We start from the raw sequence: 1,098,111 nt of genomic DNA, 5'->3' as shown, positions 1-1,098,111 counted from the left end.
ATGCATCATCATTATTATTATTATTATTAGTACTAACATCTGTAAACTCAACGTTTAGCTTTGTTGATAACCTTTTAATACTGATTTATTGAAAACCTTATTACTTTTAAACCTTCTCTGGAGTTTTATCCGTTCCTAACACGTAAAGCATTTCCATATTCCACAATACTTATTCTCGATGAAGACCTCATTGGTTTTATGATCACGTCACAATTTTTTATGCTCTGTAAGATAGTTTGATATACGCGAATAAACATTGTTATTGAATAGCTTGTAAGAGAATTATTTTCATCAGAAGTTGATCCAAAAAAAGTTTTTGATCTCCTCTTAATCATTCAATATAGTTACTAATGTGTAATCCACGATTATATACATATTAGATACTATCGGTGTGATATTAAGCTATAGGCCATGGAACTTCCAGTTCCAGTGCCGAATGCGACTCTGGAAGGAGTGAATCTTGGCTGCTTTGGCTCACTAAGTCCCATCAAAATTCATCATACTATCACTGCGACTTATTGAGTAAATATCAACCCGATAATCAATACGACAATTTATCATTGCTAACGAGGTAAGTAGTATTCAAGAATTCAGTTTTTAAGTTGCGCAAACCGAAAGAGAAGGCGTCACATCTGTGGCTACAATCTATTAGCGGTAGAATTGCGTGGTATTTGTTTATATGTATGTGTATGTATGTATGTATATATATATATATATATATATATATATATATATGTAATATATCCAAGCAGTGCATGTGAATTTTGGATTAATTTTGGGTAAGTGACGGTACAATTTCGAACGACGATCTTAAAATATTAACCGTGTGAGCCAATTCGATGACGTCAACTCTATCTATGTCGACGGCATTTATCTGATTTAACGAAATTTTTATGAACAAATGATAAAAGATCGAGCCTCTCTGTTGATGGTTAGTTACAGAAAGCCGAATTTTTTCTCGGTGAAATGTCAGTTTGTTGCTCATGAAGTGAACAGAGAGCTGAATAGTCGTGAGCATCGCAAAGACTGATAAGCCAATGAATTTCGTCCTTTCTATTTTCATTTATCGCATAACTGAACTCTACTAATATTGAAAGTTACGCAATCCCACTTACGCAAAGAAAACTCGGTCCTTCTGTCCAGATCCGACAAGTTATTTCATAATTTGTATTTGAAACGAGCAGCAAAGTGTATGATGAAGCACGTGATTGGATATTTAGCACTTACGTTGACTGAATAATATAAAGACGGATACTCTGCGTCAATTTCTGTGATCAGTTTGCGGCGGGCAAGTGGGCCCGGATGGGCCTGGGGACGTAGGAGGGTTCTGCTCTATCGATTCTACCTAACGGGCTCGCACCGACATTCATAGTGGCCAAAGTAATGTCGGTATGGAAGCTTGAGATTGAGTCGGTACAAAGTGAGTACGTAAGACTACTTGACGACTGCGACTTAGAAATGTCGATCGGATCGATCATTCCCGTGGGAAGAAGCGTAACCGCGTCCACCGCCAATCACCGCAACAACCACCAAGCACCACCGACCGCCGTCAACCACCTCCTCTCACCACCGACCACCTTCGTCCTCCTCGTCAACCTCGGTCCGGACCGCCACCTCCTCCCCAACCCTCATCGTCCTCGACCGCCGCGACCAACACCGATCACTTCCGACCACAACCAAACACCTCCTGCCACCCCCTGCCACCTCCTACCAGCGCCAACCACCTCCTACCATTTCCGAACACCTCTAACCACCTCCGACCGCCTCAGACCGCCTTCGTCCTCCTCGACCCCCTACTCCGCCATATATTCCATAATATTAATATTCATAATTACTCCAACAACTTTTCGTTTGCTCTTTCAATCTTGAATTTTCGTAGACGTTGAATCGAAACGCTGGTTTAGCTAGTCGCAAGTGAAGTATCTACATTGGGTAGAGAAGAAGTTCTTTTTCGAAATATGTTCGTGTGGAGAAACATTCAGAGTAAATGTAATACAGCACGGATGCGCTAATTTTGAACGAGATGAAATGGATGCTTCGTATATGAGACAGTATTTAACGCTGCGTAGTGATTTAAAGACCTAGAAAGGTGATAGGGAGAGAAAGAACGACGCTTCTTAACACTTCGAGTGTATTTTAACACACATTTGAAAGATACGAGCGAAATTTTTCATCATTCAACTGTCGCAGAACGGCAGCGTTATTAGCCGACCCGTTCACTGAAGAATATATTTTCAGTCAACGGCTGACCATCGAAGGGTCTGGCCGCTTGAGTCTGGAATCGGCAGGAGAGATAAGGTGTGTATTTCTTGTATGAAATGTGAAAGCTAAAATCATTATACATCATATCATATCATCATACATCATACATCATACATCGTACATCATACATCATCATACATAGTATCAAAGTTCGAAACCATAGTTTGGATGTCGGATGTTCAGAAAGTGACGTCACCAATTCAAAATCAGCTAGCCGAATTCCTCAGTCTGGAAACAACCGCGCAGTAGAGCGGACGTATGAGAGTCGCGCTCCGCAAATTTCGAGTACCGGGTTCTCAACCTCCCAGATATCCCGCGCTTCGGGCCCGCTACGTATTTCGAGTACCGGGTTCTCAACCTCCCGGATCCCGCGCTTCGGGTCCGCTACGCGGTGAAGCTCGACTTCCAGGATAAGCGCTCCGTTGTTCCTGGTTCATGTTTACAATAAATTATTTCAATTCGTTTTTCGCGCAACCCCGAATTCGGTAGCTGTCAGTCCGCTAATAAAATTTCTCGACTTCCAGAATAAGCGCTCCGTGGTTCCTGGTTCATGTTTACAATAAATTATTTCAATTCGTTTTTCGCGCAACCCCAAATTCGGTAGCTGTCAGTCCGCTAATACAATTTCCCGACTTCCAGGACAAGCGCTCCGTGGTTCCTGGTTCATGTTTACGATAAATTATTTCAATTCGTTTTTCACGCAACCCCAAATTCGGTAGCTGTCAGTCCGCTAATACAATTTCCCGACTTCCAGGACAAGCGCTCCGTGGTTCCTGGTTCATGTTTACAATAAATTATTTCAATTCGTTTTTCGCGCAACCCCAAATTCGGTAGCTGTCAGTCCGCTAATACAATTTCCCGACTTCCAGGACAAGCGCTCCGTGGTTCCTGGTTCATGTTTACAATAAATTATTTCAATTCGTTTTTCGCGCAACCCCAAATTCGGTAGCTGTCAGTCCGCTAATACAATTTCCCGACTTCCAGGACAAGCGCTCCGTGGTTCCTGGTTCATGTTTACAATAAATTATTTCAATTCGTTTTTCGCGCAACCCCAAATTCGGTAGCTGTCAGTCCGCTAATACAATTTCCCGACTTCCAGGACAAGCGCTCCGTGGTTCCTGGTTCATGTTTACAATAAATTATTTCAATTCGTTTTTCGCGCAACCCCAAATTCGGTAGCTGTCAGTCCGCTAATACAATTTCCCGACTTCCAGGACAAGCGCTCCGTGGTTCCTGGTTCGTGTTTACAATAAATTATTTCAATTCGTTTTTCACGCAACCCCAAATTCGGTAGCTGTCAGTCCGCTAATAAAATTTCTCGACTTCCGGGATAAGCGCTCCGTGGTTCCTGGTTCATGTTTACAATGAATTATTTCAATTCGTTTTTCGCGCAACCCCAAATTCGGTAGCTGTCAGTCCGCTAATACAATTTCCCGACTTCCAGGACAAGCGCTCCGTGGTTCCTGGTTCATGTTTACAATAAATTATTTCAATTCGTTTTTCACGCAACCCCAAATTCGGTAGCTGTCAGTCCGCTAATACAATTTCCCGACTTCCAGGACAAGCGCTCCGTGGTTCCTGGTTCATGTTTACAATAAATTATTTCAATTCGTTTTTCGCGCAACCCCAAATTCGGTAGCTGTCAGTCCGCTAATAAAATTTCTCAACTTCCGGGATAAGCGCTCCGTGGTTCCTGGTTCGTGTTTACAATAAATTATTTCAATTCGTTTTTCGCGCAAGCCCATATTCAGTAGCTGTCAGTCCGCTAATAAAATTTCCATAACTTTACAATCTTCTCATAATCTTTTTGGTAAAATATGTCGATAAAAAAATTATATCAAACCTCACACATTATTTTTGATTTGTTCTCACGCTGAAAATATTTATTAGTATTCGAGGTATAACTCGAGGTGGTTGGCGGTTTTCGTTGGAGGTAGTTAGGGGTGGTTGCGGGTAATCTCGGTGATTCAGGAGGAGGGGGACGAGGATTTGTGCTCGGTGAGTGAAACACTTTTATAATATTTCATGGCAATTGTAATTATATTTCATCTGAAATATTTCAAACTTGTCATGTTTACATTAAATTATTTCAATTCATTTTTCGCGCAAGCACAAATTCAGTAGCTATGAATAAGCTTATACAATTTATTATATTATCAATTAATTATTTAATCAATGACTCAATTATATTAATCCTTACACAATATTTTCGATGTGTTCTTATACTGAAAATATTTATTACTATTCAAGGTATAACCTGAAGTGGTTGAAGGTGGTCGGAGGTGGACGAGGAGGACCAGGATTTGTACTGGGTGAGTAAAACACTTTTATAATATTTGATGGCAATTGTAATTATATTTCATCTGAAATATTACAAACTTGTCACATTTACAATAAATTATTTCAATTCATTTTTCGCGCAAGCACATATTCAGTAGCTATGAGTAATCTTATACAATTTATTACATTATTAATTAATTGATTAATTACATTAATCCTTACACAATATTTTTGATGTGTTCCTATACTAAAAATATTCATTACTATTCCAGGTATTACCCGAGGTGGTCGGAGGTGGACGAGGAGGAGGACGAGCTGGACGAGGAGGAGGACCAGGTGGACGAGGAGGAGGACGGGGTGGACGAGGAGGAGGCGGGGTGGGTCGGGGTGGGTCGTGGGAGAGGACCTCTCCTCTCCTCAGAGGAGGGGCGGGGGAGGGGGAGGGGCAGGGAAGGGGGAGAGGTGGCCGGGAGGGGGAAGGGACGGGAAGGGAAGGGGAGGGTGGCGGGGGAGGGAGGGAGGGAGGGCAGGAGGGCGGGAGGGCGGGAGGGAGGGAGGGAGGGAGGGCGGGCGGGCGGGCGTGTTCTGCTCTAGTAACTCTAATGGGCTCGCATCGACATCCGTCCTCCACTCCCTCCCTCCCTCGCTCCCTCCCGCCCTCCCTCCTACCCGCCCGACCTCCCTCCCTCCCTCCCACCCTCCCTCCCTCCCCCACCCGCCACCCTCCCCTCTCCACCCCTTCCCTTCCCCCTCCCCGCCCACCTCTCCCCCTTCCCTGCCCCTCCCCCTCCCCTCCTCTGAGGAGAGGAGAGGTCCTCTCCCACGACCCACCCCGCCTCCTCCTCGTCCACCCCGTCCTCCTCCTCGTCCACCTGGTCCTCCTCCTCGTCCAGCTCGTCCTCCTCCTCGTCCACCTCCGACCACCTCGGGTAATACCTGGAATAGTAATGAATATTTTTAGTATAGGAACAAATCAAAAATATTGTGTAAGGATTAATGTAATTAATCAATTAATTAATAATGTAATAAATTGTATAAGATTACTCATAGCTACTGAATATGTGCTTGCACGAAAAATGAATTGAAATAATTTATTGTAAACGTGACAAGTTTGTAATATTTCAGATGAAATATAATTACAATTGCCATTAAATATTATAAGAATATTAATTAATTAATTAATAATATAATAAATTGTATAAGATTATTCATAGCTATTGAATATGTGCTTGCGCGAAAAATGAATTGAAATAATTTATTGTAAATGTGACAAGTTTGTAATATTTCAGATGAAATATAATTACAATTGCCATCAAATATTATAAAAGTGTTTTACTCACCCAGTACAAATCCTGGTCCTCCTCGTCCACCTCCGACCACCTTCAACCACTTCAGGTTATACCTTGAATAGTAATAAATATTTTCAGTATAAGAACACATCGAAAATATTGTGTAAGGATTAATATAATTGAGTCATTGATTAAATAATTAATTAATAATATAATACATTGTATAAGCTTATTCATAGCTACTGAATTTGTGCTGGCGCGAAAAATGAATTGAAATAATTTAATGTAAACATGACAAGTTTGAAATATTTCAGATAAAATATAATTACAATTGCCATGAAATATTATAAAAGTGTTTCACTCACCGAGCACAAATCCTCGTCCCCTCCTCCTGAATCACCGAGATTACCCGCAACCACCCCTAACCTTACTGACAGCTACTGAATATGGGCTTGCGCGAAAAACGAATTGAAATAATTTATTGTAAACACGAACCAGGAACCACGGAGCGCTTATCCTGGAAGTCGAGAAATTTTATTAGCGGACTGACAGCTACCGAATTTGGGGTTGCGTGAAAAACGAATTGAAATAATTTATTGTAAACACGAACCAGGAACCACGGAGCGCTTATCCTGGAAGTCGAGAAATTTTATTAGCGGACTGACAGCTACGGAACATGGGCTTGCGCGAAAAACGAATTGAAATAATTTATTGTAAACACGAACCAGGAACCACGGAGCGCTTATCCCGGAAGTTGAGAAATTTTATTAGCGGACTGACAGCTACCGAATTTGGGGTTGCGCGAAAAACGAATTGAAATAATTTATTGTAAACATGAACCAGGAACCACGGAGCGCTTGTCCTGGAAGTCGGGAAATTGTATTAGCGGACTGACAGCTACCGAATTTGGGGTTGCGTGAAAAACGAATTGAAATAATTTATCGTAAACATGAACCAGGAACCACGGAGCGCTTGTCCTGGAAGTCGGGAAATTGTATTAGCGGACTGACAGCTACCGAATTTGGGGTTGCGCAAAAAACGAATTGAAATAATTTATTGTAAACATGAACCAGGAACCACGGAGCGCTTATTCTGGAAGTCGAGAAATTTTATTAGCGGACTGACAGCTACCGAATTCGGGGTTGCGCGAAAAACGAATTGAAATAATTTATTGTAAACATGAACCAGGAACAACGGAGCGCTTATCCTGGAAGTCGAGCTTCACCGCGTAGCGGACCCGAAGCGCGGGATCCGGGAGGTTGAGAACCCGGTACTCGAAATACGTAGCGGGCCCGAAGCGCGAGATATCTGGGAGGTTGAGAACCCGGTACTCGAAATTTGCGGAGCGCGACTCTCATACGTCCGCTCTACTGCGCGGTTGTTTCCAGACTGAGGAATTCGGCTAGTTGATTTTGAATTGGTGACGTCACTTTCTGAACATCCGACATCCAAACTATGGTTTCGAACTTTGATACTATGTATGATGATGTATGATGTACGATGTATGATGTATGATGTATGATGATATGATATGATGTATAATGATTTTAGCTTTCACATTTCATACAAGAAATACACACCTTATCTCTCCTGCCGATTCCAGACTCAAGCGGCCAGACCCTTCGATGGTCAGCCGTTGACTGAAAATATATTCTTCAGTGAACGGGTCGGCTAATAACGCTGCCGTTCTGCGACAGTTGAATGATGAAAAATTTCGCTCGTATCTTTCAAATGTGTGTTAAAATACACTCGAAGTGTTAAGAAGCGTCGTTCTTTCTCTCCCTATCACCTTTCTAGGTCTTTAAATCACTACGCAGCGTTAAATACTGTCTCATATACGAAGCATCCATTTCATCTCGTTCAAAATTAGCGCATCCGTGATGTATTACAGTTACTCTGAATTTTTTTCCATCCGAATAGTTTTCGAAAAACAATTCTGCTCCTCTACCCAACGCAGATACTTCACTTGCGACCAGCTAAAACAACTTTTCGATTCTATGCCTATGAAAATTCAAGATCGAGAGAGCAAATGAAAAGTTGTTGGAATAATTATGAATACTGTTATGGAATACATCGAGCGCGCGTCGAATAGAATCCCGTTTCGAAATAAATAATTCTTCTATTTTTATATCATAGCCAATTATTATAAACAATCTAGTTTGTCTCCTGGAACATTATAAAATTTTATAGTATGCATCACGTATCAATCGTAAATGGGTGATATTTATCAATATCGTACATGGACCGCACATACATACCTATATCCTTTTATTTATTATAAACTTTTTGGTCTCTGCATCATTATTACATCTGATCTATTATTATTTATGATCTATTTATACATTCTTCTCTCGGGTACCTATACTTTAATTAAATCACTGTTTTGCTACGAATATTGGAAGAAATTTGTTCTCAGTATCAATTTCTTGCATCACCGACAAGCCGGTAAGTACACACAGGTTAAGTACTGGCTTGGGCTTACCCATAGACTTATAAAAGTCTTTGGACTTACCATTGCGAAAACTGTGTTACTCGGAAGGCGAATGCAGCCAGCATCAAGACGAAATCGGTAACTCTCTGATGTTCTGCAATAAGTTTTCAACCCTACCGTTGGAATATCTCAGGGGGCACAAGTGCACAACGATTTGTGGTTGTCACACCAAAGCCCGTTAGGGCAACTGTCTTTATATTCTTCAGTCAACTGCACTCATCACACGTGTGCTAACAATAAGTACTACAACAGAGTCTGATGTTCAAGTTTGAACACTACGCGAATACGCCTTATTTTATTCAAGTTGTATACTACGCATTCATCGGTATTTCGTTAGCTTATAGAAGTTCCGTAAGACGGCGCCAGTCGATACTTTCGCTGGTTGAAAATCGTCTTGCGGCGTACAGGGCGGGAATCTCTTGCATCTCCGATTGTGGGCTGCATAAATTTTATCGATGTTGAACCCAGTCGAATAATTCAGAATGAGCTAATTGTAAGTAAGATTATAGATAAAAATTTTCCGAATTAGGACAATTTATTATATCAGGTAAGGTAGAATGAAGGACATAAATTAAACATTCTGTAGCAAAATGTTCTATTTACAAAATACATACGTTGCCACATATTGACAATAATCGACATTAGTGTCGAAATTTAGTCCATCATCGACACTGTCGTGTTTTTTACTTTCACCGACAAGTTACATTTTCTGAAAAATATCCAAGTTCAACCCGACGAAGTTATATTTCGCATTTGTCTAATTGCAGCGACAACCCTTGCGTTGCAACCAGAACTACCGCTCTGATAATCTTCGGGGCTGAGTCTTAGCAAGATAGACATCTGTTGTAACTGTTCAGTCAACGAAAGGCCCAATTCTTCCAAAATATTTCCTAGGTAATCTAAATCAAAGAAGGAGAAGAGTAAATAACGTTTTCTCTTTCATTTTGCATCTGCACTTTGATAATTATTATATTCACCTATATCTGTGGCTAATTGTTTACATGCACCGGCGTTAAGCTCGCAGATTCCCAGCGTTTGATCCTGGAACATGCTGCAGGTTCCTTTGGCCACTATACCCAAAAGAATGTCTGTGAATCCCGACTCACTCGATCCTTGAGCGTATTGGGGATCGGCAGCTCTGAGGGCTTGCGTCAAACTTGGATTGTCTCTCAGCAAAAAAGGCTCCAAGTGTTGAGGTAAGGTCATAAGATATTGTCCAACCTGTGTTATGTATTCTTGGGGTGCAAAACTGTAGTCTGGTAAATCTGAACTTAAATTTGCCATTCTGTTTGCTTCCGATGACCATGCGGGTGCTTTTTGAACCAACAATAACTGCGTAAAAATTGGCGCGAAAATTACTTCGTAAGTCGTGTTGTGTAAATCCGAGCAAAGCTTGTGAATCAATTGCGTTATCGTATCCAAAATAGTTTTTTCCTCTGCAAAAAATTTATGAAAAGATTCAACTTTTCACTCAAATTGTTGAACAGAAATAGGTAGAAAATTTAATATACCCAAAGAAAATCAATACCATATGCCTATCAAAGCCTACCTTTTTGAAACGATGTTATTAGATTATCGAATTCTTTTCGACCAGCAGCATCTAGTAACAATTCTTTGTACCGAGTAAAAACACTCGTATTCGTGTTCTGCAACTTGTTATTTGCATCTAAAATATCTGCCACCAACACTTTCTCAAACTGTTCAATTTGCCCTAAAAGCTCACCTGTAAAACAAGCATGCAAAACGCATATTTAGATGACTGCTTTGTAAATTATATGAATATTTTAAAACAATTACCAATGCTTTGCAACAATGTCAAACACATTTGGAACAAATTCCAATCTTCTTGCTTGATCTTTCTTCTTTCCAATTGCCGAATGCCAATCTTATAAGTGTCCAAATACTGACTGAAGTACGCCTATAAAAAGATCAATCCATCGATTTACTGTAGTAAAATTTTACTCATGTTCAATCTCAGTGGATAATTACTGATGCTCACATCAAGTGCATTTAATAGTCCGGGATAGCCACAGCCAGCGGTGAAAATCTTACACCTTCCATTGGCGCTGTGTGCATTGTCGATTGCCCGTGACATACTAAGTGATAGTGAATTGATCGTGTCGCTCAGATCATCGTGAATACAGTCTAACGCTTGAAGTTCATGAGATAATTTTGCTGTTTCGTAAACGCTGTATTTGCCGATGTATGAAACATAAGGCGCAAAGATTGCTTCAGCCAATAAAAACAAAGAGTTTTGATTCAAAACTTTTCCTTGAGACGAGGTCTCGATAGCACCGTTCAAATTAACAGCGAACTCTCTAGCATTTTCTTTGAGAAGAATCAAAGTGGCCAGATGAATATCACTTGATTCTTGCTTCAAAGCCCCTTCTATACATTCTATGAAATTTGGTGACAGACTACGTAATAAGTCGGCATAGACATCGACAAGGGTGTCAATTGACGAATTTGGAAAAACCTGATTGCACCACTTCACCTGGAAACAAAATTTTTGAAAATATTTGGCAAGATTCAACTGGACATTTCCGTGAGTATTTGCAGATGGGACTATTCAGCTTTTTATACCTGAGTTAGCCAAGTGGATAATAATTTGTCGTAATAAATTCTTAACCAACAGACAACAGTTTCTTCTTGCTCCAACTGTTCCTCAATTGTTTTTCTCCATTCTTGGCCCAAAGATACTTTCAGACAGTTGTGATAATATTTTAAAAGCTGAGGTAATCTATCCATTTTATTAAAAATGTTGACATACATCTTTGATTGCTCTGTAAACGGGTTAGGGTTCAAGATGTTTTCAGCTATTGTCAAGAAGTACAGAACTTGTCACAAAAAACTCATACCTAAACTTGACGCCGTAAACGCTTGAACTAATCTGGGGCTAGCCATAGCTTCGAGTCGATTTTTCAATCCCTCAAGCTGTAACTTTTTATCCTCATAGTCCAGTACGTTAGCTAGCATTGTTAGTGACTTTTGCATACTGAACAGTTTGTTGGCAATCTTTTCGACATCTCCCAATTCAAACACCTATGAACGAAACGAGGAAAATCAAACCCCGAGCGCCGAGGAATTACTCTTTCAGCATCATAAGCAGAATATACCTCCTCCACGTCAGTTGCTAATACCGTCCAATTGTCGGCCTCGTGTAAGCCTTGCTTTGCTGTTTGTAAATCTGTTTTAATTCTATCTATCCTTTCCAACGTCACCATGGACAATCCGGTGTCGTTTTCTACCTGTAGAGAAATTGAGCTGGCGTTGAAGTAGGAATGAACTCGAGGGTGAGTACCGATGGAAACGTGGGACATACTTTGGCAATCTCCTGTTTGACAGCGACCATTTTTTCCCTAAGCAGTAACGCTTCTTGCTGCAACACTTGCGTGTCTCGCAAGACGCGTGGCAATCCCGACAATACAGACTGACTAGTTTCCTCCAAGGCTCCATTGACCTGCTGGACGTACAACTGCAGCTTCATGACGAGCGACGAAACGAAAGCCTGATCATAGAACGAAGATTTAAATTGACACCAGCCAACAAGGATGACAAGAGGTTGATTTCAATTTCATCATATGAAAACACAGAACATCGGAGTCAGTTTAAACAAGAATAATGAAATGCTCACATCTTTGTATTCCTGAGCCTCGGCGGACTTGAATGTCTTATTGATCCAGTCTTTAACGTCGAAGTTGTCATCGGAAAAGGCGGAAACGTCCTGGAAACAGTATGTTTTGAGGTTATAAACGTAGCTCTTGTAACCTACGTCGCCGTGTTCGTATTCATGCAAGTGCGGTAAATCGCGTTGGTGGCGGAGCAGCGAAGGGTCCAGCTTCGGCCGAATGACGGAAAATTAATGCAACATCGGAAGGAGCAGGTGTACCATTGTGGCGAGATGAAGGGGAGACGAGGCGGCGGCTTTCCGTCAACGATGGCAAACGACGGTTTCAATCTGGTCAAAACTGAGTCAGTCGGGGCGAATGTTGGTACGTGTTTGATTGCGGACGATGACAAAACGATGACAACGTTATCGCTTCCGGCAGCAGCAGCAGCAGCAGCAGGTCTTTCGTGGGCGCCACGCCTCCGGGTCGCCGCCGGAGATGCGCATCGTGTTTTGCGCAACAGTTGGAAGTTGGAATTTTGCCCCGAATTTCCCCCCTACCTCTCTCCGCCCCCCGACCCGTAGACCACCAAAAAAGAAAAACGGCCAGTAGTTGGTTCACGTTTGTTATATATTTTTGCTACATACTATCATATAATTGATCCCGTTGACAAGTATATATTTTTAATACGCGTTACATAAAATAATATATTGTATATTAGAAGCAGGAGGTAGAGTATGATATTTTTCTATGCAACGGTGAATATATTACTGAAAACCGAATACATTCTCTTCACAACCGCACGTTCCAACAATTGGCCAACGACGAGTTAAACTGTTAATTAGTAGCAGTTAATTTGAGGTTAGTTAGCAGCGATTGTTTAATCAGATTCGAGAGGAATCTTCTAGTTCAATCCTCCGGCATACGCGTACATGCACAAGGGCGTACCGTGACTACGTGCACGTACGTAGCCAACCACGTAGCAGCGTGTTTTAAAATTGAGGAAAATATCATGTCTACGTCAACGACTACGATGACGACGACGAAGCAGCAGCAGCAGCAGCAGCAAGAGCAGCAGCAGGAGGCAAATAATATGGCGTCTGCGCCACGGATAAGACGACGCCGATGCAAATTTATAGGAACTTGGTTGTCCCACAAGCAATTCGCTACCTGGCTAACGCCAGTTCGCGGTGATGATCACAAAGCGTACTGCGCGCTCTGCGACAAGGTGTTTTCCGTTGCCCACGGAGGCCTGCACGACGTGCGAGCCCATTGGAAGGGCAAACGTCACATCGGCCTTCAAGCAACAATCGGGAACACCGACGACGTCCCTAGCCAATCCGATCAGGTCCCTTCCCAAGGAGCAGGACATCATCACCACCACCACCACCACCATCACCATCAGCAGCTGCTGCTGCAACCATCTCAATCCCAGCCACAGCTACTTCCCGGTACTTCCTATCAGGTCCACCAACTGCTCCTCGAAAGGAACTCTCTCGGAGATCTCGAGTTCAGCGAGCAGGTAAATGCTCCTTTTCTGTTTTTTTTTTTTGTTTGTTTTTGTTTTTGTTTTTCTTTCTTCCATTTATTGTCTCTTTTTTCTCGCCCTCTCACTTTTTCTCTTCTCTTTTTTCCGTCGTTTGCTTTCTCTCTCTCTCTCTCTCTCTCTCTATCTCTCTCTCTCTCTCGCTCTCTGTTGTTTCGTTTTCTTTCCTTCTGTTTTTTCTCTCCTCTCTTTTTATTATCTCCGATGTATATACCTCCTTTTATTACGAGTATATTGATTTTTACAAATTCTTCGACGAACGCCAGTACGAACGACGAACCAACGTCGACGCGAACGCGGGGGGGTCGAGGCTGTTGGCCGCTGCCTGCTTGCGTCCCTGCGACGACGACGGGAGGGTTTCGAAGCGAACGGACGGCGGTGGTGGAGTCGCTGTTTCCCTCTCCTAGTTCACCGCTTCTTCCTCCTCCACCCCCACCTCCTTCTCCTTTTCCGCCGCGCTCCCCTCATCTCGTCCACCGTCTCCACCTACTCCGCCGCCGCCGCCGCCGCCGCCGCCACCGCCACCGCCGCCGCCGACGTCTCCCTTTCCCCGCCAACCACGGCGTCGCTCGCATTCGCTCTCTCTCTTTCTCTAAATTCATCCCGTCTCTCTTCATCCACCGTTCTTAACGTCAAACCACTTAGGGCCGCGGACCTCGGCAGTCAGTCGATCTTTCGTACCATTCCGGCATTTTCCACCTGATCGAGTGCAAGCGCAACGCCATTTTGGCAAAATATTAGTGCGCGAAATCTGTAACGTTGTTAGTTTTGTGGTTGACACTAGGTTATTACCGACACACCGATCGTTTCCGAGTGTTCCGACGGTACTGTCGTCGTACTTGTACATCGGCGAGAAGCAGGACTGTTCGTACCGGTGTTTCTTTTGACATCGTCGGAAGAGTGTGAGACCACAAGTGCCTCGAGAAGCAGCAAGCAAGCGTGTGTGTGAGAGAAGCAACGGCCTGCCTGCCTGCCTGCCTGCCTGCTTGCCTGTCGAAGTGGCGTGCTGCACGAGCACCGCTGGCTTGAGTGAGTAATTCGCTGCTTCATCGGCTCGGCCAAACGTGCGCGTTTATTATGCGGGCGTGAGTTTACTAATCCCATCGCCGATGCTTTACGCAAACCGGTTGACACCTCGTTACCGTCGTTACTACGTTCGCGTTACTCTCTATGCAGCCATGCTTTTCTCGTTTCCCTCTCTCTCTCTCTCTCTCTCTCTCTCTCTCTCTCTCTCTCTCTCTCTCTCTTTCTCTCACTCACTCGCTCGCTCGCTCACTCACTCTCGCTCGCTCCCTCGCTCGTTCTGACACTCTCTTTTCAACGTATAACCGACGACGCTCTTATTCTTTACTCTCGCATCGAAGAATCGCGTGTCGGAGCCGCGTTGCCCGCTCGAACAAAACTGTACTTTGGCAATTCTAAATGATGCCCGTTAGGTCCAGGACGTTAGAACGTGTTAGACAAGGCATTCGTATCGAAAGGCAGTTTCATCGAAGTTCTGGTTAAAGATTTTTAAACAGGGCTGCACGAGGGTAAAGTAAAAAACAACGCAGCCCAGCTTGGATTTTCCTTTTCTCATTTAACTTTTTTTTTCTTCTTTGCTTTTTGCTTCTTCTCTCTTTTACAACCGTTAGGAAAAGTATGACGAAATGTGTTACACACCATAAATATATATATATATATATATATATGTATGTATAGCAAATGTATATATATATGTACATATACCCATAGGTACGTTTTTACGTGTAAATATATGCGTGTGAAACTTTGTATAAGTGTGAAGTAGATCGAATTTCAAAATACCAACGACACCGTCACAGCTTTCTCTCTCGAACAAAAACTTAAAATTCCTAAGGAGTTGAGTCGGCATTCAGTCAGTCACAGGCAGCACCGTTATTAATGTTAATGGAAGTATAAAACCTTGGGTATTTTAGAACGCTAGCTCGGGTTTATATCTTGTTATTTCATTTTATTGCAATTGTCGGTTAAGGGACAAAAAAATATCTATACCTACACTTGCGCGCACCAGCGATACGCCTGTATCTGTTTACACATCTATTCGATACGTACGTAAATACATGTATCTATACGTATTAAAAAACCACGGGACGAGGAAGGGGACGGGGAGGGAGGGAAAGGGAGCGAAAAAGAGAGACGGGAAGATAGACAGAGACGGACGTGGAGAGGCAAGTGACAAGCGGGCCACTGCTTGCTCACCCCTCCTGTCGCGTGCTGACGTCATCCACTACTGTTTTAAACAAATCATATAAATTGATTTTGTAATTAAACGACAACCGTTCTTTCTTTGACTATGCGGAGAGCCCGCACGGCGATATTCTATCGGGCAACAGCAATGTATTGCAAAGAAGGCTCCTCCTAGCATCAGCCTGAAATATATACATTAACCCGTAGTATGCGTGTTCGTGCATATTGTATCACGCATTTGCCGTTACCATTGTACACCCGTGTTTTATACGTTTACGGATCTGATTTTATTCCAATTAAAACAACGCCGGTCGCAATAGGAACGGTCGTTCCAGGTAAAACGCTTCGTCTCATCTATGCGATTTCATTTTATTTCTCTCGTTCAATTCGACGTGACGATGGTTTTACGTTATAAAACTTGCGCTTAATCGTTTACAACGAATTTTCTCCTCTCCGAGAAATACTTTAGAAACGAAGGTGTTTTTTCCGAGTTGCACACCACCGCTTGAATTTTCATCACGGACAGTCTGATATATCCGTACTCGAAGTGTAACGAGTACACAATATTTTTATTGCATAAAAATAATACCAAAAAAAAGCTGTCCCACTTCCCCGCGTTAACCATAGACTACATGTGCGTGCGCGTGTGTGTATGTGTGTGTTTCACATTTCAAAACAGAAGAGATAATTTTCTTTTCCTCGGCTTGTAACAAATTGACAATCCGATTTCTTATACTTGGCGTTGAAATCGTGCCCGATCTTTGGTTCTGTTTTTCTGATTTGCGCTCCATCGTGACTTTTATACTTATACCGGTGAAATTTATTGACCCACCAGGTGTAACATTTATTTGTAACCTCGTTCTCGTCTTGTACCTTTCAACTGGTATTTGCACTGAAAGCACGTATCTGTGTACGTAAACAATAATATATAAACACGTCCATGTATAACAATTTCAGTTATACTCATCTTCGAAATAGAAATACAATTCTACGTCTCCCGTAGTCCACGTAAATGCAGAGCAAGCTCGTAAATAGAAGCTTACGCGTACGTAAAATATGAAATTATGTGTATACGTGTAGGAAAAAAAAAAAAAGAACGTAACGGAAAAAAAAACTGGTAGAAACGACGCCGCGCACGACTTGCGTGTGAGTTAGTTTTCCACTCCGTCGATTATTTTTCTTCGTTTTTGCTTCCTCTTCCAGCGCTATCAGTTCAGAGATAAGTTCGGTCCGAGCTATAATTTCATTCAAATTTTCGTACTTACGCGTCACACTCGCGTCGTCTCGCCCGCGCCGACAAGCCGCGCGCATTGGGATCGGAAGAGTCGGAAGGCCGAACGAACGAACGGATACGAAGGAAGCGCGGAGAAAATAAAACACCCGAATGATAATATAGATAATGTAAGTGCATATCGTTACAACGAATTACGAATACGGCGTGTAAGGTGTCGATAAGAGGGTTTATTTCAGTTCGATTTAATACATATTGATAAACGACACAGGAGAGCTTCGTTGCCTCGTATCGTCTATATTATTTTGTATACAATTATACACATACAATATAATACGCAAGTTGAATTTCAGTTTTCTACGAGATGTGTTTCGTTATAAAACACACACACACACACACACACACACACATATACACATATTATCTTGGGAAGTATACGACGGACGCCTCCTCGCCACGATGCCGTTATCTCGTTTAGAAAATGGAAAAAAAGAAACGTGTACAATTTTTTCTTTTTCGTTTCATATATTTTTTTTTCTATTCATCTTCTTTTTATCCTTCTTACTCTCAAACTTATAAGTCGGTCTTAACTTTGATAAAATGTCAAAACGAGAAATATATTATACGAAATATTCTCCTATACAGGGGATTCGAGCCGGGGCCGAGCAATCCTTGGGGAATCACAGGGGGCGAAAAACGGGGGTGGGTGGGGGATGGTGGACGAGTCCGCCAACGGCGGGTCCGGGGGCGCTCAGAGAAACGGGGGTCGGGGGTTGGTTCCCTTGACGAAGTATCTTGTAGAGGGGATGATTGTCAAAACAGGGATCGCCCCCCTCTGCCCCACGGTACTGAAAAATGTTCGTATTTATGGTGCCATTTCCGCGCTACACCTCCCCCCGCCCCCCGCCGGCCACCTCAATCCGCCGTTGTTCCCCACCAACGCTCAGCTTCGCTCCGGTCTTACGTCCACCTCCCCTCTCGAAGCTACTCGCGGGCCGCCTTCGCCCTCCCCTCCGCCCCACGTTATACCTCCCCCACCTTTCGTAGCCCCATTCCGAGGTCTTCCCCCACCCGGGTAGCGTCACTTTAATGTTACATTAATAAAAAGCAACAATCAATATCTTCGCTGTAAAAAATGTAAATCTATAACAGAATTCCCGAGGAAAGCGAGGCAGCAGCACAAGCACAAACACGAGTGTAAGCCTGAGCGTCGACTGGCGAGGTCTGCAGTACCGTGACAAGAAATTCTCGTACCCTTGTACGATACCTTCTCGGGTGAATAAAATACGACAGCATGTGTATGTGTATAATATAATTATATATGTGTGTACGTTTGCGTATGCATGTACGTAGTCACGATAGAGATTTATTTTCTCGCAGAGGTCCGGACGTCGACTCGTCCCTAGTTTCTTCCTTCGGTCGCACTGCCGCAACACGCGCCAACTTGCCGCGGCGGAACGCAACGTGCGAGAGATGCGGCCTGTACGCACTATCGTCGAACCGTTCGTTCCACTATCCGTGCGTGAAGTGGGGAAACGTTGCGTTGCGTCGCGTCGAGTTGCGTCGAGTTGCGTCGAGTCGCGCCTATTCTAACTTCTCTATCCTAAGCATGTAGAGAAGCAGCCCGCCGCGGCCGCGTGGTTCGGTTTGTTGTGCGTAGTGCGAGCGGGTGCCTGAATGAAGGTGCGCGTGGTGGCTGCGGAAGGAGCGCGGGTCACGGGGGGAAAGACCGACCGTCGACGGTTGAGGAAGGAAGGGTGGTATACCGACTCTTCCGTACGTGCGTGCGTATCGTACGTACGTTGTACCTATACGTGCCTCTGCGTGTTTACCGCGTGCTTTCGTTCGTCGTTCGCTCGCTCGCCTACGCCGACACGTGCACCCACCACCACCCCCGTCATAGGTAGGTGCAACATACCTGCGTACAAGTATGTACACCGAATGTCGACGTCGTATCCGTCATTTTTATTTACTTCGTATTACCACTTGTCATTCATCCGTATTTTCGTTTTCGTTTTTACAAATCACCACGTCATTGTATCATACTCTTATGATAATCCTGCCTGTTTTCTTTATCGCGCGTCCGTTTTCTGCCATCCGCGGCGTCTGTTATCCTCCTAATTGTAAGTGAGAGAAAGAAAGAAAGAAAGGAAGACAAAAAAAAAATAAATAAAAAATACTTCCAATCAGTCGCTACGCCAATGCGAGCGTCCCTGATGTGTATGTGCGCGCGCAGCTAATATACCGAATCCCGTGCGCATTCATTTTTCTCTGAATACTCATTTTATTACGGGTACATAGCTCCGTGCGTGAGTATTGTGTTGTGTTTTACACACGGAAGAGGTATAACGCGTACGACGTAACTGTGTTATAATATAAACCGACAGGTATACCGCACTCGATATTACATCTTGTTCTCTCTATCTCGATAATTCTTTTACTTCATTTTTTCTTTTTTTTCCACCTTACTTCCTCCCCTCACTCACACACACGTGTGTATACGTATACCTATGAGTTGTTCATCTTCTTTCCGCTGCCGCGCTTTGTTTTCAGTCATACGTAATATGTGTATCTGCATACGTATATACTACACATTATACGTATGTATTTAGATTTCGAACGACGCGGTACTCTATAGGTCTGATTCCGTCCGCATGCTGTGTGCGTACGTGGTTTTTAATACGATTTTTCCGGTTTTAATCTTGTTCAATTTGTCCGCCAGTTTCAGCGTCGTTGTATACATACACACATATATGTATATACATACGTGTACTGAACGCACGAAATAAAAAGAGGCTCCTTCGCCGATCAATCACAAGTAAGAACGATATTCGTTTGCAACCTGTTAATGGGGCGTCCTGGTCGATTTCTTCGAAGCTTCGTATATTACGATTCTCTAATCGTAATTCCCGAAGTCCGTGCATCTCGAACGCAAAAAACACTCCTACAAATTTTCATTTAACGCAGAAACGAAAAAATGGCATGAATTCTACGAATTTACTATTGCGATTTCGTTGAATCCGTGCCATTTCTTTGTCTCTCCGTCAAATGAAAATTCGTTGGCTTTTTTTTTTTTTTTTGCTGTTCTTGATTGCGTATAGAACGGGGCTGTTAAGTCCTTTGTCGCTTTCAAGATGCCCGGACTTCGATATTTGGAGATATATATACGTCGATGTCGAAGTCGACCGGCGCACCCTCTTAATATAATGCGAATAGATCCGGAGACATATAATATTTTCTCCCTTCCACTCGTCGTTGACTATACGTTGTCAGATAATTAGAAGAAACAAAAGACGAATAAATAAAATACAAAATGAGAAAAAGAAAAGGTGGATGCAAAAAATAGAAATAAATGAAAACCGATAAATCGTCGCAGATAACATTGACGGGATACAATAATTATACGTATACATGAAATGAAAGAAAAATAATATTCTTACCGCTGTCGCTGCACCATACTGCACTATTTCATCGTACATATGCCATCTACGACGTGTTGTATAATATGTGCAGCACGCATAAAATTCGGTTCAAGTTGTTTATCTCGTAGAAGAAATTCCGTACGATCAAACCTTGCGGATCTTTGCTCTGCAACAACACTTTTATCGACAACTAATGTTTTTCAGATGAAAGAATTTTGTTTTTTTTTTCCTTTTTTTTCTTTACCGTTCACCGCACATCCGCGAGTAAAATCGCGTGCCCGTATACGGAACCTCGTATATTGCTCGGATCATATAAACTTTTCAAATATATCTATTTTTATATGATATACGTACATTTTACGTAAATATATAAACATCTATGCGAAATGAGATGTGAATTCCTATCACACGTGTAAAAATATCAACGTATAATACTCACGCGTAAGTCATGTATATTATAGTAAGCGGAATCTAACCGTTGGGTCCGTTCGTCATCAATTAGGTCGTAGAAGACTAATTTACGACGGTAAACTCCCACCAAAAGTTAATTTTCTAGAATCTAGATTATACGTCTCTCGATTCTGTATATATCTTACTTTCTCTCTCTCTCCATCTCTCTCTCTCTCTCTCTCTCTCTCTCTCTTTCTCTGTGTCTATCTCTCTCTCTCTCCCACCCGATTTCTCATTGCGTTTCAAAGCCTGTACCCTTTCAATGTACCCAGTTCGTTCGAAATGGAAAGAAAAAAGACGAGGAATGAAAAACAAAAAAGTAAAATAAAAAATAAATAACAATAGGATGAAAGAAAAAAATTGAGAAACAAAAAATTTAAAATGAAATACAATGGAAATTATTTCTAGTCAGTCGAATGATACCGTTAGGATCTAAACTAAGCAGCTCTACAAACAACTGACATTCGATTTTTACAGTATTTCTTGGAGCACTGCCTCCCACCCTCCCTCCCTTCGGGGTTCCCTCTTTCAAACGCAACACTCTTCCCCCCTCCTCCTCCTCCTCCTCCTCCTCCTCCTCCTTCTTCCGCCCCCTCTTCCTAGCATCGCTTCCACCCCCCCCGCCCCCTTCCTCAACGCCGCTCAATTGTTCCGCTGGCTGCCTCCGCGCTTGTTCTCCCCGTCGTCGTTGCACGCGTTCGTTGTACGCGATGCGATGGGTTTATACGTATGGTATGGTGCCCGGTCCCCGTGCGCCTTTCCTACATCTCATCCGCGTGTATGTATATACGTACCGTATTTTTACTTCGATATGTCAGAAAATTTTAGTCATGTATTTTACATACGTAAATGTGTGCGAGGAAAGATGCGAAGAAGAAGTGGATGAGCGAAACGAGTAAAATTTGAAGGATATCGATTCGGTATTCAGTCGCAAAAATTTGTTTTTTATACATCTTTTCGTAATGACGATCGTCGATACCTATAGATAGGGGGAGGGGGGTGATTTGTTACCGCGGGTAACTCGAACTCTTTATATACACCTACGTATGTTTGTATACATGTTACGCGGCAGATATGCGTATAAGGTGTGTGCCTGCGTGCGTATCGTCGTGTATAATAATTGTTGTGAAAAAGGAGATTTTTCGCACGATCTTGTTATTATCAAGACTGTTCATACCGCAAATTGTATCATATTTAAATTATTATACACGCGTATGTATGCGGTACATAGAAGCGCGCACACAGGCGTAAATACCGCATGTAAATATGCCCGCGTATACGTATATATTATTATTGTAAAACCTTTCGAGCTAACCGACACAAAAGACGGCGCGCGGAGTTTCGTGCGGCGATCGGAGAAGATTTTACAAAAACCAGGCCCGCTCGCCTCCCCCTTTTCCCTCGGCGATCCCCCTGCCCCCCCGCCGTCCTCCCGCCGTTCCCTCGTTCCCCCTTCATCCTTCCTTCGACGTTCCCCGTCGCCCTCCGTTCGTTCGTTCGTTCGTTCGTTCGTTCGTTCGTTCGTTCGTTCCTGGACGACCTCGGCGATGATACGACAAAAAATCAGATGCACGGCCATTGGCTGTTCTCAATTCGAATTATTGGCTTCCCCCCCGTCGTCACCCCCCCCTCGTATATAGCCTCCTCCTCCTCCCTCTTCCACCCGCCTCGCCCACCGTCGACGTCGCCGTAGCCGACGTTCGTCAGACCTAACCCCACCCTATACCACCGGCGCTCTTTCACCCCCCAAGGCCCCCGCCCGTTCTCTCCGGGCGCAGCAACGAAAGGGCCGAAAAAACTTGGAAAAAAAATCCAATTTCGTTGCTATGGCGACGGGCGTACGTTGACTTTGATAAAGATCCCCCCTCCCTGACGCCCTCGCCGCCCTCTGAGCCCCCCGTCACCCAGTCGCCGGGCTCCTCCGGGTGTTGGGGAAATTTTTTCGTTTTTTTTTTTTTTTTTTTTTTTATCTTTTTTTTTCGTAGCCCCTCCTTCCCGCGTCATTATTATTATTATTAATATTACGAATTTTTACTATTATTATTATTATTATTTTTTTACACTTTTTCCCTGCCTTCACTTTTTATATTTCCATTTGCCGGGATGTTTTTTCTTTTCTTTTTTTTTTTTTCGCTCCACTTTTTTTTCGGAAAGAACTTTTTTAATAAAAAAGTTATGTCCGTATCCCAACGGCTTCGCATTAAAAGTTTTACAGCGGGCGATATTTCATAACTTTTATATTTCGAAAATGTAAAATGTTTTCTACTTCTCCGATGCGGACTTTCGATATATATATATATATATATATATATATATATATATATATATATCCACGCGTAAATACATTTATATATATTTATATATATATATATATAAACACACAGACGGAAACGTATTCGGCGTGTGTACTTGCTGCATGTACGTTAAGTACCTACGGTTGGGACATGGCGTGCACTTGTACGCGTATATATACGTTCGGCTCGCGCTTGCCCCTGTGCGGCACAGTGTACTTCTCGAAGTCTCACGTGCTCAGCTTTGTAACGAATATTTCAAATGTTTTCACGTCAAACATATTTCTCTGGAAGTACAGTCCCGTCTGGTATTATATTAGTAGATGCATACGTATATACATACATACGTACGTATATACGCGCATGCGGGACGGCGGTTCTTTTTCTCTCTGTTTATGTATGTACTTACATGCGTGTATGTTGTATATACGTATTCCGTCGACTTATCGCTCTCCGTGAGACAAAGACACTTTTGAATTTTCACGACTGCAGACTGCTGCAGTTATCCACATGCATATGCCTATGTGTATGTACACATATGCTGCACATTTTGCAGAATATATATATATATACACATATATATACATTATATATATATGGGGATTGCGTGTGCGTAATGAAATAAAATTGATGAAAGTAGAAAGAGAATGAAATAGGGGGGGGGGATTGAAAGTAATAATAATGATAATAATAAGAGCAAAGATGATAAAATAAATAAGAGAAATATTGCGGTTGGAAAAACCGCAGGCGCAAAGTCCGCATGCGCTCGCTCGATATTTCTGCAAAGAAAATTTAATTCTTTCCCTCGATACCTTTTCTTCTTTTTCGACTCTGCAGTTTCTTCTCCGTACCCTCCTCCTTATTTTTCTCCCTCTTCTCCTCGTCCTCCTTCTTCTTCATCTTCTTCTTCTTCCTCTTCGTCATCTCCTCCCCGGGTTTAAATTAACGTTGGACTATACGATGCTCGAGTGTAAGTTGCACGACCACCGTTACGCGTATAATACATATATGCGGATACACATGAACGAGGGGGGCGGAAGAATATATTTTCCTGGGGAAAGGGTAGATTATAAAAAAATATTTTTCTAACGATCGGCCGTCAAGCATCACCAGCAGCACCAGCAGCAGCCCGGCAACGCGGCGAAGGAACGCGCGAGGAGTATCTTTCTTAACAATATAATTAATGGACTTTATATCTTGTATCAACCGGCGAAGGCACGATTAGTACACGTCTATGTGTGCATTTATTTACTCGTGTATAATATTATGTACAGCGTGTATAAGCTTGCGTACGTTCGTATACAAACGTTTAATACTTGTAAACATTTCCAGAGAATCCAAGAGAGGTAGAAAAAACGCTGAAAGAGAGACGAAAATAATTCCGAAGAGAATTTTCCCGGTATTCGTAAACAGTAACGACAATTATAACAACGACTGACCGGCTCTCAATTATTATTATTTTTTTGTTTTGTCTCTGTTATTCTATTTTATCCTCTTGCGTGAAATTTCCCCGTCATACCGGTGTGTGAAATTTTATCACTCTGTACTCCCTGATCTGTACAAGAGTCATTTATTAATAAAAAATCACCGTGTCGAACCACTTGCAACGAAAGTCGAGAGGTAATGATGGGAAAAGCTTCGCCTGCTTATCAATATACATCATAGAGACACGAGGATTTTTCATTATTCAATGCATCTTGCACTGGAATAAAAATAAAAGTAAAAACAAATTGAATGAAACAAAAAAGTACAGTAATGTGATACGTAACAACAAACGCACGTGTTTGTCATACGTGGAACTAACGCGTTCACTTATGTACGTACATCGTAAAGAACAACGAATGAAAATAGGAACAAAAAAATCTAATTACATACCTACGGTTACCAACTCTTATATTCGTCAATTGTTGCGTTGATAGAATTCATGAATCTATGATTTCCATCGGCACGGTGACGCCCGAAGCATAAATGTTTAACAAATTGTGCCACCATTTAATTATAAAAAAAAAGAGCTCGTCAATGCACAATGTGTATATAGTGGAAAATTTGGAATACACGTTAGAGCAGCGATTTTTTTTTATTATACGCACATCATTACGATGTTAACTGTCACAGACTTACCGAGAACCGTATACACGCAATTGTATTGTATGTATAACTTCTACGTGTAGTACTGAAAGGGTCGCGATATGTATACTAGACTGCCTCAAAAAAAAAATACTATTTTTTTTTCGATCTCCATCGAATAAAAAAATAGTTTTTTTTTTTTTGAGGCAGTCTAATATATACATATACATATATATATATATGTATGTATATACATTGCATATACTTGACACCATGAACGTTTCATTTAAATTGTTTATAGGTATGCTAAACGAAGGTGAGGTCTAGTAGAGTGTTTTTTTGTTCCTCATTGTTGTTTGCTCCAAAGCTTCCGTAGACGTAATGGTAAAATGGCGGGAAAGAGCAACAAGAAAATTACCAGCGAAATAACAGGCTCTTATTTTTTATCCTCTAAATAATTCGATACGAAAATCCAAACATGGTATATTTTTGTATTGTTTATATATTCGTGCCTATGATACAACAATGCGATGCAACATGTACATAGTATATGTATAATTCATCTATTTGCCACTTGACTTTTTTCCCCGGAATGACAGGATGGTCGCAGGTCTTTTTTTAGTTTCTGGATCACGAGGAAGGCTAATGAAAATTAAATCTAACTTGTATCCACGTAGCGAGAAAACCTCGGTCTTTCCCCGACTTTTGTTTTATTTATCTTCCGATAATTGTTCCGCCAGTTGTATTCGACTAATTCGATTCTACGACTTCAACTATTAGGTGTAGGTACCTGTGTACATACATACGTATACAAAACGAGATGATATTGCAAATCTGCACGAATGACGCGGATGCGTCGTATTTCCGCGTGTTTCTTCTTCTCCGGCTCGCATTTTCACGCGCGGATGTCATGTACGGTAATACGTGCACAAATGTTTACGCGGTGGGTGATCGTATTGTAATTTTGCGATATTGCTCGTCCGCCATTTTTACGGAGATCGCGCATAGATCAAGTATGTACCACGTGACAAGCATAATCATTCGCGACTCCTTTATTAGAGTTTTTCCACACGGTTGAAATTTTTTTTCATGGATTAGTAAGGTTGGTGCATATCTTCGAATACGCCTTGTGCGGCAGATACGCGAGTCAGAATTTTTCATCCTCCCTAAATCCATATTGCAACGAATCACCGTACAGTGTGCAGAAATTCTACAATATGTACGATATCATATATCCCGGAAGAAAGTAAAACGCCCAAGCGGCATGAGACTTGGAAATTTTCTCTTTCCAAATTTCACATTCGCTTCGGGATAGAGAAGAGCAGCGCGCGTCTGCAGGTGTTCGAAAATTTTCTACATAGGCCTGGAATTACGGAGTCACGTATATTATACACCTATCGGAATAACAACATGTACAATATCATAAGCATAGGATACAAGACTGCGGTGCGCAGCGTGAGAATAAGGCAATATTTTTATCATTTCGAACATTTGGCCGTATTATATAAGATATACGCCGCACGGCTTCGAGTACATACTAATACGCATACTATACACAACCCGTATCATATAATATGTATAGATTATACGAGGTATACAATATATATATTACATAATACGCGTAAGACGTTTTTCCACCCTTCGCGGCATCGATTTTCATCGAGAATGATGAATGCACGCGCATTGGATACCAGCTATTTTGTGCGTGCGTATGTACGTATGCATGTGTATTAGGGTGGACCGTGCACACGCGTATACGTATTATGAAAAAAAAAAATGAAAAAAAAGTGAAAAAGAAGAAAAAAAAAAATATCGAACCTCTCTCGCTTGATGCCACTTTAATGTCTTCAACGAACCCGGAACGAACCCGCCGCCCCATTTCGACATCCCCTCCAGCCTTCGGCCCCCACTCCTCGCAGTTAGCCCTCGCCGAGGTGGTTATATTCGGTGGTTTTTGAGAAGAGCTAGGAGGGGTGAAAAGGAACGCGACCCGCAGGTTGGTTGGTTTTTGTTTTTCCGCAAGTCGGTGAAAATCGGGCATGCGGGATACTATAAACGGGGTCTATTATTTCGACAGCCGGTGGTGCAATCTACCGGAATTCCTGTGAAGTTCGTCAGTACTCTCCGTAATCTACTACGACTACTACCAACTACTATCGCGCGCTATACTTGGCTGCTGGCCGGCGCTCGACGATCGCGAGTACATACCAAACTATCGTCAGTCGCATACTTGGATTTTGTGCCATATTGCTTGACGCGTGTTTTGCCATTTTCGACCGATCCCTATACCCATGTACGAAAGTAAGTAGATATTAGACCTACTCGAATTGACCAGCTTACTACCTTTTTCACCGTCACGCGTACGCGGCGCGTGAGGCGTAGCTTTAACGGATTCATTGAACGTTCCGCGCGTTCTCTGTTTACCTCGTCAAGAGGAGCATTCACGCACCGTATTATCACTGTCACGATGCCATAACCTAAAAAGCGTGCGATGCTGGGGCATAACGGGACGGTGTCCCATTTTGCCCCGTCATACAATCGCGTTATCTTCGATGACGTTGCTCCCCGGCTCGTTATCTTCACTGCTCGACCGTTCTGAATTGTTGTTAATTATATTTCACTGCCTCGATTTTGTTTTCTCGTTAATTTTTTTGAATAAAGGTAAAATAAAACATTTCTTCTAGAATGGTGAGAAATTATAAAAAGAAGGTGGAGCGACATCGGTGGTCCAAAGTCTCGATGCAGGCGGCGATTCAAGCGGTTCTTAACGGTTCGATGGGGTACAAAAGGGCTGCCACCCAATTTCACGTACCTCGAACAACCCTGGAACGCCACGCTAAGAAGACGCGAGATAGCCCAGAATCCGCGCTAAAGAAAACTACTCCCCCGGGATCCGGCAATCGTGTTTTCAACGAACAGCAGGAGGCCGAGCTTGTTCAACGTTTGAATAAAATGGCGGGTCAACTTTCCGGTCTCGAACTTAACGAGCTTCGCGATGTTGCTTTCCGATTGGCCCGGCGCAATAACCTCGCTCATCCGTTTGGCGAGGATGGAAAAGCGGGAATAGAATGGGTCAGAGGATTCATGGCTCGACTGCATCCTCATTTAGCCCTACGAAGACCCGACGAAGCTACATCGATGCCTCGCGCAATCGGCCTCAACAAGGTTTCTTTCAAAATAATCATTTTACATCCGTCTTTTCGACAACGCGTATTAAATTCCCACGCAATTTCCAGGATAAGGTTTTCCTTTTTCGCTTTTTCTTCGTCCTTTTTTTCTTTTTTTTTTCATTCTTCTCTACCTTCGCTCCAATGCCGCGAAACGGGTCCATCCGCCGTTGCACGTGCCTCGTTTCTTCGAGGACGTTTGAAAATAATCTCCAAAAATCCCGTGCGGACAGGTTCTCCGGTCTTATGACGTCATTCGAGAGAGGTGCGGATTTATACCGCCTGCGTTGCTCATCTTTCGTATCGTGCTTCTCCGAGTCGCTGAAGTCGCAGGAACGAAAGTTCGTTACGTGCCCCGCGCATTGATTTTTACCAAGAAAACTGTGATGCGGCAAGAATTTGAGAATGGACTTTCCCGGTAACTGCTTCTGGCTAAATTTTCGTGACATGGAGGGGGACCACCGTCACGATTCCTTCCAATTTTTCGTTTCGTTTCACATTTTTACATGGTCATGCGCACAAGCGAATACGCCAATGAATTTGTAATATACGCGTTATTCAAACTGGAAATTTTACGATTTTTCTGAAACGCAGATTCTTGTCTCTCCTCCGACGGTGAAATCAATTAGTGATATTACAAATATACCCACCGCGTCATCTATTTCCCGCAATACAATGTGTACTCACCCACTGTGCGCATTAACAATTTATGTTGTTGAATACTCGCCGTTTCCTGGTACACTTGTTTGATCGTCGTGAATATCGGTACCTTAGAGGTGTATGTATATATACAAACTGTACAAATACCCAAACCGCCATGTTTGTGCTCGATATGTTTCGGTGTTGCGGATATCCACATTTCGATACTAGACAATCATTTAAACTCGTTGTTTCGCCAAAAATCTTCGTTGAAAAAACATACCTACGATTCGCGATTACATCCCCGTCATACTATACACGTCCCTTCATATTTCCCGATAAATAATATTGTCAGCCATTGTCAGTCATTCTTCGAACCCTGGAAACTCACAATCGAACATCGAGGTCACAGGTACCTAATCCCCGTTTCTTGTCGATGTATACCTATAAATATTATACATAACCCGGTGGGGGGGGGGGGGGGGGGGAATTTACACGTTATAACATGTACACATTACACACACACACACACACACACGTTTAGGTATGGCAGGCGACCGCCTTGCCATTTTATGGCAGCCAAAATCAACGTAAGACGATGGACGGAGAAAGGAGGGGAGGAAAAAGATTGCGGGCGAAAAGGGGGTGGAAAAGAAAGGGGCCGGAGGCGGGGGCGGGCGGGCGGGGGGTGGGCGTCGGGGATTGCACCGAAGGAGGGGTGCGAGGGTGAATTGGGAGCGGGATGGGTAGGCTTTTGAGTTGGTGAACTTTGTGCCAAGTTTGAAACGGGCAGTCGCGGCCGCCATGACGGTTCAAATTTTCCCCCACCAACTCTCTGCCCCACCTTGGGTATACATATATTATGCAAATTTTGTGAAACGATTCGAAAATCAATAACCGTGATAAACGTGCACCACCGACGCGAAGGATATAATAATAATAATGATAATAAATAATAATAATAAGCTCGCTGCATGCGCGCGCATTTTTTTTTTTTTTTTTTTCCAATTTCATTCCAAGTTCGTAATACGCGGAGAAAAGAAAATGGAATAGATTTTATTCAAAGCTCAAGGAAGACGGGGCACGTCACGGGTTTTGGTTAAAAAATACTTGGGTCAGTGATATTTTCTACTATAAATGTGGCAGATTTTACTCTGCATACGGTGGTATTCACTGTTTATAGAGTAAATTCTGCATTTTACGAAGTATTATCAAAAAATCTGTCGCGTTCCTCTATTCCTGGTGTTTTCGGTAAACTTTGCCATTTTCTTCTCTGCGTGGTTAATAATACAAGACGAGTAATAGAGAGAATAAAAAGGATCCACATAAAAATACAGTATCGTCGAATTCGTCGGTATCGAAAAATATAGAGGATTTGATATGGTTTATTATAGCTGTTGATCACACAAATGTTGTGGAGTATTCGCTGCGCCGAGTTACAATCGTTTCGAATACGCGCATTATGCGGTCGTTGTATTATTATAGGGTCCGTGCACTGCACTGGGTGCACTGAAGGGATGCTCAATACGCCTCTCACTCCTAGAGCATTGCCGAGCCAAGAAGAGAATACTAGGTACATACGCTATGTGCGCGCGCGTGTGTGTATAGTTATGTGCAGTAATGTGTGCGGCCGGGAAAAAGAAAGATAGAGACAGAGAGAGAGAGAGAGAGAGAGAGCGAGAGAAGAAAGGAGAGAACGACCGGCACGGCGAGGAAGGAAGAGAAAGAGAGAAGGTAAAAGAGAGATACCTCGATTCTCGACGGAGAGGTGCACTGCACTCTCTCTCTTTCTCTCTCTCTCTCTCTCTCACCTTTTCTCTTTCCATCTCTCTCTTGATATACCTATACGCGTGTTATAGAGACGCGCGGGTCGCCTCCGTGGCACGTCGTCGTTGTGTCGTCGCCGTCGCCGTCGTCTCGTGGTTCCCAAGCTCTCGAGTCCGCGGAGAGGAGATCCAGAGAAAGAAACCGATGAAGGAACGACGAGGGGAGGGAAAAAGGGAGGGGGGAGTGGGACTAGAGAGAGAGAGAGCTTTTTTCGTTTTACAAACGGGTTCAATTTTTTCTCAAAAAGCGGGTGAATACTGTGCAGTGGAACCGGTTGTCTACGGTCCCCTGCATGCAGCGGGGTACGACGAGCCGGCGAGTCAAGGCGTCGGAGGGGAATGCAAGCCGCAGCTGCACTACCGTATGCACTTTGATCAGGGCCTTGCATTTTCTCATTTTTTTCACCCGAGGATGTTGTTGTAGGTACGTCTTGGAGCTAAATCGTATAATAATTATGCAGCGATATGGGGTGAGAAGACAATCTTGTCGCAAGATATTACTTTCTATCTTTCTCTCTTTGTTATTTTACACTCGAAGCGTCGACCCGTCACGTGCAAGCAGAAATCTGCACAAACGTAGTAATTTTATAGACAACGCGGGGTTGTAACAAGTTGTGAAATGATCGTTAACGGTGAAATTAAATTAGTTTAGAATGCCGAGGCAAGATTGAACCCGGTATAGACGCGATGTTGTGCGTGTGTTTTATACGTGCGTACATATACGTACATAGATATAAATCTACTCGTGCCGTTTGAGAATTGTCTGCATGTGAACCTTTATCCTACTGCAACGAGCAAGCTCTGTCGGATGGTTGCTGCTCGGTGAATACTTATTGAAGAGAAGAGAAGAGAAGAGAAGAGAAGAGAAGAGAAGAGGAGAGGAGAGGAGAGGAGCGGCGAGGAGAGGCGAGGAGAGGAAGAGAGGCTTTTTAGAAGGGGCGAGAGAAAGCACGAGGAATGAATCGAGCAGTATAATATATAATAATAACGCCCTACCGCCGCTGCAGCAGTATCCATACTACTCCAAGCAATGCAGCTGTGTAATACGTATAATAATGCATATATATGGGGGGGGGGGGGGGGGTAATTCTGACGATTCGAAATTTCGCAACGGCGTTAGAGTATTCGCGGATATAAATTATAATAAAGAAACGGGACACCGATTTTACACGGTGTTTTCTTTTATTATTATTATTATCATTATTATTTCTTTTTTTTTCAATTTTTATTTCCATTAATGCCCCTTGGCCTTCTCTCGACGCTTCGTTTTAGCTTCGTTCATCAAATTCTCTCAGCAATGCGAGTCATCATATTGTCACCATATAATACAAAACCGCGCGCGTCCCGCTCACGTTGACGTCATGTTTATCATGTATTTAGAGGGTCTTTATAAACAGATGTTTCTTATGTTACATTAAGTCCAATATGGCCGCGTTAATCTTTCACCGTCTTACCGTGTGTGTGCGTGTGTGTGGGTGGGTGGGTGGTTGGATGGATGGATGGATGGATGGATGGATGTATTACTGTACTAGCAACGTACACAAAATACATAAATATATGTTACGTATAAAGTATATAATGTAATTTCTTTCTCTTCATCTCTTTCTCTTTCTATTTATTTCTTATACTCGTAACAATGGAATCTTTTCAATGCGCGCGCATCCACAGAGAGAATGAAAGAAATAAAGAGAGGCATATACCATGTATATATATCTATGTATATAAACACACACACACACACACTCACACTCACTCACTCATATATGTATATATCGTGTATGTACCTATGCGACATATAGCCAGACATCCGTCTGCGAATAACCGAGATTGCAGCAGACCTGAAATCGTTGCTGAAAATTCGAAATTTCTATGAAAAGCCGTAAAGGAAGAATGACGTCACAAGCAACCCAACCTCCGCCTATACACTTGTACATTATATACCAACACTTGTATACACGGTGACTTGACTTTTGGAGTAATTTTCCGTCACGTGATTTTATTCCAAGTTACTTACACCGCTGTACGTTTGCGTGTGGGTGTGTGTATTTACGTGTCTGTATAACCAGAGTGCTGCGCTTTGAACCGTGACGCTAGACGGCAAGCTTATAACACGTTAAGGGACTGACTTACGATGTTGAAAATTTGTCAAAAAAAATATCATGTTCTCAATTTAAAATGAGAATAAATTGATAATGAATTTTCGACTGTAGATCGAATTACGCGCAACAGTCAGAACGTTATTTTATCGTGTACTTGATTGACGTTAAATATTCGTTGATTAGGATATTCTCCTGAATATTTCGATCTCGAGGTGTTTTATATTGTTATAATTTATTTATTTCTTGCTCTCTCTCCTGATACACATACAGGCATACCTTCAATAATTTCTCATTTGCGAACAATTTCAAAGTATAATCTGGTACAAAATAGTAAAATGATGCAAACAGGGACAACCGATCGTAAAAGAAAACCCTGTGAGCAATAATTACTTTGGCAAATATGCTGCGATATATAAATTTCTTCCGCCCACGATCCGCATCGCGATTAAAAACGTCGGCCTCGAGAGCTCTGGTACACAGCGTCAGCGTTCGCCCGACGGAGGGATAGAAAGAGAGCGAAAAATGGAAAGAGAAAGAGACGGAGCAAGAGAGAGGGGAGAGATATAGAGAGAGAAAAGCTTCGGAAGTTGGGGGTACTGAAAATTCTTATTACGTTACTGTCAGGGGGGCATCGCCGCCGTTGGAGAGGGAACGTTGGCCTTAAGAAGGGGCTGAGCATGGTGGTGTTGGGCTGCAGTGTGGGGATTCGGAACGGCGGCGGCGGCGGCGGCGGCGGCAAAAGCCAAAAGGAGGGAGGGATGGAGGGGGTAGTTGTGTAGCATTTGTAGCATTGAAGCACATTGTAGGTCGTTGCGTTTTATAACATAACTCCTTAATTTTCCCTAGTGTCAATGCACCTTCGAGAGATACGGAGAGAAGCCTCTCTTGCATTATTATCATTATTATCATTACTATCGTTACTATTGTCAACATCGTCCTTATTAACAAATTTCAAAATCCATTCGCCAGGAGTGACGAGAAGTAAGTTTTTCACAACACACGCAAAAATCGTGATAATTTCAATGATAACGTAACGTCACGACACTACGATATCTTTTAATAATCATTTGACATGTTGCGCGTAAATTTAAAATAAAAGAGTGTTCCGCTCATATGCAAACAATAAATCGAATCTGTGCACTGTGCTTGTGTCGTATGTACGTATTTTTGTTTTTACATTATTTTTTTTTTTTTTCGAATATTACAACCGTTCATGGATCAGGATGTTAAACGAACAGTGCGCGAAACGTCGTCGTTTAGTGCCGTGCACTCTCTTAACTGGTGGTGCTGCTCATGCTGATGCTGATGCTGATGCACAAGCGACACACGCGTGTAATAAATAGTATGGCGTTGTCCTGGTTCTATGCGAATGTGACTTAGCTGTTAGAAACTTGAGCGATAAAGCCCTAACTTTGTTCGAATGTGTTGTGGCTGTGTACATTTTCGCCTTTAGATTTAATCGGATACTTTGACCAAGGTTATAAATTTGTTTTCGAGCGTTTTATATCTTAGATTTTTTTCTATTTCCATCTCTCTTTCTCTTATACCCGTTGATTATATAAATAAAAAACATGATTATTATTATGTTTATCACAGTTTTTCACATTTTCTCCAAATTTCTATATCAACCGTGTCAAGTGAACTAACAATCAGCTATCCTTGCCGAGTGTGTGTGTGTGGTTTTTTTTTTTTTTATTTTGTTTTTTTCTTCTAGGTATTATTCCAGTTGGCGTATGACGGTCGCGTAAACGATTTTGTATCTTTTCGTCACATGGTTACATATTCTTGAATGATAAAATTTTATATCAATATTGAAACACCACTCTACGTTACAAAACATTATACGCGCGCACGCACTCACACACACGTATGCACGCGCGCGCGCCGATTTCACTCGTCAATTTATAGTGTCAAACAAATAGGGCAACTGTGTGTGCGCGCCATGCGCCGGATTAAAAACAGTTGTATAAAGAAACAAAACGAAAATAGGAAATGACAAAATAAAGCGTAATAACGGGAAAGGAAAACGTAAAAGAAAAAGGAAAATTGTAGTGGTGAAAAACGGAAAAATTCGTGCAGTATCGGGTTCGGTCCGGTGCATCAGAATGCCTATATAATAATGGCATTCTATCACCTACTGTCAATAGCAACGCAAAGCAGCACGCTGCTGCTACAGCGCCACGATATATACCTATATATACGCACATATATACACTTCAATACAAAGGCTTAATCGGCGGCGGGGTCCTTTGCATCCCGCGATTCGATCAAAGCGTTGATGAAGAGGTTGAGACGAAAATCAAATTATTTGTTTATTTTTTTTGTCGGTGTGTCGTTACGATACGTGTGTACATCTACGTGGGTATGTCTATTTTCGCCTACCTAGGTAAAGAGGGACCCTGAATTACGAGTATTATCTATCATATGTGCGTACCTTTAATATCTATATTATGTTGAGACAAAGACAGATATTATTAGAAGGAAAATAATCGGTAGTTATAATATACGCAGATAATTAGGAAGTATTTATACGTAATCTCTGCGTTGTTGTTTGATTTCTTTCTTTTTTTTTTTTGTTTCTTATTCATTCATTTATCACGATTAGACGGAATTCCGTGCAGTGTGTGCAGGTCTACCGAATCTTCGAGATATAAAAGTTCGAAATTTTGTTTCATCAATTACGCATATTATGACGTTTGCGTAGGCTTATCTGTACGATATGTTTAAAACTTTGGAATAATTTTTGTCGAGATTTTTAGGTCGGTCAACGTGTAATGATAATTCAGTTTTCGGTAACTGTGTACATAATACAGTATATACGCAATGTTTCTATACAATATCGGTCAAATTATTATCATCATCATTATTGTTATCGATATATTCTGAGAAATAAATGTACATTTACGTATATTACGTGGAAATGATTGTTCCACAGGATATGAAATAACTATTTTTTCTCACATTGATAAGTGTCTGGAAAAATTTGTGCCGGTCAACTTATCATCAGTGATTTATTGAACAATTTTCCGTGGATAGATGTCTTTGTCTCTAATTTTTTTTTTTCTCATCTTTTACATATTTTGATTTGTATCGTGTACAATCAATGCTGTACGGCACGTTATAATAATAATTCAGTTGATAATAAATCGAAACGATTTCGCGATTTTCAACAATTTTATACCGCATTTTATTAGGTACGTTTTAAGTGTACGATACACACCGTAATTTATTTATCCTTATTTAATTATATTAAAGACATATTTATACAACAAATAATGTCGGAGAGAGTGAGAGAGAAATATTGTGCCAATATTATTTCAAGCGTATACGTTGTTGTTATTTGTAATTACGTATCAGGCGAGGTTGTTGTACACATGTGTTATAATGTAAGAAGAACGTAACACAACGTGTAAAAATAAATAAAAATAAATTCATAACCACATCTCGATACACGCCGCGTCAAAGCGGAGCGGTTGTGAGATTTATCAGAATTCTATACGATTATTTCAAACTTTGAATACGCTTCCCATGTCAGCGATATTATAATTACTATACTGTTCGGCATTGCAGTTGTTATTACAGGCGTATACAGAGATTACATACTCGTTTATGTACCGTACGTACACACATATACAGGCTTGTCGGAGGGAAGCGTGAATTACGGTTTATGTGACTATTCGCGTTAGGCGATGTGTAAAAATTGAAGAAAAAAAATATATTATACACATATATATATTCTTCAAATCCTCATCATGCTATAAAAATAGAACTTTATGTAATTTATCACTCATCAATTTTTACTCTCCTGCTCTCTCGCACGCATTTGAATAATAAACTTATTTCAAATGAATTGTATTCCACACGAATTATCTGCACATAGTACGTATGTATGAATCGTAATCTCGTGTGTATAGACAAATATAGCAAAAATAATATAGATGCTGTATAAGCCTTGAATCACGCGAAAAATTTCTCAACTTACGTATGTCGAAGCGACGTAGTAGTTTTTTTTTCCTTACTCTTTTTTTTTCTCGTTTCAACAAATAAGTTATGTTTTCATATCAATTTGAATTTAATTAGCTCAAGAAAAAAAAAAGAAAAAAGAAAAAAGAGAGGAAAAAAACAATTTTCTCTTCCTTTGCTTACGTAATCGCGAAACACGTATATTTGTTTATTCAAAATTTTACGTACCCACTCATTCAACGCGATTATGTATGTGTACCTCTATATACGCAATAAAAATAAGATACTGAAATATGTTTCAACGTTCGTTTCTCAGGCTGTACTAAAATTAGCTTCGCAAACTTTGTAGTTCAAAATTTCTAACAACCAGCAGTTTTTAATACTCATTTCTAGATTCTTGGTATCGATTTTAAGCTCATGATCCCTGGCCTTCAATTGTGTTAATATATGTAGAGGGAAGAGAGAGAGAGAGAGATCGAGCATGTAAGAATGAAGAAAGATACGTCAACAAGAAATAAAAAATCACGTGTCATTATGACGTATAGCTGTATATAATATCTTTGAAAATAAAAATGAGGTAAAGAAAAATTAGACGTAAACGTAATTCTATTAAGTCATGGTACGAAAGAAAACGAAATAAAATTTAAAAAAACAAATATATATATATATATATATATATATATATATTGCCAAGAACTTTCGGGCAGTGAAATATTCCTCTGACAGAGAGTTTCATACCGGTATAGAATTTGAAGAGGTTGTGTCATATTTATTTTGAACGTTGAATAACTGCTTTCATTTTTCTGTCGGGTGTTTTTAATGGTTTAATTTTATTCTCATATTTTTTTTTTGTTTTTCCTTCTCTTTCAATTCAAGAAAAGTGACATCGTCGCTCATTGATATATGTTATATTATACTGTGGCGTGTCGTTCGTTTATCGTATCAAAACTAGTCTTTCACATTCAGGTTACTTACTGTATTATAATAATGTATTTTAACGTTGCATCACACAGGGATACCATGTTTGTTGCCACGAATGCTAGCGGATACCATCATCAATGACAGTGACTCCACTGATTAATAGTAGCAACGAATAATAGTAAAAAAAAATTCTTGCATCATCATTAATTTCTACTTAATACTAATAAAAATGTATAATTTCAATAAAAATGTCTGCTTCCAACATCGGATAGCATAAAAATTAAAATAGTTGTAATGTTTCACATTATCCCAGCCTGCTAGAAGTAAATTAAAAAAAAACCTGTTTTGATTCTATTTTATAGGAAAATAAATTGGTGGTTCGACAAAAGCTTGACGGTAAAGACGACGGTAGTGCAAAATCTAACAGCAGCAACTACGGAGGAGATTCACTGTGGCTAAAAGGAGATTTGGAGGAGCTATTCGAGGCAGAGGATATTCAAGAAATCGACGAGTTCGAAGACTCAGACAGGTTCGAATTCGAACATCAAATAAGCGACTGGTCGTACCTTGACGAGGAAGGCGACGAGGGCACTGGTAGGTTTCACCTCACGCAGATCATATAAAAATAGAAAGGAATCGTCATTAACGCAGACAGATAGAGGAAGAGGGGGAAAAAAAGCCATTGAAAACTTAAACCAGAACAGTATTCTTAACAATGACATGTTCTTTTTTTGCACAGTGACTGGGGCAGAGGAAGGCGACGAGACGGTGAACTACGGAGGGAAGGGAGGAGAAGTGGTGCCCAGCTTGCGCATGCTGCAACAACGAGGCGGTTCAGCGTCAGCGTCAGCATCAGCATCCAACGGCAACATGTTCCCTCAACAATATTGTCTACGATGGAAATATCATCACAGCAACCTACAGACCATGTTCTCGCAGCTCCTAGAACGGCAGGCTTACTGTGACGTGACGCTTGCGTGCGAGGGACAAACCCTGCGTGCACACAAGGTAAGAATACGTCGAGTTTATAGGTGGTCTATGGAAGGAATCGACAATTTATAGAGCTTTTCTCCTTTTTGCGTTGGTCTAACTGCAGGTTCTTATCCATCAGCCATTTTAAACAGGCTTTCTTATATATTCTGCAGATGAAAACTGTCGTCAGTCCTCGCGCTAAACAGTCCTGCTCTTATGTTGTTATATTAACTAACGACTCTTAAGCTTCAAATCTGCATCACAATTGTAGCGCATTATAATACGCAGAGCATAAGTTTTCTTTCTGGCTTGTCTTAAGATTTTTGTATTCGAGCTTCTATTTTTCATTAGCCATACTTTTTCCACAGTCCAGGTTTAAATATAAAACTTTAGTGACTCGAAGCATTTTGACTAGCTCATGGGGTCCATTTTGTGAATATGCACGAATTTAGCTAAAGTGCTAATTTTTCAAGTCATGGACGGTCTAATACTGTGAAAAATGGTGATCAAATAGATGATTGGTAAATTGATATAAAACATACGGAAGACGCTATGGTAAAGAGTTATAAGAGAAAAATTGTAATTGAATTTCGTATCCTCGCATCTCTCACTTGATCGTTAATACAAAGGCCCCTTTATTATTCATTCTCGATAAAGGTAGAAAAAAAAAAATGTCATATCGCACACTGTCTGTGCATTGAACTAAATGGCCATGTACAGTGGGCACTTTATCAAAGTAAAGTACATTTGGCTTGGTTTATTTTTTCTTTGGGAGGGGTCTAAATTGTAAAATCAATACTTCCTCCTAAATTTAGAAACAGCCCAAGAGTTTTTGCTTTCCTCGCTACTACAGTATGACGTATTTAAATGATAATGGGGGGCGTCGTGGAGGGGAGTACACTCTCGGTAGAAAATTTTGTTTCAATTCGTAATAAACAAAGGATGTGTCAGTTACCTTGGTATAGGGGAGAATATTCGATGGGGGGGAGGGGGGCAGCTGTTTCCTCATCTAGTAGCACCTGCATCCAGGTGTACAACCATCCAGGTTATTATTGTAATGAAAAAGTAGAAATTATTGTTTTTCATTTTTTTTCATTTTCTTTCAAACAGGATTAGAAATTTACTGTCATTGCGTTAGACTTTCTAATTTCAAGCTTGGTCCGAAAACCGATTTCCAAGGAACGTCTTTGAAATTTCGCTGAATCTAGGTCTTATAAATCTTCACATTAATACCAATTTACTCGAGAAACTTTATTTATTATTTTCCATTAGTGAAAATTAAATTGCACGCTATATAAATGCGTGTAAAGAATCCAAATGAATTTATCAATTTCTAAATGTATGAGTATACGGTGATCAATGTAAATGAGAATTAAATATGCTCCGTTTTAGGAAAATTAGTGATATTTGTTGTTTTCTCGACGTATAGAAAATTGGTATTTTAATTCCATGACGTTGTGGAAGATGTAGAGTCAAAGGCGGAGTGAGAGATGAATATGAAATTTTATTATACCTGTAACACGAGTAAAAAGGAACATCCAGCGTTTTACTGAATTAAAATTTAATTCTACGAAATGGGCTATAAAAAAAGTTTAATCAATATTTTTGTATGAGTAAGTACTTTTCCCTGCTGGTGTTGCTGGTGCTGCTGCTACTCCTACCTCTCTGTCTGTCTTTATGTATTTGAATTTGTGCTCGTGCTTCACTCCTTTACTGAGTCATTCCTAACGTTTACCATTTGTCTCCCCTCTCCTCCATATCCCTTCACCATTCCAGTTCCTGTTCCCTACTCCTCTTGTGCCTACACTGCTAGCTGAAATTCGAAAATTTTAATGCCTTTTTTTACTGCTCTGGCCTTCGCAGCTGACTGGTTTCTTAGAATTTTGAGCTACGAGGCACTCTCTAGTTTCTTTAATACAGTATTTTCATCCTTGGTCATTGTGAAATACTTTGAACGTATCTTTCATGAGCATTAGATATAAGATTGTTGATTACTTCACTATCCAATACAAATAACATTATAAATATGGCCTGATACAAGCAGCTTACTGTATATTTTATGTATAAAACGATAATCGAAACCAATCAATTTATGTACATGAATTAGAAAAAAAAAAACTATTTGAAATAGACATTTTTTTCGACATCAGCAGATGGTATTTTATACTCTAGAATTGTTCAAACTTTGTCAGCTTTCAGTTTTGTTCTATTATACGTTATTCAACGGTGACCGCAATGATCATGCAGAAGCGATTTCCATTATGTAAGCGGTACTTGCCAAACAATTTTATTCAGTTCACTCTGCATTTCAGTACAGTTTTTTTTTTTTTTTTTTTAACTTTTTTCTTCATAATTACATTCAATTTTTTATTTAACTTTACGTTCATTATAAGGAATAAAAATAATCGTAACAAAAGTAAGTAGCACATATTAATGCAAGGTTTTAAAGTCGTGGAATAAAAGTCGGTAGAATAAAAAAAATTTATACAACGCAGAAGTAATGACTTGGATATAAAATGAAAAATATAATTTATTTTTTATCTCAATATATTTTCCCATAAAAGCTTTCCAGGATATAAACCAGTATATAGCTGCTCTGAAAAGTAACGTGCCTTGGCTTTATGACCTTATTTGTGGAGACATAAAAATTGAGAAAATCAATACCAACTTCAGATATTAAATATTCAGGCTATTGACTGCCTGGAGAACTTGGGTGGGGCTGCACTAGATATATTCACTTTTTCCAAGCCCCTCCAAGATATCATTTTGCAAGAGTTTGAATTACTATTTTAAAATAATAATAACTTCAATTTAAACTGTCACCTCGCGTGTCGAATAAAACTGACATATTGACAAATTTTTCTATACCTAGAGTAATGTATTTAACTAATCACGTGATACAATAAGAATTCGTGTGTTCTTTATTTAAAAAATTCTTGTGTCTTCTTCCATGTCTCATACGGAATCTGTTTAAGACTATTCAATCTAGTATTAATAATAACAATATCACAAACTATGGAATTTTAAATGTAATTCCTTGATTTTCGTTCGTCAGGCTTTATGAACAAGACTCATTTATATTCAACACATGAATAATAATTACTTTCCAATCATCATTTTTTATCCTGATATTTTCCTCGCATATCATTTATTCTCGGCGATCAGTAATACTATCTGAAATGTGGAATCCAAATTCTTTACTCGTAGGAATTATTTTTAATATTTTACGTTCTCAACTCTATAATTAAACAGCTTTGCTAATAAAATTTTGTAGTGGGTTTCGATGAGTCGTTCTCTTTTAGCCAGTATGTCTGCAACAGTCCATTAAAATATTGAAAACCTAGTTTAAGTTCCTATATATCTATGTCGAATTTGAAAAGATAATTTTTCAGTTTGTTATCTACTTTGAATAATACTTATTAGAATTCATGAATTTCTGTATTTCCTTTTTTTTTTTCGCAATAAACAGGTGGTGTTATCAGCTTGTAGCACATACTTTGACACTATACTATCAGAATATGCAGAAAGGGATCCTATTGTCATCATGCGCGACGTTAAGTTTGCCGATATTAAAGTTCTCGTTGACTTCATGTACAAAGGAGAGATAAACATCGACCATGTAAGTATTATTTCACATTACTCAGTCAGAATCTGATGATTCGCCGAACCAGCGAATGTTAAAAATTCGGATGCTTCATCTTCACCGGCAATACATTGAACAGCGCTTGTAAAAAATTGGCATACCTCGTTCGGTACTCCTTCGGAAACATAGAATCGAGACTAGTGTGTATATCTTGTTAACATGATTGTTAAGTTTATGGAGAGTATGTGATAAACTATATAAGATATTTCAGAAAATAGCGTCAGTAAGAAAAACCGTCAAAGTTTGCATCAATGTTCACATGTTTATTCTGTTATTAAAAAAAATGGAAGAAAAAAAAATGAAAGTACGCATTTCTAAAGTACATTATTCTTCTTACTCTGGTGACCCACATAGCATTTTTCCGATTCAGTCAGCAATAGAAAGCTGTTTGTAGAAAGTGCATATTATTATTTAGCATTCAGAGGCTAGAGCGTATTTCAGAGAAAATTGATAAGTAGGAAATCATCAATAATAAAAATACCGCGTACTCGATTAGCCACAAATAGAGGACATGAATGAGAAATATTTGTTTTTTCCAGTTTTGAGATATTAAAACGCGTTTTTGTACATTTGATGCAATTTCGAAGATTATTAATCATTCTCGTCCACATTGTAGACAAGGTTATCATCTCTACTAAAGACTGCAGAAGATTTGCACATCAAGGGTCTGGCCGAGGTCAGCTGGCGCAGTGATTCGGTACAAAATGATATGAGCAACAGTGGTCACAGCCCAGGAGCAGCTACTCCAGGAGTAGAAACAGTTCTCAGGGAAGGTGACGCAGAGGAGTCTTCACCACCTAAACAACGACGCCGAGGACGTCCACCTCTCGACGATCCCCCATCTGCACACGATGTTTTTACACCAAAGGTCACCTGCGTTACTGGCAATGTTGGCTCGGATGATACCTTCAATGTAACACAGGTTTCAGCAGCTCGTCTATAACCATAATTATTGACAAATTTCAAGTATTTAACACCATGTGCTTTTTTCAATTTTGATATGCATGATTGTGTTTCGTATACAGGAAGAAATGATGAGCGAAGGAGACCACGAGAGTTGGGATGGTGATATGGTGCTGTCTGAAAATAACGAAACCCCATTACCAGTGGTGCGTTTCCTGAATTTTAGTTCTGATCCTAGCTCACGATTGTTTAGGACGCAGAAGCATCAAGCTTCTCATCATCGTAACTGAAATTGTTTCAAGACTGCTTTTTTGTACACGGTCTTCAATGACTACTACAATTAGTTACTTTCCTTAAATTATTTACCATGAAAATATATTTCACTGACATTTCTGACAGTTTAAAGCCTCGTTTAGTTTGACTTAAAATATGTCTACATATTATTTTTTTTGTAAATTATTCAATCAAGGTTATTTTCTTTACAGTTATCTTACATGTCTAAAGATGATTCCGCCGCTCCGGACGATAAGAAACGTGAGTAGAATTTGTTGCCTCTGTTTTCAATTTTATCAACATTCTATCCTGGTCTAGTTGAATCAAAATGAGATACTATACATTTATTTTCTTACAGCATCCGTGACATCTAATTCCAATGCTCCTAACCCAGCAATTCCAGAGCAATTCCGAGATGTGGTAAAGATGAATGACTATTTGACAACCGGACGTCGCCAAGAATTTTGGGAGGAACCATTCACACGACGTGTCATGGATGCTATTAAAAGCAAGGAATTGGAAATGAAAACGGCAGCTGAAATTCTCGGTGTCTCTTATGGAACTCTATACGGTAGATACCGTGACAGCTACGGTTGCCTTAAACACCCATACAGGTTTGTAGATTATTTATGCTCTCTTGGTATTTTTCCTTATTAACGAACAAAGATTAAACGTAAGTTACATCAGTCTAATTGAAATAAGTTTGATTCATCAGTCTATCCCTGCTCTCTGAACTCTGATTTCTGTCTATTTGTAACGTTATCCCTTAAATTATGTATTGATTGTAAATAGAGTTGAAACAAATTACGTAGCTTTATCAATGTTCATTAATTCAAATTCTTGTACACGATAAAGATAAAAATAAATTCGGTAGTACAGGGTTCGTACGCACAGGGAAAACTCAGGGAGTTTCTTACAGCAGGGAGAAGTCAGGGAAAAGTCAGGGAATTTCGAAGATGAGACTGGACTCGTAAGTTTCTTGAAGAAATAAACTCGTTCTTATACGTACATTATTTAATATCAAAACTCATTTCGTTTTTTTCTTACTGAAAATCGCTGGCTGTTGTTTGTAAATTAGTAGTCGGACAGTAAATTAATTACTAGGTAATATTGAAGGTATTAGTATTAATATGCAAAAAAATTATTATTAATCAGCGGCATGTTTCTTGGAAGTTTACTGAAAAAAATCCTATTTTCAGGCTGGATCAGTTGGAAAAGTCAGGGAATTTGAAGTTCCAAAAAGCGTACGAACCCTGTAGTAGTGAAAGGTGCGTGATATGTAAATACAACTGCATTCATTCAACATAAACGTATACAGATTTTATCTTGATATTTCAGCTCAACCGCTATGCTATATCGTGTTTAGAGCACTTTTTATTTCTCATTTTATTTGTTTTCTATTTTTCTTTTTATGCTTCAAAGCCTCGTCTTAATTTGTTCAAGTATAGTCTTTTGAAATTTACAGAGTGAGAGATTTCTGGGCAGAACCGGGCCCTGCCGAAGTGTTGGCCAAATTACGAAGGAAGGAAATAACCTTATTTCGTGCTGCTGAATACCTCAATGTAACTGTACAAACACTTGCCACATACTTATCTACATTGCAAGGACCAGACAGGCTGTCTCTTTCAGGAGAACTAGCTGGCCCCATATCAGCGATTGACGGTGGCAGTGAAACAGAAAATGATGCCGTGAATGATATTCTTCAGAAAATAAATGCCAACGTCGCTTCGGTCGTTCCAAACATTTCTACAGCAACTCCTATAAAACGGGAAGGGGGTGGATTCGTGGACGTTCCAACACCAATTACTAAAGCAGCAACTTCGGTTCTTGAAAATAATCCTGATATAACTATAGTTAAAACGGAAAGTATGCCTCGCAAGCGGGAATACTCGAAAGTTCCAAATTCAGAGAATAACAATGCTAAATTAATGAGTGGTGGCGGTGTAAGCGAACTGTCGCAACAAAAGCTCTCCGATTCGCTATCTTTGAACAGTGACAACATCAAACCCTAACTATTCAGGCCTTATTTGGCCCCGATGAATCCCATCACGCCCAATGCCAGCTACGCATACGAGCTTTGTCCGCTAAGATTTTATTCTAATGTTTTTAGCAGGTTTTTAACCAATTTTCATTTAAATTAGCCACAGACGTACTGACTTCATTTACTTACCTATTATTTTTTTCATACGGCATTTAATGTTTTTATTTTAATTTTCTTTTTCCGTCTTTTTGCACTTCATTGATTGAAGGGATTCTCTTGTGTTACATTGTATGAAACGCAATGGCTTATGGTTAGTTACATCCAGTGACAGATATTTTATCGCTGCGGAGATAACTTATTTGCTTAGTCTGATTTGCGCTATTTTTATTTTTGTTTGTTTTTTAGTTATAATCAATCATGATACTTTGGCTGAGAAACTTTTTTTCACTGTGTCTTTGACACAAGTAATATTGAAACAAATTTAATTTTTGTTGACCCTTAGCTGTAATTTGTATGCCTAATGTTTTGTTTACGCAGATCGATCTTGATCAAGAAAATTTATGTCAATCATCATTTCAAACTCGATGAGCATTGAGAAAATTATGCGTCGCAACAATAATTCAATGGCATGTCAATATCTGAAGTTTTTTTCATGCCACACGTAATAAAAAAAAATAATACAGAAATAATGTCAACCGAATGTTGATATGAATGAGAGCTTTAAACAATAGAAAACTTAAATATGTTTCACATAATTCCTTCTTCAAGAAAGATTGATTCATTTAAAAAATGGAATGGTATGTCGCTTGGGGAATATTGACCAAGTTACGAAAACACAGATAGGTTTAATTTCGATTGTATAAATCGCACTTTTACGAAGGCAATCTCGCAGTTTGACAAATTGAACTTAAACTTACGTGTAATGATGACCATGTTCATGTGTAACATGTAAAAAAACTTTGACTAATTGCGCGTATGATCGTTGAAGTTTTTATTTCGCTTATAACCAGCTAAAATACCGCACTCAGACGTTTAGTAATATCGTCAAGACTAAACGCGAGCTTTTTTTTATAGAAATTTTAAGTGATTTTTATTTACTGATTATCATTGGTATCAAAGATAAAAATTTCTTTGACACGATACGAAGCATAAGTAACGTCCATTGTAAATATCGGTGCAATAGTGAAACCTAAAATTAATATTATTTTGTCACAAAGTGTTTAAATGCTATTTTAAAAAGAAAAGATATACCTGCTTTTAATCATGCAATTATTATTGTTTTTAAAAAAAGTTATTGCATTATATTTGGCAAGGTATATCTTGATCATCGTTGTTAATGACTTGTTGGGGTTGCCAACTCGCATTTCAAATTAGGCTTAATATTTTCATTTGTGTGTGTGTGTGTGTGTGTTCATTTGAATTTGGTATCTACCAACGTGGATGCTCAATATACGAAGCACACGTTGACCGTACTCACGAGATAATGACTGGATATGAGTATTCCTGCTTGCTAAAGGTGAATAATAATAAAACATAACAATATAATAGAGGTATTTCCATAGCACATTGATATTTTTAACGATAGAAAGCAAAACAAATTTTTCGTACATTCTGAACATCAATAATCGGGATGTACGTAAAGTAGTTGGCTAGATAAGCAAAGAATCCGGTAGTTGAAAACCAGCTGCATTCATTTTACATCCAATTTGAATATGATTTTTATTCAAGATTTTTTCAAATCATACTACAGCGATTTAAGTACTCGGTGTTAGTTTAGTGCGAAAGCCAGATATGCGTATAACTCATATTTCTTCTTCTTTCGATTGCAAATACTTCTAAGAATTAGAAGTACCTGTAATTGAATATGTTCTGAAGTTGAATGAAACATCTGCCTAAAAAATAGACAAAGAACAGAATGTTATCTTCATCGGGAAATTGGTGATGTGAAAGTAAAGTTCATAAATTCTTGTATTTTAACGTTGCGTGCTTTTCCGTTGTTGTTGTTGTTGTTGTTAACATGTTTATACGTGTTTTCAATTGCTATACGAATACTATACACCGGTCACGTTAAGTTATAAGTTTCTAATTAACTACTATTTTCATCATATTCAATTCAATCTTCAATCGATTGCCTAAATACAAAAGTAGATCTGCTCATCATCACGACTAATTTAAATTTCAACAAACTCATTACGTCTCATTGAACTTAATGTATTAAGTACATGGTAATATAAAAATACTATTATTATTATTAATAATATTTTCTTTTTTCTTTTTTTTGAATAAAATAAGACTAAGACATACCAAATGAAAGAAAAATGTAACGACAAGTTTTGTTAGGATAGTTCTATCGCATATCAAGAGAGCGAAAATACATGCTGAAGCTCTCTGTATTGCCTACACACGCCCCGAAGATTAGTTATATCGGGGCGCACAAAGACCACTTTTACTCTAGCAAGAGTATACGACTAGAAGTATTAATATTAAATATTAATGAACAGTACAGCGGTTCGCAAGTAAATGGCTACGTTTTTAAAATTACATAAACATACGCTTGCATGTGATCTATTTAAGATATAATACATACTATAAAACTATTTTACAACAAACAAACGAGAAGATTCCTTATTTATTACTTCTTCTTCATAATTGATTTTCACTTAGTATTATTCCGAACAAACAACTCCAACTTTCAAACTTCACCGTCGCATTTTTAATGTTATTAAATCTCACATATATTTTCACAATGAATGTATGCAAGGAATTATCAACCTAACGCATCTACTATTCTGTTTAATTTGCAAATTCTGACACAAATTCAACAAATTAAGTAAACTGAGATTAGTCAGTTTGTATGTAAGTAAAAAAGGGCAATTAAAATTTAACAGGTTACAAAGTAACCGTGCTTTTTTTTTTAATTGAAACACATGAGAACGGATCTAAGGTAGATTCGTTGTAATATAATAATATTAATAATTGGAAGCAACCATCGAGTCTTCATTTTATTTATTTAAACTTAATGACTTGAGTAATAATGTATCGTATTTCCAAAAAGAAAAGGAAAAAGGGGAAAAAGCTGTATTAAAATAATAATGCAAATAATTGTTTACGATTAAGTGTTTCATTAATGTTACTTTATAGCCAAGGTATAAGGTAGTAGTTTTCAGTACAAAGAGGAGCACTTTAGTTCTTATTTATCCAAAATGGTGTAAAAGAAAGAAAAGGAGAAAAAAAAAAAAGAAAAAAAAAATAAATTATTCGACGATGATAGTTATAAATTTTTTTAAATGTGGCCACTCGCTTGAAAATCTCTGTATTGATTGTCACGTAAACAGAAAAAAAACGTGCTGTGTATTTTGTGATGCATGCGCGTGACCACATTGACATAGTACTACGAGAAGACAGGACAAGACTAGCCTATTGGCAAATGTAGATTGCCATTTACTAAGGGCTATCACACCATGAGACTAATATCGATATCATTAATTACATGTGTCGTTTGATATAAAGGAAAAGAAAAAAAAATGAGTAATGAGTATATAATTACGTATAATCAATCGTTTTATACACAAATCTAATTATAAACTACTACGTACACTATGTACATTCCTAGTATACACACACTCTTCACTCTCTCTCTCTCTCTCTCTCTCTCTCTCTCTCTCTCTCTCTCTCTCTCTCTCTCTCTCTCTCTTTCTCTCTCCCTCTCCCTCTCTCATGTACACAATTACGTATACATTACATTTAGTAAATACATAAATACAAACATACATACATTATACACACATGAAAACACATATGGACCTATATTATATATTTATAATAATTATAATTACTCTACAACGGACCACCGCAGCATCAAAAAACCATATACCGCGATCATTAAATTAATAAATTCATTGATAACGTGCATCTTTTTCACCTAGAGACTAGAACATTTGTTTGATCTAATCATCTAGAACTCGTTAGAAAGAAAGTGTGTCTCGTGTATACAACCAAATATATTTATCCAGGAAAAACCACCATAAAATGGAAGTATTTTAAGATTTTTACTGTTTATGAAAATATTTCACCATTCTATAACATTAATTTTCGTGTAATTAATCATGTTTTATCATTGGCATCGCTCGAGTTGGCTGATGATTTATGCGTAACGTATACCTGAAAATTTTCTTCCACTCGTAACATACATCTTTGTACCGAATTCAATCGCAGACTAACATATTCTTAGTTTTTTTAATTTATTTAGTTAAACGAGTATTATTATTGTCACACTCGATCATGTTCATCGAGGAACTTTGTTGCGTTGTAGTCGATAAAGTACCTAGATGTTGCTCATGCTTGTGAGAAACGGTTTTATACACGAGATCCAAAATGAGACATCGATATTGTTCAAGGGAGAATACACCGTACACCAAATGCATATAAGAATTCATGATATAAATTCAGTATAGCATGAAAAATACCGGATGTATTTTCGCGCAAATCAGAGTAGTAATCAATCCCAGCGAAAAAAATACAAGAATAAAAAAAGATAAACACCGAGCCTTCATACAGTTTCATACATATACTGACCTTACTTCATTTTAGTCTGATATTTCAAGATTCAAGAGCATGATATTAATAAATGGTAAAAATGTGTTAAAAAGTAGAAGGAAGAAGAAAAAATAGCTTGAATCGTACTCTTCAATTAAGAAATATCAATTATTAGCCAAAGTTAGGTTTTGCGTTTACTCTTAATTCTATCACACACGATATATTATATGTTTGACGTATAGTTATTTTAATAATTATTAGTAATTATAATTATTATTATTATTTTTGAAGTATATATTATTATAATCGTGGTAATTTTTAGATTAGAGAACAATATATTAGCGTATAGAAATTAAAGTATACATAAAAGTAAAATAAAATAAAATAAAATATATATATTGATAAAATATTGTTGAGATCGCGCCCAGAATAATGGAAGGAAGTGCATAAAATGCTGCGAATAAGTGAATGGAATTATAGGAGAGTTAAAACGTTAAAGGAAAAAAATATGGTGTAAAAGCAGCTTAGATGGCGATATGTAGCTAATCAGGCTGCTCGCAGAGAGCATTCCTTGGTTGAACAAAAAAACAGAAATATGAAAAACAATAAACACAAATATGAAAAAAAATCAGTAACTGTAAATGTTTGTAAACAAATTATGAAACATTATTTGTTCAGTGCCTACATATTTACACAGTAATAATAAACATGAAGATTAGTGATATCGTCTCGTTAATTTTTATTTTCATCGATTCAAGAAAATTTAATTAACACCATCGGTTTCCTTATATACGATCCTCGCAACTATTGCCCAGCTACGCCCCTGACGCGCCTACATCCTCCCCCCCCCCCCTGCCCCCCTCCGGGCCCGCTTCTCGGGGATTTGATACATCCGTCGGCAGGCCCGATTGACGAATCACGATCGAAAATTCAAAGGGTAGTTGCGTGCGCCTCGTGGGAATTTGCACGCCCTGTCTTCGCGTCCAATGACGAAACAGTATTCACAAAATTCAAACTACGGATCTGCCTCTTCCATGAGATTCTCATTTTATGTCTGTGAAACTTACCAGGGATGCACAAGAAAACGACAGTCGTCGACGTCTTCCAAGTGACCAGCGCCGCGTTTTTGGTGGCGGGGGGAAGGCGGGGAAGTCCTCAAATCTCAAGTGAGGCAACGCGCCCGCTCGAATCAGTTTCAACCGAGTTATCGCGCTGAGTGGTTGTGTCGCGGTTTGCGTCACCTCTCGGTGATTTTTCATTCTTTGTTTTTCGTTATAATCATTTTTTTTTCTCTTTATTTTAACCAATATATATATATATCTATCGTGTTTTACTCTACATTTCTAAGCACACGCATCGAGCACTTTTCGACCAAGTTGTTTTACATAATACCAGCATCATGAAGGTTCTGGTGCCTCAGCAACTACCCATGCCGAATGTGTCGAATTCCTTTTTTCCATTCAACCCCAGCCTGGAAGAGGAATTGAAGCGACTTTTCGCCGATTTCACTATCAGCCCCGATGTCTTCACGCAGCGTAATGGTAAGTAGAGACGCTTTCCGTTTCTTCGCTGACCGCTATTCAACAAGTATTACCTCGTCTAAATTTAATCCCGTGACAGCACTCGCGGTTCATTATCCTTTCCACATCGTATAGGTATGAGCTACGTGTGTATAAGTTTCGCATCTCACGATCAGTGAAATTTGAATTATGTGATAGCCTGGCAAGCGAGACGATTTTGAATTACCTGTTGAAATTTCACCCGTCGAAGAAAATCGTGATGTAATTTATCATCTGGTTCAGAGAGAAGCGCATTTCGCGATACAGTGGATTTTCTTTGGTGAAAACGTAATGAGATTTGCTGGTTATTCAGCAATTAATATGATGTTTTACCCTAGTGTTTTTTCCCCCGCAAATAGGTATGGAAATACGGGACTTAGGGGTTGCCGTGATCGATTTCAACGTTGACATATATATCTCCAAATATCGAAGTTCATGTATCTCAAAAGAGACAAAGGACTTGACAGCCCTATTCTATACCAATTTTGAACAAAAACATTCTAATACAACGAAATTGAAACCGGCAGCCAAACCTTTGACAACTTTTTTGAATTAGAAAGATGCAGTTTTATCATCATAATTCTATAGAAGTATTTGGGTTTCAACATGTTTCACAAAATTTTCATTTTTGGACTTCACAACCTTATTCGAACGAACAGTCGAACGTTTGGCTGAGAATTATGGCTGCTAGCTACAGCCTGGTTCCTATATGTTTCATTTGACGCATAAATAAAGAAATGTCATGGATTCTACAAAATCGCTATCGTAAATTCGTAGAATTCATGCCATTTCTTTATTTCTGCGTCAAATGAAAATTTATAAGAGTTTTTGTGTTCAGAATTGCGTATAGAATGGGTTTTTTAAACCCTTTTTGCGTTTGAGATACGTAGACTTCCATATTTGGAGATACGCCACGACGACGTCGAAATTGATCAGAGGACACCCCCATAAATCACCGTTGCAGAAAGTGCTGCAGTAACGCCTGACTTTTTAACACATTAATTAGCCAGAATCCAAGAGCTACGTGCGCATCATCACCATATGAAAATATGTAGCCTGTTGATCGGTACACCGCCCGAGAATTACGACTTACTTTGTTGCTCGTACAAAGGATAGTTCACCGCGCCGCGGCCTTCCCAAAATTCTTACCAGAGATGCCGCATTGTAATCGCAGGCATTAACTTATCGATCAATTGTAACGTTTTACAACTGTACCAAAGCAGTTGACGTATCGTTATGTTATTACGATTCCAGTATTCTTTATTTATTTATTTTTTTCTCACCATTCCACTGTTCATCGTTCGTATCATTAATATTTCATATTCGATTAGCTGAATCTAAATGAGTAGACGAGATGGAAACTGCGAGTGAGGAGGGTTTGTTTTATTCATTATATGTCGATGTATTTCTACGTAATCTTTACAGTGTTATCGCAGATAAGTACCTATTAAATCTTTTGACCCTTCGCTAACGAAGGATTCTGTCGAAATTGTTTGTTTGTACACCGACCGTCGGGTCTTCGAGGAGTGTTATTTACACAATAGATGACGTTAAAGATGCGACGAGGCATCGCGCTCCTATTAATTTGTCTGATCTAAACAAACCGCTGTTCTGTCGCGTCGCAGCAGAGAGCAAAAACAAAATTTTTTTTTACATTATCGATCCGGGTCTCACGTTACACGTAAATAGCACGTTGTTTTTATTAAACACGAGCCAAGCGTCTCCCTTGATCCCCCGACGAATTTTATATGTATTGGTTTTGCTTTTCCAACTGCGAAAAGATGTGATGGAGGAATTCAAGCACAACGGGCATGATTCTGAATACTGCCCGGAACTGGAGTCTGGTGCCGTGCCCACCCCAAATCCGCGCAGAAGGAAGAACAAGAAACCGCTGCCGACAGAATGCGTATTTTGCAAGAACAACGGGGAGGAAGCACATTACTATCGCGGTCATCTGCTGAAGGATGCCGACGGCCGAGTAAACTGCCCCATTTTAAGGTGAGAAATTGTCTAAAGTATTTTCAGGATATTTCATTACATGTTTTTCCGGCTCCATTCATGCGCTCAAAACAATCGCCGTCTTCGTCACAACGGATCGCCACTTTCTTCGAATTCCACGTCAACAGAACCACTCGTGCTCTTTGTTTGTACCTCGGTGTGCAGCGGGTCGCGCATTTTGTTGGAAGTCGCCGATATATGTACCTATACTATAATGGTCCTTACTTCTATTTACGCGACTTTCGGCAACCTTTCAGTAACGCGGCTCGACTGAAGTATGTTTACATACCGACGTACGCTCGTCTTGCTTATCGACGCGTTTATTATTCTGAGTTATTCGATCGCCTATCTCATAAGCTTCTTATTAACACGTCTCTAATGTTACCGAGGAAGCTTTGATGCAAAATTACGGTAATTATTCTCCCGCTAGAAATACAATTCACTCAACTTGCGTGCCTGATTAGTTTGCACGATCTCCCGAGTCGTTTTATCTTGCCGCAACTAACGATGAGTTTTTTCAGTGATGTTCACCCTTAACTTGACTCGTGACAAATAATTGTATCATCTCCTTGAAATGAATCTTTCTAACAATAAACTCCTTACACGATTCTAATTCTAATGTTTTGAACCGGCAGGGCTTACACGTGTCCGATATGCGGTGCGTGCGGGGACATTGCTCACACAATCAAGTATTGTCCATTGAACAAAAACCCGGAGGCAGTGGCGACAGTGAACGCGTTGAAAGTGTTGCGAAATTCGACTGGAAAACGCCGTTCGAAGTAGCTTCGAGATCCCCCAATCATCCGCATCACCGTCATCCTGAAGAACGAGTCGCGCTGCGCTGCCGTGTGAATACCTTCTTTCTGTTGGACCAGCGACTGCAGTATCCGCCTTATTTTTTTTTACCTCGAGCATGAACCAAAGATATTTTTCGAAGTCTATAGACTACCCTGAGACGCTGAGATAATCATTCGCAATCTTACAATCTCGTGAAACGCTCTTGCTTTGGCTTCAGCAAAAACGTTTCATGCCATGGTTTAGGATTTCGAACGAATTGCGAAAATCTCTGGACTCTGGGTGCGCCTTATTTCCCTTTCCGCCTATGAATAAAGTTCGAAATATACCTACGGTTGATTCCTGTAGTTATATTTTGTAACCTTGATTCATTCTGACTTCTTATTTATCTTCAGTAGTCATGGGTTGAGATAAATTTCGCTGGCATATCGTTTTCATTGTCACACTATTTTTAATCTTATTATTTTCACACGACAACGTCCGCGAAGCTGTAAATACGAACATACGAGTCCGATAGTCAAATCTGGGCTACGGCAAATACGTGAACAAAAAAAAAACTGCTTCGAAAATCATTCGAAACCAATCAGGTATCATCATCTTTTAAACGTTAAGATCAGTAGTTTTCGTTACGTTACTTTTCTATGCAAAATAGAAAGAACAAAATATCGAAGGTTTATTATGATGAATAGCTAAAGAACGCAACTATCTTTATGACATATAAGTAAGATTTTCTACATTTAAAAACATTTTTTTCCAACAACTGATCATGGTTTACAACATGACAAGAAAAGAGCGACAATCACGACGTTGTTTGATAATTTTTCAATACATACTACTTTCATTCTAATCATGATTTTACAATCTCCCCGTACTTACGCCATATGATTATAGGGCGGTAGGTTTTACGTAAATCGCGCGTACAGATCAGAACACATGCCTGTGCTTGCAGTCATAGTAAATCGAGAATCTTTCATATGTACACAACACCGCGCGCGATATTGCTGCTAAGTATCCATCAAAACATCATCCAAAAATACATAACCAGTTTTTTTTTTTCAAAAACTTGAACAGTATTCTACTCTCAAATTGGAAAAAACTCTGAAATAACCCAAGTTGAAGATAGAAAATAAAATAATCCCGACCTCTGTTTCAATCGTCTATTGCGCAAGCGGAGTAACGACGCGATTTGGTATTGTTCTTTTATTTATTATGTTATAATATTTATTATATATATATATATATTTATATATATATATTACTACCATTGAAATCGGGTTTAAAAATTCTCATTCCCAAATCGCCATTTCCTCGTTCCCACCACTAATCTTCCGCTGCCGTTCGAAAATATGGCCAATTTTCGAATCCCTTGCCCCATTTGCCCCCCCCCCCCCCCCCCTCCCCCCCCTGCCGCGACCCCTGATTTTATCAAGTGACGATTTTCTTTTGTGATTGAGTGAATTTTTTACTCTGATTTCATCCCTTAAATAATGTCAACTTGCGTCTTAGTCCGTGACGATTGATGCAGTCTGTAATGGGAAGGGTAAACGTGTTTTTTCTTTTCGTGTTTAAGCGGAATCGATAAATCAAAAGTATTGTATTGGTATGGGTGATATTTTTTCTGCGACTGCGACAACTATTCAAACTTAGAATCCGTTCGCAGTTTCTTTTTTTTTTTCTGTTGAGGACAATCTGAGACATTTCGTCTTGTGTTTTCTATTGTTTTCTTTTCTTTTTTTTTGTCTCGCTTTACGCTCCTTTGAAATTCTGACAGTTCGATGATGGCTTGAGTTTGGACTGTTTACATTTTTTCAAATAGATTGGCTGGCCTCTATTTCAAATGTATAAGCGGTCTTTATTCCGAGGTAACAAGTCGAAAGTTGATGTTTCACGGAATTCTTATTTCAAAGGAGACATTTCTTATCGTACGATACGTTATATTGAAACTATAAGGCGTTACATTTTTCCTCCCCAAAGACGCACATGGGGAGAATTTTTTTTAGTATATGTACCATATTGTTAAAAACATACTTTCCACTATTGTTTTTCGTAATCTTTATATGATATACGTATTCTGTTACATACCACGGAGCGATCCAATTTTGATCATACAAAAGCATAAAGATATTATTTTGTAGCGTTTTAGTATAAATAACGAGTAATGCGTGGTGCCGGTGATTCATTTGTGTAAAGAGGGTTGATTCTAATTGAAATAAATTTCGTTTATTTTTCCGAAAGATTTTGAAATACATGAGCAAAGTGATTTAAATATATGTAATTTTTTCTGTCGTATGAATCAGAGTAATCGGGATTAGATTATCCGATGACCGAAAATCATTTGGAAATTTCTGTAAAATTTGCGACCAACAAAATTGAATTTCATCGAAATTTCTATATGATTTTTCGCTATATCCGGACAGCGGATCTTCCCCTCTCGATAAAGATACTAGTCTCAAACATCTAGGATTGTGCTGCTGCATTGTACCGCAACCTGGTTCTAGCGACATTTTTTTCGTGGTCAATTTTTACAGGCTTGCTTTGCACCCTTTTGATGGTCGGAAGAGAGATTCTCGCAATCAGAATCAATGCTCTTGATAACAGTAATGTTATACCAAAGTCTGTACTTTTATGTACAGAAATAAATTGACAGATCTATGTATCGATTAGCGTCGACGTTTATCGTTTTAAAATGCACTTTTTGTGGTGGTCAATGTTGGATGCCCTAATTAGATATTAAGTGATGATTGTTGATGTTAATGAATACCAATGATATGTTTAATTACTCTTTGAAATGTTCCTACATAGTTTATAATTTTTGAGATAATGTGTTAGGTATTTAGGATCTCGTCTGACTACTTTTAGATGCTCAAACATAACAAACAAATGAGCAAGACGTTGGTCATAAGTAGCTGGGGGTACGACTAGACAGATATAACCGCAAGTATCGTTTTTCTTCCTGTCGATGATACAGTTACAAAAAATATTTTAATTTCATTTTTACACCCTAACTCACAGTCCGTTTATAATTTGCACATTTTACAAAATTGTACAAAAATTAATTTTCCATTCACAGCTGCTGACCGGATATTTATACAATAAAAAATAGCGGCTTCTGCACATAAAATTTTACGGTAATTCTCTTCGGCATTTTTTGAGGTGAGGTAAAATATTTCTCAACCTAGTTAAAATACAGACTGCTTAATTCTTTCAATTTTGGCCCGTTATAAAAGTTGGATAATTTTTTTTTCTGTTTCCGTTCTCTTTCTCTCTTTATTTTTGATTCATCCGTTCTCATAATTGCAATGCCGAATTTAATTTTTTTCTTTCTGCTTTGTACTCTGTCCCCCTGATTTACATACATTATTATATTGTTATAGTATTAATATTATTATTGTTTAGCCGTATGTCTTTTTGTGTGTGAAACTATATCACGACGATTGATATTTAATTAAAAGCATTTTGTCAAAATAACAATGAAAAAGAATAATAATTGTACATCATTTTCCCGTAACGATTGGTTGGATTCGCATCGTTGCCCTACTTAGCTGCGGCATAGGCGTCACACTGTCAGTCTTTTAACCCCTATCATAATACAATGTTGTTCAGTTTTTCCTCATCACGTACAATTCAGTGCCAATCATTAGATGTAAATGCTGTTTAAAAATACCACCGGTTCTACGAATTTTTATCACTCATTCTACTGATTAGAAACTGTCATTGCTATGCAGGCAAATTGCAAAGGAAGAGAACCTTAGATTTCGAATAGCCAAAATTATCGAATACGCAATATAATTATTTCAGCGAATACCTTACATTCTATAGTAATAACGAATCATTAGGAACGTGCGTCAAGATGTTTGTAGACGATGAGAGAATTGCATTTAGTTATTGTTTGAATGTTCACGCCTTTGTCCGCGATCCTGTATATCTGGCGATAAATCAATGCTGAATTATTGAAATAGCATATGCTGGCACGAAGCTAATACAACTGATAGGTAAAAACGTTGACCGTGCAACAGTCGAGCATGGAAACAGAACGTTGAAAGTTGGTCAATTCGGTATTCACTGATTTCGTGATCGTCGCTGACCTCAGATCAGCTGCCGTTTTTGCCTAGATTGTACGGGATATTTGGATAAAATAATATCTGGGTATGTTGCCTGATTTTACTACACTTGAAAATAATTATCATATTTATCGAAATGGTGATCATTCTTTGATTGAATGGAAGACTATAACTTATTATCATTCGAGGGTGGACAAAGTGTGTACAGAAGCTACACTACAATGAATACAGATCGGCTATGAATTCATTATCCATATGCTCGAAGAGTTACGTAACGATGATATGGAGATGCTTTTTATTTTACGCCAAACATACGTCAATAAAATTTATAAATGGCATAATATTTTTTCACTCCCTAAATATCACTACTATATCCTTTCGCGATGATATGCTGCACGCAATAGTCGCACAACTATGAATAAGTTGCATGGTTAGAGGAGTCCAGATGCTTCGATCTATCCCTTTCCGAATGATTATATTTTCTTGTATCGGTGACTATATAGGACTTACCCCGATCGCATTGACGTCAATCCGTTAACTCGATAATCGACAAAGAAATGCTTGCTAACAGATCGTTGCATTGTGAAATCGTAAACCCTACTTCACACTTGGTCATTATAAATAGCTAGAGTGTTTGTGAGTACCGGTCAGCTATGAGGTTATTGTTGCCACTACTGTAGAGTAGAATGTAGGTCAAATGCATTCACCTGCTTCACGCATCTCTCAGTTTTCCATTATTCGATTCACGGATTCGGTTTTTTGTTCGACCTCCAGAGCACGGTACCAAAAAACACCAAGGTACACCGTCCGGCTGCAATATTGTTTTTTGCTTCATTCGGCGTTTTGAATCTCGCTCCATCAAAATGTCATCTCTCCCGGCCTAACTCCATTCCTGGTGTGTCCCACTTAGACCCTTAGATTTCCGAGCGGACGACGCGCAGCTCCGCTGGATGGGCACAATTACGTGCTTCATATTAATGTCCGGATCGTGCGGAGCTGTCACAGTGTTAAGCGGTGCCATGCAGGCTCTCACATCGCGGTTAAACAGCGTCGACAACGTCCGGAAACATTGTCCTACCAGGCATAAAGGTTCGCGTCACATTTTAGAGACTGCAAACTCGCTTCTGGTCTCGGCGCATCATGGGAAACAGCGTGCAGTTTGCGCTGGTGGTGGCTGTTGGTGCTATTGCATTAACAGCGTCGAGTGCAACATGGGGACATTTTCTGCGACCTGGAAAGAACATCGTATGGCCTGGAGATCTCTCCATAGCTACCCCAGCTTCACCCGGCAGAGTCCCCCTCTTCTTGCTTCACATTTTGAAGCACAAACTGAATCCTCATAAGGTCCAGAAAGTCACAACAACTCCGATGTCACATTCCCAGTGCTTTTGCGTGCCTTATTATCTCTGCGATATGAACAATAACATCATCACTTCTGGAATTGGTGTGATCGACGTCAGGTAGCGTTACAACATTCGTTTACTTATTTTCTATTCTGCACATTTCTGAGAAGGTCACTCGGTGTCTCCGTCGAGAATGAGTCCTTTATTAATCTATACCCGTTGACGATACCGGTATAATGTCGTATTACAGATTTCGACCCTGCACTGGGGACTTGGAAGTGTGTTGCTACATGCCTAATCTCAATATGTCAACTCCTATGCCAATTCCAACCGCTACTCCTACTTTGATGCCAATGACAAGCATGCCGCCAACGATGGTGCCAACCATGCCACCAACCACGATGCCGACGATGATGCCTACTATGCCGCCAACGATGATGCCAACTATGCCACCAACCATGATGCCCACTATGCCACCAGCTACGATGCCAACTATGCCACCAACCATGATGCCAACTATGCCACCAGCTACGATGCCCACTATGCCGCCAACAACGATGCCTACTATGCCACCAACAACGATGCCTACTACGCTACCGACCATGGCTCCTGCAATGATGTCTACAGCGCCACCGACAATGCCGCCTACCCATCCGCCGACCATGATGCCGACCATGCCTCCTACCACGAGCGCTACCATGGCTCCCACTACGATGCCAACAGCGGTTCCAACAACGCCGCCTACCATGCCACCGACCATGACACCTGCAACAATGCCAACCATGGCACCATCAATGATGTCGACAATGACGCCTACATCGGCACCGATAACAGTATTCCCGACACCATCGCTCTCTTTGAATTGCTTATGCGTCGAGACGTATCAGTGCGATGCATCCGGTGTAATAATAATATCTGGTGCCGGTGTGATCGACCCTCGACGGCAGAATCAAAGACTCTGCCCAATCGCCACGCAGGTTTGCTGTCGAATTCCAACTTCTGTTGTTTTCCCAACATCGATGCCTGCGATGACGTCGATGTCGCCGGCAGTTCCCTCTAGCCAACTCTGCGTCTGCGTCAAAACGTGGCAATGCGACTTAATGGGGTACGTAATCGTCTCCGGAGCCGGAAACATCGACCCTCGATTTCCTATCGGTCGGTTCGGTCAGTTGGGCAGCGCTTGCTCAGCTACGGATGAAACATGCTGCAAAATACCAGCAAACGGTCAGGACTCGGCCGTTGGCTTTCCGTCAAACGGAATGCAGCCATACCCTTCCGGGGGCCTGGGGCCCATCCGGAACCCTGGCACGGATCGCGCCTGCATTTGCGTGAAGACTCTCCGGTGCGCGGACGGGTTCGTAGTCAGCCAGGACGGCGCGGGCATAATCGACCCCAGGTTCGGGATCTGCCCCATGCCCGACGACGTCTGCTGCCAGCTCCAGGGCATCGTCGGGGTCAAGGGTGTCGGCTTACCGTCGAACGGCAGACACACCCTTGTCGTCACTGCAGGTGGAACAGGTTCGAAATTTGATTCCTGCGGGATGAGGAGCAACGATTACAACGCGGGTAAGTTGTCAAGCGGATCGCGAAAGAATCCGTCGAACAAAAATCAAGTTCCGACTGGTTCTATCCAATATTGCAAGCCGGTATTTTGTCATCATTCAAGGATTCTCTGAGCAGGTGCCCAAAGGGCAGACGGACCCGGAGCGACGTTATTCGGCGAGTTTCCCTGGATGGTCGCACTCCTGGTTCGACAGACCAAGAACCCTCTGCTTTTCCAGTGCGGTGGATCCCTACTATCAACGAGGGCGGTTTTAACCGCCGCACATTGCGTCGCTGGGTAAGGGAGCACATCGTAGTAACAAAACCACAGGAAATTCGGAATCCGGAACATTATATACTCATCCGGCAGTTGGTAACTCTGTTTACTAAAAATCCCCAGACAAGAAGTGGGCCGGCTCGTGGTACGCGTCGGCGAGTGGGACACCAGGTCCAACAATGAACCGCTACCCTACCAAGAAGCTGGAGTCCAGACTATCCTGAAACACCCGCAATTCTACAGCGGTGGTCTTTACCACGATGTAGCCGTCCTGATACTAACTTCCGAAGTCAGCTACCAGACGAACGTTCGACCGATCTGTCTTCCCCAACAAGGAATGGCCATCACTCCGGGAGTCAGATGCTATGCAACCGGTTGGGGACGAAATTCCTTCGGTAAGAATGACCCGCACTAGACGAGGTGGATCTCATGCCGGAAGTATTTTAAAGACCCGCGGACTGGAAGATCGTTCGCTCGTTCCTAATTCATGCTATAATTTATCCAGGAGTCGAGGGACAGTATCAAGCTGTTCTGCGACAGGTCGACTTGCCGATCGTCGAACGATCCGATTGTCAAAACCGTCTACGATCGACAAGACTCGGCCAGTATTTCCAGTTGCATGGTAGCTTCATGTGCGCAGGCGGGGAACCGAGTAAGGACACCTGCACAGGCGACGGAGGAGGTCCCTTGGTGTGCCCAACTTCCACGGGAAGGTACTTCCAGGTGGGTACGGGCTACGTTTCGAACTAGCTGCGACGGCATCTTCCGTTCGTTTTTAACTAATCACATCTAATATTACGATTATTAAAATTTCCAACCTATATAATTACAGGTCGGCGTCGTTTCCTGGGGCATCGGTTGTGGGTCATCAACGACACCCGCTGTTTACGCCAGCGTTCCTCAGCACCGCCAATGGATCGATCAGCAGTTAGCTAATTATGGAGTACTGTGAGCAACGAATTATATATTACTACTACGCAGTTGGTGTCGTCGATTCGTAAAGTCCTATTTTCTCAAGCCTGCTGATGCACGCATTTTCACGTCTAGTCCTACGTAGGTTTATTTACTTATAAACGTGCGGTTTAGCTGCATTTATTATTCTGTTTTTACAACCGTCGTATTCTTAAGTTATAACGCGTAACTTAGCACCAACTTGCTTGACTTGGAAGGTTGTTATTTCGTTGGATTGAAATAATAATCGAGGTACATGATTCGTCCGTAGGAGATGAATGGTCACAAATCTATTTGTGAATTACCTAGAAACTAAAGTTCAATTCGTCGATATTATGCATTATTTATTATTACATACATCAATAGACGTGTGAAACTACCTGAGAATAAAGTTTGTCAGAAAATTATAATTCATTAGAGAAAGTGAATTTTTTGTAAACCGTGCATTCGACTTATCCAGGGCTAATCTATAAACGAGTAATTAAATTATTCGAAATAGCGAGGAATAATATTTTCAAGATTTCGAGACAGCCTCTCGCGGCGCAATCTCGTGTTGGTAAATTATAAATGCTGTTATTTGTTTGCCTTAATGAGCCATGAATCTGAAATATTCTTATTATCACACAGTTTCAATACGTGAATCATGAAGTGCACGCGTTAATTGCAGGCGGTAATCCGATGAATTTAGATATAGGTACAGTTACGAATTTTTATATAACTAGTACGTTTAACTCGTATACTTCCTGCGGCATTCAACCTCTGACTAATTACTACGGCTGAATCGAATCCCTGTTAGCCAAAGGCTGCAGGCAGGTAGAAGGTACGACCTAATTGTACAACGTTAACATTGGCACATAGAATGAGTCGTGATGCACAACAGCGTGACTAATACATCCATTATTGCCAATTATCGCACGGGAAAGAACGAACGGGCAAAGTTTGCTTAGCTTCGGACAATATTCCTGTTATACGCAGCGTGCCGACTAATCGAGGTACACATATAATAATTTCACTTATTCAGAGATTATTTTTCAATGCTGCATTCATATCGGCCAATGTGTGTGTGTGTATATATATACACTTCAATGTCGCACACAGCGTTCGTTCACCAGGTGACATGCGTATTCAAGGATAACGAGAATTTATCCAAATAGAATTTTCGGAATAATTTAATTACTTTGTTGTATTATCGACAAGGCCGCGGTCACCCTGGTCTGCGGATTTCGTATCTTACGTAAATGACAAAAAAAAAGTTTAATAAACGCACGATTAACGTATCAGTTGCACAAGACTTCGTTCTCTTTCAGCAGCGATGGTTATGGCCGAGACGATTGTCGATCGGATTGCTTTTCGGCTTCATGCAATCAGTACGTGCAATTATCTCACGCAATTACATCGCAGTTCATCGTTCAACCTCGATATTAATCGTGAAAAATAGTGATTTGAGCACCCGAGACAACCGCAGACAGAGTATTACACAGGGTATGAAATTATTTTTATCGAGGCGCACCTGAATGTTAAACCACACCTATGTATATACCTGTGCAGTGAATTCGTTCTCGTGCAAGATAAACTTTTTTTTTACGTTGCACCGGGAATTTAATGTTTAGATTATCATCGAATTGCCGGGTATAATAATATGTCTGAAGAAAATGAGACGAAGAGAACGACTCAGTCTGTCTGATGCGGTGATTAAATTGTTATATCACACGAATTACAACTAAGTCGTATAATGAGATGCATACTTCATGGTTCGAAAATATCCGGGGACTGTAGCGGCTATTAATCAATCAATCGATTACTAAATGAATCGAAGCAAATCGGGCTACACGTTCTAACTTCAAGAGATGATCGACGCTAACGACCTTGTTATTTGTACACGTCTATAATTACACTGCGATTAAATATCGAAGGAACTTTCCGAGGGAAAAAATATTATGCAGAAAGTTTACAAGCGTGGAAATAACGTCCTCGCATACGTAATAAAGAAATTTACGTAAGAGTGTAATAACCTCTGTCGATTCCCGTTATTAAAAATTGATCATCCGTCGCTGGCCTTTTTTCCTTAAGTTGCGTTTCACGCGAGCGTCGCGCATGATTCAAACGAGTACCTATAACGCATATCAAATTTTCAACTCATTAAATATTTAGAGTAAAAAGAAAGCGTTAAAAAAGAAAATTCCTGAAACACATCAACTGAGAAGTAATCTAAAAATAAAGTCTTTCACATTGATCAATAATTAATCGCACGAGACAAATTTTTTCCTTATTGGTCTCGGCTCGATTTGAATTAAGCATTGCTGTCGAGATTGAATAATTATTTAAACACCGTCAAACGAACAGCGCACAATCAGGAAAGATTTAGCGGTCATTGAATCGCAGTAACCAAATCTCCTGATCGGAAATAAAAGGAAGGATATAAATAAACGACTAAATGTAAGGAAAAGAAGAAAAAATAGTAGTTGCAGCAACGCTGCGAGAAGACTGATTCGTGAAAGTCGCAACGCACGAGGAATTCACCATGATAAATCCTGCGCAACGGACGGATGACGTCGCGACGGTGGTTTTACCGTGGTGGGAGAAAAGTCCGAGGTTCGAGGGGTATGGCGATACACAAACAACTCTGTGAGTGGTCTGCAGAATAGAGGGAGGAAAGACCGGTCTACCGAGGTTTACGGTTCGGCGACGTCGGTTCGAAATAAGTCACCAAACATCGGCCGATCGCTCAAGTTGTGCTTCGGACGATACTTCATAGTAGTGAATTCGCAGTTTTGCCGATATACACAAATAACGATTATTGCGGTGAGTAATAAATTTATATAACAAGGTGTGCGTGTTGCATAAAAAATTTCCCGATTGCCTCGATAAATTTCAACGACGATTATTTTTTTTTTTTTTTCATTCGACAAAAAAAGAATCGAATATAAATTGGTGAAAGAGACGTAGAGAAAAAAATTAAAAATTACTACAACAATTGGAGTATTGATATGTACTGAAAATTTGCGAAAAGCAGGAAAAAAAGGAATATGTACTGAATATAATATAATCGGTTTCGGTAAAATTTCGCCACACCAAGGTTATAATTGTTTTCACTTGCAAAATGCAAGTTGTCGGTATCTCTATAACTTACTGACGATATTACAGAGCGAATAATCTAAGCAAGAAGCACGAGTTTTACCGTTTATGAATTACAGAAGCTGGTTCAATAGATTTTTATTTACATCGCAGTGGAAGAAAATTAATAAGTAAATGACAACTAGGTGATAATACTTTGAGTAGACGGTGAAAAAACGTATATAAAAAGAATTTACTAGTGAATGAGGAGGCGCTTTCGACTTTCGAAAAACAAAAATAATTCAAGTCATTTTTCTTTATCGCGATAATACCTGGAAATGAGAATGATTTATTTAATACTCGTGTAGCAAAATAAAATCTAATTGTTTCACGAACGAAACCTTAACGAATATCTCTGGAAGGACTATATAAATCTATCCTTGACGTCGTTCGCGGCGCGCTGAATATGTATGCATATTTAAACGCAGCTATTAGCCTAGGTATATAGTGTGTGATTCTAGTGATAATTTTTACGAAATATATAAATACCTGTAGAAGATTTTCAATATATAGAGAAACACAACGATAGGGACAGAGCGGTCGTCTGTCTACGCACTATTTTTATATACATAGACCGACCTTGCTACCTGCATACGCGAGTCAAGGACAAATATACATGACGTCCATTTGGTACGAAAACCGGTGTTGAAATAGGAAAAGGGGGAGCGAGAGGGAGAGAGGGAGAGACCAAGAATACAATTATAACATATTCAACAGGTTTGATCGCGAACGCAGTGTCTGTTCGTCAACGAGGTACCAAGGATCACCAAAGTCAAGGATGCAGTACTTGGGATGGCTTGTCACGGTTCTGGGACTGCTGGATTTGGGCGTCGCGACGCCCAACGGATGGCGGGAAAAGCGTCAGAACGGTGTAAACTCGGCGGTCGAGAATTGCCGGAGGATTTTCAACGCCGCGTGCGACTCGTTGAACATTCCGTCTACGTCGACGCCGCCTCCCCTGAACACGGCGTTGCCTAAAGTCCAGGTATCGGACTGTCAATGCGTGTTGTACAACCTCTGCTCGAGCGAGAGCGTCTCCAATTCGGACGGATCGTTCGTGATCGACAAAAGGTCAGTACCGGATTCCCGATGGTAGAAAGTTCGTTTTAACGGCAACTTCCGTTTCCCCAGGCTCGGCGAGACCTGCTCAGGCACCCTGGACGTCTGCTGCCCGAAGTCGTCTATCCTGAATCGCCCGATTGACAGAGCGACGCAGGCGCCGACGATGATGACGACGCCGACGCCGCGTCCGACGGCGACGCAGAAGCCGTTACCGACGCCGGGGCCACTGCAGCCCAACGTCCCGGTAAGGTCGGGCTGCGGATACCGCAATCCCCAGGGAGTCACCGTCAGGATAACCGGTAGCGACAACGAGGCCCAGTTTGCCGAGTTCCCCTGGATGGTAGCCGTCCTCACCAAACCGCCTCCAGGCACCGAACAGAGCGGCTACATCTGCGGCGGCTCGTTGATCCACCCCCGGGCTGTCCTGACCGCCGCCCACACAATCGAGGGGTGAGTAATAAGCTCGCAAAACCGTCCCTGCAGGGCGTTGGCGGTGGTTGGGTATCAACTCGAGTTGATGATTGTTTTGCCCGCAGGAAGAGCGCCGAGGAACTGGTGGTCAGAGCCGGAGATTGGGACTCGCTGAGCCGAACCGAGCCAATTCCGCACCAGCAGCTGGAGGTGGAGGCTGTCATTCTCCACGAGAACTTCAACACCGATAATCTTCACAACGACTTTGCGGTTCTGATCCTCAAGACGCCGTTCGTCATCACGCCGAGTGTAAACACGGTCTGCCTGCCTCGGGAGAACGACGTCTTTGAAGCTGTCAGGTGCACGGCCACTGGATGGGGCAAAAACACCTTCGGTCAGCGACTTGTCTTTACTCGCCCTTCGATCCTCGAAGCAGCGCGATAATGGAATAATTTGTTTTTCTTTTTCCGGGACCCAACGCAGAAGCAGTGGGCCGATTCCAGGCTGTTCTTAAGAAAATCGAGCTTCCCGTGGTACCGCACACACCTTGTCAAACTAACTTGCGACGCACCAGACTTGGAAACGCTTTCATTCTCGATCAGAGTTTCATATGTGCCGGCGGAGAGGCTGGACAGGACACTTGCACGGTTAGAACCCTGAATTCAAAGAGTAGAATGTTTTTCCGTCTCCACTAACACACCAGGTTTTTTAAATTATCCAACTAACGATTGATTTGATTGCCACAGGGTGACGGTGGCAGTCCGTTGGTCTGCCCTTCGAAGAATGCTCAGGACCGATACGTTCAGGCTGGTATCGTGGCCTGGGGAATCGGTTGCGGTGCCGATCGAACACCTGGCGTCTACGCTAGCGTAAGTAAGGCTCGTCGATGGATCGACGGCAAAATGGCTCAGTACAACCTTGACACGTCTTCGTACCTGGCGTGATGATCGTCAAACAGAAGACATTTCTGCAGACTGCTATAAACCGTGCTGGCGATGGAGGGAAACTTTTTTCTGAATGTATTTGCTTTTTTATTTTCACATCTTTCGTGAATAGCGACAAGTGTAAACTCGTTTACTCTACACATGACCAAGATACAGTGTGTTCTGTGTGCGAATGAAATAACAACTATTTACATAATCATTGTGTGCGCATGTTTTAATGATGACCCCTAAACTTATTATCTCAGCTAAGAATCTATACTATAAATGCTGGCGTGTGTGCGTGTTGAGCTCACAATTCCGAGAACAGATAGGTAGCTTGGAACATTCGTGTGTATGAATAGCCACAACGCAGCAGCATAATGATATTGCAGTTCAAAGTACAGAAACACATTACAGTAGAACCTCGATTATCAGAACTAATTGGGAGCGAGTCTAGTTTGGATAGTCAAAAATTCGGATAGCCGAAATTCATTTTTCATCTTCAGGTATAATAATACATATATAACATAAATTTAAATCGACAAACAGTCCGTATTAGACATCAAAACAACCTTTCGAACCCCTTTCAAACATCGAACGATCATTTTATTACTTTGGTCTTATACCGTCGTCTATTGTCAATTGACGAACGGCTGCTTCAAATTTTTCAGCGAGCAACAATGTATATTTCGCATCAAAAATGTATTTTTTTACCCAGCGTTCGGATAAATCAACACATCGTTCGGATAATCGAGGGTCTACTGTAATTGGTAGATAATGATGACTTCGCTTCACGGTCTAGCGCGCAACGCTCTGTATACGATCCCCAATTCTGCTTTGTTCGATCATCTATGTGGGGGGGGGTATCGCTGTTGATGACGAGTTGTAAATCCCATCGGCATACATTTTGTTGCGTTCGTTTGTGGGCGGCACGATCGGTCGGCTGTAGATGAAAGTCGTATGTATGACGAAATCCTGCACGGAGAGCACATATTTGCATCGCGAAAAGAAATCGAAATGAATCAACGACGAGGATCATGGGTTTCTACCTTGTAGACGGAATGTAAGGAACAGTACTTCTGAAAACTCCAAATGTGAATCCCCTACTCCAGAGAACGCCTGCCGTTCTCCCGCTGTGTTAATAATCTATTTGAGATAGCGATTTCACAAACGACCGTGGCGCTGGCTACGCGACCGCTTTCCAGTGTCCGAAAGAACAGTTAAACCAGTTCATTCCGTCCCTTGAGGTAAACGGTAACCCACTGTGGACAATCGGTGACATGGGGAGTGCAGTGCTCAGCTTCGTTGTCCTGGCGTTGACTGGGTCCTTTTCTTCGGCGGATGTTTTGCGACCGTCATGGCCTACCAACAAGACACTGATAAAGACACGAGCAGTAGCCTCCTCCGCATCCGCGTCATGCGTTTGCGTGCCATATTATCTCTGCAATTCGGAAAATATCGTCATCACTAATGGGGAGGGTGAAATTGACATCCGGCATGCACGGTAAGCGATTCACCGTACAGATACTGCACTCATAGCACACCGGAATGTTGCCAATGTTGACTTCGTAATTGCCGTTTACCTTTTGCGACAATTATACATTACTTACTTTAACAGTTTAGGTACGTCATTTCGAGCAATATACCTTTGATCTGACGTGCAGTTAGATGAGACAGTCCATCGCTAACAGGGCGTGTTGCGTATGTTCGTTTCATCATGGTTGTTAACCTAGGGCAATTACCAATCGCTTCTCATCCTAAAGAAGTAGGTCTGAGAAGGTGATTACGATGTGTGAAGACTACTTGGAAGTCTGCTGCATGCTTCCTAAGCAGCCGAACGAGACCAGCACGTGTGGACTTCGTCAGTCTCACAGTCTTGAACCGTTCGTACCTCGACTGGACCAGGAAGAAGTTCAATCCGGAGAATTCCCATGGATGGTAACCATATTTCGGGCGAGAAAAGTCGAGCGGAACAACAAGACCAAGGAGGTCAAGGTGTACCAGTGCCAAGGAACGCTCATTCATGACAGCGCAGTACTGACCGCGGCCCAATGCGTCTACGACACAGAGTAAGAGATTTGTAATTCCGGGTTCTATCTTGCAGACCTGAAGCAAAAAACGAGACAAGAGTAATTACAGGGTAATTTGTTTTCCGCAGAAACGCGTCCGAGCCTCTTTGGATCCGAGTCGGACAAACGGACACCATGCTGACTCCGGAGGAGGATCCGTACCAGGAGCGTGAGGTGCGCAATACCGTTCTCCACAAGAACTACAACCCGCACAAACTTTTCAAAAACATTGCCCTGTTGTTTTTGAAGACCCCAGTGACCATCAACCGGCGGGTCAACATCGCCTGCTTGGCGGATCGCACCGACAACATTGACGAGAAGAATTGCTTGGTGATCGGATGGGATAAATTTTGTAAGAGTTTAGAAGACGAGGTGTTTACCTAGTGCATGGAATAGAAACCAGTTGCACAAACCTTGAAACTTTGCACCGTTTTTATAGTGGCTCCAGAGGACGTCCACTTCCAACGTAGTCAGACCAACATGCTGAGGAAACGAGTCGAACCCTACGTCGAATCATCGACTTGCATCACAGCTTTGCGTAAAACTCCGCTTGGCAAAAGGTTCAGACTTGACAATAGTTCGGTTTGCGCCGGTGGTCGATCTGCGAGAAAGAATTTCTGTTCGGTAAGGCAATTTTTGCGATTCCACTCCCTGTCTCATTGGCTTTGAGCGCGATTTGTTCTATTTGCAACCTTGTCGCGATTCCAGCGTGAAATTGGCGCACCGTTGGCTTGTCCTTTAAAGAGCGATCCTAATCGGTTCGTTCAGTTGGGTATCGGCTCGTGGTGCATCAGCTCCGGCAACTTCCAGACGCCCAACATTTTTGCAAGTATTTATGAACTGCGGAGGTGGATCGACGGCGAAATGAAGAAAGCAAATCTTGGCACTTGGGGATACAAAGCGCCTGAACTTTGAAGAATCTCTGATCTCCTCAACGGAATCGCATCATTAGATTTTATATTACTTGCTAAATTAATTTTCAACCATTTAAGTCAAGACTCTCCTGTCATACGATCATTAATCTAAATATAAATCACGTTCGATTTTAGTACGCCCAGAGCGTAAAAACGCGTTTAGAAAAAAAAACATTATTTTTCTTACCTCTTAGAGTCGCTTCCACGAGGGCCTGAATACAGACAACCGGACATTCGGTTTTGTAAAGTAGGAATAATTCGAATAATCGTTTTTATGACTGTTAACTTGAGCTTTTGTTTTGATTGACTAGGCTCATGACTCTTCTATACACGATCTCGTACGAAAAGTAGTGAGTTCAAGTGTTGTTTAAATTGTTTTTTTCAATTGCTAATCGGTCAAAGGGGTTGACCTCGCAAGTATATATTTCAGACACAAAAAGACCGTGAGGCAATATCGGTGTAAGGTCACCTGAAACGCCATTCCACTGTCTCCAGCACGGCCATATACAGTAATTCCAGAAAATTGTTAAATATCATTAATTTATACAAGATTAAGTCACGGCGTTCATCCGCTCGATGATGTACAAAACAGCGGCAAATAGTCAATATTATAAGTCAAATAGTAGGCAAACTTGATTTCTCTTTTACCCAGTGTTCATTAGCCTTTTCCTTTTCATATCTCTCACTCTCTCTCTCTCGCTCACGCATTATTATTTCTTATTTTTCGAGATAAACAAATTTAGAATGAGCTGTCCTTAACACCGAATCGTCAAGGACGTAAAAGAACTACAAAGCGTTGGCCAAAAACGCGAATCATAGATGTATGAGTGTATATTTTCCAACTTCATCGTAGGCAACAAGTATACGATACCTAATACGCGCATTGTATCACGTCGATTGGTGCAGGTGTGCAAGGTATTTCGAGAATCCGACCCTGGATTTTTCTTCGAATCGTTGAAAGACTTATCCCGTACGATTAACGACTTCTCGCGATGTATAAAAACGCTATTCGAAGCTTATACGTTACGTTTAAATTGACAAGGTGAGACCGCTAACTATACCTTGTAGCGGGCATAATAATTCATTCCAAAGTATAATATAAACTTCGTTCAAGTTTCTCGAAGTGCTGGAAGACGGACGCGGACGCGGTGCCGATATCGTTATCGAATCAATTACTCACTAGACGTTGAACGTTTTCACTCGTCACACGAAACTCACAAAATATCGAGAAAGAGAGACAGTCACGCTGGGAAACCGATGTACGGTAGAATGGGAGATTAGGCAGAATACCTATGTAAAAACCATGTTTACGTTGCACGTCCGTTAGTTCCGAAAATTCGTTAACAGCGCCAGTGCTCGGTTCTGATTTAATAACACGGGTATGATTGGGACCGAAGAGGAGAAGCCTGGATTTTAACCAGCGATTCACCACATTTGTGAGTACATTATTATACGTAGATACCTACATGTGTATATTATGTAGATTTCGTAGTACAGTGTGAAAATCGTGCGGGTCAATAAACTCCGAAGCCAGAGAAGGTAATGGTGAATCCCGGCCGACTGGCTATTCCGTCTTTTGTACAATAATAGGGCGCATGTGGTATTCAACGACAAAATGTTGATGGCGTAACTTTTACACGCGATGCGAAGAGTGAGACGCGGAACGATTTACGAAACAATGGGAAACCGTGAACGACCTTAAGAAGGATGTCGCGGTCTATTGTCACGGTGAAAGGTGGTCGGGGAGTCACCGAGCAGCGTGAAAATAAAGCTTATTTTTATTAGAAATTTAGTGATTCAAGGGAAAGAAGACCGACGGACGTAGGAACTTGTTGTTTACAAATAATCGTGCAAATATTTTCACCACGGTTACTTTTCCACGAAGCGCGGTTATCTCCGCACACTTACGCGTTCAAGAAGATCGCGAGAGAAATAAAAATTTACAACGCAAGGCTACGGATCAAATCGTAAGTGCGTTACTTCTTTTCCTTCGACTTTCTCGCCTGTACCCGGGGGATATCGCGTGCGTCATCGAGTGCGTAAATAAACGTGAAAAGAAATTCTTGGAATCGGTGAATGAGAAGGTCGAGCTTTCCTTCGCGTTGGATAATCGTAAAGCGAAAAACATCGAAATTATACGTAACGTCAGGTAACGATAATAGAAACAGATGCCGAGAGCAAAGTTATCGGGTGCCGCTGAAAAATTTATGCACCGTTATCTCTGCGTAGTCGATAACCCTAGCGATTTTCTCAAACTGCAACCAGTGTAGATACACCTTTAGCAGACGTCATTCTCGAGCCTTGAGAAGGCGTGTGCTGCAAAAGACGTCACGAATGGGAATCCTGATCGGGTCAGTCGAAGAGTGAATCCCCGGACGGGTTTGTAATTATAAAGATATCATGTCGAGTTGAGCGTTGCTTGTTTTTTCAACGTCTAAAAATCCAGCTGTAGAAATTTATCCACTTACCCACAGAATTGACGCAAATTTTATATGAGAGTTTTGTAATTTGCTCAAGATGCTCGAGACAGCGTCGAATAAATTTTGTGATCGAAAGAAAAAAATTTCGAATCACCGAAATGAGGTTTATGAATTTAAGATTGAATTTAACGGTTAATTGATGTTAATAGTTGAACGACCGGATCTATCGTGTAACGTCAATTCGCTACATCATTGGTTAAAATACAATTCCAATTCCATGTAAAAATCAGTTTTTAACGGGCTGAATTTATTTACATACTTATCTGACTCTGAGATGAGATATTCGATTATCACTTGTCACGTGTCACTGAATTTCCCGTAACTTCTAGTGACAGTGAACCGTGGTGGCATAGTAACCCATACTATTTCTGTTGGCAACGCTATAGCGTGACCCTTACAGACATTCCGGGTGCCGTAAAAATTCATGTTCGCATTAATTTTCTGACTGAATTTTTGTTGAGTTCGTATTTCAAAATAAAGTTAAAAAAAAAAAACAAACAACATCATCCAATTTCATGTGCGTACAATAAACTTGAGAAATGATTATAAATATGTCACCAATTTCAAAATAAATCGTCAATTCGTCGTTTATCCATTTACGGGGAAATTGTTCCTGGGTATCAGAAAGAAACGCACGCACTCGGGGTGAAGAGGAAAGTTCAACACTTGATAATGTGTCGTATGAAAGGCAAGCCGGTAAGTTCCTAAGAGGCGGCGGGGCGGGCGAGGGGGTGGAGGGAGGGGGCAAAGGGGAAGGGTGGGGAGAATTGACATAAATGCCAGGGAGAAGGGATGACCGTGGATATACGCCGCGCGGCGCGTTATTGCCTTCGTCGTTTCATCGACGGTCCCATTCTATTTCTGACCGTCTACACTTCAGAATCAGTTTTTGGTTTCGCAATAAGATAAGAAAGCAAGGGGACAAAAGGAGATACTCTACTATTCTGCATTGGCCGTGGTAAGTTACAGTAATTATAATATGGAAAAAATAATTGCAGTCTTCCTCTTTGCTTCGTGCCACTGCAAATAAGTTGTACGTCATTTTACCTACTGTGAACATTTTTTTTTTTTTTACGAAAGCTGAAATTAAGAAATCGTAATTCTCATTTAAATTGTGCGTGTGTGTGGTTTTTTTTCTCCAATGAATAGAATTAGGTTCGATTAACGAGAATTTTTTACATCCATTCGTATATGCGTAACGTTAACGTCGTGGTATTTCAATATATTAGTAATCGAAGCCTAGTTCACGGATGGCAAACTGGGTTAAAGATCACGACTTCGAAATTTTTATCTCCCTGGCTACGGATGGACGAAAATGTTTTCCAACGGTTACAGTGACGGTTGAACTCACTTCTCGAAAATGCAAACGTTGAATAAAAATCACGAGTCTTAACACTGCAAGGATCGGACTTCCCGCTCTTTGGAATAGACCGACCTTGTCTATTCTTAGGTGATGAAATCGTAAACAATACATAGTACACACGGTGCATTATAAAACCGCCAAGGCGCGTGGTGATTCATTGGTGAATTTCCCGTCTGTCAATACTGTATGGCTAGTAATTGGTATTCGCATCGCGTGACGGGGATTATCGAAAATGAGAGACGTCGCGATTTCTGAAACTGATTTTCAACTTTGCACACGAGCGAAGTCGAAGGATCCGCGAAATTAACGCTGTCAAGAACCGCCGGTCTGTAGTCGTAGAAATTTGGAGCGGGATTCTACAAAGTTGCGCAAGCTCGGAAGTCTCGTTTCCGGTGGCACATATTATTATACAATCGTGATTTTGTCGAGGGCGAAGGATGCGCGAAAAGAAAAAAAAAATAGTAAAACGCGCAACTACGGAAAGTCGCAAACTGTCGATGAACGAGAATTTCCCATAATTAATATTGAAGACCCCGTATATAACTTGCTGGAATACGTGATGAGTAATTCACCGTGAAAGAATAAGAGGAATCGCGTGTCAAGGCAGTTTATGCGGAAAACGGAACAGGCGATTATACGAAGTTTCAAACCAGTCGCGATTTCGTTATTACGATACTAGAAATATCTGAAAATTTTGGCCCTCGTTACATCAAAGTTGAAAATACCGGCGTTCATGGCTCCTGATCACCGTTTTATCAGAACCGTAATATGGTGAATGACTCGGCACTTCGGCAAGCGCGTAATTTAAAAATGATCATCCGGTTCTTGTAGCCGTGCGAGAACTCGTTTTCGGAATTTGCTCGTAAAAGCTCTTTCTGTATTTTATGCATAAAGTACCACTATTCAAGCTTATACCTACGTATAGGATTTGTTTTCGGAAGATAGTCAAGGATTTTTTTTTCCTGGCAACAAGTTATGATAAAAGTCTCGCTTGCAATTAAACCTAATTTATATTATTCTTATGCACGATACATTTTTTACTTAATGTCGGGCGCAATTAACTGTCCACCTAAACCTAGGCTCGAAGCTCGGCACTCCGCGGATGCGTGCGAAGATATTTATTGTCAGTGTATACCTGTTTTAAGACGAACACCAAGGCCAGAATTACGGGTATGCTAATCAGCTTCGTTTATTCCTGAATATCTCGGAAGCTGCGATACACGTATCGTATACATAGGTATATATACTGTACGAGATGGTCTAACTCCAGGGACAAGGCAGGTTAAAATTAATCGACAACATATTTTTTATTTATGTATATACAGTACATAATATATTGTAAATTGGTTTTTCATTTTTTGCGCGGATATTCACGGTCGGCGAATTGCAGCGTTACAGGCTTCTTGAGACGCCATTGATCACGGCTTCAGACAAGACAATGAGAACAGTCGTCAAGTCCCGGCACGGTTTAAAATCAACTCAACTTGATCGGTGGTTGAAGGTTTGCAAAAAGCCGCTGATTCGAATACCTGGAATCGATAGAAAAAAAATATTGCTTTTTATTAATTCCGTTTCAGAGAATGTCATTTTCCTGCAACAAGGGTAAAATTTTCAAATTACAATAACGAATCGTATCGACATAGCTAGAGGAAAAGGAACAATAAGAGAGACAGGAGGTCATTTGTCTCAAAAAATAGTTTACGTATAGCCTGTCGTAATATTGTACTACTAATAATTTAATTAAGCATACAAGACGTTTATGTTGATTTTTCATAAGGAAAATGGAAAAAAAAAGATGATTGGATCATCAGTTTGACTATCTATAGAGCTTGGCGAGAATCAATAATTCCGCCCAAGGCATGAAACAAAACGTAATAACCACTACCGAGAATTCGGGATGCGGATTAAAAAAATACAGCGATTCTAATCTCGTTACCAATTGAAATTTAAATTATGCAACAAATGTATTTGCCTAATGTAAAATTAATAGTACCCATAATTCCCTAATTTTAAACGAGAGAATGACTTTGAATTAGAAATGTTTTTAGTTGACTTGAGAAGTGTAAGGAAATAATCAAGATAATTTTCCAATGAAATATTGTGCATCAGGACAAGAAAATAGGATCATTTAACGTAGCTAAAATTTTAATATCTTTTTAAATACGTCGTGAAGTCACTCTCATGATCACAACAGTCCGAGGATGAAATAACAATGCTCTTCTTTATTACGGTTTGTAATTCCAACGCAGAATCAACGGGTGATTACAGTATCTAAAAATATTCCACTCTGCAAGTAACAACAGTGGCGGTGTTTTTATATTAACACTACAGCATAACAATGACAAAATGTCTGAATTTTCACTATGTTTCTGAGCTGATTCAAAATTCTTCTTCAGCAGCAGATGCATTGTGTGTTTTGGAGGCACGGAAATGTGTTTTACAACGGTATTAAGTATGGTTATTATATACATAAATACTTCGCTTTATCGGCGACTCGTTTTTAAATCGAAACGTTGCATAATTGCGAAGTTTAAAATGTTATCGACCCTCGTCTCGCAAACAACAACTTACTGCTGAATACAATAAGTGAGCAAGTTGTTTAAGTTGAATTATGTTAAAATGGGGCGACAGAGAGTTCCGTGTGAGTGGGGAAACGTTTATTTCGTGACATGAATCCGATTTAAAATAAAAAATAAGATAGAAATCCGCTTTCATCGTCGAATACGACTCTTTGAAAGTCTCAGGTGGCGTTGGTCTAAATGTTTTTAATATCAATCTCAGCGCTAATCGCATTCAGTGATCGACCTAACGATTAATTCTCTTTCCACCCTATTTATCAGATCTCTAAATCGGCATCAGGATGAAGTGGACGACGAGATTGACGATGCTTTCGGCGCTTTTCGGCGCATTCTTTGTCGCGGCGCAGCAGCAAGGGTGCAACAACGCGAATGGTGGTTTGGGCTGCCTGATCGACAACGTGGCCAAGTCACCGGGAACACCCTCGACAACCAGTGGAAGCCCGACGGCGATTAATGAAGAAAAATGCGAATGTGTGCCGTACTATCAGTGCCAAAACAACACGATAGTCACCGAAGGAATTGGCATAATTGATATCAGGTCCGGTGTTAGTAACCCTGCCACAAATAAATCGAGTGGGTAAGTGTCCTCCGGTGATTCGAGAGTCCAGAAGAGGATTCAGCGTCTCGACATATCGGCCAGATACATGTATGCATGCAGTAAAGAGCTGTGTCTTTCCAAATTGCAGCAAAAAAATTATTTATTGCACGACTAGGTCGTTGAATCAAAAACTCCGTTAGCTCGGTCGGACAAAACGTCGAAAAATAATTGACATGTATTTTTTCTTTTTTCAATTCAATGGTTATTAACAAAGATGTAACGGTTAGAAATTGACGCGTGAAGTCAAAATGTGCACAGTTATAGTTGTACGACAATGTGAACATTACGACGTTATGACGTCGCGCAAATTCAACTGGCTATATCTTTGTAGATAAACATTGAACTGAAGAAAGAAAAAATAAGTAGCAATTATGTTTCGTAATTCTATCTGACAGACCCAATGGAATTTTTCCGAATTTGTCGTTCAACGACCTGATTATAAGCATGTTGGTTAGTTTGTTTGTCTATGGGTTGTAAGTAACGTATTTTTCGCCTAAAATAACCATGAATATTTAACGTTTTTTTTAAATTGAGGATAATATCATGACGATGAAGTGAAAAAAAGTTACAAACGCGATTTTGTATACTATCGGTAATGCATGGATGCATGTCATCGAATTCCTCGCATGAGACATTTGGTGAGTATCGACATTGGAGGACACTTACATTCTTGACTTGCTTCTAGTACGCTGAATGTCATTGTATTACACGTAACCTTGTGAGCATGATGTCTGCATCGTTGAGCGTCTGTACGCGATTTGAAAAACTATCCAACTACATATCTGGAAGCGCACCGCACTATCTACCCGCACCAGAAAGTGATCGATCCTTCAATGTCCGACTGCTACGATACATTCCGTTTAACTGACATTTCGCCAGGGTTTCAGCTTGAATAAGTATCAATTCTTAACTCGTACAAGATTGTATTCGCAATTCTTTGGACCCATAAAATGCTGTTTTTACGGATGACCAATCCTCTGCACGCGGTATTGAATTATTCTATCACTGCGCGTTTTAAGTGGCTGATTAAGTCCTTTCTCAGGATTTTTTAGTATACACGTTCTGCTCGTATTGCACGCAAATACATTTCTCACGGTGCTTTAATCGTTATACTAATCGAGGCGCGTTTCACAGTCCAGCCGCTAATTTTAGATTTGTATTTTCATCATTAGTATGTAATTAGTCGAATAATCATCAATACCGAGGAATAACTATTCGTATTCACCCCTACGATACGGCGGCTAACGCCACATACCCTGCAGACGCATGCAACAAAAAACACTGACATTATGGAAAATGGCGTGAAATTTCATTCTTTTCTTTTCGGTTTGCTAAAACGTCTTGTCCACGTTTATCTCCCAGATTGAGGGGGGCTTGCGACAACTATTTGGACGTATGCTGCAACCCACCAGACCTTCTCAAAGCAAACGAAACAATCAAACCGACGCCGACAGTGCGGAGAGGATGCGGTGAACGCCACCCGGACGGTGTTGGTTTCAGGATAACCGGACATACCGATAACGAGGCTCAGTTTGGCGAGTTTCCGTGGATGGTTGCCATTCTCAGGGAGGAAATTATCAGCGGCAATACCACGCCGCTCAACGTTTATCAGTGCGGTGGCGCCCTGATCCACCCTCGGGTCGTCCTCACCGCTGCTCACTGCGTTAATGGGTTAGTATCAGAATCATGAAAATATTGGAAATGGATAGAAACTGATCACGCTATGGTGCAAAGTCTGTGGCAACAACTGTCCGGCTGAACGACCAGCGAGACTTTACTTGCGTTATCGCAATATGCGAGTAAACCGCATACCCAACCGGACATGGAGTAGGTAAACACCAAATGACTTGATTTCGTTCGTGGTATAGACCAATCACGCCATCACTTTTGTCTATCACTGTTTCGAGCTGAGACGGACCGGTGAAAAATCAGTCTCATGATTACAAAATTATTTCCTCGCCGTAATCGCTGATTATTGACTATGTTATTTTTTCACCCTGATTACATAGGAGGAAATGTGCCCTTTTGGCCCTTTTCTATTATAGTTTTTGTTACTTTTAAAACGGGCGCAGGAAACAGGCCTCAACATTGAAAATACGAGCCGGGGAATGGGACACCCAGACGAAGAACGAAATATTCCCACACCAGGACCGACAAGTCTCGATAGTCGTCGTCCACGAGAAGTTCCACTCGGGTGCCCTCTACAACGACGTTGCTCTTCTGATACTCTCGGAACCCGTCGATATTGCCGAGAATGTTGACCTAGTCTGCCTACCCCAAACGAACGAGATCTTCGATGGATCACGGTGCTACGCCAGCGGATGGGGCAAGGACATTTTCGGTAAGAGTCACCAAGACCTACTACGATCACGTCACTTCGGACATCCTCGATTGGCGATATGACCTTCTCGGGAGACTCGAAGAGTCTGAAAAATGACTTTGAAATACTTTCAGTACTGTCGTAGTTGTAATTTCATTCCAAGCGGCTTGAAAAGAATTCACATGATTTCGGGAAGGTTGAGAGATTGAATGCGAGACTTCTGGAATTCACTGGATCCTTTTTAATTACAGAATTTGAATGCTAAAAAACCAAAGTTTACAGTTTGGATTGGACTTTTTGAATAACAGGTACCAGGAAAAGACACAGTAGCAAGTATACTGACTGTCTCGTGTTTGAATAACTTATCCGATCGTTGATTAAACGGTTATAATGACGTTTCCGTAGGTAAGGAAGGCCACTATCAGGTGATCCTGAAGAAAATAGATCTTCCCGTCGTTCCCCACGGCTTGTGCCAAACTACCCTGCGTACCACGCGCCTCGGAAAGTACTTCCAGCTGGACCCGTCGTTTATATGCGCAGGCGGAGAAGCCGGCAAGGACACCTGCAAGGTAATATATCTAAAATTGAATCGGTCCAAGAGTAAAAAATTGGGGAAACGGACGATTGACCAAAATAATTCCAGGGTGACGGTGGAAGTCCTCTCGTATGTCCGTCGAAGAGTGACCCGACGCGATACGTCCAGGCTGGTATTGTCGCCTGGGGAATCGGTTGTGGGGAGCAACAGATTCCCGGTGTTTACGCGAACGTCGCTAGACTGCGTTCCTGGATCGATGAGCAGATGGTTTACAACAACTTGGACATCACTACGTACCAGGCCTAATCAACGTTCGGAATATCTATAATCACATTGTACCCATGCGTTCTGAAAACTTTGCTAATATGCATCATCGAATATCAAAATCTCTTACTTTAACGAAGACGATTAGTTGACGATGCAGTTTTGCACTAGATTTTCACCCCTGCATAATTGATTCGATACCTGTTGTAATATTGGTAATTTTACTATTTTAATGCCGAATTTTTTTTCAGCTACAGTTGAAATTTTTCTACCGCCTTATTTTACCTCTCGTACTGGAGTGGGTTTTTTTTTCTTGGTATTTTTTTCAAATTATTTTCTTTCGCTCGCAACGAGACGGCGATTGTGGGTGTTATTCGGTTGGAATTGCGGAAATAACGATGTGTACCTCATATTACATAATTTTAAAAACGATGTACAACGACGAATTCGATGGAAAATTGATAAATCTTGCTGACCAAAAAGTCGAGCCGACTTATCGTGGATCTTGTGATATGCAATAAAACATAACAACCATTTTTCAAAAGCGAATCGTGTACAATTAATGTATGTTTCGATTTATCTACTGGATCCTGTACACGATGGAAAGGTTGTGCAAAACAACATTGTATCAATTGTTATTTTTATTTTCGCAGATTTCGATGAGCACTGCACCGCATTTCTTCGCCAGAAACACGGAAATGCAATTTTTGTTCATCGAACACACGCACACCGTTTCTGCAGTGCAATATTCATGGTTCTTTCATTCTCACTTATTACGAACCAACCGTACAAGTTAATAAATAATTTTCGGTCCCGGAGCCTCGGAGGTCGTACGTATATATTTGTTTGCATATGCACGGTACAAATGAGATATTGCAAATTACAGTAAACGCTAATTTTACGATTCATTGGGGTAATTATTGATAATACAAATTTACTTGGCATTCAAAATGTGTAGATTCATGGCAACGTCGGTGGGTGAAAATGGGTCAAAGGTTCGGTAATCAGCTTTAAAAAATGGCATTTACAGTTATGAATACGGACATTCGTACGGCAACGTGCGACGGTAGATGATTGGTTTCGAAAAACGGCCTAATGATGATAATAAGTAATAATTGTCCGTAAATAAAGCTCTTGCGTTGTTCTAAAGGCATAGAAAATTCAACATTCTGCGATTTATTTGCGAAGAAGCAATATGATATGAATATTCTTCGATCTGAAAAAAGCTTGCCAGGTTCCCGAAACACACTGGCTATAATATTTACGAACAAGCGACTGCAATTTGCAGAGGTGATTTGTATTATCGCGCATAATTACTGCAAGCAAAACATGTTATCGATATTTTTTTTTTCTAGAGTATAAGCATGCGAAAAGACCAGTGGAAATGTCATTGCAGAGTGGAATTGTTCAGGGTAATAAATAAGGTTATAGGAGACAATTTTCGCGTGCTCAATCAACTGCGGAAGTCGGAAAATCGAAAGACCAATTTGGAGACCGTTTCATCAATCGAGAACATCGCGAGTTTAATCGCGTAGGTATTGAAGCAAACGGCGAACTTTGTAATTCGATTTTGAAACTTGATTCCAGCGACAAGGAAATTAAAATAAAGGAGCTTATAACGTAAGAATGTAAAATCGTTGTAATTTTAGTAGGAGGAAAACAAACAGGTAAAGAATGCATGATTGCAGCCTGAATTGAGGTTCCGCAAGATGCACGTAATTGGATAAAGAAGATCTTCCATTGAATTCATGCCGTCATGAACACTTCGTATATTCAATTGTTTCGCGGCGATCTTGAATTAACAATCGACAGAGAGTTCGTATTAATTTTTGATATTATTACAAGTCATGCAGCTACGCTTTATCGATCGGCGTTGGAAGTAAATGAAAAGTTAACATAATTTAATCCACAAATTAACCCTCGCTACGCCCGGTTTTCATATCACGTAATACACGTTACGTAAAATGGAAATAACAGGCCACGGTTTGTTCAAACAACGTTTAACAATAAACACAGCAAATCAGCCCCGGCGAAAGTGTCTCTCCCTCTCTTCCATCAAACAGTCTTTAAAGAATAAAACGAAACCAAAGTTCCTTTCGACAGCATGCATCCTTACAACGCTTCAACTTGACGTTTTTACCGTTCAATTTAAGAGTGACCACACCGTTTCACTTTTCGTCCGCTAATCACGTCACGTGAACCCAAACGCGAAGAACAATAATTGTCGCGTGGTGGAGCAGCTTGCAGTTTGAAAACACGTTCTCGGTCTCGGGTAAGTGGTCAATTATAGCCGGGAGAGAAACCGGAATTCGGAAAGACCAACGACAATGACAAGTCAGTGCGACATTCTAAATTCAAAATTGAACATAACTGCACTGACCAACTACGAGGTTGAAGTTAGTAACGTTATCGTAACGTAACATTGGGGAAAAAATAACCATCTTTTTAATTTTACAGTGATTTTCAAAGAAGAAAGATTTCGATATACGAGTGTGTTTTGTTTTATCACGGTCTACTGAATTTCAGACAATTCCAAACTGCCGAAACAACGCTTTTTTCCTCAGCATGAACCCTCGCGATAACGCCACAACGTAACTAACTTCAGTACGACGAACAACAGAAAATTCTTCACCCGCCGCGTTTGTTTTATACCAACCACGTGACCGCGAGATTAACGCAGTCAGCGCGGGATATTCTGAATTCAAAATTCTCAATTCTCCCATCGAACGATCTTCGCTACCGTGTTACGCCGCGTACTCGATTCCTTTCCGTGCCTCGTGATTGCAGCCGTCAGACCAGAGACTACTAATGCAACGACGTTTCGCGACGCAGGTCCGAGTTGCGGTGGAGGAATGAGACTCGATCGAGCGCCGCGGCGGCAATCCGAGGCAGGCGGTAGGCGGCGGCCATCTTGGCTGCGCAGAGCGGTAGCGTATCGGTCGTCACGGAGTCGGCCGGCCCGTAGTGGTGGGGAAAGTGTATCCGTGACGTCAGATAATTAGAGTAAATACAAAGTAGTCTTGATGGGACAGCGGCGTGCGCCGCACCGTGAGTCGCTGGTCCGCGCGCGTCAATCCTCCACCTATATCGCGTCTCTCAGCGCTCGGTTTTCGCCAACACGGAAAGAGAGGGAGAGAAAGAGAGAGATAGAAAGAAAGAAAGAGAGGACTTGGGTGATACGGCCGAGTAGTGCCGAGCGTAACCCAACGTAACGTAGCGCGTCGATTCGTGTTTTTAAACGTCGCCGGTGTTGTGTTTCTGTCTTTCCCCCGTGTCACATCGTGTCTGTGTCTCTCCTCTGTGCGTGCGTGTCTGTGCATGTGTGTGTATACATCGCCCCGACGCATCTCGCGCGGCGAAGCGTTCGTCTTCTCTCAGCCTCTCGCGATATTATTTATATTATAATATAATAATAATACAATACAAATATCATTCGGTATACTACCCTGTGTCCTGTGAAATTTTCTCTTCCCGTTCTGTGTAGTTTTGTGATATAAAAGTTCTCCGTGTGCTCGTCGTTTCGTCGCGCTCTTAGCGATGACAGGGGAGGGGGGTGATTGAGGGACGTCCGGGACACGCACGAGAGGGTTAAAAAAAACAACAACAACAACAACAACAACAACGATAACGACTAAACAAGAAACATGTGTGGATAAATCGACGTGTGCACCGTTTGGTAGATAGATTAAAACTAGTTAGACAAATGGATAGATAGATAGGTAGTTGTGAATAAATAAATAAACAAATAAATAATTCAAAAAATAAATTGATTCGTTTGTTCGCACTTGTAAATGTATCCGTGGCGAAGTGTTTTTTCGGAATAAAAGAATACGCGAAGCTGTTAACAATAATAATAACAATAGCAATAATAATGAAAACAAAACACAAACGATAGAATCGAATATAACCACGGTTTATTTGTAAATGAAATATAAGTAATAATAATAATTGTAACGATAATAATAATCGTATTATCAGTAACATTAATTCAATTGTAAATACGTAGAGAAAAAAGATATAGATGAATGTGAAGTTAGTGCAGTGTGACACGCGAAAGGCTAAAAATGGATAAAATCGAGGTGAGTGATTGATTATTTATCATGTTGAAGTTAGCAACGTTGTCGTAACGATTCAAGCTGAGAAAAAACCGTTATTTCGCTGTTTTGGAATTGTTTGAAATTCGGTAAACCGCAATAAAAGGAAATATACTCATATCCTGCATATCCGGTAACTTACAAAATCATTGTAAAAATAAGAAAATAGTGATTTCTTGTCTCAACGTTTCGTTCCGATAACGTTAATTGCTTCAACCTCGTAATCATTTGTCTTTGTAACTGCATGTTATACTTTACCGTTTAATACGAAGAAGAAAAACAAACAATTCACAAATTCGATTAGTTATTGGTCGCTTGTTCACCGACAACTACGGATAGAGAGGTAGTGAAAGTCGAGCACTGATTAATAAATTACCAAATGGCTGCAAGCAGTCGACCGATAATAGTATAATTGCTTTGACAATTTCTCACGGATGAACGGAGCAGCGTCGGCTGTATTACTGCGCGGTTATTCTTTAACGTCGAAGTAAAGGAAGTACGTATAATTTACCTAAAATGTATTACCGTAGGAATTCACACGTAAATGCAAATTTGCATTATGTTGTATGCCTCGTTGTGCCTTTTTTATACACATGCATCCATGTGGGCACCTATGCATGCATGTATAATAAGAGAATCGTCGAGCAAGACATCTGGCGTTCATATACCATTGTGTGTATGTCCTACCTCCTCAACGAACCAACGAACGAACGACGATATTATTATACAAACTGGTTACCTCTCCGCTGATATCTCTCCCCCTCCTCCTCCTCCTCTCTCTCCCTCTCTCTCTCTCTCTTCCCCGGCCGTTCCGTTCCCTCTTCTTCTCACTCTCTCTCACTCTCTCTCTCTCTTTTTCTCTCGCTCGCTCCTCTCTCGGATCGTCGGGTATTTATAGCAGTGCCTTAACCCGATTTAAACATTGCCTTCATTCGTTTAGTTTTAAACTAGCCGCGCGCGGTTTCAAACCCATCCTTCTTCGAATTATCCACTCGCTGACACTTATTGTCTCATTTTTGTACCGACTTGGCAATAATTTCATTCCAGGGATATCGTACGTTGTTATTAATATTATTATTATTATTGCTGCTGTCATTATTCGTGATTGTTATTATTGTTATTTTCATTTATTCCTACCAAATGAAAATATTACCGAGAATTCACGTACGCGTTGTACATCGAGAAAAGCATGTATAAAAACTTTCCTCGTTTATAATTATAATTTACTGCAGCGACGTGAAAAATATCCGTTATGTTTTTCATATTATTACAGGTATATATAATATAATCGATCGCTGTTTCCAACGGTTCGTCTAAAGTAAACAGGCCATTACAATTTCCTTTTCCTTTTACCTTAATTCTTTTCTCTCCCTCTCTTTCCGACCCTTTCTTCTTGTATATTCGTACCGTAGAAATCGGTCATAATTATACGCGTTTGCATACACACGGTGCTTACACGAGACATTAACACGTTGAATTATACGTATGACTCGCACGCATGCGTGTGTGTATGTACGCAAACTATATATGTACATATACAAATGCTAATAATAATGAAGCAGTAAACGAAAGTACCCAGCATTGGCGAGGATTAGTGAGGATAATGTAGTTACTCACTACTCATTATTTTTACGTTACCTAAAGGCGAACGAGGAGCGTACCCTTGTACCATTGTCGAATATAATTCGGCCGACCCGATGGCGGAGTTCTTTGGTATTTGAAGAACGATTATAAATATACCGGAATTGAATAATGTGACTAAAGCGAGCCTCGAGTAGAAGAAGAGAAGGAATGCTGCTGTATTATGTTGTATACATTTTCCAAGAAATATATACATATGTATGTGTGTATACGCACACACATGGTTATCTATACACACTTTCATCCTCGGCCACAAGAACAAATTTTCCGTTTTGTATATAACTCGATGTATATCTTGTCTACGCATATCTCCGCGTCGAACTAAAATTTTGATAGATAAAATTAGTCGGGAGAGTTTAATAATATGTGTACAACTACGTATGTATATAAGGCGTGTAAATACGTGCACGGTACAGTAGACTCGGGAAGTTAATGCCTGACCGCGATTCGGATGAAAGTTATGAAACAGAATTTCTTAAAAGCGAAATTGCTGCTGCTGCTGCTGCTGCTGCTTGGAATTATCACGCTCACAGCATTTTCCCCTTTCCCTTCTATGAATAAATCCGCCTTATAATTTATTCCGTGCATTGCGTACGTTATGTATGGACGTGTGTATGTATAACTAAACAATATAGGTTTGCACAACGATGATCGAAATGGAACACAGAAACACGCGAGGATGTAAAAATTAGTGAAGAAATGTACGAGTGGACGATTTTTAAACTCCGATATTTGACAATAAAAAAAAAATTGTTAGTTTCCTCTGTTCTTATCCGTACCCCGTTCAACATAGGTATCGTGTACATACACGACGAAACAATAATTCCCGTTATTCGTTCGTTGTCGAGACTCGCAATCCGTTATTAAAAAGAAACCTGCTATTGGTTAAATATTGATTTGTTCTTGTCGTTACGCGTGCGGTGCATTCGCGTATTAATCAATTACTATGCATAGAGAACACGCGGATATTAATAACAGATACCGCAACCTGTTCCCATCCAAAATCCCCCTCGCATGTGTTATTTAATCGTTATCAAAATACGACACACCGACCTCCGCGAGTACCTGTGTAGTAAGGTGTATATATATACACGTGTGTGCGTGTGTGCGTGTGTGCGTGTAACAATATGCATTACTTTCAATATATTTCACGAGCGCAACGGCAGCGCGCATATAAACATCAGTATTCATGAAACGAAACCACCGTCGATGATGATAAATCCAATCAATCCGATCGTTAAGGTATAATTAATGCATACAGGCATACGTAAAGTAAAATTTGCCTATGTTGTATAGATGGTACTTAGAGATATTTATTTATCGCTTCGAGCAGCTTTGCTGAATGACTGACTGACTGACTGACTTACTTACTCACTTAATGATTTACCGATTTACTCACTGATACGCCGGCATTTAAATTATATACACCGGCGGCGTCTAGGATAAGTGCCGACGTTTGACGACGAGGGCTACGAGAAGAAAGGGGAAGGGAGGGAGGAAGAAGGGAGAGAGGGAGAGAGGGAGAGATGGTTCGGACATTCTGCGGTGGTGGTGGTGGTGGCTGGAATGGCTTTAGAAACTCTCATTGTCAGCTGAGCGTTTGGCTGCTGCCAACCGGTGGTTCGCTCTTTAAGTTCTATGAATCGAAAAAAGGAAAGAAGATGAAAATAGGTAAATGAAGAATAAAAAAAGAATCGTCGTCGACGTTGTCGCGGGGATAATAGCGTGGAGCGACGCAGAGGAATGAGATAGGATTTTGGGGGGGGGGGTTCATTTTGCGGAGCCGCTTAAATGAGGGCGCATTTATTATACGCTATATTTGTCGGATTATTGTAATCTATTTGGATAATTGATCGTAACATGAAAGAAGATTGAATAAAAGAAAGAAAAAAAAAACAAGTATTATTAAAGTGAAAAATGAAATAAATATTATCCAGCTGTCTTTGACGAGAAGAAAAAATATAAAAATTCGACCCTCGAATCTTTATTTTCATACGAATAATTCTTATTCGACATTGTTCTGTGTTGTGCTGCAATTTATGCGTATAAATAGTTTGAATACCGAAACGACGTTTAATTGCGCAAACGGCTTGGCGAGGGAATGAAATAAGGGTGGGAGTAAACTTCTCTCTCGAAATTAGCCGATTAATTTAATCCACAGTAAGGGTAGCGGGGTTACCTTATATATACATGTATGTATATACCCCGTAAATGAGACTGGAGGCGGGGGATGAAAATTACCGGTTGGTAATATAAGAGAAGGAGAGAGAGAGAGAGAGAGAGCCAGAGAAGAAGAGAATGAGAAAATCGCGCTAAAACTCCTGCAGTCAATAAACAACCCACTCGATGATTATGCATGTTCAGATATAATGCAATGCACGCAACAGCTGTACACTTATATATATATATATATATGTGTGTATATATTCACGTTCAGTCATTTACTTATCTCTCCTCGTTGCTATTATTCTACTATGGAGTAAAAACATGCATACATGTATTCTCTTTCGAAATGCGCGAGTGTGTATAAAAAGATTTGCTTACTGTTATACTTGTACATTGTGTATATATGTCTGTTACATACCCATATATATATATATATATAATATCGAAGTCCTTGAATACCTTTTGACCTTAAACAACTTTTGAAAGAGTAGATTTATCATAAAATGATAACAGACTTTTTTTTAAGAGCGTTCAATTCCCTAAAAAGATATATTCTGGTTATATCAGTACACTAATGCTTTGACGAGTTATAAAATTGCAAAGTAAAAAAAGAAAACACGCACACACACACACACACACACCCGATTCCTCACGTCATTTAAATGGGAAATAAAAATTGCGACGAGGCACCTCTAAATCTTGGTACTAAAAGCTGAAACCTGAACAGCATTTTTTTTCCCGTCGTTTCAAACAATATTTTCGACTTGAATTTTGAAAAAAAAAATGTCCGACATTTTGGATACAGTCAAACATACAACATATATATGTATATATTTATTATGTTCATCTTATGCACATAATGTATAAAGTATGTTTATTTAAGCGCGTCTATCTACTTATCATTCATGCAAGGTCGTAAAACGCGCGCGTGCGCTCTGCCGGACAAATACCGAACTAACACAATGCAAAACGAACTTACATGCGCATGCATATACATATATATATATACACATATCAATCCATTTTATGTACCAATTACGCCGTCAATCCCAGCAGTGTAAACCCTTTTCAAAAAGTTTCATCCTCTCTCGTTCTCCTCTTGTGTTGCACGAATGTGTATGCAAATGGTGTATATGTGTAATAACATCTGTATACATATGCATATATTATATTTATTTTTGCAACGTCATAGAACGTTACAATATATGTATATATGTACTACAATAAGTTTTCCTAGCAGTATGTATATATATATGTGTATATATACACATATTAGGTAGCTTATTATTATACACACTGTATAGGTACAGCCTTCATAAATTTAGATTAACCTGCAAGAGAGGGGGGGGGGGGGGGGGGGGGATCAAATGTCGCTTGAAAAACTCGCTTCTTCATTTTAATTATTTATATTTTTATTTAACTCCATTCTCCTTGCAGCTTTATCCTAATACCATTTCCTTATTTATTTCTTCAAGCTTCTCATACAACAAAATTCTTCTTGCGCGTGTCTCTGTTTCCTTTTTCCTTACAACGTGTCTTATTTTCGAATTACTTCAACCCGAATGAAATGAATAATCGCGATAATATTTTCACGTTGTTGTTGTTGTTGTTGTTGTTGTTGTTGTTACTGGTGTTGTTATTCTGAATTTTTTCTTTATTAAAATAATATCTGTAACTTGAAATTTCTGGACAAACTCTTGTCAACATAAACGTAAAATAAATGCTAATGTCGTTAGAAGAAGAAGATAAAAAAATCGTAGCGTTATATTATCTTGAATTTAAAGAAAGCTACAAAGAAAAAGAAAAACACGTAGGAAAAAAGAAAAAAAAAACGTATCGACGACGGTTCAGAACTCGGCTCGCATGTTTCAGCCACCTAAACAGCGTGCAACGCGTTCTGTGCTGCTGCTGCTTCTCTTAATACACACACACACACACACACACACACATGCATATACGTGTTACATATCCGTACATGTATTTACATCGGCATGTAGAAACGCGCACTCACACACACACGCCTCAGGCATACCTATAATATACGTGTGTATGTATATTTGTATATAAAATGGGATAGAACAACTTGAAACGCGAGGACGGAGATACAGTGATGCGCGTTCTCTCCCTCCTCGTGTGAGGGATAAAGATAAGAGAAAGAAATCCAATATCCTCTCTTCGGAGAGACAGAGAGAGAGAGAGAGAGTGAGGGAGGGAGATTTAACTCTCGTCAAAGGTGGAAAAGGAGAGGAGGAAAGCGTTTTTCTTTTTTTTTTTTCTTCTTCTTCCCCTTTATCTTCTTCTTCGACTCTGCAGGAGAGGAGCAAAATGAAGGAGAGAGAAAGAAAGAGAGAGAGAGAGAGAGAGAGAGAGAGAGAGAGGAAAAGATGGAATCTGAACGTATGCTAAATTCATGTTCCCCCGGCAAGTTCGCCGCTGCCGCTGCTGACGAATATACCTCTCGTGCCTGTGCGGATGCGTGTGTTTGTAAACTTAAACACGCGTGTGCGTAATCCATAAAAACACGCGCGTCGAGATTTATCTTGTAATCGTCTGTGATATTATTATATTATTTTTTTTTTTTTTATTTCCGTCTAATATTTCTCTTTCTTCATTTCTCCTATTAGACTCGATATAACGGGTCACCTGATTGGTATTGATTATCGTATTACACCCACTGATACGTATTATATCTATCGCTTTATACACACGTGTGAATTTTAGTCGCATATCGTGTCACACACGCATCGGCGGCGGCGGCTCGTCGTTAATTTTCAATTTTCTTTCCTTTCTTCCTCCACTTATGTCCGGCTCTTCGTCGTTCTTCTTCATACAAAGCGCGTATCCTTATCTCCTTCTTCTTATTTTTCGTTCTTCTTTACCATTTTTAGAGTTTAGTAGCGCCGCCGCTCCAACCGAGGAAACTACGCGCGGATGAGGTATACAAAAGCAATTTCTGACTTTGCCTTAGTTGCCAAGCGGAGGGGGTAGAGTGAAAGAGAGAAAAGGAAGGAAGAATAAATAGACGCCGAGTTTATTGGAACCGTCGTGGTACGGGGCTGATGGAGAAATGTAGTAGTATATACCTGTTGGGGTGGATCCGACGGCGGTGCGGGAAGAGGAGAAAAAAGTTCATTCAATCGTTATTATGCGTACACCTACGTCTCTCTGTGTGCGCCTTTGTGTGTATATACGTGTATACACGTTTATTGAATGCCGTAGAGAAATGATGAAATTTTCTCGTCTTCTTTTGCCTTTTATTTTTTCTTTTTCTTTTTTTCTTTTTTTTTTTTATCTTCCTCCAGAGATTTCACACATCCTCCCTGATTTTCCTGTTATTATTTAATGTATAAATTAATCAAATACATACGATGCGTATAATATCGTGTTGCGAGGAAAAATTTGATAGTTTGTATGCAATGTTATATCCTTGGAAGGAAAAAAAAAAAAATTAAACGAAATGCACGTCGTTGATACGCGTTTCTGTCGTAATCTTGAAATGTATATATATATACATGTATGTCGAACTGCACAAATTGCAAATAATAATTTATATCATTGCAATAAACAATTATTCTCCATTTAGCTTTTTAACACCGTCCGTTTAGAACGCCGATGATAAAATTCGTTTTCGCGGTATGTCATAATAATAATAATAATTGAAATAATAATGTGGGAGAAATACTGTACAGACAGTTATGAAAGTCGTGTTTTATAAAATGGTATGGATAAAATACGTGTATACATAGGGTAATTATAATAATGATAGATACTGCAATCTGGCGGTGCTGAGCAGCCGATGTTTACAAGAGATTTTACTGACCTATTTACAATATATTTTATCAGGGTTTTTTTTCTGCCATTCTAAATTTATCGTCATTAATATGCTTAGATTTTTTTTCTTCTCTCTTGATCCTCACTCTTATTTTACGATTTGCCATTACGCGTATATTGATCATGGAGACTAATTTTTTTTTTTGTTCCTTTTACCATTTTAGATAATCTCGGAGCAATTTTAAAACCTCGCGTGCACATTTTTTCCTTGTGTTATTATCGCGCAATGATTAGATTCTCCGCAAATATCAAAGAAGATAAGATCGTTTTACTTTTGTCCTTCGTCTTTCTTCCCATCGATAAATATTCCTCTTACATTTTTATTCAAATTCGAATCACTCGGTGTCTCTTTTTATTTCATTCCTTCTTTCTTTCGGTTATTCTTGTTTTTTTTCTTTTCTGCGTCTTTCGCGGCAGAATTTATTCCGAGAATCAGAGTCTGCAATTTACCGTCTCTTCTTGGCAGAGCTTGGATACAAATGTATAATTATAATATCGCGTCAGCAACGCCGCCCATCTTCCTCTAATGTAATACATGTAACAAGAATGATGATGATGATGATAACAATAATAATAATAATACTAATAATAAACTGATTCTGATCATTCAAACAAATTTCACTGAAAATTTGCTCAATATTCGTCTCATGATTTGTAGAATTGAAAATCAATTCTCGTAACTTTCTCATACTTATATAGGTACGCATATCAGATTTCTTCATCATTCAACTTCTTTTTTTTTTTTCTTCTCTTGATAAATGTTTCACCGTTGTCTTATCGGTACATCTTTCATTGTAATATTATCACACAAATTACGTCTATTATTTTCTCATCACACTAGTTTTGAAGAATTATATATATATATATATATATATATATATATATATACAATTTGCACACGGCATATATAAAGTATGTAAATACATACGTGTATAACAAGTAGCATTAAAATCTTGGGCCAGTATCGATCGATCCTTGCTAAAGATTTACTGTTTCTTTGTTCGTCGATCGCACAAATCATCGATGATGCGGATGTGTTGTATATACAAACTATATTCTTATAGTATTATACGTACATTATACAAGTGTGCGGATTGACATGATTGTATGTGCGTATATTGTTAATTGTCATATTATACTTGTGCCCCGCTGCAGCTGCATAGAATTATTATTGCGAACTGACGACTGTAGCAGAGCAGGTATAAAAGTAATTCGCGCATCTGCAGCTGCGGCATAATTGTTGTTATTGTTTCGTTAATATTCTTCTTCATATAAACCTACATACGTATGGACAAACCCTGCGCCCGTTGCGTATTCATACGTGTACGTACTTACGCATCAGGTAAACAAATATACGAGTAAATGTACGCTTGTAAAATCGCTTAATATCTTATATATATATATATTCATGTATGTATCGCGAAAGATCGGCGCAGGTTGGAAATATACACGGATGGGTGTATAAGCGGGCGCAAGTGTGTGTATAAAATTGATACGGGTGAATAAATGGACGAGGGCGCTTGTAAGAAAAGAGTGCGCAATGAATCGCTCGTTTCGCCAATTTATACATACGTCAATTTATACGTCATTACACCTTGGCAATACGTGTATTATATATAATACATAAATTTTTACTATAGCGTGTTATACGCAGCATGAAAAAGCAGGAGATACGTACCTATGCTATGTTGAATATACGTTGGTAAGGCATCTCTCTCTCTCTCTCTCTTCTTCACTTGATCCATCTCGGTTATAGGTACAGACACGGATATATAATATATAACACCGTAGAACGGGGCTGCTCCTCCTAATTGGAATCGTGATTTAATTACTATTTTCATTTCTCAAACTTGTGTGTTGACTTCCTCTCTCCTTATAATTGCACCGGCAACCAAGCCGAAGCTGAATTCTCCCCCTCCGTATTCATTCATTCCCACGATCGATGGCGAGAGAGAAAAAAAATAAGAGATAAAAAAAAAATAACAATTCTCTGTTGATTGTTTTACGTCGTTGCTGTTGTTGTTTTTCTCTACCACCATTGGTTTCCCTCTTTTACCTATTTTTTTTTTTTTACTCATCATGCAGTGCGGCGCATGTAATTATTATTTTTTTCTTCCTCTTTTTTTGTGTCACCATTACACACTTGCAGAAAAAAAATGTATCATTTTATCTTCATCTATCATTATGCTCTCTCTCTCTCTTTCGACTATTCATATATACTTACGTATATGTATATGGGCATATGTTGGTATACATGTTATACCGTATTTATCACCGACTGTTATTAGTCGAAAGAGAGAGAGAGAATAATTCTTATATTTGCGATTCTGCTGAAAAAAGCGCGATGTGATTTATATACGCGTCACGATCGATCTTGAATTCGTTTTCATCCTTTATGTTCCGCATACGTATTATTAAACACGCGCGCACGCATATACATGTGTGTGTGTGTGTCTATATTTATATAATACGTAGGATAGGTATTGTACGTGAATACATTCACGTATGATACACATATATTGCAGAAATTTCATATGCGCGTCGCGAGGACTTGTAAAATATACACACATTGTACATACAATATATACGTATACGTATGAAGGGAGGTCAAGTTATTGTTGTTACGTGCGTATTCGTATAATATAATAATAGGTATACACACGTAATATAATATTATTAACAATATTAATAATAATAATGATAATAATGTTGATAATAGTAATAGTAATAATAATACAATGACGACAACGATGATTTTATGCCGCTGACGAATCAACCGTGTAAATCTATGCACACGTCGTATGCATAAGAGTCAGCGTGTACCTGCGTATTATTATTGTTATTATTATTGTTGTTGTTGTTATTTTTATTGTTATTATTTTTATCAACGTTATTAACGTTATTATTACAGGCACATCTCTTCGTTTCTACCCGAGTCAAATGAATCTCCCCACCTAACGACAGATCATGCTAAATGTATGCGTACGCATATTATTGTAATACGTCTTTGCACACACTCGACTGTCTTGTGTGCGACGTCTACACGCATAGATGCGTAGAGACGTGTGCAAGGATCATGCGCGCGGCGACTTCCCCTCGATACCCTCCCTCCCGCCCTCTCTCTCTCTCGATCCACCCCCACTCTTACCGTCAATCCCGAACCTCTCTGAGATCGCTAGCGTAACTCTGCGAGAGAGATATAAAATGCGCGCGAAGCTAACGAAACGCCGTGTGGTTGGCTGGTGCTCGTGCAGCGCACGTGTGCAACGACGAGGATGAGAGAGAGAGAGAGAACGGTGACTAGCGCAATATGAATGCATCTATCGTGTGCACATGTACGTGTATGTAGGTATAATGCCTCTACGATGCGCGCACACGCTGACACTCGTTCGTAATTTATCTATCTTCTTTGTCTGACTCACGTGACGATGCTGCGCGTAGCCGTGTGCTCGTTTAAACCTAACCTAATCTATAACTTGAAGTTGCCGTATGTCGCGTACGTTACGTACGTAATGTAAAAATTGCATGCGTTGTACGTGCATGGGTAAAAGGTGTTGAGGATAAAGATGAAACGGAGGAATCACACAGAGACTGATTGTCGGAGAAACGAAGGTGAAGTATCGTGTGTGTGTGTGTTTGTTTGCGTGGTATTGGAAAGTGTGAAGTGAGAAGGAAATTTGACAAACTCGCGTGTTATTATTACACTTGTATGTACGTGTTGTACGCGTACGGTATGTTTTAGTGTTTGTGTTATATAGTCGTACAGAGGACAACGGATTATAGGATTACTCGTGCAACAGGGCCGCACAATAAGGCAGATAAGGAGGGCAAAGTTGTTGGTTCGCCGTGAACTATATCGATTATAAAGATAATGACGATGATAACAATGACAACAACAGCGACAATGTCAATGAGTAATGAATCTTGAACTTCTCAACAAATATTTGTTTGTATTTTATATCTACATATGCATACGTGTTCGTTTTCCTCATTCTTCCATACACTACGTATTTATATAACTCTCCTATTCTTCCTACACACGCTCAATCGACGCAGCGGCGTACGGTACGATAATTTCTAAACTTCTCTCGACATTTTTAGACCTCCTATGCAATACGTTACATTTATATATAATACCGGTGTACTTGCGTGACTGTTCGGACGTTATCAATTTTTTCTTTCTTTTTTTTCTCATCTTCTTTTCCCTTCGAATGTTTCATACATATTGATAACGTAAAATTTAACTTATCCGCCGACGTTTATAATCATTTTTGTACCTGTCGTATACAGCATTCGCGTGTATACGTGCCTGTCTGTTTACTCTGGCATATGCATAACACACCGAGTCGGCGTGTTGTTCGTTTTTTCTACTGCTCGTTCAACTTGTCTTATATACGGCTGCCGCTGTTGCTGGTCTGCTGTTCTGCTGGCAGGCTTGCTTGCTTGCTTGCTGGCTGAATGGGGGAAATTAGATAAATGACGATTATGCTTTTGAACGATCTATATTATTGTCATTATATCTACACCCTATGCATATAGGTACAGTGCAGCCAACATCAGGGTTAAATAAAGAATAACCGAATACTTATTATTCTACAATTACTAATTTATCTTTGTCGTACCCACACATGCACAACCCGACATGTAATATTATCCCTATACAAGATACAATTCCTCTTTTTCTTACATACTGTTTGTTTGTTTGTTTTCTTTTCATTTATTTTTATATTTTATTTTCTTCCTCCATCGTGTACTCGCTTTACGTTGATACGTATCTCGTTGTTGTTGTTATTATTACTGTCATCATTGTCATTATTATAATTATTATTTCGTGAAGTATATTATGTGTTACATATGGAAATAGAATCGTGTACTCGTATTGTACAGATTAAACGATTAGGTGTGTGTAAATTATAAAATACGTCTATGTGGGTTAGATTCGACACAGTGAAAAGAGCGTGGTTCCACGACATTGCGCATGAACACAAAACACAACGAAGTAGGTAGAAAACGTTCGAGTCGGCGGCGGCGGAGGAGGAGGAGGGAGAACTAAAAGCAGTCGCGGAGAGACTCAGGTGGGGAGGGGGGGGAAGGTAAAATGAAGATTGACGCCATAAATACTAATGTCGGCGGTATGTGTTCGGGGGAATATTATCTACATACATATATTTATACGCGGACGGGTGCGCGTGTCTTTGTTTTTTAATTTTTTCAAATTTTCTTTTTCTCCTTATTTTCCCTCCATCGTCGCACTTCTTTGCGCTGACTGTACACCCACTCTTCAAGACATTGGAAATAGTTATGACAGTGGTTCTCATTTGATTATGTTTATCGTCGACCATGCAGTTGTTTCAGCGGTTCGCATCTAACAATCGGTATACTTACATTTATTTAATTATACAATTCCGGCTCAAGTTTTCCTCTATTGTTTTTTTAATTTTTTACCGTTATCGACGCTGCTACTTGACTTTGAATTCTACAATTACAATCTTTATACGTACGATACTATGACCCATCTGTCGGTATAAATGATAATGATTTAATGTATTGGAAAAATTGTGACGATGAGGAATGTGATATTAGTTGCGTTACAGTAACCTTGAAAACAGTGAGAATAATAAGACAAAAAAACCAAATGCAAAGAATGGGAGAAAAAAACAATTTGTTGAATTTCAAATCGTGCCCGAGGCCTGAATATGGCGCGAATATTAGCAAAAGAAGAAGAAATGGCAAAATCGTTGCAAAGCATGGATGGATCGAGTCGAGCGGGGTCGGAAGAGGTGAAGGGGCGCGAAGGGGGGGGGGGGGGGATATGATGTACAGTCGGGTTAGAAAACGAGGTCAAAGAATGATATTATTATACGAATATCTATAGATTATTGTACGTCTTGCGCCGAATAGATATATTTAAATAATTACTTTCAAACTCGTACAAAATACAATGAACAAATTTCGAATGTGAAATTTACTGCCAATAATTGATACGATTGTTCAGTTAATTAATTGAACATTTTTCTAAACGTGGTTTGAATATTTTTACTTTCCTTTGGTTTTTCTTAATTTTTTTTCTTTTTTTCATATATTTCTCAACGTTCACCTGACGCGTAAATACATGATACTGCAACATGTATATCTATATTACGTGTACATCGTACATAAGATATGAAAAAAAAAAGTGGAAATGAAAATTTCTCCAGCAATAAATGGCGAGAATCACACCATCAGTGGTCTAAAAACTCGAGTTTTTCTCACACGTTCGTTATACGTGCATACGTATAATTATAATTGATTATTTATAAATAGCGCAGTGTCATAAAAGTTGTTGCACGTGTGCGTATTGCATGCGATATATGTACGATAACGACGGACTCTTAATTACTTTACAGCGTACGTACGTAGAAAATATAATTTCCGGCATTGAAATTGGCATTGCAATTAAAATACACGCAATTACTCTTTCTCGACGCTTTTGCAGTTGATAAATATCTCGAATTTAATTTCCGTTAGGATATATTTTGTATTATACGTGTAAAAATTGCTGTTGTTGTTGTGGTTATCATCATCATCGTCATCGTCATTGTTATTTTTATTTTCATTGCGATCGTTTGTTTTAAGAAAAGGAAAAAACAAAGAACAAACTAACACGGGCATGGATTATAAAGATTTGAGTATTGTTTCACCATTTTCGTTTATTCAAACACCAATTATTCTCTCTTTCTATCTCATTATATCTTCCATCGAGGAGTTTTCTATGCAGATAAGCCTTGTTTTAAGTAAGCATTCGTGCATGTAAGAGCCACTTAAAAATCAATGCACACACACACACACACACACACGCACGTACACACATGCTTACTTAAAATCCCGCGCGCCGTGTAAGCAAACGGCCGAGAACTCGAATGCACGGGGCTTCAAGATAGCCGAGGAGTCGAGAGGAAGGGAGAGGAGAGGAGAGGAGAGGAGCCATGCCAGCAGCAGCAGCAACGCCACCACCTTAGAACCGGTATTCAATTGTCACTCCCTCATTTCATTTTCATCTACACACATGCCTGTTACATCCTTACATCCGAGTACATTATATATTATACATATACACGTGTAACAACAACAGCAACAACAACAACAAAAATAATAATGGACGTATTATGTACACATGGTGACAGTCGATCAATCTGCTGCACGTTTCTCAGGAATTTCTTCCCATTATTTGCGATTATCTTTATTACCATTACCGTCATTATTATTAATAGTTGAGTTATTATTATATTACGTATGGCGGTCGCGTTCGATTGCAAATTTTTACGCAGATATTTATTTGCGATATTTCGAGGAGTCTCGCTGATTCAATTTTTACCCCCACTCCCTCCTCATTTTACATACATGTACGTTGTCCCGGCGTTATTTTTTTAAATTTATTTTTGTTTCGCGTCACTCTTAGTTTTCCTTTTCTCACTTCAATTTCGTTCTTATTTCTCATCGCCCGGTATTGTGTTGTTTTTGCGGTTTACGGCGGTGCGCAATTTGCCACAGTATATATAATATTACAATATACTATATATTATATTGACGTACTATATATGTATACACACACACGTGTATGTGTATGTGTATTATTTTCAATCGCCGGTGTACTTTGTCTTGTACAGTGAGGTATATAGTTGGTTGGCGTGGTTCTGACACGATACGATAAACTTTCCTTTTGAGTCACGCTTTGTTTCATCGCAATCGGCTGCCTCTCGACGCAAAGCCAATCAATTTTATTATATCGATGCAGTGAACTGGAATTACACGTTTCGGCGTGATATATACAGCACACCTATAATCTTATACAATATGTATATGCGCAGCGCGGTATAACATCGTCGAGTACGCAATGCTTACGCAGGATGAAATACAACATTGAGAAAGGAGGAAAAAAATTGTGTCGATGGATTTTTAATCGATTATATTAACACGATTTTTATATCGTTGTTTTTATTATTACTATTGTTATACTCATGTAGGTGTATATTCTTCTAATCGTTCAATACGCGGGAATATTACCCGCCTGGACAATTTGTCGAAATTTTTCTTCAATCCTTCGATTTACTTCTTGTTACATTGTTGTTCGAGGTATTTTTATTAATCAAATAAATACGTATCGCGACACGCTGCGGTTGTTTGTTCGTTTAATTATATTTTATCGGTAAATCAAATATATCTATTAACAAATATTTTATTTTATTTCCTTATTTAATTATTTATTCATTCATCCATTTATTATTAGTGATTTTGTCTACGCTTGTTCTTACGTTCGTTTTGTCGTCGTTTACTTGAACGTTAAATTCGAAATTATTTTCTCAATCATTTGCCGACCGTTCTTCTCCGCGCACTCCAATATTATGTATAGTATATAGTTGAAAAAAAAAAAAAAAAAAAAAAAAAAAAAAAACCAAGAAACCTGGCAACGAGATGATAGCCAACAAAAAGTTTTATTTTCAGATCTCTCTTCTAATTCCGTCGATGCGATCTAACGTTGCCTGCTGTTTGATCAATTATTGTTTTCATTTCTTTTATTATACTTTGACAGATCGTAATTACACGTTTTAAATTTGCGATTAGTCATCGTAATCTGCGTCGGTTGATTGTAAAGAAAAGTTAAAAAGGAAAGAAGAAGAAATAAAATCAACCGTTTCATTTTATTATTGTTATTGTTATTATTATTATTATACCTATATCATACATCCATCTCGATATCTAAATGTTAATAATTTCCTCTAACAAATGTCAAATTGTTTTCAGCTCCTCGGCGGTGCGTGCTTTAGCCACGGACCTTACACATTCTACAAAGCAGTGAGGATCGGCGACGGTCGTGTGCTTCGTTTGGGAAATTTCTTCCTAACCAAACTTTGGAACGATGCTGACTTGGTTAGCATCGGCGAGCTGCAGCTATTGTGGCTCGATAGTCGGGGTCCTAATCAGCCTCTCGCTTCGCTCAGACTATATTTTCTACCGGAAAATACTCCAGACGGACGCAGAGATACTCACGGAGAGGTGAGTTCGTTGTCCTTCCTTGTTTTATTTTATTTTATTTTTTTTTTTCATTACCAATCTCTTCTCGAAACCTCATTTCCCAAAGAATATCCAATTAATTTTAATACATATGTAAAATTATCGTGCAACAAGAAAAAGGAGAACAATCAAACAAACAAATTTATGATTTTTCTTCTCAATAAACGTATTAACGCCTACAAGATTGCTTCTCCATAACGATAGATATAAAATAAAATAAATATTATTGCGAAAAAAGTACCTGAGCTTATAGAAAATCTGCACTCGGTTCAACGGACTTTTGAGAGGATTTCAGGGAAGGGGGGATACATATTCCAGCGTGGAGGATATGCATGTAGGTAATATATATACACGTATGTACGTACGTGAAGGGTGGCGAGGTGCAGTACATGCATTTATATACCCGTGTGTAATTTATATAGATAGATGGTCAGAGCGACAAAGGGTACGTCGAGGAGTCTTGGTCGATGATCGAAGTTTTTAATCCAATTCCGTGCGGATTGATCGAATGACGCCGAGTTTGATTATCCCGCGTCTTAAGTGGATGTGTGTGTTTGTTTGGTGTTGGATTTTTATTTTTGCGCTAAATGTACTTACGCATACTACAAGGAAAGGGTGAAAGTTCAAGGAACACTTTTTATTTTTAATAACGTTCATTACAGCGATTGATGAATTTCATTACACGAATCGTGGATATAATATACTTATCTACATATTGTATAATATTTGTTCATTCGGAATTTGGTGAGGAAATTCATTTTTTTTTTTTTTTTTTAAGTTTCCTTCAACAAAAATATGGGGAGGGGGGAGGGAATTATCGGAATTTTCAAAGTTATTTACACAGCATGGTAAAGAAAAATATTTAACGAACAATAAAATGTTGAGAAGATTAAATTCGTCGGAGGTACGTAAAGTTGGAAGGTTCGCATTCTCTCCCCGTCCCTCTCAATTTTTCTTTTTTTTTTTTTTATTCTTATCCGCAATATTGTAAAATGTTTTCGTCTGCAATGTTTGAAACGATTACTTGGAAAAATCTTTGCAGTTTTTTTTTTATTCTCTTCTTCGGGTGAAAGTATTACACTTTTTCAACAGGTATATTAGATTTGTTTCTCTATTTTCACGGTTTTCGCTCGGTGGAACGAATTTCGGGGTGACTGTTATACGTATAATAATATAATGTATAGGAGGGTTGGGGAGGGAGGCAGTTTGCAGATTTTCGACGAGAGGGAGGCTGGTTGTCTGGTTGGCTACAGAGGAGCCTTTCGATGTGGGTTGTGTTGTTTGGACCGAGTTTTACTCAAAAGCGCGAGGGAGAGAGAGAGAGAGAGAGAGGACGAGAGCTAGACGAAGTAAAGGAAATGAGAGTAAGGCGAGGGGGGAGAAAGGAGAAAGAGGGATATATACAGCACAGTGTATCACACGCGATACGTACAGGGTGTTTAAAAATTATTCGACGTTTCTTCGTTTCTTCGTTTCTTCTTTTCACGGACAAATATTCTTAACCTGCAGATTTTTCAACGTCAATTAATCGATAGGTATCGGTAATATTTGCAGCTTGAAATTACGCGACAGAATCACACATTATTCCACACGGTGGAAAATAATCAAAGTTAATCTTCTGCGTGATTATATTATACGGTATATATTGATATATGATGTGTATAAATACATTTATAGCTAACACGGGAAAATCATTTTTGTTATATACCTATATACACTTTTACAAACAATTAATATCGTATATTTCGATTCTAGTATAATAGCAAAATTTCAATCAATCAATCAATCAATTGTCTTTTTTTCGCACAATCTTTTAATGGTATTATTATTATTATCGTTACACGCGTAAACAATGCACAATCGATTTATTAAACTATACGTACACACATTATTATCTGTCAGTTGACAAAAAAATTAATGCAATTTCGTTATATCCGTTTTGCGAGACTGTGCAAAAACACAGAGTATGAAAAAAAAAAATTCATCAATCAGTAGCTATAAAAGATAAACCAATCGTACGGCGGATCGCCGCGCCGAAAAGAAAAAAGAAAGAAAAGATAAAAACCTTGGAAAATGGGATCCGTGATTTATATATGTGCGTGTGTGTGTGTGTGCGCGTATACGTAGAGAATTTATCGTGTGAATTGAATTTGTCCGCGATAACGTGACTATCGTAGAATAGAGATAATACGTCTCGGAGTCACCCGTTAGACGGGTTTTGGTAGGCTGCAGGCAGCAGCAGAAGCTTCGGGTTTACGCTTATAGCGATCGCGAGCGAGCAACGAAGGCTCACTTTTTACCTTACCTGTGTGCGAAGGCAAAGAGAATATTGCTAACCCTCACATGATAACATTAGGGTTCGAGCTTTGCCGGGATCCGCGAGGCAACAGGGGTGAAACACCAGAGGGGAAAAATGGAAGGAAAGGAGAAAAGTTAGGGACGCGGACCCGTTATTCCAATTCTATTTAGACGTTGTTTAATGTTCTCTCTCTCTCGTTGTCCGTTGCGTGACTTGCGTATCGGTCTTGTTATTCTCACACGCGCATGCGCGTTGGCGGTGTAACAACAATGCACAACGCGTAACGAATCGACTGCCCGATATTTGTTGATATCTTTTTTTTTTTTTTTTATATATTTTTTTCTTTATTTTCCTCGAATAACATTTTTTTTTACTTCTTCCTTGTTCGTTCAAGGGGTATTCGCGAAACGAAACAGAGGATCAAAGTTGCGAGATTGCAAAATATTTATCGTCGCGAAACCGGGAACAATATTTTGAAGAAAAATGTCTTGAGATTATACACGAAAAGTTGGTACGATTTTCACATTCGGTTGAATTCGTGTCGATGAATTTTTTAACGCAACGAACGAAGAAAAATTTTCAGTACATGCAGGCGGGTGATACTTTTGTTATTTTTTTTTTTTGTTTATGCACAAGATTATTCGCTTAAACCGATTGAATTTATTTCACTTGTGCAGAGAGCTCTCGAGTCATATATATGCTAAATAAGTGAAGAATCTTGTTTTTTTTCCTACTGGATTCGCCTTTTGTTTTTCATACTTTCAACTCCGGCAGATATATTTTATTACATACATGCGTATATATATATGTATAATATTAATATCGCGTGTTTTTTTTAATATTTCGTATTCTCGAATTAAATCGTATTCGTGATTGATGACGAATTTCTCTCGTAGCGACTTTCCCCTCCGCATGCAACGGCCTATATTGTCATTACGTGTCACATTTAACTATATCTCATACATTATTTCCTTGATTCTTCGAATCGTGAAATAAAAGGAAGTAAGGGGCGAGGAAAAAAAGAAAAAAGAAATGGAATTAACATAGCCTTGGGAGGGGGGGGGGGGGGGGGGGGGAGGAATACACGCGTGTATGTGTGTACATATCGAAGTAAATGAATTCGATTTAAGAAGAACGGTTGGAATTGTTTTACCGTCAACGAATATTACCAATCGCTGCAGCGCTTTCGACCTCTCGGAAATGCCTCGGAATTTTATTCGTCGTCGGTTGGTAGCCATAATAATAACAACAATACTCACTTATCCCTGCATCGCGCGCAATAAGACGTGTACTTTTTCCTGCCATTTTTTTTATTTCCCGATTTTATCTTACTTTCTTTCTTTCATATCTCATACTTCGAAATTTCTCGCTCTTCTAGTCTCACCCGGTATTTTTTTACTTTTTTCTTTCATTTATTTTCATTTCTATTCACAGTTGTAACGCTTTGTCGCGATTTTCACGCCCATGCTATCGCACACATTCGTTAATATAACATGCATTCCCACTACGCTATCGTATTGTATTATATTCCGCCTGCTCGAGATGTTTAATAACGCGAACGTGATAACCCGCTGTGTCACGGTTCTAATTTATATTACGATATTATGTTATGTACATACGTACGTAGATGTAAGATGTGCGTTTTAATGCCTAAATCATGTTACTTCAGAAGCCTCGAACTCAAGTTCCGTCTACGCTATTGTTATGCGCTATAATTAATTCTAATTCTTTTTTCAACACACGTTTCAAACAACCATGTATACGCAATCATCCCTTTAAACTTTGCTTGGTTTCGATCGTTCGTTCAATTGCCCAACGTTAAAAAATTTTATACGAAACGAATGTAACGTTGATGTTGCTTAGAGAAACTTGTGCTTTAGCGGCGCCTGCTGCTGCAAGGTCTCGCGGAATAAATTGTTGCCGTTTCGTAATTATTATACCATGTATATGTATACGTCTCTGTACTACAAACGCGTATATAAATCCATAAACAAGCGTAACCTTGTTTTTCGCAAGCCCGATAAAATTGGATTAGGTATTGTACAAATACTTGAGCAGACTTTAAAGAAAAAAAATATATACACGTGTAATGTATATAAAATCGAGGGTAAATTTTTTAATATCTTCCCTCTCTCTCTCTCACTCTCTCTTTCTTTCTTTTTTTTTTTTTTTCTTTCTTTCTTTCTTGCTTTTTATCGATATACGAACGCACGACTTGTTGTTGAACGTGATTACCATACCTGTATTATTAATAATAATAACAACATCGGTACAACATATTTTTGCACGTTATTTTCACACTCGCATAATTGTACGACGGTTATTGTTTACCTGGAAAAGAAATCATACCGGTGCGTAATATAATGGTAGAAATTTATTTGCTGAACAGTTGAACGTGGGTTACATTTTTAATGTATAATAACGCTACGTGTAACTACATAAAAAAAAAAAAAGAAAGAAAAACTACCAACAATTCCAATTTAGTCGCACAAAATTCTCCGGCATTCGCAGGGCTTAAAATTTGCCGCATTTTAATCCTTCTATTTCACCATATATATATACATATATAGATATTGGGTGTTACATAGCATATATATGTATGTATTATTGTACACATATGTATATATATACGCAGTCGGAGGCATTTCCGTTTTATTTTCGGCGTTCAATCCTCCGCGCTTAAATAACTCTCGTACATATACTACACGTATATCGTGTTATACACGCACACACGCACATGTTGCGTATAATATAGCGTGTGTAACTCGATGCAGGGCCGGGGTAGTTGCAGCAGAAATTTATTTATTCACGGTAATGCGTGTAATAATGTATAATTCATTTTACGGCCTCCTTTCCCGCGATGTGCCAATTCTTTTGATCGAAATTGTAACGTCGATTATTATGTTAAAACATCAATAATTAATAAAGAAAAGTCGATATCGCGTACAATAATAATTAAAATAACAACAACAACAAGAACAACAACATCGATCACGTATAAAATTATTAAATCGAATGGATTATATTACTTACGCGATGTCTTTGACTTATATGCGCTTCAATTTACATAAATTTACATACACATCGTGGTACGTATGCGTGTGTGCACATGTTACATTATATTATATAAAAGCACGCACCGTGTGTGTCTCGTTTCTGTTGCCGCTCATTCTTCGGCATGTATGCGTGTTCGTTTTCCTCCTCCTCCTCCTCCTCCTCCTCCTCCTCCTCCTCCTCCTCCTCCTCCTCCTCCTCCTCCTCCTCCTCCTCCTCCTCCTCCTCCTCCTCCTCCTCCTCCTCCTCCTCCTCCTCCTCCTCCTCCTCCTCCTCCTCCTCTTCCTCATCCTTCTTCTTCTTTTCCTCATCTTCTACTAGTCGCGGTGTGAAAGCTTATTTTATATACTTGCCGGTTGAATGTGTTTATGGGTTAGTATCCAGTCTCTATACCCGGTGATCGGTTTGTACAAATTATATACATATATTGTGTGGACTTGCAAATTGGCGCAAAAAATAACTCGGTACAATAATACGGGTGAAAACGGTGATGACTAGCGATAAATTGTTATCATCGATAAAAAAGAAAATATATATTTTTTCCCCCTTTTTTTTCACGTAGTATAATTAATCAATTATGAGGTTATATATTTTTAGTTTTGTCACCCGTTCCTTAATTATTCTGTAAATTCAATATACACATAATTTTTTCACCCACCGTTAGTACGTACGCGTGAAGAACAGGCATTTACATAAACTTTCTTGATTATATGTGAAAGTTGAGAATAACAAACACGAATCTAACAGATCGATAAAAACCATAGGTGTATAATTATCGTATTGCACGATTATTTATAATATCGGGACACCGGGTATATAACGAAGTATCTATATATGTAACATATGCATGTAAAAATGTGTGCAAGTTTAACGCATATCTTTCTCTTTCTCTTTCTCTTTCTCTATCTCTATCTCTATCTCTCGGGCTTTTTCTTGCGTCGATACAGTACACGCGTGTACGTACATACGTATAACGCATCATCTACCAGCCATATAACACATACGTGTACGTATGCATTTATTTATTGCCGCCGGTGCCGCGAGTATGTATACTACGAGAGAACTGGCAAGTTGAGAGAAAAACTGTGGAGAGGTGGTCCGTTGAAAGGAAGGCCAGTCTCGCTGGTTCTGCCTTGTGTGCTGCTGCAGCAGCAGCGACGAACGGAGTGTATTAACATCGTCGGACTGTCCATTTTTGTTATTATTGGTCATTGTACGTAATCCGATACAAACCGGTCACACGAGAATTGCTCACTAGAAAATACAATATTAACTTCGCAGCGCAGCGTTTATAATACCTGATATCACTCTTGGGAGTACGGAGTATTCGATTTTACACACGCACACACACACATATATGTACACGTTTCACGTCGGATTGAATTTGATGTTTCTTGAAGATAGAGATGGTCAAAAGTCGAGGTTTCGGAACGTTATGTGGAAATACTAAATGCGATATTCTGTTGATCCGATATACGTGTTGTGGATTATTTTTTTTTCGAAAATTGAAAAAATTTCAAACGGGAATTCGAGGATCCATCCGGTGTCGAATAAAAGTTGACGTACCATTAAAGTAGACGTACAACAAAAAAGAAAAAGAAAAATAATTTCGGCACAATTGTTCGAATTTTTACGAATCGTGATTAATTATTTATTTTCTGTTCGCGAATCGATTATCGAATACAAACAAGCTTTGCAATATCATTCCCATATCGTATTTTTCGGTTATGTTAGGTGCGAAATGTGCAGAAAATAGAAAATATAAATTTTAATCTCTCGATTCTCTGGCGAGCCGTAGCCGTGTACAGGTACAAGTTCGTTTTACAAGCTTGTATTACGTAGATTTGGCCCATGCCGTAGAAAGAGGAGGTTATTCCTCGGCAGAAACTCCACGCCCGATGCTTAATAAATCATAGAAACATTTTCGGCCTCCTCGAGTTTCGGTTTTGTTATACTGCCATTATACGCAATTACGCTCCGCAGCTGTAAAAGCCTCGTATATACTCCACCGTAGAGGCATACGTACATGTTTAATGTACGTATATGTGCACGTGTATGCGTGTAAACACACAGTTTTTCGTTATAATAGAAAATTTCTCGACCGAAGTATTATAACTCGGTCCTGGAACCTTTTTATCTCTATCCTTCACCCCCCCCCCCCCCCTTCATCTCCCACGTTCTTCTCCAAATCCCAAGTCGTGACTATGCAAGGGTCGTCAACCCTCGCCGTCTTCTTCTTCTTCTTCTTCTTCTTCTGCTTCTTCTTCTTCTTCTTCTTCTTCTTCTTCTTCTTCTTCTTCTTCTTCTTCTTCTTCTTCGTTTATCACCGACGATGCGGCGGAGGCAAAATTCTCATTTTATTTCGTCCAAGTTTTGTGCAATGTATTTTAAGGGAGCTGAGAAGGAAGAAGAGAAAGAAGAAGAACCTGTAAATGCATTTGTATCGTCCGATCGTAACTAAACCTCTTTGGGGGCTTTTTAAACCTATCGTATGTAGGGATTGTTCATCTTATACCTGTAACAAGTACCCAACTACCTTCCAGACCTATGCAATGATACTGTGTCGGTAGTTTTCTGTCAAACTCACCTCGATCTCGATTCTTTCACGTCGATGTCTCGGATTAGATTTATGATTTTCTTACATGAAATTACGTGACGAAAAATGCGATAGCATTTTTTACAGAATTATCTCAGGTATGATTAGAAAACTTGAAAAACAAAAACTCAGTTTGTCAAATCTGTAAAAAATCAGAAATATCTCTAATCAATGTAAAAATAACGAGCTTGTATGTTTTAGAAAGTGGAGTTTTTTTAACCACAAGTTTTTAAATCATACTTCAAATACGTTGGGTCGAGAAATTCTGAAACATATTGCGATTGCGTTGTTCGTTATGCACTTTCGTGCACAATAATCATAAAGCCAATCTAATTGTAAGACATCGTCGTAGAATCTTGATACACAGGTAGTAGAAATATCTAAGCTTCGGTTGTCTGTCTAGCGGCGGGTGGCGAGTTTCACAGAAAACTCCAGGTATTTATAAATATATACATACAATATCACTGCAGGTACAAGATTATGGTAGCTATTTATGTATATACGTATAAATAATAGAGATTATGCCTTTTATATACCTGTGTATAATATCAGCTGCTGCAGGCATACCTGTGCAACCTATATATATATATATATATATTATATTTTACAGATACGTGTATATGCACGATATATATATATGTATAATGTACGTATATACTTGCAATGGATATAAGGTGAAAAAACCTAAATTTAGCAGCCGCATTCCACGCGACCGACAATCTAATGTATATACATATATATATGTATATATATGTGTGTGTGTGTATAAACATTACGATTTAACTTGATATCTTTGACGATAATATTAGTTGTGTATAATAATTACATAAATCTCGGATCTTTATGTCCAGCAAATATTTGGTATACACATTATACATACTTGCGTATATTAGTGACGTTAACAAAAATTATTCGTCAGCGCATTAAATTTTTCAACTTATCGGGTAGAAAATAATTGACGCCAAACTCTTATTTTTTTATTTTTTTTTTTTCCTATTATATTCGATTCTCCTAGGACGAAGAGCCTAAGTGTATTCGGCAACTTTGAAACTCTTGGAGCGTTATTGCAAGAAAGCGATGATCGTGTAATATAATTTGACGGGCGGGATGTAAAGACACGTTATTGGCGTAAGTGCAGCAGAATATAATACGTGTGTAATACTGTAATGGGCCGGTATACAAGAACGTGTATCGTTATATGCAGGTGGATGTAATAGTCAAGATACTCAATATGGCGACGATTGCGATACATTATGTATATAGAATTACCCGGCCTAGCAACCGTGGATCTGTTTTACGTGTACGCGTCGTATAATTATAATGTCGCGGGAATGATCTAGTGTAATGTTCTCTAACATATAACAGGCTAGCAACATCATTTATACAACATACACACGTTTGACATACGGTACGCCGCATCATCTTCTTCCTCCTCCACTTCCTGATCGTCGTCATTCTACGAGTTTTTTTTTATTCCTTTTCTTTCTTTCTTTCTACATTTGTTTAATTATTTATTTGTTTATTTATTTATTTATTTATTTATTTATTTATTTATTTATTTATTTTACTCCATAATTCGTAGAATTGTTGAGAATATCGATCAGAAGGAAGTTGTTCGTTATTAATTTTACACTCGTGGAATGAATTGCCACGATTTATTTTCATCTTCTTCTTCTTCTTCAACATTTTTTTTCTCTTCGTTTATTATTTTTATCTTCTATTTCCTCGAGCATTTCATTCTTGAGAAATGATGAAAAAGAGAGAGAAAAACGATTTTGAAAGCAGACGATTCAATTTCACTTTCGCGGGAAACTTGCCAATTTTTTTTTCACGATATTGTTACTGTTATATAATATATACGTATGTATAGGTCGTGCGTGAATTTGGTACCTACGTTTGCGATTGGATTCGGTTGAATTATTGGAAAACTTTGATTCGTTTTCGACCTTCCCTTTTCTTGAATACTTGAGACAACGCCCATGTATATACATAGGTATGTAATACATACGTGTGCTCGCTATCGCATGGATATAAAGTGGCGTAGTTTCAAACATTTACAACAATAATCACAATAATAATAACAATAATAACAATATTGGTAATAACATACCAATACGCTTGGAGTCACGGGGAAACGTGAGGAGACTAAATCATTTATTATTGCATTTCAGCGAATGGAGGAAATAATTAATTCGGCTCGTACGTGTATAAGGTTTATCTCGCAAAAGTTGAAAAAAAAAAGAAAAAAAGAAAAACGTACAAGAGAACTCTCTTTAGAGAAAGAAAGAGAAATGGAGAGAGAGAGAGAGAGAGAAAAAACCATACTATATAAATATGAACTGTATTATAAAAGAGGGAATGAAAACAAAAAAAAGCAAGATTTCGTTTTGTACGTACCTTTTTTTTTTTTTTTTCATCTTCTCTTCTCTCGTTTCGCGCGCTAATTGTTATCGTTCGTTTACCCTCTTTACTTAATTTATGTACGTACATGCATATATTATACGTATAATGTATAAGGCTGCTTCGATCGTATATTTTTCTATGGTTAATTATTTCATGCAAAGTAAGAAACTATCGTACATCATCGACTATGCATCATGCGTATTTACAATGTACGTTAAGTTAAGTTTGTACACGTAGCCGAGCGTTACCCCGAAACATTTCCTTATTTCCCAGTTCCGTTAGCCGAGGAGCTTTGTCTAAATTTGCTAGATAAGGATATCCCATGTATATACAAAACTTTTACCATGCATTTAACTGCTTGTTATGTTGTACGTATACAAGTCGTTTCTTTTAATTACGTCTCTGCTTGTGGCCAATAAATTTATGGTTTTACCCCATACATTCGTACTTACCTAGTTGTTATATATATATATATGTATATATGTATATATATAAAAGTTACAATAACGATTTCCGGGAAAATCGGATAATCCGTCTTTCAGCTACTCTCGAGTATAACCTTTGAACCGACTTCACCTTTTCCTCCAGATCCGTGCATGGGGGCCCCCATTTCAATTTCTTCCCTCTTTTTCAACCGGCCTGAACGATTAAACAATACGCCATCATCGATCCTCGTTCTTTTTTCATTCCTTTATTTTTTTTTTCCCCCCATTTCTCTCTCTCCTCAATATACACTCATCACTCTTTCTTTTCTACCTTTTACGAAATCGGTTTTCTTTTATCTTTCTCCGTAAAATTCGTATGTTTGTATTATAATGCGATTCATTATTGTTGTTATTATTATTATTTTCTTTTGTTTGTTCTTGTCGTTGTTGTTTTCGTTGTTGTTGTTGTTGTTGTTGCTGTAAACGTTCAAAACTTTCTTGCATTTACTACGAACAACGATGCGGTCGCTTTATAAAAAAAAAAAACGATTCCGAATATATGTTACGTAACAATGTGTTATCTCGAGTGTACAGGTATAGTTTATTCGATACAATAAAAAAAATCGATTAAAAATCGACGTTTCCTTTTACACGTAACATTGAATATTTGTTGTTATCACGCGGTTGTGCGTATCATAGGATAATTAATTTTAGCTATTGTATACAATTAGCGTCGAATCGTTTCTAAACTTACCTCGCTTTCAATTCTGCGTTAGATTTACAATCCCCACATCATTCCACGCTCACAGTTTGCTTTTAGGCAAGTGGCGATAGGAAGAAGGGGGTAAAGGGAGGGTGGAGCTGAGAGCTTTGCAAAAGCTTAACGAGCTTTCGTCGCTTCCCTCCCTCCCTGCCATTTTCCCGTTTCTATTCGGCTACGCGGGTAAAATACCGTTGAATTCCCTCCGCCGGTTGCCTTACATGCATTACATGTATACACATGTATACGTATATTGTTTGTCTACAATACGCGAGTAAATCTATGCATACGTATAATGATATGTACGCGGGACCGAGTCGTAATTCAAAGTGTAAAACTTGTAGACGTAATTGCACTAGGATCGTCAACGATTTTACGAAATTAATGATTGAATTAATTAATTTATTATTATTTTTTTTTTGTTAATGATAAATAAACTTACACATTCGTCACAACTCGTTGCGCGTAATATACGCGAACGACGGAGATAAATCAATAAAATGATACAAAATTAACACCTGTCGTATCCTTTTTGAATGTTTAATAATTTTCTCTTCCCGACGCGCCTTAAATCTCTCTTTGCTCTCTCGTTTGCGAATGTTTGTGCATATTATTTTCTGGATTACAAAAAAAAAAGAAGAAAACGGCCCGCATTAAATTAATCATAATATAGTTTTAAAAGTATTTTAATCTCGATATTATACGCATTAAGCATACATATAATATGTAGAATATATATTTGTTGAGGTATAATTACTGTTGCGTTAAAACGGAAACGATGAATTACTATCATTATTCAACATCTTCTACGTAAGTTCACAAACTTGTTGTTATTATTAAAATACATTTTATTCGATAGTCATCGTGAGTTGGCTGATTTTTTAACGATGACGATTCGTGCGCGATGAAAGGAATTGAAAAACGATAAGCAAAGAAAACGAACAATGTAACAATGAAAAAAAAGTTAAAAGAACCAAAATCGCGAATATATATATATATATGTGTGTGTGTGTGTGTGTGCCTAAATATATATATATATGTATCGCATGATCTCTGCAATTCAGCTTTCTATATTCATTCGACTGGCAAATCAATTCTTCGCTATATGTATATTTATAGATAATTTCGCTACGTATTTCAACGTCCTGTAAAACAATTGACGGTACATTCAATATCAAAAATGAGAATAATTGGTTAAAGGCGATCGCGCGAGCGTCGTATTATCTTTACCGCATCGAGAAACTATATTTCAGATGGAATATGTAGTGGCCGAAAATAGATGAACGCAACCGCGAGATGTGCCAAAAATTTTTCGCGCACAATTATTCATTACATTATATCTCTACATTTCTTTTTTTATAATTTTTTTTTTTTTTTTTTTTTTTTCTTGCTAATGTGCGTGTCGTACGTATGATTTGTTCCCTACCGTCTAACGAATCGTACAAATATGTGAATATGTTACGTTAGGGTGTGACAGAAAAAAAAAAATTATATTTTTCAAACGCGCTTCAAAATTTCGGTAGAGCATTTTAGATGGAATATCTCATCCAAATATAAGTATTTAATATTGACATTTAGAGGTGGCTATTTTATTTGTTCCATTTTCCATTTAAATAACCTGTAAAAAAATGAAAATCGGAAATTTTTTTTTATCATTCTTACTCGTAACCGGCTCGATTTATAAACTATCTAAATCCAGATTCTTATAGGAAATTTCAATCTCTATAAAAACAAATACTGACGATAGAATTTTCCTAACTCTAACCGGTCAAGAGATATTCAGTAGATGACTCAATGTTTATACATAGACGAATATCTCTTAATCGTTTAGAGTTAGGAAAATTTTATCTCGCCACTATTTTTTTTCTTATAGAGCTTGAAATTTCCTACAACAAGCTGTATTTAGACAGTTTATAAGTCACGTACAAGTTACGAAAAAAGAAGAAGAAATCCTAAAATTTTCCGTTTCCTTTCTACGGGTTTATCGAATTGGTGAATGGAAAAAAATAAAACAGGCACCCCTGAATATCAATATTAAAAGCTCGTATTTGACTGAGATATTTTATTTGAGATGCTCTATGTACCGAAATTTTGATGCGTTTATAAAAAAAAAAATGAACTTTTTTTTCGTCCTTTAATACGACACGACGACACAGATCGAAAGGGTGGCTTTACACGATACCTAATTGAAGAGCTTTAATATACGTCGGAAGTAGTTTCACGGTGAAAAGCAGTCGAAAAAGAGGAGATGAAAGAAACGTTGAAAAAGAAATGGAACAAAAGATGAGGGGGGGTGAGCAGGAATAATAAAAAAAAAAATATAATAATAATAATAATAACCGACGACGAAGAACGTAAAAACGAGCAAAAGTAAAAAAAAAAAAAAAAGCAAAAAAAAGGCCAATGAGAAAAGAAAAATGAAAATAGAGGCAACTCTCCCGGCCTCGGCGGAGGTAAAAAAAATAAAAGAGAAGGAAAACTGTGCTCGTGATATATGACTATTTGTATTATGTATGTATGTATGTATGTATGTACATAGCTCTGTACAATTTACGGTATATGCATGGATGTATATATATATATATATTCATGTGTAAGTCGATATAAAGCGTACGTAGCTTTGGAAGAAGGTGGCGTTTTTTCTCGCGAAAGAAACTGCAACTCGCTTATATGCGTAGACGTAAAAATAGATAATTAGACAAGCTGATTTTACAATATTGTACAATTGCATATATGTATAGGTATACGTATGTACGTACGTATGAATGAGTATGGAGAAAAACGACGGGTCGTTAATTAAATATTTCCGTAACTTTTGTCTTTCGGGCGCTGCAAGCGGCAGCAATAATCGTACACCTTGTTCACACTAAAATTATTCCGTTTCTCTTTGTTCCCTTTCTCCTTTTCATCGGAGGCCCGGAATGGTGAAATTTTGGTAACACCTTGAAACTTGAAAAGAATCCCTCCAATCATGGTCGTGGAAATTTTTGTCCATAAAGGGGAAAATAAACTTTTAACGTACCTCCTAAATTTTATACCACGCGTATATACGTACACCTGTGTGTATACATACATATACATGGGCTATTCCGCGTCAACCGGATCAGTCATCTCTCAGATATTTTTTTAATTTGGCATGTGGATTGTGTGTGAGGAGTTAGATTTTTGTGCCAAAGCGCGAATCTCATAATGCAAAATTCGATTTTTTATTAACAATAACAAATTAGACTCCCATTTTTTTCAAAAATTCATAACTTTGGCAAAAAATTAGATACAATATATATTTTTTTTTCAAATTACGCGGAAAGCTCCATAGAATTTAAAAAAAAATACGAAATGGTAAAAAAAAGTTGTTATCAATTGTTTATTTAACAATTAATTTTTCAAAGATTTTTAAAACAGTGACTGACACGATCAAAAAATTTTTTTTAAATTCTGACATGTTCCTTGAACTGTACTACAACCTGTGAATTAATTCCAGAGGGGTGTTTTTCTTCGTTTTTGAGTAAAAAATCATTAAAGGTGTCGATGCGCGTGAAATTGCGGCGCGCCGAGTCTCTACGTAATGGCGGGCGGCCGGTTGCCGTCCACCGCTACCCCGCGGTGGCGTCGCAGCGTTATTTTAGAGTCATTTTCACGATGTAGGACATGATTGAAAAATCTGAAAAAAATACTGTACCTTCACAAGGCCTGCTCAAAGCGATAAGTGTAGTTTCAAGAATGTGTTTTTATTTTAAAATAAGTAGCAAGTTATGTAATTATTATCATTTATGTGCACTCTCATGGTGTGTATTTCGAATCTCTGTAATAAAAAAACGGTGAAAAACACATTCCTGAAACTACACTTATCGCTTTGAGCAGGCCTTGTGAAGGTACAGTATTTTTTTCAGATTTTTCAATCATGTCCTACATCGTGAAAATGACTCTAAAATAACGCTGCGACGCCACCGCGGGGTAGCGGTGGACGGCAACCGGCCGCCCGCCATTACGTAGAGACTCGGCGCGCCGCAATTTCACGCGCATCGACACCTTTAATGATTTTTTACTCAAAAACGAAGAAAAACACCCCTCTGGAATTAATTCACAGGTTGTAGTACAGTTCAAGGAACATGTCAGAATTTAAAAAAAATTTTTTGATCGTGTCAGTCACTGTTTTAAAAATCTTTGAAAAATTAATTGTTAAATAAACAATTGATAACAACTTTTTTTTACCATTTCGTATTTTTTTTTAAATTCTATGGAGCTTTCCGCGTAATTTGAAAAAAAAATATATATTGTATCTAATTTTTTGCCAAAGTTATGAATTTTTGAAAAAAATGGGAGTCTAATTTGTTATTGTTAATAAAAAATCGAATTTTGCATTATGAGATTCGCGCTTTGGCACAAAAATCTAACTCCTCACACACAATCCACATGCCAAATTAAAAAAATATCTGAGAGATGACTGATCCGGTTGACGCGGAATAGCCCACATATATATATATATATATATAGGTATATAATTTTAACATTTAACGCATGTGTTACGATTTGTCAAAGTTTCGAAGCAAGCAACAACAATTGTACAAAAGTACGCATTTGCGTGCGTACATATGTAAGTCAAGGCACGACCGTTATACACACCTTACAGGTAGGTCGTATACCTCCGTGCCCGTGTGTGCGTGTGTGTACGAGGCTGGTCGGGTAGGCATTTTACTTTGAGTTTTTCCCTCCCCCTCCTCTCTACTCTACCCTTAAAGCCGTTGCTGTTGCTGTTGCTGCTGTTCGCTAACCTTATTCCGGGAAAATGTTTGACGACGAGGCGATTGTTCTCCTCTAGTTAATTAAATTCCCCCGCCGCGTGTTTTGCTTTTCGCTCTTCTGTTTCGCGAATGTTGGTTTTTTTTTTTTTTTTCCCCTCCCTTCTTCCCCCCCCCCCCCCCCCCCCCCCGTCACTCCGCCCGACGTCCTGCGCCCCAATCGTTATTATATGTTGCTGTAATTTTCCTTTTTCTGTCCTGATATTGCTTTTTCTACCGTGTTACCTTGGTATTACTTCATTTTTCTTGTTTTTCGTTTTTCCTTTTTATTTTTATTTTATTTTTTTTTTTCCCCTTTTATTTTCCAGAGACACGCATGTAATGATAATCTTTTTATTATTATACGTGTATACGCATTCGAAGTAATATCGTTTGAATTTCAACGAGACGGGAAAATTATCGTTTCATCCATACGGTATCGTACGTTTTGAACAAATGAATTTTGGGAGGGAATAATGTAAATGATCAATTGGCTTACTTCAATGTCGACGAAATTTGAAAATTATCGTTTATACATTTATATTCTCACCTACATGTAACGCATAAAAGACAAAAAAACCAGGAAAGAACGATCGCTCCGTAAAATTTTTCGTCTTCGGATGAAGGTGTTAAATTAAGTTATTGAATTTAAAAAAAACTTAAATTTGTATTCAATTTGGGTATTTGAACATTTCCAGATCTCTGCATCGTTATTGCTATCGTATGATCGTCGCTATTATTATTGTTATTATTATTATTATTATTATTACCGACACGTGAATAATTGTCATACCTTTGCGGAGCGGCGAAAGGTCGACGCCAACGGATTTTGGCCTTGATGCTCGTATACCAGCGTACAGCGTATAATATAATACGAAAAGTCTGCGGGACGGATTAATAACTGTCAATAAATCGTCGGAAATTCGTTGAGAATTTTGTCGACGTTAAACGGTCAGTATATTTTCCGCTTAGTACATAGGTGGGTGGGTGGGTGGATAGATATATGGATGGATATATGTCCGCTGCTTGGGATATACAGTGTAGGATGTGTGTAATACAGTGGATGCCAGTTTTTGTTCTTTCTCGAAGCGAGACAAAAGAACAGGGAATAATAAAATAAAATTGGATAAAAATGAGAAAACCGATTTTTCGCGACATCGTGATTGATTGTACAAAAAACGCCGGTTGCTATTCATCCTTCGCGTTTTCCTTCTCTAACTCGTTTTACTATGTTACGTATAGGTATAATATCTATTCTAATACGTTGTAATCTTTAAACATCGTCTGTGGGCGAGATTATAAACGGAGTACCGTGTTTAAATTCGTTCGAGAACGAAAAGAGACAAAAAAAGAAAAAAAAAAAAAAAGAAAAATAAAATGCCAAAATGTAGAATAAACTGTGCGATATAAAGGAAGGGAAATCCACCGTGAAGTAATCAAAGGATATAAAATTGTAAGATGTAATGATTCAAGTGTTGTATGAATATTCTTAATTCCTTTTTTTTTTTCTCCGATACATTTATTGTAAATCAAATCGTCGAAAGTTTGGCAAATCATTGCATAAAGACTATTATACGTATAAAAGGACACGGCAGAGTTCCTCCTTACCGACCGGTACATGTAAACTCAATAATTCATTAATCCATATTTTTGTTCTCTCGCGCCGATAATTTCATTTCCGATGGGTATTTTCGCCTTACCTATGTATGTGAGTATAATGCCTAAGTCTTCTTAAGCTGATTTTTCGGATTGCGGGCGCACAGCTATAATAATATAATAAGGGTACATTCGAGTCTCTCTTTTCTCTCTCTCTCTCTCTCTCTCTCTCTCTCTCTTTCTCTCTCTCTCGCTCTCGTTGCGTTAGAGGCACGGATTAAAGCGCTGATTGTGAGCGTCGAGCTCTCCTGAACCTTCGTCCTTACGGAGCATTAAAACGACGGGTTAAGCGTTTAACCGCCCAGTCCAATACCTCCTTCTCTCTTTCTCCTTCACCATTTCAATTCCATTTCTTCCCACATAAAGCACGAGCATTCTTCACTTTTTTCCTCTTTATTTTCGTTTACCTTCTTATCACCCTCCCTACCTCGGTACAGTTTGTCCGTTACATGTATGAAACGATGAAAATAGAAAGAAAAAATTGATACTTTTCTATTAAATGAATCACAAGAACAACGGCAACAATAAAATATCGTGTACTAAGAGTATTTCATCGGTTGAATTCATCTGCACGGTGAGCGAATCGCGTTTTTTCCGTTCTACTTTTCCGAGACTTGGATGAAACACGTTAGAAATAACTTCAATTCATCGAAATCGTGGACCTTTCACACATCTACGCGAAGAATAATTTATCGAGTTTTCGAGTATCGAAATATTTACTTCTTATTATGAGGCGTATTTTTACACGTCTTCGACACTTTGCCACAATCATTCCACCAATACGCGTGGGTACAAATGCGTGTGTGTGTGTGTGTGTGTGTGTGTGTGTTCCCTAGGTACGTCGTTAATCACTTGTCAATATAAATTGGAATGTTACGAATAAAATAAAATAAATTAAAAGTTTCGAATGCCCGTGATTATACATTATACCTATATACATATGCATTCATGCAGCATTCATTATATATCTATACATATATACATACATATCTCGGTCACATAATTTTCTTGCCTATATGCCCCCACACCGCATGCGAGATTATTATTATACCTTTGGCTTGCCACTAAAAGTTATTTATACTTACATTAGATTCTCTGCAGCAACGACTCGGTAAATGTGTGTGTATAGTATACATTGTACCTACATAGGTATACGTCCTATGCACGTCGGGACGGCGGTAGCAATAGCTATACATAGGTATACGTGCATGTGTTCACTCGCCTCTTTCTGTGTGCATTGTTGTGTATACCGGGTTTTGTACACGCGTGGATATGCATACATATTATACCTATGTATGGGTACATATTTAATACACGGCGAGCTATACGTATTAGACGCGGTACAGTCAACCGCAAAATTTATTCTACGATATAATGATATTATTATCGTTTGCTTATCACAGGCCGTTTTTCGCTTACGTATAATAAATATTTATTATTATTGGCGGTATTAAAGAAAAATAAAAAGAAGTAGAGAACGAAGAATAAAGTATACCTGACCTAAAATGGTATCGCATTTCAACCGATATAAAGTATCTACGTTTCTTTTATTATATTTTATTTTATTTTGTTGATCGTCTATAAGTATACGTATCATGTGTACATATAATATATATATATATATATATATATATATATATATATATATATATATATATATATATGCGTATACATGTATGTGTGTGTGTGTAAATATATATATATATATATATATATATATATAGGTACGTACACATTTGAACCTAGAAACCTAATTAAATGTGTTTCTATAATTGACGACGTCAAGTACCCTACGTATATGTATACACACATATATATATATATATATATATATATATATACACATAACTATGTTATACGGAAAGGAAAACAAAATAGAAAGAAACTTCCCTGGCATATTTCCAAAGCTTCTGTTGAACTTCGTTCTATTACACCTATCGAGACAGCTGTATACATGTAAATATATACGTATATAGATCCATTTATAATATCAGTACAGGCGTATAATAGGTATGCAGATGCATGCGTATACATACATACGTACAACAATTCGTCGAATCTATCAATAAATAATTTTTTCTCACAAACTGTAGAATGTGTGCGGCCGCACGTATGCAATCTGTCGGTACATAGAATAAAAGAAAAAGTACAGATAATGTAATATCCGTAGATCGGTTTGTATGTATGTGTAATACACGTCACGTCGAACGAAACGTTGATTATTATTCAACGTATTACCGCAACACTTATTATTATACTCATAGTGCGCGAACGATAAAATTATAACCTCCGCTTATAGTATAACGTATTTACTACATTCGAGCATCCGTGCAGCAGCAGCAGCAGCAGCGGTGTTAAAAACAGAATCCGAATCTGTGCATACATACATACATAGTATACGTTTCCCCTGTTGCTTTTTTCCTATTATTATTGTGGTGTCGTTGTCGTTGAATTGTTTGCATTTTTATTGTTATTGTTGTATCCGCGATAGACGAATAACGGCTTATATACAGGGTGAATTTATAACGACCGAACGATTCGTTGTTTGTTTGAAATTTTTTAACGCGCATGCGCTGAAATTCGAGAGACGTTGTTCGTCAGGGCGACCAATCGTCGTAAAATTTATATTGATAACAAAATTTGAACACACCTGTCCGTGTCGAAGGCAAATGTCGGTGACAAATGTAAAAATTTTTGAGGTTACGTTCGCGACGGTTGGTCGACCTGGCAAAAAACTGCTCGCGGATTTTACCGAATGCGCATTAAGTTTTAACAGACGACCGACGGTCACCGTTCAGTAGTTGAGAATTCACTCTGCATATATATATATATATATATATATATATATATGTATGTATATATAGATTAAATACCACGTATACATAACTGCCCGCCAACTATATAAAATGTCCTTCCTTGCGTCGTCGTTTATTTCCTTTTTTTTTTTCTCAACACGTATCAACAATAATTGTAACACGCGTGGATGGAACGCGTGACGTCACACGTTACATATAATGCTATTCCAAATACACCGCGTATTTGTGTCTCACTATAGTAAGAAGATTCCGAAGTCCCGCATTCAACGTTCGGTCGTCTGGTTTCTAGGGTAAATTATATTTTCTGGGTTCGAAATTTCTTCTTTCTTTCTTATCGTCGTACATAGAAATATCTTTGTACGAATATACGTATTTATACATGTAACAAGCGCGTGTGCGCGTTTCTCCCTGTTCGATGTTTATTCCTTCGTGCCTGCCAAACGCGTGAAGGTGTGTGTGTGTGTGTTTAAATACACGCGTGTGTTACACGTATACGTAGAGTTGTAGGTATGCGCAGAGTAGGCGGCATGTTCGCTTAAACTTATGTATGCTATAAAGCGAGACGAGGCATTGAGATACGGTGCAGCGGTTCGCAACTCCTCGTATTTCTCTTTGTTACATCAATTTATACGATTTAATATAGGATTCTCTTTCGTTCTTTCCAAAATTTTTGTTTTTTTTTTCATTTGCAATTAAAAACCGATTTCCTGAAAATAAAATTTTTCACAGTATAAAACTATGTCGCAAGATGTGCCTTGGATCGTCCTTTCGTATTATTTTGTTTCCCGAACCACCTGTAATTCGTACAAAAAGTAATTGATCACGGAAAATGACAAACGCACGTCGAAAAGACGCGAAGACAGAAAATAAAAGGGAGTAAGAAAATTTACCGACTTTACGATTAATCGATTCGTGATACGGATCTTCGATTATATTACAATTCTGAAATTGAGTTACACACGTACAACGTACATGTACATACACCATATTTACCTCAAACTCGCGTGCATGAAAGTAATTTTTATTACTCACGTAGCGCGAATTCTGCTCTGCGGTGAATTGAGGAAGCGGAAAAAAAAAGAGAGAGAGAGAGTAGAAGAAATAAAAAAGAAAATGATAGATTCAACGGAAGAAAAACTCCAGGTGTTCGTGTGTATACGTACACACACATGGATTCCCCGCACATTGCTGTATAAGCAGTATAGCGGGTTTAGACCTGATTTATATTGCTGTATCAATTTATGTATGTACGCCGTACGTATATAACTTTGCTACATGGATGCATATATGCGTATAATATATATATATATATATATCGCTTTGTGATATCGCCTATCTCACCGTGTTGCACGTATGTGACGTACGTGTATAAAATACTTGTACGATGAATGAACGGTAATTATATTACGGATTATCATTATTATTGTTATTATTATTATTCTATTATCATACTCGACGGGATTATTAATTTTTTTATTTATTTGCTTTTTATTTCATTATTTCGATCATCACGAGAATAATTATCGTTGTAAATTTGCAACTTATTGTTAACCTTTTTCAACTTGCAATATCACGTATGTTTTAATTTTACGTTTCAACAGTTTATTAAAATGTTGCAAGTATTTTTAATCTCATTGCGATGTTCGTTGTATTATAAAATATATTGTGGAGGGAGGGAGGGATTTTTTTTTTTTTTTCATATCTATACGTACCGTAATAAAATATATTTGTGATTTTTTACTTCTCGTCGGGTCGGGAAATCAATATTTTCGCGTTTCTTCCCCCCCCCCCTCCCTCTCTACGTTCAGGCACACAGTCTCGTTTATGGCCTCGCGTTATATACCAGACATGTATTTGCATGAATATTCAATATACGGGCATATTCAAGAATATAAAATGTTAAAACTGTATATTATCTCTATGTATGAGTATCTTGAGTATTTGAGTTTCATTGCGTAACTTTTAAGCGATAAAAACACACACAACTGAAGGGGGGGGGGGGGGGGGACCACTTCTTTCCATCGTCGTGAAATTTTTATTCCATTATTTGGATAAAATAAATTTGTTTTTATTCTAACTCTTCGTTAACCCCCACCCCCCGTTCTACCGTCGTACACAAGTATCCGTATAATTTGTAATGACAAATTGACTTTAATATACGCGTACGATACGTACGTAGGTGCGTGTAACACATTCGACACCACGTACGTTACATACGTCACTTTCTAATTTCAGAGATAAACTCGGCTTGCTGTATTATTATTTATTACACAGCTTGTATACGTATATAACGTATGTGTGCACAATTTACAACTACATACATACACTTGACACACCTGCTGTATACGTGGCATTAATTTCTCTCGCTAATATAATACACATACAATTACGATAATCTATCACGGTCGCGTGCTTTTTTTTTTTTTTTCGTCTTTCTCTACGTTTCCTCTCTTTCCGTAAAGATTCGGAACGTTTAATTTAATATTAATAATAACAATAAGGATAACAGCGATAATAATCGTAATAACGCCGAGACCGCCCGCTCGCGATTATAATCACTCAAACTGACTGTCACATAGCGTTGCATCCTTGTACCTACGTATCACACATATATATATATATATACTGTATTATACATTAAATGACATGCATCAGTTGAAAATTTATTTTTTATACTGTTATTATTATGTACATACGTATACCGATCGAGGATATTGAATTTTGATTGTGACGATAATATAAATAGTAATAATAACAACAACAACTACAACAATAACAATGATAGTAACGTGTTGGAGGAGTATAAATATATTTCGATAATTGGGACAAGAAAATTTATCACCGTCGTACATAGTACAATATATGTATAATGTATAATGTAAAATGTATAAGGTGCGGCGGTTATCGAAGCGATCGCCTCTTGGATTGCCCAAATGTATATTTTTGACTTTGGGTATACATACGTGTATACAAAATGTACATAACGGTGGTCACCGCACGATGCATGTGTTGTATATACACGTACGAGCTGTACGCACGGTTAGAAATAGAATTTTTTTTTTATTTTGTATATTTAGATCAGTCGTTGTGATAATACGTGAATGTTGTAATGGATAGTTGGATAGGTTACATACCTGTAGTATATGCGTGCCATATCAAGTATTTTTGAGGTACGGTATACGCGTACATCATCCACGCGTACAGGTGTACATGTGTAGCTATTGTTGTAGGTTTGAAAATAAAAAAAATCGATCATTTCTTTCCTTATTTCTTTCAATATTGTGCTTGTATTGTCACTGCTGCTGCTGCTGCTGCTGCTGGGTCTTTTTTTCAATTTTTTTCTCTCATCGTATACGTAAGGCATCAATTTTTTGTTGTAAATATGCCGGAGGGGAAGGAAAAGATGGATGAAAAAGAAGAAAAAACATAAATATAAAGAAAAATCGAATGTCAACCAATAACCATTTCCAGAAATTTCACCCCGCTAAGTTTATGTCCGTTCTTTTTTTTTTTACATCGTTTTTCAGCTACTTTTTTTTTTTTTTTTTTTCTAATGTATTTCCTTGGATTATTTTTTCTTATTTTTCTTCTTGTTACTCGTATAATAATAAAAATAATCGTTCGAATTCTTCGACTGCTACAGGTTATTCAAAACGGTTCGAGATTAGAACGGAAATTGCTTCTCTTTCCTCCTTCTTCTTCTTTTTCTTCGTCGTTTTCTTTCCGTCTTTATTCTTTCTTAATTTCTCATTACTATCGCATAAATCGGAGCAATCATTTGTTACACTTGATGCGAAACGATGAGAAAAATTTGAAACCCCACCGCAATTTAAAGACGTATAAATCTGTACGCATGGGTATAAATATCTTTGTTATAATACACACACATATCGTAAATTTTCATTATCATGACGTAATATTGCGATATTCGTTGTGCGGTTGTAGACAAAGGCACGACGGTATTTAATATCAAACTGAATTCATAAATATACATGTTAGATATTTATATATATTAAATAGACGTGTATTACATCGATTGTCAATTGATTGAAATTCAACTCTGTATATATTATAATGATAACAATAGCAATCACAATACTCATATTTTAAACACACGATCGGAAGGCAGCGATCAAACAACCGAACTGAAAATATTCGGCAAATATCTATCGATATGTACGTGTTCGTAACAATAACATGTAGATTTCCTAGATTATTATACTCGTAGTGAAATACACGTCACGATGATTCATGGATTTTTAGAGTAGATATAAATATGCATGTGTATGTTTCATTGTATACCTTGTACACAAGATTATTGGATATTACTGTATGACTCAGTAGAGAGAAATTCACTTGCATACAATCATGCGGGCAATCGTGATCCTTGAAGAAATAATATAATATTTCTATCGCTTGTGTACATTTGGGTCGGTTGGTTACAATCGGTGTGTGTATACGTATACACAGAGTGATTACCTAACTGTAAAATTTTCTAACGCGAATGCGCTTAAATTCGTAGAATTTACGACGGTTGGCAGAATTGACAAAGCAACTGCTTTTACTGCAGAATTTTTGCGTATGCGCGTTAGAAAATTTGACCGTTGGGTTATCGCTCTGTGTACATGTAACATGTATTGTAATATAATTGGAAAAAATGCTCGGATCAATGAAGAAGGACAAGAATAATCCAGTCTCGCAATGTATTCGAGTAAGAGTTCACTCCGATCGAGCGAAAGTTATATTTAGAGTGATTTTATTCAATTGAAGCGTTTGGTGTAGAAAAGTTCCCCCCCTTAAAGAGTGGAATATTCGATCCCGTCATGCGATTTGCGCAGTTTTCGCTCTGAGGAAATTTAGAGAGATGTAAAAGAATTCTTTTACTTATTTATTTATTTTTGATCAGTTCCTTTGCATGTAAGAGTAAAATGTGTGAAATATGTAGAAAGAGGGAGAAACTGCGTTCACGATAAATGTGCGACGTGTGAAAAGAACAGAAAAATGAGTGATGGTATAAAATTGTTTATTATAAATACTTACCACAGCTTGACAAATTATCGGAATCATGCTTGACTCTCGGCAAATATTTATACATTTATCTATATATAATGTACAAGATGGGTGTTGAATTCGTAAATTACGTGTGTACATTGTAGAAAGAGTAGATGACGAAGAATGTAAGTAAACGGCATCATTTTTAATTTGAAAATATCGAACAGGGAAAGTTTTGGATGACTAGCTGCTTCTCAGTTCTTTGAACATCGAGCTTACGATATTCTCGTTTACGTATAGTTATTTAGCTGAATGTATATCCACCTCGTATATATTCGAGAGTTTAAAATTAGTTTACGTTATACGTATATGTGTGTATGTATATATATGTATGTATATGTATATATATTAGACGAGTAAATTCTATGCTCGGCGAGACGCGGCGCGGAAAACATTGTTGAATCGATTTTATATACAGATGTAGGTACGTATCTACGTTCAAAATCGTCGATCGACGAAGATGAGAACGAGGGAACGAAAATACAAATATAAAGAAAAAAAAAAAAAATAAAACGATTAGGAATCGGTTAGAAAACGAAAAGAAAAAACAAACTTGAAATACCACGAATTATACAATTCGGTAATTCGTCTGATGATGAGCAATGTTTTAGCTTATAATTCCGGCTGTTCCCACGGCTGGTGAATAACAGATAGATGCAGTGAGGCGAGGGGGGGAGGATCTAGAAACCATTACCTACAAAGCACTGCTCACGTGATCGCGAATTATACATGTATCATAATACACGTATGGACGTATCTACGTGTATAATAGAATTCCTAGAGAATTACGTGACACTGTTCTTGGATATCCATGATGTACGACTTTACTTACCTGTTTAGCATCGAATACACACGATGTACGTGTGTATTCACATGCTCGCACGGTCGCATTAAGTGCCAACACAATGTACGAGTCGTGATATTATCGATGGAAAATTTTGTTGGAAAACAATTTATGCAAATAAACTAACGACAGCATTCGTTTATTTCGCATATCGTTGTTAACTTCGAGTATTTATACATACTGTACGTCTGAGGCAAATTTGGTTTATATGACAGATCAGAATAATTATTATGCGCACCTGAATTAATCAACGCATTAAGATGTTGAAATTTGCATTTCGCGTTTAAAGAAGTGCGAAAATCATTCCGGAACTCAAAATCTTTACGCATTCGCTAATGTTTGATAACATTAGGTGTATATACATAACAATATAACAATTACCGATAAAATACCGCAGCTTGGTATAATCGTAATAACAATAATAATGATAATAATAATAATCTAATATCGATAATGAGAAAAAGTTTATCCCAGTGTCGAGATGAAGAACGAGATTTTTCAGTGTTATCGGCACCTACGTAAATTTTGTATTCACAATGGCCGAGATCCGCGATGGATTTATCGATCTGTTATGATCGGTCTGTTTACCGTCTAATAATCGATCGATCGATCATGTATATACTTTATAGGTAGTTAACCATCTCAAATCTGTTATAGTCTTGCGTTTGCATACGTTTTCTTTTCTCTTCAAATTAGCGTTAATCACGAGTGCGATATAAACATAACATTCTACATAGTTACATGTTACGTATGTAGGGATAAATTATATAATGAACACAACTTGCAACAATACAAAGATTCGGGCACCCAACAATAATTTTTTCACCTTTGCTTGATAAAACTCTACACGCATGTGTGTTGAACAGATAAAGCTAAAAACAGTTCGATTATATTTTTTTCTTCGATTCGATTGAACGAAAATTCGCAAAAATACAACAGATTTAAAATCAATACTGCAATGTAACATCACCCACGTGCCAAAATATCATATAATTGTCTATTTATTGCCGCGTGGGGTACAAACATTCACAATTGTCGTTTTTTTTTCTTTTGTGCTTCTTCCTTTCGTTAATCGTCTTTTTGTTGTTGTCCCCCCCCTAAAATGCAAATAACTAAATGGATGTGCAGAGCAATTTTATCCTCTACCGTATCATATTATATTGTATAAAATATGCAGGCGGAATACGTAATTTTTAGTCACACAAACTCGGTGTAAATCCATTTAACTGAGATTCGCTACGGTATATAACGTTAATAATGATAACGGTCATGATAATGATAATGATAATGATAATGTTAATGTTAATATATTCTCCGCCCCGCACTGCAACGTTTGCCTAATATAATGTTTGGACAGGCGAAGATGTACTAATCTGACGTAACGCGACCTAACCTATCGTTTTGCATGTATGAAATACATTATACAAACGTTTCCGTAGCTCCGATTCCTGTTTCCACGTCATGTACGTTGCGCTGCATTTCACGTTTATCCCATCGTGGTATACGTGTAATGTAAGCAAAAGCTGTTATACCCGGAGTACCCACATACATGTATCCAGTAAATTATATGCATTCAGGTATATACGCCTGATTCGTCTGCCAATTAGCACACACGTATATGCATGTGGTACGTAGATACGGGATGTTTCCAAGTAAATACCCGCAGTATGCTGGATTGCCCGCCGCTAAGGGGTACAAACGTGGGTAAAACAGAGCACCTACCTACCAACGCTTTACTCGAAAACACCCTGTGGATACCGATTCGCTTTGACGCATTGCTACCGTCCTCCAAATGTTCGCTGATTCATCGCGCCAAAACACCGTGCAATTATGCAGAAACACACACTGTGCGTCTCATATATTTTACATTCGATGCAAACGCCGCGGTATGCCGGGTTGCCTATCGCCGCGGGGAACAAATGTCGGTAAAACAGACCACCTACCCAGCAGCGTTTACTTGAAAACGAACACCCTGTAGATAACGAATCGCTTTGACGCATAGTTACCGTCCTCCACTTGCAGATATTAGCGCGTGTAACGTGTATACAAATATTTGCTGATTCATCGCGTCAAAATACCGTACAGTTATCCAGAAACACTGCACGCGGTGTGTATGCAATATTTTACATTTGAGAAAGTAACGAATTCTTTTTCATCGGTATGCAACCACTAATGAGGTACGCTAATGATTGTTCTGTCTTGGTAAAATGTCTCGGTAAAAAAAAAACCGACAAATGCAAAAATCACTATTTCTATGGTAAAAGAAAAAAAAAAGTAAATAAGTAAACAATCCCACGTAAAAAAAAAAATATTAAAAACGATTCAAAAACGCTAGAGAGTCTCCGTCATTTTGAAAGTTGTGATTGTATTAATTTTTATACCTAAAATAAAAAAACATCTATATTCAATTACGACTCGTGGTTTTGATTACGCGTATCGAGATATTTTTCCACTTTTGTTCCATCATCATTGGTAGTTTTTTTTTTTTTTTCTATTCCTTCTTCACCTCTCGTTTTCCCAACATTTTTAAGCAGAGATGGATAACCTCTTACGACGGAAATGAGAACCTCTGACTGAATTTATAACTTGTGCAGCACAAGTTCCCCGCACACATGCGAGTGTGTAAACTACGAGAAAAAGACGAAGCGCCGTGTTGCTCGTCAGTATTAAAGAGGCCGCGTTAATACCAACCTTTATACGCGTATGTAACTTATTTACAATAATCGTGGGACGGTTTCAAGCTTTGGATTTAATTAAAACACCGCTTATAGATTTTTGTGTCTTTCAATATAATATTTTTAATATATATATATATATATGTATATAGCGACTTGTACCACGTGTTGAAAATTTTCAAATCAATTTATATCCACTAGCTATGCGTGTACATTGAAGTTATATCAACAATATCAACATAGGTAACGAAGCTTCTAATATCTGTGTGTAAAATATAATATACAGCTATACAATTAACGTAATACATGCGCAATCAATCAAATTAATTTCAATTACTCTTCAACATTGTAACTTGTAAGCTCGGTATTCGTAATACATCACGTTATACGTTGATTAAAACAAACCTTGCTAATTGATCATCTTTTTATAAACTATGCGTTTAATATTATAGGTATAAATTGATAGGTCATATATTTTTTTTTTCTCTTTTTATTTACAAACTGAATTAATTTATCGTGTCGACGGATCGATTTATTTCGCAATTCAATATACGTATGAGGATATACACATGCATCATGAATATTTGCAGATATTGTACGTAACGTGTATTGTTGTTGTTATCTTTAAAATGTAAGGGCGTCTTGATTAGAATTTTTTACCGAGTACCTTAATCCGTAAGTAAGGAAGTGTGCACGCGTGTATATGCGTGATAAGTATTCTAATATACGCAAATTGAGGTATTGAAACGTAAAATGGAAAAAAAGAAAAAAAAATTACACCGCGGATCTAGATAGTCGTATACCTTACTCGTGGAGAAATTTGAAGCGAAAGAATCTTTGCCGCCAGGCACGAGTATGCAACGTCTAATTAAGATTAATTTTTATCAATTTACCAATATAGACCGCTATCAGGCACATTATGTTTGACGACGCACGTCTCGCTCGCTCGCTCGGTATATTACATACGACGACGAAATAAATATACACATGTAACGGAATAATAAACTATTACCATAAATGAGAATGAAACACATGATCCGTAGAATAATTTTTGAAATTTTTCGTTCACGACGCGGCGTTGTCAATCACATTTGCGCATAAAATAACGCCAAAAAGGGAAACTGAAAACGAAAGAAAAGTCAAAGGTGTACGAAAATTCAGACTTGTGAGGTGTTCTCTTTTCTTCTTCGATCCTCTCTCTCTCTCTCTCTCTATATATATTTTATGCAAATGACCGTACAAATAAACACGATTGATTCTCAACTATCAACAATCACGTTACAATATAACAAGTCGAACAACAAAAACAAAAATTGAATAATTTGTGCGTACCTACTCTTATCTCTTTCGTTCCTTCTATATTTTTATTACCTTACTCTTTTCATTCGCAGACTTTCGTGTAATACACAATAATCCTGATTCCCGCGTCTGTGTAATACGCATATGTATGTATATACGTACATTGCTGTACGAATACAATTATAATGTGCGTATGTGTGTGTGTGATACACGTTGTCGGGGGTATACAATGGTGGAGGTATAGGAAACGGTAATAAAAAAAAAAAAAAAAAAAAAAAAATGGGGGGAGGGGGGAACGATAAAGGAAATAAAAGAGAGGGAAAACGAGGAAAAAGTAAAAATCCCGATATGTACACGTATAGTCACATATCGTATACCTGGCCGGCAGCCTCGGTATATCTACCTGTCCCTCCACGTCTATCCCCGCACATAACAAGTGCAACAGAGACGAGAGTCGAGTGCGGAGTGAGAGGTGGGAGGGTTGAGTATCCGGTCGTTGCCCACGTCTACTTACTTGTTTTGTCTCTCCTCTCCTCTCCTCTCCTCTCCTCTCCTCTCCTCTCCTCTCCTGCCGTTCGCGACGACGGTTGGCTCTTCAACGACTAACTCCGAGTCTCTCTCTCTCCCTCTCTCTCTTTCTCTCTCTCTGCGTGTATGTATGTATGCGACTGTACGTGTATCTATTTTTCTATCATCTTCTCTATTACACATAAGTCAAGGGTAAATACCTACGACGTTTGAGGAGGCTTCGATGCTGGACGAAAATACGATTTCATTTGTTATACGGCATATTTGTTACGCAATGTTATTAATTATTATGTTCCTGTGATATACGGTGATCTGTTTAAAAATAATAAGCATCTCATCTTAATACATGTATCTATAAATACGCATGTATAAAATACTGGAATTGTATGTAAGAGTTTAAATACCGATGCAACCGTTTGAAATCGCGTTCGAAATTGGTTGAGAATCCAGTTGATTCGTTTGATTTAATTCTACTTCTTTAAATTTATTATCATGCGATCGGGGTCGTTGAATGTTCAATTATACGACATTGCATCGATGTTGATTGATTATGATCGTTGCGGAGGGATTAAAAGAGATATAATGAAAATTATTCGTCGGTATAAACTTGATTAGGTTGGAAAACGTAGACGATGACTAAAAATAAAAATAATACTTCGAAATGAAAATTAAAAAAAATCGGATTCGTGAAACGTTGAAATATTTTTGAGGGCGGGATTTGGAGAAAATACAATGCTTCGCTAAATCACCCGCAATCCAGGTTCACTTTATTCAACCCCCGTGCAGAGAAGGCGATTCTGCACCTGGTGATCCGTTAATCACACCATTATAGCTGCCAGAAGCAAAACATCCCTTATGATCGTGCTGCACTTGTAAAAGAACTTGTGAAATTTGACAAATGAATAGAGAAATGAAAATCAAGCATGTGGAAAGTATGTTCTTTTTTTTTTTTTTTTAAATATTATTCCAAAGAAATTTCATTTGTTTCAACAAATAATTTATCCGAACACTACTTTCAGCTTATCGAATGCATTAAAAAATTAGACGTGGAATTATACGTATAAGAAGCTTTGTGAAAAATGAAAGCGAGAATTGAAAAAATTATCTTTAAAACTAGTCAACGTATGTGTATATTTATCTTGTACGTATTCGATTATTTCGTTATTAATGTGTAAGTTTGTACTATTCGTCTAAAAAAAAATTTGTTATCCATTTACCAAAAAATCGTAGAAAGGTGGTTCGAAAAAGTGAAAAACAAAAGAGAAAAAAAAAATCTTAATCGCGTGTCCTCGTTCGGAAATACGATCTCAGCAGCAGATACCAAGATGGCCGCTCTCGGGTTTAGAAGATAACGAAACAGATATTGAATTCACTGGGTTGTAGGAGAGTGAGAGAGAGAGAGAGAGAGAGAGGAAGAGAAAAGCAATAGCTACCCGATGCGAGATTTGAACGGATAATATATTCCCACGTATTTTAGTGAATCTTATCGTTGATAAACATTATTATATCCCATCCGTATTGTGTTCTAATGGAGTTTACAATTTAGGTGAATTATATTTACCCTTCGCGTATTATCTTCATATCAATCATATCGGTCCAACATTTATATCTCGTTCCATACGCTTCGTGATCTGTGATTTTTCCCATTTACATAATTACAATTGTAACATCAATTACCAATACATAAATCGCAGACGTTTAAAAGAGATCCAACCACGACACCGAAAGGCTGTAAACGAATCGAACAGTTTTCTGAATATATACGTTGTTTATGCATATGTATATATGTACATTTACTTGCAATTCCCGGCGAAATTCCACGCCTCGTGCAACGTTGACTTTAGCAATTTACTATTCTCCTCCCTCCCTCCCTCTCTCTCTGTCTCTCTCACGCTATCCGTCCTTCTCTCTCACGCGCCATAAAATTCTCCCGCACTTCTGAAACTCTCGTGCATATAACGCGGTTTATCTCTACAAACGGCAGTTTAATCAACTATTGCCTTTGTCCAAATTAAACATCAATATGTACCGTATATATATACATATATATACCTATATATATATATACATATATATATGTGTATATTTTCTCCCAAATATATTCTCTCCATTCCGTTTCAATTAAAGATATAAAATATGGATACATAGATTATATTATACATATATGATACATCCACACACACTCACACACGTCTACATAATTTTCGTAACGCCGAAATGAAATGTCTAGAGAGAAAAAAAAAAAAAGAAAAAAATTGCAAGGAACAAATCTGGATTATAAACTCGTGGGAAAAATTTCATCGCATTCGAAAATATGAAAAGATGCGTGAATATGAATAGAAAGAGGAGAGATGAAATGGAAGAGAAAAACAAAAAGTTTAGGCAAAAAATTTCCCCCCGTAGAATCAATTTTAAATAAACCCGACTATATTTTACGGATTTATAAATACGTCTTCTTCGTTTCGCCTTTCCGTCCTTTTCTCTTCCATATTCCCCACCTCCTTCTCTCTCTCTCTCTCTCTCTACGGTTCCCGGAGGGTTTCTCCTCGCTCGCCGTTCTTAACAGCCTTCGAAGGACAATATTTTGCCGGTTTACCGGTTGCTATAGCAACGACTCGACTCCCAAGTTCTCAACTCTATGTCATCTCTTTTTTTCTTCCTCCTCTCTTTTGCTTTTTTCATTGTTTTTTTCTTTTTTCTTTTCCTTTTTTTTTTTATTTTTTTTTTTTTCCCCCACTCCACGCTCTTCTTTGGTCTTACCTCCTCGTTTTTCCCCCCGTTTTACTCTTTTCTCCTCCTCTTCCTCGCTCTTTTATACACGTATAATATATTATCTCTTTTTCGATTATGCATTCATTTGTTTTTGTAGTCAACGTTTTTTTCTCTTTTCCCCGTTTCTTTTTTTTTTATCTCCCCTCGCCGCAATCACATTCTTCACTACTAATTTTCTACAGTTTTATTTATGAATAAGAATCACATCATTTAACTTATTTATTATACAAATTGTCATCCGATGTATAAATAAGAATCGTGTGGTATAATTTATTTATAATATAGAGATCGATCAAATCCTTTGTAAACTAATTAAAATACATAAAACGGTTATATCGTTTCCTGAATTTACATTCCAGTTTTAATTTTGTTTTAATAAACGGAACTCAAGCGCTCTTCGAACTCGAACGTTTTCTTTTTTTAACTTTAGGTTACTATATTTTTTCCGGGGGAAAAAACAAAATAGAACAAAGGAAGTTATATTCTAATCATCGAGATAGTAAGATTTTAACATTATATATATATATATATATATATATATATATGTATACGTATGTATAATACATGTAATATAATATTTCGAATAACGCAAAGATGAAAAGTCAAATTTTAATTAAAAATGCTGTATAATATAATATACGTAATATGTTGAAACTAAAGGGGGTGATAAAAATAGGAGAAATTTGAAAAAAAAAAGAAAGAAAAGTCAAGCGAGATAATCGAATAAAATAAATAAACGAAGGATAAATTCCTCCCGGTGTAAACGCGAGTCTCGTATTTCTGGAGATAACCGATTGTCATTAACCTTCCTCCTTCTCCTCCTCCTCCTCCATTCCCTCAACACCGCTGGCTATGTACGTTATCTCGGACAAACACACCTCATCCTGCATCCGTGTGCTTTTTCTATGTATATATATATACTTGTTACGTACGTATAACGTATGTGCACGCACAACTCTACATCTACATTTGCACACACAGACACACGCACGTACGCATACGAAGGACTGTAAGATAGAAGAAGAGAGAGTGAGAGAGCGAGGGTGGGGGGGGGGGGGGGGGGGGAGTAGATATTAATTGCCATTGCCACGTTCGTTTGATGTTTCGCGTACACGCGTGTGCATATCGCAGCCTAAGGTATATGTAATAAATACGCGTGCAGTAACCACGATAATCGATACGCTGATTATAAGTGGACGTAAGCGTGTGCGTGTGTGTTACAAAGAACGATCAAGCATTCGATAATATCTTGTGTGCATAAAGTTACATCTAGGAAACATTGTACACACACGTACACGTACAGTTAACCGATGTACAAAGGTTATCTTATAAAAATCTATGCTCTTGTACGTTATACTGTAAAAACAATTTTGTAATCCTCTACGGCGATATCACGTATATAGATTTTTTTTCAACCTACGATCCAATAGTCGTTAAAATCGCCGCTTCGTTTTATTCCATCTCCTTCTCTTTCTGTTCCTTTTCTAATATTGTATTTTTTTTTTCTTTTTCTCTTACTTTCCTCCAACTTTTGTTTCAGCGACGCGTATCTCGTCAATTATTATACATTTAGTTACAGTATATATATGTATGTATATAGATGTATATGTAATATATTATAATATTTAATATGTTACATGGAATGAAAGTTTCCGCGACGTGTATAAGCATGCGCATTAATGAGTTTTATTTGTTTTACGTTAAGTTAATTTAACGTCTGTAAGCTAATTTCTTTTCCGTATATATGTATATATGTATAATACGACAAACTCGAAACGGACGGTTATTTCCCGACGACGAGGAGTTCGGCGGGTCGAAGTAGGAAGGGAGGGAGGGAAATATGTGGAAGGGGCACGTTAATGCAAATAGTCAGGACGAGAAGGAACGGTTTATCTCGATCGGTATTACAGAGATCGACTTTCGGATAAGCGGGCTTCGCCTTAACCCCTTTTACGTAGGCATGCCTCAGCGCGCACAGAAATGCAAGAGACGTTTGTTTGTTTATCGTCTAATTCTGATACCTAATTACTCTTACCTGTTAACGTACAAAATAATGCTAATGCGGCGTATGATCATTTGCACTTTACCGCGTGTCAGATACAACGTTGAAAAATTTATATAAATTATAATGTATGTGTGTATAAATATGGAGAAACGAACGAATGAGGTGAAATTTTTTATAAAACAAAGAGAGAACGGAAAATAATTAATGAAACGAATGTAAAATCGAGCTACGGTTTTCTTTTAACATTCCGCGAACAATATCGCTGCTAATTTATTGTTCGAATATGCAAAATTTTTGCCGTATCGACGGTTTTTTCATACCTGTAATTGAATAGTTGCTCGATCAACTTTGACACTAGCTCAACTTTCATTTATTCTTGGAATTTCGTTGAGTCGTGCGTCGTACTTGAATAATATATTATATATTAACAATACGTATCAGCGAAAATAACGATCCCGTGATATTTTACCGTAACGCGATGATGTCGTAAATTTTTTATAAAACCGTATTTTGTACCGCCGCTTACTCGGTATGTAACAATATACACGTTTCACATACCTATGGATATAACAAGTATCGTCTGTATTCACAATGTATATCAACTGCGGCTGACGACGTTGAAGTTTGACGCGAGTGGAAAATTTACGTTTGTCATTTTGACAAACATTAATCGATTTCTTTCTTCCGTCGTAGTATGCAATTGTTTCGAAACATGGAAATTTGATTACCGAACAATTTACATTTGCCAATATCTCTTTGCGGATTAATTTTATTGCAAAGTAGCCTCATTCGCGCTGATTTTTATTTCACATCTAATTGACGTTATTTGATCAAATTATTCGTACAACTAGGTATACCGTTTTATTTTACAAAAAACGAATCGTACGAATATCGTCAATTTTTACCAAGTACCAATACCAAGGTTCGCGCTCTGTTCTTATCGAACGATTCTAATCTCTTTATCATTTTATACACATTATGCCTACCGACAAATTACGCCCTCGATTTATACGCGCGTACACGAAAGTGTACGATGTACATTATAAACATAATATAATCTGTGTACAAGCATTGAATAATTAAACAATATCGTTTAGGTATACTGTAAAATCAGCTGATGCGTACATTACAAATGGGTATATAAATTGTATAATCGGACTTCTTGTGCAATTGTTTTTCAAGCATTTTTAATTTCTTTTCTTCCTCTTTTCTTTTTCATTTCCCGTTGACCTTTTTTTTTTTCATATTGTTTCGACAAGGTGGATATAATATAACGTACGATGTACGAGTATATAATGGGAGCGATTAATAATTTTATAACGATCTTGTTTATGACGCGCTGCAAAGTGTTACGCGTGTAATGGGCTATTCCAACAAATCATTCACGCAAATCCGGCCTTCAAATTTTTGATTTTTTTTTTGTTCTCTAATGAGTTTTTCACATTGTTTAGCTGTCGCCAAAGAGATTTCGCGATTATGAACGGTTTCTGATTTTGGTTAATAGGGGTTTTCGTAACAGTGTATAACGTCGGTGAAAAGTGGTGAAAGTTGATAAAGGCCTCAAATTTTATTCAAACCGAAACTGTGAGTTGGAGGTAAACGAGCGGAAAATTTTTGGACACGACTTTCATCGGAAATTTTCTAAATTTTCAGGTCAGTGGATATAATTTTTAAAAAACGATGGGAAACACGACGGAATTTACATTTTAAGTTTCGTTTTTTGTTTTTGAAAAATGTTCATCATTTTCGACAAATTGACAAAAGTTCCGTTCAAAAACCGTGTTTATCGATTTTTTTTTTTTTAATTTTATTTATAAGGCATTTTTTGTACAGTTTAATCAGATTGGAAAATTTCGAAGCAAAATCTAACAATTACGAAAACCCCCATCACACCTGAGAAATCTTTTTGTTTACACCTGAACAATGTGAGGAAAGAACTCGTCGAAAGAAAGAAAAAAAAAAAAAAAAAACTAAACACAAAAAATTTTGTGGAATGGCCCATATATATAAATATATACTTATATTACACGTAGAACGAATTATCCTTGTTTGACGCATAAATGGAAGAAAAAAAAAAAAAAGAAAAAGAAACACAGGCGACGTGAAAAAAAAAATATTCGAAACCGAGAGAAATAATATTATTTCTACCGCACGTGTATACATATATTTTATCGGAATATAGAAAAAAGGAGAAATCTAAAATGGGAAAACCTTGCGCGCGAATGATCATTTATTATTATAGCAATTAACGCAAGGTTAAAACGACGGTGAGAAAAATATTGAAACAAAAAGTATATCATTATACTGTATATTCCATGTACTCGATACGTGCACATATATATACGATGTCTATACATATCTTGTACAGCGGCTGCAAAGGAAGGGAGGGGGGGGGGGGGAGAACCACAGTTTCGCGATTCCCTCGGCATGCTTTAAAAACTCTCGTAACGCGTACGGTGACCAAGATTTATGGATAATAATTTGTATCAAACATATATATATATATATATATATTTTTACATATCCGCAAGCCGGTATAATAATTTATTTAAACGGTGTGTAAAAATCGATTCACCCTTCCCTTTTTCATGCGAATTCGTCGCGAATATTCCTGCCGTGCGTGTGGCGTTTGATTAATTAAACATTTGCGAAGTAATAATATGAATATGTATACACGTATGTATAATAACGTGTAGCGTGTAAATTATATATATATATATATATTACTGATTATGTGTATAAAATATACCGTTTCAATGAATTTCTGATCAATTTACGTTTCATGTAGAAATATTGCGAGAAAAAATAAATAAATATGTAAACAAATAACATTGAAAACACCGGCAGGAAATGAAAAATAATTATAGACTAGATCAAATCCATATTTTACGTATGCGTAAGTTTAAATATGAAATGAATTGCGGCACGTACGCGCGTGTGTGGCGTGTGATTTATACGTACGATGATGAGAAGCGGTGACGTCATGCTTCGTACATCGGATACTACAACAACGGCGGTACATCACATTATGCGTTATAATTCGTAATTCCATTTCCCATGTACAGTTTAAAATTAATTCAATGACACGAGTCCGTAGCGGTTGAAGTGCTTTACAAAAAATATATATATATATATGCGCGCGTAGATACATTTACGCATCTAAAGCGCATTCGCGTATGAACGTACAAATGTACGCCACAGCAACCCGACCCAAGGCACGTCGTATTCTACATATATATATATATGTGTATGCACGTGTCATGTATAGGCGTGTATACGAGAACCTAACCAACGGACGACGTTAAATTGGAGAATCAAATTTCGACGGTGCCGCACGGCGCGCGTATTGATTTCTCTCCAAAAATATACGCGTATATACGTATAATATACGTTGAGTATATTCAAATTTAATTATCGCCGTTTAAGGTGTTATAAACGAAATTGCGAAAAGTGTTGAAGTATTTTTTTTCCTTCTTATTATTTTCTTTTTATTCGTTCCTGTTCGCTTCTTTTCTTATTTTCACGTTATTCTCCTCGTTTTGCCCTCTATTCACGGATAAACGTATAACGCGTAGCTGTCTGTGTACATTATTATTGCAATATTTTTCTCAGTAACGTGCGATGATTATTTTACTCAAGTATAGTATAACTGTACGTGAGATTAATCGTACCGAAACGAAAATTGAAGAAGGAAAAAGATATTAGAACGGCAAAATGTCGGAATTATGTTGATCGGGTGACGGTAGTTCGATTTTTGCTATACGCGAAAACGCGCAGAAATAGATGTATGTTAAAAATCGTTTGAATAGGTAGAATCGTAACAACGATAGGTACTTAACTATGTTTGTTATATTCAGCTAAACCAGACACTTGTAACCTTGAGCACGCGGTTGTAACAACGGCGCTTTTATCGTTATTAAAATCCTACGATCGCTCCGGTGTACGGTGGATTTTTATAAAGATACGCTTTCGTCAAATAAAGAGAAAATCGAAAACATATTCAACGTATTTGTAACAAACCAAGCGTGACGGCCGATGCGTTGTATACGGTGGATAAGGTGTGTTTTTGGAATTACAACGCTATGGTTGAGAATTTTTTCTTTGTCTCGCTAGAAAGAGGACCGATGGATGAAAAATTTAATAAAATAATGAAACGACGACAAATCTACACTTTATGAAATACCTTAGGTACACCGTGGGTGTTTATAAACTATAGTTGAACCGGCGATGATAACGATAATGATGATAATAATAATAATAATGATGATGATGATGATAATAATGATATTAATAATAATAACAATGCCAGTCGACGTAATTAATAATAATGAAAACAACAAACAATGATAATCGTAATAAGAACAACAATAAATTGCATTAAATTAAATTATGCAAAATACTTTCCTCTGCCTGAATATGAAATCGACTGACAAAGTCTCCGTCACACGAGGCGTGTCGCAGTTTTATTTTATTCACGCTTCGCACACTGCGTATCCCACGCGATGAATGATATATTTTTATACCTTTTTTTTTTTTTTTGTACACATATTTATACGTTGAAGAAATTTCCTCGCAATCGTTGAGCGATAGCGAATTTAAAACCGTTACCAAATGTAACCGAAACGATCGCGACGATGCGTTGAAACGCAAACGAGAGAGTGACCTTTTTTATTATTTTTTATTTTTTTTTTTTTTATTTGAACAGGATAATTTGACAAATGGAATGCAAAAAAACAAAACAACAAAAAAAAAAGGAAAATGATGATAAAAAATAATGAAAACAAAACAAACGAAAGGAAAGAGAGAGAGAGAAAAAAAAAGGTTCAGAATTAATGTACGCGCATACGTCATGTACGTAGGTACGGCGGTTATACGAGGGATTTTTTGATGCTTCCGTGAAACGGATAAAACGAGTATCAAGTATTTATAATACGCGATTCTAAAAAAAAAAAATTCCACCTCAACGATTAACCGCTGGTAAATTCAAATAGCCGTCGCGTCACGATAAAATAGGATAGCTTGACGTGACGAGGAAAAAAATAATAAGGATGATAATAATAATAAGATTCGAAAAAAAAAAATTACGTCTATAGGATGCAAAATTGCCAAACGGTCGTGTTTTTGTCCATTAAATATATGCGCGTGTGTAAGCGTATTACGCGTGTCTGCGTATTTTTGTGTATCCTAAATATATTTCCATCGACGTTTTCCACGCCTGGTGAGAAATTTCATTTCATACTTTTGTTCAGTTTTGAACTTCAACCAAGTGTTTGTAAAGAAAGAGAAAAACGTAATCGAAATAATTTAAAAAAAAAAGAAAGAAAAAAAAACGGCTCAACGAACATTGTCGCAGATGCCGGTGCAATTATTTATTATAATATATATATATGTGCAGGTACGAGCGGATTCGTTTAATACGCGATGAATTCTCATCGTGTAACGTGAACTTCGTTCGCCTCGCTAACCAGCAGAGGGCCGGGAAGGGAAGGAGGGGGGGGAGGGAGGATCGGACGGACGAGGGAACGGGGAAAAGAGGGGACGATGAGGGGAAACGGCGAGTCGGGCGGGGAAGGGGGAGGACATAAACTGATTACGTGTCTGAAATGTGTGTTTTTGTATACTGCGAAGAAATACAAGAGAGAAAGAGAGAGAGAGAGAGAGAGAGGGACGAGGAACATATCGATTATATTTTTTATTTTATTTTTTGTTTTCATTTTTATGATACAGTTTATTCTCGGCAATACATTGCGGATTTCAACGTTATACAATTCGCTTTGTCAGAATATTGACGATCGCTCGGATGCATTTCACCACGCGTGGCAAAACAAGAAATATAACGACGGAAGAAACGATTCTGAATTTCTTATTATTTTATTTATTTTTTTCTCTCTCTCTCTCTCCGTCTCCCCCTCCCCTCCCCGCCCCAATCCATCTCTCTCACTCGCTAGACTTCGGGTTTTTTCGGGATATGATAAACAGTTGTCTAGCTGGTATCCGTTGATTTTCTTCTTTTGTTTAATTAAATTTACCTAAAAAGTTTTAAACTTTGAACCTCGACGGAATAACGTCAGGAATAGAATGAAAAAATTTTTTTCTACTTATACCCGCCCCGCACGTACGGATGGAAAGACGAATCGTGTCGAGACTTTTTTATTTTTATTTCACGTTTCATATCCGACAAATCAACGGATCGTCGACTCTGTGTATTTATTTATTTATTTATTTGTTTATCGTTTTTTTTGCAAATCTATTTATTCATTCTTTTCGTTTCAATTTTCATTGCTCCTGTATACCAGACCGCGACTCGGTGTAATTATTTCAATGGATTATCGTCACCGACCGCGATTATTCATTTCTATGCATAGTAAATTTGTGCGGCGCGTTCTCTTGAAAAATCCAACTTCCTTTAGCCGCCATATTCCCTGCACGGAATTCAACTGTTGTCGCTGCGTGCGCATGCCTCCCCCCATTATATTGCTGTACGCATTGCACGTAGGTGTTTAAATTTACAGGCGTGTATGTACACCTATATACGTTGCACGCGTGCAATAAGTTTACCGTCGTATCGTGTTTTTTTTTTTTTTTTTTTTTTTTTAATAAATGATACAACGGTTACAATAAAAACGAAAATACAACAGAGTCACCAATAATCGAAACGAAACGAATGAATGAAAATATTGTCCAACGTTTTAACACACGTGCGCGCATTTAAAAAATATGGATTTTCTTATCTAATCAATAGCGGGGATATTATTCGTACAATCAGACATACGTGTATAACGGGTATGTATATTATATACAAGTATCATATCTATATTGTGTACGTTTGACGTAACGCTTATAATTTAAAGAGTACACACTATTTGGCATCGTCATCGCGATCATACTAAATATTCACAATACTAAACTTGTACTAATATCGTATATGCGTACAATCACGATCGAAATCTTTCGTAACGTTTCTTCTGCGTACGTATTATTATTATTGTTATTGATGTTATTGTTATTGTTGTTGTTGTTGTTGTTGATGTTATTATTATTCGAGCCTATGTATGCATGTACGTATAACGTGCAGGTATGGCACAAGTACGCGTATACGTTCTGCAATGTCTCTAGAATAAATTTCATGCAACGTTTACGGGTATGATAATAACGAGTTTTTATCGTACCCGTGTTTTTGATACCCTTCTGCACGCCTTTAGGGATATACAAATGTATGTCACAATTTATTGTATTATATCGTATTATATTATATTACATTATATTTTACCGGATACGTATGTTGCGCGCAGCGTATCTGCGTTTTAAAGTGATTCACTTCTGCGCGTACAAATAATATACGTTATACCTGTACCAAGGTCGGTGGACGTGAATAACGATTAACGATGACAGAAATAACGGAATAAAATTCAATGCCAATAATAATAACGATAATAATAATAATAATAATAATAATAATAATAATAATAATAATAATAATAATAATAATAACCGATTACCGCTATTTAACAAAATAGCGCGACTGCGGTAAGAACGGAAACGCAAAAGACATTTCTTTTTTTTTTTTCTTCGTTTTTTTACACTTTGTCGACACTCATTTCCTGATTTTTCCCACCATGTATCGAATATGTGTATATTTATACATATATCTTATTTGTACACATGTACTCGGATTTGAGAAAGTGTGATTAGTAATAACCGTATTTATCCACGTACGTACACGGCGGCAATCACATTTTTCCTATAACTAAGTTCCATGGGCGGGTTATGGCGGTGTTATTGTTATTATTGTTGTTGTTGTTGTTATTATCATTCTACAGGTATGTAACAGTAATTATTGTTAGTTATGGACGAACGTGCAGGCGGCAGAACCGAATGTATCTATTTTTTATATATATATATACATGTGTGTGTACGCATACGTATGTATAACACGAAAGCGATTGCCTTCTCACTCTCACCCCCCTCCCACCATTTACTGTATCACTACATCTACCTCTGCATACCACGTTACACGCATAGAAATGGGTGAGTTTTTGTGCAAATAGGTGTGTGCGCGTGTGTGCGCCTGCCCCTTCCCCCTCCCCCCCCCTCCCTCGCGTCTCGTCGCCTCTCCGTCATCCCCTCTCGTCGCCGATCTCCTCTCCATTCCTCTTCGCCCCTCTTCTCCCCTGCCCCGACCCGACCTCTCCTCACCGTAATACGAGAATAACCTCTCTCGCTGCCCCCCCCCCCCCCCCCCCCCCACCCCGCCGCACCAACATCACATTATTTATCACAGTAATTCTCAATAAACTACTCGCTTCCCTTGTACGTTCTAGGTATGTACGTACGTACGTACGTACGTAACATCGTCTCCCTCCGTCCACCCTACAATGCACCTTTGCCTTCGATACTATTGTGTATATATACATATATATATATATATATAAATGCATATATGTACGATATGCGCGCGCGCGTGTGTGTGTGTGTATGTATAACTGTATGTACGTACGTAGGTACGTAAATACCGCGCGTAATGCAAAATACGCATGTATTTACGAGTGCGCGTGGTGGGGGAATTTATCATTTTCATTTAATATTTATACATATTTACGTTGTACTTGCAAATGTATAATAATATTATTTAGTTATTCGATTGCTTAATCTCAGTGATTAATTCTCGGTTGAATTATACACACGGCTTAATCAATACTAGCTTGGAATTGTATGTTTAGAACTGATTTCTTTTTTTTTTTCTTGTAGTTTCATATTCATTTCTATAGTTCAGTCATTCGTTTACAATTTATACTCTTATATTGTCCCGTGTTGTAACGATGCTGGATAATTTTTTGTCTTTTTTTTTTTTATTTTTGCGGTTTAATCCTCTGATTTGTCGGTTATCGTGTAACGGATATTCAGAATATTTGAAAAATCTGCGGCGATGTTGTTATTATTATATAGTGCAATACACACGCGTTTTATTTATATTACACAGCGATACGGTGAACGTATCATCAGCGCTGATCAGAGAGAAAGAGAGAGAGAGACAGAGAGAGACAGATGAAAATTTCGACAACGTCGACGCTTCGTCACGTTTCATTCAATAACAATATTGGTATACGCCTGTAATACCGATAATAATTTCTCGCGTGTTAAATATGCATACGGATATATAATATGTATATATATATTTGTATACATACATACATATATATCCACGGCGCGCTTTTATCTGTAATAATTTCGATTATACGTCTGTGATATTTTCTTCGATACATACACTGCAGATAATGAACACGAACTTGGAACGAACAGATTCTACGGCTTCGAAATATTTATAATTCGGTGTAATTCGTAATAATCCAAGTCCGCGAATATTGTGAAATTAATGCCGGAAGAAAAGTACAAATGATCTGTTACATTGCGAGTGAATTGTATAACGTGCCGCCATGCGGAGCAAGATGATTCATATGTATTCAAATGTAATGTAATACCGAGTTACTGACCCAATTACGTCCAATGCTCGAGATAAAAGATTGACGTTATTACGTGTAGGTAGAGGCATGTGCGACAAACGCACACGCACGCGCGATTCGTCGTGACAATTTATTTATTCGTTCCCTAACGGATTCTAGTTGTCGCTTAATAACACTTGTTATTGTCCGGAATTCCTTATACATAGTATCATCGTATTATATAAATTTAACCATTATTTCTTGTTAAAAATGATGTCGTAAGTATGGTAAAAAAAAATAATCGATTTTCGATTGAATTCGATTATTTTTCATCACAATCGGTTTTCGCTTTTTCGCTCCCATAAACGACGCAGTAAAATATCAATTTACGCGATTGAAGCGTCAATAATTATCATCGTTTCACTTGCTGAGTACACGTTTCGTACAATAAGTGAAAGACGAATGAATGTTATCGTCTGCGATTGAAAAATATCTTTAATGAAATTCTAAATTGTCAAAAAACTTTACCGCTATTAAGACTGCGTACTGAAATTTGCGAGATTTTGGTTTCGAATGCCGTGTTATAAAAAAAAAAAATTGGTACGAAATAATCGATTCTTTTTTACCGATTCAATCGAGTCGTGTTCGATTATTTTTTTCGACTCGATTAATCGATACATCGATTATTCTTAGCGTATTGTTAATGCCGGCAGGTAAAGGGTTAGGAAAAAATCGTTTGAGAAACACTGCAGCGAGCAGGTTCGATCCTCCCTCTCTCTTCCCCACCTCTCACCCTCTCTCTCTCTCTCTCTCTCTCTGTTTCTCTCTCTCCCTCTCACCGAGTTCCGTACCTACTCGGGTCCGCATAGCCACCGAATGCAGTCCGTGTTACAAGAGGCGCCCGACTTATACTTTCCAACGATCGATACATTATGCTCGTTTAATTAATTAAATCGGCCGTCGGGCGTGATAAATTTTTGTATATACTTACAATATATGCAAATACATTATAAAGATACGTATAGTACACACACTTACACCCGTAATTATATATAAATATGCGATATTTAATCGACTACATCTAATTATCTGTACGAAAATTATTCTACACGTAGCGTAGGTTAATCCTTTTAGAAAAGGACACAATATATCTAACCTTTTTTTTCTCTTATTTATTTTTTGATTTTTTTTTTTTTTTTGTTTTTTTTTCATCATTCATTCATATCTTTATCTATTTTCTCCTTACCACTCTGCGGCGTGATGCGATTATTCTATTGTTTTATCGGCGACAAACGCGCGCGTTATGTGTGAATAATGAAAGGCGTTATAAATAAGTATACGTTCCCCATTACGCGCAGGTGAAATCGAAACGTTATTTTCTAGCTTGAAATAAGGCTCGCGATATATCGCTACCGATACAATATATATAATACATACATATTATGTACTACACGTATAACCGATTTTGTTGTTTTCTTTTTACATTTTCTCCTCTCTCGCTTTATCTTTTTATTATTTGTTCTCTCGTCCCCCCCTTCAGCTTCGTTTTCTTTTATATCCCTGCAGTATCGAATTTCGCCTTATCAATCTTTTGACGAGATTTTATGTCTTTTGGGATTTTTTTTTCACCTTTTATATTTTCAACATGCGCGTTTTCTTCTTTTGACTTTTCGTCAATGCAAACTTCGCGCAGCCGTGTCGGTGTAATTCGTATATGTGCGCAAGTAAAGGGATTCGTAGATAACGTTTGCCGTGCGCAGTCGTGGCGTGGATTTTCAGATTTCTCGCAGCTTTCCTGTTACATTACGCAGGTTGGTGGTGGTGCGTACCGCTGCACTACCCTGTATATACATATCATTTCGTACAAGTAAAGTTGCATATCGCACGCGAATCCCCTGACAAAGTAACATTTTATTATGCAATTTTGAAAAAGAGAATACTCAAAAGTTTTAAAATACACGCCACGTCGTCGTGTATTTTTCGCATAACAATGACAATGATTATCATTATTAATACGTAATTTAATTCGCAAAGCTTGTTACTCTAGCCCGTTAAATATTTTACAACGTATACGCGTATGACAATATAAATATTTAACGTTATATGTAAAGATCGTGCATAAATTTATATCGAAATCGTATCAAAATCGTATGAGTAATTACGCTTTCGAATTTTATTTTATAACTTTATTATTACTATCATTACCCCTGCGGTATATTGCGTGAATGTTTATTTCGCGTTCAAAGATATATCTGCAGACAAAAACAAACGAGGCGAAGAAAATTGCAAGTGTAAAAAGAATAAACAGAGAGAGAGAGAGAGGAGTGAAAAAGATGAGAATAACCGAGGCTCTTCGTGACGTGATGAACGTTCGTCGTGATTACAGTTCGCGCAAGCGGGATAAGACGACAACGATGTCACGCGATAAAGTAAAGGGGACGGAGGGGAGGATTTATACCGTATACACACACACACACACACGTTCTCAGTCGCGTTCACCTGCCCGAAGTGTGTATTTTGTTTATATTTTATTTTATTTATTTTTAATTTTTAATTTTTTTTTCTTTTCGTCGAATTATAGCTTATTCGACTTTATTTCGACCCGGTACATATCATATCGCGAACGTTATATTATACCTGTTTTTATTTGTGTAATTGAGTGTTTTTACGTTCGTCTTTAACGATCCTATTTCTTGTTTATATACAAATACCGCAATATCCTCATAAGCTGAAAGTATCCTTATGTATATTGTTTATGTATCATTTATTACGAAGAATTATGTGGCCATAATTATAATCGCGGTCTGAATATATCTTTCTATATATATTTTTGAGAATCGAAGGAAAGATGGCGGTCTCATTTCTGTAATAATAATAACAACAACAACAACGATAATAATAATAATAATAATAATAGTGACGCGATGGCAAATCGATGGTTAATATCGTCCAGCCGTACAAATACATGTCTTCGTACCGTACGTTGTGAAGTATCGTACCGTCATCGTTTAGAATTTACGCGTAGCGTATTCGTTGATTTTAATTTCAAAGCTTGTCACAAGTATACATGTACGCGGGTCTGGATAGATACGAGGCGTAACGCAACGTGGATAATTATTGTCAATTGTACGCCAACGTCGCGTAGCACAGACAGCCAGGCGGCCGCGTTTCACCTTCTGTTATACCTGTACGATACAACTCCGAAGGCAAAGAAAGAAAGAAAGAAAGAAAGAAAGGAAATCAAAGAAATGGGGGAAAAAGCACGCACGAAATAAAAAGACCGAGAATCCGACAAGTACGACGTGGAAAATTGATGGTTCGACGAGTAGAACGGCATTATCGGGATAGCGAATATTAAATTTGATATGTATGTACGCACGTAGGTTACATGCATATTGAAACTTCCAAGGTATTCGTGTGTGATCGTGTTACGTATTATGCCGTGGAATATTTTTGAAGAAAAATTAATACGCGGACGAGTGTAACCCACGTTAACGAATCAGCTTGACGATAATTCCGATTGTTACTTGAAAAATCAAAAAGAGAGATAGAGAGAGAGAAAGATAAACGAGAGCTGAACTTTGGGTGGGGAATGTGGAAGTTTTTGTCGGCGACTGTACGGTGATATAGAAATGATTAAAGTTTTAATAACTGACACAGGGCCGCGGGAAAATAATTACGTTCTATGCGTCCTTGATTATGAAATCGGAATTCACCTTAATTACATTTAGCTGCCGCTGCTGCAGATGCGCGTACGTCGCATTATACTCATCATCGTACGCGGCACGCACCCACACATGATCGAATATCTTCAGGGTATCGCTTTAGATTATGTTATTAACGCTTTATTCACACGAATTGTCTTAAATCCTTCTGCAGCGGTCGTTTTGCGGTTCAAATACCGATATTCGCATGTACGTACGTAACGTGTATCCACATACTTATTACATAAACTATAGTGTACATGAACTACATGTATGTGCAACGGTATGTAGCATTCGTGCGGATTCCAAGGACGACGTGTCGTCCAACTCGGACTGAAAACGTTTGTACCAACGGTAGATAAAGCAGGTACTCGCGTTGTATGTAATTTTTTTCATTTCACGCCTTTTTGTTCTTCTTTCTGTTTCTCTCTCTCTCTCTTCAATTTTTTTTTTTTTCCCTTTTTTCTTTGCTTTACTTTCGATCTCGCTTAAATTACGCATATACCCAGTCGCGCGCACAAATGATGCAAACTCGTGTCCTGGAAACGAATGACGGATGTAGTAATTAATACGTTCCTCGAAAAACAGGAACAACGAATTTTTCATCGTCATTTCAACGAATACTTGCCAAGGTGTGTACATGTATAGTAATGTACGGAAGCGTATAGGAAAATATTGTGTGAAAATCTTGAAACATTTCAATATCATCGATTTTCTTATTCTTCGAGAACCGTGCCCGTATATGTGTATGTACGTACGCACGTACATATGAATGTATATATGTAGGCACACACACACGTACACGTACACACAAAGGGATGGATATATATGTATATATATATATATGGAGGAATAATATAGATCGAAGAATCGCGTATATTTCCCGACTTTCGAGTAATACCCGAGAGAGAGAGAGAGAGAGGAAAAGAGTAAGAGAAATAGAGAGTCAGTCGGAGGAAGGGAGGAGAGGTGGAGTAAAGATTTATGTCGGCGATGCGAGGAGCAAAAGGGAGTTTGGGTTTTGATTTGGATTCGGGTATCGACCCGAGGATCGAATTATAGTCGTCGTCTTGTATACACATATATTCCCGTTTTCTGCTGCAGTAAAAGCTTCATTTTATTGGAATGCCTCGCGACGTACGTATAATGGATATGTATGCACAATAAATATACACGTACTTCCAAGATCTGTCTTGCATAAAATCCGTTTCTTTTTTTTTTTTTTTTTTTTCACGTATAACCGAAAAGTAATTATTAAATACAATAATTGGAACACTATAGACAATGACGCTAGTTTTCTACCGATGTACAAATATGTGTTACGCACAGTTGTATTTTACATATATTTTAACTACTCGTCCGCATGTGTCGTGCGGTTTAACCTGACCGTAAAAATAACTTCTCGACCTCTGCTGAGATAGGATAAATATATGTATACTGTACAACATGTCCTACGAGTTTGAATTTAGGGATATATGTACAGACACCGACGATTTTCCGCCGTGGCACCACCTAAAAAGTTTGTTCGGTTCGAAAGAAAGATTTTTATAAAAATATAAGCGTTCCACTTGATTTTCACTGTTTTTTCACATTTTTACCGAATTTTTGAAGAAACACGTTGCGTCACTTCAATTATTATTTCATTCCTGACATTTATATTCGACCCAAAGATCACGATCCGTAACACAACGACGTATCAACCGGAAATCTTATTCAACTAAATCAAAAGTTCATATTAAATTGTAACTATTTTACGAGATTAAATTAATAATGAAAAAGTCCTCAGATGCACTTTTCAAACATCAACTGGATATTTAACATTACAAGCGTGGGTTTTCTTAGTGACGTGAATTCGTGTTACGACTGATGTAAGCAATGAAGAAAAAAAAAAAATTGTTAATCACGATTCTGCATAAATTTTAAAATAATTTATAAAAAGTGAAAAATCAACTGAACGTGATCTTCCATATAACGTGGAACGCTCGTTATTTTGCAAGAACCTTTCTTTTAACTCAAACAAACTTTTTAGGGGTTGCCATGGTAGAAAGTCGCAAATTATATCTTCCCGAAACACCTTGATATATATATATATATCTCTATATTCGCAAATGCAAAAGTTGTTTCATAAACAAACGCTTGTTAACCACATTAAATTTCGATAAATCGTCTCCGAGGAGTCTAGATAAGATTTTCTACACCCGTTGCGCAAATGGCTGAGAATGAGCTGCATCGGAGCAATATTATTGCAGACTTCCGGTCCTAACAGTCGCCTAAACCGAGCAATCCCGCCCTTGAATGGCGGCTGTGGAGGAACCGGGGTCAAGGGTCACAAAGGGCGGGAGATGAAAGTTGTTTATTCCTCACTTATCCCCGTATCGTGTAAAAGATTTCGTATTATCGAAACGCTGCTTACCTATCATCGTTCTTCCAACGATTTTATGTAATAATGGAATTTAATAAACCGCGATCTGTGAAAAGCCTGGACCGCATTTTCATGTTCAAGCTCCGAATTGTCCAGCGTTGGATTTATGTTTAAAGAAACGAAGGGGGGGAAAAGGAAACGGCAGAGAAAAAATTAAATTACCAACGACGATGTCGAATTGGAATTAGACGCACGATCAGCATCCATCCACCTTTCGACGAATCTGGTCTTATAATATTTAGGAATTTTAACAGGAGCAACTGCACTGCGTGTTCGTATAATTGAATAAGTTTAAACCGAATTAAGGTCAACCTGCAGAGATATCATCCCACTTCTCTGCCTCCCTCCCTTTCTCCGTTTTTTCACCCCTCGTTTCTCCGACGGTCTGTGCAGGCTTAGTCCAATTTCGAACTTAAAATTTAGGAGTTTACATATATATAATTGGTATCTTTCGTAGAACGCGGAATGTCGCAGAGATTTATTACAATTTTATCGCTATTCTTTGGTTGTAGTTTGTTTGTTGATTCGTTTCAATTTATTCCTTATTTTCACCGTGTTCAAACAACTTCATCGTTCTCGGTCGGTTTACCTGGTCTGGTAATGAATTCTCTTTCATATTCGCGCATCTCGCATCCAACAATTAAACAAATCATACATGTGTATGTGTAATACTTAATCGTCGGCGTTCTACGTGTCTAATTACTATCATTATTACTATCCGCGGTACAAGGTGAAGTAAGAAAAAAAAAAATTGAAATTAATGAAAAATGAAGCAGATGAAGCACAGATGACGTGGCGTATTAGGATGAGGGAAAAAGTCGTCGTCAGGGTTGCTCACGATCCTTCCTCTATTGTGTATTACAAAGCTTCCGGAGGTCTGTTTTACCCACGTGTACTTGAATAATACACAGTACACTTACAATTAGTTACAATTGCCGCATCTCTTGCACCTCGGCTTGAGCGTCACTGCGTCAAGTTTAATGCTTTGTGCTGCAGGAATAGCTGCTGCTGCTGCTGCTTGCTGGTGCTTCTCTGCCTCTGTGTACGGCTATGTATTTATCAGTGTATGTACGCTTATGTGTCGAGGGTCGGCCCTCTCTCTCTCTCTCTCTCTCTCCCTCTCTCCCTCTCACCCTCTCACCCTCTCTAAACGCGTGTGCGTAGCGCGGGGAATTATCTATGAGCAAAGTTTTGAGCCGGTGTTGATGCGTGTGCGAGCAGCCCTCTGCACGTTAATAATCACCATCTTATACCTTACGGCTTACACCGTGACCATTACTCCGGGTATAGTCCGTGCCTGCCTCTTGTTATTGTTACCTCACCCTCGAAGCTGCTAATTCGACCATTTTCGATCCATTTACACGTACGTGTAATTATTATTGTTATTTAGTATATATATATATATATATATATATATATATATATATATATATATATATATATATATATATATATATATATTATATGTATAATAACGTCGCTCAGTAAATAACAATTGTATATAGGTATGAAAAAGTTGTGCAGTTTCACGGATGTTATTGAATTATACGCAAATTCTCTTGTCTCGTAGATTCATGCATTTTTCATCAATAAAAATATATCCCGTCAGGCATTTATATACATATATTGTATTGGCCGTTGAAAAAAATGTTTATCCGCAAATTTGAAAAAATCTTAAGGATGTTATTCGCCCTTCTATTCATCTATTATACATGTATTTATATAATGCCGGTCAGCCCGAATGTATATAAATAAGTATGTGATTAATTTTCCAATCTGTTTCTCATCGCGCTGTAGTTGTAATTGCCATTATTATTATTATTATTATTATTATTATTGTTGCTATTTTATTCTCGTTGATGTCATGATTGTTATTATCATCATAGACCGAGTGTGTATATAACACATGGGTTCGAAACTCGTCATCGGTATATATATCCATACAGTAAACGTATGTCATGCAACGTAGATATTTGTGTGTGTGTCCGTGTATTTCGTTGCCGCTGTTGAGCAGGATTTTCACGCACTGCAAATTTCACCCGACTATTTACATTTAAACACCCGTGTTCGCATGCTTGCAGCTGCCGATATATCTTTATGTATTACATATACGTTGGGTTTTATTATACTTGTACGCCTGTAAGTACATAACCGCGTATCGCTTAATTTCAGTACGTACATACATATTATCGGATTTTTGCGGATTGCTACGAAGCTGCGACACACATGTACAGGTACGTGTGTGATAAATGGTCGGAAAGAGATTCTTAAAAAAATAAAAATTAAAAAAATAAAAAAACGTAAAATTGATCGATTGACGCGGTTATTTCTCCGCACCGTCGTTATACCGTAACTAATTCGTTATCAATTTTGGAATAACAAATTATCCAAGGTGTAAAGGTGAGCGTGCATGTGTGTGTACGATGTGTGTCATAAATGCGATTAATTCAATCGTAATAAATATATATATGTACATATACAGTGTATTCCTTGTTCACGAAGATCGTGAATTTTCGGTGATGCGAAGAAGAATTCCCTCGCGTAGATCTAGGTTCACGTTTGAATGGGGAAAAGTAGTTTTAAAGTCCTCTTCCACCCTTGCATATATATATCACATACACGTGGTATGTATAACGCCGCGTTTCTTTTTCTTATTGGAAATGGAAAGTCAATAGAAAACCATTGGCGTAAGCGTCGCTTAATTCGCCTCTTCCTTTTCCACGGAAAATACATTAATTTTCACCTTTCGATGTGGAATAGATTTAACGGGAATGAAATTGAATTGGAATGTATTATTCGATCTCTTGTACGACGATTTGGCGTTATTACGCCATTGCGAACAGCCAGCTGATGATATACGAGGAACGAACGAACGAACGAGAAACTTGGTATAACTAAATTATACAACCTAACGCGTGTCTATCTACAATATCATGAAATCGCGTAGAGGAGAATTGTAGAATCAAGCGAACCACAAACTAACGCGATTTCTAGATAAGAAATTATTATTTTTTTTTTTTTTTTCACTCTACAACCCTTACACATACCCTTAGACGACAATCTATTTCGATATGTCAGGTTAATCTGGGATACAAGTAATTCAGAATTAAACAAACCGCCTGCGAGTTACAAAACACACACCATATGCGATATAACTAGAATATTATGTACATTGTGTAGAGATATATAAGTATACGTATGTATATTTTACAGACCGTGTAATATATTTCATATATATATATATATATATATGTATAGTACGGGCGTGCAGCAGGCATCTGATCAATAAACGCGATTTTAGGTACATGTATATAACGTATCCGATTTAGTTTTTTCGAGCGCGGCGTCCAGACCGCTTTTTCTCGGCTGCTTGTTCTCCTATTTTACTTATCAAATTCGTTTCTTCTTTCTCTTTCTCTTCTCATTTCCTCAGATTTTCCTCGCCTTTCACCACATCGTCCACCTTCCTATACTTTCTCTCCTTCTTCTTTGCCTTCGTATAAATATTATGCATACGCACACTCGACCCTCGATTTCTTCATCGAATCTCCTCTCTATGTTTCCATCTATTTTTATCCTTTACATACACATAATTAATTATACCTCCGATCGCATGCGGAGACCACGCTATGCACACGCACATTCATAAAGGTACGCGTGTCGTGAAATATGTATATATTTATGTGTGCGTGTGTGTGTATATATACATACCCTATATTCATGTGTATACATATGTCATATATATATATATATATGAATACACGTGCGAATTAATAGTTCAAGTGTATAAAAGTTGTTGTTATATATATTAAGGTATAATGAAAATATATCAACGGTGTATTCTTCCACCCTTGAATCACCGCGCTTACTATAAATATATATTACCCACGCATATACATGTATACGCGTGATATAGGTACATATGTAATACGGCCATGTAAGAGGCAGATAGAGCGGTAGGTATAAGGTTAGGTATAAGGTATTCGCCAGCGTGCGTGTATATCAATTTTAACTTTCCGCTTTATGGAAACTTTTTCCTCCTCCTCCTCCTCCTCTCCTCCTCCTCCTCCTCCTCCTCCTCCTCCTCCGTCATCCCCGCCCCTTCACCCTCGCCGCTCTCCACTCTTCTTCTTCTCCACCTCCACCTCCACCTCCACCCCTTTCAGATCCCCCTTGCCGCCCTGTTTCCCCTCGGGATCCGATCGATGTTACGCCAACTAATAACTCCGGATGCGTGATGCGGGTATTCAACCGTGTGATAAGGAAGCGGAACGAAAATGATAACGAATTATTAACCCGTACGAATGTTCAATTGCACTGTAGAGTATAATTATAAAACAATTCGACATTTCCCAATTATTGCCATGAATATTTTTCCTCTTTGTTTTTTTCCTTTACATTGCATTTTCTACAATACCTTTATACTAATAATAATAATAATAATAATAATAGCAATAATGGTAATAACAATAGAAAATACGCGGAAAATAAGTTTTTCAATCTGTAGTTGAATAATTCACAAGACGTCGGCGAGTTACAAATTCTTATTTTTTTTTTTTTTTTTGCATCGCCCCGTGAAATATTTCCGTTGTTTCACATCCTTGGTTATGTATTTTCATTTCTATTAAGTGAAATGAGTTCTTGGAATAACATTACCGATATTGCACGCCTTGGATGGCGATATTGAATTTTCGTAGAACGTTCTCGCCGAGTTGCTACTAATAATGAAAACGATAATAATATTATACGTATAAAATATAGAATGACGTTAATTCACGGTGCACGTTAATCCAGCGTGTATTTACGTGTATAAATACGCACACAAAGTTTGTCGACTATAATATACGTATACATATAATATCAAAATTTAATTATAATTCCTTGTACGTTATTACTATTATTATTATTGTTATTATTATTATTATTAATATGTAGGTATAATGTAACGGGAGGAAGAATTTGCGTTGGCTGACCGCGAGGTAAAATTGGTACGTTGAAATTAGTTTTTTTTTTTTTTTATTTCTACGGTATACGTATATGTCGCGTCACGCAGGTAATTTGCTGCAGTGATAACACAACTAAGCCTGCACGATTTACGCAACGAGTATGAAATTTTCCGAGCGATTTTCTTTCTTTCTTTGATATATTCGTTCTTATTTCCTTTATGCTTTCTACTGTAATAATTTTCTCTTCTACTTTTCACTTCGATCGGTAACTTTCGTTTTATACACGGTCAGTGAATTTTTCGCCAAGTAGGAAAATTTTAACACAGGGCTAACTGACAATCGGAGAGAGAAATGAAAGATAGTAATAACGATAAAAATTGTCGATTATTACACTCGGCATTCATTTTATTCCATACTGACGTATCGTTTGATAATTGTAATAAATTTTTTTTTTCCCATCGCTGATACACATATCTGATAAAAAATTTTGCGGAACGTTGAGCTGCGGACAGGCGGCGTATTTTTATTCGCGAAAGGTTAAGTTACGTTCAGTCGCAGTTGCGTGTATACATAAAATACTACAGTTGAGTGCGCGCACCGTCTCTTTGTGCAGGTATGTATAATAGTCGCGTATAGTTCGAGCCACTTCGAGTTTCAGGTTTAAACAAACAAACAGACGAGAGAAACCAAAAGGAACAACGGGGGAGAAAAAGCGAATTAAAAATGCAAAACCGGTATGCAATAAGAACGAAGACCAGAATTCCTTCGGAGCCGTGTAGATGCATTATACGTATACATGTATATACATGTGTGTATGTAGATGCACGTATATCAACGCGTGCCGATTGACACGTCAGTCAGCTGACTCGGCAAAGTAGACATATCGTGAGCATGTATGGTATAATATGTACGAGTTTACATCGAGGACAATTATTCGTAGGTACGCGGAGCGGCGGAATTTTGTAAAGAAACGACGATTTATAACAAAGAGTTTACGTATAACAATCTTTTTAATATTCAAATTAAAGGTTGAATTGAAATTTAACGTTAGAATGAAAACGTACGTTTTCTCATTAAAGATCCTCGGGAGTTATTCGTGGAAGTGTGGGTTTTTCTCTCTTTTTTTTATTTTTTTTTGGTTTTTTTTTCTTTAAATCTTCGTTCAATATGTACATATATATATATAGGTATACATGTATACGTATACGTGTATATATGTATATATTTATATATTATACCCACGTGAAATCCGCTCGGGTATATAATCCGTAATTAAGAGAAGAATTCGACGGGCCTGTAATATCTCGGGTGAAATGAAAACGAGAGAAGAGAAGAAGGGAAATAAAAGGAATTAAGGAAAATGGGTGGGGGGAATAAACCCTCCCCTTCGTTTATAGGTATAGGTAGACGTACGTGTACGTAAAACGTACGCATCGTCGTAGAAATAATTGAACATTTTTATTTTCGTTCCAACAGTTACCCTCTGTATATCATTATATTATACAAGTATACGTTGCGTATACGTGTGCGTATATTTTTGTGCGCCTCATAATCAGTAAAATACTACAAGCGCATACAAGAGGGTAATAATAATCAAGAGGACTCGGGCGAGTCTCGCGCCTGCCTCGAAGTAGGTATTATATACATATACATATATGTATATATGTATAATAAATATTTGCTCCTTTCTTTCTTTCTTTCCTTTCATCTCCTAATATTCCATTTTTTTTTTTTGGTTTTTTTTTACAATTATTCTTATTCCTCGCATACATAGTCACACACGCGCGCACACACACACACACACGAGTCTTCGGCCAGAGATATGTATGCCTCGGCGATAGTTGCCGAATGAAAAATAAAAGAAATTGAAAAAACAAGGGAAAAAAATTTAAAAAAAAAAAAGACGGCGTCGAAAGAGAGAGAATAAGAGAGAGAGACAGAGAGAGAGAGAGAGAGAGAGACGCGTTTGTCGTTTTGCGTCAATATTGCACTACACGAGACTTACGATATGTATATATATATATGTATTAACTTTGCGGAATGCGCTGCTTGTAACTTCTACATATGCTACTGATATCCATGTGCAATTTACTTGAAATTTATCCGGTTGTGCCGCCAGTCTTATGGGGTTCAGGATTTCTCACGTCGGGAATGACGATGCGGGGCGTAATATCGTTTTTACCATTGAATGTTTATATTTTGTCTTTCTATTTGTCCGTGAAACTGTGACACCTTTACACTTCTTTCCCTATATTTATATAAACTGATAATTAGTCCGTGGTGTGTGTGTGTGTTTTGCGTTAATTTTGCATCTTGTACAAGGTAGAGGAAACAAAATATACGAGATAATAGAATGGTAAACTAACAGGTACTCACGATACACTACCCGAAGCTATTGTACTTATTGTTAGCGATAATACGGTGATTATCGGTACCTATATTGCCGCTGCACGAACGCAGATAATTAATGGAAGAATTACGATGCGGCCTTTGAGATCATTTCTGTTCTTAAAACTTTATGCGACGAGAGCTTCTTGTTGTCAATTTTTCGTCGAATTAATTATTGTCGTTATTATTATCATTATTGTTGTTGTTGTTGTTGTTGTTACTATTATTATTTTTATTATTATGCACAGTTTGGATTCGGGAGAAAGAGAGAAAAGGAATTTCGATGCTCTCTTTGTCGTCAATATATGTATAATACAATTATTTAACGATGCAATAATGGCGCGACTGCATCGCAGCAGCTATTCGGGATACTTTCGTTTATACGCCAATATTATTATGCTTCACCTTTGTTATCGATCACTGTAATCCAACGAACATACATAAATGCCCGGCAAACCTACACCAGCGACTGTACGAGTTCAATTTCGCCAACACTCTCTCTCTCTCTCTCTCTCTATATATATACACACACACACATATATATATAATATATATATATATATATATATATATATATATATATCCATAGATCATAGACGTATATACAACGCGCCCATACACACGTACACGGCTATAGGTATATATCGTATGTACGATCGTGATTGTGAAATTTCATTGATTTACTAAATATACCGCATCGCCAGTGCAACAGCAAGCACAACAGCACGCTGTAGAAAATCTGACGATAACAAAGTTGGTAAAGATTAATTGTAAGGAAAAATGAAAATATTTTTCATCACTCTTATTTTTAAACTCTACCGAATGCTTCTGACCAAGTACAATCAAGCTAGTTTTCAGCAAAAAGTCAAGGCAATACCAAAACTGCGAAATAACGATCTTATCTTAAAAACGCATCGCTTGTATACGTTATTAACGTTACGAAATTCGGCCTCGTGATACCTGAAATTAATACGAAAATCATACGGATTGTAATCTTATATTTTAAATTAATTCTTGTATCTTTTCGTTGTTTTTTTTTTTTCCTTCTCTTTTCAATTATTATTATGATTATTATTTTCTCGTTCGTTCTTTTCCATTCGAATTCACGATCTGTACAAAAGTCGGAAATTCGCACAAACCTTTTTCCCATTTTTTCGTTCCATACGCACACGAAGTTTCTCTTTATAGGATGCAACTCTCGCATATATATGTGTGTGTGTGTGTGTGTGTGTGTGTGCGCGTAGGTGTATATTTGCCCGAAGACGCGAGCTCTCCCCTCCATTTCATTCTACGCTGCCGCAGATACTCCCGGGTTTAATCTAACAATGATTTATATCTAACAGCCGGGGATCTCAACTTCGTTAGTGCGGAAACGGAATAATCGATCCTTTCTTTCGTTGTTTGATTTCCCGCTTCTTCTCGCCTCCGTCGAGGTTACAGGTCGTATGGTTTTTCTTTTTGCAAACCACAAAAAAAAAATTTAAATTTCACTATTTAAATTTCGTCATCCGAAGACACGGATAAAATTTTTTGTCGATGCTGTAATAGTCGACTTTGAATGCTGAGAGCCACTGCCGTGTGAGACGTTGGTAAGCTTGTGTGGGAAATGCATATACATTCGTAGGTATGTAACTAACTACACTTTACGTGCAAGGAAGAGAAGGAAACGAAGCGTATCGCGTATACATGCATCCTTGTACATACGGTGCATGCCCACCTTTACGAAGGCGACTCAAGAACCGAGCAAACCTTCGTACATATGCACAGATAATTAAACAGATTTATAATGCGTGCGTACGAATTTGTGCATTTATACCGATAATTATATACACGAGTTGTACAGTCGATGTTGTTCCTCTCCTCGTTGTCGGTTTCTTTTTTTTTTTACTATCTTTTTTATATCCTTTTTTTGCCGTATAATTACATCCACAGTTTTGTCGACCCATTTATCTCGCGCATTATTAGTAACGTGATTATTTGTTATTTTGTTTGTTTTTTTTTTTTTTTTTTTAACGCTTTACAACTTTTCATTCTATATCTGTATGTGAATATGTAGTCCAGTATACTTTATATTATTTGTATACATAATTGATCAGCTCTTTTTTAAATTATTTCCAATCGCGTTTCACGTACAACGTCAAGAGCCAAGTTATAATATTATATATCGACGTTTTTAAATATATTTTTATACGTTTATACATTGTATACACGTCTAGTCCATGTACTTTATATACGTGTATATGTAAAACGTACATGCGTTGCGCCACAGTTGAGTGATTAATGCAACGAAGTTATAACGCAGCGTTCGCATATATTATAATGATAATCGGAACCTGTGCAGTATATGTACGTGCAGCAGTAAGGTATTTCAAAATGTTCGCGTGACGTTTTCAGCGTTATTACGTATTAGGTATACCTATTCATTTGCAATCGTTTTTATTTCCCCTTTTTTATTTGTAATATTATTATTAAATACAGGTTATACGATAATAATTCTATCACGATGTGTGTATATAAATTTATCAAAACATCTTACCAATTTAAAGAGGATGAATAAAATTTCGATGAAACTTACCGCGTGGTTGTAAAGCTTATGTAATATCATCGGCGTTCGGTGCATAATTGAAGCTTAGTCGATAATAATCGCGGCAAGGGGTAGGGGAGGAGGGGGACAGGCGTTTATGAATATTGATATTGATGGTTTTGCCGATTACCCATCTCGTGTATTTACACATCGAATATCTTTTCCTCGACGACGGCGTCTACGAAAATTAAATTTCTTTCTTTCTCTCTCTCTCTCTCTCTCTCTCTATCTCGAAGCGTTCTCTATTATTTTCCACAGGTCGGTTGTTTTTTTTTTTAATTTTATTTATTTATTTTTTATTTTTTATTTTTTCTTCTCTTCTTCCGTACTATTAAAAAAACATAGCGTTATACGTTACATGTACGATAAAAATTAGACGCAAGACAGAAATTTCACATTACTGTACATACTTATATCACGTTGTAAAAAATTGTCAACGTTTCGTTTGTACGTATCGTATGCCGTATATTATTATTGTTGTTGTTGTTGTTGTTGTATACAAAGTATATATACATATGTAGGTGTATTTGTCCATACAGCTATACCGTAGGGATGATTGCCGCCTTGCAGCATCGGTGGTAACAGATTGAAAATGTATTCCGGTGTTGCCATGGCGACCCTTTCACACCCCCGCGTTCATTCCCTCGACGCCCCGACCAAACACACATCGATAACCTATCAATTCACAAACACTATTAACCAGTGGCCAAATGTGTCATTTAATCTATGCATACGTATGTACCCATGTGCGTATAAACACGGTTGCACCGCGTCGCCGTCGGGTTAGTAGATATTATACACATTCCATTGCCGACGGTATATAAACGCTATGCGGTATTGTTATCATCGTTGCATACGTACGCGTATAATACGTATGTTATATCCACGTACACACGCATGTGTAACGGTATGTGTCCGTACATAGATGCCTAGTTCGAAATTGCGAACGAACCGCTTTTGCCTTTATTGCGCTATGCGATGTACATTGTATGCATGCGTAATACACGCACACGCACACTCGCGCGCACAGAGGGAGAGAGAGAGAGAGAGCGAGAGAAGGGTGGGGGCAAAGACGTGTAACATATAGGTGCGTACATATTATACCCGACTACCTATAAATGCACGGCGAATATCTCTCTGGGATTTACACACGCGGCACCTGCAGCTGCTGCATTGTGGGCGATATTTTGTCCGACTGGATTAGATTGTATGTAACAGTACCATTAGTAATAATAATTGTAACAGAAACAGCAACAATAACAATAATAATAATAATAATATAAATTCTGAGGAAGCAACGCGTACTGGGAATAAATTGTGCAAGATTTTGAAAATATACTACATGTAGGGTATGTTGTCGAACTCGTAAAAGAAAAGGAAGTGGAAATTGATATGTTCGATTACTCATTGTCACCTGATCAGGACTATATACGTGCATGCGTACATATTAATTGTAAGTTGAGTGAGGGTGTTAATAATAATTTCTTCGATTTTTGCTCGCCGTAACATTTGGTATGCAGTATAAATCATTGTCACGTATGTTCCCGTATACTAGTTGCGTATCAAAGGCGTTCTATATTTATATGTAATTAATATGCCTATGTGTACGACTTAGAGAATACATTTGGCGACCCACAAACAATGTGTGTACGTATGTGTTCCGTACTTTCTTATACACGAGCATAATATATGCTCGGTGCTGTAAAAATATTCTACATATATCTGGTATACGTAGGTAATTTATAATGGAAATCGGCTTTTTGTATAATATTATCCTCTCCGGATGCACAGTGCAGACACGTAATTGAAGAGGTGACAATTTCCTTGCACGCGAATTCCTGCTCCCCTTTAATTAATTATCGATTAATATCGATAATAGTTACATGGATGTTTATGTAATTTAGCCATTTTTAACAGTCACATGCTCGGCTATTTTTTATATATTAAATACATGCGTTTATATAATACACACACACACACACACACATTATTTCATACATATATATATAATCGAATATATAGTCGAATTAATGTGTGTATGTATTATATAAAAGCTACGGTCAGGTAGAACGCCCGGGGGAAAGAAAGAGGGGTTGAAAGGGGTTCGGTATACGCGTACATACAGCAGAGAGAAACACAGGGTTGAAAAGAGAGGAAAATAGAAGTGGAAATGGTATGGGGGAATGTGGGAGGACGAGAACGCGTGTGCATGAAAAGTTAAAAGGAAAACGGCAGAACGCCGCGTATCCGAGATGGGATGGACGGGGTTGGCGGCTCGGGAAGCCGCCGGTATCTCCACGTCGTTGAAAAGAAACCAGAAGATCGGATAACTGACGCCGAGTAACAAAGCGGTGGAAATAAAAATCAGAATATGTACACGCGTTCGAAGGCGAGAAGGTATTAATTATTTGTCAGAATCCTCGAAATTTTGCAGGACAAGAAACAATAAAAAGAAAAGAGAAAAAAAACACCTCGCAAAACTATATTAATAAGCATTCGTTTTTATTACGAAAATTACGTTATTAGGGTGAATTGAGGAAGAATTATAAAAATTAATACTTTTGTTTGTAAGTAACACTAACGATGAATTTTTTTTTCCTCATTTGTCTTTTTCTTCTCAATTTCGTTGGTCTTTTATTCGCCGAAAGAGGTTCTGTAAGGTTTATAACACTTGCTCCAAGGACGATATCTTTCTTATGCTATATCGATTTAGTCCGGGAGGTCGACGAAAGTTGCGGGAAAGCGGGAGGAGTAAGAAGAACTGAGGAGAGACGGAGAATGAGGATATGGGGGTTGATTCAGGGCACGGAGGGGAATCCCCTAAGAAGAGGGTGAAAAATTGTCGAAAAGTTTTCCCTCCCTGAGAGCTATAAATTAATCATATATAACGAGGCTCTGCGGTACCGGAGCTGTAAGGAAGGGATGATCGCTTACTTACCTTAAACTCCAGTTTTATTTATTTATTGTTTCTTTCATCCTCCCTTTTGTAATCAAAGTTCAATGCTTTAGTTATCTCAACTCGTTCTCAGAATTTTAAGTATAGACATTGAAACACGCTGTTCCCACCGAGGTTCCAACGTTCAAATAACAGATTTGATTTTCCCTAACCCATTAACAAATAACAAATTCAATTTTCTATCGTTCTCCGGACTTCTCAGCTCGTGAGGTTCGATCTTATCAGTCGTGATTCGTTCGTTACTTTAGCGCAAGTATTCCTCCACCTATTGCCGAATGTGGACAAGTTTACGCGTTCACACGATACTAGCTAGGGTAAAAAGAACTTGCCGATATCATCATCACGTAGGGCTGTAGAGGTCGTTGGAAGCTCGGTCGGCAAAGAAGGTATCGACCGAAGCCTTTTTCCTTGGCTGCAGGTACCTGTAACACCGTTATTCGGGCTGAATTTCGGAAGATTAATTTAATTTTGCTGCTGGAAAATAAACAAATTGGAACGAAGAAAATCTATATCTGGTACACTTTTCGTCTTCTTTATCCGTCTGCTTCATTTCGATGAATCTAAATATTGTATATTATAATAGAAATTTTTTATATACAATTAAACTAAGGAATGTAAATTTGATTTGTGTTTTTTCAGGACGAGGTGCTGACAATATCGGAGAAGGTCGTGGTCCGGGTGAACGATTTGGTCACGTGGTTGTCCCCGTCCTTGGAATGGTCCTGGGGACGGGAAGTCGTCTCGCCTCCGGGTTCGACGACGTCGTCGTCGCGGGAGACGAGTCCTCGGAAGGAGGACAACGCGCCGTTACCCCAAGTCCTGACGGACCCGGGCATAGACTTCTCGGACGTCGAGAAGCAGCAGAAGGAGTACGAGAGCAGCCTTTACGGTAACCACGGGAAGAACCCCGACGACGAGCAACCCGCCCAGACCCGCGTCGTCGTCCTTTCCTACCCCAGATACTGCAGGTATCGGGCCCTTCTTCGTCGACTCGAGGGTGCCGAGCCTTCCTGGCTCTGCTCTCCCGTCGCCGCAGCTCTCGGAGGGTTCACCGCTCTCCCCGGTACCAGAGTTCTCTTCTGCAGGGACACCTTCGACTACCCCGACCTCGAGACCCACGAGCTACTCTGCAATCACTTGGGTAAGCGCATCGATCGGGAGATTAAGTCGTCGATTTGACAGTCGTGAAGAAAATTTTTAATCGCTGTCGCTCTGCAATTACTGGAATAATATTCTTTTATATAACGAGGAATTCGTAGAGCTTGCTGAGGTCATTGCGAGTCACTTGTATAACTATAATCTACGGTATAAATTTTTTTTGATATACTGTGATTCTGTGCGATACGAAATCACATTTGCGATGTAGAAGTCGATGAGTTGGTTAAAATCGATTTTAACGAATCGAAAGGATTCATTGATTGATTTTCAAGCCCACGGTCTCTCTAAAGTCAATTTCCATTGTACCCGATTTATTTATCCCACGTTACTTTGTTTTATTTTATTTTTCATTTTCCTACGTTTCTCTATCGCCATAAGGGTTCAATTGTCCCACGGTGTAACAAACTCGACGCGACCCAAAACATGGTGACAAAAAATAAAGCAAGCAAAAGAAACAAGAGTACACAGAAAAAAAAAAATACCGACCGACGTTCACCTTTGAAATCTCAAACAGAGTCAAGTTTTACATTGAAGACTGAAAATCTTTGTTTTCGACGGCTGTCGAAAACAGCGCAATCTGTCTGTCTTCATTCAATTCAGGACCCTTTTGTCAATTATATCGGCTATTCGTAATTTGCACTTCTTTGTATAATATATATTATAGTTTTATTATAGAAATCTTCGATGTAACACAATGGAAAGTAAAGCTGTTGCGTATGTGTATGTACATGCATATCAGAGTATAGAGTGCTTGAAAAGATTCGAGAAAATTGTTAGAGAAATTTCCTAAGTATTAGAATGTTGATGAGAGAATTCCTGACTCGTATTAGCAAATTCGCTGTAAATTGAAACTCTCGCAAAGTCGTTATAGAATTCTCATCCCGCGTCGATGATCGACAATATCTTATCCTCTCCTATAAATGCTTGATCGTTATTTCTGGTTCTAATATTGAAAAAGAGCGGCAGAAGCTACAGTTTTATGTTGTGACTAAATATTCGAGTAAAACGACGCCGTGAAAAATGAGTAATATGTAAATGTAGACCGTCGTTCGGCCCGACAAAGTCTTTTACGGAACGTAAACAAAGCGGCGTGGCGTTTTGACGCCTCGTGTTCTGAAGTCGCAAAGGCGGCCCTACGCCTCTATCTCTCCCCCTCCCCCCCTCTTATAGGGCCTTATTTCGGGTGATTTTGATGCCGATCGCCAGGAGTCGAGGAGTAGGAACGGCTAAACCGCGACTCGCGCCCCTTACTCGTCAGTCCACGGCTTGAATTTGGCCGTGATCAAGCCAGGGCGCGCGTTTAGTTGTTTACGCGTGGTCGTCGCTGCATTACACATTGTCGGAGGATAGTAGGAACATGCGTGCCAACTTGACCACGGACAGTTCGAGAAGACGTCGAAAATCGAGGACCAGGAAGGCAGGAACAGTTATCAGTGGATCGCCGATCGTCGATCGTCGATCAAACTAGCAACGCGATGCCGATTTTAATGAGGATATCTTTGCTGGACTATCGCATTACCTATTTCAAAATAATACCCCACTCGTGTAGGTAGAATCGCGTCAAAACGCGTATTATAATGGATTTTACATTCATGTTAATTTGCATACATTGTCGTAACATAACATTCCAATTCGCAACGTCCCGACGTATGTATGTAATTTCATGTACGTACGATGAAAATGCTGCCGGAATTTTTTGCACCGAACATTCTAAACACGCGCATCGCGTGTTGCGATATATGTAGAGAAATGCGGAAATGCGGTTTATAAGCCGAAACAAACGACATTAGGTAACGGCGTAGGTGTGTACTTTTATTTGATATTGTTATACATTTTTTTTGTACCGTTATTTTTCCTCTCGAATTTTAGCGCCCAAGCTGAAAGGGAGGCCTCGAAGAAAACGAAAAAAACGCAGCACGTCACCGGGAGAGTCGAGCAACGAGAGCGAGGCTTCGGTCGCCTCAACCTCGAAGACAGTTTCCGCTAGTATAGTCCCTGGACTGCGACCACCTTCATCCGGGGTGCGAAGAAGCGAACGGAAGGCCAGCGGTGAGGAGAAGAGGTTCATATCTGACGTTCAAACCTTCATGAACTCCCGGGGAACGCCGGTCGGGAAGATGCCGCTGTTAGGATACAAACAAAGTAAGTATCTGCGTAATAATATCCAGGTCCGAATAATCGAACGAATCAAACCCATGATTTAATATTTTTATTAAAGAAAGGAATATTTAATGTAAAATTGATACACATTTGTACACCTATAGACAGGCCTGCGAAACGTGTAATATTTATCGGTATATACATATGTACAGAGAGGCACGCGGCGACGGCCGACGCGACGGTCGACGCCTTTGCGCCCGATTAAATCCGCGTGACCCGCTGAGGTCGTATAAACTTTATTGCTGCTGTCCTGAGTGTGACAAATGCTAATGAATATTAACTCCTTTTCCGTTATTTTCGCACTCCCAACGTTGTAATATTGAAATACCGTTTGAATGTTTATTATTTGAAAGCTTATTGTTTTTATACTTGTCCTTGTTCTTCGTTTTCACTCTTCGTCTCTCTGCTCTTATAGTTAATTATCGTTCTGATCTGTAACTAGTAGAATAATTAATGCCAATCCAATTGATTGTATATTATTGTGAATTTGAAATTACTCGTTAAAGAATGTTGCTGTTTTATAAAATTTAATTTAAAACAAGGGAATGTGTATCTATTACCTGTACACGTCAAGTTGTCGGATTATATGAGTAATACTTTATATCGTTATCATCTCCCGTGCAATAAATTATTCATTGCCGAGCAAAGTTTTGCGGTATATTTATCGAGCAGGCATTTTTTTTTCCTTCCAAGACTAATAACTTGACCACAGAACGTAGGCGTAATCAGAAACAAGGTTTATGTTGATTACACATGCATATAAGCACCTACCCTACCGTACTTCCTGAAACAGATTGTAATAACTTGGAGGATGGAGGAGAAACTTTCAGAAAATAAAATCGTTTCTACTAGTTTGGTGTGGTTGACAAAAAAGAATCAGGAATTTGAATTGAATTTAATCTAATGAGATTTTCTTTCTCTTTTTCAACAGTCGATTTGTTCTTATTTTACACAAAAGTTCGAAATCTGGGCGGATACGAGTCTGTCAGTGCTGGAAGATTGTGGAAGTCGATTTACGACGAAATTGGTGGAAACACAGGATCGACCAGCGCTGCCACCATAACCAGGAGACATTACGAGAGGTAACATAAATTATATGGAACTTTGATGAAAAGAGAATGGTGTTCTTTTGTAAAATGAACATTCAGTATTTGTTAATGTGTAATCGGTGGTTACTGATTCCAATTTTTGTATGTCATGCTTATTGCAAATGCCAACAGGCTGTTATTACCTTTCGAACGGCATCAGCGAGGAGAAGAGATAAAAATCAGACCAGCGCATGGCAGGAGGTCGAAAACTAGTAGCATGTCCGAAGAAGCTGAAGTTAAACAAGAATCAGAATTACCAAGTCCTTCACAAACGACACAAACTTACACGACCACCACGAGTACTCCAACTTCGCCGACAGACACTGCACCTTTGCAGTCAATACTTTCAACGGTAAGTTATAAATTATTTGTTGAATGGACCCATTTAACTTTCAACTTGCATGCAATGCATTAAAAAAAATGTTATTATTCTTACAGCCAATTCTTCCTGGGGAAAAACCGAAGGCAGAAGTTGGAAAAATCTCCTCGCTACGTAGCGTAAGGGTGAAACCTGAACGGCTTAAATCGCTAAATACAATAATAGCAAACACAGTAACACCTAGCAGCCAATCTAGCCAACTACCGAGTCCACCGCCGTCTTCCAACACGCCTGTAACAACGCCCACAACACCGCCTCCGACAACACCGAATGACGGTCAAAGCGTTTTGGAAAGACAGTTAAACAGCCCGTTAATATTTCACCAAGTACCTTCTTCGCCAACACCCCCAAGCCTACCAGTCACCAATGTCAATAGTGCAAATACGAATGCTACGGCGGTCGTGACGCTGACTCCACCACCGGAGAAGGATATAAAAGAACTGAAGCTTGACCCCAAGCAAACGTCCCTGTTGGCACAGGGAAAGGAAAATATACCGGTGTTCGGTGAAAAGACAATAGTCAGCCCAAGATCACCGGAAGTAATTGATCTTGAGACTGAGACAGACTCGAGTAGAGATAAGATTATCATTCCTAGCTTGAAGAAGCGAAAACTCGAGATATTGAGGGAAGGTGGACTCGAAGTAACCGCCGTTGACTTAGAGTCAAGGCCCAGTGTTATTCAAGCGACGATTACACCTGTCGTTGTCCACAATCCTACGATAAAGCCTATAGAAGAAAAGACTGTTAACGCCATTGCTAATCCGATAGTAAATAATTCTAGCACTAAGCTAATCTCAGTTACGGTAACTCCAGACATTAGCCACATGCTACCATCGCCTCAAGATAATCAAAGTTCTCAGCCTTGTGTTCATACCCCACATCAACAGCAGCACCAATACCAACAGCTGCAATCACAGTTGCTTCACCAGCAGCAACAGATACATCCACAACTGCAGCAGCAGCAGCAGCAGCAGCCGCCTAAACAACCTACGAACAACAATACTTCTATGAGCAATAACAATGTTGTCAACAGCAGGGTGATAAATCTTGGGAGTTCCAACAACTCAACGCTGCTACAATTGTACGCTAACGCAAACGTCACTCCCTCGAATAACAATGGGCATATATTCGCGGGTCAACAGCCGCCGAACGGAAGAATACCACCACCGAAAGTGACGCAATCTCGATCAATATTTTCTCACAGTGAGAAAATGGTGTACGGAAATCCCAAGGAAATTTTGATGCCTAATAAGTATCAGCCTGTGCCCGTTATGCTTCCGCAAAATAATGTGGTGAATAATTCGTCGGATGTCTTGGATCTGACTCGACGAGCTCAGGAAAAGCCGGCGTTTTCCAGACCTAGTTTAGAGATTGTTAGAGTTCCGATTGTCCCGAGACCCAATCCGCTCAATTTAGATATAAAGAATACGGAAAAAGCGCAATTGGAAACACCAAAAAAAACTATCAATTATCCGAACATGCTTGACTCGAGAACCATGGTGTCCAACAACCTAGAAATCACGCTAGTTAATCCCAGTCAACAGAAATCTCAGCCTGCGGTGACACAGCAGCAACAACAGCATCAGCACATATCACAGCAGATTCAACATGTAAAGAATAGCATTTCTCCTCAACATAGGAGACAGCAACATGTTAATGGTAAATATCCTCTCAGAAATGAGGCGGTGTCTCCGTACACACCGAGGAAGCCAAATCACATGGTGATACCCAAAATACCTAATATCCCAAACGTACCGAGCCTCAATCATCTAAATAACATTGCTAACTCGCCATACGCTAGAAATACATTGCAACAGCTCGTTGCGGATCGAAGAAACTCCGAAGCACCGAAAGAGCATTGTAGGATAAACGAAAGTGAAAGATGCATGATAAGCCAACAACAGCCGCAGCCACAAACACAGCAACAGCAACATCAGCAGCAGCAACAGCAGCAAGAACAGTGCGAAAGACAAGGAGAAGCGCAGCAAAGACATTCCGCTTCCAATTTCCATCCCTTACCACCTATGCCACCTAATTCCGCTTTTCTCTCACAGTTACCTAATCACGGAAAGTTCTTACCCATGCTAGACCCAATGTATTATTCTGCACTTTATAACGGTGTGTTTCCATTACCGATACATCCGTCAGCAACGTTTTTTCCTCCTGAATTGAGCGCCTATTATAAGGAATTCCTTGATCAACCCGCAAGACTGGCGATGGCAGGACAGCCCACTGTCCCGACATCAAAATAATCCCAGGGATCTCCAAAAGATAGATGCTCTCCTGTTTTGTTGAGAAGAGAGTGAAACTGTACTGTTCTTAAAGAATCCGAGATTTTTTCTCACCTGTGTTTCTTCATTCTTGTTTTGACTTTTTTTTCTAATCCGTATCAATGAATGAAATAACTGCATTGCTCTGCACATCCAAGAGACAGAGCTACAGTTATTGTTCTTTAAAGTGTTTTTTTTTTTATTTTTTATCCAACTCGCGTATGTATTTAATAAGTCAATTTGTTACCCGCGTCATTACTGTAATTAATATTTTTGAACAGAAGAACATTCATTATCGTTTGTAATATGCTTGGTGAAATGATAGTGCAGGGAGGCTTGTTACTGGCGTTGTATTACAAAAGTTTTTCAACACCGACGATAATCAATTCTATGACAAAGATTGCAGTGATCATGTTTCATACAAAAGGTGTGTGAAACGTAAATGACCGCTCTGCGTTACCATGGAATTGATCAATGTGTCAATTGTAGCCAATACCATTTTATTCCTGCAAGGACAGCAGGTGAGAAAAAAATGTAAACTTTTTGAAGATACATGGCTTAGATTAAGCGGTACTGGCTTTGTCCGCCTCTGATCGATCGTGTATAATTCATTCGCCAAGTTTCTTCAATACTTCTGCAATATTTGCATTACAAATGATAGCGAAACACATTTTGATTTCTCTTGCTTTTTGCTAAACAAGATCTGGTTACGAAATTGGATTAAAAAGAAAAAGTAGTTTTTCGTCGAGGTGTATTTTTAGAGTAGTCTGTGATTGGCGGAAATCTAACAAGTTGAATTTATTGTTTTTTTTTTTTGTTAGTTTTTTTTTTTTTTGGTATGTCAGAGTTTAAATAGTGTTTTTCAGTTTAAAAACCCTGTGATAAAAAGGTTGAATGAAGTATTATCAGTAGTTATTCGGCCTTTTTTTCTTGAATGTGTCAGAAAAAAGAGAAATGGCAACTACCGCGAACTATGAAATTTCCACTATTTTATGTTCTTTTCTTTTTTAATTTTTTAACAATTTTCAAACGCGTAATGTGATATGATACAATTGATAACGGTGGCCATAGCCTCCTTTAACAATGCGGAACTCGTGAGGTGCAAGTTTCTCGTTCTTTAATTATTATAATTATTATTATCACTATGATTATTATCATTACAATTGTGTTTAAGTTAGTTGATTTTCAATGTACCGACTAGAGTAGATGTAGAATAGAACTCTAGAATATTGTATGTGTACAAGGTGTAATAGCAGTTAAAACTCTACAAGGAGCATATGTATACTTCAGAATGCTGTAGTTTGTATTGATGAACGTAGACAGTATACATATTATAAATACAATAGCATAATGTATATAATGTATATATGGTATAAATGACGTGTTTTTAAGTTAGTTAAATTCAGCATTATCATTGAATATTATTATTATTAATCAGTTAATTCGTAGTTAATATTATTATTATTATATGAATAAGATTAGTGTATGCATACAATATAAATATGTGTATGTGTGTTTATATATACATATATATATATATATTATATATATATATGTATGTATATATACACACGTATAAATATATTACATACTTGTTGAACAATATATATATATATATATATACGTATAAACATATATATTATCACAATATATTCATCGTATAATTATAATAATTAGTATACATAACGAATATATAAGTATGTCTAATTATTTGAACGTAAGGCGTTTCTTTACGAGTACGGTCCGATTATTAATCGTAACGCAAATTATCACGAACAGATGTTGATAAATGTTTATTTTGAAATCTGTGTCTTTGAAATACTATTGTGAATATTTTTGTGACGATTCTAATGAATTGAAATCGTACCCGGCGGCTCGATTCTTGATATATGGCGATCGGGAACACGATTTCTTGAGAATATATTGGATTTTTTAATGAGATGTTAGAAATGTATAGATGGATTGGTGAAATGGAACGCGGAGTGTACTCGTATTTTGTGCCCTTTACTGCCACGATTTAATAGTAATATCCTGAAGAGTTACAGTATAAATATATCATATACAGCCACGCTTTCGGAATTTGTGAATTTATCGTCGTAAAGAAAAAGGAATGCATATTAACAATATATACACACATATGCATGTAAATTGTAAGGGCTTGTGAGGGAGAAATGTGCCATACAAAAACTAAAATCTTTAAAAAAATAAAAAAATAAGAAATGCTTGTATAGCTGGATATGAAAATCATACAGCTCTACGATATTATAAGGTAGTAAAAAATACTTTGAATAATAGAGTATTTCTTATTGTTTTCGTTCTTCGTGAGCCTGGTAACAACAACTATTACATATTTGCAACGGCAAAAGAGAGTTCGTACAGATTCGTCAAAGACTTTTATCACCTTGTTTGCTACCTGTTTTTTTTCACAGATATGAAAAATTTTAATCAGAAACCTAAGTACACTAGTAATGAGACTTGCCTGCGGAAAATGGCTCGTAAATTCTGATATAAAAATTGCCTACGGCAGTATGAGAAATCAACGGAAATTTTCTCACTAGCGAGTCTGTGAGGATAAATTTACGTTGACTTTTCATACTGTTGTAGGCAATTTTTATATCAGATTTCAAGAGCCATTTTCCGCAGGGTTGAATACGAGGGAGAAAAAGAGAATTCCGTGTTTGTATTCCTGTTTGGAAGTTATTTTTCTCTTCTTCTTTTTTGTAAAAATGTTTGCGATTTTAGAATTACATAAAGAGTAACCATTATTCCCACGTTCTTTTTGTTTTAACTTTCTGCCCCCCCCCTACCCCCCCGCCCCCCTCCCAATTTACCGTTATAATTCTCGTACGATAAAATATTTTTTATTATATATAATATGGGCATTTCAGTTCCTAAGTTGGAAATAAAATATCTACCATAATATCGAGTTTTTATTGGGATGCAATTTGATGCAATGTAGAGATGTATGTACAGTAATGCTTATTAATTCCTTCCCTTTCCGCCCAACTTGTTCTCGGTCCGAAACAAAATACGAGTTTGATTATATCGCCACCTCTGTCAACTCTGTTGGAACCGTAAAAACGTGCGATTTCCACTATAAGTATGCATGCAAGCTCTTCAGTCAATATTTTTTGTCATTTGATCAGTTTCGATTACTAAATTTTTACTTGGCTGTAGTAAATATGCTCTGTATTATCCACTGTATTGTGACATTAAGCGCGGTAGAGTATCGGTCGGTAAGGGATCTGTATTTACCGTTAAGGATGTCTCGGAAATTAGTTTCAAAAAGCTATCCTGTATCAAAAGGCGCTGCTACCAAATGAGGGGGACACGTAAAACGGTTTGCGGACTCTCTCGGGCTTCTTCCTTCTGTCGAGAGCCAGAATTCTACCCTACCGAACGTAGAACGTATATATGAATGTACACCCGCGGTATGTGCCATGTGTACCAACAAATGTGGTATTATTTACTGATTTTGCGATGGTAGCAGCAGCCGCAGCAGCACCCGCTCGTCATTCAAGAATTTACGATTAAAGTAGGTATAAATGCCTTTGATATTGCACTTTCGATGAGTTAAGTAATCCGCGAATTCTCATCATATTTTCCGTGAACCCCTTCTAACGGTTTTTGTGGTTAAAAAAAAAAAAACGTTAACGGTGACGCGTAACATGCACGAATAAGGTTAAAAGAATCGGTGAGCAGGAATTAGTTCGGAATAACGAAAGAAACGTGTAAGATAATAAAAGTCTGCTGTAACACTGAGGGGGGGGGGGGGGAGGGTTACACGTGTGCACACACGCAAGTTGTGTGTACACACACACACGCGCGCGTGTAGGTACACATAATATGCATGCATACACGATTTTACCGGCGTTCAAATATAAAGAAATTATCGTCCTTGACATATTTCCTTCCTGTCCGCTCGCCGCCGCTTTCAATAATATTTGTGAAGCATAAATATTCATCTTTATTGCCCCTCGCTTCGAACGACTCTGCATAAGAGAGCCCCCCTCATTTTCTCCATCCGTGCAACGGCAGTCGTCGTCAGTTTCCATCCCTACATCACGAACAAATTGGAACAAAGTTTCGTAAGTAGCGTGCAACCCGACGACGCTTGGCAACGTCGCGGTGCCGCGGCGTCACGAGGTTCGCGGGGTGTAGGTAGAACGGCCGCGGGAGGGGGAGGTGGGGCAGAAGGGTACGAGGGGGCGGCGTCGCGGCGCGGGAGGGTTGACGCTGTGTTTACCTCTCCACCCCCATGGCAACGGGCAAACATACATACACCCCCGCGACAATGTTGCGCCTCACCGCATACCGTATTATACCTTTGCGCCACGGTCACGCGCCGTGTTGTACCATTATACGTACCTACCTTCGTACCTAACGTAACGTCCCTCCAACTTTTTACCTATGCATCTACACACGCGCATGCATACGAACATACGTACGCCTCCCACGCCCGCCACCCCGAAGGTGAATTCACGTCGGTCCAGATATCCCTGAGGTAGCAGCAGCACCACCGGAGTTAAAAAGGACGAGGAAGAAAATTTATTAAAGCGATTCCATAATTCATTTGCAACATTATTTCAAACTTGATGGCGAGGGTTTGTCGGTTACCACAAAAAAAAAAAAAAAACAAAAAAAAGAAGAAAAGTTAAAAAAAGAAAACGCCTACGACGCCGCTCCAAATCCCGCTGTCTTAATTTTCGGTGGTACCCTACTGTACATGTAACGTACGACGCGTTGCATCGAGTCGGATAGTTGCTGGATGGCGAAGGGCGAGGGGGGGAAGGGGATGCGGTAGGTGGCTGCTACTCGGTGCAGAATATCGCGCGGCGTTGACGGCTGAATGCGAACGCGATGACGGCGTCGGCGTCGCGGAGAGCGAGACCCGACAACCCGGAGCGGCTACGGAGGAGTTTTACCCACCAGACAATAGTTTGCCGTATCGACCTAGCGCCCTCCCTCCCTCCCTGCCAGCCTCTCCTCGACGCCCTCGGCGCCCTTCATCCCCTCGGTGCTTACTTGCTTTGCTCACCTCCTTCTACTACCGCTTCTCCTCTCGTTCCCGTTCCCCGCCTCGCTCTCTCACACTCTCTCCTTCTCTCTCTCTGTACACCCACCGCAACGACGCTGGCCACCCTTCTGGACGCCGACACGCCGCCGTTGCCTCTTTACGGGTTCAACACTACCGGTGTAACTCAAGGTTCTCCCAGTTTCATCTAGCGATAGATTCGAACAACCACTTGTTATCCTGTACACGTGATGTCTATTTTCAATTTCATAAAACTGTTTGAAGTTTAAAGCACAGCGATTCATGCGGGATTTAATATGCAACCTTCGAGGAATATTTTTGAATTTTACATCTTGTTATACTCAATAAATGGTCATTCTTCAGTCAGTCGACGAAAATATCTTTCGTAATTTGTTTTGAAATTTTTGACTTTAGGTATTAAATATAAAGGTATTACATAACGACGAACGTAAACCGAACGAGGTCAATTTATTCCTCGGATACCGTGCGATTTTCATTTATTTATTCATTTCAACATGATGCAGAAATCCCGACCTTAAAAATATTATTCACATAATCACGAATTCGTTTACCGACCCCGTTAATTGTTAAGAAATGCTCGTCATTCTTTAAACAAGCACCGTCTAAAAACATCGCGATGGCACATTACTGCATATTTATCGAGATATCTATCGCGCCGCCCAAATGATAAACAAGTGAACATTCGTTGTCTTGTACCGATAAGAGCAAGCATAAACGAAATTGACATTTTTTGTTTGATTAGCTGAAATATATTATATTTTTATTGCGCCTTTGCAAAGTCAATACGTAATGCGATAAACCCGCGCATATCCTCTTCTTCGTCTTCCTCTGCTTCTCAGAAAATAATCCTTATTTTAAAGTTAATCGACTAAACATCCGTATTGTGGAAATACTCCACATTGAGATCATGTCTTTGTTCGTGGCGCGTTTGCTTGGCGTTTGTAGATTACGCTACGCTGCGTTGGCCAGTTCTCGAAGGTCGAGATTTGTTTCGAAGTTTGTATGAATGAAGCTTATCCTAATATCTCCGAGCGCCAAGCGGTAAGTCAGTCCGCCAGTTTACTCGGGCATGCTCGCTGCCAAAACTAAAGTTCGAGACCACGTGACAGGCTTGTTACCTGGAGTTCATCCCGCGGATGTCTAACGTGAGTTATTCGCATAACGTAAATCCGGATTCGCCATTTCGAAAGAGACATTCCCGCAATGAACAATGTACATGTTACTCAAGTTTGATACAGGCATATACTTATCGTACAACGATTGCCGATAGAATTTCTCAGAGGTATAAAATTAACTCAAGTTACCAAGATTCCGATGCGCAAAAAATTGTATTTCGGATCACTCGCGTATAAATTATCCTTGATACTTGAATAACAATGTAAGGTACGTGTACGTGTATCATGTACGTAAGACCCGTTTTCATTATCGTGGCGAAGTACGCGGTACAACGTAAGGATGAAGACACTGCCCGACGTTAATGTGACGTTTCGCAAATACAATATTACTTGTCCACGACGACGACCGACGATAACCGACGATAACACATACGGTTGACGACTTGACACACCTACATATGTATATCAGTGTGCATATAATCCACATTTTGCAAACAAGACCGTAACGCGCGGCAGTGCCGAGCGCAAAACTTTGATTGCGCAAATATTTACTGCGATAATAACAGTGCATCGTGTACAGGGTACGAGGGTGAAAATTTGCGTCTCGGTAAACGTAGAACAGCTTGCGGCTGCAGCTGGGAATAAGGAAAAACGATTCACTTGTGCGTAACGCAGCCTTCCAAGTCGATTCGGCGGATTTCATTCCCTTGTAATATACACGCGAGGCTAACGCGCTTCATCGCGTTGACCAGGAATGCGCGTCGCAGAATTTAATATAGCGAAACTTTCTGCCAAGAGGATATTTCTGCAACGTATTATGTAGGTAAATAAGTACCACGCGAAGCCTCTGAAGCATCGGCCGGCTGACCCCGCCGCATTGGGTTATCAAACCGCGCCGATATGCGTTTCTGCAATCTGCGTGTGTACGTATCGCATATGGATACGTGCAACGAAGAAGATAACCATCGCCCATCAGCCCGTCAAACGAACGGTCACTGCGTGGCGACTGTCGAGCCTGCAAGGTCAAACAATTAAAATAGCTCGTATTCGCATACATAGGAACGACCTTCGTTCTCAACGCTCCGTGACCGTCGACGTTCTCGTGCAATGCGGCTTGCACCGCTTTGTGCATCGGCCGCGTCATCTTCCGAACGTTGCTTAAGTAGTTACATTAGGAAGCTCCGGAAGCTGCGCACCTTGAATATATAAATTTGGATCTAAAAAACGCACAGTGTTGCTTCGTTTTACACGAGAAATCAGAAATTGAACGAATAACATTTCCGAAAGTTGGCTTAGCTAAATTTACGAAGCATAACCGAAGCTTGAAAACGATTTGTAAAGAAAAAAAAGTACGTTTCTCCCTGTGGTCCATCATGATTCCCCGACTATTCCCGGTTTTCCCGGTCTCTCCCCACCCTGATTCATAGACATTCAGCCGTTGAAATTCATCCCGCGACCGGATTGTTTTAGCCCTCACAATCTCGTCGTTGCATTATATGCCTGCCACCTACTTTGCAACGGCAATTCGACGAGCGACGATGGCTGAGCGGTTGGCGAAACCTGGTCGCGTCTTTGATCGGATATTCTTTTCATTATTATTATTATTTAACTTTGAACAATGCAGCCAACGACCTGTAACGGAGTCTGATTCACTCTCTGTTTCAGCTAGTTCGAGAAAGTTTCCACTGAATGGAAAGTTCGCATCCAGGGTTTGTGTATTATACGCAAATTGAGCATGAATCGGCTTTTCGAACAAGTTTCGTTACCACGAGCAACGCACGGCGTCCTACGTCTGGTACAATGACCCAGGTCGCGATTCGGCCTATCGTGCACGTACGTGCGAATCAACTTGCCGCTTCGCGTGTGACGTTCGCCAATCACGGACTGCGTGTGGATAATTTTTTAAACGTAGTTACGTATCACGCGCCTCCGTGCAATATTACGGATAAAAAAATATTCCCGGTACGTAGAACGCTTTCAAACATATACAAGAGCCGCACTCGACCCTTTCCCTCGCAAGTTCGCAGCATTGTTACGACTCCCCGGGTGGGCCTGGAACAGTTTATCCTTTTTTTATCCGATCGTCTTCAGTTTCACGGTGGTAAGAATTTCGCTCCCGGCGGGGTGAATCGAACGCGCGCGATTGAAAGAGGGTTTCTACGGTAGTTCGCTCCGGTGTTCTCTTTGTGAAAAATCACTCGCGAGCGATCCTAAGTAGTATCGCTGCGGCATGGCGAAACGCAAGAACCGCTCTCGCCTTTCACAATCAGCTCCTGTCGCATGTTGGCGGCCTCAGGATTGCCCGTTGAACAAAACTGCCGAGTGTAAACGAACCTTAAGGAATTGCGCGAGGTGGAGGTGGTGAGCCAACGCAACGCAATGCGAGGCATAAGCACGGCGTAAGGCGGCGGTCCCTCTGCCAGGTGTCTGATGCTTCGGATGTTTTAATGCTACGTGTACACGGTACGTCAGTCGAGTTATGCCTCCATAACTGTACGCGTTATACGCTTCTACGTCCTCTGCGCCCAGCCTACCATCTTGGAGGCTAAGAGGCGTACAGGCTAAAAAAATCGAAATTATCAACGACAAGCAGAGTTACGGAGATCCGACCGGTCCTCGTTACATTATTACAACTTGACAGAAGCTGACGGACGTCCCGATAATACGAGAATTTTTTATCCGGATGCGAATGACGGTCGATGCTCGGTGAGCCGATGTCCGTCTCTCTAGGAGTCGAGATGGAAGAAGTCCCGAGTCCGGCCGCTGCACCGTAGCCTAATAAAATGATGTCCCAGGCAGCCACCGACGGTCCTGAGCCCTCATAGAGGGACCCCGGGGAGTGGGAAGGACTCGGAGTCGAAGTTTATTGATTTTTAGGGTGACACTGTCAACCGGCGTTGAGTCTCCCGCGATGGGAGACTTTCAAGCGGGAAAAATAGAGGAGGAAAGAACGAGCGGTGGGTAAAGAGAAGTAAAATAAAAAAAAAAAAAAAAAAGAAAGAAAGAAAAAAAGAGGGAGAAGGAATATGACGCGGCGCCGGTGACGCGAAACTAGTGACGCCGCGGCGCACGTTGCAACGCAGTACGTAGAAAGTTACCTGCATACCAACCCCGAAGCGACGTTAGACTCGGATAGATATAATTCTACGAATCTGACAATCCTGCAGTTACACGACGCGATTATACTTGTGTGGACGAATAAGTTATAAAGCGTCGGGATCGAAGTAAATAGGGAAACAGAAATCGCCGTGTCCGTCCGTGTACGTCCGTCGATGACTGTAAAAGAAAGACGGCGACGTAACTCGTCGACAACTGCAGCGTTGTGAAATACGTGTTGAACGAAAATCGCAGGTACTCTCGGTTACACGTAAATTGTGTCGTTCGTACGCCTCTCGTTCGCCGGTGAAATAACACGCATCCCGAGACACATGAAGCGGTCTGCATGGGATCAGGATTATAGTTACCACCGTCAGGGGGTGCTTTCGGAGTGACGTTGACGCGCGGTGCATATAAGAGAGACGTAACGCGACTACCCCTCTCTTACGAAGCGTCAAACCCGCGGCGTAACCATAGAAGATAGAAAAAGGCGTCGGTGGCGGTGCGTTAACGGAAGGGCAGGGACGTGAAGGGAGGCGAGGCTAGGGGCGGGGAGGGGAGGGGGCGCCATGTGGTGCCTTCGAACGTCGCCGCGGAGCGTCGAGAGTCGCCACTGCCTCCGCTAAAAATGGCAGCACTCGGTGGCTTCTCGCTTGATAATTTTTGCCGAAGACCTAAAAAGAAATCTCCTCTTACCAGTTGACAGTTGGGCGCAAGGGACGAACGGCGCACGTGGCCCTCGCGCGTACAAACGAGATAAATTAATTTACAGTGCGTGAGGTGCTGTGCCTGCTTATATTTACGTACCTACGCGAGTACGCGCGTACGTAGATTTTGTTATACGTATGTAGTAGGTACGATATCACTCGTCTCTGGTAATCGCGCGACGTGCGTACGGTTGTATTTCTATATCTGTATGCAACGTATATAGTTTGCATACTCAGCCTCGAAGTTGTACTGTTCATACATACGTACATACATGTATATTATTATTCGTAAAGTACCTTGGTGAAAATTTTTTACTCTCTTACAATTAGTAGGTGCGTTTTAAACTTATACGTTATACATCAGGCTTCGGTGGCGGAAACAAGTGCATCGGTATACGTATACATAATATATGTAATAACTAGTTGACAGTGAAACTAATAAAAACGAAAATATTAATAAAGAAAAAAATTAATAAACAACAGTGATGTATATATATGTATATGATATATGTACGCGAGTGTAAATTTATTCACCGACCACACATTGTATGATATAGGTGTATTCAAACATGTATTGCGAGATTAAAAATACGCGTTTATGAAAAAAAAAATTCTTTTCAACCCTTTAAACAATTGTTTCGTACGAAACACTTTGAAGATTGTTTTATTAATTTAATTATTTTCATCCGCGCAAAATACACATCGTATATCTGCACTTGAAGTAGGAAGTTGACGCAACCTCGAATCAGCGTTCGCTTGTTACTTCTCAGTCTTCTTTACATTGTTTTTTCTCCTACATTCTCTTAACTCGCGTACGGCCCGAAGTGCGTGTTCGAAGGGTCGTCATTTTCAGCTTGACGAAAGTTCTCTCTCGCCGCGAAGTGTTCATTGTTTTGATTTGTTGGTTGTGTGCAACGGTGTAACATGTATATTCCTAAGCGCGGGCTAGCTAGTCAAGCGATGAACTTTATAATTCATGAATAACAACAACGGCTGCAACAACTCAACAACAACAATAATAATAACAACAATCCGCGACGCGTTTACGTAATATCCTGTGTATACACCTATTTCTGCCACTGTTTTTCAGTGAGAATTTTCATTGTTTTTACATTCATCTTTAACCCCCTTCTCGATAATGTCAAGATACTGAATTACACCTATCCGTCACGTCAAAACTCTGATCGGCCGAGGAACTCGAGCGTCGGTTGAATTAACAACTCGATAACACGAAAATCTCGGAGTAAGAATCCGCAGTCGCATTCGTGTCTCGAGAGTCGAAAGTTTCCTACGCTGTACGGAAGGTATTTTGATTACGGTGGTGTTTACTTACTCGCTCTAGCCTCTCCTCCGACGGCTATCGTCGTCTCCCTCCCTCTCGGCCTCCCCTCCCCCCCCCCCCCTGCCGCCAACCAAACGTTCCGATTGTGAGAGGGAGTTCGCCTCTTGTTGTGTGGTGTGTCGAGTGTTTGTGTGGCATGTCGCGAAAAAATATTTGGTACTACTCGTATGTCGCGAGGCGTGTGACGGTTAGTTTCGGGTTAAAATAATGAATGAAAAGGGTGATAAATATATTCGCTGATAGAGAGCGATGCGCGGCACGGTGACGGCGGATTATCCACGCGACCTACGTTCACGTTTCTTTAACCTATCGCCGAGGAAGTGGTGCGTGATTGTGAGAACTGTTGTTTGGCCGCTGTCGATAGTAAGTCGATATTGAGGAGGAGGAAAATAACGAGAAACAGACGGAGGAGAGAAACGAGACGAGAGGCTTGACGAGTCGGAGCGAAAGAGAGTTAGAGACGCGGAGAGAGAGCGTGAGAGAGGAGAAGAGCGAGAGAGGGAATTCCGAATGGAAGTGAGACGACGGTGCGGAGGAAAAAAAAATGCCGGCAACGGGATGCGGTAATTTTTCGTCTATTAAAACGAGCGTAAAACGGAGCTTCGATGGAAATACTAACCCCGTTACGAGGCGGTTAAATATAATGTACGAAAGCAGAGTTTAACAGTGCCCAACGGATATTTAACCTCGCCTGTTTACCAACGCGTATCTACGCGCGTTTGAGGTTAGGTCGCCGCCGGTACATAACCTCTCTCACCATCGTCGTCATCCTCATCTATTCGTCTCTTCGTCGAAAATATAACGGTTATATTTCGCCAATCAGGAGACTACGTTACGGAATGAACGCATTGATGACCAAATAATGAAGGCGAATGGAACGAATAATGGTGATTTTCTCATTTTCTTACTTACTCCATAAGATTTAGATTGTACAAGTATAACTTCGCTGCCCCGTTTCCTTACGTTTTAATTCTTCGTTGCTGGATGAACATCGCACTCTGCCACTTACCTTAATCTATCGTCGATTCTTACCAAGCTTTGAAAATAGTTCAGACCCTCAGTCGCTGCGAAACAACAGCTTGATGTTGATCGGGGATTGTTAGTAAATACGAGACGGCTTGAGATTATCCGAGACTTCTGTGTATCGTTCCTGCACTTGTCGGAAAATATCAGTGGGAACAGGTGGGCGATCGAGTAACTGAGAATTTAAGTTAACCTAACTATCATTGAGTTGACTAGTATTTAGAAGATTAGATTAGAAAGTACAATGTAAGAACAAACATAAAATTATTGCCATTTTGTTCTGTAATACCGAGCAAGTTTATAACTCGATGTAATTTGTTCTCACTTAATTTTATACAAACTCGCAAACGGTTCGCACATTTTTACTAGAACTTTACTTACAGTTGAATGAGAAAGTCAAAATTTGAGTATTAATTGTAAGGAGCAGCACGCCTTGTTCACCTATATCTTGGTAATACGCTAACTATGCAAATTGAGGTTCAACAAGTTCTGTTGTGATAAGACAATTAAAGAAAAACAAGTTGAGACATAAATTTCTTGCGTTTTTTCAAGTATGTAACAATTGACTAATTTACATCGTTTCTTTTGCAGGCTGTAGCCGTCTGAATACGCCACTGGCTGCGACCACCACGCTGGAGGACCCAGGGACACCTGCCTCCTGGAAGGGCCCGCCGCCCGGATCGGAGGCTTCGCCGTTCACGCCGAACTCTGTCGGTCAAGGACCAGGACCAGGTTCGGGACCTTACAATAATTCGGGAGGCCCACCGAGCAACACGGGTGGGTTTCAGGGCCCCAGCCCGTTCCCCGGTGGGGCGGGCAGTCCGGCAGGGGCCCCACCTTATCAGGGGCCTCCCCCAGGCTCCGGAACGCCTCAGTACACCGCGTCGCCCGCACCAAGCGGCTCGTCGACTCCCGGTCCAGTGCCGCCCCCTAATTCTGCGGGATTTCCACCCCCGCCGAACAATTCCGGACCTCCTTACAATGGCCCGGGCCCAAGTCCGTTTGGATCCCCGTCCGGAGGACCTCCGCAGTTTGTGGGACGACCGGGTTCGTCCGGACCACCCTTTGTGCCCCCCGGTGCAGGTAATCCTCACTTTCCGTCACCAGGACAACCTTTCGGTGGTCCGCAGTATGGAATGCCACCTGGGAGCCCGTTCGGACCTGGCGGACATTCCATGGGCGGTCCCATAGGCCCCGGACATCCTGCGATGATGGGAACCGGTGGACCCGTCGACAGGATGGATCAAGGGTGAGTTTTTACTTTTCAACAAACACCCACGTCATTGCTTTCAAACTTGGACCAGATACTAAAGCGAGGAAAAATATTGGCCTCAGACATATTTTTATCGCATCGTACAGTGGAACGAATGATGTTTTATTGTCAGTTTGAGCTATGGTGAATCGTACGCCAAGTATAGTCACAAATTAAATCAGCATCGGTTGTATCTAAGACAACAAGCCCTTCCTATCGGACGCAGCAGCCGATAACAAACCTGAATATCAGAAATGTTTTTGGCGTTGAGCTTAATGAACGAGGAGATCCGAAGCTATGATTCATTTTCCGTCTTTCCTTCTGACTTCTTGTCAAAACGTCTAACTAATGTTACGCTGAACTTTCTTCGTAGCAGTTGATCGTAGCAGTCGATCACTGGCCCAGAAGTATCGACGTGTTCTGAAAAGAAGCTGCATTTACATGCATTTGAATGTTTACCGTGCAACAGATATCAACATTCCGACTCAGATAGTTGCTTGAATAACTTGTTATGATTATTATTCGCGCTGTGAATTTGCAGTTCGTAAATAATGGCGGTTTAAAATATAGATAAGGAGAGAAAAAAAATCAAATCGAATCAACGGTTGACGACACACGATTGTGTCAATGTTAAAAACCTATCACTCGGAAGTAAAAAATTATTCACCACGCGCGTTAGATTTACGACAGACCGTAAAGTTGATCAGAGACACTAATGACACCGTCGGCATTTCTCATCTCCATAGAAAAAAAAGGGAAAAAAATTTGGTGTAAGAGAAAAACAAATCAATTATCTGTCTCGGGTGATAGCGGGAGATTCATTTAAAGTGTGGACTAGCTCGAAGCAGCAAAATCTCGTCTCTTATTCTCGCAACGAACATCTCTCCGTTACGTTTCCGTCGTCATAGCAGCGTACTTTTGCCGGAACGTTATCCGTGCGTAAATAATCATTCTGTGTAATACATGTACATATTCACCAAGGGTAAACATGTGTTTATAAATATTTAGCACTAACTTACGGTGTACTTAATACGGTTTTCGTTGATTTATATGGCCACTCTAGAGGACAGTAAGTACGTATTGACTTAACGTGCGGCTGGTCTTTCTCTCTATTTCTGTTTATCTCGAAAGAGAGATTTGTATGGGGTCTAAAGTGCCGGGAGAGGTTTCAGCTCTTTCTGCCGTATAGTTTGTATAATTATGTATGGAAAACAATGTATCGACGATAAACCAACGATATTGTATACAAATATATACATTGAACCATGTTTAGTCGGAACACAAATCCACAAATATATACATATATATTTATATATATGTATTTATATATATATATGTAATATACCCTTATTCAAAAGCCAACTCGCACTCTTGAGAAGTCCCTGATTCGCGATATCGGGTATCATCTTGGTGCATTTCTTCTCTTTCCAGTCCTCTGCTGTTCTATTCTCTTCTCGCGATTGCGTTGATGAGAGAGGTCGACTTTTTCTCATACCTTTGATGAGCTCGATGTACACGTACGTCCATCCATCCATCAATCCATCCGCACCTGAACACGCGTACCTTATTCGACGAGGCTTTCACCTCTTCCACGTCGAATGGCCCACACACACGCACACTGACAAACGGACACGCTCACGCATACCGATACGCATACAAAAGTACACACCGGATGTTATTTATTATACGTGAACCTTGCCCGGTCCGCATTCTTGTTGATAACCCCGAAAGAGTCTCTCCTTCTCGCGCGGTCAACCGGAGAATTCGTCTCAATTATTATTGCTCGTCTCGCGTATACCTGCACCGCCAACGCAATGCCTTGACGCTTCACGACCAAAGGACCATTATCGCTATTTTTCCAAACCACGTTTAAGGGATGTGCCGTCGCTTGCTATTTGCCGCCGAGGAATTCCTGCCATCGTGCAGTGCAATAAAAATTGAAAAATTTATAACTTTGCTTTATAGTTTTCCGCGAGATACGTTTCTTAGAAATAACGTTTCTTAGAAATAACGTTTCGTTTCCTGCAGATAGCCGAAAAAGAAAACAAGAGACATCGATGTTCCTTACTTATGATTAGATTAGGTTCATCTGGTTTTTTTTTTCTTTCTTTTTTCATTCCTTTACTTTTCTAACCACGAAGCAACGGGTTTTTTTTTTTTTTTTTATTTATATAATCTTATATGGTGCAGGAATACTCCGAAAGCGGCAAACGCTTATATACCATTTACGGTAATATCGATAGGAAGTACAGCGTGTACTGTTGTCACAGATCTACGTGTATAATGTTAACAAGGCAATAATTTGAAAAAATAAATAAATAAATTTAAAGAAAATAATTATAAAAACTATTTAGAAAGAAAGGAATCTTTCAACAAATACTTTTGCCACTGCTTGTACTTCAGCGGCATTACGACGCGGGGGTGGTGGGGGAGGATATTTTCGTACACTACTGTACGCGACCCACCCCCACCCCCTTACTCGGCTTGTGCCCCTCTGCGTACCTCTCTTTTCTCCCTCTCTCTCTCCCTCCTCCAACCACTCCCGACCACCACTACTACAACCACGTTACGCGGAGGGAGGGCAATGGCTCTCATGTTCCTGTAATATTTACATGAAAATATAAGGATGATTTTTGAGGTCCATTCGACGAGACTGAAGCTAGCAGCCAAACGTTCTAATGTTCGTTTGAATTAATTAGTGAAGTCGGAAAATCAAAATTTTGTCAAATACTTCGAAATTCCGATACTCTCACAGAATTATAAGGGTAAAACTGAAGTGCATTTATCTATTTTAAAAAAGCTTAACACGTTTGGCTGAAAAACTCTGGCTGCTACCTTCAGCTTCATCTCTATTCGATTTCATTCCTTCGTATTTTGTTTATTAATCTTCATCATTTTTGGCTCGTTAGGTAATCACGAAATATGTAATCATGGTGTCAATTTTTTTTTAAGTGAAACACCCCTTGTTATTTGGTAAAAATAACGTAATTGTTTGAGCAATTTTATCAGCGCAGACGATATAAGATAGCAACGTTTAAGAATTTACTTACGTTTGTATCGTAACGATTCAGGCTGAGGAAAAACCGTTACTTCCCGATTTCGGATTCCGTTTGAAATTCAGTAAATCGTAATAAAGCAAAATATACTTACTCACGTTTAGAAATCTTCGTTCCTTCAAAGTCATTGTGAAAATAATAAAGAAGTGATTTTTTCCCTCTCAATATTTCGTTACGATAACGGTGCTACTAACTTTTGTCTCGTGATTGTTTGCAATTATTTTTGACGACAAAATTTCGTTGAAATATTTTCTAACGAGTATTTCGTACCTAGGTACATATATTGTACCAATTGGGAACCCCTGCGGACTCGTCCTTTTCCCTCCCCCCCCCCTCCCCTCTTCTCTCTTCTCTCCGCGTCGTTTCTCCTCTCCGAACCGTGGAGGAGGATTCCTGTCCGTCTGTCCATTCGTCCGCCACCTCCGTTCAAATCCGACACATCCTTGCGGGTCGGTTTCACTCGCGTGCGCGGAATTGGCGAAAATGCGTTGAAAGAGGATAGAAAAAAAACGAAACATGGGGGTGGGGATGAGATTTTTTTTCTCACATTTTTGTTATTATATTACTTGGGTGTGGTGTGTGCGGCGAATGTACGATACATTACAATTCACCACCTCAAAACAGAGCTCCTCCTGTCGTCGTCAACAATTTTTAACCCCCCGCCCCCCCCCTCAACCCAGTGTTTGGAAATAAAAAAAATTTTTTTTTCTTTTTACGTTCTCATTGGTTCGAGGAAATGAATTATATTATATGTATATATTGTATATTACATATTCCTGCAAAAGGGAGGAAACTAAATTTGTATAATTACAACGTGTCCATGCTGCTTTACCATCGGTCGCTAATGCGTTCATATGTTGGGTAATTGCTGCTTTTAGTCCGCACGATGTATTTTTTAAAATATTTTTTATACGCATGGGCTTACCTAAATATGTGCGTACGTATGTTTCAAACCGTATTGCGTATATATGTATTTATTCTCTCTGCACGTATCGTATCGGTGAAATATCGTTTTTAAAGCTATATTCAAAACTTATTTTGTTTCTTCGTACGATCTACAGTATTACACGTGTACGTATGATATTTCACACAAGTATTATACGGTATGTGGTAATTGCAACGTATATTACGTTTACTCTGCATATCGGGCGAAGAAGAATTCATTCGCTTCCTAATCTTAACTTATATTACGATACACCGAAACTCTCGTGCTCGTGATGACGAAGAGAGGATATTTTACTCTTCTCGTCAAGTATGTATATTATTTTGAAGTGGGGAAGGGGGGGTTTGTTCATATTATATTATATGTTATATAATATACGACCAGTTGATCCGCCGCCGTTTCTTCACGTTGTACTTTACTTATCGATTCACGTGCACCGCACGTTTTTAGGTCGGATAACAACGTGCGGGGCGATGATGTATGAATCAATGGAAACGCAAGCGAACGTAAGACGAGAAATTTTGTCTTAACCCTTTTTGGCAATTTGGGGGAAAATTTTATTTAGCGATTTATACAGCATGGTATTTTATTCACTAGTGTATCTATCATTCGTATACTTGATAATATGCATTTGCGTAATTTATTAGTATTATTATTTTATCTAATACCGGTATTTCGGAAAATCGTGAGACGAAAAGAAGGAGAGAAAAAAAAATTTCGTTTCGTTAATTTTACCGAGCTTGCCGAACAGTTTTGAAAGTTGTTTATTATTACATTACGTTACCCTGTTACTTTCTCTATCGTTAGTCCAGTAATTTTATACATATGCCAAACTTTCGGTACAAGAACTAATCTTATCATCCCGAAAGTACACTCAGACTAATTGTACATCGATCTCTTCCTCCGGATCAAAGATTGAGGGATTGTTGTTTCTCGTGTTGTTGTCACTAACTCGTATTTGTTTTTTTTTCTTACCCTGTTTTCTTTACCTCGATGCAATCATCGTGTTCGACAAAAGTTGCGCGTTATTATTACTACTATTATTATTATTATCATCGTTGTTGTTTCAAAAATAGTATCCAACTATCCTACCGATCAGTATTGGTACATAGTATATGTAGAATAAATACACGGGCGATATAAGGATATTTATACAAAAGTATGGCACATATTATATACCCTACCTCACATCACCTAACCCAACGTAAATACCTTACCTATGTATTGTAACACATACTATGTACATAGACACTCTGTTGGCCTAATCGTTCTCTCCTTGGTTGTATTCGATGTTTTATATATATATATATATATATATATATATATATATATATATATATATATATATATATTACGTATATAATGTATGTATGTATGTATGTATGTACATAGGTAGAGTGACGTGTGTATGGATATAGGTATCCTATGTATAACAACGCGTGTACGGGGGTGGTTGGCAGGGGGATTGAAGGGGCGGGAGAGGGAGAAGATAGTATTGATTTTTACCGATATTTAGCCGTGGAATTATCCTCCCTTCTATATGCCTTTACTCTCCCTTTCTCTCTCTCTCTCTCTCTCTCTCTCTCTCCATCTCTCCGCTTCTCGACTTATCATTTCAATCTCGTTGTCGCCGATGATCTCTCGGTTAATTATCATTCTGTGTACGCGAATACTTTCTCTTTTAAGTAGAATATCATCCTCGCTACGGCGTCGCGTGGTACATCCTTCTTTTCGTCTCTGTTTCTCTCGTTTCTCGTCACTTTTTCCCTGTCTTTCCTTCTCTCGTCTGGCACCCTTTGGATAGGCATATTATCACGGGCCCGTCCTAATCCGCCCCCGCTCCCCGCTCCCACCTTTATTTCCTCCCTCTTCATCCCTTCTTTTCATTCACCACAATTACCAACCCTCGTCGTCTAGGTACCCCATTCTCTGCATCATCGTTGCAAATCGTACGAATTTCGTTCGGGTGTATGGGGTGTGCGAAGTAAAAGGAAGAAGAAGCGGAGGGGGTGGTGGAATAAGGGAAATTTGAATACCTAAGATAGTCGCGGGGAAGAAGTTTGTATGCTAAGGAGGTGGCTATACGTTTTCCGAAATCCTAACGCTTTCTTTCCTATTTTCTATTTCTACGTGTGTGTATCCGCTGTAATATACATGTAGATTTGCATACGTAAGAAAGAATATTTTGTAAATTTTCTACCCTTCTTTTACATTGTTCGATCTTGTTTTAAAAAAACAAAAATTTTTACTCGTTATGCCATACGTTTCATGTTATTCGTTCAGTTTCGCTTGAAATGAAGGTTTTCACAGTTTCCGAAGAATATTATTTCTCTAGATTTTTTATTCGTCGTACCACTTCATACATTCTATGTTACATATTACTTAATACCGAACCTGCTTTCGTTTTTTTCTTACGGAAAATCGCACGCTGTTGTTCGTACATTATTAGTCAGACATCAATTTAGTTACTAGGTAATATTGATCGTATTAGTATTGATGCGTAAACAAAAAAAAAAAATTGTCATCAATCAGTGACGTATTTCTTGAAGGGTTAGTGGAAAAATCTTGTACGTATACTTAGAATACATGGAAAAGTCGGGGAATTTCAGATTCCAAAAAGCGTAGGAATCTTGAATAACTTTCGAGAGTTACAGCTTTTCGTAAAATTCTTGCTAACACGGGTATAAATAATAATAAAAAATTGAATGTAGGCACTTACGAAAACTCTTGCTACTCGATTTCCCTGCTGCCAGATACACAATGTAGTAAAATTTATGCTATGCTATGCTAGATCGCGATTTTGTGGTTTCCTTTTATCTCTTCTACATCGGTGTATGGTTACGATAATGATTAAATAACGATGATGCCGATGCCCGAAAAGCAATTGTCTTTGGATAAAATTATTTACCCCGAAATGTGGCTGGCGTCACACTACGCATGATTGATTGTCAGGATTTTTCGTATGAAGAGGTGATCTTCTTGCATATATATGCATATGTATATGTGTATGTGTACGGTTAATTCGTAGGTATAGTTTTCACCCAGTCGCCGCTTGGCGTCGCTAGAAATTCAACCGCCACGTTTGAGAAAAGTTTTATACAAAAGATGACGATGATGATGATGATGATGATATGTAAGGTATAAATGATATATTCATCTGCACCTCTGTGCAACGTGTAAAAATAAGCGTGGGGCGTACCTATATCGAAAAGAAGTATAATGCAGTAGATCCATACATAGGTATTGTGTAAATGGCTTACAACCGATAAAGTAGAAAACTGCGAAAACAATTTGCGAAAGACGGTCGAGGACTTTCTTACAGAATTTTAAATAACATTACATACAAGAAAATTATTTACATCATATTATATCCATGTGGTTCAATTTTATTATTTTCTTTAATTGGTATTATGCTTTTTTTCCGTTTCTTGTTTCCAGTCTTACACCGTAAACTCTGCGAATTTTGCAATTCGTTATTGATCAGTATTACAACTGAAAATTTACATAACCGACGTTTAATTACTACTCTTAATATTATATCCGAAGAAATTTTATTCCACTCTCATGTTTCGCTACGCAATTTTTCTTATTTCTGTCCGATACAATTATTATACGATAAGCAAGAAATTTTGCGGTAAACACGTCGCGCGAAGCGTTATCGTTTCACTGACGACGACGACGACGACGATGAAGGCATGTATGTGATACACGTGAAAGAATAAAAGAAAAAAATTCAATTCAAATTTACGGAAGTAAAACCGAAGTAAAACCGAAGTTTGATGCCGGTATGTTTGTAGTAGTAATAAGGGAAGAAACGAGCGGTAACTTCGTTACTGTACGTTACATTATTGGCTGTAAGGGAGGCTGAAACAGGGCGAAAAGGGGCGGCGAGGGAGGGGAGGGGGGAGGGGAGGGGGGGGAGACAGATGTCCCATTGTACGACACTTCTTTCGGGGGGTGACTCATTTTCATTTGTAGAGTTTCACCCTTCGTGACCCAGGTACTCGATTCCTCGCTGCTCTTGTCGCACCACCACCAATCACCACCCCTTCTACTTGTTTCGTTCGTATTTGCAATATCGACGTGAACCACTTTACACGGCAATGAGTTACACGCGTGCAGTGTACACGGTCAGATGGAAAAGAGCAGATTTTACTAAAAATTGCGTCGAAAAGGTTTCCTTTTTTGCTAAAATATACTTCGTAAAATGCTGAATTTACTGTAGATTGTATAATCAGTGAAAACCACTATTGTGCAGTGTAAAATCTCTTAAATTTAGAGTAGAAAATATAGTTGACACGGGTTATATGTATATATATTTATTTTTTTTTTCTACCAAAAACCTTCTTTTCCTGCAGTTTTGAGAGTAAAATCTCAACATTTTTCCTCTCTCTGTGTAGTAAGATTTTTTTTGTATAAAGGGAATAATTCTAGTGCATGTGAAAAAGAACTGGATTTAAATCGAAATTTAAAATTTGATTCTTAACGTAAGAGCAGTCGGGACGTGCGGTATAAAAATTTTGAGAAAAGAAATACGAAAACAAAAAAATTAAAATGTTTCCCAACCACTTGAATGTTCTTTCAATTCTTCTCTTTTATTTTCGACTCGCCGCCCAGGTTTTAGCTGGAACAAGTACATGATATGATTTAACGATAACCTGGCACGATGTAGGTACACGTACGTGGAACAATTTCTTACATGCAGGTATACAAAGTTGGTGTAAAATTGCAGATTTCGATATGTCACGCCGTATCGTGCACCTGTATACACATATACGTATACGATACACCTGTGCGTACATCGAAAGAGAAACGAGAGAAAAATGACGAAGGTTTGAATGTTTGCAGAAATTTGCGGCCTTTTGTGCAGGTGTACGTATAAAATATCATGTATAATTATATCTTACAAACGGGGGAGACTATTTTTCCGGTGGTTGTTGAATATTTTATAGTCGTCAGATGCGCACCGTGACTTTTAGGCGAGATTTGAGAGCGCGAGTAGATAATTGAATTGATATCATTTGCGCAGTACTTTAAACATCGAGTGTGTTAATTTTTGCAATTTCTTCCGCGCGTGGATTCAAATCACGAAATTCTTGTACAACATCAGCAGGCAATTCGTTGATATTTTTGTATGAGAAGAAATGTTCTTATCACATTCATGTTTGTAGAAATAGAGGTACGTTGAAAAGAGAAATAGAGAGAAAGAAAGAACTTGAGGAATTCGGTATGTATATCGTGCTTCTCGTTTTCTCAACCTTTTAATACCGTGGCAGCATGCCGGCATGCTGGACTATTATCCTTCCAAGGATTCCCTGGCATGCTTTCGACGCTTATATATATATGTATGTATGTATATACACATGTGTAACAACAATAACAACACTTCAAGAAAAATAACAATAACCGCGGTGGCTTCGAGGAGCATATACATACATATACATATACATGCATACGTTTAGCAGGCGAAAAATCTCTACGAAATTAAAATACTTGCGAGGACCGAGTAATGGGCCGCATTCTTTACTCGATAATGTTTTCCTTGTGCGTATAATTAACCTACGTATGGGATGCGCTTTTATGTATAATCTGAAAGCTTGCTAATTGCTACAGCGCACTGTTTTCTACCTACATTATTATGCCTGCCCATACGTATAATGTACCGAACAAACAAAGCTGTTTCTCTAATTGTAAGTAAGATAATCACAGAGCACAGATCGTGAAAGGATAGACGAAAGAAAATTATTTCCTTGTGGTTTTTTTTGAAAAATTCTGTTTAGTATCTTTTCTTTTATTTTGTTTTATTTTTTTTCACGGAATGTCAGTTGCCTTGCAGTTTTATTTGTAAAGATGTATTGCTTCGATGTTCTCATAATTATGAGACCACTTTGATTTGATTCCACTTATGATTACGAATATGAAAAATATCGAATTCGGTTTAGACTATACAGCATAGCGTGCAATAACTACGAAGCGAGAGCTGCGAGCACGTTTATTTATACTATGTATTGTTGTGAATTAACCGCGTTTTTAATTAACCACCGCATATAAGTATGATGATATATGTAGCAAAGTTTAGCATTCGCCAATGTTTCAAACCACTTCATTCATACTCGGGAGAGAAACTCACTGATAATATTCAAATTCAAAAACAACACTTTGAAAAGCTCTGCCGAATGCCGTTAACAATAAATTGAAAGAGTTCCATTTTCATTGGCACATTGAACTGCGAGAGGAAAACATGAGAGTTTGAAGTTGGTAACGTTACTGCAACGATTCGCTTCACAGATAAATATTTAACTCGCAATTGTACGAATTTCCAAAAAATGCAGTGTACATCGTAATAAGGGAAAATGTTATTCATATTTTGAAAACTACTGTGAAATCACGGAATAATAATTCCACCACCTGCCCTCAACATTTCGTTACCATAACGTTACCAACTTCAACTTCGTGAGAAAGCTATACTTGTATGTAAAAGAAGATACGATTGATAATTCGATTAGTTTTCACGCAGCTCATCTCGGTCTTCCGTTGTTGGTCCCTTGGGTAGTAGGATGGTTTAATTGTTTAATATTATGTAAGACAATAGGAAGTGGCGGCATTGCTGCTGGGCAAAGTTTATATGACCGAGGGGGGAGGGGAGAGGAGGAGGATGAGGAGGTTTGTGCCGGTGAAGGGGGGGCAGGAAGGTAACGGAATGGGTTGCGCGGAGGAGTCGGCAGAAGCAGAAGCAGAAGCATCGAGCAATTACTAGGCAATTAGTCGTGTGCAAGCAACAAGTGAGCATCGCCAGTCGCCGCAATCCTACCTCATCGTCCCGCTCTTTCTCCCCCCCCCCCCTCTCTATCTATCTATCTTTCTCTTCGTCTTATCCTCTCTCCTATATGTTCACCCCTATCCGTGTGTTTCTCTACCTGTTCGCGAAACAATCCTGTAGGTAGGATGTTGATTTTATTTGTATGTTTTGAATTTTCTTTTTTTTACGTGATGGTCGAAGACCACAAACTCCAGTCCCTCTTTTTCTTGTTCTTCATTTTTTTTTCCTTATCTTCTGGTCACATTTCATATCCTTTCTTAGCTGTTTTTTTTTTTTTTTTTAACCAGTCGTCTTGTCTTCGATATATCACCTCTTGTGTAATTCTCGTATTTTATTGTACCTGGGTACAGGAATTTAACGAGTAAAATTCACTTCTTATTTTACTTGTACGTAATATACCGATGATAATTTCGCTCGCGTATGATGTAATACATCGTACAATGGACTGCGCGCATTCTTTTGCCTTGTGCAAAATCACCTGTGCAAATTTCATCTGCAGCCCGTACGCGTCGAAATGAAATTTGTGGTATTTTTATATTTATCTCGTTCTTTCTTTCTCCACCTCTCTCTTCAATTAATAAGGTCTCGTACAATTTTATTTGGATGAATGATTTTTTTCCCATTTTGCTCCACTCGTGTTTAAGCCTTGACAATCCGCGGCTCGATTCTCGCGGTGCGCAATACTCGACAACAATGGTGCGTGTAACATGTTTTCATAAATAAAGAGAATGATTACACGTCCAATACAAAAGCGACTATTGCGTAATGTTTCCTGATTGTAGACACATAAATTTACGCAACGATGATCAACCGTGGCCTGTGAATAACAAGCAATGACAATATATGTACATATTACAAATAGATGCGTAGGTATATCAGACTATTTCAAATTACGGCAGTGTTTGAAAAAGAATTTTTTTTCTCACTGTTTCGACAAGGTCTAAACCTTTTTGCCGACCAAAATTTTCAAAATTCTTCCAAAGTGTATTAAATATTAAATAATGGTACAAAATAAGTTCTGATTTTATTAACATCTGCAGGATTTCTTTATTCCAATGTAAAAGAATAGCTTATATATTAACATTTTTGATGATAGTTTAACTATGCACACGATTTGTACATACCTACATTATTTACATCAGTCAGTAGGAGTATACGTTTACGTTTATTTTGGAAAATACCGCGAAGTAAACTAGAATTAGACTTTTTCTTTTGCCCGTTATTCGATCGAGGCACCACCTCCACCACCATCATCACCACCACCGCGATCTCTCAAGCCTTGAGCTTTAAAAATACAATGTTTCGGAAGTATTTCATCCATTTTTCGTTTTTACAACGCAAACTAAATATTCAGACCTTGTCTCGAAGACGAGGGAAAATAAAACGAAAAAAAAAATATCTTTCCAATTTGAAAGATTGTAAGGTATGTATAGCAATAATGAAAAGGACGAGAAGCATATACCTAGATCTGTATAATACAACCTAACCTGAAACCCACTCTTGCCGGATGGTGTACTCGACTCGCAGTGCTCCACTTCACTTCACTTCACTTCACTTCACTCCACTCCACTCTTGCACTTCGCCCCGTACCTCTTCCTCTTTCTCTTATTCCGGGGTTTCCGAGTCTTCCTCCGCAGTTTCATCCCTCGACGACGACGGCGGCGGCGGCGGCGGTGGCTTGGAAGGCTGGACGCGGAGGGTGGGGGGCGTTTTTCAAATAATTACATCGACGACTCGTAGTAGCGGTGGCGGCGAGTTGCCATGGCGACCGCAGGACCGCCGCCGCCGACCGCCGCCAACCACCGCAACCCTCGAATCCGGATCGACGGACGAATTTCTGAGGGAGAGAGAGAGAGAGAGAGAGAGCGTGAGGTCCAGAAACGCGGTTAGTCGAAGGGTGGCGCGTCGATCGGTGTATCTAGTCGTAGGTGGTACTCGCCTCGATCCTTCGTCGTTTTCAAAGACGGCGCAGTCGGCAACCTTCTCGCCACGAGATACGCGGAACCCTTTTCACCGTTCTCCGGAAGGGTTGGTTGGTTGGTTGGTTGGTTGGTTCAGCGGTTGCGAATATTATGCATTGTACCTGTACTAACTGTTGTAATTGGCTCGATGTGTTGTTTACAGAAGACGGGTTATTTTTTATACACTCAAATTGTTGAGATTTTTCTGTTTTTCTACATTCTTTTTCTCGTTTTCACTTACACCTATCTCAACGTTTTTTTTTTTTTCTTCAAATTTTGAAGATATACTTTTTTTTTTTATTACAATACGTGGTTTAAGTTTGTTCACACGTGTATCGGATGTAACCGTATAGAAAAGTGAAATTGTTAACGAAATTAATTTAGTATCTGTAAAGTATTTTACTATTGACGTACGGTCCGGTTAAATTTGTCTCGAAACTGAGGTTCGATAAGTTATTATAACGATTAACCTCGAAAGTGAGATTTTTCTAATTCTTATTTCATCGCAACACTTTTCTGGCCTGACTGTATTGTATTCTTAACCGTTGGTTTAATCTAACGATAAAACATATGAAGATTGAGGTAGAGATTTTTGAAGATTACACAGGTATGCGTATACGTATGTATACAGAACTAACTGCACAGCGTTCGGAAAAATATATTCCGCAGGTCGATAATTTTTTTTTTTTTTTTTAATTGAAATAAATTCATACGAAATACTCTGTTGAAAATATATAATATACCGTGCAGATCTCAATAGGTACACACTTATTATATGTAACAGTATCTAATTACAGAGTATATATCAGCGTTGAAAATTGTAGGTATTATTACCGTAATATATATGAAAGAAAATACGTAACTCTTGGATGATGCAGATAATTATACCTTATACCCATCATGTACGTAATACGCGTTTGTATCACGTTCGTATGTGTCGTGGTGATTATACAGCCGAATATAATGATTATGATAACAATAATAGTAATTATGTAGTGGAGATATTTGCAAAATAGAGTATATATGCTCGAAGAAAGTAAAAGGAACAAATAGAGTAAACAAAGTTGATGAGTAAATAAAAACTAGTCGCTTCGCTCACGCTGTAAATTATTGCAATAGGTACAGTTTGAGTTAAATTATAATTTCCAATTATTTGATAACCGCACGCGGTACGCGAAAATCAAATTTTCGATCTAGTGGATGAATCAATATGTATGATCAGATGCGGTTGAATCAATACATCTAAGTTATAGTCAGCAGCCTGTTGCAACGGCGGCGAGATCTTAGGGTGTGCAAGTGCGGAGGTTACAAGGCGCGAAGTTTTATTGATATATCTAACAACAAAATAGACTCGGTGTTGCATAAAGGGAGGAATTTTTACGAGGATGGAGTTAGTAACGTTACCGCGTGACGATGCATGTTTAAGATTAATCGCTACTTAGCATTTTTAAACCATTGGAAAGAAAATATAGCTCAACTGTGAAAAGACAACTTCTTGAAAGTCATTTTTAACTGTCTAATAACGATGATTTTTTAACTTGAGGATCATAACTTCAGACTGATAGATTTTTCGCTTAAAGTTTACAGGGAGCCGAAGTTTCGCGCTCAACATCGACGACGCATCGAATAACTGCAATTTACAGAAAATTAATTGTAAGATATAACGAACTACATACGTAAATGGGATTCAACGATGTATGATCGTGGCATAACGGTATCTGTATAAAATTAAAATATTCATTTGCCGTGGGTTTTCAACTAAAATTGAAAATTATCACGGGACTTGATGTACACTTGTGCACATCGTACCAGTCGAGCAAGATATTCTACATAGATTACAAGCAAGTAATACAAAAGCAACAATGAAGATGTTTCATTTAGTCTTTAAAACGGCGGTCCGACGATGAGGATCCTTTTGAAATACGGAATAAGGATGCGCTTGTATATATATACCTATGTATATTATATGTATGTATGCTTCCTAGGCGTTTCCATGGCGACGCCGTTCGTCCTGCAGTGACGTCACTCGCCTCTGTCCGTAGTCTCGTCCTTATTTTTTTGCTCAGCAAAACTCCCGCGGACACGGGATTCGCGATTTACGGATGACGCGGTTCGGTCGGTCGGTCGCACGGTCGCGGTTTTTCACCATCCCACGCCGGAGTAAAAAAATCGGAGGGTACGATAATAATTCACATGGCTCGTAGTATAAGGTACATGAAGGCGATCTATTTCTGCTTACAATGCTAAATTCTCTCGTACCTTTTCCCCACCTTGAGAAAAAAAGACGCTCAACTTTGCAGCAGTTATTAGCAGGGAAAGAAAATCGGGGGAATGGAAGAGGGGAAATGAAGATGGAGATAAATATGTATATACCGGAAGGAAAGACATCCCGGAATTTTATGAGAATCTTACTCTTGGTACTTACATTTGTATGGATAACTTTTTTGCACATCGATGCAGACATTTTTCATGCTTCTAATTGTAAGTCCATATTATGTATTTGGTTATCTCTTTTAAAGCTTTTCAATATTTTAGCATTTTTCGTTTTTCGATTAGCGTTCACGATCGATGAATTGAAGAGATTGAGGTCAGAGTTGGCTATGTTGACGTGACGATAATTTGAAGGAAAAAAATATCGCCATATTTTAATACTCGTATAAAAGTAGTGGACAAGTCGGAAACTCTTTTTCCTTATTTCCGTACCTACGGAAGAACTCGGAGAAAAGATTGCCACCGACCTAGACAGCTGTCGGCGATTAAGAGTTTAGACAGCTCGTGACAGAACTAACCCCGCACTTTTCTCAATTCCGTAAGGTAGATAGATGAACCAGTTATTGACCCATTTTGGTTTCATGGGTTTGATCCTTGATTCTAAAGTTACCAAATAATTAATTCGTAGCGTCTATTCGTCCAGCAATTGCTTTTAGTCATCGAGAAATTTACTATTTGTACCGTAAGGTTATAATTTTTGGAAATAAAAGGGTCAGTAATTCGGTCTAATTGTAAACGTATCAATGACCGGCACGCTTACCTTACGCTCCTTGGATAATCCATTCGAAGGTCTATCAGAGACAGATATCGTCGCGTGTTCGCGAAGCGCGAATTCTGGGCGTGGGTCATCGGCGGGTCAATCGGGGTGGAAAACCAATCCGAGGTGGAGTGGAGCCGTGGCCCTAAGGAGAAGCGGAGCGGGTCTCAGCTGCGCGTGAACTCTCAACCCGTCGACCACCTGTGGATGCCGACGTGGAGAAGGGACGTGTTCTTCCTTCTTCCCGCTCGCTTGTGGTTATCAGCTGCACGTCATCGGCGTTACGGATTCGGGATATTTCGAAGGGACAAGACCACCCAGTCTCTCTTCCCTCTTACTATCTGACCGAGTGGGATCGCGTTTTTATTTCTGCTCGAAACTGAAACTCGGGGATGCAAGTAGATGTACTGACTCGGTGTCAGCTTTCTGGTTGTACTCTTTGCATGGAATCTAAGATTATAGCAACGACAAATTGTATTAACGTATGTGCTTTGATCTAACAGCAAGCGAACACGGATTTGTAAACAATGGAATGCATCGATGCATCAGGTACCCACGGTGTCCACAATTGGTGTGTCTAGTGTACTTTAATACTCTTCATTGAGTGTCTAAATCAGTTGAAGATCGGTCAATTCATTGGTGGAAGTGTTCGTAAGAATCTAAAATCTCTTTTCGAGTCTGTTCTGGTTCACATTTTGAGAAACTATCACTTCAAAGAAGTTACTGACGGCAATCGTGTATTACAGAATCGTCAAACTTTCTTCCGACGAGTCTTGTGCACGGTGTATTATATTCGGCCTGGATTTTGTCAGTGAAGTTAACCGATGACAAAATTCGCTTCACTCGACACTATCCGTATGGCATGTAGGATTTGCAACATTAACCGGGGAGCGATTTGCGCGTGCAGGCATGACGGGTACGACGATGACAAGGTTCCGCCTAACCACTTTCGTCAGCGATGTACAGGCGGCCGGAATCTCTTCGGATTTTAGTCTGCTGCGTACGTGCTTCCCTTCCTCTCTTCCCTCATCCCCCTATTTTGTTCTTTTATACCTTCTTCACTCACGACACTTGTAAAGAGTGCAGTTTAGACGGGTTTTTACTTTTAACTACATCTTTGCAGGACTGGTCGCGGGACACATTTTCCAGCAGTGAACTTGTGCAACAGTTTTATACCTTACCTTACCTATACTCTGTGAGTACGTTATACGGGATGATTGATCGCCTCAAGAGACGTTTAATGCTCAACTCACCCGAGTCATCACTCGATTCCGCGGTAGCTGCTGCTGCCTCAAACGAACGATCAAGTTCCAGAGCAAAGTGTCTCTCTTCCCTGACGGTTTATATTGCTATACCTCAAGAAAGATTTTATACCGTATGCCCGGGTTGGGGACGCTTTTATTACAACGATAAAATCTAATCGACAATAAGTGTTTTCTGTATAACGTGTATAATATGATACGATGCTGTGCAGCTGATGGTAGAGTAGAGATCCTGACCGTATCGTCTCTCGTTAGGTCAGGTCAGGTCAGGTTAGGTCACGTCACGTCACGTCTCTTTCAATCACGAGGTGGAAAATTATCCGAACTCTGGATACGAGGCACACGACGAGGCCCACACACGTTGTGCACCCCACGTTGCAAAATGGTCATCGGACTAAGGATAACGGTCGGCTTGGGTACCTTGTACAACAACGCGTGAGATGCAAATTGATTCGGACCTCCGAGAGCATCGGGGATTATTCGATCATCGAATTTATCGCGGGATGCCCCTGAGGGTGCAATAAATCGATTCGCGCGGTAGTTAGGTGCGTACCCACAATGAGAAGAGTAAGTCAGCACTTTGTGCCGGGTCTGTTCGGAACGGTCTTGTTAAACCTCTCTTCTCCTCGGCGGTATTCATGGCAGTGCGATTCGTTGGTTCGCCGATCGTGCGCAGAAACGACGACGACGTCGCGACGCCGCCACGAGACGCGACGCGACACGACTGGTTTCATTCATCCCGCAAGGTGGTAACAGCTTAGCGACCCATTAATCATGGATTATATTATTCATTCCGCGCTTGGCTTTTTAACAGGCTGTCAGCTGGCCCCGCAGCAACGCGCCGGCCAAGTTTCAACTTGCATAAGTTATGCGCGCGCGCGCTCCTTTGCTTCAAGCATGCATGTGAATGCCTCCTATTCACGCAACTTGAACTCGCATACAATCCTAGTCGATGTCCTTGCTGTCTGCCACCGCGTGTCCGTCCATGTAATACCTTACGGGTATTTAGGCTTGGTGCCTGGTTATGCTGTAATCGAGCCCCGCCACCAATCGTCGCGCTTCGTTTTACAATTATACACGGATTCGATGGTACGTCGAGGAGGATGACGATGACGGATGCTGGCAGCGGTTCACTCCCGGAAATTTACCCTCTGCGGTACGAAGCCTCGATTAACTTTATCGAAGTAACGGTTTTCATCTCGAACGATGATATACGTATACGATATTTCACGTTTGATAATTTTTGGCAAGTGATCGATAGATCGAGGATCACGTGTGGTTGTTTTTTTTCTTTCTTTTTTTTTTTTCAAATTTCTTTGCAGTCATTCATCTCGCATTCGATCACCCAGAACCTCCGTAGTTTTTCGACGTCACTCTTCAAACTCGAGGGGAGGAAATCTTACGGTCCGCGTTTATGCAGACGTTAATCATTGTCACGAGCAGAGTTTTGCCGCTCGTGATCGGTTCCATTCGTTTTATGGTGTATGCGTAGTCGAGAGGTTGTTTCAAAGAGAACGCACCGCCTTATCGTGAGCCGAGTTTCAGGGCTCGGCTTTACCGACATCTGACGAATCGGCTAGGTGACGACTTGACGGATCGTCCGGACCGGCCTGATCCGCGACCGGGGTTCCGGTTTTTCTGTACAACAACCGCGTGCCGCGTCAGGCGAGACGCTCGGTTCGAATAATTAATTACACCGGGAGATCGGGCCGCAGCCGGACACCTCGGATATGTGCCTAGTTATATTCGCCGCTTCTTGAGAGAGACTAGGCGGATAGACTGGTGGACGGCTAGGTATATATGCATATATGTACGCGCGTATGTACAAGTACACGAGCGTAACGTCCCAAACAAGTCTCTCCCTCTTCCCTCCCCCGTCTCTCTCTCGCCTCTCGGGGATCAGGGTCAACGGACCACACCAAGCATTCCCGATCGCCGCTGCTCTGCAACTCCGACGGACAACGGCTGCCGGGAAGAGTCGAGAGAACCGGCGAAGAGGAGGAAGAGGAGAGAGCCTCGTCCGAAACAAAAAGGAAAGAAATAAAACAAAAAAGAAAAAAGAAACTCGACGGGGTCAAAGTTCGTTGCTTTGAAATTATCGAAAATTCGGTAAAACCCACGATTAGGCACTCGACGATATTTTATTTTGTAACATATATCAGATTTGTGTATCAATTAATTCTCTCAGACTTGCGATATCTGTGATACGAGTGATATTTTTTCAACGTTTTCAAACTCGCACTCGTTTTCCTTTTTTGCGGTTTAATGGTAAGAAATCAAATTCATTTTACCATTATGCATTCGTTTATTTATATATTTACTGTTACAAAAAATCCTCTTTTCGGACGTCCCGTTGGCATTCTTGTAGACTTGTTGAGCCACTCTTTTTCAAGCAATTGTTGCAGCCCGCTCTTCATTGCTTCATCGGATGATAGCAGTTTATGGATGATACTTATACCCCGTGTAAGTTTGGCGAATAGCCAGCTAATGCTGCCTGCATGTAACGTGTGTCAGTGTTCTAGTTTATGCTCATGTACTTTGTGTACATTATAACGTAATATCGTCTCATAAAACTGCCCGCGGATTCCTCAGGTGGCTTCGTATTTTATTTGTTTTTTTTTTATCTGGAAAAATCAATCTCTCGTTAATCACGTCGGCGAAATGAACTTGCATCAATCGTCGAAGTCGTACCTTATGCGACGAATTGCGCATAATTGCGAATGTCGCGCGTGCTGCTCGCATAATATATGGTCATCGCGTTCAAACCTTCATCCACTTCGGTTTAAACCTTACACACACACACACACACAAAGGCTTCGCCCACGCGCTCGCCAGAGTTAACTTAATTACACTCAGTTAACCGCCAATTAACACAAACCGGCACTGATGCTTGAACCGTGTTCTCTATACCCGGTGTTGCTTGTTGCTGCTGGTTGGTGCTCCAACCACCCAACCTGCATTCGTCCATGCTTGACCATCAAACTGGTCCAACTGCGTCCGTTTAATAGCGCGCGTTATCCGCTTATCATCTCCTTGTTATCGTATTTAGGGATCGTTGCGCAGGTACTTCGATGACGTCGTTGATTCATACGCCAAATACCGGCTTCGTAAGGCTCGATTGTAATTTGACAAATTTAGGTTAGAGGTATTTAGTATAATATTTTCATTTAATCTACAAGTAGATTCGTTCAATTTTCATTCGCATCGGTTTATTTTATTTGGAAAATTTTCAGAGGACTTCCATGACGTCGTTAAATAAAACTGACCGATTTTGACTCCCCTCAGTTTGCCAATTTGCGATCTCTTCATGACTAGGAGTTTGTTTTTGTTTTTTTTTTTCAATTATTCGCTCTTCCAAACTCGTCAGTTCCTTTTTCGCACATGCGCGGAGATCGTCGGAGCCTCAAGAAAGAAGATCCGCCAGTCATCTCGCGCAATTCTCAAAGCCGTGTGACGTCAGGTCTCACCGAGGAGACCGGGACAATTATAATAACAAATTTGAAGCTTCGTAACGGGCGTTACAGGTTGCGATGGATCGACACGTGTAATGCAGGTGTACGTGTTTCCATCACGGAAGTTTAATATTATACGCGCCTGAATGGACAACGTACCAAAGTCTTGTACCCTGGGTATAAAAAACACTTGTGGGTAACGTTTCGTACAACGTTCGTTAATTCGCGGTAAAATTTATTCTCTTATACACTCTCGGAGAAGAGAATACGATCGATAAGTTTGGCTGATTCGAACGATATAAATTGCTTCAATTGAAAAACTTTAGCTCGAATTGATCGCAACCTTGTCCCTTTGGTGATGTGCTCGAAACATTTTTGTCGCAGAAAATCGTTCCGTAGACGTTCGGAATATCTTGTAGAAACTGCGTTGTACCCGCATCCTGAAACGACGATGACGATGATGATGATGATTCGCGTGTTAATTTTTTCTTCACCATAGTTGGAGTAAATTGCAGTATGTATAGTATACATACATAATGGGCGGTACAGGTGGCGAAGTAAACTTCGTTACACGATCATTATCGGTTGCTCCTCCGCATTCGTCTCGCTTCGCAACTCAGGTGCGGGTAAAATGAATGTGAATCTGCGCGAAATACCGCCAAAGCGGTTTTAACTTTTACCCCGTACTGTACTCGTTTAATACTTACAGGTTGATCCCCACTCTTGACGAATGCATGCGAAGAGAAGACTACGATGCAGCATTTACCATACTTACATCCGTATTCTCATTCCGTGTATTCTATTTTTGACGTATTTTCCGTTTGTACGAATTTTGAATCGCTGCGTTTGGGTGAAAATACCGAGTACGTTGCATATATTTTAACACGCCTGTAGATTTTCAACACGATTTTTGGGGCACCCGGATTTCGAGCTACCTACTTTGGGCAAACTTTGAGCAACGTCATGGTGATTACACACGTTGTGTTCGAATCGTTGTGCTTAATGAACTTGTTTAATATACATATACGTGCGTTACATATGTAATTATACACTCGCGTATGGCATACTTGTACCTTTTCGGGTTTACAGTGTCAAAGAGTTTTGCTTATCGTTGCTTGGAGCAGGAAATTCTAGAGGAGCAGGTTGCGTAATTTATAAAATCGCGATCATTTCTAGCTTTGGAAATATTACCTATCCGTGTTTTCTGTATGAATCGTTGAATTTTATTTTTTCATCTGTTCGACTGAAGTTTCGAAAAAATGTACCTGCACGGTCGACGTTTTCGACAATTTTTTTTTTTCGTACGCATACACACGCGAATAATACAATATGGTTATCGTGATTTCAAGAGAAACGGTAAATAACATTCACACAAAGTAAAATGAAGTATCTAATGAAATTAAACTTTGAATTTCTTGTTACTCGGTTGATTCTCGCGTATGTGGTACTTTGGGAAGGAGGTGCTGAGAGGATATCGCCGGCTGTGCGGAGTTGAAGAAGTTCTTTGAAAGGGTCGTTTCGTGCGGTCGAAAAGAATCACCCTTACTTCGTTCTTGTATCTATACTGTATTAGAGACATTCGGAGGGAAGTTAGAAGAGAAGCAGAAGTTCATTCTCTTCTTGAGTTGTAAAAAAATTGCTGGGCAAATTGAGGAAAGCAATTATGTCGTTTATGTCTATGGTGACGTAGAAATGATTTTTCTTGACTCGCTTGTGCAGCCTTGCAGCAGCTTTTTAACAAGTTCATGACGTCAGACGACGAGAGTCGCCATGGAAACGTACTTTCTCGTTACTGATCAGCGTTACCAATTCGTCGCCCCAACCCCTGATACCTCGTGCCGTCTTTATTTTATAACCTTCAGGAAGGAATTTCATTAATTTATAATGCGTAGGTGCCACCCTACAGTCCGCCATATAGTATTAAGTAACAGTAGAAAGAAAAAATGGCTCTAATTTGAAAAAAAAGATAACAAAAAACAAAAAGAATAGAACTGTTATGAAAATTTGTCACATTAAATATGATCTTAAGGTCACTTTGTTCTTCCACCAACTTCAAGTCACCACACCAGTCACAATATTCCAGTACAGTACAAACATGACCGTATCAAAAAAGATCGGTGAAACGGATTAGATTTTACTGGTTAAAAGTTACGCAAAACTGATTTTTCGTTTTCCACCCATTAGCGCAATTTTTCGGTAACGGTGAGAAATTGAAACAGTCGTCGAGGACCGTGTAGTGTAGACTCCCAAGTGGAAGCTTCTGCTCTGTCGGTTCGTATCATTCGTAGATCTGGAAGATGGATGTGTGTAACAAGCTCGCCAAAGCGAGAACTAACCCTACGGATCGGCACAGAGTTGCAGAGAGTCACGGCTTCGGGTCCATGGGCGGCATCTCTTCCCGCACCTGACTCTCCTCAAACCTTCTCGATCGCCTGCGCGACTTATCTCTTGCATGACTTTCCGTGTACGACACGCTCGACGTGTGTTGCTTCGGTCCTTATCGCCGATTTGCTTCACTGGTCTTGCGCCTACGTCGACCATTATTTATAGCCGAATACCTGGATGATAAACGGCATAGCTAAATTGTGCATTGAAGTTATTTGAATACTCGTGGTTAACTTTGTCAAACGAAAGGGTTTCCAAGGTCGGATGACAAGTTTACAAAGGTTGTCAGTCTTTAGTCATTGTGGATATTGACGACCCTTTGATGTCGGATGTGGAAAGAATCGTTCGATGTCGCACCGTGTTACTTGGTGTTCGATCGAACAATCGGTTAAAGTTAAATCTAGCCTTTGCAAGTCCCGGATTTTTTGACTTTTAGTCCAACGACTTTGATAAAGTCACTCGAAGTTATTCGATGTTGCGTGGTACCGTTTAGAGATATTGGCAGTTGCACCTCGACTTCGGCATCAAGTTCCAAGGTGAAGAGCTATTCCGTTGAGTGTTTTTAACGCGGCAATTTAAAAAAAATGTATGCATTCACCCCTCGATATAAAAAATTTTAATTTCCCTTTCGGTTAGGTTACAGGGTCTTTGTCCGTGATGCCAGCGTCTCGTTTTTGACCAAAGAGGAGATAAAGAAATGAATGAATCTGGTTTTCTTCCACTCGGTTCACCTCGTACCTATTACCTTATACCAGTTTATTCCCACGATTCAACAACATGTAATACATATACCCCGTATACATAAACGATGCTTCGTGTTTTCTCTCGGTATTCTTATTCCCTATAATTGGTACAAAAATAGCGTACCATCTTTTTTCATCATCGCCGCCTAGGTGGAGAGTATTAAAAAATCCGGTGCGTTCTTCTCTTTCTTTCTTTCTTTCTTTCTTCTTTCTTATTCTTCATGATGTAGATGCGTTCTTGGAACTCGGGGTCCAGCCTCGGCCTCCGAGATACTTTCAGAGAAAGATAGAGAGAAAGAGAGAGAGAGAGACAAAAATAAGGGGAAACTGAGATGAACTGAGAATCCGAGAGGCAGAGAGAGAGAGAGAGAGAGAAACGGAGTTTAGAGGGCGAACTGGAGTAAACAGGACAACAGTTTGCCAGTTCAAGCATCGCGGTGTTGCCTGCCTGCGAATATACTGTCCGAATATGTAAAAGTAAACTCAGTTCTTGCCGGTATAAATTTTGTCCTCCCTTACCGCCCCCGAACTGACGCCCCCAAAATTTTTCACCCTCATCTCTTGGGGTGTAAGTACAGGTCTCTGTATTACCCGCGATACCTATATTCCGTCATTATGTTTCTAACGTATGTGTATCTCACTTCAATTTCCATTCTTCTCGTCTTACGCGAATCGTATCCAAGTTTTTACTTGATACTGCAATCTGACGAATGAAGTTTGAAAAGTATCTTTGGTAAATGGATAAGAACAAAAAGAGAAGTTGACATTTGCCAAATATTCCAATGTGCGATTTACCGAAATTTTGTCACGCGTATTTTAACAATCTCTATCAATATGTATATTCACAATAATTTACACATTTATCAAATAATGTAATATATATATAATTCTATTGCGGAACGTACGTAATTACACTTTGAATTTTCTCGTGTCGCGCAATCTCTCTCTCCCCTTCTCTCTTTCTCTCTATCCTCGCAGCGAGATTCGTTGTCAGTTGTTTTTCGACGGTTTAATAGCTCGTTGGACAATTATTACGCCGCGCCCTCCGGTTCGTCGTTCCCTCTCTCCTCTCGCCTTTTGCCTCCGGCCAGCGTGTTTCTCCTCTCTTCCTCTGCCTCCGAACCCAACCCAACCCAACCAAACCATAACCTAACTCCACCCTGCGCTCCTGGCTTCGCGTATACCTGTCACACTATGTACTTATCGACGTATACGTGTCGTACCTATGTACGTACCGAGCCTTTTTGTACATCTATGTGTATTATACGGTGTGTCTCTTCACGTATACAGACGCTCACGATGTCTAGTGTATATTATACGGTGTATGTACACGTTCGATACGTTATACACACACGTGCGCTTATTATATAATTCATATGTAGTATATTTACCTAGGTATATCCATAAGGTATAGTATGCACGATGTGCCAGTAACACATAGGCTACGTATGCTCACCTTCGGTATCGCATGTATACGTATATATGTATATATACGGTGGCGAGGCAAGTGTACGACGTCAACCTGTGTGGGACATTTCGTCATCGGTATGGTACAAGCTTTATGTATATTTGTACGTATGTACCGCGCAGTTTTTTTTTGTTTTTTTATTGTATCCTTTCGTACGTAAAATTTCGCGGGAGGAAATTTCCAGCTGCCAGGAGAGACGTGCAGTTTCGACGTACCGACCATGTAGGAAATTTGCTTTGAATTGTTCATACACTTTGTCGTACCGTGTGTAATATTTTAAGTATCACGAGGGGCGAACACGTGCGAGAAAAATTCGGAACGAAGAAAACGAATATCTTTGTCTGAAATAAGGGAAAAAAAGAATTGCGATCGGGCGATGAAGACGAATCAAAGAGGGAGGATCGGAAAAACTGCGATTGTTTGTGTTTAGCACTTTAGATGCGTCTGGATCTTACCGCGGCGTATAGTTTGGATGAAATACAGTTGAATTTTTTCATCAAGGTATATAATTATGCATAAATGATGTACATACCGTATAATAAGTATCGGTAAAAACATTCTAAAGTGTATAATATACTACGTGTGCAATGTATACTCACGTATGAAAACAGGACTCTGAAGGTCTTGTCCTTTTCTTTGTATTTAACAGTACATTTATTTAATTTATCTTGTTTTTTTTTTCTTTTTTTTTATTTATTTTTTTCTGTCGTCTCTTTTATCTTTCAGTCAACCGTTAATCGATTTTATCGATGTACGAATATGCGAAGGTGTCCATAGTAGGTATGTCAGGAATTTACTATATCTACACGCGTAAACTTGACACACGCCCGTTTCAACGTCAGCGATTTTTATAGAGATAAGGTTTTTGTTTTTTGTTATTTTTGAACACCCCGTGTGTTTACCGCCCCGCCTTCCCTCACTCCCTCCCCACCCTTCATTTCTCCTCCCTGTAATATATTTATGTAGAATCGTAGATACTCGCACATATATATGTATATACTTGTACATACATGCATAGATATATAGCCGGTTATGCCGAGAGGAGTCGCGTCGGCGTCGAGGGCGTCGTCGTCGTCGTCGTCGTCGTCGTCGTCGTCGTCGTCGTCGGCGTGGTACGCACACAACGCCCCCACGACTACACTTGTCCGCGGGTACGCGTTCACCCCAGGGTCTCTCAACCTGCTCGTGAAAACTACGTTCAACCACGTTCAACCATCTATGACGAACCCACTCGGTACCTCTGTTTCACATTGTAGATTTTGACTGGATTCGAAGAAGGTTCGCTCCGTTCTCGTTATTAGAACGGTCGCGGGGCTGTAGGGGAATTATCCGGTTAGAATTTTTTACGTGAACCAAGTTTTTTGAAATTCAGAATCTATAGGTAGTTTGGAACGTTTTTTGTACCTAATTTTAAGGCTTGAAATTGATAACTTACAACTAACTTTAGGTTTGATTAGTTTTATCAGAGAACTATTCTCTTGGTATCTATGTTGAAAGAAATTCGAAACTGCGAATTTTCCGCGAAATCTAGTTCTGTGTGCAATTAACAATCTATGTGACAGGTTATATCATCGAGCATATCTTGCACGTTTAATCTTTACTTCGAAGTTACGATAAAAACGATTCGAACATTGTTTCGACCGGATTGTTTGTTTGATACAACGTGGTTTAAACAATTTCGTTTTCGTCAGGCCGTGAGCCGCACTGGTTAAATAAAAATTGTATATATTCGTGACATAAATATATACCGATTGTGAATGTAGAGCATATACCTTAAACATAGTAATTGCGAAACGGTGGAATGTAACGGAAGCGAGATGGAAAAAATGAAAATTGAAGAATGATTGTGACTATTCTTGAGGGGACAAAAGAGCGGCGTTCGCCACCCTCGTATACCGTTTAGTATCACTCATATTGTCAGCGTAGCGAGAGACAGCACTCGAGGCACGTGCCAGAGAGACCGTATAGTAACCCATATATACCACGTGCGATCAGTTATGGTCCCCCGGTGCGTAAAATTCGCGAAGCGAATCGCTTTACCTTGGCGCGTGTTATCTCGGTCATTTTTATTCCACCAGACGAGTGAAAATTGGAAAGACGAAGGAGGGTTTCATCGTTCAATGCAGATTCTCTCGTCATCTCTTCTTCTACCACCTCTCCTCCTTCTTCATTCACATTTGACGAAATGGTTTCGAACGGTTTCCGCGAGATCTCACTGCACTAGGTATCAACTATCTTTTTCGTTCCAAATCATTGTCTTTCTTCAAGTCGCCCTTCTCGTCGACTCTCGCGCAAATCAATTACAAACCCATAATCGTTTGAAGACTCCTTGGGATAAGCCGTGAGTAAAGCTCGGTTTTGCGGGTGTGTGTTCACATACCTACTATCTACGGGGTTTGTTGGATAGGAGCTTTCAACGCTGGTTGGGTTCCTAGTCGGGACAAATGACCAGGCATGAAGCACCGAACCAATCGACTGCCAAGACATCATCGATGCTACTTCGTACGGGTTTTAACGTCGACTATATAATACCGTGTTTTGACACCTGTCAAATTCAGTTAGCTTTCGATGTACTTAAGTATGCGACGCAGCTGGACTATCGGTTGGTTGGTTACTTTGTTCGGCTCGGCCGTTCTTAGAAGACATGAATTTTATACCTTTGGTCATCTGACGTGTAGGATTAGGGAACGCCTGATAAAATCATGGGGGACGAAGAAGGAAGGAACAGAGGATGTGGAGCGTAGATATTACTTGTTTTACATAAGAGGTTGACTTTATTGATGTTGGTACAAGAATACGAAGTGACGTTGAAGATTAGTTTGAATGAAGAAATGTCAATTTTACAAAATCATCTTTTATTCCAACAATATATAAACATTATTGTAAAACGAAACCTATTTCACTATACAACCGCCGATCAATATGATAGTAACCATAAAAAAATCATAGTCTACTCGGTGTAAAGGTGTCTTCAACTCCTAATCGTAAGTTTTCTTTTCTTCTTCTCACGGTGGGGAAAAAAAGTCATCATTTCTGCGCCACTGTTTTCGCATTGTCATGAACGTTCTAGGGGAGACAAAGTGACATCTGAGACAACCGTACAGGGGGCACACACGAATTTATGATCCGTGGTATAATTCGATCGCTAAACTTGTTCCGACTCCTAGAGGATCCTGAACCTCGTCGGCTAATTCAATGGAATATTTTGACACCGCCCGGCCTCGGTGGTTCGAAGGTTCGGCGGCAGTAGCAGCACCACCACCACCACCATCATCATGAAGGGTCCTCGGTAGCGTTCGCAAAATTGGAGCACCGGCGCACCCTCATCCTCCGTTTCTCCCCCGCTTCTTGCTCTTCTCCCAGCGTCTACAGACACCGTTTCTGCTCATGATGATGCAGGTGAATGGATGGAAGCCCCCTTGGTTCAAGCACAAGTACAGTTTTCGGTCTCCTCGTCATCGCGTTGTTGTTCTGACGTCACCTACGGTAGTTATAGTTACCTTCTGAAGAAGAACTTACCGTGTGGCCGCAATCGCCTCTTCCTCGCCATCCTTACCGTCACTCAAGGAGCCGATCTGGACTCTGGAGGTGGATGAAACCACGGTGGTGCAGATCTCGGTTCTAGTCGCGCGGTGATCGCGGTGCACATCCTGCATGGTCTCTTCTCGTCTTTTCTCTTCTCCGACGCGTTCGCCGAGTCGTGTAATACTCGGACAATTTCATTCCATCGCGAATTCGCCGCCGCTTGATTCAGCCCAGGCGAGTTGCCCATGGCAACCCTCCGTCGACACTGACAAAGTCGTGTCCCTCTTGCTCTCTTTCTCTCTTAGCCACCGTTGCCGGCGGTCGTGCCCGGGGGAGGCACCTACTGCCAGGAGCTCTCTCCCTCTTCGTTGGGGGAAAAATTCAATCCACCAGTTAAAGGGGATGACCCTGTCTCCACGTTTGCACACACCGCAACTTTCTTCGCGTCGTTGATGGTGATCCAGAAGAGCTCCGATGACCGTGATGATGATGCAACCTCGCTTACCATCCTTCGTTTCACGGATCCGTTTCACCCCTCTTTTCTTTCAACCGGGTATAGAAGAAGGCGCGGAAGTTGTCACAGGATTTGACAGGTGTTCATATTTTCTGAAACTTGAACTTGTCAACATCCGTTGAGGTTCGTGTCAACGAATTATCGCATTCTTAGGCAGCGCTATGTGGACCAAAATAGAATAGATATTGGGAGATGTGTGATGGACTGCTTGTGAACTATATTTTTATTTATTTAACACTTCTGCAACAACAGTGGCACATATAATGCCATGTACTCGTAAATTTTTTCCACCATTTACAATCAATTTTTTTTATCGCTGGGTATACAACAACGACATATAAATAATGAAAGTCTTTTTAACGGAGAACGGGGAAAAAAACAATTGAACATATATATGCTCGACCGTTACTCTTCGTCTTTGGGAAAAATGGATGATACTAAATACTTGAAATTGTCCATAAAACACTGAACTTTTTTCTTCAAAGTTCTTTAAAATTCTTTTGCGTGGCAGCCAACTTAAAGAAACCGAGTCTTCGGTTGGAACGATACGCGTCTCGGGTGACGCGTCCGATCCACTCCCCAAGGCTATTTTTCTCTAACGATCCTTGTCGATTATAGTACCGAGTGCAGCAGGTGGTGCAGTTTCCTCAATCAGCGTCGTGTTGACGGAATTTGCATCGCGTCAATTTTTTTCTCTTTCTTTTTTTATTCCCTATTCGTCATCAATCCAAATTGTATTCTGACCTACATTTCGCTCGAGTCGTGGATCCGGCTCACTAGCTCACGTGTGCACGGGACTTTCCTTCGCGTCACCCTCATTACGTGCAAGGATTTTTTTTCAAATCTTGTCCTTTTAATTGCCTGATATTCTTTTATTTGGTTATTATTGTTTATTTATTTATTTTTTTGTCGTCGATTGTCTATCGTGTCAGGCATGCCCAAGTCCATTTACCTTCTAGACAAAGCTAGAGAATATCGGAAAGGTGGGAGAAGTAGGGAGAGAAAGAGGGAAAGATGAAGGGGAATAAAAAAACTGAGTAAAGCAGAGAAATGTCCGAGAGAAATAGGATGGGCCAAAGGGTGACGCAGATAGACCAAAAGTGGGATGAAAATAAAGAAGACTGAGAAAAGAGAAGAGAAGAGAAGAGAAGAGAAGAGAGCAGAGGAGGGAGGGAGAGAGAGGTACGCCACGAGTAGTACCCACCACCAACCCACCTATACCGATGCGGGAAACAAGCGGGAGAGCGAGAGAGAAGCATAGAGAGAAAGAAAAGAAAAGAAAAGAAGGGAGGAAAAAAAAGGTGCAAGAGGGGGAGGAGGGGGATCGCGCCGGCGGAGGAGGAGGAGGGTGGATGGTAGTATTCGAAATGTAGGCCTGCCACCCTACACTCCGACTCGGGCGAGTTCACCCTCCCGTCAACCCTGCCTTTCCCCCCAATCCCTCATCCCCCTGCCACTCGACCCTCTCGCCTCCTCCCCTCGTTTCGTTTCCTTCATAGGCGTAACAACAGCGCAAGGAGTTTTAAAGAGATGTCCGATGACGGTTCTCTCTGTAGATTATACAACATTTTTTTTTCTACAAATACTATCCCGTTCGCTTCTTAAAAAGTTTACCCCCCCCCCCTCCTAACGCCTCCTTTTTTTTTTTTTTATTTTTTAAACTTTTCCGAAAGTTTCGAGGATCTGTAAAGATATCGTTGGAAGATCAATTTTTTACAAAAACGTGACGAAGAAAATGTTTACAAATTGTTACTGAACGTATCATTAAGCTTAATTTATTAATATTCTAATCAGAAAGCATCTCGGTAAAGTAATGAGAAAAAAAATTAAAACAATGAATTGAAACTGTAAATAACTTATTATTAACAACTTTAGAGAAGTCGTGTGTTTCTAATATTATATAATCGAGAAATTGATATTATTACGTTGGATTCAAATGAAGAATAGCTTGACGTATTCATAAATAAATTTTCGATACAATTCATCTGGGACACATTTCTTATTGAGCAAACTTTCACGACCGTATTGTAGAATAACGTAGTTTTTCGGATGCAGGAATTTGATACATTTTACAGTTCGAAGATTTGTTTTATCACGTTTCAATGTTATTACAGACCTTAGACCCGACCGTTTTTAATATTTCAAATTTTCCATATTTCGTCTTCGACAAATTCTTTGTGAACACTAATCCGATGCTCACTTCTATGCATCATGAGAATTTTTCCTACACCAAGTTTGAAGTGAAATTAAAATTTCTCCACATAATCGAAAAGAAATAATGAACTAGCAGAAAAAAAAAGAGGGGACGGTATTGCGGGCAGTATGTAATGCATGGTTGGCTATATATCCTAGACCGGGGCTAATATAAGGGACGGTACTGCGTCATGGTATCTATAAGTAAGCACAAACTGGAAATTGTAGCGGCTCTTGAGTGTTTCGAATGTAACGAGAAACACCGCCACATATTATACGTATATCCCATACCACCAACCCCATATAGAGTACCACGTGTAAAACATTTTATGCGAATTCTCGTCCTGTGTCATATGAATATGTGGCGCACATACACGCGTATATTTCCACGGTTTGTACGAGTTATAAGTCGTTCGGTTAATTACGTCATACACAACTTCCCGCACTTGCGGTCGTATTTGTCGTCGCCTCTCCGAACGTTGCTTAGCGGAAGAAAGGTGGGGAAAAAATATGATCGGTGAGAAACGATCGACTGCAGGAAAGTCAAATACCCTAGATACGAAACTATGTATTTAAATACAAATTTTCTGTGTATACGTTACACCGAAAATATTGTTCTATCGTTATCCGGTTCGTGTAATTAATTCGCCACCGATTGCGGGTCGAGGACCGGTTATCTTTAGAAAAATAATTTTGAAAAATGAAAACATATTTTCTAGTCTGCCTCACCTGTACGACTATCTGTCTCGAATGTTTTTTCTTTAAATTATACAATTTTCTCATAACTATTTCGCAATCGATCGTTTCTTGCATAGGTACCCGTATGTAAGAGAGTGATCGGCGCAGTTTCGAATCGCGTTTTGGATGTCGAGAAGCTTACCGAAATCTTTCAGATACACAGGTAATTCCAATTGTTTGAAATACTTAACGGTTGAACGATTTCAACTCTTCACAAGATTTCCTGCGCTTTTGCAAAGTTTGTTTTTGCCAAATTTTAATTCTTATTTCGAACTACTTGTTTCTAAGATTTCTCGAAATGATCCCGCAATCGCGATTCTCATCTGTTGTCAACATTGAATACGATTTTCACTGAATACATGTAATATGCGGAACAAGCATGAATAAAAACGGAATGATTATAAACCTGAGGATATAATGCAAAATTTGAAAAATTTCCCGAAACGATTTTTTGTCTGAAAATTGTGACAACGCGAATTTGACGTAATTCGTAAGAACGACAATTTTTGCGAACGGTAAGATATAGGTACCTAAAAATAACGCACCGCGCGGGGTTTGCAATCTTAACACCAACTTCACGAACGCGCGGTTTTAATGTTAAACACATACAAATCGTGATCCATCGCTTTAAGTTGAACCCAAGTTCGTCGGCGGCTACGCCGCTGCTACTCGGGATTCCAGTCCTCCCTTCCCCTCCTTTATCCCCTCCCTACCCCCGTTCCTCTGTACTGCGACTGGAACCTGTTCCACCTCCCCCTCATCCCCCGTCGTCCCCTCCGCCCCTTTACCCAGTCCGAGTTTGTTCGTGTTTCTCTTCGGCGCGCGCGAGACTGTGCGAGAAAGACAGGACGAGCTGCAGAGAGTTGAAAAGAACGGGACGGAGAGCGTCGGCGAGAAGGAGGGAAAGAGAGAGAGCGGAACGTGTGCACGCGCTGCCATTGTTTGCCGGTGTGTGTCTCCTCTCCGCTATCTTTCCTTCTTCTTCTTCTTCTTCTTCTTCTTCTCGCGCGCGCCTCTCTTCCCTCGATTCTCACACAGTAAAGGAATAAAAAAAAAAGAGATGTAAGAAGCAGCAGCGGCAGTGAAAGAAGAACGAGAAGAAGAAGAAGAAGTAGAAGAAGCAAGAAAGAGAGGAAAAAAAATACGACACAAATAAAAAAAAAGTAGCTAGGGGACAGAAATCTAAGAAAAAGTAAAATAAGAAAGAAAGAGCGCGTTCTTTTTTGTTTCCTTTCTTTAATTCTTTTCCTTATTTTTTCCCCACTTTTTTTAAAAATATATACATACACACGTACACACCTCTTCGATCTCGTTCCTTATTTTCTCCATCTAGTTCTTTTCGTACCTATCAGCTAAGGTTGTCCAATATTATCATGGATAATAATGAATTGTATTCCATTCCATTCTCTGTCTCGTCTCCACGTACGTTAATACGTGCGTGCCATATACACACCTATATGTAGGTCCACGAATACCTGTAAGCCCTGAATTTTGCCTACGGAGCAAACTCAGCGGCTACGCGATCTCTTTCGGGCAAATGCAAGGCGTGCTGCATCTATCCCGATATTCCTCAAATGCTCCGATCCTTCCCTCACAGTCCTCTGTTAATACTTTCGTTTCGAAGCATTCGTACGCCGTTACACGTATCGTTCCCCAAGGGCCTTGTCGAAATCCTGCGCCTCCAATTTCTCGGGATACCAACGTTCAAGTGGTTACCGACCTTCGGTCTTTCGTTCGTCCTTTGATACTGAGTGACTAGGTTTTTTTATTTATTTTTTTCTGTTTACTCGACATTTTCACAACAGTGCAGAGACTGTTGGATTGGCAATCCTGGACACCGGACTTGTAATAGTTAGACGTAAGTGTAAGGAGAAATATGGGGGCTGGGTGACCCCACGACTAAGTAGATATCACGTAAGTCAAAGTCAACGTTCCCCAGTTATGCAATGTCAGAGAGTGACCAAGAAAGTGGATGAAAAATATCCTCGAATTCCTCAATTACGAGTGCATCCTTTGCCCAGTCTTAACGAACCATTAATTATATATAATACGTGTCAAAAGTTTGGTTAACCTAGACGGTCATCTTTATGCCCTTTATGCGTTTAATCAATGAGGTTGAAAATTGTTTACACAATCTTCGCGAAACTTGATATAAATTTTTTTTAATGAAAAATCGTTATTTCGCCATCTTATACTTTACAAACTATGAGTATGTTTTATTTGTCATTGTTTACCAAATTTCAGACATCCCTCAAGATGGGAATTATTAACAATTTTTCATTATCATCAACGTTACATATACATATACAGCATTGATTTTTAGTCCGATCGTCTCGTCACAATTTTCGTTCAAAATTCTTCATCATTTTCATAACTTTGAATATGCCTAATGAGAAACGTACTGTGACCGTGAAAACTGAACAACCGAAAGTGGGTTGGGGTAAGATTGCGAAGTTTTGCGTTTTGAGACTTGCGGGTATCTTTCAAGTTAATCAAGAAATATTTCACCGCCGCTGTCGCTTCTCGACCTCGAATTACACAAGTTGAAAACTACGCGTGGCCCCACCGGTCTCCTTTACACGCGTAATTATCAGGAGGACAAAGGTCAAGAAAGTTGACGTCTTATGGTCGTTCAGATTATTCATATTTATTTATTTTTTTTATTTATCATAAATATACAATAAATAGCCGTGCTCATTATGTACCACTATGTGTACATTGTTAGTTTGCGAGAAAAACCTTTCTTCTTTTCTTTACTTGGTTTCTTTTAAATTTTATTTTTTTTATTTTCTTTTTTATTCGTCAACGCTCTAAGAAAGCCACTTATACAAATTATTATTAGCATCGCGGAGTTTCGTTCGAAGAAACGGAAAATGAAAAACAAAATGTATGTGAATATACTTTATCTTGTTTCGTTTGAGCAACTTTTAATTTTCCTTTATACTTTTTCCTCTCTTCCTTTCTCCGCTCTCGCTCCCGTTTCCTCTGCTCCTACTTTTTTCATCCTTTTTTTCCAAGTATTACGTGAGCTCGAAAATATGTCAAAGCAAATTTTTTCCCTCTATGATCTGTAGATCTGTAGTCTGAGATATAAGGAATAGAGAAGAAAAAAGACATTAGTTAAAGGAAAAGAAGAAACTAGGGAACAGAGCAAAACTTGTAGTAATCATAATTATTAAATAGTGAAAAATGAAGAAGGATGAAGGATGATGAAAAATATATATTCGTAAGGCTTGAAATGTTCATTGCAGTATCGTATACGAAACGTCATTTGCGCATAGATACTCAAGTTTGACCTCAGAGTTTGAAGTTTTTAAACTTTTTTTCCCCATAAACTTCGATCTTGTGCGGGTTTAAATGTCTATCGAAAATTCGTCCTCGATAAAAGATCTTCAGATTAAACAAACGTTGTTCAGGTTAGAATTAAGCTTCGACTATACATACGAGACATTACAAAAATAATGATATTGAAACGAGCTTGAGATACTTTTATCAATGACGTTCGTGCTGCTCATTACGCCACACATAAAAATCAAAAATATCGTCGTACTCACCGAACATGTTTTGTTATTAATTAAAATGACTTACATCACGGCAATTTTTTCTTTTTCCATTGCAATCTCAAACGACCTTTCAAGTATATCATTTAAGAGAAAAAAAATTATTTCTTTCACGGAGGAGGATCGATTCTACAGAAATATTATCCTGCAGAAAGGAATTCAAGATTCGCATCAGAAATAATTCTGAATAATTTTCAACACAATACCCGTACGACACAACACAAACAATTTAAATGAAATTATGTTAAATTAAATTAAATGAAATTAAACTAAATTAAATTACATCAAATTAAATCGAAATGCACGAAACTGACGATTGAACGTATGATTATGAGACGATTCGATAATTGCTCCGAATTCGCGTTGTGTCAAAACACAATCTGCAGAAAAATATTTCTGTAGAACTGATTTCGCTATCTGTACTTGATATTCCTCCTACGTCCGACGTGCGCGATACATGCACGTATACACATCGATATAATTACCGATCGAGGATAATATTTAAATTTCGCGCTTTCGCGCTAGAGATTTCTCGATTCTGCGTATACACCTAGATACATATGCAATATGCATACATATGTATTGTATCGTATCAGCTACACGGATGTAAGGCTTCGACGCACACACACACACGCCTCGTACCCAGTGACATCGGTGTATGTATGGTGTTGGATATTCATGGTGGTTGCAGGAGGATGATGGGGGGGTAGATGGTGGGTTATACTCAGCGAACGACCCCCGCGGGGTGTTCGAGGGACGGGGAGGAGGGTGACGGTGGCGGGGGAGAGATATTGATCAAAACCCACCCTGGCACCAATCCCCGTGCTACGGCCCCGCTGGAGAGGTGGCAGTGGCCCTCCGGGGCGATCGACACTCGCCGATGTCAAGGGTGGACCGCCGCCCAAGGGGCTCGAACACCGCTACTGCGGGGTTGGGAATCACTGCCGCTGTTCTTATCGGTAACCCACCCCCGCGCTTTCCCCTCCTCCCCTCGTGTGTGTGCCTATGTATTATATTATATCCGTGTACCTATGTATTCACCCACCCACCCACCTACTCGTACCTACCTACAGAAATTCATTTATGTAGGTGGGCAACATGTATATATGTATACGTATATATACATGTATTTATATGTACATATTATACCCACGCGCATGTTCGTACATACAAACAGCGTTTAATGTATGCATATATGTATGTATACATATATATATATATATATATACACACACACACACGCATCTGTGATACGAGTAAATACAGTGTGTATTATACTATGCAGGTGAAATGGTCCGCATGTTGGTGGTTGGTGGGTAGTATTCGTAGATATGGTGTTCAGTCTTGAAAGTTAAAATTGTTTTAGTCGTATGAAGAACTTTTGTGGGTGACATAAGCACAAGTATTAAATTATTATTGTGCACACTTGACAAATACGTTTTACCAATCTTTTTTGTAGAGAACAATTTATTATGATAAAATCCGAAAGGTTCCGTCGTTGAGATTCACCGCGAAAGCGGAACTGTGCATTATTTTTTGATTGAAAAAAAAAATCATCGTTACAAGCTAATTCATTCTAAATGGATCGAACTCGGCGCAGAAAAAAAGTTGCAATCTTGTCGTATTTTTTTTTCTTCTTTGTTTTCAAGTTCCCGAAATGCCAATTATTCGAAAATGTCGGCTATACGTCGATTATAAGATAAAAAGTTCTTCATACTGGGATCGAATGATCTTTTCGTTGAGTCTAAGAATCACAGTCAATGAATTGTATACTTCGTTAGGTAGAATTAGTTCGTTACTTTGATACAAGGATGCTTGTTTTACGAGGAGTCGTTATTTTGCAAATTTACACGCGGTGGCGAGAGACTGGGAAAACCGGGAATAGTCAGTGAATTATAATGGACCATAGAAAAAAAAGTTTTTTTTTTTCTTTTATAAATCGTATTCATACTTCGACTATGTTTCGTAAAATTGGTCCGAGCTAATTTTCGGAAATGATGTTGTTCAATTTCTAATTATTTGTACGAAACGAAGCAATACTATGTGTCTTTAGATTCATATTCATGTATTCAAGGTGGACAAATTCTGGAGCTTTCAGTCAGAAAAGCCGACCAACATTACCCAAGTTTCGTGGTAAAACGTCAGGGAATTTGGAAATTTTTTTAACGGGGGAAAGTGAGGTCATTTTATTTGAACAAAATTTTCGTCACCCTTTTACGTGAATATCGGAAATTCGTTGTACCGTAATAAAGTGGAACATGTAATATCTACTCGTACTTTGTGAAGTTAACCCCTTCAAAGTCATGATATATATATATATATATATATCTATCAAAGTTTCCGAAATATATATTTCCTTATTTTTTTTTTCTATACGGGAATCATGTCCCACCTAAAATCGTAGTATAATTCAAGGAAAAGGTAATTGATTGGTGAAGATAATTGACGAACTATGAAAAAATGGAATAAATAGAGAGGATGAATAAAAAACGAGGTTATCGGCTGCTCACATCACACAAAGAGAGAGAGAGAGAGACGCAATTCGCGGATCGAACGCCGATGAATAACTTGTGAATTTTATATCCATATATCATGTAGATCCGCTTGAATGACGGATTCGTAGATCTTCAAATCCGTGGCTACACGGATAGCTGCTGCAGGTACCTAGGTACCTACCGATTAAATTAATCGAATCTCTGTGTTTGTACGTGCTTAATTATCGGTGTACGTATAACGCTGCGCGTACCTGCCACACGTACACGTATATACCGACGGTACATGTATATGTATATACATAAGCGCAGTTTCGTTCGATTCCGCTAAAAGCCATCGCCGAACGCCAACTGTTGAACGAATCGTATTTATAGATCATATGTGTGGTGTGTATTTTAACTGCGGTTGTATGGGATATGTGTAGTGCGATATGTACGTGTAGGAAGATATGAATTCTGCTGCGATCTCTGTAAAAGCTGAAACAATTTTGCCAGGGATGATATGGCAAAGTTACAACGAAAATTTGACACGTTATTTATATTTAACATTCAATGTGCGGAAGTAAGAAAATTTGTTTCTTTTCACCTGAAACAATAATCTCGCGACGTATTTCAAGTATGAAACAATAATGAAAACATTATCGTAGCATTCCGGTCAGATCGAAATATTAATTATATTTCGAATCAGCAAGATGGGTGTAACGAGGTCCTGGATGCAGGGTCGGGGTGGGGAAAAAAAAAAAAGAGCAAAGACAAAAAACCGAAAAAGAAGAAAATTGAAGGTGTAACAGTAGACGAATTTACCCTCGTTTAAACGCTCGTAAAAAGAAGAAAGCATGAAATAAAGAGGGAGGGGTGGTGGCTGGGGTGAATGAAAAAAGAAAAAATGAAAAAAAAAAGAAAGAACTGTTAATTGGCGTTGAAATTAAAGTTGCCTGTGAAATAAATTAGGCAAGTTAATTGAACCGACGGGCTACAGCAGAGAAGAGAAATGAGATTAAGAGAAGATGGTTGGTTATTTGCAAATTCACTGCACACCGTGTTTACGTAGTTATCTATATATGCATGGACATGTATGCATCGACACGATCGTTTTCCTCCAACACCGTGACCAATATACATACCTACATACGCGCAATTCTTACAAAGTTGCGAAAAACCTTCCAAGTTTGCAAGTGTTTCCAGAGACACGTTGCTCTCCTGCTGCTGCTGCTGGTGCTGAAAAACTCACGTGTGTTTTTTATGCGCGTGATGCATGGGGGGGGGGGGGGGGCGAGTACATTATATGTATATATATATGTATGTACACACACAGAGGCATTTCACTTACAATTAGTGATAAGATACCTGCTGCTGCGTTTATGCCATAGTTAGCGTCTCCGTTAAACGTTTCCTCGTTCCTCCGCTTATCTGTTTCATACATCGTATTATTGTAACAGTATAACTGCATCCCGCACGACGCTGAAGTTATTGACGTTAATGTAACGAAAAATGACTAGATTTCAAGTTTACAGTGATTTTGAAGTAGCTGAGTTTTAAAAATATGAATACGTTTCGCTTTACTATGATATACGGAATTTTATACTAATTTTAAGTAAGTTACCGCAGTTGTGAAATAACGCTTTTTTCCCGAAACGTACCAATTTCAGTTCAATCATTCCGCAGCGATCGTCTTTTATTTCCCTTTCTTTTCTCTTCACTCCTCATCCGTCGTTATTCGGGAATTATTTTGAATTTTCTTTTCAGCTTTTGCCTCTTTGTCTCTTCCAATTTTTTTACTTCCGCGTATCAGAGTGTCGGCGATTATTGTCATGCGTACGTCGGGGACACGTGATCGTCTGTATTACAAGCGTGCCAGCAACGCCACGTGATTGGAAATCGCGTGTAGAACGGATCGACGTCGTCGTCGTTAATTCGCGTTCGTTATAATTAGTCGCACATAATTTTGCACGTGAGACAGCAGATGACTACCTTGTAGGTTACGGTTTCAAAATTCCTTTATCACATTTATACCGGACGAAACTATTACGAAACTGTTATCGGCAGTCACGAGTTCTTAATCGGTTTAACGATCGGCTAGTATCGCTGGAGAATAGTAACCTAACACAGATAATAATGATGATCGATATTCTTTTTTTTTTATTTTTTTAAATTTTTTTTGTTTTTCTCTTGCGACTAATGAAACGCAGCCCAATTTGATATTTAACTATACTTTTGCACGCAAACTCTCTCTCTCTTTCTCTTTTTCTCCGCATACCGTGCACCTGCAGGCGTTTTAGAAATTGAAGAAAATGCGATTATAATACGGATTAGTATTCGGCCGAGTGCTGAAGCCCCCGAGACGTAGACGAGGATTCTGAAAATTAAAGGAAAAGCATCTCCCCGAGTCATTTGTTAATTGTAATTGAGAGAAAATTTTTATTTTAAACAATATACCAAACGTATGCACAGTAAATCGAAACACGCGGGGAATATCTAAGAAGCAACATACAATTCTGACCATGTTGTAATTATTATATTTTTACACATTTTTTTTTTTTTTTTTCAACTAATCCTAAAAATGTTCAACTTTTTTCTATTAAATAATATATACTTCGAATTTACGCTTAGATTTTGTGAAAATTATCGTTACATCAATTCGCGCGGCGTTCTCACAAACACAAATCGTTTCAATAGTTACTTTTTAACATCGAGCCGATCGGATTATTCCAGAATTCATTAAACCCGAGGACAAATCACTGACCCCTCCTCCCCAATGTGGCTTTCTTGCGTATACTTGTGTATGTATAAATTGATTACGGGAAACGATCAGAGCGTGCAGCATCAGAGGCCGGACTTCAGGTACCTACAGATCGGTGTCTGTATCATACCCACGAAGGTGTGACCGATATCAGGATGTATATATATATACATATATACAAAAACGCCTGCACCACGCTGATCGACCTGCACGCGTCACGGAGTTAAGTTGGCGCCAGATCGTGTTATCATCATTAGAGACTATCTAATTATACCTATCGCATCTCTGCGCGTCCACGTAAAATACGTAGGTGTGTGTGTGTATAATGTTTACACGCATGAACTACACGACCAATCGTTCTTAATTCGGTGGTGTTAATTTCCCTTAAATTTCTCAACGAGATAACGAAGAGAGCGGTTGCCATCGGCCAGTTTGAAGGTAGCTTGTAGAAAAGATTCTCCGTCACCCAGTATTTTTATTCGTTTATTTATTTATTTATTTGTTTATTAGAAATAAAATCATACAAATGACGTACAATAAATTTATATGCAACAGTTAGGAACTAGACGTAACATACATTTCATCCGGATCTCTGTGTGTAGGTTTGGTTATTACAAAAGCGAAATCAGAAGGAGTAACAATTGGATAAAATAAAGAAAAGGAAATAATAATCACAGTATATAAACTTTGAGGTATAATTTTTTAGCGCATTCGCAACTGACTGTTTATACACAATCAATCATATTATTATTATTGTTATTGTTAATATTTCGTCACCTATAATAATTACGAATTACTTATCACACGAGTAGCGTGCACGATGTTACAGTCGGAGCGTAAAAATCTCTGCTAATCAATTGATGGGGGAACGGTTAAACGGTTTAATGGGATCGTTGCATCGGAATTATGGTTTCCACACGTTATCATATCCCCCTGTGTCAGGAAACATACTGATAGGCGTGCAACAGCTGTGTCCCGTATAGTAATAATGATGACAATCTTGATCGATCAAAAAACGTATACATCGTTTATAATTAGAGAATAGTGAAATTTGTTTTGAATTTTTTTTCTTCTCTCGATCTTTCGTATAATCGTCAAGATGGAAATTTCTTTTTATAAGCATAAATTTATTGATGATTAATGATAATGATTGATCCATAAATTGATATTGTATCGCGTCGTTCATGGGAATAAAAAACAAAAACTGATTGCGAGGTAAAACAATTAATTTCATCTAAAATCGTTTACTTTTGGTAATTCTTAACTTGAACATACCTCAAGTGTACGCAATAATTATATCCACGTATTTTCAAAGAATGCATGGTGCGGCTAGCTTCGTATAATATGCTTGTTACTCGCGCAGACCGGAAGTGGACCGTACAGAACTTTTCTTATACCTGCTTCCAACCCTCAAAGGTATTCGCGTGTACCGCTACTTAGGTTTGCATTGTACCAAAACTCTGGGTTTTCCCCATCTGATTACCTTACTCGTTGTTGAATATCTCGAAACCTTAAATTTCACAGGATTTTAAAGGCACGGCTTACGCCAGCTAATAACTACGGGTTTCCAATACCGCTACAAGCTACTTGGCTATTTTCCCCAAATACGTAGAGTACGCAGGCACACCTCTGCCAAAGCATATTCTAGCCAACCTCTTCACCTCGGGTACTCGACTTCCTTTCTTCCATTTATATCGCACACCGCAATATACGGTGAAAACTTATTTCGGTAGTAAATTTTACCATCCACTTTTCTTTATTCTTCGTTTCTCGATGATTCAAACTTCTTACAAAATCGTATACGCAATTGAGTTGAAAACATCGTAACTCAAAATCTGATATTGTCGAAGAAGTCTTGTACAATTAGCCTGCGCAATGTTGAAAGTTGGAAAATTTACTTTTTCCGGAAACGATTATCTACCCTGTGTACACTCGTCGCGATATAATCGATGCATACTTGCTAAATTAGTCGACTAATCCCCCGACTTCTTTCCCTTTTGTTAATTTTAAGCCGATGCAACGGTAAAGTCTTTAACGAACGCGTTTTATGTCACTTATCTTTACTGTTATAATAAAAAGTCTAAGCATCGCTGATGTCCAAATACCGTAGTTTTTTTTTTTGCGTACACACAATTAATAAATAATATCATGAAATGTACAAGTCCTTTAATTTAATCAGCGTTCATATAGCGGGACTAAATTTCCCGGCGTTTTTCGCGAGTGGAAAAAAAAAAAAAATCAACATATTCTTGGACATTTTGTTTCAGCGTTCAATCTTGTAGAATTTCGCCAACCGCGCCATTTTCACATCAGTGATGCGCGGGCTTCGATAATACAGGCATAAAAAATAAAATGCCGTGTAATTATAGTCGATAATAAGGTAGAGATTTTACTCGGGTAGGGGTAAAGGGTCAGAATATCGAATTTATAAAAAAGTGAAATCATAACATGTGTAATTTAAAAATGTTGAACGTCGAAGTACGGACAAGTGAAAGATTAGAAAGGTCAGAACATGGAAATGCCAAAGTGTAAAATCGTCAAAATTCCTCTCGACAATACACAGATTATCGATTTCGCCGTTCCATGTTTCGATCTCTCTACACTTTGTCGTTCCGTATGTCTTCAATTTTCCGTATACTTGAAATGTCCACACTTTTAAATACTACGAATAAACTTCTATCCGCGTCTGTGAAAATCCGACACTCCGCTCCTTCTTCCACCAATGATCAATCCTAGTTTTTCACCCCCCCCACCCCTACTCGATCGGCAAAGACCGACCGCTGTTGCACCGGCCTAATCTCGATCGCCCGCGAGTATGACGGATATTTTATTGAAAATCCCGGACGGATCGGGGCATCATTTACACGGGACTTGTCTTCGACTGCGTCGGAGGCCCGGGAATAAGACGATGAGTAAATTCTGGGCCCGGGAGGTCAACGTACAGGCGTCTGGCGTGACCAAAATCATACAGGTATATACCTACGGAGGAGCCCGCTCGACTGTGACTGCAGTTCTTCCTTCTCGTCCGTCCGTCCGCCAGGACTCTTTATATTCGGCCTGTATAATTATTATATACTCCCCGACCGGCCGACCTGCACTGCTCAGCTCGGCTCGGTTCAGCTCAGCTCAGCTCAGCTCAGCTCAGCTCAGCTCGGCTCGGCTCAGTTCTCTCTTCTTGATTCTCGCTCTCTTTCTATATCGCGCGCGGGCGTTGCCAGCCTCCTCTCATATAATAATTCCGCGTGGGAATTTCTCCGGAACGTGGAGGTTTTTTTTTATATTTTTCTTTTTCTTTTCGTCTCCTCTCTCTCTCTCTCTCTCTCTTGTACTAGGTGTTTTTTTTTTATTTACTCGACGGATTATTTTCATCTCGATTTTCTCAGTCGCGATTCTGATTTTTCATCTAAGAACGGTCGGCGCGTACGCGCGATACTCGTAACGAGAGAAATTTCTATTCACGATTCATCGTACTTTTTACTAAATTATTAAACACGGTGTAACAATAAGAAGAGTATGAGAAACCGTACAATGTCCATACCGATTAGTCCATTTGTCGAACCTAATCTCTTTTCGTGAAAAGTCGATGACTAAAATCACGGGTAGTCGGGAAACCGGGTCAATTGGCAATGGTGAATCACGTACAGAGTTCATCCTCTTGCACAAATAGGTGACGAGGCGGTAAGGGAGGCCAAGTTTGGCGCTAAAGCGCATCGCGTCGCGACCGTCTTTGGGGCAAAGTCCACCGTGAGCTGGGTTAAGTTGAAGTTGGGCAAGGTTAGGTCAGATTGGGTTATAGGGTACACACGCATACCAGGTCGTCCTCCTCCTCCACCACCTTCTCCTTCTACTACTCGGCGGTGGGTATTACTCGGTCTTCGGACAATGCCGTTGGTTTCTTTGGATCAGGTTTGGGTCCGAATGCAGGAGGAATATACCTGTGTGGGGTGTCGCGCAGGGTAGATTAATGGTCCCGGGGAATTCTTGGTAGTCTAGAGTCGACGGGTATGTCTCGGAACGGCGGCGGCGGCAAATCCACAGCCCCCGAAGACGTAAGGTCGTATACCCTGGCGTGCGTGTACACCCGTTAAAGTTGCTGTCGATTTTTCCCCTTTCTTGGTTGGAAATTATTGGCTGATGCTTAAATCGCCCTCGAAACGCGTCGGTCGCCCGATGACGAGTCGCCACGTGGCTCGAGAATATTTCCACTTTATATCGACGTGAGAATTTCTTATCGCGGTTACCGTACACCTATTACTTGACAATTTTCATCAATGAAAATTTTGTGACGTGTCTTGTTGGTATTCCATATCTCGTATGGTTCAATATTCTAACCGTTGCGATGGTTATTCGATATTTGTAGAACGACAAATCGATGCTCAGGGATTGTTTGAGACAAAGGCAAACGAATAAACAGATTTACGTTTCCGTTGGCGAAACTCGCTAGAAACGACAACTATTATCGCACTCGATGTGTACTCGTGTCCGAAGGTGGGCACAGTTTTAACAAATTGACATTTTTCTGGGTTATTGTTGTTCGTTATTATGCCCCGTGACCTTTGACGCTTCGAGGACTGTCGCCAAGGGTCCCAAGTTGGACTCTGGCCATTCTGGATCGTTGCTGCTCTTCGGTACGGTAGCGTAGCGCTGTTCCTTTACTCCCGGGCTTCTCTTCTCTCTCTCTCTCTCTCTCTCTCTCTCTCTCTCTCTCTCTCTCTCTCTCCTCCTCCTCCTTTTCCTTCTCCTTCTACTCTTTTCTACCTGCGGCTTCGACGAGTACCGCGTTGGTTACCTGGAGGTTAACCCGGGTTTCCCTCGACGCTCCGATGTCCAGTCTCTCTTAAGGCGCTGTCGAGACTCTGGAGTTTGGACACGAGTAGATGGTTTCCCGAAATTGAACGCCTCGTTTAACTCGTCTCTCTACCTTTCTCCGTTTGGACTTGGATCCGTGTGTTTGTTCGCTCGTTTATTCTTACGGCTATTTCACCACTTCTAAACGGTAGTCTTTGCGGTTCCATATCCAACGGCCATAATGACAATGACGATGAATCAAGGTATAATAAACGGGAATGATATTCAGGTGGCTAAACTTTGTTTACTTTATATCACTTCGAGATCGTACGATCTGGGGATCTATTTAGGGGCATTATTCTTACTTCCTGTGTTGCTGCTGCTGTTGTTTAATGTACGAATGATTTTCACGCTCACTCGCCGTGTGTTAATTAGAGAAGAAATATCTTTCTCTACACAATAAATGTTACCACGGTCTCTGTTACGCATTATATTACACGTACGTTACGCGCAAGGTTAACGACATTATCCGATCGTAATTGGAGAGGCTGGATAGTCGAAAGAGATGATACTGGACGGTAGCGGTGATGCTGTGAATCATAATATGCATTTTTGTACCTATATCTAGTTGAAAGAATTTTCTCGAGAGGGTCACGCGATACGGACCTGTATCTGCGTGCGTATCTGTTCGGAAATTGTACGGAATAACTGCAGCGTTTAGAAAATGTCAACGCAGGCACAAGTGGTCTTATGGGTCGGGAAAAATTGACGCACTGTGTATATTTTCTCTCTGGATGTATTTCTTTTCTTCATTTTACAATTTCTTTAAAGGTTTCAGTCTTGTCGCGTGAACAACAAAAGATCCGTGTTATAGGTACGAGAACTAGCCGTAGGTAAAGAAGAAATCTTTTCGAAGATCGAAGATCAATCCAACGTGAAAGATCGAATCCGCATATTCGTACACGATGTAACATCGGACACGTGGATAACGAAAGGGATACAACTCCGACTCCCTTGTAGAGCAAGGGTTGTTAATTTGTCCTTTTCTCCTTCTCACACCTGTATCGATGATCCACATTGCGGCAAGGTTGTCGCTCGTTAATCAAATCACGTTCATCGATCACCGTGCTTGTCTATTTCTATAGTTTGTACAACATAGCTGTATATGTATACACGATGTCCGTCAATAGAGATACCTACGTATTTTATACCAATACTGTTTGATCACTCGGTCTCCGTCACTTTCTACATCTTCATCTGTAACAGAAGAAACGGATGATGAAGCAAAATATAGTTAGAAAGAGAGAGAGAGAGATGGGGAGGGGGTGGAGAGGGAGAGTGGAAGAAAGAAAGATAGAAAAATTAGAATCTATAATATTTGTAACACCGATTGATCATGCACGCCCTCCCCGTAAGATTTACTCCAGGGTTTGGGTGACGCCAAACTCCTAGATTAGAAATATCGCAGATAATTCTATCGTTTTTATATGCAATCTATAATCCAGTAGATATTTATTCTACATAATATCAGGACTAAAGAATGAATACAAGACAATTATTTAAAATAATAAATCTTATTTTCTTCTTCTGTTATACTTTCTATCCGATTCCCAAGTCTATGGTAGTTTATTTGTTGTTGTTTTTATTTGAAAAAAAAAAAAAAAAATTCTCTCGTCATACTTACCCTCTCGTTATTATTTTGTTTTAACCCCCCTATTTCCACCGTAAGAGGGATGGCGAAAACAGGGGGATATGTGGGAGGTACGGGGGTGGTTTGCGGGGCAATATAATGTCTGTGGAAGTGTAGCGTAGACGCTTTTGGAGCAGAACGACGACGAAACGCGTCCTTTGCTCACGTGGGTTTCCCCCATCCGAGAATATTCGCAGCCGAGAGAGGCGAGCGCAGAGGCAGATAGATAGAGAAGCAGTCGTCGTGTGCTGGGATCGAGAGTAAGAGAGAGCGAGGGAGAGAGAGAGAGACAGAGAACGAACGAGGGGGAGGGAGAACGAGCTAACCGGAGAGCTCCCAGTCGCTCCTCCGTGCTCCCCCTCCCCTCCCCGCCCCTACCCGCCGCTCGGTTCCCGCTCTCCCGTGCTTTTTTACTTTGGTGTGTTCCCCCCACCTCCGCTGCTTCCTCCCCCCCCCCCTCCGCCCCTCCCTGCTCACCACCCTCGCGCATAGCTACTACTCTCCTCTCGCTCTCTCCCCTCGGCTGTGAGTTGCTCCCGTCTCTTCTAGCCTGCTCTCTCTCCTCCCACCCATCGCCTCTCTCTCTTATTCTCTCTCTCTCTCTCTCGCTCGCTCGCTCGCTCAACGACGACGACTCGACGGTGGCGCCTCCAGTACCGCCGCTGCCGCAGTTATGCTAACGCGACCAAAGAGGCAGGGTGGTTTTCTGTAGCGAGTTTGCCGCGGCGGACGTTGTTACGTTCTACTTGATTAGCGGGGATGGTTTTAGACGCGGTGTTTACCATATACTTGTACAATTGCGAAGGAATTTTTATTACTACGAGGGCAGCGGGCATTTCACGAATTTAAACCATTTACGCACGTTTGCTCTGATATTATTTCGTTGTTTGGTTGTAATCGGGTGAACGTGAGAACGTTTGTAAGAATAAAATGAGAAAACAATTAACCGTGAAAACACGCCCGTGAGGCGGGAAGAATAAAGTAAAGAAAATTGTGAGTGAGTTATAGAAAGGATTGTGGGCCAGGGTTATTTTGCAATTACAGTCGTTGCAACGTTTCGATACTTGTTTTGAAAGTTGGGGCGTTTCGTCCCGATCCAGTTGTAAAAGCAAAGTGAGAATATACGTGCGGATTTATCGATTCAGTGGTTGTTAATGATAAAATGAAGAATACCGATATCGGTGTATAAAATTCGAGATGATCGGGGGTCGCGGGATAAAATTAAACGCCGGTTAATAATCGCCCGCGCAAGTGTAATTCCAAGTAGTTTGTTTCTCGTGTCTGCGATCGTGATCGATGACAGAAAAACTCGACGATCGTACGAGATTTTCGGAGTAAAGGGAAGAGAAAGAGAAGCGCGGTTTCAACCGATGAAGGAAAAAAAGACGGAGAACCGAAGGGGAATGGTGACACTATTAAAATCTGACGAATTCTGAATGATAGAATTTGCGGATACAGCGACAGATCGCTTTACGTTGATAATCGTCTCCGTCGTCGTCAACCACGTCACGACGCAACGATGTTCTTCGGTCCCGGTCGACTCGGCGTCGCGCGATCGTTCTGGGACGATAAATACACGCCGATAGTAACACCCTGCTGCACCACCGACAGCGGCCGATACGTCGCGACGACGACGACGTGACAGCCACGTGCTACGAGCACCGGCTTCGTTCCTTGCAATAAACCGCGTGCATAGAACGAGACGACACACGCGACGCGGTAGATCTGTCGGAGGGTGGTATTAAGGAACGAGGGTGAGAGAGAGAGAGAGAGAGAGCCGAGGAACGAAAAGGAAGTCGAACCAACCGTCGATCGTAGTCGTCATTGTCGCTGGCGAATAACGATGAGAATTTTCAACCTGTGGAAATTGAAATGTTTGTTTTCTTTCTATACCGTACGACCGTACGTCGTGTGCGTGATGTGAGTAATCCGATGTATTCGGTCGGTGATTAAGGGTGGATTGGTGAAATTCCTCGTCGTGTGAAACGGTAAAACGTGCAGGTGGTTCGTTTCTTAATCTCTGTGAGAGCCTCTGTTTATCGGTTCGACATTCGTGAAACGGAGGAATTTATCGAAAGTTATATCGCGTCGCGTTGCTGTTGTAATAATAACAACAATATTGGAAATCGCGGTGACTTTTTTCGATTTTTTTTTGTTTTTTTTTAAATTTCTCTTATTCACTCTTTTTTCGCTTTGCGATTACCAAGTGTATGTAGGAATGCGAGGATTTTTCGAACAAAATATGAAACTACGACGTGGATAACTAAACGACGATAACGGTGTGTTTTTGTGATAAAGTGACGATAGGGAGAAAGAGTGAAAGAGAGAGAGAGAGCGAGAGAGAGAGAGAGTGAGAGAGAGAGAGGTGGGGAGACAAAGCAACAAAAAACTAGACAAAAAATAAATAAATAAATTAAAAAAAAAAAAAAAAAAAACTACAAAAAGTTTTGTTCAGTGATTCGGTGAAGTGAATCTTGCAAGGCGTATCGAGCTCGTTGTTTTCGAAAGAGGGAGAGCAAGAGTGCGAGAGAGAAAGAGAGAGAGAGAGCGAGAGAGAGAGAGAGAGATAGCGAAAAAGAGTGAGGGGTATTAAAAAAAGTGAGTGTCTTCGCGATGGCGATGTGAATAAAACAAATTTTTTTTTTTTTTAATGAGTGAAATATGTGAATGACGAAGAGATAAATAGATAAAGAAAAACATAAGAGAAAGCATACTTTTATCATCTTCTTTTTTGCTCGGTGATAGAAATTCGAGGATAATAAGAAATAAACATTGTCCGAGTAAGTGGATGACAATTCCGACGAGAGAGACTTGATTTCGCGTATACCTGTAATTGGAGTGCGGAATCGAAGGAAACGACGTGTTTTTTTTTTTATTTTTTTTCTTCATTTCGTCGCCGTTTTTGTCGTCGTTGTTTTTGTTTTTCCTTCCTCTATTCGTCGCAAGATCGTAGGCGACGTAAAATCTACGCGGGAATTCGTATCGCGCGGTAAATAAAGAAGGGTCGTCGAGCGGTGTGGCCCCAGGGGCGTAGCGGTTACACGTAGGCATCTCTCCGCCCTGAGGGATAACGCGAAGGGTAAAATTGCCTCGAAATCAGAGAGGAAGACGACGACGACGACGGCTCGAAGCGAAGACAGGAAGCGTCCTGGAGGGGGGAGTGATGCCGGTGCGGGTGGCGCAGCGCCCCGCTAGTGGTATCCTCCACTCCGGCGTCTCGTCCGCCCCTGCAGGAGGCGGCGGTCCGAACTCCGTCCTCGGCAGCGGCGTGTCTGGCACCTCGGGCCGGTGCCTAGGGGGCCCCCCCTCGGCGATACTCTCGCCGCCCCTCGGCTCGGTCGTGAATTCGGGCGCCGCGAACCCCCTCCAGGCCATGGCGTCGGCCGCGGCCTCACTGACCCAGCTCAACAACATGGCGAACGGGCCCCTGCCGCCCCTCGGGAGCGGGCCCGGCGGCCCCTCCCTCCCGCCGCCCCAGCCGACGACGACGCCGAGCCACGGGGGTGGGGGGCCCCCCACGCCTCACGGGGTTTCCGGGCCTCACTTGAACGGCGCGTCGCCCAGCCCCCACCCCATGCCGCCCCACGGCATGATGGGGGGCTCGCCTCACCCCCACCCCCACATGGGGGGTGGTGGGCCCTCGCCCCACCCCCACCACCCCGGCGCACCGCACATGGTCGGATCGCCGCATCACCCCGGCGGACCCCCTCATATGCAGATGGGGCCCGGGGGCCCCGTTGGTATGCAGGGCCCGCAGGGTGGACCCGGCATGTGCGGACCTGGCGGACCCGGACCCATGGGACCTCATCCGCATCCCCAGGGACCCGGCGTTCCCGGACAACCGCCTCATATGCACAGCGATCCGTTCTACTGCTCACCCTTCGGATCACCGTATTACAGGTAAATTTTATTAGATTTTATATCTCTGGTTTTCAACACCTCTTTTTGAGAACCGCGCGGGGTGGAAAACTTTCACGCATCTTGGATCTCGTCTATTTAGGTACGTCGGTTGTAATTTGGTAGAAGGGTAGGCGGTGTTTGATACCTCGTCTTATTGTGAAACCTTCCCGCGAGTCAAATTTGGGTGGAGTTTTTTTTCTTTCTAACTCTGTATCGATGATTAGGCAAGTATCCATGTTTTTTTATTTTAAGGTTGCGGCGTTGTTTTGGATTAGGATTTTGTATCGGTTATTTCAGTCTTTTCTTACCCAGGTTTCTCATCTTGTGGAGTTGTTGTTGTTTAGGGTGCAGTCGTCGTATCCCAGGTTAGCGCATTTTTATACAATTATCCAGATGTATGTAGTCAGGGAATTAAAAACGAGTCGGTCGAACGTACTGGAAGGTGAAATTTGTAGAATTAGGGATACTTCGGTGTGTCGGCAAGTAGTCGTGAAATGTTGGTTTTAACCTAACGGTGAAAATATTATAGAATTTGTAGAATTTGGTTTAGGAAATCGGAAAATTTTTCCTAGAAATATCAATATTACTGGGCGAAGAAATCAGGGAGAGAAAGTACAGCTGAAAAGCTTCGAAATATTTGAAAGTATTCTCAGAAATGATTCTCACGAAAATATCAGGATATTTCGTTATCGCCGACGGGGGAAATTGTTCAGTGTTTGCGTTACGAAAGAGAAAACCATATCTTACTTTTACCCATATTAATTAAAAATTCTTTGAAGATTTCGATTTATAATATCGGATAAATTGACCTCTGCAGGATTGAGCAATCTTTCTTTCAAAAGATATTATTTGTAGTTACGAATGCGGCAGGAAAGTCGGTGAACGATTTGTTGAGTTATCCATGGTTGTTGGTGACGGTGTTTGAGTATAAATCTTATAATCCATACGTTGTTTTTATCATTCTTCGCACATCGTCGAATATAGTTTGATAAATTCGTTAAACGTAGAAGAATGTAAGTAAAAAAATAAAAAATAATCGTTGTAGCCATATTATTAGAGATGTTCCGGAAGTCTGCGACGACAATGTTCTTCTGTCTGTCTGTCTGTTTGTCTGTCTGTCTGCGAAAGCGGCAGCAACGGCCAAGTCGGATTTTTGACAGCGCGCGAATAAACGAATTGGTAAAAATTGACGAAGAAGAAGGGGGGGGGAATAGATGTCACACGAGTACACTACACAGATACGCAAAAGAGTAGACAAAACCGCAAAAGAATTCTTTGTGCACCGATAGAGAATAGCTTCGGTCTCCCTCCCTCCCTCTCTCCCACAAGCAGTCGTAGCATGTGATTCTTGTTCGGATATATTCTTGTGGGCACAATAACAGTATAGGCCAGGATGCCGTTATCGGTCGTGGCAACGCCAGCAAACCAACCAACCAACCAACCAGCCAAGCCAAGCCAAGTCCGTGTGGCTCGTCGAAACCCGCGCGCCATGCGTTGGTGGCCTTGGGGCAAGATCCGAGGTAAAATGTGCGCGCGTTGCCCCGGCGAAACGAAAAAAAGACTTGAAAAAGAAAGAAGACCGAAAAAGTAACAACAAAAAAGAAAAAAAAAAGTAAAAAAAAAAAAAATGAAAAACGAACGAGTTGAGCGATCGAAATCGGTGAAAGAGATTGCGATATATATATATATAATATATATATATACATACAACGACAATTTTTTCATGTCTCCTCATGATTTCCAATTTGGTAATTTACAAAGTTGTTGAAAAATCTCCCTCCCCCTCTTCCTCGTTTTACTTTACAATCGCAAAAATCTATTTTTTTCCGCCCCCGTTCCTTTCGTCTGCTTCTTCCTTTTCATTCTTATTACTCGTCTTTTCTTTTTCTTTTCTCTTTTTTTTCTCTCCAGACTTTTTGCAGACGTTGTCACACGGTACGTCTGACCTTAGTTGTCCTGTTTTTATGCACGTAGTATGTACGGAAGAAGTATTATAGATAGAGCAAAACTTATCGAATAAAAATAATGAACGAGTTTTATGGAAGAGGTGAGAAAAGAATGTCAAAAACTGATACGATCCAGAAAAAAATAAAACAAATAAATAATGCTACAGAAACAAGAGTCCGAAGATAACGCAGGTACAAAGATAGAGAGAGAAAGAGGGGGTATACATATTGCAAATGGCGGTCATCATAACTTTTGTAATCGTAATATGTACAGATAACTGTTGTTAGTCCGTTACGTTTCAACGGCTGAAGGTACATATATATATGAATTTTCAAAATTCTCTTCTAAAATGAACTAAGAAAAAAAAAACTCGCGTCGGATGTAACACACATGTATACATGTGCATATCTATTACAAGTCTGAAGTTGGTAACGTTAACGTAAGGAAACATCATGAAATAAATCGTTGTAAAATTTTAGAAAGATTTTTTCGTAAGCCGTTGCCTTTCCAAAATGTGAACACGTTTTCTTTGCCATGATTATAACTAGACGAATTTCAGATAATCCTGTAAGGATGCGAAGTAACGATTTCTCCCAAACATGCATTGTTGAGAAGTAACGTTACCAACTTCAACATCGTTGTCTATTTAACAAAGTTTTCAATCGCGGGTGATCTCATTGTGAGTGACCCAAAAATCACGTAGACATTTATTTATATCTGCGTATGCACGCATGTGTGCCCGTTATGTATACACATGCATACACGTGAAGTATGTATCTGCGAGGACGTCGAGTCCTTCTGCAAGCAAGCCGACCTGCCCGCAGTTGTGTAGACAGACGTCCGCCCATCGCTTGGTAGAATATCTCTCGAGAGCTTGGGGAACCGGATTGCGGTGCTTCGCGATGTCGGAATGAAACGAAAAGAGGTAGAAGAAAAAAAAAATAAATAAATAAACGAGCATAAGCAAAACCGACGAAACAAGAATGTGGGAAAACTGTAGGAAACTGGCGCGAAAGCACGGAGATAAGATTGGAAGAGGAAAAAAAGATACTTGAACAAGGAAAAGACGGAGAAAAGCGAAGAATAGTAATGAAAAAAAAAAAACAAAAATGAGTGTCGATAATTTGTAAAGATCGGAGTACAACTACGAGGCTTCGGGTGCGGTTGACGATATTCGTGAAATTCGTGGTTCCTTCTCTCTTTTTTTTTTTTCGTTAGTTGGCTAGACAGTTTCTTGGTTCGTTTGCGTTCAGGTGCTCGGTGCAGGTGGGAGAGAGGAGGCCGCAATAACGCGACGTTGTCCGTGAACGCAGGTGTCTACAGGTGGCGATATATGTATATATATATACGTGTGTATATATACACGGAGAGAGGGAGAGAGAGAGAGGAGTGCTCACATAGTTGCCGACGCCTAGAGACCGTCGTACCGTCGTTCATCTAACCCGGGCTCCACCGGTATTATTTATCAAGCTTGCTCATACCCGCGGTGTTACAAATTATTGTTACATTTTCTTAATGCGCAATGACGGTGAGTCGAATCCAGAAACAAGATGATGACGAAAAGTGAGAAACGCGCGCGTGGCTGACTCTGAACCTGAAGAGAGGAAATTATAAAAAAGAATCACGTATTTTTTTTTTCTTCTTCTTTCTCTTTAGAATGAACTTTGAACTTTATTGAGAGAGAATTTATTCGAATCCCATTCTCTGTGGTTGTCAATTTGTCGTCTCTTTTGGAATACAGAGAAAAATGTTGTGCCAATGACTACCGAGGTTGATTTTAGTAACGTTATCGTAACGAAAGATTGAAGAAATTTTTTTTTTTTTCCATCATCACTGTTTTCCATATTTAGAATGACTGAAGGAGGAAATTTTTTAAAATATGAGCATGCATGTTGCCGTACTATACGGTTTGCCTATATTTCAGAAAGTTGAAAAATTTGCGAAATAACGTTTCGTCTCATTACGCGTCGTTTACGATAAAAAAAAAAAAAAAAATGAAGAAAAACGTTGCTAACTTCAACGCGATCAACGACCATGAACACAGACAATAGTTGACACTGCGATATTTTCTTGTAATTACAGCGTTGTCCTAACGTTACTGTAAATCTAAAGGAAGAAGGAAAAAAAAACAAATTAAATACCTTTCATCGAGAAATAGGTATATTTTTTTCTTTCGATTTCATTCGATCGGAATGCGCGTTCTGCTTCTCGGTTTTGGCCAAGCGGCTAAAACCGACCCAACGATTAAGCTTCTCGACGTATAATCTTGGATGTTTCCTTTACTACCGGAAGTCGCGGAGGTGGGTCCGTGAACCGTAAGGTAGCCTCAAAAATTGAAGCGAAAGATAGGAAGCTCGTTGAGCGAGGAGTTGGGCCGGAACCCAAAACCTGTATCTCTCACGTTCCTCCGTACTCTATATACATATATATATATATATGTAAAATATGACGTTATCACCGAAGTGGAAATCTGTCAACAAGATTATCTCCGAAAATATTACATAGGTGTACGTACACCCGGCTTGACATGTGTTGTAAAAAGTATACAATATAATTATACATAATATACACCGAGCAGAAGGACGGGTTTCGTATTTTGTTCACACGGTTCTAATCACCCAGTTCTGATTACGCGGTAAAAACCGTCGAATGTTGCAGATATTCGTTGTACTTTGCCTCTCGGGAATTCAGGCTAATTCAATTTCAAAATTCTAACAAACTCGAGGAGCGACGATTCGGAAGTTGGCGCCCGTTGTTCGCTTGTACGGTAACGAGGAACGGGGAAAAGGGGAAAGGTCTTATCTTATCGCTGCCTCTCTGCGTGGATAAGAAGGCCTTGATCGCCCATTTCCACTCCCCCAGCCTCGCTTCTCTCTCTCTCTCTCCCTCTCTGTTTCTCTCTTGTTCCGTGACTCGCTCATTCCCACTTCAGTGCACTTACTTACACCTTCAGCACCTCAACCAGCGGACGATGAAGCATCGCCGATGCCACGACGACGTAACTCGTAGCTCTGCATCCGCTCTTCAAGAGCTAAAAGTTTATATATCATATATATCTCTGATATACACACACACGCACACACACGCACGCACGCACTTTGCCCGTGATCGCTATCTGCTTATCGTTGCCAACATAACGTCGACCCGCTACGATAAGTTGACTCACGTTGGCATTAATTTTTCCGCCTTGTTTCGTGACTGAAACGCTTTCACGTTGTACGGACGAAACATTCTTGGACTGTGTTGCAGGTTCGTGTGGTTGGTTTGCACTAATCATGTTTGTTAATTGTAAAATTGCAGTCGGTTGGGTGAATCATGTGATACCTGAAATAAATAAATACGTTGAGGAAGTTTTCGATCCTTCGATTACTTGGGAAACGGATGTAAAGTTTATAAAGATGGGTATCAAAGGCAATTTTCTATCGCCTATGAAACTGTCTTTGATCGATATGGATTCAGATGATTGAATTAATTCAAAGTGTCGGGAAGTCTAGATCAATGATTAATTAAATTGATTAATGAAATTACACAACCTTACAAAATTCAACGCTATAACCTTAATTTGACAAAAAATATCACATTCTCCTAATATCCATGGTGTTTCGGGTGGTAAGAATAGAAACAGATTTGCGTTACATTTGCGATCATTGAGAAAATTTATCAGGTACCAACCACAGCGATCACCCTAATATCGTTGAGCTTTGCGAAAACTAACTTTTTTTTGCATACAATACATATCAAGAAGCTACGTACTTTGCCGCCTGAAAGTTGCTGCTGCAATTACGATCCGCCGTACACCATGAGCACGTGCATGCATAACCGCGGTTGTCAAGATCGTGTGTCAGACTGCTAGCTGCCGGTGGTGCTCCTGCACCAGCAGCAGTCGACCGAGTATATAATGTGCATGTATATCCAGGAGATTAAATTTCAAGCAAAATGCAACGGACAGGTTCAAGGCGAAACGATGACGCCGACGCCCCGCCAACGAGATACCAGCCCTCCGGCATCGCGGTGTATGCCCATAAAAACGAAAACGAAGACCGCCCCCGTTCGTTCACCGCTCAAAAATGCGAAGGCGTGGGTGCTCCCAGCATACGGCTTGGTGCAATTTTTCGACCACTCTTGACGCCGCTCTGTCTTTTTTTTTTTCTTTCCCCCCGCCCCTCCGACTACCATCCAAAGTATGCAACGGCTGCAACCTGCGACCGGCAATTTTATTTTTGGCGAGGTGAAATTTTCACGGATTTACGCGACTCGATCATGGCTTGGGTTCTTCGTCTTATCTTCGTTTATACCGGGGGATTCGCTTTGTGTTCTTCAATTTTTGAGCAGATTTTTTTTTTACCGTAGATTAAGGTTTTTTAGATTCTTCTTATCGGGATGCCGGCCAAGGCTATCGTAACTGATAAATTACGGATCGCCTTGTTGGAAAGATCGTTTGAAAAGATAGGGATTTATTTGGCAGGCCTCGCGATGTGATCAAGTATACTTTATACCCACTTGAGTGATAGGAAAACATTGGTAGGTAGAAATATCGATACGTTTCGGTGTGATGTGGTGCAAACATATTTAATGTCGAAGGAATCCAACGTATCTCGAGAAATGATTTCATCGAAGAATTTGGGACACGGGATTATGTCGGACGTTCAACGGACGGTGGATGTGTTGACGCGTTGTTCACTCCATAGTCTCGAGAAATCGTATAAATTGGTTTAAATGGCCACCTCCGGTCTATTAATTGTTGAAAATTAATAGAGACAGTCTCCTCCCTCGCTCATCGCGCTCTTGTCTGTCTTAAACGGCTCATCGCGACATGCAGGCAGCCACCTTGTGACATACGACGAGAACCGAGCGTACCATTTTGACGCTGACTCGACTTTGTATTCTATCAATTTTTTTTTCATGATAATTCATCACGTTTATCACATTTATCACGACTTATCATTACTTCGTTACGTGCAAAACTTCGTACAGAATTAGATGGATTATTAATTTGTATACCGTTGATATTCGTACACTCGCTCTAGGTATACCTTTTCATCGCTTTTCCGCATTGCATTTGGAAACGTGGAAAAACCACCCCAAGGTCGATGCAGGTGCGCGTTCTTACGAACAGGTAGAAATTTGCCAGCATTGTCCCTACCTAACCCTAGAGTCTTACTTCGAATAGATTTTCTTCTTCGAACTCGAGATATTGTTCTTCTTTTCTTGCCTGGACTTAATCCCTTGTCCAACGACGTATACCGGGTGCAAATTCAAATACACGTTGTCCGTACGAGTATATTGGGAAGCTCGATGTTACCAGTTCATTGAATTTCGACATTTGCTAGCGATAAATTCAATGGAGAACACGAGGGTTGTACGATTGCGAGAAATCGAGCGAATTGTTTGATAGTCAGGATTTCGTAGCGGTAACCGGGTTAGATCTGTTACGATTTTTCACGAAACTAATCAATCCTTTATCTCCCATCTACTGGTAGACGAACATAGAGGTGTAACGATAGTTTCGCGAGGATCCGCATCACGTGAATATACACAATGACGAAGTAAAAGTAAATGTCAACGATCGTTAATCGTCACCTTTACATACCAACGATGAATAGCAAATCGTTAACGAATTGTATCTACTTTTATACCACGTATCTGTATCTGTTTATCCATCTATCTATCTAGCTATTTTATAACTATATGAAAGACGTTTAAGCGTATGATAGTGGCTGTTGAGGTTGGTCAGTAAGACCGTAAATCAAGACGGAGTATCACACGACCGTGACCGTTTGGCATGTCTTATTACAAACACAAACACCAAGGTGTCTACACACCCTGGGGAGTATAATCGACACGGCGAGATGTCGAATGTAAAATTAATTGATCCCCGTCATTAATTAGACAGCACCTGTGATTAGTTACTGTGTAGTAGGTATTACACGGCGGTGTTGTAACCGAGTTATTAGCCGATTGAAATCTCCGCTTCTCAGTTATCATCGTCATTGGTACTGCGAGGAGGAAGCAGGCAGCCGGCAATGCCGTTTTGACAGAAGCGTTCAAGCCTCGGCGGCAGCCGATCACTTTGACGCGAGGTGATACACATTACGCGTTGTACGTACGTTTGTCCTGATAACATGTAATTACCGAGCTTTCCGTCGTATGTCCACACATTCGTATATGCACACGCGCACGCCCGGACATTTACTAATCGGCGAATACAAGTTTTCTACTCGGGATTCCTTCTTTCGTATCGTTATACACGTCGAGAATGCAATGATTCTCTGCTTCTGCTGCATGGTGCGGTTGGTCGATCGGTCGTTCGGTAATAAATTTCACCGAAACACTCTTCTCCTGTCGCCAACGCGCGTTTCTACTGTACGAAATCAATTTGTGCCCACGCGCGTGTCTATTAAATAGATATTTATCTACGAATCGTCGGATACACACGAAACAGCTAAATTACTCGAATTCAAGATCCCGTAAATTGTTCTTTTTCTCTCTCTCTTGCTTTTACGCCTTATACAGTCAATTATTTCCCGATAAAACTTCACCTATGATTCAGTCGTAAAACGATGTCGCATGTCGCCTTCGATCGATTTGTATAATGTATATTACGTCGTACGTTGTGTATTGTAAATAAATTTAATTAACGAAAGAAGGAAAAGAAAAAAAAAAAAAAAAAAAGAAAAAGAAAAAGATAAAATAGAACGGAATGATTTGAGTAAACAAAACAATTTACCACCACCACCACCACCACCACGCTGCTTCTTCGGATAGTCTCGACTTCAATCGCGACAGGCTGTCTCCCAGAGTCGAGAAATCCTCACCGGCTACGCGCGTGTCGCGAATCTTAACTCAGCTCGGCAGATACAAAGGTGTAATAAATTCATCGGGTGTCTCACGATCCGTGATCATTGATGATCGACGATTGTCTTACCCTGTTGGTGTATTAGGTTGAAATAAAAAGAGATATTGCATGCTGTGTTAATTTTTTAATAGAAATAATTTATCTTTTACTTTTTCATTAATAAGATAACAGTCGTTGTTCTTTCGTTACGTCACTGATGATCTTGATGGTAACATTGTTATTCTTTAACGCTGATGATCGGTCAATTAACATGATGCAGAGAAAATATCAATTACTGACGCTTCTTGTGGCAATTCAAACAATTAACACGGAGAAAAGAAAAAGAGCTGATTTTACTTAAAACTGCTGGAAAAGAGGGACACGTCAGGTTTTCTTCGTAAAAAATACTAGCGTCAGTTATATTTTATGGTATATACAAATGTCGCAGATTTTACTCTGCACACAGTGGTTTTCACTGTTTATAGAGTAAATCTTGCATTTTACAAAGTATATTTTACCAAAATGAAAAACCTGACGTATCGCTATTTCCCTGCAGTTTTGATGAAAATCTGCTCTTTTTATTCGCTTCGCGAAGATCACTTCTTTGTCTCGATAATAAGGGATGAAGTCGGCAACGATGCGTGTTCAGGCAAAATTACTAATTCTAAATTCAGACCTTTACGAGTTGAATATAAAGAAAAGCCAACACCTTGAAAGTCATTCTAAAATTGTCCATCAGCGATTCTTTCACTCGATGTATCGTTGTCGTTACCCTAACGTTACCAACTTCAGCCTCGTGCGAATTAACGGGTCGAACCTTGTTTCTGGATACTCAAAAAAGTCGCTGCACCCACCTGTTCTCATTGTCTTCGTCGTTTTATCACGTTCGAGTTTTCGATCCACCACGTTCAAGGGCCGAGAAACCACGGTCAGCGGGTCCAACGAACTCACTGAAAGTCACGATGATGTGCACTATGTGCCGCCTCTCTCTCTCTATCTCTATCTCTCGAGTAGTTGTTGTTGTGGTTTATTTTTCTCAAATTGTTTGAAGAAAATCCAGCTGTCAGATGGAAAAATGAAATTCTACACCCGACGACGCTCGTAGTTTTCGGGCCAACCACCGCAACGCACTCTGATCTCTATTGCTCGCGTGTTGTTATACCTTACCTACATCATCGGGTCTATTTGCCAACCTATAACGAATCCGACCAAGTGAAGAAGCGAGTGAGTGCCGCAGCCTCCGCGTTCGTTCGTGTTTCGACCCACGGGATGGCCAGTCTCTTCTCCTTCTCCTTCTTCTCCTTCTTCATCTTCTTATTCTCATACATACCTCGACTTCTTGCTCGTCTTATTATCCTCTCGATCTCCGCTGCATGGACACCGTCTCGTGTCTTCTCAAGGCCGCCTCCTTCGTCCTCCTCTCTCCTCCCCCTCTTCTATGCGGTACAGGTACAGCTTTCCCTCCCTCCCTCCCTCGGGCCCTTCCTCCTCTTCCCTTGTCATCCATCGTGCCGTGCGCGTAAATCGGTGTTGTGCCCCTGTGGGAACTCCGACGCGACGCGAATGCAGCCGCCTTCGGAAGTGGTGGTCCAGAAGTGTTGCCTTCTGTTATTATATCAGGGATGAACTCCGAAGCGTTGCAGAGATTCGATGCCAGTTTTGATTTTTTTTTTTTTTTTTTACCCGTCATCTTCATCGTCACCATCGTCATCGCCGTTTCATTTCTTTTTTTTTTTTTATTTTATTCCACTCGTACATCATCGGAAATCAACTTCACGCACAACGTAGAGCTGCAATCGTGTCTGAAATAATTGCCCAGAATCTGGTTTCCGATTATTTATCTCTTCTGTATAAGGTATAATCACTTGTGCAACGGTTCAAAGACCCCAAATATATCCGCGGGTTATGTATCGATGATATTTTACATTTCTTTCTTTCTTTCTTTTTTTTTTTTCCTTTTTCCTCTTCTTTATTTCGACCGATCTGTAGCCACCTAAGCCCAGTCGGCCAGTTTCTTTTTATACAACCTTCTCTACTGTACCGCTATACATTATACTTGTGTATATGCGTATGTTATAACACACGGAGTGCAGTGCGCACGATCGAGAAAGGATTGATGATGGTTTCTAGGAATTGAAACAGCCTCTCATTGTATCGGGCATAGAGATTAATTATTTGTCACCGCTTTTGTACATGTGTGTGTATAAATATATATATGTATTTATACATATCATTACATGTCACAGCGATCGTATCTTCTCTTTCTTTGAATTTCATTTCTTTCTCGTCTTCTGATCCGGAAAAATCAGGGTGTGAAACAAACTTCTTGAAGATGAGAGAATTCAAAAATATCCTTCGACAATTAATTCATCCATTTATCAACCGAACGATTCGGCTATCAATACCTATACACCGTATGTATTATATTTACACTGAGATTATTTATTTCTTTTTTTTATTACATACGTAATTATACACCGCATTCCTTATAGTATGTCATACGCACACGGCATTCATCCGTGGGTAGTTATTGGTCAACTGTTATGGTCGCGATCCGTTACGTACCAGCGGGGGACGCGTCATTCGCGTATGCCATAAGATGCTATACGGGGGGTTGTAGGGGGGGGGTTGACCGAAACCATCCATCATCAAACCGTGACGGTTTTATATACGCGAGAAGCTTCCTGAAAGAGATAGGTGTTGTTGTTTGTTTTTTGTCGTCTTCTTTTTTCTTATCATGCTTACTCTTTTTCTCTTTTCCTTCTTATTGTTAGTTCGTTTTCCTTCTTCTCGACTTCTTCCTCTTCTATGGTACCACTATATATATATATATATATTTGTTTTTTTTATCGTTATTACGGGAGAGCCAACGACCTTTTACTTTCGGATGCTTTCGACAAATCCACCTCCCCACCCTTGGTCGTGGTTTCTCTTCTTCTTTTTTTCTCTTTTTGTCTTCAGCATGAAAACGATGGAGATGACGTTCCAATGATTTTTGTTCGTTGTAACTTGTGCTTTACAGAGACAGGGTGTCGAAGTTGTTATTTGGCATTGTATTTTTACCCGAACGTTCCTTCGCGGTATATTATTTTCTCGCCCAATTAACAATAGCGACAATAATATCGCGTTTATCATTCCTCTTACATTCGTTCTTCTCTTTTCCCCTTTCCTTTACTATTCCCTGTTCGACGATTCATCGTTGATTCATTATCATTTTCCTGACTATGAATGCAGTTTGTAATAAAATTGGCTGGCGAAAAAAAGCAACAACAAAAAATCCGAGAACTTCTTTTTTTTCGCACATGGTGGCTGAATTTTTTTTTATCCCCATAGCTTTTCTTCGAAGGAATTACGACGATTTCACAACCTTGCTGCAGCAGGTTTTTTATTCACGGTCGGGGATATAGATTCTTTTTACGTGCCACGCGACAAAGAAGAAGAAGAAGAAGAAGAATAAGAAGCAGATATATTCCCACGACGAAAACGCGTCTACTACGGTTTCCTCGGCATCTCGGTTCCTCCTCCCCATCTTTGATTACGTTCCCACGTGATTCTCCTGACCGCAGACAAGATGAAATCGGCGTTCCGCTGCACTTTGCTCGAGACCTTTGAAAGTCTCGCTTCGGAGACACGCGTGTTGTTTTTGGCTACAGGAATCAGAGCCCCTAATAAAGTCGCTTGAATCTCTCCATATTTCTTCCGCAATCTCCTCGACTTCGATATCATATCAACAATGAAGAATATTTAATTTTATTCGTTCCAACTCGAAAGGTTCGCAAATCGTTTTTTAGACGCCGCTGTTGCGTGCCGTTGCTGAAAGAAGGCTGGTGTGCAGAAAATCAGAGTAAACTGGACGCGGTTGATGACACCAAATACAGAAAACTAGGTCGGCGTCGTGACTGCAGTTACTTTTTTTACTCGCGTCTTGCGTATCTCCTCCTCTCAATTACCCACGCGAGAATATCGCTTTACATTATCAGTGCGAAGCAGTGCGTGCCTACGGGTCACTTACAAACATCGGAAAAGGATCGACGGTGCAAAAACTGTGTAAAAAGGAGATTCGCGTTCTATTGGAAGTATCCACACCTGTCCGAGCGTGGTTTTATGTGTTTTCGCTGTGCCGTTTCCCACGATTAAGCGTCAAAGAAACTGGAAAAGTCAGCAGTGTGAACAAAGAGAAAGAAAAAAATAAAACCGCCGCCCTGTACCTTCTTAGGTTCACAGTCTGTGTATAAAAAATTTAATTCCTTATTTATGTGCCTTTAATAGTATGTTGGTACGTATTACATCGTGGATAAAACACAACTGCCATTCTATACACGGAAGTCTGTCGTAAGACTTGGCTTTTATTTTCATTCCGAATCTGTAATCCAGTATCGATTCATCGACTTATTTCATTGCAAATCATGGAGAAAAAAACAACCGTTCGACGGAGATTCTTGTGTTCTACCGTTGTTGCTGTTCGTTCTGGGTAGAGGGAAAAAAAAGATTCAGTCTGTCGATAATCGTCAATTGAAGATCATACTTTCATTTAATTTCTACTTCCATTGTCTAGTAAAATCCCTCAAAATTTTTTCCCAGACGAGTAATTACGACGACGCGTTTCGATGGAATAAGAAAATTTTGAAGAACTCGCGACATGATGGTAAAAAATATCGTATCGCGACAACTCAAATCGATTTAAAACAACTAGCTGCAAATACTCTGCTCTTTCCACCACTGCAAGCTTGCGTAGAAAATGGGTTAAGGGTGCTTAACTCGAGCAAGAGTTGAAGCAGGGTCGCAGGACCACCATCCATGCAACCACGCTTTCAACATTGTGTCGTTATACGAGTTTCGCGTTCTCCTCGTCGAGGTCCACGTGCCCTCTGGACCAGTTCGATATATGAATGAGGGAGCGAGGAGTCGCTGCACCGAGATATCTCTCTCATTCGACCACCGGCAACTTCACTCCGCACCACGCGTGCCCGTCGCTTTGGCCGGGTTCAAACCCGCGGAGAGAAGACAGGGGGAGAGGGGGGGGGGGGGGGGGGATAAAACGGTTGGGAGGGTATACATACCTACGCTGCTGCGGACCGAGGAAACGTTTTATGATTAATCGCCGTCCGTCGGTGACGATAACTGATTTCCTTTTTATTTTATTTTATTTTTTTTTATTTCTTCTTCTTCTTCTTCTTTCTTTCTTCAATGGGGTATAACGTCGCGCGAGTAAAACGTTTGCATTGTTACAGACATACGATATGCAACGAAAAGACTCGTCGAGCTTTCCTTTGAGGAAAATTTCTAATTTGGTACATGTGTGCAGTCGTTACGCAGTCTTTGACTGTTTTTTTTTTATCGTTTAACGCAATCGAAGAGTCACGGGTGTAATGTGGGAAAGTAAGTTTCCTTTTTTTGCCTTTATTTTGTAAAGTATAGGTAACTATACGCGGTCAGCAATGCAGCTTTCCATTCTTTTCTGATTGTAGCGAAACACTGAGTTGAAAAAAAAAGTAATATTTAAAAAAAAAGCGTTTCCCCCGAACGGAGACGAATCTCCTACAAAATTTCCATCGTGTAAAGGTACTTGAAATGGATGTAGAAAATCGTTCTTAATTTTTTTAATTTTCGTTGCCTCTTCGTCATTTGGCACGTGTTATTTTTATTTAAATATTTTTCTTTTTTTAACATTTTTTTTTTATTTCACTCCCCTCTCATTTCTCTCTTACTTCTTTCTTTCTCGTTTTTTTCTTAGTCTTCATCTTCTCAGCTCAGCACGTCACGAAATAATTCTCACACGTCGTATTTCTTGGCGGGCAGCGATTCCCTTTCTCTCTCTCTATTTCAATCCGGGGCCGTTTGGCCAGTACAGAATTCCTTCGAAATTTAGTCGTGTCTTTGATTTATTTTTAAACCACTTTTTTTTTATAAGTATATATATAAATATGCGTCTATAACGTTTCTTCGAATACATTCTGACCGTCTATTTGTACCTAGCCAGCCGCCTAACCCCTCGATAATTGTCGCGCATCGGATGGAACTTTATGGAATTTCGCATTTATCCCGCATTTTTCTCGACGAATCCCTGGGTACGCTAAGCAAAGGATCGTTACAATACCGTCGTCCGCCATTGCAGTCACGGGGATTCGGAAGTTGGTCAATACCTACCAGGAAACACATACCACGTATAATCGTGCGGCACGTATAACGTAACGAACGCTCAAGTTTCCCCCATCGACGCGAGTGTAAGGTACATATATGCGTGCATATGTATAACGAATTGTATAGGTATGCGGGGAAAGGGGGGAGGGGGGGGGGGGGAGGAGGATCCGTATAGGAGGTTTACCTATATTTAGACTGATAAAAATACCTTCTCGCCCTCCCGCGTGTCGGACTCCCGTCTCGCTGATCCGAATTTAAACTTGTACCAACTATTATACTACCGAACGACGACGAACAAACCGATACGAAGATACGAACCAGCGGATGATCTAACCCATGCGTTTTACGTACGTCGAGGAAGATTCATTATTTTTCGTTAATTAATTTCACGATCCCGTTGCTGTCTCTGTTTCAACACTTTCTTATACTTGTTACACCCGATGTAAGTGAATAACTTGGAATTGGTCGTTCAGGTTACTCGTATCGACGAAGAATAATGAGGATTCATTTCAATGCAGAGAGGAAAACGTTTTATCCATCTTGTAAGAGTTGGGGGGAAGGTTATCGCAGAAAATTGAGAAACAGAAAAGAGTAAATATCGTGTTATTATGCTTGCGTATAATATATTTTTCAGTCACACGAGTCAATCGATTACGTTTATTCCCCGTTAAATTAAGAGTAAAAGAAAGGAATTGATAAAAAAAAAAAAAAAGAAATAATCTCTAATAAATGAGGCCGAAACGGTGGCATCAACTTTTAGCCTGCACCTGTGAATTGTAAGGAACTGTACAAGCGTCGTCCAATATTACACGATGTATCTTACTTGGCCATTGTCACATGTCGGTACATGCATTATGCATCGTATATAATGTACGGTATGGGATATAGGTAGGTATTATATACGTAACGTCCATTATGCGTGCAACGAGTAGACACATAGCCTACGTATATGTACATGGATACATGTACCTATGTACGCCTAGCGAAGAAGATAATGAAAAGAGTTTAAAAATAATAAAAAACAGAAAAAAAAGAAAATAAAAAAAAATAAAAGGAAATGAAATAAAGTAAAGAAAAAGAAATATCGCAGGGTACGCGTCGTGTACATAGTCCATGTATACATACTACAGCATATACAGTCGCAGGTATCTCGCGTAGAGGTGTATTCTTATATTTTCTACTCTTCGACTACGCGTATACACGGGCGAGTACGTATTGATGCACGCATCGCGAATTTGACGCTGCATGTGTCATCGAGAGGTTTATAAATATAGCGTACGTTTATACATATCTATTTACACGTATCGCGTGAGTGTAGGTATGGTGTACTTGTAGAGAGGATCGTAAGTTTTATCCTACGCAGATACGTAGGTATAAAAAGCGCGGGAACCGCTCGCTGCGATGATGGAACTGAAAATCACGTTGTACGAAACGCATATCGAACCACCCGGTATAGTTAAAAAATACAAAAGCATGCCACATCCACACGTGTACGTACTTGTATGTTCGTTGTGTATTTATCCTAATTACCGTACACACACAGAGGACTTGTTTTACTCGCGATGTAGTAGCCCAACCAGCAAAGCAGAGTGATGGTATAAGGTCGCGAATACACGCGAGGTGTATGGTTATGAAAATTTCACAACACGGTTTGTTTCCTCGGTTAATTATACTTATCAACAATACCTATACGCCAAGTATAATGTCGCGATCCAAATTCTGCTGTCCTAGCTGAGCCCAAAAATTCAATCAATTCCGGTTTGCAACGGGTAGAGAAATTCCGCAAAACCATCCCGAAGCTCATTGTCAGGCCGCTACTGCTAGATATTAAAATTTCCATCCGCAGACGTTACGGTTACGTGTCTATGCATCGATGTGTGTACATACGCAGAGGCTACTATACGTCAATTGTCAGCCAGGTGATTGGGTAAGATCGGTAAAAAAGAACGACCCGGCGTCACGCGCGCGGGTCGACTCGGTTGCGTAATACCAGCGACCAGACGCGTACATATGGGTACGTATGTGCACAGGCATGCATATATATACATATATACCCAGTGCCTCGTGTGTCTAACGACGAACGAAGCGAACGAAGCGAACGAAGCGAACGAAGCGAGCGAAGCGAACGGGGAGATCAACTCCTGCGAGAGATCGGAGAGGAGAAGAGAGTTTACTTTTTTGTTTTTTGCATTCGTTTTTACCTTGTTTATTCATAGATTGTTTGTTGTTTTTCTTTTTTTAATTATTTATTCACGGCGTTGTCTCGTTTTTTCTCTCTCTTCCTCGGAGATCCGTTTTTCTTGCTTCTATTCTCTTTCAGCCTTCGCGCATACGCGCATACGTGTATACGTGTTTCGGGTATTTGTACAGGTATCGGAGAAGCGTCGTCGTCAGTCAGCCACCTCGGCTGTCTACCTACACAAAAGTCATTCTCGACTTCTGCAGGTGTCGGAATCGTTGAACGAGTGTACAGTTCGTTAATTTGAAAGGAAACCTAGATTTTTGGAACAGTTATATTCCGACAGTATACTACGTCTTCGAAATATAGATGTCTTAAATTATACGAGAAAAGAGGAGACGGATGCGGCGCTTGATGTGTGCCCAGAATTGAAAGCAACACCGTTCATTTCGGCGAGAATGTACGAATCGTGATTATTCTTTTCCCAAAAGCCAGAGGTAAAAACTGGCTGGTTTAGTTTTTTCCTCTCTGTCATCGTCGTCTTCCTCTTCTTTTTAACCTTCCGAGTAATTTGCCAACCCCAATTGACCGCGTGAGTCCGCGTTTGAGATCTCGAATAAAGAAGAGGTGGTGGTGAAGTTTAACGAGTAGTTAACAACACCGGATCCTCTTTGTTAATACTGTGTGGCACTTTCGAGAGAGATACACCGATACACCACCCTGTACCAACGAACCTCGAACGTCAGTTGGATCCACCTCTGTATACCTCCTTATACCTTTCCGCTACCTGCTGCCTTTCGATCAATTGCGTAAATTATCGACTCACGTTTATACCTCGCACACAACGGACTGACAGCCCGTGGCTCATCGCACGGATGATGATGATGTACCGTTTGCTAGATTCTCCGCTAGGATGGGGGAGAAGAAGCCTCGTCATTAACAGCGCTAACAGTACCATTGCACCGCAGCAGCGTTGGGTACAGACACGTTTGCGCTCTCGGCTTCGTGCCGTGCACCAATATCCATTCGTCCTGCCGCTCAGGATCTCCAGTCCTCCAGGCCACAATGCCTTACCCAATTTCCCACAGGTTTCTGGAGTCTGGTTTGTCGGCTACGAGTGCGTGTATCCGCCTCTTTCTATCCTCTTCTTCTTCTCTCTCTGCATTCGCGTCGCCTGGTACACAGATCCAGGGTGCTCGTTTCATTCCGAGACAAATTTCATCAACCGTACTGGTGCGATGAAGTCAAGTTCATGTTGGAGAAACGACCGTTTTCACGGTCTGGTTCATCACCGGCTTCTTTTCCGAAGGGTTTTACTACACTGTGACGGTTGAAACCTTGGCAGTTTTTGGCTTGCTTGAAACCTTCTCACACTTAGGATCACTTCGCTTGAAATTATCAGTCACAGGTCGGTTAATACTTACCCTCAAGTTTTACGTACATCTATTTTACGATCTTGGATTTTTAACGATACGTGTCCAGGTCGCTTATTACGGTTCGCTATATCGTAAACGAATCCAATGAATTCAAATTCTCGCTGTAAGTAACGCGTTGAGGCTGACTTAACGCGGGTGCAGAACTACCTCGGGAGTATTTTTAGCGCTAGTTGCCGCTCACCGATTATTCTGCGCTAAATCATAACTCTTGCTGGATGTACGTCTGGAAGAAGAGGTGAGCTGGTACATCAGCCTGAACAGTTTGGGTTACCGTTATACGCGATATTTCGTTTCGTTTCCGTTTCTTCGTCACCCTTTTTCTTCTTCGAGTCGAAACTGTCCTCGCTTCTCTTAATTTTTACTCTAAAATCGACACTCCAGATGATTTCCTCATATCATTCTTCTTCTCCTTCGTCTTCTTCTTCTTCTTCTTCTTCGGGTTGGAAAGAACATTACGATTTCACGGTCTTTTTTACCTCAAACGGTTGAGAGATCCATCCTGTTATCGGGAGTAGATGTTGTCGAGTGATTAAAAACTCTCGAGACACTTGACGGTGGCAGGGGTATCATAACGTCAACGTCGATAACTCTTTCACCCGCAATCCGATACCTACTTATAAGTACTTTATTAATTGCGACCAATACTTGACTAAGTAACTAACCAACTGCTTCGTTCTGCTCGGCGCAACGACGTTATATTATAAGCGTATAATTGTTGTTCACGTAATTACTTCAGCTGCCGGCTGCCTTGTCGGATATGAATTTCGGAAGTCGCATTACGTCTAATTACCGACGCGGCAATGAGCCGATTATAACTCGATCGCAACGAGCCGAGTATCGAATCTCCTACGTACGGAACAAAGTTTAAAAGTACAATACAGTCGAGTTGGAAATATTCTTCGAAGAAGATTATCTTACGAGCAATTGAGGGGTGCTTGACGAATTGAACTCGGCGATTCGTCAAGTTTATCAAATATTTTCGTCGCGAGTGAATTTTACATCGTACAATTTTGATGCATCGATGCGTCGAGTGGAAGAGTACTTGAGCTTCGACGATGAGAGTAACGAAAACGTTGAGCTACACCGAGTTTCTTCTTCTTCATCTTCTTCTTCCACTGCAACAGCAGCAGCAGCAGCAGCAGCAGCGCGTGTACGATACTACGATCATTATGGCGGGAAAGGCTGCCTGCTTGGTACAAGCTGTGCATGCGCGAGTATTAACAAACTGTAGCCAACGGCTGAGCCCTGGGTATATTATACAACAAGTGTTGCCACCGCCACAAAGCCCAACTTCCTACATTCAGGTTACCGGCAATATAACCAGCAGCAGCAGCCCCTCCGACTCTCGGTGCGAGGAGGTGAAAACCAGTTTCAGTGATGCAAGGAACGCGGGTCCGGCATGAGGTATCCATCCCTTCCCCCGTCCCGCCCTCCCTCCATTCTCTCTCTATTCACCCATCTCACTCGTATGTCTGACAATGAGTCTATATAAGTCGTATACCCACTCTAGCTACCTTTATGAGAGAGAATATGAGAGAAAACGAGACAGAGATTCGACCGTGAAACTATAAACTTAATCAAAAATCACTCGTAACGACACGCATTTCAAATGATTCTCCTCGAATTACAAGGTTTTTTTTTTCTACAATACCTTGTAACGTAAGTGTAACAGTTATCGAAACGCTTAGACCCAATTATTGACCCTTTTATTTTACAAAATTATAAAATTACGGCAGAAATTGTGATTTTCTCGATTACTAAAACGAATTGCTAGAGGGTTAGACACTAGAAATTTATTTTTCGGTAATTTTAGCACCAAGGATCAAACGGATATGCAACCAAAAAAGGTCAATAATTGGTAAACTTAGCTTAATTAAAATTCAGCTTAACGTTCGTGCGTACGGAAGAATGAATAAGGTGTACCCTACTGTGCAAAGTATAATAATCATTAATCGACGATGATGATAATGATGATGAAGATGATGATGATGATGATGATGATGATGATGATGGTGATGATAGTAATAACAATCATAGATGATATAGTAGAAATATTTTAGAGGTCAAATGTCCGCCTTCGTAATTTATTAAGCGATGCACCGTGCGTTTTAATAAACGTACGATACGCGATACGTGGTGACCTGTGTGCTTGGAGTGGTTTAACATTATTCAAGCACCTTGTACGCCTATCGACTTATACCTGCCTGCCTCTGCCTGTCTATCTACCTACCTACCTACCTACCAACCTATACCTGTGCCTATACCTACATCGACGTAACAATAAATAGCAACGTGCCCCGTTATTATCTATATGGACGCGTGTAATTATGTGCCTCCTATGTGTACATATCTGTACGTGGCCGATATCGTATACAGCACAACCTTTTGCCTGTGTATCCATCCATACACGGACACGTGGTTGTAGCTGGTGGTGAAATATGTATTACATCCAATGCCTAGACAAGACTACCAATTTTTGTCTTTCTTGTCATCCCTGCGTGCGTTTACTTTTTTTTTTTTTTTTGTAAATTACTTCGAAAGCAGGAATGATTTGAACATTTTGAAGCGTTATGTCGGACGTGAACCAAATACTCGTGAACTTTAATGTTTTCACTGACTGAAGTGGATGTACTCGTGGATCGTGAGTATAATGATACGAGTATGTAGCACGGCGCTGAAAATGAAATGAAGTTTCCGAGTTTTTCTTGCAGTTTAATGGTTTTGCGGAACAAGCGTAAGCACGGCACGCAATATTGCGCCTACAATCAGTCAGTTGATAGCCTCGTCGAAACGAACGTTCGGAAATTGAAGCTCATCCTGCAACGTTAAACAACGAGTATAATCACAGAATTTTCTAATTTACTTCGATTCGTGTCTGTTGTTCCTTCTTTTTGTTATTTATTTATTTTTTCTTCCACCGACCCGATACCTACGAATTCAAAGAAATCTCGACACATGGCGCTAATGGGCTGCAACGAATTCCATTTAGTTTCTCGCCTCGGATTAATTTATTTGTTTTCAATTCTCATCCGGATCCCTGATAGGAAGACACGCGTTCTACGGAGTTTGGTTCACCTAGTGTAGAATCGAGCGGCCACAGAGCTGGCGGACTCTCTCTTCCTCTTATTCTCTCTTTCTTTCTCTCTCTCTCTCTAGGTCTAGATATTCTAAACTTGGACTCTGCCACGCTGCTGCTACCATCGTGCAAGCGATGTTTATACATCGGGCAGCGATTTAGGGTTCCGAAGGGTATACCTACTAGAAGTTTATGGCGGTAGAGTCGACGGCTAATTCCGTCCTTTGGTCAAAAACAACCGGCGTTTCTTCGTTGCTCTGCACTACGACAAAATCGTTTCTCTCCCTCTCTCCCTCCTTTTGTCTCTCTCTATCTAAATATCTATCTTCCTTCTAAAAGGTCAGTCGTATAGATTTATCGTTATAAATTTTGCGTACAACACAGAACTGCAGTCGTGTTTATTGTACCGACTAAAGAATTCATTGCGAAATTGATTCGGGGTGGGTGTAATTTGTAACGTAAAATACTAGGTCGTCTATTTTATTTCTTTGTTCCGTGTTTTTGTTGTTTTTTTTTTCCCCCTCCACCGGCTGACGTACTCGCCGGTTTTTCAACCGAAATGAATTCTGGAAATGAAATAAAATGAAGAAACAAACGGAGAATACAACGGTTATTTTGACCTCATTCGCTTATTTTTCTTCCGTTGCGCAGATATTCAGTCTGCACATAACCTGCATGTATACAGACATACGGTATAATGTATAATTTACTTTTGTATAGAACGTGTACGGCGTGATACGTACGTACGTGAATATGTGGATGGGTAATGAGCCGGGGAACTTTGGCTATGTAAGTGAAATTATATCACCGAACACCGTCGCTCGTCTCTCGTCGCCGACGGTGGCGTTGACGGCTCTGTTCTTCCGCAAAATGTGGTCGGAGGGAGTAAGACGAGGGTGAGCTACATGGCCTAGCTTGCGAACCGAAGCTTCTGTCTTGCCAATAATATATGAGCAGCGTGCGAGGTCGACGTCTTCGCGAGATGTATCCCTTGTCATATCTACAATACGGGTGGAAAATAATTAGGCACCGCGCGTTTCTGTCTGTAAAAAATGTATAACGCAGGTTGCGAAGTTGGACCAATTTCAATTTCCGTTTTCTTATTCGTTCGGTTGTTATTTATTTATTTTCCCTTGTTCGATAGATTTGGCAATTAGATAGATTAGGCAAACGTTATATTTTTCCTATAAGCTTTACTTGCGGAGGAACGATGATGAAAATTTACATCCGGTTAAAGACTGGGTTTCATACGTTGTACAATGTTCGCGAAAATTGTTGCCGCGCAAGGATATTGCAATTGAAACAATATCTTATAAGGAAGAGAAAAAAGAAAAAAGTTGAGATATTTCTTGCAAGAACAATTTGATTTGCAATACAATTTCTACAGCTTGAATTGGGGATGATATTAATTTCTGCCGCTACTCTCGATCGAAATAAGAAAAAAATCCTACAATTTTTGATGCAAAATAATTTGTACGAAATTTGATAACGAATCGTCTGTGATTCTTATCTAAAATTTAAGTGTTAGAAACTCGATAAAACTATGTTACCAACGAACATTACAACGACTGTTCAATTATAATTCAATCGATGGAATATTTTACCTAATGACGTATAAATGGCGCGTCTGTGGGTGAGAATATATTTCGTTGCCTTTGAAATATGTTGTAAGAAACTTGCGTAGAAGCTGGTGTGTTAGCCACCTAACTTATGTCAGGCGGGATTAAAATTCTGTTCTCGAGCTTGAGGATAATTTACATTTCGCTTAGACAAGGTCGGCGGCGAAGGCTCTCCTCCTTAAGACGGCATAATGACTCAATCTTGATCTCCGGATCCGCGGTCCGATTGATTCCTTTATAAGGGATGTGATGCTGTTGCTGTCTGGTCGCGTGGCTCAATTACCACGCTCTCTTACACTGATCAATCTATCGGATAGATTTATTTTCTCTATGCCGATGTAGTATAACGCATTATGTTAATTTCCAATGCCTGATTCTCTTCGTCGTTCTATCACTCGGGTTCGAATATTTTTACTCAAAAATCAGCAGTGTGTTTCAACTGAGCTGTGACGTTGTTGTTGTTTTCTTTTTCTTTTTCTTTTTCTTTCAACAAATGTAGGTACAGTATCAATTTTTGACCAGCATTAGTCGAACTATTTTATATCAACGCTGCATATTCTTTCTTGTTTTTCTTTTTTTCCTTTTTTTTTTCTTTCTACTTTTATTACCATAACGACGTTAATTTCTCTTATTAAATTTCATTACCTTACGTAACTATATTCTCTTCTCTTCACTCCTGGCACTGTGCGGTATTTTCTTGCTTACCGCGGCACAATGAGAATTAGAATAAAAACACGAAGAGTATTTATATGGTATTCCGTATCTTTACGACGTTCACACTCGCGCGTCGTGAGTATAATAATCTCGAGATTGAACGATTTCTTTTCTTTTTTTTTTTTTTTTTTACGACTCGATAGTTGAGAATCGTCGTAGTTTCCCAGCTATGTATAAAAACGATATTTCGTCAATACGGAGAACTTAATTCTAAAGCAAAGGTAGAGAAGGAATAAAAAAATAAAAAATAAAAAATAACAAACGTAACGAAAGGATAAGGGTAAGGAAAAGGAAAAGAAGACAGTTTCAATCTAATACCTGCAGGATACCGATGCCGTTTAACATTTGAGCGAATACCACGGGGTGGAATCGATTTAATAGAACACCCTGCACTTACACACATACATGGTATGTTTAATGTTTTGGTACGTATTTATACCCACATGTATGTGCGTGTGCGTGTGTGGAGTACATGGTATATTATATAGAGCACATACAAGCCGGGCGATAAGCCTCCCCATCCCCCTGGCGACGAACTCGCTGGTCGTGCCAGGGTGATTTAGACGCGATTTCTATCTCGCTCTGATTGATTTCCAAACCCACATGCATCTCTGACCGTCCATCCCCCTTTCCCCCAGGCTCCTTTAGCCATCGCCGAGCTGTCTAACACGCGACAAACACCTCGCTCCGTTGGTTCGTTGCTATCGGGTTGAAATCAGCGATACGCGTTCACTTCTTCTTTCAGTTGCGTCCAATTGAGGATGCGTCGGATTTAATCGCCAGTCGAAAACGTGAGGAACAGGGTACATGATAAGATTCGGCAACCGAATCCCAATTCCGATGAGCTTTATTGTCGACAATTTTTCACCTTGGTGGTATATTATACGTATCTACGTAACAAGAAAATTAAAAACCGCGATATAGTTGAGTAATTAATAATATAATATGAAATCTGTGTAGTTTTGGCTAATTTCAATAAAAAAAAATCGTAAAATTGTTCCGTTCGTGTATGAAATTTAGACGATTCAGCTGATATCGATTTTTGATTAGACAAATACAACTTGAAAAAAAAAAGCATATCGGCTTATGGAATGCAACCTGTTATAATGATCGTAAACTCGATAGAAACTTCGGTTTAGGCTAATTGTGGGTAATTCATTAACGAAGCAAAACTCGCTTGTATGATTTATTGAAATTCGTTTTACGGTACGGTCTTTCTTTTCCAAAGTTAATGTAAAAAATTTCACGCATGCAACGGAAGTTTATCGTCCGCAACGCGTTTCCAAAAGTTTCTAGCCGCGAAACCGCGCTGAATACCGAGATTTAGAAGGCTCGGTGACGCTGCTGACCAAACCTACATTCTACACATCAACCGCAAAACCAAAACTTTGCTCCAGCGACGCGTCCGTTTCTCGCTGTATCGCATTTTGTCATTCCGAATTCCTGCACGCAAAACTGCAGCCAGGATATATTGATTCGATATCAGTGACGGAAGAGTACGGGAACTTTTTTGAATTTGAAGGATTACGCAAAGTTCACGTTGTTACGTGACTGTGATGCATATTGTATATTTGCACTCGTCGTGAAATTTTCAAATATAAATTATGCGCCCGATTTTCAATAGCCGATCGAAACTTTTACATACAATGACTTATTGCGCGTAGTTGGTAAGAAGTCTCGACCGGAGAGTATATATTTCTTATCAAAAAAATTATCTTTCCGTATCAGTATTTCGATGTAACGTGCATCGTTCCAAGTGAATTATCGTTACAAAATGACCCACTCGCTGCATCACTGAAAGATATTGCAATGAAGTTTGTACATCTTTTTTTTTTTTTTGTTTGATTTTTTCTAAGGGCTTTCAGTCGAATTCCAATCCCACTGCAAAATTCACCGCTTTGTACGTGCAAAAAAAAACAGCTATATTAAAATATGGAACGTCGATCGGGCTAGATAACATTTTTTATTCCGTTGAAGAAATTGTCTTGTTATAAAAATTAGTGATGAGGCTTGTACTAATTATTGACTAAAGTGATTGAAGTGACTTTAACGCAACGAAACGTTTAGACAAAAATCGCTGTTTATCAATTGTAGAATCGCCTTGCAAGGAGTTGACATTTCGATACACCGATATAATATATTGCTTTTTCATTACGATTCATCAAAAATGATCAATTTCCCGATAAACGCGCATCCTTCGAAATGAACCATAGACGAATCCGAACCTCGCGTTATACCGATTAGGTAAAAATCTTCGACCGATACTAACGCAAAAATGAAAATCAGGTTCCCTTGTAGAGTAGATTTTGCAAGGAGCACCCCGTAGGTGCAGGGCAAGCGTTCCATGTATACATACGGGGATGTAGTATGTACTACACAGCAGTTATACCACATAGCCACGGAGAGAGAGCGAGAGAGCCGAGACTCGAAGGGAGGACTAGCATGACTCGCAGGCATTGATCGCACTTTCACCCCATGAGCAACCCCTAATAACACCCTCCGCAGGGCGGCGTTAAGGGGGGTTGAGGGGGCGGCGAAGGGTGAAGAGGGAGGAGAGGCTGCTGCGCCCTTCCCCATGAACCCAATCTGAGGCGACCCACCGGTCGCAGTGGTTCTCAACGCGTCAGCTGGCCGTCAGCTGATTTCTTACCAGCGTGTCGCAGCCCAGCTACGGCATTATGTACAGACGGGGGTCCTCGTTAAACGGCAAACCCGCGGCTCGCCTCATTACCGCGGGCTCAATGTCCGACAGGCTGGCCGCACGCCTGGAAAACCTGGAAAACCTGGAAAACCCGGAATTGTCGGGGAATTTTTAATTTTTTTTATGGAAAAAAATTTTATATCTTGGGAATTAGAAATCATTTTTTTTTTTATATAACGAGAGGTGTAACGTTTTTGTCGTTGAGAAAAGAGATCGGCTCAAACTGATTTTATTTTACATCGTATCTTTCTTCGATTCGAATTGTATTTGAAACTAATTAATATGGAGTTGATATGCTGAACGATTCAGGTTCTAGGTACTGGAAAATTTGGAAATGACGTGAAAGTTTTTTCTCGAAAATTTTTTAGTCACCTTGTGTACGGTTCTAACGAATTTCAATCGATGCCCGGCGTTTCCACATTCTTATAGCGAGGAATTTTTAATGTTACGGTACGTTTTGCACTTGCATTGTCTGCGAATTTTCAGATCGCGCCTGGAATTGCGGTTTGGGATTTATAAATTTTATGAAATTTGTACGATTGATAAACATTTCTCATTTGTCGAATTTTCGATACCGGGATCGTCCTGCCGCGTTTTCATTTTACTTTTCAACCTTCACACATCGTCGAGACTGTATTGGTAGGAAAGACGAACGACAGAAATCCTGGTCCAGGCTTCGTTTTAGATTCCGATTATATAACAGAACGATTTGTCACTGCTCGTGGTCGAAATACCGACGTACATGTATGTAATATGATAATCCCAATGAGCCTGGAATAATTTATCGATAATTTCCTAATCGTCGCGTCGTCAGATCCGTCCGATACTGAGAAAATAAATTTCTCCAAATTATCGGTTCTGGTATACGTAAAAATTCAAGTTCCTCTTGCCAGAGATTCTCTTCTCGTTCTCACGTGAAATCTTATTTCAAAGCGTCTCACGCACGTATACTCGCCGATCAGACAAAACGAGGTGTTGTCGTCGTCGCGCGAGGTTAGCTAATTTATTCAAATATTTAAAAATATTCAAGGTCAAACGACGAGAAGTTCGAGCTCTATTAGTCGGCAGGTATAATATTGCAATATTACTGGTAGGCTGGCAGGCAGGTAGATTATATTAGTCCCGTAGACTGAGCGAAAAATCAGCAAGGACATCATCGCGGCGGTTCGATATATATGTATACACATATACACGTATGAGCCATATTTATAGACTCGCCTTATTTTTCGTCAACTTAATTTCTTTTTTTCTTCTTATCTGTATTATCGTCATCCGTGTCCATGTGTAATATTTCCAAGACCGCATAGTATCGTTTTACGCGGAGGAAATTCGCTAAACTATTAAACACGTAACGCGAAATCATCGTGTTCAGGGTACACAATTCGTTTCGTACGACGAAGAAAGTGTTCCAAGTTTCAATTTTTCCTCTTCTTATCCTCACGATGATACGTAGATTCGGTACGTTACCTCGCGGACATGTCTCTTAATTCCGGAAACACAGACAGCCAAGAAACGCTGCTGACGCAACGTGGCGAAAGACGATCCGGCGCCTCATCTTCTCTCTCGCTAGAAGAGACGAAGTTGTGTAATGTAAGAGACGGGATGGATGGATGGATGGTAGAGGCAGAGGCAGAGGCAGGGACTCCTCGTCGCACCTATTAGCGATATCCACCTGCCATTAATCACATCACCGCCCACCTTAATGATCCCCGAGTACTCGCAGCGTTAGTTGTAACAACTATACCCACCTACCTTGGTAGGGGTACGTATTTCTCGTATCTCACGTGACGCCGGACGCATTAATGCGAAACAACATTCTCATTCTCTCATCCCTAATTAGTAACAAACATCACCCCCCCCCCCCCCTCCCAACCCCCTTGCCGATGTTGCGGCAGACGTATTAATTGATCATCACTTTACGTTATACTTTTTTGTATTTTTGTTCTTTTCTAATCGATATGTCAATTCGGATTATCGCAAGTGCGGTGGTCGTTGTGTTTCAAGTCAAAACCCACATCTCTCTGATGTTTCGGCGGATTACTGTTTTCACGTCACTTCAATTTTTTTTTTTTTTTTTTACTTCTATACATATAATCGCTAACTATTATCCACGATTTATCTTTGTTTCGAGTAATATCACACGACATGCGGAATCCTGCCTTTAATCGCGAACACGTCAGGAAATTATTAAACGTACGTTGTTCTTTTGGCTTTTTTCGCATTCTTCTCTAACTCAATTTACCTTTGACAAACGAAAACGGAGGTGTTTCTTTTTCATTTCTCTTTAACGCTGACTAATCAGGTCGATGAGAATTTAACGATGTTACCGTATAAAACTTGTGGCCGTACGAATCGTCAATATTCGCGGAAAAGTTTGCATACCTTTATGCATACGTATGCGCACATTGCACATGATGACCCAAGTACTTGTATGAAGACCACAATAACTACAAGCGGTAGAATATTGAAGAAAAAAAAAAAGAAAAAAGTATTACACCGTAATACTCTGCTATGCTGCATTCTTTGACGTAAAATCCATACGATACGCATCTTATATACACATCCTTGGGACTACTTATTAATACATACACGTACGTGTAACGCATGTCCTTGCGAATTCTTTAATAACGCAGGATAAATCGTGCCAAAGTGCATATTTCACAGCTGTCCAAAAAGTTTCTCCGCGCGTTCAAGTTCCGCATATTCTCCGTAGGTGGTGTACAAACTCCAGGTATGTCCCTAGGTGGAATATGACGGGCGTGTAGGTGTAGGTGTAGGTGCAGCCTCTGATCGTGAAACACGTTTCGTCCTTGCTCCTGGCAGAGGACTCCGGAGTAGAGCAGCTCCGCGGATGCATTTGGGACCTCCATTTCTCTTCCCTTCTCTTCTCTTCTCTTCTCTTCTGCATTCTTGGCCGCCCCTCTTTTGTCGTGATAAGAAATTGGAAATGTATATGGATTTCATTTGCATGCCATACCGCGCAGCCTGCACCGAGCATTCGCGTAACGTACGTCCTTCGTAATTTTACCTACTGATTGCCGATCCTTTTTGCTTCGTGCGCACTGGCGAACAAGAACGAGATGTAACCGCAATCGCGTACCGCGATATCCTCAACGTGGAAACTACTAATCCGGAAATACTAATCCGAGTCCGAGCTTATATGTGGAAAATCGATGGTGAACCATCTACGCTTTTCAATTACGATATTATTCTATGACGAAGAAAAGGGAATCGTCGTCCTTTTGGAATTTACAGGCTTGGTTTGATGAAAATTTACCACACATTACGAACGATGCTGATTTAAATAATTTGTTTGGCAAGAAATTCAGGGAAAGAGAAAGTGCAATGGACAAGCATTGAAAAATTGTAAACGACAGTTTTTGCTGTGGGAAGTTTTCTACTCGGAGAAATGATTTACTTGACAAAATTTCGAAGATCCTTAGAATCGGTGGGATTTACGAACGCAAGTTCATCTTTTCAGGGGCAGGAATTGAAAACTTGTATTTTTCTAAAAAAAAAAAATCATTTTTAGTAAAATTGAGTTCCGGCGAAAAAACTACAAAGAATGAAATGCAAAATAACAGGAACTCGATGTTTTTCAGTATCCACTCTCAAAATTCATTTGCCGATCCCTTCGCTTTCTCTCGCTCGATGTTTCATTATATCTGTAGAAAAGTCATTTACCTTGTTTATACACCGTACGATAGTACGTGTATACAGTATATATGTATATATATATTCTAATGATCAACAATTTTTACACCCGTGGCGATCACTTACTTATTCACACACTTGGAAGAAGAAACAAAGATATGTCGGGGGGTTATAAAAAAAAAAAAATGAACGAAAATTCACACACTCGACACTGCACCCTAACATGACCGTTCGGTCTGATCTCACAGATCGTTGCCTGTCCTCAGGAGGCACACCCCGTACTTTGGCCAGCCTGACTACCGCCTCTACGAGCTCAACAAGAGGTTACAGCAGCGGACAGAGGTGAGTTGAGAAAAAAAATCATTCCATTTAGCAATAACTCTGGTTTGCACGTAGCGAACGAAAAAACAACATTTATATATATATATATATATATATATATATATATATATGCAATATTGCTATGTATGAAACAGGGGCGGGGGATTTGGATTATGACTAGAATCTCACGTGTTTAGCCGTGAACTAATAATGATTCGTGAGTAAAATTGTTTGGATATAAAAAGAAGGTGGAAAAAAAATTAACGAAGGTAGGGAAGGAAAAGCAACGGTTCGTGTCGTTTCATGGCATTCTAGATCAAGGATAACAATTTTTATTACCGAAAATTCTTTTTTTTCTTCCTACCTTCTTCGTCGCCGCTGCGGAGAAGAATTTGTTGTAAATTTTAACGGTATGAAAAAAAAAGCGAACAAAAGAGAGAAAGAACTAGGTAGACAAATATATATATATACGTATGTATATCATATGTACACACATGTTTAAAAAAAAAAAAAAAAAAAATGTCGAGAGAAGAAATAGAACCTAATTCATAGAAGTTCCACAGCTTCTCGCTCGGATGACCGTAAATACTGCATAGATATATAAATAGAGTGCAGGCGTATCTTCTTCGTCGGTGTTTTATTTTTCTTCTTTTTTTTTTTTTATCTTTTTATTTTGGTTTTACAATTTTTTTTGCATTTTTTTTTTTCTTATTTTTTCTCGTACCATCTCCTTTCCTTCTTTTTCTCGCGCTTCTTTTTCCTGGAAAATAAAATCATCCGGGCCATGGACAGTCGGTCTAATCCTATCTCGAGGCACGTGCGAGCGTCAGCAACATCAGCTCTTTATATATAGAGGTTGAATACTCTGTTTATACGTTTTAGCAGACGATCTATACAGCCATCTTTGATGCAATACACGGTTATAGCCTGCAGCCGTTTCGGGATGTGGATCGCAGCGATTTCGATCGATCGGTAAATAAAATTAGGTCGAAAATAACGGACGCATAAAAATCGGATCGAGAAAAGAGTATAAAATTTTGTTTCCTATCTTCTCTCTTTTTTCTTTTCTCTCCCGTTTCCTCACTCAATAATTACACGATCGAAATCACTGTTTCAGTACCGTTTGACATTCAGAATTTATCAATATTCCCGCAACGAAGGCAAATATCCAAATCATATGTATATATATGTATTTAAGTTTCGTCGATAATTAACGTGATCCGTTCATCACGCGTGTTAATAATAACTACACGCTGCACGCATTGCACGTACGTACAATGTAATTTTTGCGGTGAGAAGGTAGAGAGAAAGAGAAAGAAAATAATCCGCGAATCTACACGGTGATAATTTTTTTCTTTCCTCGTTTCGGCGACGTTTCGTCAATTGTAATACACATGTATGGAAATATTTTTCCCTATGTCGTGTTATTCCTTACGTAATCGTCTGATTTCATATCGTCACGTGTACCGTGTACGTACGTACGTTGCGTCGAAGGCATGCGTTGTATCGTCAACGGTATTGCATTACGGGTGGAGGGAGGAGGTATACTTGAATTTCGATCAGGGTCATCATCGCCGTTCGGGGTGTGGAGTGAATTGCGATTAGCCGTTTGTCTATGCGTATATATCTAATAATACATAGGTATGCCCCGACGATGCATGCGTACACGCGTAACTCTTATTGAAGAGGGAAAAAGAAAAGAGAAAGAGAGATGCTGACGATGAGAAAAATTTAATTTTCTTTGCCTTTAATTTATTTTCTTTGTAGTTTATTATATATTGAGAAATTGAAGAAGAAAGTATAAAGCGTTAGAAATATTTTTTTTTAAATTGTACAAGAAAATTCACCAGCACAATTAACAACTGTTTGGTATTTGTAATTAATAATTTGGGTTTTTTTTTCTTCGTTTTATTCCATGGTTACAAAATCTCGAAAGTGTGAAAAATACAGCTCACGTGTTAATCGAATAGTTACTTCATTTCTCATCTCTATCCCTATTTTTGTACGAGTTCTTTTTTTCGTTTTTGTCACGTTCTCTTTGTCATCGTCGTTAGATCACAGATTCGGCCTGATAATTTGTTGAATCTACGTAATAATCGCTCGTTGATTCGATGTTTGGATTTTTTTTTTTTCAACTCTGCCGTTACACGCGTATAAGATTTTATACGTATTGGTTTTAGAAAAAAATGAGTCGATTTTTATCCTAAAAGATAATTGTGACCCTGAATTATATGAATTGTAACGTAAATATGTCAGCTGATTGCGTGTCTCAATTTTTTCGACGTGTTTTTGACGTTATTATCCGACTAGAAGGTTATCGGAAAAACAATCACGCGGAGAGATCGATGATTAAGTATATTATAGGTATCGTACCTTTCGATAAATTACGCCGCGACGGATGATGTAATTCTTTATATATTTTTTACCTTTATTCCTATGTACCCTGACTTTTCACTAAAGATATAAAAATTCTAAATTAGAGTCATTTTTATTATCGACATCGTGTCGCGTTACACTTTTATATTATAAATTAAAAAAAAAAAAAAATAATAATTTTAATCGTGTATCGTCCGATTCTTGCAGCGAATTTCCAAATCTTACACGCGTCCTTAGAAACTTAAACACGCATATTTCAGTATATTACACGTATAATTGCCGGCTGGCTCGTGCGTATATTTCGACGTAAACGTGGGACTAATTTGCTTCTTGGCTCATTAATCTTGGAACGCTTGAACCACCACCACCACCACCACCTCCCATGCTCTCTGCAATGGCGTGCAGGACACTTTGACGGTGTCCAGGCAAATTATCCTTAACCATCCCATCCCATCGTTCCACGTATCCTTGCTCAAGGGTTATCATCGTCTCGACACTGCGGGTCTCGATAAAAATCGTACTATGCATTTAAAGTCTTTGCACATTTCCTTCTTTCGTCATACCAATTTATTATCCCCTATTTTTATTTTCCTTTGTTAAAGTTGAAAATAAAATCCAAAAAAAAAAAAAGAAACCATTCAACCGACAAAATTTACTAGGTATTTGTTTCTATCACTTGTTCACTTGCACGGATGAAACGATAACAATAAATCGCGTTTTCGATTTTTTGGCAAAATTACAAGGTAACAGTTTACCCAGCAGCGCGCTGTAACCTTGTTATTATTATAAACGACGAGAGTTTTAGATTCTGACTTTTCATACAATCGTACTGTGTACTCGTGAAATACACCTACGTAAATTATATGTATACGCGTACACATGTATGTACATATAATACGTGTGTAACGGTACATTGAAAAAAAAAAAGAAAGAAAAAAAAACTGTTGGACACTACCGTACGTACAGCTAAGAAATTATGAATATGGATGATAAAGTGCTATGAACGAAAACGTGTTTGAATATTGAAATATGTAATATGACGGCTTAACGATTATTGTCAATACTTTGTACAGCTGCAGCAACCGTTTCGAGTTTTCATTATTCATACATTATTTCTGTATATTATACAAAAAATATATTGCAGATTCCGAATTTGGTATTCTTTCTTTTTTTTCCCCTCTAGAATTTCGATCTATACTTTATACGTGTATTTGATAATTTTTTTTTTTTTTTTATATAATTTAAAAAATTTATCATCAGTCAAAAATATATTACGTTCATCTGATGAAATAGAAATGATTAGAAAAATTTACTAAATCTAAAGTGGCTTATTTTAATATATTTTATTTTGATGGTTGACCGTTTCTACAAATTTTCACAGCTACGATGAATATGAATAAATCGTCTACGATCCCTCCTTCTTCTCGTGAAACGATTTTCTTTTCTTTTTCACGTACTTTTTGCGAAAATTTTGTTTTCTCGCTATCCAATGTATATCGACGAACTAAGAGATCCTCCAGGCGACTTCCACCTGTAAGTGTACAGAACCGGCTTCCGGATCCCGTCATGTCAACGCGAATCCCTCTCTTCGCCATCGACGAGCTTCTTCTTCCTTCGCCTTCTCTTCTCCTCTTCCTTTCGGCTCTCCGCATCTTAGCACAGAAACATACGTGTATATGGGCCAATCCATACCGTTTTGACCTGGGTCTGACCCTTGACCTCTCGGATGGGGTTGACAATTTTTTACATGATTATTCTCACTTTGAAAGGCACTCGGTTTTTTTTTTGTTTTTTTTTTTCTTTTCAACTCGATTTGAATTTTCTACAATTTTTTACAACTATTTTTATTGATCGACACGATTTAAAAATCTGAAAAAAATACTGAAAAATCGTGTGTCCTTTCAAAGTGAGATTAATCATATAAAAAATCACGGACTCCGTCCGAGAGGTCAAGGGTCAAACCCAGGTCGAAATGATAAGGACTGCCCCACGTATACGTGTTTGTAATGATATACTGTATGGATTCTAGAATCTCGTTACACGTTACAATAACGATTTTGGATCGGTGTTGAAAAATTTTACGGACAATAACAACGATAAAAAAAAATTGTCGCGGTATTTGGAAATATATCTCGAAGTATCAAGCGAGAAATGATTTAGAAGGGATAACCGGAGGGAGAATGAGACGACGAAGAAACGAATGAAAAGAACGCGAGATGTGGAAAATGGTGGAGAAGAGAAGAACTAGAAGAATTAATGCGAACCGCGAAACTTGCGAATGAGAACGCGCGACCGAGCAGAACTTAGTCTCGATGGATGCTTTCTCCAAACTTTCACGGCGATTTCGAATTGTTCCCTTTCTCGGGCGTCTCCAGCTCGGCTATGCCGCATACACATGCGTATGTACGTACATCGCACACCGCCAAGGTACACGTACATAGAATTTGAAATCTAGTTCATAACGAAGAGCGCCGACAGGAACAGCTGCTTGTCCCAATTTCTTTCGTTATACCTTGCGGAAGAATTTTCTTTCGGACCTTTTCTTTTACCCCCCCCCCCCCCCCCCCCCCCCCCATATATATATGTAAATATCGGTTAGTCCTTTTTTATTTTGTTCGCCCAGAAGAGAAAAGAAAAAATACTCAACGACGGTTCGATAAATTCAGCGTTCGCACAGTATTATCACGATATTATATGACAAATTTGCAACGATTGCGAGGAGAATGCAGGGAAAAAACAAAAAAAAAAAAAAAAAAAAGAAAAGAAAAATCGTCGATTGTTAAGGCGAGGCTTCTTTAAATATCTTTTTTAACTCTTGTCGACCGAGTTATTATATCGTCGCGGAGTTGAAGAAGAGGTAAAATGACAAGGGATGGAAAAAATGAAAAATAAAATGAATTTCATTTCGCTCCGGCATCGTGAATCTGCTCTCTCTCGCTGTATCGATCCCTAGCTGGGGCGTACTTGAAAAATCAGCCTGGAAATATAATTCCACGTTTGCGCAGACGAACAGCAAAGGTATAGAAACGGTACTGCGTGTCTATATATATATATATAAATATATATATATGTATATATATATATATGTATATATATATATGTATAACATATAGTACGTGTGTAGGTATACGAATTCCGCGTTTATACAGATACGTATACACGTATTATATATGACGGTGGTTGTTCTTTTTTTTTTCTTTCTTTTTTTTTTTTTATCTTTTATTATTTCCTTCTCTATTTGTTCATTCGGTCGCTCGTTCGTTACTCGATTCCCTGCTAATTTTCATTTTTACCATTCTCGTTTTATTTTCACATTTATTTACCTACTCATCTCGTTTCCGTCGATACCCATAATGCATTTCAATGCAAATCTTGCTATCCGATAACGCGTAACTGTTATTCGTTCAACCGGTCTTGAAATATATCCACTGCGATGCTTAATTAGACGATGATTTTAACCTCGCTTAGTATCATTCTGCGGTGATTGATAATAATTTTGGTACAAATTACTCGTCTACCCGTTTATTTTGAAAAAGTTGTTCTGTGGTAGTAATTAATCGTGCGATTGAAATTGACTGATATTCTCGACACAGTGATGATTTGTACATATCGTTGACAATCGATTAATTGTATTTCGCTAATTCAACCTGAGTTGAGTATTTGAGTATTTTTTGTTGTTAGTGTTTGCAGGTGTTTTAGCGATGAATTTTATCGATCAAAAATTGTCCGGTGATACTTATACGGTAATCGATTTATTTTCAACATTTCTTTCATACCTCTCTGTGCAAACGAGATTCTACGAGGGAGGGATAATAATTGTTCCAAATTTCCAGATTGTAAAAAATTATGTCTCTTTCAATAGATTTATGATCTCGACAATGATCTCGCGTATCGATACCTTTCAATGTTTCCCCCTCCTACATACGAATCGAAAATCTTACATTATACCGAAAAGAATTGTTTACACGGATATCGAATTAAATATTTTACAATTTATTCTTCGCTGTTAACGATCAATTTTCTCAATCTTTTATTTTTTTATTTCGTTCGTTTTCAACGATACTCGTTACCAAATATTACACAGTTTACGTTTCGCTGTTCGGGGAGAGGCGAGAACTCCGCATTTTACCGCAATTTCCCATCAGCTGTCTGTCAAACAATTCGCAATTCCAAAGGGAAATTAAGGAACGATTGTACAATATACGTATAATATTTTTACAATTTCTTAACCACGATCAAGACCGAGTTTGTTGTAGTTTTCGGTGAAAATCAAAGGCTGCGCAACGTGACACGCATACATGCCCGCAGCAAGATTTAACCGCGTATGCACGTATAGGGCGTAAATTATGACGTTTGGTTGTAAAATTCCAACCCGTCGCGTTTCGATTGTCCATTATTATTGACATTGCTCACGTGCGAGACACGTTGTTGCATTGTTCCAAAGCCCGTAGGCGCTTGGAACCTGCAGTTGAAACTTGTACGCACGGAATACGAAGAGATCCGCAGGCATAATAAATAATAGAAGGAGAGATAAAGGGAGACGATGTTTGGCACTGATATTCTGTAAAAGTTTTTAGAAAGTTGAGAACCCTCGCGGGATACCGGGTAATAAAATGAGGACCCCTGCCCTCCCCCGGGGGTGGGGGCCCCCTCGATAACCCATATTGTACCCCCCCCCCCCCCCTCCCCCCCCCCCCCCCTCCCCCGATCCTCCTCGCAGCCGCCCCTGGGCTGTATATACTCGGGTGAACCGGGAGAGTTCTGTCCGTGTTCTTGGGGCAAGAGGCGGATTTTCGTATTTCAATATCGGCCGAACGGGCGATGATAAATTTTGAAAAAATGGTGGGTCGACGGCCATGAATTTTCCCGTTATTTACATATATTTTTCTAAATCTAATTATAAAGGCGAGAATTAGGAGTGATTTTTAAAAGGGAAAACCAGAGGCGGACCGCGCCGACAATAGTTATCCGGCTTGGTATGTACATGATCATATACCACCCCTAGTCTCCCCCTAACAACAGTGGGGTGGTACAGTCTTGGGGAAAAATTTTCCAACCACCCGCTACAGACAGCGACAAAAATTTTTTACTCAATTCGATTTTATTTAATTAATAATATCGCATTAATATACCCGACTTTGCGTGATTATTTATAACACTGTACTCGGTACGCGAGCAGAAACGTTTCTTCGGTACAAACCTTACCAGGCAAAAGATTTATTACCGCCGAAGGCTCGGTCAAGTTTTCAACAGTTTCAGTATTTTACGCTATCCGTTAACGCTTGTAACGGTCAAGTCTTTTCTACGCTGCTTATCGGCGAGCGAAATTTTTTTCTTTTTTGCTCCTTCTCTTTTCTCTCTTAATGTGACTATTATCTATATATGCGTATATACATATATATATATATACACGTATATACGAGTGTAATCGCGTAATCGCGTTTGCAACGTCGTCGGATTCCTTATCATCGATATTCAACGTTCTTTATATACCGTTCCTTTATATCTCGACGAAATTTTTTGCCAGTCGCGAAATATTGAAGCTAGAGGATAATGTCTGCACACAACTTAAACTCATATATATATATATATATATAATTAATTGTGCCTTATTCCAATGCATCGTATTTGTTTATATTTACCGATCGTTTCGCGTAAATTATGGGCTGATGGATTTTGCGGGACTTGGCGATTTATCGGGATTAAAATACCGCCATTTTATCAGCGTTATCAATGACGTAATCCGTGCATATCTCCAACCGAGTTACAGATTATAACCATATCACTTGTACGTTATGTCTACATATATATATATATATGTATGTATGTACAAACACACACAGGGCTCTTGCCGTTTATAATGCGTATCGCGTATATATTCACTTCTAAAATTGTTTATCGTTATACGTATACTGCATTAACACACACGTTCATCCTATTACGGCTAATTGCCCGAAGGCTGCCGAAATTTTCGACTTATCGCACAGCTAATTCTTATAGTAGTAAGAATATTCTCCGAGTTGTTGTTTGTAGTCATTGTATGAAAATCTTTCACCGCTGTTGCAAAAGCAGTTTTTCGTTTATAATATCGGTATTCCGTCACAAAAATACCGAAGATCAATGCTTGTCGGGAACAATTCAAACGGTGCATAATCTATTACCCGATTTCTAAGTATGTAGCGACAAATAAAATGACAATTGATTTTCTGAGCTTCAATTTTCCCAAGTTCCATTTCTCACGAGAACGTTGCGCTATTAAGCGACATCCGGTACTACGATTCAGAATTAGTATTCTTGCATTGAGTCGATGAAAATGAGGGTGAAGAAAATAGAAATAAAAAAAAATTATTATTTTTTTTTTTTTTTTTGAACGTTGCACTTCAACTCCGCTTTATTCGGTTAAAAAATTCTTTGCAAAAGTTGTGACAATGTTAATATATAATTAGGTATTATAACGTGATACAGAAATATGTATAACTTCCGGCTGTGAATTTTTTCTTTCCTCCCCCGGCGATTCCGAGCCAAGGGAGACGACTAGCTTATAATATACGTTATATACGTACGCGTATATAAAGCGAGAGAAAATGAAGGAGTCTTACATCTCCTGTAGAAAGATCCGGTTCGGTTAATAATTCATAACGTACGGAGTGCGTGTAACATCGAGAACGGCGGTGAATATAATATTAATATACAATATACCTGTGCGAACGTAATTTTTGGAGTGGCGTAAGAAGGCGGGGAGGATATTTAGGACAGTGCGGTGGCGGCTTAAGCATCTACGCACGTATACGATCTATAGGTATAATATTGTAGCGAGTGATCGTAGTTGTAAGGCATGTCAAGTGCAAAAAAGGAGGGGGAGTAGGAGGAGAATTTTATCGTGATCACTCAATATGTGAAAGTAGAGTAAAATCTGATGTCAGCTCTGCTAGGGCAAAGCATCGAGAGGCGCTACCATGCCGCAAGAAACTAGTCGTCGTAGTCGTTGTGCTAGGCGGCGGCGATTGTTACCAGAGTTTCGCAATATACCCAGGCGGCTAGCTACTTCGCGGAAAGTTATTTCTCGCGAGCAAGCGACCCAGCCGTGTGCCGTGCTGCTGCCTTCGTACCTACCTACCTACCTACAACTTCACATCGCCTAACTACGTACCTTCGTATCCATACCCCTAATACGCTTCGCGACGTGTACATTTTCAAAGTCTGGTAGGTACTCGGTGTTGGTTGTGATCGAATATGCAATCGATTACTTGTACTGTTACCGCGCGACGTGCGGTGGGAATTTTTATTTTTTTTTTTTTTAAGTACCGCGAAGGGAAGAAACGTTGACAGGTACGCGTTACTCGATATAAATCTTTTTTTTTTTTTTTTTTTATTCTATAAGTTATTTTTGCCCAACACACGCGTATGTATGTAAGACGTGAAATTATGCTATATCCAGTTCCCGAGACGACGATAACCAGCCTGACGTTTTGATCGATGTTATTTTTATTCCAACGCTTTACATACTTTTTATTATACTCATCCATTATAGTTTCTTCGAAAACGTATACACATTTATTTACGGCATTAATATGTATGTTACTCACTTTGGTTAATTATTAACCACGTTACAGACGGTCGTTTGTTTTTGATTTGTTTTTCTTTTTCTTCTCGTTGGTGTTTTTTTTTTCTTTTATAATATATATAAGCTTCCGTTAACATATAAAGCGGCAATTCTCGACCTTTGCACCTTTGCCCTTTGATTCCTACCAGCGGCAGTAGCCGCGATCTTTCGCCGATAAATTATTGTATAACCAATACTATGTGTAAGAAATAGGTAACCGTGTTCAATAGGTAATTGAAGTTTGGCGATGTATATTCGTCTCTTCGTTGAAGAGAAATTTACAAGAACTTGCAAAAAATTACCCGCTTGCTCAACGAGAAATCGTTTGATTTTTATTCTTCTCGAAGCAGAGAGAAGAGAGCAATAATCGTAAGAAACGGCGAAAACCACCCTTAAAGGTTCGAATGTCGCCGAGTTTCGTTGTATTCCAATCATAATTTCGATCGAGACTGCACATTCGTGTAGGTCACTCATGCGTTATTCAGGACCGAGTTGGAAGTGATCTACGCGGCTCACTTTACCCTCCCAACTTTTGCCGTTTTACTTTGCTGAAACTCTCCCTTCTCCTTCTATGTATCGTACATGTGTGTCGATAGAATTTTATTACCAGACACTTGTGTGATTTAGGTGAAAACACCCGAAAGAATCTATAAGACAATCCTTACATCTCTTTTATAACGTTGCGTTTTTTCTTCTTTCATTTTTCAGGAAAGCGACAACCTTTGGTGGGACGCGTTTGCGACTGAGTTTTTTGAAGACGACGCGACGCTCACGCTGACGTTTTGTTTAGAAGATGGACCTAAGAGATATAGTAAGTTGTAAAATGAACAACCTTCGTTTGAGGAGATGAGACATTTCTCGTAAATTACTAGTATATGTGCATGAAATTGAAAAATCATCACTAGCGAATCGCTCGATAGCAGCCCGGAGTAGTTTTTCTTGACGAAAATTCTAGACGTCGCATTTTGACGAATTCAATTCACAATATTCTTGATATTTTAACTAACGTTTTTCTAATTTTTTTTACAGCGATAGGAAGGACGTTAATACCGAGGTACTTCCGTTCGATATTTGAGGGCGGTGTTACGGAGCTTTATTATAATATGAAACACCCGAAGGAATCGTTTCACAACACTAGTATAACACTGGACTGTGATCACTGTGTCATGGTCACCCATCACGGGAAACCTATGTTCACTAAGGTGTGTAATTTACTTGTGTATTGTATATTTAATCGTATGTAATATCATTGGTATATGTACTTATTGTCTTAGCTGTACGTTTATTATTCGCCCTTGTTACTGTTTAGCAAAGACAATTGAAATGTTTGAATTGAAAAAAAAAGAACAAGAAAAAAATTAACATCGATGTTCTAAAATGTTACGTTTCCCAGTTGATAATTATCGGGCAATGGATAAATTCGGAGGGTGCTGAACTTCGTTGTCTTGATTGAATAGAATAAACACTGATTTTCTCTTTCTGTCGTAGGATGAAATGCAATTTGAAATGTACGTATTCCAGGTCTGTACAGAGGGTAGGCTAATATTGGAATTCACATTCGACGACCTGATGAGGATAAAGTCGTGGCACATGTCGGTGAGAACACATCGAGAGCTAGTTCCCCGATCCGTGGTCAGTATGCACACCGCGCAACAGGATCCCACGATGCTTGAACAGTTGAGCAAAAATATCACGAGACAAGGCATCACGAATTCTACCCTCAATTATTTAAGGGTAAGTATCTGAGCATCGTTCCGATCGCCCGTCTTACGGGAATGGATAAATCAGAGAACGACCTGTAAACGTCACCTTTTCGAAATTCCAATAAAACTCTTATCTACTTATGGTTTTATCGTTGATTCTTCATTTGATCGTTCTTTTTTTTTTTTTTTTCTCTCTCTTTTTCACAGTTATGCGTCATACTTGAACCGATGCAGGAACTGATGTCAAGGCACAAAGCTTACGCGTTATCGCCTCGCGACTGTCTGAAGACAACTTTATTCCAGAAGTGGCAGAGGATGGTTGCCCCGCCGGGTAAGAGAGGTAGACGGACAGATGCTTTACATGAGAACAGCTGGCCGCTGGGCCATATACTACTACAATTTTGCAAACTGTGAACCATCATTTGTTTACATTTAGTCTAATATACGAGTACATTGCGTATATGTTTCTTTTCGCGTGCATAAATTGTTATACCTGTAACTCGAAAATACTCGGTCTCAAGAGCCATTCTCTTCCTGTTTCACTTTTTCATTTTTCATTACTCCTACTCTAATATCTATTAGCGACATTCTCTGTTGTTTATCAAACGTTATTGTCAATATTGCCGGTCTGAGAAACGTTTACCAACTGTGTACATCTTGAAAGCGGATATTTTTTTTTATTTTGTCGAGACTAGTGCGAACGATGAGACTTTTTTCCATACCGAATACTACAGTTTTGCAACATCGGTTTATCGGCGAAAAGTCTTGGTACTTGTACCTGAAAATTCATTCAATTGTATCAATCATTTGAATAAAAGAAAACTTGTGTTGAATTGGTCAATTTGAGAAAAAAAAAAAAAAAAATTCGTTTAGCATAGAGAATGAGATCTTGGAACCTTGGATACGATACGGCATGACCGCGATATTAGAAATGCGCACTTGTGTATATAAATATACATATATTATCGGTAAAATTGTGTGGCGTATAAAACGTGAAGTATCTATTTGTCGCTGCATGTGTGCCTGTAACTAACAAGCATATATCAGAGACCTTTGATTGAAATAAAGGTCCACAGCTAGGTAGTGATATTGTATTAGTAACTGCTTATTTTTGCCGTAGCTGATACAAGTGAGTGATGTACTAAACAGATATTATTTACAGAGTCACAGAGGCCGGCGAATAAGAGAAGAAAGCGAAAGGCCAGCGCGTCTGGCCCAGGAAATAACGCGCCACCAGCACCTAGTAAAAAAAGGTCCCCAGGCCCTAATTTTTCACTGGCGTCTCAGGTACGGAAAACAATAATTCACGGGTAACCGTTATTGTTTGAAATTCACTTTCACAATGGACGATATTCCATCCACTGACTAACCACAAACTTTTTTTCACTCAATTCGCAGGACGTAATGGTCGTGGGTGAACCCTCTTTGATGGGTGGTGAATTCGGCGACGAAGACGAACGGTTAATCACACGATTGGAAAACACGCAATACGACGCGGCTAATAGCTTAGATCCCCACAGTCACGATACGTCCGGAGGTCCTCCACCGCATCCTCACCAATTTCACTCCGAGCCAAATGCCGGAAATTCTTGGCCTCCAGATCGCGGTCCAGGCCCGCCACAAGGTGGTCCAGGAAATCAGGTAACTAGAATGTCATGAAGTTTGATATTGCGGCGGTTCCGAATGCCAGGAAATTTTCAAACTCCTGATAAACTAGACAAAAGTTATTCGTCTAGTTTACGTACCGTGATTGAAAACTTGATTAACGACGAATGGGCCTCAAAGTCTAAATCGAAAGTCACGAAGAGAGAAGAAACCGTTTGAAAAATCTACAGCAATGTTATTTGCACCAATGATTATGAGCTCGAATGAAACGATCTGATATATGAATAATTTGAGAAAGGTTCATCGTTAGAACGTTCAAAGTGATTGAAAAATCCGCTATTTTTTATCCATTTCTAATGTTCTTCGGCACTGAAATGGCATATCAGTTAAACGGAGAAAACTGTTGATTTTCTTCCAGGGAGTTCAAGGGTCCCAGGGTGGCGGCGGAGCTGGAGTTCAGGGTTCGCAGGATGCCAACCAGCAACAGCAAGACAAAAAAAGCCCCGCTGTGAGTCAGTGAGGCCAGGAGTCCCCGCGCCCCCCCACCAGGGGGCGACGGGGGCGCAGGCCCAAGAACATGGCTCCCTAGCGGGGCGAGAACCTTCACATCTCTCCTTCCTACCTAGGTCCATCTCATCATCGTCTGTCACACGTCGGTGTTCTCCCTCCGATACCTCCGCATCCTTCTCAAAACCTTTCGGCGATCCCTGAGAGCAACCATCATCCTCCACCGCCTCCACCGCCTCCTCCTCCTCCTCCTCCCCCTCCTCCCCCACCCCCTCCACCTCTTCCTCCCCCATCTCTGCATTCTCCTGCCGTGGAAATGGAAGCTTCGAGACTGGCTCAGGTGCAGCAACACCCGTTGCTCTCCGAGTCTGGGCCAGGTACGACGTTGTCGCCATCTGCTCAGCCTACTGGTGGGGGTTTGACGCAGTCGATTCAGCAAGGTCAAGGTCAAGGACAAGGTCAGGCCCCTCTGCAGAGTTTGGTGCAACAGCTGCTCTACCTACAACTCGAGTATTTATTGGCACAGCGAAGTCACGTTTGAAGGATGAAGATATGTACAAAAAGGAAAACAACAGCGAGGACAACGCAAACGCCGTTGTATTCACTTCTCTTCTTCTACATCCAACTGTCGAGGGCTAGACAACGGATTCAGTGATCATAGTTTTTTTTTTCATTCGTCTCCTGAGTATTTTTTTTTTTTTTTAACGAGGAACAAGCATGAGTGTCATCGTAACTTGAGTATTCTTTCCAGGAGTCGAGATAGGATAACAGAAATGAAAACATACATTTTCAATTATTCGACTAAAGAAAGTAAAGTTTTATAAACTCAGTGATGATTTTAATTAATCTATGATGAATTAATCATCCGTATTTCATCCATGAGAAATCCTTCGACAAATCATGCCACCACTGATACCTATTATTTGCTGCGCTCAGTGGTGAATTGAAGATTCTAAACATGCTGGCAGAAAAAAAAAAACAGTAATGCGTGTCACGAAATGTCTATTCAAACCCGAGGAAGCTTGAACAAAACATACGACATGCATATGTGTTCGTGAATAAGGTATTCTTTCGAGGAGTTATTGATACACGTAAATATATTTAAAATATTGGGAACAATATATCAAGTTACGAGAGATAACATGCTTGCCTACGACGATATTCCTGCCTGCCTGCTTGGCCTGGTCTGGTCGATAAATTACGAATGAAGCAACCTGGCCTCTGATGGAGATTATTGTAAATGGTGCTTACTCTACTGCTGCTTGGAGATTAACAAATTCAAAGACAGAGGTAGTGAGGGTAAGCTTTATTAGCGTGTGATAAACCCGAAAAGTGACTAAAGTGACAAAAGAAAATTAAAAATAATAAGAAATAAAATGAAGTAAAAAGATAAAAATAAAACTAAAATTAAAAATAATATGCACGTCGCAGAGACGATTCCCGCTCTGGCGCGAGCTGTGAATGAATCTCTTATCCGTCAACAGTATTGATATAATTATAGATTAAATAAATAAATATAATATCGTAAGAGATTTAGCATGTAAGTACGTATTGTGAATTGCGAGAGTATGAGCGACCGAAAAAGCGAGAAAGAGAGAGAGAGAGTGCGCGCGTGAGACAGAGCACTGGAAAGAGGGAGAGAGAGAGAAAATGAGAAAGAAAGAAAGAGACCCATTCTAACGATTTACGGAGCTTTTCTCCGTTTCTTCTTTCCCATTTTCCGGCAGAAGGTAAACTTGCCCAAGTGGACGCTACTCATTATAGGCCTTTCTGTCCGAGAAAAAAAGAAAGGTAGAGGAAAACTACACTCTATCAACGAAAAAAAGTTGAAGAAAACTAACTGACGAATTTTATTCCCCTTCTCTGTTTATTTAAATTTTATTTAACCAATTACAAACGCATGAGGGTATTTTTACATTGTTTTTTTTTCCATATAACAACCCTTCTCTTTGAGGGTAATACGTGATTGCAAATGCTATCTACATATTATTAAGTAAGAAGAAGAAGAAAGAAAGAAAAAAGACACAAACACGAGCAAAAGTGCATTAAAATGCGACAGTGTAGAAAACAGATCGACAGAATGGCAGAAGGCATTATTACTTTATACAATTTTTCATCACACACGTTGCCATTCATACGTGACACGATTCGTTCGTTCCTCATACTCATTGCTGTGAAATTCGTGAAAAGTAACCAAATAAATCTAAACAGTAACAACTCGTAAACTATATTTTTTCGTGGTGGCCCAAACATACGTTCATCATCAATCGTCCAACACAAACAACACGCATTATGAATATTAATTAACTCATTAATACGAAGTTCCTTACGAGCGAATTATGTTATACGCATATGTATATATATACACACACACACATACATAAATTGTTGTCTCATACATACACGTACGTAAATGCATATATGTATATAACATACACATACATACATATATATATATTTATATATATGCATACACATTCAAACATATATGTATATACACATATTCATACATGCATACATACGTGCATATGTATATACGTGTGTATGTTGTGTGCGTTTGCAACACTTGTATGTGCTGTACATGTTCCTCGTTGTATTTGTTCCTATTTTTTTTTTTTTTTACTACACTATTCATGAACGCGTTGTGTTCTCAGTTTCTATGCTCCTTTGGGTTAGCTCTCTTTTAATTGCCCAGTTAGTAATATAATACATACATTATACACACATACGCTCTTTTGAAGAAAATCTGATTTGTTCAACATGGAATAATCAAAGATTGCTTGCAATCACGAGTCGCTTGTTCGGCGATGGGATTTTTAACTTTAGTAATTTTTGGTCTGAGTTGGAGAAAAAAATAATTGAACACTAGTTTTCTTTTCAAAGACACACAAAAATGTGTCATACTAGCATCTTTATTTTAAAGTTAAATTCTTTCGTTTGGTGAACATGGATCTTGATATTTCATGTCGAACAAATTTTATTTCTATATATTTGAACGTAATTATATTCCGTGCATAAACAACGTTTTATCTTGAATGTGTTGATATCGATGATCCTGGGTCACCACTTAATAATAAGAAATACGCGAAACGAAATGTTCTAAATAAAAATAGATCATAGATTCTCAGGAAAATCTGATGCATCACAGAAAATTACTTTTTTTTTAAAGAATATATTATTCTTGTAATTAATTTATTGTAGAACAAGATTCTAAATCGCTGTGACTTGAATATTATTCTCAATCTCAATCACTCACCAATTTGAAGTATATTAATCTGTTCTATCGGTGTTTTAATGAGTGCTGAAATTTTATCATCATTTTTATTTCTATTTTTCAATTTACTAGAAAGATGAAAAAATTCTTGTATTGTTTCGCTCTTTTTGGAATAAGTTGAAGTATTGGTTCCACGAAAATAATCCAAGAAAGAAAAGGTGATACTAATTTGAGCAGGTTCGTAGAATGTTGATGTCAACTAAATTGTTACGGACAATTTTACGTACAAAATCATCACTTTTTCATTGAAAGCATCACCTCTGTATACTCGTAGAGCACGCGGAAACAGGTATAAACACATACACAGCGTTTAATCATCACAGTACATATTTAATATCTCTCCCTCGTGGTATAGTAACGTTATCATTTTGTGTCCTTTTGATTTATGTATATAAGAAATAAATAAAGAACGAAAATCGTATACATACTATACATAAAAGCGAATTTAGGTATAACATATGCATTGAAAAGTGAGGGAAATCACATTTATATGTATACATATTAGGCTGGTCGTTATTTATGGTGGTGACAAATTTTATTCCGGGCCGCTTCCCAGATAAACTTCAAATAATTCAAAAACAATTTCTTAATTTTTCCAGTTTTTTATCTCAACGTTAACCGTTCCGCTAACATGGTAGAAATACCCCGTTGAAAATACACGCGTTGAAGACAAATTCTCAGTGTATATTTCATTTTAAGAACAATAATGTTCACAAAAATCTGTAACTGCGAGGTTTTAGTGGGCATTAGTGCTATCCGATAAAGAATTCACATCATCATACCGTGCAATCTCGAGGAATTGCAAGCCCTCGAAATCTTAACTGCTTTTTCATTTAGTAGGTGTGCAATTCTTTGAATTATCTAGTATGATGATGTGAATTTTTTATTAGGTATTACCACCAGTCCCTACTAGTACATCGCAGTTACAGATTTTTTTGAACACCATTATTTTAAATGCGCAAATCCACCCTGTTGGCGAGAAGGGTTAGAATTAAGATAAATATCTGAAAAAATTAGGGAATTGCTTTTGAATTATTTAAAGTTTATTTGGGGGTGTGGCCTCGAAAGTATTCACCAATATTCTAAATACGGACCACCGTGACATATGTATATACATATATACATATATATATATGTATATATAAATCGAAACATACACATAAAAATCAATTCATGAATTATTTGGATAAGCCACGTGTGAAGCCAGTACAGTCCCACAGAGTGCGTGAAAGTAAATATGTATATACATATATACATATATATATATATATGCGTATATGTATATGTATATACATATGTGTGCTTGTGTAATAAGAAGTAAAAGAGAAATACGACACAAAAACAATTGTATGTGTATAAGGGAAGGAACAAATGAGAAGAAGATATGAGCGAGTGCGAGAGATAGAGAGCGAGAGAATATGAGTAAAAATCAATGAGAGTTGTGGGTTCTAGGATAAATGATTTATTGACAAATGTTGTATATTATTACGAATTATAATGACACTATTACAATTAATTAATTATTATATACTATAATAATGTGAATTGAATTTTAAAAGAAAAAAAAAAAAACATTAATAATAAGTAATAGGAAATTTTTAATTGTTAGCAAAAGCACACAGAGCCGACATTACAAGAAAAATTAGTTTAAATGCAATAGCTACTGCTGATCCACTTGGAGGATAGGTCGGAAAGATATGAGCACTGGAAATGTTTAAGCTGCTAAGTACGTTGCGAAACGCGCATTCCCGAAGTTGGCTGTTTTATGCATCTGTGGAAAAATAAAGTATATTTGACTTTGAAAATTCATACCGAATTACGTTACTTGGTTTTTTTTTCTGTAACGTGTCAAGTTTCAAATGAGAAACATTAAATGTCAATTTCTCCGTCGTGTGTGAACAATGACTCAAAAAAATTAAAACAGAAATATATTCGTTAAAAGAAAAAAAAAAAAATTGAATTCACAATATATACCGTATTGTTCCGAGTATAAGACGATCCCCAATTCTGAGACAATATTTCAGGGTGTTTTTCTTAGTTACCCGCACACAACACGGGCCCGCGTATAAGGAGAGGACGATTTTGGCGAGTGCTGTCAACGACAAAAAACCTCGTCGTATATTCGGAACAGTACGGTAATTAAAGAAGAAAAAAATAAATAAATTGTTCTACCCCCGCTGCGTATTAATTATCGTGAGGCGAATCATGGGAGTATTGTTCACGGAAAAATTATCACAGCTTACGTTTAAGGGTATGTAATATACATATTTGTTCCGGTCTTCAGAATTATAGGTATATATAAAAGTATAACTGTTGTTTATTTGAGTGGGACTGTTGTAACAAAAGTTGTAATTAATTAAAGAGAGATGCACGTGTATATGTATATTGTATTTCTTTCTTTCTTACAACCGTTCCAATCTCAGAAACATTATACGAAGAATTGGGTTTGTTTCGGCAGATGTAATAATTCACAGTTTGTTATTTTCCGTGTACAATGTGAATTAATTAAGCACGTAAATACGGTTTTCACTTTCTCTTCAAGAATGAAATTCAATACTTGTTTCATTTCATTTCTGTCGTACAGGTTTTAACTCGATTCATTTACCATCGAATAATAAAAATTTTTCAGACGCAGTCAGTCCATGATAGCCATTGCAGTTAAACTTCCTTAGCTGCATAAACAGCAAAGTGCTTATGTGTCTGTATAAATGCGTTTCGTTCAAACGAGCGACGCCGTGGTGTGTGTCGATCGCATTTGGGGGAAAAAGATAACAAATTTCAATGACTGTGATTTCCCCTGAAATAATCCTGCAACCATATTGACGTGCCGAATGGTTATTCTTTCTCAAGTCAAACTCAAACAACAAATAGACCAGTAAATATTGGATCCCAATCCCAACTGACACCGCTGCGATCTAGCCCAAGAAACGGAATCATACAAACTAGTTTTTAAATATGTAAATTAATGACAATTATGATTAGTAGAAATATTGAAAGTATAAATTGTGGTGGTGACAATTTATCACGTGGAAAGCTATGGTCGTGTGTATAAAACTGCAGCGAGGGCCGCTTCATTTATAATGCAATTCATTTTACGCACGTATTTTACGAGGTAGGGGTCCCACGATTATTTTTATTTATTTATTTTTTTCTTTTCTTTTGCATATGTTAAATCGAGTCTAGTTACACAATCGTGTTATTATTATCACGCAAAAGCACACAAAAGATTTTTTAAGATATCGTACGATGCTGAAAAAATTCCAGTTTCTATTTACCTTTTTATAAAAAAAAAAACAAAAAATTAATTCTACAAGTATCAACTGTAAGATACATAAACACATTATCACGTTGATTAATCTATCTATAAAAGAGTGAAAATGCTCGTTAAATTTGGTATTTGCGTCGTTTTGATCAAATTACGTCAGAAGAGTTTTATCAGACAGGAAAAAGAAATTTCCCACGCTAGATCATTCCGTGCAGTTAGCAGCCTACGATGAGTACAGTCAACATAATTAAAGATGAATAATATATAATAATCATGATTGATCTTGATCAAATTTATTGCACTTTACGTGCTGTAAAATTTACGCCGCGGTTCGTATCGTCCGCGGCTTTGTCATTTGATTTAAACAATTTAAAAAAAATCTAATTGTATCATTTTTATTGTAAATAATGTAAGACAACTCCGATGAAATTTGATGAATAATGATGAAAACAGAAGTATGATGGTCAGTGATTACTTCCAGGTTAATGGTATAAAGAGAAATTCCTTTACGTATATTGTAAACTGGTTAAAAATTAATGATGAAGAAGATAAAAAAAAGAATAAATAAATAAAAACTCGGTTATATATAGCATTTTGTAACATTTTAAATGTTTAAATAAAATGCGGTGTATATGTAATAATTGAAAGTAATTCCTTTTTATACCGCCCCTACTCCATTAACATTCTTAATACAAATGCAGAACATCGTTGTAACACGGCGCGTAACATTTCATTTAATTAATTTATGCAGAATTCAACAATCGCAATAAAAAAAACATTGTTTCATATTAGGCCTTATTATAATGATTCCGGACATGTGAAACCTGCATGAACAAATAGAGGACGGTTTTGAATCGTGTGGAAATTTTTTGGTAAAGAGCAGTCATTTTTTGTAAATAATGTGTTTTGCTAGTAAGATATCGTAGATGATCTCATTGAAATTGATTTGTTACTTCTCCTCTTTCGTCGCAGAGTTATAAGTTTCTCTCAATTGGCTTTCGGAGGTTCAGGCAATTTTTTTTGCATTCACAACCGCATCCGGGCATCTCTGGTAGCCTGTTGACAGGAAAAAAGATGGATAACTGCTCATTCTGCGCTCGCGTGTCGTTAGTGATTATTTAATTTGTGCTTTATATCAGCCTGGCTGTAATTTAAATTATAATATAAATACTGTATGTACTATATTGTTATCAATATGCTCCATAGAGAACGGATATAGAAACATTTGGCTTGATTTACATATTATCATCATCATCATCATCATCATCATCATCATTATTATTATTATTATTACGGAATAGAAGGAACGGTATTTGCATGCAGTCGCTAAAAATACTGAGCCAGCGCTGACATACGTGAGGGATTGTGCACCCTTATATAGTGTATAAAATAAATGAATAGTGAATTAGGAATGGTATGCGAGCTAACAAAAAAAAGTAAAAATTTACATTATTATTAACCTCTAAGTGGATATGAGCCAGCTCGGTATATTATATTAATGTACATTCAAAGTTGGCCCATTACCATGACCAATAAAATAAAAATTTTCATCTATTATAATTATATTACACATTTTTACGCACTCCAAATGAAGAAAAAAAAAACAAAAAAACAACAAAACAAAACAATAAAAAAAAAAGTACATAAAAATTTTTATCCTCGTCATTTGTATTATAGCAACATGTGTTAAAAAAAATCCGCATTATATGTATGTAATCAAAATTGTAACTGAGAAAAACGTTAATAAAAAAAAAAATGAAATAAATAATTAATAAAAAAAAAAAAAAAAAAAAACGGACATGTATTAGAACAACACGCCGTTCGCCTACGGTATTATGTACCTACTCTGCTAATGTTTGCAATTTGTTCATTTACAATTATGTACAGTAGTAGCAATTTTTTATGGTAAATATGTTCTGTACTATCAGCTGCTTTTGTCGTGGTAAATACGGGATGGTTCCAGAATCCCATTTTGTAACGGGGGATGTAAAGCTCGTCAATAATAGTCGAAGGAACTTGCGGGAAGCTATGGTATAGAAATTATCTACCGTACCGACTCGATTGCCATTGTAATCCGAATATAAGCGAGTACGGCACTGTTGTTACCCCCGTGCCTTGTTTTAAAATGATACCCGTGGATTATTGTCCCCAGAAATTTTCAGCAATCTGCAGATTATTGGTAAAGTGAAACGCGAGCGTGGGCTCTGGCATTTTTGGATATCAATCACGATCCCACCGATCTATAGATCAGCGCACGGTGCTGTTTATCTCTTTGTTTTCCGTTTTTCGGCCTCAAGATTCTCTATGCTTGAAATTCGAATCCCACCTGCCACTTGGGCCTTGGGCCCAAAGAAAATTTACCCAGGGGTGCACATGCGGAATTTGATTTAGCTAATGTTTTTTTATTGCCAACATAATCGACTAGGGAAAAAATTAGCTGTCACAGAATCAACTTCCACATGTGTACTCATCTTGAGATTCTTCAGCCAATGACATATATACATAGTGCGGCGCGAAAACTAGTTCCAGTCGAGTCCGCTATATTTAGGGAATTTACTAAGTCGCGAAGAATCCCCCAAGTCTGACATTGAATCAAAATTCTATTGATTTTTACGATTAGTGGCTGATTATTTAAAGTTGAGATTGTGTTTGTCTGATATGTGTACCACTGATATTAGCAAACAAACGACGAACAATTGTCATGACAATTTATAAAACTTTAATCAGATGAAGGACTAATTGTGTAAAACTGGTTTCTCTGCCTTGACGCAACACGAGGTAATATTACGTCATACGAATCGTGCTCGAAACGAACAAAATTAAATAAACGAGAATGGTAAATTCAGCTTCCCCGCCTTTGGTCGGCACACGTGCATATATATGACGCACGGCGGAAAACGTACAACGCAATCATTTATGTACTATATGCGATATGTGATGTTCAAAAGTTTGTAAACACTAAATGAAAATATAGTGAAAATATTTACGCCGTTCAACAAATTCAATTTGCTTTTCTTGGTAGTATGCTTGCCGCCGACAATGAGATGTGCTTTTGACTGATTTTTGTAGAACATTCCGGATCACTCTTGCTTCTACGTAAGTGGTGGGAGACGTATAAATACCCGGATTGGAGCCTTCCGTCGAAACAGTATAGCGATTGGATATTGAGGAGTACGGACGTCATATCGTCTAACGGAATAGCGTGAAGTGCGTATCGCGATTGCGCGGAGAGACAGAGAATCTAGCCCCACGGGAGTTGCATCACTACACGTGAAGTCGAGGGTTTCGTCTTCGATTACAATTTCTCCAAAGTCCGTCGAAATAATTGGTGAAAAATGTTGACCGCAGCGAGATTGTTGAGCCGAGGGTGCAGCGGAGTCGTTGGAGATATTTCGAGGAAGCAAAACTTCAGTACAATCTTAAAAAATGTGAGTATTTCACGGTACCGCAAATCATCCCGAGAATCATTCCCGACCCTCCTTATAACCGCGTTTTTCTAGTCCTGGCTAAACGGTCAATTCCATCTTCCGTAAGGTCTTAAATTTCGATTTATTCACCGCTTCACTGTACATTCGGAATCTGTTACAATTTTTTATACCACAAACTCGATTCTTCCTTTTGCGCATTTAGTCATGTCGCGTTACTTCGAGCCGGTCGCCGCGGTCATGCCGGTTATGTGCGTTTTTTAAAAGCCGGCATTTTCCAGAAAATTCACTTATTCATGCACTGTTTCTTTTTTAGGCTGCCGCTCCGACCGTATCTCTCTCGCAGAGACAAACCGATCTTCACCAGTACAGATACAAGTGAGTATAATCTCATTCCTCTTAGCCTAGCTGAAAATCAGAAAATTTTATATTCATTGGCTTGTCGGAAACTTTTCCAATACTGTTGGTTTTTTAAGTTATGTAATATTATCATGCTAAAATTTATCAGTTTACAAAATAATGTATGAGTCTTGCTCAACCGCAGGACTTGTTTGCTAGTGAAGAACCATGAACATGTATCGAACGGAATGTTGGTTCAATCATTTAGGTTGCACTGGTGGAAAAAATGATAGTTCCACACTTGGTCGACTCTCATTTTTGTAGCCCAAATAACTGTATCTAGCTGCTTGTTAGATATTTGCAATAGCCAAATATATGAACAGAACTTGATTTCCTAATCTCATGCAATATGTAACATTATGTTCACATGCGAAGCAATACAGAATCTAGAAAGCTTTTACAATGAACAATGATTAAAATGACTTCTGTTGCTTTGATTACAAATAAAAAAAACTTCATCATTTCAAAACAATGAACCTAAATTAATGGTTCCTTATAATCGTTACATAGATCGGAAGGTGTAAAAGGTGCGGTAATCGGTATAGATCTTGGCACAACGTTTTCTTGTGTAGCAGTAATGGAGGGTAAACAAGCAAAAGTAATCGAGAATGCTGAAGGTTCCCGCACAACTCCATCCTATGTTGCATTCACCAAAGGTTTGTGAATAACCATAAGTAATACCTCATTTTCTATTTAAATCAGTAACAATTTTGAGTTCCTTAACCGCCAATTAACACATATTTAATTAAAACTTGAAATAAATCTACAGAAGGAGAACGCCTCGTTGGTATGCCAGCCAAGCGCCAGGCCGTTACAAATTCTGCAAATACTTTCTATGCAACAAAACGTTTGATTGGTCGCAAATTCGATGATGCAGAGGTGAAAAAAGAAATGTGAGTATTAAAGCGGCTGTGAAATCAATTTCGTTTTTAACACGGTTTGCACTCTCATAGTAAATGACGAGATGTTTCATTTATCAGGAAATCAGTATCATACAAGATTGTCCGTGCCTCGAACGGAGATGCCTGGGTTCAGGGAGGTGATGGAAAAATGTATTCGCCAAGTCAGATAGGAGCATTTGTTTTAATGAAGATGAGGGAGACAGCAGAAGCTTACCTGAGCACGCCAGTTAAGAACGCTGTAGTCACGGTTCCGGCCTACTTCAATGATTCTCAGAGGCAAGCAACCAAGGATGCTGGGCAAATTGCTGGCCTCAACGTTCTCAGAGTTATCAACGAACCAACAGCTGCTGCTTTAGCTTATGGCATGGATAAGACTGACGATAAGATGTGAGTTAATTATATTCGAACTAGTTTTCAAATTGTATATGCAGTAAATCTTCAATGATGTTTTTATTTTTCGTCTCTTAAAGTACAACGTACACATGTGGAGAGAATATTTCTGAGGGATTCTTGCGCTGGTCAGCGTTTAACTGCACTATTTGTTTGTATAGATTAATTCACCCTTTCTTTTTCTTATTATCAGCATCGCTGTGTACGATTTGGGTGGTGGTACCTTCGACGTTTCCATTCTGGAGATTCAAAAGGGAGTTTTCGAAGTCAAGTCTACCAATGGAGACACTTTCCTAGGTGGTGAAGATTTCGATAATGCCTTGGTCAACTACTTGGTGTCAGAGTTCAAGAAAGACGTAAGTGTACACCTAGCATTTGATATCCATTTAGTTACTTTGCACTGCTCAATAATTATTCATCAGTATGAGTTACAACAGTCTGTTCATGGCAGAGATTTGAACCTTACTACATGGGATCCAAGGGTCAATCATTTTCCTGATAAGTCAAAAGCTGCTACAATTCCGATTGACTTATCAGTTACTGTACCATATTGTTTTCTTTCATTAAATTATCGGACCTGAGAAACATCATTGAATATCCACAGATTCACTGGAATAATAAAAAATCTGTATTCGGTAGCTAATCATTTATTTCCTCATTTTTGTAGCAAGGAATAGATGTAACTAAGGACGCAATGGCTATGCAACGGCTTAAGGAAGCAGCTGAAAAGGCGAAAATTGAATTGTCCAGTTCAAGCCAAACTGATGTGAATCTGCCGTATCTTACCATGGACTCCAGTGGACCAAAACATTTGAATTTGAAACTTTCGCGAAGCAAGTTTGAAAATCTAGTCGGTGACCTGATCAAACGTACACTCCAGCCTTGCCAGAAGGCCTTATCTGATGCTGAAGTGACAAAGTCTGACATCGGAGAGGTTCTACTTGTGGGAGGCATGACCAGGATGCCAAAAGTTCAACAGACTGTACAAGATATTTTCGGCCGCCAACCCTCGAAGGCTGTGAACCCTGATGAAGCTGTCGCTGTTGGTGCTGCTGTGCAGGGTGGTGTACTTGCTGGCGATGTCACCGACGTTCTTCTCCTAGATGTGACTCCACTCTCTCTGGGTGATTATTTTGAGAATATATTTTTACGCCAATGGTGCTACTCAGTTTCATTTTCTTTTCAAATGATGCTTATAACTAATCTTCTCTCAGATTTAAACATGACGACAAGATTTTACTGACATTCATCTATGGTTACTACTCACTTTTGGACTATTCGCGTCCACTCGATCTCTCATTCAGCCACTCAATTTTCATTTAGGTATTGAAACTCTCGGAGGAGTCTTCACCAGACTGATCAGTCGCAATACTACGATACCGACTAAGAAGAGTCAGGTATTCTCTACAGCAGCAGATGGTCAAACACAAGTAGAAATCAAAGTTCATCAGGGTGAGAGAGAAATGGCTAATGACAACAAACTACTCGGTCAGTTCACACTTGTCGGAATTCCGCCAGCGCCCAGAGGGGTTCCTCAGATCGAAGTTACATTCGACATTGATGCCAACGGTATCGTTCACGTTTCTGCAAGGGACAAGGGTACTGGCAAAGAACAACAGAGTAAGTTTTTATCTTTTGTATAATTTTTCGTTGGTTATTACATCGAACTTGTGTGAAAAGATATGATTTTATAGTCGTCATCCAGTCCAGTGGTGGCTTGAGCAAGGATGAGATCGAAAACATGGTTAAGAAAGCCGAACAATACGCTAAGGAAGACAGGATAAAGAAAGATCGAGTTGAGGCTGTCAACCAAGCAGAGGGTATCGTGCATGACACAGAGGCAAAGATGGAGGAGTTCAAGTCTCAATTGCCGGCTGAAGAGGTTCGCATATTTATTTAATCTTTCAAGATTCTCTCCCCGTTTTAGCCTATTTAAGTATTGTCACTCACTGCCACTTAAAGATAGTAATTTTTCAGCCAGTGGTATATGATGTTATAATATTTTTCGTCTCTCAAAGCTGATATGTGGACAATTTTTACTGAGATAAAGATTGGTCTTTCCAAGGTTAATTAGTGTGGTAGCAAATCATTACTAATACTTTTGATGTTATTTTCCGATTATTGCAGTGTGATAAATTGAAGGAGCTGGTGAACAAAGTCAGAGAAACATTAGCGAATAAAGACAACACGGATCCTGAAGAAATCAAGAAACAAACGAACGAACTTCAACAAGCTAGCTTAAAGCTCTTTGAAATGGCTTACAAAAAGGTAAGCATTTGTAAACCTGGGTGAAAATGGGTAGAATATTTTTTTGTCAAATTGTTCGGAAATTCATGTAATGATAAAATTGCTATATCGAGATTCTGGTTAAACATTAGTTGTGTATTACACATTTCTATTTAGATGGCCGCCGAGCGCGAATCTAGCAGCGGTAGCAACGAGCAGAGTAGCCAGGAAGGCGAGGAGGAGAAAAAGAAGGAAGAGAAGAATTAAAGATTATAATACAAGTATACAAAGGAACCTGAAACAGCCTCTGGGCTGCACTTCTCGGCTACAGCAGTTTATCAGATGCATGAAACTCAGGAAACAAAATTGACGTAGTTTCAAAGAAGCGCTACGTTGTCTCAGACGTCATTATTTGTATTTCTAGATTATTTAGGTAGGTAGTTGTTGATTATTATTATTATTATTATCATTACTACTAATTTTCTTTTCTGACGTTCCATGATCGATAAGTGTAGTCACAGGTAGAGGTAGCGAGTCGTGGATTATAATTATAAGACAAAACGAAAAAACAAGCTACAGCAGCTACAAGTTTTTTTTTAAAGTTGCATTTGCCAAGTAAGTAATATGCAAACAGAAGACCTTTGCTATGAAGGAATACAAATCTTTCAGGTGAAACACCGTTTAATAATAATTATCGATAATAATTAAAGCGACCATCTTTTAATCCTTACTGTTTCCGTGTAACACGGTCGTGAAAACTTCTCGATAAATAAAACCGATTTCAATTAGAAATAATATCAATTTAACAAAACCTTTCTCGTAAACATCGGAAAATATCTGAATGTTGGCGTTACGTTGAAATTAAATAGTTTATATACCATAGCATCGGTCGTCTGTTGGACGATATTTGTTATCACTCCATTGTATTTTATATACCCATGTAGAGAATTTTAGGGATATTTCATACATATGATTGTAATAAAAATCAAGACACAAAAAACCCATCAAGTATACACACGATTGTCGCTTGAAAATCGAAAATTATGTAAATTGTGTACATAATAATATATTAATGCCGCATGTTCCGAGGGGTTGAATGTTTGATGCATACAATGGCTGGCGCCGCTGTAGCCTGCGCGTTACTCCTTGGACCGTCTGTCTTACGTCGTTTTTCGTTACCCGCGGATACAATATCTTTACGGATGGACTTCGGACTCGAGAATGCGGTGGTATTGCGGGTAGCAGAGTACTTGTTAAATGATATTTCATACATTCACGAGAAAGAGAGAGAGAGAGAAAGAGAGAGAGAAATGCGGGATCGGAGCGATATGATAAGGATAAATTTGAGATCGCGAGAAAAGAGGGGAGAAAATTAGTCATAGTTTTTAAACTAATAAAAGATTGAAATAAGCAGCAGCATAAACGAAAAACATCAAAATAATACGTTGACTATTATAAGAATTATATTAATTATCATATAATTATATATTATAGAAGCTAAACTATATGTATGATCCAATCCAGAATTTATTCTTTTTTTTATTACCACCCTCTCCCCCATTCCAAAGATCCCCGATCGTATCACAACCCATAATATACATGTTATGTTGAGCTCATAAATAAAATGATCAAACTTTAATTAAAGTTTGGATTAACTTCTGTGCGTTTAATCGAATGATCACCTCTTTCGGTAATGTTAACGATTTTTATATTATCTTCAATTCTGTGTGATATGTTAATCTCGCATTGTAGCGTAACGCCATTGTTGCCTGTTTTGTCATTCATACTTCTTTAGTGAATCACGATTTATCTCTAGACAAATTGACTCACAATCAGTAAATATCGCGATATCGAATTACCTACTCTAGTTTCTCTTTCGCAAATACTGCCACGTCTAATATTTAAGGAAGGCAAATATCTGTATTTGGCAATTCTAATTATCGTTAATTCTATACACAAATATAATTTGACGAGGCTTATGATTAACAAGATAGAGATAGAAAGTGCAGCTGTGCATGCTTTTCTTGTTTTCTATGTGATATTCAAAGTTTGCGATAGCCTGTGAATTGAAAATTGCACTCAAAGGTCTTATAATATGTATACTAATTACAATATTTGTACAGATAATTCGTACAGGCGAGCCTTTTGAAATTGGTATTTATTGATTTATTATAGTCATTTGACGGTAAGCCTATATTTTCCGAGAATAGGCAGGAAGCATATTCGGGATAAGGATATAAACATGTGTCCATTGCAGACCTTTGACAGATAAAGAAATGTGTGTTCATATTTAGAATTATAAACTAAACTAATTGCAGGAATCAGAGTTTTATGTGTCATTTGAAAAAAAAGAGGATTTTCTTTTTCATCCAAATTCTCACACCGAATGCCTTGTTTCGGAATATCAAATATTATCTAACCGTATCGAACAAAGTATTTACTTTTATTTTTGTTTTAATACTAAAATCATGATAACACACAACTAATGTATATAAATAACATGTAAAAAGGGCCAAATTAATCCTCGAATTCCTTGATAATAGTCAACAATAACAATTTTATCATGCACAAATATCGTGCGATCAATTAAAATTTTTCTCTATACAAACGGTGACCAGTTTAATTGAAGAAGGAAGTTTTCCGAACGGTGACACGTTTCCTCTATAAAAAATGGCAATAAATCATAACACAACGATTGGGCAATGATCATGATCGATTACAGTAAAATAAATCGAAGCCGAAATCTATTCCTCGACGGATTATTCTTCTGAACAGCGCGCCGCGTAGTAAATTCCTTTGGTGGTTGGCCAATATTTAAATTCCATTATATTCATTCAGGGGTCTAAACGTAAAGTGCCGTATTGATTATTAATCGTGTAAGAGTTACATTATTTTTATAGCACGTGAACAATTGACTTGTTCTGTTTGCGATCGGTGATTTTTTAATGTCCGTGTGCAATCGGTTTAAATTTGAATCAAGGCGTGAATGATCGCCGTGTAGTATCGATTCTTCCTTGAGAGGAAACATGTAATCACCTGGAATAATAATATTGTGTAGGAACAGTGAGCGTGCTGCAGCCCGAGAAGCAGCAACGTGCGAGATAGCGGAAGGAAGAGAGATTATATTTACAAGAGTAGTGCGTACGTAGGAATAAGGTAATTGATCTTTTTTCTTTTTCTTTTGTTGTTGTTTAGGCCTATTTGCAAGGAAACGGTTTCATTAAGCACTAATATTGTAGCTTAATCGTAACAGGTAGCACTTGGAATTTATATGAAGTGCCGTTTGTTCGTTGGTTTTAATATTATGTTTTTTCTGATTTTTCCGTTTCGTTCCATATCTTACACACATAATTATTCTCATTCAGCCGTTCCTCCCTGTCGCAAGTAAATTTTCAACCTTCATTAAACACATATGCCTTTTGCTGTGAACGGAATTATACAGGCGGTTATACTGGAGAATACATTCAATGAACAGCGGAAAATTTTTGAACGAAAACCGCGCATCTTGTGGTTATCTATTGGAGAATTACACATTAAATATATCGATTCGGAAACGAAGCAAATTTAAATATAATTAGTACAATTATAATGTTATAGTTTTCAAAGAAGCATATAGCTGCATCGTACAGTAATGATTTATTATGTATTAAATAGGTGTATACACTAACGAGAAATTGTGCCGCGGGCCTCTAGTGTAACGCAGTATTTGCGATTTGTATTTTTCATTTCTTTATATATCATATAAGCTCGATTGCCCAGTTAAATAATCAACAATTGGAAAAGTATAATGTACGGCGAAACCGCGGATAGATATATGTATAGTTGCAATAGGGAGGTGTCATAAATTGTATTAATGTATGTATATTGTATATGCATAGGGATGTAATGTGTTATGGTGGTTACGGAAAGCAATCTCTACACTTTCGAGATTACATCGCACCGTACAATACATATAATAATTAATAATGGGTATTTGAAAAGTATTACAATTAACAATAAACTGTAACGCATGAGTCAGCCGCTATCAATTATAATATTAGACGTGAATACTATCATACCGCATATACGTTTAGTATGTATAATTAGATATTTGGTTTTACGTACATACAGTGTAAATGTATACCTATATATACACACATCATACCGAATCTCTTCTCTGCACTATAGCTTTTTTTCCTCCTCTTATTTCTTCAACTCGTACAAAATATATAATATTTAACAATTAGTTAGAATATCTTTTCGTAATCACCACAAAATCATTATACAATATTGATAGATCATACACCAATTGTTTCGTCAGCTTCCCTCAATTTCGAATTAATTATCGTTAGTAGTTTATCTGTATGCGTAATTGGGTGGTCCTTATTTAGGGCTCGGATGAATTTTTTGTCATTCGCCCATCCTAAAGCGTCTCCAAATAATTGAAAAACAATAATATGCATTTTGTCTAGATTTCATGGCGTGATAATGTGAATCTTTTATCAGACAGCTGGACCAATGAGCAGTAAAATTTTGCAGTTGCAGAATATTTTTAACGTTATTACGCTTACAATAAAATATATACTGAGAACGTGGCCGAAACACGTGTGTGAAAAGTGGAGTAATTGTTTTTTAATTATTTGAAGTTGATTCGGAGGGCAGCTCGGAAAAATTTCGCCGACGCTTTGAATATGGACTACCCTAATGTGTATAATACACGCCTCATCCGTATGCGACGTAGTCGATCAGAGTTCACGAATATTGTACGGTAGATATTGACACGCTGGCAAAAAAGGTGAATTTTTTTTTATGATCGTCGTTTATTTCTTTATGTAATTTGATGTACGTTCCGTTTGTTCTTTGCGTTATTGGCGGAAGAATTTTAAGACGGTTTCACCCCCGGGTAAATTTTCGTGGCAAGACCTCGGCCACAAGAAGCCGTGTTATATATAGATCCTGTAGTTTACCTTTATCGGCGAGATCGGTTCAACACGCACATATCCCATAAGCCATAGAAATCCCCATCGGGGTGACCGTCTTTAAAAGTCTGATTCCGTCAACGTATACGTATATGTTATATATGTACGACTAAAATTTAAATTTTTTTTTCCTCTCTTTAATAATATATATTTCACTAGAGTTTTTGTAATGTTTTAAGTCAGGTAGTATCACAGCTGGCCCCCGATCGTTTAAAATAAAAACGGGGGCCTTTGGGGAGCCCGTTTCGCCCCTCCCTTTGCCGCCCCGAAAATCGCTACGCCGCGCCGCTGGCCCCTTGAACAGCACAGTCAGTCCCCGAATTATTATACATAACAATATAATAAATATATTTCGATAGCTAAAAATGTAGAAAAAATTATACAATGCCTATCTAACTATCTATCTATCTTCTATTACATGTCTAACGCGACTAATTTATATCAGTGTCTCTTTTTGGATCAACATATACATATGTATGTTGTATATGTATACGTCGATCTAGGGCGGCGGGGCTCCCTCTGCGCGGTAAATACATTTCATATTATTAATCAGTTAATATAGTAATGTTGAGATTTGTTTTTTCTTTTTTCTTTTTTTTCTTTTCATCAGATATTCAATCTTATTCAAATATATATATATATATATATATATGAATATATATATATATATATATATATTCATTTTTATATTAGGTATATTTATTACACGAAAGATGCATGTCGTAAGATTCGTGCGAAACTCGACCAATTGCGTTGAGCACTTGCCAATTTGTATATATATATGTATATTACTCTTTTTGATAACGCTTGCAAAACTGAGGTTTCTTTTCATTCTAAGCATTTTCGTGCGAATATTGCAAAATGCCGTTTGAAAGGAAATTAACATGTTGATAAATTTGACATTTGAAACGATTACATGATATTAATATTTGTCTGTAGGCAATCAGTTTTTTTTTCTGTAGTGAAATTTAACACCATCACGTTACAGCGACTTTGCAAAATCTTTCCGAAAACGTCCGACAGTAAGAAGAGAAAAAAGTTTTCCACACATTTTTTCACGTTGATTTTGTCTTGAGAGTTAAGTCATCGCTTAAAATCCCCTCGTTGAAGCTTCGCATCTTTGAATTTAACCAATCATTTCAACGCTTCAATTCCTAGTACTATATTTATATGATATGAAGAGTTTGAAGAGTAACGAAGACCTTTCAAATTTCCCGTAAATATTACATTTATACAATATCTATACATGTGTTATATACGTACAGTTAAACATACTTATTAACTCGAGTTATTCGCACGAAATCAGAATTAACTGCATCCCTACAAGTTAGCCGATATCTTACGAAGATGTTATACAATATTTTACGTATGTACTTATGGTACGTGTTCGTAATTTCTTTTTTATTTCTCCTTCTTACGTTTTAGTTTTAATTTCGTTTTCTGACTTCTTAAACTTAAATTATACCAAGTACTACGTAATTCAAGGGCGAGGGTGGAATGTTTTATTCTCCGAATGCTACCGCTGTCAAATGTGCCAAGCGCAAGCCGCGGGTTACGTATTTTATAACAAGTGTTTCTCGTCTATATATTATATTTTACTCACGGTTATGTTGTAGATATATATACATATATATATATATATATATATATATATATATATATATATATATCTTATGCCTTCCCTCGTAATTTTTTTCTTCCCAAATTTTCCGTACATCCGTTTAATTAATTAGTTCGATATACACGTAATCCTAACTGTAAGTAAAATCGCGTGCGTCGAATAACGAGCTTTATAGGTATGTATATAATATAATAACGTAACATAATAACCGTAAAATAATGTGAAATTATACGACAAACAATTAGTTTCTACCGGCGCTGAATTCCGTTCCGCCGTCACCTTCGTTGCTGTCCTCGACCGAGGGCGCGCATACGGTTTCCTTTTCGTCTTCCCTATCGAGGTCGGTGACGCATCGTGATTCCTTGTCTTCGGTCCGAGGAACGCGACGGTTGCCATTGACGAGCAAGACGGGTTCGTCGTTCGCTGTGCCGGGGTCTACGTCCTCCTCGGAGGCGTATTTGTTCGATGTCGGTGGTGCGGAAGAATCGACGGGCGAGCCGAGAACCGGGGTCGGTATCGCGACGCGATCCTGATCCTCCTCCTCCTCCTCCTCCTCCGCATCCTCCTCCTCCGCTTCCTCCTCCTTCTCGTCGCAGATCGCGTCCATTACCACCCTGTGCTTCAGCTGCCTGACAGCGTTCTCCAGGTTCTCTCTGAGGAAGAGGTTTCCCTCGCTTTCCGGTTCCTCCCATCCCTCGGGCGTGAAGATCGCCCTGGCCGTTTGGTAGAGCTTTCGGAAGCCCAGCTTTGTGTAAAGGCTCCGGCTCGCCTCGTTCTCCGGCCTTATGAATACGAAGGAGTTGTAGCCCCGGTCGGCCACCGCCTTGATCAGGTACCTCGCGAGCTTCGTGCCGTAACCCTTCCGCCGGAACTCGGGCCGCGTTTGCATCGAGAACATCGCTCCGTAGTAGGACTGGACCATCCAAGCGGCGAGTCGATCACCCGCGAACACTCCCGCCGCTGGGAGGGTCTTTATAAGTCGTAAAAAAAGCTCGTGGCACTCCATGTCGTTCGCCGTGTAAAGCTCGTGGATTCCTTCGGCGTGTTCCGGCCTCAGCGGCTGGACCCTGACGTCCGTCTGGCTCTCCTCAGCTTCCTCCTCGATCTCCACGGTCTTCTCGGGCTCCTCGCACGCCCAGATATCACCCAGGACTCGGTTCACCGTTCCCGTACCCTCGTAAAGCCGCACCAACTCGTCGACTATGTCGCAATGCGTGAAGTTTATGTACAAGGGACGCGACCAGTCCAACAACACGTCTTCCGTTCGCAGGAGCTTCAGCAACTCCAGTCTGTCGCCGGGACAGAAGACTCCCACGCTTTCGTAGAGAGTACCGTGGGGCTGGGGGAAAGAAGATTCGATCGATCAGACAATCTTGCACAAATTATATCCGTCAAGTAATTTTTACAACCATTTACAGTCGCGTGCGGACGTTGCGGAGAAACATTGAATTGTAACTGTCTTACGAAATTACAGTGGCATTGTTCTTATCGGCACAGGGTTCATTGAATCGTGTCGATTGCAGGAGATTGGATCGTGCAGAGTATAATGCTCGTTGTTTACGTTATTGTGAAGAATTTTATCGCGCAATCTCTATATACCGCAGAATTTTAACGAGCAAGTTGATTCCAGCAGAGCTTGAATCGCAAGTTCTACGGGGTTGATTATTATATCCTACATCGACTGAAAGCTCCGGATCCGCACGCTCTTACATAAATGTAGTCTTACATGCACGGAATATCCAAAATCGCGTTTAGAAAATTGAGAAAAAGCAATTTACTTACAATTAGAATCTCACCGATTATAGTTACGGCATATATTGTGCGAATAATCAATGCGTGCGAACTTCGCAGCGAAATAGTATGTATGCATATATACTCCAAGCTTTATATGTGTTCGCGGTTGGTAATTATCGGAATTGACTAACAGAGAGGCGGAATAAAATTGCGGGGTAAAAGTTTGAGGCGCGGAATTATCGGCCGGCAGGGTTCGTTTTGCGGATATGCCGGCACCCTGGACTCTTTCCACTTTGCAGGTGGAATGCGGGGGCGTTCAGTTTGGCGAGATGTTGGCCCCGAGCCAGGCCGGGATGTGGGCCACCACAGCCCTCCACCCCCATGTCAAATCCTCCGCCCGTCCATCTTCTCCTGGGACTTCAAACCGTAATACGCGTGTTCGAATTTCGAATGGCCACCTTTGATTTGTATACGTCGACGTTTTCTCTTGCCTGTAAGTTACCGTTTGCGTTTGACGTGTACAAAAGTCAATTCGCCACTGATCCTTGCCTCCTCCTTCAGGATCGTGAAAATCGATGGATTTCACGCTATCGGTTTTCTGTTTTATTTGTTTTTTTTTTTTTTATTTTTTCTCATTGACATATCCTAGCGAAGCATTTGTTTGAATCCTTCTTTTCAATTGGTTGAGCTTTCGCAGAGCTTTCGTATTCTGCGGGAAAGGATCGCTGTAATTCCGACGCGAAAAAGGGACTGCAAATTATCACGCGAGCGAATACATGTATTTATATAAAAGGGTGATAGTGCAGAAGTGCCGTTCATTACATGCTTCGCGTTAACGTTACCGAAATCACTGCCTTCTACGAGGATTTGGAAGGGACGCTATGACGGTGCGATAAAAGTCGGTCAATTGTGAAGTGCTGAAAGTGAAAATGGGAGCGAACGCTTGTCACGGTAGGTTCGTAACATTCAAGAACATCGGAGACGACGGTGATCATATTTTGCAACGTAAAATTGCCGGGGGAGAAAGCGGTGGTAACGATCAAAGGTGACAACCCCGGGGAGCTTTGAGTTTAAGTAAAGCTGCGACCCGGTCAGCGCTGAAAGCGTCTAATGCCGAAGGCAGTTTCTGAAATTTACCATTTGCTCAGCCTCCAGCCGTTTTGGGGGTCCCCCGACAGTTTTCTGATATCGTATTCCGGAGAATAGTTCACCGTAAGGTTATACTTACGGACAATGTCATTCCTGGGAAGTGGAGGCAGATTGGGGACTGCTTTGGCCAACCGTCTGCCACGTAAAAATGAAATTCCCAGACTCGTTCCTCCAGGTACGTTAAAAGAGTTTGATGAAACTGAAATATATTCAAGTGATCAAAGTTAGCACTTGGCATTTTAACCTGCGGAGGTATGTTCAAGAAAAAGGGTTCAATAAACGCGGAGTTAGGAATGCGTCAGTGGTAGTAAAAAATTACTAACGATAAGCTAGAATTAGTTTCCATTCGGTCTGCCAACTTTAAATGCTCTGTGTTAAAGGCTAATCATTTTAGTTCACGTTCTTTGTCTAGTTCGTGTCTCCCGGAAGCCTTGAAAGCTCTCCGAAAATTGTAAGGCTGAGCAGTAATCCATTTTTAAAACAACTATACCGTCTGAATAACGCTGACTCGGTACATTGCAGTGTTTATTTGTCATTAGTGTAAGTCCATACCGAATCCCTAGTTAAATTCCAGCAATTTATGCATAGGTATAAAGCTCTTTGAAGTTTTCGCGAAATTTTCAAGCGCTTTTACCCGAGAGTGAATTTGTCTGCTGTATTTTTCTTAGATTAAATAATTAGTTCGTCAAAGGCAGTCAGTGCTGCATAATCAGTGAATATTTTCCACAGCGATAAGTTTATCATGGCTTATTCTCTGCTGTTAATTATGCCTAATTTTACGAACAACTCTGGGTAATTTGACATATCGGATTCGCCGATGTTTATTCCGTGGCATTGAAAATTACGTGAAACGAATGTTACCCAAGTCAGTCGTACAAGCCACACCCAAGGCATACAAGCAGAGACCGATCAAGCACTGAAATAATCACATGATTGCCGGCGGTAAAAAGCGAGAGGAAAGAAAAGCTCGGAGAACGATAAATTTATTCGGCCAAATAAGAGGAGAAAAAAAGCATAAAGGATCAACAATTGGAGTATACTTTACGTATACATCCACGTGTTTCGCAATTACTTTACACAGCGAGATTTAAGCTGTGAGCCGAGTGAAAACGTCGAGGGGTTGATGTCTGCGGGTTTTTTTTATCAGGCGATAATTTACTGCGGAGGTTCTTGGACAAAGTTCAAGGTTTTGTCTAAAGAGTGAACGTGCGATCTGCTACGACTCTGAAGCTTGCAGCCCGGGAATACTCGCGTTATAAATTTCATTGTCAGACTAGAAATCAGATTTCTTAGATGTGTGTATAATATTTTTTTTTACTACAGATAAAATTGTTGATGTTTTTTCACGAGCTCGGGTTGTGAGAAGGAAAAAGAACGTCCTAGGCCCCTGCCTTAAGTTCGAAAGTTCGTCTTGCTTCGAACTAATTTGCATTTAATTTGAAACCCCCGGCGGACGTGGAGGCAGCTAAGGCGGTGTCGGTCCCGTTTGCGAAAGAGAAAAACACTCTCAATAAAATTGGTCTTCAAATCGCCCGGGCTGCAGCCCGTGCCGAAAAGGTCGTTACCATATATACGCGTGTTTTTACAGACACGTGAATCAGCATACGAATATATTGCCATGTATTACAGAAATAGCGATTTCACAGCCCAGCTTGCAGCTTCTCAAAAATTCACCCTCTCAACCCTTGACGCAACATTTTTTAAATCGGGAACAATTCGCAGGGAAATTTATATACGATGAAAAATATGCGCTCGGTGCTGAGGTTCGAACTTCGAGCTTAAGGAATCTTTATGCCCGTGAGTTTAAGGATAATCCTGAGAAGGTTCCTCCGAGTGACGTGCACGAAACGTTGGAAAACAGACTGGCGCCTGAACGCGTAGTTTGACGTGGTAACGCAAAATCGATTTTTTCCCTTCGTGTAATTGCATAATATGTACGTATACCCAATGCTGAGCAGTTTATCGTCGTGCACCGCATGCAGCTGCGGCTGCAATGAATTGCCGTAGGTATTCGTTATGAAGAGAAGCTGGAACGAGAGGGAGGGATGAGAGAGACCGAGGGTCAGGGTCACCTTGAATGCAGGTAAACATTTTTTATCACATCATCGCGTTAATCAATGAAGCTTGCATGTTCGATATCACTAAAAGCACAAACTCTACATGACGGTTTCCAAGAGCTATTTTCGGCCCTCGGCTTTTCACGGAACCCGTTTAGACTTTGGGCTTGGGTTCGGGTACACGCCTCTGATGTTTCGGTACGTTGATATACTTTGAACTCGTTACCGGTCAATAGCTTTTCCCCAAACCACGATAAGTACACCGATACACTCGATATTGGCTGTTAAATACTTCCATAAATTGGTTATGTCGTCTAAACGGTTGCTAAAAGTCGACGGTATAAAAATGACGGAAGTTCGCATGGTTGCGTACAATATTATTTATGCAGCGCGGTATTCCAAACAAATGTAATAAATATGGTATAAACTGTACTTTACGTTTTCTATTCTTTTTTTCGTGTACACCTATAATGCTTGTTATTCTTCCAGCTGTTGCTCGTATTTTTTCCGTGTTCGTTCATTACTGTATACGTACAGTTCGTGCACTTCAAAGCTCGCTGAGCAGCCAGCCGCAGCTCTGCCGATTCCTATAGTAAAAGAATTGTTAGATTTGAAAAACCCGTTGAATAAATACGTCGTAACGGAATTCTTGAACATGTACCGCGTTATACGCGCCGGCACACGAACGAATCACGAATATCGCTATGCGACGTAAATACGTTGCAGCTAAACATTTGAACTTTTGTACGACGTAAAATCGAATAAGAATGATAAAAAGAATAAGAATGATAAAGAAAGAAACTTCGGGAACGCTGTTATTAAAGTTATTCCTCGAGTTGTTGTTAAAGCTCGTTGTTTTGCGCGGGCTGTTGAATCACGCGATCAAAGCACAATTGGCACGAGCTCGGGGGAAGGGGGGGCTTGTCGACGTTGTGTCGTAACCGCAAGAATTTTCAGTATCGTGTAAACGATCGATCATTGTTATTCCCATATCGGCACCCAACAAGGTCTAAGGTTATCCCAAAAGTTGAAAGATGAAAAGCGTCATCGTCGTCCTCCCCTTCGCAGCTCGTTTCGAAAAGCCGCGACGGGTTTCGAGGGATTCTTTCTTCGTTCGTCCCGGATCCCTCAGGACCTCGGATGTCCTGGGGAAGTGGAGGCGACCTTGAAAAGTGCGGCAATGTCGGGGGTAAAGACAGCAGTACGGCATTGCGGTGACCCACATATACCAGCTGGACTATTTCAGCCTCGACTGCCACACGCAACTTTGATCTTATTGCGGCTACATGCCGCATATTTGAATCGCGATTTAATACGATACGCACACCCCGAGCTGATAATCGGCCCGAGTCCGCCTCGTGTCAACGATCTAATAATTCCGCACTCCAGCCGTGTCGAATGTCCCCGGATCACGACCAGGAGCCTCCCTCCTCCACCTTTCAACATTTTCCACGAGGCAAATTTTCGATTCAATTATGCCCCGTGTACGTGGCTCGTACCCGATTCTTCGGATCAATCTTCCGCGCAGCGATGAGCGGCTCGCATGACTCTTGAGCCAAGTCCGTCGCATCTTCACCGCCACCGAGACGGGCTTCTTGAATTATGATGTTTTACGAAAGTAGGGGTATTTGCCCGGCAGCTATCGAGCGAAGCGTTCGACTACGAGTATAATGTCTATTATCGGGGCGGAATAGTGTACCCTGGATAATATTACAATGGTATATAGCGCGATGCGAAGCCATAGGAAAGCTGATGGCGAGCGACACCGAACCGTCCGCAAATCACAATGTTGCGCGAGAAACCGTCGGCGATGACAACACGAGCGAAATTGCATCCCTCCTCGGGTGATGATTATTAGCTAAGGCTTGGGAAATCGGGACGAGAGACGGAGAAAAAGCTTCATTTTCTCAGTATCAAGACAGCGGGATCTAATAGAGGGAGATAAAAAACGTGGAAAATCCAATTCCGTCGCTTCGGGCAAAACATATTTATTTGTTTATTTATTTTTTTATTTATTTATTTATTTATATACTTATTTCAAAGCCAAATGGACGGTTTGCCAGCTCCGGGCAAATCGAACTTTTCTGATTCGTCTGAATATCAGTATCGGTGAAAAGCGCGGTCAAGCTTCAATCTGTTTTCTGCCGTTTGGGAATTGCGCATCGAATTTATTCAGTGATTCATCCTCCAGTGGTGACCGCTTGTATTAGAATCTGCGGCTAAGCGATGAAACTCTGGAAAGCTTCTGCATGAGTGATCTATGCGAGATCGTGGCGGCTGACCTGCAGTGATCATACGTATCGAAAACCGAAGCAAAAATCAGCGGAATCGATTCAGTGGAGCATAAAACGGAAAGAAGACGACACGGTGCAGGTGAGCAATTATTTAGGCAGCATTTCTTTTCACATTTTCTCCCGAAATTTCACGGCTATGAGGATTTTGTTCAGGAATTTGGGAATTTATTATTTTTCCGAGAAACAGTTCGTCAACCAGAAAATACGCGATCGGCAATTAACCATTGCTCGATTCACCTCTAAGGCGAAAAGCCGTGCCAGATCGATCAAGTCACAGTGACTATATAACCGTCCAGTGTTCGCCCGCAATAAATAGATTAAGAGATTACAGAGTTATTCGTGAAATAGTATAGAATTATCGCATGGTTAATTATAGAATTATATGGTTAATATGTCGCATAAAAATATGAGTAACTACAGTACGCCGCGAGGTCTAAAATGCTTCACGAGTTGAAAACCGCGTTGACCAGCTTGTGCACGTATACTGATTAGAATTGTAACACGTGTCTCGCAGCATTGCGTGATGGTTTCGTGTGCGAATGTAGCTGGCAATGAGTTTCCTGTAAATTGGAACTTGGCGTTCATCTCAAAACGCAATTTTTCAACAACGTTAGGTACTTAATTTTTCTACAATACGAGGAGCGCTTCTTCAACCATGCTGTTTCTCTCAGTGGATATAACGAAGCTTCGATTTTCGTAAACGCTAGAAATTTTGCAAGGGAAGGAAATTCGCAACCTTAAAAATTCTTGCTCAAACTTCTGTCTCCGGCGAAGATGGTATCCAAGCAGTTATTAATCATAATATGAAGCTGAGTAGTTAATAAAGTATAAATCGGCGCATACCTTCAGAGATTCGGGAAGATATCCGGTGAGGAAGTCCAGAAGTTGAGGCAGTTCTTCGGGATGAAGTAATCGGAAGTTTCGACCGCGTTCCTGAACCGCCTCCTCAGGACGCTCCATACTTCCACTATACTGAAATGGAATGAAATCTGTTTATCTTGAAAATAATATCTACTTTCGCGTGTCTGCGCCGTGTGATGGGATTTAAATAATTGGGGGAGAAGACCGCGTCAAGATACGACTGTATCACACCCTCCTCGTCGACGCTTCGATCTTGTATGCCTACAATTAGTCGCCTACTCATGAATCCCAAACCAGGGGGAGTTCACTCTTTACCCCCACTCTAAGCAATTTTGGCAGGCTGCAGGAGTAGGGCGCGACAAGTTACGAAAACAAAATTCTACTAGAAGTGAATATTTTAGAGTGGTAGAACTGCTAATAATAATAATGTGCACATGTGCAGCCGGAAAATAATATTCCGCCATTCTTGTATCCTATGTTAGAAGACCGTGGTCTGCGATTACATAATCACATTACTCGGTAGAGGGCGCTCTTAACATCCTAAGTAATGCTGACATGTTACTATACTCTAGCAAGAAATAACTATAGAAATATAGTAACTGCGAATTTTTCAATATTGTGTTGGTACAGTATAGTCCTGCAGCCTGCCAAAATTCGGTCCCATCTAAAAGCATTGAGTGAACTTCCCCTGTCCCAAACTCCCCTGATACAAACGTGCAAATTACGTCTTTTGTCGCCGTGGCGTTGTCGGTTTAAGTCGATATCTGTAATAGCTGGCTGCGGGTATCGGAACTTGCCCATCGTGGACGCCTCGTTTTATCGCAGCCAAAAAGAGAAGATGAAAAAGAGAAAGGAAAACAAAAAAACGAACAATTACCCCCGTCGTAAAAAATTATTACCTCTCGTTAATTGAGAAAACGAACTTTTCACCTGAAATGGGTATCGTTAAACTCAACACCGTATCGCTATGTCTATATCCAACAGCTCATTTTGTCAGCACTTTCATATCTGCACGTCACTAGTATCATTTTTTCTCAATTATTCTTACGAAATATTTCATAGGTTGTAAACTCGGTCCTCCATCTTTTCGAGTATTCGAACTGATTTAATCTCGCCTACGTAGATAGATAAATAGATGAAAAGTTTTAATTGATCCTAGAGCAGTAGCTTCCTGAGGACCATAAGATACAAAGGTTACAACAAATTTTCAATCGTATGTGTACGCGCATCTACAAGCTATTGACATAAATACTATACTCATTCGAGGTGTTGCGTGATGCAGGACGCTTGAACCGTTCAAGGGGACCGGTACCAGTTAACTTTGACGTTTTCGATTTGATTTTATTAGTATTTAGATAAAAACGATCAATCACGCGAATGAAGATACTTTCCTTGGCTTCGTGACGCAATTTTCAAGTCTACGACTGGTCTGATTTTGTCTTCTCACAAGGTATAAGTATCAGTCGTACCGGAAGAATAAGAGCGAAACAATCCAACTGGCAATCTGTATACATTCCAAAAAGCTGTAACACGTATCGTCAATCGCCGATGATCAATAAACTAGCAAGATTTTTATAGAGCTTTAATTCGGCGCGATTTTACTAATGAAAACTCGGTCGTTCCGGCGAAGTGAAAAGAGTGTATTCCTGTCGTGGTGTAGAAAGCAAAAGCCCCTTGATCGATCCCTCAGGTACGAGTATGTAGAGAAATGTTGCAGGGGTGCGAAACACGCGATTCGCAGAGGCATTCGTACCGTCGCGAGATGATTCCACCTATTTTTCAATGGCTAATCTACGCAGCAGCAAAATCGGCGTGGAAACTTATCACGTGAAATTTTTACCGGCAACAGAGAGGGTTGCCTGTCCAGTATCCGTTCTAAACGTTTATCGATTCGAGGCGAGGTGCAGCAGCAGCGGCAGTCTGGCCAGCTCTAACCTTTGCGAAAAACGTATTCGCACACCATGAGGAGCGAAGAGGAGACGAGAGGACGAGAGCGTCACGTGCACCCTCCTCACACGATGGGGATGTTCGTTTCGGCGTGAGCGCAGACCAGCGAACATGCACATGCTAGTGGTAATTGTTAAAAAATTTTCCCGTAGATTATGGAGAAGCGTATTGGTTCTTCAGCCCTCTCTAAGCTCGTTTCGGCCGGGCTTTAATCAGCTTTGAAGAGAATCTATAACACCGGTGTTATTAATTAGACCGAATAATCGATCGGAGACCAAAACCCCGAAGATTACGAGGTGCTTTATACTTTGGGAAGAAGAAAAGAATATAAAATATTCGTGTAACAAGCTGATAAGTAATCGGTTCGAGCAGCGTGATCCTCGCGTCCTCGTTCTAGCTCACATTTAATGTAGGTACTTGTTTTGAAACGTGATACTGTGGCTTGCGCAACATGCGGAATTGAAATTTATACTAATAATAATAATTTTATACTAATCTAGTTATATTTTCACGTGAGTTAGATTTTCTTCGCCGAATCTCTAATCAGAGCTTCTATTCTCTTTATAATTGGGTTTTATTTTCATCGAGCTATGCGAGTCGTCAAGCAATGGTTATATTTGTACTTCCAGTATCGTGTTAAATTCTTGAGTAAATTTTCGATCATCCATAATAGATAATTTATTGCAGGTGATTTCGTCCTCGTCGTTTTGAAATTCGCAAAGGTGAGTGCTCAGATGTCTTCCCACACATGTCCTAGAGCAATCTCTTTTTCAGTTATTACTATTATTCTACTTTACGATATGCTGAATCAATTTGAACATAAAATTGTGAAACAGATATTAAATTCGTTCGAACATCCGGCTAGTCTCACGGGATTTCAAACTCGTCCGCGAAACAAACTCGGTGAATTAGCAAGTTTGATAAGAATGGCGACGGTGTCCGTGAAGATTTTTAATCCAAAAAAAAGTAAGCGCGGTTTTTTTTCCGTTGTCGAACATGCGACATCGGCACCGCGGTCGAACAGCTGGCGCTATATAACATAGCCAGCTAGTTACATAGCTGTCAAAAGCTCTGAGCTTTCTCCGGCCGGCTTGAATGGCATGAATATCCCTTCGATCATTGGAAAAATAGAAGTACAAAAACCCGAAGGATGGGGATCAATAAAAAACTGCACCCGATTAAAACATCCTAATAACAGCGTCGCTCGTGTGTATAAGTAAACTGGATGATTTAAACAGAGACAGATCGCTGAACAGATAAACTGCCGACAATAATTATATACGCGTAGGGAGGGAAATTGTAGTTATAAGGGCTTTACAGCCGTATCGATTTACCTGTGATTAATAGCTGCGATGCGTAAGCGATATAAATTTTGCGTTAGTGTGTAATATACGCGTACGGTATACCGCAGGCAACAGGGAAATTGTCCTGGAATGGGATTTCCCGTTGCTGAGAAAATATCGGCCGTGGCCACCGCGACGAACACGGCTCTCTTACTCGACGTCTCGTGCTTTTCCCTTCCTCGGTTTCCCCGCAGAAAAACTAATTTACCCCCAAGCCGAAAACGGCCGAACACCGGGCGAGGAGTGAGACGGATACTGCAAGCTCGACGACGGCTTTTGCGACTAAAACCACGTCCCGACAGTCGCGTTCAGGGATTGTTACAACGGAGCCATGCGCCCGCGCCGCCCCCAGGACCCGCACTGTCGCCCCTGACCTCCTCTGCCTACCCCCGAAGTCCTCCAGGCGTACGATGTCAGTGCGCAGAATCGCGCCCCACACTGCAGTTCTAATCGCAACGCCTGCGCCTGCATCCTCCTTATTACTCGAGACTCGAGAGAGCTCTCCTTACAGACATGGAAATACCTCCTTTCCACCACCTAATATCCTTGGCCGTTTCAACTTTTGGACACCGTTCCTCTCCGGCTGATCGTAACGAATTCATCAATCGTGATATAACGCTATTGCTTCGTATAGAACGCCGCTTGAAAAATTAAAAAGTGCGCTCCAGTCGGTACGCCGTTTGCATTGCATGCAAAAAGAAAGAGTTACATACAGATATTATATTTTAGAGCTCATCTTGGAGATTGGATTTGATCGAAAATTGTGTTTCAACGTGTCTCGGTACTCGGACCACCTTCCAGTTCTTTGACAGCGGTGTAGCTACTTTCCCTTGGATCCTTGGCTTCTTGTCATAGTCTCGATTACTTTGTACAATTTGACAGGATCTTATCACGAAAATTTTCACAAATATAACTACGCACGATGATTTCGGGCTTAACGGCGTAAATCCGATTGGTACAAGCGTCGACGTTGAGCTTGAGATTGTGAAATGGGAACGTTTGTTTCCACGCTAAAACGGTATTCTTCCGAAAATTATATGTCTTCTGATAATTCTTCTTCATGATCGATATAAATATATTACAAGCATGAGCAAAGGACACGGGGTTACAAGAACTGAATTCCCTTAATCCCGTTAAACCGATAAATTACTTTTCAAACAATACGTGAAGCAAATCGATCGGACACAAAGCACCAAGTTTCGGTGTTGGACAAATATTTGCAATATCAAATAATCAGATGACGTAGTAACGATTCTGTTCAGTAGATATTTCAATTGTCTGGCACTTGATAGAGCTGTCAAGAGCAGCTTTTACCTCTACATAATCATTTAACGAGGATGCGAATCCCCCGATTTTGTATCAAAGAGACAAAGGGGCATACAGGATAAATCGCCGAGGGTTGCTGCGCGACGATGTGTGTAAGAAGCCTGCCGAGATGTCCAGATATACGAGGCAAATTACAGATATTATACATACACGTTGAATGGATTTCGCGTAAACAACTGCGCGGTACTGGTTTGAATCGCAATGTGAATACCTGTGCATACACGCATATCACGCACCCCTTCGGACTCGTGGAGTGGCACAGGCGTCGGCGTGGGTCGGCGTAAAGCTCGCAGCTTCTTTCCCGGCCTCGGGCATCGATTCGCCTCCGGTCCCCTGACAACCGCGGGAGAGACAGAGAGGAGAGTGGAGAGAGAGGAGAGAGGAGAGAGGGGAGGAAATCCACGGGAGGAACTGAGAGGGGGTGAAATTTGGCCGCCGGGTTCGGCCGATGTTCGTCGTGTGCACGTACAGCGTGGACGGAGGGATGTGTCAGGCGTTTGCAGGTGGACGTCGGGACGCCCTCCGTCGTTCCGGTCTCACTTCGCGACCTTCTCTGTACCCCTTTCCGTGTATCCTCGTCCTTCTCCGCCTCCACCCCTCCCCCCGCCCTTCGCACGTCGAAAACAGGGGTGCCAGTCAGCCACGAGTTTAGCCTCGCCTATCCGCAGGGTTGTTCATCGCGTACCGCCAAGCTCATTTTCAACCTCATACACCCACCACATCGATACCTGGAACACCTGAGCATCGTGAGGGCTCGTTTTCTGCCCCACTTTATACATTCTCCGAGGAACATGATTTTCATAAAAGAAACGTAAGTCCAGTTTGTCGTATACGTTATCTCCATTGGTGTAGAATTATTGAATTTAGAAAATATGCGTTGTAATTTAATCGCGTGAACGACGTTTTTTTTTTCTTCCTATTCATTTCTATATAGAAAAAGCATATGCTCTTGCGATTCGATGTAGATTTCCGGACACTTTACGGTGTGAAATATATTGCGCGCAATTATCACCTCATGTCATCTAGCTACATTTTCATTTTTTTATTTCAATGTTCTACACTGATTTTTCAAACCTACAATCCACAGGACGGAAATTTGAAAGCAAAATCAATTTATGTTGACCCTGAAGTCTTCGGAACAATAGATCCTGCGGTTTTAATAACTGATGCTAATGATTTGCGTGCACAGATAATTGACGCATCCTGGGGAGGGAAATGAGAGGAAATTTGGAGAGCGGTTAGCCTATCTTTTAATGTAAACCAGCTTCGTCTTCGATGTAACGACTGGGACCAACGGATTGGTTGGTTCGATTATTTCGAAGGACTTCCTAGAATGTGGAGGTGGTTGCGTACAGGTAACTGAACTACCTTGTGAGATGCCTATTGCCGCACTTGCCTTTTTTATTTGACCATTTCAACGGCACTTATTGAATAATTGTCCTGTTGATTAGTATAATACTGTACAAATAAAGATTAGAATGAATTACATCCCACGGAAAAAGACTTACGTAAAATAATTGCAGAAACCAGTCTATGGCGTAGCAGTGTTTCGACTTTTGCTACTCAGATACATCGAAACAGTTCATCTGATGCGAAGTCCACATTGGGCGCAACAAATATGGTTTCGTGCAACAGTGCGCGTAATTGGGTGATACGGAGCGCATGCGTTTGGTGATGTATGAGTGTTGATTGCGAGCAAGCTCGTAAAAAAGAGCCAATTTCAATGAATGGTCTCCATGATGAACAAAATTGAAATGTATAAGTGAGATATTAAAGTGTTGAGGGCTTGAAACTATGATTGTCTCTTAAGTTGGCATGAAAACAATTTCACATGGTTAGAATGTTGTTCGAAAGTGAAATAAGTTGTAATTAAGGAATGCGAAAGTACAGCTTAACAGACTTTCATGATCCTATTACAGAGTTTCAAGATCAATTGTACTGCATTGTGTGTAACTAAAGTGATATGACTCATAAATGATTTGAAGAATTTGCTCGTTCCCTGCATTCAATAGACCAGCGAAATTACAAAATTAATTTGGTTTCTCATGACGAATCACATACAATTGTGATATTGCATTCAAAACGTTTGTAGGTCCGACACAATACCAGTAATTGCTAGAATGGCCTGTTATATTTCCGCGAATCATAATCTTACTAAGTTGCAGTGGTTCTTTTTTGATTTTTGATGGTCTAACTGAGGACTTGAGGATCTTGCAGAATGATTCTAACGGTAGAACGAAAGAATCAAAAGTTGCAGTCCAGAAACATGAGATTTCGTTGGTGGGTTTTCTGCTGTTGACTCCACGCGTATTTCATAGTGTTTTGTGCATTCCGCAGAATCCAATTAGTCGAACAAGAGTCATACAAGTCAAATCTGAGACAATAAAATTTTTGGCCCCGAAAATGAAGAGGAAAGTAAGACTAACCCCTTTGTATTTTTGGCGAAAATTTTCGCGATTTTGAAAAGTGTTGGAATCAATTCTTTCAGGCACTATTCCGACGTAATTTTGCGAGAGAAATCGATTGGGCGCAGTCCGAATACGCTGCGATCAATGCATCGAAAGTTACGGCCAAAAAACGAAAACCTGAATTTTCGACATTTTTCAGCAGGTGCTTTTTCCTTCGTCATTTCTCTGCTGTTGATCCCACGCTCTTTTCGCTGCGTTTTCTGAGTTCCTTAGGGTCCAACTGGTCGGGCAAGAGTCATACGAATCAATTCTGAGACGAAAAATTTTTTGGTCAAAAAAAAAGGAAGGTTAACCCCTTTGTATTTTTGGCGAAAATTTTCGCGATTTTGAAAAGTGCTGGAATCAATTCTTTCAGGCACTATTTCGACGTAATTTTGCGAGAGAAATCGATTGGGCGCAGTCCCAATACGCTGCGATCAACGCATCGAAAGTTACGGCCAAAAAACGAAAACCTGTATTTTCGACATTTTTCAGCAGGTGCTTTTTCCTTCGTCATTTCTCTGCCGTTGATCCCACACTCTTTTCGCTGCGTTTTCCGAGTTCCGTGGGGTCGAATTGGTCGGGCAAGAGTCATACGAATCAATTCTGAGACGAAAAATTTTTTGGTCAAAAAAAAAGGAAGGTTAACCCCTTTGTATTTTTGGCGAAAATTTTCGCGATTTTGACAAGTGCTGGAATCAATTCTTTCAGGCACTATTTCGACGTAATTTTGCGAGAGAAATCGATTGGGCGCAGTCCCAATACGCTGCGATCAACGCATCGAAAGTTACGGCCAAAAAACGAAAACCTGAATTTTCGACATTTTTCGGCAGACGCTTTTTCCTTCGTCATTTCTCTGCTGTTGATCCCACGCTCTTTTCGCTGCGTTTTCTGAGTTCCTTGGGGTCCAATTGGTCGAGCAAGAGTCATACGAATCAATTCTGAGACGAAAAATTTTTTGGTCAAAAAAAAAGGAAGGTTAACCCCTTTGTATTTTTGGCGAAAATTTTCGCGATTCCGAAAAGTGCTGGAATCAATTCTTTCAGGCACTATTCCGACGTAATTTTGCGAGAGAAATCGATTGGGCGCAGTCCGAATACGCTGCGATCAATGCATCGAAAGTTACGGCCAAAAAACGAAAACCTGAATTTTCGACATTTTTCAGCAGGTGCTTTTTCCTTCGTCATTTCTCTGCTGTTGATCCCACGCTCTTTTCGCTGCGTTTTCTGAGTTCCTTGGGGTCCAATTGGTCGAGCAAGAGTCATACGAATCAATTCTGAGACGAAAAATTTTTTGGTCAAAAAAAAAGGAAGGTTAACCCCTTTGTATTTTTGGCGAAAATTTTCGCGATTTTGAAAAGTGCTGGAATCAATTCTTTCAGGCACTATTTCGACGTAATTTTGCGAGAGAAATCGATTGGGCGCAGTCCCAATACGCTGCGATCAACGCATCGAAAGTTACGGCCAAAAAACGAAAACCTGTATTTTCGACATTTTTCAGCAGGTGCTTTTTCCTTCGTCATTTCTCTGCCGTTGATCCCACACTCTTTTCGCTGCGTTTTCCGAGTTCCGTGGGGTCGAATTGGTCGGGCAAGAGTCATACGAATCAATTCTGAGACGAAAAATTTTTTGGTCAAAAAAAAAGGAAGGTTAACCCCTTTGTATTTTTGGCGAAAATTTTCGCGATTTTGACAAGTGCTGGAATCAATTCTTTCAGGCACTATTTCGACGTAATTTTGCGAGAGAAATCGATTGGGCGCAGTCCCAATACGCTGCGATCAACGCATCGAAAGTTACGGCCAAAAAACGAAAACCTGAATTTTCGACATTTTTCGGCAGACGCTTTTTCCTTCGTCATTTCTCTGCTGTTGATCCCACGCTCTTTTCGCTGCGTTTTCTGAGTTCCTTGGGGTCCAATTGGTCGAGCAAGAGTCATACGAATCAATTCTGAGACGAAAAATTTTTTGGTCAAAAAAAAAGGAAGGTTAACCCCTTTGTATTTTTGGCGAAAATTTTCGCGATTCCGAAAAGTGCTGGAATCAATTCTTTCAGGCACTATTCCGACGTAATTTTGCGAGAGAAATCGATTGGGCGCAGTCCCAATACGCTGCGATCAACGCATCGAAAGTTACGGCCAAAAAACGAAAACCTGTATTTTCGACATTTTTCAGCAGGTGCTTTTTCCTTCGTCATTTCTCTGCTGTTGATCCCACGCTCTTTTCGCTGCGTTTTCTGAGTTCCTTGGGGTCCAATTGGTCGAGCAAGAGTCATACGAATCAATTCTGAGACGAAAAATTTTTTGGTCAAAAAAAAAGGAAGGTTAACCCCTTTGTATTTTTGGCGAAAATTTTCGCGATTTTGAAAAGTGCTGGAATCAATTCTTTCAGGCACTATTTCGACGTAATTTTGCGAGAGAAATCGATTGGGCGCAGTCCCAATACGCTGCGATCAACGCATCGAAAGTTACGGCCAAAAAACGAAAACCTGTATTTTCGACATTTTTCAGCAGGTGCTTTTTCCTTCGTCATTTCTCTGCCGTTGATCCCACACTCTTTTCGCTGCGTTTTCCGAGTTCCGTGGGGTCGAATTGGTCGGGCAAGAGTCATACGAATCAATTCTGAGACGAAAAATTTTTTGGTCAAAAAAAAAGGAAGGTTAACCCCTTTGTATTTTTGGCGAAAATTTTCGCGATTTTGAAAAGTGCTGGAATCAATTCTTTCAGGCACTATTTCGACGTAATTTTGCGAGAGAAATCGATTGGGCGCAGTCCCAATACGCTGCGATCAACGCATCGAAAGTTACGGCCAAAAAACGAAAACCTGAATTTTCGACATTTTTCGGCAGACGCTTTTTCCTTCGTCATTTCTCTGCTGTTGATCCCACGCTCTTTTCGCTGCGTTCTCTGAGTTCCTTGGGGTCCAATTGGTCGAGCAAGAGTCATACGAATCAATTCTGAGACGAAAAATTTTTTGGTCAAAAAAAAAGGAAGGTTAACCCCTTTGTATTTTTGGCGAAAATTTTCGCGATTCTGAAAAGTGCTGGAATCAATTCTTTCAGGCACTATTTCGACGTAATTTTGCGAGAGAAATCGATTGGGCGCAGTCCCAATACGCTGCGATCAACGCATCGAAAGTTACGGCCAAAAAACGAAAACCTGTATTTTCGACATTTTTCAGCAGGTGCTTTTTCCTTCGTCATTTCTCTGCTGTTGATCCCACGCTCTTTTCGCTGCGTTTTCTGAGTTCCTTGGGGTCCAATTGGTCGAGCAAGAGTCATACGAATCAATTCTGAGACGAAAAATTTTTTGGTCAAAAAAAAAGGAAGGTTAACCCCTTTGTATTTTTGGCGAAAATTTTCGCGATTCTGAAAAGTGCTGGAATCAATTCTTTCAAGCACTATTTCGACGTAATTTTGCGAGAGAAATCGATCGGGCGCAGTCCCAATACGCTGCGATCAACGCATCGAAAGTTACGGCCAAAAAACGAAAACCTGTATTTTCGACATTTTTCAGCAGGTGCTTTTTCCTTCGTCATTTCTCTGCTGTTGATCCCACGCTCTTTTCGCTGCGTTTTCTGAGTTCCTTGGGGTCCAATTGATCGGGAAAGAGTCATACGAATCAATTCTGAGACGAAAAATTTTTTGGTCAAAAAAAAAGGAAGGTTAACCCCTTTGTATTTTTGGCGAAAATTTTCGCGATTTTGATAAGTGCTGGAATCAATTCTTTCAAGCACTATTTCGACGTAATTTTGCGAGAGAAATCGATTGGGCGCAGTCCCAATACGCTGCGATCAACGCATCGAAAGTTACGGCCAAAAAACGAAAACCTGTATTTTCGACATTTTTCAGCAGGTGCTTTTTCCTTCGTCATTTCTCTGCTGTTGATCCCACGCTCTTTTCGCTGCGTTTTCTGAGTTCCTTGGGGTCCAATTGATCGGGAAAGAGTCATACGAATCAATTCTGAGACGAAAAATTTTTTGGTCAAAAAAAAAGGAAGGTTAACCCCTTTGTATTTTTGGCGAAAATTTTCGCGATTTTGAAAAGTGCTGGAATCAATTCTTTCAGGCACTATTTCGACGTAATTTTGCGAGAGAAATCGATTGGGCGCAGTCCCAATACGCTGCGATCAACGCATCGAAAGTTACGGCCAAAAAACGAAAACCTGAATTTTCGACATTTTTCGGCAGACGCTTTTTCCTTCGTCATTTCTCTGCTGTTGATCCCACGCTCTTTTCGCTGCGTTCTCTGAGTTCCTTGGGGTCCAATTGGTCGAGCAAGAGTCATACGAATCAATTCTGAGACGAAAAATTTTTTGGTCAAAAAAAAAGGAAGGTTAACCCCTTTGTATTTTTGGCGAAAATTTTCGCGATTCCGAAAAGTGCTGGAATCAATTCTTTCAGGCACTATTCCGACGTAATTTTGCGAGAGAAATCGATTGGGCGCAGTCCCAATACGCTGCGATCAACGCATCGAAAGTTACGGCCAAAAAACGAAAACCTGTATTTTCGACATTTTTCAGCAGGTGCTTTTTCCTTCGTCATTTCTCTGCTGTTGATCCCACGCTCTTTTCGCTGCGTTTTCTGAGTTCCTTGGGGTCCAATTGGTCGAGCAAGAGTCATACGAATCAATTCTGAGACGAAAAATTTTTTGGTCAAAAAAAAAGGAAGGTTAACCCCTTTGTATTTTTGGCGAAAATTTTCGCGATTCTGAAAAGTGCTGGAATCAATTCTTTCAGGCACTATTTCGACGTAATTTTGCGAGAGAAATCGATTGGGCGCAGTCCCAATACGCTGCGATCAACGCATCGAAAGTTACGGCCAAAAAACGAAAACCTGTATTTTCGACATTTTTCAGCAGGTGCTTTTTCCTTCGTCATTTCTCTGCTGTTGATCCCACGCTCTTTTCGCTGCGTTTTCTGAGTTCCTTGGGGTCCAATTGATCGGGAAAGAGTCATACGAATCAATTCTGAGACGAAAAATTTTTTGGTCAAAAAAAAAGGAAGGTTAACCCCTTTGTATTTTTGGCGAAAATTTTCGCGATTCTGAAAAGTGCTGGAATCAATTCTTTCAGGCACTATTCCGACGTAATTTTGCGAGAGAAATCGATTGGGCGCAGTCCCAATACGCTGCGATCAACGCATCGAAAGTTACGGCCAAAAAACGAAAACCTGTATTTTCGACATTTTTCAGCAGGTGCTTTTTCCTTCGTCATTTCTCTGCTGTTGATCCCACGCTCTTTTCGCTGCGTTTTCTGAGTTCCTTGGGGTCCAATTGGTCGAGCAAGAGTCATACGAATCAATTCTGAGACGAAAAATTTTTTGGTCAAAAAAAAAGGAAGGTTAACCCCTTTGTATTTTTGGCGAAAATTTTCGCGATTCTGAAAAGTGCTGGAATCAATTCTTTCAGGCACTATTTCGACGTAATTTTGCGAGAGAAATCGATTGGGCGCAGTCCCAATACGCTGCGATCAACGCATCGAAAGTTACGGCCAAAAAACGAAAACCTGTATTTTCGACATTTTTCAGCAGGTGCTTTTTCCTTCGTCATTTCTCTGCTGTTGATCCCACGCTCTTTTCGCTGCGTTTTCTGAGTTCCTTGGGGTCCAATTGATCGGGAAAGAGTCATACGAATCAATTCTGAGACGAAAAATTTTTTGGTCAAAAAAAAAGGAAGGTTAACCCCTTTGTATTTTTGGCGAAAATTTTCGCGATTTTGATAAGTGCTGGAATCAATTCTTTCAAGCACTATTTCGACGTAATTTTGCGAGAGAAATCGATTGGGCGCAGTCCCAATACGCTGCGATCAACGCATCGAAAGTTACGGCCAAAAAACGAAAACCTGTATTTTCGACATTTTTCAGCAGGTGCTTTTTCCTTCGTCATTTCTCTGCTGTTGATCCCACGCTCTTTTCGCTGCGTTTTCTGAGTTCCTTGGGGTCCAATTGGTCGAGCAAGAGTCATACGAATCAATTCTGAGACGAAAAATTTTTTGGTCAAAAAAAAAGGAAGGTTAACCCCTTTGTATTTTTGGCGAAAATTTTCGCGATTTTGAAAAGTGCTGGAATCAATTCTTTCAGGCACTATTTCGACGTAATTTTGCGAGAGAAATCGATTGGGCGCAGTCCCAATACGCTGCGATCAACGCATCGAAAGTTACGGCCAAAAAACGAAAACCTGTATTTTCGACATTTTTCAGCAGGTGCTTTTTCCTTCGTCATTTCTCTGCTGTTGATCCCACGCTCTTTTCGCTGCGTTTTCTGAGTTCCTTGGGGTCCAATTGGTCGAGCAAGAGTCATACGAATCAATTCTGAGACGAAAAATTTTTTGGTCAAAAAAAAAGGAAGGTTAACCCCTTTGTATTTTTGGCGAAAATTTTCGCGATTCTGAAAAGTGCTGGAATCAATTCTTTCAAGCACTATTTCGACGTAATTTTGCGAGAGAAATCGATCGGGCGCAGTCCCAATACGCTGCGATCAACGCATCGAAAGTTACGGCCAAAAAACGAAAACCTGTATTTTCGACATTTTCCAGCAGGTGCTTTTTCCTTCGTCATTTCTCTGCTGTTGATCCCACGCTCTTTTCGCTGCGTTTTCTGAGTTCCTTGGGGTCCAATTGATCGGGAAAGAGTCATACGAATCAATTCTGAGACGAAAAATTTTTTGGTCAAAAAAAAAGGAAGGTTAACCCCTTTGTATTTTTGGCGAAAATTTTCGCGATTTTGAAAAGTGCTGGAATCCATTCTTCTAGGCACTATTCCGACGTAATTTTGCGAGAGAAATCGATTGGGTGCAGTCACAATACGCTGCGATCAACGCATCGAAAGTTACGGCCAAAAAACGAAAACCTGTATTTTCGACATTTTTCAGCAGGTGCTTTTTCCTTCGTCATTTCTCTGCTGTTGATCCCACGCTCTTTTCGCTGCGTTTTCTGAGTTCCTTGGGGTCCAATTGGTCGAGCAAGAGTCATACGAATCAATTCTGAGACGAAAAATTTTTTGGTCAAAAAAAAAGGAAGGTTAACCCCTTTGTATTTTTGGCGAAAATTTTCGCGATTCTGAAAAGTGCTGGAATCAATTCTTTCAAGCACTATTTCGACGTAATTTTGCGAGAGAAATCGATTGGGCGCAGTCCCAATACGCTGCGATCAACGCATCGAAAGTTACGGCCAAAAAACGAAAACCTGTATTTTCGACATTTTTCAGCAGGTGCTTTTTCCTTCGTCATTTCTCTGCTGTTGATCCCACGCTCTTTTCGCTGCGTTTTCTGAGTTCCTTGGGGTCCAATTGATCGGGAAAGAGTCATACGAATCAATTCTGAGACGAAAAATTTTTTGGTCAAAAAAAAAGGAAGGTTAACCCCTTTGTATTTTTGGCGAAAATTTTCGCGATTTTGAAAAGTGCTGGAATCCATTCTTCCAGGCACTATTCCGACGTAATTTTGCGAGAGAAATCGATTGGGTGCAGTCACAATACGCTGCGATCAACGCATCGAAAGTTACGGCCAAAAAACGAAAACCTGTATTTTCGACATTTTTCAGCAGGTGCTTTTTCCTTCGTCATTTCTCTGCTGTTGATCCCACGCTCTTTTCGCTGCGTTTTCTGAGTTCCTTGGGGTCCAATTGGTCGAGCAAGAGTCATACGAATCAATTCTGAGACGAAAAATTTTTTGGTCAAAAAAAAAGGAAGGTTAACCCCTTTGTATTTTTGGCGAAAATTTTCGCGATTCTGAAAAGTGCTGGAATCAATTCTTTCAGGCACTATTTCGACGTAATTTTGCGAGAGAAATCGATTGGGCGCAGTCCCAATACGCTGCGATCAACGCATCGAAAGTTACGGCCAAAAAACGAAAACCTGTATTTTCGACATTTTTCAGCAGGTGCTTTTTCCTTCGTCATTTCTCTGCTGTTGATCCCACGCTCTTTTCGCTGCGTTTTCTGAGTTCCTTGGGGTCCAATTGATCGGGAAAGAGTCATACGAATCAATTCTGAGACGAAAAATTTTTTGGTCAAAAAAAAAGGAAGGTTTGTATTTTTGGCGAAAATTTTCGCGATTTTGAAAAGTGCTGGAATCCATTCTTCCAGGCACTATTCCGACGTAATTTTGCGAGAGAAATCGATTGGGTGCAGTCACAATACGCTGCGATCAACGCATCGAAAGTTACGGCCAAAAAACGAAAACCTGAATTTTCGACATTTTTCACCAAGTGCTTTTTCCTTCGTCATTTCTCTGCTGTTGATCCCACGCTCTTTTCGCTGCGTTTTCTGAGTTTCTTGGGGTCCAATTGGTCGAGCAAGAGTCATACGAATCAATTCTGAGACGAAAAATTTTTTGGTCAAAAAAAAAGGAAGGTTAACCCCTTTGTATTTTTGGCGAAAATTTTCGCGATTTTGAAAAGTGCTGGAATCAATTCTTTCAGGCACTATTTCGACGTAATTTTGCGAGAGAAATCGATTGGGCGCAGTCCCAATACGCTGCGATCAACGCATCGAAAGTTACGGCCAAAAAAAGAAAACCTCAACTTTCGACATTATTCAGCAGGTGCTTTTTCCTTCGTCATTTCTCTGCTGTTGATCCCACGCTCTTTTCGCTGCGTTTTCTGAGTTTCTTGGGGTCCAATTGGTCGAGCAAGAGTCATACGAATCAATTCTGAGACGAAAAATTTTTTGGTCAAAAAAAAAGGAAGGTTAACCCCTTTGTATTTTTGGCGAAAATTTTCGCGATTTTGAAAAGTGCTGGAATCAATTCTTTCAGGCACTATTTCGACGTAATTTTGCGAGAGAAATCGATTGGGCGCAGTCCCAATACGCTGCGATCAACGCATCGAAAGTTACGGCCAAAAAAAGAAAACCTCAACTTTCGACATTATTCAGCAGGTGCTTTTTCCTTCGTCATTTCTCTGCTGTTGATCCCACGCTCTTTTCGCTGCGTTTTCTGAGTTTCTTGGGGTCCAATAGGTCGAGCAAGAGTCATACGAATCAATTCTGAGACGAAAAATTTTTTGGTCAAAAAAAAAGGAAGGTTAACCCCTTTGTATTTTTGGCGAAAATTTTCGCGATTTTGAAGAGTGCTGGAATCAATTCTTTCGGGCACTATTCCGACGTAATTTTGCGAGAGAAATCGATTGGGCGCAGTCCCAATACGCTGCGATCAACGCATCGAAAGTTACAGCCAAAAAACCCTTCCTGAATAAAAAATCTACCTATGCGAACAACGGATAAAAACTTGCGGCCGAAATTATGGAATAGGTGCAGGGATGTCACAAAGGTGAGGAAGAAAAACCACAGATACTTAGCTACGAAATCTCAGTTTATTCAATGCTTCTTAATTTTATAACAGGTGTTCAGGTTGCAGTGTGTATTATAGTAATTTGACTAGTTGTCAAATAGTACAAAAGTGAAAGCAAAAAGAAATGCACAATTATCAATACACATTACTCAAGAAATCTTATTATTGTAGGAGGAAAAAGAAGTGCAATATATGCGCGAGCAGAATACATATGATAACTATTGTATTAAAATGTAATTGACGTAGTTTGTAAGTATATTTGAAGTTGCGGCTTGCGTCCCTGAAGCCCAATGTCCCTCTCTATGTACGATTATTATTCATATTATTATGAATTTGTGATATTGTATTATGTATAATATTGTATTGTTAATATTTCATCCAACCTGACATAAAATAAATAAGTAATTGAATGTCTCCACATTTTCTTTAAATTTTCTTAGCGGTTGGCCTAACGCTATTCTTGGTGTCTTTTTGGCGTTTCTAGCGGGGTCTAATTAGTCCACAAAGGGTCATACAAATCGATTGTGAGACGAACAAGTTTTTGTTATTAAAGAAAAAAAGCTAAGACCAATGGATTTTTCCGGTCAAAATTTGCTGATTTTGAATGATGGTGGAAACTGGAATCCATTCTTTGATGCACTACATCGACGTAATTTTTTGTCGACACGAAAGCTGGGAAATCAATTACTGTAAAAACAGTATAATCGATTCCGGAGAGTTCGTTTTTATAGAAAATTAAACCCAACTTATTCCAGCTTTCAGGATGCACATAAAGTTGTCGTGTACTGACACTCGTTCCATTCCATCAGATTGGGTTCTGTAGAATCGAATCTCTGTCATCATTCTGTAATGTCCAAGGGTTCTTCATTAATAGTTAGAACATACTTATCATAATTTTAGAGACAAACTCTGTCTTTCTGTAATTGACATCAAGTGAGCTTGCAGGTAATCTTCGTGTAAAATATTATGCCGAATCAAATAGCAATAGCTGTGCAGTAATTTCAATTAATGCCTACAAATGTTTAGTTATTCCTACGTTATTCCAAAGAATATCGTTATTCGTTACTACTTCACCGTTCATTTTCTACACCTATTGCGACATGGTCATTGTTTAAATAAAATGAAGGCGAACGAGTATTCCGGGCAACTTGCCAATGTTCCTAATAGTCTTATCACGTGTTCGCAAAGTCGCTGTTTGTCAAGTAGACTCCTGCAGTGTACATCGTTACTTATTTTTTCAGATACCATTGTGGATAGACTGAGCATGATCCGAAGAAAGGGTAGAGGTGAAAGACAATTCGACAACGTGGATTACACACAACTCACCGAAACCGACAACGGTTTCGTAGACGCACAGGTATGATGTATTTATTTACCTACATAACCTCCAACCGGTAAATTGAGCATTTTTCATCACCCATTTCATTCACAGAACATTACACAACTGAGAGAAAGAACGTTCTGTATTGCAACGTGCAGTCGTTGAAAACTGACGATAATCAACGAACATGGTTTTCAATTTTTTCAGTTCTTGCATCCGCCGGTGAAGATACCATGGAAGGCTATTGCCCTGGCAGCAGTTCTGTTCGTCGGAGGAACTGTCATGCTCATTGTAGGCAGCCTGATTGTCAGCGGGCATATCGATTCTAAGGTAACCAGAAACGTGCAACATTTATATACTCGTTATTATTCTACAAACCTTGTTTTTCATTCCACAGTATGCGGATCGAATGTGGCCAGTGATTATTCTGGGTATCCTAATGTTTATTCCTGGAGCTTACCATGTCAGAGTGGCAATTCTTGCATACCGAAAAGTGCCGGGCTATTCCTTTGATGATATCCCCGAATTCGAGTAGAATACTTTTGTACCTAATATAATATACCAAACGTGCTTTCTAATCATTCTACTTGAATAGTGCGTACAAAATAATTTTCAAATGAATATTGAGTAGCGTGTTGAACAGAGTTGAGTAGATATTCAAACATTTTTATTCAATACTTAATTCTCGTGTACATTTGGAAATGTATGACGAAACGACTGATCTAACGTGCCCAACTTTTGCTGCAACCAAGGTATTACCTGGAGCATCAGTTGAATCCCATTTGTTTCTTGTAAATTACTCCACTGGTAATTCAAGAAAGTCGAAATAGTTTATTGGAAAATGATCGTAACTTAACTGCATTGAGGCATCGGGACCGAATTTGGTGCATTTATAGAATACGCGTCGATATCTTTATTGAAAATATAATTTTATTCTCATTAAAATAATTAATTGTCCATAGATAATGTAACATGTTGGCGGTGTATTTATATAATAACTAATAAACTGTGAAATCTTACAATATGAGTACTTGGTATTTTATTAATTATGTACTTTTACCCATGAGTTTGATCAATATTAGTGTACTCGTTATAAAACATATTTCTTTGACTTTGTGATCAACAGTCAAATTGAGTGGGCTTATTTGCTTCTCTGCGTAGAAATATGTATTGGAAAGAGAAGCAAATAATCCTAGTGTCAGAAGAATATGCCCGTACTTGCAAGTCTATAATTATTGAAAACTAGATTAAAATAAACTATAACAGTGATTCATACATTTCATAAAAAATTGCGGATTAAATTTAATGAATACAGTATCACAGAAAGACATATAAACAAAAATAAAAATGATTGTATAGCATCTGAAGTACTTTTAAGAATTTCAACCCGTCAATTATAAAACACATGTAGAGTAAATCTAAATAAATGATTATGTTCCAAGAAAGCAGCGGTTTCTTCAATTATTTTCTAGTGAATTATTGTTGGAAAAAACTGTATCCAAACAATTTAATATACATTCAATGCTTGAACACAATGGTTCAGTTTCATACTGAACTCAAGGTTCGATTGACTCCTAGAAACAAATCCAAATGCAGAACAGGTCACTGTAGTGCACTCATACATTTCAAGTAGTTGACAACTGTACGACTTTGTAATTTCATGAGTCTTTCTCTCTCCTTACACCCTGTTTTTAACGGGGGATAGAATTCTTCTTGTAAAACAGTTTTCATGAGCTTTTTACTCATTTTCAGTTCATCGCTGTTACAAATCTGATCTTCATTGTCAGGCAGCTGCTGTTTAAATGGGGCGAGCTGACAAAAAGATCCAGGATTTAAATTCTTGTGATGTAATTGTTCGGAGCAGTAACAATTCCCACAATTCGATTGAATGAAAGCTAATTCATTGCTTTAGCCACCAACTCACCTCAAAAACTAAATGTATTGAAAATTGATGAGGACGAATTTGATCAACGGCATGTCCTACCTCCACAGATAGTGTCTCTAAGAAGTTTAAAACTGCCAAATATATTTCTTCTCTCATCCAATTTGTCTTTATTAATATGCGGAGGGGAACTGTCAACTAGTAATCGAATAATCACATGTTATATTTCAAAAAATTACATTCTCATATGCATGAAATTTTTCGCGACAGTCCAAAGAGACATTGATATTCCAAATATTATTTACCCCCACTATCGGATACACTCCAAGCCATGTGCCATAACGATAAAGCTGTTTACATCGTTTCAAATCCTTCTTAAATAAGTTTATAACTAGAGATTGGAACACTGAATTGCTCAGCGAGAAGTTATTTTCGATAATTATTTTTGCTATTTCTGGCACTAAGTCATTACACTTTCCATTTAGAATACCGGTCACAAGATTATCTGTATATGCAGTAAGATCTGGAAAAACGGATAATCCATCAATTTCTAACATATAGCGCAACTACTATTGGTCTCTTCAAGTTTGATCTGTTATAAGAAACTCACCTATGGGATGATAAATACGACTTTGATCTCCAAGCAGGTAAGTGAAAATATAAAATGCCTGCTCAGGCAACTCCTGACACAAAACATCTAACAACAGATTTATTATCATGACTCTAACACGTTCGTCATTTGGATTGCTAGTAACGAGCCACTTGCTTGGATTTGTACAAAACATGTTGCTTTCTGCAACATAGTATTAGATAGCACTAGGTATACAGGCCCACCAGTACGGCTAACAAGTAGTCATCAAATTTTTGTGAAAAAGATGGTAATGATCGGTGAGATAAAATGTCATCGATAAGTTGTATTTTGTCAATATAAGATGGGATTTTAAAATTTGGCGGAAACGGTATTCACCTAAAGCATGCACCTCGTGTGAAAATCTACATAGAGGTATATTTTCTTATTCTACTCATTAAAGATTCTGAGTTGTTAGAATAAGACGTGTGCTGCTAACTCACGTTTCAATATGGTGAAAGCCTTCAACGGACGTCCGTTAGCTATACAGATTTCAGCAGATATCAGTGCATATTCGGCAATATTTTCCATTAAGCCAGTGGCTTGCAAGGGCTTGAATAAACTGTACGCAATTACCCATGCACCAGCATCGCACAACTCGATCATCGTGTACATTCCCAAGTAGAATAACGTTTGACTCAGGGATTTATTGACCCCCATCCGGACTGAAAAGTCCAAAAATGAAAATGTTAGGTGAATGAAAAGACAGCATTTTTTTTTACTGAATATAAAGTTTTATTAACTGTATAAATATATCATACATTATGTGTCAAACTTCTTCTATGTATTGAAGCCTTCGCAAGTTTTATCAATAGCTGTATATAATTACATCTAGATTGAGTAAAAAAAAAATCAATAAATGATATTAGATGAACCAGAATCTTTGTTACATAAATATGGTGATGTTTGCCGCTTCTATTCTTAAGTACATACATCGATAAAATTAAAAATATGGAAATTTATGACCAGTATTTGTCCATGCGACTATAATTCAAAATTACAAAGAAAAAAAACAACAGATATGTTTTTAAAGAAGACGATGTACATAGAATTTTATCTACTTAATTTGACGTAACAGAGACGATTTTCTTGGATGATTATTTTAACTTTTTTAAATGCGTTATCTAAATGCATGGGATTTGTCCTTCTAAAAACTGATCGTCTGAGACAAAATCAAGATTTATTGACTAAAAATCTCTGCTGAGCAGTGTTCTGTGGTAATTAATACATTGCAGCATGTATATCCGAATAATACAAAATGTTGATGGCCTTTAATTAATAATAATCCTGAAATAACAGACTCATTTTAAAAATGACAAATCGTTCACAATAAAACTCTGCTGAAATTTGAGAACATTCAATTATTTCTGCTTGCAGAAAAGTCAAAGTTTTGAAACCAAAACGCTGTCACCAACTTTAATTTCTTGAAAGTTCACGGTTGAATATTAAAAAATTGAAAAACGTTCAACTGATTGTGTACAGCAAGAAAAAAGATTTAAGTCACGACATATTGAAGCTGGAAACAAAATTTTCGTCAATCCATAGTTACAATTAACGAATATCTTTAATACATTTGTTAGTATCACAGAACTCACCAGGGTTTTAGATTTCTTTTTATTAGTTCTTAATTATGCGGTAATAAGTATTTCAGTTGATTGCTTGAGGAATAATATTACTTTGTCAGTGAAGTCCAAGTATATGTATAAAGTGAGTTATATAGTACGAGAAAGAATGTCCAATCTGCTTGTTAAAAGTGTTTATTACCTGACAACTTTATCATATTCTTCATATGATACGCTGACATAATCACGTTTTTGTGTAACATCCTGTAACAGCTTGTAGTGAAGAGTGTTTTTTCCACCACATCTGAATATTTGTTGAGGATTTTTAGAACCCCTTCGTAATCTTGGTGCTTCAACGATTCTTTTACAATGGTCATATCAAGGTGAAACTGCCAGTGACGGTTTCTGTACACTGACTGTGGCTCTTTCAAATTTTCTAAAATTAATTGTGATGCAGTTATTGTCAAAAAAAAAAAGAAAAATTGAACAACACTATTATATTTCGATCTCCAATGATCCATAAAAATCTATTTCCGCAAATTTTACATATTTTTGACACATATTCCAAGAACTTTTAATCTAATCCGAAAACAGTTACACAAATAATTTGAAGTTCGATTAGAATAGAAATATAATTAATATCTACCTATAAGGTGGACCTTGTAGGAATCACTGGTTAAATCAGCAGCTTCAGCTTCAGCTTCAGATGTTCTGCTACTTGAGGTGGCTGAGAACTTTGTAACTAGAGGATTGCTTCGTATTCCAGTATTCCTTTTCTGGTTAAAAACGTTTGGATCAGCTGCCATACTTCTTGGGCTATCATCTCGACTTATGAACAAGGACGGTGTGTTAGCAGGTCCTTGTAAGCTAGATCGCTGGCTCGTTCGAGATAATAGTAATCCACTGTCGCTATATTGTGTACTATCCGGTGAGTGTATGCCAGGTATCTCAATTAGTTCTTTATTAATGTCTCTACCGACGTTAGTTTCCAACATAAGATTTGAGCTGTCATTTTGAGTAGAAAGTGGAGTATAGGAATATTGAATGTTTTTGTGAATGATATCATTTTTCATGAGTATGGAATTGAGCCGGTTTCTAAGATTGATATTTATCATTGATACTTGATTCAGACTAAGTTTGTTTATAAAGTTTCTGTACACATCTTCAATATGTGATTTATCCTTATTGATATCGACCAATTCATGTATCACTCTGGCGATTCTTCTCCTCGAAGGGGGTATTTTGATCAGGAAATCGCGAAATGTATCCCAGTAGGTGCCTGGCTGGGTCATCTCACCGATAAATTCTATAAGATATTCTATTAGACCGATGTCATTTTCATCAAGCAGTAATGCCATATTACTAAAAATATTCCGCAAAGACATTCCAGTTGAGATCAAAGCATGTACTGTACAGTTTACGAGGTGCTCGTTAAGTTGTCTTTTACAGTATAATTTATGGAACAATTCAATGATATTACGAGCATCCATTTGAGTAACAACTTGATGGTATACATTTTTGATCAGATGTGTGAAACCATTGATGTTGGAATAAGCTATTACTTCGACGATATAGTCCAGATCTTTCTGATCAAGCTTCTGTAGACTTGGTGTCAGCTACAAGCATGATAATAAAAGAGAAACAATCTTCAGTATTTATGATTATAAATAATGCACCATATTTCAAGAAAATGTAATAGAAAGTTACTTACATTATGTATAAAATGGCAATGCTTTCTCTTACAGTAACCGAACCTTAGAATGTGAAAGCAATGCCTCCAGAAGATTCTTGATGTAAAAGTAGAGACTGCGTTTTGTGTTTCTTGTCTAATGCCAAGTCTACCTCTCATACTTGACGAACTATTAAGATTTGATATAGGGGGATTTATTGCTGAGGAAAATTCGGTTTCAGAATATTGTGTGTTCACCTGAGGCACTGGAATCGTATTCGATAAATTATTATTAAAATTCAAGCAATTATTGCTATTTTTAGTGTCAGACGGTATTATAATGTTCGAAGTAGTATAGCCATTCCTTTCAGTTTCATAACCGAATTCGTAGGCTGCATTGCACTCTTCTAGATTTTTGTTATAATAGGTAGCAAAGTCTTTTATATCTTCGTATGATCTTTCTGATGAATTTTGGGTTTTACAAGGTGACGTCTTGGCACCATTCATGAAATTTATGCTCTGATCACTAGAAGCAGAATACAGTAGGAGTTAGCGATTTAGTGATGTCTGCATAAAATATATGTATGTATATTACTGCATTCTACAATACCAATAATACTTTCACAAAATACATGAATGGAATACGAACAATCCTAATTGCAATACAAATTGCCCAATAGAACATACTTGCATAAAAAGAATTTTTCGCACTTACACATTTGTTATCACTATAGATTCTGCGAATAAAGAAATGCAATCGTCATATTCATAGTCCAAATCTCCTTTTGCGCTTTCATTTGTCGACTGACCTTTATCAAGTCCTATGTCACTTTTTCCCAGGTTTTGGCCAATTATTTCTTTTGTCAGAGTAGACCTATCAGACTCCTGAATATTCAGTACCGAATTTTGAGAAGACAATGGGCTTGCTGATACTGAATTAAAGTTAAATTTTTTTAAATTTCCATTCTTGTTAAAGTCACTATTGCAATTAAAACCCTCAGTATCTTTTGGGGATGTCGAAGGCCACTTTGGTAAAATATTGTCTTCACAAAAACTATATTTAGATGATTCAGAATTATTATCAATATTAGTTTTGCCAAAAGAGGTAGGAAGAATATTCATATTTGGCAGTAAATTTTCAGTTTTTAGCTCCAGCTGTTGAGTTTCGTCGTTTGTAGGAACAACAAATTTTTTTATTGGACTGCCGTTCTTAGATGACTGTTTATTTTGCGCAACAGTGCTTGAACCGGTAGAAACAATAGAAGTATTTGATTTAGCTGAGTTTGATTTTGGGTAATTCATCGTACTTTCAAGATCTCCCGGACCACTGACGCTCCATCTGTGTCTCTTCAGTTGTATTCTTTTCCCACTCAATGGTGCAGGATCCTGAGCTTTATTACTATTATCACTTATCCATTTCCGTTTCCGCTGTTTCATTTTCATCGGAAGAGATTGAGTTTGATTTTCTAGCTCTGATTTCGTAGCCTCGCTTAAATCATTACGATTGTCTGGTACTTCATTAATGTTCGGAAGTTTTTTGCGTTTTTCATCTTTATGCGACGTATAATACTGATGTGTTTCAACGCACCAGGTGCGTTCAGACTCAGCCGTAGTATTCGAGATGTTTGTAAAATTTCTCAAGTTAGCGATAGTTAGTTCAGCAATAAGTGGAGATGGCTTGCTTGTTGACTCAGTATCGATTATTTCAGACGATTCCGTATCCATTTTATTATCAACATAATAAACTCTCGAAGCAACGACACCCCCGAAAGCATTCCCAAGTTCGGTTTTACCTTTAGATATACCAACATCATCTTTTAGCGATAGGTCAGTGTTGCCCGCGTTTGTTTCAGTTTCCACTATATTTGGCACTGACAGAGCATTGTGATTCGGTCTGCTATTGTCGTTAAAGACATCAGGATCTGGTAATGTAATTTCGCTCTGGTTATTCTTGGTAGAATCATTGATGGAATAAAATGTAGCTAACTCAGGACAATAATAAGTCAATAACTTAGAGGGATCAAAAGGTTGTGCACCCGTGATAGGAATTTGGTCTGTATCTCTCTTCCCCCAACTATGTTCTGACTTTATATTATTTTTGTCATCCTGTTCTGCTGAATGACTGTTAAATGCCATTAGCCAATCTTGATTTTTGCCAACATCGTCCACGTCATTCTGATGCATTCTGTCGTTAGTGTCAGATTTAAATAATTCTAGTGACACATCTTTGCTACAAGGAAATGTTATTGTATCTTTGGGGAGAATCTCGTCACTGACAATTTTGGGCCGTTTTTTTCCAATAGGTGTTGATTGATGTATAGGCCGTTCTGCTACTGTTGGTACAGAGAAAATATCGGTGCTGCAGTTTTTCAGTGTTTCTGCAAAACAGCTTCTGTTATCATCTTCTATGTTGATTAGGTCTAATGTTGTTGTTAACCCAATATTGTCATAATTATTGTCTGCACCTGCTGATTTGGGATCTTCTATCAAGTCGAATGGTACGTTACATTTTTCACCCAAAATTATCTCCTTAGTCTCTTGACTTTTTTTTACTCCTTGGATTTCTAACAATTTGAGAGAACTATGAGTTTCACTTTTGTTAACTGGTGCCAATTTTTCTTGCTTGAAAAGTTTGACCACCTGCCCAGAATTTGTGTCTGTAAAATATATTGGTATCGATACTTTTAATGACAGACCATTTGAGGAATTCAATTTCTCAGACTTTACAGGCGTTCGATTTGGATTACATATTGAGTCGGTACATCTTACTTGAATACTTTCTGCGACCTGTAGAATTGAATGGCAAGGCATTAGCTTTTCATTGTTGCATTCATCACTATTATTTGTTAAATTGAAGTCAGAGGTATCTAATTTAACTGAGTTATCGTTGCATGGTAAAAATTCTGATTCATTCGTCGCAGAAGTTATGGAAGCATTGACACGCAAGTCCAACGGGAATTCCAAATCCCCTTTTTTAAAAAGTGCTTCGGTTAGATTATTTTCTTGATCAGTCACAATAGGTTCCGTTAGGTTTTTTTCAATATTATGTATCTTAGTGGGGCTGCATGGTTCTAAAGGTAATCCAGTCGCATCAGAAAATTTTTGTCCTTTTAGGGGATATTCAATCAATGAAGACAGACCATCTGCATCACTTACTGTGCTACTACTGTTTGTACCACGTACAGGCTCGATTGGTCCAGGGTTCATCAATAGAAATGGGGTGTGCAGTTGTTGTTCATGAAGATTCGGACATTTATGCCTATGGGCTATCAAATCGGTATTTGAAGATGTAAGTGATTGATCATTTTCACTACAAGACTCAGAAAAAACTTCAGAAGTATTACATTTGATCCACTGTTTGGTACTCAGAGTAGCGGTGACGTCTCGCGATGTGTTTTTTTTTAATAATATGTCCCTTTGTTTTTGTGGCAATTCCTTGTCGTAAGCGATGTCACGGAGTAAAACTCTTGGTTGGTACAAATTTGAATGTAATAGATCCTCATTTTTTACTACATCGGAAATTGAATTTAGTCGTTCTTTACATTTAGTGAATATACATTCATCCTTATCTAAATCTTTCGTATTAAGTTCGGCTGAATATTTTTTTTTATTTGACTCACAAACAGAACCCTTGTTCTTAATTACAGGGTGATATTCCATCCCTTCGACTGTCGAATTCATCAAGTTCTTGTGTACTCTGATCCATTTCCGGGTTCGTGTACTTTTCGATTTACTTGGGTTTATTGCTATACCAATATTTGTACTGTGCTTCGACGGTGTAAACACGATTTCACTCAAAGCCTTGTCATTTGTTTCAGGAGTCTGAGAATTCGTCTGTGCCTTGGCTGCTCGACATTCATGTGTCATTTGAATATTTGGCTTTGGCATTTTTGTAGACACCGAATCCTTAACAACATGCGTATCGACCATCTCCTCTTTGTTTGAGGACATCTGCATTTTTTGATATTCGACTACAGGCTTTGATAAACATTCAAACATCACTATTTTTGACTTTGATGTCTCTGATATTGAATCAGTTATAGTTCCAGTTGCTGGATACATATTTTCAACTTTGCCTGTCTCTTCTTGGTTCGATGACATCCGCATTTTACGTTTGACTACAGGCTTTGCTAAATATTCAGCCATTACTATTTCTGACATAGATGTCTCTGATGTTGAATCAGTTATAGTTCCGGTTGCTGGATACGTGTTTTCAACTTTGCCCATCTCTTCTTGGTTTGACGACATCAGCATTTTTTCAGAACTGACTACAGGCTTTGGTAAACATTCGGTCATCACTGTTTCAGACTTCGATGTCTCTGATGTTGAATCAGTTATAATTCTAGTTGGTGGATAATTATTTTCAACTTTGCATGTGAGAATACTAGGCCTTTTTAATTGATTTGTCTTTATAAGATCTTTTTGTACTCTATTTTTTGGTTGACGTGTACATTTGACTTTCTCCGTCGGGACATGGGGTGTTGAATCTGATTCTGTGCAACTGGTGGATGATAAATCTACAGAGCGAACTGAAGAATTTTTATTCACCATCAATGTGCCAGAGCTCTTTAGTTTGTCAATCACCTTTATAGATCTACGTTTCACTGTCTTTCGCTTTGAAACGTTTATTTTAGCTTCAGGTTCCGGAGTAATACTTATATTCACTATTTCAGATTGCACAAGATTGCCTTGCAATTTATCGGTTTCTTCATACATAAATTCAATTTGTGACTTCATAGATGTCGATATTGAGTCTACTTTGTTTGTACTGTCTGATAATGAGTCGTCACAATGATCATAAAGTTTTTCTCTACATTCACGTGTACAAGTAGTTTTGCATACTGCAGTCTTTGACATGGAATTATTTCCCACTTGAGATGCTATAAATGTATCATCATTTGCTGTATCAAGATTATCACTTGGCTGCAGTTTTTGTGATTTCCTCCATGATGTTAGGTCCTTCCAGTTGCGATTACATTTGGAGTTTAACTTCCCCATTTCTGGTGTTGAATCCATTACTTTTAAACTAGTAAAGTTGAAATCTTTTGAGTCAGCTGAAGCATTAGAACTTGTCCCTACTGACTTTGATTTTCGTGATTTTTTCGCCAGCTTTTCTCCACACATATATGTACATTTAGTTTTCTCTTTTGCTACCTCAGGTACTGAATGAGTTTTCGCTGAAGTGACAGTTGGCGTACCTTTAATGTTGATCTCCGAATCATCATTGTTCACATTTCTAAGTTTCGATGCTTTCAATTTTTTAAGAAGGCTGCGTGTGATATAGCTGCATTCGGGTGGAGGCTTAATAAACTTTAATATCGAATCGGTAGTGATATTTGTAGCTTCATTTGGTGATTCACTATCTATCACCGATGGCTGTGATGCAATTAATCTTTTTGGCAGACTATTTCTTGTTCTAGATTTTGGAGTCGGTATATCCAATTGTGCATTTCCACTTGAAAGATCATCACGTTTCTTTATAGATACGGATGAAATTGAAGTTTGCTGCTGTGATGTACCTGCATCAGAACTCCGAACATGTTTTTCATCCTCCTGATTATCTAATTTCAACACTGTTGCTGAGGTCCATACATCGTCATGTGTCTTTGCAGTTACCAATGAAACTGAAGTCTGCTGCTGTGATGTGCCTGCATAAAATTTCTGAACCTGTTTTTCATCCTCCTTACTCTTCAACTTAAATATTGTTGGTGGTGTCCATGCCGGAAGTGCAATAATTTTTTCACACCCAGCTGCAGAGTTATTATTTACCTCCTTCATATCTGATTCAGTTTCTTGTTTAAGTTGGTGAAGTTGTTGCTTTTGTTTCTTGACTGGTGCCATGTTCTCTAATGTTGAGTCAATTCAGAGCTAACTTAATCAAGATCTACGTTCCATAAAGCTTCAATATTGCATATCTCTGTTGTCCTTGATATTCTAAATGTTTCCTTATAATAATAAAATTATAATCCTTATAATATGGCCTTTCAACCTTCAAGATTCGGGTGATCGTCAGCACCATTCAGCATTTCTTCAGGCTCTATCATTCATTTTTGTATAATCTTCTTTTGTTGCAGTTAAGTCCAACAATTACTTTTTTTCCAGCTTTTTGATGTGGTTTGGTCCACGTTATTGTTAACGACCTCTATAGCCCCAGTGTTGTTCCTGAAGGAAAGATAACTCCTACGAAACCTTGCTTGTATCAATACCTTGGTTCGGCTAAATTAAAATGGCATAAAAATTATTAACTATCAAGCATTTGAGAACTAAGGCAAATGGAAAGAAAATGTATACATTTAACTTGTTGATAGAAGGATTATAACTAAATAATTCAACAGGAAGCAGGATAATCCATATCATAAATATGTTTAGGTGCATATTTTCTCAAAATGTTTTAAATTGTCAAACACATTTGTGTTGTAATTATACAAGTATCTACAGTACAGTGGAAAAATATAAGAAGTCGATTCTGTCAAAGTTTCTCCATGATAATAGACTAGAATTAATTACATAACTATCGTATTCAATTTTTTTGTAGCTGAATGAACTTGGTAAAAAAAATATAAAATATCACTAATAACTAGGCAGTTATAGGGCACTCTAAAAATTGAAATCATTTTCTTAAATAATAGGGGTGAACAACCGTGTAGAAACACACAAGGTTAGATCCATGAGAATATTTTCAACGCATTTGAGCCTGCTGTGTTGCATATTCTAAGGACTAAATTTAATATGTATTTCGACGAAATTGAGTGTATCGAAATTTTTGTAACGTGAAATCAATTTACGTACCAGTTGAATGACTTAGTTGACCAATCTGCTAAGATTTATTTCACATCAAATGTTGGTGTATATCTCTTACGCAGTTTATTTGCCATGAGAAAAATTTCTTCTGGGAAATTTGGCCGACTATACATTCCAGAGAAAAAAAGATATAATCTTCTTAGCGTTTTATCCGACTTTACAATTATAGTACATATAAGTATAAAAAAAGACTGTCAGCAAAGCCAAGCCACAACAGTCGACAGAGTTAGAGCAATTAATTTTTTACACCGTACAAACCCGACAAAACAGTTGAATAATCACAATGAAAGTTGAAAATTTACTAGTATCCAAGTGACAGCTGCGGGCTTGAAAGAAAGACGACGATGGAAGTAAGGATGGTTAAAAAATTGTGTTGTGCCAGCGTCGAGTTTACGATTCCACTGTCTTACATATAAGTATTTATTGGTTTGATAATGCGAACAGTCTGAAAATTACGTGGTGATAATAATCACCATTTTTCATCTGAAATCTTATGGCGAAAAATAATTAAAGGTAACTCACGGGGAATGAAAGAATTCCTCACGGCTCGTTCGTCAAGCGTCCTTCTCCACCACGTGTGTACCAAATTTAGGGTCAATATTTATAGCCTAACTATGTTGCTTTTAGTGATGTGTTGGATTACCAATCGACTTCATACGCAGTGCGATGAGGCCTGGAAGAGTAGTTATACGCGAATTCGAAAAATCTTCCTCAAGTGTTCAGATTACCTAAAATTATGGTCGAAATACTTTAGCATCTCAGTCCAAGACTGTACGCCGCGAAAATATTCAAGTGTTTCTGGGTCGTTCGGTGTTCCGAGTTATCGAAAATAATTGTCGAAATCATGGTAGCCAACGTAAGATTCCACTATTCAGTCTAGGGAATTTCACCTGACACGCGGAAGTCTATAAGTTCTATGAATTCTAGTGGAAATCTAGGGACCCCTACAATCAAAACCCCAAAAGCAGCCATGATTAACCGCCAATTTTAACCACACGTCAAATCTTTGTGCGCTGCCCGTTTATTCAATGACAGTTCCGCCGAAATATAATTTTTCTCACTGATTTCTGTATAAATATAGAATTCAATTAGCAATTTTTAACCGAAGGTAATTCTTTCAGTAATTTTGTCGAAAATATAAAAGTTATTTCAAGATTCTAACCGTTGACCAGAATGCGGCTGTGTTTGCAATTGCGTACAATTGTTCAATCAATTCACCGATTCAGTAGACGTTTTTAGTACTTGTGATTTTGTTCTAATTGCACTTTATACCGCTTTAACTTGAATATAGTTGCATTAGTGATTCAAAACTTTTAACGATTAGGTACTTTTTCCTATTTCATGTTTTAGTTTCGGCAATGACGCAGGAATCTTCAGTCAACGGATTTGATTGAAATTTTATTCGCCAAAGTCTATGCAAAAAAAAGTATCCTCTAATCAATTTCATATGCAGCGACAATCACTGATAGAATCTATAAATAATATACAAAAACTATTTAGTGAATAGGTAAAATGACAAAAATTAAAGCGATAACTATATAAGTACTGTACATGCTTCCAAGAATAGTTTTATTCGTTTCAACCGATACGATTAGAGAAGTCATTTCAACATAGGACGTGTGGCAAGTTCCGGTTAACGTAAGTTTCCCAAATATACAGTATTTACAAAAATAAATTGAAACAAACTCTGCAGTTTCTTCGATATGTTTAGTCATATCAGATTATTCACGCTACCGCACATATTTACACTATCAATTATCAATTATCTTTACAGTGGTTCTGAACCAGTGAATCGATTCTCAACTTATATCTAAAACGCGAATCGGCATGACGATTAATTCTGGTTTTGCCGTCAAAATAAGTTACGATAATTCTTTTCCTCGTATCCGTATCCAGAGAATTTTAATTGAAACAGGCACTGGTCCATTGCTCCATACAGGTAACAGTTGTCGAAAGATATGCTATACACCGGACTTGAGCAGCGATGCTGATACATCTAAAGAAACATATCACATTTCACTAAAAATATCCCAACACTATTGTACAACGTCGAGAGATATGTATCATCATTTGTTGTACAATTACCTGTATGTATTTGAATTTTCTTTGATCCCAGAGCACAGCTTCTCCGTTAAACTGTGTCCCAGAAACCATGGTGTAGCGGTAATCCGTTGATAGGCAATAAACTGTAGCATCAGTTGGATCTGCCCAGGCTCCTACACAGGTTCCTGACCTGTGAGAATAAGGAATAAGATTGAAATTTCGAGTTGTGAATTGGCGAATACAAAGTCTATCACAAAAGATTATTACTCAGTAAAATAAAAAGTACCTGATATCCCATTTTCTGATACACGTGTCATAACCACAGGTGAGCAATGTCTGAGGATCATTCCAAATAATGTCCAAAATACCAGCTCCTTTTCTCCACCGTTGTCTAAATACGTTAACTTCCCCCCCGCTAAAAGAAACAAAGATAACGATAGCAAGAAAGAAAGTCAAAAGTCAGACAAGTGACAATGTTTGTGATATTTTGAAACTTCGTCAAATAATCACCATTCTACGTCAAATATGTGTAGAGGTGCTACGTTGTTATTACCGGCTGAACCAGCACAGAATGTATGACCCGTTGGGTCTGCTGCTATCGACCAAATTCTATCCAATAAATTAATAGCTGCCAACGGTGAACTGTTGTCGTTGATCCTAGTTGGCCAAATCTGAACAAGTAGAGTGATGAGAGATATAATATTTCAGTTGCAGCTTGCTGTCTGTCTTCTTAATCAAATACTTTGGTACATGGTGAATACTTGAAATTGCAGAAATGAATAAACCTTAACAGTTCGGTCTCGTGAACCAGTGATAATCACATCCGAGGTCAAGTCTACCGCGTCTACGTCAGAGGCATGAGTATTTTGCGCGTTGAATATTTCTTTGTTCGTAATTCCATCCCAGCAACGTATGCTGCCATCTCTGTAGAATACCATTTTTTATTACAAACTAACAGTTTGTTGCACACTGGTGAATGCAGGTTGACATTATGAGAAAAATGTTTGTACCTGAATCCGGCGAGCACTATCCAGTCCCTCACAACAAATCGACAGACGTCTGAATTGTGCGTATCAATCTTGAATATCGGATCAACCGGATTAAACCGTGCGTAACGTCTGAAACCGAAAATCTGAGTACCGGCACCCCACCACAGAGTGTTTGCAGTGAGTTGAAGCCATGGCATCAACTTAGCCTTTTGAGTGAGATAAGTACGCTTGGCGTATCTTCCATCTTTCCAATTTTGCGATACGTGCCATTTGTTTCGCAGAGGAAGTAAGGTGTAGCATCTGAAAAATTTACAAAATTCTGTAGAGCGATATTACGAGGATGAAAACGTGTCTCAAACATGAAAGAATTAGCGTGAGTGGATATCGATTTGATTTTGTTTAGCAGTGTAATGATCGAGTGACATAACATAACCTAACTTACCTTTCGCGGAATCTTTTCGAGGACTGGTTGGTCACTAGTGCCCGTTTACTCTTTTTAATCCAACACACATCGCTTCTGAGAATATCGTGGAACCGTGTGCACACTTCACTGAGGCGCACCAAGTCGAAGGCATGGCAAAAATCAAATATTATGATCAAAACGTCAGACGGCAATTCGTCCAGATGCAAGACATCTGTCATTTTATTACCCACCTCGTGATTTCCTCCTTTTCACCGTTTCCGTTGGCAGTTAGTCGGTGGGGGGATCCCCGGATCTCAATAGATTGTCCAAAAGTAACTGTCGGGTCTTTGTTTCCGTGTATTTATCTCTCTTATTGAATTAAATGTGTTACTTGAATGTGATTGGGATTCAAAATAGCGAAATTACCCTTCGGTTCAATTACACTTCAGGGGTTTCGTATTTAATTACAAAATTAATTGTTTAATGTATTTTCTCACTCCATAATAATCATTTTCTTTTTCGATGAAAGATGAAAAAATGAAAAAAATTAAAATTACAACAACAAAATTATCAAACTTTGCCTGAGATTTTGAAAAATCTAAAGATACAAACTGCGGTGGTAATGGTATTACAATTCATAGAACTATATTAAGGCAAAAAATATTAACTGTTATTAGCAACTCAATTGAGTAAAGTTAAAAAAAAAAAAAATTAATTGTGTGTGTAACTTAGCTATCTATCTTGTAAATTATAATAAATACAGTCTATTGCAGGGCTATCTACATTAAACCGACTCACCGTCAGACCTCACTACCTTCGATATAATTTGCTTTGGGTATTTCGTTGTAGTGTGTAAGAAAACTTCTTGGGACTTTGAATTTGAAAATTTAATTTCAGATTTGAAATCAACTATTTGAAATAGCTTCAAATGTCTAAATGTGTGTCACAAAGCACATGTACTTTAGAACATCGAACAGCTTTCAGAAAGAAATTGACAATATTTTTATCGGCAATTTTTTACAGTTACTTTTATTTGCCGCCCTCACTGATCCTCTCCTTAAACTGTGATACACACAACATTCTGACTGGGTAATTTTTTTTTTACCCAGAATGCAATATTTTTGGTAGTTGTTAATGGATCCATGGAATCAACATAAAATAATTTGAAAAATAAAAATGGTCTAGCTTTCGAAAGAAAAATGATGTTGTTCTGAAAATGAAGTTACGAAACACTTTGTATTGAATAGTTCGTTCAATTTTCCAAAATTTGTACATTTGGTTTCTTGTCGCATGACGATTAGTTTCCGAAATATAACGGTCAAAAATGGACAACTTTTGACTCGATACGCTTCGAAAATGTTGAGCGTGGAAAATTGAAAAAATAAAAAAATTTCTGACACGGTATAGCAAAATACCGAAAGAAACTAATTGAAGGTTGTACGGTCTGAGAGTTGGTGGGATTAGCTCGGACAACCCTGTTATATAATTCATCGATCAAAACCATTAATTTCATTTACATTATGTTTATCGTTTTATTGACAAATTGTTATTTCTTTTTCATCTAGATTCGAGTCTTCGGCATCGTTTGGACATTTGTATTCAATGCCTTCTCGGTTACCTGTAGAAAAAAATAATTCATTGAAGCATAACGAATGTCCGTACAAAACAAACGACTAAATAAATATTCACCTTTTTTGGGCATTGCATCTTTCAGGTACAGCAAGTGTAGCATTAAATATGCAGACGCCGAAACTAACGCTCCTAATGAGTATAATTGAAGGGTTCGAGATCCGCCAATTCGTTTGTACAAAATCCCACCGACTAGACTTCCCACTGCGAATCCTGTGAAGTGGCGACGTAAATTGCGAGTCAAAGACTGAACAAGTTTTCAAAGATTCGTCCTTCGCAGAGTAAGTAAAATGAACTATCCCACCTAAGCCGTCGTCCATTCCAGCAACTATGCCTTGAACTGTTGCAGAGGTTCCCGGGGGCGATACGACGCTTGCATAAGCGACTATAGTCGTGTAGCAGAGAGCGTAAGTCGGGCCCTGCATGAAAAACTCGATTGGAAGTATCCACCAAGGAGTCGGTGCCAAGGAGATGAGACCCAGTCGAAGCGAGTAGCAGCAGAAACAGAATACAAAACTGTACCCGAACCCGATTTTCTTCAATATTGCACCTGCAGCGTATAACGGTGTTGTGTTACAAGGAAAACACGACAAGATAAAAGTGAAGTTGAGAACTTATAACCAAACGGTGCAAAATCTCACCAGACAGGGAAAAGAAGATAACTTCTCCTCCCAAAGTTTCAGCAGCTACAATCAAACCCTCGATCAGTTTTATCTGTCCCATGTCACCCGTTGTCTCTGCTAGATCCTCGACATACCTGTTTAACGTCACTGTAGACATTAGTATCACTTAGTATTTAGGAATGTACATTTTACAAAGAGTGACGAAAATTTCAGCATTTAAGATGTAATATAAATTACACAATAAGATACAATAATGATACGGATAGATCTGGTCTTCAAAATGCGATGGCTAGAATTAAAAGTTAAATATTCAAGACTTTCGTACTGACCAGAATAAAAAGTAAATGACAAAACTGTCGAGAATTCCAGCCAGAGTTGCAAAGCACAAAAATATCGCAATTGGCTTGTGACGCAATAGCTTCCATACGTCATTTAAGATGTTCTCCGATTTGGACATGATTGGTAGCTGCAATAAAAGACAATGCGAATCATTTTACACGATTACAAACGTTTTGTTTGGTTAGCGTTGTTACAACGTTGATACTATGTATCAACTCTGATAAAGTTGATTGTGACAAGTCAAGAGATGACTGTTATGCAATACATCTCGACACACTTTGTACCCTCGTACATTGGCAATAATTGTTGTACATATAAATCTCGTGATTTTCCTAATTGTAAGAGCATTGCCTCAATTGCGTTAGCATTATACATTGATTGGAAACTGATTATCCATGGAAAAAGAAGGTGGTCCAAATTTTTCGAGACTTCCTTTCGAATCAAGTGATTAAAAGTCTATTTCTGTAACAAGGAGCTGAAATTCGGTCGTTTAGTTGGATAATTTAGTTATTCGCCACAAAACTCACCTCCAACTTGACACAGCAAGCAAGGTCCAAGCAGGTGAAAATAAAAATGAGGATAAAGGCGGGTGTGTAAACTTTGGTCTGACCCTGAGACCACGCATCCACGGCAAATCCAGCGAGAAACGCTGCGACACCAAATCCAATCGTTCCCCATACCCTTTGCCTTCCATATCCCATCTGTCCGTCATCCCCTATAAAAAAAAGAAAAGAAACGCGTGCATAAGGAAACGTGAGATCCGTATTTCAACGTTAGGTATAATAATTATTCCCGCGTTTTGTCAAATCTAAATACTGGAAGAAAGAAACATTGTAGGTACACTGGTGTTTGTCACATGATATGTGCACTTGCTGCAGCTCTACGACTTGAATGTTTTACTAACGTTACGAATATCACGCTTAGTTTGATTAAGATATCATTGCAATCATCGAACAAACATGTGCAATAGCTGCGAGTTCGTGCGTAATATAAAATCATAAAAGAAGAAGAAAAAAAAACTTGCCGAGAACGTCAAAGCAGATTGCATCGCTGACGCAGTTGGAGATGTTGAAGCCGATATTCCCGAGGGACATGAGAAGCACGAATCCCCAAAACGTTGCCGAGGTGTAAAGACAGCTTGACAACTCGAGATTCTCCTCCAGTCGTTCGCAAGTTACGTTACAAATGTCGCGATCGAAATTTTCGATCGTAGTGCAATCAATTTTCGTTTCGTTCTGACGTTCGGAACTAATATAATCAACATTGACCCGTCTACTTGCCAAACAGGTTGAACTTCGGGATAAATTCCCTCTGTGATCGCCGGCGAAGTAGATGGGCTGAGTGAAACTGAAACTGTCTGAACAAGTCCAGTTGCAGTTGATAATTCGTCCGGAAAAACAGGTCTCTGGTATTTCGATTTCCTGAAATATACCAAAACTTGGTCCGATGAGTATGCAGGTACTTAAAAGTCGGGATTATAGGACGAGATTTAATCGTAAGTGCAATGGTATTCGCTTGTCGTAAACCTGGAAATTGCATGCGTCCATTGTCGAACAGGAAACTCCCCGGAAAGCATGATCTTCGGGTAAAATGGGCCCCGGTAGGCTAGGGAGGAAATGTAGAAACATGAAAGCCAAGCTGGTCGCTGCAAGCAGAGCGATGAAGAGTACCTTCCGGCAAGAGCGGAAGTAGTCAACGAGCAGACCAAACATCGGCTTTGCTATCATAAACAAAATCGGCAGAATAGCAGTTATGCTGCCCATCACTACCGGCGATACACCTAACTGTTTTCCGTAAACCGGTAGAAACGGTAAGATCGGTCCCATCGCTGAAACAGAACACCAGAGGATTTTAAAAATGGCTATCGATCACGATCACATACTTATCCGATTTTACGTACCGGCCATGAAGAAGAAGAAGTGCGCCTTCACCGGCAGCTGACTGTAATTCAACTTAAACCTGGCCATTTTCCTGTAATATATTCCCATAATGACATTAAATTGATAATGACATTAAATGTCACTATGCCGAAATGATAATCTTTAATTTCATCTCAACCTACGCCTGATGCTTTATACTTTCATTTATTTGTCTTCATCTATTTTCAATAGAACATTGAATCTAAGTTTCGATTTATTCCTTACAATTAGTAATTTTTATTGATTTTTTATAAAAGTGAGTGACGAAATAAGTATATAAGTAATGACGATAGTTTAATTTCACGTCTCTTGTATAAAATTTGTGGTGTCCATTTCACGCGGTTTCGATTGACTTTTTAGCATTTTATCGAGTGAAAGTGACGGTGTGTGTATTCTGGAGATTATCAAGTAAAAAATGATGTAGAATTATATTTCCTCTTTTTTCTCAGGGTAGCTATTCAACCTCGGACTACCCTAATGCCTGACCGTTCTCCAATCACTTACAATACAGAAGAAAAAAGTTAGGCACAATTGGTATCAACTTGCCTCAAGTGATGCTCGTTGCGTCTAACGATGTTAAGAAGAACGAGAGTATGCATGACTTACACAAGTAACAAGAACGAGATTTCCTTACCTTTCAGTACTCAAATGAGACCCGAATCACAAGGTTTGTTAAAAATTTTGTCTACGGATGGTACTTATGTGACTTCAGGTAGCAGCGAGAAAGTTTACTTCACCCTATTGAGTACAGTTCGACTGAAAAAACTTACATGCAGCGTCTCGAAGATGTAGATTATTGGCGCGAATTTGAAGTCAAGTGCACACAGCATATTAAAATCTGGCCTTCAGTGGCTCGGTTGTCTGTCTTCAATTTTTAAAATTATCGCAAAACGTGTTCACTGCCTCACTGCACGCGATGTAATTTTCCGAGTAGGGAAATCGCATTGTTACTGATAACTTGAAAAATTTCACATCATAATATCCACTGTGCGTGTGTTCTTTCGTCTTAATACACATGCGCGCAATCGAATTATCGTGATAAGATAATACGTACGGGGCAATGGCCATCGACCTTCAGATCATTGTTAAATGTTAAATAATATTTATACTAGGTGCAAATGGACATCTTAATGAAACTGAAGCTAGCAGCCATAATTTGCAGGCAAATGTTTTAATACTCATTCGAATAAAATAATGAAGTTCATAAATACAAATTTTGTGAAGTACCTTGAATCCCCGTTACTTTTATAGACTTATGAGGATAAAACTCAAGTGAATTTTTCTAATTCCAAAAAGTTTAACATGTTCGCCGGCTAACTTTACCTGCTAACTTCAGCTTCGTCGCATCCTATCCATATGCAAAGTTACTGTTAGAAAGACTCGCCACTGAGTAAATTGCGTATAAAAATTGTAATATGCAAATCCTCGATCTCGATGGAAAACAAGATCAAATAGAGAACCACGGTTATAACCACAGCAAAAATATTCAGCCAAAAATTTTCCAATACTTTCACCCAAGCAGTGAAAACTTTGCTGAACAATGACGGCTACGAGTAAAAGTCAAACTCACCGTCAATTTTCTGATTCCCGATTCCCCGTAGCTGTAGAGCAGTCGAGATCCTGCAGGGAGTGACTGGCTTGACGGTGACACTGGGTGGAGTTCAATTCTGGCGCCACGAAACGCATTCTAATAAGGCACAATTGTGATCCAATACACTGCAGGGCACGCGCGGAGCAATTTCGAGCTTTCAAGCGCTTTTAATTCCCGTTTAATATTGGGAGAAGGTTTATCTCATCGCTATGTCACCACCATCACGTGCGTCCGTAAAATAATCGTGTTCCCAGCGGTTTGCACCAATGTTTACACAAGACCCTGAGTTACAAGTGTTCGCTCTACGCCTAACCAGAGGCTACGACGGTCACACTGCGACAAATGTCAGCCACATGCGGCAGATCCGTTCGAACACCGAAAACACGTACCGAGGATTACCGAAGAGCTCCGAACTCTCACGAAGTTCCAATTGCGTGTGTGAGATTCTCGAGATGCCGAGAGATTTTTAATCAGAATTATTATTCCGAGTGGGAGTAGCGTCGGAATAGATTCTTCGCAGCTTTGACGACTGCAACGCACTGGGTTAGGTAGCGTGCTCTTCAAGAGCTATAAAGTTTTTATCACCGAGTTTTCCCCGATCTTTGAAAATTGACTGGAGATGTACAATTGTAATCCACGTTTAACTCCAACCGGATATCGTGACAAATGCTCTTTTATCTAGACATTTGTGGAAATGAACCGTGTATTTATGAGCGCAGATTAATCGGAGCTACTGTGATATGCTGTAAATGATACGGCTCGCTCAACTACTTACTACTACTGCTATTACTGCTACTACTACTACTAACTACTACTACCGGATATCGTATATACCTAAGTGTGTGTCGAATCGGTGATGTATTCAACTCAGGTATGAACTACATACGCGAGATGTACGATTGGACAACACGGTTTTGAACTTTGAAAGCACTGTCGTCGAGCTTACAATTAGAGAGATCCTTATAACGAGTGATGACAGTGCGGCAATTGCACGTATTACACGCTTACAACTTGTACCGTTATTCTGTACTATGTCATTTATTTATAGATAGATATATAACCATGTACGTAGTATGTATTACCTAAACACCATCATAATTGTAGGATGTTAAATAATACGACTCTATTGCACAAAGAACTGTGTAATTTATTTCTGTACTTTGTTTGTACGATTTTGAATTGAACCGGATTATTTACTCCCGAAAATACTGTTTACGACTTCAGCTGTATTTATCAAGCAGGATCTTACAGTGTTGAATAGTTTTCACAGAAAATAATGAATATATCTGTTACGAGATATACAACTTAATTATCACCGCACTAGCTTATGGAATATACATACATATAATATGTTCGGTACACAATGCCGTTGGGAACTTAAAACTTATTTGCCGAACGTGTGAATCGGATAAAAATTGAAAAAAACAAAAACAAATCGTAAAGTTTCGGAATACCAATGAGAGTTACAAGGATAAATACGTTTCAATTATTGTTATCGTTATCGAGAATGGAATAGTTCATTGCGGGGTGTAGCATTAAATTAATCGAATGATGTGCGGGCAAGGGCAAAATTCCTTCATCCATGCCCCTCGACGGAATAATTATAACGGTTATCTATGTACGAAACTAATTAACGCGTGCTTGAATCAGAAAGAAACTGCATTGGCGTCAACATCGTTGCAAAAAATTCACGCAGTCGAGCCTTAATTAAGCACAACATTAGCAATCAATAAAAGAACAAAACGCCGTATGGAATACATGGAATCTAGCGTGCGTAATCGTCTCCTTCCAACGAATCGCTTCTCAACTAAACTATGCCTCCACATTCTCCCATCGCAAGCTGAACAATAATCTCTATCCGAAGTAACAAAACATAAGCAATTCTACTTCATCGACATATGACTAATAATATGCCTTTATAATTTTTCTACCGGAATGCGGAGATAAGAAAGTAAATATAAAAAGTAATCGATTTGACAAGTCCAAGTGAATGACGATCAGAGCGTACGAAACTAAAAAGATCAGGTAGAGTTATGCAGAGAGTGAGAGGTATTTTATTAAAAATCTCTGCCAATGGGCGACGAATTTGACGTCCAGGCCGCATTGCGTTCAAGTTCAGCCAGAATTCTTTCGCCCAATCGAGTCTGAGAACTGTACACACATAAGCTTGTATCTGCCTGGGGGTCTAGTCTGTTGGCTCATCGGTTGGTTAGTCGTTCGGTCAGCCTCTGCGAGTGGAGATTGCGGTAGGACGTATCGCGGTTTGTTTTGCAATTTAATGAGCGATTATTCGGTCAATTTTCATCAGTCAAACGGTCTTTCTATGGCAACGCATCGCTCGTTTTACCCGGAAGGAATTAGCGATCACCCTCGTGATTAGGGCCGGCTTAATTATCCGACTGAATGGCGCCAAAGAAATTTTCTCGAATAAAATGTTAACGCGTTAATTGGTTGCATACGTAGGTACGTATAATAGGGACATGCAAATTTTCACAACCGCGTTGAACTCGCACGTGACACTATATATCATTGCATGCGCGGTGATTATAACCGTTGACTAATCAGTTTTACGTGCCTATACTGGCCGCCTTTCGCAGTGCACGTTCAAAGACTTATACCCACAACAATAAAATCACGGAGCTAACTCGGACCGGCGGTAAAAGTGGTTTTTCTGTGATATAAGTTTACTCGGTGTTATTGTTCGCCCTGATAATAACAGTTCACGCTTATCTATAATTCCTAAGTTGTCGGGGGTCAATCTGCGAAGACGACGAGAGGAGGATATAAAATTATATTGAATTGCACCAATCTTATTTCATGATGAAAGGGCTGAGCTCGCTGCTACTGCAGGCTTTCTTCGCTCTTCTGGCTCTGCTTTTGAACCACGGTTCCGTCAACGCCGACGACAAATGTAAGCTGGAATTCGAAAGAATAAAGAATATATCACGACTAGAGGTGTAAATTAAATGAATGGGAGTAAATATCCTATTTTTTAATATTACCGAAGTGTGTCTGCAGCCAGGCGGTAATTCGGACGGCGTAAACACAGGGGCGTTTCAATACAAGTACATAGAAACGCGGCCGACCTTTGGATATCACTGATTCAACGTCGCAAATGAATAACAATAAGTGACCGACAGAATGTAGTGGTCGTATTTATAGCTCAGGGTTTTTCCTGCCGTCGTTACAGATTCATTGAAAAACTGCGTTCTCAGATTTGCAGAATACCTGACCAACCTGGTCCCGAGGACAAAGTATACCGGAAAAGATCGTAAATAATATTACGTCAATTTAAAAAACGCACGATTGAAAGCCCGAATTACAACTGTCACTAGTACCGCGCATGTTTGCATAGGTACATGTAGCAGCCTGGCTATAAATACGCCAGTAAACTTCTGACTTTTGCTAGAATCTTGTATGGCAAATGGCAAGGTTGACTGGTGTGATCATAATTACAAGTATGTACAGTTATGCGTATAATAAACGTAAAGGTACAGTTGAACGTACATGTCTGTGTAATGCGTCGACATAATCGGCATGTGCAAATAATCTGTACGCATATATGTATTTATGCAAGATACATATGTGCCATGAAAGGATGCGCTCGACACGCATAGTAAACACAGTTAACCGGCTGTCCTTAGACTGCCGAATTTACAGCGGATTCTTGCGAAACTGGCAGTGCCGGTTTGCACGTTTAATAATTTTTCGGAATCGTTCTTGCTGGGCAGTGTAAGGTCTTCTCTTATCTGGGCATGTTGTTTTTTTTTTCTTTTTTTATTTTTCATGCCATCAACAGGAAATTAATCCTTTCCTCGACATCCGTATGCAGCAGCGTTCTTTTCCTAAATCTGAACGTGCGAACGATGAATTAATAAATAAATTAGTAAGTGAAAGAAGATGCGTGAATACGGCGAGCGTGTTTATCTCGGTGTTTCTTATCGATAATTATGTAGAGCTTCCAGCTATAACGTTGCATTGCACTGACATCATTTGCATATATTTTGTTACATCCGGTAGTATGCCTATATGGAAGAAACGAAACATGGAAGAGAAAGATTGAACATTTTTTCAGCTTGTAATTAACAATACACCGAATATCCTTGCACGCCGGAAGTTTTATCGCTACTTTTAATTCAGTCCGACGCGGTTCAACGACAATTTCACGTTCGCAAATATCGCGGTTTCCGTTTCTTGTATATATGTAATTTAAAAACTCTTCGCAGTGTTTTTTATTTCACCACTGACCCCAATTTTGAATGGATTGCGGTTGCGCGATATTGAGAAGTCTGATTTCACGTTGTTAAATATCTTTCATATTACTCCCATGCAGAGATGCAGGCAAATTATAATAATCGAATCTTTCATTCGCTGTGCAGAACTAATTACACAGGTCTGCTAACAAAAAATTACACGTTTATTTAATACTATTTCTTATAAATATTCACTCGCTGAAACCGGGAAAAATACTCAAAACATCGCATCACGTCAAGTTTTTTCCTGAACTCGTGTTTGTAGTTTCATTTAGAGTGAAACTCCCGTTTAACTTGAAATCTGGTATCGTGTATTTGATTATAAAAACCCTGTGAAAAAGATTTGTTACTTCAATTTAATATGTATTGAAGTCAGACTCAAGAATAAATACAAACAGAAGATGAAAAGCGAAACCGTGTTCGGAGAAGTAACAAAGAGAAGAAGAAAAGGTTTCATAGAAAAAAAGCATGAATGAGGAATTTTGAGTAAATTTCACGACGAAATCGTTTGTTTAATTTTATAAGAAATATTGGTTAGTCCTCTATAATGAAATGGTGGTTTTTTCATCATTGTTATGCTTTTTTTTTTTTATGCAAATACATTGTATTTTGCAAAAATACTGTACGTAATGGAGGGAAATGGAAGTCATTTTTGAATTCCGTACACTTGAACATGATATTTACCAAAAACATCCCATGCAGCTGAGATAAAATATTTTCTTCAGACCTGTGTTACCTTCAAATAATCCCATATGTTTTTTTTTTTTTTCATTATTTTCTACATAATTTTCAGTAAGATTATGCATGGTGTCAGGGAAGCACACCGACAATAGGATAAAGAAAAACTGTCCGATGTTAGATGAGCCTCAGAGTGGAGTAAAATGTGTCATAACAAACGATAGGCAAGTGAATATTGATTCATACCTTTAAATATGGAATAAATTAGCGACTGTTCCGGTTCCTCAAATTAGTATAAAATACTAATAATTATCGAATACTGTAGATTCGATTGTCTTAGAAAAGTTGGCGAAGAGCTCAGTGATCTAACGGTCTTGGGACCCGAAGATTTAGCCGCAGCTGCATCGTCGAGAGAATTTAATATTCTAGTCACAAACGAGTTAAAGTTCTTCCCCGAAGGTAAGGAATCGTTCGTCGCAACACATATTCATTTTTATATAATACCTTATTGAAGCGTGAACATGCAAATTGTTATTTATCTATTAAAAGTTATTATAACTTTGTAGAAAAGTACCAGTATCAAATTATCGCACTGTTCCGTACCACTTCGGGCATTCAAGATCTGAGAGATGTTAGGGGAAAGAAATTTTGCCATCCTGGTTATGAATCCGCCATTGACTGGACACCAGTACTAGCTACCGTTAGTTATACAAGGGCATTATATTTCTTTGCAAAAATTCGTAGATCGAGGATGAATCTTCCCAGGTGATAACGAATGTAGAATTAATTTTTTTTTCATTTTTCATTTCCGTAGTACTTTGAGAATACTATTATTGAAAAAGAATGCGATCCGAACAAGACGTTAATCGAGAATCGCGTCGCAGCAGCATCAAAGTTTTTCGGAGCTGCCTGCATGCCTGGTCCCTGGACAACGGATACGAACCTGGACAGTAAATTAAGTTAGTGAAATCCATATTTGTAAGGTCAAGTTTTACAGGTGCAATTAACACTGAAATTAAACTTGTGCGCAATATATTTGATACTTATGTTTTATGCGAATACAGAATCGCGGTACAGAAACCTTTGTGCTATTTGCGACAATCCTGCGGGATGTTATTCGGATGATAAATATCATGGGCGAATAGGAGCGGTCATGTGCCTGGCCGATGGCATTGGTGACATTGCTTGGGTTCGAATAGCCGATGCACAGGAATATTTTCGAGTAATATTTACAGTTTTCCATTCCTCAGAGTATTCACAGTTAACTTTTAATTTCCGCTTGTGAGAATTGGTGTAATTTTTTAGACACAAGGTATAAACAAAGGCGACTACAGGTACTTATGCTATGATGGAACAACACGGTCAATGCAAACCGAGGAACCATGTCCGTGGATAGCAAAACCTTGGCCAGTTGTCGTGACAAACAGGTAACGACACGTATTCTGAGACTATTTCCAAACTTCTTGATTCAAATTCACCAATATTCTTTGTTACTGGTTTTAGTAATCAAAATGAGAAGGTCTTCAACCTCATGATGACCCTAGATACCCAGAACGTACCATGGCATGGAGCTTTGGTAAGACTTTTAGAAAACTATCACTTGGCACAGATAAATCGCGACGATTCTGGAACGCCAGGCGATTATTTGAGGAGAGGTAAACGAGTTGTATTGATTATTTGTTGATCCCTGTGTAGGTTCGTAGCTATTATGGAGATCTAATTTTATTTACTTTGTAAAAGTGCCTGGATTTCTGAGCGCCAATACCCATACTCCTTGTAAGCCATCTCGAACAATCCAATGGTGTGTCTCGTCAAACGTTGAACAGAGAAAGTGTATGTGGCTTCGTCAAGCTCTTTCAGTTTATGGCGATGAACCAAACTTATCTTGCATCGCACGTACAAGTAGGATGGCGTGCATGGAAGCTGTAACACAGCAAGAAGCCGAATTGTTCGTTATAAGACCGGACGAAGAACTAGTAGCTAAACAGTGAGGAGAACTTGATTCGCACATAATATAATAGTAATCGACATGATCATTCTTAATTTCACCTTTTTTTCTCCAGGAAAGGGTTGAAGCGTGTAGTTCATGTATTTACAAACAAGATAGAAGATATGAACAAAGTAGCGGCAGTGGTCAGAAGAGATTCAAAAATTAACAATCTGGAGCAGCTCCGAGGATTGAAGGCCTGTTTCACTGGGTACCAAACCATTGGTGAATATCACGAATATTTTCAATAGAGGCAGACTGTTTAACCTGAAACGAAGTGATCGTGATGAAAAATTAGAAAAAACATAAAGTGTCTTACATTTTAACAGGATGGAACGCATTCGTATCAATAATGAGAAATATGTCTGGAAGCAACTGGGATCCGTTAGACATAAAAGCCGTGTCAAATTTTTTCAAAGAAAGTTGTGTTCCGGGATTGAAAGAAAACTCCTTCAAAATTCATACATTTCCTTCGAATTTATATTCTCTATGCAAAGAAGGTAATTCAGACAGTCTATTACGATAAATCATGAAAACCATCATCAACATAAATCAGAATATCGTCTGAATTGAACTTATTCAACCAGTTACTTATTTGCTAGCAAACTCACCTCAAAATTTTGCACGCTTGAACAGGCGCGGAATACAAAGATGAAACAAGCGCTTTCAGGTGCCTCGTTAATGGAGGTGGGGATGTTGCATTTATTAGTGCAGATACTGTGAAGAAGAACACTGGTAAGATTTCGTGGATATCAGTCAAACGGAATTAGAAATATCGAAATTATATATTGACTTTGACGTAAACTATTCTTCCCAAACGTTTAGGAAATCAAAATCAACAGACTTGGGCTCATGGTTTGAAAGGTAGCGATTTCAAACCAATTTGCTTCAAAGAATCAGACCCAGATTCGTGTTTTCTCACTTGGACTACGCTTGGTTCAGTGAGTAGATGCTTATAATAAACATACAGAGCATTCCTTTCATAGCCACATGCCTTATAACGATTAATTTCAGGTAATGGTTAATCAAAACATATCGTCGATAAGATTTGAAGAAATATACTCCACGTTACTTGAGATGGATCAATTATTTGGAAAAACATACAATGGACAGACTCCGGCTTTCTTGTTGTACGGAAGTTACGATGGAAATCACAGCATCATTTTTCCTGTGAGTAACTCAAATATCCATTTGGATTATATAACACCCTCGCACATACAATCCAGGGGCCTGTCGAGTCCTTCAATTTTTTCTGAGAACACTTGATTCTTTTCCCATCCATAATAAAGCCAGCCAAGTTCGCAGTAGGCCCATAGAAAATGTTGACTTCTGAAGGAAACGGCTGGCTTGCCATCAGAATTCAGAGCGATAGCGCCAATGTTCGATTGGCACATGCTGTCTTGGAATTCGTCAAGTTCCATATTCAATGCTTCGTCAATTATTTCACCGGCATTTAATCTCTTGATAAACATTCGTGCCGGTGCGTAAGCATATATTGTCTGGTCGTGACCTGATATCGATACGCAGCCTGTTTGATCCGCAAATATTCCACAGCCAGGCACTGTCGCAGCTGGACTCATGTAGCCATTCAGTTTCCCTTGATTACCTGCTGTTGAAGTACCGGCAGCCAATCTTCCTTTTCTATCGTATGCCACTGCTCCTACTCCTCCTACCTTGTTGAATAAAGAATACTGCAACTTACAATTAACTGAGATCAAGTTATGTAGGAATACTTTAGCATTTAAGGCATTGATGAGATCCTAAGTCTATCAATAAAAGTATTTACATACCTCCAATAGAGTTGGTTCAAAAATGTTGACTAAATTTGGTTGGGTTTCGCATTTTTCTTCGATCATTTGACCGTAGTAGGGACTACACTGTGGAAAGCGTTTCAACACGACGGTCTCATACTTAGGATTCTTATCTCCTGCAAGATTTGCTTCGATGTTTGTGGTTGAGTCAATTTGTGGTTCTTCTTCCTCTTCATTCTCCCAGTTAAGAGACGGAGACGGTGTTGGAGTGGGAATAAGCGAGCCTGGCGACAGAATTGACATCCGTGATTCCACAGCAAAGCTTTGCGCTCCTTTTTCTGCCAGTAAAATGTGATCCGTGTTGTGCATAACTAATCGTGCCAAGCTTATGGGATGTTCTATATCTCGAACAGCACCCACACATCCAAATTGAAAACCACTGTCCGTTATGCCTGCATCCATAACAACATCACCAGTGTAATCTAAAGAACCACCGAAGGCGCAATTGAAGTACTTCTGACTTTCCATGTGGCAAATAGCTTCCTCCACTGCATCAAGCACATGTGAACCTCTTATCAAATTCGTGTACGCCTTGATCGCTGCTGTTTTCACATCCTCCAGCATGGCGATTCGGTTCTTTTTTGGAATTCTACCAGCTCCACCATGAACAATGATGACAGGGTCTTTTCTTGGTGGTATTACCAATCCATCGACAGCACCTTGCTCTGTTTTTACTTTGGCTTTGATTTTGTTAACCCATGTACAAAAGTCACACATAGTTAATTTGCCTTTTTTTAATCGAATTCAGATAACAATTTTCAGGTTTAATTTTGAATAATTTTTTTTTGTTTTATACTCTCAAATGAATGTCATTGAATTTAGATTGAATAAAAGGATCTCGAAAAGTCTGTAGCTTGCATCTCATTTCAGCCATGTCATTTAAGATGTTTAAAGCTGATTTCAAATGTCTTTTTACGTGTAACAATTCGTATATCATTTTACCATCCACATAGTTACGTTTTTCTTTTTTTCTGTTTTATACAGGAACAAACACAACACCTGCAAAGTGACATCAGTCATGTCCATCTTGATAGAAGTTATGTACAAATAATAGAAGACTTGATAACGAATCCACCACAAAGTAGCGCCAGAAAATTGCATTTCGACCTTTTGCAACTGTGTCTAATGTGTATTGTACTTAGCATTATAAACCGTGTAATGAATCAATAATTTATATGAAATTTCAAACGGCAATGACAGCTTAAGAATTGAATAAAATATTCCATGCGCTGTAATTGTATTAATAAAAGTCTGTTTACGAAAATATCGGTTATTTTTGTTTTTTTTTATCATAAACGTGATTTTATTTTACAGCTATTCTTAACTAATATCTACAGTTTTTGTATTAAGAACTGTGCTTAATGGACGGAGTGATATTCGGAGCTCTTAGTAGAACTCGCAGGTATAACAGTGATTAGTATTTTTGTTTTACATTAGTGTTTTACACAGGCCCGACATGGGGAATTCAACAATTCATAAAAAAACATTAATCAGATTTTAAACAGATATATGCGAACTGCAAAGATTGATATTGGACCCATATCATTGGAACACGGTTTATCGGACATAGCGTGCATAAATCGATGTTATGACCACTTTTTATAGTACATAACTTTTACTTAAGAATATGTTCGGTACATAATTGTCGCAATTCCTACGATTCCCGAGACATGATATTTCATTATCATTGCACTAATTACAATAAATTAAATAATAAAAATCAAAGATTCATTCTAAAGTTTAGCCGATATCCAGTCTTACAATTCGTTAGGTATAAAGATTGTCATATACGTATGTATATATTCTAAACTATATTTGAGTAATTATCCATCACATTCGTTGCAGACGGCAACGACGCGTGATTCGAACATGATTTTCTGCACTCAACTCCTAGCGATTTTACGTACCTGATATTCGCGAATAATTTGAAATCGATCTATCGACTAAATCGATTCAATAAATAAAAGATTAGAAGAGGCGGTTTTTGTTGAAAACATACCTATCATACATTACCTGGAGTTAAAATTTGACTAGCAACTACAAAATATCTACATATCTTGAAAACGTTTCGAGCTCCTGGTCGGATTCATTTCTTTGACTGTAGCAGAAATCCTTCTTCAACTTATGAATCTCAATCCGACCATTATCCGTTCCAAGAGCCTAAAATTCAGGATATTCGAAATTAATTTAGCCATATTATTAAAGTCAATTAAATATAATTTCCATATATATATATAACAACTTCCGAAACTATTGACAGAGTATAAATTACAACTTACCAAATATTGGTTGATCAAATCGTGATCAGTTTTGCATGGGGATAATTGCATACTTGTTACGTATCCCCATTTCTTTGTTGAAATGGTATACATAGGATATATATCACTGTTGCTCAGGTTCCATATGTGGATTCTAAAATTGAGGAAATGGATGATTTGCAATATGAAAAAAAGGTTCTGGTCTCTGAATAAGTGTAGATACATAATCAACTCACTTGGAGGCACTGTCTAAAACGAAAATTGTAAACGGCTTGGATTTTGACCACTGTACAGATTTAACTGGGTTTTTACATTCATCGTCAATTAATTGCAAAAGAGCTCGCTCAATCTTCAGCGAATGAAGTCGTATAGTGCCATCGTCACAGCCCACCTAATGGAATTGAAAATTGATATTTATGTAACATAATTGAAAAATGACATTACGTTTTCAATTATTTGCAAATATCCTTAAGATATACCAACGAGTGTTAAAGTAAGTATGAGTTTTAATAAAATTATGAGGTTTAAATAATCTAGGTGCACGAACGAAAATCATGTGAATTTTTACCAGAAAGTACGATCGTTTGAAAGGACATCCTTCAATACATCGAGTACCACCACAGAATTCTGTAATTCAGCACATGTAAAAAATGAGTATGTTGAAACTGCTCTAAATTGATAATATTAGATTATTGCGTAACTGACCAATTTCATTCCCTCGGTAAATGTTGGGTGCAACTTTGTTGCCAATACACGTTGCATGCAAGATGCTATTGGTATTAGTAGCCAGAAATAGATTGTTAGTATCAACGCTATCAACATGCATATCAAAATAGCCGGTATAAATCTTTTCCCTGAAATATATCGAGATACGAAATTAGGTATTCAGCGATAAAGAATCCAGTTTTGTTTATTTATTTAGGGTCTAGCTATTGAAGGAAATTTTAGTAATAAATGGGGAACCAGACTTTCACTTACAGTTTATCCCTTCTAGTGTTTATCGCAATCTGTTGGGTTTTCTGAAGTCTAATGTCGCCCCAGTGAGCCAATCCTAAATCATCCGTGCGAATTCCCATGGTGTATAATACACTCCAAACAATTAACTCTCCTTCTTCGTCTAAAGTGCAAATCTGAAAGTTACATCACACGTACTGTTACCAAAGTGAACAGTTTTTTCAACGTGAGGATAGTTAAACTTACCTGAATCGGTGCAAGTCTGTTGTTGCTTGCATTTGATGTGTCTTTTTCAATGTAAGATACAACACGAATCGCGACAATTTCGGAACTGTGATAATTATCACTGACACTGTCGGCTGAAACAAGCAGTCAAAATTATGGGGAAATGCGCATTACACCGAATATGCAAAATGTGCGGATTAAAATGAATTACGAGAATTCTCTGCTTTACCTGTAGTGTAAGTTGGTGATCGCAACACCCAGTCCACCTCATTTACCTTATCGGTTACTTTTTGATGCCACATCGCATCTTCTCTAAGATCCCACAGATTTATTGACCTGTTGAACAATCAAACATTGAAATAAAAAGTCATTTGCGCATTTTTAGGTCTGAACTTTCCACATCTGGTACAATTAATCGGTACTTTAATAAAACTGAATTTACATACCCGTCTTCTAGGCCTGCAAATACGACGTTGTAATTCGTCGAGTGAAAACAGCAAGCTGTTATAGAACAAGATGAGTAAAAGAGTTTCACTGGCCTCGATGGTTCTGAGGTACTCCAAACACATCCGATGCAACAGTCGGTTAGATAATCTTCCTTGTTCGAAGTTTCAATTCCCTGTTATAATTTTGTCAACTTAAGAACCTGACATTATTTTGATTGACAGGATAAAAAAAAATTCAATGGCTTGTATAAAATATGTTTGTTTTTACCTCACTGTTCAGAACGTGTATTGACAGTAACATCTTATTCAAAGTCTCTGAGTAATGTAGGAGCGATACTGTTCTATCAACTAGAAAAGATACCGAATCAACGGCAAGCTTAATGAAGCCTTCGCTGAAGGGTAACTCGTGCGAATTAGACCGAAGTACGTTTCCTCCAACTTTTTTTTCTTCTAACAATGAGAGCACGACTTTTCCTGCTTTACTCAAAAACTCATTCAGCTGTAGAATATCGTAAGTCGGTACAATTGGTGTGTTCGTTTCATCACAGTCTGTATCTTCGCCAACACCGATTTGTTCCTGAAAAAGATACATTTCACCATTACTGTATTGAGTAGTTTCATTAGCAGAGTTGAAGGATTAATAAAACTGAACAAAACTTTACCAATTTAAACAATTTCACGTCTTCACTGTTGTTCAAATTTCTTCTACACGTTATAGGATGTTGGGTCCATTTATTTATAAATTCGATACTCTCGGTTTGCGTTTCTGTTTCGGGATTATCTTCGTTGGTTTGTACAGAGATCTGCAGAAGTGTTTAAATGCACCATAGTATTGGTTTTTACTAAGCTAAATTTTACAGAGAATACGTTTCAATCATTGGTGAAAATTTCGTAGACTTAATTATTCAATTTTCATACCTGTTGAGTATTTAATCGTCCATAATTCATTATAAAATCTTCATAAGCTATAGGCGTGTATTCAATGAGAGACCATTCGACATTGTCCAATTTGATCATGTTCAACAATTCTTCTCCTCTTTTCGATTTTGACAGCAATTTCTAGATTTAAACAAAATTAGATTTGTTAATCAATTTGTAGATTTTTTAAGATTATATCGTAATAATATATATTCTCACCTTTTGCACTTTCTCGTCTTTTGGTTTTTGAAAATCGATGAAAGATATTTGTGATACGGGTGGAGATTTAGCAAAATCTCCAGATCTCCCATCCTCAAAACCTTCGTCCGTCGACGATGGGGGTAATGACTTATTTTCGGGTGTCTTCTCTTGCCTGACCGAACGAATATTCGTATTATTTAGTGGAAGTAATAATAAATAATGAAGCTTTTTCACTATATTATACATAAGACCATTTCTTAACCAAGAATCGATAATATTTAAACCGGTTGTGCTAAAAATGATAATTAAAAATTCCAGTGTGTATATTATACGATTTTTTATACTCTCTCTACTAAAATAAAGTAACCGTTCACAGTTTTTCGTGAGTAGCTTTATTACTTTTGATAATTTATTTTAACTATAGCGAACCTATACGATTTATTTATGGGCTGTCTCAATTCTGGCAATGGTGGTGCCTTCGACTGATTCATTGACATAGATTCTATGCGTGCAGCTCGTTTTCTAGCCTCTGTGAGTTCATAGTGACCAGAATCTAGCATATGCTCCTCTTCGCTCCGTCGTCCATCTGCACTGTTTATCGTTTTTATCTGTAAGTAAGGAAATCTTTAGTAATTTTATGTCTGCACAGAAAAAAATTTATATCAATGGAAGTAATTCACTATCTATTGAAATTACCTGCTCTTCTCTTTGCATTTCAATTGGTTCAGGTTCAGGACTCTCTGAAATTTCCTGTTCCTCGCTAACGTTTGACACTTCGCTATCAGTACACTCTTGAAAGTCCGATTCGTAATCCTATGAATAGAAAAATGTTACAACAAACTAGACCAAGTTACGAATAACCAGTTGAAGAATTTTAAATTACTTCAAAATCATCTTCGTATTCATAATCATCAGTATTGTCGTTTGTCGCGGTACGATTTTGCTCTCCGTGGGATTTTACCAAGTTATTGTCTTTCTTTGACAGACTATCATTTGCTGCTTTATCAGTCTTCATAGCCTGGTGTAACATCTTTATTTCGCTAGGACTAAGAGTTCTGGATTTTTTGCGTTCTCTTGACGTTCGTCTAGGCTTGTTCTCAGCTGATTTATAAGGACTCTCCGATTTTCCTTCTCTCTGCTTATCGCGAGTAGACACCGAACTGGTTTTCGATGCAATAACTTGACTAGACGTTCTAGTTGTAGCAGCGTTAGAGCTTCTAATCGTTTTTGGCAAATATATCGAACTTGATCCTCTTTTCTCCGAGTAACTTTTGCTCGCCTTCTCTTTTGATTTATTCCGTTCCGCTGGCGGAACATTCTTCAGCCTTTTCTCTACTTCTATTTTCTGCCTAACTAATTTTGCTCCCGAGGTTGTGGTCCTGCTCGTCAACTGGGCTCCAGTTCTCGGAGAGCTGGCAGCAGTATTGGATATGGATGTTGATCCAGGACCATTTTGCCTGATTGATTTGGTTTGAGAACCAACAGGCTTATCCATGGAACTAATCCTGCTAGATACCAGCTTGTTAATAGAGTTCTGTGGGGTTTTTTGTATCTTCGAATCTCTGAGTTTCGTAAGTTTTGAGTCTTTCGAGTTGGGCGACGCCAAGACATCGGAAGATGCATCGCCTGCTTGTCTGTTTTTTGTTTTTAATACGGTACTCGACCCTGCAGTTTTCTTTATTGCGCCCTAGTTAATGAAAAAAAAAAAACAAATAATACAAACCACAATACTTTAACCGCTGGCTAAGCATCGTTATTGTTATTATTATTACTATTATTGTTATAATCACAGTGTTACAGATATAGGTATATAGAGCAATGAGAATCCGTTTAATATATTACATCAGTTTGTTTGTATTATACGTGCAAATCCAACTGTGAGAATTGCTTAGAAAAATTATTGAGAGTTGTTCAAATACTTTAACATTCTTATCCCCATAATTGTCTCAATATAGGTATATTTTCACCATGAATGTTCGTTGGAATAAAATATTCACATTGGAAGAGAGGTTATTCGGTGAAATATTGTCACAGCAATTCAAAGTGTGGTATATATTTTTCAAACAATTAGCAACGTGCTTGTTATAGATCGAAAATATATATTTATGTCTACTCACCTTGCTTGACATTATGTGGTAAGTGGTTAATTGATTTGTTTTGACAGTCGTGAGGTCGCCATGATGTAAATTGTAAACTGCCGTGCATCTACGGTCTCATATCACTGCAATACATATTCTGCTCCCTCGGTAGCTTAGGGACTTCTTTTACCGATCTATAGGGGTAAAAAGGTCAGAACTACCCCACTGAGCTTACACGCCTTTTTTTGCAACCCTTTTCCGTTGACACACTACAGATGTAGACATCTGCAAAAAACGATCAATCGACGAAATTGAAACATATTATACATAAAAGTTAACAAGATTTTCAATTCAATGGAATTGATTCGACCTTATTGTGAGAGGTGGAGAAAAAAAAACTGATTTTACTTCCAAACGAGTTCCTCTTGATTCAAAATCTTTGGGAGTTTAAAATCGATTAATTCCTCTTCCTTCTGAATTCGAATTTTGGAATATGTAGTTACGTAAATTAATTACACGATTTCAATACTTCTACAAGAAACTTTATCACTTTGAGTAACGTTGATTATATATCAGAGTGTGGTTCTCTTTGATATTTTAGATGATAAACCGAGGCCCACTGATGCGTAATTCTTATAACATAAATTTCGAAATTTCTGTAACTTTTTATCGTCCCATTAGCCCCGGTGCTTATTTATGTACATACGACACTTCGCATTGAAGCATTGGAAAATTTTCTTGATCCTGATATTCTCCCCGGCAAGTATGTATGTATATAAATGCGGGAAGTCCGTTTCTCTGAATGTTTCATTCCGTCGAAAGAAGCCCCTAGAATTTGGCAGGACTCTTTGATGGAGGAAAATGACTATTTTTATGGTGTTTACGAGCACTTTACGGTGAACGGTGTGGTGAACGAGGAAAGGGGAATATCGTGCGATGCAGGGAAGGGAAGAGAAGGAAAGGGAGATAACGACCACCGATTACGGACGATGACTCTTCCTCCCTGATCCACCGCTTCTTTCTCGCTCTTTTTTCCCCCGTTTTCTCGCCCGATTTTTCTTCCCATCCAAGCTGCACCTTCTTCGCCTCGACCCGGAAGCCGACCTGCGTCTTTGGGAAAAATACCCACCGAGTTCGAGATACTGTAGAATGGACAGACACGGATCGTCCGGGTGAAATATGCCCCCGTTTACGCTGGACGTCCGAGTTTATATCCATCATATTCGTTCCTCGGTCTGAGGCTCCTGGGTCAGGATATGCTCCCCATGTCCGGGAGCCATCGACTGAATAAACAGAAAATATTTCACTCCGCGTCGAGTCGCGTTTCTGGTGAAATATGGCGTAACAATTCCTTACGTTGCATATCTGCGATGTTCAAATAACCTCAACATATTCGACAAGTTTGACAAGCTCAAATTTTACTTTACAAACCTGCGATTCCCACCGACCTGTACGAGCCTTGAACCTTTTTTTTGTTGCTGTTGATGTTGTTTTTTTTTTTCTCATATAGAAAATAGGAAATGACCGGTAATAGCACAGAACTAAAATATGGACGGAGCATCGAATGGGAAAAAAGTACTTCTTCGGACTCGGAAAGACGTCGTCTTCCGGAAAAAAATTTGCGAATTGAGGAACCTGCGTTTAATGATGGGACTAAATTTTTTTCTAACCGCTTTTGCGGAATATCGACTGAATGTAGCTAAACAAAAGTCAAATAGCCTACACGAGCCTTTAGATGCCCCTAATGTCTCTACAATTACCTGAAACGATCTGCTCTGATTACTCTCTATTCACCGTCATATTGCTCTGCAGGGACGCTAATTTTACGTTAAAGATCTCACGACCATTACTCGACTAAAAGGATGTAAATCGGTTTCACGTGTAAAGTTTCTTTTCGCTGTTACCGCGGGGAAAATGGGACGGCAAAGTCTTGACTCAAATTTTATTCGCGTGCTTATGGATCCACTCGCGAAGGGTGGACGGCAAGGATACGAACCGCCATAATAGAATAAATGTTTCCCTTGCTGAACGATGCTAGGTATGTATGTACGTTTGTACGTGCGGCCTTGTGATATAGCCGAATGTACACGTATACAGGGGTTAAACTTTATTGCCCCCAAAAACGCGGAATACGGCCATAGTTTTTCGAGACAAAGAAATATAGTCCCTACATAGATTTTATTCGACATAAAATATATCGTTTCCGACAAAGACGATCTCGCGTATACTGTAACCGTACGAAAATATCTATTTTCACTTACGTCTAGCTGCACACTTTTTTTTTATTTCATCTTTGTATCGATTATTCCCAGCAATGTAATCGAAATATCGACGAAACGTCGCGATCAGGGAGTTTCTTTCAGGATTGAAATGAATAATTCATATGGTGTATACACGTATAGGTATGTGTGAATGCCTTTCCGCGTGAGTTGGATATAGACTCGAGTGATTAAACGCCGTGGAATAGCCAGTCAATAAGAACAGGGTTCGGTAAATTGAGGCGAATGATTGAAAGCTGCGGTTGATATTTGCGATAGAAATTACCGCGGTTAATTACAGATAATTAAAATCGAACTGCGGGGCGTTAAATTGGTTCAGAAAGTGAGACGATAAGCTCTTTTTAAATGGAGTTTAAAATTTTTACCGAAGAAGAGGTCCTTTGTTATCGTGATTTATGAATTTATGCTTCAACGGCTGTTACTTCTCCGGTACAATTAAGGTAATTAAGAACCACCCGACAAAATCCAACCTCAATCGATTAATGCCGCTATAAAGGCACACACGTATAAACTAATCGCTGCTACTGCTTATCGCGAAAATCGACGCGAACCGTGTTTCCCTGCAGAAGACACGAGTCCTTCGAAAAAGCGGCTGCTGTGTGTCCGAATATCATATCGGGCGACTCGATCGTCGATAATCAGACTTCGGAATCCCGAGGGAGAGCATCTGTTTCTCGCTGCTCGAAGCAGATAGCCGAATCCTGCCAGTCGTTTCACCTCTTCGGCAATATCGCACCCCGAGGAATTCGGCTCGTATTTTTCTGCTCGTAAATTATAAAAGCAAGAGCGAGATAAATGGACGGGGTGTGAAGAAAATTTATATAACGTAATGCAATGGCGTAATTATTAACGATGAATTAGAATTCGCGATTTGCAAGGTTTTACAAAATTCACTCGCGTGTAAAGAAAATCAGAAATTATACGTAGCGAGAAACTCGGTAAACATTCGGGCCACGTTTTCCGAAAATGATTCAACCCCAACGCTTTACGAAAGTCGGAATGAATTTAGTACCTACGTTGTATCTACGCATACGTATATACATATTATACATACATTGTATAAACTGAAGCTTGACGAGCTGCAATTAATTAAGCACGTTAGTCAACTTATATAACCGAAGTGTAACACTGCGTTATCATCACTTTTGACGTGGGGATGAAGGCAAAAGTCTCCATTAACACAGCGCGGGTAAATAAATTTCATCCCCCGTATCAAATTATCCATGAAGTAATTGTTACGACGGATTTCAGCGGCAGGATTTCGGTGGAAAACTGACGCTCGGGATCCCGTTTCAAACTATTCAAATCACGGAACGAGACGACAAAGTATTTTCACGAGTTTATCCTGATTGGCGCAGGAAAAGTAATCGGATCTAAGTCTTCGTACGAGACTGAATCTTTACCCGCGAATTAGATTTTAACTTTTCCAAAACTGTCCAACAGAATTTCACAAGTTTGAGGAGTGGAGTACAGTGAACGGCTGTATTCGAATTAAAAGTTATATCCAAGGGATTCTATCGTCCATGACGTACGTCTTTTGCAGATTTGCTCGCGGTTCGAGTTCCGTGAAATTTTATTCACCCTTGAAACTCTGTATCGCGACTCGGGAAAAATTCACAGACACAACCCGAGGCAGAGATAGAGGAAAAAATAAACGAGATAACCGGTAAGGGAGTAAGTTGCGTGAGTAAAGTTTACTCAGCTATAGGAAAATGCGTACAACCCTCTAAAATTCGACTTGGAAGAAAAGAAAATAACGTTTTTCTACATTTTTCTGCACGGCTCGCAATTATTACATACATATACGGTGATGAAATTGTTCTTTACCGAAGAAAATTTCTCTTGTTTTTTTTTTTTTTTTCAGTCAATCATACACAGCTGTTCAAGTTCGAATATGCGTGTATAATAAAAATAAATAAAGCCCTACCGGAGTAGAAATTCCGTTGGTCACTCCGTGACAAATCGCATAAATCACTGTACGAGAGAAGATGGAGCGTCTGCGGTACAAGTGTAAGGGTTGGGGATGATAGAGTGGGTATATAGGCAGAGAGCGGTCTATCTGGGCCGAACGTTTCAGAAACAATTAGAGGGGGTGTAAAAACAAGAGAGCAGAAAAACAGCAGGAGGGGTGAGAGAAGACGGGAATATCTGCAGACTCGAAGGGGTGGAGATTAGAGAGGCCGGATGCTGGTGGAAAATGGACGGAAGGCATTCTTTACCCGGTGACGACGCCTCTGGCCTCGGCGTTTGTTCGCTCGTCCGCGAAAATATGGGCGACAAGCAGACGCCGACTGGTTTGCCCAAAAGATTGTATCGCGGGAAAAGTTGTTGCCGGGAAAAGAATAACAGCAAGAAAGGAAATATATATATATAAATAAAAAGAAATAAATAAGAAATCTTGTCGCTCATCAGCGTAATCATTCGGTCGTGTTACAATTTTCTTCCAACACTCGAATTTTTCAATCAGAAAGTTTCCTGCGTTTTTTTTCCTGCAAGCTTGACGATTCGTCGAAACGTACATCGTACGCGATAAATATTGTTTGGGGATTTAATACCGAATATTATACGTTTGCACTTTCATATCCAGGGTTATCATGGGTAATGGCGTCGTTTTCTTCGAAGCTGTACACCGTCCCTCTAGTATTTCATCCTGAAAAATAAATAAGTTGAACCAATATTTCTTCACCGGCGTCGATATCTCGGTTATGGAGCTTTTTTTTTTTTTCTTCCTCGTCTATTTTTCTTTTTTCATTATCGCTCTTCGAGTCTCTATTTTTCGATTGGTAAAAAACGAGTTTCAGTCTTGTTACGCGAGCACTGAGACCAATTTACGGATTTCTCACTGTGCGCGAGAAGAAAAGTACTTCATTTATTACTTTTCAGAAAACAGATAAATTCGCGCTGGTATACATATACATACGTACCTTGTACGGTACGTTGGATTTTTTTTTTATTCTGATAAATTTTCCCACGTGATTAGCTTTATTCTGAATATCTGCAACAATGAACGACAAGAAAAAAAACCGGGAACGAAATGAAAGCGGAACATTTATTCTAAAAATCTCGTATATATTATTGTTTGAAATTACGCTGATATAACAGTGCTTCTTTTTCGCATAGTGTGGATATACATATGTATATTAATTAATTGATTATTTCATTAAACGTTCATTAACGTCAAAACACGTCGCTGCACGCGTGCAGTCTTATCTTATTATTTATGTTTCTTTATATTCTTTATACAGAACAACAGTTTTACAGGATACATAAACACGATATCGGATGTATGTGTATAATAAATTTCTTCGATTCGGATATTTGACGATCTGTATGATGGCATTACCCGCATTGTAATCTATCGTTAGCGTTTTCAATCGGTAATCGTTGATCACTAACCTTGTTGAGAAATGCGTTGAGGCGTATGCATGTTTTCGTTTCAATGAAATCTTTTGCAAGACACAGAATCTATGGAAAATGAAACTGCACTAAAACAATCATCAGATGTTATTGCAATAACATGCGATGGTTTGTTGTGCGTTTCTTTTTTTTTTTTTTTTTTTAATAAAAATTGAGAGACGGAAAATAATCTCGATCGTCTCGTAAAATTGTATTTATATCGATTGTACGTCAATTCGCCTCGATATTGCTTGAGTCTTTGGGATGAATCTTGTATACAAGGTAATTGCTTCGTATTATATTATGCGTGTACGAGAAAGTTTTACATTATTACACGTTGAATTATGTAGATTATAATTATATAGGATTAATTGCTATCTAAAAATTATCCGCCGATCTATGCTTGTGCGTTTAATTAAAATTTAATTGTTCTTCTTATTTTTTTTTTTTCATGTAATCGCCGGCAAAGTTTTTTGCATTACCTATATCGGTTAGAAAATTTCAGGTTTCTCTTGCAGCACACGCGCAACACCGTACACGTAACAATATTTCGAATATAAAGACAATATGAACCTACGTACGAATTTGTAACAAAAGTTTCAAATTTATATCTACAACCGTTATTTTATCATTATGTTGTATAATTATTTTTTATTCTCTCACATTTATTCATTTATCTCGTTCTTTCGCTCGCTACAATTTACTCGCGATTACGTTGATTTTTATTTATTTCTTTACCTAGACAAGTAATACGAAAAAAGTAAAATAGATGTATTTATATGCACATGATATATAACAACGAAGAATGAATATCCGAGGATTATGAATTTATTTCCGCATCTGCAGACACCGTAATACACCGTCTCATTTTCTCCACGTACACATTTCACAGCTCAATTTAATATGGTTTTAATTCTCTGCAGCGATAATCAACTCCCGATAACGATTTTAATTATACATTATATTTTATACACTTATATCTAATCATTTTCAACCGAGCCGTAAAGTTATACGCAATTTTAATACAATTCCGAATCATTATCCGATTTCACAAGTGCCTTGGTGAAATTGATTCATTAATTCATCAGTAATGTAATAATTTACGACCGACGAACAAAAGTAAGTGCGATAAGTGATTATGCGGAAATGTGCTGAGAAGAGGGATAATTCGTAAGTAACGTAATTTCTGAAAGTACGTGGCAGTTCTTGATCATTTTAATTCTGGCAAAAAGTCTAAAACTGTTCAAGACACTTTGAATATTAAATTAAAATACGTTTAATGAACACATTTTTTTTCCCTCCCTCTCTCTCTCTCTCTCTTGTGTCTTGAGGAACGATACAAGTATTTCAATAATAAAAACACATTATCTTAGTAATTTTCCTACGCCATGCGAGATCAGAGGTATATATTACACGTATAATTATATAATGAAAAACGAAAATAAAATTTATAACGCGACTATGAGATTACAAATAATCACGCAGTCCATTTGGTCCATTATCTAATTATCAATTTGTTTTCATTCTCCCTTGTTTTCCCGCCTCGAAGCACAATTCGACCCAGCGTTAACTTTTTCTCACACACCGTGAGATTCTGAACCAATATTTATAGGTACGATAATTCAAATTGTAAATAATAATCGTAATTGAAAACTTTCGAAATTGAATTTCCAGTATATGTATGTACGAGTGAACGTATACAACTAGAGTTTTTACATATACATACTTTGATTGATTTTTTACATAATACGTACTTTTATATGTTCCGTTATATATTATTATTTACATAATGTATACGTCATATCGAATATATTCAATAATTTATTATCGCTTCGAAATTGGCAACCGTTACTATTTTATATAACATTGTTTATCGTAGTATTACATATAATATATTTATATAAAACGCGATTTATATACGTAGCTAGTGCTAATTTTCACGCATCATTTTTTTTTGTTCGGCAAATATGACACAAATGTATAATCATATTCAGGCTTTCACAAAAGCAAATAACTAAATAAACAAACGTTTCTTCGAAAGTTGCTGAGAATATAGCAAAAAAAAAAGAAAGTAAATGGGTATAAAATTTGGCATGATATTATCGAATGAATGAAGTCAGTGAGCTGTTAATTCCTGAATTTCATGTCTATATTACAGTTATATTTTCCCTACTAAATTTGAAGAATTCTTCTTCTTCAAACTTCCGGCAAAACTGAATTTTGATTACTAATCGCGTCAGCAAGTCGGGTAAGCTTTCGATCCGGCAGCGGCGAAGACGAAGGTGAGGATGAGGATGAGGATGAGGATGAGGATGAGGATGAGGATGAGGATGAGGATGAGGATGAGGATGAGGATGAGGATGAGGATGAGGATGAGAATGAGGATGAGGATGGCGAGTGCAGTAATTATCGATAAGTCGCGCCGCCACGCAGTACTAACTGCAGTGATCAGGGGAGGATGGCTCGTCCTCCGTCTGCGTGGCGACACTCCGCACTCACGTCGGGCTTTCTCTTCCACCAGCGACGCCGACGCCGACGCAAGACGGTCCCGTTTCCCAAGGAAGAGGCGGCGGCGTCGTCGCCAAAGAGAGGGAGGAACATCGCCCCATTGAACACCTCTCCATCGAGCATCGTTCCATGCCTGAAAGCAGATATTTACCTCGGCAACCGAACTCGAGAAATCTAAAGGACCCAGCAAACTGGATTTTCATCATGTTATACCTACGCTGATTGTGGGAGAAATTTTTAGTTAAGGTTACCGCTCGGTCCTTGACTATTTTCATTTTTTACAACAATCGAAAAATATGGTTCTAGGTGGAAAATTTAATGCTTGTGCAACGACAAATTGATGTTAAAGTTTTGTTTAACTAAAGAAGTAAAGTAAACCGAACAAACTGATTTTGCGTTGCAATTACCAAAAGAGGATCGACGATAGCGCAAAATGGTTAGGCGTATCTCGTTTTTCGTAATTCCAACGATGTTCAAACAGTTTTTTTAACGATGCCTGTTTTACTAAATTTTTCTAGTTACTGTAACAAATGAAATTCTTCTCAGTTTACATATTCTCATAGACACAAGTCCCAAGAATCAGTAATTTCCGCGATAAAGGTGTCCACATTTTTTTACATCTATGAATTTCGTGATTTTCATTAATTACAAAGCTTCAAGGGGACTTGAAATCGAATAAATCACTCCAAAATCTGCACGATTGATTGTCGGAGGTAGAAAGGAAGCTGTGATTGATTCCATACAAAGTGAATTGTTTTAGTTAATTTTGACCGACTTGAAGATGTTTTCAAAATCGATGCACTAGGAGATATAACGACGCTTCGTTTCTGATTTCACTATACCTGTGCAAAATGTGGAAGACATGTGATCATCAAGTTCAATAATTATTTAGCCTTTCTTAATTTCTAACCGCGATATTGGATCCGCTTTTATCAAAAACCTTTGTACCTTCCAAAGTACCTGTTAACGAATCAATTTTTTTTTGAGTTCGCAAGTTAATGTCGATAAAATGAACGACCGTATGAAAATAAATCCAACGATCGAGAGATGCACTGTATATTAGCATTGTAAATGAAAATAAAACGAGAGTATCATACACAACGCCACTCGGTTATCGCGTCGAACAATGCTATAGAAATACGAACGACTCGGTAAACTGGTTTTTAATATCGGTTTTTGCATCGACATCGCGGTGCGGCAGCATTAATTAATTGCTATTTTACTGTACGGTGAACTTAATGGACCGCGGTGCATGTGACTGGAATTGCCAGTATAATATACATACAGCGAATGCATGGAACACTTATATATATATATATATATATATATATGTATAAATGTATACTTCAATACCGCAGGTCATAAATTCTTACTACGAATGGCCAATGATCACACACGTATACAACGTATACAGGTACATATAATTATATATTTAATAATCAGCTGTTGCTGAAAAAAAGTAAATTTTATATTAAATACCGAATCCGTGAAATAATCGACGTCGATTTTAACATTCAAGACTCGCAAGCGTGATTGCGTGGTCGTTTTAATTACGAATGAGAAGAAGGGGAAGTCAAGAAGGGTTGAGAAAAATTATCGTCATTCCAGGAAACTTTACTTTACAAATGAGACGGCAGTTCACCGTCCAGCCTTCAGAAGGATTTAAAGTCAGTGTACAATTATCGGGTTCATCTAATTAACGTAATTACATCGTGTAATAGAATGAATCTATATACACGGCTACAGCTGATCAAGATTCAACTATAATCTCAACAACTATTTATAGAAGTCGGTAGGTGTTTATGTATACGTATATAAGTATAATATAAAGTACTGGAATAAAACTTCTCCCCTTCGTATTATTTTTATTTACTGTTATTACTGTTTATTTATTTATTTTTGTTATCTTGATGGCACCGTTGATAAAAGTAGAATACAGAAAGAAAAGTTTCATCACGCTTCCTGCAACCCTCACTTCAACTTTTAAGGCACGAGTATATACAACGAAACCAACTTTTCGCCTCGGTCGATCGTACGTACGTGAAAAAAAGAAAACGGAAAAAAGGAAAACCATAAAAAAAAAAAACTCGAGCGATTTATTTTTTGTTTAGAGAAATTTATTCCTCTTACCAGACAGATCTAAGCCACCGATACTACAGATGTCCAGTCCCCCTGTACTTGTTGCACAACAGTGTTGCTTGGGACCGAGGGGCTTTGGTCTGCATAAGATCTGTAGAAATGCAAAGCAATGAAAAACAAATTAGGTAAATTAAAAAAAATGACACAGCAAGGAGGTAAAATTTTTCCGAACTATAAGAAAACGATTTTCGAAAGCTCTGATCTCAGTCAGAATAAAAAGTCACTATTATCCTAACTCCAAATTCGGCCGAAAAAAGTATTAAAAGTTGTAACGAATCTTAGATATATAATCGTCTTCTTTAAGTCAGGGGAAAGACAAGAGCGGGCAATGGTGAGAAAATATTACCTTAGTGTATAGAAGCTCCTTGGAGATGCGTCGGAAGTGATTGTTCAACAGCCAGTAGAGAAAGGGGTTCCAGAAGCTGTTGGAAAGGGCGAGCCATGTGGCTAGGAAATCTAGGAAGGGGGGCGGTTTGCTTCCTGTACAAGCCGCTACCACTTCCTGAATTGTCCACGGAGTAACCATCACAATGAAACCCAAACTCATCGCGGCCATTGTCCGGGAAGCCGAGGTGGACAATCGTCTTTCGTGAGCTACCAGCTGCGAGCAGAGAAATCAGAAATCATTCGAAAAGGAATTACTCGCATGGATCTCATACCGCTTCCATTCGATCGTCGTACGGTAATTAAGCAGACCAACGTGCAGATTCGACATTAAGTGAGGGTGAAAAAAAAAAACCCCTCGATCCCGGAGTCGAGTTGTCGTTATTTCTTTCGTCAAATCGAACCCGGTCACAATACGTCGATTGTTGTACCGGAAGCAATTCCGGGGGCAAGGAAACTTGGGAGCTTTAGCGTTTTCATCACGACGCAGAGTTGAAAAGTCACCCTAAGACGACAGTTTAATATCGGGCACGTAGACCGTAGGTACATGAAAAGTTGATTTTTCTCCTCCCGTTATCGCTGATGACCCCCCTCACCCTCGATCTTTTCAAAGCTCAGGAAACTCAGTTTTCGTAAACTCTAAATGGGATTTTCACGTTCCGAGAATAAACAGAAACTGATATCCAACTGCAGGTGGTAATTACGTCGGAGCAAACGAGACTCGTAGCTTTCACGGTGAGAATAAGCGAATGAGAAATAAAGAGAGGGAAACAAATGGGGGAAGAGTGCCGGGTAATCTCGTCGGCACGGCGTCAAAAAGCTCGGGAAGTAGGATTACGCAACTGTTCTCCTCTCGAAGGCGAGAACTAGCTCTCGTGCAACGCTATAAGGATTAATGGCCTGGACCAAGTTCTTCTCCCCGACTCGCCGAAATCTCTCCGTCATCTACCTCTCTTTTCGAAGAGATTTTCCCACCCTGTCGTATAGTAGTCGTTACCAGATTAAAAGCGGCTTTTCCACCGAGGAGAAAGTACCTCGTATAAGGTATAGAAAAACGTGTATATATATATGTGTGTGTGTGTGTGTGTGTGTACCTATATAACCGTCAAAGGTGGCACTGCTCGGACGATAAGGCGAAAATACGGCTGTGTTAAATTCTCGTTTTTTTGCTTCTTTCTTTCGTTTTTGTTTTTTTTTTGTCATCCACCCCGCGGGGTGTTGTAACCAAAGATGCGACCGGTGATCTGCACGTGTCGAATGTTACAGGTATAATTCAACCCCAAAATAGAACCCCGTATACCTGTATTTGTATGAGGCCGAGAGCTCGGAGGGAGGATTTGCGGCTTGAGACGAGGATGAGGGTCGTGATATTGGTTGGCGAAAGCTCCCGTTGATAAGGAAAACTCGTGGGAATAAGAGGTGGGCGTAAAGGCGATTACAAGATAATGCCAATGGGAATATACATTATACCCATTTGGTGAAAATTTTCTATCCCCCACCCCTTTCCCTCTACCTCTTTTATCCACCAAGCAGCAGTGTTTTATCACATTTAAACCGCGATGCGCAACAACATCGGGGGTAAGTAAGTGTGGGAGACCACCCCGTTTGGTTTGGGGTTAATGTAGTACGAGTGTAACCCCCCCCCACTTTTCAAAATTCTCCGGGGGAAGGCGTCAGGAGACTTTTGCTTGACTTTAGCTTTATATTTAGGTATAGGTATGTATGTTCCGGTTTGTGAGAGAGCTTGTTTCTTCGTGCGAGGGTTGTCGCACCCTCGGCTTAATTCCAGGATGGTTTAATCAAGGGTCTGTTCTTACGCCCTTTACCGAATTTACCCACCGTTAACGGGGTATTGCAGGAATTTAAACAGCGCCTCCGCTGTTCTGAACTCGGGATTCACGGTCGTTGGTGTTCAAGAATTCGATAAGGGGTCTTGGGTCTTGAGGGTACGTACATACACGATCACCGGTCGTATAATTTGAGGGTGAAACCGTGATTCCTTTGCCCATTTTTTTTTCTACTCATTCATAACCGAGCTGTACAACGAAATAACAGACTTTTAACTTATCGGATTTACCCGGATATATACTATTCGCATAATTTAACACCGAATACGGGTCAGCTGATGCTGCGGTTGTCTTCGCCGCCATCTTTCTCGGATTTACACTTTGTAAGGGCGGACTTGAATTGGGGGTTGCGAAAAAATGAACAAGCTCGGTTCCGCGCACGCAGGAAAACGTTTATATCACGAATTCAAATATGAAAATGGGCGATTAGCATAGGGGCTTGTGGCGGAAGGGCAGCATCGAAGACAAACTGCTCTACCAACATTAGCATGTGCGGGATTTATCGTCTGAACTTCCCCAATACGAGCGAAACTCCCGCCGCGTTATACGCGTATAGTCAATCCGCAATCCTGCATATCGTGAAGCGAATTTTATATTTTGTATTTCGACGTCGTTACGCTACCCATGCTCGCCTTTATATTCGCGGAAAAGTTTATGCAGAGTTCTCCTACCATTCGCCGGAAGCTTATATGTATTATATGTCGCGGATATGCTGACCTCGACGAAAGTAATGAAAAACAGCGAAGTCGTAGGATAAAAAATAAACGAAAACTCATCAGAAATAGAATTTTAATGAATTTTGGAGACTATTTTTGTCATGTTTTAAACTGACCACGATTATTTGTCACTTTTCAATCTCCCGCCGCGGTGTTCGGAAAACCCAGCGTTTCGCTCATGACGTACGTCAGAAATAAATTGCGCGCGAAATTTAAACGACATAAAAACTGCGGCAGTAATATTAAATTACATTCTTATACCGCGTTGTTCCGTTTCACTTGATTAATTCTCGGTATAGCTGGAGTCTTATGAAAACTAAATGTCGACGAGAAATACAGGTTTGAAACCTTCGGTACGCGATGAACGTTTGAATTATAAACCAGTAACGACAGAATAGGTATAAAGACGCTGTAACCCGGAGTCGAAGAGTTAAGTACAGCGGTAAAAATTAAAATTAAAACAACCATTCGAATTCACGTTGAGCATTTTATCGCTCAGGGATTCGACGTGCCGGGCTCACGCCTATCTTCGCTCGTAAAATATATTTAAACACGGACGTTTATGTCATATATACGTGATATCTATATATATATATGTGTGTGTGTGTATAGGTATGTATTTATTCATCCCGCGCACTTTCCGCAACCTGCTTGTGTTGGCCACCCTGCATAACATTCCCAAGATTCCCAGTGAGACGAGCGAGAGCGAGAGGGCGGGAAATTTGAAACGACCTGTTAGGCCTTTCATTAAATTTTCCGTTTCTCACGGAATGATGTTTGTTATTATCTTCTTCTCCGTTACCCTCGGCTTGTTCTTTTCTTGTTGTTGCTGTTGCTGCTGCTTTCATCATCCGATTCGTTGTCACCCACACGATTCCCGGAATCAGGACCAACCTTATATCCCTAGAATGACGGGTCTCGACTCCTCCCGGCAAAGTCTCAACGACGTCGTTAAATTTCCTTATTAAACTACGTGGAGAGAAAGAGAGAGGGAGAGAGAGAGAGAAAGAGGATAATTACACTCGCGATAGAGGTAGAAAGGTTATCCAAGACGAAATAATTCATTTTCCAAGAACACATCCATCCTTCGGCTACACATATTACTCGCATTTTTTGCGCACTTATTCCCTTCCTCCGACACACATCTCGCTCAACCATGCCTAGAAGAAATGAATTATCCTCGCGATTGGACTCGGCTGGGCAATACAATAAACGAATTACAAATGTAAGTACGGCCATTGCAGGACCGTCGTTGTGTCTTGGCCAGGGAGCCAAAAACTGGGTATCTGCGTATTATCTCGACGGCCCGAATCCGGGTTAATGCGTGCTCTTTGACGCGTCAAAAAAACCGAGATGAAAATTCCGTGCGAACGACTCTTGGCAGAATTATCGGTACCGAGGAGGTGGAAGGTTGAGGATGAGGATTGGGACGAGGCCGATGGGGAGAAATGGGTTAAGGAGTAAAAAGACTCGATGGCCTATGCAGCGTAACCTTTTACTGTCCCCCGAGGCATTTTCCAACGCCCGAGACTTCCGGTGCAGTGGCATGAAGCTTGCAGCGAAGGTATATAAAGTGTCGATTCTGCACTACCCGGTTAGAAATACGATAAAATTTTATCACGGGTATACAAGTCAACACTTTCTTTTTTTTTACCAACAGCAGAAATTGTTGCATTTCCATCTTACGCGTTTCCCACTTTTTCGCTCGTTATTTGTACGATTCCTTTATCAAATTGAGAGATTAGATCGCGGTTAATGCTGCTGAAAAATACGGCGGAGAGCACAGCAGTGATTGAAACGTTGAGACCGTTCGTTTTATTCTCGTTTCTTTAAATAATGCTTCGGCCGTCATCGAGATGAATAAAATATAGCAAGTATTATCATATCGTTGATCCGGCAGATTCGAACCAAACGAAAAACACGCCATGTATCCTCGTCTTTCGAAACACCAGCAATTTTCGTCGGCTATTTTATCGCCCCGAATCGGTATACAAAGTCGTTGAAAACAGATAAGAAACACACGTATGTGTCACAGTTTTATCGATTTCATTGTATCGGAATTAGTTGATGTCAGAGAGAAGCGAGGGAAACCGTTGCCAATATTCATTCGTCTTTTTCCAAATTTCTTGGCGACGATATTCGCCGCGGCTTTAGGAAAGGGGATGTAATTTGTCACGATGCGAAACAAACGGGACGAAACAAGGCGGAAGAAAACAAGAAGAAGAAGAAGAAGAAGAAGAAGAAGGAGAGGAGAAGACAAGCAGAGAGAGGGAGAGGGAAAGAGTGAAAAAAAAAGAAAAATTCCAAGGAGGAAAAAATGCGGAGAAACGAGGACTACCTACATCTGTAAAATTAGAGGTGATCACGCTCACGTTCAAGGGACGTCCTCGGGTTTTTTTCCCTCATTTATTCTCGACGCTCCGAGCCTTACCACCTGCAGGTTGGGTGTTAGAAGAGAGAGATAGAACCACAGTTGCTACGTGGAATATGTGTCAATACTGTTGCCACGTCGATCACCGTCCACACCCCCACCCCCCTCCCTCTTTGCCCTCTCGATTTTTCCCGCCCCCGATTCCTTATCTCTGAACAGCCCCACGAATCCCTCCCGGTATCCAATAACTTGAAGAATAATACGTAACCGTTTGCAGGTATACGTTGTGCGTATGGGCGGGTATACATTTGAACCTCGAGTTTCGAGGGTGGGACACCATTGTCCGGTTTTTCTATCGCGCGATTATTATTTACCTTTTACCCACACTCTTGCGTGTAACAATTCGAGCGAAACATCCAACCCCGTGACAATGTGCGAAATATATCCGATGCGATATTTTCACTCGAGGTAAATAATAGCCAAAGGAATTTCTCGATACGCATTTTTTCTTTTTTTTTTCATATGGGTATAAAATGTACTTGTGTTCTATTCGTTGTACGTGACGATACATTTTTTGAAATGCGAGCATTATTTGAATCTATGGCTTACATTACTTTAAACTTTTTTTTTTTTAAATTGGTACACTTTTATCACCCACGAAATAAAATTACAACTGTACGTAAAAAATTTTCGTATTGATAAATAAATGTTTATAGATCGATCTCGTTCTGTAAGGCGATAGATTTTTATAAGATATAATATCCGAACTCCCACTAGCGTGAAAATTTAGCTAAAGGATTCGAATAATTATCAGAGAGAAAAAGGTTGATACATAAAAATTATTTACATTCCTATCCTGCGTTAAGGATCGATGTGTTAAGTTATTAGCAACATGACTGGGAGAAAAAAAATTTCTCATCATTTGTACACATAAAAATGTTGGTTTTCCTCACGTCAACTCTATAAATTAGCGTAAATGTAACAACATCGCTATAGATTTTCAAACGATTACCTCACTTTCGCCAATTTTCAATACACAAGATAATTAATAATTGATCCTTAATCGACGACATCGAATTAACCCAACGACTACGATAAGAACCAGAGACCTCCGATGACGAGAACACCTTTGTCAAACTCTTTGAACGACAATCGCGAAGAGATCGCTACAGCACAAGGCGAACCGATCCGCGTCATTAGGTATCGATTAATCACCCCCGTCTCTGTTGGAAATTCGGCTCTCTTCAAGCTTTTACACATCATACCGAACGTGTATAGCCACGGTACGCAATATAATGAATTGATCAGCGATTCATTAGTCAGCTAGCTTCAGTCCTGCGGCCCCGTTATTACCGCCAATCGAACGATCATCCCCGCATTGTTGAACGATTTGAAATTTCCCTTTGAATCGGGAAACGGCGGACGTACCTGTGCAGCTTCCGTTCAAATCCTCCCGGCTCCAGCCTTGAAATATCACCCCCGTCCCTCGGCCTCCCTTTCTCTCCCCGTTCTGTGGGTTAATTACCACCCAACCCAGTCGCTATTCGCCCTCCTTTCCTCCCTCTCTCTCTCTCTCTCACTCTCTCTCTCTCTCTCTCTCTTGCTCTCTCTGTCAGGCATCTGAGCTTGTGCGAGGAGCCATACTCGAGCGGTTCTTCGGATGGGACATTCGTGCACATCAATTGACCCAGATTCGGGAATCATACTTGGAAATATATTTTCTTTATTTCATTATTTCACCGCGGTTTCGACCCTATAATTACCGGCGGATAGAGGAAATCAACGGTATGTGAGCGATTAGCTTGTAATCGTAGCCTCGTTATTTTTTTGACGATGAAAAGATTTCACTCGAGTACGTTAACTTTATAAAATATTCTACGATTGGCGCGAGCGAGGAAATACTTTATTTAAATAAATTAAAAATTTTTCTCCACCCTGTGTGAAATGTTCGAATATAAAAGCAGACCGCCGTTCGGGAGACGACCTTTCATTCGAATCGTATTTTCCGTAATCAGATGTACGCTCATGAGGCGACGGTTTAGTTGCCCTTTCAAGGGAGCGACGCCGACGCCTTCGGAAATCGAATTATGATGGATCGTTTACTTTTCTTTTTTTCTTCTTCTTCTCCTTCTTTTACTTCATGCTGATAAAATTCCTTTGAAAATCCTTTTCAGCTCGACTAGAGGACCAAAGGCTAATTATCGAGCTCCTAATCCCGTAGCTCTCGTCTTTGGATTCACGCGTTCGCGTACACAGAGGTGATTCGGTCGCGAAAAATTGAAATTAAAATTAACATTGACATTGAAATTAGAGTGATGAGCCCGCGGCGTTATTTCGCGAGTCTTTTTTACTACCTTGTAATGTAATATAGTGGGTTCCTTTCCGATCCTCTGTAATTACGATCATATAGGATTAAACGTACAACGTACGCTCTACACATATCATACCTACGCGCGTTAATATTCGCGCTATAAATATTAAACTAATCGGGAAAATATGGTAATTATTTAATTTAGAATATGCAAATCTGGATTAAACGCAGTTACTCCAGGAAAGCTGCAGGCACGCCTCGCTTGTATGTGTAGTTATGTATATTCTATAACTACGTATAACGAAAGCCCTGGTCTGCGGTCGACGATTCTCTACGATTTGGTAGGTACCTGCGAAATGTATTCGGGACTTGGAGCTATTTAGCCGAATTTCAACCACTTCGCGAAATCCGATCGCGGATCAAGACCACTCTCTATAATTATCCGAGACAATTGGCGCAGCGATCAACCGTATTTGTAAAGAAATTATCCGGTGCCTGTGAGTAGTTAGCTTTCGAAGTGTATTAAGTGATAAGTGAGGACTGGAAAAGTCGGATTTACGGTTTTCGAAAAACAATTAACGGTGGTTAATCTGAAAAAGAGATGTATTTTTTTTCCATGTGAGCAAACCATTTTCACGGATGGCTGTACACGGTTATAAATTAAAAAAAAACAAGGTAACCATGCGTGAACAAGCAAAATCCGTCAACTTTACGACACAAAAATAACGGATCGAATTATTGATTTGGGGCATGCGACGAAGAAGCGTTACTCAATTGACGCGGGAGAGAGTAATAAATTATCGAATCTGTTTTATCGGTCGAGGTGAAATTATTAACACACGTGTAGTCATAAAGCGAAGGGAGTGGAGGAAGAGAATTGAACAGGAGTGTGCCAAAACATTTTTTCCACTCCCGTGCCGTTTCTTTGTTTAAATTTTTTGCACCGGATATCGGACAACACAGATACGCGTGTACGCGATTTCCGGTTACGTTCAGAGAATATAAAACCCTAGCGAACGGTGAGAATGAATAAAGAGGGGGGGAAAAAGAATTGTTTTGATGAAAATTCACAGAAAACTAACGCGAAATCGATACTCGACAACTTTGGCAACGGAATTCCGGGATTTCATCGTCGAGTCAGAATTCGAAAATCAACCAGCTGCAGCAGCGGACCAATTTATTTTTCACCGCTGATCAAACGAGACAACGACAACGACTGCACGGCAGCCAATTCCCGAGGGAAGAAAGTGGGAGAGGATTCGATGCTCGTTACGTGAAAAGAGGAAGTCGAAAGAGTCCGTGAAAATAAGGCGCGATCGAATGAGAAAGGAAGGATAAAGCGAAGCGGGGATCGAGAAGAGAAGGACCAAGATGGCGGTCGGAGGTCCGGTTTTAGGTATTGCTTCTTTGTTTCCTTTTCTCTTTTGTTTTCATTTCCCTTTGTCAAGCCTCGCGAACCGATCGTCTCTCCGCGCATCGCCAAATTTCACAATCGATTCTTCTCCCTCTCCTCGCAAGATCAGCGGAAGCGAATTCGAAGGCAGGCAGGGTATAAGCTCTTATGTATTTGCCTTCTCCGCCGTTTGTTCAACCGCGAATTGATCCGAGATATACGAGAGTGGAAACAACGTCTGATTGTTTTCAAGAACGGAAGATCGAGCGGAAATTATGCAGCGAACGCGAGACGAGCTTTCGTGATTAAAATTTCGCAAATATTTCTCGCGATTTTAGGATGAAAACTTTCACCTTATTACCAATATATCATTCCCGCTCCGTGACGCGGCTACGCATACCTACCGATCTCTCAAAACTTTTTAACGCCTGCACCCTCCAACGGTTTTTAATTAAACGAGGGAAGCTGCCGGCGCTCTTCACTTTTTCTTAGATTACACGATATCCTCCTCTACTCCCGAGAATTCGGTGAACACACTTTGCGTTACACCTGTAATTCGGATTTCCAACATCAGAGTACGCGTGACCTTTTTCCCGAAGCTTTTCCACCCCTTTTTTCGCACGGATTTTACGCTTCGCGAGTCGGACGATTAATTCGATAAATTAGAACTAGGTCGCTGTGAAATGCCGCGAAAGATGTAACTTCAAACAGGATACAATTGGCGAAATACGTCACGTCCCGATGCCGATGCAATAACGTTTGTTTCAATGGAACAACGGACGCCAATTTCGGTTATAAGGAACGCGGAATCGCGGGTTGGTTCCAGATTGAAATTCAATTCACAGCCTCGGCTCCCGATCGTCTCCCTCTCTCTCTCTTTTGAGTACAGGAGACATCGCGATATCTAATGAAACTTTCGCTCTCAAGTTTCGCATTCCGCAGCCCAAAGTTCAACTTCAGAGTCAAACGTTAAAGATCTTCCAACCACGGCTACACGTTGCATAATCCTTCGTCATTCAGGGACCTTCAAAGAGAGAGCGAGAATCATTCTCTTCGTTCACTTCGTTCTCGTCAAAGGACGTAAGGATTTAGATACTCGTGGCTACGTTAAATTCGCCAGATCGCAGTCGGAGAACCGCGTATCCTGACTGCGGGGCGTTATAACAGCGGTGTAAAACCGGATGACGATGGCTTATACGGGGATTCCCCGCAAACTTCGGATCCCCGAGTGTCCCACTAAATTAACCAGACATAATTCATCCCTCTTTTCGACCCCCTATTGCCGCGTAAAAAATCCCAACCGCATCCCTCGAGTTTCAGCTGACTTAAAAAGGGAGGACGATGACGTCACGCGCGCACAAGAGTCGAGAAAGTTTACCTCGAGCCGTGAAACGGGAGTAGGGAGAAAATTTCCGCGGTATTTTACTGTGGAAAAATTTCCCCCGGAAGCATGCGGCAGCGGTTTTGGAGCAAATTTTTTACGGCGTTGCGGTTTCGTTGTGGAGATGAAATTTTTCACACATTCGACCCTGAAAAATCGCCGGTGCAGTTTTTTCGGTTACTCATCTTGCCCGGGATATCGGTCAAGGTATCCGGTTTCCGGGTGCGGGTTCATTGTTCGCGGGGTATAAGAAAAAAGTGAATAAAGTATGAGGCAAGAAAAACAAAGAATGAGAGAAAAAGAAACAAGACGAAGGTAAAAAAGAAATCCGCTATAAGGCGGGAAAAATCGAAAGCTGGCGAGGAGAAGAAGCGAAAAAGCCTGAAAGCTCCATCTTTAGCAATTTCCTGCCCACCCAGCAGCGGCTCCTTCGTCTTCTTCGTTCAACTTTACTTCTATTTTTCATCCTTCTTCTGCTCCTCCTTCGTCGGCATCGTTCCCCTGCGAATATACGAGCCTGTAACACGCTAAGACCTAACGAGCCGTAGGTACGCCTCGGCCTATATACACGACAACGAGAGAGTTTGAATCGCGCCTAGACAAAAGGAATCGAAAATCCTAAAGCTCGCGTGAATTGTGTGTCTCGGGATTAACCGAGGCGGGATGATTTAAGGACGATTTCGAATCATCTATAGTCATACGCTGCTCGAATGCCTTAGTTCTATGCATTACAGCGGTACATTGTACAGGCATATCATAGGTATGTATATTATACCTATATAACATGTAGAAATTCCAAGAATTCTTTTTTTTTTTTTCTTTTTGTGTGATTCATGGAGCGCACGATCGAACTGTATTATACTACAGATATGTACAGCGAACATGGCGTGAACTTAAACTGATTCCCCTAAAAATAGCTAAATTTCGGGTTTATAGATATAAGTCGGAAGTAATTTGGGGAATGCGATAATGGTTTTACAACTTTAATATACGGCTCGGAAGGATCGCGGGTTGTATCATGTATAAAATTGCGTCTGGGGCATGTAAAGTGGTATGGATGCTTCGAGTTGAGAAGCAAAAAAAAAATTGAAGTAAAAAACAGAGAAATAGAACCGAGCAGAAAATTCGCGAATGCTCGATGTAAAGTGTATAAAAATATAAGGAAAAGATATAACTTTTTCGTCAAGGTTTCGCAGGTTGTTTTACTCTTTTCAACTCTTTTTTTTTATGCAACAGCAATTAAACGACGAGTCGCGAAGAAATTGACTATACGTATTTTTGATGGAGAAAGTTTTTTTGCCCACGATATTAAATTACCGCAGATATAGAGAAGAAGTTGTGCTTATAATATGAAACAGGGATTTTTCAGACAAAATAAGTAGAGTAGCAGCGTCACTTTCTTACTATTGTACTGCAAACATTTTTTTTTTTCCACAATAATAACTCGCCGAGGCTTTCGTGGCGAAAGGAAAAAAGGACTAAGTAAGGATGAGAAGAAGAAGGTGGTGTCGAATTTTCATCGGCTCTGAGTAATATACATTATACAACGGTTGAAAATATATATATATATATGTTTGTATAACAATTGCGTACGAACCTTTTATTCTCTTTCCCTTTTACGTTTTTTCTATTTCTTTTTTCGACTTTATTATTTTTTTCAAATGGATGCGTATTATATATTATTTACTCTTCTCTCTTTCATTTTTTTCTTTTTTTTCGTTGCTCCCGCTCGCGCTGTTTCTTACTCTTTCTTTTCACCCTACGGACCGTAAATAGATGCATGTATATATATAATGTTCTTAAAGCGAAAGCGGGAGAGAAAGGGGGAAAAAATTGAAAGAGATGGGGATATTCTCGCGTCAAGTTGGTCGATAGAGCAAATTATTATTTATATTCTATGGAAAAGACTTGTGAAATCAGCGAACGAGGATGCGGGAAAGGAAAGATGGACATGCCTTGTACCTTTCCAATCGCTTTACCCCCGTGATCGAAAACTCGAGAGGCTTCTCGTCCCGCGTTCGTATCCTTATCCGTAACCTCACCGCTACTCGAATATAGATCCTTAACCCCAGAAGCTCGCAGCCGTTGTTCTCGGTTTGTAAAAAATTGTTGAAAATCGAGAGACGCGATGTTTCGAAGAGTCGCGGGAAGTGAAAGGAAAATAACAGACGCGAGGAATAAAAAAAGAAGTAGAAGGCTTGATCGATTTCACCCGATCGTTACAAATATCGAAAACGGTTGGTAACCTGCCTATTTAATTATAGGATCCTGTGAAGCGCAAAATATATTTGATGCCGGAGTTCAAATTTCACAGAGCGTGAATTCCATGCCCTCCTATAATGCATGCGTGGTATTACAATAATACGGGTAGGTGGTATACGGATTCGTCGCTTGTAATTTCCAGTTTCAGCGGCATCGGTATTATAACAGCGATTACAGAGGCACGCGATTTACACGCCCGTGATAGTCCTGGCATCGTAGAATTTTGATCGTTTGCTAATCGAGGTTGAAATTTGTTTGTACGCGGGCGTTTAGGGAGCTTCCATAAATTAAGCATCGTACTCGAAGGGGGGAATGGGTCAAGGAAATCGTCACGCTTTGTCACACGGGGGAGGAGTTTGATATCATTCGTCACGCAACGATATCTTTCAGTTCAACGATACATATTATCTCTCGTCAATAATTGAATTTAAATCGGTACTAAGCGGAACGAATTTTTTCAATTTTTTGTTTACGACGAAACGACGATCAATCATCATTTATTCGAATGAGATTCTACCTTTTACTTCTCTCTCTCTCTCTATTCCCACTCTCTTTTTGTGTAAAATGATTTTGTTCAGAAAACTTGTCGTTAGATTCTCGGACGTTTCTTTGTCAGTAAACGTTCTCCGTTTCTCATAATATAAACAAATGATCAAAGAAGCGAAGAACGATTTTCGCGCATCATCATTTCACACACATGCTATACGTACGTGAGTGCAGATATTAAATTTCATGCATCGATCCAGCTCTTTCATCGTGCGCAAGTAGTAAAGAGAGGTTGAGGAGGAAAATAGCGTCAGGGTACGTAGTGCCGTATTCATCGTGGGTAAATACACAACCTTTTTGCGCGCATGCAGCCGCCTTCGAAGGGATATTTCATAAAGAAAGTTGAGCGGTGCGCTAAAGAGCCGCATGGGAATTTCTCTACGTTCAACGGGAGTCGAGGACCTCCCAAAGGACCCGCCTCGAGCCCTCGGGACGCGGTTTTCCCGTCTCTCCCTGTCCGCCTCGAACTTTACTACTAAAAGGCTCCCGACACGGAGCCGCGTTTTTCCCCATTACCCATTACCCATTTCTCTTTTCCTACTCGGGCGGTTTTCTTATTCCGCGTTTCGTTACCAATCTTTCGGTTATCCTTTTGCGGATTATCGCCGTCAGGTATTACCGTCAATTTCACTCCTAAAACTCACCCTTTCGATGTGACCGCCGCTGACGACTTCCGGTGCGTTTACGCATACGACCCTCTTCAGTCGCAGCTTGTTGACGTGAAACGCCGAACCGTAACAGTACATCAGTACCATCGTCGTCGGAAAGTAGAAACAACAGCAGGCCAATATCCTGTAATATCGAAAGTTCAGTCGCAGTGCTTGCAGGCTTACATCCTTGGATTTACTCCATTTTTCTACAAATTCTTATTCTTGTGATACAAGCTTTCTCGTTTTTTGCTCTTACAACTTGTCGGAATTTATTTTTTTATCCGATACATACGACAATGACTTACGTTAGCTCGTCAAGTACGTACCGTCAAGATTGGCGGTTAACGAACGCACCGAGTTGATTGAAAAAAACAAAAATATTTAAAGCACGCGAGCTGACGGACTATCTTTTATCGCGATGAGAAGCCTTCTATCTTCCCCGGCGAAAGTATCGTCACATATTTCTCCCCTCTCGGGATAAAATTCGACATTTGAAATTTTTTGTACGTTTCTAGATTTTAAAAGCTTTCATTCCAGCCCTATGTCAATACGACCGATGCACGGAAAGCCGAAATATACCAGTTCTAATATTTCCAACATCTCGGAAATCGTCAGTTCGTTCAAAAATTCTCGTTCTTCGCCAGTTCTCAAGAGTAGATCCCCCCAAAAAGCACTTCTAGTTCAAAAACCTTTCACCGAGTACAATGAAAATGTGGTCTTTACCCACAAAAATACCTTCTCTAATCAAAATTGTATTCATGTAATTACTTTAGGTCAGAAACTTTTCAGACGAAGGATGAGAATATTTATACATACCGTGTCTTTGCGAAATTTTTTTTTTTCTTCAAGCCGATTATATACCTACGGCATGTCGTTCGGATAAATTTTCCATCGATCCTCAAATAAGTTCGACATAATTAATACTTTCTTAAGAATCTTTTTTCCACGCTATATCCGTAGGTACGTAACAATCTTCCTTAAACATCGAGCACGAAAAAAAAAGTGAAATTCACTCGACAAGTTTAGTATAAAAACGGGCAGGCCAAGTTTTAACAGTTTTTGTTTTTACGATAGCTTGCTCCGCGAATATTAGTATTTAATAAACGTTATTTTATCGGTCAGTAAAATCCAAAGAAGCAACTTCTTCATATTTTCTACATCGATCGTTGCGGAGTGAACGTGGAAAAAAAAAGACGACATTGACAAAAATGAATACTTTTTGTAATCCTGCGATGCAACGCGATGACCGAGTGCGCTTTTTAACTCTAATAATAATATCACGAGATTCGATAAAATTTGAAATTTTCATCCGCCGTACCGGATCCGTCATGGTGGATTTTTGAAATTTGATTTCGTATTCGCAATCAGCGAGCCGAAAAACCAGAGAATTGACTCGGCACAACAACGCGTGATTCAAGGGGATAACAGGATGGATTTGAAACTTGCCTGAGGGATGCCCTGGCGAAAAATGGATCGCAGGCGAGAAGACCGGAGCCGTTGAAGTAGTAGCCTCCTCTGGGAAGAACGAGGGCACCGAAGACCGCAACGCTGGCTATCCAGGTCGTCGACATCACTGCAACGCAACCCTGCCGCATGTAATACTGCGTCAACACACACAAAAGAAACTTTACAGATGATACTATTATAAAGTTAAAGGGATTTGTAGATTTATGGCCGCATTGGAGTTCAAAAAAATATTGCTATTTTTCTTCTTCTTCGACTTCCGCATCCTCTTCTCTCGCTTTTCTCTATCACTTTTCACAAGCATACAGAGACGTCAAACGGCTAAACGGGGAATTAGAGGGCAAGAGGAAAAACAAGAGGGTGGACGAATCGGGAGGTGTACATAGAAAACGGTACAAGTGCCATTATAGCCGGGGTGATAATACACCGAGTGTCGTTCTATCCGGTTCACGGATGACTGTCATAAGTTCCAACAGGTTTTATCGCGGCCGTTTTACGAGCGCATTTCGGCCGCCGAGCCGCGGGCTACGCGAGTAGAGGAAAACGGCAAAAAGAGGGAAAACCGAGGGTCGAAGGGCGTCTGAGCAGCTTTCGGAATGCGAAACGCGGAGCGTATTATCTGCGGCATGCGAATTCTTGTTACAAAGGGAAGAAGGACGGGAAGATTTACCTGCAAATAAATGTTAAAGGCGGAATGAGTGTTTCGTTGTTATTGTCAAACTTTAGTTGAGCTAAATAAGATTAGTTAACTATAAACAAATTTCTGTCGATCATTATTTGGATGTGTGAAAAGTTTGATAGTAACTGCCTCTCGATACGCGTGTCATTCGTTAGCGTTGAGTTTAATAAAAATTGCTCGTTTTAGTTTGAATTTGCAAATTTTCTTCAGTTAGTTATAAATTTTTCAAATTTCCAAATTTAACGACGTGTGTAAACAGATGCTGATTAAACTGCTTGAAAAAATTTATCATTTATCCGCAAGGGATTGTTTCGAAATTCATTCGGGTGTATCGGTGAAATAATTTTGCATCCTTTGGAACGCCGAAGATTGTCTGTGTAATTTTTTATCCACAATAAATCCGATTAAAGTGTAAAGAGAAAAACATATTTCCGTAACTTCTAAACTTCTCCTAACTAAACAATATCTTAACTTCGTTAATTCATCGTAATCTATACCGAGTATAGATACAACACGAGTCTTAATTAACCACGATTAATTAATTTTCAAAGATCAATACCAGAATTATAATTCAATCACTTCAGATTTATTTTTTCCAATCCTTTCTTTCTTTCTTTTTTCATTTACTTCTCTTACAGATCAACTAAATCTTTTCGCAAAGCACACAATTCTCTAACTGTCAACCGAGTACAGTGTAATAAATAAATTAATAAGTTACCCGAGAGTATGTTAAACCGGTAAAAATCACACACATTATACAGTATCACACGTGTGAAGCGTAAGGCGATATAAGTTTCCGATTACTGGTTTACAGGCCAAAAAGTAAAAAAAAAAAAAAAAATGTACCACCATCACAGAAATATGACGTTATACCCGCGACATGAAATAATACTCGATAAAAGGGCGGGCAACGAGATAAGCTTTTACCGGTTGTAATATCCTCCGAATTGCACAGCCACGGATCGAAACGATTTTCACAAACTATGTATTTTTACACAGACGTACACAGGCACGTATGCATGACACATAACCAGGTGCATGCATAAAATTTATCGCACATCGATATCGCAGGCACAGATGCACAGATACTGACCGAAGTATCCCTCGTTACATATAGAATATAATTCGCAAGTTATGTGCCTAGTTATGCAGCCGCAATATCAATCCATCTATGTGTACCGACTTCAGTTCGTAGAGTAAGAAAAAAGCGGGCAGGTTATTTATATATTACAACTATAACGTAAGTTACGTTCACTTCGTTAAGCCAAAATCTCGCAAGTTTCCCAAGCATGGCAGGAGTGAAAAGTTTAAGCAAAAACTTAAGAGGCGTACAGAGCTACTGAAATTGGAGGTTGGAACTTGCGAAGTTAGCCAAGTCAAAGACCAAGTAGTTCTACGTGTACCACATCCTTGGCTAGAGACGGTTTCGAGAAGTCCGCGAATTAAATATTGCAAAAAGTCTTACATATTGTCCTTGAACGTGAAGGGGGTAGAAATTAATTAGAGCTGAATGTGAGACGATTCTAAGGATGAATCTTTTGCCCCTAAAAAGTGAGATGGCTAGGAAGAAAGGGGGCGATGAATTAATCCGAAGGTGTTTTCGTTGCGCTTATAGATACAAAAACGGCTCTTTTGCAATTTAAATCGTCGCATCGTCGTATATAGACCTGACAAAAATCTGATCCAACCGATTTCTTCGACTCAAATAATTATTAGGCTCAAGTCTCCCTGAAATGGTCCGTTCGCGGAGCAAGGAAGCACCGTGAATTATTGACGCTGGGGTTCGAAAGCTATCCGAAAGGATCAAATACCGCCTAATTGGCTCGATTAATTACCGCGAAAGCAGCCTTCCTTGGCCGCTGGAAGTTGGACCTTCAAGATTCCGGTTCATTAAGGGTCGGGTATTTCCCTTTTCGAATGTTTCCGAGTTGGCTAGCTATACGGGGTGTGGTAAAAGTTAGATTTAATCTAAGCGCCCCGTCCGTTCTTCCCTCCCTTTCTCTCTTCCACCACGAATCGAAATATATTATACAGATTTCGCTTTGATGTCCCGTCGCGTTTTCCCAGAATAGCAGCCATAGTAATGCCTGCAGCGTGAAAATTACCGCGAGAGGCGTTTTGCAGAGTTGGCGTAATTAGCGGAGCGCAAATTAGTCATCAGTTGTCGCTGATTATTCGAACGGTGTTACGGGGATTGAATCGGCAGCGGTGGGATTTGGCTGAAAGAAATTTTACGTAGATACGTACGGAGAAAATATAACAACGGTAGAACCGAAAGTGTAAAGATATATTCAAACTTTGCCTGTAAACCTCGTGTTTCGCAATTTGGCTACTTCTCAACCCTTTCCTCGCTATCTCGTCCCTCTTTCTTCTTGTTGTTTGAAAACTCGTATTCGACGAGATACATCTCGAGAGGATTTTCATCTCGGAGACGAGGGACAAAGCATGCTTGAAAGACACAGAAACCGAAATCAGCGTTTTAAGCCTAAGAAAGTACCCTTTCGTACGAGAATTAAACGGGAGCGACGTCTGCGGATGAGTTTGAAGGAACACGAAGCGATGGGAAAGGGAAAGAGAAAGAGAGGCGGGAAAACCTCGGGAAGAAAGATGTACCGAGCGTAATATAGTCCGGGTTGCGGTTCAGCTTTTTATTCGAATAATCTCGGTTGACACGTCATTAAACCCGCCCCATTGTCGCAAAATCCCCCGACTCAGGTTTGAATTCGACTTGGCGACGATGCGGGATTTTGCAAATTCCCTTTCGCGAAAACTTTTCGCTTTAATATGTAACATAAGAGGTGCAATATTTAATATTGACATTAGCCGAATAATTCACAGACTCCGACACGTTTCAATGAATTAAGAGTAAAAAAAAAAAACGTAAAAAAAAAAACAAACTTGATCCAAAAAAAACCAGGGTTAATTTGCATTTTTCTGATTTATATATTTCGTATTGATCTGCGCACTGTCCATTTGCTTACATTTTCCCCTCTCCCTAAGGCCGTCTACACAATAGTTTTGCATTTCCACGTGCAGCAGAGCCTGCAGAGATGGCTGAAACTCGCTTGATAGGTTTCCAATAAATTCACCAAAGTTATTCCCCAAGATAAGATAAAGTGAAACTTTACGCCGAGCCAAAACTTTCCACTTCCGTCCGGGTTCCGTATAAGTTGTTCGTAGAAGGTATGTACATATACATATACGTATGTGTATATTGAAAACAGTGATATTCCCGAGTCTTGTTGTTATAGTTCTACATATGCATAAATATTATATATATATATATATATACGTTTGCATACGTATAACCGAATATAGCTACAGCGGACAATTTTTCTTTGCACGATGTCATTACCGCGATATCTCAAATGCGACGAGATAAGGGAAGCAGTAGTAAAAAAAAAAAACAAAAAGAAAAATATACGAAATAACAAGATTAAATGTCAACATAAGAATGAAAAAATTATTCAAATTAGAGATTCGAATATCATCAATCATTGGTAATGATGTTTATCGTTTTTCACAAATTCACACAAGTTATAAAATAGTGTATTAACGAACGAATGAATATCAATTTATTACAACAGTTTAGCGAGAGAAACGCTTGACCTGAAAATATTTCTGAGATTCTTTTACCGTAACGATGAAATAAAAGTACTGAGGTGGTAATAAAAGAGACGATGGGAAGGGTGTTACGATCGCAAATTCTTTTTCTACCTATACACGTACATGTATGTACATGTGTGTAAAGAGAAAGAAAGAGAGAGAGAGAGAGAGATATCGGGGGAAAAAATGGAAGCAATAAAGAAAAAAAAAAAAAAAAAACGAACACCGACTCATTGTCGTCGGCAGCATTTTTCATGCCAGACATTTATCGAGGCACTTGTTGGCACGGTTTTACGCTCCGCGTCGTATATAACATACACGTACCCGCATATCTATCTGTGATAACGAATCGGTTATAAAACATGGCGCCATGGGCTAAAATCGCGACGTGATTTCAAGAAAGCAAGGTTATTCCGCAGTTTCTCTGTTTCCGCCAAAAACAATATTATTTCTACGCTTATAGGTGTACGTAACGTGTTCCGGTACATCTACTTTAATACGAAAATCATCATCACCGCCGTTATATTACCTTAATTTTTCTATTTCTCTATCCTTGTATTTTTTTTTTTTTTCTCCCTCCTACTGCACGATGTGTATTATAAGTCTGTAAGGAATCGGTGCAGAACGACGCCACAGCTCGTGGTAAAAATGCATGCCACGATAAATGTACGTATAATAATAGTAATAATAATAATAATAATAATAATACAGATATACGAATATAATTTGCTCATATTTACATACGTGCGCAACCGAGTATGATAAATTAGTTACCCAGCAATAAATCCGGCCGTATAACTGTATTTTATGCCCGAATGCAATTAATCATCGAATCTCGCAGAGTCGGGTTTGTACGGAGATATTTGTATTTTCCCGTTTAACCGAAACCGAACAGTCTACGTTTTCGACATATGAGGAAAGACGACGACGAAAAAAAAAATACAAACAAAAAAAAAAAAAACTAATAAATAAATAGATAAAAGTAAATAAATTAACGATAAACGAGAATAGAATTACGCAGTTGCAAAAATGATCGAAAATCATTGGCCGAACGAAAATTAAACGCGACGAGGGTGTGAAAATTTGAATTGCGGTTTATGTTATCGGCGTGGCTGGAATTTTAATGCTGAAGTAATTGTTCGATATATATGTGTATATTATACGTACAGACAGACACGAACAAGGGATAATTGATTTATATTTAGGTTGCCAAAATTGGCAGTGGTTAAAATCCAATACCACGGTGAAAGAAAAGAAATAAAAAAATTCAACAATTCGTGTGTGAAATAGACCGAAAAGTAAACACCACAAGTGGAAGTAGGGAAAAATCGATGAAAAGAGAAAATTGTCGCATTACTACTGGTAAATTATTGCGAGATGAAGAGAAGAGAATACAAAAAAAAAAAACACCGGATAGTTTCCTGTGTAACAAGAGTTGTATCGAGTAAATTGAATTGTGCAAGGACGGAAACGAGATTTTCCGACGAGGAAAATTCGACCATTTTTCTCTTCCTCTGCTTCTACGGAAGGTACCTATACATATAATAATAATAACAAAGCGTCCAGACACCCGCTGATTCTAATTTTCCCCCATTCTTTTCCGTTCTTCTTTTTCTCTTTAAGTTTCACCGGGACCGATTTCGTCGTCAATTCGTTTTCCCCTCTTTTTACCGATATATATTCGTCTCCTTTTTGTCTTCAGTTGCGTAGGTAAGAAAATCGACGATTTGAACGGGAAAATGTTGGAAAATCGTTGCGGCACCCTGACCGATTTTCTCGAATAAAATCCATCCGCCCAAAACCTCCTACTCGGGTTCTTAGAGTTCATCGACTCGAATCCAGGCTGCAACCGGCGATATATATCACGTCGTCTGCAGTTTTTCTACACCAAATCTTCGTCCCGTATCTATTCACGGTTTTTCCCCGGCTTGCGGATAGACGTGAAAATATATTTATAGCCCAGCGGTTGGACACCGGGGATAGTTTACGGTTTAACCCCGAATATACATATAATACGCATACATATACATACCGCTGCACATACTCAAATACATGTATTATATGAATATATATATATATATATATATTTCACCGCGTCACACGCAGGCAATGTCCCAAATATAATTTCTCTATTCAGGTTAACGCAAGTGCAAAACAAGCTTCGCAGGAAGCTCTTGAATCTGGACGGATTTCCCAACAGCGGGAGCTCTTCGTCAACCGTTTCGACGCTGACGATATTATTATAAGTATGCTCGGACAAAATTTGTCGCCTGCCTGGATCTGGTTGTTGGACAGGATGAGTTACACCGCTGGAGGCTAATTCCGTTTTCTTTTATTCCTATTTTTTATTTCGTAATAAACAAAGTTTGCGACGTCGAAAGTGTGATGAAAAATTGATTTGGTTATAATTATTCGTGTATAGGCACGTGTCGAAACGTGGAAACGATTTTTACCCCCCCAATGAGTAACGATTAATTTTTCAAAAGAGAATTAAATTAAAAAAGAAAAGGAATGCAAAAAATTTATGCCTATCAACTCGTTCGTCAAATTATTATTCACGCGATCTTCGATCGGTGATATTATTCGTTTCGACGAAGTGAAATCAGAGGAGTTGAATGTCCCGTTTGGGAAAACGGAGGGTATAATAAACAGCTGGACAAATAAGCTAAACGACTGTGACGTAATGGAGGGTGATATTTGCTGATTGCCCGAGTCCCCCTCGTACATACATACATACATACACACGTAGATTTATACACGCAAGGCAAACAGTGACGATTTGGTATGTATTTATTTTTATCGGAGATTTCGGCACGGAGGTAAACGCGATATGTTTGAACAGATAATATACGAACTTGTAAGTACTCGTGACATTCGGTTGAGGAGATGAAGACGGCGTCGTCTCTGATTTCTCGCTAAATATAGCGTAATACATTCAAGTTTTATGGGGTAGGAATGGGGGTTTATTACTTTTTTCCTTCCTCTTCTCGTCGCCCCTGTAATTTTATCGCAGAGCCAATTCGTCGGCGCGAATCGGTCCTGCGGTAATAAATCGTCTAATTGACGAGGGCCGAATGTTACGACTAGGAGACATGTGTATCGTAGGGTGGTTCAGGAAATAATAGTTTGCGATTTTCCAAAATTTTTCAAAAGAATGATTCTGTAAAGACACGAGCTGGTTCGCTGTCTTTTCACATATTTTTTAATTAGTGAAGAAACGCGTTGCGTGCACTTCAATTATTACCTCTTTCCTGACATTTATATTCGACCCAAGGATCACGATCCATAACACAACGATGTATCAACCGGGAATCTTATTCTCCGAAGTTAAAAGTTCATATTGAATTCTAGCTATGTTGTGAGATTGATATCACGATTGATGTAAGCAACAAAAAACTCATAAAAGTGAAAAATCAACCGAACACGATCTTCCACGTAACTTAGAACGCTCATCTTTTGCCAGAACTGTTCTTTTAACCCAAGTAAACTTAGTAGAGGGTGCCATGATGGAAAATGACAAATTGTTTTTCTGAAATACCGTAATGTAAAGGAGACGCAATCTCCGTTCTTACCTTCTTTGACGAGTGCCTGTGGTAGTGATGAGGATGCAGCATGCACATGTAACGGTCGATCGCCATGCACACCAGGATTACCGCGCTCTGCTGTGTCAAGGCTCCTCTCAAAAGTGCCTGGAAAAATCGATTCATTTACAGCTGGGAGGAGATAGTGCACGTTGCGTCTCTCTCTCTCTCACTCTCTCTTTTTTCATTCTACCTGCGCCGTGCAGCAAGCCGTACTAAGGGCAGTTTTTCATCCCCCTGGCACAGCTGCGACACCGATAATATTCGGTTAGACAGATATAGGTGTAGACCGTGGATGTATGATACGTAAAACACAAGGAACGGTTCTCGGTGCTGTTCGGAAAAAATAATAAGGCCGAGATGGCACGTGAAGAAGTAATTTCGTGGCCGCCTGATACGTTTAGCTTTCGGGATATTCATACGATCCGTTAAGTTATTGCATTTGTTGCAAGAATTTTGAGAGACATGATAATATACATATACAGTCATTTTCATTTCTCATTGTACGGTTAGTGTAACAAAATTCTAGTAAAACGGATACCGTTACGTCGATAAGTCGATAAAACATATTATTATTGTTAATATTATATGACATTTGGGTACAAGTAACTTTTTACCGTCATTGAAGTTGTCGATAATTTTTTTCACATCAACAAGGGCTTGACATCAAGCTACCGTTGCAGACGCCTCGAATTATCGAAATGGTTTCAAGAAAGTATAACAATGAGAAAAAAAAAAAAAATATTACGAAAATTTCTCACGTTTTGATGGAGATGAAAAGACGCCTCGCGTTTTCGTTCGTCGAAGGTTTACCGTGGACTAAATCTGAGATCCCTAATTATCCAGAGGTCTGAGGAAGTGCTTTAGGGGAGAGAATTATAGGAGCCGAGATTCGTTGATTACAGGAGGTGGCATAAAACCGACTTACAGGTATAACCCTGATTGGACGAGGGTTTGAAAACGTGGTAAGCCGAGATAGACACGCGAGTTCTCCAATTCGAGTCAAAGCATTTTTCTCGCCCCGAATGACTCGCTGGCTGGTTCTCACCCAGCTTCCAGTGGCTTCTATTTCGATAACGGTTGCGAACTTCCGCCTTGAAGTAATCGAGCAAACTTGCAGTTAGACACTGAACGACAAGTGTCAAGTGTCGAGTAAAAACGAAACTGTTCCTCAAAATTAAGATGAAATCTCGTGCGACGATTTTCGGTATACGATTAACTAACTTTTATTTAATACAGAGAGAGAAAGGGTAAGTTTTCTCGGTCGGTAAGGGTAGGAATACAACGTAACCTTAAGTTCGAAAGCTCGTAACGCACGGTAAGTCGTGTCCTCGGCGAATTGGGAAAGCCTTTTATTTTATACACAGGCGTGCGACGGAGTCTCTATATCCCGGAAGCGATATCACGTGCGGGGTTTAGTGCTAATTTTTCAGGCTTCCAAGATACAGGTATATAAGGCGTTCCAAGCAGGCGTCTGAGGAGAATTGAAGTTAATTTGTCCCAGGTTCGGGGGCCTCGGTAACCCGAGTCAGCCGCACACCGACCTCCTTCCAACTCGTAGGCTCGTATTTAATTAGTTCCGCACCGTTCGAACCTGCTCCCGGTTCCCTCTTTGCCCTTTCCCGCAGCACCCTTCGCCCTTCGCCCTTTGCTCGATCAACCCGAGCGACCCAACTTCGACGAACCGTATGCCACTTCGCTCGCCTTTCGTCCACGTATAAACGAAGCTGTGCGCAAGGAATCTGCAGAATCGGAGACCGATGCGAACAAGCTTTCGGTGTTTCCTTCCTCCGATCCTTTCTTCCGTCATCACACCTTCCCACGTTTATTCGTTTTTTCGATCCGTTTCATCGATTTCTCAATTTTTCCTCACACTCGACGGTCCAATTTTTGATCTATTTTTTCATCGACGTCATTCGTGCGTGTTATACACACGCAAGTTGGTTTTTTCGACATTTTCACAATCTGATCGATTTCTCTTCGTATCCAAACGCGTTACTTTATAATCTAACGCAGTTTTTACATCGAGAAAAATTTCTTTTTTTTTACCAGTTACGGGTACAACTAAGATCAGATTCAGTTTCTTTTTCATTACCGCTATTCCATCCGTCTCACGCCCGGCGTCACGCGAAGTCGCGGCCTCCTTTGTAAACGGACAGGTCTGCACACGTGATCCTCTATTTCTATGGGAGAAGATGAGCGAGCGGCTGGCTGCTGGCGGTAAGGCTAAAGGATACTATGGATATATATATATATATACATATACATGTGTGGGTGTGTATATATATACGATTCGCCTCGCAATCTCTGCGAATATAATATATCAGCCTGAGGCGTCTGGACCGTTTCTGATATCTCGCCCTTTCTTCCCCGAGTCGGACCCTTCAGCCGAGGGGCAAGGCGTCGACGCCTAAATATATCTCTTTACACGTGTCGGGCAATGTACCTCGTGAAAGAAAATTGTCGAAAATTGACTCTTGAACCCGTTCGACGAGTTTCCAGTTCATCTTTATTATTCATACGGGTTTAACGAAACTGTGAAGTGTTCAAACTTCTTCCTCGAGTGATTTCGAGTGAAACGATAAGCCATAGAGTACAGAATTTGAGTTTTAATTCAATTGAGAATATATTTACGTATCTACGATCACAAGATTCGAACGATCGGAGAAAAAAAAAAAAAAAACTATCAGTCGAGAAGATCGGATTTTGAAACGAGATTGTACGCCGATTAGCATAGAGTTTCATTGGCTCGTTTGTGCTTTCCCGTTTCTTGTTGTTAAATTTTTGGCTTCGTGATCGGTTGTAAAGGGGCGGAGGCAATCACCGGCAGCGTACCGCAAATAGTTGAATTCCTCGCCGAGTATAATCCCGAGTAGAGACGTGGAAGTGCGAGGCACGCGTTTAGCGGATAATTATTTCCCCTGCCCTTCACCCCGCGGCAGGTATTATATCGCCCTTCCTCCGTGCCGTGGTTTCGTCCTGTGTAAATTGTACGTTAAAGTAGGCGAATTCCGTGTAGCAAGGGCTTATCGCCGAATTCTCACTTCTCATTCCGCGCGTGTCTGCATATGTGCGTTGTTACACAAAGGTAACGGAATACTCTGGGAATTTTTACCGCGGTGCTTATACCGACAACGGAACACACTGCGGATACAATTGTCACCACCGCGGGAAAGCTTTGCACACGTGTAGTTTGATTTTCGATGTACCTGAATGTTTGTGCACTCTGCAGTGTAAGCGGTGCTACGGCTGAATGGCATGTATCGACAAGAATCGCAAATTAACGGTCTGTTCGTGGAGTTGAAACACCGACAGTCGATTTCGACCAGTGTTCGAATTGCGTTTTCCGTCTATTCATTCGACGTTCAATTTATTGTAGTCTATTGGGAAATTTTTAAATGAGATATAATTTACAAATTGAATTTCGATGAAAAGAAATTCTATAGGTTATGTAGAATAAATGGGATTTTCAAGCTATCGAAAAATCTACGAAGACGTACGATATGCGTATAATATAAATTTATAGGGATTTGTCAAGAATTAAGAAGATCTAATTGATCCTTTTTCTGGAATTATGTGTGGAGTGGTGTTATTAACGATATCTCTTGTTGTGGTTTCCAAGTATTTTATTTTCCTTCTTCTTCGCATCAAAATATATATTTCTACCCTGCAGAAGCTTGAGGATTTACGAGAATTGTGAAAAGATTTAGATCTATGTATCCCTTACCTGGGAGAAATAAGAAGAAGTATGTATCTACGTGTATGATCTATTTGTCAAAAAAAAAAATACTAAAAGAAGAAGGAATTAATGTCACATTTAAAATCATCAATGACACAAAAAATATGTTTACCTGTTTAAAAACCGTCAATCCTACTCTCGAAAAAATTAACACCGTCTATCACATTAATAAGTGCAATGACTACAAATAGTATAAGTAGGAAAATGATCGGAACACCTAGAAAACAGGATTTCAGGTCATCGCTATAAAATATAAAACAACGAATTTTACAGTTGCACGCTTGCATCGCATAGTTTAAATTTAGGACGCAGGTTTCATTTTAAAAACTCTGACGTACTAACAGCTGAACAAACCTGGTATAAGCGCAACATCAAAGAAATGATTGAAATTAGTAAAAACAATAATACGATGGTAAATAAGAGCTCCGATATCCAGAATCTAAGTCACTTACATAATGAGATTGTTCGCAACTCGTAAGACAGATTAAGATAAGAAAATGAAACAATGTCGAACAATTTTGTTTTTCCATTTTGTCATCAGTAGCCTGAAAACGATTGGCTGCTGCCCACTCGAAACGTACGTTGCAAGAATCAAAATTTGTATTAATAAACAATTTCTACAATGACCGACCTCGAGGATAATTTTTTCCCACCATACATCGTCCACGGTCACTAACTTCAAAATTGGCATGTACCGTATTACATAAACATATACACACACCATACTTAAAGAAAGTCAAACCCTTATCAGAAACTCGTGAAGATTTGTTGTTCGTGTACAAGACAGCTCGTTGGGCGCGATTATATATTATGTATTTAAAAAAGAGGAAAATCAGCGCGATACGAATGAACTAAAAAAAAAAAGAAAATGACAAAAAGTGAACAAGCTGCGCGTAAATTGTAAACAAGGGGTGAAAAAAAGTTTGAAACTAAAAGCGCTACGCGGGATGATGAATTTGTCGTTGGATACATTATAGAGCGGGTGCATAATCGTACATTATATTTTATACGAGGAGTGCGCGTGTATGTGTATACATATACATGATAGCTGTACGTATATTTAACGTAGCGAAAAAGAAGGAGAGGAGGAGAGGATCACGCGAAAGACATTTAAGATCGTTGCCATGGTGACCGTTGGCTCACAGCCAAGAAAAAGCTCCTGATAATCTGAAGGACTTGGAACCGCGAGTCCCGCACCCTTCTTTCCCTTCTTTCCCTTCTTTCCCTTCCTTTCTTCCTTCTTTTCCTTTCCTCCTCTTTCCTCGCCCTTCATTCCTCTACTCGATACTGCCTGAGACCTTCACCTAATATTTCAAACTCAACGCGCGACACGAAAAGCGTTATACGCATACACGTACATACGTACAAAAGTTCTTCATCAACCCCGTCTCTCCGGTCGATTGGGCCTTAATTATTAGTGCGTTTACTTAAGGACGCAGCATCGCTCTATCGGTCAGTTAAAAATCATGACGGATTAGTGAAATATGGGCAAGAAGCGATAGAATTTCGAGAAGACCGATACAAGTAAATGAGTTTGCAAAAGTCAAAATTTGAAATATTATCTCAGAAATTACATACCCATAAGTCAAGGTCAAGGTTACCTACGTAGAAGATTCTTTATGGAATGATTTTGCCCTACTTTGCATGTCGCGTAAAAATACCGTTCGATATTGCATCCGAAGAAGAGAAAAAAAATAAAAAATTCATTTTTGCCAAGATGCAAAAATTGACACGTACAAAAGGGCTTACTCGGCGTTCGAATCTTCTTTGACCTCGCCGTTAAATTTGGTAAACAAAATTAGGCAACTGCAGTTGCAGTGCATCAATCAAGGAGATTCAACAATTAATGTCTGACGTTTGCTATTCTGGGCAAACTTTCCCATAGATTTCCAGTCAGACTTACTCGGATAGCGAATACGCGATACGTTGGCTGTTGCGGGCATTGACTTTGAGAAGCGAGGCGATTCCATTTGTATACAAACCAGTGTACGTACACCCTCGGGGAGTTTGGAACCGGAGTTAACTGGCTTCGCGGGATGCAAACTTCACCGGAAATAATACGGATATTCCAGACGCACGCGTTTGCGTACAACCCGTGTGCTCAACTGTATCGTTGAAGTTGCGCTTTCACGAAATCCGGATTGAGTGGAAAACACTTCCGGCGATTTGCACGGCGCGAATAAAAATCGCTCCCAAGTTTGGACGTAAGAGAGATTTTAAATTCGAACCGACACGTTGCTCTAGTTAACGATCAGACATCTCTGTCTTCCGATTATCCAATATCCTGTCCGAATCCCTGAATGGACCGTGAACTCACCCGCGTCGATTGCCAAATGATTCCACAATCAAGCATTAATCCTACAACATCGGACTCATGCTCAATAATGTCTTGTCACGTGACATCGGATCCAATATCGGGTTGAATCCGACAGGCCGATGAGTCGTTCTAATTCCAAACCGATAACTAGAATTGTGGATTTGTGTCATAGGTACAGTACTAAAACATGTGACTCTGCATTATAACCAATTCGCCTTTAACGAATCACCCATAACCAGCAGATCTTTTCGATCAAATAAGTTTGCTGAAACAATACTTCCAATTTTCATGTCACGTGAAAAATTGACATTAATTCCGTAACGTTTCCTTGGAAAGAAAATTTCACTTTCTGTCAACGGTTACTGGAAATTTATAGCAGAATGCAAAATACATCAAAATACCGTTTCAACAACAAGGAACTGTGGCAAACCGTTCACCGTAGAATTAACGAATGAGTTTCATCTCTCGTTTTATTCCAATCTTTGACCCATTGACCAGCTGACATGACCCAAACCCAATTTCGGCGCACGCGGTATAATTTGGAATGGTACCAACAAAATCGGATGGGTATAACGCGGGGATAGAAGTCGCGAAGGTATGATTTGTCGTCGTGGATACGCCCCCGAAATTTACGAGCCTTGCATCGAAGGAATAAGTGCGGGACGCTGAGGGGGTTGAAAGTGCATTCGGGTGAATCGAGTTCACCCTGCACTCCTAAATTCCGAAACTACAAGTATATATGTATACATATATACGCATGTGTATGCGCATATAAGTGGATATACGCGGATGTAAGGGGCTGTAGTAGAATTAGTTGAACTACTAGCTTCGAGGGTTTCCGTTTCTCTGCCGCGCAGCGCGCTGCAGATTTGATCCGTTAATTTCCTGCACCCTTTCCTCTACGTGGCAAGAGCATGTACATAAATTTTCAGCAAACTCTACAAAATCCGTCTTGCGCGAAGAAGTTCGGGGGTTCTGATTTTCCCCGTATTTCCACTGCGATTCAAGGCCAGTGATTAGTTTTTCACTATCGAAGGAACAGTTGTAAAGAGAGTGGAAATTGTTTGAAGGGTATATCGATTAAAAAATCATGAAATTCTGCGCGTGTAGAGAATGGGTGCGTTGTTTTTTATTTTTATTTTTTTTTTTTATTTTCACACAGTACCTCCTCATCTCGAGATCTTTGGGCTAAAAGCTTTGAGTAGTGAGGAAGGTGGGAATCGAAAAACGAAGAAATAGTGCGCGGTAGACACAAATCACACACGTACCCGAACCCGTGAGAAGGTTGGCGGGGGTCTAGAGGTGAAGATTATCTCCGGGAACCCGATAATGTCACATAACTCGAGCGCGAACGGAAGTGGTGCGGATCTAACAGCAATTTCCTGTGCTCCAGTATCTGAAAACGTTCGCCGGTGGGAAAGATTGAGGCGTGTACCAAAATGGCCGCAACTAGCGGCAGTGCCAGCGTTAAATTCCCCAGAGAAACGGATTTTACGCAAACGCGGAAGCTGGAAAAAAAACATACCGCAAACTATTTTTCGTAACAGAAAACGCATCGAAATAATCGAGTCTTTTTTCGACCACCGAATCGATCGCACGAAACGTTTTCTTTTTCACTCGTGTGAGACAAAGTTTTTATAACGTTGAAGAAGAGAAAATAATACGATGCAGCGACGCGAAAAGAAAAAGAGAAACAAGAGAAAATTAATAAAGATAAAAACAATTTTCAAACGGCTCAACAAACAAGACTAGTAGAGCTTTTATTCCTCATACTAGAAATGTTACGCTTGACCACGTGATTCGGAGCTGTCCTCTATATTTATCATATTATAATAATCATCGATCAGATTCCATCGAAGACTGTTTACCCCCCCTCCACCACTTTTGGAAACGTCGTAAAGTTTGAAAGTCGAATTATTCACCAACGTAATTCGTTATCCGAAAAAATTGGAACAACCCAAACGTTTCCTTTCATTCTTCCGTACAGAAATGACATAAGTCGTATGGAGCTTTTTTGCAGAATTATTTCTTCCGCGAAACGCTGTTGTAGTTACAATTTGCAGGATTGCATACGGTATTCAAGGAACGAGGATCGAGTCGCGATCTACTAGATTTGAGGGACATCCGTAGTAGAGTTTCAAGGAAATAGCACATTACGGAAGGGAGGAAAGAAGACTTCGAAGAAGGATTGCGCCTATCACACACATTTTGATCATTCGCTATTGCGCGTTATATTTCAAAGTGAAAAATCTTTGAGAGAGAGAGGATAAAAGAACAAACAAAAAAAAAAAAAACTTCACTGCGTCTGTAATACATACATATGTAGAGGTACCAACGTTATGGTATGAAAAAAAACAGCCATCAATTCTTGTCGAAAAAATGTCATCCGGCGCCTCTATTCTAGACGAAAATTTGTTCTAGCGAAACTTTAACACAGTTTTTATACACATACCTGTATTTGACAAGTGACTTCACCGTAGGGCCAGCATCCGTAAACGGCGGGCAAAAATCCAAAGGGTGTAACAAGGAGACCGATGGCAAGGTCGTTGCTTGCCAAACTCGTGAGCAGGTATCTCGGCTGTAACGAAAAAAAGGGTAAATCATTTTTATCGTTAAGAAATCGATAAGGGACAAAATCGTTCATAGATTATACAAAGTAATTAGTTACGCGTTATTGTTAGGAGGATTTTCGTTAGTTTGTCCAAATAGGGCACAGAATGGCTATTTATCCGGCTATTATTAAGGGACGTCTAATCCCGAGGGTCGAGCAAGTATCGATCACCTGAATACGGATACGTATTATACCTAGTCTAGATTCCTAGGAACGGTTTAGCTTATCGCGAGTGTATAACCTTCTGGATTGAGATATTACAGTAGCAAAGGTCGGACGTGCATCGCGGCTTAATTGCATCAGCGCTTCTCTGCCTGAGCTTTCCGAATGCTGCATGAATGTGTACTGGGAATTCCATGTGAACCCAAGCAGCGTCTGACCCTCACAATTTACTGATTTTCTTCATTGATTTTTCTGCAATTCTCCATACTCTGAAACAGTAGCCTGAATTTTTTCAGATTTTTTATCCAAGTACTCGATTATTTATAAGTATTTGAGAGAATCGCATAAATTTTTTAAGCAAAATCAGAAATATCGAGAGTCAGACGTTGGTCGGGTTCGCACGAAATTCCCCATATGCATATCAATGCGGATGTATTATTCATCGGAAAACTACCTTGCACCTCTCTTCGATTCCGTGTTGTATTCCGTTCTCTTTGTTAAAATTCAATTATTATCATTATACGTCAGCATAAGGACTCGTTTCTGCCGATCAATCGGACCGGCAATCCATCGGGTTTTAGGCGGCGAGCCATCGAAACCAATGGATGTATGCAATGTGGAGGATATCCGTATATGATGTATCCGCGAAGATAAAAGCACAGAAAATTGCGACGGCGTATTTACTGCCTGATATCTCCGAGACCTGGGATACTGTATCATATTTTCTACGGTAGGATACAAATGGCGAATAAAAATCGATTGGCTTCTCTATCATGCGTAGAATCTTTCATGTTTATATCTATCGACAAAACTGTGCCTCTTCGCGGTAAAGTAAAAACAGTGCATGGTTCAGGTCGCTTTTGACGCGTGAGTTTTGTTATAAAATTTAGGTGAAAACATCAAAAGATTCTACCAAGGGTAGTCAAATTAACGTCAGCTGCACCGATTGCATAATACGCTTCGAAATTTGATAACCTGTGTATAAAATTCTCGAGATTTCACCGAACCTTTTTAAAAATCAAAGTACAATCGTACAATAAGATAAAAACACGTGATAACGACGGTAACATTTTCTTGTCCGAAAAACTCGGCAAATAAAAGTGGAAAAATTCGAGAGGTCAACAAAGGAATGGTTTACAGAATTTGTCGAATAGCGATAGTTTCGTGTCTTACGTATGTGAAGAAGGATTCTTGACTTTGAGGAAAAAGTCTGAAGAGTACTTGGAAGAAGGTAAGAAAAAAGGAGAAAAAAAAAAAAAAATTCTTCGCCGAGTCTTTGACGCATGTGGAATTCGGCGAATTTCCCGTCTGTGTTTCTTCAACCCTCGATACGAATAGAGAAGAAGGTAAAAAGGCAAATTCCATCTCTGGAGATCCTCCGCTGGCTGCATCGGCGCTAAATCAATCGTAGGTTTAGTGTGGACTCTATTAATTGGTTTCAGTTTGCGTAATTAAGAAGTAAGAGCCCGCGGCCACAGGCATCCTTGATCAAACAATTAAGGACAAGTTGCCGAGCCAAGGTTGAGCCAAGGCAGGCGGCAGCGAACAGTCGCGCAAACCTCGAGAGTCTTGACTGGTGGCTCTCTCAATTCTCTCGACTCTCCATTCCGCGGTACCCACCACGGTATGAATTCGTTAGCATCAAATTACACGTTTTAACTACCTCGTCCCCCCCCCCCTCTCCTCCTCCTCCTCCTCCTCCTCTTTACCCCAGCTCTTATTGTGCAACGTATCTCTTCTACGCCTCCTCCAACTCCTTGTACTTTGCCTCAAGAGATGGATTCATGCATATGCAAAGGGCCACCACCAACAGCCTTATACTAAATACACTTAAATACATCCCGAAGCCGGGATTCACGGGTCGAACAACTTTCTCCGTGAATTCTCGAAAACCCCTCTTCATCCGAGCGTTATTTCGCTTAGGATTTATACTTTCCGTAGGTTGATCGCCCAGCATCGAATCAATCCCTTCGCCTCCTGCGGTCCGTACAAACTGTCCGCCGTTTCGCCAGCTTTCGTAATCTGCATTCGTGTTATCAGCGCCCGGTATGAAACGGTTGAAAGTGCGAAGAGTCGCCGTAAGATACACAGCCTCGTTCTGCAAAGGGGGTGAGATAACGAAGCGATATATCGACTGGGTCGATAAAGAGAGACGGAAAAAGCGGCGAGTAGGTATCCCCCTACATTCAGTCTCGCCGACTCTCTCGCTCTTTTGTAGGTAGGCACAAATCACGGGGTTACTGTCTTACGGGCGCTCGTTATGGGCGGTACTATCAGTTCGTTTCGGTGACTTAGGAGACGGTTATAACCGTGATTCTCTCTCCGTACAGCCGACTCGCGATTCGCCGAACACTCAGACTCCAAACTGATTCATAGCGACCCTGTCGATTGGTGGCTGCAGCGGGAGGCTGAACGATGCCTTTTAATGTCGAGAGACTCGATATTGGCCTTCCATTGACTTTGCGAAGAGTGACTGTCGCGGGTCGAACAGTCGTTCCACGTTACGGGTGGTGGTACGTCTTACTGGATACAAGTTGCGTGATTGCATCGTCGAGAGTGTAAAGCTCTTATCTTTATCATACCGTTTCGAAGACCATATTACTGACTAGCGATGTATGATTTAGCGCGCTTTGTCGGTCGAAACAGTTAACTCGGCTAATTAGCTAAAAATTGGCTGGCTGAAGCAAACAGTCGGCCGAAATAGTTAGCCGGTTAACCCGCTAAACCTGAAAATGTAGGAAATCGACATGCAAATGAATTTTTCACCTTTCGGATTCGAACTTGCAGCTGGAACAAGTTTTATTATATTCACTCGACAGAATTATTGTCATCCAATTGTCCAAGGTGCCTGAATAGTTGATCAATCTATAATAATCAGCTAAGCTAACAATAGGAATAAAAATTAACGTCCGTCAAATCGTGGTACTTGTTTGGGTTAACTTTTCAAAGTAGCTTACTGAGATCCGCACACTACTATATCCCAATAGTAGTTGGTATACTATTCAATTATATTAAAATTAAATTCGTTCAAAGACTTCACTGATTGTAATTGACAAACGTCTATTTCCGTGGTATTTCGACTACAAGTTCGAGTCTAAATAACAAAAAATTAATTTGCTTCTCGATTTTCTGCATTTTTAGGTTCGGCCGGTTAAAATTACCTCATTATCAATTTTCGGCCATCTTAGCCGGTTAACCGTTCAACTATTCCGACCGAATTCCAAATTACTTTAGCCAGCTAACTTTGATCCGACTAGTCAAGTTAACCGTCTAACCTTAACCAGACGGATAAACAAAAATCAGAAAAACATGAAAAACAAAAATCAACAAGGCTCACCTGAGCGTGAATGTACTTGCTGTACCTCCGGCTGTTGATGACACATATGACGAGTAGATTCGCGCAAAGGATGCCGAGGCTGAGAGCGAGGATGAGAGCGGCCCGTACAAGCTCTCCGGGACCTGGTCCAGACCACGATGTGATGGGACCGCTACGCCAGCAGCTGCTGTTGCTCAGGGCAGGGGGCATGAGGATAGTCTGCTTGTGCTCGAGCATGGTTAGGCGGAGCTCCTCGGGCCGGCAGATTGTCAGATTATTATCGCTAAGAGGAGCGTCGGCCGTGAGTTGGCCTCCGCAGCAACGAGGCCTCGAGGAAATCCTTAAGACTTTGCATCGCTGCCGATAAGTAGTTCAGCTCCGGCAGCTCAGGCAGCTCCAGAGTTCCGTTGATCCGGCCTCGCTTCCCATCCTGGAAAACAAAAAATCGAGTCTCCTCGTAAGCGCGTCCTTTCTGACGTACGTTATAATCGGGGGGCTTGAAAATGTCCCGCATTGTTCAAAACGGCTTCCGCATAGCGGCGCCGCAGAAACAATACGGAGAGTGTAATGACCAGTCATCGATGAGAGTTTCCCCGGAATTTTGGGCCCTTTACCAGACCCCCTGAATTTCAGAATTTCGGTTACACCGAGTTTTGACGCGTCCTGTTGTGCACAGCACGCGGCCTTGCCGTGAGGGTTTTATGATTAATGGCGGGGGTTGTGTTTAGTTGCTCTTTTGCCGGGGGCAGCTTTTGTTCGAACTTCTACGAGAGTTAGAGTGTAACATAATGCTGCAGCGTCAACGACGCGGGGTTGAATTTATCGTAATAAATATTCGCGCCTGCGAAATAGAGCTTTTTACCCCTCGGTCTGCGATAACTTTGTACATCGCGATGGGTACATCGTGCGTTATAACCCCGATGAATAATTAATTAGGGCTTTTTTTCTTTATTTTTTTTTTCTCAATACTTAAACCCCGGTGTGTATAACCGTATACCTGAAACATCGTCGGTATGTCCTGGGAAATTGTTTGAATTTGCATAAAAGCTCCCGGCGAAACGGCACGCGGGAAAGAAACTTGGCACCGTTTTTTGTTTCGACTTCTTTTTCATCCTGTTTTCGGAATTTACTTACTAACCGAGACGCCTTCGCCTTGTCTGCGAGAAGGAGAGAAAAAAGAAGAAAGAGAAAAATTTTTCTACCAAAAATCACGACGCGGACTTTTTTCACATATACTACGACGCGTTATCATTAAGCGGTAATTTTTCAAATTTCCTCCCTTGGCAATTAGGCGGAGAGAAAGCGAGAGAGAGAGAAAGGAAACAAGCTTCCGCAGCCATTTGCATGGGGGCTGCGAAGTCGTTTTTTCATACGATTTATCTCCTACACCGCGGAGCGTTCAATTCATCTTCACGTTTGGTGCAATTAATTTCATCCCGCCCGGACCGACGACGACGCGATTCTCAACCGACGATGAATATAACGGCGACTAGAATAAAGTACCCGCTGATGCGGGCAGATATACGCCGCTTCTTTTCCACGCTATCCCGAAGCCGATAAGATCTCTTTCCGAAATATATACTCGCCCGTGATTCTCGCCTTGAACTCTGATTGCGAAAAGACCGTTGTAAGAGCTGCTTTTCGGCTTTAAATTAAGAATATACCTCGTAAAATGTAAAATGTTTTCACGAATCGTCAAGTAATTTTTATCGATAAAGAATTCGAACAATACCTACGTTTAATTCGTTCATCCCGCTAGCGGGGAAAAAGCTAATTTTTACAATTAGCACGCTCGCAAACACAATTCACATTCACCCTCAATTTCCCCGTCCGGAATTTATCCGGTAAATTTGTTAAATGAAAGCTAATTGAGGTTGTTGTAAAAATACGAGGCAAATACGATAGGAACGTATAAAATTTATAGCAAAAACAGCTAATTATACATCAAAGTTCGTTTTACCCCGACGTGAACGCATTATTGTGGTAATTACTTACGTTGTCGAAGTAAAAAAGCTCAAATACATTTAACGGCAAAATTTTTCTACCGCTCCGGGAAAGATGGGCATTGATGAAAAAAATAAAATAAAAATGATTTTCAGTCGATTCGAGCCACGGCGTCTAGTTTTACGGACTCGAAATAACGACCTGATTAATTGGAAAATCCAAAGCTCAATGGGAGGGCTCAACTACCTCCAGAGGCGATTGTGAGTACATAAGAGTATATGTAAGATTGAGATAATGAGAGGAAGTTAACGAGCCACGCGGGTTCGGCGAGAGCTGAGTTTCTCATCGCGGCGTTTCAGCGTAATTAAAACATGGCCGCCAGCGGCAGCGATTCCGCATACATTTATTTTATCATTTTCACCAAGCCGCGATTATTCAAGGCCTGCCTATTACTTTTCTTGATCCAACCGCTTCTTACCCGTCTTCGTTCAACCACCCACCCCCCGCCCCCCAAGAATTTTCACACAGTCCATCACCGCCCTCCCTTCCAGCCTCTGAATACAAATCGCACTTCACTCTCAGCGGCTGTTTCGCCGATGGAACTAGCGAAAAATTAAGCTGATGAACGATGATCTCAACTCGCTGCGAAATTAGCCCTGCGAGTATATAATATCGCGGTAATTATACTTTATAAAGAATTGTAAGTCGTTATTTTATTGAAATAAATCGTATTATTATTGTACGTATACAGATATCTGGTATGAGATTCATTTTCATACGAAAGCGTTGCATTGTTGTCAGAGTTAATTCCGGTGACAATGAAAAGACTAATCTGCGATAAGGAAGAGAGGGGGAGGGGATGCATAGAAGCAAGGGCGGTTTTCGAAGAGCAGAGAGTTGAATCTGACGGAGGCGATGGCGCAGATTGAATGAATAATGAAAGCGTACAATGACGAGTTAATTACTCGAGCCATTAGCAACCGTTAGCCGTAACTTTGTATGAGGAGCCCTTGCGCCATGCTCCGTAGGTCGTACATAATTTTTTGACAGTTTATTCCTGCCCCCGGCCGAGTTTCGCCGGCGATTGCGGTTATAAAATGGAGAAAGGACGAAAGAAAGCGCCAAAAGAGAGAGAGTGAAAAAGAACAAAAAACAAAAAAACACACAAGAGAAAAAACGAAAAAGAGCAGCCTTTGATAACTTTTTAATCCCCGCGACGCTTTTTGTGCGAGAAGAGTGAGATAGAGATAGTGATAGACGGAGAAGAAAGAGAGAGAATTTCATTTTACGCCAAGCCGCGTCGGGCTAACTGACGGGAATTAGCCTTTTTTCGTTTCGCGATGAAGGGAAAAAATGACGGAGTGTAAGAAAAAAGAAACAAAAATTGTTATTCCAGGGAGTATATTCCCAATCCAGCGTCCAGGAATGAAAAAATTATACGCAATCGCGAGTCTGTGTACAACTGAGCGCAAAAATCGGATTCCCCCAGGCTAATCAGATTTTTTCAAGTGTATATGTATCCGCTTCGCACATGTTTTAATTAAAAGAGATTGGCATACTTGACAAACGGGGAAGATTATGGGTTCGAAAAGGTGGTGTTTTTTTTTTTTTTTTAATTTTATTTTAATAAAAATTATCCCGAGGCTCGTTTCATTCTTAGTTTATTGATCACAATACTCGGCTAATTTTCGAAACTTCTCAAGTGTATACAGTGTATAAAGGTCTCGAGTCCTTTGTACAAAAGTTCGCGAAAATTTCATGTACCCCGAAACAAGAAAAATTTGCATAAATATCCCACCGGCTGATGCAAATTTTATGCAAACGCTTAACGGGCTTGAATTGGCGAGAGAAAATTGGAGATTACGTATGCGAAATTCCTTCAAATTTCTTGCAAGTTTTTCACAGAGAACACGAAGAAATATGACTTAAATTTGCTGTTAATATTGTGATTTTATGATCAAATGATATTTCAAAGGAAAATTGCGTTTCGCAGAAAGAAAGTGAGAAAAAATAGCCCCCGACGTAAATGTCCTGTTTGCGTTACATAAAATTTACGAACTACACGTGAATCCGCGTTATAAGGCGGAGTACTTTTTCCTTCGGCACGCTTCTTCAGAGCAGGTAGGCTTAGTACATAAAAGGTAATATCGTTCCGGGAGCGGCGTAAAACACCTCATCATGGTAAAATGTAAATTACAACAGACGCACCTTACGTGGCGTGAAATTCGAGGTCGACATATATCGCCCTCCGGTACGTTAATCTCAATTCGTCGAGGGGTGTCGGAAGTATCCTACACGGCAGTCCCAAAACGTCGAGGTGAAAAGCCCGGGATCTTAGCCCAGAATCCCGCAGGACCGACGGACAACGGAGAGAAATTGAAGAGGGGATATCGAAAAAGCAAGTAGAAAAAAAAAAAAAAAAAAATAGCACGTACAGCCGTTTTTTAATTCTCCTCTCCGATTGGCCGTCGCGAGTCCGGTTGCACTTTTAAGCCGAATCCGCAGGTCTGCAAGTTTTTAATTAGTTGAAAAATGGACGGACACCAAGGCCGAAATACTTGATCGGATTTCTTATCGCCGTGTTTGTCCGGCTATACGAGCGCAAATTGTCAAATTGTTTCTCGGGTTTGTTGAGTAAAAGCTCAGACGATTCGTTCCGCCGGTTGATAGCTGCTCTGACTCTCCGAAATTGAAACGTAAATCGCGTGACTGTCCGAGAGTTATGACTACGAAGTATTCGATACCAAATTCGAGGGAATATTAACTCGTTCTCTGAATCGGGAAGACTGGCCGGATAAAAGCGTCCTTTCGCCGGGATAAGAAGAGAGTCGAATCGGTTTTGTACATCTAGCGGTAATCCCGCTCAGTTGGCTGGGCTGACTGAGCGGCGTGAATGCCGCGGAAGCCACCCAGGATGAAGAAGTTAGAGCCGGCGGTGAAATTCCGAGGATTAAGCGCAAACGGGTTTATTATGTCAAAAACTTGGGGGCGGCTCAGCACCGACTACCCCACATGTAGGTATGCGCCATTCTCTTGGACACCGAGCGTTATACCCGTTGCATTTAGATGATGAAATTAGAATTTTTTCCAACGACTAGCAAAGCCGCGCAGCGGAGTGCAGGGAACGAACGAATTACGTGTGACAAAATACGTGCACGCAAGCTCAGCGGTCGAGGAATCTGGCAACGAAACGAAATTACTGTTTAGAGTAAAATTTTGTTTCGATTGAAACTTTTCCTCTAACATTACACGTGGGTACAGAAAAGCTTGACAATTTCTAGATGCCGTCTGCCGTTGAGTATTAGTCAAAAAATATTTCGACGATTGCGAGAAATTATACAGAGGTGCGAAAATTTATAGTCGTTGATATATTTCGTTGCCTATTGTCTTAAGCCACGGCCTGTTTACAATTCATCGAGATCCCTGAGAAAATCCTTGTTGACAAAATTTTCGAGTGTCAAGTGGGGTCGAATTCATGCTTTTACATCACGGTGCTTGGAGGTGACCTGTGATAATCCGCTGTTAAATTGCGGCGCTCCGCGAGTTTCGAACAAGTCCGAGAAAGTTGGAGGCTTCTGGTTTAATCCGAGTGTCCGTAAATCATTTCGCGAGCTTTCAGATTTCGAATCAAATACCGTGTAAGTAACGGGATATCCGGTAACCAAGAGGATTGTTTTTTTTTTTCCCCCACATGAAGTAAGAAAGCAACCGTTGCGAATAAGCAAAAGCTCGTGCGATATTTAGAAGGAAGTGAAGTGTTTCCCCGGATGAATAAAATACCGTTGATGCGGGAAAAGTGCGCCGTAAGGCGTGAAGATCATTGGCTTTATCTACGCGTCTTCTATTCGTTATTCGAATTCGACACCCGGAGCTTGCGGAGGTTCGTTCAAACGGCCGGCCTCGACCTTACAAGGTATGTGTGCGTGTGTGTGGTGTGCGGATAGGTACGAGGTGGTTTTAGTATCCCGCCATCGGATCCGACCGCGACTACCGCCCAAAGGAAGCATAAAAGCTCCACGGGCCGGGAAACGCATCGCTGCTTTAAAGATAGAACCATTTGGCAAACCGGTATTCCTCCAGACCTCGTTCGTTCTCGACCAGCGCGGATATGTGTTAAGGAAGGAACTAAGACCCGCGTAAAGGAAACCGTCAACTTCAACTTCCCGGTAAATCCTCTCCTTCATTCATTTCACCCTGAGCAAAGTCGCCCGTTTCTCCCGGGATTGACGCCGCCATTTTCGAATCTTACTTCTCCTCTCGAGTCTTCTTTTCGCCAGACGAATCGCGCTTACGTTGTGTAATTATTTTATAGTGAAAGACGTGTCCGTATACGTGCAATAGTGAAATATAAAAAGTATAATGCTTGCAGAAGTTTTCGTTGAAACTACATTTTCAATGCGCATAGCAGCGTGTAGGTACGTTGAACGGTTAGTTTCACGGAAAACTTCGTGTACATATAATCGTACATTCGATACGTGCATTGCGTGTGTTATTACAACGTCCAAAAAACTTTGCTCGGTTGCGCAATAATTCGTGCAGCAGAAAACGAGCAGAGTCATGCAGCAAAATGCGGCTCACATTTCAGGGCGCGAAACACCCGCGGCTAGGGCGAAGAATTAGTTACCACTCGAAATCTTAGACGGGGAGGTTAAAGCCGCAAGCCGCAAGATCTGTAGCCGAGGGCAGGACCCTGCGAAGTCATAAAGGGAACTTGGAACTTGATCGCGAGCATAGAGCAGCGACACGATAAGACAGAGAGGAAGAGAGAGAGAGAGAGAGAGAAAGAGAGAAAGGCGAAGAGACTACGTGGAGAAAGAATAGCTTTTTAAGAAGCGAAGAGACGGAGGAGAATGGAAAAAAACTATAACAGAGTAACGAAAAAAAGAGGAACCGAGATAGCGGAGCACGTTGAGCAGAAATTACACGTCCTCTCGGGCTCTTGTAGTGTTTTTCGCCTAGTTACATATATAAACGGGGTTTTTTATTTCGTCTGGATGGGGAAATAGGTGAGTAAAAAAATAAAGGGGACGGAATAAAAAACAAACCCGAGAGCCTCTTCTTGCACGTTTTGAAAATTTCACGAGTCCAAAATGCGTCTGTTCGTCTCGTCTGGTCCGCAGGCGTCGCCGAGTGGTACATTAGACGGTTTTTATTCAAAGCCGGGTCCGTGCAAGGGTAGGTAGCCGACTACTAATTTATACTCGCGAATATACCATAGATATGGATACATATATAAATATATATATATACGTAGAACAAAAAGACGTCATTATTCGACGACGCGACGGGCTCTTGACTCCAGATCCGAGTCTATTGCGAAAGGGCGAGAATAAGGCGGGAAAACGAAGAAAGCTCGAATGGTTGGTACGGGTTGCATCGTAGATCCCCCATAGAATGAAATTGGCCGAAAGTGAAAAAGACTCGCAAGGTACCTCGGCCGTCCAATATATCCCCTCGATACGTACACGTGGATTCCGATGCCGCATGTTATTCGAGCTTATTCGTCTACAGGACTGGTGGTATGTCTACCCAGGTACTCTCCCATATTGCCGGACGTCGTCGGATGGTCGACGTATCGAAAACTACGTGCCGCTTGGAACTGAGGAAGGAGGAGTTTAGATGAAGTCGAAAAGAGAGCCAAATAAACGAAATTTATAAATCTGGATCACGAATGTGATGCTGAAATCCATGGATTGGGATTTACTCCACGAAACGTGTCAACGTGTTCGTGCCTCTGTGCATTCCCGATGCAGATGTCACGTCACATTATATTCAAAGCTTTTCGCTTTACTCAGGCTGCACGTCGGAAGCGTAAAATGGGGGGCGAAAAGAAACACTGTCGGTAATAAGTATTTTCAACCGACTTTCAACTCGAGCATAGGTAATTTATACGATATTGTATATACATATATACATCGTACATATACATACCTATATAAGTATGTAGAATATAAGAAGGAGGCAGCGGTAATAGCCACGGCCAAACTTGCAATTCTCCCCAACTTTTTTTTACGAGCTTTGATGGTTGTGCAGTAGAGGAGGCGAGTCTTGGGATAGACTCGGGGGCATCAAGAAGTCTATTATGTAGGTACCTAAGTAGCTATGTGTGTGTGTACCAAGATCCGGATAGACTCGTCTATACGCGAATACATGGCTACGGAACAGCACCGGCAACAATTTACTTCTTCATCTCGTGTATATTCCGTGAACTTTTGCCAATTTAATTTACCTGCGCGGTTCAGGCCGGTACGAACAGCTAAGCATTTTACTCCCCTGCCTTCAACTAATTACAAGAAACAATCGAACGGGGCGAGGTGGGGTGGAAAAAGAGAACAACTCGCAAATAAGTTTAAGAGAAAAACGAGATTATGTATAAAAGAACAGGAACAGAGATAAATACACACAGACAGTTCGGGAAAATAAATTCTGACAATTAATAAAATCTTACATTGAATCCTGCCTACGGGCTATAATTTATCATGAATTATGCCGTATAAGAATGGAGATAAAAAATTGGTATCGAGACGCGAAAGGATTCGAAAAGTAACGAAAATATGTCGGACTAATTGTTTCGATTTAGAAATTCCTTATTTTCCGGCTAAACGACGAGAAAGACAATGAGAATAGAAAAAGAGGATAATAGGTATGAGAAAAGCGCAAAGACGGCAGGTTTTCTCTCAGCTGTGAAAAGCTCCGCAATGTCAACGAAAAGGTTCGCAGGAGAGAAGAAGGGAATAAGAAGGAGAAGAAGAAGAAGAGAGGCCAGACACGCACGATTCTCTTTCCGCAGCTCCTCGTTATTCCCGTTCGTTTTCTCAAAGTATTCCGCCCTTTCCGAGAGAACCGTAACATTACGCGATCCCTTCTGCGTCCCGAGACCCGATGATATAACACCGCGGACTGCCGAATCACCTGCACGAGTGGCTGAAAAAAATTCCCGCGGCATGTATCAGTCGGCGAGAGGATTTGTTACGAGAACAAAGAGAAAGAAGAAAGTGAAGTGTGACGTGTAGGAAAAAGTTGGGTAAATTTTCCCGGGGAATAGAATGAAATTTAGAAACAACGGACTGCGTATAAAATCAGAAAATGTCGACTAAACTTGCAGCTTGTATATATACGAGTCTTGCCAAAAGTTTTGCGAGAATTTGCAGAGAGACGGTTTTCTCAGCACCCGTAGTAGACAATCGTGTGTCTGGGTAGCAGAAATTAGTCAGCTGCAGGGGCTACAAAATGCAGACGGTGAAAACTTGGAACTTGGAACTTGGATTACCTAACTTTTGGAAAGATGTTGGAAGAAGGACTTCATCAAGGTACACAATATGCGGTTTTCAAGCAGCTACATCTTACGGCTGAAATAACAGTACGAAACGCGAACTTGTACCCTTTTCTCGCTTCTTCGTGCGATTTCGGCGATGAAGGAGTAACTGAGAGTTGATAAAACATTATTACGATAAATCAGCGAGGTGATGAAGAAAAATGTCAAAATTTTGCTTCAGCTGGCGCAGTTACGTACCTACGTCACGTTGCCGGGACATTATCGGGATCAGATGCAAGTTTTTTTTCTTCGCATGTTAGCCCTTTTGTCGAGCCATTTCGTAGGCGTTCCCAGGACCGGAGTAGGTATGAGGTATACCTACCAGCCCTTAATCGAAAACAGATAGTTGCGACGGTTATCGCAAGGCTCTGAATAAATTGTTCATCGATTTACGAGCGAGGGACCCGCGAGAGACTGCACGGCACGATCGGGAAACTAACGTGCGGCATCATCGCGATTCGCGGTTATACATTATACGTGTCTATATATCTGTAGGGTATAAGAGCGAGAGAGTTTCCTTGCAAAAGGGAATCGATGAAATTCAAATAGGGAAATGGGCAAATGGGGAAATTCTCCCTTCCGCTCCTCCGCGATTCCGCGAAGACCGCACGGATCAACAAATATTCACGCTCACCATATTGAAAGTCCACACACACACACACACGCACAATACGTATAGCTGTCCCTGTGGAAGAGGTGGAATAAAGCGATTTCTTATAGAAACGAAGAAAAATTGAAAAACAGGGAAAAGAAGTGAATTTCAGAACGACGGTTACTCAAGTTTCCACACCGTATTTTCGACAATATCGTTTCAAAACGTTCCACATGTTGAAAACGTTGAATGGAGATCTGAAGGATTTTCACAACCAATTGTTTCATAAGTCTGAAGGTGTTACGTGCAGACAATTATTCGACCTGCTGATTGTGAGGAGTGTAGAGTTTAAAATAGACTGAGACACTGCGGGTGCAGCTGCAGAGCTGAAGGGATAAAGCACGAATGCAATAAGAAAATAGGAAGCGACAGTACGACGCGACGAATGCAATTCACCTTCGACGTGACTCGCCTTTGAGCTTTTGCCATGACGGCACGTAGGTATAATGTAAACCGGGAAACCAGCTATCTGCAGGATTTTATTTTCCACACGTCACGTGTGATATTTTCAACAACTCGAGCTTTTGCTGGTGGAGTGGAGAAAATGGCGGTATATTAGATTGCGCAAATAGTGCGCAATAGGGGTGAGCGAGGGAGACGCCAATGCGCAAGTGTTGCGCACAACTATTTTTCCTAACTGAGTGCGCAAAATAATACATTCTCACACTAGTGCGGGAATTGCATCGAGATAACTTTTCTTGTATCGTAACTGAATATTTTTATTTCATTTCTGCACTAGCGCGGAAATGTGAAATTTTACGCGCTTACAATGAGTTGGGAAAACAAATCCCCGCACGGTATAATGAGCGTTGTTTTTCATCAAAATGCGGGAAAGGTAAGGACGCGTGCTCTGCGGCATCTTGAAACGTTTCCACCGCTATGTGAGAATCCTGTCTGCCACAGTGATAACTCTGCAGACCGGGTGCGGCGTGTTGAACCGATGCGATTACATCTGCACGTACCCTCGGTGGGACCCGGAGATAAACTCGCCCGACTATTATAGACGCGTGTACGCCCATCTGCATTGTTACACGCTTTGCCAAGCCGTCCCAACCCGCCGGATTAAACCAAACCCGAAATTCCTGTATCAAGAACGTGAAATTCTTGGGCTCCTGGGTTTGAAACGTTCTTGTAAGCTCGCTGACATCTAACAAGACAACTGACGCGTGATTTGGTGGGAGGAAGTCTGAGATCAGGCTGAGAGTCGGGCTGATTTCTCTTCTTAGTCAAATTTTGGGGGATGATTGGAGCAGATTGAAGTTTTTGTCATTATAACGTCACGAAATGTTGAAAGAAAAGTTGATGGAGGTGAAAAGGTAGAAATATCAGAGAGTAGTATTTGGGTCGCAATATCAAATTTCGAAGACGCGAAGTTTTACGATATTTAACAGAATTTTAATACGTAGAAAGTCCGAGCGTAGAAACGTCAAAATGACTTAGAATACGCCATGCGGAAATATTGTATCAGCAAAATTCTGACACTTTTAAAAATTTCCAATTTTCCATATTTTTACTTTCTACATTTCAAAATTCAACAGGACGGATAATCACTTATTTTGAAACTTCAAAATAATTCCTAAGGTGGGTAGTGAATTAGTGAAATGTAAATTTCTAAATGGTGGATTACGGTTTATGCAATTTCAGACAAGCTCAGAGTTTGCGAACAACGAGTTTTCTTGCAAAAATGCATCGTTACGTTAGCGATGCGAATTTTAACCTCAATGATTGGAGCAAATTGTGTTTCGTGTTCCCTGGAAAAGAGCATTGAAATTTTTGGGAATTTTCACGCGATGGTGCTCAAACTATAAGCCTCCAATTAACGATCGTCGTTCTTTAAGTTTGATTTACCGCCGACCTCGCGTACCAAATTCGCGAGTAGGAACAAAAGCTTGGCTTTGTGCGCGAGTCAAGAGGAATATCGACAAGCAATGCAGCTGTGTCAAGGTGAATATTGTTGCGGCGGTTTTGCTCGGTCAGCACAACCTTGAACTACAATTTAAATTGCTTGAGAGTGTTGGGCTAGCACCAATTGTAAGATTGACTATGCAAAAATCAGACAGTACAGGGCATGATGTTTGCTTTATTGTTTATCCATAACTACGAAAAAATGTACGAATTTAGAGATAATCAAGGTACTGTAATAGTCATTCCTACGATAATAGGAGATGATAGTACATATTTTTATATGAAAAATTATAATCCTGACGAACAAGAGTTAGTATTGTACGTTTAAAAACATTAGCATTTACTGTTGGACAATTGAGAGTGTGAAAAGGTGATAGGGATAAATGATAAGTTGTCCAAAAATAACTTTGAAAGTAAAGAAGCTGTGTTTTCTTGCAGTACGCATGCCAAATTTTAGTCCCTGAGTCCCTGATTCGTAGAAGAAATTGTAACCGAATATTACAGTAATTTGCAAACCTGCACCACCTGTATAAACATGGGTATGAAAAGTCTCTGCGTGTATGGACGATTGTAAAAGTTTATACTATACATAGTAGCCTGGCTCCCTATTTTCCCCAAAGGGCCTCAGTCTATGCGCTTTAAATGAGGGCATCTTATATCGTTCAAGGGCTGATCAGCCTCGAGCGAGTTTTTCCGAATCAGCGTGTTGCGATACTGGGTCGGTAGAAGCTTAAAAACCGTTTCGAAAAGCACGAACCAAACAGAGTGTGATAATTTAAAAAACGATAATTGCCTGTCAGTTGTAACATCGCTCAATTTTCCTCCAGCCCTTGTGACTATAGATCAAAAATCTGACATCGACGACGATTGTTTAAAGTACAGAGGATTTTCATAGCGCTTCCCTTTATTTTGACTCGTATAAAATTGTTTTTCAACGCGGAGAAAAAATTCAGCTACTACAACGGGATACGAGAGTGAAATCAAAGAGACGTAAATTTCAGAGGGTTGATTTGAGCGGCCTGATTTTCGATCCGCGAAGGGGAGAGAATTCGAGTCGGTCCTTCGAGAGCTTTGCTGGGCGGGGATTGGAGCAGAGGAAGTGACATAGAGCCGGCGTAAGCCAGGCCGACAATTGTCTCAGTCATTAATTTGTTTCGTACGCTCGTAAAAATCATCCCATCCCGTTTTCTACTTTCCCGTCTGCCACGAGTATTACGTCCTTCTCTCTATCTCTCTCTTTCTTCTTCTCTTTCCCGCTCAACATTTGTCATCTCTCTTTTTCTTCTTCTTCTTCTCCTCACGCAATCCGACTCTACCAAAAAGTACAGAGAAAATAGATAATGAAATCCTGACCCATATCCCCGTATGACACATCCTTCCGAAATGCAAAGAAGAGAGATAAAGGAAAAAATTAAAAAATTAAAATAAGTTTGACGACGCCTTTTTTTCTCATTTTTATTATTACTTCCACCGCGTGGCAAAACTTTTTCAAAGAGCGGATCAACGGACCACCAAAAACTTTGCACCTCGTTCGTAATTTAACGGTATAAAACGACATCAAAGCAACGTCGAAGGAACTCGGGTCGATCTTTGATCATTTTCAGTAACCGTCCGATCGAGTAGAGTGAAAATACAGAGCCTATTTTCGTTACCGGCCCCAGCCGCCAGGCCCGGGTCATTTTCTCTTTGAGGGATAAACGTCGGCCACGTCGCCTTCGCAGGTGAATGCAAGAATAACACACCTCTCGTAATTCGGTATCCTAAATAACGTTTCCAACGGATTTGCGTACAAGGGTTGTGTATAAATTTCGTCATTATGCGTAGGATCGTACAATAACACGATGAAATATTTGATGTATACGACATGTCGAATTACGGAGGAAAAATCACGGAGAATCGGATGAAAACAAAGTGAAAGAAACTACTAGCCAACATTGCTTGGCGGTGAATTGAAGAGTGCAGTTTCCTAGACGAGCGTCAGAAGTGAAGTGGAGGAATCCTGTCCCGGTCAGACAGCCGCAGTAGTTTGTTCGCCGTTTGGTCCGACGCGGAGTAGTAACGTTCCGAGATAATCAGACACCGAGCACGCGATGAAATTTTTCAATAAAAACGGTATTCGCTTGAATTTAATTCCATTTTTCCTTTTCCTTTTCCTTCACGGTGAAGGAGAAATTACAATATTGAACATACATTTATACCTATAAACGTGTTGCGGGATTATCCTCCGGGGAGAATTACCAGCCGAATAATATCTGATTATCGAATAACATTTTCGAGATTTCTGTGCGCGTGGGGAAAAACGAACGAGTCGTAAAACAAACGGGGCGTTAAGTTAAGACCGTGAGATGAATCTCATCATAATTTAATATCTACATACGCTCCGCATACTCTCCTCGGTTGTAATATAGTGTTCGTAAATCAAATTTTCCTACATGTACATTTTACATACATATTACAAGAGGGCGAAAAACCCTTTTAATGTACTCTACACAAGGATTTAAAATTGTAAAAAAAAAAAAAGAAAAAAAGAGATATAGAAAAAGAGAGAAAAATAAAACCTCGTATAATCTGCGCCGTTAGCGTGAAATTCAAAGCCCGTTATAGGTGTACGTTTATACACGGGAGATCGCATCTCTTATACGCATGGACGGAATTATGAATGAATAGTGATGAAAGGTGGAAACGTACGGTGTAATCTGGAAATTCAAATTTCTTCGAGATGTCTTTGCGTCAAATTTCTTCCGAGGTATATATATACATATATTATACGTGCCAGCCATTATATGTACATATAGAGTAGGAGAGAGGAAAAGCTTTTCCGCACGTTCATCCATCACGCGAAAAGTGACAGAGAGCCAAGGATGATAAGAAGAAGAAGAAGATCTAATAACTCAGAGACGGGGTTAATAAAATACGATGATTTAATCGCGGATAGATAATCCATGGAGAATGAAAATAGTTCTCGCGTATTTTCCCTAGTTCTTAACTCCTTGTCTGGTTATTATACAAAGCTATTATATCTGCAGTAGGGAGAAACTTTTCTACTTGAATTGGTAAAATTTTATAAGGAGGATTCCTCCGAGGATTTATCAATCTCGTGTTATTCCGTTACGCTTCTACGGACCGGTGCGCAAATCGTACGTATTATACGTACATACGTACATCCATTTGTCGACTTGATTTATATTGATTGATGCCGGGAATACCTCAAATCAAAATGTAAACAGAAACCGAAACGAAAGCAACGTGAGTGGTCGCCTACGTACAGCTGTCTGTGTGAAAGTCACCCTTAAGTGCAAACAAATATTTCATTCTCGATAATACACGAGTGAAAATGGGATAAGAAATCTTCAGTATTTATGTAACGCTGCAGCGATAAAATGGAGACAAGAGAATGAGAATGAGAAAATGAAGAAAAAGAAGTGTAAGAATAGGAATATAAAGAATAAGAAGAAGGTGACGCGACCCCATTTGGAAGCGATTTTTTCTCCCAGACTAAGTTTTTTTCCCCTTTTTACCCATTCTTCTTTCTTTTTAATCTTCCCTCCGACTTCGCGTTGCGTTGCACAATACGAGGTTGTATAAAAACACGGTTGATGTAAGTAATGTCAACGTGATAAAAAAGCACTGAAAGTTAATCAGTGTGTTGGAACATCGACACGCAGACTTTGAAGTGTCGAGTTTGAAAAATATCAGTATTTTTTCCTTTAAAACAGTTTTCTGAAATTTCTCAGTATCAGAAACGTATCAATTCGTAAATTTCAACCTTACGTTTCAATCCGATCAATTAAGTCGGCGAGTATATAAAATTGATATAATACCTGGTGATTGATTATTGAGAATCCGTAAATGATTTCGACGCAAATTAAAGCACGAGACGAAATCCAAGTTGTGAGAATAGGTATAATCCACGTATCGTATTGGTGACTAATTAGAGTGACGTGTGAAAACTTAAGTTTGTCCTTATATATACGCATAATTTTTCAACGTGAAATACGCTGAGGCGCAAGTATGTAACCCACACACACACACACACACACACACACAGAGAAGGGTAGTCGTTTAGCGAGATGAAAAGAACATCCGTAACACCTCCACCAACCAATTGTTATCAACGTACGATTAACATCCGTCAAATTCCCCTATCAAAGCATTAAAATTCCGTTTGCGGTATTTTTCCGTCCCTCGACTCGCCCTTTAATTTCATCGAACCCGAAACGGGGATAAAAATTTGGAGTTCAATATCGACGGGTAATTCTACACCATTGATAATTGAGCTCGGAGTCGAGATTGTTTGTAACAAGAATCAAAGTAGGTATTGAGGGGTGAATTAACAGGTACAATCCAGTAAATAAACACTCGACAAATAACACGTGTAGGTACTAACCTGTGTTCAAACACCAAAACTGGGTTAGGGACGTGGCCGACGAGAGATCCGTTGAAACCTCCTAACACGCGAGGATCGTCTGGTTGCTGGTCCTTCGAGCCGAAGAATAAAAAAGAAAACAAAACCAAAAACAAACAAGAAGCACTTTGCGCGTGTGGTAAACTTGATCGAACTCAGCAGTTTCAAGAAACAAGCTCGATGTTTTCTTTTCCTCTCTTTTTTGTTTAACAAAATTTCGATCTTCACTATAACTTCCCCAAGTCACAAACGCCGAGTACTTAATTGCGTACACATAGATTTACAGAAATTGATAAATCGGAGGAAGAGAGTAAAGGAAAAAAAGATCTCGCGCACTCGATCACCGAACTCGCGAACAAAGAGTTACAGGATCCGCGGAGCGCCGATCGGCCGCCCGAAATTCATCCGGCGCTTTGCGTCGCGTCGCGTTGCGAGGCGTCGCTGCCGAATGAGGAGCGAGCGTCGCGACGGTGCGAAGGCTGAAAGCGCACTGACTCAACTGCTAGCGGCGTTTCGAAGCGCGGTCAGGCACGAATATTCCCGTATACCGCTGATCGACTCCTCGCTGCCCGCGGCTCTCGCCCTGGAAGGGTGTCGTTTTGGGCCTTAGGACACGTCGGAAAACCGGTGGTCGATTAATAGGGGTGTTAGATCCCGATTGTTCCGTCGAATCGACTCGATATCGTCCGCGGCCAGAATCCTCCGAATACGGATGAGCCCCCGATTCCCGAATGGCTTTTGGAATCCCATTAAGTGTTTACGGGGTCGGAGGTTCGATTCGCCCGAGTTTATAATTACAGGAAACGCTGCACGGTCTCGGTCCGCCTGCACATCTCGATGTAAACTCGTCAAATTTTTCTCCAAGACCATCCGAGATGAGGACTCCTCGGTTTTCTTCGCTCTCCCTTTTCTTTCACCTTCTTTCTGCTGCTGCTGCTGCCGCTTCTCGTTCATTCTGCACCTTCGAGACCTTCGCGACGATTCTGTCGATATTCCAAGTGATTGGAAGGGACACAATGGGACCTGAATTCTGGCTTATATGTATGGCGGTGTATATACAGGATACATGATACATACCTTCTAGGTATATTTTGTTATATTTATTTATTCGAAGTCGTGTGTCACGCGGCCTCGATATCGGGAGTCTTGAGGAGAAAAAAACGTATCGTTCAATCTTCTTATATACATACGTATACACGCGTATACGTTACTGAAAAGAAAATTTCATTCTCCCATGAAGCACGTGTACGTTATGAGTTGGATTTGAAAAATGGGACAAATATAAGCTCGGTCGCGTTGTCCTTATTTCATATTTAAAAAAGTCACATTTTTCAGACCCGCGAAACAAATTTCTGACGTCACACGATGCGAAAAAAAAACTTCAGATTTATGAAACTGTATTTTATCTCCTATCATTTGTCAGGAATTTACGATACTTGTTTAAAAACGATGTAATGGGGACTGTTTTTCACAAAATCTACTCGTAATTTCGATTCGATCATTGATACCGTCTCGATGACCAGAATCTCTGTCTCATCGAAGACAAAAACTATTAAAAAATAAAAATAGAAATCCGATAAAATTTCAAAATGTCTGTCACACATAAATGTATTTCAACATCATTCTGTAACTAAACTTGAATGATCTTAAAAAAGTTCCATCAAACTTTTCAACCCATCGATCAAAGTTAGTCGTTCTACTCTTACCGAATTCATGTCAACCAATCAATTTCGAACAAACCAGTTCAATCGCAGTTTCAATGTGATTAACACATTGTCCCGTAGTCTCAATTTTTCTATTTTAATCAACAAAAAAAAAAAAACAAAAAAAATATAATAACAAAAACACGTAATAAAAGAATTATCGGGCGATCCCGTTATAGCTGGGAAGTTGGGCAAGACTCGGAACTTAGACAGACGCGGTTCCACCGGAAATTGAATCCATCATCCTAGCAAAACTGTATACATACATCTCCGCAGAGCAAGGGATTATTTTGTCGATAGTTGGTGAGCTGTTAAGCCGGGAAAATTGCACGTGTGGCCAAGCGTGAGGAAAATAGAAACACGTCTAAACCGAATCTCGCCGCTTGATGGGGGGGAGTTTTTGGATACGAGGAATTATTCCCGTTGCGACGCTGATCTCAAAAAAAAAAAAAAAAGACCCAGACTGCATAAAAATTGACAAAAAATTACGGGACTAATTAATGTATTTTCCTGAATTATTCAAGGTCAGACACGCGACTGAGACGAGCGAAAATTTCACCCCGTCAAAGCGGGGAAAATTGGTCGAAAGTGCTCGTCGGTCGGAGGTTTTGCCGAAGGGGATGACCCCTGGCGACCTTGACCGGGTGCCGGAGACAGGGGCGAGTGTATATCAGCTCTCGTAATTTGGTACTTGGCTTGGAATTAATTATATCCGTTCGAAACTCTCCGGCTACCCGCATTAACTAATTTAATTAACATTATCACCGTTTCGGTCTCGCTTCCGCTACCGCAGCGCGTGTAAACCAGGCTTCTGGGATTATAAAACTTGCTGCAGCTTTCGAAACAACTTCGGGGGGAGGGATTGGGATGCGAATCCGGAGAACTGCGTTTCGAGGTGTACAGCGAAACGCACGATTTTCGAAAAAAGGAAACGGGAAAAGCATAATTTCACTGAATCTCCGGCATATTATTACATCGGGGATTATCACGATTCATCTGATTCCTCGAGTTTATGGCGGTGGCGCATTATTCGACCACGGAATTTCACCCGGACGTATGATCGAACGATTAGCCGCCGACAGCCGAAGATCAGAATCTTCTGATAAAGTCCAACGACTCGATCAACGCCATCCATCGCTGCCGAACGAGCCGAGTACTCGTATTCCTCTGTCGCTCGCCGCTCCGGAATTAGGAAAGTTGTTTGGCGAAAAACTCACACTTTTTGCCAATTTCATTACGAGATAGTCGCGCATAGAGTATTTATTTCGTAAGATAGAAAACATTGAAATTGTATTTTAAAAAACGTTCGAATTACTAAGCTTCAATTTAGATTACTTCGAAATTGGTAAGGATATAGTCGATTCATTATCAATGTTAGCCATTCACCGCTCTTGATCGTTCGGTGGATCCAGGGAGCAGAATTTGACATTGCGACTTAAATTCGAGTGAAAGAAATTAATTCTTTTTAAATTCGACAACACGCGCTGAACGTCAAATCTGATTCTGCAGCCGGAGTGCGGTGAAAATTTCGAGTAACCTTTTTTGGCGGTGAATTGAGCGTTGTTCGGTACGTACGTGATCCTGAATTCAGGTCTGAAGTGGCGGAGCAGATCTCTCGAAGGCCTCACGAGCCAGACGGCTCTTCTCACTCCGCCCTGAATTTAACGTCAGGATTTTCATTTCACCCCGAAGAGATTCTATGAATGGGTATATATCAGACGGTCTCATTTTATTACGTATAATAATATAATAATACAACGCCTCTCGCGTATCGACGTGAAAAGAACGAGCATTGGTACCAGATCTCCTTTGTTTACCTGTCTGGAGGTGAAAAAGATTTTCGAGGATGCTTTTAGGAAGTTGAAGAAATACCTAGGTACCTGCGTATATAAGATTCAACCTGGAGGTAATAATTGCCTTTTCGAGAAAAGAAGAGTACAAAAAGAAAACAAAAAAAAAAAAAAAAAAACACGAGTTCTTCGCCGCGAAAAAAACTCTAGTTATAATCTCACTCGTCGAATGAATAACCGAGCTGGATACTGAGAAACGCGCTTTTCAGACCGCTGCTGGCTGATGATGCACGGATCGCGGATAATCTCCTTTCCGATAAGGCAGAGCCTGCTGACAAGCTTACAGGTACAATACCCGGGGCTCTGTCTTCTTGACACCTTCGGGCGTTTCGCAAATCGATGTGCACGTGGCTCTCGGGGCTCAAGGATCGCGGATCAAGGCTCTCCTGCGGAGCTCGAATCCTGCGGGAACAAATTGACTCTGTGCAGGGATCGAAAGGCGTAGCCGGAATAAGTATATCGCCATTTTAAAGACGTTGGTTTTCCTCTCTTTCCTCCCGTCAAACTTCTGCGACGAAAATTGAATATTTTCATGAAAAATCTCGGGATAAAATATATTCACGGTATGTACTTCCAGATCGGGACAATTTTATTCCCTGTGACGCGTAGTCGAGCCTGAATCACAAGGCAGCCGATAATTCACCTGTTGGAAGAATTTCCCGGGTGATTTTTCACAACCCTTGTTGCGTTGCTGCTGCATGTACGTAACATCGCGACAAATGTCAAGCTTCGTGAATTCTTTTCCCACGATCTGAGGAATCCCGAGTGCGCAAAGTCGAGCTTTTCGTTTTTTTTTTTTTGTTTGCAGGTTATACGCGTGGAGTAAAAAATAAACCGCAAACTCAACCGTAATTTCGGGCTGCGAGCTGTTGAATCGTACAATTTCTCAAAACAAAAGCAGGTATTAGTCTTGCTCTTTCATCCCGGAAAATTTCGAAAATTGCGGACTGCCAGCCGGGATTAAAGAAGTGCCTGCAGCCCAAATTGTGGCAAATTACAAGGTATACTTAGACCGTGAAGACGGAGGGTAGCCGAAATGTCACTCTGCATAAGCCGGTCTGCCTGCTGTTGGCCAAAGAATATTGTGTACAGAGACACGGGCATTTTGCCTCCGGAAGGAATTCCGCAACCCGGAAGAAACTTGGAAGCCGAATAATAGCACCGGATTCTCGTTTAGCAGAAAGAAAGGAAGAGTGATAAAGTGAGAGATAGAGAGAGAGAGAGATAGAGAGAGTCTTGAAGAACATCAAGCTTTTTACTGCTCCGCTACGTCAAAGTATTACAATTAACTAAAGAATGTTAAACTCCCTTCACCTACAGAGCAATTAGCCAGATACCTAACTTCCTTGCAAATTAGCTCAATGTTAAAATTCCCTTTACAATTATTGTTATTATACCTTCCCAGGCGTGAGTGAGATAGAAAAAAAAACGCCGGTCTTCCTTTGCTCAGATTAATGTGATAATTAACGTAGTCTGGGTAATTTACACTCATATTTTCGACTACTTTGTGCCGTATGAAAATGAAAAAAGTGTTTTAGCCATTGTCGAAACATTTTGAAAGCTTCTTTATATAATTCATGCTTATTAATTCTATCGTATACTTTACACTCAATTACACACTTTCGAAAAACTTTATGCAAGGGGAAAAAATGTTGACGGTGAAATATTTTTTTATATAAAGAAAAATTGTAAATTTCATAACCCGATCGGAGGCGTTTCTACGCTAGAAAATATCGCTGCTGGATACTTCCGCTACGAATATCGACTATTGCCAATAAAACCGCGGCCATCTCATGGTAATGGCAAGGTACACGTGCAATAATACACGTTGGTGTATCATCCATATGGATATACATTTATACGCGGAGTTGATCGTTCGATGGGAAGAGTCATGCCTGAGAAATATCACAAGTCGTATAAGGGGATATCCTTCTTAAGAGAGTTTTCGAACACCGAGTTTCGACGCATTCCAACTTATACGTATGTATATATCACGTATGTATACGTATCGAGTATGGTCGAGAATAGTGCCAACGATAAGTCACTCCCTGGTTTATAGAGATACGATACATTATCCGGGCTCCAGATACAAGCTAGGGATGCCTACGCTCCAGACTCTGGAAATTATTTCTCCTCTTGAATCCCAAAGAGAGAGAGAGAGAGAGAGAGAGAGAGAGAAAGAGCTGGCTGCCGCCTTCGGCCCGTTCCTTTGCTCTGGCAAAGTGGCTCACCGCAGCACCCGTTAACCACCCTTTCACTCTCTGTCTGTTCCCTCCCTCCCCCTCTCCCTTTCTCTCTCTCTTCCGACTTACGGAATAGATTCCTGCACCAAGTGCCGTAGAATTGATAGTTACAACGAATAGAGTGAAACTACCATGATGTAAAAAATTTCCCTACCAAACTTTAAACGGAAGAATGACTGTAGTTATGTTTTGCTTCGATAAAAAGTTGGAGAATTTACTGCAGGTGGAGGAAAAAATACTCGCAAAACTCGACACTTTCTCTTCACCGCAACCCCCACGCTCCAACATTGTTACTGCGGGAAGTAACGCTGTTTTCATTTCACGTTTGTGCACACGTTGAAGATTGTATCGTTCCCTTACCCAACAATGGACATGCAAGAAAAGAACAGGAAAAATGCACGCGATGTAAGCAATGAAATGAACATTATAAAACAGCGAATGAGCGTGCGATTTATTTGTCGGGACCATAACCGTTCTCAAGAAAGCGAGAAAGGGAGAGAGAGAAAATCGCAGGAAGATTTCCATTTGCAGGCAAGCATGATTTCTTGGTTCCACGCTTCTACCCTGTAGTTGAGGCTCTTTATTTCTCTCTCTCTCTCTCTCTCTCTTTGTCTCTCCGTCTCTTTCTTACACTCACCGTCTAAACTTGGCGCGATATTCTCATCCTACCATACATTTCTCTCGCTCCTCTTCAACAGCCCATTCCATGTCTCGGTGTGTCCTCGATGCTCTTCTTGGATAAGTATATGTGTAACGCGTGCTTCCATTGTGCCAATGTAGAGAAACATAAACTTTTAAACACTCGACTGTTCGCTCCGCGGTTTCAAGAGAACAAGATCCTCCATTATATCCGTGAAATTATGTATAAATATCCGTCCATTCCATTGAATTTGGTGAAAGGAATGACTGAATTCCAAAAAACACTGCTCTGTAAATTTGGATCGGTGAAAATTCACTGATTTCCAGTTATAAGTATACCACTGTGAAAAGCCAGCGCGTATACATACACCGACGATTCAGTGACTAATTGTCACTGATGTATCACTGATTTCCAACGCACGTACACTAATTTTCTCTTGTAACTGATTCACATTTATACGTTCGGTATAATTTGTGCAAATAGAACTGCGGAGCTGCTCATTAGGCCTATAAGACAATTACGGTGGGTTGGAGAGATTTCGATAGGTTAGCAATACGACGGATTAACCGCGGTCAATAAGTTCGATATGAATGAACGAGGCTCGGGGCTTCAATTTACTTCGGCCCTCCGTTCCTCGCTCGAGAGTGTTCCTTATACATAAGACACGTAACCTATTTACTCCCGTTTGTCGCAGGCATAGTCGACCCAGCCAAACCCCGGGTTAGGGTTCGACAACACCCGCGAGTTCTACGGCTTCGACGAAGCCATTGCGGAAACGCTGGGCGCGAGACAGTCGCTGCCCATCGTCGGATGGAACGGAACCCGCGTTACGTTTCTTCATCGTCGTTCGTTTTACAACTAATGCCGGATTTCCGCTCGCGGACAAGTTCGCTTCGGACCGAAACCGCCGGACGGGATGCTGCTCTTCCAAGGCACTGGATAATCCCATCAATTATACGCTAAAAGACACTCGTTTCATAGTATAACGGTCACCCCGAGAGTCGAGCATTGATATTCCGCCGCGCCCTCGATTCAATGTCGTGTGAATGATCTCGTTTCAAACTCACCCGCCGGGCGAAAAGGGTCGGGCTTATTACGAACGAGATAAATAAAGTCACTTCCGGCAACAAGTTCTTCCCCCTCTCTTCCCATTCTATTCCTCCTTCCCTGCACGTTCGGGGAAAGTTTACGGGAAAAGAGGGAGTGACTGGATTGATAAATTTCTGATTCGCGGTGCACTTTACTGGTGACTTATTATACGTACACGCTGGTACTGAATTCTCTTTTTTTGTACCTCTTCTTCTACCGCGAGTAAACCGGACGAAACGATTGAACCGGTTGCAACGTTTCTCGGGTGTAAAATTGTCAGATTTTTCATTTAGTTCGTTACTTTTTCTATTTGGGGAGGAGGAATTCTCCGATAACCATTATATACGTAATTCAAGCGAAGGTTACACGGAAGACCGGTTTATTACTTCACCATTACAAGCAGTTCCGAACCTACAACATATATATACCTTATCTTTTGACGTTTATAAATTTTTCAGTGATCATCGTAATTATCGGGTCGTTAAAGTCTTCCGCATCGCAAGATACAAACGAGCTCGATTTAATAACTTCCAATAATTGTTCGATCATTGACAATTTCGACGTACCGCGCAATCTGACGACCGAATTGGACCTTCAGGAGAACGAGGAAAGCGAGGATTCGATTCCGGACGAAACTCTGTCCGACGATACGAGGGACAACACAAACGTGTCCCACTTGAAGACTTTGGATCTGCCGAAAGACTGGGAACGGATACCTAAACTCAAATTCCCGAAGACGCTTCAGGATGACCGTTACAAAATGGTGTCCCTTCACCTCGACCAAGGGTTATTTGTTTTCGATTTCTTGAGAGGCTTTCTCTCGATGGTTCAGCCGAACGATGTGCCGATCGGTAATCCAAACGCATCTTAAACGCCTCCAAATTTTGTACAGTCATAATTGCAGATACCTCAATTCCAGGTCTACTCAGAGATGTTTTCAGCGACGGACTAACCGTGTCCAAGCTCGTTTCTCAGGTGAGTCCAGCCCCCTTGGCTATTCCTAAGTGCAATACAAACTCGGTCTGCATTTCGTCTTCCAGTCGGCCAACGTTGAGGTTGGATTCCTGGCACTGGTTGGCATCTGCTGTCTTCTAGCCACCGTGATTCCAGCCACTGAGATATGGCTGACCTGCAGACCGTCTCACCTGGACTCCGAGCCCTCGCAGCATCCAGGAATCCTGTCCTTTCTACTCGGTGTCTGTGTTTCCGTCCTTGGGTAGCTAGCTTATCGATAAATAACACCTATCCAACGTAGCTTCGGGACTGATCCATCGAGTTTAATTTTGAGTCGTTGTTCAAAGTCAAAGAAAAGTGTACCGTGTAGTCCCTTGCCCCATAATTTATAGTCGATTTCCCGCTTCACGGAGAATGTGGCTGGTGTCACTTTGTCTCCGTGTAACGGAAATTAAAACGACACTCGGTGTTGCGCCCCAACAGACGAAGAGAGCGAAGCCTGGAAACGGCTGAAGCGATTCCGCATCTGAATACAAGCGAAAAGTCCTCGTCGTCGTCCCCGACGTGCAGCTCGGTTTGCGTTAAGTTACCGAAGTTAGACAACCGCCAAAGCTTCCGAAAACTTTCAACTCTCTGGCAAACCCCTCTTGCACGGTACCAAATGTACGTACATATATTACCCTCCGAATTGCTCTTGGTGCAGATCTGGGATGCTCACGATGATGGCTTGCAACGAGACCGCCGGCGCTGCCGTTGAGAAGATACCCGCCACCATGCAAACCGCTCTCGAAGACCTCGGCCATTATCACACCGGCACAACCACCCAGCTTAGGTTGACTCTAACCAGGAGTCTCGACGTCGCGAGTGAGGCAGTCCTCGCCGACTTGGACAGTGAGTTTAGAAATTTTTCAATTCTATTTTAGCTCCCTCTGTCTGGCCATAAAATGTAAATTCTTTGAGATGCTGAATCTCGGGGTAAGTTGGTTGTTTTCTTCAAGCAAAAAAAATTTCAAAACACCTTTGGTTATTCTTTCCAAGGTGTGCAGATCGTTTTCCTGATCAGGGGTGCGCGGATTTCATACCTTGAGACGCGAAACAGATAGTCATGAAGGGGTTCGGTAGATTGTTGGATTGTACCAATTTGAACAAGTGAACAGGGAGAAGAGGACAGCTTGGAAGCTTGTGGAATGAGAGTCGACAGGAGGAAATGGGATTCGATACGAGTGATAGGGCTGAAAACGTTTCGTCGATCATTTTGGTCATTTGTATTTCGTACGGCGCACGGCGTAAGAGAGGGAATGGGAACCGCGATTACGAGTTTAACTTCGCTCGGCACGCATTTCGGAGGGATGGAAAAAAAATACGAACGACTAACAAAAATTCAGCTTTTTAAGAACCCTGGGTTTTAACTTCCCCCTCATCCGTGTGTGTCCCTGCCTCGATACAATTTTCGAAAAGGACCCTGCTGACTCTGGACCTGTTTACCATTCTATTATGTCATCGCCGAGCCCCGCGCGTGCGACGAATACGAGAGGTAAGCTCAAGGCTTTCGGGAGTTCAAGGACATCCCTCGTATATTCGATACAAAGGCTGGACCCACCGGATTCTATTTATGAGTGGAATAAAATTTTTTATGTTTAATCGAGACGGGTGGTCTCTCCTCGGCTGCACCGTCATTCTTCACCTTGGAGAATTGTATAAAAAAAAATTTGATGATCGTCACCCTGCGATTAGTGCCGGACGATCACACAGCTTGCAAAAGTTTAATTGGATCGGATGTGAAACGTGCTCCTAACTTTCATGCTGGTAGTTTTCTGAACGAGCTGTTGCTTTTTCGTTGGTTCGCAGACGTCGAAGAACTTCTTGGGAAGCCGGTCCAAGAAGAACTCTCGGCACAGACGGGCCTCGACGTTGCCTTGGACGCTCTTCTGGACGTAGGAAACGGTGAGTGCGAGAATTTTTTTTCTTCTCCTACCTCGTATACAAAGTTGGGGAAGTGAGTTCGAGTACCGGGGATTTCGAACGGAGGCACTTTAACGACACCCACCGATCCCCAAGTGCTGGAGCAGTGTTTGAAAAAAGGAAACAAAGTGTCGGACAACTAAGAAGGAAGCTGCATAAAAATTGAGGAACTGTTATACGAAGCGGGTAAAACTTCACCCGGATGCTGTGTAAAAAGTTTCGAGGTGAGACTTTGGATTTCCGTTGTAAAAAACACGACGACTATCCCTTCGGGTCCTTCGGGTTTATGATTTTCTGTGAAACACGACGAGATCAAAGAGTTTACAAGACGCGTTATGGGGTGACCGTGGAAGCCATTAGCTGCTTCGGTAATTGAGGCATCACCGAGTGGTTCCAAAGCTCAAAGAGGTGTCTACCATCGATATCGGTAGGCCAGGAGCAACCGCAGAGTGGAAAGGAGAGGCGAGGAGAGGGGAGAAGAGAGGACTCCAAGCAATGTCTACACTAATTTAGTTAGTTTTCAGTTAAGAACTTCAACGTCCTCTCCCCTTTACTAAGTGTTACCATGTTACGGGCTCACTTGGCGACCAAGTTTGCCTTTGCGCGACGCGAGCAGACCGAGGCTTCACTTGAGCCTGGAACCTGGACGAATCTGCGATAAGCCAATCCTCAAGGCGAAGTTTGAGATGAAGCGAAAAATCCATCAACGTGAAACTTCGCGAAACTTCGTATCTTCGTCCTGAGTGGTTCTTTTTCTTTCTTCTCTTTTTCTTTTATTCGATTAGATGCCCACCGGGTTTTTAGTTTGACTTTCAATTACAAAACAAATTTCGTTCCAAAATGATATTTTAACGAAATGAAAACAACGCTTCGAAATAGTTTTGTCGTAGGTACGATTTCCAGAAAAGGTCGAACTCTTCCAATACACTAAAATTGGAAAACAAATATCCAGTCACAAGTTTTCAAGCCCTCAGGTACGCTTATCTTTCCGTGTTCTCAAAATGAAACTGCCTTCCATTGTGCGATGCACGTTTTCAAGACAGACGGCTCGAGTTTTCTCTCCTATCTGCGACCGTCACGTGTGCAATTTCCCGTCACTGTCTGATTTTACATCTGCCTCTGTACAGCCACGACGGAACTTTCGTCCCGTGCCGAGACCCTCTTCAAAACCACGGAGAAGGCGCGAACGTCTGGAGAAGAAGTGGGTCGAGAAGCTGGGGAACTTCGTCGACAACTGGAAACGGCCGCGAGGGGATGTCCGCCTCCCGACCGAGCCCTCTGCGCCACCCTCGACCCCTCAGGACTACACCTGGCTATCAGACTGGACCGAGTGAGGAGACCAGGCTAAGGCTGAATCCGACCCTTTTGCACCCCCTAATTAAGACGGAAAGACGTTTCGGCGTCGCGGTTCTTCTTCCTCGACACCGCGAAAATCCGGCCGATTTAGAAACGCCGTCACGAGCCCTGAAATTTTCGAGTCTTTTGTTCTTCGCGGTCGGATCTATACCCACACCGAGGCGATAAATCTTCTTGCAAAGGAGAGCGTCCAATTGTCGCCGCTAGCGAGGCGTGCTGCACCTTCGCGGGTTTAAATTCTGCGGACCTAGTAAATTTCACCCGACACCCTACACTGCGCGTTGCCTCAATTGGACGGAAAAATTGCACCCTGAAAATAGAAGGAGAAATTTTGCAGCCATTTTCAAACCCTCCGCGTTACATGAATTTGCTATTTTCTTATTCCAATTTTAGCAGCCGGTGGTGTAATCCGCGAGTACGATAATAATTGTAATAGAAGGGGTTTGCAAAATGCGTATTGGACTTGTAAAAAGCATGTCCATAAAACCGTTCGACAATTGGATGAGTTCGTCTGGTAATTAATTACTTAATTGCCAGCTTATAGACGAAATACCTCTTTGGGCAAGTAAAGTTTAACATATTGTGACGTCTGGAAGTTATTATCTCTAAACTACGGCGAAAATTCATCGCGAATGAGGTGCAATTTTTTCTTCTTCGACGTTATACTCGAAATTCTTTTCCCGCGGTGAGAACGCAAATGAGACGGTGACCCGGTTAATGTCATGGGAGCGGGATTTCGGGCGGGTTGAAAAATCGATGACAATTCAGAGCCGCCGAATGAAATGGTGAGAAATTTAAGCTGAGCCGAACCGGCTAGCTCGAGCTGAGTAAGCGTGTGTGATCGGAGCTGAGAGAGGGAACGGTGGGGCTGGTTTTGCTGTGCAATCTTTATCCAAGATTTTTATAATATCTTTTACGGCCACCGCTGCGACCTGCGCAATCACATGCGATGGAACGAGTGAATAAGGGAGGAAAACCGAGAATCGGACAGCGGGCGAGTACGAGCAGTGGGAATCGGGCCAAAAAGTATAACTTCCAATTATAAGACCGCGCCTGCAGGTCGTTGTGCGAAATTCGTTTCATCAGTTGAATTTGCAGCAGATCATAAGATTTGAAAATGGGCTCAAGACGCTGCTTGGTCAGGATTGAAACGGTCTTCAACCAATGCCTGAATTTTCGGTCACGCTGGTAGCAACGTGCGCAAAAAATCTAGCGGTCCCATTCCACTTGCTTCACAATTCATACTCCTCGAGGATTCACCTACAATTCCACGTAATTAGGCGGCTCCCTACCGGGCCCAACTTAACGATTACTCTAAACGTTATTAATTGCTCTGGAGCATGTTATGTTTGCCAGTTTGAGGTGCGTGAGCAAAACCCTAGGCAAATATTTTGACAAAAGACCTGTACGACGACGGAGTCTCATAGCTGTGTAAAGTTAAACTCGGGTTGAAAGTTTCAGGAGTGTAGAATAAGACAAACAAAACTGTACTCACGCATCACAGACCAGCACATCTAACCCGGTGGTCTCACCGCTTTGTCTCTCTTTCCGCAATGCCCGTCATGGTCGAGTAACAATTTTTCTTTCTAAACGCTGACGAGTTTTCAGCAGGTTGACCTGAGTAAATATCACCGCTCAGCATGTGAGAATAAAAAAAAAAAAAACATGGTTCAAACTGTACTGGGAATACGTTCTGTCTCGCTGCTTTTCCCGGAACAATTTTCTCTTTGATCAAAGAACAGGATGGTAAAAAACCTACCCTCTTATTTCACCGAATAGCTAGCCAAAGACCCTTCACGGTCCAAAAATAACTAGTGCGGTTATTTATTGTATCAAGATCCGCAAAGTTTCGATCCCGTAAAACTGAAAAGTCACAAGTAGAAGACACACGCAACTTGTGTCTTGAAATGGTTTTTGGGGGTTAAAAACAGGATAAAACGCGCGTAAAAGGACGCCGTATACGTATATGAGACGCTGCTATCCCAGACCATGAAATTCTATCCCTTCCTATTCATTCCGTTCCATTCCATTCCATTCCATTCCACGCTGCTTTTAGCTTAGTAGACATAATTGTTAGGCTCCTGATTCCGGCCTGGGTAAATATTTGCGGTTCTAAAGGCTGATTGTGACGATCAATAATCTGATATTCTGATTTCTAGTTCCCGGGAGGATTGCGTATAGCTAATCGCGTAAAGTGGCGGAAAGGAGGCGTCTCAAGATCTTGTACATATACCCAAGCATCGCTAGATTACAACCCTGATGAACAAATATCCGTCTGCAAGCGCATAAATTAGACGTATATTCACGGTTTGAGATGGTATAAGACATTCGCGAATCCCCTTTGCGACCGAGCCAAGAAAATTTTGTGAGGCAAGCCGCGCAACGTTACCACAATCGAACGAGTGAAACGAGACGCGAGCAAGCGGACTCCGAGTGTAGGAAATAAAGTTAGGTGAAATTGAACATCTGTTAGCCAATATCCGTCTGCAGGTATTCGCCGTTCGTCGATGGATGCGCACCGCAAAAGACGAATTTCCCTCTTCCCCGACTCTCCACCGCCCCTATAACTGCCTTCCGCCCTTCAGGAAAGTGGTTAGCGGGGAAACCGCACGTGAAATTCGAGTCGCGGTGACATATCGCGTCCCTGCAGTGCGTGACCGAGTTTCATCCGCAGTTACGAAACGGGCTCTGATAAAGCTCGTTTGACTTTTCAGCTTCTGAAGGACGAGCGGCTCCTCCGACTCCGGGGAACCGGAAGAGAAAATTTGACGGAATCCGGGCGTCAGGCTCGAGGCGAATACCTCTACGTGCCTCATCACGTGGCTCGAACAACCTTGGACGCTCGTAACGGTGAGTAGGCGGCGTTTCCAAGTCCGGAAGTCCTCTGCTCGCTCTGTGTACTTTTCATTGTTTCTTTTTTTTTTTTTTTTTTTTATTCCACAAGTCTCTCAGTAGCTGGAGGGAAGAGCCGATCGTATGGTTGAGCGATAAATCAGCGACATATTTTCGTAGTGTTTGGCGAAGGTGCGAGTTCCGCGGTGGCATGGTTAGGTAGCCGGGTAACATCTGGTGCGACACAGATGCGATGAGAAATTATCCCTCGCCGTTTCGTACTATCACACGTGTTTCAAACGCCGCTTGACACGCGCGTGCGGCTGATATGCTACCGCCAGCCAACTCCGATCGGCTAAGAAATTATCCCTATCGCTACCAGGCCCACCACCAAATCCCACCTGCGACTCGGAGTTACCCTGTTTCTCATCCATCGAATCGTTTCCCCGCCAAATAACATCTCGCGACGAAAATGACGACGGAGCGAAACGGAATCAAATTTGTCGATACGATGACGATACGATATTCATGTAGCACCGAAGCTTTGGGATTGTTTCAAGCCTATAAATGAGCAGAAATTCTGAATGTAAACACTTTGGACGTATAAGCTAAAGTTTTAGCGTTGCTGATTTCGAATCGAATATTAAAATTGCAGGTTCACGGTTAGATCCGGAGAAGCCATGAAACCCGATGGAAATCAATTTTCGCTCGAGTTTCATTAGTCTTCGAAAATTGCGTCCGGCGATTTTTCGGGTCGTAACGCGCACTCGGGTTGATTAGCCAAACCAACGGCAAAGAACACGTAATCAAGATATATGCGTTGCTTGAAAAGTGAACTTAATGGCTCAATCAGTAGCCTCCCACCTACGTCCCTTCCACGAATTACGATGTATATAAAAGGTACGCGAGCGTTGTACATACATGCATGATATAAGATCGTGATTATACCGAAAGTGGGTCAGGAGTCTGCGTACAGTGATACATTAAATTTTTCGCTTTATACCCCTCCGAGAATTTTGACGGTGTACGAGAACGCGGGGATGACGAAGCATTTTCATTGCTTTCAGGTTCAATGAGTCGATATTAATTTTCTGACAATTGCATGGCCCCGGTTCGCTCGCCCTCCCGTTCACAAATACTTTCAAACTCTATCCATCCATCCGACGGCTCATCCGTTCATCCACGCACTACCCGCCCCTAAGTTTCTCCTATACTCAGAGCCGATAATCTTTGTGATTTTTTGCTAGTCTAGCCGACTCCGTAGTCGGCGAGCTTGACTTTTCAATACCACACGCACGCTGGCCAACCGTGTCAAACTGCACACTAGATATACCTTCGAGAATCTAAATGGCTTTAGAGTTGGCACGGTCAAGCGATTTTTGGCCAGCGATCTGCAAGATTAGCAAGATTCTACACCGCGACTAACCGAGTGTGGAATACCGATCTTATGATAAAAAAGAAAGCTGGAATTGAAATTCTACCCCCTAGGGAAAAAATCCCTCAACTTGAATGTAAATTCGTACCCCCGACTCATAGACGATGCTAAATTTCCAGAAGAAAAACGTTGAGGGTACGAATTTACACCCAAGCTGAGGGTTTTTTTTTCCGTGAGAACCTCCACACCTATAAGGCTAATTTCACACCAATGGAGCATTCGACGATGAGCTCGTGTTTAACCGGGGTCCTCTACGGCCTTCGCTAATTTAGTTCAAAAGCTTCGGCTTACCGGAGTTGGGCTTTTAATTATCGAACATGTGAACCGAACAATGCGTTCTGCGACGTTTCCCCCGAGGGTGAGTCGAGCCGTGATGAAGGGGAGGATCGGAGTGGACGGGGTCGAGCTACGGACGAGGGTGATTGATGCTACGAAAATCCCGTGTTGACAACGTGTCCTGTCTGCTCTAACATCTTTTGTTATACAAGTAGCTGTTTCGCCAGGATCCTCATCTTCCGCTACTCCCCGAAAGTTTTCACCTGTTCATCTACCTTTCCCCCTCTGGTGTTTTACAATATATTTCTGCTTAAGCTCTAGCGATTTCGTTGTAACTATTATTCCAGGGAGCGCCGCTTGTTTACAGTTTCAAACCGGTGAACCTGACCCACGCATTTTTGCACTCGACTTGATCAGGTTCCTTTTCGTCTGACTCGCTACTTTGTATCCACTGATCGTAAACAGAAATCTTTACATCTTGTACATATTTCTATCCATCAGTATAACTCTTCCATTGTATCGAGAAAAAACAACTCAAAAAATAACCTCGGGGTAAAGAGAAATAGTCGTTTTTCACATTTGTTTTCTTCTGCTTCTCCCTCAAACTGACCAACGACGTCTACGCTCGTGCAAAGGTAAACCGAGCAAATTGAGAGAGGTCAGCCGGGCGGACCTTATACGTTGATGGATATTTCACGATATAAAAGATGTATACGGTCTAAGTCAGAAAAGAAAGGAAAAACAATACACGATAAATAAAATGCCCCCCTACGTAATTCGTTCCTACGAAGAGAAAATAAGAATAATAACTTATCGGCATTGCAGAGATTCGACGCGAAATAAGCAACGCCCGAAACAGAGTGACCGAGGAAGCTCGCGGTTTGGACACCAGCAGCACCGAGCTTTCGAAACACTTGGAAACGGCGAGAAGAGTGATCAACGAAGTGGTTCCTCACCTGGCCACCTTCGAGCAAACCCGTTGGCTGATCGGCATCGGTAAGTTTTCAGGGTGAATTCAGTAAGGTCAACGCAAACTCGGTGCAATCCAGCTCAATTTCGAATTATAAGACGGGCAATTTATCACCATTTATTCGCGGTATTATTATTCCGAACCGTAAATCAATCTTCATACCAAGACCATTTCTATCAAAGTGTAAAAGACAGAGGATCAAGGCGGGGGGAAAAGTTTTTCAATTTTCGAATCTAGGTTTATACACGCGGGGCACTGAATCAAATTTCGGTGTTGAATCCGCTCCCCCAACTCGAGGTGGCTCGGATTTAATTATTTTCCGTCTCCCTAAGTTCGCGCCTCGTGTCAACTAGTTACGTATATACGCTTACACCATTTATAATAGACAGCACGCCTCGGAGACGCTATCAGAGTTCGACTTTCCCACCGAATTTAAGTTTGAAGAATAATTCAACCCGAGTGACTCTCCGTTTAATTTTTGCTTCGACGAAAAAAGGTTGCTCAGGGTCAGGATGAATAGGGAAACAATTTTTGGCGACACTTACCCAAATCTCAAAATGTTCAGGTACCGTTCTGGCTGTCTTCATCGTTTGGATGCTGCTTCTCTCCGCTCTGTGTTGTCGATGTGGAGCCACGGAGGACAAGGTGCGACCTACGTTACTGAGGTAGGTGTGAGAAGTTAGCGGAAGTCCAGTCCATCCAGCCTTTGTCATTGAGAGAACCAGTGTTTGGTAATTGTCTGGAATTTGCAAACTACGTCGTGTTACAAAGTTGTTATTATAGGTATGACGGGAAAGCAGTTGTTGAACTAGCGAAGATGCATCCGTCCTTTCATCTGGTCCAACTCGAATCACACCAGTCTCTTTAAACTCTGGTCAACTCGCCACAGTCACGTATCCCGGTCGTAGTTTCGAGGCATCGTTTTACGAGAGCTGCAAATCTCTCGGAAGATTACACACATCTCGGTACTTTCACTGTACCCAGAGTAATAACGCCGCACTTGAGGGTCTCGTTGCCTTCCTTCCCTACCTTCTCTCCCTCTCTCGCTCTGTTTCGAATATTATTTTACTCTCTTGCTGCTCGCTTCTGAGCTAAATTCAACAAGTGTACATATACGTATAACCAATTGTACCGAGATCTCCAGCTCAACTCAACGAGCCATCGACGTTGCTCAAAATTTCTTTAACTTTTTTTAAAATGCAAAACAGAACGTTTTTCGGCTTGGAACGTACCTTATTATCCCTATTCACTTTTCTGTCTTTACTCCTGAACTGTACAATAATCGCGAAAGTTTTTATCCGAAGATCTGAATTCGATTGCAGTGCTGTTATCCTGAGCTGCATCGTCTCCGTCGGTTTGTGGGCGGTCATCCTGGCGGACCTCACACTTACAACTCATACGGAGATGCTGCTCTGCCGGCCACTCCACGATCCGGAGTACCGGACGGTCGAAGCGCTCCTAGAAACTCGGGGTTTCTTAGAAAAACCCTTAGGCGTCCCTCTCAAAGAATTACTAAGGTAAAAGGGGTCCACTTCTGACCACCATTAACGCCCACTTTGAACCCCGTTAAAATCTAAGAACCAGACATCCTTGGCTCGCTAATTAGGCACCAAGGCTCGACTGTGCGAAGCAGCCGACGCCCAACTGATTCTTACCCATTGAAAGATGTCCCAGTTCTCCTCTTTCTCTGTCTTTCAATAGCAGATGCGAACAAAACCAGGCCGCCTATCCCGTCTATCATCTCGGCGGTTCGACGACCTTGGAACACCTCACTGCTCATTGGACTTGGCCTGGACTAGCCAAAGCAATGCACAAGCTCAAGGTCGATCTGAAAGGACTCAGAATACTAACGCCAAACCTGCAGGTCAGACTGCAGAATCTCCTGTATGCCTCGGGGTCGAATCTGACGGAACATAGAACAAGAGTGAGTTTGGAATATTTACCTCTTCGTGATCCCGAAATTCAAATCCACTTGCTCACTCCCAGATCCAAGGACCAGTCCTGAACAAGGATCTCAGCGCGTTGTCCGAGCAGCTGGACAACGTGGCGCGGCAAATCCGAGACCATAGTACAGCTCGAAACCTGGACGCTATAGCAGCAACGGCTCGGAGCCTGCTGGACCGCAAAGTGAGACCCTTGATGAAAATGCACGAGGATCTGGTGTACCAGCTGACCAGTCTGGAGTTGCAGCTCCAGCCGCTTCAGCGGCAAGTCAATCAGTCGATATCGCACCTTAAAACGATCCAGTTCTACATCGATAACCAGGGTGAAAAAATCGCGCAGATGGTCAGTTCAAACGTACCGTATTTGACTCGAGAGGTGAACTTTTCTCACTATTTCTCTCTGCTCAATCGTGCCTAGCGCAGAAGACCAAGGCGTACGTCGACAGGATCGGCAGTTACCTAGACCAGTGGAGAGTTCACGTCCTGGCGGAGATGGGAACAGGAGTTGCTCGATGTCGTCCACTCTGGGACGTCATCGACGGAGTGCGCCTTCTCCTGTGTCATCACGTGCTGGGTCCTCTGGTGAGACGTCCTTGAAAAAAAGTAACATGGAATGAATTAATTTCTGCAGTACCCGATCTTTCGTCAAAGTGTATTCTAGATGTTGACTTGAATATCAATTTTCACTCATCTTTTTGCAGAATGGATTTTGGTTTGCCACTGTACTTTGCGCCCTGGTGCTAATGGCGAGCACTCCTCTTGCCCATCTACTCGCATCTGTGCACAAACCGGAAGACATGAAGAAGGAGACGGTACTGCTTCCCTCCAGGATGTGAGTATGACTCGTTGGTACTTTTGTAAGGCAGTTCTAGTGTGGTCGTCTTTAAATGAACACTGTTTTTTCCACGCTCTGCAGGGAGAGTCCAGACACCATAACTATGGATCGGGAAACTTGGCGCACTCCGGAGTGAGTGTACACATATAGTTCATATCGAAGCTAGTCTTCGATTATGTTTAATATGTTCGCGGAGGTTAAGCGGCCGAATATATTCTTCACGACGTAATGCCTCGACTACGTCCGATCTTTGCCTTACGTCAAACGTCCTGACGCTAATTGATAGCCTTACCCCTCATCCCCCACCCCCCTGTGTGTGTATAACGTTCGATTTATAGCCCGTCAGAAGGAGATGATTGATACCCAGTGGGAAACGTTATTCAATCTGAGACTATTACTGCCACCCCCACTTTTTCAATTTTTTTCTCCCCCTTTTTTTTCTTTCCCTCTCTTTCTTTACACAATACCCTGCGCTTGTCGTTGACTAACCGTTTCTGCGGTTTAAAAAGAAAACTTTCAAAACTAATTATACGAACGACAAGCCTTAACATGAAATATTCTTTTCAGGACACCACCCTCTGACGGCTGGTGATCATGGTGGAGCATATATTATACGGGAAAATTTCTCCTCGATAACCAGTCTTGCGTAGCAGACATCTAGAATAAATATAGTTATATACACTGAATACATATGGTTTTATGACGAAACTAACACCTTTAATAAAATTTGATGCCAATCCTTTTGCGCCCCTCGAATTTTTATCACCCCGAATTCGTTTGTTCAACCCTACTTTTATAAGCAGTTCGACACTAATGCTCGTAGATTGAATCACCCATGATAAACTCAGAAATAGACGTTAATTCACAATGTGCAAAATCAAATAATTGCAAGGGCTCACTTTCTCATTCCCTTTCTCATCCCCGTCACCATTCCGTATTCCTGATGATGGGAGTCTGTTCATCGTAGGTACTAGTTAAAGTTTTACCGAATTAACACATGGGGGATCAAATATGCCGCGAAGCGGTTGCCGATCGCTCATCTGGGATTGGAACATGCATGAACTAATTCATCCAGGTGCCAATCAACAACTTTGAGGTGAGCGTTACGAGCATATTCCCAAAACGATGCTTTGAAGTCCGGATTAATTTTGTATTCCGGATAAGACGAATGCATCGAACGATCAGGTCATAAAGCATTCCAGCGGGGATCTACAGAGTTTGTTACAGATTGGCTAATAGATTAGGATTGCAGGCGAATCCTTGACGCAGTTCGTTCTGCAGAGAAGGAATCACGTGAACGAGTCAGCTAGTTCGTTGGGAAATCAGATCAGGAAATTCACGGCAACGTAATGAAATTGTTAGAGACGAAGTGAAAGATAGATGGTAATTTTTTCCATTGCCATCAATTTATCTATTCAAAAATTGTCATTCCGGTACAGTATACGTAAATTTTTTTTGGTTAAACGGGAAATTCTGAGCCGAAACTGAAAGTGCAATCTGCGCGGATTCGACGCGTATCAATGCATTAATCAACCCATTGTCTCGTCTTGTCATCGTTTCATTGTTTCATCGCGTTCGGTGTCGGCTAGGCGAAAATTTATCGTCGTTATACGCACCGAAGAATTTAACGGAACGAAGTGAAACCTGAACGAATGAACATCAGGTCACTGACATGCACATCGATAATGTGCTTACACACGTACACACGCGTAAGTTGCAATTTGTCGCTCACACGCCCGTGCACATAAATGATATACCCCCAGGTCTGCGTCGACGACACTCTGTCGTCCGGACAACAATTATAGTCTCTAACGATAATTGGGCACTCTGTTATACGTTGACAGTTAAATTTTCAGTATACACTATGACATGCATTGCTGCACTACAAAGCCTTGTAATTTTTCTTGTAGTTGCGAAAGTAGTGACGAAAAAATTCAATCACCTTCTAGGAATGAAGCGCATTACTCCAGTGAAAGCCGTCGTTGAGTAATAACTCCTTTCGAATTTCAGTGGGTATACTTGTATGTACGATAGGATCAATTTATTACAGACATTATAAAAGAGGACAAAATAAACGACGACAAATATTAACCAACTAAAAAAATCGGCTATTTTTTACGGGACGCGCGTTCGTGTCGCCGTTGCGATCGGCGAGTGACGTACGAATCTGAGGTGTTTGTCGCTATTGAGCGGTCGGAAATACCGAAAGGATAATACTGCCGTTCGTCGCCAAGAACGAAAGACATTTTGCTAGAATCACTGATCTTCGATAAAGAATTTTTCGCCCTGCTCCCTACCAACAGAATCTCAGAAGTGACCGATTCGGAGCAAGTGCAATCCTCAACTTCACTTTTCGTAATGATTTCCGGAATTATTTTACTCCTGGATAGGTCGATGGATCCATCACAGTCCCTTTCGCTGATCCTCTCTTTTTCCGCGTCTGACATTCCTCCATTTTCGGGATGCTCCTGGAAGGAAGTGGCTTCGAGTCCTCTCCTTTCGGCACGATGTTCCCGGAATTCGTTCGTTTCTTTCTCGCGGCAAATAAGCCCAGGATTCTCCCCTTCGTGGCCCACTGATTTGTCAAGATGGAAATTGTGTCGAGAAGCGTTTTCTACGAGGCCTCGACGGTGGTCCCTTGTTCTCTCGTGAGCATGGCGATGATGCCTGCGAATACCTTTCTCGTCACCCACCGCCTTGTCGTGATAAATTGTCTGCGCAGAATGTCTTACGATATCCGTCGCAGCATCGTGAACTTCGTGCTCGCGAGTCCTGTCGGTACTGCTGAGATCCTGCCTGTGAGGAGCGTCACCTCCTAAATTCTGCGTGATTTTCTCCGCGCAACTTTCCTTCGGAAATTTCTTTTCTTCATACTCATTATGCCCGACCTCGTCCACCGCATTTTCTTTCCCACGGAGCTTGTGATTTTCCTCGCTGTTATTCCCGTCATGATTCGTCAAAGGAATCTCGCGATCCTGTTGTATCGACATCTCTACGCTCGATAACAAGCTATGCTTCGATTCCGACTCGGTGCAAATTCCGGTGCTTTTCGTAATCCGGACGGCTATATCCTCCAACGAACGTGCGCAGGATTTATCGTGAAAGCTCGGCCTTCGGAGTCCGTGACTGCTTGCAAAAACCACTTGATCCCTTACTCGCTGCTGAACAGAGTGTCCCGCTCTAATACCATCCGGCGTTCCAGTCGTCCCGCAGTTTAGGGAACAACAGAAATTGCAGTCCTCGGCGCATCCTTTATCCTGACTTCCACAGCAGCACTGCCGCGGCGGTGTTTTTAATCCTGCCAAGGAGTAACGGGATCTTGATAAAGGCATCGGAGGCTCGGACTGACAGGACTTCCCACTGCCGGTTGATGTTTGGGAAAACGCCTCGGTGCAGGAGGATGCCGGTGAGCTTTTTCGGGACGACGTAAAGCGGAGAGGAGGTTGACACCAGTGCACGATGCATCGGCTGGCTGATTGGCGGGATCGCGACTTGTCGATTTTTGAAAAAAAGGCGAGCGCAAGCTCGGCCGGAGATCTGTGACGTTTTCGGCCTGGCGAGTTAGCTGGCTGGAGACAAAACGCGCGTTTTAATTCGTGCCAGGTGACGTTACCGATACTTTGCGGTGTACTGCAAACAGATTAAATTCTATAAAGAAATTTATATCGCGAACGGATGGGGACTGATGAGTTTACCTATGAGTACTGACGTTTCGCATCAAGTGTTTGTCGTCTGTTGCGTGCCGGACTGGATTTCGGAAACCGCGGAGGAACTTAGACTTGTCGCGATCGGATGTACCACAACGACGCTGCGACGTCTTGCAATTGGCTGAAACGTCGATGCGTACTGGTGGATTAGTTTTTAGCATAATTAGACCTACCGTCGATTGGTTAATTTGCTGTACTCGTTTTAATTCTGATTTCAATGCGAAACTCGAAACTTGTCTCGCGTTTAGAAAGGATATTTCCGAAATTAGAACTGAACTCGGCGCGTTGGAATTCGGTTGTTGCGAAATAGTTTCCTACCGTCACGTGACGAGATCTTGTCGGCAGGGTTGAAAACGAGCGGTATCTTCAACTTCGCCGATTGATTCGGAGCCTGAGCTGAAAATTGGAGAAAATATTTGTCATTTATAGTAGAACCTAGTGAAAGCGACCTTTCATCTTACGTGCTCCGAAATCACATCAATTCTTCGTCAAAAAAAGAATTATCGTGAATTATTCGGACGAATGACTAAAGCTGAGAAAGGCATACGGTATATTGATGAAAAATTATACGACGATCAAACGTTGCTTGTTAGCGAAAAAGTGTCGGACGTATTACGATTGATTGGAATAATAAATTTCTACGAAAATCCGAACGGAGCTAAGTTCTGCCAATTTCTGTGACTTTCACTGTGATCAAATACGAGTCGCAAAAAGCTCCCGCGTCTCCGGTCACTATCGTATATTTCGAAGCACACATGACGAAAACGGTGTAATTCAGATCCTCGTAACTCGCAATAATAATTCGTTGAATAAATAAAAAGACCCATGATATTTTTCATGTCGCATTTTTTGTTTTTCGTATTTATCGTATACATCGATCTGTTTTCCATAAATGCATCACCGACCAGAGTACCTCAGACATACTTTCTTGACACACAAACATCGGTGGTAGAAGGCGAGGCCAAAGGCCCAGGTAACGGCAACGACTATCAGCAGGGCGAAGGAAATGAGGGTGAGAGGACCGGGTACGAGAATGGAGTGGCCAATGTCGCCGAGGTACGAGATTAACTCGCCGCCACCCCCTGCGCAGCACTCCCGTTCGGACACGCAAGGGCACGAGGGAATTTCCGCGTCGCCGCCACCTACTGGAGGCACCACACCGTCACACACCTTTAGTCATAACAAGGGGGTACATACAGCCATCAGTATTTACGTTAAATCGACATTCACATAGTTAATCGTCATAATCACTATCGTCATCGTAATCGTATCAACGATTTCTGACAGTCATTTTTCTACGCGCACGCGTGAGTGAAACCGATATCGCGGTAAATTTGAACCAATCTACCCTCCGACTCCCGGTTTCTCGTCGGAGCCCACATCGCCCCAATTTAATAATTCTTCTTAGCCTTTGGACGAATCGCGAGAAGCCGGATGGGTCCGAACACCGAGCCCCGATCGCCCAGGAGCCATCCTCTTTGCGACGAGACGAGCGTGCAACGCGTTTGTGCCGATCGGGGTGCGGTTGACACCGGGGGTGGCAGCCGATTTCCGTGCGGCGATCACGTGGGAAAGGGAATTGCCTGTTCCACCAACAGGTGAAACCGCACTGCGCGAAACCTTGCGAGGGAAGACCTTCCAACCGGAAGTACCGCGAGTACCGCGAGCACCAGGCGCTCCGACCGCAGCAGCGTTGCCAGGATAAGTTGCGGCACGCAGCTCAGGAGCAGCCTCAATTTTCGTCACCGAATGATCCACCTGACGGTGATCGATCGAAAGAGATTTATCGACGCCGGTGGCAACCTGCGATACGTTCGGGGCCCGGCCCTCGTTGTTCCCCGGTTCTTCCGGCCGTTCGCAGCTCCCTGTCAAGGGTTCGCCGGCGCAGTTCCTTGAGCAGCGCCAGCGGCAATCATCGACGCAACCCTTCCCGTCGTGAGCGCAGCGACACCTTGAACGCCGATCGGCATCGCCGGCGCAGTATCGCTCTCCGTCATCTCCGCGTGCCCGCGTGACCTCGACCACCTCGCCGTTATCATCGCAGGTTGAAGACGACTGACCTGGCGCTCTGCACGGTGAGTAACAACTTGATCCCCGGGACGAGGAGCGAGCGGAGGATCGAGAGGGCGAGGGTGGTGCCGGTTTTTGACAAGGAGAGCTTCGCTTTGGGCGACAGGGCGAGCTAGGGGGACAAGGTGAGGCCGGCCTGCAGGGCTTGATCCGAGGCGTCGATGGGCGGCATCTGGTCGACGAGCAGGGGTCGCAGGGCGGCGGGAGGCAGGGTCGGCACTCGATGCAGCAGCAAGGTGTTCCTGGGGGCTGGCGAGGAACGGGGCAGCAGATCCTGGCGTTGGGACACTTCACCTTGGTCCTGGAGAACCGGCGTTCGCTCGGTGGACAAGCACACTCGGGTGCGGAAGGACAGTCGCACGAGCAGTCCTCGTCGGCTCTCGCGTCAATCTGTACGGGTGGCGGGCAGTTGCAGTTTCTCGGCATCGGCTGGCACATGCAGCCACCCGGAGCGCATATGCAGCAGCTCCGTTTCTTCAGGATCGGTCGGGGCTGCGGCGAGCAAGGCTGACAAGAGGGATTAGCCTGACCGCAACAGCTCGGAGGCGGACAAGCGTCAGAGCTGGACTCCGAGGGGCAGCAGCTCGATTTCCCTGGAGAAGAGCAGCACCCGCCGCCACCGAGTCGCGAACCCTCGCAGCAGGTCCGGGCGCAAGGATCTGACGGGGCTTGGCAAGGATCACGTTTCTGGCAAGATACCGAGGTCGACGAACAGCAGGGGGTCGCAGGCGGGCAGGGAATGCAAGGGCGGCAGGGGGTGCTGGGCCGGCTGAAGGGGGCGAAAGTTAGAGAGTTTACGGAGCTCGATGAATCCGGAGAATTTCGGGTTTACCTGGGGCGGCAGTTGCAGCATTTGCAGGACTCCCGTCGCCCGTGATCGCTCCACTGACGACGGAGCTCCGTGAAGTTTGACACCCATTCGCAATTCGGCTTCGGCGGCACGTTTCGATTCCACGAGTCCTCGACTTCACATTGACACGGCCCTGGACAGGCTCCGGTCTCTGCTGTGCCTCTGGGCCTGAATCCTCCGCAATCCTGACGGTCCAGGCAGCCCACGTTCTTCTGGCAAAGGCACGTCCGAATTCGGGGCTCCGATGCGGCGCATCCGGTTCTCGAACTCGCGCAACTTGTTCCTGCCCCAAAATTTCCCGTTGAACATAGTTTGCAACAGATATTTCAACTTCTACGGAATAGATTGACATCTAAACCGATTTTCTCATTAGAATATATCTTTAACCGTATAATCTATAAATTGTGTGGTCATTAGACTTCAGCGGTATGAAATATATGGAAACTTAAAATTATGCATACACAGTCATTAAATAGAGATGAACATAAAAACGTACAAATTCGCCCTTGCTGCTTTCTTAATAATTAACCCATTTTGATCATAATCATTTACCTCGTAGAAGTCTGATACCCGATTTAAATTAGTAAGTAATTAAATGTTAGGGAAAATTCTTATATCGCAATATTTGGATAATTTGCTATTGGCATTGACAGTCTCGAAATTGGCCAAGGGTTTGATGGAAATAGAAATTAAGTAAAATAAATAATACTCGTGAAAGTTTGGTACTTCTTGTAACGTTAAACTGACCACAACATCCAGTCCCTGGTGATCGTTGTCCTGCAGGGCTTCCACCGCTGCAGGACATTCTATACGCGCTTCGACTTCGGCGAGACCTGACGCCTCTTCTATCGGTGTCTTTAACGACTGATAAGTTTCGTAACAGATTCATACATTCACGGTTGATTTATCTCTGTAATGGATAACCTCAGACCATGCGAATCCATTGAAAAATACATTTTCTCATCACTTTTTTTCTTCACCTCTTTCGCTATTAAAAGTTTTCTCGCTATTCACTCAGACATTTTACCAAGCACATGTTAGACTCAATTATATTTATATTATATCATTGAAAAAATGTTACAAACTCCACTCATCGCGTCCCCGAAGCCGACGACGCTCCCCGACTTCGGTTCGTGCGATTCTTCTGGTATTCTTTTATTTTCGACTTTATTAAACTAACTTCAGGATGTGTTTTACTGCATCGAAAGAAAAATTAACTCTCACAGGCATTCAAAGTTTTAAAGGAATTACCGTGACGGGGAATTGAATAGTTTCAATTACTTTGAAAATAAAAAAAAAAATCATACTGACTGTTGTTTAATCAGCATTAAATTAAAAAGAAAAAGAAGTCGCAAATTACTACAAACAAGATTTCGCAAAACTATACAGTTTGGCGATGAATAAGCAATGTGAAAAGTAATCTTCCAAATTGTAACTGTACTCAACCTTTCAGTTATTACTTACGCAGCCTTAATACTATGTATCTACATGTTATATGTACAGTGTACGCGTACACGACAGAGGTTGTGTAAACGAAAGAAATGACAATTTTCTCATAATATAAACATTTTTCTTATTCAAACGTATGGTTTCTTACATTTACACAGTACAAAAAATTATACTCGAAACCGCTGTCTCGCGGTTTCATAACTGCTATGACTGAGGGCGGCCGGCGGCGGGGAGGGTGAGGGAACATCGAGGGTGTATATAGGGAGGTTGAGGACTTTAAGGGCTGTACATTAGCGACCATTCCATTCCGCCCCCAGCACACGGCTCTTCTCTTTCATTCTCTCATTCATTCGCCAGTTATTTTAATTTCTTTTTTTTTTTTTGCCAATTTCTTTCTTCCAATATTTCCCGTTCTTTTCATACGGAATCTCTTTTGCACTCTAAATATTTCTATCGCTCTGTTCGGTTTAAAAATTTTAAAATTCCCTTTTTTTTGTTTCTCTTGCGTTTGTTTTTTTGTCGTTTTTCGCTTTAGTCATTTATACTCAGCAACATTTAAATATCATATTTCTTCTTATAATAATAATAGCAATAATAATAATAATAATAATAATAATAAAGTAATTATTATTAATAACCAATAATTAATTATAGTAATGTTTAATTATAATCATGATAATAATGATGATGATGATGATGATGATGGTGAGAATATTATAACAATAATAATGTATATACTACCTGACTACGAATCTAGTGTTGATGCAATCAAGTGTGTTCGATATTATTATATACCTACATATAATATATATACACATATATACGTAACGAATTATATAAGTATTGTTTGTTCGTTATTAAAATTATTATTATTAATATTGTTGTTATTATTATTATCATTATTTTTATTATTATAATTTTCTTTTTCAATTAAATGTGCGTGTATACCACCGTGTATACCGCGCGCAACGCAGGATGCGTAGATGTATATACACACATGTATATAGATGCACATGTATGCATGGGTGTATACGCGAAAGCGTACGTTATTATTGTTATTTATATATGTATATACATGTATATATAATATAGAGAAGAACGGTTTTTTTTGTATTCAATAGTAATAATACACAGAGTACGTTTCTAGAACTTTATACAGCGCCCATCGTAGGAAATAGGTATTTCAGAGATGTTCTTCTTTCATCGTTTTAATTTACGTTAGGTTATTTATTTTTATTTATTGTTACGATTTTGTTTGTTTTTACTTTTTTTCAGTTTTGTATGTTTGTATGCATAAATTGCTTTAATAATTAATGCATATATTATTAACACTAAGATATTCTTTTTTAATTCTCTTTAATTAATTAACGTTAATCGTATTTAAATATTAATTACTCAAGTCGTTGTATGCTAGACGAATATTGAGATCAAAGAAATTGCAAATTCCAGAATTTTTCTTATGCGCTTTGCCATTACCGTTGTTGTTTTATTATTTTTTTTTACCCGTTCCACTTCCGTCTTACTATCTTCCTTCGTCATCTGCTCTTCATACTTCCACGTAAATTCTATCACGCTAATTCACGCCAAAGATGATGTGCAAAAAGAACATGTTTTAATTAGCCAAATGTAAAATCAACCGGATCACTTCAAGCTAAATGCAAATTGAAATCTCATAAAACTAACAGAAATAAAAACCATCCATCCATACGTCTGTTCTTATTTGAATATAATTGTTTATGCCACGAAATAATATCCAGCTAAGGCAGAGTCAACTCGCGAAAAAAAAAAAACTACAACAAATTAAAGTTTATAAGAGCACGAATAATCGTCAAATTGCGGATTATTCGGTTCAATGTTTATTTAGAAACTCGACCTGCTGTTTGCCACAATGCTGTTTGAGAATGAGGAAGATAACTCGCATATGTCAAATCAGTTGAGCATTCAAACATACCAATCCCACAAACATCGAACAACATTGGCACTTTGAAAATGACTGCAATACACGACTAGACATTACTGTCGTTTCTTCAACTAAATATTTTTTACCATCGTCGGATCATTTGATGGAATATAATATGGCTGTAATTGATAAAATAAAGTCATTTTTATTTCCAGAACAGACGATTTTCATATGTTGATTTGACAAAAATAATTGATTCTTACCACTTTTACACAGTGTTCCCTTCCATACGACGACGAAAAAATAAGCTTTTAATCCACAAAATGGTTCAAGACGGTCGGTTTAATCTAATTAGTAAAATCGGTACAATCGATTTGTTATTTATGTAAAACAGTTCAATTCATTGACTGCAAGCGACAAATCGATAATACAAAGGTATGTTTGGCCAATAATTACAACGTCTAATTGCACACATTTTTTCCCCTCTTCTTTCATTCTCTTCCTTACCGATATATGTTTTTACATTCACTAAATTTAATCTATATGTATAAGAGTGTTTGTATACGTGTAAACTGTTTTTTCAAATTTTTTTTTTTCTTTTTCTTAGGAATTTGTTACATAGTAAATTTATCTACATTTATATAGTATAGACAAGTGTGTATTGGATACAGGCACGATAATTAATTACAAACAATTATGATCCGAAGTTCCTCTGGTATCACAAATTCGCAAATTTTTTCTTCTCTTTTTATTTTATTTTTTATATTTTTTAAATTCGGTCACGGATACGCGCAGTCGAGCAGTCACGATCCACGTTTAAACGAAGAACAATATTACAAAAGAAAACGAACAATCGAAGTAAATAAATCTCACGGACTTCATATCCGAACACAAAGTATGTACTGTTTTATCATTATTATCATCATTATCATTAATATAGGATAGTGATTTGTATTCAAACTGAAATTATACAACGAACAACCAACCAGAAAATTGGCTCAGCCAATTCAAAAAATGAAACGTTTCGAGCTACTCATCAAATATCACAACAAACTTCCGCGACGTTATTAACCAAAAACCTGAGATAAAACGTCGCCCTCACTTCCTTTTTCCCTCCCAACCTTCGGACCAAGGTATCGCACACACCCTCCCGTTCTTTCCCCATCGATTTGTTTGTTCTTAGCTATTTTACTTATCACCAACGACTCAGAAGCCGCCAAGAATCGAAATAAAAGTAAAAGAGGACCTCGCACCCGCTTTCGAATCATTAGCGAGATTTAGTCGTAAATCAAGCAATCCCTCAGATCATGGCGGCTCGACTTTTACCGCTACGTCTCCTCCTTCATCTTAATTTCATTCTTCGGTTTAATCTTCACGACAACTTCCTCTTTCACATTCTCAAGTACAGTTAGAGAGTCTTTAACCGCGTGGTAAATAATATTTTTTATTTGCAGCTTGTCCTCGTGGTTCGTATGCGTGTCGGATAAAGCACGGAACTCCTGGGTCAAGTGAAAACAGTGGGAGACATTTTCAGGCGAGACAAAATCCTCGGCGACCTTAATGCAATTGTGAAGATTTCGAACCTGGTGAGGTGCACCAGCGGGCACAAAGACGGCATCACCGAGGCACTGCACTATGGCGTACCTGAAAGATCGTGATAAAATAATGTTTGAACCAATGGCAAATTACGAACAGCGTACGAACTTGCTTTCTCAATAATAATAACTCCACTCGTGCCTACCCTTCAACCCCGTATTCACGGTACAGTCGTTCTCGCAAAGGACCGTCGAGATAACAACTTTGATCGTGAATCGGATCGTGGTGCGGTTCGAGACGCACACCTCGTTCAACTGCGACCGCGTTTAAAAGGTCACGAATTTTGTCCGCATCTCTAGCCGCGTAGATGTGCCAAAGAGCTCCGGGTGCCTCGCCGCGATCTCTAACCCTTCGACGGGTCAATATATCACAGCCGGCCTCGTCGATTGCCCTGAGAGCCTCTGCAAGATGGTTAAAATACAATTATTTTGATGGGTTGCTCGTAAGAATAATCAACGTTAAGCAATTTCGAATTTATCTCACGTCAGTGTTAAAAAGCTCGTTATAAATTTATTCTCGAACACGGTTGTATTCTCGATTGAGATTTTTTTACATCATACGCTGCGTTATTTTCTTGCCGCTCGACAAAGGTGAATGAATTCCCACAAAAGTGAACGTACCTTTAATGTGTTCGTCGCTATCACCGTCCTTGGGAATACCAACATAGACCATGACATTGACGGCATCAGATATGTCGAGGTGAAGGTTAGTGGTTCCCTTGTTAGGATACAACGCGGATCCATAAGCGTTGTACATTTTAGGTCCCAAGTCTGGCCTGACAAAACAGTCAGGTAATCGACTCGCTAAATTCAATCTCCCGTTTCGATGCGTGTACTCTGAGAGTGGCAATACTTTCATTAAATCGGTGAACCTGGATGGTAGTAATTCGGCAAAATCTTCCCCCGGAGGCCAGTCCTTCAGTTTCAAAAGCATCGCGTTTCCACTATCGTCTTTTAACCTCTTAGAGAAGTGTTCGAAACCTTCCCAAAACTTGCGCATCGGTTGATTAGGCACCAAGTTACCAGTCATACAATTCACGAGGTCATTTTTCACATCCCCAAAGTCACGCGCAAACGAGTCAGGGTGCCAAAGATTCATATCCAGCGACTTCGAGACCTCAGAAACGATAACTGGCTGTCCCCGTTTCCACTGATCTTGGAATAACTGATAATTGTTAGGGTTATTTGGCTCGTTTAGTCTCAACAGCTTGCCGTCGCACAGCCAAGAATGAGGTACATCGGGGTAAAGGCTCTTGCTTTCGGTAAGAGTCATTATTCTAATTGGCAAAGGTTCTCTTCCCCTCTGTGTCCATTTATACCTACGAACAAAGTGCTTAAGTTCACGGGAAGCTTTTTCGTCGACGAGTCCGCTGTCTCTTTCCTTTTTAGCGCTGTGCTCTATAACGCTAGATATGACCTCGTCCAGGGTGTCCATCTTCGACTTTTTTCCGGTCTTGGCGACGACATTGTTTAGCGTTGTGCTGTTTGTCACGTTGGAATTCCCGGAGTTGTTGGTCGGCGAATTCGACCGGGAACCGCTGCCGTTTGGTTTATGCGACGGCCTGATAAGTAGTTCTCTCAACGTCGAGTAGTTTCCGTCCCTATCCTCATCCGAGTCCGAACTGGACCCGGAGTCGTTTTTTTCCTGATTATGGAGAGCAACATTCGCCAGCCAACTGAGTGACGAGTTTTTATCCTCACCGTTTGTCTTTTTGTCCGTAGCTCCGTTAGACTCGTTTTCTTTCCTATCTACCTTCGACTCCTGTTTTATGCTACCGTTTAAAACGCCCATCGATTCACCTTTTATCAGATTTCTTAGTGTCTCATTAACCGGCGACGATGTCGCCAAACTGCACGAGCAATGCTGAGGTATTCCCCACTCGCAACGGCTCTCGTGAAGCCGCGATCCAAGACGCGACAAACTATCACCGGCTATTATCTGCGTTAGCATCAATCTTTCTGGTTCGTGCACCTGCCTGTTTGTACATAGAAGCCACGAGAAGTCGTCCCTGTCCTTTCCGCTCTCACCCCAGATTTTTATCGTTCCATTCTTGCGTCCCTGTAAACAACAGTAATTATACGTTAGTGTGTCAGAGCTTAAGTTTATAGTTTCCTTTCGTCGCGTGACTGCTTCCTCTCACTATTTTTGTGCAATACATTATAAAAAATGGTTGATGTTTCATTTTTATTTACATCACTTTAGCTTCGCGTTAATAATTAATCTATTCGACCGGTGTATTTGAAATAATTAACACGTTTTGCAAAGCAGCTTGGGTGACGCAGTGACTAACCTTGTAGCAGTCGATGCATACGACGAAGCCGCACTTGGCGCATGCCCAGTGAAAGTTGAATAGGGTAGTTTCACAGACGTCGCACATCTCCCGTACACCTTGGACGACACGTTTCCAAGCTACTGTTCCGTCTGTAATCCCCGAACTCGCTGTAGAGGGCATAATGCCAATGTTCAGGGTGCAAGAAGAGCAAGCGTTAGCATATCATGCGAGCGAAAATAATAATGGTAGCCAACTTTGGAAAATAGTTGATTCACTTGGATATTTAATAACAAAAAATAGAAGGAAAAAAAAATGAAAATGTTACAATGTCAAGTAACAGTCGGAGATGGCGTAAAAAATGATTACATGATGGTGCGGAATAAATGAGGCCTACACCAATTGACGATAAAATATTAGTAACAAAAGTAGCATAAAGAAATTGGCCTTTCAAGAGTCATTTCAGAACTTGAAATTATATTTCCCAAACACTTAAAGACCAAGCTTAGTATTATATAGATTAATGTTAGATAGAAGTAACCCATCGTGCTGTACAGGGGACATCTGAATACTGTTGCAGTCATGATTAACGAACCCAATAAGGATATACATAGGACCAATTTAATTAAGAAACCAATGAAATAAACTATTATCATCCGTTTGCCACATAAATAGTCCATGCAATTAGCTTCGTATTGAATAGGTATACATTTACAAAACAAATGGGTGCAGTTTCAGAAGTATCAATTCATCAACAAATCAATTTCACTTTAAAGTCACGTGTAAAATTTATACCAAACTGCTGGATTAAAACAAATAATTCAGCTTTTCACGATTATTTTGCGGAAAATTTTAATACCTTCATGAAGTGAAATTACTTTATTATCATCGGTTATAAAATTACGTTCACACGACAATATTGTCACAACTGTGACTTGCAACAGAAATAGGGAGACAAGAAAATAAGTGGCTTTTGATAAATTTCACTTGCTTCTTGTGAGTACCATAGAGAATATTATGGAATACTTTTTATACAATACCTTCAGCCACGTGTTCCTGAAGAGCATCCTTTTCCTGATGAAGTAGATCGCAAAACTGATCTCCGACCTGACGTAGTAATCGATGAGCCATCTCTAAATCCAGATCTTCTCTGTCCCCTCGGTCCGACCTTTCCGATTTATCCTTGTCATTTTTATCCAGTTTCTCATCTTTCAAACCTGCCGCTTCCTGACTGTCCTTAACAGGTAACCAGAGTCGCAGGTCTTCCTGCAACAACACAACGCTATGCTGCCTCATTTCGCCCACGCGACGACAATAGTAATCAAGAATAATCTGCGCACAAACATTGCCGAGACGCAAGATCTTCTACTCACCTCGGAGGCATCCTTGTGCGGATCGCTGAACCCCGCTATAGCCAGCTGCCCGTTTTTCGTGTACCTCAGTCGGCGAAATGCATAAAACCTACAGAATATATTCTGCGTTACGTTTTTTGAACGTTGATGGGGCGTCCATCTGCATTCACGACACTTAGCCAACTTCGGAGCAACCTCAAAGCATGCTCCATCCTGCAGCCAACTTTCCCCAGTTTTTTTCAATTGCGCTATCGGCGGCTTTCGAAATGGATCACTTCGACCACCACCTCCTGGTCCACTCCCTCCTCCACTTGCACTTTCTTCTCTTCGTTCTTTCTTAGGCCTTGGTTGCGGATCTTCGCCACCTAATTCGCTGCCTTTGGTTGACGTCTTTGGTCTTCTACCACGTTTCCTTGGCTCCTTATTAACATTGTTACCTGTAAGACACGAAGAAAAGTTTTAATAATAGTTTTCCCATTCCTCGAACAGGAAACACTTTCCAGACATATTTTGAAAAAACGAATAATAACAGCAATCAGTGTTAAAAAGCTCATGATTCGATATCACGGTTATTCAATAATAATTTTACATCATTTTGCAGTCTGTGTTGTTTCTTTGATTTGCATAATTACATTTCAAAAGATATAAGGCAAACAGTTGTAGCCAAAATTTGCTGAATCGGCAAAATGGTATAACTAAAGGGTATTGCATTAAAAATGGTTAAAAAAAAAATTTCATTCAAACAGTATATCTATAAAAATGCAATTGCACTGTGATCAATCACCCTTTCTCACAATCAATCATTTCATCGGTTTGGTGATTCAATAAATTTTTGGCTATACCGTTAACCAAAGTACGAAGGAAATATAAATTGATTAAAGACTAACCATTTCCAGATGAATTGGAGTTACCGGTGGCTTGTCTAGCCCTAGAAGTTGGCTGGCTAGAACTTAACTGTTCGCTAGCGTCACTGGCAGAGCCAGCTTCGCTTTCGTTGCTGGACTCACTTCCCGCACCGGCACCTCCACTCTTATCTTCTTTCCTCCTCCTGTGCTCTTCCGTGACTGCCTGCTGCCTCCGTGCGGCTCCCTTCTTTCGTTTTACCTACCACAGGGTACATATTATTAAGTAGTCAGGAAGTTCATGCCCGTGGTCCTATCTACTGACTAAAGCGCACGCATTAAAATCATTAACATGCAGTAATTAAAATAAAATCATTTCTTATTTGCATACAAATTTTCAATCGATCCAAAAACTAAGCTCCTAAATACACGATGAAAAATTACTGACACATGCTTGTCGAACAATTATCAGCCTGTCAAAGCTAATCTACATTTCCTATCAAAATGCGTTCAATTTTCAATCCATCGAACAAAGACTGCTCTTAATTAACGACTGCAAAATTTTTTTAGATTTGGATTGGCGTAGATTCCAATTAGATAACGATGATCTACCCAGGTTAATATCATTTCCATACTAAGAATAACATGAGGTCGAAACAGCTGCAAGTGTGTCTGCATGTATCGAAAGCTAAAACCTAATCACCAGATAATTTATGCACGAGTCACGTTCAAATAACTGGTGCATAGGAAAACTAGAGAGAAATAAAAACGCGACGAAGTACCGGGAGTCTAAACTTGCGGTGACCGCGACGATAAATAAAGTGAGGTTATGTCCACGGTTCGCAATGGTCATTGAGAGGGGAGACAAAGAGCTTCCTTTGTACTTTACCATTTCAATATTCTGCATATGTGGCTCAACGGTGTGGTACGACAGAGCTGCCGACGCACTTCGGATGCCGCTAAACGGTGGTATAATTGAAAATACAGATCGAACGCGGGGTGTAAAAATCAAGCCGACAAACGTTAACCAAACGGTGCGTCGTCTCTGCCCGGTTTGACGCCATTTCGGTTTACTCAACGGCACGTACGAACCCTCCGAACAAGCTGGCTCGCGAGAGTGAGACAGACTAGAGCGCTGCGCGGAAACGTGTCACGCTGTCGACCACGCACGAACAGCTCTCGACCAATCGGAAATACCTGACCCGGTGTTAGGCGCGCTATTCGAATATCACAACGCGGGTATGTTTACTATCGTTGCCTACAACGTGTAGTAATTACGCGTTGACGCCACAGACAATTTGCATAACACATCATTATGCATTGTCAACAGACCAAATTACCAATCGAGAGTTGTAAATCGCCATTCATTACTCGTGTATTTTCTGGTAAGGAATATCGCTACGTGAAAAAGTACTTTATATTGGAGTTTTCAAGGGGAAATACACCAAATTATTATCTACCCAGCTAGTTTGGATGCGAGCGTTAGTTTTCCACTGAACTAATACGATAATATCGAAACCATGTTCGTACACGTTTTAATATACATCTACAGAAATAAAAAATAAAAATAAGAGATACCTTCGGTAACTAAATCAAAAAATATGAAAATCTTACCTAGAATGTGCGAAAAATAGAGAAACTAATAATTTGCAACCAACTAAAAACTAGGCTTTGTTTCGTGTAGATACAAGATACAAAAACATACCACCATCATAATCGCTACTCTCGAGTCGTGTAAATAGATACCTTGGGTGGTTTCCTTTTAGGGGGAGACTTCCTCTCCGGATCGCTGCTGGACGAATCTTCCCGTATACTTTTAACGTCCACAGCAGCAGCATGTCCATTGAGTGATTCCTTGCTGTTTGCTTTTCTCCCACCAGTTTTTCCAGTTACTTTACTTTTATTTATACTATTAACAGCCATGCTGCCTATATTATGTATCGAATTAACAGCGCTCGGCAAACTTGTCGTCGTAGCGCCAGATCCTGCACCTCCTCCGCTTCCAGTTCCTCCTGCTCCTGCTCCAGTACCACTACCTCCACTTCCACCACCAACTCCTGCTGCTGTTCCTGCTCCTGCTCCTCCTCCTCCTCCTCCTCCATCTCGCTCCTTGGCCAAAGGTTGCGAAGGTGCCTGAGCAATAGTCAAGGGAAGCGTAACGCAAGACCCGCTACCAACGAGTCCAGTTGTATCCTCAGTCCCATCCTCGCCCGAATGCCTCTGGAGCCAAGCCTTCTTCAGCTTGTGGACGGGATTCCTAGTGCTACTAGGCGGCCTCGGGGCGGGACTGTTCGACTTTTCGCTGTCCGCAGCGCTGGGCGTGGCCTTTGCCGGTGTCCCAGGTGCGCTGGGTGCGGGACTAGGAGCAGCCGAGGGTGCAGGACTCTGTGTCGGTGCAGGACTCGGTGCGGCACTTACGCCCGGGTTGTTGAGAGAGCTTACGCTACCCGTGCTCGCGGGTCTGACGGATCCGTCGCCGCTTGCCGTCCTGGGTAGAGGGCTGACGGAAACGACTCCGCGTTCCTGAACATTGGGTATTTGGCCGGATGGTTGCGGTAGTAGCGCGGTATTAACGACAGTGGTGATTGAAGTAGCGGCCGAAGCAATGAGGGGACTGGGTTCGCTGACCCTTGACAATACCGGGGGTCCAACGCACTGTAGGGACATAGGTTGAGAGATGATACTGTCCTGCGTCCTTCTTTTCTTATACGCCAGCTCGAGAGAGACCGGTTGTCCGCCGCACACCTCGATAGGCGTGGGTGCTTTCCTCTTTGGCGATCCGGATCTTTCGACACCGAGATCGAGGGGTTGAGTCTGTATCGCTGGCGCCAATGCCTGCGGGTGTATTTGCTGATTGGGATGAGGACTGGTCCGATGTCCCGGGTGAACGGAGTTAGGCCTGGTCATAGGCGCGGAGGCGGCAGTCGTCGGCGATCCGTGATGGAGGGGCGGCGGAGATAGTTTACAGGCGGGTATAGAGCTGACGTAACCCCGGCTGTCATAAACTGACCTGCTGCTATGAGCCGGGGGTGGTAACGGTGCCGGTGGAGCCCCGTGGTGATGAGGCACTTGCTGGTAAGCGAGCGGTGAGCTGTTGGTCTTCGATGTGAGCGGCATCGGGCTTGGAGCCGTGTTTTCCGATGCCCTGCAGACCGGCGTACCGGTCATGATGCCGGAGTTCGGTTTCCCGTATATATGCTGAGGTGCCGGACTGCTGACCTTCGGCTTGGACCCAGGCGACGCCGCGTAATGCGACGTTGGCGACGAGGATGGCTGGTGAGGATACGGATAGGTTGACTTCGGAGTCCCGTACGGTATCCCAGGCTCAAGCCTGCTCGCGTACCTGGGTTCGGGAGGCGAGGGGTGAGAGGTCTGATGAGGGTGAGGGGCGTGAGGCGACTGCCTGTTGTGAGGATGGGTGGGATGACCGTGAGGACTGGGTAGCTGATTAGCGTTCACCCTGGGATGACCTTGGGGAGGAATGCTCTTGGCTGCTTGAAGACTGTCGAGGTGGTGAAGATGGTGGGGACTCTGCGTCGAGGTTCTCTGGTAATCGTACGGTGTCGGGGGTTTGTGTTGCGGTGCAACGGCGCTGTGATAATGACCGGGCATCATCTTGGGACTCGGGGAATGGGATGGCGGAGCCTTGGGCAGTTCCCTACCCTCGTTTTTTACGATAACTGAGCTCTTTGGATCGGGCAGAAGGGGCGGGGGATTTGGTAGCATTTCTCTAACGTGAGGATCTCTCTCGAGTGCCGCCTGCTGCATACTCTTAACACCGCCGGACATCTGCTGCTGCTTGTGCTGCTGATGATCGGCCGCCTTTACTTTTATCTCGTGCATGTAAGACGGCTGCGGTTGATACGTCGTGTAACTGAATAAACCGACGTTTGGTTCAACCTTGGGAAGAGCGGGATGGGGCGGTCCCACACCTGGCGGTGGTTTATCGTGGTGACTGGACACCGACAGCGACGATTTCGCCTGCCTGGAATGAGCGGGGGGCGGTGGATATTCCACTTTTACAGGTACACTGGACGGCCGAGACGATACCTGAGGCAAGCGTTCGAAGGAGAAAAAAAAAAGAAACTGGTTAATCGAGTCACTAACTCTCACAATTACACCAAAAATCAACAAATTCTATAGTGCAAATATCAAACGTGTGTCTCCGTTGGAAGAAATTTCTATATACTTTCCATAAAAAAAAAAAAAAAAAATTAGTAAAAAAAAAGATTACAAATAACAAGAACAACTTTTTTTTCTTTTCCAACATTCTGAACGATATTTTAATAATACTTTTTAATTTTTAAAACACCTGTTGAACCGAGGGCGACGCAGAAACGGCAGTGACGTAGGCATAAGCCCTCTGATGAGCGGAAACCTGGTCCCTAGCCTCAGCCTGTCTCTGATGACGTTCAGCAGCAGCGATATGTTCGCGTTCCCTCTGATCGCGTGCTTCGCGTTCGTCCCTTTCCCTCAACTGCTGTTGTTGCTGTTGATGGTGTTGCTGCTGCTGATGCTGATGGTGTTGGTGTTGGTGTTGGTGTTGGTGTTGCTGCTGCTGTTGATGCTGATGCTGATGCTGATGCTGGTGTTGCTGTTGCTGCTGTTGCCGCTGCTGCTGCTGCTGCTGCTGCTGTTGAGCAACGGTAACGGGATGATGGGGAGCTCCTGGAGCTCCGGGATGATGATGACCCCCATGGGTCGGTAGGGCGGGATGAACACCGTGCGACCTGCTGCCAGGAGGTGGAAGGGTTACCAAATCCCACGCAGCGTTCGACAGCTGAATATTTTTCTGCGAACCATAAGCCTACTTCAATCAATACTGCCCTTCTTTACATTCATCATTAATGGGTTGCCAAGTTTATATATATATATATATATATATATATATATATATATATATATATATATATGGATACGATAATAATCTATGTATTTGTAAATCATGTACGGAATCGTTGAAAGCGGTTTGCATTATTTTACAAGAAAATTGTTCGAAACAGCGTAAGAGATAGATCAATAAACTCGATGTCTCTACCGCTCTACGCAGTTTATCTTCCATAAAGACAAATTATATATACCAAAAGTGTCTGGCAAGAAACATCTTCCATATTTCCGACATTATTTTACGACTAAAATGCCGACGACGATGAATTAATACGATACCGTATTGATTCGGCGTAAGTCAAATATCCGACTAAAAAAAGAACCAACGAATAAAACCGAACGCCAAAATGCCCTGAAGTACTATAACTGGGTGAAAGAAAGAGGTCGGATGTCAATGGTATGCGATTATATTATATCTACGTAGTAATAACACGTTACTCACGGTGAGTCATTTTCACCGGTATTCGAAGGCGAGCGAGTTGCTCGAGTTGATTGTAAAACGCACACAGGTAGGTTAAAATATTCATGCGCAATATAAGCACGCGAACAATGTTCGACAAAGGTATAATAGTTGCCCGAGTCTGCGATACGAAAAAGCAAACGAGTGAGTGAGTGAGTAAGGGATATATATATATACACACACGGCTTGACAGATGCTCCGTCTGACAACTTTCATATACAGGCACATTTATGTGGTTGCCCAATGCTCGTTCCTCTCTGACCGAGCCATATTGCGTCTACGTATTTAACGTTTCCGCGGATTTCTTTCGATAACGGTCACGTACAGTATGGGACCCGAGTACGGAGGTAACTCATGTATTACACATAATACGAGGTTCTTCCGACCGTTTGAATTGATATAGCGCCATATCATATTCTCAATATCGTACTCTACATAGAATCGATCAGTCTAAACGTACACTGACATACATATTGCAGAACCTATGCAGGCGGAGTACGTGTGCCTAGATGCATAATGCATCAACGAGTTCCCGTCACCTCGTCGTAACGTAGAATTTTTACGGTTTTACAGACGCGTTACGCGTGGGTATAATAATATGGGTATACGAAGTGAACTCTGGATCTATGGATCATTTATGTGCAAATCGCACGAGAAACAAATTGAATTTACCCTCGCAAATAACCAATAAATCAAGCAGTTTACGGATTTTTAGTGCTTAAAATTCTCAAAACTGTTTTTTTGTTGTTTTTTTTTTTCGCAAATCGCGTCAGTTAATACAATTTCCCGTACACAATTAACACACGATAATGCTTGAACTCTGATATTTAGTGCAAGCGGTTTAGGCAGGCTTGAAAAAAAAGGAGACTATAACCTCGACATCGAATATCAAGTACGTTATATTGCAATAGATAAAAAGATGAAAAAAAAAATCTAAGCGTAATGTACACAATCAGTCTCAAACTCGTACCGTACAATGGATGGGAAAAAAAATTATCCACTCAATGATCGATGACACATTGTCGGCCGTTAATAGGTACACAACATGTATATGTAGTAATGATATTAATAATAAAAAGATTACAAAAAAACAAAAAAAAAAAAGTAAACAAAAAGAACGAGGTCGTGAAAGAAAAAACTGTATATCCACCTAAGGATCGAATCACACACGAAGAAAAAGAGGTGAAAAAAAAAATATATATATATAATAAAAATAAAACGGAATTGGTTACTCAATGTCAACGTTCTTATTACTGGTATAAAACGTGTTTGCGTGTGTATTGCGCGAGCCGAGTTGACGAGTTGTTGCTCCTTAGACGCGTTAAATTGCCATTAGCGTTGAGCGTCTAATTATAACAGGAAAGATTACTATGCTAATTGAGCGGTGAAACGTGAATGACAATCTGTACATGTAATATATGCTTACAAGATAGGTGGGTAAGGTAATATAAATACGGTATGCGGTATGCGGGTATGGTATATAGGTATGTAGGTATAAATGTAATAGGTATAAACGTGCGTATCGTTACATCATGCGTTACACACGTACAGCCGAGTGTGTTAGAGTTGCGCGCGGTGAGGTCGAGCATTTTCTACATATGATTACACAAGCGTATTTAAATAGCCAACACACAGAACTAAATTGCACGGTTATCGTCGGCGTACATGCCATTTTACGCACCGTATATCACCGTACATTAATAATCATTTGCATGCGCGTCTACGTTCGCATCACGACTCGCTCGATTATCGACGTCGTTATGCGAGGCAAAAAATAAATAAATGAATAAGCACGCTACTTTACGATTTTAAAAACCACGAAAAAACAAGCTGTTGCTCGATTCGATTAAACTGTATATTTATAATTACGATACGTTATCGGGCAACGATGCAATTAAATTGTACATAAATTCTTGCGAAATAGAAGGCGGTGGGGGGGTACGAAGATCGAAGTCGAAAATGAGACGATCATGGACAACCATCGCAAAAGCGAGAGAGGAAGGAAAAGTGGGAAGACGAATAGAGGAAGAGGGATAAGAAATCGAACCAAAATTAGCAGCAAAACGTTCTGATGTTCCTTCGAATAAGATACCGAAGTCCGAAAATCAAAATTTTGTGAAATACCTCGAACTTAATACCCCCGATACTTTCACGAAATTACGAGGATAAGACTGAACTCCATTTTTTTATTTCCAAAAAAGTTCAACACGTTTGGCTGCTAACTGACGGAAACGAAATAACAAAGGGGTTGGTAACCTTAGATCGATGCCGTTCAACCCCCAGAAAACCGCGCCCTGTAATAATAACACAGCGCAGAAACGACGCGGTCAGGTTTCTCTCTCTCCCCCTCTCTCTCTTATCCCCGTCACCGCCCCCTTTTCTGCCGCACACCCATTCTGCGAATTTATTTTCACCCCACTATTCGACGAAAAAAACAAATAAGATAAAAGAAGATAGAAGATATTAAGACAGGGTGCGAATACTTTCTCTAATTTTCTTATCGCTCGGTTTTCAAATCCTTCCGTCAAAAATTACATCACGCGTAACAAATCTCCGAATACTTTATTAAAAATGTGTTATACGATGGAAACTTTTTTTCCAATCACAACAGTCTAATTTTTTTCAGACAAGATTTTTATAACAGGACGCTGCTTCTCTAGTATTTGTTATCATCTTATTTAGAAACTCAAATCGTGAATTTCTCTTTAAAATCTTTTCTCCCCTCGACGACACATTATTCCATCAATATACCATACTAACAATAATCTGTCTTTCGAACAGACTGTACATCGTCATGGTCGTCGTCGAAAGGCAGATCCTCAACCACGATTACATCGTTTCTGTGCAGTAAGAGTAAGGAAGGGGGGTGAAACAGGAAGTCACGATCGTGTCTAGCAACAGTATTAACGTATGTAAAAGATACAGCTACCGCTATACATAGCTAGTTTTACATATGTACGTGTATAACCGAGAACTCCAAAGCGTGACGAAATTCTCGGGCAGCTGAATCACGAGGAATTTAGTTGAACCTGCAATGTAGGGGCGATGAGGAGGCGGAGGAGGAGGAGGGTGACTCACTCTGCGAAAGGGCCGTAGCAACCAACAAACCAACCAACCAACCAACCAACCATCCGATGAATCTACCTGCCCGCACGCTATAATGAACCGCACACGTATAATAATGCAGTAAAAAGAAAAAATGTGGCCACAAAAGCACGAAACAAGGATTCTCTACTTAACGATAGCATAAATTTTATCGGGTCGTTATCCCTGTGTACATACTATCCGTATATAAATGTGTGTGTATAATGTATACAGTGATTTATATATACGTACATATATAAACCAGCAAGGAAAGTACCTTGAATCACCTGTCGTCTGATATTACGCGTCTCACTTATAAACCCGGGTGCACAAGTATATCGGGTAATTGTATGATCGTAAAAGTCGTATTAATTTTTCTATTTTTTTTTTTTTTTTTAACGATTTTTAGTTTTTAGTGTAATGCGACGCGTAGTAAGTCCGAATAGAATGGAGAACGAAAAAATTAGAACTTATCGTTAGTGATAGATAGATAAACGGATTATCGCTGAATTCATCGATATATAAATTTATTATGCATGGTACGATAAATAAATCTTAGAAAGAATAAAATTTAACACATCCAGGACATTGATCAATCGGTACGAGTATGCAATTTTAGAATATCTAGACATAGATGAAAGATTGATCGTTCTTGCGCCGCAGGCATTCATAATTATCGACGAAAAAAATCGAGAGAATGACAAAACGTGTTTTCCTCGCCAGAAATAATACAAAAATCATTAGTTACGACGTGTTTTCGAGTCGATTTGAATTTTTCCATTATTGTTTTCAATTATTTATTTTTTTTTTTTTTTGTTTTTCACACATTTGCAATGTATAAAGTGAAATTCAACTTGTGATCTGCAGTGTCATAGAACCAAATGAAAAATCCCGCTATTCCCGCCGCTGCGTAATACATGCAAGTATATACGCAGCAATATAATTGAGTCTATTTACGGTAAGTTTCCTTTGTTCTCATTTCCGTAATTTTTGCAAAAGAAAACTTTCACGATGTCGCGTGTAATCTTCATCACCGTTATGTTTTATACACAAACGTGCACATACAGATTACAGTAATGCAAAACGACGCGGTATAAATCCTGGATCGTAAGTAAGCGTAATTAAATTTATATACAAAAATTAACACCTCAAAGTTGACGAATCAACGAGAAACACGTATTGATACAGTTTTTCGAAAAAAATAGTTTAAACTGCATTATATCGGATACTGCATAATGTGGAGAACAAAAAAATGTTTAAAAAGATGTACATACATATGTGTACATCGGAATTGCACGTAATTCGTATGCGGGTAGAAATCTTCCCCGTTTAGAAGATGTATGTTAAAAAAAAAAAAAAAAAGGAAATACTCGTGGACTCGAACTCCTACCAAGATGGACAAGAATAAAACGAAACTGACAAATGCAATAAAAGAAACAAGAACAAGAATAATAAGAAGACAGTTGTAGTCTGATGCCAAGAAAGCATCCATAGTGCCCCGTTAAAACGGACAGAGCTCGACATGCGTTTCGGGTGAGAAGAGAAAAAAAACCAAGGATTATATTAAAAAAACATAACGAAGAGAGAAAGATGAGAGACTAGAGATGTGAACGTGGTGGTGGAACAGAAGAACCGACTACAAGTAAGAATGAATCATGAATTTAAGAGAGAGTGAGACACGGTCTGCGGTGTATAATTTTCTTCTTTCTCTTACCTTCTTGTTAAACACGAAATATGCGTCCTCATTTAAATTTCAATTCTCCCGTATTTTTCTCACCACACGCCCAAGCTATTTGAAAACTTTACGCATGTCGTTTCTAATTTCTATCGTTTATGTCGCAAGTATTACATGCACGATCCCACTTGATGCAACGACACTCGATTTTCCTGTTACTTTCTATGTGGAGCAATGCGGTATTTTTGTCTTTACGATATGTCACCGTCGTCGAATCTCTTCTTCCTCCATCTCTCCTCTCTCTCTCTCTCTTTTTCACGTTAATTCATTCGCGTTTGTCGTTATTTACTACACTCCAGTCAGTGAGCGCAGTAACGAAGACGACGCTTGTTACATTCGTTAAATCGGTGAAAGTGTTTGTTCCTCTTTCTTTCCATCTGTCTTTTCTTTATTTATTTTCTTCACGCCATCGAGTGGACGAGCACAGTGGGTAGTACATGGGAATACGAAGCGATATGATCGGTGCAACGATCGACTGTCGGTAATACCAATGATCAATAATAATGAGTCGCAACAAATTCGTAACATCTGAATCGTTTCGTTGATATAACTACCGTTATACGATCAAGTTGGATACATGACGATGATAATGATGATGATGATGGTGATGACGAAGCGAGAAATTAAAATTAATCGCTACCACTTTCAGGCTGATCTTCCATCATTATCTTTCTCTTTCTCTTTCTCTTTTTCTCACTCTCGTTCTCTCGCCATCTCTTTACTTATTTTTCTGGAAACTTTTTCTCAAGCTCGCATGCACTGTACGTATAGAGCATAAGACAGAGCCTCGATATTTTTCTTCTGTTTCCATAATTTGTAATACCAAAGTGTAGAAGCAACGCGAGATTAGAAAGCTGCAGTATTTCACATATCGCACGTCTTTTACAGCTTTTTATATAAAAAATTTATATATACGAGTATACGTAATCGCTTGAGTTATACCGTATACTGCACCGTTAAATAAACGTTTTATACGAGATACGTTACCGTTCAATCATAGTTTACAAACTGTGAGAAATTTCTTTTCGTTACACCGCAGTAATTACTACGATCTACAGGAATGAATTATTAATTACAAAGTAAATACGATGACGTTTAAACGTTTCTGTTGCAATTACAAGAAAATAGGCTAAAAGTATCAACAATTCACTGTGGTTACAAGCGTCGATACGTGAGACATTTATTTCTGGTAAATAATTGTATACAACCGTCCATCTTCAATTTAGTTTAGTCTCTTGACTTCCGATTACATTTCTATGCAGTCAAACATGACGAGCATAAAAAAAAAAACGGTGAACAACGGCCAACGAATGACATATATTCTTTAATTAATTCCAGAAACCCGATATATAATAATTCGTGACGATTTGAATGTTTGACCAAGCAGGCTTGATCGATCTATCGATCTCGAAACTTACGTAAGTATAACAAAGGCCCTGACCCGCGATTCTATACCGTTGACCAAAGGACGCTCAAACTCACATAGAGGACAGTTGTTATCGGGTAATCTGATTCATCCCTTCACCTCCCCGTTACTCCCCACCCCCAAATGGCGGTTCGTAATTAAACCCATCCCTTCTCTTCTCTTCCCTTCCCTTCTCCACAGCAGCACCCACCCTCAAATATTGTGAGGTTCGATCGAACCGTCGGTCCGGTTTGCCACTCTCGATTCGTCCCCTCATCCCTTTCACAACTTCGACAAATTTATTATCATCCCTTGCTCGTTTAGCCAGACATAGTGGCGTTTGATATTCGTCCATGATTTATATACATACGGATTCGATGTCAAGTGTAACGCTATTACAGCTCGCAATACAGTAAAATGAATGTTGGGAAAATTTCTCGGATTCAATCGAACAGCGTTATTATACCTACGACTACGGCACAGCGTTTAAATGACTCAGGGGGAAAAGCTTTGACCTCTAATAATTGAACGACGATAACAAAACCTACAGAGAAGATCGGGCTTTCGGATGAGGAAATCACAGAGGTACATCGCCGAGTAAATTAACTGTGTAAAAAGTTTCGCGGTACGGCGTCAGATTTAACGAGTATATAAATATACGTGTGCGGAAGTGGCATGGATTTACAAAAATCATACGGACAAATCTGATAAGGTAATAAAAAAAAAAAAAAAAAAGGGGGGGGGGGGAAACTTTACAGAATTGACGTTAGTCTTGGTTTAAAACGAATTTATATATTCACTACCTAATATCTATGCTGATTTGAATTTATCCATTTAATGTTCGATTCACCGAGTTGAGTAAAAAAATTCATTCGCATTAGCGAGTTTAATCAATTTAGCTATTTGATAGTTTATTATGAGAATTCATCGTAGACTGTATTGGCTTCGATTTTCGATTCCGTCTTATCTTTTCAACAAAATTCGACAGGTTATTTCACGAATCCGTTCAAGTTTACGTTGAAACATAAAAATAATAATCATAAAATGAAACGCAACATAAATTGAGAAAAAGAAAAAGCAACAACTGGTCTCAGTCAATTTCAAACCTGATCCTACGTTTGTCACAGTGTAATAAATTCATTCCACAATCTTTAAAACACATCTGTCGTTCTAAATATTTTTTAACTTCGTAGCCCGCGGTCAAGACGTTCGGATCGTTATAATTAATGCCAACGTTCTTCCATAAAGTTGTACAAACATATCATTACCAGAGCGTATCGTCGTAATCGTCATTATAACGACGATCGTCATTCCGATCGTACAATAAACAGGAAAGATAAAAATTAGAAAAAAAAGCAAATCTTTTCCAAGCATTTTTGTACGCAACGTCGGATCACCGACGATGATCATCGTCCATAACCAAACGGATTATTCAACTATCCGGCAGTATCGACGCAAGGTAATAAATTTCAATTTTCATAATATTGTGTTATCGTCGCGTCATGCACTTGATCAAACACACAAGAAACTGGGCCGCGAGATATTTGAACAACTGTATTTATTATCTAGTACAATATATAACACCGAGTCACGTACAATAGATATGTGTAAACAGTCATAGTCACGTATAAAGTATACATTCAAGCGTAACGAAACGCTCGATTGATTAAACTTCTGTCAGCAGGAATTGGATTTCAATTTACCCAAGGTTACCAATAAACCAACTCCGCAAAGAATTAATCATCCAATGACAGCAATTACTTCCTAAAAACAGACCGAAATATTTCGATACACGAATATTGCAAAAATATATGCACGTTACCCGACGGAAAATAGAAGGATCGTCGAATGAATTTGAAGAAAGATTTTTCAAAATATATAAAATAAATAAATTAATAAATAATAATTGCAGAATAACGAAGGAGAAAGTAGTAGACGAGTAAACAAAGAAAAAAAAAAAAGAAAGAAAAAAAAAGAAAAAGTTTCCACCTTGTTATAAATTCGATTAAAACTTTTTAATTAGATCTCAACCGACTCTGATGTACCTACACCACGAACCGTGCACGGACGAAATCCCTCGAGGACATCTAGCTACACATTATATTATATACAAGTTCCTGACGGCAACAGCGGCGGAGAGCCGATGCCTTGTCACGCCCGTGATAAAAACAGATGGGAACGTATAAAGAGTGTAAGAGAGAGAGAGAGACAGAGAAAAATTATAACGGGTTTTAATTTAATATCACACGCTGTGCATTAATGAGATAACTATTTATTTAATACGCAACAACTAACTCATATCGGTATAATCCATAAATTACTAATCAACTTGGATCGCCTCGAGTTTTTAATGAATAAAAATTATACGCCTATCCGTATACAATAAAATTAATATCCATTCGTAGATATTAAACATAATTTGAACGAGATATTGAATTTTTTTTCGACGAACAAGAATCGTTGACGATGTTCCTCCTTACATTCTTCGCTTGCAATCACAAATGAACAGGGGTCGACGCGAGGAGAGAATCAACGACGATTTATACGAACGCAACGCAACACTTGAGAGGTATCCTTGAAGTAAGGTGACTTGTTCTTTTTTTTTTTAACCAGCGAGATTAAAGAACAAAATCAATACGAGTTTCGAGAAAAAAAACGAAAAAAATGACGATTTTTTTTTGTGTTGGTTCGTTCCAAATATGTAACAATATATTTATTTTTCTGCTGATTGAAGTGGGGAAAACGAGTTGAATTTTGGAAGGCAAATAAGCAAAAAGAAGGTAGTAAAAATTTCTCGCGGTTTGGCCCGGTTTTATCAGCCGGACTTCTCGTGTGAAATTCGATGCCGAAAGTGAGTGAGTGAGGAAAAGTGAAGAGAGACACGCGTTTTACACCTGTTCAACTCTCTAATGCATACATATATACATAGAAGGAGAGAGAGAGAGAGAGAGAGAAAGCCCTGACACACCGGTTTAACGAGTCGTTCGAAATGTCATCCGGCTGTCATACAATGTAATTATTTCCAACAACACGACATGCGAGTGAAAAGTGATGTGCAAAGAAAAGAAAAAAAAAATTATCAAGACGAAAAGACAAGCACACGTATAAAATCGGTCGCTGACTTTTTCCTGAGAAAAATTTTGAAATCTCTTCGTTTCGTTAATTAATTGATGGTCAAAATTGTGTTCAATTAGAAAAGAGATAAGAGAGGTATGAAAAAAAAAAATGACAAATACGAAATATCGGCTCACCTTTTGTTGCGCCAGCCTCAGGGATTCCTCAAAATGTTTATGAACAGCCTGCTCGGCGGCCTGTTTCTGCAGTTTCTCTAACCTCTCTCGTTCCATTCTGCTTTCCCTCTCTCGTTCCCTCTCACGTTTCTCGATCTCCCGAACTTCAGCTTCCCGTCGTTCTCTGTAATCACAGATAAAAAAATTTGTTCGTCAGTTATAATATTGCTTTAATTCGAAAAATTACAATTAGAATTACATTTATCTTTGTTAATTTATTTCGTCAAAGAGATTCCTTCGTTCTTATATCGCGAAAAATTGCGCTGGGTCAACTTGGACTGCACTCAAACGAAAACAAATAAAAAGACACGTTCTTTATTTCAAAAATAATCTACCAATTGGTCGAGTTGCTTCATAAATCAATTGATTATTCTCGTATCGTCGAACTGTACAAGAAAATTGGGATTTCGATACGATGTCAATTTCTTGATTCGGGCTGTTTTATATAAATAATCTGAACCGTAACTTTCTGCGATCTTGTCAAACATGGTGTTGAAATACGAAAAAAACAGACAGCGTGCCAAGTATATAACGCATTGGATAATCTGCGAAAAATTGAGTCAGATAACGAATTGTCGTGCAATCAAATCGTCGACAAACGTTTCAAAAGATGAACAATTGTTTTTGCGACCGCTCACAGCAGCCTAGATTTACCGCAAAATTAAGTTATTTTCGTCGGATTCGTTGCCGACTTTTTTACATTATTTTTATACACGTACAAATGTTGTTGTTTTCTCTCATTTCGCGTCGCATATAATTCAACGAATTTCCGACAAAACAAACACCGCATGCAATCTTGCAAGAAATAATCGATTCAAAAGAATTTTCGACCATACGAAGAATCGTCGAAATAAAATATACGTACGTATAAATAATAAATTAACATCGCATGAAGATGTGGAATTACAAAACGATCCGACAAGTCTCGGTTTATAATTAATTGTTACTCGATTAAATCCTCCGTGTTTACATCAAAAAGTTGGTATATAATCTGAGCTCTTGGGAACATACAGAGATGTAACAATTCGTTGGTATCGAAAAAGCTACCAATATGAGAGGAAAAAATATGACGATTGAAAATAAACGAAAAAAATTAAACGCTCAATAAACATACGAAGTGATGTTAACCAAACGGGTAATACGATAATTCTTCTTTTCTTTTTCTTTTCTCTCAGACTCTCCATACATGTGCCTATTAATAAGGACAACGTATGTCTATAGTTAAAGCCAAACGAAACAGGGGCCATAGTATATATAAAATATATATATACACACATGTATGAGTTTTTGCCATATAAACGCATCAATGCGCAGATCGAATGTAGGGGAAATATCTTGGAGTATGTATAATAAATTAAATCTATAAACGGTAGAGTGACAGTGACAGTGTCAATGAGCTCGCGTTTCCTCTTATAACCGCACGATTCACGTTTAATTCGTTACTCTAAATACCGACGCTGCTGCGCATTATTTTCAAATTAATCATACAACCAACACAACATTGGCAAGAATGAATTTTTATTATACATCCGTTGTGTACAGTTGAACGATCCTCGTTGTTTCGATTGATAATTTAAATTCCCGATAAAATATTACCCTTGTAAGCACGTTGAATATGCGCAAATAAGTAAAGAAACAAGTAAATAAATACACTAATAGCTGCCTAATTAATTCTCAGAAATTGTCGAAAAGAAGAAGAAAATAGCTGCGATGACTGTCAGGAATCCGTGACCCAGATAACTTTTGATCTTTTCATGTTTTTTTTTTCCTTCTTCTTCGCGCATGTACCTTGCACCGCTGTTATAAGAGAGAGAGAGAGAGATTAACGAAAAATGAGGAGATAACGTCGTCTCCTTATCTCCGATACGCGCACACACACGCACAGACATTAACGATATCAAGTGTGCATTTCATAGTCATGAATTTATAATGTATACACGATTAGGTAAAATCAGCGATTATGACACGCGGCTTGTCGCAAGCCGCGATAGAGAAAAAGACAGAGAAAAAGAAGCGAAGGTTATTTCGTACATCCTAAATCCCAAAATCTCTCTATCCGACGACAGTCAAAATTTGACAAAAAGAAGGAAACTAAGATTTAAAAACAAATTGTAGGGTAGATAGGCGATATGCGATCAATGAATGCATACGGATATTCACCGATTAATTAATAAACTAACTTCCTTGCTCGTTCGTTTTTTATAACGCAATAGAATATCCAGCTTTACGCAATTCAACGATCTATAATCTCGTATATCTCTTCACCGTGCATGCCCATATGACGTATATTATTTTATCCGCATCAGGAGTCGAGTAAGACAATCCAGCGATAATCGAATCAGTTTTATTCGTTTCACGACATCCTGACCAACCTACGCGTATATAAAACAAGTAACACATCTACTACATTTGGATTTTATCGCAACATTATATATATATATGTATAAACAGGATTGCAAGTTATCCTAACATAAAATTAAACTTTAAAAAAAGCTTTTTAATAAAAAAAAAAAAATTCCTACTACCTGGCTATAAATATATGCGGCACTTACGGACACGAAAATTCCGCGAAGCTTCGTCTACGTTGAAAGAAATTATTTGCACGGATTCGATACATATGCATACGTGTTACAAGGAGGAAAAAAAAAAAAAAGAAAGAAAGAAAAAAAACATGACCGAGAAGTGAGATTGCAAATATCACCGTCAAACATTGACGACTGTTGCGTGTTTGTTAATTCTTATATATTACGTGCTGTACGTGTGTTTGGTATAACAGCGCCAGCGTGTTTACATATACATACGTATGTATAAATATGTAATAATAAAAGAAACTTTTTCACACCGACTATTTTTCAACCGGCATTTAGATCCTGCGAAGATTTTAAATATACATTATAATATGTACATACACAACGGTTCGACCTAAATTCTTCTCCTCCCACACACGAGTCGCTTTTTGCGTGTAAATATAACGTTACGTTCGCCTACGAAAATACCTGCAAAATATTTTTACAACTTTTCCGTTTAATTTGATTATCATTGTCATTATTGTTGTGGTTACCGCTGCTCGTTATTTGCGGGATTTCGAAAATGCGAACTAATTACAGTCGGTGGTTTAAAATAAAAATAGAATAAAAGAAACTTTGGCGATTTAAACTTGGAACAATATAATAGAAAACAAAAATCAAAACAACATCAGAATTCTCTAAACAGTTGGAATAATCTACTCGAAAACGAGGAAATAGTTTGTAAATAATATCCCAATTGTTAGGACAAGTTCAAAGGTATCGTCGTAACTACTCAAGCCGAGCAATAGTGTCAGAGATTGAGGGAGTGAACGGTAAAGAAGAAAAGCTACGTCCAAGAAAGCAAGAAAACCCTGGAAAAAGTTATACTTTTTCCCTCTCTCTGATCGTGAGACGTAGTCGATAAATCGTGGGACGTCTGTTATAAAAGAAGCGAACGGTCCAACGGTTCGGTTCGATTCTCTCATCCCAGCATCCCTCGTCCGATCCTCGGGTCGTATCATTGATTGATGGCGTGGATTATGGCGGTCGCTTTGCAAACGGTGAATGGGAGCTGGCGAAGGGGGGAATAAGGGGCGAAGAAGGGGGGGGGGGGGGGGGGTGTAAGCCTTTGGGGAGGCTCGCTCTCTCTCAGTCTCTCTCTCTCTCCAGGAGCGCACATCCCGATAAAGGTCGAGGGGCGAAGAGAGAAGGCGTAAGTAATCACCCGTAAGTCAGGAACGACCCTTCGCCTAACCCAACCTAATCTGTCGTCTCTGGTTTTCGCTTTCGCCATTTCGGCCAAAGAAGACTGTGTTTCTTCTCCTTGGTCTTCTTCTCTTTTTTTCATATTTCTCCTTTCTTTACAAAACATTTTTTTTTTTTCTCATTCACTTTCTCTTTTTTCATTCCACGTCTTTTTGTTGTCGTTTCTTTTTCGCAGTTTTCTCTCAAAATACCCGGAATTATAGAAGGCCGAAGGGGCGGTGTAATTGCGACTAGGGCGCAAGAATTCGTATTAAATTTGAAACAAAAGAAAGGGAATAAGAAAAAAGGACAGACAGAAAGAAAGAAAGAACTAACGCAGTTTGTCCTATGACTTCTTTTTTCGTATATTAATCATGTATTTGCACATGTATTTACTAATTCTGTGTGATATAAAAAAAAAAATAAAGAAAGAAAGAAAGAAAGCCGTTTATTATTCATTCGAGTAAATATTTTTATAATTCACCGGATTAAATTACATAAGCGGCTATATAACTGTATAATTCATTACATTATCATGTGTAATCGCCCAAGTTCAACAATCAGAAGAAAAAGTAAAAAAAACACCGCCATATATAAATTTTATAAATTTCAAAAAATCACTTTTCATTCAAAAGAATATAAAACGACAGTTACGTAGAATTTTCATTCTCATTTTGAGTATGTTTTTTTTTTCTCTCCCTCACAATACTTTGTTGAATTAAATTAAATCAACGTGTCAAGTACCGAACAAATTTATGAAAAAAAAAATTATCTTCACCGCCAATAGTTTCAACAATTCCGTAACGAGGGCTGATCGCAGCATGTTGCATTAAATATATTATTATAACTATACAATCATATAATATCTACAAAGATACATAAAGTATGTATAAATAAGCTAACCAACGAACACCCGCTTGTCCCGGCAAGCTTCTACTTCCGGCCGTAAAAGCCTGCAGCGGCGGTATGTGTATTAAACACGTGTTGAACATGTGATGCGATGCATATGTACCATGGCTCATACATACATACATATACATATATATATATACATATATAATGTAACGCGTGTAAGTTAGAAACCCGTATATAACGATATAACAGCAAATAATTACGATGATTATCCGGCTTGATCGTAGCGTATCCGGGTGATTATGTCGGGTATATGTATTATAGCAGAGAGGCGGTTTAATTTGTTTACACGATGCAGTTAGTACCTACCTATGCTTACATGCATATAGGACACAGCTGAAGGATGATTGAACGTGCATGCCGTACTATACGAGAAACATTAAGGCTTGCCCTGTCTATTCAGCTAACAACAAGTATCCGTAACAATAATTTGTTTTCCCCCCCTTTGACGATGCGTATCGAGCATAGAAACAACATAAGAGCATTAAGAACAGATAAGAGAGTTCTATTGATAACGATCGTTGAAAAATCAAAATAGAGAACGAAAAAAGACAATGCCAGACAAATCGAAATAATATCCAATAAAATGTAAATTATCATATTATCTTCACAGTTCAAGAAAGTGTATAATAAACGCATCGGATACAAACGAAGCGTGTGTGCGTGTCTGAGGCGGATAAATGATATTAACGCAATGTGAAGAGAGGAGAAAAAAAAAACGCACATACATTGATAACGGTAAAAAATCCAAATGAATTTTTTTACGTTTTATATTAACAAACACCATCGCAATAGATAGAAGAATCAGCAATGAACTCTCGGAGTTGCTGATTCTGCATAGAGTTGAACATTAATGATTTTACCAAGCAATTCTAATGTAAACAGACCTGCGTAAATAATTAACGATGACTTCCTACAACGATATAAAGACATAAATAAAATTTCAGAGGCTCGTAACCGAAAGAGAACGAATATCTTTCTTTATCAAACACTTTTTCTCTTTCTGGTTCATCAACGATTGTGAATAACTCGCTCTAGCAATAAAATGCAGACAAGTTGAAGAATATTTACCGAATTAACGTCAATTAATCAAAGTAATTCCAACGAATCCGATACGACTGTACGTATTATCAATTATCCTTCTTTTACCACATAATTTCCTCTCTCTCTCTTTACCGCAATTTCCGGATTCGGAGTAAGTGAAAAGTGAAGAACCAAAAAAAAAACAAACATTCAAGTACACACGTCGATCTGCATTTAGGTACACACCGCAGTGCGTAAGACGAAGGTGCACAGAATTTTTCTCGAAGTATATTTTTCATCAAGATACGGGAAGCAGAAAGAGGGAAAGGGAAAGAGAAAGTATTCGTATTACGCAGGTTCCTTGACCTTCCTCTTGCAAGCAGCATCGATATGACAGAGAGAAGGATATCACACGCACAGAGAGAAAGACACACATCAGTCACTGAAAAACTACGTGAACTCTGTAACTTAAGTGTATTTATGCAACAAACACCAGTCAATTTCATCTATCCGTGTGTTATACGCTGTAATTATTTTCTTTTGAGTAATCGAGTGGAATTTCTTGATAGTGTTTAACGAGGGAAACTGTGCAATTACAGCGAGAGAAAGAGAGAGAGAGAAAGAATGGAAATGGAGGGGGAAAAACCCAAAACATTTTATGACAAGTATTTATGAGGACGGTTCTAGTAGTTCCGAATACGTACGTTTAACAAATCGTAAAAATTCTGCACATATTATTACGTAGCAGTATATTATAATACCCAACAAAACGTACAAATAATATAATATCGATCATAAATTATATTATAAAAAGAGGGACGAAGAAGAAAAGAAGATATGTAAAATGATAACGAAGTATTTGCCACGTACGTAGCTTGTGGAAGGAGAAGAAGAAGAATGAGAACAGAGAACGATCGTATAAGCAAGCGGCATATTATATCACACATCACACATGCGGGCGAATTTAGCAGGCGTGTGTGACAAATGCCTACAAGTAAGTTATACCTATCATACATAGCGGTGTGCCAGTTGGCGTACAGTGAACCTATATGACTAACCAACTATAACTAACCAACCGACAAACTCAAAAGCAAAGCATGCGTGTCAAGCGACGTAGAAGGTTTAAAAAAATAAAAATAAATAAAAATAAAAGAGGGAGAGAGAAAGATAGAGAGAGAGTTACGCAAGCAATTCGCGTATGGATTGGATTGGATGTCACGAATATATGTATATCGAGAGCAGTGACGAGGAGTAGCGAGTGTTACGGGAATGTGAAAGAAAAGAGAAGAGAAGGAGGAAGGAAGAGGCGTGGACGAAACGAGGAGTCAGTAAATCGTCGCCGAGTTTATCATTAATCTCTTATAATACCGTTTTTCAAACGACGACTGAACGCTTTTACAGAGAAACGGAATTTAGCTTACTTTTTCCTTCATTCTCTCTCTCACTCTCTCTCGCTCTTCGAATTCTTCGATCGAATTTTTTTCATCGTCAACATAACGACTACCGCAGTTTCAATATCATCAGACTTGTATAACAACGAACAGTGTTCTCTTCTTCAGAAGAATAACCTTGACCGATCGACAAGTTTAATAGATACCAAACGTTAGCTGTCGTCGTCGTGGAAAAATCATGTTACTAATTATTTTGTTATTTGGACACGGTCAACCGTTTGCGTATACGAGTGCAATTACATATATATGTACAAGTATTTAAGACCGCAGCCCAACAACACTTATTTCGAACTTTGATCCAAACGATTTTCTCAGTACTGACCGACCGGCGCCGAACTTCGTAATGGTGTTATAATCGCTGCCCACACACCCGGTATACTCCCGATGACAATAATAACAATAACAATAATAATAACAACAAATACAAACAGCGTAAAAAAAGGAGGGGAAGAAAGAAAAAAAAGGAGACCGAAAAAGAGAAACACGTGTTCAGCATTACAATCATTCCACTTCCTCCATTTCTTATTTATACATTATTTGTTACACATTATCGGCAACGGTAATTGCCCTGCGCAACAAGTGCATCGTATATGTATATAAGAATATGCGTATGTCATAAATATATATATATGTGCACATATGTGGCAAGATGTTATTAACACACTGCAAATATAAATGCATATGAGTAATGTATGTGCGTACGTAGGTGTATATGTATACGGTAGAGACGCAAGACGATTGATTGAAACGTATACCCGATAAATGAATAAGTTAACCCCTCGCTAAGTAGCGGCAGCAGCAATAAACTGACGTGGGTTAAAAATATACGCACCAACATCATCGTCGGTCTGACGAAAGAGAAAAAGAAAACACATGACACACACATACACACACGCAACATTCAATGAGTCGAGGGAAGATCGTGCGTGACAGAACTAGCGAAACAAACGAAGAACAAAAAAAAAAAAAAAAAAAAACAACCCACCACTGCGAGATAAATTTTCTACTTGTCTTCTCTCCGTCTCTCTCTCTCACTCGCTAACGAGCAAATAAGAGAAACAGAGACAGAGATAGAGGGATTCGAGTCCAGTCGTGCAAAGCGCGTACACAAACAATCGCCCATTTGCCTATAGATGATAAAAGGTATTTGTTAACGGAGAGCGCGATAACGTCAGTCGTCGGTTATGTCGTTAACTAGAGGGATACGAGTAGCGTTGTTACATACCGTCGTCATGGCGGAAGACTTGAAAACAAAAACAACAAAACAGAAAGAGAGAAAAAAAAAAAAAAAAACAATTAACACAAAAGTGAGATAGAGAACGTTAGAAAATTCGCGGAAGACGTATAAAAAACTAATCCGCCGATCGCCGACGAGCGACGAAAACTCTCGACAACGAGCGGAATGTCTTGTATTCGCGAGTGAAAAAATAGAAACAAGAAAAAAAAAAAAAAAAAAAATCAGTAAAACCAAAATCAAATAAAACCAAAGAAGGAGGAACTGCGAAATCTGGGATTTTACGCCGCGTTTGCGCAAATTTCAGCACAAATCGCTTAAATTCCCCCCCTCCCCGTGATCCAACCGCCATCGCGCAGGGTTCAGCGAACCAAGAACGCGATCGCCATCTGAATTGTCAGCTAGCTGCTAGGTGTTCGTATGTGAAAATACATGCGTTACAACACCGTCGAGGTGTATAGATATACGGCGTACACGATAAGATCGGCACACCTGCGCCCACGCAACACGCACACATCGGCACGTCGTCGCCGTAGTCATTATAAATAATAATCATCATCGTCGTCGTCATCGTCAGATGTTGAGAGATAAATTATTCGAGCGATTAACGACTGACACGTTGTACGTATAGCCGTGTGCGCGTGTGTTTGTGTAACAGGTAAATACATTAAACACGTGTGCGCATTGTGTACGAACGTATCGCGTATACACGATCTTTACGTCATCGCAGCTGATTTTACACGATTGACCTAGATTCCGGGCGCGCGGCGCCGCGACGGTGGCGTTAAAATATTATGGCGGATAAAACCGACGACGACGATAAGAGAAGCGTCATCGGGAAAAATTCTTTCGCTTCTGTTGCACTCCGTTGGCCTTCCGTTACTTTTTCAGATTAACAACGAGAGAATGAGGAACAATCGTATCCCGTTGCAATGACAATCCGCAACTTCGAGAGACGGATTTTTCCTCGGCGCGGATAACGTCTTTTCGCGAATAGAGGATATTTGCGGTTCTGATTCAACGACGACGTGCGTCGCACAACCGTCATCCTCGGCAAGTGTGATACCATGGCATACGTTACAACTATAAAAGTCACCCGGGTATATGTATATGTTCGATACGACGAACGTTGAACATGTGTGGGAAACATCACATTATTTTAAGGCGAGAGGAGAGAAAACAAAACGAAACCCGAACGTTGCTGCGTGCAAAGACACTGACTTCGTGTATTGTGTGCCTAAGTAAATTATTGTACACACCATTGTGCAAATATAATAATACGCCGATAATTTGTAATTTGCAAGTCGAATCGCGCGCAATGAATATATACAACTGCAATTACCCGCAACGTAATAAATATATAATATAGGTGTGGTCGTTAAGAATGAGGAGGACAAACAAGAAAAACTGGTTCGCAAGATCGTGGAAAAGGCATGAGTAAGGACAAAAATAATAATAAAAATAATAATTATGATAATAATGCCCGATTACAGCAGTCTCAATCGCTGCTGATAGCGTAACCTTTTTTTCTTAGGAGGGGGGGGGGGGGGGGGGGGGGGGGCGATTTACGTATAAAACAGCTTAACGATACAACATAAGCCTGTTCATCGTCATCGGGAATACCACCCGGTATTTCGTAAACATGATTTGTAAGTATGTAAACATGATACTTCGTCCGAGGAAATTTTTTTCGTTGACATATGCTGTGTAAAGAAAGAAATAGAATGAATTCGATTGTTTCAACTGATGTAGTTTAATGTCACGAGTATCGCCGACTCGGTTGTCCAGTCTCTCCACATGGCTAGTAATAATAATTAATAATAACAGTAATAATCTCGAGGGTTAATTGTGCGAGTACAAATATTATCGGCAGCGACGATCTAGTGCCTAATACAAGAGTATAATTTGTACTACGTAGACTTACTGTATGCAACATTGCCCAAGTATCGTACCCAAGGTACGTTAGAGACTAATTGAAAAACCATGGGCAAAATTCCCATAATTATTAAATGGAAACAGTTACCGTTCAGGTACTTACTAGGTACTCTCGAAGTTCTTTCTTCCATCTGGTAATTCGTATTACTGAACAATACGGCAACGTACACGCACGTATGAAGAGACACGGAGAGTAATAACAGAAACGCTTGATGATAATGATAATGATAATAACGATGACAACAACGATAATACGTTAACCAGGTCTTCTGTATCATCACATACACACACAGTCAGTCACACGTCCAAGAGTAACGACCTTGGATGACCTTGTATCGGGTACAACGAGGAATCACCGTCAAACGTAGTAGAGAATTTTACACCACGCGTATATGTACTGTATATACATATATACATATTTATGTGCGTATACGTAATAAAAATTCCGTTCCTTTCCCTCTTTCGCTGTTTTCTCCCTACCCCTGATTAGATTATACGCGAGGCGGCAGGGAGTAGAATAATAATAACAATAACAATAATAATAATAATAAAAAGAAGAAGAAGAATAAGGAAATGGTGAAGGAACAGGAGGGGGGCAACACTTGTGCCGAGGCTATTTGCTCTGCCAACCCAACCCTCCATTTCATTCCATTCCATTCCACTCCACTCCACTCCACTCGCCCTCTGTTTCTCTCTATTTTCCGTTCTCCCTTTTTCACAATCAGTCACTACATAGCAGAATGGAACATTGTGCACGAGGAGTAAGGAGCGAGGTTTTCAGGCAAGCATCGCAGGCAGGTATGAGGAAGGCAGGCACGCAGAAGTCGAACAAAGGGAGCGAGGGTCCCGGGGGGCTTTCTCATCCTCCTCCTCTTCGTCTCCCGGTCTGGTGATCGCCTCTCGTGAGTTGGTTCGTCCGCTCCTTCTCTCTCCGAGCCCTTTGTCGACGATACGCGCAGCGGGGAATAAGGAGAATGATGATGATGACGAGGATGAGTTGGAAGAGAAGAAGGACGAGGAGGACGAGGAGGACGAGGAGGAGGAGGAGGAGGAACGACGTCTGCTACGAGGAATCTCATCTTTACACAATGTAGCGACCGAAACGAGAGAAGGATGGAAAGAGAGTGAGAGTGAGAGTGAGAGAGAGAGAAAGAGAGAGAGAGAATACGACGCCACCGACTAACGAAAACCCAAACTACCGTCTTTTCACACACCTTTATAATACCTGTAATACTATTAACGTACCTGCCTGGCAGAGAAAAGGAGACCCCCGATGGGTCTATAAAACTATCAACCGACAAAATATGGAACTGGAAAAAGAAAAACTATAGAAACCATTCTTCCTCCCCTTATCTCGTCAGCCGCTACAGGTATTTACTGTGAACATACATATATACGTGTGCTTCGGAATTCTTTCCCAGTTCCTCGCACGATTACCAAACTTCCGCATTCTCTCTCTTCCTCGACACTGTCCTTATCTCCTCGTTTCCCTTCTTCACCTGCCGCCGCTCGTTTTCCAATTACGATAATCGTCCCAAGCTTTGCGCGAACACCACCATTGTTCGTCGACGACACACGCGATGACCTTGAGCTTACTCCTCCGCCCGCCGTGCCCTTACCGCGTATCGAAAAAAACCGTTTGTAACTCCAGAAATTTAAAATTGAAAAAACAAACCCCGCGTCTTTGAGAAAGAGAAGTAAACAAACAACCCGACTCGGCTTTCACCGTCGACGTTAGTTGAGAAATTCTTACGATCCGTAGGAAAAGATTAACATCCAGCCGTACGACTGAAAATAGGAACATCGTCGAGCTTTCTCGATTTCTACAATATCGCACGTTAATTTCGCCAATCCTCTCGTCGATATAATATCGAAAAGAATAAACTTACAGGGCGAGGGTGTTGTTGCCGGGGCTGGTTGAGTCCGGCACAAAATTTGACTGTTGTACGGAGACGAGATGGTGCGCAGCGTAGGCAGCAGCGGCGGCGGCGTTAGTTTGTCCACCTCCACCGCCTCCGCCTCCACCGACGGCACCGGCTGGCATCAAGTTGTAGGGTTGATAAAGCAGCTGTGGTTGCTGATGAGATGACTGGGTGCTGGCACCTAGCAGCTGGGTGGTTTGTCCCTGCGGATGACTTCCCTGGGTGGCAGTTTGCGGACTAGCTGGCAGCACCGCCATCGCCGCGCCTCCTAGCACTGGTGGCATACTTCCGGGGCGCCGGACTCGCAGCAGCACGCAACGACCATTATTAATACACACGCCACGGTTTTCGCCAACCGTTGTTGCATTTCTTCCCTTTTCTCAGTCTCGATCTATTATCTCTGCCTCCCTATCTCTCTCACACCCGGTCCGAGCCGGAGGATTTATGACGACGGATAAACGACACCCGACGAATGGGGGGAGGGGGTCAAAGACGCTTTCGAGTACTTGCGAGAACAATGAAGAACCGCGCCGGTCGATCAGTGACCGTTTAACTAACAACGAAACGAATCGAAATCCAAACTGTTTTCAAGAGTACCGCCTATCTTCTTCGGTTATCCCTTTCACTTCACTTCACTAAATATCCCCCGATACACGGTGTATGTTTCCTTGTTCCTTCTTCCTTCTTCCAGATAATTATCAATATTTTCACATGTATTTATTTCTTCACTCGCCGTTGTGCGTTTTCATTAACATATATCGTCGTCGCCTCGAGGTGCACTTAAACGACACATTCACCACCACCACTACCACGCACCTCTCACTTACGTTCCTTTGTTCCCGTTTCACTTACAATTAGCGTCCAATTCTAAAAGCAGGTTTACTATCACTATCTCGTCTAACGATTACCGAGATTTTCTAACGAGTCGGCGGATTGTCGAACAACGACGACGACGACGAGATAATCGGGTGAGAATAGTTTTCCATGATTATGTGCTGAGAGAGGAGACGGTGAAAAGAAAATCAAATAAAGAAATAAAGGAAAACTGAACAAGGTCTGCAAAACGGCGTCAAGACGGCGCAAAACTCGCACAACCGAACGAACAAAGAGACCTTGAGTCGCCTGGGCCGACAACACTTTGAGCATCCAGCAGCACTGAAATCCTCGATGTGTTTGCCGCGCGCGTGTGTCTGTGTATATTAAATGTATGTTTAATACGTGATTGCGTTTTAAATATCACGTAGATGGAAACGCGGGGTTAGCCGTTTGCAACGAATATAAATCGCTTCTTTTTTTAATCCCCACAGAATGTGTCATCACCCACAATTACACATAAGAATTAAATCACAAATCCACACGAGTATAATATATACACGGTAAAAATGCACGGTACAGCAATTTATCTTTATATATTCATATGTTTCTACACACACACATATACATGTATATATATATATATATATTTTTTTCGTTTTCTTTCTCAAGGATATATAAGATGCGACGCAACGGGAAGTACCCGCGTATATTACAATATAACACGTCGATAACGGTAATCCAGGTTTTGTAGAGTAAAAATCCTTTGGCACGTCTATATACGTACGTACGTGTACATGTACGAATCGGTATACACTGTCATATATTTAGATATATATGTATGTAATATATACACACACACACATATATATATATATACACACTCACACACGATATAAACGAAGCACGCGTAACGCGATATAATAAATGGGTCAATTATAAAAATCGTTCGCTCTTGTTTAACGGCGTCTCTCGGCTATCGCTCTGAGACACACCAATCCGCGTCAAAGGCCGCTACACTACTGCGGGAACCGGGGCTCTCGGCCCTCCCCGCCTCCCCCCTCTTGCCCTTCCTTGTCTCCTCCCCCCCCCCGCTCCCACCTCGCCGCTCAGCCGCCTCCAACGAAGCTCGGGAATCTCCGTCGCTCCCCTCGTATAGCGTCGATCGCCGCGTCGGCGGAACCGGGAGAGTAGATTTCCCCTCCGCGGGTCCGCCCCTCCGCCCCTCTCGAACGACCCTCCCCGCCATTCGGCGAAGCTCCGTGACCGAAGCCGACCGACACAACCGTCCGACCAACTCAAGCAGCACAACGCGGCAAAAAATAATACATACCCCCGCCGCCGCCCGACCCGTTTGAGCGAGTTCGAGCAGTGAGGAGAGGAAACAGTTGAGAAGAGAGTAAAAGAGAAGCGAGGAGAAGGGAACGCGGAGAGGAGGAGGTGAGTGGTCCGAGACGCAACGCGCCTGAAGGGCGAGGGGATGGATGCACATCGCCTGCCTATGCAGAGGCACGTCTCACGCGCACGCGTGTGTGAACGCATACCAGTTTTGTGCGTGTCGCGCGCGCACACAACGTTTGTTCCCTGTTTTTTTTTTTTTCTCATTGCTGCAGAGCTGCTGTCTGTCCGTTTCTCTCGCTTCGTCGACTGTGCCTGCTAGTAAGTAAGTAAGTAAGCGAGTGTGCGTCGGGTGAGTTTAGACGGGGCGAGAAACACTGCACGCAGGCACCGGATGTTCGTGCGGGATACATATATTTATATATATATATACACACACGTATGTTCGTACGTACATTGTGTGGGCATGTGCGTGCGGGCAAGCGTTCGGTGTTTACCTACACTTACAACCGGGAATGGAATGCCGTAAGGGGGGAGGGGTGGGGTGGGTTCTGGCCCGGTTCCCTTTCGTTTCTCGGTTATTTTACGGGGGTGCAAAACTGGCGTTGCGTAAACGCGACGTTCTTCGAATCTTTGCCGAGCTACGATTAAATCGATTAGTTTCATGTTATAACTTAATTTTGGGGGCTTTGAATGACGAGGATTCTTTTTCTCATGGTCGATAAAACTTTTACAGTCTCTTCTTCTCTTATTTCGCTTGGCCACATGCAAGAAGGGTTGTACGGCGTAAGCTTTGATCGAAAATTAAAGGACAACTTTAGACTGCGGAGATATGTATAACGTTATGCGAGAAAAATTAAACATGTTTGAACATAGGCTTGTTAGTTTCTGGCATGAATGACGACGATATTTTATACGCCTGACCTTGAGAACGCTGGGTCGCACTCTCTTCCCGATGAGAAATGAAAAGAAAAGAAAAAAACAAAAAAAACAAACAAAGAAGGAAAAACGATCGTTACAATATTTTTCCACGAATTTCACCTCTCCGACATACGTTATAATTATATCTACACACATCCACATCCGACGTATTAATAATAACGTTGGATTTATATAAATCGTTGTCGCAGATTACGCGATCGCTTCTTGTATACCCGAGGGGGATATACAAAGACGATGACTGCTACACTCCTAATAGCATTTGGCAACGGACGAGTTCTCTGTAACGCGAAAGAAGCGTGAGCGAGAGAGAGAGTGAGAGAGAGAACTGCGAACGCGTTGCAAACTCGTCCACGAGCTAGAAGCGTGAACCGTTACATTTGAAACACTGCGAGCTATTAATGTAGCAAGTTCATTAAAATTCGATAAATTCTATGCGCAGTGCGTTCCCTTGCAACCAGAAATAAAATGATGAAAAATACGTTATACATGTACGTGTTGCAGGGAGTTGAAAATACTACACCCCACACACACATGCGCACAGACGTGCCGAATGTACGTACAATAAAATTTCGCAAAATCTGGAAGGAAAGAGTTTCCGCGCGTCGGCCTTGAACACGGCTGGTAATCTAGAATATTAACCCATCCCACCGGAAAGAAACTACGGCGCGTGGTTTGGCCTTTGTGTAGGGGTTGAAACCGACCGCACACAAGAGCGAGCGCCCTAAACCCCGCAGGTTATATTATAGGTATATAACCTATCCTATGTACAAACTTGTTTGCGCAACCCCCGTATTGATTATATCTGGCAACATGGCCCCTCCGTTTTATACGGCTAGGCTGTGTATACACACATACATACGTACATACGTATGGACACACACGCGTATAGCCATGTACTACACGTACACGCGCACAAAACATCTTACACACAAGTGTATCTTCTCCGGGACGAGGAGGATCGCATCCTCAAAGGAACGTGTCCACGACGAATCGCGGGCAACCCTCCGAACGCCCTCGCAGGCGTCGAGGTCGGTCGAGAAACTTGCCGACGAAAGGGGTATAGGGCAAGGGGCATGGTGTAAGAGTCGAAGCGCATGCCCGGGAGAATTTTTACTCCAGCCCCCTCCTCTTTGGCCCTGCCGCTGCAGTCGGTATTGTTTTGCCGCGCTCACCTTCCGGGTGCCCGATACCACCCCCCGCCGGAAGACCGTTTCGTCTGCGTCTGCAGGAAAAGGGGGTGGAGGAGGAGGAGGTGGAGGTGGAAACTCAGCGGTTCAATCTTTCGTTCCTTTGTCCTCGCCTTTATACGGCACGTACACAGGTACACGAGGGCGGCGTAAGCGTGCCCTAAAGAGGGTCGTTGCGCCCTTCGCGTTGGTGTAGGTTCGAATAAGGTTGAAACCGGGTGAAATCAGGGGGTTGACGGAGCGAGTGTGCGTGGGCGGTTCGGAGAGCTGGCACACGGTCCGTTGTTGCGCGGATTAAACGACCTCTGGCTCTACGGCGCGGATGAGACGTCGGGGTCACGTCAGGGTCACGATAAACTTACTACAATTAACCGAACTCGAGTCGCCGTCGTTTTCGTCGTCGTTACGTTGCATATAACCGTAACACGAAACTACGCGCGTGTAACGCGCGTTTCGCAGTGGAACGACTTTCGTCGACGATGAGGCGAAGTAACGAGCTCCAAACCTCAAGGTCGAGATATAAAATCGACCGTACCTGCTGAGTAATAGAATATACCTATACGGTATAAGAGGGGAAATTGAAAGTCTTATTAGGCAAGGAAAAGTTAGACCCTCGATAAAAATTCGTATGATATCTGTACCTACCTACGCCGAGAATCCGTTGTCACACCCGTCGGAAATAAGCTCAAATCTGAATTGCGACGAGAGATATTCGTAACACGTTGTGCAGCATGTATTAAAAGCACAACGCGTATGATACACGGGAATAAAAAATAAATAAAATATAGACGTTGGTCGCATAGTGTTATACTGTACACAACGGTACAGGATAGTCGTGCGACAAACGGGAGGGAGCGGTAGAATGAGATAGAGAAGGAGGGAGAGAAAGAGGAAGGGCGACGTCTGCAGGGCAGGAAACACGTACGAGGCAACAAATAGTAATAATAAAACGGATTCCCTCGGTCCGCTCGGGCGAGACTCACGGAGTACCCCAAGTATAAACCCTTGTCCCTCCTTCCCCCTCCTTTCATTCTTGGATACGCGTCACGTGTGCGTTCCACGCATACAGGTATGCGCGCACTCACACGAGGCGTCGGAGAGACGAGGACGGAAGAATAGAAGAGAAGAGAGCGAAAGAGTCTCGTCTCACGCACGCACACACGCGCGCAAACACGTAAAGCTGCAAACCCTTGTACGCGCACACCGTCGAGCCACAGTTATAATAACCGCTTCAGCCGCGAGTTGTAACACTCGCAGCATGAGGTCACGTGGCAATGGCGGCCATCTTGCGAATAACGATCCATCTGCCCCGCCGCCGCCGGTTTACGCTCGCTCTCGGCTGTTACAGCTAGATGTGTGTGTGTGTGTGTGTGCAGTGATGCAGATCCGCATGTTAAACTTGGGCTGCACCTACCCATGGCTATGGTTCATCCTCCATTCCACACATTGTACGTCTATATATACACACACATATATATATATATATATATATATATATATATATATATATACGTGGATATGTGTGCACATTTGTCCGTGCCATCGTGTGTACAGCGCCGCATATATACGTATATACTTACAGTGCGCAAACTGCACGGCCGCCGACCTCCGCGAGGGTGGAGCGAGAGAAAGAGAAATAGAGGAATAAACGAAAGAAAGAAAGAGAGCGAATACGTAGAAATACAAAACAAAAAAAAAGAAACAATTAAAATAAAAACCGCCGACGACGCACGTTCCCGTAGCTGACAAATAATTATTGCGGAATATCTTGCAAACCGATGAACGAGCTATACGCGTGCGTTATACGTGAATAGGTATGAATAACGTCATCGTGCAATGCTGATAATGTAATACGGGCCGGATATACACGTTACACATTTGTATTACACTACATATAGGTATATGTATATAGATAAATGTGAATTCGAGGAATCGTAAATTTACGTTATTTTATACTGTGGATGCAAGCGGTGCGTAATGCGTATTATCAATACGTGTATACATACCTGTATACCATGCACTTCTTACAACGCGTGACCGCAGACGACGAACGATTAACGCCTTATCGCAGCTGCGTTGTCTGCTCTTGAATTATGCCCTCGTATTCAACCATGTATACACACATGTACGATATACTGTATAAACCTACCATGTACACATTATAGATTATTACTTTACACAACAGACGTACCAGAGTTTCTTGTGCACGCAAGAACGCTGGTGCGAACGCCCCCCCCCCCCCCCCCCTCCTCCTTCTCAAACCTCCTCGTCGTCCCGATGCTTATTCAAGTTTCACCGTTTTTCTAAACGTTGAATCGTAAACAAACATCTTGCGCGGGTGGAGGATGCCCACCTATGTACACACAAGTGATTGTTCTGTCACCGTTTAGCAGTGACACACCACGCACACTGTGGTACGCGTATCTTGCGGTGTGTAACAATCCATCCGACTATGAACGCGTTATAGGTATATAGGTATGTAACCATTCGGGAACAAAGGCACAAGGCGGTTGTGCAACGGCTATTCCGTGTAAAAATTGCTGCCGTTTCTTTCCCCGAGGCGAGGCAAGGTTTCTTATCGGCTCAAGGTCGGGGTTAAAATAGGCCTATATATCCTATCGTACTATTGTTTCAGCCGGGATAAATGAGAATGATACACGTAAACAAACGAACAGCAAAAGCGTAAGAGCGAAAAAAAAATATTGAAATAAATAAATAAGTAAATAAAAGAAAAAAAGAAATCAACGTTCGTTTAACTAGACGGTGAAAACCGGTTTACAACAGGTTGAACAATGCGCGGTATAATTCTACACACACGGTCCAATGGCTATCCCGATACTTGATATAATGGATCGGCCCAAATATATATGTATATACGTACGCATGTACGTACAGCAAAACAAATCGTGCCTGAGTAGATTATACAGGCAAGCGGGTCGGGTATTACAAAGATGGCGAGAGGTAAAGTTTATCGGTTTAGCGAGCGGAGCTGTAGAAATAATTTTACGAACATGATCCGATATTTGTTTTTCTACAAACTGCACACATCCGCGCTCCGTACAATATAATATCCACAACTATCTACGTATATTCTAGGTATGCAATTTTGCAAATGCGAAAGTTCAGCTGCAGATTTAATACCTACAGTGTAGCGCCACGTGTGCGCATCGGTATGACGAACACGCGTTTAAATAGCGACCTAAGAATAGTACTTGTTACATAGGTTTACATACGTGTGTATATACATATAGGTATAACGTATATGCTGAAGCACTTGTGTAGATATGCATGCGTCTGTATGTGTGTGTGTGTGTGTGTTGTGTACGACTCGGGTTGTAGGTAGACGCGATATAATAATACTGCATATTTCCACGGGTTATTCATACAGACTTATAGCAAGAGGAGGAGGAGGAGGCCTTTGAAGTGGCGTAACTATTCACCTCTTCCTTTTACACAGTATCGCATCGTATCGTATGTATAACGTTTATACCTACGTACCTGTATGCGATAGATAAGTATGACCGACGACACGGAGTAGTTGCCCTAGTTTTGCGATGAAATCGCGGTTACCTTCAAACTCCCTGAGAGTGTGCATTGTGCAGTTGAGTAATAGGCAAAACGATAAGCTCCGCGTTCGTCGCTTCGAACTTTGGCAAGCGATAAAATAAGAAAGAAAACGTAACAACGCTGAAAGGAAGGAAAAGAAGAAGGCCGAGGAGGAGGAGAAATTAGTTAATTAACGGCTTTCTGGCTCGACTCCGAAAGCCTCGTCAATCGGCTCTTACAACCCGCCCGCTGGGAGGAGAGTGCCTCGACCTCTGCCAAGGTTACATAGCGATTACTCGGCCTAAAGGTGAAATGTACGCGAGTCGTTTCAATAAATGATTCATCGGTCGAATTTTCTTTTTTTCTTCGATTTACACAAATCCCGAATCACACATACACGTATACACTCGATTATCCGTTCTCTTTTTTTCTTTCTTACTTTTAATTACACAAATGTCACAAATGTCTTGTAACAACCGTCGACCTAATTCGAAACGCGCAAGTTGGTACCGTGATAGCTATTATACGGGTGAAAGAGAATGTTCGCTGTATATATAGGACAGGCATAATACAGATATACCTGCGTGTACGGTATACATTGAGGAGTAATTCGTGTTCAGGAAATGCGCCGGCATCATCCTCTCCGTAAACCGAGACCCCGGGCCATTAGCCGGAGGCAATTATTCAATAGCAATTCAATCCGATCATCCTCGACCAGGCCAAGTGCACCAAGCGTCGAGGGAGCAGCTTCTGCCTATAATACCCCGTCACATACACACACACACACACACATTCGCAGAGAGACCAGGCCGTAAATACGACATCGTGTGCAAGCGGTGCAACCGTATACATATATATACATATATATACATATATATAGGTATACAGGTATATAAATAAAAAGCAATTCTCGCACACGAATGGATGAGGCATGCATGACCTTTACTTCGGTGAGGCGAAAGAGAACGTGGGAGGTGGTCGGTGCCTGCGCAAAGTGGGAGGAGGAGGAGGAGGAGGAGGGCGCTGCGGTCTCGTATGCAGCACGCATTCACGCAATGCACATGGCGTCGGCTCTCCCTCCCTCCCTCCCTGCCGCCCTCTCTCATCGCCGCAGTGCAGCAACTCTCGCTGCCGGTTTGTCGCGTTCGTTCGCGAGCTGTTTCAACCGACCGAGGAGGGGGATGAATGCAGGTCGGACCCTGGTTCACCGCCGTGCACCATCGTCATCGTCAACTCGCCGTGGGAGTCACCGAGGAAGGGGTGAGACTTCGAGACGGAGACGCGGGAGGTCAAAGGCCTTCGGCTGGCTTCGTTCCGTCGCGCACTTACTTACACACACGCGCTGTGCACAAGCCTCTCCGTCATCATCCCGCATGCGACGAGAAAGAGAAAGAGAGAAGAGAGAAAGAGAGAGGAGAAAGACCGCCAGGCAAGCCTCGGGCTCCGAGGTACGAGGAGCGCAGTCGAGCCATCGTCATTAATGTATTCCTCCATTATGCATACGCACACCCCGTGCAGGCACACGTTACGCTGCAACTCTACGCGTATCCTCGCGTTTTAACTGCAGCGCGTGCTCGTCTTTCCATCACTTTTTTCATTCTTCCTCGTTCTCTTTTTCTATATACATATAGATATACATATATATATTATATATTATATATATTATATATATATACACGTATATGTATGGATATACGTGTATACCGCAGGGAGGATGAAAACATAATGAAAACAGACAGCAGAAGCGCCCACGGGTGTGTAACAGTGATTCGGAGAAATTACTATGGCCAAAGTATCCTGTCCTCGTGGTAGATACGTATATATACATAAACAATATGCACACAAGAAACGCACGAGCGTGTCTCTATCTGTATGCGATACCCATCTACGTGTACCGCATAAAGTTGTAAAATTGTCGTCTAAACAGCGGAGAAAACAATTGCGAAGGATTTAAACGGGATCGTAATAGGCTTGCGAACAACGTACACGGCAGACGAATTCAAGTTTAGCCATCCACATCGCGGAGCTGATTTCTCATGCCTGATTATAACAGCGTGTATATATTATTGTACAAAACCTTCCTGCGCGATTCTAAATTTTCAAAGTCTGTTTTATGAAAAATTATCTATTTAATATGTTTTCGTCATTTTTCCTTCGATCAAATTCCACGTATGCATTAATCGTTTCTGCCACTTTCCACCGGATCCGGTTTCTCAACATTAGAAATTATCGATCAATCATTTAGATCCTGAAACGAATTCTTCGTAACAGCAACGGCGGCGATACTACCCAAATATTATACACAAGCACAAAATCTCTGCGTAAAATTGAATCGCACGTGTGACGATAATAATATACAAATCTCTATCTCTACGTTTCACACGTTATTGCCGCGTTGTACGCAATTACAATTTCGTGTCGGTTGGAAAAGAAAAGGAGAAAAAGAAATTCAACCGCCTCGCGAGTGAAAAAAAGATTAGCCGATTGTAAGTTATCGCTGGGGACGCTAGTGACCTCTATAATGTTCCTTATCTTATCAGTAAATATTTTTTCAAACGCGAGAATGTATAAGGTACAATATGCAGTAGTTAGGTATACATACATGTATATATATATACATATACACAGAACACAATGCACGCGAGTGTAAGGAGAGGAAAAATAAAAATTTCCGACGCAAACGAGTTTTTGTTTAAATATGACACATGTGTGTACATAAATAATATTTAATCTATAATCGATGTATAAAACGATCCTGCTCTGCACATATTGCTGGTTTGATAAAAGCTCGATATATATATATATATACAACTGCTGAATACGCGTGTATGATGGGTGTAAAGTAAGTAAGTAAGTAAGTGAGAAAGTAGATAATGTTATTTCAAAGTCTACCGCATGTTATATAGATATGTTGTATACGTTTACATTAATATTTTAAATAGAAATGATAATTTCAACAAAATTGATAACAACAATCAAGAGTGGACTTTTATAGGTTACTTTTACCATCGGTTATTTACATATACGCGGTGACAAAGAGTTGTTTAGGTAAGTACGAGATACATATTACATGCGATGCTTATCTATCGTGTGCGATTGTTGCTATGTACTATCATTCCCCCGGGCTCGAGTTATCATTTATCAGGAAGAGTCTAAAGAACGCGGCTGCTATACGTAGGCACGGAATAGCGTGTTTCCTCGAAACAATCTCAAGTGCGTTACACACATCTACGCAGGTATGTGTGTACATACATACATACATGTTTAATGCAATGGTGCGCCGCTGGTGCAGCAACGACTGATAATGACAGCTGCAATGCCATACGTTTGGCTTTCCCCTCTATCTTATAACCTTTTTCTCTCTCTCTCTCTCTGTCGCGTTATCTCGATCTCATCGTACGCATGCATGCATGCCCGTATGGGGGACTACACTCTTAACTTAAATTCCAGCCTGCTGCAACTTGTTCGATGTTGTTTTTTCTCCATTCTTTATTTCTTTTCCCTCTTTCTTTTAATGAACATGGTATGAAAGGGACTCGGTCGTACGCGTGGAAGTTGAACGTTTGTTTCTATAAATTAAATTCAACAACAATAATAGTAACAACGGCAACCAACAATCCGATAACGAAATCGAGCACGTTACAGCGTCTTTCCGGTAATTTCACCTCAACGGTGTTTTTCCGCAAGGCTATTTTTACTCGATGAAATCAAATGCAACGCGTGTTACATTATACGTAGAAAATCATAGATTGAGAAATTATTTGCTCATCTAAAATCAGATCTCGACTCAAGTGGGTACGTCCTCCTCTCGAGATGTGAGAATAAACGAAAGCTACGTGTACGTGTATTTCCCACTCTTTCTATATCCGCATCTACCTGTTTTCAATATTAGCTATGTATTAAGAGATGTCCCCTAGTTTTGCGATCAGGGTCACGAACACTGGCAAAGGTATATTGGACTGAAACGTCGTCGCGTTTGAAGCCGAGTTAAAACCACCGGAGGAAAGATATTCCCCACAATGATAACAGCGGTAAGTGTAGGTGCGTAGGTATATAGGCATATACCTTAGGTATGTATAACGTACATACGTATAGGTAAACGAACGGCGTGACGCGACACCGGAGATCATGCCCAAGGGATCGCGTGTAAAACGTATCGTGAGCAACGAGTTTGAGGAAGGCTTCGCTTCCTCGATGGCGAAAGCGCGAGCGAGTCGAAGGAGCTGGAGGCGTCGCGACGCCCGTCCAACAACGGCGCACAATGGTTACCGGGATCCCGGATGTGCCGGTGGTTCAGGGCGAGGAAGTTTCGGGGGAGAATCGTTTAAAGGGGATGTACCAGAGCGAGGAGGCACCGATCAATAGTCCGCGTCTCGCCTGCGTCCCTAACCTATGCGAAACCTTAAAAGGAACCTCTTTTCGCAAAAAGGGCCATTCCACGTACCGAGAGTCAATTGAGCATTGAGCTATTTTCATAACTCGTTTCTCTTTCTCTTCGGAAAAGAAATGCGTAAGATTGAGTAAATACGTGCATAGGGTTTACACTTGCCGTGCACCCAGAGCCTAAAATTAGCTGGAACCATTAGTACCAGTGGCCTTAATAACCGAGAGAGCTTACACGGGTGTATGCGTGTATATGCAAGTGAATGGCTGAAGGGTAAATGGAAACCGGTAAATATCGTGATGAAAAAATATCTTTACGTGTGTAACCTGCACACCGATAAACGACCGAGGAGCGAAACGACGGTTAGATCATTATCGGCGCCAGTCGCGTCTCTTCGTGCCGAGTTCAGTTCGCTTTAGGTTCAACTCTCAAAGTTAGCGTTCCGACTAATTTCACATTTCACCAGAGCCGCGGGGCGTTCTTGCGAGCCAGTGACTCAACTGCATCGCCACCAACAGCAGCGGCAGTTATAATATCTAGGTAACGATACGGAGTCGTTTATAATTTCATCCGCGTCAGTTTCTATACACGGAGGGAAAGGAGTTCTCGAACCAGCAAAACCGATTGTTCTTGGAGTCCGTTCGGTCGATGAAAAATATTTTTGTGACAACAAATTTCAACCATTCGATTCTCGACTAAACAAAACACGATTTAAAACAATTTCATATTTTTAAAACAAAACGCTTCGGTTGCTTTCAATCGAATTTGAACTCGCTTCGATCACACATTTTTTTGACACAAAATTCACGTTGTCGCAAGGAACTCGCGCCGTGTTATCTCGAATGAATTGATAGTCGGCACGACCGTTCAAAGGTTTGATTCAATTCTACGTCAAGTTGTCACAAATATTTCTTAATTGAATTAAGTGTGAATATCGCTTGACTCGAATAATCCTATTCCTACCTGCACGAGTCGTCATCGTCATAACCATAACCACAACCATAACCATAACCATAATCATCGTCATCATAATCGTAGTCGTCGTCGTAGGATGTAAAAACCGGATCAGGTTATATACGATGTTCCGAGTCGTCAATGACTTGTGGGCAAACCTGCAGGGCGGCGCTTATAGTAAGTTCGTCAAGAGTCTCGACGGAGCCTCGAGATGGTCTCGACGAGAGAGCAACCGGTACCTGCCTACCATAATATACATACCTACACACTACATGCCCGCGAGTGAACTCTGCTTGTTTATTTCACTTTGTACCTGCAGTACTGCTCTCTTGTTGCTTCGATTTTATAACAGGCTTTGCCCGCGGGACGGTTAACCGGCCCTGTTATCTATTTCTCGTACAAGTTTGCGCAGTGCTTCACCAGCCGCGGGCTGCGGGCATAAGAGAGATCGGTGGAAAAAAAAAAGTACGGACCGAGGAGAAAAGAACGGTGGAAACCTGTTCCCTCGTTGCATGCCAGGATAAAACCACTCGCCTGTACATCGACTCGTATCCGTAGTAATGTATGCAAAATATTCATTGCGTTCCAATCGAGGTGAATTCGAGAGCGAAGCGAAGGTTACGTAGGATTACTACGCGATAATCGTTCGCGAAGTCAATTATTGATTACGAAACTGTACATTCGGGAGCGGGTAATCAGTCCCTGATAATTAATAAGCCTTGCGCAAGCGGTAGTTGAGGCAATTTAGTCGGTGAAATATATCGGACTGATCAATCGCAGCAACGTCGGACGTTTTTGGCAACATCCTATCAATAATTGTCTCAACTTTGAAACGTTCCCGGTTTATTTGAGTGCGGAATTCTACCAGACGAGTTTCGGAAGCTTCGAATTTGTCGAACGAAAAGGGAGGACCCCGAAAAGCGAGGATTGAACCCATTATCCGGTAGGACGAAGAGGTCATTGATTTAATGTTCTAGGCAGTTGGAAAAACGTTTTACTCTAACGACTAGGTGGATCGATCGTTTCGAAAAGGAGAAGGAGAACCTGAACGCGAAGTAATTGCGAGTCATTAGGCAAGTGTGTATAAACACGCCATACACGTGGAGACTTCGGACTAAGGAGTGTCCGAAAATTATTCAACGAGCGCAGTGTGAATATTCATTCCTTGCGGTTGAGTCGAGGGAGTTGAGCCTTGAAATACACCGGATGGTGGATATGTATATATTTGACGCTAGAGAAGAGACAAATGGGAATTAACGTCAAGTGTGATTAATTGACGAGGGCAAGTCGCGCTCGTCGCCAGTCAATTTTACCGTATGACAATTTCCCAGTAATATGAATCGTTATGTTGTTATATGTATATCTACAAGAACAATTTTCCCAGGAATACCGCACTCTCGTAATATTCAAGATCAATCGTTCCACCTCTGAACTTTTTACATCCAAACGTTATGCGCGGTGAGCTTCCGTTACGTGTTTCACACCTCGAGTCTTGCGTTACGATGGGTTACAGCAATCGGAAATCGGCTCGACTTTTAAAGTATTGTAATACGCAGGCACGCAGGCTACACGGAAACGAAGGACCAATCGATTCCCCTCGGTAAAATATGCGAGGGCGTTGCCACGCTATGTAAATCCGGGCGTGTGACCTTCAACCGTAAAGGTTAAACGGATCATTTGGTACCTCACAGGTAGGTAAAAATCCCCAGTTTCCCACCGTCTAATCCTCAACGTTCATCTCCCTCTCGCATTCTTTCGTACCAATAATGGCGCAAGCAGATACAGATCGACCGAGGTGTGAATTTTGACCGAGATCGAACGAATGCAGCCGGGCGGGACTTGGCAATATGGCGCCGGGGAAATTGATCGGCTGATTTTTTCAGGTTAACTGTTCGACAAGAAAATCTTCCGGACAAGCCACCAAATCTTGTATTTCCGGAAACTGAGGTAAAAATGACTTTCGGGGATTTGTCTTGTATATTTTCCACCATTGCACGACGTCACGAAAGCTCTCGTGTGAATCAGACACGTGAAGGCGACCGCCCTCCTGACCCTGGGTATAAGATTTATCTGCCCGGGTAGACATTTATACAATGACATGGTGTCCGGTAAAAAATTCGTAATAAATTCAAGGACATTTCTAAGTAAAGTTGGGCGAAAATAATTGTGGCGCAATTTGACAATGCTTTTAAAGAAATTGGCTTTTCAAAATATAAGTATGTTTTGTTTGTTATATTTTACTAAATTTTAGACATTCTTAGAGGGTGCGAAATAATGATTCTCCTAAACACAAATCGTTATATTAACGTTACTAACCTCATTCCTACGATATACGGATGTACCTATATCTGTACAGTACCACGTAGGTCATGTACCTACGATCTGCTTGCGGAGGGGCTGAAGAAGTATTTCAGCGGTACGTTATGAAAGAAGGTCAAAGGAATGAAGAATGAATTCCGAATCGCCGTCTAACAACTACGAGATCAGATGATCCGGATGCTCTAGACGTTGTATCAAAGCAAACCAATGACGCATCGTGCAGTAATCTTTAGTTAGGAACGATCTTCGATTGGATAAACCGATCAGACTAACCGATCGTGCCGTCAAACCAAACCGCGCGCCATCATCGATTTGCATTGCCGTAGACTGCAGGATGATACGATTATGCGTTTAATTCCGTTCTGTGAACTGCTGCAGTTGCGCAAATATATATCCTCCTATTCCTACATACATACATGATATGTACACAGCGTAATGTCATTTCACCCGAGTCCGCAACCACAATATCCGCAAAGGAGAAATCCTCCAACCGCACATTCGTTGCTTTTGCCTTCAGCTGTTTCCGAGCATCGCCAAGTATTGCGATTTAACGAGAGAATTTTACCGTATCGGTAGGTTGTTGAAACGTTGCTGTGCAAACCGTGGACAACATGTCACGCGTTTTTAATTTCAAATACTCAATGTCAGTAAATACGTGAACTCCTTGAAAGACTTTAGCCCATATTCCACAAAATTACACACTGAGAGAAAGAGAGAGAGAGAGAGAGAGAGAGAGAGAGAGAGAGAAAACATTCGTACGACTAAAACTCGACCGAGTTTCCATATTCTCCGGATGTACAATATAACTATAATAATAATAATCAGGTGTACGTATATATGTATACACGGCTAAAACCAGTTATTACGATTAAAGCGATGCCCTCAACAAGAAAGATCTTGACTAGTCGCACGAATGTTGACTCGTTGAGTAAATATGTGTACGTCTTCCTATAATACGTGTATGATTATTTAATCATCGGTTATTAGATATAATAAAAACGTTGTACACGTGTTATAATTAGATAAGAAAAGTGGAGTGACTTACCGCGTTCGCGGTTTACTTTCGCATACAAGTTAGGTGTATAATATTCTACTTCGTACAATATCACATCATATCGTATCGTATAAGGTATAATGCGGTTGCGTGCCGTCATTTCTTTATTTCCCCGTACCTACAAACCGTTGCAAAAAGTATATTTACACTACCCACTGCGCGATGGCGAGGAAGATCGGAAAGACGTCTGGTTTTCTAGGTTATGTTGCGACGTATGACGGTCACGAACGGAGACAATACGCCGCAGTGATACCAACGCAAATTGCGGAGAAAGGGGGAAACAGAAAGAGACCAGCACGTGTACCGGGACCCGCGTGACCCGCAGGTGCCACTGACCACGGATCGGTTATTCGGTTAACAACGACGACAAGAACAACAACAACAAAGATTAAAGATAAATAAAAGTATAATTATCCCAGCTGTTCAAAGATGGCGCCCGTTCCTCGTCGTCGTTGTTCAGGAAAAATGGAACGACGGGCGCCATGCGGCACGCACGCACCTGCGAGCAATTAATTTCGTTACCGAGGAACAACGTCGCTGAAGGTGGTGAAGGTCGTGTGGACCTCGGAAGCAACAAAGGAGCACGCGGCTTATCGCGGTCAACGAATGTGCTCGTATTTCCCCTCGGCTGATTCGCATTTGTTATTATAAACCGTCCCGAAATAACGGACTGTGAAGTTTTCCGCCATTCTAGGTTAGGTTAGGTTTAGAGACGCATCGATTCGCCTCTTTGAGAGGCACGCCTGCTTGTCAAGTTTCAATTCGTGATTATTGCTGTATTGGATATGGTCGCGGTTAATTGAACTTGCGCACATATGCATATATTTGACGATAACTAGTTGTAATTATATTATAGTTCTAATTTCTCAACGGATTTTCGTCCTGTATTGAGAAATAACCTGGGATTGATATTGAATCGAAGAAGGTGCTGCCAATGGTTTGAAAATATGTGAAGAAAAATGATCTTCGTGACTGTGGCAGCGATCATAGCAACGACAATTTATCGAACAGGCAACCATCGTTCCAGGCTTGGATTGCGGTAAACGGTTAACACAGAACATTGCGGACAGGCTAGGTAAAGAAACGGTGCAGCCAGTTTGCGTGACGACCGATCATCGAATCGAAGAGTCACAGTTGGGAATCACGCCTTTCATACGCCTGTTTCGGACAATCGGTATACGTGCAAGAAATTCGATAAGTCGGATGAATAAAAATTATACGTAAGAATCAAACGAAGTAATAAAGATGTAAACTGTTTCAGAAAATAATAACGACACAGCGATTGATTCTCCGAGCGGACTTGGATTCCTGCGATGAGAATGTGATCAGCATCGTTCGTGAATCGAAGAAGACGATTGGTCTAAATATAACCAAAGAGCATTGACATTCAATCGGTGAAATATGCACAACGGCCTTTGATCGTAAAAGAAATATAACTACTCGTATAAACGCGCACCTCGCGTGGTTCTAATGATTGTGAGCTGCCTGAGCCGCTAAATCACTAGCATAAGATAATGCCCGTACATGTGTATAAAAATACATGTACGCGGATCCGGATACAGTATCAAGATCGTTTTTCCTATTAAAACGCTTAAGGTCAGCAGCCGCAGGTAATTCTATGCAAATTGGCGTGGTCCGGTGTAGAAAATACGTATCGTCGCTGCATCGTGTACAATGCAGTTTGCGGGTGCAACGAGAGCGCTGCCTTGGCCGAGTTTGAAAGAATTCGAAGTACTTGACAGACACCCGGTATATGGCTTGGCTTGCTGGCTCGACAGCCCCGCGATTATCCTCACGGAGTACGTAAGTAGGTGACGGGCATCGTTGATAGGCAAACATTATACGCTATACGTTATTATACATCAAGTAGGTGTGCGAGTGTGCGTGTATGTGTGTGTGTGTGTGTGTATTTAACTCGTATTTGAATGATACGGGGGAGCACGAAGGAATGAAAAATAAAGCGCGTTCCGCGCGCGTTCGACGCACGGTGGGGAATACGAATGGAAACTTTGTACCCGCAGTGAACGCGAAGGTGATATTTACAACCGTTGCGTAACCGGCGACGCTGCGATGAAGAAAGAGACACAGAGAGCCAGAGAGAGAAAGAGGGAGAGACAACGGCGATTCAGGTCTCGACGCAACGGCGGAGAACCGCGAAAACGACGACGACCTGAGATATCCGCTCTACGGATCAGATGTACAAAAAGACAAGAAAAAAAAACCTAGGAGACAGACGTAAACGAAAGAGACAGAGACAGAGACAGAGAGAGAGATGAGAAAGAGAAAAAAAAGAGGAAAAAAAAGAAAAAAAAGAAAGAGAACTATATTATGTCCATCGGAATCTAGGACCGCAAGTGTAGTTGTTTTTTCCCCTCACTTCGTATTCTGTTCCGTTTCTTTTTTTTTTTTGCTTATTTGCTTTCGGTGTTTTTTTTTCCATCGTCGCACGATGACGGTCAGAATACCAATTTAGAGTGGCAAGAAATCATCCTTCGATAAATTGAGTATTTATTTATATATAGGTATGTATGTACATAAATATACCGTTCGCAGAGGATAGACAAACTACATACCGTATACAGGCATGCACACGTACATAATCATGTATAATACATTTGCGGCTTCGCATCAGAGAGTTGAATAATGTTCAACCTGTATACACCGCATGTATACACAACGTACGTATTTACGTATTCCACATAAACGTAATATGTTACGTGTATACTAACTATTAGCAACGATAGACCTGAGGAGGAAAATAATGGGAACCGAAAGGGGGACGAAGGGGGTGCAAAGCACGCGAGTTGCCTTGAAACGGAACGTCAACCGTTGACCGCTGCTTCGTGTCCAGTGTTGACCGATCGACGATCGGCAAAGGAACGAGAGAGAGAGAAAGAGAGAGAATGAGAAAAGCCGGATGAACGGAGGAGCGAATCGGGATTGGTCTTTGTCAACGCAACTGGACGGTGTAAAACCAGGCCGAAAGACGACAACAACCAGGAAAGCTTTTGACGCGAATCAATTACAATCGGTTCGGTCAGAGTTTACGGTTTACGGTTTCCGAAACGCCAAGACGCCTTACCACCGTTTTACCATTCCGTTCGAACAATGTTTTTATCAGTCATTCCTGCTCCTCGTTTTGTTCTTTCGTTCCGTAGGTATCTACATGTATATATATATACCTTATTGTTAGTTGCGAAACAGCTATTCTCTCATACCTGTGTTTACATATACGTATATTTGGGCCAAATATTCGTCTAAGAATACCTCGAGATATTCCTATATATGCGTTTATCACTTTCGAACTTGAGATCGCCGAGACTCTTTAAAGAGGTCGAAACAAAAGCGACGGATCAGATAAAAGAGAAAGGAAAAGAAGAATCTTCGTAACAGACGGTACAACGTTAGCCAATATATCCATATCAGAAGAATATAGAAAAGAAGACAGAGATATGTGTAGCGTGAAAATTACCACGAGAACCGAGGATATCCCATTAACAAGAACACGTAACAAATATTATTATATTCTTGTATGCTTTGAGACGAGAGAAGAACGAAGATTGGGGCAAGGTTATACGGAGGTCACGCGATACGTCCAACGAATGAATCTCTGTAACGCTTGCGTTACATGTCGAATGAATCGACATGTGGTATTTTGTAAAGTGTGTAAGTAATACATGCATGTGCGGCGACGGGTATCGCGAGACAACTTGTCCGGAAGAGAAATCACGAGATATTGCGCAATCAGTGATAATTTGAGCGACGGTTAAGCGGCTTCTTTGTCTGTACAGTCATACGAAGAACGCGGACCGACGTGGTTCAGGCATTTACATGCTATTACGTTTACCAAACTAGTACTCGCGACGTTGTAACGAGGTCGCCTTCGACACTCCAGCCAACAGGTTTGAATCTACGCACAGACGCACATACACTATACACACATGCATACACGTGCATACACATGCACGTATGTGTGTATAGACGAATTCGCGGTCATCGTTTTCAATTCCATTGTATAGAAAAATGTTTAGCATTCACACACACACACACACACACACAGAGAGAGTGAACGTATGCTGATGCAGAGGCACGTGAATATAATTCCGCGTCGATGCTTGATGTATAATATGTACGTACGTACGTATATACATATACTGTATGGTATACGAAAACGAGTCACGCCGCCGAGTCTGTACCTAGTTAACGCGTTACACGTCTCCATCGGCAACTATATATAATAATAACTCATCGTCTACCGACTCGAGAAGACTTTCTCGAGACCGGATCAAGGTCAAACGTAGCGTCGAAGCCTGTCTTCGAGCGGTGTAAAATACGTATGTATAATTATACAGTACATCGGGATACAGACCGCGATGCTAAGAATTCAACGCGTTAACGCTCAGGTGATGTGAGGTGGTCTAAGATTGCTATTTTCAGTGTCGGGAATCGGGCATGTGTAACTTTTAAAGCGCGGATGTAATCTACGACGAGTTTCCGCGTTTACGAAATCACGCTTACATCACTAACCGTAATATCCATATAATAATATACCGTGCACTTATACAGCGTGGAAAACCGTGGCTGAGGAAGACCTCGCTGGGGTCTCGGAGATATTCCCGTGTAAATGGAGGAAACGCGCGCGAATACTCGAGGCGTGCGGTAAATCGTACGGCGGAATAACGAGAATACGAAGAAAAAGAAAACGGAAAAGAAGATGAAAAAGACGAAGCGGTTTGTCGGTCGCTCGGCTAGGATCGGCGACCACTGACGAGCGAGCGCGGAGAAAGAGAAGACGGCCAAATAAGGCGTGCCGGTTCAAGAACGGAGAACGATGAGGAGGAAGACTCGGTGACAAGCGGTGAAAACGGAAAAAGAGACAAAACAGGGAATACAAAGGGAAAAAGATAACGAAAAGATGAGGAAAAACGAGAAAAAAAAAAAACGGAAGGCTGAAGATAAAATAGAAAAGATTACTGCGGTCGCGCCGACGTTTTGTGTATAAATACATATTACGCATGTACGTGTATAAGTGCACAATTCACTCTGGGCGATACCCTCTTTCATCGAGTCGTGCTATCCTTTGATCGGTAGTGTGCGTGAGTCTATAGGTACAATAAAAGTGTAAGCGGAAGGGGTGCGGAGGAGGAGGTAGAGGAAAAGCATTCGTCGACTGCAGTTTCAGGAGTTAGAGAAGCCCGCGAACCTAACCCAACCCTGTACGATCAGTGAGAACATCAGGGTCTGGCGCTGCGTTCCCTCTACAAGAAATCACCACTCTCTAGGAAAAATAAGAAGTAAAAGAAGAAGAAGAAGAAGAATAAGAAGAAGGAACACTGTTGAAACACGCGCATACTTGCGCGCTGATCGCACAAAGAGACGCGTATACACCTCACGGCTGAACTGCCTTATACCTCCTCCTATATATATTCCTGCTGCACAGCTTGCATAGTGAGAAAAAGAGATAGACTTCTGGGAGTAAAGAACGAAGGGCAGAGGGAGGAGGAGGAGGAGGAGGAGGAGGAGGAGGAGGAGGAGGAAGGAGAGTCGTGGCAGGCGGCCAAGCCACCGGTCGAGAAGAGACCCGCGGAGTTAAATGGAAGGGGGTTGGGAACGACGACTACGGGAACAGGTAGAACCGGTCTGGCAGGTACGGCTTTTATTTACCTGACCATGTAGCGCCTGCCTACGTTTTAGGTTATGTATTATTTAGTTCCCTGCCCCTCCCCCCCCCTTCCCCACCTTTCTTTTTTCTCCCTACCTACACGTATACATGTTACATGTGTATGTAAGGCACATCCACGTGTATAACGAATACTGGTGTATTCGTAGGGGGGCAAAAAGCGATATACGCCGACTACGCCGCTGTCGGGTTGGGGGGGGGGGCTAAGAGACGATCGAGCAGCGACCTCTGGCTGATCTTCACTCTCGTCCGTAGGCTCGTTTTCGGGAACGGTAGCCTCCGCGATCCTCACTCTCGGCGAGATTCGTTTTATTTAATTTTTTTTTTTTTGTTATTTTCTTTTTATCTCCATCTTCTCGTCGTTAGACCGAGTCGGTTGCTGGTTTATGCCCGATTATGGACATTGTACTTATTATACCCGGATAGGTAGGCGCGTAACCGCGATGTGCGGACAAAAGACACTGCGAGGAAAGGAAGAAAGGATTATGAATATGTAGGTATGGAGACCTTATTATACAGCGCCGGGCATGTTCTCTTTGTGAACCGTGACTTCTCTCTTGCATTACCGAGAGAAGTGCGGTACGCTGTGTCAGGATGCCGAGGTTCGCTTGTACCGCTGCGAGCTCACGGTTCGTGTGAACATTGTCAATTAAGCGACACCGAGGTCCCTCTCTCTCACACTCCCAACTCCATACACGTATAACATCTTAAAACTTGTGCAAACGGGTGTCGGCGTGTTAATTTTTGACGATGTGCGTGAAATAAATTTATTCCCTCGTGGTTTAAAGAGCTGAGCGTATGTGCTCGTAATTCGCATGTCCGATCTTTCTGCGCGTACGTATTAGTACGGACAATGTTTCACGGAACAACTTTTAACGAGCTTTTCCAAAGCTATCGCTATGCTAACTTTTCTTTTCCACTTGACGATCGCGATTTCGTTTCGGATTCAAGACGAGTTTCGAGTCGACGTGGTATTCTAATCGTAATCGTCTCGCGATAGCTTCGAAATTTAGCTTAACCGTTGGGTCAAGTTTGGTTGTGGAATGAAAGCGATGTATTCAACAGGTTGAGTACATTTTCGGGAAGTGTAAATAAGTATCGTCGGGGTTTATTATACGCACTGCCCATTGAAATAGTTTAAATATTCCTGTCCCGGTTGTCCAGTTTGTTTTCACGTAACATTCAACACCGTTACGGTTAGTAATACCCCGATCGGCGTCGAGATATAGAAGTCGGAGAGATAATTAGCCAGAGGCTCAATAATAATTAACGAGGGACAGGCTAATACGAGTTCGATTTGTCTGTTCCTAAACGTTGATTTGGACGTTTGGTATACAGCCACGACGCCTACGGTGGATATTAGCCCCGTTTGGAAAAGTACCTCTGTAACGTTACAGATAAAAAAACCGGAAAAAATATCATCTACAGTAATTGTTGGATATAAAGATTGCAGAGAGACCGACTTGATTTACTTACAATGTATGAATGATACGAATTAACGACGGATTCTTCCAGACTTTCGATTAGATAAGAAGAAATATACGGTTAAGAATGCGATAGTGAAAGTTTATTACTAAAGTAATCGGTCGGAAACCACTTATGCTTACATACGTGACGAGTCAACTTAACAGTAACGTTCCGTCATTTTCAGAGACAGCATAATTATTTCCAATGCCGGTATTCCTGCTGCATTGCTTCGGCGTATAGATGTAATAACAGCTCTTAGAGCACGGATGACCGAGTAGCGGACTGCAGACATTGCCGCGGCCTTGAGTAAGTATAATGATACGATAATTGACCCGCGGCGAAAGAATCAAAGTGGTCGAATTACACGGTGATAAGTTTGCAGTTACATACACGTATGTCGTAACGTGTAATACGCGGTCTGTAGGTGATACATATTGTAAGGATGAAAGAAACCACGGGCGAAGCTGAAGGCGAAGAAATTTTCAAAGATATAAGGTACAAGTGTACCAGTTATTGACCCTCTCCTAATCATTGATCTTTATTTGTTGTATCGGTTTGATCCTTAGTTCTGAAATAACCAAGAAATAAATTTGTAGTGTCTAACCCTCCAAAAATTGCTTTTAGTCTGATCGATAAATTCACAATTTATGTCGTAAATTTATAATTTTTTAAGATAAAAGTGTCAATGATCTGGTCTGAACGCGTCGATAACTGGTACACTTGCCTTACATACTATAAGGTTTCTCTAAACTCCCCCGAATCATTTGATTACAAAAAGTGACGGGAAGTTCGCTCAACGAAACTTACGCAACTGAGTTCACGCAATATTAAATGTTAGATGCAACAACAAGAAGGACAGTGAAAAGATTACGCATGAGGCGTCGGAGAAACGGGGGCGCGGCGTAATAAGAGAAGAACTCGGAATCGGTGTCCGTCGGCGAAAGGCTGGAGACGTTGTGGACACCGGTACAATTCGTGGAAGACGACCCGAACCTGGACACTGACAAGAGTGAGAGAAAATCCGGTTTGGCCGTTGGAAGGAATAGGTAGAATAATCGTCGGGGTCTCGTCGGCCATGACTGGTCCCCGCTCCGTTCGCCGTTTGGTATTCGAAAACGTATTCGACGACGCGTCCTCGGCGAGGCACCCTTGCGGGCATTCCGCGCGTCGGTCGAAACGCATTCCCGATGCAACCCGCGTAGGCTGGGCCCGCCGGGAGCGAGTTGCGTGATGCCCGGAACCCTGCGTGCCTGAATGCATGCGTGCAGGCGCGTTTCGTCTCGTCTCGTCTCGCGGTTATCGGCCGCCAGGCGATTTGTTCCCGTTCCCGTCTGCGACTCCCAACAACTCTTTTTCCCCACGGTAATTTCACTCGACGATAATATGTATTCTCGAATTAAGATGTTCCCCTACTGTGCAGCCTTGTTTCCAAGGATCCACGTGAATTACCGCCCTCGTGTATTCCGCGTTCTAATTCGAACGGCGGGTATTGTCGTGTCGAGTTCCCCGCAGTTAATTATTTTCGAAATGGGTATACATACGGGTATATTACACGTGGGTAGGTATATATAAGATACGTGTACAAGGGATAAGGGATTTTAACCGTACACCTCGCTCGGTGAATTAATGCCCACGTAACCCGAATTGAAATTCAACCTGCGCGACGGCAACGCCGCCACGCTAATCGCAAGCTACCGAGGGATTCGCAATCCGGAATACATCGTTCGAAATTTGAAACGAAAGGGCGCGAAACTACGCGACGCGTTTACGATGCAGATGGAATAACATCGCGTTATTTCTCAAGGGTCTCTCTAGGCTGTAATGACCCTTTCGCGTGACAAACGACGAGTAGCCGATAGAAAAAAAAAAATTTGATACGGAGGAAAGGAAACGAGGTAGCTATAAATTAAAAAAATATTCGGAAACCCTGTAATCACTGGTAAGAATATCCTCCTCCTTTTTCTCTTTCCCTCGTTCCTCGTCGGTTTGTAAACTCTTGTACACCTTAAGTGTGCTCGAAACACGCAACAGCGTTCAAATTCGTATACCCGCAGGGATTGTAGGGACAAGGGGGTGTTAGTTCGATGCCTGCGTGGCAAGTTCGACGCACGTAACCCATAAAGTCCGCCGATGACAAAATTGCACGTGTACGCCGTCTGCTTTTTTTTTCTACCTATTCACATTTAGTCTCTTCGTTTTATTTAGTTTTTTGTTTGTATTTTATAGGTGGAATTAAGAATCTAGTATCCGGTCGGAGCGTAACGGAGCATATAGCTAGACTAACAGGATTACGTGAGACGAAATAGGAAGGCGAAACAAGCTCTATAGGTTGGTTTCAGGAATGGCGGAATGACTCGTCCTTTTTTTTTCTTTTTTTTTTTTGGCGACGAATTAAATTCTTTCGCCACGTTGCGAACGGCTTGAATATGAATACACACACACACACACACACACTTTGTTGAAAATCAATCGCACACGAATTCTACTGAAGAAATTGTCATCAGAGAGAGCATTGAAACGTTGTACATAATTTACAGAATCGCAGAGAAGAAAAAACGAGTCGGAAATGCTGCAGGGTTCCTACTTGTCCGATATCACACTCTTCTTCTTCGCAAATATTGTATATAGTAGTTCTACAGATGTATAATAAACCGAATAATGCATATAAAAGATATCGTTGTTGACGCAAAACTCTTTCATTTCATCACCCTGCCATGCTTAATATTTCCATACATGATGCTAGCATGTACGCACATACGACCAACAGCCATTACAGGCACTTCTGGCGATCAAAGTATATTCCCTAGAAGAACGGCGCACGTAACATGCATAATATTATCTCATTTCTGCGATCGAAACGTTGGCAGACAAACCACGTTATTTATACAGAAATTTTTCGGTGCTATGACTCATATCCGTTCGAAAAACTGGTTACATTATCCGTATTGGTACAATACGTATGGATATGTGGTATATTCGCTAATGTAAGTTAACCACAAATCTAAATAGAGACCGAGTTCCCAACCTCAGTTTCTTTTCATCTATGAAACAAGATAGATTTGATCATTGTCATTGTATTATCAACAATTTTTTGGCTACTCTCATCAATTATTACATATACACACCGAAACCTCGGACTAGTTACGTTATAGATTTGCGTACTTTAAGATATGTCAAACCGTGACAAACTGAAATCACGCCCAATTTTTATCCACTTTATTGCACGTTACGGACTCTTTCCTAACAATGAGTGCAGTTTTGCGTATAATCATACGACGCGATGTCGGTGGGTGGAATTCACAACCTGCGTAATCAAGGTCGAGTTTAAAAGAGAAGTTTGACTGGAGGGAGGACGTACGTGTTTGTCGAAGCAAAGGTCAACGCGGCTGGAAATAAAGAGAAGAGCCGCTGCTGACGACGACGATGACGATGACGGTGACGGTGACGCGATAACGAACACAGCTAACGGATAACTCTGGTATCATTTGACTGTTCAAAGGTTGTTAGACGCGACGTAGAAAAGATCAAAGTTCCGACTTGCCAAGAAACTCGTCGAGGAAAGAAATGAAAAGAGACGGAATGGAAAATGGCGAAGAATCTGTGTAACGGGAATTGGAACGCCGCCATAAACTACCGCACATACAGGGAATACATACGCGTTTAACATAAACTGCCGCAAGTTCTCGATGTTGCGGAATGCAACTAAACTCCGTACGCATTTGCTTGTTATGCCAACTGTCACGAGCAAACAATTCCAAAGTCATTTACGACGGCTACAAATGGTTTACTTTTTGTTTCATCGTTGAGGGTGTAAGTGAAATGATCGAGTGGGTGGAATCCGTATGCTTGGAGAATATTTTAGAGTTTGGCGTGGGAAGCAGGTAGGTTATACCAACTTACGTGCCGGCTGATTGACTATAAACTGGTTTCAAAGTTGTTTCGCTTCGTTATACCGCGGTTACTCGTACATACAGATAATATTCGCACGATCTTTAAAGATTCAAATATCCACCTTGTACATGGCTGTATATATAAGCCGTGCCACGTGGAACTTGGCGATGTATATACACGTTATTTTTTTCTCCCTCTCTCTCTCTATATTTCTTTTCCGCGATGAAATTTGGCAGGGATTCAGTGAAGCTTCGTCGTAATACAGTTTTATATCGCCGATTGAAAAATAAATCCGTCAACGAACTAACGTAGAATTTTGTATCCTTTCGTATTCCTCTCTCGTATACGCGTATAGATGTTACATACCCTCGGTGATTTTCACCGAGGCAAGAAAATAAGAAAAAAAGAAAATAACCAAAAAAACAAACAAATCGCCAATTTTTGCAGCGATATCAATTACCTCGAATCAAAGCAAAGCTGTTCTGGTGAAATACGGACGTGCTGAGTCACTTTTCCGTAAATTATAATCGAGAAATATTGACAACAAAAAAAAATAAAAAAAATCCTAACCTATAGCTTACGAGTATGTTCATTCTGGAATATTTGATACCAATCGTAACCCATTTACGCGTTTATTTCGATTCGGCATCGAGCCAGATCCGTAAATGGTGGCAAAATTGCGTCGGTAAAATATCTCTCTCTCTTAAAAAAAGAAGAGTTCAAAGTCCGGAAATGTCTGAAAATCGAAAAGGAGGCCGCGCCGCGATTCGACTAAGATACAAAAATATTCCTAGTGGGTGCAACGTCGTCGCGGTGCAGGGAACGTGAATGTGCATGAATATACATGTATAAAGAAAGAGAACCAACAAAGATAAAGAGTAAGAGGAAAAGGATATCACAGCTTCTATGACCGAGAAGAGTGGAGAGCTGGTTCGCCCACGCGGCCGCACGTGCATTTTAGAAGTAGTAAAAAAGCTTCTACCGGGATAATATAAAAGAAGACGGGACGCGGTGTTCCCGGTGTGTGCCAGGGTTACAGGGACTGATGGGTGTATGGATGTATGGATGGATGGAGGGGGCAATCATCGTAGATCGGTCGTGCAAGCGCAAAGGTCTTCAACCCGGGACAGCTGGAGGCAGGGAATAGCGGGGCTGAATGAGTCACGGCGCGGCCACTTGCGACGTTAATAATCAACGACGGTCGAAATGGGGGGTAAAAAGGGGGGGCCTCGTAGTTGACGAGTCCAAGCAGGTGGCGCGGAATTAGAAGTCTAGTGCAGGCGCGTTTCGGAGGCTAAACTGCGCGGTTTTGCGGATCTAGAAGGAGACCGAGAACCGCATTCCCCACCCCCCCTCGTTGATATTTATAACAGATACCCAAACTCTCTCTCTCTCTCTCAGAGTCGAGCGCTTCGTCGTGCCCCCGCGTCGTAAATTAGGTTAAAAATATCCAACGTATTAGTATTACTCGGAGCGTATACACTCTTCTCTTGTATAAATGGGTATAGATCTTTGTACGGACAGATATATGCAAAATCGTTTTTTTCCCGCGCAAAATGTTCACCGAATCACGACTACACGCTATGATCGGCTGTCAAAACCGACGTCGAACTTTCAACTTTCCTCACCGTTGTCGATTCTGCACGCGTAGGGAGAAACGAAAGGGGGGCAGGGGAATTTGTTGCGAAGTTTACGACCATCGGGGGTTGCTGTCTCTATCTGTATAGGTACCCAACACCCACATATATCTTGTACATATGTATATGTGACTGCAGCCGCCGGGTTTACGGCACGTTTCGCTTTAACTTCACCTCGTAAAAATTCCTGTCCTCGCAATCATCCTTGCTTACTCTCCGTGGATGCGATACCTCCGACTACTTCGAGTTCTACCGTGCATGTATCACCCACCCCGTGTCACATGCAGCTGCCTTCAGGCGGGTCGCGGTAGGGCAACCTTTGAAAATTAACGAGATTTTGTATACCTGTATGCCGGACGGGTGTAGAAACGGTGATAACGCAAATTCTGATAGGCGTAATAATTTACAACGCATAATTGAAGAATCTACAAGTACGTATTCATGTCCGTCGATTGTATAATTTACATAAAATTTCTGCATTTATCTCTGCACTCTAAAAGATTGGTTAGAATTCCGTTAATTGAATTGAACTCGGTCGGCGATCTGCGAGACATACATGCGTATAAGGCACGGACACCTAAACGCTGAGTGGTATTAACACGAGGATAACGTTCGCTAATTGCTGCCGAGAACTCGCACGATAGGCAATTTAGTAGGTAAAACAAGAAACGGGGATCAGCGAGGAACCTTCGGTTAAATGATTGTTCGTTTAAGCGGTATAAATTATACATACAGTCGTTCGTAGATACGTTATATCGAGGTGGTTTACAAACGTGCATTCAGCACAAGGTCAACCACTGATTTCTGTTAAGTTATAAGCCTTACACGCACCGTTGCCAACGTGTGGCTTCTATCGTGACGACGTATTCACAAGTGTGTTAAATTAGTAAACTCTCGGCCGTTGTCAGTGATTAATCGACGAAGTAACAGGCTAATTGTATCACGCGATAATTAGCAATTTGTATATACCCACGAAGCTCACGATGCCGGTTTGTTATTCAGAGGAATTTTTCAGAGGTGAGCGATAATTGTCCTCGCCTGCGAGTCTACGAGCGTCGATCTGTATCAGCATTACTAAGCAAGCCGAAACAGAGCTGACCGAGTGACGTCATCGTCTGCAGTGAAAATACACGAGGCATAAAATTCTTTTCTTTTTTGTTTTTTCTTACAAGAAGTTGGCTGATCGGTTTTATAATTGAACGAAACGAGTCGATCAGGAGGGCGGAATCAATTGGCGAATAAAGCGAGTGATAAAAAGAGCCGCAGCTAAGTTGCGAAACAGATTTTATTCACACCTGTGCCTCGGTGTTTTAGTATTATACACGTATACGCGAAACAAACCGCATTCAGTGACCCAAATTATTTGAAACGTGGAGACAACGGACCGCGGTTACCGAGCCTTGAACGAGGAAAAATGCCGTCAGAAGCGGGTGGAAAAAATCTTTTATCCAGTCTGCATACCGCAAACTAAAGAGATAGAAAGAGAGAAAAAATATTCAAAGACAATAGAAGAAAAAATCAAGCGTAAGAAGGGAAACTCGCGAGCCAGGAATTAAACATCGTGAATTATTAACTCGTCGCGCGCAAACTTTGCGCAACTTTGGTAAGATTGTTGGCTAACGGAAATCGGTCGCGATCCGCGACGACGAGTTTTAACACGCTCCTCGATCGTAACCTTGTCCCAGAAAGAAACGGGTTGCATTTAAAAGTTGTAAGGTATAAGGTAGATATAAGGTACGTGCTCTAGGATTTGCCGCGCGAGTATTTATAATTGGGCAAAAGAACGAGCGTAAAAATCTGTATAATTAACTCCGTGATGCGAATTATATATAACGTATAACGTGAGCGTACCTCGTTACATAAATTTCGATTAGGTTTCCTGGGTGACGTATATCGATAGGGAATGATCAGTGTGCCTATTTTTATTGCGGACCAACGATCAATGAGCGGGAAGCGTGGAGAAAACGAAGTGGAAAAAAATTACGCGAGTGAAAGGAATCGACCATCTCGACACTTTCTGGAGAATTCGTATACGCGTAGATATTCGTACATATATATATACACATATACGTATATTTGAATCGAAACCGCGCCGAGCACGCGGTCAGGTTCCGGTAGAGAATTTTATGGCCCTCCGCCTGCGGCTGTGAGGGAGAGAGAGAGAGAGAGAGAGAGAGTGTGTTTGTCCCTTTCATCAAAGTCGGGGTTGACGTGCTGTAGCATAATCGGCGAATCTTATTCGTCCGGAGATTTTTTGCGCTACTCGGAGAAAGGAGATCGCGAATATTGTCCTTGGAATTGGAAACGTACATAGCAACGATATTTGGTCGCGAGTTTGTACGTAATAATAGCTGCAAGTATGTGTAATAAAAAAATGAATATACATATATTGGTGTGGCGAACGGGGTTTTCGCGATTTGGAACGTGGAGTTGAATATTTATAATGTTCCGATTTTACTTCTAGTTCACGCGCTCAAGTGGCAATTTTGAACTTGCGTATAATATACACGCGTGTAACACGAATGGCGGGGTGTGTAGAATAATGCAATATCCGAGAGGTAAGGCCTTTCAAGTATCTCTGTCAAGGTGATTATTATACAACCGGCGTATCTGTCATAATTCTGCCTCGTTGCAGTTATATCATATCTACCGAATTAAAAATAAAAGCGTGACATAAATGATAAAACTCATTCATTTCGAACATCTTAAACCGAGCTGAAGAAATTTATTCATCCTCGGCGCGAAGAGAGACGCCGGACTGCAAGCAGCTGCTGGGAGGTAAAAACGCGATCAGCGATGTGTATGCTTTTTTTCGTACGGACTGCACGCGTTTGCAGTTGCAGGGGTTTCGTTTAACACCGTAGCAGCGAAATCCAACACCAATTGTTCCGGGTGTAAGAGAGCCGCGCGGTATTCGCAGTTTCGGATGTCAAGCTGCGCAGAAATGCGAATACAAGAGTAAAGAAAAACCGCATGTTTCAAACGATATTCAACGACTTTGCGTCGAACACGCTTCAAAGTATAATTAATTCCCAAATTGTCCAGGAAAGCGATTTTTTGCGGTGTTACAAGGCGGAATGAGACGAGGCTTTAAAAATAAGGGGTAATTAACGTCGAGTCGCGATTCAAAGGCCAATGAAGACGTCAGTCGTACCGGTTTGCGGTTGCTCGTTACGTAAGATCATCACCCGGCGTCGAACGAATCGATTGATATTTCGATCACGCAATCTCGGCGGCCGGTCGTTCCTCGGTCGGCGAAGAAACGTCTCCGCTTCTCCAATTTCCGTATAAAATATCCCCCGTCGAGGTTTGATTATTTTTAGAATCCAATCGAGCGGTGACGAGGACTGCTCACGCAAAATTCCGGCACGACCGATTCCTGCTCGTCGCTGAAAGTTTTTTTCATAGGTCACGTTGCTGTCGGCGGATAGATAAGCCGACTGGCTAGACGGAGAGAGAGAGAGAGAGAGAAAGATTGGACTCAAGGTCGGGCTAGAAAATCGCAAAGGCGAGGCCTATTCGCACGGTCATTCACAATCGGTGCCACGATTACGTCACAATCATTCAGCCCGCGGCGTTTAACATGACCCAAGAGAGAAAGATACGAGTGTAACGACCCGGATTCGTAAACGGAGCAACGTGTAATGTGTGTGTAATGAAACACGCCGGAACGATTATTGGCGACACTCCGAGGCGTGAAATCTTTAATTTCCGGTAAAAGCCTCGTGAAAATTCCGCAGACCCGACGGAACTTCCCGAATTGACTGAAATTTCATCCATAAATATTCACGAATAATTTTATTCCGATAGCGGTGAAGTTGCTTCTTTTCTTTTTCCCCCCCGTTACAATTTTACACACCGACGTGGGAAGTTTATCAAGTCGACCTTTCACCCACGTGATTCACGTTATTGCTTTCCGATCGTTGCGATCAGCGGTGAAAAAAGGCGGTAGCAATTTGTTGCGACCTTGAGATGTGCCAGGAGAAAAGTAGAGGAAATGATTTCGGAGAGTAACGGATTCGAGGTCGTATATATGAATAATAGACACACTTTCGGAGGGAATTTCTTCCTCTTGTTACAAGTATAATCTTAAGTTTCACTTTTACTTTTTTACTTTGTTGTCGTTTCATTAATAACGACAGCGAGACGCAAAAATTTCGAACAATTTCCGACCTCTGCGCGGAGTTTGTATTATTTTTAAATTATGCAAACGCGTGATGAGCCACGTTTATTAAACCCGAGTCTCCGGGCCATTTCGAAGTTGAGCAATTTGTTATTGTCGCTTTTAAAGCTGTACATATACACACAAACGCATACACACGCATATATGTATATCCGCGCGTAAATACGTATAAATAAACTCTCGGGATTTGTAAAGATGTACATACACGTATAACGTAATACGTGTTTTATTATCACGAATAAAATTGTGTAGAAAAAACCAGGGGACGATAGGGGCGAGCTTGGGACTTATAATTACTCACAGATAATGCAATAGCAACTGATAAGAACGAGTGTAATCAAACGTTATCTCGCATCGTCTGTTTTCATTTATCTCCCATTGCTCTCCTCCCACCGCATAGCGTCGAGAGTCGAATATTTATTTTCCACAATATTCCATACAATCGCATTTTACGAATAATACACTTATAAGAAGTGCCAGAAGCGACGTCGTCGCGTAACACTTTAGTTCGTTTCGTTGTGTCTTGCCCTTTTTGGGAGAATATTTAACCTTGGCACGGATCGTAACCAAGAGAAGAAGCCGTTTAACTCCGCAGACATACCGAGGATAAGAATGATTCTGTAAATTATCTGAAATTCATCTAAAAATAAAAATACAGTAAAGTTATAATCAAAATCCCTCGAATCACGTCAGGACGTATGTAATCGAATTGAGCTTTCAAATTTAACAAGGATCCATCCTGTCGCGCCAAAAGCGTTCGATGACACACGCGATGTTTGCGGATAGAAATGAAAAATAATAAAGGGATGAAAAGGGGTGAACACCCAGCCCTTTTTCCTTCCTCCTCGGCTCCGGTTACTCATAGTAATATTAGTAGGTACATTGCTGCACGAGTAAAAGCCCCGGAAGGCACGGCACGTCCGCTCGCCTCCTTATTTATCCGAGCTATGTGTATAAAACATATATATATATATATACACACACACACACGGATAGATATGACGTGTATAATATAGAGCACAGTACAGTAGGTGTCGCTTTTAGCACTCCTTCCGTTTGTTATCCGTCTCGAGATTGCGATTCGTTGTTTTCTCTTTTCGTTTTTTATCATTCTTCTTTTTTTTTCTTTTTTTTTCTTTTTTACACGTAGCTGCGATAGATAAGACCGTGATCGATAAGGACACGATACGTTAGCAATCGCGATTTCCCCATTCCAATTCCCTGAGACTTGCCCCGAGATTATACGAGCAGACAAAATGTTTCTTTTTCTCCTCTCGTTTTATCACCCCGCGCTCCTCGGGTTGTTTATCAATTTTTTTTTTCCCTACTCGTAGACAGGCTATATCATCGTATGATGTATGGCGTCATATACAAATACACGTTGCAAATGTATATATGCGCGGTGTTGATTTATTGCTACACACACGACTACCGTTATACATACAGATATGTAAAACTTGATTATCAACGCGGGTCATTCAGCTCATTGCGGGTGAATTATTAGCTCGTTGTGTAAATCATTTTTGCGGAATTCTCTTATCTCGCAGGTTTGTAACGTAAGTATTTTATCAATTATTATTCATCGGCTCGCCTCGTGTTCTTCTTATCCATCACCTCCTCCTCCTCCTCGTCATTCTTCTCCTCGGTCGACCGACTGCTATTCAATGTCAGTCATTGTATTTTGATAACGGATATTTACACACCGATAACAACACCGTTATCTTGTCGAGAATTTGAAATTTGTTGTTATTGCCGATGCCGCATTAGTGTACATTTTGATTTGACGATTTTTACGAAATCTGTTTTTTCTTTTCAACCGACGACTTTGAGAGTAAATTTATACCTTGTATATACGTGATATACGCTTGTCACGAGTGAATAATTTATCAACAAGAAATTTATACTGCTGCAGTTTTTTATTTTCATATTCCATTTACTTCGTTACTCGCACGATGCGCGAACCTCAGTCCGATTTAAACCGAGAACGGTACAATTGCCACTGGTAATAAGAATTCTCGAATGGAAACAAGAAGTAAAACGGAGAGTGGTAGATAGATAAGTGAAACGCGCGCTTGCTAACGCGTCACTCGTAACAGGGGCATTGAAATTTGGCCCGTTCATTTGCACCTCCGTTTTCCTAGTCCGCTAATTATAAGACGGTTGGTTGACGCATTTCCTCCACGACCGTGTACCAACATTGCGCGTTGTAGTGAGACAAGCCTGAAATTCCCGGTACGAGGTATAATAAAGCTAATTGCTACGGGTCGATGAAACCCGTTTTCTACCCCTCCGTCAAACCAGTTTCACCCCTGCATAGCGGCGCCGTTTTCCCCTTTCTTCGTTCGGTTGTATTATTACACAAGGGCTCGCGATTTAGGGTAAGCGAAAAGATGGGAGAAAATGACGGAAAAGGGAGGCGGCCGGGTAACACTTGGAAAAAAATGATCTTATATTAAATTTTTTTCTCCGAAAATGCGTAACGCACACGAGCGGCACCTGCGGGTTTCAAACAGCTTCGTCGTTTCGTTAACCTCGCCTTTTTGCTCACCCTCACCCAGAAAATCCACCCCTAGATCATTGGAGCATGCCTTATCCTCTCTCCTCTTTAAAAAAGTTCTTCCTTCATTTTTCCTCTCATTTAATCCACCTTCTGCATGTCTTCTTTTGCACACTCACTCTCTCTTTCTCTTATAAGAAGCCGATAATAATCGAGCGGAAACCGCATCGCTGATCGACCGGGCACATCTGCCGTCCGGAAACAACGTCCGCTGCGCTGTGCTGAGCTGTGCTGTGCAGAGTGCTGAGATCACGCGAGATTTTTCGAACAATGAAAATACTTCCCCCTTCCAAGAAGCACATGCAGTAGTCTCGCGGCGATGAATGCGAAGAGGAGGGACTTGAGAGGGCGCGTAACTTATACACGAGGAGCATTGTCCGGCATCTGTTTAACGGTCCACCCCACACTCTCCGTGTCTCAGCTCCTCCCAAGAGCTTAAATACCTTTTTCTTTTTTTTTACGTTAAAACCGACGCCGGCTCACCGTCTGTGATCCATAGAAATTGAACGCATATTACGGACTGCTGTATGACTTATGCTTTTCTCTAACGATCACGATCGACAATTTATCTCTGTTCCCCGATCGGCGATCGCGTTTCAACATCGTTTTGTCCTTATCGACGGAGTAGAGAACGCTTTGGTCTTACAAAGATACTTTAGTGCGACAATTATATTTCGCTACTTAACCAATTGGTCGAATTTTCCAACGGTATCTAAGACGATCGATAAATGGTTAGGTTCACTCTCTACAGAGTATCGAGGATAGTAAAGTTTGTCACTTGGATTGAAAAGAGCTTGGTCAGCAGATCCGATACCGAATTTGAATTCGGCAAAGAAATCTACCTCTGACAATTGGCCCCTAATTAACATCGGTCCGAGCAGTGGATGAAAATTGATCGCGTCATCCTTGTATCGTCGAGTAAAAATCGTAGGTACTCACCTGAGCATTCTCTCGTGTCGATCCCTCTCCAGCATTTCCTCAGGGCTCTGCTGGGCGGGTCCCATGAGCGAATGGGACGGCGGAGGGTACCTGGGGGGTCGCCAAAGCATCTCGTTAGAAACGGCGGGATGATGATGGGTGGGCTGGTTCGCGGGGTTCTGGTATCCGACGGCTGTGGTGTTCGCGGAACCAGGGTTAGGCGGGGGTCCCTGCTGGGGATGAGCCATGAGTAGGGAGGTGTGCTGAACGCTCTGTACGTGCCAGACGCGTGCGGGGGTGGCGGCGGCGGCCGGTGTCTCCTCGGCACTGAGGGCCGAGCTCCTGCTGCCGCTTCTCTCGTCGCCGGAACCGGCGCTCCTCAGCGAGCTGACGCCGCTGTCGGATCCGCTGTCCCCGTAAGCGGCGCCCCTGATGCCTGCCGTCGCGACGCCACCGAGAACACCCCCGACGCCGACGGCCCCTGCCTCCACCTCCATGAGGCCTGCCTCATCGCCGACGGTCGCTACGACCCGCGGGTTACTCCCCTGGTGTTGGTGGTGCTGCTGCTGCTGGTGCAACTCGGTCACCGATCCCCCGACCACCAGGTGACGGGGATTACCGCTCGCCGCCTGGACGTTATGGGGCACCACCCCGTGGTGCTGGTGCTGGACCACCGGACTGCTGCCGCTCGAGTAGTGCCGCAGGTTGCTCGTCGCGTATTGCTGCTGCTGCTGATGGTGGTGGTGGTGGAGGAGTTGGTGGTGGTGCCCCGGTGCACCGGATCCCGGTGTCGACGCCGCCGTCGGCGGGGGTTTGTTCAGTCTGACCGATAGTATGACGGGACTCTCGTTGTGCCGTTCGCGCTCCTGCTCCGCGGTCAGCAGCCCGTGCCGTCCCCCAGCACCGCTGCTCACAGGACTCAGCCTCTCCAGCACGGAGCCGTCCTGACTGCTCGACTCCACCAACTCGACGACCGATTCGACGCTGGCCGCCCGCACCGCGTTCAGGCTTCCAACACTGTCTGTACTCTCTTCGGCGCCGGGCACCGCCTCGGTCGGACTCGACGCGTCCTCTTCGACGGAGTCTGCCTCCTCTTCCTCCTCCTCCTCCTCCTCTGCCTCTTCGCCCTCTTCCCGCTTCACCCTCGATCTCTCCTCCTGCTCCTCGGGCTTGCACGCGACTAAGAGGCTCGCGGGATCATCCCCGTTATTCGGTTTCTTCTCTTTCCGCTGCTCCCGGCAGCCTCCTCGGTGAACCTTGTCGGGAGGCGGTGGTTCCGGTTCCCTGTCGCGTTCTCTCGACTCGCACTCCTCGTCTTCGGCCCCCGGGTCGTTAACGCCGGCGGTTTCTTCTCCCGCGGGTTTCACCTCCTCTTGCGATAGCGTCTCCTCGGCCTCCTCTTCGCGGCCTTTTCTCGACTCGGCTCTGACTCTCCGCGAAGTCGTGAGACTTGTCTTGAGCCTCTTTATCAAGGGATCGCAATCCTCCTTCTCGGCCTCTCCTTCGGAGGCTGTATCCGCCGCCGCTCTGGGCTTCTCCGCAATTTCGGTCAACGTCTCCTTCGCCGCGTTCCTGCCCGACTGCGGCCTCAGTCTTCTCCTCGCCGATCTCTGAGCCGGAAAACTATCCGGCGACGGCGAACTCTTCACAGCCGTCACTCTACGCCGAAGTTTCGACGCTGTCTTACCACCGGTATCCTCTACGACGATCCGACTCGCCCGGTTACCCGGCCCCTTGTTCTCTCTGTCCTCCTGCTGCTGTTCCTGATCCTGTTCTCCGACCCCCGCGACACCCACCCGATCTCTGTCTCGACTGGCTCCTCTACCCTCGTTGACCTGCCTTCTTCGGTTAGCCCGGACGCTGCTCTGTTTTTCTGTAACAAAAATGGATAAAGTGTTTTTCGGGTCTCTCTGTAAGACGCCTGCGGTAGAATATAGATCTCTCGTTTCGATCGAGTGTCCAACGGCGACCCTGCAGGTGCACCGGGTACTTCGTCCAGTCACCCTCCGGAGCAGGAGTAACAATTCACAACAGAATCCTGCTGGGGGATGAGCTTTACGCCAGGAAGGGGGATTTACTGTTATTGCCAGGAGGACCGACGAAGGGCCGATGCAGGAGTAGGAAACTGCAGGCGAACGCGATCTGCCGCACCCTTGATAATATACCCGTACTTTGTCCCCCTGCGAACGTCCTGTGCTGCATGGCAGACAGCGTTACCGGGCTTTTGAAGCGATGCGGTTGGTTCGCGAGGAATTCCATCTCTACACGGTGACCCGGCAATTACTCGCGAGGACGTTGTCGCTCTCTTTGTAATCCTTTTACGCTCGCGTATTTCCACTACTCTCATTTCACCCGGACGTTTTCCACATTTATACCACGTTTTTTTCGTTCTTTCTTTTTTTTTTCCAGTCGGACTGCCGAGCTTGGCTCAAAGCACGGATGGAATGGGATGGGATGGCTACCGGTGTTACGTGACGTCCTGGCGAAGGGGCGCCGTGGCAGCTACACGCGCTTCAACGTCCACCACCACCTTCACGATCGCAGTGGATAGGTATCCATACGACGCGTCACGCTGGAATATCCCGGCTAAATGCGTGCCATGAATTATGCATCGGCACGCCGAGAGCGAACGGGCGATCCGGGCTATTTCCCGCCGATGGTGGTGCAGGTTTCGCCAACGCGTGCTTACATATACACGCCGGAACGCGCTCGCCCCTTTCTCTCCCTATCTTTACGTATATTCATGACCGTTAAATAAGGAAGAACAGAAATAACGGTAAAAATGCGTTCTCAGATAAGTTATAGATTATTATCAAAGGAGCGTTAAGGTCGGTTCACATTATCAGACTTTACAGCTCCGCGAGTTCGGAACCGGGATAATGACTTTAAATTACTGAGTGGAGGTCAAAACTTGGAAGGTTCAATGTTTCGAAAGGTCGATACATGAAAATTTCGAGAATGCCAAAATAAAATGACGAAAGATTAATTGTTAGAAATCTTTAATCATTTTATTTTGTACGTGTGAAATTTCGAAATATCGACTCTTTCAAGTTTTGTTTAGTTACATCAAATGTGACTGATTCGAAGTTTGTAGTAGCAACAGATTCGAGGTTCGCTTCTCGTCGAGTCTACTCGCGTCGAATATATCATTGACGAACGAATGGGCGACAGTTCGTACAAGAGACCCTGTCCGTAATCCAGTCGACGAATATTCGTGTACCTAATCCTCGTCGACGATGCGCGCAATATTTCAATTGTACAGTTGACAACAAGTAGGCGTGGGTATCTTTGCCACATACATTCTCAGCACCCCTAACCCTCGATATACAAGTAACCCTTTCGGCGTTAACGGTGGCGGTCCGTGACACGTTGCGCAATGTTGTTTCGTAGAGGGTGGTATACTGCGGAGGCGATGGAAAATCGGGGTACGGAATATCCCGCGTCATAAAGAAGGGCGAATCCTGACCGGGGTTGGGAATGTAATGGCGAGTAGGGGGAGAAAGAGGGACTTGGTACAAAGGGTTTAAATGCCAACTACTGTACGGGTACCGACTCCCTGGGGAAGGGAACGTGGCGTGGGGGGTGGAAGGTCAGCTGTTAATGCCGTTGCAACGTACATAAACGCATAAGCGCACGTTTGACGAGAAACTGTCGTTATTTCAAAACAAAAAACAATGAAAAAGAAAAACAAGAAGAAAACGGAATCACGTTTAGGCGGCTTTACTATACCGAGTGCGGATCGGGTTACAGATCTGACGCATATTGTGACGCAGTTTAGGAGTAAATAACGCTCAAGTCCGGACCGAATCGAAGTTCGAATTTATACGTGACATCTTTTCTGATGATTTTCAAACAGCGAGGTGATATGTCTGTACAGTGTTTAACGAACAAAGTTGGGATAGGCGGTACGCCAGGAGCTGGAAAGTGAGATAGGGAGTTTTTATCTTGCTTCGTTATTTTACACTGAAACTTCCCTGTAGCAGCTCTCCCGGAATATCTTGGCGAAACTTTTTTGGCAAAAGAAAAAAAATATTCCGCACGAGCAATCTCAACCGCGTGGGCGAGAGCTGCGAGGAGAATAAAGGATTACGTGATCCTCCGTTGATAAGACGAGATGGTAACCGGCTTCGAAGACGGCCGCTATTCAGCAAAGTTTCAGCTGCGTAAAACGCCGAGAGCCCGATTGAACGGTATGGAATTAGAAACGATTCCCGGCACGCCAGGAAGGAAGTGATCCGAGCCAATTGAGACCACGTTGAGATCCATTCAATCGTCGTCCGGAGTGTTACGTTTCTGTTCGAAAAGCGATGTGATCATAGTCGCGCAACACGGGTCGAAAATAAAACCAGAGAGACGAAAACTCAGGTGCGTTTCCAATAACCCAGAGTTACTGGAACAGGTGGAACCCGTTCGGTTGTCACGATTGTGTTTATCCGGTATGCGTTAGCAGCAGAGTCAATATAACTTACACTCTGCAGACGCGTGCTGGTAATCGGAATCGCGCTCCCAATCCATTCATTACGGTGTGCAACCGGCACCGTGGTGGACTAGCTCGCAGGAACGAAGCTTAAGGTATTTAAACCAAGCACCGAGAGAGCTTGCTTCAAGTCCTAAAATCCACGCGTCGAATTTAAGAACGATGACGATCCGAGGAACGACGAGATTCGGACTCGGTAGGTACTCGAAAGTAGGAACGTGAACATCAACTGGTGTCCCGCGACATCTTAAACGGGGTCAAGAGACGCGGTGCAACCCTGCTGCAGAATGCGAGCTTGGATTATAGATGATCCACTATGCGGACATCCGTTGATTGCACCCTTCGAGGGGCTCAACAAAATGACGGGAAATCAATACGCACAAAGTCGCGCACGTGCAGCGAGTCGCAACAAACGCATCCCGTCGCATACGTGATATTCTAACCCAGTTAAAGAGGATTTCACCACCATGCGGTGTATAAACGCATTTTCAGATCGGATGCCATCCAACTTTTGCACCGGGTGTTATAATTAGGCATGATTGGTAATGGGATTCGATCATCGTTTCGTTTTTAGCCGTTCGAATCACCCGCTCATCGGCTCTTTCGAGCAGAGCTAAGTACACGAGACCCAAGACTTGAAGAGAGAACGAGAGAGAGAGAGAGAGAAAGATTTCGTGGAACAATTTTCTATCTCGGCCAAGTGCTCTGTCCGTTCGGCGAAAACTGGTAAACTATGCTGTCGCGTAACTTTCCAACAGCCGTCTCCTCTTATTTTCCGAATGAACGGGGCGCGGATATGTCGAAATTCTCAGCGGGGTAGAAACGCGGAGCTGAGTTAGTTTGTGCATTTGTGGCCTAGTTTTTCTCGGATTACGCCCTTCGCCTCCTCCCCGGGGAGTAACCCCGAGGTTGTGGACTCCCGCTTCGCGTTCCTGCACACGGAATGCTATTTTTATTTTCCCTCTATTTTTAGGACCTAGGATACGAAGGCGGAGGAGGAGGAAGATGGCCGGTTTCGCCAGCGCGAGCCTTTGAACATTTTTCTACGTAGAAGTTTGTTGATAAACTTATTTCCGACACCGTTACTCTCGACGCGCTCGGATGCCAGATAGTCGGACGTAGAAAGGGAAAGAGGCATGTATATGGAAGAGAGCGGAGAAGGAAGTCGTAGGACCTCCGGGGGGGGGGGGAGTTCTGGCGTATGGCCAGCGTTCGTTACTAGACTCTCGGGCCCCATGCCAAGACGTCGGCGAGGCGTCTGCTGGTGCAAAGGTGCAGCCGCGCTTTGACGTCGATAGTCAAGAGAGAGAGAGAGAAGGAAGAAGCGCGGATCTCACTACCGCACGACGACATTTAAAGCCAAAAGCCTCAAGTCCTTGGAATTCAAATGGAATTCTCATGTCCGAGCGACATGCTCGCTTGTGTCGATGAATTTTTCTTCAAATAACACCTTTTTTAGACCCAACTACACATCATTGAATTAATCACTCGACTCTCGAGTCTCGACCAGACTTGAATTCTGAGATAGTGAACAGCCCTTCACGGCCGGATGCTACGTGCCTCTCTACCTATAACCGATTCCTACACAACGGCTTGCACAGATGGCAAGATGGTCTCTGGAGTGGTAATTACACTACGTGCAGGTTCCTGCGAGACGCGGCGGAACAAAGTGTATACAGTGCTCGGTTACATCGCGTGGAAGCTACGCAGGTGCAGCGTGCGTGCTCGCACGCGTAAATCATTCAACGTTCGCTGTAAGAACGCACCAATCTTTATTCGAATTACGAATACATTGTATCGAAGAGGTTCGTCACGTCTGCAACGAACACCGCCGACGTATATCGATATTGTAAAACGATCTTTAACGGTATACCCGGTTGTTCCTAGTTTTGCGATGAATTATGAGACGGAACGGTATTCTTGGTGCGGTTGGTACACCTACAAACGAAATGTCTCACCAACCACGTTCTCCATTCGGCACGTCGAGTGTTCGTTCGGAAGAACGCAACACCGCTGGCAAGGTCAGACTCGCACGCACCTTTCGTTCGCTCACTCACTCGCTAACTCATTTGCTCAGTCGCTCGCTCACTCACTCGAGCGAAGTGAAGTGAAGAAAGTGAAGTGACCGTTTTCCGCTCGTGCATATGTCGGCTGTGCCCCACCAGATGATGACCTTGACGATATTTCGGAACAGTGTAACGATACGCGTATCCGCTTAAAAATTGCAGTACGAGTATACCTCAACTGCGGTTGGACGTCGATGTCGTAGTAAAATGACTGCAGGCGTGGAAATGTGGAGCTGGAGTAGAGAGAGAGAAAGAGAGAGAGAGAGAGAGGTCGGGTTACAGGGGCATGCGTCGCGGAGGTTTACGACCGGATTGCCCCGGTTTTGTTTTCTTCTTTCATTTTCTACATTTCCTTTTTCTTCGGTTCTTTATTCTCTTCCCTCTTTCCTCTTCCATCCTCTTTTTTTCCCCGGTAACCGGAGCACCACTCACACATTCACGTACCTGGCTGCAGCGACGAGCAGCCATTAAGCCAAGAGCTGATCGAGCGAGAACCGTATCAACCTGACCCAAGGAAGGAACGCAAGGAGTGCCCCTGAGCGTTGAGACTCACGCTTGGGAATTTGGCACATGGCTAACAGACGCCCCCGCCTCTGCTCGACAAGGCATGGCATGGCACTGCGAGTTTAACGAGTCCTCAAGGCCACGTTCGTTTTTTATACGCTTCCGCGAAGAAGAGGAACAAGTGGAAGAAGAATCGCATCGGCGCGAGTTCTCCGATGTCGAGACTTCCTTCGCACATTAACGACAGATTCTTCAGGCTTGTACGCAGGAGTGACTTGGTTGAGCCAGCATGTTTTCCGGACGCTTACTTTTGATACGTACACACCTAAGCGAAGCAACGCGCGGATTGGATTCGAGCATGAAATTGGCAGAGATGAAACCGGTAACGGATGAGCGAAATCATGGCCGATACCGCAAGCTCGTGACTCACCAACAGTTTCCGATAATTGCGTAGAGCGACGGGAGTATACAATGCAAAGATCAATGCTTCGTACAAGCGCTGACTGTCTACATGCGTAACGGGTCTCATCAATAAGGCACCAGACCATACAGGATCAAATATTGATCGGAATGAGTATGGCTCGAGATCGACTAATCTTGGGATCAAATCTTTTCACCGGTAGATAACTGTCTGTGTGTATGTATACAGTATACGTATAATGACTTGCACTCTGCGATTCGGGATAACATTTCCGAGGGACAAAGAAGACTCGAGAAAAATCTGCAGGCAAGAGAAACCCGGAGAGAGATAGAGAGGAAGAATGAAGGCTGAAGGGATTCGGAGCGGACGGCGATAATTCACGAGATAACCGTCACCGACGGGTTGTGACCGAGGATAACGATGGTCGCGGTGCAGGGCACTTTTAAATCGAGTCGGAAATAATCGGATGGCGGGGCTTTCACCTGCTTATCTTGTCGGCCGATCTTACGCAGTAGCATCAAGGGGGAAAAATATTTGAAAACGGTTTCTGCACTCCGTGAACCAGAGTTCAACGGTACCTTATACCCATATATCTAGTTCCGTGAAAAGAGAGGGGAAAGATACACGCGGCTAGGAATGCAGCCAGTTTTCCCTCTCAATTTCATGGTTTCGGGGCAGTGCCGAATCGATGGATACAACGACGATGACCCAGCTTCGGGTGCCTGGTACTCCTACTTTCTTCTTCCAAGAAGAATAAGAAGAAGAAGTGGAAGAGGAAGTAGAGACCCTTCGGCTCAACCCACATCGATCGATCCTCTCTCCTAATGCACCACGTACACTTATATACACCCACGGCGTGTTTGACCTCTGCATGTATACGACTTACGCCCTGGAACCGGTGAGTGAGTCACGACTCGCGATGTGCGGGCGGATCGGGAGGTTCGAGTAGTACAAGAAGACGCAAAGTATCTCAAGCTTTTATTCACCCGGTCTCTCTCAACCGATCTTCCAACTTATCCGCCGTTCGTCTGGAAGCACGAAGCAATCTCGTTGGCTCTCAGGCATTGGTGGTAAACGGTCGAGGATGCAACACTGTTGCAGCAGTCACGACTAGCGAGCAGGTCGTTCTTTCTCTCCATCTCCGCGAGTCGCGCAAAGTCGACCGATGCAGCAGCATTTGCACTCGGCGTTCTATTTCCAAGTGGAACTCGTCCGGGAGTGGTGGAAGGTAGATCGCATCGTTATCGGGTTACGCGGAGGCTGCCGGCGGGTAGTTAGGTAGGTAGGTAGGTAGGTAGGTATATGGAAATAGTGGGTCAGCAGCGTAGGCCTGGGCTCGGTCTTCTTGGTCACGGTGACTTTACTCCAGAGCTAGGAGGAAGATCGCTTGCAACGCGATAGTGAGAATAGACGGGCTGCGGTAACGGAGAGAGGGAATGGAAGGAGGATGGGAGAGAGGGAGAGAGAGAGGGCTGCTGGCGTGCGGTCGCCGGGTTTATGGTCTCGAACGATCGTCGCTCGGATATGCAACTACTAAACTCGTAGGTACGAGGAGATGGCGAGGAGTGGAGTGGAGTGGAGTGGAGAGGAGAGGAGAGGAGAGGAGAGACGAGGAGAGGTGAGGCGGGGGAGCCTGGGAGCGGGTCGAATGCCCTCGGTGTTCTTTTTTTCCCGGTCTGCCTGCACCTTCGGCGTTGCAGCGGGACCGAGGGAAGGCGGAGGGCTTTGGGACCGGGCGAACCGGTTCCGCGGACACCGATCGAACCGGTTTCTTTAAACTCCGTTTTCTGCCGCCTCCTACAGCCTCGCGGACTCCCGTATCCCGTCCCATCGCTCCCGCGGGCGGCAATAGGCAGTTAGTTGGCGAATTTTTATATTCATTATACCTACGCTGTACGATAGAATTGCGTGGAGTAATTTGCGCCTATGAATCGGAGAATTAACACCCGAGACCTCCTTGCATCCACGTCTGTCAGACCAACCGGACCGCGAGACTTTCCGCTTGATTACCCAGCGTCAGTGAGGCGACGGTGACGTCATAACACGGTGCCTCTTCCGGTCCCCTCGTCGGCCATTGTCAAGACGAAACGGATGCCGCACAGTCAGCGGTTAGACAACACTTCCCCCCCCCCCCCCCCCCCCTTTCTCTGCAGCACTCTCGTCTCTGTACGCGGAATTTCTTTGGCTCAACTCTTGCACGTAATTCGGAACACAGAGAAAGAGAGAAAAAGCCAATTCACGCGGTACTAAACGGAGCGCCTCACGACGTAAGAATCGATTGAAATTCCGTACTCCAGAGTTAATTTCGCGTTTGCGTCGTACGGTTTTGAGGATCCGTCAAAGAAACTAGGACAATCCAAGAATCTGAGTAAACGAATGTGTATAAATTAAAAGGGAGAATAAAAAAGAAGTTATTGCGATTTCGACATCGATTTACGCAAAGTTTTACAGTATAACTGTTTGCTTTGGTGACTCGCGACGATTGACAAATGTGGACACGCGGTTGTTGCTCGTACGTCCGCGCATGCAGAAGCGTGTTTGCCTATTTGGCAAATAATTCATCGGACTTTAATCCCGCCCGACCTCGGTTAACCTCTAATTGCCAAACACATAAACTCTCTCTTTCTCTCTCTCAACACGGCACCTCTTAAACGCCGAAGGAAGAATTCCGGTCACAGAGAACGCGGGTATGCTGTTACTGCTACTCATGATGATGATGATGACGATGATGATGATGATGATGGTGATGATGATGATGATGATGATGATGGTGATGATGATGATGATGATGATGATGATGATGACGACGATGACAATGATGATGATGATAACTACGACGACGGCGACGAGAGCGAAGGGAAGGGGGGCACGAAGTTGAGTAAAACGAAGCTAATAAAACGACGATCAAAACTTCTGGCCCGAGGCCAGTCTTCCCCAGGTCTTCGAGATATAAATTATTTATCATTCACTTACACGCACCCAACAGCGCAGCTCGCGAGCGCAAACACGAAGAGTTGAAACCAGGTGCTAAGTCGTGTGCAGCTGTGCGTCGTCGGCCACGGCGTTTCGATATTCCTATCCGCAAACCGCATGTCGAGTGGAGGAGAGACGAGATCTCCAATCCGATCAGATTTCGTTGTATCCGATAGGCTACGAGACGCGGGGTATCCCTCTGTCGATTTTACACACACGAAGAGCGCAGCTTTATCCCGGAAGGATATCAAAGAACCCCCCGATGCCGCCTTGTCGATTCGTTCCGAGTTATTTATCCCTCTAATTCCGCCGCGGGTATTCGTCTCGCCTTCGTTTTCCACAAATCCCACATATAACGAGAGAAATACCGTGACGACTCCTTGCGCGGCTCTCGGAAAAGTTCCCTCTCCGAGAAAAACGCGATGCGTGCACGTGTGTGTGAGAGCGGCGATGTTTACGACGAAAATATATAGAGCGACGGGATGAAATGCAGTGACTCGTTTGAATCTTCCGTTTCCTCTATTTTTTTCTTCCATTTCCCCTCATCCCCCGCCCTCCCTGCCGCTCTTTGGCACTCGACTGTCAGCGGTAACGAGTCGAAGAAACACGTTCGAGGCGTAGAACAGAGTGCCGGGGCAGAGTGAGTATTGCGGGCATTTTTCATTCTTGAAAGTCTGGAATTCCGCCAGCTAAAATAACCGGTTGTCAAGAGGTCTGGTTAGCCACTCGAAACTATATACAGTAGCGTAATCCCGTAAGCATCAGCCTGGACTTTACTAGGCAGACCGACGACTGGTGGCTTTGCCCCGCTACCGCTGGTGAAACTCCCTGATTAACGTCGACGTTGCCTTGCGTATACACACCTATATGATAAACACTCTGCAGAACCCGCGCTACCCGCCAAGATTAGTATTGCAAACTATTTCGTTATCGTCAAATCCGGTGAATTTCAAAACAGAAATTACCACGAGGGTAGGCTAATCGCTGGATGCGTAATTAAGAGGAAACAGCATGAAAAGAAGAAAAGATTGTCGACTTGCGGTAAATGAAATTTTTTACCTATAATATATACATATATATATATATATACGTATCGTATCGCACCGCGGATGCTTTCGTTTGATGGATACGGTGTAGTAAGACAAGCACGGTGTACACCTTACGTTACGTATATACTATTTCTAAACCGTTGTTAAAAATAGATCCCGAAGCTATATATGTCACGCTCAACATTCATCGGCATATCGCGCATAGATTATATTGTTTGCGTAGGTGGTCTGTTTTTATATACTGCATATAATCGAGCTATGTAGAGACAGAATTAAACCGGACAGCGACATTCCCCGATAAAAGCACGAGCGGCGATAGCGATCCGTCCTAAAGCAGCTGCTTAAATAATTTCACAGTGTGCAGTATTGTACATGTTGCTACGCGCGTTGCGATGCGCATCGTTACGCGGTGAACATGAATTGTTTCGCGAAAGACGAAACTGTCGTGGGAGAATCGGAGGAGCGAGAAAAGAACCAGAGAGATACGGAATGATTACGATATTCGTTTCACACTTCGGTACTGTTAATACGTGTATGTATATATTTTATGTACATAAGTAGCCCGTTTCGTTGTACCGTGTAGATTTTATTGCATACAGATTGCACAGGAATGTCGCTAATTAAATGAGAATAATCGGAATGGCTGGCTGCCCGCCAGTGAGTTAATTATAATTAATGTCAAAGTCCGGTATTGAGATAGATAAATATAAATAAAACACACAAGATAAACAGGTTATTTATGCATAACACGGCATTCATAGTGCAAAACAAACTTTCTGGATATTACGATGTATTCGTTCGTTTCTCTCTCATCATAAACATATATGTATGTACAGCCTGTTTCAAGTTGGAATAAAAACCGGTTGGGAAACGATCGTCTATTAATGGAAACGAGAATATATCAAGAATGCAGATTACGTAAAGTTTTCATATACGAATATGGGATATATGTATGTACACGTATGTACGAACCGTTGATGAATGATAACTATCCGTTGGAAAGGGTCGCGAGAGAAGATCGAAATCCGAGGTGGAGTAAAAGAAGATAGGTAAAGAATTAGCGTGGTGCGGAGTAGTTGGCGCGGAGTTCAAGATAGAGGTTATCGCGTTTCACCGCGAGATACGCGACCAAATGGCTGACCGAGCTCGAAAGGCTTATCGGCGTTTCCTGGACCTTTGAAACCGTAAAGTTTATTATAACCCCGGTCTCTCGTATATAAACGCTGCGCACACACGTTTCCGTTTCTCTTTTTCATTTTCATTTTATTACAACGCGCGGCTCTTTCAAGGCGAAGTTTCGTAATACAACGCGTATAAGGTGCGAGTAAAGAATAAGGCGAAGGCAAAACAGAAGAAGAAGAAGAAGAACAAGAAGAAGAAGAAGAATTCAACCAGTTTCCGTAAATTCCAGATAGATTTGTTTAGTCTTCTCGTCCGTGTAATATATGTATACCCACACTGTGTACATAACGTATACGTTATATGTAATAAATATGCAAACGGAAGTCTCTCCGCGCCGCACCGCCACGTGTTTCGAAATTCTCGCGTGAGATCGCCGCAGGTTAACGTGGTAGGAGAATTAAAACAAAGTAAAAATAAAAAACGTTCAAGAAAAAAAAAAAATAGCAGAGTGAAAGAAAATAAAAAAGAGACAAACACGCGCACAGATACATACTCGACGCGTCGAAGAGAATTGCCGTTACGACTCACCGCGGGAATGTCTAATTATAATTAACCTGGCGCCCGTGAACTCGCGGATATTTTAATTAGGTAATCACACAGGTATATAAAAAATACATACATATATGTATACATATACATAGGTACATATGTGCTCACGCAAGACGTTCGTTTCGGGTGTAGGTAATTTGGTATTACGAGTCCGCCGGACGTCGGGCTTACCTGGAACAGAATTGAAACGGTGCAAAGATGAGAATTCGAGAATGTCAAAAGAATTGCAAAACGGAAAAAATTATTATACACACATACGGTATACAACGGAGAATATAAATTGTTGGAAGCGATTAGGAAACATTGCGGGCGGAGTGATTAATCCTTTCAACCGCAGTGCAGGCTCGCTTGAGTGATCGATCGATCAATTGTAATCGTGACCAAGTTTTGCGCGAATTGAGAAAGAAAGAAAGAGAGAAAGAAAAGAAAATCACAAACAGATAAAGACACCTCTGATTCATGGAGCAACAACGATCACGCTGCACCGCAATTAATTAGTTTTTATAGGTACGATCGTAATCGTATTGTAATAGTCGACGTTTACGCGATGACAATTGATGCAAACAATACATAAGCCGTGGCAATGAAACGTCGGTCGCAGGTCCGTTATCATGCGCGATACGGTATGAAAAACCGCGTGCAAATTGAGCGCGATAAGATATAAACGGTATAATTGATAAATACTGTGTAGGTAGGTATGTGCGAGACAAACCGTAACCTCCCACCGAAAGACGAGATAAGTCTCCCTCGTTTATCGCATGAACGAGAGTAGAATGGGTCTATTACTCAAGGCTACGTTACATGCACTGGACCGGTATGCAAAATATATTGCAGAAATAGTCACGGCGCGTTTTGCGGTTTCACACCCTCAAGATTCGCCGCATTGAAACGGTACAATCATCGAGAAAACTGTGTAAAAACTATCTCTGCGGCAGTCTGACTGATAGAGATAAAAAAATTGAAGAAAAAAAAAAATAACCTGAAGAGAAACCGACGCTGGCAATAATGGTACGTTTGTCTGTTTTCCCTTGGAGTCCTTTTAGCATTTTTTTTCATTTTCGTCTGTTATAGAAAGCGGCAGAATGTGAACCTGGAAAAACACGTTCGCCAAACGAAAGACCCTTTGATTTCAAAATTGGCGGATTTCTGCACACTCTTCATCCTCAGACCCTGTATCTTTTGTTCCTTTTGTATATTATTCTCATCGTTCCATCAAGGTACCGTTACAATTTTTCTCCTTTGCTCGTAATTTACATGATCCTCTCTCTCTCTCTCTCTGTCTCTCTTTCATAAAACTCTTTCTATGCCTCCCTGCACTAGAATCCAAGAATTGTTTATTCGGCTATTTATTTGATTAAGCGACACCGGTGCCTTCCAATTTTCGACTCCGAGAAATTTTCCGTTTCGTCAACATCATCTCGATTCTATCCAACACCGAATCATCACAAATCATTTTCCCGTATGCTCGAATAGCCGAAACGATGACGAAACGTACAACGCTAGGACCTTGTAAAAGAAAGTCCGAGTCTCAGACTGACAAAAGCGTTACATCCAAGGGTACTGTACAGTTGCATTTCCCACCGCGATTCAGCAATATCACCAAGAATTATCATCAGGAAAACGTACTAGGCTGGCATTTCAAGCGGTCGTCGTAGTTCCAGAAGCCGTGCACCGAGTTGTTGCGCACGGTTAGACTCTGTAATTCCCACGCGTCGCGGTAGCCTCTACGGCGAGTTGTACGCGGTGTACGTTATATACGACGAGAGAAAAAAAAAGGGTCAGGGGCGAAGGGGGGAGGAGGAGGGCGGTGGAAACATAAACGTTGAACGAAAGGAGAAGAACGCGGAGAGCCGCAGCCGGTTATCGACGGATCGACCCGACTCACGGCATTCCGCTCGTTGTTCAGCCGGTCACGACTCAGGCGTAACCTGCGTTCCACGCACCCTGGGAACTTGGACTGCCGCCTCCGGGACGCCGATCGACCGAAATCCATTAACCGATGATCGAGTTTGGATCGAAACAGCCACGTCTGGTTCGATCCTCGCGTTGCTTTATCTGCGATCTGGAGCATGGCTGGTTTCTTCGAGCCGTGCGTCACCAAATCCTAACCTGACTTAACCCAACGAGATCTTCTTCATCTGGTCCCTCTTATTCTTCTCATCTTTCGTTGCCTTATTCGATCAACGGTAAATGACGACGACGACGACGAGGACGAGAAGGGCGAGAAGAAGAGAGAAAACTCTTTGAACAAACGCTGTATGAAATCGCTGAGTCAAGAACCGTTACCAACTTCCCGTCCGTCTGTCTCTCGGACCCTCGAGGTTGCCGCCTTCGCGGTAATAAATCACCGGGCTTCTGCTCCCGCCCCCGCTTCGTCGCCAATATCATCGTCGCGACGTCGGCTCGAGCTCTGCGATCCGGGACGACGAGAGAGCCAGCCGTGAATAAAATGAAATCAATTAAAAAGTTTCGTAATTCAGTGCAGGAAATGAGGAAGAAGCTCTTTCCGTAGCAGTTCGACGGGTTCCGAAGTCGCAAGGAACTGCGTCAAGCCCCCGTTACTTTTCCCTCATTCACGCGCGAACACAACGGTGGATGAGGATCTCCCCGGAGGGGACAAGGAGGGCACGTGTAAGCCGACCGACTCGTATCCTCCTCCACCACCCTTGAAACAAAGTTTTGGCACTTGTGTCGAACTCGTTAATGGCCATGTGGCCGTCGGCGTTGGTCCCCCGTTACCCACAAGCCCGCCTCCGACATAAGCCAACGGCGAGCACCCCTATCTTCCTTACTGCGAGTTGGCACGGTTATACAGTGCAGTTTAACTTGATTGCCCGAGTTAACTTTTGACGTTAGTTGGTTTAGTCGGGACTAATTTTCACTCCGACATTACACCCTGCATCGTCGTCCTGAGAGTCTCCCCCTCGCGGGGGTCTCTAGTCACAGTCGCACGAATCGCGTCGCGAAGAAACAAATCCTCGTTCCATCTTCGTAAGGACAACCTCACTACGACGAAGACGATGGCAAAGATCAGAAACGATCGATAAATCCTTTATATCCTCTCTTTCCTCGGTTCTCATGCTGGACACGCACGTTTCCAGTTCGCTGTTACCACTTCGAACGACAGTACGGAATGTGAATAACTGGCACCGGTTTGCGGGTCATTGCAACAGTGCCCATCAACCCATCCATCCATCCATGCGCCCAAGACTGAGGTAGAGGTATCAAAGAGCTTGAACTTTGACCGACATCGGAAGACTGCGGTGGTCGTGTGACTGCGCAATTGATATTCGAAAGATTTCTGAGAGGGTGGAAGGAACGTTCGTTTGCGATGATCAACCGAGCTCGAGTTTGAAGCTATTGCAGCATCCGGGCCCCCATAGATCAGGATGAGTAAGGTGTTTACGACCTACGTCTCTGACAAATGCGTGTTCTATTAGCTCGCGAGGAACGAGCCGCCCCCTCCAGCGTACCAGGGACTCCGGGGGCCGTAAACCGGTGCCTGGTTCGGGGAATTATTCATCGCGTAGAAACCTACCACCACACCTATCAACCTATCCCACTTTACCAGCCGCTGCCTTACACCTTATAGCCGGCGTAGCACGACCGACGGATTAGCCCAGGAAATCATTAATCATATATGAAGCGAGCAGCTCGATCGTTCGCCCCAGACGGAGGCTTAGCGGGTGAGTGTTGTCCGGGCGATAAACCTGGCTTCGCTATTCGTTGATTTTATTATCGAGCCACGGATACAATATTAACCCATCGCGAAGCGGGAATAGCTCAATTTTACGAGGCTACGTCTAATTCCAGATTATATAGTTCTTTGTCACGTTTCGTTACTTCGTAGTTTTACCTCTGACCGAAAGAGGATCTCATGAATATACCGCGTACCGCGATATGTCGAGCAGGCCTTTGAAAGAATCGCTTTATCGCTTTACTCGACATGAATTTAAAGAAAATAAAACATCAGAAACGATCGGCTGTCCGGTAGTCTTTTTCATTGCGAATCGTGTGAATAAGCAATTGGCCGCTTTTCGAGGATCCGGACGGGGTCTGAATAATCAGGTTTGAGAATGTCCTCGCGTGTTCTCCGATGCGTCAAGATAAATAATCTCCGCGAGGAAAAACCGGTTCTAGAGATGATCTTATCACGCCTCGGCAGAAAGATAACTGCAGTCTACGGCGAGTCGAATGTCTCGAGCAAATTGGATAAGCACGTAAGTAACCGTCGTCGGTCGTCTTGCGACCGGCCGTTTGGAGACCGCTTCTGCACTTTCTCCTTGCGTAACGCGACTCTTTCTTCTTCCAGCTATCCCCGATATTTATCGCCATCTACCTATCCGCAGTTGTGAATTATTTTCTGAAAAGTTTAAAAAAACGCGAGACTCAGCCAGCATTTCATTAGCCGATCCTCCGGGGATCTTCGATTCTTCAGGGGTAAGATGCACGTGTCCGTGAGCCTTCCGATCCCAGAGCCATGCGACGCGATATTCATGTCCCAGGTCGAGCAGCCGGAATGCATTATTCAGGAACGAATTTCCCGGACAACCTGCAGGCTCAAATCCCGTTCTCTCCACCCCCGCATCCCTGAATGAGCGACCCCATTGTACGCTGTCAGATTCCGAGAAGCATCCGAGAGCATGCGTGGAACAGTGAAATTTTTCGCATCGATCTAATCACTTTTGCAACTAATTGTAAGAATACCGGGTCATTAATGTCCGAGTGCAGCTAAACGCGATCGTCACCGACGTCGAGGACCGAGAAGAAGAAGAACACGTAGACAAAAATGCCATCCGAGTCAGGGAACCGAGCGCCGTGCAGGAAATGGCTGCAGCAATTAGCCATGGAGAATTAATTCCATTACAGTGGAGAAGGAGGTGGGATAGTCGTGTCTGGGCTACAGAGTCTCGTCCAATTGTAAATTACAAAGCCCCCCCCCCCGCAATGGTACACTTACAGTTAAATGCGCGCAGCTGTCTGAGCCCGTTGCACCACCGTTCTCCTTCTCCTCCTCGCAATCGCGGCTTGGAGACACGTATATACGTGTATAAAGCACACACCGCCCCCGGAGTGCACGAAAGAGCTGAATTCCCCGAGTTTCCGGATCGAGGAAATCTTTAACGCGAGCCAATTAAACCCTGGAGGCAAATTTCGCGCTCGAGTTCCTCGGCGTGACGCGAACTGCAAGAACTGTATGAAGAACGAGCTAACTTCGCGCAGCTCGTATTACGTTACAGCCAAGGTAACGCTTTCCGTTTCCGATCGTAAAAATAAACTGTCGTCTTTATCCGACGGCCGAGTTCTCGGCGACGATAAAAAAAAAGAAAAAAAAAAACAGCGACCCTCCGACGAGCTGAGAATTATCGCGTGCTACCCACGTGCGAGAGACCGGCATGTGCGAGCATAAATGCGGAGCAGGAGGTCCGTGACCAAATATAGCGATATAATGTTACAGGTACACCACACGGACAAGCATTGATACTGTTTATCCGGTGTTATCGGTTGCCCGAGTTATCGCAGCGTTCAGATAACGCCGTCTTATCGCCTTTGTCCGGTCACCAGCGGTGGGCCAAGTGGACGACAAGCCGAGTGATGGAAAAGTAACAACAACTTGTACGGCGGCAGTTAAATCTAATCGCGCATTGCGTATATGTGTATAAAGTAAATCAGATTTGATCGAGTGTTCTCCCTAATATGAATGAAAGGAGAAAAAAAAAATATGCTCCTTACGGGTAGAAAATTGTGCCACACTGATTGTTCGCATTGATCGCTGATCAATCTTGTATATCGACTCGGACTTGCCTTCGGTCGTGTTTGGATAAATCGGTGTCCCGAGCGATATTTTATTCCATGGAATTCGGGACTTTCCAGATTACATGTTACATAAATTAACGATTTGGTTCTTTGTTTTGTCCTTTAATACGATATCTAATTAAGAATGATGAAATTTCAACTACCAAATTCCATTCCGAGATTTTATTATCGTTTTATAAGAAAGTTCGATCAACTTTTGGGTGAAATATATGATGCACGATTGATGAAGTATGTATTATCTACCTGAAAAGAGAGAACTCCAATTTGCATTACTCGTATAATATCTACGTTTATATCAGTATAATTGATTTCACAATAAACCTACGTGACACAGTTTTTCCATAACGGAATAACCGTGCCGCTGGGTGATTAAGAAAATTACTGTATAGCGGCTGTTGCATTATCATTACTTCAGTTCCACAAATTAGAAATATTGATACCACACATTCGGGTCGTAGCGACAGTAAAATTTCTATATTTTTCCAACAATTATCCGATAGGTTCATACGCACGTAAATTCTAGTGTTTGAAAAAAGTACCCCAAGAACCAAGCGAAGTAAGAAATTGAAAATGATCCTGATCGCAGAACTATGATCACGTAATCGTAAAAAATATCGTATTCTCCAAGCAGAGCTTGCATCCTCCATAAAAGACTGGAAGAAGAAGTATTTCAACGTTTATCAACGTGCCTGTCGCTATTTTACTGTTTTTTTTCCGTATGATTGGTTCTTGCATTCAGGAATCGATTGAACGATCGATATTTAGGTAAGACACGCGGCATATTGCTTATAAAAGTAGGCATTAGACAGAGTTGCCTTTATATCGTCGAATCGCGCGATTGTCTCGCCAAGGAGTGAAATCGATCTGTATAAGGAGTTGGCTGGATTCGTTTTTGTTGCGATGCAGGTCTCTCTCTCTCTCTCTCTCTCTCTCTTTCTCGGTACGCAAGGATGGATGTAAATGTATTCTCGAGAAAGATCGCGTTGTCGTGTGGAACGGGCCGCAAGAGTTGCCTTTGCCTGGCCGCGGCTGCCTCCTCTCAGAGCCAGTATTACCGGTCCGAGAAACCAGTACGAAGTCCGAAGACCGCATAAGGATTCAGGGCACCCTCGGCCATAAATCGAGGATAACGAGTGGTTCGTGTACGCGCCGCGAATGAATTCCGCCATTAAAATATACAGTCCGAAGACGGCCGACTAACTCCCCCGCCGCCATCTTGCCGCTATTCCAGTCTCGCTGACAGAAACGTCCTGTAAGCGGCGGCGGCGTTTCACCCCTGCGATGCAGTAATAATAGGACCTCCGCCTTTTTACCCGCTCGCCAAGGATCGCTTTGAGAGGCCACCACCCCCCTCTCATCTCATTCCAGTCTCGTTCCATGACCCAGAATCCCGACGCCGAGGAGCTGCATGGACGAAAGAAGGAATTTGAAGCGCCAGTCTGCCTTCTTGCTTTTCCATCTCTCCCTCTCCTTCTCTTTCTCTTTATCTTTGTCTCTCTCTCGCTTCCCACCTGCTGCTGCTGCTGCTGCTGGGTTCGGAGTTCCGACTCTGACCCCTGAGGGATCCCTCGATGCGTGTCGCCCGTTCGTTTGTCGACGTTTGCGGAACCGTGCAACGAAAGGCCGACCTTACAATTAGCCTAGGTCAGTCGCAAGGTGCGCGTATATACATACAATACCTGCGTAACGTACGAATTAAATTGCGATGAAATTTCGCGTCAATTTTGCTCTTAAAATAGTCCCTCAATTACCGATCGATTCGTGACTGAAATCCAATTCGGAGCAACTTTTTACCGTGAGGAGAAATTTTCAATCGTATATACCGGAACACTTTATACTCTTGGAGTAAATTAACAGTATTACCGTATATAGTTCAAAGCGATCGATTGTTTTTGGCTGATGACCTCAGACCGCACGCAATGGACGTGGTGTGTTAATACAACGAATTGCAGAACCGTGCTAATCGCGAATAGAAGACGATACACCTAATTCTTTATCGATAGCGAGGACGACGCTGCAGAGGTGACGCAAAGTCGCGTGTAGCTTGAATGACGGATGCCATTTCCGGTCGGTCAACGATCGTAATCGAACCGACAATTACGTGCATCGGCTACAGCCACCGTTATACATACGTTCCGCCGCGCCTATCGATGTACACGCGAGAGGACAGACGAGAAATTTCAATCGACTACCTCCACATTATATGCCTGCAGAGGCACAAACGCGTTTCCATACACGGTATGTAAAGTACCGTGCGGTAGATGGATAGATACCTGTGTGTAATATATACCTGTCACCGTGAATAGTAATGACCTTTCAACGAAAGTATAGTTTTCGTCCGTCGCGTTCGCGAACGTTGAAAACTTTCCAACGTGAGTTTGAAGTCATCGTGACGATGAAAAAAAAAAAACAGACATAAAAATAAAAAATAAAAAAAAAATTTCAAGCATCGCGCGAAACGAAGATGGAAAAAAAAAAGAAAAACGCAAAGTAAATAATTCGTAGAAAAAACTTTCTTCACTTCAGATTTATTTATTCAAACACACGCCGGTAGGTATACGAGACCGAGCGGTTTTTTTTTTTTCTTTTCTTCTTCTTCCTTCTCACTCGTCTTTTTCTAAAGGAACTAAAAAAATATCCCACCTGCCGACCGCGCCACCTATATACGGCGATCGATATCAATGACGGGTTTTCAACTTGAGACGGTAAATTATTCCTACCGTTCGAACAACAATTACACACACACACACACACACATATATGTAAAATAATATATATATCTATCTCCGTACGTGCAGAATGGTAAAAATTCTATGAAAAGCGTGAGACGTTTTACGGGCAAACATACGTAACGTGCCAACCGACTCGTACACGTTCACTCGCATCCCGTGCACACTTACAATTAATCCATACATGCATACCCGCATCGAGTAATTCTTTCTTAGGGTTTTACCACGGTGGGTTTACCGAGCTGGCCGAGTTTTATTCACACACGCTACTTCCAGAGAGTCGGGCAAGCCTCGAGGCGTGGATGTCCACTTGGCAACGGAAAGGAAACCCAGACATCCGTTATGTCATTCCGGGCTCTCCCGGCGCCGCCTCGACGCCTCGACGCCGATTCTCCTCTCGTTCTCAAGCCCCGGGTTCACCGGATGAGTCTCTCCAGCTTTTCCCGGGGCTTCCGAGTGATATTATGCCCCCGCAAAAGTGAAGAAAGAAGGAGAAGAAGGAAGAAAAAAAAGTAAAAGATAAAAAGAAAAAAAAAAAATCAACGACGATATCGTCTTACAAACTTGCGCCAGGAGACATCGTGGAAAGAATTCAGGGTCGTCGGGAGATCCAAGAGTTCGCAGTGCTTTTTTCTTTTTTCGTCGCTATCGTATAATAGGGTTATACGGGAAAAAGAAAAGGACGAAGGAAGTTGCAGGGAAGGGAAAAGAAAAGAAAAGAAACGAAACTGGGGAATTGAGGCACCGAATTATTCTTCAATCTTAACCTAGGCCTCATATTATATATACGGTATAATCAAGGGAAATATTCAGAGAACGTAAGTAATTATGGAGCCGGTGCGATATCAGGGTAATTATGATCAGTGGTCACAGTGGATCCAGAGGTCAACCGGTATGGAAATTTAAGTGCTTTTGGCGGCGAGAGAGGGAGCGGAATGAAAAACGAACGGTCCAAGTTTCAGTGTAATTACTGCGAAACAAAACCTAGATAAAAGTACTGAAAACACATTAATCGATCATCCAGGAAAAAAATCTGGTCGTATGTTGATTTTTTGTGTTTTTTTTTTTATTACAAAATTTTTTTATTTTTATTTTTTCCAATCCGACCGATGATACGCGGAGTTTAAATATAGATTAAACGGTTTTCAAGAGATTTATATCGTACGACGCGAGTGTCAAAAGAGCCTTTCGCAATAAATTTCCGGCGAGAGCGATCGAATCCTCCCCGGCTGTCTCTCGTCGTTTAAGAAGGCATCGTCGTCAACGATTCGAAGCGGCAGCGAAACAACGAGCGAATGAGCCAATTGCGCAAGGGAACAACGAGCGATGATAAACGAGGACGTTGCACATTTGACGCTGTATGTGAACGACGTAGTCCGCGCGGATATGCCGGTCAGACAACGCGATTCGCGTTCGCTGCTTGGAAACGGTTTATCTCGGTCAGGATGTGCCACCCAGAAGCGATAAGAGGAGCCCCTTGGGTAACGATAAGGAGCTTGTAAGCATTCCGAGAAACGTTTGTATGTACACACACGAGCGAACTATGTAGGTATTTCATTTTAAATCGTCGTTTCGAATTCTCAACGCAGCTGGCGCTCCGAGAGAGAGAGAGAGAGAGAGAGGAAAAAGTGGAAAAAAGAAAAGGAACAACAAACGTGCGGTTCGATTTGAATAACTTATCACACCTATAAATACGCGAAAACTTTTTTATACTTATTTATTTTATTTATTTATTTTTTTCCTTTTACCCTCTTACACAGGCGCATTCACGCACGCACGCACGCGCAAACACAATCGCGTGTAAAACGCCTCTCCGTGCCGTGTGTATTCGAAACAGCGAGAGAACTGGCAGTAAACGTTTCCAGAGAACCGATAATAAACTAAGTGGTAATGGCTTCCTTACCAACACTCACAAGCGTCGTAGTTTTCTACGATCATGGAAAGAAACATGTTTACGATGATAAAATCATTACAAAAACTGCGCCGGTGATGCGTGTAAAGAAGGCGGACAGTATAAGCGTTGTACGAATTAATCGATTTGTCGCATTTGAGTGCAAATCGAGGGGATTGAATCGAGATGCAAAGAGGGTCGTCAGAGAGGCGGGAGATGAGGGGGGGGATTACACCGCCAAATTCCACAACTCACCTGTTTTACATCCATTTATACAGTCGCACCTCGATTGGTCACACCAGACGTTGCACAGGTATCCATTGTTAAAGTGTGAAGGTGTACCATCATACTGCAATTATTTCGTCCCACACTGCGCACGAATAATATATTTCACCCTCGTAATTGTCGTGTGCAATATATTTCACCGCAAGTCTCGTGCTCCTACCGCATTGCTGGTCGTTGAGAAAAGTGCAAAATAAAATTAAAAACGAAAAAAAAAAAAAACCATCCAGTATCCACAATAGCAAAAGCACACGCGGCGCGATATTGTTTACTACGATCCGTCCGCGTGAGGTTGCGATAAAAAAACAAATGAGTAAAATAAGGATCTAAAAAAAAGAGATACGAAAACGAACAAGTAAAGTAAGGAAGGCCGAATTCCCGCTAGGGGGGAGGAGAGGGGGGTGTGATGGGTGGGGAAAGGGAAAAAATTAGAAAATAAAATTGCCGAGTTTTAGCACACGTTTCTTCCCCACCCTTTCCCTGCGTCCGCGTGAACCCCGCTATTTTCTCAGTCGTTCTCTCTCGGCACTCGATTCCGCCAAAAGTCACTGGCCTAGTCCTACCACAAACCCGTAAGGGTAGCTTCAAGGGGTGAGTATAATGCGCGCGGCGTTGCCTCCCGGGACTCGCACAAAGGACTGGCTCGGCAGTACGATTCGACGACTCGACGATGGCGCCGCGACGCGGCGAGACGATAAAACTCACGGCTGGTACACAACGACGGGCATGGACGCGTTTTCGCCCGTGTGTGCGAGAACCACCGTACACCGACGGGGAGGAGGTTGGATGTACGGTGGAGGTGCCACATGAGAGGAGGAAGGTGGGAAGGAGGGAAAGGGGGAAAGAGGGAAAGAGGGACTCGTCGCGGCGCGCGCCTCTGTCCGTGTATCATACCGTCTACCCGTGCACACGAAACTTGCTCCACCAGCAACAAGTTATAGGGGGAATTCAAACTTTTTCACACCTCATCCCCGCACCCCCGATCACTTTGGCGCAGGTTCTTCGTTCTCGGAACACGTTTGTTACGTCGACGTTCGTTAGAATTTCCTGGCGAATAATTTGGGGGGGGGGGACGATAATCGCCATCTCAAGGACGACTGATCATCGTCGATATTTCGATCAGCGCAGCGTGGATTTCCCGCTTATTATCCATCTGTGGAAATAATTCGAAACGCGTACACGCCTGAATAACAACGATCGTCTAGTAAGCACTCGCGGAGAAGCACTCCGGGGCAGATCGAACCATCGAGAAGCGTCGAAATCGTTAAGGGAAATGACGTTGAGGACCGCGGGCTTGAACAGCTTGCATTTACCTAACGATTAACTGGTTGAAAAAATATTTATCGATGCAAAAGTGTAAATAAGTATTGGAAACAACACCGAGGTACGTTGCGGTATCTCATCGACGCGCAACGTTGAAATAACGATGAGTTATTAAGCAAAGGTTGGTCATCGCGCAGGCAACGTTCCGTGAATTGCTGCTACGGAACAAAATACGCGTTCGCAAGTGTCGTGCAAGAAATCGTAACGAATTCCCATGGTGGCGGTAAAACCTATGAGCATTGGATTTATTTTACCTCGATTTTCGGAGCAAGGTCAACACGGCAATTTGGAAAAAAAGCAATCAACACTGGGCTGTGTCAACTCCTAGAATGGAATAACGTAGGTTGTCTAAAGTTCGTTACAGGGAGAGCAAAATTTCCCCGAGAAGAAGTGATCGTCTTGCGAGAAGGTACGCTAATCCACGTGCAAGAAGATGGAGATGCGGTAAGTACGTATCGTGTGACCTTTGATGACCCGTTTGCCGACGAGTATTTAATCATCGTTAATACAGCACGCAACGTAACATTACGTGATACGGTACACAAGGCATTTTTTTGCGCGTCGATCAACGGTCGATAATTACAAGTCGCTTAAGCGAGCAATGCGTAAATGCATTTTTCACGGAGATACTTATATCACACGTTGGCATTGGCCAGATATAGGCATATTACAAGACAGAACGACGATAGGACGCGATGCACGCGGAAAATACATCGCGTCGAGCGATTAAAAATCAATCAAGTATAGGCGTACGAGGCATGGGCAATTAACGAGTTATTTTTACGTTCCGGTCGACGACGTTTGAGTGTTTTTAATCTCGGCGTGTTTCCCCCTCCCCCGCCCCCATTTCGTCCCACCGGTTCTAGCCGGCTCTAAAAGCGGACCACGACAGAACAGGCTCGCCGCAGCGTAAAACACGCCCGCTGTACAACCAGGCCCGTAAAGTAAAGTATGCGGACGCCCACGCAAGCGTCAGCAAGTTTGCCATCCAGCCAACCGCGATGCGGATAGGTGACGCACACATGCGACGAGTTTGATTACCCACGTGCACACGAATAAAGCGTCTGTGACCCGCAAGCTCGAAGGGAAAGACCCTGCCTACCTACGGTGTACCGCTTAACTCCACCGACAAAAATATTTTCACCGCGTTACTCCGGACCTTATCATCGGTCGTTATCACCCCGCCGCTAACCGCAATTAACGGAATATTTATAATTGAGTAACGCCCGAGGGCAGCCTGTAACTCCGACACACCGACATCGCCCACGTGCCGCGGCTCGCCAAGCGATACACGTCGATCGCCGTTTGAGGGAGAATTACGAGAAATGAAATCGAGTAACGCCAGGAACGGGCCTTTGGGCGAATCGTGACTAGGCGTAAGCGTGTAAGCCGATTTGCCCATCGGCTTCGACTGTCAACGTTGATAATTGCGTCGCCCGAGGTGATCGAAGTCGTGGTGTGAATGTCGCTCACCTTGTTTGAAAACAAAGACTCATTGCGATACCTTTCGACGGTGGCACGGACACGAAAGTGTCGACCTATGACCCTTCGGAATGTGGGTCATCGTTACGCCTGGGGCGGGATCCGGAAACGTGCTGGGACACGCCAAGAGACGAGGGGTAAGGTAGCGATAAGTGATAAAGGGGTTACCGCACGACGCTGTCGTTGTGTTAATACGTGCATCGTGCTCCGTGCAGTTCCAAGGTTCGTGCGTGGATCGGTGTACGCCGATATCCTTGCAGGACGTCGAAGCGATAAGCCGAGGGGTCCGTGTACTAACATTATCATCCGGAGAGTGGTGAAACCTAGGAGAAGAAGCGGTCGTGCGGCGCAACTTCCCGCCGAATTTGTTGTATATAACGCGGTGGATGAAGCATCGCGTGACCTTGCTCGTCCTTGGACGTTGAGCACGCTCGTCGGTATCTCCAGTCAGTCCTTCGCCTTCGGTGCCACGTGGAAGAACGGCTCTCGGTTTTGTTTGAAATGATGAATAATGAGCTGCACTCGTGCGCCGCCGCCGTTGAGTAGGCATGAATACTCGGCTAAACTCGAGGACCGCTCGTCCAGTTTTCCCGGTCTCAAGTCGTGTCTTCTGGGAGCTGCATGCGCCAAGTCCGTTGGTATCTCGGAACAGAATCATTCGTTGTCCGTCGGTCGGTCTCTGCGATATTTCACTCTGGTTATATCCGCCACACTTCTTAGCGCGGCTCGCTTGTAACGCCGAGAGAGAATGACTGGTTTCGTGCTCGCACACGTGTTGACCGCTTACACGCATACCTTACCACCTACCAACGTAACGCCAGCCAGACGTTCCACGTCACTTTCCTCTTCCTCTCATCCAGCTCGCGCTTAGAAACGCGTTACGCAAAGGTATTTCCTCGCTGCTCTAGGAACGCATTAATTACATACGTGAGAGAGCGCGAAACCGGGTAGGAATGAAAAATCCACCACTGGTACAAGGCACGGTATAGTTGCGGTACAATGTCGACCAGCGGCGTGGGAAGTTCTCGACGAGATGGGTGAGGCGAAAGACCGCTATCGTTACGTGCGCATCGTCAGGATGCAGGTGTGTGTCGGTTTGTGCAGGTTCGTATACCTGCGGAGAACTCGGTTTACCTGACTGGAAACCCAGGAACCAGAACTCGAGAGAATGTGCCTTCGACATCCGCCGACGCGACAAAAAGAGACGTGCGAGACAAGGAGGAATTGCCTGCACGATGGTGACTTCAGAGATTCTCCACTTTTCTGAGCAGGCACTTGATCCGAGTGTGGCTGCCTTTGGTTCCAACTTTTTTAGGTGACACACTTTGGTGAAATATCTTGTAAAAGTCCATCCATGTATTTCAAAGTTATCCATAGTCGGGAAAGAACGTCTGACGTGAATGTTTTATTAGCACATCTATCTTGGGTTGTTTCTTTTTTTCCATCGCGTTCGTTTGAATATAATCGGATCAAACCGATTTATATACGTATCTCGAGAATTCTTGATGTCCATAAACCGAGTCGCTGTTCTCTTTTGAAACCGCGGTAGAAAATCAAGTTCAAACTCAGCCCGCCGTCTAATTGAAAGTAATATAGATTGGACTTGGTGAAATTTGGAGAAAGGGAAACGAGTTCCATGTTTACCTTCTGGCTCTGCATTGCCGGGTTAAGCAAACGTTTCCAACGTGGAAAAGTTGGTTGTCGGCCCTTCTCGGCCCGGTGAACGTTGATTTGGTAACTCTGCCTCGTTATAATGTTGGATTTACATAATCCATGCGACGCGTAGTCAGATGTGCCCTTGCAGCTCCGTTATTATCGAGGCCAGTCTTCCCGTCTCCTTATCGCTTTTTTGGGACCGAATTGCGAAACAACAAAACCGCTTTACCTCGTTGCGTCCTTTGCCTCGGATCTCCGATCTCGAATCTCGCCCCGCCCTAATTCAAGGACCGACAATAGCAGGGTGAGGAGGCAGAAATTTCCAAAAGTTACCGTTCGAACCTTCTTATTTCGAAAGTGCATGGTGAGTAATTATGCGGTGACATGGACGCCGACGATGGAACGAATCGCGCAAACGCGAGGCGAGCGAGCTTCTCTTCGACCTTGAACTCGGGGATATTCCATTGAAATGGACCGAGTTTTCCACGTGCGCGAGTGATTCCTTATTTCCAGGAAAATCCAACCACCTTCAAGAACGAGACAAGAGAGTTCTTTCTTCGACTCGCAAAGTTATAACAAACGACGCGAACACCGTCCCTCTCGAATCCGAACTTCGATCGAGTCCAAAGTATACTACCAAGAAACGAGGAGGATCTTAATCGAGTTATTGGACTCGAACAAGGTTCTTTTCGGTTCTCTTTGACAAACCGAAGCGATTTCGAAGGAAAATAGCCGTCCCGTACATTTTCATCGTACGTACATATTTGCGCAAGCGTGCATACAGATAATAGAACTGGTACACCAGGCTGGGTAATTTAACGGCAGCACGATATACGGAGGAGTTTGGAAGAGGTCCTTTATTGCGACGACTGAAAGGCCGGCAGAGCTCAGTTCCCGAAGGAGATACGAGATGTGTTTCTGTGTATACAGGGCCACCCAAGGTCGACTCTGTATAGTGGAAAATAGAAGTGCTCCGTGAAGGGAAACGGAGGAAAATAGATGTAGAAGAAAGCTGGAAGAGGGAAAAAACGAGAATTAAAACTAAAGAAGAATCTCATCCTCGTCAACACGTGCGAACCATCCGCCTTGGGTCCCACGTGCTACGTGTACAAGTAGGTAGCAAACAAAATACGACTCTGTATAGTCAGGGTCTCTTGTTTCATACTGATTTCACTCGAGGCTTGACGTTCCGAAGAGGATCTCCCGAGGGAACAGCGGGAGGGAGGAGGAAGGTCGAGAGGAGGGATGGATGGATGGAGGGAAGGAGGGGTTCCACCAGTTATGCCGGTAACTTTGTGCCCCGCGGCTCTCCCGCGGAGTTTCAACGGAGTTATTTATACGAAGGGATAACAAACAAGTCTTGAACGAGACTCATCTAGCAGCGTGTACCTTGGTTCGTTCGTTTTTGGTGTTTACGCTGCGCGTTCCAGGGTGTCTCATGGAATCGTTCAAATGAATAACGGTACGCCGCCGCTTTCCTACGGCAACAGTGCTATTCGTACTGTGTATGCGGATGTGTTTAAACCAAGATAAACCGGCATAATAAACTCCGCAAACTCGGGAACGAATCCCGCCTTGATATCGCGTATGGAACCTGGGCCGAAATGTAATTCTTCCTCGACGTATCGAAGATTCACGGCTGTGGGAGTTATCCGTGAAAAGTGATTTCACGATCACGATTCGATCCTGTGCATGCCGCGGTATGTACAAGTGCGTGTGTGTTTTGCTCGCAAAGCTTCTCCTCCTCGTCTTTTCATCGGATGGAAATAAAACAGGGAGGCTGGTTACGCCGTAAATATATTATACACACTTGTATACTTGGAATAAAACATCACGTGCCAGATCTGATTGCAGACCAACGCTGTGCGCCGATCGCGGTATACGATAATAGAATTATAATAGACTCTGGTTGCACGCCGTCGGTCGGTCGGTCGGCCATAGCGGTTTTTTCACCGGGTGTAATTTCGCGAAGTAGCCGAGTTCCAAGTGCGGCAAGATTCTTCGACGGCGACCCCGTCGGACGCCGTTCTATATCTCTCTTTCTTTTTCTCTAATTTCCTCCTCGTTCTCCTTGAATTAAATACCACCAGCTTTGCCATAGTGTTACACAATGGGACGTGACTCGCCGAGTCACCGTTCCGCACCCCTCCCGCCCCTCCGAGTGTGAGATAACGATCGATTCAACCTCTTTACGTCCGTATCTTTTACCACGATTTTTAATGACCAGCTCAATTCGTTGTCGTCGCTTTCGCCGAACTCGAGAAGGAAGACATTACTCGTCTCCGACTGCACAGTTTTTATTAATATCAATTTTCCACGAATAATAACAGTTTCCTTGGAGGAGTGAAAAGTGAAAATTAACGGAAGGTCGGCGAGGCTGCAGAGCGGTGAGTTTCAAGGACGCACCCACCCGAGGTTTTCGGGCCCTGCGTAGATCGCATCTCTCCCGAGTGTATCTTTTTCTCCTTTTCACCTCTTCGCCCCTTCCTTCCCACCTTCAGTCATCTCAGGTTAAACGATCCGGAGCTGGGCGAGACCAAGACAAATGGGGTCCGCCAGACGTAGACTCGGCTCTTTGGGACTCCCGGAGTATAAGAGCGAAGCGTATTCATTGTAGTTCGGGTCAACCCCTCGGCTATTAATATCCCTGTCTTCCCTGCTCGCCCTTGCCTGCAGCATCACGAGTCGACGTCCAGGTCAAACCCCGACACCGGAGGGTGGCTGAAAAACCGGTTTTCAAAGGCGCGTTCGAATTACTTATTCAGCGCCACGACCGGCATCCCGACGCGAGTTTAATCGATAGATGGCATGTCCGATTGTGCACACAATCAATTACACATCCGTTCCATACCCCGAGCCATTCACGAATCACAGAGGAGAAACGTGGCAGGGTACCTGAAAGTTTTCCCTTTTCGCAGGCAATATCACCATCGGGACATTTTTTCGTTCTGGGACCGATTTTAAGGCTGAAAAACACGCCCTGGCCTTTGGCTCGAGATGTTTTAGCCGTGAATTGTACGAGGGCAGGTCCGGACGAGATAATACTCGGAAAGAAGAATAACCCAGCGGGGGCCTCGGGCATCAGGGTCCAGCGTCTCCCGCAGGGCGAAAAGGGCCGGGATGAGTCGAAGCCGAGATGCGTGGATTCCTGGAAGCAGGCCGAAGCGTTGGTAATTCGAAGCATCGGCATGCAGAAGGGGTCGTGTTACTCGGTGTTTATCGACTTGCAGGATTTCAGGATTAACGGGATGAAGTTCACTCGAGCTCGATAGCTCGTTAGGTCCGTCGATAGAAGATCCGTTGCTTTCTTCGATTGCGGGAGGCCGAACACCCTTGCGGGTGAAGCTTTTCGTGCACGGATAATCGTCGCACGTCAAGTGCGTGCAGTTCGTATTTTGAACGATAATAATCATCGCGTGCCAGTCGATGCGGGAGAACCGCGACGCGTGTGTGAGTACGTCTGTGTTACACCCGCATTCCGCGTTCCCTGTAACGGATTTTCGTACCTACGTAACGACGAGGTCATTTCGGTAGGTCACCGACTATATCCTGCGCGGTGCATTCGAGTGTGCACGTGTAATAAGTCTCTGCTCGATGCTGTAAGCTGCTGCTGCTGCTGCTGAATGTCGTGATTTAGCATCGAGCACGGTACCGCAGGCTCTCGCTCTCTCTTCCTTCGGTGCTCGAGGTTACGGATAGCCGATTGTTTATCCACGCCACGTAGCTTACTCAACCGTTACAACGAATCGCGTAGCGAAGTATGGCCAAAGGCCGAGAGAAGGATAAACGCATACGAATTTGACCCAGAATCTACATAACGCAACGTTCGGCGATAGTTTTATTTCCACAAATGATTATCGCGACCTCGATTAGTTGGAATCGTATTTCGAGTCCCGGCTCGACACTCGGTCCAAACTTCAGTGGCGTTAACGTTAGACACGGACCTTAGCGGAATCACGATATCCAGTCTCGATAACGAACACGAACGAGCCACAAGAGTCATCTACCGATAGCGAGCCAGCTATTCAGCTATCCAGTCTTATCGTCGGCAAATAGCTCGTCCCTGTGCCTGATGAGTGCCGCTGATTTCCGCCTCTGCGGGCGAAATGCGAACGAGTCAGCGGTCGACCGAAGGACGGTGGAAGTCAGGTTACGCGGTCACTTTTCTATATCTCAGACTCAGCTGTATTTATCACGTTATTTTTTCGGTCTCTCTTTTCTTTTTTATCGTAATCCGAGTTCAAGAGTTCACCAAATCGGTCGGATCGACAGTGAAAGCGTCACGTCGGTGAAACTAGGTACGTTAGAGATCCTTTTTGTTATCGTACGACGGTGTGTAGGAGGTCAATTTCTTATTTGTCATCTCGGGTTCGATACCGTCGAGCAATTTCTGTGCCCGTCAATCTTTTCCTCCGAGTCAGACCGGAGAAAAATTGGCAATAAGAAAAGAGGCGAAAACGAGATACAGCTGTCGAAACGACGATGAGCAGAATGCTCGGTTTGCAATACGGCACGGGGTAAGATCACTACGCGTGTTTGCTCTCCAAATTCCGTAGATACTGGATAAACATTGAGAAGCACCTGCGAGTCAGACGTCAGAATAATATAATACGGTCGCAGTGGCGCGGGCGGGAGAAGTTTGTTTTGCAACGAGTTAGTTGGCGCACGGTTGAATACAGGACTCGTAGAGTGGTCGTAACGTGAACGAGAGGTGTGAGTAAGTCGTCATGTGGGTGGTTGCATAGTTATACCGGCAAACACATGCGCGAATAGATATCATAGGATACATAGAGAGACGTGTAGGTGAAACGTGAAGCGAAACTGCCGGTGGACAAAGGCAAAGAAAGCCGGGCAAAGTTCTCTCTCGGGTTCTTCGCGATAGCCCGATATCGCTGACAGACATAATAAACACGCTCCGTACTTATTTATAGAAGTTAAAAGTTAAAGCAGCGGTCCGAGATGGCTGGCGGTCTGTGTAATGTGGTCGCAGTAAACTTTACACCATTTGTGTATAAACGATATTACAACTCGTGAATGTTTAAACGTCGGGCATGGTCGTCTCTGCTGTCGGACACACGCGTGTGCGCAACAAACTCTTCCACATTTATACCTATTCTCGTTACAGTCTCGCCCAGGCATAAATTACCCGCACTGCATCCGCGCTATTGATTTCACTTTACCGCACGAGAGCGCAAGTTCGCCTGACACGATAGCGTGCTTTTCAATTAAAAATTGCGATACCAAACCGCCCTCGTGACGTTACCAAGATTTTACTGCAGATTGAAGAGTAGCGCAACACGTCCGTACGTATCAGACCGTAGTCAGCGGTAGTTGGATTGTCACAATCCACACCTGTGGACCACGCCCGTGAGAATTGTACGCGGTGGTATTATTGCAACGTGTTCGACTGCTAAACTCACCACCATTTGGATGTGCGTGACCGTTTGTCGGGTGTACGAGGGTGTACGAACCTGTACAACTGGCGATGGATATTTACCTGAAACAAAAGCCATTCGTTCGTGGTTAGAACACGTCTGTATGCGTGTACGTATATGTATGGTATATACAAAGAGACCAAGGGTGCGTGTGGTCGTGGGCAAACAAGCGTTGGGCTGAACGGACTAGCAAACAGGCTGCACAATGCGGCAGCTCTAGCATTAGGCATTCGAACATTTTCGCGAACAATGGGACCCGGCCACCAGCCCTGTATCCAACAATCCCCCCTGCAGATAACACGCATGTATGTATGTACACGGAGTGCAGCACGCGCCGACGGACCAACCTTCGATATTCTTGGTGACGATGCTCGCGTTTTGCCGACTAGTCTGTAATTGCACAGGACGAGCGCTTTGGCCGTAAAGCCGGACGTTGAAAACAATTCGTGTCGTTCGAGCGATTCGCTGCAGAGGGAGAAAAATGAGGCGAAAAGGAAGAGGTGAGGATAGGAAAGGAAAGGAAAGGAAAGGATAGGAATGGAAAGTAAAGGAGAATGAAAAGCGAGAGTGAGACGGCTGGAACAGTTTTTAATAACCCGTCGGTCGACGACCACTTTTTTCTCCCACCACGCTAGCGAATTTCAATTTGCACAAGTCAATATAACGGCGGGTAATAAAGAACTCGCTGCAGGGCTGTTACCAAAGGTGGTAAAATTTCCGCATTCGTGTAAAAATAAGACGCTGCGACGAAAGTATATCGCGTTCGAAAGTCATTGAGCTTATGTAGTATGATCCACTTGGGCTAAAAAAATTGGCTATCATTGTCGTCGGCAATACTTTTCCCCGGATTAAAATCTATGAAAAATATAATATCATGACCGATGCGACTTCTAGTGTAAAATTCACACGGTTTATAGAACTTTACATCAGTAAATCGACGCGTGAGTTGCGGATTGTTCACGAGTTTTATCGCGCATTTATGTTACCAAGTTTGTTTGGTCCATCCTTCGTAGTGAAATCAATGAGGGGACCTTTACACGTCGAATTATGTGAGTATAAGGTAGAACTCTGTCTACGCGAGTCGATTAACGAGTACGTGTCCCGGGCTCCTAACAAGTACGGACATGTATGGACATCCATAAAAGACTACTTATCGTTACGCAAGCCGGCGGCGTTGGCGTTGGGGTTAAGCGAATGTATAAAGGTGGGGTGATATGTGCGGCAGGGTCGTAATTTCGGTAGGGGTGTACATAGTTGGTTAGGTACCGACGGTTCGGGGAACGGTGCGATATTCCCGGGTGTGCACACGCATGCCACGTAGACGCCATTACTCGGTGACAGCGTGTGTGTCGTTCAATTACGCAGGCATCGGTGCAGGTCGAGGGTACCGTACGGACATTTGCATAACTTCGACCCTGCAGGTTGGGTGCCGGCAGTGGTCATTAATAAAGTCGATTCGAGCCGAGCTGCCGACCCGGCCACGTGTAAGTCGGTATAATTACCTTTCTGCAATTCCGGCGCATTCAAGCACACCTCGCCGCAAGCTCGCGGGGTTATTTTTCACCTCGCGATGACGGAACGGCGGTGAATAACGAGTCGAGTTATCGGTTACGGTTTGCGAATCGATGCGATCACCGACGACGCCGGAACACTTCCTACTCGATTGAATTTCACGGATCAGCGAAACGCGGTGCGGTCCCGCACCGCGTTAGATTGAATCCTGCGGGTATCGGGAGATATCCTAAACCTTCGTTCACGCAACTCTGCGGCTAGCTGTCGCAGTCGTTGCGGGTGCATAGAGAGTTCATGGTCGACTGTGGGAAGAAACGTGCAGTCCAAGCTGCGATCTGTCAGCATTTTCGAAAGTCGGCTGTCGGCGCCTTGTTTGACCTTGTCGTGTTTTCAATGGAGAAGGGGAGAAACGCGAGGAGCGAAGATACGCGCGTGGAATATAATGAACCCGCACGTAACGCCGAACGGGATCGGCGGAATTTTAAACAGTGTATAATACGAGGAGGGACGAAAGATAACATAATAGCCTGAGAGAAGGCAGGTGTATAAACACCTGATACATGACGACACCCGTAAACTCCTCTCAGATATAACCGGCATAAATTAGTCAGATCTGAATTTACCTCCGGAAAATCCGTGAGACTCGAGTCAGGAACACCAAATTGCTGCCGTCCTGTTTTTCCAGTTTAACCTTGCGCGAAATCAGATTGAGAATAAAATGAACTCGGAACTGATAATAAGGCTTTCAAGATGGCGGAAAGTTTAGGAGGCGCCGTATTACAATACGAAATTTTGTCCTGATTCAGGAATCGATATGACCTCGATATTAATATGGCGACCCGTTAGTCGTACTGAACGATATCCGTTGCAGGGGAGACAAAAAATCATCGCTCGGTAACGGTGGGCGGGAGACTAGGTCGATTGAAACAAATATTCGACTTCCATTTGGCAGCCGACCCTTCCTGGAGTTCCACATCCGAAACTCTGACCCTCCGATCTTCTGCCGGTTATATTTATGCCAATATTTATGTACCGGGAGGGGAAGAAAAATAAAAGTAGGAACGGTTAGCGCCGGAGAAAAAGCACCCTTGTGTGAATCGGGAGAGCGACCCTTTTCTATCCTGTTGTTTGCGCGGCGTGCCGAATCCGGGTTTCTTCTTTATGGCTCTCGACGTCGGAGGTAATATTTTGAATTTTATTGCCAGTATGGGATTCGCGTTTCGAAAACGATCGTCCCGAGTTTGCACACGTACGTGGAAACTCCGTTCGAATGTTTTTCGCAGCGAGGTTTTTCAAACTGTACAGCCGTTAAGAAAATTACAGTCGGACGATTCGATTCGTCGATATTTTACTATCCTTGAACAACCTTGGCTCGAGTCAAAGCCTTGATAACACATCCGTGCTCAATTAACTTCTTTGATTGTTTGCAAGGTGCGGGGGAAATTGAAACGGGACTCCTGCTCGACGACGACGACGACGACGTTGACTGTTGGGCTTGCGTAACGTGGGGGGTTAAGGGGGTAGAAGGGCTGGGGGGAGAAGGAATCCTTGAGTAAACTTCTTAAAGGCGCACAATGAACGCTTTGCCTGCTTTTGAAAGAGGACCGTGAATTCAAAACAAATGCAAATCGCCATTAGCAAAGTGGTAATGCGAGTGGAAGTGAAGTGGAAGTGAAACCGTCGGCCCGAGGCTATTTTAGCAAGGTTCCCTCTCATTTGGTATAACGTAATTAACGATAAGATCCTACGAGTTTCGGAACGTCGCGATTGTCGGCGCTCATTGTTCCTTGAATAAACAGCTGCCTCTGATCGTCACTCGAAAACGTATCCGTCGATAAAAACGCCTCGTTGTCAGATAAATCTGCCAAGAGTTAAAGTAATGCCGATTAAAGAATTTCACGCGGTCGCGTTTCACCGGCAGTAGTAGCTGATTAATTCCACCGATAAGCTTGCAGCTTGCGAAACGAGTTAATTGCGAATAAAAGCTCGATTTTACACGCCGTTGCGTTCGAACGCAAGGTCAAGGCGTCGCTGCACGCGTGGAGTAAACGCAACGCGGTAACGGGCTCGTTTTCTTTTCATCGGTGAAACGAAAAGAAGAGTGAAAAGAACGAGCTTATTCGCTAGTCTTCACTATGGGGCCGAAAGAACGCCCAGCGGCGTCTCCGAGGAGACTGCAAAAGCAAGGCCGGGGTCGTGCAAATGTTTGCGGAACGTGTCCAGTGCTTCAGACCTCTCGACGGGATCAGGGTTCCTTTTTCCAAGTTTTCCACCCACTCTCATTGCGTGTTTACAAAGGACGCTGAATTTTCATTGGTAACACCTGCAGCCACTTGTCCGCATTCTTTGGCAACTGTGTACCACGATGATGACGATGATGACGATGATAACCACGTCGAGTCGAAGAGCGGCATTTTCGCTCACCGTATATCTGCGAAAATAAATGAACGCCCGTTCGTTACAGCGTTTCCTCTTTTCCAACAGGGCGATGAAGCGAGACGCGCAGGTATCGAGCTCTGCAGTCAGGTATTCGATCGGAACGAAACCGGCCAGTGCAGAGATTCGCTCGAGTCGATAAAGGCCTTTCTGGTTCCCCGCGTTTTACGTCGAGTCGTTTCGCATGCTTTCGCAAGGGCTGCTGCTGTGTTTATCGGCCGCTGCGGAGCACGGATCGCCGGGTATATTTGGGTGTACATGTATACGTAAACACGTACACGGGTATATGTGTACGGAGAAAAACACGCAACTGATTAAATTCCCTTGGCGGTAAAAAAAATTCTATCGCTATGGCCGCGGCAATTTCCAGGGACATTTGCTACCTCGGTTTCGCTTACTATTTTAACGAAGGCTTACCCGTAGAGTTCGAAATAATTACCATAAAAGGGCAAGCAAAAATCATACATAACACATCGCGTGTTCCGCACTCGATTCACCCTCGCGTTTCCATTACATTCGAATCGTACGCGTGAGGAGGAGGCTTGTAAGTTTGAGTCTGAGCTTTAAGTCGTTTGAATGAGAGCCCAGAGTCGTTAGTTTCAAGTCTCGTGTTTCGAATTGCTCGTCATTAGATATTCAATCTCCGCGGGCTTTCAGCTCGGGATAAACCGAATCTGAATATGAATAAGAAGAGGTGAGAGGGGGTCGGGAGGCGGTCGCTATGCTCGTAGAATGGGAGTAGGTCGCACCACGCGAGATAGAGTCGCGTGTGCGCGTTTCACACAGGGGTAACAAATTTTTTACCCCTTCTCAAAAGCACCGGGATACCTACGTGGGTGGTGGTTTTTACCTCGTGGGCGACGGGCGAATGGCTGAGCGGGCAAAAACACTCTCTCTCTCTCCCTCTCTCTTTTTGTCCTTCTCCAAGTATAGGTACAAGCCCGCTGATTAATGCGTCAACTTCATCTCGGCTTGAGTTCACGGATAGGAAGAGTTCGTGTACTCACTTCGACGTACCTACACTGTTGCTGGTGCTTTGATATTTCTTTTTTCCTTTCTTTTCAAAGATTACATAGAATATTGTGTTCGAATGTCGTATTTATTCGAGTACCCAAGGTTATTCAGATATACGAAATGAAATTTCATTCTTCTCATTCTCAGTTGGTAAACACTTTCCCATCGGTAAGACCGTGATTCCGAATTTTTACTGTGATTTTATTACATGTTTACGAAAAATCGTTACTTCATTACTTCGCACCTTCAGGATTGTCTGAAGTTCGGTAAATCATAACGAACCAAGCATATTCATATTTTGAAAAACCAACTCCTTAAAGGTCGTTCTAAAATTGCACAATAATGATTTTTTTCAACGTTATTTCAGTTCGCATGCTTCTTGAGTTCCATCTCGAGTCTGACGCACCAACGTCGTCCTCATCTCGATTTTGTATCCATTTACCATGTAACACACAACGCGGAGTGAGAAACTTCACCGGATGTCCCCGGCGCACGGTTAATTCTCCCGGTATAATCGTGAAACTTTTTCTTCGATACCGGAAACCGTAATTCGAATTTAACGGTCGCGGTAGGCGTGAGTCGTTCCTCCCTGTTGGGCGCGTGCGTATTTCACCGCTGGCGCAGACATTGCATGCGAAGGCCTGCATCACCTCACCTCACCTTGGTACACAATAACAAAAGCCAAGATGTCGTGTGGGTAACCCGATCTCCGTCCAGCGATATTATCGAACCGGTTGCGTTTTGCGGTCACGCCATCGGCCTGAAAGCGGAGCGAGTCGAACCGCACCGCGTGGCTTCGAAACCAATCGTAGAGTAGACATTGAAGAAGAAGAGTAAACTGAGAATTCAATTTAATGGATCGGTGCGGGCGTGATTAAGATACTGATATAATCCAGCAATCCCTTTCGCCCAAGGTTGTAACGAAGTATAATTCCCATAGGGAGTCCTTGGAAACCGGGGATGTTGCGGGAAAGCGGAATATGATCAAACTGGACGAGTCACGGTTCAAGAAGGAAGTTCGGTTTACCATGATTTCCGAAAGCCAACCGGGTACCGGAATCCAAGTGCGCGACAATAACGCCTGGAGTAACGATGGTTGTTGCGAAGTCTGACCGAAACGTCCAACATCCCAATGCGAAAGTGAAAAACCCTACGACTGCAGAGCGACGTCTTGATAAGAATTTAAAGCCCCGCAAGCGAAGCGAAGCGGTCGCTTTAACCCGGCCAAAGCATCGCGCTTCGAGCCGTTCCCCTTTAAATGATAACCCGGAGGTGGAGGCGGTCGATATCGGCGTCTAGAACTACCCTTCCTTCTTTTCCACCCCGTGTTTTCCCCTCTTCTCCCGCTTCTCGTCCCGTCCCGCCCTTGTCAACCTCCGGAAACACAGGCAGGGTAACCCATACCTTGCACGCGCCATGGTGGTACGTGAGGTACATAGGTGTACGTAAATGCTCGGAGGCACACAGAGACACACAGAGGATGCACGGCGGTATCGGGCGCAGGTGGAAATCCCGCACGAGGACCGAAATCGCCACCAATACTCGAGCGTTCCCGGTATGTGGAGCAAAGAGTCCATTCAGCAACGGCTGTTTATTTAATGCGTTTCATTACTAGAGGCCGCCGCCGCCACCGCCACATGTCCGTATACGTCTGCACGCATTCATACCCGCGGGTATGAATATGCACGGACAGATGTGTGTGTAAAGACACGCCAGTGTCCCCCGTATTCCCGGTCCGAACAGGGGAGAACGTGTCGCGACCATCTGCCGCATAATAAGGTACAAATGGTCCATCCGATGGTCTCTTATGCCGAGAAACGAGGTTAACGATTTAATTATACGAATGTATCAGGTGCGCGCGCGCAATTTTCTCTCTCTATCTGTGTTTATCTTATTTTTTTTTTCTTTTTTTTTTTTCATCAACTTTCACCAATGACAACTGACATAAGCGTGGGCATATCAACAGCGCTTGGAATAATCGATAAGTTGAATTTGAGGGAACCAGTTGGATTCGATTTTACACGCGAATTAAGGTTAAGCATAGACTCGGTCGCGTTTTGTCAAATTGCACAGCTCTACAAAAAAAAAAAAAAAAAAACAAGATTTCTTTTTCAGCCGCATGGGATGTTTTTGGTAAATGTTATGTTATCGAGTGTGCGGAATCCAAAAATGACGTCCATTTCTCTCCATCACGTACTTTTATTACAACGAACTAAACAATAATTCTCATAAAATTAAACAAACGAATTCTTTATAAAGTATATTTGACATTACGTGTTCATTCTTTTCGACTATATGAAACCCGTTCTTCTTCTCTTTGATCCCTGTTTGTATTTATTCTCGAATCTCACTCTAACACATATTAAATGGAAGCAAGAAGTCACTTTTGCATCGGATTTTTAGAATCAAGAACGGGATACCAGATTTCGAATTAAACGGGAGTTTCACTCTAAACGAAACTACAAACACGAGTTCAAGAAAAAACCTAACGCAATGGAACTTTTTGAGTGTTTTACCCGGTTTCGGTGGGTAAAAATCTACAAAAAATAGTATAAAAAACCTGTGCAGTTTATTGGCTCCAGACCTGTGTTCTTTTCCGATTATAATATCACCGAAATCGTTAGTTTCCATGACGAAACACTGTATCATCATACCAATTGTCCAAATCTGAAAACCAGTTGCATTATGACAAAATTATCGGAATCAGATTACGCAACTTCGAAAAATCACCGTTACTCGTTGAGCGGTTCTGTTCTTCAGTTAACAAATTTCCGCCAGGCATCGTTCGCGGTGAAAATCACGAGGATAGAATTTACGGTAGTCCCCCTTCTCCCCCGTGTTTTTGCGTTCACCACCGTCCCGCCCCCATTATCATACCCATTATACGCGGCGAAGTTAATTCGACGATTTTCGTTTCCATCCTCGCGATACAGCCGTTCCTTTACCCCCCCCCCCCCCCCCCCCCCCCCCTTCGCCCCTCCCTTAGCCCACATCCAAACCTGATGCACAGCTCGGTTTTCACCGAGTAGTAATAAACGAACGAACGAGCGGTGAGAGAAACAGGTTCCACCGGCTGCAATCTACGTCGCCGTTCTGCCGGCTAACAAATTATAGACCACGGGGACCACTCCGGACCATGCTCGCCGCCGGGTTTTTCAGGGTTCGTTACCTACCAGAGAACCTTGTTTCATCACCAAACGTCGATCCGTTTCGTGCCTCATCTCCCATCGTTGCTGGCGGATGGAGACATCGACGAGTGTCGCCCTGTTTACAATCCGACGATTGTGAGACGACACCGGGTGAAATGCGGACAATCGACGTCGGACGGAAATCGAGGCGTCGCGTCGATCCGCGACGTTCGTGGCGACGAAAGAGGCGGGGTCGACGGTTTACTCGAGGACAGCCTCCGTCTCAGTGGCAACGACCCAGTTCGACCTCGGCTTCTCTTTTCATCACTTTCACGCTGTCGGAGTCTCGGGTAAGTCATCTACAGCCGTTGCAGGCCGGATGCGAAGTCTTCGGGAACGGGGGAGGACGGAAAGAGAGGATGCGGAGGGGCGGATAATCGAACCCTCGGGACGAGGGTATGACTGTGAGAGTCCGGTGATTCGCGGTTGCGTGTCGGTTGGTTGGGGTGGTGAGCGTGGGCGGCAAAATAAATAATATACGCGATGTGCTAATCGTGTATAAACGATTTACACACTAATGGACAGCGACGGTGCTGCGATCCAACGCTCGAGTCTTTGCCCGCCGTCTGGCCTCCGGCCAGTTATTAAACTGTGGACCATCAAACGACGCGAGCGTGGAACGACATTTCCAAGCTTTTATTACTGTTCGAGCCAACGTCAACGTTCCTCCCGGAGAAGCATCGTTGACGGACGTTTCGAAAAGTCTGGGACCATCGTTCGTGCAAACGATGCGTTAGTCACGATGACTGATCACACTGCGTTGCCATATCAAGTTTATTGAAACACATCGTCATTCGCTGTCGCATTTGACTCCAAGGCACTTGTAAACGAAAATCGGAACACGGTTGTCAAGGCGTCCTCGGCCTTAATTCGTGCAGGCTTCCCCGACCAAAAATATCGTGTTTTCGACAATCTTCACGGTCACGATGACGTTATCAGCGCTTATCCCGAACTCCAGTCACGGCCGACGCGAATGTTTACCATATTTTTTCTTTCAGGGCACGAATCAATCAAAGTTTCAAACCGTTCCGACCCTGCGGCCAACTTTTCGTTTCCATTTCAAACTCGACTCAACATTTATAAAAACTAATAAAAACGTGACGAAACGAAGTGGTAATCCCTATTCAGCGATCGAAACCATCTCCTCGTCATCCGGAGAAGGAACGTCGTGTGATTTCCACGAGGTGTTTCAACGGCGAAACATTCCGGCCGGCGGTGGCGATGAAATTTAATACGCGAGCTCGTATTGTACTTACGTACGAAGGTACGTTGCGGAAACCTTGGATGGTCCTTATTACGCGGATACCGTGCGAGTCGGGGTTAGGCTACGTTAACGACGTTACAGCTGGCTGGTGCCGTAGGTAAACGGACACGTATAACTTTGATAGTTATAACGTTATATAGCCGCGGGGCTATTCCTGAACCGACACTAGAGCTATCGCGCTATTCTTGCCACGGCCTGCAATAAATACGCCGGTGTATTATAGCTGCGTTCAATTCTTCCACCGTGTGGTTCCGCGCTCCCCACGCCCAAATTCCCGAGTTAAGGAATCGTAAAATATATCAGCCGTTTAACGACCATCAAATGCGAGACGGTGTCTGTTTTTAGAAAAGTGCCGACAGCCCGTGAGAAGTGGATATTTAATTTTAACCGAGCGTACAACACGTAACAGGCAATCATCGTTTGGCCGTACGGTTCTTTCCAAGCTTTTGCAAATCTATATTCGCTGTAATAATTTATCGTGGAAATCCCGCGGGACAATGTATAGGTGTGCACGTACGCGCGTACCTGCCTACTTTTGCGATTTGAACAAACAGAAGACCGACGGATTTACAGATATTAGTGGGAGTGTGAAAATTCGGGGAACGAACTTATTCAACCAGCGCTATTTTGGCTCGGCTGGCTTCTCGGTCCCGTTGTTATTTCTACACAACATACTTTTATTCTTGCAATAATTCAACCTCGAATTGTTTCCCCTCCCCTCAGCCAATTTATACTCGGCGTTGCCAACCGTCGGCAAAAGCTCGAGCTCGCGGTCCGGGTGGTGATCCCAGCGACGTCGTCGCCATCGGCGGGCTTTACATTTTTCACCTTTTTCTCCCCCGTCCCTGTCAGCGATTTTTTTTTTTCATTCATTTTTTCCGTTTTTTTTTCCACTTTTCTTCCCGTACTTTAATCCGGGGCTTTTTCTCCCTTGCCTGCTCGTCTGCCGCTTGCTGGTGCTGCTGCTGCTGCAAAGCGAGTAGAGAGCTTTTCGTTGATACTCGTTTTCCCCAGTTGATTTCGCTGCCTGTATACCGGACGGCGGCTGTTTTAATTAATAACGCGAGCGCTAGTTCGGACCTCGAACCCGCCTCTCTGTACCTCACGTTAACAAAACATACCCCCACGAAATCCAAAGCTCTGGTATATTTGTTTGACCGAATACTCCGCCGAACCTTTTCGTATCCCGGATGAATTCCAAATTCCGTTGATACGTTCATCGAATGTTTGTCTATGTCTAACAGTTTTGTGTACCCTAAATAGAGAACGAAAGAAAATATAATTTATACGAAAATAAACAATTAAAGCAATATCCACGTGTATGTACATGCATACATACATTCGAAAAAGTATCAAACTTTCATCGACGTTATACTGGAACCTGTTAAAGTTATTTTCAACAACAGCTCGATGAATTCCGACAGTTTCTATCCGCGTTACGCGTACTCTATAATCTATTGTGAAACTTGCGATATTTCAATGTGATTCAGAGAGCAGCGATAACCCGAAGCAACCCGTCATATCGGCCGCGGTGAGTATCAGCCCCCCATAAACAACAGTCGTCGGCGTTGGACAACCTTTGGCTCGCAATTCTCCGCAATATAGACACTAGGAAAAAACATGATAACACTTGTCGTAATTCACAGGGAATATAATATCGTCGAAGGTTCGATAGTGAATTTCATCATCATCGTCCGAAAGATTTTCAGCGGAAGAAAAGTAACGTCTTTACGTAAATACGTAATAGTTTATACCCATGTAAAATAGTCTTCGACTAATCGTAAGGTTGGTGATTTCTTCGAACGAACTGAAAAGTCGAGGCTCGTCCTTGGCGAAGATCAAGGAGGCATCGATCACGAGTTGGACAGTTTCCTCGCTGGGTCCAGAGGCCAGTCGAAAGTGAGAACACGGATGTACAAGTCGAGCTTTCGGACGACTTTGAGACTGAATCAGGAGCGGGCAAAGCGCCAACTGGCAAACTGGTTCGACGATCTCGTCGCCGTCGTCGATGTATATACGTATATATAAGTAACGACCGAGATGCCAAGTTGTTCATCTCCCTCGGTAAGATATTCTCCCGCGTTTGCGGACGAAGCGAGGTCCACTATTCCGGTACATCCGGGTTACGCGCGAGTTCGACGAGGTTTTAAAAACTAATTAAGAGATTTTATTCGGGTTCTTTCAACCCGGGAAGAAATCAGCTCGCGTGCCGCGAAGATGAATCGACGGTGTTCAAAGCTGTTGGACCGCTGCTACCGTAGAAATTTTCTCGATGGAATCACATCCTGGCAAATATCCAACGGTTGTCAATTTATTCCCCCGGGTGTTTCTTCGTTGCTCCGCGGTGCAATAGCTGGCGAGATATTGAGATCACCGTTGACGTGAATTGTTCGGATAAACGCGGTGAAAATTTCGCGGATGCAATACAGACGCGACTGACGAGTTCCAAGCGTGACGCGAACTCTTCGACGCTCACTTCCCGGCGCCTGTTTGTCTCTCTTTTTTGAACACGCCGTCTTCTCATCTCCTCTTCTCCGCATGACTGAAAGATCGCACTAAAAACACTCGACCGTCTTAAACTCGTTCGCTAGTGCAAACCGAAAGTTATTCAATCCGAGAAAGCATGTCCGTGTCTGCGTTAGTTCAGTCGTTGCTACTGCGGAAACGAACGACACGTGCGAAGTCGTCTAGCATCCGGCGTCGCGTCGCCTCGACCTAATCGTACGAGAATCGGGCGTAGCGCTATATCGAGTGCAGTGAAAAAAAATGAACCATGCCAGACCCGCGATTTAGTATTACGCCATCGCTTCTCCGGTTTCGTGTAAAATAGATTTCGACAACACGTTGAAAGTCAAGACTTCAAGATTCCGTCCGCGGTTTACTTATCGGCAATTAATCACCGAGTTTTAATTTTTTCACAATTAGAGATTTGACGTGCAGCAAAAAACTTGATTCCGACTCTTGCACGGTAAAAGCACAGCTAATTTACCGATCAGTTTTACAATTTTTGAATAAAAGTGTTACGTTTCGCAAAAACTGCGTCACTCATCGCACTCTCGACGAAATTAAGTGCAACAGGTAAAAAATTTCTTGAGACATCAACATCGAAGTTAATCCGGAAAAAATTAGCTGGTATTCGGCGTTCGGAGTAAAATTTCACTTTTTTTTTTCCCCTAGGCATCGGATAAATTTAATAAATCCTTGACTTTCAGCTCAAGTCGCCGATTAACGGTCTCGCGATAATTAATGCACCTATAATCCATCGAAATTCCCGAGGCAGTCGAAAGTTTGAGATTCGTCGAAAATACGAAAACGGTCGATTCGAGTTATTCAAAAAGAGAGGAACGGTTGCACAAGAAAGATACACAGCGTCGGGTTCACATAACCAACGTATACACGTATCACGGTACACATACAGAGAACTTGTTTCCCCGCGAAGCATTTATGACTCACAATCAGCCGCGCTTTTTAATACGAGTCAAAAATATGCATCGTGTTGTTTCGGAAGATCATGCATAAGTCATGAGTCTCGTGTATATTCGGCGTTCAGTTTTATGTACATATATCCATATATGGAGCCTGAGGAAACTGAACACCGTCTGTCCAGTTACACGGGACGTTCCGACACATAATTACCGCATGTCATCGCGCCTTAAATTCCTTAAACAATAAAAATACTTGCCGAATATCGACTGGGCGGAATTACTCCCCGTTCCTGATCCTGACTTCGACCTTCAGAGATAAGCCCGAAAATTACGCAACTCTCGCTGTGCACGCAGGCACGTGTCCCGGATATATGTATTTACTCGATGTTGACAATAACAAGCGCGTTAGGGGGTGGCGAAAGGGTGGCCTCACTTCCGCCCACCGCCTCCAAATATTCCGAGGTCTGCTGCCTCAATTACGAGAGTGTCTAGTTTCCGGATGGATGAAAATCGACCTAGTCGTCCTTAACGTTTGTCTCTCTGCATCGTGGAATCTTGGATATACTAAGAGAGAAATCGAACAATTTTTCGACTCTTCATTACGCTGGATGATAAGTTAAAATCAAATTTATTCAAAACCATGTAATTCGTATTCTGTAAGGTAAAAGTAGAGGATTTTTCATTATCTACGTCTCCAGAGGTACAGTGCAAAGTTTTTATTCTTTATTGCTGCTGTTGTTGTTGGCGAGAACGATCCCTAGAAACGTTTTATCGCGAGTATTTCTTTGATTGTAATAGAGTGTGAGGAAAGTTTATTCTGTTTTTTTTTTGTTTTTTTTTTTTTATACGGGGTAAACTTTTTTGGGTAAAGTTTGCCGAGCAAGAAAGTTTGGCGTCGAGGACGAGACGAGTGTCGGTAACTCGAGCACCGGCGTCTAGTGAGGCAGTGAAATGAATCGTGCCGGCAAAGTTGGTCTTCTTTCCGAGGTGAAGGGTACACACACACATACACACACACACAGACACACACACACATATAAGAACCTCAGCGAAGTTGGGTTTGACGAATTTAACTTCAGGCCGCGGTGTATAATTTTGACAACGTAACTCGTAGCGCCCAGTTTCATCTCCGGTTACGTATCTCCCTCTAGAATAATATGCGGCAGGTATTTCCACTGCGGAGGAAATTTCCGAGGTAATTTCTATGCCGTGGCATATAATACGGAATCTCATTGTCGGCCACCGAGAGACGGACTCGTGCCTGATTATTCCCGGCATGACTGAGAGGAGAGGAGAGGAGAGGAGGGCGCCTAACGCGACGAGGCCAAACGGTATAAAGCGGCTGCCTAGCTGTCGAGGAGTCTCGTTACGCAACTCGACGGGTGAACGACTGTGCAAGAATTAACCCAAGTTTATTGCTGATGTAAGTCCGATGGCAAGGAGGTTCTTTAGAATTTACCAGACACGCGGAATACGCGGAAGCGTAGAAATATACTTAAGTACCTAGGAGTATCTGCGCTTTAGATCCGTAAAATGAGTTTCTTGCGCGCACAGAGAATTCAAGAGAAGCAACGAAAACCTTTTGACGGTACGTAAATAACTAATATATTGCATATCCGTGAATGCGATTGCGTCAGCGGTCGAGAAAAAATCGGAATATTCGTCTCCTTTCGATTTCTCTCACGATGCTTGGCGAGGGTATAAAGAACTGAAAAAGAAAAAAAACGGAATGGAATAAAATTTGGATTCAGAACGCATCTCCGAGTTTCCTCGAGAATTCGAGAAGCGTCTGCGTGCATCGATCTCACCTGCTCTTCGAAGCGAAGAAATAAAATGTGTCGAGGTTATAAATTTATATGACGGACGTATCGTTGGGTTGTTCGCCGTTCTCGCTACACGCGCGTCATTCCGCGAAATTATCACGACCAAAACCACTTCGCTCTGCGGTTCACTCTCTAATTCCGTATATAATGATGATCACCGTGCGGTTTAATTGCCAATTGAGGAAACCGGGTGCCGGATCCGAGCGAACGGAGGACTGCAACAGCCCCGGGTTAACGAACCAAGTTGCCGCGGAGCACCGAGATGTCGATTTGCATAGAGAGTAGATAGTATCTGCCGGACATACGCGTCGAATCGAGTTTTCGACACTTTTGTCCTGCACGTATAAGTTACGTGCCTGTGATAACTTGCCAGACGACGATATTCTTCTTCCCATCAATTCCCGTCATGCGAGAAATTGGCTCTGATCGTTATTCGGCCGTTTTTACGATCGCCGTTGAAAAAGCGCGATAAGTGTCTCGGAATGAGCTTTTAATAAGAAAAAAAGCCTAGGTTGCCACAGACAGCAACGGTGACCTGTCATCGCGATAATTTCAGTGTTTGCACACAAAAGAGAGAAGAAAAAAAAAGCGCAACTATTTTTTTCTCACCCCTGTCGAAATGATGACTCGCAGGTTCGTTTTCTTGCCGAGCATAAAGAGATTCCCACCTGCTTGCAAGCGGAGCGGGTCTCGTCGGCACCTGTTCTCCCTTTTCCCACCGCCGCCGCCGCTCGAAAAGAGGTCTCGGGATCATCGGGAGGAAGAATCGACTGCGACAAGGACAGCAGCTGTGGCTTTCAATACACCTTCGGTGACTGGCCGCAAGCTCTTTGAAAACCCGGGGTGTCCACACCCCTCGTCAGATCGCTCGTTTCTCGGGCTTTAAACTCGGGGTGGTTGCCCTCCGGAGTCTCCGGGGCTTTTTTTTATCCCTTTTTTATAATCCGCGTGCGTTCGACGTCACGGGATTTAGGCGGCGTTTTACCGTCAGGTGGACGACGCGTGTTGATCATCTCGCTTTTTTGCTATACCTCCTCGTGTATCGAGTTACGGGGACTGGTATACGTCCAGTTCAATTGGACGCTAAGTCCGGATCTTAGATCCTTGAAATCGAAGATCGAGAGCAACGATCGCGTCAAGGGGATAGACGGTGATACGATCTGATATAAGAGAAAAGCGATTTACCGAGGAATCGTCACGTTCGTAGAGTAGAAGAAACGAAGAACTCATCTCGACATCACTTTTCAGTTGTTTGACGCAGGTTTCAAGCCAAAATGTTTACAATATATGTATAAAATCGAAACCGTGGGAACATTTATTCGAAGTTCCTACCGTTATCTAAAATTCCCGATGAGATCGAAAAAGGATTCCAAAAAATACGATCCAGGTATCATTCTCGTTCGTTCGACTGTTAATTGGAAACAAGAAGTAATTCTAAAACCTCGAGTCGCACGACCCACAGTTTCTTTTCACGTTTTCACAGAATAGGCGGCGTCGGAAGCGACAGGTGGTGAGACGAGAAAAATGCGCCAGAAGTGGAAGGGCACAGGGTGGGAGCAAATATGGAAGGGACGAGAGATCCGATCGAATTTCTTCTACAATGGGGAACGAGAGGGGAATATTTGTGTAGGACTGGTAGGTGGGCAGACATGCGCGTATAATGTTTACAGCATTGTCGGGAAGAGGGATAATTCTGTTAACGGTACTCTAGGTATCTCGTAACAAGCATTCGTGCCGGAGTTGCGTGATGAGCCGAGCTTACCGATCCGACGTTTGATTACGCAAGCATTCGGAAAATGGATTGTACGCTGTAGGTGTATAACATGAACGGGTTACTTAATCGCGGTCCATCCGTAAGTCTGCAACTGTTATACAGTCTATCGAGCCAATGTTCTGCGAAATTCATGTGCCACCTTGTATTATACCTGCAGTTACAGGTATCCGGTGATGGTTTTGATTGGAAACGGAGAGATAAATAAATCGAAAGCACGGTGAGTTGAATCTATTCTTTGACTTTCATTTCAAATCCACGAGGAAGGACCGTCTTGATTTTTCTAACTTCGCCGAGAGACTGAGAGAACTGTTCAGATCCACTGGCACCTTGCAGGGTTCAAGGGCTTCAGGTTTAGACGTCTGGGTTGCAAAAGCAGCGTGAAATTTGAGAATAAGCATCGACTCGTTTTTGAACCCACGATCTTTAGGAAACACAGTTCTGGGTACCAGTGATACAATAATCCAATAGTTTTCCACACCATAGGAAACAGTCCACGCTCGATCGACGTTCGAAAATAAGTAATGTCGGTAATCCGAACGTTTCGACTGATCGTGAGACGAGGGACGCCGAACACTGTCACTTTCATTCCGGCATTTACACACACACACACAGACACACACACGCTCATACACAGCTCAGATGCGAAATAACCTTTCATTCTACGTGTCCTGGGATTGAAAGGCACCGCTGATCCTACTCCCGTTTTCCGTCCTTTTTCCTTTCCTTCTTTTTTTTTTTTCCTTTTTGGTTACTTCTTTCAACTGCAGACCCCGGGACGCTTTTGTCGTGATAATCCGGCGCAAGAAATTCCGGGAACGGTCCAAGGATGAGGATGGAACGTGAGGTGTAAAGAGGCGAAAAAGTCTGATTGTGAGCCACGCGCCGCGGCAGCGCGTCGAATTAAAGCGGCCAATGCCAGTGAGAATTGTCCGGTATGGTTGCCGACAATAGGAGGAAGAGGGAATTTGGAAGTCAAGGTTGCGGCCACGCATCAGCGCCGATCGCCGAATCCGGGTGAATACGTGCAGAGGTAAAGTTGCAAAGATCGTCGGTCGGCTGGTGTAACGGACTTTAAATATTCGGGAGTACATCAGCCGATGATCAGGAGAGTTGGTGTGACGGAGTCTACGCCTCTCGGTAACCCAGAGGGGCTACCAGGGTCACCATGGCGACGCCCTCGACGGCATTGAAAAGACGCGTGCCGGAAATTTCCGCCCTGGCAACAACCTCGGCCTCGGCGAGCATCTTCCGGACGACGGAAAAAGGAATCTAAAAAGTTACGGACCAGAAACCGTCAACGATTCCGGGAAACACTCGTTCCCGACGATGACGAAGAAACTCGCTCGTCTTGTTTATCACCGTCCGTAGGATTTCTTCGGCTGTACGATTTGATACGTGTTCCAGCTTTACTGTATTTTTTTTATACGACGTTCCAGACGATGGTTTACGATTTTACGCCATCCGGCACGTTCACTTATCAGTTCGAACCAAGGAGTCACGCTGTGTCTCAATGATCGTCCGAATGGTTATCCATCTCCCTTTTTTGAACATCCACACCCAGATATTGATACGCCAATAACTTTGCGCTGATGCGAAAAAAGATCCACCTTCTTTTACCATTGTGCTTCGTTATATCGAGATTGTATTTTATCGGAATGACCTGAGAGTGAAAGAGCCAAGCTTCACAAAACAGCCCTCGTGCGAAAAGAGATCTTGAAGAAGGGATTTCCCATGTCAATTTTAGGTTAATTTATGAGTACCCGTACAGACGTAAAGGTAACCGCGATTCCTCAAATATTATTAATCGAGGTATCAACGGTTTGAACGATCATTTTATAAGAGGTAGAAGATCTGTAAGAGACGGTACCGCTTTCAATTAAGCGGTTTAATCCGAGTCACGTGCCACCAAAGTTTCTAATTGTCCGCACAAAAAGGGCGTGAAAGAAAAGTTTAAATTAGACCGAGTTGCTCGTTTATCGGCACGCTCAAATTTACATTTATCAGCTCGGTCCTGGACGAACTCGGAAAGCAGAATGTTGAAGGACTTGAAAAATGATGAAAATTTATTTAAACCTACACCCACACCTCTCAAAATCCAGCAGACTGAAATTAACCAGCAAAATGGATGTGAGTAATTAACAGCGTTTAATCCAACAAGTTCATTCCGCCATTATACATGCTGAACGCCGAGAGTTGCCTTAGGTGAGCTACACCTTTGGTCGAAGAGAGGAGGTACGGCTCTCGGCCTCCTCTGTATAACAGTGGGAAAGAAACATGGCTCAGTGGCGACTCATCGATGACCTTGCTACCCACAGACAAGTGTGATTTTTTATCAATCGTTACTTTTTTTACGAGTTATTTAACGATTGAAAATAAGGTATTACGAGATATTCAACGTGGAAGATGAAAGCCCCGAGGCTAAATGGACTCAGTGACTGCCTCGAAGCGCTGGAGCAACGATTATCATTATCACGAGAACTTTGCGACCGCCAATCATCCTCGATTGTAACGAGCAAGACACACAAGGTACCGGAGACTGCGATAGGAAGCTTGCAGACTTTACCCACATCGTATCGATGGCGGCTATTTTGTCCGTAAGCACAAGATTCGATGAGGAGTTATAAGATTGTTGAGCGGCGGTGAGAATATGGTTGCGAAACTTGTGAGTAAATTTTCTCTACTCGAGAGTACCGAGCAGAGGCACATAACCTACACGGGCACTCAACGTTTACCGTTCGTTTGTACGAAACGAGGTAATAAATTCCGTGGGTGGTTCAGGTGTGCACAGGGTTCGCTTTAGTCTAGCTTGCCTGTTAGCTAGGAAACTTTGTGTCCGACGATCGTAACAGGCGATCGTAAAGTTTCGGATAAGCGCATGTTGGTCGTTACAATCGGTAGTTGGGTGTTCGGTTCAGCAACATCGAAGCTAGGAGCCAGCACTTCCACTCTCCGTCCGTTGCACAGTCGACTACCGTATACGTGTGTATACCGCAGAGTCGTAATCGATTATCTAATCGAACCGTGCGTTCGTTCCGTTAATAATTTGCGACGGTCAGTTGCGTCGAGGGCATCTCGTGAGAGGTGGAGAAACTCGCGGAGGAAATTGCTAAGGTGGTAGGAGGACGTGCCGTTTGCTTGCTTCACCGGTGTACACAAGTACCTTCTCGCCGCATCAGTGAATGTTGAAATTGACTCTAGGATGCCCCGCGAATCCATTATCCAAACGTTACGTCTAGTCTCTCCGATCCCCCTCGCGACTTCCGTCAACAATCAAGAGGGCTCGATAACGCTCGACTAGTTTACGAAGGGCTCCTCTCGCCTTCCGTTCCGAAGTTAGTTCAGGACGATATTGGCCGATGGTCCGGGGGACGGTGGTCAACGAGAATAACCAATTAAACAACTTCGGGGAAAGCCTCCCCTGAGATCTCGACGTAAGGCAATGGCACACGTGGAGTGTTGCCCTTGCAATTAGATCCTTTCGGGCATTCGAGAGCTCCGAATACCCGTGTCGCGTCAAACGCAGTTCGCTGAGCGTGGCTGACAAGCCCATTTCAGAAGTTCGTATCGGAGTTTCCTCTCGGTTGCGCTAACGGCGGCGGGAAAAACAAAGGACCGCGAGAGAAGAGCGGTGATTAGAGCTCGATGATGACTTCCAGCCGGCTAATTCCCATCCGGATTATCTATCGAACTGCGAATTCTACTCGGTTCCAAAACTATTCCCAACAGTAACCGGAGATAAATGATGTATATGTATATCTGTACGAGCGACGACCCCGAGGAAATTCTATACATTGACTGACTGAACCCTCCAGGGAATGTTCCCGTTTATCATTTTGCGATCCGTAAATTTGCTCGAAGGTCTTTCTCCTTTCTCGAAATTCGATGTATACGCAGGCATGTCGCGTGTGAGGCGGATCATCAACTCGAGCATAAACCATCCACCTGGTCGCGGTATTCACGTCAAAAAATCTGTCGAGAAGGTGACGTTGATTTATTAACAAGAGGACGGGAGTAACTCCTGAGGCGATTTCTTTATCCCCGCGAAATGAAATTAAAGGGTGCGTTATATTTTCGCGTCGAATACAAAGCTCTCCCTCCCTCCCTTTCTCGATACTATATCTCGGTGCTTATACTTTTGCGCGCTTTGCAATCAGCCTATGGAGTTGGTAGCTTCGAGGAATCTTGAGATCGCGTGTCGTTTGAGTTTACCGGAAGCAGCCACACGGAAAGGCAAAGAGACTAAAAGTGCTCCGCGTCTTGAGCCGGATCCAACGCTGCGACGAGGTTAGTCGATATCCTAAGATTGGTAAATCAACTTGTGCACCTGTCTCCCGATGTGTGTTAAAAGCTGGGTTTTTATACCATCAGCATCGCTTTGCTGCAGCTATTATGCAATCCAGAACTATGGCTACGGATGCTTTCGTGCGATGAAACGCAAACGATCAAGCAAGTGGGAAAGAGAAAAACGTTTGGTCGTTGGACACGTTCGTTTCACTAGGCTAGAATAATATTCCCTTGGCTATAGGCGAGTAGGATCGATTTAACTCGTGTAAATACAGGATTTCTGGAAGTGGGTATGGTATGTATACACATATATACATCCCAGTTCACGAAATATCCAAGATATACACGACGATATGAACGCCAGAGAAGTAGGGCACTGGTGTTTGCTCTCAAGTCAAGGTGGTACAAAACTGTCGGCTTCGTCCGCCGAGTTATGGCTTTTCAAATATTTTCAAACCGAGTGGTCCTGAGATGAGAACAGAGCAAGTGTGACGTGACTGTACGATTAATATCGCAGATATCCCGAGTGGTTTTTAATGAACTCCCAGACGTCTCAAGCCTCGACCCTTGAGGTGTTTTTTTTTTACCTCAATTCCGCGATGCCTTGAAATAGATCGTCAGCGGCCATTTTTTCATTTCCAATAAAACAACCGGTCCGTAATAGCGGGGCATGGGACAATTTTTATCCGGAGAGAGCAGTGCAGTCACCTCGCCTCGCCGTTCCCGCTGTTCCTTCTATTTTCGCATTCACGCGATGTGTTTCAGGGTATTTTCAAGTCTTCGAGAATGTCCGTCGCTGCTGCATGTCCAAGACGATGAACGAAGGAATTATAGAGGGAGAGAAACGGAGGTGTGAAGATTAAGCGACTTTCACGGAGGACAAAGACTCGCTGTTTCCTTCCATTTTCCCTACTTTTTCTTCTATTTTCTTCTACCCAGCGGATCTTTCAACTGACTCAGCGTCGATCGCGTTCTTATACCTACACTTCCACACCCACACACCTACACAAACGTTGCTTAAGCCTTTTTCCAACATTTTTTTTCTTCACTCCACTTTCAGCGTTTTCCTCCCGTTTTCTTCTCCTTATTCTCCATTCATCTCTATCTCTTCTCTCCACGCTTCGCAGCCACTCCGGCGCCCCGATAACCGGCGATTTCACCCGGGTAGCTGAATCGCTGAGTTATACCGTGTCCTCCTCTTCGCCCCCTGTATCCCCTCGGCTATAACCCTCGATTCGTCGCTCGCAGGAAATTGTATGATTTCCTGGAAACACGCGAGCCTCGTAGCACAATTTTCGCCTTTAGAGTCCAACTTTTTTTCGATCAGAAATTACGCCTCCTTCCAACCTCGGATGCTGAAAGTATTAAGTGGCTGCAGAAAAGAAGTCGACACGTTAATTTCCCTCCATTACCCCCCTTTCTCCGGAAGAAAACAATCCCTACCCCATTGCTGCACCACATTGACCCCGTCTTAACTTAGCACCAGCGAAACATGGATGTAGGTACCTATGCTACGCGCGTGATACAAATAGGTACGGTAAAAGTGAAACGAAGGTTAATACACCGAGTCACAAACGAAAAACCATGATCGAGCAAGAGCAGAGAGTTATGATCTTTTGTTTCGCGAACCGGTTGGCGGTTCCTCGAATCGTTTGTTACCTCGGGTTCCTTAAGCGGCGACTCCTTTTGCTTTCTCTGGAGGACTTATTTCGCCGTCTTACTCTCGACGTGAGTATTTTTTTCTTTCTTTCAATTTTTTCGTCTTATTTCTCATTTTACACCACTTTACCCCGGGGCCCGAGGCCACAACGGCGCGCCGGTTCCGCTGCTTTCGTTCGGATAATTCCTTTTCGTTTGCTCCGGCGTTCGTCGTCGTTTTTCGGTCGTTCAATTCCACGCTGCTGGCCTGCTGCACCAATGTGAGCACACCGCAACCTCCTGAATGAATAACGTGTGTTACATATGCGATCGTGTATCTCGAACACGCGTAGACACGCAACGGAATGGACGCACGGTATAGGCACGAGGGGGAGAACCTAAATTAGGTGTCGTCCGGAATGACTTTAGCCTGGGTTCAAAAGAGGTATTAAAATTACGGCAATTGATCGCCGTCGTGCCGTTCGCGTTTCAACCGCGGCGCGCATACTGCAGAGGAAGGAGATCGTTTTGGCCTGATTCACGACTGAGCTGCGTATTGGAAATCTCTCCAATTCCCAATCTGTGATTATCGATGAAACCGCGCGATAAGACTTTACTCAAACTATAACGATCCATGGGTTTGTAAGACCGTTTTCAGCCCTCTCAGTTGCCTCGTACCGAACGAAATGCAGGCATGTAGGTAAGAGTTGTAGAGCTGCTTGCAGAACACATCGTCGAAACGACTTTACCAAGAAGTCCTTCGGAATCGCAATGATGATATGACGTACACGTTTGGCGAAACTTACCTTTTTCGAGATGCTGTGGAATCGCAGGCGGGCTTTCCGACCCGGTCGGTGGTTGAAGGTGAGCAGTAGCACCTGGACGTCCCCGGGGTCTACGGCCAACTCGTGGCTAAAACACCCAAGAATAGATGGAATCGTTAGTCACGGGGTACAATATCGTCGGCTGAAGGATTGCGAAAAGAAAACAAAAAAAAAAAAATAAAAAATTAGAGTGACTGAGGTAAGTGGTCAGAGATTGGAACCTCGAAGCGTCCGTCTTTCGTGATTATTTAAGTGACGGAAGAAGCTTCCGACATCGTAGATACGACGACACGTGGTATACGAGGATTACCATGGGAACGGCGAGGTATAAATCTGCGTATCGATCGCTCCGATTGTCGGGGTTTTGCCCTGCTGTGTATACATCCGGCTTTGAAACTCACGACCGGCGACCGGGAGTTGCAGGCTAAAGTGCGCTAGTTGCTCCCGCAACAGCCGGATGATGGTTTTGGTCGTTGGTTTTGGGTTGTGTTTTTGTCCCCGAGGTTTGAAAAGCTTCCAACGCAACGTGAACGGCCAGCGGTGAAAAAGGTGGAGAGAAGAAAGAATAGAAAACGAAGAAAAAAAAAAAAAACCAACAAAAAAAAACACCGTACACGAGGATAAAAAAAGAGAACGGTGCACTGCGATGCAGGGGAGCAAGACTGGGCGACAAAAAGAAACGCTATTTCATCCAGCGTAGAGTGTACGATATACGGGAAGGCACTTTGAGAGAGCCTCCACGAGAGATATATGTACCTACATTTACTCCACTTCGTAACTTCTTCTTCTTCTTCTTTTTCTTCTTCTTATTTTTTTCTTCTCTGTACGGAAATAATCGGTAGCTGATTCGCGAAGGCAACATCCACGTCTACTATACCGTACACGTCGCTCAAGTGGTCCATATTTCCTCCTCCCTTTCACTTTCCTAGACCTCTTCACCGGCCCAATGCCTTGTCGTCGGTGATCGTAAAGCGGACAAACGAAGAAACGAACAAACGAAGAAAAGAAGAAACCAGCGAACGAACTAGTGGGTGAGTCCTTTGTTTTTTCGTTTCTTTTCAGACCCGGGGCATTTATTACCGTGGTTGATCGCGACCAGCGGCTACCGCGACCCCGTTCCAAGTTGTTCCTACAGGTTCCATTCCACCCCGGAGGTGGACGGCTAGACTCTGCAGAAGAACGGCGTCCGTTCACCGGTTCTTTCCCGCAAGTCCAAAGTTCCGAAGACCCGGTCGTTCCGCACGAGGGAAAATGGGGGGAAAGATGACCGGATCGTTCGGCCGTTAGCGGGCAATCATGGACCATGGAACGACAGATAGTTCACGTAGTAGGCAAAAAATTTTCATCCTGAATTACAAGAATGAGATATCGCGAGTTGGGCCAACTGTTTTTGTCGCCGCAGTCCAAGTAGGCGCAGGAGACGTGACCCGTCGAAACATCGTTATGCCTCGGAATAAAAGTCAAAATGATTGATTATCAACGCGTCGTTCAACCTTCACGGTTTTCAAACCAGTAGAAACTGCGACAGCGTTGTTGTCTCGACTTCGGTATTTTGCCTTAGAGAATATTCAAGAGACTGCGAAAACGAGGAAGGGGAAGATTTATCTCTGGTTCATCTCTGACTCGTCATCCCCCTGGCGACGTGGATGACAAATTGTTCACGGTAGTGTTCGGGGTGAACTCAGAAATGGCACGCAGGGTCGCGTCGAAGCGAAACTTTTCATCGGAATATCGTGAAATCACCTTCCCGTACCTAATAAATTATATATATATAATACGTAGGTATACGATATAAATATATGCAGACGTTTCACTTGTAATGCGATTCAAGTATGCGCATAGATAGCGCCGGGGTCGGAGAATCGATAATCGGTCGGACGTGACGGTGAGAATATGCAACGTGGTTTCGGGCTGCTGCTGCTGCTGCTGCAGGGTTTTAGGAGAACGCCTGAAGGGGGCGAAACGAGTCAAGATAAAGGAGATTAATGGATATTAACAAATTACGAAGGAGAGACAGGAATTTCAAATCCGCCCGCCAAGCAGGTCTGTAATTCGTGACTGGTATATTTTCGGAGGATATTTTTTCCCCTCCTCTCTACGTTGAATGCTGATAAATGAATTCTGATACGAAATAGCATCGCCGTCTACCTGTATCAACGGATTATCAGGAATTTTCCGAAACCCACCAACGTCATGGTTTGGTTTCCGAGACGTGAACGATTTCAAATACGTCAAATATAACACTCGCGCGAAGTGGTTAAAATTTTTGCAACTGTCAGAGTCACCTACCTACACAACAATCGCAAAGCTCACCTAGGTTTTTCATGCCCCAATGAATATATTCATAGAATGTAGATTGACGGGTACATGTGAACTTACGTAAGCAAGTGTATAAGATGATAGGTACCGTGTTATAAGTTACGTCCATAAACATGCATGCATGTATGTATGGGTGTAAGTACGTACGTACGTACGTGTATACCAAGGTGAGAAACGGCTCGGATTCTATAATAAAATATGCATTGATGCCAGCAGCGGAATAGGTACCTACTCTCTATACCCGAGAGGACTAAAGAGACACACGACAGCTGCTGCCGCTGTCGTCATTGGCGAGATATACCCGGCATGGGCCGACACGACGATTCCAACACCGCTGGCTGGCTGCTACGCGGCGATTATACACGACGAAATAACACGGAGGAGCCGGAGGTTAGCAGCTCGTTGACATTATGCGGGCTTCGATCCCATTATGCGGAGAAGGACCGGGAGATACGATGCAAATGTCAGAGGGACGAGGATGACCGGCGTGCGATCAATTTCCATATCTGTCATCCGGACGATATATTTATATGCGTACACGCACACGTGTATATACATGTATCACTGATGTCAGGGTACCCTGCCGTGCACGTGAGTGAGGCAAGAGTGCGGTTGCTAATTCTCGCACGTGATTGTTATAGATTGTATTATAATCTGCATCGATGTGCCGGGACGGTAATTTGAATCGCGCGATATGATGAAGACTTCGCGCTGATTGTCAGCACGAAAATACAATATACTCGCTTGAATTACGGGTAATTTGATCATGATCATCATCATCATCATCATCATCATCGTCGTCGTCGTCGTCATACGGAGATCACCGAGAATACACCCAACTCGTGTCACGCTGTGTGACAGTTGTGATAAGGATGATTATAGCCAAATTAGAGAAGAGGGCTATATACGTATACATGTATGAAGTAGGTCACGCGAAAAGTGTTTGCGACGATAAATCAAGGAGCGGAGAAATAAAATTCCTCTCGTACTTATTGCGAGATTTTCGTCAATATTACGTTTCTCTTACTTCGTTGCCTACACCTTTATCTATTATTATTACCAGCGCGGCGAGGAGAATCGTGTTCGCCTGATTTGCATGCTAACGAGCAGTTTCTCAGTTGATCGTTCGTATATTTCTACCGGAGAGGGATAAAATAAGTACTCGCTGACTTAATTTCGCATGGAACGGTTTTGCCGTATATCTGATAATCCTCTTTCTCATTCGCTGAGCAGCGGCGAAGAAAAAAAACTGAGGGAAAAGAGAACAAGATAAAAAAAAAAGAAGATAAAAAAAAAATCAACAATTCGCGAGGGATTTTATCTTGACGCGCAGATCTTGATGCATGGCAGAGATTTCGTTCAAGGCCACTGAGTTTCGCATATCCCGGCGTATTTCGTTTCCTCTTTATTTCCAGTTCACCCACCACTTCGCAATTTAATCTGTGAATAACATTTAACGAGTGCTACTACAAATACTCAATTGCTGATCATAGCCGTGTGCAGATTAAGTTAAACGCCCCTTCTTCTATTCTACGCAAATAAGAAATCAAAGAGAGTTTTCAACGATCTTGAAATCGCAGACGGATAGACAATCGTACGACAAATATTTTCCCTGTCGTATCTTTCCAGACGTTAAGAGCCGGTATGCCGCTGCAGATTCGAACGCGTGAAGCTCGTCCGTTCCAAACTGCTGTCGGAAATGAAACCTGACCGAAACTAGTTATACCGGTACGTTGTGCATACCTACCCGACAGACACCGCAATTCCCATTGGCGTAGCTGTTTAAGTAGCACGACCAATGCTCGCTGACCGAGTAGCGCCGATCCCCTGATTTTGCAATTTGGATGAACGTAAATTTAGTTCGGTGAAATTTGAGAAGAAATTAATTATCGTATGTATTTTCTTGATTTACAGCTGCATGCGATTGGATGAAATCTGAACTGAGAGTCGAACAGAGAGAGAGAGAGAGCACGCAGCGATTTCCAGTAGATAAAGAGCTGTGTTTGCATAGGAAACACCGAAGCGGGTAATTTGTGCGTATATTTAAAAACACCGGGACGTTAATGTGGCGGAAGTGGGTATTCCATTTATTTATAGAATGCGTAATAGCGACGGCGGAAATTCGTCCGGATAAGTGGTTAATTAACAGTCAAGCCCCGAAAGTATAACCGTCGCGTATAACGTAATATGCCTATATGCCGCCTTGTTTAACACAGCGGTCACGGTCGTTCAATGACGCACTTGTCCTCGACATTTTTCGTTCTTTTTTTTTTTTTTTTTAAGTCGGCAAAAAACGAAGGCCGACTCTTTGTTCGCCCGAACGAGATTAAAAGAACAATGAAAATTCTCACCGATAACGCGAATTCTCGGGTCCTGCGATATCGCGTCTAGACTCGCGTAAATAGGGAGACCCACGTACCCGATACAGAAGTGAGGTAAATGAAGGAAAAGAAAAAGAAAAAAGGTTATAATAATAATAATAATAATAATAATAAAAGCTGCGCTTTTTATCTTTACACAGGTGAGATTTACAGGCCTACGATTACACTGCGCAAATTATACACCTCGTACAAACTTATCAAGCGCACACTATACATATAAACTCTCTGCGGCTCGACTACCTTCTGTTGACGATAACGAGAACTTTGCATGGAAATCGATCCGTGCAGAGAAACACGTTGCTATTTTACCAAGGCGAGGAATAAAAAATTATACATACGGCATCAATTTGATGTTGCGACAATACATGTAGTGCCTACTATGATAACAATAATTAAGTGCGAGTATAAAACGTCACTTGATGTCGTTGCCATTGATCACCCGCTACAGATGCCAAGGTGATGATTATACGCTTCGGATCTTATCTAAAACGATGAACCGTTTGCCCGCTTCTTTCATTCATAATTCCGCATAAAGAGGAACTCCGCTATATTATACGTATATAATGTACGTGATACCGGTACGGAGCGTTATCGCTTCGGCAGCGGCCTGCTTTTCAACGAGCCTTTGAGGAAGTTATCACGATCTTATCTCTAACGACGTTCTAGTTTCGCTTTGATGCGAAATCGCTGTAGAAATTATAAAAGTAGAAAGGAGGAAAGAGAAGGAAGGAAAAGAAAAAGAAACGAAAGCAAAACCTGGAACGAATTCTGCAGATTTCTGACCACTTTCAGACCGCACGTCCTTCCAGTTCGGTTCAGTTCATCAGACGAAGAGTGAATAAATTTATGAAGTGACACACTCACGCGGTGAGTTACCGATGTCGACGTTGGTAGTAGAAAAGCAGCTGTGATGTCCTCAAACCAATGCCGATGATGCACGCACAGCTTTGAAGAACTTCACAACTCTCCGGGTATTATCCATAGCGATGATCGTCAGTCACTAAACCGTATGCACACTTATCGATGTGACGCGTCGTCGGCATCGTTTTGCTACACGATCGTTCGTTTCATCGTACTTCTCACTCCTAATGAAACTGTACTGTCTTAAAAACATGCCCGAAGAAAGCTGCTCGCTTACGACGATGCTGTACGTATGAGAAGACAGGAAAATCGACGAATACCGAATGGAAAAGTTTCAAAGGTGTTTGTTGCGTGCGTGTGTGGATACGCGAATCACCTGAGTACCGGGTGAAAGTGAAACGAGTATTCGAAAATTGTTATAATTACATCGCGTTAATTGAGCCGCTGTGTCCGCTTGGCGAAACGTCGTTGTTCCATCATCGGTGCCAATTAGTACGATGATAAAAGAAAAATAAATATACTCGGTTTAATTGTCGTTGCGCAACGCGTCAACAATGCTTTCATCGAGTCGGCGCAACTCGAGTTGCTGCAGTTTAACAGGCTTCGATATCCTCCGCCACCTCCGACACTCGAACAACACAGCGCATCACCAAGATTCCCGGTATCTCTTTCTCTCTTTCTCTCTTTCTCTCCCTCCCTCCCTCCCTCTCCGAATCTTGGCTTTCGTTCGACGGTGCTGTAAAATCAACGCGAATTACCGACAAAAACCGACGCGGCTAACGTTTGCGCCAATGATCGATCGATCGATCAGCCGCGATCGGAGGAAAACTCCCGTCGAGAATGTCGCAAACACCGGCTGCGAAATTCCGCACGGTCGGCGAACCAACGTTGGCTGGCTGGCGGACTCTGGGAGGCTAAGAGCGCGATATGCTCCGGACGCAGTGCTGCCGCCTACTGGAACCTCGCCGGGATCGTGGACCCCCTGCACCCCCGGGACCCGGGCGTCCGCCCCCGCCCCCGAACGGCGGGCTGCCGGATGCCCGGAAAGACAGAAAAGACGCTTTCCATTCTACGACAATATTTCCGGTCGGCGTGCGAGGAGCTCGCCTTTTTACTTTTTTTTTTTTTTCAATGCCGTTCCAGTTTCCCCGTCTCGTCTCTCGACTACTCGGCCCGTTATTTCCCTCGCCTGTAATTTCATCCAACGGGACCGTGGGGGTAAAAATTCCACTTTGCGCACCGTTCACGGTGGAGCGCGAGAAGAGAAACGTCGCGTCAACCTTGCGAAGGATGAAAGGAAGGAGGGAGGAATCGATTCCCGTAATAGAGATGAATGGTGATCGAGTCTCTGCAACGCCGTTCCTCTTCCGGAAGTCAAACGTTACCCGTAGGGGCATCAGACTTGTTTAGAGGTGGTGCGGGTGTCTTTGTTCATTTGATGCCAAGATTTATCACGACGTGATAAACGGTTGGTACAGGGTAACGAAGCCGTTATACGAAAACCGTCAAGAGTGATGCGATGATAATAGTCGAGTAGGAATCAAGAGTTGAAAATTCCTGTACGCCTAAAATGAGATTGAAAAAGTTATATCGAAAATAGACACACATAATATGTACGTGTATATTTGTATGTTTGTAAATAAAGAAAGCACGGCGTTGATAGGAAGTTGAGTCGGTGCATCGGGTTTATTTATAATAGATCCTGGGTGTTGCATAAATCGGAAAGAGAGTTGAACGATTTACGGTAATTCTCGACACAAGGGTAGCGCGTCGACTGGAACAACTTTGTCGTGAACTAAAACTTCGGGAAGAACTCTCTGCCAAACAGGTGGAAGGAGGCCGGGTCGGTATTCGTGGGGGATGGGAAGGGATGAGAAGCCGAGTTGAGAACAGCGGCTGCGGCCGCCCCTGACCGCCCCCGCAAAAGGGGATTCTCTATACGTATGTAGGTTCGGTAAAGCGGCGCCGGCGCGTCGATTCCAACCACGCGCCGACGATGTCACAGGGTCACGACCCCGGCGAACAATCGAACAAAACCCCGCGCGGCACGGCCTTCGTATAACTCAAGCTCGTGCCGATTGGTATTGAAAAGATTTGCTTGGGATGAATGGAAAACACAAGGCCGTCAAGGGTGCGCGAGATTCTGTTTTTATACTTGCTTGCCAATTGAGAAAAGGAAAGGGAATCCTTAGTTGGATCGTCTATCGGTATACCTACAATTTATAGTTTCCCGAACAGCGATGATACCAACGACGCTTCGACTCGAGTGGAGGATACGAATGGTTCTTAGATCCTGAAACCGTTATCCAGCAGTGCCTCAAAGTGAGATGAAACGACTTTAAGGTTGGCGTTATGATCGTGACTTACTGATTAGTTTGTCGTATCGTCTTTCTCACAATTTTCGACCAACTTAGTGCCGCTTGAAAACGGGCGAATAATTTTGGCCACGTTAGCTTCCAATGCAGCTAACCTCAAAGATATAATTTTTGCCATCCGCCATACGCGTGCAAGACTTACCGGAAGATAAATCGACTTGAATGATCTCAAGTAACAGGTATGGTAGACGCCTTGAAAATGTTTTCAGCATATCGAATCCGCGCTTACGGAGAGCAATTACGCCGTTACCTCGAAGTCGTAGTCGAACACAAGAACAACAACAACAATACACGGTCGTCGATGTACGTGCATAGAAATTATCAGATGCGGTATATCGTCTACGAGACGACGTCGCGTCGCGTCGTGTCGTGTCGTGTCGTCGAGTGGCGGGGATGAGAGGCTATTAACCGTTGCGGACGTAAACACGGGATTCGGTAAGGGAAGTGAAGGAAAGGAAAGGGAAGGGATGAATTGGCAAGCGGTTTATATACCGCACGCGCACACGAAGAGCAGCCCCGTCGGCGACGCCGACGCCCCCGACGCCCTCGACGCCGTCTCACTCGGCCCGAATCAATACAGCTCCCGTCGTCCACCGGCACCGAGAGGTAAAGCCCTCCGCCGATTGGACGAGGGGACTGTTTATCACGGGTGTCGGTGGGTTCGGGCCGGTGCTCCCGGACGACGCCTGCCCGCCTCTTCGCCGTCGGCCGGCTCCGGGGCCTTTGAACTTGAAACGACCTGCCGAGCTTTCCATTATATGTATAAACGCGGGGAATTATTAACCCTCCTCCGCCACCCCCCCCCCCCCCCCCACCTCTGTCAGTCCTCATCCTCATCCCCATCCTCATTCTCATCCTCATTCTCGTTCACCGTCCCCTTCCCGCCCCTGACGAACAAATATAACTGTGTACGCCTAGGGGAGATTAGGGTGCCTCGGAACGTTGGGTAAATTGGACTACCTTGAAAAGTTCACGCTCGATCCGTTCTTCTCTTTTCCAACCCCCGCCCCGGTTCTGTGCCTCGGATCCCTCTCTGCACAATGTTGTAAACCGAGGCTTAATACGTCTGGCAAATATTACAGAACGTTAAAATTAAAAGGATAATTACGGCCTTGGAGATTTCCCAGGTATAGGTACCCTGATAAATGTGCGAGAAATTTTTTATCTTCTTGAGAGATGAGAAGACGTAAGGCAAACGTTACAACGTGGGGAAAAATTCAGTGTCGAACCCACCCCGGTTGTGGTTGGGTATACGATACGGGAAATTGGACCGTTGCTGGTTTTGGAGTCTCGCAGCAATTCGGTGTACAGTTTCTCCTGTAGTTTTGACTAGCGAAAACGCACAAGAGGCGTTTTGTCGAGAATCTCGAGGGATGAATTTGCAAAGCACTGAACAGCGGTAGGAAGTCGTAAACCGAATCACGATGGCGATGGCGAATTTTCATAAGTGATTAAACGAGATCCGGCACGCTTAAGGGAGAAAATTCAAGAAACGAACGACGTTTGCGTGTTTATACACGCCGGGTATTTATCCTGCGGGGTGATAGGCATGCTGAAACTGGTGCGGTGTTGTTTGTTCGTGGGATGTAATTCGGCATGAAGACGCTTTGATGTATTTACGACGTGTTTCGGAGCGAGTCAAACAAACAACGGAGTCAAGAACATACTTTGATCCACCCTCCCTCTCTCTCTCTCTCTCTGTCTCTCTACGACACCGAGCCGATACGATACTTACGCTCTGACATCACCCGAAACAAGGGTGAGCGATTCGGGTGCCGCGAGGCGGTAACAAGGCGAAGATAATCGTTCGATGTCAAGTTGTCATCCGGTAAATGGGATCGAAAGAACCGGGGATATGAGGTGGCGAGGAGAAAGTATGAACGTAAGAACCAAGGTGCGCGAAATGAAACAAACGGTATCCCACCTCGACTGGACCGATAATCCCGCCCCAATGAAACCCAATGGACTGGCTGACTCACCCTCGAAGAACGGCGGGATCGACTTCGTTTTTTCGCAAATCAGGCCACCCACTGTTCGCAGTATTCCCTTTCAGATAATCCGAGGAATAGGAGCTAAACGGAAGCGAATCAGGAATTCGAGTTCGTGCGATAATGCGATCGAGGCTTGAGCGCGAGGGATGGTCTCGTGACTTTTGCAAATAAAGCAAGTTACGCGGAGCTCGAAGCTTGCACACATCTCCCTCGACGATCTTGGTTTCGACTTCGGTTCCGATACCGAACACGCGATGCCGACGGATCGGGCAGCATTCAGAGATTGCGGCCAGTGGGAAACGAGTCGGGGTTTCTCCTCGTCGTTCCTCGTCTCGACACCGAGAAAGCGCGAATACTGGATCTCGCTAAGAGAGGTAGAGAGGGTTGCAGCGAAGGGTGGCTGGCGGAGTCAGAGGTAAGTTTGAGGTTCCATGTCGAGAGACTGGCGTTCGAGAAAAGCACCTCTCGCCCAGGTTCGCGACGTCGGGAAACTTCGCCGGCCAATTACAGTCGGCTCGACTGTCGGACACTTGACACGCCGACTCGGTGTATAAACGCATGCACGATATTTCGGTGCGGCGTATACAGCTGTATTCAAAGGCACTCGACCCTGCTCGAATTTCGTCGCATTGGCGTCGCTCTCAAATTCCGTGAATGGAATCCGACGACGAGGCGGAGGGAAGGATCACTTTTGACCCTAGGGATATTTGCGTGGACTCGAGACGACGTCGCACCGAGACTGCAGGGATTTAATTGACTCAATCGAAGAGTCACCCTCCTCCGCTCGAGGCGGATAGCGAAAGCGATACGTTAAGAGTGACATTGCTTGTGTAAACACCGAAGCTACCAACCAGTCTTCAAAGAATGCAAAAAATGCTAAGAGAATTTTATTATACCTACAGTTTTTCTGTAGTCGGCAGAGAATTTTTACACATATGTTTGTGAAGGGACGTGAATTGAGAAAGGTATTTTTCGCGCTGCTGGTGTTGAAAATTTTTATTTCAACAGAAACGACTTCTAAATTCATCTTCATAGTGTTCGGAATGGATTTCTGGGAGGAGTCCGACTTTGTATCAAGACAAGACAATTCTACTCTGGGTAACACTCTTCGTATTTCAGCAGTATAAATATACAATACGCAGTAAATTTCGAAACACACCCCTTAGTGAAGAGTTGCAGTAGAGCGTGGATATGTTGCCGGTATATTTCGCATTACAAAGATACCATCTTCATTCCTTCTCGTTTCAAAGCGACGAATTCATCTTCCTTTCTCTCTTTTCGCTTCTTCGCTTTTATTTCGCTTTATCCCGCCCAACGGTTTTTTTTTTCATTCTTCCTTTTATTCGGGGACGCGATATAATTTATCAAAGAGGCGTCTCCTTGTAGCAGCATCACGAATAGTGGCAGACATATTGCCAAGACGAGAGGAATCTGACAATGGAATTGCAATCTCGAATTCTAATCGGCCAATTCAACTGACACGCGTCAACTTAGAAAGGTGTATTAGTGAATTATCGGTAGACCCGAATAAAGGAAAAGAATATTTTTGCCATGAATCTCGATCTCGGAACAATAAACCTACCCTCTTTTCCGTCAATTTTAATATAGTCTACGAAAGTTATCCGCATACCACGATAAGTCGATTCGAGTGTTTGAAAACTGAGGAACGTTCAACAGGAGAAACATCATCGCGATGGTGAAACATTTGCAAAACGGTATTACACATAAAACAATTTTCATATCAAATCGTAACCGCAGCTTGCCTCGTTCTCGCGTTAAAATCCCCCTCCTCGTTACACAAACGAGTATAAAAATAAAGAAAAGAACGCGCGAGATCGAGCGATTCTTAAGTCGGAAGATTTAAGTCAAAGCAACTGGCAAAATTAACAACCACGTAGGTATACGTATATCTATACGTACGTATATCAAAGATGCAGAGAATAAGGTATAAAGCTCTCTCTGAAATATGCAAATGCGTGTAATAATATAAGTTATCGGTACACGGTTGACCTCTTTAAATATTAATATACGCTGGCTGGGGGAAAATGAGCGTCGCGTTATTATTTCCGGAGAGGGGATATAAAGCGGGGTCGGGTAAAGTGGAGCGAGAGGAGAGGGAGGAAAGGAGCTTGGTCCTAAAGAGGACGAGGACGAGGACGGAAGTGGAAGTCGGCGAACTGGCATCGCGAATCTCTTCAACGTAGCAACAGACGCTATTCGTGGTCTGATCCCCGCCCCCACCCCAAAAAGTTGAGAGACGCCCGACCCTCGGCGAGCCTCGGCAGCCCCTCGGAAAATCGAGCTAAACCCTCTCGAAGTTCGCCCCCCGCTTTTCTCCCCCACAGGCGCCGGCTCCACCTCCACCTCCACCTCCACCTCCGCCGCTTCCACTTCCACTTCCACTTCCACTTCCACTTCCACTTCGACCCCCGGGAGCCGACCTACTCTATTGATTACCCCGTTTAAAGGGAAACGTTCCCTACGCGCGGATGTCGATAGTCGTGAAAATCCGATCCTCGATCCAAGGGGTGTGTTCGATTGATAGTCGCGTTACGCACGAGTTGTTTAAAATCTTTGCATTTTATTCAATGGCGGAGAAAGATTTTGAGGATCGCGTTGTCTCTACTCACCATTGCAAGAGCGTGCGTCAGAGCCGTCGACGATCTTGATCTCCGTGGCGTCATACCGACGACTTCGCCTCTCATGATGCTTTCAACGACTGGAATGAGAAATTTTTGTTTTTCTATTAAAGTAGAGGAAGAACGCGAGAAAACGATAAGAAAAAACAGAAAATAGAAAAACAAACAAACACGGTAAAAATTCGTGTGGAACGTTGACGACCGAAACTTTTCGACTAAATAATAACGGCTATCGTCCAATCCTGCGACGACGTATGATTCTTTTTCAAGTTATTTGTTTTTTTCCTTAGACGAAGAGTTTCACGTCCTTGCGTGGAACAAACAACAACAGATCGATAAAACTCGTCTACTAAGAGTTAACAACTTCGTTGAGGGAGGGAAAGAAGTCTCCTCACTGAGAAGAATAAAGACTACTTTCTATTTTGTTTTTGTCCTTTAGCAAAATACATAATAAACGGTAAGGATCAACTCACCTCCGTCACCGATCAAACGCATCTGCACCAGACTTGGATCCTCGTTGTGATCTTCGAGGACGGTATCGTCCGTGACTGTGAGATCCTGAAATAAATTTAAGAATACATATATATATACACACACACACGCATATATATGTCGCCGATTAAATGAAATGAATTATCAGTTTTGGGTGTTTCGCCGTTGTAACATTTGTTTCGAGATCAATTGGCGCTGTGGACATTATACGTATACCGATTCTCGTGAGCGGTGTTCATAGTTTCAGACACGAAGAGACGCCCGAGCAAATGGTGGGAGCATTAATTAGTAACACGCAAGCCCAAATAAAGCCGTGCCAACTGTAAGCGCACATTGTGTGTACGATCGCAATTGAGGCTCTATACAAAGTCAACTGAATGTTTGTTCGGTCAATTGAGTGATCGGTAAAGTGGATAGAGCGTAAAAGTATGATGCACTATATGCATACAGTGTATATAGACGTAATACATCCGACAATAACTTTCACCGCAGTTTCATGCGGGCCGTTAATAATTAGTTCATTACCGTTGCGTGAACGTGTCGTTCGCAGAGTTTGAATTACAAAGCTGTCGCTCCATTCGTCAATGGAAATGGAATAGAACAGAAATGGAAGTAAAACGTAGATATACATATATATGTATGTATATCTACGATGCTAGTTTTTCGAAACGTCCGTGGGTTTATAACTATGGTTATATGCAGGGTATATAATACGATATTAGTGGGTGGATAGGAAATTTTCACGCTGTTATTATCGGCACTAATGATTATATACATATATATATACATGTATGTATTATACAGGTCCGCGAAGAATTATCAAGCGGGCGCAAATTTACTGTAACGCTGACGATTTGTCACGAGCAGGATGCAATTATTTTATGCTTAGAGGTGATTTGCTTTATTTTCAACCTTGTAATGATTCTTCAACTATTACCTATTACACCTACTTCTTATTCTCTCAGACTTCCGTGTAACAGGCTGAACGCTGCTGGTATATAAATTTCACGCGTATCGCGTAACTGTATAAGTGACTAATGAACGAGTAAGGAAAAAATATAAAATAAAAGTCTGACAAGATACGGAGAGTGAAGAACAGCGGAAAGGAGGCGCGGAAAATTATGACCTCAAGAGATTCAGGGCGAGGGGAAGAAAAAGTGTTCCCGCAAAGGTTTGCACCCTGACTGGTATTATATAGGATCAAGACGAGCGTCGATGAATCACCCATCCTCGTAGCGGCGGTGAGGGAAGAAGAAACTCGGTTGAGCGGCGGGTAGAGAGAGAGAACTTTGGAGGTGGCCAGGCGGCGGCATGAAAACTGGAACCGGGGGGTGGAAAAGGAAAAAGAAGAGAAACTGCGCAACTTTGAAAGAAACTTGGTGTATAACGATGAAAGAAGTGGGCTAAGAAGCGTGGGAGAAGAAAGACCGGAAGAAAGAAGAAGAAGAAGAAGAAGAAGAAGAAGAAGAAGAAGGGAAAAAGAGTTCGCAGCCTTGGCCAAATAAATCCAAAGTTTAAAATAACCGAGTTGGGTGTTGGCAAGCAATCCCCCGCAAGTTTTGGAGTTGTTGCGCGATATCTGGCCTCCTCATCCCCTCGATCCCGGTCTGGCCCGGGTCATCCTGCGGGACCTTGTACATACATATATATATACATACATATATATACAAGATATATATATACACGCCCACAAGGAACAAAAAGGGGCAGAGCAGCCAAGGGCGTGAGGAGATTTCTCGGGGTTGAAGTATCGGCGAACTTTCCACCCCTGTCACGAGTTTGATTATTTTCCTTTCTCCTAATTCGACGATATTATACGCACCTTTGTGGCCTCGTTGTAGCCGACGATGACGGCTGTGTACCACTGCGTCGTACCCTCGGCCCGGTAAACCTCGACCCGGAATCCAACCAGGACGCTCGGTGTCGTCAGGAGGATTCTCTGCCCGTCCTGCATCTCTGCCCATCTTCTCACCGCGCTGGCCCAAGGTGGTGAACTTTTGCCGAGTTCCCAGTCGGGCTGTGAATTGGTGAAAAGGAAAAAAAGCAATCGTTAAATCATTGGACAGCACTGTGTGACCCTGTTTTTTCTTGTCGCGATGTCGAAAGGCAGTGAAACCGAACTTTCCAGTCGACATCGACGACAACTCTCTAAGGGGTTCTTAAAATCATAAATTTCCAGATTTTATCTATTTTCGTATAATTATATGTCACGCTAATGCAGGATTTTTATTTATTTCAAACGAGTTCTGGAGTTATACGCATCTTTGATTTGGCAAACGGTAAACTGGTCGCAGCGTTGGAAAAAAAAAATACCTGTATAAATCGCGTTGAGTTTGAATTGCTCCTAATTAATTACCGTGGTTTATAGAATTTTTAAAGGTTACAGCAAACGTCGAAAATCGTAATCGATCATTACTCGGTGAGTCCATAGAGAACGACGTGCAAAAATCGAATCCGCTGTTGAAAGATGACGGAGAAGGTAACTGGGTTAAAATTTGCATTGCAAAGCTTTTTCCCACGCAAAATTATCCAGTCTTACGGGTTATAAATTTTTCTTCAATAATGCTCGTGCACCATCGTATTCTTTTTCACCTCATGGAAGAATGCTTGAAACACGTTTTCCGTTTCTATGAGATGGCATTTCGTGGATACATAAGATGGATAAGGATATTTCATAACAAAGCGTCATCGTCGAGAGATTTCTAATTCCCCAGCGCAGCTCAGCGCAGCGTAACGTGCTGATCGCGGTTTTTACCTCCATGGCATGAAAATTATCATCACCAGACCATGCGGCGGGGGTCTGCATCGTCGGAGTATACAATCGTCGAGGCACGCAGAAAGGCGGACGTTTTAGACGAGCGGTAGTAAAATTCTTGGCCGCAAGCCCACCTGACCGAGTAATTAACGTATATCCAACCATAGGTGACCAGTTCGCGTGTGTGGGTACGACGTTTAACGGAACACCCACCGATAACCAGAGTCGAACCATAGACCATGACACTGCTGATTCATTAATATATCCCAGGAAGGCGAGGAGGTGGACGCGTAACACGCAACGTGTGTGTTGCCACACGTGAATAACTACGATTTATGTATATATGTATACATCCCGGTGAATGTAGAAATTGATTGGCTTCGTCTCGAGGCGTATTGCAGCGAGATAAGAGGTGCGGGTAAAGATCGACTGACGTGTTTTTTATCCGTCAGGAATCCGCTTGGCAAAAGCTCGTGATTGCGGTTAAAAAGGGAACCGCAGCAAGAACCATGAGAAAGAGAAAGTAATTGGGATAATATCGTTAATCGTGGCTGCAGCGTGCCAGAGCAGTGCGGGAAGAAACGACGGCGTTGATTGTTACCTATTACCGACAGTTGTTGTTACCAGGCTATTGCCACGGTACGCAAATTCAAACTGTTCGAATAAAGTAACACGCGCAGTAGCCGCTTCGGATGTACCTGGTTGAAAAATGTATACTCGCGTACTTATCGAACGTTAGCTGAACACAAATTATGCTTATGCGTAAGGAAAATGTAATTCGTCGCAAGTGTTCCTTGGCCTGTGAATGACTTTGAAAAGAATAACCAGCGGCGAATAACGAGGGTGTATAATAATAACTGAACGCTTGGGGTAGGTTGAGACAGGCGCTAACGAAGGAGAACTTATTCCCGTCTGGTACCAACTCCGATCCCCCGTTGGTAGAAGGAAATTTCGTAAATCCCGTATTACCGGAGTTTCAAAGTTTTCCAGAGTTTGACGCTAACTAGTTTTCGCGGTTTACGACAAACCGCGCGGCGACGCTACGACGAGTAGTAACTCGGTGATTCGGTAGTTTTTAATCCGCAGCGAGTCGGACGACCGGAGATAATTGGAATTGAATATTCTTGTGCAATTAAAAGTTGATACCACTCGAGAATTATAAAATAGAAGAAGAAACTATGTTCACCTGCATTTCCGACAGAAAAATCGATACCCATAAATATCGGGCGAGGATGAAAATACGACTGTACGTAGCGAAATAACCTGTTTTGCAATTATTTTTGTTTTCTTCTTATTACTTTCAACGCTTCAGACTGTTTATACCTCATGTATGTATATTTTACTTTATTAATATTGGGCTATAGGTAATTACTGTTGCCTTCCCCGGGTTCGGTAGTTTGGTATTTTGTTCCTAAATGAATAAATAAATAAATAAATAACCGGTTTTTCATCTATGCCTAAACACCTACCGAACACGAAAGCAAAACTATGTGCTTGATTTCACCGATGGAAGTGGCAGCAGCTATTTCGTGAAGCATTCGATGCAGAGTGATAAAATTGTCACCGACTTTATATTCCGGTTGATCTGATCGGTCGGTCAGCCTTTTTATTTCCACCCATCGGCATACGCATTTGCTGACTCTACACTGCAGAATCAATCGAACGACTTTCAGCTGTGCTGCGGTTGCTGGCGTATATTTGTATGTGAAAAAGCGCAGTAGATTTTACCACCAGATTTTTCATATTTCACTTTTACGATCAGGTTATGGGTAAATGTCACGAATGGTCTAGATTCTAGAAAGTCAAACTCAGCCGTCGTGCGAAGGATCTATTGAAACGTTGCGCAGCCATCGCTGAGGCGGTTTGTATAACCCGTTTCTCGCTTTAAAGCGTGTATAATAATTCTAAACAGCTGACGAGAAAACTTCGAAAAATGTCTTATTCCGCCGAATTTCGCGTTTCCTCTCACCCTGTTTCATCTCCGCTACCACCATCACCACCATCATCATCATCATCATCATCTTCGTCTTCGCCTAATTCTTTTTTCTCTGCTGCTCTTATTCACGTTACGAAACGCTCGAACAATCTGTTCCAATCAGAGACCGTCGTCGTCGTCGTCGCGTTCGTATTGCTCGTAGGCGTCTCGAACGTCGAAGAATAGTTCAGAAGGTTAATTGAGGCATTGTGAGAGCTCACCACGTGCCTCTCTCCCTCTCGATAGAGATTGTCATGGAAAATGTCTACCGTATGAGAGGGACGAAAATAGCAGAGCCGAATCGCGGTCAACCCATGAAAGCCAGCCTTAGGGAGCCACGTGGATTACGTGGGAGGAAAAACTACCTCACATAATTACATGGGGTTATTTTTCCGGTAAATTGCTCTATCCGCTCGGAGGTTACGATGATTGACCTGCCTGGTGCTTGAACAGTACCGGAGGTAAAAAGGGAACTGCAAAAAACCTGCGACAAGTATAATCACGAGAATATTCTGTAAGTCTCGAGCAAGTTTAAAGTCTGCCTTTAGAGAATCACCAGATGTGGCATAAATACAGGATGGAAATTAAAGTTTCAAAGAGATTCTTCTGTCGTATCTTCAACTTCCCTTTCCGCTTCGTTCAATTCTTGTATATATCCACTCTCGTTTACACTTTTCCTCTCTCCACTCAACCTGCCGTCTTTCACGATTCGATTTCCTTCCTCATAAAAGGTACGAAGGTTCTTGCACACCTACAGAGCGATATAAACAAATCCAGCACCAAGTGAGACACATTCGAGTAGCCTAAAGTACTTGATAATTCAATCGCGTTCTAACGTGAACGAAAAAAGATCTCGGGAAGAAAATTTGTACGAAAAATTCCTCGGGTCCTTTAAGGCATTATTTATTCATCGCCACCTCGAAATACGCGATGAGAGATCCTCCGTGGCGTCGTAAAGAAAATTGAATTTCCGGCGGAGCGGTACGATCTAGCGCAAGTCGACAAGAAAAACGTATTGCGAACACGGCGAAAGAAGAACCGTGCAATTGTACCACGAGGTCAAACTCGCCGACCCTGAACTCGGTTTTTTCCTTTCAACCCCGCATCGGGGGAGCTGGACGGCCGTTAATAGTTTCGTTCTTGTTTCATTGGCAAGAATTCCCCTGGGTTAAAAATTATTTGGCACGGTTCCTGCGGAGCGACGCCGAGCAAGAGTAGGAAATAGAATCTGTAAAGCGCGAACCGTCGGTGGTCGATCGTGAAATCCGAAGACCGCGGTCCTTAAAGGTGACGAAGAGACGAAGAAGATGCAACGACCGATTCGGAGGCTGCCGAGGGGAACGATTCGAGCTACGGCGGCACCTTGTGGAGTAGAAAGTGCACGTCGAGCCAATTGAGGATACGAGCTGCCGCGTCATTTCCGCAATTAAATTCAATGAAATTATTCAGCTCTCGTACACCAACCGCGGCCTATTCACAGTCACAAGCCGATTATTGCTGCACCTCGAATTACAAATCACAGGGCAGTGGGTAATTGTTTTAATGACACCGTAACCGTGACGCGACGACGATCGGACTCACGATCGGTATTAAGCAGGAGGCACTGCTCGATGTATAAACTCCGTTTGGCGATATTTCTTCTCCAAACCAAATACCAAACGTTGCCGTAACACCGCAACGGTGTAGTCATATTTTCGCGATACGACGTCTTCGATTCGTTCCAAATAAAACTTCTCGACACCCTTTGCACACAGCGTAGAAACGTTCAGCCTTTCCAAGGTTGAAAGAAGTCTTCCTATTGAACGGGTTGTTTCCCGGCATTCGTTCCGTATGTTTCCTCGCATGGATTTCCAACAAAAAGTGGTGTAATAATTCACCGTCTCGGAGGTACGGCTGCTGATACTTTTCGTCGAAATTGCAGGGGCTTCAACGTCCCTTTCGACAAATCGTTTGCGATCCTGCAGGGTCTGGGAATTCGGCGTTAGGCAGGGTATCGTACGTACGTATACAAGTATAACCGAACGAGGAGCCAAGCCCTGAACGTGGGGTGCAGAAATCGAGTATAATGGGGATGTGGAAGGGGGGCCCGGCTTTTGCGGTGCGAACTTTTAACGGCAAAAGTTGGTCCGGTTTAATTACTTGGGAACAATCCAGGGCGGACGGCGTTTTCCACCTCCCGGGGCGTTCCCGTGTCTATAGTCAGTCCTTCCGGCTCCTCTTCGCCGTTCCCTCGTCATCCCTGGACCGAAGCTTCTCATCTCCTTCTCCCGTTCGTCCTTCCACTCCGGTTACCGCTCTTCCGTTCACGACGCGGGCTTTGACTTTTACGATTTCCTCATTCCCGATAGCGGAAAATTAAGCCCAGGCTTCGTCGTTTAGAGATACACAAGGCAGACAACAGTGGAGAAAGAGAAAGAGAGGGAGAATCCCTCGCCAACTCGGTCGCGCCATTTCACCAGCAGTTCTATTTTTCCTTCGTTCCGGTCTTTTTAGAAAACCGAGTTATTCATTGTCGTTGAAATTGAAGCCGTAATACCCACGCCCCGAACCGGGTTCTCTTACCGCTAGCAATCTAGTCTCGTTTACACCGACTCCGTTGACTGCCCTCGGGGCATAGCTGCTGAGTCCTTATATTCCACAATCGTCGTTCATGCAGATTTTTCCTTTCACGCGGTAAATCACTGTAATGAAATGAAGAATGTAGTCCCGACTGATTTCCATACTTTTCGCATTTCAAATATCTCACGGTCGCGAATAAACAGTCTCGATTTCTTTGTCCATAGAATTCCGTCGCTTCGAAACGTGTCCGATTTTGAGTACATAATTCCTTACATAATTTCCAGACCGTACATTCGTTGTCCCAATGGTAAATAAAAAAAAATTATTGTTCGATTCTTCTTCTTCTTGTTGCTTACGTCAAGCAAACAATTTGGTAACAACAACCCAACTCGGTAAATTTTCGCGACTAAGTCATAAAGTGAAACAGTAACAATAACGTGCAAATGACGTTACGTCTGCAGGTCGGTGGATCCCTAGGAGAATCACGAAAGGTTCTTTTGTCCAGTGAGCGAACCGCATCCCGGGATCGATAAGCATGAACAATGGACTCACACCGGTCGTAAAGCAAAAGTTTATGGTCACTGTAGCAGCAGCAGCTTAAAGGGTATTTTATGCGGGCGTTTTGTGCATACGCGAATGTTGATAACGGAGGCGTCTGCATTTCGCAAGCTAGTAGGTTGTGATAATTGGCCAGGTTGGACGAAAAGAAGTCGTACACACAACACGTTCGTCTTATTATCGTTGGTGTTGGATGCAGGGTGTAAAATCGCTTTATCGTTACAACATTTACATCGGTTACAGAACGCGCGTCCTTAACCGTCATCCACGTGATTCCCTAACTTAAATGTAACCTACTTACCGTGAATGGCTTGAGCTTTGAGTAATCAACGAAGTCCAGGCGACGGTCCTGCATGAATTCAACCGGCATCGTGTCATCGGGTAAGTCAGCTCGTGCCACCAACGGATAAAAGGTCTGCGAAACAGAGAAGAAAAATTCGAGACGATTATTATCGTTGAATCCGACGCTTACCGAGGCCGTGGTTAATTATGAGGAACATGTGAGATAAATAAGCAGCAACGCCTACGCGTCATTGTATAACTTGTCAACTTATCGCACCTTCAATCTACGATACTACAGGCATTGCTTTACAGTTGTAAACAAACGTCGAATTTTCGGTTTCATGACTCATCCCGAATGAACGTGAGATCTTATCACCACATGATTAATGATCTTGACGCTTTTATTTCCATTCACATTCCATATTTTCGCCTATAATAAGACTTATCTCGTAATCGAAAATTTGCTCGCAAGACTGATTATAATTCAATCTTGACATTGGTATGGTTATAAATAATTCAATAGGTACTTTTTTAATACACAACATTCCGCTTTTTTATTTTCTTCAATATCTTATCCTAATACTTCTGAGAATCCGTTTAACCGCACCGACCCCGTCTGCGCATAACATTAATTTTTAAAAAAGTCACTAGTTCTTTTTCTCTTCTTTTTCATATCGTAATACTAAACCGGCTACAAAAGCCGCCGCTATTCGAACCCAGTTTTGTCCCCATCGTGTGCAGCTTTGATTCAGTTGCCGCACGTGTGTCACGTGTGACGACGATATGTGATATATTTTTGTGTGGTCGCTATACCCCCTTCCACCGATTGACATTACGATGGTTGAGAACGCCAAGCGACCATTTTATTATAGCACCTGTTAGGAACACCCAGGCGAATGTTATCGCAAGGCTGTGGACATTTCGTCGGTGCTTCGATACGTTTCGAGATATTATTTATTACGGTATGCCTAGAGAGAGAGAGAGTGAGAGTTTCCTCCCAAATACCGTCGCGAGAGCTTCTACCGACTTCCGGATATTGAATTCAGTAAACGGAGATCGCAGACTGGAAAGAATTTCATTCGTAAAATGCAATTTCAGATTTTTTCTTTTTTCCACCTACTATCACCGTCCCGGGAGAGGTTTGAACTCTCGCTACCCAGAATACCAGTCGGCCGTTTTACCGCCTGCGCCACGACCGACTTACAAATACTTACTCCGTGTTACAAACCTGTTTTGTAACGTAGTCGTACAAAAGCGAGAAAGAGAATTTTTCTTCATTATTTCGTTTTTGTTTACAACAAAATGTGTTACTTCGTGATTATTTTATTCTTAACGAAATACAAGTTTCTCCAAACTTCACAATGTACGGAAATGCGTTATATTTAACTAACAAAACGCCGCTAAACTCGATCTAAATACTCGTGAAGCAATGGTTAATCTTTTTTTTCCCTTGAATTCTCCTTCCATAACAGCATATCAATGAAAATTGATAGCGCAATAAGAATTAAAATATCCTCATTGAATAACATGGAGCGATAACTCGAACGCGATACGCGGTTCAAAAAAAATTCATAAGCCAATTTGCGGTCTACATTTTTCCTTTTCTTTACGGTTTTATTTTTTTATTTTTTATTTACATTGAAATTACTATTACTGAAATCTATAGCATTGCACGAAACGATGTGGAAATAAGGTCATACCGCGTGTCAGAATCCAGTCGTCGACATTCTGTACATTATAATGGACAGGTATCATCGTCAGGTGGTGCGGTTTTGGATGATTGCGGCTCAACCGCAAAACCGACGGTAGGTGAACCGAAAAATGACCTTGAAAAACTGCAACGATGTACGTGCAAGTACAATTGTATACGAATAATAATAATAATAATGATAATGATAATTGCAGGCGTCCCAGTTTTAACGCAATCAAAAATCGACAAGTATCCATACCATGTACTATGAGCATTGAGTATACCATATTTGTGTAATTGAACGCGGTTGCCTGCAGTTGCCGATGTGAACAGTTCTACATCCTGCACGTATTTCAAACAGCACGTATCATCCCTCACATCCATTCCATTCCCCGCAGTGTCCTTAGAGTTGAATGATCTCTAATTGAGCGGGACGGTCTACTAGCGGTAATTAGAAGCCGGCTAATGACGTTAATTACAATTAGAACTTGTAGAGCTCCGAAGCGAAGCGTCCGTAGCTCTGCACGTTGAATAGTACGTATCAAGGCGAGTTTGTAAACTGCACTATAGTTTACACCGAACTACATAATGTAGTACAGTACTACCGTATATACCTGTATATCAATTAATCCCAACAAAAGTTGACAAACAAACCGCAAATTAGGCGACTCTCTGTCAGCTGTACTGTGAAACAGATTCCATTATATACCACCGAATAACGCATACGTTGCACGCTTCATTTGCAACAATGACAAGTTGCGGAATATCTAGAGTTATATCAAGTTTCGGGTCTATGGTATCTGGCGTTAGACTAAGAGATCCACAAGTATCGCTGCAGTAGATCCAGAATACTCCTCTTGACTCATATTAATGTGGTTTAACTTACAAGTGCAGGCCAAGCCACGCTGCAGGCACTGACTGGTGCGGTGGTGCTTCTCAGTGGTTTCCCGTTCACCCTGTGAGGAGGATGATGATGGTTGTTGTTCGGATGGTTGATGACAAGTCCGGGGTGACGAGGGTCGGGTCGGTCTGCCCAGCAAAGGGCCTTCTCGACGAGAAAAAAGGAGAAGACAGCATCCCGGTAAGGAGAGAGCCACTCTCTTCGTTGCCACTCGACGTCGTCGTATTCTACGAGAACCTGGAAGCAGAAAAGGAAAAGTTTCGTTGTTATCTGTTGTTCGTATGTTCTAGACGCTGCGGTGATTAGTGTCGATTAGACAATGCGGTACGAAGAGAGTTTGTGCAAGGAAACAACACAGTGAGCACATTCTGTGGAATTGTAATCGTGTACTGTGTCACGGGTACAACGCGTCCGTCACACATTATTCCAGTGATCCGTACGCGTGACAAAATCCCGTCACGCCTGCACGTTTCGGTCCACTGATGCATGTATACAGCCACGCAAGCACGATCATCCGGGAATAACATCAAAATGATAAACAAAAACGATGGAGCGAAAAATGGAGCGACGATAAGAAGAAATTAAGCAGGAACTCGACCCTGGCTTCCATTGATAGAATGACGGATGAGTTGAAACTTGTTCGCGTTGACGAACACAAATGTATAAAAAATATTACTGGGAGAAAACAGAAAACGTTTGCACAGGTGTGAGATGGTCTGGATATCGGATCGTAATTGCTTTTTCATTGAACGTCTTTCGACGCAGCAAGGTGAACGAGTATTTGGACCACACGGCAAGAAATGGTGATTCATGAATTTCAAGGGTCAAAACGGGGGATTAGATTAGACCAGATTCTTGGTAACAGGTGGACTTCGGTTTGCCCACAACGATGGTGCCTGTTCAGGTGACGAACACCGTTCAATTCGATATCCAACGACCCCAATATCGTCGGCAATAACGCAGCGCCAGATCTGATTTTGAATCGGAACTGGTCCCTGACCACCAGAGCTAGCTAGCCGGCGTGCGAAGACCCCTGATCCCGAGGGAAATTTGAGATGCTTCTGACGAGGAGGCTCCGCATTCCATAAAAATCCTTCTATAGAACCGGTGATTTGATATTTCCGTCCATTCGCTGGAACCAGTTCCAACGTTTCCATAACTTTTAAGGTCCTGGGGTCATGCATGAGCGTCCGGAAAGATACTAACAATAAGAATCCGAATCGACCCGGCCATTAAACGGGTTTGAAGTGCGGCATGGACGTGTGACGGCGGATTCCGCAACCAAACGAAAGTGCTTCCGCGGTTCAGGACCCCGTGGATAGATGGCGGCTGCTATCGGAGTCGGGTACCAGAATGGCCGACGACGATCTCGGCGGCGGCGCCGCCTCCTCGACGGCGGGGGCCGCCCTCACGGTTACCGTGGCAACGGATGGCGGCCATCTTCGTAGCGGACGACAATTCCGCGACCTGCCTCAAACCTCTCCTCACAATCAGCAGCAGCGGGACGCGGGAGAGTGATCGGAGTCCTCCTCCTCCTCCTCCTCCTACTCTTTGGATAGCGTTCCCCACCATTTCTCCAGCTTCTCCTGCTTCTCCTCGTTATTCCAAGCAGCGCCATCAGCTACAGCAGCGCTCCAACCGGGAGGAAACTTTTCACCTTCCTTGTCTGGCGACCGGCTCATCCACAGTCTCTCTTACCGTCAACCGAGGGGTGTCACGACCCGTTTTCAGCTATACTCGGAGCTTAAAGAGGATGTTGAACTCCGAGGTGCAGGTTCGCTCTCTTCATCGTCAACGTCGCTGCATGCGCCGAAAATTCCTAAGGTTTATCTTTTCTTACTCTTCTTCTTCTTCTTCTTCTTCTTCGCGCGGGAACAGGTGCGACGCGTTACTGATGGGATAAGCAATTTCGAATGTAACTATACCACATGCCGTGACTTGCTCCAGTGATTGATGCTTCGGTATTTTTTTTTCTCAAAATCAAATTAATTATTAAATTACTCGAGTACTGCAGAGAATCGCTGCGATTTGAAAGCCTCAAACATACCCTTGAGGCTCGGGTAAAGATAAATTTGCGACTCTTTTACGCGCACGAATGAACGCAACAAATGAAACTGTAGTTAGTCTTGACTTTAAATGAAAGTACACCAGAATTGCGGATGAAGATGTCCGTATTTTATGGTTCACGAATTGGTCCAGACGAATTCAAATCACTTCCAGAAATCACTGCCAATCTATTTCATTTTCATTTCACTGATCCGCAACCAAACGCATTATACCTCTGTTTACTATTGATAATAGAAGGGATTTAAAAACCTTTTTTCATTTAAATATAAACTCGTCTCAATGTTTCGTGGTTATCTAAAGAAGGCTATCGAGGTTGAAGCCTGTTAGTTGAAAGCTGATACTATACGTTCTTGTGTCTAAAATACACATACATTTGTCGACACACGATGACGCAGTGCAGAGATACTTACGAGTGAAAATCGCGCGGGAAATCCGTGCAAGCGAATAAAGCACGTCACCGACGGTTATAGTTTGCAGTGTAGGTGTACTATACGAAACTCGTGACGGTGGCCTTGACCAATCGGAAATAGTCGACAGATGGTACGCGTGTACGGAACTATGACTATAAAAATTCAGCACTATAAACAGTTGAACGTCTTTTTATGCACGTATACGTAATATACGTATACTTGTGGTGGCGTATATTATACACGCGTCTTGGGGCAAAGAAGCAAATCGAAATAAGCGGGTCCAGCTTGTATTTGTTGAAGCGAATCTCGATGGTTGAACTTAAACCTCAAAAGCCGAGCACCAGAAGTTTGAAATGGCATATATGTATGAGCAACTGAGAAATGCCTCAAGCTGTCTAACAATCGCCAAGAATTGGTACTGAAACGAGGCTTCTTATACTCGTGTGTTCTATAACAGTAAATGACAACAACAGAATCGTGTTTCGATACAAAATGCCACACGGTTAGAATAATTTGCCATCAATCGATTGCATTGTTGGCATATTGCCAGCTTGGCGGCAAGACGTGAAGAGCATTCGTTGATTTTGCACGATTGATGAATAATTGACAAAAAGTGTATTATTGAGGGAATATTGGGAAAATTTTGATTGTTAACCTCAGGGTCCAAGAATCAGCGATAGAAGATGACGCAACTTGTTGTGCGGGTACCTCGCCGTCCTGTTCAAGTTAGTAACGTTATCGTAACGATTCATGCTGAGAAAAGAGAAAATCGTTGTTTCGCGATTTTCGAACTGTCTGTAAAATTCAGCAAGCCGTAATAAAACAAAACATACTCATATTTGTAAATATTAGTTCCTTAAAAATCACAGTAAAATAAAGAAAATAGCAATCTTTTTGCCCAATGTTTCGTTACGATAACGTTACTAACTTCAACCTCTTACTTTGCCAATATCACGTATAACTCTCTCCACAAACCGCGAATGAATAAATGACGTATATAGATACCATCTGTTGTTTTGTCTCAAAACATGCACGCGGCTGCAAATATACGATGTGAAACGTATGCTTTCTTCCATCATTTTTTCTTCAACACATACATGTATTAATAAAAAGAAAACCGCAGAAGCTGCAGGAACGTGGGTACTCGTCTCGGAGACGAACAACCCTCCGGGTATTCCGGTGTAAACGATAAGAAGCGGAATAAAAAATATAAATGTAGTAAACGTCGCAGGTGCAGGTAAGACTAAAAAGCTTTTCTAGCTAGCCCAACGTTATCGAACCCGTGGAATATAATCCGGGATAGAACAACGGCTAGCCTAGAATGGATGCTATACGTGCCATGCAGCATGGCGTCTATCTCGGTGAAGGTATACGTTTTGTTTTCCGTTAATATTATTGCAGCACGGCGTGAATTTAGCGGACGCCTCGAGCTCTTTTCTTCTCCCGTTCTCGTTTCCTCGTTTTCTCTCCAAGCACCAGCAGCAGCAGCAGCCCCATTTTCTCCTCTGCAAATGACGCCAGCCTTAGTTCAGAAGCTGTAGAGTAGGTAGGTAGGTTGGTACGAAGCCTCGGGGATGGGCGAGGACGCACTTGGCAACAAAATCAGTTTTTTCGTATTTATTTTTACCACTTTTTTACCTTCCTCCCCCCCCCCCCCCCCCCGCGCTTAGAAAAGCTCCGAGCTTTTCAGCTAGCAACAGCATCGCCGAGCTCCGCGTACGCGGAATCTGTGAATCTAGAACTCGGGTATATTTTTCACCTCCTACAGCTGCTGCTGGTGCCGCTGGTGAAATAGGCCGAGTACCGTGCAGCGTGTTTCGAGTGCTTGCAAGCAGCTCAGCTGAGTTCAAAACCCTTTCTGAAACGCTCCGCGTTGAATGAGCTTGCATGCATTATACCTACGTCCTTCCGTGCGGCGAGCGCGCTTCTCTTATATATTTAATGCATACGTTGCTGCACAAGTCGCGTTGGACTCGATCAAACGGAGGAAAGGAGAGGAAAAAAGAAAAATTGTTAATAAAAATTAAATTGGAGAAAATACTGACAATTTCCGTCAGTACAAAAAAATGTTCGCGATAAATCGTGAGACGGTGTCAGTCAAGGAAGTGTCAGGAAAGGCTGATGCGATTTTTTTTTTTTTTCTTTTTCATTTGCGCGCAGGTTTAATGTGATCGATCACTTTCTGTCGCTTTTATACACCCAACCTCGTTTTTACATTATATGTGACCGATCGCTTGTTCAACATCTGTCAAACGGAGATTCTTTCACGAAAAACTTGTTGCATCAATTTTGTTCGGTATATGTATACCTAATACCGATTTCCAATTAATGAATTTCATTTTTATTTTTAAATAGGTAGGTAACGTGTGTGTAACCCGTGCAACAATATTGATGGACGATGTAATAGGCGTATGAAACAACGATACCCGATGCAAAGGATCGTAACGAAAAATTGAGTTCCACATGGATCGCAATGAGCGAGTAATGACTGAACTCGAATCACTGTCGCGTAACGAGCTTTTTCCTGCATCTATATAATATCGCGGAATTTACGCGCGTCACGACGCGGGAATATAGGATACAGTTAATAACAGCAGAACTAAGCTCGTGCGGTAAACGCAGATTTACGACAGGCAACAACACGTAGCTGAGTAGGTACATACATAATGTAAGATAATGTAAGATAGCGAAAGAAGATACCGTCGAAGACTCGATTGCAGCAGGTAATGGTGTACGGTATGACGCGCGTCGCGGAATTAACAGGCAAGGAGTTGCAATCTTCTGCAATCTCCCAAGGACGAAAGATTTTTCTATTATACAGTTGCACAGTGTCGTCTGCCCCAAGGACAGCCGTAACATGAATTATTGTAACGATTATACGACTGCCAGGTACAGTGATAATAAAAATTATAGTACGTACCAAATACACGAGATTCAACCGATTCAGGGACGCATAATAGGTGTGCAATATGTGTTATACATATTGTAACGTGTTAAGACGTTACGGAAAAATGCAGGTAAGCGAGCTTATTCAGAGAATCAATTAAAATCTACATATTTGTACAGGAATGTGTTTGGAATGACGGTGATTTGCCAAAGAATTGTCCTGCAAGGAGAGTATCAGGCCTCGGGATCACGGATTCTGCTGAAACTTCCAAGCGTGTTTCTTTGTCGTTATTTCGTTATTTGAGAAATGAACAACCCGAACAAAAAAAAAGAGAAAAATAAAAACGAAGCATCCGTGAGGGCGAAATCGCTTGATCCAACGATCCCGCGGGCACGCACCCGATTTCCGTTACCACCTTGGCGATCCCTTCGCACCATGTGCAGGAGGTCATGCGTCGCGTGTGATTGCCGAGGTGCAGCGTGGCGTTGTTGGTCTCTCCGTGACGTCTGAGCGAGGACGCGTTTCCCCCCTCCTTCGATAGAGTGAGACAGCGATAGAGAGAGAGAGAGAGAGAGAGAGAGAGGGAGAGAGAGAGAGAGTCACCGGAAGTTGGAGGCCACTTGCTGACCTTGTCACACGTCGCCGCGTCGCGTATATAAGCGTCGACGGCTGCACGCTGGTTGGACTACATACGACAGGCGTTTAAGGTTCGTTCGGGAGGTGGGAGCCACGCGGACTTCTCCTCGCAAATGACGAACTACGTACGCGTACAACGTTAGGACTTTGCCCAACACGCAGTTTACGCACCTGTACCTGGGCAGGTGGACGAGCCGGCGTTTCGAACGCATAAAACTAACAGGTGCCGAGGCGAGGCTCTCTTTCACAATGTCCGAGACTCATACGCCGAACGATATTTTCTACGCTTTGGCATTTTGATCGCAAGCAATTCCGTTACACCGTGATTTTTGCATTTTAATTTTTTGTCAAAAAAGAAAACAATCCAAAAATACTTGACGAGTTTGGAAAACACGATCACGTGTCCGAGAAAATTTGTTGGGGGATGGGATTTGGACTTGTAGTCGATGATTGGGACGCTTTGAACCTCCGGTAGCGTATCTACGCAACATGCTTGTGTAAATAAGAAAGTTGAGTGAAAAATACGCCGACTATGTACAACGTCGAGATGGTTATAATAATTCCCTGACGTAGATGGACGTATGTATGCATATTATATACATAGTACGTATTAATTTAGGCTCGTTTTGTAACTTGACCCAAAGACCGACCCCCGAAGTGGAGAAACTGAACTAAGCGAGAGAATAACGGACCTTTATGCAGCGGCGCTGTGTTCGCTGCAACAGTAAAGAAATGGAACGAGAAGTAAAAGGACAAAGAACAAAATGAAAGAAACTGAGATATTCACGAGGCTCAAGTCAATAATAACGTTAACGTAACGAATAATTACTATTCTTCAAGTTTATAGCGACTTTCAAGTAGCTGAGTTTTCAAAATATGAACAAGTTCTGCCTCGTTACGATTTACTGAATTTTATACTGCATTACTGCAATTGGAAAATAACGGTTTTTCCCGAAACGTTAATCATCGCAATAACCTTACCGACTTCAACCTAATAGATATTCACTCTTTAAGCAAGTAGGTGTAGTTTTTATCGGCTGTGATTATACGTATTTTTCCATAACGCAAAGCGATTTCAACTCCGTGAAACGCTGGATTGTAACGACTTTCGAATGTGCGTATAAACCAGAAGCTAACGGTTAAATATCGAAAGAGCAATATGGCTGCTACCGTCAAATCGAAACACAATACCAATTTTCTGTCACAATGCAGCGAAGTACAGCCGAAAAACTGGGTCGCCTAATCTAATCTGCGTCAATTTAGACACTTGAAAGCGAGGTCTGCCGGCTCTTTGGCTTTGGCTCCGCTTTCGACGGGATACGTTTATGTGTTACACGTATTCGTACACGGATCGGCTTTATATCTGACGGCAAAAAATCGAGTGAGCTCGAAACTGGATCGGCACATCCGAAAAGGTGGGAAGCATGACGAAAGGTCCAAAAACAGTTATACTTAACAGCACGAAATTCGTTCGTTCTATACAATATCTACACTTATTTCATATCGATGATGATTTTGAAAAGAAAAAAACTTTCAAGAAGCAATCTATCAGCTGTATAGGTTCTTCATCTTTGATAGCAGTCAGAATTGGCCGTACCTACGCTGTTAAAAATTTCTGTATAGAACTTCCTACGGTGTGTATTGGAAGTTTTATTCGGATACGAAACAGTAAACCATTCGCCATACGTTCCTGTTTATTCAATTTACCGATACAATATATTTCCTACACGATTCGGTAAGAAGAAATTACTTTTTTGGCGTTCTTCTTATAAATTTTAGTAAAATCAAACATTTGTATCGTAAATTCAAGGCAAACACACAATAGTTTACGTAGCTACACTGGATTTGTAATTGTGCAACCCGATTTCGTGATTTGACACCTCTTTTCTACGGGGAATGTGTAGTAAATTCGCAATCATTTTTAACAACGTACGTATAAATTCAACCTCGAAAATGACGATTTATAATCTCTGTATCGGTGTCGCGAAATTATCTAAAAAACAATTTACGTTTAAACACATACACATCTGTAAGCGAGAAAATCGAATATAGCTTAAGTCGATTCGCCTATAAGGCTGTATATATACGTATACGAATAATAACTATACATAAACCGTGAAATGAAACTCGGCACTGTAATTTCAACCATATTATACACAGCGGCGCTTTCGTAACACAATTACCGAAGTAAATAACGAAAATTTCATATTACTACACGGGCCATTCACGCACTCGGTAGTAATACACACACACACACATAGATGCATAGATGCAGAGAGACATATTACTCGTAACGGTCAATCGTAGTAAAAAGAAACGAAAGTGCTCGACTCCGTATTTCGCTGCACAGCTGTAATAACACTGTGCGGGAATCGGGACCACTCCGGGTATGCCGAGTTGATACACACAGCGAACTCGTCGACTTTCTCATAGAAATTATCATCGTCGTGCGCGCGTGTGTGTGCATAGAGAACGGTACAGGAGGCGCGTTCCGTTTCACAAGTTTAAAAAAGAAAAAAAGGAAAGAAGAGGAAAAAAACGAGACCGGCTGGTAGCCAGCGATATTTCGGAATCTTTAAAAATAGCGGCGCCTCCGGATTTTCATTACATTTCGCAGTTTCTCTTTCTCACTCTCTCTCTCTCTCTCTCTTTGTTTTTCTCATTCCTCGGTCGGCTCATCCACGCGTCTTCGCTCGAGAAAATATTCTTACGCTCTCAAGTGTGATTATTCACAGAGCTGTGCGATATTCGGGTATAAGAATCTCGTCGATCGATGATCTTGAAACTAAACGGCAGACGATCGATACAAGGTTCGATATTGTCGCAAACTAATTCATCGAGTATCGGAATATCCGTTAATTCGCGGTAGAATATTGTTGTCAGTGTGACGAGAAAAATGGCGCGAAAGTTTGCACGAGTGTGTCATTCGCGGCGGACGATGAATCACCGAAAGCATGCGGCTTGGCAGCAGCGGAGCGGCGGCAACACCGGGGACAAAACTTTCTCGATGACCGAGCCCGGTGCTCGAGATCGGATATGGACCCCTTTAACAGTCCGGAACGTTAATACGGCCATTCAAGCCGATGGAACAACGCGAGTTCCGACTCTCGGAGATATTCTTCGTCCTCGAGGCTCGCGGCTGCGAGCTATCGATGGCCACTAAAAGCTGAAAAGAATCGATGCATCGATTAATCGAGTCAAAGTGTTCGTGGAAGTGGAAAAAAAAAAAAGAAAAAAAAACCGATTGTGAGGAAAAAAAACAATCGATTGTTTCTTGTAATTTTTACCGCGTGCGTTATTTCGTTTCGCAAGTTAATTTTTTCTGCGCCGGATTATATTTCAAACATTTTAAAAATATATCGTCATTGAATAAGATGAAACGACGATTCCGGCGCGACGTATGTAAAGAATATATAATTATATAAAATTAAATCTTTCATACTGCGCTTCGTTTCTTTTTCTTTTTATTTTTACGATGATTGCTACGTTTACTAACAAGCTTCGCGCTGATGCGTAAATGAGTATTATGACAGGCTGTACGAACTCTATTATAATTTCTGAACCGCGAGTGTAATACTTCGAAGATATCCAGGGCAGGTATTTAATCGATCGGAAGCACGACCCGCATGACGAATGTCACGATGAAATATTCATAAGAGATGGCAACGACGGAAGGATGGATTATGGATTATGACGACGAGTGTACTTGCTTTATTACACATGCACGTATACGGTTGAGGTTCGAGTTTTTATTTTTATAAGCGCGGTAAACGCGCGATTAACTTCTCTCAAATCATCGTTCATGCTGATCGTGAGCTTTAAGCTTACAATCGGTGTTAGAGGATCAGCTGTTACTCTAGAATGTACATCCGATACATAGGATAAAAATAGCCTCGGAATGTTATAGAGGTTGTTCAGAGAGAATTGAAGAATAAATGGAAAAACAAAAAAAAAAAAAGAAAACAACTGTGAGAATTATTGCAGTCTGAAGAAGAACAAAAAAAAAAGATTAGACTGAAGTTAGTAACGTTAACATAAGGATACATTGGGAGATAAAATTGTTATTATTATTAGACAATCTTGAGACGACTTTCAAGGTTTTGGTTTTTCAGAATTAGTGTATATATTGTTTATAATGGTTTACTGAAATTTCGGAAAGTTACAAAAATGCCAATTAGCGATTTCTTCTGAACGTGCATCGTTTCGGTAACGTTACTGACTTCATCCTTATAAAAAAAAAAAAAAAAAACAGATTAGCATCGAATGAAAATGCGAAATGACAAATCCTGTGAGAAATAAATTAATCTGGGCGCTATCGCGCTATGAAAAATGTATACCCCATCTTCTGTGTACAAACGACAAAGCTTTGTTTTTTAAATTGAATTCTACACGTTTAAGAAGTGAGACAAACGTATGCGATGATAAATCGATTAAAAATGAATTTTAAGTAAATGAAAAAAGGAAAGGAAAGAAAAGAAAAACAGCGTGAATTCAGTTTTCGTCAAAATTAATGCCTGTAACAACCCTTGTGGCACATTTCGACCGTAGAAAACCTTGACACGGAAGCAACCGAAACGCAAGTACATAATTTGAAAAGAGCGAGTCTGTACAACGTATATATATCCATACACCTTTGATGTTCTTCCCTCGTATTGTTGCAATAATTGTACATTTTGCACAGTTGAGTATGTGTTGCGTGAGGAGCGAGCCCTTTGATCCCGTAAACGAGGCAAGAAGGCGTCAACCTGGGCTGGGCTGATTTATGAATCAAGGGAAATATATCTGCCCGTGCCGCCTTCTCGCTTGCGCGTGTATGCACGCGTGCACGTACGCGTGTGTGCACGTGATATACCCGATGCCGAAACAAGGAACGGAGAAACGTAACGTGCGTCATGCACGAGGCCGCACACACACGTACACGGAGGCCCTGCAGGGTAATTAGACAATAACTTTCCGGCCGGAGTGCCGCTCGCGTGCTGCGTCTATTTCGCGTGCTTATCCGCGTCTTTGCTTTCCGCTCCCGCCGCTAAAGGGTCGATACGTGTGCCTGCCCACATGCCGTATATTACACCCATGTACATGCCGTAAACACCGAGAACGATTTTCGTGTAGGTATATGAAATTGGCCGAGCAGAAAATCCCGCTTATTATTATATCATCGGACCGGATGAGGAGACGCGTTCGGGTGAAGCTGCACGGCGAGGGCTCGGCGGGAGGATTCAATTCCGCAACTTTCATCTTTGAAATTAAAATCGAGACCCGCGCACCTGCCGGGATAAAACCAAATATCGTATATCGTGTCGTGTGAAAATTCATTGAGAAGAGAGTCCAAGTTTTTGTGTAATGTATAACGCATGCTGTGTAATATACGTATGGTTTAACGTAGAAATTGTCAAATTACAGAGTGTCGAAACAATGACGTGGGTGGCGTGCGTGAATTAATTTTGCGAAACTGAAAATAACGAGTCGCATAATAAATATACACCTACTCGTAGTTTTTGTTTTTTTTTTTTATGCGCGGTTTTGGTCAAGAAATTGTGTCCCATGTAGAAAAATAATTTCGGCAAAGTCTTCGCGGAACGTCGCAAAATCCAAGCGTTAAGTTGTTCAAAATAGTCAACGTCAGCAGGACATGTGTAAAAAATCGGCCAATTTTGACATCAAGTATCGAAGGAGGAGATTCGTTTTTAACCAGGTTTTAAGTAAATAAAAACCACTAAAAGACCGCTTTTTCGTGCTAGCAAGCTCCGCAATTTCACGTTTCATGACTTCTACTGTCACGATATATAGATCTAGAATTATCGGAAATAGCAGGCGTGAGACGGGAGAGTCGAATTTATTTTTTATAATAATGAACTTTGTATATTGCTATAAATTTCATTCTTCTTCGTTGAAAAATATCGATTTCGACATTCGGGCATTATTTCTTATCCAAAATCACGTACAAATGAAAACGTCAGCGGCTTTGTACGACATGTTTATCGTAGGTGCTGGAATTTCACTCGCGAATCCCCTTAAGAACGAGAAAAACGTTTTTCCTCGGGGTGAGAAATGTGCTTAAAAATATCTGCATGCAGCGGAGAGGCATGCGCAGAGCAGCGCAGACACGCATAAACACAAACAAACAAGCGGATCGAGTTGCTAGCCGGGGAACCGAACGGGTGTAGGGCGTTGCCCGATAAAATAGAGGCGAGATTGGCTTTAATCAAGCTCTAGCCTCGCTCGCCGCCGCCGTCGATGTTGAACCCCCTTGAAAACCGTGAGGGGTTCGCCTATCGGCGTACGTATCAGAGCGTAATGTCCCCCGATGCGGTAGAGATCCGCGTATAACACGTACGGTAGAGAGTATACTGTAAACGTAGATCCGTCCCTTCTTACACACTTCTGCAAGTTTATCGATATTCTATGCCAGCCGTATTTATACAAGGAATTGGGGTTAGAAGTTGAGATAATGGAGAAAATAGCAAAAGGGTTGCAACGTCGAATTTTTCAAAGACGGAAAATTATATATATATATATTATAAAATTTACGAAAGGTTGAAGTACGGAGAGAAAAAGTTACGCAGAATTGTCGGAATACGATAAATGTGATGAAAAATAAATCCAATAACAAAATTATTATCATTCGTAAAGATATTTATGTATTACGTAATAATACTTCGAACGTGTAAATGTGCGGTTACTTTATATGAGTCTGAAATTTAATGCAACGTCATAAAATCTTTCTATTTTTACTAATATTCTCAATCGTCGTCAGATTTTGGTTAATATATTCTCAATCTCGTTATCGAGCATGGATCAATTTGATGAAGTATATAATATACACAAGTATTTTTTTGTTATCAACGATAGAAAGTTTTTACAAAAAACTAACTTCAATGAAGTAAGAATTTAATCCAAGGAAATTTCAAGCGTTGCAAATTCCTTGAAATAAAATAAAAATATAAAGTTAAAAACCACGCCTTGGTCAATTTATTAAGAAACTTTTCTCATTTAAATTTGAATTTCGAGTTGTAAAGAGAAATGTTATTACTAAAAATATCAGACGAAACTGATACGAGTATAGATATTGTATTGGAAGTAGACGGGGAATCCCTCGCGTCCTTTGCCAAGGATAATACATGCGATGCCTGGAACGCTGCAAGGACGCGGACGAGGACGAAGCGCTTTTAGACGTCGGCGATGGAAAAGCATATCCCCTTTAACTACGCCATCCACCCCTTCGGAGTAACTCGACGTACGCTTCCCAAATTCACGTGTATTATACAATAAGTAATTACGATACGCACTGAGCTCGGAGAAAACCTTTTGCTTGCTTTGTCAACGAAAATTGATTTTCTTCATAAATAATATATAAATAAACGAGTTAAATCCTCTGAAATTGCAAAAAATTATTCCGATACATACTAAATTTCGAAATATTTTTCCAACTGACAAAATTCACTTGTTTAGAAATCCTTTTTTTCTAAAAACAAAGAAAAAAATTAAAAAAAAAAAAAAAACAAGGTATCTACCGATCCAATAAAGTCAGCAATACTAGATCGTGATACTGTCAAGATATACAATTAATTCTAAAGTTTTTCATAATCAATCAAAATTTGGTCAGAAATCAAGAGAAGAGCTAGGCTTACAATTATGTAACGTTTTCACTACATTCGAAGCCCCGAAATACCTTCTTGTGTAGTAATGAATTTTTCCGACTAATTAATATCTGAAGGAATCAAAAAATGGAATCGAATTGACGGGGTTCCGTTGACAGTGAAATTGATTTATTAATAAATAGCGACGAAACGTGCAACATTTTTGAATTTCACTACACAAATCAGCAACGACAAAGAAAGACAAACTTTGTTCAAATTCAACCAGGGAACGAACTCGACGTCGACCACGTGTTTGGTGACCTTGTTGACGTGGGTATATAATAACACTGATCGTGAGTAAGAATCATTAGAATAGAATTGAATAATAAAAAGTGTGTGTGCCGACATTTACGACTGTGTAATCAACTTTATAGCAGTTGATGAAAACTTTTATTACTTATACGTTTACTTTTCAAACTTGAAGCCGAAAAAAACGAGAGAAAAACCGAAGAAACGTAAAGGCTTTTTATTTAAATAACGAGCGAAAAGAAAAAACAATAGTCAAAGCAGATAAAACATCACGTTACGAGCGAATTTTTTTCTTATTCCTAATGAAAATATCAATAATTTTTCCAATTCCATCCAGGGTATTCCAGATACTGAAAAACCGTTCAAAACCAACACGATGTATTATTACGAAAATCTCTATTTTGTCCCGTTTACAATAATAGTTGTCGATTGGTTCACCCGAATTTCGGGTAAAAGGCAGCACGAAATTCCGTAAAACATGGAAAAGGGATTTGACAAATTGGAAGTATGAAAGCATGTTAAATGATAGAAAATGATAACGGGGCTAATTTATAAGAGAGAGAGGTAAAGATGACGTATACCCTCCCCGCAGTGGGTTATACGCATCATTACTACACCCAGGTATTGAGTACCTATGTACAATGTATATCTATATATATATATATATATATGTATATGTATATGTATACGTATAATACACGGGAGACGGAGAATTATTCGACGGGGGTTTTTCGCGGTCCTTTGGGGGATAGGAGGGAGGAGGAGGTTTTGGTCGTTCGGAGTTCTAGGGGGCGTCTCAGCGACTCGAGCACCGGGTTTATGCCTGAGTTATGATCGGTTCGGCTCACCAGGCGGGCCGGGAATCTCGGGACCGCCTTAATTTAACGTATTTCGCGAATACGGACCGAGGTTGCGATTTTTAACGAACCCCAGTATATCAAGGGCCGAGCGGGCGGCTGCAGGTTCCAACCGAAACCCCATTAAATGCCAAATCCACCGACGTGAAAGCGACTTATACATACAGGTACGTATATAACAGTGATACTACTCGTTGTAATACCCGTGGAAAAATTGCGCGTGACGCGGGAATTTAACGAGGCCAAATTTCAATTTATATGTATTATTTGCAAACGTTGTTACACGGCTTGTGTGTTCTCTGTGTGATCAAATCCGTGCGATCGTTATCTCGATAAATTAAAAAAAAAAAATCTTGTTGGGGGAAAAACAAAGAAAAAAATCCAATCAACGGCACGTAATTTTCGATCTGGGGTATTTGCTTGAATTTTCTTCGAATTGAAAAAAGAAGAGATGCGATCTGGTTATATTTGGTTTCTCCGCCGATGCGGAAACTCGCGTAATTTTCAGCGCAACCTTATCACTGACGTTACGTTTCACCTAGAATCCGTCGACGAGCGTTGGAGGACGAGGAAGAAGAGAAGAAGAGGGTGGTGGTGGTGGTGGTTCAAGAGAGGTAAAGAGCCAGAGAAAAGAGAGCAGAAATCATCCCCTCGCAGCTTCGCAGCGCGTAACGCACAAGGCTGACGTAGCGCCTCGTCGACCTCGTTTCTCCGTCGGACGTTACGTCGACGAACGCTGCGTTCAACGGCGACCCAATTCCGAAGGAGAGTCGAGGCATCGGTGCTCGTCGTGGTGCCCTTTTGGCGCTGCGACGTCGAGAGTCGCGATGAAGAGTGGAGGGGTGAAGGGGGGGGGGGGGGGGGGGGGGAGGGAGAGAAGCGAGATTAATATTATTATTATGGTAACAATGAATGTTACAGGAAATTACGAAATCAAGAGATTCGTGTCGTATTTTTGTCATATTTCGTAATCCGATGATATTGTGTTTAAATATGCGTGTAATACGAAAGAAAGAGGAAAAAGTTTCAAGAAAAAAATTGCGAGAATAACGTTTTTCTTCTGCTTTTTCTTTTTACACGAAATGCAAACAAACGGCGTGATAAATAATCGACTCCGCAACTAAAATTTCCCGTGTCCACATCTGGGAAGATCGAATATATTTCGTGAAAAGGAACAAAAAAAAAAAAAAGTAAATAAATAAAACAGAAGAAATTTCAACCATGATTCGATGAGCTTTGCATTATTGTGGAGAAAAAAAAAAGTTCCAGACTATAACGATGATTGCGTCGTAGTACGTTAGTTTTTTTTCATCGTGTTTTTTCTACCGGATTCGTAAGCGAGAAGCGAGATAACCCTTGATTAGAAATCTTAAACCTCCAAGAGATCGCAATATGTGCTACTTTCTTCGTCCAATCTCCTTCCACTTTGATCCGCTGACTCAATAGTTTCAACTAGAACGCAGGAGGAAATTGTAAATACATGGCTGTGCGTATGTGGAAGAAGTAAGAGAGAAAAAAAAAACTGGGACCGGTAGATACAGAAATTTAGTAATAAACAATAAAATCGATTTTCCTCGATTCGTAAAGCTGATTACACCGAAAATTTAGGTAACTAATTGAATTTGGGTAAAAAAAAAAGAAACATGCCGTCCGCGTTTCCACAGTGAAGAATAAAATTTCTTTAAAATATCATACAGGTAAATGTATTCACTTGTTCACCTTGATTTGTGTTGTTCGATTTTTCGCTTGCTTGAAAAAATCTAAAAAATTTGCTTAAAATCCATGGAACGATTGTAGGATTCAATTTTTCTTTTTTAACAACAAGTAAATATTGGCCAACGATAAGGAGTGATCAAATAATTTGATGCGTACCGAATGAATACGCTAAACAATCTCTTGATTGGAATAAAATTGATCGGAACTTGAATAATTTTTGTACACGAATCATTGAAAATACCGTAATTATCGAAACACTCCACCTCGGTAAAGTTTTCCACATACGTCAATATTCAAATAAGTCTTATTTCTGTATCCGACGCGTAACCTGCGTTCATGCAGGTACGTATGCGAGATACGACATGATCGACACGTGATAAAAAAAAAGTGCGGGTGTTGTCCCCGTTCTCGCGAGTATGGATTGGTAGGTGCAGGGTAGGACAGGCCGTTGTAAGTCTGCCTCGTTGTTGCCTGGCAACGAACGAACGGCGACACCAAGGGCTGCGGGGGTGGCGACCGAGGGGAGGAAGAGGTGAAAGAGGCGGGGGAGGAATGGGAGGAAGGGGTGGACCATTCAAATGCCTCTCGGGAAGGATGCGAGGGCGCGGAGAACAGTGAGACTGAATACCAGAGGCACCAACACCACCACCACCGCCGCCACCTCGGCTTTATCTCACCCTCGCGAATTCGGACAGACTTACATTATGGATAATAATAACTATATCGAGAGCGGGAAATTAATATCTGGTAGGTTTCACCGTCCGCGGTTCGATTACCGAGCTCAAAACTACGCGATTGCGTGAAAAGGGAGAAAAGCGCGTACGGAGAGGGAAATTACAAATGTTGAAAATCCTTGAGGGAGTTTGTATTTTTTTTTTTTTTTTCCTACTTTGTTGGGAGCAAATGTATCCTTTCGAAAATTGTCGTTGGACTTTGTCGACAAGCAGTTTCTTCGGCGACGACAGACTCCTTTGCTTTGTATAAACAATCTATTAACAAAGCTATGTTGTTAATTTTTTTTCCTTCGCTTTGTTTCAATTTCGCAATTTCTGACTGCAATTTCTTCTCTCTTTGTTCTTTCTTTCTTTTTTTTTTGCTTTCTCCAAAAAAACACCGTTATATTATAGATACGGACTCTGCATAATTGTAAATAAAATCCCGAGGGGAGTCCGAGGCTGAACCGTTGTAAAAACACGTAGGGGAAAAAAAATTTTTAATTTCCGGAATAAAGTGGGCGGCGATCACTTAAAATAACAAAGCTTTGTATGTGGACGGTTACACGCGGAGGGAATGGTAATTTTTTTTTTTTTTTGGTACAGGGTAAACAAAAAATAAATATTTCGAAGGCCTGGTCGACCTTCCCTTAACCCTTTTTTCAGTCACGCGATTCCGTTACCTTTAAATGCGAAGAAAATTCAGGATATTGCATGGAATATGAAAAAAATTTCAAAACGAAAGAAAAGAATGCCACTATAGTGCAATTTCATGATAAAAAGAAGAAAAGATTTTGTGCAAAGTGGAAAATATCTGCGAATAGCTCTATAGTGTTTTTCTCTTCTTCTTTATTTTGGAGATTTTAGCGAGGCTGAAGAGGTGAGATGGGTTAGCAAGTTAGTGAAATTAAAAAATGTCACGTACAACCGTTTACTGATTTGGCGTTGAATGCCCGCTATGCATATGATATATATACGCTATACCTACATGTCAAAGGAAAATCCCTGCCAGCTTCGCTGTTTACAATATGCATACACGTGTCGTACTTGAAATACCCAGAGGAGACATACAAGCCTCGGTTAATCTGACGCTGAACGAGGGCGCACCTCGTATTACGTACAACATCGTACTGTGTGTGTATACCATCTATTGGAAAGATAAAGATAAAAATAAAAAAAAAAGGAAAGAAAAGAAATCAAACAAACCCGTTCGAATATCTCCGCGCGAGGGAAAATTTCGCTCGCACCCTTATAACTACCGGAAAATGTCCTCATGACGTCAGAGCTTGGTTATCGGCGCCATTTTGTGACCGGATAACCTAAGTTTTTAATTTTAATGGAGGTAAATCGTAGTACTTGCGGTTTCAAATTACTCATGTCATAGAAATTAATTAAGCATAATCAATAATATACCTACTCTACCATCCACATGCGAAAAAACAGGGTCAACGGTCAGCTGTCAGCCTGGTTGCATTAGTTTGATTTTTTCCCACCAGACGACGCATCGCAAAGCTACAATCCCGATATTTATGCCGAAAGGTTGAGAGGGAAAACGAAAACTAGAGGAAAACCATATGGAAATGTTGTTTCTTTTTTGTGGGATCGAAGGTTGTGACGATTAGTTTTTTGAAAATATCGTAATTTCGCAGTTTTATGATAATCTGAAATTGAATAAACCGCAAGGAAAGCAAAATTTTATTTATACATAAATGTCGGAAAGTTGATTTCCGCAAATTCATTCCAACATTGGAATATACTGATATTCGCTTCAGAGTTTCGTCACATCAAAGTTGTACCAAAGGATTGTCACAAATTTTCGGGAAAACAAAATCCATGACATTTCCAGGTTCTCCAGGATCTGAAACCTAGTTTTCCCTGAGATTTTCCCAATTCTAGTAAATTACTAAAAGCTGAATCGTTCAGCTTAAACTTGTTACCTCAAAAAATCATTTCTCATTCCCAAGATACAAAAACTGACATGTTCAGTTTTTTCCATGACGAAATTCAAAGTCCCCTGAAATTTTCAGGTTTTCTAAATCTGGTTCCTTTTCAGATAATATATCAGACTTTCTTACGAAACTAGCTTGCTTGCAACGGTATAAAAATACGTAGACCGGTGAACCACTCCGTTGTATCCGCATCCTTCGATCCTTATACTCTACTTGGGTGTTCTTTTGTCCGTCCGAGATGCTTCGGTCTACTCAAATGACCCAAAGCCCTTGACTCGTGGAGTACGGTGCTCGTGCCTGCGGCCAAGGATTATGACTACGAGAGTCTCTGGAACTCGACATTTTTCGTCTGTTGTTCAACAATGTTTGCTTCTTGGTCTGCTCAATTCTCCGGCCTCTCTCTCTCTCTGCATCCTCGACCGCGACAGCATAAATTCTGACTTAAAAATCAGCTTTCGCAATATAAACGATTTCATTTCCCACAATTTCCAGTCATTCTGAACGGATAAACGACTTTGAACCATCCAACGTGAACTCGCATAAATTTAAACTCCCTACATCGTACTTCGCATGCCTTCGAGCGATTCTATACGCGATGATGACTCGAGTAACTTGTCGACTAATGACGTTGCCGAAATGATTGGCAAGAAAAAAGAGAGAAAAAAAAAAAAAATCCGAGACAAAACCAACAGTTCGGACTTTCAGTCACAGCACCGAGTCCGTAAGTCAGTCGCTTCACGTTTATAATACGACTTGAAGTGATTTGAAAGGAATTCTCGGTAAGAGATAAACTTGACTTATTTTCACGTACGCTTCGCGGTAGGTGAACGGAATATATTTCTTCATTCCCTCGTCTTTGTAATTACAGTAAGTTTTGCTTCTTTCCTTTTCTCTCTCTGTCTCATCTCTCGAGTAGACATTCAATGATTTTTAATCACAATCTATGCCATGGCAATTCTACACAATAACTGACCTATTCGCCGAGCGTCAGGTTTCAAAGTTCAAGGGCGAGGCCGTACACCTTGTACAAAATCATCATTAATTTTACTCTAACTTAAATTTTGTGAGAATTTGTTTTCTCTCTTTTCTCACTAGCTGTTGTTTACGGCGATTTTAAGGATATTTAGTGCTACGTAAGTAGAAGAGAAAAAAATTGAACAGGAGTTGCGAAGAAAGTAGAAAAAGATATCATAAGTCTTTTCGATTTATCCAGTCTCTTAATCCTTGTTCAAAATTAACGTTGTTAATTTTATTAAAAGAATAAAAATTCACTTTTATATTTACTACATACGTTATTCATTTTCATAAAAATGATTAAAAAATCTATAAACAGACGTATCTTGCATAAAAATAAATTTCGACGTGCAGTTAATACCCTTGACCGGAAACTGCAAATCATTAAAACTCACTTCCAATGGTCAAAGCTAGAATCGAAACACCTGATCAATCCGGTTGAGGAGACGATTTCCACCTCATTCTTTAACGTCGTCGCTACGAGTATTCGCAAATGTTTCGTAAGGTACGACGAAAAGTTTTATCTGACATTGACGTTGTTGTTGTTGTTGTCGTTGTTGTAGCTGTCGAAGTTTCGTTGCCTACAAGACGCAAGTTGTACGAGGGGCGGAGTGGCACTAGACAAGGCTGTACCTACACGAACTTCATCTCGCGAAGGAAGTTATGGAAGTGGGAAGGTGTCGTTACACCCACACCTTATTGTTAGCCTCCTCCGCGCATCGCACACCTGAGGAACAACTTTGGTTTTACAGCGTATTCGCATCTCCGCACAACGATGACTAGGACTGTGCAAAATGGAACGAAGCGTTTCGATCGTTCTAGGGTGTTGTGGTTCGTGTCTCTCTCTTTCTCTCTCTCTCTCTCTCTCTCTACATATATATATATAGATATATATCTCTTACAACCGTCAGAGACAGAGAAACTTCTTCTTTGTTCACCTTCAACGCGCGAAACCGGGATATATAATCGACGGTTTCACCCAGCTGGTATTATACGCACCAGCTGGGAAATATTGTGCCAGAACTAGTGCCACGGTTTTTGCTCCGCCGTATCCGTGGGCAGAAGAAATAGGCAGAAACGACGCTCGTCGTCGTCATCATAATCATCATCATCATCATCATCATCATCATCATCATCATCACCGTCATCATCGTCGTCGTTGTGGAAATGAGAGAGGGTTTTTTTCATATCTGTTTTATTTACCTATAGTGCGAAAAGTTTTTCACCCGGCAACACATGCTGTCGGTAAAATAGCTCGAGGACAAAGGTGCGGAAGGAAAGAGAAACGGAGAAAGCAAATTTTGAAAGACAAATTCGACGTGAAAGTTTCTTTTTCATTCTCTGTTTCGATCAACTGCTTCACATCGAATCAATACGTATACAAAGGGTCTAAACTCGATGTTTATCGGAAGTTATTTGTTTATTCACGATAATCTGTATTATATCATCGTTTGTTTGTCCCGAGCAAAGATGTTAAACAATCTTGAATAGATAAATATTGTCTGCTTACATTTTACACCCATAATCATTACAGGTATGGAATATCGTATAATTCTAACAACGCGAATCGACTCTTAATTTATATTCGCTTGAATCGACTGCAGTGTAAATAAATTATCGACACGTGTGTGAGGTAGTAAACACGTGTCGTGTTCTGTCCGCTCCTTCGTTACACACATATCCCATATTATATTCATTATTCCAAATTTTTTTATGCATCCGTTGTTGAGAAATAATCGTTCACTTATACACGAACAAATAAATCAACCAACACCTGCACACTAGAATTAAGTAAACATAATGAGATTCAAACGATTATTTCCCTACACGAGATCTCAGATACTACGGAGATTCTCGACTAACCACAGACATCTCCGGAATAATATTTTCAAGATCGCTTCTCAAGATGGCGAAAATTGTTCGCGTCGTCATATTTTCGTTTTACGTACATATGGAATGAAAGTTAAGAAAAAAAAAAAAAAAAAGTATCTCGTAACGAATCTAAGAAATGATAAGAATTAAAGATGTTCTCCACCGAAAACGAACGTTCGGTTACAAACGGAAAGCTTAGTTTCGAGCGACGGGGAGGGAGACGCGAAAATGAAACAGAGACGAAGGTCTTTCTGGGTTTCTGCAGAACAGCTTTACGGCGATCCAGGCGTAAATACGATAAGTCATTTGCAAAGGAAGATAGGCACGTTACATGCAATAGTATAGGTATACGTATTTACGACGTACATACGTAAGCGTACACGCATACTCCACATGTTGCGTAACGCATATTATACGTCCGCCTAGCCAGGTATTCTATTTATATTCATCTCCTCACGCACGGCTCTCCCACGTTTCAAGAGATAGATATAATACGAAATGAAAACCACAACACGTGTCTTTGCCGCAAACTCTCAGAGTCTAGACGACGACGACGACGAATCTGCTCGATGGCTGTACGTTGCTTTGTCTTTTCGCCTCGCTCGTTCAAGAGGTCATGTAATTCTTCTACCCTTACCGATCGAGCAAACTCACCCCTTTTCTTCCTACGTTACATAAATAAGCGAACGAGAAGGGTTCAAATTTAGACGGTGCATCGATCTTTGGTGGCTGCGTACGGAGCAGTTACCGATGTTCTGAAAATTGTTTAAAAAAATACGTGGATTTTTGACACGCGTTACTGTTCCAACATTTCAAGTGTCGTGAGAGCATCTTTTACTTACGAAATTATTGTGATTCTTAGTTCTCGTCTAGCGACGTCAATATTGAATGAAAACAATCTCACAGCGGCTTATTTTACTCCTCATTCTTTACGAAATTGCACAAAGTATCTTAACCATGCACTTCTTTGCCCCTGAAATACGGGAAATCCGAGAACAGTAACACGTGTCAAAAAACCACACAACTTTTTCGTGATTTTCCTTCTTGAATTCCGCTACAAAAGAGCGATGCACCGTCTAAATTTTAACCCTTTCCGTTAGTCTGTTTATTCGATATAGGAAGAAAAGGGTGAGTTTACTCGGTCGGTAAAGGTAGGAGTAGTAACCGCGAATTTTAACGGAAAATCCCTACTAAACATCCACGAATTCCATTCTATGTGTACAGTCTTCGTTAAATTCTGATAATTTTTAGCGCCTTGGATTTTTTTCTTTAAAAATTTTGTAACTCTTTTCGCCATCTCTTAAAATTTAACCCGCCCTCCAAAGTCGAACGTTCGTGATTCCAGTTTTCAAAAAATCCAATATGAAACAGTCGAGCAGATTTATACGTGTTACTTATAGTATATGTGACATTACTCGGGTACAGCTGGGTATGTTTGTTTACGGTTGTATAACACACACATGCAGGCGTATAAAACTTTTATGGCATCCACCGTGTACCAAAGTCGGTGTATAATAAAAAGCAGCCTTATCGCGGCGCTAGCCCAGCTCCTCTTGCAAGGTTAACAAAATCCTCCCTCTCTCCCTCTTTCTCGCCATCTATAATCGAGACGTCGAGAAGACGACAGTCGGAAGTCGCATAGACACATACTCGCTTCTTCTAGTATTTATATTTGAAAATCAAATATTTGATCATTCCACGTACCGCGTATCTAACATTATACAATACGTCTATGTACGTAAGATTTTTACGCTACGTCCCCTGGAGGTGTAAGTATAGTTAATTCAACTTTACGGGAAAAAACTGCAGGGAAGAAACAGCGTGAGGCTGAAGTTAGTAACGTTATTTTAATAATTTACTATTCGGAGAAATCATTTTAATTTCATAATTGCAGGGATTTCTGAAATGCGGTATAACACGATAAGGCAAAACTTGTCGATATTTTCAAAGTCACCATGAAAAGCCCCATGAAACTCCTCTTCTACAAATGTTTCTTTTTCTTCTTCTTCTTACTTTTCGAAAAACTTGTCCCAGCCAGCAAAAGGAAGATTGAAAAAAACTTTGTAATCCTGATGCTTTTTTTTCACGTTCCTTCTTCGTGTAGTTTTTTTTTCTCTCTCTCTCTCTCGCTCTCTCTCTCTCGTTGCCGGTTGTACAAATTTTGTCTTTAGTGCAAAGTTCCACGAATCGACGAGTTTCAGGGTAATCACCGAGCTTGGGAAAGATAAGGGAGACACTTGGCGGCTGCCATTTTCGATTTCGAATCAGATTCTTGTTCCAAAAGCGGGGCTAAAACACTGCGGGAGTCCGTACGGGATGCAGTGCATCAGAGACTTTCGACTAAACTCCTCTTCTTCCTTGCCGACGCGCGACGCCCTCTTATTTTATTTTAACGATATTTTCTCTTCCTTTTTCTTTCTCCTTTGTACTTCACCGTGCCGAGATAACCTCGCTGCAACATTTCCAACGGTCATTCACTCGCGACCCTATAACCTGAACCTCCTTGCCCATGCCCAAATACTTCGCTAACGTCGAGAAAAAAAAACCGAGAGAGCGAGAGATACTCGCGTATTTAAAATACACGTGTCTGAAAATGCATCGGAAACTTTTCAGACCGCCGTTACAATTTTTTAATCCTTGTTGCGAGGTCCAAATTTCGATCCGGTTGCAATTTTGATACGTCGTCTTTCAATTTGGTCTTTTAACTAAACCTCAGTCTTTGAGTATTCGGCAGTTTTTGTCGGCGGAAAAAATATGACTCAAATGTTTTGCGCGTGAAAAGAAGTCTGGTTTATGACTTTAAAATAATTTTCGTCCAATTATTCAACGTACGGTATTACCGATCCTTAAAAAGAAACTTGAAATTCAAGCTGCTGCGCCATTAACACAAGCCTGAAGTCAGCCAGTCAGTCAGTCAGTCGGCCGGCGAATAGAATTAATAGGATTTCCCGCAGAATAAAGTCCCGCCGGGGGAATTGAAAATGACCAAGAGGCGCCAGGCACCGTCTATAGAACGAGTGGCGAAGGGGTTGAAAAGGGTGTAGGAAATGGCTCGGAGAGATATCGCGCCCCCGGAATTCAATTATTATAGGAGAGGAGTCGTCGGAGAAGAAAAGTCTATGAGAGGGAACGGGCACGAGTTTCGATTAAATTTTCAAATGTCTTTTTGCCATCCCTGATCGTACTGCACAGAAATTGATACGGTACACATATTTTCGGACGGCAAAATTGCACGACGATGCAGAACGGAAATATAATTTCGTCAAACTTTTATTTACAAACGAACTTATAACGATGTGGGTATTTTGTAATAAACAAATTTTCCACATCGCAAACGCAATATGCTATTTAACTGTAATATATTATACGACACAGCGATGGCGACTAAGCTTAAAATAATCGATGCATCAAAATTTCGTAAATTTCAGTACGTAGTCTTATTAGTGAAAAAGTTTTTTGATAATTTACAGTTTCATTCAAAATATTATTCAATTTCAGGTGAAAACATTCATTTATCTTTGACTTGTTACATGAAATAGGTACTTGGTAAGTAAGACGATGATAACAATTGATACTCTAATCACATAAATTGATATTGTATTGCGTCGTGGATGGGAGTAAGAAACAAAACCCGATTCTGAGGAAAAATAATCGATTATACTCTATCAATCTGTAAATAATAGACGATTTAATCGAAAATCGATCATTTTTCGTCATTGTTAATACGAAATGTATTTCTATAATTATGCAGGAACGGGTCTTCTCCTCCACCTGCTACGTTACATATACATACGTATACACGTATAGCAACAGCAGAGAAAATATCATCTCTGGGTGGGAGAGTGTCGAAATCTTTTAATAGCTTTTAGGCCATTGCGGCTGACTGCCGCTGCTGTTGGCGATGCTGATGCACCGGTTTAGGATTACACTTGAAGTTAGACGCAGACTGACCGTAAATACGCGATACGCGATGCGTGAGTTGCGAGGCTTGGCTAAGTTTTTCAACACACGCATCCGAAAAAATATAATCCTATACATGCATGTACGTATGATACAAGAATTTCCGAAGAAAAAGCATTTAAAATTAGAAATTCATGTCTCAAATTAATCTTCTAAAATACATATTCTTCGCACATGAAGAGGCGAATTATTGCGAATTATTAGAATTTGGATAAAAATGATACAAGTTAAAACAGAATAAAGAAAAAATGAGGATTAACCGCGTAACATTTACCATATCGACGCGATTGCTCGAGAAAAATTAAGAATAATAAGAGAACGAAGGAAGAATAAAAAAAATAAAAAAAATAGAAATACGAAAACTCGAAATAACTAGGACATGATCAAGACAAGTTGTTCCACATTCCCGCAGTACCAAGCGGCTACAAGTATAATAAATGTACAAGGTTAAGCCCAGCAATAAAACCTTGTTACATGGATGGATATATCTATAATATGTTTATATGCTGTATGGATACTACATGCGGTATATGACAAAAGTCACGGGAATTTTTATTTTTTAATTATATTTACGACTGCAGCCTGATTGAAAAATTACTGTAGCATTGCATTAACAAAATCCTCGAGCGCTAATTTTAGATTTAATATTTAATAAATTTAAACATTAATAAACGTCAAACTGATTTAAAAATTTTCTTAATGCAACGCGATTTATTTAACAACTGACTTCGTCTCTTTCTCCATATTGCGTAGATTTAAAAAAATTAACATCATAATTTTTCCTCTTTCAGTTTTTTCTTTCAGGCAATGAGCGAAGCGAGGTTTAAGACAAGACAATTAACATAGCTCTGATTAAACAAGATGAGAGAAAGAAAATTGGAAAAATCTGAAAAGGAAAACGGTATTATATCACATATAATTACATTTGCCGTATGCCTGTGTACTTATATCTCGGATGAAATGGCTGAAATTGATGAAACGGAAGCCTGAAAGACAATCGGTGATCGATGGCGCGGAAATTCGGTGAGGGTGGAGAATGCAGGCAGATCTACGCAAGAGAGAGAGAGAAAGAGAGAAGGGAGACGATCCCAGGGATTTCAGAGGATGGAAAGAAGAACGCGTGCGCGAGAAAGAGAAAGAGAAAGAGAGAGTCGGAAGTTCGGTATGTAGGGCAAAGGGCCGAGAAAATCAATAGTTTCCCCGCCGTTCTCAAACTTAATTTATCGCAAGGTCTCTAAACACCTGACTCACTATGCTCGGTATTATATATACACAGAACATTGCGGCGCACTTAAACGTTTATATCCAAGGTCCGAAACTCTTACATGTATATATATATAATACATACGCACACACACGCACATAAGTATATGTATACAATTCGTGACACCAGCAGCAACGCTGCGTTCTGAATTGCTGATTTTTTCGAATACAGATATAATAAGATAAATTATATAATTTCCATGTTATACATGAAACATTCGCCCTTATTTCGTTTTGTTGCGAATTTTCCTTCGCAAAACTTTCGGAAGCTTTGAGGCTGCTTGTTCGGTGAAACGAAAAATTTCACCGTATGTAAATCCATAGGATATTCGATATTGTCAGGGAAAGTAAACCGATGCGAGATCGTAATCAAACATTCAAATTCATGGGTTCTATAAATTGTGTACTATAATTGTGTATTGGATAAATCGAATATTCATTTTCGGCGTAGTTGAGTTATATTGAAAAAAAAAATTGCAATCAGCAGTGAAAATACTAGTCTTTTTTTTTAAATATAATTATACAACTATATACAAGCTTTCACAGACCGAACCTCGGAAAATATATTTCAATAGTTTCGATATGATTTGGAACAGACGAACCGTATGTAAATTAGAGTTAAGGTTTACGTACAGATGAAAAATTGACCTATGGAATACAATGTAACATTTGATACACCTATCCTATGTAAATGAATCAGAACTGAATGAAGCTTGTTCCGGAAATAATTAATTCAAATTATCGGCCGGTACAAAAACGTTCGAGGAAATTGAAAATTTACCCACAACGATGCGACTTATTCTTTCTACTTTTTCCTCTTCGGTGCAAATGGTTGTTCGAACCGTATAAAAGATTTACAATTCGCCAGATTTCATTACCTAGTTTTCGAATATCTTTTTTCGTGTCTTTTTGTCTTTCACGTTTCCATTTGTTATATTTTCTTTTTTCTTGCCCTCTTTTTCCCTAAAAATTCCAAGCTTCGACTGACTGACTAGCTTGATTAAGTACCGCGGAAATGAGCCGAGTCAAAAGGTGCGGTTGAATTGATTGTGGAAACGATAAATACCGCTTCGCTGCACACGTCGTGCATTCATCTGCAATTGTACAGGTATATATGTATACACGTTCACAATAAGTTCAATGCATCCAAGTGACTTTGTACTAACGGTTTTATAAGTATGGCGCACTTTCGACCTGCGATTATAAGGACGTTGCTTTCGGAGTTCTGGTTATTATACATTTCGTCCGTACTTTCGACATTTTTTAAATCAATTCGATTCGAATTTTTTTCTTTCTTTCTTTCTTTCAAATTAGAAAGAATATTCCGTTCACTCCGCCTCAAAGTTTATAAATTTTGATGTAGCGCAAATAATTTTTCAGGATTATTTCAAATTTTTAAATCGTGTCGTTCACTGTGTTATCACGTATCAAAAAATTGCAGATAATTGCTGATAAAATTCGACATGGAACGCCTCGTACGTAATAGATCAAGAATCGTATTCATTGATTTGGTAAAAATTGTTAATTTTGGCGAACGAACGATGCGGCCAAGTTGCATTTGCCTCATTTACGTTTCCACCCAGCGCAAGTAAGGTGTAAAATATCGAAGTTGTAGCGCGACGTGAAAGTAGTTGTACGTTTTATATTAAAAAGAAGTCGACCTCGAACGAGTTAATGTAACATGTGTATAAAAGGCGAGCGGTTCTAATATACCCACACATACGCACACACACACACACGCGCGTATATCTTCTCATTACCGTATACGTAACCTCCGCATAATATTAGTGCCAAAAATAATGCGTAAATTATGCTGTACGCGTATTATTTTCACAATCGCGTGTCACGATGAATCCCGTTTTTTTTTTTTTTTTTGTTTTTTTTTGTACCAACTTACTTCGTGGAATTGTTATTTCGACGATTCAACTTTCGGTGTGCAATATAATATTGCAGAATAGCGATAATCGAGTTAAAGTAACACACATATATATATATGTGTGTGAAATTGAAAATTCCGTAAAATTATCAGTATCGGGGGAAAAAAAGGCGAGGATGAAATTATCGCGAAAATAAAGGATGACGCATCACCCAGGATTTCTCTCCTGCACGTTATGTGTACGTAGTTTGGCATAATGTTATTTATGAAAATACCAGAGTGTCAATATTTTCGCAACATTTATAATACGTAACGTGTCTGCTGAATCACTGACAGAATTCTTCACGTGCGGTTAAAACCAAGAGGCTGGGAAACTTGATGCGCTGATGCAAGTCTGCCGGATTTATAAATAGCTCTACAATGAAATGAGGAAAGTCGGTTGAATTTGCTATTTTTATACAATTCTTCATTCTTGCGATTTTCAGAAATTGACCAATTACCGCGTGGGTAATCCCAGACTTTTCGGAGAAGTTCAAACTCGTCGTCCCGATTGGGTTAATCCTCAATAAAGCAAGTCAGTTTAAGGTTCGAAAAGCCGAATGGTTTAAGAAAAAAATAGAAAACGCCGAGGGAAGAAATTTTTTAGACTTTAGGGAATAATTGATATTCAAAGATAGTTATCGGAGCCTGCACTTCGTTGTAAAAATTACAAATACGCTAAACGAATATACTCGATTCAAGAAAAACGAAACGAAATGTGATTACAAAAATCGTCTTCGATCTCCAACTAAGGTCGATACTCTGACGATGAACAAAAACACTCTGACAAATTTTCACTTGACGTGAAAGAAAAAAAAAAGAAATGGCACGGATTTTACAAAATCGCAATAGTAAATTCGTAGATTTCGTGCCATTTCTTTATTTCTGCTTGAAACGAAAATCCGTTGGAGTTTTTTTGTTTCGAGTTGCGTACAGAATTCGACTTCGATATTTGAAGATACATATACAGAGCGCCCACTCAAGTTAGCCGAATTAACTTTCCTTTAATTACACGTATTTCGACATCCCAATCATACATTCCATACATCTTCAACCCTTCACTTTGACCGAATTTTAACTGAAAATTCAACCAATGATTCCTTTCAAACAATTGAATTTCATACTTTCCGAATTTTAATTTTGCAGACATATCGACAAATCTTTAAATTATATCCCCAAAGTATCGAAACTGAAGGGTTGTCAATCACAGGTTAACGACGAAGCACCATCCGGGTGAAAAATTGACCCGCGGCGTGTCAAAACCGTGGCGAGAAGTGAGCGTGTCGAATAAGGGTTAACAGAGAATTACGATATCACCCTTTCTCCGCAGCTGGTGCGGCAGCGGTGTAATTACACTCGCATTGCAGCAGGTACAGGGATCGAAAAGTTGGGGGATCCCGGAATGGTGGACCACGGATGCTGCAGGCGCACGCCAAGGGTCAGTAACCCCAATCTGCGACTGACCACCGAGAGGAGAGAAGAACCCCGATACGCGAGGCGTGCGTTCGAACGAAGGGAAGGAAGGGAAGGAAGGAAAGGAGGGTCCCCCCCTTCCTCTTTCCCTTTCCCTTCAGCCCTCGGAGAACCATTCGCATATGCGAGCAAGGTGTACACGTTGTGCCTGCGATACATTTTTTCATTCTTTATCTTCTTCTTCTATTCTCCTCACAAGTATAAAACTCAACATCTTACTTGCTGTCAGTCTGTCTCTGTCCATCCGTTATACGTCCGCTCATAACTCCAAAACTGCAGAACCGATCTTTACGATTGTTTTTTCTGCCGATAGGTACAACGTTCGGCTAGATTTTAGAGTTTGTTTCGTTAGATTCGGATCGATGGTTTTGGATGTATAACGATATTCGTGAAAGAGAAATTGGAAGGGGATGACATACTTGCGCGAACGCTGACTGTACTTTTACGTGTAGTAAAGAAAAGTTGCGTTGAGGAATTTTCTCCGCAAGAAACATTCGAAAATATTAACGAACGGAGTCCCGACGGGCTGCTAGTATTATCGTATGTATTTTAAATACCTACATCGACACCTTGCGTATGAGAGTGAATAGTATGCGCACGTATGTGTAACGCACGTTGCATTATATAACCTACAAACGCACACGACGGAACACTTACATTATCATGAATACCTAGACGTATATATTTTGTGCGCACATTCCGCGGCACACGCGGCTTTAGGTTTTACAGTCGAATGGTTCACCCCTCTTACTTTATGCATGTAACTCATACGTACGATGGGATTTATATATCCCATTAATATCCCCGTAATATTGAGTAATAATTATTAATAACGTAACATTCGATCGTACAAACGATAAATTGATGAATTTCCATGAAATGTATACATGTACGTATACGCTGAAATTATTCATTAAAAACTAAATCATCACCGGTGAATTGGTATGTATTTTGCTAGAAATTTTCAACACATCTGGAACGACGTGAAAGTCTGATTCTCGACGTTCGGTTGTTGCGAAAAGGCCAGCTGTGATAAATAAACTTTAACTCGGTAAAAGACAAATGGGAATTCACATATCGTAGCATGAAATTTCGAAATAAATTATTGAATTCAATGTCGAAAGTACATTCTACTTGTAGCAACAATAACTCAGGATGAAATACTGCACAAGCATATACCTATGTACATATACTATACATATACCGAATCAATCTGCAGCAGAAAAAGCTTAATACAAAACTGGCGTTTTTTCTTTCTTTCTTTATTATTATTATGATTAAATCAGAGTCGAAATTGCATGTCAGAGAATAAATTGAATAAAAAGCAAAGGGAATAAAAGAAGAAAGAGAGAAAGAAAAAAAAAAAAAAAAACTCGGCGTGGCGTCTGACGAAATGATGACGTGCGCAGAAATTGCATGCATGTATGTACGTACGTTGTACCTAGAATAATATGTATATGTATACAGTTTTAAAGTCGATGTAAATCAGTGCGCATCAGGCATGAAAAATCACCCACATCGAAATAACTCGCAGAGCTACGTTTTAACGTAACTATAACGCGGACAATAATTTTTTAAAGACGCGTGCCATTAGCTCTTTGCCAGTATATCAACGATACCAATAACAATAATAACAACAACAAAAAACCTCAAAAATAACTCGTAGTTCTATGACTTGGTTCGGAGTCTACGTAGATCCATCTGCGGGTTGATAATGGAGTTGTTGTTAGGCGGATGCGTACCTAGACTGACCTGAATGCCGAGATGCGTTACGTTATATGTATTTGGGATGTTGCGTGGCTTTTGGCACATGCATGTAATTTATATTATAGCGAAAAGATAGACATACGACGGGCTTTGTACCGTATCAAATAATATCGTGTACAGTGTACTGTCTGTACGCGTATAGACACGATTGCGTCTGAAGGCGCGGACGAAACGTACGTATTAGTGGCTCTACGTCCTCCACGCGAACTGGATGAACGAAGAAAGAAATAAATTGCAATTCTGTAAATTATTGATGTATTGTTATACGTAATTGTGGTGTTTTTCGCGATCAGCACCGTGATCATTGGAAGCATCGAAATCGAGAAACAAAACCGAAAAACGTGGGTAATTTGAAAAGCAGTTTATTTGACGCATAAGGGGCGCATTAAAGTTTGAAATATTACAAACGATTGAAAGTGGGGTATTGGTGCTTTGTGAACCAAATTTTATGGTTTTGGAATTCGGATAAAAGAGAAACGAAGATGCGAAAGTGGTAGAAAAAAAAAATCATATCGCTCGTCATTTTTCGAGAGCCGCCGGAAAGGTTGACTTAGTTCCTTGGGTATAACCACTTTAGGGCTTGTTTTTCTTGCGCTCGGTTTGCAGTTTGCGTCAATATTGTATTCATTGTGTCACAAGAAAGAAAACTCGGTCTTTTTGGGCCAAGCGTAAGTTTGCAATACGATTCGTAGGCGAGTCGAAAAGACCGCTGCCTCCTTGTTGCGCACGATTCTTTACACAACAAAAGTATCTTGCACGTTTTTTCATTAAATTGAGGTTAGTTTCGCGCAACGTCAGATATTTTCGCGACTGCGCTTGCGCGCGGTACAGAAAATACCACTTTTCACATTTCCAGGACGTAAAAGTAGTATTTTCTGCACTCCGCGCATGCGCATTCGCAAACTCGCTCGACCGTCGCAAAAACGGGTACTTTGTGTGCGAAAAACACGTGTGAAAAAACGCGTAAGACATCGTCACGTTACGCAACCATGCAGGTATATAAGTCGTAACGATCAACGACAACGGGGACACGAGAGGCAGAAGCGCCGCAATCAATATCAATACAGCGGTAACAAAGTAGAAAAAAAAAGTGCGAGGAAAAAAAAACAACGAGCGAGAGCGAAGGAAAGGAGAGTGAAGTGGAAACAAACAAAAATAAAGGAAGAGGGAAAAAAAATCGGGGAGAAAAATGTTTGCCTCGACGTCTTCCATTAGGTCGCATTACATATAGGTCTGTACGTAAGACCTGCGGTTGACGCCTGAATTTGTCGAAGCAGTTCTTTCATTTTTCGCAATCCAATTGCGACGACCTTGAAATTCCTTTTACTTTTTCTTTTTGTTTGTTTTATACTCGAATCTTTCTTCTCCTCCGTCTCAATTCGACTCGTGAGTACGCAATTTAGAAATTGAATATAAATGTCGAAAATATCGAAATAGTAACGTACGAAGCGACGTCTGAAAGGAGTTTCAAACAAATAAACAAACAAGCCCGGTTATCAATCACTGGATACAAGAATCGAGATGAAGACTTGTTTTCGTTTTTCATCTCATTCTGGAGATAAAAAATTTAACAGCCATTCGGGAATAATATCAAAAACCAATAAACATCGTGCATGTATTCCTGCATCGCGATGAATTCTAAAAAATACAAGACATCTTCTGTAACACATTTTGTCCACACCTTGGATTGTCCCTTATCGTGTAACGTTACAACGAGTAGTTTTATTTAACAGGTTGTAAAACTGTTGCTGACCACTGTATGTGTCGCGATGATAAATAAAACGTATAAACTTCTAAATAGGTTAAGTCTAACCGACTCTAAGAAAGAAATAATCATAATAAATACAGACTAGTTATCACGAAATTGATTCGAACTGCACAAGGACGTCTTATCGCGTTGTGGATGACACTGGTGACGATGAATATCATCGCTACGATAGTGCGTGAAGAATATATGCAATAGTTGTACGTACATACGTGTACAGTTATTACTTATTACCGGGCATTGGTCTGAAACGATAAAAGTCACACGAGTACACAACTACGTGGATAATGGGAACATTTAATTGTCGAGTCATTCGATTCGTCCGAGTTTACTTTACAAACGTAACCTCGTATATCGTATACACACGTGTACAGAGGAGAAAGGTAAGTGTTGATTTTTAGGGCATTTCTATAGATTTATTACAGCCATCTGTAGCAGCTCGAGATAATAGGCGAACTACCGGAGCAGGTAATCAGTTGAGATAAGTTATCTGCCGTATTTTATGTAATGTGATACACATGTGTGTGTGTGTATATATATATATGTATATATATATACATAAAAAAGGATTCTAAAAAAATATTGATAATACAAACATTTAGAATTCGGATTATTCTCCAAAAAATCGTAACAGCGAATTTGTATAAGATTAGAATTTACGCGGGACTGAAAAAATAGTTGTGCAAGTGGGCAGGGAGCCAGTGAATTCTCGGTTAAAATTAACCAGCCATTAATTAAACAGGTGAGCTATAGTCCTACCGCCTTTTAATTGGATGTATACGATTTACGTTCATTTCTACATGTCAAGTTGTACGTACGCACATATATATATATACCTACATATATACGTCTGTCGCCTTTAATTCACTAGCGCGCCACGCTGTGCTTTAATTCCGTTATTAATGAGTCTTAAATCACTTGGAACGTACTTCCGCCGGAATTTTGCAAGAAACAGTTGCAAGAAAAGAAAAATCAGGTAAAACGGAAGTAACACGAATCCAAATTGTCTCCGATATCCAAATGCAGTGTTTCTCTATTACGTATTTGCACTTCATTTTCACGATGTAGAATTCATTCGCCATATGCATCCGATGATAGTAGTAGAACAGAGAAAGAAAGAATGTTCTCTGGTAAACCGTACGGGAGTCGTTCATACGTAAAATAAGTTTAAAAAAATAAAAATAATACCGACCGATCGTCCTCGGTATCCTATATCTACTTGAACGATGTCATTACATATGACTGGTGAAATTGTGATAATATTTCATACGTGTACACCTGCACAACATATATTTGAGATTGTAAAAGTCGGAAAAGTATTCGGAAAGGAATTTTCATGGCCAATAATAAAGTGTACTGATGGAGTAGCGGGTCTCTGGACGAGTCATTCAACATTTTATCGCTTTATTAAAGACTCATGTGGGTCAGTTTCTTTTTTACAACCACGGCTCTTGCGCATAATTTCTTATTTATTTTTTCTCTCCTGGTATCTTACGATCTCAGACACGTGGCTATGGATCCGCGTTTCATCGCCTCTGGCAATTAATTATTTGCTTGAAAAATCACGGTTTTAAAGGGGCGACGTTGAACTTCCGAATTTGAAAACTTCCGAAAGCGGCTGATTCCGAATTATTTGATGGCGAAACTTGAGGTGAAGAAATCAAATCTTCACTTAGCAGCAAAGTTGCGAATGGTCGGAAACCAGTCGGCTCAAAATTACGAACTAACTGCAAGATTCTGGCAATTAGGGTTACGATAGAGCAAAATTCCGAGAAATAAGGTTTCGATGGAGTAAAGTTTCGAAAATGAAAATATATTCAGACAGCGTAGTTTAATCTACAAATGGGTGTAAGAAATCAAAAAAACCGAGAATCAGAATCAGCAGGATTCCGGAGGTAAGAATATGGAAAATCCAAAACAAAGACGGATCAAAGTGGTGAAATTTCGCCAAGCCAGAAATTCACGGAACTGAAAATCGTCCATCTTTTAGAATTTCAATGTTTCAGATTGTTAAATTTTTTCATTTTCGCACTTTCGGAACTTTGAACGTCGAAAAAAAATTCGCAATCTGACGCTTTTGAAACTTTACAAACTCGGATTTTCAACCCCGCTCCATTTTCAACCGTTTGACAAACGATCATTGGCGCATATTCGGCGGCAACAGTCACTTGCAAGAATGGATCCGAGTAACTACAAGACCGGAGCAAGGCGAGCAACGACTTGCAAGTATGTAAGTATAATAACTGCAGACCGGAGAAGAAGATAGAAGAACAGGTTATCCGAGTGGGGAAAGGAAGGTTGCCGTCGGCATCGACGTCGTCGTCGAGCGTCGTTCAACGAGCTGCTGGGTTGCTCGGGTATAGATATTATAACATACCCAACACACGTTTCGAGCCACGTGTAGAAATACGTCTAGTTTCGTAAAGAATCGGGTCTGTAACCCAAATATAATTCGAAGATCTCGTATGTTTGGAAAATTTATCGGAATTCCTTGTGAAAAAATATTCTGTTGTAGGTAGGTATAAATTATTTCGAAGACAATTCAAATTTTCGAAAAAAAACTCCACTCAATATTTGTACTTGTAAAATTATGACGGAGGAAATCATTTAGAAACAGATTCGTCGACGATTCTTGGTAGAAAATATTGAAAAATAGAAAAATGAAAATAAAAATCGCTCGACATGGTAAAAATTTAAGAAGAAACATTTCTACGAATTCTATCGTCGCGTGGTTGTTCGTCGTATCTAATCGACACGGATCACAAGAGAGACGCGCCACGTTTGTTCGGTATATTTTTAGTTGGAATATTTATTTGGTAACCTCGATTGACCGGCTGGCTGCCGCGACTATCATCGTGATTGCGTAACACGAGGACGCCTCGAGTGTAGTAAAGCTCGTGTAGTAAACAAGGAGACGCGTGCCGAGAGAGGCGCGATAAATTAAATACGTATCGCATACCTGTAGGTATGTCACGAGGCTCAACGTTACACGCATGGTAATTTACGCGTGACGTGGGCGTTTGTGCGTTTCGGTCCACGCGTAGGTGATGAGGAGAAAGAAGAAAAAAAAAACAAATAAATAAAATAGAAAAAAACAAAAAAAAAAAAAAAAAACTCTTCGAGAAACCCCGAGACTGTACAGTTACGTTGAAGAAATGGAAGTAGAAGGAAAACACGTCGGGTCGGCAAAAAAAAAAAAAAATATACATATACATGTGTATACATATGTGCGCAAAATATTTATATGAAATAATAATTTATACCCGGGATAAATTGTATTCAAAAATAATAAATAAGACAAATCATATTACATGCGTGTTATATTCGTGAGAGAGTTAACAGCGTTAATTAATCACGGGCGAAACACGCGAGTTTAACTCGGTACGATCGATGAAAAAAAATAATATAATAATAATTATTATTATTATTATCCGAAAATAGTTTGTGCATTGAGTCACTATTGTACAGCTATGAAATTCGCTGCGGAATCGATTGGGTCGAGAATCAATAACGCCGTCGTTGATAATTGATAGTTAATCAATAATTCAGAGAGTTAGTAAAAAACCGAGAACAAATGAAACGTCAATTTTAGATTGATTAACTGTTTTGACTTTGATAACCGGTAGATTTTTTTTGCTTTTTTTTTTTTTTTGAAAATCGTTCTAAAAATGAGAAAAATATCGTTGAATAATCGTAACGAATGGCGTTCAATTTTCTAGATCCATGTCTTAAACCGTGAAAATTTCACTTGACATTCAGTTTGCAATGAGACGGCGAGACTCGTCTGCCGAAGAATTGGCTACGATCGCGTGTCAACCGGGTAGCCTTCTTAATATAAAACAATTTTACGCAACTGCAGCCAATAAATGCGGAACAGCCCCGAGAATAAAGAATAGGAATGCGTGTTGCCTCAATTTACAGTGCAGCTAAATTAATGCGCTTTTACATACGGATAGCACGTAGTTTTTTTTTTTTTTTTTTTTTTTTTATTTTTATTTATTTTTCGTTTTAATTATTGAATCGTTTTTTAATCAAGAATTCGTGTCGCAATTGCGAATGTAATTTCCAATTGCTTTGTTTAGTTTCGCGTTTGTAGACGCGATTCGTGCAGAATTGAATCGATTAAAAGTGACGATTTTTCGAATGAGTTCATCAATTTTATTAAGGAGAAATGCAACGAAGCCTTTTATAAATGCCTCATACGTAATTCAGTGGAAACCGGAATCTAGATGAGGATAAAATCTTCGCATTTAACACAAATACGCTGCACCTGTAGTCTTATAACTATTGGAATGACACATTATTCCTATGACTCTGGGTTACAAGAACGTTATTTCGGCGCGTATCGTGTCAATTTGACATTCACCTTGCGATTACGTTGTATATATGTGTATGCCTGAGTGTATATATATACCTAAAGTCGTTGCACATGTATATATTAGGTTGTACCGCAGTCAATGACAAGTGTTTCTTGTTTTCTTTTCTTTCTTTCTGATTTTTTTTTTATTCTTCTTGTTATCTTTATCTCTCTTTCTCTCTATCTCTCTCTCCCTCTCTCTCTCTCTCTCTCTCTCTCTCTCTTTCGTTTTCTTTGTGCGTGCGTCCGTTTTTCCTTCGACGCTAGCTACGTGTATGTATGTACATATATGCATAATATTCCACAATACACACATTTGCATAAATAAATAACATTACAATATTAAACCAGCAACAAAAACACACTTGACATGCCATCGTAATGCCATATTACACGCATATATATCGCACTATGGTGCTGTTGCAGGTTCTTTACTACGTTACCATGTATACGAACGAAATGGAAAAAGAAGAGAAGAGAAAAAACTTACTCAAAACAAATACAGTCATCGCATGGTACAGGACTGCACATGGCCTTTACATGCATATTGATTAAACCTACGCGTTCGCGCCTGCGTCTGTTATGTGTAAACAAAAAAAAAAAAAAAAACAACACAACAAATAACGCATTATATACCTGTTAGAGTAGCAACGCGAAAGTATCAGAGTCCCAAAATTATTAAAAAAAATGACACACAACACTTAAATATGATAAAGCTTCTTCCAAGTCGAGTATACGTATATACCTATGTACCGAAGTTAATTACTATTTTTCACGACAATTGCTGTTGAGTGAACAGATTTGTCACTCCAGACAACGTGCAGCAGCACAGCACACCGCATTTTCTATACGTGTATCGGAATGTCAACATTACAGGTTTTTAGACTACCTACCGTACGCACAGTTGAAATATGATATTATCGCTCCCGCGCAATCTCAGAGACTCGTGAAAAGTTAACAAAATTATCGAGCGGTCTGTAAACGTCGTCTCTAATATTTTCAAGCTTCGAGTATTATTCACATACGTACGATATACATACATGTATGTATGTATGATCGAGTATATAGGTTGTATGTTCAAGATTACACGAGAAGAACAAAGGAACGTGAAAGATACCAGCTAGCGGTGTGATATATACGCGTGCACAACTTTAGTATCGTTTGTCAGATTTTCCTGTACATTCGACTCTGTTCCTCACTTCCCAAATTTCGAGATAAGATTCCCCGTGAAAATACGAGACGGTAATTCTTTTGCGCGAACTTTGTACGACGCACGGTTTTCGAGCTACGAAGAATTTCCGCCACCGACCAATCAGCGAGCTTCTGCAGTACCGGCAGATAGGCGGCAGCACTTGCCAACGCTCTTCCGATTGGTCGAGCCGAGAAACTCTCTAACTCGGCGGATATCGGTCCCTCAGAGTTCTCGCAAAGGGATTTTCGTCTCAATTTTTAACGAGGAATCACCTGATCCTAAAGAAACCTGTGAAATACGAAATGGGGTCAGACGTGTGACTCGTTGAATTCGCAGAGCCGAGTCGTATAACGAAGAGAAATTCACTGGTCTACCCCTGCAGCGGAATCTTATCCCGTAAAATCTCGACAAACAATACCCATGACGTATGTATATGTATAAAGAAAGGCGAATAAGGGTGTACCGTTAACTTCGGCATAGCCGTACAATAAGAAGCATGGTGGCGGTTTAAAAGCGGCAGCAGCAACAGCAGCAATATCGCGGTTGCATTTAACTCTCTATTTTCCTTTTCAGAGGTCGTATCGCCGTTCCCTCGTCGTTTTCTTCTCCTCCTTCTCTCCTCCGTATCCTCCTCCCCCTTCTTCGTCTCGGCTCTTCTTTTTACACACATATATGTATCGCTTCTTTTCTCCTGCAGGCAGCTCCCCTTTTGTCGTTGCACCGGCGCGTCGGCACGTCCTGGCGCCTTCTTCTTTACTTCGGGATTCCATTTGGGGCCCGTAGAGTTCAACGACTCCTCTCCTCGTCGATTCTGCGAGCGAGCAAGAAGGCCCTGCTTGCACCTCACAATCAGCCCGCGGCAACGGCGGGCGGCGATATTCGCCAAGTGCAACCGCAGAAGTAACGGAGCGCATCGTTCCGAAGTGGAGTAGGGGGGTAGAAGAGGAAAAGGGGCATCGTTACGTCGGAATACAAGGCCCGCCGTTTGTACGGGCCCCTTTCTTCGGTCTCGGTACACGACCACCTACCCGCTGTGGATAGGTACCTACTCGGCTTTAAAGAAACCGCGGCACGCGCTTCTGCATACCTGCCTGTTTGTAAATACCCGTTTTGTGAGTCTGGAGTTTAGCGATCGAAGGAAGATTGTCCGAAGCCTGACGGACGAGGAGGAGGAGGAGGAGGAGGTATTGCTGAAATATACGAGCAACGGAACTTCGGACTTTTAACCGTTTTACCCGCGGGTACGTCATTATATTCGAAATGAGAGAGAAAAAAATCCCGAAAAATCGAGAGAGAAAAATGAAAAAATTGTATAATAATATTGCAAACGGACCAATTCACTGCGTCATAGCATTTCTGAATACGTACGGATAATAAACCTTTGGTATATACCTGTATTAACGTAGCAAAAAAATGGTCTACCAATTGTTTGCAGGATATTAATTTCACGCAATAAACTTTCCCCGAGGAGTTTCTCCATGTCCAAAAAACTCCAATTCTTTGTATTCGTTTTATTTTTTATTTTTATTTTTTTATTTAGTAAACCTACCAACGCTCTGAGTGCTATACGATTGATTGTGCAATGCAACGTGCATTATGCATAAAAAAAAAGAACACAAAAAAAATTAAACGGTGTTTCGATCGTCGACAACGTCACGCGCAAGGGTCGTCTGCAAATTAATGAGGACTGTTAAATCCATCTATTCGGGATAATGAGCAGAGGTTTCGACTCATTCGTACCGGAACTTCTTGGGCAAAGGTCAACACACCAAGTCAGTCAGTCGGTCAGTCGGTAAGGCAAATGGACAGGCAGTAAGTACGTTGTGGAGAGCTTACCGAACCCACGAGAGTTAAGGGTTAACACCACTGCGAGAGCAAAAGAAGACCGCTTTTTTTGAACATTTTTTATTATTTTTTTGGTTGGAAGAAAAGGTAATAAGATAATATTATTTAAAGAAATCATTAGGCACATATTTAAGTATAATACAAAAAATTATTATCGACAAATATTGAAAAATGGCCACACTGGAGCCACTCTCGCACGCAGTGTAGTTGGTGCAACTTTGAAAGTGGAAAAAAAATCACTTAATCTACGTATTAATAGGTACCGAAATGCGCAGGAGATTTCAAAAATATTGATTTTATGTATAATTGACGAGTATTTGAATGAAAATGTTGAATTTTCAACCACAGAGAGGGCACTTATTTGTTAATAAATAATCTCTAAATTAGGTTGTCGCAAAAATCCCGAGGAATTTCTGTAGCTGTTAATACGTAGATCAAGTGATTTTTTAGTTTCGTTTTTACAAATTCAAATATTATTATATTATTACCTTTTCTTCCAACCAATAATAATTGTGCCTTTTTTTTAAGGTTTTACAGTTTTACATTGGTGTTATCTCTTAAATAGGTGTATTAATAATACCCACGATAAGATACTCAATTTTATAATATTCCCGTGCGTCATTTTCTCTCTCCGTTCCTCCATTCACCCCAATTCTGAAAAATCATGTAACATAACGCCGATCTCGGTGTTATAATCGTTGCAATAATTGTCGGTGTGTGGATACAATGAAAGAGAGAAAAGATATAATATATGTCTAATTCGTTATTTTTGTTTCTTTACTTGTTGTTGTTGTTTAATACGTACACCAGGTTGGGTCCAACCAAGAAAAACCATAATTTCGCGATTATAGAATTGTTTGAAGTTCAGTAAACTGTATCAAGCCAAATCGTACTTGTAATTTGAAATCTTAAAAACATTCGATTCTTTCACGATGTTTCGTTACGAACTTCGATCTCGTGTTTATGTAACACAATTTGACGAAGCTCGTAACGTGCATGTGCGTGTGTTTCGTGTCAGTCGCGTGAATATGCAGCCAACGCTCGTAACACATTCGTAATCACACGTATGTGAATCCCACGAGATAAGTTGCACAATGTATGATATGCAACAGAAGCGTTACACGCGCGTGTATAAAAGCCGAGGAGACAACGCGGAAGTGTCGCGACGGCTGTTGCGCGTGGTGCGTTGGTCAGTGAAGTAGGTACGTATAGTCGTGGCTGGTGGTGGTGGTGTGGAATAGCGCCAAACGCCGAGCAACAACGATCGTCGTCAACTGCGGTAACGAGGCGCCGAATCAAATTAAATCAAATTAAACCAAACCGGACCGAACTGAACCAGCGGACTCTAGAACCGCGAATCGCAATCACGGACACCACGGACCAGGTTCCAGTTATCCTCCAAATTCCTACCCTCAAATGGGGAAGAAGAAAGAAATTCGCAAAGTATGCCACACGTTACGTATAATATACGAATCTGCTGGGGTGTTTAAAAAAAAAAAAACTCAAAATTTCCATTTAGGTATAATAATAAGCCGGTTAAAATTTGAGGTCTTAATATCAACATTAAGAAGCTGCGCATCGCAATTTCCTATTTTCCTATTTATATAAGAATAACAACGTCGGGGAAAAACGTTTTTTCTCTTCCTGATTTTTGTAACCAGCTAACGATGCGACGTACAGAAAACTCACGGATATACTTTTTTAGAGAGTTGAAAGCTCATCAAAAGTAGGTTTCTTAATCAATTTACGATAAATCTACTCTTTCAAACGTTATTTAAGGTCCTTATTGTTTTTCAAACAACCTAATACGTATGTACCAATAACGCGAGTTAATGAAAATGTAACCGTGTGCAAATTGCTCGCAGAAAGGGAATTGAAAATTTTTTCTGACATGGATTCACCGTCAGTCGCAAAGATTATTTCTACATCACTACACGTACAACGGTGCAAAATTTCAAGTTCATAGCAGCGGCGGCGCGTAATTTGTCCTTGGTTCGAGTCGATGATCCGCTGCTGATGCTGTTGTTGAACGGTTCCTGCATAGCAGGAGTAAGGTACTGAGAATCATATGTAGGATGACAAGAATAAAAAAAAAAAAAAAACACTGACGAGGAGACGGAGAATAAACAGCGAAAAAGAGAAAAAAGAATACGTTTCAGCAGTACTGAGTATCCATGGTTTGTTTTACCCGTGAATATTGTTTTTTGGGTTGTTACGAACGATTGAAAGTTGTATGTATACGCAAATGTAAAACATGCAGATACATTGTTCGAGTAAAATTTCATGGCGCGGGTTTAAAAATTTAGCAAATATTTGACAGAAAAGAACAGACACTTTTTTATGAACACGAGAATAAAAAATTTCCCCTGCACCAGACGAAAATTAAAGTAAAGATTCCAGTCGACACTTTTTTATGAACGTATTGAAATTTGTGTAATCCTGTTTTACGAATCTATAGATCAATGGTGCTTTGATAAAAAGTGGAATCTACGTATAATGTATTAAGAATATTGAATATTCTATGTACGAAGTGTGATGTAAGGTGAAGTTTGAAAAAATGTGTTAATTTCTAATGGGAGAACTTCAAACCTGGCATGTATCGTGTACCACAAAATTATAATAAATCATCAACGCATTCGCACAAATTATTATAATTTCCAAGAAGCTTCTTTCGGGTATGAGGTGTTATTGCACGAATGCCATGCCTCTCTCGCATTACGCATTTCAAGAGCCGAAAGCGCGATTAAGGCGAGAATCGAGTTTAGCAGAGGTATGCGGCAGGTATGTAGGTGCACATATTTTACCCGTTACACAGCCCACAAAAGATGCGTCCTTCCTTCCTGTCCCGGTTGACGCGTAACCCAGTTTTTCTTTCTCGAATGAAACGCGCGCGTGACTGCGACGTAACACAATAACATAAGTAACGGGACGAAGGGAACGTGAAGAGCCCTTTTCGTATATTTTTTTTTTTTTTTTTTCCGTTTTTCGAACACGTGCCGAAAAATCTACGCGTAATTATCGTGAGTAAGAAAAGCATCGATCGGTCGATATTATCGGTTTGGAAAGAAGAGGGCGGTTTTTTGAAACTCATGAACAGATACGTATTTTGATTTAAAGCTACCTTTCACCTCGCGAAATCGTCGAGAGAACGAAACAACTGTGACGAATATCTGCATCAGGGTTTATGGTTTGGAAGCAGCAATTTTTTTCGGTCTTTCTTCTCAATTCTCGCGAAAGGATGCAATCTTTTAGAGTAAATATTAAAATACCAGTTATGCGTAATAGCATTTATTGAATTCTTTATACGATATGTTTGCAGAACAGAAAGTTGATGTCTTAAAAATGGGACCGAGTGGTCATGGTTCGCAAAAGAAACGATGAAAAGAAAATAACTACTTCCATATGTTATTTAAAATTATATAATTTGAGAGATGATGTAGTTTGGCTGAGATTTTTTTTTTTTATTTCTTTGCCATATACACGTTTTTTTGACGATAGCAAGAAAGAAACAAAATAATTTACTTCCAAATGAAAAAAAAAAAGGACAAAAAATGTACAACAAATTAAAACCTCGCAAGTTACATAACTTAAAAGTGGAGAGCCTGTTAGACTAGATAAGCTAGATAGACTCAGCGTCTGATTCACGATCGTAGAAAATAAAAGTCATGTATAATCACAGATATGATCTGATAAAAATTAAAAAAAAAAATAAAATTTACAAAAACAAAAAAAAAAACGTTGTAAACATTACTATTAAAAACCAAAGAATTAAATTACAAATTATCGAACTTTTAAAGGCAGTACCCTCAGAGTATATATGTACAATGAGAATATTTTATAATTTACAGTTATTTGTTCACCTCCTCGCTTGTCTCTTTATACTTTTTCGTTCGTATTTTAACTGAAAACGAGTGATCACATCGACGAAGAATATCGAACTTTGGTTCGGTTACGCCAAGCTCAGCCACGCGAAAATCTGACATGCGCAAAGACTTTGTTTGGAATAGAAGCACTAGTTTCGACCAAGTTTCATTGATTAGACCCGTCCCGTGGGCGCTGTTTCTGGCAAATGTAATCCTCTCTCTCTCTCTCTCTCTCTCTCTCTCTCTTTCTGTCTTTCTTTTTCTCGTCGTCAGGCTGATCGTCATGACTCGAATAAATCGTACCTGCAGCCTTCGCGCACTTTTTTCAGCAGCAAAATAATCCTGTTCATTAATAATAGCATCCGGCAATATGCGAGATTGAACAGTGACTCCTACTCCTCTCAACGATACCATCTCACGTATCTATCGTGTAATATATATATACACACACACACACACACATAATTTCGACAGGATTTTACGCAACAATTTTGTACCACATAGTAGAAATCTAACGCGCACTTAGCAAGTGTTGACATAAAGCACGATTAAACGTCACAATATTATCGTATAACAATAATCCATAAGGAAAATAAAGAGAGAGAAAAAAAAAATAATTGTAGCGCTAAAACATATAAGTTTAGGCGTCGAAAAATGAGGACAAGAGAAGAAGAATCGGCTTATAACTCACGTTCCGAGATACCTCATCGGAGTTTTCGGTGGGAGAAGCGTGTTGTGTAATAGAAACGCGATTCACGCACGAGAAGAGACGAAGAAGGAAAAAAAAATGTAAAAATTAGAAATTCCGAGGTTGAGCGACTATGCAGGTCGTTTGGCACGGAATGCCCCATATATACGCACTTGCCAGTATCTGTATATAATTATTATATACGTGGGTATCGAGTGTTGTCGTCTAGTAATAACTGTACAGCAGATAATGAGTCGTTCCTCCACCGATAAGTAGGAGATGCGTATAAAAACAAATTTGCTATTCCGAGCAAGAAGTATAATATGCAATAAGAAGGAGATAACGGAGGACGGGAGAAGAAGAGTTGAGCCGGTGTACCTGCCTCCATCGGATCCTTTGGAATGTCGCAAGTTCGTAACCGTTATAGACTACTGACCGTTAACCACGTAGGTACGTACCTACCTACATCCATGCACGAACGAATGCACGCCTCCTACGAGCCGTGCCGATGGGCTGTCCTTCGCGTAAATAAACCGAAACACAACGGTCTTTGGTGTGGGCGTCCTTATTACACTTATTTTATAACTGCGCAAGTGTAACAGCAATTAACAATGCAGATAAGGTTTGTCGGACAAGGTTCTGTCGGTTGAAAACGTTCGAAACGACGCGGGCCGATCGTCTGTAGTGCAACTTATAACTACGTTCGTACTTCAGCTTCTCGATTCCGCAACGAGCATGAAATTCAGACAAAACCAGGGTGGCGATGGTTTTTATTAAAACAAAATTCCCCGACTTTTTCCCGTCGAAACATTCCGAATATCCCGACGTTTTTTTCATAAAACTTACAACCTGGTTGCCAAAAGCTCAAAAGAGAAGTTGCGCACCTTGAATATGTAAATTTTGATGTAAAAGACACGTAGTATCGATTCGTTTCACAAGAATAATTAGATATTGAAGAAATACCATTTCCGAAAGTTAGTTTTACTGAATTTACGATGCATAGCTGAAGTTGCTGCTGAAGAACTATTGATTAAAAAATGACTATTCCCGGTTTTTCCCCTCTATCGCCACCCTCGAATCACTTCCAGCGACACTATTTGCAAAATCTCACTAGGTATGCGATCGATATTTTCCTTGGACAATATCATTCATAATCCCTTCGAACTAATCGCCTGCATATTCTCTGGCAGTTATTTGTCTGCAGAAAAGGGAAAAATTCTTTTTCGGTACAGGACTCTCGAAAGGCGGTGAAGAATTAAAAATTCCTAGATCTATGAAAATCGCGAAGTTGAAGTTGGTCACGTTATAGTAACGAAACGCTGCGAAAAAATCAGTACATTCTTATTTTTACAATGATTTTAAAGTAACTAGGGTTGCAAAATATAAGTATGCTTGGTTTCATTACGGTTTAGTGAATTTCAAACAGTTCAAAAATTGCAAAGTAACGGTTTTTCCTAAGCATGAATCGTTACGATAACGTTACCAACTTCAAGACGATTAAAAATCAGCATCGTTGCAAACTTCAGCTTGATCTAACCTGCCGTTCGCTGTTCGTCGAAAAGGGGGTGTGGCAGGCATAACCGCGTCACTTGTAACATTAGGCGATGTGAATAGAAAAGGAGAAAAATTTCCGGCGGAGTGTTTCGAGACAAGGAACGGAACACAATCGTCGCGATCCTGGCGAGGATACACCCAGAAGAATAGAATTTCGCAGTTTCTCTATGCGTATAACATACGTGCAGAGACAGCTTAGTCGATGGAATAGAAGATCGCGTTCTCCGTTCTCATCGTCTTCGTCTTCTTTTGACTCGTCTAAAAATACGGCAACGGTCGCACGGGGTGTGCAGCATATACGCTACACGTATAAATAGAGCCCGCGTCCTCCAAAGAGAAACACACAGGCCATACTACGAGATACAGCCACGTAGGACGTGCAAAGGTGTTGTAGAAGAAGAAGAAGAAGAAGAAGAACAAGAAGCGTGGGTACGGCGGCCGCGTGTGAGAAACGCTACGGAATAATCCATCGAGCCGAAAGCAAAGACGGCAAGAACTACCTAATCGTTAGGAAATAATACACGGAAAGGTCGTTCGAAGCGTCGTTTTGAGGTGGTGGTCATTACGATTATCGCGACAAAGAATCACGTTGAAGTTAGTAACGTTACCGTAACGATTCACGCTGAGATAAAATCGTTATTTCGCAATATTCGAACTGTTTGAAATTCGATACACCGTAATAAGACGAAACACTAATTTTTTTTCCCTAAATGTTTGGATACGACAACGTTTGCTAAAACTCCAAGCTCGTGCCAAAGAGAAATTCGCCGTTGCTCAGAGCGAAAAAGAAGACATACATACATCAGGTGTCGACCAGTGATCAGTATTAACTTTAATTATTATCAATCGTCCGATGGACGCAGCGTTATCTTCCGCACCTGTATCGATTAGGGATTATTATCGTTATCGATAGAGCAGAATCCTCTCTCACCTGAAGATCGTCGTTGGCGTTATCCCTGTGACTGGCCGCACGTATAACACCGGCACGCCAACCCCACTCACTGATCTTATTCACCTTTAACTTGGCAAAACCACTCACGGATAGAAATCTTTTACCGACGATCTCCTCGCGGTACTTGTAAGCCATTATACACGCGTACCGTGGATCTATCCCTTACGAATTACCCACACATCCGTCTAATCGCACTGTCACGATTTTATTATTTTACCGTTGTTCTTTTATTGTCGTGTATATTGTAATATACTGTACAACGATCGAAACACGGCACAACACACACACGCGCACTCGCACATACAGATCCGGGGATCCTCGCACTAAATCCCTGCAGGTATTCTTCTTGGTCTTCCTCTTCTTCTTAGTTTTATTATTACTATTGTTGTTGTTGTTATTATTATTCTTGCTCCTCAGCGCGGTTACGGAGAAAACAAAAAACAATCGATGACGGAGGTGGAAAAAAAAAAATGATGAAGAAAGAAAAAAAAACCCAACTTTGAAACACTGAGAATGAAACTCGTACTTCACACTGCACGGCACGATAACTGGACAGCGATAGATCTTCTCTGTCCTCTCTTGTCTCCTAGATTCCCTCGTGAGTTGTTCGTAGCCCGCTGAAAATACGTCAGTCGACAAACGACAGGATGAAGAAGAAGAAGAACAACAACAACTGCGGCACTAGCATCGGCAACAACTGGTTCTTGTGCGGAAAATTGACAGTTCCGTCGTCTTCCTCAGGGTGTTTTTACCGCTGTTTCGCCGTTCCTCCAGTCTGTTCGTGATTGTTGTGATAACCGAGAGTGCAATAAAGGGCGCAAATACACCACCGCATCTCGTCACCTCGTTTCCGTTTTCACCCTCCTCTGTTTTCCAATTTTCTTCGTTCACTCGTCGCCGCTGTTCGTTTGTTTATTTTTTCGCGGGAAACCTCGTATATCGTATTATTCGTCGGAGAACGCGCTGTTGTGCTGCTTCGCGGCCGACTCAATCATAGTCTGAGGCACACATGACCGCGCAGTGATATCGCGTAGCGCTTACTGCCGGATAGAAGGCCGAAGGAGGTAGGAACCGCTGCCTCTGCTGCTGCCGTTGACGGCCGGCGCTCGCGAGACTCGGGAACTCGCCGTCGGTCCGTCCGTCCGTCCGTCCGTCGCTCGCGAAGCGAAACGAAGCGAACCGGAGCGGCGCGGCGCGGCGGGGAAACTCCGCACTACGGAACACATCGCGAGGTGGCGCGGTGAAGGGGGAGGGGGGGGGGTGGGTGTTCCAGTCGCGCCGATCCTCCTCCTCTTCTTCTTCTTCTTCTTCTTCTTCTTCTTGTTCTTCTTCGGTCGCCATTAACCTTTACCCTGTCACATCATATGTTGTCTTTGGTGATCGCGTGATTTCTTTTTATATTTATGTTTTTTTAAACTAGATGGCGCGCGGCTTTCTCCCAAATGAATAATTGAGTGAACAAAGTATTGGATCTTCGGTTAGAAGCCTGAGAGAACGTTCGTGAATTTTTTTAAAATTTTTGGAACACTTAGAATAGCGAAAATAAGGGTGAGAAGCGAAAGATTGCATGTGATAGACGATTGGTGTACTGAAAACCATGTAAGGCACGGTAAGGGTTTTAGATCGACCCAAGTTTCGGATTCGGTTTCTATTTCGGCCAGTTTAGACCAAAAATGACGGTTTTGGCCAGAGATTGAAAATTTAATAAAATTTTAAAGCAATTAGATAGGTAAGTTTCGGTTTCGGTTATGCTTTCGGCCGAAACTAGAAGGGGAATCGAATATTCGATTATACGGTTTTAGGTTTCACGATCAGTTGAAAATCGTGTTTCGGTCGGACACTAGTTACCATCCACAATATTCTTTTTAAAAATATCCCCGCAAAAGAACAACCATGAAACCTCATTGAAAAAATTCCCCCTGCAGAATTTTATATTCTCACCCAGATTTTCATCGAATCGTCAAAATTACACATTTAATCGTCAATTTTGGATATTTTAATTTAATTTCACTTCATTAATCTATTTTTTTTTTTTTTTCTAGCCAGGGGTGATTTTGTCATACGGGGATTTTATCCACAAGAATTTTTTGCCAAGATTTTACCTGGGAGATTTTGAGCGGCAACCTCTTCTTTTTCTTCTTCTTCTTCTTTTTCTTCTTCTTCTTCTTCTTCTTCTTCTTCTTCTTCATCATCATCATCATCGTTTCGCGAGCCTCAATTAATCACGCCTATGATGCACGGATGATTTATCGACGGGTGGCTAGTTATTCATTCGTAAGTACGGAGGCGAGACTCTGATCGTCTCGAAATGTCTACCTCTTGCCCCACGATCGGCCGGCTGCCAACGCTCTTCGCCTTTCATACTGTACATAAAATATCTTATACCTACGCAAGTCGTACGTAGATGCATACGTGTTGTTGCGAACCTTGCGACCTTCCTCTGCTCGCATCTTCGGACGAGGTGATGCGGATCATGCCGCCTATTTGTTGTGTCTATCATCTAGCTGGCTCTATAAACACCCTGTCCAAGGCCGTTTCAAATCCCCTCCCGATCCCGTTTCCTGCTCATTCCTCTCTACACTTACTTACTCTTTTTTTCGTAATATGTATTCAAATTTGAGGCCGTGTTGTTTTCGTACTTACAGCTACTTTCGTGTCTGTTTAAATGACTGTACGTATGGCTAGTTTGATGAATTACCTCTTTCATTTTGCGTTGTTGTTATGGCTTGCGAGAGATTTGATGTCCTCGTCTCGTTGTTTGCTCATCTTGAAAATGCCACGAAATCTAATATATATATGTATACATATGCGAAGACACGCGTAAACTTGAAACGGCTTTGACCGTTTTCGTTTCAGCGAAAAAACAAAACTAGTTGTTCTATGCCATGGTATACCTATGCTTGTAAGAATGTTCGTTCGAAATGAAAATTGTATGTTGAATAAATTTAGGAACACCGAACAAGAAGAGGCCACTAGGGATTTTTAACGAGTAGTTCCTGAAAGCTGTCTCCAGTTTGGAGGATAATAGAAAAAAATGAATGCTGTTCAGTGCCTTGTAACCTGTACTACAGAATTGCACATAAACAAGAGTATTATTTATACCAGATATTACGATAAAACAAAAGATTGTTTAACCTCGTAAAGTATCTTCTTAATTTACATACTTTTCGTATTTACGCTTCGCAGTCAAACATTTAATTCATGCATTTTGCAGGCTATTTTTGAAACGGCTTTGACAGGTTCGCTGTGGCTGACGTCATAGGCTTACATTACCGACAGAGCATGGCAGAGAGTACTTGGTTGGCACGTGGGAAGATGGCGCTCAAGATCGGCATTAAAGCTGGGCTTTCTAATCGGTTTTGGCTCATGTGATGCAACGCGAGGCCCGATGCCCGTTCATTTGCTCTACAATTTTCAAAAATCTATTCCGAAGATCTGGGTGCTCGAAAATTATTTCTCCTAGCCAAGAACACTTTCCCGAGAATAATCTTTGGACAAGAAACGTGCGCTGCTGTATTTCTTCTCTCCTTTTCACCCGTTTTTTTTTATAACGCAACTTTCCGAACTCCCGGTAAATAGATCGAAATCTCTTAAATCAATTTTGGAGTAACCATTAATTTATTTTTCCCAGGTATAATAGGAACATGGTGTATATTTATAACACTTGCTCGGAACTGCAAGGTGCTCGTTACAATTTCAGAAGATATTTGGCGCGTGAATGTCTGCACCGCGTAATCTATTTCTGAACGAGCGAGGGGCTGATTCAAACAGCTGGCCGAACGCGGCTGCTCCTTGAAATGGAACACAGGGACGCGTCATTTCTCACACTCTCTACATACCGCACGTGGAAATGTGACGACATTGTCCAGATTTCTTTTTTTTTTACATTTATGCATTGTAGTTGGTTTATGTAAATGGGTAACTCTGACTTAAATCTGCAGAAATCTGACATATCTACGTGCATTTTTCAACATTTACCTCGATGATACGAAGTTTCGCGACGCCTGCTGTCTGTTGAACGGGAATTAAATAATTCGAAACGATTCGTACGGTGCAACAGACCGAAACCCATAAACTTGAAAGCAACAGCAGTAGTAATTATCCGTTCTCGTTGCCGAAAAACGTGAAACCGAGTGCTTAGAATAACGTTCAGTCCATTGTTGCACGAAGGCCCTCGAACCGCGTATTTCGATATTCCGATTTCTCCCTGTAATTATGACCTGCAGCGTGACGAATATTAGAAACAATTTAGTGCTCTACAGTTGAAAGTATTGATCGACGGATAGGTAGTTCTGAAAACCGCTATAATTCACGAAAATCAGATACCGTTGGTCAAGAATCGATAAGGCGTATTATCAAACACAGGCCACCTCGCGTATGGCGTACGTATGTACATACATAACAGTAAACATTGACGGTATAGCATATAAACGTAGCATCGAATCGACGGTTGAAAAGGAAACGCCTCGGTTCTTGCGCAACGCTTTACCGAGGTACGATCATGAATAATAATAGTAAGAAAAATAGGCATTCCTCAAAGTCGTAGAAAGCGTTAAAGATCGAGCGGCCACACCGAGAGTTTCCCCGTGCGCGCAACGGTGCAGTACGTGTAGTATATTTAAAAATCGTCGCATCGCGTCGCTCTGAGGTTGGCGGCGAATGAAAACAGGAGTGATGGCGCAGCCGCGGGGCGCGGCGTCGCGAAACAACCGGCTGTGGAAAGAGACGCTGATAAGCGCACCGGAGCGCCGTCTAATATCGCATCATTCGTCGGTGGTTGGAGAAATGAAAACTTGAACTCGGAGCTCGCGATGCAAGAGCACCGGGCGTAAGGTTTGAATCTTGGCGCGCTTCCCCCACTCCTCGCAACTCGCCGACGAACCACGTGACCAAAACAGAGAGTGACGTCAGGCGCAGCAGCAGCGATCGGCCAGCTGCTGCCAGTCCAACATGGCTGACCTGTGAGCGGCGGTGCTAGTAAGGCTCTCTGCTTTGTCCGTCGATTTAGTTCGTTGTGCAATCGTTGTTTTTGAGTTCGGAACCGCTACTATGATATCTTCGATCGTCTCGCGGCTCGTCATGTAAGTACTGGTTAACTGCCTAGTCATTATTCGGTGTAAATAACGGCACGGAAATCGTCTCTGGTTCTGATCGGCTTCGTCGCCATCAAAAATATCACAATGGGTGGTGAAAATACACAACAACATCACCAACACCTAGAGAGCCTGTCGAACGAGATTCTGACGACTCGTCGATCTTCTATCGACGCGGCGTTCAGTCGCCGTTCTTATTACGACCCAAAAATAAACCCGAATTCGAGGCCCCCGGTCGCCGCGCCGTCGGGAAAAACGTCTCGTTGCAGTCAAAATTCAAACCGTCAACCCGTCGGCCGCGCTCTTTGAGTTTCGATTCGAGTGCGGACGTCAAAAACCGTATCCGAAATCCGCGACCCGGTTTCCGTTTTTCGTTACAACTCCTGCGTTTGAATTCTATCCTTCGTTATACTCGACTCGATTAACGGTATTATTCGCTACGTGGTCGCCAATAACGATTTAACGTCGTAGAAATTCGCCGATTCGATACCCCATGTTTACCCGACCACTTGACACCTTGGCGTTATTTTTTTCCAACTTCGAAATCCGAGGTTCCTTTTACGCCCGTAAAATAATCCGAGTTCCATTTATGGCTCTTGAGAATTTCGTGTCTTCATCTTGTACGTGTAACGCAACGTATAGAGAGACGCATAGCCTTTTCACTTATTACTTCTCCGTGTATTCATCGAGTATATCGTACTTTTTATTTCGCTCCTTTCAGCCAGGTGAGATGAAAAAAAATTCTGCACTCACCTTACGTAACATCTACCGATCATTGTCGATTACTCGTTTCTGGCTTTATTTTATTCTCACAGCCGTCGTAGTTTCGACGGGTATTTTTTCAACTTATAATCCTCACGATGTTACCAATTCGTGTGTTTGTACATACAGTTACGAATGTCTGTTGAAATAACCGTAATTTATGCCGACGGAATCAATAATATCCGGCAGGAATTACTTTATATATGTATATGTATACATTATTCTTTGTATGTGTCGAAGTGATATTTGCATTGCCCCGTTTCATCAATGTGGAATATATAACGTTGTTGGTCGATATATATCACGGTAAATTGATTTCGACACGGTGCTTGGAGACGGGGTGCAAATCGAAGAAAATGCGAGACGTGAAAAGAGATCGAAATTGGAGATGAAACGATATTTTGCAACCGTCGAAAACGAGCCACAATGCGAGCAATATAGAATCTTGAACATTGAGCAAGACTTGTTTGTGCGCAGAAAATGACAAAGAAAGTCAAGACTAATGAATACCTACCTACACACATTGTAGCCTGTACCTACATACACGTAAACGCAACGAGCACGACGTGATTGCGTGACCATTTCCGTTGGGTTTGGCAAGTTTCACAGCATCAGCATCAACAGCAGCAGCTGTAAAGGAGGACAGTGCAGGAGAGAAACCGGTGCATTACGTGTACATGCAACTAGAAACGCATCGTCGAGGGGACAGCCAAAGGAGAAGAGAAGGCAGAAGGGACGAAGAAAAAGGAACACAAAGAAACGCGAATCCTGGGGTTTAAACCGTTTAAATAACCGTCTATGAACCCAGAGGCGAACGATCAGCTGTTGGGAGCGAGATGCGTCACACAATGAGGCTAAAAACGCTTTTTCTTTCTCTCTTTGTCCGTTCAAGGCGTGCATCGCGTGCAACTATCGCTGCTTATCTCGTTGTCATGCCTCGAATCGCTTTTTGCATTATTATTATCTCGCGATTCCCAAGCTCGTGGACTCACTTTTGGAAATGGTCCTTTACCCAGATTTGGTTGTTGTTAGTCGTGTAGCAGGCGAAGTTGTTTCCTTCCTCGACGAATCGCCAAGGTCGTATGACGTTTCTTTTTCTTCTTTGGTCAGCCGGTTTTCGCAATGTTTTTTCAAATATATATACACCTTTCGCGGTGTTATTAAATCACTCCACTTGACTCGATTAAAATGAATTCGATCTTGTAGAGAGGAAAAATTTTAGTCCAGTAACTCGATCCTGCATCGGCGATCAATTTTTATTTCACATACGTGTAAATTTGTTCTACACATAATAATATCAAGAATTTGGTGTTCAAATACACAAATATTGATTTAAAAATCGTATTTACAGTACAATCCACTGTCGCGAAAAATTCAACCCTATTAATTAATAATCGAAACAAATTCGACCGGTTTCTTAACCCAGGCTATTACCAGAGTCTGCGATTGCGAAACCCTTGACCAAATCTATATAGAATTCTATTGGCATTAATTATATCGATGGTTTCGTCGCCTGCCGCAATCGTCTACTTATACGCACGTTACAGAGACGTATAATCTCTGGTGGACAAAGAGAGCTGGCCGTTACGATCAGCATCCGAACGAGGCCTGTCCTTGGCTGAGATCTTATTGCCAGAAGCAGATCGCGAGATTGTTGCATGTAAGCAGCAAGAGTGAGCAGGGATCGCACCGGGTTTGGAGAAGTTGGCTAAGCAGACGTACAAACGTGGCTTGTACGATATTCGCGTCATGATCCAAGGCTACCTTCGCGTCGCAGTTTCTCATACTCTTTATTTATTATTATTATTATTATTATTATTATTTTGCAATTTGCGTCATCTTTCATTTCTCTGTATATTTTTTTTTCTTGCTCTTCTATCTAGCTACCTTTGAAGCCCCGAGCGAGTTGCTCGCGCAATCGTAACGCCGATTACCACGCGAGAAACAGAACCGCCGATCTCTCCGTCTCCTTTTAACGCCATGCCCAGCCGCGTTACGACACGCCAGGCCCGGGAAAAGAAGAGAGAAAGAAAAAGAGAGAGAGTATACCGTCTAACTCATTTCGGACCGACCACAGCTGCCGTAATTTCATAATCTGCACCGCGATATCCTGCACAAAATATCCTAGGATCCGGGAACGGAACTAGTCGTGATGTCATTTTCTCCCGGACGGATCGGAATTTACGAACTCGCGAAATTTGTACCGTGGCACAGATTGTTCGGGCTGACGCGGCAGACAATGAAAGTGCGAAAGTGAAATTTAAATCGCGAAAGATTGGCCGTCATTTTTGGAGGAATAGTCTCCGAGACTTGGCCTTTTTCGGAAAGGACTCGAGGCGATAAATGATCCGAGGAATTTTACATCTTAGCGCTAAATTACTTGGTCACGTGCATGTTTCGCAAATTTATGTTCTATATTTTTTCGAGAATAAAATAACCAAAAAATTCGATTACGATATTAATTTTTGCGAAGTATTTTTTTTTTTATTTAAATGTGTAACACGTTAAGAAAGAAACGATGACAATTCCCGAACAATTTTAATGAAAAAGATACAGTTGCAGAGAATTAGATATTATTGAATTTTGAATTTGAGTAGCCTTATTGTGAGCTGCGTGGGGAAAAGTCAGGGTATCTGTTTCAAATCCTTTTAAATTTTTTCTTTATATTTCGTCCAACGATCAAGAAAGGAACCATTTCCAATCGCGGTAAAGATACATGTAAAATTTATAACAGACCCGTACGAAGTAAGTCGGTGTATTTTCCATCATTGGACAACCGGAGGAGAGGTTTGCGTGCAAAAAGTGGATTTTCGCGTGTGTGTTTCTCTCGCGAAACTGCGGGCAAGCAGGGTATAGTGTACATTTCGTCCAGGACCTCCTCCTCGTTCGCGTTCGGCGGTTGTTGGATCGATGCCGGGGGTGGCGACTGAAAAGCAGCCGCCCGTCGACCCGATGCCACCTCATCTTCTCGTTTTCCCTGGACCCAGCTCCACCTGACGTGACGTCCTCTTTCTCTCGCGGTCGATCGATGCTTCCTTCGCCCCGAAATTTCTATCCTCCCAAGTTTGGAAGAAGAAAGAAATCTACGCGTGTAGATTTCGACATTTTTCAACACTTTTTTATATTTCAAATGCAGAATTGATGTGCAAGTTATTTTTCTTATCTTTCTCAACCAGATTCAAGTTACTCGTATACGCAATTACGCGAATATTTACGAGACTGAAGTTAGTAACGATAATGTATCGAGACGTTGAAACAAAAATCAATATTTCGCACCTTTAGAATAACTGAAGAAGTTGACGCTACAAAATCTGAGTTTGTTGACGCTGTATTAACAGTTTACTAAATTTCAAGTAATCCTAAACTCCCTAAACAACGACTTTTTCCAAAGATTCATTATTACAATAATCTTACAAACTTCAGCTTGATGAATACTTCTTTTACACGCATTTCTTGGATTCTTTGGGATTATTATTTACAATTGTTTGTTGTATATTTTTATGTGAACATTGTTGTTTCGGTATGGCGCGGGTTTCGGAACGGATACATTGATTCAGGTGAAATTTATTGAACCGATTTGATAATTAAGAAAATAAAAAATAAAAATCAAACAACGCGAGCTAGTTTAAACGGAAACAATTGCGAAAAATAAACGACACAAAATTGGACAGCTATATGCAATCCTACCTATATCGACTTCGAGTGTTCATTCATCCCTCTCGCAGGGGCTTCAAGGATCGGGAAAGATTGCAAACCAGTAAATTAAGAACAATCCTTGACATTATTTTTGAGTCTGCAGCCAACTTCCATCTCCAGTTTCAATATACTTCCATCGTTTCTTTTCTTTCTGTTGAATAAAAATTGGGTCAGTCGCTGAAAGAGGAAAAAAGAAATTCATTTTACATCATGCACGCCCTTTTTCATTATATATGTCTAAAAAAAGGAAAGAAAAATAAGTCGGCAAGCAAAGAAAGCTTTGTTTTTTCCGTTCACTTTGAAGAAGATGAAAAAGATGAGAGTAGAAAAATGAGAAATGAGCTGTCGCGGAATCGGAATCCGTTCGATTTTAATTTGACATGTTGCGATTTTGCCGGTCGAGGTTTGCGTCTATTCTTGTCCTCTTTGCCTTGCGCGTATTACTGGCATTAGATATGTATCGGCGATACGCAAAGCCAAGAAGAAATGACCCGATCAGCATAAGAGTCACCGACTCTGGGAGCCACTCGAGTAGAGTTCGTCAGTCGTACGCCTTGTTTGTTGCATGTAACGCTGAGGCCGTGGAACCTTCAGAGTCCTCATCTCTCCCTCTTTCCCTTCATTTTTCTCTTTACATTTTCTCGCGGGCATAACGAGATTCTCTTAACGAAGGCGAAAGTCGGGCTCTCGTGCTTTGATCAATATATGCCTTTCTTTCTCACGTTCTATCTTTCTCTCACGGTAGTTCACTGAGCGCGCTTTATTCATCTCATCGCAAAATATGGCAAAACATGAGAGATAAAGAATGTTGGTTTTTTTTATTTCGTGCAAACGAAGCAACAAATACGGCAAGATATTACTGGTTGCAATTTATATTTGAATAATATTGTTTAATCAAAGAGGTTGAAAAGAAATAAAAATATAATACATAATTGCAGAATATCGACGAGAAGATTTGAAAACCTCTTGTTCATAAAATTGTACAAAATTGTGATTAAAATTTGTAGGTACACATTATGTCGCACGGATACACGTAGGAAAACTTGTTAGGTCCTAAAACAATTTAAATTTAGTAACCAGTAATAAATTTTGGCAAACATTTGACTAGATTTAGTTTTCTGGTGGCTTGATTACTTATCATTACCGTCGATAATATCAATTATCTAAAACGAACTCTATTGAGATCTCGTGGAGTCGGTTTTGTCCTCTCGTGGCTAATTCTATTTGCACGAAGTCTAGAAAGATCTTGATTAAATTTTCATTCAGTTGTTGTCCAAATGCCTGAAATAGTTTTTTTCTTTCTTACCATGTTTCATGTTCAAATTACAAATACTCGTAATTTTTTCACAGTCTAAATTTGCAACTTTCTCCAAAATTCACAGCTGTTAGACTTCTTTATACGTGTATAAAACTTATGTAACCGTCAATTAGCTGTTAAGAATTCCGTATAATTCGCAAGATCACGAACGACTGCGTCCGATGAGTGACCAGAATCTAAAATGTTTTGTGATTTACAAATAAAAAGCCACGTCGTTGTTTGCTCTAGTAGATTTATCCCAGAGACGGAGGGATTTTCTACCTGCAAACAACTGGGTCGAAAGCAATGCGCCTTCGCTAAAACTGGACCAAGGTCCGGCAACTACTGTTTGATTGTGTGCGTATTCACTTCGTCAAATGACGAAGAAGGACGCGCCGCAGGACTGAAATGACAAAAAAGTTTTGCCACCAACTGTACTTATACCTCGTACACTACAGGGGATAAATAAATCTCGTGCCCGGATAAATTTTGAAAGTATGTATCCGGCTAGACGTGGGCGTCTAGCGTGTTACGTAGTTACGACTCTGATAACTCGGTCGGTCGACACACGGCATCGAGTCCCAGGCACGCGCCTTGGTTTTCAAGCTTGCGACTCGCTGATGTAACACGGTGTCCGGTGGCCGGGTGGCCGCCTCACCCAGGTAATTATCGAGGTGACCTTAGTCATTACTGCGAAGTCGACGTCAGGCCCAATCAGATTATACGAGCTTTACTTGGGCTTACGCCAGTCTGCAACGCTATGCGTCGACCATGCGACGCTCTTCTTAAACCGCGATACGGAAACGTTCAACGGTATTTTCTGCCTGCGATTGGCGAGGAGTGATTATACTGAGAGAAAAGGCGGAACGCTCTGTGGACCAGCATGTTTAATCTATAAATGCGCTCAAACATATCGGGATTTGTTCAATATCTGTAGTTTTTAACGATGATTCGCTAGTTGAACCGATTTCAAAGGAATGCTGTTCTCTTTAACGACCATGGAATTGTCCCCCACATTAGTAACCTGTAATCTCTCAAGTTATTCACTTGACCGAAATGAGTGTCAATTCAGTTCACGAAGACCAAACACGAAGTTACACCACAATTCGCAAGTCTCGAGAGTAAGTTTCACTTCCATAAGACTGGTAATTGCCAAAACTGCAAGACTTGTTACTCGAATCGACTGTAAGGTCCAACAACTGGGTACTGAGCCGTTGACCAGGATAACCAGATGGTTTCTTCATCCCGTTTTGGGCTTGAGGAAATCGGTAAATAACGTGCCGGAAAAAAGTGCATCAAAATGAGGAGTGTGAAAATGTTTGAAGAATCGACGTGTACAAGGCCAGACACACGTGCGCGTGAACGACCCTGGATGACCCGGGATGACCCGCGTATGGAGCGAGGGTAGAGATAGTGCCGCGCTTCCATGTCAAACTCCGAGATGCGTTGTAGGAAGAAGAGAAGCGAAGAGAAGAGAAGAGAAGAGAAGAGAAGAGAAGAGAAGAGAAGAGAAGAGAAGAGAAGAGAAGAGAAGAGAAGAGAAGAGAAGAGAAGAGCGGCGGAGCCAAGCGTTGCTCTGCTCTCCGTTCGCTCCGGGCTTCGCGGCGTCTCCTTTTCTCGTTTAAATATAAATTGGCCCTCTCGAAGTGGCCGGCTCTAGTCTTGGCGTCGCGACGCTAGCGAAACAGACGGACGTCGGCTCGTCGCTCCCAGCAGGTTGCCGGCCGGGTTATCTCCGTTCGCGAAATCCAACAAAACCAGTCACTCTGCCCTGCAGGCGGGAGATTCCGCTTCCCGGTTCACCAATGAACGATTGTTTCGTGACCTTCCGTTGCTACACCTGCCGGTTGATCTTGCAAGCTGAAAATCCCGGCTCAAAATATCATCGGTCAAGTTTTGACGAGTGACCAATCGCGCTGGGGTGGCTGAATCACGCGTCGGGGATGAGAGACTGATATAGTGCGGGAAAAACCGCTGAGCATCAGAGATTATAATACTTTTGTGCGGCAAGAAGAAGAAGACGAAGAAGAGGAACGCTCGCAGGCGGAGCCTCTGAATATCCACACCCTGCACTCCGTATCGCAGCAGAAAATAAATGATTTAGCTCAAAATTACGGTCGTTCAACCGACTCGGTGTTTCGCGTCCTGCGACTAACCCGCAGCTATATTTAACCCCGCTCACTTCGCTGCTAGTGCCGCTGTTGCTGCTGCTGCTTGCGGAGTTGCTGCTGAGACAAAGGAGACCAACTGCCAACCAGGGATGAAAGGAGATACAGAGAGAGAGAGAGAGAAAGAGCCTCGCACTTTTAACAACGTGGAAAAAGCTTGGTGATCGAGGGGAAACCGCTAGTAGATTATACATTTGCAACAGAGCCGCAGTTGCGTTGAATTATTGACTTTTGCAAGCACGCTTCGATTTTCCTTGTCCGAAAGTCCGAGTAGGAGGAAAGAAAACATGTCGTCAAGAGTGAGGCAGGAGATTCGCATCACGGTGTACTTCAACGACCGCGTAGTCGTAATTTACATCTGATTGCAGCTGCCCGCGGTAAAATAGATATTCTATTGTCAGCCGAAGTTGGTGTGAGGACAAAGAAAGATAAATTACTTGTTAACCGTTGACGAAGCCGTTCTTCTCTCAGCGGGTTGAACAAAGCAAAGCCCGGAACTCCTCAGCTCTGACGGAGGAATGGAACCCGGTTCAATCCTCCCAATTTCACCTTCTCACAATCAAAGATCCTCCCCCTGCTCGATGCTGCACTTCTGGCGGTATCGGCTCGTTAAATTACGACAGTCAATTCTAAGATGTAGTGCGGACGTCTCGTTAAAAATGGGATACGATTTCTCATTAATTGTAGATCCTCGACCGACGCCGGTTCCGTAGGCAAGTAGAAATTTGCAGCCAAGGTTTGGCGGGGATTGGCGACATTGGCCACGTTGGTGATTATAATTGGAATTCTGAAAAGTTGTGCAGAGGAGCTTCTTCTTCCTCTTCTTCTTCTTCTTCATCGTCACGCCCGGATTACAAACTTTCTGCGAAAGATTCAGAGTGCTGCATAACCACTCCGGACACAAAGGGACATGCCATGGACGAGGAAGAAAAGTGCCATTGATCGTATAGGAAGACAAAAAGGAGGCAGGATCGAGCTGCAGTCGAAGTCTTGTAGACGATTCTGAGTCACTTGGCTATCCATGCACGAACATCAGCGCGATTCTCGCGGCATGGTTCTTTGTGAGCTCTGGAACGTCAACGTGCGCAGGGTCATCGCACCGTCTGGAAGCAACAGTTCATGCTTTTTAATCCATCGGTATCGTTCCTGTCACATTGCAGTTAACGATCGATCGACCCACTGTCGTGATTCAGATCGCAAAACGGTTACGATCCGACTAATTTCAGATCGATTCGGGGGTAATTGACATCCGGAATTCGAATTCCCGCTGCAACACGTGGCCTGGATCCACTCGAAGCTGCTTTGTACACGCCTCCGCGCCGCGTCTCTCCCCCCGTCCTCATCATCCGAGTATAAGAGCTCTTTGGCGAAGCAGCGCCAACTGGAGTCACCAGTTTGTTGCTTGATCTCGACCACGAAAGGTCTTCTGGAAAAGAGTCTCTTTGATCGTTGAAAATACCCACTTGGGATCCCTTCTCCAGCTTTGGTCTCAGTTGCTGAAGGCACCAACGTCGAACGTCTTTCACACCCTGTGAACTGGCCTGAGCACGAGGTGCAGTTACACCGTCACACGTCTTCCGCACGCCTGTCGGTATCGTCAAGGAGAAACAAAGAGGAGGAGAAAAGGCCAAAAGGAGTGCTTTTACCGACCACCGCGACGAACTATTTTCGGAAAACATTGAACTGAAGAGAAGCAGCCTTCAAGATGACTTGCTTTACTCCGCCAGGACACAGGAACGATCCTGTCATCGTACCGACCGTCGCATACTACACGAGGAACTTTCACACGCCAATTTTTCGCACCGTTACCATCGTCAGCACAGCCTCCGTCGTTTCTCTGCCTTCGCCGATAAAGATTCAGACGAAATAACAAGGGTGTTTATGTGTGATTTTGATTTTTTTTTTTTACATCTCACCGCATTATTCATATTTGTCTCATGTGGATATCTGGACTTTGGTGTCTGCGGGACGCAGTTGGCTCCTACGGCTTCTGCAGTCGAAACTTTACTGTCGACGTGACGGAACGCGTGCGAGAGTCCATTCAATACTCGCTCTTCGATATATAGGTCAGCCATGTGCTAGTGGCGCCTAAATATAAAATCTGATGAAATTTCTGCTTTTAAAATTCAACCGCGTTATACAACTGTCGAAGAGACCGTGTAACCTGTATGTATACCGATTTCTTGTGCGTGCTCACACGAATTCTCAGACGAGTTTTCGACGTTTATTAACATCATAACATTCTAACGCGATTTCAAAGAGGAACGTATCGACAGATTTAAAGATTGAAAATTGCAACCTACAACTTGGCCTCTAGTGAAACGGTTACGACACTACCGATACAAACACGATCACTGTTGCTAAGTTTCGAAGCCAAATGTCACTACGAGTAATTGAATTTTTACAAACGTTCAAAACTTTGACAGCAATTATTTTTCACCGACACTCGTTCCGATTTATGCGGTTGTCGAAGTTTTTCAAAACTTAGCGCAACATAGTGAAACATAACATTGTGCCAACATACTACACATACACACACATATTGAGAATTGAGCAAGATTTTAAGCCGTAGTGATTAAACGACTCTGTTTTTACAACGAAGGTTATGCGATGCTGCGTCTATTTTGTAGATTTATATAGTTGTAAAGAGGGGCGCTGATGTGTAATTGCGACATGTGTCGTATACGTGCATAAAAATATACGAAACGTCCACGTGTGCACGTGTGTAATCATCGTAGCTCTCCTCTTCAGCCGTTGCGCTAGGCGTAGTTAAAACGCCGAGATGTATTTACCATGCCAATAAATCGTTCTCCAACGACCTTTTGCTGTTTACGTGTGTACCCAATGTTCACTCTTTACACCTTTCTTCCCCAGATACGTTTACTTTCGTTAGAATTACGTCCTATACTCTTCTGGAGACTATCGAGTGGCTCCTATCCAGATTGGATCTGAAATTGACCCACCGGTCAGTCTTTATCGACTTTCAAGATCATTCGATCTTCACACGTGTTCGTTTCGCAACGAAAGTTACTGCTTCCAACTTTCTCACTTTCCTATTTCCAAGTTTTTCACCCTTTGCAGCACTGACGAATGCTGCACCATGAATCAGGGAGATACTGTCCAACGGCTACTCATAAAACAGTCAAATTCCTCGAGTTGAGTTCCAAAGTACACAGACTACTCAGAAGTCGATTAGTCATCGTCACAAATCGCACAGTCCAGTGTCAGTAGGGCGGTATTTATTTGTCCACGTGCCAAGGGAGTTATAAAACTCTTCTGACCCAGTCATGGCACCGATCAGCCCGCGTGGGAGAAGTTGGAATCCGAATAGGATTTTTTTCTCAGGAAAAAGAAGTTACAGAACGATCTGATCATAGTCTCTGCCCCATCGGCGGACAAAGCGGTTCTGGATTTTCGTTGACTCGATGGTTGCGACCTTGGCGCAGATTCTGCAAAACTCCGTGTCGTAAGCTCGTAAGTTTAGGCGTGAGGTTCGAATGCAGAATTCAAACAAACCGTGCGTGGGAGTCGCGCGCGTGTTTATCGTCGTTTTGGACCGACTCCAGCGAGTTTGCACCATCAACCCCGATACCCTGAAGAGGTTTACTCCTTTGGTCATTAAAACCACCACCGTTTCTTCCCCCACCTCCATATTCTACGACGATTTAAAAGGTCGGTGCAGGTTCGTCGGGCACAGTAGACCCGCGTTAAGTGGAGAGTAAACTAGAATAAACTGACGAGCGAGTGACTCGGGACCGATTTAGCCAACATCCTCAGTCAGTACTCGAAAGCAATTTCTCCGTTTGACCAGTGCAAAGAGTCGCGAGATCTGTCGGTTCAATTTCGGGATCAGTTCACCCAACTGAAGAATAGATTTTAACAACCGCTTATTCGAGAACAGAAATAACGTCGCCATGATTTTACTCTACGACGTTGAGGAGGAGGTCTTTTACGTGATTTGTCCGAAGGACAGCGACAAGTACGTGATAGTTTTCAAGATCTAGATCGGTTGAACGATGAGTGCGGTGCTCGGTTCCTACTCTAACAGCATAAATACCTGGGAGAAAATTAGGAGATTGTTAATGATCAATTTGTCGGATGTGCGAGAGTAATTACGAAATGAGGGAACGCAGAATCAGGACCGGCGACTGCACCACGATTGGTTGTTGCATTCTTGGTTGTGAGACTCTGTTTCTGGATCCCCACGGTTTCCCGATTGGCGCTGATCATTGAATATTGAAGATGATTAACGAGCTGGAATTGATCTCCATTTCGCATCATCGGCAGTTGATCATCACAGACGTTGACCTGCACGACGGTTCAGAGATGACATCTTCTTCAAGGCGCAATAAAAACACCGCGTCTTCCATTGTCCCGGAGATTCATACGAACCGGGTTTCACGCTGTTTCCCACCCGGAAGGTAACTAATTAATTAACCCTCCACCTTGTGTACCTACTCAGCGAGGTGTAAAGCCCGCGGGTTTCGCGATGGTCGCGAGGCCATTTCCGCCCCTCGTCAACCCCGTGGTTTCCTCTACCGAAATAGAAGGAAACCGGAGAAGTGTCAACCCTGAAAAAGGGCTCCCGACCCCAGGGAAACGGTTTCCTCCACCCTACCAACGCGTTTCTAATCTCAACTGGACCAGTCTTCTTTTCTAGTCCAACCGCAAGCTAGAAACTCGATCCTGACCAAACCTTGGTTCACTCTGCCGATGCGCAGTGCCATGCAATGCGTGACATTGAAAACAATCATCATCGCGTTACCTGCACCGGACATAATTATCCCTGCCAATTGTCGACGGACCGACGAATGGACGGATGGACGGCTGGCTCTGTTCTCTCCAGTCCCATTCTGCCAGTCGTTTCGTTGTTCGCAGTCCGGGCGATTCCGACTACTCTTCGTGCTTTCGCTCGGTCGAGCTGAGATAAGCGAAAATCCGAAAATAGAGTTTCTTCGCACACAAGATCACGAGGAGCGTTGCTTTGCGCTGCTGCTGCGCTAACGTTGCAGAGCAGAGTTTAGGCGCTGGTTTAACCAGCTGCAGTCTCTCGCCTGGAGTCGGTCTCGTTGCGTTGCCTGCCGCGCGTTTCTATAATCGGAGATATTTATCCCGTCGCGTTTGAGATGAAGATCTCCTCCGCATCGTCGGTTCTGGATTAGTCCAAAAGGCTCTCGCCGATCTTTGGACTCAGGCATGCGTCTCAATTGGGAGGGAAAACATGGGGTCGGTACGATTTTGCTAACCGAGGTGAAACTGCTGTCTAATAAAATTATGTTAACGAAAGAAAGACGCTGTACCGGGCATCGGGTTTTTTGAATTAAAGCACAGATCTCGCTCCGAAGCTGACGGTGTGAAATAATCTGACGGCATGGAAGACGACGACAAACTGGCTCTTGCCAGCGGACAGATCGACGCCGATATAAGGATGATGGCGAACCGATTGAACGTTTTGAAAATGTTGAACGGAAATAGACTCGCTCGGGTTCGGGACTCGATCGAGAAATTACCCATAAAGCTGACCCTCGGCAACATCGGGATCTTCACGGTCTCACTCGCCGCCATGATGCCTCGACCCTTCACTTACATTATCGTGTATCCGATTTTCAGATTGGTATTCGGCACCCTTTACCCGGCCTACGCGTCCTACAAAGCTGTTCGCACGAAGAACGTCAAAGAATACGTGAGTCGCATCAACCCCGCATCTCGGCCAAACGAGACCGGGATAAATCTAATATCCTCTAATTTCAGGTGAAATGGATGATGTACTGGATAGTATTCGCGCTGTTCACGTGCGCCGAAACCTTCACCGACGTCTTCCTTAGCTTCTGGTGAGTTGGGTAGTGACATGTGATTGAAAAACGCCGAGTGCATTGACGATTCGATTAACCTTTTCCCGAATTGATGGTAGAGCCTCGTTTTGTCAAAATTATCACGAAACAAAGAAAGTTCTTTGAAATAGTCATTGAAAACCCATGACCATGAATCGTTTTTCACATCTTGGTACACTCGAAAATTATCTAAATGTCACGTCGAGCTTGAAATACTTCAAATTATTAGTGAAACAGCTTGCACGAATCCGCGATAAACTTTTCCATGTTACTGTGTGAATTCCCGAGGAATGACGATCTTCGAACTTTCTCTCCCTCTTTGAACCCCGCAGCTGTTCGTTCGGCAAACTTGGGGAAAATTCCAACGGTCTAATTACAGCATGTGGAATAGATATCGGCTTACGCGTCGCGCACTTTGCGGGATGCCGTCTCCCGTTTCCGGCCCTACTTGGTTCCAGATTTCTCTCTCTCTCTCTCTCTCTCTCTCTCTCTCTCTCTCTCTCTCTCTCTATTCTCTCCGCGTTGCTCAGCATACATCGGCTACACGCATTTTTATCCTACAAGAAAATTTCTATCGATTTCGTGCGTCGCCACGAATAATATGATCGACTCTTCATTTCCGGTGCCTGCAGGTTTCCCTTCTACTACGAGATAAAAATCGTCCTTGTCCTCTGGCTACTCAGCCCGGCGACCAAGGGATCCAGCATCCTCTATCGTCGGTTTGTTCATCCCGCTCTCAGCCGGCGAGAGGCAGAAATTGACGAGGCTTTGGCCCGAGCCACCGAGCAGGGTTACACCGCAGTTTTGCACCTCGGATCAAGGGGTGTAAACTACGCTACCACCGTTCTGATGCAGACCGCCATCAAGGTAAGTGACGAGAACCCTGATCGTCCGAGTGGGTTGAAAAATGATAAAGAAGTTAATGGACGACGGATCGAATATGTCTTCCGATACAAAAAAAAAAAAAAACAAACTTCGGAAAATCCATCGAAGTATCGACAAGCCGCGAGGTCTTCGTCAACGCGTCAGAGAACTTGCCGTTTTTTGCTTTTTTACCTGCAGGTTACATAGCGTTTGTACAGCGACACTGTGTACGTTTCTCGGATTCTGAATGTCTGCCAAGTTTTGGACATCTGGGAATTACCGTTGCTCCGATACGCACTGTGTCGAATCGTTTTAGTTGATTTTTCTTTCCTTTTTTTTTCAATTTAAAAAAATCTTGCACAACGAGGCTTATACTCATTTATTTTTGTATCGTTCTGTGAACGGGTGGAAAGTAATTAACATGTGGATTATGGTTGTCATGTTAAAAAAAAATGTCGAACTATTCAAAGCAATATTTATCGTTTAGTTTGTGACATATCGTTGCAGATATACACACTCAGTGGGCGTTTCTTTCGTATGTTTTTCAACGTAAGGATTCTTATTTTTTTCCACCGTTGTTTGTCGGAACTTGAAACGTAGTACGAAAATAGACTGCTTATTTACAATCTTCAGACTTTTTTTTACTGTTTGGTACATATATAAGAGGATTGTGAGTGACTTTTAATTTATTTTTTTTTTCTTCGCGGTACGTTTTAACGGTGGGATCAAAAATAGGTCTGCAAACGCGTGAAGCTCGTGCTGAGAAAGTTTAAGCTTTATAGAAATAGTAAATTTGAAAATTCAAAAAAGATAAAATATTCGTGAATGCATAGGTTTTGGAATCTTCTTTATTTCGCTACCGTAGTTACCGAATGGAATTAAACTGGCAGAAAAACTGGCAGAAAAACGAGCCAATAATAGGTATTAGATTCTGCAGGAACGATTATTTTGATTTTATTTCTTTATGATTATTCAACTTGATTTCTAAATGTACATACACATAAATGTATACTGACGAAATAACGTTCATTTAACAACGTCGATGAGCAATTGCATATAACTGCTTGTTAAAACTAACTTATTATTTACGTTTTACTTATTATATAATTTAGTTCTTTCCGCTCGTTCCCTCTTACTGCACACTCTGAGTTTCTTTCTATTTCTTTGTTTTTCTCACGATTCCCAATTAATCCTAACAAACAGGCGTTGCATTCTAACGAACAGAACTTTCCCAACGTGGTACCCAGCACACCGAGTCTCCTCCCAGCAGCCAGCCAATCAGACTCGGCGATTTCTAGCTTAGCCAACCCGAGAAGAACTTCGAGGGAGAATGCGAACGAAGACAGTCCGGACGGCTCGTCCCTCTTGCTTCGAAGACGCGTTAGAAGCGAATCGACACCCGCTTCTTTTTACGACTCGACACCTCCGGGCTTCGAGCCTGACATCCGCGAGGTGACGACCGACGACGACGACGACGACGACAACGACGACGACGATGCGCCGATGGAACTTCGACGGGAGTTGAAAATATCCCCCGGCAACGAGAAGCCCAAGAGGGGAAAGAGCGAGAGGATGCAGACCAGGGCGAAGACGAGGACTCGCAGGGAAAGGAGCCAGAAGCCTCATCTTCACTCGATCGAACCCGAATTCAGCGACGAGATTGATCTCGACTGACGTGAATGAGACTGCGGATCGCTAATTCGCGACGTGTTAACGAGACTCAAAGACTGTAGGAGCGGTTTGGTTGTATTTTGTTTTTTTTTTCCTCGTCTCTCTAATTTTTTTTTTTCCTACACATTTTTGCTTATTCTTGTTTATAATCGTGAAATTAAATTTGCTCGTCTCGCGAATTGAGACTAGTGATTGTCAAGACGGTATCGAGAACGTCGTTAAATTGCTCTTTGATTGTTACAATTTATTACACGTGTCAATCAGTATATTTGCAAACGTCACGACATCCGCAATTTAAAGTGACGGAGATTTAATATCGGTTGTACACGCATTCGCAACATGCCAGATTTTTCGTAGTGCTAAAATTTAAGAATCGTTTGTCTCTCAAAGGTACGCAAAAAAATTGATCGTCAATTTCTTGCGGCTCGATGACGATTTTAGAATTCTTTTCGTTTCTGTTTATTTATTTTTTTTTTTTTTTTTTTTGTTCGTTTTCTTTCTTTATCTCGACGTTGCGAAATCTATATAGAACGAATTATCGCGGTACAACTTTTCAACCTGCGGATGAGTACCCATGTATAGTTTAGCGAAATTAAAAAGTAAACCACGAGAATCTCGCAGTCTGGTCTGAAAGTTGGATTACTAGAGAAATATAAAATATATCGTTTGCAGAATTTGTTCGTCTTTACTTTATGCGATGAAGAAAATTGATGCTGCGTTTTGCAAGTTTTAAGTTGCTGCTACTATGGATATTACAAATATTTGTACACACGTCACTGATGAGCGTTGCGGTTTTATGATTATATACATTTTATTCGTTGCCTCTAAAAACGATCCAGTCGACGTTTCTCACAATCGACTATAAACGTCGATCAGTTGATGACAACGTCACGGTGCGCATTGCTTTTTATTTATTTTATTTAATTTTTTTTTGTTATTTTTTGGCCTGACAAATTTGCTGCGAAAAACCAGTCAAATTGCACCTCTTGTATTTGGGATTGAGGAGAAGAATTTTACCGTTGATAAAGGAAAACTTGTAACAATCAATCTCGTTTTGCGAATGGATCTTTGACTCTAAAGGTGCAAAAATGATTAGTGTTAATTTTTACGATAGAAAAACTACGCGACCGGTCGTTTGTCACAACGTAATCCCTCATGCTGCCATATGTAGAATTTCTGTTTGGATGTGTTTCACATTTTTCGTAGGGTTATTCTGTAGTTTAACGAGCCCTCTGTGTACCAATCCGAGGATTCATTGCACAGCCTTATTTTTTATCGTGTCTGGCACACTACAATACATATGCAGAGAGGTTTGTCAATTGTTGTTTATTCATCGTATTGTTACACGAGTACATGAATATTTAAGACTGTGTGATACAAATTGAGTATACTTATATCTATGTTCTAAGTTTATAAGTGATAATACCGGTTACCGAATATACATTAAATATATACATGGTGCCTTTGAATCATTGAAAGATAGATGAAAACTAGATGAAGAATAAGATGTTTTATTTATTTCCATAATATAAATCGTGTAGGAGGTATATATCATACACGTAAATTTCACAGCTTAAAAGCCTTGTAGAATATTGTAGCTAATAAGTTAATTTCATATACATATATATACACATTATACACATATACTACTCCAAAGATCCTCGAAATTACAAGTTTTTTAAATAAAATTTTTTATCTTATACACCTATGTTGCTGCAAATGTCTATAATTTTTTCATCAGTTTCTTCGTTGTGTTCCCTTCATTTACGTTTATTTTTACAAATTAATTTTTACACGCGTACGCCGAGTTGTTGATTTCACCCCCTTCACCTTATATATCACTGCTTTTCCCGCTCCCTTACTATTACCGTTGTCTTATTATTATTATAGTCATTACTATTATTATTATTATTATTTTTATTACTATTATTAGTATTTTCTAACCTTGCGTACATTTGTCGCTGAAATATTACACGTAACAGTTCGCATTAAAAAACAAAAACAAATAATCAATGTCTAATCAAACGCCTTGAAGCTTCTCTCAGATCTAGTTTACGGCTGTTATGCGAACGCAAGTAAAAGTACTAAGTTTATGCAAACCACTAAGTTTCTGTGCTTGCCATCGGTATGTGATATTATTATATATCTGCATATAAAACAGTGCTTCTTAGGATCGAAATATACATACAGCAGAATCCTCGTGGAATGGAATCGATATGTGTGAGGTATTTTCGTTTCGATTCAATCAGCCATCAATGCTTCAAATTTATAATCAAAAAACTCCAAATTTTCAGAATGATATTCTTACGACGAATTTGATAATGCCACAGTGTAAATAAATATCTAAAGAAGAACGCGAAGGTAAAATTTGGCGTTTAAGGCTGGTCGAGTCGAGTTTAAATGCTCCGTATTATACAGGATCCTGAATTGGTGTCGGCTAGTAGGAAATAAACAAAAACAATTAACAAATATTTCAACTTGGTAAGATGAGATCACTTCAAATAAAATGCTGAAAAAGCTGCAAATCCGTGGCTCACCTGTGGCAGGAGATCGAAATTTCACCGTTGTATCATTGTGATAATTTACAGGGTGGCGGAGGCCTGGTACAACAGCTGAAGAAGAGCTACAGCCTGAGCGATTTGACGGGTGAAAAGGAGGACGAGAACCGAAACACGCCTGACATGCGGGACGAGATAGATATGCAAGGTTCGTCGTCAAGTTCGATGGGGAGTTGAAATGTAGAAAGATCAGGCGCCGAAGTAGAACTGTCTCTGTGTAGAATTTTCAAAGAAATGAAAACCTTTTTCGTAAAACGTAAAAAGGTCAAAGTATCACAGGAAGCCAAAACGTGGAACCGTCGTAGTCTCGATAATTCTATATTTTGGTTCTCAACACTTTACCGTTCTAGATTCAAAAATTCCACCTGTGATAGAGATGTTCACGTTTTTGGAAATTCACCGTTTGTGTACCCTTCGCGTTTCTGGTATTTCTACATTTTCACACCTCCGCTGTTCAAGCTTACAAGCCGGCTATCCCTTTTCATCATTAAAATGAAAACCATTTAAAGCTCATAACACATGTGAATAAAGTCGAATAACTAACGGTGTTGAATGATCTACAGTAGAACCTCGCCGCAGAGAGAACGTCGGGAGAAGGGGGTACAGCCCTCGCCGTACCCAGTCAGGCAGCAATCGAGTCGATATGTACTTCTCCGAGGTCGACGTCGACGTCAGACAACCCAGGCCTCGGGAACCAGTAGCTAGTTTATCGTACGTCAAACGCCGTCACTCACCTAAAATTTGAAAGAATTTTCGTCCGTCGACTGGGCCATTTTTATCGTCACGCTGTTTAACAATTATGCAATTTGACGGAATTCGACGTTTTGGTTCGGATTTTTCGATCTGACTCGTTGGAAATTTTTAACCAGCCAGACGTGATAAAGTTGGCAGAGAAAATTCCGTGAACAAAGACTTAAGGATCTAATAGACAAATGAGGCGTGTCGTCTGATTTGAAAACTTGAGGAAAAAGAAAAAAAAACTTCTCCGGCGATGTTTCTTGACGTTAGAATCGGATCAAAAGTAACGGAGTTTAATCTCTTGGACTTTTGAATAATGAAACCTGCTTATAAAAATGTTCGTATCTTATCTGGTGTGTTATTCGAATTTGCTCAAACTTATATGACGCTGAAGATTTTTGAAACCGTTTCTTTTCTCTTCCTTCTGGATCCGGCGACACGGCTCATTCGGCCTTATAAACGATCCTCCACGTTTGTGCAGGAGCGCTAATCAGAATTCCCTGATTTCGTCTCTCTTCATTCCCCCCTCCACGCTTTCTTCCCTTGAAATGTTACAGCAATATTAGGTCGTCCGACGATATATCCAGCGGATACAGCAGCGGGGAAGCTCTGCACTCCAATCGTGCCGGTTCCCAGGTCGAACCGTTGGTCAGGACGTCGAGCGTCGGCGCAAGGACTCGCCCAAAGCCAAGGTCAACCACGAAGAAGACTCCCGAGGTCAGTATAGTAAGAAAATCGGAAAAGCCGGAGGCGCACTTTCGCTAATTAGAATTTTTACAATCGTCATAGTCGATTTTTCGTTACCTCGAAACAATCCGCAGTATAATAAATTGACGAGTTGCGATTGAAATTAAAAAAGATGAGCAAAACTGAAATGAATGTATCGTTAATAGTTGGTGAAAAAAAAAAACAATGAGTTCGCTCCTCATTTTCTCTTGATTCTCAAAAGCTCACGTTGATCGCGGTATGAATATTGAAGTTCATACACCGGTGCAAAAATTGTCATTAACGAAGATATTCCAGAAGTTTAATGAGAAAATTTTGTCGTGCAATTTAAAGGAGAGCGACGAAGAGGCGAGCGACTCGTTCCCAGCACTGTTTTATCCGGGAATCCCTTTTCCCATTCCACCCTCCCAAGCCCTCGAGCTTTTTCTGGCGCTATCGCACGCCAGTGAAATAAATGGCGTCGATTACGGTTCTCTTATCGGTACCAAGAGCCGCGTCCGCGTCTTGGAATCGGCCGAAATCGTCGGCTGCAATAACCGTGAGGACGAATCCTCGTCGAAGGAGTCGAGTCCCGAGTTCCTGGACTCGATTTCCGGCGATCCGTTTCCGGACGCGACTATCAGAGTCGAGCCGGAGAAGATCGGCATCGATGTTCAGAAAATAACCACCGAGATTTGTCAGAGTAAATTCGATGAGCTTCGGGCACTGCTAAACGGCGCTACGAGGGCCGTCCAAGGCCTCGACGAACCCTCAAAAAACTCCCTCTCACCGCCCTCGGGATCTCCCCGTGTTTCCAGAAGCAGTTCGGACTCTTGCGACAGGGCCGGAAGATACAACAAAAAAAGAGCGCCCCTCGTACCGGCTGCCAAGAGCGAAGAGAACCTCGAGCAGGTCCAAACCGAGTCGGCCCTGAAGGCACGGCTGGTGATAAAGACCGGGACCGTCCGGACCTTGGCTTGCGTCGATACCCCGAAGGAGGTCTTCGTCTCCCACGGGAAGAAGTCGAAGGCCGCGAAGACGAAGGAGGGACTGTCTAGGCTGCTCACCATCCCGAAGACCATATTCCACACCGCGTTTCATCACAAGGACGACGATCCTGGTTGTCCGAGTAGCTCCAGGGGTGGCAGCAGATCGGGATCAAGGTCCCGGTCGGTCAGCAGAGGGTCGAGGGGCTCGGAGGGCGGCGACGAAGCGACCTCGACATCGGTCTCGAGGCCCGTCGACGTTCAGACCGCGCTGCTCAATGTCGCCCTGGACTCGAAGGCTCAGACTTACATCGATCTTAGATCCGGAAGCGTCGACAGCTATCCTTCCGATGAATCGAAGAGCGAGGATCAGGATAGGACAGCGTACGAACGCGGGGAGTATGAGGAAAAGATGCGAGCAGAGCGAAAGGATCCTGCCGAAGAGGACGAGGGGACGAACTTTGATACGGAGCAGGATAAGACGCGAATCACCCTCGGAGAGCCGTCTCATTTGCCGATTCGCGGTGCTAGGAATTACCTCGATAGCATTGATTAAGAAGCGATTTTTTTTTACCCCGGGGTTGTAGGATTGAAAATTCTACGAAATCGTATTCTTTTTTTATTTTATAATCAAGTGTTTTCAGAGCGACAGTAATTAGGATTAAATTATAGCAATTGATTCAAACCAAATTCCAAAATACTAATCAGCGCACAAGTTGAATTTTTTATCTCTTACAGAATCGATCGCAGTTTTTCAACTCTTTTTTTCTTTCGAAACTACAATATCGGTAAAAATCGGAATGGAAGTATAGAAAAAAATTGCCAACATTGTTTATATTTTTCCACAATGATCGTCCGGCCTCGAGCTCGAAGTCATATTCTTTTCTTGAAACTCTATCCTGCTTCAATCTATCCTAACATACCGCGTATATGCTCGCCTCTGTGGATCGCCAAACCTAGCTGGAAAGGGAGTTGAAGACCGAAGGATGTGGTTACATTAAACACGTACGCATAATGGACATTAATGTAATGGATATTTCGATATCAACTAACGATCCTTGCCGTATTGCGATTCGTCTAATAATTGTTTGTAATACGTGTTTCGCAGTGGAATACCTCGTACCCACCCCTAATTTTATACACGTAACAGTGAGATTAGTAATGATAATAATATACCATTACCTAACCGCGTATTTAGAGTTGAATTCACCCACCAGTTTTTACTCTCCAAATTTCACTTTGAAATTAGTTATTTATTATTATTATTATTAATATTATTATTATTATTTTTTGTCGCTGATTTTGTGCACCGAATTTACGTAAATTAACTTTCTTTGTAAATGATAATATAACAGTACCCCGATGTACAGATTGAGATTTGATGTGATTAATACAAAGTGCCAGCGTTACAGATTTTAACGAGTGATGCCTTTAGGTTTGTTGGATTTAATCGAAAGATTTTCATGTCACTTGAATATCCCTATTTGTTGCAGGAAAAGTGAAAAGTGGGAAGTTTGAAGGATCGTGTGTATTGTGAAAAGAGAGAAAAATCACGTGTACAAATATTTATCGCTTGAGCGCAGAAATTTTTGATAAAATGTTACGTCTATTGCCTGCCATATTCGTACACGCGAGTCAGGTTTGTTTGTGTTGAATAACATAACACACGCTAAATGAATTGATCGCCATTATCTGCAAGTAGCATATTAAACAATATCGAAACCTGCGTTGTTCCTCTATTATTTTTCCATTTTTTTTTTCACTATTCTTGTATAGGATTAGGTTTTATACAGCTTTGAAGATATTTCCGGCGTTTTGATTCTACTCGTTGTTTTTTCTACTTTCAGATAACAAGCTTCGCAACATTACCTCGCACCAAAAAGCCCGGGAAAAAAAAGGTCCAATGAAACTTGCCAGCTGCTGACCGCATCAACGAGTTAGACTGAATATTGAAAATTTCGTCGCGACGATTTTTGGCGCAAATAACCTCCTTCGCTTAACTGCTAAGCTGGTAAAAAAACATCAGTCTGATGGTCAGCAGCGACCCCCATGCATTATAAATGACGAAAAAATTATCTTATACTTTGCGAATTGTGCGATCATCGTTTGGTACCATTATACACCTTGCCAGCTGCGTAACGCCGCCACTATCGCTTCGATTTGCTGTGAAATCTAAGGCGAATCGTTACTACTAATTTTCGGAAATTTCTTCTTAATCGTTAAAAAATTTTACGAAAATTCGTGCAAACTTCCTGGCCACGCAAAATCACGCACATTACGCCGTTTGTACTCATTGAAATGTTTGTTTTTCTCTACGTCATTTACTTCCTTGCTTTTTTCATGCATTTTATTAGCTTTCTCCTCTATGGAACAATTATCTCGGAAAAAACTCGGAATTACGTCACATGCATAAAACATGACCTATGAGGATATACCTATATGATTTATTACGCACTGTAGCATTTTTTTGAGAGTGAAGAATTGAACTTATTTTATTTCGGAATATCTTAGAAATTTTGATTTTTTCTGGTGGATTTTAGTCATGCATATTTCACGTTCTGCTAATCAACGCGTGTGATATTGTAATGTGTTAGGTACGTCAGTACGATATTCATATTCCATACATGACAAATACCTTATTTACCTATACATATGTATATCAATTGGTTGAATAATTCTATGATTGCAGAGGTAACGATTGATTCCTATTGTGATAAATAAATATAGTGCATACCTGTGCGCAGGTATATAGATATTTTAAACGGTCGTTAATTCAAAGAATCTGGAAAATGTGGAACATCCTACTACGTATTGAACTCTAGTCAAAAAGGTCTTTAAACGAGATAATCTAGTGATCAGTTTGATATAGTTAAACTATACACATAAATTGTGCCACGTAATTTAGGTAGTATTCATTGAATTACTGCTATAACAGTAATTATCATTATATGCAGAAACTGAGCTGTTTTCCACGTATTCTTTGGTTGCTAATACGTGTGTATACCGATTGCATTATCTTCTCGTTATAACATGCTCAGGTGCAAAAAGAGGCTAATCTGCACTCTATCTCATAAATATGTTCTCGATTCTTGCCAACAAATTTTTATAATAAAAAAGTTTTTTAAATTATGCATATCCATCAGACGCGATTATGTTTAGGTTGACGATTATTTACCTTGTTTGATGTTCCACCAATAATTTGGGTAAAAAGGGTTGAAAATCAGTCTTAGATGTATAATATGAAATGTTTGATATTCTGCGATATAATGTTTTGAGGCTGATTTATAATATCGCGGAAACTTGCCGTTTCTTATCGAATGTGGGTACGGATTTTTTTACTGATCTGTGAATAATAATCATTGTATAGCGTGATATACTTTTACTATTCGACTGTATTATGACAATTTTCGCGTTAGCAAATGACTAGACTTGTTTCGAATTATACTTACGTATAAGTCCCTATATGTATACTCCCTCTCTCCCTCGTATTAACGATGATTAATTTATTTGGCGCCTTGATTGAAGAGCTGGGCGATATCAATGTCGATACACGTATACATATTATATCTATGCATAGCTATAACTTTGCGCGGAATTGACAGAGCGTGCAGCATCATTATTGCGAATTATATTCTAGATGATTTATTTAATAATGTTGAATCAATTTTTCATATAGTTTATATTATACTAGTACATATTCGTTTTATCTTATTGTAATTACTAATTGAATAGGTGTAGCATAAATTTCGCCATGTAGCAGGGGCTTGGCTAACATTAACGGCATACGAGGCCAATCAGCAAGCTTTACGCTCGAAACGAGTCAACGTAATCCAATTAAAAACTCGCTACAACGACTATAAATTCTTTGCGACGAGTTGCACTCGTACGAGTTGACCATTTTGACATTTCCTTGGCTGTAATTCACAAGTATTTATGTATGACATAAACTTTTCGTATTCACTTGATACATGATGTAAATAATGTTCTTCAACATTGTAAATGAAAGGCGATAGGCTCAATCTGAAGAGCAGTGTACCGCGTAAAAAGAGCTTACGGTACAAGATATAAGAGAATAATGTTTACTTACAATGTTACTCTAAAATCGTGTTCTTTTTTTATTCGAATCGTATGTTGTGAAATCTCTTATATCTACGTAGTAACAATTATAATTGTGTGACTAAGTATTACCATTACACATAATATCGTGGTGCTGTGCAAGAATTACAATTCGTTTTATACACATGCCGATGAAAATTAGTTAATTTAACAAACGGCATCGCTGCTGAACGAATTGTTTGACCGTATCGTGCGAAATTATATTATATTTATCTGCATCGCATGATTGACGTCTGTGTTGATTAATTGTGGAATCCAGTAAAGGAGAACCAATTGATCGATTGAAAAATTCTTATAATGTGAGATTGAAATTGAAAGAAATTTAAGTCAATTTTGATGGGTTCTATTCCGAGATCTTGTAAATTACTATTGCTCAACTTGTTTAAGCTTGCAGAGTGCTCGATCGAAAATCATAATTCTCCTTCAACGTATTTACGGCTGACAGAAATTATCGATCATTGATTAATAAAAACAATGCTACTCTTTACTTATAACGACAAATTTTCATCCATCTTTCCCATTACCAACCCTTTCCGCTGTACAAAATCATATCGTTTTTGCGCCTGATCACTGTTCGGACGGCAACCAGATATGCACGAAAGGCGTCGAGGCTCGTGGACTTGAAGCCAACTTCACGTACCTGAGCGTCGCGTCGTCGTATCCGCTGCGTAGCAACGAACAATCGATGGTTAAATTATTTACAAATGGCGGCGGAACAGTGGCTGAAAGCTGTGCAAGAGGCTAAAAAAACGGCGATAATTCAGGATGGTAAGCGCGAAAAATTCCTCCCGATCTTATCGTCGAGTCGTAAAGCGTTGACATGTTCTAGTAGAATAACATACCCCGAATGACATCGACGGTTTTGATATTTAACGGACACGTGTCACTTGCTAACCGTCAAATGTCAACGGGCTTTATGTCACGGTCACGTCGGCTTGTTATCGATCGAATTATAACTGTGTCGATGGAATTTAGGGAAGAGAAAGGTCCACTTCATGATGGGAGATGGGAAGGAAATGGTAGAGGAGTATCACTTGGATACTAATGTTCTGACGCGCAGAGCCTGGAGAGAAAAGGGCAAGCTTGGACAGGATGTCGGGTGGGCCGTAGAGGTTGGCGATCCAGATCCCAAACCTCTCGACAATCTGGAGGTATCTGGCATCAGGGAAAGCTCCAACACGGTACGTCGAATTCTTCTCTGTTCAATCTTCACTTTTGCTTGTTTTTCCCTAGTTGTGTAAAAATATTCAATACACATTGAAGCAGGGCTCGCAATCCTGCAATTAACATCGCCGGAGTTTCTATTCATCTGATAACGGTGTAGATAGTCAGAAGTTTAATTATATTGCACATATTCAAGGACTGTTTGAACTTACCACTTCCTACATATAATTCTGTATAAATCGGGCCTAGTTATTGGATGAAAATTTGGTGAAAAGATACAGAGAGTAAAATTGAAGGTAAATTGTACGATTGATTTATCATTTGGCTGATTTCAGCCAATCATCTCGAGGAGAATCACAAAGGTATCCCTGGAGTGGAGGATCAGGAATTTACCCTATCCAAAAGACGTGTATTCTGTTACAGCGGAGAATGATAAAACTATAACCGTCAGAACGAGTAATAAAAAGTATTTCAAAAAAATAAGTGTTCCCGACTTGGAACGAGTCGGTCTGAAGCCAGAGCAGGAAAGAATTTCTTTCACGCATCAGTTCAATACTTTGATCATCACGGTAGGGACAATAGAGTCGCAACGCCTTGAGCAATTCTTGAATATTCTGTTATTTACGTACATTGATTCTTCTTTTTTTAATCACAGTACAAAAAACCGCCTCTTCTCATCGACCTGGAGAAAACAATTTTGCAAGAAATCCTGCAATTGAAAACGAGAAAGGAAAGTGACGTGCAATGTCCAACAAGCTGATCAAATACAGCCGAGGAAAAGCAAAGAAGAAAACAAGAAAATAAATAACCGAATAATATGACATAAAAAATAAAAATGATCAATGCATTCCATGATTATAAACTTCGTCGGTTGACAAAATGTTAGCAAAATTTCGACGTAACTGCGTTTTTCGTAAATCTGAAACTAATTAATTGGTAAGCAAAGCTTACTTGCACGAAAATTTGTTCAATCAGTATACATATACGTAAATATTTTAAGTATTTTTCATCCCTAGGCCTGAGATCGCCTAAACGATTTAGTCTGCTTCTCGGATTAATATATTAGAGTAACTGTTTCGCGCCGCGTTTCGAACGTCAGTTAGTATTTCGTGGAACGGACAGCGCGTCGCAACAATTTAATCGATATATCGAACGTGGCTCGCGTCACAGTTCAGGCAGCTGTCGCGCGTGTGTGTGGTTGTGGCTTTTGCTGTAATTTTGTTGGCAGTGTTGTGTCTATCAGATTGGTGGTGGTGGTGTGATGAGTTTATCCTGTGAAGAAACATTGAGCCGTGATACACATACAGCCATGTCGAGATCAGTACCGGAAAGGTGAGTAAATACTGTTCATATAAATCCCAAATTAATTAGCACTGTGCCAAATGCCAATGGCCACGATGCGTCGGTGTTTACCCGAAAGAAAATGGAGGTCAATTGTGGTATTGAGGTTATGTTTTTGTGCCGATTATTCGACCTCCCTCACAGCGGCTAGGCATCAATGAAAAGACAAACGAATACCGTTCATCCTTCGCACTCGACTTCGCATTTCCGTTGGCGTACGCTAATCAGATCGTACGTGCTCTTTAACACAGTCTCAAATATATTGGCAAATATCAATCGGGAGCGTGGAGGGAAAGCTTGAGAGGCTAATGTTGGCTGCTCGTCGAGCGTCAGTCGGCCGATTTACCGGCACGCCGCTTAAATGTCGAGGAAATCGACGCGAGATGGCGACACTAGGTATAAACGTTGTCATCTCGGCCACGTGGTGCCAAGACGCAAATGATCGGTGGGGGGGATGCCGATTTAAAAAACGTTGATATCTATGCGTTCGCTACCCAGATACACATCTCGTAGAATATTTACAATTTTTCTAGGTGCAAAAGAAAAAATTTAGGGACAATTCTTTTGACGAAATGTTCGTATTGGGATTTATTTTTGGAATAGAAAAGTACGAGACATGTAGGCTTGTTTTATTATCCTCTGCTTCAATGTGTACACTCGGTATGTCAGAGTACGCACGTGCATCACCTTCTGACGTGTTGACCCGACTAATCAATGAAAACGTGTTTTTATATATTTGTCTTTGATTAATTTTCAGGTGGTTGGAGTACAAGGCGTACGGTGATGTAATCAAGGGAACGAAAATAGTCGCATTCAAAGTCCCGCTGAAGGAGGTGAGTTTATCGTCAATCGAATTTTTCAAAAACTTTAATAATACACGTGTTGCGATAGAAATGAGGGGCAAAAAAGTTTGTTCCACCGGTCATCGATAACCGCAACGAAAGCAGAGCTGTTTCAGTTGAAATGCATTTGGTGAATCGAGTGAATAGCCCTTTCTTCGTGTTCGAACAGATCGTTACACGCATGAATATAATGAACAACGAATGAATAATCGACAAATGACTATTACCTATGGATAATACACGTGGATATGAATGAGGCCGATAGACGCATCGGATATATAAGAACGACGGCAAAGAAGGCGTCCGTCGAAGCGTCGACCGTTGAGCACTGAAAATATTGAATTATAGCGCATAACCGAAAATACTGCCGGGCCGGGGCGTCGGTCCTTTTCATCTGCGACCCCCGCCGGGCCGGCCTCGGCGCCGGATTCAACGAATCGTAAACCACGAAAAGTGCGTTAATGTTGTCACGATTCTTCCGCGTGATTTACGCGTTTCCGATGCCCCATAGTCCGCCCCTTCTCCTCTCTCCTCTTTCCTCTTTCCTCGCCCCTTCGCCCTCCACCCTTCGCCGCGAGGCAACAGGTACCTTGCCTACCTATCCAACTACTACCTTACTACCTTACTACCTTACCACCTTACCACATCCCTACGCGGACCGCGGGGATGCCGCTGACCCCTGTCGTTTTACCGCGCCGCTCATCAGATTCTACCTTATTATTCCTGTACGCCGTTTCGAAGTATTTTCATTGGGATAGATTTCAGGGCGAACGACGTGCGCATAAAGTTACAGTGATGATCAAATGAGAATCAATATCGCGTGGCGATAACGCCGTTTATTAGTTCTGTTTCAACGAGTCTTGCGGCGGGATCGAAATAGCTACAGAATTTTAAAAAAGCCTCGACTAGTAAGGAAGTTTTTCCTGACAATAGTCGCGAGCAAATATCCGCGTATACCATTACACGTGCCAGCGAAAACACGAGTCTGAAAAAATTAAACGACGGCGTCAACCGCCAGGGGCCCCCCTTTCTTCCTTTTATCTGTCTTCGATTTTTTTCTCCTCTCATCCCCCTTTCGGTATTTCATTTTTACGTTCCGTCGATGCGTGTAATTTCACGCGCGAAGATATTCGACGGTCCGTCGACACCGGCGTCAACTCGGTGATTTACATCGACGTAAATCAATTTTCTTTTGCCTGCGTCCAGTAAAAGAAGCCCGGAGATAAAAGGTGGAGGCAGTTTTATTCAGTTTGAGAAACGCGCCGTTGTGCAGTGCAGTTGCAAAGCTTCATCTCCGCACGGATGCGACGCAGCGGTCGGCGAAAGAATAATTCTTTTGTTACGAGAGAGGAGATTTCGCCCGTCGAGGAGAGCCGCGGCCACGAGATACGACCGATTTAATCGTTGCCTGTCCAAAAACATCTTGGTGTTAGTTCACCAGGCGTATGTGCACGAGCCCGCGTACGGCCACCGACCAACTTTTTCGGCGGACCCTATTAACGAGGGGAAGGCTCCCCGTGGTGGCTCGAGAAACCCGGCACAACGCGCACATTTCTTCCATCTGTTCGGTCCAAGGAATAAGGAGCGACGCAGCCTCTCGGATTCGTCGCACCTTGTTTTATGTGTAAAACTTGCGACCCCGGCGCCAAAATCAATTAGCGCCAAGTAGAAACGCGGCCTTATTTTCCCGCTTTGGACACTTTTTTTTTTACTTATTTACTTACCGGGACTCGGAAGTTCCGGCGTATACCATTTCTTTTTTTTTTTCTTCAACTGCATTCGTAACGTGGCATTCGATATTAGTAGACGATTTACTTGGGTGCGACCTGTAGCTCTGTCGATTTATGTAAGAGGAAATGGAGGAGGAAGATGAGGAAATCTGGGAAAATCGTCTTCACCCAGTACGCGAGAAAGCACCGCGGTTAGCCAGGTATACACAAAAGTTGTACATGCACGCGGGCAGGCTTACACACAATTAGTAGGCATGGAGGCGAATTTTAATGAGATGCCCGGACAGCCATTGAAGCCAAGGTGAGGTATAAAAATGGTTTATGCCCTGCGAAACTCAGCACTGAGCTCTCATCAATTAGGGCGAGAGAGTGCAGCGGGACTTGTGAGGCAAACGTACCTTATACCTTGTTTCTCTTCCCACCAACCGATTCATTAACATATTCGTTTTACTCGCCAAGCAGTCACCAAAATCACTCGTGGCGCTCGTTTTCCTTTCCGAAACCCTCAACTTCGGTATTTTCGCTAGAAATTAGTAAATCTGTCCGCGTTCTCGATCGAACTACCAATTTTATTACGATACTCGAAACGTTGATTCGGGTATAATTATCATCGTTGCACTTGACTAACAGTCAATTTGAAAGGGGTGGACACTTTTTGAAACCACGTGTCCACCTCGATGCGTTAAGAGAGTCGATAATTCGTTTGAAGATATGCTAAAATTTATTCAAAATCATACGAGGCCTGCGCACTTGGAGTCGTCGTGTACATGAAGTAATTAGAAATCACTTAAAGTCACTCGAAGTTGTAATAATTCTGTTGAATACGTCACTTGAAAAGATTTCAAGTTATATCTCAAGACTTTCGAATTTGTAGGGTCCTCCAAATTCTTCGGCTCAGTATTCCAGTCAAGGTTCAACTTGACGGTTTCGACCAATCGGAAAAAAGCTTCAGCTTATAATTGGATTCGAACTGAGACTTGAACGGTCTATTTGCTGTTTGCTAACAAAAGGAACGTAATAGCAATTTTTTGCTTTCACACCGATTCAAAGTTGTTACCAAATACCGATAATCGGTTAAAAATTAAAACGAGTCTCGAAACGATTCAGCCTCCATTTGCGGCATCGAATCGATTATTTCAATCCGAAACAACGAAGTGTTTGCTCCATCGTCGAAATGGTTACATCTCGACCCGAACCATGGTTCCATACCTCGTTTGTCAGAGTTGGCATATGATGCTTGTCCCCTTAATTTCGAGGTTCCTTTTGACTGGAGGCGAAGAGTCGAGGATCGAGTTAGTCGCGGCTAGTAAGCGAGCGGTGTTGAGTAAGCCGTCACTAGGGATAGGCTGAGGTATACGGTATACGCATAGGGGGGAACAGCACGAGGTGTCCATGAGAAATTCCAATATTTCAATAACCGTCTCGGTGAGCGCAGCGTGAGCGCGATAGATCACCGACTCGACTCGACTCGCAGAGTCTCCTCTCCTCTCGTCTCTTTTCTTATTTACCAGAAAAAAATCGGTAGAGGATGAGGAGAGAACGGTCCCTGTGATTCGCCGCTTTCGAAAAGAGACTCTGCGCATACATCACGCTTGTTTATAACGCGGGGGGGGGTTCCCCGGTCAACAATACACCAATTTGGCCTCTCGATTGATATCAGATCCTGCAGGAGGCGGGAATCACCGGGAGGACGAAGCCGAGACACTCGCGGGCACTTTCCTCACCCTCTCTCCGAGTCATCGCTGGTATGATCCTGAAGCGATCGTTATCATCCCCTGCTCCGATCGCGCTGCAGCCCTGCAAGTCTTCTTGGAGGCGCGCGTTTCGAGCTCTCTTTGATTTAGTGACGCTTCGCGGTGTGTTTTTCGGAATTTCATCCCGTTTCTCACCGGCTTCTTCTCCTTCGGACGATCCGAATTAATCGAGCTTTTCGGATGATGGGGGTGGGGACACATCGTTGTCGCATGAGCTCTTAGTCCGAAAACCAAACCCCCCTCAGGGTTTCGGTTGCGCTCGAACCGTGCGGCGGACGGTATCCGAAAAACGGCGCTTCGAGCGAGCGAATTCCCATAAATTCCTCGAGCGTAGGCAGGTATATCATTTTGAACGTACATTCTCAGCCTTGGTCCTCAAATTTATAGATATTTCGCGTGAGCGCGGGGCCCACGTTGTCCACCAAATCTGGCGTATGTCCCTTCGGTCTGTCTCTTCTCTCTTCCCTTTTCCCATGCGACGCATGGACCGAGAAAAAGGAGCACATTAGCATAGACACAATACGCCGCGTTTCATTACAACGGCGTTTTACACATTTTCACAACTTGTCTCCTTCTCTTTCTCTCTGCGTCGGTGTGCCTGCAGCGTAAGTTCGTTTCTACGTTCTCGTTGATGCTATGTTGCAACTTGCACAAGCAGCCGCGCGGAGAACCGAAGCCATAATTCTTACAGGCGGACGAGTATAACGTTGATTGATTACAATTACTGGTCTTGAAAAACGTCGGTATTCGAATAAATATCACGATGAAAATCCCAGGGGGATGTATAGCGAGGATACGAGTCAAGAGAAACATTTATTTGTCCTGCAAAGACGACAGCGAGCACTTTCATTCATCGAGTCTACACTTCTCCAATCTTATCGATCTTCAATCAACCTGCGCCCAATTGATAGAGAAAAATCATCATTTCGGTCGTCACCTGCAAGGATTCCGCTCTCAGATTCCGATGTAACGAGTAATTCTTTCCCCCCGAGTTGGTCGAGCAGGCAGCATCGAGGAGGAGGTTGCACTGCGCGGAGGAGCAGCACGCGGTAAGATAGAACGAATATAATCCGACGATTTGTCAGGCATAACGAGGATTATGATAATAATCAATTGGTTCTTAGGATCGTGGCTCCACACGACATTTATCTTGCTCGGCTCTGGGTTTATTAGGTACCTTATACCTACCTTCCTTCCTACCCAAGAGGTTGCGGGGGGTGAGGAGGTGGGATGCAGGGCTCTTCCTCTCGCCGCGCAGGGCCACGTGGTCCTCCGCGAAGGGGGAGGACACCGGTCCCCTTACCGTCCCCCCATTAAACTCTTTTCATACCGCGATGAGGTGCGGGGATACCGCCGCGTTATCTTTTACCGCGGGGGATAGACGTTATTACCGAAGTACTGTTAATCGTGAGAGTAAGTCATTATTTAGGACTTTAGGACTTAAGTAACTACGACGCGAGTCTCTCTCATTGTCGCAATAATTCTATTCCGCCGGGACGAAGGAGTTGCGGGCATATATGAATGAGCACTGGTATTACGACTCCCGTATTATATTCTCTTTGAGATATTAATGCCCGCTTTGCAAGATATTCCACCGCCGCTGCCTCCCAGCTCGATCCCTACTCCGACTCGTCTCCAAATATACTTATATTATAAGTTGTCTCCGCAACGTGTATCTACAAGAAAAATGTCACACGCAGTTTGGCGACCAGTAGACAATAATTTTTAGACGACAGCTCGGCTTAGAAAGTTTTAAAAATCATTCACCGCTGACGTACACCACACGAGTTAATTAGGCGATCAATTTATATCTACCCTAGTTTTTTCGCCAGAATCTACTCTTGCTCTCAAAAGATGTTTTTACCTTTACAAATTATGCGATTCTCAAGCGCGCAAATAGCGCAATAATCAACCGGTTATTTGCTTTTTTTCGAACATGTAGAAGCGCTGCTATTCTGACATTTCCACGGGGAAAAAGGTACGTCGATCGATTTACGATCCTCTCGATCCGTAGTCGCTGAAGATTGCCACAACGGATCCGATCCTCGTTCAGGACTGCTCACGCCGGCGATGAGAGCTAAACGATTAACCGACCCACCACCACGATCATTAAAGATCAATAAACGTCACTGAAAACTCGGTTGGGGTTGGACCGAGGTTTCGAGATCACCGAGGATTTGTTATGGCGCAGGTATAATCAGAGTTTGGGGGTTGCGATGAGAGCACCGGATGCTGTACATCAGCGAATGTGTATGTTGTAACTTTCGGAATCTAGATCTACGCTGGGGATGTCGAGGGTTGATTCTTCTCGGGAATATCGTGCGGATGCGATTCTCTACTTATTGTTAGCTGGGAGATAGAAACTTTGTCTATTTTCCTGGGTTTCAACGACAAAAAAGCCCGACTTCGTTATAAACCCGTTTTTCGACCTCTCAATATTCAATTTATCAATCATGAAATTTCGAAGATATAATTAGTGGAAATTATACAGACGTATTATTTCTAAATTTCGAAGAGTATCCTTGTACAGCTTTTCGGTGTTAACTGGTTTCGAGACTTTCGAATTTGCAAGAAATTATCTCACCGATATTTATTATACTTCTTACAAGGATAATGGAGTCAGATTCGCGAAACATAGTTAAATGAACGTGTCTGAATTTGCATACATTAAACCTGTGGCCAAAAAATAAATAGTTAATTAAACCGAAAACCCAGTGAGCCACGCCGGAGGTATTTGCAGAATTCTTTCAGATACGAAAATTGTTATGGTCGTTGCGTAGATAACGTTGCGATATCGAGCACGATCGTATGTTTAGTGCGGGCCATAAAACGGAACTTTTCTTGCAAACTGTTCAATTCCATTCTCTTATCTTTATTCTGTACCCCGCGGGCAGCATTATTATTGCCTGGGACAATAATCCTTAAATATATTCCATTCCTATTCGAACGATGAGAAGAACAGGTTTTTTAATGGGTATGAGAAACTTCACCTTTCTCACACTGGTACATGTATTGTATATATGAATGTATGTACACGTATTCATATATTCGGCTGTGTGGTGAATTTATGATGAGCTCAATCGCGTTGCTAAAACATCATACGAATTATTTTTCACCCGTTAGATGAAAACTTTTCTATAACGGCGATATAAATCGTGGATTTAGCAACGATACCGTCATATCACTCATAAGCGAGCCAACAATAAGCCGTAAGTCTGAATAATATTACACATATGTTTTTATTAATTAATAAAATTTAATGTACGTTATTAATCAGACGCGGGTCTATTAATCCGCGCTTCTTCTCCTCCCGCGGTGAGAAAAAGTTTTATACTACAGAACTCACACGTCGTTTCCGTTTCAAATTATTTTCCTCGACGCCCTTTCGCAATAATTTGCGAAAGAAAACCCGCGTGGGCCGCCGATTATTCGTGAAACATAGATCTAATGCACGAAAAATTCTCCAGATGGCCACACAAATCTGTACACGATACCTATTATATTTTACGCTTCCTCGACCGCCTGTCCGCTACTACAGGCTCGTCTCCTCCTCCACAGTTTGTGATTTAGGAGTCGAGATCATCATCGTCGAATTCATATTCATCGCACACTTGTCAGGCCTCACTAATAGCCGGCTAATAGTCACCTCTAGACCTCCTGCTTACACACCGCTAAACGATGCTGCTATGCTCATTGCACAAGGCATGCTAGTCGATTCTGTTCACCGTTTTAGACTTTCGATTCCTGCCTCATTCCACGCTTCTCGTCCTTCGAGCACGGTACACCATACGTAGGATTCGAACTGAAGATAATCCTAAAACTTGCTGGGATAAATTTATCCTTCATATTTCCGAAAGTGAATTGTACTGAAATTGGAATACATGTGATCAACGATTTATACCGTAACGTAAAATGTCTTTGGAGAACAGACCCGAGTACCGAGTGTTGAATCAAGTTTAAAATCGCGTCAATTCAAACACGAGAAATTTTCAACACGTACACAAATCACTTTTAACAGCACGCTGCCTTCTTCTTCGAGGGATTGAAGGTTCCTGCTTCCGGGCAAATACAATTAGTGGAGCACATGTCTTTTCTGCCTAGCCGAGGCATCAAAACGCGAGAAGGTCTCCGGACACCCATGAAGTCCTGGTCTGCAGGGGCGATGGGCCCGGTGTAGGTACGTGGGGCCCGACGAGGCGAAGAGACGGAGCACGAGGCCCACGGGGCCAGTCTAAACTTTTCGTTTAATTACACGAATCGGTCGATAAATCAAACTGGCGCGGATGTTTGAGGTCACATCGAACGACCCCGACGCTTGCTTCGATAATTATACCTTTAAGGTTCGAAGTCTTTCGAGACGACGGCTGCGAACGCTTGCGACGTACACAAAGCTCGATTCGGACCTACTCTGACAATGAGTACCTTCTTACTTTCTGTGACATCTGCTGTCCCTTCGGGTTCGCGAGCTTCGCGGCTCACTAAGTGTAACGGTGCGTTATGTCCGTCTGTCCGTTCCTACAGCTACGTAAATCAACCGGCTGTTCCTCGGCTATTGCGGATGAGGCAAACAGTTCTCGCGAAGGCAGTTCGACCGCCTGTCTTTAATTACCCGTGTGTAATCGGGCAATTAATTTCACTATTTTTAAACCGCGGTTTACGCCCTTAAGTTATATCGTCGTCCAGTCGTATCTTCGAATCTACCGCGTGCAGTTCGCGAGGTTCTTCAGCTGAGGTCGAGCTGTAAAGTAGACGCGAAAAATTTGGAATCCCGGAACTTGGCAACGGCTATCATGGTCGCAAAATCGCGCTTTGGTAAGAACGTAGGAAAAAATAGTAGAAAATACTGTGAAAGGGGAGAGGAGAGATGGACGGAAAAACGTGAAACGAAGGGAAAACGAAAAAACGCAACGTCGCTGAGGCGAGGCGGGAACGAGGAAGGTCGGTGTAACCGAGAACTTTGCTTGATAGAGATCTGAACGCGCGGCCCGGGAGACGGGGGTTGAAATACAGATATCACCCACGTCGAGAGGTGATCCATCCTTCCTCAGGGCCGACTGTCCGTCGAGTGGCGTCCTCGCATTAATATTCCTTTCGTGCAGAAATAATCCTGAAGCGCCGCCTCCCGAACTCAGGATGCGGACCCCACGGTACAATCCATGCGTACATTTTCCACCCGCAGAGTTGCTATACACCGATATCCATACTTAGGCTATGAGAAGAAATGGCTTGACTTGACATTCAAGTGTCGAGTCGAAAATTTGGCCGTGATTTTTGTCTCATGACCAATTGCGTTCCTTCCGCAATCGATGAGAGGTACGATAGTCAAGCGACGCAAGATATCCTGACTTCGCTGACCAATTTTGGAAAACTATCGAGAGCTTTTCCCAGTCGACGATCCGGTATACGGACGCCCGAAGGAAAGTACTCCCCACGGAGGGACATCGGCGTGTTGGACAGAGGCAGGCTTGGGAAGATTCCCGGGTCCAGAGGAGGTGGAGGTGCGAGTGAGAGATAGAGAGAGAGAAAAAGAGATAGAGAGAAAGAGAGATAGAGAGAGAAAGAGGATGAGAAAGAGAAAAGGAAGGAAAGGGAGGGTGGAGCGCGGCGTGCATTCCAGGGTTATCATAACGGAATTAATCAGACAGGTTGCCGGGAGGAGCGTTCGGGCTTGTACCTTGTTCACCGAACTGCTAGCGATGCCTGCGGAGAAGAGAAGAAACGAGAAGAGACGAGGCTTTCCTCGAGAGGAAGAGGCGACGCCGGTCCAGAATCTATGCGCAACTGGACGCGGTCTGCTCCGTATTTCTTCCGGTCGTTAAGGCGAAGACAGGCACCGTGTGTTAGCCTTGACAATTATTACTGTCTGTTCTTATGGGATTGGAGAAAAAGTCGCTGTCCGGATTTTTCTTGAAACTGTTCAACTTTGTCGATCATTGCAACCGCAGACCATGATGACCAAGCTGAAATTGATTTCAGAAAGTCCAAGGACCCGTTCGTATCCACAATTTGTTTCGTTTGTAATCCAAAGAGGTGAAGTTTTCTCAGAAGCCGACCAACAACGCGGCTGCGGAGTCTCTATTTTCCCCATCTGTCAACTGGGCATTGTTCCCTTAATACCGGATCTTGTGACTATGAAGAGCAAAGCGCGTCGTTCCCGGATTCCCCCCTTTTTCATCGCTGACGGTGTCGCTGCAGCCTGGCTGCCTCTTCGACGTCCATGGGGCCCCAGGGACCGTCACCGGCCCCATAGTTTACGCTCTTCGGTTGTTTACGGTTAACTAATATACCTATACCTTCAGAAATTAATGCAGTGCCCAGCTGCAGGGCGCATTGTGGAGCTCGCTACCTTCGAGGCGCTAATCCGTCCGACAAACACTCGATTTCACCACTTATATTCACCTTCGACGAGATTATTCCTCTGCAGCTCGGATCAGAGGAGAGGAGAGGAATGGAGCGGAGGGAACGTCGCACCGTCGCGGTCGGTGGTTCACAGACGAAATTTATATCTATACTATACGCGTCTTATTACGAAATACGTGGGATCGACGACAAAACATGCATTACCAAACTCGCGTCGTTGTCTATTCGGCTCCTGTCATCTCTCCTTTGGAATTGAAGAGACTCACCCTCCGCTTGACGAAAAAATCGCCTTTCAAAGTCGCCCGATATGATTGCCAATTTTTAAAACTTCTTTGGTCAAACTAAAGGATACTGTCACGATTCGGAGTATCTTTCCGAAAAATGTTGATGAAAGTGCCGCTGTAACTCAATGATGGTTATTTCAGTCCTGAAAGTGAATTGAAACTTGTGGAACAACCTCAACATTAAAATTCATCAAGATTCATGGGAATAAATATATATTTCATTTGTCATAAAATAGTTAGGACAGAAATCTGGAACATTGGATCTTAGGAGTATGGTAGGTATACGTAGTTGTAATAAGGGACTCGAAATTTGATGCAATTGAGCCGTAATGAACATGCGCCTTTTGTATTCAATACGTAGGTCATACGTGACATTTTCTCGTTTTGTATATTGTGGAAGTCTTTTACGAGAAGAGGATACACACGAATTGAAAATGACAGAGTGAAAGAGAGAGAGAGAGAGAGAGAGAGACAGCTGAAAGTCGTACGCCACGCACGTCACTTGCAATCAAGAGATGATTTAAGCATCGTTTAATATCAGTTTAGCATCGGGGGGGCGTAAATGTCGCGGCCCATTCACAAATTTCATTATCTGAGGCTTTATTGCTTGTGTTCTCCGACGGTTTATTTATTTATTTTTTTATCCACCATTTTTTTTTTTTTTTTTATCTTCATTTTTCACTTCTTACACCCATCGTCCGGCGGTCGTCCCGCTAGTCTACTTCCCTTTATAGCCCATCTCTTGATATGCGGCTTGACTGTATCGTAATTCACATCAATAAGAGGATGATAAACATCCGCCGAATTCTTTACTACTACGACGGTTTGTTCCTCCTGCGATATACTGTTCGTGAAAGGTGTATTCATTTTTTTTTTTTGTTTTCTCCTTCATTCTTCAACCAAGATTTTTATCAGCTAATACAACGTTAAAAAAAAATCTGAGTATACATATATATGTAGAATTCGAGGACACGGACAGTTCTCTATTACGAAAACGTTGACGAGACTTAAACGGCGCGATGTCGTCGTCGTCGTGGGACTCCGCCTATTCGTCGCGCATCTAGCAGGCTTGCCGCAAGAGCCAACGGGGGAGGGAGAGGGGGGGGGGGGGGGCAAAAAAACACAAAAGATAGAGGTTTGGCGCTTATAGTTACACGGTGCGCTTTCATCCTTTGCCTTATTTCGGTATTTAAGTAGGCTGCGGGCCTCTTCTTCTCCCTCTTTGTCATCTTCCTCTCCGCGTGCACTAACGGCACGTCATGGTTAACGCATGCATCGGGGAGATAAGTTGCGGCAAAGGAGCGAGCTTGTCTCGCATAGCAAGCCGCCGTCCCGGCGTCGTTGTCCCGCTCTCGCGTTTTCAGAGTTATTGTTTTTCCATGAATCGGGGGCGGGTCAACGCTGTTTTTCTCTCTTTCACACGCCGATTAGCAATGGTAAGTGTTTGCTTAGCGCCCCTCAGCTGGGGAGGTGTTTTCCTCTTCTCGTCGGCCACTTCTTCCTTCCCCCTTCCCCCTTCTCCGTCAGCATCCCCCGATGCTGTTCTACCTATAGCCGTCCATCCACCCAAGGATCCCGCAACGCTTCGTTCGTTCGTTTGTTCGTTCGTTCTTCTCTCACGGGTCGAACTTTCGAAATCGTTATTTATGCCCAACTTGGCGCACAACTTCGATGACTTTGTGAAATATCACCCCGATTCCTAACTCTTAAACTGGGATGAGATCTTATCCCGCTCCTGCCACTTCCACCCCTGTACTGTCCTCCTTTTCTCCTGGGTTCGTTCGACTCTGGATGCCTGGCGCCTGACTCCGCCTGCACCTTAGCCATTCCTACTCCATCAAGTATCCCGATTCTCGGTGGCTGGATGATCCCGCGCGACTGATTGTGCCAATTTTACCAATCCCCGTCCTCCTTCGAACGGAACGAAACTCTATACTGCTCAGCTGTATTCCCTCTCACACTGAGGTCCTTCCTTTTCCTCTTCTTCGATACTCCATGCAAGACGCCATAAAGTAAACTTATGAGACAGATCATTGTCCGGCGTGCATGGAATGCTCAGGCATCTATTGAAAAAGAATCTAGTAAAAGTCAGTTGATATTTTTTCAAACGTAATATAGGGGTTTGTATACCGTTTTTCTTCACCTCTCCCAGTTACGGGGGTGGATTTTTTCGTATATTTACCGCCGACGAATGGATTTACATTCCGGACACCGCGTGACGTCCACCTGGCGTCGGTAGTTTCGACGAGCTCTGCTGCAGCCCATGCGCCTGTATGAAAAGTAAAAGTATACAGGCTCCTTCTTTTTCGTCTTTGACTTTTGTCTTTAATTAGAACCAATTATGGTAGCAGTTTTCACGACGAGTGCTTCCGAGTGGCCCTGAACTCCCGATGGTAGAATAGAGGAATTTCTTCCCTTCCTCCTTATCCCCCTCCTTCCGATTTTTGATAGTTTTCCATATTTGTTTACATTATTTTAATTTAATTCGTAGACTCTTCTTATTTTTGACTTACGGTCATCAAAGGTCAGATTTATCCAAAACATTAGACGTACAATTAAGCTGACTTTCTCCCATTACGTCCTGACTCACTCTGCCTGGCCTCACCTCGCCTCTTCTCTCCTCTTTCTCTATACTACCTTTCGTCCTTCGCCTCTTATACGTCCCTTTCTTTTTCACTCTCAAGTATTTTCCTCCTTTCTCTGCACCAGCCTCGTGTGCAGCTGTACGGAATCTGAAAATAATTTTTCCTTGAGATACGATTATACACATCCTACTTAAGCTCATGTGTAGATAAAAATAATTTTTAATTTGTGAATCTGTTGTGGATAATAGGTAGGCAGGTATATTAACATCCATTTTACAGCCAGTATTACTGGGAATATTGTCTTCTGTAATCTTGACGTTCCCATGCCAACGAGTTTCAGAAAATCAACATCCATGACATTTCCATAAAATCGTCAACCGTGACTACATCAGAAATAGAAACTCAATTTCTAATCCCGTGACAAGTGCCTGCCTAACGTTGTCGGAACAACCATGTCACTCACAATCGACGACAGGACAGGTACTATAAAAACCTGGTTACACGGGTTGAACGTTTAGTAAATTATTCGTCGTTAACAAAGTGTGCCTCGTGAAGCGGTGAATGATATTATTCCACCAAACGTATTTCGTTGGAACAAGCAAATGCTACAATTTGTTTAATTTAAGCATCCTCCTTACTGGCCATTTACCGATTACCGATTTCATGTAGAACAGTTGAAGTTGGAAAGACCGAGAATTATTCGGACCATGGACGATACAATCAGTCCAGTTACCCCAAAGAACACCATCTTACTGACATCATTTCTTTTTACTCACGTAATTTCGTTTGGTGCATCGATGCCAACTGACATTTCAGCCTCAGGTTCGCCCTCCAATGAACAGAAAATCTATCAGTTTTCCGGGTGTGACAGATGCATCGGTATGGTCGTCGTCTAATGCAGTACCTTGCCATCTGCCGTACGGCATGATGAGTACCTACACAGTGCCTGGCTGCACATACGATGTCCGGGTATTGGGCATCATACATGGGTCCGCTGTTATGAGCGTTGCGTTACGATCCCTCGCGGTGTTGTTAGGATTGAGGACACTTTTGTCTGGTACTTTAGTGTCGGCATTGGTCGTACGTTTTCGTCGCATCAGATACACGAAGGACGAACTCGGAAAAGTGACTCTCTCTTCTCCCGGTGTATCTTGGATAGATGAAACTGCCAGCAGCAGCAGCTCTCGGTCCCTCCAACCTCTCATATTGTCTTTCCCGGAACCCATGGGACAGATCCTTGGTCACCCCGCAGTTGGGGAAACAGAACACTGGAGATCAGACCATGGCGCTCCGCGGTAGCAGACTCTTATCCGGGGGACCATCGTGTTTCGCCGGTCTCATTTTGCACTGGTTCGTTAGACTATCGAGCCTCACCATCTGTCCCCGATCCTTCCTCCCTCGCCTCGAGTTCGCCGTAAGTCGCGCGAGCAGTCGTAGCAGAGTTTCTCGGCTCAGGAATCTTGCTGTTTGTCATGCAAGAATTCAACGGTCCCACTGTTCTATTAGGTGGTCTCAATTGGTCGGGCTTCATCTCTTCCTTTCCACTTTCAGAATTCAAGTCGAACAAGCGAACGCCTGTATATTCCAAGAGCTAGACCTCTCACTGTACTATTAATGTTCAATTCATTCAAAACTTCGAGTCATTTTTGACGCAATTTTATTTAGGAAATCGCTGCCACACCCCCTGGCGATGATCACTGCTACCTTTATCGTACCTTCCGAAGCTGCATCCTACGCGTTACGTTCATGCAGTGCATGTTTGTCGCTGCACGCATATTGTGGTCACCGGTTTTGATGGCTTCGATGGTCCGACGATGGGGTCTTCCGCATTTTATGCCCTTGGCACATAAATTACCTTGAAAGGCGAACGATCGGGCGAGAGTTCACCTTCCCCCTGGTTCCCCCATCGCTTTTCTCCCCGGCAACGTTTTTTTTTCCTCTTCCATTTCATTGAGGCCGCAGCGCACCTCCTTTCTCCGATTGTCAGAACGGTGTTTATACCGTCACGAAATCTAGTCTCGACGAATGCATTCGAGCGTGCGTCGAAAAATTGCAGTCAAATTTATTGTACCCTTCGTCGAGTCGAACGCATGGCACGCGGCTTTCTTTTCGACCGTGTTTACCTTCGTCGTTTCGTTACGCTTCTTCGACCTCGGATGCTGCTGGGTGCAGGAGATGAATAGCGCTGATCCTATGGTGTTTCCAAACAACCGCATCTGGTCGATTGCGACCCTCGATTGCTCCTTCTTGGGTAGCACATTGTGCGCTTATATCGCGGATCAGGAATTCCGACTGATGTGAGTTGTGCCGCGTGTGTGAGAGGAGGTGTGGGGGTCGAGAATATGAGGATACCCACCCCCGATTCAGCCGTGCTTTGAATAAACATGAGAACATACCCACCTACGTCTGCAACGGACGGAATCCTGCATCATGTTTTGAGTTTTATAAAAAATAAGACCGTCGACTGCCGCTATAATTCAATTCACACCTAATAATGGGACTGGGGTATTTCCATATTACAGGCTGTAATAAAATTAAAAATATCTTAGGGGCGGGTTCGACCCTTCGGGGGGTCCCCGCTCTCTTCGGGGCTCCAAGACCGGCTATACCAGCTGAACAACAGCGCCGTCTCACCTGCTTCTCATCGTTTTATCAGTTATACCAAACGTGAAAGTGAAGGTATAACCGGCGAAATTCACCCTCGAGGTGATCGTTTAAACCGATACGAGAGAGACTCGGCGATGACGAGTCTCCGGTCTACCACTTCTATGAGCTTCTCGAGTGTCTGAACGAATTCCAAAGGCGAGGTACAGCCCGATAGGGTCGTATATCAATGAATTTTTGGAATGCGGTATCGCTCTTCGAGGAGCGGGGGAAACTCTGACAGCCGATACCCGGGGCGGGGATTCGGGTAGTGTATCTGACGTCTGATGCAACACGCCGATGCAGCCGACCCGGGATGACCTTAGTCGACCTCGGATATGACCTCTGGGCGACAATCTCCTCCGTACATGGAGATCACGGCTCGTATAAACAGGCGACGATGGTTTCGAAGACGGTGCTACTTTCGCCCCACCCCCCTCCTCATCCTTCTGGCTACCTTTACTCGCGTGGAATAAGGCGCGCATCTCGACGCCGCTCTCGCGACATTGTTGCGACATCGATATAAAGCGGATCATCTCTCTTGTCGGCGCTTCGTCGTCGTTATCGCCGCTGACACCGTGCACGCTGGTCGGTACTCGGCAGCACCGGGTCTCAAGGTGGAAGCTGCGGCTTCCTCGACGTCCTCGACCAGTGATCGAGAATCGCGTGGGCGAGTTATGGCTGGATCTAAATTCACTCTGAGTTTCAGCGTGGAAACCGCCTGATAGGTACCATACGAGAAACTGCGCGAAAGGAGTTACGCTAAATAGTTGAAGAGATTTATGTTAAAAAATTGTACGCTGCTTTGTATTACACTATACGCCGATACCCCATGCGAGCCGTTGCTGCAGCTTGGCTGGTAGTTTGAATTTGTTTTATGCTAATGTTATTTAAGCCTCTTCGTATTACAGCAATCGTTTATATGCTGATTCTGGTCTTTGTTGCGGTGCGGTATTTAGAAAAAGACAGAAAAAAGAAAAAAAATTGAATATTTTATTTCAAACTCGTCGGATATTTACAGTCTGTTATTATTTTTCCATCATACGACTTGTAGTTTCCTATTTTACTTTGATGCTTGCGAAGTTCTTCCGAGTCTCAGAGTCCTAGGATGGTTCATTTTTCACACGGTTTGTGATTCTTTTCACGCGATTTTTCCATTCCCATTAGTTATACACAGCATAATAGCAGGGGCGTATTTGTTTTTCAATCGCGGCCAAAAATCGCTCAGCGTTACCTGGAGGGCAACTTTGCCTCTTAACGAGCTGCAGCATTGATTTCTAAAGAAAAATTTTTGGTCCGGTTAGGCCGGGTGGCAAGTGGAGGTCGACCATAGGGTGTAGACCTGCGGAGCGTATAAGTCGGACTCGGATGGTTCGAGCACTTTTTAAAATACCCGACGCTGATTGTTTTAGCTACGGGGGTGAGAATACATTATATTAACGAGCGACCGCCAGCACGAGGAGAGTCGAAAGATGAACGACCCTCGAGCATTTACGGTCGTGACTTGTCGGGCTCGTTTAAACAAATGTTTGTTTCTTCTCGGGGCTCGGCTGGCTGGCTGCAGGGTCTCCGGTGCCGACCGCCGGTCGCCCGGTCGTGTGCTGCTGATCCACCATACGGCGTTTTTGCCTGCCTCGAGATAAGACTGAAACGCCCCTTCCTAGCGCCACCTTTTGCCAAATTCTACCCCAAACAGTAAAAATTTCGGACAAATCGTCCCTCGTTACGCAACAACGTGCGCCCTGAACTCGGAGCCGGGGAGGGGATGCTTCGGAATTTGCAGATAAATTGCCTCGTCCTTTCGGACTGACCCAGCCTCCTGGATGCCTCTTTAACCCGCACTGAAACACTGCTCTTTATTCACGGACTGACTGACTGGGAAATTCGATCCTATCACAATCAAAGAGGCTTATTTTCCGAACCCGGAACCCCGGACCAAGGGGTTGTCGTCGAGTGTATCTTGGACCAAAATCGAAAAGAGATGATCTTTCCAAGTGGAGCAGTTTGGGATCGGTAGTCGAAGAGAACTGCGTGCGTGTATAAGACGAGCCGTGTGTCCGTCGAGAAGAAGAAAGTGCAGTGCATGTATCCGTTCTATCATGCCGTGTATCAGACGACGTTGTCCTCGAAATGAACATAATGGGTTGACCGGAGGATTCATCAGTCGAAGCGTGAACATGGCCGTGCGGAGTTTGGAGCGTGAATTCTTATTCTTTTTTTTTCTTTCTTTTTTCTTCCATAAATCTAGTTTCGATGGCCTACGGATCAATCATCAATCTCGTGGGCACTTTGTGCGTTTACGCGGTGATGCAGCTCCGTTGCTCCTAAACGATCCCATAGAAGGAAATGGACACCGAAGAAAAGAACCTACGGGCACAATGGTCGACCGATTACGATTTCAAAGATATCGTTCGTTTCGTGAGTCGAAAAGTGAAAAAGGGTGGGCGAGAACTCGAGCCTCTCTCGTTGCTCTCTCTCTTTCTCTCTCTCTCTCTCTCTCTCCTTTTTTTTCTCCGCTCGTCCAATCCGGCCGGGATATAAATTAATTTTTTCCTGGATTTGCTCCACCGCGGCACCGTGGTGGTCCCATTGTGCCGTTGAATTGGTCATTACAATTTTGAAGATATCATCAAGGAAACATACTTCAAACGAGTTTATTGCCAGCTCGGACCTTCTGGTATTCGAAACTGCCATCTGTTGCGCTCCGCTCGAAACCTACGACGCTCCGCAGGCGCAGCTGACTTTTTCGGATATTTTCTCGGCGGTTTCTGCGAGAGGAATACCCGGAGCTTCTTGTAATGGCAGCTCGAGCTGCGGGGGATCGTTCCTCCACTCGGCGTCGGTCTCGGGATCGAGAAGAGGCTCCTGGAGCGGCCGCGTCTCCCTCCCTCCCACTTTGCAGCACTTTTATTTATGTACCTCGGAGCCCGTCCGTCGGTCCGTCTGTCATCCCTCTGCCTTCCGTGCCGATCCCGTCGCCGATAACTGCGGTAATTAAAAGTGCACCCTAGCTAGAACTTTTTAGAAAATCTTTTTCCTCTCCCGCGCGTCTCCAGCCGACGGCGGCACCGGAATTCCCGCTCTGCTACCTTCCCATTAATTTTTCAACGCCGTAGAATACGGCCGACCCTGCAGGTTTCGGCCTCGTTAGTCCGTCCAAACGCGTAGCACCGAAAATCGCGCGCGATCGAGAGTAGCCAAAACACGGCCAGCCTCAAACGCCTCGTAAATATCCATGCTGCTGCAGCAATGCGAGAGAAGTAGGAGTGTATTTTACCGATATTCTGGCCACCGTTCGGCGGCGCCCACGTCGCAGCGAAGGCCTCGCGATCTCGCGAGCAAAAGTCAGCTTCCCAAACGCGACGGTTTTCTTTCACCATTCCCTGCACCCGGGTCGACCTTCGTTGGCCGAGGGGACGATCGGGAATTTTTAACGTGGGAGAGCAGAGCCGGTGAATTTCGGCATCCGCGACGAGCGATCAGTTTTAGTGACCGCCGTGTGAAACCGGGAAGTTCGGAGCCGTCGCTTCGTGCAGGCGGATAAGTGGAGAACCAGGACTCTCGAATGCATCGTATTATACGATGCCCGCCAAGTCTCGTTTTACCTCCGGACAACCGAGAAGCGGACATGGGACCATGATTTAATGTCACCTCGCGACATCCACCGGCCAAATTTGTATACGCGCGATGTCGAAGCTGCTCGATCCTTGGCCTCGAATCGCCTCAGTTTGGCTCCGGCAAGACCGGCAAGACCGGCACTACTCACCACTCGAAAAATCCAGGAAATGCTCGGCAGTAAAAATATTTCGACAGATCGTTTACGTCCAGGTGAACATTATTTGCGTCCTTGTAACAGTCCGGTTTAAAGGACACACGTACATCATCAGGTACACCTTGGAAAGTATTCTTTTTAAGATACTACCAAAGAATTTTTCGACGTAGGATACTGGAGTGTTTAGCGATTTGTTTTTTTATCTAACCATGATGACGGACGATCAAGAAGAATAGGATGGAAAATATGACGAGCGTTAAACCACAGTAGACGAAATGTTGGAAACGAGAGAATCTTGTTTGGTTCTCCTTTGGGGCGAAGAAGACTGCGGACCGGAGAGAATCTCTCTACTTCATACGATCCGTACTCCTGACGGAGGCGCCGCTGTGGCCGTGTGCCGCACGCCGTGTACAATGCACTTCTCGACGGTCGATAATCCTGATTTAGGTACGGTCATATTTTAGGCTAAGGATCGTGAAATTGAATAGTAGAATCAACGCGCGTGACTCGCCGCCTCGTTCAACAGGAGAAGTACGTTGCCTGCAGGACTGCACGTCGGACGAGAGGAGTAAATCTTGCAGGTGGGCTCTTCGACTCATCTTCCACATATGCCCAGGCACCGTTTCAAGATTCGCGAGGAGCATAATAGTCCTTCTTACCCCGAGAAAGCTGTAAATCTCCGGGCCGCGGCTCGTACCTTCTCAACGGGGCGAAGGCTCGAGTCGACTCTTCTCTGCGGATGCCTTCGAAAGCAAATACTGCCCGCGAATATCGCCGGTCACTCGGCTGTAGTGGAAGGACTCTTCATATTCACTAGCGACGCACTTCGCATAGGGTCAAGGATTCCCACCTGCACCCACGCAGTAGATCCAACACGACTTGTGTTCACCGCTAACGTGCTGTGCTGCTTCATTCAGCAAAAACATGGTCGAGGTCGGTGAAAAACATCGGAAAACGGTTTCAATTTATCAACAATCGCGTTTCAGCCTCAACTCTTGATCAGGAAATCTGTGACCTCGACCACAACTGAACTCAATTTTCGAGAAGAGAGTATAATTTTCTCGTCTGACAATGAAGCATTAAGCCTGCCAGTGTATTTTTCTCTGATCGAAAGTCACGCAGAAATCTTCAAACCGTTTCGACTACATCAGGCTGGTATCTCAAGGTTATACCCTTTGAGACTCCCGGGATAGTTGGCAACGTTGAAATCCTCTCGGACATTATCCGGGTGCACATGGATTTTTAAGAGACTCCAGCGCGCTGGAAGCGACGTCGTGACTCTTGGCAGGCAGGGGGTCATAACTCTGGCGTAACAATATTTCCAGCAATGTCCACAGCTATGCATGCGCTCAGTCGGACAAATTGATCCCCGTGCCCGATATCGCGCGATACGCCTTCTTACCTCGGACGAGGCTGCCGCTGCCGGGTCGAGAGGGTCCCGGGTCATGCGACTCCTGGAGAACTGTGTCAGCGTGTTCCTCGGACCGCCCCGGCGAACGGTGTAACATTCTGCAGCGCATGTAAATACGTATTTATAGAACGCCGACAACGGGACGCGAACATTTACAAGAGGGGAGCCGCTATACCCTCCGCCATTTATTTCCATCATTCGCATGCACCGATCGATCCTTGTCGCTGGCTACAAATCATACATGCATCTTACGCATTATCTCGTCCTTCGTTCTTTCCTACAAAGGATACCAGGGGGACTTGTACAACTGCAGTTTCAATCGTCTCTGACCGAAACGCATCATCGTGCGTACACCACCTATACCCTTTATAACACGAGCACTTTGAATTTATACTTGAAAAAAATTGAACCGTTCAACTTGGGCGAGATTTACGAGCTGCCCTCTGGTTTTCATTCTATTGCGTACATACGGATAACGTATGGCCGCCTTATAAGTCGCCTTCTCTTAACGCATCTTCAGACACAATTTCAAGTTCTTTCGAACCCGAGGTCTGATTTTTCCAATCCTGGGATTCGATGTCTATGGCGAAACTCCTGGACGACGCACATATAAGTGTAGGATTCGGTGAAGACCGCGTGTTCTCACAGCCGCGAGAAAAGGGTCTCATTACAAAGTCGGAGGATCAATGCGACGAAACTTGACCGAGAGTCGAACGAGACTCGGTGCATCTCAGCTGCACGAGATATTCTCTCACCTCGATATCTACACGCCCAACCAATCGCAATGCCTCCCCCCCCTGCCCCTGTAACCTGTAATTATTTTTAGCCCACCCATATGATGATGATATTCGAATGAAAGTTTTACGGTGTAATTAATAACGCGCATTCCTCGCGTGTAACGCCGACTTGGACTTCTCCTTCCCAGGAGAGGAAGCTTAAGCAAGCCCTGCATCGCGGCGTGGTTACTCTCGTCCTCCTCTATTAATTCTCCAGTATCTACTTTTACACCGAGTCGGTCTTTGCACCTTGATCAGTCGACCCAACTTTCCGTTCGCAGAACCCGGCGCTAATTCGCTTTTCGCTTATTCGAGAATACCGAACGTCGATCTTTATCTTCAGGCGGGTTCAGGTAGGTGTTGAAATTGAAAAACACATCGTCGAGATGGGCTCCATGGCGGGGTCACTGGAAAGAATGTATCTCTTTCATCTCGAAATCGTGCGTTATACATCCAGACAATAATGGAATAGGAAAATAAATACCGTTCTCAGTTCTACGGCTTGTCGCCAGTGTCTAAATACATATGGAAACAAATAAATAAACGATGGCCCGAAGGCGCGGCTTTCGGTTAGGCGAGTTACGGGCCTATTAGTCACCCGGGCGCGAATAGATATGTATTCATCCGTTCATTCATTCGCCGACAATATTCTCAGGTAATTATGCAACTAATCATTCCGTATGCAGATTCTGTCGATATCAGGTATCTATACATACAAGCTCGCGTTTGTTAGAGAGCGAAAATTTCGGCTCTATCTTCTTCCACCTTCTTCTACTTCCACCTCCTCCCGATCTTTAGCTCCTATCCCCCGCAGGGGGTTTCCCCGGCATCTCGGCCTTTCGCGTGATTAATTATCATTTCGTCCCGCGGCCCCGCGCCCGCCGTTCACGACAGGTTGGCGCGATTAATTATATAAACTTGTAGGCAATGACGCGCGTTTCAGATGAGGGCCCCGGGTGTATTCTTACGCAGAGGTTTACCGCGCTCCTGGCTCTATACCTGTGCATGCACGGATTATGTCTTAGTGCCAACTCCGTAAATGATGGAGCCTTCCTCTCCGTGTTGCCTAAGGAACATGTTAATCCAGTCGGGGTTATGGGATACCGGGTTATTAATTATTTCGAGCACGATTTCATTAGCTCTCATTAGCTGTCACTTCTTTTTCCCTTTTCTCTTCTTTCATCTATGTATATATATATAATATATCCCTTTTTTATTTTTCTTCAACATCTTTTTCTTATTCTCTGTTTCAGACGGTGAGCAACAATCTGGAGCCAGATCAGCGGTGAGTTTGCAATGTTTCTTCTCTCTCAGCTTCGTTAAACTCGGCGACGATCATTAATTAATAATTTTCAAATTATTTACCCCAGCGATTACTTTGAGTTGTGGGCTTTCCTCCCCTTCCTCGATTACCGTCCTTAACACCTGTCTTCCTGCCGACAGTATCCTTATAACTCAACAACTCTTGTATCTTCTTAGTTATACAGCTGATCCAATTACACCCGAGGTGAAATTGTGTTAGATCCAACTAATTTTCCAACCATCTAACGGGTCGGAAATGATAAAGTCCGGTCTGCGTCTGGCCCAAAAATTTTCTGATTATAAACCATATTAATTCTCGGAGTGGGCCTCCGTGTTGTCGAGGAAAAAATCGACGGACATTATTTTCTTCTGAACCCTGTGCAGTCGGGCGCACAAGATATATGTCTATATGTGAAATTAGCTAGCCTATATTTTCCGATGATTAAATAGTAGTATAACGTCAGCTGACGGGGCTGCAACATAAATCCTGAATATCACATTAGCGGTTCGTTAGTGAATTTTAAATCGATTAGCCTTGCGATAAATTTTGTCTACTATGTATAATATCCGATTTTTATTTTGTATTCGTATTTTTTTTTTTTTTTTCTCCGATGTATTCTTTTCATTTTATTATCATTTTTAATAGGTCAGGGACAGCGGGTGTTTATTTATGGGGTGGTTCGTTAAGACAAAGGGGCTGCTCCACGGGGTTCGGTATGCGCGTGCCTTCCTCCCTGTCTGCCTGCCTGACGCGTTTACCCTGTTCCTTCTTCTTTCTCTCATCCGCCCGGCGATTTGATATATCGCGGGGGCTGAGGAACTATTTCGACCGACACCCCCGCCCTTTCCAACCTCCGGTCAGACATACGTCATCGAGTCATAGCGTCCTCATCCGCCGTACCTCTCGTGACTGATATTTCGACCCGACCCGTTGACACGAGGCTCTTATAACGCTCGTGCGATAAAAGAGACGAAGAAAAAAACGTCTATAATCGTTGAGCGTTTTCGGTTTCAGATTCACGCTGAAAATGTTGCTGGAAGCGATGCCGAAGGTGAAGTACGTCATAGACCTGACCAACACCCACCGTTACTACGATCAAAGGGTGAGTAAATTTGTCAATGATTTGTCGGGTAACCGGGAAGCGGGACCGCCACGCCTTATACTCCGATCCGCCAAGGAACACGTGAAGCGTCTTGTGCAAGTTGTTGGTTACACGGAACCAACGTGATCGGGCACGATCGGTCGATCGATCGCTGTCTCGCGTCGTCTACCATAATCGCTCTCAAGATAACCCGATTGCTCCCGTAATATGGCGGTAGGCAGAGCAATAGCTTGGGCTATATCTGCTATCCTACAAGGCCTGAAATCGATCAATCGATCGAACCATCGATCTATCTTCGCTCGTTCCTCGACGATCGAATTCAGTCAACAGTTTTATTTATTACATTATATAAATACTCGTAGCGCAACGTCAATGCGCGATCGGTGTCAACCGCCCTGCAGCAGGCTGCATTCCCAGATGCGCACCAGAGATATCGGAGGAGAAGAATCTTATCTCCGTATTTTCTACTCTTCGTCCTCAACTTCCCGTCTGCTGCAGACTCGCGGAGACAAGGAGCTTATTGTGGTCGGGACCGGAACGACCCAAGGGCTAATCAACTTGTTATTAGATTTTTGGAATAGCTGCGCTATCTCTCTTGCCCTGTAGCTCGTCCTATATGGTCCCAAAAAACACTTGTTCGCGGTCTTACCGAACGGCCTAAGAGCCATTCGAGCAAGTGACTACAACTCTGGGTTTTCTAGGTCAGACCTGTCAGAACGGAAGACCGATCAATTATATTAATAAGCTTGGCTTCAGTCGGTTTTCTTACACCTCTTTTTTTTTCTCAACGTACCGCCCGCTCCTCTCTTTCTCTCGCTCTTAACAGGTTCAACAAAAAACGTAAGCTTATCTTGTAAGGAAAGTGAGATTTCTAGTCCACCAAAGTTGGACTTTTTTTTTTTTTTGGTCAACTTCTTCTTTCTATTTTCGTGTGTGTTATTTTACGTAAAGTCCAATGACCGGCACGCGTATAATAAATTCGGACTGGTATTTGGGAGAAATTTTATTACACGGTCGATCGGTTCGGTAACAGGTTCAATTTTATTCGAGGATTGTAAAGAGAAGAAAAGGGAATAAATAAAATTACAACTCGTTCACGAAATATCCATACGACTTGGCCTTTCGCCTGCAAGACCGTTAATTGTAGACAAATGGCATGTTAATTACTGCCGTTCTGCCACGTGCGCATTTCGCAATTGCATCGCTTTGCGGGAGTTCTTTATAGTAATTCGTGTTTCGTTCGTTCGATCGTTCGTTCGTTCGTTCGATCGTTTGTTCTGGTCTGATCGTTGGGCGGTATAAGATAAAAATATTAATAAGCTTATATGATCATGAATAATTAATGTACAAATTCCTTGGTGTCACACCCCCGCCTAATTGGAGCAGATTACTTAATGAATCCTTCATCCCCACGCCGGTGCCCGTTGATCTGTCATCGTGATCCGCCCGAAAACACTGAACACAAAAAAGGAGAGCTAGAGAGAGCCGGCCGAGGAGAAGACTCATTCACTAAAACAAAGGGCCTTATAATGAACCGTGAAGAGATGGTATCAAGGCTAGTGTGCTTTGCTGTCTTAATAAAGTTACTTGGCGTCGAGACATCTCACCCGCAAGAAGAAGAAGAAGCAGAGGAAGAAGAAGAAAAAGATGGTGGTCCACGCGTTGTCTCTCGGCGAATCTATCCCTTCGAAATTAGGCCACTTCTTAGCTACAGAAAAATATTTACGAAATTTCTTTTCATCGCTGTCTGAAAGCGACCTATTAGGTCTCTCCGTATTGGTATTATAAGCTTGTATGAAATGAACCGGTCAAGTGGATATTCATAGAGACCCTTAGCGATGTTATGACAAATGTTGATCCCTGCGTGATCAGGGCGGTGGGATGTATTAGGCGTACAAAAACGCCTCGTCATCGGGTCTAATTCTTCGCCTAAGGGGTTGAAGAAGAAACCCGGAATATGTACCCTGCCTTACGCCTTACCAGCTCCGGCAAGGCAGCAACGAAGAAGATAGGAAAGAAGGATATCGTTGCGTGATCGGTCACACCGCTGCAGTTCCAGAGTTGGAGAGAGGGAGAGTTTTCGTTCCTTTCTTTTTTTGTTTATAAAAATTTCCTCCAAGAAGGGGCGAACCCCGCCTCTTATCATCGTGGCTCCTCAACAACGAGTTCGGGTGAAGGTGGTATTATACATATATATGCTCACCTATCGCTGCTGTCACTGTCACGTCTACCTATCGGCCGGATATAATTGGTTTAATATAACCCGCGCCGAGACAAGAACGCCGGCGGGGAAGAAAAGGGTGGAATCTCGAGACTTACGACAGTGGCTTTCATTTGTGATCACCCGCGACATTTCGCTCAGTTTCTTCCGGTACAAAGATACCTAAATCGAAATCGATCGAAACTGGGGTCATGGAATTAGGGAAGCCGATGAATCGTCTTTCCTCTTCTCAAAAAATGAATTTACAGGTTTACGGAGACACGAGTCATTGGTTATGGTCGAGCATTGCTACAGCGGTGAGTAGAGAGGCAACATCGCCGGGGGTACGGATCAGGTGCAACGTTGTCGATTAGGTGGAAAGAGCGTAATGAGAACCTGTTTTCCGTTAGATAATAACGCGTAGTGGGGGCCTCGGCCTCATGCATATGCATACGGATATGCATATGCATATTATACGCGTTCTTGCGCGGCAGCTAAGGGGGAGATGTCTCTGTTCGAGAGTCCGGCCACCTCCTCCTTCTTCTTCTCCTTCTTCTTGTTCAACGACCACTTCGGACGGAGCCAGGATCTGTTGCTTTTAAGGTACCCGAGAGCTGAGAGAGTGTCTCAAAGAAATTGAGCCGCCGCGGCGTTCACGGCTCGGCAGCAGCTTCAGCCGCAGGATCCTCTCGAACAACGTACGAGATACCCGGGCCTCCTCGAGTCGTCGTCACGGCACAACGCCCGCTTATAATTATTCATAATTAACAAAGGTTGTGTAATAATTAGCCCTGGTAATTAGCGGCGTGGTTGGCCAACCCGGATAGCAGACAACCGGTCGCTCGCTCGCCCGCTCTTCGCGTTCGATATATGGTACAGATAGATTGGTGGCTATATATTGCCCGATACGGATTATCGGCTAATGATTGATTCGTAGGTGCCGTCCTACATGTTCTACGCGCGTTCCCTCTTCCCTCCTACGGCAACCGACGCGTGTGTGCGTCTCTACCAAACTTACTCGCCGGCTCACGTACCTCGTATAATCTTATCCTTGCGCGTTCTCAGGCCTCCTCCTCCTCCTCCTCTCCCCCTCTTCCCGCCTTTCCTTCCCTCATCTCGTCGCCTGGCTGAATGCCTGCAGCGTTCCACACACTCCAACTGCAGCCGCGTGTATTTATAACGAGGAGTAACGTAATACACGTAAATTTCAACGCTAATAACCCCATGTGTATATTTTATTATTATTCTTATTACAGGAGGTCACCGATGCTGGTCTAAAGTATTTAAAAATCATGGTTCCCGGAAGACTGATTCCACCTATCGAGCTTGTCAAGAGGTAAGTTGGCTACTACATTTCTCACACCGCATGTTATTACAAATAACGAAGAAACGAACTTCGAATCTTCGGTATGCCTGTATATATGTATACCGTGCATGTACCCAACCATATTTTGGTCATCATCTTTTTTGCACTCAGTACGACTGTTTTTCCCACGTCGTCAATTACTTACGTACATTCCAACCAATGCACCAGTGTAACGCAACGATGAAAAACTGCAGACTGGATAAGTCGGTGTTATTCAGCTATTCAAGAGCGAAAATATTCAGCATCAATTTGCTCAATACCTAAGACTGACACCCGGAATATCAATTCGGTTTCATACTATTAGCACATTTTTCGGGATAAAATTTGACACAATTTGCAGTCGAAGGGAAATAATGAATATCCATAGCTTCTTTGTGGCTTACGGTGTTGATTGAAAACTGAGCTGGTCCAACACCCGCCACAATTTGATATCACAATCGGTAGAAACGCTGACCCGGTCGCGGTTTGACGCGGTTTACGAATGTAGAAATTTTGTCCACACTCTCTTCAGGCTTAGCGGGTATCGATGCGTAAGAGAGCGGTTGCCACAAGCGATGGAGCTTCTGAAGAAGCGAAACGCCGAGGCGCCGTAGCAAAAAAAGCTCATCCTCGTGGGCAGCGGGCCCGAGGGAAGGAAGAAATTGGTAGCTAGGTGGCGGGCTCGTTGACTGGTATACAACGCGGACACCCGACACTCCAGGTAGCATTATATCGCGTGGCTTGGGTACGAGTCGACTTGTGTACGATAATACGCAGAGTGAGAAAAAAAAAGTGAGGCAGTGAGGAAGGAGAGAGTAGTTAAGGCGCGATAGTTAACTTGAGGCACATCGAAGCCGAAGTCAAACCGCGCCGACTTGAACGATCGCACGCATGTATTCAAGTTGACATTCGATTTGCCGGAACGCCCATGCTATGCCGCACACCGCACATTGGTGGCTCCTTCTCTCCTTTCTCTTTTGGCTTTTTTTTTTTGCTTTTATCCTCCTCCTCATCCTCCTCTCCCTCGCTCGCCTGCGGGAAAGAGAATGAGCTCGGAGGAGACGGAGGATGAGGCGGGACCGCGTTAACCCCGAGTCCAGAAACGGCGCCGGGCATGCGCGCCTTCCTTCGCGGATGCAAAACAGGCCCGCTGCAGACTGCCGGCTCGGGTAATTAACTGCAATAAACGTCCGATGATTTACCGAAGCCTGAACCGTCGCCTTGCGTCGTTGTCCAAGATGGTACCGGTGCGAATTGACCATTTTCAACGGGCGCGCGAGTTCCCTCTGTCTTTGCTCATAATCGTGCAGCGCGGGAAGAAGGCTTGCCCGTGATACAGAGGTTAAATCACGGCTATTTACTGGCCTCTCAATGTCACTATCGCATTTTCGTTACCGTAGAGTGCGTATAACGAGGTCTCGTGCATATTCCCGCTCCTCCTGCCCCCCTTACTTTTTTTCCGCCTCTTCCTCTCACTGTCTCTCTCGCTCTCTTATCTCTCGCAGGTCCGCCCTGGAGCCTCCTTCTTCTTCTGGAGTATGTCTTGTGTACGGTCTTCATTTGGTGCATTCGGGCTGCAGCGCTGCCTTGAGAAGCGATTTTTTCTCTTTTTTTCTTTTAAACGTGCTTATTTTATAATTTTCTTCTCATACTTTTTAACTGAATTTAAGATTGGACGTAACGCGAACGCCGAGCCTCCTACCCGATCGGTTTAATAATGATTATAAATTAAAATTTATCATCTCTCGGTAACCGAACCCACTTTACACACGCCGCATCGACGACGCTACCGGGGCCGTGCAACCTCGTCTCGGGTTTCCAACATTTTTCTTCCTCTTCTCGGTATTTCGACACTATGGAATATATCGTAATTGCAGATTTTCGGTGCGCCCCGCTAGGCGATCGGCATCTCAGAGAGGTGAAAGCCGATGGCCGGCTCGGGGGAGAGTAGGGCAACTAGGGCCTAGAGGGCAACTCGGCCAACTACTAATAAGACGTCTTCTCTGAACGTTCGTAATTACGATCATACATCCTTTATGCCTTGAATGCCAAGGCCTGTCAAACATCCCTCAAATCATTGACGCTCGGCACTTTACCATATTTCATCGTATCAGACTTATGGTGTGCAGGGCGATGACCAGTCATCGCATCGAAATTCTCAATTAGCTGTTATCCTCAATCTCGAGTAAACCGGAACCTTAATTTGTCGGGTGCGGAATTCGAGCCGAAATTTATGTGATGGTCGATTAGAATTTTGAGAAACGAGTTTTATTTTTCAGCCGCTCAACATCAAACTTTTATTAATCTTTGACCGGACAGACTGATGAGAAAAGAATTAAAATAGTAATTTAGCTTGAATGATTATCTGAATTGTGCAAAATTGTCTGGTTTTATACCATATCTTGTAACGCGTCAGAGCTGCATCAAAGTGCAAGAATTGAGTATACAAGGTATAATAACCGATTGGCGTGTGGCTGACTATCTTTAATTGCCGGTTATACAGCCGTAGCGCTTATCTACGAGCGGGTAAATGATGAGTTATGGGAATGAGAGAGGGACGACGGTGAAAAAGCGGTATGGAACGCGAGTAGTAACAATCTCAGAGTCGTTACTATCGGGAACGACGTCGTCAAACTATGCAGAACCCATCGACTGCCGGGGAATCCCTCGGTACGTATATCCAATCGGCGTTTATAGTCTCGATAATATCTCCACGAGTCCAGAGGAGTATAAGTAGGTACGAAAAGAAGAGTTTAAACAACTTGTCTCCGAGTGTGGTGGCGAACTTGACAGAAGTACGGTAAGAAGGCGGATTTAAAGGATCCGCAGTCGGTGGTGCTATATTATACCTGATTGCTTTAGCCGTTCATGGCGATGATCGGAGGTGAGAAAGGAATGTCGCCAACTTCCGAAACGAAACTGTGATTCACGTTTCCAGCTGCGGGTTCGTTCTGTTCGAATCTTTCACGGTGCCTCGAGGCGACGACGCCGCTCCGTGGTCACACTCTCATCGGCCGTCGGTGTATAAGGCATAATAATTAACTGCATCCTTGATGGGTTCGGATTGGTTTACTCGATAAAAAGAGTCAGAGGTTAAGCTAGGCGCCACATAATATTCTAGATATCCTTGAACCCGCGCGTGTATACGCGACACTCTAAAACCCGCAAGGCAAACGCGTAAACCGATGCTTCTCGGGTCTTTTAATTAACGTATTTAATTAGCTTACCCGCGCACCACCGCGTGCACGTCTATAACTTGGATATGGCCGCGTCCCGATGTGTCCACACGTATTTGCGCCGATCGTTTATTCGATTTATTTTATTATTTATTTTTTATGGATATTCATATATTACCTTATGCGTGCCTTGATACGTTATATTAATATTACGCCTGGTTTTAAAAAATATTTACCCACGCGCTACGCGTATCTCGTGATGCAGGTGGAACATGAGTGAAATAAAAAAAATTCACTATACATACCGAATGCGGATATACAAGCAGCTACGCTTCGGAATTCTTTCTTCCTCGTGTCAATGTTCCTTGCTTTGCGTTACTTTATACCCGCATTCCTGTCTCGGCTGAACAGGGTAAAAAATATTCCTAAGATCAAAATGGGTTAATCGAATGCGCGCGGTTGTTGCGCCCGCTTGTGTTAAAGATAGAGCTTATGTAAATTGATCGGGTGATTATTGTCGCCGGTACTTTTTTTGTTCATTTTTCTGATCCGAACCGCCGCCGTTGCAGGCTAGCTCTTGATTTAATTTAACCATTCGCTCCGTGCGCGCTCGGCTCCGAATCGATTGCTTGGTCAAGTCGCGCGACTTCTCGGTGCCGAAAACACCCACGCAGCTACGACCTTATCCTCAAGGAGATGGAGGATGACTCGAGGTTACCGAATTGTTCCGCTCTCCCTGCGACGCCACTTTGCTAATCAGGATCCACTTTCTTCGTCGAATCCTCAAAGCTGCGTGTTTGAATCCGCGTGTGTTCACGTTCCGATCATCGAGGAGATGTGGATACCTGCAATGATGTTAACCCCACGTGGAACGAAAAATATTGTAGACTTTACATCGCCCGTGGTGAACATATGGATATCACTTTTTAAGGAGTTATAAATCTACATCGGTTGTGGCAAGATTTGACAAGTCGATAATAAAATTTAGAAAACCAATAGTAAGAGTTGCGATATGCTTAGGTAGATCTACCACAATTGATGTAGACTTGACACCAAAAAAGTGCCGTCCATGTGTTCACCAAAACAGTTGTAATATCTAAATGAAACATTTTTCCGTGCAGAATCACGGAATCCATCCTGATTCACAACACAATCATAAGACACTTGAGATATTTTTCGTCCAACACTGTTTTCTCTTCTTACTGTAACCTTAGATCATAATTAATTAGGATTCTGTGTTATAATCATCGTGGAATTGCTGGCTCAAGTTGACGAGGGACTGAAAAAATAAAAAAACGAAGAGAATTTGATTACCGACTCGCGTGCAACACGAGGATGCGAAAAAAAATTGTTAGGCGCGTGTTGGTTGGACAAGCAGCCGCCACACTTCTCGTTACATCCCATCATGGGTCGTCACATCACGTAATTCACACTCGGACGATCCGAGTTCTCTTGACTCATATAACTAATTAATTGCCGCTGCAGCTGGTCCGAGACGCGATTTGAAAAAAAAAAGGTGACCATATCCGATTTTTTTGGTCATGGAACGCCCTGCAGTAGTTATTGGTTAGTGTCCTAAGATTATGCGTCTAATTTCACGGTTAACGGCGGTTCAGATACTGTCCCAAATCTTTGACTGCTTGGTTTGGACTGGACTGTGATTTTCTTGCGGTCACTTTGGGGCCAGGCTTCGAAGGAAGAGCCTTAGCAAGGATCAGTGGGGGGATTAGATTCCGCGTCTAGTCGTCGGTACCCGCAGAGTCGCGGCCAATCTGTAACCGATAAAAGAGGGAATCCTGGCGGGAGCTCAATACCTTTTGACGCGGATGTCGCGGCCGGTTTGCAGCGTCCCGTCGCGTCCTGGGCCGGTTGATGGCGGTGATAATCCGAGATATTGAACCCGGAGAGAGAGAGCCTCGTTAGGGTATAGCACGCCCGCTGCGGATTGAGCAATTTCACGTGGAATGCGGTGCTAATTGAAATATACAAACCCGCTAATGCGACTCGATCGTTCGAGTATGTTTCACTGCTGCCAGATGCAGGCGTACATTCTCCTGCCTGCATCCTCGACAGTCGGACCCCGGGGACTTGCGGTTTTGATAAATTTTCCACGCGGCGCATCTTGAGGGGCATGCGGTGCCTGGATACCCGATGCGACAAGACGTGCAAAATTACACTTGAGAATGAAATCCTGTTATACGCAACTTGACAACAATTTGATGTAGTAGTAGTTGAATACTTTTTGAACTTACTTGGTTCCGATGACCTGCGCCTTATGGCTAACTGTCGCAACAACTTTATTATATTATACATTTATCATAGGTTCTTCCAACCATTATTATATACGTTTTAGAAAAAATTCGTCCGGCGAACAAATCCCCATGAATAATTACTGAACAACGCGATTGCGGTCTCGCGCGACTCAGGCGAGCTGTTCGTCGCGTGGGAGGATCGCAGGATCAGAGGATCAGAGGACGACAGAGCAAGGGGGAGGATGGCGCCTGGCTCTCGACGTCTTTATTCGCCAGACGTCGAACATATAACCTATGTTCCTCCTGTCGACTCTTCGCTGCTCTCGCGTAATGTACTACACGTATAGCGTATAACTACACAAGCGTAGCGTTGTCGAGAGTAAGCGCAGCGAGACAATGCTCCTCGGGGTAGTGTTTGCCTGGTTGTAACCTGATGCTTCTCTCCTTGCCCGCGAAAAAAAAGATCACGATCGTTTGTATTGAGACCGTGCAACGTTTCAGCTCCCTTGTTCTACACGGTGGGAAAACATGCCGATTGTGCCGGAGAGTAGGGAAGAACGGTGTGTTGTTGGCATGTCTTCTCTGGTTCTCCATTTTTTATGAGAATATAATCACGTCGACTTGTTCCGCCAATCACTTTGAGTTGTGATATTTATGTGAGTAACTGAAAACACAAACCACAGATGTAACTCGAGTTTGTCATCGGTCAGAGAATCACGGGTTTTGGAAACAAGTTTTGTCATGTGATTCGAAGTCATTTGAAGTAACGAAGTATTTTGGATTCATAAAGTCATTCGAAGGCGGATCAAGTCATTCGAACTCTCGTTGATTCCGAACTTTCGATATCGTTCGTAGTCTTTTGAACTCGTTCGAATTCCGAAAGTGATCCCAACGCATTCCCCAACTCATAAAACCATTCAGAGTCTTCATGATTCCGAAGTTGTGAAGTGATTTGAAGATTTCTCAAGTGTACCTAATTCAGGTTCGAATACGCACGAGCCGACTGTGAGTGAATCGGAAATTGAAAACGAAGGAAACGTAGCCATCCTTAATTTCCCTCCGAGTAGATCCTGGCGAAGGACCTTCTCGACTACGACCAAGAGAATGGACCGAGCGCGACAGCGTAGCTCGTCGGGAGATGTACCCAACTCAAATGTTTTGACGTGGTTTTGCCCGTGATTCCGAAGTCTCTCGGGGGTTGGACCGGGGGAATCGGACGTGGGTGGCAGGTCGTCACGGTCGCTCATATGCATAACGCGCTTCGCGTCTTACTTCTTACCTCGCGCGTCTTAAAGTGGCACGGCGAAGCGGAGCTTGCGACGGGTTCCGTGGGATCGTCGCGGCCACGACGGTCAACCTCTTGCATGCGCGTCGCCTGGACCACCCCGGGGATTTTTTTTCCGTTACGTAAATTCGCGCCGAGTTTTTTCGCCCCGCCACTTCTTCTTCTTCTTCTTCTTCTTCTTGCTCTTCTTTTTGGCGCCGGGCGCGCGATGCGAATGTGTCATCCTCCCCCTTCGCCTCCGGCCCCTGTTTGCTCCTCCGCTTCGTTCTCTTTCTCATTCCAGAAAAGAGGCTAAAAACCATAGCCTTGCTAGGCCGTTCGGTTAGGTTTTAGGCGGTAAGACATATGTTACTATTTCGGAACCAGTTTTGTATCTTGAACCGTAATTAACCGCTTCGCGTGCACCGTTTGTTCTTTTGGAAAACAGCCGCTGCTTTCTTCCAAACAGCTGATTCGTCTATTTCTCTTCACCGCAGGAACTGCAAGACTGGTAGCGAATCGAGCGCCGTTATTGGTCCAATTTTTTTGCGTACCTTTTCAACCGGTGCAACCATTTTCTTTTTATGTAATTCAAATAGATCTCCGAACGCATTGATTCCTCTTTTTATCATACCCGAGTGTTATTTACACAAGTTGTCTCGCGGTGCTACGGCCGGGCTTATCGAAACTCGACGAGGGCTTAATCTCGCACAACAAGCGAACGCCCATATTTCGATGTAAATGTCCTGATCCTTGCGCCGCCCGCGGTCCCGTTTCGGGAGATAAATAGCGCGACAGGGTTTTTTATCGGTGAATACAGCGCGATTAATCTGGAGATATATTTTGAATGAGATACGCGAACGTCGGCGTGGCGCTTTCAGCGTCGAGTTCATTCGTTGTTCATCCTAGCTGTACAGCCGAAATCGGGGAGAGTATAATAAAAGATATTATTTTAAGGAGAACGGGCGAACGAACGACGAAGGCCACACGCTTGCAGGCCCCCGGTGATATTCAAATGAGCGAACCAGTGTCGTCTATATAAGCTCGTACGCTGCACGCGCCGAGTGAGTATAATATGCCTCTTCAAAAAACCGGCGTTGAAACGGAGCTGGAGGCTCTGCGCTAATTGTCTACGTTTCCTTTAAGTCAGTTTAACGTCTCGCGTTCTTCACTTATAAGTTTCTCAACCGCGGCTCGGAGGAACTCGAATTACTCGAAACAAAGAGGAGAATTGATACCACGCCGTGGCAATAAGGCGAAATCAACAACGGCAGCGATGAAACCTTAATAGAAAAGTGATCCGAAACAATGGAGAAAAAGTGAATCTCCACAGAGAATTAATAATCGTCAATTAGAAAAAAATACGATGTCTTCGAATGAAAAGGGATTATATACATTTACTCGATTTCGCGATCGAGTTGGAAATTCAAGCGTCCGCTGCTTGCAGCTGAGCTGCGCAAGTCTCTTGTTTGAAATTCGTTCACGCGGTCTATGGAAATTCCCGCAGCTGATCGATGGACGGTTGTTGGTTTTTCTTCCCTCCTCACTCTCTTTCTCCGTCTTAGTTTCCTCGCTCCTCCCCTCACATCTCTCTGTTTCTTTTTTCACTTCTTTGCACATGCATAAATATTGATGACGCTGCGGAGTTAAACGTTTCGTTCGCGATCGAGATGAGTCAGAGTGTTGGCGGTTTCTCGTGCCGAAGAAGAACTGATCCGGGGCTTCGGGGAGAAAATTGTGCATGGGCTACCCACTGTGACGAGCGCGTGAAGTCCCGTGTTCACCGACACCTCTGCAGCTTGCCCCCTGATGCTGCTGGTAGGGAAAGAGAAAATTTGTAATTCAAATCTAACTCAAATTAATTTGACTAGCGTCATTTTTCACGCGGTTTTTGGCCGGACGCCACGCCGCGCCAGACCGCAGCCTCTTTCCACCTATCGATATTTCTTCCTACGAGTTCCGAGTCTCGACCGCCTGTCTCTACTTGATCGATACCGTCGCATATTGTATTCCGTCCAATCACGAGTCACCGTTGCACCCTTTGTCTCAGGCCGCTTTTACGAAATTCGGTCCTACTGCCTAGGCGGAAACGAATACACTCTCATCACGCTCGGCGTTTGGGATTTTGTTTCTTTCTTTTACTTCCCGGGAGAAATTTTGATAAACAATTTGTTCTCTCATCTCTTGAGCGGCGAGCGTGCCGCACAATAACGACGGAGAATAATCGGCCTCGAGGATCATTACGGAGGCTAGGGCACGTGGCCATTAACAGGTACCACACCGTTCGATAGTGTGGCGAGTTAATATTAGAATGAATGCACCCGCTGAAACGAATTAGTGGTAATAATAACGTTCGGCTAATCGGGGCCGGTCCTGCAGGGGGCGAGGAGGTGCCATTCAGGCGTGGGTGAGGCCGGAAGATGAAAGGGATGAGGCCTATTAGGGCTAATACGCCCCGCAATCGGGACTCGGACAATGCCACCGAACCTGAGGGAGAGCCGAGAGCCGTGAAGTTGGTAAACTCGGCGTGTCGATGAGAGGAGCGAGGAAAGAAAGAGAAAGGGAAACCCGATATCGCGTTAGAAATAATGATAATTAGGGAGAACGACACTCGTAGATTATTTGACGGGGCGGGAGAAGTGTTGAGAAATTTGGTAAGCGATGATCAGAATCCGGTGAAACTTACTTGGGATAATCTTAGGCTAAACCGAATCGACCGGCAGCACCTCGAGAGGACCGAGAGAACGTGGCGGGAAAGTTGGGAAAAAACCAAACGGCGAGTGCTAATTTATCGACAAGTTGTCGGTTCGGATCTGACCGTTAATAATTCGGAGAGAGAGAGAGAGAGAGAGAGAGAGAGAGAGAGCGAGACGCGGAGCGAGCAGCAGACACGCTGTTATACGTACCCTCGGCATCGGATGAGAACGCGTGGAATTCGGCCGTGAATTATTGTGAGCGCCCGTAGAGAAGCTATCTTCGAATCTGCGAGGAGCAGATATTTTGTTCGGTGATCTCAAAGAGCGCCGCGCTTCTTAGGAGCAGCCAGCGGCTCTCGGCCTTCTCGCCGAATCTCTAATCAAATCGTTTAGCGTAATGGGCTCCGACTATTAAGGGTCTCGCTTTTCCCTCCTCCAGCCCCGCCTCGATCTTCGTCCCTCTCCTCTCCGATACCTCAAATATCTTACGATGTAACCCGGGACGTGGTTTTCAACAGGGGGAAACAAAAGGGTTCTTCTTCATCTCGGAACGGTGCAGGATCTTTCATTTCTCTCTCCCTCGAACTTTTTCGTAATCTTGAAATCCTGGAAATGACCGGTGAATAGCTTTCCAGTCGAGTTCTCGTGACCAGTTTCCAACAATTCCGATAAGTCAAGAATGATGTTTTGTTACGTTTTCACACGTCGATTGTCACAATTTCAATTCGTGAAGTGACAGGCTAGGTAGAAAAGGGCTGCGGCATTGAACCTGGCATCGGCAGACGGAGGCGTAAGCTTATCAATGCAGGATTTGTCGAATGTTGTTTACAGTCCGAATTAGCGGAAGATTAAAGAGGAAGTATCGTGGCGTGTCGTCGTCGCGTTGCTGCCGTGTTATAAAAGAGCTGAGCGAGGTACCCACTCGTGCCTGTATTATAATGTGTAGCAACACTTTCGGATCTCGTTACCATATCTCTTGGTGGGCCAACGCTGGGGCGTATTACATGCATACCTATTACAGAGCTATTACACGGCCAGTTAGAGCGGGCAGTTACCATATTTGAATATTTATTTAGCTGATTATTATTTTTTTTAACTCGACAGAAATTTGATCAGGCTGCCTCTGGCCGGTTTCTGATCCGCAGCTGCCTCTCCCTCCCCCATTCGTCCTCTTCCGCAGGACGGAGGAGGAGGGACCCGGCTACCCTAAAATTAGCAGTATCGCAAAGATAAATAAGAGAACACGGTAAATTATTACTCAGGCGTCACTCGGCTCGCGAACCGGGACCAAAAACCGCAAGCAGCGAGGGGCACCCGGGCATTTGCGTAATGCTCGTATTCGCGCTGCGGGACACCGGATACTTTTGCAGCGTTTGCATCGTAATCGCGGTGTACCTCCATCTCGGCTTTATTCACGCCCCGTACCAGCCCTCGTCCTACTCGCCCCATGAATTCATTAGATTATCTCATTCCCCCAATTTTCATACCTCGCATGTTTGCATTAACAGTTTTAAATTACGCTGTTGCAACCTTCGGTTCATTCTGCATTTTTCAAGTCTCAAACTTTCCGCTCATCTTCTCTGTTGCAGATTCTTCAGGGCAGTGGAGGACTTCACGGCCAGCAGTGAGGCGGGTGAGTTTTAATCAACTTTTGGTAAACATATTCTCTTCCAGTCTGCATTGCGCGGCCCTACACTTACCGGAGATCCGCGCTTGTTGCACCGCTCCAGCTTCCGTATAAGCAATGACCGAGAGACTCGGCCTCGCCCACGCGGAGTTTCGAAGCACTGTTAATTATCTGACGTCGTACATCAACGCCGAGCGAAAGGAAAGTTCCCTTCGGCGAGACGGAGCGCGACGTCCTGCGAGAAAAAAATAATATCACCTTGCTCTGGTTCCGCAGCTTTTTACGCGCGTCAAATTGTTGAAATGGAGAACGCTCCTCGTCCCTCTTTCGCAGCCTCCTGGTTTAGACTTTACCAGTTCCTTTTCCCTCGGGATTTCTGATCGGTGGAATGCCATACGGTTCACTCGAAAGAATGAATCTGAAAATGATCTGGCAAGGGATGGGAGGCTGCGGGGGTCGAGGCGCATTCCGACGCAAAGAAGCCGCTGCTGGCCATCCATCGCCTGCCACTTAGCATTTATCAATACTCGATTCTAGACGCGCGACGTCGCCGTCTTTGCTTCTCCTCCTCCTCCTCCTCCTCCTCCTCCTTTAACGATACCAACGGTGTCTCTCGCCCCTCCAATTCCACTTGTCTATCTCACTTTGGAACCCACTTCTTCACCGCAGTCATCAGGTTCGTTGTCGACTGGCTCCTCGAACCAGGTATAGCCGGATCCTCCTGCGCGGTGTGATTGTCGATTTCACATGATCATTACGGGGGCTCTCACTCGGTGAAAAAATCAGCTCTCAGGGGTTGAGGCGATTGCTTCAACTTTCAAAGATCATAATTCAAAAGAGTTCCATTTGCGGCTCGCACAAGAATAAAATTTCTCTTTCCGGTTATTTTCGCAGTCGCTGGTTCTGAATGAAACCGGGAAAAGGCACGCTGCCAACGGAAATGTAATTTACAAACGTCAGAGAATCGTTTCCTCGCAAGGACCAGCTTGAAACTCGATGAAACACTTGATTCAATTCAACTATGGAATGCACACATGATCGAACTACCAGAATACCTATTCATGCGCCATTTGTAAAAGCAAGCTACAAAGGACGCAGATTTGAATCCTCGGATAGTTTGGCAGTTGGCTCGTCGATGTTCACCTTGCCTTGGGCGGAGTTTCAATTTAAAGGAGCTCCATTTTCGTCCATCCCGCTTCGGGCTCAAAGGAATTGAAAGTCCGCACTGTCTATCCGAGGAGATTGTATTTTAATCGAGGTGAAGAAGTGTGCGGTGTCGTAAGTGCGGAGGGCTAAACGATGCGCGGTACCAGAGCTGGCGGCAAGTGTTACTCGTCGATCTATCCCGGCGTGTATACATCATATTGCCACATTAAGTTTCCGAGATTGGCTCCGGGACAGGAGTACGCTGGCGGAGAAGCTACCATGGTAGCACGAAAACTGTTAGGCGTGTGCGCGGGGGCAGAGAGTCGGTGATCTCGGCCGGAGGCAGAGGCCGCGTTACTTTTCGGCTCTTTTCAGGGTCTCGTTGGCAGTCGGTGCTGCCTCCTTCGCGGCCCGAGGCACCTCCGCCCTGATTCGTTATAGGAGTATATTACACGCCGTATATTAACGCGCGGTAGCGCCTCCCGCTTACTCTCGTTCCTCTTCCCCCGGCAATTGGGTGCAGTGTGTTGCAAGAGGACGGTCGAATATGCGCGCGCTTCTCCATCAGGCGTCCGTTCCGCCGGCCGAGCATCATCGTTCTCCTCGTCGGCGCGCGGCTCTACCCGTAAAAATTAGTCCGGTATTAATTTCATCCCGAAGAACAAGAGAGCGCCGAAGCAATGGGTGGCGAGTAACGAACATGCACGGATCGAGGATGCGGAGGAGGCCCGGAAAGAAGAAGATACCGATCCTACGGACTCGAAGAGACCAACCACGGTCGATAGTTTGTACGGAGCATCGGCACTCCCAGAGCGTAGGTACCTACTGCAGGCGTCGGTGTGCGCCGGAACGGATCGGCGAGACCCCCCGTTGCTTCCAAGTTGAAATCAAACATCAGTCAACGGAAGCCATAACCAGCCGGCAGAAGAACTGACCGCCGTTCCGGCGTCGCGACGGTACTGTTCGTCGATCGCGAATGCTCTTGCACGATAGATCTGCATCGACGATTCACTACCCGATGACCATCCGAGTTCGTCGACAGTGTCGATGGGCTCTGGGACCGGGTTCTTCCTTCGTTCGTGCGACTTGTTCGACAGGCTATCGCCTCCGGGTGACAATACTTTGGAGGCTTGCACGCGGAGTGCGCCCCGTTACGTAAACCACTCGTACGTCTTGAGCGTACAAACAATTATGTCTGCAGCGGTTGGTATCACTGTCGATCAAGCGGCTTCCATCAAAGCCTCTACCACCGCCTGATCTTATCTCACCAGGATATGTTGATTTGCTACCCAGGTGGTAGGCAGCCCGTTGGTTTCCTCGACTCGTCGACTCGTCTTCGAGCGCTGCCCCTCGGCGTTATCCTCACTCGACGCACGTCGACGACCGGCAGCCGCCCCTCGATCAGACATCTTGTACGGGAGTCGGAGACCCGCGGATTCGCCACGTTGTTCCTGGAACGAGCTCCTCCGGACCATGAAGCAACAAAACAACGCGCGAAGATGACCTCAGCAAAGAAGATAACGGCGGACCTGCTGCAAACGAGAGCAACTTGTGTTACTCGAAACAACTTCAGACTCTGGAGCAACTCAACGAGTACCTACCGAACTCTCTTCGCTTCTTTGTACCGACCTCGCACCGTCTCTCAGATCGGATTACCTCAGCACCAAGACACCTTCCAAGGATCGGCGCCCGGACTATCTTCCCATATCGGGGTTTTCTACTTGTTGCTGTTGTTGTTGTTGATCCTCCGTATATGGCCACTCGAGTTACAGACGAGACGAAGTGTTGCTAAAATCGACCGAGCAAACATTCCACTCTGGTGGATGGATATACAAATTCGGCAACACAGCGAGACTCACGGGCTTCGTTTCGATCATTTCACCACTCTGGTTTCTCCTTATATTCAATTCGGAACAATTTCGAGGGTGTCTGTTTCGCAGCTTCGGATGCAACGTGGGACCGATATATTCGTCGTGGATCCCTGCGGTCGAGGAGGTTCAGTTGTCCGGTAGAATTCGTCGCAGTCGTCGTTTTCACCGGCAATTTCCTCTGTAATATTATAATCAGTCTTTGGTCAGGTTTGACCGGCGTGACCGTGAGAGCCCGCGGACAAATTGATGACCCGTTGAATCGGGCGAGCGGTTATTCTGCGACGTGGTTCGCTGTTGCATCGAGAATAAAAAGGCCTCGGAACACGACGTTGCACAACGACAACGGGGCCTGAAGTCGGCCGTGTAGCGAGCAAAGCCGCGGATTTCACACATGTAATGTTAATGCGCGTTACTTTCGGTCAGGCCGATTTTTTTACGTTTCGTACGTCGTTGTTCGGGCATCAAGAAAGTGACGATCGTGGTTGCAATTCGTATGGAAGTGATCAGCGTACGACGGCTGCTAGTCGGTAAAGAGCCGTTGCCAAATTAACCGAGTTATTGGTCACGCGGTTGCAGGGGAAAAAGAGAAACCGAGATCAACGGGTTTCGGTGTCCAGTGATCAGCGCCACCGCACCGCGTATTTGTTCGATGTGTTATTAACCGGAATTATATCTTTGCGGCTTTATCTCGTTCTCGTAATATCGTAAACCTTGTTCGACTAATTGACGTCTTCTACCGATAAGAGAGACCAGCGAGCGAGAGAAAGAGAGACCGAGCCGGGAACCGTGTCTCTTCGAATCAATACCATTCCGATGGTGATTGGGATTTTTAAGAAGATTCAGCGCTTTTCAACCGCTCCTTCGTGGCTCTGTTTCAGACGAACTCATAGGCGTCCACTGCACTCACGGGGTCAACCGCACCGGATACTTCATATGCAAGTAAGTCGAGGCTGAATCTCAGCCAGACGCGACTCGAGCTCTTCGCCCGCAGCACTAATTATTACTAACTATAACTCTAATTAGCTAATTGTATTTATAACCGAGTTAGGAATGCCTGAGCGTCTCTCTGGTCAGTTGAAACGGCCCCAGGTCCGTACTCTGTTTTGTGGTAGTCCTTAGAACTCGGTAGGTATGTCACGAATCAAGATCATTCAGCATACCTCGCTTCTCTTCTCTCGGTACCCATACACCTTTCGCCCCTACGTACGTACACGATATCTACTCTCAACTACTGCCTTTTCTATCGTTACAAAGCTACTTTAGACATTCGTTTACGAGTATGATTAGAGCTATCTACGTGATTTCGTTTCCTTTTTTTTTTTTCTTTCTCGTTTCAGGTACCTCATACAGCAGCTAGGATGGGAGAATCAGGAAGCTATCACGGGTAAGCGTGGCTAGTTATACGCCTAGTTGAAAAAGCTCCGCTTTTGTCTGGTCGTCAAATCTCTCCAACTAACGGGAAAAGATTTTTTTTCATCCTTTTTTTCTCTCTCATTTTCAACGGTACCGCGATATTTATATTCCATAATTCTTGTCGGCGTTGTACCCACTCGCGTCTTGTATACGTCCAGGTTGAGACAAGGGAATGCCCAGGTTGCACGGGGCCTCACCCACCCTGAATCTATACGCCGGCGATAATTATACTTGGTAAAACATCGGTGTACAGAGATATCCATTTTTTATATCGATAAGATCTGGATGCGTCGCGGCGCCTACACGATCGGACAATACAACCCGACCGCGCTTAATTAGGATTACGGTACAAGTTACATTTTATTACGTATACTCGCCTAGTCGTATTGCCAGACGATCGAGATACCATCTTCTTCGGGGCAGTCGCGACGACCCTGACCCAGATCGGACTCGACTCTGTTATAATATTCCGAGCATTGAATCGGTGTGGAATAATCCCGTTCGCTCATTCGGCCCACTAGCTCTCTTTCGATTCATCATCGATGGTTTCTCCTTCTGATTTTAGCCTTTCAGGAAGCCAGAGGATATGCCATTGAACGTGATGTCTACATTAATGACCTGAAGACTACACCGAAGGGTCAAAAGTTGGACACCAAAGAAGTCACTTTGGAGAGTTCCAGCATGCCGTTCAGGTATGCCAACTTTCAACGCCGCCGACGTAGCTTTCTTCTGTTCCCAATAACCCGGCTGTTTTCAATTGAGGGGGCTGCGGGGGGTTGAAGAGGAAAAAAAATCCTTTGAGTTTAATTATTCATAACAAGATTGGGAGTGAGTATAAAATTTTTTTCTTTCTAAAGATGTTTACTACGACATTCAAGAGTAAGAAAATTCATTTATATTGATTTCAAGGTCAATAGTATCGATGCTTCAACTTATTTAGGCGAAATACGATAGAAAAAAAATTGTCTTCTTACTTTTCTAATAAAAATGAAATTAAACATTTAAAAAACTCTCTTTATTTAGAAGCCATCTTGTTGATGACGATTAGTAATTGTTTTTCAGGTATAATTCTATGGAGGACTCTTGAAAGAAGAGGCAAATTTTTTATAATTTAACAATTTCAAAAAATGTCGATCTTTTCCACCGGAATCGTTGCATAACCAGATTTTAGTTAACTCATTTCAATTCCTTGGAGGATCGATATTATTGATCTTTACATTGGTTTCAATAAATTTTCGTAGTCTTTAATGTCATAGCAATCATCTTTAGAAAGAAAAAAGTGTCAAATTCACTCGTGATTTTCATATGGACAATTAACCGCTGACGAATTTTTTTCACCTCAAGCCTCCCTTGTCCTCTTAATACAAAACTGGACTGCTGCATTGTACAATTTTTCATAACCAATGTTACAGCTGCATGTGTCCCCTAATAATTCGGGGCGTCTGTGGACCTGTAAAATCTGAAAATCCTAAGGACCTTGAAACGTGTAGAGGTTCGATATATTGTCTCGTATTTCAGACAGCATTTTGATGTTAATATAGGCGCTGTTCGGTGTTTTATTTCGACATTTATTGGTCGTATATTTTTTCTAGGGCCTCTACAAATACAGATTATACAGACATTCCATATCAAGTTGAAAAAATATTCTACTACTTTGTCGAATTTTTGTTGTATATCAATGCATCAGAAAAATTCTCAACCATATTATTCTGTCTGTGGGAAAACCTCTATCTATTTTATAAAACTTGAACACTTTAGCTTGCCAAGGCTCGCGACGCCCTGTGATTGTATCGAACGGTAGATCGTCCCATTCCTCGATAATTCGAGCGCTCTATATTTCTCACGACTGTATAACTACAGGGGGCACAAGCGGATTCCAAAGAGGGTGAAACGAATAGGACCGATGGGTCCGCCGGGACCGCCGGGTTTCCACCCGCCTCGAAGAGGCTTTCCAAACGGGCGACCGTTTCCACCGCCGCATCTGGACCACTTCGGCTACGGACCTCCGTCCTTCAACCCTCTCATGCCACCGAGGCCACCAAGGCCGCCAAGGCCCTTGAGGCCCCCGATGTCGCCGGTGCCGCCGAGACCTCCGATGCCTCCGCCTCTTGGAGTCGCCTACGGCCCTCGGCCCCTGAGGTACGGCCCACCACCGGGCCGCGGATATCCAAGCCTCGGATTTCCACCCCGAATGCCGCACGGCCCCCCGAGGATGCCGATGCCACCTTGCCCCCCGCGGTTACCAGGCCCTCCTGGCCCCCTTGGGCCCCCAGGACCGATGGGTCCGCCCCCAGGTTCCATGGGTCCACCGGGCCCTGGGCCAAGGCTGCCGCAGCGTGGTCCACCCCAGGAAATGCCGCCGATGATGAAGGGGCTGTACCAGTACCAGCAGCAGCATAAGAAGAAGCAGCTGTTGCGGAATGGAAACGGAGTGCGGAACGCGCATGTAGTGAAGAGGAAGAAACCGTCCGAGGTGGCCATCCACGTTCCGAGACTTCACGGGGAGCAGGACTTCACTGTTGATACCTTCGAGGAGAACTTGACGGCCACTGCCCTGTCCACAGTTCCAACGGTCCCAGCCGCCCTTGTGACGGGGGGACCGAAACGGCGGAACAAAGGGAGGTTCAACAACCGGGCCAATCGCGGCAAGTGACGACGATGTGCCGATTAGCAGAAAAACCGGACAATTTTTAAGAACTTCTCATTGTCGCATGGTCGCTTGTGGATAATGGATAGGACAGGAATCAGATTTGATATACATAATGACGTTGTTGCGTAATTTTGTGTTTTCTATGTATGTGGACGATGATAAAATGGACAAAGAAAAAGAACTATTTCTTGGGCACCGAAAGAGACGACGCACGGGCGATTATGAGGCTTCTGATATTTGACAGCTGTATCACAACGAGATTAAAAATGAATATTATCAAGATGAGGATTAACCAGAAGGAGAATAACATCAACAACGACTTAAGAAAGCAGGTATTCAATATATCTGACCATCCTTGTTAATTGTATTTCTTAACATTTATTATATATACTTGAAAACGTGCCCTCGACGCACACGCCACGTTGCACGTTAACGTCTCTGTCTGGTTAACGAAAAAAGTTAACCAACCGTGGTTGCAACTACTGCTTCTTGCCAGTGACATGTGCTTTTGGGCATACGGCAGTGTAACAATCGTCGTCAAGTGATTTAATAAATGAATAAACAGATGCGTCAAACTGACAAAAAAGTAAGTTCATTAGAAAAAAAAAAAAATAAGGAAAAATAAACTGAAAAACGTATGTATAATTAAATATAAGCGCACGAGATTTTTCGCTGCGAACTTTTGATCTTTCTACTCGACAACACCTCTTCCCTTGTGCCCGCGATTAACGCGCCTGGAATTTGTCTAACAATGTACGTATTTTTTTACAATACCTTTTCGACCTTTTTCGTGATGTGTCGATAGGGAGGGTTTAGGGCCAAGAGTGATCCAGATAAGAGATTTATTAGGCGTGAGGCTCTCAAGGATTTTGTCTTTTCTCACTGTATTTCTCTCTTCTGGCATCTGTCCTTTACATTACTCTCTCTCTCTCTCTCTCTATCTCTCTCTATCTCTCTCTCTCTCTCTCTCTTTCTTTCTCTCTCTCTCTCTCTCTCTCCAACATTGCCTATCTATCTATCCGTCTATCTTTATTCCATCTATCTTCCTATTTCTCACAGTTGATATAAATCAGCCGGAATAATTGACTGCAACGTGATACCTGTTGTTCCATTCTCGTACATACTACGTACGAATCATTGGATTTGGTCTACGTGTGATCAGTTATTTATTTAGTTAGACCACCGTCGAAGTGTAAGTTGCAAAGAATCGGTTATTATACATATACTGGACATGAAAATGATCGCAGTGAAATATGTACAAATTATGACCGACCGTGCAAGGGTACAAATTGGAATATTTTATAAATAAGAATATAGAAAATTAAAAGAAAAGAAAAAGTAGGTAATAATGATAGTAAAAATTTATATAAACGTTTGAAGGCAGGAGAAAGAATAAAATAAAAATAAAAAGTCACCATTGTCATTGTAGGGATAATAGAATTGTTCGAGATGCACTTATTCACGATTAAGGTAAATAGAATAAAAATAATTGTTAGTATAATTGAAATCGTAACTTTTATTTCTTCGTTTTCTGACTCAATATCAGGCATATTCGATCTTTCTTAGTTATTTTTTTTTTTTTTTTTAAACATTTACTCCTAACGTCTAGTCTTTAATTTTACCTTTATTACCGTTGCGTGCCTGCAATGCTGTTGTAAAAACCTACCGCTGCGTCACCATCGGAATATTTCACAATTATAGTACACCTATTACAATAATTATTCTATAATAAACGTTTAAAACCTAATCTGCTGCTGATTATTTCTGCGGCTGTCAATCGATGAATTGTTGTCGTTGCGTTGCGTTAATCTCTTAGTGATAGTTTGATTCTAGATTTGAGGGAGTCGTGGGCGACCGGATCATCGGCGCCCCTAGTCGACGGCCTTATTCAACGAGATCACGTACGTGGTGCTCGGCTTGCTTGTAATTGGACGCCCGTCGACTCGCGTCTCGACGAGATATTAAAGTGATTCAATATTCGGTACGGGGTTAAAGGTCGGGCGTGTAGGTGGTACACGTCTCGCGACCGATTGTCCATATATCACGGACCACCGCCCGGTTGACTTGCGGACGTCGTCGCTGACGTAACTCTCCTTCTCTCTTCGTCTCTCTCTCTCTCTCTTTCCCCCTATCTCTATTTATTCTCCTCATTCTCCGCCGCCCTCTCGCTCTGGGAAATCGAATACAATAATAAAACAAACTTGACGCGGATCATTAAAAACCACCCACAAATATATGCCAACACGGAAAAATGTCCGAAAAACTTGGGACTCGGAGCTTAAAGGTTTTCGTTTACAGGCGAACAAATCCTGCATCGAACGCGCCCAACGCTTTTATACGTATAAACCTCGCATTCCTTTAGCTGAACATAGACGTACCCATGTATGCGTGTATGTACGTCTCTACTGCCCATCGCCGCGGTAACACGTATTCACAGTTTAGAAGAACAACAGCTGAGAAGACTTGAGCAACTTGTCGAGCATCAGTAAACAAAGAAATTCTTCTTCCGTCGGCACTCCGACTGAAAATTCGGTTGTAAATTACCGTTCTCACGTGATTCGAACACCTATACCTTACATCCATTCATTTCAACGAAATAATCCACACCTTATACTCGCCTGAGAATGAAGGTGGCTAGGAATCTCGTCAACAGTGACGTAAAATTTAGGTACCTAATAGTAATAAAGTATGTAGGTACTTCTGATAGGTAAGTGCTGTTCGCATAGATTCTCACACTTCACCAGAACAATATCGATCTGTTGATACGCTAGTGTAAACACGGCATCCGCGTTCGTGTTTGTATAATCTTCTGTTTGTAAACGTACGATCGTCGGTACGTTGAGGTTTCGAAACTGATCCGAGACAGTCAGAATTCGGTCGACTTGCGAGGAGGACAAATTGAATTCTTAGTCTTGAGTCGTCGGTTTACGGCTATAGTGTTTCACCGGTTCGTGCTTGCTTTTTTGGTGTGATATTTCTCACTCAATTCTCGGCAGTGTATCGATATTATTAAATCAGTGCGGTCGCATCGTGCGGTAGAATATAATGCAGAGGGGAATAGCGTTGCTTAATGGCCGGGATTGCACTCTGGTGATCTTCCTTGACGCATAAATCGGTTGGCTCGCCGACGTGGAACAGCCGCGACCTCCACGGGATATCACAACGTCGCTGCATAATTGCTAAAATTATTATTCTGTCAACCCTCCCCAACATTTTTTTGTGCGCCGTGTGATCCTGAGCGCAACTTGGCGCCTTCGCCGAGGGCCGACAACGCTCCGCTAGAAAATAAGAAGAAAAGGAAGAAGAACAACCGGCAGGTACGTTCTCTACTCCTTTCTTAATTTCAGCTTCTCGACACTCTGGGTCGAAAACTGACCAGGGTAAGAGCAGATCTGAAGTACCAGGTTCTGGGAAGCGTTGATTAATACGTAATATCAATTTAGTCAGTAATTTGTCGAGTAATAAATACGCGCATATACTTGTACTGCGCGCGCGCTAGTGATGTATGGTAACACGCACGGCACGCTGCGCTTCACGCATGGGACGAATCCCTAATCGGTGGCTGGAGCTCAGTGGTTGGTCGTCAGCAGACACCTTGGTGCAAGCCCAGGACCACTGACCGATGTATCTCTAATTTACCTGTTTTCAATCGTACGCTCCTAGAAGAGGGAGGTTGTTTGAACATAATTAACCACTCAATTCCCTCGATTGCTCAAACTTTCAAGTAATACCGATATTAAGTTGTCTCACGTAACAACAAAGTATCCAGGTGTGTATACTTTATAATTACCGTAACGCGCGTGTATTTTCATCTGCATGATTAACAGCATCGCAATTTCCTAGATTCTTTTATGTTTTCAAGTAGTTCCTACTTCGGGAATGACGTAATGGGATTTGACCTCATAGTCGGCATTCCTTAGGCAAGCAGAACCCGGATGATGTCGTATCTTGTTAAAATTATCGACATGCGTGATTATTTCATTGTACTTTATCATGCAATATTATAATCCAATGCGAAGAAGGCTGCGAGATCAGCTTTAGCATGACAGTGCAGAAAAAACGGTACAGTGTAGTTTTTCCGCTTCTCTCACTTTTACTTCTACATCCGGTTAAACCGCGTTGCCGTTGCCTCTACTGATATGCCTGATAACTTCGGGGGGGAATTTAACTTTTCAAATAATTTCTAAAAAGTTGAAGGAGGCACAAACAAGTCCATAAAGTCACTCCTCTCTGCGGAGGAGTCGCCGTCCTTCCTAACTCGTTCCTTCGCCGCTGTTGCCGGTACTGTGATGCAAAAGTTTTACATCTCTTCGCGAAAGAGGTGTGACGCCCGACGACGTACGGCGATACTTCCAGGATCGCTTATCGATTATCGACTCCGAGGTTATTCCCTGTTTCCGAAACAACGTGCGCGACACTAGCCACCTACTATACACGTACTCCATACTCCTTCCACCACTTCGACCAAGAATTGATTTGCGCTCCTGTTTACTCCTTTGCCTTGGTCATAGAGGAAGACATTCGAGATTCCACGGCGTACGAACTTTGCACTCTGAGCCATCGCACTGCTCCCGCGTAGTTCCTTGGTTTACCACAATAAAAGTAATTCTCAGATTGTAACCGGAGAGAGATCAGAGCCCAGTTTTCACTGTACGGAATAAAGACGGAACGTCAGTGTCATCGTGACTCGTCTTAATCGTCCTAATATAAAAATTACAGACTTGAGTTCCGCGCTGACTCGGATTTTTCAATTGATTTGCGCACGTGTTTACCGCTCGCTTAGCGATTTCTTGAACTTTGTTCGCGGTGTTATCGATGAATACTTTAAGAGTTGCGGGAGCTACCGTCTTGCGAGAGCAATTAAATTCTCGGAACGAGGTGTTTACGGTTGTTCAGATGCTGCTCGGGCTGCGGGGCAAGGATCTCACGTAAGAAAGTTTTAAGGAGAGGTTCCTACCCACCATCTCACTAAGTCCTGGAGTCCGACGAACCGGGAAAAGACGCCCCCCGAACTGCAGTCCACGTTTCGTTGAGACGATCCGAAAGTTACTTCTGGTCCGTTGACGCGAATTATAGTCTGGAAACAATCGACCCGGACACCCACGCCCCTACTGTATTTCTCGAGGAACTGACGGGGACAAAAATTTACCAGTTTCCTTCCCAACGTTCTTCCCCCTCAGCGCATGTCCTTTAAGGTTTTATTTATTTTTATCCAAGGGGCTTACTTCTTTTACCACTCTCTCGCTCTTTCCGCAATACCACTGGGAGTAGGGCCTGCACCTCGCGCGAACAAAATGTGTCAACGGGTTTGCACGAGCTGTCTTTTAGCTTCTCCCGAATCTCGTTAAAGTTAGACCCGAGCTCCGCTCGTTTAAAAACCTAATCCTGGCTGTTCCACAGTGGCGCCTTGTTCGGTTTGCCAAAAGGTACAAACAAAGATTTGCAAAAGAGCCTGCAGGAGCAAACGAGACCCATAACTCTTCGGGGGTCCCGACACGGTAATTAGTCCCGATTAATTTCCGAAAATTGAGGAATGCACGTTGATGCCGCTGCGGTAGGTCGAGCCTCGCGTCCACGCGAGGAGGAGGAGATCCAGCTCGATGAGTAGGAGGAGAAGAGACTATACAGTCTAGTGGCACCAAGCAGGACTGCTAACCGAGAGCAGCGCTCTTCCCCCGCGTCTATCACTCCCTGTTCTTTACCTTCCTTTTTATTCATTTTTTCTTTCCTCATTCTCTCACTCCACCTTAAGGTCCGGCTCGTTCTCGTTTCTCCAAAGTACCAATACTCGAGCCCGGGGCATCACGGCGCTGCACTTTAATGCCACAGTTCGGCCTACTTAGCGAGCACCTTGATTAACACGGAGTGATTGATAGTCGCTCCCTTTGGTCGTTGCAGGTTGCTGCTACCCCTGCTCTTGGCCCACCTCATTCCCTCGCCCTCCCTCGCTCAGGCTGGTCTCTCCTCATCGAGAGAGGGCCGGCACCGTAACCAGAGATCTAATCGGTTGATATTTATTACCAGACCTGCTCAACGGTGTACACGCGAGACTCGATGCTGCACGCACGGTTTTGCGCTTCATTTTGCAACGTCGTCTCGAAGGGTATCGCGGGGGAACTCAACCCTACTCGGAGGCGGATTAGCCTCGCGGACGAATCGGGCTTCGGTTTATCGCAAGAGAGCTTGCAAGGATAACGCCGCGTTAGCGTCATACCCGGGTAACGTATCGTCAGCCGTTACCACGCTTACGTGTTGCATCAGCGGCTGCGTTGGCGCCGCATCCATCGACTCCGCGCTTCTCCAGACATGAGACTAGCTGATTCGAGGCTCGATTTCTTCCGAGGTATCCTTGCGCCCAACAGCGATTGCACGCGTGGCTTGGAATGAGCAGTTTTTTTCCCGACGATTTATGGTCTCGGTGTCACACTCCTCGACTATCTAATGCCAGCCGACCTCTATGGCATCGATGTTCTTCAATAGCGCGTCCTTTGGGTGACCTTTGCAAAGCGACGCGCGTGTATACGCGCAACCGTATACCTACTCTCGGCACCAGTTTATGGCCGCGTGGGTTGTCAGACAACGACTTTCGCCCAAAAAACAGTCGAGATATTACTCCGACTACGACGCGGTGAGGAAGAGAGGGAGTCCAAGGGGGGAGGACGGACGAGGAAACACAGTTGTCAGTGTCCTCCAGTCGGGCTGGCTGCCTCGCGGTGACGCGACAAGTAGCCCGCTGTATAGCTGGATGCTGCGTTGACCTATTTCAGACCATTCGAGCGTTTTAGCTATTGATTCGAAAAGACTACGGGGAAATTCATGAATTTGAATCGCCCGTCTGAAACTAACTACCGCGCCGAGATGCAAGTGGAATACCGGAAACCGATTGCACAAGGCAGGGTCTACAAGTCAGTCCTCTCGAGCTCGCAGGTGTCACACATTTAGCTCCTTGGCGGGTCCTCGACTTCGTGAAGCAGCCGGGGCTGATATAACCGAGAGTCAATTGGCCGGACGGTCAACATTGAATTTGAAGTGCGAGTTCTGTGGTAAAGTCGAGCTCTTAGGTGTCGGGGTGTTTCGTAATAGAGAAGAAGCCTCGGGAATCTGTTGCAGTACTCTCGAGTTACGGGGCATCAATATGCCGCAGGATGAGAAGGAGAAGACGTCTTAAGAGGAGGAGAATTAAGTCGCTTACGTCCGGTGCACTCCCTGCCGTCAAAATGTCGCGAGTTGCGCTACGGCTCCCATCCGGAGATGTGAAATAGGGGAAGATAAATGAGCCGAGTAGACGACCGGCGTCAAAGCGTATAGATCACCGGCTTAAGGAATTACCAAATTTTGAAATTGACCATTAGTTATTGTACGGTGTCTGCTGCCTCGCGCGGACCTCGTGGACATTCCCGCCTCACCTACGCCAGAGATTAATTGCGATCCCTATAGGCTTCGTAGGAGGGACTCTGCAGCGCCTAATCAACTCGTTCTCTCCACCATTCCTGATGCATTGGATTTCGCCGAGGCTTTTGCCGCGACAGAAATTCAGGCTTTCCGGCAGAGCGTTCTCCGTGTATGGGCGATCATGGAAGCGGGTATTCTTTCGTGCCTTTTCGTGGGAGGAGAGCATTTGTGAGTCCGGAGTGACTGCTGGTCGAACGGGTTCGAACCGAGGAATCCGAGACCAGCTGCACATTATTCGGAGAGGCTTGAATTCGTCGGAAATTCCTACGGGGCAGTTTGTGCTCCTGATAGTATTTTCAGTGCGTATAATCTTACGAGTCGGACAAGAAGACTCGATCTTCGCTGTAACGCAATCGCTGGAGAGATGCGATCGATCGATTGTACCTACTGTTACGTTACCGCTGGGAAAAATCGTCGGGACCCTTTATAATTTGAAAATTAAAAAATGCTGGGCCAGCTGGTCCTCTCTTCTCCGTTTTCTCTCTTTTATAATTTTGTTCCTTTATTTTTCTTACAAGCGCCGGTACCGAGACCGCGTGGTTCCCATAAGGCGCCTCCGTCGTCGCTCGTATCTCTACCCATGTAGATTTCTCTTCCCAGCGGTAAACGAATATCGAAAAGACGCTGGATAGAGACGCTGGGGTACCAGTGCTTAATTAAAGAACCATGTAATCGGTAATTACCTTGCGTTATTAACACCGCAAACAATCGACGCCGGTCTCTTGACTCTCTCTCTCTCTTTTTCTCTCATCGCACGTAATACTCGTTTGAGGTAGTCGCATGTGCGTGGAATATTACACCTACGCCTTCAGTATCTACGTACGTATCATACGGCCGTGTGCACACGCGCGTGTCGAACGAAAAACGAGTGACCGATTGATGCTTGTAAAGTGGCGCTAACAAAACGAATAACTACTCGTGCTGCAGCCGTGTCGGCGGAGATGCACGAGAGGAAGAAGAAGGAAGAGGGGTGGAGAAGGAGGAGGAGAACCAGAGTGGAGGAAGGGAAGATAAAAAGTAGATGCTGGAACGAGGGAGAGCTCGAACAAGCGCATGCGTGATAGTATATATCTTGGCCCTACCATCAGCGGTTCCTATTATACGCTGGCGCCACGGAATTGATTTCAATTATTCGCTCCGCTGGATACGCTACCTTTGGCAGATCTGATACGGAGGCGAGAAGGAGCGATTTCAAGCAACCTTGACCTGTCGCCCTTCATTTGTATCCACTTATCTGCCGCCTCTATTCTAATCGAATGCGATGCGTCGCTGGACCACAGTCTTATTCGGCCCGCGTCCGCACCTTCGATTCCAGAGTCTTTTCCAGTCACCGGATCGAGCCGCGCAACTCCGTGTCTCAGTAAATAGTGTGCGTGACAGAGCATGGGGAACGGGATGAAAAGCGAAGATGGAAAGTCCGAAAGGCAATATCGTATAGGTAGCCCGCGGCGGAGGCGATGATTAATAAATCAAAGATGGCGTTGAGAGAACAGTTTAACCCGTGACCCGAGGCCGATGCATCCCGCTCCTATACACACGGTGTATAACCACGACGTAGCGCAGCACAGCGCACACGCGGCGTGCGCGGCCTGTAAGACGTGTAAGGAAGAACTCCGTGTCTACAGGAAAGTCGGAGAGGTGGAGGTGCATGGGATAGCACGGATACGGAGGGACGCGCGCGCGTCGCGGCGCTCCGTCGGCGATACCGATACCGCGTCGCTGCGGCGAGCCTGTGGGAACAGTTCACCTCTCCGAATGTTAATTGTTGTTTGAATTTATGACAGTCCTCCCCACGTCCCACATCGCCCTCAACCACCGAACACCCATCATCATCCGGCGGTCTTCACTTGACCCCGCGTATACAGGTACCGCGGACGTTCCCGGAGGTATTCCGTTTTCATGGTGCCCGGACCGAATTAGTCATTCAAGAGGTAGACACTTCAGCCGCCCTTCTCTGCCGCCTTCTACCAGAGCCTTGTGGTCTAACTAATTGTGAGTGTAAGTACACCATCGGCTTCCCTGAACGTTCGTCGGTTCGCTGCAGCTCGTCGTCGAACGCTCTGCCGAGCAGTGAAAACAGTGCATCGTGTTTGATCAAGCGACTCTAGGCGGAAGATGGACCAACGCTGACCACTCTTTCCACGCTTTCGGGCGGTCCGGAGAACGCTTGCGACACCGGGCTTGACCAAGTCTACACTCAGCCGTGGCGAAGAGTGATTGTCCATGCATCGCTGGTGCTGAACTGATGCTTGAAAACAGCGGAGAGGCTCTCTCAGTTGGCCTGCACCAGGACTGCAGATTTATTCATCTTCTCGTGGATCGAGTTATTGATTCCCCGCGGTGCGGCATAGCGCGCGGTATTTAAAGTGGAAGACGAGTTGACTTGGAATTTCCGGAGGTAGTACTGACAGGCAAAATGGGTCAGACACCGCGAGTAGTTAATAAAGGCAAAAAGCACGCGGCGCGATTACCATACGAATCCTCGCGGCCCGCGGGCTCCGCGAAGAAAGATCCCGGGCCTATTGTGTGTGGTCTCGGATGGCGAACTCGTGTGCGTACGTGTACGCGCCCTGTCATCGGGTGTCACGCCATGCCGCCTGACGAGCCATCGCTCATCTCACTGTCGACGACCACCTCCTTCACCTCCGCCGCCTCCTTTTTCTCATCCACCGCCTCCAACCTCCGCGAGACTCCGATCCCGCGACGAGCAGCGGATGCCACGCGACCGGTTATACCAGACGGAACTCTCGCGCCAGGCGTGTTCTTCCAGTTTTCCCTAATTGAAGCGAAAAAGTGACGACGGACCGCCTAGTCCATGGGAAAAGTCCTCGCCGAAAGGATCTTTCCATAACTCGAGTTCGTTTCGCCACCTGTGTCCTCATTTTGCCGGTACTGGGTTTCGGTTATTGGTGACACTGACCGGAGTGCTATAAATCAATCTCTCTTCTCCTCCCCGGATTCTCTGGCGACGGGCAATTACAGTAACCGAGCGGTGCTCGCGAGGCAAGTGGTTGGCGATCAATCGGCATCCGCCCACAATCCCGGGGACCTTGTTGTACCGGAATACCAACCGGTACCCGGTACATTGTTTAGCACGTGCCTAGACGGTGTGGATGGACAAGCCTCGGGTACGAGAGCTCGTGAGGTTCGAAGTCCGCGCGTACTTGGCGAGAGAGAGAGAGAGAGAGAGAGAGAGAGAGAGAGAGAGAGAGAGAGAGAGAGAGAGAGAGAGAGAGAGAGAGAGAGAGAGAGAGAGAGAGAGAGAGAGAGAGAGAGAGAGTGCGAAGAGACGGAGAGGTTTATTCTCTGGATCTCTAAGGCTCACACTTAGCTGCGCATAAATTCTACATCTGTAATGCTCCGATCGAAATTAGATTTTGCCTTGTCATGTTGGATGCGGTACGAAGCACGTCGTAAGAATCAGCTCGTCGTTCGGAGTTTCTTCGGCTGCGGTGTTGGGAGTCACCGTGCCATTTCACTATGTACGCTTCAATGCTCAACCGCGGCGATCATGACGGCGACGGAGATTTTATAGACGCATACTCAAACTGCGGGAGAATACATGACACGAATTTTTATGTCACTCGTGCGTATAAATACAACTTTATTAGACCCGAGATGAAAATTAACGATAAGGGCTCTGTCACAGATGACAATATAACGAGACGCGAAGTGAAACAATTTTATTCTATTAGAGTCCAGGTACCTAGGAGAATAACAGTCTTACCAATTGTAAAAACGCCGAGGATCATCGTCGTATCGACACTGACGTGCAGTCGGCTATCGGAGAAGCCGATGTTCCCACTTCATCGATCAGTTGCGCATCTTTTACAAGTGCAGACGTAGATTCACCGTCAGGTGGCTTTCCGGTGTGGGAGAAGCGAAAAGAAGCGACTCTGCAGAAGCACGGTAAGCGGGCGAATATAAACGTCTTAAATCACTGATTTAATGCCCAGGCCGCGGTTTCTACCAGAGTTAAACCAGACGTCCCTCAGAGAAGAGACCGACAACGAGATGCGGCCCTCCCTAGCGGCCGTTTAAAAGTCAGGGCGAATCTACGACGACTGTGACGTTGACCAGGCCAGGCGTCCCGCATTCGTACCGTATCTTTTTGATTCTTATAAATTTCTGTATCTACGACGAGAGGGCTGGGCGAACCGAGCGCTGAGACTCTGCGCTGCTTGAGTCGAAAGGCGAGTCTTCCTTCGTTGGGCGTAATGAAAATGAATGAGATGGGGAGTGCACACCTCGAGGGATGATGCGACACTACTGAGAACCGGCCTTCTGAGACAATGGAAACAACTCCCCGAACCTGGAGACGCGATGCCGCCCCCAGCCTCCGGTCTCCACTCCTGAGGTTTAGTCAGAGGTTGCGCTGCTTCTTGGAGTAGAGAAAGGTGCGAGCTGACAGCAAACGCGTTCAAACAGAAGAAAAACCCCAAACGAACTGCCAAGCCCGGTTGTCTTTCACGCGGGGGATGATTGCCGAAGAAATTTGTATCGCGTCTGACCGAATCGCGATGGGATTGATTAGAAGAAACTATCGCAATTCTAATTGTTCGAAACTGTTTAATCGAGTATCGTTTCTAGCCCGCGCTGTACTCGAGAAAAAATAACAGTCCTCTCGTTCGTTGGTCCCTCGAGTCCACGGAGAGCCCGTTGAAAAGCCACACGATATAACAGGCACTAAATTACCACAACGCGTGCACGGGCAGCCAGGTACATACATTAGTCTTAGCGGTAGGGACTGGTTAACCGACTGAATTGAATAATTATGAAATGAAGACGCAGGCAGATAAACCTGGCAGGTAGAGGCATATCAAAACTGTACCCTTGCGGACACAAAGACTCTGGCGACGTCGTCTTCGCCCGGGTTCATCGCAAGGATAATGTCCCAGAATATGGTTAACTTTGATAATAAAGTTGCAGAGTAATCACGAAGACGAATACTTTCTCAAATAACCACGACATTACGGTAGAAAGCGAGGCAGCACGGTGTTTCGCTGGTCACCCTGTATCTTGAACACCGAAGTCTGGTCTGGGCGGCAGAGTAAACACGTCGTAGCCTCTGCCCTTCGAACCGTGTATGGTAATTTACCACTTCTGTCAATCTTTGAACGCGTCTTTGAACCTGCTCTCGACAATATTTCTCGACTAACTGTACATGCCCGAAAGACATCTGTCCACAACTGATTCCAGACGAAGGAGCATCAACGCGCATCCGAGCGTCGAAGAGGCTCGGCTGGATGGCGTGTAGGTACTTATTTCGTCTTTACACGGGTTTCGTGTCCGTGCATTGCCGAGGAGGCCTGTGTAAGGAAAGAGCAGACGCATTCCTCTGTTATTAATACGAGAGATACGTGAGCGCGTCATTGTGCGTAGTTATCCATTATAGGGGACATGTTCGAGGGTGTTCTCAGCCGAGGATCGATGCGGATGGCAATCGAGCAGCGGACCGGATCCTTCTCCGAAGTCCTGACGCCTTGAGCGCCGCTGCAGACTCATTAAGAGCTATCAGGGCAGTGGTACAAACAAATGACACTCGCGGGTCGTGCGAGACCGCGGCCAGACGGGTCCAAGACACGGGTCCAGGGTTCATCCTCTTCCTCCTAGGCATTCCGCCGTGGTAGTAGACAAGTCGCTATCTCCTTCTTGAGCTCCGTTCGCAGCTGAAGCCCGTGAAATTATGTAAGCCGGTGATTTATCAATTAACTCGGGTCGCTTTTTGCTCCGCTCTTAAGAGTGCGAGTTTCTCCGGTCGCTTCTCAATGCTGCAGGTGCCGATTGCTTGCCGCTCTTTCAAAATCCACGTGACTCTAACAGCGCTTAACCTGGTAGAAAATACTCAGCCCGGCAGCTGGCTCGCATTTCCTGTTATCCAATGTTATTTCTCTCGCTCGTTCTTATTATTATATTCGTATTATTGTCGTACCAAGGATCGTGCAAGAGGAGCTTAACCGAACACGGTCTTGAAATGAAGCGAGGCGGAGATATATTTCGTAGAAACCTCTCAATAACGCGGTGCACGTCTAGCCTGGGACCGAGTCGAGTGTTTGTTCGTCGCTCTGTTTGTTCCTACAGAGAGGAGATGGGATTTTTGCATAAGCACACAGAGGCCACGTATAATACCGTCTTCTTGTGGACACGAAGTACCGCTGCCAAAAATAGTGCCCATTGATCGGGCCTGCTTCTCAATGAAAGCTTGCCAGTCAATGAAATCAGTGAGAATCTGGCTACGAGGGGCTGCGGAAACGAGCTACTCGAACGCAACTTCAGCGGAAGTTGGAATATCCAGAGAGAAAAACAACCAGAGGCCGAGAAGACAATATCTCCCAACCGAATATGGAATCGTTGACTGGAGCAAAATAAGACGGTTGGAGAGGCAGAGCTGTGTTGGAGCCCGAAGAAAATATCAGGAGAGTGACTCAGTCGGACATTTTGGTTCATTGTTTTCCAGACCGGCCGTGAAATAGACGAGAATCTATTTCTGGCAACAGAGATGGATAAATCAGAGGCTTCGTTTATTTTCTATGATTGCGAGATTCTATTCTCATTCAGGATCCATACCTATTATTCGAACGTCACGTGGTGAATTCCTGCGATACGGAATCACGCGGTGATCTAGGAATATCCACAGCTACGATGCAGTCTACGTGACTTTTGCACCGATTCTAATGATCGAGGGTGATTCAAGGTCGCAAAGTACCAAGCCTCGCAGTGGGCGGATCAGCCGATGATCCAGACGTAAAATCGCCAAGAATTCACTCTAATTCCGGTCAGCCTAAGAACAAGGAGCAACTTTTCTGAGATGTGTTCAACGATCACTGAGGAGTTGGACATTGACATAGACCATGTTTGGGTAACAAGTACTTCTGGGCGAAATAATCTCATCTTATTCGATTCCGGGTGGGCTTGTGGCTGCAGGGGGATTTCCCATAGTTAGGCGTCTTAACATAAGTGAGTATAAATGACCACCTCGGTGAAGCAGACGCGTACGCGGCGCCTCAGCGACACTAGGCGTGGAACGAGTGTTGTTATTTGCGAGCGCATGCCTCGCGCTCGTGCGCGAGGGATGCAATGTGAGCCTGCACAGCGCTAGAACCCCGTGCATTTATTTTATGCTCGCTCCGTGTGCCATTATACTTCGACGTCGCGACTCGTTATGCCGCCTCACTAGTGAAGAAAAATTGAAACAGAAAAAAAAAGAATATAATAGCAGAATGCCGCACAATGCCTATGCACTCCGTCGACGCTAGTCGTCCATCGGCTTTTCGTGCTAAGTATTGCATGTACTTTTACGTGCGTACCTGTACGTGCGAGAGAAAATTTTGCGCCTGTGGAAATCGTTGCGAGGTCCAACGGCAGATCACTTGGCAAAAAACACTACAAGGTGTGTTCGGGGTTAAAAAGAGAATTGATTTATAAATTATTGATCGCGATCTTGTATACATCTAACAATAGCATATCAAAAGTACCGGATATTTTTATCACTTTTATGCGTCATCCCAGGTTTGGAAAAACTCTGAAACAGTCACGCTGGAAACTGCGGTGAGGTTGGGGAAGAGTGAATCGATTCTTAGAATGGAATGTCGAGCTCTGCTCGAACCGAAGGTAAAGTTTCTCATCTACGTCAGTGCAGACGGAGGGTGGGAGCAGCGATTTTTCTTCCCCTTGTCTCCTGTAATGTCCATACAAAGGTCATTGTTGAGGGAAGAGGGTCTGATTAGTGAAGGCAGTCGAGCCCGAATGTGTGTCACGAGTTTGGTGGGAGCCGGATGGATGATAAATGAGACTAATACGGTTCGTAGAATTAAGAGATCGTCGAGCAATTAATTTTATCGGCCGTAAAACGCGTTAGCTCGCGACAATTCTAACGACTGTCATGGTCATCCTTTGTAGGACGGTAGCTCCAGAGTAACTGCATCATCGGCTACCTACTTACGCTTTGAGCTTCTATATCTGACGTCCCCAATTAACCGTCAACTGCAGGGCTATAAAGAAATGGGGCAGGTAATGGCGCGAATAGAACGAAGTCAGAAAGCGGTTATTGGTACGTGAACATTAAGCGATAGGGCGAGGTAGCCTGGTACGCTTTAATCTGTCGCTTGTGACACCCTCATAAGTCACAAACAGAGGAGTGCGGATGAAGCGAAGAAGGATTTTCATCTTTTCAAACGTCCAACCTATTCTTCGCGTAACAGCAGGAGAACCATGGGCATTTACGACCATGGGGTTCTGCTCGGTACCTTAAATTCACTGTCCAAATTACGAACACTCTAATATCGACGAACTGTAAGGGCGAGTTTCGCTGCTCGTCTTGCGGATAACGAACGTTCCGGAATTGAACTTGCGTCAGATTTGTTCGATCCAGCGGCACAGGGTCTGGGAAGATGCGGTTGACGGAGGAACGCCGCCTCGGGGAGCACGTGGCTGGTATCAGCACAAAGCGGCGTCTACGTCAGAGTCTCCGAGACCATAAAAGACTCCTTAGACTCGTTCGCGTACCCATTTTGCCGGGGGATACGTTAGTGTGTAGGTACGCGTGTGTATGGCTTTATCGTATATGACGGTTGTACGCGGCGGTATGGATACGGTATTGTATCTACGTATCTACGTCTGCTATTTTTGGCTCTCTGCCATCGTCAATAGCCTTTGCATTGTTGTCCTCCTGACGATCGCACGCCCCGATAGGTACGTACCCGCTCCCTAGGACCCTCTCTCTTTTCAGACTACACGTGGCTCGAACCCTTCCTCTCGGTGAAGGTGGGCACCGTATCTGCCGAATACACGGTGCGTCCTCACGAAATTGCAACTGTTTTGCATTTAGAGTAAAGCTCCGACCAGTCGGTGTTCTCACAGGCTGAAAGTGAGAGTCCGAATCAACGATCAAGAAATGAAAGGATTCAAATAAAGTTATCACGCTGGACAACTTTCGCTTATTGGAGTGACTGTCGGACCAGAAAAATTTGCCAAATCCTCCGTCGCAGAAGATGTTCATTGGGATTAGACAGGATACGTTAGACGAGTTCTTTGAATTCGTTCAAATCAAAAATTGCAAAGTCTAACAGCTCGTGTCAATCTACCAGTGAGATGAGAGTTTTTAATTTACGTAGATACTCACCCACAGATATTAATGAAGAATGATTGAAAGATCGGTACACCGACTGTAAATATGCGATATTCTTGATCGCGGCTGTGTCCGAAGGGAAAATGGAAGTGGCGAAACTCTCGGCAGGGTGTAACGTGTAAGCGGGTTCGTTCCCTCGGTTCGTCTCAGAGCCGGCCATGGGAGGAATGCGGCAAAATGTGGGAGGACGAAGAAGGCCGCAACCTCCGGGTGTTGTTTTCTAAGCAAGCTGTCTCTATTTTTACGTCAGGCGTATCTATCGCGTGGTATTGTAGTCTATTCGTGAACCGATTCGGTCTAAGTTTAGCCTCGGCAATATAACAGAGTTTACAACACTGATTCCACGAGCCGAGGGTCCGCGATACGGTGGCTGATGTCGCGGAGGCGGAACTCGTGGGCTGCACTCTTAGAAATTCAACAAATTAGTTTGTATTGTACGGTGAGGAGCGATACATCCCGATCATCGCCTTTCTTTGAACCTCTTACCGGGAACTCGGACTTGTTGACAATAGAAACCGAGTGCTCGACCCACCGAAGAATTCCGTGCCAATCAGTGATGCCTTAATAGGATTGGCGGTGTGCCAATTCCGAGTTTTCCCCGATATCCTCCCATCATTATCGTACTCGTATATTTTATTCAGAGCGCCCTGTACAGTCTGAGTTTGAGGAGTTTTCATCTTCGGGATCGACGGGGAACGGGTGGCGTTCTCCGAATAGAAAGAAAAGGATTAATTAAAAGGAAAAGTAAGAAGAGATGGTTTGCCCGGTTAAAAAGTTATGAAATATTCTTGAAGTATGTTCGGCATTACGAATCTATAATCTATTACGTTATTAATATTCTATAATGACATGTTAATTAAGTAATTAGATAGTAATTAAAAAAAACTCCGAGATCCATTTATGTTCGGACCTAAATACCGAACGGTTCGTTATATCACCTTATCTATAGCCCATAAAAAGATAGGTGAGGTACCTACCGATGAAAAATAGCATTGAATATCATTACGGCGATATAAGGTATAGGGGTACATGCATCGGAGGATAGAGTTCAGGGGATTTGGTCAATAAATAATTATTATAATACCAACCTTGACGCTTTCTACTCTGCAACTGCTTAAATCGTATTCTACATATACATATATTCGTTGTTGTTTCATTTCCATACAAGATTATAAATAAAACGAAGAAGACGCTCACGCCGTATACACTCGACTTAATAGTATTAATTTATTAAATCAACCATGTCGCCCATTACGGCTATATCTAATAACGTTGATTCATTTTAATCACTTTATCCGTTATAGACTCTCAGGACTTTCACGGCGAATTCATCAAGTGTGAATAAATAAAACAAATAAGGACAAAAAAGAAGTTGTAGGTCAATTCAAAAAACACGCGATTAAGACCGTTACCAGGTGCATTTGACACCAGGCTCCGGCGGGGTCTTAATTATAACGCATTATTATTATTATTTTTTTTATTCTTTCGCTTGTTTTTATCCTATTTTATTAGTCACGTTGACGAGTGATATTTTAACAGCGGGGCATTAATCAACGCGTCCACGGGTATCAGTCGAATCGTAAATCAGCTCTGCGTTGGCCTGGGACGAATTTATTTAAAAAATTCGATTCAATGTCGAAATAATACCACGATATACGTATTGTATACATATAGATATCTACAAGAGTGCGATAGACATGGCCTTTAATTCGACGGAATGGAGAAGAGCTAGACGGGTGGCCCGGGTCCCGCTCGAATTATCACCGAAGCGATTTGCGACTCCATTTGCATATCATTCACGCTACCCTCCCGCAATTATATTATACAAATACTCCCATTATTTTTATCATTCAATCAGCCGTCCGCTAACGCCCGTGACATTTAACGCCGCTTGTCTCTTACACAAACTGCTCAACTTGTTCGGCGACATTATCCCCTCGCTTCTGGTGCGAGTTAAGTGTTCCCATTTGAAGCGTTCTTATACGGAAGCCAAGTGCCCCGCTAGACTCGACGCTTCGGTGTCGACGCGGCGGTGGCGTTGTACATAAAGCTAAAGAAAACAAGGCCTCGAAGGGAGAAGCAACCGCTAACACGCATATAAAATTGCACTGCCAAGCAAACAGCTCCGGTCGTTCAATTAACATCGGGCACGAGTCGTTCGAACTCGGCGCGGTTACAGGGAGCAGGGGGACCTCTAATCTCGCGGCTTTAAACTGGTTCGAACTTGTTTTTTCGTTCTTTTCATTCCATTTCTTTCCTCCGCTCTTTCGCTTCCACTTTGCAGCGTATAATTTACGACAGACAATCCGGCGAACGATAACACGGTGAGTAAAATGATAATTCGAGAGAGTGAGAGAGGCGGAAAGACCGAGAGAAAGATACGAGGAGGTCGGAATTAGACATCGTGCGTTGTCCGGTGAGTGAGTGAGTGAGTGAACGGGTTTTACTATGACGAGACGGGCAGCTTTGCTCAGCAGCTCGTTTCGACGACGTTTTGACGAAGGAGGATGAAATGGAATATTATACCAGGGGCCAGTTGCTGTCGGGCAATTCTGTTTACATGTGCCAACTCAGTTATTTGGCACGTGGCCGCAGACCCGCTGCAGAGGCGAGCGGGGGACCCACGTGGACCGCTGGACTGTCGAGGCGTACGCACTGATCTCACGCACAAGAAACTCGGTGTCATTGCGAAGACCGGAGCACGCTCCGCGATTCGGTCAATTGGTCAATTGGTTTCTCACATCACTCGGGGATGAATCATCCCCGAAATTCAAAGTCCCCGCCGACGGTGACGTCGCGGCTCGTGGCGCGTGGCGTGGGCCGTAGTCTGAGGGTGGGGGGCGGAAAGGGGTGGAAAGAGGCAAGGGTAGTTTGGCGCCGGGCGTCGGTCGGTCGGTTGGTCGGTCGCGTGTGTGGGTGTTCGTTAGTTTCCGGGTTGTTCCGGATTCCGTGGGGGGCGTCGAGGACGCCGGGGGTGTCGGGGGCGGCAGGAGCGTCGACGGGCCGGCACGACACAGCGAGGCGTCGCGACGTCAGTAGAGCGCCGCGCTATCGACCACCGCCACGAGATACGAGCGTCCGAGTGACGGGACCACGAGAGACCACGAGACCCGCGCGAGACCACGAGGCCGGTTCACCTTGCGAAACGAATTTTTTAACGCCGACGTGTCCGGGTAGTTTTCGTGCCGTTTTCACCCTCCGTAATCGAGGAATCCCGCAGCCGGACCCTCCAGGAACTGACTTCGTCTCCCTTCACTGCCGGAGACCAATGACTGCCCATCCAGAGATCACGGGATACACATGTTCATTATAAGGTCAGTGCTGAAAAGCTTCGTTGAACGCATTCGTTCTTGACATCCTTCCCATTTTGACTTGTGCTGTTCGCCGATGGTTAAGATACTTTCGAAGTACCGCGGATCAGTTCCGGTTTCTGAGTGTTACGATATTGGGGCGAGCGGCAGGGATGTTCTTTTTAATCGGGAACAAAAAATATTAGGAGAAAAACAATTGTAAAAAGTGTAACACTTTTAGAGATAACTTTCATCCTCGCGCACCTACTAGAAGACGCCGGCGTCAGTTGTACGGCGTCGTTGGCCACTTGACACTTGCTTTTTGTCGCTTGAAGCCCGGCTCATCGGACAAGTGGACAACCGTAGGACGGCTCCGTCGACGACGCGCGGCAGGACAAATGCGGTTACGTCGCCGTCGTTGCGTCCTCGCGGAGGACCTCCTCCGCTTCGCTCGTCCTTTTTCCTCATCCGCCTCTTATTCTAATTCTTTTTCTCCTTGTTTCTTACTTCTCTCTCTTTCCCTCAGCTTCATCGCGAAAGCGCTGAATTTTTTCAACTCAGTACCGTGTCACCACCGTGGCTATAAATACGTCGAGTGTATTCACTCGAGATTTGCATTCCTTCGTTGAAAAATATTCAACCTCAAGAATGCTCCGGAATGCTTTTACGTAAGCAGTTGGGATGGGGAAAAATCGATCGATGTGTAAGCTTAGCTCTGCCCGCGCGGAAAAACAACCGTTTGATTACAGAGAAACAGCTGTAGGTATAATTCCTGCTCCTCCGATCTTTTGACGGGTGATTTATAAAACTGGACAATTGAGTGAACGGTTACACCATCCAAGATTGATCAGTGATCAGGGAGCTTGTTTTATAGAATCCATATCCTCGAACGGTGTAAGACTAATCTTACAATTTTTTCTATAGTTGATTCACGTTTCTTGTGAATTAAAGCTAGACGACAAATAAAATTTGAGAACGATAGGTAATCTCATTCTGGGTTCAAATCGGCGGTATTTAAAGCGTCGTAGCGCTTGACAACTCAATTCCATAGACGGTCCCATTAAATTCCAGCAGTTTGTCTGGAGCCGACAGAGTATAAATTTGGTGTGGAATCATTGACACGACGTTGAAGATATGAGCCAATTATTCATACACCACTGCATGTATATTCGGTGAAAATTTTGAATATTCATCAGGTTATATTTTCGTGCACATTTCGTAGCCCGCAATGGTGGGCGTCTCGCGTAAGAGCTACGCGCTAAGAAACATTTCAATCCATCATACTTTTCTCGGTACCTACATAAAACAAAAGCAGGTTGGTAGTCGTAGTAGGAAAATAAGACGGTAAAAATGCGTCACGAGACTTTGTCCTTCGGCTGAAAATAGGAGGAATTTTACGTCGGCATATTCGCGAGATGACAAGCGTAATAAATTTTCAAATTAATATACGACTCGAGTTGGGTTAAGTGAGCAGACGCAAACCGTGAATCTGGTGGGATTTGCTCCACCGATTTTTCATTCGTAAATCTTGAAAAAATGAAAACAGTTACACAATATTGCTATTGGAGGCTGTCAGAGTTAACGATAAAACGAATATTTAGCAAGGATTAAAGAGGTGCAGCCGCTGCTCCTTAAACTTGGTAAAAACGGAGTTGCTTTCGATGCATGGCAGGGAAATACTCGCGGGTTTTAAATCCCGCAATCCAACGAACCCTCCGCTTACCCCGGTTCATTGATCGGCGTAGGATAATCGTCGGTCGATCCGTGATTCCCCGTCACGTAGGCAGTCGTAAAAGAAGCCTGCTTCCGTGGTTCAGGAACGCTACCATCGTCGCATCGGCCGGGCCAGCGTGGTACCGACTCCTTGTAATGCACGGCAATTTGAGGGCCCATAATCCGGCGTATAATTCATGCAGACCTAGACTTGAAGCACCGTGAACGCAAACGCCGCCGGGCTACATCAGAGAATGACTTATCGGTCCCCTCGCTGTCGAAGCTGATCGCCACTCCACGAGCCGAGATAAATTCAAACGCGATAGAAAAGGAGTTGTGCTAATGGCATTGCGCTACCAGCTGCCTCCAGGGGTGAAACTTGCGGGAGGAGCAGCAAGCCGCCAGGTACGGGTAGCGACGCGGGAATCTTTTCACTTTTTTTGTCCAAACTGCCTTTCAGGAAACGCGGGAGATTTCGGAACGCTCCAGCGGCAACGGCAGCCGCGGGCCCGTCGGCGTTCGAATGACGTTAGAAAGTCTGGCTGCTCTCGGTGTTTACTTTAACACCTAGAGTCCGTGCAGGGTTATCCAAACCGCTGAAAACCTCCGCGAGAACTGAAGAGAGAGAAAAAGACAAGGGCGGGGGGGGGGGGGGGGTGACGGAGGGGGTGCGGAGCACCTGTAGAACTTGAGTGGAAAAGAAATCTTTTGTTCTTTGCTTCTTTGATGTTTCCATGGGTGCATCGTGACAGCGTGGATCCGACGCCGGGTAACCTACCTGTTAGACGGACCTGCCTTTTCCTCCCTCTTTCGCCCCTCGGCCCTAGAGATCTCACTTTAAAGGGATTAGCGCAATTTTTGGTATCCCATTTTCGAGCTTTCGGAATAATGAGAGGCTCCAGAATCACCTCGTCATCGTTGGACGTGAGAAACTAATGGTGATCGCAGCGTTACCTTCCTGTTCTCAAATTCTTCTCAAGCTCCTTCGAATTTTCGTAACCTTTCTACAACTGTGAAATACCGCGTTCAAGTCGGTTAACTGTTATTTTCAATTTGATACTTGCGATTAAACCGGGTTCAACGTGATCCGCAAAGAGGGGTGGAAGCTTTTCCTCTGCCGGTCCACGGACGTACAAATATCTACAAGTGCAATGCAACCCCTTGAAAGTTATCCCCCCACCACACCCTTTCGGTGAATCAGTCCGTCCATCCGTAAACGCATCCATGCAGACATATTTTATTGCCTCGAAGGTACCTTATACCCCCATGTCCCCATAGGTATTCGGTACGTCTAGGTATACCGGCGTATTTTCGCGGGTGGAATTCTTTTTGAAAATACTTAAAACTTGGGCGATTTGTCCTGACGGCGGGTCGAACTCGATAAAGTCGGTCCGTTCGGTTCGGATGGGTGGGGGGGTATCTATCGCTTTGGTAGAAGTGCCGGGCGAGTGGGAGTGTCGCATATTTTTCTGCCGGTAGAATCGAGTCGCCGCCGTACGCCGAAAGGAAAACTTGTCCGCATGTAGGAAAACTTTAATCACGTAAAATGCTTAAAGTTTATCCGAGCGTGGATCCCTCCTGATTGCCCGATTTATCGAGCACTGAACGCAACGCCGAACCGGGGTCACTGCACCTCCTTTTACTTCGTATTCTACTTTAACTCGAACTGCAAGGTACCCGTCTGCCTTTCAGCCCGCGATTGGTAAGCGAAAGGAACTTCGCGAACCGCAAACTTCTTCGAGGAATGCCAAAGGGCACCGAGGAATGTGCATTTTCGTTAATGTACCCTCTTCTTCTTCAACACGAACGACTCCGAGGAACGAATTAGAATGCAAATTGCGAGGCATTACAACGGACGCTAACAAGCTACAGGTGCATTTGGCACCTCAGACTCAGGCAACAATGTCGCCGAGGCTCGAGGCGGCAATCACTGTAGACGCTCCCCTCTTTGTGTGGAAATATCTGATAATCGGTTGATCATTACGCGGGCATTTGACCCCGGGGTTCGCAGCCATCGCCCGGAGCGACAGGGCTTTTAATGGTGCATTGAAACAGCGTCAAGTCTGCATTTCGAAAGGGGTTTTTGTCGATCGAGAATCACTTTTATCCCTGACAAAATATAATGGGGCGAACGTACAGCCGCCTGCGGAGTCTCGGGGTTTCCTGGACCCGGGTGCGGGCTCGTCAACATCTGGTACTAATTGTAAGTCGACAGCGGCACGTCCCTCGCGCTAAGCTCCTGTTTACACCCGGCTCACTAAGCCACTGTTCCAATTAAGGACAGAGCTTTATTCCGGCCCACCTCTTTCCATGGGTCCACGGTTCACTCTCTTTCGTTTACCCGGGAAATTTGTCACCCCCGGCTTTATTCGGCGCTCCGCTGCAGTGTTGTCGACGACGAAACTCGTTATTGTAATACTTTGTTCACCTTAAAATGGGTCAGTTTCCCTGAAAGGATAATCAGTTAATTGCCGCTGAGATGAGGGACTGCTAATTTTCCGCACCCTTTTCCCTGCGCCCGGGCTTCATAAATTTTCCAAGTTTATTTCCGCAGAAACTGCAGCAGGCGATTCCGGTTATTCGTGCTCTCTGTGGGAAATTCCCGATCCAATCTCGGCCAACGGCAGCCGCGGTGATCGTGCTTCGGGTAATTTTTGCCATCGCAACTACGCGCATATCTATCCGCCTAGCGAGTCGTTCCCGGTTGTAAAAACCCGGCTGGAGCCTGAGAGCCGGATGAAGGCGAGTAGACGTGAAGGAGAACCAAAAAGAGTCGGCGAGATTGTTATCATCACGAGTATGGGTATATAGTCCGGGGAACAGAGACAATGAAAACATCTCGGTAAATCAGAAGAGAAAGAGAGAGAGAGAGGGAGAGGGAGAAAGTTTTACGCGGAGGTAAAGAGGTAAGAATAAGAGGCAAGGAGATTAGTGCGGCTTACAAGGCATTACCGAAGAGGCACGCCGACGTCCTCGTCGCCACAGCAGCAGCAGCAGCATCATCCCCTCTCCCTGGATCTTGACTCGCCGAGATGAATCTCGCCCTCGTCTCCTCGTTCCGTCCTCCTTTCTCTCGAGCTTCTCAAGCACTGTCGAGCTCTTGGTAGGTAGCCACTCTCCAGGCTTAACCACCCGTGAAGCGACATAATATATCTCGGAAAGATGATTCGCTTGTTAGGTCTGAGGCACCTTTGCATTAATCCGTCTGGTACCAGACTCGGCGTCTGCCGAGTTTTATTTTCGCCAAACTTATCCCGGGCCACGGTGCGCCCGTCTCTAATTGGACCCGCGGTACCAGGGTTGACCGAAAATTACCCAGCTCGGTTCTAGGGGCGGTGTAAGAAGATCGCGCGCCACCCTGGACACGCTCCCGATGCTCCGAGCATTGACCCCGAACCGTGGAGGTGGTTGGAAAACAGCGCGTCTATGGGAGGAGAGACAACCGAGGTTAAAGCAAGCCCTCCGGAAGGATAGAGGATACTTTTACGACTTCTGCTGCCAATAATATAAATAAAGGAAAAAGTAGCGCGGCGTCTTTCGCGAGCCTACAATGCATCGCATTGTTTCGACAACTTGGCTACCGCAGTTAGCCATTTCGGTGGGAGGCCTATCCATGTTGTCTAGTATAAAATTGGCCGAGAATATGCCGTAGATCAAACTAAATGTACCGATACAAGTGCATCGATAGATTTATCCTAGCAACATAGCATCGAGTAATGGCCACTTCAAATGGTCCTCCGCTTCTCCATTGGCGTCCTTTTCTTCTCGCATCGTCACACAACCGGTTGTCACACTTCGAACTCTTCGAGGAAGAACTACGAGTTACGGAAAATGTTGTTTATGTCCTCACCTTTCCTTTTCTTTTTTATCTTCTTTTCGTGGAGTCGATGTCGCTTTGTGTCAGAGCCGTGGCTTGTCGCTGGAGAAGCACAACGACAGGCCATTATTCGAGTCAAACCCCTATTGCGAGTGTAAATTTTCAATCGTTGGAGGAAATGGAAAGCATTACCGCGCAGTCGATGCATCATAATTGAGTAAGCCCTTTTCTCGTAATAACCTTCCGTGCGTCAAAGCAACAGGAGTGTAAGTCCCTTTCTTACGCGTTTCGTACGCATATTTGACGATCGTAAAGTCCCAGTTGAACTTTCACAATATTCTTATAGATGTGGCAGGTGTCGCGGGTCGATTAAAAAACCACTCTTCAAACAAACCTATGGACCCCCTTCAATTATATCTTCGGGTTCTGACCCCGGGCCCCCCTCGAGGCGACCCTGGATCACCCTGGAACCGAACGCCTCGGAGTGGTGGACCGGTACCGCGTAGAACACGTGTGCGTATCGCATAGCGCCGGTCGCGAGGCTCACGTCCCCCGAGGGGCAATTCGGATCGTCGAGGCGTCGGGATGGGCTGCACTTGTCGCCGGGCTGATGCCAGCGATAGCGTCACTCGGCAGCGATTGATCGGTTCTCACTTATTCTCCCGATACTCGGTCCCCGTCTCCGGAGTGCAACTCACGGTCTCCGTTCCTCACGACGACGACGGCGACGACGACGCACCAATTTGACATACAAGAAGAGCGGTTCGGCAAAGAGACGGAGTCGTGCTTCGGCCTGGTGTTGGTAAATGGTGCCTAGTATGTGGATTGTGGGCTGGTTTGGCTGGTGCAGCCTGTTGGGCGAGACTCTCGAACCTGTCTCCTCGTTCATCTTTAACGATTTATACCGAGTTCTTCCGCAGTTATTCCGAGCGATAAATATTTCAGAGGATATATTTATTATTTTTTTTCATCTTGTATTTCTTATTTTACTTTTTCTTTATCACGCGTGTGTTTTGGTTCCTTGCGTATATCGGTTCTCACAATCATCTCCCATGACCGCGTCTCGTCGTTCCAGTGTAATTGATCGCGTGAGGTAATTAGGCGATTTCGACATTGTCAAATCGGGACGAGGGAGGGGCGCCACCTTTCCTCTTTAAGGCTTTTCCCAACTTCTATCCCACCTCGTCATATTCACTTCGGTATACATATTTCGAGCCAGGCTGACTGTGCCGTTCGTTGTAGGTATTTAACGATTTGAACCGAGTCATCCCGTGGCAGTAATTCTAACCAGTGAATAATTCAGTGGCTGACGTTAAAGCGAGAGATGGAAGTTCCCTCGTTGGGATATATTTTTTATGGTTCGGAATCAGCTCTCCTCCCTCTCTCCCGCCGTCGTGACTTGTCTATTAAATCCGGCATATACACATACGTATATATACAAGACATAATTGATCAACCTGCGAAGATCCGGAGCTGATTTCATGGGGCCGAGGCCGCGGCCGGCTACTCCTTTTACGTCTTTCTCTATTTTATTCCGCGTCCATCACCACGCCCTTGTTCGGGCTCGATATGGAACGAAGAGTATTACGAGTAAGACCACAACACAGGCCGTAAAAGCATCCCGGATGGTTTATGGCTGCCTAAGGCTAATTCTCAGCGTCGGTTACTGCCGCTATGCCGCTGTGATATTGTGCTGCACACGCAAGCTCTACGCCTTGCCCCGCTACAAAGGTACTCCAGGTTACGCTGCACCCTGGCGCCGGGCAGCTCGGGGTGCGAGTCCATTAATTCATCGTAAAAACGAGGCCAGCTGCCTTCGGGTCCCGGAGCTGGGAGGAATGAGAGACCATGAGCAATGACAACCGGCTCGCACCGAGCTCCGAGGCGCCAAATAATAAAATCATCCCGATGCGTTTTGATCGGTGACCGGTAGATAAAATACTTACCATAGGCGAGGTGAGGCTGCTGCGCGGACCCGACCAAACAACCGGCCAACTCTGCCCAGACGCACGTCGTCGCGGCCCTCGTAATCTGATTGAACTCGCTCGACGAAAGCTAATGAGCACAAACCGACGCATTCCGTTCTCACCTTTGCCGTACGATGCACCATCTCTGGTGCGTGTTACGCCTCCCGTGGCCCCTTCTCCTCGTCTACACCCTGACTAGAGCACAGGTGTCGGCCCTGCTTCGGGATCTAGATTCATGTTTCATTTCGCACGAGGTACCAGCATCGTGGAGAACGGATTGATCGCGGCTTCTCACCGTAATCGTCATTAACAGTTGTGGCTATTGGGAGGTTTTGGAAACAGCGAATTGTATCACAATGAATTTCAAGTTACGCGGAACGTGCTTATATATTCGTCAAATTGAAGTACTTGTTTGAGTGACTTCGAAACACTTGTTGTAAACTGCGCATCCGACTGCAAAAGTGGTTAATCGCTCGGAATGAAACCGTTTGGAAAAATATACGAAACAAATATTTGGACGACCTTGTTTTTGACGAGTAGACAATGATCCTTGCTACTACGATTTTCTAAAACGCGAATTATCGATTATCAAACATTATCGTACATTAACCGGCTGCACTTTTGGAATCCAATTAATTTGGAGAGCAGGTACCACTCGCATGGTGATTGTCCGAGTCTGGTCTTCTCCTCGGTGTACCGAAACAGAGCGGCAGCGTACGCACCTGGAGCTGTTCCGTGGGCGTGGAGCGTGGCTTGCAACACTAGATGGATGAAGCGACGCTCAAGTAGCGCGCGCATCATATCGTTGGGCGTCCGCGAACGAGTTCTAAATCGACGATTAATATCGAGCCACGGATAACGTGGCACGTATACGGTTTGAAGATATTGAGTAAAGGGAGAAGAACCGCTGCCGGAATGTCACTGCCATGCCGCGGCAGAGGTGTACACCCATATAAAACGTATAAAGTGGAGATGAGAAAAAAAAACAAGAAACGTAAATGAAAAAGGAGCGACAAGAAGTCGGGAAGAAAATTAATAAAAAATAACATAAATAGGAATATTCAAATTAATATCAATAATTATGTCCTCGGGTTTCGTAAGTCAGACGTGTGCTCGGTGTAGTGGGAACAAGTTTTCACCCGTGTGCTGCTGGCTGCTGTTGCTGCTGTTGCTGCTGCTTCGCCTCCGCGGACTCGAAAACTTACGATCACCTTGCGCATGATACACCAATACCGAGACACGAGGTGCACCACGGGCAAGACGGACGGAAACTCACCGACGCGTTTTCCCCGCGCGTATTTGTATACGTGTAGACGTATGTACAAGCTACTCACTCTCCGGCACTCGGTGGCCGGCTACCCGCGCACCGTTGTATTTTTAAATTTTCACGTCCGTGTCAACATCGTCTCCAAACATTCTCCGCGCGTTGCCCGCTCCTTTTCCTCGCAACGCGTGTCCTCGCCGCGTCCTGACACCCTCGCCGTCCCGCAACGGGGATGGCGAAAATTGTTTGCACAGACACTCTATGCCTGCTACGCAAATAGGCGACGCGGCGTCGCTCCTTCTTCGCCTGCCGAATCTCCTGCAAACCGGTCCTCCGTTCGGCTCTGCAGCGTCCGCAGCCTGACTACTGACCTCCTTCCAGGTTGAAACCACTTGTTATCGATTCCCCACTCGATCTCGCAAATTTAGACAAATGTTTGCACACCCCGGGTATGCGAAAACACCCGGACCCATCCTCCGCGAGTTCGATGTCCTCTCGGAACTTCGAAACTCGGACAATCCTCCCGCATACCCCCGCACCGAACGCGTCCACTTCCACGACAATGCCGTGGCTGGAACAAAGGTCCATCCTTCACCCTCTCCTGCCGAAACACCCTTCGATCGGGACTCGAGTCGTCTTCCCCTCACGTTAGCTCGTTTTCATGCCTAGTTCTTTGGGTTTCGAGGTGGCAACTCATTATGGTCGTAAAGGCCCTGGACATTTTTTTCGTCACTGCCTAGCGAGGATATCCTTTACATTTTCATTACTCTAGTTAAACGATGTACGACCGGTCGGGTCCAGAAGACAACCATACCGTTGAATTTCTTAAAACGGACAGAGTTGAGGATGTATCGGGTATACAGTCCGTTCAAAATATTTCTCGAACGAAAGAGTTACGAAATAAAGCTAATTGAACGAGTGTAGCTGAGGTCAATTAGTCGCGTTGAACTAGGTTTAAACCATACCTCTGAATATGGATAAATTGATTGAAAAAAAAACACTAATTTTCATGGAGAAGGCTTGTTGGAAATTTACGAACTTGGCCTCAACGAGCGGTACTCGACAGTGTAATTAGTCTCGGATTGTTGATTATGGAACTATTCGAATGAAAAATCACGTTTCCAATTGTTTGAAAAATTGATTGGGTAACTGAATCTTTAAACCTTTATTCCTTCATTCATCCGTTTCACTGCTTTTTTTAGTGGACTGTACGCATGATACGTCGTTAAAATGGGGCAAACTCATCGGGTTCCAGCCATTGACCAAACAAGACTTTTACTCGATCAGGCCGGCGGTTGAATTTGTTTTAAAAACACTTTCCCCATTCTGATAAACGAGACGATGAGACTGCAGCGACGCATCCGCGGTTGTCTTGAGCTGCTGCTCGTAAACAAGCGGCCTTCGGTGATAATGCGACACGGAATCGTAGACATGAGAAAGTTACGGGAGCGGTTTATCTTTCGAAAAGGGTTTCGAGATCGAGTTAGAACAAAATCGGAGGCCTCCGCAACCGAATTATATGCTCGTTCCACGGGAGAAACTGTGAAAATATCACGAGGGGCAACGAATTCGGCGAAATTTTTGCTCGCAGGTAACGAGCGACGTGCCGAGACAACGGGAATCGCAGTTCTCCTCCTCGATGGTGTTAAATTTCATCCGAAAGAAGGAGGACGAGGGTCGCCCACGAAGCGCACGGGGTGAGCTTGTCATATCCTCCGGTTTTCGCCCGCACCCTCCTCCCCGGTGCAGCTCGAGTAATGGATATCGCCCGGTATCGGGTTACAGGAGCGCGCTTGTGCCGGGACAGGACTACCGAATCCCGAATCCGTGTCTCGACGCCCAGGACGAAGCCGAGGAGGCGGCGTTCCTCCGGGTGTCGAGGATCGCTTAATCGCGCAAACCGATCTGCGCCGCGTCTCGACCTCTTTCGCCGACCTCGCGTGACCCCGCAACAAACCTCGAGACTGTAATCGCTCCTAATTTTTACCCGCGATTGTAGAACGCTCTAGGATTTTGGGTCAAGGTGCGACAAATTTATCAGCTCACGACTTTGCCGCCTCTTTATCATCGCAGACGAAGCATCTACTTGGAAGTAAAAATAAGATGGAATTTTGTTTGTACCTATTATACCTATGAATGACGAAACGCGAGAGAGGCGGCTTGACGCCTGTAGGCTTGAAATTCGCAACGGATCTGATGAACTGCAGCTGTCTATTCCACTTAATTATCCTCCCACCACGTCGTCGCGTGCACGACTCTCTCTTTTTGGCCCGGTCAAAAGCGAACCGAGAAACGTCTCATAGGTCAGAGATTGTCGCGGGATGATCGTCGAGGGAATGAGAAACTGTTCCCACGTGCGCTGTGCTGCGAGAGAAATAAAAATGAAAATAAAAATAAACGAATAAACAAAAAATAAAAACAGAAAACCGAAATCGATCCCCAAGGCACGAGAGTGCATAAATTAACAACGCCTACCTTGGCTTAATTAATTTACCGCCTGTGCGTATAACATCGGGTATATACGTAAGAAAGAGCGTCAAATCAGGCAATAGCAAATAAATAACCAAGGTGGACCCTAAGTCACCGTGGTTCACGCCTTTCCAAAACTCGAGTCTCAATCCCGAGTCCAACTCCATGCACCACCTCTCATCCGGTGCGTATAGTCGGAGTCTCGAAGCGTGAAAACAAGGCGAATGCGAAGTGTTTTATCAATTTCCGGCAGCATGTAGCAACCTGTTGTTCATTGCTGGTGGAATCAACGAATGGCGAAGATCTGCCCAGCGGGTATTTATGGGAATCCTAACGAGAGCTTAACGCCTCCTTAACGAGTGTAAGGCGAGCCTTAAGCCCGAGACGGGGCAGTTATTTACGCTGACTTTTCGCGTGTCCGTTTAAATAGAGTTTGGACGAAACGGTCGTGGAATTAAGTCGGTCTGTCAGCGTCGAGGGATTATGACCGAGATAGGATCGGCTCGCTCGTAAAGGCGCGTACCTACACCAGAAAAGAAGAGACTCCCTTTCCGCCTCCCTCGCGAGCCGGCTGAGAGGGCACGTGCATCGAGGCGGCAGCCCCGCTTGAAATATTATCATTGATTCGGTTTAAGGCCCCGTTTCTCACCCCGTCACCTCGTTATCGCTCGAGTGGAACGCGCGTTTGCTCGGGGGCAATTTGCGTCTGCAATAGGCGCGAAAAATGAACGGTTGAGCAGTTGCGACGAACGCGCGGCTACCGCCCGGCTACTCGAGAAAAAAATCATCCGCGATGCGATGCGACGAAGAAAGTGTGAGAAGCGCTCTTCGGGTAAAGATATCGGAGGAAGAGTAACGCCCGGGGGCCTGGGAGGGGCAGCAAGCCTTGAAAGGTGACGGTGGGTACGAGAGGCCCTGCACTCCGTGGCGTTGGTTAATAAATTCCCTCCGGACGCCCGAGTCGGGCTGAAATCCGGAGCTGAATGGACGCTGATCACAGCGAGGTGAGGCGGCGGTCGGGTGGCGGGTCCCATCCGTCCGAGATAACTATCGTCGCAATAGCGTCTCGGAGGTGGTCGTAATTCTGGTTCTACTAAAAATGACGATTCCACTCTCGTGTTCTTTTACCCGAAAAACTGAAATATTGCTCACTCACGGAGCGACGCGTGACGCGCGGCCTTTGTCTGACTGTCGTTTACTACTTATTAATTTAGTGGCCGTCCGACGCGTTCCTCTCTCTCTCTCTGCTCTTTGGCCGGCCCACGACTTCATCCCGCGCGTCGGTCGATCGCTCCTTTTCCTGTAAAACAGAAAACGACTCGATTTCTTCTTCCCGGCCGGAGAGAGACGACCGGAGATCCGATTCCAATGGAGCCGTTCCACAAAGTCGACACTGTTGTCCGACAATTTGTTACAATTAGGGTGAGATCGGGTCTTGCGATACGGGGTGGAGGACCCGCAACGATCACCGGCTTACCATTCAATTTACCACGGGATCGAGTTTTCCCGAATGTTCATCGTCCGGCTAATCCTGTTACCGCGTAACGGTCTTACTTCGACCTGTCTCGCGTCCTTCCTGCCTCCGTGAGAAAGCTCCACGCGATAATCGTAAAGTAACCCCGTCGGAGGCGAAAATCGTCCAGGTGGCGGAGTCGCGAAGAAGCTTGAAACAAGTTCTTGACAAGCTAGAGAGGATTTCGTCACGAAGTCAGATCTCGAAACGCAGTTAAGCCGAGGCTTCGGTCGGGAGCTTCGCCGCTTGTCGACATACATCAAAGTCCTCCGGACCGATGTGTTTCTTCCTCTCTTCTCTCCCGATTCTCTCGACTCGCTGACCTCTTGGCTGCACCCGCCGCGTGCCTCCGCTCCATCGGTGATTGATTTCGGTCCCGGTATCAAAACACTCGCCCCCGCTCACGGCGGCCGGGCGATCCATCCATCCTGGATGAACCGGGTGAACTCGGCTCCCCCGACTTCCTCGAGGATGAGTAGGTGCGGATATCGAAGATCCTAAATCAATCCGACTCGTCTTTCTCGCCGCGCGTCGAACCCCTCGCCTCGTTCCTTTCCTCAGCGTGCTTTCGGCGCCAGGCTTCGTATGCAAATCGCGTGACGTCTGCGGGCCCTAAAAAGGGGCGTCACTTCTCGGCGTTCGGTGCCGATATAAAAATGATAAGCTGAATAAAGTTTGCGACATTAGAGGGTGGAGAGGGACGGAAATTCCTCCGTGGCCGCGCTATTCTCACGAGCATAAACTATTAGGCGTGCCTTGCGCGTCGGACGGAATCGGCTCAACACTTTACTGTCGACTGGATGCTTCTCCTCGCAGAATTCCATCGATTGGAATGCACGATATCGCCGTGAACGAAACTGGTCGTGCGCCACATTCCCGCCCCTCTTCGTCAAGGACGAGCATTTATATAATTTCGCGACTTCTTTGGCCGATCGGAACGTTGCCGCGATTAAAATTTTCAAGCGACACGGCTGCGTCCAATCGAACGTTGGGATAATCGGAACTCGGCTCGTTCCCGCGATGGGTTTCCCGGCTTACCTCTTGACCTCTTCGCCTCCATTTTATTTATTAGATGCGCGTATACACCGTACGAGTCGCGCGAGAGCGGCCATATAATAACAGGGAATTACACTTTAAAGCGTCCCTATGACGCCGCGGCGCATTCTCTCTCTCTTTCTCTCTCTCTCTCTCTCTCTCTCTCTCTCTCTGTCTTTATCTCCGCCTCTTTCACTTCTCGCTGCTCTTCGATTTCTCGAACGTAGGTACATGTATACTCCACGCCAAGTCAGCTTCCCTCCTTGTCCGAAACTCGTATAAGAAGAAACGCGAAACGCGCATCAACTGGGTACCACACGACAACCGAGGTCCGCCCATTCCTCTGCAGGGTTTACGGTCTCTTTTTGTATCATCGCAACGACAGAGGTGGCGGAATGTTCGCTTAAGAAAATTGAAATTCTTACATCGCGTCTTGGTTCAACGATAAAAATACCAAAAAGTAACACACCGCATGATAGTTTACTCTCTTTATTCACCCGCAAGTTTGTACCGTTGGTTTAAGCAGAGTACAGTGGTTCAGAAACACCGCGATGCGTACAGCGATGTTCGTTAACGTCAGTCTTCGCTTCCGGTACTATCGGTACGAAACTGAAATTTGGTTCAACTCTACACGGATTACGTTTATGGCCGAAGAGACAATCGCAGTGCTTGCAACGAACGACGTGATGTATCGCGCCGTGCCTCTCACCGTCCATTGACGTTATTTGTTATGTAGAATTGAACCATATTTCAGTTTTTTACCGTTACCGGAAAGCGAAGATACTAACAAGCCTTAAAGGGTATTTATTATACCTGGAGTCAAGTTGAATTATTTATAACCGAAGCGAACCAATTTAACGTATTTGCACAAGCCTCGGTCCAATGGCGTAAAAATATGAGCCATCGTCTCCGTTCCTGATTCTTATCTTCAATTTCTCTTCGCGCCATCTTTTCCATGCCGATTAAATTTCGTCACACACGTGACATACATGCGCACGTATACGCGGACGTGTAATATGCCTGGATGGAGAAGATATACGCGGGTTATTATAATAATCGTAAAAATTCTCCGGAACGTAGGTGATTCTGGAATTGGAAGGTGTCGGCGGATCTTCTCACCGAGCGCGTCCATGCACCGTTCCAACTACCATGCCGTAAGTCTGTCGGAGTGTCAGTCATTCGTTTGGGCATGAGTATAATGAGTATAGAGCGTCCTTAGTCGTCGTCGCGGCGCGGCGCGTCTGGACGGCTAGGCTGCGGCGGGCGGCGCGCGTCTTGTTCATCACGCCGGCAGTCGCGAGTCGACACTTGGTTCACGAGCTGTGAAATTTAATTCGAAGTTACAAAACTGGCTGCCTCCTCTTCCGTCCCGCCGGAGCGCACCTTGCTCTTGGGTCGAGCCCGAGGCGGAGACGCGTCGCGTCGCTGGGTTCGCCACGTCCGAAGGTGGCCGAAACCCGCCCTTGGCGACTGGAAACGACGGACAGCCGACTCTTGGCCGAGGAGATGCCGAGCAAGCGTGATACGAGGAACACTTCCGAAACAACAAATTAAATTTCACCCTGTCCCGCGGCTTCGGTATCGCTGTAATAAAGCTCGTCCCGGCCTTTGCGGCGCGCTCCGCCGGACTATGCCGAAACGGGAATTTCTCGAGGCCTGACCTCTTCACCCGGAGCCCAAATGCGCGATGGCCGCGAATTATATTCAAATTTATAATAAGAATTTTCATTATCTCCGGTCTGCAGACGGCCGCTCAACCCTGCAGCCTCACACGCAGGCCACGTCCTGCAGGGCGCTGCATATCGGTGCAGCAGCAGCCGCAGCAGCGTTGCGTTTCAAGACGAGCTTATGGCGTTCTTTGACAAGTAATAAATAAACAAGAGCATAAATAAGAGGGAAGGAACTAGCGCGAGCTGGAATCTTCGGCTTTGGGATTCCTTCTCCGCCTGCACTCCTTCTGTCCCTTTCTTCCCTTCTCTTTCTCTTTCTCTCTCTCTCTCTTTCTCTCTCTCTCTCCGCGGCGGACCGTCTTCCTCTCATCCTCACCGCGAGCCTCCGTGGCGTGTGAACGTTCGCCCACGCACTCTGGAACCGCTCCGAGAGTCCGATCTTCTGGACACATCTCGGTAATGTGATCTTATTCAATTAGTAGGTCTGTCCTTACCGGGCGGCTCAACGCCTGAAAAAGTCCAGGAAAGACCCAGTGCCTCGCGTCGACCGAAATTATACGGACAAACACTGATATTTTTATTAAGTTTGGCGAAATTAAGTTCACGTAGGATTACCCTCATACCTTTAGGCCAAGTGACTTGTCGTTATTACGTCACACTTAATTTCATGTATAGTTCTGTTATTACGATTGCTCTTACCGTAAAACAACAAACAGTATTGAAATACAAGTAGTAAGTGCGTGTGTGATTAGATATGAGAACGGTGGACCGTTTAACCTCGTCGATGATCGAGAGTTGGGTGGCGTGTAGCCGTAATAAATCGCGGGACTTGAAAATTCGTACGTACATCTCATTGTCCAGCACGAAGAGAACGAGGTAGGCACGACATCCGGGACTTACATTCGGATAGTACAACACACTATTACTACATAAAACATATCTACGCAAGGTTGTGATCGATGTGAGACCGATAACGTCGGGGCCTTAATGCTGTCACGCAGGACGGTTATGAGACACCGTGTATGAACCAGGGGACAGGACACGGAGGACAGGACCAGGACAGGAGGGAGCCTTGTTCGTACATCGTCGCGGTATCGTGCCGCCCGCTATTAATCACATACCGATGACGTCTTCGAGGCAGGTTCTCACGCGTTCAATTCGTTCGATTTATCGGACCCCTGGACACTGGCCCGTATATTTCCTTATCACCGCCGCCCTGACCTAGCCCTAGTTCCCAGCTTCGCCTTTCTGAGTTATTGTCTCCGGTCCTTCCGCCTCGAGAATTTCCCAATAAGGCGCCGGGCGCGCAGCTTCGCTTTAATCCTCTTCCCCAAGTAGTCGGCAAGAGCTTGAACAAACTACGGACTACGTCTTTTCGCCCCGTCACCTAGACGCATTGTCTCACCGTACACGGGCCGCGGTGTCTCGCTACCCCGACGTCGCTGCATACCATTTACATCGGTCGAGGGGTCCACCCGTCACCGAACCCCCGACTTGTCATCTACACACTTATCCCCTATTCAGACGAGTGGTTTACCATCGTTCGCTGTGTTTGTACTACGAACTAAGTATCAATCATCGCACCAGCTCTTGGATTTTTTCAACCCACTGCTGGAACACCGTGAACACTGTGCTGTAGATGCGTTTCTCCACGTTTCCAAATATCTTCAAGCTTGTGTTTTCCTCAGCAGAATCCAATCGGGGCTCAGAATCGCAGTCTAACCAGAGTGTTTTTTGACTAGAATCCAACCCAGGCCCCGTCGGACTATCCGGAGAACGCATATCTATCGGTAAGAACGTAGAGAATTATTCTCGGTCGACAGCCACCTGAAATATTATACTCGTAGATTAAAACGTGCCTGTTCGGTTAGCCGAGATCAATACGCGCGATCGCTTCTCGGTGGCATCGCGTTATCCGAGATCTATCGATCGGCGGGGGAGTGGCGAAGATCGGTGGGTCCTGACCTCGCCCAATTCACTCTGTCAGCACTCTCGTTCGCATCAAATTTAATCGGTATCTCTCTATATAATATAACCGAGGTGATTCGGCTGCCGCCGGTCCGTGAAATTACAGGCCGCGCGTAGGAGCGGGCGAGCTGTCGAATGACTTGGAACAATGACCGAACAACCGGCGCTTTCATATCCATCCCGCATCACCTGGACCTGGCTCGTCGCAGGTACCGAACCGAGACCAAGCACGACGATCAGTAATTTTTGATTAGCCCCCGAGCCACGCGACTGGAATCTCGGCTCTGCCGATCGCCTGACAATTCATCGCGGGGGACGAATCTCAGCGATCGATAAATCCGCCGATTCTTACAGCAAATACACGGGTATACGCGGACGGTGATTTACGCGACGCGCACTGCGCCCTCATACCGGCACCCAAAAGTCGGGAACGGACCTCCCGGGATCCCGGTAACGACTCGAAGACGACGTTGAGTCCGGCGAGCTGTTTCTTTGAGGGTCGTTAAAAAATCGAGCTCGCTATCGACGCGCGTTCTAGGGCTGCGACGCCCCAGAGCGAGCAGAGAGTCTCTTCATAACCGGGGCGTTGTCGGCTTATGCATAAATGCATTTTACTGCTGTGTCCGGGACACCTCGGTTTCGCGTCTCCTCCGCGGACCCACGGTTCTGATATACGCGATCGTAAACGGGCGAAATTGTGGCACAAGAAACCGACGACTCTATCAGCGGCGATCCTCGGACGGGATCCCCGTTCTCCTAGCCGCCGATCTCCTTCCCCCGCACCCCGCCTACGGGGTACCAACATATATTTTGACATGACAGCCGGCTCTTCGTGCACGAGAAAGGCGCGCGCGCGCCACCGCGTTTAAATCAATCACACGGCCGCATTCCGGCGAAATTATATACCCGGCTGCACAATAACCACACGAAGCTGCTTTGCGCCACTTTGCGCGGTCAGCCCTGAAGCGCCGGGACGAGTGTCAATGAGACGTCGACGGGCCTGAGTAATGCTTACTAATAATCGTCCGCATCGGACACGGAGGTGGAGGCGGCGCCTCCGTCAGACGCCGCTCAATCAGACCCCCTTTATCCGCCCCGGTCCCCCAATGAGACGCCGTGATCGTCGCTGGGCTCTTTATTCCCTTCGTCTTTATACACGCGCGTTAACAGCGGACGGAGGGAAAACGTTCCCGCACCTTAAGTGGTCAAAGGAATGACCGAAGGAAAACAAATTTCGATGTGAATTGGTTCAATTTTATACTTACCGCTGTCAATTTAGTTCAGGCTATCGTGATACGCTTTGATTTTTTCCTGACGTCGAAAATTGATCGAGTCATATTTTTACCAGGTATGAATTACCGTTGGTTACCAACGCAAAGCAATTCCCAGCGTTAGGAGCGCGGCATATTTGAAAACCGTCCGAGATGTAAGGTGCAACATGCCTACACAAGTAGGTATGTACCTTCGACGACGTACGCGAGTTTCTTAAATTGCAGCTTGCAGGGTATAAGGAAAGGACCGGGTCCGTGATTATCGCGTTAGGTCTGTGCCGTTGAAAGGCAAAGGGCCAAGGGGGACGTCGGGCGTTGCGTCACTCGTCACGGACACTCGAGAGCGAGAGCAGCGCGTGAATTCCTACACAAATTGCGCAGTTATCGAAGGGCACTGCCGCCTGGTGGTAGGAGAGAGAGAGAGAGAGAAAGAGAGAGGGAAAAGCGAAGCTGATAGAATAAAAAAAGGGGGGAAAAAAGACATGAGAGCGATTCTGTGTAGCGTAGTCCGTAACGACGCAGCGTCCGTTACCACAACCGGCGTATTATCTAAATGTGTCGTTCTAGGCCAAGTTCCGTTGCCACGATCAGTCCAGTCGCTCTGCCCGTGACCTTCTGACCCTCGTCGAGCTCTCCTATCTTCGGCTAATCAACCAAATTAATTTTTAAGCGCAGCTATTAACCCCTGGACATCACGCGCAAATCATTCACGTTCAATGTCGAAACCTAATGGAACTCGTACCAGCTGATCGCGCTTCGTGACCTCTTATATCACCCGAAAGCATATAGTGTTCCGAAAGATAATGACGTCGGGCCTCGTTATACCCTGACTCGAGAGGCCGCGTGGCGCCGCACGGTTTCAAACGCTTTCAGGAACTTTCAATAGTAGAGGAAAATAGGAATGGTCTGTGAAGGTAGAATTTATTCAAATCTTGATAAGTTCTGACCGCGAAGCAATGAGAAAATCTACTATTGCGTGATAAGAATTGGAACCACCCAGTTTGAAGAAAATGAACTTTAGTCCCATTCCGCAGTTGTGAAGTATACATATTGTGCCGTTCGCCACAGCGAGGTATGCAAAAACTTGAAAGTGAAGACGAGCGTCTGTAAAGTTGAAGCCTGCAAATGTGTCCGATTTCTACGGAGAAATCCGTAAAGTCCCAAGGTGTTTCGGCAGGGATGTACAAGGCAACCCTTTGCGGTGGTCATCTTGTTAACAACACCCTTCAACGCCCTTGGACACCGTATCATCGAGTGAATAGCTTATTATACGAGCCGATTCAGGCCCCTGCTCCGGTGCCGAGCGTTCACCGATGCGTCCGAGTATAATGGTGGTGTATCGCCGGGTTCCTTTCAACTTTTTATTAGTTGTATTTCACCGTTCCGGGGCGCGGGGCTGCCGGGGTGGGTATTCATATGCTAACGCGGCTGAGAAAGCGTATACACGCACCGTGGTACGTGGGGAGGATATCGTTGCTAGGTGGCGGAAGGGTTGCCAACGTAGGACGGATCTCATTATACGCGACGGCTGCCGAGGTGTTCAAACCCCGATTCATCAGCCGCCCCTCACCTCGGACAATCCCTCGACACTTTTTACCCCGGTTGAGAACCGCTCGGGGCCGTTAATATATGCCAACAACCCTATAAAAATTCAATCCAACCACTCTTAAAAATAATAACACCCGGGGATCTCTCGCGTCTCGGGTCCCGTACCTACTTTTGTAGGTTAGAGGCGTGTGTCGGCGCACGCATAACCCTACCTGCCTCATTTTTTCCCTTCCCCTCGGCCTGTTTTTTCAAACGATTTTTGTCCCCCCCCCTCCCCTCCCCTCCTGTCGCTCATCGTCAGAGTTAAGACGCGTCCTGCGCGTGTCTTCGGGGTATAACAGTTTTTGGGTTGTTTGCCCGTAACGGCCGGCTTTCTACGACCAATTAATACCGAATCATTTGTCGGGGGAATAATTAAATTTAATAAGCGGTCGGGGGCCCCCGGCTGGATGGCGCGACCTTTGGGAACCGGCCCGAACTCCCATGCAGAGCCAATTGCCCCTGCAGCTCTTAGAGAGGCTGCGGCCGGGCTCCGTTTCCACGATACGTATAAACCGCCGATCGTCCACGGCCCGCTGACCGCGGGTAACGACAGTTTCGAATCGGATTTAAATTCCGAAACACACCGCGGGGATAGGTGAGAATCCTCATCACCCATTACCGTCCACCTCGGTAATCCGGACTCCGCACCGCGCAAACTAATCGCCCCCGGATCAACACGACCCAAAACAACCTACCGGCCGGGATTCGAGGCTAATTAATGCATAATTAACTATTTATATATGTGGGACGCGTTGTAACCAACGATACCGAACGCATTGAACTATGGCCGTGTTAGCTTTGGATCACTCGGGTCACGGTAATCGACGGGATCGTCATGAATTTTGGAAGAGGGTGTAAAGTGGAACGAACAGAGCGTGCGGGGTACTAATATCGGTTCCTGTGGTTTTGTTTCTTCATCTCTTACAGGGTTCAAACGATTTCGGTTTATCCTCGTGCTTGGAGGGAAATATCAACGGTTGAAACGGAGAGTTTGTAAAGAAAAAAGAAATTAGAGGTAAAAATAAACATGATTATGGGCTAATCAGCAGGGCGTGCGTATAGACCGTAATTATTTTTACAAGAGAAAGCATGGACTCCAGCGTGGCTTCAGTTGAAGATTTAATCGAAGAATATCGATGAAATTTATTCAGAAAGTTGTATAGTGAGCTGTAATGATAGCGAGGTTGCCTGCTGCACGGCAGGCCGTGCGCTGCGCTCCGCAGCCTCGACGACGTGTCGTTGTCGGATCCATCGAGAGATCGCTGGCTTCAAGAGCAAGCGCCGCGCGTGTGCCAAGAAGCGATGAAGAGATCGCGGCTTCATTGAAATCCGATCCGATCGGCGATCACCGATCATCCTTCCCCGCCGTACGCCCTGCAATTCACTCTTGTACCTATTTCGATCGCTCCGGGCCGCCGGACCGCAGCCGCAGTATCGCCTTCACAAATAGGATTTCGATACGCGTGCGTAGGTGTTGACGTGAAATTTACGAGCGGCGTTTTTTTATCGGTAAACCAAGTGCATGGAAATTGGAAGAATTTGGCTTAAAGACAATCTCGCGCTGCTTCTGAGGATTTATATGCTTGTCAAACACGCGCAATCACTTTGCGCAGATGTCGATTCGGGATCGTAGTATAGATGATGGATTGATACGGGGGAACGGATTGATCGATATATGCTCCTTGGAAGATCTGTTTAGTTGAAAAATCTGTTACTTGATGAAGTGACTTCATGGAATCGGTGAACCAACGCACACGATTCGTATAAAATTTTTGGAAACGGGTGATGAAATTTCAATTGAATCCCGTGAAGTTTCACAAATTCTGGCTTGAAATCATTGAAATTCGATAATATCGTTAAAGTCGAAACTGTTTCAACACATCCGTCATTCAATGAAATCGGTGAAGCCTGTGTGAAATTTGTACACGCACGCGGTGGAGCGCTGTAAAATCGCTTCGATCCCTAAAAGAATTAATCTACCGGTTGGATTGAAAAGGAAATGGGTAAATTTTTTAAATCCAACAGGTTGGATGGGATTTTGAATACTGGTTTATCTGCCTCGATCCAAAGGTAGATTAAATCCGAGGAGTAAAGCGTGTATGGGTTACGGGTAGGTACGTGAGGCGGTTCGATTAATCATAAAAAGTAGTAAATATAGGATATCAAGGCGAAGTGTGTAGTATCGAGAAGCGCGGCAAAGGGCGAGCCGACGATGTATGCAGGGACCGGTAATAAGGTACGGTGCTGTATTGTGGCGCCAAAATGTTTACAAGCAGCTCCGCAGGGAGGGCCGAAACTTGCGAGAGCGCCGCGCGGAGCGACGAGAAGAGAGTAGAGAGGAAAGAGGAGAGGAGAGGAGGAGAGAGGAGAGGAGAGCGGTTAGTTATGGCTTTGCTAACTAAGAAGAAAAGAAAAGATGAGAAGAGAGGAGAAGGCGAACCGAAGCAATCAATTTCTCAGCTCTTATACGACCAGCTCTTGTACACACGTGCGGTTCACGTACCTTCTGTTCCTCGTGTACTCGCGCCGTTTATACCATCTCATGTACAAATTGATCCGGTTGTACTACCGCTGCGATCCAAAAAGTATACCACCGTACTACCTCGATCTCCTTTTTAGTCTGTCTCGGCCGGCCAAACGCCACTCGTGAACAGTTCGTTTGGAATTCGTGTCTCTCCGTCTTCTTTCATCGTGACTTGACCGACTTGTGAACTTGAGAAGAGCAGTGATCAACCGCAACGAAGGTCGAACCTGTCTCGGAAATGTCACTCGAGGTATGGAGGGAAAGAGAAGAGGGATTCTGCAACCCATTTTGGTCCACCCCATCGACCGGTGTTATTATACGTGTCGTGGTTCAAAGGCCTGCGATAAATTGAGCGATTTCGCAGGTAGCGTTTACTTTGCGATTCGGCGGTGCCTTTGGACTCGGGGGCATGAAGGGTCGTGCGAGGTTGCGTGGGCGGGACGCGAATCTCTAAGATCACCTCGGCGAAGCCAAACCTCGAGCTCCCAAAGAACGTAGCGTGCAGCCGCGTGTATAGAGGGTGTCCAGAACCGACTGTGCAGTGTGTCTGGAAGAGGTTGAAAGAGTATGGGAGTATCGATTTAATTTCACACGGAGGGATCGATCAAAGTTCCAGAATTTTGACTCCCGATGCTAGTTCGGAAAGACCGTGATTCAGCGTTTCGTAATAGCCGAGTGCGTTCTTCTATAGCCCCAGAGTTCCACCCTGTAGAGTTTAGAGTATCGCGAATCTCTGGTTCTCGGTAAAAAACTATATCGAAGAAAAATCGTTGTTTACCGTTGCCAAACTACGCCCCCGGACCAGGACCAGCGTGAACATCCTGTCCGGTTCGAAGACGAGCGTTGAAGAGCCGGGAAGCCGATTGCAACGGGTATGCTTCGTTATTCCTAGAGTCTGCCCGAGGCTTGGCGAATGATTGAAATGAAAGCCGCCCCGCTGTACCGCCTACCGGAGGGCTAGCAGAAGTTGCATCCTCGCATGTTGGCCAGACTTCGAGGAACGCTGATCCGAATGTGGGTATATTTCAGGTAATCTTGGAGCGCTCGAGGTGTAATTGAACGCTGGACTGAGCTTGGCTTGATTATGGTACTTTGGTTTCGTTACGACTTCACCCTGGACAGCGGGAAGGGCACGTGGAATTATAACACCTCGAAGTGCCACGCTGCATGTAATGATCAGCAGCCGGAAACGGGACATGTTTAAACGGTTAATGGTCAACGTTCGCGTTTCTCACTGTGCATGACGAACAGTAACGGATTGATTGGTGGACACGTCCATTTCTTATCCACTCGATTTGTTCACGAGTTAACGTTGAGCAAACTCTCTGACGCACATTGTACGGTGTGGAAATTATATAGCGAGCAACAGTGTTCATTCTTTTCCCATCTTTCCAGTCTCGCGTCGTTGGGCAATCATTCCTCAAAATCGCTAGAAGCTATAACCGTGGTCAGCAGCTCTACGAAGTAATAAGAATGCTCACGCATCGCCAATTAGTTAATTCCTTCATAAACGTCCATCTTCAGCGCACCGAAAGTTCCCCGATCGTTACAGTCACTAAAAGGGTCTCACCGCGTAGGATCGCAGGCGCCATCTGCGGATCAGGATGGTCGTTTCGCGCCGTTTTCGTTTCATTTCTTTTTTTCATGTCTTCGGCTTTTTTTCTCCTTTTCTATTCTTTTCCAACGGGGTTTTTATATAGTAATTAGGAGATATTCGCAGCCCACCGGGACGCAGTGTGGAGGGCGACGGTAATGCTGAGGGGCCTACGTCTCTATTATCTGGCGAATTAAGTTGAGGTAATCACAACGTTTACCGGGCTCCGTGAGATCGGGGTAATGATCGCTTAGCAGCGGTTGCAGCGTTGGTTCTGAGTCCCTCTTAACGCTTAATATTCGCTTTTCATCGATGCAGGAGGCCTCTGCTCGCTAAGGTCGCGACTTTCCTAAATGCAACGAGCTTCGTACGTGCGTTGCGTCGTGCGGCGAGGTGTTTGGAGCAAAGCGAATTATTATTCCACTGGAACTGTTTAAGAAAAGAGAGAAAAAAGAAAAAGAAAAAGAAGATGAAACGCGATTCGAATAACCCGCTGCAATTTCATCTCTCCTTCGGTGTATCCGTAACTGCTCGTCAATTTGCATAATGTATTGTCTGCTCACATTTCCCTCACGCTATCGTTGAAATAATAGTGGAACGAATGGTGGTCCCAACGGTGCAGCCGATAGCAATTCGCAAATTTCAAATCATTACCGGGCCTTCTAAGGCTTTGAAAAATCGTCGAGTGAGCGTGTTCATTGAAACGGCACTCCCGTGGCCCGGTGCAGGTCTACGCATTCACGCCTGTGAAAAGAGTTCGCACATCATAGCGAGGTGCCAGACCAGAAATAATGAAACCCCTTTGCTATCTGTTCTGGGCCACTCGGCTCTCGACCAGACTGCAGCGGTTCTCAGGCGGCTCTGATTAATTGTTTGAAAAACGAGATCATCCGACGATGGATAAACACCTCCGGTGTTTGAGCGCCTCGGCAACCCTTTGTGCGGGAATGAATGACTGATCGATCAGCGTGTGGCATTCTGCATATTCATGAGGTTACGGCGATGAGTTGGGTGCCTCTTTTAATAGAAACCCCTGCATTGGCCTGCAGGAGCCATCAACTCCTGTCAACCATTTACCGATTCGATCCTGTTCCGTTCACTCGGAGCGTTCGTATATTTGCTACAGGGTGGCGAACGCTCGCCATACGCCGGCAGCTTTGAGCTGGCAATATCGCGACAGACGGCGCCTAGTGAACGGGGAATGTGTACTCAACGTCGGGATTTCCGGGGTGAGACCAATCGATCAGAAAGTGAGCACCGCGCTGCAGCATGGGAGGAAGGAACCGCGACGCGATGGAATTGGTTCCTTCGAAAACAAACAAATAACTCCCGATTCGGTGGGCCCGTGATCGCCCGCTCCTTTTCCTCGCCGTCCGGAGGACGGGACCAGGAGATGGCGGATCGGCGGCGCCGTCGTCGGTGCAGGTATCGAAGAACGCAATGAAGCGCTCGACTACCGTGTGCAATAAACCGATGTGCTGGAAGGCTGCGGTGCTATCTTGTTAGGGGCGGGGGAAGGTCGTGTAATATACCGAAGCACGCCGGCACTACCGCCACATGCTGAAAGCTCCGCATCGACGGAGATGAAGGGAGAGCGGCGAGGAAGGGGCCGGAGAGAGGCGCGCGTGAACGTCTCGTGTACTCCGTTATATAGCAATTTGTGGCACGCGAGGTTTCTGTCAGCCTCAGGCCGAACACCGACACGTGCCGGACATCCGGAGCACCGCGCAAAAACACCGATTTTTATTTTCAAACGAGCTCCCGCACCGTCGTGTACCATCTGCTTTCATAGCCGATTACCATGCCGAAAGTGGTTATGGAGCGACAGTGGAAGGTTCGGACGGTCAAAGTTCAGACAGAACATTGGACCGAACGCGAACGGTCGTAATTCCGAATCTCTAAAACTCCAAATGGCCAATATTTTGAATCGTTCAAATTTCGAACTTCAGCAACGTTCACATGGGATGGTAAGGTTCGTCGTTCTGATCATACGGAATTATGGCCATTTAGTGGATTCATTTGTCTACGTTCGAAACTGAAATCGGCACCTGCTGCAATCCTGATTTTTAACGTTTCGTTCTAAATGAGATTTCCGTTCGTTACCAATCTTGGAGCATTGATAGAAAACGTGCTATTGTCAAGAATTGGTTTCGTCACATCTGTGTAACCTGTTGCAGTGTCTTCAGGGTCTCAGAGTACTGACAACGATAATATCGACCAAAGGTACCAGTCTAGACGATTGGCAAAAAACGTGCGGGAAGGTGAAACTTCGAAAGCAGTAACCGTCTTTCAAATTCTTCGGGAACTCCTGAGGGACAAAGCGAGTTTGACTTCATGGCCGGGTGGGAGCGAAAACAATTTAGTCGTTGATTAACGAAAAGTTGGGCCTCGTCGAGGCTGCTCACTCAGTTTCGGTACGGCTACCGTGACTTCTTTGGCGGTGACCGGCGCCGACGACGTCCCCGAGCTCACCTTGCGTCTAAATTAGCGAATTTATGCATTCGGGAGTTGGAGTGGACCTCCGAGGGAGGAGCAGCGGCCTTTGCACCGCGGTTCTAGAGCTCGGTTATTAGCAGGCTCCGAGGTTGAAGGGGCTCTATGTTTGCGAGAATTCATTTTTTGCTCTTGCATTCCGGTGCATAATTTCGGCACGCTGCTTGTTAGCGAGTAAATGAGCGCAGCTACAGCTCGGCGAATTGTTCCTCGTTCTCAGGGAGGGCAGTGCCTTGGTACAGGTCGAGATTGAGTCTCCAGGGATCGGATTGAACGGGTGTGCTACACGAGAACGGTGATTGTTCGAGCCTACCTGGACCTGGAGAAGCGAGTTGGACCACCCACGAAGCAGTTGCTCGATGCGATGGTCCCTTGTGTTTAACCGCACGAGGAAAACGGAACGGAACCTCAACATCTCCAACAGCTGCGACTGTGCAGCGCATGTTTTAGTTGCCGCGCATATTCTCTTTTTTGTTTTTTCTTTTTCTTTACCTCCAAACTTTCTACGATCTCCGGTCGGCCAATCGGATCGAGGTGAAACCGTGAGGTGGAACCCAGAAATCCCGTTAAATCGTCGTTGGTGTATGAGAGAGAAGACCAACGGGAGGATTATTACAGAGATGCGAGTTCGTCCCGTGTTGCACATCGGTTAACTCGTGTGTGTTTACCGCCGAGGTGAGTCAATGCGGTTGGTAATAAATAATAATATCTGTTTTCTAGTACCCTTAACGACCAGTCGACTCGTGACGTATCAATCCTATTTTATGACAGGATTATATACATACGTGACAATAGCGAGCGTACACATATATTATTGACGGCTCATCGTAGAGTGATATACAGTTGACAACTAACCGAGACTCAATACTCTCGGGTCATCTCGAGTCGAAACGGTTATTTGGTAAGGTACGACAAGAAGAGAACAAAGAAAGTTTCTTTGTCAACGTCGGAAGAGAAATTAGCAGGCATTCCTTAACAACTGGCGTAAAATTTCATACATCACCCTCATCAAGCGCACAAGTTGTTCCTGATTCGTGATTAACGCTTCAAGGTTCTTCTGCCAGATTTGAGACCAATTTCTCACGCCGTCCGACCGAAACATTAAACCAAAGTGGTAATCGTGGCCAAAACGGGCACGAGTGTCGAGATTCCAGGATGATAGTTCCCGAGTGTCGCAGGCAGATGAGAAACGTTTATTAGCGATCAATTTATCGTTGAGAATGTGACAAAGTGATTTTCTTTTATAGCTATGAAATACAGCTGGGTATAAACCGTCCTCTACGGGGGCGGTGAGCACATTTAACTGCCCACGGCTGTCGGCGAGTGTCACAATGTCCCTCTGTCGGTGCAGGATTAAGTCCCGCGGAATACCTACTACGTTTAACGCGGTGGCTAATTTAATCTGCTTAAGTCGAGGAAATCCTTCCACACGGCTGTGGCACCCGCCCATTCCGGTATGGCAGCTCTTTGTCAATTGTCCTCGTTGCCAGAGCATTAACGCAGTTGGGACCAACCGGCCTCTGGAAGCGGCGGGATTTCCGGCTTTGGGGGAAACGCAGAGCCATGATCCTGCAGGTACGGTGAAAGAGGAGGAAGGTCGGGGCGGGATTCAGCTTCCTGTGAAAGACGCAACGTCCTTACGACATCCCTGGGAAAAAGCTCAAAGTTCTCACTTGACCCAGCTGAGAGTATATCAGGCAATCAAGAAGTTCGAGTTCCCATTAAAACGGAACCAGTTCCCCTTTAAGATAGTTTAAGATAGTAGAACGGGCCAAACTGCCTCCAGCATCGACTGGCGTTCCATTAGCAAAGACTTAGTGGCCGGTTCACCTCGACGGGGGAGTGAGGCGGCCCTCTTTTCTCCTTCGACGGGGGGACAAATTGCGGTTCGGTATCATGTCTGGTTTACAATTAAGATACGCCGGATCCTCGCCCGCTTCTCGGAGCTCAAAGAGGGCGGAGAACCAGCGCCTTATTCCCATTGGGAGAAAAGGAGTTGCGACCGTGGTAGTTGCCAGCTGACTTCGGGGACTCGGTTCCCGGACCGCGTCACAAATATTCTCCTTCACCGCGTCCCGGGTTCCGGGACATGCAGGCCCCATTATCGCGGATGAGTCGTCCACACCGATATCGTCATTCCGAGGAAAAAGAATTACACGCGTCGTTGCTGCAGTGACGAAACATCTGGGTTTCGCCCGAGTCACGATGATGCGCTGTAAATGCAGTCGATACCTATGGCAGAGACTGAGTAAATTCGCAAATAGTCGTTAAGGTTTCGAAATCGACCGCACGTCAATTCCAACATTGTCCTTCTACGTGTCAGGCAGATCTCCCCGTGAGTCACGACGACTGCAATTGATGTTTACTGTTCTACCTTCACGTCAGTATCTACCTACCGAGAGAATATCTGAAATTCCGTCGATGACGAAGCTGAAGAAATTTACCAACACGTTCCGAAAAGCTCAAAGCCACCGAAGTCTGCGAGGGGATGCTGAAGCTGTCCCAGTGATCGATCCGACGCTCCGAATGCAGCCAAAATTTGTTTACGTTTTAGTAACCCAAATGGTTGCGGAAACCAAATCTCATCGCTCGTGTGTCCCGGTTGACTGAGTGGAGGAGATGTTTTCGAGTGGATATTCCGTCGCGGTTCTGCACCCGGCCCAGTTTGTTTTACACACCAGTCGGATTTCGAAACGCGTAGAGCGCACGGAGTGAGTTTGTTGAACCGCGGTGCAGCGGGAGTCGCGTTCTGACATAGGTATTTATCAAACTATGAAACAAATTGGCAGACAGATCGCGAATAGTCGTAAACATACCAACGTACCAGCGGCGTGGCGCCCAGGTGGACGTTACATGTATACCGGGACTCCGCAGAGACGACCGCCCGCCTTTTCCTCTCCTCGGCGCAACTCATTCCTGACTAATGTGTTGTGTTCGCTTCTGTCACGGACCATGTACCTCGCGTTTGCTGAATTTTACAACTCGTATCTCACTACGATTTCCTTCTTCACCGGGGACCTGCGGCTTGCCGGGCGAATAACACATCCACCCACTGCAGTTACCTTCCTCGTTCACCATGGTCGTCGACCCTGCGCCAGCGACCATCCGGCGTCTCGTCAAAGAACCCGATGCCGAAGCCTGGGCTGATCGTGGATCTCGGAAATCGAAAAATCGACAAATCGACAAATCGACTCCAACCCTCCGTCCGAGGAACGCTTTTTGAGGGCATCTAAGGCGTTGTCGAACGCGGTGAAATTTATGGGCAGTTTCACATCAGTCGCACTCGCCGTTTTCCCCGGAGGAATAATAACGCAACCGTGCATATGAGTGGCTATAGGTGTATGCTTATAGCCAGGACTGACGGCGTATTCGCCATGGTGTCATTTTTATTACAGTTCTAAAGTTTCAGAGCACTCTTCTCCGATCTCTGCGTTCTCTGCAGGCTCCGGAGCCATGCCGTGCCGTGCGGGCTGTTATAAGTCGGCGACCCTTGTACTTCTTCCCGGAAAAAACAAATTGAAAAATATACAACCGCGACAATTTTATCGCCGCCATCAACTCGAATTCTCCCAACACTCTTTACGTACAGGCCCACGTTATGTCCACTTAAAGGACGTGTAAGGTGCCGAAAAAGGAGAGAAATACACACGCGCGATGCGGGGAACAAAATAAAGGGAAGAGGCCACGGAGTATATATTTCAAAATTTCTTCCTTGCCCGCAATAACGAGGAACAACTACAACTATTTTTCACTGTCAACAAATTTGCGATCTTGCTTTTTTTTTTCTTTTTTGTTGAACGCGCCCGGAATTCCTTCAGCGTCCATTCTCCTCTACAGGTTTCAAACCCTCGCGTACTGCAGAATACGTAAAAGAACCGACTGCAGGTGGCTGACGATGCCAAGTGGAAAATGAGGTTGTTCTTTTTTCGAGGACCTTCCTTTCACCTCCGCATCAAGAGGACTTAGTTGAGATAATATACAGAATGTCTAGTCAAATATTTCCATCTTTCTAACCTATTGGCTAATTTCAATTCACTCAATTCGTCGCTCTTTACATGCCGTTCATTGGAGTTTCGGGTGACTTTGAGATTGAACCGCAACTTTCCTGTATACTTGGAATAGCGTAAAAATACCAAAGAGCTTCCGGTGCTCCGGTAATGTCGAAGAGGGATTCCATTGATAATGTGAAGTGCATAAGAGGTATGTAAATGAAAAAAAAGGAATCAAGAAAAAAGTGGGGGAAACATGCTCAGCGCGTGTTTGCTGAACGATAGATACATAATCGGGCCGAGTAATCATTATCGCGACGATAATAATGCGATGTCGACTAATCTTTTGGCGGTTGAAATTATCACGGGAACGCAAAAGCCCCGCTTGTGCAAATGGTGACGCACGTCCTGCAGCAGATGCACTGCGCGATTTCATTGCAGTGCATCGTGCGTTCCGAGAAAAGTAAAGTTGTAAAAGCAGGAATCTCGATTTCAGCAATTGTTGGTGTAAGTGATCGGTGAAAGCTGATTTGAGTCATTTCTGAAGAACAGAATGATTCGAAATTCAGTCCTTTCTTTGAATTTCCGGAAAAATCAGCAAACAGTTCATATCCTTGGAAATTCACTTCACATCCTATTTTGGAGCTGTCATGCTGAAGTTCTTGCTCGCTTCAGTAATGAATTTTTGGAGCTATGCACCTTGAACAGGAAGTTCTAGATCAGTGTTGCCGAAATTTCTTATTCCCGCAGAGTTTGTAGAAGTCTGTGGATAAATAGTCTGTAGTCTGATATTCAGCTGAGGGGTGACAATTTGCCCATGATGTTGTATGATGAGAATGAAACTTCATTTTCTCGAGCCTACTCCACGTTCAAGCGTAAATCTCCAGATACCTATTATAGCTAGTGATTACTTAATTCCAGTACTGCTGACGGTTGCAAACTGCGTCGGAGGTGGCCGCATTCTCCTTGGCGCCGCGTTGCTGGTCACACTGATTCCGGTAAACACGCTAGGAAGAGTCAATAAGTCGTAAAACGATCCACCGTGTATATTAGGTGACCGCGTACACGAGGTAGCTTGGTGAACGATCAGGTACAGCCGCATGTTAACTATACGGGGTGAAAATTTTGCGTTTACATTCACATGGTACGCTAAGAGACGTTCGATTTTTCTCACCATTTAAACTGCTGTGCAGAAACCGCCTCCATTTTTTATACATCGTACTCGTATTTTCGAATACCACAATCCCGTAAACAAAGATCTTCTCCGAAAACAAGGCTGTCTGAAATTACCGATTTACGGTTCAACACGGGCCACCGTGTATGCATCCAAATGTACGAGAATTGCGTGGGCAGAGATTCGTGCCTGAGCATAAACGAAAAGTCATCAGAAGGCCGGGGAATTTCGTCGCAAGAAATCGTACAAGAAAATTGATTCCCGTAACCCGTACGCCTAGCAAATGTCAAGTATAATTGTCTAACATCGTCGATCTTACATTCCCGACGGCTCTTCTGGCAAGCCGATCAAGGAGCCACGGCGCCGCGGCCACGGAAATCGGCGCTGACGCCCGGAGGTTCGGCGAGCAAGACCGAGAACCGTACAACTGTAGAAGGAATGTCTCCGGCAAACACGGGCATCTAGACAAACAGGAGGGAGGTCTTCGTCGGCCCCGAAGAAGTCGGACGGTCCGGTGCACGCCGGGACTCCCGCGTCAAGATCCAAGACTACAGGCGCGATGCCCGGTTAATAGTGTTTACACACGCCGTGACGCCCGGTCTCGTCCCTCGGTTCCCCGGCACCCCGACTCCAGACACCGTTTCCCCGATCCCTTCATCTATGTGCCCTCCTTGTCAGCAAAAGACAAAAGCCGGAGTCACTCTCTCGTTCGGCATTAGACACACATTAATTTTATTTTGTGTATACACACATTTTTTTGGTCCCCCCTCCCCCTCCCGGTATACGTGTGCACGTATACGGCTCTCAGTAAACCGGAACGTGCGAGGCGTTCGGAGTTTATTCGAATCCCAGGTTTCTCTTTCATTTCCCCTCAGAGTTTGTTGTCTTTGTTTTGAACTTCCCGCCGCGGTGTTTCCGACCTCGCGATTCCCTCGGCGCCATCTTTACCCTTTGTCACGATTGGCTGGAGCCGGGCTGACGTCACGAGCGAGAACTGCGCGCAGACGCGTGGGAGTTTGAACGGCGCCAAAACCTGTCTCATTTTCTCTAAAATATTGTATAATTTCACGTTCCGGCAGCGTGAGAGAGTGCAAATGTTTGAAATACTTTTGCAAGCAAAGAGGGGAAAAAATAAATAGTCGTTAACCGAAACTCCGCGATCAACGCTAGCGAAGTTAATATTGCGCCGGAAGAACGAAAGCCTGCGATCCTTGAATTACTGGGTCAAGGTCGCATTCCCACGCCGCAGGAACCTTGCCAGAAGGATACGATACACGTAATTACCGCCGAATTCGGTATTCGCAACACGGAGTGCTTGGCAAACGAATTCCAAACTCATGGCATCGCGTATTTCCGTGAAAAAAGTGTTTTGTTTCTTGGATCTCGAATCTTGGCGTACCCGCGAAAATTAGCGGGTGCGAATACATACCGTGAGTCTACTCGTGTATTGATATACGTAGAAAATTCGTCACTGTCGCCGGCCGGTCTCTCAGAGGCATTCAGGAATAATAACCCCGGGGTGTTTGTGCAGCCTGGAGGTTCCGAAATGCACCTGCGGGTCGTCGTTCTACCAAGTACTTTGTCACGGGCGAGCGAAGCGCGTGGAGAACGTGCAAAGGGAGAAGGAAAACTTCTTAAAAACGTATAACCGTACTTTCGTTTCATACGCAGTGCGCCACCGGAGACCTTTAAAGTAGGTATAATTTTAACGAGTTCTTCTCTTTTATACTTTGTAGGTACCGCAGATTGCTGCACTTGGTTTTAACTGCGTTTCTCTCACCGCGATTTACTGTCGACGCAACTCGTCGGTGAAGTTGACGCTGCATGTAACCGGCGACGAATGCGCCTCGTAAAATTCATCCTGAAACTTCGCTAGATTTATATCGAATTTATTCCCATAGTTATAAGATTACATTATTCTTCCTGGAGAACGCGGGATATTGTGCGGGAAATATATACCACGTAAGGGCGGTTTACCGAAGGATTCTTAATCGATGCTTGAAAATTCGTGGTTCGAGGTGGAAAAAAATTATCGCAAATAATTGAACTCGATCAACCGCCAGCTACGATACCTTGGAAATCGCGGCGACCTTGTTCACCGCGGGAAAGAGGGCGACGAAGGCCTCTCGAAGGGGATTCTCAGAGCGCGTCGTTAGCACCGGTTCGCCAACGAGTTCCCACAACGTGCACAGCCCTTCTCTGTCCCGTGAAGGTGTTTCAAAAGAAGCGTCGTCTCAGCTTCGCGGTCATTTGTGTGCGCGGTGTGAGTGATGCACACTTTTACCGGCAACCTACTCGAAACCTAGTGTCATTTCTCTCGGTCTTACAGAACCGAGTTCAGGTCCGCTGGTATCTTGTCCCAGGTTGACGAAAATGGATCGATTGATCGATCGAAAAATTGCTGGGGAAATTTATTGGTGCCTTAAACGTTTAAGAGACGAGCTGCAGGAACAAGGACAGAAACGAAGAGAGAAAACGGCCCTTACGATAAAGCCGGGCACTATCATCCTCGAGCCCACTCCCGCAATTAGTTGTACGTATCGGACGATCATCGAAAGTAATTGTTTTGACGTACCGGATGATCGACTATGAAAAAGACTCGACTCTGTTGTATATTGATAAGATGCGAGCCGATGGAATACCATCGGCTTGCTGATAGCGATGGTATGCGGTGTACACACCTAGATCTCGATTATTCCGACGATCGGGTTTCTCGAGGCGCCAGAAGACCTTACGTGAACGCGATAAGGCCTTTCTTTTTTCGGATATATTCACCGCGGTTTCGCTCCCGTCCGAATCAAAATCGCACGTCGCGGAATTTCTTTCGAGCTCGATTATTGCAGGTACGATTGAAAAATTCTAGCGATAAATATTATCGAGTCGGTATTTATAATACACACGACTAGAGGGTATCGTCTAATCGGTAACTAAACGTTTCTTTGTCGCTATACGAGAACAAGGCGGACAGCTGTCCCGATTACAGTTGATTGGACTGAATCAATTATCGCCAGAGCCGATCGTTGCTGTAAAAATAATTTTCCATTGCGTGAAGTGGAAAAAAAAAAAAAGAAATAAAGAAAGAAAAACGATATTGTGATCAGTCGTTATAACATTATACATGCATTATACATATATACCATCTATTAGTTTGCACCCGATTTTTTTCTATCGATTCAAGATTCGCGCGGAGTGTTGCGGGAAGAAGATAACGAGATGTAAAAGAAAAGAAAATAAATTAAAGGAGAGAGGATCCGTGACTTGATATTGTGATCCGTGGAATTAGAGCGACCGAGTGGATTTCGAATAATTAATTGATAGCCGTGTTTACGCAAGCCGGCGGATACTGACGCCTATATATATACATATACATATTACTTACTTATGTATGTATGAGTCTGTTGCGTTGCGGGCAAAGACGAAGAACGCGTTATCTCACGCGCCGCAGAGATATCGGTAAGAACAATTTAATTGGGGATTATGACGCGGCCTTATTGCTCGGGTGGCTGGCTGACCGGGTCTCTCGAATTCTCGAACAGCTCGATTCAAAGTTTCTATCATGTGCGGAGAAAAAAGTCCGAGGCGAAGGTGTATAATTCACAAGCATGGCAACGCGGCGCCGCTGATTGCAGGCATGGCAGCCAACGTACGTTAAACTTTAATTGACAACCCAACGTTCATCCCCTAATTTACGACCGGACGATATACGACATCGGAACTCCTGATTATCGGTCTAGATTATCGCTTAATATGCGAACTCTTTCATCGTAAATCGCATCTCTTTTGCGTCCAAACTTTTCTCTGAGTGATTTAAAGCGGGGCGATTGGCCAAATAATTAATTAACGTATGTAATAACTCCCGAGATAAGAAAGACCGAATAAAATTGAACATTTAAATAGGACACCGATTTTTTGCCGATTCGCTGATGCGGTCTAATTACCTAGAAATTCGAATGAAATTCATGCTTTGTGTTATTCATCTTTCGTTAGCGTTTGTTTTTTTTTTTTTTTTTTTCAAAAAATTGGTAATAAAACGCCGGCGCTTCATCAGCGCGGCGATTTCGATCGTTTGGACGTCCGACGGAGGCGGAGGAGGACTGGATTTTTACTCTCTAGGAAGAGTTCGCGTCCGCCTATATAAATACGGGTCGATGGAGCTGCGATGTAGATGCCGGGTAGTGTGGAGTGAGCCGCGACGTAAATCATCCGGTACAAAGTGACTAATGAATCGATTTGAATAGCCAACGAACTTCTGGCTTGGCATTTGGGACCTTCAGTCTTTCGCGTTCTAACTTCACCAGCTGCCGTTTAGAAAGGCTTGTTTAGTTTATAAAAAAGACCTGGTATCGTCCTACGACTCGCTGTCGTTTGCGTGGTGGTCGATTAAATTATGTACGTACGATGAAAACATTGCGTTGGTTTTATTTCATTTTTCGTTTTTATTATTTATTTATTTTTCTTCTTTCTTTTCTTTTTCTTTCCATTTTTTTTTTTATGTTGCATATCTTTTGCTTTTCTCGAAGCGGTATTATATATGATTGGGTAAAATTATGTAAAATTTCTTGTGAAATGATATTTACTTGACACGTCATGTTGCTGCCTAAGCTATTAAAATCCGAAAACAATGTACCGTTATAGCTTTTCTTGCTTATGCGACACGCATCCGTTTAATTCGTCACATACTCACTTGCTTATCGTTAGACGTACATCTCCTCTTCTTGTTATTCAATTTGACTTCTTTAACCTCCCTTTGGTTCCAATCGTTCACCGCCAATCTCAAATTGATGTTTTATTTATTTTTTTTTCTTTTTTTTTTTTTTACACAGCACGTTGTCGATCGATTCAAGCCGGCAGAAAGAATAGTGCACAGCGGATGAATTGCGAAAATACGCGAAAGTCAATTGAGCGGAATGCCATTGACCGACTCGCGAAAGCAGTTTCTGAAAATAGCTGAAACGAAAGTGGAGAAAAAAGAAAAACCGAGTTTCCAAATTGACTTGACCCCGTTCCCGTTAATACTCGAATGATTCACCATCCAATGAAACGATGACGTCGAAGCTGTAGGTACATTAATCGGAAGAATAAACTATCATAAGAATCGGGATTAAGAACTCCACGATTCGCGGAACCGGAATTAGAGGTTCACTGCTACGATAACGTTGCGTTGTCTGTGGCGTGACTAGAGCGATACGAAAACCGCGGTTTTTTATTTTAAAAAATCGAGACACGTACGCGTAGCCGATTACGAAGTTGCTAACTTACAGGGTTAATATTTGCGAGACTAGAAGGCAAGAAGTAGTTTGTCTTGGAATGGGAACAGCTGCTGAGCGAGGTAAAAACTAAGTATAAGCTTTGAACAATTTTCAACTGACCAACGGAAATTTCCTCGCGGTCGGCTTTTCTCGCGATCGTCGATTTTGGCCAATATCCGTCGATTTCTAATCTTTAACGCCAGGATTTTGCGGAACTCGCACGGTTGTCGGTATCCAAAATACGGTGACTCGATCTCTAATTACTGGTGGCTCTGACAACGAGGGACAGCTATAAAAATTACGTCAGTTATATTTGGGCTGCAGTGCGTAATTCTGTCTAACCTCCGAAATCGTGACGCGAGATAAGACGATTCCGCATAAGGAAACTTCCTCAAATACTCTTGTCTAGTTTATTACATGTAGATTAATCTAGACAGGTATTGCGAATAACGATATTTTTTATTCTGAGACTCTGTCACTCATCGATGAAACGTGGGATAAACTTTTATACACGTATTTCAAAGTAAAAATTAAAGAAATTTACGAATACAGAGTTACATTGTCAGCATATGAAACTAAAATAATATTAAATGTAGTCAAGTTGATTGAAATTCTTTTATTATACCTGTTTATGATTTCGAAGAATGCGATTATGTATTTGGGTATATTTTATTCGCATGCGTGAGTTCCAGAAAATGTATCGATCATCCGATTTTTCGAAACGACCGAAGGTCGATGCGTAAGAAGAAATGAAAAGGGCACAATTAAGGTGCAGGTACAAATGTATGATTGTAAAAAAATGAACGTATCCCAGTGAATGTAAGATTCTTCTGAAGCTATAAAAATATATTAAATGTATTTAATACACAGAAATCGACGATAGCGGTTTAGCGACCCTGAATTCTCATCGTTATTCCTGAAGCGTATAAAACGCGAATAGGTTCGCGTACCTAGAAGCGACATTTTTCCCGACACTCAAGTTCTCACATTGAACTGTCCAAAAACGAAAGGTCTGCCGTGAATTTCAATTCCTCGTTTAAACCCCGCAAGGTTTTGTCATATTCTTGCGCAACAGCTGACGCGACGTAGTATGAAAACCACTGCAACGCGCCGAAGGCTGAACACTATGCAAAAGGCGACCACACATGCAGTGTGCAAGTGTTATTATTGCGCGAGAGATGCTTTGTAGCAACGAAGAGAACGTCTCGAAGGATCATCCTACCTGCATCGTCTCTCACGAGACGCGCCGCATCGAAAAACCCGCGAACTGTTGTCATATAGTTGCAGAGACGCAAATATTATTGCAGGGTTACCTCGAGGTGTGTTGTAAGGAAAACTTGAGCATCGCGGTGGGTCCAGAAGCATTCTCACATATTCGAGATCCTGGAAAAAGCCGGTGACAGGAGAGCGAGGAGGACTGACAGATCGCTTAAATTTCGTACCCAAACACGGAGAGAATGAAATTTAGTAGATTTTCCTCAAAGCTGCAGAAAAATACAATTCGCAAAACGAAGAATTTACCTTGGAATCAGTGAAAACCACTCTATGCAGATTAAAACCTGCTACATTTATGGTAAAAAATTTAGTCGACAGTTTTTCTACCAAAAGCCCTTTTACGTTTCCCTCTTTTCCTGCAGTTTTGAGTAAAATCTGCTCTTTCTCTTCTCTCCGTGAATCGAGCCGTGAGAATAAAAGAAGACGACGCATCTTCCGATTACGAGTCTCCGGTTGAGCAGGACGATCTGCGGTAAATCAATTAGTATTTAGTGGGGCATAAAGAGTGCGGTTTAGTACGGCGATTAATAGGAGCGATAGCTGCGCGGATCGGGGGATCGGGTCATCGGTTTACTCGGCTAGGTCGAGCGATCGTTTCGAGTCTTTGATTTTAGGACCCGCATGCGGAGAGGCTGTTCTCTTCCCATGGCACGCATGACTTACCAATGAAATTGAGGTGTCGACGTGAAAACTAACACCTCTGTCTTCTCGAGATTATAATTAAAATATCTCGCGGTCCTCGCGAGTCTCACCCCTGATTCCGTGAATGGAATTCGACTGAAAAATGAACCCTCTAACCGCCGTCGGTACCAGTTACGATCAAAACTCGACAGCCCCCACTAACGACGATTTATCGCTCGTATACTTGCACGGATCTCTATTATCTCTCTTATCTTCGGTGTGTGCTCTACGCCTGCATCCTCGCAGCCCTTGCGCATCTGATTTCAATTGCATCGGTGCACCTGTTGCGTTATTTATCCTTGTACCCTTAAACTCGAGCCGTGACTCAATTGACCACAAATCACGAAACTTCTCTGCTTGATTTGATTTGTAGATCACTCGGGTTGGGGGAACTGAAATCTATTCGTTTCATTAATTTTGTTACGAGATAATCGCTTGTCGAGTATTTATCAAATCTTTTATATTCTTAAGTTACAAAGAATACTTTGAAAATATAAAATGTTTAAATTGTATCAACAAGAGTTGACAATTACACGTTTCAATTAATTCAATTTTACTCTTATACGATGACATCGTTACATTGGGGAGACTATTTTCGATATTACCGTTTGTCGGTGATAATTAATCAATATCGGTTCAGTGCTCTAAAATTGACTATTTAACAATACGAAGATGATGAAAAATATATTTTACTAAATTTTGTATGTAAAAAAAGTGAAAAGTATCGATTTTTGGCTGACCAACGTCCTTAAAAATTTCTGCTCTCAATTTCGTTCTTCATTCCCAATCTCGTCGCACATAATTTTACATTTTCAGTGTACACCCGTGAAAGTTTACAGTCCAAAAAAGCCTGACGATAAGCGCATATCTATTTATAATAATCTTCGATGTTCTTATTTTAGTTTTTACTATTTTTTGAAATTGTTTTTGCTTCCCACGTGTTTCACACGAGTTTTCAACGTCTGGTAACCTTCGCTCCTTGGCTAGGTAAAAAGGGTTCCGGCAATGGATTTCGACGGGGATTCGGTGAGTCGTTGCACGATGGAACAGCTGCGCGTAGATCGACGTCCCAGTCGTCCCCTGAATCGGGGTTCGGTGCAGGTTCGGTATGCCTAATTAAATAGCGCTCCGTATTTAACGGTATATAGGAAGGTATACACACGCTGCATAACGCGGCCGTCTCCTGGTCCTGATGGCAGCGGTGGTTCGAGGGTCCGGAGACTTGTCTCGAATAGGACGGGGTCCTGCAGGTACATTTTATTACGTCATAACGCGGTCCAGGAGGTGATGAGACCCAGCAACCTACGCCTGTGTGGTCCGCCTATCCTCCTTCGAATTATTTTACCAGAGATCGGGGGGATTTCGAACTTTATTTCAAATTCGTTCGTTTCTCCGCCGCTTCTTATTCGCTTTCCACGAAATATCGTCGTGCCTATCACGCGTTTCGAAAGTCGGGTTTACGTTCCCAAAAAATCGGCGCATCGGTTAACAGCGCTGCAAGTTATACCTTCTCTGCTTCTTCCAAGTTATGTAACATAATTATATAATTATTCTTCCGTTTCAATTCTTTCAATTTATGTAACGTTACGACTCTGCGCCGCCTGAACTTGGCTGTTCTCTCCCGACCGCAAGCTGATTAAATGAGGTCTCAGGGCACCGCAACGGACGTTACACCCCGTTAGTCACGTCGTAGACCTGTAATAACTACGCTACGAAGTAATGGAACTTGACTCGCTTTCGTACAGTTGTGTGTCACAGCCGTGATTGTATGTAGAAAAGCCTGACGCGCAGTTCCTCCACATTCGGTGCATAGCTCACGATATTGTACATGTGTGTAATGTAATTGCGAAAGAGCTTGCGGCCAGTCGTGCACATAATATAAAAGTACATTCTCTCTTAACCGACTGCGAGTTTAAAGGATGGCTTGTGAACTTACGCCTCTTTACTTGTCCGTGATATCCTATTCCCGGCAGGAATGATCTCGTCTAGAAAATTTTATACCAGAGAATGAATGATAGATATTCGCATAATGCTATCACGATTTGCCTGCAATTTGTACACACGTTTTTACATGCCTGTTGAAAATTCGTGAAAAACGATACAAAGAAACGCAGATGAAGCTGGTGCCAAGAAGAAGAAGAAGAAGAAGAAGGAGAAGACGAGGAGGAGGAGAGGCAAAAACAACTTCTTGGTTACAGATAACGCTCAGAATATTCTTCGATACCGTCTCGTCCAAGTTGCGGTTCTGCGCTGCAGTTTTGTGCCCTAATTTCGTTATGTTCGCGGTCCTTTCGCCCCTCCGAAGGGCGCAACCGAATCGGGACTCATCAGATAATCGAGCTTTCGAAAATATCGTCAGATTTCTTGACGCAAATCGGGAACCGTAGCGCGTCGGGATTCCGAGTTGCAGGGCTTACGGAGTTGCAGACAAACAAAGGATGCCAGGCGTCTTTCTATGATTTACACTTGGAGGTATAACGCTTACCGCCTCGGTGGCAGGTAGTTGCTACGCAAACTGCACCTCTTCCACGCTCAAAGGTATACGGCAGGTACGCAGTACTGCGCAACTTTGCATAGTCCGATGGTTCCTTAAATAAGCTTTCCCTTATTCCTGCCCATGCAACAAGTTCCCAAGTACCGGCAGTTGTCACCTTCGGTAATTAAACTCGACCCTAATTCCCGCCTTTCTCGCCCCTGCAAAACCGCATAGCTCGCGTACCTGCAGACCGCCCGACCTTATCTTATACCTCGACTCGAACCCCTCCTCGGCTTCCTCGTGTTCTTGTTGTTCTCTTCTCGGCTTCCGAGTCTGCGGACCTTAATTTTGCCTCTTTTCAAGTTTTCGTCTGTCTATATTGTAGTAGATTATTATTATACTTAGGTATGTATGTGTGCATGCGACACTCTCCGCAGGGAGCCGAAACTTCAGACTAGACTCTTTTGGTCTAGATCCGTGGCGATACGACGTCCGTGACATGCTTTGAAAACGATCGAGCGAACCGATAAAACATTTTACACTTTGGGTAGTTCGGTCACATCATCGGAATTGAATTCTTAATATTATGGAGAAAGTGGGCAGATCTATTTTTCACTATCAATCCAATTCGGTCCACAGAGAGGGAAGAATAAATTTATGTTTCTTTCTGGAAAGAAGGAGGAAAAAATGTGTATACGCGGACTGGGAATGAGGATAAACTTTGTTTTACATTTCCAAGATACAATTTACAAACGTTTATTAATTAATCAAACAATTTTTCATCATGGACAAAAATGTTACGAACTGGTGTCAAGTCTGTATATTTTGCGATTAATCCTGAGCTTAAGACTTTAAGCCCACACAGCTGACCCAGGTCCAGAAGTTTTCAACGATCCGAGGCAAATCTGAAAAGTCAAAAAGACAATCTTGAATTTCAGTTTGCATTTGTAATCAAGAATATTACTACACCGTCGTCATGGAACGGAATAGAAACTCGTACGTGAAACGCTTCGCATGTCGCACACTAAACGTAAAAAAAGAAACGAAAATATCTGACGAATGAATATAAAACCAAGAAAAAACTGAAACTAATCAACAAAGTGTGATAAAACGAAGTATTACGCTCGCGACGCGAGGCATGTGAAATGCGCGCCGATTTACGTGTGTGACGTTATACCTCACGTAGGTAGATTGTGTATCCCTGCACGCGTGCATTCGGCGTGCAGCGTGTCATGCGTGCCTGTATGCGTGCGTGGGAGGAGGCCAGGCACGAATTGAGAGGGGGGGGGGGGGGGGGGAAGCTGGAAGTTTGAGACAGCAATTTATTCGTATCGTACGGTGGTACAAATATTACAAGGTATGTTGAGGTAATATAATAGCTCCGCGGGTCGTGCAATACTTGTCCACGTGTACAAAACTGCACGTAATTGCACGCAGACGTGCAGCTCAGGCGATGCAACGGATATCGTGCAGCAGTTCGAAGACAGAAAGAACGATGAAAGGTAATAATCGGAAGTCAATAATGATGATAACGCAGGTCTGCAACAAAAAAATCGCGCTGCTAATTTTTTTTTTTCATACTGTTTCTTACAGATTTTACTGAAAACGGTAAAAACACTCAAAAAGTTCTCACTTAGAGTGAAACTCCCGTTTAATTCGAAATCTGGTATCCTGTTCTTGATTCCAAAAATCTTATGCAAAAGTGATTTCTTCCTGTTATTTAATATGTATTAGAGTTAGACTCGAGAGTAAATACAAACAGGGAAACAGAAAATGGAAAGCGGAAGCGTGTTCGGAAGTCTATCAAAGAGAAGAAGAAAACGTTTCGTAGATGAAAAGAATGAACACGAAATGCTAAATACGTTTCATAAAGAAATTGTTCGTTTAATTTTATAAGAGATATTGTTTAGTTCATTGTGCAAAACGGTGATTTTTTCATTATTATACTTTTTTTTATGCAAACACCTTGCATTTTGCAAGAATATTTCACGTGATAGAGGGAAATGGAAGTAATTTTTGGATTCAGCACACTCGACAACGTGTAATTTAAAATCTCTTTTTTGCAGACCTGTGTTATGGAATAATTGATTATCTACCGTGTAATGCTTTCAATATTTCGGTATGTGCTTTTTCCTTGTCGTATGTCTTATCGCACGCCAATTCCACGTCTCCAACATCACTTCGGCTATCATTCCCCCTTTCGCAATGCATGCACAATCAATTTCGCGGCAATGTTCAATCGATTTTTTACCTAAGCGTGCAGCCTCTCTTCTCTCTCTCTGGATCGAACAAAGTACAGGCGGCGGCGGGCGTTGCGTGTCGAACGTCTCGGGCGTCTCGCGTGCCATATTCGTACGTGCGAATAACATCGCGAGACGTAGCAAAATCACTACGCGAATTGCACGTGCGTCGGTGCTTGTGCGAGAGTGAGTCGTATACGCATTGCTCCGAGGGCCGGGGTTTGATTCGGCTCGTTAGTTCCCCCGGCAAAGTAATAGACAACCGTTTCATCTCTAATGTTGTTGTGTAAGTGACGTTAAATAAATAATTATGGATTTCACTGCCGCGGCTGAGTAAACGGTTCACATATAATATTTATGTATACACTGACTCTGACGCAACGGTGTGATTATATTGTCAATGCGTCTAGGCGATATGAAATCTTCATTAAATTATCCAAAGCTATAAATTTTTCTTCCTTATATATTTCCGTTTTCTTCTTTAATGATTCTTGCGTAGTTGTATATTGTCGTCTTAAATTTCACCCGTGGGATATCCGTAATCACGTTACACGTATTTAGGTTATCTGAAATTAGGAATAATCTCATGATTGTTGTGAAAAATTCCGCGACGATTGCTATGAAAAGTCACATCTACGTGCGACGGAAATTATATTTGTTTACTTGCGTATCTACGTTCTCGTTCGTAGAATAAGGAATATTAATAAAAACGAGGGAAGGGAACGGCAGGAAAGAAAAAAGAAGCAGACTGTAAATGGTTGCGGTTATAATTACTTTGTTTATTCAAATGTTTGATAATCTCACATACCGCGGCCTCAGTGATCCCCAGCAAACGGAGCGACTCGGCGACTTTTCAAAGCCTCGTCAATCCGTCCGTGGCAAAGGATTCTCGTCGTTAAAACAGCATTGTAAAAGCAATTTAAAGAGCATCGATAAAGTTTTCCCCCAGTTTCTGTACAAGTCAAGAGTACATAATCAAGACGGAGAGTCCGCTGACTCAGTGAACTCCGTGCTCTATGCCGGCCATGAACTGCGCGTCAGCATAGAAGAAGAAAAAGAAACTTCGTTATAAAAACAACAACAACAACAACGATAATAATAAGGGTGGAATCGGCGGACTGCATCAAACATAAAAAAATAGCCACCAACGGGTGTGTACATGAGACGAGGTGCAGTCTAAGCACGGGCAGAGAAATCTGGGAGCAAAAAACTTGCAAGAAAGTATACGCGCCGATGATAATGGGGAAAATCGATCTCGATCTCGATCCCGATTCCGACCCCGTTGGTAAGAGGAGCGAAAGCGTGCGTCTCGTCGAGCCGCGCGGCGCGGAGTGGAGTCGGCATCGACGTGGAAAGAGCGAAGGCACTGCGTCGACGGTAGGTTGTAGTAGGTAGTAAGTAAGGAGGGGGGGGTTTCGGACTCGCGCGCCTGGCCAGCGCCGAGTTTAGTGGTGGGTGCCGTGTGTGCCGGCAAACTTACTGGTTGGCAGTTGGCTCACCGATCACTCGCCTAACCCTAGCCTCGCTAGAGCGCCTACCGAAAATCAGTGATCCCCACCGGAGCCCGGGGAGAGTCAGTACGCGTTCAACCGTGATCACAGCAGCAGCAGCACTACCACCACCGGGAATTACAGAGTCCTTGCCGTCGTCGCCGAGAGTTGTTGTTGTTCTTCCTCTTCTTCTTCCTCTTCTTCTTCTTCTTCTTCTTCCTTTTCTTGTCGCGTGGTGTGTGCCTCGTCGGTTTGTTTCCTTCCTCGCGACTCGACAGCCGTGGTTGAAAAACGCGACAAGATAAATAAAACAAAAAAAAAAAAAAAAAAAAGAAGGAATAACGGAAGGAAGGAAAATTCTTTCTCGCGACTTATTATTTTTTTTTTTACCCTTCACTTCCTTTTCTCTCAAAGGATTACTCGAATTTTCGTTTCATTTTACTGGTGGTTTTTGTTTTATTTTTTTTTTTTTTCTTGTTATATCTTTTTTCCAACACTTTGCGAGTGCCGTCGTACGCTTCGGATATTTTTTACCATGCCCTTTCCACTCCCAGTGTCTAAATGACCCGATCCTTTTTTCTATCACGTTTTCTTCGCCGTCAGCTTACCGCGCGATTTTAGATCGCGTTTGAACGGTGTGTGAAAAGTTCGCAACTAAATCGGTGGTTGTTGGTCACGGACGGAGTTGATCCGGTGATTGATAAGACAAAGAAAAGATAAGTAAAAAGAGAAACATGCGACACGTAAACGGTGAATGAAAATTTTACGCATTTGCTATAGAAATGTTTCGTGTACGTGAAATAATTGTATCGTGGTAGTGGTTTCTTTTGGTTGTTTTGGTAAAAAGTAATCATTCAACGAGTATATAAATTGACATGTTGGAATGATGTTTAATATTGTTGTGAAATTATTCGTTTAAAAAGAAAAAAAAAAAAAGAGTAACATGCCAAGAAACATCGATCTGTGATTGATGCTGATTTCTTTTTATGTATTTACCGTTCTCTTTATCGAGTGGCTTGTTTTCGTGGCTGCTTGTACTAAAACTACATTGTTTGTGAACGACGGCGAAGACGGGGAAAATAAACGGAGAAGTTGTACGAGGAACGTGTTACAAAGATAATATCGATTTTCGATTCGATATTGTGCAAATGTGAGCCCCGATTCGATGTGGATTAATTAACGTATCACGTGCAGCTTTGTGCACACACACACACATGCATACCTGGGATTGAATTATTTTCCGCTACAGTTCTGACAGTGAAAGGATACTAGTGGTGATTTAAAAAAGTTAAATAATAATCGATAATAGTGCGCCGAACTTGGTATTATAAAATATAAAATGAGGGAACAGTGTGACGTCGACGTTGTGTTTATTACTATCGAGTATTATCGAAATTTCTTTGCGATAAGAGAGATCACGTGCAACGATTGAGAAGTTTTATTTATCATCGTGAAACCGGCCGAACACGTGCGAGAGAATTCGAAAGAAGGAAAATCGGAAGGATTTTCCGTGTTAAAATAGGGACGAAAATCGATTATATATCCGTTCCGCACCCTTCTTCGTTCAACTTCACTCCGCTGACGCGCGGAATCGGGATGAAACGGCGAAACGGATCGGTGGGTAAAAAGGAACACTGCTAGGCGGTATTACGCAGGCGCGAATCACGTGTCGGTGAACGCGGGTGTGGAAATTCATGTAGAGCGGAAAATGGGAGGGAAAAATCCGATTGTCTTTCGTTCGGTCGACCGGAAAAAGTGCGTGAAGTGAGAAAAACGAAAAGGATAAAGTGAGACAAGTCCGACGGATAATTGTTTATTACGAGTTGCGAGGAGCTAACAGCCGACAGTGAGGAGAAACAGAAACTCTCCGAAAAAGCTCGAAAGGTTCGCTTCGAGCCGAGTTTTTCATTCCCCCCCCCGAGCTTCTCCGTCGGAGGTGCGAGCGTCGCGACGTCTTTCACACTGCTACCCGGAAGGGCGACGGAGAATAAGGGCGGTACGTCATCGATGTGCGGTTTTTGAAAGCAGCTTGGAGGCCAGCCCGACGCAATGCGTCGACGCTGCTGACGCAACGCGCCTGGATGCGTCTCACTCTAAGCACGTGAGTCTTTTTTTTTCTTTCTTTATTACGTAGGTACAATTGGCCGTGGATTACGAAACGAGGAAGACGGCAAACAACCTTGGCTACTTTTTCAGTTTCTCCATTTTCGCGTTGTACAGACGTTTGTTTCTCTGCCAAGTCGCCAAGTCTTTGGCTTGTGGAATTGAAGTTGGTTACATAATTTTTAACTACTTCAATTTCGTAAATCGTTGTAAAGCAAGTGGTTGCACCGATATTTCGACGTTGACGTTACTAACCTCAACTTCTTCGAAACTTGATCAATTCACTCCCTTAACTATTCTGTAAGTGTGAAAAGTCACACTCGTCTGTTAAGGGTAAATCAACGGGTAATGTAACGGGCAGCTTTATCCGTGACAAAAAAGTTCGAAGACAATAATTCAATCTTCGTTATCTTTGACGAAGTTGAGACCCACAATGAGTTTAAGCCTGTTGGAACTTGCGCGATTGCGTATTTTCAACGTGTTTCCGTCCGCCATTGAAAATGCACCTTTTACGGTGTGAATTTGAATGCAGTGGTTGCATAACGGTACCCTTTGCGGACTGCAGGGGTTCTCAACGACGGTTTTCGAGCCTGTAAACCGAGACGAAAGTCGGGTCGAGCAACCCCGCGTGATTTCAGGTCCCGAAGAGGCAAAGAAAGGCGAGAAAACATATCGGGGGATGCGATTGTAACGAGGCGTGCTACTTGCAGTTTTTGCATCATACGATAAAAGACGGAGACGAGGAGACGTAAAAGAATCGGACAAAACACTGGGAGAATAAAAGTAGGCACGAGGAAAAAGGCAAAAAATTACACGGTGAATGAAAGTCGAAGGAAGAGAGGAGAAGGAAAAATAGCAGCCGGTCGTCTCTTAATCCGCTTCTTCTTCGGGTTACGAAACTAGAAGTCGGGGTGCGAGCCTTTCCGTTCTTTTCTATCGTTCGTAATTTCATGCCTCGAATTCATGCATCCATGCGTGCATCGTGCAGGGGAGCCGCATTTCTCATTCACCCCTTTATTTCTCACCATACATCAAGATCTTAGCCCTCGACCAACCTCCCTCCCTCCCTCAGTTCATCCCTTGCATTTCGAACGACACCCTGTCTGTTTTTGTTGTACCCTGTAGTCGTTTGGATCGAAACTTTCCAAGTGCGTTTGAAAATCTTTATTACAGTCTGGTCTCGCTTTGCTTTTTCCTCCGAGTTATTTGAGGATGGTAAATTGTTTCGAAAATTGTTAAAGCAAGGGAAATCACCAGACAAGAAAACGCCGGAAGTGAAATATTTGAGTTATAGTTATCTGAGCTAAATTACAGCGAAATTTATTCTTTCTCGACACGCAATTTTCATTAATTTTTTTCGTGAATTTCATTAGTCTTCTCCCACAAGCTCCCATCCTCGATTTTTTACTCCTGCTCGAGCGCTGATCGAGGATCGTAATCCCCCAGCCGTGTGTTTGATCTGCCGATAATCCGCACGCAGCCTCCTTTGAGCCGAGACAAAGCCGTTTCTTTTATTCTCTTATTCACGCATTCATTCGCTCACTCGTCGACCTGACTGACTGCAGTTCTCGCGGTTATATTACAACCCCTTCGAAAATACTCTGAAAAGGGTCTGGCTCCTTTCGACAAGGTTCTCACCGATATTGCGGACGTTGCACTTTGCGGACGACGCAACAATTCGTTGCAATCCTTCGATCGTGTAACGTGTCGGAGTCTTGTTATATTCGTTTATTCATTCGTTAATATTGGTTTTGACAAATCATTTATTACTATTATCACAATGTAGTTCATTATTTACTTTAACACCTGTACATTGCCAGTATTATTAAGTCGTGTAAAAATTTCCAACTTTAATAAGCCGAGTCAATTAAACTAAACAATGCACTTCTGCTTAATTATTGCATCGAAATTTGAATGAAACTAATGTTGCGACGATACACGTGCAGAATTCAATAATCCCCCGTTATGTTAATCGATTCGTAAACTGGATTTCGTAAAGAAAAAAAACATGTTACTACTGCTATCTCGCTGTAGACGATGGAAGTATTATAATACGGAGAGTAAATACCTCCCGTCAAACGATGGAAAAACACATTGTGAATCCAACGATGCCGAAGTATGATAATAAGAAATTTTAATCATCGAAGAGCGAAGAGTGTGTTTAATCTGCTAATACAAAATGAGCGTTGAATCGTGTAAACCAAATCCTTATTAAATCTTACCACATTATTATACAACAAATATTACTTGGTAGGAAATTTACCGAATTGTTAAAAAGCACTTTCAAAGCTCGCGAGGAAGGGAAGGAAAGAGGCGAGGATCGAGGCGTCGTATATACAATACATATGACAGTTCGATTGTGAGAGGCACGTAAGCCACTGTGTACGGAAAGAAGTTTACTCAGTTTACTCCGCCCACGCCCCGAGGTTGTGAGGATGCAGAGCCTCGTTCGCTGGCCGCGTGCAGTCCGGTACGTAGGTACGTACCTACCAACCTACCTACCTTCTACATACCTACCTACAGGACTCAGAATCAGTGTCTTACCAGCCAGCTTGCCTGTACCTATGCATATACAGGCTGCGCGGTACGTGAACAAACAGATTGGCTCAACTTACTTTTACTAACCCCCTGCCGCGGTACTTTCCCATGGCGTGCGACTTTACGACGCTTGCTGGTACCCCGCCTCCACCCCCCCCCCCCCCCTCCACGTTCCTCTTGCCGCGCTTTGTACCTCCTATAATCACGCCGCAATGCACCTGCTGCTGCTGCTGCTGCCTCTGTTGCACTTGCACAGCCGCTGCATCGAAGGTGAGCGCTTTCGCTTACGTCAAAGTTATGGAAAATAGGGGTGACATTCTTTGCAGATAAACGTCGTCGTTGCACGGTGGTTCGAAATTTTATCCACTCGTATGTCGTTCGTTTTAAGTATTTTACGGTTCTATTTCGACAGAAAGTAGCCTGATTTTTTTACGCAGGACAGAAATATAATTAAAGAAATTTTTATTTAATTTTGTCAAGCGTATATTAATATTAAGATGTATTTTACATTTATAATTGAAAATACATTTTTGTGACACTTAAATTTGACATATTTAAAACCCGATTGAAATATATTCTTCAGTGTAGGTGAATTATTAGAATTAAACTGTGTACTCGGTTGTTTGCTTGTTTGTTGTTTTTTTCCATACGAGAGTAATGATTATTCGACTTATTTTTAGTCAGATCGTGAGAGACGTTGATTCGTTTTAAATCGCGATCGAAAAATCAGATGGCAATGAGATTTGTAAGTGTGTGATTGACGTTTGTAATCCTCGCGGAATCACAGGTGTTAGATTTCGAGAATGAGTCGCCAATCGGTCGTCGAAAGACTTTTTTAGTTTTATTCTTTTGTATGCTTTTTAGTTACCACTCTTGAAAGTAAATTAGTGTTTAATTATACAATAGGCTGTCGAAATCGAACAAATAGTACATAATTGCAATTGTCGCGTATCACGTATCGTCAAATTCACTTGGTTGAAACAAATTTCGACCAAACTGGATGTGTTTTGTTTATACCGTTTTTTATTGCCAACTCTCGAATTTAACAGGCGCGAAGTTTGTATTTGTATTTTCAAGAGAAAATTGTCAATTCGCAACTTCAGGATCGTCTGAAATTCCGTAATTTATAATTAAAGCAAAACTTACCGACTCACATTACAGAGACTGAACCCCTTGAAAATCGTTCTAAAATTGCAAGTCAATGGTTTCTGTTTTAATCTTTTTGTTACGTCAACGTTACTCCCTTCAATCTCGTCGAATTTTATGAGTTTCGTAATATCTTGTTCGTTATTATTTTAAAACGCAGTTTTACCCGAGAAAGAAGACGATGTTTCCATTGCACAAATATGTTCAAAAGAAAATTGGCGAACGTCGCGCGTCATTCGTAGGGTCAAAGTGAACCGCCGACAACGTTGCAACAGCAACAACGGTATAATAACAACGTAGGTACGGTTTTCTCTCGACCTACGCCGTGCCACCATGTCAGGATGAAGAAGCAAACATTGTAAATTCTGGACACATGTGCTAATATATGATGAATAATAACAACGAACACAAGAAATATCTTAGCGTTACGTTTATACTCTTCATGTTCGTCATCGTTGCTGCTTCCTTCTCTCCTCTCTTGCTTGATAAACCGCGGCTTCCACTCGACATCGCAAGAAGACAAGTCGCCAAGTTTCCTTATAATATTGCTGCATGAATCTCGTGCCGATAAAAGATTTCCTCTCTTGTATATATATTCAGAGTTCTTTTCCTCTTTCCTTCAAGCACGTCTGTCTTTGTAAAAATATGTCTACATTTTTCATTTCATTTCACTTCTGATTATTAATTTTCACAGTCTCTCCACCATTGCCACTTTCGTTCCGATTAGATGATTTTATTAATTATCACTCCCGTAGGTGGGAAGTTTTATTGTTTTTCACACGTATTTGAACATTCTTCACGCTTCGGTCTACAATTTCGGGACGCTTTCAGACACGTCTGAAACGCACGGTCGCGTCTCTTATCATCGGAAGTACATACCTACACTCGTTATGTACTCTCTCTGCACTTATAGTTTGTCGGCGGGTGTTGCAGTTTTATAATGTCTCCGCTGTTACAGAAGTGGAGAATGCAGCGGGCAGGGAGGTTGGTGGTTGTTGACTCGGTATACGTGGTTCAAGATTAATTATATTTACATTCGCACGGTTCCGCAGCTCCGCACGCTGCGCAAAACGGGTGCAAGGCGTCCACGTTGCTCTGGAATTCGCGCTTGCGTACTTGGAAAGAAAAAAAAAAAACGTGGGAGCAAAAAAGCAAATAAAACGAGAGAAAAAAACAACAGCAAGAAAGAATACAATAATTACATTCAACACGACGCATGTTTAAATTCAGCGTCGCTGTTATCACAGGAGCTTGAATCGCCGCAGTTTCTCCGCCGTTTTTCTCACGCCAATTTTTTTCACCGAGACTTCTTACTTTGGAGAGATTTCTCAGTCTTGCGTAACTCCTTGATCGTCGTACCTACGCGCAGGTAATAATATCCACGTTGAGGTTTCAGCGAATCGCGAATGCGAAAATTATTATCACCTTACGTTTAGTTATTCATCGTATTGAAGTTAGTGACGTTATCGTAACGATTCATGCTGAGGAAAATGCGTTGTTTCGCGATTTTGGAATTGCCCGAAATTCCGGAAAATCGTAATGAAGCAAAACACACTTATATTTAAAATAATGAAGTAAATAGAGATTGTTTCCGCAATGCTTCTTTGCGACAACGTTACTAACTTCAACCTCTTTTAGTTGTTACAGACTTCTAGGAGGTAGAGAAAAATTTGCCGAGTCGCGATCTGCTGCAACCGGGCGTTGAATTACCTTCATGCGTGTTTGCACTCTGCGGTCACTCTCGCTTTGCACTCCCTTTCAAGAACCAACCTTACACCTCTTACCCTTCTACACGCATATTACCTCCGTACTTCATCTCCGGGCCGATGTATTATTTGGCGAAATTATACTGTGAATTTTTCAAGGGTGTGAAAAAATAATCAACGAATCTGACTAAAGAGCGAACATTCGAGAAAAAGAATCAGACGTCAGATCTATTGCGTAATTAGAAATTGAAAATATGTTTTTCCGGCGGCAATATTGGCGAAAAGAAGAGGAAGAAAATTTAATTTAATTATCCCTGTCGGAGAAAAGAAAATAAAACTAGTCGCTATAACGAAAGTGATACATATAATCACGTAATCATGAATCACGGATCGATCGGTGCGGTTTTCAACTCCTGTAATAAAATAATTTCCCCGGCTACTTTCTATTCGAGATTAGACTATCCGAAGCAAATAGCTCGAGGGTTTAATGTATCGGAGGAGGTGCCGCAGGTTTTACACCGCATTAATATGTACAACGTAATCTGTATGTATTTTGTTGAACGGTGTATGCACACGCCTTCTCATATAGGTATATTATAAGTATACCACAGGCGTTTCCATGTAATAACCCGTAATGTAGAAAAATAATTTGCTTTACATGCATGTATACGTGATATCGAGGCGTAAAGTAAACCAGCGGGTTAACACATTCGTACATTTACAGCACACGGGTGTACAGATTTACGTATAGGTACAGCGTCTACCTTATACCCTATACCTCGTACCTTGCACCTTGCACCTTATACCTTATCCCTTATCCTTATATACATACCTTGTACGTAAAAGCGTAAACGCTCTCGCAGCACGATTCATTATCATATCAAGTTATACACGGTATATAATATAGGTATGTATATACAATACTGGCACCTTGTCAAATATCCCCGACCGTAATCGATAAATGTTGCACCTACCTATCTCACACGCGCCTGGGTATAATATAATAATCGGGCACCGAATCGAACAACGCCTGCAGTAGTAATTTCCCCATCGTCGCGGTTGAGGCGCACGCATGAGACGATAGTCGTGATCATCGGCTCCGCCTAGACATGCTTCTCTACCTCTTGTTCCGCTCTTGCACTATGCCATGCCACTTTGCCCGTGAAAGCTGCCAGATGCAGGATAACAGGTTGAAATTTAAAATTGGGAGAGTAGAAAGAAAATTTTTCGAATTGCTTCAAGTAGAAAACCGACGTTGAAAATCACTTTCTTTGTTTCCTCTTTTTTCTTCAGTGACAAAGTTTTTGACCCACTAAAGTCGCAAAAAGAAACAAGACTATATCATACTACTTTTTGTCAAAAATTTGATCGATCGAAATTCTTGACTAGTCGTGACGATGTTACCGAATTTTTCTATTTGCCCGTAACACGAAGTCTGTTTGTCTTATTTGCTTTCTCGACATTTATTTTTAGGAAATAAATATTATCTTTTCGAAATTGATTCCGTTTAATAACCTGAAATTTCGTTTCAAAAGTACAATTTTTTTTGGATCCAACGAGCCTTTTTCTCGAGATATTTTTCCCGCATGTCTTGTTTCCGCAGACATTTGCGCGACATAATGCAGGATAATTTGCGAACATTTGACGCTTCTCGCATCATCCTCTCTGGTGATTCGCACGCGGATAGAACGCCTTTGCAGGTAATAACGCGTTTACCTGTGTCGAGCTGAGTAGCAGCAACACAGCGATGCTGAACCGCCGGACTACGGTGTGCCCCGAGGTCAGTCAAGGTACCGCAGGTGTTATATACCTACGTTTTACCTACTCCGTCGTTCTCCTCGGTTTCCCAGGTTAGTTTCGTTCGTTGCACGAATGAACCAACGCGATCCTCGTCGTCGTCGTCGTTGTCGTTGTTGGGTTTTCTAGGAAGCATTTGACACAAATACCTGCCGTAGCGGTTCTCCGCCTGCAGCAAGAGCAAGAGCAAGAGCAACATCAGTAGCAGATACGACCTAACATTGACGAACGCTGCGTTGATTTTGTTGTTTTTCTTTTTTCCGTCGATGAAAAAAAGGGAAGAAAAATCACGAGGATCTTTTGCCGATATCTCGTAATTCAACGAAACGAAAATTCACTCGATTCGATTCATCTCACCGCGTGTCTCGAGAATATCAGTTTTCCGATCTATCTTGACGAAGGGTTATAGACGGATAGAGATAGATGCTCGTTACCGTACCTGCATCTGGAAGCTCTGCGCGGCTTTGATTGCGAGTAGCATCGGCCTTTGACGCGATTTGGATAATTCCGTTACGCCGACTCCGTTTTCCTGATTGGATTGCCATTGCACGATTGCATTTCGTGCCTCGCACATGCGGACCCTCGGAGAATTTTGTTTGACAGAAAAAATGGCGAAAGGTTGAAACAAAAATTACTATTTTGCACATTTGGCATATTTGAAGAACTCGAAGTTGCAAAATCTGAGTTTTTTGATGCTGTATTAACAGTTTAACAAATTTCGTATAATTCTAAAATTGCAAAATAACGACTTTTTCCAAGGGTGCATCATTACAGTAACGTTACAAACTTCAGCCTGATAAAATATTGAAGTTCAACGATTCTGTGTCAGAATATTACTATACACATATAATACCTTAGTTTGAATCATTATCACCTGTAGTACAAAATTTATCTATTAATTATCGCTTGTATAGATCCGGGAGGCGCGAAGTGAAATAATTCCTGTTCAATTGATCAATCATTCCTGAAATTTCGGGAATCCCTGCGATGAGATAACAATTAGCTATACGTGTATAGCGTCGATTCAGACGTGAAGCTATTACGCCGTCTGCTGGTAATTATCGAGGCAGTTAAACGGCCGGCTAGGTGAGAGTGACGACAGTTAATTTTTGGGATATTCCGTTCTATTCGGTACGCTGGATCGCAGAGATTTCGTTGTAACGGGCCTGATGATTACGGATTCGGCGATGTCGTTATATTATGTTTGGCGACGATTCGTTATACACACCGAATAGTTTAATGTTAATTACAAGCGTTGCTGGTCGGCTGCATGTGTGTTGTGTTAGAAACCGCTTCGTTCGGGGTATAATTGACAAGAATTTCATATGCGGTTATTTTCGTCTACTCGGCAATTTATCGACGCATATAATATGTACATACGCACAACAAATTATAATTTTATTTACAACACATATTTTCGCGTATACTTGCGAAATTGGACGTGTCCCGTAGGTTCTTCGAACCAACCTGACCCACCGCCTTACTTGGCGCCTTTTACGCGCGCTCAAATAATAAAAAAAAAAGGAAGATGTTTAATATATGTATAAGAGAGAGAGAGAGAGAGAGAGAGAGAGAGGGGCAAAGCGCGATTTTACAATCTCGTCGTCCAATTCGCGGTTTCAAGCGTCAAGCTGTGTGATAATTCAATTAATTCGCGCGGTTCAAAGATTTTCAGAATTCCAACACCGTAATGAATTTTTCGAACCAGCATTCTTGGTATGACAATAACCAGACGCAACGGTCAACGAACGTTTTCCATGCGTAATTATAGTATAAAAATACTTGTTGTAAAAACGCAAAAGATGTGCAATAAAAAAGTAAATTTAAATTCACGCTCTGCAGAGCTATACGTATAATATAAATATAACGAACTGCACTGTTAGACGAACTTCCATAATCGTTGGGTAAAATTTCTTGATGAGAATTGGCTGCGTTCGCGCATTTTCTGCACGCGTATCCGGTGTGGATTTCGTTTCGTTTCTCGCTGTACAGTCTCGCGCTCCAAGCTTTGTGCAGACTGCAGCGAGTGGTTCTCCTGCAGTAGTTGCACCGTGTTGTGCTCGTCTACTTTATTCATCGTTTACATTATTTATCGTTACATCGTTCAAGCTATCTCTGAATTATTTGCAGAGTGTCGCCCGGCATGCGATCTTCTATGATCTCCCTGTTTTTTTCTCGCTATCATAATCAGCGATTCTCGCACGCAGTCATTTTTGCCAATAACGGCTGTGATGAAAGTGGTTCGCGAGAGGCGTAGCATGACGGTGCAGATTAACGATATTGGTGCTGCTTCGCACTTCGTTGCGTAATTCCGTACAGCACTAAATTTGCGCGTGCAAATATTGTGTAGTTTTTTTTTTTCCAGGCACCTACCTCGTCTCCGCGGGCTTTGTCTTACCTTTCCCAATTACTTGCCAAATTTTAAGTACGCTTACTCGCGCGTATCCGTCTCTTGAAGCCACTAGAAAATAAAATTTCATAAAGAAAAACTAGGCAAATAAATATTGGAAGAATAAAAAATGTTAAAGAGAAGAAAGAGGCAGATGAGTGAAATACCGTGGAATTAAGAGTGCCGGATATGACAGACAAATCCTTCGTTATTGCCATTGCAAATATTTGACAACATTAACGTTGTCTGTGCGATTTAGTATGGCTCAAAATCGGCCTCAGGGTTAGTCCGGTAGTGTAATAAAACGGTACAGATATATTGTTTTTACACGTTTTATGACGTTTGGTAAAAAGGAGCTTTATTATTCACAAGTAGAGATTGTAATTTATTTCTCTATTGTTTGTCGGCGAATCACCGAGACTTATGACGATGGAATTAGAATCTTAACAATGAGGCAAATTACTGTAAGATTTATGAGAAAACTCTCTCACGCGTGCTTGTCATAGTATACAAGTTAGACGATTGCGTGTGTGGTTATAGATCGATGTCACAAGGTAGTCCTCGGTTCGCGTATCAACAAGTAACGTCCGAGCGAGGATCGATTGCGATAAATTATTTGCACTGCACGCGAAGGATCGAAATGTAATACCTGTTATACGGCCGACAATTTGCTGATTCAACATTAAGAAATCACTCACTGTAATGTTATACGCCTACTTTGCGATTTGGCAAATCAGTACGTAACATCAGAGCGGTTTAAGACAGTGTTCCTCATTCCTTAGGAGAGTTGGAAGACTGACAGCAAGTCAAAGAACAAACAACAAGCAATGATAATAATCATCAAGTGTCGCGAAAAGCGCTTGCACGATAAGGAAGTCTAACTGTTGACAAAGTGGATTGGACAAATCTTTGACGTGAAATACTCTAAGAGAGGATCGGATGGAATCAATTCTAAACCACTTACGTGGTTAGCGTACTCGACGCGATACACGGGAGTCATGGGAATGTCGCTAACAAGACAGACCCAGCCAGGAAGAGAAAGAAGCGTGCGATTCTCGTTCGAGAAAAAGATAATAACCGGGAGTCTGTGACTCGCCATCTTATCTCCGTTCTCGTATCATCGAGACTGATTAGAGCGCAGATTCTGTGATTTCGCACCCACGCCGTCCGCGCGATTATTCTTGGATCCGCCAAGCGTTCACCGAATTTCCCACTCTCTTCTCACCACCTGAGTAGCGCATGGCCTCTTAAAGGCCATTCGAAGAGCGCGAAGAGACGAGATAAATATGCGAAACACCGTTCATTTATACCGCCGGCGCTACCAGAATTACGCAATGCCAAATGAAATTGACCGCGGACGATGGATGTCGATTATACCTGCATGGATCGACTGTTATACCCACGCAATTTCGCACGCTGGTGAACGGGCTCCTCATCTCTAGCCTCTGGCTGTCTTTGGTCATGGGTTTTTCGGAGTTGAGATAGTGATCGTAGGCTCGGACCGAGGCGGCGACCTGCGGCGTCGGAACGATAATGATTCGATGTGAATCAGTTTCGGGCTGAGGCGCCAGTGAAATGATACTAGCCGGTGAATAATTGACACTTTTATACAGTCGCGTTCGGATCACTCGAGCTTCGTCTTCTATAAATGTTCATTTACCGGTTCCTTCACCCCACAATTAACACGAGCAGTGCTTGCTTCACTTGGAGAATCGAGGAACAGCCGGAACGTAACGAGGATTTCGGACCGTTTGACGAACACTTATAAAGTCACTTTACTCATAGTATCGGGAATAAAGTACCCGAAGGTACGCCGTTCAGGCGACGGACTCGTTGACCAGTCCGCTGATGCCTATCGTTGGTTGATCGAGCCCACTTAACTTTGATTCAATTAAGAAATCCCAACCGCACGTAGTTTGAAGAGCAAGCATCTAGATATCTTTGGATGAAATTAGACCATCACGCCTAGTTCGTATATAATTCGATTCAACGGATGGCTTGAACAGGATACGAAGACCGAGCAGCTGGGAACCATAAAGCGGAAACGATGCTCACGGAGCAGATCAACGATTCGTTGACTTCTTCATCGGTGACAACACCGTCCCTGATCGTTCCAATCTACGCAGCATATGGTGTCGTCCTCTCTTATCGTAGCCCCAAACCAATCCCATCTAAACAAATCGTTCCCCAAGATGTTCTCATATCGCTGCCGATAGTTTCGCCTCATTATATGACCCAATGCGTGCAGTAATTTGCGTTACGATGTCTCAGCTCCGGTCTATTCCTGGACGATCGTTGGACCTTGATTTCCCATTTTCTGTTCCTTTTATTAATTTCAATCCCTTGTCGAATATATATCCCGTCTCTTGAGAGGCGAGCGAGTTTCGATGTGACGCGTCGCTTGCACGCGTTCGTACACACGCGTGTATCGGTCGGATCGTATCTTGATTGGTAAAACCTACATACTTATCGTGGTACAAGGTACGCGACGGAGTCGGTGGACGCAGGACGCGATTGGCGAGTCGCGCGGGAGTCGCTTGATCGTTCGTACCTTGCTCGAGGATGGCAGTCTCGTTCTGTTCGGCATGGTGGTCGAGATAATTGCTCCTCGCTCTCGTGCACGGTTCAATTAAAAAGTCAATCAACCGACCCGCCCGTCTGACACAGCTTCCACTCACACACATAACAGGGATATATCGACGGAATTCGGAGATCCTGCGAGACGTTTTCGTTGGCACTTTTTCCCCGGATCAATGTCAACTAGGCTCGGCGATTTTTGACTTGGAAATACCGAATGAGATGACTGAATGAACGTAGCTCTGTGCTACTACTGTAAATCAGAAGAGTCTTGAACGAAAGGCTTATATTCTATTTTTGTTTTTAGATTTCAACGTTTAAACGTGACTGCGAATGTGGTTTCAAGTGAATTCAATGATTTTTGAGAAGTCACGTACTTTGAATTTACAATTTGATTTAGTGGGATTTCCATAGTGAAGAAGGTTTCATAGAATCATTAGAGATATCTATTGCAAAGAGATTCAACTCTTGTGTACCTTACACTTATGGTAGATTTTAAGTGATATTTCTATGAGCACTTGATGGAATTTCACGGTGTTTCTAACACTATTTTCAACAAGTGCTATAAAAGTGGATTTCGACGATTTTAACGTGGGAACAAGAAACTGTTGAAAAAAGATCAGGAGAAATGACAAGAAAGATGGAAGGTTATCGAGAGAAGTTTATAGAGGTACATTGTATACGAGACTGGAATCAGCAACGTGAACGTAACGAAATATGATGGAAAAAAATCATCATCATGCCACTTTGGAATGAATTTCTAGGAGTTGAATTTTCAAAATATGAGCATGTTCTTTTCTTTATGATTATCGAAATTCAGACAATCCTAAAAGTGCGAATCAACGAAGTAACGATTTTTCGTAAACATCCATCAAATTACAGTAACGTTACCAGCATCAACCTCATCATCGTTATATGATGTATATCCGCCTACCGCGCGACAGAGAGACCAAGTTAAACCGCGTGCAAAGAGAAAATAAGGATCGGTGGTGCTCGGATAAATGGACGGACATTAGCGAGCGTGTAAACATGACGGCTTCTCCTCGCCGCCATTAATTCTCGCCAACAGTTCGCTCAGCTCGTTCTTCTATCTCTCTTTCTCCTTCTCCCTATCGCCTCTTCCGTATTTCCCAACATAACCCAGCCTTACAGCAGGAAAATAATAATTACATATATAATTCATTTCCTTAACATCACTCGACGCCGCTTCATCGTCATCCTTATCAATCGTAGCAAACGCAACATTGGTTAAAAAAAAAAGAAAAAAACAAAAAAAAAAAAACGAACATTTCCCTTTACTCTTTCACGGCGTTCATTCCGTGGTTGCGGTAGCGTCCACTACGATTGGATAACGAGACGGTCGGTGTGTATCAAAGGCGACTACGCCCATAGATGTGCGGGAACGTCTTCTAAATATTTAGACCTCGAGAACTAACCTGCCCCAATGTTTTGCCGCTTGGTAAACGCGCGAACGGTGATCCGTTCGTTCCGATTACGTCACTGGGATCCGTGCGCCCGGCTCAGCGCGATTGAATCGAACCCCATTCGCATTTGCAATGGTTGTCTGGAGGTTGAGGGGGAGGAGAAAGAGATGGTTGCATATTGGTTACAAGGATAGGAGTTACGGCTTATCGCCATTATTCTAGCGTTACTCGTAGTCGTGAAGGCGGCGTCCGTTCGCTCCTCGTCGTCTCCTTGCTTCACCGGATCTCGACATGTGATCCGAGCGATCGTCTCGCGTCCTGATCCTCCTTCTCCTCCTCCTGGTGAAGAGAAACGGAGTATCGGGAGTTCGACGTCCTCCTCCTCCTTCTCCGTCACGCCGTCGTGATTCGTCTTTTCTGCGGAACCGCCGAGCTTTAACTGCGACAAAGTAAAGAGACGGACTCGGCGATTTTTCTCTTTATCATCCGACTTCTTGTCGACACGAGTTGCCGGTCAGCGGTAAAAGTTTCTCTTCTCTCGCGGATCGAACGGAATGGAACGGAATAGAACGGAACCAGACGAGACGAAACGGAACGGCGCCGTCGTCCAAGTTCTTGGCGACTGCAGGCTGATAGAGAGCGTCGAGGCGACGTCAAACCCATTCTTTCACTGTTCGGCAAAGTCAATTCGCACTCCGTATTTTCAGCTCGAACGGATGACTGGGGTGGTGGTGGATCAGGCTATACGGAATCACCGTGCACGGTTCAATCAGGGTTCAGAAAATGTGGTGCTGGTGTTAAATGGTCTCGACACTTGCTTCAAGAGTCCTGATTTATAGTAGGCACAGGTGTCTTCTTGTTCCCGGTTTCTAGCGTTCCTACAAACCTTCGACACTCGAGATTTCCGAGGAGTGCAAAGTCTCGACTCGAAAGAATGAACAGGGCCGTTGAGAATACCGGTTATCTCGACCATGTCATTTGGAGCTGAATTAATCGCAAACGATTTAAACTTTGAACAGTCGCCACCACTGTAGCGTCTATTTATACATATATCGTGCCTCCAGGAGTATCGAGTGGGCAGTGATTAAGCCGTTTTGACAAACGCGAAATCAATTGACGTAAATCGCGAGCTCGCGCTTTGCTTGCAGGCTCGCAGTCTGCTGGAGTAGGTTATAACATACCGATGGGCGAATGGTTCTTTCTTATCTGGGGCGTCACGCTGGCCGGAACGATATCTCCGAGCTCTGTACAAACGGCAGCGTGGCAAAATCAACGAAAACAAGTCGATTATACGTGCTTTACGCCACATATATTATAACGTTCGACACAGCCGCATGTAAAACTGATCTCTTCGCAATCAGTCAGCTCTCATCTTACTTCTTTTTTCCCCCCTTAGTGTGGTTCGGTCCGTTTTGGCAGAGCAATATATTCGACGAAGGTCACGCGATGGTGCGGCGAGTGTGCGATGGTCGAAATCACGAATCTTCACATTTAGTCGTCGGCGAGCAGTCGCTCTTATTAAAGACAGACAGCGGTAATCGCAGCGCATACACTCGAACGAGGTTTGGAGGATGAAGTAACGGTGACCACCCACTACGGACACGAGGTGATAGATGTCTTGGCACGAGAGGCGTTATTGATACATCGGATAGTTAGCAATCAATTTGGTGAATTGTGGCTCTGAAAATCTAGCGCGCTTGGATCTTTCGTACGCATGGCTCACGCGTTGGAGCGACGGGTCCATTCGTAATTGGTGTTATTTTGTGGCAATTACAAGAGTTCAATCGGAGGCCGCGAATGCCGATAATACAGAAATAATAACCCCGTGCGAGGATCGGGATCGATGGATCGATCGATCGGGGGTTCGTCGTGGTTTAGTAACTGGTAATCAACCCGGTCGGGGTGTCTTGATGAATCAGATCTCTTTGCCCGGCAGGCTCTTCTTCTTCTCCTCCGATCTCTCTTCCTTCTTCTGGATCTCTCGCACACCGCTCCTCGTTCCTACTTCAACGAGCAAGATTTACGAGCTGAACAACCTCCGCCACCTCTCCGATCTTACTGAATTTATTCTCCAACGGAATCGCCGATACGTTGATACACGAACGCATCGAACGATCGGCGAGATGATGCTGGCAGGAGAAGTAATTGATTTCGACGTAATTACCACGTCCATTGATTCGAATCAACTGCCGTTTCTCCCGTTGATGCTGCTGCTGCTGCTGCTGCACACGTGCGCGTTGTACTTAATCGGGATGTTATAAGTATACGGTGAGAGTGTAAGAGGTAATAAACACTACCGGCAACCGAATCGTATAATTCACGAATGTTGCACTAGTACTGGAAATTACATTCTCTCTTTCTTATTTAACGTAATATGGAACTCTGTGCGATCATTATTTTCGAAACTACATAACTGGAACACCCAAAAGTTCCAGGACTGGTACTTTTAGGTAAGTCGATGTTTCTGCTCGCTGCCTTCTTTGATTTTAATTTTCAAAATGAACAGTACATTATCAATAACAAATGTCCATTGAAATCAATCTATACTTGAAGTACTTTTTCAATCCCGAGATCGAAGGAGCCGCGTTTCGCGCGCGCGAATTCAAACCGTTCCGCATGCGTCTGGGTTTAGAGCGATACGTTATGACTGGTCCTTTTACTGCCACAATCTGGGTCAGACATACTCGCAACCGAAAATGCTGTTGCGGGGAATTTTGGCGGTGTAAAATCGCTCCTGCAAATTGTCAGCGGAGTATCCGCGTGCAGAGAATACCGGACGATGAATCTCGAAAGGGTCGAGGTGTTTCGAGACTAAGAATTTTGAGACGAGGAAGAGCGGCGTTCGGCCGCGTTGCGAAAGAGTTGCTACGGGGCTTAGAGATGAGCTGCCGGTGCAGCGCAGCCTCGCTCCGCGAGACGGAATTAACATTCCGAACATAATTTGGACATAAATATCGTGTACCGTATATATAAGTTATGCAAAGTGTGATCAGCAGAAAATATCTGGTAATTACAATCACTTTGGGAGCCGGCAGCCCCGGGCCTTTTTCCGCCAACCCCTCGATGCAAAGCCGCCATCGGCCACCACGTGTACCTGTGTTCGAAGCTTTTAGCGAAATAAATTTGAAAGCGTCCTTTTTTTTTAATTGCAGCAAAAATGGTGTGGTGACTTTTTTTTATCTCTTTAAAGATATTTAAAATTACAGTCATGGCAATTGGTTAAAAAAAAAGCTTTTTCGTGGTGCACAACTTTCTGATGAAAATAAAAAAAAAGAGTCGCGATTACAACACTGGCTAAGATTTGAAACTAGGACTTGAGTCGGCCGCATTTTTTAAGATTTTTTTTCCCTATCCTTTCAACTGAAACGAAACTACTAGACTGTAAAAAAAAAACCAATTCATTCTCGTCGCTGTGTAAAAATTTTATACTACTGGTAACAGAATTTTTTTTCTTCTTGTTTTGCATATATTTAAGAAAAGATTTTGATAGAATGTATTCAAATTTTGGTTTCACATTTTTTACGCAAAATTAAATATTGGGACTCACAAATTCTGGTGGTTAATTGGTTAATTGATGCACAGGTATTGTTAATATACAATATGCTTTCGGATGCTGCATATTATCGAGAAGAGATAGAGTAGGTATGTCCCAGATTCTTTCTTTTTCTCAAATCGCGCGTCTGGCTCGTACGATCGGTGCTATTGGATAGTGAGTGCATGAAAACTGAGGATGATAACGGCGTGACAATGCGAGCTTGATTGATCACGATCCCGCCCATCTGTAACCATAAACACGTTTCCAATAATTAATTGGTTTCCGGTCTCTCAGTTTACTGTTACATCGGTGGGCACTGCAACAGTCTCCAGATTGGCCCATTTTCTCTTTCAGTCTTTGAAAAACATATCCCAGTAGCAGTCGATATCATTTTCTTTCTCTTTTCTCACGTCCCAGTTATTAACCTGCGAGCTTGATTATTACTTTGAAAATTGTTACAACAGTCATTCTATTAGCGGCTGATCATTTACGATACGGCTATACGTATGTATATTGATTTCTTGATATGTCTGCGCTGAACGTAATGGAAAATACTTTGGATCCGTATAATCGGACAGGATGGTGATAAATTTTCGACACTCGTATAAATTATTATTAATTTTTATTAATTAAAATTGGGATCAATACAGCAGTATTTTTTTTCTCATTTTTTAAACAGTCGACGTTTCTACGTCTTATACATTGTTTTCGAATTAATAATTTTTATCTCGTTCCCGATTAATGGATCTTGAATTTGTTGTTAATCAGAGTTTTTCTTTGTTGAATACTGTAATGCATGGCAATGTAGGAATTCCCTCTTAAGAGAACGAAAGTGTTCTCCATTCGTAATGACTAAACTTCGAGTCAAAGAAATCTCACAGCATAAAATAATGTGCGAAAAAGTGTAACAAAGGGCAATCTAGTATAATGTACAGTATTGACATATAACGATCGATTAAATATTTTCATTTTTCAACACTGTCACGTAATCCGTCCCTCCCTCTCCCCCGACCAACGAGCGTATATAATCGATCAAGCCGTTTGCCCACTGTCAAAACTGTCACACCTAGGTATACATGTGTTTTCGAAACCCACGATTCGAGAGCCAGAAAAATACGTAGCCTTAGGTAGGTCTCGTATAGTTTCTTTTTTCAACACTTTTCTGAATCCACTGGTTATATTGTGAAACGCGTGAAATTAAAACATAAGCAAAAAAAAAAAAATATATATATATATAAATATATATATACGTATGAAAGATACCAAAAATTGATAATTAGACCATAAAAAATGACTCAAAAAACAAAGTAAGAAATCAAAGGATCTTTTTTGCTCGTTAAAACTGCTCCAAATGCATCCTGCAAGAAGCGTCCGGGCGTCGTCGTCACGACGCCTCCGGCCATATGATTGAATCGGAATCGGCTGCCTGCACAAGGAGCTAGCTAATTATTTATTATCGATCATTGTCCTTTAAATATATGACGATTTAGCTTATGAAAATTACAATTTCGCCGGGTTCGTGAATCGATCTCATTGTCAGATCTTTCGCGTCGTATAAAAGTATATAGATATAAACTCCAGCTTCGATTCGATCGATATAAATTCCACTTATGCATTAATCATTTGCAGAATTGCAGGTTCTTTTCCGCGAATAAAACACTCACACTCTCGTCGATTCTTCTCGTGTATAGATTGCAAGACGACTTGCCGCACACATAGGCATAATTGTCTGATAATTGATTAATCGTAGGCGCCTGATCGGGGTATATATATAATATACATATAACGAAAAGATAGATACAAAAGTTATATCTACGTATATCGTACTGTGTACGAAGCGTGTCGATGACGGTTTGTCGAAGGCGGCGAGGAGCTAGCGACAATTATCTTATCTGCAAATCGATAGACAGAACTCGACGAGATGTAAAAATACCGGGATATGTCGTAAGCGAGGAATTCGCTATGCAGAACTTGCTCTTGGCCCACAATTTTGCGGCACGCCTAACGCGTGTGCGCAATTGGGTCGTATCCTACTTGTTTCATTTCTTTACTTTTCTTCTCTTTTTTCTTTTCTGCAATCTCTTTTACCACGTACTCGAATAGTTGACGGAAAATTAATCAGGTCATATTTTATCCTTTTCCAATTGCAACAAAAATTTATTAATAGCTTGTACGTCTGATCGAAAGCGACAAATTTACGAAGGAATGTATCGTAGCAGAAACACCTAAAATTAACTTACACATATTACATTCGCAATTGTAACTTTGAATAAGAAAAGAAAAGAAAAAAGAAAAGAATACGTGACAATTGTTTCAACTTGCATCACCAAATGCGCATATTTTCAGTCGAAAATAAATCTCAGGATAGAGGTTAATCACGTTAGATTTATGCGAGAGAATTGCGCGACGATTTTTAGGTCCGGGAATTATCGAGTATAGAGAGTCACGTGGTCCCGCTTATCCGACGTCGTTTAATATCACATACTTACACCCATGTACCTGTATAGAACCTGCACTATATTACGCAATATATAATCGGTTCCATTACGGTCATTCCAGAATGATATCTCATCACACTCTCTCTTTGCGTCGGCTAATTGAGCCGTAATTGTCAGCTATCTCCGCGTCTTCTCATATACCGAATGCGTGTACGTGTATATACATATCATTTTATACATATACATTTATATATATATATATATATATATACCTACGGAGTCACACGTGTATCGCGTGCGTTGTCACTTTTCCATGATGATTGACGTACCCGGCTTAAACGAATGATGGATGAAGACGAGCATTCTCTTTTCCACACTCCCCATGGTCCTCCTCAGCTTGCCTAGAACCGGCGCCGCTTCCTGCCCCCCTCCCTTCCCCTCTTGCATAGGCATAACGTCTATATTTCTCCGTCTCATAGACAACAGGGCGACGACGACGACGACGATGGAAAGATGAAGAGAGAAAAGAAATTAGAGAAGAATTTACAATTGTCATTCACCGGCGAGTTCACTAATTAGTAATCAATGCTGCTCTATCGGTTTTGATAATTCTACGGACCGCAATTATAATCGTTATATAAAGATATGTAATTAATCATATGTATATATACATATATACATATATACATATATACATATATACATGTATACACGTATTATATAATGCATACATACGTCTTGTCGAGATATTTTTCGACAACGGAAACGCACGCGGTATAGCTAATTGTCAGGTAGTCGATTCATCGAGATTATCAGGTACGTAATGTATGCTAATATAGTACTGATTTTGGATTGAAATTTTATCATACACTCTTGTTGCCTGGTAGTAAAAAATGACGTAAACAAGGTCGGAACTAGGTTCACAAAACCATGCACGAAGAAAATCAACCTCACGTGTACTTAATTCCTCAACCCTACAAACTGAAACTTTCACTTTCGAGTCACCGCCACTTTTATTGTACTCTATAAATTCGTCTTCTTTGTAACAAGCGCATCAGTCTTGTCGTTTTTGTAGTCTAAAATGGAGGTTACGTAGGCAGGGATTGCACCGGGGTGCGTGGGCCAAGGATTAGAGATTCTGGGTCCTTGCAGGACGTGATTCGTCAGGATATACGGTACGGGGAGAAGGCTTTTCGTTCTTCTTCTCTGGTAGTATGAAAAATTGTTTTTATTCCTCACGCTAGCGGTGAGTTTTATCGTTTTATTGCACCGGAAGAAGAGCAAGAACAAGAAGAAGAAGAAGAAGGAGAACCGCCTGTCCTGTTCCTATTTTTTCTCTCAATTCCTCATGTCGATAAAGTAGAGTCTCAATTCAGTTCGAAGCGTCCCAACGATTTGTACAAAAAAATTCTTATTCTACCCGGAGGCGATTTCTCGACAAAACGTCATTCGGTCATTTTAGTGCAGCTATAATTACGGCAGTCACCAATTTGCGACAGTCAATATAACACCTTCAGTGACGTTCATACACGGTTGAACATCGAGACCGGCAAAACTTGACTAAATCGGTATAATAACCTTCGCAATGCTCGCGTACATCCCGACGATCACTTCACGGCTAAAAGAATTTGTGCAAATTTGAAAATGGTAATTTTTTTTTTCGGTGGCACCGCGATATCATCAAGTGCGCGTTAACGATTAGCGTTGAGTATCTGTGTGTAAAGAGAGGAATAAAAAAAAAGAAATTAACTAAAAAAGAAAAAAGAGAGAAAAAAGAAAGAAAACCTAGAGAGGAGAACTCTTCTCACCTGCACCTCTAGCTGCTCAGCTGTTGACGCACCGAGTTATTGAGCGAATAATAATTGGCGAGTTCCATTGATAGGAACGGACGGTGGTCACGTGGTTTGCAACCGCGGTTTCACGTGCGTTAAATACACACACACACACACACACACACGCACGCACGCACACGATTGTATGTAGTACGGATTAATCGGTAGTCGGTAGAGCGGGTGGAATATGGTCGTAAAAATGCATATAACAAGAGGCTGACCACCTGGACAATCATACGGTTATAATATTATAAGAGCGATACGCCGTGTTACAAATATGCACGTATAATACGCGCGAAAACAATCGTATCGGTGAATCGGTTTCGCGTTCTCAAGGCAATAATGTTTTAGCGAAATCTTGACGCCTCGTGCCCTTATCGCCGTTCGTTGTTCCTGCTGTTGCTGTTGCTGTTGCTGGTGGTGCCGATACCGATGCCGATTCTGATGCCGCTATCTTGCAACACCGACGTGTTTCGCCTATCGGAATTTCCACGTACGTTGTTATACGTACACGCTCACATAAATTAGCGTCTCATTTATCGTGATTGATGTACCTACACAGGTTATCGACACCGATATTCGAGATTTTTCTACAATTCGTACGATATTTCGAGTCCTGGAGATGGACGTCTCGATGAAGGTCCTTCAATACCTCCCGCAAACTCACAGTAGGTATACTTACTTTACGTTAACGGAAGTATACGATATACATTTCAACGACCGCTCACGAAGATTCACCAATATACATATATACTTACTTTACACCCTTTGCACTGTGTTCAATCATCTCGTTTTCAAGGATCTCGAATCAAGGTTCAACGATCAGAATGATTCGGATCAACTTTACGGTTCCTACGTCGGAAATCGGTTCGTGCAACGTGTTTTAGCGCACCAGAAATGAACCGTGTATTAGGACAATCGTATCTGCAGTTAATTCGAAATAAAAACCTCGAGCTAACCTTCCTGCACGAAATAATATCTCGTCATTGACGATGAGATCCTTGCCGATTTCTCTACCGATTTTCAAACGAACTGTGTTTCATTTTAACTCACGGATCGGTAGAATCGATTGATTCACTCATCGGCAGTCCACCTCGCTCAATAGTGTCGGTGATCGAGTTCCGGAAACTCCCGATATTGACCGTGGGACACGCCGGGCGGGTTTACGATGTGTAATTTATGCTCCTGTACCGTCATCGTGAAATAATCGGGACGATACGAAAAAAGGCGCACGGCAGTTCGCTTTTCAAATTTACTCGAGTCCAGTAAGAACCGCATTCCCCTGCGGTAAACGCCGTTGACTCCTGAGTGCTCCTCAAACAAGGTAATGTATTTATAGAGAGGGTACCACGCCGTACAGATCCCAACCTTCTCTTCGGCCAACCTCGATCGCGTCTCGTCTCCACTCTTCTCCTCTCCTCTCCTCTCTTCTCCTTTACAGGTATCTCAGTCTCACAGGTGACCGCCAAAAACGACGTTAAATCGATTCGGGTTGACGATCTTCTGGCTGCGCGAAATTACGCCATGCCGATTTCCTGACTGGCGGTGGACGAAGGTAGAAATCCAAAAGCTATTCGCTTGCAGATCAAGGGACAAAAGATTTCAATGATTTTTTAAAAATTTCATGAAATATAAATCGATTTCGAAGATATTCGGTGATTTCAAACGATTTCAAGCGATTTTTCGTTGAATTGTTAATTATTTTTGCTCAAGATTTGAAAAATTTCAAGCAATTTTCAACGATTTTAAGAAGTGAATAGCCTCTCCGTAGAAATGCTCTAAAACAAAGCTCCAAGTTCATGCGTCAAACGGTGTAATCATCTGTGCAGAGATTTTTATAAAAAATCAATTAATTACACTAAAACAACAATTTTCCAAAGTATATATATCGATAAACAATAACGAATCGTCAAGTCGTTGAATTGTACTTATACATATATATACATATATAATTTGATAACTATCTCGATGACGTTGAAAAACCGGAAGGATTTCCGGACTAATCCGACATTTGCAAATTAGTCCCAATCAAGCTGCGAATCGCACAGTGTACGCAATCGGTTCTTAAACGTCCTTCGGAAAGTAGTTCTCCGGTCTGATTTCCGCGTCCTGTGCGTATACGTCGACGGCATTTCCATACAAACACAAGTATCGAATTTCACCACGTACGTGCGTCGATGCAGGTTATACTAATCATCTAGGCGATTGTTGCAGCCTTGATTCTCGGCTCGTCTTGCAGGGTTTTCCGAGCCATGTGTCGGCGGTGGTTTATGCCCGCGATTATACCGCATCGACCGGTTCTCTCGATTACTTGCGTTTTATACACACTGTGCACGCGTTGTTTCATCGCGATAAATATCGCGGGTAAACCGCGCAGCCACCCCCGCCGATTACCTAATCGCGACAGCTTCGCTGTACCGATGCTTGCTTCACGATCGTTCGCTTAGAATATCTCTATAAATAATCCCTTGAAAACAAACAAACAAACAAACAAACAAACAAACAAACACATGTAGGTATATACGACATGTGTATATTTTAAAGAAGAAGATAAAAAAGAACCGTATAATCGCGATGCCGATGCTGTTGCGCGCGTGCTCTAAACGATTATGCAAACATCGAGACTCTCCTCCGTCGTCTCTACTAGTTGCGCGAGTGGCAATTTATGCAAATCATTCGACACCGGCATATGGCTGCGAGTGATGCACGCGTGCTGCTCCTCCGCATACCTACATCCAGAGTTCCCGAAAAAATTTATACGGACTGGAGCGATCGGTCCGATTAAAAAGATCCTTTCTTTCCTCAGAGAGACTGTGCTATCGGTATCGGTATAAGGTAATTAACTTGAAGGATAATTTTTTTTCTCATCATCTTTCGAAGACAATCACACTTCAATATCCAAAATCGAAATCGAAGCTGTAGCGATCGTCTATCCGAAAATTTTACAACATTATTCTACTCCCGTTCGTTGCTAAACGAGGGTTTTCAAACAACGTAACTCTGCGTATACGTGTTAAAACACGATAACAGATATACGCGTAATTCGTTTTATTTATTTTCTCCCGAAGCTGTAACGCGCCGCGCCGCACAAACTTCAGAGGAAAAGTTTTACCAGCGTACGTATAAGACATGCGATGCAGGCGACGCCCCCGTTGTAAATTACATTTGCGGGAGGTAAGGCGAACGAACGCGAAGGAGAGTTAAAGGAAAGACGATGCGGCGCGGCGGCGCTATCGGTTCAAGAAGTTATGCCCACCTCACGAATAACTCCTCAAGTCCTTACGCAGGCAAGGCAGCAGCCGGCGTCTGCATCCTGCAGCTTTCGAAAGAACGAGCTGGAGAACCAGAAACGCGCAGCGGGTCATGCGCTGGGTGTTCACTCCTCGTTCAGTTGTCATCCGAACTTTTTTGCGGGAAATATATGCATATCGTGGAATTTGATATCCGAGAGGAGTCTGCGCGAAACTTGATCCCCGAACCATCGAAATTCCGCAGGCTATTAATAGCGCTGCGAATTAGAAGTAGACGTGGATTTTTACAGCGTTAAAGTTATTTATTTACTTATTTTTTTTTTTTTGTTTTTTCAAACACACAATTTCATTCTGTAAGAGGATGCTTACGATTTTCGAACAATGTATTCAAACTGCGGCATGCATGCGTCAGAAGTGAACATACTTCCTCAAACATGGGTTTTCCTGTACAAGGAATACAAAATATTTTGCAAGATTCCGAAATCTGTACAGCCAATCTTTATTCGTCGCGGAAATTTTTTTTGCCTCTGGATATGCAATAATTTATTCGTAAAAAATAGTCTTTGCGCAGGCAGAAATGCCGCAGGAAGTGGAAAGGCCGTCGCAATTGCCTCTAAATACCTGGTCCCCTCTTTCCGCTTCTTCTTTCTATCTTCTTTCAATTTAACTCTGCAACTTACTTCACAAGTTGTTTATTTGTACGATGTACCTACATACACACGTGCGTGCGTGCCTTTAGCTGTGTTGTACAAGCGTGATTACCTGCAGCAGCATTAACGCGGGACCCTCAACTAATTAAGAGCTCAAGCTAATTCAATTATAATTTATACCTTCGAACTCGCCGCCGCCGCTGCCGTCCTCGTCGTCTTCGTCTTCGTCGTCGTCGTTCTTCGGGTTTTCACTTAAACCGAGTTGCCGCAATCAATTACACCCCTAAACGCCGCCATGCCTCTTGTTCTTTCCATCAGGTGTAATTTATAACAATTAGCCAGTTTTGGGGTTTCGGTGATTTTTGCTGCCTCTCTTTATCTCTCAACCCTACTTCTCACGTGCACCGAGATTGAAACGTCCCTCGTTATTTGTTTTGACTGCCCGCCGCTCCGCCCATTCACCTTTTTCTCAGCCTTGCGTATAGTTATTTTATATTTTTAACGTTTTTTTTTTTACACTCGAGTTACGATTTTTTTTTCCTTCCTTGTAATTCTTCTTTTTCATACACTGCGGCATATCTCGCTTCTTCTTCTTCTTCTTTTCGATCCTTGCCGCTACAGCCAGCTCATTCTTTACCTCTTGTTACACATTCTCGTTGTCGACGTTCTCTTACCGCTCGCCGCGGTATTTTTCCCTTTTTCTCTTGTCTTTACGATTTACTTTCTTCCTGTTTCTTACATTTATTTCTCTATACGTGTCTCAGTCTCCTTTTTCTTCTTCTTCTTCTTCTTCTTCTTCTTCTTTTCCTTCTTCCCCTTTTTCCCACTTGGTTTATATTCTCTAAGCTGAGAGGTGCTGCAGCGTGTCTGATCTGTGTGTGGATCATGGAAGATGCTTGTACGGCTAGAAACGGGCACTCGCCTTTTTCCACCGCTCTCACCGTCCTCCTCATCCAGTTCTTCTTTATACACGGTATATATACAGGTACCAAGCACCTGTTACAGCTGTGACCAACGTCGTAATTGGCCTTTGAGTGCCTCCTTCGGGCGAAAAGCTTTCCTCCGATTCAACCCTTGAACGCCGCACTGCCGCAAGCAGTCTCTGAAGGGTCGTGAAACGCTTCGTGTTATATTTTTTTCTTGTTTTCGCGCAACGCCGTCTCCCTTATATATGTACACTGAAAGAACAACATTCGAATCCATGCTCCGCAATACTAATTGATTATAAAAATGTTTATTTTACGCTCCGTCGTTTTCTCACATTATTTTGAATTCCTTGCCTCGATTTGTGCCGATGTCGCGAATCTCGGAATCGCTGTACATACATGTTTTATTATACCTATACCTACATCAGCCGCGTGCTTCGGATGCCAATTTTTATGCACGTTGAACCGTATATATATATATAGGTATGTATACATACCTGTACACATATACATTGCCTTCGATTCAGCATTCCTTGCGCATTCGTAAGAAGGAATTATATGTATACATTTAACTGGAGTTACCACTATAGGTATGCAATTAATGCGATATCGATCAATAAATTCTCGTACGGAAGCTTCGGCTGCTGAGGAATGAGCTGTGATTTATTTCTCGATTCCTCACCGCGCTGCCTCGATTCTCGTATCATCAAAGTTTCTTTTTTTTTTTTTACTACTACGTTTTATCGCAGTTAGATACCTATCCACATTTATTGCAATCGTTCAACGGAAACTCAGAACCACTCGATGCGTTCTCATCATTGTAAACATTGGTGCGTCACAATCCATTCGCGTTTCGTATTTTATTCATTTTTTTTTTCACACAGCACGCCGGCGTTGCTTAAAAACTTTGTATCATAACTTCTTGACGAAATCGCGAAACGAACTAATGAGAAGAGAACAAACAAATAGAACAAAAATTGAAAAAAAAAAAAAAAAAAATTGAGAAACGAACGATCGACAATGCCGCTAATTGTGCCCGCGTATACAACGTAAGAATAGAGTTTTGTGGGATTGACGCAATGCAAGACGCACACTTCGCGTATACACTCCGGTACGTCTGTAAAGTAGCACATGCATGGCTAAAAGAGATACCGATGTGCGCGCTGATGCTGTTGCAGCGGAGAAAAACCTTGACGTGAAATTATGATTATGATGTATTATTATCGAGGTGAAGAGCGAAATACTTGTCTACGTCTTCCACGCAACACACACACACACACACACACACACACGGTCAGACGTAGAAACACTGCAGACGTCGACGACGAAGATGAGGCGGAGATGATATGTAATCCGCGGGGAATAATTTGACGTCAACGAATCCGAGCGGCGCGGCGATGAAGGAGAGGAGAGAGAAAAGAAGAAGCGGCTCTGTTTGTCAAATACAATAGGCTTGTATTAAATGTATGCTAATTGGTCGAAAATATTTTGCGTGTCTCGATGTCTAGTTTGTTTGCTAATGTAACCCGAGACCGACGACCACCACTCATGTATGCCTAATCTCTTGCTTATAATTTATCACGCGTCAACTGCCGCCTCCTTCTCCTCCTCCTCCTCCTTCGTTCGCGCGTGCGCAGACGAATTCTTTTTCTTCTGATTTTCATAAATTTTATGCTTCTCATTAACTCGTTTCTTTGTTGTTTTCTTTTTTCCCCCAGCTAATTGTTTTTTCATTCAGCTGCAAAAATATTCTCTCACTTCTCCTCCGCGTGCATGTCGAGCCTCTCGCAGATCTCTTTGTGGTTACTTGCGCACGTTGCGAAAAATGTATACGTATACCTAACTCGAAACTGTAATGCACTTCATACGATCACTTCGGTCAGCGCGTTGCGTTGCGTTTGCGAAAATTGATCCTTCGTCCATGGTCACCGCGGATTCGTGATCCGTTGTTTCACCGGCACTTTATATGTACATCTGTAACCGATGTATGGGTGCATATCGTAGTCGTCGTAGTCTTCGATGGAGGATGATGACGAGAGGATCGTAAACAAATCTCGGGCATTTGTACTTGCTGTCAGAATGATGGCCACTCGAATCTCGGGACGATGCAAATTTTACCCGAAACGCGGATGTTTAATTCATACATTCGCGGCCACGCCAGGAATTTTCGAACCTTCTGTAGCGTCGTTTGCGGCTGCAAAACTGCAATGTGCGCGTGAATGTTGAATGTGAAAACTGACTGGAAAATGTACAAGGCGACGCTATGCTCCTGATCCGTTTTACGATTTGGTATTCGGTAAGAAAGTTTATCTGTTTTTTCTTTTTCAAATTTTACTTGAAGTTTATGGTATGATACAAATTTGAATTAAATAAATATTTTGTTCTCTCGGTTTTTTTTTTTTTATCAGTGGTAGTAAATTTTCATCAGTATTTAAACTGACGTACGATCGTATAATAATTTTATAGACTCCCGTGTATTAATACGATTTGAATAGATATAAAAGTGTAGAGCTGCTTACGGATATCCTGGTATTTCATCGAATGGCGATAATTAATTTTTTTTAACAGTTTTGTTTCTGCTCGTATACACTTGCGGAGAACTTGAGATGGAAGAATGGCGACTTAGGCGCTGGCGTTATCTCGGCTTGATTGAGGATTCAAGATTTGTTTTTTTAATATACATATATAAGGATAATATCCAAGCCGCCTGCTCAGCATCGCGGGTGGTCCAAGTAGTTTCGGAACTTGAAGCGTTAATAATCATAATCGGAGAAAACTATTAGACACGAGATTGTCTCTTTAAACATTTTGTTGATCATTTAATAGCTCTTTTTAATACCCATCTCGTTATGGGAAGACTGACGAACCCGTACCCCGTGCCATGCACCACGCGCACGGCAATTAATAATAAAACGAGAAAATTATTACAGTAAAACGAAATTAATCGACGCGAGGCATGCTATCGCAAGGAGGATACAGTATGATGAGTGGTGATTTCGTTGCTGGGTTTACATCTACATGGTATATAGAAATATAAAAATATGTCCACACGCGTCTCGTGTCTGTGCATAAACCAGTATTTTTTTTTTTTTTTTTATTTTTTATTTTTTGTGTGTGTGTGTGTGTGTTTTTTTTCTCTCTTATAAAATTCCAGAATTTTGTGTACGCCGGGAAGAGGGGGCCACTAAAATATTGCGAAATAATTAAAAGACACTTAATTTAAACCGTTGAATAATTATACCTACATATTTTCTGGGATTATACATGTACCTATAGATAGCATCGATTAAGTAAATCTCAACGTCGTCGATATGCTTCGTCTGTTTGTACGCTTAATTGTTATATCTAAAAAAAAAACGATAACCTCAAGAATAACCTAAAATGATAGTCACGTGTAAGTGTGCCACATGCCTACGTAGTAAACGTTATGTATGAGGATGTAGGATGTAGTGTACCTTGTCCCCTTGAAAATTTAAATTTTATTTACAAAATGAATTCTTGGCGCCGCCGGCACGTGACGTGCTAAAACGCGACTGAAAGAGACTTTTGCGTGATTCCCCTCCTTTCCCCTGGTATTCATTATACGCCTGTCTGTCATCAGCGCACAGCGCACGTGTCAACGAATTAATTTTTGAACCGCCTACGCGAACTCGAAAGGCTGTATATTATTTCACTTTACCTATTTCTTATTATTCTTCTTTTTCGTTTTACTTTTTTTTTTTTTTTCCTTGTATTCTTCAATTTTTTCTCTTTTCTACTCACCTGTTTGTCTTCTTAAGTGATCCCTCTCATCATGTTCCTCTTTATCATTCTCCACCAATCGCTACGCCTGACAGCTTGCAACATATCGTACAAACAATTTCGGCCCGGAAATCAACCGTGATTACAAGGATCGCTCTCGTCCAAGTTGCGACGATATTTTTCCCGTCCACATTTTGTTTTCCGAACTGACGTTTTAAGTCTGCAATCGGATAAAAACTTGCCAATATCATCAATCCTACGGTGACATTATTTTTCCGAGTCTCGCAATTGCTCTTACTTTGCCAAAACTTGAAAATAGTAATTAAAAAAGGAAATTAGTTAAGAATGCGATCACTAATTTCATTAAAAATGATTGCTAACGTGTGAATTCCCCGTGAATTTAATTAGCCATTTACGAAAATACGAATCGTCGAACGTCGCTGGTGAACGGGTTGCCCAAATGATGTGAAAAAAAAAACAAAATTCAGCAAAACGTGAACAAATCAGCATTGAGGAATAACGAATGCATGGTTAGGCACAATTAGCGCCGGAATCAATCGCCGTTTTCTCGGTCGGTTCGGTCGGTCATCAATATACATAATCGAGGGGCCATTAGCACGCTCCGTTAACGGCCACCCGTCTGCGTCCACAGAGCAGGCCCAGATTCGCGTTAGCGCTGAGCAGCGTGCGCGCAAATCGCAACTGCAATACCTACGCGCAGGGAGAGCGCAGCGCGAGGTGCAGTTAGCCAGCTGAGTTGTTTTGGATGTAATTAGCGAGTTGAGCGTGAGTTGCCGGAGTGAGTAATGATTCGCGTAAGCGCAGCCCGCGTCTCCGTCAGCGGTCATCTAGGTGGCTAGGAAGGCCGGAGTCAGTAAGTCAGTCGTTTGCCGGTTGCGGAGGAGGAAACTTGAGCCTCCGCCTCTCGTTCCGCACTCTGAACAACTCCGAACGCGGCCCTGGATCCCGGTTTCGATCGCGCGGATTAACCCATGCGAAACCGTCTCCAATCGTGATACAGATTGCTGCTAATTGCCGGCGATATATACCCAACGGGGAGTACAGGTATAATTATAATCTTGCCTCCGTGTAATGGGCGCCTAGCCTGACTCCCCGGACTCACCGCGACGTTTAATAATTCCTGCGTCAGCCAAGCCCGCACACGAGCAGATCCGACAGCTTATACTGGCTCAACGAATGCACAGGATCCCTTCGTCGTCCGCCTGATGGCGAGTACCTATTTATTTGAGAAAAGTTGGCGCTAGTCGTCGGTTGGATAATTTATGTATACCTAGTTACCGATGTGCGACTCGTTTCTTGGTTTTCTTTTTTTTTTTTTAATTTTTTTTGTTTTTATTTTTACAACGTACGTGCCATTTTGAAAGATGGTTATCTCTGCACAGCTTCTGGGTCCACGTGTTTGATCATGGTTTTATAAGGAGAATGACGGTGATGATCGTTAACTAGTTTTTTGCCAACACCTAGTTGTGGAATTTATGCTATGCAATGTTTCCTGCTGAAGGTGAAAAATTATAGAATACTACGAAGAACGTTTACAGATAGTGGTAAGATTGTTGCTAAATAGCGGAACAAACCCCGGGGGTGATAACTAGGACACCGAGTCCATTCTTCCTAGTGAGATACTATCTCGGGAGACGCGGCGTAACGTATTATTTATTATCCTGCCGTTGCATATAATATGATTCATTCTTCGGTGTGCGTAGGTAGGTAAGTAACCTAACTTGTCCTCTTATTTCTGATCTTCCTTTTATCCTTTCAGCTTCAATGTTGCATCCTGTTTGCTGGACTGGCCTTGTATTCCTTTTTCTTGCGTTCGTGGTTATTAACCCATTGGCGGTATCGATCGGTCTATCGATCGATTGATCGATCGTTTGTAAGTGGCCGTTAATAGACGAGGTTGGCAACCCCCGTTCGTTTTGTAAAGAGAACTGAATCAAACAGCACCTGGCGGTACACTTGAGCGGGTCTTTGTAAAGCTGACCTGTCGTCGATGGAATTTGCGAGTAACACCACGTGCCTCTGGAAAGCAAAGTATCGCTCTGAAGTCTTCAGGCTGCAATGAAACTATAGTCGATTGATCGACCGGCTGCAAGCGCTTGACGACCCTTTACGCGATCAATTTAGTATTGCAGAGGATGAAGTTTTCAGTTGACACCTTCTCTTATCTTCCTACCGCAAGTAAATATCAATGCAACTGCTACGCCGTACGCTCGCAACAACGGACATTGGGAAGTAGTAGTGCGGTTTTCCATTCATTGACGGGGAATGTTTCGCTGTGGTAAAAACCGCAGAAATGCGCGAAAAAGTCGGATGGAAAAAGGGGGCAATTTTTGTTATCAATCTATAACCGATGCTTATCGGGTTCGTCGGTCTCCGGCGATGCAGGTTTGAGCACGGGCGAAAGGCTGGTTCGCAGGTTACTGGCACCAATTAGCAATAAACGTATCTTATTTAATTAACCAGTCCGACTCGTATTAAGCGCTCTCCATTATTGCCATGCAGCATTCGCTCCGGAATGGAATTTCTTTTTCTTCAGAGCGGTTGGTTAATTGGGCTCGCCAAAGTATCGCGGCAACGGCGTGAGAGGTAGCCGACATCATATGCGCCTGTATATCCACCTACGTCCTCCATCAGCTGATCCATTCCATGGGTCCAATCGTCGCGAACTATGAAACTGAAGCTAGCAGTCAGAGCTAGCAGCCAAATCTGATGAGTATCTTGCAAATTGAAAAATGGAGTTCAGTCGTGTCCTCATAATTCTATAATAGTATCGGGGGTTCAAGGTATTTCATAAAATTTTAATTTTCAAACGTCACTATCTTATTCGAATGAGCCCTGTTTTTCGTTACTTAGCTGCAACATTTCGAAAAGAGACGACGATTTATCGTAATTTGTTCAAATTTGGAAGGAAACTAATTCGAGTGGATACCAAACCAGGTGCACACCTTCCGCTAAGTGCGATTTGTCAGATCAATGTGAAACCTGTCGTCTTCCCATTCTTGATGAGAAGAGGAGAGTTATGATCGTCAAAAGTCCGGTGACGCGACGTTTTCTCGAGTAGAATCGAGTCTTCAGGTGTCTCTGTCAGGCGCGCCGTCAGTCTGAAAGCTTCGAGCGCCGCGTAGGTTTGTTTGACAGACGCTCATTGTGGACCTACACACATGGCGTCTTGTCACGGTCGCACGCACGAGCGAGGATTCGATGGAAGGCGAGGCTGTGAGCACGGCAAGACGACCACGACGACGACGCGACTCGTATAAGCCGAGTGTGATCCCATTCGCCACGCAAGCCCGAGACTCAAAGGGAGAGCCGCCGACGAGGTGGTGCATTGCCTGCCTCCAGTCGGATCAAGACGAGTGACACTCGAGACCGGAAACGGGCAGGAAAACGGACGGAGAAACCCGTGAAGCAAAATATTTACCTGCCATTCGATGCCCGGAGGTAAGCCACGGGGCCGCGGACCCTCATGGTCTGTACGGTCGACCATGGTGAACTTCGAGGTTCACTGCACCGTAAGAGAAAATCTACACCTCATACATTATTTAAGGCATTAAGGACCACGTGAGACAGTGAGGAATACTGCTGGTTTAGAGGTTCCAGAGATCACAATTTTGGAAGTGTTTCCCGGAATTTATACAGAGCTTTGGATGTATCGAAAAAATATCGATCATCGTGCAATTTTAGTGGCAGAGTTACAGCATTAGCAATTCTGAATGTGGTAGTGATAATCGAAAGAATCGATCACTGAACGGTCCCATTTTTGTCCTTATTTTTTTCATCCGGACAACTTATCAACGTTGGTTATTGAGATGTTTCGATCGTGTGTTCACGTATACTCGTATCACGGTGAAATGACCAGTAGTAGCGTGTATCGAAATGATGTACCGCATGATGTAGTTTACTGGTACAGATACGAAGCAATGAAGAAAAAGGGGCGGATCATATAGAAATACACGGTTGTCCAGGTATGTAATGAGCATCGCGACATGTTGACAGAGTGGTAAATCATGCAGGTTTGGTTCGGTTCGGTATATGCAGGAGGGAAATACTGTTTGCTTAACCCAGAAAACGGTCAGAGCTGAGCTGATAGCTCAACTTTGAGGGCTCGTGAACGTAGCTGTGCAGCAAGGAGAGGACTGACTGCAGCTTATCGTCATCTCGGTAGTAGTTACGCCGCTATTCGTGTACGTATAAATACGAACAAATCGTCGCCGGCTTCTCAAACATCTCCTACCCACAACTCCTACACGCGTGGACGTATCTGCGTGGGCAGTGAATGTACGCGCGTTTTCGTTATTACTCTACTTACTTCCTCCTTTCCCATTACGTGGATAGACCGGGATAATACAAAAGTCTCCTACGGTAGCTTGGATGATGAGAGTGTCTGGAAAATGGACATTCGCAAGTCCATGTTCAATTCTGGCCGATCAATCGACCTCGCGAGGTTAAGTGGATGAGAGACGGATTAGGTGTTTTTAGGAAGCGCCATGAGTACGGTCTCTTCGGATGATCGATTCGCATCCGCGGGTCTCGGACATCGGGTTGCTCATCAGGGTTGCCCTAGAAGTGCAGCGGCACTTTAGAGGGCTCGCTGCGACGCCGGTCGGTTTCGGGTGACCATCGTGGTTTCAACAACCCGACTCGCCGTGAGTCATAACTGGGTTTCTGGTTCTCAATGTTAAATCTCGGATCTTTGAAAGCTCCTCCGATTAGGCGCTCTGTACGCCAGTCTTTGGCCCCTGGGACCGACGAATTCCCAGACAAATTATACCGGTACCCACGCGGTCTACTCCTTGCGCTATCGGCGCCCAAAATGAATTCCTAAAACTCAATTAACCGCAGCTGTTCAAAAGTGCATTAAATAAATAAGAGCTAGGCGTAATGAATCCTCGAACCCCGAAGATCGGCTTTTCTGTCATTATACCGACCAGTTCCCGTTGCGCGTGTCTGCCAACGCGATATCCTGCTTAAAAGGTCCCGGCCATCCAACCCTTTTAAGTAGTTGGATTTAAGTAAAACGCCAGGAATGCTCGACGAGCAAAGTATACAGGGTGACGCATTATCAAACTTTTCCTTTAACCCCGTCTCAATCTTAATCTGTTAAAATTCTACTTCGGTTTCCATTTCCTAACTTATCATCGATTCGTTCTTGGCTTTAGAATCCACCTCTTTAGAAGAAGTTGAAAGGTAAGAGAGAATGTAAGTGAATTAATCGACCATGAACGTCCCCATCCGATGAATGGAGTTCCGTTCTTCGCCGCAAGGTCTAGATACGCCGTGACACTCCGGGCGCTTTGTTCCCTGACTGCAGACCATGGTTTATTTCTACAGAACAACAGAACGGATCGATCCTCCGCCGCATTGACGTTACGCCACGCGTGGTATATTACCTTATACACTGGTTGCATCACGAGACAGCGTAAGAAAATGGCGCGGACCACAACAGCGGTGTGGATCGATTCCTTGGCGTAGAGCCTCGGAATGACTCACCTCGGCTTGAGGATGGAAAAGGGTTGAAAATTTGACAGACGCTGTTGTGGTGGAAGTTTATCGTGCGTCTCGTGTCAATCGAATCGTTGACATCATCTCGGAACACGTAAGTCAGGTCGGTGGTATAAGAAGAAGAGGATCGGTAGAGGAACGAAGGAAAGAGAAGAGAATGGAAAAGTGAAGCAAAGTAAAGTCGTCGTCTACGAGATTATCACTAAATGGTGTCCGCGCGGCGCCAATCGCATCGAGTTCGTCTCACTCGCCCCGAGGCTCCCTCTCTTATTTTCTCGCTTTCTCACGCACCGTCGTGACGTCAAAGTCGATGTCGGTCCTCCGCATAAAAACGTACAACGCGCACCTCGGCCATGGCTTCGAACAAAAGACCCCGTGGACGTTGCACGGTTAAACGTTCCTGTCGCGGAGTGACATCTGCACGGGGTGATGTAGCGGCAATTTGTCTTGGTTCGCTTCCCGTTCGAAGCTGTGCTGCTGCACAGTCCGTGGATTTGTTTGTATGAAAGAACTCGGGGCGTTTGACTGTGGCAGTTTCGAGAAATTACTCCAAGGAAAATTTAAACCTGTTTAAGTGGTCCCCTGATTTACAGGCGTAAACAAAAAAGTGGTAGGAAAGCAATAAAGGAGAAAATAAGAAACCTCGGGATGCACACCGAGGGGAGATAATGCATCTTCCATTGTTTGGCCGACGGATCACGTACCACCTTCGTTAGCGTCTGCATTATTCCCTAACCGGAGAGATCGAGTGAACCGAAAGAAAGGAAAAAGGATCAAGAGAACAGGGAAATGTATACGCTCTTTCATTCCGATTCATCCCTCTTTCTTCCTCTTTCACGTATACTAAACCACCGGGAGAATATCCGAGAGAGGGGACGTTTTGTTTCACCGACTCTCTTGCGGCCGATCTTCGCCTCGGCCCATCCGTCCCGCTATTTGTTGTTCGAACCTAATCTCTAATGGCCTCTATGGGTATTTAAATACCCATAGCTCTGGCCCACCCACCGTCACGTGTCTCATACAGCATCCTCGGGGCTGCATCGTCTGATCGTGAGCTCACTCTTGATGTAGCTACAGAAAACAATCCACTAAAGCTCCTCAAGGATAAGGAAGAACAAGATATAACGACAGAGAAAAGAACCGGTGTTGATAAAAATAAAAATTCCGCCCACCGCTCTAGTCCAGTTGTCAATGAATGGAATCAAATGTGACACCGTTCTTCAGACGAGTGGTTAAGTTGTTCCGCTTTAAGCTACCGCTGCTTAAGGACACGCGAATGGAACGAAGAGTTCATTTCGATAATCAAGTCCCGCGGTTGAAGTGTTTTGAAGTACGAGTCGTTCCGGCGAACCAGTGCGTCATCGATCCCCGTTCGATCCTCCCCGCAGTGTTTCCATTCTCTTATAGTTCCGTTGCACCCGTTTTTCCCTCTGCTGCAATTCCGCCGCGACGGCCGTCCGGACGTCGGGACTTCTTGTTCTTCCTCGTTCAAAAAACGTGACGCCGATTTACCCGTTTTCCCAAGTGCTAGGTACGCATGCACCACCACCGACGTATGTATACAACGTGCATACAATGTACCTACTACGTGCGCGTTCGTTGCAACGCGCTACGCTTGTGATCCGACGCCTCCAACGCTGCTCGCACTTTCAATCCCCCCTAACTCCACCGATAAGTCGACGACCGAGAAGCGGAGAGTCACACGAGCAAACTTACTCCACGTACCCAACCGCGTTCACCTCTTATCGTCCGTTACCCCCCGATCGTGATTGATGTTACCATTTTTATGCGCATGCACCTTTTCTCATTGCGTATCCGTAGTACACGGCTCAATGTCCGGGGTCGAAAGTCATCTGAAAGGTATTGGACTTGAACGTTTCCTCGTTATACCACTTCAGGAAAGGCTGTTTCTACATCGGGGATCATTGGTGCGACTCGATGAGTAACAGCTGTTTTCAATTCTGTGATTGGGCACAAATAACTGTCATCAAACAATCTATGAAACCATCGTAACTCGGACAGTCGAATCCAAAATCACCCAACTGGCTCTCGTTCAACTTTTAGCCAAATAAAGATCCAGCCGAAAGGCTTAGGTATAAAATGGACTGTCGTAAGAAGGAGAGGAAGAGGGGCGAAATCGACGGCGCAGCGGGCCGTGTGTGAATCGCAATAATTTGGCGCTCTGACATCCGTGAAAATAGACGATTGAGACGGACCCGATTCGAGACGGTCGTTAGTGAGCGTTTAGGCAGCTTAGTGGGTCGATGCGAAATCGGGGCAATTACACGCCGTTGGTTGTATGCCGGAGTCACCCCTGTCTCCCCTGTTTCCCCTTCTCTATTTCGTTCCTCGTCGCACTCTGTACGTGTATCCAGGTCGTTTCTAGGTCTTTCTTCTCATCGTCCTGTGAGGGGATCCACCGGTGTAGAGGGAGGCGGTTGCGGGAATTGGGCGGGTTGGGGGGAAAATCTATTGAGCATGGGTGATTTGTCGCGATTTGTTCTGCCTGTTTGGGAAACATTTGGGGGTTGGCGACGATGCCCGACTATGGTGATGACGATGGTTATTCCGACGGGCTTTGTGGTGTTCCAGGTGATTCGGCCCCCTCTCTGCGGAGAGAAAAAGAGGGAGAAGGAGGGACGGAGCGAGCGGGCAGCACGCGGCCGAGAATCGATTGCGGCTCGTGTCGCCTCCGCACAATGGTAGTAAATTTTGCGGTTTTCAATTCCCTGAATGGAGACGTTACGACCTCGTGCCAGAATTCCGGCCCATCCTCGTGGTCAGCATTGGATTTTCTCGCCAGAGGCCCGCCGTCGCGGGAACTGGGAGCGAATCTTCCCCCACCCATGCATACCGAAATCGTAGGATCAGAGGATATTCGCTATTGACAATTGTCCATTTCCATTCGTGACTTCCCACGGCGAAGGAATCATCCTATTACAGTTCCGTTCCTGATCGCTTTAATGTTCAGTCAACTTTTTTCGCCTCACCTACTACCAACTGCTAACCTCATGCCGCGCAACTCGTTATCTAATCTTTTCTGCCTCGCCGACACTATTTTATATTGTGCCAAGTTGTGAACCGAGTCTTGTCCCGGTGTTACAGCTTTGTGCGAATTCCGAAAAGCAATGGTGTTGATTCGGGTGTGAAAATCTCCATGATCGGTAGTGTTTTCGTTTTTCCGACGCAGTGGCTTACCGGTGACATCTCAAATCGGTGGATGTATCCTTAGACGCTCCAAATATGATCCAAACAGTCTGCTGGGACGCGAATAGTTAAGAAATGTTTTGTGCTCGTGGCAGGTGAGTCGGAAACGTGTTCCTCTACATGCACTCTTTATTTGTCGCCTAAATTCCTGCTCAATTTTGACGATTTTTACCCGTTCCATGCGCAGCGAATATCTGACCTCAGCTCGACTGTGCACCTACGGAACGTGACAATTTTATACGACACGTGCCGTAGTTCGTTATAAGCAACTATTTTGTTTGACTAATGATAAAATTTTTCCCACTCCTCCTCATCATAGTGTGAGAAAATTTCTTGAGGTGTAACGCGTAGTGTATGGCCTCGGGAACGGGCAGTCGGCTCGAACACTGCACTCGCAAATTAGACTGATTAACTGCCGAGCGCTGCAACAAGGTTCAAAAAACGCTTGCGCACCACACGGCGAGCGCTGGCCGAGCTCCGCACGTTCAACCCTGCCTCAGCTGACCGACGCAATTAAATTCTTGTAACATGAGAACTGAAACTCCCGCTTACGCCTCTCGCTCCCCATATTGCGCAAGCTTGCGCGTTTAATGTGCGCGTCAAACTATTTCTCGAACGGCTTATGATTACTTGTTAGGTATGATTACAAAACAAACTATTTTCCACGAGCAAGAATTTCCGTTCTCAGCTTCGATAGAACATCTTCCACGACGCTGGAATGTTTTTTTCACCCTCAACCCTGCAGTGGATTCCACGACTGCATGGTCGCGTGGCCGCGGGTTGCGTCAGATTCAAACGAAACGCAACTCGGAGGACGAGAGCCAAGTCGGGTCAAGCCGAATGGTTAATGAGTGTGACTGAAAGCGTTGGCTGCGGTCGTCCAGGATTCTGTAACGTGAGATGGATTCGTGTTGCGTCACGGCAGCGGCTGCGGACTGACCGCAGGACGCAGGTTCGACTCTAACTGGGTTAGAGCAAAGAGTACCAATGCACTTGCTAGTCCGGTACTCGTCATGCTATGATAACGATCATTTATCCAGATTGCAAGAAGATCTCTCCCAAAGACCGAAGAAGAACCACGTGAGCTAAGGGATCCAAGCATCGTTGTCCAACAGACGTTATCGACAGCGGTGTACCTCCCCGTGGAGCAGGCTAGCTGTATTTCATAACATCCTACGGTAGTGATACCCCGTGTGGATCGGCACTCCAGCTGCGGGGTTACCGGACTCGAGGAGGCTCGAGCAACCCGCAGAAGACAACAAAAGTCCGGGGGAATAATAAAGGAGTATCGGATGTCGGGAGTGGTTGGTTAACGAGAAAAACTCACAGCAGCTCCCGCGGCACAAATTAGAGGCTGTAGAGGAAGTTTCGAGGCGAGGATGAGGCGAAGGTTGAGGACGCTGGGGGTACCAGCCCGTTTAGTCGGACACATCGTGGAACCTCGAGAAGCTGCTGGAGGAAGGAGAAGATGATGTAAACGCGGGAAAGAAGCGAGCGCCCCTCATGAAACTAAATCTACGACGTAATTACGCCGGGGACAAATTATAACTAGCTCATTACCGCTGCTGCTGCTGCTGCTTCGAGAATAGAACACGGTATCTAGGCTCTAGGCTTGGTGCGATCCTATCTGCTGAGGAACATTGGAATTTTAATAATATCCCCGGCTACCGCGACCCACGATCATCGTTTCGTCGGCGGACGTCAAGCTCGGAATTGTACATAGATACACCTACCCACGACACTTTTGATAGAGGAAAAATCCCGCGCGATCACTTAAAGTTTTGTTTGGAACAAACGATGGTCTTTGGTATACCGAAAATCGGCCACTTGCTCGAGGTTGCTTCCTTGAAACTTCCAGGCAAATGGAATTCCGTAATCTCCTCACGTCGCGTAATTTTTTTTTTTTTTTCACAATTTACTTTTATCGAAAAAGGAAAAATCATTGCGTTGAAACTATCAGGATCCAAGATATGGGATGCAACGTCGACCGTATACCCGTCTGGACTCCTCCTCGAGTTCTGGTGACATTATAGGTGGACATTTAACACCGTGTCCCCCCAAAACACTTAGCATATATGTATATCTCATGTTAAATTCATGCCGAGTCACGCGTCACGAGTTTATCCAATAACTCGTTTAAGAATTTACCTAAAGGAATAAAATAATTTCTTTTATATATATACGTACGTATGTATATAAATAGATATGCATACGATGTCATCAGACGTTTTGCAAATTGACAAACTTTTCATTTTGGTAATATAACACACCAGAGTCTCATTATTCATAAAAAGCCGATGTGTTTCAGCGTACGAATTCATTTTCTTGAATTCTTGAATATTTCATCTTACCTGTTCGCATATAAAGTGGTCTTCTCGTGTATTTTTTTTATAATATACCATTTTCTTGCATTACACGGAAACAACAAATTAATTGAGTCTCTTTTACGGACTGTTTCAGGTTACCACAGCTTGCCGTCTTAGCGAAGATTTTGTGCCTCCTGATGGTAAGTCACGATTGTTTTTATTCACTTTCATACCTCCTTCCGGAAGAAGGAAAAAATAAATTTCACACGTCACTTTGCAGCTCCTTTTCGAAACCTGGTCCCATCGTTTTTTTTATCGATTTCCTCTTGACTCGCATCTTTCACTCGGTCTCGCTGTTTATGCCATACGTAAATTCACCTATCAGCTTTTTGTCCTTACAACGACAATTACGGTGTTCTGGGCAGATTCCGAGTCTTGGCACTTTCTCTAATTGATTTGCAGAAATAATAATTATCGCAAGAATACGCAGGTTTTACTCGAAATTGTTTTTCGAAATTGTTAAACCCAATAACGACGATCGCTTCGTTCTCGACGTTTTCCTAGTATAAGAATAGGTATGAACTAGGGTGACGGGGTCAGATAGCACAACGTGATAACAACATCGCGTCCTCTTTCGCTATTAAAACCAGACCCGTTAACTTCTTACCTCGTATTCTACGAATACCTGACATGGTGTATCTCTTCAAGTCGAAACGATCAAACGCACTATTTACACGCCGTCTCCATGCATCTATTTCACCAGCTCGGGGGTGGTCGTTATATCGGTTTGCCCAATGAAGAAGCAGTTTCTTTTTTCGATTTCCGAAACCGTCAGTATTTGAAATCGGAACGAGTACTTTCTATAAATTCATTTCCCTCGATCGTTGATTTTTCTTGCAGCTTAATTAGTTCCGTGTCGTAAAATGCGCCTCGTCGAACGTACGCGTGATAAGACCTCCTTGAAATTTGTAATATATACATATATATGGAATCGCGAGTGAAACGTGAATATAATTAAACTTATACAGAGAACGGCGATTTTGTATATAAGAGTGAAGCAATTGAATGTGCGGGGAACGATCATCGTCCTCGTGAAGTCGACAAGTAGTCATGTGTATTTTACATACGTGAAAAGGAGAGAAGGAAAGAGCAAGCTGCAGTTCTCGGTAGCAAAATATTAACCTCTTAACCGTCCGGGATTATAAAGTTTAGTATATAAGGAGCGGCTGGTTCCTCGTTTCTCGTTAGCATAATTTTCGCATCAGCCTCGTCGCTGATTCCGCAGATCTGTACTACGACTGCTACTGCTGCTGTGCTTGCACCGAGCTCAAACTGATTCCCCAGAGATTTTTCCCTTGATATTATTTTTCTCATACCCACGTGCCGGACAGCGAAAAATGGGTCGCTTGTGATACCTTTTTCACTACGCTTGTACGACCGACCTCCGACCGTACCGAAAAAATACATGAGCCCTTTATTCGGCCTCGGAGTGCAATTTGCATGATCTGCATATTGCGAGGTCCGAAAGGTCAGATGAACGGGATAGATAATCGTCCAAAATGGTTTGCGAAACTCGCCACTTTCCGCGATCCCGAGATCTTGAACTACTAGTGCAAGACGTGCGCTTTTATTCGAAACCGTAAATTCGTCAAGGAGCTGTGAAAATGTCATACTTGTCACGAAAAAAGAGACTCAAGAAGCTGTGGAATGAAATGTGGGGAACCTTTGGAATTCCATACGACTTTTCGAGCCAAGGCAGTCTGTGTATTTCGAAACCACAAAGTATTCATTACACTGCATGTTTGTCAAAAGTCTCTCCGAGTCTTCTACAAATGTGTTCAGGTGAAACTCTTGACAAGCTCCGACGCCCCTTCACCTGAATCGGCTCTGGGGTTGAGGATCCAGCTTTGAATGACTAATTATGGGCTTTTTGTGTTTCCCAGGTGGTGATGTGCGGAGCGGTGCCGGCGATGGTGCGCTCCGTGAGTCTCTACTCGACCTGCAGCAGCGGAAATGTCACTGTCCAAGACCGCTCCGTCATGGCAGTAGGACGAACCGAAAGAAATTCAGCTTACCGTAAGTATATATCGATCATTTTCAAAATCCCCAACGTGACAAACATGCAGTCCGAGAGACCCGACGAATGAAATGAACTTGACGAAGTGGTCCAGCACGATATAAAGAAGCCCGTTTATAGGTCGGGCCTCCCCAAGTGCCTGAGTTATGGGGTCCGAGACGGGATGTGGTATCTCTACCCTCGTTTACGGTTATCTGGCGAGACCGCTACCAGGCCTTACTCGAAGATCATTGGTATTCCAAAATTTATGAACTAATAACCGGGCGTTATCTCGTTCGTGAGATTCTTCCCTGATGCCGAGGTGCGTTCGCGTTAGTCGTGAGTTACGATGTCAATACATGGAAATTGTTTTCGACCAGACTGCGCTACGTTACGTTTATCCCAATATTACTGATAACTCCAAGCCCGCCTTATTCAGACCACAATTTATACGGCCGGCACTTTCATACCGCCTTCTAGCTCTCGCCCGTTAAAAGCCAGACGCAAAGTATTTCAGCAGACTCCCATATCCGTTTCAATGCCACAGTACGTAGTAGACATATTATATTATTCTCAGCTGGTGTAAATCAATGAAGATTACACACATACCGTTGGCGCTTGGGATATGTTCACTGTATCAAGTGATCTTAGCTCTCCAGGGCTGCTGCCCAACTCTGGCTCTTTCTTCATGTTGAAAATCAGGCATCCAATTTGCGGATAAAAGTGAAAATACTCAAATACAATTTGTTAGGCAGCGAAAAAAGGATGTAGCATCAAATTGTGATGAGTTTTTGGAAGGCTGGAAGTTCCATTAGTCGGAATTCTGATCCTCCCGTTCGTGCCCTTGCATATTTTTGATAATATGAGCGGCACCAATTAGTGGGAGGAAGACTCTCACGCTATGCTGCGTTAAATTGGGGTGCGAACCCTCCGCGGGTCTTTTTGCAGTGGTCCCCTTGTGCCCGGAAATTCGTTGATATTTTTCCAAGTACAGCAGCTCATGTGTACCCGTTAAAAATGATTACACCACGACGCGAAGTGGAATTTATTATTTATGCATAACGTGCACTGTTCCTCTTCCCCTCTCTCTTACCTTGCCACGACGAAGAGTCAAGGCGGGCAGATGGGGTCTGGGTAAGAGAAAAGAAGAGTGCCGAATAGTGCCGCGGAAGATTAGAGGCCGTCAAATGAATTAAAAGCCAATTTTAATCAAGACCGGCACCGCTGCGCGCCTTTTAGACCCGATTACTGTCGGTAATAACGGGTGCGGAGACTCAGGCGCGATAGGCTATTGGATATGACTGTGAGAGAGAGAGAGAGAGAGAGAGACGAACCTCGTATATCAGTGGCTCCGTTCAAGTTGGCTACAAAGTAAGTACCACCGACCATGTATCCAATATCGATATACCGCTACACGATCAATGAGAAAACTCGACTTCACTCGCGCGAAGTGCCGACACGCGATCAATTCACAGCTCGAGGAATTATTCTTCATACCTGCTCAGTTTGAGTGTAGTTTAAGAAATTCAGTAAGCAAAAAAATTAAAAATATTGATGAGAACTACGAAAATACGCTGACTGCCTTTTTCTTTTTTTTTTGTACGATTTTGTTTGTCAATCCTGAGACGAGACACTTTTTCTTGGATAATTAGAAGCGAGTGATGAGACGATGCCAGTTGAGAACCCTCAGTTCAAAGAGCGTCGGCGTTATATGAAAGGTATAATATACGTAAGCGAGAGATGTTGCTCTTGTTGTAACCCGCGCTAACCTGACCCTATGATTAACACCTAAATGCATGATTGGCCCGGGCGTTCTGTTCAGTCTATTGGTAGTCGGTTAGTTCGTGGTCGAAGGAACAGTGAGACTGATGTTGAGTAGCGTCGGGATGAACTGAAGAAGAATGAGAAGCAGGCGAGAATGAGGAAAAAAGCTGCAGCCCGTGCCCGTACGGAGGTATGTACGTAGGTTGAAAAGTTATACCTCCGTATCTCTTTCTCGAGATCATCCCATCGTCGTGACGTAGCGGGGACAGGTGAAGCCTAGTTTACAGCATGACGGGATAATCACAGCCTGTAACGAGAATAATTAAATTCCAAGTGGTATACGATAAAATGCCAACTTCCTCCTCCTTCTCTGCTGATCATCATCATCACCATCATCATCATCATCATCATCCTCGTCGTCCTAAGGTGAGAGTTTCTAAATATTTGGTGACGCCTCTAAAATTGTACGGTGTAATAAAACGGATCCGGACCCGAACGCCTCACTGCTCCTCATTTATCTGGATCCCCTGATCTGGAAGCCCTCCGATGATCTTCAGCGATGCGCATTCATCAGACTGGTCAACAGCCCCTAGCCACCAAAGCGGTAGCGCTTTTCTCCCGCGTCAATAGCAGCTGCGGCTGATTCTCTTCTCAAGACTATTCCTCACCCCCGATCATGGCCGGCTTTACTTCCATCTCTTAATAATGTGGGGGACAGTCGTGGGTTGAGGTGCAGGACAGACGAATGAGGCGCTCAAGTGCTCGGCGGGTAATGGAGCAGGCCACCGACTCCAGGGGCATAATGAAGACGCGAGCATCGTCGCCCTACAACCAATTAGTGGTGCCATTACTCCGTGGCAGATGACCATCTACCTCGGGAGGTCACAGTTAATTATCACACACCGCGTTCACCTTGCTATAGACGCGGCTCAAACTCCAAACGCCTAACTCCTCCGCCGCCGCCTGCAGTCAACCAGTGTCCATGGCTGTAACTAGTCGACAGGCTGGTCATATGCGCACGCACCCTGTAATATATCACGGAACATGCATTTTCGAGCAGGTAGATAACACTCTCCTAGTCATGAAAATACCTCCTGATTAGCATAGTAACACCGTTGTGGTTGAAGACGGAGGTAGATCCGCCACCAGTTACTGTTGACGCTGCACGAATGTCTTACGCATTTTTCCGATCTGCCCCAACACCCCGATCAGGATAAAGTATCAGGACAAAGCAAGACCTGGTCCAGTAAATCCGTCAAGAACCAATGAAGTGGACTGAAGTCACTAGTTGGACGGTAAACAAACATACTCGTATGGCTGTGAAGGTCTGCAAAAATCATTTATCACGTTGATCGACTTGTATTGAATTCAGAACTACCCAGGATCCGAATGGTGAGTAATAATACTTGCGTGGAATAACGTTGGCTTGGAAGGGTACCGAGTGAAAACTTGGCTTATCAAAACCGTAGCATGTTTTTCTCCGGAAATTGATTTGATAATCAATCGGGAAGTGATCGGAATCTCTTATCGTCGTCTCGTAACTAGCGCCGATAGTATAATCACAATATTTTTTTATACTCTCAGGGACAAATTCCACACATTACTGTACAGGCGGTGGTGTTCTGTTGGTGCAGCCAAAGGAGGATGCGTGCATGTACCGGGGCAAAAGTTGTGCTTGAATGCAGGCCGGGGGACGGCGTCGCGTGTCTGGCAACTTCCCAGACGGAGCGAGGAATCGTATAACTGATATTGTGCATGTACGATACGCACTTTACGGGTTTTTGTGCACCTATACATGCGCGATTACTGGGCGTTATCGGCCGACGACGTCGACCAACTACTGCTCCACTGTTATATACCCTGGTACAGATACGTCCGATGCGGTCTCGGGGACCATCGGCACCTCTCGATCGGGGAATGGAGAACGGGGAGCAACCAGAGTCCGTCTGCACTCGGACCGCACTGACACAGTGAATAATAATCGTGGAATGCGACCATGCTTCTAGTATCTCGATTCACAATATGGCGAGCTGCTGGCCTACTATGACGCATTTTGCGGTTGTCAATTTTTCACTCAAGCGAGAAATAGAGAGTGAAATGTATTTTCAGAATTATTCTCGACGTTCGTTTTATTTATCACGTAATACACACGTTACGTACACTTGTCTTTTCCTAAGTCTACAACGTGTAATGGAATGTGCCATCGTCGGTTACAAGACACATGTGTCGTTCGTTTCATTCTGCGCGATTGTGATGGAAAAATTTATATTTACATTTATATATAACGCGGATGATTCACAGCAATTGAGTTTCTTCGCCTAACACGTGGCGATGTCTGGTTTGTCCCTGTATCGCTTTATTAGACACATTTTTCTGACAGCTCCGTTCTCATCCAGATGACAAGCGCGCGGGAATTCCATTCTTATTCTCCGTAATTTTTCGGTATTTTCGGATCATATGTATATTCTAAACGTTGGCAATTCTGCCTAGCGTTGAATTCTGATCGAGGTTTTCAAAATCGGAATATGTTGAAAAGTTTTGTTCCGAACTTGCAAAGCTCTATCGATTTCGAGAACGAAAGAACCAATCGAATTCCGGGTATACCTAATTTGTCTTTGTTCTGCCTCGTCAGGTTGTCAGTCATTAGAAACCGTTGGGGTCTTGGCGGGTCAGAAATACCGGGATAGTTGATCTCCGTCGTTTAGCAGCGAATGACACTACGTGGAATAAATCATCCAGCTCGGCCTGCCCAGAGACGTTCGAGCCTGCTTTTACGCATGCATATATGTATGGAGGTTAAAATCTAGCAGCTATGGTCGCGGCATTCTCTGATATTAACGTAATTAGCTGAATTGATATAACTTGGCGTCGAGGTCTTCCGGGGCAGAGTTTAGGTCTCGTCTACCGGGGTCAAGCGTCGGGGTCTGCCAAGTTAATTACGATCGGTTGACGGATGGGGTACCTGTCTGCCCTGCGCAGTGGATGACAGGGTTCGATCGCATGCGTGCCGAGGTTTGTAATCTCAATGGATCTGAACAATGGCTTCGATATTCAAATCGGCGTCCTTATCTGGACCATTTAAATACCTAGTAGGTGGCATGGGTAAGGAATTCCCCCCTCTCGGTCTGTCCTTTGATAGGATCTCCGCCCCTCGAGGAGGAACGGCGAGTCCTTGGCGACGCTTCGAGCCGCCGCTCGTCACCTCTGCGGCATCTTAATGGCCGCTTAATCCCAATTAGGAGATGGCAATTGCCTTTTTCCCCGATCAAAGATCTCGCATCTCTTCGTCGCCCCCCTGATCCACCTTCGCCGCCTCATCCTTATCCCGTCTATTGTCTCTTCGTAGTTTATTTTGCCACGCGCATTGAACAGGGATCAAGGAGGCTGAGTAGGTACGCCATCCGAAACCGACTCGATTTTTGGTGTAAAATATAGACGTGGCGCATTGCCTATCCGACGGATATGGGAAACTAAGTTGGTGAGAAAATTGACGCGATAGTGGCTTGGGGAGGCAGAAAAGGGGACGCTCGACGTGTACCCGAGATAACTCCCTATCTAAATTTATTTATCACCGACTTATGGAAACACAACTGATCCGAGTTAATCAGATACCTATCCTAGCCCCAGGCAGCGGACGATGACCCGTCCGAATCGATTCGGGATACTCGCTCCGATACTCGACAAAAGTGACAAGGTACCCTGTCCGAAAGGAGGAGAATTGTTCACAATTGAAACGCTATCTGTTCATTGGCGTGGATAAGGTCGGAAGTCTCTCATAGTCGAACTTGTATTCAGCGAATGGAGGTCTTGTCTCGTTAGTTTGAGCACAACACGCGCGTGTGCTCATAATCGGCACAACTGTAACGTGCAAACGCGATTCCCATCGGCGAGGAGGTCTGCAGGGACGAGAAAAATAACCGGAGTCAGAACCGACCTAGGGTGGCCGCTCTCCCGTTCCGGGTGGCTCGTTAAAGTGAAGTGGTCCTCGGGCTCAGAAGGAGAGCCTGCTCTTCTGGGACCGAAATCAAGAATGTCCCCGAACCGCGTCGTAAACCCCGCAACGGGAGGTCTTAATCCGAAGCCGAGCCGAGGACCGCACCAATTAATCGCCACGCGTTCATTAATTAATTAAATCTCGAATCGCGATCGAGGGCCTGTTCTCCTCGCTCGTACCTCGGCTGCTCGCAACAACGTCGAGACTCGGCGACGCCGCGACGTGACGATTCGTCATTCGGCTGGGAGAAACAAGAGGTGGTCCCTGCAGTCCCGCCTCGTTCGGAGCGAAAGGCGAGTCACCTGCAGCCGGGTATCGCTCAGCGACGTTTAGTTTTACTATCGCCGACCATCGTCAGGAACGGTCGTCACCCCATCTGGTCGTTTATAGCTAGAGGCGGGCACTCGTGAGGACCTGTCGCAATCCAATCAACGGTTCGGTTGACGATTTGTGTGGGCGAAGAGCTCTGACGGTCCACCAAACATTCAGAATGGTCTCGCAGACGGTGAGGACTGCAACCGTTCACCGGTACCTCCCAATATCTCGCTCCTCGAGGAAGCTCCGTTTTCTACGTCTCTCAGGCTACTGCTGCTGCTGCCCATGGTTTCCGATGTAAGAGCACCTTTTACCGACCCCTTCAGGATGCAGCCGTGGCTCCTCCGTTATTCCGAGAAGGCTTACCTCCTCCCGGAACTTTATGGCGGGAGGAGTGTTTTACCTACGTCGGTGATGCCGGACCGGCGAGAAACGGCCGAGAAAGAGTCTGCAGCTCGCTTGATGTGCTAATGAAGGAGAATGAAGATGAACCCAGAGAAACCATGGAGACACAGACGAACTCTGTGTGCCTCGCCACTTAGCGGATGCCGTTGGACCCCGGTCGACCTCCGGTGCATCGTTTGTCGCCGCGTTACGAAATACCTTCAATACCGTTTCCTCCGGCCTGCTGCAGTCGTTTCTTCCTCGGTATTTCAACCGTTTCCATCATTGATCGGCTCTCTCAATTTCTCACCCTCGGTTCGTACATTCTCGGAAGCGTACGGGCCGTTGGAAACCCTTTCAACCTCTGCCACCTGCGTAATTCTTATCCTTCCGTCTTATTTCTGATTACAGAAAAGCTAACGACAAAGTCCGACGACTTCAGCGGGAAGCTGTACATCTTTGCAGAGGAAAGCGAGCGATATATATGTTTCAACAAACGATGGAAGCTAGTAGGCTTGGTGAGTATTCGCTACGTGAGTAATAAGAGCGAGGGGATGAACGAAGAACGTTAAGAGGACCGGGCATGAAGCCAAGCGTGGTAAAGAGATCCTGAATTATTTCCTAAACGCGTCTTCACACCCGAGTCCTTCACCCGTTCGATATCGAAGGTGAGAATGACCGATACCGGGTCCCCTTTTCAGCCAAGAAAACGAAAAGGACCGATGTGCCAGTTCTACGAGGAGGACAACGGTTCGTACCTGAGGTACAGAAGCGCGGTGGACAAGACTCACTACCTGGGTTTCAACAAGCGGGGAATGCCGCTGAAGGACGCCCAGGGACGGGACCAGTGTTTAAACTTCATAAAGTACAACCCGCTCTTCAACATCAATCAGCACAACATAATGGTCGGCGGTAATTTTGGCGGCGAGTTGAGGAAACCGGTGATGCACAGGACGCCTAAAAAGTACCAATCTGGGCACCACCACCATCGGCACAATCGCGGCAAGATGCACGAGCAGCCGTTACTTCGGAGACGACTCGCGGGTAGAATTCGCGAGGCCAAGAAGTACTGAGCTACCGAAGACTGTCGCCCGACTCCTACCGTTTTTATTTTTTTTTCAACGGAGGTTTTCGAGCCATAGAGACACTTTACGTCGTACGCGTGGGGGGACAAAATTTCCCCTCTTCCCCCCTCCCCCCGTGTGTGCCCCCCCCTCCCGCCCCCGCCCCTTTAAAAATGCCGCGTCGTGCTATAATGTCGTGTCGCTGCCAAGTAAGTAAAAAAAAAAAAAGTTGTAGTAGCTGTGTTCAGCGCGCGCGCGCTCTTACAGATCAGACGACTGACTGATATATTTATATATACATACATATAGATATATTGTCATTTCTTTCTTTCCTTCTTATTTTTTTTTTTTCCTTCTTCATTTGAGTATTTTTTCACGTTTTAACGTGTTGTTTTTTTTTCGAATAATTTTTTTTGATTATTGTTGTTATTATTATTATTATCATTATTATTATTATTATTATTTCTTCTTTCGTAACTCGTTTTCTAAATCCCATATATAGCTGTACTGTTCCAAGCTGCAGTGTGCTACATTCGCGTTCTATAGATATAATAATATATATATATACATATATCGTCGTCTTAGACCGCGTGCGTAATGTAAACGCGCTTAAAAGAAAATTGGAAATAAAATTATTATTGTAATAATTGATTGTGAAACGAGAAGGATAGGAGAAAAAAAAAATTATGCCATAATAATATGAATGATTACCCTAACGACGGTTTCGATTACCGTACGATGATCAGGATATATGATTATGGCTTACGACGGTATGAATCGTTACGATTGGTCTCCCGCCGCACGGAATCGAAATTCAGTTTTTACCTGAAATCCTGCTGATTGTAAGATGAGAATTTGTGACTCAGGATCGAGAGGAAGTGTGTAAGACCGAAACCCTGGAGAATATATTTAACTTTTGTCAATTCTTTATTCTTTTGTTTATTTTTTTGGTTTATTCTTGTTTTTCGACTATATATATATATATATATATATCGAGCTTTGATACGACGTCGCTGATATAGTCGTCAGTGACAGGAAAATGAGTATTAAGTAATAACGATGAACTAAAAAGAAAAAAAGAAAAAAAAAAAAAATACATTGAAATGAATTCAAAATAGAAAAACGAGACAAGAAGGAGAGTATAAACGCGAAATTGAAAAAACGAAAAAGATTAGGTACACTTAGGATAAATACGAAACGAGAATATTTGTATGACGATGGTGAATGCCGTGTTTGTTGTTACGTTGTGTCAGATGCAAAAGTGCGTGTAAAATATTATTATTACATATATTATATTACATTATTATAACGATAATGAATTTAATTGTTAGGATGCTGCTGCAGACTGTATTACTAGGTTATAGGTACGTTATGTAATATTGTGACGCGGTGGCGACTCGAGGAATGAATCCCCCCCCCCCCCCCCCCCCCTCATCCCTAACTCTACTTCTCATCCCATCACCACTTAGTTTCCATCCAATCGAAACCACTGTGTCTCTTTTCTTCATTCATTCGCTGGTGTTACAACGTACCGCGATGAATCTTTGCAGCAAACTTTCGATCGGGTGGTTACGAATTGAATTTTAAAATTCTTGTTAAATTCATCGCGGTTTTAACGAGAGCTCCAGAAAATAGAAATATAACAAACGGATAAAAGTAAAAGCTAGAAGTGGAGAATATAACGAACGACACCGTACGCCAATTTCCCTCTTCATCTCGTGTCATTTCATTTTCTTTATTTCCTTCTTTTTTTTCTCAAGTCTTGTACAATGTTTCACGTAGTCGTCGCGCAAGGAGAATTCTTGCACCGTATACACAAAACGCTCCCCTAGGTAGTTTATTTATTGAAATCATGTTTAGTTCTTAACCTGACAGGTACGATGAGCCTCATTTCCTCCCTCCCGCCTGCTATCTCTCTCTCTCTCTCTCTCTCTCCATCTACTCATCCTCGTAACGACGTTGTATATGTATAAAAGTGAAAAGGGCTGCTCTCTTGATGTCTATATTCCCCTTGCTGCCCACTTTTCTCTTCGCGCTCTCGCTCTCTCTCTCTCTCACTATAGATATATCTCTTCATCATCCTCTACTTTATCCCGTCCTCCACATTTCATAATCATATAGACGTTATTATGTAAATTTATATACCCCGGTGACCCCCGCACGGCATCTGTATGACGTTCAGTTTCTTGTTTTCTTTTATATATATATAAAAAAAGTAATTCATTGCAAGATATAATGCGTATTTGTAACGATAAGGTCCGTTCACCGTCATCCAAAAATCATACACATTCATTGAGGATAGAAGAAAAAAATCCGAAACAAAACTACAAACGGAAAACTATCCGTTATTAGTTATTCTCACGAACATTGTTCAACTTCATTTTTCATCTTCATTTCGTTTTTTTTCTTCTATTTCTTCGTTTGAATCTGATAATACTCAATAATAATAAATAATAACAAATTCACGCCTATAATTATTATATCGTGAATCGTTGAAAGTATTTAAAAGTGCGTCGAGGGCCATGGGACACGAGGTGTTTGTATGAATATTACGGAGAGAATGATAAATAAAAATTAAAAATAGAAAAACGAATCCATGCATATGGCGGAGCGTAGAAAACACCGTGCTAGAATCAGTGACACTTTGATTGCCCTCTCTCTCTCTCCCTCTCTCTCTTTATCTCTTTCTTTTTACTGTAACAACAAAGATCGTCGTGTTAGAGTCGGGCTTTACAAAAGAAAAATAGCGTACTGCACGTTAAAAATACAGAGCAGTAATCGAAAACAGAGGGAGAGAAAGAAACGTGCTCAAATTTCAACGTCACCGATTTCAGCACGCTCGAGCAAGCTGAGCTATATACGTATAATATATACACACACACACACATATAGTATATATATATTATATATGTACATACATATGTATTAATGTCGCGCTAGAAGTGCAGCTGACCACAATGTGAAAAAAAACATGAAAAAAAAAATGAAAAAAAAAACCTAAACTCGACGCTTATAATTTAATGAATTTAAAAAATAACAGACAACTAATATAACGTGTAATGTATTATGTATTGTAATAATGGTATTGTAACGCCAACCTCCCTTTAAAATTAACCCCAAATCGTTTGTATATGTATGCATAATCTCACACTCACCAAGTAGACTTTGTAAGGTCGGGTCTTCGGAGTTTTGCGGTCGGGCTTCTTTTTCGGGGACATCGTTGCGTTCTACATCTCGGATTCTCAGGTAATTTTGTTTACTTCCGGATTTGTCTGAAATTGCACACAAAAGTCTTGGTAGTCGCCCTTTCTTATATTTTAAAGATAATCAAGTCATAAGAATATCTCTTGACGTATAGACAGAGAGAGAGAGAGAGAGAGAGAGAGAGAGAGAGAGAGAGAGAGAGTAAAAGGAAGAGATAACAGCTCATTTTATACCCGGGAAAGAAGAGAACCGCAAGCCGACGACTCGGACGTTAGAAAATCCATCATCTAGTTTTTTTATTATTATTTTTTTTTTTGAAGTTTTTTTTTTTTTAATTATTTTTTTTTACTTTCAAATTTTCTTCTTAAATTAAATAAAGGTAAATTTATATCATTTTTTTATACGTTCGTCACGATGAATCAGCGAATTTCGATAACGAAATAATACTAATAATAAAAGGATAAAAAAAAGAACCTATGAATCTGACTACATTAGATAGATAGTACCTATACCTTATAATGAGAATGAGAAAAAAAAAATTGAGGAGCAAAAAAGCAACAAAAAAAAAAAAAGGTAAAAGTAAATTGAAATTGAAATATTATACGAAAGATGTGTATTGTAAGATATTTAAATACCGACGTGGGGCACACTATCGATAACAAAGTAATAACTTATTCGCGTTGTATATTATCCAATATATTATATACGGAGATTAAGTCATGAATAAATAGCGGCGCGATTGCTCGTCGAAGTCGTACTGCGTGCGGGTCGTGCGTAATTATGGGTAAAGTTTTTATTTTTTCAAACTTTTGCTTCAACGTGATTCAATTTTTATTCGAAAACGTACGATGCATTTAAACGGCGGTTACGGATCCGTGGAATCAAAAAAGTTGGAGCCGAATTTAGCGCATTTTATATTTATAAATTTATAATATATAATACAAGAAAGAGACGTATGATGCAAACGAGCAACGCGCCAAACGATAAACGGGAGGGAACGCGATGCGGTTCGATTTGGGCAAGAATCACTCGACAGCGGAGGAATTGCAGGATGAAAATGCGAGTAACGCGATAATCGAGGTACGCGGACCGTTTCGTTGTTGAAAAATTTAGACTTTTGCCGAAATTAATTACACGTACGAATCGGCGCGATTCCTCTCGGTGCTAGCAATAACGATAATAATATAACATTCCAACACGAATCGCGATGCGCGTGCGTGTTATGTGTGCCACTATATATAATAATAATATACTCGAAAGAGGAAAAAATTGCAAATAACAAAACGATAAAACGAAACACTGTCAAATACACGCTCATACACTGCTAGTTTGATGTCTTATTTATCGTGTTCTCTGCAACCCTTCGTCCCAATCCTTGCATATCGGAACGGTCATCGCGAAGGTAAGAGAAAAAAAAACGGCGGTGATTGAAAATTTCAGTATGACTGGGCTGGACTATCTGTATAAAAAGATGGAGAAAGAGAAGAATACCGTTTAAAAGATATCCAGCAATTACGGTACCTTTATTATTAAATATGATTATTTCTATCGTATAAAAGGGATTTTATTTTATTCATCTTCATTACAATTGTCTCAACTAATATTTCTGGGTGTATTGAAACAGTTTTTTTTTTCTCTTTTCGTAACTTCAGATCGAAACGTTGAGCTCGAATCGATTTTTGTGATCAAGTCGAATCCGCCGTTCGTACACAGCTGCGACAATGCTCGAAGGAAATTTGGTCACGTTGTAAAGAGATTAGGAACCAAATGCACGGGGCATCGAGTTTAACGGTCGCCGCCGCATCAGCCGCGCCGGTTTGCACTCATGATTTCCAGATCAAACACTCGAGCGTGTTAAGAAGGAAGCGAAGGGGCCGAGAGCCGGTGCTTATGCCCGTCCTGGGCGGCCGGGTCCAACGAGGAGGTGAAAAGCTCGGGTGAGTTTTGACATTATTTGGGGAGCCCTCGAGACCCACTCCGGAGGAAATCAACGGTTGGAATTGGAGTGCCCGGCGCAGGGCGTCGCGGCGTCGGTCTGCGTGGGCCGCGGTGTGTGCCCAACCCCTTCAGCACCCTAATGTCCCCTCGACCTGCAGGGATCGGGGCTGCGGTATAAGAGAGGAGTAGGCCTGTTTGATTTTATTTTTAGTACACCGCGCCGAGTAAATCGGTTTTTGGTTTTCCCGACACTTTCAAAGACTCGGGTTCGCCTCTTTTCTAGGTTCAAAAGATGGAAGAAAAAGGAAAAGAAAAAAAAAAAAAAACAAGAAAAAAGAAACCGAGTAAAACGTGCTCCGCGTCCTAAGGACCTCGGGATAACTCGTTCCTCCTCTAAACTTACGATAATTACGGTCATTGGTTCGTGGTAACCGATAGCAATTAGCTTTCGGGGGAGAATTCTCGTTCATGTAAGACGAATTGTTAACGGACTCGGCTCTCTCGTTGCCTCTGTATTCCATATCTTAATTCGAGGGCATAAAAGCGGCCCGGACCGGCGGCCGGATTATAAGTTTAATTAAATTTAGTTTAGATCCGAGACACCGAGTTGTATCGAAGGGGGCCGGACTCACCGACCGACTGAATTTAGGATGCGGTGCGGGACGAGAAGAGGACAACGGGACCGGGAGCAAAAGGTACAATATGCCTGGTGACACAGGCCGACTTGCTTCCAATTAAGAGGCTGGCAATTAGTTTATCTTATCTCCTATTTGTTCAACCTGCGGCATTATACCGAGTCTTATACCGTACCGACATCCGTGGATGTACAATCGTCGAGGATATACGTGTAGGTATATCTTGGCATCTTTTTCCTTCATCCCGATCCCTTATCCCACGGACTTACTTTCTCACCCTCTGCACCGCCCTGGACTCGGTCGCTTCGAACCGCCGTCGAAACGTCGTTGCAATGCGTCCTCTTTGGCTGCCCGAACGCGATTCGAAAAAATCAAAGACTCGCACCGGAATCGGCACCTGGTTTCTGGTTTTTCGGCAAGCTCGATAGCGGCGAAGCATGAATAATATGTAACTGCGCCGGTGATTCGGCGGGGTCGTCTGGACCACCCAAAACCTTCATAAATATACCAACCAACGAATTTGTGACAATTAAGAGAAAAACCCCGGACGACAATGCTGCGGGCTGTCGCCGAATATTTACGGTCAGGACGACGCATTGTCCTGATCCCTGGACCCCCTCCATTGTGTTCCTCCTCAACTTCCTGCTGGACACAGCGACGGCTGTCTGGCTAGCTGGGTGTATCGCGATATCGAGAATAGAGAGCCTCGGCTACCGTTCCTGAGGCCGAACACCCCGTCATTCACGCAATACGGGTAAGCAGTGCCTGAGATTTTATGGAGTTCGGAAAACGTCGGAAGTCGGCAAGGTAAAAAAGCCTTTTCAACTATCGCGTTGAGAACAAAGCTGTAAGAGTTTCTTTGACCCTGATTCAATGAATGGGTTTGCAAGGGAGTCTAGTAGGTGAAATTCGGCGGTGAAGAAATTGTGCCGTTTCCAAGAGTTCCACATTTCGAGTATCTCAAATTCAAAGCACCAGTCGTTAGTTGTCGGTGCAATTCCAACCGCGATAAGAATTTGGGTTAACTGCGTTGTATGCTCGCGAGAACTGGAATAAGTACAATTTTTAAATTCGTGGATTCTCAAGCTGCATGGGACGCCAGTTTCCGCGATGCACACGTACCTATACGTATAGAAGATAACAGTAATGACGGTGACGCACCGCTGAATTTATTATTCGCTTCTGGAACTGCCGTCGAGACCGCATTGCCCAACTAATAAAGTAGCAAAGTCGAGGAAGTAATGTAAGGCGTACCGCACAGAATCTGAAATCGCGTATTCCAAGAGAGTTTTATTCGGTTCTTTGCTTCTCAGCTTGTCGATCCTTGTCGAGACGCAATGCAACGAGATCAGCATAGAAGATTTTTTACACCCTGAAATATTTTGTTCAGGGTGAATTGAGAAAACAGGGTCTATTCGGTTCAGTGTTGGTTTATATGCAGCCTTCGACTTGAATGAACGATTTATGGCTCTTCGAGTCGCCCCACGTAACGTTAAACGATTTGCAAGTCGCATTTACATCGCCCGCCACTTTTTAGGCGAGGATACTTACGACGCTGTCAGAGATTCCGATCAAGCGCGTACCATCAATTATCGTCGAGCCGATTCCCTGCCAGGGGGGACGTTCCTTAATCATCCGGAATGACGCAATGACACAGATCTTCCTCGAGAGCAACGAAACGTCGAGGACACCGTGCGTTTATGGTCAATTAAAAATCACATGGAAGGTAGCCGGTGGGATGTTTGATGGGACTAATTGGAACTGTATTATAATCGTGATACCGATTCCTCGAATTCTTCGCTCTCCGTTCTTCGCTGAGGAAAAATGAAGACCGAAAAAAAGGGATATTCGACTGACGTGCACGATGATGCTCGCATGCCTAAACTGTAGCGTCGCATTCTTTTACTCTGACCCGTAAATGTGCTTAAATTGAGACGTACCACGTTCTCGTGAGATGAATACCAAGTGGGGAACGGGGTATGCTAATATGTCCTATTCTCTGTATCTCTCTCTCATCTTCGACGGATTGACATCCACGTCGGCTGCCTGAAGTCACGAAGCGTGCTCGACGACGCGAGAACAAGCTCGGAACTTGCCCAGCGCTGGTTGTACATTCGCCGCTCTGCGTTCGGATTCTAGGCACGTAGGTACGTGGAAGAGGGAAAATCTGTTTTATAAGGTACTCGCGTGAAATAAATTTGGCTACCACGGACAGACAGATTCCCTCCACCCGCAGGCACGTAAGTGATTGTCGTTCGACAGCGGTGTTTCTTTCGGGTTAGCCGTTGACTCGAAACCGCCAATTTTCGGAACCTCATCCTCCATTAATCTCAATTAGGAAATTGAGGATTCGGGGGTGAAATTAAGACATCGCCAAACGCGAGGCCGCAGGTAGGGATGAGAAATCTTAGAGAATGAGAGAAAGTGAGAGAGAGAGAGCTCGAAACTCGAAGACGCAAAAGGCGAGGGATGAGGACTATTGATTTTGCGTGTGGCCCGGCAAGTCCTGAGGACAGATAAATCTTGACGTAGGAATTTCCTGATTGAGGCCCGCCGGGAGTTAATTGGTTGAACGGAATGAAATGCTCCGATTTTGGTAATCGTTCTTTATCTGACCATTATCCGTAATGGCGACCTTTCGAACGTCCGGAAACGCTATACTATATCGATCCTAAACGGTTGCACACCGATCTTGCCCACTGTTCCCAAGCTGCCCGAATTCAAACAAAGAAAAATCCTCGAGGATAACTCGTGAAACGAACAATTTACTCTCTGTACTCTGCAGCGTCACGCAGGGACTGAAATCGCGGTGCGGAAACGTGAAACAATGCTCGCTTGGCTCAATTTATGCGACTACTTATTCAGCTGTGTAAGTGAAACGGGGATCGGTGTGAAACATTTTCGGGAGGCGAGGTCGTCAAAGGTGCGTGTAAAATAAATGAACGCGTACATCGTGCCCGGCTAATGTAATATCCGCGGTTCAATGTCAAGTCCGGCATGTCCAAACCATGGTTCAGCAGATGAACAGCAGCGACGGCAAGCGCGCGTACGCAAGTATAAGTAATGTCTGTTATTTGCCGGGTATTAGTTTTTGCGCTGGCTTAAGTTCTCGTCGTCGTAAAGCGGGGCACAATTGCCTGTCCCTTATCCCGTAACCCCGTCGTACCCTTTCGCGGACACCTTGCGTTACAGGCATCGCCTTTATGTACCAGTTCGCATTAATTTTCACGACCACAATCGATGCATGATGCAGCAAGAGAAGAAAGAAGAAGACGAAACCGTAATTGGCACCGTCAAGGGTTGCGGGCATCGTGATTTGAGGGAGGGACTGTCGAATTATTCTCTTTCGAACCTGGATAATTCGTCAGAATTCTTCGCCCGCGGGACGCGAACTCCTGGAGATCTCCCTTGGCTAGAGGGTGGACCGACCCCGAAATTCCAATTTCACATCAAGTACCACTTCGGCTTGAAAGCCGGTCCTTGAATCCTCCCGTAGCGTGTAAGCTCAAGAGGGTCCTCGATCCGCGTCAATGTGGACGTATTCGATTTAAATTTCGCAATCAGGCTCGGGAGCCGTTTTTGTGTCACAATACCGAATAAGGTCCGTTTATCGAGCGACGTGAATGACGTCGATGATGAAATTACAAAGCAATCGTCGAGCGTGTCGAGCCTGATCAAGGCAGGTCGGTCATAAGAGGCTCCGACATCTCCCGTCGAGTGGATCAGATAAAACGCCTTCCGGAATAACAGCCTTTCTACGTGCACATGTGCATTGCAGGCATTGTCAAAGCCGCGCCGCATTGCGTACGTCAGACCGTCGCCGCCGCGCCTTTTAGCCGCACGGACACGAGAGGACCGAGTGTGAATTGATTTGCGGTGGACCGCAGCGTCGCGTGGGCCTTGCGGAGGCGCCACCACGACATTCCTGCGTTTCCGGAATATCCGCCTGGTGCCATCATCCTCCGACCGCAAGCCCGATCTCGCGTATACGCATGCACGTACCTATTAGCACATATGCGCGAGTGCTAACAGATGCGATTAATCATTGATTAGGAAAGTTTCGATGTGTTTACATTCATCTTTTTTTTTCGCTTTTTTTCTTCTCTTTTGGAATCTTGGCGACAGTCTATCCCAGAAGCGGTACTTGAGCTGTCTATTTTATGGTACAGTTTATCAGATTGGGAACCAAGCGTAACAAACGTGCACGGACCTCGCAGATTCGGGCTTAGATAGGAAGAACGGGCTTCAGCGTTTGAGGTGGAAATTAGGAACACCATCGACAGGTGAGACGGATGCATACGATGAATGTCTGATTCTTTTTACTTCTACAATCCTGCGCAGCACCGTGACGCTAAAAGCTTGGGCGACACGCCGCTACATCAGAGATAAAATAAGAACATCGGTGAAAACTAGAAGCACTGTAACTGGCGTGCTCCAATCTTCTCGGTACCTCCAAACCTGCGATGCACTTAAGCATCCGGTATCAGCTACTGATGTTGATTGAGCAAGTTCGGAATGGAGAAGTAACATGGATGTGGGTTGGTTAATTAGCGGGATAAAAATTTATCTACGACTCGTACAGAATTTCCCTGCGTAGGTATCGTATTCTGTATTCTAAACTCATCAGCTTTTGATTGCTATGCTAAAATTTTTCCATCTTGTCGGTTGGCTTTTCCGCAAACAGGTCGAACGATCTGGGGTAATTACACGAATACACGAATGCGCCTGTAAAGTGGAATAGTGCGGAGGTAGAATCCAGTGGAATTTTGACCCCGCCCGAAGTACGTATCGTAACTTCTGTAGGCTACAAAACGCATGTCTTCTTAGCCTTTGAACCTGAGCAGCAGCTCATGAAAGTTGGTAATTAATTTCGGTGATTACTATCTTCCTCGTAATGAACCGCACGTTTTCTGTGTACCGACCTGCGTACGCACGGCACCTAAGTACCCGAGAGGCTTCTCCTTATCGCGTCAACCCAAATACCTCCGATTCCTTACAGAGGTCGTTTGCTCGAGAGGTTCAGGATTCGGAACAGTCTGTTTCATGACCAACGATCGCCAGTGCTAAACTAATCAGTGACAGCCATCACCGTTCTTCGTATTCTGGCAGATAAAATGGAGGAAAAAAATAAGAAGCGAAACAAGGGAATATCAAAAGAATTGTTCAAATCCACCATCGTATCGAAAACGAGGAAGATCGGAGAGGAGACCCGGTTCGGATCGCGTGGGCGTACGGAGATGCGGCTTGATTACGCTCTCCTCCGCGGAGTCGCGTGGCGCCCCCTCCGCCCCCGAAACCCGGGTCTGCCCCAGCTAGGGCCCCTTGTAACTCCTTCTTTCTCGTGCACATAAAATACAACCTGGAATTTTAATAAGCCCGCCATTGTGCCGGGGACGCGCGGGTTCCCACAGATTTTTGTCGGAGACAACGGCCTCGGCCACGAGGCAATCCAAAGCGATGCAACAATGTCGAGGAAATCGTGCGCGCGCTAAGACGTCGGATAAAAATCCCCGGGAGAAACAAGGGCAACCCTTTGGGGGTGGGCTGGGCCCTGTTAATTAAGGGGCTCCCTTCCGAAATTCCGGTTGTCAACTTCGAGGATGGACGTGGCGGGCTGTCGCAACGTGATGAAGAATGGAGAAAAAGAGTACAAATTGTTGATTATACTTTTTTTTTCCCTTCATCTTTGTTGTAAGGTCAAATGTGAAGAATGGAAAAAAATGACAGACACGTATAGAAGGTACATCTTGAAAAGAGGAACGTATGTACAATTTTTTATCTCGAATCGTAGTTGAGTATCAAGCGCGTGATCGCTGACGAATTCCTTTTACTGAAAATATAAGCAGATTCAGGAAATTCGATAGAGAACGTCGGGAGTGGCGATTTTTCAAAAGACTCTTTAATGCATGCGCGGTGCTTGCGTGCGTGCGTCTAAAAGATGGTTAGGGTAGATAAATTTCGGTAGCGACTTCTAGACGCGTCGAGTCCCATTTGTAGGAGTTACGCTAGGTTGGGTTGATAATTTTTTAAATGCGTACATCTCGTAGGCGTTTTTTTTTTTTTTCCTCCACTTCTTTTCTTCGGCATCGTGCTTTTCTCCCGTTTCTTTAAATTTTAATTGACCAACGCGGACCCGGTGTCCTCGGGGACGAAACGAATACATCAGACGGGGTCTTCGGGTTAGATAACGTCAATTAAACCGGCACGCGACGGAGCCGAGGAGTTGCCAAAGTCACTGCGCCGCGCATATATAGCTTAGGCACATACCGCGGGGATCAGAGACGAATTGACGTAATATAGTGGATGGGAGAAATTTATAAATTAATAAAATTATAGCGTGCCGGAGAACACTGTGGGAGAATCCCGGCTAGCGGGGATAAGAATATCCTCGAGACGTCAATTTCGAAGGCGAAGGAGAAGATCCCGCGCTCTGCCTGGAGTACCTTCGTAGGTTCTACCTTGTAGAACCCGCGTGCGTACAGCACCGCGTTTAACACACGCGTCCATTAACCGGCGACAAATTAAGAAAATTTTCATCAACATTTCTTAAACTCAGCCAATAAAAATTCCAATTAAAAATCCCTCGTCGGCAGTGCCTGCAGTCTTGGGTATAGGTACACGGTTCTCCTTCTCTCAGAGAGGCCGAACGAGATCTACGCGCGAGATTAGCGCCGGTAGGCGATGCAGAATTTCATCTCGACGCTAGCCGCCGGCTTTGATGTCGAAAGATGAAACGACGATACGGTTACCAAAGTTGTGAGTATTGTGCCGTCTTCATCGAGCCTGTCAAAATATGTACGCATAGCCATCCGCTGGTGCATGAAATAGAGGCAGGTATATCTGCCTGTCTATCGGCTCACCTTGCCGAAGTCGTCGCGTGTCAAGAAACCCGCCGTATATTTCAATTCTCCATCGCCTCGGAATCGATATTCGAAAATTATCCCTCCGGTCGAGCGTGCCTTGAGAGTCAAATATTTACCTAACAAGCGTCGGTACTTCTCCTCATAATTCAGCGTAGAATCTTTGCCGGTGAAGTGAAGACACTCCGGCCGGGTGAAGAAGAGGAATATATTTACTCTATTCTAGATCAATCACGCGCTGAAAGCACTCACGAGTATTACGCTTGAAACATGCAGTTGTAGAAAGCTTGTAAAGTAGGCACTATGAAAACCCGATGAATATAGAAGGCAAACGGTACGGCAAACATCGCGGTACAGAGATACCAGTGAAAGTGATAATGATCAGATTGAAAGATGATGATGAGGACGAAAAGCAGCGTATAACTCACAATTAAAATCTCGAATCAAAGGTCAGGCGCAAATGAAATTCCGGGACGAGATGAGGATGAAAAATCGAAAGAAGAGTTCCCGAGCGTAAACACGATGGTAGGGTCGATCGATCGTTAAGATAATATCCACGTCAGGGTAGTGAGGAATATTTACACATCACTTTTCAACCAGTGACTGCAGTCGTGTGAAAAAAATGACTCAGCGATTTATTTCGTTCTCCAATTCTGCCCCCTTCTATCCGCACGAATATCTCTGTCCTGAGAGGAAGACGCCGAATACGAATTTCATCCCGGTGTCTTCCGAGGTTTCATCTTACTTTTTCTAAATGGATTGGTCACGGAGTCCAGCGCGAATCGACTTGTCTACCGAGAGAATAACTGGACCAGAGCGGCGGCGACCCTTCCGAGGCGTGGCAGCTGTATGATGTCACAGACGGTGTGAGGGCGCCTGGCTCCCGCCGAATTCAATGGTCTCTCTATTGTTATTTATTTCACTAGGTGTGACTCCCATTGGTTGGTCAGCGCCCACGACTCGACGCGTAAAATCTGGACCAAGTAGGGCGCCGGATCAGTTGACCAGATTGTCGTCGAGACTTCTCGCCCTTTCCCTCGACTCGTTCTTGCCACTCCGGAGTAGTTCCTGGAAAAGAAGGGGTACGCTCTGCATCTGCGAATTCCCATTTCCGTATTTCGCTGTCGGAAGCCGACGCCTGCGGGCGGAATTGGGAGGCGAATTCAACCGGCCGTAAATTACAGAGACTCATTCGATAACCGGGTTATACCCACGGTTAACGATTCCTTGACAAGTGAGAAAATTGGTTCATCACGAATTTGGCGATCAAATTGATTGTCCGATTTTTTTTAATCTTGATTATAACTGAGGCCTTCGATGATTGAAGCGATATCCGTTTGACGAACGTTCGAGGTACGGTAGTCCATCGATCTCTTCGCGCTGTTGCTGCTGCTGCTGCACCCACGTTCCCGAAATTTCTTATTATTTTCCGTTCGACGATAGAGAGCGGGGATTGTAATCCGCGGTATAATTTAACGGGCTGTACGTGATTTATGTAATAAGCTATTGATTAACCCACGGCTGTCCAGATGAAGACATAAACTTGTTATTCTCCTCAGATATGCGTTGTTCTGGAAGGCACGAACCGGCCAACGGAAACGCTACGCCGAGGATCCGTCAAGATAATTTATTAGCATTACTCGGCCAAGTACGAGTGAACGAGTAGCCAACCTTATTGGCAGGTAAAACGCGCGTGCACGAAGTATAAGCCGCGCTCACGTCACTCGCAATCAATGCCGACCGCTTCGTTTATCTTTATTTCCGTTTTTATTGCAGATTAAAATTAATTATTCAAATTTCGCACTACTCGTTTCACGCACAACTACGGAACGGGCCTTCGTCCTCCCGCCTCGTCTGATCAAGTCGGATGAAATTCACCCGGTGCACGGGATGCCCTTTTCAGTCTACCCGATCATTCTTCCCCGAAATCGCCACTGGCGCGGCGGAAATTTGAAAGCTCTAAAGCCTTCTCTCTCCATCCCGATCGTCGTCGAAACATTGGAGTGAAAACGCGTACCTACCCAGAGCCGAACGTCGATCGTGATTGCTAGATTTATCCTCGTACAAAGAGCAGCGCATAAACCAATCCGGACGGTAACTCCGGACCACCGGCCGAGCCTGTGTGTTCGGACAAGAACAATCCTCCGGCAACGAAATACCGCCGTGATATCGTTGGAACACCGATACGAGCAATATACCACGGGATCCGATACTTGGATCACCTTTGTCACGGCCCTGCTTACGCGCATGTTCGCTTGTCCAAGCGGAGCTAGGATTGGGACGTGGGTCAGAGCCTAGGAGCAGGTCCACCCATAGGAATCCCGAGCCCGAAGGCAGTCGTGGTAAATATCTACTTTATCAATTCCCAGACCAAGCCTCGAATCGTGTCCGGCATTAGAGCTGGGAAGACGTGAATCTCCAACCGGAGAAGAGCTGGGCGACACGGTAGTTGGGGCTCAATTTTCTGCAAGTTGGTCTTGCGGAATGAGATTTGCGAGAGAAGCATTTCACTCTCGGAGGAGCTGGTTTAATGGGGCATCATGGTGCAGAGCTGCGCGGCGGTGGCCCACACCGATTTCTAATTACTGCCGCTAATGTGATACACTTGGAGTCAGTGTCTCTCCCGCGGTTCCAGCCGCTCCTCAACCGTCAACAAAGGGGAATAATCTCAAACCCGCGACCGTGCCACCGATTGAAGGACCCTGCTCGGAGTCTACGGCCCAAACCGGGCTTTACGACCCTGCGCAGCGCCAGGGCGGTTAACCTCTTGGTCCTGCTACGTTCAACCTGGTATCCGTTCGCTACTGGGAACTTCGTTCATACTGGCCGCGAAAGACGAGGGAAAAATGAACGTTGTAACACCTTCCCAAAGGATCCACTGTCAGACATCACAAACCTTACAGGGTGTTCGAATAATCGCGTGAAACACTCGTTCATCTAGATATCGTTCCGGACCGGAAAAGCGGAACAAACCGCTTCAGGGCTTAGGACAGACAGCCACGATTTGTCATTTGGAACACTGGTGCTCTCGTCGATGTCGAGACAACGCGGTCAAACTTGAAGATTCATTTTTTACACCGAGGAACGAATTGCTCCTCATACTCCGCATCTCTTCCTACTTGGAGGCCGTCACATTGTTATTAATAGGATTGAACCTGCATCGTACAAGAGAGTGACAGGAACCTCGGGGAGCGTGTCTCGTGCGTCTTTTTCTGTCGCCGTAACTGCTGGAAGTGTTGAGATGAAGATGTACAGGTCACCAGACGTTGGAGTAACTCGTTAAGCTCGGACTTGCGATCGGGTGTGTTTTCGCTCGCGCGTACCTGCGAATCTAATTCGGCTTTCATCAGGGGCGCGTAAGGGATGTGGGAAAGGCGTTAGCCGCGCCTTATACCGGGATCAGGAAATTTCACGGCGTCGTTCGAATTTCCCGTCTGGTAGAGTTCCGCCCCTAATATCCTCTCGACATGTAATTCTGACGTCTCGGCATTCTCCCGGGGGATTTTACGGTTGGGGTACGGTAATTAAATATGGCTACGTGGTGTCTCAATCACGCTGTAACAGCTTGGCAGCCTAAAAACCCGCCTTGCTTCAAGGTGCGAACAAAAATATAACACGCGCGTACCTAGTTATAATTTCTCTTGTAATTTTCTCTGGCCAACGCAGCTACGTCGACGATACCATTCCAAGTCTCCAAGTCCGTATCGTTAGTTCACCGAGGTATCCACACCGCGGTTTAAGATTCCGTGAAGTAAGCGCAGTGCAGGGAGTTGGTACACGCCATACGCCTCCGTTTACATCCCACGGCTGTACGCACCGCGGTAATAAAGTAATTGCGGCGAAAAGAATCCCTTTGAAAGCGTCGGCAGCAAGGTTTAATTAAGACATCATCAGCTCGCTCGGTGATTGCGGTTATGGCTTACGGGTTCTTGGTAATCGCGGCAAAGTTTAGCACTAAAATACTCGCCTTACGTGACCCTGCGGCTCGCTAAGAGTTCCTCGCCTAAGCTAATCGAGAGTGCAAAACGATCCACGTTGCGATAGGGAAACGTGATTATTTCATCTAGGTACTTGAGGAAATTGATAGTACGCGCTACAATCTTGATGGTACGCTACACCGCAGCCCGACACTTGGTGTTGTGTACGTGTAATTTTATAGGGGTGTGCCTGGATTGTGAACAGCACTGTCCGGCTGTATCACTTCAGCGTCACCTTCGTTAAAGTTTCGTCGCTACACTCGGGAATAAGAATAATTTTACGGTGCGGTAGTACCTGGGTTGTGACCAGCGGCGTCAATGTCTGTCGGTGCAACGGTAAAATTGGTGTGGAAAGGACTCGGAAGTCCAACAAGAGGCGTTATAGCGTGTAACATCATCGAACGAACGACGGTGAATGATGGAATTGAATTTCTGGATCGTTGAAGAGGCGTTCGGATGACGCGGGTGGTATTTTTGTGGGTAACGAAACACAGGCTTTGTCTACTCGGGTCCCCCGCGTCCTGCGAGCAGAGGCATATAACGCACTGTACGACGCGATAAAACGAAATTTCGTTAGTAGCTCTTTTGAGGAGCAGCAGCGCAGCGCGCGCTCGGTAGTCGACACCCAAAATTCCCGGCAGTGTCCACCGGGCTGTCGACCGGCACCCAGCTCTATAAATTACCGGGAATGCCGCGTGCGCAGGCCTTATAAGGTGGCCAGTATTTTATTTCCGAGTTCTAAAAGTTAAAACGAAATCGTTCCGGCCGTGGGGAGAAGAAGTGATGGTCGGTAGTTGAACCTCTCGGCTTAAGGCAGCTGGTTGGCCGGGGTACCGTGCCTACATACCTACCTTAAACCTTCCCTGCAATCGGCGTCCATCTGAGCGGGGGACGCGAGCTACGAGTTTCGGTACCGGTATCAAATATACGCGACAAAAGTTCGCCAATTATTTCTTCCAGCTTCGGCCTCGATCTCGAATCCGCGTTGTCCGTAGGTGCGGGTAAATTACGGTCACATACCCGGTCCCCGACTTGACTATCGCTCGGTGGGTTTTACACCCCGGAGCGAGGTGCCCTCGAGGGAAGATCAATTTTCGAGACTTTACAACCTGGCCAGAGGTTCGTCTTTGATTTATCCATCGAGATGAAGCCCCAGCTCCAGGATCGGAGATCCACGTATATGGGTATAATACCTGCCACGGACATAATATATGTTTAATATGTGCATGCATCCACTTTTGTCTTGCGTAACTCTTTCAGCCTGGCTGTGCGTGGAGTTCAGAGAAGATGAATTTTTATCAATCCTCTTCTTTTTTTTTTAACAAAAGCAGGCGTAGGGGGGCAGGAGTTTTTTCATCTTGAGCCTCGGACCGCGCCGCTGCTTCGAATCGGCAATCGCGTCCGACTGTACCGTGTCCCTTTAAGGGGAGGTTATCGATCTCTCGATCTTGTCTCGGATCTTGGATTATCGGTGTATAGCGCCATGCCGTTACGTTGTACGACCTCCCTTTTCGGTGGGCACAGCGTGATCCAAAAGTCGTCTTCCGCGGTAAAACCACCGGCTTCTGATCCGCGTTCCGCGACGGTAACGCTGATCGCGTACGGAGGAATCCAGTGCTAATCCGAAGGACAAGCGTGCAGCGAAACACGTGACTCGGTCTGTAGATCCTAGTCATTGGTGACGTTTTTTTGGAAATTTTTCGAGCTGGTTGTTTTCGGAAAGGAAGACCGGGAGTCGTGCATTCCACGAGAGATACGGTAAGAGACGAAATTAATGACACGCCAAAGATTAATCTCGAAACACTTTGGAGTGAATCTGTGTTGGAGCGCAGCCGCGATTGGACCTCGAATTTACCGATTATTATGGCCGATAATCGAACCGAAAGGCAAACAATCCTATTAGGCATTACGGGATTTTGAATCACCCTGTACCCATTCACAAACTTATGTACGTATTATGATCGTATATTTACACGATAAGCAGGGGCCAGCAGCCTCTCCGAGAGTTTCGGCTCTACCTGCCGCCACGGTTGTTCCGCCCACGCGGACCTATATACAACCGATCAAGAATGTTGCTCGTGTTTGACTTCTTTCTTCGGTTTTTTTCAGTTTCTCGATATCGTTTCCCCTTATTTTTCTCAATTGTTTCTTCTTCCTCGTTTTTTCTTTCGTCATACACACGTGTGTATTCGACATTGTTTTATGGTCAACCGTCTAGTATTACCGTATATTAGCGACGACCTTTCTCCCGTAAAAATATCTTATTTTTATGTCCGTCTCATCCTTCTTCAGATTATCACGATATAACCAGTTTCATCCGATGTACTCAAGACGCCCGGCACCACCGGCCAAGCGCCATGCCTGCGGTAAGACCGAGAGAAGTGGAAGAAAAAACATTGAAAAATACTCGGTGAAATCAACTATGTCACGATCAATTTTTACTATCGAGTCTTAAATTTCTCCGAGCCTATAACGACTGTCCCGGCTTCGAATTTCGTACCGATTAAGTGCTCTTTCCACACGCCGCCGGAAGTTGGGTCATCCCGTTGGTCCTTTCCTCGCGATATTCCATTTCGGCGAAGGGCTGGATGATCGCAGGATTCACCGCGTGACACGCTCGTCTGTGCGGCGATAAACTGGTCGACTCTCGGTCGAAGCTGCAACGGTAATTACACCATCTTGGATAGGAGCGCAGCGTGGATCATGCCAGGTGTTGATTTATTGCGTGTGAAGATCGGATTGGCTTCGGTAAGCTCGCTCGCGCGTCCTCCAGCCACGAGTCTTTGCCGTCCGTAAGTTTGTCATTCCTGATTTCAACCAGCACGAAGTGAACCCTGAACTCCAGACACTCGGTGCAGTGCCAAGTTCCGCTCGATGCGTGAAACTGTGAATTTCTAACACCCCGAATCGCAATTGACGCCTCGTAGCCGATCGAATTCCTGCTGGTATCGGAGCTGATGAGGTGCGACGAATCTTAAGGTTTCCAGTACGCCTGGAATTCCGGTATCTTTGACAATATCGATTCGAAAAGTGTTTCTTAAAGGTACCAAATTAGACAAGGAAAAGGACGCTCAACGTCATCCTCGGAAGAGATGTAAATACCAATTATCTGAAAATTACCGAAACTTAAGACCGTGGCATGAGATGGAACGGTGCCGATAAGACGCGTTCGAGTGCAAAACCGATCTCCGATGTCGGACGGTAGTCTTATGCCCTGTCGGAGGAGGGCAGGTATGTGACGGTAGTATCGGTATCAGAAATATGACCGTAAATAACGAGAATAAAAATTCCATAAAAATACCGAGATGAGAAAGGTGGTAGCTGGCGGTAGGGCGGGGTAAGATGAGACGGAACGAGCGTGTACATAAGTCGAAAATAGGAGTGTTATGCACGCCACCGTGCAGCCGAGCGAGTACCGAAGCGCTAATTTGGTTTTACGTTTCAGAGTGATTATCTCTCCTCTCTCTCCCCTTGGCGAAACGTTATACGGATTTAAAAGACCCTTTAATTCGAAAGGAACGAGGCAGTTGACCGCGGCTGGCCCAACGGAGGGACGTTGGACGACGATACGGACGGTCCTGAGACGTGGCCGCGTCGATGAGGCCCAAACGGACCTCACACAGTCGGAGTTTCACTCTTTTGGGTCAGGGAGCCTCTTCTGCCGGCTCTTCTCCCGCGCTTCCGAGGAGTTTCTCGACCGAGACAACGGCCTGCACTCGGCACTCGGCTCAACTTACTACCGAGAGAAACCATGTGATTACTGCACGGTCAAATTATACGATTTATCAGCTATATTGAATTAGAGATTGGGAATCATCCCGGCCGGGAACACGGAGCTATTCATAATTCGTGGTTCCGGGGACTCGACATCCAGTTGTTAAAATCGATCCTAGCTATTCCTCATCCCGCACTAAGTTACGATTCGGAGATTCTCCGAAGGGAAATCGGTCGACGTTGAGCTACTCTTTAACATTGACGATATTCAAGGGATTTCCAAGCAAGTGCAGCTGCCTCTCGGTTATATCATTTGCCTGCACGTGAACCTTAAAGAAAAAACGTGTTTGCTTGATATTTCTATACATTATTGACATGGGTATACAGCGTAAGTAGGTATACTTCATTATCCATAAACAGAAAAAGAGAATGCAAATCGTATAAGCGAGTTTGACCTCCTTTCTTAGGACAAAGAAATTTGGATCTTGGCGAATCTCAAATTCAACCTTTGACCTAATGTGATCTAATTTTTCCGGGCATAGAAATTTGCATTGGATATTTACCAAGGTCCGAATTCCTTCGTCCTGAAAATTTAGCTCAAACTGATTTACACTACTTGCATTCTCAACCTCTCATAGCTAAACTCTCCATAACTATTTTGATTTTTCAGCATAACCAAACGACATAGTTTTTTATACAGAATGAAAATGCGTTCTTGTGGTATGTATTAATATTCCTTTTGGTCACGGTCACTTGTACTATAGGCATGTCAACTGTTATAACAATTTGATGTTGGTAGAACAATAAATCGATGTCAAGGTCCTCGCCCGAAAAAGTATAATATAGACACTGAATACAATCATCTCATAATTTCAATGAAATCCGAACCGATATGTACCGATGTTACAAGAATTTTTTCTCGCAATACAAACACAACAGCCAAAATTTTTCTTCACTCTATGACGAAAAATCATTCTTTATTTCGTCTTTTGTCATGTCATTCTTGACCAGCAGGTAAATCCTGATGCCCATCGGTGGTTTTTGTTCAAGGTTTAGAAGGCCCCTAGGAGCGTATTATACTTGGTATACCGACTCTGCGTCAGCACAGGTACATACATTCAGATATACATGTATAAATATATATATATATAGATATATCCATATTGCCGTATGTACCTGTAGAATAAACGGTGCCTAGGCCTAGGCGCAGGCATAATAAAGAGGCCCGAAGCCAAGCGGCCCCGCAGGACTCGGGGATGCCACCCGCTCGCCTTGGACCACTAATTCCTCGTTGCAGTAGTCAGGCGTATTCCGAGTCCGGAGATCTGAGCGGCAGGCCCGATGCGGCGATCCGGACCTCGGCTCACGTTGTTATAAAGAATAACCTTCTCATTAACGAGCGATTTCACGGCTAATTTACTATAATTACTAATTACTCGGCTGCGAGCTGCGATCTTTACCACGTGCCCGTGCCGCGTACCGCCAGCCTATACGTGTAGATACGTATTATATTATCCCTATTCCTTATTCCCCGTTCCCCATCCCCACTGCTTCGTTATCCCATGCACGGGTATGGTACGGTATAAACGCCCGTGTCGTTTAACGCGTGTTATACGCACGCGTTCACGTACGGAAATTTGTGCGCGCACACGAACCCGAGTGTTTGTATATGTGACACGGGTACACGTGTATGTAAGTATAGAATATTGAGAGAACAAACGTATGGCAGTGGAATGCAATTTGTATTCAAAGAGGTTTCCCTTCACAACTTTGCCTCATATGTACGTCGCCGCGTGCGAGCGTCGCGTCGACCCGTTAATAGCCGGTGGAACGTAGCTACGCACGCGTGCATGCATACGTACGTACGTACATGTATGTACATGTATATATACATTTAATATTATCATTTTCGACTATGTTCCTTGTGCCTTTGTTTTTTTTTAAATTTTTATATTCATTTTTTCGTTTGTTTTGTTTCGTTCATTCTTTATTTCCTCAAATTTTTCTTCCATTCATTTATTTGTACATTTTCTTTTTTCCTCATTCTCTTTTATGTATCATTTATTTACGATCCATACTAATGACGCGTTATAAACGACTACGATCCTGCGACCGCGTATGTATGCGTGTAACTACTATACCGCATGTACTCCATGGGCGCGTATATATATTTATGAAATGGGGGTTTGGGTTTCGTTGGAAATCGCCCACCCACGCCTAGTTAGCACCTCGCCGGCTTGGGGAGACTCGAGGGAAATAGGCGGACAAATTTAAGACAAAAATAACACGAAAATACCTACGGAGATTTAAAACTCGTAACGAATACTTGCGGAATAGTGGGAAAATATAAAATTCGAAGATCCTTTATTCACCAAGCCGTTGCTTCAAATTGCATCAAATACAAATTTAATGTTTCAATCACGAAACTCCGGTCAGGGAATTTCGTTTATAAAAATTCGACAAAGGAACGAATTGATTCGTGTCTCAATCACTTTGAGGATACGCATGAAAAATATTTTTTTCACGAACAGATTTAATACAAAATTGTTCGATCTATTTCACTAAATATATGGCTACCCGACTGGCAGGTGATTTGAACAGTTTCAATGAGATCGGGACAAGAGAATCTTACAGGTAAATTCAATTGTAAGTTTTACTCTTATACAAAATTCATTGCTCAGGTGTATGAAATAAGATTTGTTATTCACGTAACTAGATATATAGATAGATGCAGTAATTTGAATTATGTATACGTATTAATATTTGTGGTCACTTTCAAATAAAGCGATTACAGATTTTCTTAATGCTGAATTTCAGTCAACTGACTAAGCAAACCAGATTTTCTTGGATTCAAAGTAGACGATAAAGTTTAATCGAGTCAAGTAAATTTCGTGTTTGTAGAAAAAATAAATAAAAATTCAATGTCTTCTTATTATTTAACCGATAACATTAAGTTTTTAAACATGCGGAAGGCAACACGGTGTAAGGCCAGGTAAATGAACAGACAGCGCCATCTATAACAGAGAGAAGAAACTTCAGTTCGCGTAACGCATCTTGTGCAGGTTACGTGGAAATAAGCTTCTTCTGTGTCACGTGGTGGCTGTTGGCAATATAGGTATCTTTTTTACCGGCACACTGAGAATCTGCGTTGTAGATGGTTCAGTTACCTTCAATGGCTTAAGCCCGTACCTTCATAATGGCGGGTAGGTTCAATCTACGAATTCAATCGTAAAACAGAGTTTCACGGTAAGTAAGTTGTGATGAATCTACCAAGCAGAAATTTCAGTGGAACGGTACAATGAGTAATCATAAGCGTTTATTTCTTTCCCACAAATTGATTTGGAAATGAAAATGATTTTCAAGTGTAGCTCTGAAAGTGCTAGTGGAGCGAGTTCTAAATAATACACAACTTACTTACGAGCTGGCCAAGCTAAAATAGCGGTGACCTAATCCGATCTCGTGCAGTAATCTGCACGCGGTTGCAGCAGCCGCGGGAGAAATTCGCGAACCTCACTTCACCGCACTGCACTGGAGTTTTGAAAAAATTTGATCGATTTTCTGGCACTAATCGCGTTATCACATTATCACAACGGAGATTTTCACGCACGGCTTCCGGTTTCCGGTTCCAGCGAACATCTTTATAAACGACTGCTGCATAAGCGACTCGAAGTTGGCACCGAGAAACCCGAACTGCGACTGACTTGCATTTCGAGTGGACGTTTAACTCCGGCTGAGCAAACGTGCGATTCTTGGTTGCGAATTATGGCTTGCAAAAATTTTTGTGCGACAGGAGCAGAGACTAGCGGTTTCTAGCCTCCGAGAATAACGAAGCTAATTGTTAACGGTCCAAAGGATTACCGGAGTTCCCGGAAGTGCGATGTACTCTGGGACGAGTTTTCCTCCTCTCTGAGACCGGGGGTCTCATTTCTTTCCGAGAAATTTTTGCAAGCTCCCGGCGAAGTTCTAAGTCGCACTGTATACTTCTGCCTCGTCGATATCGGTATCAGCTTCGCTATCGCAAATCTACGGTTGAGTCAACCGTATTAATATCAATACTGTCATTGCCAAAAAATTACGGGTATACTCACACGTAGATGTTTTCCCCCCACCACTCAGGTCCATATTGACGATGACGTACATTCGTTAAATACTCCGGTAAGTGCTCAGATTTTATATCAGAGCTACCGTTTAGCTATGATATTCGGAAACGTTGCAAGTAGATTAGATTTTCAAGATAATTGAATTGTGAGAATTTCAAACCTCGATTGCAAACGGCGAAGATTTTCTTCTTGGAATTTGGGATAAAGATTCGCTTGTGGTCCAACGCAAGTTGTATAATTTTTGATTCTGTCTTTGTTGCCAAATTGCAAGTTATCCTCCGAAACGCGGTGAAAACATTTAAATCCTCGATTTCCGCAAACCCAATGTTATCCAAATATTCATATCATCGTGATTGACACGCGAAAGAGATGCTGAATTTTGTACGAAAAAAAATCTGCATCGTCATGGAAGTGGTCACTTACCTGTATAAATTAAATATTCTGACGACAAGTTTAGAGATGTCAAAGACTGTTGAAACGGCTTAACGAGATGCGCATTTTCGGTGACAGTATGTCGATAAGCAATCGATGCCAACGTAATGGTTTCATATGGTAGTATCGATTGATTCTAGATTGCAAGACTCAAAGCTTCAGTCTTCATAAATCGTCGGAGTACTTCGCAATCAGGCTTTGCTTATCTCCGATATCATGATTGCACGTACCTTAATAGAGAAGTCGGTGACGTTTGAACAGAATCGGGAGATAATTGGTTTCGAAAAAAGTGTGTTTACGATGGTTGTCAGAAAAAAAACTCTGCTAGGTGTGGGGTTCGAACCCACGCTCCCAGACGGGAACCAGAACTTAAGTCTGGCGCCTTAGACCGCTCGGCCAACCTAGCTGCGTGGATTCAGGGAAATCGATGTAGTAGAGATACTCAAGCGCCGCTCTCATCTCATTCCGCAGTCATTGTCAAGACTGGTAAGTGCATGTTTAGCTCCAAGTTCGATGTCTTTGTTTGGAATGGTTTATTATACCACCGCAAACGTCACAGATAACCGGTGCCGACTATTGACGCAATTGCAAATTCGCAAACAACGCGTTTATTTTTATTGATTGCGCCGCGTGCGTTTACAACCGATACGAACCGACTGATATCGTTAACGATAACGAGTGCTAGCTTTTTAATCATACCGTCAAAAGTGCCGATTTACGATTATTGGTTATCAAATTTGTAAACTTTCATAATTTCTTGTTTATATTACTGAATGTACATTGTTTTGCTCTTTATACATATAATCCAGTTCAAAATCAACTTTCAGAGCTAATTACTAATTAGGTATTGGAATACGAATCTTGACCTGCATTTCAAATTTCAAGAAGATTGAATTCGACCATATTAACTACGATTCGTTCTTCTATTTTTGTACAAACTCGTTATTTATAATTCTGTTTTTTTTTTCTCTCGGGCGATTTTTATTCTATATTTCACAACAGCTTTGCATTGTTTTCCGTATAAAACAAGTTGCCAATGCGAGTGTCGACCTCCTTTCCGTCATCCTCATATAACCACGTGCTAATACGCAGCATGCACTTCGAAATCTTTGAAAAGTCTCACCTAGCGACCGTCAACGCCTCATCTATTTTTGCGTACGAAGTACAGATTGAGGCTGAAGGATAGGGCACAGCGAATGCAGCCCGCAGGACGGCTCGGCTTGCATCACGAGATCGTTGAATAAAGATTACCAGTAATCACCAGATGGTAACAATCCCCCAAAGCTCACGTCACAAAGCTCTCAAAGGCGACGCCCCTGCTCCCATACCCATCATCTCACAAACAGAATTCGAACCAGCTTCGGTTGACGGCTCGACTCAGATCTTATCGGCCCTCGTCAGGGGTGCAGCTCATATCTCGGATGCTCATATACAGCCGATGCATCGAGTCCACTCGTTTCATCCCCTGCCTAATAATTTCCCCTCATTTCCCCGCGGGCGAGTTATTTTGGATAAGTAATTATGGTTCGTTTAGATTTCTTATAACTCTAGGCTAAGAGCAGCTTGACCGCCGTTGATTTCGGGCATTTTGAGAACTGTATGTCCCTAATTTTTTTCGAAATTTGTTACAGGCTCGGTGTTTGCTCCGCTGCATCTATAACGTATTACTCCTACCGACATGTGATGAGTTTTGGTAATAAGTAGGGTGGCGATGCACGTGTGCTGGGAGGTAAGCCGACGTTTTGCGGTGGATTAACTGATCGGGATCAACGGAAGGGCGCCGAGCCGGGTTCGAGAGATGAAACACGACAGCCCTCCTGCAGTTTGGCTTTTGAGTTTGCAGAAGAAAATTTGTTGCGTTCCCAGAAACTAATCCTCTTCAGGGTTCAATGCAGCCTGCGGTTCATCCGTGATTACATTGCAGGTTGTATGTATGGCGTTCCGTTACAAACTTTTTCGCAATCTATTGCACATAAAATTTTTTCAAAAAAGGTCAACTGTTTTTGTGTTTACAATCGACACATTCCGGAGTACCGATCAAATTTCGGTACACAGTACACGGCTTACAGAAAAGCATGCCGGGATGCATTTATCTACTCAGATTGGAAATAAAAAAATCCAAAACAGAGAAACAAGGTGGCGCTCACGTTCTTTTTACAAACCAATCGTGAGACTTCCGCTTACTGTACAGTCATCAATTTTATTTAGCCGCATATGAGGCCGATGCGAAATAGAAACAAAAATAAAATCACAATGAAACACACCCAACGAGTTTCACGATCGGTTGCACATTTGAGTTAAAATGCGACTGATCCTACTATGATATATTGCTGCTAGCAGGCACAAGGGTCATAGAATTTCTCAAAAAATATTCGATTCAATTGTTTCCAGACAGGCTGTGGCTACAGCTTATTAACGTCTCATATTTACATGCGAGTGTAACACGCAAGAGCACCGCGAGACTAAGTGCCCGTTCAAATCAGGTTTATTTTTTGCCACGTGCTGGTCGATCAATGTAGGGCGGGAAAATTCAGAGGGTTGTCAGGGTCTTCTGTATTGTCCCAGTCCTCCATCGCCACCGACCATGAGCAGACACGTGCCGGCCAATCTAAATCTAATAAGGCAAACAAACTTGTAACAATGCGACTGGGACTCGCGCTGCACACGACTGGAGTAACGTGACACCATGTGAACTAATCGTCCGAAAGTGGAGTGGCGTAGTGGAATTCTGCAGAGTTCTTTCGATGAACAAGCTTTAGTTTCGGTTTCGGAATGATAAAATGAAAAATTATGCGCTAGAAGGCTGTGGAGAAACCGAAATGGAAACAAATTTACGGTATTTTTTCATAATGTTCTGGGCGTATTTTTCGAATTCCGGAGTGACAATAAGTTAAAAATATATCCTAAAATCGATTGCGCGCAGTCTTGAGTCGCTGCGATCAACAACTCTGAATATACGGTCAAAAACCGAAAAATATCACTGTGCTTTCTCGGTATTTTCGCAGCTGTTGATCCTACGATGATATAAGATGCTTTTCTTGCAATTCTTGGTTTCTAATAAGAGTAAACAATTCCTTGATGCTCCATAAAGTAACTCTAAATTTCACTTGATTAGAGTGAATATCCACTCAGTTCTAATAAAATATTCATCCAATTCCAAATTGTGCTGTTTTCACTCTAGATTAGTGATTTTTTACTCCATTGAAGTCCATTCGCAATCCATGACATTGAGACAGCGTGAAACAAGAAAATTTTTCAATATTGTATCAGATGTTGGATCGACGCTGTTCTAGATGTCTTCTTTATATATATCGAGGGGTCCAATCAGTCCAATCAGAATGGTGTGAATCGATTCTGGTTGGAAAAATTTCTGGGTTCATGAGTCTTGAAAAAGTATGGCTCATCCAGTTGAACAACGGATCGAAAGTTACCGCCAAAATACCTGAAATTCACGGAGGGATTTCAATAAGGAGGAAAATATTCTTGAACTCTTCGATACGAAGTTATATATTTCGTATGACTGAATTCTGATACAAGTGAGCGAGTGTCAGTGTGTTGTGACTTAACAAGTTGCCAAATAGTAAAAAAATGTGAGACGAAAGTAATGTAAAAATACAATTAAACGTAACTTAAGAAATCTGATTATTGCATAACAGATAGAAGAAGTATATAGTATCGTTAACAAAATATAAAGAATATTGTATCAATGAATGATTATCGTAGTTTGTAAGTACTGCTCAGGTTGCGACACGCGTACAAGCGCAATGCAGATCAGCAGAGTACAATTCATTATGTGTAAAATTGTATTGTCACTATTTTATGTGAAATGAATGAAAATAAATTCTTGACTGAATTTTCGCATGTTTCATTTGTATTTATCAGCTTTTTACCTTTCGCTGTCGCATGTGTCTTTTTTGCGTGGCTGAAGGTCTCATTCGTTTCAGAAAGTGGAAAAATGGATTCTGCATGAAACAAATTTATGCATGAAAAATAACGAAGGCTTTGAATTTTGTAGAAGATTTTTGCGACGTTGAAAAATGCTGAAAACAATTCTGTGATGAGCTATAACGCCGGAAGTTTGTGAGGAAAATCGATTGTGCGACGTTTAAATGTACTGCGAGCAAGAGATCAGAAGTTTCCGTCTGGAGGCATCAGATTTCGTCAGTACTTTCTCTGCTGTTGGTGCCATGCTTGCTTCATGGAGTTTTCTTAGATCCTGGTAGTCACATTGATAAATGAAGGGTTATACAGAGTATACCGGAGGCCTGAAATTTTTCAGCAAAATCGAAGGCAAGGCTGACCTTTATTGCATTTTTGGCTAAAATTTTCCCGATGTTGAGAAGTGCTGGAATGAATTCTTTCATGCACTATTCCGACGTAATTTTGCGAGAGAAATCGATTAAGCGCAGTCCCAATATGCTGCGATCAACGCATCAAAAGTTACAGCCAAAAAACGAAAACCTGAATTTTCGACATTTTTCAGCAGGTGCTTTTTTCCTCGTATCTTCTCTGCCGTTGATCCCACGCTCCTTCAGCTGCGTTTTCTGAGTTCCTTGGGGTCCAATTGGTCGGGAAAGAGTCATACGAATCAATTCTGAGACGAAAAATTTTTTGGTCAAAAAAAAAGGAAGGTTAACCCCTTTGTATTTTTGGCGAAAATTTTCGCGATTTTCAAAAGTGCTGGAATCAATTCTTTCAGGCACTATTCCTAGGTAATTTTGAGAGAGAAATCGATTGGGCGCAGTCCCAATACGCTGCGATCAACGCAACGAAAGTTACAGCCAAAAAACGAAAACGTGAATTTTCTACATTTTTCAGCAGGTGCTTTTTTCCTCGTATCTTCTCTCCCGTTGGTCCCACGCTCCTTCTGCTGCGTTTTCTGAGTTCCTTGGGGTCCAATTGGTCGGGAGAGAGTCATACGAATCAATTCCAAGACGAAAAATTTTTTGGTCAAAAAAAAAGGGAGGTTAACCCCTTTGTATTTTTGGCGAAAACTTTCGCGATTTTCAAAAGTGTTGGAATCAATTCTTTCAGGCACTATTCCGACGTAATTTTGCGAGAGAAATCGATTGGGCGCAGTCCCAATACGCTGCGATCAACGGAACGAAAGTTACAGCCGAAAAACGAAAACGTGAATTTTCTACATTTTTCAGCAGGTGCTTTTTTCCTCGTATCTTCTCTCCCGTTGGTCCCACGCTCCTTCTGCTGCGTTTTCTGAGTTCCTTGGGGTCCAATTGGTCGGGAAAGAGTCATACGAATCAATTCCAAGACGAAAAATTTTTTGGTCAAAAAAAAAGGAAGGTATTTTGTATTTTTGGCGAAAATTTTCGCGATTTTCAAAAGTGCTGGAATCAATTCTTTCAGGCACTATTCCTAGGTAATTTTGAGAGAGAAATCGATTGGGCGCAGTCCCAATACGCTGCGATCAACGCAACGAAAGTTACAGCCAAAAAACGAAAACGTGAATTTTCTACATTTTTCAGCAGGTGCTTTTTTCCTCGTATCTTCTCTCCCGTTGGTCCCACGCTCCTTCTGCTGCGTTTTCTGAGTTCCTTGGGGTCCAATTGGTCGGGAAAGAGTCATACGAATCAATTCCAAGACGAAAAATTTTTTGGTCAGAAAAAAAGGAAGGTTAACCCCTTTGTATTTTTGGCGAAAATTTTCGCGATTTTCAAAAGTGCTGGACTCAATTCTTTCAGGCACTATTCCTAGGTAATTTTGAGAGAGAAATCGATTGGGCGCAGTCCCAATACGCTGCGATCAACGCAACGAAAGTTACAGCCGAAAAACGAAAACCTGAATTTTCGACATTTTTCAGCAGGTGCTTTTTTCCTCGTATCTTCTCTCCCGTTGATCCCACGCTCCTTCTGCTGCGTTTTCTGAGTTCCTTGGAGTCCAATTGGTCGGAAGAGAGTCATACGAATCAATTCTGAGACGAAAAATTTTTTGGTCAAAAAAAAAGGAAGGTTAACCCCTTTGTATTTTTGGCGAAAATTTTCGCGATTTTCAAAAGTGCTGGAATCAATTCTTTCAGGCACTATTCCTAGGTAATTTTGGGAGAAAAATCGATTGGGCGCAGTCCCAATACGCTGCGATCAACACAACGAAAGTTACAGCCAAAAAACGAAAACGTGAATTTTCTACATTTTTCAGCAGGTGCTTTTTTCCTCGTATCTTCTCTCCCGTTGGTCCCACGCTCCTTCTGCTGCGTTTTCTGAGTTCCTTGGGGTCCAATTGGTCGGGAAAGAGTCATACGAATCAATTCTGAGACGAAAAATTTTTTGGTCAAAAAAAAAGGAAGGTTAACCCCTTTGTATTTTTGGCGAAAATTTTCGCGATTTTCAAAAGTGCTGGAATCAATTCTTTCAGGCACTATTCCTAGGTAATTTTGAGAGAGAAATCGATTGGGCGCAGTCCCAATACGCTGCGATCAACGCAACGAAAGTTACAGCCAAAAAACGAAAACGTGAATTTTCTACATTTTTCAGCAGGTGCTTTTCTCCTCGTATCTTCTCTCCCGTTGGTCCCACGCTCCTTCTGCTGCGTTTTCTGAGTTCCTTGGGGTCCAATTGGTCGGGAGAGAGTCATACGAATCAATTCTGAGACGAAAAATTTTTTGGTCAGAAAAAAAAGGAAATTTAACCCCTTTGTATTTTTGGCGAAAATTTTCGCGATTTTCAAAAGTGCTGGAATCAATTCTTGTAGGCACTATTCCGACGTAATTTTGCGAGAGAAATCGATTGGGCGCAGTCCCAATACGCTGCGATCAACGCAACGAAAGTTACAGCCGAAAAACGAAAACCTGAATTTTCGACATTTTTCAGCAGGTGCTTTTTTCCTCGTATCTTCTCTCCCGTTGGTCCCACGCTCCTTCTGCTGCGTTTTCTGAGTTCCTTGGGGTCCAATTGGTCGGAAGAGAGTCATACGAATCAATTCTGAGACGAAAAATTTTTTGGTCAAAAAAAAAGGAAGGTTAACCCCTTTGTATTTTTGGCGAAAATTTTCGCGATTTTCAAAAGTGCTGGAATCAATTCTTTCAGGCACTATTCCTAGGTAATTTTGAGAGAAAAATCGATTGGGCGCAGTCCCAATACGCTGCGATCAACACAACGAAAGATACAGCCAAAAAACGAAAACGTGAATTTTCTACATTTTTCAGCAGGTGCTTTTCTCCTCGTATCTTCTCTCCCGTTGGTCCCACGCTCCTTCTGCTGCGTTTTCTGAGTTCCTTGGGGTCCAATTGGTCGGGAAAGAGTCATACGAATCAATTCTGAGACGAAAAATTTTTTGGTCAAAAAAAAAGGAAGGTTAACCCCTTTGTATTTTTGGCGAAAATTTTCGCGATTTTCAAAAGTGCTGGAATCAATTCTTTCAGGCACTATTCCTAGGTAATTTTGAGAGAGAAATCGATTGGGCGCAGTCCCAATACGCTGCGATCAACGCAACGAAAGTTACAGCCAAAAAACGAAAACGTGAATTTTCTACATTTTTCAGCAGGTGCTTTTCTCCTCGTATCTTCTCTCCCGTTGGTCCCACGCTCCTTCTGCTGCGTTTTCTGAGTTCCTTGGGGTCCAATTGGTCGGGAGAGAGTCATACGAATCAATTCTGAGACGAAAAATTTTTTGGTCAGAAAAAAAAGGAAATTTAACCCCTTTGTATTTTTGGCGAAAATTTTCGCGATTTTCAAAAGTGCTGGAATCAATTCTTGTAGGCACTATTCCGACGTAATTTTGCGAGAGAAATCGATTGGGCGCAGTCCCAATACGCTGCGATCAACGCAACGAAAGTTACAGCCGAAAAACGAAAACCTGAATTTTCGACATTTTTCAGCAGGTGCTTTTTTCCTCGTATCTTCTCTCCCGTTGGTCCCACGCTCCTTCTGCTGCGTTTTCTGAGTTCCTTGGGGTCCAATTGGTCGGGAGAGAGTCATACGAATCAATTCTGAGACGAAAAATTTTTTGGTCAGAAAAAAAAGGAAGGTTAACCTCTTTGTATTTTTGGCGAAAATTTTCGCGATTTTCAAAAGTGCTGGAATCGATTCTTTCAGGCACTATCCCGACGTAATTTTGCGAGAGAAATCGATTGGGCGCAGTCCCAATACGCTGCGATCAACGCAACGAAAGGTACAGCCGAAAAACGAAAACGTGAATTTTCTACATTTTTCAGCAGGTGCTTTTTTCCTCGTATCTTCTCTCCCGTTGGTCCCACGCTCCTTCTGCTGCATTTTCTGAGTTCCTTGGGGTCCAATTGGTCGGGAGAGAGTCATACGAATCAATTCTGAGACGAAAAATTTTTTGGTCAAAAAAAAAGGAAGGTTAACCCCTTTGTATTTTTGACGAAAATTTTCGCGATTTTCAAAAGTGCTGGAATCAATTCTTTCAGGCACTATTCCTAGGTAATTTTGAGAGCGAAATCGATTGGGCGCAGTCCCAATACGCTGCGATCAACGCAACGAAAGTTACAGCCGAAAAACGAAAACCTGAATTTTCGACATTTTTCAGCAGGTGCTTTTTTCCTCGTATCTTCTCTCCCGTTGATCCCACGCTCCTTCTGCTGCGTTTTCTGAGTTCCTTGGGGTCCAATAGGTCGGGAGAGAGTCATACGAATCAATTCTGAGACGAAAAATTTTTTGGTCAAAAAAAAAGGAAGGTTAACCCCTTTGTATTTTTTGCGAAAATTTTCGCGATTTTCAAAAGTGCTGGAATCAATTCTTTCAGGCACTATTCCTAGGTAATTTTGAGAGAGAAATCGATTGGGCGCAGTCCCAATACGCTGCGATCAACGCAACGAAAGTTACAGCCAAAAAACGAAAACGTGAATTTTCTACATTTTTCAGCAGGTGCTTTTTTCCTCGTATCTTCTCTCCCGTTGGTCCCACGCTCCTTCTGCTGCGTTTTCTGAGTTCCTTGGGGTCCAATTGGTCGGAAAAGAGTCATACGAATCAATTCCAAGACGAAAAATTTTTTGGTCAAAAAAAAAGGAAGGTTAACCCCTTTGTATTTTTGGCTAAAACTTTCGCGATTTTTAAAAGTGCTGGAATCAATTCTTTCAGGCACTATTCCGACGTAATTTTGCGAGAGAAATCGATTGGGCGCAGTCACAATACGCTGCGATCAACGCAACGAAAGTTACAGCCGAAAAACGAAAACGTGAATTTTCTACATTTTTCAGCAGGTGCTTTTTTCCTCGTATCTTCTCTCCCGTTGATCCCACGCTCCTTCTGCTGCGTTTTCTGAGTTCCTTGGGGTCCAATTGGTCGGAAGAGAGTCATACGAATCAATTCTGAGACGAAAAATTTTTTGGTCAAAAAAAAAGGAAGGTTAACCCCTTTGTATTTTTGGCGAAAATTTTCGCGATTTTCAAAAGTGCTGGAATCAATTCTTTCAGGCACTATTCCGACGTAATTTTGCGAGAGAAATCGATTGGGCGCAGTCCCAATACGCTGCGATCAACGCAACGAAAGTTACAGCCAAAAAACGAAAACCTGAATTTTCTACATTTTTCAGCAGGTGCTTTTTTCCTCGTATCTTCTCTCCCGTTGATCCCACGCTCCTTCTGCTGCGTTTTCTGAGTTCCTTGGGGTCCAATTGGTCGGGAGAGAGTCACACGAATCAATTCTGAGACGAAAAATTTTTTGGTCAAAAAAAAAGGAAGGTTAACCCCTTTGTATTTTTGGCGAAAATTTTCGCGATTTTCAAAAGTGCTGGAATCAATTCTTTCAGGCACTATTCCTAGGTAATTTTGAAAGAGAAATCGATTGGGCGCAGTCCCAATACGCTGCGATCAACGCAACGAAAGTTACAGCCAAAAAACGAAAACGTGAATTTTCTACATTTTTCAGCAGGTGCTTTTTTCCTCGTATCTTCTCTCCCGTTGGTCCCACGCTCCTTCTGCTGCGTTTTCTGAGTTCCTTGGGGTCCAATTGGTCGGGAAAGAGTCATACGAATCAATTCCAAGACGAAAAATTTTTTGGTCAAAAAAAAAGGGAGGTTAACCCCTTTGTATTTTTGGCGAAAACTTTCGCGATTTTCAAAAGTGCTGGAATCAATTCTTTCAGGCACTATTCCGACGTAATTTTGCGAGAGAAATCGATTGGGCGCAGTCCCAATACGCTGCGATCAACGGAACGAAAGTTACAGCCGAAAAACGAAAACGTGAATTTTCTACATTTTTCAGCAGGTGCTTTTTTCCTCGTATCTTCTCTCCCGTTGGTCCCACGCTCCTTCTGCTGCATTTTCTGAGTTCCTTGGGGTCCAATTGGTCGGGAGAGAGTCATACGAATCAATTCTGAGACGAAAACTTTTTTGGTCAAAAAAAAAGGAAGGTTAACCCCTTTGTATTTTTGACGAAAATTTTCGCGATTTTCAAAAGTGCTGGAATCAATTCTTTCAGGCACTATTCCGACGTAATTTTGCGAGAGAAATCGATTGGGCGCAGTCCCAATACGCTGCGATCAACGCAACGAAAGTTACAGCCAAAAAACGAAAACGTGAATTTTCTACATTTTTCAGCAGGTGCTTTTTTCCTCGTATCTTCTCTCCCGTTGGTCCCACGCTCCTTCTGCTGCGTTTTCTGAGTTCCTTGGGGTCCAATTGGTCGGGAAAGAGTCATACGAATCAATTCCAAGACGAAAAATTTTTTGGTCAAAAAAAAAGGAAGGTATTTTGTATTTTTGGCGAAAATTTTCGCGATTTTCAAAAGTGCTGGAATCAATTCTTTCAGGCACTATTCCGACGTAATTTTGCGAGAGAAATCGATTGGGCGCAGTCACAATACGCTGCGATCAACGCAACGAAAGTTACAGCCGAAAAACGAAAACGTGAATTTTCTACATTTTTCAGCAGGTGCTTTTTTCCTCGTATCTTCTCTCCCGTTGATCCCACGCTCCTTCTGCTGCGTTTTCTGAGTTCCTTGGGGTCCAATTGGTCGGGAGAGAGTCATACGAATCAATTCTGAGACGAAAAATTTTTTGGTCAAAAAAAAAGGAAGGTTAACCCCTTTGTATTTTTGGCGAAAATTTTCGCGATTTTCAAAAGTGCTGGAATCAATTCTTTCAGGCACTATTCCGACGTAATTTTGCGAGAGAAATCGATTGGGCGCAGTCCCAATACGCTGCGATCAACGCAACGAAAGTTACAGCCAAAAAACGAAAACCTGAATTTTCTACATTTTTCAGCAGGTGCTTTTTTCCTCGTATCTTCTCTCCCGTTGATCCCACGCTCCTTCTGCTGCGTTTTCTGAGTTCCTTGGGGTCCAATTGGTCGGGAGAGAGTCACACGAATCAATTCTGAGACGAAAAATTTTTTGGTCAAAAAAAAAGGAAGGTTAACCCCTTTGTATTTTTGGCGAAAATTTTCGCGATTTTCAAAAGTGCTGGAATCAATTCTTTCAGGCACTATTCCTAGGTAATTTTGAAAGAGAAATCGATTGGGCGCAGTCCCAATACGCTGCGATCAACGCAACGAAAGTTACAGCCAAAAAACGAAAACGTGAATTTTCTACATTTTTCAGCAGGTGCTTTTTTCCTCGTATCTTCTCTCCCGTTGGTCCCACGCTCCTTCTGCTGCGTTTTCTGAGTTCCTTGGGGTCCAATTGGTCGGGAAAGAGTCATACGAATCAATTCCAAGACGAAAAATTTTTTGGTCAAAAAAAAAGGGAGGTTAACCCCTTTGTATTTTTGGCGAAAACTTTCGCGATTTTCAAAAGTGCTGGAATCAATTCTTTCAGGCACTATTCCGACGTAATTTTGCGAGAGAAATCGATTGGGCGCAGTCCCAATACGCTGCGATCAACGGAACGAAAGTTACAGCCGAAAAACGAAAACGTGAATTTTCTACATTTTTCAGCAGGTGCTTTTTTCCTCGTATCTTCTCTCCCGTTGGTCCCACGCTCCTTCTGCTGCATTTTCTGAGTTCCTTGGGGTCCAATTGGTCGGGAGAGAGTCATACGAATCAATTCTGAGACGAAAACTTTTTTGGTCAAAAAAAAAGGAAGGTTAACCCCTTTGTATTTTTGACGAAAATTTTCGCGATTTTCAAAAGTGCTGGAATCAATTCTTTCAGGCACTATTCCGACGTAATTTTGCGAGAGAAATCGATTGGGCGCAGTCCCAATACGCTGCGATCAACGCAACGAAAGTTACAGCCAAAAAACGAAAACGTGAATTTTCTACATTTTTCAGCAGGTGCTTTTTTCCTCGTATCTTCTCTCCCGTTGGTCCCACGCTCCTTCTGCTGCGTTTTCTGAGTTCCTTGGGGTCCAATTGGTCGGGAAAGAGTCATACGAATCAATTCCAAGACGAAAAATTTTTTGGTCAAAAAAAAAGGAAGGTATTTTGTATTTTTGGCGAAAATTTTCGCGATTTTCAAAAGTGCTGGAATCAATTCTTTCAGGCACTATTCCTAGGTAATTTTGAGAGAGAAATCGATTGGGCGCAGTCCCAATACGCTGCGATCAACGCAACGAAAGTTACAGCCAAAAAACGAAAACGTGAATTTTCTACATTTTTCAGCAGGTGCTTTTTTCCTCGTATCTTCTCTCCCGTTGGTCCCACGCTCCTTCTGCTGCGTTTTCTGAGTTCCTTGGGGTCCAATTGGTCGGGAGAGAGTCATACGAATCAATTCTGAGACGAAAAATTTTTTGGTCAGAAAAAAAAGGAAATTTAACCCCTTTGTATTTTTGGCGAAAATTTTCGCGATTTTCAAAAGTGCTGGAATCAATTCTTGTAGGCACTATTCCGACGTAATTTTGCGAGAGAAATCGATTGGGCGCAGTCCCAATACGCTGCGATCAACGCAACGAAAGTCACAGCCGAAAAACGAAAACCTGAATTTTCGACATTTTTCAGCAGGTGCTTTTTTCCTCGTATCTTCTCTCCCGTTGATCCCACGCTCCTTCTGCTGCGTTTTCTGAGTTCCTTGGGGTCCAATTGGTCGGGAGAGAGTCATACGAATCAATTCTGAGACGAAAAATTTTTTGGTCAAAAAAAAAAGGAAGGTTAACCCCTTTGTATTTTTGGCGAAAATTTTCGCGATTTTCAAAAGTGCTGGAATCGATTCTTTCAGGCACTATCCCGACGTAATTTTGCGAGAGAAATCGATTGGGCGCAGTCCCAATACGCTGCGATCAACGCAACGAAAGGTACAGCCGAAAAACGAAAACGTGAATTTTCTACATTTTTCAGCAGGTGCTTTTTTCCTCGTATCTTCTCTCCCGTTGGTCCCACGCTCCTTCTGCTGCATTTTCTGAGTTCCTTGGGGTCCAATTGGTCGGGAGAGAGTCATACGAATCAATTCTGAGACGAAAAATTTTTTGGTCAAAAAAAAAGGAAGGTTAACCCCTTTGTATTTTTGACGAAAATTTTCGCGATTTTCAAAAGTGCTGGAATCAATTCTTTCAGGCACTATTCCTAGGTAATTTTGAGAGCGAAATCGATTGGGCGCAGTCCCAATACGCTGCGATCAACGCAACGAAAGTTACAGCCGAAAAACGAAAACCTGAATTTTCGACATTTTTCAGCAGGTGCTTTTTTCCTCGTATCTTCTCTCCCGTTGATCCCACGCTCCTTCTGCTGCGTTTTCTGAGTTCCTTGGGGTCCAATTGGTCGGGAGAGAGTCATACGAATCAATTCTGAGACGAAAAATTTTTTGGTCAAAAAAAAAGGAAGGTTAACCCCTTTGTATTTTTTGCGAAAATTTTCGCGATTTTCAAAAGTGCTGGAATCAATTCTTTCAGGCACTATTCCTAGGTAATTTTGAGAGAGAAATCGATTGGGCGCAGTCCCAATACGCTGCGATCAACGCAACGAAAGTTACAGCCAAAAAACGAAAACGTGAATTTTCTACATTTTTCAGCAGGTGCTTTTTTCCTCGTATCTTCTCTCCCGTTGGTCCCACGCTCCTTCTGCTGCGTTTTCTGAGTTCCTTGGGGTCCAATTGGTCGGAAAAGAGTCATACGAATCAATTCCAAGACGAAAAATTTTTTGGTCAAAAAAAAAGGAAGGTTAACCCCTTTGTATTTTTGGCTAAAACTTTCGCGATTTTTAAAAGTGCTGGAATCAATTCTTTCAGGCACTATTCCGACGTAATTTTGCGAGAGAAATCGATTGGGCGCAGTCACAATACGCTGCGATCAACGCAACGAAAGTTACAGCCGAAAAACGAAAACGTGAATTTTCTACATTTTTCAGCAGGTGCTTTTTTCCTCGTATCTTCTCTCCCGTTGATCCCACGCTCCTTCTGCTGCGTTTTCTGAGTTCCTTGGGGTCCAATTGGTCGGGAGAGAGTTATACGAATCAATTCTGAGACGAAAAATTTTTTGGTCAAAAAAAAAGGAAGGTTAACCCCTTTGTATTTTTCGCGAAAATTTTCGCGATTTTCAAAAGTGCTGGAATCAATTCTTGTAGGCACCATTCCGACGTAATTTTACGAGAGAAATCGATTGGGCGCAGTCCCAATACGCTGCGATCAACGCAACGAAAGTTACAGCCGAAAAACGAAAACGTGAATTTTCCACATTTTTCAGCAGGTGCTTTTTTCCTCGTATCTTCTCTCCCGTTGGTCCCACGCTCCTTCTGCTGCGTTTTCTGAGTTCCTTGGGGTCCAATTGGTCGGGAAAGAGTCATACGGATCAATTCCAAGACGAAAAATTTTTTGGTCAAAAAAAAAGGAAGGTTAACCCCTTTGTATTTTTGGCGAAAATTTTCGCGATTTCCAAAAGTGCTGGAATCAATTCTTTCAGGCACTATTCCTAGGTAATTTTGAGAGAGAAATCGATTGGGCGCAGTCCCAATGCGCTGCGATCAACGCAACGAAAGTTACAGCCAAAAAACGAAAACGTGAATTTTCTACATTTTTCAGCAGGTGCTTTTTTCCTCGTATCTTCTCTCTCGTTGATCCCACGCTCCTTCTGCTGCGTTTTCTGAGTTCCTTGGGGTCCAATTGGTCGGGAGAGAGTCATACGAATCAATTCTGAGACGAAAAATTTTTTGGTCAAAAAAAAAGGAAGGTTAACCCCTTTGTATTTTTCGCGAAAATTTTCGCGATTTTCAAAAGTGCTGGAATCAATTCTTGTAGGCACCATTCCGACGTAATTTTACGAGAGAAATCGATTGGGCGCAGTCCCAATACGCTGCGATCAACGCAACGAAAGTTACAGCCGAAAAACGAAAACGTGAATTTTCCACATTTTTCAGCAGGTGCTTTTTTCCTCGTATCTTCTCTCCCGTTGGTCCCACGCTCCTTCTGCTGCGTTTTCTGAGTTCCTTGGGGTCCAATTGGTCGGGAAAGAGTCATACGGATCAATTCCAAGACGAAAAATTTTTTGGTCAAAAAAAAAGGAAGGTTAACCCCTTTGTATTTTTGGCGAAAATTTTCGCGATTTCCAAAAGTGCTGGAATCAATTCTTTCAGGCACTATTCCTAGGTAATTTTGAGAGAGAAATCGATTGGGCGCAGTCCCAATGCGCTGCGATCAACGCAACGAAAGTTACAGCCAAAAAACGAAAACGTGAATTTTCTACATTTTTCAGCAGGTGCTTTTTTCCTCGTATCTTCTCTCCCGTTGGTCCCACGCTCCTTCTGCTGCATTTTCTGAGTTCCTTGGGGTCCAATTGGTCGGGAGAGAGTCATACGAATCAATTCTGAGACGAAAAATTTTTTGGTCAAAAAAAAAGGAAGGTGAAGCCCTTTGTATTTTTGGCGAAAATTTTCGCGATTTTCAAAAGTGCTGGAATCAATTTTTTCAGGCACTATTCCGACGTGGTTTTGCGAGAGAAATCGATTGGGCATAGTCCCAATACGCTGCGATCATTGCATCGAAAGTTACAGCCAAAAAACCAAAACCTGAATCTTCGACATTTAATGGCAGGTGCTTTTTTCCTCGTATCTCCTCTCCCGTTGATCCCACGCTCCTTTTGCTGCGTTTTCTGAGTTTGTAGGGGTCTAATTGGTCGGGAAAGAGTCATACGAATCAATTCTGAGACGAAAAATTTTTTGGTCAAAAAAAAAGGAAGGTTAACCCCTTTGTATTTTTGACGAAAATTTTCGCGATTTTCAAAAGTGCTGGAACAAATCAATTGTGTCGCTATTCCGACTTAATTTTGCGAGAAAAATCGATTGGATGCAGTTTCAATACGCTGCTATCAACGCATCGGAAGTTACAGCCAAAAAACAGAAACCTGAATTTTCGACATCTTTCACCAGCTGCCTTTTCCTTCGTAATTTGTCCCCTGTTGATCCCTCGCCTTTTTCGCTGCGATTTCTGAGTTCCTGGGGGTCCTGTTAGTCAGGCAAGGATGATACAAATCGAATCTGAGACCAAAAATTTGTTGGTTCCAAAATGAAAAAAGAGTAAGGTCAACCCCTTCGCATACGTCTCCTTCAGACATTTGGCTATCTAATCAGTATAATAAGAGTCCCTACGAGCAGTGGATCACAAGTTTTCGGTTGAAACAAAAGCAATGAAGCACGTTAGGGACCCTACAGTTTGAGAAGGTTTCTCCACATGGATTTTCATATTTATCAATTTTTCACCTCAAAATAGTATAATACTCAATTTAGGTTCCGGTTATTGAGTTAAAATAACAGCTCCTCATATTTTCAAGTCGAAACGATCAACTCTGTTAGAGTCATCACTGATAAACGGAGAAACGACGATGTATGTTTTTAGTCGTGGATCAAACAATATTCTTGTTATTTCCTCAGAAGTTCACCAGTCTTCCGAAGAAAATACTCTGCTTAGGATCGCGGTTGATCGAAACGAATATTGGAGAAATTTCTATTGTACCGTATAATGTTGCAGTCTTAACAACGTAAGGATACAGCTATTATCGTCAGGTCCCAATTCGCGAATCAAGAACGCTTTGATTGAAGTAAGCAACAATAATACTCATAATTAAAATCCAATCATGAATATCTTCATCACAAAAATAATAGTATCAGTAATGATCGTTTTCGTAATCGTTCATACATAGTGCTAATAATTGCAATAAACTAATCTATACTCTGATTTTCGTATATATCTTACATATGATAAGTCGTAAACAGGTTTAGTCAACAAATGCGCCGGAAATCTCTGATGTCTGCGTTGAAAAATAATTTTTCCAAAATCGAACGTGCAATCCAACAGTATCTTTGAAACTTCTTGTTTGCTGTTCTGTATGCAATCAATTGATTGTACAATGCAATTTACAAGAATGGTTCATATTGGCCTGCTCTTAACGAAAAGGGGACCGCCATGATTTTTGTTAAAATATTTTTCGGCTACACAGGAGTTATAGGTGGAATAAAATCATTTACATCTATTTATATGCTCAGAGTCAAGTTTTATTTTTGAATCCGTTAATTAGCGTCATTCGAATCTACAATCGCTTTTATTTAAATTCACCCCCTCCCCCCGTTTTCCCTGCCCCGTTATATTCATTTTTCGTTGAGTTGGAAATAATTTGTACATTGTAACAATATTTACACGTATTTTACAAATCACATCATAATATATAATTACATACGTATGTGTATAATCTACCTAACTATGTATAATATATGTATATTTTAAGGAGTTGTGTTGTACTTACGGAAAGAATAGTTTCATCATTTCGAAATCGATAACATTTTTTATTAATTGGTTGTTTTTTTTTTTTCTTCACCAGTCTCTCTTTCATTATGTCACATATTCATTTGGTATTTTTTCTCTTAGATTGAAAATTACCGTGTTTCAAAAGCGATATGTCTCCGACTACACAGCGGTTCACAGCTGTTTCAGTCATTTTAGAATTCGGTTAGAAATATCCATTCCGTACAAATTGCGTAGCTATGCTTATCGTACGTATGCGTCATTCAGAAAAACCTTTCCCTTTTACGAATACAACCTATCAAATATTATGCGGAGTGGACGAATTGGAAAAAAAACAAAATCACGACTCCCAGAGAAAGAAGAAACCAGCAGAGAAACGGTACTGTAATAATTGCGTGTAATAAAATTATGATGCATCATATACATACATTGACATATGTGAATATATCTTTCTGTAAACCTATGTACATACATATCTGCATACATATTTGTCGATACAATAAACTATTGGTAAATACTAACTCCTCAGTAGCTGCGATATGTATATTCCTTATTTCTTACTCGCTACTATATATAACGCTTTATCATTATACGTGTGTTGCTTCTTATACTTCTAATAAATTTGCACTGGTATTCTTCGAAATAACGTCGATTTAAAAATTTCGTAAAACAAATGAAAACAAGAACACAGAAACAAAAGAAACTTTCCTAGCTATCACTAGCATAAATTTATCATCTTACTGGTCACTATTATACATAAATACATGTACCCATAAATTCATACATAATATGCGTATGCCGAATTTTTCATTAATGTGTACACATTCATCGCGATGGTCTGCTCTGGGTACTTCATCTTCTCTCTTCATCGCTCGTTCACCATCTAAGCTTCGCCTAGGTCAGCGATCCACCCGGAAGTCGCCACTCCTAGAGGAAGCTTAGATTTCGTAACACTATTTGCCGGAAGTTGACAGCAGAGGACTACCAGCGGCTGAGTAGCCCTGGCTGCAGGTTGGCAGCATGAACGGGTTCATGTTGAACGGCGAACCCACGACTCCTCCTAACCCTGCAACATGGCCACTTTCAGTCATACGTTAGGTGCTGTCCTCCCTTACGAACTTGGGATAATACATCGCTAATGATCAGCCGTTAATTCACGGAGGTATGAAACGAGGAATGTACATGCCTAGTGCTAATTTTCCATACCCTTCCGAAAAGCACATTGAATTTGGGTAAAATGCGAAAATTTGTACTTCACGATCAATTAAAGATAGAATAAGTGATATCAAGGTCAAATTTACCATTGCAACGGATAACTATTACTCGAGCTCTTCACACTCAATGTCAAATAACTTGATTATACCTTTCGAATGGACGTCTTGTATCCATTGACTAAAGGGAAATATCGAAACACGAAGGCTTCGACAAGTTCATTATACAGCGAGTCGGTCAAGCCACGGTGGTAAAAGACAGTAAGTAATTCAGTGAATACTAGGGGAAAATCTTCGCGAAACAAAATCATATCATTCCTGATACCCATCTGTATTGAGGACTTATTACACGAGTCAAACGTGCGGTTCCTGTGGCGTCAAGTTCTACCTGCTTCTACGTTTCTTGATATTAGTTTCCCCTGGACTTGGTAAAATTATTCCAGAATCGTTGTGCATGCATGCTTAAGTTCCGAGCATAACATAGACATGCGGGTAGGCTGCAGGGTAGTTGTTGCATTTACGTGTGTGCCTGGTATACGTACGTTGTTGAATTAGTATATCGGTTACTGTGCTGCGGTAGCGAGGTGATGCTGGGTGGGCCAGTGCGACGGGACCGAGGAAGTCGGGGGTCTCAGGACCGGGGCGAAAGCGCTGGCGTCGCCGGACGAATAGAAAATGCCGTACTGTTCGTGCGCTAAAACGAAAATCATTCGAGAAACGATAAGTGTACGTGCAGTTAAAAACAACTTAAATAAGCGTGTCACTCGCGCTGCGGGTGGTTTGTCGTGAGCTCACATAATCATGCATTCGTCTAAAAAGCTTTTCACTTCCTGCATTTATAGCAACGGGTATACAAAAACGCGAAATATATGCTATTCAACATCGTGCAGGTTAGGCGCATGCAATTAATTATGTTCAGCGTGATCAATGGTGATCATTCTGTTCATCTTGACATTTCTCACATGATTCTGTGTTTCCACTTTTATTATTACGTTCACAACTGTGATACAGTATTTTACAATATTACCAATAAAATTTAGCAAGACAAACCTACATGGGATTTTGCTGCTCATTTATTGCTGATTAGTTGCTATAACTGAATTTGAATCTCAATAAACAAAGAAAAAAATTTGTCACTGTATTTTTTCTCGTTTTATAATTTCTCTAACGGGTAACCGTGCCACCTTTTTTCAATCTGATACCCTCGTGCTTTCACCGAAGGGCCTTAGGAATAATTCCCTATATTCGTCTGAGTATTATACGTGAATCTTTCGGTGCTGACTGACATATACATATCAGGAACTGCAAGTATAAAATTTGCACCGGGCGACATACGGGAATGGAAGAGGCCGGACGAAGCGTCAGTGAGAGAAATAGGAATAAAGAGTGCGCGGGGATTGGAAATACTTACGGGAGTTGTAGAGGGTCGGACTTCCGGGTAGGGGAACCGTGTAGGGGTTGGTAGCGGCTGAGTAGCTTCCGGCGGTACTGTGACTGTGTGGGGTGCTCGCGCTGCTCCCACAGTAGCCACCGCCAGTGCCACCCCCGCGGGGGCTGACGCTGCTGCTCTGCCGGTAGGCGTCCGCACTGCCCCCGACGCTGCCGCCGCCACCTCCCCCGGCTCCCGTCGTCACCGAGCCACCGTCTAGAAATAGAAACCTGCACGTCAGATCAACGCATCAGTATCCGATCACTCAGCTCGAAGACGTTGCCTCATCAGTACGGTAACGAAGAATCGATCAACCGCGTCGGAAGGTTGTTTGTGATTGGGAAGGAAAATGTTACGCTCAACGATAGGTTGACAAGTTCGAAAAAAGCGACGAAAGTTCCGCAGTCCGGCAGTGTGGGGAATTGATACGAGACGCGAACTTACCGTCGGTCCATTTAGCGCTACCGTTTTCTTGCACGGTGACGGCTAGCTGGCCTGTATAAGAGTTGAAGGCTGTGGCGGAGGTGGACGTTGGCGGTGGCGGAGGATGACCGGAACCCGGGCTTCTGGGCGCCCCGGTGATGCCCGCGTTCCCACCCCTCGGCATGCTGTACAAAGCTTCTGCCAGGTCAGCCGCCCTCTTCAGTATTATTTCCTTCGGAAGCTTTTCCGGGTCACCGGGATGCCTGGGGATGAGTTTCTGCAACCTCTGGAACCCGTAGTCGATCGTTGGTTCGTTCAGTGCTGCGGGGCGGGTGAGAAATGGTATTTCAGAGTTGGTTTTCGCTAATTCTTAGGTCGACGGGAGAAGCTGATTGTGAGAAGCGCAGGATACTCACAAACGTAGACAAACCGGCCCGGTGCTCCTTTGCAAAGTTGTTTGTTCTTATAGGATAGCGTCACTTCGACGACTCCCGGTATGTGCCGTGGTGGCGTCTGGACCCTGATGGCGTGCGGTGTGATCAGCTGAAATAGATTATGGTCTTTCAACTCGAGACATTCTTTCCTACGACATACCGGCGGACGATAAAAAAATAGTGTACTCGAGGCGTGAGGCTTACCTCACTCCAGACGAGCATGGTCCCGAAGACGACCTGCAGTCCGTCGAAGAAGTTGTCACCGACGATGATGACGGTGGAACCGCCGGACGTCCATCCTTCGCTGGGCGATATCGCCTTGATGCATGGGCTAGCAACGGACACGGGTTGATAGAGGCCTGAAAAAATAGAGAGTACCGTGTCTCGCGTCGTAATAGAAGTGCCCTCGTCGGAGAGAATTATCTGAATATTCTGTTTATTCGTTTGAGGTAGGGTGCAGGCAGATATATTTTCTGGCGCGGGGTTCTCGGGATGGAAAGAGGACTACCGTAGAGCCGGAGAGAGGTACTCCGCGAGATAGAGAGACTAAGAGAAAGGGAGACAGAGAGAGAGGGAGAGAGAGAAGAAGAAGAGAGACGGGACCCACAGTCAGAGAAGGGTTGTACCAAGAAGGAGAGGGCGATCGGGCCGGCGGTGTCTCTGCTTGGAATTTATAACCCAATGATATCATTTTGTACCCCGGCAAAGCCAAACCAGTATCACCCTCCACCCGCCCGTTTTCTTCCCCTCTCTCTCCCCCACCTCCCTCTCCCTCCCTTGGTCCTCCGCGCTCCCGCTGCCAGAGCCCAGCCACGCCGGAGTGGTTGACATCATGGTATATTGCCCTCAGTGATTCTCAAACACTTTCCTCGAATCTAATAAATCTTTCACCAACGCAAACAGTACCGCTGTACTTTATCAACCCGTGGATACACACAACGTGCTCCACGGATTCAGTCGATTCTGATGGTCCGTGATCAGGCTGATGGTTGTTTTTGGAACTCGCGCTCGTTTTTCCGCTGGTTCAGGCTGAATCGGGTCCGTCGTCGACGGTATTTTGGTTATTCAGGTAGTCCATTTATACGAAACAACTTGAAGTTGCTGATCACTGTGGTGCGTCCTTTCATTTCGTTGGTAACCGCCTGGCTCTTTTTTTCTCCTTTCTCTCGTTTGCAGAGGAGGTAGGGAACTGTCGTGCAGGGGTAGAAATGGTTGCAAAGAGGGCGATGGAGAGACGCGGTGGTTGCGAGGGGGCTGTGGAACCCGGAACAAGCGTACCGTCTCGGAATAAATAAAATCCTCACAGTTCTTCCCCTCGCCGTTCTTTCTCCTCGTGGATCCCAGAGGCTACGATCTTCGGCTCCTCTCGATTCTGCTCACCGCCGGAACGCGCGATTAACTATGTTCAATTGCAAATTTTACGAAAGATTTTCATCTCTGCACAGCGGAGACTAGATGAATGAATATTACCGAAAAGAAGAGGGAGAAAGAATTTGCCTGAAAATGGGATTCGGTTTTCGCGAGGTAATGGCCTGAACTCACTCGAACAACAAGTGTTTGGTTCAATCCTTGATTGGCTTCACAGTTCCTACTTTTCGGATACCAACTCAGTGCGCATGTATGCGTAGCTGGAATTCAAGTGTGATTTATTTCTCTCCAGAATCGGAACAAGGCTTGTTCTTTTCCCTTTTTCATGCGGCGGCTGCCTGCGTTGGGGTGAGATTATAGCGGGTTGAAAAAAGCACGAAATGCCACTTTGTCTCATTGGTATGCCCGTTTTGCCCCGGTGTATAAGGGGTGCTCTGTGTGTCTGTACATTATACATGGGGAGCTAAGCGTAGTGGGCGCATGCACGATCGGGGGATGACGGTGTTAGTGTCCGAGGGCACGTGGCAGTCCCAAGATAGCTTAGACTCAGGATTCGCTAGGCAGCGGGTCTTGGGCAGCCAATTCAGCAACGTCTTTGGGCGACTGTAGCCAACCAGACAAAAGAGGAAAAGAAAAGGGAGACGTCGGAAGACGAAGAAAGAAAGGAAGAACAAAAAGCAGAAAGCGGTGAGAGACCGTTTCCTCCTTCTCCCTTCTACTTTCTCTTCCTCTCGCTGCCATTGATTTACATCTTGTCTCGCGTAGCATTGGGAGCGAGTTGAGGGGTGCTTCAACGATATCGGCCGTTTGTATGCGCGACCGACGCCAAACTTTGCTGAATTGCCTCACGACTTCTTGTACTACCTTATAGGCTCCGGTACGCCTTGTGATCCATCCCAGACACTCACCCTCTTCTCGTTCAACCCTGACGCATTAATTCTGTAACGATTAATTTCACCCGTATACTTTAATCGTGTGTGAACTGGGTGACTTCGAGAGGATTCATGTACGGATCACGAAACCAGCCAAGTAACGATAAGGCGTAACTTTACTTGCACCGGAGTAATGATTCGTTATCACCCATACTATACGAACTCCTGAAGGATCAAACGAATTTCGAGAGTTTAATGCTCCCACGGTATGGACATCCGCTTCGGTAACCATTGTTGAAAAGAGTTGGCAGTCCTCCTGCGTAATAAATGTGTAGATTTGTAACACGTGAGTTTTTCGAATGTCAGTCCACAACCAAGAGTAAATTTTTGGCTAATATCGCATTCTCGGGGATTTGAACGGTTGTTACTTTTACTCAAACTCACGACTTACTTCGTTACACACAATGGCGAAAAGATTTACTAGTGAGATGAAAAAAAGGGGAATGAATTCAGTTGTTGCCCAGTATTCAGCAAGTTGGTTTCATCTGAACTTGGGTGGTTCCAAATGGCCGAGCCATTTCCCAAGGTGCACCTCATGGTCCATAAAGGAAATTTCCCTCCGAGTGGCACTCTCATTCTAAACTTATTCTCGGCGGTTATACGAAAGAGAGTTGTTACATTTCGGTGAACTAGAACGCGTTGGGCTATGGAAATTCGGGTGATTTCGTACATATAATGTATACCGTAATGCAATAGTTAACGGCCGCTTAAACTCGACTACCACTGGCGTATGCTAGTAATAATATTTATAATCACCTTTGTAATGCATCACTCCGTCAAGGGCACAGTACATCAATTCTGCGAACACACCGAATTTAATTATAAAATCAATGCAGGTCATCGGACTATTTACTAGGTAATTCATCTAGCCAACTATCCATGGTGCCATGGGAAGCAAGTTTAAGCGGACTCTTACTGATCAGACTAAGTGTTCTTTCGCTGAGCGAATATTGGACCCGGTCTTATCGAGAGCTCGGTGTAGTGTTCGCTGGGAAATCAACATCTGTCGGTACGCGGTTACCTAAAAATCTGTAGGGTTGATTTACTTACTGTTGTACTCGCCGGTCTCGCCCGGGTTGAGGCGTTTCGCCCTCCGGCCGTGTTTACTGTTGTTGTGGACAAACATATTGTCCGAAACAGCTAGGAGAGGCCCTTCGACTCCGATTTGGGTCGAGATGATCACCTGCCAAACGTGAACGAGCAATTAATATCCGGCGAGTGACTTGCGTGGCACTCGCGAATTAACGGTGGCAGGGACGGGAGAGTCTGCGTTTTGCAAAGAAGAAGAGTCAAAGTAAACGTGGCAGGATTTGAGGAAACCGGTAGACCGAAGGCCAGCTGCGCCCTGTGTATAAAACTTTTCTCCCTTTCCCGACGCTTTGTCTTTTCTGCCCCCGGGTTTCAAGATTTTTTGAACTTGCGGAAAGCTGCGAGTGAAACTCGACGTTAAAATGACATGAACTCCGTGGTGGGGTAGGGGAACTGCAGAGTGCGGTGAAAATTTTCCAACTTGGAGCACCCCGCCCCGCGTACATTTCTGCCCTGGTAAAATTTTAATCCACAACTTTTCGGCAATAAGCAATTTCTAAACAAATTCAAAACTGCAATAAATATTTTAATTCCGGTTGCGGCTTAGCCGAGCGGAAAACAGGGAGAGCTCAAGTGAAACAGGAACTGGGGATGAGAGAGAAGAGAGCGAAAGTGAACAACTGGATTGCGGGGTGGCTTGGTTTTTGGTAATTTATTTTTTAATTCTGTCTTTTGTTTCTGGGGCGAAGGGGACGAGATACTCGCGGCACTGTGCCGTCCCGTTGCCGCTGCCGCCGCCGCCGCCGCCGACCCACCTCGGTTACAAACGGGCGGGATGAAAGTGGGGGTTGTTATAGAGGATAAGGGGTGAAACGGGGTTGTCGGTTGATGCCGAGTCGGGCTAATTGCCAGCCTCCCGGATTACAAGTCCTCCCAGAACCCACGGCGCTCAACTTTCAACAACTTTTCCTTAACTCGAGTGCTCGACTAACGCCACGCTGCAGTATCTGGTGAAATTTTTTCTCCCCGCAGAAAAATGGTCACTGTCTATAATACACTTCCTCTCCCCGTCCCACCGCTGTCACCAGCTCCAATTTGACCAAAACAGAAATAGAGAGAAAAAAGAAACTCGAGAGAATGCATCGAAAGCGAAGGAGACAAAATTCCTTGAAACATGCTGTGCTTTGTTGCAACGCTTGCGGCCGAAAGATAATTGAAAGATTCTGTGTCGTGGATAATTGGGAGAATTTCATGCTCACCTGAAATCGCCTCATGTCTCTCGGGTTCCCGGCGTTCTTGAGGCAGTTCTGGTTGCACTTTAGAAAGAACTTGAGGAAAAACCTGTAACCGAAATACGAGATTTTTGGGTGTAATAAATTAATTTACAAGGTGTTAAACACTCCTAACGTATATTCTAGAGATTTAATTAGGTTACCGGGTGGTAGAAGAGGAAAGGAAGAGAGAGGGGAGGAGGATTTGGTCAGGGTCGGCGAGGCACGCGTGAATTCTGCATGTACCAATCGCAACCCTCTTCTCAACCATACATTATTCAACATTTCTCTAGATTAAACCAGCCACGTGTTTAGGTCCGACCGCTCGAGGTGCGGAACCCTCGACTTGCAGGTCTGCTTTGTTAGGACAAAAGCGAAAACAAGTTGAAGCGCCAGCGAAGTAAGAAGAAAATATAGTTGCAGAGACCCGACGATTATCGTTCCGAAAAACGCAGCTTCCTCCTCATCCTTCTTCTCCTCCTCGGCGGTACGTCTCTATAAGGTATCCAAGAATTACCGCAGGAGGTCTTACCTCGTCGTAATATTACAGATTTCGAGGGAAAGTTCAATCGAAGATAAAATCGGGGAGAGATCGAAACCGAGATTGGAAGGCGCGCAAGCCTTCGCCAGCTCAGCAACATCAGACGGGATAAGAGGCTGACGGGAGGCGTGTAATCAATAATTTAAGCGTGCAAAGTTCGAGGAAGAACGTAGTCTCGATATTTTCTTAAATAGTTAAACTTCGCAAGACTATTTCGATCCCCGCGGCACGTTCAATTTCACATACCTACGTATCTCGTCTACGTATACGTACCACACACAGGAGCCAACGATCAGCCAAACTGCGAATGATCAAGCGAATAGAGTCACGACCATTTTTCCGAACACTCCGTTGCCATACGCATTAAAATTTACAACTCTGTTAATAGAAAGTGTAAACTTACATTGCACCTGAGAGTATCGCTATCGACGAATAAATTTTTAGTCTTGATCAGGCAAACGTGAAATACGTTACTCTACATTCACGTTTCGGCGCAGGATTTGTTAAGTTTTTAGCTACTGATGACAGTGTTATGATTCCTCGAGTTAAGTGGATCAAAAAAATTCACTATCGAACGTATATCCAACATTTGAATTCGATAAAATCAAATGATACGGTGTGAATGTTCATCTTAATTTAAATGATGGATTCTTTTTCTAGACCAGCATGGAAATTACAAGCAATACGGGGGGTGGGGGTGAATGATTTCGTCTGATGGGAAGAATGTCTCTGAGAGTTTCTTTCAATACCTGGTTGCCATTGGAATAGGAGTAGGAGTAGGATCAGGAGTAACGGGTGACAACCACGAAGCAGCTGTGGGGCTGCAGAGAGATAGGTATAAGGTGTATAAACCGAACGTCGGTCTGGAATCGTGTGGATATTCGTCGGTAACGCGTAACGGGGGGCGGTGAGGGGGGCAGGGAGAGTCGTCGACACACATAGGTGGCACAGCCGAGCGTCGACGAGGCAAAGAGCCGGCGGGCTCAATTTTCATGAATTATGTAGGATATCGGGGGATATTGAATTCGGGAATTTTTCGGAGAGAACAGGGCGATGGCGTTTCAGGGTGTAGTAGGTATACCGTTGCAAACGCGGGGCGGCTGCAGGAGCAAAGGGGGAAGAACGCCGCGTCGACGTCGGGAGATTCTCGACGGGTGTGCGTGATGCCATGGCACACGAATCGAGGACTCGTGTGCGTTATGCGTGAGGATCGCGGGAAGGAGGCGGCGGAGGCGCAGCGGGCGACGTGGATTGGAGGTGGAAGAGGGACGCTGCGTAGGAAACAATCAGGAGGGCGGGATGGGGGATGAGAAAGGAGAGAAAGAGAGGAACAGGGGAAGAGAGGGGCTGCTAGTAGGCCTTCCCTCCCCAGGGACGCCATTGTCAGCCCCCAGCGGAGAACGTCGCGCGCTTCATCCCTCTGGGAACGGAATGGGAAAAATCAAACGTGTACTTTTTGAATCAGCCAACGTTTTATCAACACAGGTTTATTATATGCCTGCACACCACCTGACTTCCCCGAAAAAGTTGGACACCATTCGCCGTGTCGTTTCGGGGGTGTTTTTTCGTCGTATACCAATTATTATACAGGCGTTGAAGAAGAAGGAGGATCAACGATTTCGACAATTTTACGGACAAATGTCGCGTAGTGCGTTACTATGTATTTTAGAATCCCGAAACTTGTTACGAAAGTTGTTCCGATTACACTTATGCCACCCTTAATCAAAACAAACACTATCATTCAAGTTATCGTTCGACCAACGTTTCTAGCTACCATTTAACATCGAAGTCTCACTGCGGTTAGTTCACCCGAAGCTTCGTTGTAAAAGAGGTAAATTTCATAAAACAAACAACGTCAAGTACCCCGAGTTGAATTGGCCAAAAAAAAGTTCCACCCAAACGAAATTAGTATTTTTCTTCGTCACTGTTTCGTCTCGCCGAGGGCTGAAGCTCCGAGTTCTGGAGCTGTGTGGCATTTCGAGGGTTGCCTGGAGGGGGTGGGCGCAGGGGGGCGGAGGGGTGGAATTTAATTTTGTTTACTCTTAGGACGTTAAGATTTTATCGCGATGCTGGATGGGTATTCAAAGGCATTGTACCGGTTATCGGAGGCTCGATCGGCGCTCTGTAAGCTCGCCGTGTCTCTCGCCGAGCAACCGAGCTACGCGGACGACGAGAAGGGAAACGGAAGGAACAAGTAGCGTAACCTACCTACCCGCCGTTCTCTCTTGCTCGTATAGATAGTGAGCTCCATCACCAGACAGACACACGGCTAAACAGGTGCTCTCCGTCTGACGATCTGTAGAACCGATAGTATCGCGCTTCTAATACAGCACCTCGCTACCCTCTCGGGTATGTCGCCTACTTTTTCTATTGCCGATACGACATGCCTCCTCCTAAATTTCAACCGTTGCCTTTAAAAAAAAAAAAACAGCCGTGAAATATTTTACAGCACATCTCAATTTCTGGACATTTTTCAGAGTCCTTTAACCTGTGGACAAATTTCTTTCGCAAGTTTTTTGAGGTCTGAAGATTGTGTGTTTTATTACGAGAAACTTGTTTTTCTTCTTTCTATTCGCAAATATGCAACGTTCGTGCTCGGGGGAATTAATTTGTAAGGAACACTGAGTATCTCTTTGTTTTTGAATGAATTAAATTCGAGCAAGGTGTTCACGTGAAACTTTATCGAATTTTCTTAAAGCGAGTACCTAATCGAGTTTTCACCGAGAGAAAGAATCGTGGTATTGTGATAAGTTATCTCTGGTCACAGAGCGGCTTTAAAAATGTTTGCAAATCTGATAACGTGGAGATTTTTTATTCAACCAAATAAGGTTGTCTGAAGATCTGGATTTCATAAGTAGTCAACGTTAAGTTTTTTTTTTTCTCAAGCGATACTGAATTCCAAAGTTTTTCACATTCTGCGATAAAAACTAACCCAATTGATTAACAAACGAGCCTTTCTCAAAATTTATTTTCACGGTCGTACTCTGCGGAAAAATCATGATATCGAATACGCGGTATTGTCGTGCAGTCGAGCCAATTTGTTCGCATCGCGATGCGCGTACCGACGGTATCGGATTGCTCGAAAGGTGCAGAGCGCCCCTTGTTCTGCCACTAACGAATTGACGCGAAATAATATATACAGAAGCCTCGTGGAGGGCCGATTGCAAAACGATCCCCAACCCCTTCAGGGGTGACTCTGCCTCTCCGGTCGACGGTGATAGTGCTTGCCTGTATGACACGAAGAGCTTTTACACAACGCGAATTCTCACAGGTACAAATATCGAAATACGGTAGGCGCGCACCTGCACGGCACGATATCCACATCGGTCCAGTGGGGTGCGCCCCTCGATATTGTGCACGGATGAAAATCAAACAAACAAGAAAAAAAAAACAAAGAAACGGAAAAAAACAGAAAGCAACAAAACATATACTCGCGGCGAGGCGAGGCGGCAAATGTGCACCGTTTGCTGTTTCGGTATAGGTACGGCTTTTACATTTCGCACGACTTTATCACAGAACGGCTGATCCTTGTACCGGGTGCTGCAGGGTTCGGTTTCGAATCGGAAAATAAAGGCCGGTGATTAAAAAAAAAAAGCACCATGGATATATCGGTCGAAGGGGGGTCCTGCACTCGCGGACGAAATTCACCGAACTCTCGATGGATCGTGTGCAAACAAAGTTTGGATAAATTGAATCAAACCTTGCGCGATAAATCATCGACTCTCGTACTGCGGTTTTAGTTTATTTGAAGTTTTTTATAAATTTTTTTTTCCCAGGTGTGAATGTATTTTCTTGGATCATGATTGGATTACGGGTTGGGTAAATTTGTCAATTAACGGTATCCTGATATTCGCGCTCTGAACGTTTCTGGAAAAATCACTTTTGCCCACCGATCGTAATTCAATTTTCAAGTCTGTTCTCATCGGCCTAAATATGTACGCTGACGAAAGAATCCTTGACAGGAGAAATTTCAACAATTTCTCCGGCCTTGGGAGAGGCCCGAAAACCGACCGGCTGAAAGAGGTCTAGGAAGTCTGAGACTCGGTGTAAGAAGAAAAGCTACGTCGGCGAGGGAAGGAAGGAACGTTTGGTTCTCAGGCGAGGCGAGGCGAGGAGCTGCAGGCTCTCCGTGAGGAAAAATCTAATAGAGTGTGCGAATCGAGTTTGCTCTTCCCCTCCGAGTAAGAAACTAAAGCTCTATCGATGCCGTCGCCCTTATACTATCGGCTTCGGAATGAAATCCAGTTCGCATTTGAATCAGTCTGTAACGCAATCCATTAGCAGCTAACAGCCAATACTTTGGGCCTGAGGAAAGAAGAAGGAATATAAAGCTCGAGGCGTTGACGCGACGTCGCGACGCTCGGTTCAGCCCTGGTGTATCATACTCGCGCGACGCGGGGCGTCACGAATGATTAGTATATCCGGCGCTCGCACTCGCCACCCCCAAATTTCCCCCATCCGATACCCGCTCACACGAGACCAGCAACGCTCCCGATATTATCCACCCTCCATCACGAAATCCCTTTTATCTGCTAGCTACTGCATTTCCTCGCAGACGTGCCTCACGTTTCTCTATCACTTTTGACAGCCTCGCTCGTGTCTGCAGGATATTCGTGCTTGGCTTAAGGAAATGCACATCTGCAGCGGGGAAACTCAATGCCCGGATCCGAAGATTCTACGAGAAAAACGATCATTTTTCTTAATTCTTACGAGAAATGAGAAATTTCTATAACTTTTCGTGATTCAGGAGGGAGAAACGAGCAGCCGTTGTTTCTGATGTATTTTTCACGCACTGCACGGGATATTTTTCAAACTCACCGTTCTGACGATATTTTACTCATAAAACACCGTGACTTCTATCGTTTGTTTGTAGCAAAATTGCGATGTCTGATAATAATGCTCAATATCCTGTGCAAATAAAAATTACACAAAATGAACGCCTCTTACTTTTACCGATCATAATTTGAGCACAGAAAGCGTTTGAAACTGGCGATGATTAGTCAAAGAAGCGGCAGAGAATGAGATCGGGATGCTTCTATTCGGCGCTTTTCGTCCTGGCGACAGCGTCAATTTCTGTCCGATAGTAAGTAGCCTCTGATCTAGTAAATATATATCCAGGAAGGGTGGGAGGAGGATGGATGTAGGTGGCTTAGCCCGAGCTTACGCGTAATAGTTCCAAATAGGGTGGAATTACCCGCATCAGAAATCCATTTTCTCTCTCCCGCAGCAACGCGGGCGAAATCTTTAATCATGTTTTGAGGTCCCCTTTGCCGCGGAGCGCAAGAGACTTTCTCTTCTTCGCTGGGGGTATAAGGTTGTACATATATACATAAAACGTTAGTCGGGAGAATATCAACCGGGATGAAAAATGCCTGAGATCGAAAAATGAATTGGGCGATGTGCCCGTATCCTCGGAACCCGCGATTTTCGCCTCTGTTACTTACTCCACCTACGAACCTGCCGGTGGAGCGAACGAAAAGGAAAAGGAAAAGGGAAAGGCTCCGGACGAAGTGGTAATTCATCTTGTCAGGGTCGTTAGAGTCTGCTCCGCCATAACGGGGTGGCAAACTTACAAATGCGTGTTCGTTGCCCTCGTCGTTTATACCGCAGTCCGCGACGCGAGGTTTCCGCTGCGGATAATATTGGCGAGGGCGTTTTGCTGATGGAAAAAAGCCCGAGCAGCGTATACTAACGATTGTAATGATGGCAATAATAACGACGAAGACGCGGCCGGGGATCGGAGATCAATTTCTTTTCATGAATTTAAAACCTATACCTTTTTATCATCATCCTCCTCGTGAATTGCTGATACCGCGTGTATTCCATTCCTGCTTGATGTTCTGTAGGTAGATATTATTCCGAGAAACATAAAGTGAGAGAGAGAGAGTGAGAGAGCGAGAGAGAGGGAAAGGGAAGAGACATCATAATCGATTTGCCATTTCCTATAGGCCGGGAGGTATAACGACATCCTGTACATTGTATACGTTATATGCGCGTGTATAATGACGTTGAGAAAGTAGAAATATTATTCAACGATTCATTTCTTATGGCAATTAAAACCGACGAGGACTCTCGGTCCTGCGGTATATCGAACCCTCCAGCGGTTCGTTCCATACGTCTATACTCGTTTGAGCAACGCCTACCGAAGGAGCCCCTGCAAAACCTTGCAGGATCAGCGTATTGGAAGGCGTGTTCCATCGAGTGGCTAATCACCTATTAATACAACCCGCGACTTTCTAGACTGCTTCGGTGACTGGGCAATTACAATCGCCAAAAGTGATCCTGAAGTAAGAAGGACCACCGCCTTTTCCTTTCTCCGTAAGCTAATTGACACGGAAAATTTTTAATATTAAAGTCTAACATTAAAGTCTCAAAGAAGTTGAGAATCGCGAGAATTTGGAACAAACGGTCAAAGGACTTTTCAGCGACGCTTCCAACGTTTTCGATGTACAGAATCCCAGATTAGCTTCTAGTCCCGAATGCGTTATGCAGCACGGGGATCGGCTGATACGTCAATTAATAAGAATGTGTACTGTGGTCCGAAGTCCGCGTAGTAGGTATATTGGCCCAACTGGCGAAGAGCGGTATCCTTGAGGCCCACGTCGCAGGATCTACACGTACCTACTTCGAGTGTGTGTGTGTGTGTATGGGTGTGTGTCTTGCATAAACTTGAACAGGGGTTTGGGTGTAAGGTCGGGTATCGCAAGGGATGTTTAATGTTTAACCAGTCTCCATTACGTCCAATCCACTCCTCAACCCGCCTTGTCCTTATACCCTTGCCACCTCCTAGCTGCTGAACCAGCTTCTCTGTGCGGATCTTACGTATCTCCGAGTGATTTTGGGTGAAACTAACGATGAGTTCCAATACGCGGATCGACAATCATTGACGTCGTTACATTGTATTATTACTGTTATTATTATTATTATTATTATTATTACTTAATACGGTATGTCTGACGATTCTCGATTTGGCGAATGAATGACATGCACGCTGGTATGAGGTACGTAGACATAATATAATATAACGTGTCGTACAAGCTTCTGGACGACGGAAGATACTTGTGAAAATAAAGTGGAAAAAAATAACATTGTCACACGACAGGTTCTGTGGGTGGAAGGTGAGCCCGAGGATGTAGAATTAACATTTTCCGACTGCGGAAGCGGCTAAGATAACACGTGCCTCAACGACCGTTCCAATTTGTTAAAGTCCTCTGCATTTGACGTTCTCTTCAATATTTACTGACAAAATTTTGCTAATCTGTAGCTGAGCAACGGATGATAATGAATTTTAGCTCGGCTAGGTTTACACTTTGTGTTTCCTACGAAATACAAGTCGTGTTATTTATAAGGGTTCGATGGTCGGTAATGAATCGATCAGATGATTTGAAACCAGCTTCGTCATCATCGATCTCCGAACAATACACTCGCATACACGTCCGGGCAAATAACGTGTTAATTACTTTTGCCCTGAGGCAGAGGAAGCGAGAATAGCGGTGAACCACCCTTGCAGTACCTCCGCCTCCGGAAGGGCCCAAGGTACCTACTCGCGCTAAGTCTATGTAAGACGAGGTTCAGGCTATTCACCGGGTCCGCAGAGCCACTACCGATGCCTTGCATAATTCATAGCTAAGTAATACGTCTTACTGGATGCCGTATTATACCTGCGAACCGCGTCCCAAGCCGCCCTGCCACGTTTCCGGGCTGCCGCGGCGGAAAATCGTAGCGGAAATATTTTTCCACGACGTTTTCGAGTCGGTTTTGTTGCACGCGGAGGTGGAGGTGGGGAGTTTCGAAGCGTCGAGTCAAGTGCACAGGTATTTTCCCAAGTTGGAAACTCCTCAAAGTGAGATCGTGCCGACAGGGAGCCGAGTTCCTTAAGCCAGTTAGGGGGCAAGTCACGACGAGCGGCGAGGAGTCGCGACTCAAAGGCAAGAGGCAACGCCTGACTGTGTGGATCACCTGAAATACGAACTCCCGTATACACGTATATATACACACGGGCGCAGAGGCGCGGGGAAATATGAAAATCTCGTTTAAGCCTCATTTGAAAATTTACACGGGGAACGAGGTTAGTCACGATTAAGTAAACCGGGGTAAACGCGTTTGCTCGCCTCACGCGCGGTTCTTCCCACTCTTTACTTTTCCTCTCTTATTTTCAGCCGGCTGCTGACGCTGCCCTACGTTTCTTGCCGCGTCTCCTTCTTTCACTCGGACCTTTCACTCTGCGGGCAACAAACTTTCACCGATATTTTTACTCGCGAAACATCTTTGAAATTGGGAAAATTTCATCATTCACAGGTCTGATAAGTGATCCGGAATCACTGAAACTGGAAATGGAATTGAAAGTACAATGACTTGAGTTTGTTCGGATACTTGGTTAATTTGAAAAGAAACCTCTTCGGGCTATCTATCACGAAATTTTCGAAAATAATGCAATTATTCAACGATTTTCAAGTACCGTTGCGATGACTGAAAATTTAAAAAAAAATGTGCATTCATTTTTATTCATGAATGGCAGATAAGTGATGGGGATAAAATTCGATTCATCCTCTTCGAATGACAAGTGACAAAATCATCAAACATTTAATACAGCTGGGATGAAAAAAGACACGTGTCAAATCTTTTACGATGCCGCGAAAATCCGGCTTATCTGTCCCGCTTGTTTTTCAACGATGGTTTCAAGTGAGTACTAATACTTGTAATCTACGTGGGTCTTCCTCTTCCGCCGGGCCACGTGTCACCCGGAGGCGGTGCCGCGGTGACGTATGACCGTTTTTGTGAATGTTTGACGCGGAGAACTTAAGAGGGTGGTTAGCGGTTACCGCCTGCATTATAACCGAGAAATTCCCAAGGGTTTAAGCCTTATCTAAATACAGACATTACTAAATCGTTCTTTCGGAGTTGTAAGCGAGGCGGAACGCGTCTATGCAACCGTCGCGTCGTTACTTTTTCGGCTCGAGCCTGCACACGACGAGCCCGTAAACGCAGGAAACGCTGGGTTTCAATTAGTTCGTAATTTGAATTTCCCGCGCTCAGAGATTTCCAAGTTCGAAAACTCCACCCTGCATATTCACCCCTCGGGGCGTAGGACGCGCTTAATTTTTCACAATCCTCTCCGCGTGCCTCGCGGCTACCCGGTGCCGGGGTTTCAGGCAATAACTCGATTTTTATCGCGGGCTTTATTAAAAAATATTTCCTAATTTTTTACCTGCAGAGTGAAACGCTTTTTTAATTTTCTCCCCACGAAACGGGACAATTACATCTCATTGTCGGTACAGGGTCTGCGTATAATAATAACAATAGTAATAACAAACCCTACGGCAACTCAGAACATTTTTACTGTAACTCGAGAATCTTTCTCGCCGCGACAATTTTCATTCGCTTTTATAGTTCACGGCTTCACTCTGATCGCTTCTCGCGAATCATCGTGTAAAATTGAGACAAGGAAAACAAAGAAATCTAAATTATAGACGTGACACGACAAAATCAAATTTTTAACGAAAACAAATCGCAACTTTCCAATTTGATTTGCACTTAGTAACCGAAAACAACGCGCCTCCTCGTCCTTCGCTCCAGGTATAGTCAAAGCGGCTCAGGACTTTCGCAGGACGAGGTTAGCAGTCGCCATGCTGGCAGGGCACGCGAGCGGCAGGACAGGAAGCGGTGTCGGTCCGCGCGCAGGGGTTGCTATGACGACGAAGGGAGCAACGAGGGGAGGAAGGCCGAATGCCCTCACTCACCCTCGCGGAGGACGAGGATGCAACGAGCTTTCGGCGGTTCGGTGGAATCATGAAAGCATGATCGGTGGATCCGAAGTTGCGGAATTTCCACGACGGAAAGGGATATACCGCAAGGAGCGGGTATTTATCGGCGGAAGAAAAGGAGGCCTGCCCTGCTCGAACGAGTCTTCGGCGCGAGGTGCGAGTCGTATTTTTTCTTCCTCGAGGAAGAGGCGACAGCCGTCTTCGGCCGGAGTGGATCGTATTTTCGGTTTACAACGTCCACCGCCTGCCGGAATACTCGAGGGCGTACCTGACCGTTTCGACGGGTTCGACGCGCCGGCGGAGAGCCGACGCCGTGCAGGAATACCGGTCCCAGAGGCGTCGTTACAATTAGACAGTGCCACCGCTCGCCCGCCCGCCAGCCCCCCGATGGCCCTTCGCCACGACCTCTAAATAACTTAACGGTGCTGACAACCCGATCGCGCGTGACTTTCACACTATCCTAGCCGCTAATGCCTGCGTCAGAAGTTCCGGGAGGACAATGAAAGGGCGGCAAGGGGATGGGCTGAGGAATTCAAAGGAAAACCTGCCGATCCTCTCCTCGATAATTATTTTACATCGGTATGAATAGGGATGTTTCGGGAATTGTTTTAGCAATTCAGGTTTGGTTAGTTACGGTAAGCAGAATTTGATCGCGTGTTTTTATTTTTTCAAATTTGAAACAGCGTTGAGGCAGGTACGACAAGTTGGATACGACTTCACCGACGCTGTACATCTATGAAAGCAGTGGAATTCAATGACGTATAATCATCGTTTCGATCAGAGGAAAAAAGAAAAAAAAAATGCTGCCAAATAATTTTTAGAAAATCTTACTTTTTGACTTGCACATGAAAAACGGATCTTTTATTTTCAATCAAACTTATCTATTGATTCTACCTGCAGCTCATACGGTAACTATTCAGACCCAAATATTATTGAAATTTGAAATTTTCATAGATCTCTAAAAACTTTTTCTGTCTGAATTGCCAAATTTTATCGATTACACGTGACGAAAGAAATGTCTGCGTGTTTTCATCTAAAGTAACGTATTTTTATCAAACGAAAAAGTAATTTTATTTTACTCAACGAATCATTGCTTCCGTAAGTCAACAAATCCCGGATATCGCATTACCGAATTATTTTGGAGGTGAAAATTGAATTTTTACTATTCTTGCCAGTCAAGTCCCGAGAATCTCTTAAAAACAATTCCTTGATTCCTACTTCCAAGCACACGTCGAGGGTGTTTTGCTGACGAGTTTAGACCACTTGCGGATGTTGGGTAAGAATGGCGAACACCGAGAGCGAAAAGGGGGTTACACGAGGAGGAGGAGAGAAAAGATGAGACGAGCCGTGTACCACTTACTGAGCCTGTCTGACGGGAACGGGACTCTACCACTTGGATAAATTTATAATTCAGGTGTCTCTGTTGTTACATTAATTGCCTTCAACGTAGCTCGACGAATCAACGCCGTCCGAATACTTCCGGCTCTTATTTGCAGCCGAGTTCTTTTCGAAGCAATTCCTAAAATTTCATTATAATTTTTCATTTCACTCCTATACTTTCGTATATTCAAGACGTAGAAAAGCCTGAAAAAGTTCAAAAACTGTCACACAGTTCTATTTCAGTACATGACGGTATCGGCGCTAATTTGTTGTATCTTTTGAGAGCTGTACGGCTGAATCGCGTTTCGGCGCAGTAGTGAAATAAGGGTTGTAACTTTATCCGATATTTTTACGGGCGGATGCTAAGCGGCAGAAAACACCTGTCTGACTCTCGCCGTATCCCTTGTACGATACAAGCCGTATAATTTCGTACAATCTTGGAAAGCTCCCTTCGCCCTGCCCCGCATTGCCCGCTCGCTGCCGCTCTCCTCTCTCCTTTCTCCTTTCTCCTCTCTTTTCCCTCTTCTCCTCGTTGCGGCGCTCCCGAGCGACGCGAGCAAGCGAGAGCCAGAGGCTCCCTCGGGACTATCGACTGCCAGGTCCCGTGGGGCAAGTCGATACTCCAGGGACACTCGCCTCCTCTCGCTCTTTCTCCTCCGGGGCTTTGGCTTCTAAACATCTTACGCACGCGCGCGCTTCCCCGGCCCTCTTTCTCTTTCATTCTCCCTTTCTTTCTTCATCCTCCACGCTGTGTTTTACCGTGGATGAAAACACCGGAGAGGAACCTGAAATTAGTTTGAGTATAACTGAATCGACGTGGTCGCGGTTAACGCTCTCGCCTGGATTTTCAAACCGACGCGACCTTGACGCGAATTATCCGCCAGCGAAATCTTCGGGCCAACTACTTTCCGAACTTTTTGTCCGAGTCGAAAAACCTACTTTCTTGGGAGGAGAAAGCGATCCAGTGATAACAATAGAGAGCGAGAAGGAGAGATGCAAAGAAACAACAAGGACATCGACCGGATCAGGAGCTTCGATAGAGGTGCTACTCAGTGTCGCGCATCTGACCGGAAAATCTCACCTAAAGGTCTTAACCAAATTTAAAACTTGCCCTAATCCGAATGTATCCACGTTCGGTTTTCTTCTTCCCGAGACGATATGACGTAGCTTACCGATATACGAGCGAAATGCATGAGCGTCAAAAAAGCTCGCTGAATTTGACTCCTCGTGAAACAATGTAGACTAGTTTCTTTACCGCTTCTTTTGAAATAGCCGCGATAGTTGTTTTCCGTCTTCCCGTCAATCGGAGTACTCTCATCATTCGCATTAACGCCGAATGAATTTTACGCTGGTTAAAATCGATCCGGATGAGCCGCCGTAAGATCGAGGCGTCGTTTGAGGCGCTGCGCAACATGAATTATCCATAGTTCCGTGTCTGCACCCTGCAAGTAGAGAAGAGGCGCGGTACCGCAGAGGTTGTGGACCTTCTATGAGGGCATAGCGCGGAGGGTAGTTAGGGGTGCGTTGGTTAGGGTAAGGAGGTCTCCCCCGTCCTCGTCCTCGGCGTCCCGCACACCCTTGCCTTGGGCAGGGCGGCGGTAGCTCGGCTCTCGGCCTGGCGTAGGTATACGGCAAAGAAAGAAGTCATCAATATCGCGTGGGTTTCGGTTGCGCGGCACTACGTTTCAGGGGGACAAAACTTCAGCCGTGGGTGGGCGGAGTCAGGCGTAATCCCCCAGAGTCAAAATGGAAGTCTCAAGAGACGTTGGCCGGGTTACCGTTGTCCCAAGAATCGGTCCGAACCGACCCCCGAGTTAACGGCGGACAATAGTTTGCCCTCCGCCCTTACTTAGGTATTACCAAAGGGAGGACATTTTGGGATTTTCTTCTGTTTTCTTTATTTTCATTTCTTACCATCTTTTTACTTTATTTTTGTTTTCCGTTACCTTTTTTACTTCGAGGCAGAAAACTCCGTTGCAGCGGGTGATATCCGAGGAGAGGGTACCTTCTTTCTCCCCCTTCGTATCCCGCGCGAACATCGCCCGTCCCGAGAAAATAGAGAACTGGCTGCTTTCCATTTTTTATTCCCCCAAAGCGTTCAGCCATTTTGATTCGTTCCTCGCAACGCGTATTGCGAATCACGATTTCTTCAAATTTCACTCACGCTGCAGCAGAGGAGTGGCGTAAGAAATTCCGTTGTGGAAGATACAACGAGACCCTCAACTCGCGGTTCCTCGAGAGCAATTTGTAAACTGGTGCAGGAAGGTGATGCAGTAGTTGGACAACAGCGTCATAAGTCGGGAGTGGTTCAAGGGGTTGGGGGGCTGCTCGCGGGCTCCCCAGAGGCGGCGGGCTAAATATATCCACCCTTGACAACCCCCGAGGGAGAATGTCAAGACAACATGGCCGACGCCCGACGCTCGACGCCCGTCATCCGACTACGAGCAGCGACTCCGACCCACGAAACCTCCACCCTATGTGTGCACTAGCCTTGTATTGGACAACCCTCGCCGTGGAAATCACCCCGGTATACCTTTCGCGTATATAGGAATAGCGGTGTGGTCCTCGACCCTCGCCGCCTTCGCCGCCACCGCGCGTGTAAGGCGGACGAGAAATCGCCCGGATTTATACACGGTAGAAAATTTTCCTCCTCTTTCAGAAATTGAAATTTATAAGTCGGGAATCAGATCTGTGTTACACACACACACACACACACACACACACAGAGAGAGAGAGAGAGAGAGAGAACGCTGCAGCTCCCTTTATTTCAGCCATTTTGCAAATCAACCGCCTCCGCACCGGAGACTAAACTTACCGGGGGAGACACGATGAGGGGGTTGAAATTAGCCGCCTTTAAGATTACACTGAATTAACAAATTGAAAAAAGACCTCCTCCTCCTCCCCTTAGCCGCCCCTTGAATTGTTCTTAAAGGTGGCATGCCGGGCGCCTGCCGCCGCGGCACTTAGCCTTAAACTTAAAGCGAGATCCTGCGCAAGGATATCACCTCGACAAATTCATGCAAATGTTACTGCCTGCACGGTACATGCCTCTCTCCCTCTCCCTCTCCCTCTCGCGTTTCCTCTCTGCACACGACTGCCTCTGTACATCCTCGTATAAATTATGGCCCATAGTACGTGTATGGAGAGCTTTACACCTATCTGATATAACGGTAACTATAGGTGGCAGGGCTGCCACCTTAGCCTCGCTGTAACTGTTACTACTTCTCCTTTCTCTCCCTGTCACATACGCCTCTCCATGCGAGTACATCAAACTGCATATCATCGCGCTTACCGAGATGCCGTCTCACAGGTGAATATGTACTCCGTTTCTGACGCTCCTCGTCAATTGTTCTTCTCGATACTAGATTTCACATTTCCATGGATGTGTTCGGAGATTTTTCCCTTATTTTTTACGCCATGAAATTATGAGGTTCGTGAAAATAACTTTCAGACAAGATAATAAATCTGGCAATTTGAGTCCGCAGGTTCAATATTGAGAGTCTCTAATGATGCACAGGAGTCCTCTGAATGGTACGATTTTTTTTTTTTTTTTCACCGTCAAAATCGACGCATGCATTTTTAAGAGCATATTTTTCTCAGCTTGGAGCACATAAAAACGCTGTTGTGCGTCGCTGGTTTCCGTAGCTCGTGCGTTATTTTTGGAACTCGAGATAGTATAGGTTTGAAAAAACTTTCTTTATTCTTTCTTCTTTTTCTTTGTTCACTTTTTATATTTTTTCTCTTCCGTCGTCGTTGTTGTTGTCGTTTTTTTTTTATATCGACTTGGTTCGCAGCGGAACCGGACTACCCGTGATTGTTTTTAAGCTTCGGAAAGCCTTGGGACGTACTTGAATAATACAACGGATTCAGTGATTTCTTTCTCTCTTTCTCTCTCACTCTCCTCCCCCTTCACACCGGTATTTATTATTTCTCAACAATCAGGTGAATAAGTAAAATAGGCCTGTTGGTGTGCGAAACAATTCGGTGAACAATATAGAAAAGACGAGTAAGAAAACTTTTCGGCGACCCATTTTCGCGTGGTCGTCGTTTATGCCGATCTGGAAAAAGAGCCGAACGCGAATATGGTGCAGGGCTGCAGACGATGAGGAAGTCCTTTGTTATTCTTCTATTTTTCTCTTTTTTTTTCTTTGGTCTCGAAGAATCAGCCTTTTCGCAGAGGGTGTTCGGATGACGGGGTCCGACTTCCTCCCCGTGTCTGATTGGCGAACTTTTCGTATCGATTATAGTCCTCGGTGATCTTATGCAACCCCTCGGCACCCCCGCAAGCGCCGGTAGAGTAGCTACTCTAGTGGCTGCGAATGTAAACTTTAGGGGTTGAACTTCGTCCCGGTGGCAGGAAGGGAGAAGGAGGAGAGAGATACGCGTATAGCGACGACACGGAGAGTGAGTGGCAGTAAACTCAGGTGTCGTTTGCGTTTTCTATTTAGCCGTTTCAGGGTTGTCTGCTATAGGTCGGCGTTTTACTGCCTCCAGGAGGGCAGACGCCAACTTTAACTCGATTTGAATTGAATTCTGAGTTTTACGTCCGATGGGCAGGCGTCTCTCTTACATTCTCCGTCCTCTCCTCTCCTCGCCTCACACCGGCCCTTTGCTATCACTATAACTCACTCGAGATTTCAACCAATATTCGATTGGTCTACCCACTCGGACACAACTCATCGTCACCTGCACCCGCAAACTCGATCCAATCTCACTCGAACTCGACCCTGACTTGTGAACTTGAAATTTGCACGAGTGCAGAAGGATTGGAATGCAGTTTTTTCCTCAGCGTTTTTCGTCGTTGGAAGTACAACGTTTTTGGTTAAATTCTCGAGAAAGAAATTTAATACTCGTGAATTCTACCATGTCATAAAATTACTTTATATTCTTCTCTCGGGAGAACAAACGATCATAATTGGGTTCTGTAGATCTTTAACACGCCTCAATTTCTATCACGTAGCGTATCGTTCAGTAGCATGGTCGTTAAGGAACGTAGAATTTTTTTGGGATACGCTAGGATATAAGAAACGGTGAAACTAAAAGTTGGAAAATTTGAAAGAATCGTTTGAGAAACGAGAAAGGAAACGGTTGAATTCTGAAAGTGTTTGCGTGGGTTTTTTGCCTCGAAGATCGCCGCAGCGCTTTCGGGCTTTCGCTCTCCTTTTCCTGAATATTGTATTGTTCAAAAAACATCGTCGGCCCTCCCACGCAGGGATAGGAGCCTATCGACAACGGCGTTCCTCGTACATTTATTGCCTCTTGGACCCTCTCGCTTGTCCCTCCCCCGTGCCGTTATCCTGCCCGGGTTACGACGTTATATTTGATATTGGATAGACTCGGTATACGTATCATTGATGTCGTAAAACCTGCCGTAAATAATATTTAATAAATGTAATACTCGGGGCAAAATGCCGTTTAGCCTCCGTACCTATCGCCCATAACCCCCTCCCTTTTTTCTACGCCTCGCTCACGTCATCCTCAAGAACCACCCGGTTACACTGCGCCATTATTATACTCGCCCACACAAAACCCCGTAGCGCATTAACATTCACATCGATCACCCCGATAAATCGAACCGTAAGATTGCAATAAATTTAAAAACATCCCAAGTTCGAGCTGTAAGCTTACTGACCGTACCTCTGCAATTATTTTGCACCTTTTTTACTTTTCCACGTTTTTTTTTTTAATCTTTAGATAAAATTTTTCATCATTTCGTCATTTTTTCTCTCCGAGCTGAGAACCTCGGTCAAGTCATAACGTTTTTTCACTCCGTTGTTTTTCTTTTTCGCTATGATTTTTGTTAACTTTTAATGCCATTATGTAACGAATTACCGACTAGCCTCGAATCACGCGATATTTTACTCGATAGACCCAATGCTCTATAGGAGCAATAGAGCTTCAGCAAAAAAGCACAAATTTGTATATTTGTCTGATTGCAAGTATGGAAACTAAGAGATCCCAAGTTTGATCTTGATCAATTTTCACATCTTTGACATCATGGCTGGTTCTGTTTTACTGTCAAGTCGGTTAAAACGTTGTTTACAAAATTGCAATACAGATGTAACGAGACGAACGAAATCATCATATCGCAAATTGGAAAAGCTTGTTCTTCCTCTGGCTAACCGCAGCTGGTCTTCCTTCCGAAGAGTGTCGGTTGCTTTCGAAAATGTTGGAGTCAATCCAGACACCGTTTTACAGGATGATTTGAACGATTTGTAAGGCGACACCGGGTCGTAGGCGTTGGTCGGTCGCCTCGAGGAAGCCGGGCTTTAGTAAAAACGTATAAATATAGGAAATGTCTTTCAGGGACGAAACGCAGGACACCGAGAAGGATTTCGGTTCCCTCTAAAGTCCCGGTGACTGTGGTCGGGAAATTTTGGTAACCGTAGTTGACCAGACGCGCATTTGTCATCCAGTCTCAACGCTGTCTGTCCATCCGTCTCTCGGCTGTATCTCTCCTTCGCCCGTTGACAGCTTTTTCGCGCCGTCGAGGAAAAAGGGAGGAAAGCGGTAAACAGTCACACCCACGAGGAAATTAGTCGTTAAGTGTTTTATGTATCCGGCGAAGCGAACACGCCCGAAACCGAAGTCACGTGGCTCGCAGCCTCGGCGTCGAGACGTCCTACGACGGTTCCAACCGACGGGAGAACACCGGCTTCCAATTTGTGAACGTGTGAACAATTTATACACCGGCTCCGCAGCCTTCCAGCCCCCTTCGGCCCCGCGCAGACGCCACCTCCGCAACCTCACCGCTGCCCCAACGAATTATCGTGAAACAGTTCTCTCTTATCACTCCGTACGAACCGTTCCAGGAAATGCACGGTCTCCGTTTTTTCGCTATTTGTTCCAGACATGCGCGATGTCCGAGTCACGTGACATAGGAGCTTGATTTTTTCAATTCATATTCTGCACTTTTTCGTTTTCGTCGCTCAAAATTTTTCTGTAAAGTTCGATTCATTTGTTTAGAAGATTTGCTGCTTTTTCACTGTACCATGTTCACATATTGAAATTTATGTTATGGACTACAAAATAACCAAATCTGAATGTCTTATATTTCCTCGACACTTTCATCTCAGAATTTTTAACGAAACTGCTAATTAAATATCAATTTATCGAATACTTATTGCCTACTCTACACACTTTACTGTTTATAATGAACGTTCACTCTCGGAGAATTGAGTTATTCCACTGGTTGACGTATATATTCAAGGATTTGAAATACATTTCTTTACAATGTTTAAGACCGTGCATTCATTAGTCGCAAGAAACCGGAGTGGAAGTTTTTATTAAGTAATTCAATCGCGATGGAAATTATTTCACGAGATAGCAATACTCATATTTGCAGGTTTTTTTTTCTTTTTCTATTTCTCACCGTAGGTAATGCACTCAAATTAGCAAATGCGGTTCTGTTTTGGATTACATGTTATTCCGTCAAACTATCAAAGCGAACTGGCAATTATGAAAAACATGTGAGAATAAATCGTCGTAAAAAAGAAAATATACGGATTTACTATCGTCCTCATGACTGCGTATGTTTGAGGTAAATAATAAAAAGCGAAACCTCAGCGTGACGAATAAAGCGGCCGTGAAACGGCGAAGATCAGAATACAGAAATCCGTCAAAGATCGGGCCTGGCGTATAAACGATGGCAAACTATCCCCGCATCTAATGCATACATAAGAGTAAAGGGATCCGCGAGTTACCTGCCGGAACCGATCCGCGGACCAGGAATAGCCGCAGGAACGTGTCCGGCGTCGAGGAAAAGATTTACAACCAGTTCTATAATCCGCTATGAGGATATCGGGGTCGACCTTCAATCGCGTCGGATTAATGAGGATGGAAAGATTCGACTTCGCATCAGAGTCCAACTTATAACAGCGTCGCGACGACGGCGTCGTGCCGCCTCCTGTGCGGGCCTGGATCTCGACGTTAGCGAGGTGAGGCCCGGCTCGCTTGGTTGTCACTAGCGGGGTTCGGGGACTTGTTTTTAGCTCGTCGGGCCCCTCGGGGCCCCCCGTCATCCGTCGCCCTCGGGAGCGCCGCGCGTTTCCAGTTTTTTCCCTGGATCCAGCTTCCAGGCAACAGCAGCAGCAGCAGCATCGAGCTCGATCTAATAGCTGAGCAACTCCTCGGCCCGTCGAAGACGTCGGCGGACCCGACGACGAGAGAATATACCAGCCTCGACAGACGTACTCCTCGGGATCGACCTAATGAGGATAATTCCTGCATTGATTGCCGAGCGAATGGTGCACTGGCTGCTTGGTTGGCTGGCTGGCTCGCCTGCCGCCCAGAGCCGTCCGACCAGGCGGTAAATCATTCCTAATTAAACGATAGATATTTAATTAGGAAGCCTGCAGGATTGAGTTAGTTATGAGGTATTCGACCGTGGCTAAATAGCCCGTTATCGCAGTGGGAGGCTTCGGATGGACGCATGCATGCATGCGCGCCCATCAGCATCGACACGATCGGCGCGAGGAGACGCTCTTGGCATCTGGCGAGATCGGGGGCGTCTGCGACGACCGGCGAGGAAATAAATAAAATTACAAGAAACAACACTCTGTCAAAATAAAAATATAAGGAGCAATATCTCACGCCGAATCACTCGCTCGTCGCCGTACCGACGAAACGTTGCTCGCTTCGCTCGTTTCGTTATTCGTCTTTATCCCAGACGCCCGATGTTTTATCTCGACACGTGTACCGATCGGCGATACGAAAACGCTGAGCTTCTGAATTCACGAATAATCCAGGATTTGGTCAATTAACGGTCGAGTTCTCGCGACAAGTCATCGACGTTCAGAAATCACTGTTTCAAGAATGGAAATAAATCACGCAAGTTATCTGTTGAGGTACGCGGCACTGCTCAGGTCTGGCGCATGGGATACTAAACAGCACACCGTGATATCCGAGAATGATTTGTGACCGTGTGACTATGCACAAATCTGTGAATGCACGAGCGGTTCAAATATCCGTACAAGGAGAGCGATTCTCGTTTATTCACGATCGATTTTGGAGCGAGAATTTCCGGAGATCGGTGCCTTTGGCACTTCTCGAACTCGCTCTTTGCCACCTGCTGCAAGTATATTTCAGGAAGAGCCCCGATGTCGCGTGACGTGTAACGGCGCGATAACCTCACGGCGGCTATTCTAAGTTGCCAAATTGAACTGGCTCGTAAATAAATATGGTTAGTGGGCAAGCCTAACCGTACAGATCCCTTTTGCCTTGGGGCAGTGTGGGGTAACTGGTAACCAGTAAGTGCCTGGGGCGGCCATCTGTGCCCTGGCTGTTCCAGTGCAAGCCACGTGGGCCGGGCAGCAATGAGTATTACCATTTACACGGCATTTGTTGTACCGTTTCGAATACATTAGACTCGCCTTTGATAAATCGTGCCTCTTTAACCGACCCCGGAAAGAATGCCGGTTATACCGAAAGAACAGAAGCTCGGGACATCAGCTGGAGCGGTACTAAAAGAGAGTCGGAAATGGAAAAGTGATTTCTAACGTAAATGAGGAAACTTTGATTGAGATGAGAATCTTGAAGAATTGAAATCGAACCTACACTGATAAAATTTTATTATATATTTACTACACAATTATTGCGTAAAAGAGTTATGAATTTACGACATCACAAACGTAAATTACTATGCATTTCTTTTAAATTTACAATAAAAATTTTTGGTTTTACTAAAATTTATAAGAATAACACAAAAAAAAGTAATTTCAATTTACTACGTTGTGTAGTAAATTTATTGTATTTGTAAATCCGGAAACTTATCACAACATGGGTCATTAAAAAATTGTAATTTTTTTAATTTCCGTGTAACTATATTATCTTCTATAACGACACTCTGTTTCATCGACACAACTGTGCCGTCAAGTTTTTTACAAAATAAGAGCATTGTAACAGCACGCCTGAATCAGTGTTTTCCCCATTTGTCAAATTGAACCGAAGCCGTTTCCTTTAACGGCGTTCCGATCCTTTTGTCAGATTGCTCTTAGGCCCGTGATGGGTCAGGGTGTATACTGTATAGATGGAAATTCAAGCCAGCTGAAAGACATTTGAGACCAGTTCAGTAAAATGGCATCAGAAGGGTGAGTCGACGATGGCGTTGGCAAGGGGAGGCCTCGCGGTACGTCGGACGGAACAATTAACCGAATTTGCATTATATCTCTATCAAATTACTAGATTCGTATTATTGATAAAATTGCCAATTTGAGGGTGAAGTGTGCGGCGGTATCCGTGCCGGGGAAACTGGGGGTCGCAGAATGAATGCTCCTCCAGTGTTCATTTTACGTCGATATATATTCCGGGGTGGCTAGCTAACTCGGGGACGCTATATAGCAGGGGTGGACTTCCTTTTACACCGATTACGAAGGGCCCCAAAACCGGGGGGCGCCTGTAACTCTTCGACGTCTAAATTCCTGATCACGTCACACTTACGATTTTCTAAATCTTACGATATTTTTAAAACGATGGCAAAACTGTCCAATTAAAAAAACTGCGGTTGTTGAAGATAAACGAACCAAAAATACAATTATAAATGTCTCGGACCAAGCATTAAAGGTTTTTTTTCATCATTCATAGCCGACGATGTTAAACTCTTTTTTTTTTTCTTTGTTGTACTTTTCAGAAACTTTCGAGCATATCCAGGGTGCCACTGGCGCTAGGGCCGGCTCTGACCACTTGGCTAAGCTATCGGATATACAGGAACGAGATCTCTCAAGCCGGGTAGACCAGGACGATTGTAGTGTCACCGGGTTGTAACTTGACACCCTAGCGCGCATACGCCCCCCCTCACACATTGCAGGGAGCGCAGTCGACGGTCTGCGCGCACGTCAACATTAGGATTAGTGGTGGTGCGCTATCAGCGAGCGCACGGCGCACACGCGCGCGTTTCGTTTTTCTTTCTCTTTTTTTGCTCGTGCTTTTTCATCCCACTTTTCGTTCGTCATATCCCGATTTGTCCGTGTACGTACAAATTAGTCACGAGTTAGTTCGAGCTACGAAACGAGGTAGCCGCGACGAGAACGAAGGTTGGGCAAAATTTTTTCGCAAAAACAGATGGATTGGAATACAAAGAGGCAAAAAAAGAGGCCGTTAATCATTTCATGATAATTGATTAAGCTCCTGTTCCGTACCCCGCGGTGATCGCAGACACGATTTTTTTACTACCGGATAATTACGCGCACAGTGTATACGCGTCGCGTGAGAGTTAATCATGATCAAAGCTCGCGCAGAGCGACCAGCGACTGGCTACTCTAGAAGTTTATTAAATTCGTTTTTGTTTTTTCTCCACATTATTTTCACTCTCTGTTTTCTAATCGCTCGATTTCAGGCGCAGTGCTCGTTTAATTAACCTGTTACCGTCGAGACGAGGCAAGGCCCACTCTTCGTGCAAGCTCATCAATTTTCAACCGTATAATTGTAATGTGAAATAGAAAGAAAAATGAATTGTGTTCAAAAAGGATGGGAGGAAAATGAGGCAATAATAATGAAACAAAGCTCTGCGTCGTTAGTCCGTACGCTTCGAAACTTGCGAGCACGCATTCCACGTAAATACGGAAATGAAGGGGCGCCTATGCCGCGCTCACGTGACGAAATGCCCGCACGGTGCTTTTCATAATTAAGTAATCAATCCTCAAGTAGCTCCTGAGACGAGGAATTAATGGCTACACGTGGCGAACACTTCACCCTCCGATCTTTCGGTCGCAAATTGTTTAGCGATTGTGTTTTTTTCTCAAATTTCATTCAGATATCTTCGGGATTTTTTTAGTCTCGAGTAAAATTTGACACTAAGTTTGAAAAATAATCGTACAAAAAATTAAACAAGGATAAAAGTATTTCGAAATCCCAGCTCCCCCTGATTCCGAAAGCTAAAACTCCCGAGCTCGGGCAACTTTTTCTATCAAATTTTAGCCATTCTTAAAGTGTCCCTGCAGTCAACGGGGTTTGCCCACCCCTGGAGCCAATAGAGCCGTGTGCCTGCAGGACAGGGTCGAGGCATTGGAGGCGAAAACAGGGACTATCCGAGACTTATTATTTTCCTACGGCTCATTGGATTTGTAGCGACACTGTGGCACTATCAATTACACGAGGTTCGCGCACCCCGACACGCGGGAAACTCGTGCGTACCAAGTCGGACAAACGAATGAGAAGGCGCATGCGGCCTTCGGTAGCACATCTGGCACCCCTAGTTCTCCTCGTATTTTGCGGGGCAGAATTACCGTCGGAGAAAATTTAGAGACAGAGAGAGAGAGAGAGAGAGAGAGAGAGAGAGAGAGAGAGTTGGAGAGAAGATTTCGAATCAGATTAGAGTCCGCGAAACGAACGTGAACTGCAGATCCGTATATCGCGGATGAGAAATTGTGAGGTTGTAATTTCATTGAACGATGGAGCAATAAAACTCCCGCGTCTCTGAATTTATAATTCAATCCATACGCCGAAAGCACCGCACGGGAGAATATTGCATTGCCGTAGCTGCACCGGACCGAGGAAATCGAGGGATGAATAGGTCAGGTTAATCGGAAGCTTCGTCGAGATATTCCCCGATGCACTTGGGTGCACCCTGCAGTGCAAATTGCCGGCCATCCATGATTTAGCGAGGAGTTTCGTGCGAGCACGGATCATCCTCCTCGGTTTCCACCTCGAAATTACACGCAATGTTGCCGATGCAAAACCAGGTCCGTCAAAAATAACGATTTGCCAAATTCCATTTGCAGAAGCTTTTGCTTCGGTGTCAATTTGTTTTTCTGCAACGGCGAGAAAATCGAAAGCACAAGTGGAAACGGAAAATAGTTTCAATCTACCAGCCAACTTCGTCTTCGAGATATAACCCTTACACCGTTTTGAATTTTCCTACACCCGCAAAGCGTCTGTCAGCCAAAGTGTCAAAGTCCTTTGAAGATAAGCGTGGTAGCTCCGGTTGATCCCCGCCGGGTTCGCCACCCCGTCACTCGCGCCCTTCGTCGTTCTCCCTGATCTCCCTTTCTCTCTCTCTCTCTCTCTATTCTCCTCATACCTCTCCGCACGGATGACGAAGTGTCGTTGCTCGGGGGGATTGGCGAAGCCCCCGTTTTCAGATTAGATTAGATTAGTTTAGATTAGCCAATCAAAAATTACAATGGTAGTTCTAGAGCAACGCGAGAACCCAAGTTTCGTCCTTCGGAGGGGTTGAGTCGTGTACAGTTCTTCGGGGGTGGTTCGCCTTGACACTCGATACTATGGACACTTTATTAGATTTAGTTCGGCGGAGCACGAGCAGCTGGGGAGATCGAACGAGATCCTAACCCAATCGAACTAATTGACGAATAATTGTCTGCTTATTGGTTCCCCGTTTTTCCCACACCGTCGACGGTAACTTGCCGCTCGCAAACTTCGCCGCGTCCTGTAAATAAGTAATCGAATCGTACCGGGTTCGGCGCGGCGAAGGCAGTCCGGCGAAGTTGATGCCCCACCGAAACCCTGATTTTTATTACAAGCGCCTGGATAACTCTTCGCCTTTATTTCGCCGCGGTTATTCCTCGCCATCCAATCCGCGGCGTTTCCGACGCAGTTTCGAAACGTGCTACGCCTTTCCGAGTGCCATGCACCCGAGTTCAGAAGTTCAACAGAGCCAGCCTACGGGCCTTTGGATGGACCGGCGCGTTTCACCCTTCGCGACATATGGCGGCGTCGAAAAATGCGTATATCATTTACTGCGGCCATATGATGCCCCGCGTCATTGACGCCCTGGCTTGATTTTCCTACTCTTGTCTCAGGGTGCGAGATAAAACTAGATTAAAGTCGCTCAGACCCGCTATCGACGAACGAGTCGAACGAAATTCAAGAGAATCCTGATCACCGGCTACCAATGGTCTCCATGCTCGTCGGCACGAGTATCTGCCCGATGTAGGCACATACGCAATGTCGACGGTGGTTATACATATTTGCAGTCTGGGTACAACGGCCGGGAGGAGGAGCCGTCGGATTAGGTTAGCCGGCTTGTTGTTTGCCGTATTAATCATAGAATCAACCCTCTACTTCCTCATTCCGAACCCTGTTCCTCCTTGCGCATGACCGTCGTACGCATAGCTACATACACATATGTGTATATTTACTGTTCTCCGTTCCCTGTTTACCGTTTACGGGTTACCATTGCGACCGAAAATTCACGACGACGTAACTCGAGCCGTCATTCCTTCGCCTAAAATGCAACATAGGGAAGAATTTTCGGCGGGACGTAATTGCCCGTAGGAAATGATCAATAACGAAGTGCGCGTATTAACCGACTGCGAAAGGTAATTAGGAGGATACTTGTTGCGGACGATGGTATTGGAGTGGGAATTTACGGTGAGCCCGGTACGGTCGTAATAAGATTCCCTCTAATAGCATTACACGGCTCATTGAGACTTTCGAAGTCCTAAACTCCGGCCGACTTTGCATCGGTGTTTGACTTAACCGGAACTTCCCTCGGCAGATTCCCGCGTGTAGCCTGTCGAACGGAACGGTCGAGATGTTCGAGACGTACGATCGGGGGGATCGAGCCGACTAACCAGATAACCAGATAAGTCGCGGGTGACTCGAGTAGTCGGTGGATCGAAGTTGGTCCCCTGATCCAATGCACCGCCGTCGATCGGACGAACGGCCGATCAGAATTCAGCGGACGTTCCTTCTTAATGCCTATAAGAGACATATGCCCGGTTGAAAAAAACTTAAATACACACATTTAATAGCTTAATTTATAATTCTCGCGGTAAGAAGTGGAGTCCTCGGCCCCGTTCGGGAGACAGTCGAACCGCGCTGACGACGACCGACGGAGGAATCGTTCCATAATGCGAACAGTCCTGGTGCTTATAAGGAGCGTCATCGCCGTGGGTGGTCCGTCCCTCGCCGATAGACACCGGCCCCCGGCTCTCACGAAATTTCCCAACCGTCGAAGATGACGCGGTGAGAACCGCTTGGGCCCAGATCAAGGCGAGGCGAGGCGAGCCGGACTAGAACCGACGACCCTGCACTGTTCCATAATCTACGCGGCAAGACGAGCGAGTTCGAGCAACGACGCGCACTGAATCACTCATCGAGGACTGACTGATACCGTCGAGTCCTCCCCGACTCGGGCCTGCTACCTATTAACTCCGGATCCGGTGTACACCCAGCGTTCTACAAGATTACATTATTTACTACACCGTTTCTGTCCGCGGAAACTGATTATCGGGCACTCGGCGATGGCCTGTATAGGGCACGACACGTTCCTATTGCTCACTCCGTAAGGCTACCAACGCCTTTTACCGACTATCCGGTACCCGGCGAGGTGCGTGATGGATGTGTCGTTTTCAACGATGGTGTAATGTACTCCCGGTGTTTCCCGCGGATTTCTTTTTTATCATTCTTATTCTTATTATTCTTACTCCTTTTCGTCGTGAGAGGTGTTATATGCGTACAGGTATCCAAGCTGTCCATACTTAGCTCTGCCGGTCGAGGTTTCCAGATGGAAGGTGCTCCTGTTCGAGTGACGTTTGCTGCTTCGATGGTGCATCGCTGGAATTAACGATCCTTCGACGATGCCGGGTCGTCCGAGTGTCGAATCGACTCGCAACGTTTCGGTTCCGCATATTCGCGGAAGAGGTTCGAGGTGGCCGAGAGGAACGCGTGTATTTCTTGCCGGGATTCTGGCCATTCTCTAAAATCCGGTGATTCTTTCGGGCGTCTTCGGGGATGATATTTGCCCGGATCAATCCATATGGTCGCCATGGCAACCGGTCAGCGGCCTTGCTTGTCCACCCCTCTTGGCTCGGCTCTGGAGGCCAGCCGAACGAGAGAACGCCGAGCGAACGCTGGACCCCTTCGAGTCCCGCATGATTCCTCTCTTATTCGCCTCCTCTCTCGCTCCCCGTCCGAGGGTAAACCGCTCTCCCTGAGCTTCCTCTCGCTCCCTCGGCTAGGAACTTTCTCCGCGAGGTCCGGGGTGTCTTGGAAGGTCTTGGAAGGAGAGAAGCTGCACACCGTCGTCCGAGGCGAGCGAACGAGCGTCCGGAGCAAATGTATTCATGAGGCTTTGTTTGCGAAACTGTCTACACAGCTCCTTTGTCCTTTCCATCTCGACCCATCGCTGGGCGTCCCCGCACTCCTTGCCGGCACTCGATCGGCGTTGTTGCGAGACGCCGTCGTTACAATCGGACAAACTCCTCCTCGGCTCTTACTCCGATTGAGTCGTTCCTCCGGAAAGAGGGAAGAAGGGAAGGTGGCCGCCAAGTTCGAAAGGGCCGCGCCGATCCTTCCTCCTTCCTCGGGCCGCCGCGGACGATCGGTTGCGGCTCGACGGATTGCTCGACGAGGAGCTAACGAACGAGCGACAGATGCAACGGACCGCGGTAAGAAACGTATCGATTTTGAGGGGACCAGGTCGCCTGCAACGCGCCGCAGGACTCTCGGAGGACGCACGGAGGACTATGAAAGGCGAGCTATCCGTCTCGTGAGAACCTCCCGGCTCCCCACGCCTCCGTTACATTCTACATGCAAATTTATAGAGATACTTCGGACAGGATATGCGCGAGGGTGTGTATCCTCAGGGGAGTACAAGCCAGGACTAAGAGCTCTTCCTTGTCCCGTCACTCCGCACCGCAACGCGTTTTCCAATCAATCGGTGTAAATATCGAGGTATCGATCCGGCTTTCGGTCACCTGGAGGAAGAACGGGATCCTCAATCGTCCCGGCGATTCGTATCCGTCAGCCTCCGCCGGGGTTCACCGACCAAAACTAACGGCTCGGGTCCCCCGGTTTTACCGACTAATTTGTGTCCCGAATCAGCGATTCTATTCGCGAGTTGCCGATTCGGAGAAACTCGGTGATTTTCCGCCGCGGTCCGATATCGATGCGTAAAAAGTCGAGGGAACGTGCCGTAATTGGTGAACCAATTACGATACTCCAATGCCGAAAGCGGCCCTTACGAACGAAATCGGCAAATCGGTTGCGAACGTTCGCTCGCCCCCTTCGGCTCGGCTGTCTCCTCGCATAGCTTGGCGCCTCGCCGGTCGTTCATCACCTCTACGTGCTGCCACCGCCTCGCGGAGCGGACCGTTCGACGGCTCGCCGAGAAATTGCCGAGGTTCCTGCCGTGGTTTATACCGGGAACTTAAACCGGGCTTAGGAAAAACGGGAAGTCTTTGCGCACTCCTGTCAATCAGACGTCGCCGGTTTTGCGCCATCCGGTTAATGATGATCCACTGCTCTATCTCGCTTGACTTTTGCAGCCCGTCGCGTGCGTGTGCGCCTGTTGTACACAAGCGTAAAGAGAGAGAGAGCGAGAGAGAGGGAGAGGGAGAGAGAGAGAGAGAGAGAGAGAAACTGGACGTGTAGGTATATTCCCGCTGAGTGGAAATCAGCTTTTGAGAAATCCCCGTGATTGCTCGTCGCGGTTTTTCACGACCCCGCGTTCCTGGGAGGGTTGCACACCTGTCGATCTTAAGACGTGGTCTCGGGTAACGCGTGTTGTTCGTCATCGAGGAATGAGGTCCCGTCGACGGACCATAAATCTCCGCTGTCCGATACGTAACAATTATCCCACGCTTCCGACGACCGACGAGCAGCCCGCGTTCCTACCGCTCCGTTCCGTTCTCCCGTACAGTCGATAAAGAACAAGTGTAAACAAATCCAGGGCGAGCATGGTCCCCGCCATCCGTATGTTACCGGCTATCGCAAGGGTTGCGCAGTCTTCACAATCACTGTGGGTTCGATTCAAAGGCCCCGGTGCGCCTTTATGGACGCTGCCACTCAAAACAGGTGGTTACCAGCGGCACCGAGGGGTGCTGAGAGCCTCCCTGGGGTGGGAGGCACTCCAAGAGTCGCGTGCGGCTGACTCAATTATTATCATCTCCCGCCAAGCTCGCTAAATATCCTCGTCGTTCCATTGTCACGGCTCATCCTCGCTTCTGAAAGACATTTTTTTTTTCTTCACCAGTGACAGTTGCATCGTAATCTGTCGTGTCACGTGTCCGATTCGCACTCATCACTTCAAAAACAGCCTGATAACTCCAAGGGTAATTGTAATTTTGCAGTATGGAAGATGGTCTTGTACTGTCCTTTGACTTAAGTCCGATAACGGATGAGTTTGATTTCAGACGTATAGATGATCAGACCACCGTGCCGATCGACAGGACAGTCCAAGTCTCTGATACTGGTCTCGGCACTTGGTCCTCTTCGCAATAACGATACTCCAAGACTTGTAAATTGATGGTTTCAGCTACCCTTGTTCAACTAGTACCTGGTCTGGATAATAGAATTAAAAGATCAAGTCCGAGGCGCCAGTAAAAATTTGATCGTTGTCGTTTAAAAGGACGCCCTTCCTTCTGGTCGGCGACGACCCGTGACGTCCGACATCTGTTCCGTAGTTCCGTCTCCGTTCCTCATCAGCTCTTCACCCTCGTTCGCGACCCCCGCTCCCCTCGCATAGGCCATTCCGGTGAACCACTGGCTCCATCAAACCCCGGTGCAGTTTCGTTTTCTCGAAGAGTCGAATCACGCAATTCTCCTTTGGCTTTCCAAACGATTTGAGCCGGTAATCGGGCGGAAACACTCGGTTCGCGCCCACGTCCCGACTTATACCCGCGCCGTCGGCGTCGGCGTGTCCGCCCCCCGAGTAAAGTGATTTGATATAAGGGTATAACCACTCGCTTGAGCGAATTCCGCGATTCGCTAAGCGCCCGCCTGCCAAGGTTAACGAGATACTGTAAATTTAAGACTCTGGCAGCGCCTTCTAAAAATCGGTGTCTTTCTTATCCGTTCGGCTCCGTTCATCGTCGGCTCTTGCCTCGCCGCAATTGCGATCGGTTTTCCATTCGAGATAGGCGTCTCGTTGTTCCGTATGAACATTGCACTACAAGCAGCCGAGTGTAATGGAATCATGTAACGGACAAATAATCGACCGATAATTCGGATCGGCGAGTCATTTACCACGCGAAGGATCGTAAAGCGGCCGGTTTTTAGGGGCTGTTGATCGGCAACTCGGTCAGCTTGCAGTTTCTTAAGAATTCAGCAAATGGGGCCAGGCATTAAACGGCCAAAAATGGCCTCGCGGACATCGTAAATTCAGCCAATTAGGGAAAGACGGAAAAAAAATTTGCGATCCCTGCCACAAAAGAGGGGGGCTACAAGCGCGTGGAGCCTACGTCAGGAATGTGTATTCGATATTATCGATATATACGTATATATAATCTGGTTCCGATCTATTTCGCTTGCTAATGGAAAACTTATGCCGAATCATCGATCCATTATGTATCAGCTACGGAGAGCGGTGAAGAACCGCAGAAAGTGCGGGGGCCTCGAAACCGTTTGGCACACATTACCGCAAAAAGTTTGTCAAAACTCCCGCGACGAGAATGAGGCGAACGAACCATTTCTACGGCGAGTCTGCGCTGCACCGCCAAATCGGACGAGTGCAAATTACGGCGACCGTTCAAGGTGTAATTCCGCTACTAGACGGCCGACGAGTTCTCTAGGTCATAAATGATAGCGGCAGGTTCTGGCAGCTTTTCAAGAAACACCCCCGAAAGCCTCGTAACCCGTCTTGAAATCTTAACGCCCAGTCTCCCCCTCCCCCCCTCTCTTTCTCTCTCTCTCTCTCACTCTCTCTTGGTACCACGGCGTCTGGACCGATCTTGTTACGGTTATTTCGCGTCGAGAATTACCCTGATATGGGGGTGGTTTTACCCCAGCCTATGCTATATACGTTTCCTCGGAATATCTTGACTCGTCTGGTCCTCCGGTTCTCCGGTTCTCCGGCTGCTACGCGTTTCTGTTTCGCCGCTTTTCTCCTCGCTCCGCGACTGTGGTTTATTATTTTCCTTTGTACACCGATCCTCGCTTCTTATATTCTCGTGTGTTCTCCTCTCTTTCTCGTTATTAATGTCCCGCCTCTTCGGCTGTCCTTGTTCCTCTTCGCTTCCTCCCGCCATTCACCCCATCCTCACCTTCGAGGCAGATCCTTTCCTCGTAGCAGAAACTCAATAGAGGGCCGATCAGCTTAATGCATATTGATGCGCGCCAAACTAAGTGAGTGAAAAATCGCCATCGATCTGTCCGGGGCATATATCCCTCTACTCCGCAAGGGTATACTATACGTCGGGCTTCACTTTATTTTATTCATTCGACATTCAACCTTAGGTATTCATTTTCTCGGTTATCCTGCAAGAGATCCCGAATTTCTCTCAGTCCCTCTATCCCTCGGTTATATCCACCGCCCCATCTCTCTCCGCTACACCATAATTGCTTTCGATTTATCCTTCCTCATTCGTGAATCCGCGCCTTGACCCCGATTCCTCCTTCGATTCTCCCCCTTTCCCGGATTCGCAACAAATCAACGATATTCACGGCGCGCGACGCGGTGACTGGAAGCTAAAAAAACAAGGAGAATTTGAAAAAAATGAAAAGGAAAAACGAGCGAGTCAACAAATGAACGCCGAGCGTCGATTGAAAGTATCCCAGGAGGGAAAACCGTCGGCCCTTCGGCCCTGCGTGTGGTTTCATCATATATTGACCCAATTTCGAGATTGGGAGAAGCAAAAATAATTACCCGGACAAATATCGGGCGATGTGGTTATTTATCCGACGATTTTTCGCTCCGGCGAGCCTGCGCGGTCGACGAGCCGGCCCCCGCACACTTCGGACCTTTTTATTTTCGGCTCCTTTGGCCGTAGGGATGCTGCAGCGCGACAGACTTGGGGTTGGTTCGAATGCATCACTCCCCGCGGTATGTCTATACATTCTCTCCGGACCCCCGGGGCCCCATATGCTACTCGCGACGCCCAAACCCATCGCACCAGCTGAGTGTGTTTTGATTTCCCTAATAGACAGACGCCGGGGACGCCAGGCTTAGGCGACAAAGAAGGCCTGTCGGTGGTCGGAAGCTTGCGGTTTGCCGGAGAGAATATGCCGCGCCTACGCGATGCTCAGTTTTTCGAGAAACTCGTTCAAGTTTTTCTTTCTTTTTTAAAACTTTTCCTGAAAATGCCGTAACGCCTTTATAAATCAGTGTACTTCGTGTACAGAAGATATTATTTTCTAGTATATATGTAGAAAAAAAAAAACAAGGATTTCAAAATGTAACGAAGCAATCGCAAGTTATAATACTATTTTCTACGTTGTTACATTATATATTTCTCGCAAATCGAATCGGTCAATTAGAAGCACGGGTTATAGTAGTCTGTATCAGTATTATCCGACGTATTAGGTTCGCGTGTCTATCCCTTGTCAAGAGCTGGGTAATATCAGATGTTGGCAAGCACGCACGACACGCGTTAAAAAAAAAAAAAAAACAGAATGAAAAAGAAAACAAACGGAATGTGAAAAAGAGCGGAGCGATGCGTCGATATAACGTCCGGTAATGACGAGCAAGGAGTTATTACTCAACTCAGGGTAGATGGCGGGAGGGGGGGAACACCATCCTCGTATCGCGCGACCCGTAAAAATCATTAAAATTACCCGCGTGTTTCGAGATAAGCCAGGCTTGCGGGGTACATCGGCCGACTAATGACAGGTTTGCAGTGTAGTGTGGCATCGTGCCTAACAGATGACACAGATCGATAAGATGAATCTTATCCAGGCGTATGTGTGTATATGTGGTAATGAATGCACACAGGCGTCCGTCCAAAACTGCTTCAATCAACCTAAGTAAATAGGCATCGCATGACTCTGGTCGTCCTCCCCCCTCCCCACCCTTCCCCCCTCTCCCCCTTATAATCCTTCTCCTTCTCCTTCTCCTCCCATCACTCTCACTCTCGCTCTCTCTTTCTCTCGCTCTCCGTAGTTCACGGACGCATCACGAAACCACACGCGGCCGATTGTAGGTGTATAACCTACTGGTGCCAATACACGTGACGGGATGGATCGGCTCGCGGATTCCGACGGAAATCGGACGTCGAACACAGTGTCGGATGTGATTTGCATTCATTAACTGCAGCACAAGCGGGGACTGATTGACAATCCGTACGTCATTGTGACGTCACCCTGCGAGCCCTCTGCAGCCCTCGACCAATCGTAATCAATTACGATAACGATTGATTGTTACAGCGCTCGCGGAATTTCCTCCTGCTAGGAAATATCGTTCCATCGAATCGTCGCGTTGTGCCGGCAGGTTCGTTGCCGTTTTCAGCTCTATGTGAAAATCGAATGCATAAAATTAATGAACCGGCGTATGCGGCTATTCTCGCGGATTGTTCGCCGGTGCGATGACGATCTAGAAAGTTTAAGGGCGATCGTATCGACGACGGTGAGGTAGGTACGACTGGAAGATCGGGACCAACGCTAGGACCAATTCCGACGGCAAAGTCGGTTACACAGAAACCTGTATATCAGAAGGGATGTCAGCGAGACTGCAAGGACGACGGGGTTCATTAATCGCACAACGTACAGGAACAAAAGAGTGTTGAAATGGCGTCGAACGTAGGTACGGAGAGTTTCGTATGGTCGGTTCTAGGGTTGGTTGTTTACCGGGCACTTAACGAGACCTCGAAAAGCAGGAACGAAATTGCGGTGCGGTGCGATGCACGCCTGGATGAACACGTCACAATCGACCGTGGCCGTCTCAATCAACGAGCAGGCATTGATATCCATCGCGGGGCTTAGTGAGGGATGTAATAAAAAAACAAAAAAAAAGAAAAAACAAACAGCAAAAAACAGACGATAAAAAGAAAAATCAGGGGGGGTGGAATTTCCCACTCGAGACGATCGCGAACCGTCCGCATGAACAACGGTAGGTACCAAGGCAAAACACAACAGCTTGTCGCAACTATATTGCACCGCCGGCAATAGCAATCAATGTTGAGTGTGTCTACTAAATGAAGGGCACTAGCGAACGCGGGGGTTGTGGCGTAAGGACACGCGACCACCCCTGCACACGCCGCTGCTGTTACGTACGTCGTCCTTCCCGCTGCTGCTGCCGCCGCCGCCGCGGGGGCATTTTCGAGATTAATTCGTGTATCGCTTACCGCCCCTCGACTGTCCACCTCTTACGTTCTCAAGGCTGACTAATTGAGTGGACGGAGAGCCGGAATACGATCGGTCCCGATTTCCCCGCTGCGTCGGGACGCCGGACGGCCGCGATGAGCACCGCTGGCCTCAAGATGTCCTCCTCAAGACTATCTCGGCTATTCTCCCCCGGGAAAAGGATCTCCTTCCCTGTTACCACCCCCAGCTACAACCACCCTATCTCGGCCGCTCCATGGCCCGGCTATTCAAAGATACCCGTACCTACACAGCCCTGCTTTTGCCTCGGTGCAAACACAACGGGAAACACGTTTTCGACGAACGGATCAAACCTGGTGTTGGATACCGGTTGTTAACGTATCGCCGGTCCGTCAAGTGCCGCGTAATCGGCTACAGAGGAGTCACTTTTTTCGAACCATCTCCGGAATCCGGGAAAGGTGGAATATCTTAAATAATGTAAATGAAAATAGTTGTTGCTCACCGATCGATTATCACCGGATCGCTCGGTGTTTCGTTTCGGTTTCCGCAGCTCTTCTTGTCGCAGCACCGACTGTAATCAGAGAAGGATAAAACTCGTTAGCGACGAATGATTATCTCGTCAGGTTTACACCGTTGCGTTTGAACGTCACTCGTCCCATCCACACGATTATTCGCGACTACTTCAAGGCTGCGAAACGTACACTTCGAATGATCGAGAAATGATCTCTGAGAACCTGCTTTCCCGAATCTGGATCTTAAGAAGTTAAACGCGTATTGAGATGCCGAGAAGCGCTGCATCGGCACTTCATTAGCGATGCGGAGGAACTCTGGTCCCTGCGTGCGGCATGTGCGGGGAACTAGATCGAAAAAAATAGCGAGTTCCCGTGGGATTCGGAAGGGTATCCCCCGCGCTCTCTACCCGCCGACATCAAGTCCCACGGGCCAGTGACTCAGCCACCCCCGCGCAGCGCACGGCTCGTTACGTTTATGGTTTACTGCTGCAAGGGTGGCTCGGCTGGCTGACTGGTTGGCTAGCTGGCCGACGGTACGACGCGCCACCCCCTCAGGAGGGTGTGGAATTATTTCGAATGGCGTTGGGGAGTGACGCGTAACGCAACAGCGTATCTCCGAAAAGCGGAGCGCGTAATTCGCGGCTTCGACTCACCTGCACATCACTTCGTGGGTCAGCAGCACCCTGCACATCTCCGGGTTCTTGTCCTGCCCCTCGTACATGATGGCCTGAAACAAAAAATATACAAGATCGTCTTACGAGATCTGCTTTTACGAGAGAGAGAGAGAGAGAGAGAGAGAGAAAGGGAGAGAGTGATAAGAAAATTAATACGATTATTACAATTAATAAAAAGGAAAAAACAGAAACAAGTAAGCAGTCAGAAAAAAAAATAACAAATATGTAGCATCAGAAAACAAAATAAAGACCAGAAATTAAAGTAGATTACAGTGGAGAGAAAAATAGAGAGAGCGAGAGAAAGTATTTGTTTTATATCAACGACTATAACTTCACATTTGAACAAATTCATAAAAATGCCCAATAATACTTGCTCAGTTGATAGTTTCTAGCAAAATTAACATTTATATTCAAAACGAATTTTCTTTAGACGAAGAATACAATTAGTCATGAAATCCCACACGGAGCAAATTATTGTCGAAAGAATAAATATTATCCTTATGAAAGAAGTGGTAATTGTTAATAAGGCATACGGTAGTGCTAATAAAATCTTCATCCAATTTTCTGGTCTTTTTTTTCCATCGTCAGTCGGAGAAAGAGAGTGAGAGATGGGAATATCGGAGAATGCCTTCTCGATGTTTCGGGGGTGCCAAACTGTTCTTTCGGCAATTACTGCTTCCCGGAAGGACGCGAGTGCCTGGAGAGCGACGCAGGACCCCCACCGGAGCCAGGACCCGCACTCGGCTAAGCCGGGGGCGTTACACGCAAATCCGTTAAGCCTACTCCACGATCTTCTGATTGATTTTTATTTAATGACAACATACTTTGCTGTCCCGTATATTCATGTATTTATGTATAGAGGGCTTCGGCACCGGATTAGCCTCCCCTGGAATAATGACGTTCCGAGGGGGGGTACAACACCCGAGCTTTTGACGTTTACAAGATAGTGCTTACCGCGGAACTGTGACCCAAGAGCTTTTTTCCCCCCCTTTTTTTTTATTTCCATCTCGAAAAATTGTTTCGACGCGCCGGAAGAGAGAATCGAATGGTTGAAAATGTTCCCTTAAATTCATTCCACCCCGCAACGCGGCGTTTAGGGAAACTGTATAATAACGAAAATTTCCGTATAGATGTTTCCGCTGTGATAAAATGTAAATAGTTTGAAATACAATATCCAAGGGAGTTTGTGCGCGAATGGCGCGGCTGTGGGAATGGCTGGGGCGAGCTACGCCGGGGTGGTGATAACGATATCAAACACACACCGCGAAAACCGGGGATTTAACTTTGCCCCGGGATTTTGCGAAAACCAGTGTCAAATATTTATGCCGCTGATATAACGAAATTGCAACTCAAACGTACAGGCGGGGGGTCGGCATCCCTCCTCCTCGTTCTCCACGCAGGTTAAATCAGGGATCCTCTCGGGAGGAAAGGACGGAGAGACGAGGCGAGCCGAGGCGAGGCTCTCGTGTGGAGAGATACTTACAGGTATACCTACCTGCGACGAGAATTAGACGTACCTATACACTAATAGGAAAAAGTCATGCGAGCCTATTCGTTCTTTGAATAATTAAAACTAGCAACCACGATGCGTACGTAAGCTGTTATGCCCCTTGCATTCCACGCTCCAGGCGGACTCTTGGCGAAATAAATAAAAGCTCACGATCTATTACGCACCGTGTTCAATTACCGTCTACCAACGATTCGGGGTGATTCGATGGGGAGATAGATTCGTGAAATTATCAAAAAAGTTGAAAAACAAAAAAAAAAAAAAAACAAGAAAAAAAACACAGATTAATAAAAACGCCCGGTGTCTAGGTGCGGACAGGAACGAAGTTTAAACAAAACTAATTTCCCCGACGACAAGGCGGATCCGGTGTGTAACATCGGGAACTAGTTCGTCACTGCAGGCGAGTTTAAAGAATAAATAACTACGGTACTGCTGACACACTCGATGTACGGTGTATAATACTCGCTGTGCAAACATCGGTCGCGTGTCGATTCGGTGTCACCGAGTTCTTTCGACCTCTCGTGGTTCAGGGTTCATTGTATTCCGTGTGTTTAACCGGTGATTAACCTTCCGAAGGTCTGAAAAAACAGCGGAAACGCGTGCGGTTTCTGTTTGTTAACACGCGCCCGCCTTTCGACACCTTAAAAAACGACCGATAACCTCATAGGTGCTTCAACCCTTCGATCTTCCTCCGGGTCCAGAGGCACGCGATGTTCGACTGGGCCCCGGGGACCCGGAAATGAAGCGGAGGTGGTCCCCAGGTGCCATCCTAACCCAGACGATGTCTGGTGTTTGCGATACCGAGACAGATCCAACCGCGCGGAAGAACCCGCGACGTTGACTACACGACGTCCTCGTTCTGAGGGTGCGACCAGTCAGCAACGTCCCCGTGGGGCTGACTTCCACTTCCGGCAAGTCCCAAAAGGATTTCTTACACTTCGCCCCCCCCCCCGTATAATTCCCACGGGAATTACCAACGAAGGACTAATAGCGATAGATCCGATTACGGTTTTCGTCTAGTATCTTACCAATCGCTGCTGGATGCTGTGCTCCTCGCAAAATTTTTTCTACGAGGATAAAAGTATTCTGTCAAAAAAAAAAAATTAGAAATTGAGAAGGTTTGAAAAGTTCCGTCGGACTGAACTCTCTTCTCACTGAGTATATCAATTTTTACTATTTTAATTCTCACTCTAGGCAATCAAAAATTTTTTCCAAATTGACTTGGGAGATACTGATAATCAATAAGTTGCTGGTAAAAAATTTGCGATTGACGAAACATGTTGTTGGAAAGTGAGAAAGAAATGTGTGCTGACTCGAAGCTAATGAGTTATGACAAATGTAGATAAAAAAAATTGCACTTTTATTCAGGGCGAATTTTGTTTAAGGAACCTTCCTTTTCGAAAAATGAATCTGAAAGCAAATATAAATGGATAAAAATAACGCAACAACGGATGATATGTTGATTATTACACAAAAAAAAAATTATCCGAACAATATACTACATGTTCAATAAATTCAACGACCGGCTGTCGCCGTACATAACAGAGTCAATTTCCGACAGCATTTCTTAGTTAAAGGGTCTACAGTGAACGTCGAAGCCGAAACGCGGGGTTGATTGAAGTAAAATAATTCAAGCAGCCGGTAAAACCTTCGAAAATCGAATCCGCGGAGTATCTGGAGGGGTTGTGAAATTTCGAGGCAAACTTCTATCTCGATAAAATTAAGAAGAAAGGCCAACAGACGACGCAATGCCAATACAGACGGTGAGAAGAGGGTAGACGCGACAAGCGTGGATCTGTAGATTTACACACTCTCAAACACACAGACACAGACAAACGCGCGCACAATGAAGCGGAGGAATAAAAGAGCCTCAGATAAATGCGGAGATAGGCATTCAAATGCGGCGTAATGATTTCTATCGCGAATCGATTCGGCTATCCCCTGGGAATCGCTCCTATCGGTGGACCAGCCCCTGCACACTCCCTGTCCCTGTAGAACACGCGTCGAGCTAACATCGACTACAATCCTCCCTCCCCCTTCACCGTGTGGCACCGGTTTGGGGTCGCTCTTTTCTTATCTATCCAAGGATTAACTTATCTCGAGCTTATTATTTCCTTAATCTATAGTTAAATACTCATATTTTAGCATTAGCCTTGCATATGGGGCGCGACGCCCCGGGCCTGAAACGACACATACGTGATCTGATGAGCCTACGTCGGGTCTGACTAACTTGTGTCGTCCCACGCGAAGGAAGTTGCGAATTTGCTTTATCGGGCCTTCGAGACGCTGAGAGCTCTTCGTTCGAGCTTCTCAAGCTTGCGAAATAGTTCCGTCAAACACTCGTGTGAATGAGAATTGATATTTGAAATTTTTAACACATTTTCAGAGAGAATAACAATAATTAATAAAAATTTGCACCCAAGTTGAACGATGTATAAAAGTATTAATCAACCGCGGCGATTTTTTTACGATTATGAAAAGTTTATTACCGCATAAATAACTTCGAGCTCGTGTAGATGTTATTATTACTGTTGTTATTATTGTTGTATTTAACCGCAGAGCAGAGATGCGACAGGGATTTTTCAATGCGTGACAAAAATGAAAATCACCGATTAAACTCGTGTATTATAGGTTGCGGGTATACGTAATTATTGTTGTTACTTTACGCTGCGATACTTTGCGCGATAAAGGCTGTAAATTTTTCGCCGGGGAGATAAAAGCTTATACGTGTGTCCTTGCGTGAAGCCGTTTGTTTCTATAATTAAGTACTTCATCCCCATATCCGAATGCTGCGAGAAATTCAGAGCTATAGATATTCTATACGTGGGTAGAACATGAGACATGTCAATTGTTAAAACAATTAAAATACTTCACTGCCGGGAATTTTTATAATTATAATTATTAATGAATAGACCAAATCAGTTGCCTCAAGGAGGATTCCAAGACAAAATATATATCTACTATTCAAGACGAACGCAAAACCTAAACGGAAAAAAAAGGTTTCAATAATTTCAAGGAATTGTGGCGCTTAAGCTTGGAATCAACTACATAAATGCATCAGAATTCTCTACAGAGCACTTTTAATTATCGAATAATTAAAAAAAAAAAATGTTTTTTGAATATAAAAATAAAAATGACAGAATGCGAAATAAATTTTTGATCAAAAAATATGATGCGGAAATTAGTACGTCATTCAATTGAAATCTATTTTTGCAAGTATCGCTAGGACGGGAATTCTTGCTACATAAAGTTACGACAGTTCAACTACTCGATAAAAAATTTATGGAGAAATGGAGCCGGTCTGATCGTCGGGTAGTTAGTTTATTATAATAAAGCTTGCCGTTGTTTTTATTCGAGCTGGCAGCAGCGGTTGCAAGTCGTGTAAGACTTGCGAGTTGTGCTATATACGTACATCTGTATCTACAGAGTCGAGAACGGGGAGCTGAGCCGAGTAACACAGTTACAAATTCTGGTACAATTTCGCGTTGTTCATTCATTTAGAATAACAACGTTACTCCTTCCCCCACCATCACGCCGCTCCCGCCGCGCATCTAGACTATAAATGTTTTGCCCCCCCCTACCCTCTCTGAAGTAATTAGCATTTAACATTTTTAATTTTAAAAAAAGAAGCTACAGAAAAAAGTAGTAGATGCGAAAAAGTAGATAGAGAAGAGAAAGAGAGAGAGAGAGAGAGAGAAAAAATGTCTTTCAACATGTAACAATTCGCTAACCACGCGTAAGTATTAAATTTTAACCGCATGTCCGTGTGTCTCCTTTTTTAATTTTTCAAATATCAATTCCATGTTTTTCGTGCTCTTTGAATGTTAATATTCGTATTCTTCTCTTAATTTTATCCGTTTTTTCGATCGTTGCGAATTTATGTATACCTAGATCGAACGGCGAAACGGGAACGGGAAAATCGTATACTATGTAACCGTGCAAAACTCATTATTCTTGCGGTTGATAAACGGAGGGATCGAGAAATCCTGCACTCAATTATTACAGATTTACAACCGGCATTCTAATTCAACACTGCGTATCCACAAGGCTCGAGCCTTCCAAATGCGGAAAATTTCCGCGGATGGTAGGTATAACCGAGTTCGTTACTGCCTCGCCGACACAGGTGCCTGCCCACCTTCCTACCTATCCTATACGTTGTATGTGGCCACGAACGACAAGATAAATCGCTGTCCGTCCCGAGCCGTGGAGAGGACGATTTTTGAGGGAATAAATCCCCCGAGGTAAACTGGATCTGCAATCGCCGTTCCTTCTTGCTATTCGCGGGAGTTTTAGAAAAGTGTCACGAGGCACGCCGAACTCCCGTTTCACGGACGACGAGCCCGTTTTTTGTTTTTTTTCTTTGTTTTCGGAGCAAAAGACGTGAACATTTTTTTCAAATTTACAAAGACGTTTTAGTCGATCATGCAATCTTGTCTCCTATGAATTGCACGGATATGCGTGAATATTTTATTGAGACTCGAATGTACGGCGAATCGAACGGAGTGCGGGCAGGAGCTACAGGATGTAGAGAGAAATACAGGATATAGGAGAGGAACAACGAGGCGGGAGGCACGACGATGTTAGTTTTAGCTGATTAAATTACTAAGCCGTGGCAGTACTGCGCGGGCATAGAACGCTTTTCAATTCGCGAATCCATCCCGTTTATTAGTCACGTCAGGGGGTAAAAGGACGGTCCGGAAATCGGGAGGTTCCACGAATTTTATCACACATGCAGATCACTCAGGGTGGCAGGTTTTCGAAAATTCTGATATCGTTAAGCGACCTGTAACGATTGGTTCTGTTGTTTCGTTCGCATGATTCCACCGGCCGAAAGCTGAAGAACATCCTGTTGGCGTCTGTAGAAAAAAGTGAGATTTCGGGGGGAAATAAGGTTACTTTTGTCTTGAGGGAAACGAGAGTCGGAGGCTGAGGTGCGAACGATTTACGCCAGGGCTTCGCGGCTTTGAGAATCCTGGTGATATCCTGCCGCCACTACCACCACCACCACCACCACCGACACCGCCCTTCACCCGTAAACCTCTTATCCGTTGCTCTAATCTGCCGGCTTTATTTGTGTTTGCTCGGAAGGTTATGATCCTCCTTCGCTCCTATCTACTCCCCAGGATCTATCCGCGCAGACCGGGCCGACGGCAGGATACCCGGTTTGGTTGACGCCACGTGGCTCCGATAACAATACGCCGCGACGCAGTGCGGCATATAGTCCTGCGGAAATCGCGGCGGTCAAATTATTGAAGAGAAAAGTTCTTCCATCGATTCTACTCCGCGCTGATTAAATTGATAAAAATTACAAACATAGATGCAATAAATTTTTGCTAGGTATGAGAAACTAGAGGAAAAATTTTAGAGTTTACAAATTTATCACTTCTCTCTTTATTCCCTTCATTTTATTTTTCTTAGACCGATCCGTGGAGCTGGGATTTAAATCTTATTTCATAGCTGAATTGATTTTACCGTCTGATTTTTTGTGCGATGATATTTCGTAGGACTAGTTAAAATTCATGGTCCTTGCTCACCTGCTTGGTGACGGAGTCGATCAGCCTGACGAAGATGTCCTGTTCTTGCCTCACGCCTGAAACATAAATTATTGATACATTGTTTTGTAGTACTTGCGGTGGATCAAGCGAAAACGATAATTCACACCGATGTGCAAACACACTGTATGGGACTTTGTCTGATTTACACGGAATTTCGGTTTCCACGATCAATATTCTTTCTCTTCGTCCGTCTGTGCGATAAAAATATTGGAAATCAAGTTTTGCACAAAATCGTGATCAAACTTATTCGCTTATTGAAATCAACGATCAGTATGCATCTATCACCTATCTCGTCTGGTTTCCGTTAAAATCTGACAAGAATTTGTTCTAAGGACAGAAAATTCAAGGTAATACCATCTCACAATGTGTACATATCGAATCAAATCCAGTAATCTAAGGTAAGTGAACCTGGTATTGGCACAAGGAAAAAGCGCTTTCGAATCCCTAGAATTTCGGGATGGTTGAAACGAGCGTTTGGCAAAAAAAAGTTTCCCATTAAAAACCGTTTACGACTGACCGCAGACTCCGCGGCAACACGTCTCTCTCGGGACTTACGCGTGCCCCATATCCCGCCTCGTTTTTCACCATGTGGTCACTCAAGAGGTCCCCCTTATACCTCGAGACGTACCTCCGCATAAAATTATGCCTCCTCTTTCTCTCGGTGCACCAGAAAATCACTTTTTCTCTTCACCTTATCTTCGTTGAACGAGAATTCCTCAACTCCTGGTCGGAAACTTATAAGATGTGACCGAAAACTGACCTTTGATTAGGTAAAACAGTTTTAATCGCCGAAAGAGGTCCTGAGAGACTTTCGCATATTTTTTCGTCGTTTATCCTGATAACGTAAATTCAGCCAATCCGCTGTTGGTGTGGTTGAGCGTGCTTTTATCGGAATAAAAACTATGGCCTGTGCTCACGGGTCCCGATTCGACCCTAGCTTAAGCTGAAAATCCGCGGACCACGTAGCACGGACTTGTAATAAGCCGCGACGGGTTCTCGAGGTAATTTGTGAGCTAGTTTGGGGCCAGATATAATAATCCACGGCTACATAATGCTGCTCGGTCTGGTTCTACGGGTGTACATCTAGCTGCCTGCACGGGTTCTCGCGTTGGGCTCCTCTAGACCAAGTGCGGTTGGTTCAAACCTGTAGAGAGATGAACGCCCTACAACCGCCAGCCAACATCCTCTCCTATCCTACGAAGCACACCGGCGAACAACTGGATGCTGTCCAGAGGGTGCAGACTACGGGGCGCCAGTCTTATATCGGGATTACAGAGGGTTTAACGGACACCGCGGTATTTTCCAAGCTTCGAGTGTAGTCGGGCTGCATCGAAATTACTCACCCCAAGTCGGTACAACGTGAGGAAGAATAAGAATCCGGGTACGCGAACATTCGAGCGTTTTATGCCCGAGTCTGTTTTCTGGTGTCAGCGGTGGGATACGGGAAGTCTTGTGAACGGGTAACTACGTAACTACACCCCCGAAATTTTCTGTTGCCGACGTGATTCCCGGTTTACAAGCGGCATATACGAGATCCGGGAGCCCCGCTACACGGAAAAACCGTCGTAACCCTTAAGCGCCTGATCCCTTGCCCTTCCACCCAGCTGTCGTTCCTCTCGACGCAGTTTCGACCCGCAAACCAAGACTGATCCTGGAGTTCTGAAGTTCGTTCGAAAGTATTTCCGTCCGATGAGCAAATCGTGCGTGAGGGAGTAAAAATTGCGATTTTTATATCAAGACACCGTTTCGGATAGTCCGCGAGTGTTTCGCCGTCTCGACTCGTGCGTGACGTTGGCGTAAATTGGTTGTGAAGATAAGCACGGAATAGGTACTCGTTTCATGGAATAGCGCGAAGCGGAAAGTCCCGAGGATATAGTTCTCACTCCCTGGTGCAGTGTCCGGAGGGAGGAGGACCCGAAGATAGTTGAAAAGAGTCTGACTAGTGCCTGAATGCACCGCGCTTACACTCGCACTTGCCTACAAGTTTGTCCTTCGCGGTTAGTGTTTAAGCAACAGTTTCCCACTTCGGTACGTTTACTCTGCGCTCTTCTACCGTTCTATAGATATCCCATTCTCTCGAGCATTAAGTTCTCAGCGTCTAATCGAAGCCACTTTTAACGCTGGGATGCTATGTACCAGAATCACTAACCGATCACTGGAGTTACTTTAACCAATGAATGAAACTCTATGTTCTACTGATTCCGAAGATCCATTCCAGATTTCGGTATTGTCGGTGAGCAACAAGTTTGATCATCAATATATTTTATCATCGGTTAACACGGGTCATGAATTTCAAATATTGATTGAAAAATCCACTAAGTTGGACTAAAAAAATGTACACCACGTAACAGCTGTATACAAGATCTTTTGAATGCGGTATGTTTAGCTTAATCGACACGAATAATACAAGGTCGTAAAATTGAAGTCCGTGGAGATGTAGATTAATATTACGATGATCGAGGTCAGTGGATCGTTTTTTATTTCCAATCCTTGATTTTTTTTTCCACCGTCACCTTGCGTCTCATTCACGTACATCCGATCGCCTCTGAGAAGACAAATTGGCGGTGGGTTGAGAAGCGTCAGGTGTCTGAGTCCGTCATCACGTCACCATCGCGGCAGGCGAGCAATAAATCGATAATTAAATAATAAATAAGGAGCGAGCGTGGATCAGCGATGCTGCGAGGATCGAACGGAGCCGGCGGGCGACCCCCGAGGCTCTCCATATCGGGGCATGGTTTTTGCCCCCGGAGAGGCCCCGGAGAGTCGGTCGACCGACGAGACGAGTGAGCGAGAGAAAGAGAAACAGAAGGAGTCGGTGATAAAAAAGGAGGAGAAAGATGAGGCACCAACGATCGAACAGGAGTGCAACCGATTAAGGATCGAGCCGATCGGCGTACACGATCGTCCTGCAGGGTGCGGTCGGTCGAGTTTTTCCCAAAGTATCACTTTTGAACGCCGTCCCAACTCCCGGCGGCGCATTACGGGCCCAGTTATGCTAAACTTCTGACAGGTGATTAACTAATAGGGATCGGACCTCGAGGCGATCACGCGGGAGTCCCGGAGTCCCGATCCCGAAGGACTAGGACAAGGAGAGCCACGGCTACCGGGGGCCGAGAGTCCTGCGCCGCAGGACTTAACAGATCACCTTCGCGTTTCTATCTTTGCAACACAGTCAGTTGTTTCTTGTCCGCGCTGTTGGTTACACGTTTTAGTTACCGTAGATGGAGGGGAGGCCTCTCGATCCACCTCTGCGTTGCAAGAATCACACATTGATCGATCGGAACTCGGTATAAAGCCGATCCGGACCCGAGAAACTCGAGGTCGCTGAGTATGGAGTGCAAAAGATTTATTCTACTTATGTTTCAGCGTTCGTTGCAAACGGAAACTCGAGTCAATAGCGAGTAATTTTCAGACCACCAAGACACCAAGAGCCACCTAACCATACGAAATGGAAACGGACATGCGTGAAAACAAATTATCTACGCTCTTGACAGGATTTTGGGAAACCGATCAAGCACAGCTGCGATCATTCTTACTGGCAGCTAGCGCCAATCGGGACATTTTCGATGCGCAAACGTGAGGATTTTGTGGCCATTCTTCACCTGCAGGCATTTCGTTCGAAAATGCGAGCTATTCTGCTGCACGGACGTCGCAATGTGCCTTTTTGCTCGATCAAACCGCAACACCCTTCTCCGATGCGGGGTGACGTAAAATATGTCTCTGTTGCGGCTGGTTCTGTCCGTCGGAATGACTGACTGACTGACTGACCGAGTCGTTGAAAGTTAGAGAGGGTGAGAGCTTTTTAGAGCCTATAACATACATAGATATGCGACCGATCGTCCGGTGTCCGTGCGGAATGTTGATGGCCCGTCTTGATCTTCGCGTCAACACTCGATGATAGCTCCCAACTCTTCCGTTCAGGTTCAGGTGACAACTTTAGGCGACGATGTATTAATTTGTATAGTCCGATGGATTGATCGTCCGATAAGTGATCGAGATAATTTAACAAAACGAATCAAATAACACCTTGGAAACTCAAATCTACGAGTCACACAGAAAAGAAAAGTATGGTTCCGAAGAAGTGAAGTTGTATGTCTTGAAGGAATTTTGATGATTTACCACTTTACCTTAATGAACTGTCAAAATGTGAAAACCTATCTCGTAATCGCATGAAGGATCTATGATACAGTTCTGCTATACCTAATCGTTCATAATCGATGAGCAGAATAGAAGTCACAAACTATGAAAACAGCATAAAAATGTGGTTTTCTTTACCATTTGCGTAGAGCAGCTGAAGCCGGTACTGGATCCCATTATTCGTCTTCTGTCCCTCGGTTTCCTGTAACAAAAAGATGAGAATAATTTATCAGCAAGACAATGCATGACTGGAGTGCAGGAGGATAAAAACCCGAGTATATTTTCCGTGATATCGAAGGCCTGACAGTGCACGCATAAACCGTGCCGTTGTAGCAAGGTTTTACAAAGATAGCGAAGAAGCGTGCGGTTTAAAGTAGATCAAGATGATTACTTTGCCAGGAGTAGGAGGGGGTGGCCCCGCCTCGAAGCACTGACTGCACTTAATTAAATGCATTTTGATGTATGTATGGGACATTGTACGTGTACTACGCTCGTCTAACGTCACTCGCTAATTATTAATTCCTTGATGAACGCGTATATAAGAGCTTCTGGTTGGAGCATAGTTACGTTATAGTTATAGATATAGATACACGCGGGGTGTGCGGTCGTACCTATCCTCGCGTGGCGTGCGATGCATAATTATCCCCTATGCGCTGGCTTCCTGACGAGTCACGCGTGCATTGTGCCATATGCCGTTGTACGAAGCGGAGCGTCCTTAATGCATTTTCAACAACCCTGAACGCGCCGCTGCATGTGCAGCGGTAAGTAACGCACGTTGGGCGGGGGTAAGATATCAAAAAACTTTTATACCCCGATCGAGTAGTATGCAAGTATTTCTCGAATGGCAGTTACAGCTCTGCGAGGTGAATTACAAGCGGCGTGCACGATATCCATTTCATTCCAAGAGATGCGCGGACCGGACGAAAATATGTAAATAGGGGATGATAGCTCGCGACGCCGGCTCCCGGCTCATACTCGCTTCGCCGTCCACCTCGGGGGTTGATGTATGCCCTCGGTGCATGACCCTAATTAATAGGATACCACGCGATGCAACTGTCTACCACCCGTGAATTATACAGGCCAACTGCGAGCGCACGTGCATAACTACGAGCTTGATGCTCAGCGCCAATGCGCTTTGCCGTTGTTAAACGCGAGCACACCAACTTCCGTAATTAGTTAAGTAGGCTCGAGAGTCTCGGGGGTTGATTCACACGTCGATGCGAGTCGAGAGCTCGTTAAGATACTCCGACAATGCCGTACTCGGACATTTTTCGAAGCGACCAATCCTCCACTCTTACACCCGTCGCGATTGGTGCGTAGAAAAAGCGCCAAAGATAGAACCGACTCTCGACTAGACTTCGGGCCCTTATTGCTCCTCTGAGGGTGAACTTCCGGAGATGCGTGTACGCGGCTTACGCTGTGAGATGTCTTATATTTAGACGCAGGATCCCTGCACGTCTCGTCTTGAACTCGAAGGTGAAGTGCGAACTCGTAAAACATGCTTGACTGGAAGTTGCGCGATTCCCAGCAATTAAAAGGCAGAATTTAGTATAACTAATTTACGTAGTGGGATTTTCTAAGAAGTCTGTCACAAAAAATTTTATTAGAAACGACCTGCACACCGAACCGTAAAGCCGACTTTTCATTCACCCGCAAGATCTCGGACGAGAAAATATCAGAGGCTGACTGGGACTCGAAGTGAAACGAATGCCTGGAGCTGCACCGGGTAAGGAAGACGAAGATGATCCTGACGCCTCGGCCAGGGTGTTCCGTAGATAAATGGAAAGGACAGGTGTCGGAGGGGACGATTGCCGATGGCTATCAATGGACAATAACAACCGGTATGCACGCGTGTCGATTACGAGTATCGAACGCGCAGGTTGCGGCTTGATTTCACCAAGCCGGTACATCAATAATAACCACCACCGTATATATGAAAGCCTTGTATTGCAGGGATGAAAGGCGGATATTTATTAGTCAGCTTTGGATCACGAGTGGCTGGCTTGTCGTTACGACATTTTACGAAGGGCACTCAACCGACTGACTCCACCACCGAGTTCCCCTTTGTCCCTCTCATTGGTCACGCAACTTAATAGCACCCGATAGATCAACGATGAGCTGTGCTGATCAAAGATTACGCCTGGTGTATAAGTCATTCGTTATTCACCAATGCTCAAATACGGAAAGTCAATAAACAGGTAGTGGATACACAAGGCATCGTGCTGGGCGGATTACGAGCATTTATTTATACACCGTAAAGAAAACCTCGGTATATTATTTGGATTCAAATTTTTTTTTCAAACACTGTAGCCCGAAGCAATTTCCTCAGTTATTATCATACAACATTGAATTTGAGATAAATTCACGGTGGCTTTCCAACAACAGCGATGTGCTTCGAACGGAATGTATAACAATTTTTTAAATAAAATTCCACGATCACGTATCGTTGTCGAGGCTTAAACTAATCTAAATTTGCACGTCAGTTGCCTTTGCCGCGAAGTCATAAATACCAGGTACATTATTTTTCTGAGGAGCACATGGCCATGAGCATTGATATTATTTAAGTCCAGGTAGATATATCTCACAAATAAAGGCGACACAGCGGTGTACGTTATCTAATGTTCGGTTTAACCTGCATCTACAAACTTCACCGCAAGAGGAACCATAGTAGGATGACAAGTAGGCTTATTCCGGTGGTGTAAGTCGAGTCATGGCGAAGAGTCAAGTATACGTCCTGCACGTTGCAAAAGGTTCCTTCGCGTTCTGGGCGTTTTGTCTTATTGTTAGAAGCGATGGTTAATAATAATAAACACCATGGCTGCCGGCCATGTCGGCGAATGTATCGTTTTGCACTATCCTCGTCCTCCGTCTTGGCCCATCCTCGCATATCGTTCAACGCGGTTTATCTTACGCCTGATGCCGTGTACCCACGACACAATTGCAGCAACAGCTGATAGGGAATCGGTGTAATTAATTTCAGCTTACCTGATCCTTCTCGACGAATCCGATGAAGGCCGTCCTCTCAATTTCGATTGGCTGTCCCGCCCGGTCGTAGAGCGCGATAACAAAATGAAAAAAATTACTCTTTCTGAGGTTGCTTGGTGGCTGGTGTTCGAAGTGGGCTCTGCCGACACCGACTCTGTAACAAGACGCAGAGATGCCGGATCAGATATAGCCACTGGCAACTTTCCTTCCATCGAAATGAATGAAAAGTGATCAAGATACTACGCGAAAGCGGATCCAGAGGCTCCGTCGAGAGGGAAGAACGACGGAAGTATAAAGGAAAGACAAACGAGCATGGATGGGGCAGTGCGCAGGTGGCCTCAACGCCTTAAAATCCCATTAAGGTCTCATGTGCCGAGATTAGGCCGCCGGACTCCAGTACCATCTTTGAGTAATGGCACGGAAAGACCCCTTCGCTACGCGATATAATAGCCAAAGCGACTGTACTATCGGCCACGGGATTCGGTGTCGTGACAATGGCGCCAGGGTCCCAACTTTGCCCGGATTGCCCGTAATCCTTATATACAGCATCGCTAGCTCGAATCCGCTGTGGAACTCGATCGCTCTTTCGGTTTCAAATTTAGAACTCGTCACCGCGCCGCAGGTAAAGCCTAAATTTTTTGTAATAAAAAATCAGCTTTTCAAAATTTTACGATCTGAAATCATCGAGAGCTGGAAGAGTTGGCACGTGGCGTTGTTTTCAAAACGTTACCGCTCAACGTGCCTCGACTGAACCCGAATGTTTAGATCGCTGTACGTACGTAAACAGCCGGAGAGCCACGCTGGCTCTGGATTATTAATTGAGTGCGGCGTTAAACGCGTGTTCACCCTCTTTACGCAATCAGTCAGTCACTTCAACCCCATCATCGCTCATCCGTCCAGCTGCGGGTAGTCGAGCCGGTTCAACGATTTGTAAATCAGAATTCCGACGTGTCAGGCATCGAGTTGTTGCTTCACATCTCGAAGCGCCCTATACTTCGTTGCAATTTAATACCCGATATATTTTATTGTTTTTGTATCAATTTCATGGGGGGATGAAGAGGAGTGATCAGGCGGTTTGTTCGCTTCTTTCCACAGAAAATGCCCCCCGTCTTTTTTTTTAACACCTTTCATTTAATAACTTCGTACACCAGTGATCATCGGGTGTAATCTACGTACCTGCAAACACCTGTATGTAAAACGCATTATGTAGAGTGTGAACGTCGCAATTACGTATAGGCATGATTAATTGGCAGTGTGAAGTTATTTCACCCAGAGGAATTTACTAATGAAATGGACGCGTTGGACGGATATCATTTTCGTTATGCCATAATTTAAATAGCTGGGTGTATGTGAAGAGTGAGCGCGGATAGCCGTACTGTAAAACATGCCTTTGTTCCGCGGCGTAAATTATGCCTATTAAAACGACAAATTGGTGAAAATAATTTCACTTCCAGGTGCGACGTTCCCGTGCCGGATATTTTAAGCTCAAGGTAAAGAAGAAAAAAAGGACAACCGAAAGTTCCGCGTAGAAGTTAAGACGACAAGTTCTCTGTACGATCACCTGCAGACGTCAATACCTGGACGGCGTCAAGGGGTTCAGAATATTTTGACAGGTTGAAAAATTGTTGCCGCAAATCCCATGTTTCGAGGGATGTTTCACGTATTTCTACGGTCAGAGGAGTATACATGAAAAAATTTTCGCCTCTTCCCCTTTTCTTTGCAATTGTGTTTCCCGAAAACTTAGAAACCCGGCTTCAAGTTTCTCCTACGGTATATAATGTATACCTATGTGTGTGCGATACACGTGCGAACGGACGTTGAGTGATGGGCTGTCCCTCGTGATTTTGAGAATTTGCGGTAAGCTCGGCCATGCTGCACGCCCCTTTTCCTCAGTGCGTGGAATTCCGATTGAAGAACCCAAGGCGCGGTTTCGAAAGTGAAAAAAACGCTGGTGATATAACAGCCGTTTTTCAATTTCACCCTCCGATCGTGAGTCTTGAATCCTGCAAATCGTTGTGATGAAATTTGCAAGACCACCGCGTGATTCCGGTGCGGTTTTTATTCGTAAAGAGATTCGTGCAAACGAGTTAACAACGTCAGCGAGAAGAGTAAACGTACCGGTACGATATTCTGGAACTACCCGCAGGATCCGCAACGCCTGCGAGATACTCGCAAAGAGCGCGAATCCTGTAGACCGAGGTATATAAACGGAGTAGATTCGTGTTGGCAAAGTGTTAAATATTCAACCGGGTAGCTTAATTGCGGGAAAAAGGTGACAAGAGCCGGTTGGCTCTGGTCTAAAATGCTTTACTCAACTCTCGCTCATCTCTCCACCTCTGGGAAGGCGCAACACCCGCTTCTGTGTAGGAAAAACCCCCGCGAATGAGAAATTATTCGCAAATCGCGCTGCTCGCCTCGTATTATCAAGCTGAAAATCGTTTCAGTAATTGTTGCTCTGCTTTTCTTTTGGTTTTTCGGCGATTTGAGAAAATCAAGTATTTTTTTCCGTGCGGAAGTTCGTTATCAAGAAATCGATAATTATTATTTATTCGTTATATTCAGTCATATACTGGGAATTTATGTCAGAATACTTATGTTCGTAAGCTACGAAGAACTCTTTGAAAATACAAACATCAAAAATACAGGAGTTAGAAACAAAAGCTTGGATATCGATGCGTCGTTTCAAATCACTTTCAAATGGTTGAAAATCTAATCTATTTGTCAGATTTTACTTTACGTTAGCTAATTTTATTTAGACCACTGTTCTCCACAGAATTACTGTAGAAGATTTTAATTGAATATTGCAATTTTCCGATCACAATCAATACCAGTGTAATATTGTAAAATTAAATATTCAAAAATACCGAGACGATAAAAAATATGTTTCAGGAAAAATTGACAGAAACTTTACTCTTCTGGACAAAACGAGCCATCGTTGATTAAAGTCGACTAAATTCTACGAGATTTTCAACAATTTCGCAGCAATTTGAACTGAACCAATGTCGTCTAAGCCTTTGTAAATAACTCGAGTATATTCTATTCTTGTATCTTTGACGTCTTGATCATAGTTTTCGAAAACAATTATGTGACTAATACTCAACGTGGAGCTATCTCTCAGTAGAATTAATAAAACGGTATCGACGTTCGGCCAACCAGCCTCCTCAATCCGAATAGACGCGGCGTCCGGAAATGAATAGCTGGAGTTTTGCAGTAGATTTGTGAAATAAATGACGGGATCGGAGGTCCGTTTGTCACGTCCGGTCCGCCGGTGTATTATCGGCATGGTGATCCAGGGTGGGCCTTTAGGGGGTGTCAGGCTGGGGCGGGGGATACGAGGAGGGGTGATGTACGGCCCGTGTCGATAATTATCGGTGGCTGATTAACCGGCCGCCGGTTCGCGCCCCATAACTCTCGATGTCCGATTATTTTGCCCCGTTTGCCATGCACCAATTCCTACCTCTATATACCCCGAGTTCAGCGCTACCCCGAGTTGTCACTGCGCACCTGCACTACACTCGCGTACATAGGGTTCATACCTGTACTGATTTCCGAATAAATGATATACAAGTTTCCATCTTGCAGGGAAAATTTGATGAGACCGTATACGTGTAATCAAATATGCACGTATCACTTATGTTCAATCGATTTTAAAAATGTATAACTGATCTTTTTTTAAAACTGTTATAGTTTTGTCCATTTGCTAAGATCGTATTAAGAGGGGTCCCACCACTCAGAAGAAAAAGAAGAAATACCGTGTTTTATTTTTTTTTTTTTGAATTCTCGCGTTTGAAATCCGAATAGAGAGATTGTTCTAAACATACTTCTGCGTGTCTAGTATTGTAATATTCAGTTTGTAATGTTCATTATTTGAAATGTACTATGTTTCTATTTTGAAAAAAATTCATCGTGTATCTACGACATTTTAGATCATACTTTTCGGATATAAAATTCACTTCTTTGAACCATCGAGTCAAAGTAGTAGTTGGCGTTATTTCAGAGCGGACTGTACAGTGACCTATACCTGTTTCTACAGGCACGCATGTGCTTGGCGAGTATCTAGGTATCGGTACAGGTTGTACATACATCCGTGCACATAGAAAAGCAGGTAGTTGGCGACACAGCGAGAGAGAGAGAGAGAGAGGGAGAGCCGGTGCACATAGAGGCAATTTAGCAGCACGTCGGAATAATTATAATCGGCCACAGGATGGTGCGGGGGTCAGGAATGAACGGGGGGGGGGGGGGGGGTCACCGTCAATTCTCGCCAATATCCCTCTATTAAATGGCTGTTTTTCGCGTCATTTCATACCGTCTGTATATCGTCGTACTCATCGTCCCCTCGTAGTCCCACCCCCTGGCCGTTATGGTTATAGACGTGTCGAGCGCGTTATCGAGTGCCTATCGCCGTTGTTTGCCATCAGCCTCGCTCACTCTTCTTTGCATACGTATTATTGTATATGTATACACTCGCGTTTATGAATAAACGTAGGTATACATGTATGGACCGTTTCAGAAACTACCGCTCAATTCAAATGCTCGAGTAAATTTTGAAGGGAAAGCTCTTTGAGGGAATTATTTAGTTTGGAGAAAAAAATGTCATACTGTCAAAGTAAGTTGAAAACCCAGGATAACGCCGATTTATGATTGCATGCACAAAGAGTTGATCAGTTTCCGATTCTGAGAATAACCCATATATTATACAAGGGCAAGCTAACTCGACGGTATTAGACTCACACAGTGTCAAGAGCGGTACAAAGAGGAGGGAATGTGTCATGGCGGAAGGAAGGGAGGAAGGACAGTGGTACTAATTACGAGGTTGATTCACGCCTGTCCCGAAATTCGCGATAATTCAGCCGGATTACGTACGTTATGTAGGTTGTGTCCTTTGGCTCGAGGCGTTTCTGACAGTATCCCGCGATTCCCGAATCATTATACCCACAACAGGATGTAATCTAACTTTAAGTCCATCACGGCCAGGCTGAAAATTGGATGCATGGTACGTTGATCTTATTTTTTAATTTTTATTCCTGTAGTTTAAGAAAATCGAAATCACACCCAGAGGTTAAAAAATAACCGATCGTATCGACAATTCAATTTTTACTCCTGAGCACATTCCGAGTGATTGAAATTTTCAATTAGCATTCGGAGACGGAAGTAGAAGATTTTGAGTTTCAGATGCTGAGAGAAGAATCAAACGGCAGTATAAACGCGTAATTTCGATTTCCCGGTAATCGTTGCGCGCACGTGATCCGCGACGCGGAGAGCTAATTCCTAGTCTGTGCGGATGATCACAATTTGCGGTGTGATAAAATATGTAGGTGTGGTGGGCGCAGAACGCTCAGAGCCCGTATAAGCCATTCGTATAAATTTGTTATAGCTAGTAATATTCGGATACAGTTGGAGATATCCGAAATACCGGGTTACACAGTCGGTTGCTGCAGCGTTCCGGAGCGGATTTTAGTGGATAGGTACGCGAGTAAAATTGTTGCGGATATCGCGGATTATACACCCGTGCAGAGGAACACCTATGCACACTCTGAGAATAACAATAAATAGACGGGAAAACGCCCCCGCCACTGTACAGTCATGGAAGCTCGGAATTCCGCAGTTATTATACGACTCGGTTCTACGAATGCACCGGAGTCTGTTTACGGGCTGCAGCCACGACTCGATTAATAATGCCCGACGAGATAATGAGCAATTCGTTACACATCTGGCTGTGAATCCCCGCGCGTAATTTCTGTACTTCATCGTCGGATGCGACTCTGCTATTCTTATCGCGATTGCCGATGCACCGAGAAATATTCCCCTCTTACTACAGCTGATCAGATCGAGACAAAAGCGATTGTTTTTATTTTGGATCAATGTTTGTCTTTCACAAACGTTTTTTTTTTTTTTTTTATCTTTTTAGAAAATCTATTAGGATATTTTCAGCATTTGTACAAGAATGCTGATAAACCCGAAATTTTTAAGTATATTTGAAGGGACGTTTTTTCGCTCGTGCATATACGTGATTTTTTTCCCGCGAAAAGCGTTTGTGGATCTAACCGCAGAGGGAATCCGTCGGTACAAGGTAAAACGCGGGTCCTGTAAAAGGCGGTAAAATTCTCAATTACATTAACTTGATTTCGCTACGTGGGTCGTGACACGCCGGGAAGAGGAGGGTTAGTTAAGGGAACCGCTATTGGATTAGAGGTCCGACCCCCAGCGAAAAGCTTCGGTATACCTTAGCCGCCGTCGTCGCGGGCTTTGGCACCTTTGACCCTGCAGCATCGTCGCGGCAAACCGTCGGTTTACACGTCGTACAAATCCGTTACAGAATTAAGCTCCGGCGTTCTGCCGATATTTTCCCCGCTGCATGTGCGTACGTGCGACCAGCGAGGATCGTCAAAGACTGGTTTCAATTAATCTCGTAGCCGTCAATGAGTAGCAGGTGTCCGATTCAGAGTCCAAAAGAGTGGCGGAATTTACGAGGAGCGAAAACCAATCGACCCTCTTCGTCTTCTGCGGGCTTCGACGAGGGCCGGAAGACCCGTTTTGCGGAGGAAAGAGGCAACAGGGGGGCGTGTTTTGGGTAGGTACGTAAGAGGATTAACATCTCTTAATTCGGTTTAAAGAGGATTACCGGCATGTTTCATTTCCCCGTGACCATTACTCCCTTGGTTCTGGGTTTAGCCTCGTGCGCCAAATTTGTCACAAGAATTGCAATGGCATTCGAATATTGTCTTTGGACTCCCCTTCTCTTCTCCGCATATTCCCACGATTATTATACCTAGGCATATATCGCAACAGAAAAATTCGTCCGCAGTAGTCGAGCCCTGGCGCCGTCCGACGGAAGCCAGTAGTGAGAGTCAGGATAGGCCTAGCCCCTCAAAATCGGGCCACCACCTCCATCGCGACCGAATAACCACTGCTTGAGATGAGGAACGAAAGAGATTCTTATCTTATTGTTGGCACGAGGTGATAATATCCCGATATATTATGCCGTGGTAGGTGGAAATCTAATTCGTCCAAGAACTTGGCAGGGTGTAAAATGCCTGTTCTTTTCACGAGCTCGACTTTATAAAGGATTCAGGAGGACCGTAATACATATTCTCTGATAACTCACATCGTTCAGAATGATCCTAAAAGGATTCAGCGCATCGGTATTCGTTCTGTGTTACTAGTCGTGTTTTACATAATCTGTTTATAAAGTCTCGCGGAGTTTGCTTTTCATTGAATGATCGGTCTGCGACTGTTCAAATTGTTCCTCAGTCTTTAGTCTTGTTTATTTTCAACGATTGAACGAACCTGATTACGACGAAACAAGACTCATTTTAATAATTGACAACTATGACACCGATAGTATTGCAGGTGGTTTGAAACCCCATTTTCGTGTACAGTAACGTCATCGACAGTGAAATACACGGAATCAAACATTGATCACAGCTCAAAGTCGCTAAGTTGAGGATCCATCACGTACTGTAACACTCGGGTGACATGCAGTTCAAAGATGCCTGACCGTAAGGGCGACGGTTCAACATTACAGAACAGACTTCTAATATCCCAAGTAACGCGTGTACAGCATTGACAGGTATGATTCGACTTACGTTCCATTGTCGGCGATGGAAGGCTGCGACCAAGCCCTGGGCACCGGTTCCTCCTTAAGGGTCTGCCTCATGTCCTGAAGAGGAAAGGCTATCGGTGCCCTGGGGTGATGACGGGGCGGCGGTGGCGGCGGGGCGACGCTCGCCCCGTATAATTTCCGCCCCCAGTGACCCTCGAGTTCGACGGGACTTCCGCCGCCAGTCGTGGCTCCCGCACCGCCGCCAACGCCAAGACCGAGCCATGGTGACCCGCCAGCACCCACGATGGTGGAGCTGGGCAGGAGTCCGGACCACTCGTCGGACCGCGTGGTGATGCCGTGCGTTATCTCCTGGGGCAACAATTCGCCGCCGCTCAGCTTCTCGCCTCGACTACTGGCCTCGACCTCGACTACTGGCTACCGAAAACGGAGGAGTCGCGCTCACTGCACATTCGTCGAATAGGATATGTCTCTGCACCCAACGAGCTCTGAGCACCTTGAGCTCGAACGCACTACGGTGCCCTGTTCACTCTGATCTGCATCTGTCCAATCGTCGCGACACTTTTTCCACGTGCCTCTCGGAGCGCGGAAGAAATCACAAACGTCACAATTGTATCACTTGTTATACGTCTTTCCGGCGGAAAAGTCGCACTGGCCTAAGGAGCTTCGAGTCCCGCACGCCTTGCGGTTCTCGTTCTCGTTCTTTTTCCTCCTGACGTCGTCGTCGTTGTTGTTGTTGTTGTTTTTGGAGCCTCGGTGTCTCGCGAGAGGACGTCTCGCGTGGCCACGTCTCGTTCTAGCCGGAGGTCCCTAGCCGCGCGTTGCTTCCAGTTACGACGCCGCTTGTCGAATGTGTCAGGGAGCCGGCGAGCGGCGTGCTCCTGACTCCCTCAGGGTTTGTCGGGAGGCCGGGGGCGGATCCGAGCGGCACCACGTCCCTCCGAGTGCTAACCGGACGCCGGGCCGTGTTGCCACCCCCGACGCTCGTTGGCTGGCCAACCGTTTCCTAGGGAATCCACCAATCCCGTTTCGACCACGTGACCGAGGAACCGCCTCGAACCGGATGGCGGGGACGGTGGCGCTCTGGTGGTAGACCAACGAGGCTGTCATTACGGCGGATGCCGTCGTACCGTTGGGGCTGGTCGTCGATGTTCATCCCTTAGATACCCCGTGCTTGACCGATATCGCGTGTCCTTTCCCGCTGACCGATGATTCAGTCAAATTTTGAAAATCAATCTCACGGTCCATGATTTGGAATCTGATTTTTCACTTCGATCACGCGTAGAAACCAATTCACGTAAAAATTGATCATCTAGGATATATTTTGTATCTGAATTTCACGGAGTGACAGGAAATAAAGTTATTGCACTAGCTGATTATTTTAACAACCGATCTCATAATTGAACCATTTTGTGTAATAATTTTCACCTGTCAAGCTCGTAAAATAATGCGAAATAAGAAAATATGTAAAGAAGCATTCTAACAAAATTGCATTCCATTATCTCATTCTTGAATATTTCTTTAAGAACAAATTAACCGAATGTATTATACTGTAAAAGTTGAAGCATAAGATGAAATCGAATGAATAAAAGTTAATATATCCACATATTTTCCCTTGTAAAACAAAAAGTTCACTAGCTATAGCAACAAACTTTTTTTTAGATGTATTATGAACGAAGACAATGGTGAGCTAAGTTGGCACACACGGTTTATCACCGAGGTTTCTTCTACTTTTTACTACTATAACAGATCGAGTAATTATTTCAGAACTCTGCACAGATAATTTGTAAGATACAGAATTTACGTTTTTAATAGGTCGATTCTATAAACGTGCAGAACGATCTCGAGATTAACTTTTCGAAGAATCTTAATTTCCCATGCTTAATTAGGTCGAGTAAAGAAGTGAGTACGATATATTTCCAGAACGAAAAAGCAAAATTGAGAACAGTAGAAATGCATACTAAACCTTGAGGCATAAGGTTCGAAACATTATTCAAAAAATGCATCCATGAACAGGTTCTTGTACGGAAGAAATAAAATATATTGAAGTATGACCATATGAGGTAAAATCTTTACCGCAATCATATAAGCAATCCACAACTTACGAGAGTGATCAAACTTCAAGACATACCAGCTACATCAGGCATCCCACGGTGTACAGGATCTAGTCTATCTAATCCGTTCTTCGAATAATTGTCCTAGACCGAAATGACCGTCTTACATCTGGAATCATCTACGTCCCGTATCGCAAGTAGACACCTCACTTTGCTAAGATCGGCTCGGAGCGGCATCTGCCCCAGTTTTTGCAAGACGCAATCAAGTACCGGGAACTGGCTGATCTCTCCCTCAGGACCAGCGGATGAATCCTCGACGTCCGCGGCCAGACGGTGACGCGGTTGCGGGTTTCTGTCGTTCTCTCTTAGCCGCGGTGGGGACCTCTCTTAATTTCTTGTCAGGTCGGTCGGGGGCAACGATAGGAACACAAGCGATCCTTCGTCGAGGCGAATTTTTTTCCGGGAAAAAAGAATTACGAGGCGAGTATCGGGGAACCTCAAGGAAGGATATCCACGTACACGTCCATAATTCGCAAACACGCGTGTCGAAGCATCGGTACCGCGCCACCCGCGACGTTATGTTGCGTTATGCATAAGACACGGGCTAAGTGATGGATCGGAGTTTTCGCGACGCCGGGGACGGCTCTGCTCTGGGACCGAACAACCCCCAACACGAGGCCGCACTCGCATTCATTACCCTGCCGCGCGAAACCGCGCCTTAAGACACCGTCGGGTCTGTCGTAGCGATATGGCGTGTCCGGCGGTGCTGGAACATCGAATTTACGAAGCCATCCCCACGAAAGTCCTTCAGGCAGGCGCGACACGCCGTTAGGTGAAATATCGGCTCATTTTATGCCGTGGGACACGTAATTGCTATGTCGAATAAAAATGCTAAGAGAGAGAGAAGAAAGCGGATCGGGGGTGGGGGAAGCGGCGGTGGAAAAGGAGCAGTGACACGGTCCATAAATCTCGAAAGAGAGAGAGAACGAGGAGCGAGTTAGTTTCTTTCGAAAAAAGTAATTATAGAATTTGTTTGAATAAATTTATGGTGGCCGACGGGGGCTGCAAGTATAGCAATCGCGAATTTAGGAGGGAAAATGAGCCGAACTGGTCCTCGTCTTCAGTGGCTCTCCCCGTGACTACTTTCCTCTGTTTTATCGCCCACTTCATCCCCCAATTCGTTCTTTTCGCGGAGGAAATCGACTGAGAACCACCCCCTTCTTTCCGGGGTGGTACGGGGGTGACAGCGAGGGTATATCAAGTGGAGATAATGCGTTCTGCTCCGGCTAATTTCGTGCTGGTATTTCGCCGTGGCACTGAGCGATTTGTATTTTCAAGAAATTCGATGATGCGACTTGATCTGCACAGCGGTTCTAAACCGAAGTGCGGATATCCTCCCATGTCCAAAACCATGAAAAGACATTTTTGGAGATGAAAATTTTCTCGGTATATAACGCTAGCGAAGACCTCGAATATGGTTTTAAAACTGCAGTGTTAAATTGCTGCAGGATTTATTGAACTGGGAATACGTCCGCGAACGTATCGTCCGTATATGGTAAGCATATGGATCGAAAATTCGAATGCGGTATCGAGGAGTCGTCGCGAGCGGCGCGTTATCATAAACCAAATTATTTTTATATCCCGGGATATCTCCGAGGGCGTGAATTAGTTACGAGATGGGGTGGACACTCGGTCTTACGCCGGACGCTCTCGAGCCTGGTGCCGTATGACTAGTACCACATATCGCGTGCCTCAGTTGGTCATCCTAATCGAATTCGCGATGCGAGGGAGATTTGCAACGGCCATCGACGGCTTATACTTCGCCATTTACACGGGTCACTACACCCATGGAAAATTTCGTTTCCATATTTTTATCACGTCCGCGTCGTGGATATACCTCACACTATGATCAATTACTCCTTAACTGAATTTGTTATTCCATTATGTGAGCCCCTTCGGAGTGACGCAAAGACGTGGATGTTGTTTGCACGGAACTCATCTACTACATAGAATACATATTTTCACAGATTATATTTAAAAAAAGACATTTTTGGTTAGTTATTCTTCCTTCACAACTCTAGCGATCCACCGTAACCAATTCGCAGCATTGTTTGGCATCGATGCGTCTCACCATGGTGTGTTATACCTGTTCTCCGGAAACGGTAGTTTGTCACAGGTACTTGTACAAAAATGGTAAACAGCAGCAGAAGCCGTAATATCGAGAGCGAAGGCCGGGCAGTAGGTACACGGTTTAGCATTTGGCAGGACAATACAGCTGATCAGCGCATCGGTGCACAATTATAATGATAATGGGGTCCCCTTCTTTACTGAGGGGGTGCAGCATTATCATCCCCGGTACTACGTCTATGCGTCTGAGAGAATCGAATAGGGGGGCTCGAGTTTTTGGTAGGCGTACAGATGTGGGACGGAAGAGGCCCATTTATTAGCTCAGCCACCACGAGACACCTACCCATTGAAACCCCCTTGTCCGCATCCCTCTATGTGTCCATCGGGGTCACAACAGGTTCTCGGCCTCAACGTCATTAGGCGGTCTACTTGTTTTCTTTTTGATTTTTACCAGCTCAGTTTAGCCAACTTGTGAGCTGGGGATCCTTCGTTCATGAAAGGAAAATAACTTTCGGACTGGAATGAGAAATCGAATAACTATAGTAGCAAGGACTCGATCAGTTGGACCATGCATAATTTGTTGCCAATGTCTTGATCAGAAATGCTGATTCACAATTTTTAAACACGTTTGATTGTGTGGTTGCTTTCACTTCGATGATCTATAGTTTGCTTTTCGGGTACTAAGTCCAGGGGAAATGCTGGTAAGTACGAACTATGAGCAACATCTTTTCACGTTTACACAACGGTCGTTGTGTCGAAGGAATATAAACGTTGGTCCACAGCGAGGGGTGAAGGAAAAGAAAATAATCAATCAAGGAGCTACTCGAAAATCATATTCGGGCTAAGGTAAACAAACGTGGTCATTGAGTTACAGACCGTTATATTTTAGCGCCCGCCTTGGGACTACCGCGTTGGAGAGAGAGAGGGAGAGAGTGCGTTAGTTCTCCGATGTGCGGAGAGTTCGGATAACGGTGATGGGCATGGCACGAGGGCCGTTCACCCCCTAAGCAATGCATATGTCGGCCCCCTTATGCCGCGCACCATCACTACACGAAAGGGAGACGGCGGATAGATTCACACACAAACGTATCGGGTGGTGTAGTGTTACTGCACCGTTACACGGAGCAAGTGCGGTGAAACCCTTCCGGTCCTGCCGAGTCCTTTATAGTGTGCGCGCCTGTATCTGTCCATTTTAGATTTCAAAGAATCATCCCCTCGCGTCGTGTAGAAATTGAATGGGCTGAACATCGGCAAGCTTTTTAGTCGGGCAGGTCCTCTCCGACATAGCTTCGCGATCTACACGCACCTATACTAACCATATTTTCCGTCACTGCATTAGCACAGACACAGGGTGGATATTTCGGTGAGAAATATCACGACCAGGGATAGTTTTTACTTTCAAACCATGAGGGAACTGTACGAGGTAAGTGCGTTCAGACCTCCGGTCTGACGTAGCTCGTTCGGTTTCTAGAACGAATGCTCATTCCTAGCCCAATCAGGTATTCATCCGTAAATCAGCACCTCTGCATAAACAATCGCAAGCGAAGTATTCCGTTAATCCGATGTCAAACAGCGTCAGGGTAGCTAAGCGTCCGGGCAACGTGGAATGAGCATCGCGCTAAGAGCAGGGTAAATCCAATTATTCGTCAACCGCATATGTCTCAATGTTGTCGCCTGCTGTGGTAACCGCAGTCAGCTAATCCGGACCTATATACGACCTGCAGACCAACGACTGCCTAGCCACTGATCCGAATGATCTCTTCCATCCGAAGTTCGTTTGACATAGTTTAAGCTTATTACAATACTATTCGATAACATGCACCGCCATGAGGTACGCACCTGTGTTTGCCGAGCTTCCTCATGCTTTCACCACATGTCATTCGAAGGCTGCATTGCAGCAATGTTGTGGCTGCCGATAGAACAGTACTCGTCGTTTAGATGATTAGGAGACTCCAAGTTTGAGATATTTTCCCTATCCGGAAAGAGAATCCGTTGTTGTCACCGTTAGACCCATTTTCATTTCGTTACTACGACCATCGTAATGACAGTACCAATTGCACGTTCATCTATCTAAGTATTACTGAAAATTTGAAATCACCCGGCATCAGAATGGCTTGTTAAAATTAGCACACGGCATTTCCGTTGGGGTTGAAACCGTTCGCAGTGGTACAAATCGGAATCTCCCCAAATGACACTTTAGTCCTTAGTAATTTGCGTTAGTTAATTGCAAACAGGTCGTTACAGCGACATTTTCGGGTGTAGAAAGACTTTTCGTAGTCTTTGGGCTTCAACTTTCGCCTCGAGACAGGTATACTCCTATCCCTATACCTATAGATGAAGCGGCGAGAGGAGATCGGCTCCATTTTTAAATGGGGCCGCGTCGCAGCCATAAGGCGGCAATGTTACAGGCCGTTGGGCAGCATCAAGAGAGGTTCCATGAATCACTGCGAAGAACGAGGAACGGATAGAGAGGGCGTGAGGCGGTTAGGGGGAATAGATGGGTGGGAAGGAAAAAAATATACAACGCGGAAAAAAGTAAATGAAAAACGTAGGATCTAAAAAACAAAGAAAACCGGTCTGGCACGCGCGCTGCTTCTCTTCCTCCTCGCTTGGCGCTTATTATAATAGATACTTTATTATCCCCACTGCCATATGATGCTCCTGGTAAGAGTCCAGAGTGAACACGCCTTCCTCTTTATGAGATGCAGGCGGGAATGAGGTGATTCGCTTTGATTTTTCATATCCTCAACAATTTAGTGCAACGATTCTTGTTTTTAAGATATTTTACCTATCATACGTATACTAACGACGTTTGAAGCCTTGTCAATCATTGAACCAACTTTGATTCGTATAGAATTTTTACAACCGACATCCAACTCTGTATACTGAGTCAGAGCTTTTGAATCAGATGATTAAAATTTTATGTCTCAACACAGCGCCAATGGGATAAGGAGATGAACTAGTTCATGATGGGTATAACCCATCTGATGATAAAGGAGGCCCAGCTGATTATTATGGAAAATTGAAGGAGTTTTAGCTACCTACTATACAGAGCGTTATCAGTTATCTGGAATGGCGGCGTGTCCGCGATCTACGGAGTTTAATAAAAGTTCAAAACTCAACTCCAACGATAAAAAAGTATTCTCGAGGCAAAGCATTCCCGAGTGCATGGATGGATTAGGATCTAAGAAGGGTAGCTAACGGTTACCACGAGTTCGTTCTATACGTGTGTATCATTTGGGCCAGGGTCTATAATGATATACAAAAGCGCCCGGTTAACCGGGTGGAGGTTGCAGAGGGTACGGATGAAGGGCAGGCTAGATTTATGCGAATTTAACACATCAAACCGGATACTTGTCCCCTTGGCTTCTTTTCTGCCGTCTAATCGACAGCGCGTGGCATTCTGGGTCACGCTTGTTGACTGCTAACACTGGCAGCGGCAATCCCGCAGGTTTGAGACTGGAAGAGAAGGGGTGTGCTCACTCGGAAAGGTAGCTGCTCAATTCGGTCTAATCACAGCGGGAACGGGGTGGAGGAACGGAAGGAAAAAAGCTACGGAATCTCGTTTCATTCACCCGCTCGGTAGCGGATATACACCCATCAGTTCCCCGCATCTTCCGGAAGTCGTATTAGCTCACCGAGCGCGAAAGGCGTGGGTTTCCTAAAATAAGCAACATTTTCCCCAGCTGTGTGCGTGCTGGTGAACCGATGCGTGTGCCGACTATACAGCTCTCCAGGGTGCCCTACCCTGGTGGTCGGGCTTCTTCCACCTCTCCTTGCCACCCTCGTCTTTCCTCTCTCTCTGCCACCCGATTTTTCTACCCCGCCCACTACCTCGCTCCGACCTCCTCTCTTCACCTCTTCGCGAGCTTCAATGCCCTCTAACCTGCAGCTCCAGGACCGTTACCATTCACCAGAAAAGCTATTCCCATAGGCAGAAGGGCACTATCATCCAAGGATTATTCTACAGGGTCTAAGGTTCTAGTCACGATTCCGTCAGTTTCCAATCAGACGACGCTTATGAATATTTGGCTGTCACAAGCAGAAGTACGCTTCCAAGTTATGTCGTGGAAATCATTGCGGCAGTTATGAGAATGATTAGATTGGCTGTTTGCTTCAACGTTCACGAATCGTTCACGACTGGATTTTCGTAATGGAGACAAATGATGATGAAATGGAAGATGATCGTGATGACAAACATGTCGCAATTTCAGTTGAAACGAATCTCGGCCACGTGTCGCCGACGACGCGTATATCTATGACAAATCCGCATTGTGTCTTGTGCAAAGATTATTTGCTGGTATGTGCGATGGATTGATGGGATTTGGGAAAGGTGGGTGCGGATAGGTAACCACGGCAACCGGTGACTTAAACCGATTAACGAGTCGGTGGCTAATAGCCTGAGAAAGTATCCTTGGCGGATTGGCGTGCGTGTGCCGTCTAAATTAGGCGTGGGTTTCTCGATATCTTTTGTGGTTTACCGGGCGGCTGAATACTTGTCTGTAACGAAGAACGATACTTATACCTTCTCGAAGTATCTACGCAACTTCGTGCACCTTAATCGCGTCATTCGTTACTCTCTTCGCCGGGAATCGCCTCCTTCGCTTTGCGCAGACAGGACGATTAGCCGAACACGGTAATTTTTCTTCGACTTCCGAGCACTCTTGTGGATACGGGCTCGACCGAAGGACCAAGGATCGCCAGGACGAGGACGAAGAAAGGTGTCGAGGGGCCGTCCGCCGTTGGATCGCGACCGGCTCCCTGGGGGCCGTGCGGCCATCTTGAACGCCTGCGACACACTCTGGTCCTGCACGCTTCTCCTTCAAGCCCATTTACATAACTTACCTGCCGATGATGACGTCACGCTTTTCATACCGAGGAAGAGAGCTCGGACGGTTCGCAGGATTCAGCGATCGATTTGCCGTCGGACTCCGGGTCCGCTTTCGCTCTCGGAGTTTTTTCTTCTTCGCGATTTAATCCACCGGTTGCAATTACAGTTCCTTCGCGGTAAAAGAATAACAATAAAGCCTCGGGCGTTGGGCTTCTTGATGCTGCCGGTAATTTCGTCGCGCCGTAAAGGCTACCGTTTATTGCCGGCCACGCTGCAGTCGGTATATATAGGTAAAGCCGTAATGCGAACTCCTGGAAAAAGGCGGTTCGCAGGTTACGTGTAAGTGAGCGCTAGGGCGAATGAGGATGCGCGATTTTTAGCCGATATTTGTAGTCGCCCGGTAATTTCGTCCCCGGGTCAGCCGCCCCTGTACCACTCGGTGTGTGTTTCTCACATTAGTATGTTTGTTCAGGACGACTGCATCCATGCTCCCCCGCAATATCCTCTGTTTGCCGGCCACAGTAATTCGAACGATCTAATTCTTGCCCACTGATCTATTGTCCGACGGACCTTAACGCCCGGCACGTGGGTCGAAATTTTCATCAATTCTTGCAGGGTTTGGGATTGGTACTATTTTCACGTGTCGGAAAGCTGTGCTGTGCGAAGAAAAAATTGAAAAGCGTAATTTCCGTTTCGTTATCGAGTACGTTCAATTACGAATAAATATGCGCATGGGGTATTTTCGCGTTCTCGCGTTTTGGGGATACAGCGAACGATGCAGCGTTGCGTCGCGTCGGGTCTGCATCCAGCAATTTACGCAATTATTGGATATTACAGCCCTGGGCAGCTTGCAGCTCTGCTAATAAACGCATAATCTGGTAATACCATTGATTTTCAATTTGTTATTTACCCCGTTTCAAGGGTTCTCAATTTTATCGCCAATCGTGGGCTAAAATTTTCCGACCCATTTGATGCAGGTATTCTAAGGCTCAGACTTGGCTGAAAAACCAACAACGATGCACGGAAAATTTTGCGGGGTAGCGTTGCCATTACCATTTTTTCAATCACCAAAGAAACTTGCAATTTATTCCCCGCCGTATCGAATCTAAGACGCCACAGGCTTTTCCAATTGTTTGAAAATCGGAATGACAACCGCAGAATAATCATGCGACGATAAAATCGTAACGACCACGAGTGAGAATCACGCGAGGAATGTAAACGACTGTTTACTAATTACACAACAAAATGCTACATAATACCGCATGTCTCTGCGGGTATATAATATGCAGCAGAGCGGGCGACCCCTGCGCCATATAGTACGAATCGCGGGGTGCAACGAACACAATCCATGCGCGCGTTATGCGTCCATTAATTATCACAATTACCGAGGACGTTGTTATTCCCTTATTTAATAACTCGTTTTCCGAATCGATCGCAAAATTTCTCATCCATGAACATATCGTTCAGATTATCTCGAGAGTCTGTGACGTAAACAGGTTCGGCGAGGAGAAATCACAGCGAGCTAAGATATCAAAACGTCCATTCAAAGGAATTCGAATTCAAACAGTGGCGTGATTACGCGGCAGGATCAAAGTCCGCGTGATATGAAGGATCGGTTCCTGAAGTGGCGTAATCTGGGCACGACGCCATGATAATAAACAGAGATAGGTAATTGGCCGACTGTTGTGGAGGATCACTCGGTTAGCCAGGAGCAAACAACGGGGTGTTCAGGCTGGCAGGTATGGTCAGGTGTTTGTAGCTTGTTACGAAATGCAGATGTGTACAGTAGGTACGGATGACTATGCAAAGCGAATGTATCATATCACACTGGCCCCAAGGGCTGCATTACAAGCCCGATCATACTCTGTTTCCAACCCCGTATTAATACGACGGGAAAAATATCCTCCTCTATCGTCCGACCGACTGCCGAACTAAACTGCCCCGTTAATTTCATTTGTGTAAACGCATTCCACCCCGTGTTTCACCTGTGTCTGACTACCTGCACACCTCGACATGTCAATAGACCCTCACCTCGTGACGTCACGGAATATTATGGGTATTGTTCAAATACAGCCTCACGTATTTCACGAGTGGTTAAATCTCTATGCTCTGTTTGAGTTGAAAGAACAATTCGCATTCGAAGCTACCGACGATATTCTATACTTGATGAAGTCTAATTTTTTGTTAATAAAAATAACGCCATTTTGAATACAGCTTTTGTCTTTGCCCGTCGTCTCACACTCGAGTACAGGCACAAAGACCTTGGGAATAAGTTCTATCGGCAGCTAATTTCACACGAAATCCATTCTCGTCGATAATTAGTCGACCTTGGAATCTCTAGTGTTCGTCCAACCGAGTGCAGAATCTGAGAGCACCCCTCGCAGTGCCAGACAGATGGGCCAGGGTCGTCATATTCTGACGCAAATCCCCGGTAAGTCGTCTCAGATTTCGCGGGGTACCGCAGCGGTAGCTGCACGAAACAACTTGCTGCAGGAATGATTCATATCTGGCGAATTATGATCCTGACGGAGATTGACAGGACTCGACCTCGCGGATGTGTTGCATACACGCAATCAGACGTTCACACACACACTCAAAAATTTCCCTCACTCTCAGAGCGTCGAAGTGCGCCAGCATGTGGCCCCAGGAGGTGGACGACCCTGCAAGGAACATCTGTACACCTCGGCTTGGGCTTCGCTCATATTCGCGCAAAGAACGCTCGTCGCCTGACGCAGGTTCGATTTCTGCGACGGCAACCCCATCGGGGAAGAACCCTTTTCGACTACGGTAATTCATAGCCGGGTGACATCTCGTTGCGTCGTAACAAGTACCATTGTTCCGTGCATTGTTAGCAGCTCGCTCTGCAGTTTCGACGACTCGAATCTCGACTCCGAGTTAACAAGGCTCGCTGCACCTGGCCAGAAAAATCACCCGACAATTTTTGGCCTCGATGAACACGGTCTAGTTGTTTGAAAACAACTACCCCCGACCCTTTTCACTGTACCGCCTTCTGACCCAGTGAACATCGCTGATTGACTGCTTCTTCTTGGCTTGCCTGATCATGCGGAGCCTAAAAGCGGTTGCGGGATCTGGTGCGAGTTGACTTTGGCTGGCATTAAAAAACACGGATTTGTCACATCTTGATTACTTCGTTCGGAAACGGTGTATTTTTCAGAGCAGTGATGAAACATTCTTACATTCAGTTTGGTTTATCGATATACATATAATTAGGAGTTCCCGATGGTTGTGTACTCGGTTTTTTCTATCAACAAAATAATGGGAGTCTTGAATTTTCGTATCAAAAAAGAATTCCGTTTACGTGTTCAAATTTTCTGCCTAAAACGTACACGTTGTTGTAAAAAAATATGAATCGATGTTTTAACCTCAGAAGGAATGAGCTTCCTTTGTTGAACATTTTGGGTACTTAATGTATTCAATTGAAGTCAGCAGCCAGCAATTAAGTCACTTTGCTGACGCACGGTAATTTTTTAATTTTCATACTGATGCAGATCTATTTTCTTCTCAGAAGTTACGCACATACCTGTCATCTAGATTATCAACAAGGTCATAAAACAAGGCGAAACAGACTGCGGGCTGACGAAGTATCGGATGTACTCATCTTCTCTACGGCTCTTCGAACGCGTACCTTGTTCAACCCTGTGTAGGAAGGTAGGGTAACACATGGCAGTCGGTTACGGTGGATGGGCGCCACCCCATGTTTGGATTATAGAGTGGATCGACGATGTGCCAGTGTCTATAAACAGGACGAATACAGGGAGCGAGAGAAGAAAAGTCTGCAAGTCTGGTGGTGTCGCGACCGCTATGACAGATTGAGAGGCCACGGGGCTTTGGTGATCAGCGAGGCGTCGCGACTACTGCCCAACAGCACAAAGGCACCAACCCCTACGAGTCTGCACGGCTCGGTACCGACAGACCATATCACCTACCGAGTATTTTAGCGATACTCGCAGACGATTCATGGGGTGAATACGGAGTCCCGATATTTTGCCATCGATGACTGCTTGGGCCTCATCGTTTACCTAACGTGCTCATTGCGCGTTGAGGTACGAGTAGCAGAGTAGTAAAGAGAGAGAGAGAGAGAAAGAGGCTAAAGGAAGCGTAGAAGCTATCGAAGAACTCGATCGGGGGGCGCAAGTCGTTCCGCGGTATTCCCGCAGTTTTACTTGCCACATAACCAGACATAACTGGGCATAACAACGCCTCGGGACCGTAAGGCGATACGATGACACCGATGGTGCGCTGGCCTGCCCGTTACGGTACAGATATAGCGAATGCGGGTTCCCTGGATATGGATACGAAACGACAATACAGTCGGAGCAAACGTGCGGTTAGAGACACCTAACTGCGTTGTCTTATTGAAAACATCGCGTCTGCTTACTCTCAACGACCTTTACACGGTTTATCTCTGAACGAAATTACCCCCTCGAACGATCGCCGAGTTCCCAATCCTTTGTTCTTTCGTAACGGTGTAACCAACCCCAGTCTTGAATGGTTGGTGAATTTTCGTTATAATCTTTGGTTCGCAAAGAAGCAGAAACAACGCGAAGGTGAAGGATGCACGGTAGACTAACGGACGGCGGATCAAAGCGCGGTGGTAATCCAATTTTAAACGTAATCCCCCGAACAATGCTTATACACTGCAAACCTATAAACCTAAATCAAACCACTCGTTTCAATTGCAAACAGATGTGGCTGGGCTATCGCAAACCCCTCTTGGCTATCACTCAAATCCACTCAATAGAGATATACACCCTGGACCTATACACCGCTGCAGTTGCAGTGCACCTACACCGCACATCCCGTCGCTGCATTATAAAGCAGAACGTGATACTCCGCTATCGCTATCGCTTCCAGCTAGCGGGGAGCGAGCGACAGATTTTAGAGACCGCAGAGAACCCCGGGATGGGGCAAGTGCGGTAGCTACTCCTTTGTCCGCCCATCCCGGCACTATCTCCCTGTCTCCTCCAAAGAGCAACGAGCCGTGAAGACCCCGTCATATGTGCGGCGTCTCGCAATATGTGAGTATACGCGACGGGCAAGTCAGAGGCACCTTCTTCTGGTCGCAACTGGGTGGATGGTTTCAGAGTACCGATTGCGTCAAAGTAACAGGGCTGTGACTTCGACTAACGTTGAAGCGAAGTGCCGTCATCTTTTCCAGCAAATTTCGTCGTCAAAGAATTCACCCACAAGTTTTACGAGGAGTTGAAACGCTAAAAGTGGGTGGTGAAGATGTGACCGAGACAGGCACCATAAATCAGGTAACGGTGTTTACTCAAAACCGAACCTGAGCCCGAGAATGAATTGGCAGAAAGTCTGGTAACAAGCAAATAATACCACGTTGTACGGACAATGGAAATACATCATCCCTGCTAATGCCTTTATGGTCAGGGTTCTAAGTTTACAGAATATTCGATCATCTTCCGTGTAGGCAGAACCGTTCGGACCGATGATACTGGGAGTCATTCGTTTCGGGATACAACCGGAACGAGGACGACAAATGCGATTAGCCTCTTGCAAAGAGCAAGACTGAGCGTTGAGAATAGACGCCCACCGTTCTAGAGCTCAAGGGTTTGATTTTTGCAACTCAGGACGAAGAGTTCAAGGCTCGAGCCTTCAGCACGGGAGCGTGAAAAGTAAGAGCATTTATATTTTTCTTCGGGTCTGGTAAATAAATCCTGGATTTCCTGAGAGTGTAACGTAACGGTATAGGTATCCGAACAATTAGCCTGGCGGTGCTTAAAGAGTTTTCCCCCGCGGTCCCAGAGGTCTCCTCGATGTTTATACGGTTCCTCGGATGGGAGAGAGAGTCAAAGTTTGACTTGATGCGTACGGAGGGCAGCGCGCGGAATGACGCAAGACTTAGGAGGCAGCTGGGAGACATCAAGCATATTGTCACGCCGGCATTAATCGGGGGAGGGGTGGGCTGGTTCCGGTATAACCGTCTTCAGAAAGCGTCGTCCGGGTCTCGGAGTGTCTCAGGGTTCGTAGCTTTGGCCCGAAACCGGGGGCGGCTGGATGGGAGGGCGAAAGTCACTGCACAGCCCCTGAGGGGGCCACTAGACGGCTTCGTGCTGCTCCTGCGAACTCCTGTTGCCGACTCGGCTGAAAACTATACAACACGTCCCACCCCCTCCTTCGAGCTCTCCATTTTCCGACCTTCGTTTACACCCCAAGACGTTATTACAAGATCGCCGAGTCGAGCAGTTGACACAGTTTCGCGGAGAAGAAAAATTAAACTCAAATCCATCCAGGCGGGGCGAAGGAGCTGGAATTCTGATTACAACCACCGTGCATCGAGTTCAGGAAACTCGGGCTAATCCCGTCTGCTAGTCAGACTCGAAACTTTATCAATTTCCTTATCAAAGACCAGGCGGGACTGCGAACTTCTCAAGCTGAGTATCGCGTATCAAGTTTCAGGATGTGTTCTGTTCTGTGGTCGAGGATTGTTCACCGGTATAAGGAGTCCGGTTTGCTATATCCCGAGGGTGCAGTGGCTGGCCTGCAGGGGCTTTCCAGAGCTCGACGGAGTTCGTCTAGCCGGCGTTTATTTCCTTATATATGCGCACCGAGGATTGATAGCGTCGAAAAAACCGGAGCGGAAAATGCTCGGGAGCCAGCGCAACGAACAACGTGCGTAATAAATCGAAGGGCCTTTGGATTCGACAAAAATCCATCTTGGATACAGATACTTGATTACGAGCTTACTGTCGGTGACGCTACGACCTTACCATATTATGACGTCGGTGGACATGACGACCTTAAACCCATTCACCGCGTCCATAAAAATGCGGGCTGCATCTTTCATACACTGGCGGTTATAACGACGTACCTCACGCCCTCGGAAAATTTCTAAATTAGGGACTGCGTCTTTCACCGTTCGCCGCTGTCCGTACGGCGAGCTTTTATACACCGTTGTCTCGATAGGAATTTTTCCCCATTTTCGAAACAACGAACGCGGGCTCGTAATAAAACGAACCGCACGTAACGACCAACTGCGGCTACGAGACACTCCGATCCCGTCACCGAGTCGGGCTATATTCTGATTATATCACCGGTCATAATTATGAATTATACAGGTAAGGTCTGTCAAGGGACCAACGGCGCCTGCAGGCGACCAGAGGTGAGAAACCGTGGGGTGAACGAGGAGCAAAAGTGACTGCGAGAAAAGCACAAGCGGCGCGGAATACTTTTTACCCTCTCATTCTTCCCCCATCAGAGCGTCGAGACTTGAAATTAGCGAAAACTCTGATCGTGCTTTGAACATAAGCGTTTCGTTTTACTTTTATCGTATTTCTGGAGGAAGGAAGTAACTGTGAAAAATTATCCGAACTACTGAGAAAAGTCAAGTTGTCGCGCAGCGATGTCGGATTTTCATAACCATGGGTAAAACACTCCACTTGATCCGGATTCAGCATAAGCGGTGCGTTACGTCGTTACAATTTTATGAGCCAACTGTCGCGCCGCAGGCAGGGAGGTGGTGCAGTTTCTGTTTATAGGCGTGAAACAATTTGCAGCATAGAAAATCACCCGTCGCATATGTAATAATATCGTGCCGGGTAAAAGCATCGCTAACCATTGGGCGTCACGGAGTGACGTAGCGAATTTTCGCTACACGCTGCAGCTAGCACTCGTTAGCCGGTATTCAACGGCCGTCCCAACTTCATTCGACGCTTTTCTACTTATATGATCGTCTATTCAAGTGGGAGAGCAAATAATATGCAACGTTTCGATTGCGGATGGTAAACGCGCGCAACGCACTTTAGGAAATGGAAAAACGAAACGCTACGAGGCCTCGAATCGGCGTCGAAAGAACTTGCGTTACATGTATCGTTTTCAGAGAAAAGCTGACCGAGAAAGCTCAAGTTATCCGCTGCGAATCGGGGCTAAATAGCATGGATCGGAAGAATTCAGTTCCACCATTCCGCAGACCGTAAACGCTCGGCTGTAGCGTAACGCATAAGCGTATTCATCGAGGCGTAATGTATCGTTGACTTAGCTGCGGGGGGTTGATACTCGGATCTCGACGGGTGCCAATTTGTAAGAGGACCGAAGGACCGCACACTGCGCAGTCCGCCCGAGGCGCAATATGCTCGAGCCAATTGATTAAAAACAGTAGGCCTGCATGTAAGACGCGCCCCATAAGCGGGACGGTGAGTGTCATGTAGCCAAATTGAAAAATGACGTAGTCGCCGTTTTTCACCCCCTAGAAAAAGTCGTTCGAGACGAGAAAGATTAAATAAATAAATTCGAGTTTCGTTTCACCGATGGACATGCTATTTTCGTCGATAAGGAGAAGCATCAACCTGCGGACGAAAACACGTATACTCAAAAAATTGCAAACTCGGGGGGGGGGGATATAATCAAGACAAAGCCTCGGGCAGGGTTGATTCGATTTGATTCCTGTGATCGAAACAATTGCGAGGTGAATTTTTATATCCCAGAAAGGAATACCGGCTACCCGTTCTCTAACATCCTGTATCGTTCTGAGAGAGGGAGTCGACTCGAGGCCCCTGGCCTAAAATATCAATGAGGGGGGCGCGACTATCAATTATTAACACTTCCATCTGTTGGTGTATCTTGAGCGCTGCGCCCCGAGCCCCCGAAACCCTCCTGTCTCTTCCCCCTTTCCCCGATCCCCGGGCTGGACCGCTTCCTGCACAATGCTCCACTACATCATATTATCCGCTGCAATGGACCGTATGGCAAGTGCACATTGTGCATTTTTCCTCCATCGAAAAGCTCGGCTGAAAACGAGCTCGATTGTCACCGTGCGAAGGCTGGAGGATGCGGGGATGATTTGTTGCCGGCATACACGTATCGCTCCGTGTAATGCACAAGCCGGGCTAGAATAGGTCAGAGAATTCGATAAAATTTCCAATTTCAATACCGATCGGTCGTCAAATTCTCAATTCCGCCGACAACAGGGTCCCGCAAATTTAACGAAGGAGGAATATAAATCATCACCGCAAACTTTCGACTCGTTCTCATTTGCGGGTTTCTCCTCATCACCGGCAGCCCGCAAACTAGCAGACACTACTTTACGCTTTATGTTCACGGATGGTGCTGGTTTAGCTTACACAAGATCCGGGGGCCCCGGTACCTGCCGTTACTTAGCGGCAATACACGCCGGTAAGACAGTCGGCATAAAGCCAACCACGACGGTACTTCCTCGCGCTGATATCCCAGAAGTTTGCGGGTCTCCGCATCGTCAGGTCGGAAGTTTTGACCCTGCCCGTCCCCTTACTCAACTTAGCATTCGACCATCTCTGTGACCATCATCCCCTGCCCAGGATCGTCCTTAGCATCGGTTTTACCCGGTCGCCTTCTGCCTAACTACACATTCAGCATGCCAGGAAATGAATCAGGATTCGACTAATTTCTGAAACTATTTTCTATTGTTAGTGTTAAGGGAACGGATGTTTCAACGCTAATAGAATACTGTGATATCGTAAAAAAATCTACAGAATCCGACATCGTAGTTTATGAGAAAAATCTCACCTTACGGTACCCAAGTTTCCCAAAGATAGATAATATTCGACGAATCGACGAGTGTTGAAAAAAATTTAACGACTGTTCAGCGATTGAAGTGGAACGATGCCTGAAAAATTTCAACCCTTTAAGACGTCACTGGCTGAGCGAGACGCGTAGCGTTGACCGTTGTCGCGTAAGGGAGAACGAGGGGTGTGTTTGGGGTGTGAAAAGGGAGTCCGGTACGTGGGTACGTCGGGCGCAGGACATAATGGACACATTAGTGCTTGGCCTCCAGTTTAATTAGTTTACATTACGGCGGCATCGTCACCACCGCAAAAGGGATGCGGAGGCTTCGCCAAGCCTCCCAAACTGCACGGACTCGGAGGCAGCTAGCCAGCCACGAGGCTTCGAGCTGGTTGATTAATCGGGAAAGTTTGATGCGAGGTGACGCTGGCACTAATCACACCTCGTTACGAAATTAATAGCGAGCGCCAACCTTCGCTATTCACGTTTCTACACCGCGCAAGGCTACGTTATAAATCCGATTTATAAGTGCTCGTTTTTTCTTTAGATTGCAATTTGTACAGGCGAATATCGGTTGAAAGTCAAAAGAAATCATGACAGTGATGGGGAATAGAAATTTGCGTATACTCAGTTAGGGTTTTCGAAAAATATCTTGCGCCGTTTCGTCATGGATATAAAAAATCCAGGAACTTTTTCAAATGATCTTCCTCAAAGCAATAATCAGTAATGTTGTAATTGTTACGATGACTTCGATAATTCGTTGTAACGAATACTCAGATATCAATTTTTCAAATTGGTCGCCTTAAAATGGTAAAAACAAAAAATGGTATATTTGTCCGATTTCACTCTGCGATGACGCATTTTATCCGAAAGACTATTTACTACAATCTCACTATACGTAAAAGGCTTTTTTGCGACTGTGGTGTCGTTGAATATATTTAAATCTTCAATTGATAGTGCCGACGTTAGTTTCATCATCCGATTACGATTTAAAATTAAAAATAAACACCTAAACTCTGGTTTTCAACATAAATTGGTATTTTCTTATGATTCACTTTTAGAAAAAAATCATTCCAGCTATCACCAATACACGATAAATAGTAAAAATTATGAAAATATATTTCTGTATAAGAAAACTGTTTGTAAAATATGCCATCGCACTTAAAGTATCACGTGAACGATACAGCGAGTATCAGTTCGCGGGTTAAATCGTATAACCGGGTTGCGTCGTATAATAATCCAGACATTATTTCATTTAATTATAAATTCCATTAAAATGAATGCCAGTTTGAGAAACAAACAGCACTATATCTGCATTAAACATAGAGGGCAACATGTCTTAATCAGGTTAATATAAATATGAAATATGCAGTGTTGTAGCATGGCTCTCGACTCAGCCGCGTACGTCTGCAGTATTATACTCACGTAATACACACGAGAGAGGGGGCATGTTATGTGTAAAGTGTGAGGGGCCGCGTCCGCAGGACATACGTGGCTGAAGGTAGAGCCGGGAACGTGTGACGCCTTATACGACTCCTGGGGGGCGCCTTTGTATTAACCCTTGCATATTAACCGCGTGATAACCGCGCCTCTCCCGTATTAAACTCGTTCGCGCCTGTGCCTCGTGGCCGCGAACCGTGTTCCAGAAGGTTTCGGACCTGACGAGAGACTTTCGCGCATTCCGCGGGTATCTTACAGGGGCGTTTACGACCCGGCCGCATGTAAGGACGAACAATGATAACCTGGAGGATTTTCCGCCGCGTCGTGAGGCGCGAGTTGGCCAAAGTCCAGCGGGACCTGCGGCCGTCCAGAGTCTGGAATTAATAGGATTGCCCGGCCAATCAAAGTCCGCGCGAAACTGAGACGCCGGCGTGGTTAACCTTAGGTAATAGGACCGAGTTCCTCCGGGGTATAGCTGCAGGATTTCGTGCCCCAGGGAGGCATGGGAATTGCGTAGGGTGCGCCGCGTTATCTTACCCGTCCATCGTTTGTTCTTTTAAATTTCATTCCATTCTCTTTGTTGTTCCGGGTTTTAATACCGGCGTTGTTTATTACCGCGCACCTGGAGAGCAATAGCCGCGTTGAAAAGGGGGCTAGGGGGTTGATTTCGGGGGGATGCCAAAGGCTCTCTCGTGCAACCGCGATACAACGGAATATATGACCTAATTAGGTCATCAAACGCGACGCGAGTCCGCTGCCACGTATAAGTCTAGCTCGCCGAGTGGTCTGTAAATTTTCTTTGTAATTAATGAGTCGTGTGTCGGTCAAAAATCGCCCTCGTCATGTTTTTGCGTTGCGTCGTAATTAGACCATCGCTAAGGGATGATGACGGGCCACCGTCACCCCGTCGACTGACACGTGAATTCACTTTAGTCGGTCAGTAAAAACGGGATTCACAGTCACCCGTCGCGTCGCATTATACCTACACCTCCACCTCACAGGTATATCACGCCATTCCCCGCATAAATGCGGGGTAAACCGCCCCGTAATTGAACGCCCCCCGCCACCCCGGCAAGCTTCGCGATACGGGGCGGAATAATGCGTGCCGTTTTACCCAGGTTGAAATTTTTCGAGTGCGGTGGGACAAGAACAAAAAAAAAAAACAACCAAAAATTCCGGGTCGATGTGTTGGCCAGTTTTTCCGATGCAAAGATAAACGGGGTGAAAATATGACGATCGAGACTGATCCGAGCGGTTAATCCGAGCCTCGCTGGGCGTGACGATCCCGTTAAAATTCGACGTATTCGCGGTCTCCTCCGTCTTTCTTAGCGGTTGGTGAGGCAGGTTTCTCGTAATCGACAGGCGTCGCGACGCCGGGGTGCCCGGTGGAGAGTGACGCCGTCCCCTGGGACGCGAATCGGAATTCAGGAGCGGCGAGGCGCTGCAGTGCAGACGCAGCTAGCATTCCGTCGGACTTTTCCGCTCGACGTGAAGGGTCGGGGTGAAAGTCGGTACCACCGACTCTATTTATCAAATGTACGTTTAATTTTTTCGCGAGCACAACCATACATCATCCCCGCGTATACTGCGTGATCCAGGCGCCTTCGAGAAGCTGCGGAGGGAAGGAGGGCGATACCTTGAAGAAGGGGGATGGGAACGAGTCGGGGAGGCGAGACGTGGCAGGATTACCACGCGAGAAATTGAGCGAAAAACCAAAAGCCGAGAAACTCACCTCCCTTATACCTTCCATGTATGTATGGTATATACACAACGTATACGTAGGCATGGTTCGTTGTTTTCTTTTCCGGTTTCAGTGGAAGGGATGATCATCCAAACGAAGTCCCTCCCAAACCGCTCGCGACTTGTTAATCCTCGGCTAGATTTCTCGCCGATGATCACCTCGTTATCCCTCGAGGGAGGCAATTGGCCCCCTTCGGAGGGCGATGAGGATACCGGAGTGAAAACAATCGAAAAGAGTATCAATAGAATTGATCGAGTTTTTTTACGCAAGAAAGTATCAGTGGCTGCTTTACAAGACTTACAAAAGTACGATTACAGCCGTATCAACTCACCGTTTGAGTCAAGATTAAATTTGGATCTAGTTGAAAGCTCCGAGCGTCGGGAACATCAGCCGGAATCATCGTCCTCGATTACTTTGGCCAATCGGATGTGGTGTCGGGTGTTTGGATAAGGGGATAACAGCTCGGAAAGCCGTGAATCGGCGTGAATCTAGCGAGACCAGAGGTCGGTCGTGCGGTAGGCGGCGTTCGGGAGAGGAGAAGAAAAGAGAGAAAAGAGGCGGAGAAGAGAGGAGAGGTATCGGCGGGTGGAGGAAGCAGTGGCTCAGCTCGAGGAATTATGGCTCTTGTCACGGCTGTTCATTTGTAGATGGAGTTTTTGCTCCCTGAGGAGGCTGCCCCAATCACGAGCCGCGGAAATTGCAACCCCACCTCTTCCGACTTCGCCGCGGTCCCCGGTTTCGCCCCCCCCTCGGAGCGCCTTACACCGGCTGTAGGTAACGCGGGGATTTTATTGACACGGGCTTTTTGTTTGCGGAGTCGCGCCTCCTTCCGAATTGGTTTCACCGCGGCGTCCAGCCTCGAGGAAGGCGTCCACCCGTCGTCCGGATCGCTGATCGTCGCCGCGGGCGTCGGTCGCCGGTCGATCGGTGCCGGATAAACCGGCGCGATTTTCACCGTCAATACTTTTGCAATCCAGCTCGAGATGCCGAGGAGCATCCGGGCCGTAGTGGGGACGGTGAAATCGCGCAATCACGACCGACGCCGACCGTCGCGACGCCTCAACGTAAGCGGAATCACGAATGCGTTCGTGAACTGCCTGACGAGCGCGGCCCCCGCCGCCCTCTCGATTACCCGAAACGATACGAAAACTGACCGTTCTTGCTGGTCTCACAAAATTTCGAATGCCGGTCCAGAGTTTGAGCTCACGCGAGATCAGACTTTTCTGGAAACTTGCCACGAGCCTGCGGGTCTAAACGAGAAATCATTTGTTCTTTCTTTTTACTTTACAGGAGTTTTTTTAGTTCGCTGAAAAACATCCCGAATCAGGTTTTTTTTTTGGTATTTTAAACAGGATTACGCCAATCGATGATAGCAGAGAATAGAAATGATTTTCCGAATTTTTTGGGGAATAATTTATATTGAGTTATCTTAAAATCGTTACTATGACCTTTTAAAATCCTTTTTCGCAAATGACACTCAACTGTAGTTACCTTATAAATTCGTTTACCAGCGGCATAAAGAAGTAATTGCAAAACTGCTGTTATGGCTATTTTCGTACTCCAAAAAACAATTTACATTGTAAAAACAGTTTTCAAGTAAGAGCTTTCGAAAAACCGTTGCAAACTGAAGAAGATTACGATGAAATTCTGACTCATCAACGTAAGTGACAGGTTTTCAACTTTACGGGTAAATTTCATACCCGTTTATAGGTGTTCAAAAAATATGACGGGTATTATTTATACCGAGGAAACGGATCGCTCAGAATTACGAGACGACGGATGTAAAAAAGAGGAGAGAAAAGGCGTCTCAGAGATGAATAAAAACGTAGGAAAATAGATGAAAATGTGTATAAAAATGGATGAGAAGATGAGGGTGGATCCATCACGTAGGCTCGGCTGGTAACGAAGGCATCAGCTGATGACACATTTTAATATCTTAAAACAAGCCCCCGTTGGCGGGGGTACAAAGGCGCACCTCTCGCGCATTATCTCGGCGTATAGCAGCGTTCGCCCGGTTTATCGAGAAGAGGCGAGAACGAGGGGTTGAAAAAATCGCGGACTCAGCAACGGTGCCGCGAGAGTCCCAGGTGCCCGCGAAGCGATGATTAAGCCAGCATTTTAATCAAAGGACGGAGTGAAAAGTCTTGTAGCTTGGTGGCGATAGGATTTGTCGCTTGATAAATCAAATCCAGCAGCGCCCGGGACTCGTAATAAATTTCCTCCCCGTACCAATTTCATATTCGATCAGTCGATGGATTTTTCAGAGAAGCAAGCTGGAATATGCGCGTCTGCGGCAGCTCTTTCAGCTCCCCTTTTTTCGCCAACCCGTCACCGCTCATTGCAGATGAAAGCTCCTCGAAATCGCGAGCCGGGTAGTTCCCAGGAATTCCAGGCTCCCAGTTCTCGAATCTCCGCCGAGCGACCCGCGAACTTTAATCAGCGTCCAGCGGGAGCCTCAGAATCAAAAATCGACGACTTTTTCTCCTCTTTTTCAACAGTGGTCCGATATTTTTCAATAACCGAGATCAACCGGGGAAATCTGGGGCGGTCTCTGGCGAGTTTCTGCAAATACCAACCGTCAATTAAACGGGAAGTCTAGGCCTCCGGCTTCGTCGGCTAGACGACGGAAAATTCTACAACTACGTCGGGATATCGCGCGGCGATATAACAGGGCGAACGGAAAACGGCCGCGTGTGCAGGCGTCGCGACGCTGCCGACGGTGTCAAACAGTTTGGTCGTGTGTGCGTTCCCGGTCCCAAAGTCCCAGAGCCGATCCTGCCAAGTTATTTAAATTCAAATTCGAAATATCGCTGAGGGTTGCTAACATATTGTTTGTCTCGCGGTGGGCCGCGTTATTCCGTCTGCCCGTCTTCCTCCTCCCCCCCATCCATACACTTCGCCTTCCCACCCCTGCGTCGTTCTTTGGCTCTTATACTCCGAACGCTGGACGCTGCTGGATGCTCGCTCATTTGCATTCACCGAGGGGGGTGCGAAGCCTCGCTATTTCCACGTCCCGTTTTTACAAATCCAAGCTGCAGGGTACATTAGGCTTATTCGCCGAAATAAGACGTGACGAACATTCTTTCTCGTTGATAGAATTTGAGCGGATATTCGCTTCGCGCAACTTGACAAGATTCAGGATCAACCGATTACTCGAAGGCTCGAAATCGGGATGCTTTTCTTTTTTCGTATTACAGCAAGGATCACAATCCCAATAATGATTATTGTTTCGCAAAATTACGATCTCCGCCAATCCCAATCCTCGTCACCTAATTTCGTGGCCTATAAATCCGAGACTGCAACGCCTGTAGCGAACGGGAGGAAAAGTCGAGGCGACTGGCCAAATATCTGGCCAAGGGTTAATTTTCATTCTGAGCTATCTGTTCCTTATTCGGTATGATAAATTCCCTCCTTCTTTGGTGTACAAAGTCCGTGCCCGAATTTGGCAAGTCCTTATATTTCCGTCAAGCCGGAGTGACGGATGCGAGGAGTTTAAAATCTCGTAGTTAAAGTGCGTCTCCTGAAATTCGTTGCAGATCACCAGGACGCGAGAAGGGCAAAAACTTGGTTTTAATATCTCGCTCCTCCCGCCGCTGGGCGCCGGTAACCTCTCAAGTTTTTTCATCCCCACTTGTGAGGGTTGGTCAGACGGCAAAAAGTCTTAATTAATGACCGGCGACCCGCCGATGGCAGCGGTAGAAATAAGCGTGAGTGGCGGCGTCCACCGTGAGGCGAGGACCGAGATGACGGAGTGCCCTCCGAGGAACGACCCTCGATGCAAACTCCGCGTATGAATATGTCTCTGCTAATTCAAACCGAGTCCCAGAGGCGAAGACCACGGAGGCGAGTCTGTGTACGTATTCGCTTCGCGGTGTCCTACAGGATGAATATTAAATACAAAGTCAGGGGGGGGGGGGGGGTGGGTCAAGATAGTCGGCAGGGTATAATAACCGGCGATGTGTTAATTGGTTGAAAGTTGATTAACGATCCGGCGTAATGACGGTAGGTGAGAAAACCATCGCGATTCGTCGCGAAACGAATCAGTTCCTTTTCGTGTGAAAAAATAAAGAGGTGGAATAAATTTTTCCACGTGATAAGTCGTCGCATTTTCAATAACCGTATAAATAAAACACAGGGCTGCAGGGTGGAAAACGGCGATACGGTGCAAGCAGCCACTTGGCGGAGTTCCGAGAACCGCGGAGCGACGTATACGGTAACGTGAAGGAAAAAAAAGCGAGGCGGGGTGGCGGGGCGGGAAAAGATATGACGTAAAACCGCCCTTACGGTGCTCTAACTGAATTGTGTATGTCTCCACGGCACCCTTACACTCTACAACGCGTCGCAGCTCTCCATCCCGTGCCTAGGTTTTCCTCGCCCGGCATCAGCGGCAGCACCAACAGGAAGAAGAAAATGTGTCGTAAAATTACCGGGGTGGGAGGGGGGGTACGAGGGGGCGACAAAGGGGAGCAGTAAACGCGCGGAAAAGAAAGGCCGCGCGTTAAGGCGTTGAATTTTCTTCCTTACCGGGGCCCGGAGGATCCTTAGCTATTACGCGGTCCATCCATCTCCTTCCGACGCGTCATCGCTTCATCTTCGGGGGCGTCCGACTCACCGCGGATTATGGCTGCAGGTATATTTACCGAGCCACCGTTTGACGGATCGTCGAGTCAGACTAATTTCCACATCGCATCCTGCACTTTGCCCCAAAATTAACGAGGCTTGCCTACCAGCCGAAAAAAAGCCTCGGCCGCAAGCTTGGCGTCGTTTCTCGAACCTCGGTGAGATCGAGACCGTATAATTTCCCATTCCTGGAGGTCATCGTCGACGTGGCCGACGGCGATGGCCCGTGAGAGTGGATCGAACAGACCCCGTGGAGTCGTGAAATCCATCAGACGTTCCTCTCACCTCGCTCGAGATCCTGCAGCGGAATGGAAAAAGGCGCGCGGGGATTTTTGAGGTGAGTTCGCTTCGAAGGCGAGTCGGTTTCTGGAATCCTTCGGATCGGGATCGACGTGTTCTCCTTCGTTCGGTCGCGGGTTTCCGTATACCGGTCGAGTTTCATAAACTAAATTATTATAACGGGCGCATGGAGCGACCCGATGGCGCGGAGTTTACGAGTCCCAGCCTTCTCGTATACCAAGGTTACCGGTGCCACCTCTCGGCTGCACGGCGGCCTCGTCTATACATTATGCAAGGACTAATGCTGTTTTTATTCAACGCCCCCGCCCGCTGACTCTCTTAGGAGACACTAAACCCCCGGGCATCCCCCGCTTTATGACGATATAATTTAATTTTTCAGATTTAACCAGCGCCTCTCGTGCACCTTTATTATTATACCTACATTCAGAGAGACGCTTGCAGGAGGTTGGAGCTTCGATTGTCCCGTCTGCAGAGCCGACTGCACTCGTAAAACACGACGTCTTTCTTCCGTTCTTCGCATAATTCTCACTTTTCCGCCCCGACGAACGAATTCGCGACTGAAATTCGCCCGCGATTCCTCGCTCAATTCGCAATCGGCTAATTCGTTGCTGCGGCAAGATCCGAACGGATCGTTCGAGGGCCGGCCGAATGATCTCGGAACGGTTATCGGTCAGGGGTGCGTTACGGGGGTTGGAAATGGCGCGAACGGGCCACTTGGGATCCCGCACAGTTTTACCGTGAACTTGACGAGACATCGGCACGCTTTGATTATCTCAGACAGCGATCGGGGATCCCTTAAACGGCACTGCAGGGTCGATGCGGCGATCGCGTGCAGCCGCTGCGATTAACCGCCGCAATTATTTCGCGGAAAATAAATAAATTTATGTGCGTGCGTGCGTCCTTTTTCGCCGCGTTTGATGCTGAGGTGAATCGTCGCTGCCTACTTCGGTATAAAACCCGTCGAAGCCTGAAAATACCGTCGATCAATGAATCATTTAGCTTCGTGCAGCCCTTTTCTGGGTGTTGTCGAGTCGTTAATGGGCGAGGCTGCCAGGTGCTGCCAGGGTGTGATCGGGGACTTTTATTAGCGGGATAAAATGATCATTTCATTCGAAAACCGACTCCCGATCAGATTAGGGTCGTACGGCTTTAGCTGCTCGAAACGCTAGTTACTCCCCTGTTGATTATCGCCAGTTAATTTATCCGACACTTTTCCCTCGCCGAGGTGCTGGTACATGCACATTATACTGACCGCTATAAAACAAACCGCCTGCTTACACCTCAATTAGTAAATTACTAAGAGTCTTCTTTGGTCTGCTGCTAGGAATTCTGTTCCTACTGGATCGCAGGCTTCAGAAGAGATTTGCGATCCTCGGATTTCGTGGAAATGTTTCTCGTACTCTCTTTTCACGATTCTTCCGTACTTTCGTATACCTGAAGCTCGATATTCATTTTCCACTAAAAAGACACGTCATTTTACACATAATACTTGACACATAAATTTTTTTCAGCATGACCCCGGAAATTCACCACAGCTGGAGAAGATTTTCATTGTTCGATAGACGAACTGCTACTGACTACTTGTTGGCAGAATTGCACACCCGCACTGTTTGCACAAACCAATGGTGCATCTTTGCTAATTATATTTCAGATCATGGTACAATCATTTCTTGTTCAAAAATGTAACCACTTTTTTCAGTATATTAATAATAAATGCGTTGTTCACCAGGTTTGCGTTGTTTCAAAATCGTTAACGGAAAAATCCTAAGAAAACTAAGCTACCGAAGTCGTATATTCAAAAACTAAGAACAAAAAAATCAAGAGAGCGTTATCCTTTCCTCTCTCGACCCGATTCCTCCTCTCAGGTTCTTCACCGAGAGTCACGTGACTCGGATAGTGAGGCGGAATTCCGAATCTTCCACAAGAGCATCCGGCGCGTTGTGTCATAGAGAAACGTCATGATCCACTCTGCGTTACCGATACCTTATACCGGATGCCGAATGCGCGGTGCCGGCATCCACCCTCGGAGCGTATTCGAAGTGCTGCTTCCATAGTAGGTATAAACCTTGCACAAAGGTCTCGTGAAGTATATCAAAGCGTATGTAGATGGATAAATGGAACTCTGTGACGTCACTTCTTCTCACCTCTCACGAGAACGTCCGGGTCTCGGGAGACGGTGAGCGTCGCGACGCCGCCGTCGAGAAACACGGGGCTTAATAATGCATCGCGAATATATCTGCAGGCGAATTTTTTCGCCGACAACGTTGTCGGTATACGTGTGTAGGTGTAGGTACACAACCGGAACTCTTTGACTTTTGAAAATCCACCTACGTACCGCGTGTAAGACTATAAACTTATAATGAGTAGTGTAAGCTCGCCTATTTTCAGCAATCGACGAGCTTTTCAACGGATTCACACCCGCAGTCGAGCGTCGCTAGTTTTCTAATTCGAATTTTGAAATCGAGATTGACAATTAATCGGTCGTCGGCAAGATGGCAGCCCGAGCGGGAACTTACCGAGTTGCAATTTGGACATAAATTATTCCCGTCCGAGGTGCGATAGCGGTTTGCCTGAATAAGCGGTGCTCCTTTCTCCTCGACGTCGGCGGCAAGTCGGTGAAGGTGCGGGTGCCGCTCGTTTCCCGGGGATATTAAAACGGTATGAAGATGAATACTGCCGCGGCCGTTGGAAGTTGAAAAACTAAATATTAAATAATGAATTATGAAGACGTGCAGTTGAAATACGACTTGATTAGCAACCACGTCCCAACGGGATGTCGCGACGCCGTGCGTCGCGGCGTCGTTGACGCGCAAAACTTGCTTACTCGTTACGTCGGGGTTCAGAATGACGAATAATTACACCCTAGCAGAGAAGATTAGGCGAATTCAAGAACAAAATTCTCGACTATAAGCTTATAAGAAAACAGGAAACCGACTGTTCCGCATTTCGGGTGCTTAGAAAACGGTAAAAAAAAAAGAATCTCATACTTTACCGTACGAAGAGTTTACACACGTGTGAGTAAGGACGTGTGCGATCAAGAGTCGCTGGAAACGGTTCGATGAATTTTCAGCAAAGTTTCGGTTCGAGACGCGGTCCGACTGGCAGGTTTAAGGCATACCGTTAATTAAGAGAGGCCTTACCCAGCTCTCGAGGTAGGAGAGGAACGAGAGAAAGGAGAGACGGAGGCTGCAGGACGTGCCAGAAGACGGAATCCAGGGGTGGTTGGCAGGGCGTCGCGGGCACGAAGGCGGCGCCGGACACGCCCCTGGCGGCTGTCCGCGCACCAGGTCGCGCCTCACCCGTTCACCACCATCCCCTGCGCCCGGCCGATCCTTTTTTCCCTTTTCATCCCTTTTTTCTTTTCTCTCCGGTAGAACCAGGACCAAGTCGTCCCACTCCGGCACCTCCGGAGATCTTTTCAAAGTCGTTTATTTGGAATCATGAATTATTTTCATACTATTCATTTTTATTCAAAATTCCAGGGGTGTGGGTCAGAGAGTAGAAAGGTCACGGTAGCGAATTTATCAAAGAGGCGAATGTGTCTAGTCCGTACAATTTGAAAATGAAGAAAGTCAAAGTACGAAAAAATGAGAATATCAAAATCAGGCTGGATCATAGAAAGTTGAAACATAGAAGTGTCGGTTACTTTTGTATTTTGGCAACTTATTTTTAGACTCTTTTATTCCTCGGCTTTCTAAGTTCTGGTATTCCATGAAATGGGTCTTCGCATCTTTGAAAATTCGATATTCTAACCTAAGATAGTGCCCGTCTATTTTTCATACCATGTACCCTAAGATTAACTCTTCGTGTGGCAATACAGTCAAAGTCTTACGATGTCTCCAAGTTTTTAAATCAACCGTGAAACCATTTAATGCCTGCAAAAGCATATTAAGTCACTTGAGGCGGTTTTCAGTCTGTAAAATCGGTGAAAAGTTACATATCAGCAGTTTATTCCGGAGTTGATCGTACTGCAAAAAGCTTTTTCCACTGATCTGAGAATGCGGCAAGAATTCCAGAACTGTTTCTGATCTCTTGCCGGAGTCTTAAACCAAATCTTCTTCCGAATCCCTGAATTCGTTAAGCCCCCATTTTTTTTTCTCCTGCTAACCCATTAGATCGGGATAACCGAAGGTTGGCCGGGATGGGACGGCTGCAGATCATCGATGGCGGAGATTGATACAAATAACGTCGAGACGAAAATCCGAGATGAGAGAGTGATATTCCCATTCCTACGTAGTCCGGAGAAGACCATGCATCGATAGTCGCCGCGTTGGGGCGTGGAAAAGATAATTACTGAGAGTCGGGAAGTCTGGAAGGCAGTTCGGTCATAACTTCGGAATTCCCCCGAGGCGAACGTGCAATTTGTTGTATTTGTAGGGGCGCACGGGGGTTGCGAGGAATCGAAAGAGCGAGGGAGAGAGAATCGGATAGACGCACGCCGGACTCCCAGCTGCAATTATTTGGGCCGGCGAGGGTGCAACGAAATGCAAACATCGCACCATTGCGTCGGAACCAAGCTCGCGTCGACGGCCCAACTCTTCCATTCTCGCGTCTCTTGGAAAATTCAAACCCTTGAAGACGACGTTCCGACGAGCAGTTTCAGACGGAAAATTCGCCAGCAAAAACCGCTCAAAGATGCGCGCAAAGACATGCGAAAAAGTCTTTTTTACCCCTCGAGTTGCGGGGCAACTCCGGGCCCCGGGGACCAGGAACGGTATTTAAATTGAGAATCGCTCCTCGCTGCAATTCACCCCTTGCTGTGCAACGGATAAACAAATTAAGTCGTAACACGAACTGCAGGGGAGGTCATCGAGCCGTCGTGCTGCGTTACAATTCCAGTTTTTTATCTAGCCTGCGTGTTGGAGTATGCGTGATCCGTAGATTCTAGAAAGCGCAATATGTCCGGAATATCGATCGAGCAAGTTTGATCCAAGACCTTCGTAACAAGACGATCGAGTAAATGAAGCTTGGTCACACAAGCTATCCGAAAGCCGGAAATTGTGAACCTTAAGCTGCGTGTTTGACTGATTCCTATACAGAACTCATAATAAGCATTGAACTTGCGTTTTCGATCAAGCTTGATCGATCTGAATTTCAAACACACAGAGCAGACTAATCTGTGGAAGGAAAACATGTCGGGTACTGGACCAATTCAGCCTGCAGACTGAATTTGAATTCCGATCTTTTGGCCCGGCGATGAAATGTTTGCTACCAAAAAAAGTATCTATAACCGAGCTATAAATCAGAGCGGTATAACAAATACTTGAGGGATTTGGACGCAGAGTTTGAACCATGTACGTTATTCCAACGGTCGCTCACGCGTGTATCGTTCTCCACTTTTCCCATTTACGAAACGTTGTTTTTTTCCCTCCATTTCTTCTTCCACCACGATACCAAGCAACGCATACATCCCGGTGAAGTTTTGGAACCGCTAAGCGATCCCGGGGAGCGAAACTGGAGACGCTTGGTGGAAAGTCGAATATGGGCAAGGAAAAGGTGGTAGGCGGTTTCGGAAGGCCATCCGAACACAGCGACAAAGAAGCCGCTTGGCACCGCGAGGGTCCCGTGAGATGCGAAGACGATTAATCAGCTGTTGGCGAGGCGGAGGAACCCGTCCCTGGGGATGAGGCGCACAATATTCGTCCTTCTTTCGTTCGTTCGCCTCGCACCCTGGCACCGGTCCCGGTTTTCTTGGCAATACACGCGGGGCGAAGAGCGATGCGCGTGTGGCCGACGATGACTCGGCTATCTGTCCAAATATTTGAGTCCCTGTGACTCTTCCAGCTCCACGAATCTGTGTCCTTGTACCTCTGGGAGTTGCGGCCGCTGCAGCAGGTATCCTCGACGACGACGCCCTCATGCCTCGCTTTGAAGCCGCTCACCCATAAACGCCCGGAAGGTAGGCTCGGCCCTGTTTCGACCCTGTGTCAATCCGTTCAACTCTGCATTATTCAATGATTTTGATTCTGCCCTAAACCGCCGTCCCTTTACGCCTCCGAGTTACTCCGAGCCGCACTTACAGCACTAACTTCCGGTGTTCGGTAAGCAAAAGTAATTTTTCCCTTGTTCATTTTTCTCGGTAAGAAATACGGTTCGCTAAAAGCATTGGTCTTCTGAATTATTTTCCATTTTCTTTACACTTCACATCGTCGAGAACAGGAGCATCATTAATTTCCGAATCATTGAGACCGCAGGTGTTTTCATCGCTATTTTTGTCCTCGGTCTTTTCATCTTTCGTCCGCACGAGTTACACGGCAATCGTGCTTTTACTTAAATCGAAGAAAATAAAAGTGGGGTGACCGCGTACGTAAGCACAGGTGAAAAGTCGTGGAAACCGACTGCAAAGTTCGGGCGGTTCGGGTCCGCAAGGCTCGCGGGACATAAGGCGGAATTGCGAATATACAATTCAGAGAGAAAAATCGCGTTGTCTCCAACGCACTCGGGCATGTATGCGGAGACCGCAAGTGAGGCGAGATATAGAAAAAGAGAGAGAGAGAGAGAGAGGGAGAGCGAGTGGGGGGGCGGTATTAATAATGCAGCCGCAATCTCATTCCATATGATAATCCGTGGCCAGACGAAATATTCATCACGTTCACCCGTGCAGTGTGCGTTTCTGTGTGGCTGTTTCTTCTTACAAATTCTTGCGGGTCCGCCAGCGGTGGCTGAAACGTATCCTGCAAAGCAGCGTGCCGGGTGATGCCTCGACGTTCGTCTCTCGAGAGTGAAACCAGGAAAAGAATCCCCAGCGACCGTCGGCTCGTGATAACGTGATGCATGCCGAAACATTCTCCCGGGTTTTGGATATCTCTAAAAAGTTGCGGCCGCTTCTTTTTCCACCTCTGCAGCACCTTCTTTCTTTCTTCCCATGTACCAAAGCAACACGCCTTCATGATCGCGAGAAAGAGAAATGAAACGGCCTCTGGCAGAAGTGATACCTGCTTCAAGTTGGACACGTCGAGTAAATGATGGATAGCGTTTTTTCAACAAAATACTGATGGAACACGAGAAGAAAAAGAGAAAAAAAATATATATCGCCGGTCTCGATATCGTACCTCTGCATTTTCACGCTCAAGATAATTTGCTCTCGGATCAGCTCGGTGAAAAGCTTACGTAATCTCGATGGTAAAAAAGCTCGAGATCGCGATCCTTCCGGAGAATTACAACCTCCCGCAACCGCATTATTGTACCGCATTGACTAAATGATTTAAAAATCTGTAGGAGCTTTTTTTTTTTTTGGTTTTTTGCTACACCTAATTTTTTTCTCTTCAGCTTCTCCACTTCCATCGCAAGGACAATAGACACGTATTGAAAAGATCGTATGAATTCTAAATTAGCGTCGAGTCCCAGGCGTCGAGCATAATTTGAGTTAATTCTTGAGCCGGAGCCGGGGACAGGAGACTTGATTAAAAACCAGGGCTCATTGTCTCGCGGTATTTGCCCCCGGCACACGTCGAACCTCGGTACAATTTCAGCTCGCATAACACGTCTCGTTGAATAAATGACTAGCATAGCGGGACCACCGCGTCCTTCGAGATGGAAAGCTCGCCGTTTGCGGAGACGCCATTTTGGCACGCGAGAGAGTCGATCCCGGGAACGATTGGAAATTCTCTTTCTACCTTAAACCAGAAGGTGTCCCATCGGGGGTAACAGAGTCAATGAAAGATGTCCGGACTTGGCCCAAGTCAGCTCCGGGGAACGGCAAGTTCTGACCGGCCGGAAGGCCGCCTCGTCGTTTCCCGGAAGTCGCCGAGGAAGTCCGTCCCGATTGGCCGGCGCTCTCGAGGTTGGCGTGGTCCCGGGTGACGCGGATCCTCTTCTTCGAGCGGGTAACGACTCGCCGCGGAGGGGCGGAGGAAGACATTAGATTCGCCAGCTGGTAGGCAAATACGGTTAACACTGTTTGCTCCGAGTTGAATGGAGATCAAGTGTGTGCAATCCTTGGTCCCTTTCCCCTCTTTCTCTCAGCTCCTACCACCGAGTCGTGTGTACACATGTGTGCACCGCGAGACCGTCGCGAAGCGAACCGCGACAACCGAAGTTAAATAGTATAATGGCCAATTTAAAATGTCTTTGGGTAGGTATATCTTAGATCCTGTTTGCTCGCGAGCCGCCGACTCGTTTCAATTCCGTACCATGGCCGTCCTGCAGATGAGGAGGATTGTGCTCGCCCGTCCATATCGCGCCCCATCCCGTGGGTAGTTTCATCAGAGAGTGGCCTCCGGGACGTGTCCAGGAGCAAAGGCATAAAATATTCAGTTAGGTATGATCTACCGGAGGCTCACTGCCCCGAGCAGAGGAGCAAGATCCTGTAACTTATTCAAGCGAGCGACATCCCGCAGGTTCGCCGATCGAGAATTATCCGAGGTGTGCGAGAAACCGGAAAGGATACCGAGACGATTGTTCTACGTAGTACGTCGCGATCCGACGGTCGGCTGATACTTCACGGGTATTCGTTCGCCGTATCCTCGCAGCTAGATGACGAGAGCCTCGAAGAATACGGCTACACGAGGCATCGGCGGCAGCAAGAAAGGATACATCCGGTAATCCGAGAGGATATCTCTCCGAGTAGCCTGCGAGCGAGGTGTGGAGGAGAATAAAACATCGCGTTTCGCCCCCCGCGAGACATCGGGGAATGATTTGTGAGTGGAAACAATAAACGGCCCCTGCAATATTCATCACTGGTTGAAGGGGGGCGAAGGTGTCCGGCTAAAAGTTTGATGGGTTGCTGCTGCTGCTGCTGCCTTCGTACTCGGGGGATCTTACTCGCGGAGAGCGGTCGCTGGGCGCATTGGTAGGCGACTCGCGCCTCTGCGGCCACCGCCTTCGACCTGAAGGATTTCAGGATTCTATCAAACTGGACAATGCAATAATGTGAGCGTGTTCGCGGAAGGGGGTGACGAATAGGAGCCGCCATCCAGTTCAGCTGGATCTCTCTCGCTCTCACTCACTCTCACTCTCTCCAGTTCTCTTCACTCTATCTATCTCTGGGGAAACGTCGCTCCTCTGTGTCCGCGGAGAACATATTTCATTCCGCAAGCCCGCATCACGAACGCCTCGACGACGATGGACAACTCTTAGTTATAGAAATTTTCACCAACTTTATACATTTCGAGACGCCAAGCCGCGGACGATGTGCCAATTTATGTCTTTACTGGACCGTTTGGTTCCTTTTGCAATGCCAAAAATAAGCTGCTGCCACGTACGATTTCGGATTCGTTCCAGTCAAATTAATTAATCGAGAATTTTTTGTTCACGTTCGTCTCATCGATTTTGTATATTGTCAACCGAGTTTCCGTGGATATCACTTTTCGAAAATGACGGCATTTTTTTATCTTACTGCTAACAGAGAAAGGTTATGATGGTTATGAAACACTCTTTCGAAGAATTTTTTAGCTATTATTAAGTTCATAAATTGAGTAAAGGCTACTTTTGAAGATTTTTCCCTTCGCCTTCGTTTATGCGAGGTTTAATATAATTGGTTCACGCGATGACAGCGATTAGTATCAGAATCGAAGCGAATGTGTAAAATATAATATCGGCGAACATGTCATACTATCGAAGTATTTTTCAAAACCAAAAATAATCTTAACCTCAGAATTATGTTTTTCTCACAACTCTTATGGGAGGGGCTTAAAACTGCCCTCCCTCCCCCCCCCCCCCCCCCCCCCCGGCCGCCCCTTCCGCCTTAAGACTACGTGATTTACGAACAACCCCATAAATGAAAGTGAAGCGACCATTTGTAGGACATTTTCAATTTCGACAAGACGATTATATTTTGTAGTTGAGTTTCGATGAATATGCCGAAATTGGGAAATACGGTTTGATCAAAACGGGCGATAGCTATTTAAGTAATCGAAACTTGAGCGTTGATGATCGACCTGCCAACTCGACTCACATCGAATCGTTTTTATCAGCGCGATAGCCAGTCGGCTCGGCAGAGGTCAGAGGTCAGAGGTCGGATCGTGGCGAGGAATAGAATCTGGTATAAGCAACATATGTTCCCCTTACCGTAGGATCTTATATACCTCTGTAGGGCAACCCGACCTGAGTTTTTCGCGAACCGTACACAGTGAGCGGCTATATGTATCAGCGGGAGCGGCGGGCGACCCTAAATTGAATTTTTCCGGCGGCTCGGTGCTTCATTATTTAGCAGCGGCTTCTGTCTGTTATTTGCAAAATTATTGTTAGGGAATTGGGAAGCTTCTTGGGCGAGGGCGGGGGTGGAGGTGGAGGTGGAGGGCGCGTATATCGGGGCCGGGAGTAGATACAAATTTAGTTCTTTCCTGCGCTTGCAATTTGGACCGGCTCGTAAACTCGCGAAACTTATGCGAGGGGGCGGCGAGGCGCCCCGCTGCACGTCAGTAGTTCGACCGAGATCTTTCTCCCTCGCACCGCGAAACAAGGCGACGGGAATTCCACCCGTTCCGGAATCGAGTCCGCGAGGGGTCAGCGAGACGCAGGACACGAGGAGGACCCTTTTGCCCTTGGATCGTTGACGCCGGGCGGCCCCGAATTTCCTCGCTCCATCTCGAGGTCAAGCAAATAAAAATTCCCGTCTCTAAGAGAAGCGCCGCATTCCCCACCCCAAATTGGATATTCAAACGTAATATTCAAATCCGCTGGCCAGCGAACTAGAAATTTGATTTCTCTGGCATGAATCAGCGGGTGGATGTACGAGACGATTTTCCCCCTATTTTTCGCTTTCTATTTTTTCACGTTTTTATTTTTCATTTTCCCAGTCCTTTCCTCGGTGCGAAGAAAAACTTTCTAGCTTCTATTATCCTTTTTCAATCCCCCTCGAAATCTCGAATTGTCGAGATAAACAGACCGCGAGATTTTCGTGTGATATTATCCGAGGAATGTCTTTTTCCTTATTCTCTTTTATCTCGTTTTTGCCAACTGCAGGCGATAGTTAACGCTCTCCAACCGCACTCAAGATTAAATTGGTCGTACAGGATTTTATTAAATTTGTCGGCGCACGGTGCCCGGCTCGTTTGCATTCGTTGATGAGTTTTCGGTACGTCGAGTTAGGTTTTTACCCAAATTTGCATACTTTTCACGGACGAGCTGCGAGCGCGTTGACGCGAACATTTCGCCGATGTGTTAATTTTTTCGTTCCTATCCCATGGCCGTTTTGCCGATTTCGTTACTTTTTTTTTGCATCGCGAGGCAAAACCGAAAACCCCGGTTGATACATCGAGGCAAGAGGTATAAGCAGCCTGCGGACGAGTCAGCGAAGCAGCGTTTATAGCTGGAGAGACGCTTGGTGCGCTTGGATACAATGTGGGATGGGATCGGAGTCGGCAGTAGATCACTTCTGCGGCTGGCTCAGCATCTCCGGGGTCACATTAGCCCACCCCCCCCCGCAAACAACCCTTTTTGTCAGTCCTTCTTCTACAAATTACCCGAGCGCTTGCCTCTCGCAAGAGTTTAATCGGCTTCCAGGAAACAAAAAAGACACGGGACCGAGTATATGGCCGATGGATGCGGGGCCGTCTGGGGGAATATGGGAAGCGAGTAGCTTCCGGAAGAAGAAGAGCAGCCATATCTCCGCCCTTCGACTTCATTCAAAACGTACGTCGTGGCTGTTTTTATTGCTGATGGCGATCAATTACGCGATTTATTTTCGTCCAGCTGAAGGAGAAAATGCTTTAATCCGCGTCACGTCGTGCGTTTCGGTGTCTGAGCGCGATAAGTATAAGGTAATACATTTGACACAGTGGCTCACGCTCCGACTTGTGGTTCTCATTAAAGTCAGCGGTGCGTGATATCTACGGGCACCCATCAAGATGACCACGTCCCCGTGATATTGCGACGCCAACGGCTCTGCCTCTCTCGTGGCTGAAACGAATTCGAGCGCCGAGTTTGTCAAGCCCTCGAGCACTTTGACCAAACTCCGTGTGTGATCGGAAGATAGGCCTGGGGAACCAGCCCCCGTGCATATGGTTACAGCACCCACTCTTCCACCGAGACTTCGAACTAACTCGGTCGAAAAATTTGAATAATGTCTTTTATCGGCGATGCTTACGACCCCCGTTCCTGTTTTTATCGCGAAAATTTCTAACCGCTTTATCACCATGTACGGGAAAACGCTCTTCACGGCTTAGCCGTATAAAGCGAGGAAAAATTGTGTCCCATGGTTTTGTTGCGATGTGGCTTTTTTCTTTATAATCTCAGAGACTTTGTGCACAAATACTTTTTTTTTTTTGCTATCCTGAGCTTGGAACGATGATGAAAAAGAAAACTACTACCAATGTGGACATCCGGGATGAGGATGCCAGTGCAGGAGGTGGAAATTAAATTCCGGTCGACATTCTGTTGGACCTGCGGTGGTGGGAGCTCCCATTCTCTTGGTGGCTACGATGCCCGCGGCTCCCGCCGAGTCGTCGGACTGCGGAGAGCACAAAGCGGTCGGCCGGACTTAACGTGATTAGCAGAGATATTCGAGTAGCTTCCTATTATCCGCGGTCCAGACGCCACCGCACAACCAACCCTTCCACCCCCAAACTCTCGCCTAGTCAGCCCCCCTTCAACCGTCAGATCTCTCTCTCTCTCTCACTCTCTTGCCCTACGTTGCATCGGCGGGAGTCTAAATATCTGACCACTCCAAAACCCGACACCGACTATATCAATACTCGTTTCTCAAATCCTCCTTCACTCTCACATTTTGGAGATGCGTTGATTTCCTCCTCGGATTCAAAACTGTCGCTTCACGAGGACATTTGTTTATATTCAAAGGTCAGATTACCTCCCTAATTTTCACTTTAAAAGCGAAGTCGCAATATTTGATTGTGAAAGTTTAAAATCTTAATGGAAGAAGCGGTAAATCGTAAAAATTGACTCCAGATGAGCATGGAAGGATCGATCCATTTTCCAAATCGGGTTATCGTGTAAAACAGAGTGTGTAAGTTTTGGTAGATCCCGAATGGTCGAAACCTGCCTGCCCCCAATTTCTTGGTCCGACTGACTGACGAGGCTTGTATGGAAGATGGATTTCGCAGAAACCCATCCAGCCAGTCGTTCAGTCAAAAGGGAGTTAGGATTAAATCCTTTGATCCCAAGTGACCTCCGTTAAGCGATTCGGGTTAAAATCCCGAACTATCGAAACTGACTTTGCGGGACTGCTGCTTACCGAGAAGGAGACACGGTATAGGTCAAAAGTTCGAAATATCGCGAGCGGGTAAAATCAACGGGCGCGTGTCGCGTAGGCTGTGCACATATGTGGGTGTTTCTGTGTACGAATGTGGCCAGTCGAACAGGCGAGAGACCCAGCGTGTGTATGAAACTCAATTTGATTCCTGCCTCTCCCTGGCTGACCCCTTACTTCAGCGTTTGACGGAGATGGACGGAGAGAAAGAGAGAGCGAGAGAACCGCCACCGAGGAGGGGGTGGTCCCAGGGGCACGCGACTGACCCGACATCCAGCCACTCATATTGCCAATTACCAACTCCGAGCCCTCTCCCGGCTTCTTGCGGCCTGCAGCCACCGAGGAAGGACCTCGCTACTCCAGTTGCAAGGAATATTCCTTTCCGCTCTTTCACAGTCCGTCATCGATTACAACGGCAAACCGAAGAACCATCGTCACGATGTCAGGCATTCCAAGCATTCCATGTAGCTCAATTATTTCACCTTTACACGACTGAATACTTCATCCATGTGCGATAGATAATAAAGTAGAATGGCTTTTCTGGAAACATCCGAAAATTAGCATTCAGTGAAGTCCCGATTTATATCCTCATGTACCATTCTTTTTAACATCTATAGATTGTCGAACGTCTCGGACTAATACGCACTAGAGTGTCTCTAGAAAACAGAGTCCGGACAATCGCCTCCATCTTGGCTGCCATTTTCTGGCGAATCGAAATTGCGAGAAGCTGTAAACACATATAAGCAGGTAGAAACGTTGACGTTGTATGATAAGCATATTGCAATTTTAACTTGTAATATGTTTGTTTATTAACATTAACGCCTAAGGATTCGTCAGAAAATGGGGCCCAAGATGAAGGCGATTGGCTGAACTCTGTTTCGTAGGTACTCTAACGCGCACTTATTGGAGAGTCAAAGTCGAGGGGTATAGAAATCGCAATATATCGTGGAGTCGACCCGCAGTACATGGGAAAAGTTGAGTTGCGTGCAACCACGCCCAGCAAGAGGTGAGCCCGCGACACGCGACATCATCCTGCCAGCGAATACCTGTGATAGGCTCTACTCATTAACGAATTAATAAATGTTTAATCAGTGGCTTTCCGTGGCTGCGGTTGAGGTACAACTTGCAGTCAGTCTCCGAAGGGATGACGTCGTGCCTCGAAGTTCCACCAGGGGGTGAAGATTGACCGAAGTATTTTGGGGGTTTTGTTCTGCTCGTAAATGATTGGAGGTTATAAAAAATTTAAGACATTGGTCCTCACCTGTTTTCGCGTGAGGTGGACGAGGTATCGACGGCTGCAGCCAAGGCATTTGGAATGCACCCTCATCGTCCGCTGTACAGCCAGGGAGATACGCCCAATGAGGTAGGCTCGTAAAGTGCGTGCAGCGGGTCCGAGGGGGTTGGAAAAGAACCGAGAGGGACGGAGAGAAAGAGGGGAGGTAAAGAGTGGAGGACCTGGTCGGAATCTTTCGTGGTAATACAATCGCAATGAAACGACAAAAATACGGTCGCAAAATCACTTATCTTTATTGGGAACACAGAGGTATACCTACTGCGTTTGGTAATCGTATAAAATCTATATGCCCACGTATAACATGGAGTTTATGCCTTATAAAGAGCTGGAGGGTTTCAGGCCAGGCTTGTGGATACGCGTGTGCACGTATACTGGTGTATGTAAAAGTGAAGGAGTATTGGGCGAAGCCAGGGAGCGGGGTATCAGGAGAGAAATAAAGGGAGTTCAAGGGGAGAGGAAAAGTTTAACAAATATTGAAGTCTCGAGATGTCAGCTCTTTCTCCTCTTACCCTTACCGACATTTCTCACTCCCCTCCCTGCTCCTGCCTTCCTCGAAAGTTTCAACTTAAAACTTCTCTGTATGTATGTTTATACTTTTTCCTCGCAGTTTCTGTATTTCTTCACTTTTCTGACGTGAACGCGGACGTGCCACCGACCAGTAAGAGATACAAGTTAGGTACGCCTCTCAGACGTATCCACGCCGCTAAAACGTCCGCCGATATTTTCCAGAGCCTTGACACTGTCCGTCGATTTCTTATTCTCCATCCGGTCCCTACTTACCGAGATGAACAAAACGGACCAACATATCCTGCAGTATTCGCCCTCCCACACACGTGGTCTGATCGTTTGATGTGGTTCACCCCGAATTCCGATTTCATCTCACGAATGCCTGTACGGCTTGTGCACGTACGGCACTCGCGCGTCACGTGTGCGTCTTGCGTATCGAGTTGGAGCTGCTTCAACCTCTCACCAAAGGGTCTTGCTGGCTGCATTCTGAATTCAACAATCTACGCGGTGCACGATTGGATGATGGACTAGAAACGCATTCGGCTTTGGTTGTGCCTTGTAACGAGGTACAACTTCCGTGCGAACTAAGTTCCAATACTCGTTCACTTTCGGATCACGACTTTATACCATTTCCGCGCTCATGTAACCACACACTCGTTGCATGACATGGGGTTGATTAGAACCACATCGAGTCGAGCGACGGCTAGCGGGTGGAAACGGTGGATGGCAGGGAGAGTAAGATGTAATTTTCAATACCCAGGAAGGTCCCGCGAGGCCGACGAGACCGAAGGGGTGTTAGCAGGGGGTGAGCCACAATTCTGGGAGTTTACCGTGCGCTGTCGACGTAAAGTCTCCTCAGTCGCACCCCAGTCGCACACTGTAGACCAGGGGGTAGCCAGGAGAACGAGAAACTGGAAGAGCAGGAAGTAGGAAGGGGGAAACCACCACTTATTCCACGACCCGCAGACTCGGTGACTGTCCGCGAAACTGAGAAATTGTACAACTGCGATTTCGAAACACTGGGAATCATTCACTTCGAGAAGATGCATCTGGCCGAGTGGAAACGGTCGAGAATCGCGTGAAAATTATCCAGCAAGCACCGAGTCGAAAGAAATCGAGATATCGGGGGAAACACCTGATGTCCCTTCGTGCGTCGGGCCACTAATTTTTTCCCTCGTGCCTCCCTTTTTTCAAGTGCGAACGTCCGTTAGATGGGTCAGCTTAACTCTATCGCGATCATTAGTGTCTTGTTACCTGGCAGGCTGGAGCGACTGGGCTTGGCGAGTGACAAAACATTCGCGTTTGTTTCACCGGTAATAAAAGGGTTAAGAGTTGGGAACGCGTAGGCAGGCCGGAGGGAAAAAAAGAGAATGGAAGAAAGGGGGCGCGTAGATTCGTATCGTTTACGCCTCGTCAATTTCATTTACCAAAAAAATAAAAATACGCACATGCTGTGCGAGAGTGACCCCTTATCGCCTCTACGGTTCTTGTTTTTTTAACTCTACAGTATCATTTTTATAGTTTTTTAACTCTTTCTTTGTACACATCCTCGCCTATCGCCCCATCATCGGGGACGATGTACCACCGGCAATCAAGCTAATAGACTTTTATTCTGATTTTTAACACCTAACCGAAACCCTCAACCCTTTACTTAGTCGACCCCCTTGCGGTTATCTACGACTTGATTATCCGCTTCCTGGTCATTCTATTTCGTTTGTTTCATTAATTTAAACAGGAGAACGCCCTTTCTTTGTTACCAAATCGTGCAAATTTATTACACTATAAACAACAATTCACACGCTACGTGCGGGCCTTTCAGTTTTTACTTTTTATTCTTACTCGTCGAAATGTGCGTACGAACATATAAGTTTAAAATACAGTCATATAATTTACGATCAAATTATTTAAATCATTTTCGGCATCAGCAAATTCATCTGTCTGCTGTTCTTATATCTTATTTTACGTAACCACATGCGATGATGCGTAAAATATTAAATATTACTATGTACGAAAGCTCAAATTATCCGGAAATAAATTTGTCACTGATAATTTCATTTTTCATTTTTGTACTCCGATCTTAATTTAGAACAACAAACTTTCCTTTTTGTTTTATACAATTGCGTCCTTTTGAATGTAAATACTACATATCTTCACAATATAACATTATGCGATTCATAAAGATAATTTCTCTGGCTTTAACACTTGTTTGAATTTCACAATGTAAAAAATTATACGCGAGTTTTAGAATAAGTGATCTTGTATCGTCAAATAAACCGTTATTAGCACTGAGATTTGTGTTCAGCGTAATCACGGGATACACTTTTAATTGCAATTCGTGTGGTAGAATAATTTGCCTGATTTAAAACATTTTTAAATTATTTTCAATGTTTACTAGAGTAACATGATTAATATTTTCATTGCCACAAGATTCAATACTCTCTATATTCAAGTAAATTCATTCTATCGAACTATCCAATGATTCGACAACTCTTTTATAAATTGCCATTACACCAAATATTCTTGCAGAAAGCAGTGAAAACTCCGTTAATTCTTTATATTGCTTCGCGTTCATGAAATTTTGCCACATATATTCTATAATACCTGAATCTATCGGTGGTAAAAGAAGTTCTGAAGTTTATACATTATCAATAATATCATTCGAAATTCCACCGTCGACATTTTGGACAAATTTTGCAGATATTGTTTGACAAAATCCGAAAAATGACGTCACGGGTGTCGTTGGCTCTACAAGATGGCGGCGATTCCACAGTTTCAAATCGCGTGGCTGAATCACACACCAAGTTTTCGAATCAGTGCGGTAAAATTTGTACTCGGAAAAAGTTTTTTTTCTCACGGCAACACCTTTGACAGTTTATTCTCTGGACCCTCTTCGCAATCAGAATTCGTAATTGTGGTTACTAATAGTTGAAAGAACAGACTTTTGAGCTGTGAATTGACCAGCTATTTCAAAAGGGGTAATTCGAGGCACTGATTATCGGCATCGTCAGTGGTGGTTAGCGGGCTGGCAAGGGTGTGTGACGCCTTGTTGGCGACCGGGTGGTCGAGCGGAATGACCGGGACGACGTACGAGGACGATAACTGTCAGTTTAGCAAGGGGATGATCACGCCATCAGTGATGGTCCGTCACGTAGGAAGTAAAATGAACCAGCTAGTCGGACAGGAGTAGGTATTCGGTACCCCGTTCTCGACCCTCCACTCAGACTTCTAGTACTTACAATTAGCTAATTAGTATCGATTGCGTAATTGGATTGACCCCGTTCACCGCTTACACCTCGGCGCGCTAATTCACCGGGTATTTATCATTCCGACGCCTGGTTAGTGGCGTCCTGCAGGCGTCCGGGTCTAATCTCGAGCCCATAAATATAAGATAACAATTTTTCATCCCTCGCCTTCTCCAGGATCAGCGTGACGCGGAGGGGCGCAAGGGGTGGGGACCGAAGCGAAGGCGGGAGGGGAGTTCGTGAACCCTCGTTATCGAGGATCGAATTGCAATTAGATGACGATCGCGTTTCTCCGGTAAAATAGGGAAGACGGGCTTTTTATGCATATAAAATACTAATTCCGTTATATCTCATTCGAATCACACAAAAGATACTCGGCCGGAATTACAAATTCAAACCGTCCACCTCAGACGGAGTTTATTCTCTTCTTTCCCAGCCACGAGCCTCGAATGAGAGACTGGCAATTAAACCACCATTATTATACAGTTTAAAAATGACTCTTGAATTCTAAAATTAAAAATTTACAACGTAACTGTTCACCCTCGCACGAATCGAGAGGTAGTCGAAAAAGGAAAACAGAATAAGCGCTCCGCTACACGTACGCAACATTTACGAACGTATTCCGTTGTAGCGTACAGCATTGAACGATGAGGAAAACGACGCGTGTATCTTCCCATATGAGTAAGGTGGAGCAAGAGGGTGAGGGTGAGGGTGAGGGGGTGGAACGTGCACTCGCTTAATTACAGTGGAAGCCTCGCGGGAGGAGGTTGTGCCAGCGAGGTTGAAGCAGCCTTACCCTCCAGCGGGAACCACGTGATGTCTGCAACCCTCTAGACGCATCACGTCTCTACGCTGAGATTTCCAAACCAGCATCGGCAAGCCCGACGGTTGTACCAATGCCGCCGCGAACCGTCTGGGGACACGGAGACGTTAAGGACGTAGCCGATTCCGCGCTGTACCAACGCTGCGGTAACTACTGAGTCGACTGCTGCACTTCTGTTTTCTGGAAATGCCAATAAACGCCTCGGTCACGGTACAATATAAACGAAAACAACCGTCCTCAGCGACATGCTTCAAAACCGACTCATCCAGTCCTCGACGGAGTCGCCCAGCTGTTGTCTTTTTCATCATTCAGGCATGCGGCTGCAGTGCCACTCTGTTGTTCCGTCGAGTTCATTCTTTGGAGACAGTGATAGTCTCCCGTTAATGGTTATCGAGAGTGGAAGGTAAGGAGGATTTGATCCGATCGCTTGCCATCATGGACGGTTATTATTTTTTTACTCTCACGCTTGACATCGGACGGTGATTCGGATCGTGGTTTTTGGGGCGCGACGACGTGATGGGTGGCATAGGCCGTTTCGCTCGCAACGTCGCGCCGTCGAGCTACGTGTTCCACTCAATCCTGTCCAGAGGGTTCAGCGTTCTACGCAGATAAGTGACACATTGACGGCAGCTGACCGCTACCTGCCAATTCTGACCGCCTCCCATGGGCAACTGGTTACCGCATGATTGGTCCTTCATTACCATACTCTCCCTCTGGCTTGACTTGGAGAGACCCGTGCAGCGGTGGCCTATGGCCCCGACACCCTGGCCTCCGAGACGTAGGCTCAGCTTCTCATGGGAGTGCGGGAGTTCACGTGGGTACCAAAATTCTCATCAAGCTACTGCAAAAACGAACAGTTTTTCATATCTTCGCGGTTTGACACGCCAATATCCGTTCCGTGATTTGACCTCACTGTGGGAATCGGGCGATTCACCCGACTCATCATGTGATCAAAAAAATGTTCAGTTCTTGGTTTTACTTTTGATCCATGCTGACGAATTGGCACGAAGTCCAAATTCAAAGCTACGTAATCATTGCCAGGGTCAGATGTCTACTCGATTTTTTACTATGTGACCCTCATGATCAACTTGGATTTGAATAAAGTAGAATGCTTTCGAAGTTATAGCCACTGAACTAGCCAGTATGATTTTAATTCTAGCCTTTGACGTCCTTCAGGACTGATTAATCGAGTCAATTATCAAATTAGCTATCTCTTAAATCAAAAATAAATATCCAGCAGCTTGTAATCTCATCTAACGGTTCAGCTTGAAGAAATATAGTTAATCGTATTGAATTGACGATCATATTCGTACTCCTATTACGTGTAAGACCTTGTTCGCGAAAGGAATTAAAATCCTCGTTCTCGTAAAGGACTCTCGAACCAGCGCTTGCAGGTCAACCGCACTTGGAGCGAGTGGTGTAGGAGGGAGAGTATGACGGGGGCGGGTTCGGATGAAAACAAAACAAGCGTTGGTGAGGGCGATTCTTGATTCGGGTCGGCCAAGTCTCTGGCCAACTTGACGGAGGTCCGAGCCTGTAAAAGTAGAGGCACCACCACCACTACCACCACCACCACGACAAGGAGCATCACTAGGTTACACAATAGCGCACGCTGGAGAGGAACGGGAGCGAGCGGGCGGGCGGGCAGAGGGACGTACATCGGGAACCGAGTAGAAGCGAGTGCGGGAAACAAGGTGATAAATAACAACGGGATGAAAAAGGGGGTGCGGTGCCCCCCGGGGCCCCTAAACCTAGGCTCGCCACCGACGTACAACCGGAGCCTCCGCACGGCCCCGACAATTATACCGGCTCGCACGCGAAATGTTTTATTACCAGGGCTTACGGACGAGGAGGAGGGCCTGCAGGGCTCGCGGGGTGTTGGTGAGCACACAGGACGGTATCTAGGGGTATGCGATACCCCCGTGGACATCGCGACTGAACGCACTCACCACTAACTGTACACCATAGAGTGTACCTACGTTCATGCGGCACACGGATAGCACAATAAGCTTTTCGCTCTGACAAGCGTAAGGTGCAGAAAAAGCCCCTCAGGTTTTGCCCTAGTTTCCTATTACACTTTGTAGCTGCACATACCTTTCGACCTATCTGCGTCCTACACCCAAGTGACTATTTCGAATTCAACCTCCGCGCTCTGGAAAGTGTTTACCAGGTTTATACAGTTCTGGACTTTATAGTGGAACGGTTAGACAACTTGTGCCGATCATTTCGGCTTGCGACCTCAAAATACGATGGATGACGTTTACGTGAGTCGAACGATGCAGAATTCACAAGAATATGACAAAGCACCTTAAGATTTCCATCTTGTTCGCTTATACGAACAGATCTTGACTCCAAATTTCAAGTCGTCGCAGGGACCATCGTTTGATCGTTCTTTGGCGTCGTCGACGACACTTTCTAGGTTGATTATGTACGGGTATCGTTGTAAATCCCGAGGCTTTAATCTCGAGGTTAAAGACTCTCAGGCTAGCGATCTCGTGCCTGCACCTAAACGCCGTGACTGCCATAGTCGCGAAGGTTAGACGCTGCTTTATCGTTTAATTTTCAAATTCACCTCGTAGCCGAGGCACTGCAGCACACACCGCCCGACTAACTGCCCACTAAAGCAAGGATCTAATCTCGGGCTGATTAGCGATCGCGTCGTGCGTCTGACCGTCAGTCCTCGTCCTCTTCCTCGTTTGAACCTTATGCGAGGAAGTAGTAAGTGAGTGACTCAAACCGAGGGTAGTTGAAGCGAAATTGGAAAGTATCTCAGGGTCGCACAAAGCGTACGATTTTTCGACCGTGATAATTATCGCTCGTTGGATGAAGAAGAGAGCTTAAAAAATAAGGGAGAAATAAAATCCAGCGCCCTCGAACCGCCGTTAAAATTCTGATAACGTGTTTTGCCTTCAAATTGATCGCTAATTAATTAAACATGAAGAGGCTGACAGCGTAGCTATTCACCCCACCGCAGTCAGTTACTACCCTCCTTCAGTCAAGTCAGCCCTTAGTCTTCAGTTAATCGGGTTAAGTTAACTCGGTTAGCCCGTGCCAAGTTTCCGTTCAACCCCCGTAGTTAGCGTCTTGTTAAACCATACAACTGCACGCACCTAGACATTCGCACGTGCGCACAGCGTATGCCATGTCAGGCCATACATGCATTTTTTCTGTCCAGTCTTTCAATGTTGTAAGAACCGCAGATGAACGCACATCGCGCGCCTTACTCAGGATCAAAATCAGACTGATTTCTTGCGTGTCGCGAGTAAATATCTGACGTGTTTTACTCGTCGTATTTACACTTTGTGGTTTCGTCGGAGAGATGAAAAATTATTTGCCGGAATCACGATCTCGTATCGCTGTTTGTTCGTTTAGCGACACTCAAGATCCGAAGTCAAACTTGCGTTACGATCGCGAAACAGCGTTGAAAAATATGTACGGTCAACTAACAAACGACGAAAAAGGAGGGTAAAGAAAAAAAAAAAAATTGGCGGCGTCCAATCATGCCGTTAATCTGATGAATGTGCCGATAAAAAGTGAAAAGCACTCGAGAGGTGAGCCGGGGTGTGCCTTCGATGTGCTTTGGGGCTGGTTCAGCCTTGTTTTTGTATTGTGTGCACTCACACAGGCCCGCAAACACCTCGCACGCCGTTTTGAACGAATCGCTTCATTATTTCAGGAAAAATTACGACTGCAGCGCGTAATCGGTACGCTATATCACGCCGCTTGCAAACACGCGAAAAAATGTCACCCACCAGTTGGACTCGGCCCGAGCTGGACGCGTCGCGACGCGACGGTCGTTCCCGATTCATGCACTCTTTTACCCCGGGCTTCACATATCAACAACTCACACACATTAGCTCCACGAATTTACTCCGCGTGAATTTTCACACACGCTTTTTTTGCGAATTTTTATTGACATTCTAAACGAGGTTTGAATACCTTGATTTTCAAAGATTTTTGAGGCACGCTGCCGAAACGATCGATGCATGGTCCAGTAGTTTGGGAAATTCTCTGAAGCGTTGCGAAATGCAGAGTTGTAGCAGAAGTAGGAAGGTGTGGGAGGCGATTTGCACCGGGAGTCGGTTGATTAGTTACACGAGGGCGAGCGATCGACGGCCCTGTTCTGTCCACCGATCGTGGTCCTCGGCTGGCACGGAGGCTGAAGAACGAGGCTCGCGTCGCGTGGTAATCATGCGTGTGCTACGCGTACACGGCGCAATCATGTCCCATTATGCGTGACGCGTGTTCGTCTATCCAAACCCGAATCTCTCGCTTTCCGGAATTGCAAGTAGGCACGGAGTTTGCAGAAAGAGAATTTGCCGGGGTGCCGAAAGGAGAGCAGGATTATTTTTTTAAGAATTCTATTGCGCCAGTTTTCATTCCCACCTACGTAATCCACGATATTTCACTACTGTGTCAAAGTTAATTGAAAAATAACTGGGTTACAAATATCGTGTATTCAATAAAAGTTATATCACCGAACCGATGATACTCGACAATGAACAGATTATAAAAATTCATGTCCATACACTGTTGTTTAGATTTTGACTTCGTTAACTAAAATTGCAATGTGATCGGTGTTACAGTGTTACGGAGTGATAAGGAAACCATGACGCAGTATAGACTAAACCTATATAAAAGGTTTAAAATACTGCTGAACAAATTTTCAGCTAAGAATTGCAACCACGTGCATCGCACCTAAAGAACTTTAATGTTCAAGAATTTCCTGACACCGTCAACTTTGCTAGTTGAACGCAAGCCGTTATATTTATTCAGTTATTCAAATTCTCTACAGGCCGGTGTAAATTCTTCGTTTAACCCTCTACTCTGGATATAGCGGGAAAGATTTGCGACCTGCACGAAGCTTTTTAAAAAGCACGTTAATCTCACCTTACACTTGCTTTCAGTGGAAAAATCTGGCTGTTAGAATTACACGTGTAAAATGGAAAACGCTTAGTGGCTCAAAGATCTCTTCCTGTTTGTTTTTTTGATTTCTTATCTTCGTATAACCTTCGAAAATTGGTCATCCGAGTTGATCACGCACGATTGACGAGATTCTTTTTCGACAATAGAGTCAAGGTTCCGGAAAATTTGCCAAAATTCTTCTCTTTTCATTCTTAACAGATTTCTTCCTCCCCGCGCACGTGGTGTAATGTGATTAGACGTTGGACACAGTACACCGCTCGTAAGCGCGTGCGAGAGACACAAGATCCGCTGAAAGTCGAGGGATCGATTTTTTTAAATTGCGTAATAAATAAAATTATGTCGGGGGTGACTCGGTAGGTCGCGAACCAGGCGAAGGCGGGGAAAAGGTTCGGCTGTAACTTAATCAGAGTAACTTCCCGTCCCTTGCCCACCAGACTTAATAAAGTTGCCTCAATTTTTCCCTCATTAGCGGTCGCGGTTGACGATTTTTCACTCGATTTCCACCCACCGAAACGCAAACCTGTTTACAGCGTTAATTATCAGCGGCGCAATAATTCCCGGGTGAACGTGTATTAAGATAAGAAAAATGAGTGAAGGGGATTCTAAGGAATTTCGGTCATAAGAATAGCGAGCTACTAGCCGAGGAGTCAACCCCTTGCTTTTCGGTCCGAGTTTAAAAAGAGGAGGAGACTGAGAGGTGAATTGTACGAAGGGAATTGTGTCGAACAAAGTAATTATATGAACCGTTCGGAGCGCAAGGCGCGAGACGGGACTGCCGACTCGAACCCGTAGAGTTGATAAAGAAATAAAGAATTGTAGAAGTTGGCGTCGAACCCGCCAGTTTGCTCGGCGTCGTTCCCACGGGACCTTATGACTTAAAGTCGCCTTACTCCCTTAATTCCGAACATTAACAAAAGTCGCGGAAAAAACTCGACCAACTTTCCACCCCCACACCCCATGGGGAAAGGCGCGGAGAGACTGGCTAATAAAAAAATACATAAGAAGAAAGAAAGGCAGAGAGAAAAATGGAAAAAGCGAAGAAATGAAAGCGTAAGGATAAAAGAAAGGAGAAATCAAACCGTGGTACGCGTCGATCGCTTTAATATCCTCCAGGTCCGTTGATCACTCGGCTTTTGACTTGGGTATATTCTTTGAATTATTTCTGCGAAAAGGACCATCGGACTGCAGATATTTCCCTGCATCGTCCAAGTCTAACACTTTCGGCCGGTGTATAATATATTAATTCGAAAAGGGTTATGAATAGGAAAGTGACGTATCTCTTCGCCTGCCGCACATCTTGGGTGGAAGGATATCGCGTTCTTCTTGAAATGTTAATCTTTAGTTGCCACTAAGGACAGATTTCCTTCTCGCAATATTGTTTCGCTTCGTTTTGCGAGTCTAGCCCCGCTGCAGGAAGACCTGACTTCAACCCCGTATAAACTGCTTTATGTCTTCGCGTCGACGTCGGCTCCGACTCATTTATTCATTTATTCAAACAAGATCAACTTTACGGAGATTTTAATAATAGCGCACCGTCCGACTGTAAAGATGCATACGTGAAATATTATCTCTGTTACTACCAACCCTCCCCCTTTGCGCCGCGTTTTCTCTTCAAAGCAATCCTGTAACAGGATATCTTGAAGTCTTCCTAGAGCTAGACCATCCTAGACTTCTCTCCGAAATCCATCGCGATTTTGACACGTAAGTTTATGACCAAGTGTTGAAAGGTAAGTGGATTTTTCAATTGAAAAAGACAAAAAAGAGAGGAAAAATGACCAATCAATCCTGAAAACAATCGAACAAGAACTCACCCCGACGTTGTAGAAGCTTGAAGGTCTCAGGGATCAACAGCCTCGCACATCGTTGCACCTGAATCTTCGTTGGCACCATTCCACACACTCACAGCACTCGATTTATTCACACGCGTGTTTCTACGGCATTGAAACTTCGATTTCCGATCTGACTTTGTCCGCGGCCGCGCAAGTACTGACAATCTTGTTGATCGTTCGATCGAACTCAGGACGCGCCAACGTCGATCTGACCACAACAACAACGGAGCACAGTCGCAACACGTAGGAACTTGAAGTCATGTAAACAGATACGTAGAGACGAATCGCACTGTTGCGTCTAGGACTGAGATGCCAATTTATAATCTCGGGCGCTGGAAACACTTCTCCATTACCCATAAAGTGTCGTTTGAGACGCTGTATCTACATACTCACGTCGTTGGGGGTTAATTCGCTCCGCACGACCGAGGCGCGTACCTGAATGATAAATCAGAAGTTAATATAGCCGGCTCTATTAATCCGGCTCGAAGCAGCAGGGTGGCAGCTAATAATGAGATGTATATTTCAGCTCCCGCCCCCGGGTCTAACCCTATAATGTTCACCTGTGTGCTTTATAATTAACCCTATCTCTGTATGCTTTCAACTTGGGATATAATTAATTCTGTGTAACGTTAGTACCGAACAATTTCAATTTAATATAACTTATTATACCGATTAACGTTTAACCACCTGATTGACACCTCTTGAGTCCTTCGCACGATCGTTTTATTTCTTTGATTCTGCCCAATATTTTCTACAGGTTTTTGAACGACTCGAGATTTTGATTTGTAATTGTTGACTTGTGAGAATTTCATTTCAGCTTAGATCACTTGTTTCAACATTGTTTTCTCCGAAATCACCTGTAACATACATGTTTTTTTTTTTTTTCTTATTATTATTACATTCTCTGTGGGGAAACCGTAAAGGTATACATGTATGGGACGTTCCACGCAAACTCGGTAAACGTTTGATCATGATATTTTTTAATTTCGCAGATTTTTCAAAGATTTTTCCTGTGTATGTACGAACCTCGAGAATCGTGCAAAAAATTATTCGAATTATTCAATTACCTGCCTTTGAATTAAAAAGTAGAAAACAAGCGGAAAAACAGTTTTTTCGCCATACTGTTTCTCACCATGAAATGGGCAGAACCTGTCGGTCTGTCCCACAAAGTTCAACGACGATCTCAAAAAGGGTCAAAGGAAAAATCTGAAACTGACAGAACTTAGCCAAAAATGCGTAGGTTTTCTCGCTTCAAAATTGAGAATTAATTCATTTCCGGTAGACCGGAAGATCATAAAAATTACTTCGGATGTTTTTGAGATGGTTTTAAAAATTCATAGTAAGGACGAGTGATGAAACAAATTTAAAATTTTTATTTATTTTTTTTAAAGATTTTCACAGGCCGTACCAACACAGGAATATTCCCTAGCGAAATGAAAAAACGGCATGGTTAACCGTTTATTGAATTTACGCGGAATGCCCCATAAGTATATCGTTTAGGTGTAAAGTTTCTCGTCAAGTTAAATTTCGTTGACAAAATTAAAGGAAAGCTGGGGGATATTTTTTTCGTCCTTCCCGAAATTCTCGCTCTTTGACTGCACGGCCCTCGTGTCAAACGGGATTCGAGTTTCGGTTGGTCAACGTGGGCTGGGTGTGCGAAAACTTCCCAATATCAGTTACGGAAAACTTGTGTCTCAGTACATACGAACGAGACCGATATATCGGTCGAGCTTTGTGGTGGTAAAATAACGTTTGATCGGGCTGAAAATTAGAGAAGTGATCCGCTCGGTTCGAGCGGGTTCTTCCAACGCTTTCCGCACCCTGCCGCCGCGAGTTCCTCCATTCCATCCCCTAGCTTCCTGGTCCAGAGAAGAGCTGGCCTCGACTGCGATCCCGAGGGAGGGCAGACGGTTTTCCCTCTCTCATTCTCTCTCTCTCTCTCTCTCTCTCTCTCTCTCTGCCCGGAAAAATCATCTCACTGCCATTTCGAAGCTCATCGCGCTGTCAGGGGTGGTCACCGCCGTATTTTTATCATCCGCACCTTCTCCGTCGATCCTTCGCCCCAAAACGGGCCTCCGAGACCCGCCGAAGGCTGCTGAAGAAACGGAAGTCGCCGATGTCCCACTACTTTCAAAAAAAAAAAAAAAGTCATCCGCGGCGAGTCTTCGCCCCTTTCTCTTCCCCGGAAACGGCGCGAAGAAGCCCGCGACGAAGTTGACGACCACTTCCGGTCGGCGATTTCCGCTCCCCGAGGACTTGATATCGGAGCTACTGCCGCCAGCGACATGAGCACCGTTGTTGGAGTCGGTGGTACGCACTTCTCACTAAAATATTCGCCCGAGCTCGAGCGCTCGGATATGGATGTGAATAATGCACTTCGTGGCGTTATTTTAATATCGGATGGTCGGCTGGCTTCCCCCGGGCCGACCGAGCCGCCCTCCAGCCCCTCACCTCTTCCTTCCTTCCTTCCTTCCTTCCTTCCTGCCTTCTTTCGTTCGTTCGTTCGTTCTGCCGAGATCGGACGCGGAACATCACTATGACGTCATAGCCGCTGAATCTTGTTGCATTAAGAGACGTTCAATTTCACTCGGAAGATGTGGAAATCGCTCCCGATACTGTGGCTGAAGTGTACGATACCTTGACATGGAATGGGGCTGAGTTTACACCAGTGTGAAACGAAGCAAAAATTTTACTTCATAGCGTTACTATATAATTAGCAATCCCAGAAGAACTTTCGTCTGGTTAACCTCAGCCAGTATGTAAATTTTGAGCAAATCAACGAAGAGTAATTCATCAGCGTACATTATAGCGGATAATAACCTGACTGAATTTGGATTTCGGTCACAACTTTTCTCGATTTCTTCTTGTTTTATAGAATCTGCGTATTACAAGCACCGAAATATTCTGCATTTCCAGGAGCTGAAAGCAATTTATGCACACTATTGAATTTTTCACCCCGTTGACGAGTTGATGACCTTCTCTTTGTCCGCACCGTTAGCGCGTTGAGCAGAGTAATAATTATTACCCTAATTAGGAATGAAATGCGTGTAGCCGCAGTGGTTTCCTGCACATATCGCGTTGTGATTGCTCTGGGCTCCAAAGAACGCGTGCCGAAAAACCGAGTAATCGTATTTTGAAGAATATTTCCTAGTTTTCATTCTCGCGGTATGTCGGATGCGTAATTGTCGACTTGTCTGGAAATTTCACGGAATCTTTGGTACCTACCTGGATGCGAAGGGCGGCAGTTCCTCCTCCGCCTGGCTATCCAGGGATTACCTCTGCTTTGCGTCGGGAATGCGTAAGCAGTTATGGTTCAGCCTCGGTTGTACGGAATATTGCAAGAGAATTGTCGCATCGCGGTTAATATCGAGTGATTAGATCGGCGAGCGGCAGCGGCAGCACTAAGACAATACCGGGTGGTGTAAAATGAGGTGTAAAAAAAGAAGCGGAGGATTGATTAAATCGGCGTCAAGCCTTGCATCCGCGTTCTTCGGCAAAGTTTACACTCTCGCAATCACTGGCTGACAGCGGGTGACGGAGTTTTGCCACCCGGGAGTAAGGTAAATGTGACGTGATGCGAGTAACCGAGTGACTAATTGAATGAGCCGCATCCCAAGGGTGCCAATCTCTCGGTGTGACATACGTCAGAATTCGCCACCGCTACCGTTACTGACGTTACTGTTCCATGCTTTGGATTACTGGCCGAAAAAACTTTCTTCGATTAACAAATGTACCCGTAAGTTTAGATCCGCTGTCTGTAGAAGCTATCGTACCGAACCGATGAAAACGCACTTGCGACTTGAAGAGTCTAACAGCCTTCGCCCCCGTCGACAAGCGCGTCATTAATAACGGATCGTCTGCAGATCCGTACCCACATAACGATCATTTGTCAAAGGGCCTTAGGTCTGACGATTGGTTCCTAAGCCCAGTCATATTTCCACACATCCGTTTGGCACACGTGGTGCACTGTCTGCAGAATTTTGCTTTGCAATGAAACTGCGTAGGTATTCGTAAACCTGTAACTTCGAAACCGAACTTTCTGTATTAATCCAGCGCTACACAGAACCTCTGAATTAGACGGTCAGAGGCGTGCGAACTAGTGAGTCTGCACTGGGAGCTGCTGCAGTAGCGAAACGGCACGGAGAAGGTAGAGGTTGGAGCCAGGAGCGTGGAACCTGGTACCGGGAAGCTGGAGCGCGGTGAGATTACTCGCCGTTCCTCCCGAGGGGCCGAACTTGTCCGCGACAATTTCAAACTTATTTTAACATTCATATAACCCCCGTGCTTCCGCCCTTCCCGCATCCTTTCCATACGCGGTCCACGCCGGCAGAGGAGGACGAGGGTGAACCCTGCCCGTTACACCGGTAAGGGTTGGGCGCATAAGGGTTGCAGATTTACATAAGATTATGGGTAAGCTTCGGGTACGCAACGACTTCCTCCCGCCCGTTAAGCACCGACACACACGCCTTGAACTCCACGCACGAACGCGTCTGACTTTCCGCGGACGCGTGTTTGTGAAGCTCCTCACCGTGGGCACGGCTTCTGCATCGAGTATGGAGACGTTCTCCCGAGATTGAGGAAGTGACGAGTTGAACAGGACTCACGGGGACACTCGTCTCGAGCTGATAATTAGAATAAGTGGGTTCAACCCCGAGATTGAGGGAGGTATATCTTACTGCGGATTATGTTTCGTCACCCTCGTATTACCCCAGTCATTGAGACGCGGGGTATCAGCCTCTATACGACAGCCGAGCTCCTCCACCTGCATTAATTATCTCTGAGCTATGTGGGTTCAGCAACTGACACAGTGCTGCCATGCTGCTTCTGGTTAGTCAGATTCAGTACTGGTTCTAGGCTTGGACTGTACCAGAGGATTTCGAATATATCTTTTGATACTGAAACAATTAGACAAGTGTGAGTCTCTGGTTTTTTATTTTTTTGCGAACGATCGTTCGTGATGGATGAAATGGTTAATCAGACGCTTCACCGTCGGTCTCAACATTTTCGTTCTCGTTATTCAACGCTGAAGATCCTCCCGTGTGAAGTACATCTTCGAAACGTGCTGCCTCAGTGGCGGGAAAGGCTTGAGATAAATATGGGCGTTCGACCAATTCCCACATAATCTTTATAAAGTATCGGATGCTCAAGGCGAGTGTTTCAATAATCTTGGAAATATATTCCAGGTGCAGGGTAAAAGATACGGGGAGAACACGGTTTCGCCTTGCCAGCTCAACTGTTAAATCTTGGCCTCCATTATGTGTTTCGTATTCATAGTCTGGCAAAAATTGCTCCTAGAGCCTGTAAAGGTTATACGAGCCATAAAGTAAGCGCTTCTTGGGCTCGCTTCCTCGTCGATTTTTTATTAAGCACACGGATATCGCACACAAGGAGAGGAGTTCTGCCTCCTCAGTTCTTCGCTCCAGTTTCGCGCGCCTTTTCCCCTCTTCAATTTCATCCTCGTTCTTTAGCAATATACCCAAGGATCTAGCCCTCCTCTCTGACTTGCGTCTAGGTCCCAAAGCTTCTTGTTCAGCGGTACCTTTTATACCATTAGCTGCCCAACGCGCCCATCCACCATTTACCAGCCACAGTGAAAGGCGAACGGATCCTGTAGTATCCACGGTGAAACGAACGGCGAGATCAAAGTGACTGGCGGGAAAGTCACGTGGTGAAAATCCGTTTTATCGACCGTAGGTAAGATTTTGCGGGTACTTTTTTTCACCGCAGCTAGGCATTGCTTCGTTTTCTGAAATACTAACCGAGAGAGAAAAACAAATGGAAAATAAACTGTCAATGATGAATTTAAAGTGACGGAATCGTCTGAAATGCGCTAAAAACTTGTCAAATTACCAGTTTTAGGACTTTTCACCCAGATAAAATTACGCTGGGTCTCCAGTAGCCTGTCTTGTTATTTTATTATGAAGATTCGATGAGAAACAATGTTTCGCTCTCGGTTGTCCAGCGTTTTACTATCAAATGTCCGTGCCAAACTGTCAAACGTTTCCAACCTCCACGTCAGTATATTTAAAAAATTCCGGGCCAAAGACTGCGAGCCCAAACCTGTCGCAGTGGTGAGTTGCGTCTTTCGTTACAACCTATTGTCCTTTTCACAGACCTGTGCATATTATTCAAAATTCAATGAATAATTGATGAGCGTCTGGTGTTACGGATCGAATTACAACTGGCTTATGAATTATTACCCACCGCTATTATACGAGTATATCTATTTTATTATACGTTTGCTAATGTGATAACCGAAATTTTTTGTCAGATTACGACGTCCGTTTCAGCAACCACATCGTCTCGTTACGGAATCAATAATTTTTGAATCATGAATACCAATTAGGCATCTCTTAATGTGGTTTATTGTCCCGATTTCCACCCTCTCACGGTTGCAAAAATACACGTGCCGTACGTTGTTACAATATTTCGGTCGAAATGTGACAGGTATCGGGGCTTGTTTGGCCACCTTCACAACTGAGCACGCACGTTCTAGTTCGGCATTGTTACGGTATCACATACTGCTCGAAATCGATGCCCTGGAATAAGTTACATGCTTCACGCAGACACAAGCACGCATGCGAGCGCGAATACCTTGTCAATCAAGTGCGGAGTCTGTGAAATAACCACTAATTAAATCTCAGTCGAAAATCTGAGATCGGAACCAGCAGCTACGCAGCACTGAATGTACTTAATTAGCACGAGCGCAATTCGCCGCTGCACGCGTGAACATTCAGGTCGCAGAGATTGTCGCCTTGGTATCAGCATCCGGCTCTAATGAGATAAGCCCCAACGGTCGTGAACAATTAACGGCTGCGCCAACGATTGAGAAGGAATTGAAACACCCGAGTAATCGTCTTCTTCTGGTCCCGCAGGTTCTGTGCGGCTGTGGGTCTCTCGATGGATCAGAAGTAACAGAGGCGGTTTCCCTGGCCATAAATTTGAACCTCAACGGTTTCAAGCCGGAATTTTTCGCGCCCAATACGGAGATCTGCGGGGTGATGGACCACCTCTGCAAGCAGCCTGACAGTAGCGGCGTGGCTCGAAATGCGTTGGTCGAGGCTGCGAGGATCGCGAGGTCAGAGGTCCGTCCGCTCTGCGAGTGCGACTGCAATTCTGGAATCGCCTTAATCCTGCCTGGAGGTTTCGGCTGCGCCAAGACCCTGTGAGTGCCAAGTAAAGAGTGATCATGGAATAGGGAAAGGGACCGGTATTTGACCTCGGATTTACAGGAGTGACTTCGCCACGAAAGGAGCAGAGTGCACGGTTCTGCCAGACCTTGAAAGGGTCATCACAGAGTTCGCTCTCTCCAAGAAACCGATCGGAGCAATTTGCATCGCCCCAGTGCTCGTAGCGAAAGTACTTTGCGGAACGAAGATCACGCTCGGTAAAAGTAGTGAGTGTCTTTGCAACCCGGAGTGGCAGTCACCCTGCAAAGGAGAATAATTGTAGAACTAAACCAAGTAGTTTTACACCAGTTATTTTATACTAAAACTTCGGTACTTTCAGGCCCACCAGAGAAGTGGCCTCACTGTGCGGCGATCGCTGAAGTAAAGAAGATGGGCGCTAAGCATGAGGAACGGAGTGTCACTCAGGTGACTCACTGCAAACAGCACAACGTGTTCAGCACACCTGCCTGGATGTACAACGGGACCTTCGCCGAGGTACATGATGGGATTGGGCGGCTGGTAAAAGCTCTCAAAAAGAAGTTGAAGTAGAGCTGGATTGAGAATTCGTCAATTTTTGCCGTTCTCGTTAGTCCATCGAATGCCTCCATGGTGCCTGCTAAAAATTGTGCATGTCATGAATATATATTTGCTTTATTGTACAGTAATGTTCATTAATGCTTTGGGCTTCCGGCTAACTTGTTTTCCGTCCGAAATGAAACGCCAGCTCGAATTCTGTACGAATTATGTGACAATGACCGGCGATACAACCGACGTGAGAGATTCCGAGTCACTGTCACATAATTCGTATGGATTCGAGCTCGCATTTTGTTTCGGACCGAAAACAAGTTAGCCGGAAGCCTAAAACATTCGTAAACATACGCTACTAGGAGAAGGAAGTAAGGACTGATGTTGGGTTGGCTCGTCGATTTATAAAATATATAGATAAGAGTTTATTAGCTTATTCGTCCTTTTTTTTCTTCCACTTTTTTTTCAGTTTTTCATTTTACACTTTTACATTACATTATGTAACACTAGTCACACTACAATAGTCAACAACAAATAATATAACAAATAGCCAACGTCTGCAGCGAAATTTTAGTGATTATACGAATTTACATTTACATGCAATTAGACGATTTTGATTTCGTTGCAGGCATCGACGTATGTATGTAATGGTGGTATAATGATCATTTCCTCACGACGGACTCCCGCGATTTTGTAGAGCGATCCATCCTGAGGAATCTTAATGTTTTGCGATGATATACATAAAATTATAAATGAGGCATCGAGTATGAAGAGTGTGCTTTACTCGACTGATCGTAATGCTTAAAATTTAACTGCGAGGTCAAGACGTCAATGATGATTTTGTTGCTCGCAAACAACGCGGCGCGAGTCAGCAATATTTGAAACAACCAGAACATTGGAGGGATCTATATGATTTTTAAAGTCCTGACATTTCGTCGTTGCGTTTTGTTGCGAGCGAAGCTTGCGAGTGGTTCCCGATTCCTAATCCTCTCTACTCGCGTTTCATCTAAAAACGACGTTGCTCCTGACGGATGAAGAGGTCGAGGTCAAAGGGTCGAAGGGTCAGACTTTGGTTCCGATCAAGGCCAGTTTACGTGGGATGCATCCCTCAGCAAGTCTCGTGTGTCCCGGAGTAGTTGGGACCGTCGCTTCGCTTTTCACGTTCAACTCAGTGCGAGAAGAGGTTCGACGGCCATGCGAGACTTCCTGGACTTGTCTTCTTGGTACTTTTTAAGCTTCAGCAGCTTCCGCTTGCCATTGCTGATTTTCTTCTGCGGAATCTCGGTGGTGGTAAGCTCTGACTCTTCCTCGAGCATCCTGAGGGTCTCGATGATGTTTCTGGGTTCAGCGACGCGGTCCGCAGTCCCATTCTTATTCGCATAGACAATGGACAAGTGAGAGAAGCTGGACTTGGGTGGCGCCGTGATGTCGGCGAAGTCCCGGAAGTTTGCGAAAAAGTCACCACCGCGAACCGGCTGCGGTTTCGGGTTCCTGTAGTAGTTCGACTTCGCGCGGGGGTTCAGTCCGTGGAAATAAGGGTTGAAAAGGGTTTCCCCAACGGAGTACTCGTCCTTGTCCTTATCGTCACTGTAGTAGGTCCCTCCCCGAATGACGCCGAAGTTTCCGGAGCCGAGAAGAGGATGGGGCTGGTCCTCAGCGGGTGCATTGTAGGCATCGCGTTCTCTCTGGAAGTATCCCAGGAACCTGTTAGGCCTGTAGTGCTGCTGCTGCTGCTGTTCCTCGTAAGGGAGTCGATGGTTGGTGAAGAGCTGGGCGAAACTCGGGAAGAAGTTTTGACTCTCCGACTCTAGGCTCTTGTCCACGAACTCTCTGCGCAGCCCCGCGTTCTCCGACGATGGAAGGACCTCGGCCCGGTCCTCCAGCTTACCAAGGACCTCAGGCAGCGTCTCGTCCACGATGGCAATCGCCTCCTCGTTCACCGTGTGCTGTGCCGACGCAGACGTCTGGTCACCGAGACTCGATTCCGCCCCATCCGGTTCCATGTACATATCAGAATCGTCGTACTCGTCGCCTCCGGCCTCGGATGCGGCCGCTACGGAATCCTGAAAGTGAAACAGACGCCTTAGCCCCACACTCAGGACTCTTTCCGAGAAATGGGATCAGTTCGAATGGCCTGCGGGGCCTTGCTGACCCGAAAGCCCCGGAGCCTTGACATTTAAACCATCTTCTCCCGTGCTCCGTACCGATTGGTCGGCGGAGCCTAATGGACGCGTGTATGTGGGCACGCGACTCGGCGTTACTAAATGCGCGGGTTCAAACAGCGATCGATTGCAACACGCGTCGGACACACCTAGCATTGTTACTGATATGTCAGCCACTGACATTGCGCACGAGCTCGTTCCACGGCTCGGTACGTACCGATAGTGCGTTGTAACTGTAACCGTGCGATTCTAGGGCGCACATATGTGCGAGGGATATACATACTGGTTGTGAAATGACTTAAAACTGGAGCAGAGTTGAACGGAATTTGGAACCGGCACCTGCAGCCACAACAAATAGGTAGATACCTATAACCGTTTCGTCAATGAGTTGACGGTCATTTTGGACAATCGGCAGTGGCTTCTTACAGATGCGTCTATTCATGTAATATAATGAAGGCGATGGTGACTGCACACATAAGCAGGTGTATGAGAAATCTCAACGAATGAGGACAGAAGCGTTCGTTTACCGGTTGACTTCATTCGTAATATACACCACCGATCGGCTTATTGCATGAAGGATTTCTCACGGACTCTAAAAAATGCCGAAATACCGAATAGATCAAAAGTTTGCTGGCCTCGGTCACGATATTCGAATGAAACTCTGCGCGAGCAAGATATTATTCCAGATAATAGTTAATTACGTGATATTGCAGAAATGATTCACCATTTCTATGGATTACAAAATTTCTATCAAGTGTAAGATTATTATATTTATATACACTTTATATAAATTATTATTCATATTTTTACGCGGCTTCGTCGATGATGGAACAATTTCTACGCCTGTTTATAATGTCTTACAAACTTCGCCTCAGCTTGGTGCTAATTGTACATAAATTAGACACGGGAATTAAGAGCTGGCGGCTCCGCTAGAGCGCGAGTCTCGAGGAGCGAGGGAAATCAATGTAGTTGTAGTACCTACATTATTTATAACACGAATATGCGGGTGGAGAAATCTGGTTTACGTTGTAAACTACACCGCTGTTGTGCGAAAATCGGCTGGCTCAAGCCGAGTGGTGCACGTCGATCGAAATACGTTTTCACAGGTCAATACGCGCGGTGAACTTGCTTCGCTGAACCGGTGGAGGCTTCAGCCTCTGCGAAATTTGTCAGATATCGATCGCAATTAGCGGAGGTGATTTATCAACGTTATCTCGTGACACAGGGGAACTATGGGTATTTACTTTGTCCTTTCGTTGACAGGTTAAATCGGTTCAAACATCTATCCTGACCTGGATACAAGTATGTATGGATTAAGTTTATTCGGATTATTGTTAGTTTTTCAATTCCAAGACTTTTTCGTCCAGGATGAGATCGTTCCATAATTATGTACTCCATAGCACTTAAGCGGAGAAGCTACCCTTATTACCTCATGGGCGCCAGCGCCCTCAGGAACAGGTGCTCCATCTGAAACAAAGGGAAAGAACCATCAGATAATGAGAAAACATAATTCGATTGCTTTATTTCTAGGCCTAAAGTTCAGCATTCAGGGGAGCTCGATGTTTTCATTCTGAAATATCACGATCGCGTGACACAGGACTATTAAATTAAATCACGTGCACGTAAGAAAAAATAATCAGAAAAAGAAAAAAAAAAATACATGGTTCTCCCTCGAGGTCGACGAGATAAACTGAGGACGAAGAGTCTTTCCTTTGTCCATATGGATACAAAGATATGTCGAGAACAGAGGCCTGCACACTCGGAGGGTCAAGGATTTGAAGCGACGCATGTGCTAAATTTACATCGAACCCGACCGCAACGGGAGACTTCGGGACAAGAAATGTGAAAGAGAAAAAAAAAAGACGCTGGTGACATTAAAATCCGCGATGACCGTGAAGTGAATAAATTCTTCTCACTTTCTGATCAAGTCAAGTGAAACGGAGAGAACGGATGCGTCGAAAAACGTGGCTGCCCACGCGCATAGAAGCAAGTAAAGTATACCCGATTGAAGAACAATGGCTCTGACCTGATGGCAAGAATTCATTTTACTCTCGTAGAGAATTTCTAGATATATATTGTATATAATAGGCATGCGTGAACGTGGGCGTGACTGTTGTAATGAGTGGATTTAGCATACGAAGGAATGAATAAAAAATTTCAGACTCACTGATTAGTGTAATGCCTCGAGGATTTTTTCCCCCCTAATAATTTTTTATTCATGAATTCTAACGTGGGACGGAAGTGTGTAGAAGCAAATTAGAACTATTGGTTGTTGTTGTACCGAATAAGTGCCCGAGGCGGTGTTTGAGTGAATTATAGCACTTCGTCAATTAGCCATCCGTTCTTGTAGTACCCCGATGGAGGACACTGGGATTGTACAAATTTCTCAATAGTCATGCGTGAATTAATCATTCAAACGAGAAACAGCTGCCCACGTGTATCAATTATGTTATACTGCTGCAGGGATTCGGGAGTTGGGTTCACGTTTCTCGCCCTTCCGATGCGGCTGGTATTTCCGTTAAATAACGCCATTTTTAATAGGAAGGCGCGCGTTTTTAGTGTTTATAATGTCACGGATTACACGAGGCTAATTGTCAGCTTGTCACGCATGCATAAGAGACTCGCTGCAGAACCGAGAAGCGAGCTATCGCGATGTGATTAATTATTACACACTGAACTCGCAGGATGTTAATTGGCCATGGCGGGTCACTGGCCTGCAGAATTAATCATGGTGTGCGGCGGCTTTTTACCGTAAGAGAAAGTAAATCGCGTTCAGTCTACACTCGACAATTCAACAGGGTCCAAACGTCCCGGCGAAGAATCCTGCTCGCTTTAGGTATTATTATACGTCCCACAGATTTCACTGATTTCTCGGGCGCAGATCGCGAAAAATACTCCGCTCGGTGATGATTTCCCGTCATTGGTATTAACAAGTACCTTGGCAATTTTACGCCGTTTTTCGAAAAAGTAACGGTAGGATTTCGGATGATCGAATCCTTTCTGCTCTCCCGTAAAATTGCGTTTAGCAACGGGCCAAATCTGAGCCACAGATCGGTAACCGGCTTTGTAACGACCAGCCGCAGCACCGGCAGCGTTGAAGCCGAACAATCGACAGCCTTCACATTTTCAGATGAGAAAGTTAGTAGCATCGATATGTACTCTGCAGCCGGTGTTTGCGCTCGCCTGAGAGATTCAGCAGCCGGGGGCGAATTTGCTTGAATTTCGATCGTATCTGCGGATACGAATCCGCGACTCGAGTAGATGGGACCAACGATGAATGATCGACCGATCAATCGAAATCGACAGCACTTCAAACCGTTCGATTCGTTCTAACCTTGACACCGTAGATCTCGTTCTCACAGAACAATCCTGTCTTGCGGGTGAGTCAATTATAGTTTCCCTCCATTACGAGAAAACTGCCTCAGGTTAATCCTGGTCGCCGAGGGGCTTTATCTGACTATTGATCCACGGGAATTAGAAATTTAAGGCCTAGCACCTTGGACAGAATGACTTGCTCTTGACAAGCATGGAGTTTCTTCGACGTGGCAAGAGTCCAAAATTTCTACCACCGATTGGGAATTTGGGAACATGACTTGGGAACACGAAGACAATGTTACATTAGGATGACAGTTAGTTTTGGTGGCACAATTTTGATGGTGGCTTTTTTTTCTCTTAACATTCAGTCATCTTGCACTTTATTCGTGATAAGCTGATTATAAGCTGACAGCTGTGAAACCAGTCTTTGGGAAACTTGATGTGCTCTCTGCGATCGTAGTAAGACAGCATTTGAGAGTACCTAACATTGACGATTCTAGTCGCAAGCGTGTCAACAGTTAGTCCATTTCCCATTCCATTCGTATTACGATCGCAACATCAAGATAAGTGAAGAAATCTCGAAGTTTTTTGACGCAGGGATGACACGAACGATAGTGTTTATGATAACCCGGGTAATTGCAACCAGGCGCCGAGTGTTCTGGATGGTAAAAACCGTCGAGTGATGCGTAATGGATGTCAGAGAGGAATGATGGATGTACGTGCAGAGTTGGCGGAGACGGGGATCGGCTATGAGAGCAAGTATTTCCACGTCTGGATCATGTTATACTCCGGATGACAAGGTGCGCGGTAATCACGTCACGACCATTCGAGTGATCATTGTACCTATAACGAAGCTTAAGCAGGTGCGCATTAAATTAATATTTGTAAACTCGTTAGCCGCGTTTACGTTGGCGTATAAAGCAATTAGCGAGGTTAAATGAGAATTCCTGCTCATTTCTGCAGAGCGAAGGACTGTTCGCCTCGCATTTCTCCGTTCCGAGAGAGCGAAAAATTCTTCTTAAATTTATAAATAATCAACGTTTCCGCAATCCCTGGATTCCCGTACGGGCCCCGTTTATACTGTACGGCGATTATGAATGCTGGTCTACACAATTGCAACGCGACAAATTGAATAAGTGGAAAAGTGAGTAAACACGTTAACGGTAGCTGCTAGGTACGTGAACATGATCGTAGAAATGATACGGCCAGAGTGATACACACGTAATAACATCGTCAACCATACTGACGTTATATTATACGCGATTTAAGTTCTTCAACGGTTATTATATACCAACTTTTCTACGATCGTACAACTCCGGTTATAACTGCCTTCGTAATTACCCCTTGTTTCGCAATTCTTAAAAGATGTCTTAAGACTCTATAAACGTCTAACGAGAATCTCGAATCCAGCTTCTTTGATTTACACACCAATCAAGCTCGTCTCTCAACCTAACCGCAGACAATGTCTAATGCAACTCTGACCCAGGTAAGCTATAATCTATTAATGAGTCAATAATCATGCAAATTGATGATCATTATAGTTCACGATCATTACGGCGACAAATTGACTCATCACTCATATCGTGTCATCCCCAAAGAGGGGAACTTTTATAAAGATTCATCATCCGTCGTATGCGCGAGACTCTTTATAAATACACATGTAATTATTTCAATAGGTACGCAATTATTCGGTTAAAACTAATGATTAACGTTGATCGATACATGACTTCATTAGGCTTCGATACTTCTATACATCACGATCATTAATTAGCACGTTTCGCTCAGCCCCTTGATCCGCCGCAGGCAATGAGGTATACCTACTCACATTTAATCGAGGATCGTAAACCAAAAAATTGATACTACATGTACGGACGTAAATTGAAACGTGCAGCGAGATGCTCCCGAAGTAGTTGAACCAGTGAAAGCATTTCTCACTCCACAAAACGTAAGTATCGTAGTCGAACAATAATTGCATTAAGGAATTACAAACTTTCGCAGGAGGCGCATGTCTGGTGGGAAAATGAGCGGTAACTACTTTTGACGCCAAAAAGAAGATGTGGCTTAAATTGCATATCGTTCTTCCCCTCCATTTCTCCAAACTTGACGAGAGAGAGAGAGAGGGGCAGACAAAAAAAAAATTCCAAAGCGAAAGAACTCCGGAATGTTATTATACCGGTACGCGCGAAAAGGAGTCCAATGAATCGAGAGGCTGGATCAACGTATAATTATAAACCAGGTGAAAGTGCCATCCAGCTGCGAGGACCCGGTGAGCGAGAGTCGAGATACCGTCTCTCGAGATCGGCGGGAACGGGCACCGGACACTGGGTTCTACATTGCCAAGGCCAATCAGGTACGCAGGTAGACGTACCTAAGACCGCACATTGCCGCCGGCTCGATCTTTCTCTGGTAAATACCGCTTCAACTGGGTCAGTGATGTCGATTATATCCGCCAAATCGGCATCGACGGGTATCCAGTCGATTTCAGGGTAGGATCACTGGACGTACTTGAAGACACGAGGAAGATCTCCCGGTCACCTTCAATCAATCGATCTTTTCGTGGTATCACACGATCCACGTGGATCTACCAAAATTTCGTAGGTACGTAGTAGTTCTTGCACCATACTGGATTTTCTGCAACGGTTTACGTTACGTCAATACAGAAGAGATTCTGGGCCGACGTAAGGCTGTCGTGTCTATTACGAATTACGATAGAAAGTCATTCAAGCATGATGCTGATACCCTATAAATTGCGCGATACGAAATCTGAGGAAATAAACTTCAGATCTACGATTAGGGTAAATCTTGGAGCACCGTTAAGTGCTCAGCGTGAGATCCGAGGATTCGGTAATTCTCTAAAAGTTGATGACGCTATTTATATTGGAAAAGACGTCAAGACTCCGTAAATTATTTCTGGGTATGAAAGGTTCTCGGTAAAAAGTCAGCGAACAATGTAGAATTAAGACAATTGTACAATTTAAAAACTATCCGACACTATCGGTTTGTTTCTTGATCATTCAAACCATGGACTCTCGAGGCCTGTTCTAACGATCCAGCAAAGTGTTCTAACAATTCACACAATCAATACAAACGGTACCCGTTGATCGACGTTCGATTTCACGTTTGGGACGGTAACAGGTGGAATTGAATGAACGGCCAAGCTGCGTTTGTACGAATTTCTCGCGATTGCAGGACAATAACCGCTATTTAAATTGGGTCGAGATAGCTTGTGGCCGTTGAGGAACGTGACATTGTCTCGAAACACGTTACCGGTGTGGTTCTTACGCCACGACCCAAGATCGTTTACCAGCGGTCCGTGTAGACGAGAATTCTCTCGGCGCTGAAACTGTTGACGGGCAAAAAGGGGTCCTGACAACGGCACAACGTCCTTCGTCTTGACGAATTCTCTTTCGAGATTCTACAGAGTCCGTGAGAAGCACACGTATAACATTTTTTTCCCCATCCCCGATATGTAATGTATAATTCCCGAGTATAATGCGCGAAGCATTAAATCGACCGATTGAAAGGTTCCGGATACACGATCATTGCAGGCTCTGTGATGACTTTGAGTTATTACAAGGTCAGTGAATCTTTGAAAGACGGAAGTTTTGCCGATACTTCGAGCCGAAAATTGGATCAGCGACCGCGACCTTTGATCGGTATTATTAAGCGTCAACGATTATCGATTTCTGTACAAATTATAATATGCGGAATCGAGCCAGCTGGAAATTCCGATACGAGTCAGATTATTTGCACGTGTCATTGCCGAGTCGTTTTCTTCTCCGGGTCTCGATGGGTCGATAAAATGATTTCACTGAACTTAGAACCCAAGACGCGGATGAGATCCCGTCGATTTATGGCGGCGCTCATGATTATCTGCACGTGCGATCTACCGTCCAATAAAGATCTATGATCTGCCGTGGTTTATTAACTTCGCTACCGTGGATCCGAGCGAACCACAGCGACTCTACGGATCGTGGAGAAAGGTTGCACCGTCAACTTCCGGGTGGTTCGATGCCGTCACGACTGTCCGACGAACCAGTCGGAGGATCAGATGAACACAAGGCACCGCCGTCGAGTCTTGAAGCTCGTGTCAAACCGCCCACCACTTTCTGCAGATCGGTTTTAATTTTTGTTTTGACAGAATTGACAGAGTCGAGAAACCGGCGAGTAACTCCGGGAGCAATCCAATTCCACCCACCACCGTCAAAACGGTAATCAATAAGTAACCGACCCACATTGTTGCACTGTCACAAGTTCCACACAACTTGCGTGAACGGTGCGCAACTTATCTACACGATCGGTGATTGAGACACTCGCGTAAGGCGCATACTACAAGTAGAGCGATCGACTAATGCGTTACGATAATGTGACGTATGACACGGGACACGGTGAACAATGATAGTCGGTAATCAACTATCAACAATAGTCGGAGGTCTGTCGTTCCGTATAATCGAGGCAAAAGTTCTACATTGTCAAAAAAGAAAAAAGAAACGCAGCGATAAGTTTTTAGAGACTCACTTTTCCCGAACTTCTAGTCTGCCGGACACCTTACGAGCAAAACTGTTCCACGAATGCGTAAGTCAGGGTAATATCAGCCTGTCGACGTATTCTGGTTACACCAGCTCGAGCCTCACGACTAGAATAGCAAATTGCTAAACGGTAGTGACATGACTTCGATAAATGTTCGTTGTCGGCGACTGGCCGCCGGGGTTTATTGCAGCAATTGCTTTATCGCGTGAAGAGCGCCGGTTTGTTGTACTTTGTTATGCGTGAATGTCATTGTTACACGGTCATAACAGCATGGATGAGTTACTCTTAGTACGTGTCATGCGGTACCATCGGTATGTATACTTTCGTTCCAGGAGGAGCTTTTTTCTCAATTGTCGTTAATACGGACAGAGAAATTGTGTGTCTCTGAACGGTGCACACGGTGCTTGATCAGGCAACCGTTTCCGCAACTCACGTTAGGTACGCCGACGGTTGACGACGCGTTCGTTCTTCTTTGCTGGTCACGCGACCTCGACGACAGGGACTCGTAATCCTTGGGCCCATCACGCTTCAGCGAGCTACCATCCGTTGATAAACTCACGGTGCCGGAGGATTGCGATAGACTTCTAAGTGGCTGTCGTGTATTTAGTAGAAAGACAGGAGAGCTTTCTTTTTCGTTTGGCATAATGGCGATTGACATCAAACCCCGTCGACTTGTCCGTAGTCGAACATGCGGTACAATATATTGATTGGATTTGATAACGAGAGAATGAACGCAACGTCTAGAATGGAAGTGACTTTCATCGGAAGTCGACAATCGTAGAATCATCATCATCATTATCATCATTGTGTAATCTACCAGCGAAGCTATGTAGCCGACTGTCCACGGTTGAAAGAGAGGCAAATAAAAAGAGGAAAAAGGACAGGGAGAGTTGAAAGGGAGGGACTTTCGTTTGTTGTAACCCGCCAGCAGCAGCTCAGGGGGAAATTATTCACATCCACTACGAAGCGTTTGAAACTGATCACATATCAGCATCGTCGAAAATAAACACATTCGCATAATACTACAAATGAGGGACCACCGTGATACTTATACGCATACTATATCGACATAATTGAGAGTCACACGTCACTTTCTACTTCGCGTTTTTACCAAACGATCCGCACTGTGCGGTGGCGTTTGTTCGCTTCCATCGTGCCATGCCTTAGTAAGGAAACCATCCGTGTTCCACCTCCTGGGACACCTTGAAGCGTGGGTGCGCGTATTTTCACTTCCGGTTATATGCTAAGACAATCGTTAATGATTCTGAACGATGATGACGAAGGATTCGTGTCTTGTAAACGTGATTCTTCGGAACTGCTCACAGCTTTTTCATCTCTCATGCACTTTCCATAAAACCGGATTGATCGTAATTGCGATATCGTCAACTGTACGCACGCGATCGACCGAGAGACCTCGATATTTGCGGTTAATTTTCCGTACCTCCGCACTTCTTGGTTATATACAGAGAAAAATCACTTGGGGCGTCGCTAATTTCACCGCGCGGTAAAATACGGGCTGCTCTTGTCCTCGGAGAAAGTTAAGACCCTCGACCATCGAGATCTCTTTTCGCATCGAGAGATCGGTAGGATTGGTAATATTGTTATTGACGGTAAATTTATTTCTCTTCTTTCGCCTCTCTTAAATCAGATTCTCTCATCGTCAGTCCGGCACAATAAATTTTTGCATCGCTATATTATTATAATGCGTCACTTGACTAAAGAACGATCCTCCATCGGTCCAGCTCATTAGTATCAGTACTCAGACTGACTCCATTGACCTGTAATTCATAGAAAGTGATCGCATAATTGTTCCTTCAGTGGAAAGGATTATTCAATACGGAAGTAAAAAACTTCTGATCGTAAGACGTGCGGTTGCGTTTTTGCTCCTGTACTATACGGATAAGAAAAAAAAAAAAAAATGGAAACACGATGCATATCGATGTTTGTCCTACTGATCCCCATGAAAATCAGATTCAATCGTATAGCAATGTTCATCATACAGAATTTGAATTGAAAGAAGGTGCAAATTCAAATGCGACGAGAATCGTGGTACAGTAACTGCAAAAATTTTTCTGCAAGTAGTTGCACTCTCTGGGTATGATTATTCCTCACAACTGGCCAAGTCTCTCAGGGAATTCGAGATCGCATGCAATGACAAGCTGCGTGGCGGAGAGAATTGATTATACCGTGATCCCATCGTTGGACTCTGCACGCGACGGAATCGCAACTCGACTCGGGATGAGACTGATTGTAATATTCCTGACGAGTCATGACGGTGCGTGTGCAGCGACGGTGGTCCGCACTTGAGTGAGAAAAGAAAAAAAAATAAATAAATAAATAAAATAAAAATTCTGCAGGGATCAGGTTGATAATTGAACGAATCACACGGACTTTTATAACAAGATTGCAGACGAAGAGAGAAACGGAGGTACAGCGAGAGAGCGGGATTTATTACACGCCTATCCGGCAGGCATGGCACCGTTGTCTGCAAGATGTCTCGTAATTTCGTGCAATAACCGCGGCGAGTCGGTCTCTTCGTAGATACGTCTAGCCGTAATAGATACCAAGAGCGTAATCGCGAGCCTCGCAAAATATGCGCGTCGTGACGCCGTACGTTCTGGTAAACATTTCCGGGTGCGCTCTCACGGGTCTTTCTACTCCCGTAGCCAGCCGCCTGCAGGACTGAAACACCGCAAAAAATGCAAGCACACACTTCTCGCAAGATCGGTGGAGCCAGCTATCCCCGCAGAAAACACGTCTTTGTTCGTCGCGGAAGCTGCTGGTTTCAGCTGATACGTCAGTTGAAATTGCGCGTTTGGAGGAGCAGTCGGTTTCTTTTCTTTCCTCGAATTCCGAACAGAAAAAGGTGAATAAGAGCGGCGACGATCATTACAGCCACTTATTGAATCGATCTAGAATTTGCACCGCGGCACCTCGGATTCAGTTGAAACCTCGAGCAGTCGGAACACGAGTGAAATAATTAATGAACCTGCGATTGTTCGCATGCCTGGCCGAGTCGCGAGAGGTGAGATTGACGTGATTTGTGGGCCGGCAGGTATTCTCCTCACTTCAGGACCGATCTCTGGGTTGGCACTCGCACAGACAGAGCGGCAGCTCCGATCCGGTTATGAGCGATTACGTGCCGACGGAGATCCTGACGCACTCTTAAATGGTCAGAGCAATGAGGAACTCGTACGTTACACCGAGCAGATATGGAGTGACTAGCTCGCGGTGGAAAAGCTCTGTGAGAGAATCCGGACGGTCCAAACGTTTAGCCGTCGTCCTGCGAGCCGAAAGAATGCGGCTGCTCGACGTGTTTGTTCCGCGATTAGTTTGATGCTGGGTAAACTATTAGGTAATTAACCTGAACATTGCAGCGGTGGTAACCTGGGCGTGCGCTAATAGCAGCTCGTGGATAAGCACTTGACAAATTAGGCGGACGCGTCGCTATGAAACCAGAAACTAATCGGTAGGTAAAACCTCCTTGCGTAACGAAGTGAAATTTTCAACAGCAACCGAGGATGCGATTTTTCGGTAAACACAAGCGTCGATCCTAATCCCCCTTTAATAGTTAATTACGATCTTAATTCCGTGAAAAATCTCAAGGCACTCGCACAATCGATACACATGTTTCAGAGCAAGGACAAGCCTCGGTTCGTTACATCAAAATTACAACGCTCGAGTATTCTCCGCAATCGTCTCTCTCTTTCTCTGGGTATGCCTCAGCTGTTGCAAATTATATATCGCGAACGCAAATTAGCCGGCTACTGCACAGAAAGATTTATTTAAAATTTTTTACCGTATTCCATCTCCGGCTGTTTTTATTACGGAAATGAACAGCTCCCTGATTCTGCACACACATGTTCACGTTTTTTGTTGTTTCTGTTGTTGTTTTTTTCAACCTACTAACACATGCGCAGTTTATCGTTAGAACTAGCTACAGCTGGGCCTAAAATTATCGTCAGTGAGTGATTGGCGGTGTGGTGGAAGTTAAAAATTACGTTTACGACTCCAGCGGAGTCTTTCGAGTCGGTCCAAGAGGTTCGCATAATAAATACGCATGCTGGATAGCTTGAATATAGATACCTATGGCAGAAAGGTAGCGACTCCCGATTCAATTAGGACGTCGGTTGCAGCGGGCGAGTAAAACGATCGTTTCTGATTTACAACCGGCGTCGCATGTTCTCACATTATGCATGTTTATGCCCTGCCCTATGCTGCTGGAAATTTCAATCTGTAAAATTATTTTTAAGTCGAACAGCGCGCAAAGTGGTGCCTGCGATAACTTCGATGCTAATAGGCTAGAATAACGACGGGCTAATGATCTCGGGCACCCGAGGCGGAGCTGGATTCTCGAAGTAAAAATCGTTTCACAAACGCACTGACACAATGGCTGCGCAAAAAGTTATCGACGCTTTGCTCGCGGAAGAGCTGACTGTGCTACGGTTGGGTATAAACTAAGAAAGTAAAACGTCGCGGTCGCAGGAAGGGACAGTTTTTGATACCGTAGAACCGAGGAGAGCATTACGTCACGGAATCTGCGGTGCAGGCAGGTTTTTGCGATTTAACATAGTTTTCGGCGCGGCTCGGCAATTACACGCCCTGCATAATCGCCGGCCCAATGTACGTACCTACTTTCTCTGCGAATATAACCGAACGTGTAGCTTGCAGTGTGTCAAAATACGTGTGTGTTTGTGTGTGTGTATTATACTTTTCATTATACGATGCTGATTACCGTGGATATACAAGAACTATGGAGTAAATGAAACCTTGACTCGTTTACGTGCGTCTTTTTCCATCACGTACGCGACTGTGCAGCACCTGTCACGCGAATCGTCTCGAAATCCATAAAACCGGCTTACGTATATACGATATCAACGTAAGCTTGAATTCGTTTACCCGATGAAAGAAATTTCAAGAAAAATCCAATTGATACAGCAGCTGCTTGCTTCCTTCAAACCGTGAAAGCAAGCAGATCTTTTTGCCGATGCTTCGTTACAGGCTATCTGCTGTTACAGGTTACCCACTCCAAGATTCGGAGCGAACAAAAAATATTCAGTATGAATGATTTCCACCTTCGCTCTCGGAAACTCTGCGGTTTTCGATTGCGCAATAAATTTGCTGCGCGAAAAACGCGGTGTGGATTTAGAGAGACTTAAACGGTCGCTTGATCACGCGAAACCGGCGGATAGTACCGGGCTTAGATACGATACGAGGATCGCGTTTCTTCTTGTAGCAGGTTTTCATCGATTAGTGAAACGTAAGAAAGTGAATCAACATTCGTTTTCTACTATCAATACAATTTTTTACTCATTTTATCAGGTACAGACTTATCCCGCAGTTTTCACATGCACCGCATCGACGTTCGATCTTGAATCTTTCCAAAAATATCGTGATATTTGTGCACAATGCTTCTTTATTTATCATCAATTGCTGACGGTCAATAAAATAATAAATATCTGTGCGTAGGTCTGAAATTAATTTCGTTCAAAGCACCGATCGTTGTGTTTCCTCAGTTTGAAGAAATGACGTTCGTGTATAAAAAATAATTTCGATTAATTTAGAGTCAACTGTCGATCTTCCCGTTCTAGCAATCAACGATTCGGCTGCAGTGTAAGACCGCAGCTTTTTTCGTGCGAGCTTTGCATCGCACAGCCCGATCCCGAGAGAGTCACGTCGCCGTCCGCGCAGACGGAGGTCCGTCTCTGCACGTGCTTGTAATTTAGCCGCAGCCACATCGCAGAATCGTGATTTACGCAGCGCGGAGTCAGCCGCAGTCATTCTAGCCGCGATGTAATAGCTTCCGCGTCTCACAATCGGCTCTGATCGCGGCTTTTCCGCACGTATGATGCCTGACTCATCGCGCAGCGATTTTCGCAACAGTCGGAAAATCGCTGCGTGCGGCTGCGATTTGCGCGCGAAAAATTTCGCAACTTAATTATACAAGATAGAGCCGCCGAAGGACTCGCGCGAGTCAATTTAATCCGAGCTAATAAATATCTGCCGGCGCGGCAAACGACTGCACAATAAATCAGACAGCTTGCAAGCTAATTGCATCGCACGGTTCTGGATTTTGCACGGACTTCACACCGTCTTAATTGAAAAACCAACCTGCATTGCCGTCACCTTGGCTTCAGGTCTTCCGGTCGCGGCAACGGGGTGTCGACATAAACCCGAGATTAGAACGTTATCGCCTTTCGCATATGCCAATAAACTTTGCCCACGGATCCAGAGATCAGTCGCGGTCGTATAATCCTTGCGAATCGCTTCCGGCGGTGATATTAATGCGATACGATTATACGCATTTTACGTGTCATTTCGTTGCAACAGCATTTAATACAGTCTCGCTGATGATGATTATCATTTTGGGATACATATGTATGCCGCTAAATTTCTACAGTCGCAGATTTCACTGCATGGTTTTTAATTTAATTTCGACTGAAGGTGTTGTTTTTTTTTTTTTACTTCATTTCTTCAGGTCACTGCACCAAATTTGATTTAGGATCGGAGAAAGCTGTCCGATTTGACTAAAAACCAGGATTCGAAGGTGTACAAGGATTTAACCAAGCTCGTTAATTTTTACGTATTACATTCACGACGTGACCAACTTTCCATCCTAAAATTTATCCAGCAGTGGTCGAACGGAGACGTGAAAAAAATAATTTTATTCAACGTCGAGAATCGAAGTGTGAGAATATCGGTGACGCGAATCAACTACAAAATATCGATAAATAGATTTCTTTCGACTAAGAGAAGTCCCTGTGCCGCTCTGAGTAGGTACCCAAATATCTAAATAACAAATTTTACGATTATAGGATAGGTAGTTTTGTCAGCGATAATTGACGCAGACGAGTGAAAAAGCGTTATAATATCGGATTCACGGACATCTGTGTGTATAATATCAGCCTCGGTCTAGCCGGAATGCATTAAAACCGAATCCAATTATCATATCAAGCATTTTCGATCCAGCCAAGATCGGTTCAGTGCAAAAATTGCATCGATCCAACCTCCAGTGATCGTATTTGAAAGAGTAATCATTCGGACCATCGCCGCTTGGTGCACCGTAAATTCTAATATGAAGCATCGATTAGGCGCGAGTAACGATAAATCGGAATGATCGACATTTCGAGTAACTCGTGTAATTTCGCCCAGAATCTCCGCAGCTGTTCAATCATACTCCGCAGACGGAGAACTTCCATTTGAATAATGAGCGGCTGATCGGATTAGCGCCGCTTGCAACGGGGTCGTTTCTGATTCTATTTACAATTAACTTTCACGTAGTTTTGCCGGATTGACGTTAACTCTCGTATATTATGTACACGAGGCGTGTACCGATGCAGTTCACTCGCAGCGGAAATGATCGACGCAGTCGTGTTGCAAACTGATATTATTATTTTACACTCGCGAAATACCGGGTCGATTAATTGGCCCAACGAATTGCGAAATTTACATGAGATTGAATATGAAATCTGCACTTGATTTGTACTTATCACGAAGTTGAAATTGAGATATCTCGACTCCTTAGTCGCATATTTTCCCCTAAACCACGCGGCTCTCGATATAATTACAACACGTTACATGCTATTTTATACTCTGCAAGTACCAGCAGCCGATGCACTTCCGTATTATTCTGTTATGCAGAAATGCGCCCATTATATTCATCAACCCGGCTCGTTCTCATTTGAATACTAATTAAAACGAGGCGTGCGCTGAAATTGCACTTTCTAACGATAAGGCGAGACTTCTCGACCTTTACGGATTCGTTGAACTCTGATTAACGCGTCGACCTCTCGACCTCTCGGCTCGATCGAAATGAAAACCCTCAGAATCATGAAGAGGTTGAAAAATATTTTCACGATGCCCAAGGAGAACCGTAATTGATGGGAAATTTTACTCTCCAAATTTAGCTCAGCAGCGTTTTGTCCAAAAAGTATTGTATCGCAAATGTGTTTGGCAAACGGATTAGAACGAATTCCTACGATCGATCGTTGAGATCAACGATCGAGTAAATGATCAAAGAGCGGCGAGTTTCTCGCGTAATAGTCTGCAAGAGGGTCGTTAATTCATGCACCACGCGTGATTAAATTGTATCAACATTACACAGATGCTCAACTAATGGGGGTAATAAGAGCCGGTCGGACATCTACGTGCAGCACGCATTTACGTCTGAATTAATTACATAGGCCTGATGTGTGGAGGGATTATATACATATACCTCTGTAATACAAGAGAGAACGTGAAGCGGATATACGGAGGCTGAATTAATAGCGGACCAAACTGCCTGGGAGACGACGTCGACAAGTTCGCCGATAAAAATTTCAAACAACGTGTGTATTTCTTGTTTTTCGTCAAGTTTGATGAACGAAAAAAGAAAATCATCACTCGATTTTCGAACTCGCGTTGCGTCACTCCGTTAATAGCGAAACCGATGGTGAAAATATAATATACCGACTCACAAATGCACGTTGTTCCCGGGTCTTAAAAAATGCAGAATGAGAAGAACAAGAGAAAAAGAGAGTGAGACAGGGAGACAAGGATCAGAAGTCAGCGGTTAATGAGGAGCCTCCGACTCTGATACACGTTGAATGTAAATTTTACACTTTAGCTCTCAAGTGCCGAGACGAATAGCGATGTTTGTGTTCTGCGTGCTTTTATAATCTGCACAATACCGTGACCCTTGATTTGCATGATTATCACGCAGCCGTGCAACTGCGCATAAGGTGATTCAATGCATATTACGCTCTGCAATCTGCATATACGATTCATCAGTCGATGATTCCCGAATCCAAATCTTACCTGTAACAGAAGAAACAAAAAAAAAAAAACTGTATAAAAAACCGATCGAAGTGGGTACATATTTGAGTAATCGGTAAATTTGAATTCTTACAAAAATATTAAAACACCCGTCATAGTTCAGTTTTTATTTCTCTGATAAATGGAACAGGTAAACCTGTCGCAAACACATGTTCATTGAATTTTTCTTTTTTTCTTCTTTAAAACAGTAGTAAACACATTCAGAGACCTTTCTCTTCTGAATTCACGGGTTTGAGGGACGCCATACGCGTCCAGTTTACAAAAGCAATTTCTGTCAGATTTATAGCGAGATTCAATCTTCGCCTTCGGGCTGTTGGCATAAGCAGCCGGCCTCCGGCAGCGTTTCATATTTTTTCCCAATTCGTACTCCGCACGTATCCAGCCTGCGTACTGTTTGTCTGGAGATTTTAATGCGAGATAAGAACGCGCAGCTCGGTTGGAAACTCTCGGCAGGAATCGTGCGAATATGATTTAGGATAATTATTTCTGTTCTAGGATATCATCTGGCGACTGGCTGCACCGACAATCGCCATTCACGTCTCCGGTCGTTTGCGGGCATTCATTTCACGTTCATTCGTTCATTCATTCGAGCCTTCGCAACTTGTTGTCTTGCTTCGCAGGCGTCCAGCAACGGTCTACGAACAATGCGGAGTGGCGAGAATCGCGGCTCGACAATCGCGTCAGTTCATCTTCTTCTTGAAATTGCAACAGAAACGCGACAATTCACCGCTTTGCATATGCTGCACCCATCGGCTGTGCAGAAAGGCCTTTGCGCAATGGCGGAGGTATTTCAAAGGAGATGACGGAGACGAAGGAGAGCTGAAATGTTGGGAAATAGAATTAGAAATATCGACTGTGTCCAAGTCCCGAACAGTTTAGACGCTCGAAATTACATCGCTGTGAAATTCGCGGAGCGCAGACGTACGCGCGGTATTCAATTGCAGGCCATTCCACAATACGTGGTTATTAGACACGCGCGAATGCGGGAATCAGCTACGGTCACACTAGTTGATGGGATTTGCTTAACGATCACGTACAATTGTATTGTAACGATTATACCTGTACTAGAAAGCAAGACGAACCAAATTGACGCTCGTTGTAATTAGGCGGATCGTACATTTTACAGCCTGCGTTACACTGCGATGTTATACTACAAAAGTGGCGCTAATTCGTCGTTTGAACGTAGAAATTATCACTCACCCGCGCAGATCTTAAGGGGGTAATCAATTTCAAATACCCAGGATATATTTCATGTCGTGAAAAGTATATGTAATCACTGCAAAAGTTACTAGGCGCAAAATCTAAAAAAGTCAGTATTGAGACATCGATGAATCTCTTCTTCGATTTCCAACACACATAACCTACTATTGTTCGTTTCAAAATTACGAATAAAATCCGCACCATGAAATATGAATATGTATTTTCATCCTTGTTCTTACGAATAATCGTGTATTTCGAAACCGTTTACCAGAACCAAGGATTGTGCTAATGAACTCGGGCAAACGTGTTATGAACCCTGTCGACAGAATCTCTTCAACACGAACATGATCGTGCATTACAGGATATTGCAATGATGCAAATCATCGCCGACGGACCGATGTTTTTTGTTTTTTACCAATACTGTTACATTGAAACTCAGGCTCATTCTGTACCATGATGCTAAATTCGGAACGGTAAGACGAGGATATTATATTTATATGTAACGGAAGCTGTGTCTTATATTTTAACATGCACTAATCTTGAACGCATTTCTCAGAGACCATAAATTGACCAGATGCTTAAAAAAGGAAATAGAAATGAATAAATCAAGATCGAGGCCTTTAAACGGATGAGGTTCGATCTAGATCACCAGATTTTTTTTCACTCATAGCTGTACTAATGAAAGGTTCAATTTTCGTAATGTAATAAAGAATATCAGTGACTCGAGGTTCGGTAAATTGAATTTTCTAATTTCCATAATTGCAATGCCACTGATTTTTTCCAACTTCGATCGGTCGGCACCTGAATGAAATGGGTTTTCCATTTGTTTCGAATTATTTTCCAGTTTCCATAGATTTCCTGCGATGGTATTTCAAACATTTCTACAGACTTCCAACGTCGGTGTTGGCTTTGATCGGAATTTCTTTTTTGTCTGTGATTGCTGTTCGACTGGGTATTTAAAAAAATTACAATACGGATTGGTTTTTCCCTTAAACGGAGTGTAAGAGATGCTAATTTTGACACGCCTTGTACCGCTCGCACAATCTGCATTGATTTATGGTTAAGGAAGGTGAGACCTGTCGTCGTTCTCTCGACATTCAACAGCAACCTGCACGCATACCCAATCGGCGCACGATGCAGTGACTTCGAAAGTGGGTTTGAGGAAGTGCAGAAATTACTTCAAAACTCCGACTGCAGTCATTCCTCGATATGATTGATCCACGATGTCTAACCAAGTTCAACCGTATAATAACATTGTCACGTATTCCGAATTTGAAAAGTTCCGATAGTACCAAATTCCAAATTTTTTGGTCGCGACTTACTTAACTAAACTTAAAGTAAAGAAATGAAACTTTTACGAAACGTCCGACAAGTCAAAGTTCCGAAAGTGCGAAAATGAGAAATTAATAAATCTGAATCATCGAAATTCCCAGTGATCGGCATATTTTATTCCATCAAAATTATTTTTCGGAATTTGCGCATTGGTACTTTTCTTTATCGTAACCTGAATTGAAAATGATTCGGAATTCCGCGCTTTCGGAACTTTACGAATTCGGAACTAATACTCCGTCGCACAAATTACTCTCTCATAGACACGAAAAACACGCAAGCCCGTCTCGACTAATTATCCGTCCGACTTTGGAATGAAAAATATGTTGAGCCGGACAGTGTGCAGGCAAGGAGAGATGTATCATCGAGTTCAACGGAGTCATTCGAGCAGTTTTCTCGTGTCTAGAATGACGTGAAATATATCTCCAGCTATTTCGAATCAAAGTGAAACTCGGATTCTGCCAACATCATCGCTCAGCGCGCGGCGTGTAATTGAAGTAATTATTGTACATATATACACCTGCAGAATCATAGCCACGATCTGCCGGGTAAATAAACATGTGCGCGATGGATGAAACACTGGATGGATCAGAAGCTGGGAAAAAATCGCGAAGAGGATAGAAGACGCTTCTGCATTTCCACATTTTTACAGCCAATCATATTCTTCTCCGTAGAATTGCACACCTCGCGGCAAGTTGCGCGGATAATGCCGGCGTAATCCTTTGTGTACACCTTGTAACCGGAGAGTGCGATTTCCCAGAGCAGTGGATCTCACGCGATCCCTGCGATCGAGAAATCGTTTCGAGGAAAATTATCGGCCGATTCACAATACGAGGTGAAAGGAGAAGCGCCGATGCAGCGATCGCGTTGCAGAACCTTGTCGAAGCTGACCGATGAAAATAAGTTGCGATAATAAGTTCGATGATCGGTCGAACGGATGTTAATTTATGGAAAAAAGACGCGACATCGGATTATTAAGTACACCACGTTAGATGAGAGTCGTTGCGGAATTGAAATCAAACCACGCTTCGCGGTTTCAACCGCGCGGAGAAGCGATATTAAATGGAAAGCGCGACTCAGATCTTGCCCAACTCTTGCAGACGATTGAGGACTTCTAGTTGCTCGAAGGGCTGCTAATCGCTCTTATTCAACGGACAAGAAACCAACGAGAAAACAGTTATCGAGGTAGGTAGGTAGAAGAGAGGTTTCCATGAATTGACGTTTAAAAATTGACTTTATATAAATACTTTGGGTTGGAAGATTTTGAAATGGGTCAACGTGTAAGTTGTAAATACTTATATGGCCGCGGCGTCTGTCCCTTAAAAGCGACGGGATTAGAATTAACTATTTCTTGTAGAAGCTACGCCGCGCGGCCGAGTCATTATCCAACGTTGATTTCATAATAGGATAGAAAATTTTCACCGTTAATTTTATGCGAAAGTAATTATTCACGCGGAAGAAGATCGTATAAGACGAATGCGAAGAATAAAAAGAGGCGCCTCGACTTCTATCGGTTTTCTAAAGTTATTATAACACCAACCGACGTCAACGGAAGGAAGAATGTTCACCGAAAGTTGCGAAAGAGCTTTATAATCGCCGCCTAACACGAAAAGCCGAGGAAGTGAGAAATATGTAACTGCAGAGAAAGTGGCCGACGATGAATGCAGAAGCCAAGTTCAAGCGTTATTATTGCGCAAGCCGATTGTATCAGCGCCAAAAATGTCTCCGTGTGACAAAATTTAATATCACTCTCCGTCATACCGCGCAAGCTTTCCATTCGTCACAAATCTCTCTCATTCTAATCCTGGGAAGCTTCGCTCACTCACGTTCGTGTTGTAAAGGTTCAGGAAACGTCAGCTTAAGATCGGTTAAAAACCTGATCGAATTCCGCAATTCAATCCATCAGCTGATCTGGCCGATCTGTCAGAGAGGAAGCATTGACGAAAAAAAGGTTCTCTACTGCCTCGCATCGAGTGAAGTGACCGACTCGAGTCTCCCGTAAAAGGATACCTGGATACCTGGAGTTCGGATCGGGGTACTTTTGAATAAAATTATAGACCTGCGATCGCGTAACCGTTCGAGACGCGGTTTGAATTTGGAAATTGCGGTGGTCAAGATGCGTAAGAAACGCGGAAATCGGAAAACTACCGAAGCAGCTGGACAGGTTCGCCGAGGAGAAGGTGATACCTTTACAGCCTCGTTTGTCCGTCTCACCTACGGAGGCAAAACCGAACCTTCCGTTATCGTAACGCCGGCTCGACGCCGCGTAACCTGCTCAGATCTTACGTCTGCATTATCTCGTACAAAACGCGGATGCAGGCGAGCCTTATCCGAGATCTGAGAGTCTAGCGTGCGAAGATCGGCCGCGAGATTCGACCGCTAAACAAGCCGGGATCGTCACCGTCGTTCGATAGGCATCGGCGAGAGAATCGCTGCTCGGAATCCGAAGCTGAGACTGAAACTGACGCGTATATTTCTGCAGAGTAAGTACGACATCATTACACGAGGTTACAAGATTCTCTGTGTAATCCGCGAGTCGATTATTGGCGGTGATTAGGACTCTTCTTATCACCCAGCCGTCGCTTTTGTATCGCAGCTCAGTCAAGTTAATAGCATTACGTATGCTTTGAGATTTTTACAGTGGTTGATTTTTACTTGGTATATTTTATTCGTTCGTTGTACTTGAATTTTTCGTTGAAACGACGCGGTGAAAAGATACCGCAACCGAGATAATCGTTGAAAAGTACGTGAAATTATGAGGAGTCGTTGTAGAATTGGATAAAAATTTAGAAGCGCACGACTTTCTACCCCATAAAATCCTTCTATACTGTCGAAATTTTACCGTAGGAAGAAAATTGGCCGCGTTTTATTTCAAGCGGCATGTTGTTGAAGCTGAGAGGCTGGACTTGAGGTGTCGGAATCTGTCACCGAGTCTGAACAGTAAGGCAAAGTTTCGATGAATCAGGAGTGTCGAAATTCGAAATCGGCACTCTATTTCGCTCGATTGATTCAATTAAATATCTTTCACAAGAAAACGTTTGAATTATAATCGCAACAGGTGGCAGCTGCAGGAGTTGTTAGATCAAGGCGCGTTACAGCGAAGCTATACATGTATAACCTTACATATGCGATATGTTTCGATTTGAGAAGTCGAGAATTCGACGACGAGGTGTTACGAAATCTTCCGCATCGGGTTATCGTCCTCTTTTGAATAATATAGAGGATTAGAACGCAACGCAGCGTGAATATCCGCATCGATGAATCCGCACCGGAAGCGGAAAGACTCTTTTTCCCTTCTCCCTCTCCCTCTCTCTGTTTCTCTCGTTCTTTTCGAACCTCCGCGGATTAACTCTCGACTACGTAAATGTTCATGTATGTTATTTCAAGCGTCGGAGGACACGGACTGTGACTAGCGATGTCAGGGACAACCGTCGACGACGCCTTGACAACTTCGAGACGTCCGTTACACGGCAGTAGCAACAAATCAGCACGCGATAAAAGGCGCGGCTGCAATTTCCCGTCACGTGAGAAAACGCGCATTGTCTTACCACGCACGTAATAATTCTTCGCTTTTGCGGAAAAATAGAAGAATGAAAAAAAAAGCATTTTTCCCGATTCATCGGGTACGAGTGATTATTTTTCAAACGCGATTTCAAAATCGATCGACTCGACTATTTTTCCTTACAATCATTTTTTGTTTTTTACTCTCACGAACGATACGATACAATATAAATTTATATGATCAAAGTATCAATTATTATCATCGTCTTACTGAGTATCCATTTGATACAACAAGTGAAAGATGAATGAATATTTTCACCTCGAATTGAAAAATATTTTTTATGAAACTACGAAGTATCAAAAAACTTTTCCACTATCAAGACTACATACTGAAATTTATGAAATTTTGGTTTCACACGCACCGTTTCAAATAAATACGAAACAATCGATCAATCGATTAATTTTTACACGTTGCATCGAGTTGTGTTCGATTATTTGTTTCGACTCGATTAATCGATGCATCGAGTATTTCTAGCTTAGCGGCCATCGCAAGTACCCGCTGAAATTATTATCCTGCGATAGGATATATATTATAAATCAGTGGCCTGACGAAGAAGCGCTCTCTAATTACCTACCGTGAAAGTTTTGGCGAAGGAAAAAACGAATTGGATACATAATCGCGGCGTAGGCGCGGAACAGCCACTGTCTAACTACAGCCTAAACGCATGTTTCGCGGAAAGATTTCTTGACAAGATTAGCCGGCCGCGTACATTTCATACCGCAATGCCCCCGGTCACTTGGGAAATAGTTGCGAAATCGGACCTACGCGCTCGGTCTGAGCGCTGCACACGTGAGCCGCAACCTCATATAATCAGCTTGTGCAAATCGATATAATAATGCCTCAAATTGTTGAATTATGCGCGGTGTAATGGAATTAAATGAAAGTAACTGCGGTACAGAAATCTGTGTAATTCCTATCGACGGAAATTTGCCGGTAGCAATGGTGAAAAAAATGCGTGGACCTCAAAAGATGCGCTGAGAAAATTTGCCATTTTTATTTATTCATTTTTTTTTTTAAGGCGATTTATAGTCACCGGATCAGTGACTTCGTTTTTTTAACCCACCTATAATTGACGACAAATCGAAACACAGAGAACTCTCATTTCCAAGCGTCACGTTTATATCAACGTATAGTATATATATATGTATGTGTGTATAATACAACATTGCGCCACGTGAAAATGTCAACGTTTCACGAACCCGTTCGATTCGATCCAATTATTTGTCAAACTTCAAAGGTGTTCCGCAAGGTTTGAGCAACATCGATCTCGGCTTTCCGAACAGGTGTAATAAGTACTCTCATGATGAATAAAACCGCGGTTTCTCAGTATTCGAACTCCCTAATTTTATACCTCGTTTTCCTCAGATCCCTGCCTGATTTTTTCCTCCTTCTAACGAGTAAGCGAAAGTCTATATAATCGTTACCGTTTAAATAATTTTCATTCCATATTTGGTTTTCCACGTAAAGTAAGATGTTTGGAGCCAGAAAAAGCGGTTCCCATTTTTTTCGATATCTTAGTTTTTTAAACCTGTATTATTTGCGCATGCTTGTAATATCGAATACATATTTATTCGGGCCCTAATTATTACACTGCTCGATCCGGGAGGCGAAGAGCCGTATCGAAGTGTAATTTTAAACGGTTTTAATTCTCTGCCTAAAAATCATCGAGTTCGCTTTACAGTTTTTACATATTTTCCTCCATCATCGTGTTTTTTCGGCAGTACGAGTGCGCGGAACCCGACGACATTTCACAAGGTGGCGCGATCTAATGACTCGACAAAGAGAAAACCCGGCTATTGCGAATTGCACATCGAAGTTAAATCGCGTCGCCGATCTCCGCGATCGAGAAATCGATGTGAAATTTGACCAAAGTACGTTGCAGGTTCGCCGCCGAACGCGGTCGATGTTATACTGTCTATAAATTTGTGAAACGTCAAATATCGCGTACAGTTTATACGCGGTTTTAATCGCACATATATGTTACAGGCCGCGCATACATCGTAACGAATTCCAAAAACGTCGGCGTTTCATGAGGCGGAAAATAAGTGGCTGTCCAACGTTTCGCGTCGTTGTCATTATCTCGAAACGTTTCTTATTCTCTGCCTATGAACGCGGTGTTCAATACAATAAATCATACTTCTTATGCACCTGTATACGTCTAGAATTTACGTCAGGCCTGCAATCGCTCCAACTTTGGACAATTTAACGCGTTTACGTAGTCGGAGCAATCATCCTTTAAAATGTTTTTCAAGCGCAGCTATTATACCTGCGGCGAGGTGAAAAAATTTACGGTCAATAGGTGTATAAAATATTTTACAGCCAATATTGCTACAATATATATACATACATATACAGTTATAGTGAGATCGACTGTAACTTCGGTCATGTATTCATAACAAAAATTATCGTTATTGTACGTCTAACAATGAAATATTTGAGGTGGTTTTTTGTTTTTTTTTTTTTTTCTTTTTTCCTCACAGTGCGCACATTCACTTCAATCATTCCCTCGTTTATTTCTGCTTTTATCCTCCGTATAAATATGCGCACACTATTTAGTCGGCTATTCCTGGTGAATAATAATTAGGCGTAGCACAACCTCAGCCGGCGTTATAATATATACCTTAGTTTGGCAACGTCCAAGGTAATTCGATTACGTAGAAACGTACTGTATTACGTGTGGCAATGATTATACCCGTTATATTGCACTCCGCTTCTTAATTATTCCCACCTCTGGCGCAATTCCGTCCTCTTAATTACCTCGGTTTTTCAGCCGAACATAACAAAGCGCTTGAACGCGTTCATGCCTCGCTCATATAACAATATAACACAATGTAACAACCTCACGAATCGCCTGCTGGACGGGCGGATTCGAAATTCACGAATTTTTACAAGTCACGCCAATTTTCGAGGCCTACGTCGAACGCGTTAGTTTCCTCTTTGATTTGACCTCCTCGTTATCCTCACGTTTCCTCACGTTCGTTGCGAAAATTATCAACGTCTGACTTACTTTTACCGCCTTTCGTACAAAGCGAACCGCATTGGCTTATACACGTATCGTTGGCATCGTCGATGCCCGCGGGTTTAACGGAGAAACGTAAACCGCGCCCCTTAATGTGACCTGAAGTTATCCAGGTCGTCAAACTTGTCGAATAATTTCTTGCCTTTCGTTGGGGAAAATTTCACTGAAATTGAATCTTATGCAAGTGAAATAATTTATGGATTTATCGCGTGTAACGGTAACTTGTTACAAATATTTTTGTAATCACGGTAATTCCGAGGATTCAGACTGACGGTTATATTGCAGAATACGCAATGATTTTCTCGATCATTCAATCGAAGCAAATTATTGACCTATAGACTTAACGCATCATTGCCGATCTCCTTCTGCCAATGTTTCAGTATTACTCAACATCTCGGATCTGATATCGGCAATTGGATATTTAAACATTGCAGGTGAATTACCGGATTTTCTATTTTCTACTTTCAAAATCTATCATATCTATATTCGCGTTCATTTACCTTCTCTTATCAATGCAGGAGACACGCAGAGAGTGGTGCAGTACGCCGACGGATCCTTGAAGGATGGTGGTAGTCCTTGAGTCTACATAGAGTCAGAATAGGCCAGGTTCCCGTGACATTTATTACATTGTCTAGTCGCGCAAACGAAGATGCTTATTAAGAATTATCGCGACTCAGCCATCCGAGTAATTTCCACAACTTCGTTCGGCCTTGAGATTGCTTCAAAATTTATTGCCAATTGTTTAATGGTTACGTTCAAAGCCCGTAAAGTCCCTCAAAGTCGCTTTAAATCATTCGAAATTGAAGATGGCGAGTTTGCGGAACGATTGCGATACAATCCTGCGCCTTTTTGCACTGATCAAATAATGCCAATCCGATTGTAGAACGTGTCATTACAATTCAGTGAGAATCGAAGCCACATGACCTTTCTCTGCGTTAAGTGTCTTTCAAAGACGGATAGGATAGCCTATACTGCGAATTGGCACAAAGAATAATTAGTGATTTGCGTCTGCAGGCATGCGTGCCTCTTTACAGCGATCGTGCAACGGTATAATAACACTCGACACTGCATCGATGCTGCCTGAGACGCGGAGTCTGCCGATTTAATTGATCAACGCGATTCTCGCGGAGAGATTTTGCTGTATAAGTATATATCGGATCCAATAATACCTGCAGCTTGTCCCACGAATCAAGTATCTCTGTCTCTCTCTCTCTCTCTCTCTCTCTCTCTCTCTCTTTATTCATTGTCAGATCAATCGCACCATCTGCAATATCATCAAGGTGACTCGTTTATAAATTCAAGCATTATTTACCCACGTGACGCGAAATCGATGTCACCGTGAGAAAATCGCTGTATAGCTATAATCGATTCGATTGGCAAACCGGTGATTAATAACAAATACCTAGATAATTTAATTTTTCGCGCTCGAAATTTCACGAGGGATAATTTTGAGCAAAGCGTTTCAGGGTTTTTCCCGCAAATTTCTTGAACCACGTGACGGCCGCACGCGTGTCACGTGCGGCTCGAGAAAACCGGGTTCCCTTGATCTTGCACCGATCAGCCTGACTCCGCTGATATTTCCATGCAAATTGACTGACCGCACGTGTGTCTCGAGACGGGTGTAAGTGACCATTCCCCGGCGTTAACTTAGACGAAGGGAGGAGTTAACGTGTCGCGAGTCAACCTAGCGTGACGCTACGTAACTTAGCGCCTGTTACAAGCCTCGGAAAGTTGGCAGAATGGACGTGGGTGTCGATATACTCTGCATAATATTTCCATTCAGATCCAGGCACGCGTGACGCTGTAATATCCTGTGACACTTGCAGGATCAGGGGAGCCAGGGAAAATATCCCAGGAAGAATTAACAACACATAAATGTAATTATACGAATAAAGTATCGACTAAAAATTGATTTTTTAGAAATGAAAGTCTGGTTGATTTTTGTTGATCGTAAATCAAAGAGCGGAATTTACTCAAAACCGCTGGAAAAGAGGGACAACTTTATTTTTTTTAATAAAAATTCAGCGGCTTCTTACTCCGCATACTGTTTTTATAGTAAACTCCGCATTTTACGGAGTACACTTACCAAAAAACCTGACGTGTCCCTCGTTTTCTACAGTATTCGGTAAAATCTGCTCTTTTATTCTCTTCGTGCAGCTGAAAAAATCGTGATGAACGGTGAAAGATTTGAATCCTGAAAAAGTGTAACTCGAATACTGTAAAATTGTAAAAGTATGCTTATTAATAATCCAGAAGACGTATATTAGGTCGTCGAGCCTATTCACCTCGGCTGATCTCGACACGAGGAGCATTGACGTTGTAATACACTGCATGTATAGTTTGAAAACTAATGTACAAGAACGCCGCGGTGCCTTATGCTATTATGCAAAGTACTTGACGTTGTGTCGCGGTATGCTAATACGCGGGTAATTGACCATTTTGAAATATATACGCGTGTCATAGAGGTATAATGTATAATATAACACGAGGTGTTCGGTTGCGGTTAGGGCTGAACAAGTGATTTCGAATACCTCCTGCACTTGATCCGGAATGTAGAACTTTTCGTTACAGTTTCGGAATCTTTCGTAAATCACAAGATAGAAATATAATGCACGGTATGAAAATGTGAAATATTTATTTATGCATGTAAACGGCTGGATCGGATCGATTTTTTTTGCGGGACAGGTTTTTTTTTTTTTTTTGTCTGAAATTGAAAATTGCACACACCGCGGAACGATTACTTGGCAGAAGCAGGCGTTTACTTTCCCCGGCTCTGAGAGCCAAGATTGAGAAAACGAAGAAGAGGCCTGAGCCCATTTTACAAAGGCGCAATATTTATCGTTCGGAAGCCTAGAATTATGGACGTGGAGGCTTGATATAAACGGGTAGATTCAAATTGCGGTTTGAGATGGGAATTTTTATTCATAACTTTTCTTGTCAGGGTCTCGATTACTGAAATCTCTGATAGCCGCGGTTCCCAGGTTGCCACGGGAATTTTTTGCAGCGTGAGTGGTTGTCGAATAATGAAAGTTTGAAATAATAGTTTCGTTGCAATTATCGACTTGACGTGTAACAAGTTAATCATTTACACTGTTTTTATTTTTCAATTCCAGGCGAGGAAAGGACCGGCCTTACATGTTACACCGTTTCGTATACGTCCTATGTTTGATCAAGAAACGATTGATAAAAAAATCGTTCACGGTTTTATGCACGAGTTAACAAAATAATTATCACTTTTTTTTCCGATCGTTAGATTTTTTTATTTCTGTTTATTTCTTTTTATTTTTTTCTTCTCGTCTCTATCCCCTGATACCTTTTAAACCAACACTCGTGTCTCGAAATTATTTCGGTGAATATTAGGTGAAGGTTTTTCGTCTATAATTCAGCTTATATGCAGGTACCACGATACGTTACAAGAACGATATTTATATACCTACACACGGCAAAAGCGACTGGCCACTCATTAAAAACCGCGTATACAGCAATTATTTTTCGTTACACGTATCCGTGCATATATGGCACGAAATATAGGCATACATACATACTCGCACTGTATTGTCTACCTTTGTCTATTATTTGATTGCGCAAATGCAGCAGCAGCAGCAGCAGCGGGGCGGTCGGCATATCGAGTTTCACTTGTAACGAATATCTCTCTGAAATAACGTGATCATGTCAAATGTATACACGTCAAGTTGGATATTCAATCAACAGGTGTTCCCAGCCGATATGTAACGTGGTTTTTAATCAACATCGCTATAACCCGTGTAATGAAACGTTAAATTCTTCATATAAATGAATATCGCAATTGCTCGGGACGCGGAAAAATCCTGGAGAAATTCTACAAATTTTAACAAACTAGTTGATGAAATTAGAGAGAAGAAAAAAAGAATCAGTCCACAGCTCGCTTAAAATGTGTACACTTGATGTGGAATAAAACATGAGGTAAATATAATTCATGTCCCTACAGCCAAGATAACTGCATAAATAGAAAAAGCTGCTATCATTATTATCATTATATTGTTGCACAACGGTCAACGTGGTAATTAAAAGACATTAACGTTCTTTTACACTTAAATTCGTTCTAACGACAAGCGTTAGTTAACACGTCGCTTTTATTACCGGAACGGAAATTCACACCAAGTATTCTCTCTGGTGCTGCTTTTTTCTTCTAGCAATCTCATCTCATTCGATACGACAGCTGTTTGTAATCGATCGCTACTTCAGGATTTACCAGTGTATCCTGCTGTTGTATATCATATTATACAGAAGCGGAACGCGATTAGCGCTTGCCCAACACGCGATGAAATTAATGGTCGAGACGAATCTCAGACCATACGAGTCTTTTTCTACATCGATGAATAAGTTTTATTTCATTCCGGAATGTATCAAAATGAGTTTCTAATGACGTGTTAATTTAAAATCGAAAAATTTCATGGAACGGAGGTTGAGAATCGGTTTAATCGACCATTGCAAGGTGAAATTCGCGGGTGGGAGTGAAAATGTAAAAAGATCTAAACATTGAAGGGCCACGATACCTAATTTTTGAGCAAGCGAAAACTTGATGTATAGAATTCAAAAATGTTGAAAGTAGAAGTGTGGAGAGGTAAAGGAATAGAAAGGTCAGAACGTAGAACGCCGAACTGTAGAATCGTCAGAATTCATGTCCATCATACAGAATCGTACACAGATTTAACCTTTCTAAATTTTCTCATTCGGTATTTCGACTTTCTATATTTACAATTTTCACTTCGTGGACTTTCCACATTTTTAAACTTTACGAACAAGATCTTTGCGTCTATACAAATTTGATATTCTGATCTTTCTAACGATCGACAATTCAAGTATTTTATCCCCACCAAAATTGGTGGCTGGTCTTAAGAATTCCGCGATGTTTGCGATGTTGCAATATTCTCGAGGGTAATTAAATCGCTGTACAATCAAATCTGAGGTTGAGAATGAGTGAATAAAAATTCCATTAAACGACAGAAGTCCTTCGCACGATCGCGCTTAAGCTGCATCAGGGACGTGGACCGAAGTGTATTTCTGACGATAAATAGTCGGCTGCAAGCCGCCAAGCACGCGTTATATGGCCATTCGAATGGCACACATCTGCAAATGCGTGAGTCAGTTGATGCGGGGATATTTTCTAGGCATACCTTGTTTAACTTTAACTTTAACCCGTCGGCTTCTCAGCTAACCCGAGGCTCATTGTGTTTTATTCCTCTTATACGCCGTAATAATAATCTCATATATGGTGATAGCGCCGCGGCGGAATGCCGGCGAGCAGGATAATAAATTTTTGACTCCTTTCAGTCATCCAGGCTGTTGCGTTTCGCAATGGCTGCAATTATCACCACCTCGAACCCATTTAACGGCTCCTAAAACTCGATGCGCGAACGTAACGCGCCAGATTATAAAACCTAAGGCCGCAGGTACGTCGTTTCGAAAATATTTATTGTCCTCGGTCGTTTGAGTGGTGGAATTTACCTGTCGGTCTAACGTTTTATGCTCAAAGATTCAAAGCCTTTGTATTCTTCTACCTCCGTTGCATAGAATTTTTGCCTGAAAATAAACCCACGATTTTCGATAAAACATTGCGTCATAATCACAGACACCGCGGTTGGTTATGTTTCGGCATGTTTCTCGAGAATACTCGATGCGGTTTAATTTTCGTAAAGAATTATGGCCTGTGTGACATTTTTACGATGCCATTCGAATAACGTTATAATCGAGGTGACTTTATGATTCTCCTTCACAGCACGGAGTAAAAATTCGTTCAATATTTAGGCAGGCACGGGCACGATTACAGTCGAACAAAACGTCATGCCAATTCTGTGACCGCATAAATTATAACAGCATAAAGCATATCGAAGAAGACTTTGAAAGTGCAGTATTTCGGAATAAATATTAACAGCTGTAAATAGGTAAAAATAACGACTCATTTGGCGTTTCGCAATTAACTATTGAACGTTTTTGTGCTCCAGTTGCGTAGACTGGTAGTTGGTTTAAACAACGACGCTCGAGGCGCTATGTAATAAACAGGCTATAACAAAGCGAGGAATTGCCCGGGATCGCCGATCCCTTGTGCGGAAGGTGCGCTAATTTGGCCACTGCACACAAAGTGCTTGAAATTTTTGTAAATTTTCACCCCTAGTTTCGAAACCTCCGTGAAACACGAGCGAGATGTTCGCTAAAGTTACCGCGAGTGCAAATATCGCAACTCTTTGTCTCGATTAAACCGCACAGTTGAATATGGATACGTACGTGACTCGTCCAGATCCTTTCGTTCAAGGATGACTAGATCAACGGGGTCTCGGATAATGCGCAAAGCTCGGCTGGGGTGATTCATTTGCATTGGTGCAATCGGCTCTTTCTCTCGCACAATTGCACGGGCCCAACGTCTATCCGCAGGTGATATTACAAACTGCACTGCAGCTTCGGTCTTCCGTTGGTTGTTGCTATCGATCTCATTCGCCTCGCACGCGTTGGTTTTGTTACAGCGCAGGTAGCCAGGCGCCTATCGCGCATTATGTTTCACCTCAAGCGTCAATTAACAGCGTCCAAACCGGCGAACTGCTCGCCGACTACTTTCCCCGAGTCTAACGCGATCATTCGCAGCTATCCAGCTCCTCTGTCGATGTTTATGTTTGTTGAAATTCACCTTAAATCGTCGCACTCGCGGCGCGAGTTGTTAATTTTAAACGGCGTTGAGTCCAGAATGCTCAGCGAATTCCCCGCTCCTCGATCCTTGCAATTCGCAGCTCATGGGTTTTCCCGCAATTGCGAAATTCGCGTTTCACCCTCCGAGCCTCGATTATATCGAGTTTGCCGACTTCGATATTTCGTTGTGGATATCTCGAGAACGACCTTTTCGAAACCTCTTCTCTCGATTATTTCAATCATCGTTCCCACGCTAATTGTTTCTACAAATCGCCGGCTATTCACTCCGCAATTGCGCGTGCGATATTAATCCAAAAGTCAGGTGGAACATTCGTGCAAACGTTAAAAGATCACGTTTCTTTACATCTCTAATGAGATCTCGAGTATTCAACGTCGCTAATTACGCTTACCTAATGCGCATCCAAAGTGCAATTAAGTTGTTACCCCGATACACCGGTTGCAACGGAATAACAATCGCATTAACGATCACCGCTGCACTTTTAAAACGCATAATCTCAGTCGGCCGATCGTCGTAGGTCGCATGCACCGCGTTCACGTGCAGCAGACGACGGTTGTTAAGGAGGGCATTCGATACTCTCGGAGTGGCGGTCAGGTCCAGGAACGCAGGCTGCTGCATTATAGCGTAAGATTTACAACTGCATCGGCTGCACGTGACGGCTTTCCGACGCGGGAGCGCCGTCACGTGTATCCGCAGGTCGCGTGTTTGCGGACGAGATCCTTTCTGCAAAAACCGATTACGGAATATTCGGCGTTACGTTCGAGTTACGCAAGTCTGGTTTCTTGCACTCGGGCATCGAGTGTAAAAGTTTTTGTCGGATCGTTGTCGGAATTTTATTTATGCACGGCGACAAGAAACTGACCCCTGAATCGATGGTTCCACTTTTTATCGATTCTCGTATTGAGAATTGAATTATTCAGATTCCTTTTTTCCATCGACGGGACGTCAAGAATTGTCACGGACGATAATGATCGACTATTATTATTCAGTTTTACCGTTGATAGAAAATCAAATGGACAGAATTCGACATGCACGAATGACTGACTGTCAGTGTGCCGCAGGTAATCCTGAGCCACGCGTAAAAGGTATTCTAATATGGTATTGCTCTTTTCGGTTATTGACAGAATTCGTGGTTTAAATAAGAACCGATATGATTCCTTGGAAATCAAAAGTTGCAGAGAGGATTTCTCAAATACAAATACATAAAAAGAAGCGTGCGATTTCTTCCGAAATTTCGTAATAAATCTAATAACTATCGCAGACGGTGATAAAATAATATCCTAATAGTATGAATTGAGCTTGATGAAATATGTAACGCGTAAAAAATTGCGCAAGAAATGTAGGCCTTAACGAAGTTGAGGATTGATATTGAGGAAAGCCGGCATTCAATGCATCGCACGTGTGCGCATAGTTTGATTGCGGCACGATTCTAATGAGTAATTATTACGGATTGCCGTTGTGTGGCTATGTGCGCAGGAGTTCGAAGGTGCGGGTATAAAACGCGTAGCGTTCGGTGGTCACGGAATGCGGTTCTTATGGCAACGATCGAGGTTCGAGCGGTGTTAAACAACAATTGATTTATCTGCGACAGGTGACCGAGCCTTGCGCTTTAACCATAGTTTTATAAAGATCGAGGTGCAGGTTTAATGTTCCTCCGATAGCTGAATAATTGCCTTTCCCATCTAAGGGCATTCGCTTTGGATATATTTGTCACTGCACCGTTAGATCGGGTTCAGAACCGAGATTAGATCCCGAGTATAAATCGCTGGCACTGTGCGTGAGCTGCAGGGCGGAGGAAATACCTATCAGGTTCGAAATTCATTGGGAATAATTTTTTATTCCTTGACGTACGGCGAATCGATCGATAGTTCGAGATCGGATCGATTGAGCAAACGAAAGTCATGCGTTGCATTTATGTTATACATATATAGGATGTATACGTATATCTGACGGTGGAAATAGCTGACAGGGAATTCAATCGCGTCGCTATACGTATACGCATATACTATACCTACATATTTGAAAAGAGGGAGAGAAGAAAAAAAATTTACAACCTGAATGCGGACGCATGTGAGCGTGCAGGTAGTTACACGTAAACGGGTGTAAAAATGCATTCAGATGGAATTTATAACAGCGAGAAAAGGGCATTACAAAATAAGAGGTAAAAAAGAAAAAGAAAACGGTTAGTCAATTAACGACAGGCATGTTGAAGAAATTGTGGAGCTAGTTCGACTGCATCCCAGGAGACAATGAAACTTGTTTCACCCGGAGAGTTTATTACAACTGGGCGTGTGCGTTTCTAATGTCTAATTTAACATTCTTCGTATCGATTAGACCGCGGCTTATCGACCTACGTATATGTATGCCTCTCGATACGCGGGGGCCAGCAATGAATAATTCCCCGTGACTCTTACCCTCGTTTAACGTATCCACCCGAGTACAGAACGTAACTCATATACCTACATTTTACTGCCGGTAAGAGTCGACGATATTTAACAGATTAAAGCACCTACGTCTAACGCACGCGTATGCTAGTTATTGATTTAAACGTCAACTTTCTATGCGGTTGCAGGAACTGCACGCGGGTAAAACACCTTAATTAATGTCAATCCGACCGCGGGTATCGATACAGAGTTTTCATTCACAGCCTGTACACGGAACGGCGCAATTCCCCATGGACCCCAACCACCGGCACTCAGGAAGTGCCCGAGGCCCCGATCACCAGGGACGAAAATCGCTCACAATAAGGCACCTTGTGTCAAAGGCCAAGCATCGCACTCTGAGGACGATAGAATTTAATACCAGGTCCGGGACGGCGTTGATTTCAATTTTACAAGTGGTAACGCCGAGCGGTTCCGCGGTTGAAATATCTACTCGACGTTTTGCAGACGCGTTGCAAAGAGATACCGTTGGCAGCGAGGCCAACGCGAGAGGAACGAGCGTGCAAACACCTTCAAGTGCGACTTCGGAATCGGTTGATACTCACCTCATTTTGATTTTTTTTTTTTTCGTTTTTTTTTTCTTACTCTTTTCATCCCAATGTTTATATTACACTCTGGTAAATTTTTCTCGAGACCGACTCCCGACTCTTGACCTCGTTAGTATCATTGTCTTCGTTGACAGAAACATGATACTCGATTTTGGACTCACCGAACCACTGAATGTCACACAATTATCCACCCAGTCGCTACCACTCTGAACTAACGTGTCGAGTGTTGGTTATTTTTGTCACAAAAGATCCTGACTATGTGTACACGTACAACATTAAACCAACCGCCGAGATATTATACGGGCTTACCGATTTCTGACCGTGTCCCCATTTCGGTCTAGACAACCGGAATATTTTGCATTTCAATGGACGTAGGTGGAGATAGCATTTTTACCGATCGGCGTTTCGAACAGTTCGCAAGTTTTCATTACTGATATATAAATGCGCGAATACTCAGGCAAGAAGGAGAAGCAGAAGAAACTGACCAATCGATCCGATCGAAACTCCCTTCGGAGTACGAGAGAAAAAATTGTGTTCGATATTCACGATTTCAAATCGATCAAATTTGAATGGATTGCCGCAGCATATGGTTTTGGTAAAAAAGAAAAAGTTGATGCCAGCGGCGGAGAGGAAGTTTGCAAATCGCAGTATCAATTTTGGACCGATTTGATCCAAGTGTAATATTTATGACATGAAAAACGCTGCAGAGTGGAACGCTGCACATGTTTTTGGAACAAGATGACACGAGAATCCGTGTCCGATGAGCATTATGAGGCACTGAAGAAACGCACGTGTGTTCTGCGGAGTGGCGCAGACTCGAGTTCCAAGTCTGCAGGATAGTCACGTGCAGAGGATGCAGTCACGTGTCGCACGTGACTTAACACGTTGCGGGCAATAGCATAACCCGTGTCTCTTTTGCGCGGTTGAACCGTGTTTAGCTGAACAGTGTGCTGCACCACTACACAAGAGAAACTTCAAGTCCAATAACTAGCACGCGTTGAGGTGATTAAAGCCGAGTCAAGGTTTCGGTGGATTTCGTAAATGCCTTTTAGTTTCCGCGGAATTTGACGGAATAAAAAAGTAATCGCGATTTCGCAATGCCGGCGATAGCGAGCGCTCGAATTCGCGAGACAAGCGCGTCGGTATAACGGCGATGAAAATCCTGCGATCAGCCGTTGAAGAGATTGCCGCGGAAAGTGGAGTTTTTCAACCGCCCTTTCGGGCGTTAACGTCTACTTTTGCAATCTATGAACACGGAAGTGCATTTTAATACTCTACGTTGCGAGACTCGGGGATGCGGGGCTATGTGAGTAACTGTTGGCAGGTAGAAAGAGCATGGCTGTTATTAAGTTACGGACAATTACAATAACAACAACCGCGGAAATACGTATAATCACGGCGCTGCGGGTTACGGACGTGAATCGACGCGAGCTACAACCTCGTGCATTTAAATCTCTTCACTTACATTCACCAGAGCTGCAGGAAGACGTAACAGGAAATAGACCGGCTTACAACAATAATCTGTTCAATTTACTGATTTGATTACATTTTAAAAGTTGTTCATTATTTTTACACTAGATTTGTTACGATTAAGGACGTCGTCTAGTGTGAAAGCTGTTTTTTTAAAGGTTTTTAGGGTATTTCTCTGAGACAAGCCATTGAAATAAAATTTCTCATAATGTTCGCATTATATTTATTGACATTTAAACTAACTTTTTACACTTTATGGAGACAAAATGCTAAATAGAACCTAATATAGGTATGTTGCCCGATAGGAACGTATGTAAAAAAATGTGTAGACTTGATATCTCAAAAAGCACTTAACCTGTTCTGCTCAAATTTTTACAGGATCATTATTATTACTAGGATAATCACGATTGCTTGGATGGTTTTTTTTTACGAAAAAAAATTTAAGCCCTCGCATTTTGTTCATTTGTATGGTTTGTAAAAAAAAAAAAAAACCACGAGAGTAATCATGATTATCCTGATTCACGCGATATATAAGTATAATAAAGATTATGTAAGCATTTGAGCAGGGTCGCTTTAGTGCTTTTTGAGTTATAATGTTTACACTTCTTTCACACACGTTCCTATCGGGCGGTATCATTAGGTTATACTCATTATTTCGTCTCCAAAAAATTGACACATTTAGTTTAAATGTCAATAAATATAATGTGAAAATTATCAGAAATTTAGATTTTAATTTAAATTTAATTATCAGAAGGTAAGGCAAGTATTCGGCACTTTTACGATATGAAGAGATTGAATTCTTATTGAAACCCGTAAATTGGTCAAAACACATCAAGCTAGCACTGATATGCTTTTAGCCATGTTTTAGAAACTTTATAAAAAAAAAATGTGTTTGACTAGCCAGAATAGTTTTCAAAAAAGACACCTCGTCAAACTTTATGAAAGTAAATTTCACAGTTAAAAACATAAAAATCGACCTTGATTCCTCGATAAATTTTTGTAAACAACATATCTTCACTTGCACTTTTTTCTCTGCAGGCGATGGGTAAATGGTTCGAATTATTTATGAGGTCAAAGTTAGTAACGTTAACGTAGCGATGTATTTTCAGGAAACACTTCTGTTTAGCAAAATTCGCATTATCCGAGTTCCAGTAAGCCATATGAAAAGTAAAAACAAGCTGATCCATTGGCAAACTTAACTTCTCGGAAATAGGTCATTCTAAAATCGGAAAATAATAATTTTTGCATCAATTCTTTGCTACGTCAACGTCTCGACTTCAGTCTCTTCAAGTTTCGAGCCACCGTTGAAGCATTTCTGCCGATTAAAATTACCCAAAACACCCATACTGGGTTAATATTCTTACCACCTTACGCTGTGTTTAGTAAACAGATTCGCACGTACCTGGCATGAGTCGATCCTGCGGCGGATATCCGAGAACTTGGGTCGCCACGAGGAGTCCGGTAATGATTGCGAAGGCGGTCTTGGGTGTCATGGTCACGTGGGCAGGTGATGAACTCGTTATAACCGTGCGATATTTTCGCGGATACGAAATTAGGTTTCGGGCAAACTGCGGAGAGTGACAAAACTCAAGACTACTGGCCCGCCTGTAAATCTGATTCTAAAAGTCGACAGAGTTCCTACCGCTGTCAGGCTATACGGGAGTCTGGAGGGCCGCCGGCCGCTTTCACCGGCTTTATAGCGACGCTCGGAATCAGGAAAGCTCCTCTTCTCGCTAAGAGGGAAGGGGGCGTCCCTCCCTCGCTCGCTCACTCATTCGCCGTAGAAGCGCTCTCGACTCTGCGCAATTCCCTCACTTGATACTCGATACAGCGAGCGGCGCACTTCTAGCCGGACGCGTGGAACTGGTTTAATTTTGGCGCCACGGCGATAAGGATACCTTGTCAAAAATGGCAGGCGGATACATTTTTTTTTCCGGCTTCCGAGCTTTTTTTATTGTTGCAATTTCTGAGCTAGCAACGACGAATGATTGGAAGACGTCGATTCTTTTGCGACTAGCGACTCACTATACGAATGTTACCAGAGTCAAAGTTGTTCAAATGTGGTTTTTTTTCGCAACATCTATGACACACGCCATTGACGTTTCGAAAGAATTACACTGTTTCAGTAGCACGCGGTGAAAAGCGATTCGCACGGGTGACTTTTATCGCAACACTTTGCACGCTGCTCGAGCGTCCATTGACCGGTCACGTATCTGTTTCAGCTAACAAGGCTTGGCTCAGTTTTTCAAAATCCCCGATGACGCTGAACAGGAAGACGAGGCTTTTCGTTTACCAGTATTAATTTCAGTTCGATATTGTAGTACGAAAAATTGATGTACGCTACTAACTCAATAAAATACAATTTTCACAATGTTCCTTCAACTTCAAACGAATACCTGCCAAATTTGAAATACATATCTCGTAAGGGTTGGCGTTGCACAATTACCAGAATAGTGAACAGCATTTGCGACATCGAATATCCTTGCATCCTGTGAACAGATAAGGAAATGCGGTATAGCAATTACTGGCAGGAAGTGTTGAAAGAAGAAAAATTTTTGTGTTCAAAATACGAGGATTATCTACTCCGAATCTACATTGAAACATGTGGGATCCCCGGAGTATTTCACACGGTGTTAAATGTCACCGTGAGTTTTTGGCACAAGCCACATCTCCCCAGCCTCGGCTGATCATCATCACGAAATTTCTTTGTCAAGCGGCAGCTACAACGGAGTCTAGAATTATATGTTTGACAGGCAACTGTACAAGCCGGAGCGATGTCGACGTAGGACCGGGTTATTGTACGTGTAATTTGGTTGTTGCGATCTATGAACCAGATGAGAAAGTGCACCAGAGTATAAACTGCGATCTGGAGCAATAATATTGCGCGTCTAGCGAACAATAACGTAATCTTCGCATTAGTATGTCACTAAGACAACCCAACGAACTGAGATCTAAATCCATGAATGAGACCGCCTCTTTGTCCGCGACTTGTAATCCCTGAAAATATTAAGCAATTGCTTGTTCGACACGAGATGAGATTCATTATCTGTTTGGTACTGCGGAGAAAATCCGACGATAAAAAATTTTTCACTTTCTTAATTCTCAATAGCGGTTCACCGAAATTGCAAGTTGCAAATTTGGAATGCAAATGACGATTTCACCTCGAAATTAAAGACGCGAATTTACACGCCGTGCTAATGAAAAGACACGAGGGTAAAATTGAGAATTATCGACATTGATTTTTACACGACGAAAAATAAGCTCGGATTATTTTGTACCCAATTTCAACAAGGATACGTGTATTCAAGGGTTAAAACGATACGTGCATGAGTCACATGTACAAGTGAGGCGAAGCTGTGAGAAGATATTTACATAAGAGATTAACTCAGATTCAATCACCCGCTGCGATAAATCCCAGGGATCTCAGCGGGTGGTGACCAGGTTCGAAGTGGCTATCAGATATCCTTGCCTGGTAAGCGTAAAGAAGTAAAGTACCCATTATAAACGATCGCGGTCTGCAGGAATTTGTCTGAGAATCGTTTGAGCCGTTCCATCCATCGCAGACGGTTGCTGACTTGAATCGATGATGAATTTATCGATATCCACTGGAAGCCCGTCAGCGGTTCCCGACGATCAGCGAATGCACTCGATGCGGTAGCAGCATGGACGTCCCAGAGTTAATTCTTGCGGATTCGAAGCGATCCGGTGCTCATTAATTATTCAGCAGACCTTGCCGACGCGGTTACTCGTGATCGGGATTTATGTGATCCAGTATCTCATAGAGCTGCAGCTAGGCGAAGCTACTCTTCCGCGTTCTTGTCGTCCGGCTTCCTTAACGCTTATTGTGGGTGTGGTCGACCGATACAGCTCTGATGTCACGGGTTAAATCAAGGCACCACCGAACGGCCGGAACAGACGGAAACTGTTTCTTTTTTCTACGTAGAGTTTTTTGTCGCTCTCACCTCATGTGGGCACGAGCTGAAGCAATGTGGAGTATTACGATTAAGAAACACGAAATGGCAAGGTCACGATGGCCTTGTTACAATGATATTGCACGACGTGTGCTCACGCATGGGTAATTGGGTCTATGTAGGCACGTCCATTTCACCTCTTATTTTAGAAGTGGCACGCTGCGTTCCTCCGTTCGAAACCGGAGATTAGAACCTCTCGCGTACCGGCTGATCTGAACTGTTCAACTTCTCAACTGCTCTCTGACGTTCAACGCGGAAGTAACCGGATAACTCGATTCGCTGACTGTTACGGAGACTCGCATACCCGGCCAAGGTGCTATTGATAATTACTTACAGCTCAGGGGCGAAAGGACGAGGTCGCCCTTTGACTCTTGCTTTTCGTAGTTTCTTCATCGTTAATTTCCCGCCCAACTTGGCCAGAGCAATGAAAGGTTCGGCTAATGTGCCTTTTGATCATCGTTCACCCAGAGCACATGATCCGCTGCCTGGCTCCATTACGAAGTCGCATGACTGTTGGAGACCGCGTTGTAAAGCACTCCAATGTGTGGCACCAAGAGCTGGCATTTGTGACTCAACGATTTTTTTCAACTACGGATGGGAATAAAAGGTTACTTGCGCTATAGACTGTCTTACGACGATCCTCCCCCTGGCTGCCAATGTAGCAATTGCGGATGCTCAGCTTTGTAATTTGTTTGATAACGGGGATTCTCTCGAACCTTCGAGGCGTCAATTATGACACAATTTAGCAGCTCTGAACGCCTCGAAGCCTGGCACTCGAAGCGAAGGGAGGACTTTGCGATTGTCATACGATGTGCGAGTTGTGTCATCGACGTCAACTGAAAGCTGTCGCTGCACTTGAATTTCATTCTCCGGGCGCAAACACCATGGCATATTATACCCATGCACTGTTGGTATTCATACTTTCGTCGGCCTTGAAGTGGAAAAGTTCCTCACAATCTCCCACGCCGATCGGAGTCACTATGTTTCAACACACATGCGACTGGCCGTAATATTTCGCCACGTATATAGTAATGACTGTGACCCGTTAAATATGTCAGACAATTCATCGTACACACAAGAGTAATATCGAGGGCAGGAGTTTGTAATTAATTGTACTTACTCCTTTAGCGATACGCGTATATAAGCTTATTATTTGATGCTCCTGATCCCGGCTTGTGAGCTGTGGAACTCACGCATTTCTATGCCGGCTCTCAACGGCCTTTCAACTCATTGTTAAATTAATTCGGTTGAACACCGTAGGTCCTTTTCTTAATTCATCAAGCAAGACGTTCCTGCGCCGATACAGAGTATAAACGATAACGTCGAGACAATGAAGACTAAACATCGTCATTAGAAAGTGTCCTCTCTATGCGCGCGTTTTACTCGCAGAAGAACTTCTGATGAAAAGAAAATTTCTACCTTCCATGCATTATTCTTATGGCTGCAGTTGATGAGATCAGTGCACAAACGACGCGAGCAAATGTGAAAAGGTGAAACGTGGTTTGTTAATAGCAATCGGATTGAGAGTGAGGCTTATAACGATCGTTGCGGAGCTTACCGTTTCTGCAGGGGTAAGAAGAGATGTCAATTTGTTGGCTAATTGAGAGCGAAGCAAATTGGATGCGCTTGATTCGCGACGGTCTAACATATCGGCTCGATCGCTGAATAGAAATCGTGTTGCAAGAAATATGAGGCGATAGGCAAAAATCGGAGGAACGATCTCGTCGTTCTTTAGAGTAGATGCATGTATAAATAATCGCAGATGCCGATGGGATGCTGCGTTTCAACCGTGGAAAATAATTGGCGATTCGGTGCGTAATCCTCAGCAATAATCGGCGTTCACAGGATATGGAGTTACATCACCAACGCCTCGAGGAGGGGAGATAAGAGCCCGGCTGGTTCCTTTTCAGGGTATCAACTGTGGATCAGACGCTTCTAACATAATCTCGACCACGCTTCTACCTCTTGGGCTAATTAACTGAGCTCCATGTGCCGTTCCGTTTCAGCACCTGGTCTGTCACTGCACGTGGTTGAGTTTCCAACCGCGTCTGCGAATGTCATTGCGAGTGTGAGCCGACTCGAGTAGAGTAGTATAAGTAGTTTAGCACGTCTCGATCAGCACGCTTCCAGTCCTGCTGGTACATTTCAAGACCAGCACCTGAGCTGGCGTGAGAGTAACACGGATGATTCAAATGACTAACAAGACTCTACACTGCGCCGCTGCGCTATCCGTCAGTGATCTATTTGTCCCCGATACAAACCCCATTCAATTCACCCATGCCATAACTCCATCTGCCAATTAATACAAATAGAAGCCAAGAAGGTTGGCTTGTGCTTGACTTGCACAAGCTAAAGTCGGTGTCTTCTGTACCGCATATCCACTATCCAGATATCTGTCCGATCGCAATCTGCAAGGGCATCGCGATGCGCCGCGATCAGTGTTTACTTACTTCCATTCAAGGCTTTTATGTTTAAAACGTGGGTTTTGATTGGCAACGAGTGGGGGATTCTCGGGATTCATGAATAAATACCGTCAGAATATTTTTACTTTTTAATCCCGAGAGTAAACTAGGATTTTGCGAAAGCGTTGTCAAGGGAGAAGGATCGAGGTTCCGCAACAAGAGAGTATATCTTGTTTAATGAGCAGCGCACATGAAAGTCTAGCCACGTTGAGTCGAGACTGGAAGGAGTGACTGGGCTTAAACAATGCTCCATCTTATCTCTGTCCTATATCTGCGTTATGTAGGCAAACCTCTTCGCGCGGCTTCCACGAAGCAAAACAGATTCCGTAAAAGAAAAATTTAAGACCGCTAGTGATCAGCACCCGTGTGAAAACCTCATATGGTAAAATATTCGACGTACGAGTAGAAGAGATTATCGACCCTAAGAATCCCCGACGCCTGCAGTAGATGACGAGGAAGCGAAAAGATACGTACCGATAATAATTCACTCTGGATCGTAATAAATAATTTACAGCAGCTCTTGAGTGAAGTATATGTATTCAGTTTACCGGGGCTTGCATGAATTTTGACAGAATATGATTTATGCGATGATTACTTAATTGCAATTTGATTGGCCGTTCTCGTGATCTTTTGATGAGTTTTCCACCCACACACATACCATGTCTTGGTTACGGGTACTGAATTATTGTACGTTCAGTGAACGCCTGAAGCGAGGTGAGAAGATCGCAGACGTGCTCTTGGGTACGGTTATTACGTTATAGTAAACAATTTACCTGTATTTTTACTTGAGAAATGAAGATATCCACCAGCGATCAGAGACCGCCACCAGCTATTGGAAATCTTCTACACTGCGACACGGTCCCTGATGAGTTTTGCTTCGCGACCCGATGAAGCAACGAAGGGAAAGATCATCGGATCAGACTTTATCCTCCACGATTTCACGTGTCTTAGTATCGCCGTTGTGCAATTTCGCGATTATTATGACTGTCAAACAATTTTATAGAGGTGGGGTTCCGGTGTTAAAGCCTGCGTACGTCTGCACAAACTGTAATAAAAGGTCAGTGGGTCTTGATCAAGTGGTTCTAGATCAAGCTGCTTGCCGGTTTTTATTGTCCCAGTTGCAACGAAGCATGTTAGCACCGCGGTTACAAGAGCGCGGGATCTGTTTCCGATCACCTAGCGGACCTGGACTGGGATAACCGGAGAGCCCAGAGTTGGCCAATTATCATTTGTATACCTATGCAAATGACTCGAAAATGATTTCACGCACTTAAGGCTCCGCTGAGACTCTGCGGAGTCGTGGTTAATGGATTTGCTATGGACTATCAAGCGATTGTGCCCGGTTTATGTTCGCCGCCGTCTCGTGAGTGACGTGCAATGTGTGTTAGAACCGCAAACGCGAAACATATTTGTATCGAGGATTGACCGGGGTTTAGCTTTCGAACTAGATATAATAATTAATAAACCATGCAGTTTGTAAACTCATGCAAATTTATGCCGATTTTATCCGAACGATGTGATGGATTGACCCGCACTTTGTTATACCTCCGAGTATAATATAACACGGTGTTAGGCTGACGCACGAATTCATAATTCGTCAGCAGAAACAAGCGTTCGAACAATCACACGCAGAAAGTAACCCCGCAGAATCAACATCTCAAATGCAAATCTCAAAGCACGAATTACACGCAGACGTGACTATAACGCTATCCCTATTCATGTGTGAAAAAGTATACGGTTGAAAGTTCAGCCTGCTCTACATCGTCTCACTTCCCAGGTGTAAAATGTGTATAATTAACTTGGAATGACTTGTGGAATCGTATATTATAATTGTTAGCTACTCTAGGAAAGAGCTCTCATTGTTCCACACCGCTGCAACCATTGTTCATCTCACCCAGTCCACATGGCCAGGCTTACTCAGCTGGCAATAGTTCGCCTCGATGTAATATTCCTGGGTGATCGCAATCATCGACCAACAGACCTAACAAAGCTGCTTTCGAAACTCACCACATCGAAATTTTTCAGGCAAGGTAAAACACCCGGGCTACAACCACACCCCTTCACCTCTGCGCCAACAGTAAGCAAATTCAGCCACCAAAAGACGCGGAAGTAAACTGTTACACCACACAAAATCACGCCGCCTTGAGTGGTACGCGTTAAGTTCAGGTCGTGACTGTCCGATACTGCGATCTTTGACACGGTTATAATTGCCCGGAGAAGGAACGAGGCATTTGCATGAATGGTCCAGACCATTCGAAGTCATGCTTTTTGTCCGTTGACTGTGTTTGAGTGCGATGATTCGGTCCATTGTTCTCGCTCCATGACGGTCCCTGATGACAGATCCAATCGAGCCTCATGGTCTTCGAGAATCCCAAAAAAACTGGTGAACGCGTAGCCTCTCGCTTTACGTGAGCGAAATCTTTGTCAGAATATGTATTCTCTGCACCGAGGTGATTAACCGATGACCGTGATGAATGACGAGGTTTCAGCAGACAACGACTGCACTACGGATTTTTTGAATTCCAATCCTCGTCGGCTTAACACTTTGCGTCACCTCCGAGCCTTTTGTGGCTAAGGAGGCACTGTGTTCTGATCCTGATGCCCACGCTTGTTCCCGATCACGGGCATCGACTCACTTCACCACCTTCTCCTGCGGGGGACCATGGTTCGCTGGTATCGCCTCGGTGGGATCGTTGTGCAACTGGACCACCCCACTGCTTCTGGTATGCTGATCTTCGTTACCTGATTTCCGAGCGGCGAATGAACTAGAAATTCGTACTTACGGAGCGGTATTTTCACCCTGGCAGAGCTCTCACAGTCGCGATATAACCTTTTAATATCACGCCACAGTAAATTATAGAGATGAAACTAAACAAAAGTCAACTTCGTGCATGCGAATGGAGACAGCTCACCTGGCTTCTGACGCAAAATATAGACTCCCAGTTCAGCAGTGTCGTTCTTCAGGCTGCTCATTAATTTTCCCAAGTCAATTGTTGTGTCATGGCGCAGTGATTTGCACAGGCACCCCGAGTTTTGCCGAATACAAGAATAACACCTCCTCCAAACTTGACGCTAGTCAATCGAGCATATTTCATTATGACTTAACACATGGAATATTGCCGCTTCTCCCGCTGCTATCGTGGGCGCAAACTGGTAACAATTGGATTTTAAATCGACTGACATGGCGGGTCGTCGATGTCACACTCCTCGCTTGTATATCAGCCCAGCCCAACTTTCTTCTGCTTAACGGGCAATCAGCTTCTTACCAATCGTATCTGGCTACCAAATCTCAACGCTGCTCAATTCTTGCGCAACCCACTCTGGGCCTCCCGTTAACCAGTTGATGGACACCGATACATTCGAAGTAATCAGGATAATATCCTTGCTCATTGGTCGAAAAGGATTTTGCTACAATGCCGAATGAGTTCGATCATTTGTTCTATAGAAATATTTATTCGACACTCCGTCATCACGCGTCTCTTTACTTGACTTTCTTTATGAAGGCTTGGTGAACGCGCGAAATACGTAGAACGTGACATTAAAGACCCTCGGGTTAATCCCGAACGGCGAAAAAGATTGTGATACAACAACAGGCTGGGTTTTGTTATTTGGACAAAGCAGTGTAATATCATTAGGAGATAGTATGAGGTTATCTAACCGAAGTTATTAACTGGTGAAAAGGAACCAACAATTCGGTGTATTGATTGAATTACGTAAGATAAATCGATTCTGCTGACAATGGAACGTGGTTCGGCGGAGGCTGATCGGTTTCTGAGTGAAACAAGAACCCGTGATTCTCGTCAGCGAAGATTTGGTCAGGGCGATAGTGAGTTGAAACAAGCCTTCTTAATTCCTGAGACAACACTGCCGAGTCACCGAGGAAACCAGCGATATTTCATACGCAGCCTTTCTGTTTTACAGAACGATGGTGATCTACGGATGAAAAGGTCTGTACCTTACAGGCCCGGTGTTCTCTCAACGATCGTAATTGTGCCGCGTAGACAGGTTCCTCGTTGACGAAAAACAAATCGGCGTAACCGATCGGCGAGGCCGTCGAACCGGGTCGCGGGTGGTGGGCCCCAACGCATATCGACGCCGGAAAAAAACCAAGGGAAAAAGTTAGAAGTACTTATACTTCCTACTCTGTACACACCTTGCTAAATCATCCGGAGAAATTTTTGAACGGTACACCTTGCGTAACTGTATCTTACAAACGTTCTGGACACTGCAGCGGGCAAACTCTCCCGCCTCGAGAATATTCTCCATTTAGGGCTGATATAACAGCCGGATGAATTCGGTGCTGTGGGCGGATTGAGAATGCTGATTGAGAAAAAGTACACTTTTAATGTCCAGGTTACAGCGTGGAAAACTGTAAATTGAGGTGAAATTCACCACATGTGTGTATAATGAACACGTCGTCGGTTTTTGTAGTACTAGTAAGTAACAAATATGAAAAGTCGAATGAAAGTGCTTATTACCTTAGAAATCTGTACGCTCTGTTCCTTCGTACTTGAACCTCGTGATGATCCAATAAACATCTCCTCCCGAGGTTCAGGTGCTACAGGTATTCGACGGCCAGTCCTGTTCGATCCTGCTTTCCATTCCTCAATATAACATCACTTATGACTCTTCTGAAAGTCGTGAGTCACCGTGTGGATCGAACCAGTATATCATGTACGTCGAGCCTTGGCTTGCTTTATGAGGATCTCAGCAAGCCGACAACAACTTTTAACGATTCCCCGTGAGAGCTGCGGTGTTACGAGATCCACGAGAGCGAGGTTTCAGCGATCCATGAAAATGGATATGCGAGGACGCTTCAGAAGCGTTCGGATACACAATTTTTACCGACCGAAACGACCTGGTTACAGGTTCTGAATGGCTAGGCATTCATATCTGGCTGGTACCCGATAAATTATTTTAGAAGTCTGAGATCACGAGGCCCAGGATCAAGGATGACCAGATTCATCGTAACAAGACAACGGCTCAACAAAGAGTCAATCACGTCCAGTATGCAATAACTCACGCGATGGAAGTGAGATGAGTAGGTGTATCCGTCTTACGTCTCTCCGGTGCCTCTGTAGACTCGGGCGAGAACTCGCACGTGTGCTTGGGGGGCTTCGAGGTGGTGAAAAGGCCTGAGCTAATGCAGAAAGTGATTGTGAGAGACTCGGTTGTGCTGATGTATGCGACTAACGACCAGATGCACGGATGCGCGGCTGCACGACTGCAGGCTCATGTTGCCTCCAAGTTGGTTCATCGCACTTTGCTAAATCACGACGCTACAGGATCCGGAGCGGAATAGGTCAGTGGGAATCGAACGTTCCTAACGCCGCGACGTAGCGACGTGCCGACGAAGCTCAGGGCGGATGTCGAAGTGAAATTCTGCTCTCGTTATGTACCGACGTCGAGCCATGCATGGAACGCCCGACTAGAATGCCCGTTCTCCAAAAAATCTATCGAGAACGCCGCCGATTGCCGGTATTTAAGGTATCGAGACCTTCTTTTTTTTCCTTTCTAATTCGATTCCAGGTTCCATTATAATGACACTCGCGGGCTTCAATCGGGCTGATAATTATTTCTCATATCGTTGGGGGGAAAAGCCGTGAAGAAAGTAATCGACTTGTTTCTTTTTTCTTTGGTTCTAGTTTTCGTTTATGTTTTTCGGTTCAATCGTTCATAAGATCGTGGGTACCAAGTGTCTGCCTAACGGCCAATGAAACTGCAGTTCTTTGTCGTACGATATGTAGGCGAGTGGCCGTTACCTGGGAACTACATCGTGGTAACGGCTCGTAAAAACTTATTACCGAGGCATTAGCGTCCATTAAATAATAAACACAATGATCATTCTCGAGAAAACAAGAAATGCTCTCAAATCACGGTACCTGCCAATCTCTGCACCTCGATCACTCCGCAATTATTTATATTCTTCAGCTATTCATTTACCGCGGTACATAGCCCACTTCACATTAATTCGTTCTACCTAATGATAATTGGATCAAGTTTTCCGGCATCACTGGGTGAAGAGCTTTGGGTTCTCAGTCACGGATTTGAGTCGGGTGATCGAAAGAAACCCCGGGAACCTCATAATTCACTGGAGACTCGGGGGGATTGGAAAGTGTGAGTGAGATCCTTGGCCGGCTTCGGCGTATCGATGACAGTTTTGCAACGTTTCGTGATTATCGGCACTATTGTTTATGCGAGAGAATCGTTTTATACATCGTCAAAGGATGCGGCACTCGAGGGTATGCAGGACCTGTAGGATACGTGGAACAATTATGGGGTGTCCTTCGAGCCGGTGAGCCGGAGGTACTCTTGAGGAATTACCGAGGGAAGTAGGAGAGTAAGAAACGAGATTGCAGGTGATCACAAAGGAGGTCGATCAAAGATCACACCTTGAACTCTCGTTTCCTCTCACTCTCTCAGTTCAGCAATGGGATGAAATGAAAATATGACTCCGGCAGTGTCCAATTCGATGAGAAGTCGAGAGCGCAACAAGAAACCTATTGTTCAAAATATCGATGACACTGTTCGAATATACGCTCGTGTTTAAGATCAGACAATTCCGAACAGCATCGCTGATCACTGTTGACGCGTCACACATTCTAGGTCGCGATTACACCACCTTATTATTTCCATCTTGTTACGTCTTGGTAACGGATTAATTTCCCCGCTTCGATGCTTCGGAATAAACTAACGAAACAGGCCCTTAGTTGCGCATAATTTTCCATACGTGGTATATGATCCAGTTTCCGCTCAACGAACTCGCCTACGATTCGTTCTGCCTCTCTTCTAGAGATTCATTCGGAGGGAATTAATCCGGTAAAGAGACGTCGGTGCTAGAGATAAAGCATGGTTACCACTTCCTCTTGCCCAACCGCGAAGCGACGCTGGCTGTTCTTCGTGATGGCGAATTTTGCCCACTTTTACGTTAGGAATGATGCGATGCACCTGCTGTGGAAATCGCAGATCGCAAAGACATGGTGTCGGATTTACGATGTGGATGTGACCAGTGATCGAAGGCGCGATTCTTGGTGTGCCCTTGCATACCTCGGCGTTGCCGATTTAAATGCCGGGCGCTCCCTTCTCACGTTGGTCGATCCCTATTATCCGCACCTCTACAAACTGCAATCCCGTAAAGATTGTAGTAATAATACGCGAAGTATAGGTACCACCGACACGTACAGCCAGTCGATGTTACTCGCGAGTCTTTGTTTACTGGCAGCTGCCACTTAATCCACGGCGTTGATAGAAGCATGGTTCCATGTTCTGCTTAGCTAAGCAATTCTCTCGAGGATAGAAGAAGATGGAAAATTGCCAAACAATTGTAAATAAGACATCAGTTGAGGAGTCTGTTGCTGGCGCAGTTAATTGTCACGTCAAAAAAATCAGTCAAGGTAATCACAACACAACTTTCGGTTTCAGTTTTGCGCGGTGACGCGTCGAGCGAAGCCCGGATCGCTTGAACGTCTGTATCCGGCACTCACGAACAGCCAGGGCTTGGTCAGGAATCCTGAGGTAACGAGTCTCGTTTACAACGGCCCAGGGACCAGCGGCCGATTCGGTCCACGTGCTGGTTTTTTTTCTGGTCCTCATTTTTTGCTCGATTCGAGTGCTCTACTTTTGTTTGTGTTTTTCGGGGCGTGGGTGGATTAGGTCAGTGGTCGAGGGGCGCCACGCCAGCGTACCTTGATGGGTGATATCAATCGGCTCCTACATCCGTAGACGTGTAGCACTTCGACTCAACCTTGTCACCTCGACCAGCCCTGTCGCGATGAAAAAACAAAGGACATGTCAGTACACCGTGACATTTCCTGAACACCCACGAAATCAGCCACTACATTATATTCTATTTCAACACACGCTGCAAATGGTCTAACGTACGCCGAACCGTGAATGAGTTCCGGTGAGCACGACTAATTACGACAAGCATTTTTGAATTCGTATCCATCGACCGACGGCGCTGTTAAATATTTCACGATTGAGATATGAGCTGTTATAGGCGATACTCACGATGTTTGGTCTTATAAAAACGCCCTGCCAATAGGACCGAGATTTCAATCAAGATAGACATGCAGTATCGTTTAGTATAGTTAAATGGGTTAACAATCTCGTTTGAATCGGGAATCAGGCGACGTGGGTATAATAAAATTACAACAAAAAAATAAGTGTTTATATAAATTGCGATTTGCAAAAGTGGCGACGGAATTCGTGGCGAGAAAGTTCGGCAGTCATCGACAGCTTATGACCGCCGGACCGACGAGCAGCGATGCAAAATATGTTGGCGATAACCTCTGATGTCAGGAATGCGAATAAAATTCCACCCATGGTTTCTCTAATTATAATCGATAATTGATCGCACGGTCTTGCGCAATGCGTGTGCGAATCGAACTACCTTTTCCACCGTATTATCACGAATCCATCGTTCCTTTTGCGTTTCGCAACACTTTAATCTAGATGTCGCAAAATGCGGCATTTGAAATGAGAAACATAAGGAAGCACGGTCCAATATGTTACGTGTGTGCACCAGTGCCTCTCGACGTAAGCTGAGTCTGGATTACTTTTTACCACTATCGACAGACATGACTCTACCTGCATTATTCATACGATGAACCGGCGCCGGCTCTTCCAACGATTAGATTCATAGTTTCACATCGAATCACATGCATCTACTCGATTCATCCTGGGCTACAGTACGCGTGCCTAGTCACGCGGCTGACACCGAAATATCTTTCAAAGCTTTTTGCCTCCCATCCAGCTGATTTTCTCCAACCTCAAGCTCTTAGCCTACAATCCTGCGTCAATCGATTCCCCGAAATGATTTGTAATCCCTGTAACTTAATACCCAGTTCATGAGCTGATCCGAGGACCGACAATGTAATGCAGTCAATTGCACAGTTCATGCATATATCAGATTCAATCCCGATAGTTCGAATGACAATCAGTGGCTGTGGTTATCGACCGAATAAGAAAATTAAATTGCATCAGCGCTGCACCTGACTGAGACTATTTCTTCGAGCGGTGACTTCGATGTGGGCGTTGCATCCTTGATCAGAATCGTAAGCCCAAAGTTGAAAGACAACATTGCTGCACCATTCATGAACCTCTAAATTTTTCAGCATTTATCGCAGCGTCTTGGGACTATTTTCGGTCTAACTTTATTCCAGCGTTTCAATAGATTGACAAAAATATTACTGAAAAAATCAAAAGTTTCTAGTCTTCCTTTTATTTCCCCATTTTTACAGCCGAAACTTTTAGTCTTAGAACCATTTGAATGACTTTTACCATGATAATATGACCCTTAAGAATTCCAAAAAGGCAACCTCAACTTCCTAGAATTAACAGGTGCGGAAATGCGACGAAACTTTTTTCTCTTTCAGTAGTTCCTCAAAATACTCGGATTGGCAAGTGGATACAATCTTTTTCACTTAATCGCCCGTCGTTGACCTCTTTTCTCTGTCGACTTTGGCACCGCGAGGCAGCTGCGTCTGATAATTCAAGCCGTTCGTGAATTCGATTTTTCTCTAAAGTGGTTCATCTGCGAGGTCACATTCAGGGATCTAGAAAGTGCTCAAGTACAGTTCAGACCGGTATAATAATGCGCAAAATGCAATTCATTGCCCATGTACCGATCCGGTTGTTACTCTGAAAGTGGCGTTGCGGGTCTCAAGAACTAAGAGTGGTTGGTCGGTGGATAGTACACCGCATCTACTGTAACATTTGAAATGCATCCCTTTGTTCCCGGTAATGATTGACCTCAGTAGCGTCAACCCGAGACTAAAAATGATAATTGCGTACTCTCGCATGAAGAGAATGTATCGATAGATGAAAGTGTACAAGTTGTTCAAGGTGAAGATTCATTATTCTTCGGGCCGCGTATTTTGACTTACTCACACTCAGGAAACTGACGGGTTTTCGAATATTACCCAAGCAACTCACGCCAGTCCACTTATTGATCTTCTCACACATTCCTCACGAATTTTTGCAACTCTCCCAGCCATCTACTGCGGTTATAATTGTGCAAGTGCACGCGTACTTGCAGAGTAAGGTTTCGTCACGCCTTTATCTGCTGTAAACGCGAGATCCTTAGCACGTGATCTTTCGTTTGGCGTCGCAGATACCTAAGTAGTAATTACTCGTCAGAAACCGAGACCTTATCACTGATCCCCAACTCGCCTTAACTCCGTTAATTTCCAATTCTCTTTCCAATCCCGAGACCTTGATGTAGTCAGATATTTCCCTAACTTTCGCGGTCCCACACGGCCATTCTCAAAGTGGTACCTTTTTCCAAAAAATCACCACGAGCTGCTGACGAAGCCCTCTAGGCGTACGTTGTAACTTCTATGTAAATTTGTCAATCAGAAAACGTTCCGAGCATGGCGTCATCCCGCTGTACGGTACCGACAGGATTAATCACAGACATACCTCTGCAGTTGTTCAAGTGAGATGGTGTTGGTGCACACAAGAATCAGCGCTCGGCAAGCCGATCCGGTGAAGGTACAAGATTATCTGCTCGCGGTTTACTCGCGCACTGGGAAGATTGAGGTGGGTGCGGTTCCCTTGGTACCCGAAGGATCGAGCTGGCAACATTTCATCCGTATTTTGCATTCTGATTGGAATGTCAGGTAAACGATTAACTCAGGAGTCGTATTGATCCCGAAATCCGATCCCCTCTTCTCTGATGCTGCAGCTTCTGTCCCAACGATCCTTTCCATTCTGCAATGAAATTTGTGGCCAGCGTTTGATCATCTTGATGTGCGATGGCTAGGTACAAGGTGTGCGGGGATAAGTATAGAGTCCAGCTGAGACTCCCATGCTCAGACAGCATAGGTAGGAAGGTCTGCATGAGCCTCCCACAGAACTGGCATACGGTTTCAGCAGCATAGGTATATGTATACCTACCGACAAACAAAGAGCTGGCATTTGAATGCCAGGAGATCACCGGCACAATAGCAATGTGCTAGCTGCAGCTCACTGTCAGCCAGGACCAACAATGAAGTGTGCCAACATTGCAGAAGGTGTTCCGACTCCGGAGTACGACCAGTCCCGAGGCTATCCACGGATTGTTTCGACTTGCCTTCCATTCCGACAGATCCCATGGCGTCGGAACTGCCGAACATAATTACTGGACATCGCGGCTAAGCCGTTGATATTCCGTGTCTTCGACAGTGAGTTATTGTGGCCCGAGGTCGGCGGTCGGGCCCCGAGAAGAAAGTGATAGAAATTATACGCGGATGATCTCCGACGAAGGCGCTTTCTTATTATGTATAACTAACCGCTGTACACGCCATCCTTGTCATGTGTGCTGCGTTCTATGCTCATGCATGCCTGGCCATGACGTACTGCTTTGCCGGTGTGTTACATGTCAAGACCACATTCCCTCGCCCCCGCAATAAAATATTACCGCCCGATGTTCCGCGTCGGGAGTCAAAGGCCAGAAGCCGTTTTAGCAGCCGTGCGACGTACACCAAGTAGGCTGATGAATAAATATGTGCCTATTAGATAATGTTTTTCTTTTTAACCACACTCACGAGCGAAAGTTCACGTTTTTAGCGTATTTTGTCGCAACTTCTCGCACGAGATCACCGTTAGTTCGTTTTTTTTATTTTTATTTTTTTGAAAAAGCGTTCCTTGCCAATGGCGAGTATTATTACGATATACCTTGATCCTATGAGATGCGTGGTTTTCAGCTTACTTCGGGGTCTCGTTAGCGTTCACGTAGAATAATACTGGACGTAAATTAACCTGGACCAGGTGTAGGTACGTGGTACTAAATAAGGCTGCGACACACGTGCCGCACTTGAGAACAGAAATGAAATGGAGAGTGAAAAAATGTTATACCTACACATGGTGGATGGAGTATTGTTGTCGTTGGAAACTGGACTGTAATTAATCGGAGCTAGTTATACGCATAGAATATGGATTGGGTCAGCGGTGAAGGAAGGTTAATTATAAAGTAAGACTGTGACGATTTACTTTGACAGACTAGAAAAGAAAACGCACGACTGATCCTACACGAGCTGCCTAAATGGAGCAAAACAAATTTATTAGCTCGCCACAGAGCCGTAAATCTTTGTTCCCGTCCATTCAACACCCGCCCAACTTCCTCGCTCTATTCAAAACTTTAAGCTCAAACATTTCTGACCCACGCCTAATGGCACACAGACACTGAGATGTCTGGTCTGATCTGAATGGCATTTTTTTTATTCTTCGCTCACGCTGACGTTTACTTTGCGCCTCCGACATGAAGGAAGCGATCACGAATTCTCCATGATTTGCGCAAACGTGGGAACATGATACCGATGAGTGTTTGCCTGTGAATTGCGGTGAATATGATTATGTGAAAGCGAGAATACAGCGTAGTTTTAGTAACAAGACTCATTTTCAACCTCCTGAGGAAGGTCCCGGACTGCGTATTTTGCGTAACGATAGCTGATTTTCTCACTTGATCTCTGACCTCTAAAACGCGAAATGGTGTATAATATGCAATTTATAGGCAATATTAACGCGTGTGACTTCTTGAACAAGGAACTGAAACAGTATTTGCTAATCAAGAGGTACTTACCGCTAAGCTCAATTGACCCGACTTCATGTTTCTAGTTGAAACAAGTTTCCCGCGGTTATTGATGGTCGCTTAACATGCCTCTTTACGTAACACTCTCACTATGGCTTATCATTAGTCGAGACAACTTGTTAACCAAGCGTCACGACTCTCCCACCTTCACAGTACCAGCGCTCGCTGACGACTACTGCTGGTATGGTTCGAGAGGTCGCTACTGCGGCTCCGTATTGTTACCATGAGCTGGGTAAGGCCGTTACCTTTCACGTTCAAAGATCCCATCGAAACCTCCAATCGGTATCAGAGTCGGTGACCAAACTCGTCGTACTGAACCTGTTACCACCTGTTACCATTGGGTAGTAATTGCTTGGTTGTTCTCTACTTGCTGGTTGAGAATAATTTGTTGTCGCTAATACTGGCCACATAATCTTAATTATTATACAAATATAACATGTTCGTATAGCTTCGGTTATGGTTTAATGCGTCTATTTAGGATCTTGACACGTATTTATTAGAAGTTTTGGAGCAGGATCATTGTTGTTTTAATAACGAATACTCGAACGATAATTGATTTTGAATCACGTTTATTAATTTGGAAATTTTGTAAAAAAATAGAATAAATTATTAATCTAGTAATATCATTTCAGCGTCCACTACGTGAACGCCAAACACCCACACGAGCATGCACACTATAAATAATATGAATAATTTAAAATACTGTCAAGTCTAGTGTATAAATGGCCATAAATATAATACTGATGGCGAATCGATAAATAGATTGTTTGATGAGACCGAATTGTCAATTACCGTTGACATCGTCGTCGTCAAATACATAATTTTCTAAGGCACGCGATCCGGTGTCACAAAGATGAATGAATGATTAAATAAATAGGCATGATAAATAGAATAACTTAAAAAAAGCTGAGATGAAAGGTCCGGCCTAGTCCAATGGCGTCAACCTTCCATCTCCAATCACATTTTGTCCAACACTGTTAATTTCGACACCCAAGTACTCTGGGTATTTCCAGTATCGATTAGTTCTTCATTCGCACCTCGTCTTGTCTGAGCAGTAACTCATAGTCTCTGTGCTATACCACCCGGAGAAGTTTTAATCTTAATGACTTTTGCATCACCTTGTGATTCATCGCGCAGCTACGTCGTCTCGGTTGGTGTTGCAACTCGGAACTGCGGTTTTTCTACAGCAACGATTGGAGGATCAGAGGATCAGGATGGAACCCGCCGCACGTCCGCACCCGCCAGCTCGTGTTCCCCTGGTTCACAAGGCATTCCTCCTCCGCCAAAGAACTTCCGGAGCGAAACGACGAGCGAGAAGTGGAACCGAATCAGTAGTGCAAGATCTTCCCCCACGTCGAGAGGTACTCCCTGTATCTGAAGAGGATGCCCCAGTCTCGGACCAACCGCTTGGTCTCACCCTCCGGGTCCTTGTCGGTACCGGTCATGATGTTCTCGCTGACGCGCTCCGGGACCTTAAGACACATGGACATCAAGGAGACCTCGACCTCGCAGAGGTCCATTATCAGTTTATCTCGCGTTTCCACGAGTGTGTTGTGCACCTCTTGCCTCGTCTCGTCCTCGACGAGCTCCTCGAAAGCGACGGCGAACTTCTGTAGGTCAGTGTGGAGCTTTGGGAGGTGCTCGGCGACCTGGAAGCGAATTGAAAAAGAATTTTAGTTAACGAGCCGACCGTCGACGCACTTTGGAGAGAGATACTGGAGTTGTGGCTCTTTATCGGCACGCGGAGTGACGGCAATAGCGATAATGCTGGCCGACAATCAGGCGAACATGAGCGGAGTCACTCGATCTCAACACGTGGCTGCATCAACCCAGCTGTGCTTCTGTTTTCCCGATACTTTATAATAATTACTGGCTCATTAATATATTTTGTAACATTCAGAGTTAATCGGGGATACATTGTGCACACGCCATTCCCGGCGGTCGCATTCCTCTTAACTCCTGATACTTGAGCTTTAAAGCACTAAGTGGACAGCTGTGGTGGGTCAAATGCTCAAGTTAAAAAATTTCGCCATAGATAGACTCACCATTTTAGGGTCGGCGTTCACCAGATCCATGACGATCTTGACGTCCTTTTTGCCAGGCACCCAATTCTGTTTGTACTGGTGTTCCGGCAGGCTGCTGACTTGCGAATAGAGCTCCTCGTACTTTGACTCGATGTAGTTATCCAGGGCAAGAGCGTTACTTGAAGTCAGGAGCTGTAGTCCGCTCCTCAAACCCGTTTCACAGTCATCGACCATGTTCTCTTCGGTCGTCGTGTAGTAGTTTTCTCCACAGGGGTGGTGCCAAGGAGGAAGGGTAGACCTTCTGTGCTTCCTGGGTGCACCGTGAGCCACGGCGATGACTGATAGCAGGACGAGTAGTGCTGAGCATTTGCCGAACATGACTGTGAACTGAGTTTTCGTAGTCTTCGATTTGGGATCTTTGTCGAGTGGCTTGTCCCGTGGATGGACGATTGTTGACTGATATCCAAAACTCGAGGCGTGCTCCTTATATAGTCGATCGGGATGATAGTTCCAACTTTTTTTCCAATTCCTGGGACACCGTATAACGTAAACATCGTGCAAGCGTAGTTGCTCGAGTCTTGCCTCGGAGCTCTATGACGAAGGCGGAAAAATATTGCCGGTCCTTCCGGACCGGGGATCCTCTTCAAATCCCGTAACGAATTTTCTACGTCACGATGATTCTCAGAATGGGGGCTGTAGGTATTCGGATGAAAGTTCATTTAATATACTGCCCCAGGTGAGTCAATGGGCACGTGTGGCTTATGCAATCGCATCGTGATCAGGTGACGTGTCCAGGTATGTGGTAAAATTCGGTAAAGGGATGCAATATTTACGGAGTAGTCGTTATTATGTTAATTATCGTCACCCCTGCCCCCCCCAGGCCTAGAATCCCCCGTGATTCAAATAGCAAGTTCACCTTTACTGACTTTCGTCCATTCGCGTAAGAGGAAAGGGAAAACGATGATGCACCGGCTCCCCTCTCACGATCCAAAGTCTAACTAACGGTGAAGCAGCCCATCTTGTTGGTACATCCTCTTACTCTGGGCCAAGGTCGGAGGAATTTTCACTCGCGTGTTTTTTGTCACTGAAACACATTAGTTACGTTCTATTAGGTACCGTTGTAGCGGATATCCTGGTGCACGGGTAAGGATTGAGAAGAGAGATTGCAAAGAGAATGAATCTTACGTTTCCGAGGAATCAACGCGGTTCTCGAAACTCCTCTCAAGTTATTACATAATTATGACGCGGAGAATTTGTCAGATACTCGTAAAATTCTGTCACAATTTATCGTCATTCCGCTTGGAACTCTTCGCAAAGGATAAATCTGCATCTGTAATCTGTACTGAGCAGATTGTTCTCTGAACTTATTCGAGTTAAACGACAATGTGGTTGGGATTTTCCGACAAAATTGAGTGGCAAGTGATACTCGCTTACAGTAAGAGCACAAAAGCTGGTTACGCCGTAGAGGAAAATGAGAAAACCGCAATTATTCAGCCTTTGTTTCTGGAAATGCCATCGACGCGATGTAACAAGTACCCCAATTTCGAATTAAAGCCGATAGTCATTGTCGATCATTAAGGTACATCGATAGCCAAATAGCTAGCGGTGATCGGGTCAATATTATTTCAGCCTGTCTTCGGTGAAAGCGTCACGCGCATGGAATCTCGTTCAATGACGTAGAATGATCCCCGAAGCCAACGCAATATTCGCAAAAACTTGTGAATGAACGTCTTCACGTTTGTTTATAACTCCGATTTCCACGTTCCGTAGTGAGCCGAGTCGCGTATGATAAACTTACGTTCCATTTATAGATGTAAGATGCCGTGCTACATGTGGATCACGTACGCTGATTCCTGTCACGGCCCGAAAAATTACACTAACGATCTCAAGTGTTTGTTTTATCTTCCTCCGTATTATAAACTGTACACCATGACGATCATCGTAGGATTCCCCTTGCTCCAAGTGACTGGATAATTTCTTTTTCAATAGAACGATGATTCAAAAGTACTTTTCGATTACATCTAATCCTTTCCTATTTGCAAATGATTCGGATGAATTATTAGCCGGTTACTTTTGCAAATTGCGATTATAAAACAATATTTTTCGCAAATCAACCGCAATCCTTTTTTTCAGGGAAAGTCAGAAATTTTGAAATGAAAGTAGGACTGAAAATGAAAAATTGGAGTAAAAGAGCTTTATCTCATTATTACCGCACATTTCAGTTATATCAGTCGAGACTGTGCCAGGTACTTGAGGATCCTCAGATGAAAAAATGAAATGATTTCAAGTTTAAAAAATACGAATATCCGAGGATCTTAGAATTCTGGTACTTGAAAAGTCTGCGATCAAGGTTTATGGAAAATCACCATTTTCTTTCTCATGAAGTACGTATTACGTTAAAAAATCCTGAATACGTTTAATAAATCACAAAATATCGCCGCGACATTTTCTCGATTAGCATGTGTGTAATCGTTTCCATTCCCGTGATACGACAGACGATGAGTCCGGAACAGGTGTCCAATTGCATACGTATGCTCAGCTTTACAAATATTTCTTTGCTCAATTAACATCTCGATATAATCCGATCAATTTTAAGTTGTGATATTTATTCATGCCGTCAACGCCCCTCACATACGTATTAACTGCTTGTGATTCGTTTTTATATTGATTGACAGCTGTGACGAGTTATTGTAATGAATAATACTGTTCACTGGGAAACACATGGGACAAGACACGTTGCTCGACATAACTTTCACCGCTGATGATTAGCTTTGACCCAACGAAGAAGTGAGCTGGACCCAGTATAGGTATTTCCTACGAAAGCTGATAACGTCGCCCATCTTTGTAGCATTACTTGATCAAAAATAATCTTGAGTTTTGAATAACCGGGCCTAAGATAACGTTCCTTAACAATAATTGGTAGCTCATTTAATCGATGGGAGTGTCGATGCGATGATCCGATGTCGATAACTCAATCCGGAAGAGTGGGGAAAGTGTTGATAATTTGTTTGATCCGGTAGAAAAATATAAAAAAAAAAAGAAACCAAAAAAGGAAACCATAAAAAAAAAGAAATTCATACAAAACATCAAATTTATTATACAAAATGCAATCGAAGAAAAATATGATAAAAAATCATTGTATAATAATGTAAAGGAATGAAAATAAATATATGCGATGGTAACGTGATATATGCATAATAAATAAGTAATAATTATAGACGTATGTGTTACGTAAGTTTTCAGGCCCAATAAATATATGTGACGAAATACTTGGTATTGTAAAAAATTTAAAATAATAATAATAGTTAGAATAATAATTCGTATAAATACTTATATAGTACATCAAGTCGGTAGCGATTAAAGTGGTTCTAGATTTATAAAATATTATGTACGAAGAAATATTGTTACAATAGTAATTGCTATAAGTACATTACGAATTACGCAAAGTATTATTATATATACATTGGAAATTGATGTACGAGTATATTACACGTACATTGAGAGGGTGTATGAAAATATCTCTAACTGCTTAACGACTTTTGAGCGTATACATAATTTTTATCCTAGGTTGATAGATCCATTTGTTTTGTCGGACGTTCGTTAAGGCACAATTGTGAGACTTTTCTAAGGCCTAAAATCACTATTTTTTAAAAACAAATCTAGCGGTTTACATCTGTCGAATTTGAATATCTAAATTCTTTTTCTAAATTGCACTTTTATCTTTGCAGTAGCAATAAATTTGCTTTCGATTAATTTAATCAAATAATAAGGAATTGTACGCTTAGTTTGGTATTTAAAAGGCTTCGGTGAGTAACTACCGATTTAGGTGAATAATTAAGTGTCTATTTAGAATATATTGTAATGCATTGAACGAGTTGAGATTTGTGTCCTTGGTGATTGGAAAAATGATGGAACAGGAGTTTTCAATTTCTGTTCGGATGAACGACGAGAAACATGAAGAATTACATTACAGTGTTATTGACATTTTCTATATACGTATAAAACGTAGGAACTTTGTACGTTCACGTACGTTCTGATATCACAGCTTACTAATTTAAGCATCGCTTAGTTTAAAGCTAGGGCTTGAATAAATAGTTTTACAATCTAAAATATATACAACGATATCAATCTACGCTCTATAAATGAGAATTCAGCAAAATAAAAAATTTTTTTTTTTTACCGGTAACGCAGAAGCCGCGTTACAGCACAAGTCATGACGAATTTTGGACAGATTACTAAATCAATATTTAATCTTACACCTAGTTGATAATTGGCACGTCACTTTTAATGCTATTATTGATAAATCCGCCTATATTTTTGAAGATGTATTCAAATTCGCTGACTGAAATGTCTGGAACCATTAATATCATTACTATATTATTTACCGTACTAATTGTCATTCAATAAGTACATTAATACTGTTTCACTTTGAAGTAGATCTCGTAATACTGGTCTCTAGTCCTGGGGTTTTTGTTTATTTTTTTCTTTGTTTTCTTCGTTTTCGTTTCTATTCTATTGAAAACAACGTTTCGAAGGAATAAAAAGAAAAAAGAGGTAGAAGAGTAACTCCCTTCTGGTCAGGACTGAGGATTGAAAATCGTTAAGCTAGTTGTGATAATTTTATCATAAAATGATCGGTTATAAGTTAAAATGAAATAAATAATTGGCGAAAATAAGTGAAATTCGTAGTCTTATATCGCGGTGAGAATAATTTACGATCATAATTGTTCCGCGAACGAAAATATTTTAACACGTCCATCTTCCCGCCAGAATTAAATTTCCTCGCACGAATTCGTGTCGTCACGTACTTAGCGAGGTGTCTTGTAAGAAGAACGAGAAAAATAAAAAGGCGAAGAACAGGACGAGGATAAGGAAAAAGAAGAAGCGGGAGGAGGAAAATTTACTCAGTTTTCCTCTGTTTGTTCCCGGTCAACTTCCTCCGGGAACCCCTTCTCTGCCCTCGGCCTTGACCGGGACGTCTGTTCCGACGGCCCGGCTTCTGCACCCTGACGTTCTTCCCCTTCTTCCCCTGTTTATTCCTCCTCCTGATTGTTTCCAGGGGTGGAGGGTTCAACGGATCACAGACTTTCGTGTCCTTCAGCGTTGCAGCCAGGTTCGAGAACGCCACGATCCAATCCCTCAGGAACCCCTTGTAAAGTTGGATCACGCCGCTGTCTTGCACCAGCATTCGCGTGAAGTCGCCCTTTTCCGTCCAGTCCGGACTCTCGGTGACTATCGCCGCCTCGTAGGAGGACGGCAACTCGATACCAAGGATGACTATCGCCGTCTCCACTTCGCAGAGCATCTGTAATTCGGTGAAAAGCATTTGTCAGAAGCGCCGATCGGCTGGGAAGCGGGCGCCCATTTTCCTGTTGGAGAAAAGGACCTTTCCCGAACAAAGCAAAGAAGTTGTCGCCGTTACTTACTCTGATAATATTGTGGTACATGGCCTCGATGATTTTGTTTCTCTTCCCCCTGGCGTTTGTGTTGAAATGGGAGTCCAGCTCGAAGGACTTGAGGTGATAAAAGGTGATGGCGAATCTCTGAAGGGTGTCGTGCAGTTTGGGGAGCGCGATCTGAGCCTTCTTCGCCTTCTCGAGGCACCAGGCCTCCTTGTGATACCATTCAAGCTGTCCCTTCGGTAGCCAGGGGAGGCTATACTGGGTCTTCAATTCTTTGGTCACCTGCAACGAGGAACAAGATACCGCGGTTGTAGTCAAGACTCGCAGAGAAGAGCCTGAGGCTGCATTCATCGGGCCCGAACCGACGAGTCCGTGCGCGCTCCACGAGCTCAGGAATGATAAAAAGGCCTGAACAAAATACGGCTCTGCGCCGGTTGGGACCGGCCGTAGACAAAACAATAATTGCTGTCATTTAGTAGCCTCGGCGAGGCGGAATTGAGCTGTGTCAACGCGCTATCTCGCTCCGCATGATGCGGACACCCTATATCCTCGACAACGGAACACTGCGCGCGAAGCCTCGTGTCGCGTTCGCGAGGTAATTCCCTCCAACGCAGCACTCACCTTCGAGTATATCTGCGCGATGTCGTTCTTCGCGTGGAAGTAGTCCCAGGCCACTTTGAACTGCGTGTGGACCCGCTTCAGGGTCCGGTAGAGGTTGTGTCTTTGGTTCGGACTGTCGGTGACCGGTGCACCACAGGAGTGGATCCAGGGCTCCTCCCGCATCTCAGCGTGGCCGAGGCCTGCTGGGGCTGCCGAAAGTGGCGTCAGGCTCGAGGTCAGGAACAACGCGAAGGTCGTTAGAGTGGCCGTTTGCGCCACGGAATCTGAAACGAAAGAAGAAAAGGCGTTCGAGGATCAGTCCGACCGGGATTAGAGGGGCGTGAATTTTAGTCTTAGGTATACTGTACAAGCTGTCAAATCGAGCAACCCTGAACTTGGGCAGCTCAGGGTGAACGAATTTTTAAAGTCGGATCGCATTTTTGGCACAGTGTTGTTCTTGTGGCGGGGACCTCGTTCGAGGTTCAAGCTTAAAGGGCCAAACCGACGCCACGGACGTGTCGAATCGTTCGACGGATCAATTGCCGAAGGTAATTATCGCCCGTGGCACCGTACCGAATTACGCGCCCTGTCGCGAATCCGTACGAGGATTATCCACGGTGGATGAGAATCGAGAAACGGAGAAAAAGGGTTTTCGAGGAGGTGATTTGCGACGGCGAATGATCGCGTGTCCTGCACTGCAGCTAAGATGCAACGCGAAGCGAACGAGTGGTAAATTGCACAATAAATTCTAGTCCCCGGCGGGCAGCCTACTTCCTATTCGAAGCGCGAGGGCGGAGGAATCGCATTGTGAGATGGAGGCGTGGGTGCGTTGCGCAATTGAGTGTATTTTCTAGGGCCTTCGAAAAAGACTCGCCTTCGACGCCGGGTTCAGTTGAGAACTGCAACCTCGAGAGAGGGTGTCTCTCTTAATTCCATAAAGCGAGATGAGCTTCGTCGCGGTTTGCGGTTCACCGCTGCGGGTCGTCCAAGAAGATGAAGAAGACGAAGAAAATGGTGGGCCGCGTCAGCGCGTATCGCGACACCTGGACTCTGAAGCGCTTTCTCCACATGCCGTCGAACCGAACGTTGCACAACGTTTGGAACAGCAACGAGAAATTTGTAGGAGCCAGAAGAGGACAACCCCGTCTCCTGAACCCCGTGGCTAGGCTTTTTCACTTCGTCAAGTTGGTAATCCGCGTGAGAGCCTCGAGGAGGCGAGGAGCACGTGCACAATGGGTCGTCCCGCTCCACACAGGTTTCGCACGCGTGTTGCGTGCAGATTTGCACGTCGTCTGGTACCGCACCGGGACTCCCCACGCCCACATCGCGGACCGTGGGCTGGTTGCTGGTCCTCCTCTCGCGTCGCTGGATAGCCTCTCTCTTCACCTGGACTCCCTTGAGATCGTCGGTGGTCGGACAACCTGCTGACTACGAGTACGTGCCGAGGATCGAATCGCTCAGCCAGAGCGCGCGGTGTCAAGAACGAAGATATGGATCAGTGATGTCAGGAGCTGACGTCACGTATCATTTATTTCCAGAGGTGACAGCCGACGCCGCTGCACCGCGAACAACGCCGAGTAACGACTACGCCGCCCGGTTCGGTGCAAATATCATTACCGTACTGACACATATATTTACCGGCACTCTATCAACAAACCAAACGAAATAAGCGCGCGCCGATCTCTTGTAACCAACTATTCCGCCGACGGTCGATCCTGCTTTCGGCTCTCCACCAATATGTACGATGCATAATTTATACCCAATGTTAGCCGTACACGTGGGTAATAAGTGGGCATACCTCCGAGTAGGTACATACACCCAATATATATGTACAAATTTCGAAAACACGCGCGGCAATTGCCTCATGTTACAGTATATTTGCCTCCGATTCCACCTAATCTCCGGACACCGCGGTGTGTTTACAAAAACCGAAACGGGGACCGGAAATCTTCGACTGTCGTCTCGGTATTCTTGCGGAGCAATTCCCTGCGGTACTTTCGAACCTAGAAAAAATGGTAATGAAAAAAAAACAAAACAAAAAAAAAAAACCAGGTAAATAGTTGACCCTCGACGGTCATTTCGCACCGTGGCTGGCGCAACGGTTGCCGTGCCATCAGCGTCACGTTCGATTCTAGGAGCCGTTGGCGAGCGACCGCAGCCTCTCGACTTTACGACCGGGACGGTAGCCTCACAGCTGAAAGCGTTTAGCCATTGCAATTTTTCGCAACTCCAACACAGAGTCACGGATGACTGCCGATTTCTCACAGCTCAACGGGGTCTGTATACGCAGGTATAATAATCGAGAGCTCGAACACGCCCATCGATTTGTCCGACGCTCGGCCGTTTCAGTAATTGCAGTTGGGCGCTTCCGCGGCGCGGGGCGCGCAATATCGCGACCGGAAATCGATGACAGGGACGGTATCTCGGGTTGATTGCGACGACGCCGTTGGCCAGAGGTCGTAAAGCCGCTCGCTCCGGTCCCCGTAATTTAAACATTGCTTCTCCCAATGGCGGAGGACTCAGCGCCTCGTCAGCGTCTCGTCGCCTGCGCAACGGACCTCCGACGACGTTGACGAAACCGATTACGTCTCTGTCTACTTATCGGTATACCTCGAACGCGCCCCCTAAGATCTCCCGCTCCTTTCGGCGAACGACATTCGATACCCGACCTCGCGGTCCCGGTGGTCTAATCACTAATATCGGCACCGACCCGGACGGCGTCTCACGCCTCCGTCTCGACGTCGACGATTCGTCGGAATCTTTTTCGCGCTCCCGCCCATTAAGCCGGAGTGTGCGCACCGTCGGATCAGCGTGGATTCTTCTTCCTCGTCAAATACCGCTTTGTTAAATGTAAAAGGTACGATGAACAGCCGCGAGAGATCGTCAAGTCTTGACAGAAATTTATGAAACAGAATTTATTTACGGCCCGGTTTTCCCGCATACTTGTGCAGCCACCTCCCCGGTTCGCCTGGTATGCGCGCACCAAGTAGGTACGCATTGAAAGCTCCGATTAACAAATTGTCGCAAAAAGTTGCCCTCCGCTCCGGTCGACGTTGCTGTACCACCAGCAAGTATTTCTGACCCTCGATTCGCAGGAGCATGTTGGTAATTATGAAAAAAAGAAAAAAAAAATCTAAAACTCTCCTCGGCGTGGTCATGCTCAAAGTATTGCAATCGTAAGACGAAAGCGATGAAAGATCGGTGAAAAAATTTGACGAGGAAGACTCGTCAGGTTTGTGTATTCGTCAAGCCTTGAGTGTAAACTGCCTTTACTGCTCCAAAATAATCCGAACAACTGACACGGAGGAAAAAAAGAAAACGATAATTTTCTCATTACTATGTTCAATGTAACAATCATCAATTTTTGAATCTGGCTTCTGGTACAACAAAAATATCTTCGAAGAGCAGCGGCCGTTCGAAATGTCGTATAAACGCTCGCGTGTCTTAACCAGCGATAATGTAAGTAGCATTAATAAACGAAGGGGGCGCCTCTCGGGGCCTTTATTTTCCCTTTTTCGCTTTTTAACGACAACTCGTGTTACGTTAACGATCCCATAGCTTTAATCTTTACTACCGCGGCGACACGTAGATGTGCTTTTACACGGCTGGTGTTCACCGGATTGCGCCTGACTCTCGGAGAGCGGCGCCCTCCGCACCCTCCGCACCCTCCGGGTTCATCATCGTCGGCACGGCGATGCCTCGCTCACACAGACGCGCCGAACGCACGGCCACGGCACCCTTGTCAACCTGCATCGGGACCTCCGAGTATGCGGTGGCATAATATTTTCATTTCACGGTGGAGTGGCCCGCCTGTCCCACACGCACGTACGTGGCTCTCCCGCTCCGTGAACCCCGATGAACTCAAACTCGGTCATTGCACAGGCCCAGACAGACCCGAAAGGCCTCCTCCCTTGTCGGAGTCTCCTTCGGACTTGGGGAGTCAAAATGGCGACTTGAAATCTCGGCAAGGAGAACGGATTTCCGGTGGACCCTGGGAGATGTTTTATTCACACTGCGGAGCTATTATCGTGGCATTATATTCTCTACGAGTAGGCTGTAAGAATTCTTCAGAAAACGATCATCCACCGCGGTGAACTCGATGTTGCCGCGGACTGGCCGTTACGCGCAAAAAGACAGAACCAACGGTAGGCATGGTTTTAAATCTTCGCCGATGTGACAAGTCGGGGATAAAACGGGAATCTGACGCGACAAAAAGCTCGTGTCTATTTCTGTGCCTGCATGCGCACAGATGCTCGATTGACAAATGGAGGGATACTTATGGGTCCGCGACCCAGTCTCGTGAAGATTGTTCCTTACGTAAAACCAGATGATCTTGTTCCCCGGATTTGAGAAACGAGCGACTCGACATTGCGTAGCTTAAGAACTCTGTACAACCAAGTTGGCCAAATTGGGTCACACATCAATCGGAGCCTAAAATCGGTCGGACTACATCGTGTTAAACTGAGAAAAGGGTAGACTAAGAACTCGCACGTGGAATGAGGATTTGTCCGATACCGTGTAGAACATCGTCCTGTAGTTGTAGTGAATTAATTATGTTGTACAATTGAAACGACGGTCATAAGTGTCCGTGGAATTAGTCACTGTAACACATGCGAATCTTTGGTAGACGCTTTTGCGCAGTTTATGTGACAGGTATCGGTACTCGGAGAAAAGTCCTTCCATCCGTCTAGGGTTTCACACTCGATAACCCGAATGGCGTCGAAGCCTTGTCCCTTAGCCCTTCGACGCGGCGCGCATGACGAAACGGGATCGGCGAAGGGTCGCGTGGCGAAAAGTCGAGCTCGAAGAAGCAGCGCAAGAGCCGGGAGCGCACCACCTGCATAAGCGCGTGCCTGTAATAGCCCGGATTCCGAAGTTGAGTATAACAAGGGTTTGGCCGACGAGATGGAGAGCGGATGCCCACCCGGGAGGCGATGATCACCTTGCTAACCCCGACATACGAGCCGCCGTTGCGGCGCGCGAGACTGACTGACTGGACGCCCTGGTCCTGCGGTGGTTTTAGGCCGGGCCCCGGACCCCGGAGGCCGGCACGCCGGGCCGGTTGTTTGATAAACTGGTTAAGGCCCATCTTCGGATATGTTTGCCTTTGCTTTGTAACTTTACTAGTGTGTTGTGACTTGCGCCGTGAGGAAAAGGGCCTCCGTGATGATGGGCCTCGAGCAAACACGCCCGTTTACTCCGGGCACACACCGCACTCGTCCGCGCGCATCCACATACGTCTCTTTACACCACGGACGATATTTCGTTGTTTTAAGTAATCATGTGATTTGTCATACGGTACCGGAGGAGAGCCCCTCGAGTGTTGCCGTCGTTTTATGCGCGCCCACGCCTCGTCGTACCTCCGCACACAAGCGATCGGTCCGACAGAAATTTATTCAATCATTTATCGCCGTTCCCTGCCCGTCTTATCGTCGACGGAGAATCGATCCCGCGTTTCGTCTTCCGTCGAAACTAGTAATTGACCCGTTCGCTTTCATCCGATACCTTCGTAAATTATTTCATCGGCGAGCGAAGCGTGGACCCAAAGTTGTCGAAAAGGTGACGAACGTTTCACTCTTCACGCATCGCGATCGTTCGCCGCAGGTTGCTTGCTGCGAGTATAAACAACGAGGACGATGAGATGGTATTCCTCTCTAGGCGCCTATGCTACTTCCGAGACCGAAGCCAAATAAACACCGACACTGACTCAGTTATGGCTTAGTCACTCGTTTACTAAATTTCGTTGTAAAAATACGGCCAATCGGTGAAGCGTATGGAAAACTGTTAGGTACCCGCGTCTTATCTAGAGTATCAGATCGTACAGCGAAGAGATAGTTAACGCGACCTCGATCGATAAGGAAAGACAAGTTCGGGCCGTTGTTAATTAACCATTACGTATCACTCGACGCGGTTGCGCGCGTACCTCACTACCGATTTCGTAAATTAGTAACGTCGACGCGTACTTGAAAATGTTACAATTTTTACTCTTACGTAACGAGTCGTTCCGTAATGCGCTCTTATAGCAATGACGAATCACGCTTATCGTGATCGGGCTACGATAAAAAAAAATAGACGTTTCAGCCTGATACGAGGCAATGACGTTTCGCGTATCACCGTTGATCTGTTGGGTGGAAGAAGACCGGCTAAATAGAAAGATAACAAAAAACGAAGAAAAACAATAAAAAATACAGAAACAGGAGTAAATTTGTAACTCGAAGGAAAAGTTGTTTGAGACGCAGGACGCGGTGCGGCCGAGTAGGCACGGAGGAACCGCGTTGACCCTAGATTCCGGTTTCAAATTACAGGGATTGCCGGTACCTGTGCGAATTGCTAATCAGGTGGTTTCACGGCGTAACTAAGAAACCGAAAGGTCGTAGTAAAATTACGCGTCGTTCTTTTCCCCCCCACTAATTGGTCCGTTGCCCCTGGCCCAGCCATGCGCTAGTTACACGCAACCAAATTATGTCGATAAATATTTATTACATGGAGGGCCCATACAATTTCGTCGTAGAAGATTATACGTGTATTGTGTATCGTTTATCGGGTAAAAGCGGATCGTGTCGTTTTCGAGCTGCCCGGTTCTACGCACATTCTACAGCCAAGAGACCCGCGGTTTTATCCTACCATTTTTCTACCTTTCTTCGAGATTTTATTGACTTTTTACGTTGATGATAAATGTATAATCTGCGTGGTATACATACACATACATCTATATACGTTATTATATACCTGCAGCGGCGTCTATAACTTTCATCGCAAGAATTTCAGCACGGATGTATAAAAGAAACTGCGGCAGAGTTGATACCGCTCGCCATCATACCTGCACCTGTCATTTCGACACCTTGTACCGCACGCGTTTATCCCGTCATATATCGAATTATAAATTCGCTGGCGATTAGCGATTCGGCGCAATTAGAGAAATCAAAACCAAGGGGGAGCGACGAAAAGTACGCTTATTATTAAAACTATGCAATTAGCTAAGGATAAGATTTAACAATGTACACACACCGCCTTAGTGTGGCAAGGGCGTATGCTCCAGCCACCAGCAAAGCGAAGCTCATCTCTCGCAGGTCCTTCTGTCGCAGGAGCGTCGCTTTTTCGGCGTCGCTTAATCCTCTTGGGGTGATTTAGACTCCGCCGCATCCACTGGGGCGCTCGGTGATCCACGAGGGATGGTCGCTCTATTATTTACGCTATTTTCTCTCATCCACGTACGTGCAAAAGTTTCAGTTTTTTCTTTTAAATCACACCAAAGTCAACCGCCTCCGTGCTCAGATCGACGTTATTGACACGTAACAGCGAAGCAGAAATGTCCACATTTTTCGCCAATGGCGATCGATCTTTGCACCTCAGGTGGCGATTTTCACTCAACTCCAACCGATTCCCGATACCATTTACTGCGGCCGCGATTTCCCAGCGCACTTTCGGGTGGTTTTCTTTCGATTTATTGCCGATTTCAACGCGCCCCTGTCACCGAAATATGGCGTCAAGGATCGAGAGATCGGTGAACCGCGTCCCTCGATCTTTCCTCTATATTTTTCGCCCAAATTTCGGCACGATATTTGCCGATTTCCGGTAGTTCTTTGTTCTTTAAATTTTCAAATTTCAGAAAAATCCTTTCTCCTTCGCTTCCGTTTTTTAAAGGAGGCCACGATGCTGGCGCGTCTGTGACGTGATACAGATTTGAAAAGGCGCGACTTGACCATTCGGCAAGACGATCTCGTGGTGACTGAGCCGGGCGCGCGCCAGACTCGCTTAACTCACTGCCAACTCACTCGGAGCGACCGATCGGGTCCTCTTCTCTCCCTCCAGCTTCCTCTCTTCTCGCTCCCTCCTCCGCCCCCGTTCCCCCTCGCGCCGCCGCCTCGTCACACACACGCCGCCCTCGCGAGGGGGGATACCGGACCCCCGGGGGCAGCGTAATTTCATTACAGGTACGTATTATTAAACAACGAACAACACGCCGTCGAGGCGCAGCCACGATGTTGCACGCTCTTGTTGGATACCTTGATAATTGTCGCGTTTCAAACCCGGTGAATTGATTACAGCTGTGGTCTTCGTCGAGCCGCCGCTGCTCTCTCATCCGCATGACTCAAGAATCGCCGTGATTTCCCTTGCTCGATGTTTGTTTGGTATTATTGATAGTGGGGAAACTTTGTCTTGCTCAACTATTTTTTTTTCCTTCCCTATATTTCTCTCGCTGCAATATCTGAGCGGGAGATTTCGATCCGATAATCCCAGAGCCAAGAACCGTATGCGGGTCACAGAACGATCAAAGATTTTTATGTCAACTGGTTGGTTCTCCTCTGATACTCGAGTCGTCCTAGTGGCCCAATATATACAGTCAGAGATAATTTTGTGATGGCTAGACTCGTTGAAGCGACACGTCGAATTTGAACCGAGTCATCGTGGATCACAATTTTTGCTCAAGTTGCTACACAATTTATTGCAACATGGATT

At 43.0% G+C, this 1,098,111-nt stretch overlaps 31 protein-coding genes, 2 long non-coding RNA genes and 2 other non-coding genes across 89 annotated transcripts; 17 read left to right on the top strand and 18 right to left on the bottom strand.

Annotated features, from left to right (window-relative positions):
• Window positions 1-8,900: 8,900 nt before the first annotated feature.
• Window positions 8,901-12,492, bottom strand: LOC124306600 (conserved oligomeric Golgi complex subunit 7). The gene is made up of 11 exons (XM_046767380.1): window positions 12,212-12,492; window positions 11,957-12,046; window positions 11,645-11,830; window positions 11,439-11,570; window positions 11,181-11,364; window positions 10,906-11,105; window positions 10,322-10,816; window positions 10,120-10,240; window positions 9,872-10,045; window positions 9,300-9,758; window positions 8,901-9,221 (listed from the first exon to the last, which is right to left on the bottom strand). The coding sequence occupies exons 1-11, from the start codon at window positions 12,212-12,214 to the stop codon at window positions 9,049-9,051; spliced, it is 2,217 nt and encodes a 738-aa protein (XP_046623336.1). The 5' UTR covers window positions 12,215-12,492; the 3' UTR covers window positions 8,901-9,048.
• Window positions 12,493-12,503: 11 nt separating this feature from the next.
• LOC124306598 (uncharacterized) lies at window positions 12,504-49,047 on the top strand. Of its 13 annotated transcripts, none has more exons than XM_046767377.1 (12): window positions 12,504-13,452; window positions 27,830-28,310; window positions 38,123-38,354; window positions 38,500-38,768; window positions 42,202-42,351; window positions 42,992-43,297; window positions 43,401-43,484; window positions 43,764-43,812; window positions 43,910-44,165; window positions 44,431-44,521; window positions 44,751-44,819; window positions 45,000-45,138. In XM_046767377.1, exons 1-11 carry the CDS (start codon window positions 13,124-13,126, stop codon window positions 44,808-44,810), a joined length of 2,307 nt encoding a protein of 768 aa, XP_046623333.1. In that variant the 5' UTR covers window positions 12,504-13,123; the 3' UTR covers window positions 44,811-44,819; window positions 45,000-45,138. The 13 variants fall into 13 exon arrangements, with proteins under 13 accessions (XP_046623333.1, XP_046623330.1, XP_046623334.1 ...); XM_046767374.1 differs by having other exon boundaries at window positions 44,426-44,521; XM_046767376.1 differs by having other exon boundaries at window positions 12,505-13,452; window positions 45,017-45,156.
• A 2,096-nt stretch (window positions 49,048-51,143) lies between these two features.
• On the top strand, window positions 51,144-56,040 carry LOC124307491 (nanos homolog 1). Its single transcript, XM_046769182.1, has 3 exons — window positions 51,144-51,609; window positions 53,409-53,625; window positions 54,261-56,040. Exons 1-3 carry the CDS (start codon window positions 51,468-51,470, stop codon window positions 54,406-54,408), a joined length of 507 nt encoding a protein of 168 aa, XP_046625138.1. The 5' UTR covers window positions 51,144-51,467; the 3' UTR covers window positions 54,409-56,040.
• Window positions 56,041-56,131: 91 nt separating this feature from the next.
• On the top strand, window positions 56,132-63,641 carry LOC124307486 (uncharacterized). Its single transcript, XM_046769166.1, has 7 exons — window positions 56,132-58,566; window positions 59,589-59,941; window positions 60,075-61,390; window positions 61,505-61,664; window positions 61,767-62,038; window positions 62,149-62,366; window positions 62,476-63,641. The coding sequence occupies exons 2-7, from the start codon at window positions 59,622-59,624 to the stop codon at window positions 62,593-62,595; spliced, it is 2,406 nt and encodes an 801-aa protein (XP_046625122.1). The 5' UTR covers window positions 56,132-58,566; window positions 59,589-59,621; the 3' UTR covers window positions 62,596-63,641.
• A 1,601-nt stretch (window positions 63,642-65,242) lies between these two features.
• On the top strand, window positions 65,243-68,324 carry LOC124307488 (phenoloxidase-activating factor 2-like). The gene is made up of 6 exons (XM_046769174.1): window positions 65,243-65,396; window positions 66,426-66,779; window positions 66,840-67,220; window positions 67,307-67,575; window positions 67,665-67,828; window positions 67,928-68,324. Exons 2-6 carry the CDS (start codon window positions 66,487-66,489, stop codon window positions 68,123-68,125), a joined length of 1,305 nt encoding a protein of 434 aa, XP_046625130.1. The 5' UTR covers window positions 65,243-65,396; window positions 66,426-66,486; the 3' UTR covers window positions 68,126-68,324.
• A 692-nt stretch (window positions 68,325-69,016) lies between these two features.
• LOC124307490 (phenoloxidase-activating factor 2-like) lies at window positions 69,017-71,718 on the top strand. Of its 2 annotated transcripts, none has more exons than XM_046769181.1 (5): window positions 69,017-69,608; window positions 69,871-70,173; window positions 70,263-70,525; window positions 70,613-70,797; window positions 70,882-71,718. In XM_046769181.1, the coding sequence occupies exons 1-5, from the start codon at window positions 69,385-69,387 to the stop codon at window positions 71,086-71,088; spliced, it is 1,182 nt and encodes a 393-aa protein (XP_046625137.1). In that variant the 5' UTR covers window positions 69,017-69,384; the 3' UTR covers window positions 71,089-71,718. The 2 variants fall into 2 exon arrangements, with proteins under 2 accessions (XP_046625137.1, XP_046625136.1); XM_046769180.1 differs by having other exon boundaries at window positions 69,021-69,608; window positions 69,868-70,173.
• A 2,652-nt stretch (window positions 71,719-74,370) lies between these two features.
• On the top strand, window positions 74,371-82,664 carry LOC124307489 (phenoloxidase-activating factor 2-like). 4 transcript variants are annotated; one of them, XM_046769175.1, is made up of 7 exons: window positions 74,376-74,525; window positions 77,771-78,086; window positions 79,470-79,778; window positions 80,174-80,448; window positions 80,833-80,996; window positions 81,071-81,286; window positions 81,880-82,664. In XM_046769175.1, exons 2-6 carry the CDS (start codon window positions 77,791-77,793, stop codon window positions 81,266-81,268), a joined length of 1,242 nt encoding a protein of 413 aa, XP_046625131.1. In that variant the 5' UTR covers window positions 74,376-74,525; window positions 77,771-77,790; the 3' UTR covers window positions 81,269-81,286; window positions 81,880-82,664. The 4 variants fall into 4 exon arrangements, with proteins under 4 accessions (XP_046625135.1, XP_046625134.1, XP_046625132.1 ...); XM_046769179.1 differs by lacking the exon at window positions 81,880-82,664 and having other exon boundaries at window positions 74,371-74,525; window positions 77,771-78,047; window positions 80,180-80,448; window positions 81,071-81,775; XM_046769178.1 differs by lacking the exon at window positions 81,880-82,664 and having other exon boundaries at window positions 74,371-74,525; window positions 77,771-78,047; window positions 81,071-81,775.
• A 715-nt stretch (window positions 82,665-83,379) lies between these two features.
• On the top strand, window positions 83,380-174,401 carry LOC124307485 (formin-J-like). Of its 2 annotated transcripts, none has more exons than XM_046769165.1 (7): window positions 83,380-85,305; window positions 101,740-101,991; window positions 167,051-167,552; window positions 169,439-169,711; window positions 170,661-170,811; window positions 170,950-171,169; window positions 171,256-174,401. In XM_046769165.1, the coding sequence occupies exons 1-7, from the start codon at window positions 85,291-85,293 to the stop codon at window positions 173,446-173,448; spliced, it is 3,606 nt and encodes a 1,201-aa protein (XP_046625121.1). In that variant the 5' UTR covers window positions 83,380-85,290; the 3' UTR covers window positions 173,449-174,401. The 2 variants fall into 2 exon arrangements, with proteins under 2 accessions (XP_046625121.1, XP_046625120.1); XM_046769164.1 differs by lacking the exon at window positions 83,380-85,305 and adding an exon at window positions 96,237-96,293.
• Window positions 174,402-176,787: 2,386 nt separating this feature from the next.
• On the top strand, window positions 176,788-291,004 carry LOC124307487 (LIM domain-binding protein 2). 6 transcript variants are annotated; one of them, XM_046769173.1, is made up of 12 exons: window positions 176,788-177,001; window positions 181,303-185,669; window positions 186,397-187,054; window positions 268,866-268,959; window positions 279,626-279,728; window positions 279,947-280,119; window positions 280,406-280,651; window positions 280,828-280,960; window positions 281,783-281,907; window positions 282,019-282,261; window positions 282,644-282,686; window positions 288,481-291,004. In XM_046769173.1, exons 2-12 carry the CDS (start codon window positions 185,645-185,647, stop codon window positions 288,504-288,506), a joined length of 1,869 nt encoding a protein of 622 aa, XP_046625129.1. In that variant the 5' UTR covers window positions 176,788-177,001; window positions 181,303-185,644; the 3' UTR covers window positions 288,507-291,004. The 6 variants fall into 6 exon arrangements, with proteins under 6 accessions (XP_046625129.1, XP_046625125.1, XP_046625128.1 ...); XM_046769169.1 differs by lacking the exons at window positions 176,788-177,001; window positions 181,303-185,669; window positions 186,397-187,054 and adding an exon at window positions 235,032-238,315 and having other exon boundaries at window positions 280,828-280,951; XM_046769172.1 differs by lacking the exons at window positions 176,788-177,001; window positions 181,303-185,669; window positions 186,397-187,054 and adding an exon at window positions 235,039-238,315 and having other exon boundaries at window positions 280,439-280,651; window positions 280,828-280,951.
• A 1,418-nt stretch (window positions 291,005-292,422) lies between these two features.
• LOC124307605 (heat shock 70 kDa protein cognate 5) lies at window positions 292,423-298,268 on the top strand. Its single transcript, XM_046769457.1, has 11 exons — window positions 292,423-292,699; window positions 293,013-293,074; window positions 293,606-293,751; window positions 293,865-293,988; window positions 294,076-294,384; window positions 294,581-294,743; window positions 295,055-295,511; window positions 295,711-296,007; window positions 296,082-296,269; window positions 296,515-296,655; window positions 296,791-298,268. Exons 1-11 carry the CDS (start codon window positions 292,607-292,609, stop codon window positions 296,878-296,880), a joined length of 2,070 nt encoding a protein of 689 aa, XP_046625413.1. The 5' UTR covers window positions 292,423-292,606; the 3' UTR covers window positions 296,881-298,268.
• LOC124307608 (uncharacterized) lies at window positions 297,797-314,925 on the bottom strand. The gene is made up of 4 exons (XM_046769462.1): window positions 314,569-314,925; window positions 311,270-311,398; window positions 306,155-306,274; window positions 297,797-304,531 (listed from the first exon to the last, which is right to left on the bottom strand). Exons 2-4 carry the CDS (start codon window positions 311,384-311,386, stop codon window positions 303,434-303,436), a joined length of 1,335 nt encoding a protein of 444 aa, XP_046625418.1. The 5' UTR covers window positions 311,387-311,398; window positions 314,569-314,925; the 3' UTR covers window positions 297,797-303,433.
• Window positions 298,420-329,975, top strand: LOC124307610 (transmembrane protein 230). 4 transcript variants are annotated; one of them, XM_046769469.1, is made up of 5 exons: window positions 316,379-316,714; window positions 317,093-317,258; window positions 328,869-328,984; window positions 329,156-329,278; window positions 329,346-329,975. In XM_046769469.1, exons 2-5 carry the CDS (start codon window positions 317,237-317,239, stop codon window positions 329,481-329,483), a joined length of 399 nt encoding a protein of 132 aa, XP_046625425.1. In that variant the 5' UTR covers window positions 316,379-316,714; window positions 317,093-317,236; the 3' UTR covers window positions 329,484-329,975. The 4 variants fall into 4 exon arrangements, with proteins under 4 accessions (XP_046625427.1, XP_046625425.1, XP_046625426.1 ...); XM_046769471.1 differs by lacking the exons at window positions 316,379-316,714; window positions 317,093-317,258 and adding an exon at window positions 298,420-299,769; XM_046769470.1 differs by lacking the exon at window positions 317,093-317,258 and having other exon boundaries at window positions 316,381-316,714.
• Window positions 329,976-330,170: 195 nt separating this feature from the next.
• Window positions 330,171-343,347, bottom strand: LOC124307601 (uncharacterized). Its single transcript, XM_046769447.1, has 11 exons — window positions 342,013-343,347; window positions 341,479-341,595; window positions 335,405-340,905; window positions 334,732-335,215; window positions 333,667-334,636; window positions 333,223-333,456; window positions 331,902-332,123; window positions 331,441-331,623; window positions 331,136-331,353; window positions 330,873-331,028; window positions 330,171-330,760 (listed from the first exon to the last, which is right to left on the bottom strand). Exons 3-11 carry the CDS (start codon window positions 340,528-340,530, stop codon window positions 330,551-330,553), a joined length of 7,803 nt encoding a protein of 2,600 aa, XP_046625403.1. The 5' UTR covers window positions 340,531-340,905; window positions 341,479-341,595; window positions 342,013-343,347; the 3' UTR covers window positions 330,171-330,550.
• Window positions 343,343-345,164, bottom strand: LOC124307997 (F-box/WD repeat-containing protein 4-like). The gene is made up of 7 exons (XM_046770250.1): window positions 344,965-345,164; window positions 344,544-344,822; window positions 344,319-344,457; window positions 344,044-344,204; window positions 343,820-343,948; window positions 343,576-343,723; window positions 343,343-343,486 (listed from the first exon to the last, which is right to left on the bottom strand). Exons 1-7 carry the CDS (start codon window positions 345,162-345,164, stop codon window positions 343,343-343,345), a joined length of 1,200 nt encoding a protein of 399 aa, XP_046626206.1.
• Window positions 344,791-353,901, bottom strand: LOC124307607 (major facilitator superfamily domain-containing protein 6). Of its 3 annotated transcripts, none has more exons than XM_046769460.1 (12): window positions 353,832-353,901; window positions 349,417-349,487; window positions 349,043-349,344; window positions 348,541-348,937; window positions 348,044-348,231; window positions 347,507-347,643; window positions 347,196-347,311; window positions 346,859-347,104; window positions 346,615-346,767; window positions 345,177-346,543; window positions 344,965-345,072; window positions 344,791-344,822 (listed from the first exon to the last, which is right to left on the bottom strand). In XM_046769460.1, exons 2-10 carry the CDS (start codon window positions 349,481-349,483, stop codon window positions 346,458-346,460), a joined length of 1,692 nt encoding a protein of 563 aa, XP_046625416.1. In that variant the 5' UTR covers window positions 349,484-349,487; window positions 353,832-353,901; the 3' UTR covers window positions 344,791-344,822; window positions 344,965-345,072; window positions 345,177-346,457. The 3 variants fall into 3 exon arrangements, with proteins under 3 accessions (XP_046625416.1, XP_046625415.1, XP_046625414.1); XM_046769459.1 differs by lacking the exon at window positions 353,832-353,901 and adding an exon at window positions 351,006-352,169; XM_046769458.1 differs by lacking the exon at window positions 353,832-353,901 and adding an exon at window positions 350,206-350,500.
• Window positions 353,229-361,019, top strand: LOC124307604 (transferrin). 4 transcript variants are annotated; one of them, XM_046769456.1, is made up of 15 exons: window positions 353,229-353,489; window positions 356,073-356,181; window positions 356,283-356,416; window positions 356,524-356,657; window positions 356,772-356,916; window positions 357,022-357,179; window positions 357,263-357,384; window positions 357,461-357,612; window positions 357,698-357,944; window positions 358,021-358,169; window positions 358,274-358,444; window positions 358,581-358,679; window positions 358,770-358,885; window positions 358,959-359,114; window positions 359,814-360,231. In XM_046769456.1, exons 2-15 carry the CDS (start codon window positions 356,084-356,086, stop codon window positions 360,048-360,050), a joined length of 2,118 nt encoding a protein of 705 aa, XP_046625412.1. In that variant the 5' UTR covers window positions 353,229-353,489; window positions 356,073-356,083; the 3' UTR covers window positions 360,051-360,231. The 4 variants fall into 4 exon arrangements, with proteins under 4 accessions (XP_046625412.1, XP_046625411.1, XP_046625409.1 ...); XM_046769455.1 differs by lacking the exons at window positions 353,229-353,489; window positions 359,814-360,231 and adding exons at window positions 353,803-353,937; window positions 360,740-361,019; XM_046769453.1 differs by lacking the exon at window positions 353,229-353,489 and adding an exon at window positions 353,803-353,937 and having other exon boundaries at window positions 359,814-360,232.
• Window positions 360,744-367,110, bottom strand: LOC124307602 (cytoplasmic dynein 2 intermediate chain 1). Of its 2 annotated transcripts, XM_046769449.1 has the most exons (17): window positions 366,875-367,108; window positions 365,641-366,444; window positions 365,454-365,570; window positions 365,187-365,365; window positions 364,776-364,929; window positions 364,557-364,697; window positions 364,301-364,441; window positions 363,907-364,215; window positions 363,639-363,811; window positions 363,422-363,528; window positions 363,214-363,326; window positions 362,992-363,143; window positions 362,719-362,867; window positions 362,582-362,640; window positions 362,250-362,404; window positions 362,035-362,167; window positions 360,744-361,915 (listed from the first exon to the last, which is right to left on the bottom strand). In XM_046769449.1, the coding sequence occupies exons 1-17, from the start codon at window positions 366,884-366,886 to the stop codon at window positions 361,793-361,795; spliced, it is 3,021 nt and encodes a 1,006-aa protein (XP_046625405.1). In that variant the 5' UTR covers window positions 366,887-367,108; the 3' UTR covers window positions 360,744-361,792. The 2 variants fall into 2 exon arrangements, with proteins under 2 accessions (XP_046625405.1, XP_046625406.1); XM_046769450.1 differs by lacking the exons at window positions 360,744-361,915; window positions 362,035-362,167; window positions 362,719-362,867 and having other exon boundaries at window positions 362,263-362,404; window positions 366,875-367,110.
• Window positions 367,111-371,581: 4,471 nt separating this feature from the next.
• LOC124307609 (trace amine-associated receptor 9) lies at window positions 371,582-446,703 on the bottom strand. 4 transcript variants are annotated; one of them, XM_046769466.1, is made up of 11 exons: window positions 446,570-446,683; window positions 429,792-429,924; window positions 428,697-429,697; window positions 412,515-412,923; window positions 408,857-408,982; window positions 400,340-400,456; window positions 392,465-392,619; window positions 391,013-391,160; window positions 377,504-377,758; window positions 377,149-377,248; window positions 371,582-371,764 (listed from the first exon to the last, which is right to left on the bottom strand). In XM_046769466.1, exons 4-11 carry the CDS (start codon window positions 412,728-412,730, stop codon window positions 371,760-371,762), a joined length of 1,122 nt encoding a protein of 373 aa, XP_046625422.1. In that variant the 5' UTR covers window positions 412,731-412,923; window positions 428,697-429,697; window positions 429,792-429,924; window positions 446,570-446,683; the 3' UTR covers window positions 371,582-371,759. The 4 variants fall into 4 exon arrangements, with proteins under 4 accessions (XP_046625422.1, XP_046625420.1, XP_046625421.1 ...); XM_046769464.1 differs by lacking the exon at window positions 371,582-371,764 and adding an exon at window positions 372,614-375,151; XM_046769465.1 differs by lacking the exon at window positions 371,582-371,764 and adding an exon at window positions 372,614-375,151 and having other exon boundaries at window positions 392,465-392,604.
• On the top strand, window positions 435,946-449,542 carry LOC124307603 (prominin-1-A). 2 transcript variants are annotated; one of them, XM_046769452.1, is made up of 17 exons: window positions 435,946-436,082; window positions 436,698-437,090; window positions 437,159-437,214; window positions 437,280-437,455; window positions 437,897-438,084; window positions 439,042-439,137; window positions 440,283-440,485; window positions 443,226-443,361; window positions 445,880-446,050; window positions 446,590-446,689; window positions 447,347-447,541; window positions 447,729-447,948; window positions 448,011-448,310; window positions 448,391-448,549; window positions 448,669-448,799; window positions 448,884-448,934; window positions 449,370-449,542. In XM_046769452.1, the coding sequence occupies exons 1-17, from the start codon at window positions 436,067-436,069 to the stop codon at window positions 449,392-449,394; spliced, it is 2,616 nt and encodes an 871-aa protein (XP_046625408.1). In that variant the 5' UTR covers window positions 435,946-436,066; the 3' UTR covers window positions 449,395-449,542. The 2 variants fall into 2 exon arrangements, with proteins under 2 accessions (XP_046625408.1, XP_046625407.1); XM_046769451.1 differs by having other exon boundaries at window positions 447,726-447,948.
• Window positions 449,543-450,841: 1,299 nt separating this feature from the next.
• On the bottom strand, window positions 450,842-453,800 carry LOC124307996 (uncharacterized). The gene is made up of 5 exons (XM_046770249.1): window positions 453,795-453,800; window positions 453,451-453,679; window positions 452,828-452,905; window positions 452,498-452,630; window positions 450,842-452,432 (listed from the first exon to the last, which is right to left on the bottom strand). Exons 1-5 carry the CDS (start codon window positions 453,798-453,800, stop codon window positions 450,911-450,913), a joined length of 1,968 nt encoding a protein of 655 aa, XP_046626205.1. The 3' UTR covers window positions 450,842-450,910.
• On the bottom strand, window positions 453,355-455,743 carry LOC124307519 (uncharacterized). Its single transcript, XM_046769268.1, has 2 exons — window positions 455,412-455,743; window positions 453,355-455,348 (listed from the first exon to the last, which is right to left on the bottom strand). The coding sequence occupies exon 2, from the start codon at window positions 455,015-455,017 to the stop codon at window positions 453,914-453,916; it is 1,104 nt and encodes a 367-aa protein (XP_046625224.1). The 5' UTR covers window positions 455,018-455,348; window positions 455,412-455,743; the 3' UTR covers window positions 453,355-453,913.
• Window positions 455,744-456,985: 1,242 nt separating this feature from the next.
• LOC124307516 (probable JmjC domain-containing histone demethylation protein 2C) lies at window positions 456,986-659,350 on the bottom strand. Of its 4 annotated transcripts, none has more exons than XM_046769251.1 (18): window positions 658,177-658,620; window positions 609,579-609,830; window positions 607,022-607,135; window positions 600,696-600,890; window positions 598,855-598,939; window positions 598,373-598,461; window positions 585,798-585,903; window positions 528,819-530,670; window positions 479,660-479,822; window positions 469,150-469,644; window positions 466,584-468,887; window positions 464,883-465,099; window positions 464,017-464,432; window positions 463,684-463,909; window positions 462,665-462,813; window positions 460,995-462,432; window positions 460,520-460,775; window positions 456,986-460,422 (listed from the first exon to the last, which is right to left on the bottom strand). In XM_046769251.1, exons 1-18 carry the CDS (start codon window positions 658,330-658,332, stop codon window positions 460,107-460,109), a joined length of 8,829 nt encoding a protein of 2,942 aa, XP_046625207.1. In that variant the 5' UTR covers window positions 658,333-658,620; the 3' UTR covers window positions 456,986-460,106. The 4 variants fall into 4 exon arrangements, with proteins under 4 accessions (XP_046625207.1, XP_046625210.1, XP_046625209.1 ...); XM_046769254.1 differs by having other exon boundaries at window positions 462,665-462,795; XM_046769253.1 differs by having other exon boundaries at window positions 469,150-469,629.
• LOC124308300 (small nucleolar RNA SNORD36) lies at window positions 464,526-464,594 on the bottom strand. Its single transcript, XR_006908959.1, has one exon. It is a non-coding gene; the product is annotated as a small nucleolar RNA SNORD36 (small nucleolar RNA).
• A 3,650-nt stretch (window positions 659,351-663,000) lies between the features above and the next one.
• LOC124307517 (uncharacterized) lies at window positions 663,001-689,169 on the top strand. Of its 10 annotated transcripts, none has more exons than XM_046769259.1 (10): window positions 663,001-663,278; window positions 676,545-676,896; window positions 676,965-677,044; window positions 677,677-677,911; window positions 682,168-682,285; window positions 682,701-682,848; window positions 683,433-683,592; window positions 683,935-685,571; window positions 686,060-686,205; window positions 686,414-689,169. In XM_046769259.1, the coding sequence occupies exons 2-8, from the start codon at window positions 676,585-676,587 to the stop codon at window positions 685,120-685,122; spliced, it is 2,241 nt and encodes a 746-aa protein (XP_046625215.1). In that variant the 5' UTR covers window positions 663,001-663,278; window positions 676,545-676,584; the 3' UTR covers window positions 685,123-685,571; window positions 686,060-686,205; window positions 686,414-689,169. The 10 variants fall into 10 exon arrangements, with proteins under 10 accessions (XP_046625215.1, XP_046625213.1, XP_046625222.1 ...); XM_046769257.1 differs by having other exon boundaries at window positions 676,540-676,896; XM_046769266.1 differs by having other exon boundaries at window positions 663,006-663,278; window positions 676,824-676,896.
• Window positions 666,704-673,246, bottom strand: LOC124307520 (uncharacterized). Its single transcript, XR_006908833.1, has 3 exons — window positions 673,130-673,246; window positions 667,740-667,925; window positions 666,704-667,135 (listed from the first exon to the last, which is right to left on the bottom strand). It is a non-coding gene; the product is annotated as an uncharacterized LOC124307520 (long non-coding RNA).
• A 217-nt stretch (window positions 689,170-689,386) lies between the features above and the next one.
• Window positions 689,387-690,606, top strand: LOC124307995 (protein DPCD). The gene is made up of 4 exons (XM_046770248.1): window positions 689,387-689,450; window positions 689,658-689,863; window positions 690,182-690,415; window positions 690,502-690,606. Exons 1-4 carry the CDS (start codon window positions 689,387-689,389, stop codon window positions 690,604-690,606), a joined length of 609 nt encoding a protein of 202 aa, XP_046626204.1.
• Window positions 690,607-690,619: 13 nt separating this feature from the next.
• LOC124307518 (histidine-rich glycoprotein-like) lies at window positions 690,620-738,023 on the top strand. Its single transcript, XM_046769267.1, has 10 exons — window positions 690,620-691,178; window positions 691,945-692,020; window positions 714,598-714,629; window positions 715,662-715,749; window positions 719,206-719,285; window positions 730,272-730,315; window positions 734,205-734,265; window positions 734,664-734,710; window positions 735,305-735,431; window positions 736,600-738,023. The coding sequence occupies exons 1-10, from the start codon at window positions 691,108-691,110 to the stop codon at window positions 737,390-737,392; spliced, it is 1,419 nt and encodes a 472-aa protein (XP_046625223.1). The 5' UTR covers window positions 690,620-691,107; the 3' UTR covers window positions 737,393-738,023.
• Window positions 738,024-757,033: 19,010 nt separating this feature from the next.
• On the top strand, window positions 757,034-855,681 carry LOC124307031 (fibroblast growth factor 17-like). Of its 4 annotated transcripts, XM_046768320.1 has the most exons (6): window positions 803,188-803,870; window positions 803,970-804,821; window positions 845,964-846,009; window positions 847,753-847,885; window positions 854,734-854,840; window positions 855,024-855,681. In XM_046768320.1, the coding sequence occupies exons 2-6, from the start codon at window positions 804,802-804,804 to the stop codon at window positions 855,393-855,395; spliced, it is 678 nt and encodes a 225-aa protein (XP_046624276.1). In that variant the 5' UTR covers window positions 803,188-803,870; window positions 803,970-804,801; the 3' UTR covers window positions 855,396-855,681. The 4 variants fall into 4 exon arrangements, with proteins under 4 accessions (XP_046624278.1, XP_046624276.1, XP_046624275.1 ...); XM_046768322.1 differs by lacking the exons at window positions 803,188-803,870; window positions 803,970-804,821 and adding an exon at window positions 757,034-757,282; XM_046768319.1 differs by having other exon boundaries at window positions 803,188-804,821.
• On the bottom strand, window positions 799,731-879,689 carry LOC124307032 (uncharacterized). 2 transcript variants are annotated; one of them, XR_006908735.1, is made up of 3 exons: window positions 879,129-879,689; window positions 858,542-858,658; window positions 799,731-799,895 (listed from the first exon to the last, which is right to left on the bottom strand). It is a non-coding gene; the product is annotated as an uncharacterized LOC124307032 (long non-coding RNA). The 2 variants fall into 2 exon arrangements; XR_006908734.1 differs by having other exon boundaries at window positions 879,133-879,689.
• Window positions 879,690-880,568: 879 nt separating this feature from the next.
• On the bottom strand, window positions 880,569-880,652 carry Trnal-uaa (transfer RNA leucine (anticodon UAA)). The gene has a single exon. It is a non-coding gene; the product is annotated as a tRNA-Leu (tRNA).
• A 17,232-nt stretch (window positions 880,653-897,884) lies between these two features.
• LOC124307200 (transcription factor collier) lies at window positions 897,885-964,292 on the bottom strand. 4 transcript variants are annotated; one of them, XM_046768649.1, is made up of 15 exons: window positions 963,487-964,292; window positions 955,901-956,054; window positions 953,054-953,117; window positions 948,758-948,813; window positions 941,696-941,769; window positions 941,033-941,101; window positions 905,902-905,983; window positions 904,664-904,796; window positions 904,370-904,411; window positions 901,518-901,672; window positions 901,296-901,422; window positions 900,901-901,200; window positions 900,439-900,672; window positions 899,570-899,721; window positions 897,885-898,882 (listed from the first exon to the last, which is right to left on the bottom strand). In XM_046768649.1, the coding sequence occupies exons 1-14, from the start codon at window positions 963,555-963,557 to the stop codon at window positions 899,591-899,593; spliced, it is 1,692 nt and encodes a 563-aa protein (XP_046624605.1). In that variant the 5' UTR covers window positions 963,558-964,292; the 3' UTR covers window positions 897,885-898,882; window positions 899,570-899,590. The 4 variants fall into 4 exon arrangements, with proteins under 4 accessions (XP_046624605.1, XP_046624606.1, XP_046624607.1 ...); XM_046768650.1 differs by lacking the exon at window positions 899,570-899,721; XM_046768651.1 differs by lacking the exon at window positions 904,370-904,411.
• Window positions 964,293-1,021,797: 57,505 nt separating this feature from the next.
• On the top strand, window positions 1,021,798-1,023,996 carry LOC124307994 (putative glutamine amidotransferase-like class 1 domain-containing protein 3B, mitochondrial). Its single transcript, XM_046770247.1, has 4 exons — window positions 1,021,798-1,021,929; window positions 1,022,596-1,023,023; window positions 1,023,091-1,023,254; window positions 1,023,368-1,023,996. The coding sequence occupies exons 1-4, from the start codon at window positions 1,021,798-1,021,800 to the stop codon at window positions 1,023,574-1,023,576; spliced, it is 933 nt and encodes a 310-aa protein (XP_046626203.1). The 3' UTR covers window positions 1,023,577-1,023,996.
• Window positions 1,023,997-1,024,404: 408 nt separating this feature from the next.
• Window positions 1,024,405-1,064,302, bottom strand: LOC124307026 (uncharacterized). Its single transcript, XM_046768309.1, has 3 exons — window positions 1,064,024-1,064,302; window positions 1,027,144-1,027,181; window positions 1,024,405-1,025,615 (listed from the first exon to the last, which is right to left on the bottom strand). Exons 1-3 carry the CDS (start codon window positions 1,064,112-1,064,114, stop codon window positions 1,024,716-1,024,718), a joined length of 1,029 nt encoding a protein of 342 aa, XP_046624265.1. The 5' UTR covers window positions 1,064,115-1,064,302; the 3' UTR covers window positions 1,024,405-1,024,715.
• Window positions 1,064,303-1,082,287: 17,985 nt separating this feature from the next.
• LOC124306810 (uncharacterized) lies at window positions 1,082,288-1,084,082 on the bottom strand. Its single transcript, XM_046767845.1, has 2 exons — window positions 1,083,671-1,084,082; window positions 1,082,288-1,083,274 (listed from the first exon to the last, which is right to left on the bottom strand). Exons 1-2 carry the CDS (start codon window positions 1,084,025-1,084,027, stop codon window positions 1,082,954-1,082,956), a joined length of 678 nt encoding a protein of 225 aa, XP_046623801.1. The 5' UTR covers window positions 1,084,028-1,084,082; the 3' UTR covers window positions 1,082,288-1,082,953.
• Window positions 1,084,083-1,086,764: 2,682 nt separating this feature from the next.
• On the bottom strand, window positions 1,086,765-1,097,371 carry LOC124307288 (uncharacterized). The gene is made up of 4 exons (XM_046768808.1): window positions 1,096,658-1,097,371; window positions 1,089,673-1,089,935; window positions 1,089,076-1,089,333; window positions 1,086,765-1,088,954 (listed from the first exon to the last, which is right to left on the bottom strand). Exons 1-4 carry the CDS (start codon window positions 1,096,710-1,096,712, stop codon window positions 1,088,550-1,088,552), a joined length of 981 nt encoding a protein of 326 aa, XP_046624764.1. The 5' UTR covers window positions 1,096,713-1,097,371; the 3' UTR covers window positions 1,086,765-1,088,549.
• Between the last annotated feature and the right edge of the window lie 740 nt (window positions 1,097,372-1,098,111).

This window comes from Neodiprion virginianus, chromosome 6 (genome assembly GCF_021901495.1).
Source record: "Neodiprion virginianus isolate iyNeoVirg1 chromosome 6, iyNeoVirg1.1, whole genome shotgun sequence".
Lineage (NCBI taxonomy): Eukaryota > Metazoa > Arthropoda > Insecta > Hymenoptera > Diprionidae > Neodiprion > Neodiprion virginianus.
The sequence above is the reverse complement of the archived record's forward strand: the minus strand, read 5'-3'. Positions and strand labels throughout refer to the sequence as shown.

What these genes read in the sequence shown, in the direction of transcription:
- LOC124306600 (XM_046767380.1), bottom strand. An exon ending in AGGCTCAGGAATACAAAGAT is followed by an intron (nt 11,831 to 11,956) that starts GTGAGCATTTCA and finishes TTCTATGATCAG; the next exon opens with GCTTTCGTTTCGTCGCTCGT. An exon ending in TAGCAACTGACGTGGAGGAG is followed by an intron (nt 11,365 to 11,438) that starts GTATATTCTGCT and finishes TTTCGTTCATAG; the next exon opens with GTGTTTGAATTGGGAGATGT.
- LOC124307519 (XM_046769268.1), bottom strand. Translation starts at nt 455,017, where the DNA reads ATGTGCCAGCCGATGCCGAGAAACTGCAACTGCCCGCCACCCGTACAG.
- LOC124307602 (XM_046769449.1), bottom strand. An exon ending in AAATGCAAAGAGAAGAGCAG is followed by an intron (nt 365,366 to 365,453) that starts GTAATTTCAATA and finishes CCTTACTTACAG; the next exon opens with ATAAAAACGATAAACAGTGC. An exon ending in ACAGACTTGCACCGATTCAG is followed by an intron (nt 363,144 to 363,213) that starts GTAAGTTTAACT and finishes TGTAACTTTCAG; the next exon opens with ATTTGCACTTTAGACGAAGA.
- LOC124307026 (XM_046768309.1), bottom strand. Translation starts at nt 1,064,114, where the DNA reads ATGACACCCAAGACCGCCTTCGCAATCATTACCGGACTCCTCGTGGCG. An exon ending in GCAGGATCGACTCATGCCAG is followed by an intron (nt 1,027,182 to 1,064,023) that starts GTACGTGCGAAT and finishes CCTTTGTTTCAG; the next exon opens with ATGGAGCACCTGTTCCTGAG. An exon ending in AGGGCGCTGGCGCCCATGAG is followed by an intron (nt 1,025,616 to 1,027,143) that starts GTAATAAGGGTA and finishes TTTCACTTTCAG; the next exon opens with GATTCCGTAGCGGCCGCATC.
- LOC124307031 (XM_046768320.1), top strand. Translation starts at nt 804,802, where the DNA reads ATGCGTCTCACTCTAAGCAC. An exon ending in ATGCGTCTCACTCTAAGCAC is followed by an intron (nt 804,822 to 845,963) that starts GTGAGTCTTTTT and finishes GGACTGTTTCAG; the next exon opens with GTTACCACAGCTTGCCGTCT. An exon ending in CGAAAGAAATTCAGCTTACC is followed by an intron (nt 847,886 to 854,733) that starts GTAAGTATATAT and finishes TTCTGATTACAG; the next exon opens with AAAAGCTAACGACAAAGTCC.
- LOC124307608 (XM_046769462.1), bottom strand. Translation starts at nt 311,386, where the DNA reads ATGGAGCGTCCTGAGGAGGCGGTTCAGGAACGCGGTCGAAACTTCCGA. An exon ending in ATCTTCCCGAATCTCTGAAG is followed by an intron (nt 306,275 to 311,269) that starts GTATGCGCCGAT and finishes AATATATTTCAG; the next exon opens with TTTCATCAAACTCTTTTAAC. An exon ending in TCCCAGGAATGACATTGTCC is followed by an intron (nt 304,532 to 306,154) that starts GTAAGTATAACC and finishes TCTTTCCCCCAG; the next exon opens with CCCCACGGTACTCTCTACGA.
- LOC124307288 (XM_046768808.1), bottom strand. Translation starts at nt 1,096,712, where the DNA reads ATGAGCTTCGCTTTGCTGGTGGCTGGAGCATACGCCCTTGCCACACTA. An exon ending in CCTTGCCACACTAAGGCGGT is followed by an intron (nt 1,089,936 to 1,096,657) that starts GTGTGTACATTG and finishes CTTTCGTTTCAG; the next exon opens with ATTCCGTGGCGCAAACGGCC. An exon ending in TGTACCACAATATTATCAGA is followed by an intron (nt 1,088,955 to 1,089,075) that starts GTAAGTAACGGC and finishes ACCGAATTACAG; the next exon opens with ATGCTCTGCGAAGTGGAGAC.
- LOC124307487 (XM_046769168.1), top strand. Translation starts at nt 237,579, where the DNA reads ATGCCGGTGCGGGTGGCGCAGCGCCCCGCTAGTGGTATCCTCCACTCC. An exon ending in AGATGGACCTAAGAGATATA is followed by an intron (nt 279,729 to 279,946) that starts GTAAGTTGTAAA and finishes TTTTTTTTACAG; the next exon opens with CGATAGGAAGGACGTTAATA. An exon ending in AAGGTGGTCCAGGAAATCAG is followed by an intron (nt 282,262 to 282,643) that starts GTAACTAGAATG and finishes ATTTTCTTCCAG; the next exon opens with GGAGTTCAAGGGTCCCAGGG.
- LOC124307517 (XM_046769259.1), top strand. Translation starts at nt 676,585, where the DNA reads ATGGAAGACGACGACAAACTGGCTCTTGCCAGCGGACAGATCGACGCC. An exon ending in TGATGCAGACCGCCATCAAG is followed by an intron (nt 677,912 to 682,167) that starts GTAAGTGACGAG and finishes GATAATTTACAG; the next exon opens with GGTGGCGGAGGCCTGGTACA. An exon ending in CCACGAAGAAGACTCCCGAG is followed by an intron (nt 683,593 to 683,934) that starts GTCAGTATAGTA and finishes TGCAATTTAAAG; the next exon opens with GAGAGCGACGAAGAGGCGAG.
- LOC124307607 (XM_046769458.1), bottom strand. An exon ending in TGGACGCATGCAATTTCCAG is followed by an intron (nt 348,938 to 349,042) that starts GTTTACGACAAG and finishes GGTATATTTCAG; the next exon opens with GAAATCGAAATACCAGAGAC. An exon ending in AATCTGCTTTGACGTTCTCG is followed by an intron (nt 348,232 to 348,540) that starts GCAAGTTTTTTT and finishes TTTTTTTTATAG; the next exon opens with GGGATGACGGACAGATGGGA.
- LOC124307491 (XM_046769182.1), top strand. Translation starts at nt 51,468, where the DNA reads ATGAAGGTTCTGGTGCCTCAGCAACTACCCATGCCGAATGTGTCGAAT. An exon ending in TGTCTTCACGCAGCGTAATG is followed by an intron (nt 51,610 to 53,408) that starts GTAAGTAGAGAC and finishes AACTGCGAAAAG; the next exon opens with ATGTGATGGAGGAATTCAAG. An exon ending in GTAAACTGCCCCATTTTAAG is followed by an intron (nt 53,626 to 54,260) that starts GTGAGAAATTGT and finishes TTGAACCGGCAG; the next exon opens with GGCTTACACGTGTCCGATAT.
- LOC124307605 (XM_046769457.1), top strand. Translation starts at nt 292,607, where the DNA reads ATGTTGACCGCAGCGAGATTGTTGAGCCGAGGGTGCAGCGGAGTCGTT. An exon ending in TCAGTACAATCTTAAAAAAT is followed by an intron (nt 292,700 to 293,012) that starts GTGAGTATTTCA and finishes TTTCTTTTTTAG; the next exon opens with GCTGCCGCTCCGACCGTATC. An exon ending in CTCAATTGCCGGCTGAAGAG is followed by an intron (nt 296,270 to 296,514) that starts GTTCGCATATTT and finishes CGATTATTGCAG; the next exon opens with TGTGATAAATTGAAGGAGCT.
- LOC124307994 (XM_046770247.1), top strand. Translation starts at nt 1,021,798, where the DNA reads ATGTTTCGCTCTCGGTTGTCCAGCGTTTTACTATCAAATGTCCGTGCC. An exon ending in AGCCCAAACCTGTCGCAGTG is followed by an intron (nt 1,021,930 to 1,022,595) that starts GTGAGTTGCGTC and finishes GTGAACATTCAG; the next exon opens with GTCGCAGAGATTGTCGCCTT. An exon ending in GATCACGCTCGGTAAAAGTA is followed by an intron (nt 1,023,255 to 1,023,367) that starts GTGAGTGTCTTT and finishes CGGTACTTTCAG; the next exon opens with GCCCACCAGAGAAGTGGCCT.
- LOC124307610 (XM_046769468.1), top strand. Translation starts at nt 328,748, where the DNA reads ATGAAGGCGAACGAGTATTCCGGGCAACTTGCCAATGTTCCTAATAGT. An exon ending in ACGGTTTCGTAGACGCACAG is followed by an intron (nt 328,985 to 329,155) that starts GTATGATGTATT and finishes CAATTTTTTCAG; the next exon opens with TTCTTGCATCCGCCGGTGAA. An exon ending in GCGGGCATATCGATTCTAAG is followed by an intron (nt 329,279 to 329,345) that starts GTAACCAGAAAC and finishes TTCATTCCACAG; the next exon opens with TATGCGGATCGAATGTGGCC.
- LOC124307601 (XM_046769447.1), bottom strand. Translation starts at nt 340,530, where the DNA reads ATGGCACCAGTCAAGAAACAAAAGCAACAACTTCACCAACTTAAACAA. An exon ending in GGCTTTCACCATATTGAAAC is followed by an intron (nt 331,624 to 331,901) that starts GTGAGTTAGCAG and finishes ACTATGTTGCAG; the next exon opens with AAAGCAACATGTTTTGTACA. An exon ending in GAGTGTATCCGATAGTGGGG is followed by an intron (nt 331,029 to 331,135) that starts GTAAATAATATT and finishes TTCGATTACTAG; the next exon opens with TTGACAGTTCCCCTCCGCAT.
- LOC124307516 (XM_046769251.1), bottom strand. Translation starts at nt 658,332, where the DNA reads ATGGCTTACAAGTACCGCGAGGAGATCGTCGGTAAAAGATTTCTATCC. An exon ending in CAAAGCTCAAGCCATTCACG is followed by an intron (nt 600,891 to 607,021) that starts GTAAGTAGGTTA and finishes ACCAATTCACAG; the next exon opens with CCCGACTGGGAACTCGGCAA. An exon ending in GCGTTTGATCGGTGACGGAG is followed by an intron (nt 598,462 to 598,854) that starts GTGAGTTGATCC and finishes TTCTCATTCCAG; the next exon opens with TCGTTGAAAGCATCATGAGA.
- LOC124307609 (XM_046769463.1), bottom strand. Translation starts at nt 412,730, where the DNA reads ATGCTCGAGCACAAGCAGACTATCCTCATGCCCCCTGCCCTGAGCAAC. An exon ending in GCGGCGGTCACATCGAAAGG is followed by an intron (nt 377,759 to 391,012) that starts GTGAGTTTTAGG and finishes CTCTGCTCGCAG; the next exon opens with CTGGTAGCTCACGAAAGACG. An exon ending in CGGTGGCTTAGATCTGTCTG is followed by an intron (nt 375,152 to 377,148) that starts GTAAGAGGAATA and finishes ATCTGCTTTCAG; the next exon opens with GCATGGAACGATGCTCGATG.
- LOC124307996 (XM_046770249.1), bottom strand. An exon ending in CCTCGCCTTCTACCACCGAT is followed by an intron (nt 452,906 to 453,450) that starts GTTTGTGTGTCA and finishes TCCAATTTTCAG; the next exon opens with CTCAGGCTCCGAATCAATCG. An exon ending in CAAGATCTCGTCACGTGACG is followed by an intron (nt 452,631 to 452,827) that starts GTAGGAAACTAT and finishes TCGACGTTTCAG; the next exon opens with CCAATTGCAAGACGTCGCAG.
- LOC124307200 (XM_046768649.1), bottom strand. Translation starts at nt 963,557, where the DNA reads ATGAGGCAGACCCTTAAGGAGGAACCGGTGCCCAGGGCTTGGTCGCAG. An exon ending in TCGACTCCGTCACCAAGCAG is followed by an intron (nt 941,770 to 948,757) that starts GTGAGCAAGGAC and finishes TTTTTGTTTCAG; the next exon opens with GCCATCATGTACGAGGGGCA. An exon ending in TAGCGCTAAATGGACCGACG is followed by an intron (nt 900,673 to 900,900) that starts GTAAGTTCGCGT and finishes TTCTATTTCTAG; the next exon opens with ACGGTGGCTCGGTGACGACG.
- LOC124307603 (XM_046769451.1), top strand. An exon ending in TGTCCAAGCTCGTTTCTCAG is followed by an intron (nt 437,215 to 437,279) that starts GTGAGTCCAGCC and finishes TTCGTCTTCCAG; the next exon opens with TCGGCCAACGTTGAGGTTGG. An exon ending in GTGAAAAAATCGCGCAGATG is followed by an intron (nt 448,311 to 448,390) that starts GTCAGTTCAAAC and finishes TGCCTAGCGCAG; the next exon opens with AAGACCAAGGCGTACGTCGA.
- LOC124307488 (XM_046769174.1), top strand. Translation starts at nt 66,487, where the DNA reads ATGCAGTACTTGGGATGGCTTGTCACGGTTCTGGGACTGCTGGATTTG. An exon ending in ATGGGGCAAAAACACCTTCG is followed by an intron (nt 67,576 to 67,664) that starts GTCAGCGACTTG and finishes GACCCAACGCAG; the next exon opens with AAGCAGTGGGCCGATTCCAG. An exon ending in CTGGACAGGACACTTGCACG is followed by an intron (nt 67,829 to 67,927) that starts GTTAGAACCCTG and finishes TGATTGCCACAG; the next exon opens with GGTGACGGTGGCAGTCCGTT.
- LOC124307518 (XM_046769267.1), top strand. Translation starts at nt 691,108, where the DNA reads ATGAGTTTATCCTGTGAAGAAACATTGAGCCGTGATACACATACAGCC. An exon ending in ACCGGATACTTCATATGCAA is followed by an intron (nt 734,266 to 734,663) that starts GTAAGTCGAGGC and finishes TTCTCGTTTCAG; the next exon opens with GTACCTCATACAGCAGCTAG. An exon ending in GAATCAGGAAGCTATCACGG is followed by an intron (nt 734,711 to 735,304) that starts GTAAGCGTGGCT and finishes TTCTGATTTTAG; the next exon opens with CCTTTCAGGAAGCCAGAGGA.
- LOC124307604 (XM_046769453.1), top strand. Translation starts at nt 353,844, where the DNA reads ATGATGAAAGGGCTGAGCTCGCTGCTACTGCAGGCTTTCTTCGCTCTT. An exon ending in CACTGGGTACCAAACCATTG is followed by an intron (nt 358,170 to 358,273) that starts GTGAATATCACG and finishes ACATTTTAACAG; the next exon opens with GATGGAACGCATTCGTATCA. An exon ending in ATCACAGCATCATTTTTCCT is followed by an intron (nt 359,115 to 359,813) that starts GTGAGTAACTCA and finishes TGACCGTAGTAG; the next exon opens with GGACTACACTGTGGAAAGCG.
- LOC124307997 (XM_046770250.1), bottom strand. Translation starts at nt 345,164, where the DNA reads ATGACAGATGTCTTGCATCTGGACGAATTGCCGTCTGACGTTTTGATC. An exon ending in CACGAGACCGAACTGTTAAG is followed by an intron (nt 344,205 to 344,318) that starts GTTTATTCATTT and finishes CTACTTGTTCAG; the next exon opens with ATTTGGCCAACTAGGATCAA. An exon ending in CACATATTTGACGTAGAATG is followed by an intron (nt 343,949 to 344,043) that starts GTGATTATTTGA and finishes TGTTTCTTTTAG; the next exon opens with CGGGGGGGAAGTTAACGTAT.
- LOC124307485 (XM_046769164.1), top strand. Translation starts at nt 96,273, where the DNA reads ATGCATCTATCGTGTGCACAT. An exon ending in GCTGTTAGGATACAAACAAA is followed by an intron (nt 169,712 to 170,660) that starts GTAAGTATCTGC and finishes CTTTTTCAACAG; the next exon opens with TCGATTTGTTCTTATTTTAC. An exon ending in ACCAGGAGACATTACGAGAG is followed by an intron (nt 170,812 to 170,949) that starts GTAACATAAATT and finishes AAATGCCAACAG; the next exon opens with GCTGTTATTACCTTTCGAAC.
- LOC124306810 (XM_046767845.1), bottom strand. Translation starts at nt 1,084,027, where the DNA reads ATGTTCGGCAAATGCTCAGCACTACTCGTCCTGCTATCAGTCATCGCC. An exon ending in TGAACGCCGACCCTAAAATG is followed by an intron (nt 1,083,275 to 1,083,670) that starts GTGAGTCTATCT and finishes ATTCGCTTCCAG; the next exon opens with GTCGCCGAGCACCTCCCAAA.
- LOC124307490 (XM_046769180.1), top strand. Translation starts at nt 69,385, where the DNA reads ATGGGGAGTGCAGTGCTCAGCTTCGTTGTCCTGGCGTTGACTGGGTCC. An exon ending in GATCGGATGGGATAAATTTT is followed by an intron (nt 70,526 to 70,612) that starts GTAAGAGTTTAG and finishes CCGTTTTTATAG; the next exon opens with TGGCTCCAGAGGACGTCCAC. An exon ending in CGAGAAAGAATTTCTGTTCG is followed by an intron (nt 70,798 to 70,881) that starts GTAAGGCAATTT and finishes TCGCGATTCCAG; the next exon opens with CGTGAAATTGGCGCACCGTT.
- LOC124307995 (XM_046770248.1), top strand. Translation starts at nt 689,387, where the DNA reads ATGGCGGCGGAACAGTGGCTGAAAGCTGTGCAAGAGGCTAAAAAAACG. An exon ending in AACGGCGATAATTCAGGATG is followed by an intron (nt 689,451 to 689,657) that starts GTAAGCGCGAAA and finishes GATGGAATTTAG; the next exon opens with GGAAGAGAAAGGTCCACTTC. An exon ending in TCAGGGAAAGCTCCAACACG is followed by an intron (nt 689,864 to 690,181) that starts GTACGTCGAATT and finishes GGCTGATTTCAG; the next exon opens with CCAATCATCTCGAGGAGAAT.
- LOC124307486 (XM_046769166.1), top strand. Translation starts at nt 59,622, where the DNA reads ATGGGAAACAGCGTGCAGTTTGCGCTGGTGGTGGCTGTTGGTGCTATT. An exon ending in GAGCAACGATTACAACGCGG is followed by an intron (nt 61,391 to 61,504) that starts GTAAGTTGTCAA and finishes TTCTCTGAGCAG; the next exon opens with GTGCCCAAAGGGCAGACGGA. An exon ending in TTGGGGACGAAATTCCTTCG is followed by an intron (nt 62,039 to 62,148) that starts GTAAGAATGACC and finishes TAATTTATCCAG; the next exon opens with GAGTCGAGGGACAGTATCAA.
- LOC124307489 (XM_046769175.1), top strand. Translation starts at nt 77,791, where the DNA reads ATGAAGTGGACGACGAGATTGACGATGCTTTCGGCGCTTTTCGGCGCA. An exon ending in GCTGCTCACTGCGTTAATGG is followed by an intron (nt 79,779 to 80,173) that starts GTTAGTATCAGA and finishes CTTTTAAAACGG; the next exon opens with GCGCAGGAAACAGGCCTCAA. An exon ending in CCGGCAAGGACACCTGCAAG is followed by an intron (nt 80,997 to 81,070) that starts GTAATATATCTA and finishes AAATAATTCCAG; the next exon opens with GGTGACGGTGGAAGTCCTCT.
- LOC124306598 (XM_046767366.1), top strand. Translation starts at nt 13,124, where the DNA reads ATGATCACAAAGCGTACTGCGCGCTCTGCGACAAGGTGTTTTCCGTTG. An exon ending in GGAAGGCGACGAGGGCACTG is followed by an intron (nt 38,355 to 38,499) that starts GTAGGTTTCACC and finishes TTTTTTGCACAG; the next exon opens with TGACTGGGGCAGAGGAAGGC. An exon ending in AAACCCTGCGTGCACACAAG is followed by an intron (nt 38,769 to 42,201) that starts GTAAGAATACGT and finishes CGCAATAAACAG; the next exon opens with GTGGTGTTATCAGCTTGTAG.